A 920000-nucleotide genomic window follows, 5' to 3' on the forward strand; every position below is an offset into this window, starting at 1 on the left:
CCATTAAAGATGATGGACCTTTCCATAAGAGTTGAAATGATACAATGAAAAATAAGCCATTTCAATCCAAATCAATACAACAGCACAGAAAACAGTTGCCCATGTAAATTATCAGTAAACTCAATATCTGAGTGTGAAACACATGCACAAATCATGAGAGAGGACAGACAATTGCTAACAGAAGCCATGTCACATAAGAGTTCTTCATTATGAAGGAGCCCGGTTGCCTAGTTACCACAGCAGCCTGATACGTGCACGTTTTTGGGCTGGTCCACAGAATCTATGTCACAGTCCATTGTGACTGCTCCCTGAGAGGCTAAACGCCCCCACCAAGTAATGCATGTGAGTGTTTGTGTGTGTGGGAAGTATGACATAAGACAGAGCGTTCTCCAGGTCTACAGTTGCCCAAAGGGGCCAGTTGCACAAGATGCTTAGACTAGTCTTACTATAGTCAAGTAAGCATCTAATTTTAAAGGGTTAGTTCACCCAAAAATGAAATTTCTGTCATTAATTACTCACCCTCATGTTGTTCCAAACCCGTAAGACCTTCTTCAGAACACAAATTAAGATTTTTTTTTTTTTTATCCCCCATAGAAAGCAACGTAATTACTGTCATTCAAGGTCCAGAAAAGTAGTAAAGACATCATTAAAATAGTCAACGCAATTACAGTGGTTCAACCTTAACATTATGAAGTGACGAGAATACTTTTTGTGCGCAAAAACAAAACAAAAATAACAACTTTATTCAACAATTTATTCTCGACCTTTTCAGTCTTGCACGCAGTTGATGCGGTGAACAGTGTAGCGCTTCTGTATTTACGCCCAAATGCCGGCTCAGTATTGGCTGACGCCGTTCACACGAGCCACGCACCACGACGCATGCGTGTGATGCTGACGCAGGACCCCGCCAATACTGAGCGCTGCACTGTCTATACAACGTAAACAGCAAAGGAGACTGACAGGGTAGAGAAGAAATTGTTGAATAAAGTTCATAATTTTTATTTCGTTTTTGCGCACACCTAGATTGGTCTCATTTGAATCTTAAAAGTAAGACTGATTACTTAGTTGTTAACTGCTAGTTGAGCAGACTAGTTCTTAAGACAGTTAGCGACTGTTTATGCAACTGGCCCCTGGAATTTGGGTAACGTGGGTGATTACGTGCAGAAGGCTTCAACTGATATCTGCATTCAGGGGATAAAACATGTTGGTTTTCTTCAAAAATATAAGCTGCCTACCTAGGCATTATTTTAAGACATCATAAGAGAACTCCTGACATGAAGGCTGTTACAAAAGGTGCCTCATTTTGTCCACATTATAAGGCAGTATCGCATGTGTCTTTCATAAAGAATCCCAGAATGCGCCAAGCTCAGGGAAACAAATCCGTCAAAAATAGTTGATGATGCAAGAGCAATATTGATTATAAAGAATGTATTCAATACCAAAGAAGAATTTAAAAATAATCAAATCTAATGACAATTTCACACAAAATTGGTGTGCACTATGTATTTTCATAATTAGAGTAGCATGAATTTTATTTCCTTCTCAAATCCTGCCCCACAGCCGATTTCATTTTCAACTCAGTCAAGTAGTCACCTGTCAAGAAAAGACAAGACTTCATGTATTCAGTTCAGAGTTCAGAAATATCCTGGATCAGTCCAGTCATGACAAACAGTAATGCGTACTTTAAAGTGTCTAGTGTTTCAGTATAGGCAGGGTTTGCACAGAACTGGTTTGAAAGAAAAACAAAAACAAACGCTTATAGTATCATGTTGTTAGCTAAGCCACATGCTAACAGCAAACCCTAATGAAATCAGTTGAGAGTAGAGTGCGGTTTGCTTTCCAAAAGGAGCTCTGTTCATTTGACGCTCCGTGTAGGCCAGCATAGACCAATCCAAATCACTTATAAGGGTTCATTACAGTTAGGATGACCAATCTAGATTTGTACTACAACAACAGAGATTTAACTTTGATTAAAGAAAGCTTGTCAAAACTCTGACAAGTAGCTCTGACAAAATCAAATAACAGGATTAATGCAGCAAAGAGTTTCTAAAAGAGCACCAAAAAAAAAACAAAAAAATTACTTTCCTTTTAAAAAATGTTCATTATTGCAGTGTAGCATTGTTCATGCACCTTTTTATAGAAGCTGTGCTTTAGGTATTCAAAACACTTGATAACCCATGAGCAGCAGCCTATCTCAAGGACATAGTAGATGACAACTAGTCTCTGATCTTACATCTCTGGTAAAAGGAGAGGAGAGGAGATATAATGTTGGTGGTGAATCAAGAACAGCAATACAACTGATGTCCAAAGGAAGCCATTTGTAGTCGTATTTGTAGCTACTTTCACAACAACAGTAGAGGGAAAAAATCGAAATGGCTCCTGCATTACATATGTGATATCCAAAACACAATTGTCAAAACAAAGTTTTTTTGTTTGTTTGTTTGTTTTTGTTTTGTCTGGCTGTGGTGACAGTTTACTAGTTGAAAATATAGACCTGAAAATAAGAACTCTTTAGTCTCTGATGTGAATGCTCGATTTGTCAATATTTAAAATAATAGTATTTTTGAATCTGACGGTGTTGATTCATACTAAATTTTCATTTGCATTCCAATGCAAAATTTGACTAACAATTCAAACATTTTTATCTGCTTTTTACCCAGTACTCCCTGGAAAGAAAACACGCCACATTAGATCAAACTGAATGCACCTCTAGAAGACAAATAAGGCTGTATGAAAGAAGTCTTCAGCTTATGTTTTAAACATTTTCATTAAATAGGTGTGGTTGGGAGGGGGTGTTGACATCATTAACCCATTTAATGCCAAGTGCCAATCAAGCCAAACCCCAGACTGAGATGATGAAGTAAAAGCATCTATATGCAAGACACAAATGTCAAGGACAGCAAGGATCAAATGGGCATATATGAGCAGAATGTCATTACAGTAAATGGCAAATAAACCCAATGAAGTGCTGTAATTAATGCAATCAAATTCTCTCAAAAGCAAAGTCAAATGCAGCATGAGTAATAGTTCAGTGGCTGTTACTCAAGACAACAATGTTTAAGTACAATTCATAGTATTTGTAGACCAAATATCTCAAAAAGCTGTTGCCTTTATAGCACACAAATGATCAATGTGAACAAATGCAGCTTCTTTTAAAATGTAAACATTAAATTCTTTACCACAGTGATAATTATACAACATCACTGCATTATTTGAATTCAAGGTCTGTAATACATAGAGAGAGTTATCCATGAACATTCCCAATCATCTCAATGGCCGTTTCTCGGCAAGAAATGGGCGATTTGTCATCTTTTAGATCCAGATTGTGTCTTTCCATTAGGTTAACCTGCCAAAATTTGAACATTTATTTTAATACAGTAAAAACAATAATATTGTTAAATAGACAATTATTAAAATTTAAGTTTTCGGTAGTCAGTCTTCAGTGTCACATGATCCTTCAGAATTCATTCTAATATACTGATTTGGTGCTCAAGAAACATTTCTTATTATTATCAGTGTAGCAAACAGTTGTGCTGCTAAATATTTTTGTGAATAGAGTTTTGTTCAGGATTCTTTGATCATTTGAGCATTTATTTAAATATTTTTTGTAACACTACAAATGTCTGTACTTATCAATTTAATACTATTAATTTCTTACATAAAAGAATCAAAATTTTAAATGGTAGTGTATATATGCCTTACTTTCACAGTAGAGATTTCAAGGAGTAAAACTGTTGATAATAATGCTTTCATAGCAACAGCTGCTTTGGAGACACTTGTAGACAATCAAATACCAAAGTGTTTCTTCATCAGGGTCAAACAAAGCTATGCAGAGTATTTCTGAGGACTTTCGGAATTCGCTGACAGAATTAATATAAATATTTTCTTTAAAGCAGTTCAACTGTCTAAACAGGAGGTATATTACCACATCATCACACACCATCCCTTTCCGTTCCCTTCTTTTCAACACACGAGCACCAGCACTTACAAAACGCTGACCTTGGCTAAGGCAGCCGGTCGAGCCTAGTGAAAGTGCGGATAGCACAGAGGCAGCCGCTCCATCCAGCGGGCATCCATTTTATCAGCACCAGGGTGACTGAGTGCATGGCTGTCATGGGGAAGAGATATGGCAGGCTGAGGTCCCATCAGTTCACTAACATCTGATGTCCTGACAGTGTCTGCTCACCCCTGGCCCGCCCAGCTGCGAGTCCTCTCTCACAGTGTGTGACAGGCAGCTAATGCACAGAACATGCCTCATAAAACAAAAGGACTGAATAACGTAGAGGTTCTTTTTTACAGTTCAGGATAAATTACCTTGACATCTTCAGAGAAAGCCAATATGATATTTTATTGCCCCAGGCTTGCTCTTGAAGGCTCACTGGAGTATTGGAGCTTTCATATAATTACAAAAGCCATGTTTAAGGCATATTCAACAACAATCTCATTGGCAAGAAATGGAAATCTGAATGACTGAAGATGGTAGAGATCAGAATATAATGGTCTTCAATATACAAGGTCTGAAACCACTGGCATTCAGAATCTAAATGAAACCTGGACATAAAGTTTTTAGATTTAACTACATCTTATTTTAAGGTCACCAATAAAATAAGTCAATTCACACTGCACACATGTGAATGAACTCCTTTGTACAAAAGAACGGATGTTTTATATTTATATTAAAAAAAAATGTACTGTGGATATTATATTATATTATATTCCCTCCACTTTTTAAAGTGGGTCTTTGGACGGGGTTTAGAAATGTACAGAGCCCCCTTGTGGCACATTTGAGACAACTGAAACAGAGTTTATACAAATTAACCAAGGTTTGTGCAAATTAGCCTCTTATTATTTAGGTTGAGGCAGTTTCCCATGATTTAGAAACACAGCTGCTAATGAAAGCACAAGAGGCATTAGATACAATATGCAGGCAACCAAGTGTTCATTAAAAATCTTTCTGGCAAGCACCTTTCCATTGTAAGTCCCTTCGCGTAATTCGCCGCCAAGATCTTTGCTGATTAGCTTGTTATGTGTGAGTGACATGTCTCTCTTTTGAGACCTTGAGCCTGATGATTCCCCGTTCCAAACAGCAGGTGGATTGAGCGGAGCCTTTGTTCATGACTAACGAGACACAAAGAAGATTGACACATGGCATTGGGAGGAGAAGGTCTCCAAGGGAAGCGTTGTTTGATGAGATTATGCTGTGGAAACAAAACTGAGGCTTTCCTTGTTTTCCCAGGAAAAAAATCCTTCAAATGAATTCACTGTGAGAGGAAAGAGGAAATTAATAAAGAAAAAAGAAAAAATAGAGTGTTGAATGTGTGTCAGAGCATCTGAAGACAACCATTTCAGTGTAGCTTTGGAAATAATTGCGATGTTAATGGTTGATCATCATAATCAGCATACAAGGATCAGCTTAAAAAAAACATTTTAAAGGTGCCCTTGATTCAAAAATTGAATTTACCTTGGCATAGTTAAATAACAAGAGTTCAGTACATGGAAAAGACATACAGTGAGTCTCAAACCCCATCGTTTCCTCCTCCTTATATAAATCTCATTTGTTTAAACGACCTCCGAAGAACAGGCGAATCTCAACATAACACCGACTGTTACGTAACAGTCGGGGTGTACGCCCCAATATTTGCATATGCCAGCCCATGATGTTCCCAACATTATAAAAGGCATTAGACAAGGGCAGCCAGTTAACGTCTGGAGCTGCACACAGCTGAATCATCAGACTAGGTAAGCAAGAACAGCAGCGAAAAATGGCAGATGGAGCAATAATAATCCATGATAGCATGATATTTTTAGTGATATTTGTAAATTGTCTTTCTAAAGGTTTCGTTAGCATGTTGCTAATGTACTGTTAAATTAGGTTAAAGTTACCATCGTTTCTTACTGTATTCACGGAGACAAGAACCGTCGCTATTTTCATTTTTTAAACACTTGCAGCCTTATAATGCATAAACACAACTTCATTCTTTATAAATCTCTCCAACAGTGTAGCATTAGCCGTTAGCCACAGAGCATATAGCCTCAAACTCATACAGAATCAAACGTAAACATCAAAATAAATACTGTACTCACATAATTCGAAGCATGCATGCAGCATGCATGACGAACATCTTGTAAAGATCCATTTGAGGGTTATATTAGCTGTGTGAACTTTGTAAATGCGCTGTAATATAGTCGACAGCTGGTGTGGCAGGGAGCATGCGATTTAAGGGGGCGGTGCCGAGTGTAAATCAGTGCATTGTTAATGATGACCCAAAATAGGCAGATAAAAAAAATTAATTAAAAAAAATCTATGGGGTATTTTGAGCTGAAACTTCACAGACACATTCAGGGGACACCTTAGACTTATATTACATCTTGTGAAAGAACGTTCTTGGGCACCTTTAAATGAAACAATCAATAAACAATAATGGACTGGGTATATCTACTCTCTTCTGAGTATGCTTATGTCTTCAAGTGAAAAGCCACAATAATGCCCAAGAAAGAGGGATCCATTACCCCGAAGTCAAAAATTTGTCATTAAAATGGAAATTGCCTCAGATAAGAGTCAATGAAGGTCAATTAAAAACTCTAATAGGCACAAAAAGAGATAAAGCCTTCAAAGACGTTTCAGCAGAAAATAACTGCACATACTATATGACAAACGCAGACCTCAGAGAATACATTTATGAAAATGAAATCATTCTTACATGGGAAGCATATAATAACAAAAAAAAAAAATGCAATTCAAACCATTATATTAACTGCTATCAAGATTATAATTATTATAAGCCATATTACTGTCTGAACAGATTTCCATATTTTTCAAAAATGCAATTATGATGGTATTATAAACCTTAATGGTTTAAAGCTGCTATGAATAATTTGCATTAAAACATGGCTTCTAACAAATGTTACTTAATAATCATGTAAATGAAGGCATAAATTGTTAACAATACATAAATTATGTTTTCATGGTCTGAGAAATTCACGATTGGTGATACTTAAAAATTTTGCTTGGATCTTGGAACCTTGTGTCGATTTAACCATTGATTTTTATATATTATATTATATTATATTATATTATATTATATTATATTATATTATATTATATTATATTATATTATATTATATAACTTTATTATGTTCATTTTCTGCTAAATAACTCCTCCTGTGCCCCATGCAAGAAAGTCATACTAATTGTTATTACATGAATGAAGGTAAATGATGACAGAAATTTCATTTTTAGGTGAACTTAAGATACCAATAGTATAGAAGTAGCACTATCAACACTGAGCTTTTGACAAAAAAAAAAAAAAAAAAAAAAAAATCAGCTTAAAGGCAGTGAAAATAGGAAATAGGGTTATTAAATCTCTAACTTAAACATACTCACACCATAGGAAAAAAATGCATAACTGGACCACAAACAACAAAATACAACGAAAAAACAAAACAAAAAACACACAACTCTGTACTATTCAGCATAAACTATATTCCCTTCCGCTTAGAAAAAAAAAAAAAAAAGGTTTTGTGGTTACCTCATGACTGATTGTGGCCAGTGAAAGCCATTACGTTGCACATTATTTTGCAATGCATTTATATTTCTGCGAGTCAACCATGTTTAAACACAAACATGTTAGTTTCAGCTATCCAGCCGTAGAACAAAAAGCACATTCAATGCTGAAGGACACTGAATCGTCTATGAATTTACCTTCCACCAAAAGACTTTTGAGTGAAAGAGTGGGTAGGTCGCATGTTTCAAAGGTCTGGCCTTCACTGTCCTGTTGTGCTGCATACTGAAAATCCATTAAAAACTAGCTGCTTTATGTCTCTTTCTATCCTACAACTTATTTTTCTTTCTAAAGATGACCAAGGGACAAGGAAAAATGTCAACACCCAGGAACAAGCATAAATGTCAGTCAATTGTCCAAACAGATGAGTAAACTGACATCAGTCACACAGAAGTGTTTCATTGAAGCATTTGTGAGTGTATAGAAAAATGTGCAGTCTTTCATAACCTTTAAGTTATTTATTCTACAGACATTGTAAAAATAATAAGCAGCATATTCTGTTGAATCTGCAACATTTCTTACTGATGTTTTCTGAACATTTTGATATCTTAAAAGGTCACTTGCTTCCACTATCTGGAAATCTTGTTATTTTCCAGAAAATGTCCCTGTGTTATCCCTAAAATATATGCAGAAATTACAAGTGAAATATGACGATCAGGCTGAGAATGGGTAAGGCATCGTCCTTCCTGCATGTTTATGCTGATCTGTCTGTAACCTCCATATCCTTGAGAACTCACAACTAATAAACGCACTGATCGCACTCATCTCTACATGTACGGAAGTTTTGTAAAGGAAGTAATCATGACCAATTGTTCTCATTTTCATTAAATTGATAAAGATAAAGCAGCATGTTTTCTTCTAGACACTTCTGCATGAAACCAACATATTAAGCAGGTTTCAGTGTCAAAACAACAAAAGACACACACACACACAAAAAACTGAATGGTAAACAGCGGTTCTCTTTTGAAATTGCCTCTCTAACACTGCCTCACAGTGGAAGCACTAGGTGAAAAAGGTTACATTCAAAAACTTTAAATAAACGCTATGCTTTGACTATGCATGCTCAATGCTCAAGTACTCATACAAACTATATCAAAACCTATATTCGAACCTTGTTCGAAAGAATGAAATCGAGGGGGAAAACTCTTTGAGAGAAAAAGTTTTTTGTTACATTTGTAATTTTGCATATCACACTAGTGAACATAAAGTGTGTTTAAACCAAATTGATACCAGCTTTAGCTTTAGAGAAAGCTGCAACATTCTGGATAAAAGGACAGAGACTGCAGCATAAATCCTTGTTATAAGGTCCAGTCGTTTCTAAGCTCACACCAGCCGAGTCAATTACCCAGCAATTGTCAGTTTGAGGGAAGAAATGGGTTCAGTTTTAGCTGGCAGCATTTCAGTGTCCACTATGAAATAGCCTGTCGGGAACACTGACATCCTGACGTGGTTCTGATTAGGAGTGAAGCTGAGAGCATATGCCCTCTAAATGAAAACTCCTCTCAGGATGGGACTTTTGCTTTTTCATCCCTCCATCTCTCAAAATCCATTTATAAAGTTGACATTTGTTTGGGTGCTATTCCTCTACACATCTTTCAGACAACTGAAAAAATGTTTGAAAGATGTAGTGGCAGTTCTGATTTGCATGGTGCCCTTGGCAAGATCAGACATGGATGACAATTACCTGTTGAAATCCTTTAATTATGGTACTTTAGACCTACTATTTTATTGCTGTAAAAAATCAATAATGGCAGTGAGCGGGATCAACAAGTATGAGCTGAAGAAAGTGCCTCCATCCACATCCATCCATCATAAACGTACTTCACACGGTTCCGGGGGGTTAATAAAGACTTTTCTTCAGCTCATATTTGTTGATCAAGCTCACTGTCATTATAAAGCTCGGATACATCAGGATATTTATTAACAGTTTTAACTAATCATCTTGTAATGAATGTCATTTCAGTTCTACTTTCTTAGTATGAATTATCATATGCAGTAAAAGACAACAATTCTCAAGTACTGTAAAAGGTTTTGCCACAAACTCAACTGACTGACTTCTCTATGATTTCAGTCTCTTCAGACCTTACTGTACATGATTTATGAGCTTCTACAACTTTTGACCTCCTAACTGAACTCCTTTCCACAAACTGATCATAGAAATAAAAACAGTATAAATAAAAATGGTAACACTTTACAATAAGGTCTCATTTATTAACATTAATGTATTAACAACATCAACTAACAATGAGCAATATATTTGCTACAGTATTTATTAATCTTTGTGTATGTTAGTTAATAAAAATAGTCATTCATTGTTAGTTCATGATAGTTCACAGTGCATTAACTAATGTTAACAAATGAAACCTTACTGTTTGTTCTTAATAAGATTAGGAGAAAACTGTTATTCATTTTTATGGTAACACTTTACATTAAGTGCAACCATGATCACACTCTCTCAATATTCAAAGTGCAAATAAGACCAAATTTTTCTTTGATACAGAGCTAATAGATGATTACAACTACACTGCGCAGCCTAAAATAGCTTTCATATTGAGAGATATTTGCATTCATCAGGGAGCCGCTTTCAAAATGCGGGGTATTGAAATCGCGTTAGAATGCGCGCTCGCGTTTACTTTCACTTTCAGCGTGGTTAGATTCTTTCCTAATCATCCTAACCACTCTGTCATGCCAATTAATAAAACAACATTTAGATTTAATCCATTAAAAAAAATGTATAAGGTTAAGATGCTTGCAAGTACAAATTTGACTGAAACTATATGATTTTATATAAATAATAATAATAATAATAATAATAATAATAATTTAAGCAGCCTACACTCAAGCAGCCATGTGTATGTGGGGGGCAAAGTGTGGGTGTGTGTGATGTTTGTGCGTGTGCATGTGCGCTCACCTTGCCTGACTCAATCTCATGCTGAGTGTCAAACAAGTGACCACAGGACACTAATGAGGACCAGATCTGAGCCAAATCAACATTCAACACCTACACCCTCCACACCACAGTAATCTGACCAGCCAGCCACATTCTCAAATCATTTCAACTGTTAATGAACATTTTTAGGAAGGTAAAACCTGAATCCAAGTAAGCTACAAACACACAATCCACAAACCATGTAAACTTTAAAACAACCAATACAACAAACCCAAACCTAATCTAACCACTATTCTCTAACCCAGTGGCTCTCAACCATTTTGACCTGAAGGCCCTACATTGTCCAACATATTACTTGAAGGCACCACATATTTCCTAAAGTATTTCTGTGGAAATTATGATAACACTGCTTGTTTTAAAACTTTATTAAAGGGTTAGTTCACCCAAAAATGAAAGGATAGCAAGATAATTAACACTTTCAAATGCCCCGAAAGGTACTAAAGACATATTTAAAACACTTCATGTGTCTAGAGTGGTTCAACCTTAAAGGTCCCGTTCTTCATGATCCCATGTTTCAAACTTTAGTTAGTGTGTAATGTTGTTGTTAGAGTATAAATAAAATCTGTAAAATTTTAAAGCTCAAAGTTCAATGCCAAGCAAGATATTTTATTTAACAGAAGTCGCCTACATCGAACGGCCAGTTTGGACTACATCCCTCTACTTCCTTCTTTAATGACTTCACTAAAACGTTTTTTGACTAACCTCCGCCCACAGGAATACACAAAAAAGGGGGCGTGGTCTTGTTGCGCTCCCACGGAGAAGAGCAAGAGTTGCGTTTGTAGAGTGTGTTTGTCGTCATGTCGTCGAAACGCTGTTATTTTCATCCTGCAGTCCAATCACCTTTGTTTGGCCTTCCCAGGGACGCTGTACTTAGAGATCAATGGTTACAATTTATGTTTAACTTGGTTCCCGAAAATTATAATCCACATGTAAAACTATGTGCAGCACTTTCCGGGCAAGGTGCGCTAAGCTGCTGTCGAATCACAACACAGGAACCGCTGGCACAATCAGAACTCGTTACGTATTTCTGAAGGAGGGACTTCATAGAACAAGGAAGTCATCAGCCCGTTTTTATGACAGTGGAAACAGCGGTATACAGATAAGTAAATTATGTGAAAAATACTGGGTTTTTTACACGCGAAACATGAACACATGTTATATTGCACACTATAAACACAATCAAAGCTTTAAAAAAACACGAAAAACAGGACCTTTAATGTTATGAAGCGATGAGAATACTTTTTGTTTGCCAATAAACAAAATAACGACTGTATTCAACATGTCTATTGATGGGCGATTTCAAAACACTGCTTCATGAAGCTTCGAAGTTTTACGAATGTTTTGTTTCGAATCAGTGGTTCTAAGCATGTATCAAACTGCCAAATTCACATGATTTCAGTAAACGAGGCTTCGTTACATCATTAATGTTTTGAAATGTTTTGAAATTTCATGTGACTTTGGCAGTTTGTTACAGGTTTGGTACACGCTCAGAACCACTTATTCGAAACAAACTATTCGTTAAGCTTCGAAGCTTCATGAAGAAGAAATCGCCCATCACTAGATATTGGTGAATAAAGTCATTTTTTTGTTTTGTTTTGTTTTTTTTAGGTGCACAAAAAGTATTCTTGTCACTTCATAACATTACGGTTGAACCATTGTAGTCACATGAACTGTTTTAAATATGTCTTTAGTAGCTTTCTGGGCATTTGAAAGTGGTATCTTGCTGTCAATGCAGGCCTCACTGAGCCATCGGATTTTATCAAAAATATCTTAATTTGTGTTCCGAAGATGAATGAAGGTCTTACGGGTGTGGAATGGCATGAGGGTGAGTAATAACAGAATTTTCATTTTTTTTTAACAGAAACTATGAATAACACTCACTCATTTTTTGTCATAGCTTATGATCATTTTTTTGTCATTATGAGCTTATGATAATATATTTTTTATTAATATGTTGTTTTTCCTCTATAATGAAATAGTGTGTATTTAGTGGATTCTGGATTATGTTTAACCAATGTGACCCTGGACCACAAAACCAGTCATAAGTCACACAAGTATATTTGTAGCAATAGCCAACAATACATTGTATGGGTCAAAATGATCGATTTTTCTTTTATGCCAAAAATCATTAGGATATTAAGTAAAGATTATGTTCCATGAAGATATTTTGTAAATTCCCTACTGTAAATATACCGTAAATATATCAAAAATGTATTTTATATGTGTTGCTAAGGACTTCATTTGGACAACTCCAGATTTTCAAATAGTTGTATCTCGGCCAAATATTGTCCAATCCTAACAAACCATACATCAATGTATTTATTTATTTTATTAGCCTATTCATTCAGCTTTCATATGATGTATATTGAGATGTATCTCAATTTCAAAACATTTACCCTTATGACTGGTTTTGTGGTCCAGGGTCACAAATAAAAAAGTGTCCATTAGTTCATAGACCATTAGTATAATCACCTTTTCTGTGATTGGCCAGTTTGTTGTGATTGTTTCAGTTATTTAATGAACTGAATAATTTTTTTTTTAATATTTAAAAGGTGTTAACTGTAATCTTACACTGCAAAATGATAACTTACAAAGTATTAAATTCATCACAATTATTTAATGAATGAAGCACACAAAAATGTATGACAAAGCCCTAAAACTGGCAATTAATCAGCATAGTCCCAATTATTTTTCAGACAATTACTCATCAGCCAAATTTCATAATCGTGACAGGCCTACTATGAGTGTTGATCTATTTTAAACAAAACTCATTCTGTGATTCTATAAGGTTCAAGATTCTGATTCTATTTGGTTTTTCAATAAAAATGATAATTATTGAGGGAAAATTATTCGTCTTGTGGCCCCCTTGGAAGTTTGCTGAGGCCCTCTGGTTGAGAACTAGTGCTCTAACCTAAAACACATATAAGCCAAACCAAAACAAACTGCACTCAACAGACCTAAACCTAAATTTGACAAAACCCAACAACCTAAACAACTCTGTAGGCCGGTTATTCTTACAACATACCCTAATCAAATGTACGACTTTAGTTAAAGATCAATTAAGATAAATGCAAAACAACAGGACACAAGACACACAGAGAGTTTAAAATATAAACGGCAGCGCAGGGGAAGAAAGGCATCATGAGATTAGAGGCAAAGGCTGATCTGATGGCTTTGTGCAGATCCAAACTGAATATTCTCTTATATAACGGCCCGGGCGCTAATCCCTCAACACCACTGTGCTGCAGTTGTTCTTTACTCAAATGTACTGCCATTACAGGCCGATTATGACCATCAGCAACACATTTCAAGAGATAATTGAAAGCATAGATTCATCGAGTACTCACACACACTGATTTGAAATAGCTTGATCTGGGGATTATAAAGTAAATCAAGCCAAGCAGCAGCTGACATGATCCCAGCAAACCATCCAAACAAACATATTTTCACAAGACAGGGAGTGTGTTGCGCTCACAAGGTGCATGCATATGTGGGGGTTTACCAAAGGCAGGATACAAAGTATTTGTGCTTATTCATAATCCATTGACTGCACAGTTGAAGAAGCAGCACAACGCAAAGCACATTTTTAAACGAAAAGAATCAGACCGATTCATGCAGTTTTCAATATTACAACAATAGTCCAATTAGGATCATACATGATTTAAAGTGAATTTAGTTATATTGGTTGGTAGGCTTTGTTTTGACTATTAAATGGACTTTTTGGACTTCAATAACTACATCTCGTAATTTGTTGTGTTTGAGCTTCCAGATATGCTGTATTGAGTAAAGGTGCAATTTCCCCTGACACACTGACCCAAATACAATCTGCAGCTTCTTAAGGACATCAAGGATGACTTCTTTCATTAACTTTTAACAATTTAGGTTTCAGATCCAACTGAACACACTGTTTTATACATGAAAATCTTCTTATGTAGGCTATTTGTTTAGTTAAAAGGGATATAATTTATATGCTTTAACCATTATTTTTCACTGCTCAGGTGAGCCACCCATTGTGTGGCAGCAGCATTAAGAAACTGTGAAAGGACCAGTCTGCCTCCACTAAACTGAGCATCTCTTTAATAGCTTAAAGCTTATAGATTACTACAAGATGCATTTTTTAAATTAAACGGCAAGTAAACCAACACAAATCACTGTAACATTAAACGTTTAAAGATCTCAGAAAATAAAACGTTTGGTCTAACACTGACACAAGTAACATGAAAACAAACAGACTTTAATCTCACCTCGAACATGGGAGATGCTCCTTTTTCGGGCAGTGTACATCCCAGCAGCTCGGCGAGGAACTTTGCCATATAAATATGTGTTGTGTGTTTCGCCGGTAGATTGAAAACGCCGCTGGCTGTTGTTACTAGTCTCACTACAGTGCCCACAGGTACTCTTGTTCCAGTAGCGTTTTCCTACAGCACAACAGACCGATTTTTCGCTCCTTGGATTTTCCTTTCAGCATTTCTTTCACTCTGAACTTATAGGAGTCATTTTAAAGGTGTGACAGCTCATTGTCTTTGTCTAGTGAAGAGCGCGTGTGTCTGCATACAGTCGCTCGCGAGCGCGGTGGAGTCGAGCTCATTGAACGCCACTTGTAATCCTCGTGTAGGGGAAGGAGGGAGGGACCGGTGAGGGGACGCCAGATACACGTAAAGCTCCGACAGGTAGCATCTTTCTGAAATCTAAAGGAAGTTTTCTGGCTCTTGTAATATTAGTAGGCTTAAGTTACTAGGCTATGACATTGTCACAAATTCTGCTGTTTTACCGAGACCACACTTGCACGTCGAAGCCTTCAAACCACTCATCTTAGCCTATGAGAAAAGCACAAAAATGATATAAACCTGTTAAAAGTTATAGGCCAATTTAGGATCAAATATTAGATTAGATGGCATGCTTATTAGTGCCAATTTTGGAGTGAGTCCAAAATTATTTGATTTTGATTAGTGAGAGCTTTTTATGGGTGAGAACCCTTTCCTTTGTCCAGTGAGTTAGCCTGTATATGCATCGTTCTTTAGATTCAAATCTTTTCAGCTAGCCTAATTACTCGATCCGTACACGGGAATTGATCTGGGCTGCATTTCCCAAAAGCATCTTAAGCCAGTAAGTAGATCAACCTTTTACAACCTTTGCCACGAATGGTCTCTACAATCAAGCTCACGATTCTTTTGAGAAACACAGCCCTGAATTATTCGTTTAAAATTCGGTTCAACTCACTAGATGGGAAATTTATTCGTAATTAATGACTTAAAGTCATTATGAAATTAAAATTGACAATTCTTATTTTTCTATGTAATATTGCAGTAGCCTATTTATTTATAAATGGTTTATCCGTGTACACATCATTATTTTTTTATATATAAATTAATGTGCATGTTGTATTCTTTAATCAAAATAACCTCCCACTTGCAGTGACATCTCTTCTCATCTTGGATGACGTGTTTACTGGCGCGAGGGCGGGACAACCTGTCAATTACATGAGATCACAAGCAAACCACAATGATCCAATCAATTCCCGATGGACAAGATCAAGTCCCATTCCCACCCTACATTTTTTCACATAAGTTTGATACTTTTATGGTGCTTTTATGAAGCCTAAATACTCTAATCCCCAATCATTGTGAACGCATAGAAAAATAGCAACAATTTTGTGTTAAACAAAAGAAAAATAAAGTCATAGAAATCTGGACAGCAACTACATAAATTTATCCACTAACTGCTCAAAAACATCCAGATACATTCTAAAATGTTGTAACTTCTTCCTGAGTCTCTCCATCAGTGTCCGACAATCATCATTTTGGCTGCGTGAGACTCTCCAGTTTTGTTGTTGAGCAGCGAGCTGTTAAAGCTCCGCCCTCTTCTGTCAGTTTTGAAGCCTAAATACTCTAATCCCCAATTATTGTGAAGGCATGGAAAAATGGCAAATAGTAGCCTACAGTATTAAAATGTCTCCTTTTTGTGTTAAACAAAAGAAAAATAAAGTCATAGAGATTTGGAATGGCAGAATTTTCATTTAATTTTCTCTTTAAGAGAAAATGTAGAATGCAATGGGCAAATTACTGAATAAATATTGGCGAGTTCTACAGATGGAGCATGATGTGAGTGAGAGATTCAGTAATTAGGTTAATAATGTTTGTGATGAGGTGATAATAAATAGCATTATTTATACAGTGGAGTGTGACTATTCGAGTGTGCTGCTGAGAGGTTGGCTGGTGTTCAGTCATAATGCCATTTGAAGTTGTAATTCAACAGCCTGCTGATGCGGGACATGATGCCTGATGGAAGCAGTGAGAACAGTCCATGAGTGGCTGCAGCCTCTGGAGACCTTCTTTCCTCATGTCCTGGAGATGACCTGAATGTATTAAACCTGCTGTTCAAATCAAATGTGCTCCCAAATGTGTTCAGAGCATTTTAACATTGACTGATGGACTGGTGAACATACATAATGCAAACAGAACAGCAGGATAAAGAGACTTGCACTCAGTCTGTCCCTGGCATGAAATCATAATTCACACTTTAATGTTTATCAAATGTGACTGAGAATTACAAATCAAATGGTTGGCCAGTGGTCATAAGCATGTGTGTGGCAGTGCTGGCAGTCTGTGATTAGGCACATTTGATGCAAATTTGGTTTTGGCATCGCTGTCAAAAATCCAGAATCACGTGTCCTAAGGCTCGAGCTGCTGCACCTCTGAAAAAACCTTCACTTAACATCTATTACAGTTTGTTCCCTTCTGTTTTATTGACAGCAGCACTTGAGCTGCACAAACTCCCCAAGTTTGTGTAAAAGCTGATGATCATGTTCTCCAGCATGATTTCAGAATGATCTTGCGTTTCAGTCTAGGAAAGAACATTATGTCTGTCACATGATCAATGACACAAATTCTGAAATATTTATATTACACTGTAAACCGGAATAAGTTGGGCTAACTCAAAAAAATTTGAGGTAATCAGTTACATGTTATGCTATGATGTTCCCAATTTTAAGTAAGCAGAACTATCAAGTTTTGAGTTTGTAGTACTCATGCATGTTGCTCCTAACTTGAAGTACTGAGTTAGCTACTCATACATTTTGATAGCAATTGACATAAAAGATTTAGTTAATTAACTTTATTATTTTGAGTTCTTGCAAATCAAATGTGTTATAGGTCATAACATTTCTTTCTTTTAAGTTTATCATAATTCTAATTGTTTATTTCCAGGTATGAATTACATTTTGCATCCCAGAACTGTAAGGTAAAGGGATCTGGGGTATCTAATGCCATCTAATCCTTCATTCACTCTTACACCCTGAACAACAGGGTCCCATCTGTTAACAGTGACCTTTCATGACCTCAGTTTTGTTGTTTGGATATGCATGTATGAGCCGATGAGAGAGGTTTTTATTCTCAGATGTTAGGGATTAGTGTTGCATTTTCTGTAAACCTGTGAGGACGTCCTGTCAGTCTATTGAACAGCTATCAATCATATGCTGTATGTTCAGATAATAAATCTGATATAATCAACATTTGTTAAACACTTTTATGACTGTTGGATTTGACAAATGTGTAAATTTATGAACCTGTCCTATTTCTGTAGATGTGTGAATATTTTTTAGTGTGGGGTGTCAGAGGTAGGCATCCAACTCACTGTCAGACAGCTTTGTCATGTACTCAGCTTTAAATTCTCTGGTATCCAAGCAGCTGAAAGAGGTCTCCATGGTAATACTGCATTTGCTTTCTCGTGACATTGACAGTGATGATACCAAGATCGCACTGTTCCTTAGAAACACACATTTCCTCAGAACATCAATTACATTGTAATTTAGATTTTTTTCATTTTATATATAACATTATAGTACATTGTTACACGACTCTTTGGAATACTGCTAGAATTCTCATTGGTCAAGAGCACTGTTCTGTGTTCAGATATATATATATATATATATATATATATATATATATATATATATATATATAAGCAATAAGTCTATATAAATATTTTCACAAAAGAATTAAAATTAAAAAAATATATATTTTATGTTGAGCATTTATTTATAGTAGGTGGGATAATGTGTCAGTTAACCTTTCAAAATATGAATTTTAAGTTTCTGTTTCTTATTTTGATCAGATTTTTACACAGTATTTTTAAATTGGTATTTTTATTTATTTATTAAATTTAATTCAACATTGGCATTTCAATTATAATCCCCCTGCAATTCCCTCATGAACCCCTGGTGGTTTGTGAACCAAGCCTAAATACATACTAAACTAAAAACAGACAAAGAAAACAACAAAATACACGAAAAAACAATTCTTTCATTTTCATCAGTGTGTCTCCTTTTTGTGGGGTCTCCAGTGTCATGGATTTGACTCTAGTGGGTCTCACTGAAGGGAACTGGCCCTGTAGAGACAGGTGTGCCTCTGCTTTTCATGTGCAGGTGGCCTGCTGTTCAGCTGGCTGCCACTGACTAATTACACAAACACATATGCACAAACATTGACTAAACCGCTCAATATTTTAAACCTCATTTCAAGTCGTTTGACTGAAATGATCAACCACAATTCCAAACAATGTAGTTTACAGTGGTGTAAAGTGGGTCTATTTTAGTAAATGTAAATAGTGAAGTATCTTCTTGGCAACTTTGAAGTTTTACTGATTATTGAAGATATTAGCAACTTTTACTCTCTACTTGACATTTTTGTGTACTCTTGTACTCTTTACTCCAATACATCTGTAATGAGTAATGCAATTACTCAGGCTGCATCCAAAATCGCATACTATATAGTAGGCATAAAAACGGTATGTGACATAAGTATGTCCAAATTCAAAGTAAAAGAGCAGGCAAAATGTACCCAGATGACCTCCTACTTCCGGCGAGATTCTGAAGTGTGCATACGATGGACACTTAACTCTCCCATGAGAGGATTGGGAGAGGATTTATGAATGGCAGTGAAGCGATGTAACTGATTCTGGTAGGTCACATGACAACGACAACATGGCGAATGTAGTATGTCCAGATTAAATTCATACTACACACATTCATACTATATAGAAAATACTTTTTTAGCGGTCATGAAGTAATTACTTATTCAAAATAAGTATACTCAAGAGAGTATGAGATTTCGGATACAACCTCTCTTTTACATGGCACCTAACTTTTTCTGCAGCAGTTTATTTCTGAATTTTCTCTTCGGTGAAATCACCACTTACAGGGCACTGAAAGTACTTTATCTTGCATGCTTTGCCCTTAAGCCCTGGGTATACTTCGTTTTTTACGCGTATGCTAGTGTACGTGCAGAGTCGAACGCACAGCCTTGTAAAGTATACTTCATTTGACTTGTACGCAAACACAGGAGTTCAACGCACGCGCAGTTTTGAGAAATCTCTCGCCACGAGTTACAACACATGTAAACATCTTTGTATTCTTTCATGCTAGAGTTGTACAGATGAGGGTACTTTCTAACATCTTTGCACAATCTCTCGTCTATGTGTAGTTTGCACGCATTCCGGTCTGTTCTGTTTATGCAGTTTTTCTTTTACTACCTTGTGAATCGACGCCCTCTGGGCCCGGTTGCCACCTTGTGGATAAACTAATACAGCCAAAAAAAATTAAATGCGCATGTGCAACCTGCGTGTACATGCACGTGCAGTTACAAAAATCCGGTGGTGCGCGTGACCCTCGCGTACGTGTAAAAAGTGAAGTGTACTTTGGGCTTCACTCACCCCAACTTGTCGACATGGCTACTTTACGCGACTGTGAGTGCATTAAGCAGGTAGTTGCTGAATCCCAGGTGTTTCAGATATGAGATGAGGACATGACCAGTGTCCAATGCAAGTAGGGTTTGACTATTTAATTTTTCTTAACATTTTATTTATCCGTTATATTGGTTTACTTATGTCCTTATTGAGCACTTGAGCGTTTGTAGACGTTTAAGAGGCTGTTGTGTCCACCTTGATTTATTGTATTATTTTAAATAAACGTGAACGTTCTCACAAATCAATAGTTTCTTGTTTGTCATGTCACTGACATGTCTCTTAGGTGTTTGAGGACTATAGAGCATCTTTGAGCTTACATTCAGTAAGAGTTAAATACTTAAATAGCCTACTGTTGTATTGGAATTGGTGACTTGTAACTTGTAATGGAGTCATTTTCACTGTAAGGTACTGTATCTGTACTTTTACTCAAGTATGGTTTTCAGGTACTCTTTACACCTCTAGCAGTTCATAAGAAGACAAGGTGTATGTGTGAGCTCCCAATGCATGCAGTGATTTTAATAAAGGGCTTTTAGACAGACTCCATGTTGTTCCCTGAAGATGCTCCATATGGTCTCACAGCTGTAGGGTGCAGGATATCATGTCTCACAGCACACACAGACTGACCCCCTGCTATAAAAATCTCATGGAAGATGAGTTCAAGAGGGTTAAAAAAGATGAAAGGAAATTTTGAAGGCCTTCGCATCTGCATCTGCATGTGACAGTAAAAACTTGTCATGTGGGAGATTGTAGAGATTAACTCAGGCATCGTTCTCTTTCCGGCTTTCTCCCTCTCATCCCTCACGTCCTGCTGAGATGCTTAATGATGCTGCAAAGTGCCCGGCACTTACAACGGCAGTTCTTTTCTTTTTCTATCTCACAATTGCGGATATGCCGTGTGCCAAGCTGGCATTCGGATAGGCCCATAAAGCAGTGGTGACTGCAGCAATGACTCTGCAGTGCAGCAGCACCTGATTTACCGCCCCCAGCTGCTCTCAGGGTGAGGACAGGACCATTAGCAAATGAGCTTTAATTCACACTGGCAGTTCATCCCTGCTCAAACCCTGTTCTCTATTCACCACTATAGAGATGCTGATGGCACGTATTCAAGCAATGAGTAAAGACAAGCTTGTAGCTGTTACACAAATATGACTGAATGTAAGGGGCAAATGAAGCCTCTGGGCAGAGCGCCTTTGAGCTTTTCTGAAGTTTAGTGTTCACTGTCAGCTGTGATGTGTATTTTTTGGCTTTGATCTTTTTTATCTATGAATTTTGGCAGCTATGCTTTTTTATCTTCACTTTCATACTGATAAGGCATGTGTGAGCTGAAGTGCAGGGTGTGTGTGTGTGTGTGAGAAAGAAGGGGAAAAACATTATTAATATTAATGTAGCCAAATACCCACATCCCGGTCCACACACTAAGATAAACACGCATACGGCACACTTCACATCTGTGCTGCATCTTAATTTATTTCAATAATTCAGAGACTCGCAGCCCACATCATCTGCAAGGTTTTCATTGCATTAATGAATAATGCCAAAGACATGCCGCGGAGGAAATCAGGGATATAGGTATGCAAGCAATTGGTCATAAAAGAGGAAAACACCTCTCCAAACTGTGGACTTTTTATAGTTTATATATCATTTAAATGTTTTTATGGAAGGGACCACCAATACCCTTGCAAGGGACACACTTACAGATCTTTTTTAAGTAAACAGACCCATTTATTAATGTGAGAAAAAAATATTATGCAATATATTTTAAATACATTTGGTGCTAGGTAAATTAATTGGCATATATATTATCATTGAACAAAGAAAATATTGTTAAAATACAGAAAATATTGAAAATATTTACAAAGAATTGTGCCTTTAAACAACAAGAAAGCAAAGGCATAGAAGGAAACACCCCCTTTCTATATTATTGTATTAAAATAAACATTAAATCGCTTGAGAATAGATACTGACAAAGTATTTTAAAGTTTTCTGATTATTATCATGGATAGCGGTGAAACAGTCAGTCAGAAATTACCGACATCATTCCACTTTTGATTGAGTCAGATTAATGATGAATAACTGACCCATTCCAGACCAGCTCCTCAACAGTCAGAATTTCAAGTACACTAGCCCTGGAGAGAATGATTACCCCCTCCTTTTCTCACTCTCACTGCCTCTTTGTTGGCTTGATCTTAAAGCTCCAGGCCTTGACAGCTTCAAACAACTGGGGAAATAGAAGGAGCTCTGCTAGTCCGGTCAGGTCGCAGGTGATTACATGGCTGTTATTTGGAACCGTTCTGAGCAGAGCTCTGAGGGCTCGGTGGGACCCTCTGGAGACAGTGGTATCCCAGTTCAGCAATTATTACATACTGGTTCTGCTACCAGAGCCTTCATGCACTGACAGGCTGCACAGAGGAAAGTGATAAAAAAAAAAATAGTGAGACACCAGAATTATATATTCCACTGATTGTATTAGATTACAGGTTTTTAAAATTCTGATCCACCGATTAAATCTATCAAAATGAAATGGGTGTGTACAAATATAAGTCAAGTAATATCTGTTGTTTTAAAAGAAATTAATACTTTTATTCAGCAAGGACACATAAAATTGATCAAAAGAGTTGGTAAAGACTTTTATAATGTTACAAAAGATTTCTATCCTTTTTTAACAGCATTTATTCTATTCATCAAATAATCCAGAATCAAATCCTGAACTATTAATAAGAAATGTTCCAATGATTCTTGAGCAAATCAGCATATTAGAATGCATGTGACTGACGACTGGACTAATGATGCTCAAAATTCAGCTTTGCCATCACAGGAATAAATTACAGTTTAAAATATATTAAAACAGAAAACAGTTAAATGGATCATATAAATGCAGTCTTGCAGTCTTGAGCATTGTCACGGACATACAGAACCAGGCTCTCCTTCCTCACACACACACACACACACACACACACACATACACACACACACACACACACACACACACACACACACACACACACAGTGCTCACTCTCACTTACAGCCCATTATCACGCCAATCAGCCTTCCTTTATAAGTCCCTCACACTCCTCAGTCTTCAGCTGCTTTTCCACCGTCGGGCCAAAGCGTTCTCATTGCTAACTGGTCCATTCTGTGCTGACCTGGCCCAGCCGGTACGGACATGGTTTCATTTTCAACTGTCGGGCTGATAACAGAGCTCGTTTGAAGTCTGGTCTCCAATGTGGAAAACATATTAATCTTTGTTAAATGCTAACCTTATCTCCAGTGATCTTCTAAATTACTTACCTGTACTCCAGCAACCCCATATGATACTTAGGCCTACCTGATCTCCAGCGTTATCCTGTTCACAAGCCTTACCTACTATGAAACAAACATATGTGTGTGTTCACTCCCCAGGACTCTTCATATTATTAAAAGCTTTAACGCATGTTAATACCATTACCATCATCATTGTTTAATGTTGCTGTGTTGTGTGACCTCAGTTTTGAGTTAAACACATTCCTAGTAGCGATAAGCATAAGAGACTTATTTTAATAAATAAATAAATAAAACTCTTAACAACTCCAAACTGGATTTGTGAATATTAGTAGTGTACTACACACATACAGTCGTGGTGAGAATTATTGGCACCCTTGGTAAATATGAACAAAGAAGCCTGTGAAAATAAATCTGCACTGTAAATCCTTTTGATCTTTTATTAAAAAAAACAAAAATCACAGTAATCTTTCATTGAAGTAAAACAATTGAAAATGGGGGGAAAATCTCTATGAAATAAATGTTTTTCTCCAATACACGGCCACAGTTTGCCAAGATAACAGAGTTTTCTCCTATAATGCCTGATGAGCTTGGAGAACACCTGACAAGATGATCATTACTCCATACAGAATCTCTCCAGATCCTTCAGATTCCCAGGTCCATGTCAGTGGACCCTCCTGTAAAAAAAATCCCAGTAAAATTTACGGTAAAAAAACAGCAGCTGTGGTTGCCAGAACTTTACCGTAAAAAATACAGTAGCAGCGTAAAAAAAAAAAAATCTGTTACATTTACGGTAAAATAACGTATTTCATTAACTGATATAATGTTAATTTACCAACCTAATGAAGTACTAATATCTGTTTTTTACCTTTATAATACACTGACAGTCACCAAACACAGTGGTGATAAGAGTCACATGATGAATCAAAGTTCATCACAAACAGCTTTTCCACAAGCTGAGAAGGAAAACACTAACATATAGAAGGTGCACACAGTGTCATTCACACACACACACAATAAACACCATCATGGTAACATGCATGAAATTTTAAAAATGCAATAAACATTAATTTAACAACATTAGATGTAACATAAAACCCTAATGTACATAACTGATTAGAAAAAAATGAGAAAAACTAAGAAGAAACAGAGTTATTTCAACGAAAATATATCAAATGTGAAGTGTCACGCAGGGAATTGTGGGAATGTGAATTTACGGTTTTTCACTGTAAATTTTACAATGAATTGTTATTTTTCACTTCCAAACACTGTGAATTTAACGGTATTTTACCGTAAAATTACATTAAATGTACCGTTAGATCTATTACAGTTATTCACCGTATATAGTACGGAAACTTTCTGTAAACCAATTGACAGTTTTTCACCGCAGCATTTTTACAGTCTTTTACTGTTAAAATCACGGTCATTTTTTATATAGGGTTCAGGTCAGGGGACTGGGATGGCCACGGCAGAAGCTTCATTTTGTGCTCAGTTATCCATTTTTGTGTTGGGTTTATATTGGATCATTGTCCGGATGAAAGAATTACATTACTGCGCGTTTCATTTCTAGCAGAGGCTGTTTTTTTTTATCTGTTGGTATTTGATAGAATCCATGATACTATGTATCTGAACAAGATGTCCAGGACCTCCGGCAGAAAAATAAGCCCACAACATATTAATAAAGTATATTTTAATATTTAAACAAATGATTTAAAGTATATTTAATCCCTGTTTGCACCAAACCCACCTGCTGGGTTTGCTGCCAAAAAGGTATTTTTTTGGTTTCTTCTGACCACAGAACCTGGTCCTGTTTGAAGTTCCATCAGTAGTGTCTGACAACTAGAGGTGCCAATAATTGTGGCCAACATGTATTAGAGAGAAACATTTATTTCATAATTTGAAACATTCAATTGTTTTACTTCAATGAAAGGTTAGATTTTTGCAAATTTTTTGCATGAAAGATCAAAAGGATAAACAATGCAGATTTATTTTCACAGCCGCCTTTGATCATATTTACCAACGGTGCCAATAATTCCGACCACACATGTGTGAGTGTGTACAGATGTAGCCTCCATTGTGTGGACCAAATGGCCTCACAAGGATATTAAAACTTGAGATCACCTAAATTCTGGGGACCAGCCCACGGTCCCCACGAGGGAAATTAATTAATAAAAATACTCAATGATGCTTTTTGGTTTTGGGGTATGGTTAGGGGATAGAAAATACCATTAGGTCAGCATAAAAACAACAGAAGTCTATAGCAAGTCTAGAATAAAGACCAAAACAAACCAAAACTTGTGTGTATGCATAATCCTGGTAAACCCTACATTGTGAGGCCCAAATGTCAAAACGAGAATAGTATTACCAAACATTTTTTATTTTGTGGGGGCATTTTTTGGTCACCATGAGGAAAACAGCTTATAAATCAACACGATCACATGAGAATGCGTATCAATAGTACGAGTTTGTAATCTCGTATAATATATACGCCAGAATGAATTAACTGAAAGGTCTAATTCACAGAAAATATTGACATCTTTCATATTATGGAAACAGTAGCTCAGACATTCAGCTATAAATAGCCTCTTTTGTGATCCACGGAAGAAAATAAGTCATATATTCCTTTAAACTACTGAAAAAAAAAGTGTTCCCATTCAGTGAACCTTTTCTTCATAACTGTCAGAGCCATCATAAGAGTCCTTGGTTAACCAAGTTAATATTTTATAGATTCTACTTAACAGGTCTATGTGATCGCTAAATCTAATGTCACTCCACAATCTACTTACACAAATACAAAATATTACTGAAATCAATAACCTAACATTCCCCTATATATCATACGGCCATGCTCCTTCTCCAGTACTGTGGTCCTCTGTTATATCTTGAGCTTCTCTAATTCTGTGTTTCAGCACTGCTGGCCTCTCTCTGATCAGATCTAATCCATCTCTGCTGCTCACTTAGACAGAAAGGGATTTGCCTAGCCTGCTAATGCAGCCCGTGCTCCTTAAAGAGCATCGCCGCAGCCCCTCCCTCTGCAGCTGCTCCTGCATGACGTGTAAAGATTGAAGAGCAATTAGGAGCCACTCTACGAATTACAGATTAACAGGAGGGGAAGTAGATGTGATGCTGACCTACTTCTGGCTCATCTCTGGCTCAGAAATGCAGGAGGAGATTTGATGGGGGACAGCGAGAAGTTTTCTTCCATTTGATGGTCAGTCTGATGCGGTCACGTGAAATCCAATGATCCAGTGAAATGTTCAAAATAGTTTATAAGGATAAGATGACTTCCCTCAGACCTTAGTTGAGATGGATTAGAAAACAAATTAGGAAATTTTCACTTTTTAAAGCAATGGTTCAATTTTGCTCTACATCTTGTGGTGTTAGTGTTGTGATAGTGAAATGAACTAACCTGAACTTGTGTTTGTATGCAGTGTGTTGAAACGCAGGCCTGACCTCGGGTCATCAGGGAAGGATTATGTCGTTGTAATCTGTTACTCTCATTGAAGATGACTCTAAGTTATTACAATGATTTTCACTTTAACTTTCATGAAGGATTAATCTCTCAGGAAATCAAAAACACTCACTGGATGCTCTTTAATATTATGTAAAAGGGATTATTATTAGAACAAAACACATGTGGGCTTGTTTGTACGTTCATATGCTGGTGACATGAACACATGCCTGGTTGCAGGTTCTAGTTGACTGTATGAAAATAGTTTTTAACTCCTGTTTTTTACAGTCCCTGTAATCAGAGCACCGGCTGTTACTTTGTGTTGATTTGTTTAGTAGGCTTTTTCCTTACGATGATTAATAAGCTATGGCAAATCAATAGAATAATTTAGGCTGTCATTAACAACACTCATTATTTTTTAATGACCTAGTCTATAAATGTTATTAGTAGCTTTTTAAGTATACAGTATATTTATTTTTTGAAATGGTATTCACATATTGTTTTGTGGTTCGTTCCAGATGAGTCTGAGTGACTCATTTCAGCCAGAATGGATTTGATAAGTGTTATATGCAAACTTACTTATGTGAAAACTGGTAATATAATATTTTAAATTGCTTTTATTTTTATATTTTCAGATTTCATTTTAATTTTAGTCATTTTGTTATGTGCTTATTGTATTGTGCCATTATTGTATTATGTGCCATTTGTATTGTATTACAGTTTTAGTATTTTTAGTACTTCAACTTTCTATTTAATATTTATATTTTATTTTATTACAGCATTATTTCAAATAACGAACACCTTTTTAATAATTTTAGTTAACAATAACAACACTCTTTACTGGTTGTGACATTGAGAAGATCAGGCTTAAATAACAAATGCAGTGAAATTTCACAAATAAATGAATGAATACAGAGCTCAGCATCTTCCTTGTGTCTGGTCCCTGTGTTCCAGTCCCCACGGATGTGTATGACACCACATCATGTTGTTATCCTGGAGGGATGAAAACTGCTGACCTGTACTTCCAGGAGGAGGCAGAGGGACTATTTTGGCTCAGCTCTGTTCTTCAGCTGCTGTTGAAGAACAGAAACCGAGGCATTCACACAAACCATACCAAAAGCACCACTTAATACTTTACAGTGTGTTCATAATTATAAGGTAAATTGATATTGTGATCAAATTATTTTGCCAAGCACATTTTATCAATTCCAAACCACATCAAATTTAACTACTATTAATTTTGTATATAATCACTTATAAGTGATATATATTGTTAACCAGTGCTGGAAGTGAAAAAAGCCTTATATTCTGAGGTGCATAATTATTAACCCCTTAGCATTCCTGTAAAATTAGCATAAAACGCATACCCAAATTGCATAAATTGCATGCTGTTCTTGAACCATTTGGAGTATATGCATGGTTTTGGTCTCTTTTGAAAGGTATGTGTGCCACGGACGGTACAGTGGAACGCTAATAGGTTAAGCAGGTTTTCTTTTACAGGTAAAATGGGCCAAAAACACTGAAAAGTCAAAAATTATTAAATGCCCATGAGAAGGATGCAACAATAGAAATTGCTAAATTAAGGCATGACCATTGGACAAGAAATGCATTTTGAGAAGAAAAGATGCATATTAACTGTAAAAGTTTCTGGTGGTTTCACACTTAATTCTTCTTTTTTTTAAAAAAGTTTTACGGACAGAAAGGTAGAGAGTGACTCTTGAGGGACCAGCACCAGTTCCAGTGGTGGTGGGAAGGCAGTCATGGTGTCATCTGCTACAGTTCTAACAGTGAGAAAAACTTGCTGATGGAATAAGAGGAAGTGGTGCTGCATGGTCCCTCAAGGGTCACTCTCATCTGTCTATAAAGCCTTTTAAAAAGTCAGTTCTCATGTATTTCACAATTCTTGTGATTCTTATTAAGTGGGGGTCATGTTTCAAGATTCTTTACCTTATTACCTTATACCTCTGAAAACCTGACACCTTGTACTTCTGGAGACTCCAATAGGTAGCAGTTCTGGAAAATGGTGGCACTTGAGACTTAAGGGTTCCTGATGGTTTCACCCCTAATTCTTCACCTTAATTCTTAAAAGTCTTTTGTAGTTAATATATTTTGTTCTCAACCTGTTTTTTTTAGTGACAATGCTGCCCCAATGAGCATTTCTTTGTCCAATGGTCACAGCTTAATTTTGCTCATTACATAGTTTCTCGTGGGTATTTAATAATTGTTAACTTTTCAGTGTATTAAATCTCTTTTTTTTTTGGGCCTATTTAACCTGCTTAATAATTATGCACATCTGAATACAGGGCATTTTTCACTCTCAGCCCTCGTTATTTATGTATCACTTATGAATGACGAAATACAAAATTTATATAGTATTATTAAGACTGTGGTTTGGAATTTGTAAAATGTGCTTAGAATGAATCAGGGTATCAACTAGCACTGAATTTTGCACTGAATGACATAAAAAATCTAATTCTCGTATCAACATAAAAAAACGTTGGTGCTCAACCAAAGGGCTAAGGCCCACTAGGGAGCCTCATAATAACTTAAAATAAGACAAAACAAGCATTAAAATATCAAAATCAACATATTTCTTAATTTATTTAACCCCCTTAACCCTTAAATTTTTCTAGATATGCAAAGCTCTAAAAATTGTATTGGGTAAAAATTCTAAGTAAAAATGTTGTTAATTATCCTTATCTGCCATCCTTATCTACTAAATCACACAAGAAAAAAAAAGAAAACCAAATTGGAGAAGTTATGGGGCCTTTAAATTGTTGTGGACAGTAGGAGGCCTCGGTGTCAACAAGGAAAGAGCCATAATAAATCTGTTTCAAACAAGGTTGTCATTCATAAATTTGGTATATGTAATTCTGAGCTGTCTTATAGATTTGTCCTATCATCTGTCAGGTTGTTTTTAATCCGCACATGATCATTCTCTCAAACAGAACGGAACTCATATCCACTTCACAATCCATTTTGAAAAGAAACAACAATGCATCTCCTGCACTGTTGTAAAGAATGGCTGAGGTCTTATACATGCACTATAAGGCTTCCAACATTGTGTTTCACAGTTTGACTACTTTTACTGACTGCAGTACACAGCTGCAGAAAGCAGTTTTGTAATAACATATGCCACAATATGTCAATGTTCAGTGATAATATAGCTGCTGTAACGCTGCACAGTTGAGTTATAGCACAAAAACAAAGCAATGTAATGGGCTGCTAAATATGGCAATAAAGGTTAAGGAGTTATGTGAACAACAGCTGCCACGCATTACACAAACACGAGAGGAATACCACGACTGCGTTTATACCCCTCTAGTCCTACAAAAACACAACAGTTGTAGTTGAACCCAATGTTTAACTCTGAATTTTATGTAAAAGTACATTGTGTGCGGCAGCTTTAAGATGGCAAAAATGCCTCATTGTCTGTCAAATATGTAAATTACTTAAATAACAAAACAAAGCAACAACAGAAAGGCATTGAAACATCTAATGATTATGGAAAGGTCTTTAATTTGTACTGAATAAACATTATACTTGAATGAATGGTGTAAACAGATGTCTCCTTAGAAAAGGCTTTTGGGACAGAAAATATGCATAATAATTAACACATATATATATATATAATGTTTGTAAAAAATGATAAGCTTGTTGTTGAGTGGTGGCAAATTACTCAGAGGAACAGATGGATAAGCTGCCGACAGAGAATTACAATGCAGGTTAAATTGATTAGCTTTATTTTGAATAAAGATGAAGATTAGACAGACCACAACAGTCAGACAGATGGATGGACATCTTTGTGGAAATATAGCTTTGGTCACACTTATAATTTTGGAATATGTTCAGGAATTGATTGGTTTTCAGTAGAACAAATTTATTATTAATGGATGATTTATTCAGACTCCACCCCTTTGTAATGGTTTATTGACTTTTGCCCAGTTTAAGTAAAATTTTAAAAAATAATTTGTGTTCTTTCACACAAATCCTTTGTGCATGTGTGCATGAGCATGTATAATGTGATATTTGGTTGTACAGTTATTTGATAATGAGAATGAGAACTGCTAGTTGCTAGGTTACTGTTCCATTCAGTAATTGGCCACTTTGATTGAAATTCCATTTAAAAACAAAAGAAGCTCTTCTGTTGCTGCCTCCCAATATTTTGTTTGGGATTGTGTTGATTTGTGGGGAATAAAACAGATCATAAAACAGACTGTTTCTCCCTTGTCTTATTCTGTTTTGTTCTATCTTTCAAATAAGCAGGGTCTTCTTGTATCTTTCAAACAAGCTGAAGTGCAACTTCACATTTTCAGTCTTTTTTATTATAGTGTAACAATCACATTTTGGGCTACCAATGGAAAATGGAAAAAAATAACAAGCAACACAGGTGTCACTAAAAAAAAATGACATGTTCCCATTCTTGAACTTATTACTTGTCCTAAAGAATCCATAGTAGGCCTACAAAGTAAAACAATAAACCAGTGTTTTTTTTTTTGCAATGACGATGACTTGCGATAAATAAACTAATAATTAAGTGTGCATATTACCTGCCTGCTTGTTTTTAAATTCACTTCAGCTGTGGTTCCCAAACATTTTACAGTCGCGTACCCCCTGAGGCATTTAACATTCTTCTGCATATACTCCCTCTCTTCCACTTAGACTGCTGCAGTCACCTTTTCCATTAAAAGTGCTAAAGAGGATGCTTTGTTTTATACATTTTTGCAATATTACTTGAAACTGTCTTTACTAACTGATAAAAGACTATTTATTAGGTGCACTGAAAGGAATAAAATTAATATACATCATCTGTGCACGAGGTAGGGCCTTAAAAACTTCTGGCTTGTCAATCACTGCCATGACGTTCCTTGTGAGAGACGAGCGCGGCTGCGCGCTCCAGTAACTTTCCACACTCCACAGGCGCTGCATGCAATGTTTTTGTCAGGAGACAGGAGTAACAACTGCAGATTATGAGTTACCTGCGGTGAGTCCGACATAATGAATCCACTAACACGACACAGCGAATGCTGGTGGTAAACACTCGTGTTCCAATACTCGTGCACGAGTTTTGGGAGGCGTTCCCTCGAAAGGAGGGAGGGTTGTTCTTACGCATGCGCTCATTTCAAAAACTCAGTAACAGTCTCTGGTTTCTCAGTCGACGAAAAGATCCTCTTTATCACCTTTAAGGGACAATATTTTCCCCCATAAACTGACTGTGCATTAAAGTGCTTTTTATTTACCTTTATATATACCTTTATAAAATAAATAATATTTTAAATTAAAAATGTCTAAAAGAGAAATAAGCAATGATGTGATAAAACGAGTGATACTTTTAAATGTTAAACTAAAAGCACCAGTAGGTGGCGGTAAGTCACTGTCTTAATGAGTGAGTCATCGAGTCATTCATTCATTCAGTAATGAAGCAAGTGGCGGTATTTTTTAAAGGGTAATTGAATAATTGACTCTCATGGTTTTTTCACAGTCACAGATTCGTTCACAAAACATTGATATAAGTCACAGTTCTGCTGTGGCTTTCGTTGGAACTAGAGATGGGGCGATTTTTGGATAGTGTGATCTGCCGATACCTATTTTTGCAGATTCCGATTTTCTTTCTTAAAACTATAATTGACAGCATATACAAACAAAAATCTACTTTTCTTCAACGCAAAGGTTTTATTTGGTAACACTTTACTTGAAGGGGTGTGCATAAGACTGACATGACACCTTCATAATCATGACATGACACATGTCATGAATATGAAGGAGGTTTTATGAATGTTTATGACAACTGTCATTAAGTGTCATTCGCTCTGTTATGTCATTTTAAATGCAAAGATGACATTGCTTGAGATGTCCGAGTTATGACAACTTGACATAAACCAATACATCATAACCTGTCAGTGTCTTTGTCATGACAACTTGACATCGTTTAGCTTAATGGGTTAACATTACATTAAACTGTCATGTCGTTGGTTTTGACATTGGCTGTCATGAGGCCATTATAATAGTGTCATAAATATGTATCTTGAGCTCAAGTACAGTGGTACAAATTGAACTTGTCATTAAAATGTCATTAAGTGACAATACTCTGACAAATAATTTCATAACAGCGTCATGACTATTTTTCATTTCATGTTTTTTTTGTTTTTTTTTTGTTTTTAAGTTTCCTCCAACAGAAGGTCAGATAATAGACAATTTCAAATTTCGTAAAAAAGATGACACTGTTATAAAATAATGGTAACACTTTATTTTAGGGTCTTTTAACTAGTTGCTTATTACTATTAGCATTCATATGGCTAAAATATTGGCTATTTATTAGTACTTATAAAGCACATATTAATGCCTTATTCTGCATGATCTTATTCTACATTCTTAATCCTACCCAATACCTAAACCTAACAATTAACTATAATTGTCACGATCACCTGTGAGAGTGCCCTTTAGCCAGTAGAGGGCACTCCGTCCCGGACTGTCATTTCCACCTGCCTCATGGACTACATTCCCCATACACACTTCCCGGACTAATCACCACTCATCATTGCACCCAGCTGTTGTGTATTTGGTCATTAGTGTCTGTCTATTTATACCTGCTTTGTCTCTGCCTTTGTTATGGTGTCTTCACGAATGTTCCTGATTTCTCTGTTTTGGTTTTCTTTGTGTTTTTCTTGTTTTGTGTTCGGACTGTTACTGTGGATTTTGACCCTTGCCTGTTTCTGGATTTACGCTTTGGATTACCCCATTAAATTACTGCAAATGGATCTTGCCGTTTCGTTTCTGTGATTTTACGTGACAGAAGACACCATCCCATTAAGGATCCAGCAGGATGGGAATCCAGATCACTCCCCCGGCTACTATAAAGGAGCGAATGGATCGCCTAGAAAATTTGATCACCCTTAAACAACGGGGGAATCAGGTGGGTGGATTGGCACAATTATTTTGGACCCTGGCGGTAGGGCTGGGTTACAATGATGCGGCTTTAATCGACCTTTTTAATGATTGTCTGGACAACTCATTACCTCTGTGGGAGATGGAGAGACTGGGAGACCTGGACTTTTGGGGGTTCGTCCACTATCTTGAATGTCGGAGTGAGGGGCCCGCACCGAGTCAACTAGAGCATGCTCCAGCCAGTGAATCCCTCCCTGAAGTCACAGAGGAGGTGGGCACTGAGCCTCTGCTTCACCCCGGTAAAGGGAGGAGGAGGAGAAGGAAGAAGGCTTCCTTCATCCCTCAAGGCCCAGAGGCCTCTCCAGCCATTGAGTCCGCTCCAGAGCCCGCTCCAGCCAGTGAGTCCACTCCAGAGCCCGCTCCAGTCAGTGAGTCCACTCCAGAGCCCGCTCCAGTCAGTGAGTCCACTCCAGAGCCCGCTCCAGTCAGTGAGTCCACTCCAGAGCCCGCTCCAGTCAGTGAGTCCACTCCAGAGCCCGCTCCAGTCAGGGAGTCCACTCCAGAGCCCGCTCCAGTCAGGGAGTCCACTCCAGAGCCTGCTCCAGTCAAGGAGTCCACTCCAGAGCCCGCTCCAGTCAGGGAGTCCACTCCAGAGCCCGCTCCAGTCAGTGAGTCCACTCCAGAGCCCGCTCCAGCCCGTGAATCTGCTCCAGAGCCCGCTCCAGCCTGTGAGGTCGCTCCAGAGTCCACAGAGGAGGTGGGCACAGGTTCACCGCCTAACTCACGGAGAAGGAAGAGGAGGAGGAGAAAGGCTTCAGTCAGTTCTCAAGGCCTGGAGGTCTTCCCGGAGCCCGCTCCAGTCAGTGAGTCCACTCCAGAGCCCTCTCCAGCCAGTGAGTCCACTCCAGAGCCCGCTCCAGCCAGTGAGTCCGCTCCAGAGCCCGCTCCAGCCAGTGAGTCCGCTCCAGAGCCCGCTCCAGCCAGTGAGTCCGCTCCAGAGCCCGCTCCAGCCAGTGAGTCCGCTCCAGAGCCCGCTCCAGCCAGTGAGTCCGCTCCAGAGCCCGCTCCAGCCAGTGAGTCCGCTCCAGAGCCCGCTCCAGCCAGTGAGTCCGCTCCAGAGCCCGCTCCAGCCAGTGAGTCCGCTCCAGAGCCCGCTCCAGCCAGTGAGTCCGCTCCAGAGCCCGCTCCAGCCAGTGAGTCCGCTCCAGAGCCCGCTCCAGCCAGTGAGTCCGCTCCAGAGCCCGCTCCAGCCAGTGAGTCCGCTCCAGAGCCCGCTCCAGCCAGTGAGTCCGCTCCAGAGCCCGCTCCAGCCAGTGAGTCCGCTCCAGAGCCCGCTCCAGCCAGTGAGTCCGCTCCAGAGCCCGCTCCAGCCAGTGAGTCCGCTCCAGAGCCCGCTCCAGCCAGTGAGTACACTCCAGAGCCCGCTCCAGCCAGTGAGTACACTCCAGAGCCCGCTCCAGCCAGTGAGTCCACTCCAGAGCCCGCTCCAGCCAGTGAATCCACTCCAGAGCCCGCTCCAGTCAGAGAGTCCACTCCAGAGCCCGCTCCAGTCAGTGAATCCACTCCAGAGCCCGCTTCAGTTAGTGAGTCCACTCCAGAGCCTGCTTCAGTTAGTGAGTCCACTTCAGAGCCTGCTCCAGTCAGTGAGTCCGCTCCAGTCAGTGAGTCCGCTCCAGTCAGTGAGTCCGCTCCAGCCAGAGAGTCCGCTCCAGCCAGTGGGTCTACTACAGAGCCCGCTCCAGTCAGTGAGTCCGCTCCAGTCAGTGAGTCTACTACAGAGCCCGCTCCAGCCAGTGAGTCCGCTCCAGCCAGTGAGTCCGCTCCAGTACGGCATGCTCTCCCTATCAGTCCGGTGATGGCCAAGAGGGCTGTCCTCACGTTCTATGTTTTGGCGGTCTTGCGTGCCTGGAGGATGCTCTCAGAACAGTCTCAGCCTGAGCCCGCTGCCGTCCCAGAGCAGCCCCAGCCTGAGCCCGCTGCCGTCCCAGAGCAGCCCCAGCCTGAGCCTGCTGCCGTCCCAGAGCAGCCCCAGCCTGAGCACGCTGCCGTCCCAGAGCAGCCCCAGCCTGAGCACGCTGCCGTCCCAGAGCAGTCCCAGCCTGAGCACGCTGCCGTCCCAGAGCAGCCCCAGCCTGAGCACGCTGCCGTCCCAGAGCAGCCCCAGCCTGAGCACGCTGCCGTCCCAGAGCAGCCCCAGCCTGAGCACGCTGCCGTCCCAGAGCAGCCCCAGCCTGAGCACGCTGCCGTCCCAGAGCAGCCCCAGCCTGAGCACGCTGCCGTCCCAGAGCAGCCCCAGCCTGAGCACGCTGCCGTCCCAGAGCAGCCCCAGCCTGAGCACGCTGCCGTCCCAGAGCAGCCCCAGCCTGAGCACGCTGCCGTCCCTGAGCAGCTCCAGCCTGAACACGTTGCCGTCCCAGAGCAGTTCCAGTCTGAGCCCGCTGCCGTCCCTGAGTCCTCCGCTCTCCCTGATACGGCCACGGAGACCATTATCGAGCTGTCCGCTCCCCTTGATACGGCCACGGAGGCCGTCACTGAGCTGGCCGCTCTCCCTGATACGGCCACGGAGGCCGTCACCGAGCTGCTCGTTCTCCCTGATACGGCCACGGAGCACCCTTGGCCAGCCCTGCCGCCGCCGTCCAAGCCTACTGCCCTGCCGCCGCCGTCCAAGCCTACTGCCCTGCCGCCGCCCAAGCCTTCTGCCCTGCCGCCACCGCCCAGATCTTCTGTCCTGCCGCCATCATCCAAGCCGTCTGCCCTGCCGCCGTCGTCCAGGCTTCCTGCCCTGCTGCCACTGCCCCGGCCATTGGAACCGCTGAAACCCGCCTGGTCAGTTCCTCCAGCGCCGCCCTGGCAACCAGCCAGGACTCCAGACCCCAGGGAACCCGCCTGGTCAGTTCCTCCAGTGCCGCCCTGGCATTCAGCCAGGACCCCGACCCTCTTAGAGCCCCCGTGGTCTGTTCCACCGGCTCCCCCCTGGCCTTCGGTTGGGGGCTCTGGTCCTGGCCCACCATCCCTCCCCCTGATCCTCCTCCGGTCCACCTCCCTCCTGAGTTTTGGGAGTTTTTTGTGTTTTTGTTTTGTTTGTCTGGTGGAGCGTCTGGTAGCCGCTCCTTTGAGGGGGGGTAATGTCACGATCACCTGTGAGAGTGCCCTTTAGCCAGTAGAGGGCACTCCGTCCCGGACTGTCATTTCCACCTGCCTCATGGACTACATTCCCCATACACACTTCCCGGACTAATCACCACTCATCATTGCACCCAGCTGTTGTGTATTTGGTCATTAGTGTCTGTCTATTTATACCTGCTTTGTCTCTGCCTTTGTTATGGTGTCTTCACGAATGTTCCTGATTTCTCTGTTTTGGTTTTCTTTGTGTTTTTCTTGTTTTGTGTTCGGACTGTTACTGTGGATTTTGACCCTTGCCTGTTTCTGGATTTACGCTTTGGATTACCCCATTAAATTACTGCAAATGGATCTTGCCGTTTCGTTTCTGTGATTTTACGTGACAATAATAAGCAGTAAATTAAGAGTTTATTGAGGGAAAAGTCATAGTTAATCGTTTATATATGTGTTCCCTGTACTGAAATGTTACCAAAATAATGTAATGTAATGTTAACCCATAAAGCTAAGTAGCTTTTTTAAGTTTGATAATTAATCTGCTATGTCATGTTTATGACAGGTTATGATGTTTTGCTAATGTCAAGTTGTCATGACAAAGACACTGACAGGATATGATGTATTGGTTTATGTCAAGTTGTCGTAACAAAGACATCTCAAACAATGTCATCTTTGCATTAAAAGTGACATAATTGAGCGAATGACATTTAATGACAGTTGTCATAAACATGCATAAAACCTCCTTCATATTCATGACACGTGTCATGTCAAGATTATGAAGGTGTCATGTCAGTCTTATGCACACCCCTTCAAGTAAAGTGTTACCTTTTATTTTCATAAAAAAAGTAAAACTCAGTAATAAAATAAGAACAAATAAAAAAATGGCAAACAGCACAAATAAATGCAATAGAATAGAGAGCTATGAAACTAAGATTTTCAGGTGAAGTAGGTTCTTATTCAGGTAAGAAATACTACAGAAATTAAAGTAAGTACAAATGTGAAATAACACATCCAGTGTTATTTTACATTGGTTACCTTAATTTCTGTATTCTTTATTGTAAATATTAAATACAGATTTATTCTTACCATAAAGTTATAAAACGTATTCAGTCAAGAGCAGAAAGTGATTTTCTTTGTCTTTTGTACTTTAAATAATCTGAATAATTGCCAAGATGGGCATTTTGACATAATTTTGTATGTATTTGACCTTTTAAGTGCAGTAAGTCACTCATTTTGGTACTTGTGACTCTGTTTGACTTCTGTCTCTGCACTGTAAATTCTAACAAGTTCAGTTTACTTAAAAAAAGTTTGGAAACCGATTGCCTTATTTTTGCAATGCAAACTTAAAGGGAAAACTGAAGTTAAGTTAATAATCTACTAAAAGTAAAGAAATCTAACTCTTCCCAAGTAAATTAAGTAATAAATATCAAGTTAGTTTAATGTCAATTCTAGTTGACATACTCTAGAATATTTACTATTCTTACTTAAGATTTAATAGTAAGATTACACGAGAAATTCCATTTAACTAACAGTGTTATATTGTGTTCTGCAAACATTTTAAATACTACTATTCTCAACATGGCTTTAATCTGCCATTTTATGCTACGTAGACTTAAAAAACTATGTGCAATCGGTTTCCACATTTTCTTCAAGTAAAGTGAAAGAAGAATAGTATGTTGTACTGACAAAAGCTTTGTTAGTATAGTTCACTTACACGAGAGTACTACTAACTAAAAGAAGAACTGTAGAGAGTACTTAATTTACTTTAAATAAAATTTTATTGTCACCATTGTTGTGGTTTGCATGTTGAATGTTGAGATCTGTGTGTGGCTCAAGTGGTCAGCTGTAAGCTACTGTTACAGATACTCAATTAAAAGTTTAACAAGATATTAATAACATAGTGTTAGCACAAACATTTTAAAACATTACTATTGAATACGAAAATTAAACATCTAACTAAACAACTGTGCATCTTAAGGTGTTAGATCCAGTCACTGTTCTCCACCGGAGCAGCTCCAGTCAGTTTTGTGTTTCTTTTCCAAATTCAAATGCCGTGTCACACGCAAGTGCAATGGTTAAAGACTCCGGCTAGTGAATGTTTACATGTTGCTGTTGGTTAATGAGGTTTGAATGGATAGACTCGCAGTTTAATTGGTCTCTTGTCATGTCAAAAGTGATGAGACTTCTGTCATGAAACTCTAAATAGACAGGCTAATGGGTCCTTAACTCAACTCCTCGTAATCACATCATTATATCTATAGGACACAGATGATTGGTTCCTGCTGTATTAGTAGCCAATGAGCTTGCATGCTCAGTCTTCAAATACATGAGTAGCATTTGCCTTAGCAGTGCAGCACACTTTCAGACGCCCTACACCTTCCCCAGCTCCACCTGTATAGATCTGCTAGAGGTAATTCATGTACGCTATATTGTACAGCAGCAGTATTTTATATATATATATATATATATATATATATATATATATATATATATATGACATCAAATTGACGTCAGTTTTTTTTTACATCAAATTATATATATATATATATATATATTTTTTTTTTTTTTTTTTGACATCAAATTGATGTCCACACCTTGATGTCCAATTTATTTCGAAAAAAAACCCCATCAAATTGACATCAACTTTTTTACATAAATTTTTTGACGTCAATTTGATGTCCACACACTGGTCCAATTGATGTCGAAAAAAACCCTGTCAAATTGACGTGAAAACCTTGACATATATATATATATATATATATATATATATATATATATATATTTTGACATCAAATTGACGTCCACACACTGGTCCAATTGATGTCGAAAAAAATATCAAATTGACGTCAGTTTTTTGACATCAAATTGACATCCACACAATGATGTCCAACTGATTTTGAAAAAAAATCCCCATCAAATTCACATCAATTTTTTGACGTCAATTTGATGTCCACACACTGGTCCAATTGATGTCGAAATCCCCCCCCCCCATCAAATTGACGAAAATGCAAATCAAACTTATATTCTTTCGACCACCAAAACAACGACACAAAAGCAATGCAATGAAAGAAAAATACAAAGTTCTGTCATGAAACTCTAAATGGGCAGTCTAATAGGTCCTTAACTCAACTGCTCGTAATCACATCATTATATCTATAGGACACAGATGATTGGTTCCTGCTGTATTAGTAGCCAATGAGCTTGCATGCTCAGTCTTCAAATACATGTCAATTTTGTCAATACATGTCAATACATGTCATGTCAATACATGTCATGTCAAAATAAATTTTTTGACATCAAATTGATGTCATTTTTTTTTCTGTCTGGCCCTTTTGCGTCCCATACCCCCATATCTGTCGCGTGCTGATCGGAGATAGTTCTTTATGTATTTGATTATGTCAGATTATTTATTTTCTTGTGGGCCAATGAGGGTGTTTTTTTTTTGTTCGCACTGAAGTAAATTTAAAGTAATAAAAAAAAAATAGTCTGGCCAATCCGGGGTCCCTGCACACGTGGGGCCCCTAGGTGTACAGGCAAGCCTGTGCGTTAATCCGCACCTGAGTCCTACCGTAATGTGCCTCATGATTTGGATTTCACTGAATTGTTGCTGTGACACTGTGACAATGCAAAAAAATACATTGTCAAATGAATCTGTAAAGTGCAGAATTGCTATGCAAGTAGTGCAGGCAAATTCTGCTGCCTCCGTTGTAATGAAGAATTGGTAAAAACATAAAACTGGCTATTAAAAACTGCAAACACAGTGATTTAGCTGTTGTGATAATAAGGTCTGGCTAGGACGGTCAGGTTAGTCCTTTTTGCCATCAAAGTAAACAAAGTTTTGTCTCCCTCTAGTGGTACTTTGCAGTTCTGTTTCATTTGGAAGTTTGATCTACTGTAGGTAAAACCATAAAAAAATGGTGAAAACAAGCTGCCTTAAACCATCTAGAACGATAAATGCGCTAAAATCCATTTGAAACCAGCATTTCCTCAATTTATTCTTAACATTTAATGCTATTTTTGACCATATCTGACATCCCAGATAGCAAACGGACGTCGATTCAACGTTTATTTTTGGTTGTAAAGATCAGTATCAGTCGCCGATCAAATTTCAATGTTGATTCAACGTTCACTATTTGATCGGTACATCAGAACGTTATTACGTCGAAAATATGACATCGATTCAATGTCGAAATGAGGTTGTTTCATCAACAGATAGCTACACCGACGCATATGATCGAAATCATAACGTCTAATATATGTTGAAACTTGGTTAGAGGAATCGGACATTGCGTGCACTATTAGGACGTGCATGTCTTTTGACTTATTTACTGATATAATTTTAATTCGTTATAAAAACCCTATTTAAGTAAATGAAACAAGTTTATAGCAGTGGTTATTTATAATAAATCCACATAAATGAGCAGCAAAATCTAGCAGGCTCTTACTCTGAGTCTGACACTGATAAAATGAGCAGTCCTCAAAGTTTCCGTGATTTCTTGTCCGATGCATCCATTTTAAAATTAAATGAAAGCATAGCCTACCGAAGATTGCTCAAACGGTATCGGCAGGTCATAAACACACGAGAAGGAGCGTTAATGAAAACCATGAATGCAACATATATGTGAAACACTGTTAATATGAAGACTTAAGATGCAAAAGCCTCTAAGTACCGTCTGAAATTTTTATCAAGCTCGTAGGTTCAGTAATTTCACTTGAATGGCAATTAATAGGTCCTTTTCATTGCCATTAAAGTGAAATAACTGAACATAAACATATAAGCTTGATAAAAATGCTCATTTTAGAAGAAAATTTCAGATGGCACTTAGAGGCTTTTGCATCTGAAGTCTAAATATATATATATATATATATATATATATATATATATATATATATATATATATATATATATATATATATATATACAGCTCTGGAAAAAATTAAGAGACCACTCCAAGTTCAGAAATCAATATTAAGTGGTCTCTTAATTTTTTCCAGAGCTATATATATATATATATATATATATATATATATATATATATATATATATATATATGTATATATGTATATGTGTATATATATATATATATATATATATATATATATATGTATATATGTATATATATATATATATATATATGTATATATGTATATGTGTATATATATATATATATATATATATATATATATATATATATATATATATATATATATATGTGTATATATATATATATATATATATATATATATATATATATATATATATATATATATATATGTATATATGTGTGTGTGTGTATATATGTGTGTGTGTGTATACTGTTTATATTTTAAAAATGTAAAAATGCATAGAACATAAAGCTTAAAAATTGATCTTCATGTTACATGCATAAATAGGCCTGTGTACATATGTAAAAGTATATTTTAAAAATATAGCCTATTCATGAATCATGTTATGTATAGTTTTTAACAAGAGACAATATTGTGAAACAACGAATGTGAAATGACTATGAGTGTACACAAAGCAACACACACACACACACACACACACACACACACACACACACACACACACACACACACACACACAGATGCCTGGATGCTATATGCAATCAATCACACAAACACATATTTATCAAAACCAGTATGGAAGTAAAATAATGCCAAATGTTTTTGAAATAAAAAGCTTGTTGAATTGCACTATTTGAAAAAAATATGCATTACATTAGCTGTACTTGCATTTAGATGCACTGTATTTTTAAGGCTTGCATTTTTATGGGCTGAAATTCAACATGGTCGTATATTTAGGCTGTGAATATTTCAGTTAAAAATATTTCACACACATTTTCATTATTAAAAATTCAATAATTCATATTCACCTTTTAGATTTCACTTCCAAAATATTCATTCTGTTTAAAAATACAACCTATAAAATTCGACTAGCAATTCTCAGTCCATTTTATTTCGCTTTACAAATTCGCTTCCACAAATTCAGTGGCTCAAATTCGGCAGAAAATTCAACATTTCACATCCGGGAACTGCAGGAAGAGCAGTAGAGTGCCGATGCATCATCTCTATCTGCTGTTAGTCTTCTTCACCAGCAGGTGCCGCTAGCGGCTGTTTAGGAAGACCAAAGCAACGCTAGTAAGTCATCATTCATTCATAAAAACGGATTTACAGAATTAGAGCAAGCGGGGGGCCAAGATGGCGCTGTGATAGGTTGACGCGTTCTTAACGTCTCGTCAGGAAATTTTGAAATAGGACGATTATATAGCCATTATAATACAGACATTGTTGTTTATGAACGTGTAAGTGATTGCGCTCTTCACATTACCCTCCTTGTGCCAATTTATCTATGGGTAGAAAGAAAAATAGACAAACTTCCAACGTGACAGCACATGCGCCTATGTCTACTATGGAGCCTGTTCAAAATGCTGATGGAAACGACAACATCGTTTCCTCCGTGGAATTGATTTCAGAAAATATTGAGGAACATAACTGGTTCGATTCACGCCCAGATCTGAGTGGTCTCATTGCTACTCCCCTGCCTGAAACTCCCTTAAAACCCCTATCAAAGAAAACAAAACGGGAACATATGGAAAGTAGCGACTCTTCTGCGGAAATTTTGGAAGCCATTCGCGAGCTTTCTGGCAAATACGACAAGATGTTTCAGAAAATTTCTGCAATTGATGCAACGACTGGTTCTACAGCTAAGCAGATTGAGACTTTGTCGTCAACTGTTACTCAACTTGTTACCGAGGTAGCATCGCACAAGGAGTCTCTAAGAGTTGTGGCAACGGAGATTCAGGTGCTACAAAAGGTGACTAAAACCCTGAAGGAAGAGGTGGATGAATGTAAGCGCTACACTTGGAGATGGACATTAAAGCTACATGGTGTGAGAGAGAAGGATGGCGAGGATGTCCGGAAAATTGCAATTGAGGTCCTTAGCAACGTAGTTCCCGGTATCAGCGACAGCCTTGAAGATGCAGTTGACATTGCACATCGCCTTGGCCAGAGAAGAAAGGATGGTTCCCACAGATCCATTATCATACTTTTTGCTCTGCGTCGTTTTCGTGACATCGTTTGGCAAGCTGCCAGAGGCTGCAAATTTCTCCTCGAAAACAAGTTGCGACTCACCGAAGCCCTTTCACCAGAAGATAGGGCTGCCAGAGAAAAACTTTGGCCCATTGTTAAGAAAGCCAGAGATGAGGGAAAGAAAGCCTCCTTTCGCGGCTCGTTTGCCTTAATCGACGGGAAAAGATTCAACTACTCTGATGTAAAATAGTCAGTTTCTGTGGTAGGCCTATGCTTTTTTAAGGGAATATACAAGGTATTTCTTTGTTTTACATTTATTTGATTCACCTACACTTGGCGTTTATCTAATTGACTTTTACTGTTCGCTCCTATTATTCCCCTAGGCAACGAATTTTGTGAGATTCTTTCTGTTCCTCCTTTCGTTGAGCCGCTAATGTTGTAATGTACACGGTTGGCTATATAATGGCACTTCTCTTCCTTTTTGGTTACCTAAATCGCTTATGACAAGCAAGGCGGTGAAGTGAATTTTCTTAAATTGAATGTTTGTGAATTATCTTTGGTTATATATTGTTCCTATTTCAAAAATTAGTTTGTTAGTGTTTGTTCAGATATAAGAGGTATAGAATTGTTTTTTGTGTTTAATGGATTTTAAGTTTAATTCTTTTTCTGTTATAACCCTAAATGTAAGGGGTTTACGTGACGCAGTAAAGAGGAAAGCTGTTTTTTTATTTTGTAAAAGCAGTGAGTCGGATATAATTCTTCTTCAGGAAACACACTCGTGTGAAATGGATGTAAAATTTTGGAAAAGTCAATGGGGAAATACAATTTACTGTAGCCATGGCTCTAGTCATTCTGCCGGAGTCTTGATTTTATTGCACAAGTTTAAAGGGCAAATACTAGGAGTGGAGTCTTCTGATGAAGGCAGATGGGTTATTTTATCGCTTCAGCAGGATAACTCAGTCTTTACTATTTGTAATATTTACGGATGTAATTCCCGATCCGCCAACAAGTCTCTCTTTTCTCAGATAACTTCTAAATTGAAAGAAGTACTTACTAAGTACCCAGACTCTTATGTGATTCTGGGTGGAGATTTTAATGAGTGTGTGGATGATACCTTTGACAGATTTCCTCCCAGAAGCAACGATAGCTTGCATTTGAATACTAACATTTTATCATTATGCGCAGAATTTTCTCTTACAGATACATGGCGTTTTTTTCACCCTGAGATGCAGGAATTTACTTGGTCTAATAGTAATATGTCTTTCCAATCGAGAATTGACCTCTTCTTGATCTCTTCCTCAGCTCTTCAATTTGTTATAGATGTTTCTCACTCCTTTGCGCCCCTCTCAGATCATAAACAAATAAGCCTAAAATTGTGTAGTAATACTGATAAAACCCCAAAGTTACGCGGTTATTGGAAATTTAATAATTCTCTATTAAAAGATGCTTCTTTCAATGATGGTATTAAGAACTTGTTTTCGGATATATTTTCTAAAAAATTTAGTGATGGTTATAAAGCGAAATGGGAATTTTTTAAATATAAGGCAAGGCAGATCGCCATTAGAAGAAGTAAAGATTTAAAAGCCTCTAAAAATAAAAAAATACATGAACTCCTAAATAAAATAAATGCTTTACTGCAAAAAGCCTTAACTCAGGAGGAAGAACTGCTTTTGAGAAAATTAAGTTTACAAATTAATGAAGCGTACTTGGATTTGGCTAGAGGGGTCTTTATTAGGTCAAAAGCCAAATGGCTAGAGGAAGGAGAGACTAATTCCAGTTATTTTTTTGCGTTAGAGAAGAGGAATTGCAGGAGAAATTCATTGACAGCTCTAAATATTAATGGTGTGAAGTGTACTGATCCTAATCTAATTTCTAATTTTATCACAAGCTTTTATGAAAAACTTTACACTTCTGAATTTAATATGGATAACTGTGAGACTTTTGTCGAAACAATTAAAAACCATATTCCTACCATTGACAATGACTTTAAAGACCTTTGTGAGTCTACTTTAACAATTGGGGAAATTAGATCAGCTCTCTTCTCTATGAAGAAGGGGAAATCCCCCGGTGTTGACGGTTTTTCTGTCGAATTTTACGTCCATTTTTGGGACTTAATAAAATCCCCTCTGCTTTGTATGTACGAAGAATGTGTTGCTCAGAAGGAAATGTCTACATCAATGAAACAAGGTATAATTTCTCTTATTCCAAAACCTGAAAAAGATTCTCTCTTAATTGATAATTGGCGACCAATTACACTCTTAACAGTTGATTATAAGATCTTAGCCTTGGCATATGCTAATAGATTGAAACTTAAGCTTAATCAAATTATTGCGGAAACGCAGTCAGGTTTTGTCAAAGGTAGGCATATTAGTAATAATATAAGACTTGTTTTAGATTTATTGGATTATGCTGATTTTGTGCACTCTAAAGCCATTATTCTTTTCTTAGATTTTTATAAGGCTTTCGACACCATTGAACATGGATTTCTCCTGCAATCTCTCAAACTGTTTGGTTTTGGGGACTCTTTTGTTAACATAATTGAAATGTTTTATAAAGGAATAAGTAGTTCCATCATAGTCAATATGCACACCTCCCAAAGATTTGCTATAATGCGTGGTGTCAGACAGGGTTGCCCGATTTCACCCTTTCTATTTATTTTGGTTACTGAGCTATTATCATTGAGTATTATGCACAATCAGAACTTAAAAGGTATCTCCATCTTTGATAGGGAAATCAAAATTTCACAGCTGGCTGATGACACCACTCTTTTTTTAAAGGATAAAAATCAAATCTCTAATGCCATTCAGATAGTTAAAAAGTTCTCGTATGCTTCTGGGTTAAAGTTAAATATGTCCAAATGTGAAATAATGTCCCTGCATGATTGCGGCGACACGTTAATTAATGGTATTCCAGTCAAAGACACAATAAAGTATTTAGGTATTTATCTAACTAAAAATTTAGTAGCCAGACAGCAACTCAATTTTTCTAGTCGGATTAAGAAAACCCAAAATATCTTTAATCTTTGGTTACAAAGAGATTTATCTCTTTATGGTAGGGTTCTTCTCTCTAAAGCAGAAGGTCTTTCTCGCTTCGTGTATCCTTCACTCTCTTTATATGTGACTGATGTTACTGCTAAAGGTGTTAATAAAATTTTCCTTGACTTTATATGGAAAAACAAGTCTCATAAACTTAAAAAAGCAGTAATTTCCAATTGTAGAAGTGATGGGGGACTAGAAGTACTAAATTTTCATAACATTATTAATGTGTTTAAAATAAACTGGCTTAAAAGATGTCTGATAAATCCAAATTCTTTATGGTTTTTTATTCCTAATTATATATTTAACAAAATTGGAGGCCTACCTTTTATCTTAAAATGTAATTATATGTATAATAAACTCCCGGTTAAACTATCTAATTTCCATCAGCAGGCTCTTCTTGCATGGAAATTGTGTTACATCCACAATTTTTCACCACACAAAACTTTTCTTTGGAATAATATGAATATAACTGTTAGAAACAAATCTCTTTTTTTCCCCAATTGGTTTAATAGAGGTTTAACTTATATCTTTTCTTTATTTGACAATTCCGGTAATATCTTGTCCTATGAATGTTTTATGACTGTCCATGACTTCCCTATTCCTTTTAAAGAATATAATACCGTGATTAAAGCTATTCCCACAGGTCTAATGCAACTGGTTAAGAGCCACATATTGTACAACCAGAAAGATACAAAGGAGTCGGCTTTGTTATTGGATGGCATTAGCATTTATGACAAGAAATGTAATAATAAACACATCCGACAAATTTTTCAGAAAAGAGACCAAATTCGCCCTAGAGGCAGATCTCATTGGGCTGCCCTAATTGATAATATCAACTGGAGAAAAGCATGGTTGTTAGCCTATAAATTTTTCATTCCTAATAAGACTAAAGAAGTCCACTTTAAAATACTGCATAAGATATACCCGGTTAATTCAACGATATCCAAATATGTTGATATTCCTAGTACTTGCTCATTTTGTGGTCATGAAGACGAAACATTAATACATTTATTCTATTCATGTGAATTGGTTCAAAAGTTTTGGTCTAACTTATACTCACATTTAAATAATACCCCCATTAACACACAGTTTTTTAATTTGAAAGATATTATTTGTTATTACACTGATTCTAACAAATCTAAAGAATATATTTTCAATTTTTTTATTTTGCTTGGCAAATTTTTCATCCATAAACAGAAATTTATGAGTTCACTTCCTACTTTCTCACTTTTTTTGATTGAGGTAGACTCGCTGCTTAAATCTTTTAGGTTAACTAGTAATGCAAAATGTGATCGATTCCTAAAGCTATATGAACAATTCTTTTGTGATGGCTCTGATGGTCAAGTTTAATCAGCTTTCTCTGTTTTTATTTATTTATTTATTTTTTCCCCTTTAATTATTTATTTTAGTATTGTTTCCCCATAAATGTATGGTATTTATCCCCTTATTTCTCCTTTTTTTTTTTTTTTTTTTTTTGTCCTTTTCTGTTATGTGTCCTCTTCATATGTATGTAAATGATTCTTAACACTTCCTTTAGATATTTGTCTCTACATACAAATGTCTTTTATTTCCTAATTCCAATGTTCTCCTGAAGGTGTTTGTATATTTGTATGATTCTTGAATTAAAAAAAAAAAAAAAAAAAAAGAATTAGAGCAAGCGGTAAGTGAATGTGTGATGATTATCAGGGCCAGTATAAATGCAGAAAAGCTGATAAAGACACAAAAGCTGCATTTATGTTTAATTCAGTGTATTTACGCTTACTTTCCCAGTGTAGCTACAGCTTTCTCTCCAGTGAACAAGATAACGTTATTGCCCGATGCTGGTGTATAGATCAAACGTTAAATCTGAGATAGACATATATTTCTCTCTGTTGTTTAGTTTCCTTAACTTTATATCGCAGCGCTGTGTTGTAATACTAAGGCTTCCCTCCCTATAGGCGCCGATTTATGTTTCTGCCGGTGGGTGCCCAGTGCCCTCCCCCCCATTACATTCATATTATATTACAGATAAATCCGCACTTACTTTTCGTGTTCCCTAATAGTGTAGTGGTAGAAATGTTGTTAATAGAGTCAGAGGTCCAGCCGTGCTCTAATTATCAGTGGTTCGAATCTACCCTCATATCGTTTTTTTTTTCTCTCATAAAGTTCAAAGAAGTTAATTAATGTTTGTATATCAAGAGCAGGGACATGTCTGTGTGCATTTTGTTAATGATTTCCCTGGAAAGAAGAGTCAAGCGATAGATTGACGCGTATGTCAGAAGACTAACTTACACGAGCGAGCCACGCATGATTTCAAAAACAACACGTTTCAGCGCTAGTTCGCTTCTTATTTAACTCAAATCAACGTCAACTTGATGTTTTATTTGCATTATATCTGTGCAGCAATATGACAATTTCGACCCAAAAAGCACATTCTTTTCACGAGCGTTGTCACGAGTCATGCTCTCGCTGATATCTGATGCAAGGAGTGTTTGAGCGCGCTCATGTATCTGATCGAGAGAAGAGCCATTTGTGCTCGCGCATCACTTGGATGCGCTCTCGACGTTTGCCATTAAAATATTCCCATATAAACGGTCTTATTAAACTATAAAAAAGGGTTTGGATAGTGTCTGAAAGCTCCAATTGATTTTCTATTGGTTAAAATCAATGGAGAATATCTCGTATATTTCCGTGGGTGCTCGACCATTTCCGTGGGTGCTCCAGCCCCCGAGCACCCACGGGATCGGCGCCTATGCTTCCCTCATCCGTCATAGCTGCCATCAGGACATATAAACTCTTAACACAGCTTAATGGACTCGTACAGTGATATAAAAGACCAAACTCGCACCTCATTTGTGATGTAGGTTAGACTATATAGGCTCCAAGAAAGCAGATACTGGCATTAAGTTGATTTGACGCTGAATGTTTGATTATGATATTCGCAAATTTAGGGACTGTCTCTAAAGTTACAACATTCTGTATTCACGTTTCTACCTTCAATAGCATTTAAAGAAAATGACTTAGTCACAAAACCAACTGTAAATTGTTCATCTAGGTGTCAGGTATAATGCAAACCTTTTAGATTTTTGATGTTTATTAAAATAAAAGGTAACACTTTATATTAAATAGTTGATATGAACGAACAATGAACTGCACTTCTACAGCACTTACTAATCTTTGTTAATGTTAATTCCAGCATTTACTAATACATTATTAAAATCAAGAGTTGTATTTGTCAACTTTAGTTAATGCACAGTGAAGTAACATGAACAATGAACTGCTGTATTTTTATTAACGTTAACAAAGATTAACAAATACAACAACAAATGTGTTGCTCATGGATAGTTCACATTAGTTAATACATTATGAACCTTACTGTAAAGTGTTTCCAAATAAACTGTCAAGTAATATGTAAAGATTGCTATGTATTTCACTACTGTATTGGATCATACAAAAAAATGCCATAATTTAAAGCTCAATAGCATTTGATGAGAATGATTTACAATCACCAAAACTACCTGTGAAGTGTTCATCTATAGGTGCCAGGTCGAAGAGTGATGCACCCTTCTCTCTCTCTCTCTCTCTCTCTCTCTCTCTCTCTCTCTCTCTCTCTCTCACTCACACACACACACACACACACACACACACACACACACACACACACACACACACACATATATTCAAACACACTCAACTCAAAGTACATGCACATATACTTTTTCTTTTTTTTACACATTCATCACACAATTAGTTCTACTTAGTTAATTTTATTTCAAAATTTTATTTAAAATTTGTATAAGCAGGATAATCTATGATCAGGTAAAATAAAAAATGAACAAAGTAAAAAAATTGTGTGATGAACGTGTATAAAAAAAAAAAAATAAATAAATAAAAAAAAAAGAAATAGTATATATGCATGTACTTTGAGTGAGGTGTGTTTGAATATGTATATGTGCATGTGTGTCTACAAGAGTTTGGTAGAAGGTAGAAACGTGAATACAGAATGTCGTAACTTTAGAGACGGTCCCTAAATTTGCGAATATCATAATCAAACGTTCAGCGTCAAATCAACTTTATGCCAGTATCTGCTTTCTTGAAGCCTATATAGTCTAACCTACATCACAAATGAGGTGCGAGTTTGGTCTTTTATATCACTGTACGAGTCCATTAAGCTGTGTTAAGAGTTTATATGTCCTGATAGCAGCTATGACGGATGAGGGAAGCCCTAGTATTACAACACAGCGCTGCGATACAAAGTTAAGGAAACTAAACAACAGAGAGAAATATATGTCTATCTCAGATTTAACGTTTGATCTATACACCAGCATCGGGCAATAACGTTATCTTGTTCACTGTAGAGAAAGCTGTAGCTACACAGGGAAAGTAAGCGTAAAGACACTGAATTAAACATAAATGCAGCTTTTGTGTCTTTATCAGCTTTTCTGCATTTATACTGGCCCTGATAATCATCACACATTCACTTACCGCTTGCTCTAATTCTGTAAATCCGTTTTTATGAATGAATGACTTACTAGCGTTGCTTTGGTCTTCCTAAACAGCCGCTAGCGGCACCTGCTGGTGAAGAAGACTAACAGCAGATAGAGATGATGCATCGGCACTCTACTGCTCTTCCTGCAGTTCCCGGATGTGAAATGTTGAATTTTCTGCCGAATTTGAGCCACTGAATTTGTGGAAGCGAATTTGTAAAGTGAAATAAAATGGACTGAAAATTGCTAGTCGAATTTTATAGGTTGTATTTTTAAACAGAATAAATATCTTGGAAGTGAAATTTGAAATCTGAATATGAATTATTTAATTTTTAATAATGAAAATGTGTGTGAAATATTTTTAATTGAAATATTCACAGCTTAAATATACGACTGTGTTGAATTTCATCCCATAAAAATGCAAGCCTTAAAAATACAGTGCATCTAAATGCAAGTACAGCTAATGTAATGCATATTTTTTTTCAGTTAGAGCAATTCAACAAGCTTTTTATTTCAAAAACATTTGCCATTAATTTACTCCCATAAATCAGCAAGTACATATACTTCAATTCACCCACTCGACCAACAAAAAGAATCAAAATGTTTTTTGAGACTCCATCCTATCTTACATTTTTTCATTCTGATTGCCATTGCTCATTGTTTCAGTATGTGTTAAGTTCAAAATCTTCAACGCTAGTTCACATACTGTGTTTGAACTCTAGCTCATAATACTGTATGGTTAAAATATGTTTTTTGTTGTTGTTGTTGCTTCCGTCCTGGTGCCCATTGTAGTGGACATGAATAAATCTAATATATTGTACATTTATTTTATTTATTTTTTTACAGTTAAAGAGAATCTGAAAAGCACAAAAAACTGGCTTTATATATATATATATATATATATATATATATATATATATATATATATATATATATATATATATACAAAAGTAAAGTGTTAGTATAAAAATACTCCAAGCACGTTTTCCAAAAATATAAAGAAGTTCTTTTAAAGTTTCACTTTCTCATTTTGCACAATGGGTCGATAGAACTACAAAATGCATTTTAAATTCATGATTTAATAATTGTATGTAATGTTATAATTCTATATGTTTATGTTTGTAAATGCTGCATGACTGTGACGTGTTTTAATGCGCGTGCGCGTTGAACGTTCGAATCGCTTTCAAATGCTGTAGCGGATCTGAGTTGCCATGGAAACGGGGAAACGTCAAGCAGCAAGCCTCCGTCTCGCTGTTGTTTTCACTGATTTTAGGTAAGTTTAGTCCACAAAATCACACACATAATATATAAAACTGTTCCTGACACTTTTCTTAAGTGTAACTGACACACTTCTGTTAAATATTTACTTAAAAGAAATGATTTAGTGTCTTTGAAAAAGTCCGTTAGCATCTCAACCGTTTTCAGAAGCGGTTGGCTAACTCTATATTTTGAGCCCTTGTTTAATGAAAGTTTGGGCTTTTAATCTCATCTTTATGTGTAGATGAGATGTTTTGATAGCTTTGTTAACGTTTTGCTGGCATATTATCAATGAATGATGGTAAACTTATTTATTTAACCTAAAAGTATGCGCTGGCTGTACCGTTAATCGGTGACGTCACTTACATGAGCGCGAATATTAGCTGAAACTATTTCAAACACGGTTTGATCTCTAATGGTAAACAAATATTGATAAAAAATGTTCTGTAATTTCAGGGAGGACAGAAAACCCCCTCCAACAAAGGGTAAATTCCAAAGTTTGCAGCATTTCTGGAGGAAACACAGGTGAACTGAGAAAGCTCATTAAATAATTTAATATGCATTTATTTCACAATATATTTTACCTATATCACCATGCATCTGCAGTTTTCTTTTGTAAAATTATTTTTAATGCATTAGTTAAGAAGGCTTTGACATCCAAACGTAAGTGACACTGTATGTACAATAGTGAATTCTAATACTAAAAATATAAATTCTGTTAACTTAAGAAATTATTTTTTAATATTATGTATTTTATTCTTTCCACCTCTGCTCTAGCTTGGTTCCTTGTAATAAACCTGTAATAATTGTGGTTGGCTCTGTGACAAATTGCATGTTATGTTCCTAGATCCTTCCATGAGGATGGCCTCCTGCACCCCAGCAGAGCTGAGCGACCTCCTGTCAAAGGCCATGAACCAGATGACTATTGTAAGCAAAACCTCAATCATTCACTACACTACTGTTGAAAAGTTGTGGGTCTGTAAGATTTTTACATGTCTTTGAAAGAAGTCTCACATTTTAAAATCATTAACCCCAGGTTGTTTCAGTGAGGTTGTTCTTGAAAGGCCTGTAGGCTAAATAATCAGCTAAAAGAGGTAACATACGTGACAAGTATAATGTTATAATGCTTGTAGTTATAATCATTTATTTAACTATTATGATAACAGGATATCATGGTCATTAATCTATTTTATTTTATTTCTCTCTATTTGTAGTTATGTTTGCCAGTGACAGACGCCATACTGTTCCACTCAAAGGTATTTATTTATTTGTATACGTGCATGCATTTTTTAATGATATATTCTTAAATATTTTTACTTATAAATGCTGATTGTGGTCCAGGGGGTCGACAACTTTAGGCAAGTAAGTTATTTTCGACAGAAATCTGGGCAGCTTACTCATTGCTCATACTCTTAGCCTCTAATGTGTTTGAATTTATATCATCAATGCAATATTAGGGGGTAAAGATATCATTACAGTTCTTACAGTTATGGCTGTACTATGCTCTTGTTACCAGATGAGATGTAATCTCTAGCGTTTGGAGCTGTGATTCTTCAGGACAAGATGCCATTCACACTTGATACATGAAGATGGTGAGTTTCACAATAGCTGCACAGTCACAAATCAAGAGACTGACTCAAGCTTTCATCCTTATGAACTCACCCATATGTAGGGATGGGTACCGAAACATGGTATTAAACAGGCCCCGGGGCTAAATTCTGAAAGACCAGAGTATCGATAAGCTTGAACAATATTGGTTCTGCCGTCGGTACTGGAGAAATTACACGCACTATTCATTATTGCTATATAGATGTTAGGGCTGGGGGGAAAAAAATCGATTCACCTATCGCAATTTGTTTATGATTTAAAAAAACAAAAACATTTTTATTCCAGAATCAATACTTGCCTATAGACGAGGTGGACAGAAGTTACCCACTCTTGTGTCGTTATCAATGCTTGTCACGTGACGTAAACCAGTCCTGCTGTTAACGAGCAGAATTACTGAAGGAAAGAAACAACATCAGAAAAAGTGAAAAACTTCCAGCCACAGCCTTAGATGAAATCAACCAAGGATAAAAAAAAGACCTTAAAGCAGTGGTCTCAAACTGCCGGCCCGCAGGCCATTTACGGCCCGCAACTGATCTCAAAAATAAAACATAATCCGGCCCGCTAAATTATTATTATTATTATTATTATTATTATTATTATTATCTAGTACCTCTCTGATATGCAAAGAAAAAGTCGCCGTTCTAGGGGCATTCACATATCGCGTCACATTAAGCGGCCGCGCCGCATTCTTCTTTCCAATGCGCTTTCGCTCCAGTGGCATCTGTCGTTGCTATGCAACCATGAACCGCGCTCTCAACCGCGTCGCTTCTATTATGAGCGCGCTTGCCTAAATTACAGTAAAAGCACTCGACTTTAAGTCACGAGCGTCGATTTAAACCACCGAAACGCGTCCGATGCAACCATTAAACGTTACCGATGCTCAAACGGCATCTTGGGCAAATGTGTCTCAGCTGTGTGAGCACAAGCTCTGCCAGGTGTCTGTCAAGAAACAGAGGAGTGTACAAATGCATTCAGGGATTGTATTTGTTCAGTACAGTGTTGTTCAGTGCAAGATTTTAATGTTATTTAAGCTAACATAAAGTAAGTGAAAATACTTCCACTAAATGTTAAAAACTAATAAAGTATGTAACAATGAGAGATTTTTATTTTTTGGCAAAATAAAGTTGATATATATATAGCTCCAGTTTTTTTGTTTATTTCTGACCCCTCCACGCCACAAGTGTTGCTGGTTTTGTTCCTAAATTACTATTTTTTTTTTTTTTATTCCATGCACCTTGTTGGATGTGAGAAGTTGCACCAGACTATTGCAATTAATAGTATTATATTAGTAGTATTATATTAGTAATAGTATTATATAATTATATTACACTCTGTAACAATGAGAGAGACACTGCTGTTTACATTTAGTATGGTAAATAAAATATTTATAGTATAATATGTTAGTAGGCCTAATGAAATTGGAAGTAAATGAGAAATATTGCAAAGGAAAGTAATTTTCTGAAATGTTGCGCTTTCTTGCACTTGAATGTTAATATGGCCCTCCTATGAGGTGTCAATCACAGAAACGGCCCTCCGCCAATTTGAGTTTGAGACCCCTGCCTTAAAGGGTTAGTTCACCCAAAAATGAAAATTATCTCATGATTTACTCACCCTCAAGCCATCCTAGATGTATATGACTTTCTTCTTTTAGACAAACACAATCGGAGATATATTTAAAAATGTCCTGCACTACAAAAAATGATTTTCTTATTTAATATTTTCGTATTGTTTATATTCCAAATATCTAGAAATTGTTAAATCAAAATGCTTTTTCTAGATAATTAAAATTACATAAAATATTTCTTGTTTTCTGGGGGGGGGGTAAGAAAAATCTTGTTTCTGTTTGAAATCCCAAGATGAAATTCAAAAATCTAAAATCTGTTACAGTTGCCGATGGATATTGCCGCGCATATTGTGGGCAGCCTATAAATGATACACGGGGCAACTTTTTGAGCAATGTTGCTGTCAACGGGCAACCTGATGAGACACAGGGCAACAGACAGTTGGCAGCAACTAATCAGAGAGGAGCAAATCTATTGCCAACTCAATAAATACTTTATTATAAACACTTGTTAGGCACTTTATTTCAACTTTTCAAATATTTTCTTCATTTTTATTAAAAATAAATGCCTTTCCGATCTGATTTGTGACAGGAAAAGGGAGAAGAGCGAGTTCGGCAAAAGGCGGATTCGAACCCGCGTCGATCGCATCAAAAGCTATTCAAATGTCAAACGCCCTGCAGCCTATGCTACTACAGCCGTTAAACAGACGCGTCTTTTTAGTATTTAACTGAAATCATTCAATGGCTTCATTACAGCATTACGTTACTTTCGGACAGTTGTTGGTATTTTAAGCAATATATGAGGTAAATTCCCTGTTTTGGGTTGACGCATGACAACTTAATAGCGTAAAAAGATAAAAGTTCACACTCCTTTTCTCCGCTCCACTGCCGCTGAGAGGCCGCCATCTTGTTTGAATTTTTTCTGAAATCTCCGAACCGGTCACGTGATCGGCTGCTAACATTCTGATTGGAGGATCTCAAAAAATTGCCCACGACCGATCTAACGTATCCAGATATATATTTGTTGCTCATTCTCAGTGGGAAAGTGCCCAAGCAACGTTGCTCAAAAGTTGCCCCGTGTATCATCACCTTAACACATCTCGATTGAGACAGACTGCTTCAAAGCTCATATGTGCTGTGATGCACGGGATATCTGTGATCACATAAACAGTAACATCTTCTCAGCATGTTTAATAATAGAACCTGTTATAATCTGTAATTTTGTCTACACTGGATGAGGAGTGACGCAACACAACAAATTCCTGACAGTAAGCTGGTTTCCCATTCTATTTTTGACGTAGACCAAGTACTTTGCAACAGTCGGTCAGCTTTTAGCTGTTGAGGCGCGACACAAAAAAAGTCATGTCTGGTGTAGACACGGTGTTAGTTGTTGTTTAGAGTTGTTTAATCCTCCTCTGCTGAGATCTTGAGAGATTTAATGTCTTTTATCTTCAGTTGATTTCATTTATAAAGCAATGTTAATTATGTTCTTAATTTGTATATAATAAAAAGAACCGATAAGAATACCGTTGAAGTACCCGATCAATAATTAACAGTAGCAATACCGTTAGAACTATAACGATACCTATCCCTACCCATATGACATAACTGACATAATTTCTATGAGTCACATGAAATAACTTCTTAAGGCTGTCCTAACCTAATGTAGCTCTACCCAACCACTGCATGGAGGCTGAAAGATGGCTTCCTGAAGATGAAAGGACAATATGGACTTGAGGAGGGGAAATACTTTATATGATATGTGAGGATTAGGAGGGGTGTTTTATTCCAACTCTAGTCTTCATACAACATGTGTTTGTCAGGATGGTTGTTATTTTGTAAGATTAGGGAGAGACTGTACCTCTCATTTGTGTGTCTTGTGTACTATAATTTTAGAACAGGAGCTTGTACTCCTTTGATTTGATTGAAAAGTTTCAGATGGAGCTGTTTTTTACTTTCTGTTCCCATTATGTTCATTTACATGCAGACAGCTCATGGTGAAATTTTTCTAGCATTTATATATACTACTACTATTACTACTATTAATATTGTTCATATTATTAAACAAAATTAACAAGATCTTTTAAAAACATAATGACTTTATTATAAAAGGACCCACTATGAAAACACAGTTTTACAGTGTTATTCGTGTCTTTCCTTTTACTTTACAGCACTGACAGGCTTTCCTGTGTAACACTGATTCAAGTTTTCCACCATTGTATTTATCCAAATGAGGTTTGTAAATGCATGGATGTTTCATATTTTGCATTAATTATATCTCTTATATGAAAATTACAATGTAAAAGAAGACGTGACAAGGTCATTGGTCTTCTCACAAAATGCCACGTTAGAGGAATATTCAGAGGGGCGAGTTGAAATAATTTATTTTGGGCATTATCATGCCCACTAAAACTAAACCTGGAATGATAATTTGTGTTACCAGATGAGATACTTTGTAATGGGTATGTATGATGTATGATTTTGATCTGTACTATTTCTATTGCAGGTTCTCAGGGATCCCCAGTTGAAGGCATCAGGACATCAGATGTTGGCCTGGACAGATGTACCAACAGTACACCACAAAGACCTCTGCTTTTAAATGGATGGCTGATTACTACCATGTTCTGTGAGGGTATTACTATAGCAAAACTGAGCACCTGTGACAGTGGGATTTCTAATTTTAAAGAATAGTCATACATCAGTAAATTATTTTTTTATTTTTTTATTTAAATATTTGAAAGGATTTTTAAAAGTTGCAAACTTTTTTCTCCAGTTACAAAAACAGCTACACCTTTTCAAATTCTTCATTGGGGGTGCACAAATCCTATTTCACAAATTAAGAAATTCATATGCTCACATTTAAGCCGTGTTCTTCAGACACTGTAACAGTCCTGATATGGTCGCACTTTGCAGTATCTTTTTTATTAACATGAATTCAAATTTTAACAAATATATTCAAAATGTAAAGATATACAATCTGACAATCTGATCTTGTCATTATTAATCAATCAGTAATCAACACTGCACCACCCCGAAATTACATGCACTGTAGAAGTATGGTTTTGGCGAGAAATGAACAGTAGCTAAATATTTATTATAAATGCTACTATTTGACATTCAGTATTTTAGTCTATATTAAAGGGATACAAGTCTCTTTTATGTATGATTTTTTTATTACAAACTGTTTTTGTTTGTTTGTTTGTTTGTTTGTTTTTAGCTAGCACTTAATATTTCTTTAATGTTACCACATGAGAATAGCCAAACAGTGTAGGTGATTCACAAAATCATACACCAAGAAATGTGCATGATTGGCCAAAGTTTTACTGATCTACAAAAAAATTTAGCTTATGAATTTCTTAATTTGTGATTTGTAGAATAGGTTTAGTGCACCTGCAATGAAAAAAATTAAAGGCAGCGGCTATTTGCACTAAGTGACAATAGCACATTTTCTTACACTAGGTGAAAATAGTGATAGATTCTATTTACACCATGTAAAGTATCAATTCTTTGCAATAAGAGTAAATAGATGCTATCTATAGGCCTACTTAATATTGGCAGATACTATTTGCACCTCAGTATTTTTGTACATTAACAGGATGCAATAATATAGAGTGTAAATGATTGTATTTATTAAAATGATTAAATGGATGCTGCCTTATTGGTAGAATAAAACCCTCCCTACACCTTCTCCTAACCCTACCCAATAAACATTTTTAATATTATTAAACACTCGTTCAGTTTAGTTCCGCTTTTAGAACATTATTTTCATTTTTATTTAAAAAAATAAATGTGAGCTTAGCAAAAGGCAGATTTGAACCTGCATCAAAAGCCAGAACTCCCTACTCGCTACTGCTGTGTCACTGAAGACGTTGCCTTCTGTGCTTCTTTTTTAAAACTTGAGTGGCCCAAAAGCTAGTGTAAATAGCATTTGCCAACAAGGGACGCTATTTGCACTATACACTCAATAGACACTCTGAAATTTAAAAGCTGTAACTGTTGTGTTGTGTTTTTGAGAGAGAAAGGAACTAAGTTTTCAACTCCTAAAACATTTTGATGACTTCACTGAAATATTGTCTACTCCTTCCACTGTCAGTTGCTCAGTTTCACTACAATAATGCTAGATATAATACAGCATGTGCATAGAGTCGCTATTCTAACAGCTGGGGGCTATAGAGAACCACCTGCACTGCAAATTTTCAGGAGTGACATTCGCATTTATCCAATTACAGGAGTGAATCCGTTAAATCATTGGGGTACTTCATGAATTGACACTGGTTTACATTTAGATAAAGATGAAATATTTTAATTTTGATATAAATGTCAATAATAATTATGAAATAAATTTAAATATTCATAAACCTTGAAATTAAAAAAGTAATTAAAAATATATATTTTATTGTCCATTGTATTGAAATTGTGGGTTACATCTTTGTCACCCTTTTCGCCCCTGATGAGTTTACATTCCTGTTACAAGAGCAAGGAACTTACATTTTAATTGCAAAGGAAAACCAATTCATCTGCTATATTCTTCTGTCCTCCATTTTCAAGGGTAAGATTTCTTTATAAATCATCTAGTGACCCATATGTCTTTATTTTTGTTGAACACAAAAGGAGAGAGTCGTAAAGTCTCAGTCACAGTTAGAAAAGAAGCAGTGATAGTGAATTCTGACTCAGGCTGTCAGTCTCTTGATGTTCTGCCTTACATCTCCTTTTGTGCTCCAATAAAAATAACACATTTGGTACAAAAGAACATGACCAGTTTTATACTTGAGTAAATATTGCTTTTAATTTGTAGCTTGAGACTATTTATAATAGCTAATAATTAACTTGTATACCTCTTTGTGTGTATTTGAGTGTAAATGCCTTTTCTATGTTAGTCTTGTATAGAAGATTTGTATGCTCTAACGATGTAGGCTATTTGTACCTGTATTTTGTAAATATTAAAACAATGTTAACTGAATGTGATGTGTGATTATTTTGTAAACAGGCTTATCTTTTAGTATTAAGTAGAAAATTAAGTAGAAAATGTGTTAATTGTATAGAGTTATTTCACCCAAATGAAATCAACATCAACGTTGGGTAAGCAAACCAGTTAGATCGATTTCATGTTGAATTCGTGTTGATCTACAACGTCGTTTCACTCAACTGAAATCAACATCGTTTCGACGTTAGGTATGCGAACCAATTAGATCGATTTTATGTTGAATATGTATTGATTCTACAACGTCGTTTCAACCATCCGAAAATCAACATCGTTTCAACGTTCGGTAAGCAAACCAATTGCGTCGATTTTCCGTTAGATTTGAATGGAGTGTCTGACGTTGATTCAACATTACCCCGATGAGCAAACTGATGCCGGATCAACGTCGGAGATCAACATCGTTTCGATGTCACGAGTTCTACGTTGATTCTATGTCAGTTTGCTATCTGGGATAGTAGCATTATTTTTACATGCTTATTCACATTGAGTGGTAAGCCATTTTGTTAGAAAATGAAAGAAGAAAACTGTAAAAAGAAATAGTACTTTGATATACAAATAAGATCGGTCCGCCTTTAATGTAAGGAAATGCGCATAGAAGAGTGCGTCTATTTTGCGTCACGCCTACTATACATTACTTATTAATATTCCCTTTATATGAATTTTACTTAATCGTGTAAATGTAATGAATTAAAAAACATTATGGGTTAATATAAAGTATATATCTGTGCGAAACTGAGCTGGATTGAAGTCGACACTTTTCCCGGGAAGCAGTTCTTTATTTGATTCATTCACCATTAATTTTAGTGATGCAAGATCCGAATCAAAGAACCGGTTCAAAAACGATTCAGTGGTGCTTTTACGCACTGATTTACGTAAATAGATCAGTGCTTTTACGTCAATTTCAAGTTCAGTTTGTTTCACGCCCTATTTAGTTAATAAAAGCATACATTTATATTATGCTTTATACATATATTTAGAAACTAAACATAATATTTACATTAAACTGATATTTCTATTAATTGTAAAAGTAACCTAAGCGAACATAACCTAACCTACATTTCCCCCAGTCAGTAAAATCCTGGTTCACTTCAAAAACATCGATTTTCTGATCATTACGAAAAATACCACACAGACCGTCTAAAAATCCTATACATCAACGAATTGTTCAGTCCGGATTTGTGAATCGGTTAAAATAATTCATTTTAAAAGATCCGACTCAAATAAACGATTCGTTCACGAAACAGACATCGCTAACTTCCGGTCAGCTGATAGCGAATCATCGGTGTTTGCAAACAGAACTACTGTGGCTTCATGCCTGCACCGTCCAGTGACACCACACACCGCCGCGGTCATGGCAGAAAATGATGAAAGCGAAATAATCGAGCACCACGACGACGAGGAGATGGAGAAGAGACGGGCGCAGAGGAATCACTTCCATTCCTTTCTGGAGAGCGTCTCGTCGTCGGAGACGGACGGACACAGCAGCACGCAGTCCTCACACCGCCTGCTCGCCTACAGTGATGCGCTCATCTCCATCATCGCCACTGTAATGGTGAGGACAAACTCACAGGGTGGGACTTGAATTTGCGGTCTCGAATGCACACTTAAACTGATAGGTGACAGCTCGTTAATGACAAACCGCTGTTATTTTCTATAAATTTCCCTTGGTTTATGAAAACTCCCTAAACGTGTCATGATGAATTTTTGTGTTCACAGATACTGCCTGTTGCACATACAAAATTTCAGGACAATGAGGTAAAACTACATGTTATAATATATATCCTTAAAGTGACAGTTAACACCAAAATGAAAATGCAGTAATCATTCACAAACCCTCATGTTGATCTGAAACTTATATGACTTTCTTTCTTTTGTGGAACATCAAAAAAGTATATTGTCTTGTGCATTTGTGCTCCAGAGAGGTAAGAAAGTCATATGGGTTTAGATCAACATGAGGGCGTATAAATCATTTTAGGGTGAACCGTTCCTTTAAGGCAAAATACAAATGAAAAATATGTTTATCTTCTAACTGATATGATCTTTCTGTATTCAGGAACTGAAACAGAGTATTCAGGCTTTGCTCACCACCAAGGTTGCTGTCTACTTGATGACTTTTTTGATTGTCACTGTTGCTTGGGCTGCACATATCCGGTGAGAGCGTTCAAGCGTGACAGTCTGTCGAGTAATTACTTCATATAACTGCTCCTTTTATTCATTTGCATAGAGATTTTATTGAAGTATTTGTCTTCAGGTTGTTTCAAGTCATTGTACGCATTGATGACAATCTTGCACTGCTTAACCTGGTGAGAACACCAACAGAAAGTATTGCCTAAACATTTTAAAGTGTGCGATGACTTTTCAACATCTCATTTCTATTCTATTTCAGGCATGTATGATGCTTATAACCTTTCTACCATACACAGTGAGTCATTCCACTCATGTTTGAAAGACACAATCAGCACAATTAGACGATGTTGTACTTCTGTTTTGCCTCCTTCTATGATTTTAAGGGAAATAAAGTGACTTCTCAATTGGTTTTAATATGTATTCATTATCTTCTCGTAGTTCTCTCTCATGGCAACATTCCCTAATTATATTCTTGGCATCCTCCTCTTCTGTGCTTGTGTCATGGTGATCGGTTTAATTCAGGTGAGAATGTTTGCATGTGCTGAACAACATAACCAGCTTAAGATGCTTTGAGATAACGCCGTCTCCATGATGTTTTGTGTGTGTGTGTGTGTCCATAGTGCTTGATTGTCTTGTATGGATTCAGCCGTCCTTTTCTCCTCAATGACCAGATCCAAATGTCTGAGAATCAGGCTTATTACAAGCAGCACATCCTCAAAGTCATCATGAAGGTTCCTATCATGTGCCTGTTTGCCAGCATTTTTTCAGTCATCTTCTTCCAATTGGTACGTGAATTTACCCTAAACAGTATACTAGTACAACCTAAGGCAGCAAGTCTTTAGAGATAACAAATACATTTTACTTATAATAAATAAATAAATAAATATATATTAATGTGTCTCTTATGCTCACCAAGCCTGCATTTATTTGATCAAAAATACAGAAAAAAAACTAATCAATAACAAATTAATATTGTAAAATATTATTACAATTTAGAATAATGGTTTCTATTTTAATATACTTTAAAATGTAATTTATTTCTGTGATGCAAAGCTGAATTTTCAGCATCATTACTCCAGTCTTCAGTGTCACATGATCATTCGGAAATCATTCTAATATGCTGATTTATCATCAATGTTGGAAACATTTATGCTGCTTAATATATTTTTTTATAACGTGTGATAGATTTGTCAGGATTCTTTGATTAATTAAAAAGTTAAAGTTTTATTATTTAAAATCGAAAATGTTCAAATGTTCAAATGTTTTGGGTCAGTAGTTTTTTTTTTTCTTTCTTTCTTTGGAAGAAATTAATACTTTTATTCAGCAAGGATGTTAAATTAATAAAAAAGTTTTTTAGTAAAGACTTGCATTGTTAGAAAATATTTCTATTTTGAATAAACTTTTTATTCATCATTGAATCCTGAAGTATCTCAGGTTCCAAAGAAATATTAAGCAGCACAACTGTTTCCAACACTGATAATAACTGAGTATCAAGTCAGCATATTAATATGATTTCTGAAGGATCATGTGACACTGAAGACTGGAGTAATGGCTACTAGAAGCTCAGCTTTGCATCAAAGATATATATATATATATATATATATATATATATATATATATATATATATATATATATGTGTTACCTTCTTTTCTTTTCTTTTTTTTACCTTATAACAATTTATAAATAAGCCGTTTAATTATTTTTATTTCTATATTTTTCCCTTGGTAGTCCTACGTCATTTTGGCTATTGTCATATTCCTGCCCTACATCTCTGGGTTTTTAAAATGGATCTGGAATAAAGCCATCGGTGGTGAGAGCAAAAACACTTCACTCTCTTATACTTATATTGGATAAGTGTTTTGTCATTGTTTTCATACATACTACTGTTCAAATGTTTGGGGGCCTTTTTTTTTTTTTTCTTAAAAGAAGTAAAGGTTGCATTCATTTGAAAAATACAGTAAAAACGGTAGTATTGTGAAATATTATTACAATTTAAAATACCTTTTTTATATGTTTACACATTTTAAGATGTAACTCTTGCCTGTGATGTTAAAGCTGAATTTTCAGCGTCATTACTCTAGTTTTCAGTGTCACATGATCCTTCAGAAATCATTCTAATATGCTGATTTGCTGCTCATTTCAAAAACATTTCTTATTATTATCATCAGTCTTAAAAACAGCTGTGCTACTTAATATTTATGTTTAATATACTTTTTTCAGGATTCTTTGATATACAGAAATTTGCAATAGAAATCCTTTGTAACATTATAAATTTCTGCTGTCACTTTTGGTCGATATAATGCATTCTAAATAAAATTATTAATTTCTTTTAAAAACATCTTTCTGATCCCAAACTTTTGAACGGTAATGTAACTGTAATCTGCATTATTTCCCTCTCTCAATAAACTCAGGTCAGGTGGAAGACAGTCCAGATTCAGTGCTCTTCTACACCTATCAGCTCAATGAACCTTTGAGTAAAGAGCGAGTGGAGGCGTTCAGCGATGGGGTGTACGCAATCGTAGCTACGCTGCTCATCTTAGACATTTGGTTTGTATTTTACTATCCTTCAAAGGAAATAGGACATTTTACTATGTAGTCAGCAGTACTGATCTTGTCATTGCTCCATTGGACAGGCTCCTAGTTGTGTGACGGCATCAAATGAAGTTGCACTGTGCTGCTCTTTGGCACATGATTTTAAACATAAGCTTTGTTAATGTCAAAAGTAGATCTGAGAGCTTAATAAACTGTCTTCTTACACAGTGAAGACAACGTGCCTGATCCGTCTGTGGTGAAAAAGGAGTTTAACAACAGCCTTGTTACCGCGCTCCAGCAGTACGGCCCCGAGTACCTGGCTTACTTCGGTTCCTTCGCCACCGTTGGGCTGCTTTGGTTCGTTCATCACTCTCTCTTCCTGCACGTGATAAAGGCCAATCGCCTCATGGGCCTCTTCAACACGTTCTCCCTGGCCTTCGTGGGTGGCCTGCCGCTCGCCTACCAGCTCACGCACGAGTTTCCCAGAGGCTCCCGCAATGAGCTGGAGGCCGTGCAGATCAGCTGCGTCATAATCTTCTTCGCCGGTCTGTTCCAGCTAGCGATGTGGGTGGTGGCGCTTTTCACAGAGCGTGAGACGTTGCACCCATACGTGCGCTACGGCGGTCGAGAGCACACCTTTATGCTAGCCAAGCTCTCGCTCTACCCCTGCGTGGCACTCGGGACCTTCTTTCTCACCTGCATCCTGAGCCGCTTCAGCGCGTCCATCTTTCACATGATGGAGATAGGCGTACCGTTCGCTTTTCTTTTACTGAGGCTTCTGGTCCGTGTGGCGCTGGCGCTACTCAGATGGCTCTTCTGTTCTGCAAGAAATGATTTGGACAATGTTCCAGTAGTGGAGGAGGACTCACAGTTGCCTATTGTTGATGTAGTGACTTAGCAGTGAATGGAGAAGAAAAAAACACCTCGATGTTTGACCTAAGATCAAGGTTAGGCTAGCTTTCCAGCGCCATCGTTTATAATTAATGCTGCAACTGACAGCTTTGGCTGAATAAGGCGTCCGTATGGGTCAGATCTCTCCAGTCATTTAGCATAATAGACAAAGGAAGTGATTGATGTAGTGTGATAAGCCATTGGTCTTCATCGTGATGAGTCTTCAATGTCGTAAGATGTGGAAGAGATTTTTTTTTTGTTTCTAATTACAGAAATTCACAGAGGTTTTTAAGCATCCTACAGTTTTTATTAGCATGCTAAAACATTGTCTTTGTTTTTATGTTCATATGTTAATGTGAATTGAATTACCTAGAGGTTTTCACTAAATTCAAACTGTAAGAACTACAAAAAGAACTACAGAGATTTTAAGACCAGGATATGTTATGTTGGTTTTAGTTAATACTATAGTTTTATTACTATCATTTTTTTTTTATTTAGTTAATTATTTTGACTTTTGTACTGAGCTTCTTGCGATTGTAAATATGATCACATATAAAGAGCTGTGGCCTGTTGCATGAAGCTAGTTGAACAAACTCTGAGTTTCAGAGTAGGTTTGGAGTTGACAAATCCAGATAAATCCAACCGGGGGCCTGTACCATGATGGTAGTTGAACAAACTCAGGGTAATAGGATTAGTTTCGAGTTGACAAAACCAAACCACTCCAATCCGGCTTTGTTGGTACCATGATGCTGATCATCAACTTTCTCTGTCAACTCAGGCTTTGATCCTGAGTTTGTGGAGCGCGTGCACACGAATGCGTGACATCAGTGGCAAACAGCCAATCACATGCCTTGCAACAGAAATAAACTGTGATTCACTTCTCGCGAGAGAGCCAGCGCGATTCAAAACTCTTTCGCTGAAAATGAAGAATTTAAATGCATTTACATTAATAGAAAATACTTGTCTGTGAAAGAGGACAAATAAAATAAATTATCTTGCTCTATCAGTGCAAGTGAAACTTTTTGGTTGCTTGATAATATATAGTAATAGAGACTCATACATGTAAGGTCACATGTAGTCATTTTTAAAAAGAAATCTATGGATTCTACAGCTTCTTTGATCTGTAGGCCTGTATATTAATATTAATTTAAATGCTTAATAATAAATTAAAATTGCTTGTTTGTAATGGATTAATAATAATATAGATCATATTATAATTATATAAAGCATATAATAATTTTAATTATCATTAAAGCCAGACAATTTCATCTCTAAATATTTGTTTTTATATAGTGACCTTTAATTTGGAGGAAGAGTGTTGTGCCGAATTCTGACCCCCGCCAAATTATTACCCCCCTAGTATTGGTAGGTTTAGGGTTAGGGGTGGGATTAGGATTAAGCCGCGGTCACACTAGACTTTGAACGTGCGAAATTTTTTCGGATGCTAACGGTCGTGATATGACGTCACGGTCTACAGCGTCTTTTTATAAACATGAATTCAACACATAACTTAAAGTAATACATTTAAAATGTAAAAATATAGAACCTACTCGACTTTACTGCAAAAATATAATTCTTTTCATTCAGCCAAGAGGTCATGCCGTGACGAATCGATCTTCTACTGGTCGCACGTCTTCACGTGATGCGAATTCGCAGGTCAGAGTTCACCAAACTTGAACTTTGGAACGCAGCGAAATGAGAAATTTTTCGCACGAGCTTGCGTTTCCAGTCTGACGCATTCGCATGCGTTTGAATGGAAGTCAATGGAACGAAAAGTGCAGTATGACCGCACCTTTAGGCAGTCAGGTATAGCGACTTCAACGAGGGGGGTAATAATTTGGCAGGGAGTCAAAATTGGGCACAACACCGGCTTCATGGTACAGGCCCCTGGTTTAGATCAGGATCAACTGTTGCACAACGCTCGGTATAAACTTTCTCTGTCAACTCAGGTTTAAAGGTGATAGAGAGGATTTTTTCGTCGACTGAGAATCCAAAGACTGTTACTGAGTTTTTGAAATGAGCGCATGCGTAAGAACAACCCCCTCCTTCACAACACATTTCAAAGGAACGCCTCCCAAAACTCGTAAACACTCCTATTGGAACAGGAGTGTTTACCACCGGCATTCGCTGTGTCGTGTTAGTGGATTCATTATGTCGGACTCACCGCAGGTAACTCATAATCTGCAGTTGTTACTCCTGTCTCCTGACAAAAACATTGCATGCGGCGCCTGTGGAGTGTGGAAAGTTACTGGAGAGCGCAGCCGCGCTCGTCTCTCACAAGGAACGTCATGGCAGTGATTGACAAGCCAGAGGGCCAATCATCGCGTAAACGATTGGCTGATGTTTAAGGCCCTACCTCGTGCACAGATGATGTATATTAATATTACTTTCAATGCACCTAATAAATAGTCTTTTATCAGTTAGTAAAGACAGTTTCAAGTAATATTGCAAAAATGTATAAAACAAAACATCCTCTTTAGCACCTTTAATCCAGAGTTTGCAAAGCGCGTGCACCTGAAAGTGTGACAAGTGCAGCAAACAGCCAATCACACGGAACATGGAGAACGAACTTCTCGCGAGAGAGCCGCGCAATTCATGTCTCTTCTGAAGATTAAGAGATCGTTATGAAAAATATGAAATTAAACGCATTTACAAAGCAGGAATAAATACTGCTGCAGTGAAAGTTTGAGAGGGCAGCTGAAAGAAAATATCTGATTATATCAATGCATGTGAATCAAATAGACCGAATAGTAAATATAGTTTCACAAAGAGCTCAAAAGAATACATGTAAGCTTAATCTGTTTAAAAGCTTTATATATATTATGCATGTATTATATTTATTTTAATTTAAAAGTTTAATATTGTCAATTAATATAATAGGCCTACTTATATGAATGTCACGAATTATCCATAATTTTAATTTATTTAAGATAAATATAATGAATAATTAACAGCAAATGTTTTTACTATAAAATGCTTTCATTTGGAGCGAGAGATACAGGGAGAGTGGCTTTATTGCATCAGATATGTGTCACTTTACTCACAGCTGATTGGTCGATTTTGGGTTTGCGATTTCTAACTCCGAATAAAACCTGTTCCGGAGCAGGTTAGCCGTGTAGCGTAAGTTACCATAGCAATGAAACCCGCTAAAAACCAATCCACCTTCATGAGCCCGAAAAACCAGAGTTTGCTCAAATTGATCTTGAACTTACCAGGGGTGCGTTTCCCGAAAGCATCGTTGGTGAACCATGGTCGTAAATCCCATTGAACTCTATTGGTAACGACTTAACTTGCGACCATAGTTCGCTTCGGGAAACGCGCCCCTGGGTAGCAACTGAAACCGGCTTTGTGCAACAGGCCACTGGAGCTGGGAGGAGAGTAGATCTGCAGCCTGTAGGATTGTGGTGGTGTTGTTTTTTTTAGGTTTTGAGGGTTAATGGTGGCTTCCTAATCTGATGGAGCTGTGATTCGGGTCTCGGCTGCTTCTGGTGGCAGAAATCCTTCATATAGCTGCATAAACGTCCAAAACTCATGCATTAGGTTGAGTTGAATGCTCTGTCAATGTTTTGTAATGCTCTAAATCTGTTCATTTCATGTGACGGTGAAACCAGTGATGCACCTTAGACAAAATAATGTTGCACTTTACAGGCTGATCTGGATGGAGCATGTAGAGATCATGAAAGTCAAGATGCACAAGCCATTATAAGATGTTTTGATTGTTTTTTGTTTGTGTTGTTTGAGATTACTTTTTGTATTTTATATAAATGTTATTACCATACTGACTGCAAGATGTTACATGTAAAATGCACTTGTTGAACATAATATTAGCCATTTTCATTGTTGTTGTTGATTCCCTTCAGTCTGTGTTTTTTGGAATCAGCTGTCAGTTCAAATGTTACTGTTTACCAACAAACAAAGATATAATTTTGAGAATAAACTCTCAATTGCTGCTTGCAGAAATACTTTACTTTTGGTGGAAACTGAAATCATGTAATAAATGTGACCGCAGTGAGAGTAGGTCAAAAGTGAAGTTTATTCACCAAGTGTAGCATTTCATTATTAATAATAACAACAACATATAACAATAATTCTTACTTTTTCCCAGTATTGCCCATAAATTGTTACTTAAAATAAAACTTAGATTTATATTTAAAAAAAAAAAAAAAAAAAGACATAAATAATGGTTCCCATTTTTTAAAACAATGAATAACACAAACCGTGATAAGTAATTTGAAACCCATTTTCTTCTAAACTTAACAGTATAAGCTTGCACAATATTATATATCGGGTAACATAATAAATTAAATTGTGCAGCAGCTCTAAAAAAAACCAAAAAACTAAATTTCTAATACAATTGTGACATCCACAAAATAAGCTATAGTCACCTGGAGATGCATTCTCTTTTTGGTCTGATAGGATTCAAATTTCTACAAACACAAGGTTCTCACATGACTGCAAATTGTCTACAGGACAGCAGACGTGAAGGAAAGAAACATGTAAACCTATTGCAGACAGGAATGTATAAGGTAAGGGGTCACAATCACTTTTTTTTTTTTTTTCTAGGTTTTACAATACACACAACTGGTCCAAAACTACTAAACCGAGTCCCCGATGTGCAATTAGGGTCATGGGTTATTACAAAAAAGTTCAAACCTGAATAAGAACTTAAAACCTGAAAAAGGTTAACTTTTTGTTCATTTAAGGGTCTTTAATTACCATAAATACCTAATTTATTCAATTGGTTTATTAATCTGTTGCAGGATATTATTGCTATTATTGTAGCATTTGACAATGTTAATTGTGTGATATTTATTTAGTTTTGTTTTTCACAGCAAAATTGACAGTACTTTGGTACATATCTGTTTGGTAAAGAATTCACCAAATTAACACGGAAATTCAGGATTTTAAAAAACAAGAGCAGCTAAAAACAATATTGCAGGGAAGATATTGTAAAAACAAAATAAAAAAATAAAAAGCATATAAACAACTTACTGTTTTCTGTAAATCTAAACACGTTTACATTTTTTCAAATATTGGATATCTGCTCAAAGCACCAGTGCCTTTTGATATTAAAACCTGAAAAGCTAAATTGAAAACAGTTCAAAGCGAATCTTTCGACTCGTGAAGATACAGTGCAACTTATAAACGAACGGTTACAGAGGGGAACAGCAAATCACCTTCTCTAAAAGGCTGTTTCTCCCCCAAAAACAATCGGCTCAAATTATTCTTCACCCATAGAGAAGTTTAGTCATGCTGTATTTAAGAAAATAAGACAAGTCGAGGTCTTCTTGCATATCATTTTCATAACTTACTATAATATAGAATATGTTAAGCCTTATATATTACTTTAATAAATGTTTAATCTCTCTCTCTATTTTAGATGTAGTATATCATATCTATGTACAATAATACATATGATGATATGTACACACGCAAGTGAGTTATTCTAGCGCTCACACAAACACACTCAGTAATTTGGAATGGAAAAAGCAGTAACAGCAGGACTTACGGACATGCTTTTCTAATGCTTTGAGTTCAGGGCCCCTGTTATAAATTAAGCTCACATTTAAATGTTAACCATGAGAATTATGGCATATCGAAAACCTGAAGTCACCACCGTGAGTTATTGCATTCGCGAAGCAAATCATACGCTCACATATCAGGCAACAGTCACTATCAGAATCAGTACAATGATGTCACTTTGCTGAAGCGCCTTTCTTGTAGTGCTATACATTCACTTACCATGTGCTTGGATCTTTTGTTTTGCATGTTTGTTGATAGGAAGACCTCTGATGTTGATTTCCCAAACAGTGACTAGGAGAACAATGTCGCCCTCTTGTGGTTATTTTCCTCCTGCATTTGTTAAGTCTCTAATGGGTTAAAAGTGAGAGTTTGGTTTGCAGCAGGCGTCACACTCTCGTATTGTACGGGAGCTCCTGCGGTTGGTTGGGAGTGTGCTCGTGTGATCACAGTCATGGGTGAATGGTTACAGAGTTCAACAGGACATGAACTGTTTTTGTCTGCTATGGTGGTGTTGTCCGTCATTGGGCTCCCTCCACAGCAGGGGGCAGCATGCCCCTTTCTCGCAAGTGATTGCGCAGCGTGTTGAAGATGCTGAGTTGCTGTTCTGGTTGCAGGACGAGCAACTGCTGTAAGACCTTACTGGGGTTCGGCCCCCTGGGGAAGAGAAAAATGATCTTCAAAACAGTGTCAGACATGCTTCATTGCAGGATTTTTTTTTTTTTAATTGCCTGTGTCACTTAAATCAGGAAGGATCAGACTATCATTGCTTGATTAAATCCACTGATGAATACATTTATTTTATTTATTGGCTAAAGCCAATGTTTACACACATTTGGCACTTGGTCTGTTAATTCAATTATTTTATTGTCATACTTCCAGTTTAATTTGTTTTATGGATTTGTAAAGGTAATATTCTTTCAAAAGCATAAATTATAACCAAATAGGTCACCTGACTTCCTCACCTGATAAAACTTGCTATGTAAACATGAACGAACGTCGCCATCAGATACTGACAGTCAAAACGATCCATTATTCCACCATGACCAGGAATGGTGTCCGCAAAGTCCTACAAAATAAAAAAGCACAAGCTCACAGTGTAACAGTCACTCCAATTGGGTAAAGACTGTGTAAAGACAAAAATTCAAAGGTTTATGTGCGACTTCTGCTGGATGTGAACTAACTTTGATCTTGAAAGCTCGTTTGAAGCCACTGGCAAAGAATCCACCAAATGGTCCGATCAGAGAGGCGAAAGTAGAGAGTGCAATACTGTGGATCTGAAATGGGTAAAGGTTCACCGTTTTCTGCAGACACAAGAAAGAAGCAGATCATCAGCCAATTTAGTAACATTCATGTTTCTTTATCATTTCAAAGAATTCAGAAATAAAAGGACCCCTCCCAATAATTATGACAGTTCACCCAAAAATGAACATTTTGTCATCATTTACTCATGATTGTTCAAAACCTGTTTGAGTTTCTTTCTTCAGTGGAACACTAAAGAAGAAACACTATGTTGCCAAAAGTATTGGGACACCCCTCCAAATCAATGAATTCAGGTGTTCCAATCACTTCCATAGCCACAGGTGTATAAAATCAAGCACCGAGGCATGCAGACTGCTTCTACAAACATTTGTGAAAGAATGGGTCGCTCTCTGGAGCTCAATGAATTCATGTGTGGTACCATGATAGGTTGCCACCTGTGCAATAAGTCCATTCATGAAATTTCCTCACTGCTAAATATTCCAGTCAACTGTTAGTGGTATCATAACAAAGTGGAAGCAATTGGGAACAACAGCAACTCAACCACGAAGTAAGCCACGTAAAATCACAGAGCAGGGTCAGCGCATGCTGTGGCGCACAGTACACAGAAGTCGCCAACTTTCTGCAGAGTCAATAGCTATAGACCTCCAAACTTCATGTGGCCTTCAGATTAGCTCCAGAACAGTGCGTAGAGAGCTTCATGGAATGGGTTTCCATGGCCGAGCAGCCTTACATCACCAAGTGCAATGCAAAGCATTGGATGCAGTGGTGTAAAGCGCGCCGCCACTGGACTCTAGAGCAGTGGAGACGTGTTCTCTGGAGTGACGAATCATGCTTCTCTGTCTGGCAATCTGATGGACGAGTCTGGGTTTGGCGGTTGTCAGGAGAACGGTACTTGCCTGACTGCATTGTGCCAAGTGTAAAGTTTGGTGGAGGGGGAATTATGGTGTGGGGTTGTTTTTCAGGGGTTGGGCTCGGCCCCTTAGTTCCAGTGAAAGGAACTCTTAATGCTTCAGCATACCAAGACATTTTGGACAATTTCATGCTTCCAATTTTGTGGGAACAGTTTGGAGATGGCCCCTTCCTGTTCCAACATGACTGCGCACCAGTGCACAAAGTAAGTTCCATAAAGACACGGATGAGTGAGTTTGGTGTGGAGGAACTTGACTGGCCTGCACAGAGTCCTGACCTCAACTTGATAGAATACCTTTGTGATGAATTAGAGCGGAGACTGCGAGCCAGGCCTTCACACAAAACATCAGTGCCTGACCTCACAAATGCGCTTCTAGAAGAATGGTAAAAAATTCCCATAAACAGTTCATGGGCACGTAAAGGCAGGCATCCCAAAACTTTTGGTAATATAGTGTATTTTAAAGATTTTTTGTAACCAGACAGTTGACAGCACCCATTGATTTCCATAGTATTTATTTTTCCTACTATGGAAGTCACTGTCTGGTTACCCAGATTCTTTAAAATATCTTCTTTTGTGTTCAACAGAAGAAAGAAACCCATACAGATTTGGAACCACTTGAGGGTTTTGGCTGAACTATCTCTTTAAGCAGAGCTTTATTTACAGTTATAGTATGAAGTTTTGCCCTGTCCAGCACTCACCCATCTAACTGCATTCTGCACCACTGCAGGAAGTGTGTATTCCTGCATCATGAACAGATGTGAGGGCTCACACTCTACTGCAAAGCGGTTTGTCTCGCTATTGTATTCCACTGGACAAACAAAGTACTGGTACTGGGACAGCAGGTACGCAAACTGGAAAAAGGGAAAGACGTCAAGGTTTTAGTTGTCATATCATGAGGCTTATGTGTTGGTATGACAGTTGTTGGTGTTGTTTACAAGTCTAATGGTGACTTACAAAGAAACTGAAGACCACTGTTGCAAAGAATCCCCCAATGAAACCTTCCCAGGTCTTCTTTGGGGAGAGCTGATAGTGTGCAAAGAGGTTTGAGATAAGATTATTCATATTGAAATCATGGAAAATTTACTTTTAGAAAATTAAGGGACAAAAACATCTACCATGTAAATATCACAGGTTCACCTTAATCAGTGGCGTTCTTCCAAAAAAGAAACCAAACAGGTAGGCCATGATGTCATTACAGATCACAATAGAGATGGGAACAATAAACCTAGAGAATAAATTATAGTTTTATTTTACAAACACATACTGCGGGAGACAAGAAACTATGCAGTGAACAACAAAGTATAAAGAAACAAGGGAGAGAAGAAGGCTCACATTTATTTAATAATTATTTTTTTTTAGAGAACTATTGATAAAGTTAACTAAAAACATAAACAATTATGAATAGAAATGAGTACTTCTACTCTCCCTTGAGTGGCCAGGTATGTTATCATGTGGAACATCAAGAAACACAGGAATGCAGCTTGAGAAACTGAAGTAGGAATGAGGTGAAACCTCAGACAGGTCTGTCAGGTCAGGTGGGCTTACCAGATCATTCCCTCAAACAGGTTCTGAATAACCAGATGTGACTGAGTCACCACAATCAACAAGGTCACATGGGTCCAAGCAAACTGAAATGGCAAGCACAAACAAACACACACACAATGGCCACCCACATACAGACACACACACACAAACTCAGAGTGAACGGTTGAAATGTTGTCTATTCACTAAAACAATGATGATATACAGTATAATGCAGCACATATTCAAACAAACACAATCACAGCATGATTTATTAAAATGTTGATAATTTTAATTTTCAAATGTTAATTCAGAAGACTAAGGCTATCAAATAAAACAAACTAAAGTAGAAATAAATGGTCTAAGTGCTTGACTACTAATTGTTAAAGCAAACTTGGCTGGAACAAAAAGTATTTTGTTGCTGCCAAGTGTTTCTAGTGGCAGTTGATGAAGTGTTATGGGTGTTACCACACTCAAAGAAAATGACATTTTGATGACATCAGTAGTTTGAGTGAAGCAAGTCATAGTTTATGCCTATTATTAGAGTTCATGAACTGCTGTGGCTGGACTCAACCCAGCAGCCCAACACTCAAGTTTGTGGTTAATAAATAACCAGAAACTTACATCAGATGTATGTTTGCATGTCTTGAAGAAAGTACCAGTGCTAGCAAGGCAGCAGATGATTAGTTTTAGGTAGGCTTCAATTTAGACTTGGGGGTTTTGTCTGTCATGATGCTAAGTGTGCATTTTGTTTTCAGTTGGCTTTACGAGACACCATCTTTAGAGTGCAATAAAAACACCAATCACATTTAATTATGCAAATAAATGCAAGAAAGAAGAAGACAAATTCAGTATGCAAATATTGCAATGGCATCATCACTGCCGTTACATTTTTTTTTAAATTATAAAATAAAATTAAAATTAAAAAAATTATTCAGCAAAGAGACATTAAACTGATCATATTAACTATAGAGACATTTATAATGTTAAAAAAAAATTCTATTTCAAATAAGTGTTGTTTTTTGAACAGTCAAAGAACATGAAAATATATTAAAACAGAAAATAGTTTTTAAATTGTAACAATATTTCACAACATTACTGATTTTATTGTATTTTTATCAAATAAATGCAGCCTTGGTGAGCTTAAGAGACTTCTTTTTAAAACATAAAAAAAAAAAATAATAATAAAAAAAAAACCTTACCAACCCCAAACTTTTGAACAATAGTGTATATAGTTTTTTGTTATTTTTTAAATGGGCACCTAATACAAATAAACAAATAAAACATCTGTATAAATTTTGTACGTTAAAGGACATGAAAACCCCTATTTCAGCACCTGACAATAATAAAAGTAATATAAATGCTGCCTTGCACACACTATAAATGTATAACATGCAACAAATAATTTTAACTTATTTGAATTAAGTTAAGTTGAATTTAATTTTAAAATTTGAAATCATTTCACAACACCCAACATATCGGAATATTAACTATAACTATACAGAAATATAATTTTAAATGTGATAATATGACATGACATGGGACTACCGAGTATCTAATTGTCCAGCATATGATATGCACATGACTGTGAATGGAATGGACAGTTAAGTTCTGGCACAGAAGTGACTGATACACACCATATAAAACTGCAGGCGGTAATGCTTCTTCACTAAGCTCAGTACAAACATGCAGAAACCTGTAAAAAGCAAATAACATGCAGTTAATTTCCTAAAATACAGGAGAAATTGACAGACAGCAGAGAAGCATTAACAGTTTTTCGTCAGTATAGAGTGATTATAAGTTTAATTTTGTTTTGGAAAGATTCCGTATCACTGTTATGACAGCAGTACACAACATTATGACATATTCTGTTTTTATACATTCACAAAATACTGGAACAAACACACTGAGTTATACTGTATACTGTGGTTTATATAATTATACTCAAGGCTCTCACTAATATTACAGGGATCTTGATGACAACTATCAAAAGGTGTTGGAGAGAAAGCCAGGTTTAGTGAAAGAAAATGACTGTGACAGTGGTGGAGACCTGCAACAGCTGCCAACATGCTGTGCATTTATGGCCATAACAGAGGCAGGGGTACATGCGCCTTAGGTCCTAAATATGTGCACACATTTACATCTAATTTTGCTGCAGTGACTTTGTCGCAGCCCTAAGCTGGTCCAAACTCATGATTTTTTTTTTCATGCAGAGTGATGCTGTCATTAAAACAAAAGGGCGACAAGCCAAATATTAAGACATTATGAAATTAATGTTCATTTGTCAACTTCTTACTCAAATAGTTGTGGCGCTCAAGGATGTGCTATATTGTGAATATAATGTACGCAACCTTTCAAAAGTTTGGCGTCGGTAAGATTTTTGTTCTCACCAAGGCTGCATTTATTGGATCTAAATACTGTAAAATCAGTGATATTGTGAAATATTATTACTGTTTAAAATGACTATTTTCTATTTTAATATAATTTAAAATGTAATTAAAATGACTTTTAATGCATTTTATATCTTGCTGTCTGGTTGAAAGAGCTGTGAGAATTAGGAAGTAAGTTTTTTCTTTTTTTTTGTTATCCCTGGATGCAGCTCTGTGACAAATTTTTTTTTTTGGTTATCCTTGGATGCAGCTCTGTATAGAGTTAGTCCAGGAAGATTTGTCTGTAAGGGTAATGTTTAAACGCACAGCTGCCTGACAAATATTTTAATTTTTTTTAGAGTTATCCCTGGATGCAGCTCTGTATAGAGTCAGTCCAGGAAGATTTGTCTGTAAGTGTAATGTTTAAACACACAGCTACCTGAAAAATAAAAACGGTTATCCCTCTGCGTGAGGAAGATTCATTTAGGTCCGCTCTAATGGATAGATCCGTTTAGATCCGCTCTGACAGACAACAAAAAAACTCCCTGAAGTTTCCTAACTCTTCCATCTAGATAGCTATCTAGATACATTCTCTGTTTTTACTGTTATATCTATTTCTTATGTGTTCCATTATTATTATTATGTATTTGGTTCTTCTTTATGTAAAGCACTTTGAATTACCATTGTGTATGAAATGTGCTATACAAATAAAATTGCCTTGCCTTGCCTAATTCATTCCTGTGATGGCAAAGATCCTTCAGAAATCATTTTAATATGCTAATTTGGTGCTCAAGTAACATTTCTAATTATTATCAATGGTGAAACAGTTGAACTACTTAATATTTTTATGGAATCAGTTTTTTTTTTTTTTTTTCCCCTTCAGGATTCCTGGATGAATAGAAAGTTCACAAGAACTTTAATTCATTAAAATAAAAATCTTTTGTAACATTATAAATGTGTTTATTGTTACTTTTGATCAGTTTAATGTATCCTTGCTGGATTAAAGTATTCATTTATTTAAAAATATATACATTACTGACCCCAAACCTTTGAACAATAGTGTAGCTGCAGCTCAATAGCTTGTTGGCATAGAATAACAGCATATTCATGTTGAAGCATTTGTAAATGTGACCAAGCATGAAGCTCTCATGAAGTCATTTCATAAAAACAATGCTTTGAATATCATTCAGTAAATAATAAAGTATGCAAAAAAGGTAATTGTGGAATATTGCCTTTTGGCCTAGAGTCATAAAAGCCTCTGATAGCTCGCTTGGAGTGTTTTAATGCAAGCTCTCGGTTACACTCACCTGCCAAATACAGTGCAAAAGAAATAAACCGATGATAACGTACAAGGAACTGCAAAGGTTCCTCCCTTTGGACGAGTGCGCCGAAATAATCAGCCACTGTCTCTCCATAAAAGAAGTAGTTCACACAAATCAAGAAGTACCTGAAATACAAGGTGCATTTGTGTCAAGATCTGACGATTTGAGTGAAAGACACATGTTTGACAGAAACCGTGTTGGCTTTTAACAATACATGGCACTTTCTTCTGCTTGGCTGTTGTCTTGTTTTGTTTGGACAAAGCATGCAGGTGGGGTGTACTTTATGCTAGGTTCCAACATGGAAGTGCACTTTGCTCAAGTCCAGTTAATCACTACTTTATCTATGACAAAAGGTGACTGGTAAAACGTGAGAGAGTGGGTGTGTTTGTTTCTAGTTGAGTGTTTGTACATGAATGTAAAGTACACAAATCGGTGAGAAGGGAGAAAGGTTGGAGAGATAGTGAGAGTTTAGGGGTGAAAGAGGAGCATTAAGCGGTGCCTAATCTGCATTTTACTTACCAGCTAAGAGTCCTGAACCACGGCAAATCATAGGAATGATAAACTCTGTAGCCAATGGTTATAATTTCATGAAAACACTTGATTTGAACACCCATAACCTATAAAAAAAAAGAATTGCAAAAATATAAGTTAATAAATGTTGTAAGAGTCAAATGTCTTTTTAAAATCATTGTAGTGACTTTTAATTGAAAATATATACATTATGTCAGTTCAGGTGAGGTTATAAATTAGCTAAATGACATCATGTGGCCCAAAAGGGTATTTGGGAGGGCGGCTAGGATGATGTGTAAATGCTCGGTCTAGGAACTACAAATGCTGGATAGCCAGTGGTCAGTGCGTTAGTCATGTAAATTGTGTTTGTGTGGTACACATATGGTTTGTACTCATACTTACCACAAATATAAGCATAATGGGTCCCAAATAGATGATGAGGAAGAAGCCAGTGATCATTGTCATTGACAATATGCCTCTTATCCACCAGTTCTTCCACCTGCCGAGATCGAGATATATTTTTTTAAATCATAAAAATCAATTTGAATGAGGAATCAACAGCTGGATCAAAACTACAGAATCAACAGTTTTGTAGGAAACTCTTTGAGACAATTTGTAAAATAAAAATACATTTATAAGTGCTGGCAAATCCCCAATTTTAAGGGTACAAATAAAAGCCACTAAAATCCAGCCAGGGATAGTTCACCCAAAAGGATAATTCTGTCATCATTTACTCACCCTCAAGTTGTTCCAAACCTGTATGAGTTTCTTTCTTCTCTTGAACACAAAAGAGTGTTGGTAACCAGACAGTTGATGGTAGCCATTGATTTCCATTGTAGGAAAAAAAAAATACTATGGAAATCAATGTTACCAACATTCTTCAAAATATCTTATTTTGTGTTGAACAGAAGAAAGATTTGGAACAACTTGAGGGTGAGTAAATGATGACAGAATTGTAATTTTTGGGTGAACTATCCCTTTTAAGCTGTGTAAAATGTTAAACTGATGACTCAGTGGTTTTCCCCACTGTTGAAATGTAGGTGTGTTAAACTGAATGAAACGGCATGCGCAGAATGATATATTGTATTACAAAAATGATTTCAGTTTGATTTAAGCTTCCACTGTTGATCACTGAAGGTGTATTTTTGATGTTCTGAGATTTCTGAGAACAAAACGAATGGGATCGATTTATGCTGATGGCGCCATAAATGTAATAAATGAGGCTCCATGAGAGATGTGAATTCTTCGTTTTCGGGCCCAGAGTGTAATAAACTGTTTGCAGGTGCCACAACTCACGCATGCCGCTGAAAAGAATGAGAGGAGATTTATCAATGGAGAGGAAGAGAAAGGGGAGGGAGAGAGGAAAAAGTGCAGCATCATCACAAAGCGCAGCCAGGCGTCGGCATTCAGGCATGTCGCCCTGCGTTGGACCAGCGCCTCTGCGGTCTTTTAAAGAGACTGCAGCAAATCCCACCAACAGAGCAGCAAAACTGATGAGGATTAGGAGCGTTTTAGCCCACTGACCTACCCCCTAACCTCATCTGCATATAAAATATCACTTGAGTCTGTCTTATTGATCAGAATCAATGTGAATAGTTGAACAACACGATGTGCTGTAAGGTTATGTGTCTGCTTTCAAAGATTAACTGGATCAATTTTTACAAGGTACTGATTTTACTGAAAAATCCTGCATGTGTGGATAGGATTGTATTTAGAGAATATTAGTGCACTGGTTTCCTATTTTCACAGCGAAAACAGGTTTAACTAGTTTGTGAGATCTCATAGTTGCCTGTGTGCATTGTACCAAGGCCTAAACATACGTGCAGACATAGACTGTTTGGGGAGTTGTTCATGAGCTCAGTGTCATTGGGTACCTAGATGACAAGCCCTCCAGGGCTTTGTTGAGACACTGTGGAGTGTTATCTGTGGAAGGTGGCACGTCTGGCGTTTCCGCTTTGGAGTCGCCCTCCATTTCTCCTTCCCCCTCACCAGGAAAAGCAAGCCTGTCGTCTCCATCTGCCTCCTGCAGAGTGCAAACACGCACGGTGAGAAAAAAATATATAAAGTAGTAGATAATTCATGCACTTACTCAAAGGCAGATAATTATATTTTGCTAAATTATAATTTTGAAGCGTAAAAGCATAAATACAGTCGCACAAAGTAAAAAGTATGCTATAAACAAACTACAACACAGTCAAATTACTTCAAAGTCACCATCACTAAGTTTCCAAAAACTCTTTGTCTTTATTTTAAAACCATTTTCCCTGTAATGATGTTTGAAGTCCATGACAACCTCTGTAGTCCCATTTAACCACTTGTTAGCAATGCCTTTTCAAGACAAGAAAAAGCTTTAAAAAAAATAAAAAAATTAATAAAAAAAATCACAAGGGGGTATTACTGATGTATTTTATGTAATAGAATAAAACGTGACAATAGCCTGAGCTTGTGTTAACTTAACTATAGACCTTATTACACACATTTAACCAAAAACCCATTGACTTTAAGACGATGGAAGTGTAAGTGCTAAATTATTTTTCAGGTATCCTACAAAAATACATCATCCCTCCAGCACTTTATTGCATGTTGCAGTTTCTCCCATTCATAGCAATATGGGTGAACTGTCTTGAGTATTAAATAGTCTTTGTCTTTCTTCAGAATCTTTTTAAAACATCTCTCTGTATGTCTGCCGTAGGGCTGCAACAACTGAACAATAAAATCAATAATAAATCAATAATAATAAAAAACATCTACAACAAATTTTCATCGATCAGTCACGTCGCTTTACAGTAGTGAATAACACATTTCTATGGACATACCGTTTATGGAAAAATAGCAAAACACAGAGTGATCTGCTGTAGGAAATGTACACGACCCAAGTTGTCCGAAACATGAGAATGCTATATTTTCTTCATTCTTCACGGTTCAAACGTTTTCCAGAGGCTTACCCTGGCGTACTTTGACAGATGCATCTGTTATTTAATGATTTTGGGTCATGCTTTCCTCAGTGCATAACTTACAAATTATGGTGATATCCTTATCTGTAAATGTAAGAAAGTCCCACAACTATTTCCATTTGCAGGTCAAATTCTGAATAAAATTTATAAAAAAAAAAAAAAAAAAAAAAAAAATCAGACTACAATATACATTTTGCTAAAATATTTCTTGTTAGAGATTAAATGTAGGTTTAAAATTCCACATGTAACAAGTATTTTTATTTGAGTAGTTACAGTTAAAATGACTATTGTTGGAGTATCATAATATAATTTCTATGTTCAAATGAGTGAATGTGTGTGTTCCTCATACCTTGTACAAGTTGTTTTTGTTTGTTATCAATTTTAGTCATTTTAACTTTGCTCTAAAATGGTAAGCTATCAGTTGTTTTTTGGTTTAAAATGTAATGTTTACATTTTAACAATTTTTTTGCAAATAATGTATAGCATATCCTACATAGATACTTTTGCTATATTTGTTTATTTTAATAATTAATAATTTTTAAACTTTTCATCTGATCAATCGAAGAAATAATCATCAGATTAATAGTTTCAAAATCATTAGTTGCAGCCCTAGTCTCGGGTAAAAATGCCACTAAGAAACATGTCCGAAAACACTGCAAGACTGATTAGTCGACTGGTTGTTCAGGTAACCCTCCTGTGGTACTGAAAATATGTAGTGTTGCACATCGCTAACACTCACTAGGTGAGGGACCAGCCAGACACTTAGACGAAACAAAAACAAAACACACAAGTCACAATGTCATAAACCAGTAGTCTTTTGCAATCACAATGAAATGCAGCTCTTCATGGAAATCAGAGATTTACCAGTCAAAGTAATGGAGAGCGACGGAAGATGGGATATTAGCCAGCATCATTTATGCAAATGATACACAAATGCCTCTGAGGAAAATCAATCGGGCTTGAGGACACGGCACCTGAGTAGGTGCGGTACAGTAGACTGAAGATACCTGTCTGCACTTTGGAAGGTGAAGAGAGGCTGCTTTCTCATATTTCACTGTTGTCTTGGCTAACACACCACAACTACGAGATAAAGAACAGAATAAAATATGGCTGGTAACAGTAACAGAGGAAGCTAATGGATCAAGTGGAGGGGAAAGTCCTAAAAGAGGAAAAGTTGAACCAACTTATTGTGATTATGAAGTGATGAATAAATCATCATGATCACAAGGGCTGGGTTAACAATATCAATTTCTCGATTTGAATTAATCTTCATTTTGATGAATCATTTTGTTCCGTGTTCTGCGTCCGAATGCCAGCTCAGTATTGGCCGGCTCCTGCGTCAGCATCACACGCGTGCGTTGTGGTGCTAACGTGAACAGCATCGGCACTGCAGTCACATGGACTATTTTAATGATGTGTTTTCTGCCTTTCTGGGCCTTGAAAGTGGTCGTTTTGTTGCAACAGAGGCCAGAAAACTCACGGATTTCATCAAAAATATCTTAATTTGTGTTCCGAAGACAAATTATGGTCTTACGGGTTTGGAGCAACATGAGGGTGAGTAATTAATGACAGAATTTTCATTTTGAGTGAACCAACCCTTTAACGCCCTGACGAAATATAAATTTTGATCATTATTTACATTAAAGGGTTAGTTCACCCAAAAATGAAAATTCTGTCATTTATTACTCACCCTCATGCCGTTCTACACCCGTAAGACCTTCGTTAATCTTCGGAACACAAATTAAGATATTTTAGTTGAAATCCGATGGCTCCGTGAGGCCTCCATAGGGAGCAATGACATTTCCTCTCTAAAGACTTTTTGGAGATATGAAGGATGCACTACTACTCTATGGGTACTCAAGATTAACATGAGATTGGCAGAAACTGTGTGTGATACCCCCTTTAATCTTATAGTAATATCAACTGACAGGGTTCCTTTTATTATTTACAACATCAGTTAAGAAAGATTTTTTACTTTTGTATTTTACATGTGTATCTGATGTATATCCAAAATGAATCAATATCGATCAAATTGAAATCAAATCAAGAGCTTGTGAATAGGAATCAAATCTATTTGTTAAATCTGTCTCAATGCCCAGCCCTAATGTTCACTGATAACATCATCACAGGGGAATGTTGCTGCCTAACAAGGTTCGGTCATTGTAAATGTGTATGCCTCTACATGTGGTTGCAGCATCAGCAGGCCTCATCCTGGCAAGCCTGATGTTTAATTGTCTCATAATCTGCAATAAATCTGTAATCTGGATTTAAATGCTGTGCCAACAGTCTACCACTGCGATCACTGAGTAGTTTAAAAAGTAGCTGATCTGCCTTTCAGACTGGAAAACAAAATATAAATAAAGCTAAAGAAAAAGACTCAGCAGCTTGTTTACAGCACCTAAATGTATAAAGGGCCATAGAAAACAAGTTACACCCTTAAAAGTTAATAAATATAATACTGCATAGCCATAATGTTCCTCTATGGCCTACACAAACTCTCTAAAAAAATAACATGGTACTGGTATGTTACTATTCTAACATAAAGGTTATTCCACAGGCACACATCTATATGCTACAACTTATTTTTAAATTGACAGAAATTCTGACCACTATGTTTTCACATATCTTAACATCAACAAGTGTTTCTGTAATTCAAATAGTAGAGGAAACGCATTAACTGTATACCTTAAACGCAATGTAAGGACAGGCTTTGTGTAGAAGTGTCTGTCAAATGTATAAATATGAATTACAGAAACTAACCCTAAAAAGGTCACATAAAATACACACTGTTGTCCAGTCTAAGTAGGTAGTTATTGGCCTGAATAAGCTACAATGTGCTCCAGACTTTATGCCAGTCAAACTCCTGTGAGTCTATGTTGGCTCTGTTATTCATAGCTTTTGTGTATTTTGTTTGGTGGCATTTCTGTCAAACCCCTTACTGACAACCAAATTTGGCCATGTAAGAACAAGACGAACACAGTATAATTTCCAAAATTAGCCAAACTCTTTGGACCAAGACTGTAAAAACTGTGCTGAGCAGGTAAATGGGAGCAAGTTGCGTTGAGTAGAGAGGTCACTCATGTCTGAAACAAGGCTCAGATTAAGGGTGGTAAAAGAAACCCTCTGCTAACTTTTTAATGAGGGCACACTCAAGCCCCCAGAAAGCATTCATGGAAATTTACAGACCTGAGCAACACTCATTCCAACTACCAGCTACATCAGTGTAGTCAAACTGATTTTATGCAGTTTGAAATTTTAACCGTTATTTCTGAAAAGAAAACTCAAGGCAACAAACAAACTGAAACATTATCCCATGTATACACTGCCAGGACAATAGACAGATGAGAATAGAGAGTTTCCTAATGCTCCAGATGAGTGGACCTATTATTATCCTGAGGGTTTCACTAAATGGCAGCCTAGTAACATACTGCAGTCCATTCAAGAAAAAGAATCGGTGTTTATGAATGTGCACTGATATTTTCACTATTTAAAGGGTTAGTTCACCAAAAATGAAAATTTTATCATTAATTACCTACCTTGTGTCGTTCCACATCCGTAAGACCTTTGTTCATCTTCAGAACACAAATGAAGATATTTTTAATGAAATCCAAGCAGTTTCTGTCCTTCCCTAGAGATCCTTTCAAGGTCCAGAAAGGTAGGAAAGACATCATTAAAGTGACATCAGCGGTTTAACCTCAATTTGATGAAGCAACACGAGTGCTTTGTTTGCACAAAAAAAAACATAATTAACCACCTAATTTACAAAATAATATTATCCAAAGCGTGTTTATGCAACAATGTCAGCTCTCGCTGGAGCTCTTGTGAACACTGGCACATGTGCGTTGTGTTGACAAGCGAGTCTGAACATAACACGCATGCGTCGCATGATGTTGCAGATCAAGATTTTCATAAATAAAGTTGTAAATTATGTTTTTTGCGTGATCAAAGCACTCACGTCACTTCATAAGACTGAGTTTAAACCACTGAAGTCACATGAAGTACTTTAATGATGTCTTTCCTGGACCTTGAAAGTGGTAGTTGCATTGAATCTCTATGGAGGGACAGAAAGCTCTCAGATTTCATCAAAATTAATGATCTTCATTTGTGTTCAAAAGATGAACGAAGGTCTTGGAATGACACAAGGGTGAGTAATTAAAGACAGAATTAAAATTTTTGGGTGAACTAACCTTTTAAATGGCACTCAACAGGTCAATAGGACACTTTACCTACAGCTCTTAAAACCAATCATCCAGAGTACTTTCAAATAGGCTATTTTACATTGTCAATGTTTTATTTTGCTCCCTAAAGTCCACTTATAATGTTAGTCAAAGTGTCTTGCTGCATCAAATCACTTCAAATCACCAATTTTGTTGTTACCAATACAGATTATAGATTATTTTTGTTCAAGTGTCCGATTTTATTTTATTTTTTATTTCTGTTGTTTGACACAATAATGACTAAAATTTAAAAACACAATGTGGTTTTATAATAATAATAAATATTATTAATATCATTAAGTATTACTATTATTGATTTACTTTTCAAAATATAATAATAATAATAATAATTATTATTATTATTATTATTATCATTATGACATTGATATGCAAATGTGGACGGCAATATGCTAATATGCTATTGTTGTACGCCAGCAATAAATTCTCTGCCTGTTTTTTATTATTATTATTATTTTAGTTTCAGTAAAGGTTTGGCATGGCCTTGGGGACAGCTTTGCACTGTGAACTTTAGAGTATGTCTCTACACAACAATGAACTCTTTTATTTCATCCAAGTGAAGAAAATCCAAAATATGTGCAGTTCAGAAGAGGGAGAAATGGCGCTGTATGTGTCTTTGAGAGCTGTGTGCTCCACACATGTATCCTCCTGCCTACAAGAGTCCTGAAAGTGAGGGGATAAAAAGACTAGCCTGCTGATTAGCTGCTCCATAAATGAGACTACACTAATCCCAGAGAGAGAAAGAGGGAAAAGCCTCAGTCCAGCTCCGCCCCAGAAGGCCTTGCACACACCAAAACACAAACACACAGAGGCAGCCATCAGTCACCACAGCTCTCATTCGGTTTCTGCATGCAGAACCGGTATCTGTAACAGACATGCTGAACAGACAGAGATCATATAACCAATGAACAGAGGAAATGCCAAATAACCTGCCAGATCATCACTTCAGCAGGCTATTAAATCCTCTCTGAAGTGCTTCAAGGGTGAAAATAAAGTGTCAGTAAAGGACGATATCTTCTGCAGACTTTTCCCGGGGATGACTGACAGCTTGGCCCAGTTTTCACTGTCCCTTTAAATACTTTACAGCGGTGGCACAAAAACTGTCTGATCAGGACTTCACACTGTTGCAGCAAATACCAAAATGGACACACTCACTGCTGATGTCAAAAGTGGATGAAGGCGAGTGCATGCAGCAGAATTCCTAAAGCAGCATTGCACACTGTATTCTGTGCTAATTAGTCCACTGTTGCATTATGGGAGAAAAACACTGCTAAAAATACCAGCACAGTCACTCACTAGCATAAGGTTTGCAGAATACAACACATAAAATGTCCCTATTACCAGACTTATCAAACTGAAAGATGTTTCCTGAGAAATGACTACGGCCCACATGTGTTAGCAAATCAAAATACTCTCTGCCAAAGCAATGAGTTTGGGGTGGGACTACCTGTTTGGTCTAACAATGGAAGATGGAGGAGTGTTTGGGAAATAAAACTTAAGTCCCCCAGATCAGTCAAAAATTGTCTAAGTTTCCCTGGTGGCTTTCTGTGCACAATATATCGAAACATAAACAAGCAAAGTATACTTAGAGCTACGTGTGTGCACCTAAAGAGGTCAATTACACACGAAAACATGGCCGTCTTGGCGAGGATTTACATCAAAGTCGCTTTCAAGGAAAGTCTGTTCACTCAACGGCCATATTTGCAACACCTCGGGGCAGCTATTTCAGGTATCCAAGACCTATCTATTTGAATGGTGGAATCCTGAGATCTCAAAAACTGCTTGGCGAACTCACAATTAAATAACATATTTCAAATCAGCAACAAAATCTGACAGGAACTGTCCAATAAATGTTGTTTCTTATGCTTAAATAGCGTTAAAAAAGCTTATTTTTCAGGCTAGACGAACCAGTGCGCATGTGCAGTCCTAAGCGCGAGTCTCGGGTTTCTATGGGAACCGGAGCTTCTAATGGCAGCTGCAGTGACACAATGACTTTAACAATCAGCGATTGGCTCTTTTACTTAGAAGGCGGGACGTATTCTGCCATATTGTGCATTGCAGTTTCTCCCATTCATAACTAATAGGAGTGAACTGTCTGTCTATATATCTGTAGTCTTTGTTTACATCTGATTACTTTGATCAATTTTTGTAGTAGGCTATTAGCTGAATATGACACTGTTACATAGACTTACATGAAAAACATTATTCAGCATTGTTTAATTTGTATCTATTGTATTCTCTATTGCATTTGCCCTATTGCTGTGCATACTGCAGAGGTGTTAGGCAACTGCCTACTCTGCCTATAGTTAGCAGCCCTGTATGCAGTGTTCAATAAACAGCTGTTACTAAATTCTGCCTAGAATTTTAGTTCAGTACTGACTCGTATCATGAAACATATTGTAACGTGACTTTGTTGCCGACACACAGGCCTAATTTATACACTGGTACCAGCTGTGCTCTCTCATTCTCTCTTCTCTCCAAAATCAAGTTGACAAACACCGCAGTGTGTACTGTATTTGAATTAAATAAGTATAGTCAGCTGAGATTTGGTGTTTTCAGTGGCTCAGGAGCGGCAAATGCAGCAAACTAAAGAGAACTAACTGTAATGAGAAGCCTTTGTAAGCCTGTTGGCATATAAACTTACAGGTCTCTCTGCTGTTCTCCTTGAGGGTTTAACTGTTGCAAGTAAAGAAATTAAGACATAATTTTTGTAATTTTACTGCTGTAGTGTAAAATAACTTATTATGAAAGATTAGTTTTGCATTTAACAGTGCAGTTGTATTACAAATGTAATATATTTCAGTCTAAGAAATCATAATAATGTTTAATAATTATAATAATGTACACTACCAGGCCTAAAACGAATTGTGTGGTTAGAATAGATGCTGAGTAACCAGATTTCCGTGGTAAATTGCAGAAGTAGGACACGAGAAGAGAGACAATCGACGGCTGACGCCAGGCTGGAGGACGTGCTGCACTGAGGTTATGATGGTCCACTGAACTCCAAACACTGCTGAGGAGGTACATTGAGCAGAGCACCATGCTAAACCCCAGAGAGACTCAGGCTTATGATGCTTCTCTTAGTTAAGGGAAAAGAAAACAAGATATTAACTGCAAACCATGAGATTCAGCTCTCAGTGAAAGTGAAGGGCTGTAAATACTGCCAGTTACTATGAGTGATGGAAAGAGACTGACCTTGAGAGAACTGGCTGAGGGGCTCTAGATGGACAGGCAGCTCGGCCTGTGTGACAGCATTAGTCTTATAAGGTTAGTGGTCTCCAGGACAAAAACACAATGTTCTTTCAGAGCCATTTATTTCCTTATAAAGGATAAACCAGTTACCCTTGAAGAAGTATTTGTGAATAAACAAAACAAAGCTCAAAATATTTTCTGCATAATCAACACTGAATATGCTGAAGTCTTGGTCACATCATTTTAAGAAAATAAAACTCTTGATTTCAGTCAAAGTAAAATAACTGTATACTTGTAAATAATGTTATTGACGTAATTTAAAGGGTTAGTTCACCCAAAAATGAAAATGCTGTCATTTATTACTCACCCTCATGCCGTTCCACATCCGTAAGACCTTCGTTAATCTTTGGAACACAAATTAAGATATTTTTTTGAAATCCGATGGCTCCGTGAGGCCTTCATAGGGAGTAATGACACTTCCTCTGTCAAGATCCATAAAGGTACTAAAAACACATCTATATCAGTTCATGTGAGTACAGTGGTTCAATATTAATATTATAAACCGACGAGAATATTTTTGGAGCGCCAAAAAAACAAAATAACGACTTATTTAGTGATGGCCGATTTCAAAACACTGCTTCAGGAAGCATCAGAGCATTATGAATCAGTGTATCAAATCATGAATCGGATCGCGGTTCAAACCCGCCAAACGGCTGAAATCACGTGACTTTGGCGCTCCGAACTGCAGATTCGACACACAGATTCATAATGCTTCGATGCTTTCTGAAGCAGTGTTTTGAAATCGGCCATCACTATATAAGTCGTTATTTTGTTTTTTTTGGCGCACCAAAAATATTCTCGTCGCTTTATAATATTAATATTAAACCACTGTACGCACATGAACTGATTTAGAGGTGTTTTATTACCTTTATGGATCTTGACAGAGGAAGTGTCATTACTCCCTATGAAGGCCTCAAGGAGCTATCGGATTTGAACTAAAATATCTTAATTTGTGTTCCGAAGATTAATGAAGGGGTGTGAAACGGCATGAGGGTGAGTAATAAATGACATTATTTTCATTTTTGGGTGAACTAACCCTTTAAATAATTTCATATTCTTATTTATTATTATTATCATTATAGAAATAAATAAGTATAAATATATATTTTCATCAAATTTTGTTTTCTTATGTAAATCTTTGGGTGGAAGAAGACATATAATGCTCTTGGCTCTATACTATCACTATCACAATCACAATTAGGTCCCCTAATTTCCCCACATCGATTTACAGCAAACATTTCCAGGGGAAACAGTATATGGTCTTCATGAGACAGTTCAAGAGTACAAAGACATGACAGGAAACCTTCACACAAAGATCTCATTCAAAAGCCTTGTCTGTGACTAAAAAAAATTTGTAACTGTAATTACGGAGTCATGAGCTCAAATCATCCATTTCCAGGATGGCTGCTGAGTTACTCCCTTCTCAACTTTTCCACACTGTGACCAACAGACCAAGTGATTTGTTGTCACATGTGATCTACTCCAACGCTCAGCCATCATCATCACTACATCATTTTAGAGAAGAGGAAACGTCTCTAGCCAATCAGATACATACTCTCCATATTCACAAAGAGCATACTCCATAAGCAAACAGACTTTGTAAATAGATTCTGTGTTGGATTTGTCTGGCAATCACCAGACCAAGCTCAATTTAAAATTGAACATTGGTCTGGGGAGTCACACATGTATTTTCTACTGCACAAGAGGCGTGATCAACAAGCATTATTCACGCAACTGGATAGTCCTTCAACCAATCAGATCAACGATCCGGGTGACGTACTTTTGCAGAGCGACGCGAAAACTCCAGACAGTTTGTATTGGTTTGTAGCATTGATCAGCGGTTTGCAGAAGCAGCAATGGCATCGAGCGATTTTTGCAGGTTGTGCAAAAAAACATGAAAGTGAGTGATATTGAGTGACACCCACTCAAGCAATTTGTTTGCTAAACTAAAGAAGTCATTCAGCATTGTTGAGAGGTTCAAAGGAATTGGATTGACGGTCGTGCGAGAGACGTCATTGTGTTATACCCGCCCAGAGCCATAGAAAGAGCTCTGTACCCGCCAATAGCGAGCAAGGTGGATAAGCCAGTCTGTGATTGGTTCCCGCAAAAGTGTAACAGATGCAGCAGAAATGAATGTATGGGTTTCCAGACTGAGTTGCCGGGCGAAATCAAATCGCCGGCAGATCAGGCTGGGTTTACCCAGTCTAGTGTTGGATACAATATGAACTAAAGCACATGCCTCAAAACTTATCTTTCAGCTCTTAAATAAATATTTCCCAGTATACTAAATATATAGGCCTACCTCTAAAACTAAATTGATTTTTCAGCTCAAGAGTGCATAATGAGTTTACTATCCTGTAAAAAAAAAAATATATAAATAACACATTCAAAGGCATCCAATAGGTTTCACAATAAATTAATGTTGGTCATTTGAAACGGCTGCAGTAATAAAACGTTTTTACACTGATAAACAACGGAATACAGAAAAGTGATGTTTAAACAAAACAACAACAGCAACAAAGATCTTGGCTGACCTCAGAAGAATAATTCACTGTCCTCATTAACTCACCCTCCTCCTTTCAAATCTGCACGATTTCTTTCACACACAAAAAAGGATGAAGATAGTCACCATTCACTTTCATTTTATAGAAAGAAGCAAAGAAAATGAGTGGAGACCGGGACTGTCATTCTGCCCACTTCTCCTTTTGTGTTCCATGCTTGTTTGTAACAACACGAGGGTCATTAAATTGTCAATTTTTATTTTTGTGTAAACTACTACTTCTTTAAATAAATGGTTTCTAATTTAAATTACATTAAACAGCTCTGTATGACACACAAGCTGACTCTGACAGATGACCGGGTCTCAAACGAGATGCTTTGGGCATGACAAACGAACCTATTTGATGGTCAAAATGCTCAGAACGTTCCAGACGCGTCTATGATGGCCAAAAATGCTCTCTAGGTAGGGAGCTCACTAGGTTTTGCGACACAGTCACTGACTCTCTGGCTTTGCAGCGTGTTTGGCTCAGCAACTTCATATGAGGCAACCGACAGTTTAAAGACTAAATAATTTAAAGGGACAGTACCATAACACAAATGTCACCCCATACAATCCTAATATTACCTTAAGCGAGTTGTTTTTGTGTAATATCTGGTCAAGTTGAAGCGGTTTGACTGGTTGCTCGTTAGCTGCTTAGCTAGAAGGTCATTGGCAATCGACTGAGAGAAATAAAGCCTCCTGACTGAACGTGTGCTCCATAAATTACCTTGTCACTGATGTTTTCCGTGCTGTCAGGGTCTCCTCCTCCTCCTCGCCGTCTCAGCTCCGTCATTTTTGCTTATTTCAGTCTAAATTATACATAGATATCGTCGGAGGTCCGCATTAAAATGAAGCAGAGCGGGGTTCTGTCAGTCTCAGTAATCCGGTTAATTTAACTGACTGCGACCATTAAAGTGTCTCCGCGGCAGGTGGAGGGACAGACAACCTGCGTGCATTTGTTTATGCCCGCAGATCTGCTGCTGTTTTGTTAGTTAAGTGAGAGACCAGACCAACCTCTTTCTCTCTCTCTCTCCCTCTCTCACTCACTCAGTGACTCAACATAAAGAGGAAACACTGCTCCACTCTGCGGTTGGAGTCCAGCGCACTTCACTTCTCTAACTCTTACGACTGTCCAAATAAGACTGTTTCTGTGAATGTTGTTGCTGATGTGAAGTCGACATGTGAGTTTATTTGTAGCCTATACTGTGAAGTCAAGACATCTCGCCACAATGCTCTTTTTGTAACCTTGAACCTAAAACTCCCACACAGTCTTTTTTTTTTTGGACTGTTATAGCCTATGGCTCTCCTATAATTGTTAACACATTAAAGTTAATAATTCTCCCTGGGAAGTTTCATTTATATAAAATAATGTCTATTAAGTCCTCCTTTACGTTTTTCAGTTTTGAGATCTAAAAATATTTTATGATTCATTGAATGCAATTACTAGAAATAAAAAAAAAGTATAAAAACATTCTGAGAAAAGTAGTCTGTAGAACTTGTTTTACCTGTATGATACAAGAAAATATGTAAATTGAGCTTTTAAAAAAGTCTTCTGAAACTTGCATGCAGAAATAGAAAGATTACTGTTACATGTATCCACAAGTAAAAATGTTCTCATCATGATGTTATTCCAAACTTGTATAACCCTTTTCTTTCATTTAACATGAAATGACAGTCTCAGCCACATTCACTCTCAGTGCATTTTTTCCCATATAGTGAAAGTGAATGGTGACTAAGACTGTCGAAAGAAAGTAAATCATGCAGGTTTGAAACAAATGATCATTATTTACAGTACTCACACTTATGCTGTATAACTTTCTCTGGATACCCTGTAAGCATGAAACCATCCGTTTTCTTCTGAACTTCACCCCTTGGAAGGGTGAACAGAAGCAAAATATTGTCTTCACAACATTTTTACACAATACTTCACAGTATTTGGATGAGGTGAATTTTTTTTCATCAATGATCAGAATGAATAAAGTGCAAGATCTGTTATTTTACTAAGAAACTTAATTTTTTACTGTAGTCTTGTAATGGCAGGCTATGTACACATTGCAGCTACAGTGAATACGGTTGTCACTCTTCTACTGTGTATGCACAGAGTGTACTTACAAGTGAAATCCATATCCTACAGCTGAATTCAACCAATAGTGAGAGCCGAATATAGGCCCAGATGTTAAAGCAGTGCCAAAAGATAATGTGTCTCCAGCTATTATTTTTTACTTTGGTTAAAACTCCAATTGGGATCATTTCTGGCATTCATGTTTCTTGTTTACTGCCAAGTCACCAAAACTTTGCTATAGTTATTACATTGTCAACCATTATGAGTTTGTGTATACCACTGATCTATAATAGAGATATACACCGATCAGGCATAACATTATGACCACTGACAGGTGAAGTGAATAACACTGATCATCTCTGATTATTATATTAGGCAGCAAGTGAACATTTTGTCCTCAAAGTTGATGTGTTAGAAGCAGGAAAAATGAGCAAGCGTAAGGATTTGAGTGAGTTTGACAAGGGCCAGATTGTGATGGCTGGAAGACTGGGTCAGAGCATCTCCAAAACTGCAGCTCTTGTGGGGTGTTCCTGGTCTGCAGTGGTCAGAATCTATCAAAAGTGGTCCAAGGAAGGAACAGTGGTGAACTGGCGACAGGGTCATGGGCAGCCAAGGCTCACTGATGCACGTGGGGAGTGAAGGCTGGCCCATGTGGTCTGATCCAACAGACGAGTTACTGTAGCTCAAATTGCTCAAGAAGTTAAGATATGAAAGATGTCAGAACACTCAGTGCATCACAGTTTGTTGCGTATGGGGCTGCATAGCCGCAGACCAGTCAGGGTGCCCATGCTGACCCCTGTCCACCTCTGAAAGCGCCAACAGTGGGCATGTAAGCATCAGAACTGGACCACAGAGCAATGAAAGAAGGTGGCCTGGTCTGATGAATCACATTTTCTTTGACATCACGTGGATGGCCAGGTGCGTTGCTTACCTGGAGAACACATGGCACCAAGATGCACTATGGGAAGAAAGCAAGCCAGCAGAGACAGTGTGATGCTTTGGGCAGTGTTGTGCTGGGAAACTTTGGGTCCTGCCATTCATGTGGATGTTACTTTGACACATACCACCAACCTAAGCATTGTTGCAGACCATGTACACCATTTCATGGAAACAGTGTTCTCTGGTGGCTGTGGCCTCTTTCTGCAGGATAATACACCCTGCCACAATGCAAAAATGGTTCAGGAACACAACAAAGAGTTTGAGGTGTTGACTTGGCCTCCAAATTCCACAGATCTCAATCCAATCGAGCATCTGTGGGATGTGCTGAACAAACAAGTCCGATCCATGGAGGCCCCACCTCGCAACTTACAGGACTTAAAGGATCTGCTGCTAACATACCTCAACACACCTTCAGGGGTCTAGTGGAGTCCATGTCTCGACGGGTCTGGAAGGTGGTCATAATGTTATGCCTGGTCATTGTGTATATTTGTTTATGTAGATCATTGGTGTACACACAAGGCAGCAATTTAGTTTACTTTTATTAATTTGTGTATTCAAATAGAAATGTCATGATGCTGTATTATATTTTAGATAATATATATACATTAATCAATTTGTATTTTTAACACTGTAGTAAAAAGGATATTATAAAGTGTCATAACAAACAGATGTGTGGTTTTAGAACACTAATCAGACTGCAACACTGTCTCTCACTTGCTTTCTCAATACAGTGGAGTGGTTTACTGGACACCCAAATTTAAACATGCATGTTGCAAGAAGTCTGAAGGATTCATGTTCCACTAGAATGGATCGTTTCTCAGACAAATGAGCGTTCAGCAGTGTTCCTGGAAACATCATCAAACACCTCAGTGCTTTCATCAGAGACTTAATACTGGGCTTTGTTGTAACTGTTAGTGATCAGGACAAACGTGTTTCCAAGCACAATGAATGCCGTCTTGATTAAACACTATGTATTCAACAGCTTTGATCCAATTTAAAAAGTGTGAAACCACCACATTTGTCCATACACACATATATATATATATATTAGGGGTGTGACGAGACGGGTATCTCACGAGACGAGACGAGACTCGAGATTGAGTTCACGAGACGAGACGAGACAAGATTTTTACACACTATTTTTAAGAAATCCTCAATGGCGAAATACATGACTAGAAAAAATATTCTGCAGGTGTATTTGAAATGTTTTAACTAATCATCTCGTAATGAATGTCATTTCAGTTCTACTTTCTTAGTATGAATTATCATATGCAGTAAAAGACAACAATACTCAAGTACTGTAAAAGGTTTTGCCACAAACTCAACTGACTGACTTCTCTTCTGTATTTCAGTCTCTTCAGACCTTACTGTACATGATTTATGAGCTTCTTCAACTTTTGACCTCCTAACTGAACTCCTTTCCACAAACTGATCATAGAAATGAAAACAGTATAAATAAAAATGTTAACACTTTACAATAAGGTCTCATTTATTAACATTAATGTATTAACCAACATCAACTAATAATAAGCAATATATTTGCTACAGTATTTATTAATCTTTGTTTATGTTAGTTAATAAAAATAGTCATTCATTGTTAGTTCATGATAGTTCACAGTGCATTAACTAATGTTAACAAATGAAACCTTATTGTTTGTGCTTAATAAGATTAAGAGAAACTGTTATTTGTTTTTATGGTAACACTTTACAATAAGTGCAACCATAATCGCACTCTCTCAATATTCAAAAGTGCAAATAAGACCAATTGTTTCTTTGATACAGAGCTAAGAGATGGTTACAACTACACTGCCCAGCCTAAAATAGCTTTAATATTGAGAGATATTTGCATTCATCAGGGAGCCGCTTTCAAAATGCGGGTATTGAAATCGCGTTTGAATGTGCGCGCGCGTTTACTTTCACTTTTAGCGATCGCGCGTAACTCTGTAAATATGGAGCGGCGGCAACCGTTATCTAACTGAATTAAATGTTTTTTATTTAAATACAAAGCAAAACTACAGTGGAGGCGTAATGTTAACGTAGAGGTGGCATATTCTTTCCCAATCATCCTAACACTCTGTCATGGCAACAACATCACGAGACTACTTGTCGCCTCGACGAGAAATCTCGTCACATATTAGTCTCGCGAGATCTCGTCACACCCCTAATATATATATATATATATATATATATATATATATATATATATATATATATATATATATATATATATATATATATATATATATATATATATATATACATACACATTTTCTAAAGTCTCTATTTATAACTAAGTTCCTGGCCTACTAGATTTTATACTTTATACATTGGAAGTAAAAATGGAAAAAACTCATTTGACACTGGTGGTGGTAAACAGCAAGTATTTAATTGAAATTAAATTAAAAAGTATGAGTACCATATCTATTGCGTCATAATAACAGGTATAGGGGTTATTTATGGGGGGAGGGGGTTCATGTAATTGTTTTTCAACACAAATATACAATGAACATTCAGCTACCACAGTTTTGCACACTAGATACTGTAGTAATGCAGTCTATCACAAGACCACCAAACAGGGACAATCCATGTGTATTTCATCAGTTGGATCAGTCCTCAACATCCATACATAGAATATAAAAGTCATTCCAGAATCATGGGACATGTTCTCTGTATATCCGCCTAAAACAGTACACAAAACCTTCAGGATCGACTCGTTAGATAATGCCATAAAAATGAGCCAAAGAAAGAAAAAACAAATAAACAATGCCAAAACATGTACAATACACTGACACAGAAAGTCAGTTGTGTTAGACATGCAACAAGTAACCAAACTTGCTGAGAAATTACAAAAAAAAAAAAAAAAATCATAAAAAAAGAAAACTTTATAATTGCATAAATACTTTGTACAGTTCATCTTACTGTAAAGAAATGCACCCGTTCAAAATAATAGCCCACAACTTAAAAAATGCATCTGATAAAACTCCATGTCTTTGTCTCATCTACATGTCAAGGTGCAAAAATAATTTCAGATTGATATAGCCGTTTGATCTTTGAGCTGCTTGTCGACAGCAAAATCCTAACAGCTTTGTGATGTTATGATTGCACACTGAATTACAGTACATTAATACAGAATAATTCAACTATAATGAGTGCATATTAGGCTGTACGGAAATCATATAACAGTGAATAAAACAACTGCAACAATTTTTTCATCTTTTTAAAGTTGTGTCAGACAGTTTAAAGAAAGAAAGAAATTCTCTCTATTAATAAAAGCAGCACTTTTGATAGGTATTGCCCACAGTATCAAAAAAAAAAAAAAAAAAAAAAAAAAAAAAAATCAACAAACAAACAAAAAAGGAACAGATGAAACAACAGACTTTCTCTTTCATAGTCTTGCCTAAGGTACGGAGAAACTAGGCTTCCAGTCCTTCAAAAAGTGTTAAATCCCTTTTTCTTTACACATGATAACTTTCAAGCTACAGTCTTTTATCAAATGTATGTGGAGTGAAAACATCAGTAACTATTGCTTTCATAATCTACAGATGTTTAAACTGGTGCAACATCGCAAATGGTTCAAATTGAGATTAAGAATAAGAAAATAGTGAAAAAGTAAAAAACAAAGCTAGTGTTAGAAAGTAACATTTAAGTCATATTAGTTATGGAGTAACATAAAGAATTGCATTAAGGACTGTCAGAGAAGTCCCACAGTAAAATTTACAGAGGCAAAACAGCCCATATGAAACGTATAGGAACTCTTGACACTTGTTTCATATTATAGTCTATCAACTGACTTTCTGTCTTTGAAACGCATATAAAAAGGTGGTGGAATCATTTAAAGGTTGAATGAATCCTGTCATTTAAGAAAATGATTTAAAGTGGTAAAAATCATCAGTCTTTAATCTAAATTCAACATTTACATACTTTCACTGACCTATACTGTTAAAACACATGATAGTAGTTACAAATCAAGGCAGTTTGGCAACAAAATTTAAACCGAAAAACTCTGTCTATGGCAACTGGCTGATACTGTGGGCAACACTTTAACAGAACATATAAAACAAACAAAGTAATTAAGCATTTGCATAACTAGACAAGCTAGTAATGTCAACCCACAAACATTTATCAACATTCATAGTCCCCAATATTATTCCCGCTGGGATGCTGTGACTTGTGACATTGACTACACACACACACACACACTCACATTTTTGTTCTTTTAAAGCCAAGAGTGATTTTTAACATACTGTAATACTATATTACAAGCAATGTGTTGTTTTCATTTCTTTTTTTTTATCTCTTAATAATGACTTTTTGTTTCACTGTTTCTAGTTAAAAATGCCATTGTAAGTATTTACAATATAAACAAATGTCATCTCGTTTGATCAGGAAGCGTTTTATACGCATTGCTTTTTCTAAAATCTAAACATTGCTGACTGTGGATGGTGCGAATGAGATGACGCAGCATACTGCAAAAGAAAACGCATGAATGGAAAAGTAAACTAACAATCATCTCTCTTTAATGTTCACACTTCTGCGATATATGAAATTATGAGCATTAGAGATCCCATGTTGGTCTACGTCAGTGATTTATCAATGGGATTTTGCACGGGGAGAGGTGAAATGGGTTTTTTGAGGGTGGTTGGCATTTTGAGCTTTGGGCATGTGATGCAGGGTGAGGGTGATCTAGTTTCTTGGGCTTTCTTCAGAGCCCCGCTCATGCTGCAGGTTGTAGTAACAGTTCTGACACACACGCACAGGAGAGGAGATTTTCAGCCGCTTGATCTCTGACTGAAAGCGACTGCACCTGAGGGAACGGGCAACACATTGTGAAACACTGAAAACCAGCCGAAAATGATTTAGTCACTGAAATTATAGTCATATTAATTATCAAGACATTTTAAAGATTACACACAAAACACAACATTTCTAAAACACAAATAACACAAACAACACCAAGTAAAAACCAAACAAAACCAAACCAAACAAAAAACCAAACAAAAAACCCAAACCAAAAACCAAACAAAAGAAAAAACAAAACAAAAAAAAACACCAAGTAAAAAACAAACAAAACCAAACCAAACAAAAAACAAAACCAAAACAACCAAACAAAACCAAAACAAACAAAAACCCAAACAAACAAAAAACAAAAACAAAAAAACAAACAAAAAACCCAAATGAAACCAAACCAAAAAAAACACCCAAACAAAAAAAAGAAACCAAAACCAACAAAAAACCCAAGCCAAACCTAACAAAAAACACCCAAACCAAAAAACAAACAAAAACAAAACAAAATAAAAAACAAAACCCAAACCAAACCTAAAACAAAAAACAAAACCAAACCAAACAAAACCAAAACAAACAAAAACCCAAACAAACAAAAAACAAAAACAAAAAAACAAACAAAAAACCCAAATGAAACCAAACCAAAAAAAACACCCAAACAAAAAAAAGAAACCAAAACCAACAAAAAACCCAAGCCAAACCTAACAAAAAACACCCAAACCAAAAAACAAACAAAAACAAAACAAAATAAAAAACAAAACCCAAACCAAACCTAAAACAAAAAACAAAACCAAACCAAACAAAACCAAAACAAACAAAAACCCAAACCAAACAAAAAATCCAAGCCAAACCAAAAACCAAACAAAACCAAAACAAAAAAACAAACAAAAAACTTAAACCAAACCAAACCAAAGCAAAAAAACAAACAAACAAAAAACCCAAACTAAACCTAACAAAACCAAAAAAAAAAAAAAAAAAAAAAAAAAAAAAAAAAAAAAAAACCCAAACCAAACAAAATAAACAAAGAACAAAACATTTGCCATGGTCTTTTCCCAATTGGTATAAAAAAATATTATAATAAACACTTAAAATTTATTTAGTCCATATATTGTAAATATTATTGTAAATAATCTGTCTTACTTCTGGCAGAAGACCTGGCCACAGTTTCTGCAGTGGTGGCGTCTTTCAGTGAGGGAGAAACGCACGGTGCATCCGGAGCAGCTGTCCACCTGTTCGTCCTTCACCCAGTGATCTGCAGTAGAGCGTCCTGGTTGATCACTGACAGACCAGCTGAACACGCGGCCACGGCCGTCACCTACCAGTATCTTACTGTGGTCCCTGAGTACACAAGAACAGCTTGTTATCAGCTGTTATCTTGTTAAGAGACAATTCATTTGAGACCCTCTGAGCAAACACTGGCATGTCAAAGTTAAATCACATTAGAGACACAGTAGAAAACAGTTTCTCTTTTATCCACATTCCAGCACAAACACAGAGCACCTACTTTGAAATGGCAAGGGAGGTGATTTCCGCAGGATGAGCATTGTCCTTGCGGTCAAACGCTGTGTGCATGGTGAGTTTGCTCCGGAACACCAGCTGTCTCTCCCATCTGTAGCCTGTTCAGGAGACAAAGCGAACAGTAAAGAACATGCCAGTTGCTCACATAAAAAAAAAACAAAAAAAAACACTATCATAAGAATCTTCCAACACAAGATAACAGCACTTGTATGCAGATGCTAGTGCTAAACTGAGTTAATAGCCACACTTCTAAAACCTATGAATTTAAATACATTTTGGTTACATAGATTTAATTCATTTAAGGATTTACTCACTTTATCTCACTTTGGTTTACATCAAAAATTTTCAAGTAAATTATGATGTCAATGTCATAATTTGAAATAAAAAATAAAATAAAATAATGAAATCTATTAAATTAGTTTTAAATGAGCAATAAATTAAATATATATATTTAATTATTTTTAGTTATATTTTTTCATTTATTTATAAAAGCATTTTTGTTTATTTAAAATTATATGGGAAAAAAACCCCATCACGACACAGCTGATTTTAATCTACTGCACCTGGTTTTAGTTTGTTGTAGGACCGAGCCTCCATTGTACTGGGCTGAAGAGGCTGTGGCACTGGCCCATGTGAGGGTGCTGAGTGCGGTTGGGAATGTGGCTGCGAGGAAATTCCTGGTCTAATCTGGCCCTCCGAGTAGTTTACAAAAACAAAGCCGTCCTTCTCGTCAATGCTGAGTGTGTCCGACCAGCGGCGGGAGTCATCAGAGCCACTGTCCACAGACCAGGAGGCTCCGTTGCGAGGTTTGGGTCTGTGGACGGTACTGCTGGGCTGACTGTTTGAGGTCCGAGGCTTGGGGTCCTGACTGAGGCTGGCTTCCTCGCCCTCAGACTCACTGCTGTCATCGTCTGGAGCATCACGACCCTCTGGAAAAACAAGATTTGACTTTATTTCATCTGAAAAGATCCAATAAAAGTCAAAATAAATTCCTATAATGCATAAGACAAGCTAAAACTGCTAATAAATTTAATGTATTACTTATTTTATTTAATACTTTCATATCATCTTTGCAATATTACAGCATAAATGCCATTTAAAAGATGCAATGGGGGGATGTTTTACCAATTTCTCCACAACAGTCTGGCACTTCGGGGGGCTCTACAGGGTCTGGAGCAGGGGTTTCTGGGACTTGCAAGAACTCAGTTCTCCAGAACTACAACATAAAGTCACTTGTCAAGAACTGTTATCTGTTGAACACATTTAAAGACACAGAATGAAAAGAAAGAATGTAAATTTAGGTGAAGGCTGTTACCCTGACAACTCCATCAGAGTGTCCTGTAACGATAACATTCTGTGTGTCCCACTCGTTCATCTCTGACACGCAGCAGCAGAGGATTTGTTGGCTGCGGCCAGTGAAGGTGTTGGCGCTGGCGATGGGGCTTCCATTAATGCTCCACACATGGATGTAGGTGCCAGCACAGGACACGATATCACCCTATACCCAGACAGAGTCAGAACCAAATCACAGAATACTTCAGTTACTTCTGAGGCATCATTTTATTATGAAGCATCATAAAAAGCAAGAAATTAAATCGGTAAGCTTTTTTAAAATAATAACGTAACAGCGTCTCAATTGATAAATAGAAATTTGCATTACAATTTCTGAGAACTTGATGTACAGATCAAATTAACTTCATACCAAAAAATATTTGATGAGTTGGCAATCAATTTTAATTATGAATTAATTCTGAATTTTATTGCCCCAATAAAATTTAAAAATGCAAATAATTTCTTTATAAAAGCACTTTTTTAATGTATTTTGATGACGACAACAAATTAACTTGATACCAAAAAATTGATAAGTTGGTAATAATTTTTAATTCTGTATCAGCTAATAATAACAATAGTAATAATAAAAAATATATATATTTATATGCATTGTTTTATGATTTATTATTAAAATATAATTTAGTAATAAATTATTTTATTGTCCCAATAAACCATAAAAATGCAAAGACATTTGCTTATTAAATGGTTAAACTAAAAGGATTTTAAATGTAGTTTAAACAATATTTGTGACTTTTAGCAGAAAGCATTATTGTGGGCTCACAGTAAGCTCGTTGATGCAGAGTGCTGAGACTGGAGCCCGGTGGCCCCTTAGCTGGGTGACGAAAGACAGCTTATTCAGGTCCCAAATGATACACGTACGGTCCCGAGAGCCACTCACGACAATGTGGTAAGCTGATGACGCTGTGAGACATGTAACTGCATCTGTGTGGCCCAGGAGAGCCTGGAAACATACATACATATATTAAATCAACATACAAAACATAAGTAGGTTTAGCAAAAGAGTCTAAAGGAAAATATATTATTTGGTTTTGAATCCCCAAAAATGTGAGTAAAAAGAATCAAACAAGCACAGCATTAAATCAAATACAAAACAAAAGCTATCATGAGCTAATAAAGGTTACCTGTTTGAGTGTGAGGGTCTTGGCTTTCTCTTTGAAGGTCCCGGTCTCCCAAACACAGATGGCTGTGCTGAATCCTCCAGTAATGACCAGTTTGGGATTGGGGCAGATAGAACATAAGATCTGCCCCCACTCAGACAGACACTCATATACTATCCCTGCCTATGAGACGGACACAACACACAAACAAGAGACAAATGAGAAAACTATATATACAGAATAAACCAACAACACAAGCTTAAAAAAAAAAAAAAAAACACCCCCACACACAACAACTAGTGGCCACTACTACACAGTGAAATACAAATCATCTGAACAGCATTGAGAAGAATGTTTCCACATCTACATTTTATATCCCTACAGAAATGATTTTAGAAGATAAAATAGAAAGAAAATACTGCAAAAAATTTCAAAAGCTTCTGTTAACTCAAAGAAACTCTCGGAAATTGTATATAAATGCTGCTACTCAACAAAATACAGAAAATATTTACTTTACCATTTAAGTCTGAGGTCAGTAAGACTTTTTTTAAAGTAAATAAAACTTTTATTCAGCAAGGTTACATCAAATTGATCAAAATAAAGACAAAAATAGACAAAAGAAAAAAGACAAAAAATATTTCAACCAAATTATGGATTTAAATTTTATATTCATCAATATTTCTATAAAATATTAAGCAGCACAACTGCTTTCAACATTGATAATAAGAAATGTTTCCACCAAATCAGCATATTAGAACGATTTCTGAAGAATCATGTGACACTTAATATTTCAATATTACAGTTTTTATCAAATAAATGCAGGCTTGGAGAAACAAAATTGACCCCAATTATTAACTCTAGTTAATATAAAAGTAAACCTAACATTTTTGTAAGACACATTTTATGAATATGCAAAGCTTTGTAGATGCTCTTGTCCCAAATGCATTTTACGATCTGACAGCCATTCACAACAGCTGCTGAAAGCACTGCAAGTAAACAGAAAAACTTGTATGTTGCAAATGACCTTGTCAGACTCATAGTTGGAGAGGCGGCAGCTGAGGTCCGCGTAGCCCCAAGCAAAGGTTTTATTCCAGGCAGGAGGAACCAACACCTTGTTCTGCTCAACAGCCAGAATGCCCTTGTCAGTGCACACGATCTGACCCACTGGCTCTTTTAGCTCTGTAAGTGACAAATGACACACACACAGAGCTCATTTAAATTCTCTTCACTATATGGCCAGAACTGTTAACAATGTTGAAAATAAATAAGTTTTAAAATAAAAAATGGGTAAAAAAATATATATATATATATATTATAGTTATTAAATGAAGTAGATGACATTTATATATTTTAGGTGATTCATATTTTATATTTTAGGTGATTATATATTTTAGGTGATTTGGGCTGTTTGGATGAATGCTACTGTACAGCTCCATCCATTCTGCATTACCTTTGACAGGGGTGAGTGAGGGCCGCAAGTTGTCCAGATGATGGAAGAAGGTCTTGTCTAAGGTGGAGTTGATTGTTACAGGCACGCCAGGTACCTCTCCGTTTGACTTACTACGGACCCGCTTTGGAGGATGGGGCTTCTTAAACAGCTAAAAGAAAAGAAACACAGAGGTTAAACTGGATACCGAATAAAACAGACACCAGGATATACTGTACAGTGGTACCAAAAGGTATATGGACACCTTAGTCACACATAATGTATGAATTGAATTACATTAAATACAAAATATCAAACCAAATGGCCTCGGTAAAACAAATCAGAATAGAGCTTTTTTTCAGAACAAACTTTCCTTTCCTTTCCTTTCAATAACTTTAACCAACTGGTGTCACAGTGATTTTTACTAGATGTATGAAGTCAAGTTTGCACAGGTGTCCTAGCAGAATAACCACAGACGTAGTTCAAAACATTTTTTAAAATGAATTCGCAAACCTGTTTTGGGATCTGGCCGAAGTTGTTGATGAATCCAATGGTAGCGGTTTCTTTAAGTGGGTCATTAATGTTGTAGATGTCGACCTGGCCCTCATAGAAGAGATGGTGGAAGACATTCACTGCCTCCACCGCAGGAGGACCCTGCTGCTTGTAACCAAAGATCAAGTCGATCCATTCATGCAGATGGGAGCTGACATAGTCACACTCCAAAGCCTGAAAAAACACACACAGACCCTAAAGATTATGAACCTGTTTCTGGAGATGGCCTTCAGTTATTCTCTAACATCAACGCTAAAAGTGGGATTAGGAGAACAGTATTAATAATCTGTGGATAGGATGAAACAACGACACACAGAGCCTCTTTCTGACCACCGGCTCCATCAGGGACGATGTATTTTGATGCCAATTACCTCTCTGTGAACCCTGATGAACTCTCTTGGGTCTCCTTTTGCCCACGGAGGCAGAATAACGTCACCAAGCTTGGTGCCATTCTGTTTACTCCCTTTAGGAAAGATCGATCAAATTAAATAACATACTTGTATAAAAATTGACTGTATTTAAGGTACAGATGATGAGGCTAGTTGTCAAGCTCATCCTCACCAAGGTCAAAGTTGTTGCAATTGAGCAAGAACTCAGGAAGGTAGAAGAACTCAGGGATAAGTTCCTTCACATCAGCCATGTTGTGTTTGGAAGCAGAGAGCCAAGCCTCTCGTACACTGTGAAACATTCGGTCGGCCAGATCAAAATGTCCTCCCTAAAAACACAGATGAAACTAACATGTAACCAACAGCTTTAACCTCTCTTCAATCTGGATCAGTTCTAAAGGCCTGTTCACACTAGGGATGATAACAATAACTATAAAGTTTTAATAATCATTCTAATTCTATGAGAATAGGGAAGTCCACATCAACAATAACGATATTGGCAAATCATTGGCATCACTACCAGAAAGATTTTTTTCTAGCTGAAGAATGATAAAAACATTGACAGCCAATCAGAATCCACTTGACTTTAACAGCTTGAGCACTTAAAACGGCAGGCGACACAACTGCAGTGTGTGCTTATAATAAAAAGAACGTTATCATCCGTTGGTGTGGGCACTAATATAGCTATCATTATGGTGTGGACGTTAATATATGTCCTTTAATAACAACATCCTGGCAGAAACGAAAGAATATCTTTATTTATGCTTATAAACTAACTTTGGGTGGGAAAAAACACTAAATAAGAGTGCGGAAGATGCTGTTTATTATGAAGACATGTTATGTGGATAGCCATGTAGATTTCGATGCTATGTGGAGGCTTTATTAAGTAACATTTATTACAAAATCTAATTCCACCTACAAAACAGTGGGTATAGAAGAATGAAAGGACCGGTTTCTGTAGTTTCTGTAAAATTGTTCTATCACTCCCAACAAGAATAACTAAAATACAGAGTTAGGAGGAGAAAGCAACAAATGAAGAAAAGAACAAGCCATGCAAGACGAACCTGAAGCCTGAGGAAGATCTGTGTGAACGGTTCCATTCTGACCAGATATGAGGCTACGATCATTGCAGAGGAGTAATGAGTGCCGTAATGATATGCTGGAGTCTCGCCTATGAAGAAACAAAAACATGTTTAAAAAGTTTGCATAATCAACACAACTGACAGATCATTAGCAGGGTTTTTTGACTCACCATTAGGATCCTCCCAGTCTTTGAATCTTTTCTTGTACTGGATCAGTCTGTCATCTGTCTGAGCTCCCATTGGTTTGGATAAGTTTCGGAATGTCTTTGGATTGTTGAGATCCAGTTCCTGTGGAATAATTCAAAATCTTTAACTAGCTGAGGAAGATTTAAGCTTAGATTGACCAAAAGAAAAAACACAAAACTGGTACTAATGTACCAACAGAATGTAAATGTAAATTTTGCTGTAGCATTTATTACAAGGAATGATCAAGGTCATGTTTGTACCTCAGAATCAAAGTCTGCCAGGATCCATGGAAAGACTGGATACTGCATCAGGTCATTGTATGACCTGCCGGCCAATGTGTTGAGATGCATCAGATATTGGAAATTACTAATTTCTCCTCTCTGCAAATAAAGAGAGTCTTTCATGAGCAACACTGCAAAAACAAAACAAATAGACAAAAAAATTTATGTGAAGATACCGCACCTCCCATCTTTGGGTCACTGACTTCTCTCCGACCAGCGTACTAAGAAGACCAGACCTATTAACCAAGAAACACACATATAAATGTTTATTTGGTAAATAAACTCTAAATACACTTCATAATCTTATAATATGATGGTAACTTACCCCTGTTCCACACTGGTGTTGGGACGTTGCCCAGAGACAGATTCTGAGCTGTCGGCTAGTGAGGGAACAACTGCCAGGAACCTAGAAAACAAGATTTGGCTTTAGCTGCTTTGAAAGTTTGGAAATATGTTTGCAATTATGCTAATGCTGGTGTTCCACTAGCTGATTTTAAATTGTATGCTTCAGAAAATGCAAAGCCACAAATTGTAAATGCTGATTGACATCAGTGGTGACAGTGTAACTAAGCATTTTTCTGAGGTTCTCCTACATTTAAATGACTAATAAAAAAGATAATGAAGGCAGAACAGTCTGTTTATAGAATGTTTTGCTGAAATACACTCCCTTTTCAAAGTTTTTTAAAAAAGAAATGAATACTTCTACTCCTTAAGGATATATTAAATTGATAAAAAAGTGACAGTAAAGACATTTAAAATGTTATACAAGATTTGTTTCAAATGCTGTTCTTTTGAACTTTCTAGTCATCCATAAAAAAAATCTTTAAAAAAACAGTATCAGTTTCCAAAAAAAAAAAAAAAAAAAACTGTTTTCAACTGTTTTCAACATTGATAATATTAAGAAATGTTTCTTGAGCACCAAATCAGCATATTAGAATGATTTCTGAATGTAAAAAATCTTATCGACCCCAAATTTTGGAAAAGTGTATTTCTCTCATTTTCTACATCAAGTCTCGAAGGGACAAAAAGACAAACACATTTACTGGTAAAATCATCCATGCATCTTAATGTAGTCTATTACAGTTGTTTATGAATGTGCAGTACACCTGTTCTAATAAAGTCAAACTTCACAATGAATTGCTGTTAAAATGGAGAGCTGCAGTGTGTGACAGGGAATCTGAGAGAAAGTCATTTAGTTTGTAACCCCTTTCCCTTCTTAATAGCGGAGTGTGACAACATCTGACAGGACAGGATGAAATTTAATCTAAAATGATCAAAACCTGTGACATCCACATCCACAAAATAGAGCTGTTGGCTAAGTGGCATCAGTGTTTACAATACCTCTGATACACTTTGTTCCGGACTCCTTTTTGGAAAGCCAACAAATAATTTCTTCCATCCCCGGAAAACACTTCTACTGCCATGGGCTGTGAGGAAGACAGCATAATGTAACTTCTTTATCAGCCTTAACATGAAAGTTACCCGTTGTTATCTGGGTTCTAGCAACGAATCAAGCCAAACGGTTCATTTACACACCTGAAGCAGGTAGCGACGTTTGTGCACCTCTCTGATGTCTTCGTAAGCAAAGATGCTGCAGGTTCGTTTCAACTGACTCTTGCTCTGCCGGGCCCCTCGGGGGATGATAGGCTCATGCATACTGCAAATGTCACAAAAACAAAGTACAACCACTAAAGCAGTAGTTCTCAAACAGACAGCCTCGGGGAAGCTCCAAAGGGGCAGCAGGATGACTTATATTAATAAATAGTTATATAAAATTAATCTAAAAATGATCACAGAATTGAATGACAGAATGAATTGTGCGCAAGTTAATTTAAAACATCAACACTTCTTATTTAGATGAATAAAAAAAAGTTAGAAAACAAGCAACTTTGTCATTACAGCAGGAATACTGGAATATCTTTTCCTACATGGGAATATTGTGTTGGACAAAGTCAAAAAGGCTAAGAAAAATGCACTAGATTATTAGAGACTATGTCAGAAAATATCTGAGAAGCAAGAAAAGAGTGAAAAATACATTAAAAATTCTGTAAAATAAATAAATAAAAATACATAAACAAACAGAAAATCTGCATTTTGGGCCAGTAGGAAGGAAAAGTGAATTTTAGCAGATGAACAGCTACAAGTGAGTCTTTGTAATTAGCTAATAGCAGAAAACCAAACATAAAAACTCTTACTTTGCAGGGAGTGTCTCAATGTCTCTAATCTCTCTGGTGACAGTCATGGTGAAGCCGTCGATCACATAGAAATGTTCTTTCCCAAATAAGAGCAGCCCTTCACTGGTGTCCAGACCCTGAACCCGAGCACAGCGGTACATGTGCTGGATCTATCAGAACAAACAAGGAAAACACATTCTCGGTTAATCATTCAAATCAATTAGTCTAAATTATCTATGAAGTAAAAATAAACAATCATCCAACCAGACTAATTTTACTAATTACTTCACTTATACTGATGGGGGATAATTTGACAGCTAGCACAATTGTAGTGATCAAAATAAGCTTCATCCAAAGTCCCAAGTTTTCAAAGCAACAGAGACTGGCAGTAAAACAAGTCGCAGTTGTTGAACAGTGTAACTAGGATGTTAGGTGTAGTGCTGCAGACCTTCTCTCCCTCCTCCAGCAGACGGAGCAGCGTGGTGTTGTCGGTTTTCTGCTCCTCGTCCATAGCTCCTGACTCCAGCAACTCCTGCAGCTGGTCTTGACTGTCCTCATCAGGCCCATCTGCTGTGGAGCGGGACCGTTTCAAAGGGGCTTTCACCAGACCTAAAACATAACACAGCACATTGAGTCAAAACCATACAACACACTTAGATGTACAGTCAAGTCTTTTGAAAAAGGAGAAGAAGTCACTGTATTGAAAATGGTACCTCTTTACTATACATACATCAACAAGCAAAATGTATAAACAATAACTGTAAAACTCAATGTATAATGCGAGCACTTGGTATTTACTTTCTGTAGTAGTTTCACTACAACGTAATAATGTATAATAATAATAATGACCTTTGACCCTTGCGATGGTGTCCTCTCCATGTTCAGGCTCCTGCTGTGTGGTCTCTCCCTCTGTGTTCTGCTCTATGGAGTGCTGGTACATCCCCGGGTTCCCTGACAGCAGCCGCATGTAGTACTCCTTACTGTCATAGCTGATCGCTCGGCGATAGCGCACTGGTTTCTGGAAGGATCGAAATTAAACAAGAACTGTTTAATATGATTATTTCACTTTAGCTTTTGGGTTTATATCAACCATGATGGAAAACATTTGTAATGAAAAATACAATCTTGCAAGTCATTGACAGCCAGAGGAATCCAGTCAGAGGCATGCAAACACACATTGGGCTCGACACAGCCACATGTGCGTCAATCCGTAAGAAAATCCCACACTGAACATTCACATATAGTGCGCGATTCATATTTAGACACCATTTATATTCTCCCACAAAGGAAATTTAGATCAGCAGCTTTTCAAGATTCAAATTCAGTCAAGTGTCTGTATGCAAATTTAAAATCTTGATTTTGGGGAGAAAAACAATCTGCATGAACATGCTGTTAATCAACTTCCTATTAAAGGTGCCCTAGAATCAAAAATTGAATTTACCTTGGCATAGTTAAATAAGAGTTCAGTACATGGAAAAGACATACAGTTAGTCTCAAACCCCATTGTTTCCTCCTTCTTATATAAATCTCATTTGTTTAAACGACCTCCGAAGAACAGGCGAATCTCAACATAACACCGACTGTTACGTAACTGTCGGAGTGTACGCCCCCAATATTTGCATAATGCCAGCCCATGTTCAAGGGATTACACAAGCCAGTATTAACGTCTGGATCTGTGCACAGATGAAGCATCAGACTAGGTAAGCAAGCAAGAACAACAGCGAAAAATGGCAGATGGAGCAATAATAACTGACATAATCCATGATAGCATGATATTTTTAGTGATATTTGTAAACTGTCTTTCTAAATGTTTCGTTAGCATGTTGCTAATGTACTGTTAAATGTGGTTAAAGTTACCATCGTTTCTTACTGTATTCACGGAGACAAGACTGTTGTTATTTTCATTTTTAAACACTTGCAGTCTGTATAATGCATAAACACAACTTCATTCTTTATAAATCTCTCCAACAGTGTAGCCTTAGCCGTTAGCCACGGAGCATATAGCCTCAAACTCATAGAGAATAAAATGTAAACATCCAAATAAATACTTTACTCACATAATTCGAAGCATGCATACAGCATGCATGACGAACATCTTGTAAAGATCCATTTGAGGGTTATATTAGCTGTGTGAACTTTGTAAATGCGCTGTAATATAGTCGAGAGCTCGTTTGGCAGGGAGCACGCGATTTAAAGGGGCGGCGGCGAGTGTAAATCAGTGCATTGTTAATGATGCCCCAAAATAGGCAGTTAAAAAAATTAATTTAAAAAAAATCTATGGGGTATTTTGAGCTGAAACTTCACAGACACATTCAGGAGACACCTTAGACTTATATTACATCTTGTGAAAAAGCATTCTTGGGCACCTTTAAAACATCTAAATACAAGTCAAGGAAAGTGTAATTAAAAGGTGAAGTCTGTAAATTCTGCACAACTAGCAGCACCAAACAGAACTGCAATTTGTTTGTTTGAGCAGCCCAAATGGGCCACAAGTAACAACACTGGCTCAACCAATGGAGAGAGTTTAGGGCGGGGCTACAGTATCTTTTTGCTGAACAATGAAAGTTGGGTGAAGTATGTGAAACAGTCTTTATTTCTGCAGTTATGTTTGATACCAGAAGTTGTGCAGAAATTACATAATTCTACATGAATATCAATTATTAGTATGTTGTAATGGTAATATGCAACATTCTTGTTTTAATATTGTTCAACCTCGCATATGGATTAAAAGGGATTAACAAACATGGGAGGGAAGGAGCTAAACCTATTTTCCTAGAGGTTTCTCTGTGTATGAAATATATTTAACAGGAATAAAAGCAGAGTAAACATCTCCAACCAGCATTTTAAGAGCTCTGCAGAGGCGTGAATCCACATACGCCTCCCTGTCGTGAGCCAGGCACATGTAGAAGGTCTGGGGGACATTTTATTTTACAGTTAAGCATTCAGCTCAATGCAGTTGTTTGAGAGCATACAGCAAGACTGTAGTTTAGGCACACTTCAGTTTGTACCTGGACTGGTATTTTAACCACAGCGTCCAGTAACGGCACCTGAGAGTGATTCTAAAAAGGGAAAAATGGGCGATAAGGGAAGAGGACCAAATGAAAGCCTTTAAGGGTCCTTGTGTGCAGTCATTACCATCATATGGCTAATGCTGCTAATTCACGTTTTTAGAGCTCACAAAAGATCCATTCAGAGCAGATTATCAACCATTAGTGCTATACACACGCTGACTTTCACTCGAACTATAGGCACATTCAACAGACTTGTTTCAGTTAATGCGGTAAAATAAGGTTAAACCTAATTACATACGTTTATTTTCTATTTCAGGCAGTCATAATTACCTTCTTTTTAAGCAAATCTCAAAATCTTTGTAGATGACTACCTTGATCTAACTTTACTTATATTCAGCACAAATCTGATTGAAAAATTTAATAAAAATAATATTATTTACATTATTATTATTAATTATGATACATTTTAATGGATAACTGATGTATGTAATTTATAACCTGCATTTTAACCAAATTTATTAATGCATGTAGTTTATCGTCACTGTCGGGCAGACAAATCGTATCTCCATATTCCGTCTTTTTTTCATAAATCATTATTACTATTGGTTACCCTTTACCTCTGTCTGTGGGTTTTGCAAATATTTAACCAATGGAAAGTACTAAAAAAGAGCTTGTGCCTAAACCTTGGATCTTTAAACTGTCAGTCAGACCTCATATCTCATATGAAGTGCAGTGCAAGCCAAGGGTAAATGAACTAGTTCTTTGTACAGTGTTTTTTTGTTAGTTTTTTTACTCAAGAAACAATAATTTAATAAAATGAAGAATATATTGACTCATATTTAAGGCCACAATATCAACTTTAACAATGCAGTGCTTAATTGACCCTTTGCAGGGAGTTTGATTGACAAGCGATCTAACCAATCAGAACGCCGAATCCGCCATTTTGTCCGATAAAGCAGTCAGTAGTTAGAAGATTAACCTCGGTGGATTTAAACTTGAAAAATGGTCTGTATTGACGTCTTTCCGTGTTTGAAACAACATTCCTTCTCGTGTTCATTCATGTTTATTTGATGCTATAAATGAACTAGTAGGAAGAGACGATCAGTTCATGAGCAGCTTGAGCTGAGGCGCTACTGCAATCTGTCACGACACATTAAAGAGCCATAAAACGGTTTTTATTGTTCGAATTTCTTTAAAAAACTACAGTTAGAAAGCTGGGACTTTGTTTAATATCATAAGTAACCTGCTTTGTCTTGTCTGTCGACGTGTTGTCAGTATCCTCTTTGCTCCGCGATGTAAGTTATTTTTCACTCTGTGTGGTGTGACAGCGCCACGGCTTGTCGGACAAAGCAACAGTAACTAAGGGGGGCGGGTCTTTGCGAAGGGTCAATTATTTAAAAAATACAGTGTTTTTTTCCATTTCCTGAAAAGTAGCATTTTTTGGAGATACAAAGTTTCCACCCCACAGTGATAATATAGTATTGTCCCAAATATAACTGAAATAAAAATACACTGCAGGTAGGTACCTCATTAAAATTCAAAATTACAACAAAAAAAGGAGGGGAAGAAGGGCTGACACTAACCTGAGTACTTGCGTTAGGCTCAGGATCAGGCACGTAGGGATAATGAATGTAAAACATGTCATTCCGAACCATTTTCTTCCTCATTCTACAAGGTCCCTCGGTCATGTCCAACTGAAACTTGTCCAGATGGGAGCCAATAGGAGGCCCCCACAGACCCCTTTCCCGAAGCAGCTCATATTCAATCCCTGCCCACTCATCCATCACATACTTCAATGCATTCTGCTGCCTCTGTGAATAAAAAAAAAATGCATATTTGGAACAAAAATCAATTTTTTCTATTAGTCATTCCACTACAATTGGGATTGGGAAAATATTTATTTGGCGACTACTCCATGTAAAACATTTAACCAATTATTATTGTTCTAAAAAAATCTATTTGACCTTTCTATATATGTTTGACATTGCACTTGTGCAGGTTACCTCTTGATGCTCCTTGTACTGCATTGCTACCAAGTCCCGGACCACAGCAATGTGCGTGAACATCCACTGGAAGGTTTCCTGTGGACAGTCAAAACTAGATGTGAGCACAAACTGCCTGTGCAAGTCCAAAAGATCAGCGGTGCAATCATTTCCACATCGGTGAAAGTTGTTTTGTCGGTTACCTGTGCAGAAAGGTTGTTCTTGTTCATTCCACTTTCTTTCTTGCTGCGACGGGAGCCGGTCAGTTTGGACAGACCAAAGCCACTGCTGACTCTAGACAGTTTGGACTGATTTGCTGGGGCAACAGTCTCACCCCTGCTGATGCATTTCTTTTCATGGACTAGAGGGAAAACAGACGTTATTCAACACAGTAAGAGAAGCAGATTGAGAGAAAAAAATAAGCAGAATGACAAAGATAGACACAGGAAAGAGTGTGAAAGCAACAGGCTGCTAAAATTAAACCATGTGGGTGAAGCTCCACATGTGATGAACATTTGAGTGTGTCTGACTGGACATTTTCCTCACCCAGATGGTTCTGCCAACTTTTAGCAGCAGGCTCCTCTAGAGCAGGTCGGGCGGTGGCGATGTCCACATGTCCTCTGTCATTGACAGGTAGAGACACTTTAAAAATATCCTCCAGCATTTGCCGCTTACTGTGCATGAGCTCCGTCCACACACGATTCACTGCCTTGAGCAGCAACTGACGACCTGACACACACACACACCAAACAAGAAAGTCAGAATAAGTCAGATATCAATAATGGCTTTTATGAGGGTTTGTAAAAGCGTTTAAGGTATTAAACTCTATGCTTCAATACAGCACACATTTTGTTTGCAGAAATGTCAGAAAAAGAGAAAAATAACAACCTTCGCTAACATCCTGGCTCTGGACGCTGTCCGACTCATTCTCAGAAGGAACTGCAACATGCCAGGTGGTCATTCTGGCCTCCGCCTCCAGACCAAAGCCCTCCACACTACTGTAAGAGAACACGAAAGAGAAGTGACCTGTGGCGCAGCAATACAGCACACGATTCTCATACATCTGAAGACACCAAGGTCTTTTGGCCAGTGCTATATCATGTGAACACATTCTTCCTTTCAGTCAATAATATGAGTTTGAATGCCAGATCACAAACAGTAAGAATAATGAACTATCATTTCAGCACATCAGACACTAGAAATCAAATCAGTTGAATTATTGATCTTCCTGCGTCAGCAGAGCACAGAGGCTCAGAGTATCAGCACTGCACACTAATGTAATTCTGCTCTCATTTCTCAGACTCTCTGAAGGCAAACTTCTGAGTCAGCCTAGATGCAGAGCCATGACAACGTAAACCTCCCCCTCAAATCTCTCAGTGACTCACAACAGCAAAGCAGAGAGCTGCACGATTACAAACATCCTGAGACTGAGAAGAGAAATTCATTTATTTACAGCTCATACATAATGTTTACCCATTTATCTTTCGATCTAAATGTATTTTATTTATTTTTAAATTATTGATTTTAAATTAAATTAATTGTGAAATTAAATTATTTATCTAAATGTATTTACTCATTTTTTATATCTCATATAAAATGTCCAATGAAAATTGACTTATTTTTTTACTGCTCATATACAGTCTATGCATCTATCGAAATTTATTTCAGAGCTTATATATGTATTTATCTAGACTTATTTTATTATTATTAATAATAATAATAATAATAATAATAATGAATAATAATGCATTTCTTTTCATAAATAATAAAATTTAACAATAAACTATTTATTTACTTATTTATTTTAAATTATGCATTAAAGGGGTGGTTCATTGCGGTTTCACTTTTTTAACTTTAGTTAGTGTGTAATGTTGCAGCATGAGCATAAACAGTATCTGGAAAGTTACAGCGCTGAAAGTTCAATGCAAACGGAGATATTGTCTTTTAAAGTTATGACAGTTTATTGCCTACAAAAACGACCGGTTTGGACAACAACAAGCTTCTTCCCGGGTTGGTGACATCATAAACTCTGCAATTAATATAAACTCTGCCCATGGGAACACGCCAACAAAGTGGGCAAAGCCATGTTGCGCGGCATTACGGAAGCATAAGAGTTGTCTACACCGGACGTGCGCAATGCAACGCGTCGATAGAGTACCTCAGGGGTGACGTGTTTTTGTAGGCCAACCCGGAAGTTAGCGGTGCACGGGTTCCCTCAATCGAAAGCCTATGCATTTTTCCCATAGACTTTTGGAAAATCGCAGAAAATAAGCTCTGTGTTTAACAAAGGGTTATGACACTTACACGTTTTGTCTATCAAGATAATCTTTACAAGTTAACACAACATTTATACATTTTGAAGCCTAAATAAAGTCGTCAGATATAAAAGGCTAACAGTAGGCTATAAACACCACCAATCTTCCTCAAACTTTATTTAAAAAACAACTTTATTTAAAAACATGCTCGCTGATTATGATCTGCGCTGTGTATGAATACTTATCTACTTTTTCATGAGAAATGCTGTCCAAATGTCCTGTTTGTCAAATGTTGACGTCTAAAGTCCCCGCCAAAGGAAGTAGTCCCTTTTAGCAATTTGTTAGCAACAGCCGTTTTTAAGACACAATAAATGTTTTATAAAAAAAATAAAAAATAAATAAAAAAAATCACAAGAGGGGTTATAACTGGTGTGTTTTATGTCATAGATCAAAACATGAAAGTATTTAGAGGCTTTGTTAACCACAGACCTTATTTCAGGCGATTTAGCAAAAACCCATTCAAAAAACCCATAGACTTTGGGGCGATGGAACCGGAAGTCCTAAAATGCTACAAAAACACATCATCCCTGAGGTACTCTAATGATAATTGATAGTTTTCACGTGACATCACACCCTAAGGGGAACGCCCCCCCGCGGGCAAAACAAGGTTTTCCTCCGTTGCCCGCAAGTCATTTTTACCAGGTTTGTAGTAAGATCAAATGTAGTAAGACATTAAAATGATATTAAAAGACCAAATTCAATATACACCTTATTGATTATGCATACTTTGTACAGGCAAACAAATGAACACAGAATATTAATGCAACATGAGGTTTCTCGTTAAGCGTTTTTTTCCCATTGAAAACCATAATAAAAAAAAAAACACATTGCGTTCATATTCTGGGCTCATCTGCTCATCTGTATATAGTATGCATCATCATCAAAAAGGGTTAAACTGAAGTTGATCTTTGATATCACTGTTTTAGTACATTAAGGCACTTTAAGGGTTCACTTTAAGGGTTCACCCTCCGCCTATGCTGCTTGATCAGCCCTTTAATTCTAACGGTCTTTCTGCGTAGTTAATCTGTTTAAAATTAAGTGGTGCAACACTACTCGATTTAAAATAAAACCCAGATCAACAAATCCTTGATTAGTGTTGAACTTTGCTTAATTTAATCTTTATTGGTGCAACCCATCCTAATGTTTTTCGCATTAGCTTTTTAAAAATTTGTCCCGCTGTTTTTAGTGATTGAAATCACTGCAGGTGCTGTATATGGATCACAAGTGCCCAAAACTTGCATCTTGTTCACATGTTTTTGTTTTTAAGGTGGAAAATTGACAGCCTTGTGCTGCAGTTACATGGCTGTTTTGCACTCCAGGGCTCCACGACAGTCATGTGACTGAAAACTATGAATAGAACCCATTATAATCAGTGATACTGTCTACACTGGATGCGGCACGGAAGACAGCTTCCAGAATCTACATGAGTTTAATGCTGGATTTGCACAAAGGCTATTACTGAAAGATGAAGCAATTCCCACTTTAAAAGCAAAAGCTGCTGTTTATGGGTCCCTAACTGTAAGTGCGTTTTATTGTTTATACATGTCTTTTAAATGTATTATGATGCTATTTTTGGTTGCATCAAGGATGTAAACAAAGACCAACGTATTTTTGCTTCGCTAGCCAGTTAGCTAAATTCTATTGCATACTTCAACAAACGCTAACAAACACCAACAAACTTCTATGTTCATAGACAAACAGTTGTTCATGCTATAAATTAAACGATACCTTTACAAAAATACTACTACTCAGTCATGTATTCAGCTAAAGCCTTCATCAGGATAAAACCGTATATTGAAAGCTAACAAACAGCAGTAACATTTCAAAGAGACAGCATATCTAAACACTTATTCATAAACGTCCTTTAAAAGCTGTGCTTGCAGAGGTTCTGCTTGACCCTCTTCATCATTACTGCTATCTGGGTCTGATTCGGGCTCAGTTTGATACGGCAATATTGACGCCATTATTTACATTTCCACTGAAGCACATGTAACAACTAAACACTGACTAAATCACAGTGGTAAAAACTAAATCACAAACACTGGGCCAGCTAACCAATGTGAGCACATTGCGCATTTTGGAGGGAGTGGTATCATAGAATCAGGAAGTCAAACCAGCCATTCAAATGACAATGGAAACAGTGGTGTAGAATAAAGGTAAAATATATGAAAAATACAGCGTTTTTTAAAAACGAAGCATTAAGACATGTTAAACTGCACCCTATAAACACAATCAAGCCTAGAAAAAAAACACTGAACCACCTCTTTAAGTCTGGATTTGAACCAGAGACTCATTGCATGTCAAACGGAAACCACTGCACAAGAGTCTAACATGTCAATATATTCACTCAATATTCATAAACTCTTGTTTTCACATAAAGTGCCTGAAAACATCATACTGCCTCTATGTGTCTCTCTCACCTCCCCGTGTGCAGGTTGATCAAGCAGTGGGCCAGACAGGCCACAAACTCCTGGTCATGGTTGCCAGGTCCCAGCACAAGGTTTCGGTTTACCGTCAGCACACGCAGTGAATCCAGAAGGGTGACCTGTTGCGGGACGGTCTTGTGTGGCCGTGAGAGCTGGTAAAGGATTGTTCGGTTCAGACAATGGTAGATTGAGTCCAGAGACAAACCCTGTGATCGCCGTTTGGACTGGAAAAAAAAAAAAGAAAAAACAGAAGAAAGGAGAAAAGGAGATTTGTTGAGAAACCAACACTCATTTAAGTCACATAGGAATGCAACATAAGTCTTGCACATGGGGAGTGTGTGAGAGAGAGAGAGAGAGAGAGAGAGATTGAGAGAGGGAGCATTGTAAAACTAACAGAATGTTATGATGTAATAACAGGATAAAATCACATCACTTTGTGCGTCCTTTCAGTTGTTCTTAAATGATTGGTAGGTAATAAATTTTTTAGTGAAACTTTTGTTAGTGTACATTTAAGACATGTACGCTAAAAGTATTAATTTGTATATATATATAAAGACACTTTGACAATGGGAACAAGTGTGCTTGTTCTGATGTAGGCGAAAGCATAAATGTGAAAGCATAATTGGAGGCTATTTGGGCAAAACCTAGTATGAGTTCACAGGACTGCGCTCACCTGGGTGATCAGCTGAACTATGAATTCCACCACTAGCTTGGACTCTTTATTGAACATGCCTTGCCACAGCTTATCCACCACACGCTGGGTGAAGTAGAAGACGTTGTTGACCAGGACCTGGTAACTTCCTCCTGTCGTTATGGGCAATGATGCCTCCTCACCTGTTGGAGGACAGACCCACACAAATGAAAAAATTGCAATGAATGGTTAATGTCATTTTTACTTAGGAAATAATAGAACAAGGAAATGTGGTGGAGGTCAGGGGTCACAGAAGTCACCATCAACCTCCAGCTTCAGGGGCACACTGGCAGCTAAACTAATAATTTACTTAAAATGAAATATCTATTATCGTTTACTCACACTCGTGACATTCCAAACCCTTAATGTTTTTCATACATGAAACAAACTAGACATTCGACAGCTCCCAGACTGGGGCTGTCGAGCACCAAAAAAGTACCATGAATGTAGTTTGCATGAGCCATGAGCTATATTATATAACAATCCTTTTGAAGCCTTATGAGAAACAGACACAAAATTTAGATCATCATTCTCTGTATATCATAGCATCTGCCATAGCTATCAAATCTTATTTGAGGTAGGTACATTCAAATATGGCAGTGGTTCTCAACCAGCAGGCATAGGATGACTTAAAAATATTTAAATAAACTATCGTTAACATACTAAATAATCTAACTCTAAATGTAAATGCTAAAAAGTCATATAAAATTAAGATGTAAACTTGTAAATCATATGTTTACTCCTTAATAACTATTAGCAATGTGCTCAGCTGTCATAATTACAGCAGAAATTCTGAAAATATATAGTTTTTTGTATATTTTGTTGGACAACGGTGGGGACTTCTAGTCAAAAAGGCTGAGAATTACTGAAATATGGTCAGTCAAGACCTGTTTTTGCATATATTGTGACTGATCTTCACTGACATCAAAACCACACAGGTTGGAACAAAATGAGGGTGAGTAAATGACAGTATTTTTGACCGAAGCATTATAGCAGAGCATTTTCCCTGAGCTAAACCAGAAGATTGGGATGCAACTAACCCAACAGAACATCTGCTGCAAGAAGCTGCTCCATCACACTGTCCAGGATGTAGGACTGAAACTCCTTCTGCTGGGTTCTGGTGGAGCGCTCTGGTGAGGCCTGAGTACAGAGAGCAAAGTTAGTGTTTCTGCCTAACAGATGGACACTCCCACAATAGCTTCTAATAAACAGCATGCAATGTGCCACAAAACAATACAAAATAAAGCCACAATGACATGAACTGAAATTCTGTTGCTTCACTGGCAACAAATAAAATGTTCACTTGTGATCACGCAGATATCCGAGATGATCTAACCTCTAGCAGAAGATCAATGATGGGGGTTTGTTTGCTGGCAGGTGTCATGCACAGGTTGTCCATGATGAGGACCCTCATGAAGTCAAAGACGTACTTCTTGGCTGGGTGGTTGGTCAGGTAGGTTTTATTGCCCACATTACAGTATTCTGACTGGCTGCGGTTCATGCCTGTATCTGTTACAAAGGCTTTAAACTCTTCAGTTGGTGAGCTGGTTTCATCATCCAAATCACTCACCTGAGAGAAAACAAGACATTTTTCACCTTGAACATCAAAAGGACAAATTCTCAAAGGCCCCGAGCTCCCAAAAGCCAATTACAATGACAAAGCGCAATAGCGTACCATCTCAGAGTAGGGCCGTATATTGAAGGGGAAAACTGTAGCAGCGAGTGTACACAGGAAGTCCGGGCTGTGCCACATGGGTGCCAGATCTGGGATGTTGTGATAGAGGTAACGGAAAAACTGCATGAGAGTGATAGGATATTCTCTCAGCCAGGAACCCTCCTCTTCTGACTGCCAAGGCTGCAGGTTAGATGAAGAGACATATAAAAAACTATGTCAGCTTTTGCTATGAGCTTATTTGAAGGGGTTTTTAGGGATAAATTATTTTAACATAAAACCATTTTACCATTTTCTTTCATTTTTTACTTTCAGTTTGTCATTCATTTCCCAATTCATCCAGAATTTTTCATCAGTATTATAAAACCATTGATAAACTACCAACTGACAACCGGAACAATCATTGCAATTACAACAGACTCACCAGGTTAAGCATGCTGCGCAGCATGGCCAGGAGCAGGAACGCTGCTTCAGTGCACATGTTGTGAATGGAGCCCACAACTGTAGCGCTGGAGGCAGGGACGCCAAATATAAACGTCCAGATAGAGTCCAGGTCAAACTGTGTGAGAAGATTGGTAAACCTCAATAATTATTTAATAATTATTGTTAAATATATATTATGTAAATTATTAAATTGTATTATATTATTCTAAAACATAATTAAATCATAATAATTAATTATTTTAAATAAATAAAAAAAGATTTATGTTTTAGAGTTTTTGTTTATGTTAGAGTTTTTGTTTAAAAAGTAAAAGAATGTACAGTGGCGACACTAAAATGCTCTAACACAGAGGAAAGTGCAGATGCTTAACATTTAATTAAAGCATGCATGACGATAAAATTAAAATAATTAGAATTTTGAACACCAGTATAATTTACAAGTCACCTTAAAATACAGTGTGATCCAAAGGGTTGAGGTTACATTTGTAAATAAACAGTTTTAGGATTTTGATTAAAACAAAGAAATATGGTGTAAAATTATTCAGGTTCTGGACTATTTCTAGGTCATTAATGATAAAATCAATTTGTGACATTGAGCATGTGTGCAAAAGGTCAAAAAGGAAAATACTAATTTTTAATAATAAAAATTATTTTACAAATGTATTATGTAAAATTATAAATTAGCATTTTCAGAAGTAGTCTCAGACATGTGAAATTATATGGATTGGGAAATAACACACACACACACACACACACTCACGTTTACTTAGCTATCTAAATGGGGACGTTCCATAGACGTAATGGTAATTATATTGTACAAACTGTATATTCTATCCCCTTACACTAACCCTACCCCTAAACCTACCCATCAAAGAAAACTGCATTTTTAAAAAACCTTTAATTACTTTATTTTTAAACCAGTTTTACAAAACAAGGACATCCCTAAAGGGAGGTTTTTGGAGATTTTATCAGGTTTTGGTCACTTCTGGGTACAAATTTGTCCCCAAAATATAGTTAAGTAACACACACACAAACCACAGTGAAGACATTAAGTTTGATTAGTAGGGAAAAAAAAGGTTTGTATACTGACATGTACCTGCAGGCTGTCAGGCAGCTCTGTGATTGGCTGCTGGAGGAAGAGGGCCATGAGCATGAAGTAAATCTCTGGAACGTTGGTGTGTTTGGGTAGTAGAGTTTGCAACACAGGGAATCCTGGGAAATGGCAGGCGTCTCGGTTGATTTCACGAACCGTCGACCTGCCTCCTGCACTGCGGCCCACATTAAAACCTGAAAGGAGATATGAGCAAAAGAACAGCCCAAGTCATAATACTATAAACTTTATTTTTTTATATAACTATAAAATGACTGTTTAATGATAGTTGTTTTTTAACATCTCCTGTATATAATCAGTGAATATGATTACATAGGTCTCACCCAGAACAGTGCCTATCTTATTAGTGAGCACAGAGTCTGTGTGGTCCAGCCACCCTCCACCAGACAGGCCCTCTTTAAACCGGCTCAGGATGGATTGGTTACTCAGCAACACCACCAAGATCAAGAGAGCTGCCGTCACCGTGCTAGAGTGAATGTGTTCTTCCATAAACATCAACAACCAATCAAAACCCAAGGTGCGCACAAGCTCATCACATGCCCTGTGGGAGGTAGCAGAAAGGAAAATTTAGGGGTAGGGTGATTAATATGGAAGCAAAACTTACAAACATATGTTTTAATGCTTTATGTCAACAGGATTAATTTACAATTAAATGGTGCGTTTTGCCATTTTTTCCTATACAAAGTGCATACACTGAGTGCACTGTTAAGCAATAAAAGCATTTGGGCCACACTAAATCATTTTGGACACATATTCAAAGTGCCCAGTTCCATCTGTATCCAATCACAGATATCATCCCTAAGCTAGCAGACTCAGGTAACAATGTTACAGATGCTGTAAAATGCAGTGCAGCTCTCTAAAGTCTAATAATTCACCCATGATTTCATTTAGGAGCATCACTCACTGTGCATTAACAGTGCTCTTCTCTTTGCAGCTGAAGAGCTGTTTGAGCAGGATGTCCAGCAGTCTGTTCCGCAGAAGAATCAGGTTGGACGACAGGAGGCCTCCAAACTCATCATCAACACCTGGACAAACACCCAGGAAGAAGATTAAAGGTGTGCTCATGTTATGGTAATGTTGTATCTGCATTATAGGAATTTCGCATGCAGATTTTCCATTGATTTTTTTTTTTTTTTCCTTTTTCCACACACAAATTTGATGTTGACTAACATAAAAAAGGCTGCTTGGTTTGAAAGGGTCTGAGTTGTTAGAGTGATAAATAGACAGAATGCTTCTTTGATACTAAACTTCTTTGAAACTTAAAACAAAGATCACCAACCTCTATCGATCTTCTCCTCATTGGTGTTCTCCATAATGACAAACTTCTCACAGACTGCAAATGTTGGTAATGTTGAAGAGATGAACTGCCCAAACCTTTGCCACGAACAAAATGAACAAATAATTTTATTGTTTTTCAAGACGATTCTTTTTTTATACATAGTTATTATTGTAATATTTAACCAGATAATTCTTAGACAACAGAAATGATTCCTTAAAGGATTAGTCCACTTTTAAGTACACTTTTCCTGATAAATTTACTCACGCCCATGTCATCCAAGATGTTCATGTCTTTCTTTCGTCAGTCGAAAAGAAATTAAGGTTTTTGAGGAAAACATTCCAGGATTTTTCTCCTTACAGTGGATTTCAATGGCTACCAACAGATTGAAGGTCAAAATTACAGCTTTAAGGGCTTTAAACGATACCAGATGAGTAATAAGGGTCTTATCTAGCGAATCGATCGGTCATTTTCGAAAAAAATACAACCGTTTATGCTTTATAAACAAAATATCGCCTTGAACGTACTTTCCGCTTCCGCATTCTTCATAACGCTTACGCTGAATGTCCTACGCCTTCCCTATTCTACTTACGGAACGAACGCGGCACCAGTTTCGTTTTTTTTCCGTAACTTGAATCTTACTTACTCATCTGGTATCGTTTAAAGCCCTTGAAGCTGCACTGAAACTGTAATTTTGACCTTCAACCTGTTGGTAGCCATTGAAATCCACTGTAAGGAGAATAATCCTGGAATGTTTTCCTCAAAAACCTTCATTTCTTTTCAACTGGCGAAAGAAAGACATGAACATCTTGGATGACATGGGCGTGAGTAAATTTATCAGGAAAAGTGTATTTAAAAGTGGACTAATCCTTTAAGTCACCTCTCCTTCTAAACACAGTATATTCTGTGGCAACTGAAACGGCCCCAAATCAGATGGATCTGAATGTGTCAATTCTGATTCAGATCCAGTTTTCACTTTTCTGTGGTTTAGACAGCATACATTTAAAAGGGCCTACATCTCGGTGCCTACCTGAGCAGGTCATATGAGTTGGGAAAGCCCTGCAGCAGGAGACTTAGGACATTGCCGATGGCAGCGATGGTGGGTTGAGACAGAGATTGATCCCTCAGAGTCAGCAGCAGTTTGGGGATCAGCTGGAACTCCCGCAATAGTTTGGCATTCTTAGCAGCTTCACTGAGAACCAAAACAATAAAACACTGTGTTAGTGATCACAGTTTAATACATTTCTCAGAATTTAGTAACATCACTCCCCCTCTCATATTCTCTCTCCCCTTGTCTATTATATACATATTGGAGAAGACCTCAAAAATCTATGTGATACATTTCATATACCATGTGATTCATTCACTAGCATTCAAAAGTTCATGTCATTAAAATTCATACTTTTATTTAGTAATGATTCATTAAATTGTTCAAAAGTAACATTAAGACATTTATAATGTGAAAAACACTAAAATGTTAATTGAGCATGTGGAAGAAATTTTAATGTTAACTTTAATTTTAATTAATCATAACTAACATGTCTTTCCTTACAGGGATAACATTTATATATGCTTTTGATACTGAATGTCTCTAATACTTGTGCCAGAATTACTGTGTGTCTGAAAATAACAAAAGGAGAAATAAAACTAGACAGGTGTCTAGTTTTGTTATGTATGTCCAACCTTATGATCAAGGTGATGATGTAATGAATCGTGTCACCTTTACCATGTTCCTTTTTTTATAAAAACTATTGTACCCTCTTTGTCAGGGGATTTTTCTCTGAAATTGCTCCGAGATTATCCCGACTGTGATTCTAGCATATTGAAGGTGTTGTCTGGAGTCTGTCTGATTACTGCTGCGCAGCAGGTTAGTGGAACATTAAAGATCTTAATCCCAAGATCTTAATGTTCACAAGGGATGAGACATCGTTCGACCTGAAGCAGGTGTCAAATTGGAGACACCTAGTAGAGTATAAACTTGTAGGTGTCAAAGCGGAGACGCCTAGGGTGTCAAAGTGCAGAAGCCCCGTTTCGCTTAAGTCAGGTGCCTAGGGGAATTTCTATCTCAAGCATCAAATCAGATCATATTAGAATAATTTGCTAGGTCACCATCATAATGCTGATGCTTAATGTGCACTACCAGCCTTCTATAGTGCTTAAAAGTAAAGACTGAGCCCAAAGAAGTCCCATTAAATTGCAGAAAGGTTTCAATCAATTGCCCTGAATCAAAGATTCAGTAAGGAATGTTGAAGTACAGATGGATTACCTGGATTCAGTCAGAAGTTCAATGAAGTGCTCGAAGAGAGAGAGGTGCAGTTCATAGGGAGCATGAAGCCAAACCTGAAAGAATACCACATTATTATTATTTTTTTTAAATGGATATCATTAAAAACAAACAAATTTCTTGATCTTTTGAAACAAAACTGATCTTTTGAAACAAAACTGAAACAAAACTGTAGAAAAAAAGCACATGAAGTGACCAGTAAACAGGCCCACTAAAACTATGTTACAATACTGTTGGATTTCTTGTGCCAGTACAATAGAAACAAGTGCCTCTATTTCAATTTTGTCAGTCTGAGATATTTATACATCTTGACAGGATGTTTAAAAGAGGTCAGTCATTCTTTGTATATCTGCCGGATGTGAGTAAAATCACAGCACCACTAAGTCTCCTTGCGTGAGCTTCGCACCTCAAAATCACACAGCAGGTCCTGGAAGGCAGTTGAGTTCGGGATGATGGAGGTCTCGTGGCCACTATCGACGGTTCCAACCAAGGAGAAGGTCAAGTGCAGGATATGGCTGTTCAACAGAGGCCGTTTCTTCTTCAGCAACATGGCCAACAGCTATAACAGAAGACGCTCAGTTAAAGAAGATCTTTCAAGCAAATTATCTAAAGCTGACAGGAAAAAAAAAAGGTCTATGCAAAAGAAAGATCTGCTATATTTTCATTAGTCTACTCATTTCAGGAGGATTCAGTGATCTGATCAGTTTAAAACAGGCTGCAACCCAACACTCAGCCATTAATTTTCCTCACACAGTGACACCACAATCAACATTAGCTCTATGAAACATTGCATTCTCTACACAGACCCCATTAAAGCAGCAGAGAAATAAAACAATGCACCATCTGTTATGCTTAAACCAGCACATCCCAGCATGCCCCACCCTTACGAACCCCCACTTATCACATCAGTTGGCTGTCACCGGTCACAACAGCCCAGGCTCACTGTTAGCATTTAATTTGCCACCTCATTGGCTCATAACGTCCTACAGCTACAGCTGCAGAGAACAGAGGACATCCTCAGTTCAAAGTTCACCGAGTAATTGTTATTGCAGCCCACCTGGTAGCCTTTGATACGCTCCATCTCCTTGCTAGCTAGCGGGTTGCTCTTGACAACACAAACTAAGGCTTTTACTGCAGCATAGAGACCCTCTACATCTGATGCCATGGCAACCAGGCCCAGAATGGCAGCTGCTCCTCCGATGTACTGGAGGTTGGTGGCCACTGGTTTGGTTACGAAGGCGCGTACACCTACATGGAACAAGATTGCAGCTATAAATACATGAACACCAAGAGAATGGGCTGGTTTATTGGAAAAGCTGTGCTGTGCCTCTCCATTTTCCATTTATGAATTTTTCAAAAGTTTTATTCTGCAAAAAATCTTCACAGATCTGCACTGTGCTAATGAAAACATCTCACACACTCACCCAGGTATCCAATGACTGCAGATCCAATGGTCCTGGCCGGTCCGTTGAGATGGCCCACTGCATTATGGACGAGTTTGACTGGTGTGGCACTTTCATGAGAGGAAACCCCAAGCTGGAAGCAAATGAAAATATCACTCTGAACACTTTCAAAAATTATCATTCAAATAATTACTGTGGGGAGGCCTGAAAAAAAAAAAAGTCTATAAGTCTGCTGTTTTCCAGGAAAAGCTTCGCCGATTTTCACATAAGTTGTATGGCCTCATTTATGCAGAACTTTAACACCTCATTAACAAAACCCCTTGTCCACTCCTTTATTTGAGATTTTTGTTGATTTAGGCTTTCAACTAGCAATAACAGTGAAGGACAGTTTAAACTGCATTAAACACATGTACCCCGAAGAATGCTGCATAAAATGTAAAGAAAGTCTGCATATCCCATATACACTACCTTTCAAAAGTTGGGGGATATTTTTTTAAAAGAAATGAATCCTCCATTGTTCAAAAGTGACAGTGAAGCCAAATGTACCATATTTCTATTTCAAATAAATGCTGTTCTTTTGAACTTTCTATTCAAAGAAACCTGAAAAAAAAATCAGTTTACACAAAAATATTAAGCAGCACAACTGTTTTTCACATTAATAATAATAATAATAATAATAATAATAATAATAAATGTTTTTGAGCAGCAAATCAGCATATTAGAATGATTTCTGATTTCTGAAGGATCATGTGACACTGAAGACTGGAGTAATGGCTGCTGAAAATTACAGGAATAAATTACATTTAGGGAAAAAAAAAAAAAAAAAAAAAAAAAAAAAACATATACATATACATATATACACAGGTTTGCTTATAGCCATGATTATTTGGTGGGTGTTCAGTTTAATTTGAACAGGAATGTCGAAATATAAATTGTAATGCAAAATGGGCACTGTTGTGTATGTAACTGTAACTGTTTTCATTCATTACATGAATTCATCAATGTTTGATTAATATCTAATTGAAATGACTGTATTAAAAAGATATATAATTTTAGCATTAAGAAGAAGGAATAGGGTGAGACTGCTAACCTGTTTGGCAATGGCTTTGCTGTCCAGTTTGTTGTAGACCTTTCGTATCTTGGCCACAGTGAGAGTAGATACAGAGTGAGCAAAGAGACTGAAGGAAACCTTCTCTTCAGGGACCAATGCAACAGGACAGGGCGGCACAGCCTCGGTCTTTGAGTCTTTACCTGAAGATATGACAAGAAACCCTGTCACAACCATAAGCCACAACAAGCAACTACAGAAGCAAACACCTGCATTTTGCTAGATAACACACACACAAGATAAAATATTTAATTCATTTACAATAAAAATCTACTTTTAATATTAAGCATCTTTTAGTCTCTAGTTATCCAACTAGTGTGACATAACAGGTACTTACACGGCAGGTAAACAGCTTGGAAACTGCCTACATAATTGGGTCCCAACTCATAGATGGCAGCCACACTGGCAGCAGGCAGCACCTCCTCCAGAAAGTGAGTGGGCCCTAGTCGCCAGACCAGAGTGGAGAGCTGGCGCTGGGCCGGTGGTGTGCCAATGTAGCTGTACACTGTGCTCACCACAGGTGGGTTTGTGGAGGCAGAGCCACCGGGAGCATTGTGAATGTAGTGCAGCTACAAAGACGAGCGCAATGAGAAACAAAAGAGGAGAGTGTGAGACCTCAATAAACTAACATCTTTTAAAATCTGAACAGATTTTAAAACACAAGATATCATACACTTGCCGGCATTGTAAATTGTTACAGAGGCCCTGTTTACACCTGATATTAGGATGCATTTTGGTTGATTGTATCACAAGAGGATGGATGCTAAATAGAGGTGTAAACAGGGTCTAAAACGTTTTGAGCTTGTACACTTTCGACAACTTCCAGAGATAGTCAAAAACGCATTTGACCAGACTGCTTTTAAACTGTAAATGTGTTCAAACAGCCTACTCTACGCCTACTGAGTTGATGTGTAAACATTATGGGAAGTGCGCTAGCCAGGCGGGATTTAAACTTTGTCGGCTGAAGGCACAAGTTTGGTTTGAAGATGAAATACCAAGCATGTTCTTTCATTCCTGATTTCTAACACTTACCACGCTCAGCATAGTCTTGCAGCTATCAGAGCAGAAAATTGTGTGAGCTTATTTTGTCCATTAGATCGAAAGATCTGAGAAGCCCATACATGTACCCACCCATAGACCCTTTCCTTTGAAGAAATCAGGACAGAAGTCCTGATTCAATCTACAAAAATGCATCTTAACACCAGGTGTAAACAGGGCCTGAGAAAAACTGGGCATCATACACTAAACGACAGAAGATCACGCCCTACCAGACTTGAAAATTGTTCTGAACACAGCAAACTCACACAGAAACATGTGCCTCATTGCTAGAAGATGCACGACAAATGAAAACAATAAGTGTTTTAAAATCGACTCAAAAAGTCAAACATGTTAAATATCCAATGACTGGATGGATTTATAGTCTGAAACTAAAACATCAAAGCGTTCCCATCAGACACTACGCAAATTTCTTTAAAATTGGTCAAATCAAATCCGCAAACTGGCTCTGCTGCCATCTCCTCCAGACTATAAATAGGGGGAAAGACTTGAATCACTTCTGTAACTGGCCAACAGCTGAGGTTTTTCCTACATTTGCTGCCTAGTGTTAATTTTGGACCCAGAAATTATTTGTGTGTGACAAACAGGTAAGGAATAAGCATGTTTTGGTTAATTCGTTGGTTAATCTGTTTAAAAGAAAGGTTCAGATCTATTGATTCTAACAGTAGTCTTACGAACTGGTGATTCAGCTGCTATTGAAGCAGGTGGAATCATCAGGTTTCAGATCTGACGCCAGTTTTGAGCTATGCTAAAGTGCATAACCTTTGTGCATAAAAGACAATTATACCACAGTACTTTAGTTAAAACAAAACAAAGGTGTCCACATCAGGAGCTGGGCCACACCTTGACCGTGCTGACCATCTGACCATCGATGTAGAGAGTCGCCATGCTGTTCTTCAGCATTCCTTTGCTCATAACCAACACCAGGTGGTGCCACTGTCCCTCGGTGATGAGGTCAGCACAACGGAAGCGAGCACAGCAGGGCAGGATCTCATAGAAGGAGGACTCCTCACTGAAGTCATCCACTGAGAGGGGAGAGAGGAAATGATGTCACGTCACTAACCACAGACAAAGGAACTTTTCCTCTGCGTTTCAGAAGGAATAGGCTCTTAAATGCTACATAAAATGGCTTAATTGTCCATCAACAGTTTTCCTACAAAACGTGTGGTGACATCACAAGCTAAATTATTTTTTAAAATTTGTTAATTACTCGTTTAATGTGTTCACAAACAACAGCATTAAAATTACATTTTAAAAGTTTGTAATTGATTTTTTATATCTGCGTAATGAGGAACAAAGGTTGAAATGGTCATTGATTCACAAACATTCCACATCATTAAAACTTTGCTGACTAAAAATCTAGAAGAGGAAGTTGTAGGAAACACTTGCCGTAGGCCTGCAGCAGCTCTTCCTTGGTGGACACAATGAGAGATCGGTCCTTAGCGGACAGCACAATGGCCAGGCACACGTAGTGCTGCTCAGATGAGGTGGCCCGTCGCACCACCGTGAGCAGACGCACGGGGTGACTCTGGGGTGGTGTGCTGAAGCGCTCAACGCAAAACCACGTCGAATAGCTCAGGCCAGATGGGGGTGGAAAGAAACGCTCTCCTGGAGGGATGAAAATGAGGATATTTAATATGAGTTACTTTCCCTTTTTGCAACATTTGGATATAGAATGATACATAACAGTGGCAGCTGTCCAGTGTTACATGTATACTAATGTTGATTATCTTCAGAATAGCTTTTTATTGGACAGTTAAGACCTCTTTTAAATTCTGATGCTGCTTGAACAGTCAATGAATGGTAAAGTGTTTCCTATTAGACAAAGTATACAGTGGGTTCTTAAAGTGGGTTCCCAAAGAAACAAAAGTTTTGTTTCTTTGTTTGTTTTTCCATTACAAATGATACTACTGTTCAAAGATTTGGGGTAAGATTTTTTTTTAAATGTTTTTGAAACAAGTCTCTTATGCTTACCAATGCTGCATTTATTTGATCAAAAATACAGTAAAACAAGTAATATTGTGACATACAGTATTTCACAGAAGTGAGTACACCCCTTACATTTTTGTAAATATTTTATTATATCTTTTCATGCGACAACACTGAAGAAATGACACTTTGCTACAATGTAAAGTAGTGAGTGTACAGCTTGTATAACAGTGTAAATTTGCTGTCCCCTCAAAATAACTCAACACAGCCATTAATGTCTAAACCGCTGGCCACAAAAGTGAGCACACCTCAAGTGAAAATTTCTACATTTTGCCACAATTAGTTATTTTTTCTTCCCGGTGTCATGTGAATGGGGAGAAGGTGTGTTAAATTTGGTGTCATCGCTCTCACTCTCTCATACTGGTCAGTGGAAGTTCAACATGGCACCTCATGGCAAAGAACTCTCTGAGGATGTGAAAAAAATAATTGTTGCTCTACATAAAGATGGCGTAGGCTATAAGAAGATTGCCAAGACCCTGAAACTGAGCTGCAGCACCATGGCCAAGACCGTACAGCGGTTTAACAGGACAGGTTCCACTCAGAACAGACCTCGCCATGGTCGACCGAAGAAGTTGAGTGCACATGCTCGGCGTCATATCCAGAGGTTGTGTTTTGGAAACAGACGTATGAGTGCTACCAGCATTGATGCAGAGGTTGAAGGGGTTGGGGGTCAGCCTGTCAGTGCTCAGAACATACGCCACACACTGCATCAAATTGGTCTGCATGGCTGTTGTCCCAGAAAGAAGACTCTTCTAAAGATGATGTACAAGAAAGTCTGCAAACAGTTTGCTGAAGACAAGCAGACTAAGGACATGGGTTACAGGAAACATGTCCTGTGGTCTGATGAGACCAAGATAAACTTATTTGGTTCAGATGGTGTCAAGCGTGTGTGGCGGCAACCAGGTGAGGAGTACAAAGATAAGTGTGTCTTGCCTACAGTCAAGCATGGTGGTGGGAGTGTCATGGTCTGGGGCTGCATGAGTGCTGGCGGCACTGGGGAGCTACAGTTCATTGAGGGAACCATGAATGCCAACATGTTCTGTGACAAACTGAAGCAGAGCATGATCCAACATATTGGATGCCAACATGATAACGACCCCAAACACACCTCCAAGATGACCACTGCCTTGCTAAAAAAGCTGAGGTTAAAGGTGATGGACTGGCCAAGCATGTCTCTAGACCTAAACCCTATTGAGCATCTGTGGGGCATCCTCAAACGGAAGGTGGAGGAGCGCGAGGTCTCTAACATCCACCAGCTCCGTGATGTCATCATGGAAGAGGACTCCAGTGGTGAACTCCATGCCCAAGAGGGTTAAGGCAGTGCTGGAAAAAATGGTGGCCACACAAAATATTGACATTTTGGGCCAAATTTGGACATTTTCACTTAGGGGTGTACTCACTTTTGTGGCCAGTGGTTTAGACATTAATGGCTGTGTGTTGAGTTATTTTGAGGGGACAGCAAACACTGTTATACAAGCTGTACACTCACTACTTTACATTGTAGCAAAGTGTCATTTCTTCAGTGATGTCACATGAAAAGATATAATAAAATATTTACAAAAATGTAAGGGGTGTACTCACTTCTGTGAGATACTGTATTATTACAATTTAAAATAACTGTTTTCCATTTTAATATACAATTTATTCCTGTTATGACAAAGCTTAATTTTTAGCAGCCATTACTCTCCAGTGTCACATGATTTATTTGAAACAGAAATCTGTTGTAAAATTGTAAATGTTTTTACTGTCACTTTTTACCAATATAATGCACCCTTGCTGACCTCAAACTTTTGAACAGTAGTGTATATTATCAGTGTAATAATTAACATACATTTCAGAATTTCTTAAAGTCCCCCTGTAGTCAATAATTTTATCCCTTAAAACTCATCTTTGATCACCAAAATGAGCTTTGAATGTAACTTGCTTCATTTAGTATACACAGACTCATGAATATACTAATTAGCCCCGCCTCCACTCACTCGCATGAGCTCAGAGATCCACTTGGATCAACTTGGATCAACTTACTGAGCCAAGCGCTGCACAATGGTATCGCTCTTTGCAACGTCGGACACATAGCGGTAATTAATACGATTAGCCTTTTGCTTGACCACGTTATGAAACAGCTAATAATGTGTTGCTAATGTTACACAAACCATGTTCCTGTTCACCATCTCTGAGTCAGACAGCTGCCTTCTAAAAATCAGCATCCTAAGAAACGCTTTGAACAGCTCAGAACGTCAGTGGACGTCAACAGAAAAAAAATCCAGGAAAACCTGGTTTCTCTTGAGAATCCCCAGCTTCAGAGCGGTCATAGTTAATGATATGCTAAAGCCCGCCGGCACATTGATGTGATTGGTTACAAGGTAGTTTGTGACATAATAAACACCAGCGATTTTAAACCATGTTTTTAAAACTGTCTTTAGATCACTGCAGTTTTAAAGAGAAAATACTCTGCAGTGGTGTTCACTTATAAATTTACACATGGTTTGTCTTAAAGCATATTAACATCACAAAGACATATAAACAACATTAATTGATTTTCACCACAGGGGGACTTTAATACATGTTTTATATTTTTGTATTTATTTTAATCTTTTATTTTCAAGTTCAAATCATTTTTTATATGGGTTGGGGACCAACATCGTCACTGAATATATCTGGACTTTGCATAACGATCTATTACATCAAGCGCACATTCTTGAAAATTTATCCTAAGCCACTTGGATACACTAAATCCACTTTGGCTTGTACCCTAAACCCAGGAAACCCCTGGAAGAGAGACAGGAACAATGAACTAGACTGCAGGGAATCTGAATGAAACTCTCCTAGCAAGAAATGATGATGTCATCGACGAAAATAGGTCAGAGGATATGATGCAGGAGTCTATCTATAAATACTGAAATCATCCATTTACATTCAACAGAGAGAGAGAGAGAGGAGACGAGGGAGAGGAAATAGGGAGGATGAACGAGAGAGAGAGAGACAGTAAAATAAAGAAAGAGAGGAAGTGAGAGAGATGGAGAGGCAGCGAGCCCTGAATCACATCATTAATACTACATAGGCACTTGTACGCCCACTCAGGGCTGCTGTGAGCCGGTGCCGCTCGAACAGGGGCAAAGGCACACAAACAATTTCTGTCAAGCTCTGTCAAGTTTGCCTCTTTTCTCTAGACTCCACCATCTTTGCAAAAACTCTGTCACAGCGCTGTGCTCCTGTTCCCTCTACCTCCCGCCTGTCATGAGCAAAGACGCTTCTAAAATTCTGTCAAGCTGCAATGCCGTCCTTTGCTATCCCACGTTTGTAAACTCAAAAACTTGTTCAAAAACCTGCTCAAAAATTTTGTTTCACAGTTTGGAAAACTTGATTCTGTTTGGTCAATCACATAACAACTGATAAACTATATGTCATCATTGTCCATGGCAATATACCACTGCTATTTTCATCTCTCGCCTTCTTATATCGACAAGTTAGAATATCTAATTGGCACCATCTTGTGAATCAAAACATTTAAGACTTCAGTACTAATTTTAGTAAACATCTAAAGCCGAGAAATTAAAGCAAGCAATAAAAACATTGTTGGAACATGAAAAGAGAGAATTTAAATAGTTATATAGTGTTTTTATATAGTGAGTTATATAGTGTTTTTATTATTACATTATATTGAATGTTTTTACAATTTAAGATATCTTTTCTAATATATTCTAAAAATCTATTCTAATTTAATCTTGCAATGACAATTACTCCAGTCTTTAGTGTCACACATGATGAAGATGAATATTATAATATTGTTGCAGTCTTTGTCTTGTTGCTGAACCACTTGTTTTCTACATTGTAACAGACTGTTTTTCTAAGCATGATAATAAAATAATATTAACTCAAATACATTTCTATTTCTATTAACATTTCATACATTTATTCATACTTTGGGCTTTATTTTAATAAAGATTTCCAAAGAATGGGAAGCTACTGGCTGCTGTCATGCAAATCACAGGGGACAGTGTGTTTATGAGCACATACCATTTCCCATGCCACTGACCACCGCCCCGTCACTGACTCCAGATGTGTTGGCATTGCTGGACGGTGCATTGTGAGGGGCCAAACTGGGCAAAAACAAACAGCTGGAGAAAGAAGATGGGAAAATAAAAAAAATGAATTTCAATTTATCAGGAATCCCAGCATCTCATACATTTCACACATTTTATTCTCGTTTCTCAGTAACAGTCATAAAATGTGGGAATATTTCACATTTGGCTTAAAGAGGAGATGTGGATGTTTATTTGTGGGTGTCATGCCTTATGTAACAATGACAGAGTGTGCTCATCATAACAGCACTGAATTACATTGGTTACAAACATCCATTTATAAAACATCCACTATTCAAACATCAGCAGATATTACTAAATGTTAGAGAAGAAAATAATGAAAATAGGTGCGACCCAATGGAAGATTCCTGTCAATCCCTATTTCATTAAAGATTCTGCCATTCATTAAAATAAAGAGAAAACCACCAAGTGTCACTCAAAACAGCTAAATGAGTCTCTTTGGAGGCTAATTAACCCTGACAAAGGAAGCCTCTTATGTCATTTTAATATTGAAAAAACGGTGGCGTCAAAAAAAAAAAAAAAAAACATCCCACATCACACTAACAACACAAGCATCCACCCAAAAACAGCGAAACATTAACACCTCCCACCAGACATCGAATATATATATATATATATATATATATATATATATATATATATATATATATATATATATATATATATATATATATATATATATATATATATATATATATATATATATATATATATATATATATATATATATATATATATATATATATATATATATATATATATTTTTTTTTTTTTTTTTTTTTTTTTTTTTTAATAAAATAAAATTAAGTTAAATATATACTTATATTTATTTTTAATAAAATTAAATTAACTTAAATATATAATAATTTGTTGAATTATTGAAACTGATACATAATTGAAAATTAATTTATTTAAAGATAAAAACTGAACAGGGGGGTTAATGTCCACTACCTCCTCCCTGTGTGTTCCCTTATAACCCAAAAAGCTCTTATCCCAGCTGTAGCAGCCCCATTAGGCTGGTCTGCAAGGCCCAATACAGAAAGCGTTTACATGAATTTTTCATGAAGGCAGATGGGGAACGCGCTGTGTGTGTGCACGCTTGGTTTTCTCAGCATCCGTGAGATGAGGGCCAGTACAAGTGATTTTTACATCTTCAATTATTCTAAGCTGCATGTTCTATTCAGATGTAGGAGGAAGTATTTAAAGACACAAGAGGATTCTGGCTAAGACACATAAAAGATACATCATTTGGTTTGTCTGTGCTGTTGGTGCAGGTTTAATGGGAATTTGCTGTATTTAAGTCAGTAGAACTGCTGCGCAATTGTTCAAGCAATAGAAAGGCCATTGGGAAACTAACAAAATTAAATCTGTGCACAACTAATATTACTTGAAGCATGTGTGTTTCCATTATGTGTGCTGGGTGCAAAAACAGAACCGTTGACCTATTTCAGACACATAAATCTCCCATTTAAGCAGCTAATAATTTGGTAAGAAGACAAATGATGATCACTGTGCTTTCATAATTAATGAAAAAATGAAATATTAAAGATCTGTTATTTTCAGTTTTAGCACGTACCCTGATGGGATTATGTTAAACAGAAACAGATGGAGGCTCAGTGTGGATTCTTTGTTGCGCTTTGAACTGTGATACGTTCGGAGATGTAAGCGCATTTCAAGCCTCTGTTTTTCTGTGAGCTTCAAACTAGGTCAAGCTTTTTAAAGCACAACACCAGATAAATGTTTGATTGGTGCATATATCTAGTAAACACATTTTGAACAAAAGCCATTGAATCCAAAATGGGCGTCTGCTTCCAAACAGTGACTGCGCAAACAAATCTTTATCTTCAAAAGATAGGCTAAGACTAGCACCGACAGCCTTACCCGAATCCCTCTAATGATGTGTCGAACTCCACGAAGGCGGGCGTGACGGAGGATCCATGAAGACGGATGTCATGGGGCGTCGTCATGGAGACCAGGCACTTGACTCGGGTGAGGGGCACAGTGCTGCCCTCAGCTGATCGCACCAGACTTCGACTTATTCGGTACTGGCTATTGTCTTCATTAATTGTGAACACGCTATCCGGCCCAAAACCCTCCATGGACAGGGTCATGCTGTCTGGAGGAGCAAAAGGTCAAATGTACAGTCAGGCTGGTCCCGTAAAATCTCCTGCTTACTTAGTATTACACTATTAACTTAAGATTTAAGAGTTAATGTTCAATTGTGATGTAACTGTTAGTATAATGCACTTTATAGTTCATCTCAACCACATTATTAGACACCGGAATATGTGCTGTTTTTGTGTTTTTTTAATTTTTTTTTTAAGAAACATTAGGAAGCACAATTTCTGTTTCTTTTAGATATGTTTGATGAACTACTATATAACATTACCATAGCATGAAAAACACCACATTAAATGTCTGAAAAAAGCAGTTTCTTTTTATTCATAAATTCAATAAATTTTGTCCATTTAATGTTTATGTTTTTTATACAATTGTAGTATTGCATTATTAAAATATTAAATATGGGTCAATGATGTAATGGGTCATTTTTTTTGTCCAAAGGCCATAATAATAATAATACAAAGCAAAGATATGACATCCAAAGTATATAAGGTAGTACAACTAGATTCTCCAAAAGGTTTTAATTATATTTTGCTACATATAAAGGTATTTTAAAGATTTTGAACGTCAAAAGGTCATTCGGTTTAACCGTCCAAAGGCCAATACATCCACTTCATTTGTGATTAAATATTTTAAAATGTAATAAATGTATATATTTTTTAATCTGGCTGTTTTTATAACATCATATATTAACATAATGCAAAATGGTATTAAAATTATGTGTAGAAGTCATTGCTTTTTTATGAGAAAGAATGTCCAGAAAAATGAATTTCATTGATGTCATTCGGAGTAACCAATATAAAGGGACCATTTTAATAACTTCATTTTAATAACTTCACAATTAATTATATCTCCATTATGTTTTTTTTTACACTTTTAAAAACCTTATTCGTCAATGACCCATATATTATATTTATTGAAAATTTATTTATTTAATGAAAACAATAACATTGGTAAACTATTTCCCCAACACAGGATTTATAAAATATTCAGTCAGTTTATCAAGAATTACCATACATAATAAACACCATTTCACTTCACCTAATGTTGCTGTTTAAAGATTAAAGCAAACAGAAAGGTAAAAAAAAATAATACTTAAAGGTGCCCTAGATTCAAAATGTGAATTTACCTTGGCATAGTTGAATAACAAGAGTTCAGTACATGGAAAAGACATACATTGAGTTTCAAACTCCATTGCTGTAAATCTCATTTGTTTAAAAGACTTCCGGAAAACACGCGGATCTCAACATAACACCGACTGTTACGTAACAGTCGGGGTGTACGCCCCAATATTTGCATATGCCAGCCCATGTTCCCAACATTATGAAAGGCATTAGACAAGGGCAGCCAGTAACGTCTGGATCTGCACAGGTGAATCATCAGACTAGGTAAGCAAGAACAACAGCGAAAATGGCAGATGGAGCAATAATAACTGACATGATCCATGATAACATGATATTTTTAGTGATATTTGTAAATTGTCTATCTAAATGTTTCGTTAGCATGTTGCTAATGTACTGTTAAATGAGGTTAAAGTTACCATCGTTTCTTACTGAATTCACGGAGACAAGAGCCGTCGCTATTTTCATTTTTAAACACTTGCAGTCTGTATAATATAACTTCATTCTTTATAAATCTCTCCAACAGTGTAGCATTAGCCGTTAGCCACGGAGCACAGCCTCAAACTCATAGAGAACCAAATATAAACATCAAAATAAATACTTTACTCACATAATTCGAAGCATGCATACAGCATGCATGACGAACATCTTGTAAAGATCCATTTGAGGGTTATATTAGCTGTGTGAACTTTGTAAATGTGCTGTAATATAATCGAGTGCTCCTGTGGCAGGGAGCACGCGAATTAAAGGGGCGGCGCGCTGAAAAAATCAGTGCATAGTTAATGATGCCCCAAAATAAGCAGTTAAAAAAATTAATAAAAAAAAATCTATGGGGTATTTTGAGCTGAAACTTCACAGACACATTCAGGGGACACCTTAGACTTTTATTACATCTTGTGAAAAAGCATTCTTGGGCACCTTTAAGGTATAAAAAGCATGTAGGTGTTGAATGTTGTAAATTTGACACTCTAGAAGATCTGAGAGAAACGTCCTGTCCCGTAAAATCTTTTCATTCAGTTTAAATTATAGTTCTCTTAAATAACTTCATTCCGAGATAATCTGTTGTGGATATAACCAACAAAAATATCCGCTTTCTAGACCCTGGACCGACAGCAGGATTCCTCAGAGACTTCCTACTAAGCAAGCAGGAAACCTTTAAATTAGCAAGGACTCGCTGGACATGCCGAGAGCTTGGAGAAAAGTAATTTCACTGGTAATTAGGGAAGCTGGGATCTCATCTCCAGCAAAACCCTGTTCAATTGAATGGCTCTCAGTTGGCAGAGCTGAGGAGAGCGAGAGGAGAATGTTTTGTTTGATTCTGATGGTGATTGATGGCATTTCACCAAAGACCACAGTCAGTGAAGCCTGAAGTAATGTCCCTCCTTTCACTGGCCCACAGAGAAACCACAGAGACAAGACCACATAAAACTGACACAAACCGTTTACGGGATGGTACAAAAGCACACTGACAGTTCTAGCAGTCTTTATGTAATCTTTTTTTCCTTACTTCGCATTTCAGCTTCATAGCTGAGGGAGCTCGGCTTGTGGACCCGGTACTGCTTCAGGAGCTTTTTGTCCCAGGCACCGCAATTCAGAGGATTCCCTAGTCGTAAAAATTCCCTGGAAAATACATAAAAACATTTCACAGAGACAGCAATAACCCATCACAACACATTAAGAAAACTAATCACAACAAATACGTTAAGGCAATGACTGTAAATGTTAAATAAATGCAATTAAAATATATAAAAAAAACAACAAAAATAATTTTAATTATTATTATTATTACTAATCATTATAAATAATAACAACAATACACATTAATCACTTAAGTAAATATTATTATGGTTATTATGATTATTATTATTATATCTATTTGCAGAAAGATTTTTCCAGAGCTGACTGTTGCTTGACATTTAAACCAAGATACAAGCCAGGGTTTGATTTCTCAAATGAGCTGGAGTGAACTGTGGTTTTGTTTTTTTATTTTGTAGTCTGCATCCTCCATCACGTTAGCCCAGTCATGCGGAAAATTGAAATCGCTAATCCGTTTGACTTGAAGAAGACCCATGGAGAGCTTTGAATAATATTAAGATGTGTCAAATTTGATCATTTTCCTTTTATGCAAACGTGCAGCTGTGATAAGATCAAATCAGAAAATCTGAATCATGCAAAGTGCAGACAGATTTTAACCGACTCATTTAGTCTTTGTATAAACATAAATCAGTTCATGTTGGAGGCCAATCGATAAAAGGCTGGGGGCAGAAACATGTTCCATTAAGATACTATTCATAAATATTCATCACTTATTCATCAATAAATATTGGCCTTGAGATGTACTGGACAAAGAGCTGGCTTTCCAGTCAACACTGTATCAGTTGTGTACTGTACTATATATGCTGTACTGTATTGTAGAGGCAGCAAGGAGGGCCTCAATGTCCTTAATATTATATTATATTATATTATATTATTCATTTTATTGATATAATACTACATATTTATATCTTTTCCAGTCTCTTTTGAAGAAAAATTCCATAATGAAAATCCTCTGAGCAAACTTAGACTCACCTGAGCACCATCGGCTGTAGGGCCTGGGAGGCTAGTCGCTCAAACATCCTCTGCAGAGGTGGGTGGAGTGGGTGATCTTCATCTCCCAAAGCGCAGCTACATCGCTGAAGCAAGCGCGAATGCAGACCTGCCTCACACAGGATCTGCTGGTTCCTCTCCGAATGCACCAACAGCTGCAGAATGTTAGCAACAGCTAGCTGCAGGTCCAGAGCATGCTGAGGAGCAAAGCAAGGGTGAAGGGAGCTTAGGACACTTAGTTCAGATAAACACTGAAGATCTGAAATGTAAAATTCACACTGCAGTGGTACAAGCCAAACATAGCATGCTATTGCTAGTCAAGTAGGTTCTGTGGACAATCCTCATCACAGCGACAACAAAAACATCAGTGTATCAGAGTCTCATTGCGAACCCTGCAATAGTGTCCAATATAGTGTCAATATATCATTGTTTTTATATCTTTAGATGAAATTTCTTATAGGCCTGATTTCAGAAGACACACCCCTTAAAAGGAATTTTCTGGGTTACATACAAATTCATTTATGCCATCAGCACGCCACATTTGCTATCGATTACCACAGAAGATAATTTAAATTTGAGCCAATGTGTTGCCTCACATTCTTCCATTGTAAGGACGCAACTCTCTAGTTACTCTCTGTACCTCAAGGGAGCAGCTTAAATTTGTTTCTCTGGTAATCATGGCAAACATGACAAAATCCTGTCGATAGAGCTTTAATGGGAACAAGCCTTTAAAGGATTAGTCCACTTTCAAATAAAATTTTCCTGATAATTTACTCACCCCCATGTCATCCAAGATGTTAATGTCTTTCTTTCGTCAGTCGAAAAGAAATTAAGGTTTTTGATGAAAATATTTCAGGATTATTCTCCTTTTAGTGGACTTCAATGGCCTCCAGATGGTTGAAGGTCAAAATGACAGTTTCAGTGCAGCTTCAAAGGGCTTTAAACGATGCCAGACGAGGAAAAAGGGTCTTGTCTAGCGAAACGATCGGTCATTTCTGAAAAAAATACAACTGTATATGCTTTATAAACACAAGTTATCGCCTTCCAAGTGTTTCCGCCAAAACACCACTTTCGTATTATTCAAAAAAGCTTACGCCGTATGTCCTACGCCTTCCCTATTCTACTTACGGAAAAAACAGAACTGGCACCGCGTTCGTTCCGTAAGTAGAATAGGGAAGGCGTAGGACATACGGCGTAAGCTTTGTTGAAGAATATGGAAAGCGGAAGCACGTGCAAGGCGATAATTTGCGTTTATAAAGCATATACAGTTTTATTTTTTTTCGAAAATGACCGATTGTTTCACTAGATAAGACCCTTATTCCTCGTCTGGTATCGTTTAAAGCCCTTTGAAGCTGCACTGAAACTGTCATTTTGACCTTCAACCGTTTGGAGGCCACTGAAGTCCACTATAAGGAGAATAATCCTGGAATGTTTTCATCAAAAATATTGATTTCTTTTCGACTGATGAAAAAAAGACATGAACATCTTGGATGACATGGGGGTGAGTAAATTATCAGGAAAATTTTATTTAAAAGTGGACTAATCCTTTAAATTTCACACAAAATCCCCAAAAGATGCTTTCATTCTCATAAAATCCTTACTGTAATAAAACTTACTGTAGGTGAAAAACAAAATCATGTTAAGGTAACAAATCTTTAAACTGAAGATGTGTTTTGGCTCTGTCTCAATACCTAAGAAGCACTATGTGGGAATTTAAAGTGTATAACATGGCTGCACATTGAGGCATCCTTTATTCCACATTATCACTAAAAATATTTTTGAAATAAGTCTCTTATGTTCACCAATGCTGCATTTATTTAATCAAAAATACAGTAAAAGCAGTAATATTGTGAAATATGATTACAATTTAAAATATCAGTTTTCTATGTTTGATATATTTTAAAATGTTATTTATTCCTGTGAGGGAAAGCTTAATTTATATCAGTCTTTACCCCAGCCTTCAGTGTCACATGATTCATTAGAAATCATTGATGCTCAAAACAGTTGCACTCCTTAATATTTTTTGTGGAATCCAAGATACATTTAAGGATTATTGAAAGATCAAAAAAATGAATAAAAAGAAGAGCATTTATTTAAAGGTCCCGTTCCTCGTGATCCCATGTTTCAAACTTTAGTTAGTGTGTAATGTTGTTGTTAGAGTATAAATAAAATCTGTAAAATTTTAAAGCTCAAAGTTCAATGCCAAGCGAGATATTTTATTTAACAGAAGTCGCCTACATCGAACGGCCAGTTTGGACTACATCCCTCTACTTCCTTCTTTAATGACGTCACTAAAACAGTTTTTTGACTAACCTCCGCCCACAGGAATACACAAGAGTTGCGTTTGTAGAGTGTGTTTGTCGCCATGTCGTCAAAACGCTGTTATTTTCATCCCGCAGTCCAATCACCGGGTCTGATTCCGGCTCAAATTGATAGTGTAAAATTAAAGACATGTTTACAATAATACTGAGCGCGTGCATCTCCACGTTATGGTAAGAGGCGTGACCTTTCCGGGCAAGGTTCGCTAAGCTGCTGTCGAATCACAACACAGTGTTATATATAACACATGTTATATTGCACACTATAAACACAATCAAAGCTTAAAAAAAACCACGAAAAACGGGACCTTTAAAAAAGAAATATTTTGTTTCATTATAAATGTCTTTATTAGCCACTTATTATCAATTTAATGCATCCTTACTGAATAAAAGTATTAATTTCTTTAAAAATAAATAAATAAATAAAAATCTTACTAAGCCTAAACTTTTGAGCTGTAGTGTATACAAACAATTTTGAGGTAGTGTTATAGATTCAGCAAAGTATATGACCATATTTTATGCTGACAAGCTCAGCGACACATTCTTATCTGTCCTAGCTACATGCCAACATTAAAATTTTGTGTTAGACATTCCCATGCAGACACCAAACAGTGTGTCAGCTCACTATGTCTACAAGCAGCTCATACCTCAGGCTGTGTGTCAGAAGAAACGGAGGGTAGGAGGTCAAGCATTGCCAGCACTGCTCCAGGGTGGATGACTACAGGGTCTGAAGAATGCTGGAACTGATTCCCCAAGTGCAGCTTTAGGTCCGTTATGGCTTTACTAGGAGCAGAGTTGGATGAGCCGTGGTAGCCATGTCTATTTGGAAAGATAAGATCACTTAATGGCTCTTCTTAGTCTCATTACTTAGTGTCAGTGTCTGAAAAGTATAATTCACTTACGCATTTTGGCTTGGCAGTTTTATTCAGATAAAAGTTTAAAAAACTGAAAAAGACAGCTTATTTTAAAGAAGGATTTTGTTGGTCATAGTTCACTTACTCTTAAATACAGCACTGAAATGCCATTTAAACAATATCAGCTTTGATATAATGTTACTTATGAATCATAACTCCCCACAGAGAACTTGAATAGCAAAATGACTGAAAAAAAAAGCTGTCAGCATGACTGGAGGAGGGGTAATTTTTGCAACTGCAAAGCTTTACGGGTAAGCAAAGTAGCTCAACACGGCAGATGAGATGGTGCAGAGGAAGATGAAAACATGGTCAAGGAGATGATCAAGGAAAGGAAAAGAGAGGAAAATTGCAGACGGCAATCACTCTGATCAGAGGGAGAAGACGAATAACAGTATCTAAAACAGATGTGATGCTCTAAGTTTCCTACGACAAGCAATTTGTCTGTTAACACTGAAAACAAAAATGTAGTCTGGCACAGAACAATGACAGAACATATTTTATGTTTAATGAACAGCTATAAGGAACAAGATTTTGAACCATGAACATTTCTGGGTGGGCAGGGCTACCATAAATAACATTTAGCTGATATAAAATTTTATCACTTGTCAAGTTGTCATATGGTGTCTGGTTAAAACACTTTGTAAGAACTGAAGGGATAGTTCACCCAAAACTGAAAAATCGGTTACGTCATTATTTTTATTGACATTTCCTAGTGATATCTGTTCAGATTAATGTATAATACTAATATTCTACACAATTTTTGGTCTAAATAAATTCAAAATAATGACACTATTATATTTAGGCATCACAACATTATAATGTACAATATACAGCTCTGCCAAAGATTACATTTAACAGCATTCTTACATTATTAGAGTTTTTAAAGATTTACTTAAGTGAGCATTAGATCCTGTTAATCAAAATGAAAATAGTGGAAGAACGCATGAATAATTCAACTATATTAAAAGATTTACAACACCATTCAAATGTTGACATTGTTATAGTGTAATTACACAAAAAAGTACAGAGTAATATTAATTAACTATATGTTTGATCAACGCTTCAAAAAATCCTTGCAAATAGACAACTTTGACGCTTTTCACTGATAGACGCCTGCTTTCAAATGCTCCTGTGTGTATCTGTGTAAGCACTTGGGGAAGAGCATCAAAGATGTCTATTTGCATTTTTGTTTTTGAAGCGTTGATCATTGTAGCCAATCACAGACATATCTGTTGAGTGAGTGAACACACTGGCCAATCAGAGGTCTTTAAGAATCCCCTCAACAGCGCTGGAATGGAATGCTGGTATCATCACATTTTTAAAATTTCAGTACCGAGTTGATACCGAAGAGTGGTACTTTTGACAACTCTAATCTTTCACAATATCACAGTTTTACTATATTTTTAATCAAATAAATGCAACCTCGGTGAGCTGAAGAGACTTTGGGGGAAAAAAGACTAACTTTTTTAATCATATACATATAACTTTTGAATGGTAGTGCACTTGTGTGCAATATTTCAAATGAAAAATCTCTAATATTGTCAGATTACCGATAAGGTACTAATATATCGTACATCGCTACAGTAAACGATGACGATAAAGACTGAATTTCAATTTGGGGTAATACTATCCCTTTAAAGGACAGAAACGAAATACCCAAGGAAGGTGTAAGAGAAAAGTGAACAAAGGAAGGAAGAGATAGGGAAACAGACTGGGGGAAAAAAGGGTCTGATCACTCAACAAGAAACAGAACAGAAAAAGAGAGGGAGAAAAGGAAGAGGTGGCAGAAAGCAGTACCTCTTCCTGGCGATTGCTGGCGTGCCCCAAGGAGAGGGCAGTGAGGTCTCGTGAGTCAAGCAGGGGGGCACCTGCTCTGCACGACTACAACAATTCAAAACACACGGACACACAGAGTCACGACCAAACAATCAACATAAAGACAGACCAGACGTTCACACAGCCATACAAACACAAACAGGAGGTCCAAACCACACACACCCAGCGTGTGCAGCCAGGCAATGCCAGAGGTTACGAGAGACAAAGAAATGAGAAAAAGCAAGAGAGGGAGGCAGTTAGTTCCTGTTGAATATACAGCTCAGGGCACAGCACATAGAACTACAGATCATGCAAATCTAACACAAACAAAAGCCCAAAGCACAGCTTCACGCAGATAGCATGTGAAGGCATCTGCATCTCTTTAGAAGGTCATGACTAATGACAAAGATACATTAATGGAAAGTACATTATGAGCAGATCAGGGATGTGCATGAGTAATCAACTAGTCAAGGTACTTGTTCTGCATCAACTACTCAAGTCATAAAACATTATTCAAACTACCCAAACTGTCCTTTGCCTCCAGTAGAAAAAAAAAAGGAAATACTTTACTGATGAATGCCCGATTGTTACATTTAAATATATTGGGTGGAACTCAGGATTCGTAATGTTGACATAATGAAAGGAAATGTGTTGCTTTTAAGTGCATCCAAGTGCCAACAGAACTGAATTTGATCTGTAAATTTGGTTCTTGTTAGAAAAGATTATCCTTCATTTTTATGGTGGAAAAAAAAATATGTGAAGAGAAACACTGTGCTGGCAGAGTGAATTAGGCTAAAGTGGTGACTTATGACTTATTTATTTATTTTTTTAAAATAAAAACACAACTTAAAAAAATTCATGGAAAAGATACAAATGCAATAGTCTTTTTAAGGCCAATTCAGACTGTACCGACAGACCAGTGTTAATTTCGTTAACAAATAAGTTGTCATTATTTTTTCACAGACGAAAACGAGACGACTAAATAAAAAACTGTTTTGAATGACAAAAACTATGATGAAAATCTATTGAGTTTTCATCAACGAATAAAAACGAGACGAAAATGTTAGAGAGGGACGATTTGGGAAGAGATCTAGTCAGTCTGTGTGGTAGATGTATACCTTTGAATTGTAACGTACTGATCTACCCGGCGGGAAATAAGTTGAAATACACTTGCTGCATGTCTCATAAAACATTCAAAAATGTAAACGTCTGGAAGAATATCAAGAATATCGAGAATATCGAATGTACATCAGTGCATTGGATCTAAGCATTTGGTCTTAAAGTGACAGCAGCCTAATAAACCTGCTGCCGTCTGTGCCCTTAATATTAATCAAACAACAAAAGAGAGAAAAATCACATTTCTCTTTAATAGCTTTAATAAGAATTAATTATATTTAATTTATACAAATAAATATGTCTGCTTGAAAGAATAATGTTATATGCAAGTTGTTAGAAAGAATGCATATATCAATTATTGAAAAGAAGACCAGGTTCTTCTTTAGGAGAAGTGGTTTTATTTCATTTTAAGATAAATGTTAATATGTCACAGTAATTAAATCTGTATTGCCTAAATCTGAGTAGCCTATATAATGGGTTTGGAAATTTTAGAGAAATTCCTAATTAATGCATTACAATTTAACTAAATCCATTTGATTTTAGTCAACTAAATCTACTGTGGATTTCATCGACTAAAATCTTATGATATTTAGTTGACTAAAACTAGACTATAACTAAAACAATTATTATGACTAAAATATGACAAACTAAATGGCATTTTAGTCAAAAGACTGATTAAAACGGACTAAAACTGACTAAAACTGACTAAAACAGACTAAAACAGACTAAAACAGACTAAAACAGACGCTGACCAATGTGGGCAATCAACAGATCATAGTACGTCACTTCTCAGAAATTCCACGACCTGACAAACGCTACAGAACGTGTTCAATCGATGAAAACAAGCGCTGACCAATGCCATCGCTCACAGGGGTATTACACTGATCCAGCAAAACCCGTCAAAGTGGTCGGCGTCTGTAGGTACAGTATGAATTGGCCTTTAAAATAGACATTTTTAATTAACCCGTTAATAACATGTTAATTACCCTGATGGCAGTAGTCTACTTTTAAAAGTGGTTTCTATCTAAGCTCTGGGTTAGCACAAATGTGTTTTTAATTTTTAATTAGATGTTTAATTTTTATCTTTTTTAAACTGGTTTGTTCATTTTGATTTTCAAATGTAGCTGTTCCAAGTGTTTTTATTAAACCTTTATGCTCATTTATTTAATATCGAAAAATAATTAGGGATGTAATCTATGTGAATAAAATATAAACTTCACAGACATGTAATATATTATATTTCAAATATTTAAATTGTTTTTAAACGAAACACTTAAAAGTATTTTTATGTGCAAAAAGTACTCGACTGAATCACTCAAAATGCCCATCCTCACTTAAGTCCTCTTAAAATTTCTCAACAAAAGTGAACTGCTCCCTTAAAAAGAGGGATTTCATTTTCTTTTTTCAGCCATGTTAATGATATCTCACCAAAAAAACATTGACCCTTTCTATCCATTAAGAAAAGACAACTTCCATTTATACACACCTGTCAAATGAGTCGGTGGCCATCTTGTACAGGTAGATGAAAAGCTTGCTGCAGTGCTTGAGTGTGGGGCACACGTTTTCTGCAGGTATGATCTCATCCTCCAGTAACCGCTGGAATGGTTGGGCATTTGAAGGGAAGACTGTTGCTGGACCAACTTTTTTAGCATCAGAAAAACATCCCAAAAGTCGCACTGCATCGGCCAGCTTCTCGTATTGGATCTCAGTGCGAAAGAAGTGCGAGTTGGCAGGTTCATAACGCATGGCTGCTGTTAAAGTGCAGAATACGGTGTGTAGAAGTTCGAAGACTTTGTTCTGGTTGACCTTCTCCCAGCCGATGACAGGTGGAGAACAGAGGGAACGCTCCATGGCAACCAACAGGGAGGTCACGTACACAAAGCCGCCCACCTTGCGGAAGACGGTGCGTGTACGGTGGCTCTCGCGCAGCACAGCCAGCAAAGCCTAACGGGAAACAACACAGTTGTTGACAAGAAATTATATTTTATTCAGAAAGGATGCATTAAATTTATTAAAAGAGACAAATGTTTGTAACATTACAAATGTACTTACTATTTTGAGTAAATGCTGATCTTTTAAACTTTCTATTCATAAAAAAAACTGAAAAAATGCACCATGGTTTTCACAACTGTTTAACACTAAATTGAGTGTCAAATAAGAACATTACAATGATTTCTGAAAGATCACGTGACTCTAAAGACTGGAGCTTTCTTACTAATGGCTGCTTTCATTTCAGACACATTCTAAAATATATTACAACAGAAAAGTTTTTAAAGAAATATTTCACAATATTACTATTTTTACTGTATTTTTGCAGACTTGGTGAGACAATACATTAAAAGTGCATTTTACGCAAATATGGTGGTTAAACTTAAAAAAAAAAATAAATAAATAAAAAGTAATTTAAGTGAAGACCGTGTGTTAGATTTATTAATATAGGGAAAATGTAAATATATGCAAACTAATATATGCTCCATATATATTATTATTTATTATTATATTATATAACATATAATATCAATGCACCTAAATTGTATTTACCAAACTGAAACATTTTGATCAGTAGGTCTCCATCTGACCATTTCAGTTGTTCAATAAAATTTTGGAACATTAATTTCATTAATGTGTGGATATTTTTTTTCTACATTTGCTCCATTGTCACCTGCACCTGTAACCAACTTAGGCTGGATGTGCACACTTATTTTCTTCTCAGAGTTATGAATGTGCCTCACCCGCAGAATGTCAGTTTTGAGCTGTAGTTCCGTTGACGGTGCGGAGTGCATAAGGCCGAGCAGAGTGCCCATGTCATCATCTCCAGATGGCGACAGCACCAGCTGCTGAATGATCATCAAAGCGTGCTCACGACACTGACGATACTTCACAATGTTGTGCACGCACCTTGCTCCGCCAAACTCACGGAACAAACCTGAGAGATTGAGATTGTATTGTTAAAAATTCATCCGAGTATCATATAAGCTTGGAGACAAACAATTTTGGGTTCCAGGTTCAACTTTATAGCTTGGCAAGTTCTTCAATGTATTGTTTATGTAAATATTAGACACATCAAGACTGAGCTGTGGTGAGACTTAGGAATGACTGATAACCTCAGTGGCAGTGCCATATTTGGAATTACTCACTTTAGTCATTTTCTGCAACAAAACCATTTTGATTGGCTACCAATGAATAAAGCATGAGCACATCTGTGAGAGCGAGCATTCTGAGACTATCAGCAGCCATGAAACAGAAGAGAAATAATTACAGAGCTGAAGTTAAGAGCGTTTCTCAACAAGAGACCTGACTCAGCACCGAGAGTGAGACTACTTCAGGGCCTGAGAGCATGAAAATGAATTTTAACTCGTCCCTCAGTACATAAAAAAAAGGAAAAACTGGAGTACAATAACACGATTATGATAAAACCCTAAGAGGTTCACTGGAAAGTTTTAAAACGAGCAATGTCAATGTCGTATTTCTGTTCGAGACCCCATGAAAGCAAAAACTGACATTTTTGGCTTTGGGTCCTTGTCTATAATCTTTGAGTCTGGTGTACTGCTAAACATTTATAAAAAATTACCTAGCAGATTTTTCACATTTAAAAATGTAGCCTTTTTCTTCTGACAAAATGTAAAAAAAAAAAAAAAATCCTAAATCCTGCAGTAGACAAATTTTTGTCCAATCAAATTCACTCAAGATTGAAAATGACTCTCCCCCTAATACCACCAGCAGATGAAGAGGAAGTAGCAAATGATGGTTTACAGCTGTAATGGAGCTAAAGCCTAATGACCATTTTAAAGGTGCCCTAGAATCAAAAATTGAATTTACCTCGGCATAGTTAAATAACAAGAGTTCAGTACATGGAAATGACATACAGTGAGTCTCAAACACCATTGTTTCCTCCTTCTTATATAAATCTTATTTGTTTAAAAGACCTCCGAAGAACAGGCAAATCTCTACATAACACCAACTGTTACGTAACAGTCGGGGTGTACGCCCCCAATATTTGCATATACCAGCTCATGTTCAAGCATTAGATCTGGATGTGCACAGCTGAATCATCAGACTAGGTAAGCAAGCAAGGACAATAGCGAAAAATAGCAGATGGGGCAATAATAACTGACATGATCCATGATATTTTTAGTGATATTTGTAAATTGTCTTTCTAAATGTTTCGTTAACATGTTGCTAATGTACTGTTAAATGTGGTTAAAGTTACCATCGTTTCTTACTGTATTCACGGAGACAAGACTGTCGTTATTTTCATTTTTTAAACACTTGCAGTCTGTATAATTCATAAACACAACTTCATTATTTATAAATCTCTCCAAAAGTGTGTAATGTTAGCTTTAGCCACGAAGCATAGCCTCAAACTCATTCAGAATCAAATGTAAACATCCAAATAAATACCATACTTACGCGATTAGACATGCTGCATGACGAACACTTTGTAAAGATCCATTTTGAGGGTTATATTAGCTGTGTGAACTTTGTTTATGCTGTTTAAGGCAAGCGCGAGCTCCGGGGGCGGAGAGCACGAGAATTTAAAGGGGCCGCAGTCTAAATCGGCGCATATTTAATGATGCCCCAAAATAGGCAGTTAAAAAAATGAATAAAAAAAAAAGAATCGATGGGGTATTTTGAGCTGAAACTTCACAGACACATTCAGGGGACACCTTAGACTTATATTACATCTTTTAAAAAGACGTTCTACGGCACCTTTAAAGGGAAAAAGGCGATCTGTCTTTTTTTTTTTTTTTTTTTTTTTTTGGTGGGGGGAATTTGGAAGCTTATTTCCTTAAAGTCCCCCTGTGGTAAAAATCAAGTTTTTAATGTTGTTTATATGCCCATGTGGTGTTTTTAATATGCTTTAAGACAAACCATGTACAAATTCATGTCAACACCATTGCAGAGTATTTTCTCTTTAAAACTGCATGTCATGTCAACGTGCCGGTAGGCTTTTTAGCATATCATTAACTATGACAGATCTGAAGCAGTGGAGTCTCAAGAAAAGGTCATCCTGGTATATTTTTCTGATGATATGACAAATCAGGTATATTTAGCAATATAGCGGGTGCAGGGCTTGACATTAACTTTTTTGCTCACCAGCAACTGTGGCTAGTGGTTTTACTAAGTTACTAGCCACTCATCATTTTCACTGGCCACAATTTTGCTGTTGAGAAATTACATTTTATGATTAAAGTTGACTTTGGCATGCTTAAATTTCTTGATTTTGAGTCATTTTACTTGATTTACAAGATTTAAAACCCTTACAAACTTTCAAATGCAGATTGCCCACCCAAATCAAGACTACATTGTATATAAGCATAATGAGAAATTTTATAAGTTTTTTTTAAGGCTATAAAAAAGAACAAAGAAGCAAATTACAAATACTAAATTTAAAAATATATATATCTTTTCAGATACATTAGGTTTATTTAACATGTATACATTTATTTAACATCTTTTGTTGTTTGATTAACATTAATGACAGACAGGTATTTAATTCGGCTGCTGAATGCATGGACTTTTACCCACTTGTTTGCGTCCACTTAAGCCATAACCGAGATACTCCACGCAATGGACATTTTGACATCTGTGTGTGCGTGTATTTGACTATTCAGGTGCAAGGAGAACTGATCGCGTGCAAAAGAGAGAGAGAGAGCGCACGCAAGAGAGCGCTTCTGTTGTGTGTCATTCAGTGCGATTCCGCCTATCCCGCCTTCACTAACAGCAAGTTAATCGATAAAGAATTGTGATTAAATTGTAATTTTGTGATGCGACGAGCTTGGCTACCTTTGATTAGGCTGTAGTCTGAAATTATATTCAACCTGCCAAAGTGGCTAGTGGGAGTGGCTGTCTTAAGGCCAGAACACACCACACCGACAAACCAGTGGCGACGAAAGCAGACTGCGGGGTTGGCTCACGTCGGCAGCGTCTGTGTCCAAAGTTGCCCTGACACACCAAACCAACGCTAGACAGCCGACAGCCAAGTAGCACGTCTGTTCTGCGCCTGCGCAAGATGAAATGCCTTTCCGTACCAGCAGGTGGCAGTATCTGAACAGCCAATCAGAATGATCAGATGGCCCGACGGACCGACAAGCTCCGACGGCGAATCAACATTTCGAATCGGCCAAAAAAAAAAAAGCCAACGAGGACCAACTTAACCCGACGGTGCAGAACAACGACGGCCGACGAAGAAAAACTGCCCGACGGCCGACCGTCGGCTTGGTGTGTTCCTGCCTTTACCCGCCACAGCTGAAATCTACCCGCGTTTGGCGGGTGTTAATGTCAAGCCCTGAGCGGGTGTATGATGTATATTACGATGTTATGGTGAATATGCCTTACTCCACTTACACACTTGAAGGTGTTCAAAGTTATTCTCAGGATACTGATGTTTAGAAGGCAGCTGTCTGACTCTCAAAAGGGAACATGGTTTGTGTAACATGAGCAACACATTATTAGCTGTTTGATAACATCAAAAAAGCAAAAGGCTAATCATATTAATTACTTTTATTTTACCATTGTGCAGTGTTTACCTCTGTAAGTTGACCAAGTGGATCTCTGAACTTGCGAGTGAGTGGAGGCGGGGCTAATTAGCATATTAATAGATCCGCATATACTAAATAAAGCAAGGGTATAGAGTTACATTCAATCTATTTTAAGACAAAAAAATTTTTTTACATGAAAACTTTTAAATATGTCTTTTTGGTGATCAAAGATGAGTTTTAATATTATTGGGATAAAATTATTAACTAGAGGGGGACTTTAAAACTGTGAAGTACTTGCATGAATTATACAAAAATTGTACAAAATTCTCTTTATGAGGACTTCCTTCCTTTCTGCGTAAATCTGCAGAGCTTTCTTGAAAGATTCAGTGCGGCCCTGATTATGAACAAAGGTAGCTAAAGAGGAAGATACATGAAACCAGAACTACTGAGTTAGTTTAAATCCAAGCCTACTGCTCACCATTTCCTCTTTCTAAACCCAGCAAAACTTGGGAGCCCAATTACATTCCCCTCTCTACTCTCCAAACGTTTGCTGTCTCTCTCTAAACCTACTTATCACAAAGTCAGAAAGGCCAAAAATGTAACTGTAAAACAAGAAAAAAGGAGGAATCAAAGTAAATCCTACCCAGAGATCCCGCTCAAAGAAAAATCTGTGCGCACATTTACCTGCATTGGTGTTTGAGCCTTGCAAGAGTACTGTAAGTGTCTCCATGACAAGCCAGGCTAGCTGCTTTTGCTCTTCAGCCACATTGTTCTTGGCATCACCTGACCACAGTGAGAGGGAGCAATAAGCAAACAATGTAAATAAAACCATTATGAGCAGTGTTATTATTAACTAAAACCAAAACTGAAACTTCTAAAAAGTTTTTCCATTAACTGAAATAAAATAAAATAAAATATAAATATTACACAAAAAACTTATTTCTGATTTTTATTGAAGTTGTTGCTCTGGCAGTGGCAATTGACTAAAAATAAAAGTTCTAAAGTACTAAAATTACTAAAACTAAAAAAAAATTGTGTATGTGTGTGTGTTTTTTGTAATTATTTAAATGTAGTTTACAAAAATGTTACCCTGCTCATCCTGGGCTTGCGTTGGCTCTTTTAACAGCGCTGCATATTTGTGGAGCAAGTTAACTAGCACTTCCAGCAGTCCAACTTCACGGAAGACATCACTGAAGACGGGATGGTGGCGCCCAAGCTTGAGAAGAGTACGAGTGGCTGTGATGCTGCATCCATAAGAAGTGCTCGACTTTAAGAGCACGCTAACACTAAAAAGCTCTTTGCATGGTACGTAATTGAGCCCGAAGACAACAAACTCCAGCAGCTCAAAGTACTTGGACTGCACCTCCGGTAGCTTTGTTACTCGCTCTGCAAACTGTGACAGCGCATGCTGCGCCTCTAAGATGAAATAGTTGGCGTAGTCGGCGGCGTAGATATTGGCGATGGCTTCAAGGATCATACGTGCTAATCGACCGCTCTTGGCCTTCAAGAAGGCATTCTGAAGCACAGAAAAAGCATGGATGTTCCTGACCGTGTGGCCTGAAAAGAAAAATCAAACTCTTAAGTAAACTGTTCATGGACAATGAAAAAAAATGACATTTTGAAACTATTCAAAATGATTCCTGTTGTGTTCCATAGAAGTAAAAAAAAAGTCATTCAAGTTTGGAACAACATGATGGAGAGCGAATAACAAAAGTTTGTATTATTAGTTTAACACCACATAATCCTAATCACAGTATGAAATTGTAGAAACAGTGACCTTTGGTCGACTCTTGTATAGCTAGTAACACAACCTCACATATATTCATTTCCTCTTAATCTGTGTGCAGAAGTCTATATTCATGCTAACTTCCAAATAATTCTGTTGTAACAAGATGTCAGTAAAACGTAGTAGCGCATTTCACTCATAACTGAATAGCAGTGTTGTAGTCAAGACCAGCTCATTCAAGTCCGAGACTGAGACCAGAAGGGGGTCAAGTTCAAGTCAATACCAAGACCATGTAAATAGTGTTTTGGACTCAGACTCGAGGGCGAAGATCAAAAGTTCTTGGACTCAGATTCGAAGGTCTTGGTGAACTCTGTCTTGACTTGGCCTCAACCCTATTCTGGTCTCGGTCTTGCCTCGAATAAGCTGGTCTTGACTACAACACTGCTGAATATCCTCCAAAAGTGAATATGAGGTCTTCAACAGATGTCCTTGCTTCATGTTCCTGGAATATCTCTTAGGACAAAATTCATTACTTACATTTATTACTTCATTTGGTCTTTCTGAAGTCATACTCTTTAACTAAGCTTCAAGAAAAACATACCGCATGCAATATTAACTAAGAACACCTAACCATCACATGATTACAGGGCAACGCAAGTCAATTCTTCAACCCTGCAACCCTTAAAAACAAATTCTTGTGCATTCAACCTTTATGAACTCCCACTGCAATAAGCGCTAATGCTGGCAGCATGAAAATGACACGCCACAAAGTAGGGAATAAACAGTCTTTGTGATTGGCTTGTTGGAAAAGAGGAAGTCTTGATGTGACTGGGTGCATAAACAACATTATCTGGTGCCATTATTTTAATTACAGCATTTAAATGGCTCTTGGCGAGGCATAAGACAAGCCAAACAAATAACCTAACCAGATTACACAGTAGGTGCCTGCCGTTTGCCTCCTTCTGACCAATTAATGCCATTTACAGCCAGTGAACACTAATGTTTTAATTCTCCCTCGGAAACCGCAGGCCCTTCTTCTCCCTGTGTGACTAAACGAGTAATCTAGCTGATGAAGGGAGGCAGGACGTTAATATGAAAATGCAGAGAGGAAGAATACTGCTAATCTCTCACTCAGTGGTTCAGACAGCCATTCATTAACAGCTTGGTTAATTCATACTGCAAGTACTTAAAGGGTTAGTTCACCCAAAAATAAAAATTCTGTAATTAATCACTCACCCTCATGTCGTTCCAAACCCGTAAGAGTTTTGTTCATCTTCGGAATGCAAATTAAGATCTTTTGATGAAATCTGAGAGCTTTCTGAGAGAGAAATCTGAGTGGTTTAGTCCAAATTATCTGAAGAGACTTGATTGCTTCCGGAAGCTCAAACGTGTTGTGTAACCAATGAGGTTCGTTCTTGTGTAGCACGTTTGTGCTTCCGGAAGAGGTTTGTTCTTGCATGTCATTCAGGTTCGTTTGAGCTTCTGCTTATGCTCCCTGATCAATGTTTATATGAGAGTAAAAGCCTAAAATTAAATATGTTCATCATTAAAAAACGATCCGATCTCTTCAAAAAATTTGGACTAAACCACTCAATTCATATAGATTAGTTGGTAACACTTTACTTGAAGGGGTGTGCATAAGACTGACATGACACCTTCATAATCTTGACATGACACGTGTCATGAATATGAAGGAGGTTTTATGCATGTTTATGACAACTGTCATTAAATGTCATTCGCTCAATTATGTCATTTTTAATGCAAAGATGACATTGTTTGAGATGTCTTTGTTACGACAACTTGACATAAACCAACACATCATAACCTGTCAGTGTCTTTGTCATGACAACTTGACATTAGCAAAACATCATAACCTGTCATAAACATGACATAGCAGATTAATTATCAAACTTAAGAAAAAAACTACTTAGCTTTATGGGTTAACATTACATTACATTATTTTGGTAACACTTCAGTATAGGGAACACATATATAAACGATATATACATATACATATATAACTATGACTTTTCCCTCAATAAACTCTTAATTTACTGCTTATTATAGTTAATTGTTAGGTTTAGGTATTGGGTAGGATTAAGAATGTAGAATAAGGTCATGCAGAATAAGGCATTAATATGTGCTTTATAAGTACTAATAAATAGCCAATATTTTAGCCATATGAATGCTAATAGTAATAAGCAACTAGTTAAAAGACCCTAAAATAAAGTGTTACCATTATTTTATAACAGTGTCATCTTTTTTACGAAATTTGAAATTGTCTATTATCTGACCTTATGTTGGAGGAAACTTAAAAAAAAAAAAAAAAAAAAAAAAAACATGAAATGAAAAATAGTAATGACACCGTTATAAAATTATTTGTCAGAGTTTTGTCACTTAATGACATTTTAATGACAAGTTCAATTTGTACCACTGTACTTGAGCTCAAGATACATATTTATGACACTATTATATTGGCCTCATGACAGCCAATGTCAAAACCAACCACATGACAGTTTAATGTAATGTTAACCCATTAAGCTAAATGATGTCAAGTTGTCATGACAAAGACACTGACAGGTTATGATGTATTGGTTTATGTCAAGTTGTCATAACTCGGACATCTCAAACAATGTCATCTTCGCATTAAAAATGACATAATTGAGCGAATGACACTTAATGACAGTTGTCATAAACATTCATAAAACCTTCTTCATATTCATGACATGTGTCATGTCATGATTATGAAGGTGTCATGTCAGTCTTATGCACACCCCTTCAAGTAAAGTGTTACCGATTAGTTTATGATCTCTTTATGAACTTTTTGAAGCGTCCAAGTTGCAATGGCTGTCTATGGAGGGACAGAAAGCTCAACAGGAGTCTTACAGGTTTGGATTGTCATGATGGTGAGTAATTAATGACAGAATTTTCATTTTTGGGTTAACTAACCCTTTAAAAAGGTTTAAGCGTCATGCCCATAATTTTTTTTAAATTAAAATAAAATAAAATAAAATATTTTTTAGAGAATCACAGTACTAAAAAGTGCATTATAGATGAAGTTGTCATTTGAAATTCTTTGTTGGTTAGAATAAAAATCCTCAATTGCAAGCAAGAAAAGAAACTCAGCTGATGCAAAAATTTGAATGATTGCAAATATACAAGCACACTAAATCTCTAAAGTATTTTACTAATGCAGGCCACTTAAGCCTCAACATTGCAAACTTGCCATCTGAATCCTGTAAAGACCTCAATTTCACAATGTTTCCTGGCCGAAGTTCAACATACCCCGGAATTTCACATCACCAACTTTCACACCCAGCTGTGCTGTGACACAAGTTAAGAGTCAAGTGTATGTCATTTTACGGAGGGCTGACCTTTCCCAGAAGGTTGTGGAACCACAAAACCTGGAAGCAGGAAGGGTGCTCCGGTGGTGAGACCAGCTGGCTTCAGCTCACTGACACCATACGTGGTCAGAGCAGTCACCAGGTTCACCAGGTCCTTTAGAGCATCTTTGGATTCATCCTCTTTGGCCTGCTCCAACCTAAGAGGTACATCAAGTGTATCAGAGAATATCTCTACTCAATCATATCATATCAAATAAATGAAGCCTTGGTGATCATAAAAAAACTTTTCAAAAACAAAAAAAATCTTAACAACCCAAACTTTTTGATCAGTTTTGTTTTGACAACAAAATATTGATATATTTGGTAAGGAGGCATGCAATAAAAGGGATAATGTATAGTCATCTGATCATTACTGCACAATAACCATCTTCCTGTCCAGGTTTATCTTTAGACAATGACCACACATTATCTTTCACATATAAAACCCTGAAGATTTAAATGTGCAATAAATTATTAAAAATCAGTCACCTGATCATAAGATCTATGAGGAAGGTGTAGCCCTGACACATGCGGAAGTCATCCAGCAGTATTTGAGAGACATCACTCGAGTCCTTCAAGAAACAGGAGAGCCCAGCAAACATCTCCACAATCTCCAGCGGAGAGAGGTCATCTGACTGCTGCATGTTCTGGATGCACGTCGACAAGCACTCTTTCTCTGCAAGAACAAAAAGTGTCATGTTGACTGCAAATTTCTGAGCACTTTTTTGCAAGTAAAACAATAAATGCCTAAAAACAACACATCTGCATTCTCATACTTTAAAGTAAGGCTGTGAGATTAATAGTAATTGATTTTTAGATTCCAATGATTAGGAAAACAAGATAATCAACAATAATTGTGCTGCTGCCACATTTAGCAGTGCGCTTTCATTCCTTCCTAAGCCAAACTTAACATCCAAATCAGCTGAATAAGTGAGTGTTGTAAAATGCAGTCTACTGTAGCTAAACTGTCTGAAACACGTCATTAAAACACATCAATCCCTGAAAGAGACCCTGTTCCCCAGGTGGCTTTCTCTGTGTGCGCTCTGAGACGGAGTGGAACACACATAAGCAAAGTATACTGTGGGCTTCAGATATGCGCCTAAACAGTCAAATAGCCTACACACAAAAATGCCATTATTATCCTAGTATTATGCCATTATTATCCAACGTATTATCCTCATAATTATCCTCATAAACACAGTCGGTTATGTCTTAAGTAAATGTACTGTAAACAGTCGAGAAAGAAAACAGTATAACAGTGTATTGGATTCGTGCATTCGGTCTTAAAGTGACAGCAGCCCAATATTACTCCTTAAGTCTGTCATTAATGTTAATCGAACAACAAAAGACAAAGATAACATCACTCACTGCTCTTGAATTAATAACTTGAATTAATAGCTATAATAAGATTAATCAGTATTTAAATGTATACAGTGAAGACTATGCCGTCTTATTTTACGTTTGATTACTTTACTCAATTTCTGTTGTAGGCAGTTACTTATCTGAATACTACTGTTAGTAGGCCTACATCTTCCTGAAAAACTACTGAAAAAGTACTGTTTATTTAATTTGTACTTTTGGCTCTGTTTACACCTGATATCAAAGGTGCTCTAAGCGATCCTGGGTTGAGTAACTTCCTGTTGACGTTCAAAGTGTTGTCAAACAAAACAGAGGCTAGCTAGACCCTCCCTCCTCTTCCTCCTCCCCCTCCCCTCCGTGCTTCCTGAAACAGTCATGAACACGCATTTAAAATCATTCTTGTCGGTTATTGGCTGGAGCATGTTTATTATGTTTCGTGGTCCAGGCTGCACCTGGTAGTTTTTGTTGCCGTTTTTGGATCTTGTGGCGACTACAGAGACCGTGTTTTTTTACAGTGTGTTCAGGGGACAGGCAGCTAGCGCATAGTGAGGAGATGTTTGCTGTATGTGACAAAAAATGTTTTGGCCTAAAAACGTGTGACATCGCTTAGAGCACCTTTAAGAAGCATTTTGTCGAATGGATCACAAATGGACGATGCTAAATACAGGTGTAATCAGGGTCTAAAATGTTTTGAGCTTGTCCACTTTTGACGACTTCCAGAGATAGTCGAAAACACATTGGACTGGATTGCATTCATAATTTAGACGCTCATGTGGACGAATAAGTTTGAACAACAGACTGTAAAAAAAGATGCACCTTTATCTCTTCCACTGTAGAAACGTGAAGCCAGCCAATGCCCCAAGATGGCGCTGACATTTTGCGCTAATTACACTGTTCGGAGCCCAAGTCTGTGCAGTAGACAGAAGAAATCGCAAGCAACTGAACTTTTTAAGTAGCCTGACTGCTCCAATTTTGATATCTGCTGAATGTAGTACAACTGAAGGCTTGTTAAAATAAGGTAAACACAACTACTAAGCACAGTCATACCCCCAAAAAAGCCCGTTGGTGCCTCCATGACTACTTCACTCAAAGAAGCTGTCAATCACAGCTGTCAATCATAACGCCAAACCCCCGTTTTATAGCATCAAATAACTAAAACCAAACTTATTTTAAAAAATGAAAAAAGGCAGAAACCATATTTGGAAAAAAAATTATTAGAAGTATAATTTGATTGTTTAGTTTGGCTCACATTCCATTTTGTTTACATAGAGAGGGCGGGGTTTACGACCTATACTGCGACCAGCCACCTGGGGGCGACTGAAATGTGTTGGCTTCACTTTTCAGGAAGTGTACGGCACTCACGATTTGAACAACCACAAAAGACCACCGACTCTACGCCTTCTGACTTAAACATTATGGGAAGCACGCTAGCCAGACGGTATTTAAACTTTGTCGGCTGAAGACCCAAGTTTGGTTTGAAAAAACGACCCAAGCACAATGGTCTCTCACAATTCCTGATTTCTAAACACTGTACAATGTAAACAATGTAAATTGCGTGAGCTTATTTCGTTCATTAGATCGAAAGATCTGAAAAAGCCTATGCATTGTTCTTATTGTATTGCTGACTGTTTACTTGTCTTCTGTAACTGTTTTGAGGACCTTTTACTTAGCTACATTAGTTAGTATTAGTGTTAAAGTAGCCTATGGATAATAGTGTATCATGAAATAAGACTTGAAACATATCGCTCACCAGTAATCGTGATTTCAATATTGACCAAAATAATCGTGATTAGGATTTTTGCCATAATCGAGCAGCCCTACTTTAAAGGTGACTTAAACCATGGGCAGAAATCTGAGTGCTTCTCCATTAATTGCAAAGCAATTGCAGACAAGAGTGCTTTTACTGTTAGTGTTTTTAGAGGTCAATGTCTGGTGGTTGCAGCACCAGACATTGACCTCTAAAAACACTAACAGTAAAAGCACAATAGTAACAATTAAATGGTTATGTAAGGTTAAAATGTTACTAGGGTTCATAAGATGCAAGCTGCAAAACATTCTCAGTATTATGCATCCATGCACAGCAACAGCAGAGAACCACAGTGAAAGCAGTAGGAAGTCAAATCATCATCATTTCAACTAACCGTGGATGTACTTGACGACATTGACGCTGAGGCCGTGTCGGGAGATGGTGGTGAGCACCTCTCCTGCGCTCTTCCTCCAGGGTAGGTTGTGGGGGGGACACCAGGAGGTGATGGCACTGAAGAGCAGCTGTAGATCATCCTTCTGGGCCAGCTCCTCTGCCGGAGACACGAAACTGCACAGCTTCACTAAGATCTGAGCAGAGCAAACCCACAACCAGGAGAGAAAGTCAGAGTGTCAGTGTGTGTCTTTTATGGGTATTTTGTGGAGACAATGCTGTTCCTAAAGACGGACAGACCTGGACAAAGACTTTCTGTAGAAGAGCTCTGCGATCCGCCAGAGGAAGCTCAGTCTGGGTGGCGGCAGGAACCTCGGGCATGTGGGGCAGGTCAAAAAACAAATATAGGCATTTGACCAGTGTCGAGGGCACCGACATGGTGGTCATACAGTCCACAGTTTTCTGCAGAAGCAGAGAAGGGGAGAGATTCAAATTCAGATGATGAGCAGATCGTGTTTTTATTTCTCCATTCAAGCACTGACTAACCTAGTGAAAAAAACATACTAAAAATACATTTAATACTCCAAATAAAGTTTAATTATTATTTTATGTAAGTAAGTCTTAAGTGATGTGTCATTAAATATGTAAATATATTTGAGGCATACATTAGTATGAAATAAATGTATTTAAAATTTTGAATTTAAAAATGTATTTTATTTTATTTATTTATTTTTTTACTAAGGTAAAGCAAATAACTGGCAAACTGTTTACTATTTCACAATTCTGGTAACAGACAGACTGGGGGGAGGGGGGTCACTTTAATGTCTATGTGTTTTGATGCAAGTCTGTGACTCATACCATGTTTAAAAAAAAATCATCATCATCTGAAAACTCAATGAATGGTCCAATAAGGATTACAACAGAGCCTGTAAATCAAAGTCTGAACTTCCTATTTTGTACATGAATAACCCATTTTCCATTACTACAGATGATTATACTCTACTGTTCAGAGACTGGGGTCGGTAAGATTTTTTAATGTTATTGAAAGAAGTCTCTTTAAATATTTTAATATATTTAAAAATATAATCTATTTCTGTGAAGGTTAAGGTAAAAATGCAGTCTTTACTCCAGTCTTCAGTGTCACATGATCCTTCAGAAATCATTTTAAAATGCAGATTTGGTTCACAAGTAACATTTCTTATTATTATCAATATTGTAAACAGTTGTGTTGCTTAATATTTTTTTATGGAAATGGTGATATATTTTTTTAGGATCATTTTACGAATAGAGTTCAAAAGCAGCAAAAACAGCAAAGAAAAAAAAGTGTTTTTTTTTTTTTTTTGGATCTTACTACACAGTTTTGGGTCTCAGGTGAAACCCTGATAACCATATATGGTAGACCAGTGATATCATCACTCTGCTCTAAAGGGGCTCAGGTGGACGTGACTGAAACTAAATGCTGCAGGTGGGTCAGAGCTTCACTTTTCCCTGCCATGTCATCTGCAGCAGTCTCGCCTCTGACACTAATCAGAGCAGGATCCTGCTACCAGTGCCAATGAAACACTGATGCGAGAGAATAAAATCCCATCAGCCGCTTTTAAAGCAAGTCAGGAAGTGATAGGACTCAGCTCAATCTAGCCAATGATTCTCTCTCTCTCTCTCTCTCTCTCACACACACACACACACACACACATGCACAGCCCAAGCACTTTTTCATTGCAGATCCAGTCTGAACCAGTATGCACAGGCTACCATACAAAAACTGGTCTCCTCACAATGGATCCGAAATGGCCATTATTAACGCTCCAAAGTTCTCAAGAAACATTTCTCATTTTTGTCTGTGTTTAAAACAGTGTTTTTTTGTGGAAATAATCATACTTTTTTTTCAGGATCAAAATTCAAAAGAACAGCATATATTTGAAACTTTTTTTTTTGTCTGTCACTCTTGAGCAATTTAATGTATCCTTGCTAAATAAAAGAATTAATTTATAATTGATTAAATTTGACCCCAAACTTTTGAAAAACAGGGTAGTTAGTTATTACTATAGTTATCTTTCTTGGTGTGAATGGGTCTTAAGACAAGGCAAAAGAATCCCAGCAGTGCCAAACCTTAATGGAGTCTCTGTTACAGCACTTTCACATCCACTGCTTTCATAAGAATGAGACAGCAAAACAGAAGAGATTCATCACTGCGTTTTCATTCCAGGAAACATACTACGTGAACAAAAATAAATCAAACTATTCCCTCCGTCAAAACAAACCACCTTCTCTTTAGTAGAATTAATTGCCTTTTAAATTCAAATAAGAGTTTTTGGAGAAAAATGAGGACAGGTTACACTAATAAAGCCTCCTAGGCAAAAGGTCCATATGTGAAAGAAACTGAACCAGCTGGACTCCATAAAGCCCCTGTTATGGCAGGCAGTCAAGGCTTGGAATAGCTCTCTCTGTGGTAGTTTACCTCAACACTGAAGCTACGCTAGCAGACAGGGTCAAGTGTACATGACACCTACAGCCGCTAAACGATGACGTCAGACAGAAAAACACCAATAGAAGAGGGAAAGAGAAGGAGGATTTCTCACAGGCCGTCAATGCAAGAGGGGGGAAAAAGATGAGACAAGAGAGACGGCATCCATGAGGGTGAAATGAGGGATTGGGAATTTAGAGCATAAAGAGCGTCCTTAGAGGGAGAAAAGAAAAGACCTTTGTTGTTTCCGAGGGGCGGAGGGTGTTGCCAAGAGCACCAGTTTTTGTCTGCAACTCTCAGCTTGGAATACAAACATATTTCACCCCTCATGTTTCAACATGTTTCACCTCTCAAAACCAGAGACTACTGCCTGGAAAGATAATTGTGCATGTCCAATTAATTCAAGCTCATCCTCTGTTTTATGACAAGCCCTAAATTGTGCCATACCACTTGGATAAGCATTTCGAGAAGTCTGCATTTATGTGGTGGAAATCTGTTTTATGTATTCACCGAGCAGCATGCAACCGAGCAGCATATCAACATTAACAAAGTCTTTTCATTATGTATTCCGAGTAAAGCAGAAAGAGGGGGTAAAAAAAAAGCACAGACAGTGTGTGTAAGAGAAAGGGCCATAGGAAATCTACATTTCTGCATTCCATATTTTTGCGCAGAAGCTCTTTTTGAAGCGTGAATATATTTTAAAATGTAATTTATTCATGTGATGCATCATTACAGTCTTCAGTGTCACATGATCCTTCAGAAATCATTCTAATATACTGATTTGGTGCTTAGAGGGATAGTTCACCCAAAAATGAAAATTATCCCATGATTTACTCACATTCAAGCCATCCTAGGTGTATATGACCATTTTCTTTCAGACAAACACAATCGGATATATATTTAAAAATATCCTGGCTCTATAATGGCAGCGAATGGGAGGTCCAATCTTGAAGCAAAAAAAAGTGCATCCATCCATCTTTAATGTACTCCACACGGCCCCGGGAGGGGGTTGGGGGGGGGTTAATAGTTAATAAAGGCCTTCTGAAGCAAAGCAATGGGTTTTTGTAAAAAATATATAATCGCTATTTAAAACTTTATTAACTATAATAACTAGCTTCTGGCAGATGGCCATACGCGTCGATTTGCGGCGGAAGAGTAACCCCCGACCCGAGGCATGACGTAATGACGAACGTGGAAGCGCAGAGGATAGAGCAAAACAAAACACCGGTCAGGAATTACAAGTCTAAAACGAGAAATTTTAAAGAGAAATGTTAGAGGATTTCAATATAAGAGAAGAGGAGCTTGAGTTTGTTGAGAGCCGTCTAAGCTTACGTTACTCCTACATCCAAGTCATACATCACGTCACGGGTTACTCGTGTTGTACGTCAACTTGCGCAGTATGCGTACGATCCTCTGCCAGAAGCTAGTTATTTTAGATTATAAATATGGATATTTTTCTTACAAAAAAACATCTCTCCGCTTCAGAAGGCCTTTATTAACCCCCGGAGCCATGTGGATATCTTTTATGATGGATGGATAGGGCTGGGCAAAAAAAAAAAAAAAAAAAAAAAAAAAAATCTATTTTTCGCAGTCTTTTTGCGCTTTAATATTCACAGACCCCGCCTAGACCATGTCGCGATTTGATTTAATGTACAGCTCTGCTTTCGTTTTATTCATCAGTCCATCAAATCGCGTGTTTTTACATGACATCGCTGCATTAGGCTACCTGTACATTCCATTTTCATGGCTGGATTCCGGGAGCTCTCCATCACGAACATCATACAACTTATAAACGGAAGATACCTGCATCTGCACGGATGGTGCTCTCGAATATAGGTGAACATGTTCGATGTGTTTCCTCCTTTTGCAGGTACTTTGTGTCCACATTTTTTGCAAACTGGATATCTACACTCGAGGACAACCCCACGTTTGTTTTTCTATATCCCAAGTATTCCCATACTGCAAATTGTAACTTATTTTTCAATGGGGGATAGAGATTAGAGATAGCAACTTCTGTCTCTGACAATGTCTCTGCTGTATGTGTTTGGGAGGAGCAAGTTTAGAGTGTAGTGAAGTGGAAAGTTGTTTATGTGCAAGTGAGATTCTCCGTTTTTTTTTCAGTACCGTAAATAAGCAAAGTACACGATATGATAATCATACGTGTTCATACCGTGACATACCGTCATATCGTTACAACCCTACTGCATAGTCACCAAAGTTTATCATTTGCACGCGTTTTCAAGCCTTGCCAATTTATGCATTCAAGTGAAAGAGAACTCGTGTGCGCTGTGTGAGAAGTTTTGTATGTGCAGCGCAGCGCACACACCCGAAGCGCTCAGAGCTGCGCGCCTCAGGCAGCATTCAATTAATTCTCTTTCACCTCTCCTTGCGCCTAAACGGACAAATTCACACAAATTTAGCCCAAAATGTTCAAAATCTAGGTATACATAGTTGGTCACAATAAGCAGTACAGAAAGAACGCATGTGTATCATTATTGTATCCGTGCATTAGTCTTAATGGTGCAATATGTAATATTTTTGCAGTAAAATATCCAAAAACCACTAGGCCAGTGTTATATATTTTGTTTACTTGAGTACTTACAATATCTCAAATGTTTCCAATTATTTGTAAATCGTGAGAAAAATGCAATTTTAACCAAGGCTCGTGTGAGGGATCGCCTATCAATTGTGGCATACCCGCGTTACCCTCGGTTTCCGGTTTCATTTTGTAGAAACCACGGAAACACCAAAGACGCTTTAATATAATACACGTTTTAACAGACAAGGGAACAACTGTTTTGATATATTTATAGACAGAAAACTAATAGTTTTTATATAGCTCAACACGTTTAGTCTTATTGTTTAAATCTAATTTACTTTTTGCGAGTACCATGCTTTACCATGCCTCAGAGAAAAACACTATTTTGTCAAGTAGCTAACATAGCATAATCAGATGCAGCTTTATTTTTAGTACCAATAATACAGCATTTTCTCCATCATACAAAACGTTTTAAAATTAATTGCATGCCATTTATCAACACAATCCATCCAGCATTTAATATGATATTCTAAAATCGATCTATCTTACTGCAGTGTGTAACAAGTGTCTCACAGCAGCCGCCGAGCAAACGCACAGAGTAACGTTATAACATAATTTTCAACACTCTCAAATGTATCTAATATGATAAACAGAGCTGTGTTACCTCATACTCATGACCGGAAAAGCAGAAGCGGCGCCGGCGACTGTGTCATAATAACAGTTCCTCTGCTCGTGAGGCGTGTGTTGCGCAATCTCTCCAGCGGCCTCGTTCAGCTCCCACAACACTCGGTCCTGCTCTGCTTCATACTACAGTAAAGTTAATAATCGCATCCATGAACATGATTTCTTCCCAAGTCCTATCTCTATTCTTTTGCACCATCCGTTGAGGTGGAGACCACGTGTCCCAAGATTCCGCGCTCAAACTTGGCGTCATCAAGCTACGCCTTTGTTTTGAATAGGCTTCTAGCGACCTCTAGTGGACAGAATTCTTACATACTGCACCTTTAAAGTGACAGCAACCGAATATTCCTGCAGCTGTTTTAATGTTAATCAGACTACAAAAGACAAAGAGAAAATCACTCCCTGCTCTTCACTGAATAACATTTTTGTAACTTTAATAAGGATTAACCTTTATTTAATTTGTACAGTGAAGATTATTTGCAGTGTTATTTTACATTTGATTACTTTTTTCATTTTCTGTAACTACTGTTAGACCTACCTGAAAAACCTTAAAAGCACTGATTATTTCATTTGTATCTTTGTTGTATTGTATTTATTTATTTGTGCTATTGCTTGTAGTTTAATTATTTGTTCTTTTTTTTAATGACTGTTTACTTGTCTTTAATAATCTTTGAAATTTATATTAGTAGTTTTAGCTGTGGTCTCAAATGGAATTGAGAATTGTTAATTTCACTGGTATGTAAAATATTGGTTGTCATAACCTTATTACAATATAAGTATACATGGGTCAAAAACAAATATTTTATTCATTTATTTATTTATTTATTTTTTTGTGGTGGGGCATGTGAAAATTTATTGAATTCACTGAATCAAAAAAAATCAAGAATCGAATCCGAAAATCAAATCGAGAATCGAAATCGAATTGTATTGACACCTTGTGAATTGAAATCGAATCGATTTGGGACATCTGAATCGATACCCAGCCCTATGGATGGACGTACTTTTTTTTTTTTTTTGGCTTCAAAATCGGGCCCCCCATTCACTGCCATTATATAGATTGGAAGAGCCAAGATATTTTTAAATATCTCTCTGATTGTATTCATCTGAAAGAAGAAAGTCATATACACCTTGAATGGCTTGAGGGTGAGTAAATCATGGGGTAATTTTCATTTTTGGGTGAACTTTAAGGATTATATGAACCAAAATATAAATTAGAACTGTGGCTAACAACATACTTGATTAAGATCTGAGAGTGTTGGAAAAACCTCAGCCAATATATGAGATCCTATTAAAACAGAAAAACAAACAACTTGCACTGCAAAAAAAAAAAAAAAAAGGAGACATGAACATAAATGGCTAATTATTATAGCATATGCACTACAGTTCAAAGTTTTAGGTCAATAAGACTTTTTTTTTCCTTTGAAGTTAATACTTTTATTCAGCAAGCCTGCATAAAATACAAATATATTTAGGTTTCAAATAAACACTGTTCTTTTGAACTTTATATTCAAAGACTCCTGAAAAAAATGTTTCATGGCCTTCACAAAAATGTTAAACAGCACAACTGTTTAACACTGATGATAATAATAAGAAATATCCCATGTGAATATCATGACCATCGCTGTACCATGGTACTGCCACAGCGCTTCATTCCGTGGTTTCTTCATAAAGAATCTAACTAGAAGGGCTTCCATTCTTGTGGGAACACTAGTAACAACATTCCCATTCAGTCGATACAACACATGATTATGGGACATCCACAGACAGCCCTTGATGTAATGATATTCTGCCAATGATGTAACCATGCCCTTGTAACAGAGTAAGCACACATAGTCGGTAACCATTTACTACAACATGGCATGGATATACTGTAGCCCCCACAATGCACTGCAAAAGATACAGAAAAGCACTAGATGCTAATTAATTCTCCTTGTGATACATAAAATCTACATGGGCTCTTCAAAAATGCTCAGAAATCTGAGATGTCCTTTGGGCATTTAGTCAACTCTCTCTGTCATAATGACCTCCCCTGGACAGGAAATCTGCACCTCTAAAGCCCGGGACACACCAAGCTGACGATCGGCCGCCTGGCAACGTCGGACCATTTTTAAGCATCGGCGGACTAAGTTTTCCCGGTGTGTTCTGCACCGTTGGCTCTAGTCGGATGCCGTCTGTGGGTTTTTGGGGGCCGATTCAGCATGTAGAATCGGCGTCGGGCGAGAAAGAACTTTGATTGGCTGTTCAGTTTAGTGAGTCGAAGCGTGAGAATAATAGCAAAACAGTGAACAAACACGTCAAGGCAGTACAGACAGAAAGAATTAATATTAACGTGAGCAGAGTGGAATATAGAAAGTGATCAGCATGAATGATATTCAAAATGGTAAGCATGTACTGCTTTGTTTACGGTTTGTATATCCACAGCCTGCAGTGCTGGTCTCCCTTTCTGAATTACGAATATAGACGAATATATATGAAAGAAATAGACAGCGGTCTCCTTACACGCAGGTACAGAACGTGCGTGCTGGCTAACTGTCAGCTGTAGCCATCTCGGTGTGTTCACGTGCAGTTTTTTTTCCCCGACGCAGGCGACGCAAAGCGTCAACACAGTGGGCTTTTATCAGTGCTAGTTCTTTGGCGTCGGTTTGGTGTGTCCCCACCCTTAGGTAACTGACATCAAAAGCTAGAAATACTTCTGAAGAGCTTTTGATGAAAGCGAGATCAGTCCTTCCTCATCTAATAAATGACATGACAAGAACATTGTCTGTTTGATCGATACATGTTGACCTCTCATTACAGAGGAAGTGCTTCAGGGCGAGAAAAACAACTAGTAATTGGAGATCATTTATGTAGAGTGTAACTGACCGCAACTTTTCACAAAGTTCCCTTCAAACAGGCCTCCATAAAGTGACCCATGTCTTTGTAGTCATGGCTTCAAGCTGTGCAGGCTTGAGCAATCAACAGCTTGAGAACTGCCATCCTCACAGCGGAGGAAGGCAAGCCATCTTTAACTATAGAGTGAGTATTCCTCTTCTCTCCTGCTCTAGATCAAGTCCAACATTGACTAAAAACATACTTAAGGAAAATGTCACAATACTACTTCTGGCCTCCACATAATTCTCCAGTCTCTCAGTCTAGGAGAAGACAGTGTCCATCCCTGATAACAGAGGCCTGTATAACTTGAGATAAGGGGTCTTGTTCAGCTGTGAAACTACCATGCACATGCTTAACAAAGTACACTAGTTTTTTCTTGATTTAACCAATAGAGCTTGATCAGTTCAATAGAACTGATCAAGCCCTTCAGTTCAATAGAAGGGCTGGGTGCTGAAAGGCCAACCTAGGATGGCTGATTCCCAAACACACAATGCCGTTTTTTGAGTTCATACACTAGGTACCTCCATGGGACAAGGGCGGGTCTTTATCCAAAACAAAAATTTGGTAGCTGAATCAGGGTATCTGCAGATATTAAGTTAAATTTAAAGACTTTTTAAGACCTTTTTAATACCACCTCACATGAAATTTAAGACCAAATCTGTGATGGAAACACACACACATTATATATATATATGTGATCAGCTAGAGCCACGTCCCGACACCTTTCTTTTAAAAAAAAATATATTTTATCACATTAAAAGATATGTCATATTGTAATAATAGCCTACATACTATTGTTCTGTAAAAATAAAAACCAGCATTTAATAATCATGATAATAATTAATATAATATAATATATTAAATGTATAAATAGAATTGCTATTATTAAAGTACCTGCAAAATGTTTGGAAACAACTATTGATTTTAAAATAAGTCCCTTCTGCTCACCAGGGCTGCATTTATTTGATCAAAAATACAGTAAAAACAGCAACATTGTGAAATATTCTTACAAATAAAAAGTTTTCTATACTTTATAAAAATTATTTTATAAAATGTAATTTATTCCTGTGATCATTTTCAACATCATTACTCCAGTCTTCAGTGTCACATGATACTTCAGAAATCATTACAATTTGATTTGATGCTCAAGAAACATTTCTGATTATTATCAGTGTTGAAAACAGTTCAATGAACAGCATTTATTTGAATTATATACGATTCTAATGACTAATAATGCGTTCCCAAATGCAAATTTAAACGTCACAAACAAAGAAGCATTTACAGTTAATCGAAAATGAAAACAGCACTGCTACAGCAAGCATGCAGCGCGTCAGACTATTATTTATATAATTAACGTTACATCACAGCCGTTGCAAATTATATATTTAATACCACCATTCATAAAAAAGTTTCCGAACACGTTTCCGCGTTGATTGTACTCGTATTTGGCGCGTTGACCCATTTGAACTCTTTTAGAGACCGTTCATGTCGCGTCTAAAAACGCATGGAAAACGCGTCGGCGCCGCTTTCTCCTTTCCAAAGCACTCGGGCACTGTGGTGGCGTCTACCGTTACTAAGCAACCATGAGCTGCGCTCTCCATGACGAGTTTGTTTCAGCAAAGGATATATGGATTTCCAGAACCGAAAATCACAAGCAGTAGCTTTGCCACAGCATATTTATTTAAAAATGTGTGTCCGTGTACAGATCTGATCAGATATTCCTACATCTTTGCTGAGCTTTGTTCTGCAGATGGCGCCTCGCGCAGCGCTGGACCATTCCATCGGTGACGTATGAGAAAACATAACATACATAAAACATTTTTGCGGTAATGCAACGAAAAATATTTAAGACCTATCGAATCTGAATTTAAGACATTTTAAGACTTTTTAAGGCCTTTTATTAGGAAAAGTATATTTAAGACTTTTTAAGGACCCGCGTATACCCTGTGAATTCTTTGAAGGGTGTGGCACACCAAGCCGATGCCTAGTTTTTGTGGTGACCGTTGTCACTAGTCGGACCCCCGTTGGCTGCTTTGCGGCCGATTGATCATGTTGAATCGGAGAAGGTGGAGATCACTCTGCCGAACTGTTCTGCCTGGAATACACTGCATGACTTTTCAACTCTGAACGGATTTCAAAAGCTGGGCATCATACACTACATGACTGAGGATCAAACAGTACCAGACTTTTAAGTCAAAGCAAGCAAACGTCAAGGAGGCACATGCAGAAGGCTTTGTTAATGTTTGTATATATTCGTAGTCTTAGCTCTTCCAGTTCTCTTTTTGAATGTGAAAACAGACTACTGCAACCTGGTGGGATGGAGAGTTATTTCCTCTCACTTAGGCACAGAATGTACTTGCTACTTTTTGTGGTGTAGTCTTTGTGATGTATTCAAGTGCAACTTTTTAACCCAGATGCAGGCGACACAACAATTGGCTTTCATTGCCACTACAGTTTTCTTTGATGTGGATTTGGCGTATCTGGGCCTTAACAGTGCAATGCAAGCTAAATGAACTTGGCAAACTTCACAAGCGATTTACTGAGGGTACTGACAGAGAGGGAACAGTAAATCTCAAATCTGAAGACAAATTTCATGCACCTTGATAGTGTAAATCATGATTTAGATAACACATCAGTTAGTCTTCTTACAAGCATTCTGCTTAAATGAGAAAAATGTGCTAACCTGAGCTTCACAAGTGACCTAAACACTAATGTCTAGCTTAACATCTTTATCTGCACAGATCGGCTTGATTATAACTGTAGGTCTAATGCACCTGTTACCCAGGTGAGATTATATTTCATGATGTATTTTATCAAAAGAATTTACATAAAGTTCTAAGAAATATTTTGTTTTGTTTCCTAGAATGACTTGATAATATGTGGGCAAACGTATATTGGGATCTAAGCGATGTGGGTGGGTAAGCCATGTAATGCCAGAAAATAATGGCTTAATAAAAACAAAACAAATGCTGTTCTTTTGAATTCTTAATTCATCAAAATCATCCTGAAAAAATGTATCACAGTTTCCACAAAAATATTAAGCAGCACAACTGTTTTCAACATTGATAATAATAATTGTTCCTTGAGCAGCAAATCAGCATATTAGAATGATTTCTGAAGGATCATGTGACACTAAAAATTGGAGTAATGATGCTGAAAATTCAGCTTTGTCATCACAGGAATAATTAACATTAACAAAATATAATCAAATAGAAAAGTTAATTTAAACTGTAATAATATTTTACAATATTACTGTTTACTGTATTTTGATCAAATAAATGTAGCCATGGTGAACATTACAGACTTCTTTCAGAAACATAAAAAAAAAAAAAAAATCGTACCAACCCCAAACTTTTGAACGGTAGTGTAAATGTGTTTGTATATACGTGTTTGTATATATTCTAATATGCTGATCAAATGTGTTTCATGTTTCATGCATCTTGTGATTGTTTCAACTGATGCACATTAAACATACAGACCTGTCCCGAGGAGGCCAGCAGGTTGATGGTGTTCAGAAGCATCCAGCCACGGCTTGCCTCCTCGCTCTGATTTACCTCCAGAAACTGCACAATGGCTCTGCTGGCCGCCTCTGTGGGAGGAGCACACACACACAAACAGAATCACTGACGCGTTTAACAGTCTGTGCATGTGGATCAAATCCATTTTCACACGTCAGCTTGTGTGTGACTGGCCTCATCTGGGGAAGGACGCTGAGTCAATTAGAGGTGATGACATGCAGGCGGTTTCGTTTCTCATTCATCCATTGCTTCCTTATTTTGAGAGGGCAAAACTGTGACACCCCAGTGAATTCACAAAGGACAAGACTTACTCAGAAGAATATTATTTTCTGCTCCAACAAAAATGTAATTATATCATTTTAAAATCCAATCTCATTAAAAATACAATAAATTTAACATACAGAATAAATACATTAATACTATTTTACGCTATGATTTTTATTGCATCAGTATTATGACTACAGTTTGAAAAAAGCAAGCGTTAAACACAATACATTTAATAGATGGTTTAAAACTACTAAAATGTTTAAGTAATTACTTGTTGTTTCATGACATGCTCATACTAGGGTTTGTGAATCCAAACAGCATATGCTGCCACGGTGGATTACATCACCAAAAATAAACATTACTGTACATCATGTGCCAACACACAGTATGTGGACAGCAGAGTAATTCTGGGACCAAGCCCAGATTTAATCAGAAAAACTGAAGTCTTCCTCAGTCATAAACACAGCTATTAAAGCAAGAACGCACAGGTTTAAAGCAGGTATAAACTAATTAATGCACCAAAATTAAGTTTTTTTTATTACAGCCACCATTTAAATTAGGGCTCCACGATACTGGGAAAATATGCAATATGCGATACTGTTGTTGAGTATTGTGATAACAATATTTCTTGCAATATAACATTTCCCTGAAAAAATGCTATTAGCCATTTTTTTTTTTTAATTCTTACTTGAAATTGTATTCAAGTAAGAAACAATACAGAAACTGAATGATCAAATGTCAATCTAAAACACTGCATAGTCTCCACATTAATTAAATATACAATGATTCATAATAAAGCTACAAAAGTTATTCATTCAAGAGCAGTGAGTGAATTTCTCTTTATATTTTGTTGTTTGACAGATAGCAGCAGATTTACTATATTAGGATACTGTTCCTTTAAGACCTAATGCACAGCCAAAGATCCTACTGAAACGCATCCTATTTCTTTCCCAACTGATAACGTTCACTTAAGACATAACTAACTGTGTTTACATGAATACTCACCAAGACAGACATTTTGACATAACAGTGAGTGTATTTGACCGTTTGAATGCAATAAGGCACGAAAGAAAACTGACGGAATTGCACGCTGTCAAAGAGGCGGCTCCTGAACGCGCTTCAGGTGCGTGTGTCAGACAGCACGAGACCGCAATGGTTAATAACTCTTTTTAACGTCACGTAAGTAACAGTCGCATGCCCAGTCTATTCACTGCTATATGCGTTGACCTAAAACTTTGACTTTTCTTAACGTTTTGTTGTAGCCTATTAAAATCATTCATATATCGCTTGCCATTGCCGCCCTAAACATAATAATGTACATTTGCAATATTTTGATAATTTAGATATATTGTGCAGCCCTAATTCAAATGTTTATATTTTCAACAACAAATTGGAGTAGTAACATAATTCGGAAACACTTTGCAAAAAGGTTTCATTCGTTAACTACATTAGATCATATGAGCTAACAATAAACAATAGTTCTTCAGCATTTATTAATCTTAATTAATGTTAATCTCAGCATTTACTAATACATTTTTAAGTTAAAACAAAGTTATGTCGGTTAACATTAGTTAAAGCACTGTAAACTTTGGCTATAATAACGTAATGAAATTTGGATTCGATGTTTCTGTAAACAACTCAATTTTGGTAGTCTGGCTATCACCAGACCAAGCTCAATTTGAAATTGAACATTGGTCTGGGGAGTTTGCTATGTATTTCCTACTGCACAAGAGGCGTGATCAACGAGCATTAGTCACGCAATTGGATAGTCCTTCAACCAATCAGATCAACGATCCGGGTGATGTACTTTGCAGAGCGATGCGAAAACTCCAGACAGGTTTACCGTGTGTCTCAATAAGCTCCCTAGTTCAGTAGTCAGGGCACTGATCAGGGAATCAGCCACATTCACTTTCATGATATACTGATTAACGACCTAGGGAACTAGGGAGCTGACTGAAACGCAGGTTTAGCTTGTATTGTTTGTAGCATTGATCCGTGGTTTGCGGAACCAGCAATGGCATTGAGCGATTTTTGCAGGTTGTGCAAAAAAACATGAAAGTGATCGGTATTTACACCCACTCGAGCAATTTGTTTGCTAACTAAAGAAGTCATTCAGCATCGTCGAGAGGTTAAAAGGCGACTCTGATACTGTTCTGGTTCAGTGTAAATGAACGCGGAATATAGCCGCCCTAAACTACGTCATTGTCATGACAACCAAAAAGAATTCCAGTCAGCTCAGGCGGCGCGAGATTCAAGAAGCAGGGAGACGAAACATATAGAGCAAATAATAAAAAATATTGTCTACCATCAAGGGGCATTGGAGTAAAAGAGTCCTGTACTCACATCGTGAAGCAAACCACCAAAATAACAGCAGAGAATCGTCGTGTGTCATTAATCGCTGTTTGTAATCTTCCTATGAAGAGACTGTCGGATCAACGCTCTGCTACATTTCTCTCAGATAAGGTAAATGCTTAACACAATCGGCGTCACTGTGATTGTGCATTGTTATTTTGGAGTGACGGTCGTGCGAGAGACGGGTAGATCAGATAGAGTTTGAAAGCTGCTTGCCGTCGCTTCTCTATCGCCATTGTGTTATACCCGCCAATAACGAGCAAGGTGGATAAGCCAGTCTGTGATTGGTTCCTGCAAAAGTGTAACAGCGCAGCAGAAATGAATGCACGGGTTTCCAGACTGAGTTGTCGAGCGAAATCAAATCGCCGGCAGATCAGGGGTGAGTTTCCCGAAAGCATCGTTGGTGAACCATGGTCGTAAGTCCCATTGAACTCTATTGGTAACGACGGAACTTGCGACCATAGTTCGCTTTGGGAAACGCACCCCCGGCTGGGTTTACCCAGACTACAATTTTGGTGCATCACTAGTATAAACATATAGAGTTCTTCAGAATCAACAACTCTTATGTCTATGCAGTGTCTACACAAATATTTATTTGATAGAGGATAAAACTTATATTAAATCACTTTTTAAATTAAAAATAAAATATTTTATATTTGAAATGAATTACAATTTGAATTACAATTTAACATACGCAATACGCCGATTTCTGAATTAATTAATGCATTACATGAGAGAAAAAAGGGGGTATTACATATCAGAAAGTAGATAGACCGAATGAGAGGAAACAATGTTTAAATAGCTATTGTTTAGCATCCATTAACAAAGTGTGGTTGAATTTTATTTAATGTTGACTTTAATCCTTAAAAAAAATATTTCTGTAATGACTTAATTTACCATACCAACACACTTTTTCTGACCTTTCTGTCTAGTTGTCTTACAATTAAATAGATTGGACCAGGTCTGAGTAAAAAATACTTATTAACAGAATAGAATACCCAGGGCATGCGAGTAGTTTAAAGTTGAAGTACCTGTTGATTTATTGGATGCTCTCCGTCTGATCTCAGTCACCATCAGCCTGGACACTTGCGTTGTGAACTGTAGCAGGTCTGAAAACTTCTCATTCATGGTGCTTGGTGGAGCGTTCCCAAACACCTGTCACACACACAAACACCATTTACAGAGCTTAAACAACCTCCTTTTCATGCAGTCCTTTTTATCCCTCTACAAAGATGGGGACCTGTTAAGTTAAATCTGAGATTTAATCAGCAAATCGCACCCTTGATGTCTGACGAGCCGTATGCTCAGTTTGTAGAGTTATTCAGCTTTCATAGCTGCAAAGACATTCACAGGAGCTCTGAAAACTTCCCTTCAGAATTCGGCTCACAGACCGAGTGTCCAATCAAATTAGTATAAATCACAAAGAATCATAAGAGGCACAAGACTGCCAAGCTCAAATCTATCCTGTCAGTGCTCTCGCTGTTTGAAGAAATCAAAATCTAGATAGACATACTGCGTTGTTAATTCTAATATGCATCGTTTCAGATGGGTCTATAACACTGCATGAAGTATGACAGCTTTGTAAATTGAGAGCACGTTTCAACCCACTTCTACAAGTGCTCTCCAAATGCAGACAGGCTGCAGCAGGTCAGTGCTCTTTCATGCACAATGAAGCTGAGGTCATTGCGGCGTTTCTGTATAATCAATGCTGGATGATTAGCACCATCATGCTCTTCTCCAGCCTGTGAGAGTCACTTGATGTCATAACGACTACTTAGCCTTTGTAAATGAAGTACTAGTCACTGCTGGTTCCCTTCTTCTCATTGTTTAAGTTTAACATCAAAATAAAGTGTGAATAATTTGGTTTAATGGTTTAATATTTTAAAGTGTAATTTATTCCTGTGATCCCTTTTCAACATCATTACTCCAGTCTTCAGTGTCACATGATCCTTCAGAAATCATTCTGATATGCTGATTTGCTGCTTAAAGGGTTAATTCACCTCAAAAATTAATATTATCCCATTATTTACTTACCTTCACGCCATCCTAGGTGTATATGACTATCTTCTTTCAGACGAACACAATCTGAGACATATTCAAAAATGTCCTTGTTCTCCAAAGATTTATAATGGTAGTGAACAGGGGCGTGTTTTGAAGCCCAAAATAAATGCATCCATCATAAATATAATCCATATGGCTCCAGGGGGTTAATAAAGGCCTTCTGAAATGAAGCGATGGGTTTTTGTAATATCCATAGTTATCTTCTGGCAGATGGCCATACACATTGATTTGATGTGGAAGAGTGAACTCTGACCTGACGCATGCGCAATGATGAACACGGATATAGCAAAACAAAACACCGGTCACAAATTAGAAGTCTAAAACGAGAAATTTTAAAAAGAAATATCGGAGGATTTCAATATAAGAGAAGGGGAGCTTCAGTACGATACTCCTACACCCTTCACACATTTGGCGCAAGTCAACTTGCGCAGTATGCATACGGTCGTCTGGCAGAAGCTAGTTATTTTAGATTATAAAGTTTTAAGTATGGAAATTTTTCTTACAAAAACCCATTGCCTCGCTTAAGAAGTCCTTTTTTAACCCCATGGAGCCATATTATATTTATGATGGATGGATGCATTTATTTTTGGCTTAAAGGTGCCCTAGATTATGTTTTTAAAAGATGTAATATAAGTCTAAGGTGTCCCCTGAATGTGTCTGTGAAGTTTCAGCTCAAAATACCCCATAGATTTTTTTTTATTAATTTTTTTAACTGCCTATTTTGGGGCATCATTATAAACGCGCCGATTTTATGCTGCGGCCCCTTTAAATCCCGTGCTCTCCGCCCACAGAGCTCGCGCTTGCCTTGAACAGTGCCTTAAAGTTTACACAGCTAATATAACCCTCAAAATGGATCTTTACAAAGTGTTCGTCATGCATGCGGCATGCATGCGTCGGATTATGTGAGTATTGTATACTGTTATATTGTTTACTTCTGATTTTGAATGAGTTTGATAGTGCTCCGTGGCTAATGGCTAATGCTACACTGTTGGAGAAATTTATAAAGAATGAAGTTGTGTTTATGCATTATACAGACTGCAAGTGTTTAAAAATGAAAATAGCGACGGCTCTCTTGTCTCCGTGAATACAGTAAGAAACGATGGTAACTTTAACCACATTTAACAGTACATTAGCAACATGCTAACGAAACATTTAGAAAGACAGTTTACAAATATCACTAAAAATATCATGATATCATGGATCATGTCAGTTATTATTGCTCCATCTGCCATTTTTCGCTATTGTTCTTGCTTGCTTACCTAGTCTGATGATTTGGTTGTGCACAGATCCAGACGTTAATACTGGCTGCCCTTGTCTAATGCCTTTTATAATGTTTGGAACATGGGCTGGCATATGCAAATATTGGGGGCGTACATATTAATGATCCCGACTGTTACGTAACAGTTATGTTGAGATTCGCCTGTTCTTCGGAGGTCTTTTAAACAAATGAGATTTATATAAGAAGGAGGAAACAATGGAGTTTGAGACTCACTGTATGTCATTTCCATGTACTGAACACTTGTTATTTAACTATGCCAAGATAAATTCAATTTTTCATTCGAGGGCACCTTTAAAACATGACCCCCATTCACTCACATTATAAATCTTTGGAGAGCAAGGATATTTTTGAATATATCTCAGATTGTGTTGGTCTGAAAGAAGATAGTCATATACATATATAGTATGGCTTGAAGGTGAGCAAATCATGGGATAATTTTCATTTTTGGGTGAACTATCCCTTTAAGAAATGTTTCTTATTCTTATCAAAGTTAAAAACAGTTGGGCTGCTTATTATTTTTGTGTTTTTTTTTTTCCAGAATTCTTTGATGAACAAAGTTTAAAAGAGCAGCATTTACTTGTAATATAATTTTTCTGTAACAATACAAAAGCTTTTACTATCACCTTTGATCAATTTAATGCTTCCTTGTTTAATAAAAGTATAAAAAAAAAAATTCTTACTGAGCCCAAACTTGCAAACAGTAGTGTAAATTTTTTTGTGCCAATTTGTGATATTTCAGCAAAAATGATTATGAAGTTTACAGCTCTCACATTACAGCTTTACAATTTCCAGCTATTAGTGCAATTATAAATGATTTGTTGTAATTTTTTTCTTTTTCAAAGAAACAATATTTATTGAAAAACATAAATAATATAAACATTTTAGAATACAAATAAGAATATAATCGTTTTCAGATAAAAATATGCTGCTAAAAAAATAATTGTTTTGTTTTTTTATGGTGGGGCCAGTGAATATGTTAGCAGGGCAAGTAATTCGATGTACTAGCCCAACTGAGCCAGTGGGTGGGGGGAAATCCTGCTGTTGTTGTCCTGCTCGTCACTAATCTCATCAATCCTCTAACCTGACATTTTATGGCAAAAAAAACAGTAAATAACTAAAACGTCACCACGGGTTACATTTAGCATTAGCAGCACAATACAATCGTGTCTATTACACGTGTCATCTCCTGTAATACATTTTGACTTGAGAGGCTATATCTTTGAAAATCCCTCTACATTCTGTCTGCCTCTTTTAAATAAATCGCATTATCCTGATGCATATTAGATGATGATGCTGTCTCTTTAAGTAAACAGCTATCTCTCTCTCTCTCACCCGGTTGAAAACAGGCAGCATCATGTAGAGCTTCTCCTCCTGCTCCTTTTGTGTCATGTGGCGTGGCGGGTGGCAGAGCTCGGAGAAGAGGCGGCGCAGGTGCATGAGTCCCAGCGCGTTGTCCTGAGGGCTGCACTCCTCTTGGCGTGGCCTCCCCATGATCCTCTTCACCATATTCATCTTTAGAGGCTTCTTGAGGCCGAAGCCAGCCCTGAGTGAGCAGACACAAAGATAAAAGAGGTTTTGTGAAATGGAGGAAATGAAAAGGGGAGGGTGGAGAGGGGGAAAAATAACAAGATGTCAGGAAAATTGATCGTCGACTGTGAAAGTCCACTTCTAATGTGACGTGATATGCTAGCCTCAAATTGCAGATCAAATTCAGCCTGTTTATTTTTTGCAGTGAACTGCTTCTGTCTGAGTTCCTCTACTGAAGATTCTGCTGCAGGTACAGAAATACTGCAGGACATGCAAACAATTCTGGACCAAGATAATATTCAGGTTCATTTCAAGGCCACAGTGATAAAGGCAAACCTAACCCTCTGGTGCTCTTCGGTAATTTTCGACCAATTTTTTTTGTTTTTTTCCCCCCAAATTTTTTACTTTATCAGAATGGTACGATACTTGGTAAAGGCTTTGGCACTTGCTATGTGAACACACACACACACACACAAAAAAAAAACATAATGGACATGATTTGAAAAGGTTAAATGGTCCTGAAAAAAAAAGTCACTTATACTTTTCACAGTCAAAAATTTGGAAATGAATGGGAAACAAATTCCAACTAGTAGAAATGTTTGGTACTGCGCCGAAGAAAAAAAATCTTACTAAAAACTCATTTTTTGAGATATCAACCTCAAATTTGGAACACTACTTGTTTAGATTTATGGCTTTGGTTTTCTCATGGTTTTAGTGTAAAACATGTTTTGGAAAATATATATTTCATATAAAAATTGATACTAAACTTAAGCTCTATAACTTTAAGTTCACTTTAAAAAAAAAAAAAAAAAAAAAAAAAAAAAATTAATTAAATCTGTAATCAATAATCTGCCAAGTCACCTCCTTAAAAAGAGACCAAATTTAAGTATTTGCTCCAAAGCATTCAAGATTTATGACACTTTAAGTTGGAAATTTCATTTTCTATGCTCAAAAAGTGTTTAAAAAGGTAATACATGGATTATAACTACTGCATATTATAATTTAATACTATGACATCCTCAAAAAATACAAAATATTAAATGAAAATCATTATTGAACTTCTTCCATCTTTAAGCTTGATGTTGACTAGTCGCTGATCATGCGATTTTGACACTAATAACATGGCTGCCTTGCAGAAGACAACAGGCAGAAGACCTTCAGACTGTTCTGACTTAGTGTGCTGTATCTTTTCTGATCAGTTTGAAATAAATAAATCCCATAGATTTACATAGGCTGTAATACTTATACTATCCTAAAGAGGGGCCACAGCATAAGAATCTCTTCAAGTCCACTTTTATGCTCTGTTTCCATCAGTTAAAATGGCAAATTAAAGGTGCTCTAAGTGATGTCATGCGTTTTTAGGCCAAAAATTTTTTTGTCACATACAGCAAACATCTCCTCACTATCCACTAGCTGCCTGTCCCCTGAACACACTGTAAAAGCCTCTGTTTTGTTTGACAACACTTTGAACGTCATCAGAAAGTTACTCCACCCAGGATCACTTAGAGCACCTTTAATGCATACTCCAAGAAGGGTTTCAGCCTTGAGTCTATATTAGCTGCGCTGCTGATGCTCAATTAAAGTGAAAGCACACTTTTGATGGACAAAATAAATATAATTTCACACAAAAAGTGTTCAAAATGCACAGAATGAGCATGTCTAGTGTGTTTTAACAATAATTTGAGTATGTCAGAAAAGAAAATTAGGAATAAAAAACATTTATAGAAGATTTACACATTTAAACTTGTTTTTAATTATTCAATTTGGGTTAAAGTATGCTGTATTATAAAAAAATCTCAAGTAAACTAGGCAGAAAATATGATATATAAACATTATTTTAGTTATTACACAGACAGGTTTATAAATGACCAACTTATAAAAACAAATTTATAGTTGTCTTCGTAAAGAAATGCTCACTTTATATGTAGCTTCGAGCAGCTGCCGTACAAATGCTTCTAGCATGAAAACTCGTGCGTATCTGCAGCTGCAGTGACAATGTAGTTACGTTCACACGCTGCTCACGCGCCGCTCAAGCTTGGTGTGAAACGGGCGTAATTCACACATGCAATTAGTATTAATTCACACTCGATGTTCAGGCTTCAAGCCAATATCAAAATTTGTTCACAAACTTTAGCTTCTTGTTGCAAAGCATTCCCATCTCTTGTGTTTTTATTAAAGACGCCATCAGCGATTAGTCAACATCAACTTGACTTTAATCACATAACTGTCGACTTCAAAAAATCTGAGGTCGTTCAACCCCTAATTTAAATCACAAATACCATTTACAATTACAGTTGGTACAGGAAAATGAAACACTCTGCAAATTACAAACCAAACTTAGCAAATATGGATAGAGCAAACCGCTACTTAATAGTAATACATGGCTTAATTTTTGGTGCATTCTCCAATGCAAAGGTACATTTAATACTGTCAACTGATTCCAGTGAATTCTTTCTGTCTGGCTAAATACAGTTCTTTTCTAAGCATAACCTTTGACTCCTTTTCAGGCGTCTTTTAGATTTTTGCATGGGAAACGTGTTGCAACACTGAAAAACCAATGAGCACTTTACAACAGGGTGAGAAGCCCCTAATTCTTCAAAGTAAAAGTTCACACTAACCTAGTTTAATACTTCAATGCATCAAAAATACATGCAAATCTATTTTTGTTTTAATAATCATAGGATTATACATAACCTGCACTCCATACCTTTATCAGGACCACAAGATTTCATCAAGATATACTCTAAACCACATCAATTATCAATAGTATCAAATTCACAAATAATTTCCAAAGCTGTAAGAAATGCATTTATATACAATTTGGGTTGTCTTAAGGGGAAAAATAAAGAGAAGAGGAAAACACAGTCTAAATAAGAAAATTGCTGCATACTTTACATTTGACTTGAAAGGGCTTGAGTTCTAGACAAAATGTGGCAAAATGTGAAAGCATGTGGCTGAATGTGCCAGGAAGAGCTAAGCATACAGACATTTTTTACCACTTTTTTTTTTTTTTTTGCCACAAATAGGTCATGGCAGGAGGCCCCCTTGGACTACTGGTATACTTCATAAAAACTGTACCATTGTATTGATTGTTATTATTATTTATTTTATTTTATTTTATTTTATTTTATTTTATTTTATTTTATTTCCTCTGAACAAGCATTGCTTTCTGGGGAAACAGTGTAGACAAATAGATGTCTTCCTATGCCTTGCCGTGCTCCGCACAGTAAGGCCATGAATCGGATCCAACTGGGTAACGGTTACAAATTTGGGGAAAACAATGAAACCACACAAGACTTTTACATCATCTGCTGAAGCTGGCGAACACATGGATAAAATAGGACACGCATCTGACAGACATTTGCTTGAGCCAGTGCAGTGCTATTATAAAAAAAATATGAATATTTCAGCAATGCCCTCAGCAAAAAGCCCAACATCTTTGAACTGAAGCAGATTCTTAGACGGGAACATACCGCAGACAGCAACAGCCAGTGAGAAAGTCAGCAACACTTGAAAGCGGGAAACATGAGAAGATCAAGAGCAACAGTGACTGCATCCATCTAACTAAAAATATCTGCACTGTATCCAGGTTCCTGAATTTTTGGATATTATTCCAAGTAACAAATGGTTATTATTCTAAAGTGTCTGACCACAAGACTTAATGGTCTTGTTATTTAGTTAAATGGCTTTAATGATCCAAAACTGTCAATTCGTCCAAGCAGACCAGACTTATTTTAAATTATAAAGTTGCTAAAATGCCACATATGTGCAACTGAAACAAAAATTGCTTTGCACTTCTCTCATGTGGCTAAAAGTCAATTGTGGTTTTGCATCCCAATCATTCTTAATTTCAGGAACAGAACCAACTGCAAGTGAAACACCTCAAGTACTATAATTTCTGCTGAGTAAGAAAGTACAACAGTGTTTATAGATCAAGAGCAGCTCCTTTTCCTAGTCATTAAACATTCAGAGCTTATTTACTAGTTTCTCAGATGTCAGTCACCATTAGGATTGTTATAAGAGCAAGAATGCTGAGCTCAAGGCACCATTAATTATTTCTTAATCCAAATAAACACAAATCAGCTGAACATAACAGTAATGCTCTAAAAATTGACATACAATTGCTTTGGACTCCTAGTGGTAAAGACAACATTAACATCAGGTGACGTGACTGTTAACGTATACCAGTCGGTCTTTACCATTCCAGACCTTTCTTATCTATGGCAGTTGTTTGTGTTTAGACAGTGGCTGAAATAAAGTGTAACTTGAATTATAATTATGTTAACAGGTGTTTCTTGAATTATAATTATGTTAAGTGGCTTTCCTGTAGCTCAGTGGTTAGAGCATGGCACTAGCAATGCCAAGCTCATGGGTTTGATCCCAGGGATTGCACATACTCAGATACAAATGTGTAATATAATGCAATGTAAGTCGCTTTGGATAAAAGCGTCTGCCAAATGCATAAATGTAAATGTTTCAAAAATGAAAAAAAATGTATATATATTTCACCTTAGTCTATGTGTCCTTCAACATTGAATATCCCTGCCTTGGGACATACAGAGGCATATTTGATGTAAATCGGTGGGGAGTAAGGTTGCTGGGACATGAAATCTTTAGTAAAATGTGGCTAAGCCTTTTACGCTTTAAGTCTTTCATGGCATTTCTTAGAGGACTGCCAGCTCCAATGACTGTCTGAGAAAGCAAAAGTAAGCTCCAAAGGACTGTTCGGAGAGAAGAAAAAAAAAAAAAAGGCACCGCTTCAGCCCCCTCAAAGCCTTTGAAAGACTCTTGGGAATATTGAGTGACGTAAACACAAAAACCCCACATCTCTGCCACTGTTATGGGTGATAGAAATGCAGAAGTGAGAGGGAACATTTCCCACTGACTAGAGGCTACAAGTCAACAACAGGCGACAGAGTTAGCGGTCTCAATACGAAACAGCCCACCGGATTCCTGAAAGGACAATAGCGAAAAAATGGCAGATGGGGCAATAATAACTGACATGATCCATGATAACATGATATTTTTAGTGATATTTGTAAATTGTCTTTCTAAATGTTTCGTTAACATGTTGCTAATGTACTGTTAAATGTGGTTAAAGTTACCATCGTTTCTTACTGTATTCACGGAGACAAGACTGTCGTCATTTTCATTTTTTAAACACTTGCAGTCTGTATAATTCATAAACACAACTTCATTCTTTATAAATCTCTCCAACAGTGTGTAATGTTAACATTAGCCACAGAGCATACTATCAAACTCATTCAGAATCAAATGTAAACATCCAAATAAATACCATACTTGCACGATTAGACATGTTGCATGACGAACACTTTGTAAAGATCCATTTTGAGGGTTATATTAGCTGTGTGAACTTTGTTTATGCTGTTTAAGGCAAGCGCAAGCTCCGGGGGCGGGGAGCACAAGAATTTAAAGGGGCCGCAGCCTGAATCGGCGCATATTTAATGATGTCCCAAAATAGGCAGTTAAAAAAATGAATTAAAAAAAAAAAATCTATGGGGTATTTTGAGCTGAAACTTCACAGACACATTCAGGGGACACCTTAGACTTATATTACATTTTTTAAAAAGACGTTCTACGGCACCTTTAATGTCTTCAAGCCATGCAATGGAATAGGACTAGCCTCCAAAAAAAAAAAATCCTCCAAACAAGTGATTGTACTGAACATAAGAGTTACTTGTGTAAAAGCCACAATAAAAGTACATAGAATAAACAAGTAGTAAGATCTGGTTGATGAGTGATGATCTTCCAGTGCTGTTTCAGTTGTGCGCACCTATTCTATGGCACATGGTAAATCAAGATCTGTCAATCTGAGCGATCAAACTAATCCAAGTGCACCCCATCTGTAAAACAGTGTCCGATTGGTCTCTACTCATCGTCCCTACCGATCATACCAACCACACCCAAGATCCAGTTTCCATCGGTGGAACTTTCAAATTATGTTGGAAAACACTGAGTCATGATCCCGGAAGATCAATAGCTTTAGCCAAGCAGCATGTCATGTAAATCCATGATCTACACATTGTCTTATGTTGTGTCTGGGCTCGTTCGAGACCACCTGCTCTAAAAGATATGTGATCTACTATGGTTTACTAATCATGTGTATACTGTTAACCATGCGTATAAATGTAAAGTATGTCGGTGGTACTTTTTTTATATACAAATACTTGGCCTGGTCTCTCACTGAAACAAATACACTCATTGTATTCTGCTAGTTGAGACTTTTTCAACAATATATGACACAAAGTTTGTGTTTTGTAGTATGTACAATGATTTTACAGATCACATTTTCATGTAAGGCAGTTTTTTTTCCGCACTACGAAAATAGAGCACTTCTCATATGTCAGCAAATTTAAAAGCACTTGTTAAGTGATGGACATAATCTCTATATTCACTGTAAAGCAAAGATTCAAAGCTTTAAAACGATATCTGTTTTGTGTTGGTTAATCAAGTGGTTGTTAAGTAATGTGATAACTTAAATTGCACCCCCCACTTTAGACTAAGAGTTTAAGGTTAATGATTAATTGATAATAAAGTCTGTTACAATAAGGAATGAATAATATGTATTTAATACAGTGAAGAATATGCAGTGTTATTTACATTTGTTTACTTTATTTCTGTACCTGAAAACTATTAAACCCTACCTAAAAAGCACTGTTTATTTTATATGCATCTTTTTTCTATTGTATTTATGTTGGCTTGCTGAATATTAAATGGATCCAATCTATGTTCATTAGAATTTTTTTGATGATGCAGCAATAAACTAGCTAGTATAATTTAATGCAGGTGTTTTTGAACTTTGCTGATTTAAAACGTGATCAAAATACTATCTATTAAATTTCAAATAAGAGAGCAAGTGACAAATATTGGTATTGGAATCGGCCAATAATTGTTTGTTAAAAGCGGTATCGGTGCATCCCTAATTATCAATATTATTATGAAAAAGTTGTGCTGCTTAATATTTTTGTGGAAACCGTGATACATTTTTTCAGATTCTTTGATGAATAGAAAGTTCAATAGAATAAAAATGATTTTATAACATTATAAATTAGTATAAATGCATCCTTTCTGAATAAAAGTATTTATTTCTTTCACAACAATTAAAATATAATCTTACAAAAAAAAAAAAAACTTTCAAACATTAGTGTACTACTACAAGGTTGTTGGAATTGACAGATTTACTACTAACAACTAGGCTAATTACCACATATATATCATTTTTAAGTTCTTGGAAGACGCTTTTGAACCAAAGGGACCTCAAATATTTAATTTAATTATACTTACGCAATACAAGTTAAGATTTACTAACCCTCAAGAGTCAACAAGAAAATACAAGTGCAAAAGTTATACCATGCAGTGCTCGATACAAGAAGAATATCAATACAAGATGCAACACTAACCAAAACCAGTACAAAAGCAAACACGTTTACTGAGAATAAAGTTGCAGTGTTGTATCATTTTTAAATTGAGTATATAAGAGTCTCCGGTGAAATTCATATCACCACAGATGACATCATGCAGGCAAAGTAGCAGTAATTTAGCATTCAAACTCCAACCTGATGATTGACAACCTACTACTTACCTAAACTCTGAAACCTTAAGGTCATCTTTACAAAGATATTACAACTTTTTGCCCTGCAAAAACATCCTTTAATCACCATTTAGCTGAAATCTTCTCAAGTCAGTATATCACTGTTCACAGGATGACACATAACCTGGTGGCGTAATAATAACTGTAAACGGTAACAACCTGAAGTGACACGATCCAAAATAATGATATTATTATTAACCATCGTCACTGGTTACCCCACACTCAAATCAATGTCTACCTCTTGAATTCAAAAGCTCTTTCTGTGTAAATCACAGTGTTGAATGAGTCAGAGTCTGATGAAGCCCTTGGTTTCAAACGTGTCTCGACCTGATTTGCAATGAGCAGCCAGGAACCAGGTGCTTGAAGTCTTCAAAAAAAAAAAAAAAAAAAAAAACACAATTCCCAGAAAAGGATGACAGCCAGCCAGGATGATGCAGTGAAGAAATCACTTACGCCCACAGTGCCTGATGAAAGATGCTTATTACTTAAAAAAAAAAAAAAGTGATATAACCCTTTCTTACATCTGAAACTCTCAGCAACCTCTTGTTGCTCTACGCCATCATTTCTCCGGGAGAAACGGCACCACTAGCTGTGCCATCTGTCATTTTCCAACTCATCTGTTATACCTTCAACAGTCTTTAATTATATAAAAACTATGACAGCACATACAACAATCTCACGTGGCATCCAAAAATGTGTAATTCTCTAAGCGAAGCTCTGCCAGAAACCTCAGCAGAAAGTAAGAAGCCATTTCAAGACCACCATCGCAGCAAATAAACCCACGACACACGGCTCTAAACTGTAAACAAACGCCTTGTCACCATGGAGACACGCTGATCAAACATGTTTTTTTCCATACCTACTGTTCTCCCGGTGCTCTGCAAGCATCCCTCGTTGTTACAGACGTAATTTCGATCCAGAGATTGCTGAGAAAATAACCTATGTTAATTTGTGCCGTGTCGACGAGAAAAAAAGAGAGAAAGCAGAGGACGCTGTGGGAGCGAGTGCCGATTCACGCACTTCGCTGGCACTGCCAGGAGACCTGTGCACCAGAGAGCCAAGCAGCCTGCAGGGACTGGCACAGCTGATCCTCCCTGTCACCAGCTCTACCACGTGGCTACATCATAGGGGGGTGACCAGTGTCATACCAGGAGATACCAAATCGGCAGTACAGGGGGATCCGTCAATAACATTTAAAGAGCAGATGGCGCTTATGAAATGATCACGCTGTAAAAAAACTAAAATCGATCAACAGATCAGGGTAATAATAACTCTCTAGTCTACATAAGAGAGCTCTGGATATTTTGAAAAGGGGAAGTCAGTCATCTGATTCTGAGGATATACACACTGTGTACTAACTGAAAACTAGAACATCACCTATGAAATAACCTGAACCACTCAAAAATATCCAACATCTACAATCCAGAGATATCACTGACGATTCAAATATTACGTAAAGGGCCTTCTCAAACGGATATGAAAACAATAATGACACAAAGAAAATCTGATTGCAGCGAAGCGCTGAAGAACAGTCTGAGGACATGAAGATCAAAACCAGCTCACAATGACACAAACCGAGAGAATCTTTGTTCAAAAAGCACAGAGCTGACGCTTAACCTGGAGAAGGGCTTTACTGGCACTGAATCATGAGACAAAATGCTTCGGCTAAAGTTCTTTGCATATAATGCGAGTCATGTTTCTAACAATGTCATTTGGCAACAGTAACAGCTTGAAGTCTGTATTGTGTTAAATATCATATGTGTAATGTGTGACCTACGCTGGGTGCTGATTCACCGCTCAATAATACACACTGAGCACATGACAAAACACACTCAATTAGACTGACACCCGAGTAGTATAGTTTTAGATATCACAACATAACATATGGAAATAAATATAAAATGTTATAGTTTCACACACATATATGTACATGTAGTGTTGTCAAAAGTACCGGTACTTCGGTACCAAGTCGGTACTGAAATTTTGAAAATGTGACGATACCAGCATTTCTGTAGTACCGAGATTCCGGGTATATTCGGTACCTACTGATAGGGCTGTGGCAGTATATACTTGAATATGACACGAGTGAAGCACAAAGCTTTGTTTACAAAAGAAATAATAGGTTAGCAATTAAATGTGACATCCTAGCGCAACATTTTGGATCATGCCGAATGAGAGGTACGTGAGTCCATATAGCTTTGTATTCTGTTTTGCGAATCGTGATCAGCAGAGAATTTAACAATATTCCATTAGTTATTCCACTGAACATGGAATCTCTATTTCTTTTCCGCATTTAGGCCGATTATAGGCTATTCGCATTCTTTACTGTGGTAAAGTAGAAAAAAAAACACCGTAGGACAGAAACCTTTTTGCTTGCACGTCAATTAACACAGTTTGTGCGCGTCAAGTTTATTTGTATAGCGCGTTTCACACACGCTGGTGATTTTTACTTTCGTTTTCTCTGACAGTGCAAAACCAAACATAGCCTGAATGTCTGAAGATAAAACTCGCTCTTCAGACCTTTTACAACAAGTGTCAGTTGCTTGTAACATCAGGAGATGAGATGAAGATATTATTAAAGAGAAATTGTCTTTCCTGCTCGTGTCCCACATTCCTCTCAAAGCGCAGAGCGGTGGCTCTATCAAAGACTAGGGAATAACGGGACTTTGGCTATATGACTTGTGGAAATAAAAAACGAATGCTTTTTGAAATAATATTTAACTTTCTTATTATTTAGGTTACCATAATTTACCGATATTTATTTCATAGTTTTACAGGCTGTAGTGTGTTGTTTCACTGATGGAATAGGTAAACAAAACACGCACGTCTGTTACCCCTGTTGAAAACAGCATATGCTGGTAAGGTAGGTTTTGAAGCTGGACCAGCAGGACCAGTTTAGGACTAGCATAAACCAGCTCCTCAAACCACCAGCTTCAAAACCTACCTTACCAGCATATGCTGTTTTTTCAACGGTACAAAATGGATGTTTGAGCATTTATTTATTTTTTTATATTTCAAATTTATTTCATTGAGGTAGCCTATATATTATATATATATATATATATATATATATATATATATATATATATATATATATATATATATATATATATACACACACTCCAAATCATATTTAATGTTTTTAAAATAGGCTATATAAAATAGTAAAATAGTTCCAACAGATTTTGCTGTGGTACCGAAATTGGTACCGAGAACCGTAAAATTTTCTTGGTATTGGTACCGACTACTGGAATTTTGGTACTGTGACAACACTATGTACATGGGTCAAAAGACATTTAAACACACTTTTAAGGCATCTGGAGGAATTACAGGTGCATCAAACCCTGATTTTATGGATTAAAAGTTTCTTACAGGACCGCCCACAACATGTGCTGGTGAATGGTAGAAAGTCTGAAAATGTGGTTTTAAAAACTGGTCTCACACAGGGATGTGTTTTATCCCCAATTCTTTTTTCTATTTATACAAATGAGATAACCTGCTCTGATGAAAATTTGATGCTTATAAAATATGCAGATGACATGGCACTGGTGGGATGTGTGAAGGATACCCAATCACTGGACAGTTATTTTAATTTTGTTAATGTTCTCACAGCCTGGACAGAGGAGAGTTCTTTGCAGCTTAATATTAACAAGACTAAAGAAATGTGTTGTGGGGCTAGTAATGCACGCACACTTTTTAAGCCCTTGCTACTTAACGGTGAGGTAGTTGAACAGGTGGGATCTTTTAAATATCTGGGTACAGAGGTTGACTCCCAGTTTACTTTTGGAAAACATTCAGACAGTCTTTTTAAGAAGGCTTACCAATGTCTAGGCTTACTGAGGAAATTGAGGAGTTTTAATATTGAAGATGACATTTTGATAGTTGTGTATAAATCACTCATTGAGCCTGTGCTCACTTTTAACACTGTTTCCTGGTTTAATTCTCTCTCTGCTAAATGCAAGAACAAACTTTTAAGGATTCTAAGCATGGCTGGTAAAATTATTGGTGAGAAACAAGCATCTCTGGGATAGTGGCAAAGTTTAAAAATTAGCATTTGGGGTCTTTAATATGGCATAAATAGATTTTTCGTTGTAAATATCCCTGACAAGATTGTTCCACTGAATGACATTTTAGTGGGTGTCTTCTGTAAATCATGGTAAAAATGTATATTTAATTTTTGCTCAAAAAACAAACAAATTAAACAGGACCCATTCTGATGTATTGAAAAACAACAACAATTCAAAGCTGTATTACACATTTCATCTTTGACCCTAGTATAAAAATATTCAAATGAATATGATTTATGATACTGAAAGTCCCTACATTTAGTAATAAATGTTTTAAAATGAAAATAAATGGCTTCATTTGTTATGTGAGCCATGATCATAATAACTGCATTTAACGGTTGTTTTAAATGCATTTTATTTGAAAACAACAGCACAGAAGCCAAACCTGAAGTTAATTATGCTGAAAAAATTCCAGAGCATTTACTCCTTTTCACTTCATTTTAGCCATTCGTTTTGTAGTAATGAGTGTATGGTGGGTACATTTCCCTCTCCATATCCTGTCAAGCAATATCGATGTACACTTGCTTCTTATGCTAAACTGAACATTATTGCTCCCTGCATATCTCACTTAAGATTACCTTTAGTTATATATCCTGTCAACTCACGGTCAGTTTTTTTGTTTTGTTTTTACATTAGATTTATATTTCCTAAATGACTCTTAAATGTGATTCTCTAGCTACTGTAATACCATCATGTAATGACATTTAAGATGCATTTACATTGACACAAACAGAGTAATGACAAAAAAAGAAAAAGGTTTGTAAAAGAACTTGGCCTACAACAAATAGAAGTCAAACAACTTTTAATAGTAAAGATAAAAAAAAACTGAAAAATAGGTTTATAGCCTCTAAATAGGGGCAATTTAGGTCATGTGTGACTGATTTGGCCCCAAGCCAATATTATGATGGCTCTGGGATAAAATCACAGGTTGAATGACTTGCACAAAACAAACCGGTGGTTTGTTTATATGATAAAACCACAAGAACAGTCCATCTCTAATCTTATTCACAGTTCTCTATACCCTGACCAAAACACACAACACAAATTAAATGGCATATAAACGAGCAGCCTGGAAGTGTGGAGGCCACACACAGCTGTTCGTGAGTCCATGACCTCTACCTGATGCAGCTGTCCACCACTTCACATCACACTGTGTCCCAATCAATCACCACGGCCTCCAGATCACAACTTATGATGGCATTACTGGAATTAGTTTCAGCCTTCATGAATGTCCATGTGTAATGTTTGATAGATAGACAGACAAACAAATGATCCAGTGTGAAAAATTGGGGTACATTATCAGCCAGACAGTAAACACTACACAGACCTTACCACATATAGCCTAATAAACATATTATAGCCCTGGTAATGTTTACGTTATACACAATTTATAAAACAAACACCCTTTATTTAGAATAAATCGACAAAAAATAAATAATGACCATGTAAAAATAGGAAAAGGAAAATGGGAATTACATGGGCGAGCAGCAACACACAAGAACCGGACTAGAAAACTATTATATTATATTATATTATATTATATTATATTATATTATATTATATTTATATTATATTATATTAGTAAACTGACATGAACCACACATAAATTGAGTACAGTCAGGGATGAGGCGGTATCTTCAGTGACAGTACGACAATTACAGCTCACCAAACATCGCCTAAATAACCCCAAAATAAGTCATAATAATCACGCATATGATTAACTCCAGGTCTACAGTAATAAACGATCGTATTTGTGAATTTTCTCCACATGAGTGATTATTCGCCTGCAGCTAGCAGGCTAGCGGAGTCCTCCTGTCCTAGCCACAGCTAGCCAGCCCCGGCTACACACAACCAATACATGCCGAACTGAGCGCTTCATTTTCACACAGCTGGATTGCATAGAATGTAATTTATATAAACCAGATAACATATTTATATTACTAAAAATAAGCAAAAAAGGAGAAAGGGAGCTGTATTTTGGAGGAAGGAAGCTAGCGCCAGTAGGCAGTGTGTATGTGTTTTGCATGTCTCCAGTGTATCCGCATATCCATGAGAACTCACCAGACCAGCCGATGTGTTCAAGCGTCAGTGAGAAGCGCTCTAAAGAGATCCTCTTGCGCTCTTCCCATCCATATTTCACGGGTGATGCCAGTGCTTTCTGACGCGGTTACTGGTTCTGATATATCAGCTAGCTAGTGGCCATATTTAATCCTCGACATCCCAAACAACACAGGCTTGAGCTCGTCCCAGCTCCAGCGCTACTTCAGATCTCAGCGGTGTGGGAGACGCTGCCTCTCAGTGTTTGCATTAGTACTTTAATTACACGGGAAACGGTGACACCTGCTGGCCAGAACGATGCAGTTATCCGTTTCATTTTGGAAGATCGTTTTTTTTTTTTTTTTACTCTGGTCAGCAAGGTAATAATCGAAGACCAATCTAGCAGAATTTACAGTGTTTGTTTAATGCATTTTACTGCCACAGCAGGAAAAGAAGAAAGAAATGTCAATTTCACATGATGCTGATGTTACAGTTCTAGTGCAATCAATATGTAAATAATATATTGATTTGTAATGCATGTATATTTAATCAAACACGTTTCTCAATAATATTAGATCATACACCTGTGCTATACCTTTATGTTACATCCATTGTAACTGAATTACATTCATACGATATCATAAGCATATGCCCCCACATTAAGAAGCAGTTTACTTATAAGGTAAATATTCAATGCTGGTCTCAACACCTGTTCTTGGTAACAACATTTCATCATATTCATGACAAAAGCAAATATAAATCAATAACATTTCAACAGCATGCACAGCTGAAGCATATGTTATTTAATCTAAGATCACATGGCATCAACTGTGTCTTAACAAACAAAAGAATGTCAATATCCAAATAACCAATTCTGTACTTAGAACACAAAAAGAAACATTTATGTACGATTTAAATAAATATTATGTAAGAAGTTACACATAAAATATATGTATAAGAATACAGTATTTCTCTATGCATACATGTATTATATTTTTAAATACAAAACAATTGTAAATTTTCATTCATTCTTCCTGTCTTAACTGGAACAATCTCCTTTCATTGCATTTAATTACACTTTAAAAGGTAGTTTTTAAACAGAATGTTTTTTTTTTTTATTTATTTCAGTTAACAAGCACAGAACTAACTTTTTCATCTTATTAACACATTTTGATGGAAACTTAAACATTTAAGAAAAAAACATATCATTAGAATGTAAACTTACAATACAGCTATAAAGAACATACAATGACTTAAGGATAATGACTGTTTGGCACATTGGAAAAAGATATGAGTAATTTCATGACTTCATGAAAAATATTAATCAACCTAACCCTGAAATTTACTGTACTCCTGTTTAATACAGCCATAAACAGTATGGTAAAAGTGCCTGTCCGGAGCCATAAGGTCAGTGACCATCTCGGTGTGGTTCATTTTAGGTATTAGATAAAGAGACATACTGACAGAAAGAGAAGTGAGGAGCTCGGAGAACATCACTGATGATTCCACCGGAACTATGATGTCATTGGTTCCATGGAGCAAAGCCACTGGAGGAACTCTGCATGGAAATCATAGCAAATCATAAAGCGTTTACTGTTAATTCTACAATGATATAATGAACTGCTCTGACCCTAACAAAGCAGCTAACAAAGAGCTTCATTCAACAGCCTGACTGTATTCTGCATCTTTCTGTACTGTACTCATGACCTTTACTTGATAAACTGCATTGGTAATCTAACAAGTTGGCCAAAAATGCCACTAAAGTAGCAAACAGATGAAAACATCTTACAATTTATTATAGTGATACAAACAATACAAATGAATGTATTACTGCTTCAACTGTTGTTAATGTGAAAATAGAACTATGCAATAACAATGTCATACCGTTTCAGCTGATCATTGTTCAATTTCTTGAGTAGTGATGTTGGTGAATAATAATCAAAGTTCTCCACACCATCCATAGCTTTGTGCATAGTTGACACATATTCAACAGCCCGCATTTTCTCATGCTTATAATGGTCCATTATACTGTAAACGCCACTCAGACCTATATTCCAACAACAAAAATCACAACATGAATGATCAATATTGCTTTCTTTCTTTCTTTTTTTTTTTACTATATTAACAGGGCAACTGCTATGCTAAATCATAAACAATTATAACACAAGAAACATAATAAATCTGGAGCATTGATTTACCTATGATTCCTTTGATGGCAGCTACAAGACCTCTCTGTTTGTTGGTCTCAATGAACAATTCTTCTACATTGTTCACCAGAAACAGTGTGGTAATGGCACACAGATGAGCCCCTGCCGAATGACCTATCAATATTATGTTGTCCTGCATTAAAAAAGGGGTAGGTTCAGAATTAGATGTAGATTTATATATCACTTTATTTTATATATCGTTTTATTGCTTACAAAATAACAGAAAATATACACTACCATTTAAAGGTGCCGTAGAACGTCTTTTTAAAAGATGTAACATAAGTCTAAGGTGTCCCCTGAATGTGTCTGTGAAGTTTCAGCTCAAAATACCCCATAGATTTTTTTTTTAATTAATTTTTTTAACTGCCTATTTTGGGGCATAATTAAATATGAGCCGATTTAGGCTGCGGCCCCTTTAAATGCTCACGCTCCCCTCCCACGGAGCTCGCGATTGCCTTTAACAGCATAAACAAAGTTCACACAGCTAATATAACCCTCAAAATGGATCTTTACAAAGTGTTCGTCATGCAGCATGTCTAATCGCGTAAGTATGGTATTTATTTGGATGTTTACATTTGATTCTGAATGAGTTTGATAGTGCTCCGTGGCTAATGCTAACATTACACACTGTTGGAGAGATTTATAAAGAATGAAGTTGTGTTTATGAATTATACAGACTGCAAGTGTTTAAAAATGAAAATAACGACAGTCTTGTCTCCGTGAATACAGTAAGAAACGATGGTAACTTTAACCACATTTAACAGTACATTAGCAACATGCTAACGAAACATTTAGAAAGACAATTTACAAATATCACTAAAAATATCATGTTATCATGGATCACGTAAGTTATTATTGCTCCATCTGCCATTTTTCGCTGTTGTTCTTGCTTGCTTACCTAGTCTGATGATTCAGCTGTGCACAGATCCAGACGTCTTGCCCTTGTCTAATGCTTGAACATGAGCTGGCATATGTAAATATTGGGGGCGTACATATTAATGATCCCGACAGTTACGTAACAGTCGGTGTTATGTTGAGATTCGCCTGTTCGTCAGAGGTCTTTTAAACAAATGAGATTTTTATAAGAAGGAGGAAACAACAGTGTTTGAGACTCACTGTATGTCATTTCCATGTACTGAACTCTTTTTATTTAACTATGCCAAGATAAATTAAATTTTTAATTCTAGGGCACCTTTAAAAGTTTGGGTTCGCTAAGATTTTTAAAAATGTTTTTTAAAGAAATCTCTTACTCCTACAAACATACAGTAAAAACAGTAATATTATGAAATATTGTTGTTTTCTATTTTATTATATTTTAAAATGTAATTTTATTCCTGTAATGGCAAAGCTGAATTTTCAGCATCATTACTCCAGTCACATGATCCTTCAGAAATCATTCTAATATGCTGATTTGGTGCAAAAGAAATCATTTCTTATTATTATCATAATTAGAAAACAGTAGTGCTGCTTAATATTTTTGTGGAAACAATTATACATTTTTTTAGGATTTCTTGATGAATAGAAATGTCAAAAGAACAGTATTTATTTTAATAGAATAGTTTAACAATATAAAAGTCTTTACTGCCACTTTCAATTCATTAAATGCATCTTTGCTGAATAAAAGTATTAATTTATTTCCAAAACAAAAACATAAAACTTTTGAATGGTAGTGTACAATGGAAGCACTTTAAAATATATTAAATATTGAATTAAAAAGTGCATTGAGTAATGCTAAACTTTTAAAGTGGCAACTGTGGTGCAATTTTAACAGTTTTTACACCTTAACATTTTAAGTTCATCGAACAGGAAACTCACTTGATCAAGATTGAACGCGTGTCCCTTTTCTCTCACCCACAGCAAACTGTCACTAATGTCTTGAATCATATTTAACACATTTCCCTAAAAACAAAGCACACATTAAAAAACAAACCACACACAAACACAGTAAATGGTAAATATTTATAGGTGGTTTACCTTTGGATATATGGAATAATCTGGACAAATGACAGAGGCATTAAGCTCTTTTGCCATTTGTAAGGCTAACAGGCAGTAAATAGAGCGGTCTCCTGAACCCCAGGCTCCTCCATACACAAATACGACCACCGGTACAGGAGCAGCATCAGAACGGCCCGTTCTTGGTGAATAATATAAATCTAGCTTATTCCCTCGGCGGCCAAAGGTGATGCCCTAGAAGAGGACAGAAAAACAATGACATAGTATAATAGAAACAAGTGCATTTTTAAAATATTTTAATATTACAATTCATGTTGCATCACAAAACTAAAACTAGACGTAGCTTTGTTTCTCTGCAGCTCTGTACTGTAAAGCTCAGCCCACTGCGGCTAAATAAACCAAATCCTTTCTTAACATTAACAGGAATATAAAAATAGTACTAACTTTCACATAGTGCTTGTTATTTTTGTCATTACTGTACCACAGTTTCCACTGAAAATACAGTTTGCCATACTGCAGATACTTCAGCATTTCAAGCACAGCTCTTGTCAGGCAGTATATGCGTCTGCAGGGAGTGCAAGAAACATCAGCATCATTAAAAAGTCCACAGTAAGTGTAGAGTAGCATCAAAATGTTAATGCTGTGTCACCTTGGTTTGACAGCCTCTAAATATTTTTGGTACCCTGGTTTACTGGGCCAGCCATAGAGCCACTGGGCAACCAGAGAGATACTGTAAGGGAGGCCCACTAATAATGCCCCTGCCACCAATGGAAGAGAGAGATAGCACTTCAATGCAATCCTGAAACAGAAATAAACAGAAAGCTGTGTGGAAGAACTACAACATCATTTGTATTACATAAGGGTATAATATTACAGTGTAATGGACATTAATTGTATGTACTATTCACCTGAAATATTTATGACTCTTGTATGTTGTATGACAATATTTTAACATGATAATTATATAATTTTTGTTATGCCAGCTGCTGGTAAGTTGTTTAATGTTTATGCTCAACAAGGCTGCATTTATTTGATCAAAAATACAGTAAAAAGCAATAATATTGTGAAATATTATGTAATTTGAAATAAATTTCTATTTTAATATATTTTAAAATGTAGTTTAATCCTGTAATGGAAGTGAATTGTCGGTCTTCAGTGTCATGATCCTTCAGAAATCATTCTAATATGCTGATTTGTGGCTCAAGAAACATTTCTTATTATCAGTTTTGAAAACAATTGTGTTGCTTAATTAGGTAACACTTTATTTTTAAGGTCTTTTAACTAGTTGCTTATTAGCTTGCATATTACTAGAATATTGGCTGTTTATTAGTACTTGTTAAGCACATATTAATGTCTTATTCTACATGACAATATTCTACATCCTTAATCCTACCCATTACCTAAACGTAACAACTACCTTACTAATTATTAATAAGCAGTATTTAGGAGTTTATTAAGGGTAAAGTCGTAGTTAATAGTGAATGTGTTCCCTATACTAAAGCGTTACCTAAAATGATTTATTTCTTTAAATGTAATAATTCTGTCCACTTGAGGTCGCTAGAGGCCTATTCAAAACAAAGGCGTAGCTTGATGACGCCAAGTTTGAGAGCGGAATTTTGGGACATGTGGTCTTCACCTCAACGGACGGTGCAAAAGAACAGGGATAGGACTCGGGAAGAAATCATGTTCATGGATGAGATTATTAACGTTACTGTAGTATGAAGCAGAGCAGGACCGCGTGTTGTGGGAGCTGAACGAGGCCACTGGAGCGATTGCGCAACACACGCCTCACGAGCAGAGGAACTGTTATTATGACACAGTCGCCGGCGCCGCTTCCGCTTTTCCAGTCATGAGTATGAGGTAATGCAGCTCTGTTTATCATATTAGAGATATATTTGAGAGTGCTGAAAATGAGAGTGTTACTCTGTGCATTCGCTCGGCGGCTGCTGTGAGACGGTTGTTCCCTTGTCTACTAAAATGTGTAATATTTTAAAGCATCTTTGGTGTTTCCATGGTTTCTACAAAATAGAAACCGGAAACCGAGGGTTAACGTGGGTATGACGCGACTGACAGGCGACTCCTTACACGTCCCGGTGCCTTGGTTAAAATTGCAATTTTCTCGCAATTTACAAATAGTTGGAAACATTTGGGATATTGTAAGTACTCAAGTGAACAAAATATATAACACTGGCCTAGTGGTTTTTGGATATTTTACTGCAAAAACATTACATATTGCACCTTTAAAAATCACCTCAAACAATGTATGATCCTTATGACATTATTTTAACATGATACTTACATTATTTTTTTGCCAGCAGCTGGTTGTTAGTTCTAATATCTGGAGTAGCAAAAGGACAGAGATTATAATATATACATATACATATATGCATAGAATCAGATACTATTTCAGAAAGCTATTAGAAACCTACCCAGGAGAACGACTTTATTGTGTATATTGTGTATTGTTAATGTCGACAGCGCCTCCTACATGAAGATACAGTCGGTGGGCTCTCTTCTCTCTTTATCCAAACGGATACACATACAATTACTTTTAAAATATACAGAAACGTAACGGTTACTGACATTGAAGAGAACAACAACCGTGTGCATGAAGTCTCTGACAGCTTACCTTTCGTGTTAGCTGTCTACAGCAAGACTTTCCCATTACAATTTTCTTTAAAACGTAAGAATTCGTAAGGCTTGATTATGCATTAAAAAATAGCAAGCTGAGCAAAATAAACATAGTTGACATTGCATCTGTTACATAATGACTGTATCCTGGATTTAGCTACATAATAAAAGATAGTTCAACATGTATTGTAAACAGAACATTAGTGGTGCAAAGAGTACATTGTGTCAAGGCAGATCACCTGCAGATGACAGTGTCCCGTAAGCCCAGATGGATGCGTTCACTGCATGTACTTCCTGACTGTTTCCTTTAGCATGCGCAGATAGCATACTGTGTTTCTTATTGGCTCGTTGGCTCACTTGGGCGGGACAAATATGTTTGTCTGTCAACTCTCAAACGCAAAACATCCTTTCAGATAAAAATGACGTCCACATTTATCTATAAATATATACATATATTTTAACGTTTATTAGTATTAGGTTGTACGCTCATAATTTAACTCACGATAACGAAAACACTTGTTTCTCTCATTGGTTTAAAAGCTTGTCATTTAAAAGGATTTTCCTACTGATGTCCAATCAGCACATGTGCATTATAATTATACAGCAGATAGTTTTATCCTACACAACTTATATTTTTATATTATCATTTTATTACATTTAATATTATTACATTATCTCAAAATATCATTCTCTGTCATAATAAACTAACGTGAATGGTTGACTGAATTGGAGGTACTTTGTTGGAATGTTCCTAAAATACAAATATCCTGTTATGACTGAATGTAGGTTGTATCATATATTATCTTCACAAATTCTTCCACTTCGTATTTTTAATGTCAAGGCATTGATTTTTATTATAGGTATATATTGTTTTCAATTGGTTACATAAAGGACACAATAAAACAATATATTTAAAAAAAATCACCCTGCCTTGCCTTTATATTTGTTTGCTACTTTTCAAATGCATTATGTGTATATTTTGCTTAACCCATGTCCCAGATGCAGACTTTAATCTAAAACTATGAAAATCCATTATAAATAGCCTATATGGATTAAAATTAATTAAAGTTATTGTATAAAAAATTAGCCTGTATGTATTTTAAAAATTTCCAGTCAAGCTATATATATATATATATATATACACACATACATATCTAGTAAAACCAAAAATTATTCATATATATATGAATATATTTTGATATATTTTTACTAGTGGGAGCAGATATAAGTAAACTGTGACATATTATACCCAAAAATTCTTCATACAGTGGTACTACCAGTAAAATTGATTAAAATTCGGAACCAAAACTTATTCAGACACTTTGACCTGACCATGTTTTGCTTAAGTGTTATCTGACATTAAGATTATTTTTTTCTGACACAGTTTAACTCTGAGATCTTATTTTATTACCTTTTTTTTTTTAATTATAGTGAATAAACTGTAATAATGAATGAAATGTTCAAGGTGTCTGGTCTGACTGTATATATATATATATATATATATATATATATATATATATATATATATATATATATGTATACAGTGCCCTCCACAATTATTGGCACCCTTAGTAATTATGAGCAAAAGCGGCTGTGAAAATAAATCTGTATTGTTTATCCTTTTGATCTTTTATTAAAAAAATTCACAAAATTATAACCTTTCATTTAAGGAAAATAATTGATAGTGGGAGGAAACTCACATTATGAAATAAATGTTTTTCTCCAAAACACGTTGGCCACAATTATTGGCACCCTTTTATTCAAAACTTTTTGCAACCTCCTTTTGCCAAGAAAACAGTTCTGATTCGTCTCCTATAATGCCTGATGAGTTTGGAGAACACCTGACAAGAAATCAGAGATCATTCCTTCATGCAGAATCTCTCCAGATCCTTCAGATTCCAGCTCCATGTTGGTGCTTCTTCTCTTCAGTTCACTCCACTCATTTTCTTAGGGTTCAGGTCAGGGGACTGGGACGGCCATGGCAGAATCTTCATTTTGTGCTCAGTGACACATTTTTGTGTTGGTTTTGATGTTTGTTTTGGATCATTGTCCTGATGGAAGATCCAACCACGGCCCATTATTGGATTTCTAGCAGAAGTGGTCAGGTTTTGATTTTTTATCTGTTGGTATTTGATAGAATCCATGATACCATGTATCTGAACAAGATGTCCAGGACCTCCAGCAGAAAAATAGGCCCACAACATTAAAGATCCAGCAGTATATTTAACCGTGGACATGGGGTACTTTTTATCCATGTGTGCACCAAACCCATCTGGTGAGTTTGCTGCCAAAAAGCTATTTTTTTAGTTTCATCTGACCAAAGAAGCCGGTCCCATTTGAAGTTCCAGTCTTGACTGACAACTGAATATGCTGGAGATTGTTTCTGCATGAGAGCAGAGGATTTTTCTTGAAACCCTCCCGAACAACTTGTGGGGTGCTGTTTGATCATTTTTTTAGGCTTTCTGAGACTCAAGACTCAACTAATCTCTGCAATTCTCCAGCTGTGATCCTTGGAGAGTCTTTGGCCACTCAAAGATTCCTCCTCACTGCGCATTAGGACGATTTAGACACACGTCCTCTTCCAGGCAGATTTGTAACATCTTTAGTTGAATGGAACTTCTTAATTATCGCCCTGATAGTGGAAATTGGGATTTTCAATGTTTTAGGTATTTTCTTACAGCCACTTTCTATTTTGTGAAGCTCAACAATCTTTTGCTGCACATCAGAACTATATTCTTTGGTTTTACTCATTGTGATGAATGATTATGGGAATTTGGCCTCTGTGTTTCCTCTTGTTTATACTCCTGTGGAACAGGAAGTCATGGCTGGACAATTTCATGTTCATGGTCACCCTGGTGTGCTAAAAAATGTAAATATGAATGGCAATATACTTCAGAGATATTTTACTCATAAGAATTTCTAGGGGTGCCAATAATTGTGGCCAACATGTGTTGGAGAAAAACATTTATTTCATAATGTGAGTTTCCCCCCACTTTCAACTGTTTTCCTTAAATGAAAGGTTAGAATTTTGTGAATTTTTTGAATGAAAGATCAAAAGGATAAACAATGCAGATTTATTTTCACAGATTTATTTATTTGCTCATATTTACTAAGGGTGCCAATAATTGTGGAGGGCACTGTATATTTATATATATATAAAGTATTTAAAATATATAAATAAGTGTGTGTTGTAATATTATTTTCACTGTTCAAGAAACACTCATGTATCCCCCTATGTATTAAATGCATATGGTTATATTCTGAAGTTAATAACTGTTCCTAGTAGGTACAACATGCGGTCTTTATACGATAACTTGTCGGTGTTGTTGTGGGGGTGAGGGGCAAATATCTGAAGCTAGAGAAAGCTCGAGGACTCGGAGGCGGAGTTTCTCTTCCACTGCTCCCCGCTTGCTGCTCGACCGGACAAGTTTGTGAAAAGATTTTAAAGTGAGGAGTAACCGAGCAGCCATGAATCTGTTAATACGATGACTTTAAAACACACTCTTTCTCCATTTCACGCGGAATGAACACTCTGCACTGATGTTAAAATGAGAGCGATCCTTTTAAACGGACTACTCTTGCTCTTTGTCGGACTCGCACAAGGGGGTAAGTTGTTTAAATTGCTCAAGTATGGCTAATGTAAAGCAAGTAAGAAGGACATTTCAGCTCTTACCTTTGTGTAAAACATTTGAGTTGGAGGATTCAGCAAGAGCAGATCCTTGATTTTCCCCAAATATTACGTTTCTTTCTATGCGGTTTCACGTACCAGAGGGCAGTATGGCAATGACTTCAACAACCAGCCTTAGTATTTCTTATGGCTGCTGTCTGTGTAATAGTGAGAATGTCTTTTCATATTCTGTTTGTGGAATAACTGACATTAATACAAACAAATATACTGAAATATGCATGTTTGCAGTTGACTCTTCTATATCCAAAAAAACTCATGTTCTTAGTCAGTATTGAATGTGCCACATACCATGAGCCTAAAATTATGTACAGAATGTAACAGTCATGATTGCACAGACTTGTGGCTCTCATAGATTTCATATTCACAGTTTGTCAAATGTCAGCACTAGATACTGAGAACAGCTTTTTTTGTTATTAATAATGAAATACATGCTTCAATGCTGATGAATTACTGCATTATGAAAGCAATGCATATTATTAGCCTGGATGCTTATTCAAGTGGTCTCTGTTAAAAAAATAAATAAATAAATAAAAAACTCAGAGAACTATCCAGCATTATTTAAAGAGCCAAATGTCCTATCAGCAGATTCCTGTGGTGAACATTTGAATATTAGTGTCATTTGTGTTAAATTGTTGCATCAGTTGCAGTTGTTGAGCTTCACAACAGCAGCTCCAATGAATTATCAAGATGTCTGATGTCTTCTGTGGTATTTTTTTTGGAGAGCAGTGTCCAGACTTATAAAATCTCTAAGATGTCAGATGCAAGTCCTCTATGTGCAATAAAAAGAGACTAAAGATAGTGGCATCCTAGTTTTCTCCTCTCTTACTGTCAGTTCAGTTTTTTTAGTATAACTCAAACCACAAAGTTTGACCTTGATTTATAATGTTTATCAATATTGTAGATAGACTTTTGATCAAATGTTTTGTCTTAATATTGCTTCTTTGCATTTTTAGACCAATGTGGAGCAGTTTGACATATAATTACTCATCATTGCACTGTAAATGTTATTGTAATCTTATATTCCATAATATAATTTTTCTTTTCACAATTTTAATTAGCTACTTGTGCCAGCCAATCAAATTGCTTCACTGAAATTCGCATGGTGTTTTGAGCATTGTAAACAAGGGACTTAAAAACTAATAAATATTCATTCAAACAGAATTTTTATTTACGCAACTTGTAGCATCACAAATGACTAATGACACCACAATAAACTTGCATAGTTTGACAGAATTACACTAAACACCAGTGTGACATTTCAGTCCATTTCAGTAGAAGTGTTCTGTGCCCATACAAATTGAGGGGTGTAAATACTATAGTAAAAGAGGTAGATGAAAGTGTAGAACACATTAGTGTAGATTAAAGGGTGTTGTGGAGTGACTGCGTTAGAAAACAGCTGCGTCCAGGCCTCCATCAATGGACAGCAGGGCTAAGACAATGTGGCTATGTCAGAGTCTTTTATGTTGAGAATAGGGTGCTGTCAGGGCAGAGCATGCCAGCACATGCACATGGGTATCACAGTGCTTCCCTGGCGCCATCCGGCTGTCCTATAAAGACAATGTTGCTGGGTTCTTTTTATTCCTTCAGTCACTTTTATTTAATGTCTATGTGAAAATCAAAATGTAAAGGGATAGTTCAACCAAAAATGAAAAATCTTTCATTTACTTACCCTCATGACGTTCCAAACCAGTATGATTTTGAAGAATACAAAAGAAGAAATTTTTTTAAGATTGTTGCAATCATACAGATTGATTCCCCTTCATTTTATTTTGGTTTTCCACTGAAAAGAAATAAAGGTTTGGAATGACATGAGTGTAAGGAAATAAAAAAAAAGTACATTTTTGGGTGAACAATCCATTTAATTGTACATAAATCTTCCAATAAATTGAAGTTGTTTAAAAGTGTAACTGAAAGTGATGTAATTAAGTTTAATTTACAATAGGCAAAGAAATGAAAGTGAGTTTAAGCTTCATTCTGCTTCATTTGTATGAACTCATGAAGCATTAAGGGCAAAAAAAAAAAAAAAAAAAATCATAAGTGATGTTCTCTTATCTGCAGCTTCATTCTATGGTGATGGATTTGTGCAGTTAAAAGGGACAGAGACGTCTAGCCGTAACACACTGCACGTTCGTTTCCGCACCTCCAGTCTGAGTGGCCTGCTTTTCCTGGCTGCAGGGCAGAATGATTTCCTGTTGCTGGAAATGAATGCTGGCAGACTGCAGGTGAGTCACGTGTTGCTATTTCACCCCCAGCAATGTTTAGATCTACCACAACAAAACTACTTGTGGGAACATGTCAATTCTGTCTGGGTTTGAAAATAATCTAATTAGAACTATTGTAAGGATTATGTTAAATAGACAATAACTCAACACCGTTCTCTTCATATAAAATGCAGTGGTGAATTTTATTCATGCCTAGTTATGATACTGCATTGCTTCACCACAGACTCTTCCACTTTGGCTACTTCCTTTAAGGTATCCAATACAAATTTGATGGTTGCACTGACTTAAGGGCTGAAGAATGTGAGCTTAGTTGACATTGTGAGAGAAGTAGGTACATGACTGGAGGATCTGCTAGAGTTGGATCATATTGAATAAACTCCCACAGTCCGGTTCAAAAACTTTGCCTGAATTTCTGAAATGGATTTTGGTTTTGACATTTCTCTCAGTGGCACTCACGTAAGATTCCTTTTATACAGGATATCTTAGGGCTACAACAGAACAGATTGTGATGATCCGATTTGAAGTGGGATTTTCCTGTAATTGAAAGTATCTTTGAACTCTCACATTTATCTCAGGTCATTAAATTGTGCTTTTGCTATCCTTTGGCTGTGACCCTTTCCGAGCACATCACAAGTTATAATTGCTTTTAGTTGAGGAAAAGCTAAATATTCAGCATGTCTTAACAGGATTGTCTTAGCTGTCTCATGTAAGGAGAGTGATATTTCATGAATTTACTGTAGACAAATGCTAATGAGTAAAAATGGTCTGTTTTCAGCATGGAAGATCATTTCATTAAAATTAAGTGCTAGTTTTCATACACATTTTCTTTGCAATCCAGATAATTAACTTCGCAATCTTTGCAATCCAGTATATATATATATATATATATATATATATATATATTATAATTATATATATTTTTATTTATACCGTGTAAAAAATATTATAGATATTATAACGACAACATATATTTTCATAAATTAAATAATTGGCTTTTATATTGTAACTGTACTGAAGCCAAAGCAAATTATTAATATATTATCTCAAAAACATTTACTTTAAATACTTTGACTGTTTACTTTAATATTTTATGTATTAACGTAGCATGAAAATGAAACTTTTTCAATTCAGATTTATTTGTAAAGTACTTTTCACAATAAATATTAAATCAGCATGCTTTTAAATTAAAAGATTTATTAAAAAAAAAATTTAACTCTGGGGAAAAAATCTTTAAAAATTTCCACAGACCACCTAGCATCACCTTGTGGTTTTCTGAAAATCCTTGGTTATGGGTTATGGATAGTGTATTTTATAAAAAATAAAGGTAACACTTTAGTATGGGGAACACTTCTCAGTGTTAAATAGTTGCTTATTAGCTTGCATATTGACTGTTTATTAGTACTTATAAAGCACATATTAATGCCTTATTATGCATGACCATATTCTATAACCCTAAATCCTACCCTCAACCTAACCTTAAATGCTACAACAACTACCTTACTAACTATTAATAAGCAGTATATTAAGGCCCGGTTTCACAGACAGGGCTTACACTAAGCCAGGATTAGGTCTTGCTTTAATTAGGCTACTTAAGTGGCTTTTATGCACTGACGTATTTTAGGATATGTCAGGGCAAGCTACTTTCTGTTAAAACAGCCCAAACATGTATCTTAGTCTAGGACTAGCTTAAGCCTTGTCTGTGAAACCGGGTGTAAGAGTTTATCGAGGCAAAAGTCGTAGTTAACAGTGAATATGTGTTCCCCATACAAGTGTTACCAAAATAAAAATTCTTGTGTTTTTATGTATTAAGACTATGTATTAAGGCTTTTTTTCTGTCATTCACAGGTAAGGTTGGATCTGGGCTCTGGAGAGCAGATCCTTCTCTCAGACAGTGGAACCCAGCTAAATGATCTGGCCTGGCACACTGCAGAGCTTCTCCATGAAATCTATAATGTCACACTGACTGTGGACAACCACTCCAAGACCAGCCTGCGAATGCCAGGCCCAGAGCGAGAGCTGCACATCAACAACGGCCTATATGTGGGTGGTACGGGAGGTTTGGATCAAGCTTATCTGTCCAGCGATCTCAATGGGTTCCGTGGTTGCCTCGATGAAGTAATATTTAATCAGCACAATCTACTTTCATCGCTGAGGTCCTACTCTGGATTCAAGAATGTTTATGAAGTTTCCCTAGGATGCAGCCCACAGTTTTTTGCCAATGAGGATGACCCGATCAGTTTTTTCAGCTCACAGGCTTACATATCCCTACCTCCTTGGACGGCACAACATGAGTGGGCTTTTGAATGCTCAATCCACACATCAGCTGAAGAAGGGATCATCATGTACAGCTCAGCTCGACAGGGAGATTTTGTCGCCCTGGAGATCCAGAAAGGTCTCCTTCTTGCTGTGGTTGGTAAAGATGGAAGTAAAACAGAACTACGTTCCCTCACCTTCATCAACGACAACAAATGGCATGACGTTAAGCTCTTTTTCACGCCAAAAAGCCTCCAACTCACAGTAGATGGAGAGACTGGAAAGTCCATCATAAGCTCAAGGTCAAAAGCCTTTCATCTGAAAGGTTTCCTTTTCCTTGGGGGAATCGATGACGGCACACGCTCTGAGGTCAGAAAGGTGGGTCTTTCCTCGGTAGCAGGGAAGCGTGTTAAAGGTGGCTCCTTCAAAGGATGCTTTAGAGACATTAAAATAAATGATGTCAAAATGGGTCTCCCCAATGCTGTGGTAACCAAAGACATCTCTGTTGGCTGTGATCCTGAAAAGGAGCTGGATATAAGCACCACAGTAAGCCCAACAACCCTTCCCATGACCCTCGTTGACTCTGTCACTCAGCTGCCACCCACCGATGTGTCCACCCTAGCCAAAGGTCTTGTCAAGAAGTACGGACACAATTTTCTACAGCTTAAGAACCTTGTTGTCCCGGAAGGGGGTCGGGGAGCCTTGGATTCTAAGCATATTAAAGTAAACCTTGATTTCAAGAAACTTGGCATCCGTCAGTCTCAGATCATCTTTAGGATTGAAGAGCAGCCGGTGCATGGTCAACTTAGGCTTGATGTAGACCAAGAGCAGGCTGAGCATACATTCAGCATGTTGGATTTGTGGCACGGCAGGGTGATGTACATCCATGGGGGATCTGAAGACCCACAGGACTACTTCATGTTCTCTGTATTCTCCAGTAGCAGAAAGGAGGTGCCAAGCTATCTGAAGGGACACAAGTTGTACCGATATAATGTCACTGTTACACCAACCAATGATGCTCCTGAGTTGAGTCTACCTGAGGGGAATCTGTTTATTCTTCTGGAGAACTCCAAGAAGAGACTGACCACTGATGTTCTGAAGGCCATAGACATTGACAGCAATTACACAGACCTTTTTTATTCAGTGTTAGGGAACCTTAATGCCGATGCAGGATATTTGGAGAACGAAAACAATGCTGGTACACCAGTAACTTCTTTCTCCCATTCAGCTCTTGTAGATGGTAAGATAAATTATGTCCACACGGGTGTGAGGAACTCAAGGATTGTGTTAAGAGTCAGTGATGGAGAGAAGGTGAGTAACACAGTGGTGCTTAGAATAATGGCTGTGGGACTTGAGTATAAAATCTCCAATAACACGGGTCTGGAAGTGACTCAAGGAGAGATGTTTCTGTTAAGCACCAACCAGCTGGCTGTCTGGACAAATGCAGTCAAGCAGGTGGTTGACATTCGTTATGATGTAATTGAGCCACCAAGATTTGGTGAGCTCCAAAGGATGCACTCAAGTGGAGAGTGGAAGATCACCAGCTCGTTTTCCCAAAGAGTTCTTGAAAAGGAGCGTTTGAGGTACCTCAGCACTTACCAGTCCATTCAAACGAGTAATAGTACTGACCACTTCAAGTGTAAAGTAACTGTGGCCTCCAGAGCTACTGAAGAACTAGTGTTTCCCATAAAGGTAAAGTGGATAGACTACACAATCGAGAACAATGAACCCCTAGAGCTGGACAAAATTACGAAAGCTGTAATTGACCCTGAGCATCTGTATGCAACAGCACACGGTGTGAGCTTGTCTGAGGATGAGCTTTATTTTAGATTGTTCACTTTACCAAAAAGAGGAATAATTGAAGTGAATAATGCCAAGTTGGATGTGAATTCCACATTTTGTCAAAGGGATATCACAAATCTGAAAGTCAAATACCAACTTGTGGAAAGATCGTATGAGGACACCAGTGATGAATTTGTTTTCCACGTATTCTCAAAGCATGCACATTCTGGTAGTCACATTTTTAGAATTAATATCAAAGCAGATGTCAACAGCATCTTCATGACAAACAATGGGCTGTCACTTCTTGAAGGTGAAAGCAAACTCATCACAAAGGATGAATTGTTTGCTGAAACTCTAAGCACTAAGAAAATGTACTATACGATCACAAAGATGCCGCACCATGGGAAGCTAATGCGAATCAACTTGTCCAACTCTACCAAAGACTTTGACAATATTATGTCCTTTACCAATCAGGATGTTCTAGAGGAGCATATTATGTATGTTCATGATGACAGTGAAACAACTCTTGATAGTTTTACCTTCATAGCCTCCACAGGTTCAGAAACAAAGCTTTCTATAAGAGATAATTACATTGGTTCCAAGGAAGGCATTTTTAACATCTCAATACAGCTGGTTAATGATGAGAAACCCATCCGCATTGTAGACAAAGTTTTTCATGTTGTCAGAAATGGACAGAGATTACTTACACTCGATGACCTTTGCTACCATGACGCAGATTCAGACTTTAGTGATGGGCAGCTTGTTTACACCCGGCGTGGAATCCCGATGGGGGATTTGGTTCTTGTAAATGACACGTCACATAAGCTGTACCAGTTTCGCCAAGAAGACTTGGAACAGAAACGAGTGCTGTTTATTCACCATGGAATGAACTCTGGTCGTTTTGTCCTCTTTGTGTCAGATGGCAAGCACTATGTGTCCTCTCTGTTGGATATTAGCGCACAGGATGCTTATTTAAAAATTGGCAACAACACAGGCCTGTTGGTTCAGAAAGGGCAAGCCAAGACGCTTAGTAATGCTAACTTTAGTGTGGATACAAATCTTGACATCCGAAATGACGATGAAATAATATTCAAAGTCCAAGAGGCTCCAAAACATGCCAGTCTGTATTTAAAAGACAGCAAAACAGAGTCATTCACCCAGAATGACCTGAGAAATGGTTACTTGTCTTATCATCATGACAACAGTAAGAATCTTGCTGATGTTTTTACACTCGTGGTGGAAGCAAAAGACCTTCGACTTGATGTTAAAATTCATGTGAAGGTGTACCTGGAAAGCCATCAAAGGCCACCCATCATCCTTCATAACAAATCCTTGCTGGTGGAGGAGGGGAAACCAGTCAAGATCGAGAGCAGTAAACTCAAGGTAAATATCAACATCAGTTGTAGATTTTATTGGGCAATTTTTAGCAATATATTGCTGCTTCAAGGGAATTCTGTTGTAGGTTAATATCTTTTACCAATCACAGGTTTTTGTTTAGTTGTTTGAAGGCTCTTATGTTCATTCACTAGAATGAATAAGACTTTCCATTGCTACATATGGACCATTTAGGATGAATGATTGACTTTAATAAATCTGACTTTCTGATTTTATGAGAGAGGCTAAATTTCGGAGTAGCATACTAGAATACTATGCTAATATGCTGTTTTATGAGTACTTGTTGGAAAAGGGCCATTTTATGAGTACTTGTTGGAAAAAGTAGCTTGTTACTGGAAAGAGCTAAAAATGTGCTGAAAATAAAAATGTAGTTAAAGGAATAATTCACTTTAAAATGAAAATTACCCTAAGATTTACTCACCCTCAAGCCATCCTAGTTGTATTTGACTTTATTCTTTCTGATGAACACAATCTGAGTTATATTAATGAATATCCTGACACGTCCAAGCTTAATAATGGCAGTGAACGGGACCAACGAGTATGAAGCTCAAGAAAGTGCATCCATCCATCAAAAATGTACTCCACGCAGCTTCGGAGGGTAAATAGAGGCATTCTGAAGCGAATTCCGAATGCCTTTATTTACCCTCCGGAGCCGTGTGGAGTACATTTTTGATGGATGGATGCACTTTCTTGAGCTTCATACTCATTGTCAAAAGCGATACGTTTGTGTAAGAAAAATATCCATATTTAAAGGTGCCCTAGAACTTTTTTTTAAAAGATGTAATATAAGTCTAAGGTGTCCCCTGAATGTGTCTGTGAAGTTTCAGCTCAAAATACCCCATAGATTTTTTTTAATTCATTTTTTTAACTGCCTATTTTGGGGCATAATTAGAAATGAGCCGATTCAGGGTGTGTGGCCCTTTAATTCTCGTGCTCCATGCCCACGGAGCTCGCGCTTACCTTAAACAACATAAAAAAAGTTCAAACAGCTAATATAACCCTCAAAATGGATCTTTACAAAGTGTTCGTCATGCAGCATGTCTAATCGCGTAAGTACAGTGTTTATTTTGATGTTTACATTGATTCTGAATGAGTTTGAGGCTATGCTCCGTGGCTAACGGCTAATGCTACACTGTTGGAGAGATTTATAAAGAATGAAGTTGTGTTTATGCATTATACAGACTGCAAGTGTTTAATAATGAAAATAACGACAGTCTTGTCTCCTTGTGAATACAGTAAGAAACGATGGTAACTTTAACCACATTTAACAGTACATTAGCAACATGCTAACGAAACATTCAATACAAGACAATTTACAAATATCAATAAAAATATCATGTTATCATGAATCATGTCAGTTATTATTGACCCATCTGCTATTTTTTGCTATTGTCCTTGCTTGCTTACCTAGTCTGATGATTCAGCTGTGCACATCCAGACGTCCTGCCCTTGTCTAATGCCTTTCATCCAGACATTAATACTGGCTGCCCCTGTGTAATGCCTCGATCATGGGCTCATTGGGCTGACATATGCAAATATTGGGGGCGTACACCGCGACTGTTACGTAACAGTCGGTGTTATGTTGAGATTTGCCTGTTCTTCGGAGGTCTTTTAAACAAATGAGATTTATATAAGAAGGAGGAAACAATGGAGTTTGAGACTCACTGTATGTCATTTCCATGTACTGAACTCTTGTTATTTAACTATGCCGAGGTAAATTAAATTTTTGAATCTAGGGCATCTTTAACAAGTTATAAAGTAAAATATCTAGCTTCCGCCAGGCTGCCTTCCTTATTTAACTTACAAAGAAAGTGTAACGACTCTCGCAGTTCAAAACGCTTACGCTACGTCCTACGCCTTCATTATTCAACTTACGAAAAAAGCGTAACTGAAGCAACATCAGTTACACTTTTTTCGTAAGTTGAATACAGAAGGCTGTCTGGCGGAAGCTAGATATTATACTTTATAACTTGTTAAATATGTATATTTTTCTTACATAAACGCATGGCTTCACTTCAGAAGGCCTTTATCAACCCCCTGAAGCCTTGTGGAGTACATACTCCTTGGTCCCGTTCAACGCCATTATATTGCTTGGACACGTCACAATATTTATTAATATAACTCCGATTGTGTTCATCAGAAAGAAGAAAGTCAAATACATCTAGGAAAGCTTGAGGTAATTTTCATTTTTAAGTGAACTAATCCTTTAAGTTAGTAGTGTTGCTACTTGTAGTTAGTTGCTGCCCAACACTGGATGTTAGATACAGAAATAAAATATTATGTCTTTCCTGTTTTTCTTCAGGTGACTCATGAGGCTAGTTCACCCTCAGAAATAACTTTCACCATCAAAGTTGCTCCATCTCATGGCTATTTACGGCATTTTATTGAGAGTAAAGATCAGTACCAAGGAACACTAGAGGACCCATTAGTGACCTTTTCCCAGCGAGATGTTAATGATGGCAACATTCAGTATGTACAGGTGGCACCTGGCCAAGAGAGTGATTCATTCACCCTGGAGGCCAGCAACGGGGTCGCAGAGATCAGTGACATCATCATGTCTGTGGATATCATCTCACGCCTTATACCCATTGAGGTATCCAATATCACCCTGAAGGAAGGGGCATCTAAAGCTCTCACAGAGGACATCATCAGAGTTACAAACCCACATTTCTCAGGCCTCAATTTTGTGTACTACGTCTCAGAGGGTCCCCTCCATGGCCGCATTGAGAATTCACGTTTTCCTGGGATTTCCACAACTTACTTTACAAGGAAGCAGGTACATTTTTCCAATTCTGAACATATTATATTGAAAGAATAGATTATGAAAAGACAATTACTTTATTATATTTATTTATGTTAGAGTTTTATTTTTAAAAAAATGTTAATCTTTAGTCACTTTTTCTCTTTGTAAAATGTAGATATTGTTGTTTTTACATGGCAGGTGGAGCAGGAGTTTATTTATTATATCCACGACAACACCGAAACCTCGGAGGACCAATTTACTGTCACAGCAAATGACACAGACCTGCGAAAACACAGTGCACCATGGACTGTGCATGTCCAGATCACAGCCGTCAATGACGAGCCTCCGGCCATTACAGCCAACAGGGTTCTCAGGGTGAGATTACTATATATAAACCTCTTTTTATGACAGAGGTTAGCTGAGGTTCAAGTCCTGAGAATGTTTTATGGAGTATGAGAACTCTGCGGAGATCTGGATAAAAGATGTTGAAATTTGTGTACTGTTTTAATATTTTATTTTGTGTGTTCTGGCATTCCCTTTGTTCTCCATCAGTCAAAGAAGAATAGAGACGAGTACACAGTTGTTTCTGAGACCCATAAGACCAAGCTACTCATTGTACACATGAAAATTATTGCCTTTAACTTCAAGAGAAGTCTAAGTCACAGATCACAGACCAGTGACAGTAAAATGGGCTGCTCCACATGCTTCAGATTCCTCAAGACATTTCAGCTTCATGCTTTCGAACTTTAGAGATTTGTCAGCTGAAAAACCCTCAGTACTTTCAGTAGGTTTTCCTCTAGCTTTAATTATTCAAATGACACGATTTTAAATGGTTTTGCTTGTTGATTTCAAACACAACTATTTAAATATTTATAATGCCCACAAGGTGGCTCACTACTGCTACTTTTAAAATGCATTTTTGCTCATTTTTATTACAAATGTTGACAGTCTGGTTTAGTTAAGTGTTTTGTAGGGGTTGAACGACTTGATTAAAGTCGAGTCGACGCTGACTAGTCGATGATGGAGTAAGGTGGCCAGATTTCTGAAGTGGAAACCGGGGTAAAATACCACCAAAATCTCATCTGTTATTATCTATTTATAAAAAACGTAAACAATACATTTTTGAACGTTTTTGTTTTTAATTGATGTGGGTTCCTTATATTATTACATTAATAATTAATATGATTTAGTTTGATTATTAGGATTTTTGTTCTGGTTTTAATACAATTCACCAAAAAAAAACTATTACACGATTAATAAAAGCACTGTAAAAGCAGTTTAAAACAATATGCCTGCTATGACAGAAGTATGACTTTACAAAAGGACATTACATTACAAAAATAAAACAACGTAAATATAACATAAGATAAATAAAACAGCATTTAACAAATATTTAACATTATTGAATTTAATATTTTTCACAAGCTGTTTTTACTGTATACAGAAATTACAACTGTTACCTATTAACTATTTTAACTATTATTTAGCATTTTATACTCATTTTAAGTACCAAGTAAGTTGCACGTGTATTATTTATTTTATTTTATATTCATATCTGAGTGTATCTTCACCACATGATATGCGTAACTTTTGTGGATGTTTAAAATTGTGCAAAACAATCTCGCACACTGTTGAGGCCCTGTTATAAAACATACAAACAGTATTACTTTAATTTAACATGAACAGTTAGTATGTTACTACCTTGAAACCGACGACAGTGTTTATTTTGATATTTTATGATAATGGCGCTCTGCGGTACCATTTTTTGTTTGCTTGTTTTCAAGACTGGTGATTCCCCAGAGGTTTGCCATTTTTAATGATCCATTATACATTTTCCTCATTCATGTGACAACAAACTTTCAACTTTGTGCTTCCCACAGCCAGAGCTACATTTCTGTACAGATATGATGTGACATGCGGGCAAAACATAAATCATTTATTTTTTAGTATTCTGTCATTAATATTTTTGTTTGTTTGTTTTTATTAACTGCTGACAGAGTGTCTCTATTGATTACTCCTGATTCTCTTGATTCTTGCTTATACCTCTGTATACAATACAGTCTTGAAGTTGATTAATCAAGATAATCCGGCAGATTTTTAACAGTGTGGAATCCAAAAAATACTCTGGAGTCAGGATGCTTCTTTATCTCTTCTGTGTGTTTTGTATTGTTCTTTGGTATCTGATTAGAAGATCGGCATTCAGAATAGTTGAGTTAAACTTGTTTCCCCTAAACTGTGTTTAGCTGGAGTAAGATTCAATCAGTGTACCATGACTTGATATATCAGTGTACCATGAGGGCACAGGAGAGTGTCTCAGCTGAAACATGTTATTCAGGGATTTCCAAATTTCTATTTAATAAATTTAATTTTCCTTATAATATGCCAGTTGCCATTCAGCCTAAGCTTTTGAATGAACTACAAGCCTTTCAAGCAGTAATCCATGCCTCATTATTTGTTTGATTGTTTACTCAGGTGTGGGTTGACTCTGTCACAGAAATCACCAGTGAGGATCTGAATGCAGAAGATGAGGACACGATCCCAGAGCAGCTGGAGTACCTCATTACCCAACCCAGCAATGGTCACCTGGCTCTGAAGACTGCCCCTAACAGGCCCATCATGAACTTTACTCAAGCTCACATTGACCAGCGACAACTGCTTTTTGTACATAGTGGTGAGATATCATAAACAACCATCTTCATTTATTTCAAAAAAGCATCCTTCACAAGGTCTGTGCCATTGTGTTTCAACCACTAGATGTCAGCGTTGTGCTTAGAATCACAGCACAGCATCGTTCCTCCCGTTCTTGTCCTTTTTAGGCGAAAATTGGTTCGAGTGAAACCATGTTACGGAATAATTACTTTGTCTTGCAGTTTAGACATGGTATACTTCATCCAACAGGATTAGTTATGAAAAATAAATCAAATTAGATTAAGATTAAGATGGAGCCTTTAATGAAGATTGTGTCTGAGTTTATATACTGAATATATGTGTTCATTGTTTTTTGAGACACCATGTTTAGTAAAGTGTATTACATGAGATCACATAAAATGAGTTGTTAAATCATGTGGCATCGAAGGTTTCAAAAGTGTGCAGTTCATTGTGAACTATGTGAATTCCTGGAAATGATGTTGTTTGTTCTTTTTGCTTGTTAGGCCCAATGGCAGGAGGCTTCAACTTTCAAGTGAATGATGGTGTGAACTTTGCTCCCAGACAGATATTCAGTATTACAGCTCGTGCCCTGGTTCTTACTCTAGAGAAAGCTGGACCTCTTAAGGTGTTTCCAGGTAATGCTGATTAACATCAGGTGAACTTAAAGGTGCCCAAGAATGCTTTTTCACAAGATGTAATATAAGTCTAAGGTGTCCCCTGAATGTGTCTGTGAAGTTTCAGCTCAAAATACCCCATAGATTTTTTTAAATTAATTTTTTTAACTGCCTATTTTGGGGCATCATTAACAATGCACTGATTTACACTCGGCGCCGCCCCCTTAAATCGCGTGCTCCCTGCCACATGAGCTGTCGACTATAATACAGTGCATTTACAAAGTTCATATAACCCTCAAATGGATCTTTACAAGATGTTCATCATGCATGCTGTATGCATGCTTCGAATTATGTGAGTAAAGTATTTATTTGGATGTTAAAGTTTTATTCTGAGTGAATTTGAGGCTGTCCTCCGTGGCTAACGGCTAATGCTACACTGTTGGAGAGATTTATAAAGAATGAAGTTGTGTTTGTGCATTATACAGACTGCAAGTGTTTAAAAAATGAAAATAGCGACGGCTCTTGTCTCCGTGAATACAGTAAGAAACGATGGTAACTTTAACCACATTTAACAGTACATTAGCAACATGCTAACAAAACATTTAGAAAGACAATTTACAAATATCAGTAAAAATATTATGCTATCATGGATTATGTCAGTTATTATTGCTCCATCTGCCATTTTTTCGCTGTTGTTCTTGCTTACCTAGTCTGATGATTCGGCTGTGTGCAGCTCCTGATGTTAACTGGCTGCCCTTGTCTAATGCCTTTCATAATGTTGGGAACATGGGCTGGCATTATGCAAATATTGGGGCGTACACCCCGACTGTTACGTAACAGTCGGTGTTATGTTGAGATTCGCCTGTTCTTCGGAGGTCGTTTAAACAAATGAGATTTATATAAGAAGGAGGAAACAATGGAGTTTGAGACTCTTTTCCATGTACTGAACTCTTGTTATTTAACTATGCCAAGGTAAATTCAATTTTTGAATCTTTAAGCAGTGATCTGGTGTATTCTGTCACACACAGATTATCTATAAGGAAATGGTTTTCTGTGATATTAAATATTAGATTAGAAGAAAAAATAATTGGAGAGACCATCTTTTAGATCTCTGTAGTACTCCTTCATATCTTAATTTTGTATGGAAACTCAGCCTGTATAAGTACCTGAACAAATTGGGCTCTCCATCTCTTTTTATGGAGTTAAGAGTAAAATAACGTCATGTTATTCACAGCAGTGAGGTCAGCATCTGGCTGTCTCGCATGCCAAGTCAGAGCACCAGATTGACGCCTCCTTTCCGCTCTGTATAAAGTCAACAACGCTGTCTCCACCCACTCATAGTTCAGTTCAGACTTCTTAGTCTCTGTCTGAGCATCAACACAGTGTTTCATGGTTTCTCAATCCTAGTGTAACCAAACCATGAAATAACAAAATGGCTTTAAATGTCGTGCTAAAAATAACTCAGTAGAGAGCCTTTGAACACTGTGAAAAGTCCCTAAAGTTATTAGAGTATAGTCATTTGCTTAACTTTAGAAACACTCATATGCCACATTTAATACCAGAGTTAGAAAAAAACATCATTGTCTGAGAAAATAACAACTGCTGCAATTTCAACTTCTGCATTTTCTGCTTTCTTTTTATATAAATGGCTGTAGAAACACTTAACTAAACTGTAGCATCTGAAATAGCTTCATCCGTAATGTTTTAGAGAAGTGCGCCTGACTTCTAATGAACTGAATTTATTTGTTCATGAAGTTCAGTAGTATTTTTTTCCCCTGTGTTACTTTCTAATTTATTTTATTGCTTTATTCCTAATCCATTTTTGTAACATTGGATAGAGTTTGGAATACTGTTAAATAAATAAATAATAATTAAGCTTGTAATTTAGCAGTAAGCATGACCAATAGATTCATTATTATGTTAAAATTAGAGCAACCCTTCACAAATGCTTCACAAACACCACATCCTGTTAAGCTATTCTCGTGGCGTTTGTGCTGAGTGAGTGGCCAGGGCTTCTCTCAAATAGTTAGACACAACAGAAAACTATAAATACAGAAAGGATGACATTCCATTAAGGTCATGAAAGAAATCTGTAGATTATTTTAGCAAAATCCTTCATGTAATATATCTCAAAGTTGTTTGAATTCAGTCACTCTAATGTGCTTTAAAATAAAAGTGATCTGAAACAGGATCTCAGAATACTTTCCTTCCCTCAATCTTTGACCGTGTTTACACTTTTGAAGCAAATATAACTTCCAAATTTGTTTGTGGTTGTAATTTCTTGTTCAGATCCACTTCTGTTTAACATTACCAAGAAAAAAACAAAGCAAAAATACAACATTCACATTTCAAAGCGCATGAGCTACTATACACCAGACAATGTGGTTTTGTTTATAGCTTGGACAAGACTAGTGTGTTGTTTTGGAATTTTCCAGGGCTATTCTTATGGTCTTTTTTTTTTTTTTTTTTCGTCTAGGCTCCTTATCCTTGATTTCAAACAACATTCTTCAGGCCATAACAAATGACGATACTGGCATCGCAAATCGGACCATTTATTTTACTGTGATCAATCCTCCTAAATTTGGAAAACTGGTCAGTTTGCTGGCAGACAAGACCACAACAGATATTTCATCCTTCACACAACAAATGGTGAGTGTTTCCAACCTCTTTTCCCACATCAGTGCCATGCATATCAGAGTGCAAGGCAATGAATTATAAATTTACTTTAACCATGAGCATAATCTGCAAGCCTGTCATGTTTGAAAGCTGAATGTAACATGTCCTAGTTAGCTGACCCAAGAGGAATTGGTGCCAATACAAGCTTGTGCTGATACTTCAAATGTAGAATGACACAATGTTGATATGCTGAAAGAGAGTAATAAGAATTATATCAGGAAATAATATTTTACATTTATGTCTAAGGTTTTTTGAGGATTTGGGGGGCTTTTTTCACATTTTATTTTTTCATGTTTTACACTTTTTAGTTACTCGTGTAACTGTAATGTTTACAGGTGGATGCGAGTCAAGTAGCATATCAGCAAAGTCATGGGACCTCTTTGGGATGGGCAACGCTAGATAAGTTCTCATTTACTGTGTCGTCACCTCCTGCTATGCTTGAAACCCAGACGTTTGACATTGACATTTCTTACGAAAATAATGGACCTGAACAAACTTCTGTGCTCCTCAAAAATAAAGGTACAGTGTAAAAATCTGACAAAAACAATTAATATTAAATGGTTTACAGTCAATAAAGTTGAATATTCAGTTATTTACACCACTGTCCAAAGTTTTAGGGTCAGTAAGATTTTTTATGTTGTTGAAATAAGTCTCTTATGCTCCCCAAGTCTGTATTTATATGATCAAAAATACAGTAAAAACATAATATTGTGAAATATTGTTACAATTTAAAATAACTGTTTTCTATTTTAATATGTTTTTGAAAATGTAATTTATTCCGGTGATGGCAAAGCCTAATTTTTAGCAGTCATTACTCCAGTCTTGTGTCACGTTATCCTTTAGAAACCATTCTAATATGCTTATTTGGAACTCAAGAAACATTTCTTCTAATTATTATTATCATTAATATTAAATAAAAAATATATATTAAATATTAATATGAAGAGTTTGGTTCCAAAACGCAATAACATTTTAATTATTTTGAGTAAAAAGGTGTTTTCTTTACCAAGAAAGTGGCAAGATGAAAACGAATATTTTCTGTTTCAAACTTTCACATAGCATCTTTTGGATATAAAAACATAAAAAATTCAAATCTACATTTTGATTTTAAAAAGTTTATTATAAAAACGTATTATTTTTTTTCCAAAAATGCAATAAATCCATGATACTTTTTTTTTTCAAAATGCAATTAATCCATTAATATAAAAGTTATTTTTCAAATTGAAAATACACAACAAAGTAAGTTGATTCACATATATGACAGAGTCTAAACTTTGCCAATATTTATCTTATATTCAGGCATTTTACTAAAAATACATTCAGCTGTCGCTCCCAAAATGGTCATCTTGTTAATGTTATGAATTATTTGTCATTACCAATTAAAGAGTATCTGGCGCCACCGCACGATTAAATAAACACATTTGCCGAGTACATTTGTATTAAAAAAGTTTTTTTTTTTTGAATGTTTACAGTGTATGGAATGGTGCGCTGTGATTGGTTGAGAGCAGATATATCGCATTCTGCAGAAAAAGGAGACTGGCGTTTGTCGCGTTTTGGAAAGAAAGGGAGAATAACACGATGGATCTCGCATTTTTAATACATTTTTAATGCGCAAAATTAATAAATGACTTTGCAATACCGACCAGATACAATACTGATTTTGGCGGAAACTCAATTTTTTGAAAATGGCGTTTTTCGCGTTTTGGAACCAAACTCATCATATTAATATCCTAAAAAATGGTCAGGTATACTGTCATTCTGACTGAAATGTCATGGCTTTGTCAAAGAAAATGTATCATTTTATTTTATTATTTTTTTTCAGGTGTGGAAGTAACTGAAGGCGATAAAGTGCTAATTGACAAATCAATGCTGGATGCATCCAATCTTATGACTAAACAACCTGAATCCAAGCGCAGTTCTTATGAGGTTTGGTACCAGGTCACATCTCTTCCACAGCATGGCGTCATCGTTGTTGGGGAACGAAATCTTACAAAAGAAAAGCCCAATTTTTCTCAGTTTATTCTAAACAAGTATGGAATCACATACCATCACGACAACTCAGAGACCACCCGTGACCATTTTGACTTTGATGTATATCTCAACCTAAAGAGCAAACCACCATCCCGGCCCCTAGATACAGAGGTCGTGTCAGAAACATTCAACATCACTATAATCCCCATAAATGATCAACCACCTGTTCTGAAGACCAAAGCCCCCAGCCTCAAAGTTGTTCAGGGGGACACTGTGGCTATCGGACCCAACAACTTAAGTGTGGTTGACCTGGATAACCCACCCACTGAAATCCAATACACTGTGATTAGCAAACCTAGCAACGGTTTCCTAGCCATTGCAGAGCGCTTGAACGAGTCGGTGGACTCCTTCTCTCAGGCTCAGATCAATAACAGAGAGGTGTTATTTGTCCACGATGGCAGTCCTTCATCTGGAGCGTTCTACTTCAGCGTCACCGACGGTCATCATCGTCCGTTATATAAACTGTTCAATCTGGAAGTGATAGAGATCACTGTTTTGCTTGTTAACAACACAGAGGTGCTGCTGGACCAGGGACACACCTCTGTAACCCTCACACGGTCACACCTCGCCGCAGTGACCAATGGTAAAAACACTACAGTGCACTATAAAATCACAGTACCGCCACAATACGGTAAACTCCTACTGGACAATGAGGAGGTTACTGTTTTCAGTCAAGATGATCTCCAGGCGGAAAAGCTAAGGTATCACATGGTCAACCTTGAGTCGTCCCATGATAACTTTGAGTTTGTGGCCTTTACATCAGAAGCGAACCTAACTAACCAAGTAGTTAATATCACTGTGAAACCTCTCATTAAGTACACAGAAGGAGCAACGTTTCCAAACGGAATTCGAATTAAGCTGAAGCCACATTTGCTAAATGTGTCTGAACTTGCTTTGTTGAGTGGTGATGATCCATTGTTTGAAATTACATCACTACCGGAGAACGGCAGGATTGTCAGGGCAATCAGCGGCAAGGGAAGGAAAGCCGAATCTGTGAGCTTTTTCACTTTTAGTGAACTACAGCAGGAGAAACTGGCCATAGAGTTGAAGGCAAACCTGACGGGTGTTCATGAAGTAAACGACTCTTTCAGATTTGTGCTTAAAGCCAAAAACGTCCAACCTGCCAATGGAATTTTCGTTTTCAGCATCATACCTCATGTTCCCACTTTGGAGATGTCAACAATGATCCCAAAGTCTACGATCAGACCTGTTTTTCATAACCAAACCGCTGCAATGAGTTTGTTTCCATCCTCAACACCTCCATCTGTGCATACGACACAACGGGTGACCAAATCCGGGTCAAGATCCAAAGGTCGCAACCGTTGGGGTATTTCAAACAGCATTGATATGGGTACCACAAACCTGAAACCAACCCATGGGGTGAAGGAGATTTATCCTATAAATAATAACCCAATAAAAGTAGAGTCAGTTTCCCAGACGGGCTCTTCCTCAAACTCAATGATCATCCTTTTGCCCCTTCTTGCTCTTCTACTTCTGGTCATCATTGTGGTCGTTTCAGTGCTGCTCTTAAGAAGGAAACAGAGGAAGAAACCAAAGCCTTTAAAGAGCACATCAGGTCCTCAACCGGACAACCCGTCCCATCAAGACCAGCTACACTGGCCTGCAACTGTCCCGGTCGTAACCGTCACTCCTCTTACTCCAAGAAATGCTGGAAGTTCAGCCGTAACTAGATTGCAAACCAGAAGTGAAAACTCCCATTATGGCCCATCTGTGTCTCTGTGCTCTTTTGAAGACGTGGAGCCTGAAGTTTCACAGCTTTGCAGGACCACCAACCCCACCCTGCGAAACAATCAGTACTGGGTATGACCTCCAGATTCATCATAATCACTGACTAAAATGTGATTGAAACACTACATCATCTAGTTCTGTGGCCCCACAAGTATTAATGAACTGTGTATACTGTATATTTGGTTTTTGCATATACATGTATTTACAGCCTTGATGTTTACAAATATTGTACATGATCAGCATTTACCCAGGACCCCAAATACTAGGGAGGAAAACATCCAGGAAGATATTTTGTTCTACACAGCAAAATCCCCAGAGTTAAATCAACTCTGCTCAGAGTACATATGGTCCCTCTCTAAATAGTGTTAAAGTAACACTGAAGCAGAGTTAAAGTTAATGAGATAATTAAGCAATTAATAAGGCTGTGACTTAAATCAATTGTAGTTGTTGTGTTTTTTCTTATTTCTTCAGTGATTCTGCTTGTTAGCAGCAGGTGTTCATCACTAATGCACAATCATTACTTACTTAATTTAACTCTGCTTCAGTGTTATTTTAACACTATTTAGAAAGGGACCATATGTAATCTGAGCAGAGTTGATTTAACTCTGGGGATTTTGCTGTGTATGTTGTCACATACATCTGAGTGAAACATATGATCAAAAAAGAAAAAGATGGGGCGCGACTTCATCTTATCTATCTGTTGTTGATTAGATGGAAGCAGATCTGAACACAACCTTGTAGTCGGTTGTAAGAAAGGGACGGAGTTTAAGTGGATTTAAGAAGTCTGACATATGTACCAGAGAGAAGTGTTGATTCACAAGAAGATCGAGCATATTGATTAAAAATTACAAGGTCAAAACAAAAATGAAACATGCATGGATGAATCATTAACAATAAAATCGATAACAAGAATTTAGAAAATAGTGTTAATTTCAATTTCATGCTGACTTAAATTGTTTTTAATCCTCATTGGCAATTAAAGTACTTGAGCAAAAGTCATGCACAAAGTCATTTGTGAAGACACAAGTGAATCTGGGTGTTTTAAGAGTAATTTTTGTGTCTACCTCAAATGACAAAAGTAAAAAAACAAACAAAAAAACAATGTATTACACTGAAATCATTTCAATGGGATAACATTATATGTTACTGTGTTTTGTATGCTGAAACTATTTAAATCAGTAAGGATATTTATTTATGATTATTTGAAATATTATAATTACATTTATTCCAGCACTGAGAAAATATAGGTGTGGTGTACACATTTTAACGGCACGACTATGTATATTTTGGGTACGCTTTACTTTATGTGTTATATTTGTGTGTTTCATAATTGAATATTTATGTAAATGTTTTTGTACTCTCAGGAACTTCCTCTTAGAAGTAATACCACATCTTTAAATGATGCAATGTGATGAAACCACTGGATTCTTGCCACTGATTTCTTTGTTTTGTGGTAATAAAACTCAGTTACACTTACATTTGAAGCATCCAATTCAATTAATTTTAGCAGCTGTGGTCATATCACTACATTTATGAATTGTATTTTTTGAATATGCTGTATGTAGCAGATCATTTTTATGCCCACTGCATTGTACAAAAATGTCAATGTGGATTGCAAACTGAAACTGAATCCACTCTATTTACAGATGGTTCAGTCCTTCAGCAAATTTGTCTTTGTCACTGTATATGTTTCCTCATTTGTCTGATACACTGAATAGTTCTGTCAATAAATGGAACATGTTCTGCAATCCAGCCATCTTGACTCCTGTTCAGCTCTTCTTGGGGAAACAAAATAGAATCTAGTAATTCATAAAGCATTCAAATTACATTCATCAGTATAGACCTCATTTCAGGTGCTGTTTTTTTATTTAGATGGATATTGTGGCTTTTTATTGGAGTGTTTTTGCCTTATACACTCTAAGGCTATACTCTCCTTTAAAATGTTAATAGAAGGCAGTGAGGCACACAAAGATTAAAATCAGCGAGGTCCCTCTAGGGATGTAATTGCTATGATACGTCATTCCTCGTATTTAATTACAGTGATTTCAGTTAATAGGTGCTAAAAGTGGCTTTTTCAACCACTTTCCATATACATGCTGTGAGCTCATTTGATAAAAGTCTCAAAGAGTGTGTGATTAAAAGAGAATAAAAAAGAAATATATACAATTAATATTAATAAAATACACTTATTGTAATATACTATCCTAATAATAAATGTAATAAGAATAAAATACATTCTCTGTCACAAGCAGCATGAGTGTGATGGAATATTAGTTCCTATTGTTGCAAATGGTTTGCATTACAAACAATGCAAACTGGTGACAATCCACTGAGTCTGCCAAACATGAACCCTGCAATGTGCTGACCTTATACAAACGTGACACTGTGAAACCGGTTCAGTTAAGAACATCTGTGTTAGGATGATTCACATTGATATGCATCAGAAAATGGATGATAAGTCAACTCGACAGTGGCTCATCTGCTTATTTTGTGACTTAATTAAGTCCAAACAATATAATTCCAGTGCATAAAAAAACAACAACTCCCAAATTAACTTCAAAACTGCTTTTCATTGTGTCACTGAAAAGGTTTCACAGTACAATAGCTTTATAATTATGTATAATGATCTCTTTATATCCTTTTGCATTTCGGTGATTGGGCAAAAAGAACAAAAGGCTAGCCCTCTTAATGAATCCCGTTGTGTAGAAACACATTACTATTATCTGTATTGCTTTTTCTTAGTGGAAGGGCTAATTGCTATAAATGAGTACTATATAAGAAAATGAGCTGAGCATGTTCGTACTTGGCTCTAGTGACTACATGACTCATCCTGAGGTATATTTTTTAAAGAGTGTCCCAAGAGATGGAAACATAATGAGTTTAAGCTCTCTAGATCATGAAGAGCTGCCCAGCAACAGAAGAATCACTCTCCTGGATCCCTAAAGTCTTAATTAGATTTCACGTCATGCGTGATGAATCATGCTAATAAGAGTTGTAGGGAAGATATTTCTGAGCTCCAGAATCTGATTTGGTCTTTTTTAGTGTACTTCTAAATATTTATATGTTAATTCACTTTTAGCAAAAATTCAGATTTTTGTCTAATCAAATGCTCTCTGATGAGAAGATCCCTCCCACTCAGTGGCGTGCACTGACCTCCGCTGGGGCAGGGGCAAAATCACGTCCCAGGGGGCAGCGCAGTACGACCGAAAGAACACTTTACTTTTAGCGATTAAAAGGGCAGGGGCTCACTCTTTCTCGGAAACTAAATGTACCTGTGAAAATCAAGACCTATTAAAAATTTACTTTTGTTCAAACCATGTACATATCTGCTTCTAAATATCTGTACTTTATCACCCTATTGTTTGCAGATGCCAATGGAAACTTTCAGAAACCCAATGCATATACATGTGCGACAGGATTAGAAATATCATTGAAATTTCATTTCATGAAAGAAACATACATTTGTCATAAAAGAATATTAAAACATAAAACAATAAATAAATACAATAGAACTGATTAAATGATCGATTATAAACAAGAAAAACATCTTTATTTTCAATTTCCACCCATCAGTTCCCAATTTCCTTGTATCACAAAGAGTAGGTCAAAATAATTTGAATAGTCTGTACCTGGAACTAAGACTAGTTTGCATCTCTGTTTTATTGTTTATTTTTTTCTTGTCACACAAATACCAGTGTTATTTAATATTATATGTAGTAGTATTTACTGGTATTTTGAATTAGCCTTTATTTTTATATTTTCAGTATTCATTTTAATTTTAGTTTAAAGGTGCCCTAGAATTAAAAATTGAATTTATATTGGCATAGTTAAATAACAAGAGTTCAGTACATGGAAAAGACATACAGTGAGTTTCAAACTCCATTGTTTCCTCCTTCTTATATAAATCTCATTTGTTTAAAAGACCTCAGAAGAACAGGCGAATCTCAACATAACACCGACTGTTACATAACAGTTGGGGTGTACGCCCCCAATATTTGCATATGCCAGCCCATGATTGAGGCATTACACAAGGGCAGAACGTCTGGATGTGCACTGCTGAATAATCAGACTAGGTAAGCAAGCAAGGAAAACAGCGAAAAATGGCAGATGGAGCAATAATAACTGACATGATTCATGATAACATGATATTTTTAGTGATATTTGTAAACTCTCTTTCTAAATGTTTCGTTAGCATGTTGCTAATGTACTGTTAAATGTGGTTAAAGTTACCATCGTTTCTTACTGTATTCACGGAGACAAGAGCCGTCGTTATTTTCATTATTAAACACTTGCAGTCTGTATAATGCATAAACACAACTTCATTCTTTATAAATCTCTTCAACAGTGTAGTGTTAGCCAGTTAGCCACAGAGCACAGCCTCAAACTCATTCAATATCAAATGTAAACACCCAAATAAATACAATACTCACATAATCCGACGCATGCATTCAGTATGCATGACGAACACTTTGTAAAGATCCATTTTGAGGGTTATATTAGCTGTGTAAACTTTGTTTATGCTGTGATAGAGTCGAGAGCTCGGGAGGGGGCGGAGTGCGCGCGATTTAAAGGGGCCGCAACCTGAAATCAGCTCGTTTCTAATTATGCCCCAAAATAGGCAGTTAAAAAAATTAATTAAAAGAAATCTATGGGGTATTTTGAGCTGAAACTTCACAGACACATTCAGGGGACACTTTAGACTTATATTACATCTTTTTAAAAAGTTCTAGGGCACCTTTAAGTAATTTTGTTATGTGCTGTTCTTTTTTTGTTTTACAAAATATTGTGTTTTTTTTTAAGTTTAAGGTTTTATTCTAATTTTATATTTTATTTTATTTCAAATTATTTTCAAAAAAAAGTTTCTGTTAACAAATTACACTATTGGTTACCCAAGACTCTAATTTAACAGTTAAAAGGGTAACTGAATCCAGTGGAAACACTTTACAGTAAGGTTTTAACATAGTTAACTACATTATGAACTAACAATGAACAATACTTCTACAGCAGTTAATAAATCCAAAGTTGTATTTGTTAACATTAGTTCATCCACTGAACTAACACAAACATGAACATTTTTAACCAACATTAACAAAGGTTAATAAATGCTGTAGAAATATATTTATCATTGTTAGTTTATGTTAGTTAATGCATTAAATGTTAACAAATGTTAAAATGTTACCAATCCGTTTAAGTAAGCAGTACTTACTGTTTGTTTTCCAGTGTTCGGCCAGTCAGTTAACACATGCACATGAAATGAATAATAATTCATAAAAATACAAAGGGGAAACCAGTTATCCTGAATAATCTCGAATGTTCTAAAACCATTTCTCGGCAATCTAAAGTAATTCTCAAACACACCCAAATAGGGCCTTAGAAAAATGAGTCTAAATGTAGTATGGATGTGAAATGTAACATTTAGAGACAGAATTTCACAGCTCTGGGTGAGGATATCATTACTGTTGAGAACACCCTTAACATCCACTTACAGTAAATGAGTTTGCACAATTTTTAACGGTTAGGGGGAAATAAGAAGTTGATGCCTGTTTATGCCTGTCAAAAGCAGGGGGCCTCACAATTCTTCTTCTGAAAAAAAAAAGAGAAAAAGAATACATGCTTTATTCATAGAGATGAAAAAGCAAATACATTAAAGTTTTAATGCAATTTTGAACCTTTCCTAAATCCATACCTTGTTTTGTTAGTTTCAGCTCTGACAGGTTGATGGGAATCAGTAGGGTGAATCAGGGTAACCTTGGACACTTTTTGCACTTTACATTTCTGCAGTTCACTGTGATGAAGTGTCACTACAACACTTCAGAAAAACAAATGAGACTTGACATGACATCCCACCAAGAATAAAGTGATATTATCTTGGTAAATAACGTACACATTGGAGCATCAGATTACATTACATATGTTTACTTTACCTAATTCCCCACTCAAACTCCCCCTTTGTCTTTTTTTATGAAACACTACCAAAAACTGTGAAAAATAAATAAATAAATAAATAAATAAATAAAGGAAAATAATTTCTTCATAGATTTAGTGAAATTCTCAGGTGTGCACATAACTTTTTTTATCTGGTTCTCAAGGGAGGACCTGGAGATGTTGTTTGGTACTCACACTTTACGCGACACACTTATCCTAAAGGTTGTCCTCATCACTTTCCTCCTGACTGCTCTCCTCACTATCTTCTTTTCTCTCGAACATAGGTAGATGATGATAATTATTATTATTTTTTTTTTTATGACAGACATTAATGACAGACAACAGCAAGAATATTAGGCTGCTGTCACTTTAAAAAGGAAAGCACAGACCGAATAACTGACACACATCCGGTTTCTTTCTCAACTGTTCACTTATGACATAACTGAGAGAATACTTGCCAAGACGGGTATTTTGACATAATTTTGTGTGTATGTGTCTGTTAAAGCGCAAGTAAATGCGAAAGAAATATTAATCTCTCTCTCTCTCTCTCTCTCTGATGAGTGCTTATCTGTATATACACAATACACAGTAACAGTTCCTCACATTCCCTTTGTCTGCTGCTAATGAAAAAGATGTTTTAAATGCTGGATCACCAATATGTCATGCATTTTTCAACAGCAGCTCATGGTTGGTGAATCAGCAGATTTAAACTCAATTAATCATTTTTAAAAACGCCCAGCTGAAGGAGATAACTACAAGATGAGGCATATTCAACTGCAGTTAAACCTAGACTAAAAGCTCAAATTATATCTGTTTTGTGCAATCAAAAACAATGGACAACCACTGCCATCTTTGTCTTCTGAATTTAGATTTGTGAAAGATTTAAGATGCTTATTGAAACAGAGCTATGTCATGCTTTTCTCAGGTTCACACACTTTAACAGCTGTGTGTGTGTGTGTGTGTGTGTGTGTGTGTGTAATCAGGCCTCTTGGCCAGCAGCCAGAGAGAGGAGGAAGCAGTCAGCGTTTTTCAGACATGAATGAGGCCCTGATGGAGAGGGCTTCCTGTGTGGGGCTATAAAAACAACACGCCAGTGAAGAATGCCCACTGCTCCCACATTCCAGACCTTTCTGCCAGGTACACGAGCACGGGCTCGGCGCAACTCTCCCCTCACCTTAAATGGACCACAAATAAGCAGCAGGGTTTATTTCATGTTAAATTACAGAAACGTCTCATTAGTAAAGGTGCAAAACGTTTGAAAGTTTTGAACAAAGTGATCAGTGCAATAAAATACTGTTTCTGATATACAGTTAACAACGATTTGTGATATGTTTTTTGGGGTATTTTTCAGGAATATATATCTATATAAATAATCGAGGTATATGTCAAAGGGGAAACAAACTGAAATATAGACAGCTACATATTTTAATGCATGAAGATTTATTTATACTGAAATAAATAAAATATCATAAATGTGTATAAATATTATCTGGAAAATATTTAATCTTTTTAACACTGTTTTTTTTCTACCCACCATTAACCTGAAGAGAAGCATAAATCTAGAACTGTCAATAGAATGGAATGTTCAGAAAAAAATATTCTATGTAAAATAAATAAATATTATTAGTTCAGAGTTCATAGAATATAGTCAAGTCACCTTTATTTATATAGTGCTTTTTACAATGTAGATTGTGTCAAAGCAGCTTTACATTTAGAATATATAATTTTTAGCTGCACAGCAGCTCTTAAAGAAAATGGTGTCAATGTCCAGCTTAAGTAAATTCTGTATTGATTCATTAGACAATAGGGTCTAAAATATAAAATGTTTACTTTTTCCAGAATCTTTTAGACCATTTTTCTCTAAACCTTTCTGTGAACCACCTGGCAAAACAAAACAAAACAGAACAAAACAAAACAAACAAAAAGCCCAAACAAACCCTGGTTTAAGTATAATGTAGTGTCTGTCCAATTCACTTGAGAGTGGGCAGGTCGAGTTAATGGTCCGTTGTGTGCTGCTAGCATTACCTCATGCGATATCGCTGCTTGTTGTGCTTAAGGGCTGGTCACTGAAAAGTCAATACTGACTCAGTTTTGCTGCAAAACATTAAAGAGCTTTCTTAAATCGTCTGTATTTTTTATGTTTTTTTGGTCTGGTTTTGAAACTGATCATTGATACTAAACCCGTCTATTAACTGCAATAAGCTGTTAAAACCATATTCATAAAACAAAGGAAGTGGGCTAAAGGTGTTTGATGTATGTGTGATTCACAACAACAACGAGACAATTTGATAAAAGTTCACATGGTGCAGCTCTGTCAGAGCCTTGTGACTTCCTTTAACTTTTTTTTTTTTTTCATTTTTTGAGTGATATTTTTTCTGATGAATCACAGGCAAACTAACAGTGAAGTTTGTTACAGCAGAAGTAACAAATTCCTCATTGATGGGAAACAAATGGAAAGAGTTGCGATAGTCTTTTCTTCCCTATTGTGACGTATTTCCGAGTGAAACGTCTTCTTGAAAAAGACAAAATGTAAGTGACAGGTTGTCCCACCCTCACGCCATGTAAACACGTCATCAGAGAAGAGGTGCTTTTGAAAGAGAGAGGGGAAGTTATTTTGATTAAAGATTACGAGGGCACAATTAAAAAAATGATGTGTACTTCATGTGTATTTCATGGTGACTTTAAACAATTTTAAGTGAACTCTGCCACACCTGCTCTTAAAGGCATACTTACCCAAAAATCTAAATTATATCTTCATTTACTCACCCTCACGGTGCTTTAAACCTGTATTACCATATGTGTAATAGAAAAGAAGATATAAGGAGGAATATGTTTTACCCATAAAATGAAAGTAAATGCCCTGTACTGCATGGGTTAAATGAAAAGGAGGATGTCACTGTGACCACTAGTTTCTCATAGGATGCTCATTTTATAACCTCATCATAGCTTTCTGAGAATTTCTAACCAAGTCTATGAACCACAAACACTGGAATGTGCAGTCATGCAGCTGTTCAGTGGGGAGTGGTTTTCTAGGGTTTTCCAGTAACGTCCAGCCTGTAGGCTATGAGAATGGTGTGTTGTCCACATCCTCTTAGCAGGTCAAGTACACATCAAAGTCCTGTGATTGGAAACAGAAGTTCAAGCGGCAAGTTCCTGGCACTGCTCAGGCCAATAAACACAAGCACAATGTCAGTCAACTCCTGCATAATTAAAGATCACATGTTGTCAGTGTAATCTATACTGAAATGAGCATGCTATTTTGATTAATTTGATGACATGCAATTGTTTTTTTTGTTTTTTACCAAAAGGTTTTTACCTTCTACAGCATCTATTAATCTTAGTTAATGCCACTTTCAACATTTACTAATACATAATTAAAAGCAAAAGTTATATTTGTTAACATTAGCTGGTAACACTTTAGTTTAGGGTCCAGTTTTCACTATTAACTAGTTGTTTGTTAGCATGCATATTACTAGGATATTGGCTAATTATTAGTACTCATAACGCACATATTAATGCCTTATTCTACATGACCATATTCTACAACCCTTAATGCTACCCAATACCTAAATTTAACAACTGCCTTACAAACTAGTAATAAGCAGTAATTAGGAGTTTATTGATGAAAAAGTCATTGTTAATAGTTAGTTAATAGAGATAGTGAGAATTGGACCATAATCTAATGTGTGACAAATTAGTTAATGCACTGTAAACTACCATGAGCTAACAATGATCAGTTGTATTTTTATTAACTAATGTTAACAAAAAATTAATAACACTGTAACATTTTGTATTGCTCATTGTTAGTTCATATTAGTTAATACATTAACAAATGAGGCCTTATTGTGAAAGGTTACCAAGAAACCTGAAAAAAAGCATCACAGATTCCATAAAAATATTATGCAGCACAATAAGAAATGTTTCTTGAGCACCAAATCATATTAGAATGATTTCTGAAGGGTCATGGTGACATTTGAGACTGGAATAATGATGCTGAAAAATTCAGCTTATATATTGATGGCTCTTTTAATCTCCCCTAAAAGTATATTCTTTTACTATAAATATGTTCCTCGTCAAGAAGGTGGATCTGAAATTGAGTTTAATACGTGAAAGTATCTCAGGACTCCAAATTATATATATATATATATATATATATATATATATATATATATATATATATATATATATATATATATATATATATTATATTATATATATAAATATATATATAAAGGTCCACAACACTGATAAGTGCAGGCATTTTTAAGACACTTGTGTCCTTGAGGTGATATGATAAATATATCAACTATGTAACAAGGAAAATATTCACTGCATTTGTGTTTATCAAATTGGGTTTGATAAGGTCCGGCATTAGCAATATATAGAAAGCCATTTGTAAGTTAGACATACTCAGTAAGCTGCTATGAGATCATGAGATGTAATGTCAAGCTGCACTGAATTTAACATTCTTCAATTATTAGGGAGGAATTTTAATTTTGTTTTCAGATGTGTTTTTCTTCTGGCTCGTGGCAGCGGCATTCCTTGAAAGGGTGGAACTGAAATCGAGTTTAATATGTAAAAGAATCTCAGGACTCCAATTTAGTTGTTACGAACTGGCGAAAACTCACTCTCATCACAAGTTTTATGACTGACCTGATCAGATGTTCTAGAATAAAGTCTTAAATAAAAAAAAACAAAAACAAAAAAAATACTTTTTTTTGTGAACAGCCATTATTATGATTCCTTAATTATTTCCCTATTACATTAGAATTTCAAGTGAATGTGGTAAGTATTCTTTAAATCGAATGATACCAAACATTGCAATATCAACCCTCCATCAGCTCCTTTGGGAGGAACTTGTGTTCCTGCAGTTGCAAACATCTGGAATGCATTTCCTGTGAAGCTTTTTAAAGCCAGCGTTTAGTATTCTGGTACCAATAGCACTGCATGCTTCTCCAACGTGTGCTGTGTCAAGTGTTTAATATGTGCATATATTGTGAGACTAGACGCGGTGTGCAGAGCATTACCCGCATAGTCACACGTTAACACAATTACACAACAGACGCGCTCACAGTGAGCGATGCTGGATGAAGCAGCCTAAACAGGAAAAGACAGAGACGGTATTTGATACAAACGGTGTCTGAGGTTGGACTGCTAGAAAGAAAATAAATAAACCCCACGGCAGAAGAAGATTAAATTGCATTACATTACCTCAACATTAGTCACTTCATCAACAGTTATTACTCTCCTAAGCATTACATGCTTGTGTTTGATAAGCTGAAATAGTATTGCAAAACAAAGCAAAGCAGGGTTGATTCATGTGTCTGAACTAGTCTGATAATGATGTTTTGAATCAATGTGCCCTTTTTTTTTTATCTTGGATATCTCAAAAACCTCCAGTAAAGTGAGGACATTGAGACAGGATAGAGGTTTGTTTGGCACACCTCCCGAAGACCGGTCCCGCTGAAAGCAGAGCGTGCTTCAGTGTTTACAGCCAGGGCTGAGAAAAGCGGTTGTGCCCGGGCCAACTAGAAGAGCAGGCAGGTCTGGCAAACAGACTGCGTTCCCACGGCTTGGCCTTGAAAAAAGGCATTTGTCACAATTCACAGTGAACACTCCTCTCATTACCACATCACAAACTGAAAAAAAAAAATCACTGTTAACCAACAGCAATCGCCATACGTATTGAGATTGAAAACATTATCAAATGGGTAGATGGTAAATAATGTTCAGTACCTTAGATTTTAGGTTCAAATTTCTTTATACATGTAAGAAAAAGTATATTTTATATTAAATGATAAATATTAAATAATATTTTTTCTCTTATTTTTTATTTTTACATTTATATGAACTCAACACAAAAATTCCATGTAGTATATTTGCTCTATGACAATTAGGTCAGACATTAGCCTGTATAATATAAGAATTAAAACGATTTTGTTTAGATTATTTAAAGGTGCCCTAGATTCAAAAATTGAATTTACCTCGGCATAGTTAAATATCAAGAGTTCAGTACATGGAAAAGACATACAGTGAGTCTCAAACTCCATTGTTTCCTCCTTATATAAATCTCATTTGTTTAAAAGACCTCCAAAGAACAGGCGAATCTCAACATGTACGCCCCCAATATTTGCATATGCCAGCCCAATGAGCCCATGATCGAGGCATTACACAAGGGCAGCCAGTATTAATGTCTGGATGAAAGGCATTAGACAAGGGCAGGACGTCTGGATCTGTGCACAGCTGAATCATCAGACTAGGTAAGCAAGCAAGGACAATAGCAAAAAATGGCAGATGGAGCAATAATAGCTGACATGATTCATGATCCATGATATTTTTAGTGATATTTGTAAATTGTCTTTCTAAATGTTTCGTTAGCATGTTGCTAATGTACTGTTAAATGTGGTTAAAGTTACCATCGTTTCTTAGTGTATTCACGGAGACAAGAGCCGTCGCTATTTTCATTATTAAACACTTGCAGTCTGTATAATTCATAAACACAACTTCATTCTTTATAAATCTCTCTAACAGTGTAGCATTAGCCGTTAGCCACGGAGCATAGCCTCAAAACTCATTCAGAATCAATGTAAACATCAAAATAAACACTGTACTTACGTGATTAGACATGCTGCATGACGAACACTTTGTAAAGATCCATTTTGAGGGTTATATTAGCTGTGTGAACTTTTTTTCATGTTGTTTAAGGCAAGCGCGAGCTCTTGGGGCGTGGAGCACGAAAATTAAAGGGCCACACACCCTGAATCGGCTCATTTCTAATGATGCCCCAAAATAGGCAGTTAAAAAAATGAATTAAAAAAAAATCTATGGGGTATTTTGAGCTGAAACTTCACAGACACATTCAGGAGACTCCTTATACTTATATTACATCTTTTTAAAAAAAAGTTCTAGGGCACCTTTAACTAGTTTTAAAACTAGTCACTCCTTGAAAGTCCATTAAATGCCTATATCCTAGATTGTAAACCATGTAGGGGTCATTGACGAATAAGGTTTTTAAAAGTAAAAAAAAACCTTTTTCTCCATTAAGTGTTTACAATGAGATTATGTGGTTTTTATAATCGATCAACACTGCTTTTGTCATTTTTTTACAAGATGGACAAAATTTCTCACCAAAAAAAGTCATTCGGTTAAACCAAAATTTACCGAATGACGCTTTTGGTTATACCGAATGTTGATATTTTCTAACAGTGCTAACAGGCTGAAATCTAGCTAGCTAACAAAAGGACAATCAAACATTTTATATTTAGTACAAGTTTTTAAAATATTACAACATTGTTTTATAACAGTTGTTTTATAACCTGATGTTTTGGGACATGCGTATGTACGCAAGTGAAAACATGAATTTTTCAAATAGTTAAAAGATAGTTTGTTGCTTTGCTTCACCACCATGTGGTCTTTTGCAGGTGTCTGAATGATGGCACATCCTGTCACATGATACTGACAGCATGACTTGATCAAAAATGGTCCATTTATATTGGTTACTCCGAATGACATCAATGAAAAAATATATACATTTATTACAATAAGATATTTTAATCACAACTGAAATGGCTGTATTGGCCTTTGGACCGTTAAACTGAATGAACTTTTGACATGTCAAAAACTTTAAAATACCTTTATATGTAGCAAAATATAATTAAAACTTTTGGATTCAATAAAAGAGATCTAGTTGTACTACCTTATATACTTTGGATGTCATATCTTTATTTTATATTATTATTATTATTATTATTATTATTAGGCCTTTGGACAAAAAAATTACCCGTCACGTCATTGACCCGTAGATATGGTAAAAATATAATTCCTTACAAAACAGGTGTATGGTGTGGTAAACAAGATTTAAAGTGTTGAATGTATGAATGTTTTTATTGCTGATGCAAACGAACAACAACAAGTGTCTGTTATTATGTACAATGTGAAAATATAGTGTTGATATATTTCACGATAGCATTGACAAATAAACATCTGCACCAATTTTCACATTTTTCATGCTTCAACACTAGCAAGAAGATGCTTAAAAGATTTCATTTTCCATTCAGCACAACACTGATGAGTGTACTGAAACTGAATCAATATTGGTTATATATACTGAACAAACCAGGGAAAGAGAAAAGAAAACCATTTTATGTTTCTATTTCTATATCTGTTCTCATTTTTACTATGTCAGCACAGGATATGATCAAAACAAGTAACAACAAATAAACTTGTCGGCCTTGATTATTTATAACTACTTTCAGTAGATCAAAAGAATGTGTTCAATGTGGTGTTTGAATGCGCAAACCTCAAAACACATAAGATACAAAAATATTTTCAATGCAACAAGCAGTTATGTGAACAATTTATTTGAAATCTTCTTTAACATTTCAGCACATCTAGGTTTGGTTCATAAGTATAAATCTGTAGTAGAAAATAAACTGGATTCTCTGAGGACTGTTAGTTTTGAGAAATGTCATTAGCCAAAAAAGTGGTAGGCTGAAGTGTCCAAAATTAACTCTTGTTATCCTGAGAGTGCTGTGCTTCCTGTTTACAACATCATTTTTTTTTATTTTTTTTTTTTAGGTGCCTGTTCAGTTGTCTCAGAGTAACGACAGGTGATCTGACAGCGACTACCGTTTTCCCTCAATTGCACATTCTGTTCTGCATTGGACCCAGAATATCATGGGGAGCAGGGAGAATAAATCAGATGGGATACCAAATTAGGCCATTGTGACCAACTCCTCCCACGCTTATCTCAAAACATGAGCCAGCTACTCCTTCTCCCTGCCATTTTAAGCAGGAGTGACTTTTAAGATAAGATAATTAAGATAATAAAATTAAGCCTTGTAAAACCAATCTCAGAATAAGAATAATATATAGTTCTTTTTAAGAAATTATAAAAATACCAACAAGACGAGATCGAAAGGCACAACAGTGATGACAGCGGCTCTGTAAGGTCTGTAAACATCTAAGAATGGCTAAGAAGGTCTCGAGTGTTTAAAAGGTGGCAGAGAGGAGCCACACGAGCTCCTCGAGTCATATCAATATTTCATTCATCTGTGTGAAGAACACTGTTTAAAATATGACATTAGTAGCAGGATCAAAGACATTCCATGTTCTCTGTGACTATGTCCTGCGTGTCTCTTTCCTCCTCATCAGTTTTTACATAGGAAAACACATAGTCCAAACCAGATGTTTGTTTTTTTAATCGCCATCTCACTATATACTGTCCCCAAACAATTTTCAGTTCCTTCTAATGGACATTCATTGTATGGGGATATATTTCATAAATTTTAGACTCTTGGTGTGTCACATATTGCTAGGGGCTGGCTAACCCTCACCTGGCTCTCTGCCGGGGAAGGTGAAGCTCTGTCAGTCCAATTCAAACATGTTTCATTTAGGCATTGTCATACTTCTGAAGCGCCTCCTCCAGCTTGCCTGTGATCTTCTGGAAGAAGCTGATCTGCTGCTGTAGGTAATGCTGCATCTGGGACTTGAAGTCCCGCACTCGAGTCTGGTGGAAGTGCTGGATCTCAGCCAGCGTGGCGAAAGAGATGATGTTGCAGCGTTCCCTGATGCCATCTGCATGCAGGCTTTCCATCTTCCCTTCCTCTACGTGCTTCTGGCTGTCCTTCACCTTCGTCAGAGCACCTGTGGAGAAAGCAGAACCAGGATGAGACTAAATATTGACTCAGATTCAATCAAGAGAGAAGTTATGGTAAATAGCTCAACAGGTTACACTCGTCTGTTCTTCTGCATGAATGTGCAAAACAAGTTTTTACAACAGCCAAAGAGAAATATGGCATGACCAGGAAGTCACTTTTATGATATATTTATCAGTTTACTATTTTGATGTATAAATCATTGGTGAACATACTTGCCAAGGGTTTTTAAAGTGTGGGGAGGTGTGGAGTAGAGCTATACACATATATACGTTAAGAGTGCTAATGAGATCAGTGAATGAGACTTGATAAGTTAATAAAAGCACAATAAACCATGCAAGAGAACTGAATCCGGTACTGGTGTGCTGACGGCAGGTCTGAAAGCCGCCTCTCAGTCAGTGTGCGAGAACCGAATTGAGTTCTCGGTGGCTTATTGCATTTAAAAGGTCAAATACACACACTTAAGTGCCAAAATGTCCACCTTTGTGAGTACTCATGTAAACCGACAAAATCAAATGTGTTTCAATATACTGGATCTGTGCATACCGTCTTATTAAAGTGACAGCAGCATAATGAATACTATGCATTTGTTTATTATTTGATGACGTTATTCAATTGAATTTGTTGCATTTCTTACTTGAACAGACCTACCTGAAAAACTTAAAGCACTATTTCATTTCTATTATATTTATCTTATTTCATTACAGAATGTTTCAACCCTGTATGGACACACTAAAGCTCCAGTTGCCGTTGGCTAGTAAATTTATTTTACTCGCCAGACTTTTTTTTTTTTTTTTTTTAACATGGAATGTAAAAAAAGTCAAGCGATGGTGCGTAAGCTCAGCAAGCTGCAGGCTTTCTACAGGCCTTTATCACTTTATCAATTTAGGCAAAACAAAATGACAAACGTTTACTTTCATGAGCCGTCACATATTTATGAGCTTGCAACGGGAATCTCTTAAGTGAGAACGAGAGGTTTAAAGCTTCCATGCTTCCATATGTCGTCCGCCCACAGCGTCTTCTGAGATTTCTACAGTTTGATTCTCTCAAGTCTGCATTCGATACATCCTCAATAACAAGATCACATCTGGGTACTTTCATGCGTCCTCTGTACTTGTGTTCTTAAGTACTGGAATTAAACTTGATGATGACGTAGTATAAGAACACAAGGACGAGGGATGAGGGAGACATACAAAATGTGCGGTAGTGGGGGTCCCCATGCAGGACAGGTTTGAGACTATATGGCCATTATGCTTCGATTAAATACAAAACAAAATTCATTTCACTACAGCTGATGCTTCTGAATGTATGTCTGAAATGAATGTTAGCTTAATATCTTTTGTTCTGGAGCTTTGTCTACAAGAGGAAGTAAAATGAATGAACAATGAGGTATGTGGCAGCTGCTGCAGCTCTAACATTGTTGCAAAAGTCTTGCAAGCTCATAGAACATGGAAGTTAAAATGCAGTAAAAATCACATGTTTTCCTCTGTAGAATGCGGCTCAGTTGTGCCAGATTGGTAAAAATGTTGCATTATCAGCGATAGACAGGGCTGTGTTTGTCTTAGTGGAAATGACAGGGAAAAAAGAAAAGAAAAGATCATTACACTAGCATGTATAATAATGTACCATCACACACAGCATCATCATCACATGCATCATTATTGCATATTATTAAACCTAGACAGGGTGATAATGTCACTCAGAAAGTGGTTATTTTGCTAAATTGAGCGGAAAATAATAATAAAAAAAAGATAATGAAATATTGATTTGACATTGTTTATTATTTTAAAGGAAAGAGAAATAAGATATAAGAGATGTGAAACTAGCTCAGGTGTGTAGATTGCCAATTTCATCATGCAAAAATATTTGACTATACAATGCCATGATTGACCAACAAATTGACTGTAATAAAACTTCCAACAATGTCAGTGAATGTCAAAGACATTGCTTTCGCCAGTAAGCATTACAATGACAGGAAACGAGAATGAACTCCATTAAGTGTCACATCGAGTGACATGACATAATAACAGTCAGACATTACACAGGATTTTCCACCTTATGAGGAAAGAGAATAACTTCTAACTGTAATAACTGTTACGGGTTCTCTGAGTGTAGAAATTATTGTGGGAATAGCTGTTTATTGGTGAAATATTAAAATTATATTGTGTAAACCCTTAGTGTACATTACGGTTCAAAAGTTTGGCGTCAGAAAGATACTTTTTTTCAGCAAGGATGAATTACATTGATCAAAAGCGACAGTAAAGACTTTAATACAAAAAAAAAAATCCAATTTTAAATGTTCTTAGAATGATTTCTGAAGGATCATGCGACACTGAAGACTGGAGTAATGATGCTAAAAAAATAAATAAATAAAAAAATCAGCTTTGCCATCACAGGAGTACAAAAATAAAATATATTTAAAATATATTAAAATAGAAAACAGTTATTTTAAATTGTAATAATATTTCACAATATTACCGTTTTTACTGTATTCGGATTATATAAATGCCTTGGTGAGCATTGGAGACTTCTTTCAAAAACATTTAAAGAAATCTTAATACCGATTCCAACCCCAAACTTTTAAATGGTATTGTGTGGTAAAGATGCAAGAGAGCTCACATGTATTTTTTTAAATTCTAAGACGACAAAAACTAGAAGTGAAACTAACAAAAAAAACAAACAATCAAAAATATAAATGTGCATTACAATACAAACAAACATTAACCCCCGGTTTCACAGACAAGGCTTAAGCTAGTCATAGACTAAAATGCATGTTTGAGCTGTTTTAACTCAAAGCAACTTGCACTGACATATCTTAAAATATGTCAAAGCCATTGTTTTGTCTCAAGATGCACACCAGTAATGTTTTTTTCTAGTGTACGTTTATAAAAACTACTTGAATATCCTAATTGAACTAAGGCTTAATCCTGGTGTAGGCTAAGCTCTGTCTGTGAAACCAGGCCTAAGAGTCAAATGAGGCTGAAGTTTGACCATCAGTAACTGCAGTCAGTGCAGCTGAATCATAAATGCTCAGTGACAGCAGTAACAACTCACTGCTAAATCTATCAGGAATTGTGCATTTGATAAAAAACAAAACAAAAAAACCTTTAAACAAGAACTTGAAGGTAATTATAAAGATGATAAACGATGTGATATACTATGGTGACATTTTCAAAACTAAAATAACCCTACTCTAAAATGACAGATTCTGTAGTTCAAGCTCGTCTCAAATTCAGCACAAATAATAGTCTGTAACCAAAGGTGTATTAGTTCAGATCTCATATAATGTTCCTCTCTTTGAAAGCCCTCTGCATATCAGTGAAGTATTGAACACAGATGGCTGACTTCCCTCCTCGGAAGGAGAAACATGCAAGACATTCCTAACCATCCCATCCCCCCAAACTCCACACTATCTGCCTTCTGGCCAAAGAAGCCTTCACTTGAGAGTAACCCAGATCTCTGAAATTCCTCAAACACACACACACGCTCACATGAACACACAGTTCAAAAGAGCAGAGCACACAAGAGAAAGGCAAGTGCATTCAAGGTAGACAAGATGCAGGTCAATGATGAAAGACAGCAAGACAGATTTCAGACAGCCCTAGTTGGGGAACAATGCTTTTAATTGTGAGGCATTACAATCTCATAACTAAAAAGGGTTACTTCATATAGATTGTTACACATTCGGTTATTTTTGCATCATATTTTTTCCATATATTTTTTTTTACATCGTATTTTTCTCTCATCTAGAGTGAATTCATGACATTCACTTGCAGACATTATTTACATTGGAGTGTGTTGTTTTTGCTATTGACAAAGTTTGTTCCCTTTGACATTTCCTGACATACAGGCTATACCACGGAAAGTGTTTGAAATCCGTATTTACACAGTAATATGTACACAGAACCACAATAGTGAGAATCAGGAAGCAACTAAACTTTACATTTTCAACAATTAACACTATTTAAAATGAAACAGAAGTAGAGACAGTCGTATTGTGATGCACATCCAAGTATAGCAAATTATCAACAAAAAAAAAACAAAAAAAAAACAAAAACACAACAAGGGAACAACAAAAAAAAAAAAAAAAAATTAGGGCTGAACTTTGTTCTATTCATCAGCTGATTGGATTTTGAGATGTTGGTGTTGAATTCAAACATTATTGTGAGCTTGCAGTCCCTTGTGGAAGGGTGAGGTTTAAGTGGACTAAATGATTGAAAAAGTTCAGCATACGTTACCAAAGAGAAGTTTTACTGGAAGATCGAATTAAGACATTTTGCGCAGAACTTCCTGGTGTTTTAGTGCTGATGTGTGAAAGAACTCTTAACGGTAAAAGCCAGAACACCGTTGCTTGTGTGAACATCATATTTACCGGTAAAGTCATTCTGGTCAATTTACAGTAATTTACTGGGCTTACTGTGTGAAAAGGGCTAATAAATAGTCTGAAAATAAACACAAATAATTTCACTTACTGAAAATGTAACTCTGATATTATAGTAAATTGAACTAATAACATGTAACAAGTAATCTGACAACACAAAGCCATGAAACACCATTAGCGGTTAAAGAGACGTGCATAGCTGGAGTGGCGACCACTTTATCTGACATCTCACAGATTACAGAAGGGACACACTTCAGTTAATAATAGTACATACTAAAAATAGTGTACATGCCTAAATAAAATACATTTTAAATCATTTAAGTTGCCAAATCATGTTCCATTCCCTCAATTAAGATTTCAGATAAGCTGCATTCATTACTACCAATCATTTGTGAAAACAGCTTTTAATAGGTGGAACATCAAACAAAGAGTGTAATAAAACCAAACCAGAAAACCAGTTGTATGAAAGGAGGAGACACGTGGGAATCTGCGCTCGACTGAGCCACTATAAAGCTTGCTGCTGCAGAACCTCTTCAGGCATTACGTAATACGTGCTATTATACAACACGGTCCTGCCGAGGAACTGCAACCGGAGAACATAAGTCCCCTACTGACACCCCCAACCATATGACACAGATCTGGATCATGACTTTTTGCATGGGACTTTGCTCTGATGATAACGCAGGAAGCAGATCAAATTGTTTGGCTTTTTAAACAAATGAGAAGGCAAATGCAGATCACTGGAAAAACAAAAGTGAGAGAAAGTCCAATTTGCTTTAGAAAGGCACCATTAGATTCACATTAAGGAAAATACAAAAGTCATCCACTGTGAATTACAAGACATTTGCTAGTACTTCAGCACCTAAATAGAGACCAATGAATTTCAGCTTTCAGCCCATTTCAGAAGCTGCTGCGTCTTATATGGTGCAATCTCAGGAAAAAAAAAAAGGTACAAAAGTGGTCACTGGGGCAGTACCCCTTTCAAAAGGTACACATTTGTACCCAAAGAGTGCATATTAGTATCTTAAAGGTACATATTGTTACCAAAAGTGTACACGAGTACTACAGATGCACCGATTGATCGGCCAGGGATCGGAATCGGCCGATTTTCCTCATGATCGGCCCGGATCGGTGATCGGCCGATCAGTCTCACTTCTTACCGATTCCGAGCCGATCTTTTTTGTTACCAGCGGCACAGGCAATAACGTCAAATGCGCGTTCCCGCTCTCTTCTCTGTCACGGTGAAGTAACACGCGCGGGCGCCACCTCTCTCTCTCTCGCCTCATTCGCTCCGGTTAAATAGTGCTTACTGCACATAATTTTAGTCATTCCCGCAAGTTTCGCGGTCACACCGAAAGCGCGCGCACCACTGATCTCTATTAGTGAAGCGAACAAGCCACGCTCAGTCTCAAACAGAGATAGAAATCAAACAGAGTCACAAGTACCAAAATAACCGCCTTCCTGCGCTCAAACTGTCAAATACATACACAAGTATGTCAAAACCAGCGGCACAGGCAATCTTGGCGTGTATACAGATAAGCACTGTCAGTTTTGAATCGTTAAATAGCTAAGAAAGTGAACCCATGTCGTGTAGTATTGGGTCTGTTGAACACCGTTCATAAACTCTTAAAGGGACAGCAGTCCAATATTCCTGCTGCTGTCTGTCATGTTAATCAAAGAACAAAAGACAAAGAAAATCAGTTTCAGCTCTTGACTGAATACGTTTTATAACTTTAAGGGTAAGAATTTATCTGTATTAATATTTACAATAAAGACTACAGAAATTAAGGTAACCAATGTAAAATAATACTGAATGTGTCATTTTACATTTGATTACTTTAATTTCTGTAGTATTTCTTACCTGAATAGAAACCCAGTTAACCCAAAAAAACTTAGTTTCCTAGCTCTCTTTATTCTATTGCATTTATTTGAGCTGTTTATATTTTATTACTGACTTCTACTTGTTTTTTTTTTAAATGAAAATAAAACTTTGCATTGAAGAAAAGTAGATATTTGTTTGTATATGTTGTCAATTATAGTTCTTAGAAAGAAAATCGGAATCTGCAAAAATCGGTATCGGCCGATCTCACTAACAAAAAAAAAAAAAAAAAAAAAAAAAAAAAAACGGAACTCGGAATCGGCCAAGAAAATTGCAATTGGTGCATCTCTAAAGAGTACCTAAATGGTACATATTAGAACTTTTTAAAGGGTACTGTCTCAGTGACAGCTTTTGTACCTTTTTTTCTGAGAGTGTGGCTGAATCTCATGACTGATGGATTAAAGGGATTGTTCACTCAAACATTAATATTTTGTCATTATTTACTCACCCTCATGCTGTTCCCAAACCTGTATTATTTCTTTCTTCAGTGAAACAAAAGAATATATTAAGCAGAATTTCTTAGGTGCGGCAAAATACTATAATAATAATAATAATAATAATAATAATAATAATAAGAAGAAGAAGAAGAAGAAGAAGAAGAAGAAATAATTCTTGAGCATCAAATCATCATATTAGAATGATTTCTGAAGGATCGTGTGACACCGAAGTACTGATACTGAAAATTCATCTTTTGCCCTCAGGAATAAAATTACATTTTAAAATATATTCAAATAGAAATTATTTCTAATTGTAATAATAGTACTTTTTTTTTTACTTTGTTTTTGATAAAAGCTTAAATGCAGCCTTGGTGATCATAAGAGAGACTTCTTTCAAAATCAAAATACTTTTGAATGGTGGTCACCATGAATTTTTGTAGCATGAAAAAGAGATTGACAATTACTCCGTGTGTTCCACAGACAAAAAATGACATCATTTTCAGTTTAAAGTTAATTATCTGTGGAAAGTGTGACTCTATTGGACTGCCCAAATTAAATTTGTGAACAGGTCACAGACAGTCCATCAGACAAACATGTAAAATTATTCAACAAACAATAATCATGCAATTTAAGTATAAGAGATATAAATACTTTTGGAGGAAAATGTCTTTGTGCAGACTAAATGTGCACCACCCTTCTCTAAACTATCTTTAGACTTAAGAAAACTTCAGAACACACTAGGACATCTAAAATCATGTTGTTTCATGGAAGAGAGAAAACATAAGTTCTTTTCAGACTTCACCTCGAATGACCAGAGATAACGTTGGACATGTTGCTAATACAATAAATACTGAAAATGCGTCAAAGAGATGAAAGGTTTTAGATATAGCCTTTTAATGGTTGGCAGAGGGTTTAAGCACAGCGCGAAACTTCCCCAGCTAACCACATCACATTTGAGTCATTGTTTCCTCTCATTGTCATATACTTCAGCATATTTCTCTGCACGTAACAGAAAAGCGATGGAAAAAAGGGTCCCATTTACACCAGCGTCAGTATGTTCACTAATGGCTCTTCACTTCCATCGCTAATGGGGCTCTATAGTGACAAATCAATACATGCTGTGCTGATGTGTATTTTATCAAAAATACAGCAGACCTTTCATTTATCCCTGTGGACATTATGACGGCCTTGAAATTTGATAATCTTACAAAAAAATAAATAAATAAATAAAAAAAACTGCAAATGCATTATGTGGACTTACACAGGTGGACATAAATCAGAAGCTTTACTGTGGTATGTTGTGGTTTAGTTGCTTGTAGAATATTTTAGGCATCATTTCTGAGGTGCAGATGGTATTGATTTTCATATCACCATGAAATTTATTAAAAGGGTGACAAAATCTGAGTGGGTAAACAGATGGCAAATGACAATATGCTGAAACTAAACTGTCATAAAGCTGCAGCCATGACCAGAGTTGAAAGCTTAAATAATCATTATTGCTTATGAAAGATAGATGTCAAATGTCTATGAGGAGATGAGACAGGAAGTGGTTATAATATGCCTCCAATTTCTTAGGGGGTTTTGTCTTAAATGTCTTCTTTTGTTTGCCGTCAGACATTGCAATCGGAGCACAGATATGATGTCAGTATTAACTCTGTAACAGTGGTGATGGAAAGTGGACAACTTTGCTCATGGTTTTCTATTAAATCATTCAAAGTCTGGTTGATTGTTTCTTCAGACCCCGTAGATGTTCCATCCCATGCTCACTGCTCACTGTTGCACAAGTTAACTGTGAAATTGTGGGTAACACCACAGACAGAATGCAGAAAAGACGACATTTCTCAAAGCACTCATACACACCTTATAAGGCAGTATCTTCCATGCTAAAACAATAAGGTGACAATGACAATAAGAATTTGCTAAAAATACATTACACCTTTGGCAAATGCTCAGGTATGGCATATGGGCTTCAGGCAGCCTCAGTCCAGGTGACCTCAGTCCTAGACAGTCAAGCTGGATCAGTCACAGACTGAGGCCTCTCTGCTGGAAGTACGACACAGCATTTCAATTTTTCCAAAGCACAATACAGTGACAGTGGTGTGTCTGCAGCACCAGTCTGTACTTCATTAAACATCTGGTTTACACATTTAAGTCATAAAAATAAATGTAGCTAAATTTAGGCTACTTTTTAAATTTTGTTGCGAAAAACCAAGATCAAAACATCTGCTACATTCCCATAAGGAGATGGCAGACATATGAATGTACACTGCTACCCAGCAGCTCATAGACAATCTCTGTGGGCTTTAACAAAGTCGCACTATTTGTTCATGTTGTGGTTACAATTAGCCACATAAGCGTGGACTGTTGAAACAGCTTGTAAAATTCAGTTTTGTCTACAAGTTAAGTAATTCTCTGAAAACCTACAAGACAATGCGTATATAAATGATCCAGACATTACTCCTGTCTTCAGTGTCACATGATCCTTCAGAAATCATTAGGGTTGTTCGACTTCATGCAGAGCTGCGCAGACTGATCGGTGGCTGACTTGCGGCTGACTTGCATACCGGTTATAAAATGTTGTCCGACTTGAGACAGCGCCATGTGACCGTAATGTATGGAATTAAAGTACCACGAGAGCGATTCGAGAGCAGACAGCCGACTCAGCCGGCGCAGTTTCTCAAGAGCGGCTGCATGAGCTCCGATGACGACACAGCTGTTCCACGATTGGCCAGATTCACCGCATGACAACAATCACGTGTGTTTCGTGTTTATTCTGACACCTTCAGTTCCACTAATGTTCACAAAAACGTTTTTATAACAGTAAAAGCTTTTTTTCCATGTAATCGTAATGTTATATTGTGTCATGTTTATCATTGATAAACATGACACAATATAACATTGATAAAATTGATAAAAAAACAGACACCACTTTAATGGTATTTAAATAATATAGGCTTATATTGAACTTTATTTGTGTACAAACAGATGCTATATACAATGGTGCAGGTATGACACCACTTTTCTAGGCTAAAATGCAGAAACAAGTTAGCATTTATTATTTGCTCCATCGTGCCAAAGTCTCAAGTGGTTAAATGGCTGAAATAAGGTCTGTGGTGAACACAAGCTCAAGACATTTTCACGTTTTATTCTACGACATAAAATACATCAGTATTACTCTACTCATGAGTTTTGACTCATGTTACTTGACTTGAAAAAGGCGGTTGCTAACAATTGCCTAAATGGGACTACAGAAGCAGTCAGGGAGATTAAACGTCATCACGCCAAACAGGTAAGCTCAGTTTGCTTTTACAGCCTCGTTATGCTTATAATTGTGCACTTATGAACTATTCCAACTCAATTTTCTGGGAAAATGTTTTTATATAAAAACTGAAAGAGTTGTTGGAAGCTTAGTGGTGGTGACGTTGAAGTCGTGGGACTGTGGCGTAGTTCATTTATAGCCTACCTTTAGCTTTTTACTACTGGCAACTGCATTTAGACTTCAAAATTCATAAAAGTTTTGTTCATCTGTGAGTATTATCTTGATGGACAAAACGTGTAAGTATCAAACTTTTGTTGGTCACAGAGCTAGTTTTTTGCAATAATCCAAAAGCCTATGGAAAAATCTTTTTGGATTTTCGTTGAGGGAACCAGTGTGATGCTAACTGCCGATTGGCTTACAAAGTAATGTCATACCTGCACCACTCTATTAAAGGTGCCATCGAATGTTGTTTAACAAGATGTAATATAAGTCTAAGGTGTCCCCTGAATGTGTCTGTGAAGTTTCAGCTCAAAATACCCCATAGATTTTTTTAAATTAATTTTTTTAGCTGCCTATTTTGGGGCATAATTAGACATGCACCGATTCAGGCTGCGGCCCCTTTAATTCCTCACGCTCCCCACCCCCGGAGCTCTCGACTATAATACAGTGCAATTACATAGTTCACACAGCTAATATAACCGTCAAAATGGATCTTTACAGATCATGTAAGTACAGTATTTATTTGGATGTTTACATTTGATTCTGAACGAGTTTGATAGTATGCTCCATGGCTGACATTACACACTGTTGGAGAGATTTATAAAGAATGAAGTTGTGTTTATGAATTATACAGACTGCAAGCGTTTAAAAATGAAAATAGCGATGGCTCTTGTCTCCATGAATATAGTAATAAATGATGGTAACTTTAACCACATTTAACAGTACATTAACAACATGTTTACGAAACATTTAGAAAGACAATTTACAAATATCACTAAAAATATCATGATATCATGGATCATGTCAGTTATTATCGCTCCATCTGCCATTTTTCGCTATTGTCCTTGCTTGCTTACCTAGTCTGATGATTCAGCTGTGCACAGATCCAGATATTAATACTGGCTGCCCTTGTGTAATGCCTTGAACATGGGCTGGCATATGCAAATATTGGGGGCGTACATATTAATGATCCCCACTGTTACGTAACAGTCGGTTTTATGTTGAGATTCGCCTGTTCTTTTGAGGTTTTTTAAACAAATGAGATTTATATAAAGGAGGAAACAATGGTGTTTGAGACTCACTGTATGTCATTTCCATGTACTGAACTCTTGTTATTCAACTGCCAAGGTAAATTCAATTCAATTTTCCATTCAATGCCACCTTTAAGCAGTACATAAAGTATTGAATGAAAACGTCTCTGAAACATCTTTGTATTTGACAAATATTGCATTTAACTGATAAAGTATGCAAACACAGCATGAGCAGAAGGTGTCCGACTTCACCTATTCTAATATGCAGACTTGTTGCTCAAATAACATTTCTTATCAGTGTTTCTAAAACAGTTGTGCTATTTAATTTTTTTTTTTGCGAAAATCATGATACTTTTTTTCTTTCAATTCAGAAATTGAAAAAAGAAATTCTTCTTTGATGAATACAAAGTTAAAGAAACATTTACTTGAAACAGAAATTCTTCATAACATTATAAGTGTCTTTGCTGTCACATTTGATCAATTTAATGCATACTTGCTGAATAAATGTATTATTATTATTATTATTTTTTATTTTTTTTAAATCTTACTGGTGCTAAACTTTTGAACTGTGTTGCATATGTGATCATTTTTAGTAAGTAAAATGAGGGCTTGCTGAGGGCTCCTAAGCTTACAACAATAAACATTTTTCTTACGATTAATGTGGATATCGGTTCAGGAATCTTGATTGAAAAATTCATGTTAAGTGTTCATTGCATTAGCTAGTGGCTCCATTAAAAAAAGAAAAAAAAAAGAAAAAAGTATCTCAAAACCTATAATTTGACAGCCTAAAGTCTCAAATTTATCTGCAAATGGTAATGAGGGTCATAAATATTCAAGTAGTTAATCAAACAGCTGAAGGTGTGACTGCTGTACTTCCTACATCCTCTGAGGGCCTTATTTGCATTCTGGAGCATCATGATGAAAATGATAATCATCATGATTCCAGACGAAAAAACAAAGTTATGCGTACATGCTTTTGAACTGAAATAAAATGACACTTGTTTTATAATACTATCAAGGACATTATCAATTGTTAAGTGTAAGAAATGTGTACCACTGTAACAATAACATCCACGCTCAAATCAATGCATTGACTGAATGACTGCATGTGTACTAAAATTCTCCTGTCAAGCTTCCACGAACAATGCAGTACGTCAGTAGTTTCAGTCTTTACCATCATATGTGGTTGATTTGCAGACCACAGGAAAAACACACACAGCACGTCAGCAACAGCTCACGCCATGTGACTCAGCAGTCAGACGAAACCAGGGCGGCCAGTGAACTCATCGGTTGCACTTCAATGCAAACAAATCAGTCTAGCAAAGAAAACTTCTGAAAGCAAGTGACTCTGTTATATTTCAAGCCCACTGATCTCAGCTGAACAGTTTCACGCATATTTCGATGATGATACAAATAAATGAGTAAATGATTACCTTTCTGAACATGGATGATATCAGGGTAGTTGGTAAGGTGTCCTTGGTACAGGGCTAACAAATCCATCACAGGATCCACGTCTTGTTTAGGCTGCTCCACAAAGTAGTCTCCAATAGCTTCGTAAGCTTCTCCTGTGTACGCAATTGCTTGGTTCAAACCGACCGAGTATGACTGCTGGTCCATCTCAAATGCTTGACTTAGATACTTAAAAGACTGTCCCACTTTCTGATACTCTTTCTTGAACCCAGCTATCTGCTTCCTCGCAAACTCGCTGAGCGTGGCGTTGACTTGGATCACGCTGTCATCCATTTTCTTGGAGAAGGTCTTGAATCCATCAATCCTGCTTTCAACGTCTTGCAGGTCAAGAGGGGCTGCCGGAGTGCTGATGGTGAGGAAGAAATTGGCACCGACCATTTCGTCCTTCTCGGCTTTCCTCTTCCCTTGCTTCCAAGCCTTTTCATCCGTGCTGGAGCAGGTGAGGAAGTGCTGGAAAACATCACACCGGGCCAGTACAGGGTGGCTGGTCATATGATTCATCCACCATATCAGCCCTCTTCTCCTTTTAGAAATGAAGTCTTCTTCAAAGCGACCCGTGGCTTGTTTTTCAGGGATGTGCGGCACTGAAATGACAGGAAATTTCTCCACCAACCGTGCGTAGAGCCAATCAAAATGCTTATATCTCCTGTTGACCTGACTCTGCGTGTGGGTCGGCGTCAGCTTGTAGGAAATGTAACTTTTCATGCCTTTAAATTTCGTCTGCTTGGTGGGATCATCAATAGTGCAAGTGAATGGGTACGGGTTCTCCTGCCACTCCGGACCGTACTGACCCATCACCACGCAGATTTTATCTCCATCCTTCACAAAGCCGGATGCTTCCCCCAGGATAAACGCCTCACCGCCAGACTTCACAAAAGTGGAGAACCTGTTCAGATTTCTGCTGACCGTGGCTGAACTTTTGGCTTGCTGTGCACCTCTAGGCATGGAGGATGTGGAGATGCTGTAGCTTGAGGGTCCGTTTCCTTCATAATTCCTGTATCCTCCACCAACAATCCCTGGTTCATCAGCTACAGACGAGTGATCGTCCCAGTCATCATCCCAATCATCATCACTGGCTGGGGTCCCTGGATGATGATGATGATGTTGTTGTTGAGGTAGAGCAGGGTAGGCTGTGAAGCTGGGTGCTGGTGCAGTGTTGTAGCTCTCTTGAGTCTGGTTTCTGAAGTCAGAACCAACAGTGGGAATGTTGGAATATCGAGAGTTGTTGTTAAAAGATGAGACAGTGTCATTCCTCAAAATCTCGACGTAGGACGCAGGGAGAAGCCCCCTCTCCCCTCTGCTGTTCGCTCCCTCCAGCCAGCCCTCAATGTCCTGCTCGCTGTACAGAGTTACAATCTCGTGCTCCTTCACTGATATCTCCCCAGGGTTTTCTGAATTGAAGTCATACAGAGCTCTCGCTCGCACAGCCATGACACAAAATATCTCCAAACTGGAATTAATTTAAAAGTGTTTAAGGCTAGCGTATCAGCTAGCTAATTCCAACCCAAACCCGCTCACTCACTCACTCACTCACTGATCTGCGATACTGACAACAACTTGCGCGTTAGCTGCGGGGACCGTAAACCCTCTATCTCCAGGGTCCTTCTCACACCGGTCATATAACAACGTGACGCTTAGCTGTCAGCTGTCGTGTTTAAAATCCCCAGAGCTGTGTGCAGAATCATTTCTTCATCCGTGGATCTTTCCGTCCAGAGCCCAGTCGCCGTACTGTGCGCCCGTCCCACACCGACCGCAGTTTACACTCGCTCACCCTGAACAGCGCGAGCACAACCAGTCCGGGTAGTCGAGGGTGGAGCTAAGCACCAGACAGCACGAATCAAATCTAACATGGGGGGGGGGGGGGGGACTTATCGGCTCTTTTGAAGAGTTCCATAGAATTGAGAAGAGTTCCTTAGATTTCCGTGATTCTTTTACATCAACACGCAATCACGTGGGATATTACATTCGCTAAATTAAATGCCCAGAAAAGCTAATTGTTTAGCCCAGTTTAGTTAATTTAATCTATGATTCAGCTAACTAATCTGAAACTTACCTGGCTAGCCAGCTAATCCGGCTTCATGGTACAGGCCCCCGCTAATGGTGGATATTTTGATGAATCGAAAATGTAAGTTTTTTCTATGTATAAACTGTTTATGTAATAAAATATGTTAGTTTGTGTTGTCCCTTATCAGTGCAAAATTATCGCAAATTAAAAAGGATTCATGCCAATATTGTCCAAAACCCCACTTTTGGAGGGCAGTGTATATATAATATGTCATTTTTTATTTTATTTTTCATGATACTAAATACTTGGTACCCAGTAAACATTAGGAATTACGCTACTTCCGGTTTAATTTCCCGCGCTTTCGTGTGACGGAAATTCAAATTTAGTACGGCGACCGTTGCAGAGTCTTCAAGAAGTCGATGTTGAGGTAAATCAAGTTATTTATCAAACGTTAGTAATACTTCCTCAAATAAGAATACATCTGTTTGTGATGAATTCACTTGCGACTTGTTTCATGTTATTGGAACTTTACTTTTAATGACAGCGCACTCTCTTTAGTTTTAACCGTCTTATTTTTTCGTTCTAACCGGTTATCGTGAAAAAGGCCGGGGAACGCTGGAGACAGAGCGTAAAATGTTGTTTATGCTTAGAACGAAGTGAAATCCTTGCTACTAATGTTTTATCTACGAAAAGGTCATAGCCGAAAGAGACTCAAGAGGAGCGGATTCAGTATAGACCAATTTGTCAGCGGGTTCAACCGATTCATTAAAAGATCCGATTCAATTAAAAGATCAGTTCACAATTCGGACATTGCTATGTAGATGCTCAGTATCTTTTAAAGGGTTAGTTCACCCCAAATGAAAATAATGTCATTTATTACTCACCCTCGTGTCGTTCCACACCCGTAAGGCCTTCATATATCTTAGGAACACAAATTAAGATATTTTTTATAAAATCCGATGGCTCAGTGAGGCCTGCATTCACAGCAATGACATTTCCTCCCTCAGTAATAACACTATTTTTATTTTTGGGTGAACTAACCCTTTAAGCAACTTTTAAGATGCTTTCTCCATTTATATACAAGAGACACATTAAATTTACTTTGAGTTTATACGGTTTTTACAGTATTATGATGTGATGCCAGCCGATGACTATTTGTTTGGTTAACACGTTTGGCATGCTGACACACGTGTTTGCAATATGACATAATGAGATGTCATTGAGATAAAGCACATTCCTGCAAGGTGACTGTTATTTTTATAAACAGAACATATGAGAGGCTCGTTTCATTTATTAGAAAATGACATTTTTGCTGGTAAGCAACTAAGAATTAGGCAGGCAATCAAGCTGAATGAATGTTGTTAAATGTCTGCGGACATGCAGAACAAAGCTACACTGTCATATAACAGCAAATTATGCGATTGCTTTATGATGTAACTGATTTAAAACAACAAAAATGTTCTACTAACACAGCCCACGTTTGATCATGTCATGATGAATGATGTTAAGTCATTGCATTTTCCTAATCACACGCTGGCCACCATCGGTCCTTGGTCTCCACCACTAGTATCCCGTCATGACACAGCATGGCTTTGAGGTCCCCCGCCTGGAGCTGACCGTCAGGCAGCTGATACTGTCTAGTGAAACTCCTCGACACAAACCCATGCTCGTCCATCCTCACCCCATGCCGACCTCTGATTAGCAGCCACCCCTGAAAGACCTGTATGAGTATGTCTTCTGGTTTAAACTGAGTCACGTCCAGCAGGACTTGAAACAATGGCTCTCCTGAATCTTCGTCCTCACTGTCCGCTTGACTCCCCTCAGTGTCCATTTTAACCGGCAGACATGCAGGTCCCGGCAGGGCAAATAGTCGATGATCTTCAGTGCATTCATTGAGATTCCTGGTTTTGAAGTGCTCCTGGTAGCGCACAGGGCTTGATATCCAGTGGGAAATGGTGATCCCCTCTCCTGCCATGACACTGGGCGCAGAGGTTCCCTTGGCTTTTTGTGTAGTGAATGTGAAGAAGCCCAATGCCGTTAGAACCTACCGAAGCTATAAAAAGACAGTCCTCTGCTTAGGTTTCTGGGCAAGGGATGGGGCGGACCATTTTTAGAATAGGCAAAGAGAACTGATATGTAGGAAGCTTGTACTCAACAAGCATATTATGTTACATACACTACTGTTCAAAAGTTTGGGGACATTTTTGTGACAGTAAAGACTTACTTGCATTGTTACATAAGATTTCCGTTTCAAATACTGTAAAGCTGTTTTGAACTTTATATAAAAATGTATCACACTTTCCACCAAAAATACTAAGCAGCACAACTGATTTCAGCATTGATAATAATAATATTTGAATGATTGATACACTGAGACTGTCACTGAGTAATGATGCTGAAAATTCAACCTTGCCATCACAGGAATAAAATACATTTTCAAATATATTAAAAAAGGATGCTACACTACGTAGGAGCAAACACAAAACTCATTTTAAATTAATATATTCTAAACTATCTGGCACACATACGAATGTTGTGGCTTGTCGTATGACAGATTAATTTTGGGTGCATGCAAATACCTTAGTTTTACTTCTGTGAGGTATGTCAGTTTATGGACAAATGTGAATGATAAATCAATACTGCCACCTTGTGGATATTTATAAGGAGTACATATAGAGAAATTCTGGACATAGCAGTACTAGAATAGGCCTGGATTACGAAACTGATGTCTTTATTCTTTAGTATTCGTATGCTTGCTTGGTTGTTCACTACTGTTCAAAAGTTTGGGGTTGGTAAGATGTTTTTGAAGTCTCTTACTCATCAAGGCTGCTTTCTTAAAAAACAAAACAAAAATACACTGATTAAAATAAGTGGTTTCTATTTGAAATCTTTTTCAAATGTAATTTATTCCTGTGATGGCAAAGCTGAATTTTTGTCTCACATGATCCTTCAGTAATCATTCTAAGATCCTAAGATTTTTTTTTTTTATTATTAATGTTGAATAAAGTTGTGCTGCCTAATATTTTTTTTTGTGAAAAAAGTTCTACTTTTTTTTCAGAGTTCTTTAATATATAGAGAATGTTTTGTAACACTGTAAATGTATTACTGCCTCTTTTGATCAATTGAATATGTCTGAGCTGAATAAAGTAATTCCCCCCCCCCCAAAAAAAAGAAAGAAAAGAAAGAAATTGAGATGAAATGGTAACTTACAGTACAAACATGTGCTACTTGTTCAAATAAATAAATAAAATGATAAACCTCACATTTCAGCTTTTAAACTATTTTTAAGATAAGGGATAAGTCAAAATGATAAATGGTTTATAGGTATTTTATCTGCTCCATGAATAATTTTCTATACGTTATTTGAATTTAGATCTTTAGAATGCGCATGAGCTTATTTTCAATCAACTGGTTAAAATTTACAACGGTGCCTAAAAATTTAGTCCGATTTCAAATTTGTTTACACAATAATGACCATTTGAGACCGTAATATAATATTACTTAGGCACACCAGCAGCATGCTTTGATAGTATTATCAGCTTTCTACTTGTACATTTCTAACTTACTGAGTTTTTCCACTCACTGAAGAGTACACAATCATTGGTATTATCATTATGATCATTAGGCTAACACTTTATTTGTTAGTAGAAGATACACTGTAAAAAATCTTGCCTTGGTTTTACTCAAAAAAAAATTGAGGCAACTATTTGCATCAGACTAAGTATTTTGAACTCATCTAATTTGAGTTTGACCATTTGGCTTTTACATGTCTTCAACATGCACCTATGAGTTATTTCTTATTAAAATTTTCTCATAAACATAATCCAAAAAAATTAAGTAGCAATAACATAATTCAACTGAGTATACACCATATTCACCTAAAATAACAGTGTAATATCCTAGATTAATCATATGTAAATTGTATGATGCATGTAATGAGCAGTATGCTGTAGGAATAAACCTCATATCAGTGTTACTGCAGTCAATTACTCATTAAGTAATTGTTTCATATGCCGTTTTATGCTAACCTGTCATCAAGCTAACGTCAGGCTCCACTTGTCACCACGACGGTAACCCCCAAAACTCCCAACATGGCAAAAAATTCTCTAAATCCCACCTTAATAGAACATTAAACAATAATAACACATCTTTTAATTATTTATCTTGCTTAAAAACACATGAAGATAAACAAATTAAACATTTTCTCTTCAAATTAAATCCGATGCAAAGCATTCTGGGAACTAGAAATCCTCCGGTAAGTAGATTATACACAATAAAATTAAGTAAATGTTCATTTAAATATAGGCCTATTGAAAAAGCAGCAAACATCCTCGTTTTGAGTGAGTGCTTCCATTTCAGTAGCAAAACAAAAAAATCCACAACTTTCCAAACAATTGAATAAATAAAGACAAGATTACAGCAATGCGAGGAGCATCGCGACGCGTCAAAAGCAAGGTAAACAGTATGTGGTGCAGCGCGATGAGACAGTAAACAGATGCCCTGTACCTGAGGTATGCGGTTGCGAGCTTCCAACAGCGGTCAGGATTTGTAAAGTTTCCATTGATGTGTTGCAGTGTATAGATAGACCGATGTATACGGACCGTATCAAGCTGCGCAGTGCGGCGCGAAACAATGGTCACGGCTGTTGTTGACAACACTTAAAAAAATTGCCTTAAAATATGAAATATGAGAAAAATTGCTAGATTTATGTTGCAGTATTAAAAAAAAATACGTCGTCACCACGTGAAAAGGGTTCATTGCATTAGCCAAATCCAGCAGTAAATATAAGTAAATGTTACTTAAATAGTATTTTGGAAATGCATGTGTTTACAAAGCCTTGTCTAGATTACTCAAGATAAGATGTGCAATATATAATTATACTAAATAAGTTTTTGCTACAAATCCAAGCTACTCAAGTTATCCAAGTAAATTAACAAACAAATATTTATTTGTAAAAAATAATTATTTTTTTTATGTTACACTTAAACTTACTTACACTGGGTAAACCCAGCCTGATCTGCCGGCGATTTGATTTCGCCCGGCAGCTCAGTCTGGAAACCCGTACATTCATTTCTACTGCTTTTGTTACACTTTTGCAGGAACCAATCACAGACTGGCTTATCCACCTTGCTCGCTATTTGCGGGTATATCACGATGACGATAGAGAAGCGACGGCAAGCACGACCGTCGATCCAATTCCTTTTAACTTCTCGACGATGCTGAATGACTTCTTTAGTTTAGCAAACAAATCGCTCGAGTGGGTGTAAAGATTTGCAGATCATTGTGTCAAATTGTTGGATTTTTGAGGTAAAATCATACCGTATATTGTATTGTTATATACTATGTTGATAAATCATCAATTAAATATTTTCCATCTTATATTCTGCATAATTGTGTGTTTTAAAATAAACACTGACAAAAACTATACTATAAAACTACATATTTTAGGGCTGGATATATATAACATTGATATAAGTGATTACTCGGATTTAAACCTACCTATATTGTAGTTATATAAAATATTCACAGGCAGATTTGCTTTATGTATTTCCCCGGCGTCAAATTAGGCACATATAAATGTCAGGAAATGCGACTCCAGGCTGTATCCAGGCAATATCAATGGATTAGGTTTATTTGACAAGCTGTAAGAAACACTTTCGAGTCCAACCTTTTTCGCAGTTTCCTCTATTAAATCCAGTCATGCAGCAGGTTCTTTAGCCACTCAGTCCAGCTGAGGGAGCGCGTTCCAACGGGAAAGTGACGTTGATGCATACCCTCTATACAAACTAAACCTGTCTGGAGTTTTCGCGTCGCTCTGCAAAGTACGTCACCCGGATCGTTGATCTGATTGGTTGAAGAACTATACAATTGCGTGAATAATGATCACGCTTCTTGTGCAGTAGAAAATACATAGCAGACTCCCCAGACCAATGTTCAATTTTAAATTGAGCTTGGTCTGGTGATAGCCAGACAAGTACATTTCATACATTTCTTCAGAATATGTCATAATTTAGCTGTTTGTCTGTTTTTAAGGTATGAGATGTGATTATTTAAACCAAACTTCATCATTTTTGACTTTTTTTTTTATTTATTTTTTATTATTATTCTGTATAATTTATTGTGTGTAGGTGTGTAAAAGTAACTAATCCAATTAGCAGTTTTATTTTGCGGTACGAGTCACTGAGCTGATAATCTCTTGAGACTGTGTTCTACTAATTCCCTTCAGTTGTTGTCTCTCTCTCGCTCTCTCTCTCCCTGAGTATACACCCACCTCTAGCTCTTGTTTATTTATGAATGGGGAATGAACAGAACTGTTTCCTCTTTTCTCCATCCTTTTGTTTGAAGAAGGACCATTGATTCTCTGTCTTCGTATAGTATCTTTCTGTGTTCCCTCTTCAAAGCTGTCCTCCTCCTGGCCTCATTCAGTAACTCTGGCTTGGCTTGTTTGTTGTCTGGGGTAACGCTGTTGCTGGGGACGATGTCAGAACACATTCAGCTCTCAATAGCCCTGTGTAGGATTGGCTTTTACACGGTAAGCCGAGCACACGTCTCCATATTTTGCCGTACATTTTATGCATGCACCCGTTGGTGCAGTATCTATGATTTTAGTTATTTGGATTTTTATCCAAACTTATTTTGATGGAATTATGTTCTGTTATAATCTTACAGGCTACTTGAAGCTACAGGTGGCATTGTCAACAATGTACACAAACCTAACACTGCTATAATTCTCCCATGTAGATCTGCATGTATGATTACGATAGCTGGAGTCATAATCTCTGACAACTTTCATGAGCTAGCAGTATTTCAAAAATTATTAAACTCTGGTGAATATAGCACCTGTATATCCCCAGTGAGTAGTGTGGCAGGTGATAATTAACTGTTGGGTTAACTTCTGTGCTTTTATGTAAGAAGTCACAGGGGAACCTAATACAGTAGAAAAAACAAACAAAGCTGTAATCCTGTTGTAACGTGTTCTTTGTTATGGTTTGAGGTCTTTTTCTTATCTAGTCTTCCAGATTAACAGTTACTAGTGAGATGTGCTGTTTTGTTTCAACAATAGAAATGGAAAAATAACTTATGTCGGATTTAGTCCCTTGAGGAAACATCATATACAGTAGGTAGGACTTGGAGTATTGTTGCCATAGCTGCATGAACCTTTCCTCCATTACATAATTCCACCTACCATCACCAATACAATTGCCTCTCTTTCTTTTCGCCATGTTTGAAAGCTGTGTACGGAAGAGCCTCTGTGCCCCTATTGGTCAACTTCACAGATATGACGGAACCATCGTGGAGGACCGAAAAAAAATTAAACATGCTAGTTTTTCTGTTGTGAAGCGTGGCAGACGCGCCGCCGGTTGTCGTCCACTATGACGCACTATACTAGATGAAACGATCGTTTCTTGTGTCCCGGCGCCTGTTGTCGTTTACGCATCACCACGACACCCTACGTAAATATATATAGTGTTTTTAAATGTAATTTATTCTTGTGATGGCAAAGCTGAATTTTCATCAGCCATTACTCCAGTCTTCAGTGTCACATGATCCATCAGAAATCATTCTAATAGGCTGATTTGAAGCCTATTTAACCATGATCCATTTTTTTGGATTCTTTGATAAATAAAAAGTTCAAAAGAACAACATTTATTTGAAATAGAAATATTGTGTAACATTTTCATTTTTGAACAATTCAGTGTAGTAAACGTTGACTTCTTTAAACAAAAATTACTGACCCCAAGCTTTTGAAAGGTAGTATATATTGTTGATGTTAGTCAATATCATATCATATCATATCATATATCATATCATATCATATCATATCATATCATATTGTTTTAAAATTAGTTTAGATGTGTTATATATTGTTAATCTTTCATTTTCATTGGAGTCAGCACAATATGCAGTTAAAAACTACAGGTGTGTGGATGTGGTGCACAGGCTGTGCAGGTGAAGGTCTTATTGTGTGTCATTGGTTTTCTGAAGGATGGCAATGGAGGGGAAAATCACATGCCTTCTATTTTAGCTTTGGTCTAAAATTGTGGCACATGGCTAACGGTTGTCAGGCCTCTCACTCTAAACACCACACCCTCCATCATTCTTAGTTTTCCGTGTGTATGCTACAAGGTTATAATCGTTAACGAAAACGAACGAAAAAACGAAAACTAGGTGGGAAAAAACATTGTCGTTAACTGAAATAAAATAAAAACGAGGCATTACAAAAAAACGATAACTAACTTAAAACTGTAATGTGTGTTTGGCAAAACTAACTAAAATAAAATAAAATTATAGATTAAATGTCCTTAGTTTTCATCTTTGTCAATGTCTTTCATAGAGCAAATAACGTTCAGCTGCATTTCCTTTCCCTGCGTCTCTCACTCACCCGTCTCTCTCACATACTCGCGCGCGCACAGCCCCTCCCCTTCGTGCACACTGCATCTCCACGAGTGTTCGACGCCGTTGAAAGCAAATTCGCGAAAGGTTGGTATCTCGTGAACACCTTTACACAAACACACATTAAAAAGTGGTATAAAAATATTTTTAATTCTGAATATAACTTTGTCAGTGTGTTAATGTCGACCCGAGAAGCGATTGCTACTGTAAGTTATCTAGACGCAAGTTTGAGGTAAAATGCACTTGGGTTGTCGATGTCAAAACACTATATAAGCTGTGATTCAAATATTAAATAATGTAATTTGTTTACTCTTAAACTGAATGTTTGCTTCTTCAATACAAATGTGTTCTGCAAAGTTCACCCAAAATTAAAATAAATGTGAGAAAAAAAATCAAGTTTACAGAGTTTTAGTGTCACTGAAGGTAAACCTGCGTTGCTCATGGTGTTTAACGTTACCTCTCTTAACGTGCTCTTGCTGAATGGCACGGATTGCACTATGGACTATTGTATTGTATTGTACCTTTTGTATGTTTTCATTTTTTTTTTACTGTATTTTATTTTTTATAACGAACAAGCTGCAATGTCACGTTTCCGCTGCTTTGTTGTGTGTGCGTGAGGCGCGGGCGCGATCAAACGGCTGTCTTTGCAGGGGACTTGCCTCATCGTCATGGCAACGGTTCGTAGCCAGGTCAGATTACGTCAGAGTTGGTTGCCGTTTGTTGGAAAACTGTTCACACTGCTATAACTATCTATCCATCTAATATCTATCTAATAACTATCTAACTAATATCTATCTATCTAACTTATAACTATCTAACTAATATCTATCTAATAACTATCTATCCATCTAACTAATATCTAACTAATAACTATCTATCTATCTATCTATCTATCTATCTATCTATCTATCTATCTATCTATCTATCTATCTATCTATCTATCTAACACTGAATGTTTGCTGCTTCAATCCAGATGAGTAGGCTATTATATTGGGTAAATTTAGTATAGGGTGTGGAAACTGTACAGCTGTGGTATTTGTATAGGGTTTGAATTCTGTATAGAAGATGTGTAGATTTTTGGTACTGTGTGTGGATTTTGTAAGAGGTAAAGGAATTTCAAAGGGATGTGAATTTTGTATAGGGTGTTAAATGTGTATATTTTGTGAAGGTGTCACACGCACACTAAAAAAATTGGAAAGCTGTATTTTAAAGGTTTTTTTTTATTTGTTATTTGTCATGTTCTTTTCTCAGATTGAGCTCCCTGACAATCTGACAGAAATGTCTTGTTGTGGCTCAAAAATGGGTTGAATGCATGCGGTTCATGTATGTCTTCTTTAGTCTGTTGGCTCTTTAGGTTTTTTACTGGCACACGTCACTTAGACATTTTGCACTTACTGCAGAGTGTTGAGACTTTACATATTTGTGCCCATATGTACATTTTTACTGGTTTTATTTTTGAATGAATATTTTCTAAAATTGTATGATGTTTTTGTTATTATTACACAATACTTTTTCTGACCTTTTTGAATCTTGCCCCTGACAAATAACCCAAATTACAAAAAAGACTAAAACTAACACTAAAACTAATAAAAACTAAACTAAAACTAAGCATTTTCAAAAAATAAAAACTAAACTAAACTAGCAAACCCACTTTAAAAACTAATTAAAACTAAACTGAATTTGAAAACAAAAAGTCAAAATGAAATAAAAATAAAAACTAATGAAAAATGCAAAACTATAATAACCTTGGTATGCTATACGTGCGTTTGCATGCGACTGCATCTGTGTTTACTCAGTTCTAATGTCAGTCTGACATGTACTTATGTTCATGAGATGGTAAAACCTTTGTTCATTGTTATTAGGAGCACAGTTTTCCTGTACAGAATACCAATGAGATGTTTGTTAACTGCCTGTTTGTTCTAATTCAGGTGGTCTTCATGCTAATAGTTTGACTGACAGTAACAATGCTTGCATTCATTAGGTTCACTTAGGAATTTTTTTAGGAAATGTTTGGCTCAGATTGTTCAAAAACACAGTAGTGATTAGGCAGATTTCCAGATAGTAATGGCAGTATTAGGGCTAGGCGATACAGCTAAAAAAAAAAATGATCACGATACGTTTCATATTGATCGGTATCGATAATTATTAAAAATTTTAGTAGAAAAAAGTTTGAATTTACCCAATGCATTTTTAATTAAATAATTTTTAAAACAAAGCAAAATTAAATATAAACAAATCTTTCTTATTTTTTTTATCTTCATTTAAAATATAAGTGTTAAAGAAACTTAGAGCTGCACAATTCTGTATAAGTTGAGAAACTTTTTTGTTTGTTTCAAACCGAGATCACAATTCTGAATGTCAAGTAAAGGAAATAACGTCATTTACTAGAGGTTCTGACAAAATATTTATTTCTGCAGTCTATTTTAAAATTTTAAATGTATTTGAATTAATTATTTTAAAAAAATCTGTTTGAATGTATGATTCAGTGACTCAAATACTCTTGTTTCATTACTGGATAAATCAGTGTTCATCTGTTGAATGAAGATTCAATGTCAAATACATTTTTTAACAGTCACTTGTCACCACCTGGTGGTGAAACAATGTAATCGATAAATGCGTCGTTTTCAGCACGTTCAATTTTTTTCAAAAGCTGATTTGCTTTATTTTGATCGATAACATAGACATTAGTGTTTTTATCTGAACTATAAACTTTTATTTCAGTATTTCTGATTTCTGATCTGTGTTGCAAATTTGAATATTTGCAACACAGAAGTAAAGATACTGTGTGGTTGAAAACACTGCAGCTGTTAAAATACCGACATGACAACTGCTCTCTCTAGACGAATTTTGAAGTAGATCAACTGTAAGACGTAAGGAAACCATGAAACTGCCACACTGGCGAGCTAACGTCCTTTTTTTCACAATCTCCTCGTAGCGAGCAGGTCACGTTCCGATTGCGAAACTGAACTCCACAGCAACTTGTTTGCGTGTCACGCGTAGCGTGTCTGTTTATGATCCAGGGATGGAGCGAGCTTGAGAGTTGTTCATGCAACCGAACTTCATTTCTGTTTACGTTTTAACGCATTTAAGTGAAACTATATTGAGAGTTATATCGAACATTTTTTCTATCGTTATCGATAGAATAACGATAGACGTACCGTCATCGTTTCATAAAATATACGGATTGGCTGTACACAATAAAACGCAAGGGTGTCATTTTCAGATTTATCCACTCTGGGACCCGGTTTAAAAAAATAGCGGCTTCAGGCTCCCAAAACGCCAGATTCAATACAAAATTTGTACGTATACAGCTAAACGTGCCTCTGTGTGGACAGGCTCTAACAAAGGGAGTGGAACACACTAGACTGAAAGGACATACAGGAAACATCCAAGATTTTACATCCAAGATTTGTGTCAGTGGATTTGTGTTTGGTTTAAACCCAACTGCTAGATGGCAGTGTTATCTCTGAACATAAACGCGCAAGATGTGTGAGGGCGCATGGCTAGCATTAGCATTAGCAATCCTGGCTCACAAGACAATAGAATTATTCCAGCTTCCGCCGTGGTGTACAGAGCTTAAGTGTGGACTTTCATCTTCCACTATAAAGAAACCACTAAGGAGATAGACAAGAGTTATGTTGTTTGCAAAATAAGCCATGCTAAAATCCTATACTTGAGAAACACATTGAATCTGAGAGCTCACTTAACATCTCGACGCCATCTGTGCAGCTGAGAGTGGCGCTTCAATAAAATATGTATGTAAATAGGTAAACTATCCACTTAATTATTTTACAATTCAAGTGTTCATTATGCCGAAAATATTGCCAATGCCTAACATATTGTCACCATACTGATGTATATTGGCCTTTACAACATGTTTTTATTATTGTAGAAGTTTTGCGTGTGTGAAGCCCCAGTCCTTTAGGAAAGTGTCTAGGATTTTTGGTTTGAGAAATTTAGGCCAGCTAGCCACTGCAGGGAAATATCACTCATGTTCCAGGTGTTCTTTATTCACAGACTCTCCCTCTCTTTAACCTCTTCTATACTGATATGACCTTTTCCTTTGTCTGTTCAGACATGTCCTTTTAACCATTGAACAATATGCTTGTAAAATTTATGATGCTAAGAGTAAAACCAGCTTATATTATAGAGAACTTTCTGTAATTTTTACGTTGGTATTTACAGCATAATTGAACCTTGAAACTCGACTTATTTACAGTATAAACCAATTAAAATAATATAGGCGTAATACCTAATGCCAGCAGCCCCAATGTTGCACAACTGTGATTGATTCTAAATGTTTAATATAAAAGAACCTCAAATACTTTCTGAATGAAAACCACTTGATGGTGCCATTTCATTAACTATGAAACCCAAAATATCATGCACTGCAATCATTTCTGCACTTTTAAATACAGATGATTTACAGTCCTGATTATCCTGTAACATGATTTGGTTTTTATTATGAAATGAGGGTTGTTAAATAAAATTATTAATAATTTTAAGCCATTTTCCCGGAAGAGAAAAACTATAAATTTGTAAATGCATATATCTGCTAAAAGTACATTTTGTCATCTTTTATAAGTTCACTACTACATTGCTAACACACAAGGAGGACTAAAAGCCACAAAACACTTTATTTGATTTAAGCAGGTTTATCACATTTGTTTCAAAACACAATGTTCCAGTCTTTTGTTGACCACTAGAGGTCAGTGTATCTGTTTTATCCGGGTGTGCCTCATATGTCCTGAAAAGTGAAGCTGTGGGCTCTTTGATTGTCCCTTGGTAGCTGGATGCAGTACAGGTCATAAACTACTTTTTTGGGGGGTGGGGGTGGGGGTGGGGGGGGGGTAGTGGAGGGTTGCTTTAGGAAAGGATGCAAGGACGAGATATGGGGGAATCGAAGCAAAACATATTGGAACATCCTCACTTACTGAAGCAATGAGGCAAATGCTGTTCATGTTTTTGGAAGTTTTATCAAGTCATTCTTTAAAGGGCACCTATTATGCCCCTTTTTACAAGATGTAATATTGGTCTTGGGTGTCCCCAGAATGTATTTGTGAAGTTTCAGCACAAAATACCCCACAGTTAATTTATTATAACCATTTGAAAATGTCATTTTTGGGGCCTGTTTTAAAAAGAGCTGTTTTGGTGTGTACCACCTTAAATATAAATGAGCTGCATATCCCCGCCCTGCCTTTGGATGAGGGCGTAACTTGCATACCTATGGCAATAAACAGTCGGTAGAAGCAGAATGGCTGAGAGTGAGAGACCCGCTGTTTTGTATGGCATTCAGCCGTACATGTTTGAACCGGAATCAGACCCAGATGATGAAGAGACTCCGGCAGAAGAAACACAATTGAGAATGGAGCAGGACGTCTCTGAATGGTTATTTGATACATTTATGTACTTATAGAGTTTTAATCGCGCCCCCTTTGCAATTATGGATGTGCAACACACACACACACACACACACACACACTGTGATAACGTTCGCGCAATTTTTTGAAACTACAAACACAAATACTGTGATAACGTTTGCTAAGTACAAACGAAATTATATGTATGCGAGGGAACGGTTGCGTCATGTTGACATTACTTGTCGTACAGGTGCTTATGTGGCAAATGTGAGAAGATGGCTACAGAACCAGAAAATATATGCTGCAGGGAGATAGAACAGGTATTAATTTATTTACATTTGTAATTGTTGCTGCACACCAATATCCCTCGTTCTACAGCTTCGTGTCGATGTGCTGGCCTTTGTATAAACATAGCAATTTTGATGTATTGTCTTTACAGAAAACATACACAGTTTTTAATACAATATCTTTAAAAAAATATATATATACGTGTGGATACACACTATACAAACAAGGTTTAAATTATATACACAGACATTCTACGACGACGACAACAACTTTAGACGCATTTGTTATTGAATTGGCTGACATCGACTGAAATGACTATTTGCTCAAAAAACATTAAATACACTTACTTCTTCTGGAGGTGACGTTGGATCGCGAACAGTAGGCAACGATCCACACTTGAGGATTAACTTTGAAGCAAGACCTGCTTTGAATTGACCCTCGTTCTCAAAACAGTCAGTCAAAAAATGATTTGCGCAAACATAAACGTATTTTGGAATTTTGAGTGGCGCCTTTCCTTTGTAAATAAAATCCATCCACTGCGTTTTCAGTGGCTCTGATGTCGGAAGTAAGTGAAAACTACTATGTTCATTATTACATCCCACAACAGAACACTTATGTTTCTTAGGAGACATTACCGGCTGTCGTTGAAACAATGGAGGATGGGTCTATGCCAAAACCAGATTGTCAATCAAACCACGTGGGTGGGGCTTAGCGCAATTCTACGTCACAGTGAGAGCAATCTTAGAACAGGGCGTTCTGAGACAGTGCTTATGAATTATTGAGATTGTAAAAAAACCACTGGGTGGATTTTTCTCATTCTAGGGTGGTTTTGCTCACACACTGCTAACACACATTTATGGTCAAACACCATGTAAAAGTGAATTTTGCATAATTGGTGCCCTTTAAAGTTCCCCTGTAGCTTTCTCTCTCTTAAGACACATCTTTGATAAAATTACATATTTAAACTTTTTTTTTTTCATGTGAAAATATCTTATTCTTTCCTTAAACTAGCTTAAATGTAACTCTGCACCCTTGCTTCATTTAGTCTTCGCAGAACCGTGAATATGCAAATTAGTTCGAAACACCACTCAATCACACCTTCTCAGACTACCTGATCCACTCAGTCAACTGTAGTAAACGCTTCACAATGGCAAGTAGAAATATTGGTTTAATTTAGCCATGTGTTTAAATAGGGCTGCACGATTATGAAAAAAATCATAATTGTCGATTATTCCCTTTAAATTGTAATTGCGATTATTAATTACGATTATCACAATTTACATTGAATGATGTTTTGAATAGCTTTATACCATTGTTTGAAGCAATACTATTTTTTTACTTGGTCTGCTTGATTTCAAATGGTACTTTGATTTTCAAGTAAACAGTAATAAAAAAAAAAAAAAATGAACAAATTACTAACAATAGCACAAATAAATACAATAGAATAAAGATAGAAATTAAATAGACAGCTTTCTTTTTTTCAGGTAGGTCTAACAGTAGTGATCAGGTAAGAAACTGAATAAAGAAACAAAGTAATCAAATGTAAAATAACATTAGATAATCTTCATTGTAAAAATTAATCAAAGTTACAGAAGTTAATCAGTCAAGAGCAGTAAGTGATTTTTTCTTTGTCTTTTGTTTTTTTTGATGAACATTAACAACATAGAGAGCGGCATGTTTATTCGGCTACTGTCCCTTTAAGATTTGACAGACACATTCTTCCTGAACTGTTTTACGTTAATACCTTTTTTTACAGTCTATGGTTAATACCTATACTCACCATGATGAGCATTTTGACATTGTTTCTGAGTGTATTTGACCATTTATTATCCGCGAAAAAGAGCTTATTTTTGCGCATGTATGTCAAAGGCGGCTTTATTATGTGTCTGCGCTTCGTGTGAGCGCCAAATCTGCGGAAATTAATATAATTATGCGCAATTCCGTGCCGAAATTTAGACCCGGTCACACCAACACTATTAAACCGGAGAGCATGAGACGATTGGATGAGAAGAGGCGCGTGCGTCTCAACTCGCTGTCAGAGAGGAGAGCAAGAACGTGCAGCTGGTATCGGTGTATCGATACTCCAGAAAGGAGTATTGGTATCCTTTCTGATATTTCAGTATAGATACATATAGAAATATAGATATTTTTGACAACACTAGGCTGTGTACACGGCTTTTTAAAAATGGCGGGTCCTGGTGTTTCGCTTTTTTCCCGTGGTGTTTCGTGTGCGTTCCTCTTAAACATGCAGAATAATCTAGTGCAGGGGTCTCAAACTCAAATTGGCGGGGGGCCATTTCTGTGATTGACACCTCATAGGAGGGCCATATTAACATTCAAGCGCAAGAAAGCGCAACATTTCAGAAAATTTACTTTCCTTTGCATTATTTCTCATTTACTTTCATTAGGGCAACTAAAATGTTTTTATACCTATACTATAAATATTTTATTTACCATATTAAATGTAAACAGCAGTGTCTCTCTCATTGTTACAGAGTGTAATATAACTTTATATTATATAGTTATATTATATACTTATGATATAGTTATATTATAACTATATCAACTTTATTTTGCCAAAAAATAAAAAGCTCTCATACATACATTATTAGATTTTAACATCTAGTGGAAGTATTTTCCCTTACTTCATGTTAGCTTAAATAACATTAAAATCTTGCACTGAACAACACTGTACTGAACAAATACAATCCCTGAATGCATTTGCACACGCTTCTGTTTCTTGACAGACACCTGCAGCGCTTCTGCTCACACAGCCTGAGACACATTTGTCCAAGATGCCGTTTGAACATCGGTAACGTTTAATGGTTGCATCGGACGCGTTTCGGTGGTTTTAAATCGACGCTCGTGACTTAAAGTCAAGAGCTTTTACTGTGATTTAGGCAAGCGCGCTCATAATAGAAGCGACGCGGTTGAGAGCGCGGCTCATGGTTGCATAGCAACGACAGACGCCACTGGAGCAAAAGCGCATTGGAAAGAAGGAGAATGCGGCGCGGGCGCTTATGTGACGCGATATGTGAATGCCCCCATAGAACGGCGACTTTTTCTTTGCATATCAGTCATAATGTCCCGCGGGCCGGCAGTTTGAGACCACTGCCATAAGTGATAACAAAATAAAACAAAAGTTTTAGAATAACTCGCGGGCCGCACTAACACTAAACTTTGATGTCAGGTGGGGGGCCACAAAATATCATCCCGCGGGCCTCAAGTGGCCCGCGGGCCGCGAGTTTGAGACCCCTGATCTAGTGGATATTTTTCCTTGTAATTGCGCCTTTGAACGATTACGAAATCGTGGCATCCGTAATCGTAATCGCGATTAGAAATTCGATTAATTGTGCAGCCCTATGTTTAAACCAGAAACTGATTCAGAAGAAGAGGATTAGCAAATTATACTGGGTAGTCTGTACAAAGTAATGGTAATGCGTTTTATGTATCGCTCTCCACAACTTTGGACGCATAATGTTAATTGATGATTGGCCTTAGCCTATGATTAGCCTAATAGCTAATAATGTGTAGCTAATGTTACACAAACTATGTTCCCATTTGCCATCACAGAGTCAGACAGCTGCCTTCAAAAAATCTGCATCCTTCAGTGCTTCCCACACATAGACTTTACTTGGGCGGGCCGCTCTGGTATAATAACGGCCGCCCAAGTATATTTGGAGACACATTTTTGCTTTTATTATTTTTATCCTCTTATACTTTTATATCTGCCCAATATAATAAAACCATCTGCGAACGATTAACTAATCGTTTCGTACCTTCTCGTTATGTGTGCGTCAGAACCGTTTACTCCCGCTGACATTCCCACGGGCACTGCATTTTGCAAAGTCACAAGAGGGCGCTGTTGCGCGTTCTACAAGCTTGCGCAACAGCGTTTCAGACTGCTTTAAAGTGATTCTCAATCAATGAAAAGCGCATGAACTCAAGTTGATGAATTATTACAATGTCTACTTCATAGCCTTTATATAAGGCCATCCTTAAAAATATTCTTGTTTGCCGTAACCCGACCGACCTTGTCAATTTAGGACCGACTCAATTTTTTTTTTTTTTTTGCTTTAAGTCCGACCGACTTGCCGGTTGTAAATTTGCGTTAAGACCGACCAATTTGTTTTTTTTACTCTTCAAACAACTTATACAAAAGCAATAAAATAATATTAATTATATTTAAGTAAGTATTGTAAATATATAAATAGCCTAGGCCTACATACAAACGAAGGCTACGTTCTTTCTTTTAAATAAAAACCGTCATCTATGTTTACACTATTGGTTAACGGATGTCACACTATGGCCGGTGCGTTCTCTTCGTCTCAACCCGTTGAGAGACGAGACGTGCTGACAGATAAAATAATTACATGATTGTGATAGCCTACGTATATTTCTCTGATTTCTTCAAGCCGTCGTATTTACCATGTTTACTATGGTAATAGCGCGCATAGTCTTGGTGATCAGAATCCACATCGGATCACAAACATAAGTTATTTAAAACACTTGCTGCTGTCTGAAAGTGAGTTTTGAGCTAAAATGATTTTAAAAGTCTTTAATGCTGGTGTTAGCTGGTAACCTACTTGTAATCATCGGCGCCTCCGTCTCCACACACGGATAAACTCCGCCTTTGCTCGTAACCACTCCCTCCTCAAGCCCGAGCTGGCCCGCTTTGGACCAAGTTATTCGGCGGGCCGAAAAACCCAGGCCGTTGGCCCCGAGGAAGCCCCGATGAGGCACGATCAAGCCCCGGAAGTGACAGTGGAAACGCGACTGGCCCTGGCACGCACTAGCACGCCCGCTTTAGGCCCGACAGTGGAAACACGGCTGCCCCCGAAGGCACAGGTTGAAAGACCCAGTCAGTGACGTCACGATATGCTAATTTGTTTAAATTCATACCTACCATTTAAATGCTGTAATTTTGCATAATTTACAATGCATGATAATGCATAATATTAGTATGTAATTAAATGTAATAGTATGCTATGTAATTAAAATTAATTTCAATTAATAAAAATACTGTTAAAAATCACACATTATTTGTTTGTCACATGTAGTAGACCATTTTTGTGCAATGGGTAATAAGAGGATTTTTCACCCGGCTGCCACCGCAAGTATATTTCAAACCTGTGGGAAGCACTGTCCTTAGAAACACTTTGTACATCATAGAAAGTCAGTGGAAGGCATATGGTTCATCATAACGTTCTATTATACATATACATAATTCACCTGCTATATTGCTTAGGGTTGACAAAAGTACCGGTGCTTTGGTATCAAGTCGGTACTAAAATTTTCAAAATGTGATGGTACCAGCATTTCTGCAGTGCTGGGTATATTTGTTATCTACTGATAGGAGGCTGCTTTCAAATGCATCTGTGTGTATCTGTGTAAGCACTCTTTAAAGGATTAGTCCACTTTCAAATAAAAATTTCCTGATAATTTACTCACCCCCATGTCATCCAAGATGTCCATGTCCTTTCTTCAGTTGAAAAGAAATTAAGGTTTTTGATGAAAACATTCCAGGATTATTCTCCTTATAGTGGACTTCATTTGGCCCCAAACTGTTGAAGGTCAAAATTACAGTTTCAGTGCAGCTTCAAATGGCTTTAAACGATACTAGACAAAGAATAAGGGTCTTGTCTAGCAAAGCGATCGATCATTTTCTTTAAAAAAAAATTAAAAATTATATCCGTTTTAACCATAAATGCTCATCTTGAACTAGCGCTCTTCTTCTTCTCTATTTGAATTCCAGCATTGTAGACACTGCTAAGTGTAATACTGCCCTTCACAGGTCAAAGTTTGAACTAAATTGTCATATACAATATGCTAGTGCAAGTATATAACAATTAGTTCAAACTTTGACCTGTGGAGGGCAGTAATACACTTAGCAATACTTCAATTCATGCTGTGTGTATGCTAAAATCCATGCCAACTTTCATTTGTATAAAATGGTCTTTGATGTGGAAAAGTGCTTAGTGCCATTTCCTTATGGGAGAGAGTTGGAGTACTGCAGGTATTTAGAAATTTAAGCAATTCTTGCCGCTAGTCATTCTCAAGTAAAGGATTTGGACGGGTGCTCTTTTATATGTTAATGACATTAATTGGGGAGTATTTACAAGGTGGAGATCTGAAACTAGGGCTGAAACTAATGATTATTTTGGTAATCGAGTAATCGTTCGATTATTCTAACGACTCATTCTAGCGCCACTCATGTAAATGATAACAGTTCACGTGAAGCTGCATTTACTGTGAACGGAGCCGCTCTGAGACGCACATAGATAACCTACATGCATGTAAATAATTATAGCGCATGTATATTAAACCTGCAACACATACATTTATTTAATTCACAGCCTTTGTAAATTCACAATAGCATTATGCTTTGATTTTTCAACAGGTTAAACAGGTTTGTTCGTGTAGCCTTAGAAAACAGTCTAATAATGCGTTTCATGGATTCTCGTCCATGGAAAGCGCCACTTCCGTTATTTAACCGGTTACTCGACATGAGCAAATTGAAATCGAGGATTTTTTAAAATCGAGTATTCGAATTTAATTGAGGAATCATTACAGCCCTATCTGAAACCATTTAGCTGTGCACAATTTCAAGATAATTTGCAATTTATAGATTTCACATCTGGAAGAGATGCACATTTTTGTCATGCATTCGTTCTCTGAATCACATGTACGCATATTGGAGAAATAATTGTAAGATCAAATGTAGGATGGTTTCTATGCAACTTTTTATAAATGAGGCCCCTCGTCACTCTGGATTCAGGAACTTTTTTCCTGTGAAAATAGAACTATAATTTACATGTAGCACGTCAATTCTGTGTGGTAAGACTCTCTCGCTCACTCTTTGAGTGTGTGAGAAACACTGAAGCAGGATTATTAGGCTTCTGTTACTTTAAGACCAAATGCACAGATACAATATACTGTTACACATGCAGCTACACAACTGTTTAAGTTCCTTTACGACAACACCGATTGTATTTATGTGCATACTCGTCAAGACGGTAATTTTTCACATACATTTGTGTGTATTTGACCATTTAAGTGCAGTTTGGTACTCCTGAGTTGTTTGTGTGTGTGTTTTGAGTGTGCATAACTCTAGGAGAGGAAACTGGCAAGACATAAAAAGAAATGCAAACTTTAGTGACAATGCAACACTGCCTCGATTGTGCTAGTGACAATTCCTGTGTCAACTGCAGCATGCAGCTCGCTTATTGTAAACGCGATGTGGTGGTGTGAAGCCATTTCCACATTTTGAAAGGGCAAGAGAAAAATTACCTCTCACAGAAAGTTTTCAAATTACTTTGTAAGTTATTTAATAAAGAAATATGAATTGTACTTCACCTTTAACTCTATACTTTTTTTTTTATCCACGCTGGACAGAGGTTGAGACAGTGTTGCGCGTCTTTATGTGTCGTCAGCATAAGATCGGTTTATAAGATCAGCCTTTATAGAGACCTCCGTTCAAACTTCCCAAAGCGATTATCGGCCAATAGCGATCCGTAGCCGATCAATCGGAGCACCCCTAGATATCGCCCATCTCACATGCACTCAAGATCAAGATGGTGCCGCGCATGGCAGCCACAGTGCTTAGCTCTTCAGTGTTTGTTCTGTTTTTGTTAGTTTTTCCTGTTTTCTGTTTTTCAAACACCATCAGTTTTACCAGGGATGAACTGCTGAACATTCGGCAGTTCACACCACAAAATCTTTTACCGGATTTCGATTATTCAGACGTTTTGTTGAATGTTGTAGTCGGCGGAGCGGCAGCGCTGTTTAGACGCTTCAGGACGCGCAGACGGGGAAAGCGCGCCGGCGCCCTCGTGAAGCTCAGACAGCGCGGATTAAGAACGCCGCTGCCTAGCATCCATCTGGCGAATCTCCGCTCTCTGCCCAACAAAACGGACGAACTCCTTCTGCTCTCCCGGGCAAATAAGGATTTCTCGAACTCGGCTGCTCTGTGCTTCACGGAAACCTGGCTGAACGACGCCATTCCGGACAGCGTGTTATGTCTGCCGGCCTTTCAGCTGTTTAGATCAGATCGCGACGCTGAATCAACGGGGAAATCGCGCGGCGGCGGGACGTGCTTTTACATCAACGAAAGGTGGTGTTCAGATGTAACGGTGTTAAAGAAGATGTGCTGTCCAGATCTTGAAACACTCTTCATTAACTGCAAACCGTTCTATTCGCCGCGGGAGTTTTGCTCGTTCATTCTGGTGAGCGTCTACATTCCTCCGCAAGCGCACGTGAGCTCGGCTTTACAGTTACTCGCTGATATGATCACAGAGAGCGAGCAACAACACCCGGACTCTGTTCTTATCATTCTCGGGGACTTTAATAAAGCGATTCTCTCACGTGAACTGCCCAAATACAGACAGCATGTTACTTGTCCCACCAGAGACAGTAATATACTCGACCATTGTTACACAGCAATAAAGGATGCATATCACTCTGTCCCACGGGCAGCTTTGGGGCTCTCTGATCACTGTTTAGTTCATCTCATACCAACCTACAGGCAGAAACTGAAATCAGCTAAACCTGTAGCAAAGACTGTAAAGAGATGGACCACCGAAACAGAGCGGGCTTTACAAGCCTGTTTCGAATGGACTGATTGGAGTGTTTTTGAAGTTGCTGCCACCGATCTGGACGAGCTCACAGAGACTGTTACATCATATATCAGTTTCTGTGAGGATCTGTGCATTCCTACAAAGACTCATTTATCTTACAACAATGACAAACCCTGGTTCACTGCAAAACTCAGCCAGCTCCGTCAGGCCAAAGAAGATGCTCGCAGAAAAGGGGACAGAGTCTTGTACAAACAGGCCAAATACACACTGGAAAAGGAGATCAGAGTGGCAAAGAGGAATTATTCTGATAAACTTCGGAATCAGTTCTCTTCTAATGACACAGCTTCAGTGTGGAAAGGTCTGAAAGACATTACCAACTACAAGACACCATCCCCCAGCTCTGTGGAGAATCAACGACTGGCAGACGATCTGAATGGGTTTTATTGCAGGTTTGAAAAATCACCATTCACACCTCCATCAACCCCACTCTCCCCCACACCTGCAATTCAGTTCAGTGAAGATGACGTGCGCCAGGTCTTCAGAAAGAACAAGAGAAGAAAGGCACCAGGCCCAGACAGCGTTTCACCAGCCTGTCTGAAAACCTGCGCTGACCAGCTGGCCCCCATCTTCACACAGATCTTCAACAGATCACTGGAGCTGTGCGAAGTCCCCTCATGCTTCAAACGCTCCACCATCATCCCTGTCCCAAAGAAACCCAAAATTACTGGACTAAATGACTACAGACCTGTGGCTCTAACGTCTGTGGCCATGAAGTCATTTGAAAGACTGGTTCTGGCTTTTCTGAAGGACATCACTGGACCCTTACTGGACCCCTGCAGTTTGCTTACCGAGCAAACAGGTCTGTGGATGATGCAGTCAATATGGGACTGCATTATGTTCTCCAGCATCTGGACAGACCAGGGTCTTATGTGAGGATCCTGTTTGTGGACTTCAGCTCTGCTTTTAACACCATTGTCCCATCACTCCTCCAGCCTAAACTAACTCAGCTCTCCGTGCCTACCTCTGTCTGTCAGTGGATCACCAGCTTCCTGACAGACAGGCAGCAGCTAGTGAGGCTGGGGAAATTCTCATCCAGCACCCTCACCATCAGCACCGGCGCCCCTCAGGGCTGTGTGCTCTCCCCACTGCTCTTCTCCCTCTACACCAACGACTGCACCTCTAAAGACCCCTCTGTCAAGCTCCTGAAGTTTGCGGATGACACCACACTGATCGGCCTCATCCAGGACGGTGACGAGTCTGCTTACAGACTGGAGGTTGAACAGCTGGCTGTCTGGTGCAGTCTTAACAACCTGGAGCTCAACACGATCAAGACAGTGGAGATGATCGTGGACTTCAGGAAAAACCCACCTGCTCTCCCCCCACTCACCATCATGAACAGCACTGTGACTGCAGTGGAGTCATTCAGGTTCCTGGGCACCACCATCTCCCAGGACCTGAAGTGGGACAACCACATCGAGTCCATTGTGAAAAAGGCCCAGCAGAGGTTGTACTTCCTTCGCCAGCTGAGGAAGTTCAACCTACCACAGGAGCTGCTGAAACAGTTCTACTCTGCCATCATTGAATCCATCCTCTGCACTTCAATTACCGTCTGGTTCAGCTCAGCTACCAAATCTGACCTCAGAAGACTACAGAGGGTAGTCCGGTCTGCTGAGCGAATCATTGGCACAACCCTCCCCACTCTCCAAGAGCTGTACTTATCCAGAGTGAGAAAAAGGGCAAAGAAGATCACTCTGGACCCCTCACATCCAGCACACTCCCTCTTTGAACTGTTGCCATCCGGTCGACGCTACAGAGCCCTGAGCACCAGAACGACCAGACACAGGAACAGTTTCTTCCCTCAAGCAATCCATCTCATGAACACTTGACAAACACGGAACACACAACACTATTACATATTATTTACTTAAAACACTTATTTATATCTCAATTTGCACACATAATTGTACATACAATTGTCTATAATATATATTGTCTTTTGCTTTTTTTGCACTTTGTCTATCTTGTAAATTTGTATATTATTATTTTATTCTTTTTATTATGTGTCTTGTCTTGTCGCTGTTACTCTGTTGCACTGTGGAGCTTCTGTCACTAAAACAAATTCCTAGTATGTGTAAACAACATACCTGGCAATAAAGCTCTTTCTGATTCTGATTCTGATTCTGATCTCTAGTATTAGTACTGACTACTGAAATTTTGGTACCGTGACAATTTAGGTGTCCGCATAGGATGCACCTGTGGATCTTCACTCCAAGCTCTTCTGGAAGCTTCCTCTCTCTTTTTGTTCCTCCTCTCCTTGCAGTGCTTTTAGATTACTGAAGTGCCCATTTTCAGGTCACAGGCTGGATGACAGAGGTGCAAGACGACGAGGAAGCAGCATTTCCCAATCTTGGTCCTGGAGTATGGAGGACCAGGAGTAACACATAAAAATAAAACGAAGAATCAATTAATTAATTTAATAATTCAAACATAAAAATGTATATAAATGAATCGCTTTTTATATGGGGAAATTAATAGACATATTTAAAGTAGTTTATTAAAACATTAAATGTACAAATTTTTTTTGAATGTGTAAATAAATAGACAAATTTAAAACGGTTATTTAATTCATTTTTCAAAACGTAGATCAATAAAACAATAAAAAGTTCATTAGTACATCATTATTAATGCGCATTTAAATCGCCTTATTAAAAAGAATTTGGCAAATGCTTTTTTCTCTCTATTTACCAATTGCTTTTCTTTGTCGGTTTGCCAAATGCTTTTCTTTATCCATTTGTCAATCGAGTGGTAAAATGCCATTGGACAGTACACACGTGGGAGCAACCAATCATCTTTCGCCTCAATTTAAAGAGCCAATCCTCTCTCACTAGTAACACTCACTGTCATTGGACAGTTAGTACAGTGACCGGGCGAGGACATGATCGGTTCATTTCGTTTTGTCTCTGCCACAACATATAAACTCGTGGGAACGTGATAATATGTTTTGGCCACAAGATATTAATTAGTGGGGACGTTATAATAACTCGTGGCCACATGATAATAACTCGTGGCCACGAGATCGTTTTGTCGAGGTAACGACATCCTTACGTTGTGGCCTCGAGATCATATGGTGAGGGAACGATATATTTTTCTCGTGGCCACAAGTTTATTACATTGAGGGAACGACATCTATTTCTCATGGCCATGAGTTAAATGTGTAAACAACCTGCGCTACCATGGCAACCTGGAACTATCAGAAATGGATAAGATTATAACAATATTTATTATTATTAATAATAACATAAAAATATAAAAAAATAAACGATAAGTGAATGGGATTAAAATGTACAACATTTAAACATTTATTGATATACTTCATTCGAATGCTGTCTAAGCAACATCGTGTGCAATTCAATATAATATGCACTATGTTAATATAATAATTTCTTAATTCCGTTCTTTTTCTAAATTAAAAATAAATATTATTATAAGCCTATCCATTTCTGATAGTTCCTGATAGTTCATGAGAAATAGATGTCGTTCCCTCAACATAATGAAGTCGTGGCCACGAGAAAAATATATAATTCCCTCACCATATGATCTCGAGGCCACGACATAAAGATGTCGTTACCTCGACAACGATCTCGTGGCCACGAGTTATTATAACATTCCCACTAGGGGTGTAACGATACGCTCAGGTCACGATACGGTACATATCTCGATACGGAGTTCACGATATGATACGTATCACGATATTTTGAACAAAATGAAACTGAAATTCAAACAAGATTTATTCAAAAAACATGAACAAATTTCAATAATTTTCCTTGTTGTACATACAAGATCACATTTCAATAAAATAAATAAATAAAATTTCAATAAAATAAATAAAAATACATTTTTAATAAAAACCTTCTGTATTCAAATTAACAGTTGAATAGGGCTGTCTGTCACTGAAAAAATGTGTTAAATTTAACATGAACTTAGAATTATGAATAGGGGCCGTTCACATATCGCGTCTAAAAACGCGTGGAAGGCGCGGCCGCACCGCTTCTCCTTCTTTCCAAAGCGCTTGCGCTCCCGTGGCGTCGGTCGTTGCTATGCAACCATGAACTGAGCTCTCCAAGAGGATCAGGATGTTTCTGCAAAGGATAAATGATTTCTAGCCCTTGCATTAGTTTTACTACGAGATATATTGATGGAGATAAGATATAAAAACCACCATGTACAGCTATGATCAGCTGTTCGGCTGAGCTTTTGATGTTTTGTTACGGAAAGGCCATAGCTGATCGGTTGATTCTTGTCACACGACCTGCGGTGCGCTTGCGGCATTCTGAAAAGTTGAGAATTGCATGCGCGTCGCGACCGCGTTGATCCCATTATGAGCGCGCCTGCCGCGCGGCTACATTTGAAAAAAATAACTGACTTGCACGCGGAAAAGACGCAATATGTGAACGGCCCCACAGAACTTCTTAAAGCAAAGCATCGCAAGCGTCTTTTGCTTTTCTGTGAGCACAGCTGTTGCTGTGGCACTGCGGTGAAAGAATGCCACGACTTTTCTCACGCGACCATGCAAGAGACTGACATGAGAAACGTTTAAACCTGCTTGCAAGATTCAATGTGTGCCCGAAACATTTACTGAACTAGAGAGCTGATTGAGACACACCATTTATAAGCGGTGACAACCGGCTTGTCTCACTGCCACCTTGCAGAGTAGGTCACGTCGGCAGCTCAACCAATAAGATTAAACTTCCGTCATATCGTAAAAGTATCGCCATCACTCTACGATGCATATCGTAACATGTTTGCATCGCGAAATATCGTACTACGATAAATCGTTACACCCCTAATTCCCACTAATTAATATAAAAAGGCGATTTAAGTGTGCATTTAAAATGATGTACTAATGAACTTTTTATTGTTTTATTGATCTACGTTTTAAAAAATGAATTAAATAACCCATTTTAAATTTGTCTATTTACACATTCAAAAAATAATTTTAAAATTTAATGTTTTAATGGTTTATTAAACTATATTTAAAAACAGTAATTAAATAAACAACTTTAAATATTTCTGTTAATTTGCCCACATAAAAAGTGATTAATTTATATACATATTTATGTTTGAATTATTAAATTACTTAATTGATTCTTCGTTTTATTTTTATGTGTCATCCTGGTCCTCCATACTGGAGCACACCTAACACTGCACATTTTATATGTGTCCTTTATTTGACTTCATGAGCCATGTTGGGGGAGCTCCAGGACCATGATTGAGAAACAGAGTTAGTACAATGAGATGCACCCTATGTGTCTGGGAATATTCTTTCCAGCCACTTCTGTTGAAGCAGTCCAAATCAGCAAGACTGAATGCCAAACAATTAGAAATGTGTTGACTGGTATATGAGTCAGGATTGGAAAATTCTAGTTCTGACCCATTTAGACCTCCCCAGTAAGCGCTCTGTATTATTTTGTACATCTAAGAAGTTTCCCATGTTGAAATACAGCCGCTGCACTGCAGATGTGCCACACTGTGAGTGGGAAAATGTCTTTTAAAGGCTCAAAACTGATGATTGCAACATGATTGTTTTGTAACAGACTAAAATTTAAAGTCTTTCAATATGTCTTTTTAGTGAGTCTAGTTGTTTCTTCAATCCAGTGGATTTTGGTTATGGTTGGTATTTTCCATTTGACTTTTTGTTGAAGATTATTATTAATCTCTAAGAAGATGAATTCCTCTAGAAATCTTGTTTTTGTCTCAAAATCAAAGGGAACTGTTATGAGAAGAAATCTTTTAGCATGAACACCGGATATTATTGAGCAGCTAGTTTGACTTGCATTACTTCTCGACCCAATTCCACACATGGAGCGGAACTCGATTTTAACAGTTGAATTAAATTTTAGTAATCAAAAAGCATGTCTAATAATTGAAATAGTGAAACTTATCCAATTTACCAACAATTTATTAGAAGTTTAACCAAAAATTCAATTTTTTAGCGCCTTATGATAAACGTTTTTTTTTTCCCCCTCAAATTCTGTTTTATTTTTAGCAAATTCTGTTTTCTGTTTTAAAGATGCCCTAGAATGCTTTTTCACAAGATGTAATATAAGTCTAAGGTGTCCACTGAATGTGTCTGTGAAGTTTCAGCTCAAAATACCCCATAGATTTTTTTTTTTATTGATTTTTGTAACTGCCTATTTTGGGGCATCATTAAATATGTGCCAATTCAGGCTGCTTCCCCTTTAAATCCTCGCACTCCCCGCCCCCGAGCTCGCGACTCTAATACATTGCATAAACAAAGTTCACACAGCTAATATAACCCTCAAAATGGATCTTCACAAAATGTTCGTCATGCATGCATCAGATCATGTAAGTACAGTATTTATTTGGATGTTTACATTTGATTCTGAATAAGTTTTAGGCAATGCGCCGTGGCTAACTGGCTAAAGCTAACATTACACACTGTTGGAGAGATTTATAAAGAATGAAGTTGTGTTTATGAATTATACAGACTGCAAGTGTTTAATAATGAAAATAACGACGGCTCTTGTCTCCGTGAATACAGTAATAAACGATGGTAACTTTAACCACATTTAACAGTACATTAGCAACATATTAATGATCCTGACTGTTATGTAACAGTCAGTGTTATGTTGAGATTCGGCTGTTCATCGGAGGTCTTTTAAACAAATCAAATTTACATGAGGAGGAAACAATGGTGTTTGAGACTCACTGTATGTCATTCAACTATGCCAAGATAAATTCAATTTTCAATTCTATGGCACCTTTAAATTTTCTGGATTCCATTTTAATGGTTTAATTACATTTCAATAATCAAAAAGAATGTCTAATTAATTGAATTCTTAAAAACAAAATTATTAATTAAAGAATGTATTTTTATGAAAAGTTTTTTTTTTTTTCAGAAATCCTGTTGCGTATTTTAATTTTTCTGGCAATCAAATGAACGGATGACATTAATGTATCTTTTAATCATGAAATTAAACTTTGTCAAACAAAGTGCTCCACAACAAAGCTGTCCTGCTAGAATTAAAACATGGAAGAAAAACTGAGATTGTTCCTTAAAAATAAAGTTTTAATAATTTATTATTATTAGGTCTATTAGTGTTAGTATTATTATTACATTGAAATGTATCTAAATTCTACTGTACAACAGTAATATGTTTCTGTCAAGTTTAGTCTAACTTTTATTTTGACGGGTTGCAAAGAGCTTTGAGTTTTTGTGTGTTTATGGTATGACGGTAGATTTTCTCAAACGAAGCGGTAAAATGCTGATGAAGTGACTCAGAGTGACTGTGGAAATGAATTTTGTGCATTCGTGTCCTCATATAGTGAGGCGACAGGATGAAAACACGTCGCACGTGCTTCAGTGTGTATGCGTGTATGCGGTAAATGAAAGCGGGTTTCTGCACCATTAATTTCAGAGAGACACAGACATGTAGGATTCATATTTAAATAGTCTTTTTGGTTTAATATTCACAGACACTAGTCTATATCGTGATTTGATTTAAGTGTACTGACCCGCTTTTTATTCATTCATTAAAAATTTGACAAATTCCATGACATTCCGCATTATATAGTAAGTCCCGTTTTTATGACTGGATTCAGCGATTTCGTCCGCGTTTTCTGCGTCACGAAAATCATAGGGCCCTAAGTGTCTTGGAACGTGCAGCATTATTCAATGTGTTGACGTAATTTCAACTGAAACAGGAAGACAGAGTGATATATCAAACAGCACCGCCCCTTTTTTAAATAGCCAGTAGCGTTTCTTTTATATCACAGCTCGACAAGAACCATTAAACTCAGTAAAACCTCTGTTTCCTTTTAATATCTAACCGTTTATCCTCCTAATCTCCTCTTTATCACTTTAAAATACAGAAATCTGTGCAGAATTCAAATTGGTCCGATACCTATCGTGGTCTGAGCCGACTCACGGAAATGATCCGCTCTGTGTTCTCATGTGTCTGGGCCGGAGCAGACTGTGCTCGCGCTGCAGCGGTTCACGTGACACTAACGCGAAAACGGACTTCATTTGCATCTATGGAAAGAATATTTACACTGAATCGTTTCCTATTCTCTATATTGTGCACTACGTGCCATTCACCATGTAGAAACTAGTAAATGTGTGAACAAATCACTGATTTCAGCCTCAGCTTCAGCATCTGTTGATAGTGTAGGAGGAGACGGGACTTCAGATTCTAGAGAGCATTTGATTGGACAGAAGATTTGATTAGAAGCTGAAGTGCGATGTGATGTCATGAAAATCCGTGATCCATTTTAGCGGAAGTGAGAGACTGTAAGTTTTGAATGCTTATATCTCCTAAATGCGAATTTTGTCATTGTTTTGAAACACACCAGCTTATTCACAACTTCACAACAGCTTAAACATTAAGACTAACATAAAAATACTAAAAAATACTCATACTAAAAACTAAAGAACTTCAATTTTGATTTCATGGGGACTATTAATTTATATTTATTTTAGTTAGTTGCCAAGGCACCTTTTAATTTTTGTTTAAATTCAATAAAGTTTAATATTTATCTTTCAGCTTTGTTCACTGATAAACTATTTTTAATAGTTTTATTTTTATTCGACATAAACATGTAATATCTGCTTTTAAACACACACAACATTTACATTTAGTCGTTTATTAGACATTTTATCTTCAGCAACTTGAATTAGGAAATCTGAATATCAACTAAAATTGCCTCAGTTCATAAACACTTTGGGCTGCACCACTAATTGCCTCCAACAAGATAGTACAGCTATTTCATTTCTGTTTCATCCCTCCAGCATTCATATGAACTCATTTATGCATGTTCTCCTCAGAGTTTTATTGGTTATATGTGTTAAAAGTGACATCTGAGTGGCAGAATGGCCTTGCTACTATACAGCCAACTATTACTTTTCAGGTCAGTGCAGTTCAAGAAGTTAATAAATCAGACCTATTACTTCCTGAGACATTTGTGAATTTCATACATATGCAGATTTGAACAGCGATTCCTGTTCTTCATCCAAACCCTCTCTGAATATGTGTCTTAATGCTGAGGGAATGGCATCATTTTCAGCTTGAGATGGGTGGGCTTGGCAGTGGGGTCCTTGAATCTGGTTTGAGTTTAATATTACATAAGCATTGAGATTGAGCATTGTTTTTGAGACCAGGGGTCCAAAAAAATCAAGAAAAATAAAATAACAAACAAAGGGTCTCCAGAAACAAATGTGGTGTGCAAACAACACAGGCCTTTTATGATTTGCTTCTCTCTGCAGAGGCTGTCGAATTCTCTATTGACATTGAATGGGTCAGCAGAAATACAGGACCCTATTTTTGAGGCCCATGTTCTGATCCACAGTAATATTATTAACACATGCTTAAAGGAATAGTTTACTTACCCAAAACGTATTATTCTGTCATCATTTACTGAAATGCATGTCCCTTTTAAAACAAAATGGCATAAAAATATGATGAAATTGGTCCATATGACCCATGCACTATATTTCAAATCTTACAATTATTTTGTGTGTGAAGCAGCAAAATTTTAAATCGTCATTCAATTCTAAATTAAAAATACAACTTGTATTCTGCAGAAGAAAGTAAGTTATACAATTTGCAACATCAAGGTGTTTCATGTAGCTCAAACAGTAAAGGAGGTCAGGGGTTCAATTCCCAGTGAATGTATGAACTGATAAAATGCACACCTCAAATGCTTTGTAACTCGCTTTGTTGCATATTTGTAATGTAAATGATAACAATTTTTAGTTTTGGGTGATCTCTTTAATGTTAACACAAGAGATTATACAGTATGTGATGGTAAGTTTGTGGGCTGTTTTGTAGTACAGTTTGAGTGTGCGCATTGTGGAATTTATAGTTACCCAGCATTAGGACTGGGCATTGACACAAATTTCAAGATTCGATTTCGATTCACAAGCTTGTGATTCGAGTTGAGTTTTATATTGATTAATTGGGGACATCAGGTACAGTACATGGCAAATTTCCTCAAGGAAAAAAAACCTAATTCTGTAAACTATATAGAGAATAGTGATCGACCGATGTATCTGTTTACCGATATTTTTCCCGATATTTAAGCATTTTTCCATAATCGGGTATCGGTTTTGTAATATCGGATTCGCCGATTTACGGCGTCATCTTGTGGCCGTTTTGAGATTTCCGCCATTGCAGCCCGGGCGTCTGAGGAGATCAGTCAACAACAACTCAGTGCACAGGTAAAGTATATGTTCTACTTGGTTTGCTTTAATTAATCAACTTTATTTAACATAACAGACATGCACAAATGAGATCTGAGACATAAATTCCTGATATTGTTAATTTATGCAGCTTGTTTCTAAACAATTGAGACGAACTCATTGAGTCACGTAGTGTAATTCGTCATGTCCTGCCCCAATAAAGATGTAACTTTACATGAATTAAATAAAACAGACATGAATGAGTGCATGTTGAAAATAAAAGCGCTGAATTTAATTCTCTATCTGTTGTATTTGCTCACCATTAGTCTAGAAGAAAAAGTTCGTTCATATTGCTTAGCAACTGACGGATGATCAGGAGGCTTAAGCACGGCCACTGAATGAAACTTTTGACAAGATTATCTTGTTTAAACACCCTAGATTATATTATCATTTACTACATAACAATTATTGCGCTAATACACATATAAATATAGCCTACCGCTTTGTGGAAATTAATTATTTATTATCTCCATGCGCGATCGCGGTTGATTAAGTTATAGTCAAACAGCACTTTGTCAGTTGGCATTTCATGATTTAACGTTAGATTAAATTTAGATCATAAAATGCCAACTGACAAGTGCTGTTTAACTTTATATAGTCTCGGAAAAAAAAGTTCGTTCATATTGCTCAGCACCTGAATGGGTTGATGATCAGGAAGCCTCAAGCACGGCCACTGCATGAAATTTTTGACAAGATTATCTCGTTTAAACACCCTAGATTATATAATCATTTGATTTACTACATAACCATTATTTAGTTAATACAAATCTAAATAAATGCAGCTCTGTGGAAATCATTTATTATCTCTACACGCGATCGCGGTTGAGTAGCCCAATTTATAGTTTTGTGTAAATGCATAGATAAGTTACAGCACTTTGTCAGAAAGCATTTCATGATCTAGACCGACAAAACATAATAATTAATAACACTAGTTGGAAAATGCAATGATGTATGCTGTTTTGTTTGTTACTTTCCTGACAATGTTATATATTCCAGCTAATATTATTCAGTGGATTAAATTAAAATTACCCAGTGAATTATTCCTCACTCTTAAACCTATTAAATGGCACATAAACCTTCTAAAACTGTTTAAAATAAATTACATTTCTGCATAGGTGATATAACTCCCCTGTCATTTATTTTCTCCATTTTAAAACATTAGACTTTTAACATTTATTTTGCCTATTGTTAACATTGTTGCTGATAATGCTTATAAATCATAAATATAAAGTTTTTTTTTGTATGCAAGGAGGGAGTGATTGTTATAAATAAAATGGTTTGTTCAGCTAATTTGTGTTGTAATAATTGTCAAAAACAGAAGTATAACAGTAAATAAATATCGGTTCTGCATATCGGTTATCAGGTACATAAACATGCAAATAATCGGTATCGGTATCGGTTATAAAAAATCAATATCGGTCGATCACTAATAGAGAACCCCAGTTGGTACACTATAATATTACAGGTTAAAATGAACTGATTTGTAGGCTAGTTGCAAATTGCACGTAAGAAAGTTTTTTTTATAATAATGTTATAAAACATTTTTAACGACTTATTATGTTTATACTCGTTTTATTTATTTTTATTTTTTAAATATAAACATTTAAATGGTGGCTATAATAAAAAATGACAAATTTATTCAAACATAAGTTAATGTAAATCACATAACATCACATAATGTAAATAAGTTGTTACAGAATAAGAATATGTAGTAGGGACACAAGTCTGTTCTGGGGCATTTTGAGTTATTCACATATTCTGAAAGTGTAGTCTCCAAGCTTTCCAACGATGTGTAACACATGGAAATCTGATAATATTTGGAGAAGTTGTGGCCATTTGAAGGTAGGCACTCAAAAAAGCTCTAAAGGAGAAAAACCCCTTTAAAGTTTCTGCAGTTCTCACCTGTTCTCACCTGCTGGGAGTGACAATAGGGCTCATTTACATCTCATTTAGATAAGCCATACCCCCTGTATACTATTAATAATAAAGGATAATGTGCATTGTAAATGTCAGTAATTTATCTTTTTTGACTTTTATAAAAATGATTTAGAGGCTGAAAATGATTTAGAGATAACATGTTGCAAGACACTCCTTTAAAATCTGGCCATCATTTTTAATGTTATTATTTTAATGTTTATGTAAAGAAAAAGTACATATTGATGCTAATTTTATTTGTTATTTGCTGGTTTTCTACATAAAACTTGGTGAATTGATTTCATTGTGTAGCATTAGGACTTTTTGAACAGGATTCTGTGATAACCGTGATAATTTTGGTCACTATAATCATGAAATGAAATTTTCTCACCTGAGAAGACAAAAGAATCACATAATAATGACCTGAAATGACTTGCATAATAATGAGGCCTTTCAGTCAGGTAGGCTGTGAAAAAACCCTCTGTGATGGTGTATATCAAACATACAGAAAAAACAGCAATACTGTGAAATATTATTACAATTTAAAATAACAGTATTATATACTTTAAAATATAGCCTAATGCATTTCTGTGATGCAAAGTGTCTGAACAATGTTACCTCTATGGGATTTCATATAGGCTTTTAGCTTAAAAGCATGCACATTTGGAGAAATATTGATGGATTCTCATATGTTTATGTCAATTTTCTATACAGAGGAGTAATATTTCTTCAATATTTTTTTGTCATCACTGTGAGCGCTGGTGTTTTCAATTCATACTTGCAGCCGGAGGGCGCTCTGTGCACCTTTAGTCCACAAATGCCTGCTAAAGAAGAATAGGCAATCCAGGAACTAACCGAACTAACAGAGGGCAGAGATCGCTAACTATGGCTATTCAAAACACTTTTCAAGACAATAAATACACGATTGAAACGATGTATGCATGTATTGACTGAATTTGCGTCTGAATAGCGCTGGCTCCGTGGGCGTGGCCGCATTAGCGGATAATGAGCTGAATCACAGACTTCTGACATGGCTCTCTTTATACAGATTACATAAACACAGAAGGTTTGTTTTCGATTTGACTTACACGATTTAAAACCTGACATTTCAACGTATTTTCAGACATAAGTATAATTTTTTGTGATTAGTATTCACTAAGTTACAGTTCATTTTCTGAGAACTATCAGATTGGACTTCGTTCAGAGGGAGACGAGAGATCACGCATCATGTTAGTTTTCTTTATTTTTCAAAAAGCACAACATTTTGTTTTTACTCTGAGTGTACACAAATAAAAGAAGACATTCTATAGTTGTTATTAATAATAATTAGTAGCCACGCTTCCCTTGGAGGGCGGGGGCAATAACAAAAGAAACAAAAGCCGGCGTATCCAGTATGGAAATGCACACAGACAATGACACGCCCCTACTGCGTGCTAGAATCTCTGAAAAACAAGCCGATTTCAACCTCAAAATGTACGCTTTTAAATATACAAATACTGCTATCTCAAACACAGAAAGGCTTCTTCATGATCTCAAAAAAACGAAAATCACCAATTTTGAAAAAAACCCCCGCTTCTTTCTCATTTTGCTCGAGAGTTGTGCTGCCGACTTGTGTCCCTGGTTTCCGTGACGGGTCACATATGTGAATAACTCAGTTTTGACAAAAATGTCAGATTGAACCTTATAATTCCAAGGTGACGATGTGACATATGGATTTCTGTATCTTTCAACTAGGGATGTCAATTTACATAAATTCCCATAATTGATTGTTGTTTAAATTAACAATCAATTCATTGATTATTTGTTAACCTCTATCTCTTAAATCTGAAGCAGGGGCGCTAACAGCTGGGGTGCACTTGGATTGGTTTGATCGCTCAGATTGACAGATCTTGATTTACCATGTGCCATAGAATAGGTGCGCACAGCTGAAACAGCACTGGAGGATCATCACTCAGCAACCACTAACCATTTTTTTTATTTGTTAACTATTCTATGTACTTTTATTGTGGCGTTTATACAAGTAAGTAGCTCATACTGTATGTTCAGTAAAATCACTTGATTGGAGGGTTTTTGGACCCTTGGTTAATTATGTTTCAAAAAAACAAACAAAAACAACAACAACTAGCCTACCTAATCCGTTGCATGGCTTGAAAACATTAATGCATTAGAATACGCAACTATGGCGACCTCGGACTCACCATAAGGAAAATGTTCCATATAAAGAGAACAAAGATGGCTTTTATAACTATTCCGTGAAGAAAAGTTAGTTTAGGATTAGTTGGGAAAGTGCATGATAGTCTCTCCATGTAAGCATTAGTATTTTTAATGTACCTGGAACAGTTTAATAAGGTTGTGTAGCCTTTAACACTATCCTCCACTATAGTTAATATGAACTAGGCCTAACAATACTTTAAAGCCCTTTTAAAGTTTTGGCTTATGTAAATTTCCACAAATGCCCATTTTTATAGGCTATTAAAATAAAGTTATGAAGCATAATTGAGAACTAACATGAACTAACATTAACAATGGACAAAATTTTTTTGTTTGTTTGTTGGTTTGTTTGTTTTTGCCCTTACTCTCTGACCCCCTGAAGGCTGCTGTGTAATTCACACCCTGACTAAGACATGTTGAGGGAAGCATTTCAATATCCCTATAAATTAGGGCTGGACGATTAATCGAAAAGTAATCGAATCCGAAATTCAGAACCTGTAACCGACCTCATTTTCCCACGTCGGTTATTTCAGTTTATTAATCCTGTTAATACTTCCCCCTTAAAAACATACTACTGCGTGTGTAGCCACGTGACTCTGCCCCGTCCAGTCACTGGCATAAAAGCAACACGGAGGTGAACGCCGGTTCAACACATGGTGCGTGAGCGGTGAGCTTTGCATCTTCACTAAACTTTGTCAGTTGTATTTGTTTTAAGGTTTACCAGTTTGGACATTCAAGCGATTTTAGACGATTGGACGTATATTAAATCAAGCTACCGTGCTCGCGCAGCTGCATTGTGGCACGAACACTCATACAAACAATAGCTGCACAAAATCGAGGTTTTGATTTTAGGCCATAATTGTCCAGCCCTACTCTAAATGCATATTAAAATGCAGAATCAAATCGAATTAATCAAATCGCATCAAATTTTAATGTGAATCGTCTCGAATCGTTCTGAATTTGCAAAAATCGTTCTTGAATCGAATCGAACACCTATGAATCATGAATCGAATGGAATCACTGTCAACCCAAAGATTCACAGCCCCACTTGGACCATTATGTTGAGTAGACTGTATTCTGAAGAGACTGAAGAGTATTTTGTCCTGTGGGTGACGATAAACAGGGGTTGCGCAGAGCTTTTTTAAAATTCTCTGGAACATTTGCATTCCCCCCCTCAGAACACAATTATTTTTAAACTTTTTTTTTTTTTTTTTTTTTTTTTTTAAAGTTATGTTTATAGTTCCCTTGCATCTCCTGAGCATGACGCTCTCTGGTTTTGCTGGTCCTATTTAAACACCTTATTTAGAATGTCGCCTTTATTTATTCAACATATCTCAGCATAATATCTGTAATATTTATTTATTTCTGTGCATACCCATGCAAAAGTAATTTTGAAGCCTATGAGATAAGTCTGTGCTGAAAGAACCTAGAAAGTGTTTGAGTTTTACTTTTAAGCAGTATGAAACCATATGTTTAACCATAAGTTTTTATTTTTCTGTATTCATGTGTTGTTTTTCATGTACTATTTTTTTTTTTAAAGATACCACACCATTTTAAACAGGTTCACAATATTATAAATCCACTTTATAGCAGAAGCAAAAAGAATAACTCTGTAACGCTTTTACAGACAAACTCTGACAGTTAATGAGAAAAGAAAGGTGAATGTCAGAACTGTGTTCCTGTGAATTTTCATTAACTTTGTGGCCTTTGAAACAAGCACATCTGATGGCTGTTGGTGAGGCCTGTCATTACCATCACTGAAACAATGACAAGATTGGTTTTCATGCATTTTTGCCTAATTGACTGTTTTGGTCCTGGGTCCCTCAGATGAGTTCAGACCATCAGCTCTCCATGAGTATGGTGGGGGCACTTATAGTGTGCATTCAGCTGCACCCAGCAAGAGTCTTCCGGAGGGTCTTTGATAGAAAAAGGCTGTTTGGAACTTAGAGGCCACAATGGCTGTCATTATAGATCCCCCCTCCCCCCACAACAGTCAATTTGGCATTTGGAAATAGTTGGAAATAAGCACATTGAGTAGGAGTTGTATGAGGGGTGTGTTAAATATCTCTGGAGTACAGTGTTTGGGCTGTTTTTGTGTGATGGCAGTGAAGGGTTAAGACAGCTAGCCGGAACCTGCCAGTACATGAAGGGGTTATGGCCTTTTGCATAATTAACTGTTGATGCAAACTCCTCTTAATGAAGACCCATTCAAGTTGCCGACCCCTGCACAATGAAGTCCATGGGAATGAGCATACTCTTGTGTCGCAGAGGTTAAAATATTAGGCCTGAAACTGTCAGGGGTGTTAAAGAAGTGGATGTGCCATCCGAGGTTGCAGTGTTACAAGAAGACTGCAAACCGACTTTTGGCCAGATGTGAGTTTGGCGTTGTGTTCTGAAATAACAACCTTTATTTAAACTAGATTTACACTGAAATCAAATCCCATTTCCTTTTGAAGCTAATTTGAAGATGGACATGGGTATTGAGTTTTAATATTAGATTAAGGTTTGAGATGGTATCTGCTTAATCAAATGGATTTTCATGATAATATGTTCCTAGAGGCTTTAATATTTTCTTTCTTATTTTTCATTCAAATTCTGGGTCATCTAAGGAGAGACTGGGATGGATTTGGCTTGCTGAACAATAGCAAAAAATAGGCCGTCCCTGAACAACACTGAACATTACACAATACAGAACGGTTTTTTTTTGTTCTCCCTCAAAGTACACAAGAGCTTGTTTAATATTGTTTTTGATCTTTTATGGGGCACCATTTAAAGGGTTAGTTCACCCAAAAATGAAAATTATGTCATTAATGACTCACCATCATGTCGTTCCAAACCCGTAAGACCTCCGTTCATCTTCGGAACACAGTTTAAGATATTTTAGATTTAGTCTGAGAGCTTTCTGTCCCTCCATTGAAAGTGTAGGTACGGTGCACTGTCTATGTCCAGAAAGGTAATGAAAACATCATCAAAGTAGTCCATGTGACATCAGTGGGTTAGTTAGAAGTTTTTGAAGCATCTAAAATACATTTTGGTCCAAAAATAACAAAAACTAAGACTTTATTCAGCATTGTCTTCTCTTCTGGGTCTGTGTATATCCACAGTGACGCTGCTTCTTCTTCTTCTACGGCGGTTGGCATCCAGTTTATTGGTACATTACCGCCCCCTTCTGCTCCGGAGAGTGACGGTGATGACGTGTTATGTAGTGCGCCCAAGCTTCGTTTACAGTCGGAGGGAGATGCACGCTGTATTCAAGCTATTCTACATTGTTTGTATTTTAGTATTGCTATATTTTTTAAAATGGTGCGTAGGTGTGCATGTCGCGGACTCGCGGATGTCCTAATCGCGTCACAGTTCGGAGTCGCGTCACATATTAACCCGATGTTTCAAAAACTTCTAACTAACCCACTGATGTCACACTTTGATGATGTTTTTATTACCTTTCTGGACATGGACAGTGCACCGTACCTACACTTTCAATGGAGGGACAGAAAGCTGTCGGACTAAATCTAAAATATCTTAAACTGTGTTCCGAAGATGAATGAAGGTCTTACGGGTGTGGAACAACATGAGGGTGAGTCATTAATGACATAATTTTCATTTTTGGGTGAACTAACCCTTTAATGCTATGTTGGTGAAATTAATAACAGAAAAAGCTATTGATTTGCCAGTTGCCAGTAGGGATGTGCGCAATGACTAAATTATTAACGTTTAAATGGAAATTTTGCAACCGACTGCGGTTGCGATCCATTTGAAATAGACTACTTAATCTATGAACAGTCAAATCCCATACTGAATGCAGCTAAAAATAGGTCAGATACATGCGATGTGCTTGCCTTGCATTATGATCATTGCATGTAGCATCATTCAAAAATAAAAGTTTACAGTAACGAATGAGACTGTTAATGCGTTATTTGTAGTGACCCATGATAGATTTATTCTGTGTGTTTCCCAGAATGGACAGATTGCGTGATTAACAACATACAATAGCACTGGTATTACAAAACATTCAGTATGTTTACATGGACATTAGACAACAATATTTCGATATTAACCTGATTAAGACAATACTCTAATTAAGAAACTACCATGTAAACAGCAATTTCTGATTACCTTAATCTTACTCAAAGTAAACACGAAATTGCATTATCAAAGTGCATTACAGACATGTACACACCTTAATCACACTATTAACGTTGTGTGGAAGTTTTCGTCGCATTTTGTGACAGGACACAAACGGGCACGACAGTGGTTAACCGTTTGACAGCAAACAAAAGAGTATAGCTTCAAGCAAGAAGGCACAAATTAAATTCACTTGTAGCATGACAAATAATTAACTGCACTTGAAGCTTTTGTAAAATTAAAAATGAAACACCCAAAACAGTCATTCTCAATTTATCCAGAATCGTGCAGCTCTAATTTCTGTTAAAAATTTCTTTGACGTGTGGTCGTGAAGACCTTTGAGTTTCTGTGTGCATATGATATGATGATAATTTTACCAAATGAAATGGTAAAATGCTTGTAAAGTGACTCTCAGATAAAGTCCATGTGTCCATGTCCTCATATAGTGAGACGGCAGATGCTGAGTGTCACGCGTGCTTCAGTATGTGTAGTAGACGAAACTGTATCGTAACATCAGCACGCATGCAGACTTCAAATTTCAATAGCATTATTTTTGAGGTTTAATTCTTACAATTATAAGTCCATATCATGATTTGATTTATTTTACAGCCCTACTTTTAATTTATTCATCCAAAAATGTCCAAATTCCGTGATATTCCTCTTTATACAGTAAGCTCCATATGGGACTGGACGTGATTCTGTCCATGTTTTCTGAATCATAGGGCTCTACCTGGTATTTGCCATGTAAAAGAGAGTAAGTTGCGTGGGTTATTTATTGTTGTGTAATAAAGTTATAACCATTAGTAAGTTATTAGTTAGTTATGCAGTTATTAGAGGTCCCCTCTTAATATACTCTACATGGCACTCTTCGTGGACATTGAATAGATGCAGCAATTGTTTCAGCTACACACTGGTATGGCAGTATTTGAAAAATACATATTATACATGAAGTTCAAACCACCCAGCACTAATATCTATCCTAAAAAAATATGTGCTTGTATTCTGAAGAATGAACCAAAAATAAGGCAAGAGGATGTTTTTACTGCCCATTTATTGATTTGAGCTTGGATTTGCAGTATAAATGTAATTTTAGCTTTGTGTCAATGCAAAAAGAGTGTCCTGTTTAGTGAGAGACTGAACTTTGTGAATACACAGAGGCTGTTACTACACTGTAAATGATGATTTTTTTTAATGTATTACATATTTGGTGAACTTTTTCTAATCATTTAAATTCCACTTGTTACTTAGTGTTAGGTTTTGAAAATGCTTTTTTTCATAATTGAACTTATGCTCAATGCTCTAACACTTGTTTTTCGTATACATTCCATCATTAACAATGAGTTTAAATTGGCATGAGGGATGGTCTCTATGAAGAAATCAAAGTGACCATTTTCTGCCAAAAGGACTTTGAATTGTAAAAGTGTCTTGAGTGCATTCTGTCATGTCAACCTAATTCTCCAATGCCACACAATGTATAAAAACAGATTTACTGTTCAGGGAGCCCTCATCGTTTTGTCTCTGAGGAGCCTAGATGCTTACTAGGGAGGAGTTTGCTAGATTGATGCAAATGCATTTATGGAGGATATTTTCCCACACTCACCAGGCCCATAGATTTGTTTCTATTAAAAATTGAGCACATCACAGATAAATAGATGCTTTTTGAAAATGTCTGATTACTGATGTTAGACTGGTCAAGTACCCTCCTCCACAGCCTTGTTTTTGGGGTACCCCCAACCCCCTTGGCCCTCACACATTAGCTGCAGCACATTCAAAAGGGGGCCCTCTGGCTTTGATCCTCTAGATCAGTGCGGAAAACATCTTTTTGCTTACATTGTTTGATGGAAACCAAAGTTTTCACCGCCTTATGCTAATACAGCCAAGCTAATCACCATTCCCAATTACAAAATTTATATAGTCAAATGCTTTCCAAATGCCCAGACCCCTCTAATCTGCTTCCATTGCTCTAGTTCTCCCCCCCTACCCCCCGTTGGGAAGTTCCCAACTATGCATGAATGCGGTCTTGGTTTGTGAGGAACATGAAAACACTCATCTGAACTGCCTACTTCTACTATGTACTATAGTCATGAAATTTTATTTGTTGTTGAGTAAACTTCAGATAAGTTTACTTTTCATTTGATCAGGACAAAATGATGAAGCTCCTGTCTTTTTCATGGTTTCCCCGGATCCTTAAAGTCTTAAAAAGTATTAAATTCGATTTTTAAAATTGAAGGTCATAAAAATCTTAAAGTGTCTTATTTTTTACTTATGAGGGGTTTTAAATTTTAGATGACACTTTGACTTAGACATCTTCAATACTTTACCAAATTAAAACTATCTAATTAACATACATATAATTTTTATTATTTTTTCTTTGTGGACTTGCTTGTTTACTTGACAGTTCACATCAGTTACGACAGCGTATTACATACTGTCTCCAGCATGTGAAAGTAAGAGAGAAGAAGAAAAAGGGTAAATATCAGTTTAATTGTGAGCTGATTCTTTGTGCGTAGGGGTGTGCAATATGTATCATCTGGTGATATTGTAATTATTGTTTTAGCGATGTGTGAGCTGACATCGAGTTTGTCACTCACGCTTTCACTGCGGGATGAATGCAGTTATATGCCCTCCCAAAAAATAGGCGTTTTTGCCCAGATGAGTCACATTTCAGGTCTAAACAACTACAATCTTGCCTAAAAAACTTTTTAAAACTACAGTTTGTGGTACAACAAGTGTAGTATTTGTAAAATATCCGGTGAATTTGCCATGACAGTCGCTTTAAGCGGAGTGAAACAAACGGTGAAAAGGTAGGAGCACTGTTATTATAGAGTGCCTCAGGGATGACGCATTTTTGTAGGCAAAATCCGGAAGCGAGTTAGCATTTTAGGACTTCCAGTTCCAACGCTGTCAAGTCTATGGGTTTTTTTGAATGGGTTTTTGCTAAATCGCCTGAAATAAGGTCTGTGGTTAACAAAGCCTCTAAATACTTTCATGTTTTGATCTATAACATGAAACACACAAGTTATAACCCACTTGTGATTTTTTTAAACTTTTACTGTGTCTTAAAATCGGCGGTTGCTAACAAATTGCTAAAAGGGACTACTTCCTTTGGCGGGGACTTTAGACGTCATCATTAAAAACGGTACATTTGGACAGCATTTCTCATGAAAAAGTGGATAAGTATTAATAACAGCGCAGATCATAATTAGCGAGCATGTTTTTAAATAAAGTTGTTTTCTAAATAAAGTTTGAGGAAGCTTGGTGGTGACGACGTTGTTCCGCGACTATGGTGTGCTATAGTCCGTTTATAGCCTACTGTTAGCCTTTTATATCTGACGACTTTATTTAGGCTTCAAAATCTATAAATGTTGTGTTAACTTGTAAAGATTATCCTGATAGACAAAACGTGTAAGTGTCATAACCCTTTGTTAAACACAGAGCTTATTTTCTGCGATTTTCCAAAAGTCTATGGGAAAAATGCATAGGCTTTCAACCGAGGGAACTCGTGCACCGCTAACTTCCGGGTTGGCCTACAAAAACGCGTCATCCCTGGGGCACTCTATTAGAATATCACACAGCACTCAGCCAATCAGATTCGAGAACCAGAAAGAACTGCTGTGTATATATATATAATAAAAAAAATAAAAAATAAAAAAAATTATATATATACAGTGTTTCCCATACATTGACTAGACTGTGGCGGCCCGCCACATTCTAATTTGTCCCGCCACAGTCTCAAAATGAAACGGAAATTATGTTTGTCGCGATATTTAAATTACCGTCTGATAATTGCGCTCTTTTATATGTCAAAAGTGGGAGTCATAGAGCAAAATAAGTAGAATAGCAACAATTAAGTTTTCCTGCACTATATTCAAAGTCATCTGAAGCCATTCCATAGCTTCATGTGAGGGACAGAAGGATATTTAACGTTACATCAATAAGATCACGGTCAGAAACTCGTCTTCCCTCCGCAGCAGCTGTCAATCATTCTCTGTTCAGCACTCAAACAGCGCGTCGCGTTCGGTAACGACAGTCAGCACGGTAAAACTCTCCAATGTGATATATTCCCATTATAATAATTGTAGATGTAGATAAAGGGCTGTGGATTTGCATAAAATGACTTTATCTTGCTGGAGTTTATTGCTGTTTCTGAACGATGTCATCATATTGTCTACAGGGTGTCTGTTAGATCGCACAACACAAGGACTATGAATTGGCGTCACACGCACAATAACTAAAATTTAAAAGTGAGAAGAAACATATGATTAATAAACTGTTAGATGCAGATATACACAGGGATTCTCTTTGTACCATGAACTTTTCAATGCGCAATGAAACTGCGCGCTCTGACTCGAAATTGCTTCAAGCATATCATTCTGCACCCGGGGTGCGCATTAGCGTTTTTTTGCTGCTGTTTTGAAGCGTTTCATATTATCATGGTTTTGCACACTGAAAGATTATTAATAGCCTATTTTGTTCTGTCTTATCTATCATATCTTGTTGCCCCATTAAAAAGCTGCACAATACAAGCATATTTTTATCTTAAATTAACCCTCTGGAGTCTGAGGCTGATTTGGGGCCTGGAGAAGTTTTGACATGCTCTGACATTTGTGCTTTTTTCAGTTGTTCATAAACATATAAATGACAAAAGTGTCATTAAACTGTATTCAGCACAAACTAGGCTACAATAATATGTGAGGAACATGTATGTACATGTTTGTGTTTTTGAAGGAATAATGTTTATGCGTGGTTACTGAAAAAACAAAAAACTTAAGTTACTGAAATAAGGCCAAAATAAGTATATTAAATCTGTGTTCACAAGACTTTTGGGTATTGGAGGTTGTAGACTAGAGTTTTTGCTTCAAAATTATGTAAAAATTATGCTGCCTACTCCTTCATATAAAACAATATATTGATTTAGTTTTTGTAAGACACTTTTTGCCAAGAAACACCGTATGCATGGAGGCGTGAATCACCACTGAAAAATGGGCCATTCTCACCTGAGAAGACAAAAGAATTGGATAGTAATGAGCTGAAATGACTTGCATATTAATGAGGCATTTCAGTCAGGTAGGCTGTGAAAAAAACCTTCTGTGATGTCTCAAGCTCATCATGATATATGAAACATACAGAAAAATATTATTACAATATAAAGTAATGGTTTTATATTATACTTTAAAATATAATGTATTTCTGTGATGCAAAGAGTCTGAATATAGGCTTTTAGTTTAAAAGCATGCACATTTGGAGAAATATTGGAATCTCATATGCTTATGTCAATTTTCTATACAGAGAAGTTATATTTATTTAATATTCATTGTCATTACTATGAGCGCTGGTGTTTTCAATTCATCCTTGAAGTCGGAGGGCGCTCTCTGTGCATTTTTAGTCCACAAATTCATCTAAAAGAAGAAGAGGCTATTCCATGAATGGAGTTTCCAATACATACTGCAGCCGGAGGGCGCTAAAGAAACAAAAACTCATCTAAAATTCATAAATAGAAGAAAAGAAAACAGGAACTAACTGCATGTCTTCTAGAGCTCCCTAACCATGACTTTTACATTCAGATAAACACTTTTCAAGACAATAAATACACGATTGAGACGATGAATGCATGTATTGCCTCTGAATTTGCGTCTGAATAGCGCTGGCTCTGTGGGCGTGGCCGCATTAGCAGATAATGAGCTGAATCACGGACTTCTGACATGGCTCTCTTTTCATACAGATTACATAAACACAGAAGGTTTGTTTTCGATTTGACTTACATGATTTAAAACCTGACATCTTAACGTTTTTTTAGACATAAGTTTAATTTTTCTGTGATTAGTATTCACTAAGTTACAGTTCATTTTCTGAGAACTATCAGATTGGACTTCGTTCAGAGGGAGAGGAGAAATCACGCATCATGTTAGTTTTCTTTATTTTACAAAAAGCACAACATTGTGTTTTTACTCTGAGTGTATACAAATAAAAGAAGATATTCTATAGTTTCAATTGATATATTACTTATGTCTCTATGACAAAAAATGACGGAGTATTTTAAGTCTGTTTTGCTGCAATGTGAAAAAAAACCTGCAAAACGCGCCGGCGCGTTTTTAGACCTCAGAGTGTTAATATAAATACATATAATTCTTTACATATAAATCGTTTTTTCATTTCATAAGAATACAAATAGTAATTTTAAAATTTTTTATTAACATTTGGATTTATAAAATTACTGTGCAAAGTTTTTTTTTTTTTTTTTTTTCAAGAATTAGGCTAGAATACTTTTTGCTGCAGAATTATATACTCACCTAGTTTACTTATTTATTGGTCAGCTTATGATTATGTATTTTTATTCATTTGTTATTTTTCATTTGCATTCTGGATTGGTTAACAAATCAAAGAGTGACCATTAGTTCCACAAATACAGATACAGGCTCCCACTAATAAATGAATTCAACAAAGGTAACCTCTTTTGCTACATATTTTTAATGGTTTAAATGGTTTAATGGTTTAAATGTAGCCTACTATATGTTGTGTACGTGACTAATGTGCCCTACCATCACCAATAAATAAATGACTTTTAGAGCACAAAATTGTTTACAAGAGAACAAATTTTTTCATTGATCTAGTCACTTAATTTTGCTCTCAGAATGCCCCAGATTTATGCATTTAAATTTAAAATGTACAAACTTTTCGTTTGTATCACGGTTTTAGGCTCACAGTTTCGGTACGGTTCGGTATGTGCTATGTTCAGGAAAAATTTTACTGTCAAATAAAAATAAAGAAAATAAGAGCAAATAATCAAATGGCACAAATAAATACAGTAAAGCAAAGATACAAATAAAGCTTTTCAGGTTTTTCATGTATCCAGTTTTCAGGTACAGAAATTGAATAAAGTAGCTAATAAAATGTAAAACAACGTTGCATGTAATTAGGGCCCTATAATTTCCGCGATCACGGAATCGCAGATGGAATCGCGGAATCCATTCATAAAAACGGAATTTACTATATAACGCGGAATGTCATGGTATTTGTCAAATTTTTGATGAACGAATTAAAAGCAGGTCAGTACACTTAAGTTAATTTGCGATACAGACTAGTGTCTGTGAATATTAAACCGCAAAAAGACTATTTAAACATGAATCCTGCATGCCTGTGTGACTCTGAAATGAATGATGCGGAAACACAGTTTTATTTACCTCACACCACCTCACACACACTCGCGTGGGGGCGTACGCACGCTGAAGCACATGCGACGCTTGCGGTGTTTTCGTCCTCTGTCGCCTCACTATATGAACGCACAAATTAATCTCCAGAGCTGCTCTGAAAAAGTCACTTCATCAGCATTTAACTGCTTTGTTTGAGAAAACTACCGTCATAAACACAGAGAAGCTCAAAGCTCTTGGCAACCCGTCAAAATAAAAGTTTGATTTAACTTGACAGAAACATATTACTGTTGTACAGTAGAATTTAGATAAATTAATTTAACAATAAATTATTAAAATATATTTTTAAACAATAATCTCAGTGTTTCTTCCATGTTTTAATTTTAACAGTAAAGCTCTGTTGTGCAGCACATTGTTTGACAAAAAAGTTTAATTTCATGATTAAAAGATAAATTAAATGGTATACGTTCATTTGATTGCCAGAAAAATTTAAATACACAACAGAACTTCTGGGGAAAAAAAAAAAAAAAAAAAATCATAAATATATATTTTTTAATTAATAAATATTGTTGTTTTTAAGAATTCAATTAATTAGACATGCTTTTTGATTACTAAAATTTAATTTAATCATTAAAATGGAAAAAAATAAATAAGTCAAAAAATAAATAAAACGGAAAAAAAAGGAATCCAGAAAAATTAAAACGGAAAAAACGGAATTTGGGAAAAAATAAAACGGAATTTGGGAAAAAATAAAACCGATTTCATAGGGCCCTATGTAATCTTTACTGCATGAATTAAATAAAGATCAATCATTATTAATTATTAAGTTACTATTCAGTCATCAGCAACAAGTGATTTCCTTGTCTTTGTTGTTTGATTAACATTAAAAACACATCCAGACAGCAGGAATGCAAGGGCTGCTGTATCTTTAAGACATAATACACGGATCAGTACACTGATACTGAACACATGCATTCTTTCTCCAGTGTATGAGTTCACTTAAGACATAACCGACTATGTTTACTAGAATACTCACCAAGACGGGCATGCTGACATAATTTTGTGTGAATTTGTCCGTTCAAGCACAAGACTTGAAAGGGACCTCTATATTTGCTCGCTGTACACGCGCTTCTGCGTGCACGCTTCGGATGAGTGCACAAATCTTCTCACAGCACGCATGAGTTCTCTTTTGTGCCTTGCACTCGGATGTTTAAATTGGCAAGGCTTAAATGAGTTTAGTTTAAAAGTAGATAGCAACGTGTGCTGTTCAGGTCTCACCTGCGCTCACGCGCTATCAATACCCGGTGATGACGGAGTAAATGACTGCTCATATAGAACATGCGGCACTCGCACTGAACAAAGTTTAGGGGAGGCCAGAATACGTATCCGTCGACAGAAACATACATTAGCCTTACTCTGTCTGTTTTATTTATTTTCTACAAACCATATTATAGATGCGTATGCGTCATTAGATATGAGATTATAATATAGATATAGGGTTCGATTTTTTTTTTTTTTTTTTTTTTTTTTACCGAGAACTGTTTCACCCCTAATAAATATATACAGTGGCATGAAAAAGTATGTGAACCCCTTGCAGAATCTGTGAAAATGAGAATTATTTTAATAAAATAAGAGGAATAATAAAAAATGCATGTTATTTTTTGTTTAGTACTGTCCTGAGTAAGATATTTTACATAAAAGATGTTTGCATTTAGTTCACAAGACAAAACAATAGCTGAATTTATTAAAATAACTGTTGTCCAAAATGTCTTGGTAAGCTGAAGCATTAAGAGTTCCTTTCACTGGAACTAAGGGGCCAAGCCCAACCCCTGAAAAACAACCCCACACCATAATCCCCCATCCACTAAACTTTACACTTGGCACAATGCAGTCAGTCAAGTACCGTTCTCCTGGCAACCGCCAAACCCAGACTCGTCCATCAGATTGCCAGACAGAGAAGCGTCTGTCAGAGAAACGATTTGTCACTCCAGAGAACACGTCTCCACTGCTCTAGAGTCCAGTGGCTTTACACCACTGCATCTGACGCTTTGCATTGCACTTGGTGATGTAAGGCTTGGATGCAGCTGCTTGGCCATGGAAACCCATTCCATGAAGCTCTCTATGCCCTGTTCTGGAGCTAATCTGAAGGCCACACAAAGTTTGGGGGTCTGTAGCTATTGACTCTACAGAAAGTTGGCAACTTCTGTGTACTGTGCGCCTCAGTATGCACTGACCCTGCTCTGTGATTTTACATGGCCTACCACTTTGTGGCTGAGTTGCTGTTGTTCCCAATTGCTTCCACTTTATGATACCACTAACAGTTGACCGTGGAATAATTAGTAGTGAGGAAATTTCATGAATGGACTTATTGCACAGGTGGCAACCTATCACTGTACCACGCTTAAATTCATTGTGCTCCAGAGAGTGACCCATTCTTTCACAAATGTTTGTAGAAGCAGTCTGCATGCCTAGGAGCTTGAATTCAATGATTTGGAGGGGTATCCCAATACTTTTGGCAATATAGTGACTGCCCATTCAGTCTGAATGGTTAATGGTAAAACAAACTTGGCTTGCTGTCCTCGAAGGAGGCTCGAACCGGAGGCTCGGCTCGAGCTCTGAGTTAAACCCCCCAAAGGATATTTACAAGGACAGCAAGCTGGGCAGTCAACTAAGAGTAGTTCAGTGATATAAGTACAGAAAACTCGAGAGTGGAGGCTGAAATCGCTGCTGCGGCATTGAGAAATAATTTTAGAGAGCAGTGGGGGAGACATCATTGCTGTGGTAGAGAGAAATAAAGTTTTAGTCGGAAAGCTGATGCGAGAACGGTGGCCGAAATCACTGCTGCGGCAGTGGGAAATAAAGTTTTTTGGTCTAAAGGGTGTTGCGAGATCAGTGGTCGAAATCACCGCTGCGTCAGTGGGGAATAAAGTTATGGACTGCAGGCTGTTGAGAGAGCTGTGGCTGGAATCACTGCTGCGGAAGTGGGGAATAAAGTCTTAGTCTGAAGGCTGTTGAGAGAGCTGTGGCTGGAATTTTCAAATTTTCAAATTTTTGAAACTTCTGAGCTAAAAATAAGGAAACGGACTGGTTAGGTTGGAGGGCTATGGGTAAATTAACAATGAAAATTGAATGGCTGCTCATTAACTGATCTGTTTTGCTATGCTTGACACTGTGGATGGTGTTGCTGTATAATACTTAGAGATTGGAGAAAGACAAATGGATCTGCGTCGAGGATCGAATTTAGAATTGCAAGTAGATTTGGCGCATCTGAAAATCTGAAGAACGTAAGGATGAATAGTGTGTTGATTGTTCTGCTGATGTTTTCTTAGTGATTCCCTGCAGGGGAGGAATAAGCATTTGCTAAATACTTCACGAGTGACAAACGAGAATCTAAAAGGCTGGGTTCAGATATTTGAATTTGCATGCTATTAATAGTGGGAGCTCTGCTGGCAAAAATTATATTGTAGAAAAAATAGAGATGATTGAGAAGATTATTTATTGGAATGTTAGAGTAGAGTGTTTATAGGATCCAAGTAGAGTGGCACTGGGGTGCATGACGAGCTTGCGTATGGAGCCAATGTCCTAAATTTCTGAAAGGCAGAATTTGGGCAATTGATTTTTAAATTCTGCTATACGTTCTGTTTTTTTTGTAAACTAATCACTTCTGGAAGACCAGATTAGACATCTGTTGATGCAATAAACTTGACGTGTTGATGCAATAGACTGCGTTGGATTTGTTGCAAATAGAAGAGAATGCTTTGGAGGCACATTGTTTCCCCCACAGGGTAGTGGCCGTGAAAAGCGGAGGGAGAAATCTCTGCTGCGGCAGTTAAGTAGCACGGTTCAATCAAAAAGCTGCATATAATGGTAATGTAACAGGTGAGATATCAGGTAATGATTATACAGGCCACTTTAAGTATATTTCTTCATAGCATGTTGTAGTGCTGCTGTTTGTCTTGTCAAACGTGTTTGTTATAAATGAACGTGCTGGTGGAGTAGATATGTAGATATATCTTTAGAAATAGAACGAAGAGGTAGCACTGAATTTCTCATGCTATACAGTCTAAAAGGGGAGATCACAAATTATTATTGTAATTAGTCACATTTATTTTGGATTGTTTTCCTTGAATCATGTTTATTTATTGAACAAGCAATAGTGACATCAGCAATAGTGATATTCACACAGTGATTTTACATCAATAAATATCATTTCTGTCAGGACCACTATCGTCAAATATGATAGATAATGCATAGAGTTTGTATTGGTGGTATGGTTCTGTTCTGGACAAGAACTCCCTGCGCATCCATGCAGCCTAGCATGGATAAGAGCAGGGAGAGCAGCAATAAACCCCCCAGGGTAAACGGAACAGGACCAACATGCAGATATCATTAAATGTCATGATTTAACATACACATTTTTCGAGAATTAGTCTGATTCAGGGGAAATAATAAGGCCAATCCTGACTGAAGAGAGGAGGAGCTGGGGATGGAGGAGGGTAATTTGCTCCTGAGAAATGCAATAGCTGCTGATAATACTGAGGAGCTTATATAGATGCCGTACTAGGCGTCGTATTCCTATAGGTAGACGCAAGTCACCTGGGAGTCAGCTGATGCAAGCTTGACTGACGTGACCTGCCAAAACTGACGCTAACGCTAGATTTCTGTCAGGACCACTATCGTCAAATATGATAGATAATGCATAGAGTTTGTATTGGCGGTATGGTTCTGTTCTGGACAAGAACTCCCTGCGCATCCATGCAGCCTAGCATGGATAAGAGCAGGGAGAGCAGCAATAAACCCCCAAAACAAACCATATGCTGATATCCCCCAACACAAACTGAGTGCGAAAATCTGAATGCCATTTTTCCTCAAAATGCAGTTACATGAATGACCTGAATTTTTTTTTTTTTTTTTTTTTTTTTTAATAAATAAATGGGGGAAGCTTACACCCGTAGCGGCAGCAAATCTGATACAACAAGCATGTTGTAGCGCATTTAGTTAGCGATTTTTATATATCATATATGCTTACACCGTTAGCAGCAATCTAGTCGGGGAAGCATACACCCATTGCCTAATATAAAATTATTATTATTATTATTGTTTTTTCTCTCTTCTCTCTCCTATTGGGGGAAGCTTACACCCCTAGTGGCAGCAATCTGTTACAACAAGCATGTTGTAAATCACAGACTAGTATTAAACTAGTAGTAGTCAGGTTGGGGAAGCATACACCCGCAGCAATAGCTCTGAGTTAGATGCAGCGTGCAGCTAAGAAATGAAATGCAGCTTCCTCATCATGAGCACGATTTCTGCTCCAGTCGGGCCGATTCCTTTGGCTATGAAAGACAAGATGGCGACTCCCATGAACCTCTGTGTATTTAAAGAAAAGCATGTTACAGTACTCTGATAAGTTTCCAAGCCACAGACGTTTGTTCACTTATCACAGAATGTTGCGATATGATCGGATATCATAAAGAGCATAAGTCTAAGACAACAGCTTAAGATAAAATGTACCTGAATAAACTTACCACAGTAGTGCGTATAGTATGCAGCAATGACACTAGAGCTTCGGTAACAAGCAATTTTTTAGATAGCCTTAAGATCAGCTTGTTCTAAATGGCAACTAGACCTTTAAGAACGAGCGTTTCCAGTGGCACTATAGCTTTAAGAAAAACGATGTTTACTGTGTGCTGCACCACAACAGAAAAGCCGTTTGCACCATGAATCTTTGTTTTTCTGTCTCTACTGCAAAGCTGCTTGAATCTGCGATGTATAGCGCTAAACACAGCGATCCGACCAGCGTGTATGTTGCTATACAAACGAAAGCGCCCCGACCAGCGTGTGTGGCGATCAAGCCGGTTGCCAATGACAACAGATAGTAACGCACATCGCCAAATACAATCACAAAAGCTTTGCAAAAACATTTTTACTGAGAAGGACTAGAAGTCTAAGCAAGAGTGATAGCTTTAACAACATCATGAGTTAGCTTTAAAACAATGAGCATTAAAAGGAACTTAGCTTAGCTTCGTGGAAACATTCAGAGATGAAGGAGAGTGAAATAGCTGGCTGTAACGTGGATGTTTGATCTTGTCTTGAAACGTTTCTTCATGCAGGGAGTGCAGATCATCTGAACTGCCAGTCCATCTAATTGGAGCGATGCGAGAAGCAATGCTAACCTTAACTCAGTCATTTCCAATCAGTTGGCTTATGATCAATCAGGGGTGTGATTCTTCCGGAAAAATCCGGAAATCCGGATTTTCTGACCTGAAAAAAATTGGGGGGTGGGGGGTCAGGGTTGCGGCGGTTGCGATGGGTCGAGTATTGGTAAACATAATGACCGCTCACTGCTGTCAACGTTTTTTGTGCCTCTGATTCATGTCGTCATGTCACTCCGCAAGTAGTCCAATCATTTGTCACGATTGAAGTTCAAAGTGTACGCGCACTGTTATGAATGCGCACACACCCAACCGCGCCCAACCATCTACTCACGTGAACAGCTTCAGTGAACACGGATGATTCAGATAAGCAAATCTATATTGTCTTTCATTTTTATATGCAGGTCTAGTAAAATTTAACCAATCTATTGATCATTTTTGTCATGATTCCATAACATTAATGTTAAACGATTCTGTGCTAATGAAGCAAAGTAACGGCAAGGCTGCCAACTCTCACGCATTCAGCTAAACTCACCCAATTCTCACGCTCTGACGCCACACCCCCATATTCTCACGCAGACTCGTGCAGCAGTGAGGAAAAAAAATCGCGCCGCATGATCTCGCAAAGCAACCCGCAGAGAGACCAGACAGACAGTGTACAGACTAGTGAGATTTTGTGACAATTGTGAGGGAAATACACCATTTATTCCCATGAACTGTGTAGTCAGCCGTTCTCCTTCCCATCTGCACCGTGTGAATTGTGAACGCAGGCAGGTCAGTGAGTTACAGGGCGCTCCGTGTCTCCGTCCAGTTTAGGCTAGTAACTAATAGGCCTATGCTGTTATATAGTTTATAGGGGTGTGATGAGCGAGACTAAAATGTGACGAGATTTCTCGTCAAGGCGGAAAAGTAGTCTCGTGATGTTGCCATGACAGAGTGTTAGGATGATTAGAAAGAATATGCCACCGCTACGTTTACATTATGCCTCTCCTGTCGTTTTGCTTTGTATTTAAATAAAAAAAAACATTTAATTCAGTTGGATAATGGTTGCCACCGCTCCATATTTACAGAGTACGAGCGATCACGAAAGTGAAAGTAAACACGAGCGCGCATTCAAACGCGATTTCAATACCCCGCATTTGAAAGCGGCTCCCTGACGAATACAGATATCTCAATATGAAAGCTATTTTAGGCTGGGCAGTGTAGTTGTAACCATCTCTTAGCTCTGTATCAAAGAAAAATTTGGTCTTATTTGCACTTTGAATATTGAGAGAGTGCGGTTATGGTTGCATTTATTGTAAAGTGTTATCATAAAAATGAATAACAGTTTTCTCTTAATCTTATTAAGCACAAACAATAATGTTTCATTTGTTAACATTAGTTAATGCACTGTAAACTATGAACTAACAATGAATGACCATTTTTATTAACTAACATTAACATGTTAGATTAATAAATACTGTAGCACATATATTGCTCATTGTTAGTTGATGTTGGTTAATACATTAATGTTAATAAATGAGACCTTATTGTAAAGTGTTACCATTTTTATTTATACTGTTTTTATTTCTATGATCAGTTTGTGGAAAGGAGTTCAGTTAGGAGGTCAAAAGTTGTAGAAGCTCATAAATCATGTACAGTAATGTCTGAAGAGACTGAAATCATACAGGAGAGAAGTCAGTCAGTTGAGTTAGTGGCAAAACCTTTTACAGTGCTTGAGTATTGTTGTCTTTTACCGCATATGATAATTCATACTCGGAAAGTAGAACTGAAATGACATTCATTACAAGATGATTAGTTAAAACATTTCAAATACACCTGCAGAATATTTTTTCTAGTCGTGCATTTCACCATCTTGTCTCGTCTTGTGAACTCAATCTCGAGTCTCGTCTTTTGAGATACCTGTCTTGTCACACCCCTAATAGTTTATATAGAATTAAGTTAGCATTAGCAGAGTTGTCTGTTTTGCAGCACTGAGCAGTTATTTTACATAACTTTATCATAAAAAAACAGTACAAAAGCAAGCCACGCCCCTCCATAAGCCCCTCCCCATAACAAAGCCCCGCCCCCATGGTAAGTGCACCATATAGTTTCCTGCTTTTTTGTCCTTTGCCAATCACACCTATGATCAATGCAGTGAATGAGAGGTGCAATCCACAAATCCCTCTCGCTAAATTCCCGATTGCACAATTCCTAGTGAGATGCTGTTTGCCTGTCGAATTCGCCATTTTAATTTGCTCCTGAGAAATGCAATAGCTGCTGATAATACTGAGGAGCTTATATATAGATGCCGTAATAGGCGTCGTATTCCTATAGGTAGACGCAAGTCACCTGGGAGTCAGCTGATGCAAGCTTGACTGACGTGACCTGCCAGAACTGACGCTAACGCTAGATCTTGTGGACTTAACCCTCTGGAGTCTGAGGCTGATTTGGGGCTTGGAGAAGTTTTGACATGCCCTGACATTTGTGCTTTTTTCAGTTGTTCATAAACATATTAATGACAAAAGTGTCATTACACTGTATTCAGCAAAAACTAGGCTACAATAATATGTTAGGAACATGTATGTACATGTTTGTATTTTTGAAGGAATAATGTTTATGCGTGGTTTTTAAAAAAAAAAAAAACTTAAGTCACTGAAATAAGGCCAAAAAAAGTATATTAAATCTGTGTTCACAAGACTTCTGGGTATTGGAGGTTGTAGACTAGAGTTTTTGCTTCAGAATTATGTAAAAAAATTATAATGCCTACTTGTTCATATAAAACAATATATTGATTTAGTTTTTGTAAGACACTTTTTGTCAAGAAACAGTATGCGTGGAGGCGTGAATCATCATGAATAATGGGTCATTTACACCTGAGAAGACAAAAGAATCACATAATAATGACCTGAAATGACTTGCATATTAATGAGGCCTTTCAGTCAGGTAGGCTGTGAAAAAACCCTCTGTAATCATGTCTCGGCTCAATTTAAAATAATGGTATTCTATTATATTCTTTAAAATATAATGTATTTCTGTTATGCAAAGTGTCTGAACAATTATGTAACCGCTATGGCATTTCATATAGGCTTTTAGCTTAAAAGCATGCACATTTGGAGAAATATTGATGGATTCTAATTAGGGCTGGGCGATATATCGCATGCGATTCTCACGCGCATTTCGTCAGTAAAGCCGGTTCCCTGATTACCGCTAAATCGCCATCACCTGCTTTCAAATGGAGCGCCTTTTAATAGACAAAGCCGTAGTTCACGAGGAAGCCGCGCAAAATTGCGTTCAGTATCGAAGATGAATCGACTTCGATACTGAACCCGATTTTGCGTGGCTTATCAGTGAACTACGGCTCTGTCTATTAAAAGGTGCTCCAGCCATAATTAGGGGCCAAGCACCGAAGGTGCTTAGGCACCTATTGTTATTGTTAGTTTTTAGGGGCCAAGCACCGAAGGTGCTTAGGCACCTATTGTTATTGTTAGTTTTCTTATTATTATTATTCTTCCGCTCTTGGAGTCTATGGCAGCCCATAGAACCGTATGTTAAAAAGTTGTGAAATTTGGCACACAGTTAGAGGACAGTCTGAACTGTGTCCATAGCCAATTTGGAGTCTCTAACTCAATCCCTCTAGCGCCACCAGCTGTCCAAAGTTGCACTTCTGTTTATGCTAATAACTTTTGAACCGTATGGGCTAGAAACAAAATTCTTTTTTCCTCTGATTCCTTGGGTCAAGACGAATCGATTGCACTATATGACGTCATTTTCCGTCATGAAAATTTTCCCGCCATTTTGAATTTTCAAAAAAAACTACTTTTTCGAACTCCTCCTAGGGCGTTACTCCGATTTTCACAAAAATTGGACCAGATCATCTTCAGACCATGACTGCAAAATGTTATCAAAAGCTTTTTGATAGATCCATCCGTTCTCGAATAGGGCACAAATGAATTCGACCGAAAGCTCGCAAAATCACACTTAAGGCTATATCTCCAAAATGATTTATCGTATTTTGACCAAACTTCATACAAGTCATCACAAGCATGACTTAAGCCAACATGCAGTGTGTCAGTGCAGTGCCACCTACTGGTCCAGAGATACGAAAAATTGCTATTTTGGCTAATAACTTCTGAATGGTTTGTCCAGAAATCATAAATGTGGTCACGTCAGATTCAGGGTATCATGCCGAGTCGAATGATACCCATTATTACCATATCAGCCATTTTGGCCGTCGGCCATTTTGAATTTTGTGCTAAAATGCTGTATTTTATGAACGCATCAGCGTATCGTCACAAAACTCGGTATGGGTCATCAGCATGATGCCCTGAACCAGCCTGAGAAGTTTCGCACCAGCGCCACCTAGTGGTAAAATCAAATATTCAAATGCTTATCACTTTGACTGTGGTCGACTTGTTTTCAAAAGAGTCATGTCCTTAGACTCCTGAATCCCTGCTGAGTCCAACAATACCAAACATGTTAGGTTATGAAATATGGTTTGTCCGCCATGTTGAATTTTGCGAAAAACCTACTTTTTCGAACTCGTCCTAGACGCTTCATTTGATTGTCATGAAAATCAAACCAGATCATCTTCAGTCCATTCTGGCAAAAAGTTATCAAAGGCTTTTCGGTAAATCAAACCATTCTCAAATAACACGCAAATTAATTTAACGTAGAGCACCCAATTTGGGCTCATGGCTGTATCTCTGCAATGCTTTATCATATTCAGACCAAAGTTCATACATATCATCCCAAGCAAGACCAGAGCCTAAATGCTGAGTTTTGGTGCAGCGCCACCTACTGGTTTGGATATACAAAAAAATGGTTATTTTTGCTTGCAGCTTCAGATAGGTTTGTCCAAAAATCATAACTTTGGTCTTGTTAGATTAGGGGAATCATGCCGAGTCGAATGATAACCATTATTACCATATCAGCCATTTTGGTAGTCTGCCATTTTTAATTTTGTGCAAAAATGCTGTATTTTACGAACACATTAGCATATCATCACAAAACTCGATATGGGTCATCAGTACGATGCCCTGAACGAGCCTGAGAAGTTTCGCACTAGCGCCACCTAGTGGTAAAATCAAATATTCAAATGCTTATCACTATGAGTGTGGTCGACTTATTTTCAAAATAGTCATGATCTTAGACTCCTGAATCCCTGCTGAGTCCAACGATACCAAACATGCTAGGTTTCGACTTATGGTCTGTCCGCCATGTTGAATTTTGCGAAAAACCTGCTTTTTCGAACTTGTCCTAGATGCTTAATTTGATTGTCATGAAAATCAGATCAGATCATCTTCAGTCCATTCTGGCAAAATGTTATCAAAAGCTTTTCAGTAAATCAAACCATTCTCAAATAACACGCAAATTAATTTAACGCATAGCACCCAATTTGGACTCATGGCTGTATCTCTGCAATGCTTTATCATATTCAGACGAAACCTCATACATATCATCCTAAGCAAGACCAGAGCCTGCATGCTGAGTTTTGCCATAACGCCACCTACTGGTCTTGTTTTCAAAAGAGTCATGTCCTTAGACTCCTGAATCCCTGCTGAGTCCAACGATACCAAACATGTCAGGTTTCGAAATATGGTTTGTCCGCCATGTTGAATTTTGCGAAAAACCTGCTTTTTCGAACTTGTCCTAGATGCTTCATTTGATTGTCATGAAAATCAGATCAGATCATCTTCAGTCCATTCTGGCAACAACTTATCAAAAACTTTTTGATAAACTCAACCATTCTCAAATAACACACAAATTAATTTAACGCAGATCACCTAATTTGGACTCATGGCTGTATCTCTGCAATGCTTTATCATATTCAGACCAAACTTCATACATATCATCCCAAGCAAGACCAGAGCCTACATGCTGAGTTTTGTCATAACGCCACCTACTGGTCTGGAGATACAAAAAAGCCAAAATAGCCATTATTTTTGCTTATAGCTTCAGATAGGTTTGTCCAAAAATCATAAAGTTGGTATTTTTCGATTCAGGGCATCATGCCGAGTTGAATGATATCCAATTTTCCCATGTCAGCCATTTTGGCCATCGGCCATTTTAAATTTTGATTTAAAATGCTGTATTTTGTATTTTCATATCCTTAGTGAGTGTCATTGTCACCTCACTGTGACCAATCCACATTAATTTGGTCACAGCGCCACCTATTGGTCGAACGTGATAAACCAGTAAATCTTTATTATTTACTGTATATATCATTTTCCAACTCTTTTGCCTTAAATGATCGTAATAGGTCTTTAATTGCTCACTGTTGCAGTTGGCCTAATGCTCACAGCCATGTTGGCTGGCTTGTTGTCCCTTTTTTGCTTGGCCCCGTAATTGCTGCTTGCAGCTATATTCTTATTAGGGGTTCAAGCACGTAGTGCTGAAACCCTATTGTAATTGTTAGGATTATTATTATTATTATTATTTTTCTTCTGCCGTAAAACGCATCGTGCAGCCCAAACCGTAAATGCTAGAGACTTGAAACTTTGTCAAATGATAGTACAAAAATCGAGGAGAGGTTGACAAAGTATGACCCAAATCGGCCAATAGGTGGCGCTACAGCAATCAAATGCGCAAAATGGCTCATAACTCCTAAACCGTTTGTTGTAGATTAAAAAATTTACATATTTGGAATCCTTGGGTCAAGGCGGTTAAAAGCGTAGAAGATCAGATTCGCTCTGCGAGGTCCCGTTTTCCCGCCATTTTGAATTTTGTCCAAAACCTACTTTTGCGAACTAGTCCTAGGTTTTTCGCCCGATCGGAACCAAACCAGTGCAGAAATGTTCTCTGGACTCTGAATATCAAAAGTTATCAAAAAAAAGTTGAAATTTTGATTAACGGTCGCTAAGGGACCCCAAAACGTACGCTAAGGACGGAGCCACTTTTACTAAAATGGCTATAACTCAAGAACGAAATGAGATATTTGCACCAAACTTGGTACACATGTTTAGGTGCTTAATCTTTGGTCACGATAAAAAAACTGCGTCGATTGGACACTAGGTGGCGCTATAACTTGAAAAAAACATAAAAACAGCTGTAACTATGCAACCGTTAGTCCAATTGACTTGAAATTTGGCATGCAGTGTCTTGGTCCAAGGGGGCATGATATTCTATGAGGACATTAGCGTATCTCAAAAAACATGGCCGCCATCGGCCAATGAAGTTTGAGCACCTATTAGACAAGGTTAACGGAGGTCGATCGGAACGAAACTCGATGGGCATGTTCAACTCATGGTCCTAAAGGTCTGTAAGAATTTTGAAAGAAATCGGCCACAAGTTGGCGCTAACGAGTTTTATGCCTCAGCAATCATGTGGTGTTTCATAAAACCACACAATATCCATATCATTTGATAGATCTCCTCATGCTGAACAACTTTGCCTCAAGAACCAATGCTGTCAATCAAATCGTTCATTAATTATTTGCAAATATGTGAAAAACCTACTTTTGCGAACTAGTCCTAGGTTTTTTGCCCGATCGGAACGAAACTAGTGTAGGACAATTCTATGGACTCTCTAGATCAATAATTATCAAAAAAAAGTTGAACTTTGCCCTTTGGTTCGCTATAACTGGGTAATTTAGAAAATGGGCGTGGCTAAATATACCCAAAAGCCTATAAAACCTAAACAAAAAGTCAGATCTTCACCAAAATAGGTGAGCACATGCAACCTATGACTCTAAAGAAGCATGCCAATTTTCGTGTAAATCGGACAATAGGTGGCGCTATAATTGTGAAAAAACTTTAAAAAACATATGGTTTTAATGGTTTTAGATGAAAATATATATAACTTTGGATGCGTCTGACTCATTTTCACGGGAGCCACTTCTTTAGACTCCTGAATCGTTGCCGAGTCTAATGATACCAAATATGGTAGGTTTCACCCTATGGTTTGTGCTACGTTGCGATTTAGCGCTTAATAAACTTTTGCGAATATCTTCGAAACCGTTAGTCCGATCGAGACGAAACCAGCGTAGGAAACACGAAACCTAAGTTGGTTTACTATATGTTAAAGCTCAAATGTCAAAATTTTGATGGGAAGTGGCAAAAAAATCCAATAAATGTCTTTCATGGGTCATTTTTTATGCTCTCTTATATGTAAGTGTCTATAACTTCAAAACGGAATGAGATATTTTCACCAAATTTGGCACACATATGTATGGGCACACTCTGAGGACACCCAAAAAAAGTGGTGGAGATCGGGCAACAGATGGCGCTATAACTGTCAAAAAACCTTTAAAAAACATGTTTTTCCATACTGAATTGTCTGTATTGGCTGTAAATGGTCTTTTCCGTCTATGATCTAAATGTTTACATGCTTGTTAAATAAAATATAATAACTTATTATGTGCTTAAAGGCCTTAAATGCTTGAACCCCGGTAAATGCTGCTTGCAGCTTTAATTATTATTATTATTCCGCTCTTGGAGTCTATGGCAGCCCATAGAACCGTATGGTAAAAAGTTGTGAAATTTGGCACACAGTTAGAGGACAGTCTGAACTGTGTCCATAGCCAATTTGGAGTCTCTAACTCAATCCCTCTAGCGCCACCAGCTGTCCAAAGTTGCACTTCTGTTTATGCTAATAACTTTTGAACCGTATGGCCTAGAAACAAAATTCTTTTTTCCTCTGATTCCTTGGGTCAAGTCGAATCGATTGCACTATATGACGTCATTTTCCGTCATGAAAATTTTCCCGCCATTTTGAATTTTCTGAAAAAACTACTTTTTCGAACTCCTCCTAGGACATTACTCTGATTTTCACAAAAATTGGACCAGATCATCTTCAGACCATGTCTACAAAATGTTATCAAAAGCTTTTCGATAGATCCATCCGTTCTCGAATAGGGCACAAATGAATTCGACCGAAAGCTCGCAAAATCACACTTAAGGCTATATCTTCAAAACAATTTATCGTATTCTGACCAATCTTTGTACATGTCATCACAAGCATGACTTGAGGCAACATGCAGTGTTTCGGCACAGTGCCACCTACTGGTCCAGAGATATGAAAAATGGATATTTATGCTAATAACTTCTGAATGGTTTGTCCATAAATCATAAATGTGGTTACGTCAGATTCAGGGCATCATTCCGAGTTGAATGATATCCATTATTACCATATCAGCCATTTTGGCCGTCGGCCATTTTGAATTTTGTGCTAAAATGCTGTATTTTATGAACGCATTAGCATATCACCACAAAACTCGGTATGGGTCATCAGCACGATGCCCTGAACTAGCCTGAGAAGTTTCGGACCAGCGCCACCTAGTGGTAAAATCAAATATTCAAATGCTTATCAATATGGGTGTGGTCAAATTATTTTCAAAAGAGTCATGACGTTAGACTCCTGAATCCCTGTTGAGTCTAACGATACCAAACATGCTAGGTTTCGACTTATGGTTTGTCCGCCATTTTGAATTTTGCGAAAAACCTACTTTTTCGAACTCGTCCTAGGCTGTTGGTCTGATTATTATGAAAATTGAACCAGATCATCTTCAGACCATTCTGGCAAAAAGTTATCAAAAGCTTTTTGATAAACTCAACCCTTCTCAAAAAACATGCAAATTAATTTAACACAGAGCACCCAGTTTGGACTCATGGCTGTATCTCTGCAATGATTGATCATATTTAGACCAAACTTCGTACAAATCATCCCAAGCAAGACCAGAGCCTACATGCTGAGTTTCGTCGCAACACCACCTACTGGTCTGGAGATTCAAAAAAGCCAAAATAGTCATTATTTTTGCTTATAGCTTCAAATATGTTTGTCCAAAAATCATAAATTTGGTCTTGTTAGATTAGGGGCATCATGCCGAGTCGAATGATATCCAATTTTCCCATATCAGCCATTTTGGTTGTCGGCCATTTTGAATTTTGTGCAAAAATGCTGTATTTTATGAACGCATTAGCGTATTGTTACGAAACTCGGTATGAGTCATCAGCACAAGGTCCCGAAGGAGCCTGAGAAGTTTCAAACCAGCGCCACCTAGTGTTTTTTTCATATGTTTATAACTTTTGATCTGGTTGACTTATTTTCACGGGAGTCATATCCTTAGCGAGTGTCATTGCTACCTCACTCTGACCATACCACATTAATTTGGTCACAGCACCACCTATTGATCAAAAGTGATAAACCATTAAATCTTTATTATTGACTGTATATATCATTTTTCAGCTCTTTTGCCTAAAATGATCCTAATAGGTCTTTAATTGCTTACTGTTGCAGCTGGTCTGACGCTCCCAGCAATCTTGGCTGGCTTGCTGTGCCTTTTTTGCTTGGCCCCGTAATTAATTTGGCACACTGATAGAGGACAGTCTGAACTGTGTCTATAGCTAATTTGGTGTCTCTAACTCAATCCCTCTAGCGCCACCAGCTGTGCAAAGTTGAACTTCTGTTTATGTTAATAACTTTTGAACCGTAAGGGCTAGAAACAAAATTCTTTTGTCCTCTGATTCCTTGGCTCATGCCGATTTGAATGCACCCTATGACGTCATTTTCCGTCATGAAAATTTTCCCGCCATTTTGATTTTTCCAAAAAACATACTTTTTCTAACTGCTCCTAGACCATTACTCCGATTATCACCAAAATTGAACTAGATCATCTTCAGACCATGACTGCAAAAAGTTATCAAAAGCTTTTTGATAGATCAAACCTTTCTCGAATAGGGCACAAATGAATTTGATGAAGAGCTCGCAAAATCAATCTTGAGGCTATATCTCTAAAACGATTTATGGTATTCTGACCAAACTTCATACAAGTCATCACAAGCATGACTTGAGGCAACATGCAGTGTTTCAACACAGTGCCACCTACTGGTCTGGAGATATGAAAAATGGCTATTTATGCTAATAACTTCTGAATGGTTTGTCCATAAATCATAAATGTGGTCTTGTCAGATTCGGGGCATCATGCCGAGTCGAATGAATACCATTATTACCATATCAGCCATTTTGGCTGTCGGCCATTTTGAATTTTGTGCTAAAATGCTGTATTTTACGAACGCATTAGCATATCGTCACAAAACTCGGTATGGGTCATCAGTACGGTGCCCTGAACGAGCTTGAAAAGTTTCGGACCAGCGCCACCTAGTGGTAAAATCAAATATTCAAATGCTTATCACTTTAAGTGTGGTCAATTTATTTTCAAATGAGTCATATCCTTAGACTCCAGAATCCCTGCTGAGTCCAACAATACCAAACTTGCTAGGTTTCGACTTATGGTTTGTCCGCCATGTTGAATTTTGCGAAAAACCTACTTTTTCGAACTCCTCCTAGACTGTTACTCTGATTATCATCAAAATTGAACCAGATCATCTTGAGACCATGCCAACAAAAAGTTATCAAAAGCTTGTTGATATAACAAACCGTTCTTGAAAACTTCATAAATGAATTAAACAAAAAGTTCGCAAAATCAGACTTGAGGCTATATCTCCACAATGCTTTATCGTTTTCAGTCCAAACTGGGTACATGTCATCATAAGCATGACTTGAGGCAACCTGCTGCGTTTTGGTGCAGCGCCACCTACTGGTCCAGAGATACGAAAAATGGCTATTTATGCTAATAACTTCTGAATGGTTTGTCCATAAATCATAAATGTGGTCACGTCAGATTCAGGGCATCATGCCGAGTCGAGTGATATCCATTATTACCATATCAGCCATTTTAGCCGTCGGCCATTTTGAATTTTGTGCTAAAATTCTGTATTTTATGAATGCATTAGCATATCCCCACAAAACTCGGTATGGGTCATCAGCACGATGCCCTGAACTAGCCTGAGAAGTTTCGGACCAGCGCCACCTAGTGGTAAAATCAAATATTCAAATGCTTATCAATATGGGTGTGGTCAACTTATTTTCAAAAGAGTCATGACGTTAGACTCCTGAATCCCTGCTGAGTCTAACGATACCAAACATGCTAGGTTTCGACTTATGGTTTGTCCGCCATTTTGAATTGTGCGAAAAACCTACTTTTTCGAACTCGTCTTAGGCTGTTGGTCTGATTATTATGAAAATTGAACCAGATCATCTTCAGACCATTCTGGCAAAAAGTTATCAAAAGCTTTTTGATAAACTCAACCCTTCTCAAAAAACACGCAAATTAATTTAACACAGAGCACCCAGTTTGGACTCATGGCTGTATCTCTGCAATGATTGATCATATTTAGACCAAACTTCGTACAAATCATCCCAAGCAAGACCAGAGCCTACATGCTGAGTTTCGTCGCAACACCACCTACTGGTCTGGAGATTCAAAAAAGCCAAAATAGCCATTATTTTTGCTTATAGCTTCAAATATGTTTGTCCAAAAATCATAAATTTGGTCTTGTTAGATTAGGGGCATCATGCCGAGTCGAATGATATCCAATTTTCCCATATCAGCCATTTTGGTTGTCGGCCATTTTGAATTTTGTGCAAAAATGCTGTATTTTATGAACGCATTAGCATATTGTTACGAAACTCGGTATGAGTCATCAGCACAAGGTCCCGAAGGAGCCTGAGAAGTTTCAAACCAGCGCCACCTAGTTTTTTTTTTATATGTTTATAACTTTTGATCTGGTTGACTTATTTTCACGGGAGTCATATCCTTAGCGAGTGTCATTGCTACCTCACTCTGACCATACCACATTAATTTGGTCACAGCACCACCTATTGATCAAAAGTGATAAACCATTAAATCTTTATTATTGACTGTATATATAATTTTTCAGCTCTTTTGCCTAAAATGATCCTAATAGGTCTTTAATTGCTTACTGTTGCAGCTGGTCTGATGCTCCCAGCCATCTTGGCTGGCTTGCTGTGCCTTTTTTGCTTGGCCCCGTAATTGCTGCTTGCAGCTATATTTCTAATTAGTGTTGTCACGATACCAAAATTTTGACTTCGATACGATACCCAACTTCAGTATCACGATACCGATACTTAAGCGATACTATGGCAAAAACCTAAAACAGTAAGAAAAGTAAATAAATAACATATGACAGATCTGTGGCTAGTGGTTTTCCAAAGTAACTAGCCACTCAGCATTTTTATTGGCCACAATTTTGATGTTGGTAAATTACATTTTATATGATTAACGTTGACTTTCTTATGCTTAAATTACTTTGAGTCATTTGACTTGATTTAGAAAATTTAAAACCCATTCAAACTTTTAAATGCAGACTGACCACCCAAATCAAGATTACATTGTATATCAGCTGGTACAGGTGGGCAAGAGGTGGACAATATGAGCATGAGCTAGTATGAGAACAAGTTATTTGTGTTAGGCTATATAAAAGAACAAAGAAGCAAATTACAAAAACAATAGTAAATTAAAAATAATCTTTTTTCAGATACACTAGGTTTATTTAACATATAGCCTACATTTATTTAACATCTTTTGTTGTTTGATTAACATTAATGATGGACAGGCCTATTTAATTGGGCTGCTGAATGCATGGACGTAACTGACGCATATCCAGTTATTACCTGTTTATGTCCACTTAAGCCATAACCGACTGTATTCACGCGAGATACTCCACACAATGGACATTTAGACATCTGTGTGCACGTGTATTTGACTATTCAGGTGCGAGGAGAACTGATCACGCGCGTGCGACAGACAGAGAGAGAGAGAGAGAGCGCACGCGAGAGAGCGCTTCTGTTGTGTGTCATTCAGCACAATTCCGCCTATCCCTCCTTCACTAACTGCACGTAAATAACGAATTGTGTGATTGGATTGTAATTTTGTGCTACGACGATCTTCGACGACCATTTGGCTGTAAACTTAAATTATATTCAACCCGCCAAAGTGGCTAGTGGGAGTGGCTGTCGTCAAGCCCTGCATGTAAGTGTTTTGACAGTGAGAATATTGATTACTGTAAATAATTAAAGCAATGTTATTAAAGCATAAATTGGTTTAATATAACTGTATATTCCCTTCACATATTTGTTTTTTTTTAATTAATTTTATTTTAGCAACCAGATATCACTTATTAGACTCAATATTACACCTCTTTGCGGATGTCTGCTTGCACGAGTAATATAAATAACACTCATTTAATTTTTGAGAGCATAAACATAACGCTGGCATCACATTCACTAACCTGTCGTTCTTTAAATTCTCTGTACAAATCGGGATGTTTGTCGGCAAGATGCTTTGCCAAGTTGGATGCTCCCTTCGCTTGCGTTATTTTGTAACATATTTTGCAGACGGGCTTTGTGGTGTCCATGGGCTTGCCCTGACTGTCGGCAATGTAAGCAAAATAATGCCATATTTTGCTTTGTGCATCTGCCGTTGCGCAGTTGACAGGAATAAACACGCACTCAATGTGCCTCAGAAGCAGCGTGCTGCACGCACACTGCCCCCTGCTATCGCACATTAGGAAATACAGCTGGCACTCAAAGTACCGGTACTAATAAAATGAAGAACCGTACCGTTTTTAAAAGCAGGGTATCGCGATACCTTTCTAGTACCGGTATATCGTGCAACACTAATTCTAATATGTTTATGTCAATATTCTATACTGAGGAGTAATATTTATTCAATATTTATTATCATCACTATGAGTGCTGGATACTGTGTTTTCAATTCATACTTGCAGCCGGAGGGCGCTCTGTGCACCTTTAGGCCACAAATTATTCTAAAGAAGAAGAGGACATTTCAGGAATGGTGTTTTCAATTCATACTTGCAGCCGGAGGGCGCTCTCTGTACACCTTTAGGCCACAAATTCATATAAAGAAGAAAAGGAACCAGGAACTAACGGCATGTCTTCTAGAGGTCGCTAACCATGGCTTTAACATCCAGATAAACAATTTCCAGGACAATAAATACATGATTGAAACGATGTATGCCTGTATTGCCTCTGAATTTGCCTCTGAATAGCGCTGGCTCTGTGGGCGTGGCCGTGTTAGCGGATAATGAGCTGAATCACAGACTTCTGACATGGCTCTCTTTTCATACAGATTACATAAACACAGAATGTTTGTTTTCGATTTGACTTGCATGATTTAAAACCTGACATTTCAATGTTTTTTAGACATAAATGTCTTTTTTTTTGTCATTAGTATTCATAAGTTACAGTTCATTTTCTGAGAACTATCAGATAGGACTTCGTGCAGAGGGAGACGAGAGATCACGCATCATGTTAGTTTTCTTTATTTTACAAAAAGCACAACATTGTGTTTTTACTCTGTGTGTACACAAATAAAAGAAGACATTCTATAGTTTCAATTTATATATTACTTATGTCTCTATGACAAGAAATGGAGTATTTCTGTTTTGCTGCAATGTGAAAAATCCTGCAAAACGCGCCGGCGCGTTTTCAGACCTCAGGGAGTTAACATGAAATTAACACAAGAGGCTCTTCTCATGCAATTTGGATGTGGCTGGCAGATGTATGTCATAAACGAACAATTTATAGAGATCTGTCAGAAGCAGCAGCAATGATGATTAAGATTTGAACAAGAATCATCTGATGACCAAACCAGTTGGAATTAGCAAATGGAAAAATGTCAGGAGAGTGATTTGCATTCACAATGAACATTTTAGTGAAATGTACCTGTAGCTGAAAGCAAACCATACTCAGACCACCAACCGAGATGGTATCGGTTCTTTTTTTAGAAGGATCTGAGATCTTTGGAATGCTCAACATATGACATAGAGCATTTGAGTTGATGTAGGTAGTGGATAGCTAGTGAAGGGTAGAGCAGAGGCAGGCAGCCTCTCGCTAGGTTCAGTGTTACTGAAAGAAAAGTTATAGGAAGAAAGGAGGAGCCACCCCTCCCTTCAGAAACTAGCTCTCTAGGCATGGCCCGTAAGAGGTTCTTCTACGACGAAGCCATGCTGTTGTAATAGCTGCAGTATGTGGCTTTGCATTGTCCTGCTGAAATACTCAAGGCCTTCCCTGAAGTAGACGACGTCTGGAGGAGAGCATATGTTGCTCTAAAACGTTTATATACCTTTCAGCATTCATAGTGCCTTCCAAAACATGCAAGCTGCCCATACCGTATGCACTTATACCCCCATACCATCAGAGATGCTGACTTTTGAACTGAATGCTGATAACACATTGGAAGGTCTCCCTCTTTAGCTGGAGGACACGGCGTCCGTGATTTCCAACAAGAATGTCAAATTTGGACTCGTCTGACCATAGAACACTTTTCCAGTCCATTTTAACTCCCTCGGGTCGGCGGTCACGCCGGCGTGATCACCACGGTTTTTTTCTAACCAGTGTGAAAGAGACTCAAAATACTCTGTCAATGTTGCACATACAATTAAGAGTTATACACCATTTTAATATGTGGAATATCTTCTTTTATTTGTGTACACTCAGAGTAAAAACAAAATGTTGTGATTTTTGCAAAATAAAGAAAACTAACATGATGCGTGATCTCTCGTCTCCCTCTGAACGAACTCCAGTCTGATAGTTCTCAGAAAATGAACTGTAACTTAGTGAATACTAATCACAAAAAAATTAGACTTATGTCTAAAAAAACATTGAAATGTCAGGTTTTAAATCGTATAAGTCAAATCGAAAACAAATATTCTGTGTTTATGTAATCTGTATGAAAAGAGAGCCATGTCAAAGTCCGTGATTCAGCTCATTATCCGCTAATGCGACCACGCTTACGGAGCCAGCGCTATTCAGACGCAAATTCAGTCAATACATGCATACATCATCTCAATCGTGTATTTATTGTCTTGAAAAGTGTTTTGAATAGCCATAGTTAGTGATCTCTGGCCTCTGTTAGTTCGATTAGTTCTTGGATTGCCTATTCTTCTTTAGCAGGCATTTGTGGACAAAAGGGGCAGAGCGCCCTCCGGCTGCAAGTATGAATTGAAAACAGTATCCAGCGTTCATAGTAATGACAATAAATCCTGAATAAATATTAGCCTACTCCTCTGTATAGGAAATTAACAAACATATGAGAATCCATCAATATTTCTCCAAATGTGCATGCTTTTAAGCTAAAAGCCTTATATGAAATGCCATAGAGGTAACATAATTGTTCAGACACTTTGCATCACAGAAATACATTATATTTTAAAGAATATAATAGAATACCATTATTTTAAATTGTAATAATATTTCACAGTATTGCTGTTTTTTCTGTATGTTTGATTTACACCATGATGATATTTGAGACATGATCAACAGAGGGTTTTTTCACAGCCTACCTGACTGAAAGAGCTCATTATTTATGCAGCTCATTAGAGCTCTTTATGTGATTCTTTTGTCTTCTCAGGTGAGAATCACCCATTATTCATGTTGATTCACGCCTCCACGCATACTGTGTTTCTTGACCAAAGATGTTTTAGAAAATTTAAATCTCTCTATTGTTTTATATGAACAAGCAGGCAGCATAATTTTTTACCTCATTTTGAAGCAAAAACTCTACGTCTACAACCAAATACCCAGAAGTCTTGTGAACAAAGATTTAATATATATTTTTTGGCTTTATTTCAGTGACTTAAGTTTTTAGTTTTTTCAATAACCACGCATAAACATTATTCCTTCAAAAACACAAACATGTACATACATGTTCCTCACATATTATTGTAGCCTAGTTTGTGCTGAATACAGTGTAATGACACTTTTTCCATTAATATGTTGATGAACAACTGAAAAAAAGCACAAATGTCAGGGCATGTCAAAACTTCTCCAGGCCCCAAAAATCCTCAGATCCCTGAGGGTTAAATGAGCCTTGGCCCACAGGACACAACGGCGCTTCTGGACCATGTTCACATATGGCTTCCTTTTTGCATGATAGAGCTTTAGTTGGCATCTGCAGATGGCATGGTGGATTGTTTACCGACAGAAGTTTCTGGAAGTATTCCTGGTCCCTTTTAGTATTGTCATTGACACAATCATGCAGATGATTGATGCAGTGTCTGAGGGCCCAAAGACCATGGTCATCCAATAAAGGTTTTCGGCCTTGTCCCTTACGCGCAGAGATTTCTCCAGTTTCTCTGAATCTTTTGATGTTATGCACTGTAGATGATGAGATTTGCAAAGCCTTTGCAATTTGATGTTGAGGAACATTGTTTTCCACATTCTTTTTATGCACTCTTTCACAGATTGGAGAGCTTCTGCCCATCTTTACTTCAGAGAGACCCTGCCTCTCTAAGACATCCCTTTTATAGCTAATCATGTTACAGAACTGATCAATTAACTTAATTAGTTGCTAGATGTTCTCCCAGCTGAATCTTTTCAAAATTTCTTGCTTTTTCAGCCATTTGTTGCCCCTGTGCCAACTTTTTTGAGACCTGTAACAGGCATCAAATTTGAAATGAGCTCATTTAGTGGATAAGTGTAAAATTTCTTTGTTTAAACATTATCTATGTTAGACTAAACATGTTATCTATGTTCTATTGTGAATAAAATATTGGCTTATGTGATTTGAAAGTCTTTTAGTTTTCATTTTATTCAAATTAAAAAAATGTCCCAACATTTCTGGAATTCGGGTTGTACTCGTATACTGTGCCCTGATAAGCGAACCTATTTCCTGATATCTATGTGAAAATATGCATCCTGGAGATCCACTGAGGTGAAGCAATCTCCTTGATAAATATTTTGACACAAAGTTCTGAGCAGAAGCGTTTTGAATTTGTATTTGTATTTGTATTGAATTTGTATTTTCTGAGGTGTTTGTTGATTAAAAAAATGTCCCAACATTTCCGGAATTCGGGTTGTACTCGTATACTGTGCCCTGATAAGTGAACCTATTTCCTGATATCTATGTGAAAATATGCATCCTGGAGATCCACTGAGGTGAAGCAATCTCCTTGATAAATATTTTGACACAAAGTTCTGAGCAAAAGCGTTTTGAATTTGTATTTTCTGAGGTGTTTATTGAGGAAAAATCCAAAATGGGACGGAGACCTTTCCCCTCTTTTGGGAATCACAAAATAACGGGAGAAATTTTGTCTCTTCCGTTGGAGTCATTCTTATTAGAGGATATTTCTTTCTCTAAAAGCTGAGCTGCTTCCCCTTGGGCCATTGAAATGACCACTTCATTGAACACAGGAGGTTTTACAGTGAATTGAAGTCTGTATCCTCTGTCTGAGTGCCTTCCATGTTCAAATTATGAAAAAACAGAACTGGCGTCACGTCGGTTCCGTAAGTTGAATAGGGAAGGCATAGGATGTAGCGTAAGCTTTTTGAACTGCTAGAGTTTTACACTTCCTTCGTAAGAAGATTACTGAAAGTGGTCTGGCGGAAGCTAGATATTTTACTTCATAACTTGTTAATTTTTTTACACAAATGCATCGCTTTGCTTCAGAAGGCCTTTATTAACCCCCCGGAGCTGTGTGGAATATGTTTATGATTGATGGATGTGGTTGGAGACACTTTCTTTAGCTCATACTCGTTTGGTAATGCATACTGTCATTATAAAACTCGAATGTGTCAGGATATTTAGTAATCTTTCTCAGTTTGTGTTCATCAGAAAGAAGAAACTGACATACACCTAGGATGGCTTGAGGGTGAGTAAAGCTTGGGGTAATTTTCATTTGAAAGTGAACTAATCCTTTAGCAATCACGCCACCGGCCTCACACCGTTCTTTCATGGCTCATGGCCCACCCTGCTTGTCACAATGCGTGCGTTATCTCGTTTTAACTGACAGTCAATCAACAAACGTGGGGAATGTATTGCGTTTGGGACGTTACCTTGCAGGTCCATCTGTAAACTGTTAAGCAAATAACTCCCAAAATCTGCTGAGGACAGCTTCTGAAAGTCTTCCGTGGGGAAGAAAGCGAGAATGAAGAAATGGCAAGTAGCTGCAATTTATATACAGGGAGGCGGGACTCTAGGGGGTATTCCAGAAAGCAGGTTATGTGACATACACAGGTATGTTTAAGGTGTAAATAAGCGGATAACCTCAACGTTTCTATTCCATAAAAGGAGATAACTTTCAGTGTATGTAAGTAGCCAAGGCAACTTACTCTCTGAACATAACCTGCCATAACCTGCTCCGGAAACAGTTTCTGTTCCAGGGTTAGTTTACTTCAGAGGTATTCAGTATGCCCTATTGATGGGGCTCCAGTGGGTGTGACAGATTATTTTGCTGGATATAGCAAATGATGACAAAATTAACATGTTAAACAAGATAAATGGTGTATGCTTAATTTCAAGATAAGGGTGTGATTAATCACCATTAAAAATTTTAATCTGCTGATAGCCCTACTTAAAATATGTCACTGCCATTGTTTTGTCTCAAGATGGACACCAGTAATGTTTTTCTTTTTTTTTTTCTTTTTTTTTTTTTCTTCCCAGCGTGTTTATGAAAGCTACTTAAATGCCCTAATTGAACCAAGGCATTATCCTGGCTTAATCTAAGCCCTGTCTGTGAAACCGGGCCATAATGTCTACATCCCTAATGGGTAACACTTTACTTGAAGGGGTGTGCATAAGACTGACATGACACCTTCATAATCATGACATGACACATGTCATGAATATGAAGGAGGTTTTATGAATGTTTATGACAACTGTCATTAAGTGTCATTCACTCTGTTATGTCATTTTTAATGCAAAGATGACATTGTTTGAGATGTCCGAGTTATGACAACTTGACATAAACTAATACATCATAACCTGTCAGTGTCTTTGTCATGACAACTTGACATTATTTAGCTTTATGGGTTAACATTACATTAAACTGTCATGTGGTTGGTTTTGACATTGGCTGTCATGAGGCCATTATAATAGTGTCATGAATATGTATCTTGAGCTCAAGTACAGTGGTACAAATTGAACTTGTCATTAAAATGTCATTAAGTGACAATACTCTGACAAATAATTTTATAACAGCGTCATGACTATTTTTCATTTCATGTTTATTTTTGTTTTTTTAAGTTTCCACCAACAGAAGGTCAGATAATAGACAATTTCAAATTTCTTAAAAAAGATGAAAATAATGGTAACACTTTATTTTAGGGTCTTTTAACTAGTTGCTTATTACTATTAGCATTCATATGGCTAAAATGTTGGCTATTTATTAGTACTTATAAAGCACATATTAATGCCTTATTCTGCATGACCTTATTCTACATTCTTAATCCTACCCAATACCTAAACCTAACAATTGACTATAAGCAGCAGTAAATTAAGAGTTTATTATACCAAAATAATGTAATGTAATGTTAACCCATAAAGCTAAGTAGTTTTTTAAGTTTGATAATTAATCTGCTATGTCATGTTTATGACAGGTTATGATGTTTTGCTAATGTCAAGTTGTCATGACAAAGACACTGACAGGTTATGATGTATTGGTTTATGTCAAGTTGTCGTAACAAAGACATCTCAAACAATGTCATCTTTGCATTAAAAATGACATAATTGAGCGAATGACATTTAATGACAGTTGTCATAAACATGCATAAAGCCTCCTTCATATTCATGACACGTGTCATGTCAAGATTATGAAGGTGTCATGTCAGTCTTATGCACACCCCTTCAAGTAAAGTGTTACCTAATAAGGTAACAAAATTCAGCAGACTATTAGTTGCACGTGACCATAAAACCTGACATTTTAAGCTCTTGCTTTTTAATATTTTAATATAAGTTGTTCCTACTAAATTAACAATAAATTTACATCTTTTTAATGTTGACTTCTACATTTGAAAGTTCGGTCAACCTTTAAAATAGATTTGACAAAATTGGAAACTGGATTTTTTTTTTTTTTTACTGGGACATTTACCTGCTGAGACAAGAACGGCTGTTCTTTTGGGGCAGCTTCTTGAAGATTTTCTTGAACTTAATTTGCTTCTTCAATAACTTGAATAAGCTGAAGTGAATCATCTTCCTCACTAGATGGTGTTGTGTCTAGTACAGCTTTAAGCTGTTTCTTTCTTTTATAATAGCGCTTTAAGCTTTCCCGTCACTGTCTTTTTTTCTTTCCATGTTGCTCTTTCCATTTTGCTAGTTTGTTTTCGTTTTTGATACCTGGAAGTGGAAAGAAAGCATAACATTAAATTAGCATGTCTCACAACATGGGGGGAAAAACGTACACATCATCATGTAGTATAGACTTGTTGCTTTGTGTGTGTGTGTGTGTGTGTGTGTGTGTGTGTGTGTGTGTGTGTGTGTGTGTCATGCATCCTATAATGGGCCTGAAGTTGTGGGGTGGGGTAGAGCGTACTTGTTTTTTTAAAATTAATTTCAAAGACTAAAATTAAGAAAACAAGAAAACAAGAAAATAAAAAATAAAACAAATTACAAACAGAAGCACAAATAACTATTATTTAATTAAAATTATTACTAAATTATAATAAAATTAACAATTTAAACTACTGAACTTTGTTTTTAATTAATATTAGAGTGCAGCAAATTTATTAGGCTGCTGTCACTTTAAGAGTCACACAACCTGCAAGTGTGTTGGGAATTTCTCACAGTATGAACAATACACTCAATCCAGCACCAAAGGCCTGTTATAGGCTAAAGGGGTGTGTGTGTGTACTCTCATGTACATTTCCTAACACTGTAGGGTGTTTTTTGCTAATTACACCTGCTGTAACATTTCCAAACCTAACCCCTCTCTCTCTCTCCTTCCTTCTGTACTCCTCGAGCAGTTCTGGGTTGCTGTATAATTTCTCCCTGAATTTTGTCAACCTGGCCCTTGCTAAAGCTTTTTTTTTTTCTCACTTGCTGACTGTCTACAATGATACATCATAAAGCAAAATATCAACAGTTATTAAATTTTACATTTATATTAAATTCATAAGAGATATTTAAAAGTAATAAACAATACGCTTAAATTCTCATTTCCAAAACAGAAGTTCTCTTTACCGCAACTGCCGTTAAATGGTTGCGGTATATGAGAATGGTGTTGCGGAGGATGAGGTACCTCAGTATGTTTTGCTAACAATAGAGAAGCCATGAAGGCTTTGCTAATTTTTTACTCAGTGCATATAATTAGACTTTAATAAAGCACATTTTCATAAAAAATTGTAAATCTAACCATTTTCAAAATAGAAAACTACCTGTTTCGGTAATGATAATCGAAATGTTGTGTAAACATTCTGACGAGAGAATATTTAACATTTAACTGGAGAGATATAAAGAGATGATCTTACCTGGTAGCCATCTTGAAGTAACTGGTCCATGTGCTCGGCCACTCAAAATCAAACTTTATTTAAATTCTGTATGTGCGGTTAAACAGTCCTCAAAAAGTGTTGAGGAGGATGAGAACATCAGGCATCAACACATTTTTCTTCATTATTATCATACATGAGTATTCAGTAAATTAATTTTCTGTCATCTGAAATAATCTAGTAAACATCCATTTATATTTTTTAAAAATATTTTTATGCTAATTTGTTTAAATTACAACATAACACACATTCAAACACAGCCGGACGCATTGCGGTAATGAGAATTTCAGCAGAAAATGCAATAAAATTGAAAAATAATAAATTCTTATGTTGAAATCACACATTGTGCAAGGTAGAGAACAGTACTGTCTTTATACTGATGCTTTTTAATATTACTATATTACACATTTTATATTTAAAATCATTAGTGCCGTGGTGTTTTAATGGTTTCGTGAGAATCACCCTTCTATCTGTTTCCAAATACTCAGTATATTCCGAATTAAAATACTGTAATTGAAGGTTGAGTGATCTAAAGTTACAGGGAAAGAATCACTGCTCTTGGATTGTAGGGATAACACTGATCACAAACTATTTGGAGCCAATTTGGAGGAGTGCTATGATCATCCAACCACAATGTAATTAGTCTGATGTAAGAAGCACAGTAATAAAGACGGAAGTCTGGGAGTGCCAGACCTCCCTCTTGTTTAGCTTTACAAAGGTGTGCCTTCTTAACTCTGATTTTTATATCCCCATAAGAACGGAAGAATAATAGAATCTAATTGCTTAAAAAAGGATTTAGGTAGAAAGATATGGATATTCTGGAATAGATACAGTATCTATGGTAAGAATGTCATTTTAATTGCATTTATTCTGCCGAATAAAGAAATCGGGAGTGTTCTCCGAAATTGTATATTACCTTGCAGTTTGGAAATTAAAGAGGTAAAGTTGACCTTCAAAAGCAAACAATATTTACGGGTAACTACAATTCCAAGATATGTACATTTTTCAATAGAAACTTTAAACGGAGAAGACTGTATCGAAGACAGATATTTTAGTCCAATGGGCATTAGCTCACTTTTATTTAAATTAACTTTAAACACTGAAAACATCCCAAAAACATTAATAGTGTTCATAATAATTGTAATGTAAAAATTATCCTGCCTACTTGTTCATATAAAACAATATATTGATTTAGATTTTGTAAGACCTCTTTTGTCAAGAAACACAGTATGCATGGAGGCATGACTCATCATGAATAATGCTGTGATTCACACCTGAGAAGACAAAAATGCCCTGAGGGCATTCTTTGGAAAACATAAAGAGGACTCCGCGGCTGGTGTTCCCCAGGGATCTGGTCCCGCTGCTGCTGAGGCACAGCGGCGTCTTCAGTCTTGGGGTTCACAAATGGATCTGGCGGAGGGGTTTGAGACGGGTTCTGCCTTATCTCAGCCCTCACCCGCCAGACCCAGTGTCTCTCCCCGGGCAGCGGAAGCACGCGCTGCGGTTTCTTTCCCCCAGAGAGAGACGCCGGCGCTTCACCTATCTAGCTCTGAGGAGGCGGATAGGGTGAGTGTCGAGGCTGGAGATGAGGTCGTGGCAGAAGCCGGCTCAATATCGTGTGTATAACCCACAAACATCGCTATATTCAAACATTATGGGGCTCAAAGAATATGGTTATGGGACGATGCCTCGGGTTGAAGAGACGCTCGCGAGCTATCTCTCGCCCAAGTCCGCGTCATCCCTTAAATCCCCGATGCTGCCCACCAGACCATTAAGAACAACGTCAGCTCTGGTGGGCAAAGCTTATTCCTCAGCAGGTCAGGCTGCAGCATGTCTACATACAGTGTCCATCCTGCAAGCTTATCAGTCTGACCTGCTGGGGGAGATTGATGAGAGCGGTGAGGCGTCTTTTGAAACGATTCAGGAACTTCGTAAAGCCACCGACTTAGCTCTCCGTGCCACCAAGGAGACTGCAAAAACGATCGGCCGTTCTATGGCAGCCCTGGTGGCCACGGAGAGACATTTATGGCTGAATCTCTCCGACATCAGAGAGAGAGACAAAAGTGTTCTGTTAGATGCGCCGCTGTCTTCCCGTGGCCTCTTCGGCGACTCGGTTACCACGGTCGTCGAGAGGTTCCAAGAGGCCAAAAAGCAATCTGCGGCCTTTCAGAAGTTCCTCCCTCGCCGCTCTCTCCTGAGCGGGAGCAGCCTCGGCCATCAAGCAGCTCCTCATCAGCGCATAGAGCGCAAAAAAAACAGAGTGTCGCCGCCCGTGCTCCCCCGCAAAGAGCTTGGGGACCGGGACGGGCGACACAGTCGAAGCCTTTCAGGGGTAAGACAGATCTACGGACTGTCATTATCGCCAGGAAGGCTTCGAAGAAGTCCTGACGCCAAGGGATCAGGACTTCCGAGGGCAACATCGAGATGTAGTTCTGTCACATATGAGAAGGTTAGGCCAGTCACTCACTGTAAAACAGTTTCAGAGGCTGTTGGGTCTGATGGCAGCTGCGTCCAACGTGATACCTTTTGGCCTGCTGCACATGACACCCTTACAGTGGTGGCTCAGGACCAGGGGGTTTTCTCCGAGGGGAAATCCTTTCCGCATGATCAAGGTCACGCGGCGATGCCTTCGTGCTTTAGCCATGTGGAAGAAGCCCTGGTTCCTGTCCCAGGGTCCTGTGTTGGGAGCTCCTTGTAATGCTAATGACGGATGCGTCTCTCACAGGCTGGGGGGCGATCATGAGTGGTCGCTCAGCTCAGGGTCTTTGGGAGGACCATCATCGTTCCTGGCACATAAATCGGCTGGAAATGATGGCGGTATTTCGAGCACTCAAATACTTCCTCCCAGACCTGAGGGGCCACCACGTGCTAGTTCGTAAAGACAACATGTCCGTGGTCTCCTATATCAACCATCAGGGGGGTCTGAGGTCTCGCCAGTTGTGCAAGTTATCCCATCAGATCCTCCTATGGTCCCAGGGGAAGTTCCTCTCCTTGAGAGCAGCTTACATCTCAGGGCACCAAAATATGGGGGCAGACATCCTGTCGAGGCAGGGGCCGAGGCCCGGGGAATCCCCGAGGTGGTGGAGTTGATATGGAAGAACTTTGGTCGCGCAGAAGTCGACTTATTCGACTATATAAGAGATGACTCATTGCCCGCTGTGGTATTCTCTGACTCATCCAGCCCCTCTGGGGTTGGATGCCATGGTACAGACGTGGCCGAGGCCGCGTCTGTACACATTTCCCCCGATTGCTCTGCTCCCCGGAGTTCTGGAGAGGGTTCGGCGGGACGGGGTCCGTCTCATATTGGTAGCCCCGTTCTGGCCAACCCGAGTGTGGTTTACAGACCTAGTGTCTCTTCTAGACAGCTCCCCCATGGAGATCCCAATCAGGCAGGACCTTCTGTCTCAAGCGGGCGGCATGATTACTAACCCCCACCCAGAGTTATGGAAACTGTGGGCTTGGCCTCTGAGGGGGCCGAGCTCATAGAATCCGGTCTCCCAACCGAGGTTGTGGAGACCATACTCCACTCCAGAGCTCCGTCCACGAGAAAACTGTACGCATATAAGTGGAAGCTGTTCACTACTTGGTGTAGCCAATCTGAAGTGGATCCGGTCCACTCTTCTATCAGTCATGTACTGCAATTCGTCCAAGAAAAATTCTCGGACGGTTTAACTCCTTTGACATTGAAGGTTTATATTGCAGCTATATCCGCTTATCATGCTCCTCTCGAGGAAGAAATCCCTTAGTTATACGTTTTCTCCGTGGTACCCAGAGGCTGAGGCCTGCTGTATACGTACAAGAGCTCCATCCTGGGACTTGGCTATTGTATTAGAAGGGTTGGCTGCGGCCCCCTTTGAACCACTAGAGGAAGTACCTGAGAAGTTCCTCACTCTAAAAACTATATTTCTTCTAGCCATATCATCTCTCAAGAGAATTGGAGATCTACAAGCACTTTCTGTTGCTCCCTCATGTCTGGACTTTGCACCTGGAATGGTCAAAGCCTTTCTGCATCATAGACCTGGCTATGTACCCAAGGTCCCCACGAATGTCCCAGGGCCCATTGTACTGCAGGCCTTCTGTCCTCCACCTTTTATAAACTCGGATCAGGAAAAATTAAACCTGCTTTGCCCAGTGAGGGCTTTAGACACTTACGTCCACAGAGCTGCCCTGTGGCGAAAAACTGATCAACTATTTGTCTGTTATGGGTCCCCTAAAAAAGGGGGCCCAGCATCTAAGCAGAGGATGAGCAATGCCTATGAGTCATCCGGACAGCCTTCACCCTTGGCTGTCCGGGCACATTCGACTAGGGGTATGGCTGCCTCAAAGGCTTTAATCTCGGGGGTTCCCATCTCTGAAATTTGTGATGCGGCTGGGTGGTCTTCCCAGCATACCTTCATTAGGTTCTACAACCTTGATTTGGGCTCTACTCCAGGGTCCTCAGTGTTTTCGTCACAGAGATAACAGACAGGCACTTGGTCTTATGGCCTAGTTGGGATAGCGTTCCCAAAGCGACTATGCAGCGTCGATGTTCCCATGAAAGGGAACGTCTCGGGTTACGTTTGTAACCCTGGTTCCCTGAATAAGGGAACGAGACGCTGCGTAGCTTAGCCATACTCCCTGCAGGCCTGTGAGCATCTGCTTCATCCATATCAAAAGCTAGCGTTCTTTGTTCTCAGGGGTACTTTATAGTTTCCTGGTCTGTGACGTCACCCGCTCTGACGTCCCATCACACTATTGGTTTGATTGCACAAGTGCTTCAAGACGTAACACGCAGAGGCGTTCCCAAAGCGACTATGCAGCGTCTCGTTCCCTTACAGGGTTACAAACGTAACCCGAGAAGTTTTCTATACAGAGGAGTAATATTTATTGTCATCACTATGAGCACTGGATACTGTGTTTTCAGTACATACTTGCAGCCGGAGGGCGCTCTGTGCACCTTTAGTCCACAAATTAATCTAAAGAAGAACATGCATATCATGTGACATTCCAGGAACTAACAGAGGCTTCCAGAGATCGCTAGCCATGGCTATAACATGCAGATAAACACTTTTTAAGATAATAAATACACGATTGCGACGATGTATACATGTATTGCCTCAGAATTTGCTTCTGAATAGCGCTCGCTTCGTGGGCGTGGCTGCATTTGCGGATAATGAGCTGAATCACGGGCGTCTGACATGTCTCTTTTCATACAGATTACATAAACAGAGAATTTTTGTTTTCGATTTGACTTACACGATTTAAAACCTGACATTTCAATGTTTCTTTAGACATAAGTCTAATTTTTTTGTGATTTTTTTTTTTTTTTTTTTTGCACTTAATTTTCTGAGAACTATCAGATTGGACTTCGTTCAGAGGGAGACGACAGATCACGTAACATGATGCAGATTAAAATGATTCCACAGATTAAAATGGGGTATAATTCTTAATTGTATGTGCAAAACTGACAGTATTTTTAGTCTCTTTCACACTGGTAAGAAAAAAACTGAGGTGGTATCGCCAGCGATACCTCTGACTCCAGAGTGTTAAGGGAATCACGCTTATCCTGAGTAAGAGAGGGAAGATTACATTTATTTAGAAATTTATCCATAACTTGCAAGTCAATGCAAGGATCAGAGGAGAATAAAGTTGAATAGAATTCCTTGAAGCAGTTGTTTATATCCATAGATGAAGTAAACTGTGCTCCAAGTTTTGTCTTGATCTTATGAATTGTCTTATTGTTTTCTAATTTACGTAACTGTCTTGCAAGCAGTTTGTGGCTTTTCCCCAAATTCAAAATATTTCTGTTTCCAAATTTCAAAGAACTGGGTATTCGATACGATGTGCGCATTTCAATTCTGTTTATCGATTCCTGACTTTTTTTTCAGTCATTCTCGCACGGTGAACAGCAGTGAGCATTTTACATTTGGAAAGTGCGGCCACGCCACTTTCTCCTCCATTCCAAAGTGCTTTCACTCCTGTGGCGTCTGTCGTTGCTATGCAACCATGAACTGCGCTCTGCAAGAAGACGAAGTATCACCAAAGGATTAATTGATTTCTAGCCCTTGCGTTAGCTTTACTAGATATATTTATGGAGATGAGAAATAAAATCCGGCTCAGCTTTTGATGTTGTTGATGTAAAGCACCAGATACAGCTTAGCAATAGCAGCATCTCACACTCTGGTACAAAAACAGTTACAGCCTACTGGTTATAGCCCACCCCAGTCATCTTAAGGTGCTAGATCCAGTCACTGTTTTCCACCGGAGCGGCTCCCATCAGTTTTGTTTCTTTTCCAAATTCAAATGCTGTGTCATGCGCGAGACGTCGCAAAGGACGTGACACGCGAGTGCAACGGTTAAACACTCCGGCTATCGCGAGTTTACATGCTGCTGTTGGTTAATGAGGTTTGAATGGATACACTCATGGTTCAATTGGTCTGTCATCATGTCAAAAGTGATGAGACTTTTCAGTTTTACATTCATCGCCATGTTTAATATTACGTTGGTCACTGTCATTATGGTTACTAGTAAGAGAATATGGGCTTGACTCTCGTTGCACATTCATACAGACAGTGTTCCAGACGCTACTGTAAGTTGCTGTGTGAACGAGACATTTCAAGACTCACACCTGTAAGTAAATGTGGTTGTCAACCCCAAAAACTGACAGTGTGAACGTGGCCAAAGTTTTGCTTTATACAGTTTATTTCTGGACCCCTGAAAAGAGATAACACATCCTCTAATAAAGGCTTTCAGTGTTTCCCAAAGTAGTCTTGATGAAACTTCGGGGGTATCATTATTCTCAAAAAATATTTCCAATTGTGTAAGCATATAATCTTCAAATTTAGGATCACTGACAAGCCGAGAATCCATTCTCCACACAGGACGAGAGAGTGTTAAATTACTAAAGGAAAGTTCAAATGTGACAGAGCATGATCTGAAAATAGTATATCATGGATCTTACTGTACTGTACCCCCCCTCACATTCCAGCAATCATCAGAAATTCCAGAAAACTAGATGTTCAAAATGGCACCTCATGGCAAAGGACTCTCTGAGGATTTGAGAATTAGAATTGTTTCTCTCCACAAAGATGGCCTAGGCTATAAGAAGATCGGTAACACCCTGAAACTGAGTTACAGTACAGTGGCCAAGGTCATACAGAGATTTTCCAAAGTGGGTTCCACTCTGAACAGGCCTCACAAGGGTCGATCAAAGAAGTTGAGTCCTTGTGCTGTGCGTCAGGTGCAGAAGCTGGCTTCAAAAAACAGACGCATAAGTGCTGCCAGCATTGCTTTTAGAGGTTGTCAAAGCAATCTAAGGGAAAATAGTAAAGTGACCAGTATTCTTTAGGTGAATATGTTTTAAAGGTTCACAGTATAGCAGTTTTTTAATTTTTAAACTATTTAACAACTAGTGCATAGTCCATTTCATGACTCTTAATACTGTAAAGCTGCTTGCTTTAAAGCAGTATATTGTATAAATTGCTATTTAAATAAACGTGCCTTCGCTGAAGTGTTGAACAGAGCTGTTGCAAACATATCCACATCGCTATGATCAGATGCTTTCTTTCAGCTGTCACCGCTGTGCAGTACATATTACATATTCAATCAAACGCCTCTCTCAGGAGTGTGGATGGCATCGGCAGATTCAATGAGTTTCCTGAGTTTTGGATCATATAACATGGTCTATTTTGCAAACAACTGACTCTTGTCGATCTCCTTAGTGTTTTCTTTATAGCTGAAGCCAAAATGAGTCCACACACTTTAGCTCTGTATGCCGCGGGAACAGAATAATTCTATCGTCTTGTTAGCTGGGTTTGCTAATGCTAACGCTATTGATGCACCTCGCGCTTCTCCGGCTACGTATCAGTTTACATTCTGAGATAACGCTGACATCTAGCAGTTGGGTTTTTTACAGTCTGTGGTAGAGCTGCATGATTAATCATATCGCAATCGCGATGTGAAGCTTGTGCGATTATATGACGCAAAATGCTGTGATTTTATAAAAAATAATAATAATAATAATAATTTAATAAATAAATACATATGTGGACACGACAACCCATTCTCTGAGAGCTGTTTGCCCATTTTATACACCGCTAATAAAAAGAAGACCAGTCAGTTTCAGTTTAGGCAGTGGCACGTGAGGCGCGCATGGTCATGTCAAGACTTTTTCCGGTGTGCAGCGCAGAGAACTGGTAAAGATGGATGAGGAGCAAACGGTCACTGAACTGGTAGTAAGAAAAAACGCTACCTCTGTTGTATGGCGATATTTTGGCTATAAGATTATAAGCCCAGATTAGTAGTGGTTAAAGGGATCGTTGTTGATCCGTGATCCGTACGGACCAAGGCCCACGGTTCGGGACGCATGTGATTCGCGGATCAATTGCAACTTTAACCGCAATAGAGTGAAAGGTAATCATTTGAACGTGTTTTGTCTTGCTAGTTTACACATTAAATAGATATAAAACCATTCCAGCGCTCTAGAAGAGGCAAAAGAGGATTTAATTCGGTATCACACACAGTGCTGTTATCGGTGCGCATAGACGCACATGCATACAAGGCTTGCGCGCACACAGAGAGAGAGACGCGTTATAGCTCGCGAACTCCAAATTGATTTCTCTTTCGCATACTTAATTGACTTGGATGGTCACATACACGCATTATGTCAGTCAAAATACCCCTCTCAGCATGTATTCTTGTAAACACATTCAGTTATGTCTTAATTGACCGAGGTGAGAATTTGGATGTGTATCTGATGTGTGCGTGCATGTCTTACTCTTAAAGTGACAGCAACCTATAAATACCTGCTGCTGTCTGTCATGTAAATCAAACAACAAAACACAGCTTTAACAAAGATTAATCTATATTACATTTATACAGTGACCAGTGTCATTTTACATTTAATTAAATTTCTGTGCATGAAAATTAATACTACAGTTAGACCTTATACTTTATTTGTAGTGATGCACCGAAATGAAAATTCTGGGCCGAAACCGAAACCGAAAATTTAGGATGCACTTGGCCGAAAACCGAAACTGAAGCCGAAAATGGCTTCTTTTAAAAATGTATTGCTTAATTTTTAATGGATCTGAAATGAAAAATCACAAACCAGTAGAATAATCATCAAACTTTTATTAACACTTTTTGTTACATAACAAAACCTAAAATATTTTTTAACAATAAATAAATAATATTATTCTTCAAGTTTTCTTCCATTGAATAAAATAGATTAACATTTGTGGGGGAAAAAACAATCCACAATTATCTGAATAACTGCACACAAAATCACAGAATGGCAGTGGGCCTCTATTCTGTTGCTGCATGTAAACAATTATTTACTTGCATTTTAAATTTCTGTGCAAAACAATGCAAAACAACAGTGCAAAAACAGCAATAGAACTTAATCCAAACTCAAACTGTAAACAACATTTAAGCCTATGTAGCCTTAGGAAACACAGTTGTGCAGTGCTACGCAAATTTTAATGTAACTATATAAACAGAAAATTTGACTGCTGTTTATTTAAGGAAACGTGTCAGGTTTCTCTTTAAGAACAAAAGTTGCTCAGCTTTTTCACAAGAAAGACGGTTCCTCTTCTCATTAACAACATGAGATGCTGCACTGAATAGTCTCTCACTGTCTGTGCTGGTGCTTGGGGCAGATAAATAAAATACACTATCTTCCTCAAATTTCTTAGTCTTTTCAAATAACGTGGCCACAGAGGGTGTTTGTGATGTAGTTGGGGTACTTTTAACCAATGTTGTTTTGCGGTACTCCTCATGTTCAATTGGATGTTGTGTTTTCAGGTGGTGTATCAAACCTGTTGTCGAAAAGTTCTTTGGCACCGTACCCCCTCGTGAGACTTTTGCAGAACAAACGTTACATATTGCAAGTTTGTTATCCTCATCTGAAACTTTAAAATACTTCCATACCGCTGACATGCTTAATCTTTGCAGACGCGTGCAAACAGCTCGACCGTGAGTGAAACCTGCTTGAGCACGGAGGGGAGGGGTGGGTGACGAGTGATAACAGCTTGACCGTGAGTGAAACCCAAGCGCTAGCGCACAGATGGGAGGGGCGCGGTTGACATTCATTTTCGGTTGACATTTTCGGCTGGATTTTTTATTTCGGCCTGAAACCGATAATGCCATTTTCGGCCGAAATTTTCAGCGACCGAAATTTCGGTGCACCCTTATTTATTTGTAACTTTATGTAATATTTATCTATCCTTGTTGTAATTGGTGTACAGTATTTGTTCTTTTTACAGTCTGTTCACTTGCCTTTAAAAATGTATTACTTAGACTATTAGTTTATGCTGTGATATCAGAGTAGTTTAAGTGGGCTAAGTAATACATGCAAAGTTAAGTTACCCCCATCCCCCAATTTTTTTTTGTACTCATTCGAAAAATTATCTGATCTGTGACGTCATAACCGTGATGTGATCCGAACCGTGAGTTTTGTGATCCGTTGAACCACAGATTAGTAAAGAAACAAACATCTTAAATGGGATTATAACAAGTTTGCAGTAATGCAAAAATGTTATTATTTAATTTTGTAAAAATATTTAAATTTGAAAATACTGTGCATTTGTTTGTTGTTGTTGCTAGTTTGAGTTGAGAAATACACATTTCAGCATTATCAGTAATCTGTGTGTGCATTTTCACTGAGAACCAAACAAGATGACTCATGATACTATTTGTTTATTATATTGCATATCGCAATCGCAATATTGACCTCAATAATCGCAATATGACATTTTCCCAAAATCGTGCAGCCCTAGTCTGTGGTTTAAACCGAACACAAAGCCATGAATCTCGGATGTATCTAAGTAAATAAATAAATAAGTAGCGATACAGTGTTTTTGAGAATCGATACAGTATTGCCGAACATAATATCGCGATATTCACGTGTATCAATATTTTCTTACACCCCTACCGCACACTGCAACAAGTCGGTTTGCATGGCCGTCGTCCCAGAAGGAAGCCTCTTCTGAAGCTGGCTCACAAGAAAGCCCGCAAACAGTTTGCTGAAGACAACCTGTCCAAGAGCATGAATTACTGGAACAATGTCCAGTAATTCAAAAGACCGATAACACTAAGATAAACTTGTTTGCTCAGATGGTGCCCAGCGTGTGTGGTGACGCCCTGGTGAGGAGTACCAAGAAACTTGTGTCTTGCCTACAGTCAAGCATGGTGGTGGTAGCATCATGGTCTGGGGCTGCATGAGTGCTGCTGGTACTGGGGAGCTGCGCTTCATTGAGGGAAACATGGATTCCAACATGTACTGTGACATTCTGAAGCAGAACATGATGCCCTTCCTTCAGAAACTGGGCTGAACGTCATGATAATGACCCCAAACACACCGCCAAGATGACAACTGCCTTGCTGAGGAAGCTGAAGGTGAAGTGGCCAAGTATTTCTCCAGACCTGAACCCTATTGAGCACCTGTTGGGCATCCTCAAGCAGAAGGTGGAGAAGCACCATGTGTCTAACATCCAGCAGCTCCGTTATTTCATTATGGAGGAGTGGAAGAGGATCCCAGCAACAACCTGTGCAGCTTTGGTGAATTCCGTGCCCAGGAGGATTTAGGCAGTGCTAGATAACAATGGTGCTTGCACAAAATATTGACACATTGGACATAGTTTTGACATGTTCACTTAGGGTGTACTCACTTTAGTTGCCAGTTATTTAGACAATAATGGCTGTATGTTGACTTATTTATAGAGGACAGTAAATCTGTACTGCTATACAAGCTGCACATTGTCTACTCTAAAGTATATCCAATTTTCATTTCTATAGTATTTTCCCTTGAGAATATATATAATAAAATGGTTGCTGAAATGTGAGGGGTACTCACTTTTGTGAGATACTGTACATTATGAACTTGTGAGTGAAAGGTATAATCTCTCTCAGTGGGATGAAAAATCTCTCTCAGTGGTATAATCTCTCTCAGTGGGATGATTGCGACGATGTATACATGTATTGCCTCAGAATTTGCTTCTGAATAGCGCTCGCTTCGTGGGCGTGGCTCCATTAGCGGATAATGAGCTGAATCACGGATTTCTGACATGGCTCTCTTTTCATACAGATTGCATAAACACAGAATGTTTGTTTTCGTTTTGACTTACACGATTTAAAACCTGACATTTCAACGTTTTTTCAGACATAAGTATAATTTTTTTGTGATTAGTATTCACTAAGTTACAGTTCATTTTCTGAGAACTATCAGATTGGACTTTCTTCAGAGGGAGACAAGAGATCACGCATCATGTTAGTTTTCTTTATTTTACAAAAAGCACAACATTTTGTTTTTACTCTGAGTGTACACAAATAAAAGAAGATATTCCACAGATTAAAATGGTGTATAACTCTTCATTGTATGTGCAACATTAACAGAGTATTTTGAGTCTCTTTCACACTGGTAAGAAAAAAACCGCGGTGGTATCGCCGGCGATACCCTCAGACCTCAGAGTGTTAATAAATACATTTAAGAAGTTTCTTGAATTAGACTGGGGAGCAACCCCTCTAGCTTTAACAGAAAAAATGGATTGATATACATTTTCTATCCACCTGCATTTCAACTTATCCTTAGAATCAGTTTTCAGGTGCAGAGAGCGATTTTAAGTGTGACTGTACCTTACTTCTTTTAACAGGGTGATTTAGACCTTTCACATTCCACAAAGCAATAGTTACTTGATGTTACAGTATTACTATTACTGCATCAGTAAGAACTCAATCAGTAAGAACTCAATGTATTGTTATCACCACACATTTTACTACTTTGAAGTATCTTAAACGGGCCCCTTCCCCACCCGCCCACCAACTTAAACAGCAACCCCGTCATCTAACCAACAACTAGTAGAACCTGCGGTGCGAGACGAAGTGAATTGAAAGTTAGCAATTTGGTATCAGAAGAACAGTAGTATATAATAGCAAGTGAATTATTATTCTAGAAAAAAAGCAAAAAACAAATATCTTATTTGTTGACCGTCAAACATTAAAATAACATAGCTCCACAGTAGAGAATTTCAGAAGAACATCTCAAAGCATGTGGAAAATATAAAAGGAAGGAACAGTTACAGAATGGGTTGTGGTTTATAAAACTTTAACGTATCATAACAAAATAACTCCACTCAATGAGTGATATATTGTTCGTACTTGGAACAGTCACTTCAGTTTTCTGCAAACTTAACAGCCGTGTCTGGATCCGTGAAATAATGTTCTTTGCCATTGTATGAGACCCTTAACTTTGCTGGGTACTGTAGACTGTACTTGACACCAGGTTTGTCTTTTAACAACTCCCTTGCTCGTTTGAAAAGCGTGTGGCGTTTCACAACTGCTGGAGGGTAATCTGGGAAGATGTTGATTCTTTGCCCCTTGAAAGTGACTTGCTGCATCTTGGCCGCCTTCTGCAGGATTTCTTCTATTTCATGGGTGTAGTGTAGCCAAATAACGAAAGTTCGTCATCTCCGGGACGATTTTGCAGTGTCCGATGTGCACGAGTGGCAGATTATCTAACGATAATGCCTCCATCAAAAGTTGTGCGATAAAGTACCTTGGTTTCATCCCAGACTCGGCCCCTTCCTTGATGTTTAGTATACAAATATTCTGTCTCCTATTACGTCCTTCAAGGTCCATGCATTTGTCCGTAAGCTGCTCGAACACCTGCTTTAAATGACCCATTTCTTGTTCAAGCTTGGCTACCGTATCTGAAGAGTTTGAAACGTTAGCTTTCAAGCCAGCCAGTTTTGAAGCATGCTCATCCACAGTGATTTTAACAGCTGAAATCGCAGAGCTGGCTAGCTGGAATGTGGTGAGCTCTCCTCTTATAGAGACAGCAAGTTGTTCAATCTTGGAGTCTATTATATCCCCGATATCAGATTTAATTGAGCGTATTTCAGAGCGCATTGATGAGATTGTGCTAAGAATCGCTACGTTGGCCATGTCCTGAGTATTTTCAGCTGGTGCATCCTCTGTAGCAGAGTTCGAGGCGAAGGCAGGCACGGATGCGGCCTGATCTGCTGGTTCATGCTTGGCTGACATGTTTAACTATGAATATACTAAATTGTCAATACGGACAAATCAATTATAAATCAAAACTTGGTTCCTTTCCTAGCAATAAGTGGATATTAAAGATCTTCTGACCGAATTCTACTGGATTTAGTGTGGAGCTATCGTAGAATGCGTGCAACCCACTCATGTTGAAACCAGAAGTCCGAATAAATCCTTTTTTAACATTAGATGAGGCAGACCGGAATTAACATTCTATGACAGAAAATGACCTTATCTTTTGCCATGAAAAAACAGATCTCAGTGGCTTTTGCATTCATCGCCAACTACTATTATTGTATATTAACATCATCTTGTGGTGTCTGCACCTCAACACATTTTTGGTCTTTGTAAATGATGCCAAACCTGCCATTTGAAGGATGGATTGTCTTCAACATCATCACTTGATGCTCGACTTGCTCGCTACTCTCGAGCCAGTAAAGCAGCGTCACAGCGATCAGCTTCAGCGACAGCACCCCTACATTTAAAATGTATATCGCAATTTGTTTAACCTCTCAACTGACTTGAATCATCACATATTTTCATAGATTTTTAAGCGACTTGTGGTCTATCATTACATCCCTATCAAACGCTTATCAAACTTTTGTTAGAATTTTTTAAAATTACATTGTGATAATTATTGTTATCGTTTTATCGCCCAGCCCTACCTGTATGACAAAAACAAAACATTTTGAAGAATGTACTGGTTATTTTTATGATTTTAATTAATTAATTAATTCATTTGGGGGACTGGAGATTTCAAATTTCAAAAAGTATGCTAAAATTTCATACAATATTCTTAAGTTATGTGCTACCTTTAAGGAATAGACCTTTTTTTTTCTTATTCAATGATAATCCTCCCTCCAGTTAGTTATTAACAAGTGTGACCAAGTCACTGAGTTGAACCTCTTGAATTGTATCAGTTTGATTCATAAACAAATGATTCAGAATTGTATTGCGAATCCGAGTTGAAATACAAAAGAAAAGAAAGACTGAAACATTACTTCTCTCATTAATGCGACAATGAGAGCTAGAGTGGATGTCAGTGAATCTTGACTTGTATTTTTATCTGTTCCTCATCAAATGCACCTAACTTTTTATATATTTATGATGCTTTTGTGTCTTTTTTAGCTTGAAGCTTTAAAGCCAAGATCTTCCTTTTTTTTTTGTAATTGTATGGTTTGTTTTATTCTATGCATTCTTTAAAATTTTTCCTTTTGTGTTACACAGAGGAAGGAAAGTCATAAAAGTTTCTAATGACATGAGGGTGAGTAAATAATGACATCACATTACTGTTTCCTCATCAGTGTGTATATCAAGGCAACTTCCAAATGATTCTGTGCATGATGATTTCTTGAAAAACAGCCTGATTGAAATGAACATGTGTATTTAAAGGTGAGTTGGGGAATGTACCCATCACAATTGCAAAGACCCACTTTGATCAGTGTGTGAACTGTGCCGCATGCCTCTTATTGCTATATCCAGATGGTCCTGGTGGGGGAACAAAAAGTTCCCCTTGCCATAGGATCTCTCAATAGGCCGTCTAGACCAGCCTGAGCCCAGACAGATACAGCCTCCCATCAAATTAGCGTTTGTCAGATTTATGGTAATGGTCCGCAACAGCCTTCCCGTCGGTGACATCAAGATTTACAGCTGCGTACCCCCCCCCCCCCCCTCCCCCACACACACACACCCCAGTCCTTTCTGGGGGTTTGTCACCTCCCCACACATTGGCCTTATGCAGACATAGGGGGCTACAGCCCAAAGACATGGCCCATTAAAAGAGAGCTTTCTGGTGAAGCTGAGCCACCCAAGGTAGGTCAGAACAATGGCTGCACAGGGTTTGATAATCCCCTGTGATGAGGCTGAAGTGTTTGTGGTGCAAGTGGAGCGCAGCTGGGGGGGGGGGTGGAGGGTGCTGTCGTGGGCCATGACAGTAGAGACTACCGCTCCATTGTCTAGGGGTTTCTCCTATTTTGGATAAAGGGCCACAGGGGCTAAGTTGAGGGCTTGAAGGGGAACTGAAGACGCCCATGTATGTAGGTTACTGGGGTTCTTTCATGTGGCCAGCCACAAGTAACCTGATATCAACAAGAGGATCACCTACTGAGAAATATTTTGCCTGTCCTCAGTCCAAATGTTTTCCAGGGCTGTTTTTAACCTCTGTCAGGAAGACTCGTGTTAGGAAATGGGTTGACGCTCTATATGGCATGTTTATTATAGAAATGGTAATAGTAAATGTTAGTTTTTTTATTGTCATTGTTTGGGGTGATTATGTAAAACATGCCATTTTAGTGTATTATGTTCTTGCTTTTCAAGTATGCATTTATTTATGAACATTATGCTTCTTACATCTAAACTGCATAATAAAAAGTACATTGAATTTGAGCAGACAAGTTTTGTCATAGTAGCATTGCAAATGGAAGGAATGATTTTATTGAGAGAAAATGGATCTGAACACTGTGGGCTCACAGTTATGCAGTTTCATGAAGCATTGTTTCAGTGTGTGATGGAAACTGTACATGCCTTGGCTTACCATTACGACAATGTTGAGAAAGCATTGCCACATCTTAACCTTTCATGTTGGTGAGGTATGCAATTCATAACATATCATTAATGAGGTAAAATATGGTCAGTTTGTGATGGATAACAGCAGGGCTTGTCAGAGCCAAGTACATTCAGTGGTAGCTAGGGGGAGTTGTAGCCCTACATAGTGAACATCAGCGAAGTGGTTCTTGAAGTGTGAAGAATCTTTAGTGGCACAAGTTGCAGGTATTAAAACATACATTATCAGGCTAAACATGTTGCAAAGTACTACAAAAGATAAGGTCAACAGAAATTATGAATTGTTATTACACTGTCAAATAAAAGTGCAAAAAATGTATCTTTTGTAAATGCAAAAGCTTGTCCCTGGGGCATTGCCATTAAAAGGAAAACTTTGTACACTATAATCTGTAATATGGGAAGCATTGTTCATTTTTATTTTAAGTAGCACACAAACTTGATACTCTTTGAGTTTCAAAAGTACTTGCCCTTCAGATTTACCCAACAGACACTGCAGTAACCAGTCTGTGGTTGGTATAGCGACAGCAAGGTATGGTGTGGACACAACAGTCTCGCTGGCAATTATTTTTCGCCTTCCTCCATATGTGGCACACCACTTTACTGGCACAAACTCCTACTCCACCATGGTCCATATAACCGCTCCCCCACCTCCGTCCCCACGCTTGCCAACCCTCCGTAAGCCACAAACATCAACATGAAGAGTAAAGAGATGAATGAAGGTACCCCCCCCCCCCCCCCCTCCCATCACCCCAGACGGCCACGGACTTTCACTATGAGCTGGAGTGTAGTCAGAGTCGTGTTATGACTGGTGTGTGTTACACTGCTGCTCCATCTGGACATCCATATAAAGCGCTGTCAATTCAAAGGTCACCTCTGAGCTCTGCAGACAAGTGTTGCTAGCGGGTGTCTGGGCAGGGAAGGGTCGCCGGCTGGGATGATAGTGAGGTCTGTTTGGGAATGCCAGGCTCAGACTGGTCTGCCTGGGTCTGTGTCTGCGTCTGGTGTCGCTCCCAACCGCCCCTCCCCCACTCACAAGCTCATTGGCCCTTACTGTAGTCTGTTTTTGACACAATAAAAACAAACCTGACTGACCCCAAAACGCCCTGAAAATGCATCAACGTTGTAATTACTGCAGTAAAAGCTGTGCATAACTGCAGATAATGTATATGTTTCAAAACTATTTGTGCACTGTTTGCAGTCCGAGAGACCCCAAGGTCCTTGTAATGACTGCTTTACATTCATACTTTGACTTTTTATGGTCTTATCAGAATTGGTTATATAAACACAATTTTAACCTGATAAATTCTCCATAAAATATTACATTACTTTTGAATGTGTTCCAGATATGAATCAGGAATAACTGCAATAAGCTCTACTTGCTAAGTTACTTGCTAAGTTTTTTCTAATTTCTGCCAGTTAATAAAAATAAATGTGAAGGGGGAAAAAAAATTAATTTTATTATTTGTGCTTACAAAGCACTGGGGTCTCTTTTATGGAACTCTGTTGCCAAGAAAAATAAAAAAGTGGCACTTGTGACAGTTTAAAAATAAGAACAAAACTGCAACTTAATTTTATTTAAATTATCATTTTCTTACTATTGTTTTTGAATGCATTAAAATGCATTGGTGACAAACATTCACAAATGAGATAAGTATTAAGAATTTTGAGATATAAAGTCACAATTGTGTGAAAGTCATTTCTGTGATAAAAGGTCACAATTAGGTGAAATATTCGAGTTGCAACTAGGTATGGGCATTTTTCAAAAATATTGTATTCGAATATTTGTGCTCATAAAAATTTAATATTCGAATATTCGTTTATTTAAATGATTTTCAACGAGAAAGACGTTATTTTTTTAATCAAGTTTTTGTCTCAATTTCTGAACAAGCTTATGATTAGGCAATATGCACAAGCTTAAAGTTTGCGACGACAACGTTCTGTGATCAAATACAATAAACTTGTTAACACGCTCCACAGCGCCACCCAGTGCATTTAGTTATAACTGTGAGTTTTGTGCTTGGGATTTATCATTGAGTCACTGCATTTACGGCCAGCAAAGCAACATAGTAAAATTTGAATAGTTTTTTATTTTTTGAATAATAATTATAGATTGAATATTCAACTATTCATGCACACCCCTAGTTGCAACTAAAACATAATTATGAGAGAGTCAAAATTTTGAGATGTAAAGTCACCATTACGAGAAATAATGTCACAATTATCTTTTAGTCTGAGGTGAAAACAAACTTTCATATTCTTGGACCCAGACAGTGAAGTCAGTCTTCAGACATAATGAGGGTTGTGCTATTGGTGTTGCTTTTTAGTTACCTTGTTATTTGATTTCATATTGCATTTAGCAAATTTTTCTCAATAAGGCAGCTTTTGGATGGCATTGTCAATGCATCCGAGTGAAATATGATGTCCTGACGTGAGTGTGGACCTGCGCTAATTTTACTGCAATATTTTCCACTCTGCAGTGCTATTTTTATCAGATGTTGTTCATTATGGACTTGTTTTGGCATGACCTAAAGCTGCTTGGCTCTTTGCTGTGATTGATTATAGCTTGGCATTTTTATATTTGTTGGTCATTGCTGGCACAATTTTCTGCTAATAATTTTCCAATGTGCCATTAAATCTAGAGCAGGTTACTTCCACACCCTAAAATTAATAGCAAGATGGAATACGCTGATCAGGCAAAGAGGGGTTAGCTTCAGCGTGCCATCTATTGAATGCGGGGAGATGATCTATGTCTTCACTTCCAGAGACACACCCTCCCGATCAGTGAAAGATGATTCTGATACATGTGGCTTTGGAAAGGAGATTCATGTTGGCTCAGGTTTGTGCTGAATTCAGTACCGCAGCCCAAATGACATTCTCCATTCACATTTCACTTCGAAAGATGCGAGATATTACAGCTGCTAATACTTACTGACATTCTCGTCATTAACAAAACTCACAATGATATGAAATGTGAACCTTGTGTGGTTTACATTTGTGCTGTAGTCCAAGTCGATAGTTTTATGTAAGGAAGATTAGGGATGCATTAATATAAAAAATTCTGTTTGATCATTATTTTCAAGTTATGGGCGATACTGACAAAAGCCTGATATTGAAATTCTGTATTATTTTGTCTAAATTAAAAATTTTAATAAAATCATTTTAATTGATACAAGTGAATTTAGGCATTACATTATAATGTACAGTATGAAAAATAGATGTTCATGTTGAGATCTGCTAAAGATTACATTTATTATTAAAATGTGAACTTCAAATGAATTTTGGATGACAGCAAAGGTAATCTTAATGTAAAAATGGGAAATTACCATGCACAATCCAATATAAGCTGATATTTATCCAATAAATTAAAAATGAATGACAAAAAGTTTTTAATATCGGACAATATAGTACTGATTTATTGTGTATCTTTAGACAAGACCAAAATGTATGTTATTTTCTTATAATCTTGCCCTTTGCTGCAGCTCTTAAATCAACATTGGTTATTAAATTAATATATTTTTAATGTTACTAATATCCAACATAATATCCAACATGATGTTGTATGAAAAAATCAATGTGAAGATTCTTTAAAAATAATTGTATTATATTTCATGGTCAAAATAGCTTTTACTGTTTTGTAATGATATGAGGGTGAGTAAATAACAGAATTGCCATTTTTAGCTGCTCAGGAATGCAACAATCCTTTGAGGTGCCAAAGTGTCACTGTCAAAGCCATGGCGATGGACGATGCTGAGGTGCAGGTGGGGAAAACAGGATGGTATCGCTGCCTGACGCTCCAATGGCAGATGTATTCTCTGTCTCCACAATCTCAGAGGGCAAACGAGTGAAATGTGAGCCCTGTCTGTCTGCGTGGTGCTTCCCTCGCTCTCGCCCCCTCGTTTATTGGCTCTAAAAATACAAAGCTGTCATTTAAAATAGAGCAGACAAGGCTGGCCATTGCATGTCCGGGGGGACAGACGGACCCTCAGACCCCCCTCCCCACCCAGCCAACAGTATCTCTATACAGTGTGTGTCTGTAAGGATTAAGCCTTTCGCCAATAACCCCGCCGAGCAATCACTGTTGTCATTGCCGAGTGCAAAGTGTGTTACTTTTCTCATGATGGAAGTCAGATGACTGTTTTTCTTTATGGGAGAGAGCAGACAGGGTCCCCTTCACTCAGCCGAGGGGTCCATTCAGGAGAAGTTGGCAGGCGGGGAGTTGTTTTTGCAGTGGCGTATTGTTCAGCGTTGCTTCCATAAGGGCTGAAGATTCAATATTGTGGCAATACTGAGTGGATTTGGCCCAGCTGTGTTCTCCTGTCTGCCGTACTGGAGGATTCTAGAGCTGTTGTATCTTTGTTTTGGTGCCAGGACCTGGATCTCTGCCAGGTCTTTTAATTACATCAGCCGTTTGATGTCTTGACATCTTTTTTTTTTTTTTTTTTTAAATAGAAAGCTGGGTGGGATAAGGGGGCCTGAGAGATTTTTTTTTTTTTTTTTTTTTGCGCACCTTTTAGCAAAACATTTCATCTGAAAATGCGCCGCAGCCGTGTCACAGCTGTTGTCAGGCAGGAATATTTATACCTTTTAACATCTTCATTTACATAAAAAGTAGTTAATCAGCTTTTACAACTGCCCCAACATCGGTGAGGTAACGTCTCGAAGCTCTCGAACAATTAAACCGTGTCCAATATGAATGACTGGAGCCAAAAGAATCAATCAAGAGTTAGCATTTCTCAAAATATAGAAATCTTTTTGGCAGCCTTAGTTTCAACCTGCCTTACTGGCATGAGAAAAATCCTGACCAAACAGTTGTTTTGAAATGCATCTTTTCGGACACCTGGGAAATCTTTTATTTTGCTTAACTGCGACAACATGGGGCACTGAAGTGTGTGGCCCTGTGCTCCTGTGGGCCATGGGGTCAAAGCTCCAGGACGTGCCTTCAGCAACTGATGTAAATTTATCATCCCATCTGAGCACTGTAAGTGAAGGTGGGGTGAATAGGGTAAATTCATCAGCCTCTTACAGAACCAGATGTCCATGTTGCTGTGTGACAAAGCAGAAGCATGTGCGGCCGACCGACTATGTAGGACGGCCTCTCTGTGGCAGTTCCTGTGAAGGACGGCCTGTGAAAGCAATTTAGACTTTTACTGATGGAAGAACACCAGAGCAAATGACACATTTGTTTGCCTACAAGCCTTTCCCTGTAAGGATTCAGGAAGAATTACATAATACATGAGTGAGCTGTAATGATAGAAGACTGGTCTCTGTGGCAGAATTTAGATGTTTTGGCCAACAACACTTTAGCTGTTACACAAAAGATATATATTTTCAGACATATTTTTAATTTATTCCAAAATATCCAAAATTGAAAGAAAAAAAAGTGCTCTAATAGATTTTTTTTTTTTAAGAAAGGACAATACCAATCTGATACCAGCTTTTTTTTAATCAATGTAGATGTAATAGTCACTCTTTTGAGTGTTAAACACAATCTACTAAATACAGACAACTACATTATAAAGAAAAACAACAAGTGAAACATATATCATCTATTCTAAACTAGGTTGGATATTTCAGCAGCAAAAGTTCCTCTAGAAAAATCATGAGTGCACAATAATTATTTTTATTATTATTATATTTAGTGTGGAACAAATAAAAGTGAATAAGTGTAGCACTGAATCTGGTAAAATGTTACACATTGCTCTTTTTTTTTGTAAAATACTTTCATGAAAAACAAGTAAATATATATTATACACAAATATATACTTTAAAAATAAAATACATTTCTTTTAGATGTATAGTGCAGCTTTTTAATGAGGCAGCAACATACGGTAGATAGGATAGAACAAGAAAGGTTATTAATAATCTTTCATTGCACAAAAGTATTATATAATGAAAGGCTCCAATACAGAGTGGCACAAAGTGCTTATGCGCATCCCCTGTGCAGAATGATCTGCTTGAAGCAACTGTGAGTCACAGCATGCATCACTTTGCAGTGAAAAGTTCAAAGTACAAAGGGAAAAGATATTGATGTGTAGTGTATTATATCTATGCAATAGTTTGAGCCTTTTCTTTTAACAGTTTTAAATATAAGTTATTGTGCGCATGAATAACAGTTCATATTGCTCTCTACTCCAGTGTCGCGATCTGACAGACACCCGGGAGAAAGTAACATGATTTAGAAACAGCAATAAACTCCAGCAAGTTAAAGCAAAACTATAGACCTTTATCTACAGATCAAGCATAATAATAGAAACATTAAATCATTTTGGAGAGCGTTTCATGGTGCTGACTGTCGTATTCGAACGTGACACGGTTTGAATGCTGAATGGAGAATGATGCAGCGGAGGGAAGAGTTTACGTGAACTTGAATTTAATGACTTAAATATTTGTCTGGGATACACTTGGAATATATTCACAAAAACTTTATGGTGCTTTGTAATGTTTTTGTGCCTTTTGTGGGGCTTAACAAGAACACAGAATAGTATACACACAATTTCAGATTTGGGTCCGTCTCATCTGATGGATACCCAATCCGGCAAAAAATGGCTAATATCGGATCGGCGCATCCCTAGTTTTTTTTTACCAAAATTTTCATGAATATAATTTTTTATTTTAAATACGCTTTCTATCTAAACATATTTATACAGTCCAAAATACGTTTTAAATGTATTTTAAGACGTATTTTCTTGTCCCTTTATGTACATTTTGCTATATTTTGGCATTTGGAGGTTTAAAAGAAATATATTTTCAAATTGGACAAATATATTTCCTTAATCCACTCTGTTTACACATATTAGCATATAGCATATATTTAAATATATTTTGGCCTGATATAATTTTGCCTTATGAGAAATCAAAATATTTACATTCATATCCCAAGTGAACATTCTTCTGAAGTGGTATTTGTCTATTTAGAAAGAAACTGCTCATCATAAAGAGACTACAACGGGCATGTTTCCATGTGGAATGAAATAATCCTAAGGTCAAGGGCAGAATCAAGTCCTGCCTGGCCTAGGCTAGTTCTGTCTTGCTAATAAAAGATATCTCTTTTTAGTTCTGTATACTGATCTCTCCACACCAGCTTTAACCGTCCCATTCACGGTTCACACTGAATTTGCCTCCTAATGCCTCCCAGCAGGCCTCCAGTCAGAGACAGTGATTCATAAAGTGACAGGTCTGTCTGCTTCCATGAGGACACAAGCTTTCAGAATCCTGCCTCTCACTCTTTTCCACACCCTCCCCCTTAAACAGACAGAGACTGCGTTAGTCTGTCTGGTTACAATCTATTTTACATGTTAGGGCAAGCAAATTCTACAATAAAGCCTGCCCTAATATCAAGCAATAGGAAAGGAGGTCTCAGCCACATTATTTCAGGAGTGTAAGTAAATTATCTAGTGTATTTAAATGCACGGTTTTACACCAATTATACTTAATAATCTCCATACAAGGTAAGGTAAACATCTTAAACATTATTCTTTTTTCAGGTAAAGGTCATAAATGGTTTAAGCAAAACCCAATTGGCTGTCTAAGGCTTTTGCCTATTTTACCCCATTTCTGCTCAGTATTTGCCATTCTAGTGTCTTAATATGTACATGCCTTTTTACAGAGGAAAAATCATTTTTTAAAAACAATTTTAATAATTTTATCTCAAGCATGTTCTTCACTGATACTTTAGTCTCCTTGGTAAACAAGTACACTTTTGAAAGGTGGAAAGTCAAAATAACTGGGACAGTCATAAATTTTGAAAAATGTGTTTTCACACACACACAGTGAGGAAAAAAAAAAAAAAAAAAAATATATATATATATATATATATATATATATATATATATATATATATATATATATATATATATATATATATATATCACTTTTTATTTTCATTAAAATATGAAGTATTTATGAAGTAAAACTATGATAATGTGCATTTTCATATTCAAAGATTGCAAATCTGGGTATGGTACAAGAGTAAAATGATAAAATCTGCATAAAAATAATTCTGTAAAAAAGCAGCAAAAATAAGTCAGAGTAAAACGTTTCCTAAAACTTTTTAGAAAGGTTACAAATGTTTAAATCGGTTACTTTCAATAAAAACCCTGGGACATAAAAATGGCCCAAGCTGAAGGAACCCCTATAAATGCAGTCACTGAGAAAGCAACAGCTGTGTGGTAAATTTCATGTCCCATTTTGTCAATAAAGTCATTTAATTGTGAGTTCTGGAGGTCTCCTCCAGATGTGTTGTTTTCAAATCACTGCATTAGTTTATCTTTCTCTGGTTCTTCATTAACATTTGTCAGATTGTGCTCCTCAGTTTATTTTCAGACTGTCTTTTTGGCAAACATACACTTAAACTTGTTAATTTCAGCCTTATCAGCATGCTAGTGAAAACTGCACCACTCATGGTCACTAACCATGTTTGTCTTTTTGTGTTTTTGTATTATTAGTGTCTTCAGAAATTGTGCTGTAAGGCCCCCCCTCCACCTAGACCAGAGTATGATGTAGTGTGCATTGGACTGAGTGGTGCCGGCAAGACCAGTCTGCTATCTCGCTTGTGCAATGAGATCAGTGATGGCACGATACCAACCACAGGTAATATAACATTTCTCTGCAACTTTGTACTGCAGCACTTTTTTTAAACCAACAAAACATGCTTTTCAATGGGTCAAAAATTAAACAAAAAATCACATATTTAGCAGTGAGACCTAAAAAAAACTAAACTAAGCATTTACAAGTAATACAAACCTCAGCTCCTGTTTCTAAAACAATTGTGACAAATCATTCCATAAAAATTTACTTTGCACACTATTTTTGAAGTGCATTTACCTAAACCTCCATACTTGTATTCAGTACATATATATCTTCAACACTATGCTTTTTCAGTGCTCCAGAATATCTGCAAAATCTCTTCATTGTCACCATGTGTGATTCAGCCTCTTTGACCACTGAAATATGTTTAATGTTATCGCTGCAGGTTACCTCAGAGCCTCCCTTTGAACACTATGCAACTTTACCAAAGAAAGAGCACATTGCGGAGGAGCTCTTTGTGCGTATGTGTGTCTGTTTTTGAGAACATCTGGGTTTTGTCACACAGACTTTATTCCTTGTGAAAAGAGTGTTGATTTCATTAAAGCTCTTGGCGACAGGTTGGTGTATTCATGAATATCTTCACCTCTTGAGATGGACGACATCACTTCCGTTATTACCAACAGCACAAATGGTTCTTTTCAAAAGAGAAGACACAACTGTGTCAGGCTTTCTTCGGCACGTCTTAACAATCGGAGTGTGATGTATACAGTGCGCTAGACAGTACACAAACCCAGAATGTGCATCCAATGATGATTGCCCTTTGTCTTTGGAGCGAACACCTGTCTCTATCTGTCTAATGAATAAGTAATTACAATAGCGAAGTGTTATTTGGCAGCTCTCATGGAAATATGGTTATGGTTAGATTAAGTTGTCAGAGCCACTAGTCTCCACCAGCAGACCTTGATGGAGCTTCTCACCTGTTCATAGTGTATTTACTCACCTGTTGAGTATTTGATGAAACTTGCCTTACGAACATTAACTTTAAATGAATGTGAGCTTCGGAGTTTCAGTTTCACATGTTTTTAGTTGCGTTAATCAGTAACCAGAGGTGCAGCCATTTGTTAAAGGGTTAGTTCACCCAAAAATGAAAATTATGTCATTAATGACTCACCCTCATGAGGATGCACCCCCTTTAAGAAGCATTTTTATTATTATTATCATTATTATTATTATTATCATCAATGTTGATAGAAACATTTTTTTATTGTCGATGTTGAAAACAGTTTTTGATGCTTAACGTGTGTAACTTGTGGAAATAATGATACCATTTAAACGTGTGGTAAGATTAAAGGATTAGTTTACTTCAGAATAAAAAATTTCCTGATAATTTATTCACCCCCATGTCATCCAAGATGTCTTTCTTTCTTCAGGCGAAAAGAAATGAAGGTTTTTGAGGGAAAACATTCAGGATTTTTCTCCATATAGTGGACTTCAATGGCTATCAATGGTCATTGTCTATATATATATATATATATATATATATATTTATATATTACACGATTGGTCATTTTCTAAATGTCATAGAAAAAATATTTTAGAAGAAATAAAAAAAAAAAAAAGAAATAATATTTTATATATATATATATATATATATATATATATATATATATATATATATATATATATATATATATATATTTTTTTTTTTTTTTACTACAAATGCTCGTCTTGCACTAGCTCTGCAATGCCCCACACATTACGTAATCACATTGGAAAGGTCACGCGTGATGTAGGTGGAATTTTACTTCTCAAGTGAACTAGGCCTAATCCTTTAAAATACTTTTTTAATTAATACTTTTATTCATCATGGATGCATTAAATTGATCAAAAGTGACAGTAAAGACAATGTTAGAAAATATTTCTATTTAATATATGCTTTTATAAATGTAATAAATAAATGTAATAAATGCTGTTCATTGAACTTTGCATTCATCAAAGAATCCTGAAAAAAGTATCGCCATTTTCACAAAAAGATTCTCAACATTGATAATAATAATGATACTTTTTTTTTGAGCACCAAATCGGCATAAATGATTTAAATGATTTAAGGATCATGTGTCACTGAAGACTGAAATAAGGATGCTGAAAATTCAGCTTTGCCATAAATTACATTTTAAAATTAAAGCTGCAAGCAGTGATGAAAGGGCCCTCGCATCCGTGCCACCACCACCCGGTGGCTTTAGAAAATCAGAGCATGGTGGCAAAATGCATTTAGGTATAGAAATATAGGAGGACTACATCAGTCATTTGTATTTGCCGCACTTCCTGCTACAAGCTGGTGGCGCTACGACTAACTAAATTTTGGTGTGTATATGTCTTCAGGCCATGGCACTTATCAAACATGAAATTTGAGACAGATTGGACATTGTATGCTTGAGTAACAACAACTTTCTGTTTCATGACGATAATAGCATGCTTTAGCACTCAGCTAAATGTTGCTAGCATGTTTTATAATGATTCTAGCATGTTGCATATTTTAGTTTGTTGCTAGTAGTACATCAGTGTTAAACACGTCACTTCCTGTTTGCCAGTGGGTGGTGCTATTACTATAACTGAATATTGTCATGTAGATGTGTTCAGGGCAGGGCTCTTCTCAAACATGTGAAATTTGGGGCAGATTGGACATTCTATGCCTGAGTTACAACAACTTCCTGTTTCGTGGCATTAATCATGTACATTAGCAAGTGTTGCATGATTGTTTATAGCATGTTTGGTACTTAATGGCATATTTAAATGTGTTTCAGGGAGTGAATTACAGTGTAAAGCATGCCTGTTGCCAATAGGTGACACTATGACTGTAACTGAATATTGCCATGTAGGTGTCTTCAGGCCAGAACTGTAATGAATCATGTGAAGTATGGGACATGTCAGACATTGTACCTGTTTTCCTGTTTCAAAACTTCGAGTTTTGTCAGGCCACCACAGACACGCCCTTCAGCGAAAACTCTAGATCTTCGCAATTTAACGTCACCGAGACCTTTAGATTAGACTGACAAAATATGATGTTTATCTGATAAAATCATACAACGTTACAACGTTTGGAAATGGCAAAAACTGCAAAAAATTTGCAGAGTAAAGTCAAAATATCTCACTTCCTTTTGGGTTTTCAGATTTTGCTCCCAGGGACTTTTTTTGTTCGTATTGAGCTGTTACATGTGTCTACCGAATTCCAAACTCGTATGTGAAACATAGCATGAAGGGCGCTTAATTGAAATTTTGTAGGTGGCACTATCGAGCCATTTTACCACACCTAATTCTGAAACTCATATCAGAGATAAATTTTCACCGTGTTTGCAAAGTTTCATGAGATTCCAAGCATGTTTAGGCCCTCAAATGTGATTCATTTCGGAGAAGAAAAAAAATAGACGGAGCAATTACAATAGGGTCCTCACACCATCAGTGCTTAATAGTCAATAGTAAAATTTTTTATCATGATTAATCGCATCTGTATCGGTAAATCAAGCATACACCATTTATCATGTTGAACATGTTCATTCTGTCATCATTTGCTATATCCAGCAAAGTAAACCTTCAGATTGAAGGGTAATTCTCACAAAAAATGTTTTTTCTGCAAACTTTTTTTTAAGGTAAATTTAGGTGTCTTTTCAAAAAAGGACACTTGGAGACTCCAAAAGAACATCAAATAACCAAATGATATAAGGATTCAATATAAATCATACATTTCCACACACCAAAGTACACATGAAAAAAAAACATTAAAGAAAAAATCTTTTCAGAATTCAGAGTATAGTATATGTACAATGGTTGAATTTTAGACAAGTGAAGATGCCAAAAATGGAGATTCCAAAAAACTCTAAACCAACCCCCTTGACCTGACTGCATATGCCTACTATAGTACACAGATTCATTCAGAATTACTAAACACAGCATCATACACATGATAGATAAAAACATGATACTAAATGCAAGTCTCGAAATTGCGACCATTTTGATCGCATATGCTCCCAAAATTTAGTCTGTGCAACCTCAATGTATTTGGGAGCATTTGTGCAAGTACAAATAATTCTTGTGGTGCGACCTGTTTTCTAAAGAGACACTGGTCAACCGGCCATAAATCGGAATGGGCCAGTTTTTGCTCCAAACACACAATCGGCAATTGGTTTTTAGTTTTATTTTGACCGATCTTTGTTCCGGACTTGCACAAAAACTGCATTGCAGTCATTTCCCAAAATGTCATTTTTGTGAAAATTTTACAAAGTCTGTAAACAGGCCAGAATTGGAAAGTGCTGAAGACTAATGCAAAGAAAAGAACACAGACGTGCCAGCAGAGAAAATACTGGTACCAGTCACAGCAAGCTCACTGTTCATGATGCATGCAATACAAGAAGTAAAATATAAATACTGAATTAGGTTTATATGAATGTATCTCTGAAGGGAACTGATTGTCTTCAGAAAAGTTTAGATGGCATTTTCTCCATATAAAACAGTTTGTATACAGCAGTACCCAAAGGAATGCTATATCGCTGTTGCTCCATAAATGCCACCCACACTCCTGTTGGAGAGTAAATTTGTATTTCATTCAGTCTGTCTGCTGTTTTTGTGCAGGTGTGTCTTATATAGCATAATTTCACAAATTTAAAGTCAGACCATTCTGTTTTTACTTTAAATCCTATAAGTAAATCTAATTTAAATAAAATAAAATGCTCATGCTACATGTGTGTAGCATCTTTGTTGGGATCATAATTAAAATGCAGTGGTGCCTCTAATTTCAAATAGCTACAGATATTTTTGTTTAAGACCAGTTTTGCCTGTTATAGAGCAAATAAACAACAAATAAGTTTGCTTTAAAAAAACGGCAACTGGTATCAGAATTTGCCCATTTGGCTGCAAAACAAAACAAAACAAACAAATCTGAATCGGCCATGAAAAATCATGATCGGTGCATCACGTCTGTACCCTGTTTGCAATTCTCATCCATCAAAACTTTACTTGCAAGAAGCTAGTTTGCTTTATTCAGCTGAGAAACATAGTTTGCATATCATCTGTCCATACAGCTGTGTTCCGCTCAGTCTGTATTTCACAAAGCACGATGTGTGAGGGCTTGCGCTCTTCAGAAACAATCACAGAATATGACAGAGAGCTTGTTTTAAAGTTGCCCTATTAAGCTATTTTAAAGGTTCCTAATTTTGTTTTGGAGGTCTCCTACAAAAGGTTTACATGCACCAAAGGTCAGGAAACACTTTCATTTCCTCATAATATACATTGCACATCACATTTTTCAAAGATTCTCAAACGACTCTTCTGAAGATTCAGTCTCCAAATCCCTCCTTTCCGAGAGCCTACTCTGCTCTGATTGGCCAGATGATCCAGTCTGTTGAATGGTTTACCGCTTACAGTGTGTGTCTGAAATGAAACGCCCATTACCATAACTTACATTCAGCTCCAAAGGCTTCCTCAGTCCTCAGCGATTGTACACACTTTCAAGACAGTAACGATGGACCAATGAAACACTGGAAGAACTAGTTATTTATCCCGAACCTCCTATGTAACATTAAAGTTTGTAAAAAAAAATCTTGCTCCATCCTTTATGTTAGTAGTGGGTCCACAGCTGATTAGCAGAAGTATTTCACAGTAATAAGGTGAGTTAGCCGGATAACTACACAGTATAAAACACACAAAAAAATGTATTTTGAATAACCGGTAGAAAATATGATTGTATATATCAGGGATGGGCAACTGTATACGGCCCGCCATGTCTTTAACACTCTGGAGTCTGAGGTATCGCCGGCGATACCACCTCGGTTTTTTTCTTACAAGTGTGAAAGAGACTCAAAATACTCTGTCAATGTTGCACATATAATTAAAGGTCCCGTTCTTCATGATCCCATGTTTCAAACTTTAGTTAGTGTGTAATGTTGTTGTTAGAGTATAAATAAAATCTGTAAATTTTAAAGCTCAAAGTTCAATGCCAAGTGAGATATTTTATTTAACAGAAGTCGCCTACATCGAACGGCCAGTTTGGACTACATCCCTCTACTTCATTCTTTAATGACGTCACTAAAACAGTTTTTTGACTAACCTCCGCCCACAGGAATACACAAGAGTTGCGTTTGTAGAGTGTGTTTGTCGCCATGTCGTCGAAACGCTGTTATTTTCATCCCGCAGTCCAATCACCGGGTCTGATTCCGGCTCAAATTGATAGGGTAAAATTAAAGACATGTTTACAATAATACTGAGCGCATGCATCTCCACGTTATGGTAAGAGGCGTGACCTTTCCGGGCAAGGTTCGCTAAGCTCCTGTCGAATCACAACACAGGAACCGCTGGCACAATCAGAACTCGTTACGTATTTCTGAAGGAGGGACTTCATAGAACAAGGAAGTCATCAGCCCGTTTTTATGACAGTGGAAACAGCGGTATACAGATAAGTAAATTATGTGAAAAATACTGTGTTTTTTTACACGCGAAACATGAACACATGTTATATTGCACACTATAAACACAATCAAAGCTTCAAAAAACCACGAAAAATGGGACCTTTAAGAGTTCTACACCATTTTAATCTGTGGAATATCTTCTTTTATTTGTGTACACTCAGAGTAAAAACAAAATGTTGTGCTTTTTGTAAAATAAAGAAAACAAACATGATGCGTGATCTCTTGTCTCCCTCTGAATGAAGTCCAATCTGATAGTTCTCAAAAAATGAACTGTAACTTAGTGAATACTAATTACAAAAAAAATAGACTTATGTCTAAAGAAACGTTGAAATGTCAGGTTTTAAGTCAAATCGAAAACAAAAATTCTCTGTTTATGTAATCTGTATGAAAAGAGACACGTCAGACGCACGTGATTCAGCTCATTATCTGCTAATGTGGCCACACCCACGTAGCGAGCGCTATTCAGACACAAATTCTGAGGCAATACATGTATACATCGTCTCAATCGTGTATATATTATCTTCAAAAGTGTTTATCTGTATGTTAACGTGATCTCTGGAAGCCTGTTAGTTCCTGGAATGTCACATGATATGCCTCTTCTTTTACTGAGATACTTGTGGACTAAAGGTGCACAGAGTGCCCTCCGGCTGCAGTTATGAATTGAAAACACATTATCCAGCGTTCATAGTGGTATCAATAAATATTGAATAAATATTATACCTCTCTATAGAAAATTGATATAAACCATATGAGAATAAGAGTCAAAATGTGAAGCTTGAGTCTTAGATCTTTTTTATGATGTATAGTTTGTCAACTGCACATTAACATTTAGGCTATATAATGTAACAAATATATTAGCCTATATGAAATGCCATAGAGGTAGGAATGTTCAGACACTTTGCATCACAGAAATACATTATATTTTAAAGTATATTAAAATAGAAAACCATTATTTGGTTAGAGACTTAAGACTTCTTTTAAAAAAATGCGTCCAATCTTTTGACTGGTACTGTAATTTAACATAGGCCTATACAAAATTTTCTTCACATCATGTGCAATAATATGTGCATGTATGAGGTCACAAAAATCATGTTTTTTTTTTTTTTTGTTCCGTGTGGACATTAATCCTGTTATCAGCATGATCACAGAGGGTTTTTTCACAGCCTACCTGACTGAAAGAGCTCATTAATATGCAGGTCATTACAGGTCCTTATGCGGATCTTTTGTCTTCTCAGGTGTGAATTACAGCATTATTCATGATGATTCACGCCTTCACGTATACTGTTTCTTGACAAAAAGTGTCTTAGAATATTTAAATCTCGGTTGTTTTATATGAACGAGTAGGCAGGATAATTTTAATATAATTTTGAAGCAAAAACTCTAGTCTACAACCTCCAATACCCAGAAGTCTTGTGAACACAGATTTAATTTAATTTTTTGGCCTTATTTCAGTGACTTAATTTTTTTGTTTTTTCAATAACCACGCATAAACGTTATTCCTTCAAAAACACAAACATGTACATATATGTTCCTCACATATTATTGTATCCTAGTTTGTGCTGAATACAGTGTAATGACACTTTTGTCATTAATATGTTTATGAACAGCTGAAAAAAGCACAAATGTCAGGGCATGTCAAAACTTCTCCAGGGCCCCAAAAATCCTCAGACCCCAGAAGGTTAAATATGGCCTGCTGGACATTTGAAAAGCAAGTAAAGATTGCGTTCAGATTATAATGTTAATACTTAATCAATCCAGGAGATGTCACTATTTCAAGCTGATCCCCGTATTAATAACAGCGTAGGATGTGCACGCTAATGTGAAAGTTTACTAAAATAAGCAAAAATAAATAAAAAATCATGTTTTCACCATCCAATCAGGTTAAAGTTCAAGGGTCACCCATATGTTTGATTTGTTTGGAAGCGAAATCTGTAATGAAAGATTTTATTGTAAATTGCCATTACACCACTACACCGCTCACAAAATCCGCTTTCCACCGTGGGGCCGAACGGAATGGTAAGGAACGGTTCCAGTTGTATTTCCACTTCAGCCTGGTATGGCACGGCACGATTACAAACTGTTACTAGTGGCTTGTTTCCACTGAGCGGTTCGATTCAGTACAGCACGGTACACAATTTTTGCCGTTTTCATTGTCAAAAGTTGTGAATGGTACCCTAATTCCGAACCGTACCGTACCACTTTTTGGAACCCATTCGTTGGGGTACCAGGCACAATAGTACCATACCAAATAATGGAGCTACACTCAGAACATTGATTGATTGACAGAGAATCATCACTTGCGTGTGCTACAAGGGGAACGACAAGAGGCGCCACACACAAATGTGATCCAGGCAACGCGTGCATTGATTATCTTCACTTCATGTAGGCCAGGGGTGCCCACACTTTTTTGCTTGATGATCTACTTTTAAAATGATCAACTAAATGAGATCTACCAACCAACCCCAAAAAAACAAAAAAAAAACAGCTTAATTTCAAATGCTTGTTGCTACTGCTGCATGAATCTCTACGTGGAATGAAGGAAAATAAAAATAATTGTTCATTGATATTCAATTTTAACAATTTTCAATTTTAACACTAAACTCAAAATACTTACAGCACAACAGATTACATTAGCCAGGGCATTTACCTTATTCTGATGACTTGCACTGAATACAGTCAGACAGTTTTACATAATCTTTGTTGACAAAACACAGCTGCCAATGTCTAAACTGGTGTCAATCAACACGATGGTCGGCTGTTCAAACTGATTCATTAATTAGCTATATGGAGGAGGATGCTTTTCCCGACTTCCTTAATTATCTCTGTATTATACACTAACAAGCTCTATGTGCGAAAATGCAGAACATGAAAGAGATCGTGGATTTGTTCATGAAAATCATCTGCTCAATACGTGCACACTCACTTCAGAGATGGCTGTTTGTTTCGTGCGTATTTGGAGGAAGCCGACTTCGCGCTCTGTTCTCCGGCTAGTTGTCATGACAACTTAATAAACAGAAATCTTGCCTGGTAAAAATTTATTAGTCAAATGCAAGTCAGACAGAAACTAAAAGGATAAGAAATGGCATTGTTATATTTATTTTTATTAAAATTTAACAATAGCATTTATTATAATTGTGTGCAATCTACCAGCATTGTCTCTGCAATCGACTGGTAGATCGCGATCGACCTATTGGGCACCCCTGATGTAGGCTATATAACAAAACAAAATATAAAACACAACCCTGCCTCTTTTCATTTTCATTTTAAAAATATGAAACCTATTAATGTGTGGTTCAGGCAATAAGGAAAAAATATGAGAAGCTATACAATAATAAAGACAAGCAAACAATTCAGTCAAATGTACAGCACACCAAGTACAACGGTAAAGTTAAATAAATATATAAAGTTATGAAACTTCACTTTGCCCTCAGCCAAAACCATTTGCCCAGGAACAAATTAGAAATTCATGAGACCAAAGATTGCCCGTTATACACAAGATGAATGATATCTCGTTTTTAACCACTACAGAGACATCAGAGTCAGCGGCAAATGTCAGAAGGACTAGCCGAGGTACAGCTGCTCTTGGCTGGGTACATTAGTACTGAGCGCCTGGTGATCGCCTGGACACAACTCCGACAACGTCAGATCAATTTTTCAAATAGACGCTATCTTTATAAATAAACCACAGATTTGAGCTTTAAACAACTACATTCTCGCCTAAAAAAACTTTTAAAACTACATTTCATGACACAATAAAGTAGTTTTTAAATTACACAAGTTTTCTCCTCCCCTTCTCCACTATTGATGCTTGCTGGTAGGTGCTGCTGCATGGACGTCTGAACTTTGCGTACTTGGTATTCTGAAACGCCGAATGTTGGTGTGCAGCAAGCAAAGCTTGTCTTCTTGTGACAGACAGCCTCAAGCCGAATAGCAAGAACAAGATCTGCTGTATGTCCTCCATTGTTGTTTACTGTGTCGTTTTCGTGCGAGAATGACGTTGATCACTACTTTCCGGCTACACCACGCCTATCAAGTAAAGGGTACTGTTGGTGGTGGAAACACAAGCCTGATCAGGGTGTACCGTTCTGAATCTTACCGAACTATACTGAACCGAACCGAACCGTACCTCTCAGTGGAAACGAGGCATAAGGCAACAACTGAAGAGCTCCGTTATCAGCCCCACAGTGGAAAACTAAACCATATCCATGCCGGCTGGATTGGCACGGAATGGAACAGTAAAGCAAAGAGAACGGTTTGACTCGAAGGTGGAAAAGCAGCTAACGAGAAGTATGAAAGTACACGTGACGCAGAGTTGCACTTGTCTTAGATTTCAAAGGTAAAATATAGTCAACAAAACCATTTTTGTTGACAGAAATGTATGAACTTAATTATGTTCTTATACATTTATTTAAAAATAGTATTTTTCATGGTAATATTATGGTAATGCCATATGGAACAACTATTTTTTAAATAAGCACTTTTTAACAAGGCTGAGTTGAAATGTTCTCTAGGCTTGTATCAAAAATAGGACATCTGTACATTTGTTTGTTGCAAATATACAGATAATGCAATTGAGATGTTTACATTTGCTTGTTGGGGTAATATCAACTGAAAAAAAAAACATTTGTATTAGCAAAATTGCACAAGTTTAACAGTTAATAAAATCTTAAAAAAAACAAACAAACAAAAAAAACATTAATTGTACATTGATTTCCCTTATTAAAAAGTAAATTGAGTAAGACGGTGTAAGAGGTGCGTGTGCGGATTAGTAATCTGGCCCCCTGGTATTAAGCAGAAAAAATGTTGGCCCTCGTCACTATCAAAGTTGCCCATCCCTGATATATATGATTCAGAGGAGCAAGTTGGTCCAAATGAAGTGTGTACTGTCCCATCTTTAATAGATAAGTTTTTTGTAAATCCCATTTAGACCTCACAGAAATTTGAGAAGTCGTCAAAAGGTTATACTGTTGTTATTCCGCTGTGGTAATTTTAACCACTGACTCTTCATATCCTCATCCTTTGGAAGTGTTTAAAAAGAGAATTTTCTTTTACAGAGCAGAAAACAATGTTTTAGCAGTTTAAAATGATCTGATCGCATACAGAAAAGCAAAATCGCGTTTAAGGGTTAGAAGAATAGAAATTTCCACCTACCAGTGTTACAGGCGCTTGCGCTATTGTATGTGCTCTGTTTAATAAACTCCCGACTTCTAAGATCATCTAACTGCGTGACGTAAATTACATTAACGATGCAATTTCATGTGCTTCAGTAATTTATTTGCGTTAAATAATTTTACCACATACAGGATTTTAAATTAATCGCATGAGCAACGCATTGATATTATATGTATATAACACTCAAATATGAACCACTGGACCAACCAGGCAAGTAGAAAAAAAGTAGGAAAAAAGTTGGTTGACAAGTGAATGTAAACAGTTGAGAAATAATATGCATGTGTAACACTACATTCAGTTCGGGTATTAAAGTGACAGCAGCCTTAAATACCTGCTGCTGTCTGTGGCATTAATATTACTTAAAGTCCCTGTAAAGTCATTTTAAAGTATGTGTTCTGAGTTTGTCACACCGCAGAAAAATGTGTTATTAACCACCCAGCCAAATTTGAATGATTAAAAAAATCTGCAAGTAAATGAAATAAGTTATCAAAATCTCGAAAAAATAGGCAGCGCTCTCTGCTCTCAAACGCTGGGGGCGTGTCTGCTGTCGGCGCTGAAACCACACCCACTCGCGAGAGCTGCCGTCTCATCAAATGACTTGTCTAATGAGTCAAACATACTGATGCATATAAAAATAATCATTTAGAGGGTTGCAAATTTTAGTAGAGTTACTGTGGACTACCTACTAATTATAACATAAGCAAACTCGGCAACTTACACTCATTGGTGGGCACGAACTGCCGAGTGTTGTCAAGTCGACAAATGACGGTGCTTCGAGACGGGAGGATGAAGGCCGGGACGGGAGAGACTCTGTCCGGCCCCATATATCATCGGTTATCGGTGGGATGGTGGGGCGGTGGGAAGGCCGAAGCGGGAGGGGGGCCGAGGTCTGTTCAGTCACGTTCACCAAAAACAGCGGATTATCTGTGAATCCCAGCTGTATGATGAAAGTTTGTACAATTATCCGGTGTAGAACGATCACTTTAGAATCCTTCATATCATCGTTTTAGGACATTTAAATAAGGAGACAGAGCATATTGTATATTATAACAACCATGTAATATGCATTTGCGTGACCAAGGCATTACTACCTAAATGTGCAAAGGGCTGTATAACTGTAATGACACTCGAGATTGAGCGAGTGAACCGCTGTAGAGTTAGAGGTGGTGCCACGCTCGGTGCGTCATCAACAGTTATATAGTGTTAGGGGAGGGGCTATGCTCGGGGGTCCAAGTGCATCATCAGACCCCCGTTTTAGCTCCGCCCAAAAAATCCTGAGCAGAGATTTGGTGAAAAACTGTTTAACGCTCTAACTTCAGAATTAAGCATTACACAATTCACAGTCTTTGTAATGTGTTTCAGCAATACATTTGTAACATTTATAAAGTGTTTAGAAAGAATTCTCAGAATTGACTTTACAGGGACTTTTAAACAACAAAAGTCAAAAAGAAAATCACTCACTGTAAGAACTTCCTGAAAAACTTAAAGCACTTTTTATTCCATGTGTCTTTGTTCTATTGTGTTTGTGCTATTGCTTGCAATTCATTTATTTGTTATTGTTGTATTGCTGACTGTTCATTTGTCTTTAATAATTTTTGAACTTTATATTAGTTAAGCTAGTAGTTTTTGCTGTGGTAATGAAACTGGAAATGAGAATTGTGAAATTTAGTTTGTGCAAATTTTAACATCAACATGTTTTCTTCCACAGGTTTCAGCATCAAGGCAGTGCCATTTGAAAATGCGATACTGAATGTGAAGGAACTAGGAGGTAATAAGAACAAATAGACTTTTTTAATCAAAATGTCATAGCTTGATCTAGCGAAACGACACACTTCTTTCTGATGATGTATCCAGACTTTTTTCAGTCATAGGCCACTTAAAACCAAGGTTGCATTCATCTGCCTCAATTTTTTGACTGCAGCCTTTACGTCTAAAAATCCAGTCAACAACTGATAGGCAGTCAATAACCGATAAGCCCTACCCTACATTTACACTCAAATGAACATCTTTCACTACACAAGATCTTTACTTCCATTTCCACTTTAATATTTAATGCAGTTTTGCTTAAAGGGGTGGTCCATTGCGATTTCACTTTTTTAACTTTAGTTAGTGTGTAATGTTGCTGCTTGAGCATAAACAGTATCTGCAAAGTTACAGCGCTGAAAGTTAAATGCAAATGGAGATACTGTCTTTTAAAGTTATGGCAGTTTAATGCCTACAATTATGACTGGTTTGGACTACAACAAGCTTCTTCCCGGGTTGGTGACATCATAAACCCTGCAATTAACATAAACACTGCCCCCGGGAACACGCAACAAAGTGGGCGAGGCCATGTCGCATGCATACAAGTCTTCTTCCTAGGGACGCTGGACTTTGGGAACAATGTTTAAAATTTGTTTAATTCTGTTCCTGACAATTATAATACTAATTTAGCTGTCTGTGCTGCTCATTTTATGGAAGACAGCTTCCAGAATCTAAATGAGTTCAATGCTGGATTTACACAAAGGCTATTACGAAAAGATGAAGCAGTTCCCACTTTAAAAGCAGAAGCTTCTGTTTATGGGCCCCAACCTGTAAGTATGTTTTATTTTTTTATAAAGTTATATAGTTTCTGGGACATAAACAAAGACCAACATGGTTTGGCTTCTCTAGCCAATTAGCTAAATTCTAATTTATACTTCAACAAATGCCAACAAACTTCTGTGTAATCACATCAGCGAACTTCTGTTGGTGTTTGTTGGCATTTCTGTTATCAGTGTTCAGCATTGTTTCATATGTACAGTTTTTATGTTGTGTTTACCCACATGCTCGTTCATACTATAAATTAAACAATACCTTTACAAAAATGCTACTACTCAGTCATGTATTCAGCTACAGTAAAGCTTTAATCAGAACACTATGGGGCAGCAGTAACATTTACATGTAACAGCATAACTAAACACTTTGACACAAATGCAAACAAAAATACTTAACATTCATAAACATACATTAAAAGCTGTGCTTGCAGAGGTTCTGCTTTACCCTCTTCTTTATTACTGCTATCTGGGTCTGATTCGGGCTCAAATTGATACGGCAATATTGACGCCATTATTTACATTTCCACCGAAGCAAAGATTGGACTTTGACTGTAGCACATGCAACGTTTGCCCGTAATGGTAAGGAACGTGGCGTTTCCAGACAACGTAAATCGTAACAACGTATTCCGGACAGCGAATCACAATACACGGGGCCAGCTAACCAATCTCAGTCCATTGCGTATTTCTGAGGGAGGGACTTCATAGAACCAGGAACTCAACAGAACATTTTTAGGAGAAGGGAAACAGCGGTGAAGAATAAAGGTAAAATATATGAAAAATATGCTGTTTTTTTTTAAAAACAAAGCATCTGTAATTATCTGTCATAATTACATAGCTGTCTCATCTCCATCATTTACAGAGTCAGTTTAAAAAAAATACTGAATTCTATTCTGTACAGTATAATTATAGAAGTTGGTTTAGCTTAGGTTATTTAATGCTTGTGAAGAAGAGCTTGACATTATTTTTCATGTCAGACATTCATGTCAGAGTTGATTTTTACCTAATATAAATTTAATATTTAAATTGTCAATCAAAATCTCATCCTCCTTTATCCTCTCCATTTTACACATATAACTTATCTGACAGGATGGTTCATTTGGACCAGATACAAGGCCACAGATACAATGTTGGAAGATGCTTGTTGTTGTAGGATTGCTGAACAGAAAGAAGTCTGTGGAGAGAGAAATAAATCAGAGCCCAACTCTGTTTATGAGAATGTTAGGGGAGCTTGTCTTTGAAGTGATTTATGTGTTTTGTGGGACGCGGGGGGACATTACAGGTGCACTCTGTATCATGACAAGTGGCCCTACCGACGCAACAGAATCAAGAGCCCACTTTAAGAAAAACAACAGGGATAGAGAACACAGTAATCCATGGGGAGGCCTGACTAAATCTGAAATGCATATGGAGGGCCGTGAAATGAAACTTCTCCACTAGGTGAGGTCAGAGCCCCCGGGGATGTTTTTAATGGATTGCGGCCTCCAGTGTTCTTTAAGATGAGGCTGATGTATCACCTGGAGCAGGACACATCTGCTCTGACTGAAAGTTTGCAGAGTACCTGAAAGGGAATACAGCTGTAAAAGATGTGTTGTGCGTGTGTTTTTATGTTGCCCCATGAACTGCCTTCCTTTGGTCATTGATGCATATAACCTACTGAAATGTCTCTACTGTTGGTGAAACTTTATTATTCTTAGGCTGTGCATCTAGATCAGTGGTTCTTAACCTTTTTTGTCTCTAAGGCCCAAAATATTTCTTCATTTATTCTTCAAAAATTTCTTGAGCATTTCCGAGAGACTTTGAACCAGCCTGAGCCAAAGAACACTTTTGTTTTTGACCCCAGGGATTTCTTCCCAGAACTGCAAGTGAAAACGCACACTTGATGAGGTGGTGCAAGCAGTGAAAAAAATTGAAGAGCAGCAAGCCAGCAGGTCAAGACTAGATTCCCGCAATACTTCTGAAATATGGCGGAGTTAGTGTTGTACAAGCAATGACACAGCTGATGAATAAATGTTGGGAAGAAGAACAAATACCAGATAAGTGGCACCAAGGCATGATTGTGAAGTTCTGGAGAATGGAAACATAACTTACTGTAGTAACTGCCGTGGTATCGAGCTACTGTCAGTGCCAGGAAAAGCTTTTTGCACTGTCCTGCTAGTAAGGCTTTGAGACGCGGTTGATGCAAAATTGCTAGAAGAGCAAGCGGGATTCCGGCACGGCCGGTCTTGCACAGAACAAAACTTCATTCTGTGCAACATCATTAAATGGTGTGTTCAATTTCAACATCCTCTCTGTCAATTTTATTGACTTTGGGAAAGCATTCGACAACATTCACCTCGATTCACTCTGGCAAATCTATCATAACTTAAAGTGTTGCTTCCAAACTGACACGGGAACATCTGAGATCTTTGACGTTGTGACAGGTGTCAGGCAAGCATGCATTTTGTCACCCCTGCTGTTCCTGCTCACCATAGACTGTCATGCGGAACACAGCAAGTGGAAATGACTGCATAATTTCAAGGACAGACCAGACATGTTTGGCTGATCTGGACTTTACAGATGATATTGCATTACTAGCAGAGTCACGGGAGAAGCTACAGCAACTTAACACCAGGTCAGAAAGGTTTGTGCTTAAGATCGGTCTGTGGATCAACATCAAAAACATCCAAGTGATGCAATTGAGCAGGAAAGACACAAATCTACTGATGCTAGTCACCATTGGCAATCCGCCGCTTGCTGATATAGACCGGTTTACATACTTGGGCAGTGTGATCACACAGGATGGTGACGCAGAGCCAGACGTAAACCAGCGCATTGGCAAGGCAGCCAATTTGTTCCAACGGATGCGCAACATCTGGATATTACCCAGCATTAGCATGCCACTCAAGATCCGCCTCTATCCACCTTTTTCCTGATGAGCCTACAACATTTTAGATTATGAGAGGCACTTCCGGTTTGGGGGAGTTCCACTCAAAAAGACTGAAACAAATCATTTCTAATCATAAGGTTGCAAATAATCCTTATCTGTCAGTTTGACTGAACAAGCTGTAAAATTTCCTTCACATTTGGTTTTCAGATGTCAGGAGAATAATGTAACACTTGGGGCCAGATTTACTAATGGCTTGCTCCAGCGCAAACCCTCTTTTGGTGTTAAAAAACTACTGTTGGGATTTTACTAAAAACAAGCAGTGCAAAATTAGCGCTGAAAATGTGTGGACGGAGTTGTTTTTGCGGCTGATCTTATTGCATATGCATTTATAGGAGTTTCCCTTTCAGACACAAAAGTTATTGGAGGAGAGTATTTACATGAATCACGCAACGCGATTTACTAATGTTTATGCTAGTCGATTTACTGGTATTTGCGCCATTATATAATGTCCAAAAAAAGCTGTCTTAACCCATTTTGCGACATGACTGCAATAGTTGTGGCTAGGAGGAGACACCGCAGAGAACAAGAGAGCGCATGATAGAAGGGAGAAAATATTTTTCACTCATATTAATTTCTTTGGAATGCCAGCGGAAGACGTTATCCGAACATATCATTTGCGACCCAATGCTAATTTGCACTACTCTTGGTAGATTGCGTTGGTCATTATGTAAATGATTTGACCGCATCTGTGTTCTTTAATTTGCGCGTCAGCAGTAGATCATGCGCAAAACTTGCCACTCCCATCTGCGCATTTGTGGAATTGCGCTCATGCTAATTTGCCCGTTTAGCAAATCTGGCCCTTGATATTTTAATTTGACATGGTATAACAAAAATATAAATTCCAAAAGCTCTTTTCAGTCGCTGAATTCTCATTCATTCATGGTTTGTTGTAGTAATTTGTTAATGCTTTTACACTTTCAAATTGCCTTTTAATGTTCGATGGTTGAAGGGTGAGTAATGTCATCTCATTGTACCCAGTTTTTGAAAATGCTTATTGCGTTCATAAAGCGAACTGATTGTTTACAGTTTAATGGGAGTTACTCCTATAATTCGCACAAAGCATCATGGAGCGTAGGAAAAAGGAGAGATCTGGAAAAACAGTGTGCATTGACCACAAGCTGGACGCTTTTCAACAGCATTGCCTCAAATGCATTATCCGAAGAGATTCTGCGCAGGGCTAAAACCCACAGACTTTCCACTATTGTGTCTGAGCGTTGCATCAAACTCGCCCTCTTTTGCTATCCTTTTTTGTAGGGATGCACAATTTGTTTCCGCCAAAAATTATCAGCTGAAAATAAATGGCGCCCTGCCCCACCCCCTCAATGTTCAGTGCCCAGATTTCGTTCTTGCCCTAGCCGTTATCACTGCGTGGTGTGATGCTCTGCTCAGTATTCATCTCTATGCATATGCGCTCCACTCAGTTGCTCACGGCCCATGGTTTTTATGGTTCGCACCACAATTTCACTCAAATAACACTCCGACATGAAATTTCTATGTAGTAGTATTCTGGTCTCTGTTTGCAATAGCCCTGCTGTGCTGTAACATGGTGTGGTATAGCAGTGCTGGGCAATGCTGTTAAAGTGACGCTACCCTCTCATTCACTGATCTGCTCCCCACTACGCTCTGCTCACATGCTCTGATAATGATGGCTTTGTAGGACTATACATGAATTGGATAAAAAAAAAATTTGAATCAAAAAATAAATCTGTTAAAGGCAGGTAAGGTGAATTGCTTCATAAACATTTTTGCTATGCTGGTTGAAAGTCTCTTCACAATCACTAAGTTAAGTGGTCTAAATGTATTTATACGTATTTCGTATTATCTAAATGTATTTATATATATATCGTATGTGGAAGGTGTTGGACCATTAAATGTTCGTCCAATCATAGGTTGTCCTACTTGCCTGTCAGCGTATGTTTTTACATACCCTCGAGCACATCATACATCATCAGCGCATTTCATGCTATGCAGAGTTATGACAGACGCCAGTCATGAGCACCAGAACCAAAACAGCAGCCACGTTTTAAAAAATATTTGTAGCTTTAAAGCTACAACCACCAAACTCGAGTCAGACCTTGATACTGATACTTGATACTCGGGATGCTATATCTTTTCTAACTGATCAGACTTTTTTGGATGGTTTTTGTTAAACTATCAACACTACGAAAAGTCCCATAGACTTTCATTGAGGGAGGTCAAAACTTTTATGCAATAACTCTAAGGCAGGGGTTCCCAAACTTTTCAGCCCATGGCCCCCAAAATAAAGATGCCAGTGACTCCTCGACCCCCACTGTCCTCGGAGGTGGTTAAAGTATACAAACGTTGTGCGCAATGGCGCACACGCACTAACGCCTGTTTCACACATACTCTGTTTGCAGTGCGCATTGTTCTGTGCCCATATTAACGGATTTCACACTGCACACGGATGCAGTCCGGCATTGCGTTCCAGGAGCGGTTCGTCTGCAGCAGTGCAGTGATCATTTACGCACAGAATTAGCGCTGAATTAAAACGACAGTGCACTGTTCGCATTAAAATAAACATGTATTGACGCAAAAAAACTAGTAATTTCACCATAGATTCATATAGGCTCACCACCCGAAATTGGGAGTTTTTTCCTGTGTCCCGCAAGACTTAACCCTCTGGAGTCTGAGGCTGATTTTGGGCCCTGGAGAAGTTTTGACATGCCCTGACATTTGTGCTTTTATCAGTTGGTTATAAACATATTAATGACAAAAGTGTCATTACACTGTATTCAGCACAAACTAGGCTACCATAATATGTGAGGAACATGTATGTACATGTTTGTGTTTTTAAAGGAATAATGTTTATGCGTGGTTATTGGAGAAAAAAAAAAAAAAAAAGTAACAAACAATACCTCAAAATGCATACTAAATATTTTTTCACAAGACTTTTGAGAATTGTATATTTTAGTGTAGAGTTTTTGCTTCAAAATGATGTGGAAATGATCCTCCCTACTCTGACACATAAAACATTGTATTGATTTTAAATTTCTAAGACACTTTTTGTTTGGGTAGGCCATATGCGAAGAGGTGTGACTCTTCATGAATAATGAAGTGATTTACACCTGGGGAGATTAAGACCCTGCCCCTAATGAGCCGCATAATGAGCCATTCAGTCAGGAATGTGACTGAGTCAACTAAGAAAATGCAAAGACAAGTAATATCATTGTTTTTTTTTCTTTTTTATTTAAAATAAAGTTAACAATATAATCCACATATAAACTAGGGTCAAAGGCACATTTTGTGTATACAGGCAAATAAAGGTAAGGTTTATAAAAAAAAGCCCACTTTTACACCCTATACATAACCTGCTTGATCACATATAGATAATCTTTGCAGCCCAATGGTCAGTGAGAGGTGGTGAACAGAGAATCTGAAGTCACACATCTGTGTGCCATTTTTGAAAACAGTTCCTTTTCAACTGAAGACACAAGTAAATGTCACATACCTGGCATTTCCAAGGTGTGTCTTGCCTTTTACCAAGCTGTACTTTGCAAAGCATGCAGTTCCGACGACCAGCGGTGGCATTATTCCTTGCATCTGATGTCAGCTCTGCTCCTGGAACCGGTACATGGTCACTTTTGGTCTGTTTTGGAGCTGCTTTCTGTGACGACACACCACAGAGCTCTGCAATAAGCTGTTCTATGAACTCTTTATGGGTCATGGTATCGTATAGGTCTTTGTGTATAATGAAAGCGTTTGTGGCAGCAATGTCCAGGAAGTGTAGAAAGATCTTTCTGTACCACTTCATTGTTTTGTGTTGTGTTGTGTAGTATTGTATCAGCTGATCAGACAGGTCGACACCCCCCATGTGTTGGTTGTATGCAGTCACAGGTGCAGGACACGGAAATGTCTTTGTCCTCCATGTACCTTGTGATTTCACCCTCCTCTGCACAGTGTCTCCACTATAAGCAGCATGGATGGTAGAACAGACAGATATATGATGATTTATCATATATATGATATATCATCATCAAATATATTATATATATATTATCATAAAATATGAATCTTATGAATATTATCATCAAATATTATCATCAAATATGATGATTTGCTACTTATGAAACATTTCTGAACAATTGTAAACAATAAATGTTTCTTGAGCTGCAAATCATCATATTAGAATGATTTCTGAAGGATCATGCGACACTGAAGACTGGAGTAATGATGCTGGACATCACAAGAATAAATGACTTTGTGAAATATATTCAAATAGAAAACAGTTATTTTAAATTGTAATAATATTTCACAATATTACTGTTTTTACTTGAATAAATGCAGCCTTGGTGAGCAGACGAAACTTATTTTAAAAACATGAAAAATCTTACAGATTTCAAACTTTTGAACGGTAGTGTATATAGGCCTACCATATAGTGGGTAAAAGTGTACTTACTCTTTCTCATTTCCGCCTGTGTTGCTGCGTGCCCTCCTAGTGGGAATTGCAGGTGAATGTGAGAGTGATGGATCCACATTCCTAAAAAAAAAATTGTCCAAAAAAACCCTGTTATTATTAGCATATAAGATAATACTCTCATACCATTAGCTATGCATAACTGACAGGAAAGTAACAGGTATACAAGCATGCTGTATATGTCTGTCAATTGGCCATTACCGGACAAAGTGTGCGAATGTGTAAACGTTTACAGTCTGCTATATCAGTTAGCACATTTAGCAAATAGCAACATGTTCGCGCATTTCACAACCAAGCATATTTTAGCACATTCACGCCTATCATATACGCTACTTAGATACGCTATATATATATTTATAGATAGATGTAAATATAAGGCAAATATAGATGTACGCTTATATATAAAAAAAAAACACGTCAAATAATTTAAGTATAGCAACAGAAAAGCATTCTATTTATAAGCATTTTTATGAGATAAAGTTTTATATATATATATATATATATATATATATATATATATAGATAGATAGATAGATAGATAGATAGATAGATAGATAGATAGATAGATGTAAATATAAGGCAAATATACATGTACGCTTATATAAATAATTTAAGTAGGCCCTATATCAACAGAAAAGCATTCTATTTATAAGCGTTTTTATGAGATAAAGTTATATATATAGTTATATAGATAGATGTAAATATAAGGCAAATATATATGTACGCTTATATAGAAAAAAAACACGTCAAATAATTTAAGTAAAACTAAATCACTTACTCATCAGAAACTGTATCTTCAGCTGGATCAAGTTGCTCTTCAAAATGCAGACGTTCATCGTCAGAGTCGTGTTCTTCTTCCGAGGAAAGTGTGAACTCTTCCTCACTGTCCAGGACCATCTGAAGAGCCTGCTCACCTGTGTAGTGTGCCATCTTCCAAACGCGAAGGAAAGCGAATGAATCTGATGAAACTTGATGCTTTTTAAGACGCTGTTAGGGGCATTTACAGTTTGCATAGATCGCCTCAGCACATTATCTTATGAATAGAGCGCTCTGCGCGTGGGCGGGCACACATTAAAGATAATTAGGTCAGACAGGAGAAACAGTACCTCTCTTTACTTTTATACTGATTACATAAAGGGAGAATATTTGTTTTAGAATTTATTTGTTTTGTTTAAAAGTAGATACTTAAAGCTTTCCAAAGACATATCTCTCATGTCCATGTAGCATGTATAAGCCATCTATTTTAGTTACTTTTAGTGACGTTTTAGAATGATGTTTGCAGAGACGGCAGGACAGCACACCCTGTATATTTTATTTATTTTTAAAAAGCACAAAGTTTTATTTTGATTGTGAGTGTACACAAAAAAAAGAAGACATTCTATAGTTTCAATTGATATATTACTTATGTCTCTATGACAAAAAATGACGGAGTATTTTAAGTCTGTTTTGCTGCAATATGAAAAAAAAACTGCATAACGCGCCAGCGCGTTTTTAGACCTCAGAGTGTTAACTAGTGTCCCGCATTTCATTTATGTCTACATTTTTTTTATCCCTGAAATTACAATACAACAGTAAGAAATATAATAAAAACTGTGACTGGCATTTAAAAATCTATTTGTGCAGCCATCATATTCTAGCTGTGAAAATAACCAACCAATGCAATCATAGAGAGAGGTTTTCCCACTGATGACAACTGAGTGGACAGCGCAAAGGGATGTGTGGGCCTCATCAAAGTCAGTAAACACAACTACACCAGCAAGGATTTCATCTCACATACTAGATAAGAACCTCAAGAGCTGCTCAAAGCTGCCTAAATCGATGATGTAAAGCATGTAATCATCCATTCTAATGGCAAATATTTCCAACGAACGGCGGTGATCAAGTGCCACACACGGAAATGGTCGAGCACCTACAGAAAAATGAGATATTCTCCATTTGTTTTAACCAATATAAAATTGCGACGTTCAGACATGACTTTCTTCTCACGTTTATAGTTCATTTAATTCGGGTTCTGTGGCGTTATTATATATTGAAAAATGTCGAGAATGTATTATTGTATCACAAGAGCGCATCAAATGAGGATTCCCTTGCAAAAACTGGATGCGTGCACTCTCGCTCAGATATATTACATCTGCGTGCTCAATTTGTCCTCCTGCATGTGCAGCCTTGAATTTAGAATTGTCTTCTCTCCTGGATTTAATGTTGCCATAAGCGCATCATTATAGTGTGGACACCCACCGGCAGAAACATTAATCGGCGCATATGCCAAGTTTGCCAACAAATGTAAGTCAATATTTACATAGTGTAATAGTTGTAAATTTATCTGTCTCACATGTCCCGCAAAATCACATCTACTGTCCTGCAACAGATTAATAGCCAGGTGGTCACCCTAGACGCATATAATTTAAAGTCTCTGTTACACAGTTTACACATGGCTTTTTTTGCCTCGGGTAAAGCAAGGAAAATGGCACCTTACCTGGCATTTAGGTGAACAAGGAGACATAAACGATAGCACTTATCTCTTCGTATGGGTGGAAAGAGTCGCCTGTTTTTGTCCATTTTAAGATTTAATTTAAAATGTTTTTGATTTCAACATAAAGCTTACATTTAAATGTTTTGCCACTTCCGTGAGCAACATAATATATAAATCTAAAGTATTACTTCATATAAATATAAAGTAATTAAATGAATAAAATGTTTAAATGTAGTGCGTTTAAACATCTATGAAATATAGTGTAGGCTATATACAAAGAGAATCGCAATGCTGACCAGGCATATTCAGTAACAACTTTTGGATTTGAAATAAAAATAAGTAAATGTTGTGTTTGTGATATACAGCCATGGATCAGTTGCACACTGTAAATGCGGCATATGTGAAAGCACAATAGTGCGCGCTGCATATGTACTGCAAAGGCATGACGGTGGTGCTTCTCCGTTCTCTTCCGCTGGCCTCCCTGTGTTGTCTTTTTTGGTCGATATTAAACAATGTTTCATTTAGACAAAAATAATATCCAAAGCTTAAAGCCTGCTGACCTGCTGAAACTGATACTGTTGCTACTATGTCGTTAATCTGTCGTAATAACCTCAGGAATCATGGTCGAGGGGAAGGAAAATCGAAAGGTTGATGGCTTTTTTATTTGCATGGTTTTTGATTTTAATTTAACTACTATTTTTAGTATTTTGTTACAATTATTGATAAAATATGCTATTTCTAATCATTTAATTTTTAATTTTTTTTTTATTTCTGGAAATCATCTTGCGACCCCTCCCTCACTGTCTCGTGACCCCCACTTTGGGAACCACTGCTCTAAGGCAGCATTTACACTGACGGTCTTGATGCCCAATTCCAATTTGTTGTCTATATCTGTTTTTTTGTGTGTTTTTTTTGACGATCAGCTTACATCTTCCATCTTCTTTTTAAAGTGACTCATATCTGATATCTACATTTACACTATACACTTGGCGAAACAAACAAAAAATAACATTACAATGTCCAGAAATCAATTTCAATAGTACATTGAGTTTAATTTATGGGCATAGAATTCGTGTTTAATGTGATAGTTTCATCCTTACATCAAAAACATATATTGTTAGTCCCGAGATTCTTCACAACACTAAGTATATAGATCCGCTATTAATGTTTGTGTGTCCTAATGGTCTGGTGGTAGAACTTTTGTTAAGGATGTCAGAGGTTCTGGGTTATAATCCACACTTGTATAGTTAGTTTTTTTTTTATCATTAAATCAGAGATGTTGATGTAAAACAGAAAAAGATGTTTCTAGCAATGTTCAGAGCTCAGGGGAAAAGGAGGCGTGAACCGACAAACACTCAACATAACTTTATTCAAAAAATAAACATAAATAACAAAACAAAAGTAAAGGAGCAATCCATCACAGACGACTCCTACCGGCAAATTATGCCTATGGTTGAGACTTCACCCTCTATTACGCCATAAAAAAAATGTGATCATGCTTGGTGTCCACCTGAGTTGACGTAATTCGCTGCAAGTGTCAGTCAGAACTTGTGTATGTGTATCTGTGTCACAGTCAAAGTTAATGTCAAGAGATGTTGGACTGACTTCAACTTCACTCTGAGGAAGATCTCTGCTACTGATCTCTTGAGTCTGCAACTGATCACTGGACTCTTTTCCATCTGAACTGAGATGGTCTGTTCCCAAAGCTTCCTCAACAGCAGAATCTTGAACTGCAGGGCTTTCAGACTCTTGAGCTACCAGGCTTTCCGTGTCTTCATTCAACCACCTCATGGTTCTTTCCTCCACATCCATCAAATCGAAGTCTTCCACGCAGAACTCACTCCTGATGCTGTGTGTCTCACACTCTGCGGAAGGTAGAATGCTTCCCTCATCATCAGGCGACTCAACAGGTAGGAAACTAATATCCAACAGCAGGTTCCCGTGCACTATCCTCACACTTCCTTTTTCATCTTTCAGCTTGTAAGTGTGCGTCTGCAGGTTTCTGTCCACTACAGTGTACACTACAGGGTCCCACTTATCTGTTAGTTTCCTCTTTCCTCCTCTGCCCAGCTGTGAGAGCAAACAGTGGCTTTGCCAAAGCAGAACATCCAGGAATAAAATGTTGGTAATATAAAATCATACCAAGAACTGATTTAATTCTCTGTACTGATGGAGTACATCTGTCATCTTCCATCAAATCAAACTTAGACAGCTTCGAGATAACTACATCTTTAGCAGGATCTACAGAAACTCCATCTCTGTCTATAATGTGACCCAGAAACTTTACAGAGGTAGTAGGTGGCATTTCTTAGGGCTCAGCTTAAGATTGTACTGCCTCAGACGACTGAACACGACCTCTAATCTTTCTAACGCATCCTGCTCATTTGGAATGAACACCAACAGGTCGTCAAGATAACATAATAAGCTGCTGAAGTTTAAGTCTCCAAAGATGCTTACCATCATCTGAATAAAGGACGCTGCCCTGTTGCATAGCCCTTGCGGCATCCTATTATAGTCATGTAGCCCTACAGGAGTCGTGAACGCAGTATATTTCTTGTCCTCTTCAGCCATGGGTATGTTATAGAATCCTGACGTATGTCCATGGTGCTGAAGAGTGTGTTCCCGCCCAGAGCAGCTGAGCAGTCAAACCGATGTGGAAGTGGGTGTGCATCCTTTATCTTTCTTGCATTCAATTCATCTGAAGTCTGCATATCCTCAGGCGCTCATCCTTCTTCCACACTAGGACTAACGGGGAAGCATAGTCGCTCTGGGACAAAACTTGCCGCAACTTTTGGTAGTGTGCTGGTGGCCCTCTATGATAAGGGAGTCTGAATGGACGCTCATCCATTAGCCGAATGCGGTGAACAAACGCTTTTACTTGCCACAGTCCAACGCATGCTTGGAAAACACATTATTGTATCTCTCCAGTAACTGCACTAACTTCTCTTCTGACTCATGGCTGACAGAGCAAGACTGGATGTCAAGATCAGCAAGACCAACAGTTTCCAATCTACATCTGAAATCAGATCATGAATTAGGTGAACACTGATTCTCCTCTGTAAACACTTCAGCTCGACTCAGCCCTTGGAAAAGTTCGAAATCTTCCACTGCAACACACGGGAACACATCTGCTAATTTGCGTTTTTTCTTTAGACTGATTGGCTTGTCATAGAAGTTGTTGACTTTTACAGGAACCCAGCAATCACCCCATAATGGTGTGACAACCCGCCTAACCATGATGTCTCGTGACACAGACCTCGAAATTGTTTGTTCCACTACAACTGTGCTCCCTGGGGACATGGGGACATTTTGGCAACTTTCCCCAGACAAGATGTTCCTGCTTTGCTAAGAGGGTAACACTCTGCTGTAGCTTGACAGTTCCCACATTGTCTGGCAGCTCTGAACCCTTCCACCGACACGTGTTGGCCATAACATCCAGGAACTACTTAGATCCTGCATCGGTTCCACACTGTGATTAGAAACAAGTATCCAGTAATCACTGCTACCTTTCATGCGATGAGCAAGGAATTTGATCACATTTGTGCCAATGATCAGATCATCCCGCTGGCCAGGTACAATGAGAATGGGCACTAGGCAGCTCTACCCATAAACTTTCAACTCGACCTCATACATACATTTTGGTCTTGTAACTTTGCCACCACATCCTACTAAGATGACTTCCATCTAGTTTAAATTTGGTGGACCCCGGAATGGTGCTGGGCCAGGCCTGGACCTGTCAGTTGTACAGTCCCCTCTTACTATGCCCAGGCTGAAAGCATGCAAAACACAGATGTTCTCGACGGCAATGTGCTACAGTTGAGTGATCATGGGATCCGCATACTCTACAGAACTTGCTTTGAGGCTGGTGAGACTGCATTTGGACATTTTGGGATAGTGCATGATCAAGAAGGCTAATTAAAGTTCTCATGCATTTGTCATCACTCTGTGTGGTGTGTGCAGTGCTGACTCTGCTACACTAACCTGGCTTTATTGGAGAGCCAACATCCTTGTCATCATCTTCGTGGGACATCTGAACATGAGCGGTGACATTTCTTGTAGCAGTATGATGTTTTAGCTTGGTTGACATCTGCTGTTTTAACTCTGTCTGGTAACAATCAAGCTGCTCTTGGATCTCCTGTGCAGTACATTTTTCTGGAGCTTTGAAGCGAAATACTCCAGCAAGAGTGGAGTCAGGGTAGTACTTCACGAACATCATGGCCGCTTCTTGACATGGATCCTCCATTTGTCGTCCAAGCCTCTTTAAAGCTTCCTCCACAAGATCCACTTCTTTATTCAGCCGCACACAGTATTCAACGGGATCTTCTCCTGCTAGTGCAACAATACCATAGAAGTCAGCCAAGGGCATACATGAGTAATTCACATCAATAAAATGCTGTTTCAGAATGTCCATGATCACTTTTGGGTTCTCAACTGGGTTTAAAGCTGAATTACAACGGAGTGTGACTCTGACATCTTTAGCTTTACCCATCAGTCTGCTTAAGATCTCTTTATGCTGCTCTGCTAATGGTATTCCTCTTTTTTTCTCAGATGTGTGTCCATCAGCTCCTCCCATTCGTGCACACTAAGCTTGCATCACCATGGTACACTGGGGGCTCTTTTGCAAGAATGTCTTGCTGGTACCTAACCTTGGTGTTTGTGCACCTCTATTCTCTTCTTTACCATAACTAGCCTCTTTTTGAGATGCTAACATGGTCTGCCCCACTTGTTGCTCAGTGTGTGCTATCAAACCTTGCCAATTTGGATTTGTTACGTCTGGAACAGCTAAGGGCACAGTGTCAGCTCCTGGATTGGGATTGGGATCAATTACGCATGTGGAGCATAATAGAGGAGATGTTCTTTTCACTTTACTTTCCATCACAGTGGGAGTAACTGGAGTTTCACCAAAAAACTTTCCCCTCCCAAGACCTAATCCTGTCATTGTCTCATCAAATTCGTCTACTTTTAAATTGAATACCATGTTCAATTTCACACTAAAAATATTTCAATTGAATATAAATTTATAAACAGAATAAACGCTCTTGAAAAACATCAGAAAATGTGAGAAAAATAGTCACTTAAATGAATAAATGCAAAAATCAGTACTAGAAATACCAATTGTCCATTTGTTTTCTCACAGTTCTTTACTAACAAAATGGTGAACCTCAATGCAGCATCCCTCGGCAAATCTGGAAGCAAATCTTCAAATCCGGGACATGGCACCAATGTAACCGGGTCCGTTGCTGACCGCCGTTACCATCATCTGCGTTGTGTAAGAAGACTCAGGACACTTCTTCTGCGGTTCACCAAAAGGGGATTTATTGACAGCCATGGCCAGCATTAACTTCACTCCATCTGTGGATTAACATAAATAAAGTTCATATCTCTCGTGGGAATTCCATAACGAGACAATCCTCTCCCCAGCATAACCAATGTGAATCTGATTTTGTATAACAGTTGAGAAAATAAACATTAACATTGAAACATTATAGTATTAACACAGTACAAGATTTTAAAAGGACATAAAAAGACAATAAAGAGTGAAATATCTGTGGATTAACATGAATAAAGTTCATATCTCTCGTGGGCATTCCGTAATGAGACAATCCTGTATGATGTAACATTTGTTAGCCAATTGATGACTCAAAACCATGCGAATAGCATATCACATGGCCCACACGATATAACTTCACATTCCTAATCCACTTATGCATAAAACGTGCAGCAGAACACTGCAAATAGTCTCAGTACTGTTTACAATAAGATATTTAGTCCATTTATGCACTTTGTAAACGTATTTCACTCATAAAATGAAGAGCTCAGGAAAACGCTTACCTCTCCCCAGCATAACCAATGTGAACTGGCGAGAGGCGCGCACTCACTTGAAAATGGCGTCAGTAGAGCGCCAGGAGAAAATGTCAAAATAAAAGTCTATAAACAGTGAACAGTAAAATCAACATATATTACTTAAAGAAAAACAGAAATAAATAAATACAAAATACAATAGAAGTATTTTAGTGAAAAAGCAATGTTACATTCAACTTGTATTTACTTTTAACTCGTTACACTAACAATGTGTTAAAACATGCTAACAACATGGTAAAACATTCTAGTACCATGTTAATGTTGACAACATGATAAAACATGCTAGCAATGTGAAATCATGTTAGCAATGTTTTACCTCATGTTAGCAATGTGTTAATTCATGTTAACAATATGCTAATTCAGACTAGCAACATGCTAGCAATATCTTAAAACATGTGCCAACCATGATGTCAACATGATAATGCCAACAATGTCTTGAAACATGCTAGCAAAACATGCTAAAATATGTTAGCAATGTGTTAAATCATGTTAGCAATCTGTCAATTCATGTTAATGTTGTTTATGTCTATGTGATGTTTTTAATATGCTTTAAGACAAACCATTTGCAAGCTCATAAGTCAGCACCATTGCTGAGTATTTTCTCATTAAAACTGAAGTGAAAAAAAGACTCATCTATTGTCTCAAACTCGGTTTGAAAACGCCACTGTTACTTACGTCACAAACAACCTTGTAATCAATCACAATCGCGTCAACGCACAGCCGTGCTTTAGCATATCATTACTATGCTGTGAAGCAGGGGTGTCTCGAGAAGCCAAGTTATCCTGTTATATTTTTCTGTTGATATGAAAAATCGGGTACATTAAGCAATATAGCGGGTGAATTATGTATATTACGATTTTATGATGAAATATATGCCTTTCTCCACTGATGTTCTAAGTTGTTCAAAGCATTTCTAAGGATGCTGGTTTTTAGAAGGCAGCTGTCTGATTTAGAGATGGTGAATGGGAACATGGTTTGTGTAACATTAGCAACACATTGTTAGCTGAAGCGACACGTTATTAGCTGTTTGATAACTTGGTCAAGCAAAAGGCTAATCATATTAATTATCGTAAAATATCGTATTGAGACTATCTCTCCACTACATTACATATTCCATATGTATAGGAATTTGATCCTCCATAAATGGTGACATAAATACTCTTTAAGACGATCTGACTGTGCCAGTCGTGCCTTAATTAGTGCCCTATGAACCACCCATAGTGGCGTGCATTCTTTGCTTCTTTGATCTCCACTTTGGTGCAAGACATGGAAGCTCTATACTTTGTTCAGCATATATTCCACTTACTGTAAGGTTGGCCGTCTGCTTCGGGCAGCCTCCCAGGATTGTTTTTGTGAAGTTTTTTTCATCTGTTTTCAGTACATTGATTGAAGTGCTCTATGAAGCGTATTGCATGAGGTGGTGTAAGCTAATGCACCTAGGAGCATCTTTGTGTTCTTACTGTTCATAGTAAGAACTTTGATCCCATCCAATTCTCTGCCTCTGGTGTGCCGCAAAGTGGCTAATCCAGTCAGATAGCGTGGATGTACAACGGTGTGTAAACATTCGCAGATTGCTTCCTGGTAGCATCAGAGTGGCAGAAGTTTGAGCCCAGCTCGTCACTTCTGGGTACAATCAAGAAATCACAAGTCCGAATGCCAGTATTGTAGAGTATAGAAAAGACAAAGAATGGTAAGCACTAGTCATATTGGTAGGACTTGTGCTGTTGCTCTACCTATTGAAGATGGGCATGATAGATGTATTGCATTCCTCGGATATGATCATGCATTAAAGGCTTGTGACAATCCCTCAACATGTATGGATTGTTTTATCATGCCTTTGCATACAAGAGAGGCTCATTTCCATTTCTTTTGGGCTAAACGTCTACAGTCTCCTCATCAAGATCTAGCTACAGATATGAGAAGAGTGAGGACTCTTAGTGAGGACTCTTCTCATGCAGGTTTTCAGATGGGAGACCATTTCTCCTCTGTGGCAGCATAAGATACGGATGTACCGAATCTATTTCCCTCAGATGAGGAGGATGAGTTGAAAAGAGGCATGCTGAACAGGATTCAGCAGTAGGGGAAACATCTATGGCTGTTCGATTAAATGAGATCATTGGTAGAGCAGCAAAAGCATTACATATCTCTATGCGGGAAAATCTGTCTAACCCTCTCTCTAGATTCGAAGAAGAGACAGATCCAGTTAAATTCCCCTTTCTTCATTCCCCTTTATATCGCCTTCTACTATGTTTTGGGTAGGGCTGGCTGCCTTAGTAAAAATTGCAAAATAATGGATGGTTAAGTTAATTTAGCAAAATGCGCCGGCGCGTTTTCCGACTTCTGATTTGCTAACACGTGCCATTCCCTCATTATACCTACGGGAGTTGGGCCGTAAGGCTCTGGATGAGCAAGACCACTGTGTTGGATGAGCTTAAGCAGGTTTCCTCTGTAATGTCTGTAACTTTTTGAAAGAGCAGTCAGAGGCTGGAGGAAAATATGACAACTTTTGTGTAGTAAGGCATCACTTGTGGCTGTCTCAATCAAGGCTTCAACAGGATGACCTTGATTGTCTCTCTAGACTACCTGCTGAGCCTTCTGCCATGTTCGGGCAGAACAAGGCCACACACCACCTTGCTCCTGATGGTGTACTGGCATTGGGCTGCTGTCTTTGACAATTGGTGTCAACAGATGCATCCCAGCTAGGCTTGGGGGGCAGTCCATGCATGCTGGGGCTTTAGGGGAAGCTGGAATGGCCACTAGGTAAGTCAGCACATCCAGTGTGCAAGAATTGAAGGCAGCCCATCTCACACTTCAACATTTCTGGCCATGCCTTCGGAGGTATCATGTACTAGTCCAGACAGACAGTACAGTGGCAGCACCATACATCAACAGGCAAGGGGGACCCGTCTCTCCTGCACTGTGTCGACTGGCACACAAACTCTGGTTATGGGCTCAGAATTGGCCTTATATGATATGGTTCTCAGACATTGCACCCATCCTTCACGGGATGCCATGGGAACTCCCAATCAGGAGGTTTCTACTATCCCAGGCATAGTAGATTCACCCCTTTCACCCCTTCCCTGGGGGTCTCAAGTTTTTGGCCTGGCCCCCGAGAGGGCTGGGTTAGTTGCTATGGGACTACCATACAGAGTTGTTAAGACCCTGGAAGGAGCTTGTGCTCCCTCAACAAGGTTAGCCTATTCATTTAGGTATGTTTAAGTCTTGGTGTGAAGGGCACATGGTAAATCCTCTCACATCTACAGCCTGTGATATCCTACAGTTTCTGCAGGAACAATTAGCTGCAGGAAAATTTCTTCTACCATCAGAGGTATGGTGGCTGTTATTAAGGCTGCTCAAGTTACAAATTAAAAAATTAATTAAATTACAAATTTATCAGAGCTGTGGTAGCTTGATTTCTCAAAGTTGCTCTAAGATGTACAGCACGATGTACTATACATATCGTACCACAGTGGGACTTAGATCAAGTCTTGAGGGCACTTCAGCAAACCCCATTTGAGCCCCTTGAATCATCAGACCTGAAATAGCTGTACTTAAAGACTGCCCTCCTCCTGGCAATAAACTCTGCCAAAAGTGGTTGGGTGAACTCCATGCTCTATCAGTTCATGAAAGCTCCTGTAGGTTTATGCCAGAGGGTGCAGGGGGTTATATTGCACCCCATCCCAGCTTTGCTGCCCAAAGTACTGTCTGATCTGCACCTAAACCAATCAGTCGAACTTCATCCATTCTTTCTTCCACATAAAAATGAGGAAATGGAATGAAGACAGTCACTAATTTGCCCAGTGAGAACACTATCAATCTATCTACAGCGGACAAAGGCATTTAGACAAACTGATCATATGTTTGTATGCTTTAAACCAGAGTGACGGGGTAGGCCACTATCAGGGCAAGACTTTCACATTGGGTTGTAGAAACAATTCAGATGGCCTACAAGGAAACAGACCGACCACCATTGCTAGGACTGAGGGAACACTCGAGGGGTTGCTACCTCATGGGCTTTGTGGTGGGGAGCCTCTTTGAAGAAGATTTTTGAGGCAGCCATGTGGTCATCTCTCTCCCTTTTTATTAAGTTTTATAGATTGAATGATGCAAAAAGTCCCTCCTTTGGGGAGCTGGTGCTGGGAGCAACTAGAAACGAACATCATCTAATCTGGTCTTCAGATCCAGGTTAGATGTCTTCCTTGCGTTTAAGCTGGGGACACAGTTAACGACTAGCTGAAACATTCTAAGACTGAACTCAACACACTTAACCTGTTAGCCAGCACCCCCGCTTTTGGAAAATCCCAAGAAATGACATACCCAAACTAAAACAGATACAGTTCATGAACCCTTTGCACTAAAAGCATAAGTAAGGTCTCATTTGAAAGCAGACACTTTACAGTTTATTGTAAAGTCATAATTATGAAGAAAATAGTTAAAAATAGCTTCAAAGTTTTGAAAAGTTATTAGAAATTTATTTTTATGAAATATCTTTATGGAAATAAAAGTGAAGTTGGCCTTTTAGCAATCTAGAAATGCACTGCAGCTAAAGCCACATGTCTGACCATGTTACGTTTCAAATCTGAAGATAAGTCTAAAACTCTGAGTTTTATTAAATGTTTTTCAAGACCTTTTAATGAGACTTTATTTTGAAAAGACTCTAAAGTGCTAACTGATGTTTATTGTCGTCATCTAAGCATCTATTCAAGTGTATTGTTATGTGGTGGTAACTGCCCCATTCAGTTTCAGTCTCCCCTGAACACATTCACACCTCTTCGGCCTGCTTATGGCTCAAATTATTATTTTCTTTTGTCTCTATTATAATTACTATTCAAGATTTAGTCCCCCATTTCTTTTACCAAACTTCTCACAAATATGCTAGGAAGCTTATAAAATTTTCAGACAAGGCTTTTTCAAGCCAACATAAAAGTTTGTCCCTACAAACTTTATTTTCAAGTTTGTCTTGATTTTTCAAAGCGCGCGTTGATTGGAAAGAAGCCAAATTCCATGTAGCCGATCGCAAACACTGAAATAAGCTTGCTGTTCAATGTGACCTGTAGCGCAAACAGACCTAAAGAAGAAACGGAAGATGACAAATTTGTGTCAACAGTACTTCACTTTCTGACATTAGTTGCTGCATTAGTTGGATGTGTACTATAGAAATTCATCAAATGTGCTTAGGCACATTTGGTTGAGTAATAAAAATGATTATTTTTTAGTGAAATATGTTTTTTTTTTTTTTAAATAGACAATCATCTCTGCCCTTCTTTGATGCACTTTAAGCATTTTAGCAGCTGTAGTGACTACTTTAGCAACTCCTTTAGCAATCTTAGCAAAGTGGCTACTTTAACAACCCATGGGCCCCAATAAATGTCATCTGCTGGTCTAGACTTGAATTTAAGCATCAAGAGAAATTGGATTTGGGCCCTCATAACATCTTCTTACAGATGTGCAATATATCAGTACTATGTCAGTGTTTTTTGGTAATATTATTATTATTTTTTAATTCATCAGTTTTGGTTGGTATTGTAAATTTTACTGTGCGTACTCATTTCCCTTCTTTTTATTTTTAGATTATTTTTGCTGTCATCTAATGCTCATTTAAAGATGTTTTTATTAACACTGTTTAATGCAATCTTTTGTAAATCTCTTAATTGAATATCCATTTTTCATACTATAATGTTCTAATGCTTAATTTCACTTGTAGCATTTAACCCTCTGGAGTCTGAGGCTGATTTGGGGCCTGGAGAAGTTTTGACATGCCCTGACATTTGTGCTTTTTTTCAGTTGTTCATAAACATATTAATGACAAAAGTGTCATTACACTGTATTCAGCACAAACTAGGCTACCATAATATGTGAGGAACATGTATGTACATGTTTGTTTTTTTGAAGGAATAATGTTTATGCGTGGTTATTGAAAAAAAAAAACTTAAGTCACTGAAATAAGGCCAAAAAAATTATATTAAATCTGTTCACAAGACGTCTGGGTATTGGAGGTTGTAGACTACAGTTTTTGCTTCAAAACGATGTAAAAATTATCCTCCCTACTTGTTCATATAAAACAATTTATTGAATTTTTGTAAGACACTTTTTGTCAAGAAACACAGTATGCGTGGAGGCGTGAATCTTCATGAATAATGTTGTGATTCACACCTGAGAAGACAAAAGATTTGCATAATGACCTTTATTGACCTTCATATCAATGAGCTCTTTCAGTCAGGTAGGCTATGTGAAAAAAACCTCTGTGATCATGTCCCAAGCTCATCATGGTGTATATCAAACATACAGAAAAAAACAGCAATACTGTGAAGTATTATTACAATTTAAAATAATGGTATTCTATTATATTCTTTAAAATAATAATGTATTTCTTTGATGCAAAGTGTCTGAACAATTATGTTACCTCTATGGCATTTCATATAGCCTTTTAGCTTAAAAGCATGCACATTTGGAGAAATATTGATGGATTCTCATATATTTGTCAATTTTCTATACAGAGGAGTAATATTTATTTAATATTTATTGTCATCACTGTAAGCGCTGGATACAGTGTTTTCAATTCATACTTGCAGCCAGAGGACGCTCTGTGCACATTTAGTCCACAAATTAATCTAAAGAAGAACAGGCCATGTGACATTCCAGGAACTTACAGGCTTCCAGAGATCACTATATCATCCAGATAAACACGTTTCAAGACTATAAATACACGATTGCGACAATGTATACATGTATTGCCTCAGAATTTGCGTCTGAATAGCGCTCACTCCGTGGGCGTGGCCACATTAGTGGATAATGAGCTGAATCAGGGGCGTCTGACATGAGTCTCTTTTCATACAGATTACATAAACAGAGCATTTTTGATTTGACTTACACGATTTAAAACCTGACATCTCAACGTTTCTTTAGACATAAGTCTAATTTTTTTGTGATTAGTATTCACTAAGTTACACTTCATTTTCTGAGAACTATCAGATTGGACTTCTTTTAGAGGGAGATGAGAGATCACACATCATGTTTGTTTTCTTTATTTTACAAAAAGCACAACATTTTGTTTTTACTCTGAGTGTACACAAGTAAAAGAAGATATTCCACAGATTAAAATGGTGTGTAACTATTAATTGTATGTGCAACATTGACAGAGTATTTTGAGTCTCTTTCACACTGGTAAGAAAAAAAACGAGTCCGACTCCAGAGTGTTAAAAGTGCTCATTTGTAGATTTTTTATTTTTTTTTTGTGTGTGTGTGTGTGTGTGTGTGTATTTATGTATTTATTTAGGGGGGGGGAAAGTACAGAATTTGACCATAATATGAAAATAATTTTAAAATTGTGCATCACTACATCTTTTCAATTTGTGTGTAAGCATTTCTTTATAAATATTTTTTAGAGAGCTTATATGCATATAGAGAGTTAGTATTGACGACAATTTTTTTTAGACTCTTCATGTGTTTATTCTGATTTGTTTGCATATATAGTTTTTCAAAGAAGATTAGGTGCAGGTGGCGTCTACTGTCCCTCCATTCAACCAAGCTTCAATTCAAGCTTCGGAAGACTGAAACATCCCATTGGGCCTGGCACAGAGACTTACTTAACCTAAACTACATCTGCAAAGATAACTTTTAGTTGTGAAGAGGAAAAGGCAGAGGAGGCTGACTCAACTATTATGACTGTGTTTCCGCTGCTAAATTGAGTGATGCATTTTTTAACACCCTCTCCCATGTGTCCGCTAAGCTTACAACTGTCAAGCCCTTCCCTTCTCCTTCAAGAGCCAGGGAGACTATATTCTAACATCATATCTGATGTGCACCAGGCTCTCAAACCCTCTAATTGTAGTAAACATACAGTTTTTCATGTGTTGTCATTATTAATGTACACTACCTTTCAAAAGTTTGGGGTCTGTAAGGGGTTTTATGTTTTTGAAAGAAGTCTCTTATGCTCACCAAGGCTGCATTTATTTGATCAAAAATGCCATAAAACTGTAATATTGTAAAATATTAAATTTTTTAAAAGTTTGCTATTACACTATATTGTAAAATATAATTTATTTCTTTGATTTGACATCATGCCTCATCATAGTCTTTTCTTGATTGCTTTACTTACACAAACTGCCTTTGCAAACGAAACTTTATATTGTTAGACTCCTTGGTTTGAAAACCTTTAGTCTTTAGTGGCAGGACCCAGAAGTCTTTATTTAGCCATCATCGTAAGTCTCAGCCCTCAGACTTAAAAGCAAAGCAAATAAAAAGAAAGAAAAAATGAATTATGAGGTAATTGCGATCTCCATTTGCAGCAGAGGCTAATGCTTGAAAAGATAGAAAAGTGTATCACACAACATATGTTGTGTGAAACTGTCAGCATTCACAATTAAAATGTAATTATGACCAATACTAATTTAATGCGTAATTCTTTAATTGACAATTTATAAAGTCTTGAAAGAAATACAGTTTTCCGATTGGTTGTGTCAGTATTCATCCCGTGAATATGATCACATCGACATGACTTACAGTCAGCATGAGAATGAACACATCTCTAAAGATTGGTGCTGTATAAACTGTGGAATGACAGGATGGATGAATGTGAATGTGAGAGTTCTGAATGTGAACTGTGAGCATTTGCCATAGTGACATATCGGCAGTTTGTCACACAGCTCGTGGCCTAAAGGCTGTCGTCCCGCTGAGGTTAACAAACTGCTTCCCTCATCCGTGTAATAATCCTCCTTGATGGCAAGAGGCAATCCGTGTCTGTTACCCTTTTGACACAAAGGCCAGCGATGCCCTGTGTGTGTTAGCAGTATGTCCGTTAGGTGTGAGGCATGACTGGCACAGTGAAGAGGCATCTGTTAATGGAGTCTGTGAATGTGCCCTCTCCAGTGACAATGACGTCAAAGGAGATTAGACATGACTTTATGTGTGATGATAGCCCTTGCTGTGAATGTCAGACAATGTTATTCATTTCCTTACCACTTCAGTTTTAGGCACAAGACCAAACTGTGTCCTGATTGTTGTTGTTTTTACTAAACTCTTAATGTCAAATGACTGAATCAGCATGCGTATTTCAGTGTGTGAGTAGTTATTAGAGCCATCTGTGTTATCACCCTTGTTGCACTTGAGTATCTTACAGTCAGGTGACCACTTGATTTGAAAAGCATGATTTTCGTACCATCTGGATAAAAAGGAAGTTGCAGTGTTTTGCATTCTAATTTTTCTTCTAACTTATTCATTATACTCAAATAAAATAATGTTTTGAATGATGTTTTTCTAATTTGATTTCTACACATTTGGGAAAACAAATCACATGTAAGTCTGACCACTAGTGAAAATGCTTCTGTATTGCAATTTTATTTATTTATCCCTAAAGACAGCAAAGCAACATTAACAGCATATTCCTAGTGCTGAATTTATGGTTTCCTCAAGAGCATACTGTACCCAGATGCAAAGTAAATTAATGATCTAGAATGTCATTGGGTTGTAGTGTCTGTAGTTTGAGTCAATATTTTTCGTATTTTATACAGTTCTCTTGGATTTTACTACTGGAGCTAATGTACTGTATGTGTGCTAATCTTATTAGCTATGAGCTTAAATGTTATATCATTTTTGCTGTTCTGCCAGCTCTTTTAAGAAGTTCATGGAGTTAATGGAAAACAAATTTCCTGCTCATATAGGTGCTCTATAACAGTCATTATTCTTTCTATTTATATCTGCTTGAGAGGCTGAAGTTTTAAGGAAGATGTTTCAAATTCAGATTTTGATTTAAATTTAGGGCCGTAGGTTAGCTATTGTTTTGTTTTGCACATTTGGGGGAAAAATCACATGTTCAGTGGGGTCCAAAAGTCTTACTTGACTACTTCTGTTTTGCATTCTTTGTAATTTGATACTTTTTTGAATTAGTTTTATAACCATAACAATTTGAGTGAAAAGTGAGAATTTCAGAGTGTCTTTTAGTTTGTCCTCCATTTGCTTTATGACAGCAGCTCTTGATCTGCATGAACTCATCAGATTTACACAAACTTGAGGATCATGTTCTCCAGCATGGTTTGAGATGATCCAAAAAGCATCTTGTGCTTCAGTCAAAGCAAGAACATCTGACTGTTTTCTAATTTGACCAAATCCTAAAACGGGTTAAAAAAAAAAGTTTTCAATGTAGGAGCAGACTTTTGGACCACACTGTGCATTTTTTAGGATGTCCTGCCAGGGGTTGAGTTGATTCTTCCAAACCAAATTAGTCTGTATAGTCAGGGGTTTTGTCCATCGTCCTTAAATTTTCAATGTAACAACTGAGTGATCGTAGTTTGCAATGACACATACTACTGTCTGGTTTTCCTATGATTACATTAATGCAACTTTAATGACTAAATGCAATATGTGGCGACGGTTATTCTATTGTTATTCAGTTTCCATAAAATTCCATTCGATTTACGACACAAACGAGCATGAGATTGTAATGGTGATGACATCAGGAATGCGAATGTGTCTTGCATTTGCAGAGGGAAGGTCACACTGCAAGCTTCTGAACCAGCTGGACAGCAGATGAAAAGTAGAGTTTTTAAAGATCCTAACTTATTAGCTTTATATTAAAGATTCATATCTCAAATTTGATCAGTCTCCATAATAAATATTCCATGTTGAATTAGGCTTGGCTGTCTTATCCTATCCCCCTGCAGAATCCTATCATCAAAACCATTTCATTGGCTGAGAATTTTTAATGAGTATTAAAAATGGTTATCATTGTAACGTAAATATGTTAAAATAACTTATAAAATAACTTAAGACTGTTAACTGTTAAGAAAAGGTCTTCTGATTAGCTGGAACAAGATATCATAATAACTTGCAAAATTTTTGATCAGGCATTGAGGAGGGGGGATAGGATTTTGCATGACAGCATTCTCAAATGTGATTGGTTAAGTTGATATTTAGTGAGGGTTAAGTTTCTCTCTTTTACATACTCATCTGTGTTTTTTGTCTTTCCCGTGTTCCAGAGCAGAACCGAAATCTCATTGTCTCAACACTCGTTGTTCAAGTATCTGTTGCATGAAACATGGGCTTCTATTGGAACTTTTTTTTTTCTAAGCCAAAAAAAACAAACAAACAGTAAACTAACTGTCAAAATTTAGTCTGAAACACATTACTTTATAATAACTTCTTGTTAATAAGATTGTATAAAAGCAACATTCAAAAATTTGGGGTTGGTAAGATTTTTTTTAAAGAAGTCTTCTATGCTCACCAAGGCTGCTTTTATTTGAAGGAATTAGTGAAATATTATTGCAATTTAAAATAACTGTTTTATATTGTAGTATATTTGTAAATGTAATTTTTTCCTGTGATGGCAAAGCTGAATTGTCAGCAGTCAATATACTCTAGTCTTCAGTGTCACGTGATCCTACAGAAATCATTCTAATATGTCTAATATTTGTTACTCAAGTAACATTTCTTATTATCAATGTTGAAAACAGCTGTTCTGCTTATTTTCTGTGGACCCATGAAGCATTTTTTCAAAATATAAAGAAATATAGTAATATATGTATTTATATTTTTTCAAAATGTCTTTACTGTCTCTTTTGATCAATTTAATGCATCCTTAAATAAAAAGCTTAAAAAAAAAACGTACTGACTCTTTTGAATGTAAATGGCACACATATAATGCAGGAATGAAGTGTGGATTACATTAAATAGTGCCAAAGTATTTTACTCATTTATATTTAAAGAGAAAAGAAACCTAAGACTCTGTTATGCTTGGTTGTTTGTACTGTCTGCTGCCTGTGGTTAGACAGTTTCGAGCTGAATACCATAACCTGGATCTGAGCTGTTTAAAAGCATTTCAATGCTCACGCATTCTGATGTGATCCAGACTGAAATGATGGACATTTAATGAGTTAAGATGAAACACTATTCCATGGAGATGTGGACAGATGAGCAGCCAAGACAGACTGTTTGAACATTTCTACATCTCTCTTGGCAGGTCAAGATAAAAAGTCCTAGGAGAAGTAGATTATTTTTTACTAAATTTCATTTTTAGTCTCACATATGTCTTACATAATAGTGCCCTGCAACATCATGTAGTACGTACCGCGCGTACTCCTTTATTCTGTCTGAAGAAAACCAGAATATGTTTTGAATGATGTCTTGAGATGCTTCACAGAACATCAATGACTTTTGTTTTCTGAGTATGTTTTTTCAGCAAATTTACATTTGACTTTCTGACAGGGCCATTGACCAATAGGTGGCAGAAGATGTCAGTCTGATGATAGATGGGTATGCGACATGTGCACAGATCCAAACAGATGACCAGGCCTTTTTGCAATCTTAACCCACTCAACTCCACAGAAAGCTCCTCAGAATTTTACCAAGTTGTACATATTTCCTGATCATTTTGCTTATGAAGCATTTGTCTAATTTGACCATGCTTTCGCCTAGCAGTAAGTGTAGAGTATAGCTTTGTTAAGTGTTTCTCCATGTTTAAATCCATGTAGAAGAATTCAAATGATTTGCCCCAAAATCAGTGTAGAAATTGCTAAAAAAAAAAAAAAAAAAGTCCTCAGATGCTGCCTGAGCCTGCAGATGACCAAGATTATATTTTAGTCAACTTGAGTGTACTTTGTTGCTGTTATTCCAAGTGTGTTATGGAAACATTAAATGTGGTGTATAATCTGGATGATAGAAGTCCGAAATGAGGCTCTTAGGTTCTTATGTACTTGACTTACACCATTGGGATCAGTAAGATATTTTTAAAATGTTTTTGAAAGAAGTCTCTTTGCTTACATAGGCTTCATTTATTTGATCAAAAATACAGTACAACTGTATTGTGGAATATAACTGATTTCTATTTGAATATATTTAAAAAAAAAGTTAAGATGAATTTTTAGACATTACTCCAGTCTTCAGTGTCACTTGATGCTTCAGAAATCATTTTAATGTTCTAATTTGGTGCTCAGGAAACATTTCTAATAATCAATGTTGAAAACATTTGTGCTGCTTAACATTTCTATGGAAATTGTGATGTGATTTTCATGATTCTTTGATTAATAGAAAGCTCAAAAGGAAAGCATTTGCTTGAAATAGAAATCTTTTGTATAAATGTCTTTACTGTCCCTCTTGATAAGTTTTATGTATCCCTGCTGAATAAAATTAATTTATTTCTTCCCTCAAACCTTTGAGATTTGTTAGTGTAAATGAAGACGAGAGATTAGTGGATGATTCACCTTTTGAGCATGTAGGGCTCATTCACAGATAACTTACACCTAAGGCGTAACCTACAGTAAGGGGTCATTATCGCACAATAAGCCCCTGATAAGGTTTTGCCATAATGATTGTCTGTCTCTACATTATCCCACTTTTTACATGGCTGTTTGCCAAATAAATGAACGGACATTTGAGTTGAAATAATATTGTAATGTGAAAAAAAAAAAATGAGGCAGTGGAGGGCTGCAATGCACAGCTATTGAAATCGGTTGTCTGGCAACGATCAGTTTAGCAGTCATTATACATAAACATTTGAACGCAGAATGTCAGAATCAGAATCAATTGTTCCAGAGAGCCGTGTAATAAAAACAACTACTGTGGCATATAGTGATGATATGCACATCAATATATAGCACTAAAAAAGAACCATATGTGGACTCTAAACCAGCAAAACATTTGCTAAAGATTTGAGGTGGCAACAAAGAGACTTGGAGGAAATCCAAATACATTGTATAGTTCCTAAACCATTTTTCCTATGGAGAAACATTTAGGAGAAACTCGCTGCTCAAACTTGTCTTTCTGTCTTTTGGTTTATTTCTAACTTCATTCAGTCTCTTCAAAATAGATGTAGTTAAATTAAGCAGACATTTCTGTGATAATACAAACAGGTTTGTACATGTTTTTCGTACTTGTGATGACACCGATTTGTCTTGATAATTAATCATATGTAATAATTAAATGCCTCATTATATAATGGAAAAACATTTTTTTCTCATTTCATTTACTACATCTCTACTGTATTCATTTGCACATATTTTAATTTGCTTACTGAATTACTAGAATCTCTTTGCACAGATGCATGAGATGACAGAACTAAATCATTGAGATATTTGAACTGAACTGGCGTCTCCGAACAGGCTGTGTTAGAAAACACTAAGCAAATGACCATACTGTTGTTTCACATCTCCCCAGGATACTTGTGTGCTGTTATTTTACACAATTTTAGCCTGACAAGTCAAACAAAATGCCTCTTTTCTGTTGAGTGTGATTTATTTCTTGCAGTTTCCGCTAAACGATTTTGTTTTGAGACTTCAAGACCACTTTTTTTTTTTTTTTTTTTTTTTCTTTTTTTTTTACAAACTTGCGTCATCAAGATCTCACCGGATTTGTCAACAGTTATATGACTTGACTTGTGGTCTAATGGTTATTGTGACAGAATAATGCTTGATGATTTATTTCCTTTTTTATTTTTTATTTTGGATGGCTCCAATCAGACCAAGTTTAATATTCTAAGCATAAAGGATACATTTTTGAAAGATTTTAAAACGTTCGAAATCAAGAGGAGCACTGTAACAGCATAATGATTTATGTCACAGACTGTTGGTATAAGGAAAGAGGATGAGGAATATTTTATTACATGATCTGTTCAGTGAGACCTCCATGGAAATCCCCATGAATAATTCAGATTTGTGCAAGGCTGAATCTATGAATGCGAACCTAAGCAACAGAAATGAAAGACTTGTAATGGCTTTAATACAGGTTGTGTGCCATTCAGAATGCCTTTTTAAATTCCAGTTCAATTCCTCATTTTGAATTTGAATTCATGTAGCAATCATTCAGGACACAGAATTGCAATTTGAATGTAAGGAAGTAAAATGAAAATGAATAACTAGAAAATCAGTTTCTCAAGACTATTAACATGTTTGACTATTAACATTTGAAAATTATGAAAAAAGGGCTAAAGACCTTGATGGATGGATGGATGCCACCAATAAAATTTTTTTATTAATTTCATACATTTCACTATATTTAATAAGTTAACTTTTGTGGACCACAGTGGAATTATTATTTTTTTATACAGAATGCATTACCTGTGTCTATTTTCTTTTGATGTACAATTCTGTAAATTCTTCCTGTCATTTTGAATTCGAATTTCAGTTATTCTTATTATCTTATTCTTGTGGGGCATAGCTAATTCAATTAAAAATCACACTCATAAATTGAAAGAGAGCCAATATTTCACTTCTGATTCTGATTTTTGCCTACTTATCATTGTATATGAACAGAAGGTCACATGGTACATCATTACTATTTTCCACTTTGTAGGAGCTGAGACCATCAAGAAATACTGGAGCCGATATTATCAAGGTTCCCAGGGTGTAGTGTTTGTCCTCAATAGTGCTGCATCAGATGAAGAGATGGAGGCTTCCCGGTCTGAGCTCCACTTGGCCCTGCAGCATCCTCAGCTGTGCACCCTTCCTTTCCTCATTCTCGCCAACCACCAGGATTCACCAGCTGCCCGCTCTGTGTCAGAGGTATGGTAACTTTCCACACCAAATATAGCTCTATATTAAGTGCCGACCATCTTCTCTGTGATCCACCACTGTTGAGGGTTGCTGGCCTCTGTTTGTACACACTCTCTGAAGTGTTTGACTGAGCGATGGTAAGCGTGGTTTTTGGAGAGCGTCCTGTTGCCATGCAATAAGAGCTGTTGTTTATGGTCAGTTTTGGAAGATGACCGACCGGTGCTGGGATAGGATGTTGTGGGGAGTTCCCCCTCCCTACTCCATCACAGACCCGTAGGTGACGGTGTAAACATGCTGTGACGTGGGCTGGCTGACTAATAGTCTTTTTCCACATGCTGAGAAAATCTGGTAGAGTTTGTTCTCTTCAGGAGAAAGAAGTGATATTAGTAGTTAATCACTGATAAATTATTATTATAATGAATAAATAAAATGAAAATAAATAAGTTTGTGATAAGATGTTTTTTTTTGTGTTTGTGTCAGCAGTGGTTTAAAACAAAGTGCAGTTTGATTTGAAAAACTAGTGTCACATTAATTTTATGGATTCATTTTGTTAAATTTTTGCTTATTAAAGAAAATAAATTGTGGATGGTACCTGTTTGTGCTTATGATAAAATCCTAAATCATATGGGTAATATCCTTAAAATATTATAAGGTTATTCTTGACGATGCAGACATTTTCTGTTAACGTGCCCCTATTATGGATTTTTGTAAGTGAATGAAAACATTCTGCAAAGTTTTAAATTTGAAAGTGCACCATATATAAAGTTATTGTCTCTGAAAAGTAAGAGTCAACTCAGAGTCAATTAAATGAGTCGTTAGTAAAACGAATCCCAAGCTGTTTCGTTGTGATGTCACAACGAATCATTAGCATATTGCCCGCTCACTTGTTGCGCACGCAGACGCCAGGGAAAATTCATTTTTTTCAACAATACCACAGCAGTACAATCTTTTGTTGCGTTCCCGTCATTTTACTGACGACTGCTTCTCAAACCTCGGGGAGTTTAATGCAGGATTCACAAAACGCTTGGTCTTAAAATATGGATCAATGCCCAGTTTATTCTGACCAGCCTGCTCCTCTGAATCTCAACCTGTAAGTATGATTAATAATTTATGTTTATATTTTCTAGCGATCGTTCAAAATTCGTAGTTTTGTATGTTATGTTGTGTAACATACTCCCTAGTCTGTATATCTCCTGCTAACCGGCTAACTCAGGTTTCTGTAGTTCTGCTATTTAGATGTGGGTCCAATATTGTCTAAAAATGTGTCGATTAATGCAGCTTGTTGGTCTTATTACTTGGAGTAATGAATAAGGATGCAGCACGACTTTTTTTACAAAGTGTAATGCATTATCAGCTATTCACGTTTGTGCTTGGCTAACGTGGGAGTTTACAACATACAAAACAAACTTGTTTTTTCCTCTGCGTTTTTATTATTACAGTAGAGTGGAGCTCCATCTGTATTGTAATAGGATGTTAAGATGCTAGTCCGCGCTAACTAGTTGAAGTATTCTCTCTCTAAAAAGTAAACATCCCTTGTAATGTCAAACAATGATATACCCATTTTTCTTTGTTAATAATTATCACGAAAAAGTCTGTACACATCTGGCATAAATATTTATCTTATGCTGCTAAATCACTGATAAATTCACTACATTTGGAATGCTTAGCATGAGGCCGGGACTCAAATGAGGGTCGTCCGAAGCGCAACCACGCTGTTTGTCGGAGCACTGCCCACGAGGCCATCGGCTCCGACATATAGCGTGGTTGCGCTTCCTGTCGAGTCTATACTGTCCTATCACAATAAAGGCAAAAATTACCCAAAAAAATTCTTAATGTTTTTAAAACTTCACCAAATTTGACATTATTATAGTTTCTTTCCAAACTTTCCAAAGACAGGACAGAAATCATGAAATTAATCAAAATTATTTTATTACATTGACAGCCATAGAATTATGTTTCTTCATGTTTATACATCTACCTAACACCTCCCTTAATGGTGGGTAGAATTAAAAAGGTAATATTTTCCAGATAACACCTATTTATAATATTTTTTATATTTTTCACACTATATAAAAGGGTCTTTGTTTATGGAAAATAAAACATAGACACTGTAGACCTATTTATCACCGTAATATTTTGCAATGTAGGTTTTTATGGGGGAAAAAAAAAAAAAAAAAAAAAAAAACTGAAGGAATCTCCTAATCTGTTGATTGAAAAAAAGGCATTCATGTCAGGCTTGATAGAAGTTCCACATGTAGAGACAGATACAATCAGCACTGACTACAGTTTATAACTACTTTGGGGTTTGGGTGCAGATTCATGTATAGTAGTTCTCAATAACTAACTCCTAAAAAAACTATTTATCATATATGCCCTTTGTAAATGAAAGTACTGATTGTAGTAACCCGGACATAATTTTTTGTAGCGATGCAGCTCTATCGACAATTTGTCAAATGTCGCATTGCAGCTTTGCTTGGAGTACATGCTGCTTATGCGTGTGCTGTGAAACTGGCCTAAGTAAAAGGAAGAGCATTTACTCATTGTGGTTGCATGTGAAAGCGATACCTGCCCTCTTCCAGTGCGGTTGTGTTCAGTGTGGGATGTTTTGGCTAGCCACCTCCACTTTCTACTTGTGTTTCACTGCTGGACTCTCTCAACTGAAGAGGCATGCATTGTGGTCGTAGTGAGAACTCAATTGGCAATGAGAGAAGGAGCCTGCAAAGTATTTCAGACAAGCCTTATGCCAACTCTTGACATGAGGAAATATGCTGGAGAGGTTTTTGAAAGCTTAGGCCCTGATGATGGAAATGAGTATCACACTATACTCGAGTATGCATTGTTGTGCAACAGGCATAAAGTAATTACAAGCATTGTCTGCTGGAATATTTAGCATGTCAGAGAGGATTTTACAGACAGCTATTAATGAAAAATAAGTACGACTTAGATGCTGGTCCACTTTCCCCATTGATTTGTAAAGTCTATAAGCCTATAGGGTTGTGTGCCACCCGGTCAACAGATATACTGATATTGACTAACAGCACGTGTGACATGTACTGTGTGACTGCAGGCTGAGGAAACTCTTGTATTTGGTGTTGACTTCACTCAGTTGGTGGTCACCCGAGAGAGACCACACAGACCCCTCTTTTGTTTAAGCTCATAAATGTGGTCAGTTGCATCTGATCAGCGCAAACCACATTACTGGGGAGTTTGCCATGTGTTGATCTATTTTTAGAAGTTGAAGTCACAGAGATCGTTTGACCTCTTTTAGCTGTTTGCAAACACTTCCAGAGCCACGTGAGTTTGGCTTAGAGAGGCAGTGAGCTCTGACCTAGGCCTTTTATTTGATTGCGGTGTCATCTCTATTCCTGTTGTAGGCATACCGTGTGTCCTGTCACAGTGAAGTCCCACAGGTCGATCCTCACTTATCTCTGACATACTTGGCAATCACATCGAATGGGATATGGCCTGACTTAGTTTTTATCTGTGTGTGGAGGAGAGTGTCCTTAAACTGTCCCAGGTATCTGAGGAAGGTGCAGTGCTTGAATTGTCAGCTCTTTTTTTTGTTTTTGTGATTTATTTTGGTTTTTGTCTTTGATTTTGTTTTATTTAATTTTTAAAATTAAGCAAAATAAAAGTTTGAAAAAATAACATATATGCTAGGGATGCACCGATATGAAAATTTTGGCCAATTCTTTATATTAGAAAGCCGATAACTGATATATTGGCAGAAAAGTCTAAATCCAAATTTTTATAGAATTTTTGAGAGCCTGATTACAAAAACAAAAGTTTCGCCATTAAAAGCCATGTCCCAAGAACACAATTATAATTTTATGTAGCCTATATGACAGACTTGCGCTGCACATTGTACTTAACTGTATTTTCCTTTTTGAAGTGATTTCAATCATATTTCAAGCAATTCATAACCATTATCGTGAACAGTGCGCATCTGAAGTGTCTCAGCTGAAGGAAATAATCTATTATTCATCGGCTTTAATATAAATTTTCTTATTGGGCCGATAACGATAACATTAAAAATGAACATATATTGGCCGATACTGATATGGTGGCTGATATATCGTGCATCCCTAATATATGCAGGGCTCGACAATAAGGACTGTCCAATTGCCCGGGGCCAGTGTGAACGATGCTCGGGACAGTAGACGGAATAGTCACTTGCCCGATCGGGCTTGTGCTCTAAGGTGTGCGCATATCGTCTGTATTTGTTGATTTAATGATCTGACATTACTGAGTTTGTCCCTCACTTTACAAAATACAAACAAAAACACACCCATTGAGTGAACACATACACTACGTGACGTGGTCTAGTAGGTTAGACTAGTGCACGGTCATATTTAGAGTGCACGATTTCTCTGTGTGATTTAGTCTATTAAAATGCATTTAGGCTGTAATGCCCCCAGAATTCAAGATAAGGGGCAAAAATGCCCCTGTATGTCTTTTATATTTATATAATTTAATATGGTTAACCAATTTTACACGAAGAATGCCATTTTATCCAAATATAAGCATGATTACAAATGTGATAATGATTTTATACAATATATACAGTTTAATAAACAAGCAGTTTATATTAAGTGAGTTATATTTTAGACACCAAACCGTTTGTTTTGCTCTATTTCGGCAATGAAAATAGATCCAAACAAAGTCCACAGCATTGTTTTGCGTCTCTGAGCAACACTTCCTGAATGAATCAGCCGTTTGAATGAATCGGTTGAATCTCAATGACTCGCTCATTAACAGTGATTCGCTGCCACCTACTGGCGGGTTTAATTTCACATTTAAAGTATCTTTTCATTTTATAAATGATTTCAAATAACAATATTTAACGTTTTATATTTTCAACATTTCACAACATTATTTATGCATCTGTAACTGCTCTTGACTGATTAAATTTAATAAAGTTTAATCTATAGTTACACATTAGATTACAATTTCTGTACCTGAAACAGGTTTATGCCTACATAAAAACATGAAAAGCACTGTTTATTTCATGTTTATTTTGTTGTATTTATTTGTGCTATTACTTGTAATTTGATTATTTGTTCCTATTTTATTACTTACTGTTTACTTGTCTAACAATATTTAAAATTTAAGTGAGTTAATCTAGTAGTTTTTGGTGTCAGCTTATTTATTAAGGTTAAATGTATCAAAAAACAACGAAAACAATAACTTGGCTTATTTTATAGGCCTATTTTCTTTTCTTTTACGTTATTATTTTTTTTATTGTGGGGCCACTGGGCCGACCGGGCCAGCAGAAAAAATCCTTAGTGTTGAGCCCTGATATGCATTACATATAGTATTATATAAGTCATCATACAAAGTCAAACATACGAAGATTGAAAACACTAATTTCAACTTTCATGTTGTCTGTGCAAGTGCATTGCGTGTTTGTGAGAGAGACAAGAGAGAGTGTGGTTGTGGTTGACCCATCAAAGCAGAGAGGCGGAATAGCAGAGCAGGATATCCGAGACAGGTTTGATCCCTGAGAGGGGAACTAGCATTTGTAGTTGCATTTCTCACTTCCTTCTTCCTCACCTCTTTTTGCCCCACACACTCCTTTCATTTAGAAGATTGCACATTTAAATGTTTACATGTTTTATTTTGCATGTTGTTCCACATCTTTTTGAGGCAGAAGCATTTCATATTCTCTTGGTGGTTTTAAAATGCTTGCACCTAAACATCTCAAGATTCGCCATAATAAAAAGCTTCAGATAGTTGAATCTTAGTTCAAACAAACCTTTCGAGCATTATGTGCCATCATAAATAATCCAGATGTCTTGAGGTGCTTTCATGCAGAGCTTGCATGCTTAATATTAAATGAAAGAATCTAAATGTCTCTCAGTCCATGTACAAATTGTTTGCTTAACTCTTTTTTTTTTTTTATGTGAGAAATGGGTTAGATAAAGATGGACAAGCTAAGAATATTCCTCTTTGTAAATTAATTAAACTTTATTAATTGTTGTGAATGTGTACCATGCTGTCTGATTTCATTTTAAAAATTAAGTTGTTCTCTCAGGCATATTTGGGGTTGGAAGATGTCCTCTGTGTATCAGCCGTTGTTGTGAAATTGTGGTTAAAAGAACAAACTCATGAGGTTTACCGCAAAGGCTCAGTCACCTGTCCAAAGAGCTGCAGAGACTAAACACCCTTCAAACTCTGAGTCATGATGTATAATCAGCAGGTCATCACTGCCCACTGAGCAGCTACACGACTGACTCTGATTCTTCTCTCAGAAGTGCCACTGCCATCTGTCATAACTGACCGGATTTGAGCTTTCATCACAAAGACTAAAGCTAAAATTACATTTGAATGTCGCTAACTGTGACGTTAACATCTTACGCCATTGAGAAACTTTTCTGGACTATGGTGAGCTGATTCACATCACACTAAATGTTGTTTACAGACAGACTGATCCTGTTTTTGATGTTTTGTACATTGAAATAATTTTTTATGCCAATATGTAACACATTATTTGTTTCTGATAAATAGTTTTAAAGACAAGTTTTCCCAAGCAGAGCAGCACCCAGTGTGTACACTCTGCATTCTGTGTTGTTGCAAGCTAGTTATTAGCAGCGCCCGGTATCGTTTTATGGTATAACGTTGGCGACTTCTCGTTTTTACATTGCCATAGTGAAGTTTAAAAGACTCGTTGGACCTGTAAAGTCCTCACTAGGGCCCTCTGTGTGACTTTTTTTCAGAAGGGAAATATTCATGGGACGGAATTCCTTGTTGACACCAACCTCCTGCTGTTGGGGCCCAAGGAGGAAGTGAGCAGAGAGAGGGGCGTCATATGTTGATACAACACCTCAACAAAGCAGGCTGTGTGGATGTTTTGCCCCGATGCACTGTTTCTTGTTTTATGAAGGTTTCCTGCATGAATGCTCAAATGTTGGACTGAAGAACTGATCTTAGGATAGAGAAGATATCATATTTTTACCAACTGTGAAATCAACCATATTCTACACAGAGTCTGTGCTGATGTTCTAGAGGTGCAACACAGGTCTGATAACATCATCCTTTAAGTCCCCAGATCAATTTCGGATGATCTGATCTAGTGGTCAGCTGGTATCAGATGATATTTGGCTTTTTTTTTTAAATCATCTCCATCGCCGATAAGTGATGGAAGCTGAGCTTTTATATTTACAGCGTTGAGAACAGCAGTGCTTGAGCTCAGACTCAAAGGAGCACCCATTATCTGTCTTCATTAGTTTACTGTCTGTTAATAGTTTTGTCTAATTAATTAGTAACAAACAAAGAAATAAAAGGTCTGTTAAAAGGGTTAGTTCACCCAAAAATGAAAATTCTGTCATTTGTTATTCACCCTCATGTTGTTTCACACCCGTAAGATCTTTGTTCATCTTCGGAACACAAATTAAGATATTTTTGATGACATCCAAGAGGTTTTTTTTTTATCCCCTTTAGAAAGCAACGTAATTACCGTCATTCAAGGTCCAAAAAGGTACTAAAGACGTTTTTAACATAGTCCACGTGACTGCAGTGGTTCAACCTTAATTTTATGAAGCAACAAGAATACTTTTTGTGCGCAAAAACAAAACAAAAATATCGACTTTATTCAACAATATCTTCTCTTCTGTGTCATTCTCCTACGCTGTTTATGTTCAGCGCTTCCAGGTTCTACGTCAGAATGCCGATTCATTATTGGCCAACACTGACGCATGCGTTCTGATGTAGAACTGGAAGCGCTGAACGTAAACAGCGTAGGAGAATAATTAACAGTCTTAATTTGTGTTCTGAAGATGAATGAAGGTCTTACTGAGCCTTTAAAATGTTATAGTGTTTGCTTTTCTATTATTAGTAACAGAAGGGGCAAATGCTGTAATACTTGTTGGCATTCAGTGTATATGCATTTATATCAAGTCTTTGAATATGAAATATTTAAAAAATATATAAATATATAAAATTTAATTGCATCAGCCACACTTCTCTCTATGATATTGGCATCGGCTATCAAAATTCCATAACTGTCCATCGCTAGTATTCAAGTGAGATAGATTTGTCGTGTACACCTAGTAAAAACATGCTTGATCAGATTATAAGGGTCTCTGGTTTTGTAAAAATGACTTTTCATACATTTTTTCAAATATTCAATCAGCTTATTTTCTTTTAAAGCAGCATGTAACCGCAAAAGTTTAAAATTTTCCCTACATGCTATATCTACACTTTCCTACTATATAGTATGCAAAAAGCGGCACATCACATGATTAGTATGCCTGAATATTCAGTGTACATGAAATTCAAAAAAGGTTACAAATACCAAGAAAGTTGTTCCTCATAGTCAGGAAATTATTTTCTTGATTGGTCTGGGAATGAGTCAAAGGACAATGTAGTATGTACAATGCATTGATATTACTCATCTACATATCCCGTTTTGGACATAGCACTTCTTTTAGCACAATAACTGATAGACAGGGAAGTAGGCGGTCCGTTGATGTTGTCTTTGTATGTTAGGTTGGATTAGCATTTACACTACAAATGTCACATGATCACGTTTTCTGTAAATGTGGTTTGAGTAATCAGATCACTAAGCATTTTGGACCCTGTATTGGATCACCCAAGATGAATATTAATACCAAGTGTAAACACAGTCCAGATGACTGTACAAAATGCTCCTCTGTAAGGAGTGAATTAGTTCACATCTGGTTTCAGTGTACCAAATTTATAACTCATGTTGCTTACCAACTGAATTTGTGACAAAGCAATACTACACAAGCAACTGTGCCGTCAAGCTGCATTCAAGTTCTACCTTTTGGGACTTTTTTGTGCTCTAACTTTCAGCCAAAATATGTGTTTGTTTACAGTATGTGTTGTCTACTTTTCATACTAGCAAAAACCTCACGACACAACTATTCAACAGTTCAGTTTACAGGCCCTGATTCTCTCCCACCTCGTGCACCCACTGCCTCAAACACATAATTAATCATAAAGATCTGCTGTGTTTGACATTCATGTTCTCTGAGGATCCAATGCTAGTCTGTGCCATTTGTTTCCAAAAGAGTTGTGTGGATGTGAAAATAGCATGAATTCAACTCTTTCCTTGTGTGTTAGCTTTCTATTTTGGAAACTTTCTATTCTGGTCAGAAATGTCTTTGTTTCTCTCCGCATCTTGACTGGTGTGGACAGGATTTCATTCCAAGAATAAAACATCTCTTTATTTGTCAATCAGATGTGGATAGTGTGATTCCATTGGCACATGCAGAAGAATATTTCCTGTCCTATCAGGTCTTCAAGGCAGATGTTCAGTACAGTCCTGGGTGGCACTGTTGAAGTGAAGCCATGTTTTACTCACACGCTATGGTACAACCCTTTTTAGAAAGTCGATATTCATTGTTTATCTTTTATTTGTGTATTTATATCTGTATATGTTTATTATGTGCCTGTGTGTGTATACTAGGAGGTAACAGTTTAAATTTCCCACGTTTCGGTTTGTATGTTAGTTCTGTGCTTTGAGCTTGGTTCAGTAAATACCTGGTGCATCGTTTTTAGTGAAAGTTTGTTCTGAAAATATTTCTGCAAATTTATGCAGATATGGCAATAACTATGGCAGACTCTTATTAGTCAACCAGTGGGTTCAATTTAGTATTATTCTTGATTATTTTCTTTTTTAAATTAAAAATATTTTAAGAATTATTCCCTGTTTGTTTACATATAAAAATAAAAAAAAATTATAAATTACTTTTTTGTCACCTTATAAATTAAAACTTAAAAACAGCCTGTGGTTTCTTTAACAAATGGTGTGTCATTATTTATGACTAAGTTCCACCAGTGCACTACATTTGTATGCTCTAGAAATGTTTGCAGGGGAAAAAAACATTTTCAGAGATTTGTTGCCATTATCTGCTTCTTTTTGATGGTCCACCAATTCCACATGTAGAGCAGATTTGAATCATTCTGACATTGTGGAATATCAAAAGTCAATAATGATTTTAGAATGAAAGACATTTAATTCTATGGTCCTCAGAAGAAGTGATGAGTGAATACCACATTTTTCTTTTTTCTTTTTTTGTGTATATATTGTTGGGTCCTGTTAAATCAATGGATTGATATCTTCTTTAACAAGGGGTCTTTCTCCTCTTTTGATCATTGATCTTCTTGACCCTGTCCATAGAGTTGGATTCTTTTTTGTTTTAATCTCTCAGTTGACCTGAACTGATTTGGCAGTGGGATACACCAGACGGAACTGTCTGGTTTTCCACTTGAATGAAGAAAGGGTTAGAAGCTTTAATGGTGGTCTGGTTGACTACATACTGGCTAGTTGACCCATCTAATGAGGTAGTCTAGACAAGAACAGCATTCCCCTGATATGGTAGTTTAGACAAATTTAAGTAATTAGAAGTAATTAGATAAATACAAAACTGTAGTAAACATTGTAGGTCACTTACTCTCTGTTATGACTGACTTGGAGATGGTGTACATTGAATTCATTTATTAGTAGAGATTAATTATTCTCATGGTATTACAGACTGACTCACTATGTGATGATGAAGTGAGGGTCAATCCATCTCAAGTAAAATATAAGTTAAAAAAAAGTTTTGCAAAACCAACACATAGAGCAGAAACAAACAAACAAAAATTAAAATGGTCACACAAACTTCATTGGATCACTTGAGATGGATTAACCTGTAAGTCTCGGAGTAATGCTTTATTGTCAGGTTCATATTTTTACCTTTCATTAAATTGTTATAATTTCCATATTTTTAACTGGGTGGTCTTAGTTAACTATTTTGGATCCCTGCTCAGTATCATCCTCCCACAAGTCTTATTTCTTAAATTCACCAGGTGTTAAAGGACAGTTTGGTTTCATGGAGATATTTTGTCAGAGATCTGCAGAGGTTTTCGGGGGAAAAAAAGCAGGGGAGAAGGACATCGATTCACGTGTGGGGAAATTAAGTCACAGGTCAAACCTTCATCTCTGTAACAGTAAGAGGATAAGACACTTCTTATGGAGATCTAAGAACCTGTTAACACCTATTCACACTGATCCATGCCAAATTCTAACCATCTGACATGAGCATAAATCCTTAGCTGTGTGTACAATATATTCAGCTGTGCCTTTTGCTTGTTGATACTTTATTTTTTTAAAGGATTACATCAGATCAGTGGTGGCTGGTGGGCTCTAATACTGTAGTCATCATGTCAAGCATGAATAATAACAAAATAAATCAGTAAATTGCATCACATTTTCTAGGGTTTTCTAGTATATATGTTGTAACATACAATAAGAACCTTCAAAAAAGATCAATCTATTTTCTTCAAAATTTGAAAGGTCATGATGACAAGAAATTGGTAGTCGGTATCGGCTGCAAAAATCCTGATCAGAGCATGAAAGTGAAAGTGACGTAACATGTAGCCATGTATGGTGTCCTACACTCGGAAAAACTCTGCATTTATCCCATACAAGTGCACACACACAGCAGTGAGCAGTGAACAAACGCAAACACCGTGAACACACACCTGGGCAGCCAGTTTTTGCTGCGGTGCCCGGGGAGCAGTTGGGGGTTTGATGCCTTGCGCGAGGGTCTCACCTCAGTTGTGGTATTGAGGGTGAAAGTGAGGGCTGTAAAATTCACTCCCCCCACCGACAATTCCTGATGGTACTGAGACTCGAACCCGCAACCTTTGGGTTACAAGTGCAACTCTCTAACCATTAGGCCACAACTGCATCCTTAACATATACAGCTTATCACTTGAAGCAAAAATCCATCCTTTTGTCCTTTTAAATGTTTGTGTTAAAAGAGCACGTTAGGCCGTTTAGTGAAGCTCCAACTTAGGCATTTGATCTTCCTTCATTTTTAATTTGTAGCTGCTGTTCAAGTGGTAGCTTGGTAAATTTGTTGGCAATCAAATATTCAATACTCTCCATAATTAATGTAGTTGGTACATTATCAACAGTAGTAGTTCAAACTAATATCATGTAATTTGCATCTGCTGGATCTATTTGCAAGCAGTTTCCTTAATCAACAGAAACTCAAAGTAACACTTCAGGTAATAAGGGAACAAAAACACGGTAAACAGAACAACAACTATTGTGAGACAAGATCTGACAAAGAACATGACCAACACAGGTGCTGTAAATACAAAAAGAAACACTAGGGACTAATCTAGATAATTACTGTAACTAGACACAGGTGAAACACATGAGGGCAGATCAAAAACCATGGCAACTAGTAAACTGAGGAAACAAGAACTAACACAGGAAACTGAACCTGAGACAGTTCAAATCAAACAAGAACACAACTCAAACCCAGAACACATGTGACACTCTACGATGATTGATATACCAAGGAAAACTAGCCTCTTCTGCAATGTATTTTTTTCTTAGCACTCTAACCGCTGAAAGTGAAATACTCAATGGTGATAATGGTGCTAATTTTTTTTTTTTTTTTTTTTTTTTTTTTTTTTTACCAACAGAGGCAAAAGTCTCTGGCTATAGATTTCGCCTCCCCCTGGGAATTTTCTTAACATCAAATCGATCTTCTCCCATTTTGGGTATACTTGTAATTTTGATTATTGGAAACTTTTGCTATTTACATTAAATTATTATATTTAGTAATATTATGTAGTAACGTTTGTACATGATCAGTGCTTTTAGTAAATAAACTTATGTATTGGCCAGTTATGTATTTTGGAATTTAGTCTGATTTGGTGGCACTGATTGAGCCAGCAGTGATCCAAAGTATCATCAGGTGTGGTCCTCAGAGAAGTGGTCATTTGTGATGATTTATACACAATACTTTTTTATGCTTCATTCTTCATTCATTTGATGCCAATGAAAGGTGCTTACAATGGTTTGTTCCCCATTTAGAACCTCGACAATACCACAAATCAGTCCCCATTACTTGATGAAAAGTAAAAAGCTAAATTATGTATATTGCCGGAAATTGTTGTTCAAGTGATTGTTTTTTCTTTCTGTGGTGATAAATAATTCAAGAGCTGTTATTGTGATTATCTAGGAAGTTTTGTTTGATTAGATTGATTATTGTTGGATTTAGTTGTACATGACTTCATCAGGGGACTGAGTGGTTTCTAACTCTGGAACAGTGCGTCAGTGGTTTTAAGTGTACCACAATTTTTGCAGCAGTGTTCAGGCGCTTAGGAATAATATGTCAGTGGTTGTGAGTTTGCTGCAAAAGTTTGATTCATGCTTTGGTCAAGTTCCAGGCTGCTCAATGAGAAGTTGTCATATAAAGTGATTGCTTTACAAGACTTAAAAATTATGTGAATATATTTCAATTGCAGTTTGATCTGGTGGTTCAGATATTATTGCAAAAAGACAGAAAAATAAATGAGAAAATTAGGGCTGAAAATTGAAATTCTGTAACACCAGCATCAGTAAATGCACTGACATTTTTTTAGGTTTTTTTTGGTTTAAGATTAAACAAATGTGGTTCTTATTTAATTGATGTTTAGATATGATTCCTGCATAAAATTGTAATGCAGAATTGTGTAAATGACTCTTCCTCATAATGTATTTTGAATATCTCAACCTCACTGCAATGTAGATCAAATCCAAAATATTTGTTTTGATGCTTTCCTGTAGTAATTAACAAAGTGTTGATGGGATGCATCATCTGGATCACTTATTTTTGTTCTTTCATGTTCAGGATGCGGCATCTCCCTTAACCACCCATATACTGCTACTATCACAGAAACAGGAAAGATTTGAGCACTTCCTCAAAGTGCTTTCTCATTTGGCATTCATAATTACATTCTCGGCTTGTCTCCACTTTCCACAAGTCATTCAGATGCAAAAGATTTGTGGATGAGGTGTGCCGCCAGAACATGCCTGGCCTGCGACCGCTGCGTCTAGACTGTGCGCATCAACAACACTGGGTTTTTCTTTTCTGTACACTGGAGGATGCAGCATGTAGTGACAATGTTGAATCCCATATTCTGTAGTTCACATAAAAAACTGAAAAAAGTGATGTTAATAGGAAAGTTACAGGTTACAAGTGGTGCTTTTTTTAGCCATGTTTAATTTGATTATTGATGAAAAGGGCTTGTAAGGCCCTTTTCATCCATCCATCCATCCATCCATCCATCCATCCGCCCCCTGGGGGTCCCCAGAGCCCAGTTTGAAAATTCCAACAGTTTGAAAATTTGCTCACCCCCATGTCATCCAAGATGTTCATGTCTTTCTTTCTTCAGTCGAAAAGAAATTAAGGTTTTTGAGGAAAACATTCCAGGATTTTTCTCCATATAGTGGACTTCAGTGGGGCACACCAGGAGGAATGTCCAAATTACAGTTTCTCTGCAGCTTCAAAGGGCTCTACACGAAAATTATATACTTTTTAACCACAAATGCTTGTGTTGGGGATAAACAGTTTAGGATACTTGAAACCAGATATGTTGAATAAAGACCTGGAGTCAAAGTTTAAAAAAAAAAAAATTAATAAATTGAAGAAAAATGTAATGAAGAATAGTTTGCAGTTTCAACAGCAAGAAGCCAGTAATTTGGTAATCTTCCACACATAGACAGATAGTCAGAAGCATATCTCCCTTCGTCACGATGCTGATGAGGGGACTCTGGATTTAGGTACTGGATGTCCTATTGGGGTCATGACATGGCGTCTGCTGGTCTTCAGCAGAGTGCCAGTTGTCCACCAGTAACAAGGGACCTGCACAGAACACTTACCGCACATACCCAGATACACACGTTTTACAGCTTCTTCAAGGCTGAAGTTGATCTGAGCTCTGCTCTGAGCAGGAAACTTTTCCCAAAACATACTGATAACATGTTCTTTTCTCTCAGTGAGAGCTACAGACAATATCCAAAATTATTTTCTAGTGTTTGAAAAGGAAAATAAATTCTTTAACATACGTTGAAGAAGTCATTCAAATAATTTAACACAAAATATATATATTGATTAATAACTTAAAAGATATATATTGAAGCGGCAGTGGATTCCAGAATCCATTCCTTCACTTGTCTTGCACTGCTCTGCGATCCGCCACACATGACGTAATCACATTACAAAGGTCATGTGTGACGTAGGTGAAAGTACAGATTTAGTGTCTACAAAGCGAACGTGCAAAGATTAAGCCAAACGATATCGGACAATTTTGAAGGTGGAGGAGAAAATGAGATAGAGTTTTTCGCCCTACTGCTGTACTTCTGCCTACGTCACGCGTGACCTTTCTGGTGGATCGCAGAGCAGTGCAAGATGAGCATTTGTGTTTAAAAAGTGTATAAATTATTTATTTATTTATTTTTTTTTTTAAATGACCGATTGTTTCTCTAGATAAATCGTTTTGGATCATGTAGAGCCCTTTGAAGCTGCACCGAAACTGCAATTTGTACCTTCCACCTGGTGTACCCCACTGAAGTCCACTATATGGAGAAAAATCCTGCAATGTTTTCCTCAAAAACCTTAATTTTTTTTTCGACTAAAGAAAGACAGACATGAACATCTTGGATGACATGGGGTGAGTAAATTATCAGGAAATTTTAATTCTGAAGTGAACTAATCCTTTAAGAATATTGTATCCTCGTTCACACTTTTAATGTGTTTTTATAATTGCATATATTTTTTAAAGGTTTGACTGTAAAGACCAGATTGAATTGTATTTATAGGATCATATTTCATTTTGTAAGTTTGTAAAAATTATTGAAATAAGTACACTGTAAAAAACAAGCAAAATTTACTTAATTTTTCTTACGCAAGTTTTTGCATGCATATTTTTTAAGTAAATTTCAAATATGGAATTAAGTAACTCTACATAACTAAGACAAGCAAAATTGACAAAGAAAATAAGTATTTTTAACTTGACCAGTAAAAGGTTGAGTAATTTCCACTTTGTTGAAGTTTCTTTTGCAATGCATTTTACTCAAACAATATAACACTGAATTAAGCCATGCTTTTAAAGTGTATGCTTTACTTAGAAACATCTAAGTAAATAATACAATAGAAGTAATGCGGCACCTGAACACAGAGACCTCAGTACTTGGTACACAATACACAATCGTTTTGAGTTACTAAACATAACCACAAAAGCAATGATAAAACAGTTGGAAAACAGCGAAAAATTGACCTCATTAATTATTCAAGGCCCAGTGCATGATGGGAACACCAGTATCAGAAAAGTTGAATAGTTTTACTTAATTTTATAATGTTGATACTTACGCTTTAATTTCTACAAGCTTAAATTGAGTACTAATATAGATTTTTTTGCCTGAACTATAACTTTCATGTAAAAATTACATTTGTTTTTTTCTGTAGTATTTACTTCTGCATAAAATAATTTTTTACAGTGTAGGTTATGGTGCTTTGCAGAAGATTGCAGTAGATTGTCCTAAAATACACTTGTTTACATGCTCATACATTACTACTTTAGTCCATTACTTCTCTGGAATGCTTCCTTTGCACATTTTCCAGTGACAGTTAAGGCCTGTTTCTGGCAGACCTCCTGTGTGGTCATCATTGATCTGCCACGCTGTCAGGTACCATCAAGGCAAAGCAGGTGCCATGTGACAAACCAGGGCATCTTGCCAAAAGCTAATTGACTCTGATCTGCACTAATTGCAAACGTGAATCCTATAACAGAGCTTTGGGGAAGAGCCACCAGCACAGATGAAAGCACCTGGCTTTGCTGTGTCAAGGGCTGGCCAGTAATCGTTGCGGTCGGTGACCCGGGATGAGCAAGGGCAGGGCTGTAGATGTGTCTCTCCTGCTAGAACTGGTCCACTGATCTTCTCCTATACAGACCTTTCCAACACCACCACGTCCTTTACACTGACCTAATCAGGCAGTCAACTGAGTGTCTTTACATTGTGTCCTTATAGCTGAAAAAGATAATAGGAAACACGATACACAAATTTTTCAAAACTGACACCTATATTTGAATGATTAAGGAAGCTGAAATATAAGGCTAGTCCTGTAAATGACTAGTTGACACAACATAAACTTTTTTTCATCATCAAAATTTAAATTTAAATTTAGAAATAAAGAAAAACAGTATATTTTAGGTGTTGTGACTCTTTTAAATGTAAAAAAAAAATCGCTTTTTTATACGAGGTTATAAATGTTGCATGCATAATGTACTTTTTTAAATATATTTTATATTCTTTACAATAGTCTTTTATACCCATTTTGTAATTGTTACAAAAAGGTGTCAATTTGCAATTCATGTGCAAAACCCTTACTTCTGTCTTTGCCTGTTGTGGCCCAGACATCTGAACTTGTCAATTAGCACTATGAATGTTGCTTATGTGTAGACAACCTTAGCGAAGACACCGTATTTTTTTTAGGCGAATGAAAAAGGATGTGAGGCAAAGATCAGTCTGTTCAATGAGTTTTACTGTCTTAAAGCCTAATATGATGTCTACTTCTCACAAGAAAAAAAAAGTCCACTAGAAGGCAGCCATTCAATTTTGCATTGGCTCAACAATCAATGCTTGACCGCTGGGTGTTTCAGAGAGCAGGATCCAAATGCAACATAAACATTTATTGAAACAAACAAAACAAGTGTAAATCCATGCTCAGATAGATGTAGACAAAAACAATAAATCCAAAAACAAAGAAAGGCAGGCAAAAACAGAACTGACAACAAATATGAATTTACGATAGCACGTGAAGGCAGCCTTTATAAATGCGATAACGAGAGGCTAACTAGGAACAGGTAAGGGTAATGGCAAAACTACAAACCTGATTCCAAAAAAGTTGGGACACTGTACAAATTGTGAATAATAAAGGAATGCAATAATTTACAAATCTCATAAACTTATATTTTATTCACAATAGAATATAGATAACATATCAAATGTTGAAAGTGAGACATTTTGAAATGTCATGCCAAATATTGGCTCATTTTGGATTTCATGAGAGCTACACATTACAAAAAAGTTGGGACAGGTAGCAATAAGAGGCCGGAAAAGTTAAATGTACATATAAGGAACAGTTGGAGGACCAATTTGCAACTTATTAGTTCAATTGGCAACATGATTGGGTATAAAAAGAGCCTCTCAGAGTGACAGTGTCTCTCAGAAGTCAAGATGGGCAGAGGATCACCAATTTCCCCAATGCTGCGGCAAAAAATAGTGGAGCAATATCAGAAACGAGTTTCTCAGAGAAAAATTGAAAAAAAGTTTGAAGTTATCATTATCTACAGTGCATAATATCATCCAAAGATTCAGAGAATCTGGAACAATCTCTGTGCGTAAGGGTCAAGGCCGGAAAACCATACTGGATGCCCGTGATCTTCGGGCTCTTAGATGGCACTGCATCACATACAGGAATGCTACTGTAATGGAAATCACAACATGGGCTCAGGAATACTTCCAGAAAACTGTCGGTGAACACAATCCACTGTGCCATTCGCCGTTGCTGGTTAAAACTCTATAGGTCAAAAAAGAAGCCATATCTAAACATGATCCAGAAGCGCAGGCATTTTCTCTGGGCCAAGGCTCATTTAAAATGGACTGTGGCAAAGTGGAAAACTGTTCTGTGGTCAGACGAATCAAAATTTGAAGTTCTTTTTAGAAAACTGGGACGCCATGTCATCCGGACTAAAGAGGACAAGGACAACCCAAGTTGTTATCAGCGCTCCGTTCAGAAGCCTGCATCTCTGATGGCATGGGGTTGCATGAGTGCGTGTGGCATGGGCAGCTTACACATCTGGAAAGGCACCATCAATGCTGAAAGGTATATCAAAGTTCTAGATCAACATATGCTCCCATCCAGACGTCGTCTCTTTCAGGGAAGTCCTTGCATTTTCCAATATGACAATGCCAGACCACATACTGCATCAATTACATCATCATGGCTGCGTAGAAGAAGGATCCGGGTACTGAAATGGCCAGCCTGCAGTCCAGATCTTTCACCCATAGAAAACATTTGCCGCATCATAAAGAGGAAGATGCAACGAAGACCTGAGAGAGTTGAGCAACTAGAAGCCTGTATTAGACAAGAATGGGACAACATTCCTATTCCTAAACTTGAGCAACTTGTCTCCTCAGTCCCCAGACGTTTGCAGACTGTTATAAAAAGAAGAGGGGATGCCACACAGTGGTAAACATGGCCTTGTCCCAACTTTTTTGTGTTGATGCCATGAAATTTAAAATCAACTTATTTTTCCCTTAAAATGATACATTTTCTCAGTTTAAACATTTGATGTCATCTATGTTGTATATTGAATAAAATATTGAAATTTGAAACTTCCACATCATTGCATTCTGTTTTTATTCACAACTTTTTTGGAATCGGGTTTGTACTTTGTTTCTATAGTTACCTTTGTTACCCGTGGGAATGGGCACAGGACATGAACATTGGGGACAATGGGAACAGAAAATACACTTCAGAATGAAAGTCTAAATAACAAAAACAAGAAACCCAAAATCAGGGAACATGTAACATACCATTTTATGGATATTATACAACATTATAACCATAAATTATTATAGTTATAAAAATAAATTATTACACTAACATTCAAGTTTGGAGTCGATAAGATTTTTTAAAACAAAACAACAACAACATATATTTATTAAAATACTGTAAAAACAGTATTATTGTGAAGCATTATTACAATTAAAATAACTTTTCTATTTGAATTTATTTTATTTATTAAACTGAATTTTCAGCATCATTACTCCAGTCTTCAGTGTCACATGATCCTTCAGAAATCATTCTAATATGCTGATTTGCTGCTCAAGAAACATCTCCTCTTCTTCTTATTATCAATGTTGAAAACAGTTGTGTTTAATATTTTTGTGCAAACCATGATAAAAAAAAATGTCAGGATTCTTTGATAGATAGAAAGTTCAAAAGAACTTTTCAAATATTATAAGTGTTTTTGTAACAATGTAAATGTCTAAATATAAATTTGATGCATCCTTGATGAATAAAAGTAATAATTTTCTTTGACTGACCCCAAAGGTTTAAACAATAAATAAACCTTTGTTTAAACAAATAAATATGGTGTCTACCCTGACAAAAGTCTATAGCTGTTGACCATCCTGAAGAAGAGTATAAGTGAGGGGTGTCCAATTCTGCTCCTGGAGGGTCACTGTTCTCCAGAGTTTAGTTCCAATCCCAATTGAACACACCAGATAATCAGAATCTTACTAGGCATACTAGAAACTTGAATCTAAACTCTGCAGGACGGTGGCCCTCCAGGACAGAGTTTGGGCACTCCTGGTATAAGTGTTAAAAAGCATCTCTGAAAAACTATTTAGGCTTTTAGGGCTTAATGAAATGTCATTGAATTCCATAAATCACCTTTAGCTGTCTCATAATTAAGTCTCTCCTGTGCTCCACCATGTCATGTGGGAATTAATTCAGGCTAGTGTTCATGGCAAACAGATGCCAGCTCACCTACATTCAGCACTTGTGACCAGACACTCATGAAAGGATTAGTCCTCACTCTTCTAACCACGACCTAGATTTTTAGGTAAGGTCGAAGCAAGGTACTTTCACATACATGATTACGTACAAGACCTCAAGTCGACTTATTCTAAGACTTAGCGCCTGCATGAGATTGAGTGTAGCTTGGCTCATAAATCCAGACCATCCATCTCTAGTGTTACTCAGCCAAATGATAGGCGTGTCAACAATATTATCAAATTACTGCCAAGGCATAATATGTTAAGTTAATAGCAGAAAGCAATAAGGGTAAGAAAGAATTCTCAGGTTGTAATGGAAGTTAAAGGCATATGATACTCCTGCCTTCTTAAGACAAGTTTCAACAATGTCATCACTGTCAAAATGTAAGATTAGCCATATGTATTTTAATATAACTATTACATAATATGCCTATTAAAAGTTTAAATTGCAATAAATGGTGAATCTGGTGACCAAATTGTACCTGTTGCAGAATCTGTGTGAGGAAATCTTTCACCCTCATGCAAAATTGCTGTATCTGTGGATTGATATTGAAATGACTGAAATTAGATCACTCTCAGTCCACAATACATTTTACAACTAATTTGTCCAAGGTAGATGTAGGGGCTATTTAAAGGTGCCCTAAAATCAAAATTTGAATTTACCTCGGCATAGTTAAATAACAAGAGTTCGGTACATGGAAAAGACATACAGTGAGTTTCAAACCCCATTGCTTCCTCCTTCTTATGTAAATCTCATTTGTTTAAAAGACATCCGGAAAACACGCGGATCTCAACATAACACCGACTGTTACGTAACAGTCGGGATCATTAATATGTATGACCCCAATATTTGCATATATGCCAGCCCATGTTCAAGGCATTAGACAAGGAAAGGCAGTATTAACGTCTGGATCTGTGCACAGACAAGGTAAGCCAGCAAGAACAACAGCGAAAAATGGCAGATGGAGCAATAATAACTGACATGATCCATGATAGCATGATATTTTTAGTGATATTTGTAAATTGTCTTTCTAAATGTTTCGTTAGCATGTTGCTAATGTACTGTTAAGTGTGGTTAAAGTTACCATCGCTTCTTACTGTATTCACGGAGACAAGAGCCGTCGCTATTTTCATTTTTAAACATGTGCAGTCTGTATAATTCATAAACACAACTTCATTCTTTATAAATCTCTCCAACAGTGTAGCATTAGCCGTTAGCCACAGAGCATAGCCTCAAACTCATACAGAATCAAACGTAAACATCAAAATAAATACTGTACTCACATAATTCGAAGCATGCATACAGCATGCATGACGAACATTTTGTAAAGATCCATTTGAGGGTTATATTAGCTGTGTGAACTTTGTAAATGCGCTGTAATATAGTCGAGAGCTCGTGTGGCAGGGAGCAGGCGAATTAAAGGGGCGGCCCGCTGCCAAAATCAGTGCATAGTTAATGATGCCCCTAAATAGGCAAAAAATTAATTAAAAAAAACCTATGGGGTATTTTGAGCTGAAACTTCACAGACACATTCAGGAGACACCTTAGACTTATATTACATCTTGTAAAAAAGCATTCTTGGGCACCTTTAAAATTGTAAACATAGTATGGTTTGATTTTTTTTCATGTCACTCATCATGAATGTTTTTTAGACTGTGTCAAGTTAAAACAGTTAAACAATTTTAAAAAGCATGCCTAAGTCTGATGTTATGTGATTTTATTCATGGGTCAGAAATTAATAGTTTTTTTTTTAATTATTATTACATTAATTTCAAATAATTAATTGCACTTAATTAATAATCTGACAACCATATTTTAATCTGTTTGCGTGAGTTCTATTGGCATGGTTTAAACATTAAAAGGGTTAACCGAGAGTGTGAAGGTGTAATGAATGCACAAATTCTTGGCAAAGCCCTTTTTTTCGTAGGTGTAGCTACATGAACATGTAAACTGTCTGAGTTTTGTAGACATGGCCGCAGGGCAGGAGGAATTACACTGTCATGCAGAGGATATAGAGGTGCTGTGATATTCAGTCTGTCACATATTTGAAATGCTTCCAGGTGGAAATAGGTATGCTATGTGTGGGATGAAGAAGGTAATCACTTCACATAACACTTTAATATAAACAATCTGATTTCTGAAAAAATGCCTTCAACAGACAACATGCGTTTTTATGCTTTCACAAATAATTGCTTAACTGAATGACTGCTGAAGGACAGGCTTTGAACCTGTCTAGCAATCTAGGTTCCATGGGGCTCATTCATCAAATTTTCCAAAAAAGGCTTGGTAAACTTTCTCTCTCTCTCTCTCTCTCTCTCTCTCTCTCTCTCTCTCTCTCTCTCTCTCTCTCTCTCACACACACACACACACACACACACACACACACACACACACACACACACACACACACACACACATGTACATGCACACACACACACACAAATCAAAATAAAGCAGATTCTGCATCATGCTAGCTTAATAGAGAAAAAAATTAAGTAAATCAGTGGACGAATTCACGCAGAGACACATTTCAATATTCATAGTCCTTAATCTCAGCATCGCATGAAACATTTCCACCAGCTATTTGATTTTTGTCAAAATAAATTGCAGTTGACTGTGTGCTGTTGCAAGAGACTACTTATTTACTAACTCATAGGGTAAAGCTACTTTAACATTTTAACTAATTTTAAGTCATGAAATTAACCAAGCTGGTTATACTTTTCAAACAAAGGCTAACTGCAGCACCACAGAGTGATTGTACTGTCTTTGTTCATGATGATTTAGAATTTCCTCTGCGGTTTTCAGGAACCCATGATGTTTTTTTCCATTATAAAGTAATGTATGTGCATGATTTAAAATTTGCAAAAAGAGATCTATATTTTTTTTTAAAAATGGCCACCCCTGATTGTAATTAGTTACTTTCATTAGCATCTTGGTGACTGTATAAACATGCACACATATAGTTGGCATGTTTTAGAATCAGCTTTGCACTTTCTATATTTCATGCCTAATTTATTTTTGATTAGTTAAAGATAAATCTGTTTTCAGCTAATCTCTCAACTTTTCCTGTCGTTAAAAACTTTAGGCATTCAGAATATTTACTATTACTACTACAAAATTGCTGTTTAAAATCAGGCAAATATATCCACTGCTGTGCAATTACTGAGCAACCCAAAAATAACACAGACTTCCCAAATGATCCCTAGCAATGCTTGAATCATTTAATCTTCGTGAGCAATAACATCTATATCTACAGGGTCAAACGGGTCCATGCTAACCCCTTGTTGTGTACCAAGTCAGACAAGCCATTTTCTATTTATAGTTTTATACAAGTGAGCAATGTATATTACTCCAGTGTGAAAAGATACTACTTCAGTGCCAATGAAAATGAATGACTGGGGCAGGCGGGACACATTCACTGCGAAGATTACCGGATAGGACGCAGCAGTTTCTCAACTTAGCTTGTTTGTTTGTTTCTCTGTGCCCATCTTTTGTCACTGTACACTCTTTAGCCTCCACACTTCCCTTTCACTATGCTGCCTTTTAGGACTGTTATCACTGCTTTGATGAAAGCCGCTGCTGATGCTCATGTCTCTCTTGTGCGGGAGACAGGAGACACAGAGAAGGTCAAGACTGCTGTTTAAAAGGAATTAGAAACATCTGTAAACTGACCTTGTCTTAAAGCTCATTTTCATTCATGTTTTTTTTTTCCCCAAAAGTAGTAAAATGGTAATGTAATGTGTTGTGTGAAATTTTAGTGGATCATTGAAGTCAAAGAGTGTGTGTATTTGCCGTCAACGCCTCATTGCACAGCACCTCTCTCTTTCCTTTTGTAAATTGGAAGACAAAAGATATGTGACGAGCCATCTATCAGAAAGGTTCCCATTCCACTCCAAGTGTCTTTCTTCATATTAGCTTATAGAAGTCACTTAAATCATCATAACTTTAAAACTTAAAGGGAGAATTTACCACTGGTAAGATGGGCTTTAGTAAAGTTTGAATTTGAATTATAACGAGATGACTAGAGAAAACAGAAAAAAAGGGTTGTGGTGTTCCCATTTGCCAAAAACGGGAGTGATTTTTGGCTCTACCCCTTGGTCAGTACAACAGCCAGTGGTTAGCAGGAATACATAAATGTGGAAGTTCGATCTGTAGTTTTAACAAAAGCCCTGGAGCTGTCAAAAATCTGCCATATGCCGCAAAATGATGTGTTTTTTGTCCTCTGACATTTGCTCTCAAATAAACTGGGATATCTGGGTGCAGGTAACACAGAAAAAGAGTACACATTGCTCACGACATATAACAATAAAAAGCTGGTTGAAAATCTTATCCTTTGAATATAATATTAACAATGGTAATTTTAAGGAAAACTAATGTATTTGCCATAGCAATATTGCCATTATTTGTATAAATTGATTCTAGGCTCTCTCCCAACCACTTTGGTGGCACTTTCTTTGATCTCAGACATACTCTTTCACCCCCACTCCATTTTTTTGGACTGAGACACTATTATGTTTAAGAATCTATGGCCCTTAGCTGTGAAAACAGAGCCTGGGAGGACCGGCGGAGAGGCATGGAATGCTTCAGGCGAGTAGAGAGCATTAAAAGTTTGTCATCTTTGTTGTCTGGTACATTACCTCTGAATGAGGCCCATGGGAGTCTAGGGGCACACAGAGGATGCACTCTGCCCTCAGGGACACAAAGGCCGACATGGTCCTCCACTTCTGTACTCACACACTCAGTGTCTTCACCTCTGCTTTCGGTTCTTCCCTTTCTCACCAAAGCACAGTGCAAATTTTACTTATATAGGCAACTTGAACTTCCTGACTCCTGTCTTATATGTTGGGGGTGATGAAGTAATTACATCCTTATGAGGGGGTCTGTTTCTCTTAAATGGGTTCATGCTTGTCTAGTTTAGTTGTGGAGTTTATTCAATGTCAAAACTGAATTCACACATATATATATATATATATATATATATATATATGAACAGTAGTGTGTGTGTGTATATATATATATATATATATATATATATATGTGTGTATATATATATATATATATATATATATATATATATATATGTGTGTATATATATATATGTGTGTATATATATATATGTGTGTATATATATATATATATATATATATATATATATATATATATATATATATATATATATGTGTATATATATATATATTACTATTGTTCAATCGTTTGGGGTAGGTACAATTTTAGATTTTTTTTTAAAGTCTTATGTGCATTAAGGTTGCATTTATTTTATCAAAAAATACAGTAATATAGATTTTTTTTCTTATTACCAATGTTGAAAACAGGTGTTTTACTGTTTTTGTTTTTTTGTTTTTTGGAAACTATGATTGTTTCAGGATTCTTTGATGAATAGACAGTTAAAAAGAACAGCATTTATTTGAAATGGAAATCTTTTGTAACATTGTTACTGTCACTTTTACTCAGTTCAGTGCAATAAAAGTACTCCTTGATACCAAATATGTCTATAGTAACAGAAAATTGTGTGTGTGTGTGTGTGTGTGTGTGTGTGTGTGTGTGAGCGTGCGTTTTTGTGATTTGAGGACACAAATTTGTATAATGACATGAGTATTACACTGGTATTACGACGTAAAGATTTCATGAGTCCTCATATTTAAAATAGCTTTAAAAACATACTAAACAATGTTTTATTAAAAATGTAAAAATGCAGATTTTTTTTTTGTTGTTTTTGTTTTTTTGTGATGGGTAGGGGTAGTGTAGGGGGATAGAATGTAGTTTGTACAGTATAAAAACCATTAAGCCTATGGAATGTCTTCACTAAGATAGCAAAACAAACCCCTGTGTGTGTGTGTGTGTGTGTGTGTGTGTGTGTGTGTGTGTGTGTGTGTGTGTGTGTGTGTGTGTGTGTGTGTGTGTGTGTGTAGGGGTAGAGTTAGTGCAAGGGGATAGAATATACAGTCTGTACAGTATAAAAACCATTACGCCTAGGGCTGGGCGATATATTGCATGCAATTGTCACGCGCATTTCGTCAGTAAAGCCGGTTCCCTGATTACCGCTAAATCACCATCACCTGCTTTCAAATGGAGCAGCATTTAATAGACAGAGCCATAGTTCACTGATAAGCTACGCAATATCGCGTTCATATCGCAGATGAATCGCCTTCGATAATGAACGCGATATTGCGTAGCTTATCAGTGAACTACGGCTCTGTTTATTAAATGCCGCTCCATTTGAAAGCAGGTGGTGGTGATTTAGTGGTAATCAGGGAACCGGCTTTACTGACGAAATGCGCGTGACAATCGCATGCGATGTATCGCCCAGCCCTAATTACGCCTATGGAATGTCCTCACTTTGATAGCAAAACAAACCTGTGTGTGTGTATATGTATGTATATGTACATTTTATATTATTTTGTGTACTTATGTTTTTGTTTATTCAAATGAATTATAGATTGTTTCCTTAGTTATTTATTTATTTATTTATTTATTATTTTATTTTTATTTTTTAGTTTTTGCCCTATTATTGCTTGCAAAGTTGTTATAGAATATATTAAGTATAGCTTTTGTTCCTTTTTTGTTATTTTCTTGTATTTTTGTAATGGCATTTGTATAATTATCCAAGACTAGTTTGGTCCAGTATAACTAAACAGGAAGACATATCCCTCCCCCTCAACACCCCCGAACTCTTGAGGTTGTCATCAGTACAAGAGCAATGTAATACACCCTAGTAATGGCTTGGCCCCTTTCTCAAGTGTTGTCGAAGCAAGGCAGTCTATCACTCTCTCAGTAACCCCTTAAGTTCCTGCTCATGTAAGTGAGTAAACATTGAGATGCACTGGCAATGTGATATGAGCACTTCACTCCCAGAATTAAGCCACAGCGTTCTAAAGTGGCAGTGCCCAGGATATGTGTCTGGACTTGTCCTTATGACTAGACTTCTCCGTGTTGGAAACATCTTCTGGAAAGTCAGACACTGTCTTATAAAAGGACCAGGTTTCAGCTTTAGACTCAACACTCCTTTTGGCTTTGGAAGTAGGCCTTTATTAGTGCCGTATTACACTATTCATGTATGACATGTAAATTTAAATGTTACCTCAAGTAATATAAGCATAAGATAAAACAACTCCATACCAGGAAAAGAAACATCACTGAACTGCTGTTTTGGTGAAGTTGTAAGGATTAGCAATAACGCTTGCAATAGCATCAGCTAAAGTGTTTCAGTAGACAGCGGATGATAACATACAGACATATCTTTAGATGTGGTCCATCATTACCCAGATCCAACTAGGACATTTTTGAAATATCAGCACCTGCAAATCAAGACAAATTTGTTTAACAGAAGAATCCGTCTTTTATCTCCACAACACAATGTGCAGCTTAAAGCATTGTTATTATCTTTAAGGGATATGTTGAGTGGTTGAAACTCTTTGTCTTTTACTTCAGTCTGACAGCTCTTTCAATAATGTAACCACATGCTTTTAAAAGTAATGGTATCCTGCGCATTGAAACTTTTCTACTGTAAATGCCTCTAATCCATCAAGACTAGGGTTTTCTTGATCACATTTCTTTCTCTGAAAGACTTGTTTGAAACTACTCAACCCACATCTGCCATACCCTGTGCGTTACATTAATGCCAGATATCCAAAGCAGATGCCAGTAAACAAGTGCTATCAGTAAGCCTGTCTCTGGGCGCATACCTGATTACATGGTTGAATGTGATGACTTCTTTAGTAAGATAAATAGATGCCTGGGGGCCCACACCTGAATCCCTGTACAATGACTTGCAAACACACATACCTTAGAAGAGATGTTATGTAGAACAAACGTTTGGAAGTCCCATTAAAACCTTTTCTAAGTTTATTCTTCAAATCATTCATGAACATCTGAAACTCTGAAGATGCTGAAGATGCTTTCTGCATTCACCTGTAATGATAAAAATGGTGTGTGTCCTGACCCATTCCTTTGCTAATCAAGTAATGACTTAGATTGGTTAGTCTTGGCTCCTCGCTCCAGGATTGTTCAGAGTGGGGTTTCTCTCACCAGTGAAGGCAAAACGTGAGTAGTGGGAAATGGAAAACCAGAAGTGGAGTTGGAGTTGAGTGATTACAGACGATGAGAAATCTGTCACTCTGCTCTACTCTCATATGGGGTTTCATATTGTTTGTTGCTTGGCGACACCCAAAGCTTGATGCTTTGGTTTCTTTTGACTTTGTGTGGAGGAGAAGAACTAACTGACCAATTTTGTCTGAAATGTAAGTTACTCTATATTAACTTGTTCATGTTCTTGCTGCTTGCTGTTTCTAGAAGTAGTAGTATAGCAGTTGTAGTAGTGGAAGTAGAAATGTGTGAGGTTAAAATACAACTCAGATGTTACTGTAGTTTTTGTGCAAAGTGTGGTTATTGGTGGTTACTGGAATATGACCTGATGATTCATGATCCATTCAGGTTTGTCAGAGATTGCCATTTTCATTCTGCTATTTTTATTAATCCAGTTCCCTCTTGTTTGTTTGGGTATCCTCAGCATTTCATTAGCCACTGAAGTTAATACAGTAGCCATGAAAAATGTAAATATATGCAATCATTTTCTGTCACACATGATTTTATAATGACTTACAATTTATTATTAAAGGAAGGAAGGAAGAAAGAAAAATCTGGAAAGAAATTAGAAAATCTGAGAGCTGAGTACAGGATTATTACCATAGCAGGGTCTCTTTAGGGTCTTAAATATCATGTAGATTAATGAAAAATGTGGATGATTATTGGACTCAAAAAGTCTTATGTTTATTTTTGTTTTAAATTGTGACTTTAAGTTAGTTTGTCCTTTAGAATGGGCTTTTACATTTTTGTCTTTTAATGTTGGTTGTTCTAGTTGGAACAGAGCCTCACTTCAGCCTGAGGGATTTCCTCCTCTTGTCAGTCAAAACTTTAACCCATTGGCCATCTCCTGTTTAGCATCCAAATTGCTGACTTTAACCCTACCCTGATACTAGTCTTTAATCAAACTATATAACCCAGCTCAGCTGCTATGGCTGGATACTCCACCTTGTTCCTTCATCTCTGGGCTCTCACTCATGCAGGTTAAAAAACATTAGGATCATTTTTCCTACTTGCATACAGCAACTATCTCTCCACTTTCCTCTTTAATCTTGCAATCATATTTAAACTTTAATAACATTTGTACTTAGCTCACTCATTTCGTCTTCAGTGATTCATCTTTTATTTTATGTTTTGTTTCCACAGATTGTTCATAAATAACACCAGGAAGATGTAGTAAGAAAGTAAACTGGGTCAATGATGTGAATGTTCTTGGAAATCACTTTATTCAAAGAACACGTACTAAAAGCATAAGTTTACTTTAAGTCATAGTTTTCTAACAGAAATGCTTTGTAAATCATATTGTATAGTGTAAGTTTGTTACTTTGAATCTGGCTTTAGATGACAAAAAGTAGATATATACATAAACATCCTTAATCTTTCACAAAAGAAAGATAGAAATATTTTACAAACTTTATTGTACTTTGCTGCATTTTTTGTTTGTTTGTTTTTTGAAGCTTCAGTTACAGTCTGTCACAAAAAAGATAATTTTTAAAAATGACACCAATGGTTCATTCTGTCAACAAAGCATCTATCCTTGTATTTGCTCATATTGTGTCATCCATTCATTTAATTTTAATCAATTAATTAATTGCACATTTTTAATACATTTAGGTCGACTGTGTTAAATTAAATGAAAACTGAAAATATAAAAGTAAAAGCTAATTCAAAGTAATAATAAATATTATATAAATAATAATGATAGTATATAAATAATTCTAAAATAACACTGGACTGGACCTGCTATCTGTGACACATTTGTTGAATGGCGTGTTGTTTATGATGCTGCTCTACTTAAGGGGGCAATTTTTGTCCGCTGATGGTAGAAAGATTCCATAACTATGCCATCTGGTTCATACTAGAATATGTTTTTGATGACCCCCCTGCTGTTTTCTCAGTAGTGGGTACAGTCTACTTTACACATTCTTTCTTAGATTTTTCTTTGTAGTGTGAAAAATGTGGAGCATTTTGATCTGAATACAATTTTTCTGGTGCTTGGCTGAGTTTAGATTGTACCAAGTAACATTTGTACCCAGACAGGCCACCCAGACACAAAACTGATGTCCACCACCAGAGCTCTGTGTTTTGGCTGAAAACACAGCCATTATTACCCACAGTGAATACCCACAGGTCTGTGTTTGTATGCTTCTGCGAGCCAAAGAGATTTAACCATTTAGCATTTTCAGATTTGTTCTTTGTTCAATGTAAGCTTTGTGTTTTGTACAGGCTGCCCATGACACATGCTTTCTGGGGCAGAGCATATGTATTCCAGGTGCTCTCACTCAAAGGAAAGTTGAGTTTCCTTTCCACAATAGTTCTTGTAATATTATACATCCTGGTAATTGTCTGTTTTTCAGAAAATTTAAGATGTTATGACCGCTTGTAATTCAGGCACAGTGCAAGCAATACAAGGGGGTTGAAGGCTGCTATTGTGCATTAAAGGATGTTCTGACATTGTACCCTGCAGGCCAATTATTTGATAAAGCTAACCAACATATCACTCAGCTACACCTTTTGGAGGCAGCGTTTCAGAGCAGTCAAGCTATTGATGCCAGTATCGTTGTGTCTCCATCCTTTTTTCTCTCTTTCTAATCACTGTAACTAGGCCACAGAACACTTTGTATCCCTTCCTGCAATTAAAATCGTCTGAACATGTCCAACAAAAGCCAAAAGTCATGGATTTTTTTTAATATCAAATTAAAAGTCTTCGCAAAGATAAAAGCAGACACTTACCCGTGCTTTTTAGCAAGCTGGCTTGAGCCATCTTACGTTTTAATGTACATTTAGATCATATACACTACTTGTGGCATTTGCTGCATTGAAGTAACTGAGATGATTGTCCTTCGACTAAGCATTTTCTCTTTTATCCTGTAAGAGACATGTTTTCTGTTGTCTGCCATACACTTTAGTGTAGGGTTACCTGTAATTGGAATCGCTTTTTCTCTGGGGCATATATAATGTTCATTTTTTAGTCTGTAAGAAAAAAAGCCACTTTAAGAACCTCAGATGATATTACCAGCAGGATGTTGTCCTCGTATGCTGAGCACAGTATTATCTAGCAGTGGCGTGAGTTTCATTTGAACACTGGCATGAGACATGTCTAGGAGTAGCACAACACTCATTTTTAGTTTCATTTCTGTTACGTGTCTGGTTGTTTGTCACATGTCTATGGTTTATGAATTAAAAACAACATTTTCTTTTACTTTTCTCTATTGGTCATAGATTTTAACGCTGGATTTTTTATTTATTTATTTTTTTTTAAATAATCGCAATAATGTTTTTATTTGCTTGCCACTTGAGTATGCTTTGATTATAGAGTGTTTCTTACACCCAAAAATGAAAATTAATTTACTCACCCTCATGTTGTTCATGTTCATGTTTTGTGTGTGTGTTGTTTTGGATGCCACTGACTTTTATTTTGTGGACAAACAATTGAAACATTCTTCAAAATATCTTATTTTGTGTTCCACAGAAGACAGACAGACATACAAGTTTGGCACGACATGACAGTGAGTAAATGATGACAATTTTGTTTTTCATCATACAAATTGGATAATCTGATAAATTTTGTCTGAGGTGCTTTATGTGCTATGAATACAATGCAGGTATTTGATTGACTCAAATACTCAGTAGTATTTTTTTTAATATTTGTATTCAGCCAGGATGAATTAAATAAAACATTAATGACTTGCATTGATACAAAAAGTTTTTTTTTTTTTTTTTTTTTTTTAAATGCTGTTTTGAATTTTAGAATGCCTTTGAATTTTCTATTCATTAAATGATCCTGAAAAAATAAATGTATCATGGTTTCCACCAAAATATTAAGCAGCACAACTGTTTTCAACATTGATAATAGTGTGAAGTGTTTCTTGAGCACTAAATCAGCGTATTAGAATGATTTCTGAAGGATAATGTGACACTGAAGTCTAAAAGCTGAAAATTGTGATTTCATAGTGAAGCCTTCTTAGGGATGTCTGCTAGTCAATCTCTTGCTTTCTTTTTGAATATTGCTCTAAATGAAGTGGCTAAAGTCTGAAGTAGTGATGCTCATAAGTTAACCGACAGTAAGAATTTTGACCGATTAATACTAACGTTTAAATGGTTTAAAAGGTAATTTAAGTAATTTTTAAAGTAATTTTTCAAGATATTTTGAAAATGTTGGCTGCACGATTTAAAAAAATGCTACGCATATAAAAGTTTTTCAGAACAGAAGAAGAATGAAAAATAAAAGTAGCTATATAAATGTCAAGCAAAAACTTATTCATTTAAAGCAAAACTGAAACAAGCTGGCGTTGGGCTCACGTAGCCTACCCCTCTCATTCGGCATGAATCCAAATGTTTCCATATTTGGATGCTAAACTGTTATTTATTATGTATACTAGGCTTTGTACATCACTTGTGTTCCAATATCAACGTAAAACATCATCCTTCACATGCCTAGAAATATGCTTGTCATAACACCACAGTGGGGCGGTGCTCGCGCTGAACGGCAAAGATCGTACTATGGACTATTTCAGTTGAGCAATTTAACTTTTTATTTTTGGTTGACTGTATTTTATTTTGATAATAAACAGGCTAGCAATGCTAAATGTTAATGGTTAATCGGTTAATAGGCTTCAGTTGTTGGTTGGGGGGGTGGGATGAAACATCTTTGATGAACATCTTCTAAAGAGACTGTTATTCTGAAAATCTTCTGCCGTTGATAGGTTTAAGATGGGGGGGGGGGGGGGTATGAATGTGTTAAATCCTGTTTAACACATTCATACACACTCAGTGGGGAACATTCAGTGCAACATGTATCCGGGCCTCAGGGTTTTTCCTCTTTCACAACAACCAAAATATTGTTAAAATATAAGTTTCAGTGATCATCTTCATAGTGGGAAAAGACCTTTTTGAGATGAATGCAGCCAAATCAGATGTCTTTGTTCTGCCTGTGTCACCCTGGCCTCCAGCCCTCATAGGTTATCCTTTTCTCATTCTAGGCCTGCGTAAACAGGCCCTTTTGTCGAAGCCATTTTGAGTGGGATTGAGTGGCAGGCAGCTCTAGTGTTCAGTGTTAGTGAGTCAGATCCGCAAGTTTTTTTGAACTAACGGGCTTCTTTCTCTCTGCATAGTTCCTCTTCTTATGTTGAAGATGTGGATGACCATGATGGCCATAAAAAATTATTCCTAAAATGAATTTTGTTCTTTCTCCCTTCTCTAATGATGACAATGAAAAATGAATTGAGCCTCATGTTAGTTACATATGTAGTAGCTTACACTATGGGTTTTCAACCTTTATAGACTCAGCGACCCCCAGCCAGACTCTCAGCCAACCCAGAGGTCATCAGTAAGTAATACTTCATAACTTAAATTTTAAAGGTGGGGTATCACGCACAGTTTCTGCCAATCTCATGTTAATCTTGAGTACCTAGAGAGTAGTAGTGCATCCTTCATATCTCCAAAAAGTCTTTAGTTTTATCATATTTATAAAAGATACACAAGCTGTACTGAGTCTTTCCGAAAACAGCCGAGCTCCTGGAGGCGTGCTGTGTGAGCAGAGCTAAAGAGTGACAAGCACGCGCAGCTTTTGCGTAGCGATCGTCTGCAAGCTATCAATGGTCAGCTAAACAAATGTATTTAAACACGCACAATACACCATTGCATTATCCCAGGATAACTTTTGAATCACTATGAATATAATGAATATAGCGTATAGTGAATGATGAATAATGAATTTATGAATTCACTACGTTTGTGTTGTTTACATTATATGCACTTAGGCACCTATTGCCAACAAAACAGACATTGGAAGCAGTTTTACTCAGCACCTGCGGTTCCGACTCATGACTGGGATCATTACCACTGTGACCGCTCCATCTTTCAGTTTCAAACGATCTGTAAATCCAATGTAGAACTGGGCCTTGTTTATGAAACCATAAGCGCTGATCCTGAGGGCTCGAACAGACACAGAAAACATGAGATATTCTCCATTCATTTTAACCAATAAAAAAGTGATTGCAACTATCAGTTTCTATGGTTATATAAATATTAAGAGCGCATCAATGTAATGCATGAGCACAAAACTCTCAGCTCCACGCTGGCTTCTTTGGGAAGCAAGGTTATCTTTCCCTCACAACCAAAAACACACTTCTTTGGTGACATTGTTGATTTCGTGAAGTCCTGTGATCTGTGCAGCGCTGCCGACAACTTCCGTGAAGCTGAGCACGCGTTGATGGGCGTGCTCTTGCTCTCTCGCTCTGGTCGATGTGTGCACACACGCTCTTCCAGGAGAAGAGCCCGTACAAGGAATTCCTTCTTGATGTCACACAGCCCCATACTCGAAAAAAAGACTGCAAAGTTTATGAGGATTTGGAAGAGTATTTTTGGCACAGAAATACTCCGTCATACGTTCAACTCATGTTTTGAAACTTTGGCCATCTTTAGCATGAGAATCCAACTCTTTAACAGTGTAAACAAGAACATTATAATATAATATATGTTTAAAAGATCATGTACCATGGTCAGAAATAAGTTAGAAATGCCAAGATCTTTGTAAAGTATTTTCTCCTCAAACCCCAAAGAGTACCTTCAGGGACCAGAAGTATATGTAATTACACAAGGGTGAATTTTCATTTTCGGGTGAATTATCCCTTTAAGATGTGCAACTGAACAGTATACACTACTATTTAAAAGTTTAGGGTTGATGAGATTTGTTTAAAATACAGTAAAACACAAGGACAAGACAGACACATCAGTGTCAGGTGTCATTTTATTTTCTGGATTTTTTGATAAATAAAAAGTTCAAGAAAAGCATTTATTTGAAATAGAATAGATTTAAAAAAAAATCTTAAATATCAAGAAATGGCATCTAATACATTCTCAAGTTATTTTTTATGTTTCTATCTAGCAGGTTTTTTGCAGGCGGGTATCTGATAATAGAAACTTGGGGCCAACTTGGTCATAGACTGATTGTCATTTAGTAACTTTGTTTCCGTTTGTACATTGTGAACCTTCAAATCTTGTAGTGTGAGGTGATGTTCAGTTACTCATCGTACACACAGATTCCAAAAAAGCCATCAAAGTTCCGTCAGTTGTCTCGCACATTGTGTGTGTCAGTGTCAGATGTGACGCTAGTGGTCCGCACTGACTCTATGGGTGGGAGGGACGTGTTGGACATTTGGCAGGTAGGGATCCAAAAATGCTGTCCAACACTATCATGGATTCATCCTTTGAAATGCTGGATTTTGTCTCTATAATTATATATTGTTTAATGAATTCTTACAGTCTAGGTAAGTGAATGCAATATAAAAACATTAATACCTTCAAATAATTTTTTCCCCTGTAATATTTAAATATTGGAGAAAATAGTATTTTACTTGGTCAGACACCAAAATAATGTTATTGAAATATTTTAATTACTGTAGTGAAATTATTAGTAGCACAATTTCTATTATATTGTTTTTGCCATTTATACTAATATTCAAAGATGATATTTGAATACATTGTTCTAAACAATAGTAGTTAGCAGAACTACTAATTTATACGTCAATATGTCATAACTTTGATATGATTCAAAATTAATAAAAGCACTACAATATTGTTATTATCTTTGTTCAAAAGGAAGAGTGAACACTGGTAAGGAGAGCCACTTTCTGATAATTTGTCTTTGGTTTTGTTTTAAAAATATACACAAAGTTCCCTACTTTAACTTTATTCACCCTAATTTTATCGAAAAGTTAATTTGTTGGGAATAGAGCTTTTTCACAGATTGTGATGACGTGTTTTATCGGTCATCAATATCGTATATCCTGCAAAGTTTTTTATATTTTAATTTTTTTTAAAACGAATGTACATTTATAACACTATACTTAGTATTATATTACCTTTGCATCAAACTACAGAAAACTAGTTAACGCTGCTGTGAGGGTGTTTCTAATACAGCGGCTATGGGAGTGACGGTAAAAATGACATCTTTCTCTCTTCTGACTGCCGTTATCAATCGCTCTCTATTTTTTTCCTCTTTTTGAAAGATGTGAAAACTGTCACGTGTATGTTCTGTTTACCTCTGTTCTGTCTTGTCTGCTTTAGTCCTCATTAGTCATTATGGTTTCTAATTAAGTCTCGTCAGCTGTTCCCGTTTAGTAGTCAATATCTGTGTATTTAAGTTCCTGCCTGTTCTGTGTTCTTTGTCAGTCATTGTATAATGTAAGATGTTACTGGTGTAACCCGTTATGTTCTCCTGTTGGATTAAAGACTGTGTTTTCTACTATTACCTTCATCGTGAGTTTTCTAAGATACCAGAAACGTAACAGAATGACTGACCCTCAAATTGAGTAACGAAGATGGACTCACCAGCGCTGCTTTTCTTCCTCCTCTCGGAGAGCAGGCCGTATTTGGAATACCTGGTCTGGACCCTCCACAACGACGGCCTCTTTCCCTCAGCCAGCGAGCCCGAGGTCGTTTCAAGACCGGAGAACATCAAAGCCCCGGAGTCGATGCAAGTGGGTCAGTCCATCGCAGAGCCAGAAGCAGATCTAGACCTGATTGATCTGTGGTCCGCGGATCCAATTCCCACCCAAGTCCCCACCCCTGAATCTTCCTCCTCACCGGTCCCGTCCGGTTATCTGGATGCTCCGGTCCCGTCCGGAGATCTTCTGTCCGTTTCCCTGCCTGACTTCCTAATCCCGTCTCCATCACTGGTCACGGCCAGTCCCCAGGATCTGTTGGTACCACGGGTGTCATCAAGCTCCTCTGCTCTGTCCCCGCCGCTCACACTGTGCGGCTCATCCTCTTCGCCTCCGGCATCTCCTCCATCAGCTTGGCTTGAGACCGAGTCCCCGCCTCCACTTTGGGCCTCCAGGCCCACATCTCCATCTCGACCCGTCAGCCCGTCACCATCGCTTCGGCTCACCGCTCCCTCAACTTTTCCGTTGCCCGTCTGTCCAGATGCTCCGCTGGGCTCACTCGTCACTCCAGGTTGGCCTCCGGTGGTCGACGCCCAGCTTCCGCTACGGACTTCCGGGAACCCTGCACCCCTACAGCGTCATCGGGCTCCTCCCTTCCTCCGACCTCCCTGTCATGCTCGCTCGCCCCATCGTCACCCCGGTCATCCGAGTCCCTGTCATCGCCTCGGTCCCGCGAGCCAGCAGCTCAGCGCCAGGCTTCAAGGCCTGCGATGTCGCCTAGGTCCGTCAGCCGCTATGTTCCGCTGGCGCCGCCGCCTCCACTAACCATGGTACCGTCACCGCTGATTGGTTCCAGGGTTTCGTCCGCCTCTGCAGTCTGGATCTCACCCTAGCTCCTCCCACCGTCAACTTCACCATGGTGCCTGTGGTCTACTCCTCCAGGTTGCTGTCTGTCAACAGCTCCACGCCCTCCACCGAAGCCTCCGCCCTCTCTCTTTATAGACTTTGTTACGGCGCGAGGACGCGCCTTTCCGAGGGGGGCATAATGTCACGTGTATGTTCTGTTTACCTCTGTTCTGTCTTGTCTGCATTAGTCCTCATTAGTCATTATGGTTTCTAATTAAGTCTCGTCAGCTGTTCCCGTTTAGTAGTCATTATCTGTGTATTTAAGTTCCTGCCTGTTCTGTGTTCTTTGTCAGTCATTGTAAAATGTAAGATGTTACTGGTGTAACCCGTTATGCTCTCCTGTTGGATTAAAGACTGTGTTTTCCGCTATTACCTTCGTTGTGAGTTTTCTAAGATACCAGAAACGCAACAAAAACACTATTATGGAAAATATATTTAATGTATTCCCTCATTCACCGCTATAGAATTTTACCCAACTATGACGACTTCCGCTTCTGAGAAACCCGGAAATGTGAAAAGGGTCTATTATTTTAGCAAAGTCTGACTGCAGTGAGAGGGATTGGAGAATGTTCTGTTGGATACTGAAACCAAGTGATTATACAAGAAAACTTTAGCAGTTTACTGGGTTGATTTAATCTGAAGACCTATCGTTAGGTTTATAGGCAAAGTTTACTCTGACCTAATTGATTTATATATGAGTTATATTATATGTGTCTCATGTGTTTGTGTTGTGAGCTAAATCAAAAAGTACTACAATAAATATTTAAAAAATAATTTGCAAGAATGTGATTTGGGAGCTTATATAACAGTCATACAGAGAAGTCATTACCTAAATTGGTTTATTTACTTCAACAAGTTTCCATCATTTGCCAATCTCTTAATTTCTGTCCTTTTTGACCATATTGACCTTAAAGACTTCAGAATTTATCACTTAGTAGTAATGTGTGGCATACAAACAGGAACAAAACATTTGAAATGCATTTTAAAGCCTTTTTTGTATTGCCACCCAGAGTACATTTGTATCGTAAAGTAACATTGAATGTACATTACTTTATGAAACTGTTTGTCTCACTAGGGAAGACATAAGAGAAAAGAAAAGAAGAGAATAAACAAACCACTTCTCAAAGGACTACTTGGTTTGAATGTGTCTCAGGGATGGTCCAAAGCATGGTGGGCTACAGCCGTTATCCTCTCCAGATTTGTTTTGTTTGTACAGACTATTTTTCAGGGAAGGAAAGTGCTGTGATTTTGTTGGTGTCCTGGGAAGAGAGGCTGGCCAGCTTTGATTCTCTATAAACATTGAGGTTGTGCAAATCATTGCTGCTGCTAACACCAGCGACAACTTGGTGACTTTCCTCATCTCGCTCCTGTTCTATGAACACGCACCTGATGGAGCCATGAGGGAGTATGTTGTGATTTTTATCAGGGCTGTATCGATAGAATTTAGTCAGTACTGTCGTAGTTTCAAAGAGCTAGAGCATGCTGCCAGATTTCAAGTTATTTAGAGTAATTCAGCAGATGTCAGTATGCAGAGAGCACTTTTGCATTGAGTCGTGCGCTAAGATGAGCACACAGCCAAGTCAGTCTCTCTCTGTAATTAAGATATTTTCCAAAAAGGTATTTTGGCAGCCATTTTCAAATGAGGTCATTGTTCAATAATAAAAAAACTCTCAAATAGGTCGGGCCTCAGCCAATGGAAATACGGGAAATAGTGCATTACGTAATCCAGTCAATCATGTCTATCATACCATTACCAAGAACACCACACCCACATTAAAAGCAACATTCAATGCTGTTTGCTACCACTGCCAAATGCCTACAACAAAGCAAGTGTTCTTGTACATTTTCCTTTGTAGTTTTGTCACATTCAGATGTCCTTTTGATGTTAAAAAGCTCCAAAGTAGAAGTATCATCTACTAAAGGAAGACAAAGGTGTCAAAGCTTGTCAGAGTATAAAAAACAGAAAGGTAATGTCAACTTTATTTCTCGTAATTGCAACTATTTCTCACAATTGTGACTTTAAATTAGGGGTGTGCACAAATAGTCGAATAATTATTTGTAATTATATGTGCATTTACATTTAGTCATTTAGCAGACGCTTTTATCCAAAGCGACTTACAAATGAGAGTAGTAGAATCAATCAAATCAACATGAGAGCTTTAGCATTTTTTTGAAAATGGCTAAAGACTCAGCTGCTCGTATAGAGCGTGGTATGTCATTCCACCAACCAGGAGTGATTTTGTGCCCCTATGTGATGGCACCACAAAGGGCCATTCACTTGCAGAACGCAAGTTTCTGGTGGGTGCGTAAGTCTGAAGTAGCGAGTTAAGATATAGCGGGGCAGATGTAATTAATTGAGTAATAAAAATACTATTTGATTTATGCTACATGTTTTTTTGCTGGCTATAAATGCAGTGAATCCATGATTAATCCCAAGCATGCAAACTAAATGGATTGGGTGGCACTGTGGAGCATGTAAACAAGTTGATTGTATTTGATGACAAAACATACTCGGTTACTGAAGTAACCTCGGTTTCCTTAGATACGGAACGAGTACTGCGTCGAATGTCTTATTATACATAAGACGAGACTCATATGGGGAAAACTCCTTTTTTCTCAGATTTCTGAAGCCTTTTTCAATCACGCAATGAAACTGCACGGCCATTGGTTTGTGAAGTTAAAGTAAACTCAATGGTGAGCGAGCCTGCTCGATACCTATAGGATAGGACGGCCCAGACAACGGGGACTGAAAGGCTGTAGTCATCCTCCCAATCCCATAGAGCCAAGGCGCCAGCAGGGCCTAGGATGCATATAGTGGGAATAAAATGTAGTTATACCCAGACATGGTCAGGGACATAACAGAAAAACATAACCTAGTCATAGCGGTGAGGCTTATGCAGAAAGGACCTGTGTCCGAAGCGCAGGAACGTCCAGGTTATAAAACTTGACAAATGTAGACGGCGAGGCCCAGCCAGCCACCACACGGATATCGGCGATTGAAACGCCACAGGACCATGCCCACGAGGAGGCCAAGAGTGCCTGCAAATCTCCCACATGCTTAACCGATGCTGAAGCTAGCAATAAAGTTGTTTTCAGAAACAGGGGACGTAAGTCGGCAGTCTGGATTGGCTCAAAGGTAGGGCCTTTAAAGGTGCCCTTGAGTGATTTGAAAAAACATTTTAAATTGTTCCCTGATATCTACATAGAGGGTATGTGGCTTTTTTATGGCCGAAAATTGTCCAGATATGGTTTTACAGCTCCATTTATAACCCCACAAATAGCCCCTAGAATGAAAAGGTCTGTTTTTGCCTTATTTGGAAGGCTCATGAATAGTAATATGGTGCTCCGCTCTGATTGGCTGTTTCACTGTTCGGCTCCTTCCAGTAGCTCACACTGATAGCGAACAAATCTGTACTGTACGGCGTGAACGATGGAGAGTTTTGGTATTCAACCTTATATGTTTGAGCCTGTTTCTGACGAAGATGCAGATGTAGAGGAACAACCAATTTTGTTGCGATTGGCCATAGACGTTTCTGAGTGGTAAGTTAGTCTTTATTTTCAGTATGCACCTGCAAAACGTAACTGTTACGTCAATGGAACTAGCATATAGCGTTAACTTTACACTATAACTCATAACGTCAGTATTTGCAACTTTGTTTTTAGCATTGTAAAAAAAATAATTGTAATAATGTGTCGCTGTATGGTTTTACAATGATAGCTTCTTCACTTTGCAATAACAACTCTAAACAACGAACGAAAATTTGTTTCTAATATATTGACATTACCGATATGATTTTAAATTTGATTTATTTAGCCAACCAAAGTAAAGCATAGAAGACATTCCAAAAAAGCAGTGTCATGTTTACTACTCAGCTGCCGTAGTGTGATTACGATTTAGCTATTAGTAACAAAAACTTACATCGTCTATAAATATCTTTTTCCACAGGTGTACGCATACAAGTCATACAAGTTCTCAAAAATAAAAATATTTGAAAAAAAGTGACTAAATGTCTTGTCAAATGACTATCGTTTCAGTTTGAACGGTGTAGAAAGTTAGCTAGAAGGATCGAGTATCTGTAGCTATCTGTAAGCAAATAAACTAACATAGTTAGCTTCGGTGTAATGTGTTGTTGGTTAAATATAGGTCAAATTATAATTATATCCGACAAAAGAGAATTGGCATATGTATCTACGGTTATGTTATAGATTTATATAACAAAGACAGTAATAAATTTTAACCTCACCGTTAATAGTAGTTACGTAAACTTTGCTATTTGTTACTGTACTAGCATCTTGCATTAGATCTAGACAACACTGGGTACATGGTCGTTAATGTTGTTAGCTCACTAAGAAACTTTACATTTAATCAGAAATAGTTTCTACAGCCAAGATGTGGATAAAAGCACTACTTACTGCTTGCGGGAATATAGTTGGAATTACCCCTTTCTTCAGTGTCAAACGCTGAGCGAAGCCTGCTTGATATTGTCCCAGGTTAGAAAAGCTGTCCGTGGTGAAATGGGCAGAGCAAACTAACAACTTTGAGTTAAATTGTTCCGGTATCCGGTTATAGATAAACATCAGCCATGCCTTTTGACAGTTTTTTTCTGGAGGAAGACTATGAAAAGTTTTCACATCCCCTTCACAGCCTGGAACATAACATTTATTTCCATGATCTGCCATTTTCGCTGTTATCCTCGCTTGGCTTGTTTCTTCACTCTGCTTGCAGAACTTCCGATGATTCCGCTGGGCGGTTCCGCCTGGCCTGGCTCATGAGCATATGCAAATATTGGGGGCGGAGTCCCCGACTGATGTTACGTAATAGTCGGTGTTATGTTGAGATTCGCCTGTTCTCCGGATGTATTTTAAACAAATGAGGTTTATATAAGAAGGAGGAAACAATGGGGTTTGAAACTCAGTGCATGTCTTTTCCATGTACTGAACTCTTGTTATTCAACTATGCTAAGGAAAATTCAATTTTTGATTCGAGGGCACCTTTAAGACCTCTAAGAACCACAGATAGGTCCCAGGTAGGAGCCATGAGGGGACGGGGAGGGTTCAACCTCCTGGATCCCTTAAGGAAACGAACAACCAAGTTGTTTCTCCCTATCGACTGCCCTGCTATAGAAGCATGAGAGGCTGCTATAGTTGTGACATAGACCTTAAGGGTAGAGGGAGTAGGGCCTCTATTCATTAAGTCTTGAAGAAAGGACAATATCTGTGATATGTCTCAAGTCAATGGATCCACGCCGCGGGCCGTGCACCAGGCGGCAAAGTTCAGGGAGTAGAGACGTCTTGTTGACGGAGCTCTAGCTTGTGAGATGGTGTTTAAGACATTAAACACCTGGTTTTTGAGAAATATATTGGGCAATGATAATTGTCTTCCAAGGCGAAGAGGTCGACCTCTGCCCTCCCGAAGACATCCCAAATTTTCTGTGTGGGGGTGGAGCGACCATTCCTCTGAGGGAAGGTTGTTCAGAGACAACATGTCCGCCCCTGTGTTCAGTACACCCTGTACATGCGCTGCTCTCAGTGAGAGCAGGTTGCGTTGGGCCCACTCTAAAATGGTTTTCGCTAGAGTGAAGAGGGGCTTTGAAGAAAGCCCACCCTGGTGATTTATGAAGGACACCATCGTCATGTTGTCTGATCTAACCAAGACGTGGTGTCCCACCAGGAGAGGAAGGAAGGCTTGGAGAGCTTGATATACCGCCATCATTTCCAGACTATTATGAAGCTTTCCGGGCTATTCACCTGGAGTACCGCCATGGTGTGAAATGCAGAAGCTGCCTGGCCGACCGATGAGTATGCCCGTCCAGCAAGGGCCGACGTAGTGCGGCAGGGCTTGGATGGGTGGGCAACCTTCGTTTTCCATCCAGTGGTGGCGGGCGGGCACAGATGTGCGGACACTGCTTCGTCCAAAAGAGGCAGCTTCTCATAACTTCTCATAACAAGCAGAGGCGAGGCGAAGAGATGATATCCGTGTCACTGAAGGAGAATGAATCGATTTGCCATGGTGAGATGGCCACTGATATAGCCTGATACCCCACCCCTTTTGGCGGGTTTGATCGGGCTCGCTCACCATTGGCTTGTGCAGCTTTGCCGTGCCATCATTGGTTTGTTTACTTTAACTTCGAACCAATGGCCGTGCAGTTTCACTGCATGATTGAAAAAGGCTTCAGAAAGGCTTAAAAAAAAAGAGTTTTCCCCATATGTGTCTCATCTTATGTATAATAAGACATTTGACACAGTATGAGTGTAGTATCGAAAGGGAACGTTGTCATCTGCCTCTAGGCACAGCGAAATTTGGAATTACTTTGATCTTACTAACTTTTGATCAAATGAAACATGTTGTGTGCAGACATTGCCAGGTGAAACTGAGTTATCATAATATTACCACCACAATGAGAAATCACATGAAATCCCAACATAGATCCATCGTTATTGACTAGTCGGATGAGGAAAGACAACTGTCCATCGCTGCATTCACAACTACAGGTAAGCTGTACCCCCGAGCGAGCAGAGAAGATAACTTATCTGATAGGAAAATGATTTTGAGACTCATGCTTCCTTTAAGTTTCGTCGAGGAAGATGGGTATAAGACCAGAAAACACAAAGCACTGTAAGAAACTTCACTTAACACAAACATTAGCTTTTTGTCTTGCATTTTCTCTGCAGCCGGCCTTATTTTTTATCAGACTCAGGAGCCAAGTTTCACCTGAGCAGGTGGACATTCTTGTTTTTCTTAACATGAATATGTTAAACAATAACAATGTATAATTATATTCAATATATAAATATGAATCGAAAATTAATAATCAAATCGAGATTCGAATCGAATCATGTGAATCAGAATTATCCCTTTACGGTTGTCATAATACATGCTTGGCAAAATATGTAATTTTAATCATTCCACAGAATTTAAAATCTTTACATTTTAGATATTTTGTTTGTTACTTTTATCAGTTTTCTTGGAAATATTCTTGGGTAATATGAGTATATTGAAAACACATTCTCATGCACGTACAAGAGCAAATTTCCTGTTTTAGCCACTTCACATCTTTGTGTGTTTTAATAAGGTGTTAGAGTCTTAAATGGGTAAGGTCTATTAACAACATGACTGCATGTAGTTTAAGCTACCGCAGAACTGTTTGATGTCTTTTATAGGAACATTTGTGGCAGTTCAACATGAAATTCATTTTGCCATACTCACTCAACTGTTCTAAGCATGAATTTGAGAGATTTCCCATTTAATTTAATTTTGTGTCTGACTCAATAAAGGTGCTGCTTGTCACTCAAAGATCAGATGAGAGACTGGCCTATTTCACCACGTTTTTGGCAGCAGTGATGAGATTAAAGTGGCATACGGGGTCAAAAGTGCCAGTAAGACTATGTCCCAGCTGGTTGTTCATTAAATGTGAGTGTTCATATGTGTTTGCTTGCATCTAAAACATTACCTGTTTGAGGGGAAGTAGTGGTTTTAAGAGGTGTCTTAACACATTCATTTAAAGGGACATAAATGCTGTGCCCATAAGAACAAAGGGTGTCAACAGGCAGGTTCTGGCAAGTGTGCATACCCCCTAGTCTTACACGTAGCAGATACTTCCTCTAAATACAGGATAACAGCTCTACTGTAGATACAAATATAGTGTGCGATGACATACACATAATATGGCCATGTACACCCTCAATTCATTCTCGGAGTCAAGTGCCTATTAAACAGCATTTGCTTCCCCAGAATACAATAAGATCTTAAGAAAGAACCACAACAGCCCCTGTTGGGTGAGAGAACTGGCATTTTGCGTGTAGACTGATGGGTCTGTACTTCCTGTTTGAAAGTGGGACATCCAGAAATCCACCATCTCGTGGCCCTTTTGGGGTTAGGCCTTTCACGAGCTATCGCAGAATGAATAGCCATGGCACGTTACTTCTATATTGTCTTCTAATGGTTAACTTACAACCACTAGAAGACAATGTCTCTTATGCTCACCAAAGCTGCATTATTTGACCAAAATACAGTACAAACTAAAATGTTGTGAAATATTACAATTTAAAATAACTCTTCTCTATTTGATTGGGAATTAAACCAATCAAAAACAGTCTTTTATTAGCCTTATTATTACTTATTATGACAATTATTATTACTTCCATGATATATGGTAAAAAGTTAAAAAAAAAAAAAAATTACAAAATGGATTAAAAGCTTTCTTAACTTCTGTTTTCTCACTGTTGTCATATTTGTTGTGTATTTATTTTGTTACTGGGAGGGAAGTGCGCAGCACATATTACATGTTCACATATTCAACTAAACACCGCTCTCAGCAGTGTGGATGGCGTCAGGATGTTCGCTATATCGCTGCAAATGTATTTTGACCTTTTTTATTGCTAAGTGAAGAGCGAAAAAGAACTTTGCTGTGAGTATATTGGGGCATTTAAACCTGTATAGGAAGGTGTCCTTCAGTATGTATAACGTTCCTTTCTACATTTGAAGACCTGGGGCCGTATTCACAAAACATTTTATCTTACCACTAAGAGTTCTCCTAAATAGCAGTAAAAGTTCTTAGCTAAGAGTTTTCTCTTAAAACCTATTCACAAAGCTGCTGAGACAAACTTTTACTAAGGAATAGACTGAAGTCTTAAGCTAAGAGTAAGGGCGGGGTTGACCTCGTTGCTATGGAATATCCACACAGTGATTGGCTGATGGGGGAGGAGTCAGCGATTTAATCATAGAAATATTGTAGAATGAGGTGTCATGTTTCCATATTAAAATAATGGTTTTAAAATACAAATGTTGCCCTATTCAAATAAATATTTTTTAATAAAAATGTTGCCATAAAGGTTTTAAAATGTAGGCTAATTGTCACTAATTAAACTAGTATATACGGTTAAATGTCCGCCTCTTGGATGTCTGCATCTCAAGAGAATGCAGAATTCAAGCGGCAAATTACATTTTATAAACAAATTTGGGAGAAACACATTCAAACAGTCTTTCTAATCAGCTCGAGAGGAGCAATATATACACAGACGAGAGCCGACTCGCCTATAGTTACTTCGACAGTTTTCTGCATCCCTCCACCACCCTGTCCCTCACTCTCGGCTGGGGATATGGGAAGAACTTTGGGTTTGGGCTAAATTCCAAGCTCGGAGCCCTCAATCCCCTTGGACAGCACACCAAATATGCTTATTGTGTATATATATATATATATATATATATATATATATATATATATATATATATATATATATATATCTATTCAATCATTTGTAAGTGTGAAACCTTTGCCACCGGTAATCAGACAATATTTATTTATTTGTTAAAGATTTTTTTTTTGGCGTCTCATCATGGATTCAAATCTATAAATCAAAATGTATTGCATTTATGAAGAAAAGGTTCAGCACCCAAGGCTCTATTGCTATTGTCTCAATGGTGTACAGTGTCTTTAGGTGGATTAGGACTGTTTGCGATTTGCTCTTAGTGACTTAGGAGTCCTCTTGACTACTCCTAATGTTTTACAGGCTTAGGAGCTAGTTTTAGCGCTAAAATGCTTTGTGAAATACTCTTAGAGCAAAAATTTTGGACTCCTAAAATTAGGACTGACACGCCCATTATTTTTAAGAGTTTCTCCTAAATCGGCAAGTTAGGAGCTACTTTTAGCCTTAAGATGTTTTGTGAATACGGCCCCTGATGTGTCTTTGCTAGTCATCCTCTCATTGCCTCAAACTTTTGTCACATTTAGTTGCTGGTCAGCCCACCTGTGGGTTAGGTCTTAATGTGGAGGGTACCGGGCAATCTGTGTGGGCATCTTGCTTTGCTGTTCCCACACGTCTCTGCCAGACACGGATGAACCTTGACCCCTCTAGGTCCTCGCCATGGCGGGAAGAGACTCCATTCAGTCAACAATTTCTATTCAGTGTCGCGCCTGTATTTAAAAGCCGGACTCACTTTGTGGTCAACGCCTCTCCATTGTCAAGCCCGCAGGCGAGGTCAGAAGACTGGCTGCTACAGGCTAGGGCAAGACTTCCGAAAGCCCATTCACATCTGACCTGACCCTCTATTCAGTGCTGAGTCATAGGGATAAAACGCTGGGAATCTGGCTTCTCTCTCCCAGATCTTTTTTCTTTTGGTGTTTTTCTGTTTGAAGAGCAACCAAAGTGACAAATTATATTCTTAAGAGAAGCATTTGTTTCTGCTCGGGCATGGGGATGTTTAAGATGCAAATGCTTTTTTCTTTCTTTTTTTTTGAGAGTGTGAATGGTTTACCGTTTCAGAAGGCATCACCATGACTGTTTTGTCTAATGCTATATGCCTGAATAAGACTATAGATGATGTTAGTGATAAATTTAATGGTTACATGTAAGTGTAAAATGAATTAAATCAACTCTTTACACTACACTACACAAGGTACACTATGTAACTTTTTTGTTCAAAATTAACAAAATGTAAATGAGTCAATACATCATCAGCTCTCTTTCCAAAACATGTTTTTGTCTTACCCCGATTCACTATGGTAAGCCAATTATAAGTGTTTGTATTTTAGACCTGACGGGATGGTTTTCGTCGGAAACTGTGTACATATGTCATTCGCCATGCATTTCTTGTTATATCCATAAATAGAGAAAAGTTGCTCCAGATACTTTGACGCGTACACAGTCTGGTGCAAAAATTTTGACATGGAGCACGCTAAATCTCGAACCTCCAGGGCTTCACCCATTTAAAAAAAAACTGAAAAGAGGAGAGTCTGCTAGCAAGAAGAATGCAATAGAGCTTGTAATAAGACAAGAATTAATTTTGGCTTTGCTTTTTTGGAGATGGTGAAAACTGAGGGATTTGAAATGTTGTAAAAGCAAAAAGGAGATGACTTTTTTTTATTACTCAACAGGTGAGTAAGGCATTTTATTGAACAGATAAATTGCCATATGTTCATTGTAAAGCATTATCTATTGTGAAGTCACACAGAGCCAAAGCACAAACAAAATAATGTTCTTCCGCAAAATGCATGCAGTTTTGTTTTTAAACCGCTAGATGGCCAAAAGTTGCATAGTGTCCCTTTTAAGTGCACTCTTATGACTTGAGGGCTTACCAAACTTCACTGGCCTACACAGTCTGCTGCGGTATTTTTGTCCATTTGTAATATGCACATCTAAATATGATGCTAGATGCAGCAATATAAGCTCTGTCTGTCTGTCATTATGTCTATATACCTAACTTGGTCTGTCTATCAGAACTGTGTACCTTCTAGGGAATCCACCAGTCTCAATAGCTTGGTATATGCTGACACTGTGTTTTTGACTGGTGCACAGATATAATCATTTTTAAATAAAGAAATCAGGTACAGTCTGTTTACGAAAAATGTGCAGATGCAGGTTTAAATGGATAAATTTGGTTTAGGGGTCTAAAGTACTTGAAGTGACTAATATATTCTGGAAAACAATATGAACCGGTTGTGGTACTTCTGTACTGTGTGTTATACCTGTCCTACATGATAAAATATGAACTCCATCAGATCTGATTTGAACCGCTGAGAAAAAGTATAATTCTTCATTACTTTCATTTGTTCTTGGACTCTAATTCCCTGCTTCATCAATATCCATGGGCTCACTCGATATGTTTTCAATTTACTGAAAACAGTCACCCCATATCCCCCACCCCACGTCCCAATTCTTGACTTTGTCATGCTTAAGCTGTTGTCAAGACTACAGTGAGGTGAGGGCACACAAGAAAAAGAGAGAGAAAAAAGCTGCATGTAAGCACAGATTTCTGATTGAGGTCCCAAGACACTAGGTACAGGAAAGGGGTGGGGGCTTCATCTTAGAGTGTGTTTTAAATCATCTTGAGAGGGTCTCTTTGATTCTCTACATGCTGTGTGTTGAGAGGCACTCTGTTGTGCTTCTCTCCTGTGGTTCACCTGTCAGTGCTGGGAAAGTAAAAAGTGGTGGGCCAGAGAAGGGAATAAGGGAGGGTGGTTGGTGTTTTATCTCCTTTCACAGGCCCCCTGAGCCCCATTGTGTGGTCTGCTGTGCCACCACCCAGACCTCCTCCAACTGCTAAGGTAGAGAGAGGCTGTTCGGGGCTGGTCTGGAGAGGGTGCTCACAGATGGATTCTGGATGTGATGGCTTAAGGAGGCTGCCAGCTCACCCATTTAAAACTGTATAGCCCAGATGTTAGCTATTGGTGTGGTTTTCCCAGCTTGTAATGAATGAGTTACTGTAAATATATACTAAGTCCAGACAAGCAGTGTCACAGTTTCTGCTTCCCTATAAATGGTGCTGGGATTGCTGTCAGTGCAGGGGTTGAGGCCCAGTCATTGACCCTGCCAATTATTTACTAATCCAGTCAAAGTGGGTTTCCATTATACACACAGAGCATGTTTGCACTGCATTATTTCACTTTTTTAACAGTTTAGCTGTGGTGACAACAGATTATAGGCTGACGCTGAAATGGGTGTCCTTCATTTGAAAGGAATACACTGCCCCTACTAGTTGCATGGATGTAGTGGTATTTGCATGGGAATCATGTCCATTCAAAGTGCCCTTTGAGCAGATATTGAAGAATGTATTTATGCTTGTGTATGAAAACATATGTATGTTTAAAAACTTGTGTATACATGTATCAGTGTTCCCTTTCTGTCAGTCACGTTCAACGTTATTTCAGGTGACGACATTAGGGGTCATACTTGAGAGCCCCGATCACCTCTGAGTAGTAGAAAAATGGGCAATGGAGATTGGTGAGTGAGATTTGCATGCTGAGCCACTCCTATCCAGATATACATGTATATAAGCCGGCCGACAACTCACTCATTCAGATTTTTGCTTCAGAGCCAAGTGGTTGTGCACAGCAATCACTCTTTCCAATCACAAAAGAGCTAAACAAAGAATCTCTCTGGGCTGGACAGTTCTATGGCGCATTCAGCTGTGTATCTCCAAAGTATTGCACAGATAAGTGCAGTGATTCCCCCCTGGGCGCTTCAGCATAAAAGAGCAGTTGGTCCTCATTTGACAGGTCGCTGTCTCACATGTCTGGGTCTTAAGCATGTTGAGACGATGATCATGGATGGTTCATGTTCACATTGTGAGAACATGACCATGTCGACATGGCGGTTCTCATAAAGGCTACGGTCTCCTCTGCTGTTACCCACCCCGCTGCCTGTGTGCAAAGCACTTTGGGAGACCTGAGGGCTACAGTGGGAGCGCTTCCGCTTGGTGAATCCCCACAGACCTCCCGCTCCTCTAGCGTGTTGTGTGCCATCATGCTGCCGGATGACAGCATAGATCCCTATAATGAGCAACTCAGCACATCATTCGGCGCTCTGGATGAGTATCAGATGTCGATAGCTGTGTCAGAGAGAGGGCTATTGTCCTCTGGACATGACGCGGAGCTTCCCTCTTCGGTGGAGTTTGCTCATGCTGAATCAGGTTCAGAGTTGACAGCCATGCTTGCGCTCCAGGCAACAAAAGTCATGGTTCAGGCCCCCTACAGCCTTTAGACAGGTGACCCGGAGATGGAGGGGACTGCTCTTTCTCCTTCCCCCGGAGGAGAGCTGGGTGGAGAATCTTTTGTTAAAAAAGTTTATTTTTGTTCTGCTGCTGGCTCAATGGCCAAATCCCAAATTCTCAAAGAAAGAGGGGTTTCCTCACTCTCCAGGTCTCCGGATGTGCGTTGGCAGCAAACGACACACTGCTTCTTCACACCCAAACCCCCCTCTTCTTGCCACAGACACAGTGCTTCCTCACGCATCTCCAGCCATTCCCTTGCAGGATCCAAGGAGCCAGGTAAGAGTTATACCATACTCACTGCCTCTACTTTGGGATGCAATGCTTTCCAGGTCCCTTTGGTGCTGCTTGCACAGAGCCTGGGAGACTGGCTAGTGCTTCCCAGCCCATTCCGCTTGCTCATTCGGACAGTCAGACTCGGCAATGTGATTCAGTTTGCCAGGTGTCCCCCCAGGCTCAGCAATGTCCTAGTTACACTCAGTGACAAACAAAGATGCCCCTGTCCTGTGTGTGGAGATTGCAGTCCTGCTTCACAAGCCTCCGTTCAAGATGTTGATGCAGAAATACATTCTCACCTGCATTCGCCCCAAAATTGTTTTTCAGTGATCGAACTGTCCTCGCCTTCATATTGTCCCTGTCTCCCTGTGTCTTCACAAAGTTTGCAGAGGCTGCCCTTGCCCCACTAAGGGAAGTGCATTCTTAGCTATCTCGGCTATCTCGAATGGTTCATTCTAGCTCACTTTTGAGATTTGTTGTGCAAACACGGCGATCTGGTGCTTAGCCATCTGGGGCTTCAGTTCAACTGGGGGAAGAGCATGCTGTCCCGAAATGGGCATTGTGCCACGGCACACTCCGTGTAAACATAACACAGATTTGTCACCAAACTTTTGGCCCTTGGTCAGGCCAGAGTTCCCTTAAAACAATGGTCCAGGCATGTTGTTGTCACAACAGATGCCTCCAGAAGTGGCTGGGGGCACTATATGCAACAGGCACGCTGCCTTGGGCTCCTAGACAGGACCTTGACTGCAGTTTCCTGGAGTTGCTGGCAGTGCTTCTCGCCCTCTGCCAAATACGACCATTGCTTCTGGGCAAGCATGTGTTGGTCCGGATGGACAACACAGCAATGGTTGCGTATAGCAACCACCAAGGCGGTGTAACCTCATGTTACACATCACAACTTGCCCACCATCTCCTCCTCTGGTGAGCTCAATCGTGCAGAAGACGCACTCTCATGACAGCTCACACTCACAGGAGAATAGAGATTTCACCCCCAGGTGCTCCAGCTGATCTGGAGTTGATTCAGAGATGCACAGGTACACCTTTTTGCCTCTCCGGAGTCCTCCCATTTTCAGGACCAGGTGATGAAATTGCAAACAGTGCCCCCGAAAGAGGCAAATCCAGCCCTAAAATTGCTGTGTCCCATTTGCGCTTTGCATGGACCACACACAGAGCTTCCGAAGTTTGAAAAGCTCTTTGTCTGCTTCCGAGGTCAGCAGAAGGGAAAGGCTGTCTCAAAGCAGAGGTTGGCCCACTGGTTAGTGGATGCTCTGGAGTGTTGCTCTCCTTTTTTACGTTGGTGCACGGCACCTCTCTAGCAGACATCTGCAGAGCTGCAGGCTGGGCGACACCTACACCTTCTAGGGATTTTACAATCTTCGGGTTGAGCTGGACTCTTCCCGTGTGTTGGGTGCAAAAAGGTAAAAGGCGGAAATGCTGGCTCAGTGTCTCACTTGCAGTACTATTCCCCTCTAAGAAGGTGATGTAAATGCATCTTATGCTCCTCCATGTCACTTCCCCAGTTGGTGAACCCTGGATTGAATTCCTTCGGCAGTCAGACACGGCCATGCAAAACTCACTAGCTACTCTCCATTAGCCGTTTTTCTACTACTCAGAAGTGATTTGTCTTCCCAAGTATGACCCCTAATGTCATCACTCAACATAACATCTCTGTTCCCTCCATCAGGGAATGAGGGTTACATCAACAACCAAGATGTATACACGTATGTTTAAAAAATATGTACATTACTGTCAAAAGTTTGGGTCAGTAAGATTTTTTTTGTGTTTTTGAAAAAAGTCTCTGAAAGAAGGCTGCATGTATTTAATGAACCATAATAACTGTTTTCTATTTTAATTTGAAATGTTATTTATTCCTGTAATCACAAAGCTGAAATTTCAGCAGCAATTACTGCCTTCAGTGTCACATGATCCTTCAGAAATCATTCTAATATGCTGATTTGGTGCTGCAAAATTTTTGTGGAAACTGTGATGCGTTTATTTTCAGGATTCTTTAATGAACAGAAAATTAGAAAGAACAGCATTAATTTGAAATAGAAATCTTTTGTAGCATTGTAAATGTCTTTACTGTCACTTTTGATCAATTTAAAGGTACAATTTGTAGGACCTGCCACTAGAGGGCACACTACCAAAACAATAACAATCGCGTGGTTTGATGACGCTAAGAAGGTGCGTGGAATGATGGGATTTGTTGTCTTCTACCCAACCGCTAACAGCCATCAATCAGACGGAAAGATAAATCATGGATTTAACGGATGAGGTAAAGTTTTATAAATGTATAAACTATGGATCAGGCGATGCCCCGCGTTTGGCGTGTATGCCCCATAGTACTAATCGTGTTGATCGTTATAATGGCATACGTTTTCTGTAAAGATACGAATCAAAACAACTCACCTGTCGAGTAAAACACAAGCGAGATCGGCATCTCTTTCTAGGTGAAGTTTGTCGCGAAGCTCTCTCCATCTAGAAAATGCAACACCGATATTGATCCTCGCTCTTTCTCTCCTCGTGTCCCAAACTCTTCTTGGGTCGTTTGGTTGGCCCGTACGCTTACGTTTACGGGAGCTGTCCTTGTCGACAGAACCAGCGGCAGATGGTAAACAGTAATTATGTTCCACAAATAAGTAACACAATCCACCATAAAATGTGCAAGAAGTAAATAAGGAACAGCTTGAAGCAAGCTAGTGGTTTGCTGGACGCTAGACACTACTTCCGCATTTGTCCACGACACTGTTGTCATGTGGTTTCTACGTCAGTAAAGGCGGTAACAAAGGGTAACTGACGTCATTGACAGGCGACTGCACTGCCCCGTGTCACTGTTTAGAATGGGAATTTTCTCATGATTTACAAGTAGTTGAAAACATTAGAGATATTGTTAGTAATCAGCTGGACAAAATATATAACACTAGCCTAGTGGTTTTTGGATATTTTACTGTGAATATCAAATTGTACCTTTAATGCATCCTTTCTTAATAAATTTAATTAATTAAAAAATAATTTATTTTATTTTTTTGAAGAGTTTGTGTGTGTGTGTGTGTGTGTGTGTATGTGTGTGTGTGTGTGTGTGTGTGTGTGTGTGTGTGTGTGTGTGTGTGACCTTTGATAATCATTGCCTTTATGCCATCTGCAGTTTTAAATCCAAAATGTCACTTACATGATTCATGCAGAACTGATGCGAGTGCCTGTTAATTTTTTTTATTTTTTAATTTATTTTTTACTAAAGTATAATTTGCCAACCACATATATATATATATATATATATATATATATATATATATATATATATATATATATATATATATATATATATATACACATTTTACATACCTCATTATGGTGGTCTACATATTTTTGGAGCAAGTCAAATCTGGTAGTTCACTAAAACAACAGCCAGTGGCTTTGGTAATTATTCAATCCCAGTGAAAATAAAGAAGAAGAAAAAAAGGATAAATACAAACATTATGGATTGTAAAAATAAATAAAGATAGGTCAAGCTCTTCTCTGTCAAAGTGGGAATATATCCAAGACATCTTTTATATGCATTTGTAGTTGCTGCTTATATGGAAAGTACATTATCACAGTCCCTGGGCCTTAAGTGCAATAGCATTGTTCTGAAGCCTTGGAAAGGACCACGATAAGTGTCCCTGTGCCGTCTGGATTTATGATCCTCTGGAGGACAGCTCTGATCTGGCACTGGTCAGTTGGCTTTTAGAAGAGAGTGAAGGGAGAATCGGTCTTCTTTGAACTTTCACAAGGCTGCGCTTTTTGGGGATCTGCTCTCCCGTCTGAGCAGCACAAGACAGTAAATCTCTAGCCAGCGCGGCACAGCATTGCTTAAAGTCTTCATTTGTTGCCCGGCAAGACCTTGGCGGTGTTCCAGGGAAGCTTTGGGCTTATTGATCTTGGCTAGGGCTGCTTACTTGGGACCTACCTTAGCATCCAAGCAAACTTATAGGGACTCTCACTTCACTCCATCTTTCTCCATCTCTCCATCACAGCTCACTGTCACTCTCTGGGGCCAATTCACTAAACAGTTGCCCACAGTATATTTTACAGCACAAGCCCATTTTTTTACTAACCTCCCACAAACAATTAATTCCCCTTGTCTGAATATGCCTTCTTTCCACAAATAGTATGTCAAATGAGTAGTATGCCTAAATATGCAGTATTAATTAAAATACCCTAAAAAAAAATACACAGATGACCTGCTACATTTTCCAGGATTCTGAAGTGTGAATTTGATGGATACTTTACTATCCCACAAGGCCACAGGAGAGAAGTTGTGATGGAAAATACAATAGATGCAACTTAATCGCATAATTTGGTCACATGACAATGCCAACAGATGTACTATGTACAAATGTGTCACTGTTTCCACAAAAAATATCAAGCAGCGCAACTGTATTCAACATTGATAATAAGAATCTTTTCTTGAGCATTTGACTGGAGCAATGGCTGCTGAAAACTCAGCTTTGCCATCACAGCATTAAAATATTATCAGATACTGTAGAAAAGTGTCAGGATTATGTTTGGTTTCATTTTCTTTTTGTTCATGTGCCTGTTTCTTGTGTTTCCTTTCAGTTTATTCTTTTTAATCCCCTAGTTAGTTTCCTTGGTTATTTATTAAACACACCTGTCTCTCATTTAGTTCCCTGTTTATATTTACTCTGTTTTGTTCAGTTCTTTGTCAGATATCATCTTTGATTGATGTGTAGTTTGATGTAGATAGTTCTCCTGTGTTTTCTTTGTTTATTAAAGACTGTTTAATGATATTGCCTTCTTTGTGCATGTCAATTACCACAACGTACGTGACAGAATAACCAACCATCATAAGAACATTTAAAATGGATTGCTACTTCCAGAACAGCTGCTTACTGGAGAATTATGTGGAAATTTACCTAGAACTATACCACAAAGTGCACTGGTATGATGAGAATTTTAAACAGCTCTTCTGGAGTGGGATGAATGACATTCTCAGACAGATGCTGCTGTTCAGTGAGAATCACCTCCCTTTTGTTGAATTCATCAATTACGCCTTGTTGGGTCCTCACTGTGGGAGTCGTCGAGGACAACACCACTAGCTCTGTCTCCCCAGGATTTTCACCAACTCCAGCAGCCGTCTCTCTGCCAGCTCCAGACAGGTCTCATCGTTGCAGCTTGGAGACTCACGGAACAACTGAGAGATCCTCTGCTTTGGACCCTGTGATGACACCTGAGTCCACCACAGAACCTGAGCTAGAGCCCCCTCCTGCTGCATGTCCATTCTGGAGCCAGAGCCAGAAACCACATCCACCCTGAGGCCACCACCAGGTCCATCTCATGGCATGCGGAGTCTGGACAATCCACCCTTGAGCCAGTTGAGGAACTAGTGGAGCCAGCTCCTACCCATGTCCCCACCCCTGAACTCACTCTCCCTCAGCTTGCTCCAGTGAACCTTTTGGATGACCCGGTTCCACCCTGTATCCTTCCCACCCCATTGTTTCCAACCTCTCTGCTGGCTCCATCCATGTCTCTGCATATACCTGCTTTGCTGGTGGCTCTCAGCTCCTTGGCTCTGCCCTTGTCGCTCCAGGTCTCGGGCTCCACCTCAGGCTTCTCCACTACCACCTCTGCTCTGTGAGGCAGATCCCCTGGCTGCACTGTGGGCCGTTATCCTCATGGTTACGCTTGGGTCTACACCTCGTCCAACTCTTCCTCCATTCGTCGGCCCCTAGGCTCCACCCAGGAAGTGCATCAGGGCTCCACCTTAGCTCCGACTGTGGTGTTTCCCTCTGCCGGCTCTTCCAGTTCCCTTCGCTAGCTCCACACCTTCCTCCAAGACTCCCTCTCTCCACTTTTGGACTTCTGTTTACTGCGCAGGGGGGAGTAATGTAGGGATTGCTTAGTTTCCTTGTCTTTTTGTTCATGTTTCTTATGTTTCCTTTCAGTTTAGTCTTATTAATCCCCTAGTTAGTTTCTTTGGTTACTCAGTCACACCTCTGTCTCATTTAGTTCCTTGTGTAAATTTAGTCCCTGTTTTGCTCAGTTCTTTGTTGGTTATCGTCTTTGATTGATGTGTGGTTTGATGTAGATATTTCTCCTGCTTTGTTTATTAAAGGCTTTTAAATGATACTGATTTATTTGTGCGTGTTGCTTACCACAACATATGTGACAATGTTATTTTAAACTTCAATAATATTTAACAATATTACTGTTTTTATTGTATTTCTGATCAAATAAATGCAGCCTTGGTGAGACTTCTTTCAAAATCATTAAAAAAAAAAATCTTACCCACCCCATACTTTTGAACAGTACTATACAGTATACATTCTCCAGTGCAACAAAACATTTTGAGTATTTTAGGATGTTTCAGGTTCTCAAGTTAACTCATTAGCAGAAGAGCAGAACAATAAAAAGATGCCAAATTCTAACTCACTTCTGTCTTGGCATTAGCAACACTCCTGAGATAACATGTTTATGTAGAAGTAACTGTTTAAGGAAAGCAGGTTGTTAGTGGAGAGTACATTACTTGCACCCACAGACAATGTAGAGTGTAGAAAGGGGGCGGGGGGGCCTATTTGTATAAACTTCTAGCTAAAGTTTTTACATGTTCACCTTACCATGTTTCACATGCTGCTAATAAATGAAGAAATGAAACGATTTGAACCTTAACATTTTTATAATTCCGTTGACCAAGTTGATCTCATTGTATCAAAATTGTTCTTTAAAGATTGTACTTTCCCAGTCTGTGACCCACCTCCAAGTCAGAGGTATTTGTTTTTTTTTAAATGTGTCCGACGCATTAGATATTGTCTGTAAGTGATATTTCATGGGGCCTCTTTGAAAACATTGTGCCTTGCCAAGCACATAACTGCAGGCTCTTTAGACATTGAAAAAAAACAAGTGAGACCAGCTCAATTTCATGGTAAGTGCATCTGACGATATCTAGACATTTCTTTCAAGTGTGTTCTCCACAGCTGACTGATATCTTCAGGGAGAAAGGTGTCACACGGAATAATTGGCTTTCTAATATCTGAGCACACCCTTATATGCCCAAGGTAAAGCGCCGGTGATGTTCTACAGTTGCGACTTTCTGTCCAATGTAACAATTGTGGAGTGTTGTCAAACCACTGTGATGTAGGACAGATACTCATGCTCAGGAATCATTTTGTCATTCTGAGCACTCAAGAAACCAACCCGTACATACAAAAATTTCTGAGCTCATTTCAACACCAGCTTAATGAATATTAGAATTAAACTTGAGAATCAAAAAAATAAATAAATTGAGCCGTACTCTGAGAAATTATTCACAAACAAATAAACCATCAGATTAACAGATATTTATTTCCCTCTGACAGTTATGCAGCCCAACCGTATTATTCAGATCTACAGTACTATGCGCCACTATCCAAACACAGCTCAACATATGAACCCATTTATGTTCATTTAACTCTGACTGGTGCTATGAAATGGTCTAGTGGCTGTTTGCTTGGGCAAGTAACCAAAGAGTTTTGTGGTTTCCAAACCCACATGGAATTTATCCATCGCACCCAAGAGAATGACATGTAACCTGAATTGCCTTGGTAAAGCCCCAACCTCAAGAATGGAAATGAAAAGACATTCATATCTGCAGCTGACTGTGAAACACATAAATAATGGTGAGAACTCCAGAGCAGGACTGGATCCATCGCAGCTCGCTTTGGCTAGAGAGCAACAAGAGGAATTACAGTTTGGCTTCTGGCCACTGGCCTATTTGTGCAGGCCAGACACCCCATTCACCTCATGCCATGTCTGGCCCTTTTTACACAGCCGCTCACATGACTATAGATTGTGTCATTTCATCCTATAGAAGGGTCAGAAAGTTATAGCTTATATAAATGGTTGATAAAAAAGTTTATGCCTTCTTGCACACACTGTATAAATGTGCATTTACTGTTTTGTTTTTGTCATTGTTTTTTTCTTTGGAAGAGTAACAATTACCTATTTGTGTTGTCTGAAGAGAAAGACGTGACACCTGTGTGGACACTTACTGATTTTCTTGAAAGCATAAAATGTAATAGAAATCTCTGCAGGCCAAAAAGCAGCAGGGCACACTTGCAGTTATCAGTCAAGTGTGGGCCATTCTTAGTTATCAACCACCCTTGGACACATGACAAATTAGCATTTTGTTGAATCAGCTGGCTTTAAAACAACATGTCACATTGATTTTTTTTTATTTTTTTTTTTATGATTGTATTTCTTTCATATCACTCCACTTTTCTGTCTCATTGTGATTGTGTGGTGCCTTTGTAAAGGGTTGAGTATCATTAAAAATGTAAAAAAAATCAGTTGCTGACTATGAATTGAGGGAGCAAACAGGTCTGTGTATATTGTATTCATTCGTGTGTTTTTTGTTTGTTTGTTTTTTATTGAAAGAACGGGTTGATCTTTTTTCTGTTTATCCATTTGCTATACCTGAACCTAAAAAAATCAAGCTAAATTCTTTTTTTTTTAATTAAAATCAAATAAATACATTCATTTTTCTGCTTTCAGTATTACTGTATTTTTCAGTATTATGAATTTAGAGAAATTCATATAAATGTAATTTTTAGCAAAAATTCAATTCAAACTTTGAATGTTGGCTTGACAAAACGTGTTTGAAAGTTTTGAAGAAAATTAAAAATGGCTTGAAGAATGAACATTTATAGTCCAGGTAGATAAAAACAGTTATTGGGAGTGGACAATTCATGCTTGATGATGGAAGTACAATGTTGTTTTCCACTTCTTGTTCCTCCATTCTGCCTATTATGATTTTAAGAGAAATTTCATGGCCTTAGACAACTTTTTAAAGCTGTAAGTTGTTCTCTCTCTGTTCAGAAAGGCTGCTCATTGGTCCCAGTGACCTAAAGGCTTGACTGTATGACCCAGTGGTCATCCCAACAGCCATCTGCCACCATGGCGCGAGGCTTACCTTGTCACGCAACTTCAAATCAATGTGAGCTTAGCCAAAGGAAACTATGTCACAATTTACACTCATTTATGAGAAAGACAGACATCCTTGTTCATTCGTTTCCCCCCATTAAATGACTTAAGAGATCCAGTGCAGACCTTGTGTTCTCCAGAAGAGGGCCTGCCTCAGACAGACATGCAGTCGGACAGACGGACTGGTAAGCCAGCAGGCCCAGGGCAGCTCCTTTTACCAAGACGGATTTGTTAACACTGTTTGGGTCGGTCTAGCCCTGGGCTGAAGTGACCTAATCTGTCATTAAACTCCTGTTACACTGAACGAGGCACAGCTCAGTGCCCCCTAAAGACTCTGCTGGAGGAAAGACGAGACACAATCTTCTGACTCTGTGAAGTAGGCCGTCATGAAAACAGCAGACACTAATAAATCCCAACATGGCATAGTTAGATGCCTATGCTGCATTGCAAAAACAAGTGTTTTATTTGTGATTCTTTTCTAGTAGAATTCAGTTATAGTACTTTGGACAAAAGACTCATCACACTGAACAGTTTTGTTTGATTTTTTAGGTCTTTCTGTCTGTTATGAATAGATTAGCAGCGAGTGTCCATCATGCTCGCAGATTGTGAAATGATTGGCATAGTTGCATCTGTTTGTTGTAGCAACATATCCTCTGATCTGACTTTATGTGCCCATCAACAGTATTTCCTTGTGCTTTCATCTACCACAACTTTGCAGGTTATCTCATTTGGTTAGGGACATCTGATGCTGTATCTCTTTTGTTTTGAGGAAGGTAAATGGTTGATAACAGATGACAATCTCTGTGTATCTCAATGTCTATGGATATCATGGTTTCACCATGTCTCATATATCGTTATCTCATATCGAATGTTCAGTCAGAAAAAAATTAACTTAAATATACTACTGCTATTCAGAAGTTTAGGGTCAGTAAAAATTGTTTAAAATATTTTTGAAAGAAGTCTCTTAAAGCCACCAAGGCTTTATTTATTTGATCAAAATACAGTTAAAACAGAACTATTGTGAAATAATATTTATTTTAACATTTTAAAATTTAATTTCTTTGATGACAAAGCTGAATTTTGCTGTCATAACTGTCATAACTCCAATCCTCAGTGTCACATGACTCTTCAGAAATCATTGTAATATGCTGATTTGCTGCTCAAAAAACATTTTTTATTATCAGTGTTAAAAACAGGTGCCCTGCTCAATATCAAAACTGTGATCTTTTTTTTCAGGATTCTTTGATGAATAGAAAAGTATAAAAGAACTGTAATGCATTGGAAATGGAAATATTTTGTAAATCTTATTTAATACTTCATTGCTGAATAAAAAAATCAAATAACGTCTTTTTAAAAATATTACTGACCACAAACTTTGGAAGTTTTTTTGTTTGTTTTTGTTTTTGTTTGTTGTATCACTGTGCATTAGTGAATTTTCTGTGGATACAAGATTGATATAATTGATATAATTTTGTTCGTTTATATGTATAGTGGTTCTCACAATTCCCATTGTTTCAAAGCAGCTTTACAGAAAATGCAGGTTTCAATGATGCAATGATGTCTCTGGTCCTTAATGAACAGAGAATTTAGCATTAAATCAGTGCCCCAGTGAGCATCCAGGTGAATATGCACATCCATAGGTGAATGTCCAGAAAAATACGTACAGGCCGGCAAATCTGTTTGTAGTTTGCGTAGCAGGTCGCATTTTGACCTTCAAGTACGTAGGTACGATTTGTCACTCTAAAAAGCTAGTGACACCTTTTAATTTGCATATATGATTGATATTTTTCTTCATAGCCAAGTTTTATCTTGAATAGCTTGATAATATGGTGGTGAGTAATGATGTACATGTTTAATGTGAAGAATGTAAAAGCGTTACCCTATTGTGGTACTGGCAACGCATTATTAAGGCAGTAAACAGCTTGTGATTGTAACAATTGCAATATAAGGATTATGTAAGTTCATCCATTGTTGGCGGTTTCTGCAATCAATTGAGGCTGGGTCTAAACTCAAGCTGGTGATGTCTCTAGTTACCTTGGGATGGGCATCATACAAAGATGCTGTTCAAATTTCAGAAAGATGATCATTTGCATTTAACATGACTGAAATAGTAGGTTATGAGATGCATTATGTGAAAGTTTGGCGAAAGAGATGTTTTTAATCTAGGTTAAACCTGAGTGAGTGTGTCTGATCCCTGAGCATTATCAGAAAGGCTGTTCCAGAGTTTTGGAGCCAAATGCAAAAAATCTGGACCTTCTTTTGTGAACTTTGATATCCTAGGCACTATCAATAGTCCAGACTTTTGTGACTTTAAATAGCGTGATGGATGTAGTGTGAAGCAAGATTGGTTACGTAAAAAGGATATCAAATGTTTTTTTCTACATTAAATGTGATTTTTATTACCACAAATGACTCCTGCAAAACTGAAAATGTCCTTACTATGATTTACACAGTCTTGTGTAAGAATTGAGGAGAAGCTGTATGATATTCCTTGACTTGATCAAATTTAACAGATGGTTCTGATCTGCTAGTGCAATAATGAAGTGCTGACATAAACGTATAATTAAGAAGGTTTTGACAGAGCACAAAGCTTTGACATATGATCCTTTTAATCAGCTGTTACTATCAGTTTTGTATATGCCAAGTACATATTAACTAAATCTACACTGTTTCCCTGCTGCACATGAACCTCATATTACAGCGCCTGGACACGAACATATTTCTGCTGTTCTTTGAAAAGTGTTTTGACCTAATAAGTAGATACCAAGCTTTCTACCCCAGGATTATTAGAGGATTTATTTAGAGAAAGGAAATATTATTTTTATAGTAAAATATCCTTCATGTTCTGTTTTAGGGTCTCAGAAACAGCAAGGCCATTTTAATAGTTTGAAAAACTATTCTATAAAAACTTTTTTCTTTTTTTTTTTTCTTTTTTGGTGTGGCTTTTCCTCATTTATGAGAAGTTTTGACATGATAACACACTTCAACCATCCTCTATAAAGGATTTTATATTTCATATGTTTGGGTTTTTATGACTTCTGATGTAAAACATGATTAAAACAAAATATAATCAATCTATAAAGTGTTTGTACTGGTGTAAAATTAACCCCAAACAAACAGAAATAACATCATAAGAATGGATACTGGTCATGTGTGCAAGTGCATGCATACTTTAAGCTACAACAGAGAATATGGTGTAATAATAGTAATATAGCCTTAATGGTATCTTCTTCCTGGGTTCTAGAGGAACCTGAAGAATTTGAAGGCAAAATGAAAGATTCATTTGAATAATAATCAAAAAAATCCTTTTTCCAGTAATTTGTTTTACTTTATTATTTTTTTTATTATTATTTTAAACAGTATTTCAGTTTGAATTTGAGTTATGACTATTTCCTTGTTGTTTTTTTTGTTTTGTTTTTGTCTTCACCAAGAATTTTCCAGAGACCTGCTGAATTCTCACCAAATCTGCACAATAATTTTATATAGGTATTTTTGGGAATACTAGCCAAAATTACCTTGATGCTATTTTTAGAGAGCGGTCATAATTAATTAATTATTTCTTTTCTTTTTTTTCTCCAGGTACAAAAGTACTTTGAATTGCAGCCACTGAACCGAGGGAAGCGATGGATTCTTGCAGGCACCACAACGAACAACATGGAGGCTGTGAGGGAGAGTTTCAGTCAACTCATCAGCCTTTTGGAAGAAAAGGAGGTGCTACCTAGCAGGATATGATTCAATCAAACTTCAAAGTGGAAAGTGGGTTTGAAGTGTTGCTTGCTAGAAGGAATTTTTTGGACTTCTCCTTCGTCGTTGTTTTATAACCCACTAGAGACATAGATGCAAACAGCCACATGTTTTGATGAGCTGACTGAAATATTTGTTACCCTCAGGTCAAGGGCCACACATTTGCTCATTTAGTAGCAGGTGAACCAAAGTCCATTAAAGAGATCGGATTTTTACCATTATTTGTAAAAGTAATAAGCTGTAAGCACTTACAAGTAATAAGTGTGGAATTAATGTAAATAATATATTGTACATACATATAATACAATGTATAAACCAGTCCATATTTCTTATTAATGAATGGCTAAAAATCTGAGCATTCATCTTAATGAAAAATACCTTATATATTGTATGTTTTTTTTTTTATATTATTATTGCAAGTGAAGTGACCCTTGCACTCATTATTTTTTCTTCCTTTCAGAGAATGTTAGAATGATTTCCTAGAAAAAATTAGTACAAGGTCCCTATTTCTCAGTTTACCATCCCATCATGTTCTTAATTTTGTTGTTTGAAAAGACGACACACCCATTTACTTGGCACTGGTTTGAGCTGGAATACAAACTCTATCAATCAGTGTCCGCAACAGCTGCATTTGACAAGTCCCTGTCCGCCAGGCTTAAGCCCTCCAACTATCTGTGGAGACTCCTCCCCGTCTGCCACCTAACTCGTTGCCCAGCCACACACTACGGCTCATTCCTCTCACAAATTTAGATTCCTGACTGCGCACCTCTCTGATGTATATTTTTCCTCCAGACTTGTTTCAGAGTATAGTTTTGGACTCACACATGGTGTGTTTCTGTGTATTTAACATGCATATTCTGTGTGTTAACCTAGTTGTGTACTGTATGTTTTGCCTGCCAGTTGCCACTTGATGTCTTTTTTTTTTTTTTTTTTTTTTTTGGTGGTGGTGGTGGTGGTGGTGGTGGTGGTGGTGGTTGGGGGCTCAATTTGATTTGAGTCCATATGCCAGTTAAATATATCACGTGATCCTTAGTATACCCTCAACCTACAATCCTCACGGCAACACTGTACTATAGGGTTAAATATATTAGCATTAGTTAACGTATAAGGTGTTATGAACTGCATATTAGATGGTTTTATAGTATGTATTAATCTATGTTAATGACAGTTTATACAGATGCTATTGTTAATTTTATATTTGTTCATAATTAATGAATGTTAATTTATACAACTTGATTTGTTAAAAATGTATTGTATGTTAAAATTAACTGCAAATATTAAATTATTTTATATCAAATTATTATAAACAAGCATTATATAAATTGTAATAAATTTATAATAATTAAATGCTGTAAACTCATTGTTCAATGTTAGTTTATTTTAGCTATGACATTCACGTTAACCTCATTTTAAAGTATCACCATCTTACATTTGAATCTGAGTGTTGTCTTCATTACTGTAAATATCAAATGATTTGGAATTATTTATTATTACTGACAAGAGCATTTAAGTGTAAAATACATCTGATATGCTGCTGGCTGTTTTTGAGGCAATTGCTTCTCAATGGTTTCCCATTCAGCCAGCAAAATCAAAGCAGCCCGGTAAAATGATCAAACTGTCCATCGTATCTTTGCTTCCCCATCTAATCTCTGTCTCGAACACAAATTTCATGCGCTCGTGGTCTGATGTAGATAAAAAAGGGAAGTTAACGTTTCTCAGACAGGGTTCCTGATCCAGCCAGGTTTATTTTTTTCTCTCTCTCTCTCTTTTCAAACTAGCCACGTTGCTTTAATACAATGTCTGTCACGCAGGTTGCCCCAGCGATTCTTTGATCTGCTCTTCCTCTGTCTGCGGCTGACGCTCCTCTCTAGTCTGCTGCTCTTGTCTAGCCGCTCTCAGAGAAAGCCCTTTGCCCCTTCTTTCTCGGGCACTCTGCTTCCCTTTGGTCACGCTAATGGAGCCCACCCTCAAAGCAGAAACGCTGCAGAAAACCAGTTTGGCCTGTTAGAATTGGCTTGTCTCTCCTCCGAAGAGGCCCACAGACTGATTGCATAAGACCTAAGGCCAAGAACTTATTAAATGCCCCATTCCTCTGCTTCGTGCGACACTATCTGAATGTCAATAATACAGTAATTAGATACACACCAGGACACCTTGCAGGTACTGAAACAAACACATCCCAGCTTTTTTGTTTTCGTTTTGTTTTGTTTTTGGCTTCAGTCTTGTTTTTTATGCCACCGAGCGCTCTTAAAACCCTCCCACATGGGATGTCTTTTATAATACCAGTCTTAAGTCTATTTGCATATCATTTTTCTCGCTTGGCTCAGTTTCACACTTGCTGTGTCTAGACAGAGATTATTTTTAGTTCCTTAGCAGGAATTCACCAGCAACTGACAAAGACTTGGAACAGAGCGTGGTGATCTTTGTTAGGATGACTTTTGAGAAGGAGGGGAAACGCTTTTGCTTGCTATCCTCTTAAAAGTCTTTTCCTGGTTGTGTTTGCTCAAAGGCGAGCTCGCCTCATCATTTAAGTCCTCTCAGTCTGAAATGGTAATGCGTGACTCGTCGAGAAACCTTTTTGTTTACAAGGAAAACAAAGCACGTTCGTTCGATGTTTTCTCAAACGGCGAATGTTTTGCTCTCCCTCAGTCCAAACAGCCGAGTAATCTCAAGCTTTCACAACCTGTTGAAGGGGCTTGCCCCTGTGGAAATGCAACAGATGTTCCCTTGACATCCATCTGGTCCTCGTGATCCAGTGCCGTGCCACGCTGTGAAGGGTTTTTCTTTTTTAACAGTTTCAGCTTGTCCCCAGTCAGGGGGCCGATCTCCCATGTCTTATGCATGACCGGGATACAGTGCTACTGGTGACTTTACTCAAAGCCCCGGGATTAAAAATAAACACAGTAGTCTCTCCCACCCTGAGTCGGTCTTGACAACAGAACTCGGAACAAAAGCCAGCTAGCTAGATCTTGTTTGTGTTCCCGTATTTGTGTTTTGAAGAGAGGAGGAAATTGACATACGGCCAGTGTTAATTTAAAGGTGTTTTCCTATGCATGTCAGGGTTCTCAGCATGGCACCACACACCTTCTCGCTAAAGCAAACAACATGTGTGAGCTTGCAGTGATATCAGCTGCAGTGGGAAACCCAGATAACAGCAAAATAATAAAGTATTAGTTCACACAAAAATGTAAATCATGTCACTTGCGATGGTCCAGTTTGTTCTAAATCCATAGGGCGTTATTTATTTATTATAATATTTTTATTTATTTGTGGAACACAAAGGGTGAAGTTTTTGGGCTACTTAACAAATAAAAATAATGCAATTCATACATGGAATGAAAACCCATCCACCATGTTATGTAGTGCAACTCCCCAAACTTGTATGAATTAAGAATTCATGATATTTATTAAAATAATATTTTACTTTGAATTGTTTTACACTCATTTCTTTCTTCTTTTTTTTTTGTACACATTTTCTAGGTGTAAAGAAAATATGTTGTTACCTTACCTTACCTTACCTGACTTGATGATTACATTGCATTTCTTGAAAATGGTATAAAAGTTTTTCAAAATCATATAAAAGAGTTATATGTTATAGTTTTTCCTTTATCATGGACACTTATTCAGTAAATGGCTTTCTTCCTCAGCTTTGAATCTTATTTCATCAGATTCTTAAAGTCATTTTCAAATCTTCAGATGACTTCAAATGCCTGGTCGTTGGTTATGAAGTAAGTGTAAATTCTGATCCTTCTATTGGCGTGTTTTGTTATAACCAATGCAGATTATTCTGAGTAGGAGTTTGAAAGATAACTTCACTTGCTTGCGTCACTGGAGTGTCTGTGAGCTGCTCTTTTGGGTTCGTTTGCAAGAGCCAATCTAATGACACAGACAAGAGGTTTGGTCACTTGGCTGAACAGTCTCCATTGAGCTTGTCATTCAAGCTTCTGTTTGTGCTTCTTTGGAGGATTTCTTTCTCCTCCGTCCTCCTCTCATCTCCTCTCTTCCCATCTTATTTTCTCTCTCATCTTTTGGCGCGATGATGGAGATGTGTGTCCCAGGTGGCCCACTCATCAAAACACAAGGGATCTGGCTCCTTATTTCAGACAAAAACATCACACTCTTTGTTGTCCAAAGGAAAAGATGTGGATGAGGATTTACCCAGGAGAATCTGCCCTCCCCATTGCCCACCAAAAGCCGTCTCCGCCCCCTGCTGTCAAAGAGAAATGTCAATCAAACGAGGGCATGAGGTCTGTTGAAAAGGTCATCGAGTGGTGGTCATTGCAGCCATTGTGTTCCTCTCATGAATGGAAAAGACAATCCAGGTTATCCAACTGACCTCACTTTGGACTAACTCCCCCTTCAGATATACTGAGAGGAAGATTTAGATGTCCAGACGCAGTGCCTGAATTGTTCATGTAACCGTTCGTTCAGTCCTAAAGAAGATGAGCATATAGTCATAATTTTATAAAGAGCAAGTCTTTGAGGTTTTTAGATATCTAGATATGGCACATTCCATGAATGCACATTATGTAATATATTAGATGGACCACCTTTCATCCGTATCTAACAATTAAAATAATTTACAATTTTATAATATTTCTAAAAATTGTGACACCCAATAAATAAGATTATTGGATCCTTTCTTCAGTTTGACAGGAAAGACAAATATTGTATTTATTTTTTATGTTTATGTTTACTGAAGAAAAATCACAAAATCACACACAATTGTCAATGTTTTTAAACTACATTGATATTTTAGTAACAGGCTTGCAAAAATGTAATACCCCATTGAAAAAAAAACCTAAATACAAAAAAAAAAAAAAAACTAAAGTTGGCAGTCAACCTTTTCTGAAAGTTGAGTACCTTCTTTCATCAACTATTTGATGCAAAATTTTCGGGTCTATTTTGTACCTTATTCATGGTAATATATTCACTACCAAACTTTTGAATGGTAGTGTAATTTTAGAAAATGTATCCTTTACAAAATTCAGTAAAAGCTTTCCTCTGTACACTCACTACAGACTTTTATTTACACACCAAGCAGTTTATTTATCTTCCTATAATGTGTGTTTAAGTAATTATTTCTCACTAATTACTTAATTGTTAAAGCCAAATGTCATCCCATATGGAAACATTTAACTTGGCATGAGACCTCCTGTGACATGGATTCCTCTGAAGAGACTGCAAATAATCCCCATTCAAAGAAGCACAGAATGTGATTCATACCATGGGACACTCAATTAATCGTTTTTGTCTTGTAAATATTTGATTACTCCATTTAAAACGGTCTATTTGATTTCTTCCAGGGCTGTGCTCCAAGTGCTGTAGGTGGATTATTTCATTTTGTCCAAACAGTTTACACCAGGCCACAGCTTCACTTACGACACTATGTGGGCAGCTTACAGCTCGAGAAATACACATGAAACATGAGGTTTAAAAGAAAGCAACTTCTTCGTCATCACAAACTAGTAAACACACAGTTTCCCAGGACGTGAGACACCTGGGCTTTACAAATTAAACTGAGACTATGACGACGATGTTCAGAGTACATTAGGTGTATAACAAGTCACGATTTTGCAGTGACGCCTCAGTGGACAGGAAGTGGACTTTCTCAAAACATGCAGGCTGAAGGATCCACAGCAGGTGTGAGGAGATTAAAAGTAGGATAAGAGACGAGAGGCAAAATACAGTGAAGCTTTGCTGTCGCTCTGAAGGCGAGTGAGGGGATAGATAATGAGAAAACGCTCAGGGTGACGGACAGAAAGTGGGTTTTAAGGGGGGAGAGGATTAGGGTTAAAAGTCACAAAGGTCACACAAGAAACCAGTTCACATCCACTCTACTGATGTCTAAAATACTTATTGAAGGCACGGGAAAAATACGTCTAATAGATGAACAGCAGAAACGTTTATTCCCATGTCTCAACAAAAGCGATTTCCTCATCTCTTGCTGAAATAGAAAGTTGGCTAAAAATTTTAAACTTTTAGCCCACTAATAGAAGAATTATTTCTATGGACTACTTGTTTGAACTAAAAAGTATAGACTATACCTTCCCACAGTTACTGATTACAGCATAAAATGTATCAGACTATGTTGAGTAATATCTTTAACACGAGGATACGGTTTTGTGGCAATTCTAGTTCGCTGTTTTTTTTTTTTTGTTTTTTTTTTTCTTTTTGGTTTTTTAAGGATTTACCCTGCAGCCAAAGGCTGCAGACTATTCTCTAGAGAATTGAGCTTCTCAGATCAGTAATCTGTCTGGGAATCCCTTCTCACCATAACCAAATGCAACTGGGTAACAATCTGTGCTTTAGTTTTTACATAAATATACCGTTCAAAAGTTTGGAGTCATTCATAAAATATATCCCAAATAAATGCTTTCTTTTCAACTTCATATTCATCAAAAATCCTGAAAAACACAAAACTTAGCATCACAACTGTTTTCAACACGGATAATAAAAATATGTGTTTCTTGAGCACCAAATCAGCATATTAGAATGATTTCTGAAGGATCATGTGACACTGAAGACTGGAGTAATGACGCTGAAAATTCAGCTTTGACATCACAGGAATATATTATATTTTAAAATATATTAAACTAGAAAACAGTTTTAAATTATAATAGTAATTTTAAATTGTAATATTTCACAATAATATAGTTGTATTTTTGATGAAATAATTGCTGTCTTGGATCCTATCAAAAAGGTTCTAAGAACTTTTTTGGCTCTTAATATTAGAGCTGTGGACATCCTATCAAATGTACCTTGTAGTTACTGTCTCACAGGTTGATGTCTATACAGACGTGGACAGACTGAGTTCTTCAGGCATGTCAGGCTGTTTCACATACACAAGATTAAGTAGCAAAAGTGACATCCAAGACCAATCGGGCCACCCAGGAGAACTGCAACCAGCGGAAAGGCTGTCAGAGCCCCCCTTTACACCATTAATCTTCAAGCTTCTCCTGTGCTGCCAGCTCGCATCTCCTTCAAACGGGACAGGAGAGAGCGAGAGAGGGAGGGAAACAGAGAAAAGTAAAGCCACTCTGTTTTTCTCCTTCTGCTTTCCCATAGATTAACTCTTTGAGAGACAATGTGCTGCTTATCACTCGACATAGGTTGGATTATGTTTATATATTATAAAAGTATACACAGTTTTGACATTTAGACATCCAAAAAAAGAAAAACATTGCAAGAAACAAACATCCAAATGCCATTAATATTTGCAGATAAGGTGACAATTAACATTCACATCATTTTACAACTCTAAGTTGGCATTTTGGCAACATCCTTGCGGATTTCATATTTCAAAATGGAAATAAACATGTTTATGTCCAAGACAGGATCGCCTCACTCACGCCTTCTCTGTGGTAAAGTGTAGATGAATGGGCCTCATTAAAGCAAAATGGAGATTCCGGCACTGAAGTGTGGGGATGGTCCTTGGACCTTTCAATTCTTTCAGTGATCAATAGGAACTTTCATCTCATCCTTAGAGAAGATTCCTGGTCCCTTTACAGGCGACACATATACAACCTAATGGCAATGAATGGTGAAATGCAAAAGTAAAAGAAGGATCCAGGAACTGATAAATAGCAGAAAATGAGTGTGTTATGCTGTGGCATGCCTGAAGTCCCAAGAGAGGGCTGTCTTGCTTCAGTCCAGTCCTGAGAACTGAGGAGGAAATCGACCCATCTGAAGAGAGCCTTTGAAGAGACCTGAACTCAAATTAAGGGACATGCCACGGATGCTTGCTTCTGTTTTTCTTCTCTAAGAGCCCTTTTTTTCTATTGTTGGGATATATGGGCTAGATATATGTCAAGCTTAAGCTACAAACAAGGAATCAAATTAAACTTAACAACGTGAAAGAGAAAACGTGAAAGCTAATTTATGCATTGGCTATTTTAAGTTTTATGCATGCATTGTATATCACGATTCAAATAAAAAAAAAAAATTAAATTATAAAAAAATTAACTTTTTTGAATGCTTTTAATTATTATTAAAATAAAATGCCTTTCTATGACATTTCTATAAAAAATTCTATAAAAATAACAAATGTTATTTGTACTCCGAATTAGCAAACATTTATTACAAAACTCTATCATGCATTTGCCATGTTAACTGATGACACCAACCACATATTAAAGGGATAGTTCACCAAAAAATCCCAAGATTTACCCTCCTTCAAGCCATCCTAGGTGTATCTTCTTTCAGACGAACACAATCAGAGATATATTTAAAAATATCCTTAGTCCTCCAAGGTTTATAACGGTAGTGAATGGGGGCCCACATTTTGAACAACAACAACAAAAATGCTTCCATGCATACATAATCCATAAAGTAATCCAGGGGGTTAATAATGGCCATTTGATGCGAAGTGATGCGTTTTTGTAAGAAAAATATCCATATTTAAATTTAAATAACTACCTTCCAGTGGATGACCATACGCATACTGTGCAACTCGACTTGCACCAAGTGACCCTTGCTGAAAGCTAGTTATTTTAATTTATAAAGTTTTAAATATGGATATTTTTCAACAGGCCTTTATTAACTCCCAGGAGCCGTATGGATTATTTTGATTATGGATGGATGTTTGTTTTTTGTTTTTTGTTTTAGTCAAAATACGGGCCCCCATTTACAACCATTATAAACCTTGGAGGACTAAGGATATTTTTAAAAATATCTCCAATTGTATTCGTCTGAAAGAAGATAGTCTTATACACCTAGGATGGCTTGAGGGTGAGTAAATCATGGGATATTTTCATTTTTGGGTGAACAAACCCTTTAACAAACATGCAATTATTAACACTGATACAAAGTTATGGGTAGCCTAAATTGTACTTTTTGTGCAAGTTAGAACCCATTTGTAAAAACTGTGTTTCCTTTGATGCATTAGGTTATTACTATTAAATTAAGTTTTCTAAAATGAGCCAAAATTCCAAAACTAGGGCAAATGATGCAACCACATTAAACTGCGCGAAATCAAAATCAGGTGTTATAAAGTCATTTGCTCAATTAGTCATCTGCATAGCTCTGCAGACACATCCAGAGGTGTTGTAATTTTCAGCTGAACATCACAAAGAATATCAGAAACTTTTCCCCCCTTGAAGTTTCTACTCTCACTTCATGAAGAGAAGAAATACACATCGCTTGACTGAGTTTGGACGCTTTGAGTTGCCGTACAGCCCTCAGACCATGTCAATATGGCGTCTTCAATGTCACTCTTTGGTTTAAGCCGAATTATCTCTTTTAACTCAGTCACAAAAACATTTGTGAATCCTGCCAGGTAATAACCAGTAATTCTAATAATTGTGTTGCATTTATATATTTAGATGCAAAGAAATAACGCTCGGTTGGTTTGTTTGTTGATCTGCTGAGAGTTAAAGTGTTAGCCAGTTAGCTAACTAACATAGCCAGAGTGTCATCTGTTAATTCTCTCGTTTTAAAAGCTGCCTGTTTGACGCACATCTTTTGTGGCATCATAATAGATTATATCGTCATGTAACGTGTTATTTTAGTCAATCAAACAATAGACTCGGAATCTGAGGTGTGCTCTATTTATAACACATAGAAATGAAACTGGCTAATGTTAGTGATAAATACAGTGCTGATTCTCCTGTGCTGGTGTGTTGAATGATATTGTCAGATGTCAGTGTGATTGTCATGTGTGGCTATTTGTGTGAAGGTTGTTAGCGCGTCGACCTTCTGCATGAACGAAGGCTGAAAATACAGAATGTTAATATAAACACGAGTCTAGGAGAAGTCTGAGTTATGGCAATACATATTTATTTCTTTATCTGTTACAGAAGTTCTGAAATTTACAAGCTAATGCTCTTATCACTTGTTGTATACATCTGATAGATTGTGTAGTTTAGCATGTTGGAAATTGTGCTGCTATCCTTTAGTACCAATATAACCTTACTCAGTTTTAGCTTTTTTTTACTGTAAAAATTTGTACTGTTTTCATTTAGTCAAATTTTCCCATCTTGTAGTCACCATGAAATACATTTTTTGTTGATTAGTGCTGTATTTATTATAAATTATTTATTTGTGCACATCATTATTTGTAAAATTCACATCCTCTTAATCTGTCCTGTGAAAATAAGTTCCCTTCCCTCTTGTAACAGCATCTCTTCTCTGATGACATGTTTACTGGCGTGAGGGCGGGGCAACCTGTCACTCACATTAGATCACAGCAATAGCAAATCGCATCCATCCAAACAAATCCCTATGGACAGAATCAAGTCCCGCCTACATTTTTTGTTTGAGATGCAGTTTCACTTAGATTCATCACAGTAAGGAAGATAAGACTATCACAACTTCCGTTTCATGCTGATCTAAATCATCTCTTCCTTCTGGCTGAATATCAGATCAGGACCCAGCAGGCACAGATAGGTTACATTTCTTTTGATTTAAGATTGTCATTCTGAAAGAATGACATACTAGTAAATGAATATGCTTTAGTGATATTTTTCATAAATAAATATGATTGAGGATTTTTAGAGGATTTGTAATTCTGTTACATTTTTGGCCTTGTGGTTGCTACAAGTGCTCCAGCAAATTGAGCAGTCATGCTAATGTGATATGTGGGTTTGACCAAGGACTATAGTCTAGAAAGACGGTTCACTCCTATTACTTATGATGCTGTAACGTGCAACATGGTGGAATACGCCCCGCCTTCTGAAGAAAATAATTTCTGATTGGTAAAGTCATTGCTTCACTGCAGCTGCCATTAGAAGCTCGTGTTTACCACTGCACGTGCTCATTGGCTGATTTAAGCCTGAAATAGGCTTTTTTTTTTTTTTTTTTTTTTTTTTTTTAAAAACACTATTTGAGCACATATGGGACATTTCATGTAACATTTTGTTGCTGATTTGAAATATGTTATTTAGTTGAGTTCTGCAAGCAGTTTTCAAGATTCCCCCACTAAAATAGATAGGACTTGGATGCCCAAAATGCCCAGAGGTGTTGCAAATATGGCCACAGAGTGAACAGACTTTCCTTGAAAGGGACTTTGGGTTGACTCTGGCCCTCTGTCTCTACACTTGATTTTCTTTCTATCAATAAAATGTGGCAAAGGCCAAAACACATTTTGTATGTGCAAATCTGATATAAATTTGTCACGTGTTTACATTAAAATGCACACACTGTCTGCTCTCGTCCTGCATGTTCCCTTTCCCTATAATTTGGATCAGTGGCATAGCAAGTCAGCCCCGGGCCCATATGGAAAATAAATTTTTACGGCCCCCCCTCGGTTTTGCGGTGGGTAGAGGGCATGTTCTGTACTAAATTCTGTACTGCTTACATTACTGCATGCACGCGTTTCAGAAACCCACTTAAAAAATGACAGAAAAGCGAATACCAGTCAAATACAATAGATCATCACGAAGACATGGCATGGACAATTTATGGTTCGTTTATTCAGATTCTTAATGATTTTCAGTACATTTAACATAGATAGGCTATAGCAAGTTATTGACAACATTATTTCTATTATACTTCATTTTTCTGAACATGTACACAGGTTCTGTCTCGCGCGTGCGAGCCTTTGAAAGTATTTGGCTGTGGAAAGACGCGTTCGGCATGTGCACTGCACACTATCTAGTGGACTTTTGTTTTCAAACACTCAATTCTCTCTTGCATGGGCTGTTGTACAGTACACACACTGTCCGTGCCATCACAAAAATTGGGCTGCACGCGGACGGGGAGTGCGGACGTCCGTGAACCCTCCTGATGACGAAAATTTTGCGATGCGGACGCCCGAAGTATACTTTGGTGTTAAGCTTGTAATAGCATTGCATACCTTACATGCCCAGACGTTACGCCACTGATTTGGATATTAGCTGATTAGTTGTGTTTTTTTTTTTTTTTTTTTTAATTTTCAAATTTATATTTAGTTTTTTTTTTTGCTAAAGTTAATAAAATTCAGATTACAAACGTAAAGCATTTGTTTGCTTAACACATTGGGCCTTATTCGTGAAACAAAAGCAGAGCTAATTTCTGTTTAAATAATTTGGGAAACTGTCCCTAAATCATTGCATTCAATTCAATGCACCAGTTTACATAGGATCATATTTATGAATAATTAATGTACTCTTATGGTGATTAATGAATAAGGCTTATTCATTAATCACCATAAGATAAGGCCTACTGAAATGGTCCAAATTTAAAAGCAGCTTTATGTTTCCTCACCTGTCGGCTGTGTGTCATTTACTTAGTTGAAATGAGAGATCAGTAAGGGATTCTGTTGCTCGGTACTTCTGAATTATTGTTGATTTATGACAGACCAGCTTCTGTTCAATTTCAAAGGCTGTGACTGCAGACTGGCAGGACGACACCAATGGCTGTTTGTTGCTAACTGGTTTATAGTAGCCTGCCAGAAACTCAGCAGGCAGAATTAATGGGGGCCGTGGAGAGAGATGTGTGCCTTCCTTTCTCCTGTCCCTCGACACACATCCTCCTCCAAAACACTTCACTGTGCCGTTGTTTATATCTAAGTACAGTTTTTTTGTGTGTGTGTCTGCTTGTTATCTCTATTATTTTTTAAAATTCATCTTCCTGTTTTGCAGGTCAATAAGCACATCAGGATGGAGGCTGGCAGAACAACAGGGACGGGGATCCCAGCTCATCACTGTGGATGAGAAACTGGTATGAACTTTGGCTGCTTTGTACTGTGTTATTTTTTTTGGATTGTACTGGGTCACAATTTTTAAATGCTTTTTTAATTATAATAATAATTGTAATTTATGTATATTTTACATGGTTAGATCACAATATATGGATATGATTTTCATTAATAATATATATATTAAAATATATTTTTTAATGAATGCTAGTGTGCATTAGACAGTGAAAAATGTCCTCTCCTAAATCCATCTATACTGAAATAGAGATTTGTAATCTTTTTAGTATTTTTTTTTTTTTTCCTTCATGTCCTTGTGAAACAATAATGACCTTGTTTACCTTTGAGACTTCAGACACTCAGCTGGCTTGAATGTGTGGGACAGGTTTGGCAGAGTGGGGTGTTTGGGTGGACTCAGACTATCTCTGATTGTGAGCGGGCAAGTACACCCCGCCTGGTTGAGGGCTCTCGTTTAATAGTAGGGGCCACTCTAAAGTAAAGCTGCAAAAGGGCCCCCAAAAAGAGGGGATTGAAAGAAAAAGGGGGAAAAACAGTCTGACAGTAGCAGACTCACAGGAAGACGGCGGCTGTCCTTTTATAATTGGCCACAGAGCTTTCATTGTTGTTCTCAGGCGAGCTGTGCCCATTGAGCGAGATATTTGGTCATGGTGAAGACTACCTGTCTTATTCAAGACATTTTAGAGAGCCTTCTTATAATAGATTTTCATATTTGCTGTAACTATCATCAGACAATTTGCAGGAGTGGTAATGTAACTTAAACAAGATTGCAAAGAAAAAAAGAATTTATATTTTCCATTTAGGAAGTAATATATGGACAGCCAGTTCTGTTTAACTTGCGTGTATTTATGGCATGTCTGTAGATCACATGTAAAGCATATGACTACAGTATTTTCTGAATTGAAAGCATCTTTTCAAGGGTTACAATTTAGGGATTAGTTTCTGTGGAGCTGCTCTGTGAAGATGATGTGCAGGTCTTCAGTGATCTGAGGTAATCTCAGAATGTCTTGAAGAATTTATATTGGGTCACCTGGATGTGTTTTTGTGTTTGACCCTAAATAAATTCTACAAGACGTTTCTTTGGATCTCTAATTTTCATGGCTTGCTCTGTAATTTATCACCGAAACATGGAGACATGTTGACCAGGAAGAATGTGAAAGGGATAATGCATCAAAAAGAGCATCAATTTTTTTTAAACAAAAAAACTGCTTTGAGTTTTTATCTCAAATCAAAGATGAAGGTTTATGATGCGATCACAAAATGGAGAGTTTGAGTAACTACATTCATCATACTTGATAAAAATATGAAAAATATAATTGATCATTGTTTGTTGATTAATAAACTTGGATGAAATATTTTCAAATTTCATATTCAATATAATCATGTCTGATTAATTGGGAAATATTTTATTATTATAAATGGACCTATGATGTGACATTCTTAAAAAGGAAAAGGATTCCATTTAGTTTAGATAGAGATTTATCGGATATCATCAAAAGGTTAAAAAAAAAAGTTTTTATATATATAATATATAAGCGCGCATTCAAACGTGATTTCAATACCCCGCATTTTGAAAGCGGCTCCCTGATGAATGCAAATATCTCTCAATATGAAAGCTATTTTAGGCTGGGCAATGTAGTTGTAACCATCTCTTAGCTCTGTATCAAAGAAACATTTGGTCTTATTTGCACTTTGAATATTGAGAGAGTGTGATCATGGTTGCACTTAATGTAAAGTGTTACCATAAAAATGAATAACAGTTTTCTCCTAATCTTATTAAGAACAAACAGTAAGGTTTAATTTGTTAACATTAGTTAATGCACTGTAAACTATCATGAACTAACAATGAATGACTATTTTTATTAACTAACATAAACAAAGATTAATAAATACTGTAGCAAAGATATTGCTCATTGTTAGTTGATGTTGGTTAATATGTTAATGTTAATAAATGAGCCCTTATTGTAAAGTGTTACCATTTTTATTCATACTGTTTTTATTTCTATGATCAGTTTGTGGAAAGGAGTTCAGTTAGGAGGTCAAAAGTTGTAGAAGCTCATAAATCATGTACAGTAAGGTCTGAAGAGACTGAAATCATACAGAAGAGAAGTCAGTCAGTTGAGTAAGTGGCAAAACCTTTTACAGTACTTGAGTATTGTTGTCTTTTACTGCATATGATAATTCATACTCAGAAAGTAGAACTGAAATGACATTCATTACAACTTAGATTTGTTAAAACATTTCAAATACACCTGCAGAATATTTTTTCTAGTCATGTATTTCGCCATTGAGGATTTCTTAAAAATAGTGTGTAAAAATCTTGTCTCGTCTCGTCTCGTGAATTCAATCTCGAGTCTCGTCTCGTCTCGTCAAGCTCTGGGGCCGTATTCACAAAACATCTTAAGGCTAAAAGCAGCTCCTAACTTGCCGATTTAGGAGAAACTCTTAAAAAATATATATATATATAGGGCGTCAATCCTAATTTTAGGACTCCTAAATTTTCACTCTAAGAGTATTTCACAAAGCATTTTAGCGCTAAAACTAGCTCCTAAATCTGTGAAATGTTAGGAGTAAGCAAGAGGACTCTTAAGTCACTAAGACAAAATCACAAACAATCCTAATTGCCGTTGCTGCCAATCCTCCTCAGCAATCCACCCAAAGACACTGTACACCATTGAGGCAATGGCGATAGAGCCTTGGGTGTTGAACCTTTTCTTCATAAATGCAATAAATATTTTGATTTATAGACTTGAATCTACATAAAAATGCCCAAAATAAATTTTAATGAATAAATAAATGATGTCCGATTACCTGTGGCTGTTGTTTTCACAAGTTCACACTTACAGATGATTGAATACAGTAAAAAAAAATATATATATATATATAGTAATAAGTGTATTCCGTGTGCTGTCCAAGGGGATCGAGGGCTCTGAGCTCGAAATTTAGCCCAAACCCAGAGTTCTCCCCTTAACCCCAGCCGAGAGTGAGGCGGGATGCATAAAACTGTCGAGGTAACTATAGGTGAGTGAGTCGGCTCTCATCTGTGTATATTATTTATACCTCTTCTCGAACTGTTTAGATGGACCGTTCGAAAGCGCTCCTCCCCAAATTTGTTTATAAAACATTATTTGTCTCTTGAATTCTGCATTCTCTAGAGACGCAGACATGTAAGAGGCTGACAATTAGCTGAACATATACTAGTTTAATTAGTGACACTTAGCCTACATTTAAAAACCTTTATTTGATTATGGCAATATTTTTTATTATAAAATCTTTATTTGAATATGGCAACATTTGTATTTTAAAACTTTTATTTTAATTTGGAATCATGATACCTTATTCTACAATATTTCCATGATTAAATCACTGACAGAGACCCCTCCCCCATCAGCCAATCACTGTGGGCATAGCTAGTAAGCGTGTTAGCATCATCCATAGCAACGATGTCAACCCCGCCCTCTCTATTCCTTAGTAAAACTTGGTCTCAGCAGCTTTGTGAATAGGGTTTAAGAGAAAACTCTTAGCTAAGAACTGTTTTGGAGAACTTTTAGTGGTAAGATAAAATGTTTTGTGAATACGGCCCCTGGTGTTTATGAATGATATTTCACTCACTGTTTTGGTTATTTTTATTAAGGAAATGGTTTGCATAAGTTGTTTTGAAACTAATTAATCTAAGATTTAAAGTGCCTTTGAAAATTTTTATAATAGCATTCTTTATGTTTTTGAACATCTAATTTTGAAAAAGGGGGGGGGGGGGGATCTCGAGCTCTAGTTAAAGTGCTTGCAAATGTGCCACTTTGCAGTGCAGTCAAATGTGTGGCATTGCAAATGACGGTAATTAAGGTCCTGCGTGATTGTGGCGCAGTCTGGGCGCTTTCACCCTCTGGTGCCTGCACTGACTTGCTTTTGTTAGTAATTACAGTTTGATTAAGCATGCTGGGCCACGAGAAAGCCTGCATGGCTGGCCAGTGACACAGAGCTTCACAAGGAATGTCTGAGCCGTGCAAGAGCTCATATAACCAGAGCTTTCTGAATGAACTTAGCTGCTTGTGAAACTCCTTTTATATGACTTTTTTTCTTAATGTGAATTCACATCCATGCTGATTTTGTTTAATATGAAAAAGATCATTATAAGTAAGCCATTTGTATTTCACCACATCTGTGGTGCTGAGGAACACTGCATTGTTTGAGCATCCTGATCAGCCCAACACACCAACAGTGGCTCAACAAATGGTGTGAGTTTGGGATAGAGTCTGTTTGATGGCCAATGGCAGACAGGGGATAGTGTTCAGAAAACCTGTTTGATTATGTCATTATTTTGCTAATTCGTTTGCTGCTGTTAGTGGTGTAGATATTACACAGTCATTTACTGAAAGTGCATGATTTTGCATGTATATTGAAATGTTTTTGCGAACCATTCTGCATAACAAAATAAATGCAAAAAGCAGTGAAATTATACCTAATTGCAAGCAAGAGGCATTTTGTTTAGCAGGAGCTGTAAATTGAATGAACATGTTAAAAAAAAGCTGTCAAACGTGTATCGTTGTGTAGGAGGCTCCAAGGTAGACAGAATTCAAGATCCAACCGTGATTCTGTCCTCCTCCCCCTTCTCCCTCTTTCCCTTCAGTGTTCATCTCAAGTGTCTGTTTTGTCTAGTTGTCCCCTCGTACCAGGTGCTTGTCCGGGAAAAAAAAAAACCCAAGGCCGGCAAGTAGGTCAAAGGATATTGCTCTTTAAAGAGGATCTGACAAGAGGCTTTGTGTATTAGTCGCTAAATGGTATTTCATTTGCTTAACACTTGAGAAAGTAACCTTTAAAGTGCCCAACAGCACCTTTGTGTGGCAGAGGAAGGACACTTGCACTGGCTGTAGTGCACACTCTGTTCCTCACTTCATTTCCATCACCCTGTGGTCTTCCAAAAGGGTCAAAACACTTTTTTTCTACTGCTCATAGTCTAAAAATATGAATGCTAATGTAGCTGATTGGCCTTTAGTAATAATTATAATCGGGTTGTGACTCCTATATTAAACTTTTATTAATTGTAATTGCCATTACAGACAGAAAGTTGGCAATTCGTTACTTTCCAGGATTCAGGACAGAAATTTGCCTGAAAGGGTTTCCTGTATAGTTATCTTAACAAATACATTTGTTAGTCTTCAGTGTTATTTGTCGTGCTGTTTGTTGTTTGTTGAACAGTTGAGTGTGTGTGTGTGTATGTAATGTAATGCAATGTAATGTAATGTAATGTAATGTAATGTAATGTAATATATATTAGGGGTGTAACGGTTCTCTGTAAAAAAAATCGAAATGTACCGTTCTGCACACACTTGCACCGCGGTTCGTCTCATATCTGACGACACGTGCGTATATATAATATGGTTTGTTAAAAATAAATAAAACAGACAGACAGAATTAGGCTATTGTTTGTTTCTGTCGATGGATACACATTCGAGCTTCCCGTAAACTTTGTTCAATGCAAGTGCCGTATACTCTATATAAGCAGTCATTTATGCCATCATTACCTGGGTGTTGATAGCGCGCAAGCGCTTGTGAGACCTGAACAGCACGTTGCTATCAGTGTTTAAACTAAACTAATTTAAGCCTTCCTAATAATTTAATATTCGAGTGCAAGATGCAAAAGAGAACTCGGAAGCGTGTAAATATAGAGGTTTCTTTAAAGTCTTGAGCTTGAACGGACAAATTCACACAAAAATTGTCAACATGCCCGTCTTGGTGAGTATCCTAGCAAACATAGTCAGTTATATTTTAAGTGAACTTAAACACTCGAGAAAGAACGCATGTGTTCAGTGTTAGTGTACTGTTATCCATGCATTAGCCTGTAGCAGCCTAATATTCCTGATGTGTGTTTTTAATGTTAATCAAACAACAAAAGTCTAGGAAATCACTTATTGCTCTTGACTGAATAACTTTTGTAACTTAATTAATAATGATTTAATCTTTATTTAATTTATACAGAAAAGATTATATGCAATGTTGTTTTATATTTGATTAGCTACTTTATTCAATTTCTGGACCTGAAAACTTCTGTTTATTTTATTTGTATCTTTGCTCTACTGTATTTATTTGCGCTGTTGCTTGTAGTTAGATTATTTTTTCTTTTCTTTGTTTTTATATGACAGTAGTCCTTTTTCCCCTGAATATAGCACATAACGAACCGCACCGAAACTGTGACCCTAAAACCCATAAAAACCGAACCATAACGTGAACCGTTGCACCGCTAATATATATTTATTGTTATGTTCTGAAAATTAGAAAATGGGAAGGGTGAAGAGGAAAAACAAATCAATGTTCACATCTGGCTGGTTCCTGTTGTTTTGTACAATAAGTTTCATAATAATCCCTTTTAATACTGAACATTGTTACGTTTTTAATGTTACTTTTCTTATTGTCTTCTGCTGTTCTAAAAAACATCAATACTGGAAAAAAGCAAAACAGTTATAAATTATAACGGTTATAAGTATTACTTGTTTCTATATTTTGTGGGCTGTGTGTGAATTTTAATTACAGTTATAACTTATTTTGTCATCTTGCTTTTATGACATGCTGTTACATTTGTGTTACATACTGTATTGCAATAACATGGCCTCACCCCCTTTGTTGCATGTTCTCGGGGGCAGGGTTTATGTAAATTTTAGGGTTAGTGATGTCACCAACCCGGGAAGAAGTAGAAAATTCTTTAAAAGAAAATCTCCTTTTGCTTTGAAAAGCAACATTACACAATATCTAAAGTTAAAAAAGTGAAATCATAATAAACCAACCCCTTTAAAAAAGATCTTTCAAAGCACCGAAGAAACCCTGTAATGTCAACTGATCCGCAAAGATGTGCAGATCTCTCGTTTTCACTTCATTCTCATTTAGAGAGTGAATCCAAATATTTATGTTACTAGTCTGTCTCTGTTTATCATGTGGATCATCAGTCATTGGACACAAATTGGTTTTTAACCAGGAAGTACATTTGCATGCAAGTTGAAACACCAACCTGTAATGTCTTTCCATTTTTTTATTTTTTTTTATTTATTTATGTATTTATTTATTTTTTTTGATGTGTCTGAGCAGATTGATAATTTCCCCTGTTCTTTTCCTTTTATTAATCACCATGCAAATTGTACCAGAACGATTCTGAAGGAATTATGCTGGAATGATGGAGTATTATTTAAAACAACTCCATATGCTGAAATGTGAACAATACAGCCATCAGAAGTCCATCAGAAGTCCCAGAGGTTCTACCTGTAACCTTTCAATAAGTTTTCCATCCACAATTTTATATATTATTGTCGGTTTAAACTTAAAACATGCCAGTAGGCCACACATGCACATAACTTTACGAGTTAACTGCGTCCTTCCCTTTCTAGTCAGAAACAGGCAACAGATGCCATCAGTGTATGAAACTGCTATCGAGTGTGGCAACACAGATCTGTATTACACATCTGAATATCAGAGTGATCAACAAAACAGTCAAGAAACCGCTTCTGAAGGGACAGTTAAAGTTGAAATATGTCCCTTTAATGAATTTGCGCAAGCAAATTTTGGAATTCATCACATTTGCTTTGAAATCACATTAGAATTCAGAATCGACACCTTAAGAGCATTTTTTTTTCCTCCTTGTAGTTCTGTTCGTACACCAAATTCTTTCTTGTTTACACTTCGGTATCGGTCTTGTTGGCCACACTTGGCTCTACCAAGCTGCACGCAGGGCTCATTCAAGCAGTCGGCCTCACAGTCTGCCGCTCTGAAAAGGCTCTCATGCTCTTTATTCACAGAGGAGCCAGAGGTGTCAGAAATATAGACACGCTTTCACGTGACGGAGACTTTGCCAGTCTTTTCTCCCTCGCTCTTAAGCCTGGCATTCTGTCTGCACATACAGGTATTGAAGGGCTCAGTGAATAGTGTCAAACTTCATAGTTCTCATTTTGCTTCCTGTACATGCAATGAGAAAAGTGCAGTGTTTCCCTTTGTGGTCCCCTCTCTCTGGCCTAATTTTTCTTTGCCCCTTGAAGCACCATATTTAAGGCACAGTCGCTTGCTTTGTCTATGGGCCATTGTGCATTCGTCTGTTGCTTAGATCACCCTCGTAGTTTTTGTTGTCCTAATGTATGCAGGCAAGACTAAGTCTAGACTACTTTTTTTTTTTTTTTTTTTTCCCCATTTGTTTTTTTTCTTTCCTCTAATTTTGCAGGACAATGGAAAGTTTTTCAGTTTAGAAAACATTTAAGATCTTATTTGGTCTAAAGGTAGGGCATTTATGGAATAACTAATAATATAATTAAATATTATTTAATAATAATATTTATCTTTACCAGAAAGATATATTGTGGTCTAAGCGCAGACACTGAATTTAAGTCTTTTGCATGTCTGTTTAGACTAATTGTCATTCTGCTCAGCAGTGTCTTTGAATGAGACCTCTTCTTCTCTGTCCCTTGTGCTAAACATTTTCAACAAAAAGATTAATTCAAATGTTGAGAAGCTTTCTATTTCAACTTTCAAGCCAACTGAATCTAATCCTAAGGTTTGAAGATACCCATCTTGGAAAGTTCTGACATTTCGCTAAATCTTTGTTGTAACTAAGTTAAAGGTGTGGTTCTGAGCTACTGTCATCTTTGACAGTTTAGTTCATTATAAAGCCTAACATCTTTTTCCCCTTTCACTCAAGTTATGTTGTAAAATAGAGCATATGGTACTGTATTTTCTTCCCAGCCTTCCCAGAGTGTCACGTGAAGACTTTGTGTAAGTCAGTGTTTGGAAACCTTTTGTTCACAGTTCATGCTAAAGAACCTCTTTTATATGAATCAAGTGGCAGATGATAGACAATGATGAAAATTTGATTCTTTGAAGTTGTAATAGCCATTGAAATGTGTGAAGTTCCTGCATTGAAAGGGGAGCTGCTCGTAGGATTCACAACCTTGGGTGGCTGCTTGCTGGGAGGTTTGTCTGTGTGTTGTTGCCGACTTCCCATTGCTGGTCGCTAATTCCCAAAGGAATTGGACTCTCTTTGCCTTTCAGCAGACTCCTTTAGCTCAGCAGCACCACACTGGAGTGTTGGACCATGCAGCATGTTACGCACAGCTTTCAGATCAACTTCTTGTAACAGTCCTCTCTTATTTTTTTTATACAATAACCAAAAATAATTATATATATTTTAGGGGTGCATCGGTTCAAATTACTCATGGTTCGGTTTTTATCATGGTTTTACGGTCACTGCTTTGGTACGGTTCGGTATGTGCTAAGAGGAATCATTTTGGTGTTTTTGCACTAATGAAACGTGCCTCTCTGCGTGTGCACGCCAGTGTTGGGCACATTACTTTAAAAAAGTTATTAGTTATAGTTTACTAGCTACTTCTCACAAATAGTAACGGAGTTAGTAACTGAGTTACATCATTATAAAAGTAACTAATTACCAGGGAAAGTAACTATTGTGTTACTTAAAAAAGAAATCTATATATATAATCAAATAACTTGAATGCCAGCAATATTAAATATAAGAATAAATTATTCTTGATCCGACTCGTGACTCATGATCCGCTCTTGCTTATGAAATTTCTCTGTACTGTACAATACATGTTGGTAGCCATTAAAGAAAATGTAGTTTCATATTTATGTTTAAATAGTCCTTTATGTTTTAAATTCATTTACTTGATTATGAAAAGTGAACAGCATGAGTAAGATGCATCATAAGATGCGCAATATATCGGGAGGCATGGAGTGGCTCAGACATGATTTTGACCACTTCATTAAGTTATGTTTTGTAGAAAGCCTTTCTTTAAAGTAAATTTCGTTTTGTAAAAATTATATTTTAATTTTAATCAATGTTTCATCAACCAATTGCCTGGATTTAATAAATAAGAAGCAAATATAGCAGACAATATAATCATGGCGGGCACGGGCGCGATCACTGGCGCGTGAACTGAAGCGCGACTTATAGGCTAAATGAACCGAGACTCGGCGTATAGGCTGCTTGCCTCGCAGACATGAGAAATATATCTATAGAAAGCTTGAAATATCTAAAAACGAAAAGAAATGGGATACTCTGATTATGTAGCCTAATCCGAATGAAATGTACATTCTCTCTCTAGGCGCGTCCAGTATGAGCAGATGATGAGAGTCAGCAATGTCAACTTCATATTTGTAGCTGACAGAAAACATTACTTTATTAATCAACAATTAAAATGTCTCCTTGCTGTGTTTTATCACATTCATAATTATTACTTTTGTTGGTTCTTTATGGCAAGCTTTATGCGTGCTCTTGAGTCCTATAGACTGTTACGTAAACGCTCATTATAATGGTTTATTCTCTCCAGTAGGCCTATTTAAGAAATTAAATTAATATAAATGTGATTAGTCAACTAATGGCTTAAACGAACAACTAGTTGACTAGAAAAACTTATTTCACATATTTTCGATCCAGCATGTCACAAAGGGTATTCTGGTTTGTGCTCGCACTCAGCTCGCATGCTCACACACAAACACAGAGCATCATACATTATTATCAGTTTAAAATTAGATTTGTGTATGACTAACCGCAGCACACACCAGAGAAAAAACTTTGCAGGTCCTATGGCTGAGAGAGAGCCTATACTCGGATGAAAACCGCTTCAGTGAGCTCAATTATAGTAACGTGGCATTTTTTGCCAGTAACGGGAGAAAAAGTAATTCGTTTGATTACTCGTTACTGAAAAAAGTAACGGCGTTAGTAGCGCCGTTTATTTATAATGCCGTCATTCCCATCACTGGTGTGCGCACACTTCAGGTCTTTGAGGCTGTGTAAAATATGTATAAAATGTGTGTGTGTGTTTGAAAAAACAATTATTTTCAACCTTCATTCTGACCCTCTGTCTGAAATGACCCGTTTTTAAGGGGCGGCTTCATATGTTCCATATGCCCGTGTGATGTCACAAGCCCCCCAATATCCAAACAAGCTGTTTTTGGAGCTTGATTAAATAAATGCTTTGTTTATTGATCTTATGCGCCAGAAAAACAAGCGCGCCACCATATTTATAATAATGTCTTTGAACTTCCGTTTTTGCGGTAGCCCTGTACATTTCTATGGCATCGCTGTTGAAGAATAATTAGCTGGTGAAGTGGATTTACTTTACGTCGTATGTTTTGTTTTTTTTCGCCGCTAGGGGCTGCTAAACTCCTCAAAACAGTAACAAAGGCGTAGATTGATGACACAGTGAATGAACGTGGATATAAAGCAGGGCGTGGCCGAGAATCGCAGGCGCAATTGCTAATGAGAGGCATATCAGTGCCACACGCGAGTCCCAGGGGATATAAAGGAATGAGGACGTTTCATTCTACCGAACTAGTCGCAAAGCTGAAATACTTCTAATATAGGTCAGTTTATTTGACAAATTAAAATTGTAAGATAACGCAACACTGTTTCACTTGGTCTAACGTTATACTATCATATTAAACTGATTTTGAGTGTGTTGAAAGTTGTATTGTTGTTCTATGTATTAGTTTGTTGGCTGTATGAGATGGTGTTAATTTCGTTAACGAAATCGATGACGAAAAAAGTTTTTTCCCTTGACTAAGACGAGACGATAATAAGGCCATTAAACGAAAACTGAAACTATATCAACATGCAATATTGTTGAAGAAAAATGTATTTAAAAGAATGAAAACTTTACCAAAAACCTTTTTATTTTTTCTGAAAAAAAGTGGAGCCAAAACATTTCAGACTGCTGTACAAGACTCGAGCGCTCATGTGTGTGGTTGCCAGATATGAGCTCAAATCCCCCAATCAGAGCTTTTATGTTAAATGAATACGTTCGCGGCTTTTTGCTCTTTGCAATCTGGCAACCATTTGCATGCGCTCTCTGCAGAGGCACCATGATCTGAAAACACAGACATAAAGGCAGCTGTAGGCTACTGGAGTTCAGCGAACTCCATTTGAGGTATTCTGCTTAATTGAAAGTGTCATACAGTCAGTCTGTTCTGTCATGGATCTCTATATTGTTTGCGATTGTGGTTGCTGATTGTACTTATGCAACCTCTGTGTGGCAATATGTAGCCTACGGTCTTTTTTGCCGTTGTTTTCATTGAGAAACAATAATGCACTTGGAATTATTGGAATTACTATTAGGAATTATAATATTTTAGAGTAGGTTTTTGTTTTAACGTTACCAGTTTTCATAATGTATACAGGGCGTGAAAAATAAGTCTTTGGTGTTTATTTAGCTTCGGCTATATTGATAGAATTCTGTTTACTAGATGAGGTAAAATAAACCATGCATATGAATCGATATTCTGTTGATTTGTGCTTATTTGGTGAAAAAGCAACTTCTGATGAAATGTAGAAATAAATTTCCCAAACAACAACAATTATTGCAACTATTATACAGTATGACGAAAATATGACGAATGAGTTTCCATTGACTAAAACGAGACTAAAATGCTCAGACATTTAGTTGACTAAAACTTGACTAGCCTAAACAAAAACAGGACAAGATTGACTAAATATGATAACTTGTTTTCATTTGACACAGGACTAAGAATAAATTAAAGATAGCTGATGAAACTATATAACATTGATTAGTCTTATGTAGCCTACATTTGCTTAGCTTGTCTAATAATGTGCAAGAGCGGCATCGAGCTCTGTCAAGTCAAAGTTGTCACAAAGCTCTCACCATCTTGGAAACGCCATGCCGAAATTGATCCTCATTTTATTTCTCCTCTTGTCCCAAAGTTTGCTTGCCATGGTCTATAATGTTTGAACGAAACAACAACGGTGTGCCGCTAGATGTTACGCAGCGGTCTTCGTCTGTTGCCATGGTTACTATGCAGTACAAGGAAAACAGGGATAATGCAGATATTACGTCATTGACAGGCGACAAGTGACAAGGGAGGGACAGGCACTATTTAAAATTGTGAATTTCTCTGGATTTACAAATCCTTGGAAACATTTAGGATAATGTAAGTACACGGCTGAACGAAATATGTAACACTGTGCAAGTGGTTTTTGGATATTTTAATTAAAAAAAAATCATACATATTGTGCCTTTAACTGAGATTTAAAATTGATTAATTGATTAATTGGTTATAAATTGAAAATCGGTTAATTGATCATAAAGGCTCTGCTACACTGAGTGTTGCATGGAACTGTTGCAACTTGAACAAAATGAAAAGTTACACTAGCGGTGCACCAGCTCAAAGTATCAGAGACATGGAGTTTACTACTCTACACTAGATTAACTATGGCAGAGGCACCAAACAGCGAAGCTTTCCACCAAAGAACCCCAGCTCACAAAAATTTCATGGCCCCCACAATATTTTATTGCATGAATATATGAACATGCAATATATCAAAAGAAAGAACAGAGCCTCTGCTTTTAAACAAAAATAAAATCGGTTTTATTCTAGCTTCATGTACATGTAAAACACAGATGGAGTAACGTTAGATCGAGTCCATCAACACCCCTAAAGCTTCACAGTCCTATAGCTCATCCTGCGTCAGCATTTCATTCAGTAATGTTAGGCAGTTTTTCTTCGCCTGTGTTTTGATCTGGAGATACTACACTCGTTCGGGAGATGCGTAATAGCACCCCTACCGTATAACAGTGAAAACACGGAAAGCTGGAAAAACTAGTCAATAGCAGGGAAAGAGTTAAAAGGGAAATACATAGCTAATATGTAGCTTATATTTAATTTTAAAGAGACAGACTGTATTTTTATTTTCATTATGATTTATTATCCCCGTTATAGTATTATGTTTAAATAAAAAAAAAAAAAAAAAAAAATATATATATATATATATATATATATATATATATATATATATATATATATATATATATATATATATATATATATATATATATATATATATATATATATATATATATATATATATATATATTATTATTATTATTGTTATTATTATTTTTGTGCTGTATTATTTGGTTACTGTGTAATTTCTGGGGTGGGAATCTTTAGTCACCTCACGATCCGATCCAATTCCGATTCTGGGAGTCACAATCCGATTCCAATATGATTCTTGGTCTACTTACTTACTTACTTACTTACTTACTTACTTAATTAACTGACTTGAACATCTTAAAATACTTACATTTAACATATCCTTACATAAATAATTATAAGTACTTTTTAAAATAATTGTTTTAATTTAATGTGCAATTATGTTTGTTAGTATGTTAAGGATTTTAAACTAATATAACTTCAAAACATATAAGCAAGTAGCATAAAGAGGAGCAAAGAAACATATTACAAGCAATAAACAAAGAGTGCTTTCAGTATTTAAGATTATCTGAACGTTTTTTATTCAAGAACTATGAGTGATTTTTCTTTTGTATCTTTACTGTTTGATTGTTACTATAGAAGAAGTAATGTGGTTTGTCCTGTCCATTTAAACCCTTAAGACATAACTGGCTGTGTTTACATTAATTTTGTGTCATAAAACCATTTTGAGACGCAAGTACATTAAACCACTTCACAGAGTCGCGCACAGCCGCATGAGCAAGCTTTCTTCACAAACAGCGCGCGTCAGCATTTGAAATTGAAAGCAGCCTTTTGTTACTGAGTTTCATATTTTAAATATATGTCCACTGCATTCTAAACGACATAAATGATGCCTTCGTAGAGCATTTGTAAGGAAAATACAGACGGGCGAGACCACACACTGCAAGTGTAACATCAAACAAAGCGCGTCTCTCACTGCGCATCCTGTGCGATTTAAGCCCTCGAATGTCTGTAACTCGCTTCAACCTTTCCGAAGTTTATGAAAGATTATTTTACGGAAGCTTCGAACGGTGTATGTGTGTGAGGAATTGGAAGCAAGCAAAATACTGGTGTTTCTAAAGCACACTCAGCGTCATCGCGCATCTAGCTAAAAACTAAGCTAAATTCTCATAATTGATCCAGAATCGTTGGAGAGAGAATCACTATGCATCGATGGATCGACCCCCTCCTTACTTTAAAGAGTGTTCATGTGATTTTATACATTAGTAGTGTGTGAAATTAATGCATACATAATAATCGTGATAAACGTCAAACCGTAATTATTCCTCAGACTATAATCATACCAACTAAATCTATAATCAATGCATCCCTACTTCAGGGTGGAAGCAGAATTCTTCGTTAAAGCGCTTTAAGCCAAGAACTAAGTCAAACAGCTACAAGGTGAATAATAACATTATATAAACTTTAATTTGAAGCAAAAAAGTATTTGAAAATTGGAACTACAGTCCCATTAAGCATTACGTACAGCATTATCGAATTTAAAACGAAAAAAATTCAAAAACAATTGATTATGTATAAAAAAGAACAGTTTTTGGCATGTTTTGATTGGTGGAATTTTCTGTTCAGCATCATGGGTAATGTAGCTTTTCACCATGAATCCCGCTGTTAAACACGATCATTTTTAAAAACATGTTAAAATAACGTGGGCTTATGGCTTTAACAGAAGCAAATACCTTAGATTAACAATTTGGCTTTTTGCTTTAAAATTTAAAATTATCAGCCGAAAATGGCATTTTCAGTTTTTGGTTAAAAGAGAAAGGCTGAAAATATAAGCCGAAAAGATGCCGCCCCGCCGTGATCAGGTTTCACTCTCGCGTAGCATGTTTTGTAACTTTTGTGAGCTGCTCCGCTTCCAAAGATGCACATTTTCGAAGCAAACATGAAACAAGGGCTGGGCGATATATCTCATGCGATTGTCACGCGCATTTCGTCAGTAAAGCCGGTTCCCTGATTACCACTAAATCACCATCACCTGCTTTCAAATGGAGCGGCATTTAAGTAGTTCACTGACAAGCTACGCAATATCGAAGGCGATTCATCTGCGATAATGAACGCGATATTGCGTAGCTTGTCAGTGAACTACGGTTCTGTCTATTAAATGCCGCTCCATTTGAAAGCAGGTGATGGCGATTTAGCGGTAATCAGGGAACCGGCTTTACTGACGAAATGCGCATGACAATCTCATGCGATATATCGCCCAGCCCTACATGAGCAGCATTAAACAGTCTGTGTAAATAAATGCCATGTCAGATGCAGCTTCTGTTCCACCTTTGCAGTGTAAAGATGGCTTTAGTTGATGTTGAAAGAGAAATTAACCATCTATAGCATTGTGATTTGATTGTAATTGGTTACATTTTACATAAATACATTTAATAAGGTAATTATAAAAATTGCCTTTACAAAGGTTTAAAAAAAGGCCATGGAAATCAATTTCAGGGGGAAAATATTGGTGGTTTTTAAGACAATCCAGCTTAAATATATTGGGTAAGACTCTGCAATCATATTGTTACCTTCAGAAAAACCAGTTCAGTCCAGCAATGAAGACAGACTGATGCCCTGAATGATACCTGCTCAGATCAAACACTTCAGGTTTAATGTACTATTTAGCTCAAGTTCTTTTCGCCTTCACACCTGAAAGCCCAGGATTCTGACCTCTGACTGGAGACCTGCAGTGAAGAACATAATAGACTGTCTCAATGCATTTTGAGAGTGTGAGAAATTAGCTTGTCTAGACAAGTGTACGTCTGTATACAAACTAGGCAGTATTTGGACTTTTATGCCCTTTGGGGTTTAGTGCAAATATGTGAGAACAGCAAAGCTTCTTTTTATGCTTTTATTTATGAGAGCAAAAGTGTGAATCTTGTTTTTGGCAGACCACACAATAAAAAAGTGTAACTTTGCTGATTTTCAAACTCCTTTGTATTGTTATGAACAATGTTTCCTCATTCTCCATGTTACCTGGACCTAGAAATTCACGTTTATTTGTCCTTTGACAGCTTCACGGCTTTCGTGAAAACTACAGATTATGCTTCCTGCTTTTTTGCACCGACAGAGGGTTATTAACAGAATGGTTATTGTAAGGGTAGGATTATCACTGAAAATTGTATCTTAGCCGTACTATGTCTACTCTTTAAAAAGCATTAGCGTTACAGGAACAATACAAGTCGACACCATCGAAACTAAAAGTTTACTAACAAGTATTTCCTTCTAAAGCAAGGCGGTATTTGACTCTGGTCAAGTGTATCCATAGCAGACTGGTGGGAGTGGCCTTTAGGAAGATGGAAGAAGGATGAAGAACATAATCTTTTTTAAATGCATATACACAGTTCAGTTGAGTTGAACATTTGCCCTCTTTAATGCTGTTAAACTGAATGTATGAAGCAAACTGTTTGCTGAAAATATGGGCAACTTAACACTGAAATAGGAGCATGCAGTTTCTGTCAATTGCATGTGAAACTATAATATAATAATAAATGTGTGTATATAAGAGCTGCATGATTAATCGTAAAAAAAAAAAGAAAGAGAAATCTCGATTCAATCATCCACGCGATCTTATTCCTAAATGACAACGATTCGCCTGTGTCTATTAAACCTTTGACAAAATCATACCAGGACTTTCAAATCTGCATTGTATTAAAATGATCACAGAAGTACCGGGATAGAAGTTTGTAGTTTGCATATAAACAGTCTATGGTCACAATCAAAATAGAGGAAATTACCTTTTTGAAAGTAACTTGTTGCATCAAATAAAGAAGACCATTGTGTAATTTGCACCCTGCTCTTAGAATTTGATCATGTTGTGCCTGTATGAAAATGTTTTTATCTTTCTCATTTTGTCAGGACATCACAACTTTGACTGGCGTTCCCGAGGAGCATATTAAGACGCGCAAAGTCCGTATCTTTGTGCCCGCCCGCAATGCCATGCAGTCTGGTGTCAAAAACACCCAGAAGTGGAAGATGGATTTTGACACCAGAGAGCGCTGGGAGAACCCACTGATGGGCTGGGCCTCCACGTGAGTGGACATCATTATGATAATCATGCTTTTTGAATTGCCTCATAAAATCCATTGTCTGAAGAAATTTTTATTCCCAATCCAGGGCAGACCCCCTGTCCAACATGGTGCTTATGTTCAGCACAAAGGAGGAAGCGATCGCTTTCGCAGAGAAGAACGGTAATTCATTTAAACATTTTTCCACTATCGTGACCATATTTTTTTTAAACACGACAATCTTCCGATTAGAATCGCTTCCAAAACTGTCTCTTGAGAAATGCTGAGCTTTGAAAAAGAAATGTTTGTGTTTGTGGCATAAAGATTCGCATTTATCCTCACCCTGTCTTCTTCGGCCTGGTGTTTACACCGCACATCAGCAGCAGTGGACATATCCCAAATCCAGCCTGTAAGATATACTTGGCTGAGCCTGCTCTGTGCCTGTTTATTTTTACAGGTTGGAGTTATGATATAACAGAAAAGAGGGTCCCGAAGCCGAGAGTGAAGTCATATGGAGCAAACTTTTCCTGGGACAAAAGGACCAGGAGGTCGGCCAAGTAGACATCCCATTTCTGCCTGTCCGTGTTGTCTTTAACAGACCTGTAAAAATAATATACTCTATGTATCTAATAAACTATCTTTACAACACCTGAGTTTTTACTGTGCTTCCTTTACTATGTCTGGATATTACTTCACTCCAAATCATTGTAATGACACAATATCTCTGGTAGCATTCAGCACTTATTATTACTGAAGTAACTTCTGTTGTTTGTTCTAGCCGTGTGCTTTGAAATGTCTTTGTTTCCTCAGAAAATTATTCTTGTCAGGTGGTTTGTTTTTTCCACCCTTCAAATCCTCTTGAAGACAGTTTAGTGTTAATGTTTCTGAAACGGCAAGATGAGGTAAATGTCAAGCTTCAAAGACTGAATGCGGCTAGATATGTTTACTCTCATGCTCCTCCAGGGATGAGCCGAGATGAGGAAAACACCTGTCTGCTCCAAATGACGTTCAATTGAAAAAGCAGTGATGGTTTTACTCTGTCATCTCTGCTAGCACATTAGCAGAGTCTCTGCTACTACTCAAACCATGCTCATTTTACATCACGTGACGAATCTACATTGCTTGGAATCATTCAAATGTTTACGTTTTTAAGCCTTAAAAGTCAGAACGAGTGATTGATTGTGGGTTTTTTTGTTTTGTTTTGTTTTTATATATATATTTTTGAAAAACTTAATCTAATTGATCTGACACCATTGCCTTATAAATGACCTGTATGTAAAAGAAGTATTTGTATTTTGCACTTGTCTTGAACTTTCAGGAACCACCCAGTCACTTACCACAGAAGTTCTTCTATGCAAACAGAAAGGAGATTTGTGACAGAATCCATTCAGGTCATTTTGAAGGAGAAATATGCACAAGACAACTTTATGAGGAGCTCTGCATAACACTGGCCTATGGGGAAGAGTGGCAAGACAACAGTCCTCTGAAAGAACAATGTTTGGAGTTTGTCAAGAAGCATTACAGGGGCTCTGTGATATGACCAGTTTAAATCTGTAAAAGTTTTGTCCTTATGGGAAAATTGGCATGATTTAGTTGAAATTTAGTTGCCTACTAGTTGAATTATGGGGAAAAAGGCTGTGTATTTTCCGGCTATATATTAGATATAGAACAAACTTGACACTACAATTACATACAAAATGAGAATTAGAAGGCATCTTTTTAGATGGTTCCATGGTATTCTACCAATAGCAAAACTTAAAAATCCACACCACAGTGACCAATTGATAAGTATTTTTTTTTTATTGATTTCACTCTTAATATCTGTACAAATACATCAAACTTTGTATATACATATGACATTTACATAAAAATACAAAACTATATATTTATAACTGAATTTTGTTTTTATCTCGAGATGTCTGAAAATAAAAATGCATTTTGACAACAAAGTGAAAACAGTGAAAAAGTGAACATTTTATATATTGATACGGAGTCCTCTGTATGACCTTTTCTTTAGCTCTGCAAGAGCAATATAGAGCAGAATATTGGCAAAAACAAGAAAAAAAAAAGTTGCATGGCACAGTTTTCTCAAACAAGTATCACCCACTGCTAATTTCTACCCTATCGTCGAACTGTTGTTGTTAATCGTCAGGGGTTTCCTATATGAGAAACGGCTCATTTTCAATGTTATCCTGCTGTACCATATCACAAAACATTGAAGAACGTTCAAGAAAATCCCTTTGGTCAGTTACACTGAACTGTAAACAAAACCAGAAATATACATGTACATTAAAGAGTGACATTTTTTTCCAATAAATAAACTCACAAGCTAACATGCAGGTATGTGTGAAATAAACATCTGTGATACAGAATTGACATTGATAAGCATTTATACAGCTCAGGGAATGCAATTTACAGCTTGCAGAAGACTCACACTTTACATGATAGCATTTTACCTCACAATAAATAACACTGCTTCTCTTTGGACAAATATATTTCTCGGTCATAATAATAAAAAAAAGAAAGAAAAGGGAAAGACAACATAAGTGATAACAAAATAACATGATAGACAAGTAAGCCAGACACTGTAAATGTATAAATTATAAATCAGAACACTGTATAAATAAACATCGAGCAGACTGAACTACATGTATACTTCTTTCTTTTTTCTCTGAAAAATAAATTAGCATACACATATGTACAGTGTGGACATGATTCCGTGCCCTAGGACTGTTCCACTGGTTGATGGGGCTTTATCCATCCAGTACAGGTGATAATTGGATATAAGCCATGTAGTCCTGGTCTTCCTCATCGTCATCTTCCTCCTGGTCTTCAGTAATGGCTATATGGGAGAATACATGGTAGCTGTTGCATGAATATAGACCACAACAGCGCAGAATGTATGTGAGTATTTGTCTTTTTATCCCAAAGCCTCTAACAGTCTAGTGGGTTTTAGGCTACTTGCCAGCTTGACCAGGTGCTCTGGCTCCCAAAATTATGTGACAAGGCGTACATAATAAAGGAAGTCAGCGGTGTGACGGGATGAGGCTGATCAGAGGCTTTAATGGCTCAGGTCTGTTTCTGAATCAAGCCCAAAAAATGCTCTTGCATTCCATGACTGGCTGTTTTTTTTTTTCTTTTCTGGTTTTGCGTCTACATCCATCACATTGGATGCACGGTTGTATACCAGCCGACCGTAGCTACGTGGTCAAGCAATGGCACAGTTCTGAGGTATATTATATATATTCTACAAAAACATTTCCATTGAAAAAAATGACAGGCGAAGCAATGAAACAAATAGTCCCTCACAAACAAACAGGACAACACGACCACAGCAGAACTGCACACATAAATTCACCTTTCTAACGTTAGATGTCTAACAGCAGAGACTGACATTATAACATATTCTTGTCCTGCAAACTGTAAAATGCTGTCGTCATTCAAACCATGAGGTGATCATAAAGTTGGTCCCTTGAAATGATACCTTAAGGCACGAGAACATTAAGGTAAGTGATTCATTCACATTGATCATTTGATTCGTTTGCTAGCACAAATTGGAATGTAAGTATTCCCTCTCTTTGATGCTGGAATAATGATGGGAGACCTAGCTTCATCAATTCATCCTCAAAGCTAGTTAACCATCTGTCGAAATAGGTAGTCTAGTTAACTTTTATACAATGGCACCAATGTTACAATCACCTTATGTGAGTGTAAGGAAAAGGATTCATGTCTTTTCAGACCCTCAGGGCTATTTATGTCATAGTGCATTTGAAATCGATTACAGCCAGACGTATAAATCAAACAAAAAACATTATTCATAAAACACTTACATAATAACCATGAATATGGAATTGACAAGTTGATATGATTATATAAGTCTCTACATTTACACTATAACAATGGGGGAAATATGAACTCAGACCGAACTAGAATTCAAACGTGACGATGTCCACTAACTGCAAAAGTTAGTCTGCACATGTTTTCTTGTTAGTTAAATGAAGAAAATTAGTATGTCAAAGGACTCCTTGAAAGAGCTCTTTGTAACATTTTCTTTTTTTTTTACATTGTATTCGTTGATTTCCATTGATTTTGTGGGTTCTTTTTTAAATAAACATTTGTATTCTTTCTTTTCTTTCTTTCTTTTTTTCTTCTGAAGAAAATGCAAAATTAATGAAGCCAGCCAAAGAGGACATGCAAAGAACTTCCAATCATAAGTCTTTTCTGTAGCTTAACTCTTAGCAGCAGGAAGGGAATGAAGAGGCGTTATTTGGAGGGGTGGGAGGTTTTGGGGAGGAGGTTGCTGGGGGCAGCACTGGATTGTCTTTTAAGATGAATTACTTACAGTTGCAAGATCCTAAATGCTTAACCTCCAGGAGAACCCCCAAAGAGCAAGCGGCCTGCTTCATGGCGCACTCGCTGGGATACGTGGTGTTGTCGCTGGCGCACACGGCCTCCTCCGAGCGACTTTCCGGGCATGACTCCACACAAACCGCACACCGCCCGCGACCCATCTTGGCGTCCCATAGACACTTTTTCCCCACGCTGCACTGGATATCATCGCATGACTTGGCCTCTATAAACACAACAGGGGAAAAGAAACGTCACTTTCTACTGATAACACTTCATATGAAGAAATGCCTAAATGTGGTTGTTGTTGCGGAGAGCTGTAGGCCAGTCACGCTCAGTTTGTTATAACACACACGAGATGATGTTGCCAACATCAGGAAACAATTAGACACCAATGACTTTCCTTTGCAAGAAATAATCACAATTGGGATTGTCACGAAAGACTAATGGAACAGAATGCATTTAGGATTTCGCCATTGTTGTATTATGCACTCTGAATTGATACCCCGCCTAGCTGCACATGAAAACAAGCTGCACTATTTCTCTATTTCTAACTTTTCTCTTTTAAATGAAACTTCACAACTCTTAGCCAAATGTACGCGGACACTCACTGATGCATTTCCCTTCGTATGCCACTCCTATGGATCTGCCGAGCAAGCACGTGGCTCTCCTTAAATGGCACGCGCTGGCGTAAACAATCCCGTCGTTGCCACAAAGGTACTGATCCGGAGACGTAACCTCTGGGCATATGCGGTTGCATGTCACACAGTACGCGTTGTTCGTCTGGTCCACCACACAAGTCGAACTTCCCGGACACAGGACATCACGGCACGTCTCTGTGAAGATGAGAAGGGAAGACTGAATGGTTTTCACAATCAATGACCATAATTGTTATTCTTTTATAGTTGAAATGTGTGACTTTATTTAGTATAAACACCTATTGTAAATACTGAATCAAAGTGCTGAAATCTCGCTCTCTTTTGCGTGAAAGCAGTGTTACCTACTTTTGCATTTGCCTTGATACTGCACCTCCAGATCCGGGTGCCCTTTGCATTTGGATTTCAAAAGGGCACATTCATCTCGGTATGTTTTTCCATCTGAGCCGCACACCGGCCCCTTCCAGGTGATGTTGGAGCAGTCTGGGGCGCAGACGCAGCGAGGCTTACTCCTCCTGTTCATTTTACATCTCTTCCCAGGGCCACAGTCCACATTATCACATGTCTCTAAAAATTCAGAGCAACATGATATTTAAAAGTAGCTAATTCTCATTTAAATATTTTTTTTATTATTATTATTATACATTCATAGCACACATTAATAATCTATTATTACTTTGGCTTTATTTGTATTAAAGCAGGAAAGTATGTGTGTGTAATGGGGATGGGGATGTAACTTTTTTCTTTTTACTTTTTAAATATGCATGTAACATGTTTTTCTTATGTATAACATGAACCTATGCTTATTAGACGTTTCCACCTGAACAAACGAACATGGGACTCTACCTTTACAAGGTATGCAGTTTGGAGCACCGCCATTGAAGATCATCCACCTGAATAATGTGCTGTTTGGCACATCTTCCTCGGTCCAAGATGTACCGAGCCTCCCACTCCGGCAGCATTCCTCTCGACTCATCCCAGGCATGTAGAGGACCTGACATCTCCCGTTCTTGCCTTGCTGTAGCCAGCAGTTACCAGCTGTAAACAAAAAGGAAAAGGGCCAGTCGTATTAAAGTCTGAAGCCAATGACCCAGACACAACACGTGCAGCCTGTATTAGCTGGAGCTCTCTTGCTCCCCCTCCCCCGCTGTATTTTGTCTGATTTTTCCCAACGTAATGCGACTATTTTACACTTGCATGCCTTCACCCAGACAACTCAAGGGCTCCGGGTCTGCTCGGGAATATGCTTTTCCTGTCGTCGATTATGTTACGACCGTGCAGAGATTTATTGTCTTAAAGTAAGTGGCAGATTGACAGACTTGCACCTATTTAAACAATGTGCATGGCAGTCTAGACTCCAGTTCCTCGAGCGCTCTGTGCCAACTGTCTGCGCTCATCACGTTTCAGCACACTTACAGGAGCATTAAAACGCTGCTTTTACCAACACAAACGCATTTATTCGCTGCTCACAATAATCTGCAGATATTTTTTTCAACTGTCGGGTCAACCCTGAGGGGAATTAGTCGTGTTTATGTATAAAATTAGGCATTCGCGCCAGTACCACGCGCCAGACAATCCAATTAAATCGTACAGTCACGCGAGCTTCATCAAACTTTGTTTTCAAAAACGATCGTGCCTTTTTAATGACAGATGCGCAAATCGATTCTAATAATTAAATGCATTTTTTTTTTCATTATGTCCACTGATTTTTGAAAGCCAGACGAGGTAGGCAGTGTCTAATTTCACTATACCTACTATTTGAGAGAAATACAATCGAATGTCTAATGCACAAAGGTTTATTTGAGAGGGTGTTAAATATGCATTTAAACAAAACATTCATTATTATTATTATTATTATTATTGTTAGACAATATTGATATTAAACATTTGTAGGCTATGCATTATTATAAAGACAAGAAATGCATCTCGGTGTCCTCTAGTTTTGACAATCTTAAAATGTTCTGTTACAATTTTCTTTTTTTTTAATTTAGCCTAGTAAATTGTCGCTGTTCTTTTCTCTCTCTTTTAAATAATGGTGCATGTAAGGACGCACCTGTCTCGAGGATACCAACGCAGGCGCGAGCCAAGAACAAAACTTTACAGTTGTCTAGTATTTAAGCAGCTCTCTTCCATTCTAAAGGAATACTTTCATTCTGGAGGAATTGCAGCCCAGATCCATGTCTAAAGCGGGTCAAAGAATAATTTTGAAGAAACAAATAAAGCAACAACAACAACAAAAAAAAGAACGAAAAAAGTGCACTCACCTTGCACTTTTTGATCTTCAATCAAATAACAGAGCCATAAGAGTAAAAAAATCATTCCCGGGTGGAGGTGCTGACGCTTTAGCATCCTTAGCATGTTTAAAGAGAGAAAGAGTATTGAGACGAGCAGCGCAAAAGTAATCTTCTTACTCAGGCAGTGCTGAATGAACGCTGCTCTCAGAGTGCCACCTCTTTTTAAGTGTATAAGGGGTCTCGGGCCGACTGTCTGTGGTGTGGGCGGTCTTCCTCTCTGTGGGGGTGGGGAGAAAGAGTTTTTTTCCCCCAAGTTCTTTCAATCCAAATCAGGTGACATAGCTGGTTGAAACTTTCTCTTGCCCCTAAATCACTTCTGAGTTTTGCTGAATACTAAGTCGCAGGAAGCAGAAATAAAATGGTCCAGTCTTATAACCAAGAACCATCCCTTATGGACTGATCAGACGTGGATGTGACTAGTCCAGTTACACAGGAAATTAATATCATCATAAGTGAGAACATTTTAAAACTCCAATGAATATCGTGTTTTTAGTGTTAACAAAAGGGAACATGTTTGAAGCCGGGTGGGAATTACAAATAGCCTACAACTGCGACAGTCTCCACGACCCTTGGCGGAGATGGGAAATGTCACAACTTTCTAGGCCATGACAGGTCTGATTAACAGTAGAGGGTGTTAATTTAATACAAGGTTACTGCTGAAAGGTGATCTGCGCAAGGAGACAATGGATTACAGAATAAAAGCGAGAAAGACTATTATTAGACGAGACAGGTGTTGCGGTTTCCCTCCGGGATCACAATCTATATCCCATTCAATTTCCGAACGGCGGTGGCGCGAGGCAGACTACACGGAATTCATTTCCATAGAAGTGAGACACGCGAGAATGACTGGAGGAGGATTTTCCCTCTGTGGTGGAGGTGCACGTGCGACCTCTTCCGCAAGACTCCTGAACCACAGAACACAGACACGAATGTGCGCGCGCGCTCAACTTCACTTATTATTACTGCGTGTTGTTCGTTTAGAGAGGACGGGAGGAAGATTTCGGAGTATCTGTTTCTCTATTTTAATCTGATTCGACTTTTGGAATTGTTTTATTTTCGGGTTTATTTAGCTACATTTGGCAAAAACCGGCCAAAGGACCTAGCCTTGTGGTGAATTGCCAATGAATCTACATTTGTAAGCCAACCATATTTACAATGTATTTCCCGACAAATCTGGGTGGCTTTATACGCGTAGCCCAAGAACTAACTTATGAAGATCATTAATCGATTAAATAAAGAGAAACAAACAGCCAATGAAATTGGATGAAACCCACAAGAGCATCAGAGTCTAGTCAGAGTCTGTAACTTTTATGTAACACGATAATGATTATGTTTTCCATTCAGAACTGACGCGTTTCTGTCCTCCATATCTACTGACACCACTTCACGTTTGTAGACTAGCCATACATAAAACTCCCGGATAGTCTATTGTAGCCTGTACGGTTAATTTTTGGATCAAACAGACATTGGACAAAGTACTTCCCAATACTTTGGCAGTGATATCCCAGATAGCAAGAACTTAGTATTCTGTCTAATCTGTGTTTGATTAGTGTGTCACATAAAGTCTCAGATCAAAGCATGTAGGCTAATACCGTTTGTTCAAGCCAAGAAATGTTAAATCTTCATGTAGTTTCGCCGGCTGTCAGTTACAATATGAGCCAACCGGATGACAGGCATAATGACAGGGAGTGTATCATTTCAAGCTCCCTAGCTGCAGTGTTTGTGGTGCACGTTGAGGCAACTGTAAGCATTGCTTGGTTTCAAAAACACGTATCCAAAACAAAATCCACATTTGTGTTTTTTTTCCACAGTATCATTAGCTGTTTGTGTAGCCTGTTTCATCCCTCTTGGATTAGAATAAATAATATTTGCTCGATAGAATATTTTGTTGATGTTCTTACTGCCAAGATGATGTTCTGTGTATCCAGATATGCTAAATGATAAATAAACTTAGCCTGACTTAGCCTATTAATACGGTGGAAACCAAAGTAAATAAAAACAAAAGTACTTTATTCTAATGATATAGCGTGACACCTTAGTTACTTTTGATCTAGATTTTGATCTAGTGAAAACATAAGGTGTGAGCAGTAGAGGACAGCATTTTTGTGTACTGCAAACTCTCGGAAAATGCTTCATTTAATTCATTTGAACTTATTGGACATAGGCCTATTTACTGGGGGGAAAGCCACAACCTTCATAAGGTTCCTCCAGCTATATCTTGTCAGCGCCTTAACAGTTTTATTGAATGGTAATGATATGCTGACATCTTGTGGTAGTGCAGTGCTTGTACAGTTGTTGCTAACTTTACATTTGGACATTACATAGTAGACATTATAACATACTTGACAGAAACTAAAAAAATAATACAAAATTAAACATGATTACCTTATGAAAGCAACTACTGAGGAACAGAATGTATTATTCTTGCCTCCGGTATCTACTATTGCTTCCAAAATTCTGCAAATTGGCCTTAACTCAGACCTCAGGAATGAGTAAATTACATTAACCCAGCAGGTGACTTTTTAAATCATTCAAAACAAACAAAATGTTCTGATACAAACTCTTCTGAAAATATACAACAAAGGCACCTGATAAAGGTAAAAAGGTCACGATGTGAGTGATAGTTCCCATCTGTGGTTTCTATCATTCTGAGCTAATGCCTCCCCCTCTTGAAGTATTGTCTTAACATTTATCAAAATATGGTTTTCATCGCAGACCTACATACTCCTAAGAAAAGTTTGTTAAATAGATATTGTCCTGTTTTTTATGAATGCCACAACTTGGAAGATTCACAAATTAGACTCTTATTAAAACTAGAGTAAAACAAAATTTGACAAAGTGACAGATTTCAAAACTGTCTAAAACTGAAAAAATACAAATAATTAAAGAACTGAAAAATAGGTTCACACAGTTGAACAATGCCGATTTATTTATAGACACGCTAGAATAGAGTTCAATAAAACAGCAGCGTTTACTGAGGTGCTGGATGTTCTTGTGCATTTTTACACACATTTTCCACTCGTTTCTCAACCTCTTGTCATGACACTGCCCATCATTTATGCAGTTCAAGAACATCTACCATTTAGGGAGTAAGCAAAAAGAGATAAAGAACCCAAAAATAAATTCTTTTTATTAAAACCAAGTATAAATCTCATCAAGTTGGTGTTTTATAAGCATTTTTATATTTATTCCAAAATAATACCTAAAGGCAGTAACAATTTAAAAATATATTTTATTTGTGAACTGATGTTCAGCTGTTCTTTTTAATAGTCAACTTATTTTAAGATCATTATTCATTAAAGGGATAGTTCATCCAAAGATATGTGCTGCCATAGTATTTATTTTCCCTATGATAGTCAATGGGGGGCGAGATCTGTTTGGTTCCTGACATTCTTTCAAATATCTTCTTTTGTGTTCAGCAGAACAAAGAAATTCACACAGGTTTGGAGCTACTTGAGCTACTGTGAGTAAATAATGACAGAATTTTCATTTTTGGAGGAACTATCCCTTTAAGCTCGGGAAACACGTCATGGACACGAAGATGCACCTTTAATTTCACTAAACTGATTGCTCACTAAAAAAAAAACACACAGTCGTCATGTTTTCAGGCCATTTCAAGTTTGATTTTGACGTGATATAAAGCAGTGATATCTATGAGTGGGTGAGTTGTGAGTTGTTTAATTAGTCAGAAACACTTCCCGAAAACAAGAGGCAGAATTTCCCCTTTGTTTACATCATAGCAACTACATAAAACTTATAATTGGATCTGTTAATAGAAAACACAACTACAAAAAAATAATAAGACATACTTACAAGTTGTAACCCACAAACAACAGATTGTCCCAACAAAATGGAATTGGCTACAGGAGCAGCTTTTGTGCGTAGCCTGCATTGTGCTCTATTAGGTTCTGAAAGCTGCAGCGCAAACACAAACATTGAGGTTATAATGTTCAGGAACAGTGTTAAAAATAATTTAACCAATTTTAACTGCCTTAGGACAAACTTTTTCCGGGGTGGAAAAAACAGCAACACTCTTCATCTTCTCTAGCACAGCTCAACTAGGCCTCACCCAAATTTTAGCGAATTCCATGGGCGGAGATTATTTAAATGAGTAACATTGTGACGTCACAAGAGCCAGAAAAAATGCATTGTAGTCCAAACGAGCCGTTCGTTGTAGTTCTTGAAAAGTGGATTCTGTTAGCCTAAATAAAATAACTCCCTTTGGAGTGGACTTTGAGCTTTGTAACCTTGCAGATCATTTTTATGATGAAACAGCAACATTACACACTAACTAAAGTTGAAAAAGTAAAAAAAAAAAAAAAAGCATAATAGGATCCCTTTAAGCCATTCCAGAGTAGATACTGCAGTGAATGCAGCCAGTGCATGTCATTCTGTGGATCATAGAGGCAATGCCTCAGAAAATGTCCAATCCTTGTTTTTTCTTTCTGTTTACAGTCTACTTACAACACCATAGGTGATGATTAAAAAGTCAACAGCAGTTGGCTGAAAACCCCGTATAAGGGTGGAAGATAAACAGGGAAAAAAAGTCAAAGACTAAAGTCAAAGTCTTGGAAAGAGGCTTGGACAGGTGGACATGTTAATGCAAAACAATTTCCAAGAGCACCATCTAGGGGATGATAGAAGGAACCACAGAAGTCTTCTGAACAGTAGTGTTTCCAGCAGCTCTTATAATATATGCAACATTGTGATGCAATATAGTTATGTAATAATAATAATAATTGAAATATAATATATCAATATACAGTTATCAGAATATGATTCTGTGTGTGGGACTTGGTCTTTTTTGAATTACTGTACTCTGTACTGCTTGGCAGAAGGAAAAAAATCATTAGTTTATACTTTGAACTAAAGTCCCAACATTTAAACTAAATCAGTTTGAATCAATCTACTTAAACTTCTGAATGTATCCATAACTAGGTCTATTATATTTAATCTTATTTTCTTAGAACACATTTTATTGTAACAAATTTTTAGTAGCCTATTTCAGGGTACAAACCCATCTGTCAGAAATAAGAAAAGCTGTGTCTTAGATTTGTCATAATCCTGATGTCCACAGATGATACATCAGCTACGCTCATCCTTAAGGTTATTAAGGTCCTCAAGCCGCCATATGCAGTGGATTTATGAAGTCCTTAAAACATGCCTCACGTGGGCGACGAGTGTGTGTGTGTGTGTGTGTGTGTGTGTGTGTGTGTGTGTGTGTGTGTGTGTGTTTACCTTTATTTTGGGGAAGAAGTGAGCTACAACCTCCTTTTGGGGAAATAAATTAAAAAATGGTAAAAAATAAATAAAGCAAATAAAGTTTTTGTTTTGTTTTGTTTAAATTGTAAAAATATAGTTTTCTGTTAGGGTGTGGGATATTTATTAGTTGTACATTAAATCAACAAAAGTGAATGTACTCGTACTTAGTGTGTGTGTGCGTTGCGAGCTGGCAACCAGTCTAAAGTAGTTATTGCCTTAAATATATATTTTCATTGTATTAAAGTATTGAGGCAAAACAAAAATACTAACCTGAAATCCGAAGCGCTGTCGATCTGATCGCAACCTTTTGGTTGGTATACACCGGTTTTTAAACTTTTTTTAGCGCGACCCTTTTTATTAACGAGACCCATAAGCATATACAACCATGTAGCTAAACAAGCCAAAACGAATTATTAAAAACGAAACTGAAGGTAAACCTGCGTTGCTCTCATAGTGGTTAACGTTACCTCTCTCTTTCGGTGAAGTGGAGCAGCTGCTCTTGCTGAATGGCACAGATTGCACTATGGACTATTGTACCTTTTGTATATTTTTATTTTTTTAACTGTATTTTATTTTTTATAACGAACAAGCTGCGATGTCACGTTTCCAGTACTTTGTTGTGTGTGCGTGAGGCGCGGGCGCGGGCGCGATCAAACAGCTGTCTTTGCTGGGGACTTGCCTCATCGTCATGGCAACCGTTCGTAGCAGGCCTAAGCTTGGCCACCCCTTTGGCCACCCCGCTCACAACTGCTGTTTCTGTCTACTTTTTTTGATAACAAGAATTGCGTTTATTTAAACGCAGAACCGTCTCTTTAAGACCACAAAAAAACGGGAGACTTTTCGCGCATTCCAACTTCGCCTCAGCGCCAGGCGCAAGTCAAACACGTGCGGAAATGATACAGGTGCGGAATGAGCTTCAGCAGAACAGCAGTGAACAGCGAACAATAACATTATAGCTTACGTAAATGTTTCTCAACTGGTGGGTTGCAAGACGGCGCACTTTTCAATCACGCACAAATATGATGCGCTGTATATTATCACTATAAATAAAGCGCAAAAGAAACTACGAGCATGCAACGTCGTAGTTCTGTCATCTATTAAAAACTGCATGCATGTATGTAGGCCTATTTGAGATATATATGCGTAACATGTCTCTGGACTAAAATATTCTGCCTATGTGAGATCACAATATAAGGCACAAGCTGATATGTAATTTTTTAATGCATAAATAAATGTGAGAACTGTGCATTTGTAATAGAAGATGCTAATTTTGTTAATTTATAAAGTACAAACAAAAATATCACATTTAAATGCATAATTAATTTTACATTCTGGCATTTATGTGCTGTTGATTTCTGCTTCCTTGTCAGCAAATGGGAATTCAAAAGAGAACACTTTTTTTTTTTCTCTTTGTACTGAGTTTAATTTAGGTGTGATAACTGTTGCAATTATTTATTTTGACAATATAGAAAGTTAAACATTTAGTGTTTACTTTTTTGGTTACTTTTTGAAACAGACAAACTCAGAATTGTTGAGGTTCATTGATTATACATAAAATTAAATGAAGGTTGCCCTAGTGAAAAAAAAGTATACTAAGTATACTTGCAGCAAGACTAATTATTAGTATATTTCAAGTGTGTTAATGACTAGTTCATTTAAAGTGTGCTATTTTGAAACAACTAATTTTGTACCAAGTATATTTAAGTTGAAATTAAGTAGTATTAAAATACAACTTTAAGTATATTTAGTATACTTATGTGTACTAAATTGGAACAACTTCAAGTATACTTAGTACACTTTAAGTATATGTCTGTGTAGTGACTAATTACATGCTTGATTAGTGATATTAAAGTGTACTTAATTTGTGTTATAAGTATACTTTATTTGTGTTAAAAGTATAATTTTTTGTTATAATATACATTGTATTATAAGTATACTTTATTTCTGTTATAAGTATACTTTTATTTGTGTTATAAGTATACTTTATTTCTGTTATGAGTACACTTTGTGTTATAAGTACACTTTATTTGTGATTTAAGTACATTACAAAATAATTACGAGTGTCTTCAGAAAACACAAGCAATATACAATGAATATATTATTTTACAGGTAATAGTACTGTATGCTCAGTACCTTTGGCTTTTTCCAAATATTAAACATTACACACTTTGCAGTCAATAACAATACACTTTGTTATTACTTATACTTTGTATAATATAGTCAACATTTGAAGCGGATCAAAACCATTAATCAAAGTTGTCCTAACTTTTTTGATCCACTTCAAATGTTGATTACTGTACTTTGAATTACATAATCTCACACAATACAGTTGTGCTACTATTTAAATACAGTTTAACACATTTTCCCAAAGTTGAATGAATTTGTTTTCAAGGCCATTAAAACAAATAAAATGTAACAACATCACTAATGAAGAGACATATTTCATTGACAAATCCAATAGTTTTTATTTAAACTTAGATTCAGCAAAACTTACCATGTTTTTCATTAAAGAACCCTAACCCTCTATACACAAATACAAATTACACATTATATTCCATTTTCTGATGAGCTTCTCATTGTGTCTGATGGCACAATGATGACCGCAGAGACTCGTGAAGAACAGCATCTGTTGACAGAATATACCAAAGATATAAGACAGCATGTTCAACTCTTTATTCACGTTTACAATAGTCTGTCTAAATCCTACATTGAACCAATACTATTTTTGAACAGTAAATGAGGATTAGCAGCAGGGAACTGTATCAGAATGGCATGTCGATGTTGTTTTCGGTACATAGTCAAGCATAAAACACTTTATGAATTAATATCGTACAGAATACGGGCCGATATGACCAATCATATGAATGTTTTGGTGCTGCATACAAACGTGCCATAAACCACCACACAAAAACTCAAAAAGGAGATATCAAGCCGAAATATCGCTCTCCGTTTGTTAACGAAAATAAAATAAAGTTTGTTAACTGGTAGACTACAACTCACCTCCCAATAGCAGCACTTTTCTCCGGTTCTTTCAGGATCGCGTAGGCCATGAAATTCCCGGTTGTCGTCGCCATCACGGTCAGGCTGCGATGTCACTTGATTGAACTGGTCAGAATCCCCAAGATTGAGCGATGTATTGCGCTTTCAGTGTTTTATTAAATAAATTACACATTGCGACATTATACTTCACCTGACTGACTGAGCGAGGAGATTCAGACGACGACCGTGACGTCAGCAGCTCTGATTGGCTGAAGGCAGTGAGCAACAAAATCTGATTGGTCACAGACCAAGTTGAAGAGACATTTGAATTCCGATAAGTTTAACCACTCGACATATTTTTTTCGCATTACTTGTGCTGCTGGTGTGTTGTTTAATATAGATTTGTGCGTACGATTGTAAAATGATTCTGCCAGTGTAAACTTAATAAACATTTACACATATTTGGAAATTGTATAGGCTACACTGCATATACTAAATGGGCAATGCATCAAATTGTAATGCATTCATACTGAAATAAATAGCACAAGTAATATAATGAATTCCAAGGATGAAGAAGTAAACTTAAAAAATATACTCAAATTTAACATTAGATACACTACAACTTCAGGATATTAAATAATGTATTTTTTAAATATACTTTCAGTGCATTGTTACAATGATCATTTCCAGCACACTGTTAAAATATACCTCAAATATATTTTTATAAAGTGCAAATAAATACACTTTTAAAAAATAAACTGAACTTACACTTCAAGTATATTTTTCTAAAATATATTTTTTAGAAAATATACTAAAGTACAATTATTTTAAAGTGTGTTAAAAGTTGCATTGTGAAAATATGATACTAATATACTTTTTATATATTTAATGATAGTACATTTTTTGTTAGTATATTTGCAGTGTACTATAGAAAAAGGGAATATATTTAAAATACAATAAAGTATACTTTTTTTTCACTAGGGTGAATAATCTTTGAACTACAGTATGTAGTTATCTGCATGTCTCATCCATGGAGATGCAACAATGGAGAACAAGCTATTGGGGGTTTTAAGAACCAGAACTGACTGAACAAGTTGAAGCTATAGTGTGAGCCCTTTTATTAATATTCCTGCAAGTGAGGAATGATTACAACAACAACAAAAAAAAAAAAGGTCAAATTCACTCAGCATTCCATGATCTAATTCACTATCTTAATTACAATTAAGTACAAATTCACTGTATTCAGTTGTGTTGTAATCACAGTCCAGTACATTATAGTCAGACTCATTTTTATGTTGAAATTATGAATATTTCAGTGTCACCCCGAACTGGTTGCTGGCCCCTGCCTGGCCACCCCTATGAAAAAATCCTGGCTCCGCCACTGGTTCGTAGCCAGGTCAGATTACGTCAGAGTTTGTTGCCGTTTGTTGGAAAACTGTTCACACCGCGCAGACATTCCACGACCCGACAAACGCCGATTAAACATGTTCAGTCGGGAGAAAACCGAATTCCGACCAACGCCAACAAAAGCCAACAGACGCCAACAGGGTTATCACACCGGTCCGAGTGTGTTGGCGTTTGTTGGCTGTTGTCGGTGCGGTGTGAACTGGCCTTAACAAGTAGGCTAATTGGCACCTGTTATGTATTTATGGAAAAAATGCACATTTTCCCAATTAGTAATTACACAGTGTGACAGTATCATACCAAAATAATTACAGACTTGTGATTTCATGCTGCATCTCAGCAGAGGTGCAGTAAAACGAAACAAGCTTGGTTTGCCATTAAAAGTTAAAAAAAGTGTTTGTCTTATCTGACATAATTGTAACTTGTTACTGGTAATGTGTTAGTATGACCCTGCATGTTTGGGTTGATTGGCACGAAAATATGTGACATTAAACGTTTCTGTTGTTTGTTTTATTTTTTACCTAAGAAATAAGCTATAGTTCTTAACACTTAACACATAACACTTCTTAAAGGGACTTTGGTTAGGTTCTCTGGTTAAGAGATTCAACATAGAATGAAAAGTGTGCCAACCAACCCCAGTATTTCCTAAAATTTTTTTTTGTCTGCCATTTAAAGGTTTAACATATTGCACAAATTGTAACTGACTGAAATGCATGTATTGAAATATTATACATTCAACTAATGATAAAACTGTGCTAGATTATGAGTTTTGTGAGGGAGGGGCCTTTGAGCTCATTTATGAAAACAGACTGTTTATGATTACTGTAAGTGATTTTCAAGTCGAAATTGTGTATAAAGCATAACAATGCCTGTGAAAGATGTGTTTTATGTATTTGAGTGGCATAAGTTGAGTTTTGATATTTAAATAGGGTCACTGGGCTTGTTTTGGGCAATTTTTTGATTTGCATTTAGGGTGGTTTTGTTACACAAACCTGGCAACCCTGTAATCAGCTAACCTAGCTAGTGATTTTTATTCTTATTTTATTTGATTTTAATATTCAATTCAAATGTTAGAGAAAAGAAGAAAAAAAAAACTTTTAGATATCTGATGGAAATCGGTTATGCTGTAATCTTTAGTAGCTCCTTTGAAGGCATCTTGAATAAAACAGCTCAATATTTAACAAAGCACATACAAAGACCTGAACCGGAAGCGATGCAACCTGTTTTACAGAATACAGAAGTTTGTTGCGCATTACTAAGCAGTGCAGTGCTTTTCCTATAGATGGCAGCATTTATCAACATTTTAGACTTCAAACAAAAAGGTGTCTGTATGGAATGGAAACAGGTCTGTTTTAGGAATCATAGCTTTGCATTTAAGTGGATAATTAGGGCAGTAAAAAATGAATCTATTAATAATTATGTTGATAAGGTGAATCATTATGCAGCTGTCATGCCTTCTACGTAATTGTGACTCAGTCATCTGGAGGCTGTAGTGATGAGGTAAGGAGCACCGGACACTACACAGACTTCATGATACACAATGTCATCCTGATGCTCTTTGACTACAGGGAGACCCACAGCATTGATCAGGGAGCTGAATGATTCCCATGGTGTTCCACAAGGATCCCATTTCCAAGGAAAAACAAGCTGAAATCAATCTCTGTCAGCTGTTGGCCTGACAAGGTCAATAAATGATAAACTCACCATAAGCGATAACCTAGTCTAGACATTATTGCTTTCATGACCATGTATTTCAGTTGATGGAGTATCAGATCAAAAGGTTGATGCAGCAGCAATAAGTTATTAGTCAGCATCAAAAGATGAAAATTTGATCACTTGTGAGGTGTTATTCTGACTTGCTCTGGCTTATATTGTAGTCACCTATACATTTATTTTGAGCAGTTAGCTGGTATCTGGTATCCAGACCAGCAGATCAGGGTTAGTATTACTTTTGTGTAACCGATTGAGGACATTGATGTAAGATGAAACCTATTTAAATAAATACAAATCATGAACAGGGGTGTACTGATCTTAGATCAGCAACTCTTAGAGAAGTGTCAATCAAAAGCAAACATAGTGAGCGTCTGATTGGCTCCTAAAGTGACACAGCAGAAAAAAACATGAGATTTTCATCTGCGCATAAAGACATTTGCTCATACACAAGACAACTACATATATGAACCAGAAATGGTAAAGAGTTGTGGTCACATAGTGAAATTTCATGGGCAAAAAGATCAATTTTCTATCTTCAGTAATGAAGCACAGCTCACACAGAAGTCACTTTTGAAATCCACTTTCAAATCCACATGACCAACTTGAACCTGTTGCAAAATCTGCATGTGGAAATCAAATTAGCAATGTTGCTAATTTGTGCAGACACATTTTCCTGAGCGTTAAATTTTGTAGTTTGCACTACCAAGTTATCCGTGTGCATGTAAAAGTGACTTTTACTCGTGCACATGAGAAAGCCTCAAGGTTTTTCTTTTTTGCAAATGTCACTCTAAGTACTCCGTAGTAACGCTTAATACTAGTTCACGAGTTCACACTTGCAAATAAGTCAGATAAATAAATAGTATGCATATTTGGCGTGCTGTCCGAGGACAGGGCTCCGAGCTCGGTATTTGGCCTGAACCCAGAGTACTCCCCCTGTATTCTGGTTAAGGAAGATAACCATGCAAGTGTGAGGAGACAGGGTGGTGGAGGGATGCTGAAAAACTGTCGAGGAACATGGGTGAGTCGACTGCGTATTTATAATGTTCTCCGCTTATGCTGATTGGGTAGACTTGTTGATTACTGATTGCTGACAGCTGGTTGGAATGAAGTGATGATTGAAAGGATCGTCTGAAAGTCCTCCTCACGAATTTTGTTAATAAAACATAATTTAAACAAAAAAGTAAACAAAAGCAAATTCAGTCCATTGTTAAAATAAATTCTGTACCATAATTTCTATTCCATTACTAATACCAAAGGACATGAGTGACATGATTTTAAAAGTACAATACATCCTCAGTATTTGTTCCAAAAATACAACTACTGAAACATATTTCTTTGTATCTAACAGGATGCTAGACACTTGGTCAAAGAGCTTTCTCTGTGAGCTCTGAATGTGTGGATTTTCACTGTAGCCTGTAGCAACACTGAACTAGCGGGGACAATGGAGTCTGATCATATAGGGAGACACCATTGTGCCAGCTCCCCCTCAGGGTGCATTATTAGGTCAAGCAAGTCGTGACTCTGAGCATTTATTTGCACTATGGAAAATATTGACAGGGAGCTATGGCTTGCGCCATTGATTTAAATTTAGACAGGGAGCAACTGGGCCGCCATCGTATCAGGGTGATTAATTAAAAAGCAAACGTTTTTTAGCACGGCTGGCTGACTCGCACTGCAGGGTGGAACAGTGCGGATTAGAAAAAGGGAAAAAGAAAGGGAGGGGTGCATTAGATTCGGGATGGCGAGCAGGCCCGGTACTGGACATCCGCTTTTAGCTGCAAGGGAAAATGGATGAAAAACATTAGCCGTTCGTGCGCTGCCTAGTTTTGACAGCTTCTGCTCCAGGCTCCTGGATTTCTGACCCATTACTGCAGCCCTGTGTGGCATCTAGTTGGTGCATTATGTTCCATGTCATTTCCCATTTGTCTCATTGTGGCTGATGTCTATTGAGAAAGCCAGTTCTGCTCCAGACGTTTTATACCTCAGTCCACTCAGCCAACGATAAAAATGTATGGATCAGCCGCATTGTTGTTCCTTTTATCATGTGCATTCAGTTGATTTGACAAACTGACCAGATGGGACAGTCTACAGTGTAGTGATGGGGTGAATGTACAAGGCCAATGTTTTTTACAGTTACTTATGGCTTGAAATTTAACAAGAAGGCCATGTGCCTGCAGACTACTTAACACAGCCCGTTTTGTGATTATAGTATTTCTATTGCTTTAAACAGTTTTTTTTTTTTTTTTAGATTGCACAGTAGGCTGGTCCTGTTACTTTGGAACTGATGATCAATGGCAATTTGCTCACATTTTTTTTTTTAAATACAGATTTCGTTTTAAATTACAGCAACTAAAGTAAACAGCATCTAAGTACATTAGAATATCACTAGCTTATCTCTAGAAAGGTCAATGTATTGAGGGCCTATTGATCTCTGACGAGTGACAAAACACCGTGTGATAAGCATCATTTTGAGGTTCCATTAAATAATCAATGTAGTAAAGACTTTTTTCTCTTTTTTGGCACATGCCCTGTGGACTTCAAAAGGTCAGTATTTGTTAGTTCATTGGCAGAGTGGTTAATCAATCAATAAGACTCTTGGCTGGGAATGTTGGCAACAGCTACACACACACACGCACACAAAATTTAGTTGTTTCAGTAGCTGGCTAAAACTGCCACGCAATGACGACAGGAGCAAATACTGTTAAATCTTATTTCTAATAAATAAATCATCAGTTGGAGTCTCGTGTGGTTCTGAGTGATATTATTCAGTCTCTCACTTAGAGAAGAAGCAAAAACATTCTCGGAAGAGAATATACGTTTTGTGCAGTAATATTCATTATGTATGCTTTAATAGCAGTGAGAGACCGCTGAAGTATATAGGCCATTAACAGAGGACAGACCTTTGCTAATTGTCTTTTTCAGTGGTGTGACTGTGATATGTCATGCACAACAGACCAGAGTACAAGTATGGCTTGACTACCATAAGCAATTTCATTATGGAGGAGAGCTGGCATTCATGTCACAGGCACCAACACTTTGATTGACAGCAAACATATGTAGATCTTGACAGCATAGACTCTATACAGTATCTGGAGAATGTCATACAAACTCTTGGGTCATTATGTGAGGTTTAAAGTTTGTGATAGAAAAAACTACTGTTAAGGAATATCATAATGTCTAAACAATAAAATCCCTCCTGAGATGGGAAACTTTACAAATATACAATGTTTATTTATAAAAATGTATGTTAATTGCTGCTTAATAGAAAAATGCAATCATTCTTTTGGTGGTAGTGAGAGAGTTATATTTTTCAACCAACATTTTTATGCCTGCTTAAAGGCCTAATTAGTCATTTTTTAACATTATAGTGCTATTTACATTAGTATGACTATAATTCTAATAAATGATATCTATAAAATATACTTATTTCCAGTATTGGGGAAAGTTACTTTAAAAGTAATACATTACAATATTGCGTTACTCTATAAAAAAAGTAACTAATTGCACTCAGGAAGTGCAAATTTACACCTGTACAGTAGAGGGCGCAGCTCAAACAAACCTTTCATCTGTGGTGTTAGGAGCCGTTCACACAGAACGCGTCTTTGCGTCTAAAAACGCGAGACGCAGCGCTCAGGAGTGGTTTTTAAAAAAGCGCAGCATAGAACGTGAGAGTCTCGAGACGCGCCTTTGAGACGTGATGCAATAACGACAATAACGGAAATAATAGAAATAGGCAAACACCAGAATTGACAGATACAAGTTTTGACATGGAAAAAAGAAAATAAGATAATAATGAACGCCTCCTCCGCCATGTTGCCGTCAAATAAAACAGTTGTCATGCCAACTTGCTACTGTAAACAGAAGCTCGCAACGCTTGCCCCGCCTCCGAGTTCTTCTGATTGGTCCACTGTTTTGGAACTGACATTGATGAGCGGCGCTGCGTGTAAAAGTTGAAATTCTTTTAATTTGACACGGCGTCTTAAAAACGCGGCGCTCATGTGAGAGGCGCTGCAAAAGACGCGAGCGTAAGGGGCCGTTCACACAGAACGCGTTTTTCTATTCCAATGCGCTACTTTCCCATTGTTTTTCTATGTAAACACGCGCTTGACGGACGTGCATGACCGTTACGCTCGCGTCTCGCGTATTTTGCAGCGCCTCACACATGAGCGCCGCGTTTTTAAGACGCCGTGTCAAGTTAAAAGAATTTCAACTTTTACACGCAGCGCAGCTCATCAATGTCAGTTCCAAAACAGTGGACCAATCAGAAGAACTTGGAGGCGGGGCAAGCGTTGCGAGTTGGCATGACAACTGTTTTATTTAATGGCAACATGGCGGAGGAGGCGCTCATTATTATCTTATTTTCTTTTTTTCCATGTCAAAACTTGTATCTGTAAATTCTGCAGTTTGCCTATTTCTATTATTTCCGTTATTGCATCACGTCTCAAAGGTGCGTCTCGAGACTCTCGCGTTCTATGCTGCGCTTTTTTTTAAAACCACTCCTGAGCGCTGCGTCTCGCGTTTTTAGACGCAAAGACGCGTTCTGTGTGAACGGCCCCTAACGGTCATGCACGTCCGTCAAGCGCGTGTTTACATAGAAAAACAATGGGAAAGTAGCGCATTGGAATAGAAAAACGCGTTCTGTATGAACGGCCCCTTATTCTGGCGCGCAGAAGAATTAGACTCAGGAGATGAAAAATAAACACTTACATCAGCAATAAAAACAAAAAAAAAGAAACAAATGTGAGGCTTATCTAAAGTCTTTTTTTTTTTTTTTTTTGCTTATTAGTATGGTTGAATTGGATCATTGAAGGTCAGCAGCAACGACATTGGTTAAAATACAGTAGTCAACATTTGAAGCGGATCAAAAAATTTCATCAACGTTGTCCAAAGAACTAAGTTGTCCTAAGAAGAAGGTTTTAGGACAACTTTAATGATGACTACTGTACATAGTGTTATTTAAGATAGTTTAATTATTACGGGTTTGTGTAATATTCAGAGTTTGCATTTCGCTGTTTTTATTCATTTTGAGGAATACTGAATCTGTTTTTGTGCAAGTGAGATGAGTAAATTCATTCTCACATTTAATGTAGAACTACAACAACCATCTTTTAAACAGCGCACATACCCCACTAGAAATTTTACGTTCCCAGAACATTCTCAGAACGTCCCTACTGGCGTCTAGTAACGTTCCCAGTACGTTCAGAGACGGTCACGATGTGGAGTTCTTTTAAGGGTTAGGGGACGTTATTTGGCGGACCTTTACAGAACATTCAGGACGTTCTCTGAACATTTAGGGAACCAAATTTTATTTGGAAATTTTTCTCAGAATGTCCCTGCTGCCCTTGTCAAAAAATTTAATTGAAAATTAGAGATTTTCAGATTAAATCTGAGCATCACAAAAAAGATTTTTGTTTATTGTTACCATTGTTGAGGTTCATATGCTGATTCATGATGTCTGTGTGAGTCTAAAAGACACTGCTCAAACCTCAAAACTCAGTTAACACAGTCAGAGTTTAGACTCTGGAGAGGATCAGTGAATCAGGACACTCCATGATGATTGAATCACCATCAGTTAATAACCAAACTCATCTGATCAGAATTTCTCTTGTAATTTTCGCTGTAACAAGCATGTTTTGGAAACACAGTTAAAGCAGCAGAGGAAATCTAATGTTAAAATGTCAAGAATCAAGAGCCCATCTAAAGCAAAACGCTCACCTCCATAACGGTGACTTCAAACTTTATTATTTTCAATAAAACATCAACATCTAAGCTGTCACCTGGTAACGTTCCCAGAACATTCAGAGACGGTCACGATGTGGAGTTCTTTTAAGGGTTGTGGGACGTTATTTAGTGGACCTTCAGGGAACATTCAGGACATTCTGGGAATGTTTAGGGGACTATTACTATAGGACGTTCTATTAACTTCCCAAATGTCCTCTTTGCAATGTTCTTGCATGACCATAAAATAACCAAAATAGAACGTCCCCCTAAACTCATATCGGGAACGTTATTAAATGACCGTGGGAACGTTCTGTTAATGTCCCAAATGTCCTCTTTGTAATGTTCTTATGTGACTATAAAATAACCAAAATGGAACGTCCCCCTAAAGTCATATAAGGAACCTTAAACTGCAGCACTTTCATTACCAAAAGAGGACGTTTTAAGGAACATCCCTAATGTTCTGTAAAGGTTCGGAATTTTCATCACTTTTAGAGAACTTTTAGGGAACATTGCACAAGGTCCCGAGAACGTCGTCTTCTACGTGGGATAACACCTCTGCACTAACGATTTCAGTCAACGTGCATGGGGCAGGAGAGCTGTCAGTCAATAACGGGAAAACAAAAGATAAAAGATATTTTTCTTGTAAATTTAAAAATAATGTGTTACTTTACTAGTTACTTTATAAAAGTAATCTGATAACGTAACATGCGTTACTTGCAATGCGTTACCCCCAACGCTGCTGATTTCCTGGAACAGTACACATTGTTGTAGTTTGTCCTGTTGTTAACATGCAAAGTGTGTAATATAGACTCTTTAATATAAAATATGTCCATATATCCAGTAAAGTTTACATTTGACAGTTTCTTAAAAATAGTGGATGAAAAAAAATCTGTTAAAAGTATCAGTAACATTCTGCAATGACAAATGATAGGTATAAATGATCATTAAATAAATAAATAAATAAATAAATAAACTTCTCACCAGTAGTTAGTGTCATTCTCATATTTTATTTCTAAGCTGAACAAAAATAAATCTTGAATGACCTGAAAAAATTACCAATCAGTTCTATTAGATAAGAATATCTAAAACAACTTTGTCTATTATTCTGGGCTTTGGAATGAGGAAGACTGTCTGAAATCTGCTACTGCCTGTAATGTCTTGTGTAACACATGGTTAATGTGTTGGGAAACTGTATACAATTAAGTTAACATGCCATCATAATTTATACAATACAATACAATGGTTCTGTCCTTTCCCCAATGAATGCACAAAAACACTTCACCACAGTGTAAATAACTAATTAAAGAAAAGGAATGGGGTAAACTGCTACAATTGTTTGTGTACATGTTGCAGTTCATGGCTTTGTTGACACATTTCCAATAATGCTCAGGTCTATAATTAAGGCTCTTCCCACTGTGATGCAGGAGAAGAGGTCTAATCCATAATTAGCTCACCAAGTAAAGCAAATGCATTCTCATACAATTAAAGAAAGAGAGAGAGAGAGAGAGAGAAAAAAAAAAAACAGGAAAGCAAACACACAACATTCATAGTGGCCCCCTGTGTGAGCTTTCTCATTAAGAACTCAAACTGCTTCACTGGCTGCTATTTAATGGAATTGAATTTTCTTTGATTGGAGTTTGCCATTCTTGACACTCTGAAACAACAGCACATGAAGGATGTGTTGGTGCGTGCTGAACCAAGAAAACTAATAAACTGTATAATTAAAGAAATTAAGTGTTGCATGGAGAGAACTGAATAGTGACTTCTCAGGGCGTCTGTTCATTAGTAAATTGTGCTGTGGCTTCTGAGTGGGTCACTAATCACAGCAGCCAAAGGGTGGCACTAGAGACCCATTACCTCCGAGTCTCAGCCATACTCTTCTTCAGGGTGAGGAATAAGATGCTTTTCTGCTGGAGGTCAAGAGGAGTGGAGAGGTGGCCTCCGTATACATGTATCCCCTTGTGTTTTGTGCCGTCTCAGGAAGTGGACCACTGGCAAACATGCTTGAGAGAGTTTCTGATGAAAAAAAAAAAAAAATTCAAATGCAATATTCATGTATCAAAAAAACACCTGCTTTTCTGGGCAGCATAGAAATTGGAAATGGTATGAGAGAGAAACTCTATATTTCATTCTTTCTGTGTGGCACTGACCAGCATTATCCAAATGAAAAGACAATCTGGTTGATTTCAGTGGCTTACTGTAACATCTATATCTAGTGCAAAGTCAATATTCTGACTTTTCCAAGCACATTCTCTCTCTCTCTTTCTCTCTCTAGAGACAGCAGTTGTCATGTTTAGGTTTGAACAAGCTTCACAGTCTTTTCAACCACACAGTATCATTATTTCTGTGTTACAATAATTCAAATTATCACAGACGTACTGGGATAAACGTTTATATTTCAGATATAAACACTGATGTCTATGGTAATGATCAAAATACAGCAAATCAACTTTTGAAAGTAATGATGCTTCAAAAAAAGATTGTATCAATTACATCGTTACACCAGTAGGTGGCGACAAGTGACTGTTAAAGAGATTTGTTCAAAAGTGCTGATTCATCCAGTAATGAATCAAGTGAAGTCTTTGAGTTATTGAATCATTCATTTAAAAAAAAAAAGTTAATTCAAATGAATAAAATATTTTTAAATAGATGGCGGCAATTAACATTTTGTTAAAACCTCTAGTAAATTACATGTTATTGTTTAGTTGTCTATTCAAAATCGTGGGAGAATTGTGATCTCTACTTTCAACAAACAAATAAACAACAGCAACAAAAATGTGATTCTCAATTTATCAAGTTTATTCTACTCTGCACTATTAACACTAAGAGTGCAACATGGTTAAATCCAAGAAAATAGAAAAAATAAATCCAAAGTGAAACGTTCACATGCAGGAATTGACTGACTGATGCTTATTTTCTGTAAGAAGAGTGAATTGTTGGCATGTGGAAGAACAAAGAAGCTGTATACCTGCCTAACATGAACCTTCTTCAGTAATCTTTGGTGTGCTGTTTCCTCTTTGTTCAGCTTTGAAGAGATCAGCAAAACGTTGTTTAGTGTAGTTTTACAGGTGTAATTTAAACTCACACAGTTGCAACGTGGATTGTCCATTATCCTCATAAAGCAACTGAGCAACTATAATAAATCACAGGTGAAAGACCTGTCACTATACTAGCACCATGAACAGCACTGGTATATCACATCAGGTTAATGTTCTTTGTTGAGGGTAATCTCTGTGCAATATCAGCTTCAAAGATGTGGCAACCTGTTGCCTGAGGGTAGGATTTGTGTCTTTTCACACACATAATTCTGTGCTACTGTAGGTGCACACTACATGACAGTGCATCATTAATATGAATGACTGTCAAATTTAATGTGTTTTGGCACATGTGTGCAAAAGATAAGTAAAATTGTCTACAATTTGCACAATAACTAAATGCACATGGTGGTCATCAAAACTGATGATGAGTTGATCCTCAGTGAAATTGTCAAATGTGAAGGTGGGGGTGAGTGTGTAAAAATGAACAAGAAAATGTGAATTTTCAGTTTACATGTAACATTCCTACAAAAATAAATGTACTGTATAAATAAAAATGTACATTTTCTTTTTGTGTTCTACAGTACTGACATTTCCCATTAAATTTTTACCTACAGTTGAAATTTGTATCTAAAAGGTTAAGTGTACAGTATACAAAGCAGTAAGTGTCAACAAAAAATGAACAAAACATGAAATTTGTATATAACAAATATTTCCACAATAAAAAACATCTAATTTGGACCAGTGTGGCTCACACGATGGCAACACTTTTTATTTTGGTGGCATTGGCCAATTTACTGACACAATAACTAGGTTTTGAAGCATGAATTAAATGTTTTGGGTGAGCTACTACATTTTGCAGACATGCAATAGAGTTCTGTTGTTCCAGCAAAGACTATACTGTAGATTTAGAAAGACGGTTCACAGCTATTAGTTATGAATGGGAGAAACTATAAGCGGAATACGTCCCGCCCTCCAAGTAAAAGAGCCAGTCACTGATTGATAAAGTCATTGCGTCACTGCAGCTGTGGTTAGAAGCTCCGGTTCCCATAGAAACCTGAGACTCGAGCTTAGGACTGCACATGCACATTGGCTCATGTAGCCTGAAAAATACGATTTTTTAATGCTATTTGAGCATAAGAAACAACATTTATTCGACAGTTTGTGTCCGATTTTGTTGCCGATTTGAAATATGTTATTTAATTGCGAGTTCGCCAAGAAGTAGCTGCCCGAAGGCATTGCAAATATGGCCACCAAGTGAACAGACTTTCCTTGAAAGGGACTTTGGTTCCAGCCAACTGAAACTAAGGGGCTGTGGTGGGTCAGAGCTGCATATTTTAGGAAGGTTTTTATGTTGCATTGTGTCTTGACACAGAATTTGGAGCTGGCACAAAGACTACACAAACCAGTCTTATCTCGACTATACCAGGTGAAGTAAGATCACTATAGTCATGGGTGGAGAATTTGATGAACATTAGAAGATAACTGCTGTTGCTTTGAGCAATAGATTATTGGTTACTATAATCAATAGATCTAATTATTTAACATTCAACTGATCTCTCTTATTAATTCTGACAGCTTAATTGGTTGGTACTGGGATGGGATTGTGATCAAGAATGCTTATGGAAAGCATTTATGAGCAGTATGATTGTAGGGTGCAGATCCGCCCCCATCAAAGAAAGAAAAATAAACCTTTGATACCAGCAGATAACTGATCTCTGTTACAGAAGCCAAGATTTTCACACCATGCTCAAGGAATCTTTCATCAGACACACCCATAGCAAGCACTAGAGTACCTGAGCCATAGACTGAGACACACTGATGACAGCCAGTAGGGTATGGGTCAATAACTGCAAAACAGAGGAAGACAAAGATCATATTGGCGAAAATGCTCTCATAAAGACCTTTTCACATTTATACCAATATTCCACTCCTGACACTGATATTGACCTACTATTCACCTCTCAAACCCTTTCTTTGGCTAACAGACCAAAATGAGCTGTTCTTCGGTACAAAAACAAATGCATCAAGAAATTTGCAACTTGTTACTGTTGCTATTTGTGGCAGTCGTGGCCTAATGGTTAGAGAGCCAGACTGGTAACCCGAAGGTTCTGGGCAGTGTTGAGGGTAACACATTACAAAAAATGTGAGTTATGTAATCAGATTACTTTTTTCAAGTAACTAGTAAAGTAATGCATTACTTTTAAATTTTTAAAGAGTTACTCTTTCAAATAAGTAACACAAGTTACTTTGTTTTCCAATTTATTGACTGACACCTCTACTGTCCCCATGTTGAGAGAAATCAGGAGTGCAGTGGCAATGTGTGTTCCTGAGTAAACATGGTGGTTATTCTAGACTAGTTCTAGACTAAATGTGAGTATACATTTTAGGGGTGGGAATCTTTAGGCACCTCACGATCCGATCCGATTCCAAAACGATTCTTGATAGTCTTTTTTTCTTATTAATTAATTTGTTTCGTAACCTTATTTTTTTTATTTAATACATAGTCTATGTAATTATAAGTACTTTTTAAATAATTACTAGTTTTAAAAAAAAAAACTGTATGTAAAGATTTTTAAATATAGGCTATAAACAGCTTCAAAACAAAAGCAAGTATTCTAATAAATAATAATAAAGAGGAACAACGAAACATTACAAGCAATAAACAAAAAATGCTTTCAGTATTTAAGAGTATCTGAACGTTTTCCATACAAAAGCTGTGAGTTTTTTTTTTCTTTCTCAGCTTTATGGTCATAGACAGCGGAAGAGTAAGCTGCATTCACAATAATGCACAGATCTCTTTTGAAATATAAGATGTTTTTGTCTTGTCTGTTTAATCCCTTAAGACATCTAACTGACTGTGTTTACTTTAATTTTGCGTCATTTTGACATGCAAGTAGGCTACGTTTAAACACTTAAACGGAGTCGCACACAGCCACTTGCACAAAGTGCACGTGCAAATTGAAAGCAGTCAGTGAGTTTCATATTTATAAAATATAAACCCACAGCACCCCAAACAACATAAATGATGCCTTCGTAGAGCATTTGTAAAGAAAATAACCCTACCGGCAGATGAAAACGCAAGCTGCAAGCGTGTTTCTCTCACAGCGCAAATCCTGTGCAATGATTAAACACGCGAATGTCCGCGCAATGGGTGTAATTCGCTCTAGCTTTTCCGAACTGTAAGAAAGATTATTTTATAGAGTGAGTGTATGAGAGTAAATGGAAACAAGCAGAATACGGTTGTTTCTGATGGTGCGTGTCCACTGGCACGGAGCGGAAGTTGAGCATCTTCAGGCTCGCGAGATTTAACCTCAACATCCATATGAATTGAAATGGCTCTCTCTGCTCCGCGCCAGTGGACATGCACCGTAAGCACACGCAGCGTCATCTCGCAACTGCGGTTAAAAATAAGCTCAGAATCCATTCTGAAATTCTCAGAATCGTTGAAGAGAGAATCGCGATGCAACAATACAACGATTTTTTCTCCCACCCCTAATACATTTACTCATTTACTTAGTCTCCTGCTTTCTATTCTTCTGTATTCCAGAAAGGCGGCACAGCTGAAAAGCTTGTTTGTTTGAGCTGTGCCCTCTACTGTACAGGTGTGAATTTGCATTTCCTTCAGCCTGAGGCTTATTCATTTTACTTTTGGTGTGAAAGAGCCTTTACATTTCCCAAAATAGAACTTTTTGTTGTTATAAAAACAAACAAACGGCCCAGCCCAGATGAGAAAGAGTCACGCAAAAGTAACGTAACACACTACTTTCCGTAAAAAGTAAATAAGGCAATTAGTTACTTTTTTTTAGGGAGTAATGCGATATTATAATGCATTACTTTTAAAAGTAACTTTCCCCAACACTGATTGTGGTTTCGATTCTCAATACTGGCAGGAAATGACCAAGGTGCTCTTGAGCATCTGTATGTCGTTTCATAATTAAGCAATTACTTAATGAAGAAAGATGCTGAATGCTTGTACATGTTTCTTCATCTATGGGCACTTTTGGTTCAAAATAGTCTCTCCTAAAGCACATTTTTCCCACACTCGATAGTTTATCTAATTAGTCTAAAAATAAGTGATGATGGAATGCTAAAAAGTTTTCAAGGCCTTCATACTGTACAACAAAAAGAAAGAAGTGGAAATCTGTTAGTAAACATCAAGCCCTCGGTCATACAAGTGGCCAAAGCTGATGAAACCCACCCACGTATAGTATCCACTCCTTCCTTCAAATAGCCATGTTGATAGTCTGCAAGCTACAAACTGTATAGATTTTTCTAACATCAAACAGATAAAGGTCAGATTGTGCCAGAGGCTCTTCTGACCCGCAGGCTCCCTGCTCCCCTCCCCTCGTGTGCTCTTAATCCAAAGGAACACTGAGGCTTCCAGCACAGATTAGTGGTGTTAGCCTGCAGGGCTTTCGACTGGGCTGCCGCCTGAAAACAGATCCCTCACTGTGCCCATGACCCCAGTGCTGAGATGTGGATAAGTGCCATATGGTTGAAGGTGGGTCCTATGGGGTCCAGTTCCTCGCAGACAGCTGGCCCCACTGGCCCTCCTGGGCGGCAGACCCCTCATGTCAGGGAGCAAAAACATGTGCCATAGCAAGTTAGCTAAATACTGCAGATATAGATTAGTGATCCCTGGCAGGGGACGGTGCTCTTACACAGGGCTGGAGTTGAACAGAGAGAGAGGAAAAGGCTTTGAAATGGATCAAAATCCTTCTCTTTGTCTTTTTAAGTACATGTAGTCATGAGAGGACCAACAATTAAATCAGGGCTAAGAAACAAAAAACACAGACACCATTTGTTTCTGTTAGGAATTTTACATCTGGCAACATTCAAGGAATGTTCCGGGTTCAATACAAGTTCAATAAACAGCACTTGTGGCGTAATGTTGATTAAGATGGAAATGTGAAAAATCTAGGTTACAGTGAGGAATTTTTCAATGGAAGTGAATGGGGTCAATTAAATTAATCGCTGTTTTAAAATGACAGTTGCGTGATTTAGTGTGAAAAAAGCATACTTATCTGTTCTGTGTTAAGTTGTATGCAATTATACAATCCAATTCAACTTCCACGAATGCCACAAATGCTGTTGCTCGTGTTTAACTTGTACTCAGAATATTCCTTTAATTAGACCTAAAAGACGTAATTGGACGGTCCTTTTCATTGTCTTTTTGTGTTGATGAACTATGCATTATGGAAATGTAAGAGTTGGCCTGAAGTACAGTGTAAAAGCATCTGTCATTGTGGTGGCTGCATGCAGGATGAGCGAGCAGTCGCTAAGTGTCATGAGCATATCAGTGTAATTCCAGGGTTGCAGATGTTGTCTAGATTGGATGTGAGGGATTAAGATGTAACCCAAGAGCTCTTTGAGTGAGTCCGGCATGGCTGAATCTGCTTCTAAAGACCCGGTGGCAGGCAATGCCGGGCGATCTGCCAGGACAGTATTACCAGCAGGGCACTTTAACAGGGTTTTACAGCTGGAGGGAATTCGTAATGAATTTTAATAGAGGGCTTTCTTAAAATGCTTTATATTAGTCCTTGGAGAGAAAACAAGTTGCCTTTAAACTGATTTACATTGTGTTTGTTGTTTAAAGCAAAACTAAAAGTATTTTCTTTTGGGGAAAAAAATGTTTTTTTATTGATAAAATGCTTGTAGAGTAAAATAAATAAATAAATGAATAAATTCCAATCTCTTGATATGATTGCTTCCTGGATTGCATTGTATTATATTTCAGAGGAGAGGTGCTTCATACTACGGATTAGATCCCAGGGAGAGGTAATTTCCTAAAAGCACTCTGAATTATTTGGTTATACAGGTGATGTAACAGTCGCAGACATGAATCCGATTTCTAGCTGTGAAGAAATAAGGAATCAGTGTAAAAGCTGGCAGACTTGAAACAAATGGAAGATATCTGATATCAGGTTGGCCTATTAAGGTTTAAACAAAGCTTCTGCTGAGATGAATCCATCTAAAGATCAATTGAAGGAAAAAAAACATACAATGAAAGCAAAAATTAAAAAAAGAAAAATATATAAAAGAATTGCAATAATCACAATAAATTGTAATTACAGAGAGATGGAAACCAGCACAAGACAAATATCTATATATGTGACTGGCATCTGTTGGGTGGCTTGATGCTCCCACATATAGTGAAAGGAGATTATGTTCCAGCATAAATGGAGCTTTTACTTTTTTTATATTTTAAATCCAGCAGGCCTAATCTAATCTTATCCCTCCCCAATCCAATTTTTAATGCTGGCTACACATAGGATTAGAGTGTTGGAGTTTGCTTTGTAGGCCATTTGACTGAAATGCAGCATCTGTGCTTTTTATTGAGAGATACAGACTCAAGATGAAACTGAAGACACAAAAGGGGAAGACATCTTTTTTACAATAAATAACCAACATGTATTAGTATCCTGCATTTACAGGTTTTTCAACCAGTATCAATCACAGACTGAAATCTGCTTTAAATAGACACGAATGGCAAGATACATTACTGCTCAAAAGTTTGAGGTCAGTAAGGTAGAAATTGACGTGTTAAAATTGATCAAAAGAGAAAGTAAAGTCATTTATAATTTTACAAATTATTTTTATTTAAAAAAAAAATGCTGTTCTTTTGAATTTTATATTCATTAAATATTAAACAACATGATGGTGTTCAACATTGAAAATAATAAGAAATGTTTCTTGAGCATCAAATCAGCATATTAAAAGGATTTTTGAAGTATCATGTGACACTGAAGACTGGAGTAATGAATGACTGCTGAAAATTCAGCTTTTCTATCACAGGAATAAAATAATTTTTAAAGATGTACTAAAATAGAAAATAGTGATTTCAGACTATAATAATATTTCACAAGATTACTGTATTTTTGACCAAATAAAGTCAGCCTTGGTGATTTCTTTTTGTTTGTTTGTATGAAGTGCAATGGCGTGACCTCCCTGTGACCTCTTACATTCAAAAGAACAAAAAGGGCCGGGGTGTCCTTTAAATGGCCGCTACACAGCTTTGCTAATAGAGAAATGGAAATGTGCTTCATTGCATTTCTTCGTACAACTAAACTTTCACAATCAGGCCATCCTCTGGCTGTTTACACAAGCTGTTTATGCAGTGATAAGCCCAGGTGATGTCAGGTGTGCATATTGAATAAATATTTGTCCGCAAACTGGCAGCTGTTTGTCAGGATGCCATTAAGCAGCCGTGTTGCAAAGCAACTTTCTGCTAGAAGATCTGCATTCCCTCGTCTCATAGCATCAGCTCCATCATTACATATTCAAATACAACACCAGTCCGGGTGGGCTCGTTCACTAAAGATCATCGCTTTTTGGAGCACATTGGCACCTGTTCCTTTAAATCTGAGGAATCCGTTTAAGATTTAACTGATTTGAGAGACTGGTAATCTAACAGATTCTGCACCTTAAATTAAATTCATTGTATCAAACACTTAAACTGAAAGCTGTAATGAACGAAATCTTTGGTTAGTATAGGACTGCAAATTAAAGATTTTCATTCAATTAATCATATAATATAATATGCCAAGTAATATATCAAATTAATCACAAATCAGACATAATTAAAACCTAATTTAAAAAAAAAGATGGTGATCCAAAACTTAAATTGCTCTGGTGGTAGGAAAAAAAAAACGAAAAAATGTTTTTCCCCACACTGTTTGATAAATAGTTTCATTTTTTTTTTTTTATAATATGTACCATGTGCATAAAAAGTAAGAAGATGTTTTAGGAAGATGTTAACATGTTATTCAAGCAACAAGTCTAATGACATAAACAATGACACAGAAATTCACACCCCAATTATTAAAGATTTACATTTTTCATACAGGTTGAACAGAACATGGAATAGTTTCCTTTCCTGTAGTAATTCATCACAGCCTCTCCGCAAATCCAGCACATTTCAGCCAGGGCTGTTTAGCCGTTCTGTAAATGGAACATAATGCTATTGAAGCCCTGTACGCAATGGGCCATGAAGCTGCCTCCAGCCTTAGTGAGGGACGTATGCCTGCCACACTGGGTATATCACTAAGTAGGGACATCAGAGCCCAAGTGTAAACATCATTTGGACACTGCAGTTTTTCCACTCAAATGGCTTTGATGTTGATGAAGAGAGACCTCCTTTGAAAGCGCAACGATCTGCACTATGGATGATCGATGCTGCCGGGAACGGACAGTAATTATTTGTGTTGCTAAGTGGGGGTGGCTATGCTTAAAGAGATGGTGCAAAGTTCTCTGGGTTTTACGTCTCCATCTCACCACCGGCTTTTTTATACAGAAGATAGATGTATTGTAAAAGTAAGCTGATGGAAATGGCAAATGTGGCTTGTGTGGGGTTGTTTTTACAAGGCACATTAAGTTACATGATTTTTTTTTTAGTAACATCCAAATGTATTCATCCAAATTGTGCTAGATATTTTAACTCAAGAAAATGAATTAGTAAAAGTAACAAAAGCAAAGAAAAAATGAATAAAATCTACACAAGAAGCTGCAACAGAACAGAGGCGAACTGAAAAGAAACCAAGTCAGTCTGATGAACATGCCAACATCATTACTAATTTAGCTTGAAAACCCCATCTCCACATGAATGGAGAGAGAGAATGCCCCATTGCTCAATAACGTGATGGGAAATTGAAAGGAAACTTTTGCGCTCCTGTTCAGAGGCTTTGCATTTACGTACAGAGGTGCACATGGTTGGCAGGTACTGTCATCAACTGGTGACAGAGTGTGTTTTTCTGCTTGAAGAGACATCTTACTCGTGGATCTGCAAGGGACAAAATATAGATTCTGCCACAGAGAGAGAGAGCTGCGCTTTCTCTGCTGGGTCATTTCAAGCATGCAAGGGTCACTTTATCATAAAATTCAAAAATCCAGTCAATTTTATTTAATCAGCTGAAATGGCAAAGTGTTTTCCAGATGATTAATCAAGTGCTCTCTCACAGAGGGGGCTTGTCTGCCAGGCAGACCCACTCCGCTTTCTGAATCATTAAGAAAAAAAAAAAGAGAAAAATATAAGAATACGTCGCAAGGCAGTCATTGCACAACAGAACCACCACTGCTGCTAATGAGTGAGTCCACACTGCATGTAAAAAACTGAAGGACAATATAAGAGGCAAGGACGTGGTTTCTATGGAGCCTGTGCTATATTTGTGCTGCTTTTGAAGGCTTATTTGTGGTTTGTGGTTCATTCTGTAGACCTTGAAAGTATGGGTTTTACACCTGACATACATTTCTTTTCTTTAGCTGTTATATATATATACATATATCTTTTTGAAAAAATGATAAATGATGGATTCTGATTTTTTTTTTTTTTTTTCATAACCTCACCTTTATTCTTAAATCCTTTCTTTCAGTACATCTAAGCCCTACTGGAACAACTAAAAGCACCAACTTCAAAAATCACCCAGTCACATCACTATGGGGACCCTTAAGTGAATATAATTGCACCCGATGCACGGCAACAGCTTGGATCAGTAATAATAGTGTTTTTGCACAAGTGCTGTGCCAAGGCTGGGGCCATTCCCATCCTAGCAGTCTCTCCGTCTCTGCTCCAATTTGATCAAAGCTATTAAAGGCAAGATAACAGAAAATCAGCAAGACCCAAAAGGAGAGAAGAGTGTGAAGCAGAGGATTGTCCTCTGTGTCGTAGCGCTGACTTTGAGATGGTTGTAGCTGTATACAGTACAACATTTCTTTGCTGCCTTCTCTGCTTTTGATGTTGCTATTTGAGAACTGGTGCAGATGAGTTATTCAGAAAGGACTGAAAATTCTTTGATGCCACACACTGGATAGTTTATTATATTTTCATAGGACATGCACACTACAGAGTCTTACACTTAATGAGGTTATGGCTTTCTAAACCAGAACAATATTCAGAATAATATTTAAATGCAATTTCCCCAAAGTATCAAAATCATTTCAATAATGAATGGTTTCCATAAAAAAATCTAGTCCAGTCTTTGCATTTGATTTGGCTGAAAGTGAGATCGCACTGGATCTCACTTTGATCCAACAGCACTGGAACTTTTGGGCTGTTTGTATCACCCCACTTGTTCATGTTTGTGTGGGATTTTACAGTGACTCTTGCTGAGGTTACACCAGTAGGTGGCGACAAATGACTGTATTTATGAGCGAGTCATTTGAATCATTCATAACCAGTGCATTCAAGAACGCTGATTCATAAACAACAAAGCAAAGACTCTAGCCATGTTCCAAGTGGCACACTTCATGTGCACTTGCGGTCTTGCAATGGCTGCTGTGTGCATGTGTCCACAAGTCTGTAGGGTGTCCCATTTGTCATTTTAGGTTTCAGAAAGGTGCAGCTGTTATGCGCTCGATGTGCACTTTTGCCAAACCCGAGAGCTCCACAGCAGACTTCAACCCAACAGTCAAAGTGGCATTACGTCAAGAAAATGTGGACTTGGAGGAAGATGGTGAGGATTTAGGATTTCATTTGGAACAGAGCCTCCCTGTATCCGAATATGTCTATTTCCATACTATATGGTACACGAAACAGCATTTGATCATTTGTAGTATGTCAGACTTAATAGTATTCAAGGTAGGCAAAAAATACCCAGATGACCTACTACTGCTTACAGTAAGATTCTGACATGCGCATTCGATGGACACTTTACTATCCCATTAGATTGATGAATGTCAGTGAAGCAATGCAACTGATGTCACAAGACAGTGACATGGCTGATGTAGAACGTCCGAATTTCATTCATACCACACACATACAGTACAGACATACTTTTTTAACTGTCACACTAAAACATCTGCTAAATAGTCCTATTAGTATTTACCTCAGGTTGTGGAAAAGCTACTTTGCGATGATATATTGTGATATATATCTATTTTACTGTAAATCTAAGTTCAACCTGTAAAACCTAATACGTTGCTACCGTATTTTTTTGTGGTAAAGGTCTGGCAAACACATCTGTTTTGGTGGTGTTTATTAATGCTATTTTTTCTAGGTTCCTGATGCATACTGCACAGGCATATATTTAATATATTCTTCAGTGGATATACTCTGTTTGACCCTCTTAATGGCAGTTTTGCTATTTTTAAACCTGTTAAAGGCTGTATCTGTGCAGATGCATAATAGCTCACCTTCAAACTTCAAAAATGCAAGGAAAAGGGGGAAAACTTCATAATAATACATCATAACATCATAATACGGCACACATTCATCAGACTCATCTGAAAGCCTAAGTGGCCCACTTCGAGAAGCTTCGCCAGCACTTTTCCAAAATGTCCCCTGAGAATTCTAAATACTACCCACTCATATTCCATAAAACAGCAACGTATGAGTAACATTATCCATCTAAAGCAGGAAGATAGAGATGTTTAGATCCCATTTTGTTAATAGCATATGGATGGTATGGTTATGTTATTATCTCTTTGTTGTGCTGAGCCGGGGACCACTGCCGCCATGGAAACCTCAAAAAGCATTAGCATACCTGGCTAATATTTCTGTTATTGAGGAAGGTTAAGAGCCCAAGTGCCTAATGCATCGCAGTTATCTGAGAGCTACTGTTGCAGATTCTTCGTACAGTGCTTTTGATACATAGTGCATAGGCTGCCAGACTGCTGCTGTATATTGTGAAACATAGCTAATAAGAGTTATTATCCCACACAAGAATTAGCACAAATTCACATTCTGGATTACAGACAAACAAAGAAGTCTAAAGTAACTCTGCATATTAGTCGTGTAGCTGAAGGAGGAGGAGGTTCAGACCTGGTGTACAGCATGGGACTAAAGTCTGGAAATCAGAAAACACCTCACCATTTCATCTCTAGCCTCTGAGCAAGGTCAGACTCACAGAGTGTGTAATAAATAGGAGCTAGTCCAAGAGCCATTATCTTGCCTCCATTGCGCGAGGAGTGCGGTGACCTGGCATTCTAACAAATGGAGGGGAAAACTCGGCCTAGAGATGTAAATCCCTCCTCTGGTTCCCCCATGAATAGTATTGCTCAGAGGCGCTGACCCGAATGGGAGTGAACCACCCAGATCAGAAATGACAGGGGAGGGGAAGACGGGGCTCCCGTTAGCAGAGGAAAGGGCTGTGTAAAAAGAAATGATGATTAGGAAGAATAAATTAGATGTCACGCTGAGCAAAATATTACCATCAAACGGACTTCCTTGGTCAGGGTTTGAGTGACAGCCAGCATGAAAAATGTGGGATGCGGGGTAGCAGTTGCTTGTGCTTTTTATTTTTCCCTGTGTGGGTGAGGAGGGAGAGAGACAAGAGAAAGAGATACTTTTATCTAGGTAGAATAACGGAGTATCAAAGAACTATAGTTTCCTGTGGGGACTATTGATTTCATGATATGTTTTGATTGACAATATATATTTGAATGCACACTTTTCGGTAGAATACAAATTCTGATATGAATCTCTAACAATACAAAAACCTTCAAAAAAAAAAAAAAAAAGTCAATGCTCATTCATCCATTTTATCCTCTTACAGTAACACTCAATATTGTATTCTTATTGACCTTTTAACACTGCTGTATAGTCATGGATCAGGGGAATTACTAAAGGTGCTGAAGCTTGACTTGTGTAAAAACAATAAGCTTATATCAGATATTTTGGCATATTATTTGGTAAATCTGTTTAGTTTAGTTTTTTAACAACATCAAATTAAGACTTTTTTAAAGCATATCCACAAACAGAATGTGACTCATCTTTGGTCACTGCTTCCACATATAGTATCTGATGTGGACGCATTTACTATGGAAACTGATGAAGATGGTACAACTGTATATCTGAAGACATGGATTCGATTTCAAAACTTGCCAAATTAACAAACTGGATTTTTCTATACATACTTGCTCAACTCAGACCCGCTCACCCGGACGAGCCCCCAATTTTGTTACAGTTCGGCTCATAACTGCAACAAAAAAGGGCAATCACAAAGAAGTACGTTGCAAAATATATTTTATTATAAATCTCTAGGGGAGAACATAACAGGGAAAATAAAAAATAAACATTCAAATGCCGACGATCTCATCCATGACCACAAACTGAAGAAATATAGAGAGGATCTGGTGGTGTAGAAGTTCCAAACCAAGGACACCTGCCACCTGTGCCCATTCCTGCAAAACAACAGAACAACTCCACACACCTTGCTAGTTAGCAAACAGACATTTAAATATCCGCAGACAGGTGTTCCCAGGGTTGGGTATCGAGAACCGGTTCCAAATTTCAAAGAACTGGTGATTCGATACGATGCACGCATTTCGATTCTATTTATCGATTCCTGACTTTTTTCAGTCATTCGTGCACGGCGAACAGCAGTGAGCATTTTACTCTTGTATCTATCTGCTAGGACCTGCGACAAAGACCTTATCTCATCACGCACGTGCGCAGTTCATTACAATCGGCACTGACTTCGAGAATCGATAAGAACCAAGAATCATTAAGAACCGGATTCGATAAGCAGAATCGGAATCGGAACCAGAATCGCTAAAATTAAAATGATACCCATCCCTAATCACAAGCGGACATCCTCAGATGTCGAACAAAAAGAAAACAAAAACAAAAGAAAAACACGGCAAGACCGTGACATAGCCAAACAGTCCATTTCATCTGAACTTTCTTTCAGCTTGCCTTTGCTGGACAACCACAGCAATGTTTTAACATATTGACATCTGTCATAACATATTTGGGAAATTAATGCGCTTTTTTGTTTAGTATTACTTTAACAATTGAAATTGCTTATGAAAGATAAATTAACTAGTAATCCTAGTTTTTCATTTGGCTGAAATATCTCCAGTATTTGAAATCTCCTCCACATTTCATTGTCATCCTTCCTCGCTGAGCTTGCACTGTCTTTGTGCAATAATTTGACTTTATAATCCCTGAGTTAAAAAAAATCATCATGAATTTGTCCAAATGTATGTTATAGAGATGTTTTTTGATTTTTGTGATTTGTGAATCCACACTGTGGATTACACCCTCATAACTTGATGGCCCTCGGGGGAGTCTTAGGTATATTTAAACTGATCCCCATTTCATACATTAAAAGCCATTTAGTTATTAGATGCTTGGAAGAATGTGATTGCAACAGATAGGAGCAGTTTGGGAAGGAATTAAAAAAATGAAGGCTAAAATCTCAGGATTTTGTGCAGCTGTAGAAGAGCAATATGCAGATGGGTTTCATCCCAGGAATTAGCAGAGCTGCTCAGTTGCCCTCTCTCCATGTTGTTATTAAATCTCCCCAAGAGCTGCAGGGAGAAGTGCATTAGGAGTGCATTAAACCACTTCATGACACATTTATGGCATTTTCCTCACTTTTGATTTGTGTTCCCCCATGAGTGGAACTTCCCACCATGTGACGGCTGCTGGAGCCGTGCCAATGACAGCACGGAGTGGACATATGGACACTGAGCATTGTGCTTCAGTAAATGGAATGAAACAGTCTGATCTTTCATAGATCCCTCAAAAATTCAAGACCGTTTCTTAAAAACAGGTGTCCAGATGTATAGATGTGGCCCAGCACTGAAAAAGGTTTTCGCTCCATGCCTTTATCATACAGTTGCTTCTTTGCATTTAACTTAACACAATAAAACCAAATACCATTCAATTTCAAATCAGTGTTGTTAACTACAACAAAATCTATAAAACATTATCTAAAAAAAAAATAATGACAAAACACATACAGTAACAAAATTACTAAAACTAAAATTAAAATGAAAACTGAAAATGCATATATTCTAGTATTTAAGCAAATAGATCAAGAAAGCACAATATTATAGTAACCATCACATTAAAGAATTGTTCAGCTGGTGCTAAACTGCTTCCTGTCATTTAGGTTGATGGATGACTAAAAGCAAAAGATAGCCATGTTGTCTGGCCTTTCTTGATGCTATCATGCAAGAAGCCTCTGTAGAGCTGTTCTCAGAGAGTATCACGTTACACCAACAGTGCCTGACAATAGATTGTGGCTGGACTGACAAGACCTTAGGGATGATTTGATGCCCTTTGTCACCATATGGCTTCAGTCGGGACCTAAACCATTGCATATTTACAAAATGGATTTGAACAAATTAAATTAAAATAATGACATTCAGACTTTAAATGATTTTCAGTGATTTTTTTGTTTGTTTTTTGTTTGCTTGATTATCAATATAAGCAGGGATTGACATTAACTTTTTTGCTCATCAGCCACTGTGGCTAGTGATTTTCCAAAGTTACTCAGCATTTTCACTGGCCACAATTTTGACATTGATACCATGGGGAAAATTGCCATATAGATATTTTTTAATATTAATATCTCATAATTTGGCAGCAGGTATATTAGGTTGCTGTCACTTTAAGACCTGACACATTAAAGAGTTAGCTCACCCAAAAATGAAAATAATGTCATTTATTACTCACTCTCATGTCGTTCCACACCCGTAAGGCCTTCATTCATCTTCGAAACACAAATTAAGATATTTTTGATTAAATCCGATGACTCAGTGAGGCCTGCATTCAAAGCAATGACATTTCCTCTCTCAAGATCCATAAACGTACTAAAAACATATTTAAACAGTTCATGTGAGTTTAGTTCTACTTTAGTTCTAGTTGTTAATATTATAAAGTGACGAGAAAACAAAACAAAATAACTTTTCAACAATATAGTGATGGGCGATTTCAAAACTCTGCTTCGGAGCTTTACGAATTGAATCGATACCCCTTTGATCGCTAGTTTGACATGTTCACCAACAGCAGATTAATGACAACTGTGATCAAATTTGACCTCTGACGAAATTCTGGCAGTATCAGAAGATTTGACGCACAGTCTTGCAATGTGGCTTCTCCTGCGACAACTGTCAAATCAAAAACCAACAGGAGTGCAGAACCTGACGACACAATTAGTGAGACAACAACAAACCTCCATATATACACATCTTAATTTTTTTTTAAATGTTCTTTTCAAGAAAAGCCATGATCAAAATTAACGCTATTGTTTTCGTTTGCCACCATTTCTATGCCACGTGTAAATGCAGCTCATTGAAAGCGCCACGGATTGATGATGTAAAAACGAGTCTTCTTGCATGTTGTCCGTTTTTAACGTGTCTTGACGGCCGCACAGTTTGACATTAAAGATTATTGAGATCCCACTTACAGCGGGGATCATGTCTAACAAGAAACAGTCGGCTAACAAGAAACAGTCTAACAAGAAACAGTCGGCTTTGGCCAAATATCAAGATTTTGCAGATGGCACTGGCTCTGTCATTAGAAATTCATTTAGATATGTACACCTGGAAACACACTGGTCAGGATATTCATTATTCGGCTTCATTTTCAGGCCAAGGTCAAGAGTAATATGAAAATAAATGCAAAAAAAAAAAACACAAGGAGCTTGAAGTGGAGCATTTTTTGATCTCTCCCCATGCAGGGTCTCTTATCAGGTCTCTTATCATGGTAGGAATAGCCACAAGCCTTTGGTTCTTCCTCTCCCTTTTATTCTGCAGTTGTTCAGAGGCTTCTTAAGGCTTTTGGAGGTAATGAATACCTCTTGAGCGAGTCGAGAATCTCCTCCATTTACTGTTGATTGTTTCTGCGGAGGTACATATGAAGTACCGTCAAATTACATGCTGTGTTATACATATTGAGCTGCATGCAGAATCTCCGAATGCCCCTTCAAATGCAGAAGGAGCTGATTTTAAGACAAGGTCTGCTCTTGCTCGAGTTTATTCAGCCCCAAATCCTTTGACTGGATTACTGTTATTAGAGTCGTGGCCACGCACGCTGTGATTGAGAGCTAATCTACAGAATCGCAGCAGGAGGAAACACAAAGAACAAGAGGAGTGATGTCTAATCAAGCCGTTGTACCTGCAGGTTACGGCCACATACACTAGGATTTAAAATAGCTCTTCAGTTACATAGAATATGTGTATCTCTTGATCACTGCTATTTGAGCATATGGATGTACAGGTCTTTGTACTTAGTGCCATTCTGGTTTTGCTATTATGTTTTTCCGCTTTAAAAATGAGAAAATCAACCAGTCAACAATATCATTGTGTACAGCGCAATATCTCCACCAATGAGTGACGCGACACAATCACAAAACAAAAACTGATTCTACACCACCGCAATCCATATTTGATGTTTACTATAACATACAGTATTGAATATGCAGTAAAAACAAATGCACGCAAAACAATATTTTTAAGATGCTGAGTGCAAAACAACAAAACGAAGATGAGTTTTACACAAAAAGTAAGTGTGAAAGCCTTTTTCTTATCTGACTGATGCTTAATATGCATGAGGAGCGGTACTTTAGTCCAATGAGACTTCAGTGTAGGCAGGGCTACTCGGCACAATGAAAAACCAAGCAACGGACAAAATGTAGTGATAAGAAGATTATTATTTGTTGCTTTATTAAGTTGTGTCTGCTTAGAAAATGATGTTAAGCCAACTGAAACATGATGCATTTTTGTATTAGCATCTTTATAAGGCATTTTGAGTAAATAAGAGGAGATAGCTTCAAAGATTACTGAAACATTACGTAATACTGGAATGGTCCATGACACCTTATTTTGTAAATCTAAAATCATTTCCTACATTGATGCATTGAGTCTAGGCTATGAATTCCCAGTCTAGTACAAATTCCTAGTCTGAATTTCAGACCGTCCTGTCCCTTTCCCAAACAAATCATGTCATAAGGCTGCATAGGATGCTACACTGTGTATCCTTTCCACAAGCTTTTTGTCCAGCTCACTGATCTTCAAATCCTATATCCTGCAAAGTGCACAAGGGCATGCAGGGGTCAAACACTGGTCCTCTGCGAATGACATATTCTAGTTTGAGCACTGACCCACATCTCACCACCAACATCTCAATCAGCAGGACCACACATGGCTGTTCAAGAATACAAAACTTTTTTTTTATTTATTTTTTTTAAATAAAATAAAATGAAACAAAATTCAGAGTAAAAGTGAAAAAAAAAATTCTTTGAGAGTAAGCGATAAATATCCGTTAATTTGTAACTCTTTTTTTATCATAAATATTTTAATTAGACTACACACCTTAAACTGTGTTCTTATTGCAAAAATGTTAAATATGAAATAACCTGACCTTGAAGACAGAGATCGGAGACATTGTTGTATTTGGTCTCACATATGTTTTAAGTTGATTGTGTGAAAGGGTTTGCATTGGCACTTGAGGGTTTCAGTATTTATCTGGATAAAGCTTTTGATACTCTAATCTGCTTTAAAATGCCATTGTCTGGAATGTATTAGATTTATCACTGGATGTGCAGATGTTCCATTGTATATAGCAATTTGATTCTTCACTAGCAAACATGCAGCTGTTAAAACTGACAGTAATATGGAAAAGTATACAGTAACATTTCCAAACGTTCTCTTATTCAGATAAAACCCATTTGGTACTGTCAAAATATCTGAATAAATTAGCAAAAAGTGTTATAATTATCCCTGCTCTCCCATATTACAGTGCACTGATATGCATACCAAGACCCAAAGGACAAAATAAAGCTGTACTCTGAACTGCACTAAAGCACTAACCTAGCAATAAAAAGAAGAAAAACAGTGATACAGCCTGATATGTCTGGTATACAAGCTTTCAGGGCTCGGAGAAAAGCCTGTTTTGTGCTTCAAATTTGACGAAATAGGTCCATCAAGATTTCAAGGTCAGAAAGTCTAGAGTTGGTGAGCCATTCTTTTTTCTCATTAATAAACTGTTATGAGAGAAGCATGGAGCAAGGCTAAAAATGCTTTCTATATATCTCTCACACCATTTGGGTGAGTCCCGGGAACCAGACGTTTGCAGATACAGCAGATGGCAGTATAACTCTTGTGCTCTACATATTTTAAATAGAACTTTAATTCTGATTCTCTTTCACACGAAAAATTATTACATCACAGAAACAAGAAGCTTTGCTCACTAATAGAATTTCTCTCAGCGATGAAAGACCGAAAATCAAGAGAAGGAGGTTCAGAGGTGAGACAGCGATGCTCTGTATCTAAACAAGATTACTCCATGATCTCTTCATGATGATGATCTCTTTATGCTCTTTATTTGGAAGGAATATGGACAAAGGGAAGGGAATAGAGCATGTATAGGGAGGCAGAGGTAAAATGTGTACCTCTAACCAAATGATGAAAAGTGCATCAAGTGCTTGTCAGTGGCAGCTAGTAAAAATGAAAGCTTTCAAACGGCATTCTATATATTTTCCTCCACATCATAATACACGTGCCAGGACGCATTTTCATTAAGAATTTATTTGAGGAACAACATTAGCTTGTTGGAGAAACGTAAAGATAGCTTGTTGAGCACAGTATCGTGTGGTATTATTTCAAATCTAGTGATCTTTACTTTATCTTATTAATAATGGACGGAACTGAATTTTAATTCCTTAATATTAACATTGGAAACCACAGTTAAGTGCTTGATAGTGCTTTTGCATTAGCACTATCAATTGTAAATGACTCTCAGTTGTTGTCCTACCGTATAAATGAAAGGATCCTTAGTAGATATTGCCTTCAATGTAAATGGACTACAGTCTGTTAAATTTCAAGAAAGCATTTTAGTTGGTGCCCAATTTTAGCGCATAAACTAAAAGAAACATTTTAGCACTGAGATTTTACAATTATCCTCAGTACATGATAATAGCATACAAATGATAACATTATTGGCATAGATTCTACAGTAGATGGTGAATTATATTAAAAACAACAACAAACAACCAAAAAGTCAGCAACAACAAATTCCACCTGCTAAAAACGCATCCAATAGCTCTTTTGTGAAAATGGACTGTGCAGGACCATTTCACCAAGTGGCTCTGTGAATCTTATCTGGCACTTTCCGCTCTTTAAACGAGCATAGAGAGCATTGTGCCAGCCAGTCACTTCAAACCTGTGTCAGAAATACGCATTTACAGTTCATTATCATCTGTAGCAGATACAGTAATCAGTGCTGCCATGGAGCCTGCTAGATATTTTACTCTGTTGTGTGTAAACTGTTGACAATGACTTGTGAAAGTGAATATTTCAAATGACTAATTCTACAAAACGTGGAAACAAGTAAAAAATTCATATTTTAATGTATAAAAATAAATGTTATAAATCACAATGCATGTGTGGTATTTCTTAAAAATAAATAAGTAAAAACATGTTAAATTGAATCAATGCCAATCAGCTGACCTTTCTAGGTATTTTTTATTTTCATTGATCTCATCAATAGATGCAATCATATACAGTTTTTGATTTAAATCCAGTTTAATTATTTTGTTGCTGCAATACTGTGACCATGAAGCCTTTTTCTCACAGGCTTCAATAAAGACCCTCCCACAATGATGTGCATCTTAAGATGCACCACATCTCAAGTGTTTGTGGCTTTTTGAAAGGACACATGAGACACCAAGACAAACAGATAAAATATTGGGATATGTCTTTGTGATTTTTTTGTTTTCTCAGACACAGCTGGGCATAAACCATGTCTGCATCGCTAAAGGCAGATGTCATGCTCTTAATCTAATTCTATCTAAATTGTTCCAAAAATTGAAAGAAAAGTGCAGTAATTTGCTCATACTTCTGTATACATGAATCTGCTCTCTTCAAAGACAACAAAATGCCATCAAATGAAGATTGGTGCCTTATAATAAAGCCATTTTTCCACAATGAAGTAATTTTCGGATGGAGGCCTTGAGACCAAATTCAGAACAATTTCCTTTGAGGTAGAAAAGGCAAGACAATGTATTGCTTCATGCACATTTCTTGTTGACTATTCAGGGCTGCGGGGAAAATAGTAGAGGCAATAATTTTGTCCATGTGGGGTCATCTGTAGTACACTCAAGTAATTATGGGGATGTAGCAGAGGGTGGGTGCCTGAAAGCTGGCCAGACTTTGATTGTATGTGATCGCGAAAAACGCGACTTTGAGCCATTTTTCTGAAACACCAGATACAGATACAGGTACAAGTCTTTTTATTTGCACTGTACAGAAGGACCATTTATGGTTAAAAATCTCTACTCCACTAAAGGTATCACTTATAAATAGGTTGTTGACAATTTCACACACCGTCTCTGTCATTCTGGATTTCATTTAAGACCATTGGGATCTTTATACAGCTGATCGACGCAATGACACATATTTAAGGAGCAGTTACATTTCACAAACATTTCACCATTTTAAAGGTGCCCAAGAATGCTTTTTCACAAGATGTAATATAAGTCTAAGGTGTCTCCTGAATGTGTCTGTGAAGTTTCAGCTCAAAATACCCCATAGATTTTTTTTAATTAATTTTTTTAACTGCCTATTTTGGGGCATCATTAACTATACATAGATTTTTTTCAGCGCACCGCCCCTTTAAATCGCGTGCTCCCTGCCACACGAGCTCTCGACTATATTACAGCACATTTACAAAGTTCACACAGCTAATATAACCCTCAAATGGATCTTTACAAGATGTTCGTCATGCATGCTGTGTGCATACATCGAATCATGTGAGTAAAGTATTTATTTTGATGTTTACATTTGATTCTCTATGAGTTTGAGGCTATGCTCCGTGGCTAACGGCTAATGCTACACTGTTGGAGAGATTTATAAAGAATGAAGTTGTGTTTATGCATTATACAGACTGCAAGTGTTTAAAAATGAAAATAGCGACGGCTCTTTTCTCCGTGAATACAGTAAGAAGCGATGGTAACTTTAACCTCATTTAACAGTACATTAGCAACATGCTAACTAAACATTTAGATAGACAATTTACAAATATCACAAAAAATATCATGCTATCATGGATCATGTCAGTTATTATTGCTCCATCTGCCATTTTTCGCTGTTGTTCTTGCTTGCTTACCTTATCTGTGCACAGATCCAGACGTTAATACAGCCTTTCCTTGTCTAATGCTCGAACATGGGCTGGCATATATGCAAATATTGGGGGCGTACATATTAATGACCCCGACTGTTAAGTAACAGTCGGTGTTATGTTGAGATCCGCGTGTTTTCCGGAAGTCTTTTAAACAAATGAGATTTATATAAGAAGGAGGAAGCACTGGAGTTTGAAACTCAATGTATGTCAATTTCAATTTTTCATTCGAGGGCACCTTTAAATATGTGACACAAGACACCTCTTGAACTGATGTATTCTCTTTGTATCCACACATCTAAACACCTAAAACAGTAATGACAATTTTTTGTCATACTTTTTCAACTGGAATTCAATTAACATTAACAATCAATGATGGTAACAAGAAACTATTTATGCAATCTAGTTAAGCAATGAATGCTGGGTAAATATATTTCAAAACATGGCAAGTCATCAAAACAAAATCAATATTTTGAGACACACTGTATAAAAGTACATAGATTGAACTAAGTTCCCTACTCCTGTAAGTCTGTCGTGTAAATTGCAGGCCTATCCTGTTTTAAAGGTTTAATGCTTGAATGTACAATTGCTTTGCAATTATAAAAATGCTTTATATGCTATACTTAGAGCTTTGGGAAGTCCAGCCCCCAACAATTAATGTTTATTCATTTGTTCTATTTGAATTCAATTCAAGAGTTAAATTACTATAATATATATATATATATATATATATATATATATATATATATATATATATATAAGGGCTGTCAATAGATTTTTTTTAATCGCAATTAATCGCACTTATCGTGAAATTAAGCATACACCATTTATCTTGTTTAACACGTCCATTTTGCCATCATTGCCTATATCCAAAAAAGTAAACCATTAGAATTAAGTGTGATTTTCACAAAACTGTATTTTTCAGCTTTTTTTTAAGGTAAATTTAGATGTCTTTCCAAAAAAGGACACCAAATAACCAAATGATATGATTTAATATAATTCATACATTTATGTACACCAAAGCACCCATAAAATAAAAAAATACAAAAAAATCAACAATGCTTTACAGGTTTTTCAACTATCTAACAATAGTTTTCAGATAGCTACATCAATTGAACAAAGTAATCAAATATAAAATAACTGCTTAAAAACTAATTTGAATAATTAAATAAAGATGAAACATTAAGTTACAAAAGCTATTCAGTCAAGAGTGATTTCTTCATCTTTTGTCTTTTGATTAACATTAAACACAGAAAGCAGCAATATTAGACTGCTGTCCCTTTAAGACATAATTCAAAGACCCAGTACACTGAGACTTATACACATGCGCTGTCCGTCTCATTTTTCTCTTAAGACATAACCTACTATGTTTGTTAGGATACTCGCTAAGATGGGCATGCTGACATAATTTTTGTGTGAATTTGTCCATTTAGGTTCAAGACTTGAAAGAGAATTTACGCGCTGTGACACGGCTCTCAATGAACGCGCTTCGGATGAGCGCGCACACACACATCTCCTCAAAGAGCGTGCGAGCTCTCTTTGCGTCTTACGGATGAATGCTTAAATTGTCATGGTTTAAATGAGTTTAATTTAAACAAAGATAGCAACGTGAGATGTTCAGGTCTCACCTGGGCTCGCGCGCTATCAACACCTGGGTGATGACGGCGTAAATGACTGGGCATTGAGCTTTCGGTACGTCATTGAACATTGTTTACAGTGACAGTTTTGTCCATGTTCTTTTGATCATTGCAGTTGTAACGTATTGGGAAACCAGAATGCACATCCATCGACTGAAACATAAATTAACCAAATCCGTCTGTCTGTTTTGCACGTTGTTTTCAACAAACCCTATAAAAAATGCTTCATCAGATTTGGGATGAACCGCGGTGCAAGCGCGAACGGTGAGCCGAACGGTTCCACCCCTAACAGCAACATACACGTTCCGTTCGGACAGGAACAGCGCGATGCAGGAGGGCTCGCGCTCTTCAGATACAATGACAGAATATGACAAAATGACCAAGTGCAGGACATTCTAAAACGCTTAACGTGAAAAACGCTTAACGTGCTTAATGTACTAAGACAGTGATTTTAACCGACCAAACTCACTAAATATCATGCTAATAAAGCATACTATGTGCAAAAAATTCAGATGAGCTCAGAATATGATCTTAACGCGTTTAATAACACGTTAAGCCTTTTCCTCCCATAAGAAACCATTATAAGAAAAGGCTTAACATGGCTTAATGTACTAAGACAGTGATTTTAACCGACCAAACTAACTAAATATCACACTAATAAAGTATACTATGTGCAAAAAATTCAGATGAGCCCAGAATATAACATAGTATACTTTATTAGTATGATATTTAGAAAGTTTGGTCTGTGTAATATATATATAGTTTGTAGTAATTTAACTAGTAGTATATCTCATAGTATATCTCAATAGTATATCTCAATTTTATTGCAAATTATGCATTGAACATTTGTGTGTAAACAAATAAATTCAGTTTAATAAAGTATTTTCCCTATAAGTCTTCCACATAAGACACCATGAAACACAAAAGCACTGATGGGTGAAATGAGATTAAACCACACAGCTCTGAAAACCTCAGTACCTTCCCCTTGTTTATTAGGGCATCACGGATCCATCATTAGCTCAGGGTGTAATTCACTCAACATAGGAGGGCTCTGTATTGCTTCTTGTCTACAAAATGGGTGTATTTTCAATTAGACTCCTCAATGGCTACTAATTAGGCTTACATTAATCAATACTAGTATCAATAGAATGATGAGGTCTCTTATTCTGGCCCGAGATTTATTTGAGGGGGGAATTTAAAGACCTGCTGGTATGTTTGACCTGGGCGTTAGGGGTCACCGGATGGGTCAGGGGTGTACAAAAACTCAATGGATTTTCATCTTACTTTGCTTTGATTGAAAGGTCAAAAAAGTTTTTTTTTGCCCGAAACTATCGCCTAAATACATGGATGTAAAGTCCACGTATGTCCACATATGGTTAAAAGTGCGTAGCTACTATTACTCAAAGTTAATGCACATTCAGCTGCGTATTTCTGTCTCATCTCCATCTCTGTATTGCTTGTGGTTCAAAACCTCCATGTGATACAGCAGTCTGGCTCTAAGACCTTTCCCATTAGCAATCCTCAATATCTTTGGGTTGGCGATGCCCACTATTCCCACAGGCTGATAGGATCCAGACACAGTTTGCGTGGTCCTGTCAGCTGAGTTTTAGCTTCCTCCATCTCAGACAGTCTGCATTGTGGATCACAGTCCCGGCCGCTGGTAGATGTGGCAGCCGCAGCGAGACAGATAGTGCCTTCTTTCTGAGCTGGAGTCAGTAAACCTGCCCCTTCCTCTCTGGGGAGGCTGCTTGCATGGCTCTAATGTGCCGGCTAAGGACTCACATTCATGACGCTGTAACCAGATCACTGCACAGGCAGCGCTAAAAAGCTAACAGTCTCGACTGTGAAGGCGTCTGTGGTCAGACCCCTCCTCTCTTATCTCAGTTTCCTCCGCAGACTGAGTGGAGGAAATCTGCCTTTATTTGAGTGAGACAAATAAATGGTGCAACGATCGACCACATTTTTTCTCCGGTGTTTTGAACTAATACTAATTTTATAAATATATATTTAAAAATATTAAATATGAATACATAAATTTATTTTTTTTTTTTTAATTCTTGATGATCTTTCCATATTGCACCACTAAGCACATAGCTATCATGACTTAAGTTGTCCAAATTCTTGAAACATGTTCTGTGCAAGTTTGATGGAATGAAGAACTAAATCATATTAAAAAGTTGAAGGTGCTAGTGAGCTGCTGTAAATTGGTTTGGCTGGGGCAAAACTGCCCAATATTTCTCATAGCATTCATTCAAGCATCAGTTCTATAGACAGTTATACTTTACATTCACATATACTCTCTCTCTATCACATATACATCATTTAAATAGGCAAATGTATGAAGCCTGTATCTCAGAATTTCAAATAAATCTGCCTCCTGTTCTGTTTCCACTAACGTATTCCAGTCTAGAACACTGCAAACACAGACAAACAGATCAAGTCTTTTTGAGTATGATGCTACAAGCTTGGCACATATTTTTGGGCAGCTTCTCCCATTCTTCTTTGCAGGATCTCTCAAGCTCCATCAGGTTGGATAGGGAGCGCAGGTACACATCCATTTTCAGATCTCTCCAGAGGTCAGTTGGGTTCAAGTCTGGGCTCTGGCTGGGCCACTCGAGGACATTCACAGAGTTGTCCCGTAGCCATTCCTTTGTTATCTTGGCTGTGTGCTTAGGGTCATTGTCCTGTTGGAAGATGAACCTTCCCCTCAGTCTGAGGTCCAGAGCTCTCTGGAGTAGGTTTTCATCAAGGATGTTTCTGTAGATTGCTGCATTCATCTTTCCCTCGATCCTGACTAGTCTTTCCTCCGGTTCCTGCTGCTGAAAAACATCCCCAGAGCATGATGCTGCCACCACCATGCTTCACTGTAGGGATGGTATTGGCCAAGTGATGAGCGGTGCCTGGTTTCCTCCAGACATGACGCTTGCTGTTCAGGCCAAAGAGTTCAATCTTTTGTTTCATCAGACCAGAGAATTTGTTTCTCATGGTCTGAGAGTCCTCCATGCGGGCTGTCATGTGCCTTTTACTGAGGAGTGGCTTCCGTCTGGTCACTCTACCATAGAGGCCTGTTTAGTGGAGTGCTGCAGAGATGGTTGTTCTTCTGGAATGTTCTCCTCTCTCCACAGAGAAATGCTGGAGCTCTGTCAGAGTGACCATTGGGTTCTTGGTCACCTCCCTGACTAAGGCCCTTCTTCCCTGGTTGCTCAGTTTGGCCGGGCGGCCCGCTCTAGGAAGAGTCCTGGTGGTTCCAAACTTCTTACATTTAGGGATGATGGAGGCCACTGTGGTCACTGAGACCTTCAATGCTGCAGAAATTTTAATGTACCCTTCCCCAGATCTGTGCCTCAATACAATCCTGTCCCGAAAGTCTACAGACAATTCCTTGGACTTCATGGCTTGGTTTGTGCTCTGACATGCACTGTTAACTGTGGGACCTTATATAGACAGGTGTGTGCCTTTCCAAATCATGTCCAATCAACTGAATAACATAACAAATAACATAACAAAATGTGAAGCGCTGTGAATACTTTCTGGATGCACTGTATATTTTATTTATATATATATATACTGTATATATGTTACGTGTAGGTGTAGTAAAGATGAGGCGAATACGGAAATCCACAATAATAGGGTATTTATCCAACAACGAAGGAGCAGACAAACAACCATAAACATGAAACTAACATTAAGAACGGACAGGGAGTGCTAGGAGTGAGTCCAACTTAAAGGGAGTGCTAATGACAATAAACAGCTGCTGGGGATCCAGGAAAGGTGGGAAGCTGATGAGGGAAGTGCCAACAGGAGTGCAAACAAGGAGGATCATGGGAACTGGTGTGGCGTAACTATATATATATGTTCTACAGTTCAAAAGTTTGGGGTCAATAATATTTTTTTGTTTTTGTAAAAGATATGTTATGCTGCATTTATTTGATCAAAATACAATAAAACAGTAATACTGTGAAATGTATTACTGTAATAATGTAATAAGCTATTTTCTATCTTGTTTTTGACTCTCTCTTTCAAACACTGTGTTTTGGATATAAGGATATTGATCGCTTGTTATGATGAACAGATTTAATTTAGACTTTTACTCGCATGTAAACATTGATCAGCGGACATAAGCAGAAGCTCAGCCTAACCTGAATGACGCACAAGAACAAACCTCTTCCGGAAGCTCAAACATGCTGCGTAACCAATAAGGTTCATTCTCGTGTGTTACGCAGCACATTTGAGCTTCCGGAAGGTTAGGTTGATGTTCTGCTTATGTTCACTGATCAATGTTCAGATGTGAGTAAAAGTCTAAATTAAATCTAGTCATCATAACAAGCAATCGATTCACTTCAGAAAATTTGGACTAAACTGCTCAATTCATATGGATTAGTTTTCCGATCTCTTTATGAAGTTTTTGAAGCGTCAAACTGGTTGTTGCAAAGGCAGGTCAATGGAAGGAAATCTGACAGCAATCTGTCATCAAAAAGATCTCCTGAAGATGAACGAATGTCTTAAGGGTTTGGAACGACATGAGGTCTGTGAGTAATTAATGACAGAATTTTCATTTTGGGGTGAACTAACCCTTTAAAGAACTGTGAACTAGCATGAATATGACTATTTTTATGAACTAACATTAACACAGTTTAAAACATTATGAAAGAATATATTGCTAATTTTTAGTTATGTTAGTTAATGCAACTAATGTTAATAAATGAGACCTTATTGTAAAGTGTTACCCATTTCCCATTATAATCAATGTTGTAAATAGTTGATCTGTTTAATAATTTTGTAGAAACCGTGCATTTATTTGAAAGTAGAAATATTTTATAACATTATAAATGTCTTTATAATGTCAATTAAAAGTTAATTTCTTTAAAAAAGAAAAACTTCTGACCCAAACTTTTGAATGACAGTTTATTTATAAAAATATAAACAATATATGTAGATATAACCTATTTATTACACACATGTACATATTAGGGGTGTTTCCTCCAAGGAGGAGGCAAGGCAGGAAGTGCTGCATCAAAAATTGGATGAGAAAATAATCAATATTTCAAAAATAATACAAAATATAAAATATATATATATATAAATATTACAAAAATATAACAATGCAAATATTACAAAATGTGACATTAGAAACAACCGATTTCTACACTTTTTAAAGTAACACTGACCAACAGCGGCACCAGTGGGTAAAGACAGCCAGCATCTCTCGTGCCTCCCCTGATCCCACTGAGTTTGAACAGACCCCCCTAAAGTGAGCGGTGGGTTTAGTGGGTAATTGAGAATGAATGAGGAAATGTCAGAGGAGTCAATGCCTCTGTCGCCCTATGACTGGATATGATTGGTTTCTGTGATAAATCCTGTGCGTGTTCCGCATTCGCAAATCTGTTCTGAATGAACAACATCATGGTGTTAATGGGAAGACTAATTCAAAAGTAACTGAACAACTCACCCACATAGATATTACTGCTTTGTCATGTCAAAATAAAATTAATTCTTTATTATGAAAATTCTAAAATTCTAAAATTATGAGTGAGCCAGTTGCAAAAACTTTTATATTGAAAGGGACTGAAACAAGGATGTTGTTTTTACTTTAAACATCATACAAGACACAACTGACATGCATTGACTAGCACTGTCATGGGAAATCCCCTTAAATATTAAAAGGACAAAGACAAAGCGGACATTCAAACTGATTTTGTAATTATGAATATAAGATTGACCTGAAGAATATTAGATGCAGGTAATGTACTCGCTTAGTCGATCTCTCTCTCTCATTATAATCTACTCAACATACTACAATAAGTTTCAACGAAGCAACAGCGTTTCTTCATTACTAATTGACCCTTCGCGAAGACCCGCCCCCCTTAGTTACTGTTGCTTTGACCGACAAGCTATGGCGCAGTCACGCCACACGCAGTGAAAAATACATCGCGGAGCAAAGAGGATACTGACAACACGTCGACAGACAAGACAAAGCAGGTTACTTATGATATTAAACAAAGTCCCAGCTTTCAAACTGTGTAGTTTAAGAAATTCAAACAATAAAACCCCTTTTGTGGCTCTTTAATGTGTCATGACAGATTGCTGTAGCGCCTCAGCTCAAGAGGCTCGTAAACCGATCATCTCTTCCTACTAGTTCATTTATAGCATCAAATAAACATGAATGAACATGAGAAGGAATGTTGTTTCAAACGCGGAAAGACATCAATACACACCATTTTTCAAGTTTAAGTCCACCGAGGTTAATCTTGTAACTCCTGACTGCTTTGTCGGACAAAATGGCGGATTCGGCATTCTGATTGGTTAGATCGCTTGTCAATCAAACTCCCTGCGAAGGGTCAATTCTAAAGTGATGTTTTAGAATTAGTAATGGAGGCTTGGGCTCATCTGTTAAATTGTCGACTTGAGATTTGAATATATGGCAGAAAGAAGTAGTTCCTCACAAAAGAGGGTTTTTAAAGACACTTCATTGTTTATTCTTATTTATTTACACAATTGTGCTTTGAACTGTTGTATAAATGCATTATCACACTTGTAGCCTAGTGCCTACGGCCAAATCACAGCCGTGCTGATATAAAATATATACACAAATTAGCTATATATTAGTATAGTGTATTATTTTTCCACAAAAGAAAGTTCCAAAATGCTTTGCCTGTCAGCAAGCAACACACTGGTCTAACCTAGAAGAGTATATATAGGTGGAATGGCGCAACAGAAATATTTCCTAATATATAGGCACTTCTGTTGGGGTCACATTAAGATTAGCAATTTAGAAAGTTAGACTTGTAAATATACTAACTTATGTGTCTAAACATAAGACACATGGCTCTTTGAAGAAGGTTTATGTGACATTTCAAGGTTATTGGAATAAGGCAGCTATAAGCACATGTCCATTAATAGCACGGCTCAGTAGGACAAACAAAGTCTGTATGACTTTCATCATATCAAAGTGTATATTTTCATGACGAACAGAATCTACTCTCTCCGCGGACTGTGCCTGCTGCCCTCAAGGAAAAAGGAAGACACTCTTAGTGCAAATCTGAGCCCAGATTCACAACAATGTATTGATATTCACCTCCTCCATTCTCCTAGTGAGTATAGAGTATCAGTCGCCTCCAAGGTTGGCGCCAAGCTCTGTCTTCTGTGAACCACAAACCAGAATTAATTGCAAATCAATCGAACAAAGTACAACTGATCAGTAAACCAATTAGTAATTTTAGCTGGTCATCCTGGTTTGGTTTACCTCACACTCCTTACTGTGTTTTGGTAGCTTATCTTATGACTTTCACTGAAAACATCTCTTTTGCCCTGAAAAGCACAATGAGCATCATACAGTATGAGAAAGTGTTTAGTATTTGTTGGTATTCAAAATATTTTTAGTTCTCACTGTTGCCTCGCATTTGCCTTCACTGATGTATCGAGACAAAGAAAAGCATTTTTATTTAATAGAAATTTTCAGCTTAACATTGTATAAACTTAAGCTTTTGAATATTTATATATTTATACATGGATTTATTTTCGTACTATATTCATTAAATATACTAAAAAAAACAACAACCTAAAAACAGGTGCATGCGAATGAATCTATAAAAATACAGTACATAAACAAAAGAGTTAAAGGCATTTTATTTTGTTAATGTAGCACCACGGCTAATATAACTGAACATTATTAAGATGGAATTGTAATTAATTATTTGGGACAGAAAATGCTAGCAGGCTGGGAGGAAAAATGGCTGGCCCAGCTAATACCATGATGCACCATCTTGAGGCATAAGATCTTTTAATGTATTCTCTGGCTGTGCCTGAAAGGAGGAAAGAGCGAGCTGAATGGATCCATTAATTTAATTGAAGCAGGCCCTGACAAGAGATAAAACATCTCCCACATCTCTCCAGGCCGCTGCTGGCTTTATAGTAAACAACCAATGATCCATAAACAAAACCAGGAGAGCAGGAGACCCACTCTATAGAGACTTCAAGGCCACAAAAATATGACACGAGAAGAGGAGAATGGAAACTGAAGAGCCCCCCTTTCTCATCTCTCCTGAGCCCTACCTGCGTATTCAACCTGGATAGGGCTCATTGTACTGTCTCTTTGGGATTTTTGATGTTAATAATTCAGTTTCTGGTTCCAATGCTGGTAGTTGTCAAAAAGAAACCTGCGAGTGCAGAAAATAGCAGGTGCTCTTTCCAAGGGGAGAACAATGCATGCATTTCACCTTCAGGCATGTGGGCCATATAAATAGGCTTCAGATGTAGTGCTAATACAATGTTATCTTTTATCTGAATGTTTAGATAAGTATTGGTAATATAAGATTAAATGAAAGAAATGCATTCATCAACTGTTATAGAGAAATATAAGTGGGAAATGTACCTTCTTTCAGATTCATATGGAGGCCTCAAAGAAAATTCTCTTTCTCTTGCTGTTTATTGATGGACGCATGTCTCTTAATACACGCTTTCATTAGAGACAAAACGAGAACACAAAACCAACTAGAGGCCATTGAGTCGGGAGGCACCTGTTCCTAGAGAACATTACAAACACTACAAAAGAAAGGAAGAGCCACTAGCGGCGGTCTGAAATATTTGCTGAATGTGAAGGTCACTGGTTTTAGTCTAACATGTTCCATCTTGCCCTTAAGAGAGAGGGAGGGGGAGAGGGAGGGGAATCACAGCGCTAAAACGCATGTGGAAAAAAATAGGACATAGAGCTTTGAGCACTTCAGGTCTGGTAGCATTAAAGTGTTCGCACATCTGCTTGAGATAGAGTTTCTGTGTAAGTGCTGGACTAAGGGGAAACAGTGTTTGTGCACTGCTAAGCTTGTGACAGGAGAGAAAAGAGTGGAGAAATCTGAGCTACTCATCGTTCGCCATGGCTATGCAGAGCTTCTCGTTTCTCTTAATTGAGAGTTTGTGTTTTGGGGGCAAAAAGATGGCTGAAGAAAATTAATAATGTAAGAGGCTACAACTTTGTTGGCCGGATCGCATGAGAATAGCACTGCACTGCACTGAGCTCAGTGAAAATGAATCGAAGATCAACACGTGCAGGTGCATGTGTGATGTGTAAAGATGCGCTCACGCTAGACTTTGATCATGCAGAATGACTTCAGACATGGCAATGAATGCAATGACAAATAATAATACATTCAAAATGATAAAATTATTATTAAATTATCATTATCGCTAACAGAATTTGATGTCAAACTAATTTGAATTAATTCAAAATTTTAAATGATTAAATATATTAGTGCTTACAGGATGTCAATTAAATTATAATGATTTCAAAATTTGAAAATTATTATTCCACATATTGTTAAAAAGAAGTAAAAATACATTGTCAAATGCAAATAACAACAGGAGTGCAACGTAGAGTGCAAATTCAAAATTGAGAAGGGGCTCAGTGTGTGTGTGTGTGTGTGGGGGGGGGGGGGTACAAAGGAAAAAAGTCAAAGTAATGAAAAAGGGCTTTCCTTTTCAGAATTTTTTTTTATATTATATTTTAATTTATTGGATAACTGGTTAGTTTGATGATTGCCCTTGTCTGTTATCAGGTGTGAGGATTTGCTGAATACAAAATTGTTGCTCTTTTTGAACATGAACAGCATCAGTCAGCAAAGTTAGTTACTTGTTTTTCTTTTTTACCCCTTACCATAGCTTAAACAACCCCTGCTTCTAAATAAATAAATAATAAATGATTACATGACACAATATTAAAGGAAATATCCAAAAACAGCACAGATAAAAAAGATAAAAAATACCAATACTAAATACAAACATACAAATTAATAAAAGGTTTGGTCAAAAAAAAAAAAAAAAAAAACCTCTACAGAAATAGTACACTGTAAAACCAAACAATGAAATTAATTAAATGAAATAAGTTTGATTTACTAAAATAACAATGAAAGTTCATATACTTAATACACAAAAGTTACGTGAACTCAAAATTTGACTGTAATAAGCTGAACTTAATATGATTGAGTTGGAGCAGATTTCTAATTCCCAGCATGTTTTGCACCACACTGTATAAGGAAAATAGTTATTTTGTGTTTTTGCACAAGATTAACGGTAACACTTTACAATAAGGTTTATTAGTTAACATTAGTTAACTACATTAGTTAACACAAACTAATAATGAGCTGCACTTATACAGCATTTACTAATCTTTGTTAATGTTAATTTCAACATTTACTAATACATTATTAAAATCAAGAAAGAGTTGTATTTGTTAACATTAGTTAATGCACTGTGAACTAACATGAACAAACCATGGACAGCTGTAATTTTTATTAACTAACGTTAAAGATTAACAAATACAGTAACAATTGTATTGCTCATGGTTAGTTCATGTTAGTTAATACATTAACTAATGTTTAATTAATGAACCTTATTGTAAAGTGTTACCAGATTAACAAATAGGAAGACATAAGTTAGTTTTTGTTTTTGTTATGTTAGTTCAGTAGGGTCACCATTGTGGTGAAGAATAGAGCTTGTGGTTAGGTTGAGGATGGGCTGCAAAATTTTAGGATCATGTATACTGTATGTTGCTTGATTGTATTCATGCAAGTATATAATGACAGTGTCTTTGTTAGTTATAATAGCATGTGTTATTTGCTAACGTTTTAACCAAGATCTGAATGTGATGTTTATGTAAATGAACAGTGTTTAATTAACATTATGATGAGTATGGTAAGGCTGAGAACTGTGGGAGTGAAGGGAGGCCTGTGATGTGCAAAGAAAACTAAATTTTGGTGCAAAGGAAACTTAAATTCAATTAAACACAGGGCTGGGAGTAAACCTGGCACCAATTAATTGAATGTATACATTCAACACTCTGCTTTCAATCTCTTTTGAAGTCTCTGCCATATAATGTAAAGGTACTTTAATACTTTATTCACATTGTAAAACCTTTCAAAGAAATCTAAAGCTATATTTTGTCAATAGTTTTGAGAATGCCTCATTATCATTCAGCTGACTCAGACTTCTCAGAAATGATCCACAGAACTGAAAAAAGGACCTTTTAAGTGCGTAATGGTATCGCCTCAAGATCATTTGCTCACTTGGACTCTACTTGGTTACCTAAAAGAAACTTTAGAATATGGTGGTGAATCAATAATGAAAGTATTTTGCTTCACCATTCTTATCTTACATACGGTATGCTCTGCTCAAGGTGCAATTTGCAGAATGAATGGTTGTTCATGTGAAGAGATGGAACAGTGTGGATTAAAACACCGTTTTAGTGGCTGTGGCTGAGTAGTTCATATATCCCTGTTAAGTGCCCTCAAAAAAGAAACAAAGGAAATAAACAGTCTCTCTGATGGCTCAGAGCATATTAGGATCACACTTACACACACACACACACACACACACACACACACACACACACACACACACACACACACACACACACACAGCCTAATAATCTTTTTGGAGGGGGTCTCAGCCTGTTATGACAATTTTAGCCAAAAACCAAAAATGTTAGAAGTACATGCACATCTTGCCTAACAATAAGGTGGATTTATTCTCCATTATTCCAGGTCACAACTCACAACATACACATAGATACAAACAAACCTTTTTACCAGCAACTCATAAAATCGTGCAACTAAGATGATCTATAAAAAGTAGGACTGAAAAAAATGCACCATTTAAATAAATAAATAATGCAAGGACACATAATATGAGGAAAAAAGTGCAATCCACTATTTTCAATCATGCAGCAGGTAAGTTACTGACCAGCACTGGATTAGCTTAAACTGATCTGAATTAACCTAATTAATACAACGAAAAAAGCGAGTTGTCTTAAATCACTTATCACTGTGATAACATTTATATTTTATCAGGAGTGCAAACACTGTTCTGTTTGCTGGCGAGAAAGTACATGTAATATGTGAGGATTTGACCCTCTTATCACATGCTATGCCTGGGAATTCAGGTTGTTTTTGCATTGAAGGGGAACAATAGGTTTGTTTTTCAAAACTGATGTTGTTCCTATTCTCAGTCTATACAATAGCGAGAGACTCAATGGTGTGAAAGGATTTCCATGTTTAATCACTGTGTAGCCTATGTGCAAATATTATCTCATGTCTAGCTTTCCTTACACTATTTCCTGTTTACACTTATTTAAAGGCCAGTCATCACCAATAACCCACACAATTTTTTGATAAGACTGATTGCAGGGAAAAGAAACATTTGCCCTAAATGTATATTGTTTGTTTTATACAAACAAAAGGTCTGTAGTACTGCGGTAGATTCAAAATGCTAATCCTGAAACCGCCCCTCACGAGTTGAGAAACACAGCTTATATCTTTCAAAAGAAGTTGATGATGCGGTTATGTTGTGTAAAAACCCTCATTCTCTACCTGTTTGGCTGCTGATCTGATTAGTCGGTGTGACACCTTGAAGCCCTATCAAAAATCTGATTATCAGATGAACTACCATCATCCCCTATGACTGGATGAAAAGGTGAAACAGAGATGTAACACTGCATTTATTCCTCTCCTCACATCTGTGCATGACATAAAGACGAGCGAGAGACACAACCACTGCCTCATCTGATTGTGGTACGGTTACAGTTTCATCGATAAAGAGAGATACTATCGGCTAGTGATCTGTTAGTTGTTACGAGAGTGTCAGTTGCCGTGTGTGTCGTGTCTTTGATCAGATATTTTGAAATCTCTCAGGAAGCTTCCCGCCCAGCTTGGCCAGCAGATATTTTAAAGCTGTCAATCAGAAGCAACACAACAGACATGAAACAAGTCTAATTGAGCTGATTTGAACAACATCAAGTGTCTATCTTTTCAATCTTTCATCCTTCAGAGAGAACCATTTACATTCCTTACAAGCACGTTTGCTGATCAGGTCTGTTGGTTTGTTGTATTTGCTGTAACAAGTATAGTCCAGGGAATTGAAAATTTTACATTTTAGCCGCATGTAAATCCTTTAAGGATAGGAGCTGTGTGTGCACTCATTAAAAGGAATTTTTGGACCATTCTTTACTTTTTTGCTCTGTGAACAAAAGCATTCGGAGATGCTGAGAGCAGCAGCCATGATTGAAAAGCAATGAAAGGGTCAAAGACTTTTTGTCAGAGTGTCTGACTTATTTAATCACAATGAGTGGTGGGGAAGACAGACTTTGATTAAGCCCGGCTCACCGATCGATAAAGTCCTTGAACTTGCATAAGTCATTGCTGCCTACTCACAATATTACTGATAGCCTATGTTTTATTCACAGGGGTCTGAGATAGCGTAACCCCGCAGCATACGCACCTGAGTGAATTAACCATTGATAAATAGCACAGAATGACTTTTTTTTTTTTTTAATGCCACAGATACATCCCAAAATTGAAAGGCTGACTTTGCAGCAAAATACCTCAAGCCATGTCAAAGGCAGATAAACCACTTGTGAATGTGGTTTTTTGGTATAAACATCTGAAACCAAAGGAAGATTTTAGCACGCTCTCGCCATCCATGGAGAGGTCACGGGCAGGTTTCTACAGTGCAAGGCATGCTGTTGTCGGGCTGCTTGGATTCAAAAACCTGCCATGTCTGGCTTCTTGAACTGTACTTTAAAAAATGCTAAATTTACTCTCATTGATTAAATGTAGATTGAATGAACAGAGCAAAAAAATAAATAAATAAAAATTTACACAACCTGCCAGGGTTCAGCTCTCTTTATCATTGTTTAGAACAGCATGACAGATTCAATCTGCCGAGCTTGGAGGAAGGCCGTACGAGTCAGTCGTGGGCCACAGACGCAAGGCCAAACCCCCCAATGCGGCGAGATCGAAAAAAGTTGTGGGTCATGAGGACGTAGCCTGCAGCCTTCCCCTCTAATCATTGACGCAGTGCTAAAAGAGTGAGTTTTCACAGCTGGCTCCGGGTCTGACCTGGAATAATCATCAAGGAATACCCTTCCGCAGACTTGGCCATTGTTGCTTCTGAGGAACACGACGCTGCCTGTCTTTTCAATATGACCCGGCAGATGGAGGCTTTCTCCTTTCATGTTGGGAGGAGGCAGAAAGCCACCTGAGTGAATTGCAGAAATCACCTTGATTTGGTGGATACACTGGCAAAGAAACATCTGAGAGGGTGTCTGTACAAAAAAGCCCAAGCCAAGTCTTTCTCTGTATCAGGACCTCATTTGTGGCCTGATTCATGTTCATATTTTCCTAAAGTTTTAAAAAAGAACATTTGTATAAACATGCTGTTTTTAGGTCATGAGCTGTGGGTTCAGACTAAGGATGGGTCCACAGCATCATTAGGTGAACTAACAATGATGCTGCTGAAGAATGAAGCAAAGGTTTGATCAGGACATGGTGGGTTGGCATGATTCACAGAGGATAAAGTAGAGTATTATACTGTACATGTATTTATATCAGTTGTATATCAGGGTCACAGATCTGTCCTGAAAGGGAAAAAAAAAACAATTCTGAATGCAAATAATAAAATGGATCTAACCATATAATCATGCATAGTGAGTCAACTTTAAAAGGGAGCAGAAAATGTGTACCATTTTGACATCAAAACTCTATATTGATGCAAATTCATATGTCACTTGATAATATGCTAATAGTAATACAATATTTAGCCCACAGTACTTACTAGTGAGAATCAGTGCATACTATATGCATCACTAAACAAACCGTGTCTTGCACAGGAGTCAGTAAAAAGTAAATTCAGTGAAGTAAAATCAAACAAGTGAGATAATTTTGTGTTATAATTATCTTGCATTTCAATATTGCATTACCCTGCTGTAAAACAAAATCAGTTGAAACCAGTCTAGTGGTAAGCTGGTTTGGTCAAGCACCAAGCTAGTTTTTATTTATTTATTTAATTTAGAAATGCTTTGGGCATTTTTGGACCAGCTTAACATCAGCTTGGCCAAGCAGGGAGACCAATTTAAACCTAAGACCAGGTCTTAATTTAAGATGTTACTTTTTCACCACAGTAAATGGACATATACACAATAAGAACAACATCTACAAATGTCATAGCAGCCACTGTTTCACAGGAAATGAAATAATTCAGTGGCAGATTTGCAGAGAGTATATGTTGTAGCTTCCACACAGGCACCATCTCATGTAAAGAGTGACGTCGGGCATTGTTCAACAATCTAGCATTACTTTGCGATAGGGTTATTCAGTCACCATTGCTGAACCGTTCACATCCTTTGCCCGAAAAGCAACATAATTAGAAAAATCCCTGAATGTGTGTGTAACAGTAAGAAAGAAACCGAAGGCACTAAACTAAATAAATAAGCACTCAGCAGGCTTACAATGGAAGGTAATATGCCCTTTGTCAGTCTGCATTCCTCTTTGTGATTCACAGGCTGTTTGGCAGGTGGGACCCACAGAAACAGAGTAAACGACAAGAGCCTGCTTTTAGAAAAATAAAATCTCTGCAATTAAAGAAAATGATAATTTTCTTTAGTTCAAGACTATCAGTATAATCTTTGTTTGAGTAAGAAGTTATACTAAATAAGCTTTTGAGGGATAGAAATAAAATGGACATTTGACACAAAAAAACAAAACAAAAAACAAATGTTTCAGATAAAATGTGTTATGGGGTTTCTTTAATGTTAGCATACTAATATGTAACAGTCTCTTTAAGGTACAATGACTTATACTTAGCTGAAGAAAAACAGAAATCACCACTGATACAGTTATGCTACTGTATATTACTGAAAGAGGTCTATAATACATGGAGAGAGCTATCCGTCAGCATTCCCATTCATCTCTATGGCAGTCAGTGGACTAGCTCATAAACCCCCAGAAGTACATAAACTAGAGCCTGCCATCTTTACTTATGGGCACTCAGTTTGGGGAACAATTGTCATCTGACTAATGAAGCAGACAGGGAAAATTCTGTCACTTGTAAAACAAAGACCATAATGAAATTCTTGTGATGTCACTATAAATGAAACAAAATAAATAAACAGCTAATCTTGAATGGCCATCAATGGAGAAAGATACTTACAGTTATCCTAACGGTGTGTAGCCATAGCATCTACCAGCTGATGCAAAGGGAACAATGCTAATGAGCTAATTCCCGACTCCCTGATAGTGAAGGTGCATTCATTTTTTATGTTGTGATGACCGATGACAGTCGTCTTTGACTTTTACTGACAACTAGTGATATAGATGAAGTGGCTTGCAAAAGAAAATACTTTTAGGCATTATTTAAATCCATTATTAGCCATGATTATTATATCAATATATATATTCCATAACAAAAGTGATAGCAAGCAATTTTTGGCTGTCCATATGATCTATTTTTATTATGCTACTAATATAACTGAAGACTCACACATGAGTGTACATGAGTTTACACATTTATTTAAATATAATTTAAAAAATATAACTGCATATACAATTATTAGACTTATTATTGATTTTAACATGGTTTTGTTTGTGAATGAAAAAAAGCAGACCAGTTTTAGACCAAAAAAAAAAAAAAGCTTAAAAAAGGTAACAATTTTGCTAAACTGTGGCATTAAATATTTTTAGATGAAAGAAAAAAAAAAAAAGTTTGATAAAGAATTGATAAAACAACCACAAAGAAAACTGGTAGTTTGAGCTGTGATGGCTGACTCATTTGCAGCATCCTCTCTATTGTTTTACTGGACAACTTGTGGAGCCGTAGTAAGAATGGCTTGTACCTATAGATAGCACTGTAAAGTCTTTATCTCTCTTTCTTCTACCTCTGAAAGGATGTGTCTGTCATTTCATGGTCACTGTTTAACTGCCTACCTGATAAAGGCAACAATCGGGGGACCCACAGACTGTGCATCCTCACACAGGACATGCCAGTAGACTATGAGAACACCTCCCACCATCCCCCTTGATGACTGAGAAGGATGGAGTCTCTTTAAGGGAAACAAGTGGAGACTTTGGGCTATGATAGACAGCCTCTACAAACAAGCCCTTTGAGAGAGTCTCTGTTACCCCTCAGGTCAGCCTGACAAAGGGGGAAATTGGACACTCATTTGTTTGGACACATCTCAACACCTCAAATGACCAGGCTGATAAGAAGCTGGCCCTCTGCCCAGTTATGACCTGCATGATTCTAGATGGATATCTACAGTGAGCATGACGCCAAAGGTCCTTTCCAGAGGCACTTGTAGTATATGTTCTGAAAGATTAGTTTTCATCTGCCACATTGCATTTTAAGATGCTGCAGAGGAAGACAAAAAGGAAACTATGACTGAAATACTGCTATGCCAAACATTTCAAAGCCTCTGAATCTGATTAAATCCTGTTTTAACTGTTATCTTTATTGAATAAAGGGCAGTGTGGTCAACGATGGATCTGCTAGAAAGCACACATCTAAAATATTCTTGGATGCAAGGTCAAATACAGCAGGATGGCCACCTGCCTCGTATACCTGCCAGCCTTTAATTGAAATGTTTTGATAGATTTCCAAGGCAGGTCAAATGTAACAGTCTCTAAGCAAAGGTCAAACTGGGGCTCCTAGCACAAGCACTCCAATACTTTATGGTGTCCACTAATTTGCTTTGCAGAGTTGATTTGACCATGGACTCCCCTGGACTCCATAGCAGCAGGGTTAATGGCCACCGGGTCACTTCGCCAGATAGTGGTCTTTCATTAAAGCGCTTCATTTTATTAGTCTTGTTGACGATCAATGGCAAAAATAATTCATCTTTTTTTCTTCCTGAGAGCTCAAAGATCAGAGGTGAGAAAATAAAAAAGAGGGCCAGAATGGGAGAAAAGTTCAATAAATAAAACTCTATATTCATTCTTCAGATGTCACAAGGGTCTCCAATTTATTGACTGAGATGCATTTAGGATATGAAGAGGTTTTGTTCAAAATTCTTTTGGATATTTAACCACACAAAGAGAGAAATAAGATCCAAAAGTCAATATTTCTATTCCAACTTTGTACAGAATCATAACAACCTGATGTTTTTGTTTTTGATATAAAAAAAAAAAAGTAAAAAAAAAAAAAAAAATGAACCAAATAGTAAATGCTCTTTTTATCTCTGAGATGACAGATATAAAGAAGCAGGAAAAATAAAAACAACGCATTGTCTGTTTTTTTTTGTTTTTTTTAGCCTCACAAAAAAAGAAAAAATATATATCATTTACATTTTAAATTCACAAAGTTTACTGATCAAACTTTGAATTTCTTTGACATATTTTCAGGCTCTTTTCTCACCACTATCTCCATCCACTTATTGGCTCTGTAGCTCTTGTACAGATGTAGTGGAGCCCTGGGGGTGACTGCCATTCATGATATCAGCTGTGTAATTGAACCCCATGTTCCCTCTGTTGTCTTTAAAATGAATCAGCTGCTGCGAGCCATAAAGATGTAGTGTGGGCTTGTTTGAATGGTCATGCTTGTTTTCAGCCCTTCTGGGTGGGTGTGGAGAGGGACATACACATGTGGAGCTACAAGCCTGGTGGCCCTCTCATCAGATGGGATTGCTTGTAATTTGCCTTTTAAAGGCATCTCGTCCACATAATCAGACGGCAATTGCACCATTGTCATGTACAGTGGGTGAATGTGAGCAATCTCTATTGTGATTCCCAATTTGGCAGAGTGGATGGAATGACACACTTTGCCCATAGTTTGGAGGGGAGAAAGTCTCTGAGCATAAGGTTGGTCTCAGAGATTGGCTTTGTCGAAATGGTCTGATATTCTGACAGCTTGGTGTGTCGTTAGAATGAAGTGCCACATTTTTTTGTTGAAATTTTACCCATTCCATATATATATATATATATATATATATATATATATTGACATTCAACATTACAACATAACTGAAAGTCAAAATATTTTAATGCTCTTTGTAATTCTATGTAATTTTTTTTAATATAATATATTGCAAAATATCAGATTGATTTATTTATCATTTATTAACATTTACAGAACATTAAAAATTCTTATAAAAATTTTGGTAACACTCTATAGTATACAGTACTAATGTATACAGTAATAGAGTACTTACAATTAAGTTTATAGTTAATTCATAGTTAATATATTGTCGTCTCTACATTGTTAATATATTAATAGGTTAATAAGTTTGCCTAAATTTATGTGTGTGTGTGTGTGTGTGTGTGTATGTTTTTGTGATTTATGAGGACACAAATTTGTATAATGACATGGGTATTACACTGGTATTACGAGGTAAACATGAAATATGAGGACATTTCATGAGTCCTCATATTTAAAATAGCTTTAAAAACATACTAAACAATGATTTATTAAAAATGTAAAAATGCATAATGTTTTCTGTGATGGGTAGGTTTAGGGGTAGGGGTAGTGTAGGGGGATAGAATGTACAGTTTGCACAGTATAAAAACCATTATAACTATGGAGAGTACCCGTAGCCAACATGCATATGCGTGTGTGTGCTTAATGTATTTGTAAACATTTTTAATGACATTTTTAATTAATGACATTTTCCAATCTTCCATGACCTAATCTAAATTGAGAACTATTCAGTCTTAATAATTAACAATTTCTTTACTACAATCTAATTAAACAATAATAATTGTGCTAATAACAGTGACAATGAATGAAGAACTCACTATTTGTATATAGCCTATTAATATATTAAAGGGTAATTCACCCAAAAATAAAATTTCTGTCATTAAATACTCATCCTCGTGTCGTTCCAAACCCATAAGACCTTCGTTCATCTTCAGAACACAAATTAAGATATTTTTGATGAAATCCAAGAAGTTTTTTTTTTAATCCCCCATAGAAATAAATGTAATCACCACTTTCAAGGTCCAGAAAAGTAGTAAAGACATCGTTGAAATAGTCACCATGACTACAGTGGTTCAACCACTCAAGCGACGAGAATACTTTGTGCGCAAAAACAAAAAATAATGACTTTATTCAATAAATACTTCTCTCCCCTGTCAGTCTCCTACACTGTTTACGTTGTATAGACAGTGCAGCATTTCCGTGTTCTACATCAGAACGGTGACTCACTGAGTTGGCATTCTGATGTAGAACCTTGATAGTTTGTTAATGGTTTGTAAAAACTTTATAACTGTATACATTTACCAAATCGGTTAATTTAAGTAAACATAGAACAATATTCACATAAACCCATTATAATAAGTGTCACATTTAGCTGTGCCTTATATATAGTGTGTTTGGTGATGTTTCTGTGTCTGTCAATACACTATTAGTTTGAATGTGAGCTGTCAGTTGATTTTTCCCCACTTGAAAGTTAATTTTCACAAAAAATAAGTGATAAAGTTATAGTGACTAGTTATAAGATTAGGTAAAGATAGTTTTATGTGAGGATCAATCCTCTTGATACAACGTCAAGAATTCAAACCTATTTTCACACAGGATCCAAAACAGTTAGTCCGATGGAGTTTGCAACGTGCGAGCATACTACACGCGGATCTTGCACATCGTGGGGATGATCGAGGCTGATCATAGGATCATGCAGACCATCCTCAGTTGGCTGCTCTTTCTCGCTTCACAGAGCTGTGAGCTGCACATAGATAGCGTATGCTGCATTCATTATTTTTAACGCATTAAAAAAGCAAAAATTAATTGCAGCAATTAAAAGTTCATTTTGACAGCCCTAATAAATAAATACATAAAGAGAGATGCAAAATTCTGAATGAACAGTCTTGTTAGTTATTAGGCATTCACATAAAAAAGACAGACATAATGATGTTGTTAAATGAAAACACAACTCACTCTAATCCTATTGAGCTCTTGAGATTAACAACCAAAGAACACGTACTTGAATAAAAGTGCATCTGCCACTGGGGAATTAGGGCTGGGGGAAAAGGGCAAACTATCAGAACAAAGTTTATATGGTGAGGACGTATGCCACCGTGCAGGGGAACAATGGTATTAACAAACCCCTTCTGGCCCATATTCAGACTCCAGCCATGTGGCACATGAAAGGAGAGAATCCTCTTCCCTCCCCGCAGCCACCCATGCAGCAGTGCATTGTTAGCACACAGCAAGGGATGGGTTGACTTGTGATCCGCTCAGTGGTGCTAGAGCCAGTGGTGCTTGTATCCTGGACCTGGTGATTTTAGGTCCCAGGGAGGTGGTTCATGACCCTCTGAGTGCACCAGATGGGCACACTTTATTTAGATTGGATCTAGGGGTGAAAGTAGTCACAACTGTAGGATAGCTCAGTCATAATCTGACATGTAGCTTTTCCCTCCCTCAGCTCAAAGCAAAAGAAACATTGCTCTGTGCTATTGTCATTGATATAGTGTTGCTTGGATTTCCACTGAAAACATATGTTGTCATATATCGCTAAGGATCTTTACTTGATTGTGTGTACTGAAGATCAATCTGAGAAAAGAAGTACAAAGAGTTATGGTACCGGTGTTTAGAGGTTTGATATAAAATGTGACAATGGCTCTGGTTTAAGTCTTTCTTGCATCACTCTAACCTCTACTTCAATATCATTAATTTTAATCATTATTATTATTAGATCCAAGTCAGCTAAAATTCCATTTACAATTAAAAATATACATTTTGTATTGATAATTGAAATAAGCATTTAGAGGCCTCAACATGAAAAGAAAGGGCCTCAGTTTTTCATTTGCAAGACACTGTTAGCCACTCCAGATTCAATCTGAATCACTAGTTGTAATCTATCACACATTGCTCCTTGCATTCTGTATAGCTTACCATGTCTAATTAAATCCTACAACTTTATATTCAGTGACCTGCAGGTCAGTCATCTTTTCATTAGACACTGCAGACATTGAGAAAAAAAAAGCACTTATGGGATTCCCACAAAAAGAGACTTCAAGAAACCTGTCACAACACCTTGAGCTAGCCGTGCGGTTTAATGGTGAGGCAAAAGTGAATGTGACGGTCCTGTCTGAAGAGAATATTCCTCTGAGAGCCAGCAGTGACCAAATACTCTACTGTTGTGGTGTTAGCTGAACATTGATAAACGACTGCCATTGACTGAGATGGGTGAATTGGGCCAAACCTCATTTGATGAACCAGAAAATGAAATGATTACTGTTGGGTCTTATTGACTGGACTGGGTGGTACACTTGCTGTTGCATCCCTCCCAAAGGTTAATTGGACTTGAACCCAGAAAATCAAGAGGTTAAGCAGGGTCAAAATGACAGCAGGCTCATTCATCACAGCCCTCAAATTGCTGCTAATCAGATATGTCAAGGGGTTCTTGATGATCACGCTCCACTATGCATAAATGTTGTACATGTTCAGGCTGTTTTATGCCTTCTGTGATTGATTTTGAAATGAGAACATCCTTCCTGCTAACAACATAGCAGAAACAGTATTTATACAGAGATGGGTCAAAGAAGAAATAATAGCACTCAAACAGAGTAGCAGAGTAGGATGATCATTGTGATGTTATTCACACCATGCTGCGTTCGCTGATTAACCTTGTAGCTTCATATTCAGGCACTTTTGTCTAATATTGTAATATCAGAATTTTTAAGAAGACTGTAAAATATGACTATATAAAATATGCTGAACTCAACTCTACATGATCATTAAACTATATATTCTAATGTCATTAGAGCAACACCGGATAGTTCCAGTACTGGCTTCTGATTGTTCAATACAGTGTTCCATATGTGCTAAACCATAGATGATTGTTGTTTCTGTTGCATAATAAACACAATCAACTCTGGGAAGAGTATAGTGATAGTCTGACTCTCACTAATTTGATATAAAAATGTGACATTAGTGATTCAAAACAAAAATTACATCTACATTACCGTTCAAAAGTTTTGGGTCAGAAAGAGCTTTTTTAACAAAAGATTTCTATTTGAAATAAAATCTCTTGTACTTTTATCAAAGAACCCTGAAATCATGTGATCATGTGAGACTGAGGACTGGAGTAATGATTGTGAAAATTCAGCTTTGCCATCACAAGAATAAAATTACATTTTTAAAATACATTAAAATAGAAAAAAGTTAAATATAGTATATTAAATTGTAGTAATGTTTCACAATAGTACTGTTTTATTATTTTTGATCAAATAAATACAGCCTTTAAAAAAAAAAAAAAAAAAAAAAATGAACCCTTCAATAATGTTCCATTTGTTAACATAAGTTACTACATTACTTCATATGAACTAACAATGAACAATTGTATTTTATTTAACAAACTTTAATAAAGAACATACTGCAACAATTGTATTGCTCATTGTTGTTTAACGTTAGTTAATGCATTAACTAGCCTAATGTTAACTAATGGGACCTCATTGTTAAGTGTCACCAAAAATATTACTGTCCCCAAACCTTTGAATGGTAGCGTAGATCTAACAACATGAATAGCATTTTTTTTTTCCTTCTGAACTCCAAATGGTGACATGTGGAATATTCCTCCCATTAAGTCACCAAAATGAAAATGTCTTTTTGTGATGGAGATGGAGTGCAGTTTCACTGAGAGACAGAGACCGACTCATCTCATATTTGATGCTACAAGCCACAAAATGACTTTGTCACTAAAATGATAAGGAAAAATATCTTATTGGCATAAAGAAACACACACACAAAGTGCAGTTTCATGGCTGTCAATGTTCTTGATTCACTTTCCATTGGTAGGATGTGGTTTCTTACATGCTGGTGCAGTGAAAAAAAAAAGTCTTGCCCTTTGAAAGGTATGTATCACGATCTGCCCTCATGACAGAGAGATTCTGTTTCAACATGATTCTGTAACAGCTGGTGGTACCCTGGAAAACCAATCTGTCTAATCCGGCTGCTACTTATTACTTCCCATTAAAACTTGGAGGATGCTCACATGCATTGAATCACAATTGAACAAACAAGTCAAATTCTTGTCAGCAACATTATTGTAAAAATGTGGAATTTGTAAGCTGCATCAGCAGTGACAGTCCAATTCTACCTGGAAGAGTTTAATTTTTAAGGAAGACCGCACGTGGTGCATGTTGCTGGTGATCCCTGCTGAGTGTGACATTCTGATTTCACGCCTCCCCCCATAAACCCACCCTGTTCACTGGAAGCCCACATGAACAATGGCAGACAAAGCTCCCCTAATTAGCATGTCACATCCAGAGCACAAACCCACCCCCCACCCCTAGCTCTATGGCACCGCGCCGCACAGAACGGGCTGACAGACTATCATATAATAACAGCGTTCAATGGTACGACTGAAAACACAATGCTGCCTTTTTACATACAGTATATAAATTATTGTACTGCTCTGACATGACAGGTTTCTCTACAAAAAAAAAAGTGGAACTTTTCCCTTGTCCATTCTGCCCTTTCTGTCTCACAGAGGGGACGGCAGGGTCAGTCAAGACCTTCCTTCCCCATCAGCCTTTTCTCCTCGCTGCCATCTGCAATCAGATTGTTAGCATGCCAACTCAATCTGCTGGCCTCCCTTGAGTGCCGCTCGCTCAAGCGTGAGGAGCCTTCTCCACTAGCAGTGGATGTCCCTTAACAACACCTAGTCACTCATCCGGGATCGTCTAAATAGAGGGTGGACGGCGGCCTCACACCCCAGCATGTCAGCTGAACTCATCGGTGACACGCACTGACCTGAGAACTGCCACTATCAGAGGGACAGGTTGAAGGGCAAAGAGGGGATCTTGTTGTCGCTGACCTGACCCTCGAATAAGCTGAGAGGGAGAAAAAGGAAGGAAAGCAACTCAACTAAAAATAAACAAGTCTAAAAAGGGCAAAGTAAGGCTACGAAGAGAATGGATCAATGCAGTTATAGATGCTCACCACTAGATGACACCATGATTGCATGGAATTTATTGATTTATTAAAGCGATCAACCATTAAACAGGGGTTACCAATTATTACACTGAAAATACAGAGGACTGCATTGATATCTGTATTAATGTGAGCTGGGGAATTTTTGGATTTTTATCAAGGGGAATGCATATGAATTGGTGATCTGGTCAAAAATCCTAAATGAACAATGTCAATCCGTATGGCTGTAACAAATGATTTACACTACTGCAAAGGCTTCCAAGTCAGATCTCTAAGAATAACGGTAGGATTTATTTAAAAAAAAAAAAAAAAAAATCAGTTCACATCTTCATTCACTCAGCAGGTAAGAGATTACAGAGAATATGCACTCACTTTATTGTTGGGTGCACTTAAGTGGAGTGTTCCAAAGCATATAATTACCTTGTAGGCTTCTGGCCCTGAAGTATATGTGGAGAGAGGGGCTGCGTATTCATGAGACATGGGGACCACTATGGCAGCAGATTTAGTGAGCCCGCTCCTGCCATCTTTTCACCCTCTTTTGTGTTTTACCCCTGTTGCCATGGGAATTAATTGAATAGAATTTCAGACATCATTGTCCAGGTGGGAATTTCATACTACTGGCCGACATTTTTCACCGCTTCAAATGAAAGCAAGACCTTTCCAAGCTGGGTAGGACATACCATGCTGGGTGATTTCATACCGAAATATATCTTGATTGGTGTAATTCATGGAAAACTTGTTATGGGCAGGTTAGTGAATTTTTGAAAGTTTTAGGATGATTTAATCTCATACACAAAGCAGAATAAAATATCGAATCATCATTAGAAAATCAACTAAACGCTGCTTTGTATTTAAAAGCCAATACATGTGCACAGCTATTATGAATGCTTCTAAATTAATTAATGAAACAATGAAACAACAATATACAATATATGCTACTATGTTTTATATATCAATAGTAATAAACTAGTACACACACATTAAAAAAAAAGAACAAATGCAGTTGTTGTAGTTGTAGTACAGTTATTTTTGTTCAATGCTGATACATTGAACTCATCAAAATGTCTTTAATATCTTAGGTTAAGCTAATAGGGAAGCACCATTTACATTATGAGGCACACATAACTATCACTGTTCTGACTGACATGAATAATAGATCTCCCCCGCCCCCGCTGACAAACCAGAAAAAAAGCAGTTTGAACGAAAAGTAAGTTCTTCTCATGAAATTGCACAATAAACATTCACACATTCACCCAGGGGGGTGAACTGTAGTTAAAAAGATAGATTTTAAAGAACAACACTGAGTGATCTTTAGTCATGTAATATGTCTGGCTTCACCTATATGACGAGGAGGTTAATTTCCATCGCCCTGAGACAAAGAGTCAGTAAAAGGTTAAATCTGGCAAATGCACGAGTTGTAGAAATTAAACTCCTTTTATGCAGAAAGCCAGCACATGCAGGGTGCTTCAACACTTAAGCTCTTCCAATCCTGTTCCATTCTCTGGATGCTGCATACAAAGCAATCCATTAGTGTCAGCTTTGCCTGTGATTTTAAGTGGACACCTGTCCATTAAGATTGGCATTTTAGTACAGCTCATCTCTCGCGTTATTTGCTCACACTGAATCTCAAATGTAATGGAATTTATATTTCCAGGTTTAAAGAACTGGAATTATATCTTTGATAACTGTGGAACTACACAAATATGATATACTATAAATAAATTCTTTGTTCTATATGTCTATTTACTTTTGTTGGCGTTCCAAACAAGAAAAGAAAGCTATTCTATTTGCTATATCAAAGATACTGGAATCAAAATCAGTGACTGTATGGTGGTATGTATAAGAAAGGACCACAGACAAATGGCTAGAGGAAGGCAGAACGCTTTGCTGTGTAATTGTAATGCCATATGTATCCACTTAACACACTATAGAATGAATCTACAACTGCTTCATGTGTTGTTAAAGGCACATTCTTAAATAATGTTTTTTAAAATGCTCAAAATAAATGCATAATAAAGCATTAAAGAAGTTTGTGTATCTGCTTACAGGCTTAATACTCTGTGGACAAGCAGTCTGTTTTCTGTGCGTGTTCTCATTAAAAGAGTAACCACAGGCAAGCTAAAATGTCCATTACAGATTCTCATAAACCAGGTTGGGAAATTTCAAACACTGAAAAGTAACATCAACTCATAACAACCTCTACAGAAACTTGTTTAGAATATAAACAGTAAGTTACTGTATTAACACTGAGAAACAGACTCAACTCTTCAAAATTGTTGGTGAGCTTTTAGACACAGTCTTGTAACAAATATTATATTGATAAGTCTCAGCCTTATGTTTATTAAGTTAATTCGGTAAAGTTCATAATCATTTGCACACCAGTGCTCTTTTGAATATTGTAGTTCTGTTACAAGTCTATAACATTTTGCACACCACAGTATAAACAGTTTAACTAAGTAATGTTATGATGCATGCACAGTTCCTAAGATTTGACAAGGTATTAACACAAACAAGGTATTAACACAATCAAGAAGATCAAGCTAATATCAAGCTGGCAGACTGGGGTGCTGAAAGGAAAAAAAAAAAAAAAAAAAACACTGCTTGATTTTAAAATGACCTATGTTTAGACATATGCATAAAACAGGGTCCCTCCCTCTCTGAGTCCTAAGTAATGATACGTTGAATGGGACGGTGGGGTTCAGTAACTTCTCCATATTAATTAGAGGCAACAAATGAGGTTCTGTAAAGCACCTTGCATCCACCTCCTCATTTCCATGCCATAGGTTTTTGGTTACAAGGGTTAAAAAAGAAAGAAAAGGCAAAAAGGAGCTAAGACAGAAGTGTGAGCGATAAGATCAAACGAGGGGGAGTCTACTGATCCCTCATTACCAGGCTAGGCACTGCTTTCTCTTCAGGCACATTATAGCAATGAGATTTAGGCCTGAGTGTCCTCCCTGACAAAAAACCCACAAAGGGAATAAACCCCACAAGCAGACCCAGTCAGCTCATCTCCACTCAAATTAATTAGACCCTTCTGTAGTGAAGCCTCACAGGAGAGCAGGAGCCTGATGGCTGTACCTGACACGAGGACTGTGATGGCTGGACAGAGGCTCTATACAGACACTGAGAAAACTGCATTAGGAATACTGTGAACATTGGACACTTTTAATTCTCTTATATTTATTGCTTAAATCTAAAATATGATCTTGTTTATGAGCCTTGCTTTTTAATGTCACATACAGATCTTTATCAAATACCTGATTTTTAACTATATTATTGCCAGCTCTTTATTTAAAGTTGTATTGCTCTTAATACACAAAGATATTATGATATTATAAACATTAACCATGTTTTTTTGTAATGCTGCTTGGAAACAATGTGTATTATGAAAATCGCTATACAAATAAATTTGACGACTTGAAATTTGACTTTAAATGTATTCTGATCTTCTTTTTTTTTTTAAATCAACATTAATTCAGTCACATCATTTGCAGAGTATATAGTTCAAATAAATGTTTTTATGCTCATAATCACAATTCAAAACACGATTACCCACAATCACCTTCACACATGCATCCTAAAAGAGATGGTGGAAATGAAGGCTGAAATTCGGATAATGTTCTCTGTGAACAAATTATATTTGGAACAAAAGGCTAATTTAGTCAGCTACATAGAGACTTTTTGAAGACACATTTCAGGAAAAATACATAAATTACACAAACTAAAAAAAAAAGGCAGTATGCTACACCAATTTTTTTTTTTTTTTTTTTCTATGAATGCTCTGTATGTTAGTAAACAGACCCACATGACCAAATCAAACAAAATGTAGGCTAATTTGTTTAGTAAAACACACACAGCATGTACAACAACAAATGGCATTTCAGTAATTATGGATTCATTCATTAGACTAATTAAGTCCTCCTCACTGGATCATCTGATTAGATGTAACTCAAATGTGTATTCACAGATGAGGGTTAGGATTAGGAAGGGAGTTGAGGTAAGAATTAGAACAACATGTTGGGAGGCACTGGTTCTGCTACCACACATATTCTAGTGTCATTATAAGTTCTGACATTGAGGACCACCAGTCTGCTTAAACCTGTTCATGTAGGTTTCAAGCTTTTCTCTGGATAAATACATATGGAATAACTTTAACAAAGTACAATAGGCCTTATTTATGAATCTAATGTAGAGACGAGCACAGATCCGAGCACAAAAATCATCTTACGACAGGGTTCATGTGTGATTCATGAAACATTCATTTGCCATCAATTTCATTGTATGAATGATCAGATGTTGATAAATGTGTAATGTGTGCAAAAAATAGTCATTTAAATATCATGCCCCTAAAAATTCACAATTTAGAAGCCTCGCCCCTAGAGTTTAGGACATGGAGAAACGTAACTCGGCCAAAAAGAAGAAGCAATCTCATGAAAGACAAACTGATCTCACACCAAAAACACCAGTTAACCTCGTAATTGCAAACAATTAAATTATAATATAAGTAGTGAATATAAGAAAACACTTTATTAATGTTATGGATAAGCTATGACAAAATGTCAAAAGAATATTTTACCACATTTTTAAATGATGAATATATGTCTTGGCTTCATGTTTCATTCTAGTCAAAATGCTCTCATGACAATTCTCCACCAGACTGTGCTACATGCATGTTCACACTAATTAAAAAAAAAACCTATGATTTGATTGTAGCCACTGTTCACATCTATATTGATTAATGCCAAGTTTTGCGTGGAAATGACCGTACGCCCAGTTTTTTTTTGCAATAAGATAGTTTTGTAAATGAGGACTACTGTGTCTACTTTTAACAATAATGAAGCTCAAGTTCTGGTACTTCAATGACTGTAACATATTAAGCAATCATTTCAAGATAACCAATCAGTACAATAAAAAGTCTAAATATGTCACCTTTATGAACACTATATATTAAATACAATTATTTATTTATTTATTTGTACAGTTTTAGAGCTTCAATTAAGAACGTGATTCACAAACAAACCAATCTACTTTCTATTAGTTCTCATTCACCGGCATAGATGACCTAACCAGGATTACTAAGCAAGTGAAAAGGAATTTTCACTTGGGAATGGCCATAATACCATCAGGTGCTGTGACAACAAGAAAGAGAGAATTCAATCGAGTTTGTTGTTACAGCATTCCTCTTGAGTTCATTTTGATAAGTGAATGTTTTCGGAGAGGTGCCTTGACTTTCAATGCAAGGATTTTCAGGAAGAAAACACTGCCTCATTTGTTGAAGGGGGGCGAGGGGGCGCTGGCTTGAATTTCACGGTTAGAAAACAGTTACTCTCAGAGCTATTTAGATCTGCGATTACTGCCTACAAAGTAGTTGTAATGAAAATGCAACAAATCACCATGGACTATCCCCCTCCTTTTGTCTGCGTTTTTATCGTGAAAGACCTCCTCTGACATTCAGCATCCAAGCGCAGAATAAAGGCAGTTTGTAATGTGTGCAGAATTGCCTTTTCTCTTTCCTTGTAGTAGTACTTAAGTGTCATGTTAAGCCCAAGGCGAGGGAGACTCTCAATGACCCGCACTGGCTGGATTGTTGTGTTTACTGTATTCTCCTCAATAAGCACTGCCGAATCCCATCTCTTATCAGTGCATAAAGTCTAACAGATTGCTGACTCAAATTTCCCCTGCCAGCCATGCTGGTTTTTGTCTATTGTTTAGCCTGACAATAGATTCCACATACCCTACAGCTTGAGTTTCTGTCTTCTTTATTTGCGGGGTATCACCCTCAATGCAAGTAACAGCTATTTGCACAACGCAGGCTCAGCCCAGAAGAGGCTCTTTACAGGGGAGAGGGTGCAGAGATGCCAAAATTCACTGATGCTTTTAGCCGTTTGCCATGAGAGTTGTCATAATAGTGTGGTTCGGGTAATCTTTTTGGGTTAAGAGATGTAGGAGACACAAGTAGAGATATCTGAAGGAAAGCACAGCATCAGCCCTGCCAAAAAAAAAAAAAAAGGAAAAGAGGAAAATGTGTGCACTGTCTTTAGTGCAAAGCAAAAGCACTGACGACTCAATAAGCACATCTAGCTCATGGTGTGTTTGTGTTTTGCACTTTAAAAGGATACATGCATAACTAACCTCACAAATGCACGTTTTAAGGGAAAGAACAAATTGTTCCATTGGCAAATATTTGTAATTAACGGTAGAATAACAAACACAATTGGACCATGTCAAGTTTTTTTATGAAGTCTTCCATTTTTCCACAGAGTTTCTGATGCAAGATTATATCTAAACCCTTTTTAGTGTGCTAATCAATTCAAACATAAGCAAACATAACCGTCTCAGTGATCTCACAGCAGAGGCGCAGTGAACAGTCAGGTTGTCTCACAGAGTCAACCGTAATGCTGCCAGCGGGCAGTGTGAGGCGCTGCGATGTTGCAATGCTGGCAAAATGCGCTTGTGTGATATTTGAGAGAACGTCCGAGACCTTAAGGACAGTCGTGAGATACACAAATTCTAAATTGATTTTACAGTCTTGGTGTGCATACAAATGTGCTTATGTCAAAGACTGACAGAACACACATCTTTATTCATTGAAGTTCCATTATGTAACTTCCTGTTTTATAAAAAGAATTAAAAAGAGAAAAATCCCATTTTAAAGTGTCTCGAAATGATAGTAGATTGTTAAGTATGTTAGGGTAATTCTGAGTCACTGAAGAACCAGAACTTGAGCTTCATTATTGTTAAGAGTAGACACAATTTGCTGGGTAAAGTTATTCCATGTGTATTCATGAAGAGCAAAGCTTCAAACCTTAGCCTAAACAAAAGCAGCTGTAAAATGTTGCAATTTTCACCTGAAAGCACAACCATGTTCAGCCCAGAGAACAAATCACAAATCAGATTGGGGGTTTAAAGCTTTGTGTTAAATGCAGTGTAATGCATCCTTTTATTTGAATAGCTGAATATATTTCTAGTGCTATATGAATGGAAGTTTTATTTTCATCGCCAAAGATGACAGAATTATTGTGTTTCATCTAGCTCTCAGGGTGAGTTACTTATCCTTACGGAGATGAGGAAATAGGGTCTTGGGAAACTGTCATAGAAAAATATTCTTTTTAAAAGATGCCATCAAGAAGTTCAAGATGATCTCAGGCTAGTTCTGATCTCTCATCTGAGGTCAAAGCGTAAAAGTGAGTAATTCTAAGAGTTAAAAGACCACAGAAAAAGACACAGCTCTTGAGAAAGCAAAAGATCACTGCTGACGCATGTCTTAAACCACAACCACAGAGAGGAAAAAAAAAAAAAAATTCAAGTAGACTCCTACTGACAGATAAAGGTAGGGATGCACCAATATTAAAATTCTGTCCAATACAGATAAGCAGATTATTATTTGGCCAATACGTGATAAACGGCCAATATTAAAATGTCTATATAAATAAAAATAACACACTAAAAACTTTATTTAATTTAGCCATCACAGCAATATATTGTGCATATATATATATATATATATATATATATATATATATATATATATTAGATGTTGTGCACTTTCATTCAAGAAATACTCTTGACTACTGACTAGAGGCACAACCTTTTGGAGCTGATATGTCTTCCACGCTTTATTTTCTCCTGCATGGTCAACTGTGGATTAGAAAATGCAGAACAAAATACAGATGAATTCATTCTCAGACTGATGAATTCTCAATTGCAGTATCAGGAAGGAACAAATAAGTTAATAATTGCCATCACAGGGAGGGTTGGTTATATATATGAGCAGATTGGTGTGGAAATTTTGAGAAGTAGGCAGTATGAGATCTGCTCACTATTCATTACAAGGCTAATGACCATATCTGAGAAATGTCATTCTAAAGGCAGTGCAACGGCAACCTATACAAGATTCAACATGCCAAATATCTGACACAGTTTAAACTGTTACCTCCTTATCATAGTCAAAACATTACCTGATAAAGGGAATTACCTGGAAGTATCAGTCATCTAGATCATTACAAACTGAGGAAGTCAAGTCCTGCCATTGAAAATACGGAGCCGAGCCTTTCCATGGTGGGAGGGGAAAACATGGTTGTCATGCATTCAAGACATCCACATTTAAGAAAACAAAATATCTTTGTAAAAGAACAAGCAATTCTACCCTGATTAAATAAGCCAAGTTTGCCAATGGTACACAGAATCCAACATTGTATTATATTTTCTGTTTTTATTGGTTTAATTTACCATTTCTGGATTGAGAGCATCTTTAGTTTAGGTGAATTTAATTCAGAGCTATAGTGCAAGGTAATGTTTAACTCAGACAGAAATAGTGAAAACAGATTGAGCTCCATGTGGATAAGCAAACTCAGTCCCTAGAGTTAATTGTATTGGTCCAGGTAGCTCTTGTTCACAAGTCTTTAAGCTCAGCTGCACACCAACAATTGAGCATAAGGGAGATGCAATCAAAACAAAGACATCCATCATGTTGTTCAAACCTTCTGTTTGATTCATCCCAACATCTCACTGAGATAATGAGGACTCAAATTCTTCCTTTCGAGCTTAATAAATCACACAACTAGTTAATATTACAGTCCTTCTGAAAACACTTTATGTAAGATACAAATAATTGTATATATATATATATATATATATATATATATATATATATATATATATATATATATATATATATATATATATATAAAAACAAATAAAATGCATTTATTTGGTTATAAATTATGTTAATTAAGATAATTACATTTGTATATATTGCTGTATTCCTGTGTTTTTGGTAATTATTCCTCATGTGAGGTTGGTGTAATGAAATTGTTTCTCTATCTGAGAAATTTGCCTCTTCATTGCTGTCTCTGGGGCATTTTAAATGTCTGTTTGCATCCCTGGTCTCTAAACATGAGATATTATTTGCTTAGAATGAGAGCAAATCAATGAAAAGTCAAATACAAAGAAGTAAGAAAAGCCTCTTTTGAGACTGAAGACACCATGGACACCAGTTTAAAAAAAATGGTTGTGTCAAAAATCTTGAAAGTGAAATTTTTCAATTTTTCAATCTTAAAAATCCAAGGCTTACAGCGGTTGTTATTCTAAATTATTACTGTTATATTCTAAGCACATCTAAATTTTATAAAACCAATAACACCAGTAAGCAGTTATATTTCGTTAGACAACAGCACATATTTAGGTTTGACAATCTAAAGTCCATATTTTTCTTTGTTCACAGACATACTACTAATGTAGAGCATAAACAATTTTGAAAAAACATTTTTATACTATATTATCAACTTGTGCCAGACTTTGATACCTGTCAGTGATCTTTCAGTGGGTAATTTGTTTCCTGTGTTTTGTCTTAATCTGAAAAATAATAAAGAGGGAAATGAGCAGTGAAGTTATGAGCGAAGGCTGGACGTCTATGCCTCCATGTCATTGTGAAAGACAATGCGATTTTTGCCTTTAATCACCTTAGTGTTAAAACAACTAATTAGCTTCTGTGGCTCACTAACGATGTGTTGACAAACACATAGGATAAAGCATTCGAGTAAATAGTTAACCATTTCTCCTCCCTTATCTCGTATCAAAGGACAAAGGGTAATTAGAAACTGTTGTGTGTGTTAAACAATATCATGTAAAAAGGAAAACATGCCCAGACAGAGGGATTTGTCTCAGCAAACCTGTCAAGCAGTGTGTGAATTACTCTTGGGTTTCTTGACATTCTTCAGATAACTGATGAACTAGTTTTCATCTATTCATCTGCATTATTATAATTACAGTAAAATACAAATTAAAAGGTAAACGCAATAAATTAACATAATGGAATATTTGTTCTTACCGTTCCTTAAAAATGTCAAACAAATATTTGGCATAAATGGTAATGCAATAAAATGTCATTGTTTATTTGTATGTCATAATCTACTTTATCCCAAAAATGATAATCAATCAAATGAAAATCAATTCTTTTGAAACCAATATAACAGACAAATTAGAGCATGAACTGTACATAAGTAATGTGTATTAAAATTAATATAATATAATATAATATAATATAATATAATATAATATAATATAATATAATATAATATAATATAATATAATATAATATAATATAATATAATATAATATAATATAGGGCTGCACAATATATCGCATGAGATTGTTGCGCATTTCGTCAGTAAAGCCGGTTCCCTGATTACCGCTAAATCGGCATCACCTGCTTTCAAATGGAGCGGCATTTAATAGACAGAGCCGTAGTTCACTGAAAAGCCACGCAATATCGCGTTCATTATCGAAGGCGATTCATCTGCGATATGAACGCGATATTGCGTGGCTTTTCAGTGAACTACGGCTCTGTCTATTAAATGCCGCTCCATTTGAAAGCAGGTGATGCCGATTTAGCGGTAATCAGGGAACCGGCTTTACTGACGAAATGCGCGTGACAATCGCATGAGATATATCGTACAGCCCTAATATAATATAATATAATATAATATAATATAATATAATATAATATAATATAATCCTTTCGTGCGTAATATGGATTGAGTGAAAGTTACATTAATACGCCATTAGATGGCAGCAAATTTTACGAGTGAATGAGTCAGTCGCAAGAGACTTTTAAATTGAAAGGGACTTTTGTTAACAAATAACATTGTTTTAGCGTCGTTATGGAAAATTCCCTCAACTGTAAAAAGGACAAATACAAAGATCGCTTTCCTCAACAGACATTCAAGCGGATTATTATAATGGATATAATATTATGGACATCGACCTGAAGAATGAATGCTATATCAGACACAGGTAATGCTCGCTCAGGCGATCTCTCTCTCTCTTTCTTTCTCTCTATCTAATACTGTACAAAATACAATAAGTTTCAACGGAGGGACTCAACATTCATTTGTTACTAGTTCTAAAGTGACGTTTTAGAACTAGTAATGGATCCTTGGTCAAACTGTCAGCTTGAGATTTGAATCTGTGGCGGAAGGAAGTAGTTTTAAAGAAACTCCATTGTTATTTCTTTTTTATTTACACACTTGTTCCATCGAACTGTTGTATAAATGCAATATCGCACAAGTAGCCATGCGATATGACTGTATATCAGCACGCTGTGATTACCTATGGCACTTTGTCTGTGGCCTTGTGCCTACAGCCGAATCACAGCTGTGCTGATATACAGCCATATTGCACAGCTACTCATGTGATATTGCTAATATAATATAATATAATATAATATAATATAATATAATATAATATAATATAATATAATATAATATTATACTTTATTTCGATAGTCCACTTTAGACATTCTAGTAAATATAAGCTTTGCAACTACATGTCCACTAACTCTCATTAGAATATTAGTAGACTGTTAGGTTAGATTGAGGGTAAGGGTTGGTAGAATAGGTTGTACTTGACAAGTACTGTTGGGGGACTAGGTAGTCTACTAATACTCTAATGACAGGTAGTTAACATGCAGAAGCAAAGTTACTTATAGTTAGTAGAATGTCTAAAGTGGGCTAATGAAATAAAGTGTTACTTAAAATAATATTTATTATTTTAATATTATTTTTTTACAACATCACCACCACCAGTAAAAAAGGGAGAACTAGTATTATTTGTAGGACTCTGCTCCTATTAAAACGGAGTAAAATATGCTTTGTCATTTTGGTCGAATGCTTTACAGAGACTACCTGGAGTCAAATCATGCTTTCAAGACAAAGATTAAAGAGATTTTTTTTCTTAAAGATATTCTTTAAGAAAACAGCAAATTGACATAGGGAGTTCTTAAAACAGAACAATCATGTCACCGATATCCCCTTGATAAAACAGGAAGCTGAACCATTTTCAGGAAAATCAGCATGAAAATGCAGGCTTCCTGTAGCATCAATATAGGTCGCAGGTCACCTTTATGCATTGTCTGCGATCTTCATCCACCAAGGCGCATTGCAAAAATGACTTGTAGTGAATGGCAAAGGTATATCAAAATGGGAAATGACTGTAATTTACTCAGGAGCCCCACAGGCTGAGAAATAAAGTGAAAGAGGCACAGAAAGCTGCTTGCACTAGAAGAATTATACATCCTGGTGATTACAGTTCAATTATGATGATTTTTGAGAGTGTTTGCACAGTAGAGGGATCAGCAGAGAGAAATACATAAGGTTGCCCTATATACCTCTAGTCTACCCTTGACTCAAAGTGACATACACTAACTCTTGGTGCTTATCCATCAGGGGCTAAAGAATTGTTTTCCTTCCCCGCCTTGGTCACACCAACCAGAACTCACCCTCAAAGCTATGGGAAGTGCTTTATCCCACTGAAGGCACCATTAAGACTGAAGTGGAGCCCCCCACATTTTATTGGCTTTTTAGCCTTTTACACAGAAGCCTCCATTAACACTGATAGCACTCCAGAGTCCGTCTCCAAACTCCCTGGTAAGAGTATGGTACAGCGTCATCAACCTATTGGGTCTAAAATGAGTCCTAAGCAATATCAAGTACAGTACACAAGAGGAAGAAAAAACAGTTATGGTCAAAGCTCTAGACTTGAGTTAAGGTTACTGCTATCCAACAGCATTTAATCAAGGAAAAGGGATTTGCATACTTGAAATTTGCTAGACCAAGTGCATAAAATGACACGCTGAGGATGTGTTCACACTTGGTATAGGTTTGATTCGATTAAAACGAACTCTGGTGCGGTTCATTTGAATGAGCTTGAACACTGCCATCCGAGCCTTGGTGCACACCAAACAAGAAGACCAAGACCGCTGAAAAGATAGGTCTCAGTCTGCTTCCAAATGAACTATGGTGGGACTGGAATATGGACGCAAAACGGACCAAAGACATCTAAAAGAACTAAAAACAGTCACAAGATGCGAGCCTAAAAAGGACAGAATGCTCAAGCATACCTGGTTCCTCTCATAAGAGGAACACAATTTCTTTTTTGGTTCGGAGCAAAAGATCCAAGAGAACCGAATTACAAGTGTGAATACACCCAGAAACACCTGGTCTGAGAAAGGCTCCCCAAATTAAACATTACTACAACTGGCAATGCCACCAGGCCATGACAGAAGGAAACAAGAAAACTCACTTCTGCCTTCCTGAATTGTCAGTTGGCTACTGGTGTTGATTTATACAATCAATAATTCAAAAAGTTGCTTATTCATTCTTGCATTGGCCAGCAGCCTCATCAGCTTCTGCCAGAGAATGTCAGCTGCAGACTGGGCCTGACATGTTGCACATGCAGAAATGTGACATAAATATTTCAAAAATCTCAAACGCTAGCCAATGGCACCTTGGCAAAATGGGCCACCGCTGGACAAGCCATGGCTTTTATTGGCCATCTTCTTGCCTATTATGGAGAGGAAGGCATATATCCCGAGCTCCCTGATTGTTATCTGCTAATAAGCATGGCCGACTGAAATCTTTTCAGAGCAAATTGTTGAGGACATCTGGCAACGCTTTCTCTGTGATGCACAGACCGCTGAATGTCCCTCTCGAAAAGGTTGGCATGGCAACATCTGACTGCTATTCAACAGCAGTACAGTTTGAAAGGTTTAGGGCCTAGTTGAAAATCCATTTGGGCCACTACCTGAGTATTTTCCCGCAGCATTCTCATGTTGAAAGTGCAGTAAATCTTACCTTCCCCAAAACCCCTAGATATGAATCAATGACAGCTTTGTTCATTCAAACTAAATAATTATTTTCCCCCTAGTGATACTTGTTTGTGAACCCAAATTGCATGACCTCTGGGCTTTCCATGGACGATTTTAAGGCCCATTTTACTGACCCGTCAGTACAAAATGTTTTGAAATATGATTTCAAATCAGCACCATGAAAAGATGAATAGTGAATCAATAAACATACAAAAACGTGGCAGCTGGTGGACAGATATGACACAATAGTGCCCAGAGCAAAGCCAAGGACAGAGCTGCTGTTAGGCCTGAATCTACATAATAGGCTACAATAATAAAAAAATAATAATACCACACTCCAGAACGGAGTGAAAAAGGGGAAAATAGTTTTTTTAATAAATCGTACTTTAATAATATTTCAATTTCAAATCACAAGCTTTGGTGAATGACTGTAAAAAAACATTTAAAAAGGTAGGAGTAGCAGTCTATGTAAATATATTTGACAATGAAACTGTAAATGTATGTGATATTGGTAATAAACAAATATTATTATTTTCACTAATTATATAAAACACAGCACAGTAAAAAAGGTTTCTATGCACCTCTCTTTTTAATTAATACTGAAAATATAGAATTTGATTTGACAAATTTGAAGCCCTTATATCATTCCAATAAGGTAAAAAAGGGCTGATTTTTTTTTTTTTTTTTTGAGAGACAGCACCACCCCAGTGCTCAGGTCAGCACTACACATGTAAATGACCCCTGACACTTCAAATGGGAAATGAGACACTCCACTTACAGAATTATCTGAAGTGTGATGCATTTCAAGATATCATTTCATCTACACTAGCCGAAAGGCACCAAGAGTTCACATTCTACACAAAGCTTTGATCACACATATCAAAGCTTCACCTACATATATACAGCTGTACAAAGACAAGGTAGAATTGATCACTGGCATAGACAAAAAAAGATTAGATGAACATTTACAAATGCTTTTTGTTTGCTTTTTACACTTTGTATCTCATCCATATATCTACCCTCATCTATAGATTTTAACCTGTAATATATTGCACACTTACTTTCAATGGGTTTAACTGATCATGCACTTAAATGAATTAGCATCTATATGACTTTTCTTCATTTTCTTTTTCCTAATTTTTCTCTGGAGAGTCTGACCCTCTGGACCACTAATTACACTGATGTTGCCACTTTAGAGCCATAATGATCCTATAATGCTCAGATCAATATGAGAGTAGCACTACCTTTTTAGTCTGGTATAAAATGGAATGTGTAAAACAGCCTCAGTTCTTTTTTTGGCTTATAATTTCTCCCCACATTTCCTCTACACACATAGATCTCAGAGGCATGGTGATTTTAGTGTATTAGCAGGTAGGACAGAAAACCTGCTGTTAATCCATCCTTACAATTTAATTTAAGATTTGACCTGTAGTTCAATTATTTTAAAAATACTGACAAATTACTTCAATATCATTTTGAAATCCTTTTCAAAATACTAAACAAATATTGGCAATGTAACCAACTTCTCTTAGGTATCTCTTAGTATGTTGTAATCTTTGTGTCTTCATGTGACATCCTTCAGCACTCCCATCAGAATCCATTAGCCCATTCAAAATTACCACAATTAATAATTCTGCATTAAGCCCTGACAGGAATTATTTTCCTCTAATGAGTTACCACAGAGCAGAAATGTCTCACCAGATTATGTGACTAGCAATTATATTTTCAAGAACCCAATTGCCTCAAATGAAAAGAAAATTTCAGAAAGATTTTCTGACAAACGAGGTTCAGTCTAAAACATACAGCTTCGACTTGAAATGCCACAGCATGAACCTAAATGCACACTTTAAAATTTTGCAAAAAGTCAACGTGGAGCAACATGCATGAACATCTACTACAAGATTTTTTAACACTGATACATGCTGATGTCAAATTTTGTCTGATTTATGTAAATAAATGTAACTATCAATGTTACCAAAGTGTGTTTCAAACCCCCAAGCTCTTTTTTTTTTTTTCTCAGTCCAGTTGCCATGGCAACCTCCATTCAGCCTGTTTATTAAGGAGGAGTCATGTTTAATTGATCCACTAATGCACTGCAGCGCAGTCACTGGCTTGCAGTCTTTTGTTTCCAGGTCATATTCTAGGTCCAGGCATTTACATAAAAGCATTACATTTGCTGAAACCAGTCATTATTAGTAATTTTCTTCCTTATCCGCTGATGATGACTGCAGTATAAACACAGATTTATGAACAGTAAATATTACGTGGTTGAGGAAATATTATATTGTTTTGAGTTTTTTTTTTTTTTTTGTAAAATGTTTAGTCACAGTGGAAACTGAAAACACAACACTGACTAGGAAGTTTGTAAGACAGCCAGCTCTCTGCTAGGAGGTTCTGTTGCAAGGTGCAATTGTGTATCAAACAAATACTCTCACTATGTAGGATACAAACTACCAGATACATTTCAGTTTCACTAAATCCCCAGGCACGTGTAGACTAAACAATATCATAGCACCATTGTGCTAATTATTCAGTTCTCAGCATGTGAAATGTTCTGTGAGGCTTGTTTGGAACATGAAATGCTGTTTATACACCGCACTGACATCCTTCTAAAAATAATACACCAATTATAATAGAGATCCAAGAGGTTTATTGCCAATTAACATTAGTTTTACTTCCACCTGATTCTTTCATACAATGATAGCGATTTATCATCACAAACAATCCTGTAATTAAGAAAACAAATAATACAAATTTAGACAGTCCTGATTTCAATAGTGTCATGCTCATGATTGCCAAATTCTAGACGTGTTTTCCATTTTAAAATTATTGGTATGGTTCCTTTTCCGAACTAGCCAAGGAATCTGGCTTCATGAAATAAACCAAGATAAAAAAAAAATTAAATAAGAATGAAAAATTAGGGAAATTGCATTTGGTAAACGGGCAAAATCAATTCAGCACAATTATCAAACTAAACTATCCTTACTGCTTTTTATTCACAAACTACCCCCCACCTATTAAAACTTGAAAGACCTCAATTCCAGTTTTGACTATGATTAGACAATGTGTAAAAATCACACATCAAACCTTCAAATGTCTGATCTGCATACATCCAGTAATGTCATTTCATGTCAGTGTTTCCGAATTTCACTTGAGCCCTCCAGCACTGGACAGTTGTTTATGGCCACACTGCACCAAAACAACAGATGTGCTTTACACACTGCCAATCCACATAACACTCTACTGCTTGAGCCCAGGTGTGCAAATACACAGCAGCTGAGGTCAAGACAATCCGTCTCTAAAGGTAGTGGACACTGGGCAAGTAGACATTGTTTCATGATAAAGACTAATTCAAATTGCTTTCAATATCTTCTTTGGAAGTGTAATAGTGCTGACACATCTGGCCATTTTTCCCCAGAAAAAAATGAAATGAAATAGGAACTTTGAAAGAAGAGACAACTCTACATTAGTTATTTTAGACCAGTGGTTCCCAAACTGGGGTGCGTGACGTGACAGAGGGGGTACGCAAACCAAATGCTAAGTTTTGCCGTCACCTCACCTTAAAATAACATTAAAACCCACACTGTAAAAAAAATCCCAGTAAAATTTACGGTAAAAAAACGGCAGCTGTGGTTGCCAGAACTTTACCGTAAAAAATACAGTAGCAACGTAAAAAAAAATCTGTTAAATTTACGGTAAAATAACGTATTTCATTAACTGATATAATGTTAATTTACCAACCTAATGAAGTACTAATATCTGTTTTGTACCTTTATAATACACTGACAGTCACCAAACACAGTGGTGATATGAGTCACATGATGAATCAAAGTTCATCACAAGCAGATTTTCCACAAGCTGAGGAGGACAACACTAACATATAGAAGGTGCACACAGTGTCATTCACACACACACACACTAAACACCATCATGGTAACATGCATGAAATTTAAAAAATGCAATAAACATTAATTTAACAACATTAGATGTAACATAAAACCCTAATGTACATAACTGATTAGAAAAAAAATGAGAAAAACTAAGAAGAAACAGAGTTATTTCAACGAAAATATATCAAATGTGAAGTGTCACACAGGGAATTGTGGGAATGTCAATTTACGTTTTTTCACTGTAAATTTTACAATTAATTATTATTTTTCACTTCCAAAAACTGTGAATTTAACGGTATTTTACCGTAAAATTACATTAAATGTACCATTAGATCTATTACAGTTATTCACCGTGTATAGTACGGAAACTTTCTGTAAACCAATTGACAGTTTTTCACCGCAGCATTTTTACAGTCTTTTACTGTTAAAATCACGGTCATTTTTTACAGTGCAGAACGTATTTCTAACAGGCAAAATGGCATAAATACATGACATCCAATCAAATTATCTTATCTTTTGCGGTGAAAACTGACCGCATCCACACAAGCAGCGTGCATATGACAGATTGTGTGCAAAGAATTGCTGCCTTAGCGCTACATTACTGCCATTCTTGACAATGTATCTTTGTAAAAGTGGGGATTTAGCACTTACTAGCATGAAGAACAAATAGCCTATAGACACAGACTGTGCATAGAGATCTATTTAAGGCATACTCTCTTCCTAACAAAAACATACCCTGTGTGAGTTCTTGTAGATAATATACTATATGAGCAAAAATGCAATTTTTTCCAACACGATTGCAAATGTGACATTGGGTAACAAAAGGATAATATTAAGTTATGTACATTTTAAACACAGTATTGTCAGTATTGGTTGCTCTATTTTGCAACGGATTAATAGTTCCAACGAAAGCCACAACAGAACTGTAACACAGAGGTGTTTTGTTAACGAATCACGAGTCAATGATTCAATGACCCATTTATAAATACAGCCACTTGCTTTATTACTGAATGAATGAATGACTCAATGACTCAAACACTAAGACAGTGACATACCGCCATCTACTGCCGGTTTTAGTTTAATATGTAAAAGCATCACTTCGTTTTTTCCAACATTGCATATTTCTATAGGCAAGGCAAGTTTTTATTTATTTATTTATTTATATTGGACATCTTTTATTTAAAACATTATTTTATAAAGGTAAAATAAATGGTGGAAAATCAATTTAAGGGGGCAAATATTGTCCCTTAATGGAAAAGGTGTGACTGCAGTCTAAGTGGAAGAGAGGGAATACGCAGAAGGATGTTAAATATCTAAGGGGGTACGCCACCCCTAAAAGTTTGGGAACCACTGGTTTTTAGACTTTGTACAACTATGTGCTTTAGCTTCAACCTCTTGAGAATACAAAATGCAAAAATGTAGACATCCTAAATTTCAAACTTTCTAATTGGTTTCCTCTTCTTTAGTTTGACATAATTCAAGAGGTTTTGTAGCCTAATTCACTTGAAAAAAAGTGACACACTGACATCAACTTTCATGCTTGCCTGCATAAGCCTATATTCATGCAAAGCTTTACAGACAATCATGAAATTGTGTCTTGAAGAGCATGATCCCAGGTTGAAATATTAATTACACAAGTCAAGTGTATGTGAGTGGCTAATTATAGTTGACAGATTGCAATAAATGTCTTGTAAGTAAATGTTAGGTTTAATGTCTTCATTTCCAGAAACCACAATTACACATGGTTAATTTACATCTGTGCATAATAACCATGCAAAAGATCAAACAATATTAACATTATTCATTTTATATTTACACAATGTAAAATCATGAATAATTCCTAGTATAAAATAAAAAAGACTTCCTCGATTGATTTATCTGTGGATTTCTGGTGATATGCGCAGGATCAATGTGCTATTCTAGGATTCTTTTAATCCAATTAAAACCTTTAAAAAATGTACAATGAAGGGAAAACTAATAACTCTATTTTCATAAATATTCGTTAGTAAATATATTCCACTTTTTCCATGAGTGAAATTATCTGTACCCCCCCCTCCGCCCACAATAATTTATTGTTCATTTTCCTTGTCTTTAAGATTCCAATAAAAAGTTCAATAAGGGGGGGGGGGGAAATGATAATTTAGAATACTATAGCCAGCAATTAATAAAATGATTTATCTAAGTAAACTTAACTTTAGTGTCTCAATAGTTAAAAACTAGCACAAAATTAAACGTGGAATTATTACCGTTTTCAGATGGCGCTACAGATAAGGGAACAATGCTTTTCTTTGTTGAATTTGTATTCCTTACACCCCTTCTTTCAAGCCCAGCACTGTTAGTGAAGCTCTAGGTATACATGATTACTTTTGTGTCTATGGATGTTTGAGTGACAGAAGGATAAAAGCCATATAGATGTGGCTTTTGTAAATCTTTAAAAACAAACTATAGGACCCTGTGGCCAGACACCTCACAGCCCTTTAATAGGTGCAATTATTGCTTAACAGCCTATGGTTATACCCATCATGTCATCCTATGTTAAAAATGTCAGCACTTTATGACAATCTATTGCCAAGCTAAACAATCAATAAAAAAACTAAAAAAAAAACTAAAAATGGTACATTTTGTGAATGGGGGTATCAGATGTAAAATCGATACTTTTCAGAATCGCTCCAAGTGTATGAGTGAATCTGAGTGCTTTATATTTGAACAAACTTAACTTTTAGAAAAGTCTCACAAGTATTTCAAAGACAATCCACAGAACAAAGCCCTGATTAAAATGGAAAGATTGAACCATTTAACAAGGTTCAAATGGGCCATTGATTGTACATTGGTGAGAAAGTGATAGATGAGAGTGAAAGATGTGAACGGCACGTTTCTGATAACTGGACATGGCTGTTCCTTTAAGGACATTTGAACAATAGGTAAGACTCTGAGACGTTGATTTACAGAAGACGGTGAATTGAAGAGGGACCCATGGGGACACTGGATGTCCCAAAAAAGAATCTTAGGCTGATTGCAAGAAAGACTGGCCTGATTGTACAAGATTTTTGGGGCGTATGCAGCACTCGTCCATGATGCTTCTACAATAGGCAGTAAATACATGGGATAAGGTGGAGATCCTTGACCTAATGTGATGACATTTTCTGTACTGTCCTCCAGGACACTGGCTAAAAAGCAACAAGGCATCCCTATATTGATTTAAATCATTTTGTTCCACTAAGTTCTCTGCAATCAAATTTCAGTAACAATTATATTGTATACCTTATGCTAAAAATCTGCTAAATAATCTGAAAGACAATTTTTCAAATTCCAATTTAGTATATGTATTTTATGCTCTAATAATCAAAACTGGATCATGATGCACTTGCACTTTCTAAAATCTATATACAAACATGCAGGTTTGAAACGACAATTTTTAAAAAATATATAAATTATCTTTAAAGACATAGTTTACCCAAAAATGAAAATTAAGACTTAATTTAATCATCCATATGTCTTTCTTCTGAGAGACAAAGAAGAAGATAATTTGAGAAATATCTTTTTTTTCTCTTTCTCTCTCCATACAATATAAGTCAAAGGTAATGGCTTGGTTACCAGCATTCCTCAAAATATCTTATTTTGTGTTCCAATGAAGAAAGAAAGTCATACAGGATTGGAATGACTTCAGGGTGGGTAAATGATGTCAGTATTTTCATTTTTGGGTCAACTATTAATATAAATGCTCTGTTTGTTCAGAAATTGATGGTCGCAAATATCTGGAGGCCAAATAGATCATTGGTTATTATTAAAATCTCACTACAAGCATTTCAGTAGAGCAGCATGATTCTGAAAATCAAGATTTTTTTTTGTTTGTTTGTTTAAAATAGAGATTCTCCCATGATTCTGAATTAATTAAAATGAATTTGAAATGATTCAATGACTCGCTCATAAAGACTTTACTTGTTTCATTACTCGATGAATCTGTGTTTTTGAATTAATCTCTTGAATGAATGATTCAATGACAAATACATTTTTTAATGTGTCATGTGTCGCTACCTCCTGGTGTAACAATGTAATTGATACAATATTTATTTGAAGTATCAAGTTACTTTCAAAGGGTGATTTGCTCTATTTTGATCACAACCATAGACATCACTGTTTATATCCATACTATAAACTTTTATCCCAGTACTTCTGTGATAATCTGAATTATTGTAAAACAGAAAAGGCTGTTTGTGAAGCTGTTTCATACATGCTCTCTCAGGCTCAGCACAGTGCAAATGCAAATCTGAATGTTTGCACTGATTTTGCTTGTCAAAAGTTAATAGACCTAGCCAAATTGTTGTCATTTAGGAATAAGACTGCATGGTTCTTTGAATTGACCCTTTGCAAAAACCCGCCCCCCCTTAGTTACTGTTGCCTTGTCTGACAAGCCGTGGCGCTACCATGCCACAAGCAGTAAAAAATACATCGCGGAGCAAAGAGGACACCGACAACACGTCGACAGACAAGACAAAGCAGGTTACTTATGATATTAAACAAAGTCCCAGCTTTCAAACTGTGTAGTTTTTTTTAAGAAATTCAAACAATAAAAACTGTTTTGTGGCTCTTTAATGTGTCGTGACCATGGTCGTGACAGATTGCAGTAGTGCCTCAGCTCAAGAGGCTCATAAACGATCATCTCTTCCTACTAGTTCATTTATATCATCAAATAAACATGAATGAACATGAGAAGGAATGTTGTTTCAAACACGGAAATATGTCAGTATACACAATTTTTTCAAGTTTAACTCCACCGAGGTTAATCTTCTAACTCCTGACTGCTTTGTCGGACAAAATGGCAGAGTCGGCATTCTGATTGGTTAGATCGCCTGTCAATCAAACTCCCGGCGAAGGGTCAATTGAGATCGCATTCTTTTAACGATTAATCATGCAGCTCTACATTTCAGTGTACAAATTTTCACTGCCTTTTTGTGTAAATGACAAAGTAACTTGAAACTAACTAACCTAAAATATATCTGAGCAATACTGCTATGCCATTATGTAGGAGAACAACATCATTACACGATTCCTGTTAATTTTCTCAGCTCTGAGACTTTACTATGGTGGCCGAGAGAGCTCAACGCACTGCAACTGAGGAAAACACATGCAAACAGAAAAAACACCAGCAAATAAAGAAAACATCTTCATCAGTTTGACAACACATGTGCTGCAAAAAAGTTCACAATGCACCCAAAGACAAAAATACGCTGCAAATACTCACAACACAACCAAATACAAAAACGGCTGCAAAAGTTCACAACACAGCCAAATACAGAAACACGGTGCAAAAGTTCACAACACAGCCAAATAAAGAAACACGGTGCAAAAGTTCACAACACAGCCAAATAAAGAAACACGGTGCAAAAGTTCACAACACAGCCAAATACAAAAACGCACTGCAAAAGTTCACAACACAACCAAATACAGAAATGCGCTGCAAATTCTCACAACACAACCAAATACAAAAACGCGCTGCAAAAGTTCACAACACAACCAAATACAAAACGCGCTGCAAAAGTTCACAACACAACCAAATACAAAAACGCACTGCAAAAGTTCACAACACAACCAAATACAAAACGCGCTGCAAAAGTTCACAACACAGCCAAATAAAGAAACACGGTGCAAAAGTTCACAACACAGCCAAATAAAGAAACACGGTGCAAAAGTTCACAACACAGCCAAATACAAAAACGCACTGCAAAAGTTCACAACACAACCAAATACAAAACGCGCTGCAAAAGTTCACAACACAACCAAATACAAAAACGCACTGCAAAAGTTCACAACACAACCAAATACAGAAATGCGCTGCAAATTCTCACAACACAACCAAATACAAAAACGCGCTGCAAAAGTTCACAACACAACCAAATACAAAACGCGCTGCAAAAGTTCACAACACAACCAAATACAGAAACGCGCTGAAAATACTCACAACACAACCAAATACAAAAACGCACTGCAAAAGTTCACAACACAACCAAATACAAAAACGCTCTGCAAAAGTTCACAACACAACCAAATACAGAAATGCGCTGCAAATTCTCACAACACAACCAAATACAAAAACGCGCTGCAAAAGTTCACAACACAACCAAATACAAAACGCGCTGCAAAAGTTCACAACACAACCAAATACAAAAACGCTCTGCAAAAGTTCACAACACAACCAAATACAAAAACGCTCTGCAAAAGTTCACAACACAACCAAATACAAAACGCGCTGCAAAAGTTCACAACACAACCAAATACAAAACGCGCTGCAAAAGTTCACAACACAACCAAATACAAAAACGCGCTGCAAAAGTTCACAACACAACCAAATACAAAACGCGCTGCAAAAGTTCACAACACAACCAAATACAAAAACGCTCTGCAAAAGTTCACAACACAACCAAATACAGAAACGCGCTGCAAAAGTTCACAACACAACCAAATACAAAAATGCGCTGCAAATTCTCACAACACAACCAAATACAAAAACGCGCTGCAAAATTTCACAACACAACCAAATACAAAAACGCGCTGCAAAAGTTCACAACACAACCAAATACAAAAACGCGCTGCAAAAGTTCACAACACAACCAAATACAAAACGCGCTGCAAAAGTTCACAACACAACCAAATACAAAAACGCGCTGCAAAAGTTCACAACACAACCAAATACAAAAACGCGCTGCAAAAGTTCACAACACAACCAAATACAAAACGCGCTGCAAAAGTTCACAACACAACCAAATACAAAAACGCTCTGCAAAAGTTCACAACACAACCAAATACAGAAACGCGCTGAAAATACTCACAACACAACCAAATACAAAAACGCACTGCAAAAGTTCACAACACAACCAAATACAGAAATGCGCTGCAAATTCTCACAACACAACCAAATACAAAAACGCGCTGCAAAAGTTCACAACACAACCAAATACAAAAACGCGCTGCAAAAGTTCACAACACAACCAAATACAAAAACGCTCTGCAAAAGTTCACAACACAACCAAATACAAAAACGCTCTGCAAAAGTTCACAACACAACCAAATACAGAAACGCGCTGCAAAAGTTCACAACACAACCAAATACAAAAATGCGCTGCAAATTCTCACAACACAACCAAATACAAAAACGCGCTGCAAAATTTCACAACACAACCAAATACAAAAACGCGCTGCAAAAGTTCACAACACAACCAAATACAAAACGCGCTGCAAAAGTTCACAACACAACCAAATACAGAAACGCGCTGAAAATACTCACAACACAACCAAATACAAAAACGCACTGCAAAAGTTCACAACACAACCAAATACAGAAATGCGCTGCAAATTCTCACAACACAACCAAATACAAAAACGCGCTGCAAAAGTTCACAACACAACCAAATACAAAACGCGCTGCAAAAGTTCACAACACAACCAAATACAAAAACGCTCTGCAAAAGTTCACAACGCACAACCAAATACAAAAACGCTCTGCAAAAGTTCACAACACAACCAAATACAGAAACGCGCTGCAAAAGTTCACAACACAACCAAATACAAAAATGCGCTGCAAATTCTCACAACACAACCAAATACAAAAACGCGCTGCAAAATTTCACAACACAACCAAATACAGAAAACGCGCTGCAAAAGTTCACAACACAACCAAATACAAAAACGCGCTGCAAAAGTTCACAACACAACCAAATACAGAAACGCGCCGCAAATGTTCACAACACAACCAAATACAAAAACGCGCTGCAAAAGTTCACAACACAACCAAATACAGAAAACGCGCTGCAAAAGTTCACAACACAACCAAATACAGAAACGCGCTGCAAAAGTTCACAACACAACCAAATACAAAAACGCTCTGCAAATGTTCACAACACAACCAAATACAGAAACGCGCTGAAAATACTCACAACGCAACCAAATACAGAAAACGCACTGCAAAAGTTCACAACACAACCAAATACAGAAATGCGCTGCAAATTCTCACAACACAACCAAATACAGAAAACGCGCTGCAAAAGTTCACAACACAACCAAATACAGAAACGCGCTGCAAAAGTTCACAACACAACCAAATACAAAAACGCTCTGCAAAAGTTCACAACACAACCAAATACAAAAACGCTCTGCAAAAGTTCACAACACAACCAAATAAAGAAACGCGCTGCAAAAGTTCACAACGCAACCAAATACAGAAAATGCGCTGCAAATTCTCACAACGCAACCAAATACAGAAACGCGCTGCAAATGCTCACAACGCAACCAAATACAGAAAACGCGCTGCAAATGTTCACAACGCAACCAAATACAGAAACGCGCCGCAAATGCTCACAACGCAACCAAATACAGAAACGCGCCGCAAATACTCACGCAACCAAATACAGAAACGCGCCGCAAATGTTCACAACGCAACCAAATACAGAAACGCGCCGCAAATGCTCACAACGCAACCAAATACAGAAACGCGCTGCAAATGCTCACAACGCAACCAAATACAGAAACGCGCCGCAAATGTTCACAACGCAACCTAATACAGAAACGCGCCGCAAATGTTCACAACGCAACCAAATACAGAAACGCGCCGCAAATGTTCACAACGCAACCAAATACAGAAACACGCTGCAAATGCTCACAACGCAATCAAATACAGAAATGCGCTGCAAATGCTCACAACGCAACCAAATACAGAAACGCGCCGCAAATGCTCACAACGCAACCAAATACAGAAACGCGCCGCAAATGCTCACAACGCAACCAAATACAGAAACGCGCCGCAAATGCTCACAACGCAACCAAATACAGAAACGCGCCGCAAATGCTCACAACGCAACCAAATACAGAAACGCGCTGCAAATGTTCACAACACAACCAAATACAGAAACGCGCCGCAAATGCTCACAACGCAACCAAATACAGAAACACGCTGCAAATGCTCACAACGCAACCAAATACAGAAACGCGCCGCAAATGCTCACAACACAACCAAATACAGAAACGCGCTGCAAATACTCACAACGCAACCAAATACAGAAACGCACTGCAAATGTTCACAACGCAACCAAATACAGAAACGCGCCGCAAATGCTCACAACGCAACCAAATACAGAAACGCGCTGCAAATGCTCACAACGCAACCAAATACAGAAATGCGCTGCAAATGCTCACAACGCAACCAAATACAGAAACGCGCTGCAAAAGTTCACAACACAACCAAATACAAAAACGCGCTGCAAATGCTCACAACGCAACCAAATACAGAAATTCGCTGCAAATGTTCACAACGCAACCAAATACAGAAATGCGCTGCAAATGCTCACAACGCAACCAAATACAGAAAACGCGCTGCAAAATGCTCACAACGCAACCAAATACAGAAACGCGCCGCAAATGCTCACAACGCAACCAAATACAGAAACGCGCCGCAAATGTTCACAACGCAACCAAATACAGAAACTCGCTGCAAATGCTCACAACGCAACCAAATACAGAAACGCGCCGCAAATGTTCACAACGCAACCAAATACAGAAACGCGCTGCAAATGCTCACAACGCAACCAAATACAGAAACGCGCTGCAAATGTTCACAACGCAACCAAATACAGAAACGCGCCGCAAATGTTCACAACGCAACCAAATACAGAAACGCGCCGCAAATGCTCACAACGCAACCAAATACAGAAACGCGCCGCAAATGCTCACAACGCAACCAAATACAGAAACGCGCCGCAAATGTTCACAACGCAACCAAATACAGAAACGCGCCGCAAATGCTCACAACGCAACCAAATACAGAAACGCGCCGCAAATGCTCACAACGCAACCAAATACAGAAACGCGCTGCAAAAGTTCACAACGCAACCAAATACAGAAACGCGCCGCAAATGCTCACAACGCAACCAAATACAGAAACGCGCTGCAAAAGTTCACAACGCAACCAAATACAGAAACGCGCTGCAAAAGTTCACAACGCAACCAAATACAGAAACGCGCCGCAAATGTTCACAACGCAACCAAATACAGAAATGCGCTGCAAATTCTCACAACACAACCAAATACAAAAACGCGCTGCAAATGCTCACAACACAACCAAATACAAAAACGCGCTGCAAAAGTTCACAACACAACCAAATACAAAAATGCGCTGCAAATGTTCACAACACAACCAAATACAGAAACGCACTGCAAAAGTTCACAACACAACCAAATACAAAAACGCGCTGCAAAAGTTCACAACACAACCAAATACAGAAACGCGCTGCAAAAGTTCACAACACAACCAAATACAAAAACGCGCTGCAAAAGTTCACAACACAACCAAATACAGAAACGCGCTGCAAAAGTTCACAACACAACCAAATACAAAAACGCGCTGCAAAAGTTCACAACACAACCAAATACAGAAACGCGCTGAAAATACTCACAACACAACCAAATACAAAAACGCGCTGCAAAAGTTCACAACACAACCAAATACAAAAATGCGCTGCAAATTCTCACAACACAACCAAATACAAAAACGCGCTGCAAAATGCTCACAACACAACCAAATACAAAAACGCGCTGCAAAAGTTCACAACACAACCAAATACAAAAACGCGCTGCAAAAGTTCACAACACAACCAAATACAGAAACGCGCTGCAAATGTTCACAACACAACCAAATACAAAAACGCGCTGCAAAAGTTCACAACACAACCAAATACAAAAACGCGCTGCAAAAGTTCACAACACAACCCAATACAAAACGCGCTGCAAATGTTCACAACACAACCAAATACAAAAACGCGATGCAAAAGTTCACAACACAACCAAATACAGAAACGCGCTGAAAATACTCACAACACAACCAAATACAAAAACGCGCTGCAAAATTTCACAACACAACCAAATACAAAAACGCGCTGCAAAAGTTCACAACACAACCAAATACAAAAACGCGCTGCAAAAGTTCACAACACAACCAAATACAAAAATGCGCTGCAAAAGTTCACAACACAACCAAATACAGAAACGCGCTGAGCGGCATTTTTAAAAGGACGGAGCGTCGCTCTATTTCCCGCTCAAGCCTGACCCAGAATCCATCTGTCTTTTACTGTCATCAACAGACTATTTTCATTCAAAACTCGGCTCAATAATGGAGTTCAAAAAGTACTTCAAAGAAGAAAACGAGAAATCATACAGGTGTACTATTAAAAAACGAACTAACAGTGACAATGTGGTACAAGAAAACGAATGCCTGAGCGATGAGAGCTCTACTTCAACATGTTATGATAACGGTATAACCTTATTTTCTCAATATTTCTCTTGTGGCCCATACGTAGTAGAAAAAAATTAGAATCTAGGCTATTTCATGTTAAACAAGTTGTTTTTTTAATGAGGAGTTAGCTAATAACATCTTATTGCAGCATGTCGGTTATGTGGTAATGTGCTATGAGATAAAAGTAGCCTAATCATCATCATTCAGATCATCGCAGAGGGGGGCTTGAGATTGCTGGGCCTGGTCTGTGCTATTTGCAGTGCGTTTCTGTGTTTAGTTGTGTTGTGCGTATTTGCAGCTTGTTTCTGTATTTGGATGTGTTGTGAACTTTTGCAGCACTTTTTTGTATTTGGGTGCGTTGTGAACTTTTGCAGCGCATTTTTGTATTTGGGTGCATTGTGAACTTTTGCAGCACTTTTTTGTATTTGGGTGTGTTGTGAACTATTTCAGCGCATTTTTGTATTTGGGTGCGTTGTGAACTTTTGCAGTGCGTTTTTGTATTTGTTTGTGTTGTGAACTTTTGCAGCGCATGTGTTGTCAAACTGATGAAGATGTTTTCTTTATTTGCTGGTGTTTGTTCTATTTGCAGCACATTGAGCTCTCTCACCCACTGTAGACAGTTTACACAGATTGTAATTTGTGCACCAGTGTCCAGTATTTATACATTTAAACAATGATAGCATTTAAACAATAATATATAAGGTTATACAACTTACTCTTCAGAGGAACCATGTTTGGCCATAGGAAGTAGCTACAAGCTAAATTAGCTTCTGTTTTCAGTTCACTGATTCACCAAAACAACTGCAATCTGCATGTGACATGTTTTACATATCGTCTATTTCTGAGCAAGCCACAATTTAGAGCACTAGGCCAAATTACTGTTATTGAAATGACCCAAGATGAATGATACCTGCCTCCCCACTTTTCACAACACAAGTTAATTAATTTGTGCAGAAGACTATGGCATCTGTACAATTGCTTGGGCCTGATTTCATCTAGTGCAGCCTCCTGGCTTTGAGAGCACTATTAAACATTCTCATATGGAAAGAAAGGAGGAGAATATAATTACAACCAATGTGTTAGTATCAAGTGGGACCTGAGGAATGTCATTTAGGTCAGACAGCCATTCCTTAATCAGATCTGCCGGTTTCTTTTTTAATCAAGGTATACAATCATTGGCCAACGTGTCGGGTTATAATGCAGAACTGTGGCCTAATCTTTCACACTCACATTTTACTGCCTTTTCTGTGTTTAATCTTCAGTGCTGTCAATCACAGCCAGGGTTGATTACTGCAGTATTTGACAGTGTGTTCCTGAGGAATTAAATAGGGACATGACGTGAGAGTGACATTGGAGGTCTGGCAACAGATATGCAGATTTGCGTTGATACAGTGTTTCCGGACCCACCCACAGGTTCAAATCATAATTTCGTGCTAAGCCATGAACTTGTTACTGTGCAACCTACAAGCATCCTTGGTTATCCGACGACGCTTGATGTAACCGTTAAGTGACACAGACAAGGGCATTGTAAGAATGCATTAAGCATCACAATCAAAATCTTTGATTTCTTATATTCTTGTGTAGTGCTTCTGATTACTCACTCATGTTCTGTAATGTACATTAGGTGTGTAGGGGGGGGGGGGTATTGGGGGGGGGGGGGGGTTGAAAAGAACATACTTGCACCACAGTTAATCTCAAATCTTGCAATGCATATATAATATGGTCTGTTAAAAATAACGCATAAAACGCATCCATTCTGTCGATGGATACACATTCTGGCTTCTCAATACATTACAACAGTGTCAGCGATAATGAAAAAAACGTGGACAAAAGACTTTGAGAAGATTTGTGTGTGCACTCATTCAACACGTGCACACGGAAAGCAGCGTCTCAGACAGCACACAAAATATTAAGTTCTCTTTCAAGTCTTGCAAGTGAATGGACAAATTCACACAAAAATGATGTCAACATGTCCATTTTAATGAGTATCCTAGCAAACAGTCAGTTATGTCTTAAGTGAACGTAAACAGTCAAGAAGGACAACACGTGTACAGTATCAGTGTATTGGTGATCAGTATCAGTGCATTATGTCTTAAAGTGACAGCAGCCTAATATTCCTGCTGTCTGTGTTTTTAATGTTAATCAAAAAATAAAATACAAGGAAATCACCCACTGCTCTTGACTGAATAGCTTTTGTAACTTTAATAAGGATTCATCTTTAATTTATACAGTGAAATATGCAATGTTATTTCACATTTGATTACTTTATTGAGTTTCTGTACCTGAAAACTAAAGTTGGCTGTACGACCGGACTGAAAAACCTGAAAAGCACTGTCTATTTAATTTGTATCTTTGCTCTATTGTATTTATTTGTCCTGTTGCTTGTAGTTAGATTATGTTCTTATTTTCTGTATTTTTATTTGACAGTAGACCTTTTTCCCTGAACATAGCACATACCGAACCGCACCGAAACCGTGACCCTAAAACCGTAATACAAACAGTGAGTAATTTGAACCGTTGCACCCCTGATGTACATAGAAAGTATTTACATTTTCATTCACTTTTTTAAAATCTAAAGTCACCTACAATGCAACTAAAATGATCAAAAATGCAAAATAAAGTTGTTCAGATCATTTTACATTTTTCATTAAAAAAAAAGATAAAAAGTTATTTCAATAAACTATCAAAGGTATTCTAAAACAAGTAAATAAATATTTTACAAATAATATTTCAATATTATTTAAAATACACTACTATTTAAAAGTTTAGGTCAGTAATTTTTTTTTAGGAAATTAATACATTTATTCAGCAAAGACACATTGAATTGATCAAAAGTATTGTAAAGGCATTTATATTGTTACAAAAGTTACTATTTCAAATTATTTCTGTTCTTTCTAACTTTATATTCACCGGAGAATCAGAGAAAAAGTGTCAAAAATACTAAGCACAACTGTTTCACCAGAATCACCAGAAAAGAGCAGAGATATTCTTATAAAAGGTTATATTTATATGATAAGAATACAATCAGAATCACTAGTGTGACAGGATCAAAGTAAAACCAGTTTATATTTAGTACATACAACACGTTTATGATTTAAATTGAAACCAAAAGAACCAAAGAAAGAAGTCATGAACTGAAGTGCTTCTAAACCACCATCTTTTTCTAGCGATTTAGTAATTTGCCAACTAAAAATGTCAAATGGTTACTAAAAGTTTTATTCTAGGAGTACTGCAGTAATGTTTACCATTTTTTTACTACCTTACGTTATTTCTAATGAGCAGTAATCAGAAAATATGGTGAATCTGTGTAACATACTGATTATCACCTCTTTCTATGAGTAAACAGATTATCATCCTACGCCACTTTTGCTTTGATTTACCATTCTGTATGATCTATACATACACTCTGCAGTCTTTCAGATGTGTAGGCATATTCAGGAAATATATATTGGACAAAAAAACAGCGGTACACTTATCTAATCGTCCTTAGAACATCCCACAGCGCTGTGTAATCAATAAACTTGTTTTAGGCAAAGCACCTTTTCTAGTGACTCAGACATTAACCCTCCATTAACTATTTCAGAGGCTGTTAAATGCACCTCAGTCAATAATGCTAATTTGAAAAGCTATTGTATAAGCTGTTAAGAAATGTGTATTCATATTATGGTAAAGTGGCAATCTTTATTATAGGCTATTACAAATTGCAAAAAAGTCAATATGGTGAGGGGAGATATTTCACATCAGGGTGAATTATGGTGGCGAAGTGGAGTTCTAGGCACTAATTTTAGTGGAAGGACAGCTTTTCTTCTCCTGGTCAATGCATTTTAGGACACTGATATTGAAGCGATGGGGTGACCCTCTACCAGGCTTTAACCTCAGCCTGTAATTAAGCCAGATGGAAGATAATAAATGTTCTGCATAATTGAACATTACTTTACTGATGGTTTCAAGCACTCATAAGAGGAACCTACTGGGGTCAAAATTAATGTCCATCATGTACAAAGTGTAATCAGTTTCAAACATTGATATTCTGTAAGGCAAAGGGGGAAAATGAAATACATTTTTGCAGAACACTGTAAAACATAAATGTTCCGATTAGAACTAAAAGATTATTACACATACTTTATAGTTCTGGTCTTGGTCAATAGTGTTCCAGTCATGCTAAAATTCATTATATAACAGCTGTGATTAAAATAACACTATAGTTTAGGGAGCTACTATGTATATCATGCCATAGAGCAGTGGTTCTCAAACTGGGGTACGCGTACCCCTGGGGGTACGTGAGGTGACAAAAGGGGGTACGCGAACAAAATACTGAGTAGTTCATTTAATTCTACGATACCTTAAAATGTATTTCTAACTGGCAAAATGCTGTAAATCCATTACATTTAATCAAATTACCTCATCTTTTGCAGTCAAAAATGACTGCATCCACAGAATAATAAAATAAAACAGTATTTATTTTATAAAGTTATTCATAAAGGTAAAAATACGCACTGGAAAATCAATTTAGGGGGAAAGTATTGTCCCTTAATGGAAAAGAGGTGACTGCAGTCTAAGTGGAAAAGAGGGGGTATGCAGAAGGATGGTAGTTCCTTCAGGGGGGTACTCCACTCTAAAACGTTTGAGAACCAATGCCATAGAGGAACCATTTTTTTATTGTTCTTACTTTTATTAGTTTATATATTTATTTTAGTTTATATATTTATATATTTATTTTTATTAGTTTTATTTTTATTAGCTTATAGTATTATTTCATGCTTTATACCAGTGGTTTCATGGGACCCATATTTTCCATTGGTCATTAAGCACCTATTTTTTGGGGAATTTATCCAAAGAAAAATTATTTCTCAAAAATGGTTGACACATAAGCACCGTCTCACTTTACCAAACATGCACATAAAAATGTACGAATATCACTAACACTGATGAATTAACAGATATAAGGTAAGGCTATTAAATAGCAGTTCCAAACTAGTTTTTCCATTATACAGTAAAGTAACTAGAACTAGAAAATAACACCAAAAAAAGAGTTATTTTAGGTTAAGGTTACAGAAAATAGTTACCATGATGAATAGAATGAAAATCATACCTGCATGCAAATCCTTCCCAGCTAACACACGATGTACCAGTTATGTAATTTACTGGTGTGTTTTTTTTTTTATTTTATGACATACAAATTGCCAGTGTAATGGCGATGTTGCATGCTCGTAATTTCATTTGCTAATAAAGTGAAGTGATATACAGTTATACAGATATACAATTGAAGAGTGCACGCTTCAGAGGACAGGAAAGTTTGTTTTTCTGAGGTGAGAGACCTCATAACAACTACAAAAATAATGTTAAAATAATTACACTGACATATAGCCTGACAACATCTCATCTGACAGCAGATACTGAATCAGGAGAACACTTTATTAACGCATCGGGCATGCTTTATTAAACCGTGTCTGGCAGTTGTTGTTTCTTTGACTACATACTCTGTGACCCCCTCAAAAAAGGTCTTGCAACCCACTTTCAGAAATCAATTCACTGAAGAACCTACAGTATATCATCATCAAGACCTTTTTCAATCTCCAAAACCATACAGCAAACCTTAATCAGGGGAAAATGAAGAGGGTTCTGTGAAGGTGTTGCAAAGAAACATTGAGGAAAAAAAACAAAAAAACAACAACTTTATTTTTAAGTTAGCTAGTTTGGCTGTTGCACTGCTAGTTTGGATGTTGTACAGTAGCAACAACTACATGTTTGTAAGATTATCACAAATACAGAATCTGAGGAAGCAAATTACATATTATTTGGCTGGTTGATCTCGATACTATGAAAAATCTGATGCAAGACACCCAGAACTTCTAGAACCACAAACATAACATTACCCACAAAATAATATTTTATTACGCAAGATAATGATTTGAAGGGATGGAAATCCTTTTGAGTGAACAGCCAAAATAACATTTTGAAGTAACAAGCCAATGTTACGACATCACAGAACAATTTCAAAGCGTGTTTCAGAAAAGCTATTTGAAAAGTTTTTCCATGGGTCATTTCATGTCACAAACTGCTACATTCCAAAAAGACATGATTAGTTCATCAAAACTACTTCTGTCCATGTCTCTGTGTACCAGTACAGCTCTAAAATATTCTCGGTTTTACAAGCAGTGAAGTTTTAATTAAGACAAAATAGCTCATTTTAGCCTGTCTGCTGCTCATTGTGAGCTTGAGATTTTTATTACGGTTCAAAGAAGTGCTTGTAAAATGGTCACTGAAAAATTCAAGCCCAATTACAGTGTCAGTCTGTCGGACAAATTGCCCTCACTGAAGGCTCTTTGACAGGTGCATTGTGGAAGAATTGATTCTCACCGAGGGATAAGTGAATTGTCATTACGTGTCTGTTTCTTATGACATCTAGCTGGATGTCCTCTGATTCACACAAGTAGATTTGAATCACTGGACTGTGCGAATGAAAACTCATGCTAGCATCGGCATTAGCGAAGGGAGCGATAAAGGCATCCACTTCACAGGTCAAGAGCTAAAGCCTTTGAAATGTTACAGATCAGAAGAGAGGGTTAAAAGATTTGTAAAGTAGACCACAAAGGAAAAACAGGAGTGGAGGAAAGAAACAAGCACGCAAAGGAGACAAAACTCAGTGATCGATCACATTAGAGGAGGGCGATCCCAAACCCTGACGCCTGACCCGTTCAAAATGTGGCCACCATTGCGGAAGCCACACGTCGTGGGAGATCAATAGAATACCTGCAGGCTCCATTTGCTTGATTAGAGAGACGGCCGAGCTTGAGCGCAGGCTCCTCTGAATGCAGACAACTTTATTCTCCGGATTATATGGGATAAGAGCTGCTTGGCTTTCTAGACAGAAGAGAGAGAAAGAGCAGGTGGCAGTAAAGAGAGACTTGGGCCGCTGCTGAAGTGGAGACAGGTAATCCGCCGGACTCTTGGCCAGCAGCTCTTTCAGCATAAGGTGTCTCTAATTGGAGTATCAACCACACGGGTCTTGGCAGAGACCTCTAATCAAAGACCACAGATTGAAGCATTTGCTGGCAACTATAGAGGGGAGAAGAGACAAATGAATGTGGCAGAAAGAGAAAAGAAACCTCAAAATCTCCTGTGAAAACATTAATAGTTTGTCTCCCTACAACAAAGAAAAAAAAATATTTCTATGAATATACTGTGGGATTACCAAGACAATGCAAGCTATTTTGTGAAGACACTGAATGTTATACTGAATACAGCAAAATAAATAATTGCTGGGCAAGACAGGATTTCAGGAATGTTAATGCTCAGCTACAAAGATATGCATAAAAGTGGGCCATGAAACAAAGACCCAAACCCTTCACAAATCACCATCTTTAGCTGAGACATGAAAGATAGCAGGCAGGGAAAAATAATAAAAATTCACATATTGGCACTGGCAAAAACGTACTCAATGAAATACATTTTTTTTTTTTTGCAATTTATTATGTTCATTTGATTGCAAGAAATTTCATTTAGCTAGAATACATGACTACCGGCAACAGAGTTAAAAGTAGCCATGGCATCTACCAACAAGAGCTAATGAGGCCATGCTGGCAAGAGCTGATCTGCTGGGAAGCAAAGATGTGTTCAAGTAGGACTGGGCAAGATTACAATAATTATCACCATAAAATTTTCCTCAATACAATTATAACAAAAGTTCAATAAATGTTTCATATAAGGTTTATGCACCAAAGGCGGAACGAAACAGCGCTACTCGTTTGAACCGCTCCACGTGGAGCATTTATCAGCTCGGCTCAAACGTGCAGTGCATACTAGAGCACAGATGCGTTTACTTGCTGATCGGTCTGCAACCACTAAACATCGCTGTGAGATCCAGGGAGAAGCACTGGAATTCAAATGTCTTGATGATTTAAATTAGTTTAAACCAGATGAAACAGAGCTGACATTCTCAACTGCACTGTAGTGTTGCAAGATTTACCAGTACCAGAAAGTTTATTGCAATACCCTGCTATTAAAAACTGTACGGTTCCACATTTTTTCAGTACTGGTACCTTAAGAATGACAGCATTCTAACAAGAGCCGTATTTCATAATTTGCATCAATGTGTGACAGCTGCACGTGTGTGTGCGCAGAGCTCTGCTTCCACTCCCTGCAGGGCGTAAAATATATCCCTCACAGCGCAAGAGAAAATAAAGGGCGGGACATGTTTGATGTTTAAAAGAGTAATTAAGAGCCTAGAAAAAGAGCTCAAAGTGCTACTCGTGCTGCCGGGCTCAGACAGACCTGAAGCGCGCTCACAGAAAGGCGCCTACCATACAGCATGCGATTGCGAATTCAGTTGTCTTTCATGGATTACTGTGCTTGAATGGTCAAAAATGTGCCAAAATGCATGTCCTAGTGAGTATCCAAGCAAACACAGTTGGGTATGTTTTAGGTAAGAAAGAAATCGGGGTGTGTTCCAATGTATTGGATCTGTGCATCAGGTCTTAAAGAGACAGCAGCCTAATAAACCTACTGTTATCTGTGTGATTAATATAATGTTAATCAAACGAAAGCAAAGAGAAAATCACCCACTGCTTGGCTGAATAACTTTTATCTCTATAAGAATCATTATAAAGTTAATTTATAGTATTTTTTTTTGTTATTAAACTATAGCATTTGTATTTATGGTAAAAAAAAAAAAAAAATAGGCTTCTGTTTTCCATAACAACCATAGAGACCATATCGCTACATTTTACCATGGTAGTGAGGTGTTATATGAGTGTGTGGTTTTGCCTATGGTTATCGTGATCTAAATGTATGATACTATTCGCCTTGTTCACCTGGCGGCCATTTTTAAACTCGAACGCCGTTGAGGGGTACACAAACCCGGAAGTTGGACTCCAATACAGTACTATCAATCAGTAGCAGCAATGGAAACTTTGTGGACTACGAATTTTGCCATTTTTACATATGATTTGACTGTTTATTTTAATAAATATTAAAAATATAAAAGGTGTGCATCATCGCTGACATGTAGATGAACACTTTACAGTTGTTTTTATGGCTGTTAATTCTTCCCTTCAAATGTTATTGAGCATTAAATCATGGCATATTTATGTATGAGCGTATATACAGTAGTGAAAAATAGCCATATTTACACGATTTGAGTTTATTTTATTAAATATTAAAAATATAAAAGGTGTGCATCATAGCTGACATGTAGATGAACACTTTAAAGGTGGTTTAATGGCTGTTAATTCTTCCCTTCAAATGTTATTGAGCATTAAATTATGGCATATTTATGTATGAGCGTATATACAGTAGTAAAAAATATCCATATTTACACATGATTTGACAGTTTATTTTAATAAATATTTAAAATATAAAAGGTGTGCATTATAGCTGACATGTAGATTAACACTTTACAGCTGGTTTTATGGCTGTTAATTATTCCCTTCAAATGTTATTGAAGTTAGAATCGTGCATACCAATGTCGGATGTAACTTTAGAGACAGTCCTTAAATTTGCGAATATCAAACGTCTGACGTCAAACCAACTTTATGCCAGTGACCAGGATGCCTTCTGATATTTTTTATCCACTCTTGACGTAGTCCCTTATCCTCTGGAAAACGGTGAAAGGTTTGTCCACTGTTGGATTTTTTCCTGTGTGACGAGCACTGGGGAACACAGCAGTGCCGCGCCATTGCCGCTAAGAGAAATCGCAACGCGAGAATTCCCGGAAGTGGTAGGTGTACCCCTCAAGCTCCTTAGAACGTTCGAGGTGAATAAGGTGAATGGATGACCAATGGTTAATTATAATAAAAGTAGAGTCCTAACTCAAACAGTCAGAATATTTAAATTTCCCCCTATGAGGTTGTTTACATTTTTACAGATGTTTCGTTAATGAAAGTAAATTTACATCTGCATCCCAACTCAAGCTACTGCTACTGTCAACCTGAGCTACTGTCAAATGTGGATTTCTAAGAGAAATCAAACTCAAATTTAGGCAACACAAACTATCACCAATTAGAACAAGCAACAACTAAGGAATTAATTTTTCTATTAAGATAGTTTTAAGCATAAAAAAATACTGAAAAAAGGATTTTTTTTTTCAAGTTAGCTCATGCATATTTTCATGTATTTTTTTTTTTTTTTTAATCATTATAAACATTTTGAATATACCTCAGATTTGTGAAATGTCCACATATTTGGCAAGTTTTTGTCATGTTCTGACAATAAAGAGTAGTTTAAAACCACAATTAACTGTCTATAACTTTCACTCAGGAGCAAAAATCTTTAAACTTGAAAGAAATAAAGAATTGACATTTATTGTGATAATTATTGATATCGACTGATATGAAACATTTTATTGTGATCATTTTTTTGGCCATATCGCCCAGCCCAATGAGACAATCAATGGATTCACAGGTTAGTGACACTGTAGAACTTTAATTTACACTATTGGAAAAAAAAATGAAAAGAATCTTGTTCTGGTTATGATAGCTTTCCATCAAAAATACTACAGATGTTGTGAACTGCTTGCACACTGTTAGAGCTTACACCAGGCAGAAGCTCAGTAGATTCAAGTCAAATTATATATTATTTGTAATAATATTATTTATTATTTATGAGCAATCGAACTACACTGCATCTCTGTTTAAACAGACATTTTACCTAGTCTATTATCTCTTTTATGCATCTAACAAAACGATGGTACTGAATTTTGAGTGGTTCTCAGAATTCCTATACTCATCTTAGAAGAAGTGATCAGAATACACTCAGCTAGAATTTTTGTTTGTTTGTTTTGGTTTCAAAGAAAAAGAATAATCCTAGTTGTGGTTTAGACTGTATTAGTCTTCTTTCCACTGCAACAAACTCTTTTTAGCCTAACAACGCGTCACTGGCGCTGTTGCAGAATGACATCGGTATACTTTTCTACTGAAAAATCATTGTCTTAGATTTCTTAAACTGTAATGACTATGTAAACCAGCTATGGATGAGCTGGTCTTTCTGCACCTATATGCACCAACATAGTTGATTAAGTGAGCTAACCAATAATATATTTCATAAGATTTTTAATATTATGCTCCAGAAGAACGCATATCAATTTAACTTAATTTATGTTTCCCAAAGTGGCGTCTTATTTTATGTGGCAGTTACATGATGACATTACAGTTTTACCTCAGACAAACAATTACCTAACTAAGTGAGTAATCTGAGGCTATGAAATCATAGCTTTTCTTCCTGGGGGAATATGGTAAGGGGAACCTTCAATGTTGTACACTGGCCCTCTGCCAAAACCCTGCATCGGATCACTTTTCTGAAGTAGCAGTAGAATAAGAACTTTTCTGTGCTATCACTCAGCAATCTTTACAATATTACGAATCATCCAACTTACTATATCATATACAGAAGACAATAATTCAAAGATGATCTGATGTGATTTGTTTTAAGCTTAACAGAGTTGGCAGATATGTTAACTAATAGAGTGCTATATTAAAAGGGTTGATAGTCTTCTTTTTTTTAGAATTCACTAAAAAAAAAAAAATTCTTAGACAGTTGTGGATCACATTTTCCATTTAAAATAATGACAATTAAGGATTTCCAATAACATATGCTCAAAAGGTAAGACACACTTGAACTGCTTTAATATAATTTGCATTACAGAATGGTGGCCGTGATCATTTCAAAAGCCTGTATCCCAACTGAGGCCCCTGATGCTCAGCAGCACTCAGGCTCTTTGCCGGCCAAACATTTAGACATCAATTGTTACATCATTTAAATAGGTCAGAAGTAGCACCGGCCTCTGCCACATAATAAGCTGAAGAGAGATGCGGTTCTTTCAGTCCCTCCACAAAAGTGTTCTGGCTCTTTATTCTACCCTGAAACCCGATCGGACAGAAGACAGAAGACTCATACAATCAAGGATGGCACTAAAGGAACTGTACCTCTGAAGACAGACGGTAACTCACAATTAATGAAGGGGAGAACATCACATGGGATAACTAAGATCCACTGTATTAATTAATCATTCACATGAACTATTCATAGAATGTTTTGCACCAATAATAGTGTAAATTTATTGATATTTAGCGATTTCAGAATTCCTTACTGTATATAACACTAAACAACTTTGCATTCATACCTCAAAATGCATCTGATTTGTAAACGAGGAAATTCGAGTAAAAATGTTATTCTGTCTGTGGAACAAAGACGCCTCATTTTCATTATTTGTAGCATGTGTCCTCAATCATTTTAATTAGGCTGTGACAGCTTTGTTATAGACTCCAGAGGAAATGAATGAATAAATAAATTAATAGATCAAATGTGAACGAGTAAAAAAAAAAAAGAAAGGCTAAGAGAATCACTTGAAATTAAAATAATTGATTGCTTTTGTTCCTGGTAATATCTGACACCTAATAAACGTCAGTTACACCAGAGCCGCATGGCTATATGACTAGCCTGAGCAAAGGAAATGAAGTCCACTTCATTAGAAATACAATAACCCAACGGTGACAAAAGTCCAAGGTCTCCTGCCAGGGGGGTTTAGAGCAGGTGATGATGGGGAAAGGGTTGATCCGTGTTGGTTGGAGACGCTAGTAGTGATGACCATGAGGCCAAGCTAATCTCATGGGTAATGCCAGCGCTCAAAGGAAGCCAACTGTTCAGTGAGCTTGAGAGCGTGTTACTTGTTTCTTAATTAACCTTCCGCCCCCATCTTGCATCATGTATTGCCGAAGTCTTGTCAAGTGACAGACACAATGCAGCTCTTTTCAACCAAGCCCCGGGGATTCCCTCTCAGTGTTTGTTTTTGAACCTCAGGCTTCAGAGATATTTTATCCAAACTGCATGACAGATCCAAGTCTAAATGCCTTTTATGGTTGGGAATCCGAATTGATCGAGACTGCTTTTTAAAAATAAAAAAATAAAAAAATACTCTTCTGACAGCGAAGACAACAATGACAGCACACAGATCATCACAAGACGTGTGTGTGTGTGTGTGTGTGTGTGTGTGTGTGAGAGAGAGAGAGAAAGAGAGAGACATTTTCCAAAGCCTTTCATATCAGAGATGAACAGGACTAAGTGGGCCAAGTTCAGCTGCTCTGGTGGAAACAAACAGGAAGAAATGAAAGCATAAATTCATTTTATTTTCAGTGCGATTCCAGGTGGCTAAAAAGACACAATGAGCTCCAGAGCCCTCACAGGAGGCACAACTAAATAGTCTGCTGACACAAAAGAAAGACCAGCACTTCACGAAAAAACGTAAGAAAGCTGTTGCAAAGCAAAAGCAATCTACAAAGTGCTGATGACCAGGTGGAAATATACTTGGGGGTTAAATAAAACGTCTATGGAGCCCAGTGTGTAAAAGCAACAGAAAAAGGGGGGTACATTTGCAAACGCTTAATCACAATGTGCCACGCTGACCTAATTTCACCTGGGACTCAACTGATGAAAAGTACTAATCAGTAAACACAATGTGACTGAACACATCTGCACTTTTGAAAAAGGCTACAAACTGTAACAGAAACAAAGAGCTATTGCTGGCATATGCTTACAAGCCACTCTTCGTGGTGCTTCTTTGACTATGTGTTCTGTTAGATTTTAATATCAAGTATTAGGCTATTGTAGCTGAAACATGGTGCCAGTAACACCAAGGTCACTGGTTTGACTCCCATGTAATACACAATGCAAAAATTATACCTTTAGTTTGTCACTCTGGCATTAAATGTCCACCTTTGCAACCTTTAAAGCAGGGGTCTCAAACTCAAATTGGTGGGGGGCCGTTTCTGTGATTGACAACTCATAGGAGGGCCATATTAACATTCAAGCGCAAGAAAGCGCAACATTTCAGAAAATTTACTTTGCATTATTTCTCATTTACATCAAATTTGCCTACTAAAATATCTTTATACCTATACTATAAATATTCTATTTACCATACTAAATGTAAACAGCAGTGTCTCTCTCATTGTTACAGAGCGTAATATAATTATATAATACTATTACTAATATAATACTACTAGGCCTAATATACTATTAATTGCAATAGTCTGGTGCAACTTCTCACATCCAACAAGGTGCATGGAATAAAAAAAATATAGTAATTTAGGAACAAAACCATCAACACTTGTGGTGCGGAGGGGTCAGAAATAAACAAAAAACTGGAGCTATATATATATCAACTTAAATAAAAAAAATAAAAAAAATCTCTCATTGTTACATACATTATTAGTTTTTAATATTTAGTGGAGGTATTTTCCCTTACTTTATGTTAGCTTAAATAACATTAAAATTTTGCACTGACCAACTCTGTACTGAACAAATACAATCCCTGAATACATTTGTACACTCTTCTGTTTCTTGACAGACACTTGGCAGCACATTTGTCCAAGATGCCGTTTGAGCATCGGTAATGTTTAATGGCTGCATCGGACGCGTTTCGGTGGTTTAAATTGACTCTCGTGACTTAAAGTCGAGTGCTTTTACTGTAATTTGGGCAAGAGCGATCATAATAGAAGCGATTGAGAGCGCGGCTCATGGTTACATAGCAACGACAGACGCCACTGGAGCGAAAGCGCATTGGAAAGAAGGAGGATGCGGCGCGGCCGCTTATGTGACGCGATATGCGAATGCCCCTTAGAACGGCGACTTTTTCTTTGCATATCAGACAGGTAGCAACTAGAGAATAATAATAATAATAATAATAATTTAGTGGGCCGGATTATGTTTTATTTTTGAGATCAGTTGCGGGCCGGGTAGAGGGGGAGGGCGGGCCGTAAATGGCCCGTGGGCTGGCAGTTTGAGACCACTGCTTTAAAGGGTACATGATAGCACCTTAACCCTTAAACTGACACTACAACGGGAAGAAAAATATAATGTATGAAATAACTAATAGTGGTAAAATGGGCCATGCTATTGCTAATTGTTCAGGCATTGGAATATCTTACATTTATCTTGCATCTCTATCAGAGTGAGGTGAGATAAAAGTAAGATCTTTCTAAAGTTTGCCTTCAAAATTCTTGCTTTCTAAAATGAAAATTAAGGCAGCTGATATCCCTTTCATAACCATAACCACATGCTTTTTAAGCTACTGTTCTCCATTCCATGGGATGAAGACCCAAAAGACCCAAAAAATAAAATGGTTTCCCACTCATTATAATGGAGGATGAGGATCTGATCATCAGCAGTCTGAAAATTAGCAAATGATTCGAATTTGTTTTTCATAAATTCAGATTTATTTATTTATTTTCACTTTTAATCTGCTACAATCTACTCATCGATTGAGAAAAAGGGTACCAATGTGCACCCTTTAGGACAGTGGTTCTAAACTAGGGGGTCTAAGTAAACTTCCAAAAGGGTCTCAAGAAGAATTAAAATGATTTAAGAAAAAGGCATTAAAAAACAAATCAAGATATCCTCAACCAACCGTTTTATTTTCTTTGAAGAACAAGCATTTCCACAGTCTCGGGACGACAAGGAAGCCATATTTTAAAAGTAGATAGACCGGGGAAATTAATAAAAACCTTTACTAAAACTCTATGAGCATTTTTATAATAAATGTACATTTTTCTAATTATGCCAAGCTTTAAAATTATTTTATTGGGTAGAAAAGTGCAAGTGAAAAAAAAATTTTTTTTTTAAATCCTTATCTTTAATTCTTTAATTCATAAATTAACAAATGACTGGAAAAGTCAAGGGGCCTTTGAATATTCTTGTGAATAATCGGGGGCCACAGAGTGTACCACCTCAGTGACAAGCTTTTTTTCTAAAAGTTTGTAAACTGATAAAATGTACACATTAAAAACAAAGTCGATGTGGATAAAAGCATCTATGCGTATTGTGCGTAACTAACAGTAGCAAAAAACTGTGGTGTTAAGATGCATTTAGAGGCCATGACACATTATACCTTGTCAAAAATAAAAACAGAAAAGATGAGCTTCTATATCAGCGTGCTTAAAGACAGAACAAACAGTAATCATCACTCAATGCAAGGCATGACTCTGGGTTTGTCCCACACAACAAAAGCCAATCTCCTCATGAGGACCGTCCATTGACGCTAAATAGCCAACCTACTTAATTCTCTCCTCTCCCAGCCGAACAGTGTGGCAACTGCAACAGACAGCGCTCATTTAAACAACAAAGCACATAGACTTCCATTCAAACTAAAGCTGTCCTCTTTCAAGCGTGTATTCTAAAGCCACTTTCTGTTGCCCCCATCTCAGTTACCCCCTCAGTGGACAGAAACCGAGTCCGCACAAAGTTGAGCAGTTCGTGTGAGGGAGTGAATAGGGTGGCCTCTCTCTCCCGGTGAAAAAAAAGGAAGAAGCAATCATTGAGCCCAGCACACCTGAGGGGTGCACCTTTCGTATTGTCTATGGTGGGCTGGGTGGAAAAATAGCCAGGCGGAGGAGGAGAAACATCAAACAGGTGCGGAATGGGCATTGTGGTGTTTATGAAAGATTCTTTGATAAGGATAAAGGTGCCGCTTGAACTAAAGTGATTTCAGATGAGCTCATTGTTACAGCTCTTCTAAGGTTCACTTTTAGCACCTCGCGGGCAAAGACTTGTGTTTCTTGAGCTGCTCCATTGACAAAACCGTACATGTGTTTGTTGTTAAAGGTAAGCCAAGCTGATTTACTTCTCTGGCTCGAGTGGTGCGCTTGACTTTGCCGTAGGATGATGTGACAGGTGCGTTGAGCTAGTTGCAGACGTTATCACATTAGGCAGATTTCTTGACGTGATTTTTACAGTAGAAGATGCCAGTTTGATTATGACATCTTGGAAACATCTTGATTGACAGAAAGATCAAACATTAGTTTGTCAACATTGGCTCATTTCTCCACTAGAATGTGTTATGTTCCAGATTGTGTCTAAATCTAAAAAAACTTCTATCAAGTTGGGCTAAGAGTCACTTACCAGATGTCTCAGGTCATCATTACATGCTTCTTCCATCATTTTACTTCATCTTAGCAGAACAATATGTGAGGAACATGCCATTTTAAAGACATGGAATTTTTTAATTTTTTTTTATTAATTGTTAACTTTGAAAAGTATAAAGTGGATTGTCCATAATGGTTATTAAGAACAGATGTGCACAAAGCTTAAGAAACGGACAATGATTCTGCCAGTCACAGATAATGGTTTTTGAAATCCAGAATGTGAAAATCCAGATCCACCTGTGAATGTATTGTACATGCCCTCTGAGTGAATTGGTTTTAGAGGAAGAGGCACTGGTTTGGTAACACTTCTAACCAATACAATCTTCTTTTGAAGCTTGAGGTCTTAATGGAAACCGTAAGGGATGTGTACATTTACTAAGTATATTGAAATACCGTGATAAACTTTCTCAGTCTGAAACATTTACACCCTTTAGAGAAAAAAACCCTCTTGAAAGCTGTCATACTTTGATTTGGAAGTAAAGGTTGTGAAGCATTTTAGACTGATATTAATTGACCACACAGGGGACACCTGACTGAAAATGGCTAATGTACAAGTGGGTCAGTACTGTTATGCAATGGATAAAAAAAAATGAATATGCTGGTGTTCTAATTTAAGGATGACTTTCTATAAAAGAGTACATCACACTTTAATAAATAAGCTCTGGTCAAGCTCAAGGACTTTAACTTATTATTTATACTTTGATTATTCACACAGTGGAAAGAATTAAAAGCGAAACAACAATTTATAACATGTTCATTTGTTTTTTTAAACTAACTTTTAAGAATCGAACAGGGTAAAACATTTTATAGACAAACCAACTAATATCACAAAACATCACAGAATTTATAAAAGACTTGCTTATGTTTGAGCTGTTATTTTCCCACCAAAAATGACATCACTTCTTAGAGGATGATGTCATTATTGCACTGACTTTGTTAGACTAACGAGATGAAAAGAGAAAACAAGACACAATGAAAACCCTATAAAATTGATTACAAATTAAAACAAAATCCTAAAGAAAGCACGTTTCGCTTAGATTGCAGCTATAGAAAGGATAAAAGAGAAAAAAGTCTGGAAAATGTCTTAATACATTTTTTAGCACCTAGGAACATGACAAAAATGGCAACACCCAGTCAAATCCAAGTGTTTTTTAATTTATGATTCTGTGATAAAATTAAACTAATATAGTTTACACATTTAAATATTGTGTTTAATGTTGAACATATGGTGCAACACATAACAAGAATGACCCATATCTAAATACTAAATCAACACATTAAAAGAAATATTCAACTATTTAATAACTACGTCTAGATGTAAAACAACAATGTATATATTTGTTTAAAAAAATCTCAAATATTTTGTAAATGAGTAATTTTCCAGCTTAGTAAAGACAGTGGCCTAATTTGTTGTTCATGAGTAAAATTTCTATTAAAATCCTAATGAGAAATTTACAGACATTAGGGACGCACCGAAATGAAAATTCTGGGCTGAAACTGAAACTTCTAGATGCACTTGGCTGAAAACGGAAAATGACTTTTTTTTAATAATAATTATTGATTTCAATTTATTATTCTTCATTCAGTTCTATGCAACAGAATCAGATTTAACAGATTTATTTTTTGTCTCAGCCAGAGTCACGTCGAATTTTGCATCTTCGGAAGCAGTGCCACTCGCAAAGTTACAAAAAATGCTGCGCGAGAGTGAAATCTGAGCGCTGAACACTTTTTTGGCCTTTTTTATTATTTTTTTTCAGCCAAAAACCAAAAATGACATTTTTTGGTTCATCCCTAACAGATTACAGACCTGTAATTTACTCGGTTGCCAGCAGTTATACGCTATTCACATTCAGTTTATTCCAAACCTCCAGACATCTCTGATATATCATGGATGGCTATCACTGTCATGGAACATTCTCTCTCGATTCCACCGTCTACAGTAACCAGCATCTTTATGGCACTACAGATGCTCTATTTTCTACTACTGTCCTTCATTCCCAGACTGGACAGTAGTCAGTTTTATCACCTGTTGGGAGATAGAGGTGGAGTGATAACCAGTGAGTGGCAGATGATCAGCAGAAGCAGACATTAACCAGATGGCCAAAGGTCAACTGGCCACTATGGGAAAACAGCATAGGTGATACCGCTCAGACAATACATTCGGGTCCCCGATTAAGAAAGGTGAAGGTCGCTGGAGGCGAACATTTTTCATTCTCACATCGGGGCTATTCTCCTACTTTACGCAGTGTATCAGAATACAGGATGTTCCATGGGTTGCGTTCTCTCACAACCGTCTTGTCCCCAATTCAAACCTCCTGTGGGTTATGAGGCCGATATATGGTTTCTCCCTCAGCCACCTGACCATGAAAAGAGTGTCTGACTATCGAGGAGTGGGGGGGGGGGTCACTGACACCAGCCAGGGGCACTAGCTGACAAACTGCTGTTACTAAGTGAACCAAAGGCAGAAAAAAACTGGAAAGAGGAAAACAAGAAACATGACATCAGGTGATAAGAGTTTTACCTGCTCTTCCACATAAAATCCTCTCATCCTGTTGACTTAGACACATAGTTTCTCATACAGTCTGCGGTTTGCAGTACAATGGAATGATGAATGGTAACTCATAGTGCATTTCACAACATTTATCAAACACACTCCATGTCAAGACTGTATTATGGGTTCAAAGGAATTCTCTGTATCCTATTACATTCACCATTGTCAAGACTTTATGGGCCAGATTTTACAAACGGGCACAAAGGGAAGCTCATCAAATTATTGGCTATTTACCACAAACAGTAATTTGCGCAACAATGTAATGCCATTCACTCTATGACTAGCCCAGTATTGTGTATCCTTGCTCATAATTAGCACTACAATTGTCAAATTGTCGTTGAGGGAACCTATTGTGCAGTTTTTAGCCATAATATTACCTTATTAAGTATGGAGGTATATTTTCATATTGTTAAACTAATTAGACTCATTAAACTTTGATTAATATTAGCACAGGGTCAAACTAGGCACCTTCATTAGGTGTGTGTACCAAACAATAATTATTAAGTACTTTTAGCCTTTCTGCAATATATTTTTTGAAAATTAATAATCATTAAAAATGATTATGTTAATATTATATTGACACATATTACCACAAGTTAAAAATTAGCTACCCTGAATTAATGTGTATTAAAATGTATTTAATTTAAATGTATTTTAAAAAAACATAGTATCATTTTAAAAAGTGACTATTGTCTTGTTTCACAATAATCCATTTTGAATGAGAGTACCACAAAACATATTAAAGTAAACAGAAATCAACACTTTTATTTAAACGCAGAAGCTTTCCCGTGTTAGTTCAGGGGTATCCAAAGACACACATCTGCCTGAATTGTGAGATAAATGGGAATGTTTTAATACACTACAAGTCTAAGCCTTGTAAGCCAATATGCTTGTAGTATTAAAGAAGTATGACGATCATCACACTATGAATTCATCACTCAAGCTCTTCTTTCCCACACGAGAAAAAAAACACCTTTGTGCTCCACCCAACCCTATACTGTACATTGCTTTAAACTTGATATGTTGGAGGTGAACAGAGAGAGATGCGCCCATAAGAACAGATATCTAACAAAAGGCCAGCTCCTCTGAGGCTGATACTCCAATGCGAAACAAAAAGTCCTGCATCAGATGCCTTTTTTGAATAGAAAAGAGCAGCTAAAAAAATTAGAACAGCCTGGCCCACATATACAGTAAAGCCAGCTTCTGAAGCACATCAGTATAGGTTTTGGGTTGCAAGAGACTGGTATTGAAATTTCATTTCACCTCTCAGCGCTGCCATTAATTGCTTGAGGAGACACACAGCGGTTTCTCTTACAAATTGGTTACACATCTTATACCCCTATCCTCTCCATTTTTTATGATGAAGTTTAAGCAGGGTAAACTGCTGGACACTTCTCTTTTTTCTTTTGAATTATTTGCCCCATTCTGTGTACTCCATTACATACTGATTTTGTATGTCTAAAGACACTCACATACCTCTCTTGCAAAGCTGCTTTAAGATATCAGTAGGAAGGCAGTATGAATTTCCTAAACAAAATAAGCTACACAACATATAGAGTGAGGAAATAGTTAATATTACTCAAGGATTATTTTCTGATATCTGTAATTCAATTCATAAAGGTTTATATATACAAATAATACTATTTTGTTCTTTTGATGTTTGTAATGACAGAGATTAGGGAAACAACAATAAACCATCAAAAATTCAAACTGCAGAGTGAGCCGGGCAGTGATTAATCTAGATTTCGCCTTTTTTCATTTCTGTAAGCGGTTTACGTGAACATTAATCATGTTTCACACATTCATCTGTTTGATCTGTTGGCTGTGGGTACTGTTCCTCACTGTGATTAACCAGAGTTAAAATAAATAAATAAATAAAAGCTGGCCTAGATTTACTTATGACCTAAAATCTACTATTGGATGATTCATAAATGAAAAGATATATTTCTGTCACTGATAAGGTCAGTCTTCATTATGTACAGCTGAGTTAGGATTGGAGGCAATAATGTGTTTGTAAGCTAAGGTCACAAACAGTACTGTAATAGCTAATTTAAGAAACCTGTGCAATATCCACTTGAGGCTGAATGCCTTAGGCTCGGTTTATACTCGTGGGCGGTCGTGCACGTTGAGCGCTCAAGACCCCATTGCACGGCATTTTTTGTAACTTTGCGCGTAGCTCCGCATCTGAAGATGCACAGCCAATTTGAGCTGGTTCAGGCCGAGCAGGTATGTACCAGCATCTTACCAGCACCCAGTTTGTGCTTGTCCAAATTAATTGCATACATTTACAAAATGAGCCTACAATAGCAGAAATAAGCCTTTTAATTAAAATAAAGGTCCATGTTTAATAAAAGTTCATGAAATCAAATAAAAATGCTTAATAAAATTAGAAAATATTTAAGAGATTATTGTTTAATTATAGTTTCATATCCATATCCATATATTTTGTTCTAATGTTACAAGTAATAATCTCAAGGTTTACAGGATTTTACACAATTCTTTGGTTTTTTTGTAGTGTGGGTTTGGTGAAGTGTATAACAAGAAACAAACATTGTCATCACGCATGTACCTTACTTCTTCTCACCGCTGCTTCCTGATGTTTAGAGAAAAATTACTCCGAGTAGCCTCCTGTAGCCTTCAAAAAATAGTACAACAGTGAGCGCATCAAAAATAAACGTCTCGTCCGTTTGGGGAAGGGCACGTAGTCAGTGGAGGCTGCTCTGCGGAGCCAGGCGGAAGTATAAACAAGGCATTACTTGGTTCTGTTGCACTGATGGTTCTTAGAATGCTGGTTTACAAACAGGATAGTCCTTCAAAGGGATACTCCACCCAAAAAAGAAAAATGTTGAAAATCATTTACTCACCCTCATGTAGTTCCAAAACTGTATGATAATCTGTATCAGTATTAATAATATTTTTTTGGGAGCCTACGCTAATTTTGATTGTGAACTTGTTTTTTTCTGAATTTAGTGTCTTCTGCATTACTCAAAAGAAGCTGTTTGAAATGTCCTAATGTTTTTTTCCCAAACAAAGTAAATGGATTCCAATGCTGTTTTGCACCTCATTATTCTTCTTCTATAGAAAGAAAATCAAACATGTCTGGAAAGACAAAGATGAACTATCCCTTTAAGTTTCTCTGCAATGGGAAAAGGCAAATTCACTATGAAAATTAGCATAAGCTCCCAAAGAAATATGATATTGAATTGATACCGAATATATAATGAAGTGAATATATTAGATCTGTGTAAATGTACTGAATTAAAAGATTTCCATACAAGTAGCTGTTTACTTATTTATTCTATTTATTTTTTTTTATATTTGCATATTTTGCCCACTTTTTGTTAACTTTATCATCTATAGTGGTGGAATAAAATAATTTATTCTCAGTTCATTTTAACAAATGTCATACTAACAACTGTAATAGAATATAGGGCTGGGCGATATATCGCATGCGATTCTCACGCGCATTTCGTCAGTAAAGCCGGTTCCCTGATTACCGCTAAATCGCCATCACCTGCTTTCAAATGGAGCGCCATTTAACAGACAGAGCCGTAGATCACTGATAAGCCACGCAATATCACGTTCATATCGCAGATGAATCGCCTTCGATATTGAACGCAATATTTGCGTGGCTTATCAGTGAACTACGGCTCTGTCTGTTAAATGGCTAATAGAATATCAATTGTTATGTGGGCAACAACTGATGACATAATGGAGTCTTATTCAGGGATTTTCCAGGGTCAAAAAAGGTCTTCAGTGGTGGCAGACAAACATGGTCACAGTACAAAGAACCCTAACCATGTGAAGTGCGAGCCCAGCACTGACAATAAATCCAAAATAAATGCAAAGAAACAGATTATAATATTCATGAAATAAATAATCATTGTCAGGACAGATCATAAGACAAAGTGCTTAGAACTATTTTATATATTTAAAACTCTGAGTGACTGATTTGAAAAGTTAGTAAAATGAACACATTACAAGGTTAAAAGTGTCAGGTCTATTATTTTGCATTTACACTCCAAGACTTCACACACAGATCATTTGACTGTATCAGCTTGTTTTTTTCTGTCCATGGATAAATCTGTCAATCAGATTCAATCGCGCATTTAAATATGGTTGTCAATCCACAAACTTTGCAGTGATTAGAGAGCAGCATAAAAAAAATATAGGCTACAGAAAGTGAGCAAAGATCTCTATTATAATCACTGAAGCTGTCACTCTTGCGAAAACTCCTGTTATAATCAATAAAACCGTCTACGCTGTGCAATGAATCTCTTACTGACATAGTATTATAATGAAATTATAATCGAGCGGAACAAAAACTCTGCCGTTGAGTGGTTACTGACTAACTAAAACATCTGATTGGCCATTTTGTTCATACGCTCAACAGATATGTCTGTGATTGGCTACAATGCTCAACGCTGCAAAAACACGCTGTAAATAGAAACCTTTGATGCTCTTCACAGAGCGCTTACACAAACACTCACCAGAGCGTTTTAAAGCAGATGCCTATAAACGAGTAGCGGTACTGCAGAACAGCAGGTATCATCACAATAAATCGTCACATAAATCTTTGGCAGGACATACATTCATTTTGAGGGCTGCCCAAATATTTTCAATTCACGAAAAACCCTATTATTAGTAATCCCAGTAATCTTGACATGACACATGCTGCCCTTTACAATTTAAATGTGTGTGGGATAACATGAGCTTACCTCTACAGACACTACACAAAATATAACACCAAGACTTTTATAGTGTTTATATGGTACTTTTCACTACAGTCATACTAGGCAATAACAGACCAGATTTTGCCAGTTACAGAAATCTCTAAGAAAATACTGGCCATTCATATCATTCACTCATTGAAAAATCATCAGTTTTTATGAAGACCATCGTATATTTTACTTCTGTAACATCCCTCAAAGCAAAGAAGCAATATGCCAGCACTGTGCTTATGCAATACTATGCATTTCCATAAGTTATAACTAAGGGCAAGTCACTTCACAAATCTGCTTTAAAGTGTTGGGCCTCTCTCCGGCCTCACTGATGACTAGACAAGACCTCACCGCTGCCGTGCTGGGTCACAATGAACCTAAGAAAGATAACCTCTCTTCATATAGGCTGATCCTCTATGCAGATCAAGAATATTGCAAGAAAACATTCTTTATAAACTATACAGTACACCTAACCCTGTCATAAAGTAATTGACCTGCAACTTGTGCCAAGTACATGTGCTTTACGGTAGTGACTACACTTGGTGCCTGAGGGGTATAAATCCCATTCAATTTTAATTGTTTGTTGATTAAACACGATGCTGTCGATGAGATGAGATAGCATTCTCTTCCCTGCCATTGTATGCAGATGTGTGACAGGGTTTCATCTGCCTAGAAGTCGATCCCATGCCCCCGGCTTATGTGTCTCATCACGGCTGCGAGTATCTCTTTCTTTTATCTGTCACTTTGAGTTGAAGAACGACTGGATATCATTAAGCAATGCGGCTATACTTGCTTCCTTGTGGTCTTGACACACTTTCTCTGGCTTTACTGCATCAGTGAAATCAGTGTGTGGCATCTTATATAAAATGCATCTTTTGCCACAGGGTTGAAAATTATACAAAGCTGAAGTAAAAGAAGACCTCTTTCAGTTTACCCAAAAGTAAACTGACTGAAAAAAAGATCACAGTTCTTATTGCATTTGCATTGTACCTTGACTTAATTATCATTTAAAATGTTAACAATAGTAAGCAATTTCTTTACTTTCAGCACTGCTCTGTAAACAGCAAAAATAAGTCAGTGAGTCAGGCAATCAGCCAGTATTTTTATTTTGCCAATAAGAAAACACTCTCTGCGTTTCTTGTCTACGTTCGGCATTGCCGAGATCGAGTTTGCTGACACATCTTAGGAGAACGGCGTTTGAAAAGAAACCTGTGGCTTATGGGCATAACAGCGATCTAACTGAGGTGCAGTGTGTGGCAAAGTTGAACAAATATGGGCAGAAAATCATGGGTAAGACAAAATCTAAGATTTTTAAATGTTTCTACAGGCTTGATCTGGGGGAAAAAAGCATTAAAGAAGATGTAACACTAGTTTGTCAGTGTGCCCAATGCCCATTTCATCATGCATCCTATGAAAAAATAAAATGAAAAAATAACTTGTGAGCCTCCTTAACATACAATCCAGGAAATCTGCCCATTACTACCACTGAAAGTTCCTAATATTCCCCTACCAAGCTGCACAGAAAACCATTTGTAAAACAGTGCTCGAGTCTGGTAGTACTTCATATACCATTTTCAACAGACTCATTTCAAGTGTTGTCAGAATATATTAGATTAACTTTTTGTACTTAGTTGAACTCAGTCTCTATTCATACAGGAAATTGTTGCTTCAATAAAAGCTATCTATTTCCATTAAAAAGTAGGCAGTCAAATTTCAGGTAATACACAGTGTAATTGACAGCTACAATAACAAGAATTATTTCAGACCCAAGAGCACGGTGTTGTGGCTGCCTAAGTGATTGCCTATATGTTAAAAATACAAGTAGCCTAATTTTGTGGTGAGCAGAGGTAAGCAGAGTGGCCACCTGTAAATGCGACTGGAACAAAGCATTTTGTTCAAGGAGAGATGCAATAAATATGGGGAACACATTGAATATGTGCATGATTTTTATTACTGCAGGTGCACTTTCTAAAAACGATGTCATAACAATTTTCTCTAGAAAACACTGTGCTCCTATAGGATTTTTTGAATTTGCCTTCTAAAACCTATGTCAATTTTTTACGAACCATCATTTAGTGCTTCATGTAAACAAACTTTTAAGAAATATATCTCCAGCTTTGTACAATTATGGTTTAAAATGCTACATCTAACTATTTCAATCTTAAGTAGACTGAGTATGCTATCTGTGGAGGTGACCATCCATATTTTAAAGAGCAGTTAAATATTACATATTTACACCATACATACATACACATATATCCATACACTAGTGGTGTCTAACATATGTTATGCATATATTATACTGTACAAAAAAAGTCTATATGATAATGTAATTCATATGTAAATGAGGGTTATCTTATCTTATATAAATATGAAAAAGTATCTTTTTTTCTTCTTTCTTATAGACGTATAGGTCACGTGCACCCTTCACTCACAAAAAGGATATTAATTCTTAACATTTTTTTGTTATGACTATTTTGACTATGACTACTTTTGTGTTAAAATTTACAACAAAAAAAAAAAACTGCAACAGTGTGTCCAACAAAATTTGTGTTAATTATCATCCAATCCCATCACTGCTTGCGTCACCTCTTGAGCCGTTATTCTTCTCACGAGCAAGTTTCCTCGCACTTTAACTTTTCATCATTGATGGATATCTTCGATGTGTGGAGGTAAGAAAAATGTCTGTATTTGGCATTATGAGGCTTTCAAAATGTCTTTTATAATAATTTGAGGGGCATTTTACATACGCGGTAGCCAGAAAACTGCTTCACGTCAACGGTGGTGGGAACTTATTTTAACAAGCTTTGCGGTTTCTTCTGTTTGAATTACTATGAGTGGAATCGCTTCTAAGTAAATAAGTTAACATTATCTCTGATGCTAAATTTTTCTTGGCTTTCTAGCTAACGTTAGCCTGCTATATTTGTTATGTGTATAAATAACAAATGTGTCTTTATTTGCTCTCTTGCAGATACGTGAGAGGCTTCATCTCACCGACCCTCACCATCACTTATATGCTCTGCACTCAAACAAATACCTAAATAAAAATGATTCATGTTTAAGATGCTGTCAAATACCACATTTTTTTTAAATTCAAACTTTATTAACTGTTAACTCTTCAGGAACATTTCACTCAAGCAACATTGTTAATGTTTAAATTACTATATTTTGACTTGTATTTTTACTTTTTGAATGTTGACTATTTTTCATGTAAATGTAGAGGGATTAATAAATTCTATATAAACTACATGTGAGTTTTTTCTGGGGTTTTTTGCATGCAAGTTTTGTTCAATTGGATCAAAAATAACATATTTGACACAAATTGTATAACCCATTAGTGAGTAAAAAAAAAGTTAAACAGTTTCTGTGTTAAGAGGAAAAACACATGAGTGGTTGAGTTAATAGAAAGAGCTTTAGAAAGAAGAAAGAAAGAGCTTTATTGACAGGTATGTTGTTCACACATACTAGGAATTTGTTTTAGTGACAGAAGCTCCACAGTGCAACAGAGTGACAGCGACAAGACAAGACACATAATAAAGAGAATAAAATAATAATATACAAATTTACAAGATAGACAAAGTGCAAAAAAAGCAAATATATAATATAGACAATTTGTATGTACAGTTATGTGTGCAAATTTGAAATATAAATAAGTGTTTTAAGTAAGTAATGTATAATAGTGTTGTGATGTGTTCCGAGTTTGTCAAGTAGTAACACAAAATGTGTTGTCCTTTTCTAGACACAAAGGTGTTAAGAAACAACAGGTTACCATTTTTAAGAGTGTTAGACCCAAAGACTCTTTTTTTCTGATTTTTATCAATGCCCTGACAGTGTGGCTTTTGTGCTCTGTCATCTATTCAAATGTGTCCCTCCCTTCCTGCATGAAACTGTTGAGAGTTTCATGAAAGTAAATGAAAAAAAAAAAACGCTGCTACGCACTAAAGTCTGCCATACTATGAATGAGAATAATATATTAATAAAGGTCTTGGTGGATTTTCTGGATGGTAAAAAAACAGCTTACTGTAACATATGAACTATTACAATGCAGAGTATTTATTAGTGTTAAACTGATAAAGTCTTTAACCGGTCATTATAGACAGTCAAGATGCACTGCATTCAATAGAAAGGGCTTGTGTGGTTTTTCTGAAAGCTGAGCTCACTGCATCAATACAGGAATACACAGAGAGAAAGAAAGGATTACCTCAAGAGGAGACAGAAGAGAACAAACACAGGATTTTCGGTGGTCTTCTAACAAGAATGCCACAGTGAAAAGCCAGGGGCTGAAAATAGCATGTTAACAGCTCATGTCAGTCAGTTGTTGACAAGAGGCCTGCAATCTCTCAGTGTAGTGCCTATCAATATTCTAAACACAGCTCCTTCAGTAGAGCAGCTCAAGACAAGACCCTAACATATGTACAAGAGTCCCCTCTCCACAATAAGTAGACCACCGGCTGTCTACTTCTGAGTGCTTGGCCTTTAAAACTTTGAAGAAGTTAAGGGACATCAGTCAAACAAGCTTATTCAGGAACACAACATTATGAGGAAAACTTATTGACTAAAACGACCCAGAAAAAGCTGCTTGTACCTTACAATCATAATCATACAGGCTCTAAATCTTTGTATAGTATGCTGGAAAATTCAATGCTTTGTTTCTAGCTTTAGACATATTTTGCAGGGGCAACAGTAGTTGTGTGGTGACAATTACTAATTGCATCTTTGAATACGGTCTACACATTTTATGACCAGAGAGAGGGCCAAGGTATCCTATTTTACCTCAACCTGAGTCATTGTGCTCCTTAATGTCAGACCAATAAAGGACGGCATTTATGTCTCAGCAGGCAAATCTTTATCTCTATTAACACAGCTGCAATTTTTTGTCCATTTTGACCGAGCGCTGAGAATGTCTGTTGTAGCCCTGTGTCTTGGTAGCCAGTTTACTTTTTGACATTTAGCCTAAATGAAAATCTGACTCAAATGTTAAAGCCGTTTCCCTGGTTACACTCGAGGAATTGAGATGTTTCTGCTTTAAAATAGTCGTGCCAAAATAAGATTCGCTGAATGTCATGTTGACAGTGACTGACGTAAGCACAAGGTGTAATTTTGATGTTGACATTTATGACATATTGCATATGTCAATGGGGGTCTGATCAGGATTTACCAGTTGTCGTCAATCAAAACGGAGCATGTATCTTAAAAATGACAGTGCTCATTACCTTGTTCAAACAAAGCCTAAGTTGTTGCATTTTCTATTAGGAACTTGTTATTTAGAACTGGTTCTCCGTCTCTTCAGCTTTGAGTGATGAGAAACTCTTCAACATTTCATTATCTCTGACAGGGTACATCCAATATCTACCTATTTAGGTGATATCATCTCTACTACTGTCTTCTGAACACCATAATTATCTCAAAGAAGATGGAGAGCTGTCTTCAATGAAAACTGAGTCTAATTGTAAAGGCACACCTACTTTCATGTCAAGAAACCTTCGCTTGTAAAATTCTTTCACTACTAATTTCTGCAAAAAACAACAAGAGACACATCATTTTATTGACTATATCTATCTCAAGCAAAGTTCGGGATAGGGATGTCAATTTGCATAAATTCCCATAATCGATCATTAACAATCAATTAATCATTAACCTTAACCTCTTAAATCTGAAGTGGGGGCGCTATCAAGTTATCACGTTACTTAACCACTTGCTTAAATAACACAAAATAGATGCCGTTTTAAAGCTTAGAATCTTGGCTTTACAATGAATATAGCGAATATGAACATCACTTAACAAGTGCTTTTAAATTTGCTGAAATATTTGAAGTGCTCTAATTTCATAGCATGAAACAAATAACTGCTTTACATGAAAATATGATTTGTATAATCATCGTACATAACATAGATCTGTCTAATATCACTGAAAAGGTCTCAACTAGCAGAATACAACAAGCATATTTTGGGATACGCAAACAAAATGCTGAGGCTTTTCCTTCATTTAATTACCCTACCTTGAAATAACATTAAAACCGAGCATGTATTTCTAACTGGCAAAATGCTGTAAATACATGACATCTAATCAAATAACCTCATCTTTTTCAGAGAAAACTGACTGCATCCGCACAAGCAGCATATGATAGATTGTGTGCAGAGTATGCTGCCTTAGCGCTACATTACTGCCGTTGTGGGGATTTGGCACTTACTCGCAAATATAGAACAAATATAGACTCAGAGTGGATTGAGATCAATTGAAGACAACTTTCTTCAATACAAAAACATACCTTGTGTGAACTCTTGTATCGTTGATAATGAACAAGAATGCAATTTGTTTCCAAATATCCATATGATTGCATACCTGACATTGATTATTATATAACAGGTGAAACAAAACGTGCATTTTAAACATTATTTTGCAATTAAATAATAGTTCCAATGAAAGCCACAGAAAGCTACAGCGTACATATGTGTTTTGTGAACAATTCTGCAGCTTTGAACGAATCGTGAGACTCGTCAATCATTCAGTGATTCAGCTGCTTCGTTACTGAATGAATGAATGACTCGATGACTCACTCATTAAGACAGTGACTTACCACCACCTACTGGTGGTTTTAGTTTAATATTTAAAAGTATCACTTTGTTTACCATCATTGCATATTTCTCTATTGAACATTTTTTTTATTTAAAGCATTATTTATTTTACAAAGTTATTCATAAAGGTTAAAAAAATGTGCTGGAAAATCAATTTAGGGGGCAAATATTGTCCTTTTAATGGAAAAGGTATGACTGCAGTCTAAGTGACTGCAGGACTTTCGGACTTTGGCCGAAACACCTGTCAGATAATAAGCGCTGTGAGCTTATTAAGAGAGGGCCCGTTCAAATAAAAGAAAAATTCCTAATGAACAGTGATGGCCGGTGATTCACAAACAGCAATTTCTTAATTAATATGAAAAATAGTGAAAAGATTAGCCGATCGTGGCTAGTCTACAGCAGAGCCCCACCAAAATATTCATCCAAACATAGACCTCTATATACACTGAATTAATAATAAATTATAAATGTGTTCAACATTCTGCAACAAAAATATTTTGGATTTTCTAGACTATTTTAAGTCGTAAAGTGAGCAGGATATATTAAAATGTAGCGCATGGTTTCGGCAGGCATGTATTCATGATACTAAGCAGGGCAGCCGGTCTCAGAGCCCTCCCTTGCTCTACAGCGCACCACAAATTTCCAATGTAAATCTGTGGTGAAAAATGGAACTGCACCGCCCTCATATAGATAGCCATTTTGGCAGTTTCCGTCTGCCCCACTAATTTCCACATGATGTTACCTCACGTAAACCTCGCTCCAGACCAAGACCGCTTAAGATATGTGACTGCATCAGGTCAGTAACTAGTTGGTATGTCTGTTCTTCCTATGTGGAGTAGCGTATTAAATTGGAGTACAAATCCTTTAGTTTAAACGTGCTCATGTGAATAGATTTTATTTACAGTAGTTCTGTTGTGTTTTATGATTTTCTGAGAATAGACATGACTGTTTTCTTCACTGGAATTCCTACATAACTTGTAATATTCTAAAACAACATTTGGACGCAATAAACCCTACATTAAGGCAATTCTAAGATGGCATTCTATGCGTTTGTCATGTTTACTAAAGTCTGTCAATCATCAGAGCTCTGAATAATGCAAGGACATTAGAATTCTGCCAAAAGTGTGTCTGATGTGTTCAGCGATTAGGATATAAAGCTTAAAAAATGTTTATCATAAACTAGCGCTAAGACCCAGAATCTGCCCTACATAAATTTACGTCCAGGAGCTGCTACTGGTCTACAGTGTGAAAAATTACAGTGCTGTGACTGACAAATTTTGACGCATTAATATTAAGTGTATTCACAAATATGGTTAATAAACTGTAAATAGTTTGTTTGTGAATTTAGTTTTTTTTAATTTGTGAAATTAATTGTATTCAATTTTACATTGAGAAAATAAAAGTTCCAGGTTACAGATATTTTAACATGCAGTTTATTTACAAATGTAGAAAAAAAAAAAAAACAATGGAAAAAAATATATATAGAAAAAGTGTTTTGAGTTCGAAGTTTGACTGTTGAGGCACCATACCTGGAATCGCTTAGGGCCCCCAAATCACTAAGTCCACCCCTGGTTACCATATCATGATGCTTAACACTGAGAATTTGAATAAATGTAATGTGACGATCGGGTGTGGATATCTAAATCAGAGAAAATCATAGGTGCGGGTGGGTGGCAGGCGGATGCCAAATTTTTAAAAGCGTGTTTAGGTGACGTCTGAGCTGATCTGCGCATCACTAATATACTACATTATAATACTATTATAATACTAATATACTATACTATATATTAGGGATGCAACAATACAATTAGTCCACGGTTCAATACATACCTTGGTTTTTTAACCACAGTTTTTGGTTAGGTTCTAATGACCTGGCACATCAGAGTGTTTTTTGTTATTCTATACTTAGGCAACAGGAACAGTAAGAAAAAATTAAATACTATTTTTATTGCAATACTACTTGTGTTAACATTAATTTTGGGGTAAAGTAATCCTTTAAGGACTGCTATCAATTTAAGACCTGCACACATACAGACTTGCATCCGATTTTACTTTCACTTTAGACAAAGTGCTTATGCTAACCTTGTGTGCATTTGACGGTATTAGCGCAATAAGATACATTTATCCAGTAATCGCGCGTTGTTTGACAGGCTTTTAGTGTAGGTGTAGGTGTAGTGTAGGTTCTCGGAAAAGCATGTTAGAACAGCACGCGAATGAAATGTTTAACTGGCAAGGCTTTAAAGCGATAGTTCACCCAAAAATTAAAATTTGATGTTTATCTGCTTACCCCCAGCGCATCCAAGATGTAGGTGACTTTGTAGGTGTTTCTTCAGTAGAACACAAATGATGATTTTTAACTCCAACCATTGCCGTCCGTCAGTCAAAAAATGCGAGTGGATGGGAACTTCTACTATAAGAGTAAATAAAACTTGCATAGACAAGTCCAAATTAAACCATGCGGCTCGTGAAGTCTATGCGCGAGACATCACTGTCGCTGTCAGAGCACGATCAGACCTTACTAACGAGTGCTGAACACAGTTGGACATAGTGGTGTATTAGAGTTAAAAAATGATATAAATACTGTTCGGTTTATCACACAAACCAATCGTTTTGTGTCTTAGGACATCAATGTGTCGTCACGAGCCGCAGGGCTTAATTTGGACTTGTCTATGCAAGTTTTATTTACTCTTATAGTAGAAGTTCCCATCCACTAGCATTATTTGACTGACAGACGGCAACGGTTGGAGTTAAAAATCATCATTTGTGTTCTACTGAAGAAACAAAGTGACCTACATCTTGAATGCGCTGGGGGTAAGCAGATAAACATCAAATTTTCATTTTTGGGTGAACTATCCCTTTAAAAAGCCTTGCCAGGCTTTTTAATAGGACTCCGGTTCTATTTTGTTTGTCTACCCACAAAATAGAACCGGAGTCCTATTCCATTATTCCTAGCTGAATGGGAGGGATGCACCGGCTGTAGACATGAAGACAACACCTCCCATGATTCCGCAAAATCAAGGGGTCATCAAGCTACGCCATTGTTTTAATATATATATCAGGGGCGTTCCCTTCGGGGAGGCAAGTGAGGTAGTGCCTCCTCAAAGAAATGGAATGAGAAGATAATCCATATTACAAAAATAAAAAATGTGAATATTACAAAATGTGATATTAAAAAGTGTACAAGTCACTCGTTTTCTAAAGGAACTGTCCAACAGTGACACCCGTAGGTAAAATTACAGCGGGAGTCCACGTCTCTTGTGCGTCCCCTGAGCTTATAGAGATTCAATAAAGCTCCTAAAGCATGCAGTGGGTTTAGTGGGGGGGTAATTGAGAATGAATGGGGGAAAAGTCACGTGAGAGGAGGCAATGCCTCCATCGCGCTATGATTGGATGTGATTGGTTATGATTGGATATGATTGTTTTGTGCAATAAATTCCACCTAGTTTATGTGCACATCAGTCTGAATAAACAAAAACATGTTGTTAATGGGAAGATACTTTAAAGATACATCTTCGTGTCTGTGACAGTGTTTACCAAGCATGACTGAACAGCTGAACATCAATACACAAATAAAATATATCGTTTAAATTGCTACTGCCTTTAGTTATTATTTTAGAATAAACGTAAATTGCCATGAACCAAATCCCTATGAAAAAAAAAAAAACTTTCGGAACGCAGCAGAAAAAGTAGGCGAGCACTGCTGCAACTAGCAGGTGGCTAATCATGGTTGATCGACTAAAAACTTTGTATTAAATGTTATTATTAATTCTCCAAGTATTCAATAGGCTGTCATGATAAAACCTATCCAGATAAAAAAAAACATTCTCACTGAAACAAAGCACATGATGCATACATTTACACAACAGTCGCCAAAAAAGCATACATATTTTGTCTACTTTAGGCCTACTAAATTATACGTCACAGCCGGAGCCTCGTTTGATTCCTGTCAGAAATTAAATATGGCGGCGCTACCCTGACTAAGGTCTATAGGTAAATATTGATATCGAATTTATAAAATTAGTTCGCTTTTGTAACAATTTGACCAGGAGAAATCAAAATCTATTGTAACATTTCAGTTTTTTTCTTACCTTTTAACCAACAGGTCTCACAGCTAGGCTAGAAGCTCTTCACTCAATGGGAATTGGCTGCTGCTCGGTTACGTAGCAACGCGGGTTCTTTGACAAGATGAAGCGCAATGCAAACACAAGTTCGCGGTCCTCCACGCGCATTTTACTAGTGAAAATGCGCCATGACGCAAAGGAACTTGTCCCAGGACTAACTTTTTTCCCAGGTATGGATTTTTATGAATAGAACAAATCCTAAACACTAATGTGTTGCCTTCAGTGTTTTTATCATAAACAAAATAGGCTATGTAGCTGATGATTGAATGCTGCTACAATAGCATACAAGGTGATGACTTTGGTGGGCTGTTGTAAATAAAACGTATTTCATAAAGGATTAAAGGATAAAGACAAGGCATTTAAAGAGCAATAAAAAAAAAAAAATCTGGATAAGATTAATCACACAAAAAGTTATATTTTAATGATTTGCCTTTGATCTGTACTGTGTATTGTAATAAAAGTAATAAAACAATAATGTAGGAATACTAAAAGCACAATATGTAACATTTTTGGATTAAAATATTCAAAAACCACTAAAACAATTGTATATAATTTGTTGACTTGTGTACTTATATTATCCCAAATATTTCCAAGAATTTTTAAATCCAGAGATATAAGCAATTTTAACCAGGACACGGACCATGTCCGTGCGTCGACTGTCAATGACATCAATTACCCTCGGTTTCCGGTTTTATTTTGTAGAAACCATGGAAACACCAAAGACACTTTAATATGTGTTTTATTAGACAGGTGAGCAACTGTTTGGATACATTCATCGACAGAAAACTAATCATGTTATATAGCTCAACACAGTAAGTCTTGCTGTTTAAATCACATTTTCTTGATTTGCAATGAGTACCATTTTTTATCATGCCTTATATCGATCTAGCTTACTGCAATGTGCATTAGTGTCTCATAGTAGCTGCTGAGGGAATGCAGAGTAGCACTATAACAACTTTCAAAACACAAATGTATCTAATACGATAAAACAGAGCTGCTTTACCCCACATACACTTGACTAGAAAAAGCATAAGCAGTGACTTCAGCATAATAAAAGTTCCGCTGCTGTCGAGCCTTGTGTCGCGCTCGTCTCTAATTAGCAATCTGCTCGCACAGCACTCGGCCCTGCTCTGCTACATACTACAGTAACACTAATAATCTCATCCATGAACATGATTTCTGCCCGAGTCCCCGATTCTTTTCCACCAGCTGTAGATGTGAAGACAACACCTCCCATGATTCCGTGAAATCAAGGCATCATCAAGCTACGCCTTTGTTTTAAATAAGCAACCTCTAGCGGCGAAAATGTACATAGTATGCCTTTAATACTGGGTGGGATGTACCCAAGAATTTGGGGCAAAATGAAATGTAAGAGAGTAGCAAGCTATTCTAAGACTGTTAAAGGATTAGTCCACTTTCAAATAAAATTTTCCTGATAATTTACTCACCCCCATGTCATCCCAGATGTTCATGTCTTTCTTTCTTCGCTCGAAAAGAAATTAAGGTTTTTGATGAAAACATTCCAGGATTTTTCTCGTTATAGTGGACTTCAGTGGTCTCTCCAAATGGTTGAAGGTCAAAATTACAGTTTCAGTGCAGCTTCAAAGGGCTTTAAACGATACCAGACGAGGAATAAGGGTGCGGTGCCAGTTCCGTTTTTTTTCCGTAAGTAGAATAGGGAAGGTGTAGGACATACAGTGTAAGCTTTTTGAAGAATATGGAAAGTGGAAGCACGTGCAAGGCGATCATTTGTGTTTATAAAGCATATACAGTTGTATTTTTTTCAAAAATGACTGATTGTTTCGCTAGATAAGACCCTTATTCCTCGTCTGGTATCGTATAAAGCCCTTTGCATGAAGGGCTTTAAACACTGCACTGAAACTGTAATTTTGACCTTCAACCGTTTGGAGGCCAGTTGAAGTCCACTATAAGGAGAATAATCCTGGAATGTTTTCATCAAAAACCTTAATTTCTTTTCGACCGAAGAAAGAAAGACATGAACATCTTGGATGACATGGGGGTGAGTAAATTATCAGGAAAATTTTATTTGAATCCTTTAATGGTAGTGGAGTCTTAATAACAACAATTGTTGCATATTGAGATAGAACACATAGTCTTGCGTAACCAAACAAGATCCTGCTTGTGGATAACTTCTTGCTAAGTCATGCCTCAAGCATTTAATGCTTCTAATCTACACACTTTAATTTTTCCCAAAGTACTTGCTTTATCAGCACAGTATCTTGAAAGCACATCTTTGTTTCCAGGTGGACTGAAGAACCATGACTGCTGAAAAAGGCTTTATAGCCAGCCAATCAGAATGGAACGGGCAATTTTTGGAGGCTGAGACGAGATAAAACGTACTGTAAGTGAGAGCTAAAAGGTATGGAGAAAAACAGTTGTTTTGTTATCCAATAAGGAACATTAGAAAATGTTTGCTACTTATGTTTTTGTAGGTAAATAATTGTGTAAAAGATCATTTGCATTTACGTGCACGTGGCTTACCGTATTTGTAGACAGTTGCCTCTGCCCCAAGCCCCATAAATCATGGCAAATGACAATTTAAAAAGAAAAAAAAAGAAACAGTGCTGCTGAATACTCTCATAAACATATAGCTTTTTTAAACACAAATGTTTGTTGTAGTATAGGAGCTTGGCCTGATTATATGTGTCATACTCTGATTAGTTCTCCAGTACGAAAGCTCAGCCTCAGACCGACAGCTCTTCAGTATCCCAGGAGAGCCTCACCTAGTTAAGGAGGCTTATTAGATTTGTCCTATGAGAGGAACGGAGAGTAGCTGAAGAGAAACACGGCATATGGACATAGACTTGTGTCCTGCCTAATTACAGGCATTATCTCATTTGCTATTGTAAGGTACTGTTGTGCCATCTTCCATTTATTTAATTATGCTTTTCACATATTGGCATAGGGGCAATTTGGACAAAATTTCCACACGGAGGGGGTTTTACACGGTTTTTAAAAAAATCTGCCTTTTCAGGAGTGTGCTGCAATTTGTCAAGCAATTAGCCACACTAATTAAATTTTTGTACCTCTAATCAAACGAATATGCTAAAACATTCTTGCTGCTGCCAGTCCGATGTCTGTTCACATTTAACTTGATGGTTTAAAAGAGGCTCCTACTCTGCCTCCCCTCTCCACTTAATCACCTCATTTGCATTTTATATTGGTAAATCAAATTAAGCACCCGTAGCTTTTAACTTGATTGACTGTGGCCAGGTCCACTCAGATGGGACTTTTTGCAGAAAATTAGACCAATTTTAATGTGTGCAGAGCCTAGTTCCCCGCATTCAGCAAATCACATTCACTCAGCTAATTAAAATGATTTTGCCCCCTTTATGTGTGTACGCTCGCATATGCGTTGCCAGGGGTTTTGATAGATTTGCCCACCTGGTGTTGTCCATATCCTTTTCATGATTTTCTAACAGAGAGTTTTCGTTTCATCTCCCAAAGGAAGGGGCTCAGGCATCAAACGCAAAAAGAGAAATAATAAGTCGTGGCACTCCAGCTGCTTGCATTGACTGCATTTCTATTCTTTTACTCTTTTAGGAATCGGCAGTGAATGATCTGATCACCATTGAGAATTTTTTTTCCAGATAGAATATAATGTTGCTTTAGAACATCAAGCTATCGATTCAAAGGCACAAACAAAACTCATGAAGATGTACATCTAAAGTTAAATTCATTTGTATATGCATTTTTGCATATACAAATAATGCACATTATTTCCTCAAAATCGCAACACACCATATAAAAAAACACCATATATATATATATATATATATATATATATATATATATATATATATATATATATGTGCATGTCCACTACAAAAATCTAGATGAAAGCTGTAATAAAAGAACAGGCAAAACGAGGAGAAAGAGAGAAGGGGGTTGGAAAAATGATGTGTTGAGGGAATAATCCTGAGCAGGCGCAATGGATGCAGCTCTCGAGGACGAGGCCTTGTGCTGCTGCCCGCGTGCTCCCCGGGATGTGACAGTCAGCTTAATTGCAGCTTTTAGGATCATTACTGCTAGAATGTGAATGTCAAAATGGACAAGGCTCTCAGCCCCTTTGACAAACAAGCGCCTTCCATTTTGCAGCATGAGCAACCAAAGATATGGAATAAGAAAAACTAAAAAAAGACCCCACAGAATTCAATAATGTTTTTAGCCTGAGCAAGCTAAAAATGAATATTTTGTTCATGCACAAAAATTGATCACACTGATGGAAGTACTAATCTTCATTGGATGGAGGAAGACTGAAAAAAAAAATGACTGGATGTTTAGGTTGGTCCACAAGCTTTTTATTTGTATTTTATTTTGTTGATGCAAGGAATTTTTATGTCTGACATTGTTGATTAAAGGGGTTTTAAGAAGACTCATAAGCTAATTAGTTCATATGAGTCCAATTGTAATATTTTACCTTTTATACAGTAGTCTACAGTAGAATTATCTCGAATCACTATTTGACTTATATTTTTTATTTAATCTTTAACATGGCTCATAAACTACTTTTGTCGCTTTTTATCGCCAATATGCCATTACAACAATAGAGGGATTATTTGCTCAGATAATGATTGCTTTAGAAGCACAAAAGCAGTCCCGTCAAACTAAATCTTTTGAACTAATGTATAGCCTGTATACTGTTGAATAGCTGGTATATGCAATACATAGGTTGTTTTTCAGATGTAGAAATTTTAGTTTGAATTACTAAAATTCAGATGTTACAAACAAATATGAGTGCGTGATTCTGTGTTTAGCCCATGCTTATCAGAGAACCCACTGCCCTCTACCCATCACATAAACTGAAGAGGACCGGAATCAGTGTCTCTGGGTAATATGCATAATCGCTGAGGTGCCTATTCAGTGGTTTTCAGTCAAGCTTGTTTTTGTTTTTTTGCATGTTTGCAGAGTGTTTTGACGGCAACTCTGACCGAAAACTCGCCGATTGCACGTGACAAAGGTCAATGTTCTCTAGATTTCTACAAGCATGAGAGCACCAAGGCCAAGTGTGTTTTTGTATTGTTTTGTATGAGAGCAGCCATGATAGTCATAAACAAATCAAAAATGAATGCATGGATGCTTGGATTGTTTTGTGTGCACTTGTGTTTGTGTGTGTGTATAGAGAGTTGGACTGTTCACAAGTAGATCTTGCACTCTAAACACATGCGTCATTAACAACAGGTTTTTTCACCATTATTTACTTAAGGCTGAATTGGAACAGATTTTAAAACACTAGGCGACTTTGTAAATAGTTACAAAGAAAAACTGAGGATCATACACTACCAGACTTTCAAGTTGTTCCAAACACTCATGGCTAGGAGATGCATGACAATTGAAAACAATATGTTTTAAAATCAGTTCAAATTGAAACTGGATGGACTCATAGTCTGAAGCTAAAAATTCAAAGTCTTTGCCCATTGTACACTGCGCGATTTTCTGTGACAAATGGCAACTCCGACTTGCCAAATTCTGCAGATTGGCTCTGACTGTCATCAACTAGTTTTGACCCATTCAGACTGCAAATCAAGGCAGAAAATCTGTACAAAGGTTGTGTAGTCCATTCCAGCCTTTAGTATTGTCAGGCTGTGTACTGCTAGAGGCCCTTCAGCCCTTCATTTCAAGAGCAATTTCCAAACCTTTCACAACACTTTCTTAGTCAGATCACTGAAATATACTACTCCCCAGGAACTAGCCTTATAAAATGTGGGCTTAATCTTTTTTAGTGGGCTATCAAGGAACTGAACTGCTCAATTCCCCAAGCAGGGCTTCTGGAGTGCAACGGTGCAATGATTCAGAGGCAATGTGCAGCTGAAGGGGTGTAGGTTAAAAGGAGGTGTCTTTTGGTTCGGTCTAAATGGTCCATATGTAAAGCTGTTTGCGATGTTAAGTTGCCCTTTGTGTGGGCGTCTGCAAAGCAAATAAATAACGTCCCATAATTTGCAGCATGGCAACACGTCGCGCGGGGAATGTGCAGGTGAATCATTTGCATTTGAGATGCCCGTCCGACGTAGTCATTAATCTCTTTCATGTGCACTCGTAAAAGTGCCAGTGTGATGGAGTCAAGGCAAAGCGGCTTATTGGTGGACAGGTTAAATACTAGGACACCCATGACATGCCTGCTTTCCCACATGGGACCTTGAACCGGGCCGTCTTAAAGATTCCCCACATCATTATTAGGTAGCACATAATCATGTCACAGAGAAAGTGGTTTGTCCTATTAGTACCTTAATTAGTTGTGGCATCTCTGTTTAGATGCCTGGAATGTGTAGCTCTAAATTAGTTCATTTCACCCGCAATGGTTAGAGTTTACCGATTGAATTAACCCCCACTGTGTTAAACAAGCAAGTCTTCTATTCATTATGATGGCCGTGTGCGCTGGTAAATCATTTTGTGATGATTGTTATTGGTAAACAATGATGTATATTCAAATAATGTCTCTTTTGTATGTTGAAGTGGTAATAATTTTTCGACACATCCTCTGGTATTGTTTAGCTCTAAATGCTTCTCTTGTGACATTGTCCTTGCTGCCTAACAGAAATATTGATGGGATGATTATTTGGGATAATTTATATGGATCCTCCAGGAAGATGAGGGGTTGTATTCTGTTATCGAGTCACATTTTCTGTATCATTGGACAATTATCCTTCATTGAAAAATCTGTCTCTGCACTTTTGCCTTGTAGCCTAATATTTTTGGTCCTTTTCCTCCCAGGGAGAATCAGTATTAGATTCAATATAAACACTCATAATGGGGGTAGTAGAGGATAGCGCAATCTCCAACATAATGCTGGTGCGCGAGACCCCTCGCACTCTGACAGCTTGAGCAGCCTCATGGAAATATTTCTTTTGAAGATAAATTGTGGCAAACGCCTCCAGAATATCTTGCATCTGAACCCCATAGTCTTCACAACCTCATGTGCCTCTTATTCTCTTCACCAACTAGTCATACCTTGGGGTACCTTGAGCTGATAATTAATTAAATTATAAAAATGTAAAATTAAAATACATAATTTCAAAATAAAAATCAAAGTAAAAAAAACAAAAAAAAACAATTAGTTTTTTTTTTTTTTTTTTTTTACCTGCACATCATGGGACCATTAACTGATATGAGAGAACTGTGAACTTGTGAATGTGTTGTTCATTTATTGTAAAATCTCAGGGGGTACATAAAGTAAATAGTTTAGGTCAAAGGGGTTCAGGTGACAAAAACATTTGGCAATCCTTGAATTAGTGTTATGAGTTGAGATAGTAATTCAACCTATGCATCTCTAACACAATGTTGAAAATGTAGATAGGAAGACCGGTAAAATCATTGATTGAACGTTTGATTGAATGATTTTCTCTCTGAGAAATGATGCATCAATGCTTATGAAAGCAAAAGGCAGCAAATTATATATGCAGTATTTTAATTAGTTGTCTTAAAAGAAAGAAAACAATGCAGCTTTTGTAAGGAAGTGAGTCATTAAATATACATTGCGTCTGTATATAAATTATGCTCTCGCTGGAAAGACTGTAAGGTTAGAAGACACGGTTATTTCAGTTTTAAAACGGCACCCTCAAAGCGGCCACACAGACTGCACCTCCACGAGACACCGCCGTCCTGCATCATATTCTGATTATTCTCAAGCGGGTGAGACAGGATAGCAATCGACGGAACTGATAGTAAAAGAAGGCATCGGACAGTACGTGAAGAGATAAGACTGATTGTGTGTTTTCAGACATCCTCACCTGTGAGGCCCAGGGGCCCCTCTCTTCTATCGAGAGTCACTTTCTATCCTTTCTTTCCTCTTGGGGCCTCCTGATCAGTATAAGCATAATAATCAGACTCAAATTGGCTGTGAGGGGGAAAAAAGGTAGACTATTGAGTCACAAAGCATTAGTGCATGGCTGTCCCAGTCGACTGCTTCCATGAACAAATGATTAAGGTGTACTCTTTATACATTTTTTATAAGTGCTATCTCTGTTGGATATCAGCCAAGCAGGTCCAAGTAGAATTGGGTCTTTCCACTGCTTTTAAAACAGACGTTATATAGTCGACTTATAGGCCTCCAATTACTCAGTGTGATTTTTTTTTTTTTTTTTTTTTTTCTGAAAAGCCATCCCATTGGATTTCTAAGGAAGCATAGTGTTTTGTCTCCTGTTAAAGAGACTGACACCGGAGCAACGTGACTCTTGTCATTGTAGGCTTTATCTGTGATCTTTCTCTGGATGTGAAGGGCTTTGCCCTGCCACCTGTTCAGGCCTTCAACTTCTCCAAAGCTGCATATCATGATTTCTCATCAAAACTGCTTCCAGACGTGAGATTTATAATGGCGTTGTATCATTTCTCCTAATTACAAATATGACTTACATGCAGTTATTTGTAGAATTCAAGTAAAATATCAAGTTAGTATAGTATAGGTTCATATCGATCGTTTCTTTTTGTACATTTAAGTGGCCGCTAGAAAGTTAATGCTTGGTGTGTACTTTTTATTTTCCTACAAATAACTACTGTTCCATTTCCTTCGCTTCAGATTAATATTGTCTATAAATCAAAGGATGCATGTTGGAATGTTACTTGGAAGGACCTTGTGAAGTGATCCCAGAAGGTGCTCTTTGGTTGGGTTTCAAACATATACTTTAGAAAAGAATCCAATGCAAGGTCGTACATAAGGATTAAAGGGGTTTTAAGGGAATAAAACTGGTAAAAGAAGATTTCTTGTTCTAATTGGAGTTATGAAGTAAGCAATTTAGAAAATAATAAGATTTTATTTAAAAATTTACCCACATTTACTTTTATTTGTATGTCTAATATCTCAAACACAAACGTCACAGTTAGTTATTAATTACACATAATAGCATATTTTTAATTCAAAATGGTGGAATTTGATAAAACAGTTGAGTAGTTTGCATCACTGGAAGTTACTGTTGGTTGTTGAACATTTCTATCATAAATCAGTTGTCAGATATTAAATGTTTTGCTACTTACAGCCCTGAACCAAGTCACTTCTTTTGGGCTAAAAAAAGTTAAAAAGCCTTTATTCACATCATGGCTAATTATAATACAAACATTAAAAAAAATAGCTAACACTGCAAACTGATACATTTCGACCTTCGGCCAAAAGAACCATTATGGGGGGCTTAAAATGTAATATACCATTATAATATAATATACCATTACAGGGGGACCTATAATATTGTTACCCATTATAAAGTATAATGATATTAATAATATTATATTATACTTTATAATGGGTAACAATATTATAGGTTCCCCTGTAATGGTTCTTTTGGTTTCTCCCAACTCTACAGAGTAACTAATTACATCTACAGCTGCGACTCATTTGTACCTGACACTCTGAGGAAGCCTGAAGGCCGAAATGCACCAGTCTGCACTGTTTTAGCTATTTGTAATGTTTTTATTGTGATAAGCTGTGATGTGAATAAAGGCTTTTTAACTTTTTTTGGACTGGAAGAAGTGCCTTGGGTTCTTTTCTACATTAATTGTCTATAAATCTTGAAAACTACAGTACGTAGAAACTCACAGTCAAGAGGGGCTCCGGTACTGATTGAAATAGTACTGATTTCACACAAGATTCTGTCATCATTTACTCACCCTCATGTCTTTCCAAACCTGTATGACTCAGCTATCACTTCTTGCACAATAAATAAAAAAATAAAAAAAAATCTTATCTTCCTAATGTAAACATAATGAGTAATCAAGGTTATATGTAATGTCATAGTTTTTCAATTATATTCTTTGGTAGCACACAAAACATAAATGCGTCAATTAGTCCGATAGTTGACATAAGGAGAGTCAGGTGTTTTTTTTTTTACAGCTATTTGATGATTTAGTTGATGCCTAGAGAGGATTTGCGTTGCCTTGGTTTCTAAGATGGTATCATAGGGAGGCTTGTGGGCTGTTTAATACATGTTGTAAGCTAACCAGCCACCCGACTCAATCAGCGCTTGAGTTGCCATGACAAGTTACATGTGAATTTATATAAGGTTATAAGTCTGTGTGATCTTATTTCTGCTGAGAGGTGTATAATGGATATTCTGCACTGCAGAAACTAATATGTGGTTCACATAAAGTAGAATTAAGGGTAAAATGATAACTATACAACTATACATATATAGTTTCATATGAAATTCATATTAATGATAGTCATCACATACTAATGTATCATAATTAGAGATAAAATCAGAGTAGCAAATATGTTTTGTCTTGCATCACAGAATATTTTTTTGCTGTGCATAAATATACATATGTATCCATCTATCACTGCTCAAAAACATTGCATGTTTTTTTTGTTTTTTTTGCTGTACACAAAATATAAATGTTTCAGTCTATCACTGTTCAAAAACATGTTTCTCACAGAATATTTTTTGCTGTGCATAAAATATACCTATGTATCAATCTATCAGTGTTCAAAAACACTGTTGTACGTGATGGTGTACGCATTAAAAAAATAAAATATATATTAAAAAAACACTTTCCATGAGAATTCAAAAACAGTAGGATTTTATATTTTCAATTTGTGGTAAGATAGCACCATCAGTATTATTATTATATGACCTGGTACATGTTTTCTTCATTTAGTCATGCTGTAAACCCAGAATCTATAAGTTCTCATCAAGACAAGACAATTACAAGGGTCCTGTAAAGTTGTTTGAGCCAGAACATAAAAAATCACAAGGTGTACCATAAACCATAGCTGTGGGACTCTGTTTGTCTTTGTAGATTAATCATGTGCCCCTTGACCTATTTCCCCTATCTCTTTTATGATTTTTAAATAGTTTTAGTAAAATGCTTCAGAGAACATTTTTTACATTATTTTACACCTCAGAATATTATATTTTTATAAAATGTGTCTAAGCTATTTGTCTGCATCTATAGGCTCTTCCATCACAGTTACTTCTGTCTCCAGTACTATTAAATGAAGCCTGCTTCCTCAACAAGTGTGTACTATATCCGTATATAAAGTTTCATATACCATGAGCAGATGTAGAGTTAAGAAATAGAATTGAAGTGGGAGAAATTTTTTAGACTTTTTGCATGAATATGTACGTGAACTAAGATTTCAAATCTGAACTTAATGTTATTTTACATTAAAAATAAAACCTGGGTTTTGATCATGTGTAACACATTGATTGAGCTGAATTAATTATCAAAGTCTTATACTCGGATGTGTCTTTGCTATATTCACTATCAGAGTAGAAGTTGTTTGAGGTTTCACAATTTTTAGTTTGTGACGTTTAACTTAGTTTCCATATAATGCCAGTGGACTTGCTATATGGTAAATATTTTGTTTTGGTTACAAAAACATCCTGCTTGAACACTGCACCACACTTGGCTCGAAAGCTTTTGCTGTTGTCACGAAATGCAAACCAAGCTCGACACCATCAAGTTTCCTTCTCTGTATGTCAATGTCATTTTATGCCATCATACTCCCAATGAGGTTGTTTTGACGGCTTCTGCCCCTGGAAAAGAATGACGTGTCGGCCCAGGGGGCTGCTGTGAAGAGACCCAGGCTTTTCTGGGCCTCAGAAGTTGGAGTGTGCTCTTTTCAGCCCCGAGGGTGATTTCCCCCGTGGATCTGTGAAGCTCAACTCACAGGACGACGTACCTCTTAGCATCCTTTTTTCACACGTGCTATGCTGACAAGTAACACTTGGAGTGTCCTCTTCATCGACACATTCCAAAGAGGTTCGGACTTAAGCAGCACCTCTCCCTCTAGATCTGCTGACAGACTCTGAAAGTCTCCAGAACAGCCGATGTTGAAAATGCCAGCTTTCCTCAGACGTTCTGTCCATATAACCTTCACAAGGATAGTTTACCCCAAAATGAAAATTCTGTGTCATTTATTCATTCACCCTCTTGTTGCGTAACTGTGTATAGCTTACTTTCTTCTGTGAAACATAAAAGCAGAAATTTTACAGCGTAATTCCATACAATGGAAGTCAATTGTTACCAAAGCTGTTTGGTTACCAACATTCTTCAAAATATCTTCTTTTGTGGAACGACATGAGGGGAAGTAAATGATGATAGAATTTTTTTTTTTTTTGGGTGGAGTATCCGTTTAAACACAAACTCGGTTGATGCAAGCCGACGGTACAGCTCTTTATAAGATTGATCAACTGCTCATCCATAGATTTCCACCATAATTTTCCACCTGTTGTTCAGGTTAGGAATATACATTCATATATGTCAAAATCTATTCTGGTATGGAATTATAAATGTACTATTGCCAAGAAGCACAGCCTCCTTGACCAACACTTGAGCAAGAGTTTAAAAAGATACTGTTACTCTGCTTTCATACAGCATTCATTGTAAATTCATTGTTAATATAAAAATAAAGCAATTAAAGGGATACTTCACCCAAAAATGAAAATTCTGTCATTTACTTTTTCTTTTTCTGTGAAACACAAAAGTTTTTTTTTTTTTTTTTTTGTCTGACAACTGCAATGTTGTTTGTATCCCAATGCTCTTCAAAATATCTTTCTTTGTGTGTCGCAAAAGAAAAAGTCCTATAGCTTTGAGGCAACATGAGAGTGAGTAATAAATGAATATTCAATTTTAGTTTTCTTTAATTTTAAGTCTCATTCTACTAATATACAGTAATATTCTTAGAAAATTACAGATGCACAGCAAAGTTCCGTCAACCATCTGCCATTGGTTGCCACCGCTGAACAATTGTGGGTTGAGCTCACCAGCCTCCCTGGTGTTGTGACTCTGTGGTCAGGCTTTGGACCTTGGGGAGGGATTGCTTGCCCGGTTCACAATGCAATCGGGTCTCATCCAGGAGACTGTGATTGTTCCATGGAGCCTCCTCCAGGTACAGTGCTGCTTTTGTTCCAGTAAGTCAGCAATCTGAATGCAGTCCGGGAGGCTCGACCAGCTTTGGGAACTATTCTATCAGGAGGCTTTGTGCTACCCAAAGGCCTTCTGGTTGTAGAGGACTAGAGAAAAGAGCTGACATTTTAAACGGGATTTGTGCTTCGCAGAAGTTCGATGCCACTTAATGCTTTGCTCAACAAATGACCTAAACAGTGAAGCATCACAAATTTGGGTGTTTTTAGCTAAATATTACTATTTCCTATTTGATTTCATGCTTGCGTGTGTTGTTCTTCAGTCATGGTCAAATTCACAGCTTTTGTGACTCACCAACATGTGAATCAATGAATCCCAATGTGCAACAGACTACAGTTTCAGCTAAATGGAGCTGTCTGTCATAGGTGTTGTGCTATAAAAGTTTACACTTTTATAGAAAACAACAGTAGCATGGAAGTATTTTTACATAATCAAAATAAAAAAATTTTAACCCTTTGCATTCCTGTAAAATTTGCCTAAAACATCTTTAAAAAAAAGCCATAACCAAGTGAATTGCATGTTGTTTTTTAACCATTTGGAATATATGCATGGTTTTGGTCTCTTGAGAAAGGTATGTGGAACGCTACAGTGGAACAGTGGAACGCTAACAGGTTAAAAAAAGAAATATTTTTTAAAAAAGGTTGATTATATGAAAAAAAAAAAAAAGCTATTAAAATTAATTAAAAGTTAAAGGATACATCCATAATGTGCTAATTGTAATCTCTTTTGGTTTTACATTAAAATATTTGTTGATTCATATAAAGCCTATATACATTGATTATACACATCCATCATTGGAACTGCTAGTAAAATAAAAAACGATTTACTTGCTTGACATGGCAAAATGACTTTTGTAGAGTTATGTAATAATACAGAATTATTGTAGACATTCACAAATGAGTAAAGCTTTGCGCTTTAGTTTTGTCTTATAAGTACTACCATCTAATGATTGTTATATTACGTCTTAAATATGTCCTAATGTTTACATTGTTATAGTCTTGTACTTTTTGTTCTAAAGCTTAATTGAAGGGCTAATTCAATTTGCCTTAGTTTACTTTAATTGGAATGCAAATAGAAAATGCAAAAATAGCTACCTTAGTATAGTAAACCTATACTGCTCTTGACAGTGTTTACCTTTAAGTGTTTTTTTTTTTGCTAGAAAAAGGTACAGTATACAATAATAAAAGATTTGTCATGCAAAGGTAATTTATATTATTCAGTAGATAAGCATGTTAAGCATCCAAATGATCTCAATTTGCAGCAACTGTCTGGACAAAGGAAGCATAAAAGCTCAGTGGAATTATGCCCAGAGCCATGGGCCATGTAAAGAGGCATTGTCAAGGTCATTGTACCAGCACTTGGAATGATTTCCTGAAAGAGAGTTGTAGAGTTGTATATTGATGTTTAATTCTGTTACTTAATTGTTTGTACTTTAGCAAGCCTGCTGCAGACCATTGTGCATATGAATAACATGGTGATTCTCTTATAGGCCAGTCACTGTTACTCTAAGTGATGAAACACGCCATCTGCTGAGGTTAATGTTTGAATTCTTGATTTTCTCCTCTCTAAATCACTTAGTGGTCTTTGAATACATAGCATCAACTTACTTTCTTAGTATACATATATAAAAAATAAATATGTTAATGAAAGAATTTTCATTATTGGGTGGACTGTCCCTTTAAGGGTACTTTAGGTTGCAGCGCTGCTAAACACATTATTTGATAAAACGAGAACTGATTGGTTTTTCACCTTGCCTTATCTCCTTGTGTGATATATTATAATAGCCAAACCTCAACTTGACATGCGAGAAACAGATAGGCTATAAAAATGGTCACATTTAAGAAACCCCCACGTGTCCGACCGTTTACTTACAGTACACGTCAAATTTTTATTGATCAAATATTCCTGAAGATAACTCTACATATGGCGTTGTTCTTACATCAGTCTTTGATCAAACGACAGGACACGTCAATTATGATAGATCATTCGGAGTCGACAGTATTCTTTTCTTCCTTTTTACTTCTTCAGCAAGTAAAAGTACACAAAAGTGGCATGTCTTCCGACAATAAATAATAAAATATTTTGTAATACAGGAACAAAACGAAACCTCCAGAGCTAATCAGTCATATTAACTTAACTTAAACCTATACACATCTTTGGGAAAGAAAAAAGTTCTTGGACGGACACGAACACATGAAATTCCCACACAGCTTGTGGCAAAATAGAGGTATACCTTGTTGCAATGCTTTAGTTGGGCTTGAAAAGAGACCATATAACAAAACTGTAATCGCAGTAGACCTCGGCTGCCATACTACCCTCTTTTGTGAACTAGTCCATTTCGATCTTTTTATAGAAACAGAATAAACAGTCATGGTTTCATTATAGGCTACTCACGTTGCGCACAAAAGTAGGCTATATGAATGTATATATTAGACTAAGTTCTCTTGCGTCTTATATCCGTAGAGGTCCATTGATTTGTCATAAAAGTGGAAAAAAATGTGGAGGGGTTTTTGGCAAAAGTGTAGCCGACCAGGTCCACTCGGCTGCGGAGCACTGCAATGATCACGTCAAGTTCGGTGTGTGAATACGTGCGCCGGCTGGATCCACTTTCGCTGGAGTTTAAATGGTCTTTTCGCAACACTCGTTGGACTTGCTCGGTTGGAGTGTGTTTAAATCCCATGATTGTCATCACAGTGTATAAATACAACCAAGGGTTGTTTCGATATAGAGGCCTCGTGCAGTTGGTTTATGGGTTTTTATTCAGGAGCGGCCCTAATGATAGGGATGGAAGAAACTTCACGAGCCTCTCTCTGAGATTGGTTTCCCGGACACGTCCTTTCCCAAACTTCAGGTGCAGGAGATAATCCACTCGCCTAGGCCTCTATAGGACTCGCTACCATGCTGTTCGGTGTATCTGGCAGTTGCGAGGACATTGAGGCGACTTCGCTCCCTGTGGAGTTCGAGCCTGGCCCTCCTTCAGAAAAATTCACCTAAAACGGGCAAAATGTATGTTATTATTATTGTTCTTTAATTATTAATATTATACGTATTATTCATTTTATTAGCGGTGCTTTTAATACTGCTACTGGTATTGTGTCTTTACGCACAGTTTTGCGCACTCACCAGTTGCTGGAAAGCAGGCTGGTCGATGTCACTCTGCAGTGCGAAGTCACTGAGGACTTTCCAAGGCGGTTGGTAACTCTGCACCTCCACTTGGTTTGCCTGCAAACCACCGTCGTGTCTCTCTGGACTAGTCGCCACCATTGGAGTCCCCGTCATCCCCTGGATGTTCTGCAGATGACCACGAATAAATGATTTGCAGTCATACATAGTTTAGGGGCCGCATTACAGAAACTTCCAGTTTTAAGTTTTAAGATCTTAGAAGTTTGATGTTCTAAATGAGACCATAACTGAAATCGCCATGTTTTCTAAAAATAAAAAATAAAAAATGAGATTGCAAGGTTCTGAAAATACATACAAACTTTATTTTTGTTTTTTTTTAAATGTAGCCTACATGCTTCAATTAAGATATATTTTATAGTAGCAATAAACACTGCAAACGCGCGAAGTGGCTCATTAGAAAGACCTAATATTTTTGGTTTATCGATTGAAGCGCCACTAATCTTACCGTTTTGTCGTTGGGTTGCTGCTGCTGGAGTTGTTTCATCAGTATGCTCCTCTTTTTGTCCTTGCAGCGCTTGTTTTGAAACCAAACCCTGATGACTCTCGGGCTGAGACCCGTCATCTCAACGAGCTGCTCTTTCATGAGGGCGTCGGGTCGAGGGTTGGCATTGTAACAAGTCCTCAAGGTATGGAGCTGTTTTTCGTTTAGGACTGTCCGGACGCGGGTTGTTTTCTCAGGTTGCTTGTGCACATGAGGTCGAAGCGCAGGCTGGCGTGCCGAAATGGGCTCTGCTGCAAGAAAGACGAAACGTAGATTAATGATTGTTGAATGCAAAGAGATTTCTTAAATAATGCTCTGAATGTGTGAAGACTGCGATTAGGTAAGCTATGTCCAGCGATCAAATAAGTCATTTAAAGGAATAAGTCGGAAGGCCATCTAAGTTGGACGGACTTATGTGAAATAATAATAATAATAATAATAATAATAATAATAATAATAGGCTAAAAAAATCACTGAAAGACGGAGTGTTAGTGTTCCCATATTCTCCATATATTTAATGGTCTTGTTACGAGACCGGCATCGAGAGGAATCTCTCCATAAGCGTAAATATATTTATTTAGATAGCCTATTTCTTTCCGTAGAAATCTGCTCCTTCCCAGATGCAATTCTTATTTCTGCATGTATTGGCGAAGAGAGTTTCCTTTTAATAAACTTGAAATGCAGCCATGGTTGCAATCCCTTTTCTGGCAATTATGTGTTCTTGCTGAATGCAATAAATTTGGATGGCGATTATGACCCAGATAGGTTTACGACGCTTAATTAAACCAATCTGTGCATACCTCTGAATTTTAAATAATCGGGTGCGCGCTGCCCATGACATTACTTTAACGAAGTTATCAATAAACCTGCATTAAGATCTGAGTTTGTGGTGGTTTCCATTATTGAGATTATTATAAAATAAGGTGCATTAATGCAGCGAATATAGAACAGCAGTAGCCTAGTGCGGGTGATTTTCGAGTTAAACACTTATTTTAGGCTTATTTTACAGGTGCTTTAAATGTGGAGAATCAACACGTGCTTGAATTTGTAATATCAGTTTAATTTAATTAACATTTCAAAAATATATAGGCCAGATGCTCTTACAGTAATCACATGATACATTGATATCGTACTATTATATTTCTAGAACACATCAACATTTAAGATTAAATTACATTTTCTTGGTATTTATTTGTGGAAAGATCTCCTTTATTTCTCTAGTACACATAAACTGACGCGTGGTTGGACTCTAATCAGCAAAGAATATCTATTTCATGTATGAATAGGCCTAGCTAAATTCAAAAACGAATATGCTGTCAAACCACCACAGTCTTGTGGTTGGCTTGTTAATACCATAATTCACGAATGGTTGTTGCACAACATTTATTCATCATAAGTCTTAATCTCTTAATATATAGTATCATCATGTTTTTGTTTGTTCGTCTTGAACACTTTTTTAGAAATAAAAAAAAATCTAAAGGTTCAGAGGAGCTTTGTGTCTAAATTCCCCCAGACAAATAACCTAATCCCCGAGTCCTTGAGCAAACAACGCTTTGTAAGTTGTGGTAGAATAGTATGCCTACCTGCCATTTGTAAAGGTCTCGCCGGATGTAATGGGCTTAATGGGTCACCAGCACCCATTGTTGCCCGTTCCACCACGTCATGGTCGGCCCTGCAGAAGAGCCCGTCTTCCCGCAGAGCGAACTCATCTCCTGGGATGAGCTGCCGACTACACGCCACACATCTGAAACACTCAATATGATAAACCTTCGAGCGTGCTCTCATCACGAAGTCATTCTTGCTGAAACCAATGTTGCATTTAGCACATTTGATCCCGTATAACCTGAAAAAGAAAAACACAAGTACATTATAGTCTAATGTTTGGGTTAAAAAAAATAAATGGCAGCTAACGATCGATATGAGAACAATAAAAAAAATAGTGAATATATGTTAACCGAAATTAAATGCACATACATTTCAGAACAACAAATGCAAAGGTTTAAAATATATACACACTAGAATTTACTTGGGCCTAATCATTAAGTCGATTAATGATTTAGTAAATAAGAAAATTCGTTTGTAGGCTAATTATTATTAGCCTATCAATATTATTAATAGCTAAATAAAAGCATTAATAATAATAAATGACAATTCTTTTTGGCGTATTATTAAACAGTGGTGTTTGTCCCTCACGCATGGCCTCTTAAAATGGCTAAATATGCTACATTCATATTGTCAAAAATATTATATCAATATTGCGATTAAATTTCGTAGAGATTCATGCGGCAATGCTACATATGAGCAAAGCCCCACAATAATTGTGGAGTAATTGCGCTGCAGACTCATTTAAGACAGGAGATTAGCATATAGGTGCTGTCCAGTACAAAAAAAAAAAAAAAAAAAAAAATGAATGACAGCATGCTGCCGTAATGCACCAGTGAATAATGAGAGGTTACTGTCATTCAGTCATCCACACTCGAAAACTAAAACATGACCTAAATGATCTGCGTTACCTGATGTAGTCCCGTTTACAGTAAGTTTTTCCTTCTCGGACAAAACATGTACAGGATTCGTCCAGATACTGGTTACATTCTGCACATTTCAAACACGCCGCGTGCCACTCCAGATCCGGGGACACGCGCAGAATATACTGGTCATGGATTTGATTCCCACAGCCGACACACAACGAGATTAGACGCTTTTCTGATTGAAAGAGAAAGCATATGAAATTCAAATTATGTAGGATAAATATTTTTCTTTCTTTTTTATTTTTTATTTTATTTAATTGTAAGCTAACACTAGTACATGTTACAACCGTATGGTAAGTCTGGCATCGCCCTAATTTCCCAGTGAAATACTTTGACTCTGTGTGTAGAAATAAACACACTATGACATGGTGCTGAAAACGGTGTATGACTGAAAAATGACCGAAATAAATAATGTTACATTAGAACCGACATAGCCTAATTGTTTTTATTCTTCTTATTATTTATTACTTTTATTATTAAGAATAACACCAATAATAATAATAGCCTAATAATAATAATAATAATAATAAATTAAGTATTAAATGGCTTGGAATAGGCCCTGTTTGTAGTGATTTAAACTGAGGAACGATCTTGTCACGATCACTGCGGTCTGTTCAGAACTTTGAAACAAACTTCTAAAGTCATGCATTGATCGGCAAACAGGCATGATTCATCGTAAATCGCCAATTTTAGCAGTAAGTGTAATTGGACACATATATAGACATTAATGCATAACTTACTTTTTGGTGGATCCCCCATGTCTCCCATGTCAAGAAAGTAAGGCGGTGTTAGGTCCACTTTAAAACCGGACAGAAGGCCCTTAGTGCCCGTGTTTTGATCTGTGAAGGTGGGAAAGTGGACGAGGGTTCGAGGTGTTGCAGGACTTCCCGGAATCGAGATGCTTGCGATTAGAGTTAGGGGTGTGTGTTGAGCTCCTGTGCTTGGTCACAGCATTGATGGGCCACTCTTGTCCCTATCTCTCTCTCCCTCTCTCAAACTCCGTCGGCTTCGGCTCTTCTCTCTCTCTATTGGTCTGACGTAGGACACGCATACGTCACCTTTATGAGAAGCTGATTGGTTATGGAAAGACGACCAGCTGTTCGGAGCCCAGGCCGATGAGTTGTTGCATTTACTTTACTTATTTCATTCATACATTTTTTTTCTAATTTCTGCAGCTTTTGACGAGTTAAATAGACACATAGAAATATGTTAAAATAAAAATTACCAAAAAAAAAACATGTTTCATAGCATTGCGCATTTAGGTATTTTAATGTTTATCTAAAATGAACCAGTATCGACTTTGAGCAGGACATGATGTTTAAACCAAGTGTTTACAGTCATGATATTCTAGCTTGGAATTTTGAAAACTTGTTTTTAAATAGCCTAATAAAAATTATTGTAGGCTAAACCTATTATTTCAACCAATCGTGCAAACTGAAAACTGTTTATTTTATATCAAGTCATTTTGATAAATATCGCATTATAGTAAATGATGTATCTCTGTTTTGACTGGTGGACATGTGAAGTGAATCTCCCTCGACTAGTGTAGAGATTTTCGCAGGGAAAGGCGCAAGTCCGTATTCAGGCAGTTGCACACAGGGGTGCATAACACGATTGAAATCGATGGCACATTTCAGAGTTGTCGCTATTCAAACTAAAACGCAATTACAGCACATAATTGCAGATAATGACCGTTTTAAACTGCGCGAGGCACGTGGTAATATAATCTCAATGTAAGGGATGGATTGGTTGAACAAACAGGCAGAACATAGCACAAAGTTGCCACATCTCCTGAACCTTATACAACGACATGGCAAGTTTTAGAGAAGAAGAAAAAAAAAGTTAAACTGTGAGCTGTCACTTCAGCCCAAATGATTCAGATTAGCACTGTATTTCAACACTTAAAAAAACATTGTTATAGTTTTTCAAATTGAAAAAAAAAAAAAAAAAAAAAAAAAGTAAAGTACATTTTAACGAATCTGTAAGTCTCCCACTGACAGAGATGGACACGACAAAACAAGTGGCCGAAATATGACAGCAGGGTTGCAGCCAGCAGAGCGTCGCTATAACAGACACAAACACGCCCTCTTGTGTTAGCAACATGACCCAAAGCAGACCCACCAAACAAAGACATATGGAAACATATGAAACATGGGCGAGAGCTTGCATTGTTAATTCTCTAATCTGCTCATATATTAATAATAATACGCGTTAATAATTAATAGATAATTAATACAGGTTAAATGGTTCGTGCATAGCCTATTTGAGAATTAAAAAAAACATTTGAAAAATAAAATAAACGTTTCAAATGATGTAATGCATTGTTTCTGCTACAATCTGTTATACTCATCATGTCTCTGTCTTGTGATTCTCACACAGATTTAAGATTACAGTTGCACACAGTTTATGGCTAAATTGCAGCTATTTGGGGAACACCATTTTCACTGTGGTCCTTGTTAGTGACACTGCCAAAATATTTTTTAAACCCAAGCATGTTACTATTTGAGCTGGAGAACGAGACTAATTTGAAACGCGTGTGTGTGTGTTTAGTGATAAATGATTGATAGCAGCTTTTGTATGAAACAATACTATGCAACCACAGTTCATCAAATCCCTAAAACATTGTTTAAATGAATCTTGATATACACTGTGTATTCAATTCAACATCAAAAACTGCATCAAAAGAAATTACATAACACAAGAATAAAACCAGTTGTGAGGGTATATTCTTCAGCAAATTTCATTTATGGTGTTATATTACCAACATTTCCAAAAATATTTCCAATAAGCAAGAATTTTAATATTTTGCTTCAAACTGTGGTTGACAGATTTTTTTTTCACCCTTATGATCAATAATTAAAAGGGATGGACAATGGCATTGCTCCACCCAAATCATCAAATTTCCAATGTATAATTACAAATGTCCTAATCCCAACCTAAATCTAGGATGTTCAGTCTTATTATGTTACAAACAATCAGATGAATTGCTTAGTACTTAAAATCCAACGATGAAGTGTCTCAGATCATAATATGACAACTTTACTTGTGCATGTTGATTTAAATCCTACGAAGATCCATCACTGATCTCAAAACAATGACTATTTGCTTTAAGGCTTAAAGTTGTCATGTTACTCTGTGTTATACTCTTTAATGAGAATACCTACAATCCTTACTGTATGATAATCACATGGATAACAGCTCAGGCAGGAGCCAAACAAGACACATTTGTGGATTTGTTTTTATTTATTTAATTGGTAACACTTTACAATAAGGCCTCATTTGTTAATATTAGTTACTGTATTAACTAACGTGAACTAACAATAAGTAATACATTTGTTACAGTATTTGTTAATCTTTATTAACGTTAATAAAAATACAGTTGTTCGTTGTTTGTTCGTGTTGGTTCACCGTGCATTAACTAATTGACTTTAAGAATGTATTGGTAAATGTTGAAATTAAAATTAAGATTAATAAATGCTGTAGAAGTATTGTTCATCCTTATTTCATGTTAACTTACCAATTTGGTAATGTATATTAACCGTACAGCCTTAAATCTTTATATAAGATAAATTAAGATGAGGTTAGAACTAGCTTAAGGATAATGGTTCAGGTTTTTAGAAACCCATTGTATGTTGTCTGACTATAAGCATGACCCTTATCCTGACCTCATTAACCTCCAGTTTCATTGATCACCTTCACCAGCTTGGCTGAATTTGGAAATGCCTCTGAGAGGTAATGGAGGATAGAGCATAACCTGAAGGATGTGTGCTATATTGACAAAGTACGGTTTATGTAATGTCATTCAGTTCAATATAGGTATGGAGAGAGAAAGAAAGAAGAGATAGAGAGAGAATGAGCAAATCTATTTTGTGATGTGGCGCTTTGAACAACCTCTCTGCCTCACAGACTGAAGAGCTTGGATGCTTGTATTCAATTAGAAATGTATGTGTGGCATGACTATAGGGTACCAGTTATAGATTTCTTTAATGTATTGTTTATATGGTTGCAGACAGCGTTTTGTTCTCAAAGACTGCAGCAGCGTGTGCTCTCTTAGCCATTTTCAGGAGTAGAAGTCTCAATGTGCTTGTAAATTTAGGTGGTTAGATTCGATGCAGAAGTCTCTCTTAGCCACAGTAGCTGGTTCTTACAGCTCAGCAGGAGTCCTTCGAGATAAATGGCAGGAGCAGCGTTTCAGCTACTTTGCGTGTGTATGTGCGTGCACGTGTGTGTATGTGCGTGTGTCATCATTTCTTTAGACCTAATGCTTTCTTCTCTAGCTGAGATCTCTTCACACTAAGCAACTGTGTGTTTGTGTTTCGGTGTGTGCGTGTGTGTCCACGCTAGATTTTCTCCGCCTTTAAAAATGACTCGTTGTGATTACAGTTTAGCATGTTCTGAGGAACAGTGCTAAAAACACACACATTTCAGCAGGAAAATCACAGAGCTTTAAAAAGAGGCTTCTGGCCCCTCACAATGACAGAGACATCAGTGATTTTGTCATTGTTAGGTGTCGTATCCACTGTCTTCAGATCACATTTTCTTTCCATTTATGGAATTTTCTCAGAGGAACACTATGAAGATGGCTGTTGGATTATGCACCTTTTCAGAAACATGTTGAATTGGTTTGCATTGGGACATTGCTGTGCTTTGTATTTTATTATTCAAATAATTATACTTCTACATGTGGAGAAAATAAAATCTAACAAACCCACCAGAAAACATCCATCAAAGTGAAGAACTAAAATATTCCTTTTGAAAATTATTTTTTTGTTTGTTTTGCACTTCCATCTTTTTTGCATTTATCTAGCCTATAGCACAAAAATTTATTTGGTATAATGTGTCGTTTTAGGCTTCTGCTTTTGTTTATTTGTCTATTACATTTCATGCATCGCTACAGAAAAATTATAGACCTTTGCTTCTCTAATTAACCTCCTCAGTCAGATGAGACATACGGGTATCAGATTGTTCAGTGTCTTTGGCTGATACTAATCAGTTCACTTTAATTAACTCAAAGAGCTACGGGCTAGAGTCGGTTACTGGTTTGTTTATAATATTCAATCGAATGCATGAGATGTTTTTTTTTTCCGGGCTTTCACTTTTAAATATAAAGGGGTTTTTGGCTTCTGTGGTTCCATGCAGAACCTTTAATGTCCAGGGAACCTTTCCATTTTATAGTGGAAAAAGGTTCTTTAGATTATTAAAATGTTCATTACACTAAGAAAAATAGAACTGTAATACTGCAACGTTCTTTGGGGGAACTCAAAATAGTTCTTATATGGCATTACTGCAAAAACCTCTAAAGTGTTCCATTAAAAGCAGCAGTTTTTAGCTTACATATGCATCAGAAGCTCCAGCATTCTGCTCTTTGTGGTAGCACTAATATTCACACTCATCTCAGAGTAGCTTATATTGTTGCTTTCAGCTGTAATGTACTGGCTGTCAGCCATATTTATATCTGAGCCAGAATGAAATGAAGGTTGTTTCACTCACTGCCCACCATGAAGACCTTGGCTTTAGGTCATTTTTATTTGTAACTCAAGAATGTTTTTAAGAATGTAATTAAGACCCTTTAGGCAGAAATGTGTCTGTGTCCTGCTTTCTGGCCATTTTACTGCAAATAAATAATTAGTATCATTACTATCATTATTTATACTGCTAAAAAAACCTCTCAGCTTTGAATACAGTGTACAGTGATACTTTTCTTGAAGTCAAGAGCTTGATCTGCTCCTCTTTTGCTAAAGATGTCTCCAGAAGGCCTTATCGAGGTCTTTTGTTTCTATTTAATTTTGCCTGAATTTTCAATAGCTGTCAGAATTGAAGGATTAGTCCACTTTTAAATAAAATTTTCCTGATCATTTACTCACCCCCGTGTCATCCAAGATGTTCATGTCTTTCTTTCGTCAGTCAAAAAGAAATGAAGGTTTTTGATGAAAACATTCCAGGATTATTCTCTTTATAGTGGGCTTCAATGGCCTCCAGACGGATGAAGGTCAAAATTACAGTTTCAGTGCAGCTTCAAAGGGCTTTAAACAATACCAGACGAGGAATAAGGGTCTTCTCTAGCGAAATGATCGGTCATTTTCGAAAAAAAAAATACAACTGTATATGCTTTATAAACACACATTATCGTCTTGCATGTGCTTCCGCTTTTCGCATTCTTCAAAAAGCTTACGCCGTATGTCCTACGCCTTCCCTATTCAACTTACGGAAGGAACGCGGCACCAGTTTAGTTTTTTTCCCTAAGTAGAATAGGGAAGGTGTTGGACAGATGGCGTAAACCTTTTGAAGAATGCGAAAAGCGGAAGCACATGCAAGACGATAATGTGTGTTTATAAAGCATATACAGTTGTATTTTTTTCGAAAATAACAGATCGTTTCACTAGATAAGACCCTTATTCCTCGTCTGGTAAGCAGAATAATCCCGGAATGTTTTCATCAAAAACCTTAATTTCTTTTCGACTGAAGAAAGAAAGACATTAACATCTTGGATGAAATGGGGGGTGAGTAAATTATCAGGAAAATTTTATTTAATAGTGGACTAAATCCTTTAATGGCACACCATGAGTCTGTCCATTCAGTGTCATCATGGAGAAGCCAGAGGGGTGAAGATCTCATCTGGGTCACTGTGGTCACACAGAGCCACAGACCATATGGTTGCCTTAGTCATGGCCTACCTGAAGCAGCAATGCTAATCACTGAAGACAAGTGCCACTTGACACCAGAGTGACAGATGGTGTTCCTGGGTCTGTGTACAGGACTACTGCCTAAACTCGGCACCAGCACCACAAACCTTTTTGCCTTGGCTTCGGTCGGACTGAGAGGCACAATGAAGGTGATGATGTGTCAGGGACGATTATATGTGATGCTTCCCACCTCCTCTTGTTATGTCCTTTGGCTGGATCCTTGCCCACGGCTATGGCTGACAGCAAATTTCAGCGCTCTTAAAGGCATTTCGTACACAACAGCATGGAAGAGCAAGTTTGATGCACCAACAGCGAGGATGTTCAAATGTCTGTGATAAGTTTATTGCTTGTAGATTATTAATAGTGATTCACAAATGCATTAATTCAGTTGCTGTATATGCCAAGTCTCTTCCCAGTGGGTTTGGATTTTATAGTACCACCTATGGGTGTGGATGCATGTATAGAAGTTTATATATACTGGAGTGATTTTTTTTGTGTGTGTGTGTGTGTGTGTGTCTTCATGGGCCATGCAGTAGTATGAGTACCGACATTAGCATTATAAGTAACCATGTGGAGTTAGAAGACAAGACTAGTCATGTGATCTCAACATGGCATCTTCCGTGTGGGAGCAACCCGCTATATAAAACAGCTTGGCTCATGGGGACAAACAAAATTTCAGTTATATTTTTCAAAATGTGTAAAACCTTTTGGATGAGTTAAACTCATAAAGAATTACTTCGATTTTGTACGATCCAAAAGAGATGATCCAAGGCACACATCAAATTCAAGTATAGTTAAAAAGCCTTTATTAAAGTGACTATTTTTTAAAAAGGAAAACGTTTTAAAAAGGAAAATATTTTAAAAAAGGAAAAGAAATAATGGGCTACACACCCACATGTTTTGGCAAAGAATGCCGTCTTCAGGGCGCCATTATGTTTTCTTTTTAAAATGTTTCTACTATGGAACCGCCAGTAGGCTTGTTAGTATGTGAACTGGAAGTGTGCCTTAAATTATCTATTATAACTTCGGAGCATACCGGATTTGTTATTTGAGATATTGAGTTTCATTGTAATTGAATTGCTTCTTTTTTAATGATAGTCAAATTGCACATACTGTTCTTCCTTCCTCTTTATTGCTGAATTACTGTGCTGCGTCTGTCTCTATCATTAGAAGTACAATTCTGATGTAAAGAATTTATTAATTCATCCCTGGAACGTTACAGCATTGATGCTGTTACATCGTGCATGCAGAAATATTAAAGATGACTTGGTGAATATTCATAACATATTACTGATGCAAATTTCAGCTGTATTGATAAAACCGTATAAAAAATCATGTTCTTAATACATATTCATATCTCAGTTTAATGACTTCTGAATATTCAGTTATCATCCAGACCACTGGTTTGTCTATCACTTTCTTGCTTTGTTTTTTTCACCATAACTCCAGCGTTGCACTGTCATAAACATTCATCCAACTTTCTCAGAGCCGTCTCTAATTTTGTACCAAATGCTGAATCAAACTGATATGTTACATTAAATGGAAAGCAAATCTTCTTTCTTCATCAGATTAGCGGGGATTTGTGGGTGTAGTAAATGGGGTTTTTGCTGTCCTCTGACAGACAGGGAGGAGCAGTAAGGGAGCAGTCGGCTGATGTATCAGGCTGAGGGAGTGGTTTGTTTGTTGTGTGGCGCCAAGATCTTCTCAAAAGCTCTCAGTTTGAGTGGCTGTCTAGGCATTACGGGATGATCTGCTAGCAAGGTGATCATTCTCTGATAGATGCTGCGGAGACCACCCCTCCTTGTTCAGTGTGTGCTGGACATATAAGATAGAAATTTGAAGGTTGTTTGCTTTAATAATATTTCTTTAATAGGTGTACTGGTGGAGATGTACTTAAAAATTCTGGCTGATGCCAATAAGCCAATGGGCCTACTTATTTTCATGTTATGACCAATATTAAAATCCTATACTATTTTGTCTAAATACATTTTTGAAAAGGAAACAAATATGAGTTTTATTTATGTGAATTTAGGCATCACGAAATTGTAGTATATGCATATGATGAATTGATATTCATGCTAAGTGTAATGGATAAATGTCCTTTTAAATAAACTTTTGCTGATAATTTACTCACCCCCATGTCATCCAAGATGTCCATGTCCTTCTTTCTTCAGTCGAAAAGAAATTAAGGTTTTTGTCAACTTCTGCTCCTGTATTTGAAGGATCACTGAGGGTCAACGTCATATTATGCGACTACGCATTACTTTACGGAGACCTTACGAGCTACTAGCTACGTTCTGCCTTAAGAACAAATGGTGCAACCGAATAAAGTACAGAGTTAGTTACAAACTAGCTAGTAGTTACTAAGCCACTAGTGTGGACTTACGTTCCAATTTAAGAAAGAACTTACGAACGGCTGGTGCAACCCTACCCGGCATCGGGCAGACGTGGTGACGTGGTGGTGTGGCAAATGCCAACCATTGCCAACAGAGGAAGAATCTCAATGTTGCCACGACTGGACCATTTCAATCCCGCCATTAGAATCAGTCAGTGAGTCCCTGTTTCCATCTCGCTGCATTATCGGACAAAATGGATTTCCACCGTTACTAAGCAACAGTGTCGCACACCGGAAGCGAAGCTCAGCACCGCGCCACGTCTTTAAAATTAGAATGCATTGTTTTCCTGTCCGCGGCGCCCAGCTACGACTCAAAATCCTGCCGCGCCATGTACATTGTTTTACATTAAATGTATATTATATTTCTCTCAAATCGGCGTTAATGTACAAACTGACTTCACCCTGTGCTGCAAGATACATTAGTTTTACACTTTTAGTTTAACAGCTTGAATAAAGTCTAAAAATGTATAATAAACGTAGCCTTTTCTTTCATTTTGCTCTGTTGTGCCATTTTCCATGTACACTAACCTCAGTGCGAAATATTAAAGCATATGTAACGTTTCCCTGTTGATGTAAAACACTCCCATTGTGCAGCTCTTCTATCAGGAGTCGAGTTGAGAAAATTGAGCTCGCGCGTCCGGTTTGCGACCCCCTTTAGAGGTGTTTTTGTTCTGATGGAGAAGGGTATGACAGTCTGATGGCACTGACAACACAGGATGGAAGAACCATTAGTTGTTTTACCTTTTTTTGTAAACGGCGTTTGACTTACCGTGTGTCTCAATCAGCTCCCTAGTTCAGTAGTCACGGCACTGATCAGGGAATCGGCCACATTCACTTTCATGATATACTGATTCACGACCTAGGGAACTAGGGAGCTGATTGAGACGCAGGGTTAGTATTTGCACGTTCAAGTTGTAAACACCGCCTCTGTACTTCCGCCCATGTCAAGCGTGACCTTTTTAACGTAATTGTGTATTACGTGACGTCACGAACGCGCATCCCAGAACAGAGCAAGGCGAGCATTTGTGCTTATAAAACGTAAACTTTTTTTATTTTTTTTTAAAAATGACCGATCGTTTCGCTAGATAAGACCCTTATTCATCGTCTGGTATCGTTTAAAGCCCTTTGAAGCTGCATTGAAACTGTCATTTGGACCTTGAACCGTCTGGTGCCCACTGAAGCCCATTATAAGGAGAAAAATCCTGGAATGTTTTCATCAAAAACCTTAAACCTTAAGCTAATGAAGAAAGAAGGACATGGACATCTTGGATGACATGGGGGTGAGTAAATTATCAGCAAAAGTTTATTTAAAAGTGAACTAATACTTTAATCAATATATCCATCTAGAACAGTGGTTTTCAACTACTTGAACCAGGAATCCCCATTGTCCACACAATAATATTCAAAGGCCCCATGACTTAGGAAAACGTATAAAAATTCCCATGAAGTAATATTTTACTAATTTTATATGACTTTTCCAGGTCTAGAATTCACACTTGAGAGGCTGAATTAAAATAAGAAATATCTTGGTATTAGCTTATTTTGTTTTTATTTGAAATCATTTTACGTCACCCTGAGACCCCCTAGTGGGTCCCAGCTCTTTGATTGAGAACCACTGATCTAGAAAGCAAAGTTGAAGTGCGATCATTTCCAAACTGGCAGACTGAAATCATGAAAAACAACTAAAATACAACAAAGAATTAGATAAATTTGTAAAGATGCTCTATGTGGCCTTTAACTTCTTATGTGGAACATTTTTATTGTTCAACTTTTAATGGCTTACTGCTGTTCCATATTTTTTTTAAAAGTGCCAATTACTACTTTTAAGAGGCCCTTGAAGTGACAGCAGTGAAAAAGATTTTTTCCAGGGCCTTTTTCCCCTCTCATTTCCCTACGTACCGCAAAGTACATACCTGCAGGTGATCTGAAGGCCTGTAGTGTGGCGGGGCATCGAGGAGGAACTACAAGCTGAGAAATGAAAACGTTTAGCTACATGACAGCCCGGAGCAGTACATTAACATGACAGGCCATCTCTTGTCACGTGTCAGGAAGAGTCAGGCTGGCCTCCCCAGTCTTCTGTGGAAGAGAGCGAGTAAGTGCATGGGGGAGCTGGAGAAGAATTAGAAAGGGCTAATCCCTCGCAGCATTCCTCCCAGCCAGCAACAAGCTTCTTTCATGCTCCATGTAACCTCCGTGAAACTGACACCTCTTTTCGTCCTACCTGCCCTAGGCAGTGGCTATCTTGTCTTCTTTTCCTTTATTTGGCCAAAGCAAAAGATGCAGACAGAGGGTTTGTGTTAAGATGATGGCTTTATTCAGTTTTCTGATAAGTATACATTTTTCGTTGTTGCCTATTTGTGTTTCAGCAAAAGAAGCATCAACGGAATAGGTTTCACATTTCAGCATTTCACTAATGTAAGTTATGCTTAGGTTTGTCGGATGGATTAACTATATGCAAAAGTTCCCAAATATGGAAGAATATATTTTGGAAAGATGTCTCATTTAGTGGTATTTTGGACCGCATTGACTTGGGTGAATAATCCCTTTAATTCCACAGCTAAAGGAATTCAATTTCACAGTGTGAATAAGACTGAAACCTCATTGACTGGTTTTCATAACCCGCACAGAGAACAATTCTGTAATGAGTGTCATGTTTCGTGCTAAATGCACATCAGACAACACTGTAACCCAATAGTTACATTTTGGCTTTTTCCCTGGCGACAGCAGGCTCACAGCACACAACAAAAAAGACATACCTGGCATTCCATCCTTGTCTCCACTTTTCCTAAGTGGATTGGAGCATATCCTATCCCAACATTCTGCCATTGTAACCAAGTGTGAAGTTGGCCTTGCAATGCCCAATTACATCCATGTGAATCCTCCATGAGGTTTTGCCGCAACCTTCGTCATGGTACAGTGGTGGTACAAAGAACATCTTAAAGAAGGTTTCGACCATGCTGGAGATGTCAGCAGCATGAGAGATGAGATCTATGAGAACTCTCCCACCACCTTCTTGTGAGTGGTTGCCTACCCTTATTTGAAAAACACAAGAGGTCAAAGATCAAGCAAAGGTATCGAAAGGCACAAAGTGATGCAAAACATCCATACCCTCTTAGAGGAGCAGTGAACCTTAAAAGCATGTTGTACAAGTACAGCTGCCATTCAAAAGTTTGGGGTCGGTAAGATGTTTTTGAGTCTAAGTCTCTTATGCTGACCAAGGCTGCATTTATTTGATCAAAAATATTTTAAATTGTAATAATAATAATAATTCACAGTTTTACTGTATTTTAAAATGTGATTTTTTTTTTTTTTTTTTTTTTTTCCTTCAGAAATCATTCTAATATGTTGATCTGGTGCTCAAGAAACATTTCTTATTATTATCAATGTTGAAAACAGTGCTGCTTTTTTCAGGATTCTTTCAAGAATAGTACATTCAAAGACCAGCATTTATTTGAAAAAGTATTATTATTATTATTATTATTATTATTATTATTATTATTTAAAATCTTACTGACCCCAAACTTTTAGGGTACGATGTATTAAACACGGAAATGTTTTTTCTTTGAGTTTTGAGGAATACAGACGACAACGTTGTATTAAAATGTACACTGTATTATGCATGCCAGATCAGTAGTTGATGTCACTTTATAAAGAAAAACTATGTACCTATAGACTGAACATGTAATACGCATGCGCATGACACCGCCGTTTTCACGAATGCGGGTTTTTGTAGTTTAGATGGAGACAATAGCAGTATCGTTTTCAAAAACTTGCATTTTGAAACCCGTTTTCAAAAGATTGCATTTTCTGGCCCCAAAAACACTATTGTAGTTTAAATGAATTGCCAAAACACATAGCAAGTTTTCAGTTTTTAGTTGAAAACAGTATTGTGTAAATGCCCCCTTAGTCTAGAAGTTAAATGAATACTTCTAAAAGAAGATATTCTGCCATCCCTTAAACTTGTGTCATTCGAATTCAAATTACATTTAATTACATTATAATGATTTTTTTATTTTCAATTATTATGGCTGCTTTAAGTCATGTGATAGCTTTCTGTGAGGAACCGTTATTCAATGATAATGAAAAGATAATTGACATGAGGGTGAGTAAATGATTACAGAATTTTTGTAGTGAACTATCCCTTTAATGAAATGTTTCATGCAAAGCCAAATATTCCCAGTTTTAATCTAATATTTTTGCTTTTTAAAAAACTTCTTTACATGTCATAGCACATAATTAGAAAAAAATTCTTTACATGCCAATATCGAGTCATACATGTGCCATATATGGATCAGACATTTACCTGTAGTTGTAAGAATACTGTAAATTGCCCTCTAAATAAAGTGTTCGTGACAATTATGAAGAATCAAGCAGTGGAAATTACTCTTATGAGTGGAAAGGTAGATGTGAGCACTGCAGTACTCCATAGGGAGGCAGGCAGAATGATCCTGTTTTCATATGCTGGAGTCATTCCCCTGCAATTATCTTAGTGAATGGGGCCCACTGAAGGTAATTGCTTTGTTTTTCAATTATTTGCTGAGGCTCTGGTAATTTACTTCATTCTATGAAATATGCCAATTAGACATTTTAATTACAGTTTTCACTGTATCACATCTCCCTGTCTCTGAAAGGATGTAATACTGCTATTAGCTAGACACAGAGGAAAAAATGACTCACATTTCTCAAGCAGATTCAAATTGGAGAGATTGGCTTTTTGCAAAGCTTTTCTTTTTGGCCAACATCATCCCAACTCAGACAGACAACAGAATTCTAGACAAAAGAATTCTAATTGACATTTATTTTTATGAGAAAGAAAGATCCGGCTGTATTAATGGTTTAGCGCAGAACTGCAGACAATTATGATAAGTGAAATACAGGCTTATGTATGTTATGTGCATTTTATCGATGTATTTTCTAAAACACTGAAGTATTTGTTGAAGAGTGTTACATACAGGTAATCTGCATATGCATTAGTACTTATTGCGTATAATATTATTTATGTGTATATAGGAAACATTTTGCCCTGACTTACTTGAAAAACAAAATGAGAAAAGGTCATAAGGTGTGTCTGTAAACCCTTCACATTTGTCCCTGTTCCTCTGAGTACATGAAATCTTCCACTCATTACTGTGTATTCATTTGTCCTTGGGACTGCAATTTGATTTAATTTCTAAGATAAGTCCACAATTCTGTTCCCCCTCCCACTTACTCTCCCACCAGTTGGATTGCGTGTGGGTTTTTTTTTTTTTTTTTTTTTTTTGTCCTTATAGGAGCACTTAGGCGTCTAAGAAACAGGCATCTGTCTTGAATATGGCCATCTCTGCCAACCTGCAAGGGCAGTGGAGAGCATCATATGTCTTGAGGAAGGTCTACAGAACTCTTTGTCTATTCCTTTGGTTACATGGACTGATGAATGATTCTGATCGCTGGCTCTGAGTAATATATAAAGTCATCCTACAATGTACCTTTGCACTAAATTACGCTCACTCAATAAGGTTTGACAGGTGCGGGTACTTCACCAGGCTCTTTTTATATCTCTCAAGCATCAGATGGCCTCCATTTATCAGTAGCCAACCAGCCAGAGATTTCTTTTCTCTTTTTGCCTTCTTTTGTATTTCCTCCGTCTACACAAAATGCTGGTGTCACAGAATTGTGAATCGTAGATGTCTTTGCCAATGTAAATATAAAGACTGTTCCAGCCGTGTAATAATAAAGGAAAAGGATATTTGAATGAACACTGATTTTCTGTTAGCATGGCACGCTAACGGGTAAGGTTGTAATTGTGTGTCTATTTGTAGCTGTTTGGCACCAAGCTGAAGGGCCTTACTAGTGGGGGTGTTATGTTATTGTCAGTGATCCATTAGCGTAAATTCAGGATTAATGAACGTGTAAACATTTTGGTAATCTTTGGACTGAGGTGATGGGCTGAATAAATGTAGACCTTTTAGAGCCCCACTTTCTGATAACATCTCCGAAAGGAGTATGAAAACCAGTTCAGTTGTGACAATTTAACTTACTTAGAAGTGTTACAGTATGGAAACACTTCTAAACATGCATTTTCTTTTGTATGATATATTTAGCTAATCTTCAAAAGAGAAATTTTGAGACAAATATATATAATTTTTTTTTCTTCCAGACAAATTCCAAACGTTTTGCTTGTTAAACTGAGAGATGTCTTGTTGATGCACTAGATAAACAATGTGTTTCGATTTCAGTTAGTCAAGATAAAACCAAAGGAACACTAATTTATACATAGCCTATTTAATGTAATCACATGCAAGTAAGATGTATATCAATGTTGAAAACACTTGTTCTATTTCATTTTTTGTCTTTGACAAATAGAGAGTTCAAAAGAACAGAATTTAATTGAAGTGTTACTGTCACGTTTGTTCAAATGAAAACTTCCATGCTGAATTTAAAAAAAAATCTTTTCAAACACACACACACAGCCAAATATCCTCATTTACATAGCGAAATATTATGACAACCAACTAGTGGGGACATTTTAATGGAACTCGCTAGTTAAAAAGTGAGCTAATAAATCGGCCAAAACTCTTTTTATTTACATCTATTGTTTTGCACATGATGGGTACGTTTAGGGGTAGGGTTGTGTTAGGCCATAGAAAATATCATTGACATGATACAGTATAAAATCAGTAGAAGTCTATGCAATGTCCTCACTATTATCTAAATGATTTGGCAAGTTACAGATATATTTCAAATCTTCAGTGTATGACTAAAATACTTGAAAAAGTTGTCTCCGCTCAATTTTGCTCCTTCTGACAAAAAAAAAAAAAAAAAATATCTATGAAAAAAGTTCGACAGTATAGATAATGATCGACTACAAAATTACACATCAAAAATTTCAGATCGGTTTAGATAATTTCTATCAGACCGGGAAATTATGTAAGTAAGCTATGGAGTGCCACAAGGCTCTGTGTTAGGCCCTCTGCTGTTTTCAATATACAGTACATGCTGCCCCCCTTGGTAATATTATTGGAAAATATGGAAGTAGTTTCCACTGTCATGCTGATGATACACATTCAGATAGAATGTCAGATATATATTTTATCATGACCAGAATACACTTTGCAAGACCTGTGTGTTATATTAGACTGCAACTTGTAATAACTGCTTTAATGAGATCATTGTTTCTGCCTAAATGAATACGTGATGTTAGTTAACTGCATGATTTGTATTGTCTTAGAACTGTACGTTTCTGACGTATACACATTACTTGGACACAGTCACCTCTGATAACAAATTACCCAAAATTGTAGACGCATGCAATTTCTGTAAAGCTGTTTTGAAACTATGTATTTTGAAAGCGCTATACAAATTAATATAGTAAAACGAATTAAATATATATATATATATATATATATATATATATATATATCAATTCTAGAATTCTAAAGCTATCAGCAGTGCCACTAAGAAGAAAAATTACAGTTTGTCGACTTCTGCTTGTGTGACGGGTGAGAATCTGCAGGTTACACTCAATGGGCCCCTTCTTGAAAAAACTGTCCTTAGGGCTTCAATTAATCATCACAGTCATTAGACTTGCCTGTCAAGCTGTGAGGCCCTGTGTGCTTAGTCAAAGGGATTTGCTTTTAAGCTAAACAAATGTTAGCATTATGTATGTTGAGCTAACAACCTGTCTAAGAAAATAAATGTAGCTATAGCTTTTAAATTTGAGTGCAGATATCATGCTTACTTAAGGCGAGTGGACAAATTGTGTAAGATATGTCAGTGCAGCTGTGAACAAAGCTAAGTAGATTTGCTGCTTTTCATTCTTTTCATATTAGTGATAGAATGCTAAAGCTACACAGTCAATACTATTGTCATCTAAAAAAGACAATCGCTTTTGTTGTTTAATTTTGAATGATTTAAGAATACAGTACCACTTATTTTAAGCGTTCGTTCATTCGTTCATTCATTCAAAAGACAAACATCATAAGTGTCCTGAGACAATGTTCATGCACTAGGTGAAGGTCCAGTAGTTATTGAAAGAGCCACTCATGGCCCTTCGGGGAAATTCACTACAGGAGGTTGTAAAGGTCTTAACACACAATCTGCCCTTTACTTTTCCCTTGGCCCTACACTGTCTTGTTTTAACCAGGCCTAATGGCCAAAAGATTTTTTGGTTACTCTTACTGTATTGAGATGCCATCATAGAGCTCGTCTTAAAAACATTTATTATTATTCCTATTTTATTTCCTATATCATTTATATTCCTTGTATTATTATCGCTATTATTTCTATATATCTTTTTCCTAACCTATCACATTATCTCTTTCTCATGGATGTTGGTGAATTTTAAACTCATCCCATTACAGAAGTAAAAAACAAAATAAATAAATAAAAATGTATGCTTGATTTTGACATTTTTAGTATTAATTTTAATTTTATGATTATATTGCACAAATGTCTATGAATATGAATCTAAATGTCTGTGAATGGGGGTAAATGGTTTGGCCTGGAAATCACTTTTCAGGTGGGTTTTGATCTCAGTCCTTGAATATGGGTCAGCAGATGTTAATCAGCTTACTGTACATCACTTGGTATTAAAAATAATAATAAATAAAACATTCCTTAATGAATATCCACCTTCCACATTGTCTGGCCACCTCATCTGGAGTACATACAGCACAAACCTGCTGTATTATTTTATTCTTTATCTGTTTCTCATTTCCTCTCACTGCTGCTGCTGCTGCCTATGCTGTTCATATGGTAAATCAAATATGGCAGGCAGAAATTTGCTTGGTGGTTGCTTCTTACCCTTCCACCTCTGCCTTTAAGGGAGCAATATTTTCATATACATACTGTACATACTACATACACTACCATTCAAACGTTTGGGGTCTGTAAGATTTTATTATTATTATTTTTAAAATGTAAACATTTATTTGATCAAAGTACAGTAATTTTATAATTTAATTTATATATATTTTAAAATGTAATTTATTGCTATAATGGCAAAGCTGAATTTTCAGCATCATTACTCCGGTCTTTAGTGTCACATGATCCTTCAGAAATCATTCTGATGTGCTGATTTGGTGCTCAAGAAACATTTCTTATTATTATCAATGTTGAAAACATTTGGAGCAGTGCTCATTTTTATTCTTGTGGAAACCATGATAAATTTTTTAGGATTCTTTGATAAATAAAAAGTTCAAAATAACAGCATCAATTCGAAATAGCAATAACATTATAAATGTCTTTTACTCTCACTTTTGATCAATTAAACGCTTCCTTGCTGAATAAAGTATTAATTGTTTTTTTATTTCCCCCTTAAGTAACTTTAATGTACATCCGCTTTTTGTTAGTGACTTGTATTGCAGTTTATAACAGTAACTTTAACTGTAGCTCAACTGTTTCAATTTATGATTAGCATGGCAAGCTATGGTTTTAAAGTCGCCACAACACCTGCCACATATTTTAATGCAAATTCTTGTCAGTGTAAATTATGCCACTAAACACCACATCCATTCCAATATGTGTACAAAGACAGAATGTATGAAGATAAAACAGACAACAAGCCACTAAGTACCTTAAATTAAGTCAGGGGTTATGCCCCATATCTAATTGAGCGTTGTAAAACAAAGTCCAGGCTGGCAGAGTGGTAGAGTGCTGTAGGCCTCAGGCGGACATTTGCAGCAGTGTATGTAGCCGAGGTGCAGCCCTATAACTTACTGACTGGGAGGTACTTACTATATAATGCAATATTCCTGCGCTGCAGCGTGCCATTTGTCATTTGAAGCGGGACACAGATTATGGCTTAGGGCAGTGCATCTGTCCTGCAAGTAGCTAAAAGCCTCCCCAGCTGAGCCTGCTGATTTAGCCGCTGGAGCAGAGGTCAACGCCCCCCCATTACTCCTCTCCACCTACTCTCTCTCTCTCTCTCTTTATCTCCCACCCACTTCCACACCCTAACCCACTGCTAGTCTGTATCTACATTCAAAGTGCTGCTCTGTTTGCTAATGTACACCCCCTAGCTTAGCACCCACTTAGCAACATCCCCTGATTTCCTGTGACAGTCCCTGCTAGCTAAGCCCTGTGTCTTAGCGGGTGACTAAATGAAACATATTGACGTCCCACTGGGCTCAGCCCTTGTTGTTTTGACAAATCCTCCTTTGGTGTTGATCAATCAGGGCTTCTCAATGGGGAGTGGAACGCTCCCAATATTTCATTCCCTAGCGTGCTCGCACATGGGGCTGCAGGGCGAGCGGGTGTATTCAATTTGGGCTCGTAAGAGCTGCCCGTTCAGTCCGTCCCCGTAATTTACCTGGTGTGCACACACGTCTCGGGATGAAAAGGAAAGGGAAGATCATCAGCCCCCCTCCCACACTGCTGACATAAGTTACAAGGGAAAATTTTAATTAGTGGGGCGGCGCACTGTGATAATTCACTGCCTCTTCTGTCTGTTTGCTTGTTTGTCATTGTGAGCTTCTATTCATTGCATCTGGCATCTGCATGCCCTGTGAGGAGAGAGGTGACAACACAACCAGCATTTAAACTCCAGGGAAAAGAGGAATTTATCTTGACATTGTTCAATGATTCAGGATTACAGACCAGGACCAATAAACAGTAGACTAATAATATTGACACTTTCTTTTGTAGTTAATGGTTTTATAGTGCTCTATTTTTTTCTTCTTCTGTTTTTACATTTTAGACTATTTCTTTTGTATGAATATGTGTGTGTTTTGTCATTAAACCTATTTTCAGTTAAGAGAGTATAACCAAAATTGTGCAGTCAAAAAATAAATATATAAGGTCAATGTAAAAAAAAATTTTTGAAAAAAAAAAAAAAAAAAAAAAAAAGTTTTTTTTTTGGTGTTTCTTTAAAGGGATACTCCACCCAAAAATGAAAATTTGTTTACTCACCCTCATGTTGTCCCAGATGCATATGACTTGCTTTCTTTAGATGAACACAAAGATTTTTAGAAAAATGTCTGAATCCATATAATGCGATTATAACAGACTTTCAATGTTGCCATTTCAAAAAACACCCAAAACGAACACAACTGTAATCCATACAGTTCCAGTTGATGAATCAATGTCTTCTGAAGTGAAAAAATAGAAATAGAAATATTTTACTTTTTTGACTATAACCCATTGCTTCAAGCATTAACTCATGAATCATCATATGACCATTGACCAGTAGTGATGGTTTGTAGTTAGTAATTTTTTTTAAATACGTTTTATGTTCATCATCTAAGATTACTGTTGTTCGCTTTGTGCTTACTTTGTTGTTTACTTTGTTTATTTTGTGATTAACGTCATGTTCGACGGGTCCCGCCTCCTTCATCCCCGAGCCTTTAACTTCATTACAGAGGGAATTTTCAATTTTGGCTAGAGTATCTTTTTAAGCCTTTCAGGTGCTTGTTTTCTATACTAGCTAACTTGATGCAACGAAATTGATGCAAATTCATAGTGGAATTGAATCAAATATCATCAGACACATACATCTGTGGGCAAGCAGCAGCAAATTAAACGACAGTTCACAGTTGCGTGTCTCGAGTCAAACCTTTAATGTTATGAAACAGACCGCTATTTCCAGTTCTCACCATTCAGCAAAATTTAGTTTTATATCTTATTACCAAGTTGGCCCATTGTGAAAAATTTGCAAGAGCTGGTGTCACATCGACAGGAAGTATAAATATTTCACTTGGAAGAGTGCGTTATCCCAGCGTTGCCTGAACTAGAGTACTGTTCTGTGTATCCCCTGCTTCTCTTCATCATTTATTTACCTACAGTCTGTTTGCAAGAGCCCCATAATTCTGCAGCACTTGAAAGGATGGGACTAAGGAGCCGTAGCACTGGGGAACAGTTGTGGGGGGTTGTAATCAAAGACATACATCCCCCCCCGTCACGACCACCCCTATCGTTTCCTCCCAGAATGTTAGTGATGTCAATCTCCACCTCCCAATCTGGTCTATATACCACCAGAGTCTATGCGATGACTTGTGCCTTATCCCAGACCACCTCAGGCCCCTAGCTGGCCTTTGCTCTCTCTCATTGTCCTCCTACATGTCAGGCGAGTATGCGGTGACATGCCATCTAGCTTGTTAGCGACCCATGAGTTCAAACTGTTGCCATCTGGCCTGCTGGCTCTTACCCTGAGAGCTTTATCTTGTTGTCAGTCTCTGCTGGATGTTCAGATTTTTCAAAAAGACCGAGCGCGGAGCTCACGCAGAGATGTGCTTGAAAGGGATTTGGTTTTAGATGGACTTTCAAAACTTTTTGTTACTGCTGTTATTTCCATAAAACCTTTTTACACAGTATACTGAATAATCAGTGAATGACAAGATTGTGTTTTTGCAGTTTTTAAATATGCATTAAGCATTAGGGAAACAATTTTACCTGCTACCGTTGTTTTACTAAACCGTTTTCTCTGCGGTTTAGCACATGTTCTCTGACACGTTGATGTCACATGGGCACCCTTCTCTGGTCGTAATTTTGCGGCTAATATTTGCAGCATATGCAAGTTCGGTCCAGACCGTTGCATCGGCAGTATTTCCATAAATTTGCGTAATGCAACAATTTTCTGTTAACAAAAGATAATTTAGAAGTCATATTGTTGTGTTTCTACCTTTCATCATCCTCTGCTGATTTTCATATAAATGTCTTTTCTAAGGCACTCAGGTTTGTGCCGAGCATTATGTTAGCACAGAGAGAGAGGGAAGAGCTTTAGTGGATATTCATTTATGGCCTGCATTTTAGGGGGGAGCTTGGAAAACAATGAAATATTTATCATGGAAAGATGAATGGCACAGACAGGGAGAGGGCACTAAATTATAAAGGAAAGGTTAGGATCTAATTGAATTAGGATGTGTGGAGAGCACGAGCTAGCCAACTGCAGGGCTTCACAGTGGCTGCCGCAAGTCTCCCCATCACTCTTTGTTTCACTCGTCTGCCTCACTGACTCTCCTCTCTAATAAGAGTTAATGCATAGTAATAAATCACATTACAAATTATTAAACATTTATTTGTTACAAATGGAAAGATTTTAGCAGGGAGCATTTGTACAACGTACATTAATTTAAAAGATGCTGCAATAAAGAGTGACTGATTTTGAGCCGAGATTATGGATATAGAGAAAGAGATTTAACCTTAATCTTAACAGTACAAATATCATTTAAAAATTCTGAACATTATTTCTGTTTTTATGGAAAAAAAAACAAACAAACATAAAAGTATAAGTTGACACCAAACCAAAAACACATTCCTTTTTGCTATAGGTCAAAATACTATTTGACCAGTACTGTGAAAACAGGTTCATAACTGGTAGATAGTTGATCCGTTGATAGTTTTTAACGGAGTAGATGCCATATTGAATTTTATAAAGGTCCTAAATCAATTTTTCACAACTCACAAATCAAAACTGTTTCATGGAGTTAGTGTTTAGTGAGTTTTTTTTTTTTTTTTTTTTTTTTTTTTTTTGAAAGCTGTTCTTCAGCTGAACAACTGGCATGTTGTTAAATATCAATCCACTGAGCACACTGTACTTCTAGTCATCAAAAATTAAATATGTCTGCTCTGACTAAGGTCTACTGGCATTGATTTTTGTCCGATAACTGGTATGAAAGTTATTTTGCAAATATGAGAAAACCACCAGAGGATAGTCTTTTTGTACAAACTGCATGCGTTATGTTATTTTCATTCATTAAAAATGATTGTATTATTGGAAAAAACAGCTATTATTTATAATTAGTTATGTTAATATATATAAACAAATTGTCATTATCAAAACAAATTACCCGCAGAACCTGCTTAGGTGCCCCCTCAGGTCCGTGTTCCCCTGGTTGGGAATCAGTGATTTAGACTATTACATTTTCCAATAGAATTTTCAGGCTCAGTAAACAGAGGCAGACAAAACAAGATGGCACCACTTTGTACTTTTTAAAAGAACATATTTTCATTTCTGTCCATCCCTCCCTCCCTTCCTTGGGAATAACCTCATTAGAATTGAGGGAATCTGATTGTGTATTCCCGTGAGATTAACATTTTACTGGTTAATTTAATTTGAGGGGCTGGCAGAGCAGAGTAGCGTTCAGAGGGGAAGAAAGAAAGAGAAGTGTGCATCCATCTAACAGGTGGCTGAATCGACCTCAGCTGGTGCCACCTCGGCCTCTGACACTGACCTTGCTCAGAACAAGCTTAGCTTAGTCTCTCTCTCTCCTCCTCCTCCTCCTCCTCCTCCTCCTCTCCTTTCCTGTCTTTCTCTCACTCCACTCGTCTGTCTCTAAACAAATAACACTTCTGCTTTCAAGGGGGAGAAGATAGAAAGACACTAAAGGGGAAATATGTTACAGTACTTGCGGTGGCGGAAAGCATTTGAGGATGAATAATTTCTCCCTGTCTCTGGAGAGACGTCGCTGTATTTCTTTCTCTTTTTTTCTTTTAAGGAGAGGGCGGATTTACATAAAAGGAGCAGCGACCACAGCGGTCTGAAAGAGCCTCTAACTGGTGGGAGGATTAAGTGTATCACTGAATGGAATTATGTTGTAAATGACAGGGAGGGGTAAGGACCCCCTGGGCCCCCTCGCTCCCCTCCTCAGTGTCGTGGTCCCATCTGGTCCTTTAAAGAATACCTAGCGGTAATTACCCCCAGATGGCTTAGGGGCTTTGCACAGGCCGCCCGACCAGGTGCCAGCAAGTCCTGCTGGGTCGCCGTATTCACTGCCAATCCCCAGCAGCACCGAAAAGTGGACCGGGGCTCGCTGAGGCTGTTTTTTTTTTTTTCTTCTTCTTCTTCTTCTTCTTCTTCTTCTTCTTCTTTTTTTTCACAGAGCTTTAAGCAAATAGAAGCCAAAAACTACCGGATAGGACAGGACACCAGAGAGGGAGGGGAAAGTTGGTAGATTGGACAATATGATGTTATTTTGTATGTTTCTTTTTGGACAATTGATTGGACAATATGATGTTATTTTGTTTCTTTTTTTTTGTTTGTTTGTTTCTTTTTTCTTTTTTTTTTGAAGGGCAAAAGGCTACACAGCAGGTTTATTTTGAGCAGAAGAGATGTACGAATTTCATCAATTCTCATGCATCTGTTGTCACTGCAGACAGAGTCATTTGTAAAGCAAAGTGTGTCTAAATACTGAAAAGCAGCCGTATTGCATTGATCTGTTTTGACTGACCAAAAACTAAGATAAAGAGAGGCAAGCAAACTGAAACCTATATTGATCACTCTGCTATTTTCCATCAGGCCCTAATACTGTACCTGAAGGCATCTGTGTTTGGCAACAAGTCTGTATGGACGGTTTCAAGTCGCTGTAACACAACTCCATGAAAAAGTACAATGCAAGAGGCCTTTATGCCTACGGTAACCGTTAAAATCACTGTAAAACGTGGACTCGTGGAGTGGAGTATTGCTTTTATAAAATGATAATAAAAGAAACAAGCATTTAATGAAAACGTATAAAATTGCATAAAAAATATTTTTAAGAATATATACAATACATTATAATATTATATAAATGTATTAAAATTTATAAATAAATAAATATTACATTTATTATATAAATCTATTAAAAAATATGAATAAATATTACATTTATTTATTTATTTTAACCATTTATTATTGATATTTATCAGAATGTAATTCATTATACTAAGGCCCCGTTTACACTAGTGCGTTTTTGTTTTAAAACAGCGTTTCCACAGCATTTCAGAAACGATCTCCATCTACATTACACGACCGAAAACGCATGTCACGTGACCGTTCATGCACACTGGACATGCGCATAAACAGTTGCCTCTTGCGCATGTAGGTAGCTGCAGTATTAAAAAAATCCAGAGTTTAATGGCTGCTAAAAATGACAACAAAGTCAGCAAAGATTGCAGTTCATTCTCCATGTTATTGTTTATACGGTCGTCAAGGATACGCAGAGCGAAGCAGCCACGCCATCATTTTCAAAAGTCTCCGTTTTGGTCTGTTTACACTGAAACGCAACCCCCATGTTTTCAAAGTAAAACGGGCTCAGCAGAGTTTTCAAAACTCTCCGTTATCAAGGGTTAAAAACGCCGGAGTAGTGTAAACTACAGCAAACGTTATACGTTTTAAAACGAAAACGCACTAGTGTAAACGGGGCCTAACACAGAACTTTTTTCAGTTGCCTGGCAACAAAGTAACTTATTATAGAATGTTCCATCACAGGTGTGTGTTTATAATCATTTTACAATGGCTAGGGGTGTAACCCCGGTATCCTGGCCTAATTTGCCCATTGGCCTCTCTCCATCATGGCCTCCTAATCATCCACATATACTGATTGGCTTCATCACTCTGTCTCCTCTCCACCAATAAGCTGGTGTGTGGTGGGTGTTCTGGTGCAATATGGCTGCCGTCGCATCATCCAGCTGGATGCTGCACATAGGTGGTGGTTGAGGAGATTCCCCCTTGCATATGTAAAGCGCTTTGAAAAGCGCTATATAAATGTAACAAATTATTATTTTTAGTATTATTATTTTGATGCGGCTCATCCAATCAGAATTTAAAATCAGAATAATGTGATGTCTACAACAGCTGATCTGTGGCTCACTCGTGTTCAGTAATAGTGCTACTGAGTAGAATTGATTTGATCTCTTTTGCCATCACTTTAACTCTGACCTTTGGTCCAATTTAGTCCTCTATCCAATGCAAAACAATTTTCCTCCTTTCTTGTTAACATTTAACCTTCAAAAGAAATCAAAGTCCGTAATCACTGTCTCACAGTAAACACTCTACAAATGACAACTTTGTTGGTTAAAGACCCACATATAATGAAAGTCACAAAGCAAGCAAAGCTGAATGTTGAACCAACCGTATAAACAAATAAAAGTGTGATATAGTGGTAAATTGTTCCTGAGATTAATTTTTCAGTATCAGCAAGATTTTTAATATAATAAGGTAACTGCACATTGAAATGTTCCTCCATCATTAATTTAACAGTGTGACTGTTTCATGCAGTTCACACTTACTGTATTTAACATCACAATCTCTCAATAGACATAACGAGCCTGTAACATCATTATGATTCTTCATATAAAAATGCACGCACACAGACTTTATTAATATAATCTGACCTACTTTATTATCGGATCTCTCAATGACTCTAAATTGGCTGCTCTGCTTTTGTCTGCAGCCGTGTGTGCTGGAGTATATTTTATGCAGGGTCCCTCCTCTAACAGCAAATGCTATTCAGCCTGCTGGTCGCAAGTGAATGCTGCTCCTCTTTCTGTAAACAATAGACGCTTGACCCCTGCCACAGGCTCACATAAAACTCCAGTGCCTCTCTTCAACAGACTGCTGCCTTTAACGTTATTCATACAGAGAGAGGGCCGTAACAAAGGTATGATTTGGAGCCCTTGTTCTGAGATTCACTCGTGCAGGACAGTCATGTTGCTAAACGGATACCGTTTAGCATCTGTTCCCGTTTCATTCTGTTTGCAGAAGCATGTGATTTAATTTAGCAAATATATAGCAAATACAGATTTTTGTGGTAACACTGATTGAGTTTACACACCAAAATAAGTATACATTGCCAGTCTGATTTTTTTTTTTTTTTTTTTTTGGACACTTATGTTCCAGGGGTTATTATTATTATTATTATTATTATTATTATTATTATTATTATGGTAACACTTTACAATAAAGTTCATTAGTTGACATTAGTTAACTACATACTGCACCTATACAGCATTTATTAATCTTTGTTAATGTTAATTTCAACATTTACTAATGCATTATTAAAATCTTGTTAACATTAGTTAATGCACTGTGAACTAACATGAACAAACAATGAACAACTGTATTTTCATTAACTAACGTTAACGAAGATTAGTAAATACAGTAATAAATGTATTGCTCATGGTTAGTTTATGTTAGTTAATACATTAACTAATGTTTAACTAATGAACCTTATTGTAAAGTGTTACCATTATTATCAAAGGTGCCATATCACAGTATTTACAGTATTTGTTTTATATATTGTTTTAATGGAAACTTGTCCCTGTCGTTTATTATTATTATTATTATTATTATTATTATTAGACTAGACTGTTTTATGATCTTTATATAACCATACATATATATTGGGATTGTTAAAACCGTTTTATGATTTCTTCGTTATTTGTTTTTGCTACTTTAAAATGTTAAAATCCCTTGTATAAATTTTGTTGTTGTCCAGGTTCAGACTTTCAATATTAAACTATTATGAAATTATATATTGATATTGTATATACTAGACATTTTTATTAGATAAATTAAATAAACTGGTGAAAGTGTGTTTTAAGAGAGTCCACATGGTCAAATGCTGGCTTAAAAACAACCCAAGTTGGGTTGAAAATGGACAAACCCATCAATTTTGTTGTTTTAACCCAGCAGTTGGGTTAAATGTTTGCCCAACCTGCTGGGTAGTTTTATTTAACTCAACTATTGTTTAAAAATTACTGTATTGCTTACTTAAAATGAACCCAAAGTATGTTGGAAATTAACTTTTATTAATATGTTTAATAAATGAGCATTTTTTAAATAAGTTTAATGAATAATAATTAACAATTAAATTGCTTATTAATAAATGTTCACCTTTTGATTATTATTGTTGCCTCTAGTAATTATGTGTCCTTTCCAACCTATTTTGGGTTCATTTTAAGTCAGACATATAGTAATTTTTAAACAATAGTTGGGTTAAATAAAACTACCCAGCACACTGGGCAAACATTTAACCCAACCGCTGAGTTAAAACAACCCAGTCGCCGGGTTTGTCAATTTTCAACCCATCTTGAGTTGTTTTTAACCCAGTGTAGTTTGTATTTGTCTAAAATGGAAACAGCCATTCAAAGCACTCTTGACAACAAACCAACTCCTCTGTTTTAGTTCTGCTCTTTACAAATATTTCTCAAACGACATTTTCTCACTGTACCTAACGTGGACCAGCTACCATGTGGACTAGACATTCAGTCATTAAGCCATTTGCTCAAGATGCATGCAACACTTTGCTATCGCAGGTCAACAGAAATGATACCAAGGCACCTTTTATGCTAGCACTCTCTCCTGTATGGCTGCAGCAAGGCCGGAGGGGGATTTGAAGGAGGCAGACTCCATCATTGCTCTAGAGTGCTATTGATTCTTTATTAAGCCAGTGAGCAGTTCATAGGGGGATCTTTGGGTCCCCTTCACGCAGTCATCCTTGAGAGGAGAGTGCCGTTTATCTGTTGTGACAAAGTGCTGGTTGGACTGGGAGGATTTCTGTTTAAAGGTGCCCTTTAGAAAACCTCGAGCACCATTGTAAATACAGGGTATTGCAAAAATTATCATCTCTATACTTTTAAGTTTATAATTAGAAACATCTTACTTTAAGGTGTTATATATTATTTAAGTAAACATTTTATTTTAATATCAATGTAAATGTTTGAAATAAATAAAACTAAAAGAAGTCCTGGCCCTTTAAAGGGAAAGAGTTTGTTGTTTTTTCCCCTCTAATCTATGATGGATGCCCTAATACCATAATACCTTGGCATGCTGTTGTTATTTTTCTAAATATTTTGCAGCACCAGAGGTAGAAGGAGGTAATCTCATGTTGGAAACAAGGGATTGCAGGAATTAAAAGCCAATCAAAACAAAAAATACACATGTATTTTTATTATTGCTATCACTCAACCAAATACTCTTAAAGGTGTAATACTTTTCAAGGATTAACCTTATCGTACAATACATGAAGGAACTGAGCAATTCACAGCCCTTGCCGCTGTATTGCATGCCTGAGGAAATGTCAAGTGAAAATTCTTTTTGTATTATGCATCATAGCTTCTGGAACTGAAAGGGTTCTAAGTGTATTCAACCAGACTGATTAACTTAGATTGCAGAGTGTGGTGTCATCTGGAACAGCGCAGTCAAGACTCGCCCACCCTCAGACTCCATTTAGTGTCAGCAGAGGCTGGTGAACCCATGACTGGTCCTGTGGTGTCTGACATATGCTAGACCAGACACCAGCAGACATCCCCAATGGCCTTGCCCTGATTATTGAATATTGGAAGATTTTTTTCCCTGCTTTGAAATAGTAGATGACAGAATGGGAGGTGCGACATGTCATAAAACAAGTGTGTCCTCCCATGTTATTGTGCTTCTGAAACGAGCAATCAGTGTTCATTTGTTGTTGTTTTTCCACATATGTTCTGTCCACACACACACACATTTTATATATATATATATATATATATATATATATATATATATATATATATATATATATATATATATATATGTATGTAAAAGATAAAAATAAAATAAAACATTCTTAAGATCTGCAGTTGAAACTTTGCTGTTGTTGATGTGATGGGGGCATTTTGAAAATGTGGGTTAATTAGTCTTGAAACGTTTTCCCTGCCGCAACAGCTGTGGCATAATTGATAGAGTGCTATTTACTTCACAGAGTAAAATTATGCATGCAACACACTTAAAAATATACAATTATAGCTGTGTAGTAATGTTGAAAAGGTTGTGTCAGTTACATTTGCGTGATGTAATTAATGCTACCTAGACTTGGGAGGGGATCAGCTTGGCATGACCATGGCACAATAGATGGGAGAGGAGAAAAAGGCATAAGCACACACACAATTAACGCTGGAAATGGACAGCTATGATTTTGGAGGGTTATTCTGTCCATAAAAAATGTAAATGCATCGGATGTGCGCTTGTTTCGGGTGAACCTGTTCGGCATTTTCACTGAGCTTTGTTTTGGATGTGCCAGTCATCTCTATTGGACTGAGTGCCACTGATATCTGGTTTTATGTGGGCTTGTTATCTTTGCTGGTAACGGATTGTGTTAGTGGAACTTCTAATAAAAATAAGTAAATAAATAAAAGAGCCATGCTTTCATTTCTGTTTATTTGGCACAATTCTACAGTTCTAAAACAAAATAAAAAATGTCTTCTTTACATTTGAATGACAGTTACAAATACACACATACACAAATTATGTGTAATTTCCAGTGGTTATAGGGGGGGGGGAAATAATCCTGAACGGTCAGTCTCACATTGCCTGATCCCTCAGTTTGGTTCTGCCACGTGTATCCATTAACAAACCTCTCACTCCCTTAACATCTAAGACACAGAAGACCTTTTTTTTTGTTTTTTTACTTGCAACTGTTTTTCCCCCACAGTTTCAATTTGAACTTCATGCCAGAGCTTCAGGAAGGTGAAAGCAAGGTGGGAGTCTTACAAACGCAAGGTGCAAGCGAGAAAAAAAGGGAAGAAGAAAAAGAAAACCACACACGCCATCCATTGGTCTTTGTATTGATTCACAGGGGTGTTGAAAAGGTCTTTGGTCATGCCCTTACCAAAGCATACTAATTTGCTTGATCAAGTCTGTCAGAATATCGACTGGGAGGAGGTACAGCACCCGCCATTGTGTTTTCTTCAGCGGGGAGCCGGTCTGTGAAACAGGATTACCAGAGGTCACGCAGGCAGTGAAAGGATGTCCATCACTTTCTGTCTGCTAATACAAAGGGGCGGGAACTGGGACGTGATTGAGATGTTGAAGAGAAGAGGAATGGCAGTTTCAAAAAAGAAAAACATCTCTTGCATGCAAATGTCTCACTGTTAATGTATTCATAGCCATCTCACGGAGTTTTAATCACAGGAGATGGCTGGCTTACAGTTTCCTGTTTTATTTCAGGCTCAGAAACAGAAGGTTGAAATTGAACGCTCTTGCCGTGTTCAAAAAATACAATGTAACAAAGTTTTATTGTTTCAGCTTTATTGTAACATTTCATAAATTTTGACTTTGACAGTGACAAAGAGTTTTACAAAATTATTTCCTTAAAATCATCAGCTGAAAAATGAATTTTATACGGTATAAATGTTTTAAATGACAGGAAAACAGAATAACCTCGGATTAACATTGCTGTGAGCTACAGCATTTTCTGTTATGATGAGCAAGATGAAAGTTATTTAAATTTGAATTTAATAAAAATGTACTGCATGAAAGGTCTAAATTTCAACAGCAACAAAATGCATTTCTTTTCATTTAATTAATTTTTTTTCGCTACTTTCATGAGTTATTGAATTTATTGCATTCTTTTTGAACTGGCTTGAGCAGATGAAAAGATGTACATTTTACGCTTAGGAAAAACTCTGAACTGTAAAGAAGCTTTTACAAAAAACAAAAAAAAACTTTCAGGTTGTGAGGTTTATTTGCAATTTAATTATTGTATCAATTTAAATGTTCATTATGGTCTGATATGACAAACATGAAAAGTAAGTCCAAATTTGCCATATTGTATAAATGTTTCACAGTCACTTTGCCCAACTGTATGTTCCCCATGAGCGTGGGGCTCTATAAATAACCCATTGTGTCTGGACTCCTAATGTTTCCTAATCTCTGCACACTGCTGAAATTCTACGCCACATCATCCAACAAGCCTCTTTGCTCAACAGTGGTTTTTATTATACCCATTATTATAACAAATATCCAATTATCCATTATCTTGTAGATCTGATTGTATACCTCTTTGTGGCGGTAAGGTCAAATACTCTTACCTCTATACGTGGAACATCTGCCCGTGCTTCCTGTCTCATCTGCAGCCCTCGTGGCCAGCAGCCCTTTTAACCTGATCACATAGGTATTTTGCTTTCATTCCCCCCCTGCGTTTTGTTTGTTTGATTGGCTGAGCAGGTGTTTTATAACCATTAGAGACTTCATTGCGACCCTGTCTCTGAGTAGTAAGCAAATAGAACAAGCAGACAGCCAAGTCATGCAAGTGATTTCTTTCCCTCAATGGAACCATCTGGTGACTGAGCGAAAGAAAAAAAGGAAGCATAGGTCATCAGTGTGGTTGTTTACCTTTGGCTACATAATTGTGTTTCGAGGAAAGCGTGAGGTCACGGGCGAGGCTGCCAGTCGGTTCTGCAGGTTTCAAGGGCTTCGTTGGTGTCCTTGTTCATTGCGATTTCTTATTTGTGGAGTCTGTATTATTTAATTATTGATAAAAATTGTATATTCCACTTAATGTCTTAATATTTTAATTGAATTTTAATTGAAATAAATGTATTAATCATATGTATTTTTCTTGTTTATTAATATTAGTTTTGTTATTTTCTCCCCGTTATCTTTAGAAACATCTCTCTTTCCTTTGTTAGTCAAGTGTCCATCAGTCAATCAATGAATCATCTCAGCTATTTGGACCCATTTTTGTAACTAAAGCAACTGTGACTCCAGCATCCTGCTCTCGGTGATGACAGTGGAAAGATTGAAATGTTTGTTTTGTGTGTTTTTTTTTCAGTGGTGTCAACAAACATTCAGAATAGACATTCATCCCTCCTTGTACTGGGCAGACCATTACGCCACACTACTACATGTAATTATGAAATTGATGATAATTACTGAGTGACTCATTAATCTCTCATTAGGCCATTGTGTATAAACTCAATGACATGCAAATCAGTTAAATGAGAACAGAAGAAGAGGATAAATACTTGGAAAAAGAATCGCGAAGAGCAACTTATTAGCTGTGGGAAAACATACAATATTAGCTGGAGTAAGACACATCTGAGCAAAAGAAAAGCATTTACTGTACAAATGTGCCAAAATCAAATGAAAGTTTTAAGAAATACAGTCATTAGTTTAGCTTTGAATGTTAATTTAATACGGTTGGGAATGTTAATTTAAAAATGCGGATTCCAATGTATTTTTTATATATATTTTTTATATACAGTGACCTGAAAAAGTATTTGGACACTTAAATATTTACAAGATTTCAATTAAATAATATAGCAAGGCAAATGGCATCTGCAAACAAATGAGGCTAGAGCTTTTCTCAGATCTAACTTCCCTTTCCTTTTGTTTTTATAATTTTATTTTTCAACTGGTGTCAAGGTGATTTTTGGGGGATATATAAAATCAAATCCCCTCAAGCGGAATGTCGTTTATCACATTAGCTATAGACGTGACCCACTAATGTTTGACAACCACAAACTGTTTAAAAACTTAATTTGGAAAAGTAATTGAAACCCGACAAACCGTGAAAAGTTTTGCTTAAAAAAAGCGTGCTTGAGCTACTTGAGTGTCCAAAACTTTGATGCTGTATTACTACCTGCAACTGTACTACAGTAGGCTACTAACTATTGCATATTCTACACATTGTAGAATAGTAGGCTATATAATAGAGATGCACCGATTGATCGGTCAGGAATCGGAATCGGCCGATTTTCCTCATGATCCTCCCGGATCGGTGATCGGCCGATCAGTCTCACTTCTTACCGATTCCAAGCCGATCCGTTTTGTTACCAGCGGCACAGGCAATAACGTCAAATGCGCGTTCTCGCTCTCTTCTCTGTCACGGTGAAATGACACACACCCGCGCGGGCGCCTCCTCTCTCTCTCGCCTCATTCGCTCCGGTTAAATAGTGCTTACTGCGCATAAATTTTAGTCATTCAAGCAGGTTTCGCGCTCACACCGAAAGCGCGCGCACCACTGATCTATATTAGTGAAGCGAACAAGCCACGCTCAGTCTCAAACAGAGATAGAAGTTAAACAGACTCACAAGTTCCAAAACGAGTAGCATAATGCGCTTAAACTGTCAAATACATACAAAAGTATGTCAAAACCAAGTATGTCAAAACCAGCGGCACAGGCAATCTTGGTGAGTATACAGATAAACACAGTCAGTTTTGAATCGTTACATAGCTGAGAAAGTCAACTCATGTTGTGTAACAGTATTGGGTCCGTTGAACACCGTTAATAGACTCTTAAAGGGACAGCAGTCCAATATTCCTGCTGCGGTCTATGTTAATCAAAGAACAAAAGACAAAGAAAATAAATTTCAGCTCTTGACTGAATACGTTTTATAACTTTACTGTTAAGAATTGATCTGTATTAATATTTACAATAAAGACTACAGAAATTAATGTAACCAATGTAAAATAACACTGAATGTGTCATTTTACATTTGATTACTTTAATTTCTGTAGTATTTCTTACCTGAATAGAAACCCAGTTAACCCAAAAAAACTTCTTGTTTCTTCAAAAAAAGCTCTCTGTATTCTGTTGCATTTATTTGAGCTGTTTATATTTTATTACTGACTTTTACTTGTTTTTTTTTTTTTTAATGAAAATAAAACTTTGCATTGAAGAAAAGTTTTGGTTTTTTTTTTTTTGTATATGTTGTCAATTATAGTTCTTAGAAAGAAAATCGGAATCGGCAAAAATCGGTATCGGCCGATCTCACTAACAAAAAATCGGAAATCGGAATCGGCCAAGAAAATTGCAATCGGCGCAGTATATAAAGATCTTAATAGGCGAGTGTATGCAAAGCACATTTTATTCACGCATGCTGGTGGTGTCATTTTGATGGTTGAAATATTGAGCAATGAACCCAGCATTATGCTTTTCTGAATAGGAATGTTTACCTGAACACTGCTTGTCTGAATCCGCAAGCCCTCAGTTGTGTGTGCGACAACAATTCTGATAAAAGCTTGACTCTCATGGCCTAATTGATTTATTTACAGTGATCCGGTCTTAGTGGGAAGCCCCTTTCATGTTGATTGATCACCGCAACATGCAGCAGATTTAACAGCACAACAAACCTTTTTGTACTAATGACCCAGGAGCATTAAAGCTCTGTGGCAATGTCTCAATTCACACAAAAGTGTGGATTTGCAGCTCAAGTGAGAGAGTGGACTTGGTTTATGTGTTCCTAAGAAGCTGCCCATAATGAACAATTTCTCCTAATGGCAAATTATCCCTGTTTCTCTTTCCTGAAGCCGAGGCCCCTGTAAATTGATGTATCTGTCCTCTGAGGGTTTCACCGTCACATTACGGCATTTTAAAATATTAATATGAGAGTGCATTTAGCCAGGAGTAGCGAGGCACAGCTACGCTCCCGTTGCTTTCATGTAGGTCACAAGAGACTGACTCCCTCTCCCTCTGTCTGTTTTTGTCTGTCTGTTTCATTTTGTCTCTCTTTCTCCATTCCTCTCTCTCTCACTTCATCCAGCTAATTTAAATTCCCCCCCACCCCCATTTTTTCACACACATATATTATATATATATTTATATATTTGTGTGTGTGTGTGTGTGTGTTTGTTTGTTTGTTTGTTTTGCATTATTATTTTGGTTTCCTTTTATTACAGTTATTCTTCCACTGGCATTCAGTAAGCGATGGTGGAGGTTCCCTATTCCCAGCCGTGGCCATCTTCCCAGTTCAAACGCTGATTAAAGCAGACTACGTGTCACATCCTGTTACAATATGAGCCAGAATGTGAAATCCTGGGAGATTTGAATAAAGAATTTTCTCTCCACTAGAGTCTGAGTGGATAAATGTTTTACATGCCAGTGTTGACCGTTGCCATTGTAATGAGAACTGTGAAGGACACAGGGATTCACATATAATGTTACAATTAATGACGTTATGCTTAAGAAGTGTTGTCATTTTAATTGTTATCTAATGTTCTATTGGCAGTGTTTATTCTTTTATGAACTGGGGTTTTCAAATGGCAACGCTGTCAGTTATTTTAGAGTATTAATTCACCATATTATTTCACATGCAAAATTTTTCAGTCTATGTTGTATGCGTTAAGAGCTTGGAAGTTTATTTAATTAACTTAAATTCAATTAAACAAATTTAGTAATTTAAGGCTTTTATCTTTGCATAGACTAACATGTTCGATATTTACTTCAAGGTCAAAGAAACTCTATATGGGAAAGGATCAGAGATGTCATAAAGAGGGAATGTGTCAGGGGTTGTAGTTTATTGTGAATCACTGTTGACAGAATAGCTGGAGCAGCATGATTAAAAATTGATAAGGAAACATCCATGCCGTGATCTTCACTCACCATTTTAGGGAGTTAGCACATATGCTTTGTCTCTGGATAGAGATTTTGAAATAGTGGTAATATCTCAAGTTTTTATAAACACATGTAACATTTGCAAACTTTGAAACCAACTCAAACTTGGAGAGGGCAGAAGGGGATTTTCTCCCCCATGAGCTCAACTGGGGTGATTTAATGACACACCGATAGTGTCATAATCACAAGCACATCCTCTGAAAGCTATACGTTCAAAATGGTCACAACAAGAACGATAACTATAAAGATAACAATAATGATATATATATTAGTGTCCATACCAGCGGACGATTGTTTATTTTAAGTGTGTGTCTGACACTTTAAATGCTCAAGCTCTTTAAAGGCATGTTCAAACTAAGGACTATAACAATAAAGTTCTAAAAATCGTACTAAATATAAAAGAATAGCAGAGTCCACACCACAACTATAACGATAACAGCACAGAGAAATTATATTGTTGGAATCACTTTCAGAACGATTTTTCCAGCTGATAAACAATAAAAAAAAAACATTGACAGCCAATCAGAATCCATCCTGCTTTAAAGAGCTCGAGTATTTAAAGCGGCAGATGCCAAAACAGCAGCACGTGCTTTGAATAAACAGAATGATATCGTCCCCTGGTCTGGATGCAAATATAGTTATCGTTCTTGGTGTGAATGGGCTTTAAGGCATTCACACCAAGGATGATAACTATAACTATATAGTTCTTCTAATAACCGATTTAAATCAAGAATAGCAGAGCCCACACCTCAACTAGAACTAGAAACGATATTGTTGGAAATAGGTTTCAGAATGATTTTGTTCCAGCTGAATCCACCAGACATTAAAGAGCTGTGACTTTAAAAAGTCTGGTGGATTCTGATTGGCTGTCATTGTTTTTATTGTTCATCAGCTGAAAAAAAAAATCGTTCTGAAAGTGATTGCAACAATATTGATTCTTTGTTCCGTTATAGCTGCGGTGTGTACTCTAATATCCTTTTATATTTTTAAGACTATATCTTTACCGTTATCCGTATAGTTATTGTTCTTTGTGTGAACAGGCCTGCAAATTTGTTTACTTTTAAAATGTAATGCTTGAAACTTGACATGTACTAAATTGTTTCGATTTAATTAAAAAACAAGAGAAGTGTAAAGATAAAGTTAAAAAAAAAAAAAATAGTGTGTTTGTGTGTTTTTTATTATTTAATTCGCTTCTCTCGCCTCTCCACATATGCAGACTGGTTAACACTGCATCTACAAACACCTACTCTATCAGTTGCTGGGTTTTGTTGTGTGTTATTACTATTTACTGTTGGCTGTTGGATTTCAAATATTGGGAAACATTCATTTCACACTTCCTCATTAAACACCAACAAGGTTAACACTGATTCAGCACAACCTCACAATTGGTGTGAGTTTGTGTTTGTTGGGGCAGTTTGAACTAGCTTTGCAACATACAACACATGCATAAACAACAATAAATCATTCTCATCATCCCTTGTATTCCTTTTGCCTTCCATTCTCATTCAATACTACTAGTAGCCTTTGTGTACAATGCTGTGTTGTTTCTCTGTCATGTAAAGGCAGTTTAGTGTTTGCTTTTATGAGGTACACATGGCAAAGTGCATGCAAACAGAAGAGTGTAATATGGTAATCAAATTAGCACAACACATCAAAGGTCCTGGCTTTTTACAGCGCCATTTTCAGATCACAATTCACAACGGCAAGAGCCAATACAATAAAGGGCTTGGCAGCGCAAGCGATGATCCTGGCAGAGGACTTTAGAGTGGAGCAGTGTTCAGTGAAAAACATCATATCACTCAAAATCCACTTTCACATTAAGAACATCTTCTATGAATATTTATTTGGGAATACTGATGAGATGTCAAAAGCAACCATAACACCTTTGGTGATGATATGAATTTTATATTAAGATGCAATTCATCAATTGCAGATTATATGACAGTGACATAAAGGTTCAAAGGTTTTACATGCCAGTGTTGACCGTTGCCATTGTAAGGAGAACTGTGAAGGACACAGGGATTCACATATAATGTTATGATTAATGACGTTGTGCTTAAAGGGTTAGTTCACTCAAAAATGAAAGTTCTGTCATTTATTACTCACCCTCATGCTGTTCCACACCCGTAAGACCTTCTTTAATCTTCGGAACACAAATTAAGATATTTTTGTTGAAATCCAATGGCTCAGTGAGGCCTTCAAAGCCAGCAATGACATTTTCTCTCTCAAGATCCCAAGTTCATGTGAGTACAGTGGTTCAATATTAATATTATAAAGCGATGAGAATATTTTTGGTGCACCAAAAAAACAAAATAACAACTTATTTAGTGATGGCCGATTTCAAAACACTGCTTCAGGAAGCTTCGGAGCATAATGAATCAGCTTGTCGAATCAGCGGTTCAGAGTGCCAAAGTTTGACACGCGATCCGAATCATGATTCGATACGCTGATTCATTTATGCTCCGAAGCTTCCTGAAGCAGTGTTTTGAAAAATCAGCCATCACTAAATAAGTCGTTATTTTGTTTTTTTGGTTCTCCAAAAATATTGCCGTCGCTTTATAATATTAATATTGAACCACTGTACTCACATGAACTGATTTAAATATGTTTTTAGTACCTTTATGGATCTTGAGAGAGGAAATGTCATTGCTCCCTATGAAGGCCTCACGGAGCCATCGGATTTCAACTAAAATATCTTAATTTGCGTTCCGAAGATTAACAAAGGTTTTATGGGTGTGGAACGGCATGAGGGTAAGTAATAAATGACAGAATTTTCATTTTTGGGTGAACTAACCCTTTAAGAAGTGTTGTCATTTTAATTGTTATCTAATGTTCTATTGGCAGTGTTTATTCTTTTCTGAACTGGGGTTTTCAAATGGCACTATCAGTTATTTTAGAGTATTCACCATATTATTTCACATGCAACATTTTTTTCAGTCTATATTGTATGCATTAAGAGCTTGGATGGATATTTAAATTAGCTTAAATTAAATTAAACAAATGTATTAATTTAAGCCTTTGTCTTTGCATAGACTGACATGTTCGATATTTACTTTGGGAATACTGATGAGATGTCAAAAGAAACCATAACACCTTTGGTAATGATATGAATTTTATAAGATGCAATTCATCAATTGCAGATCATATGATAGTGACATCCATAAAGGTTCAAAGGTTTAAAAAAAAATTGAGTGAACAATGAGATCACTTAAAATCGGCTGCAGTTGTCGACAACACTTTACCAATACCTTGTAATTATGATAATTACAAAAATTATACATTAAAAAGGGATAACTGATTGAATACACATTCAAATCATTATATATATATATATATATATATATATATATATATATATATATATATATATATATATATGTGCACATTCAAATGGTTTGATATCAAATGTAAAGACATTTCTATTCCAAATAAATGTTAATCTTTTGAACTTTCCATTCATCAAAGAATCCTGAAAAAAAGAAAAAAAAATCAGTTTCCAAAAGAATATTAAGCAGCACAAGTGTTTTCAACAAAATAACAAATCAGCATTTAAGACTGATTTCTGGATAATTATGTGACACTGAAGACTGGAAAAAATGTCGAATGAGATATGTTTTATTTTTGTTATTACATGTATATTTGAACTATACTGACCGATAAATTACAAGACAATATTTTAATATGCACTACATTTCCTCATAATTGACATAAATTTCATAGATCACATTGAAAAAAAAAATTACCAGCACAGGTTGTAATTTGTAAACCATTTGGTTGGTGAAGTCCAGTATGTTCATTATTGTGCTTGTGTTTGACATCATATCTTTCGGCCACTAATCTATCAGCGCGATAAACATCCTTTAAAGTTCTTGCGAGCAGTTCTTGGCTGTATCTCGGTAAGATGGACATGGATCTGACAGCGGCCCCGACGTACTAAATAATTGAGTGGCCACTCAGCTGGCAGGGAAAACTTATTAACAGGGGAAAGGAAGCAGATGGTATGAAACTTGTCATTTGGCAAAACAATACAAAAAAAAGTAAGAGAAATTAACTCAAGCAGTCATCACTCCCTGTGTCTTGCTAACGCATGCACACATACTCGAACGCTCTAGAGTGTTTCGTACAACACTCACAGGAGGAGGGATTACTGTCCGTATCACAGAGGTATTCCCTGTTCACATCTGGACAACTCGTTCCTTGTGTCACCATTAAAGTTTCAGGCGGCGCGTGGCTGAAGATTCCGAGGCGGTTGTTCCAACCCCTGTTCTACATGCTCGGATCCCTGAAGAAGCACTGCTGGAAGGCAGCCATGGGCAACAGCGTGTCACAAACGGAGTCTCCAGGTGCTGCCCTGGAAAAGACTCGTGTTCAGTTAGCACCTTGGGGGACTCTTAGCGTGTTCACTTTCTTCAAATTGATTGTGTTGCAAGAAGATTCATGTCTCTGTGAAGCACTTCTAATTGTCGAGGCATCAACGTAATGATATTCTAATACATTTCACGCATAGAAGAACAACAATTGCCAACGGAAGGTCTACACTGTACCAGTGGTGCATTGTGATTTAAGGCCTTTCTTTTAAATGCAATTCAGATCATGGTAACGGTTCATCTAAAGTGCTGGTCTGAAAAGAAAGCCAGCCATGATGCTGACCCTCCTGTGCTACACCTAACCTTCACAGTAATTGCAATGCACTCACTCAAGCACAGTTTGGTTTACACCCATCCACAATGGTGCTTATGGAAATATCTCAATGTGTGGCACACATAATATCTCTTAATTAAAGAATAATTTCAAATGTCCACAACACTGCTTTTCATGCAGACATGAAATGGCTCTTCTTGTCCCGAGAGACTTGAAGTGGTGTTTTTATCTGACTCTGGCAAAAGTGAGTGTGTGTTTTCATTATGTAGTGGGCCACAAGGTTGCTAATGGATTTAGAATTTTTGATTGGCATGAGTGTTTGCTGCATGTATACAGCGTTAGTTCGAGTTGCTTTGAAAGCATGATGTCATTCGCCTACTTTGCTGTTAATTATGAATTCAGATATTATGAATTAAAAACCATGATCTTTCATGAGGTTACTCTTTTATATGCTTTGGTAAGTTTATTTCATCTTTGAATAAAATATAACCTAAAAAGGCACAGTTTGTCACCATGCAGGATTTTATAAAATTGATTTACAATCACTAATACGACCTCATCGATTCATATATACAGTACTGTGCAAAAGTCTTAGGCCACCATTAGATGTTGTTTTAGCAATGGTATAATAACCATATATAATTATTTCTCAGTCTCTTTATTAGAATATAACCAGAAAATACAGGAAATTTGTATGCAGTTTTCTCAGAAGTTTCTCAGATTTTCTTCTTTGAGAAACTGGAAGAAGTCCAGAAGGTCACACTAAATACTGATTTTTGCTTAAAGGTGCCCTAGAATCAAAAATTGAATTTACCTCGGCATAGTTGAATAAAAAGAGTTCAGTACATGGAAATGACATACAGTGAGTCTCAAACTCCATTGTTTCCTCCTTCTTGTGTAAATCTCATTTGTTTAAAAGACCTCCGAAGAACAGGCGAATCTCAACATAACACAGACTGTTACGTAACAGTCGGGATCATTAATATGTACGCCCCCAATATTTGCATATACCAGCTCATGTTCAAGGCATTACACAAGGGCAGGCAGTATTAACGTCTGGAGCAGCACAGCTGAATCATCAGACTAGGTAAGCAAGCAAAGACAATAGCAAAAAATGGCAGAAGGAGCAATAATAACTGATATGATCCATGATATCATGATATTTTTAGTGATATTTGTAAATTGTCTTTCTAAATGTTTCGTTAGCATGTTGCTAATGTACTGTTAAATGTGGTTAAAGTTACCATCGTTTCTTACTGTATTCACGGAGACAAGAGAGCCGTCACTAATTTCATTTTTAAACACTTGCAGTCTGTATAATAAGCACAACTTCATTCTTTATAAATCTCTCCAACGGTGTGTAATGTTAGCTTTAGCCACGAAGCACAGCCTCAAACTCATTCAGAATCAAATGTAAACATCCAAATAAATTTGATTTAAAGGGGCAACGCACTGAATCGGTGCAGTTAAAAAATTCATTAAAAAAAATCTATGGGGTATTTTGAGCTGAAACTTCACAGACACATTCAGGGGACACCTTAGACTTATATTAGTTATATTACATCTTGTAAAAACTGGTTCTAGGGCACCTTTAAAGAAGCCATTTGTTCTCTTTTTTTTTCTTTTTTTTACATTTTGTGTAAATATTTCCTGTATTTTCTGTTTGTATCATATGTATGGTCATTAAACTATTTGCTAAGACAACAAAGCTGGTGGTGGCCTAATACATATAATACATACTGTATTATAACAGAGTCAGAAACAGGTTAGTCAGAGTCTGAATCTCTGAGTTTGTGCTGATGAGACCTGACAAACAAATAAGGGTCTCTGCATGGCAGGAAGCCACTTATGAAAAAAAACAACAGAATCAGCTACAGTAACTCTTCGGCTGCACCTCTTAAAGCATTTCCTTTTTGACAGGACTAAGGGTTTTGTTTTGTTTTGTTTTTGTTGTCAAGGTCATGCATGCATTTGTTCAGTATTGTTTTTTAATACCAGCCATTGTTAGAAAGGATTTCATTTTACATACATACAGCCTCCCTGATGTAATATCTCGTGCATCATAGGCAGAAGACATTCCTCTTACAGTAATAATTAGGGGTGTGACCAGATCTCATGTCACGAGATTTCTGGTCGAGGCGAAAAGTAGTCTCGTGATATTGCCATGACAGTAGTTAGGATGATTAGGAAAGAATATGCCACCGCTATGTTTACATTACGCCTACACTGTCGTTTTGCTTTCGATCCATATTCACAGAGTACGCGCGATCGTGAAAGTGAAAGTAAACGCGCGCGCGCATTCAAACGCGATTTCAATACCCCGCATTTTGAAAGCGGCTCCCTGATGCATGCAAATATCTCTCAATATGAAAGCTATTTTAGGCTGGGCAGTGTAGTTGTAACCATCTCTCAGCTCTGTATCAAAGAAACATTTGGTCTTATTTGCACTTTGAATATTGAGAGAGTGCGATTAAGGTTGAACTTATTGTAAAGTGTTACCATAAAAAATGAATAATAGTTTTCTCTTAATCTTATTAAGCACAAACAATAAGGTTTCATTTGTTAACATTAGTTAATGCACTGTGAACTATCATGAACTAACAATGAATGACTATTTTTATTAACTAACATACACAAAGATTAATGAATACTGTAGCAAATATATTGCTCATTGTTGATGTTGTTTAACACATTAATGTTAATAAATGAGACCTTATTGTAAAGTGTTACCATTTTTATTTATACTGTTTTTATTTCTATAGTAAGTTTGTGGAAAGGAGTTCAGTTGAGGTCAAAAGTTGTAGAAGCTCATAAATCATGTACAGTAAGGTCTGAAGAGACTGAAATCATACAGAAGAGAAGTCAGTCAGTTGAGTTTGTGGCAAAACATTTTACAGTGCTTGAATATTGTTGTCTTTTACTGCATATGATAATTCATACTCAGAAAGTAGAACTGAAATGACATTCATTACAAGATGATTAGATAAAACATTTTAAATGCACCTGCAGACTATTTTTTCTAGTCATGTATTTCACCATTGAGGATTTCTTAAAAATAGTGTGTAAAAATCTTGTCTCGTTCTCGTGAACTCAATCTCGAGTCTCGTCTCGTCTCGTGAGCTACCTGTCTCGTCACACCTCTAGTAATAATAGATTATAAGCTATACAGCTGTTTGTTGCTGAAAAGCTAATACTAATACTTTGTAATTTGTAATAATTCAGATGGACATATTAACAACAATAATATTGGTGGAGAAGCAAAGATGTGCAGTTTCTTACAGAAAATGCTTTAAAATTCTCTTCCTCATCAAATGTGAGCAGCAAGCATGCTTCAAGAATTACTTTCAAGAATTTTTAAATCTGCAACAAAGTTGGTGTTGGGGTGTTTAAGTATTTGCAGTCCACAATAAGATCTAAGATTGTTTAATATTTTAGTAACACTTTGTATGGGGAACACATATTCACTATTAACTACAACTTTTCCCTCAATAAACTCCCAATATACTGATTATTAATAGTTAGTAAGGTAGTTGTTAAGTTTAGGTATTGGGTAGGATATGGTCATGTAGAATAAGGCATTAATATGTGCTTAATAGGTACTAATAAACAGTAATATGCAAGCTAATAAGCAAAAAGACCCTAAAAAAAAGTCTTAAAGTGTTACCAATATTTTTAAGGTCACCCCAAAAGAAAAAAACAAACATGAAAAGCTGTTTTTATGTCAGTATCCAGAGTTCCGTATTAGTCAAAACAAGTCAACCTAACACATTTAAAAACAACAGAAGTTGATCCAAAGTGCTTTACAGATCAAGCAAGAAAAACATAATACAATAAATCAATACAAATAAATACAACATCATATTTTTCAGCTTCAAAACCTATTCCGTGATCTATTCAAAAGCCACAGAAAATTTAAATGGCTAGCGATGAAGATGACCTCACATGGAAATGTCCTTATGTTCCATAAATTAGGACCTATCAGAAAATGCACGATCATCCCTAGATCTATAACGGCAACAAGGAACCTTCAAAAGCAGTTGGTCAGAAGACCTGAGCCCTCTGGTTGGACAGTAAGGGTGTAAAAGTTCACTGATATATTGGGGTGTGAGACCAAATAATGCCTTGTAAACAAATCAACCATGAATTTCACCAGGAGCCATAAGCTAAAACTGGGGAAATGTGATCTCTCTTTCTTAACCCTGTTAACAGCCTGGCTGCTGCATCCTGGACAAGCGGTAGATAGGATAACGCAGTTTGGGGCAGACCAATATACAACGAGTTGTGATATCCTTGATATCCTATGCAGTCAAAGTCCTAAACACACTGGCATCCACATGTTCTCATAAAAGCCATTAAACCACTGCAGAGAGAATGTCAAAAGTTTCCCTAGACTTCCTGTGCAGGTTATCATGAATTTTGTCCACTTTAAAAGCAGAAAGAGAGGAAGAGGCCCCAGTAATCTTTCACTCTTTTCAGGTGTTTAATTTGTGGAAGTTACTATGGAGACCATCTGCAGTCTTTCTGATGTAGCTTTACTTAAAAGCTGTCATCAGGGGAAAGTCCATTTGTAAATTTGTCTCCAGCATACTCAGAGGGACATGCACAGCTCCCCTTACAGACTGCCTTAACTATTAGTCTAAACATAACATTTGTCAGCATGTCATTTCAGCACCTTAAAGCAATTGCTTTAAGTTTTTCTAACAAGGCATTAGAAGCCAAGGGTGAGGAGCGAGTCCTTTTTTCCCAACAGGGGGATGTCTGTTTTTATCAGGCTTTGCTCTGATAAAAAACATCAACCAGGAACCAAGTTACTGGACATAGATAAAACCTTGGCTAATCTCTCAGGATTTCATTGTCTTTTAAAGGGATAGTTCACCCAAAAATGAACATTCTGTCATTATCCTCACCTTCATTTCAACCCTATATCCTGGTCATCGTTTTTTTAAGCTATCTCTGGAAAACTATGAAAATACCCTAAAAGTAATCCCGGCAACTCATGCTCTGTTGCAACAATTTTTGGACTTTTTCTCACAGAAAGCTATCATGAGGCACCAAGCACCCCTGTAATTCTTCGTACAGGGATGTTGCATATTGGAAAACAAATGCAGTAAAATATATTAAAAAGTAAATATTTCAGGCAATGTTCATTCCCACCCCTCCTCGTATAGCTAGTTGTTATGTCTCGCATCCAGCTGTTGCCTTCATCTGCTCGTTGACATGGCTTTGAGACTATACAGCAACATACATGCCTGATTTAATGTATCGCCATCCATTAGTCTAATATAATCTTAATACTGTTGTTTGTTATAGATATATAAGACGTATAAAGCATACATATGTTACTTAGTAAATAAATTACCTTTGCCACAGCATGGCATTTCTATAATGCATTCCACTCAAACACATTTGTCTTTATTTCTAAAAGAGCAATGCAAAATGTTAAAGCATTTCATTAAATTATAAATACACAGTATAAAGTGATATATCGGTTGTAAATGACCACAGCAAAAATTATCACAGAAACACATTAATTTCATTCACTATTGTCTTTTATTGATGTGATGATATAGATATTAAAGACAGTTGAGAGTAGAAGTGTAAGATATTAAGAACATATCAGTAAAAACCCAGCACTATCATCCAGTTTTCCATTTGACATTTCAGATTCAACAGTTCTGTGCACATATACATAATTACCCCAGCAGTAATAGCGCTTCTGCATTAACCAAACACCATTTCCAACTCCATCAGCCATTTTCACTTTGAATTTTCTACTTTGTCTGATAGGCTGATTTTGAATCTAATGAGAGAAACACTCTCCACAAATGCAAATGCATATAAGATTAAAGCTCACCGGACACCCGGGGACTGTAACCTTTTAGTGTTAGAAAAGTTAGTCGCGTATTTTGAGTTTTGAATGAGCTCATTTTAACAAAATTTAAAAGAAAATGCACAACTTTGCTGAACTTGATGCATTAGATATTAGATTTTGATTTAATGTGAGTTTTGAACTGCAGATTTGTTATGTTTATTTATGTATGTGTTAATACACAGTGTATACATTAATAATAGATAATTGTATTAAAAAATATACTGAAACTGCATCTGTTGCATAATTAGAGAGCCATAATGATTGTCTAATTATAACATACACTGTAAAAAAAATCCCAGTAAAATGTACGGTAAAAAAACGGCAGCTGTGGTTGCCAGAACTTTACCATAAAAAATACAGTAGCAACGTAAAAAGAAATCTGTTAAATTTACGGTAAAATAACGTATTTCATTAACTGATGTAATGTTAATTTACCAACCTAATGAAGTACTAATATCTGTTTTGTACCTTTATAATACACTGACAGTCACCAAACACAGTGGTGATATGAGTCACATGATGAATCAAAGTTCATCACAAGCAGATTTTCCACAAGCTGAGAAGGAAAACACTAATATATAGAAGGTGCACACAGTGTCATTCACACACACACACTAAACATCATCATGGTAACATGCATGAAATTTTAAAAATGCAAGAAACATTAATTTAACAACATTAGATGTAACATAAAACTACATAACTGATTAGAAAAAAATGAGAAAAACTAAGAAGAAACAGAGTTATTTCAACGAAAATATATCAAATGTGAAGTGTCACGGGAATTGTGGGAATGTCAATTTACGGTTTTTCACTGTAAATTTTACAATGAATTGTTATTTTTCACTTCCAAAAACTGTGAATTTAACAGTATTTTACCGTAAAATTACATTAAATGTACCGTTAGATCCATTACAGTTATTCACCGTATATAGTACGGAAACTTTCTGTAAACCAATTGACAGTTTTTCACCGCAGCATTTTTACAGTCTTTTACTGTTAAAATCACAGTCATTTTTTACAGTGTAGAGCTTTCATAAAAGTATAAACATCCTGACCCTGGCCATGAGTCAACTAAACAATCAATTATAAAGTCTACTGTTATTTATTTATTCTCAACCTCAAATACAATCTAATAATCTGTATGAATAATAATCAAGTCAACTAATTATCCAGAGGAGAAGGATTAGCCTTTCTCTAACACTTGCTTAGTCAATATCTCAAACTTCCTTAGAAGAAATGGCTACTGGTTACCAAGCCATATTTATCTTTTGTGTATCATGTAGCAGATCTTTTTATTAACTGAGGTAAAAAAAAAACAAAAAAAACATTTGTTTTTCAAAAACTCTACATTTGTAAATGTATCCTCCTTAATACAATACTTCACAGTGCTGTGCCTCATTCCACTTCCATTTACTTATTAAAAGGAATTTATTTTGGGGAATTCATTCAGTGTTGACCTCACTAGCATTCATATTTTGTTAAGGCCCATTGTGTGAGATGTTTTGATGGCTGTAGGTGGAAGCTCTATCGCATGTAAGTTCCTCTGAAGACCAGGTGACATCAAGCAAAACAGTCTTAGTGGGTCATTCTCAGGTGATTCACATTCTAAACCACTGCCATCATTCTCTCTCTCTTCCAGGCACAGGAATCTTCTATTCATCATATCAGCTTTAAGGGACTGTCACTATTGACATTGTAATTTGACGAGAGGGCTGAAAATGTAAGATTCTTATACAAAGTGTTTCAAGTATGGAAATCATGGGAATCACACTCTAAGATAGAGATAGCAATGCTAAGCCTGACAGTCACATTACAGGTTGACAGTGAAAATGGTTCCTTCGTGGTATGTCTCCTGTCACGGAACAATGTTTCAGACCATTCCCAAAGTAACAATCATATAGATGGATTTGCCTAAACTCAAGGCTACTTCTCTTAGATTTAATAGGCTTTGGATCTCTTCTTTAAAGTATCCGGCTCAGTTTAATATACGGGATTCAGATGATCCTTAGATGTTTGCCTCGTTTGTATTTACATTAAGCGGCTCTTAAAGCGCACACAACATTTTGAGTCCTCATCTGCTTAAAAATGTACAGCATAATCTAAATTCCTCACAGCTATGATCTGAATATAAACGTGGAACATCTGGACAAATGGCATGTTATATTTGTAACGACAGTAATGTTTTTTTTTTCTGTAATGCAAATTAGTGTGATTTTTTTTTTTTTAACAAATATATGCAAAGTATATTACTGTCTCTTTAGGAAAAAGGAAAGCAAATTATGTTAGCAAGCATGTGATTCATACATTTCTTTTAGCCAATCATCACAACAAGAATCTTCAAATTAAGTTTTCTTTAAGTTACTGAATTGTTAAGTGTTTGTGATAATTGATGAAATGGTCAAAAGATGCACAATAATAAGCCAGCCATGCTAAACAAGTCCTAGCTAATAGCACTGTCCAAAACATGACAATTAATGTATTTTTTGGTCAGCGTAGGTGTAACAATAGCATCTTTAATAACAGAGCGTGTTTATGGGGACTTCAGAAAGAAAACCCAAAACACATAAATATGTATAATTATCTCAATTATTCTCATGGACCTCTTTTTCATATAAAGGGTTTTTTAGGGGGAAAAAAAACAACCAGGCAAAACAACAACATAATTAAGCTCTCCTACACCCCCCACCCAACCCCATCCCATCACCCCACTGTCCCTGTCATATTTAGATCAGATTAGCTGTCCCTCTTTGCTGTCTGTTGTCTATCCTGCTTATAGTGTCCATTGTCTGACACCAATATTTGAGGTCTATGGCATCAGGAGGTCATCATGGACTTTGTATAGAAAGATGTTGTTATACATTATGTGAAAAAGAAAAGTTTCTCTGTCTTCAATTTAATATTATAGAGCAAAAAGTAAATAAAATAAATAATAGAAAATGCCATATTAGTACTGAAAGTAAAAACATACATCACATCCCCTCAAACTGAATTTTTTAAGTTTACATTTTTAACATTTTATGGAAAGTAACACTTATTTTATGTAATTTATGTACAGAAAACGGAGGTAAGAGGTAAGCTGTTGTCCATGATAACATTTAGTCTGGGTTGTGAATCTCACGCAGAAGGGCATCTTGATCTGTGCCCCTTTTGTCATATGCATTGTGCCGGCCTGGATGCTTTCAAGCAGCCGAGTTTTCGTGATCAGATTATGAATTGTACTTAATCCTCCCCGATCTGCCGACGTCTTTCTTGGTTCAATATTACTAATGTACATTCTATTGGCTGCTTTTGACAGATGTCTAGATCTCCCTCAATCCGATTCCACATAATACTTTCACTGCCATTAAATCCACACTGGTGGCCTCTTTGGGATCCGTGCTATCTGAGGACTGGCAGTGATACTTGTTCTGCCTGTCTGGATGTGCTTGGACCGGGGCAGTGCTTGATATTTTCCGCTGTGATGCATGCGTTTGCAGACACAGGGTCTTGCTTTTAGCAACGCAGTGATTTCCAGCATTTTGCGCAAATCGATATGAGAAAAACATAAATCTGCCATGGTGTCAAGGCGAATGTAAATAATGGTTCAAATGGAACAGAACATGTTCCTTTTCATATGAGAATATTTCTTATATATATAGGCCATGTGCTACCGTTCAGCTTAGAGACATAAATTATAGGCTAATAATTATTCATTCATAAATAATAATTAATTATTAGCCTACAAGTTGTTGTTTAATCAAGTTTAGGCTATTATTTAATAGAATTTAAATAGGCCTAACAAATGTTTTTAGGAGTATCCTATCCAAGATTATAAAACCCTGAAATTTACTAAAATCTTGAGTAGTAAAACACAACATTAGGCTATTCACATTTTGTTTGTTATTCATTTTAATAGCTTTTAATTATAATAATATCAACCTTAGTATTAAGTATCCTTTAAGTTATAACTTATAAAATATATTATTATTTAGCCCTATATATTATTATTTAACATAGGCCTATTCCACAAAAATATTATGCGCGCTCAATAAAGCCGCATTGGTTTTGTATTTAAGCTACTTTGATATGTTCAAAGTGATTACAAACGAAATATTTTTCTGGATATTTTAATAAATTTAGAATGAATAGGGAAGAAAAGGAAAAAACTCCTATTATTAAATACTGATATATGTTTAAAAAATAAGAAGCGTGTCCTGTTAGGCTTTATCACTGTTATAGAGTGCGGGGAAAATAAACAACATTATATCATTTTTTCACAGCTAAACATTTTGTATTTATTTTATTATAATAAAATCTAAACAAATTGAGTATAATTAAGTACAAAATATTAAGTCGCTTTAATTTAAACAGTTTCGTGCGTATGCTATCATGAAATTAACAGAGTAAAAATAACTAAAAGCGCGTTTTAACTAAAACAGTTAAAATTTATAAAACTTATAAAACTTAGCTGTAAGCGAACAAAATCTCGAAGATTAATGCAAGGTGAAAAGATGAAGATAGCCTCAACTCAGACGCAAAATCTCTAGTTTCTCTAGAGACAGGCATACATACTGTGATGAAGGGGAGCCCCGTTTGGCTGCTGTCCTCCTGTTTTCACAAATGTCCCAAACAGTCGTTGACAAGTCGTCTTGTACGGACACATAGCTAATTTGTGTCATGTGCAGGTGGCCGATTGTGTGATATCCGACAGGAGCACCTCAATGGTGAAGTCTCACTCCAATTAGGGTCCCCTTTAAGAATTTCATGCTAGCCGCAGAAGTGCAATGCCACCAACCGCCTACAAAAAAACAAAACAAAAAACTAAAACATGTAGCGCATAGAAATATATATATTTCCGCCCATTTACAGCCTTAAGTTTAATGTAAATGAACACAAAGAGCAAATGACACAGTGCAGAAGAAATGTGGGTTTTGGGTGACAGTTGTGCCTGCGTGTGAGCAGCCTGTGTCATGCTGTAAGTGCTATATTTCCCCCTGGTCAGAAAAGCAAAACATTAAGAGAAGGTGTTGTAACAATCGATTTTGGCATGAATTTGCTTGATGTGTGTTGTCGAAATGAAAGTCAAACTGCAACCTTAATACTAAAAAGCAGATTGGGTGTTATTGGTTTGTCAGAAACGCGAGCTCTTCTGCCATCTAGCGATCAAGCATACAGAGGATGCTTTGTTTGTTAAGTTATTTTAAACTACTCTACTGCCATCTAGTGTAATTATGTAGAACATCGTCTGGTGGACGTCTGAAAGTGTGCATTACTAGTGTGAACTTCACAAGTCTGTTCTCTGGACCGACGGTATATAGCCCGCGACAAAATGTAAATGTCCCTGCTGATTTGGAAAAGAAGTGACTAAAACCTTAATGAATTTTGTAGCTTTGATCACATTCTAACAATAGCCTAAAAACTATAGTTTAATTTTGAATTTTAGTTTTTATATCCATTTAAAAGGACAGGCAGGCAGGTGGTCTCCAGTGATGCCCTGATGCTGGTGGGCCTCTCTTGATGAGGTATCGCTGGAGACATGGGTCCCTAATGATATTTTGGAGGGGGAAAGGGTTTCTGACACTGTGTCTGGGCTTCTAAAGGGTTTGATGCTGTCCTTTTTCCAATATTATATATTGGCATCATGCTAAATCTTTCAGTGATTTTACAATAGCACTAAGTATTTGTTTGTGGATAGAGAATAAATGCACATTTAGCTGGTTTGCTCAACCTGAAGGAAATTTAACTTAAATACAGAAAAAAAAGGGGGTGGGGAAGGAAATATCATGGCTGAGTAGATGGGCAGTGTTACCACCAGTTACTGTGTTCTTGTAATGTTTACCACCAAAGAAAGATGTGCAGCCATCATTGCTTTGCATCAAAATGGCCTCATGCAAGGACGCTGCTACAAAGAATATTGAAAGAACCATTTACCAGATCATCAATAACTAAATGGAGAGAAGTTCAACTGCAGTGAAGAAGGCTTCAAGACATCCCAGAGTGTCCAGTGAGGAGTCGGCTACAGAATCGTGTCTCATGCTCAATATTTGCAGCAGGTATGCGTTAGTGCATCTGTACAGTGAGAAAATAAAGATAAACGCTAACATGAGTCCTGTGTTGTGCCAAAAGTGAAGCATCCTGAGACTAACTATGTGTAGGTTTGCGTCTCATTCAAGGGAGTGGGCTGTCTCATAATTCCAGAAACACTGCCATTAATAAAGTACGGTATCAAAATGGCTCCCAACGATCCATAAGCAATTTGTTGATGATCTGTGCATTTCCATCATAAGCACCATATCAAGAAAGATTGATAATGAAGTGGTTTTGGATCCGTGACTAGGCAACTCTCTGAATCTTAATCCCATAGAGAAAAAATAACCTTCAAATACTGAAGCAGCAAACTTTGTAAAACAAAATTTCACTGGGAAATGCACCTCTAACTCCCTCTTGTGGTGTAAATGTTTTTCTACTCTGTAAATAGTGAGTATACCCCAAATGAGGAAATCATTTTCACTGTAACTGGTTGCAGGTTACTTTTGGTATTATTACAGTCAGGATGTATTATTCGGCCTTTATGATTTCTAAATGACTCATTTGCAGCATTTTATTTAATTTCTTTCTCTGTAGCTTGTGCATTATGTATTCAAGTAAAAACAAGTAGCCTAAATTGCATACCCTGATATATAGAATATCTTTTTCATTTGTAAAAAACAAACAAATAATCAAAAAACCCTGGTTCTAAATGTCTGGCAGCATGTGTAGTTAATTTGTAATTATTTACACACAGCATTGGCGCCAAGAGGGGCTTGTAGGAATGGGAGATACCACTTATTTTATGGTTAAAATATGGTTACTGTAGTGGTAACCATAGTACGTTTGTGGTGACTGTTGTTTTAATGCATTTAAAGGGATAGTCCACCCAAAAATGAATTTACTCACCCTTGTTTACTCTTATGTTGTTCACTCTTATGTTGTTCTAAGCCTGTTTGCATTTCTTTCTTCTGTGGAAGACAAACATTTTTGTTCCCATTGACTTCTATTCTGTTTTTGACCATATTTGTTTGGATCGAAAAAAACATGGTCAAAAGATTTATTTACCCTTGGATGAGGGAAAATAAACATTGACATAATTTACATTTTTGGGGTTGAATTTACCTTAAATTTTGTGCTACATAAATAAAATCACTGGTTAAAAAACACCCTGAGATTTATATTTTTATGTATAAGGATCGATCCGCCCATCCACAGGGGCCCGATCCAGTCACTGTGCTCCTTCACTTCACCCAGCCCACCTCCCTGAGTGAAAAAAATAAATAAAAAATGCACCCTTTGGTTTTCCATACATTTTTAACACATTTGGTGTTGCCAGGGTTGTGTTTTTCCTGCAAGAGTGGGCTATTTTGAAAATGCAGTCTCAGGTTGCAGATTTTGGGCTACTTTTATAATATACTGTGACACCAAAAAGCTTCTGTAGACAAATAAAAATGAAAATAGATCCTTTTACTAATGTGCATCAGTCCTTGAAATTAATACCTGGTAACCTTAGTGAATGAAAAGTGTATGCAGACTATTAGCCTAATAATGGTCTTATTGTATGGAGATGTGTACAAACTACATTGTGTTCAAAGAATTGGGGAAGTGAAAGGCCAATACTTGTTTTAATGCAAAAACTAGCCTAAAGATGTAGGACTAGGTTAGCATTGTATTGATGACTATATGTCAGCATATCACACTGTGACAATGTTATTCATGTTTAGGCCTACAGACCTTAGTCAGTGTAGCACCATATTTCATTTCTGAGTGAAAATGAGGTTGTGAGGGACAGAATTACAGTCTGACAAAACATCTTTCCAATAAAAAAAAAAAAAAAAAAACTTCCAGTTGACAAAAACGGCATAAAACAAGTTGTAAGTTGTGAAAATTACATGATCTAGGACCTCTATATACAGTGCGTGTCATTCTAAAGACTAAGCCTATCCTCAGAGCCTTGTTTTCATCTGCCTTCCCAGGTGAAAAAATACTATAGTAATTTATAGTAAATACTATAGTGTTTTTGAACCATAGGCCTACTATAGTAAAGTACTTGAATTAATTTGTTGTGGTAATTCTATAGTTGCTGTGGTAATATAACAAATATAGTAATATAATCAAATTACTTAACCCAATACTGTACTAAGTTTTCTACAACTAAAGGATATATTATACTACAATATACACACTTCGGTAAAGTTGGTTTTATATTCGCACATTCGGCCATCCGTATTCAATAGCCTTGTTAATCACACTACATTGGACATTCAGTGGACATTCACAAGTATGCCATTAAAACAAAACTTGCCTATTTTGATCGACCATGAAAAATGTTGTAAGTTGACAATCGTTGGTTGTCAGTATCATGTCGCTGCTTAAAATCCGCAAACATTAATTTATTGCACATTTATTGGAAAGTCTGAATTTATCAGAAGTCCGAATGTGCGAATATAAAACCAACTTTACCCAAGTAATATACACTACAGTTTACTGTAGTAAAAACAAAGTATACTACAGTATTTATTACAGTTTATCAGTTCACTGTAGTTAATACTACAGTATGCTGAAGGATTCATTACCAAAGCGTTGTAAATACTAATAATTATATATAATTGTAAATACTATAATTTATACAGTATACTACAATTTATAATAGTATCAAAAATGTATTATAGGTTCAAAAACACTATAGTATTTACTATGGTATTTTTTTGACCTGGGTTAAATTCAAGACTAAGGTCTATAGCTCACATGTTAAACAATTTCATAAAAAAATGCTGAAAATTAAAATCAAAAAGAACCAAATAAAAAAAATAAGTAACGTTAGGCTAAATGAATAGGAATAAAATACAGATGAAATAACATGCACATACTATAAAAATCTAGTTAAAATCATATAAATAAAATTTTAACAGAATAAATAAAATCAAAACGTTTATTTCATGATCCTTTAATCTATAATGGAGAGAGAATTAATTTAGTAATTATAGATCAGTAGTTTTGAGTTGGCTTTAGTCTGGACATTTTTCTGGGATCTGGCAACCCTGAACATCTTTTACTGCGCATGAGTGCCTGCGTCAGAACTGAAACTAAAGCGCAGTGTTTACTTTCAAAAAGTGATAACATTGTGCTAAGTGGCACTGTGATATTGGACCAAAAGAGCACTTTATATTTTGCTTCTCTTTTGACAAGAATGAATACTTTTTCCTGAAACACGTTCCTTGACGGTTACGATATGTAGGCTAGGCTACTTGGCTCGTTTTGTGTACACTGGATATTGTTTTGATTTCCCTGACAACTGAAAGACGCCATCGGCAGAGATAAGAGATGACAAGCCCGTCAAAGGTAAGTTTGTTAACAGTCATGCTAAAAACCCATTTAACTGTATTTGTCTTTATCATTTATGGACTTAATGTCAGGGCAGTAAGTTTCAGAGAATAAAAACTTACTTTGACATCTGACTATACTGCGTATATAGGTGTAACGTTAGCTATAGCTATTATGAGTGGCTTAAAGCCTGTTTTTTCCTGTTTAATAGTCTTTAGACATAAGAGTGACATCAGTTTTGGTCAAATTTAAGGTGTTAAAAAGTCTTACATTTGATTTAAAATCTCTGCAGATGCCCTGTTAATACATCAGCTATGATTGTTTCTTTCTAATTCATTGCAGATATTTACTGAAGTGAGACTTAATATTCCAGCCACCATACCAACAAATTCAGTTTCAAGCTTACTTCACGGCACGACAGTGAGACTTAAACGTGATGGTAAATATTCAGTTGCCATCGGGTCTTTCCAAGATATTGAAGATATTCATAAGAAGTGTATAATTATGCAAACAACATATGATGGAAGTAGTGATCTAAGACAAGAGAAAATGAGTCTAAAGGACCATGCTGCAGCAGGTCTGGGACAAGCTCAAAGTGACTCTTTAGTAGTTCAACCAGTCAAGGTTGATGACATTGTTATGCGTTACATCCAAGAAAAGAAATCTAAGGAACTAAACACAATCAAAAAAAGGAATGCAGTTTTGATAAACTGGTTCAAAAGTCATGTGAATTTTATGTCTATTACTGGTAAGAACATTCACGCTCAATTTGCACGAGAACAGTTTATAACATTATATCAAAAGACTGCAACAGGGCTGCAAACTAGGGCATATGTTTACAATCCAAAAATGACTGAACTTTGCCTGGCAGAGTTTCCAGAACTCTTAATCAATACAGATCGAAAGCAAATGGAACTGACTGGCAGCTTCATTAGCCTAGAAAGATTCGAGACGTTTTTGAATGGGAGTGCTCAGCACCGAATGGGAAGGTCTTCACAGCACCAAACCCCAAGAAAAACAAAAGATGATGACATGAGAATGTGTTCACCACACCAAACCCCAAGAAAAACACAAGATGATGACATGTCTTACAAACAACCTGTGAAAGAAGAGAAATCAATAGACCAAGCCAAAGATGAGACATGTCCAATTTGTTTGGACACAATCAAGACACCTGATTGCAAAGTCTTAAGTAAATGCAACCACAAATTTTGTAAAGACTGTTTAGATAGGGCTTTCAAGTTGAAACCAGCCTGTCCGATATGTGGAGAGATATACGGCAGTCTTACAGGGACGCAACCAAAAGGAGGGACCATGACTGTCTCAAGGGACAGATCTTCTTTACCTGGATACGAAAAATATGGTACGATCGAAATTAGCTACTACATACCAAGTGGATACCAGGGGGTGAGTTTATGAATGCAGTGAATTGTAAGACATTCTTTTGCTTTGAGCTGTTCGATATGACAACAATCAGTTACACCTCTGAGTCTTTTGATTACCTCATACTCTGCAGAATGAACATCCAAATCCAGGCATGATGTACCAGGGTGCGTCCCGCATAGCTTACCTCCCTGACTCAACAGAGGGAAACAACGTGCTAAAGCTTCTGCAGAGGGCGTTTGAGCAGCGACTCACTTTCACTATTGGTTGTTCATCTACCACTGGAAAGAACAATGTGGTGACCTGGAATGACATTCACCATAAGACGTCTCGTGATGGAGGGCCAACGCAGTAAGTAAACATTTGTCAACATTTTTTGGTTGTTACATAATTTCAGACAAGCCCTTTTATTTTCAGCACAGTCTGATCTAAAATTGTAGTGTTGTAACAATGTTTTTTTTTGCCTTTGTAGTTATGGTTACCCAGATCCAGACTACCTGAAACGAGTACAAGATGAACTGAAAGCAAAAGGAATTCAATGATTTTATGGACTTAACTTTGTAAACACTATATAATATTAACCAGAAGTCATAATACAAAAAGTAAGGTAATATTGCAGTCTCAAAATGACCAGCCAATTACAACACGTTTTTACAGCCACTCTATATACGTTTAACACAGTTTAGGATGTACTGTTTGAGTTGCCATGTTTTAGTTTGTAACATTTTAATCTCATAAAGCAGCATAAGAGAAACAGAAGTAGGAGTAGTCGCAGTAATCACATTCTGATTTTAACTGTAAACCTTATAATTTCATGTCAATATGATAAAGCATCACATTTACAGAATTAGATTTTAAAGGCACAGTAAGCAAATTTCACTGCTAGAGGTCGATTATTCAAAACAATAACAAAGACGTAGCTTGATGACACCGTGAATGAGTGTGCAATCACGGGAGTTGTCATCTTCACCTCCGTAGCCGATGGAAAGCAATCCGACGGGACTCAGAAATCATGTTCGTGGAAGAGCAAATGTATTAAAGGTTCATTAACATTAATGCCGAGAGACTTGGGAGCAGAACAAGGCCAGTTGATCAAATGTTAATGAGACAGATGCGCTCCTTTTGTTTTGTTGTTTATGTTTATTTTACGATTAAAGTTGTTTAACATTCGCTGGTTCCCGCCTCTTTCCTCCCGGATATTGAACTTTTTTTACAGTTACGTTTGATCACTTAAAATCACATTATTTTATTTCATTCTAATGAAACAGCTGAAAGTGCTGAATTACTACTCATACAGGTCACTTTATTTGACATATTAAGACGGGGGGGGGGGGGGGGGGCTTGGGTAACGCAGCACTGTTTTACTTGGTCAAAACAATCATACTAAAAATATATTTGAGTGTGCTGAAAGTTATGTTATTACTCTACTTGTTGCACATTGCAGTAAGCTAAATCGATATTAGAATATCATATTAATGATATTCTGGATGACTTATGTTGCTAAAAGGCATGCAATTAATTTTAAAATATATTGAATGATATATTGAATGGTAGAGAAAATGCCGCATTACAAATAAAGCTCTTATTTTGCTATGTTAGTCATGATCTCTGAGGTACAAACATGTTACTCGTGGCAAATCAAGAAAACGAGATTCAAACAATAAGACTAACCGTGTTGATCTATCTATATTTTCTGTCGATAAAGGTATCCAAGCAGTTGCTCACCTGTCTAATGAAACATATTAAACATCTTTCCATGTTTTCTACAGAAGTAAAACCAGAAAATCGAGGGTAACACTGATATGTTTTTGACAGACAACACAATGATATGGGTCATTACAGTGGTTAAAATTGTGGATTTCTCTGGATTTGAACATTGCTTAAACCTTTGGGATAATGCAAGTACACACGCCAACAAAAAAAAATTTAAAATTGTTTTAATTTTTGGATATTTCAATCCAAAAATCTTAAAGATTGTGCCTGTAATCACCATTCCTGTATTTTATTATTATTATAGATTTTCTATAACTCTATAAAGATGCAGTAATTAAATCACGTGTCAATGTAAGGTTCAATAGAGACTGAATATAGAAACATATTTTTGTTTCATTTTGTTGCTGTTAAAATTATATGAACTATTCTGAGAAACAATCCCTTCAGTCATCAGAGGTTAAAGAACCAGTCTTTATTAATATTTCTGCATTTTATTAACTGAATTTTATCTTGATCATTCAATTGTCTACTTTTGTTGTGATTTTGGTGAGTTGTAAGCAATTTTTTTTTTTTATGGATTACATTTATAATTATACATTTTGTGTTCTGTTTGTCAGATCAGTCTTTGTATGATTATGCAAAAACTAACTTCAAATAAACTTTCATCAAATTATACTTTTATAATACAGTCAACTCCAGAATTATTGACACCCTTGTTAAATAGGATCAAAGGGAGCTTTAAAAAAAATCTACATTGTTTATCTTTTTGATCTTTCATAAAAAAAAAAAAAAAAAATTCTAACCTATCATTGAAGTAAATCAATGGAAATTGGCATCCAATTATTGCAACCTCCTTTTGCCAAGATAACAGCTCTGAGTCTTCTTCTATAATGCCTGATGAGTTTGGAGAACACCTGACAAGAGATCAGAGATCATTCCTTCATGCAGAATCTCTCCAGATCCTTCAGATTCCAGCTCCATGTTGGTGCTTCTTCTTTTCAGTTCACTCCACTCATTTTCTTTAGGGTTCAGGTCAGGGGACTGGGACGACCATGGCAGAATCTTCATTTTGTGCTCAGTGACACATTTTTGTGTTGGTTTTGATTTTGTGTTTTGGATTATTGTTCTGATGGAAGATCCAATCACAGCCCATAATAAGTTTTTTTAGCAAAAGTGGTCAGGTTATATTTTTTATCTGATAGTATTTGATAGAATCCATGATACCATGTATCTGAACAAGATGTCCAAGACCTCTAGCAGAAAAATAGGCCCACAGCATTAAAGATCCAGCAGTATATTTAACCATGGGCCTGTGGTACTTTTTTTTATCCCTGTGTGCACCAAACCCATCTGGTGGGTTTGCTTCCAAAAAGCTTTTTTAGTTTCATCTGACCATAGAAGCCGGTCCCGTTTGAAGTTCCAATCGTGTCTGACAACTGAATATGCTGGAGTAAGTTTTTGGATGAGTGATAAGAATTTTTCTTGAAACCCTCCCGAACAACTTATGGTGATGTAGGTGCTGTTTGATATTTTTTAGGCTTTCTGACCCCAAGACTCAACTAATATCTGCAATTCTCCAGCTGTGATCCTTGAGGAGTCTTTGGCCACTCAAACTATCCTTCTCACCGTGCATTAGGACAATATAAACACACATCCTCCTCCTATCTAACTCTCATAAGTAACCAACTTACCTGTGCCAAATGTCCTGGCTTTCGGCCAGCTTGAGTCAATGACTGACCTGTGCTAACACTGATTTGCAGAGATCTGGCTAAATTAGTAACATTAGATTTTATGGGGAAAACAACAATAGGAACACTGGAATAACTTTTATTTGTGCTTCAGAGGACAGACACGAGAAATAAAATAAAGTCCTCTAGTCCACAACGTAATACTAAAATATTGCGATGCACTGCTTCTTTCAGGCATTTTATGGTAGTTAAAAATGAACAGCATTTGCATTTGAAAACTGACTGTTGATCAACGGTGAGTGGGGCTAGTAAGGCCGCACACTTCTGTGTAGGGCTGCACGATTTGGGGAAAATGTCATATTGCGATTATTGAGGTCAATATTGCGATTGCGATTTGCGATAGCGATATAATAAACAAATAGTATCATGAGTCATCTTGCTTGGTTCTCAGTGAAAATACACACACAGATTACTGATAATGCTGAAATGTGTATTTCTCAACTCAAACTAGCAACAACAGCAAACAAATGCACAGCGTTTTCAAATTAAAATGAAATGAAATATTATCTTTGTATTACTGCAAACTTGTTATAATCCCATTTAAGATATTTGTTTCTTTACTAATCTGTAGTGGTTCAACGGATCACAAAACTCACGGTTCGGATCACATCACGGTTATGACGTCACGGATCAGATCATTTTTCAGATCAGCACAAAAAAAATAAAAAATTGTATAGGGGTAACTTAACTTTGCATTTATTACTTAGCCCACTTAAACTATTCTGATACCACAGCATAAACTACTAGCCTAAATAATACATTATTAAAGACAAGTGAACAGACTGTAAAAAGAACAAATACTGTACACCAATTACAACAAGCATAGATAAATACAACATAAAGTTACAAATAAAGTATAAGGTCTAACTGTAGTATTAATTTTCATGCACAGAAATGTAATAATTAAATGTAAAATGACACTGTTCATTGTATAAATTCAATATAGATTAATCTTTGTTAAAGCTGTGTTTTGTTGTTTGATTTACATGACAGACAACAGCAGGTATTTATAGGTTGCTGTCACTTTAAGAGTAAGACCCCATGCACGCACACATCAGATAGATACACGTCCGAATTCTCACCTCGTTCAATTAAGACATAACTGAATGTGTTCACATGAATACTTGCTGAGAGGGGTATTTTGACTGACATAATGCGTGTATGTGACCATCCAAGTGCATTGAGGACGCGAAAGAGAAATCAATTTGGAGTTCGCGAGCTATAACGCGCCTCTCTCTCTCTCTCTCTGCCTCTCTCTCTCTCTCTCTCTCTCTCTCTCTTGTATGTATGTGCGTCATGTGCGCACCGATAACAGCGCTGCGTGCGATACCGAATTAAATCCTCTTTTGCCTCTTCTAGCGCTGGAATGGTTTTATATCTATTATCTATTAATGTGTAAACTATCAAGACAAAACATGTTCAAATGATATCCTTTCACTCTATTGCGGTTAAACTTTCAATTGATCCGCGAATCACATGCGTCCCGAAACGTGGGCCCTGGTCCGTACGGATCAACCACTACTAATCTGGGTTTATAATCTTATAGCCAAAATATCGCCATATAACAGAGGTAGCGTTTTTTCTTGCCACCAGTTCAGTGACAGTTTGCTCCGCATCCATCTTTACCAGTTCTCTGCGCTGCACACTGGAAAAAGTCATGACATGACCGTGCGCGCCACACATGCCACTGCCTAAACTGAAACTGACTGGTCTTCTTTTTATTAGCGGTGTATAAAATGGACAAACAGCTCTCAGATAATGGGTTGTTGTGTCCACACATGTATTTATTTAATTTATTTATTAACTTATTATTATTATTATTTTATTTCATAAAATCGCTGCATTTTGCGTCATATAATCGCACAAGCTTGACATCGCGATTGCGATTGCGATATGATTAATCGTGCAGCTCTACTTCTGTGTATGAAATGGTATTCTGCAGTATTTAGAGGTTTACATCCGATAGTAGGAAAACATCAGTTAGAAGGAAATAAAAGACAAAAATGTATAAATTATAGGCAAATTTGAATTTAATGAACATAATGAACATAAGATACATAAGCTACTATTTCCATAACTTGTAAAAAGCCAAAAAGCTTGATCTGTTCGCAAAATAAGGAAAAAGTAAAAACGTACTACAGAAAATATTTGGCCTCCATGTTGCTGTGGCATTATTTACAATATATACAGTATTTTCACATATGACAGTATTGTCAAATTTGCCATTAAATCCTTATCTATAAGGCACCATATGCTAATAGCATGATCTCTCTTCTTTTTTCTTTTTCTTTTTTTTTACCAATTTGTGCAGAAAATGTATAAAACTATACAACCAGAACTATCACATATGAACATAGTCCATCATAATGAAGGTAAAGTAAAATAAAAAAGTTTTAAAACAGTTATGATATACAGTTATGTGTACATGCATGTAATAACTAATCCCTATTTTAATCCTTAAAAGAGATATTATTATTAACTGATCAGATTGTGGATTTGAAGGAATACTCATTGTAATAAATCTGATTTACATCCCTTTTTCAGTAATGACAAACTTGACAATGCATAATGATTAGGTGAACTTTCACTTTAGATTAAATGTAATATTAAGATGTTGCCATTCGATCAATTGAATCTACAATGGAATAAAATGAAATATATTGCAAGTGAATATCATGTGGATTTACCAGTATTTCAGAGTCCCATGGAAAAATACAAAATACTTTTCTGCACACAAAATGATCAATACTACATATTTAATGTGCCCATATTAATAAAACCCATGATTTTGCCCATAAGTGAGAAAAGTGTTGTGGTGCTACATCTTGACTCTATGTAAAAGTTGCATTTCCTCAAATAGTATTTTTAAAACAATTTTAATAAATTTTAACCAAACGTGTTACCTTTATGCACATATTCCTAATATCTATATTGGGTGATCATTCTCAAAAATCATTTAGTGATTTTAACGACTGAACAAATTAATGTTTAGAAAGTAAAGTTAACAACCACACTGGTGTCTAAACATCACTATAAAGAACTGCAAAAATCGAACAGAACACTCACACATTTGAACCTTCTGTTATTACATTACAATGTAAAAACAACAAGCAGCAAACATTTATTCTGCCTTAAAATCACCTTACAAAAAAGATTTATATTGAAAAGATATTTTACAATTGGGTGCCGATTTTGTCCTTTATCAAAAAATTCTCTAACCATACCAGGAAAACAAATTATTTGAAAAAGTAAGGAAAGCAGCATGCATCTTATGTTTAGTTGCTGCTGCCGAATATAGAAAGTTTTCAAATTTTTTGTATATTTTTATATATATATATAGTTGGTATAGTCACTCACCAATGAAAATGTTACAGCAATACTGTATATTTAAAATGATAAAGTTAATGAAGTGGCAGGTTTGGTAAATCTGGGCAAATTCTAAACTGAGGCCTTTAGAAATTGTAAACTGACAGCTACTTTTATGTAGCATGACATATAAGCTGTAGCCACAGGGATTTTGTTTTTTAACTACACTTGTCAAAGCTCTCACTCCGCTGTAAATGCAGTCAACATCAGGAGTTGCTCACTTGTGTACAGCACTGTCAAACAATAAATATGTCTGTCTTTGAAAGGCATTTAAGATTATATGGAAGTTTGAAACTATCATACATTAAGAAAAATAAAGTGCATATACAGTAGACACCTTTTGTATACACAAATTAATGTACTTTAACAAGTACAACTCTTAGTAAACAAGGTCAGATGGAGCATATCCACACAGGAATATTGTATTTTCTCCAGGAAAGTCTTAAAATACTATATTCTTCAAAGTGTTTTCATTTTTTGTATCTTTACAAAAAATAAGTAGTCCATCAGTTGAACTGAGAGACATACCATGCTCTTTCAAAATGTACCTTGTATTTATAAACTTAGCAAAATGGTAATAGTTTGAATAGCCAGTGTAAATGTGCATGTATCCCAGGGGAACAGTATAAATAGTGTATTTTTAAGATTGCGAATATCTTTTTTTTCTTTATATATATGTGTGTGTGTGTGTGTGTGTGTGTGTGTGTGTGTGTGTGTGTGTGTGTGTGTGTGTGTGTGTGTGTGTGTGTGTGTGTGTGTGTGTGTGTGTGTGTTCATGTGGTTACCAAAAAATACACGGTATTGGCCTCCTACGCTCAAATGTCCAGCTTTGGGAAAGAGGTCAAGGCAGCGTATTGTGTTCAAACTCTTTCATCCAGTAGCCGTTTGATTGCCGATGACTCGCAGGATCTCCCTATGAATACCAGGGTCCTGTGTGTTTATACTCGTGTCACCTACCTGTCCGTCCTCATAACTAGTTGACAAGTGGTTTAAAGAAAAAACAGAGAAAAAGGAGAGTTTAGGTTCAATTTCAATTCAGTTCTTCTACTACCGTTTCTATAGATACACATTTATCAAAACAGATATATATATATATATATACACGGAGATAGATTTAAACGTACTTACACAAAGAAAAAACGTGTGCAGACATGATCTGTATTTGGAACTACCCAGATGTCACCATGCTTGTGCAGGTCTGGAGATGTAATAGCTGTTATATAAAAGAGAGATTATTTTTATTTTTTATTTTTTTTAAAGATTACAGCTGATGATGAGAATCTGTGTAAAGGCAGTAAGGTCAAACATGAACCTTCACACAAGGCTATGCATTTCAGGTTGCGGCTCTGCAGAAACTGCGGGTTCTGGCCTTTCTTCTGTGACTGAAAGCAAGAGAAAAATGTGGACCAACAGGTTTCAGATACCAAGTATGTTTGATAAAGCTCTCGAAGAAGAAATTCCTTCAAGTTATGACTGTGTCAGGTGCTGAAAAAAAAAAAAAAAAAAAAAAAAACCAGGAAAAAGTACTAAATACATTCAATACCTGCAAATGAATATTGGACTTGTTGGCAGCAGTTTCATCTTTTGAAGCAACTTTCTGCTGTTTTTTATTCATCCCTATGGGAAAAAGCCACAGCATGTCATGCAAATGTTTTTTTATTTTTATAATACTTTTTTTGTTTTATTGTGCATATATTTTTGTAGAAAGTACATGAAACATAAGTATCAAATATCTTGGAAGTTTTTGCTCATAAAGGTTTTAAGACCTGAGTAGCCAAAGGATATGCTTGATAATGGACTGAGATAGATTCCACTCCCATAGATAGCGCCATGGAGCTGCAAACAAAACAATGGTTTAGTATGCAAAGCATGTTTAACTTGTTCTCAAAAGGTGAAATGTGTCTGCTGAGCTACCCAGTAATTTCATTCAGTTTCCATACACCAGTGTTTTCAATCCTGGACCTGGGGACTCACCACTCTGCACATTTTGTCTCTCTCATCTGACACAGTTAGGGTGCATCTCAATCAGCTCCCTAGCTTCCTAGATCGTGAACCAGTATATCATGTACATGAATTCGGGCAATTGGTAAGGACATTAAGGACCCTGGCTCACTACATATCAGGACACTGATGACTCCATTTCCAGCAACATGACAACATCCTCATTGTATAACATCAGTAGTGGTATTTATGAACAACAGCAGAACTGATTTATTAATGTCATTTAAAGTACATCATGATAAATACTGTGCTTGTTTTATATACGTGCAACATTTTCAGCTGTTTTTTAAAATACAAACCATTATTAATTATGTATCAGCATAAACATACATCGCTAGCCAGTTAATGAATCTAACATTTATAATTTATTTATGGCTGAAATGTTGCATGTAGTGAAAAAAAGCAAAGTATTTATCATGATGTACTTTAAATAACATTAAGATATCAGTTCTGCTGTTCATAAATACCAGTAGTGATGTTATACAAAGAGGACTTTGAGTCACCAGTGTCCCAAGGTCCTTATTGTCATTACCAGTGCCCTAATTCGTGTACATGATTTACTGGTTCATGACCTTGGAAGCTAGGGAGCTGATTGAGATGCACCCATAGTGAGCATCGTTGATCCCTAGTTTTCACAGTGCATTCTGGGACTTTTTGCAGAACAAACATTTCAGTGCACTGGTATGATTTTGCAAATGAGACAGCCCTTAAAATGGCCGACTCCCTGATCAGTGCCCTGACAACTGAACAAGGGAGCTGATTGATTTTCTGAGAATCATCTAATAAACCTCTTATAGAGTATTCAGAAAATTCACAACTATTAAGATCCTCCTCACATATATTAAGAGATGTGGTGTTAAAAATTAAGTGTGCATCAGTCTGCTCAGATGTTTAAAGGATTAGTTCACCCTCATGTCATTCCAAACCTGTAAGACCTCCGTTCATCTTCAGAACACAGTTTAAGATATTTTAGATTTAGTCCGAGAGCTTTCTGTCCATCCATTGAAAATGTGTGTGCAGTATACTGTCCATGTCCATAAAGGTAATAAAAACATCATCAAAGTAGTCCATGTGACATCAGTGGGTTAGTTAGAAGTTTTTGAAGCATCTTATATAGATTTTGGTCCAAAAATAATAAAAAATGCGACTTTATTCAGCATTGTATTCTCTTCCGGTATCCTTTCCATTGAATTGATTCCATTGAATCCTTTCATCTGTCGGTGTTGGTAATGCACTTTTACGTCGTTGTTTTTGGCGATTAGGACATCCGCGACATGCACACTTACGCACCATTTTAAAAAATAGCTTGAATACAGCGTGCGTCTCCCTCAGACTGTAAACGAAACTCTGGCACACCAGATAACACGTCAGCAGCGTCTTATGTCAGCAGTGCGCTGCGGTTCACTGAACCAGAGTCTTGAACCCAGATGAACAACAGACCCAGAAGAGAATACAATGCTGAATAAAGTCGTAGTTTTTGTTATTTTTGGACCAAAATGTATTTTAGATGCTTCAAAAACTTCTAACTAACCCACTGATGTCACATGGACTACTTTGATGATGTTTTTATTACCTTTCTGGACATGGACAGTGCACCGTACCTACGCTTTCAATGGAGGGACAGAAAGCTCTCGGACTAAATCTAAAATATCTTAAACTGTGTTCCGAAGATGAACGGAGGTCTTACGGGTGTGGAACGACATGAGGGTGAATTAATGACATAATTTTCATTTTTGGGTGAACTAACCCTTTAAATAATGCATTATGCATAAATACTATACTATTACATTGCATTTCCACTATAAAACCACTGGCTTCATACAAAAACTTCATCCGAGTTTAATTACATTAAAAACATAGTAGTTTAATCAGCCTTCCCCTCAACCCTTTTTATGATGGACCTCTTTAAATGTACTGTAACGTAATGTACTGTATCTGCATACCTGAAGCCTTGTGTTTGATGCCACGACCAAACCATTCCTCAAAATGGAGTGCCAGTTTTCTATGTGTGATCCACTGAAAGCGACAGAAAGAGAGAACCAGTCGGTTTGACTTTTTTTTTTTTTAACTGGAAAATCGACAACCAGTGTTCAGTCAGCAAGAAACTTCACACCTGTACAGCTGCGGTTTTAATTAGATTTGTGCAAAAGACAGATCTGAAACCAATTCTATGACTCAAAGCACAGCTGGACCGCAACTGAACTAATTAAGACAGCTGAAACGGATGTGCTCTTATTCCTGCAGGGAAATGCACTTCCAAATTTAGTTTTTAATATTAGTGGAAAATCACAAAGCCATGAAGCATGTAAAGTGTGAATTGGTGTTTTTTCTAATACAGTAGGTCTTACAGTGCAAACCTGGCTTGTGGCTACAACATTTGTTCAGCACACCCACAGACTGCCTGATTCACACTGCACACAAAACTGCCCAGAGCTTGCCAAAAATGGCAAGCTTCAGCCAGATGGATATTGTTATATACTTTGGGACACATTCTCCTTAAGCCCTGTTGTACCCTAATCATGAATTTATGAATGCTGTGGGTCAAATTTGACTCAAGGATAAAAAAAAGAGCAGTTTCTTAGGTGTTTAAAATGGAACTTACTGAAAAGCAAAGGTACTCCCAAAGAGGCCTTTGGCAGCTCTAAAGTTGGATTCTTTGGCTGGCGGACTGCTGAGCAGGAGGAACTGATGGGGTGTGTGCATGAACTTCAGTTGCTGTTGTGATAGAAACAAGATATAAGAGCATATACTTGAGACGCCAAGCCTTAATCATTTTCTCTGCTTAAAACTTTGAAAAGTTTCACAGTGCCTATGAATTCAAAATTCTCTTGAAAATACAGAAGAACTGAAAGATGGTTTCTAAAGGAGTCATGGTTCTCTCTTAGGGAGGTAATGCCAGTAATTCTATGAAAGATTAATCATTATGTGTCTAACCCAGATCATCTTAATCTAGATCTCAGAAATGTTGCAAATGTGCAAGCAGAAACATTTAGGGAAATCACAACAAATGCTTAAAGATAGATACAAGACTTACTCTAGTAACAGGAAGCTTCACTATGTGTGATCTGTTACTGGATATCACCCTGTAAAAAAATGGATTTATCAACCATATACCCCATTAAGTTTGAAAAGCTCCACTGCAGGACTGTATAGATGCATTTAAATACTGTATAATGGTGATTGTATGTCACATGATCACACTGACTGTCCAAGGTACCACAAAGATGGATGCACACACTCTCCATGACTATGTAATTAGAGCTATTATGAGAGCTGACCGTCACATTTACACATCATTAAAATGCAGGAGCGGAGTAGATAGTGCTTGAAGTGTCATTCAGTCATACCACTGCAGTAGTGGGTGAGCCAAAGGATCGTGCTTGTCCATTTGTCTCTTTATCTCCAGATATGGTGCCTGTGCAGAAGAAACGGTAAAAACGTTAAAATTCTCCTCCATCAGGAATCAAAGCAGTGGCTGATTTCTCTGAAGACAAATGCTATGGAAGATACAGGGATTGTGATTTAAAACACTAGGGCTGTTAAATAAGTATACATTTATAAAATATATTATATGAAACTGTAAAATAAATTAATGGCTACACTTTATTTTAAGGTTTGCTTGTTAGAGTGCAATTATACATTTAAGTACAGAATAATATTAATTAACTACATGTACTTATTTTAGGGCTAGTTGCATGTAATAATGCATAATTTATAGTTAATACTATAGCAACTGCATGTAACGTGCAACAAGGACACTGCTGAATAAAGTGTCACCAAATTAGTATATTAAATTATTCTAAACACATTAAATATTCATAATATAGTTTACATAATATTATATGGCCTGGTTTGACAGACAGGGCTTAGCCTAAACCAGGATTAGGCCTTAGTTCAATTAGGGCATTTAAGTAGCTTTTATAAATGTTCACTCGAAAAAAAAAACATTACTAGTGTGCATCTTAAGACAAAGCAATGGCACTGCATTTTAGTCTAAGACTAGCTTAAGCCTCGTCTGTGAAACCAGGGTATATATTATATATTTTGATGTCATTAAAATTGCTCAATTTTAATTGATTAACAGACTTAAAAACAACATAGCACAAACATGCTCTTGTTGTAAATTGCTAGTTGATACCTGGGTCATTTCTCTGATAGATGTGATACTGTCAAGTGCTCTCATCACTCGGTCATAGTCCTTTTTCTGAAGAAGAACCCAAACACTCAATGTAATATTCCTTTCTAAATAGCAGCATTACACAAACGAGATGGGTTAAGCTAAAGCTAAATGCTCTTAGTCTTTTAAGTACCCTGGGGTTGAAGGCAAGTGCTTGTGAGTCATTGGGATCCACCACAGAAGGATATGGCTCAAAAATGACAACTTTCCTCGGAGACTCCAGTGCGGATCGACACATGGAGACCAGTAAGTCTACAACCTGTTGTCACAAACAGAGATTGTGAAGGCATTTGGTTAAAAACATGTCATTTTCTGTACAGAATGACTGTATGAATTCTGTGTTTGTTTGTGTACCTGAGCACCAGTGGCAATCTCATCAGCAGCCTCATTCATGACCCCTAGAGTTTGGAAGGCGAATACACATAACTCTCTCTCACACACTGTGGGCTGCAGGACACATATAAACAAGCTCATTAGAACAGGAAGTGATATTATTAATCCTGGATTAATAATATCACATGTAACATAAACTGGCTCACTTTTAGTTTATCCACAGAATAATATGGCACATGAAAGCATATGACATGAAAGCATAATATGGTATGAGGACAGTTTCTAAACATTTTCTAGTTAAAATAATCTTTTTCTATTTTAAAAATAATTAAGAGTTTTACTCAGCAAGGATGCATTAAATTGATCAAAAGTGACATTAAATATATTTATTATGTTACAAAAGATTTTGAGAGCTGTTTTTAGACTGTTTTTTTTTTTTTTCAAATAAATGCAGCCTTACAATAAGCCACTTTAGAAAACAGAAAATCTTACGAACCCCACATTTCTGAAAGGTAGTGTATAATTTAAAATATTCAGGAGAAAATAACAGAGAAATCACAGGTGCATTAAATGATGCAGGGTATTCACACCATTAACCAATCCAAGATCGCTAGTAGAGCAAACAGACTCACTCTGAGCATTGGTCCATTTTGGAACACGTGAGGTTCATCGCAGACCACACAGAACTCATTCAGTACAGGGATACGCTGTTCTGCATACTCCATAGTCTGCAAATACACATCTAGTCAACATGTAGCAGCATTTGCCTCCTCTATAACAGTTTTGACAGCATTAATGGCTACCACAAGAGTTCCACCCAAACCTTAATACAAACAGGACAGTTCATCCAAAATAAAAATATTTTCACCAAGTTTGGAACATTTGCAATGACTTGACAGTGAGTAAACAATGTTGCACATTCAATTTTGTTCACAAGAATACTAATGACTACAAAATGTCAACTACTGCAACCAATCACATGCCCTCAAGATCAGGTTGCTTCGGGAAAAAGAACTTTGCATATATTTGCAAGTACAAGACTGTTAGAGTATAAAATACTGTTTGATTAATGAAATAAGACAAAGGGCGAAGTGTAGATTTTTTTTTTTTTTTACCTGAACAAGGAAGCCTCTGTCTCTGATTGGAATGGATTTGGCTCCGATGTTTGGCTACTCGAGAAGAAACACACACACACACACACACACAAAAATGTTTGAACTCCCTCTAATTTTTGTTAGCTAAATACACAAAGTTGTTTTCACTGCCTCAAGCCAAAAATTACAGTGTATAAAAAACATTTTTTTTTATAGATCACCCTCTCCTCAACCTGTTAAATTCACTCATCTCTACCTGCAATTCACTGTGAATGTGTTCTCTCTTATTTTTGCTGTAAATAAATTCTGTTAATTCTTTCATATCCAAAACTCTCGATCAGGCATCTCTGACCAAAGCCAAATCAAACAGCCAAACAAATTAGGCGATTCCTAACTTACGTAACCTCAAGGAAGAATGTTCATAAGACGCAATCCCAAGCATCCCTACCTGAGGTGTGGAAGATAGTGATGGGGCCAGGATGCCGATTAGCCCTGAGGTAAGGGAGAGGCGTCTGCTCTCGGTGACAGGCTCTTTAAAGATGTCGCTTTTGTCAATCTTGGTGCTGCTGGAGTAGGACCTGCTGAGCAGACGGTGGTGGTGCTTCAGGCCATCCAGCTCTTCAGTCCGCACACTGCCCGAGCAGGAGCGGCCCAGGAGCCGGTGGGGCTTTAAAGCACCGCCATCGCTACTGCCAGCAGCATGTTCGCAGCGAGGCTCTGCCGTGCTCGACCGCGGTGACAGTTTATGAGGCCGCAGTGGCGGGCAGTCCTCTGGTTTCACAGCGGTCGAGCAGGGCCTCGGCAGCAGCCGGTGGGGCTGTTTGAGGGGCTGATGTTGCTCCATTCGTGGGTCATTGGAAAGGGAGTGACCCAAAAGCTTGTGCGACTTGCCGACACAGCCGTCCATCTCTGGCTTCACTGTGCTGGAGCATGTTCGCCGTAAGAGACGGTGGGATTTTGACATGCCATCCTGCTCGGGTTTGAGCTTCTTTTTGCTCTTCACGCAGCCAGGAGGAGGGTAGCTGGGGGATCTGAGTTTGCACAAGCACAGAACATTAATCAAACTACGAGGATTAAGGAACACAAAAAGATGTGCAATTACACTTGTGCAAATCCTGCATATTTCAGAATGCTTTATTGGCTGATTCACACCAATTTTATTTTTCATGTTGAGGTCTGCATAGTCCGCAGTGGGACTGCGCATTTCTTGTGCTAATGAACTACGGTATGTCGTGCCAGAGTTAATGAGATACAACGCATTAAGCATTGTTGACAAATTGCTTTACGGTTTTTCTGCATATCTTGATTTTTACATTTCTGTATAATTTACTATTATAAAAAAAACAGGTAAGGCATTCAGGTAAGATATCCTCTTTATGACTCAAGAGGTAAATTGCCAAACGCATTGCTATATTCTTAAAATCACTTTGCTTAACATTACAGTCCAGTTCAAAACTGCTTGCCAACTTGGAGTCTCTCCAATTCAATGAAACACCAGATTTGTGTGAACTCTTCCTACAGTTTGATAACCATTCATCAGACCAGCTTGAATCTGAGACAAAATGGTCAAAGATCATGAAAGGGATAGTTCACCCAAAAATGAAAATTATCCCATGATTTACTCACCCTCAAGCCATCCTAGGTGTACATGACTATCTTCTTTCAGATGAACACAATCTGAGATATATTCAAAAATATCCTTGCTCTCCAAAAATCATAATGGTAGTGAATGGGGGGCCTGTTTTGAAGTCAAAAATAAATGCATCCATCCATCATAAATATAATCCATACAACTCCATGGGGTTAATAAAGGCCTTCTGAAGTGAGGCGATGGGGTTTTGTAAGAAAAATATCCATATTTAAAACTTTATAATCTAAAATACTTGGCTTGCGCTAGATGACGGTACGCATACTGCGCAAGTCGACTTGCACCAAAAAAGTCACTTCTGATGCAATGTATGACACAGGATGTAGGAGTAGCGTAAGCTTTTGACACCTCTCACGGTTCAAACAAATAGGGCTGTGCAACAAACTCGAGCTCCTCTTCTCTTATATCGAAATCCTCTGACATTTCTCTTTAAAATTTCTATTTCGTGACCGGCGTTTTGTTTTGCTATATCCTCTGCGCGTCCGCGTTCGTCATTGCGCATGTGTCAGGTCAGAGTTCACTCTTTTGCCGCAAATCAATGTGTATCTGCCGGAAGCTAGTTATTTTACTTTATGAAGTTTTAAATATGGATATTTTTCTTACAAAACCCCATCGCCTCACTTCAGAAGGCCTTTATTAACCCCCTGGAGCCAAATGGATTATTTTTTATGATGGATGGAGGCATTTATTTTGGGCTTCAACAAACGACCCCCGTTCACTACCATTATAAATATTTGGAGAGTCAGGATATTTTTTAAATACATCTCTGACTGTGTTCATCTGAAAGAAGATAGTCATATATGCCTAGGATGGCTCGAGGGTGAGTAAATCATGGGATAATTTTCATTTTTGGGTGAACTAACACTTGAAGATGACACACTTGCTGGCATAGAAGTAAATGCTGGTCCTGAACACCTAAATTCAGCCTATTCACACCAAATGTGAAATATATGGATAAATTAAAAAAATCACCAAATTCACAATAGGTGGCGCTGATTAGCAAACAAATTTTCTCCAGTACAAAAGTGGGCAAAAAACATTTATCTATTGAGGGTTACTCAAAACAAGCCTTATATTCAGATTACGATTACTTTTTGCAAGACTTATTTTTGGAATATTTCATTACCGTAGAAGCACGGTTAAACAAAACAGCACACAAACAAGTTTAAGAGCAATGTTAAGGCTGTCTAATGTTGGCAATGAAAATGAAAACTTCTTCTGAGACTCATGATTCAATATTTAAAACTGTTCTGCAATGGCAAAGTACTGGCATGCACAAAGCACTAATTAAGAACAGAAAAAGTTCTAGAGAGAGTTTTTGAGCTGTAAACATGACCGCTTTAATGTGTGAGGTTAATTAAATATTAACATTCACCAGAACCAAACGATTTTCTTGGCAAACAGGCCTTTAGTCTTGGGGTTTAAAGTGCTTCAAAGAGGATATTGAACTCAGGATTGCCCAGTATTGGTGTAGCTGAGTGACTTTTTTCTTACCTGCGTAAAGTTGAAAAAATGTGCAGGGGAGACTTCACCTTCTTTTCGGTTTGCTTTTTGCTGTGTGGGCTGATGAGTTTGTCTTTGCTCTGACACTTCCACTGCTGTGTGACAAAGGTTTGCATTATCCTGCCAAGAGACAGCACACTCATGAAGTTCAACGGAAAAACCCAATATAACACTAGAAAACATTTTCCAGTAGTTTCTTACTTTTTCAGCTGATGTCCAAGTCCAAATCTGTCTTTTGAAGACACTTGAAACACATCAACAGTGGGAACTGGAAACGGGACATTAAATTCTCCATGAGAAAAAAAACAAAAAAAAACAGTATTGCAAAATAAAGTACCACATAATCTAACCGTTTGCTACAGACGTTTGATTTAGCCATCAAAGCGTTTCTTTTTGGAACAGAAGGTCACTCTGAAATGAGCCACTTATGATGAGTAATATCTTGGCAGGAGAACAAGAGCAGGCATTACAACCATGTCCAAGTAACTTGTCTCTCTTTCTCTTGCAATCTGAACTGAAGTAGCCATGTTCTTAAGGCAAGCAATTGTGAACAAATCTACAATCAACAGAGAGAGCTCACACTCTCATCCATCGTCTAACAAGGTAAGTGGGCCAAACTAGTCTAATGTTGTTAACAGCACAATGATTTGCATGATCTTCTTAAAGAGTTGTTAACTGCATTTTTACTCCTAGGGTAAATTTAATTCAGTGTTTCTCAACATTTCGTTACCCTCACAGCCCCATCTGTAAGGCTCAAGTACCCCTTTATTTTCCTCATATTGCTCTGAATGTGCCATCCCATTAATTACGATGATGTGCGTGTCTGCGTGATCTAACCTGGTCCATTCAGATATTGTGTGAGGGAGCAGTGAAGCCGCACAATAACAGGTTCACTCCGGATCACATCCCAGGCAAGTGCAATCTCCTCCTATGAACAAATGCTGCATTTCAGTTTAACAAAGTATAACAGACACACAAAAAATAAATATCTAAAAAAAAAAAAACTCAATGGTCATGGCTTATTCCACTTTAATAAAGGCACTGAACAATAACACTTACATCTAGGAAAGTTACATCAATGTGTAGGTCGATGTCCACATCATCAATTGCACCATATTCCCTATATTTTGTAGAAAAGGAAAAAAAAAAAAAAAAAAAAAATCAATTCCTGACTTCATCTTCGACAAAACAAATTCTGCTAGTGTGATTAATCTTTGTTTACAGCAGCTTTTATGGTACATATTCATTAACACTAGAAAATGACAAGAATATATTACTCAGCAGAATATGTTGTTGACAGTCAAGCACAAAGCTTTTAGGGATTTAAAGGGAATTCACAACAAATTTAGACATGATGAAGCAGTTCTCTTTGTTTATACAAACAGCTTACAAAACATTATGCTTGAAAATTGATGCAAACTGTCATTTGCACACTATTTTAAATAGCTTGGGACAAAGAAAGCAAAATAAGACATGACTGTTTTTTATCCATCAGGAACTGGTGGATGAAAAGGAGGCTGAATGCAAATTTACCATCAAATACCCCGTGTGGCCTTAGTGACATAAGTGGAAAAAGGAAAGTCACCTTAGACGGAGTAATTACATTTTATTAAAAATAACGGTAACACTTTACAACAAGGTTCATTAGTTAACATATTAGTTAACTACATTAGTTAACATGAACTAATAATGAACTGCCCTTATACAGCATTTATTAATTTTTGTTAATTTCAAAATTTACTAATACATTATTAAAATCTTGTTAACATTAGTTAATGCACTGTGAACTAACATGAACAATGAACACCTGTATTTTCATTAACTAACGTTAACAAAGATTAGTAAATATTGCTCATGGTTAGTTCATGTTAGTTAATACATTAACTAATGTTTAACTAATGAACCTTATTGTAAAGTGTTACCAAAATAACTTTGTTTTCTTAGGATGTTGTTATCATTCACGATAAGACTAATACGCAAATGTGCATAAACACATTCAATTAAGTTTAGATTTAAAGGTGCTAAAGAGGATGTTTTGTTTTATACATTCTTGCAATATTACTTGAAACTGTCTTTACTAACTGATAAAAGACTATTTATTAGGTGCACTGAAAGGAATAAAATTAATATACATCATCTGTGCATGAGGTAGGGCCTTAAAAAAAATCAGCCGATCATCGCGTAAACGATTGGCCGTCTGGCTTGTCAATCACTGCAGTGACATTCCTTGTGAGAGACGAGCGCGGCTGCGCTCTCCAGTAACTTTCCACACTCCACAGGCGCTGCATGCGATGTTTTTGTCCGGAGACAGGAGTAACAACTGCAGATTATGAGTTACCTGCGGTGAGTCCGACATAATGAATCCACTAACACGATACAGCGAATGCCGGTGGTAAACACTCGTGTTCCAATACTCGTGCACGAGTTTTGGGAGGCGTTCCCTCGAAAGGAGGGGGGGTTGTTCTTACGCATGCGCTCATTTCAAAAACTCAGTAACAGTCTTTGGTTTCTCAGTCGACGAAAAGATCCTCTTTATCACCTTTAATGTTAGGAAGATATTTAATAAGAAAGATTCCAGAATAAAGTATAAAACCAGATTAATTTATTTCTTAAATGAGTACGCAGGTACACTTGATGTTGAAGGGACGCAGCTCGATGCTCCAGCTCTGTTGCTGTGCTTCACTCAAAGCATTTATTTCTCATAAAACCAATGTGATGAGTTTGTTGCGTTGCTCTGGGCTAACTGTTACCATGGTTACACCTCACTCCCAAATGCAGCCGCTGTTTCTCAAAAGCAAGAGGTTTGAGAAAATAATAATCCCCTTTGATCTGTCAAGGGGAAACAGCTTTCACACAGCATATAAACACACACACTCATGTTCAGACACATGTAAACACACAACATTACACATTTTCCAGGGTAAAAGAAATTCAGAGCAACTTTCATACTAATATAGGAAGTGTTATACTGTTTACCAAACACGTTGTGCTATGACCATAAAAGCAGTTTTGCATTTTCAATTCATTCTACGTCAACAAATAGGCAAAAGCATTTAGTGGGACGTGTCCCGGAATTATTAAAGGGGGCCTCAGTGAACCCATTCACAGAGACTGCAGCAAAACCGGCCCAGGTCATTTTTCAAGCAGAACACTGAATAAATACTCAAAATGGTTTTCTGTCTATGACTCAGGGCAAATGCATGACAAAGATCACACACTAGACAGAATATAAAACACACTTCTGCTGCTATGAATAGAGTCTTTTATGCTGTTCTTTCATTTGACGGTCTGCTGTTATCAAAAGCAGCTTGACAAGATAAATTTTCAAGGACGAAGCTTTTAATAGCTGCCGCATGAAACACCATTCAGATTGGCAGATTTTGCAGGGTGAATCACGTTCTTGTTGACAATCTGTAATGAGTTCTTTTTTTTTTTTTCCATCTGAGTTAAGCACAAACACAAGCATGTATATGCTTTGCTGTTGTCCATAGTTTCAAATGCTATAACTTTGCAGATTAGGTAAAAGAAAGCCTCTCTGTCAGGATAAACCCCACAGCAATCATTACACCATTACAGCCCTGTAATCAAACAGAATCCACTCAGACTCTCGCAAACCGTCCTTAAGTTGATCACATAGCATTTCCCCAAATGACAGATTGGAGAAATGGCCACCTGAGGGTTATGGGATCTGGCTCAGGCAGAGGACGTCCTTGAGTGGGTTAACTGTGCCAGAACACTAAAGAACGATTGCTCAAGGTGTCGTTTCCCATAAAACACTTTGCTGGTGGTGGAGGGAGTTCAGGAAAGAAGTCACAATTTCAATACTTTTTTCCTGAACTGATGAAATGTTTGCACTTTTACTGACACAGTTGTTTGTTTGTTTGTTTTTTCATTTTCAAGTTTAATTTGCTAAAGTTTCAAGCTCTTACTTCAACATCAAGAAAAATGAATGGTCAGTTACCTGAGAGATACTGCATGATGGCCATATAAGTCCCTCACGGCTGCCAAATCAGCCTCCAGCTGGGGGTGCTTGTGAAGCTCTCCATCATAATTTACCTGCCCACATAGACACACAGGTCAAAGGGTCGATACACAGAGCCCAGGGTTACAGACACGAGCACCAGAGTATTTAGTCAAAAATGAAGAAACGGCCCTTCTCCGCTCATGATTGTTTCTACCTTGAGACTTCAGAGGTGCATTTCTATTGGTTAAGCAGTGAGATTTTAATCAGTATAAGATCCAGGACACTTCAAACAAGCTTCTAGACATCAATCACTGTTGATGACTGAGGCTCTGCACTCTCTTAACAATCAATACACGTCATACACTTTAGATTACTCTTTTAGAAGACCAGTCTCTTTAGACTGTGTCCAAAATCAACTGTCTGGCTTTCTTGTGAAAGTTAATTTTCCATATCAGCATCTTTAGAGTGTTTGATTTTTATCTTTGATTGGTTTTATTTTCCTTGATCCTTTTTCTAATGCATCACTGAACTGATTAAAATGCAGAGATGTTGTGTTTTAGAAGAATGCAGAGACTCTTTTTCTCAAGAGGGAGGGTAATCATAATATTGATTCAAACCTAGTTGGTGGACATGCTGCAATAACTTAACAGGATTAACAGGAATGGTGATACTGAACAGGCAGTATATGAATGACAGGTTTAGATTAGCTGTCCTTAACTATGGAGTATCTTAAAGGTGCCCTAGAATTAAAAATTGAATTTATCTCGGCATAGTTGAATAACAAGAGTTCAGTACATGGAAATGACATACAGTGAGTCTCAAACCCCATTGTTTCCTCCTTCTTATATAAATCTCATTTGTTTAAAAGACCTCCGAAGAACAGGCGAATCTCAACATAACACCGACTGTTACGTAACAGTCGGGATCATTAATATGTATGCCCCCAATATTTGCATATACCAGCTCATGTTCAAGGAATTACACAAGGGCAGCCAGTATTAACGTCTGGATCTGTGCACAGCTGAATCATCAGACTAGGTAAGCAAGCAAGGACAACAGCGAAAAATGGCAGATGGAGCGATAATAACTGACATGATCCATGATATCATGATATTTTTAGTGATATTTGTAAATTGCCTTTCTAAATGTTTCGTTAGCATGTTGCTAATGTACTGTTAAATGTGGTTAAAGTTACCATCGTTTCTTACTGTATTCACGGAGACAAGACTGTTGTTATTTTCATTTTTTAAACACTTGCAGTCTGTATAATTCATAAACAACTTCATTCTTTATAAATCTCTCCAACAGTGTAGCATTAGATGTTAGCCACGGAGCACAGCCTCAAACTCATTCAGAATCAAATGTAAACATCCAAATAAATACTATACTCACATGATCCGTCATCCGCAGTATGCATGACGAACACTTTGTAAAGATCCATTGTGAGGGTTATATTAGCTGTGTAAACTTTTTTTATGCACTGTTTAAGGCAAGCGCGAGCTCTGTGGGCGGGCAGCGTGAGCATTTAAAGGGGCCGCAGCCCTGAATCGGCGTATTTCTAATTATGCCCCAAAATAGGCAGTTAAAAAAAAAATTAATTCAAAAAAATCTATGGGGTATTTTGAGCTGAAACTTCACAGACACATTCAGGGGACACCTTAGACTTATATTACATCTTGTAAAAAAACGTTCGATGGCACCTTTAAAAGTGGAGTATTTTTTTTAAATTGTTTTATTTGAATATATTATTTATAGTATTTTTTTTAGATATTCAAATACTTTCTTATTTTCTAGTTTATTATACAAAGATAAGTAATTTGTAGGTTGATTTCCAAGAAAAGTGTAAACACTATCAAAAGTGTGGCACTATCAAAGTATTGATCTGTTCGTTTGAGCATCGACCATCACAGCAACACTGGCTCAAACCAATGGTGTGAGACTGGCGGGACTATCTGTTTGTACAACCAATGGAAGACAGGGAAATCTGCCATTATTAAACTAAAACAGTCATTACTTTTTGTAATTCCATTTAGCGGCATTGGTGGCAAGTTGTTTCTTAATTTGCAAGTAAAAACTATATATGGGGGTCTTTACATAAAAATGAAACAAATGATCATGCTTTGCTGGATGTAAATGATTAATAACGTTCAGTCTTTTTAGATATTCTGTACAGCAGAGATGAAGAAAATTCACCAGCTGTTCTGAAGTTCAGAGAGAATCTGCCAGCATGCGGCATGGAAGAGTCTCTCGAAGGCTTTGAGATCATCAGAACGGCAAAGGATTGCAAAATTGACACATTACAGTGAGCAAGAGCCAGGGAGCATTCACAGACCGACACAGGCATTAGTGAACGAATCTTCATCACCTCTGGACTGGTCTTCACAGGGCACAAAGCTCACTCACTCACTGACTCCAGGTTTATGGATTTGCTCCAGTGGATGGTCAGATGATTAATTTAAGCACAAGCCGTGTGTGCAAGCATTCATTCTCATGATGGAAACCTTCTCAGGAGAGTGAGGGACTAATCATTAAAAGTTAAAGAGAGTTATAAAGTTTTTTTTTTTTTTTTATGAGCTGCAAGCAAATTTACCATGAAATGAAAAGTCTGAAGCCCCAGGTGCTGCAGGTTTGAAGCTGGCTTTATAGCTGTAAGACCTTAGGAAGTTTAGTTGCAGTGACCATGTGACGTTGATGTTCACATGGTGAACGGGACGTTGTTTATCAAACACCAACTCTGAAACTTTCACCATTATCTTTTTAGCACCTCCTACCTAAAGGTCACATTTCCACATACTTTTAAATTTCATTCTGCACCAATAAGTGCCATAAAAGAGCCATTTAATATTAGAATTTTGTGGGGGATTTCAGTAAAAATGAATTTTGCCTTTTGATAGCCACATAAATTGTGAAATATTATTACAATTTAAAATAAATGTTCTATTCTGATTTATTTTAAAAATGTAATTTATTTATTTGAAAATAAAGCTGAATCTTTTAGTAGCCAATACTCCAGTCTTCAGTGTCACATGATCCTTCAGAAATCATTCTAATATGATGATTTGGTGCTCAAGAAGCATTTCTTATATATTATCAATGTTGAAAACAGTTGTGCTGCTTAATATTTTTGTGGAAACCATGATACATTTTTTTCCAGGATTCTTTTGAAGGGAATCCACTGCCGCTTCAATATATATCTTTTAAGTTATTAATCAACATTTATCTTTCTGTTAAATTATTTGAATGACTTCTTCAACGTATGTTAAAGCATTTCTTTTCCTTTTCAAACACTGGAACATAATTTTGGATATTGTCTGTACCTCTCACCTCAGAGAAAAGTACAACTTATCAGTATGTTTTGAGAAACATTCCTGTTTATAGTTGGAGCCTGGGCCAACTTCAGCCTTGACGAAGCTGTGAATGTGTATCTGTGTATGTGCGCTGGTGTTCGGTGTGTAGGTCCTGTATTGGTATTAATGGACAGCTGGCATTTGGCTGGAGACCTGAAGATGTCATGTCATGACCCAACAGGACATCCAGTACCAAAATCCCCTTGTCAGCATCCTGATGAATATGCTTCTGACTATCTGTCCATGTGTGGGTAAAATTTTCTTCAATTCATAGTTTTTTAAACTCTGATTCTGGGTCTTTATTCATCATATCTGGTCTTTTGGGTCTTTAACTGTAAAATTCCCCTACACTTTAATGAATAGAAGATTCAAAACAACAGCATTTATTTTAAATAGAAATCCTTACAGTCACCTTTGATTAATTTAATGCACCCTTGGCTGAATAAAAGTATTAATCTCTTTCCCCCAAAAAAATTAACGGTAGTATAGAAAGAACAAAGAAGGCAAGTCTGAAAATTATGACAACAATATAACTTAACTAATCATGGCTCAGTTGCAATTTCAATTTATGTAACACTTGGTTAACACTTGGATTGTAGGTGGTTCGTGAATAAGACCACACATAATCCACAGATAGAAATGTTATGTACATTAAATGTAGTGACTCAGCTGAACTTACCTGTCCAACATAGTAGAACTCCTCAGAATCATTGTCACCCTCTGAATCCTCCTCTATAGCATAATGGCACTGGAGAGAGTTCAAAAGCATGACAGGGCTTTAGTCACAATACAAGCAATTCATTGTTGTTCCAGACATTTGAAAATAAAACATTTCACAATAAAAGTATAAAAATACAGTCTTACCGAGTTTTTGTCGGTTTGAAGTTTTGATTTAATAGACAGACAGCTGGTGGCATCATTATTTATGCGTATTTCTAAAGACAAAGTGAATACACAGATGTGTGAGAATGACATGATATTGTAAAGAATGTCAGACGGAACAATAATCTTCAGTTTTTATATAAAAAAGGACCATTAATGGCATAATTTCTGTGACAGGCCTGATCATGTTCTGAATATACAACCTTCAGCACACTCATCTAACTTCCTAATTATTGTTTCTGCAGATCGTATGATATGCATGGTGACAGCAAAACATTGTTTTCAACTAAATTACTGTAGGACTTACTACAGGACTAGTTGTTATTGTTAATTCCGCTACAATTCCAAACCACAAAAACCTACAATTTTAGAATTATCGCTGCTCAGAATCACAAATCTGTAAAGCTTGGATAACATATCGTCACATTAAAGTGAAAAGAGAACTGTGACGTCTTGACCACTGTAGTGGTGCTTGCATTTCTCTTCGCCTCTGAGTAAAAATGGATCGTTTATGCAGGAGGTCAAAAAAACATTTTAAAACTGACTTAAAGTGCGCAAAGCATCAGCAGAACGTACAGGCTCATTAGTTGTAATGTACTGTGTCGGAAGATGTCAAGACTTAAATGCGTGGATGCATGATAAGCTTCTATTAAGCGTCTAACTAACTGCTGGAGGAAATCAGTGAAGATCGCTGCTGTTTTGCCACTTTGTTTTGGCACATATGTCTTGGTCGGGCCTAAAAATAGGAGCAGAAGACATGCAGTACAATTCCAGGATAATTTATTTCCAGGATTACTGCCAGTGTAATCAAAAAGCTCTAAAAACAGAGAGGGATTGGCTAACACTATGTTAAGACTGCAATAATGAGATCTTTAGATGATTATCCTAAACAAAATGTACCACTGCATTACCATGGTTATTTTTTTGTGTGTGTGTTTTTTTTAAGTTTTTTTTTTATAAATAATTTTATTCAGCAAAGAAGCATTTAATTATTAAAAATAGAAATATACATTTTAAAAATGGAGATTAGTTTTTTAATTTGTAATATATTTCACAATATTGCTGCTTTTACTATGTTATCATCAAATAAATTCAGTCTGGGTGCGCATAAGAAGCTTCTTTAAAAACATAAAAAAAAAAAAATACAGACTTTTGAACATTAGTAGTGTATACCATGGCAATATTTGAGGTGGATTCAAGTACACTGTAAATGCCATATGGTAATCATTCAGTGCCATGTTATATATCAAAGTATCATGGTAGTCTGACACCATCACTGTACTATGCCACTGCCACAGTACTTTTTAACCATCATTATTGGCAGACATGAAGGATCAAACTCTGAGCCAACTCAAAAAAGTCTGATTGTGTAGGTGGTGGAATCATGGGTGCTAGCTCATGGTTAGAGCATAAATATTCAGCCAATTGGGGCCTTGACCAAAGTTCAAAAACCACTGAAGTATTTCTGTGAAAGTACACTCTGATTCTGGAAGGCTGCTGGTTTCCTTTCCACTTGACATTAAAATGTCTGTTTGTTCAACTGGTTCATTGGTTTTCTTTAGCTGCAGCTCTTTAATGATACACTATTAGATGATAATGTCTCTTACCTGTTGCAATTCTATGGAAAATCACTGGTATCGGATCCCTGGTGACTAACACTTCATCATCGTTTTCAGAGTTAGACACATACGTGTTATCTGAAATGACAAAGACAAGCATGTGCTATTGAAACACCAAGAAAAGCAGATCTGAAGAAGAACTAACAAATGTAAATCAACCCACCAATGACTGGTAACAAAAAACCAAATTGCAGCTTATACATAATTAATAGAAACACTCCAAACGAGAGTGAACTGAGATGTGTGCTAATTCTACAGTTTCTGGACAATCCACCGTTTTCAGATTAACGCATCCTTTGGCAATGTTGCCTAAAACTGTGCCAAGCAAATTCCTCATTCTTATGCAAAGATGAATGTCTGCCACTATGCTGTAAATCAGGCTAGACTAAGTCCTTCAAAAAGGGAGGTCTGCATCTTCTAGACTTAGATTTAGGGGACAACTCTTGCGTGTTGAATCACAACATCAAAGGTCAGTCTTAGGCTCAGAGCAATGCCAGAGTGTGTGTTGAAGGGGATAAATGTTCAACTTCTGTTTGCAATAAAAAAATAAAAAAAAAAACTTACTACGCTCAGTCAAACTGAATTTAGAGTGCACTAGGCAACTCTACCTGAAAGTAAAAATCCAGTGTAATCACTATACCCATAAAACCCACCGAGCTTCATCATTGTGTTGTGTCATTACATGGCCAATAAGGGAATGAAAACAAACATTCACTTTAATGTATTGTGCCATTATAATTATGTGATGGAAAAGAGACAATGGGAAAAGACTTAGGAGTATAAAGCAGCTGCGTTAGAGCACTTCATCACACTGAAGCTGAGAATGATGCAGTTCAGCTATATTATTAGTACAGGTTTATTTTTATCAGAGGTATCAGCCACAGAGGTATCAGTCACTTTACAGAGTAGACCTGGCGACGTCATCTTTCCTTTAAGGCCAGTTATATTCTGAGTAAATGACATTTTGAACTCAATTTAAAATTTTAACAAAAGTGGACTGCCACGGTACTAGTTTTGTGGGTGCTTGGCAAGATGTTGTTATGCAGTTGTTTATGTGTTCTGAATGTTTTAGCACATTCATATTTGGGGTGTTCAGAATGGTTCCACACTGGTCCAAATAGAGTCAACCCCCAAGTCTCGATGATATTCTGGTCCCTAGATTTGGCCTGTGTCCCTCCTTCAATGAAAGTCTAAGGCATTAACTGCAACAATCTGTCTTATTTGAAGAATCATTCATGTTTAGAGCACAGATGTCCCAACAAGAGTTACAAGGCAAATTTGAATATCCCTAGGGTTGTGGATTTTTCTAAATCCCAAGCAAGCAGTAGTAATAGTGTTTTATGTTAGTGTTATGATTATTGGTCCTTATTGTGACAGATATAAAGTCAATCTCTATGTTATGGGAGGGCTGGTGAGAGTTTGGGGGTATCATTTATCAAATTATTAAATAATCCATTACTTGCAATACCTGGATAATCATCAGAGACATGAACAGAGTAGGTCACCCTGCAAAAAAACAAAAACACAAATATTAACATTAGACAGGATGTATGTAACACTGCAATGCATTATACTGATTCTCAGAAACATTCATGCTATACGTATAGTAGTTGACATCACATTGAATCAACATGCAGAAAGAGTTTGAATATTTAAATACAGTCTGAATATTCAAAGTTCACATATTGTGACAAGACACCTACTGGAGCAACACTTACAACAGAAAAGTCCAGATGTTTGGTTTTTTGGGGGGTTTTTTGCACCCGTTTCGATTTCAGTGTAATAAAGACATACTTTCATTTATTGTACCTGACCCAGCAATACTACCACAGCAAAGATTCTGCAAATAACTAATAAAAGTAGAAATAAAAAGTACAAAATCCAGCCAAACACTTTTCATTTTTTATATACAACATCATCATCATTGGAGACCACCAGTGAAAATGCAAATTTTTGGCACTTTCTATTTTAATATTTATTTAATTCGTTTTTTTGAATGATATTATTATTAGAATGAAATACAGTGACATTCTGAACTGAAAATTAACACATTTTTGTCTTAAGGTGTAGTCACATTTACCGTTCAATTTTCACACGCGATCAGGAACTCGAAAAATATCCCCACACAGGTTTGCTTGCTTTGAAAGTGATTTCTTTATGAGCTGTGCTTTAAACATCACTACAGTTTTGACAAATGGACCGTAGTTTCGTCCCCCTTTTGCTTTAATGACAGCAGGACTCAAACGGCATGAACTCCACAAGCTTTAAAATTTTACAAAATTTGGGTACATTTAAAATTCACATTAGATTTTGAGACGTCTCAGATGTTGGAATACCACTGCACCTGTCCATCGCTCACAGAAACCCAATTCTAATGCCACCCATCTACGTCATAGCTCACGTAAAGGCTTATGAATATAAATGGTCAGCTACAAATTAAAAAAAATGATTTTATGATTTTGTGCAGTGCAGAAATGTAAAGACAGAACCCCCATTTAGTGTTGACACCGGAAACCTTAAATAGAAGCAAAACTGCGATAAAAAATAAAATAAATAAAAGGCTCAAAAAATCCTCTCAGTTGCACAAAGGTGCCTGACAGAAATGAGCAGATGGAATATATAAATTCCAAGTGACAAAAGGGATTTTGCAAACACTTTACAGAAGAGACTACCAGGTCCCAGAAGGGTGTTGCCCACATGTCCTGAATACAGCTAATCTAAACACTTAAGCAAGAGGTAATTAAGGAAAGTGTGGTCTCCATTTCACGCAATCAAGTAAATAAGGTTGCAACGAACAGCGTTGACAACAGGACACTGTCTCCTGTGAAGTACCTAGAATTAATGTGGAGATTAAGTGGCTTGCTAAAAAGCCTTTTAGTAATCAGCCTGATACTACCAAAATCATATTAATTACCTCGATATAGGCTGATCTGCCAACAGTGAAAATATAATATCACACAGGTGACCTTTATGTGCTTATGTTTTTTCGCTCCATTGCACAATGTGAGAAAATATATTAAGGACTTAATGGAGTCAATGACCTTATACATACCATTAAAAATCATGGCAAATAACTATGAAAAAAACCCACACAACCATACTGTATGTATGTAGACTCTGACTACTACTGGAATAGAAAGCGGTACTAGCCAATAAGTAATTATGTGATGACAACACGGAGAAGAGAGATTGATTCAGTGGAAGTGAAACCCCTCCTGGGGTCTCACACAGGATGGTGCCACTCACAGGAAGCATTTATTCACAATGACACCTGGTATTTTTTAAAAATAACTTGCATTGTGTGAAACACTTTCCTTTGGTCACATGAACACATTTTTCTCAAGCACACCAAACATCTGCAAAAGGCCAATGACTATGCAAAACTGCATTAGTTCATTTCGGGTGTATGAGGTTCATGCTTATGCTCGATCACACAAAGCCTTCTTAATATTCACAGGCCCAAAAATGCATATTTGTTCTTTTTTTATCTTAAAAATGCATTTAATTTATTTTTAGTGCATCAGTTCAATCTACAACTGTACATCAATTCAGTTCCATTTCTACAACTGAACTTCTGCAAAAATATAAAATGCTTTGTCAAGTAACCCAAAAAATGTGGTAACATCTAAATTAATTGTTTTTGTTTAAGTGAAAACAAACCAACTCAAGCTCAAAAAAAGCACCATTACGTAAAATATTACATTTTATTCTTGCATGTTTCACAGTCATATGTCCAGTGAATTGTGCTAAAAGAGTGTTCAGTTTTATCCGAAACGGCAAGTTGTGGCAACATCTTATTAAGTTCATTGTTGTATGCATCGTGGCAGTTTGGAAATGAAATTTTTCCATACATATGGAGCAAACATCAAAATGTATTAGCTTACAAATCATGCACTATGGTAAATGTGTTTCGAGGTTGTAACATATATAGTGCAAGTAACAGTGCAAAAATAAGTCTTTAGCAATCAATAATCCCATGTAATCATGAGAAAAGGGACAAACGTTGTTTATGTTTTATTGCCACTGGTGTTTATTTCAGCTAGAAACTGCAGTAAATTGTATATAGGTATGTTTTTGGAGTTTTGCAAACATGTACTGTAGGTAGAGGCATGTTTTTCCAATGAGCCTCGGTTGGAAACAACCTAACTACTTTGGGCTACACCAATGAAAGTACATTTTAGGGGCCCAAATAGTGCTTTAAGGTAACAAATGTCCATTTCTAATATCAAATATACAGATTTTCAGGTAACAGACCACGATTTATCTGAATTCAAAATGACAAGATAATTACAGCTAGCATCTGGTATCTCCAGCTCTGGTTGGCTTGATTTTGGGGTAAAGAAAGCATTACTGTGTATATGAAATGCATAGACTTCGGCGAAAGCAAACAAACTCTACATGTGAATGGCCCAACATAGGAGAGCAAAACCCTATGGGCAGGTCTCGGCAGTGCATCTATAGTCATTTTCAACTGCCTGTCACACTGAGAGAAACTTTCCCATGTGGTTTGCATAGAGGTCATATGCAAGTAGTACTGCAAGAAGATAAGTGCAACTGGACATATGCGTGATGAAATCAGCACTCAGTATGATGCTATAATTGTACTGCTGACATACAGTTCAAAGGTGTCACCAGTAGCCGTACACAACTACAAAAAGAAAGCCACAAGTTAGGCAGCTAATGGAAGAGCAGCATGTAAGATTCTCTGCATCAGTTGCATACAATTTAATTCAACTATTAAGTATTCTCCCCACATAAGCACCTACCTCTTATATAGTCTACATATTATATATATATATATATATATATATATATATATATGGTTGACCTTATATACATACATAACACCCACACAAAAATTTTGTAAGCAAATATAAATGTATCTAGCTTAGTTTGTAGCTGTGAAGTCTGCACTTTGGACAGATGCTGTGGTTTATACGACCCAAAACTGACATAAAAACCGTTACAAAAGCACAACATGGTGTGAGCATGGCAAACTACTTCTGCTTTTATGCGTTCACTTTCTGCAATACACAACACCTACAAGGTTAGCCAGATCTCAAATAATAAGGAACTTCCTCATCTACTCACTGAATTAATAGTTTACATCTTTTTGATGTAGTACACCAAATGACCCAAAGTTTATTTCAGTGGTCGGCCAGCATCCGCATCTAATGCAACAACATTTGTTTGAATTAGAGCTTGTCACAATTTAGCACTCATGGTAATTATGTAAATTCGGTTACACCAAGATGATGAAAATCAAACATAATTTGTGTTGATCTCAGCCATGATGGATTATTCATGAGAAACTACTGCATCTCTGGGATTATGGGCTTGTCTGTTCTTTTCACTTCATGAAATATCTTATACCTACTTAGTAGTTTGGGAACATCAAACAAAAGTGATCTCCGTGCGAATATCCATCTTTGAATAGTTTGCTGTATCAAATATCGGGGTTATCTGGCATATCAGATATTAGAGCTACCTTGTTTTCTGTGAAGAAAACACATAAAAGGTGCAAAAAATTAGGCCATGTCTACATTACAATGAAACGTGGATCCATCAGTGAAAGATGTTGAGTGCATGTCGCAGCTCTACAAACAGGAAATGTGCTTCTTCCTCTATAAGGCTAAGTGCAATGATTTTTCATAGAGAACCTATCAGCTCATTTCCTGCTTGTAATGCAAGGCACCTCCTCTAAGAACAAGAGTGACATTTGCAAAACAGTTCAAACATAAAAAAAATGACAAGGAACTCCCTGTTTTTAATTCAGGACACCTAAATGGATTACAACTGAGACAACCAAATGAGCAGCAGTGCTACAAATTTATTGCATGTGCACAAATAAATAATAGGTGAACATGCGTATAACGTAATAAAAGTAGTAAAAATAAATACGATTTTTAAGAATTGCCAAATACATGTATACATGCATTAAGAGTTTGTGTTTGGTGTTGTAAAACAAAAAAACAACTAAGTAATAACTATAATACAACCAACCACTTTTAACCAACAGTAATTGAAACTTGAAGACCTTATTTAAAGGCAACTATTGAGAAGACGAGATCCACTGCTTTTATAAATCTTTCGAGGACCTTCTTGTCTGTACTGGTAATGCTTCAGCGAGCCAAAAGAGCTTTCCTGGACAACTCATTTTTTTAATTAGCATACTTATCATAAAATTTGCATGACTATAAGGAGGGAAGCACTATGCCAGTGCTAGTTTCTACCAAGGTCTGGTAGCTTTGGAGGTATTACTCATCTAAATGGCCTCAAGCTAAAATTTCAGTCTGGTATCTCATCTGACTTCACTGTTAAATGAGGTTGCAAGCCCCATTTTGCCAAAGGAAAAACTACTATCCATCTCTCATTTCAATCTGGTGAAAAAGTCTAAACAATATGTTGGCATAGTTGAAGGTTTGTAGTAAACAGGTCAATAGATGGGAAAGACTGCCCTTTCGAGAATTAGAGCAATGGTGTTCTTCTCATGTTTGTGTTATTGTGCATTAGACACTAGAGTGGGTAAGACGAGACATGGCCACTTGACGTCAAGCTTTCACAGACTAACCCAAAACCACTTCTAATTGAAAGTACCATGAACTTCTGCTAGCAGATTCTTAACTACAAGTAGTTAAAGGGACGGTTCACCCAAGAATGAAAATTCTGTCATCATTTACTCACATTGTTCCAAACCTGTATAATTTCTTTCTTTCTTTTTTTGCTGAACACAAAGGAAGAGATTTTGAAGAATGTTAATAACCAAACAGATCTGAGGCTCCATTCACTTCCATAGTATTATGTTTTGCTATTATGGAAGTCAATGGTGCCCCAGATCTACGAACATTCTTAAAAATATCTTCCTTTGTGTTCAGCAGAACAAAGAAATTTATACAGATTTGGAACAACTTGAGGGTGAGTAAATGATGACAGAATTATCATTTTTGTGTGAACTATCCCTTTAAGAAAGAAACTACAAGCTTTCCTTGTAGTGTCTTAGGTCAAGACTGGTTAAGATTATTAATTAAATGATATGACATTTCACAACATATAATCAGCTCTACATAAAAAGCAAACTACATATCAAATATCTCCATATTTAAACTTGACGTCAAAGACCACCTATCACACCTTCACATCTTTCAGCGAAATCATTATACTAAAAAGTCTGAGCCCTAGAGAGTGACATGTAAATAAAACAACCACACTGGTGTTCATGATCAGTGGAGCGATGAGTATATGGTATTCAGGTTATCAGTGTCAATGGTCAGTGTCAATAGTTTCTTTGTGCTCCATGCTGTTTTCAAGCATACAAAAACGAGTTTATTCTTTTTATATGAGGAATAGCAGCTAAAAAAAGCTGCCTATTCATCACTGTAAAAGTGATTAGTCAATGTCTAATATGTCAATGACAGAGTACAGGGTAATGAATTATATGTAAATACAATCTAGTTCAGCTAAAAGACTGCATGCTTCTAAAGGCGGTACATATTTATCAATGCACAGGATTTCACAAGCACTGCTGACCACTGTAATAGCGAGCAGAGCTGAAGGAAATTAGGTTATTGACGGGGTGATAAGAGAACATGCATGAACCTCAACTGAACTGACTAAATCATTTAATCATCATTTTTAGGCCTCGCTCATCACAACTGAAACACCTATTAAAGGCTCAGTTCAACACCCCACCCACCCACCAACCCAAAAAAAAAAAAAAAAAAAGTTGTCATCGTTTGCTCACCCTCAGGTTGTTCTAAACCTTTATAACTTTCTTCAGTATAGTACAAATGAGATGTTAGACAGGATGACAGATTTCTCCCCTTTCACTTTCAGAGCGTCTTTCTTCAAAAATGAAAGTAAATGGATGAGTCGTTCCACCGTACAGCTTCTTTTGTATTTTCACAGAAACAAGAAAACTGGGATCCGAACAACACAGGGGTGATAAAATGATGACGGGATGTACATTTTTGTAAACGGAGTACTGACAAATATGCTTATAACAAATAAACAACTCAAAACATGAAGCCAGCAGGCCTGTGAGTGTACAGCATGTGTTTACATTGATAGCACAGCTGCCAATATTTACCTTTTAGGTCCTTTGGAGTAGGTGAATGTGAAGGTGGAGTCGGAAAATCTAAAGTCTGAAAGAAACAGACAATCAAGATGACACAAACTTAAGGTGTGTGAACAATATAACACACTGGACCACACAAAAAAAGTCCCTTTCAACAAGTGTAGTCTCCATGGCAACATCAACAGGGAATGTCCATTGACAATGAATTTACGAGAATTAAATTGATAGTTAGCAAATGTGTGATGGTCAACAATAGTATTGTTGACCATCACACATTTATTAGCTAATTGCAAAATCATTCACATCACAAAGCAACACCTGAGAGGCATGTTAATGTTTTTATAATGATGATGATAAAAGCAGAATATGTGGTAATAATAATGGCAGCTCACGTTTGCACTAGGCCCTCGATTGCAGTTGATTATTGCATAATTTATAATGTCCAGGAAAGATTAAATTGCGGACGCTGGGGCACATTAACCACATACGTGTTTTTGAACATATCGGGCTTTTGTGTGAAGGAGGAAATAAAGCCATCAGCCTGCCAAATGTGTTGAGTAAATCTATAGCAATTGTTAAAAGGAAGACAGCACTCTTAATAAGAGACAATGGAAACTCACCAGAAAACAGGCAGTCTTTCTCTGCCTTACACCTTTGAATTACGATGTCGACGTCTTTTTGAATCCTCTCTTGCCTTGAACACATCCCCATGAAATAACATACACTAGAATGGCTTCTCTAACTAATATTCGGCGAAACAAACGAATCCTTTCCGCTTGCAGGCACGATGGATGTGGGGAACAGTAGAAATACGTGCTCGGAGGTCTTCTGTAACAATCCCAGGTGTGTCACGCCAACCGACACCGTTTCATCTCGTCTAACAATAGCCTCGATCGCATGAGCACAGCGGACAGCTCTTCCTCGCGACAGCTTTCATAAAGATATCACTTTTACACCGGAAGCATCTCTCAGTCGTCCTCATAACTCTGCTGAACCCAACAATGGCGATGTCGAAAGCAAAGGCAAGAGCGCAAAAAGATATCGCAAGTCTTAAAGTAAACCCAACGCGGGCGTGAGCGTCAGACCGTTACTGAAGAGCTGAAGTTGCACACGGGGGGGATCAGTGTGGGAATCCTGTGATTGCATCCACGAGATGAACCCGGTGGGATCGGGAATCACAACAAGGCGGATGATGTCATGGACGTGTTTTTCTCCCCACGCGCCCACTGCTACTGTCCAGCACTCTGGATCTGCTCAGGATTACAGGCTTCAGATTGAGAAGAAACATGCTATTTAGCCATGGAATAACAAGCTGTTTATTTACTAATTAACAATTAATTGCGTATTATTTCTAAGCAATCACGCGAGCATCGCTGTGGTTCTTATTCAGAACAACAGCAACAATGCAAGTGATTCTTTCATACAACAGTTCAATAAACAAAGCAGGTAATTTATGCATCATCAGAGTTTGTGTGTCACCTATCAACCCGCAGACTGAAATCCGCACGTGAATAGATGAGTGGAGCGACAAATATTTCTGCCTTCTGTAATCAATCGGCTGAAGCTCGATCCGCTCCGGGTTTTGCATGTCACACACACTGATGAGAGAAACCCTGCTCAGAGCAGGAGGCAAATGCTGAGCCTGAGTTACTGAATTTCCAATCCAGGAAAAAATCATGTCACACATAATCATGATCGATCATTGTTTACATTATCAATTAGTAATATGTATTGTATGTAGCTATGCTTGAATCAATAAGTTCATTAAATATTTTACCTTTGGGGCTTTAAGACAAGTTAGTGTGGTTATTCTAACTTTAAAAGGTTATTTTTCATGTCTGTCACTCTTATTTTGATTTCCATTGTATATTTGGCGAGGGATTTTACTTCTACTGTATATTTGGATGTAAAACACTTTGCTCTAGAAAGGTGCTATATCACTCTTAAAAATAATGGGTTAAAAACAACCCAAGTTGGGTTAAATATGGACAAACCCAGCGGTTCAGATAAAGATGTAATATACGTCTCTGGTGTCCCCAGAATGTGTCCCCCACAGATCATTTATTACAGCTTGTCAAATTTGCCCCTATTTGGGTGTGTGCAAAAACATGCGGTTTGTGTCCCTTTAAATGCAAATGAGCTGTCTCACGCTCTCAAGAAGAGGGCGGAGCTTTAACAGCTCAACAACAACAAAGCTGGAGAATCTCAAGCAGCCAATAATAGAGTACCTCAGGGATGACATGTTTTTGTAGGCAAAACCCGGAAGTGAGGTCCAGACTTCCGGTTCCATCGCCCTAAAGTCAATGAGTTTTTTTAATGGGTTTTTGGTAAATCGCATGAAATAAGGTTTGTGGTTAATAAAGCTTCTAAATATTTTCATGTTTTGATCTATGATATAAAACACACCAGTTATAACCCGCTTGTGATTTTTTAAACCTTTTAAAAAGCGTCTCGAAAAACGGCGGTTGCTAACAAGTTGCTAAAAGGGACTACTTCCTTTGGTGGGGACTTTAGACGTCATCATAACAAACAGGACATTTGGACAGCATTTCTCATGAAAAAGTGGATAAGTATTCATACACAGCGCAGATCATAATCAGCGAACATGTTTTAAATAAAGTTTGAGGAAGCTTGGTGGTGACGACGTTGATCCGCGACTATGGTGTGCTGTAGTCCGTTTATAGCCTACTGTTAGCCTTTTATATCTGACGACTTTATTTAGGCTTCAAAATCTATAAATGTTGTGTTAACTTGTAAAGATTATCTTGACAGACAAAACGTGTAAGTGTCATAACCCTTTGTTAAACAGCTCATTTTTTGCGACTTTCCAAAAGTCTATGAGAAAAATGCATAGGCTTTCGATCGAGGGAACCCGTGCCCCGCTAACTTCTGGGTTGGCCTACAAAAACACGTCATCCCTGAGGTACTCTATGGTGTTCAGCCTTGGAGAGTCTTAGGAAGAAGTGTAACTGGACGTTTTTGAACGGTTAGTAGATACATTTATGTAGTTGCTGTGAAGTTGATTAAACTGCCGTCATGTTAATCATTTGTGCAAATCCTTAGTTGAATTGGCCCTCATTTGTGAAGCAGTTTATTTAACTCAACTATTGATTAAAAATCACTATATGGCTGGCTTAAAATGAACCCAAAATTGGTTGGCTTTTTTTTTTTTTTAGCATTTTTTAAATTGAGAAATAAAAAATACATACTTATTTACGAAGATTTTCAAAAATATTCTCAAAAATATACTCTATATTTTCAGGAATTCAAACTCTTTTTAAATTTTAGAACAAGCTTACAAACAAAGGTAAGAATGTTCTTAAATGTTTTTAGGAATACAGACATGTTTTTGAGGTTAATGTTCTTAAGGAATACAATATTAGAAATACGATTATTATTCTTAAATTAGAAATAAGAAAAAAATGTCAGTTAAGAAGATCTTTAAGAATGTTACATAAATACAGACCCTGATATATATATATATATATATATATATATATATATATATATATATATATATATTTATTTATTTATTTATTTATTTTTATTTTATTTCCATCCCACACTGCATGGACACAGTAAAGTGATGTCATTACCAGAGACTGTTAAAGGAAATGACAGCCTTGGCATTTGTATCATTGGAGAAAGCCATCTTGTCAACTTGAATCACATGTGCTTCGTAAAACAATCATATAATGGCCTTAATCGCATTGAACACTTTCAGAGCTTTTAACAGTCTCATTTGCAGATTCTATAGAATTGAATGTGCAGTTCCATAAGTGAATCCTACCTGTCACAAGTGTCTGTGTGACCTCTCATTTAAAACAGCTTTATTTGATAGCAGATTACATTTTTGAGCTGACATTTTTTCAACAGCTGACTCCTTGCTGAACTGAACGTCTCTATTTGATAGCAGATAACTCCAAAATAAAAGTCATGTTGAATATTAGCAAACAAGGCTTCATTATGTGACAAGCTGTTTCCACATTGTCCACAATGAATCTGGCATACACTATCACCTCAAACACATTGTTTAAACATTGCATTTCACCTATAGAGCAACAAAGCTTTTACACGCTGTGTAACGGGTCATGCAATCAATATGAACAGATCACAACACACTTCATCACCCTTCCCAGCAAGCAATTTTATGTCTATTAGACGTCTAATAGCCGTCAAAACATAGCCCGGCCGTCTAGGCTAAAACAAGGCAAAATTTGGGCTGTCAGTGAAAATCTAATAGACGTCTAACCATAACCCAAAAATAGACTAGTCATCAATTAGACGATTATTAGACGACTACATATATATGTCTAATAGACGGTGAATATGGGTCTAGGCTAAAATAAGGCTGAATTTGGGCTGTCAGTGAAAATCTAATAGACGTCTAACCATAACCCAAGAGTAGACTAGTCATCAATTAGACGATTATTAGACAACTACATATTTATGTCTAATAGACGGTTAATACGGGTCTAGGCTAAAATAAGGCTGAATTTGGGCTGTCAGTGAAAATCTAATAGACGTCTAACCATAACCCAAAAATAGACTAGTCATCAATTACACTACTAATGAATGATTACATCTATACATGCAATAGACAACAAAATAATGGCTAAAGGATTCTTTTCACTTAAATATAACAGGTTCTCATAAATGACAATCCGTCCAAACAAATTAAATATAAAAGGTTTTATTTAGAAAAAGAACTCAAGATAATGCACAATGATAAAAAAAATAATAAATTAAATTTTACAAATACAATACAAATAAACATTACAAGAAAATTACAAAGTGTAACATAATAAAAATATAAAACATTAACAAAAAAAAAAAGTTAAATAAAAAATGTTAACAATATTTTTGGTTTATAAAACAACCTGATTAATTTTTAGTTCCATAAATTCCATGTTTTATGTAAAGCACTTTGAATTACCTTGAACACTGTTGTTGAAATGTGCTATACAAAATAAACTTGCCTTGCCAAATCAAAAACTCATATTTTTATGCCATAATGATCAAAAGATTAAAAGATATACAAGGCTTCCATAACAAATAATAGTAGGGTGCACAGGTTTCATGTTTACCCCCTTGTATTTAGATAATTACAGAGTTTTAGGGCACAAGGAAACACTACAGTACATGTGCATGTATGTTAATCTAACCACGTTTTACTGTCTGCACTGTTACCCGCTAAAATGTCACGGTTCCTACACATAATGTACATAAATAATAAACACATGTCAAAATGAAAAACACAGATACTTACATGACCAAAAGCAGTAAAGAATTTGCTTTAACATTTGCTGTTGCTTGCTCTCCGTCTCCAACGGTTGTAAAATGCGGAAATGTTTATCGCGAGATCTGGCAACAGTGATCGAGAGCTAACGTTCAAGTCTCGCGTTGCCAGTGGTCATGTCTCAGTAGAGCCACAGTTGCCATCTAGCGGTTGAGAATTGTAAATGTTTAATTAACTTAAAATTAAATACAGTCATATATGTGTGTGGTATATAATTATAATTAAATTATGGTTTGGCTATACCCTGAGATATATATATATATATATATATATGATATCGTAGAATGTAGGATTGTGTGACAGCAAAAATATGCTGTTTCAAATATATACTTGCATATAAATGTATATTATACGTGCATATTTATGTATAAATGCAAGCATATCAAGAATCCCACAAGCTTTGTGGTCGAAAATAAACACTATTTTGGTTACACTCATTGGTCTGGGTCCGTGTACGTTTTGATAGTTTGTTTTCCAATTTGAAATGAAATAGGCAGAAACGAGAAAACGGTCGTTTCCCGTTTTTTCGTTTGTTAAAAAAAAACGGGAAAAAGAGATTTTGACTCGATTTTCGTTTTTTCGGGTCACGGATAGAAAATGGAAACACGACTTCAAAACTCGTTTTCCACATGTGGGCGGTCATTACACGCCCCTTTCAGCCGATTGGTCAATCAAATCTGAACCAGTGACGTCATCTTCAGTTCGTTCAACAAAATAATAGTCCTCTGCGGCTTCCTTCTGTGCAACCTAACGCGTATTTCACAGAAATATTTATTTCAGAAATGTTAATCAGCACACATACTGTTGTAATGCTGTTTGTAGTTTAATATGCATAGTGAAACTGCACTACCCACACACAGAGGAGCGGATGAAAAGCACAGATTAAAAAAAACTACAGTTTTTATTTTATTCTATTTTGAATAAATAGAATAAATCACAATAAATAAGTAGTGTAAGCAATTTGGAAAAACGAACAATTGCTCATCTCTCTTTATTTATTTATTTTATATAGCCTAACATTGCCTGCTGAATTATAGGCTAATGTTAATAGCCTGGTTAAAAGATTGAGGGAATATGTAAAGATCAAACATTAAAGATCAAAATTACAGCTACATAGCTATTTTAGTTATGACAAAAATAATATATAAATGTTAAGCCAAAACAAATTAATTTAAAGCTGAACTAAAAACAGAAACCGGCGTTATAACTACCTCTCTAATTTGACACAAATCCAAATGTTTCAGTATTCACGATTTGGAGGCTAAACTATATTTATTATTTAAACGCTTTTATTGTAGCCTACACAGACTACTTAAAATTAGCAGTATAACTTTTTAGATTTGGTTGAATGTATGTTATTTTGACAGTTAACAGGCTGTGATGTCAAGTTACTAAAACTGATGTTGTGTGTGCGTGAGGCGCCGACGCGTTCACTTGAATTTTCTTATAAAAGCGGAAACAACTTAAAATACTCAGACATTTATGGTCAAATATATGTAACACCATTCGAATCTGTGAAGGGTTAAATAGGCCTATTATTTTTGTACACTCACAATAAAAACAAAACATTGTTCGTAAAATAAAGACATTTTCTGCCGTCTCAGGGAAAAAATGCGACAATATGAGTGTCGGTTCATTTTTGAGAAGTTCACAGAAAGGAAACCTTTCATTTTGGTAATATGTTAATTAAGTGAAATAAATTTCGCGCATAGACATAGGCTATTTATTCCTTTTATATAATTGAATCATTTGTTGTTCACAGAAGCGCGGCAGGTGCGTGATGATGATGAATCCTCATGTTCTGTTGTTTATTCTGCTATTTGTTCATGTAGGCTAAAACTAAATCCCTGGGATTTTTTTAATGATTCACAGACATTTATCAAATTTCGTTTAATTCTAATTTACTATAATCTTGTCGGTTAATGAAATGATGATGATCGCATCAGTTGAAAGTCAGGGGGAAAAAACAGAAATTATATTGACAAGGCAACAATAATTTTCGTTTAGTTTAAGTTTTTCAAAACATCCACAGAACTGCATACAGTAAATTTTCCCGCTGTTTAAGCCACGAATATTTACAAAATAAAATAATTACAAAAATGATAAAAGATAATAAAATAATTACAAAGATAATAAAAGTTCTATGTTTAATATACGAGAGTTTTTGTTTTGCTGTTGTCCACTAAAGCAATTGACGCAGAATCGCCAATAGCCGTTAAATTGAAATTGAAAGTAAAATGTTCATGGCCATTTATAGCTAATTCGTTCAAAAGCGAAGGAAAGACAGAAAAAGTGAGGATAGCAAGTAAACTGTGACATATAATAATGTTCACTGTGTTCATAAAAGTGTTTAATTTAAGAGATAAAATCTGTATGACCATTTATAAGCTAAGGAAAACTAAAAAGCCCCCCGATGGTGATACCGTTATTAGGTGTTGCCACCTAGTGGATAGCCTATTTTCTAATATGACTGCATAGTCTAATGCGTCTGCTAAATGATTGAACTTAAATGTATAAAATGTAAACAAAACATTAAAATAAGAAAAAAAAAAATGAGTGCAGCCACTGATCTATAGAGAATAGTCTATGTAGCTATAGCCTATTGATCGGTGGTATTAGCCCAAAGGATGTCATGTGCTTGGTAACAGATGTTGAGGCATTTACATTTTACATTTTAAAAACACAATGACAGCTTAAAAACAGACTTAATTATGTAGTTTTTTAAAGCTTTTTTTTTTATTATTTTTTTTTTTTTATCTGTGCAAACATATTTCTGTGAAATACGCGTTATAGGTTGCACAGAAGAAAGCCGATTTATGACATCTACTGATATAGCGGCAGAGGACTATTATTTTGTTGAACGAACTGAAGATGACGTCACTGGCTCAGATTTGATTGACCAATCGGCTGAAAGGGGCGTGTAATGACCGCCCACATGTGGAAAACGAGTTTTGAAGTCGTGTTTCCGTTTTCTATCCGTGACCCGAAAAAACGAAAATCGAGTCAAAATCTCGTTTTCCCGTTTTTTTAAACAAACGAAAAAACGGGAAACGACCGTTTTCTCGTTTCTGCGTATTTCATTTCAAATTGGAAAACAAACTATCAAAACGTACACGGACCGGTCTGAATCAGGGCTATAGCCAAGCCGTAAAAACTAGACTATAAATTGCCTCGATTTCGCCGGGTGGACTAAAAGCAGACTACACATAGCCTATCCAATTCAGAGCTAAATCGTGACTACATATAGACCATGTCATGAAATGCCACTTAAATCTTGTAGAAATCATTGACATTGCGAACATGATGAGATATCAACCATCTCATGCACTTCCTGTCCAAAAACTACAATAAATCAGGATTGACTATATGGGGGCTACAAATAGCCGGTCTTACTACGAGCTAAATCGTGGCTACGCACAGCCTACACAATATAACATGTCAAAGATGTGAAACCAAACACCTTGTAATCACTGTTGACTTCACTTACATGATGCAATATCATACAACTCGCAAGTTATTTTGGCAAAAACGACATGTAACCAAATGAAAGATTATTTTGGCTAAAAGTGGGTTACACATAGCCGGACTATATCGGGTCTATAGTTAACCGAGACGGTGAAATGACGGCTATTGCTTGCTGGGTTCTCTCGCTGCGCTCACACCCATCATTCTTCTCACATTGACATTATGAACACTGAACACTGGTTTCATTCCAGTCTGAATATACAATTTCCACATGGTTCTCTCATGCAGAAAAAAAATGTAATTAACAAAATGTTTTTTTAACATGGTGTTGCCTTAATAGCATGTTGGGGGAGTTTTTTAGTACATGTACACTTAAGTAGAAATAACAATGTTATTTAACATAATACATGAATATGATAATATGGTAATAATCTGATCTCATTACTGTACCATGGTAGTGCCACAGTACTTTTTTGTAAAGGAAACTGCAGATTTACATTGATTTACAGCTATTATTGTTTTACCGATCGAAATAATGACAAACAACCATTTCATTAAATAAATGATTATTATTTTAGTTTTTCTAAATTAGCGTCAACCATTTGCATTCATGAAACATGAAATTCTGTTCACACCAGAGAGGAAAAGCTGTAGAGAGGCACGGTTTAGGCCATAGCAGCTCGTCCAGCCTGAAGATGGATGGCTGCGTTAGTGGCACTTTGATTAACAGCTCCATCCGGACTTTGGCTGGTGGCTCACCAGTCTGGAGCTGCTCCAAGGAGACCCCACTAGCCCAGCTGTGCTGAAGCAGGCAAGGCCTCGGCTGATGACTGCTCTGGCAGGAAAATCCATCTTCCTGCATTGAGCCTCAAATGTATTTCCCCTTTCTACATACACTGTGTGATTGAGGATTTAGTGCATGTTCTGATGAATACAAACACACTCATCATTTTCTCTTTCACCTAAATGGCACCTCATCTCAATGCAGTGTTGATGGAATCAGCGCCGCTGATGTGCAATGCAGAACTTTGTTAATGATTCTTCTCTGCACCGCCATCAACACATCATTCAGTGCTCCTTTCGATGATTTCACCATTATGAGGGTGATAAAAGAGCCCTGGTGAATTTCAATGCAACATATTTTGAAGGGGAATTCTACTGATAGAGCCCTGCAGGAAGCACTGTGTTAAAATAAACACATACGAGATAAGTATATGTGTCTACTGCCAGCTGGCACAAGATAAGGGAAGAATTTGAAAAAAGAGAGAAAACGGACAAATGAAGCAGGTGGATAATAGAGCAGTATTTCCTGTTTTTGTGGGGAGACCCACATATTTGAGTTGACTCCTTGCTGAACTCATGATCAGTTCATTAATCCTAATTTCACAGTGAGTCAAACAGCTGGTGACTGTGAGAGTGCATATGCACTCTGATGCTCTTTATTATCAGGTCTGCAAGCTAGATAAAGTGTTTAAGAGGCTGGATACATCCAATTTACCAATAATCCTCTTTCTCCATCACCATCAAAGGTTTTGGGATGGATATTTTGAGACACAAGTCTGTCTTCAGCACTTAATCATTCAGCAGAATATTTGCTGCAGGTCCGTTTTGGGAGTCACTTCTGCTTCAAAAGACTTTTTGCCTTATACATTTATATTTGACACATATTTAATGTATTTGCCCTTATCAACAGCACCCAGGAAATTGGCTTTTTATATGAAATAATGAATCTTTTCATTTAATAACCTTTTTGTTTTGTTTTTTTCCCAGAAAACTTTATTGCCCTGGTATGTAATGGGAATTATGATCAGTTATGAGTATCCTCTCAGTATAAATGGTGTTTTTTTTTTTTATGTAAAAATGCAGAAAGTTTTATGTGAGTGTTGTGATAAGGGGTAGTGTTAGAAGATAGAATATACAGTTTGTATTATATCAAAATCATCATGTCTATGGAAAGTCCCCAAAAACCCAGCATATTTGTATGCTTGCATATATGAAAACACAAGTGTATAATGACATGGGTAATTCCACGTAAACATGGTTTACGAGGACACAGGTAGTGTGTCCAAATGGCTTACAAAACAAATTTGGACAAGTTTGTACCCAGAAGTGACCAAAACCTGACCAAATTTCCAAAAACCTCCCTTTAGGGATATCCTAATTTGTAAAAATTATATAAAAATAAAGTAATTAAAGGCTTTTTGAACAATTTTAGGGGTAGGGTTTAGGGGTTTAGGGGTAGGGTTAGTGTAAGGGGATGGAATATACAGTTTGTATATAAAAACCATTACTTCTGTGGAATGTCACCATTTACTGTAAATAGCTAAGTAAATGTGTGTGCGTGTGTGTGTGACGGACCTTTTTTATTCAGGTGGCTCAGTTCTACAATATTTCTGGCATAAACAACATTAGCAATCTGGGACTTGATGTCTCGCAAAATTAAAAGTCTAAGGATGAAGGGATCGGTGAAAAAATTACCCTTTATCCAAAAACAATATGTTGAATGAGCATTTATATCCCATATGTGCAATGATGTCACGGTTAGGTGGGCAAAGAGCCACTCCTCACCCAGTGGGTATGCGTGTGTATTATGTGTTAGGGATTCATTTATTTGCCGGAGATGGTCTCATTTCCCTTCCCTCCCTCCCTCCCTCCCTCCCTCCCTCCCTCCCTCCCTCCCTCCCTCCAGACTGACTCTGGAATGAGACCAGCATTCCAAATATCCATGACTGCAAGTGATGTAATCCATTAGCTTAGCTTGCAGGAACCAACAATCTGTGACACACAATGAGGAGATAGAGACACTGATCATCAGGACGATTCCTGATGGAGCTTGTGATACTGTGTACAATGTAAGCCGAAACTGTAAATGACTCCTAAATGACTCATCCTGTTTGATTTAAAACTTTTCCTGCTACACAAATCTGCATGTCAACCTCGAGAAGTCTTGATTCACATTTAAAGTTCATTATCTTCAGCTTGACCTTTTAGAGGGAGTCTTCATTGCTTTGTTTTAGCGAAAGGTATATTGATGTTTCTGTTCATTTCCAAGTTCAAATAACAACAATCAGACAGCTTTGTGTCTGATGCTATTTTGTGCAAATGCATTTGTCTTGGTAATATGGTTTTTAATAATAGTGTTTGGTCAATTGCCTGTTTTTGGAAGGTAAATCACCCTTTATGCTGTTACAAAATTGTCCATTTTCCTATTTAATCTGTTATGTTAATAATTTTGCATATTGTTGGGCCTATGCAATGCAATTTTATCTTTTCTATTTTGGGTCACCAGTCAATTGGTCATGAAGCAAAACCAGTTGAAAACCACTGCCCTAGAAACCTTTCATAATGTTACTGATATAGCAATCGAAACATTCACGCAACATATCTTGTAACCAAGTAGTTAAAATCTGAATATAAAAACAGGCTCTGTTTGATGTTCAGAGGACCAAAGAGGGCACACATCAAGAAAGAGCAAGAGATTTTAGGGAAAGTTAATTTGCTGAATGAAAGAAAAGTCTTTCTTTGAAAAAGGAACAAAGGAGACAGAGTAGGGGCACAGGACTCCCAAGGGGGAAGGATGAAGTCAACTTCACATGTCAGATTACTTAAAAGCGTGAAACAGTGAAATGGAAAATTTCAAGGGCTGTTTCCCTCTGGACTATTTCGTACTTAGCAGTGGGGGAAAACATGTTAATTTTAGAAGTTTATTTTGTTAGTATAAATGGTCATTAATATGCATTCATTTAGCAGTGGTGTTAAAATCCCTTACAAAAAATAAGTACACTTCAAGTTCATTCTACTAAGTAAGGTTCAAGTATATTTTTAAGTATACTTTATGTAGTAAGTATACTAATATCTGTTAATATATGCTGGTCAGTAAACATGACGATGGAGAATTCAATATATATTCTTTAATAAACTGACGTGATGGCGGTGGGAGGAGCCAGGGAGGAGAGGAAAGCAGGAGTATCCAGGCGGGGACCCAGAGCACAGCCAGGACGAAGGCCTGTGGCGGAGTTGAGGGAGGAGCCATGTCTGGCTAAACTTTGGGGGGGTGACTGACGGAGACTGAGCTGATGGAGATGGAAACCCATGTGAAGATGAACAGCCGATGAGACCAAGTGACACCGATGGCTCTGAAAACCTAGTTGGAGCCTCAGCGACGAGCATCCGAGGCAGAGCCAGGGTGCCAGAGGACTGAGGAGGAGACAGTAGGACTGAGGACCAAGGCAGCGCTGGAGGGATGGCAGAGCCTGACGGAGCAAAGGGGTGGAGGGACGAAGCATACCTGAAGGCCAGGAAGTCTGTAGTAGTGTATAGGCAGAGCGATGTCTGACCAAGGTGGAGCTGGAGGGATGAGGGAGCCCGGTGGAGCCACAAGGACAATGGTCCCAGGTGGAGCCAAGGGAGGGCCGTCTTTCGCTTGTTTCTGCTTCTGCTTATCATGTGTTTTGAACCCGAGATTCTGTACTCTTTCAGAAGATGAGTAATAGAGCCCCATACCGTATAACAGTAAAAACACGGATTGCTGGAAAATTCCGTCAATGGCGGGGGAGCATTGTCTCATAAATTACAGAAAATTCAGTCAGTGGCAGGGAAAGAGTTAAGTAGATTTGAATTAAATTCCTATGTAAACTACCAGTGGACTACACAAAAATTCACATCATCAGAATTAGGAACATAGCCCATGTTCTTTATAAATAAATATTTTCAAACAATGTAAGTTTATAAGACAGTGTGTAAAACTATGTGGGAAAAAAAGTATTTAATAGGCACTCAATTAAAAGAGTAAACACAACTACAAGCCAAGTATACTTAAAATAGGCTACTTAATTATATTATTAAGTAGGCTATATCTTGATCAAAAGATTGAGTACAAGTATAGGCCAAATATATTTACTTTTCTGTTAGTATAAGTCAAGTATACTTAAGTGTAATTTTAAGTATATTTCTGAGAAGTACATAAAAAGTAGACCAAAAGTATACTTTCTTATTTTTAGTTTAAAATAACTATACTAATGGCACACTTGAATAAACTTCTTTTTTGTAAGGGCATGCTAAAAACAAGTCAACCATAACAAAAATTTATACAACTTTCTTTTTCTTTCTTTCTTTCTTTCTTTCTTTCTTTCTTTCTTTCTTTCTTTCTTTCTTTCTTTCTTTCTTTCTTTCTTTCTTTCTTTCTTTCTTTCTTTCTTTCTTTCTTTCTTTCTTTCTTTCTTTCTTTCTAAGACTGCATTGAAGTCTAAGATCACATTGAATATCTGGGATTTAAAACCTAATTTAGACTTTGGAAATAAACAGAAAGCTTTAGGATTTAAGATTTAAGGATTACTATCCTCATAAACAAATTTGTGACAACCATAAGACAATAAAAGATTGTATTAAAAATAGCATTTTGTCTGGTGGTCTTTTGAACCCCACTCAATGTTTATAAGCCTACTCACTTTTTCCATTCTAAGGGTCCTGTCAAAGAGTTTGTACCCACCCACACAGCTGCCATTTCATCTCTTTGTCTGATATGTCATAAACATCACATCCAAAAGTTATTTATCGAAGGTTTCAACGCTGTCTTGTCAAAATGCATAGATTTTAAGTCTTGCACAAATAAAATAATATATTTCTATTGGAGTTTGCAGCCTAGGCATGATATGTCACACTTTCCTCTGCTGACTGGAATTTAACACTTTTTTTTTTTTTTTGTGGCTTTTGGTCACATGATTGTTAAATGGAGAACAGGAAATGGGTGAGAACTGAAACTTGTGACATTTCAACAAGTGTCAGCTTATTTGTAATTGACAGTTGAACCCATGGAACCTCAGGTTATGCAAATCTGCAATAGTTTTGCTACCTTACACTGTTAAATGACAAAAGTGGCATAATTAACATCATTACCAAAGTACAAACTGAACATATTGGCTATATTACTTCTTTTGGAGAGCTGAATAGTGTCTTTAACTGACAAAATTTTAAGAAAGTGGCTTATGTAGCCACAAGCCACTATAGGCTATATGTAACTAGTTATCATTAAATGTAAATATCTCCTATCAGAGACTGGTTAAAAACAGTTTTGATCAGATTGTTGACATCTGGCAGCATAGAGGATAAATATTTTCAATATTCATGTGTTTACAGACAATTGTTTCAATGGTTACATCAACCTGCTGTGTATTGTGATAGCCCTGCATATTCTGTCTGCTGGTAAACTGGCTACAGCTCAGTAACAGCAGCAGTTTCCATGTTTAGATCATTTTGCAATGGTGGAATCATAGAAGGACATTGACAGAAAACAGTTGTGTATTATGAGGAGATTGATGTCTGCCAGCGATTACTGAACTCTTGGCAGGTAGACTGAGGAGGCGGCGGTTCCCAGGAGACTGTGGCCACCATCTGGACTGGAAAGAGATGCAAACAGTCCCCCCTTCACAGAGTCCCTGTGTGCTGCTGTGCTGGTCTTGCATTAAGAAGTAGAAATTAAGTGAAACTGAAAAATAATATTGTGGCAAATGTTCCAATCAGTCTGATTTAGTGGCATAAATATGTCTTAACATTTTGTTTTAAGCTATAAATGCTTTCTCAGGCTGATGAAAAGAATGTCGAGTACTGTCCTCAACCAAAATGACATCACGTCCATTAAATTCTCTTTTCATCCATTTTAAGAGGCTGTTAACTATGTCCAAAATTGCAGCAGCAATCAAAAGAAAGGTTCAAGACAAAAGCAAGTTTGTAAATGTCAGTTTGCTGTTAGAAAGAGTAAAAAAAAAAAAATGATTCAGCAAGGACATATTATATTGATCTCAAATGAGAGTAAAGACATTTATAATGTTTATATATAACTATTTTAAATAAATGCATTTTCTGAAAGATCAAGTAATGAGTAATAATGCTGAAAATTCAGCTTTGCCATCACAGGAATAAACATTTAAAAGTAGGCTATATTAAAACAGAAAATGGTTGTGTTAAATAGTATTATCTCATAATACTAGTTTTTTAACTTTATTTTTGATTAAATAAATGCATCCTTGGTGAACATAACAGACTTCTTTCAAAAGCATCTTAACATCCCCCAAACTTTTAAACGGTAATGTAAATTTTTATCATTTTGTAATGGTTAAATATCTATGGAACATTATATGGAATTTCATAGCACAAATGCCATATTCAAGTCTGAGCCAAATAAACAGCACCCAATGAGGAAAAAAGATTGACATTTGCAGTGTACCAAACTTTTGTACCAAGCAAAAACATTCATTGGAAGGGGGTCATTTGCATAGACCATTTTAGCTTATGATAATGTTGTCAATGAAAGTGTGTTTAGCACCAAACACTACTTCAGTCATATTACAAAATATCTGATGTCTTTATTCACAAGGGCAGAAAGTCTGACAAAAGAAAAATTCATGATTGCTTTTTTTCATATACACTTTAGTTAATACACTTGTTCTTAATACTCAGTGAAATTAAATTACAATAATATCAGTGGGAACCTTAATATTTACACAGACAATTCAAGTAAAATATAATAACAGCACTAATATATGTTATCAAGGAGACAACTTTTTTGAAAATATTCACAGCTGAAAGAATATGATCAAACATAACCGAAAGACCTGAAATGTCATGATTTTATTTCAGTCAAATTAAAGTGTGCTAAGGTGAGTATTTTCTTTGTATGATTGTATTTTGAATGACCAGATTTGTGAATTAGTATTTTAAAAAATAGACTGAATTCAAGTATTTAAGGTGAAGTGAGGGTAAACTGGACTTCCTGTTTTTCTGTACAATGGCCTGGCAGATGGGGGTGATAGGAGTGTTTGTGAGACCTGTTTGGGAAATTACACACTTCACCTTTAAGATAAAAAAAATTAAATCAATAGCACCCCCCACCCCCTCCAAAAAATGGAATCATAAAGAGGAACAATAAAAATACTCGTAAATTACTACGATAACAGATTAAAACAAAACAAAAAATCAATTCCACAAATCCATTATAGGTCATAAACCATTTCAAAACAAAAGCTCACTTTATGATTCACGTAGTGTGATATACATGTTGACTTAATCATCAGATTAGGCAGAGTGAACAAACTCTTTAGTGGTTTGCATTATCACCATTATAATCATAGCTGTACGTATAAAACAATTTTCGCAATATTGGAATCAAAATATATTATACAAGGGATGCAGTTATTAACATAATTCATAATTCTAACAATTATGCTTTAAACATCTTTAAAAAGTCATATAGCACAAAGTTCAAAGACATACTAAAATACCTTAAGCCCACATAAGTCCACCGCAAATCTGCAGAAGCCTTGGTTTGTATAAAAATCAATGTGCAACAAATTCTTCATCATAGAGATCCTGTAACAAACACATATTAAAAAAGCAATGCAAAGTCTATGTACAATTAGAGTCCACCACAGTTTGGCATCTCACAAACGTGCAACACGTGCAGACAGATCAGACGTCATACTGAAGTCCTGGGTTTTCTGATGACTAACTGAACAGGACCATCAGAGACCGTTTTAATGATGTTCCAGGCATCATAGTGCATAAGGCCTTGCAAAGACCTGCCATTGATGGCTAGAAGTTCATCTCCGACATCAATGACCCGGGACTGTTCAGCAGCTCCCCCTGAGTTGAGACAGAGAACACACAATCTGAACTTTCCTTTTCACTTTTCATTTATTGTTCTCAGGGATGGGCTAGTGCTAAGCTTTCTCTTGATGCATAGATTACACCCTCTGTCTCCGCCTGGTGGACGTCTTTAAATGTTTGAGTAGAGCACTCACCACGGAAAATGCGTTTTATGTAGAGAGGTCGATCTCCATGGGCAGATGCTTTGCCTCCATCTAGACTGAACCCTAGACCAGCTGTAGTCTTCTGTAACTCCACACTCAAAGCCCCGTCTGGCCCCACTTCCACACCTACAACACACCAAGCAGCCAATTAGTAACAGAAAAAGTCATTTTTCTGGAGATTACCGAATTATAAAATTCACCAAACAACAGCCAACAAGTTAATGACTGACAGTGAGTTAATGTTTGCCATGAGAGTGATAATGACTCCAGACACTCACTTGTTTTATGTTCCCTGACGCTGACTCTATGGCCAGGAGATGGGCAGACTACAGTCTGAAGAGGAAGTTCTTGTCTAGTTGATATTGGCTCAATGTTCTTTCCTTTCTGGATGATAACTAATGCTTGTCTCGGCAATCTGGTCTGGTGAAGGCAGGACAGCGCCTCTCCATGTGTCATCCCACTCAAGCTGGTCCCGTTTATCGACAAAACCCTATCTCCTCTGTGAATGGTACCCTCCACTCCAGCCACCCCTCGAGTGAACACCCGATGGACCTGCGACAAAAGAAATGTAACATTTCAGTCTTAGTTTAGAAGTTAACTTCAATAATCTTAGTTGACTCTATATAAAACTACTGGTTCATTTAAATACCACAAGGGGTGACAATGTGTAATTAAAAATGCTATTGAAAATGTCTACTGAGTTTTCCATTTAATTATTTGTAGGTTTCCATTTTTGCTTTGAGCAAAGGAGCTTACAGTAATAGATTTCTGCTCAAGATCTACTCCTCCAGCGATGCTGAAACCCAGTCCAGATCCCTGCTCTTTGGTTAAGATCACAAAGTAAATGTCATCTTTAACCTAGATAAAAAGATTAATGAAAGACTGATTAATCTTTTTGAAATTAAAAGAAATATATGAAGCTATAAATAGGGCCCATAAAAACAATGACTGAAAATATACTGACAAAAGTAAAATAAGTGACAGTTAAGTAACAATTGTGAGCTTTATAAATATTAATAAGCCAAAACAAAAGCATTTCTGTAATTGCTTGTGCTACATCTGAAGGCATATCTTCCCCATCCCTTAAAAAGAATCTTCAGAATGCCAGATGGTCTTTATGCTTAAAATATTAGCTTTCTAAACTGAACTGAAGCCTGAAGACCTGATAAATTACCTCTGAAAGACTGTTTGTTTCCTGTATGACACTTGTCACATCCACTTTGGTTGTGAGGGAACACAGAAGATCTTGCACTTTATTTTGGTCCAAAGGAGAAGATTCAAGGTCTTTCAAACTGTTGTAGGAGACAAACTGATATCAGCTAAATGTTTGTCCTAACCAAGAATGTGTTATCAACGTTATCAACCAATGGTTGTTAAAATATCTACTATCAACTTTACACATACTCTTTTCATTGCACATTATAAACAGGTCTTTACACACCTTATAGACCAACATGAGAGCCCTGTGACCTGGCCTTCATGTTGCTCCCCATTACTGGTTGAATCAAGAGCCCCAGTGTCAACACTGCTCACCCTGGTCATCATGGTGCACTGCAGGCTGTGTGATGCTGGGTCTATGGACCTGCGAGGGTGGATTTCCAGCTCCGTCTTAAAGATCACATTTCCAGGGTCACTGGTAAAATCTTCAGTACACAGCTTGTCCAGTTCAGGCATGCTCAGTGCCCTTATCTCTCTCAATTTGGAGCGTGAAAGGCCTCCATGGGCACGGGCATTGCGGGAGCGCAGTACTGGTGGTGTGTTTACGGTGGCCTGGTTCTGAGAGGCCTTATTTCTTACCTTCTCTTTCATTACATCTTCTGTGGTTTGGTTCAAAGGAGTTGGCTCAGAGTTGGTGGAACTGGAAGACAAATTCTGTGGATATGGTGGAGATGGAGTTGAGCTCAAATTGTCTACACATGAGCTGAAACTCCTTCTCAAAGAACGGCTGTCACTGGACTGACTGCTAACAGATCCAGCATACCCAGACAACCTCCGGTTGAGAGGTGGCTTGGAGTTAATAGCATAAAACGGAATGTCTATACACCTTACGGCAGATCGATCAAAGCTGGCCAGATTCTCAAAGGACTGGATTCTTTGACGAACCGAGAAGGGGTTTGGGTCAAGAGACCCACTGGTGTCTGTAGAGTAGCTCCTGCGTTCTAGTCCCCTTAGGTACAGTTTGGATTTGCTTGCCTTGAGACTATAAGCAGCATCTTTATTATTTGAGTTTCTAATAAGACTTTCTTCTTGGCCATTGCAATACACTTCCTCAGCAGTTTCATTTGACTTATTAGCACCACTTTGCTGCGGACAACTAGATAAAGAATTGGTTGATTCTAAAGGGATGGTGTGCCTTCCAAGAGAGGGTTCAGAATTGGATTCCTCCCACTCGACTTGATCAGCCGGTACTGAGGCCAAGCTTAAATGACTTGCATTCACAACTTCCTTGCGAGAGAGCACAGGTGTAGACGATGAAGAGGATGAAAGTCGCACTTCAATGAAAGTTCTTTGAGTGCTGACGGCAGTGACTTCCGATTTCGAGACTTGCTCCTTCAGATCCAAGACTTGCTCCTTCTTGGAAGGCTTGAGTTCTTCTTTGGTTGTATTGATGGGATTTGCCTTCAAAATACTGGACACAGTTGGCTGACTTTGGTCAGTTTTACAAGAAGAAACCCTGATCTTCTCAGAAGGTCTGGTGGATTTAGGGCTACCAGTTGGTGTGGTTCTTTTGGAGTGGAGTTTAGGAGACTGACTTGGGGAGCTGAGAGCTTTCTTCTGCACTGGACTTTCAGCCCTGGGTGATCTAGAGACAGTCTGTTCTTGGTCTTTGGATTTACTTTTGATACTCAGACCCTTGAGTTTAGAAGAGGTGTTTGACTTTTTATCATCAACTTTGAGTTTACTTCTCGAGACAGGGGTGTCATTAGGGGATTTAGTTCCCAAAGATCTGACACAGTAAGTGGTGGATTTACTCTGGTTTTGGGAGAGGGATGATTTCAAGTCAAGTATGGGATGAACTGTCCCTCTCTCCTTGTCTTTTGGAGCAACTGTAGAGGAGACCTGCCCACTAGTTTTGCCATTGGTATAATTTGATGCCTTAGGGTCTAACACAGTTGACCTCAGTGGCACTTGTCCAGTGTTAAGTTTCTCTGCGAATAGTGATGCATCTGAGAGCAACTTAGCAGTCCTCTCTTGACTTCTCGGGGTAACGTGGTGATTGCTTTGAGTTACAGGGGGACAAGTGACACCTGTTGGTTTCTGGCAGATTTGAACAGGCTTTGAAATGGTTTCACATTTTTCATCAGTGTTGAAGTTTGATAGTATTCTCTGAGATGCACACATTGCCTCCTGTTGTGTGGGAGCGTGTCCACTATTCCCATTTAAAAGAACATCATCTAAAACTTGAGGGCAAAGTGTCTCCGGTAACTTAAGGGGTGAATGATTGTTCTCTTGTGAATCCTTGTCTTGTGCTGAGAGTGATGGAGGATTGTGGCAATCTGTACTAGCAAAAGTCTTGTTAACAGTATGGCTATTGTCAATGCTATTTCTATCTTGCAGAGAACTGCCCTCTGATTGGCTGAATGCAGGCTGACTGACAGTGCTGAAACAGAGCTCAACCTCCTCTTCATCTGAGTCAGTGTCCTGAGGACCCTCACAGTGACCTTGAGACATCTCTCTTTTGACAGTACTGTCTGCAGAGTCGCTCTCAGAGTCACTATCTTCCACCAGACTGTACATACTTGGTTTCTCTCCATGTCCTTTCTCTGGAGGGACAACATCCTCTCCCAGATTACTAAAGTTTCTTGAGTAACTATTTAAAAATGTCTTTCCTACAGGAAAATGGCAAGCATTATTCCCCACATCTTGTGCAGAGAAATCCAGAAGGTTTGGTTGCGATGGCACTGCAGTCTCTCTGTCGTCTACTTTACTGCAGTCTTCTGTTTTTGCAATTGTGTCTGTGAAATCCAAGACATTTTGGTCTTTCTCTTTGCTTTCTGATGAGTTCAGTTCAGCTATTACATCATCAATATTAGTGACAGGCATGTTGTTGTGGACTGCTAATGAATGTTTTACATTTGTTTCTGATGAAGGGCTTTCTTGAGCCACAACTAAAGTTTTGTCCATATGATTCCTTTCTTCAGGAGGAAGTCTAGGTGCCTCCAATTTAGATGAGCCCTCACAGCTAGAGGACATAATCAGGCTAGAAAGTCGATCTACAGCTGCAAATGTGGATAAAAATACAACATAATTAGACATTACAAAAAGTCATTTTCAATTACCACAAATGTACAGGTCAATTCATCAACACAGTACATCACACAGGACAATTCCAAATCAATAATAGGTAATTAAAAACCTTGGCAGAACAGTAAAAGAGAATCACTGGATATGACTCTACATCAAGATAAGTCCTACCACACAAGTGCACCACTGAGGTCTGCAAGACAAGCTACAAATTGCCTGTTTTATAAATCAACATTACACTGGAAAAATATTCTGACTAACCCCTTTTCCTTCTCCTTCAAATATGCATATAGAATTATGTTAAAAGAAAACCATAGCAATACCCTTGCAATTCATTCCATAGTCTGGTATTTCACAAATTCAAAACGGGTTCTGATTCTGTTGTTCATTAGTGCTTTTCAAAGCCATCAAAACAGAAACAAACTCTGGGAAACTTTGGACTTCTAGTATGAAACATCTCTGAAAGAAAAAAGGTGAGTCTCTCTCTGAACATACCCAGGGATTGGTCGGGACACAAAGACAATCTTCAGAGATTTTTTTTATTGTTTCCAATGATGCAACACTGGCATATGGAGGCATATTTTCTGAGACTGTATTCAGTTTTATCTGAAGCAGACACCTCTAAAAATTCCATTCACAATTAAAAAGACAAATGTAAAATATGTAACATCTTCTGAAATATTTCTTGCATTCAAAAGGTATTTTACTGGGCATAACTGAAAAACGTAGACCTTATGGTACATTCAACGTGCATATTATTCTAAATATCATACACACAGCTGATAAATGCTCATGTTTACGTAAATGTAAATGAGCATTTGCTCTACTGTATATGATGAACACGATCAATCATATATAACCATGAGATGACGGCAGGTATAGACAGACAATGACAGACACATGACATTAATACACTATATATCACTTTTTCCTTGAGGCTATTGCTCTGCATGAGATAGTAAGTAGTTAGAGTAGGAAATGTTTTGACCGAAATTAATTTTTATGAATGTGTTACTTCTTCCATTTTAAATTTTAATGTGGCCGTCAGAGCAATAACACCAAATCTAGGTACTAATTGACTAGCAGCCTCTAGAAAGCATTAGCGCTGTTACTCTACTCATCTACAGTGGCTACGGTAGTAAACGTAATCAATAGTCACCATTGACAAATAGCCAGCAGTCTGCAGTTCCCTTTGAGCTGGTGAAGGGTACTGCCAGAAAGGGGAAGCCTGTAGTACTCCTACCTCTTTAAGGCAGCATGGGAAAAGACAGACTGATCTCTTTATTGCAGTGGCAAATCTACCTGCCCTAATGATCTCTTGTGTTTATCCTGCTAAATTGTGATATATTGTTTATACAACTAGGAATCAGCTTTGATTTGGCTATAGCACCACAGTCTGCAGCAAGGGAGGAGGGGATATGGACAATACTTTAACAAGCAATCTAGAGCATTATGACACTATACATAACACAGAATTGACTACTATTCTTGATCATAGCAAATTCATATGTTGATTTTTAGATTGGTTACGTAAATTGGGACCTTGAGTATAGTGTGCCAGTGTCGTGTACAGAAGATGTTTGATCAGATTAGGGAAAATAGCTTGTTTTAAAGAACTGTTTATTCAAAAATGAAATGTTTCAAACATGCCGTTTCAAACCCCTTATGACTTTCTTTTTTCCACAGAACAAAAAAAGAAGAATTTTTGAAGACTGATTTCTCACCTGAGACTGGCTTCTTAATCTCTAAGGTCAATGTGATTGGCAGGTTGTGCATGAGGTCACAGATCTCCTGATAGGTGGATGTACACACAGGAGTGTCACCAATTGTTACAATCTCATCACCAACGCTCATCTTCCCCAAGGCTTCCTGAAGAAATAGATAGGAAAGAAATGGGTGAAATAAATTCCTCAGATTTATTCTGGAGATATTTCATCCAAGCCTCCAAGCACATACAGCTAGGCGTATTTGGACACCTGCCTGACACCAAGTATCATCTCAACAGTGGGGATAGGAATTGTTAAGAATTTAATGGTTATATTGAAATATAAATAAAGATGGCATGTTTGGCATGTTTCTTTTAAAAAGTGTCTTCTTGGATGCAGCATCTGTTGAATGTTAAAAAGCATGACAATCAATCAAAACATCACAATTTCCAACCTACCCTTTCCGCAACACCTCCTGGTCTCAGCCCTGTGATCAGCACCTTGAGTGGAGCAGACTTAATCTCCAGATCCAGACCAAAAGACTCGGTCTCACCACGCTGGAGCACTATCGTCTCAATGGTGCAGACCCCTGCTAGCTCACTGGATTCAACCTTCTTGCAGTGCAGCATCCTGCAGGGCGGCCGTGTGCTATTCTGTGTAACCTGAGCTGGAGTTGCTGGAAGTAAAGGTGGTTCTTCACCCTTGGCCCTTTGTGGAGGGCTGGGGCACTCAATGCTCATCATGCTCTTGACACGAGTCACAGCTTTGTGCTCCAGCTTGGGTGAGCGTTTAACCTCCTGCCCTTCTCGATGGGGTTCTTTTTTGATGCCCAGGTTTGTTCCTCCGGCTGCCTCCATACAGTGAATGGGCATGAAGGGAGATTCGGCACCAGGAGGACCGCTAGGTCCTTCCTCAGATTCAAGCGAGCTGCCGTAGATCGGAGTGGCTGGCTCGCTGCCGAGCTGTCTGTGGCTCTCGCTGCTATCCTGGCTTTCATCATCGACTTCAAGAGATGATGTGGCTATTACAATACCTGAGTCTTCCTCCTGGTGGTGATGGTGGCCACTCTCTGAGACCCCACGGAGAAGGCGACGGAAGGGGCCACTGTCCTCTACAAGACCGGTCTCGTCGTCACTGGGCTCATCCTCATAGCAGATTATCCGGCGCTGACGGAGAAGTGGGCTACGTACAGAACTCGGGCTGCTTCCCACACTGGGCTGTTGGGCCGTGTCTACGGTGCGACCAGCCCCAGCAGAAGGTTTACAACATTCTGGGGTAGTGGGACTACTATCTGAACCTCTACAGGAACCATCCCGAAAGACTGTTATGATAGAAAAACACATTGTTTTAGTGACAAATTGTGATTGATTTTTTTGATCAGCATGACACTTTAGATTCAGTGGTGTTACCATGTGACTGAGGTGCTGCTGATTCCTCCATGGACGTATTACAGCTCCGGCTACAGTGCAGCATGTCGTCATCACTGGATCCCATTGCCATGGTCTCAGAGAGGGAAGATTGGCTGGGCACATCGTGAACTGAGAAATACTGCGAGAGCTCTGCCTCTGAACTCAATGAGCCTTGCTGCCAGGGTCAGATGAAGACAAAATCAAATCTTTCTGAAGATCAACAACATTCAGTAGTGTGTAATCAATGGACCCAAAAAGTATTTGGATACTTAGATTAAACTTAAAAATGTATGAATGTCACAGGATTAGACACAAAATACTTTTTTCAGAAGTAACTTGACTTTGACATAAAACACAAGGTGATTTTTAGTGGATTTAAAAAGTCAGTGTCTTCATTTTAAACAATATATCTTGTTTTATCATTCAAAATCTAGTAGGAAATGTGTTTTTGTGGAATGTTTCACTTGAAAAGTGTGTTTTTGCTATATTTCTTTAAAATAAATGCCACTTTGTTTGGCATTTTGTTATATAATGCAAAGACATTTTCAAGTAAATAAAGAAAAGTTGTATGGATCTAATACATTTCAAGTCTCTTATCTCTGACAAGTCCTCTGTAGACTAAAGCTTCTAGTTTACCCTGCTGGCTGGCTCTAGAAATCTCTTCATGGTCCAGCTGAGAGCAGGATTACCCTCACCCTGCTTGACTTTAACAGTAGGAGATGGACTCTTGGACGGCAGGCCTGTGAAAGAGAGCACAAAGGAAAATGACAGTTGTATTTATTCAACTTGGAAAAGAGCTGTGCTTCTTGCTGTGGTACAAATCAATATTTTCCAGTTACTAATCAGAGACTACAACTGAATCAGAATTTCATTACAAATATTTGGAAACTTAATATGAAGTCCAAAACATCATAAATCAAAGCCAAATTTGAGAATTTGACTAGCTGTAAACTAAACCATGTGGCTTTTAAAGCCCTGGCTGCAGTCAGATCAGGGCAAAGGCACTTTACCAAGTGTGTGGGAAGAATGACTATCTCTGTGAGTGGAGCGAGTGATCACTTCATCCATCTCCTGTTCAGACACCTGAGGGTGAGAGATGATGATATAAGATACTCAGCCACTGAATCTCATGGACCATGCAAAAACATTGCTATAAGTCTTGATTAAATATTAAGTATAATATCTTGATCTGATATTTAACATTTCTGGCCACCAGGTGGCACTGTGATTTAAGCAGAATAAGCTGCCTAAAATCAGCTTCATAATTCTGCTCTATATGTACTAAATGTAACCTTATGTAACCATTCTTAGTCATGTCCATGCCAACATTACCTTACAATCAATAGAGACTCTTGAATAATAATAAAATTACAAATTAATATAAATTCAGACATCAAATTAAACTATTCAATGACAAAAAAAGGAAGAAATGTGATATTGTTTCTGGCATTTCACATTAAAGAATAAGGATTACATTTAAATAATGTAAAACATTTAGCCTAGTTGTTTTGATACTACACTTAAAGTAGACCCCTATATGCCTTTATACAACTCTTCTAGAGAAGGCCTAATTGATTCGAGATAAGATCAGGTTATACCAGATCTATTTCAGTTGACTTTTATTGTTGTCTTCAACACAAGTCTTTCTCAATTCAATAAAAGCGATTAAATGTAAAATAATAAAAGAAACCCATTACATCTTGAGTGCAAAAAACAGACACTTCACGCCAGATGCACCTGTATGGCAAAAACATGCTTAAAAATCCGGTGGTCTTTAACAACAAATCCACCCAAGGAGCACTTTTACAGCTCATCTGAATTGGAGTCATGAGCTTTTACGGTCTACAGGAAGATATATAAAAAACAATGCAATCATAAAAACCCATCTGCACACACAGTCTACATGCAGACACATGCATAAAATATGTATAAAATATGTCAGATACAGATTTAAGTAATTAATGATGTTTGTGAGAAATGCTTCTGACCTCGTGTCACACACAATAAGTGTTAAGCTAGTCCTAACACTTCTCCAATCATTTATCAGGTTGAGTGAACAGTCAGCATATTCTAACTACCAAAACCTCCCGCTGGACCCCACCCCAGCGCACATTTCTCAACATCTTGATTCATTAGGTGGATGAAAACCAAGTCGCGCTAGCAGAAGGGGGAGAGGAATGTTGTTTACTTTTTGTCGGGCTTCAATGATTCATACTAGGAGCAAATTACAGCTTAACAGGTGTATGGTGCTTTTGATTTCCACTTGCAGCGGTCTGGCAGAGGAAGAGGCCCTTGTGACTAAAGGAGCATGACCACATCATCAAACTGATGTTTGAGGTGTATTTATTCATAAATTAAACCAGGTTCTGAAAAAATAGGGGTCGTTTACATTATTAATATCTCTACAGACATTATTTATTTATTTATTTTTGTTTTTCCATTGAAATTGACTGTAAAGAAGGTGCACCCGCTGAACTTAACTATTAACTACAGTGGTTTTACAAAGTAAGTGTTAATGACAGGGTTTGTATATACAGTATACAGTATATACAGTATATTTCTATATCGAGGCCAAATAAGATAGCATAATGGGGCTCCACATATGTGTCTGGGTTAAGACTCTTACTTTGGGGTTTGGATGTCGGCTGATGATGAGGCTGACCGGGCCGGGTCCACATTCACTCAGGATAGCATAGGCTTCACTCAATGCCGCATGTCTCAGGCTTACAGAATCAACCTCCAGAAGCTGGTCTCCTCGACTGATAAACAAATACACACATTAGTCATTATAATCAAAGATTAAAAAAAAAATGTTTTTAAGGGAAGTAATATTTCCCAAAAAAGTTTTTTCCACAGGGAAAAGGGTTTCCACAAAAAATATTAAGCATCACAACTGTTTTCAAGATTGATCATAAGAAATGTTTCTCAAACACCAAATAATCATATTAGAATGATTTCTGGAGGATCATGTGACACTGAAGACTGGAGTAATGATGCTGAAAATTCAGCTTTACCATCATAAGGATAAACTATATTTTAAAATATACTAAAATAGAAAATATTTATTTTAAATTGTAATAATATTTCACAACATTACTGTTTTTACTGTATTTTTGATCAAATAAATGCAGCCTTGGTGAGCATAAAAGACTTGTTTCAACAACAATCTTACCAACCTAAATCGGCAAATGTAACATATACGCTTTCAGTCGGGACTTGAATGTACCACAGGGGAACATCTGATATTTTCTGGACTCTGGATCCAGCTGTGGGTGACTTAATGCTGTCTCACCATGTTCGGAGTGAACCCTAGGTATTTTTAGCCAACACAATCCTAATAATTTAAGAGATTTATTAGGTTTATATTCAATAAGCACATCCGAAATATATTTAGGTCCTAGACCATTGAGCAATAGAGTATAATATACACCATATGATAATAACACAGATTACCGTTGATGTATGCTGTCCAAAGGTATTTTAAGTGTCAACCCAATTGCATTTGTTGTAAAAATAGACATGTCTGAAAGTATACTACAGCCTTATCTTTCCCTTCAGACAGCTGCAACCACTTTCACAACTAGATCCAACATTCAGGACCACAATCTCCTTCCATAAAGACCCCCATTCATGGGTTTCTGGCTCTTTTTGCACATTCTTTTTCAGTCTGTGAGGTGTTTCATCTAAACAGGAGTTAAGCGCACACACGCAAACTCTAGCGAATCACAAACAAACATGCAGACAGCAAAGCCCAAATGAGGTTTATTGGATGTTTTACACATTAGAAGAAAGAATCTGCTGCAAACACGTGTACAGACACATCGTGGGCTCTGTAGGGAAAATGAAGATTTATGCGATTGTTTTCCCTAGTGGGGTCTCATTCCTGCCGCTCCCTTCCTTAATTAACTGTAAGTGAAGAATTTAAGATGATTGCTCAAAAGGGGTCCAGTGTCTGCTAACTCGAACAAACCAGCACCATTCACTCTTAATCACATGAAACGTTTAGGACATTTCAGTGCATTAGCCATGAAGGAGTCATTTTATTATTTTTTCTTAGAAATGTATTTATTTTTTCTTAGAAAAGTACCTGAACTAAAAAAGCACATTTGCTTTGAGCCAAATTTTCCACTGATTAACCACTGTTAAACATTGAAAATCTGAGACTTGAATAAGAAATAATGAATTTTAATTCACCATTGAGTACATGAGACGTGGATTTGGGTGGGAATTGAACACTATATAACCAAAAGACTACCTGAGTCTGCCATCCATTTTGGCAACAGATCCTGGCGCCAAGCTGTGGATGTAGATCCCGGGAGCACTGTTTTCCAGTGTTAGACAGCAGGCACCGATACCCAGCCCCACACCTGGCTCTAAAACACACACAAAACAACATTGCCAAATTCTTTAGTTTCATTTATGCATGATTTCTGAGTCTTATTTCTGGTGTTTATCCTGGTTAAAAGGTATTATAGATATTCTGAAATAACAGGTGGGAAAGTTTTAATGGTTCCTCAGATAGATCCAAAACCTGTTGAGGTGAAATTACCCACTGAACCTGAAGGAAATCAAGCTGAGTGACTTTAATTTAAAAGACTTATATTTACCTACACACTGCAATAATATAATTCATGTCAGAGAAATATGTGGTGTCCCTGAACTGAATAAGTTAACAAAACTCAAATAATAAGAAAGCCATTTAGAGGGTCTATTTATTAGCATGTTACGATCCAAGAATAAGAGTTTTCATTTTGGCAGGACAGTTTATTTTGGACACATAATGAGCCCTTGACTTAAACACACATTCATCCTGACGCACAGGTGTGTCTCTACACTAACAAAGACAATGTTAAAATAATTCCATTTCCTTAAAATAAAAAAAAAAATTATGTGTTGCAATAACTTCAAAGCTGATAGGAAAATTAATATGGAGCTAATGTTTTCTTAAGACTTTTTTGGTCAGAACATTAAAATGTAAAAATACAAAATTTACAAAAATGTTATATACACTACCATTCAAAAGTTTGGGGTCAGTAAGATTTTTTTTACATGTTTTTATAAAATAAAAATAAAAAGTTTTTATAGTAACCGAGGCTGCATTTATTTGATGAAAAACACAGCAAAAAATTTTATATTTTGAAATATTACTATAATAACCATAGTTTCATATATTTTAAAATACCATTTATTTCTCTGATGGCAAAACTGAATTTTCAGCATCATTACTCCAGACTTCAATGTCACATGATCCTTCAGAAATCATCAAACAGTTGTGCTGCCCAATATTTCTGTGGAAACTGTGATATTTTTTTTTTTTTTTTTTTCAGGATTCTTTGATGAATATAAAAGTTCAAAAGAACAGAATTTATTTGATATAAAAATCTTTTGTAATGTGATAAATGTCTTCACTGTCACATTTGATCAATTTAATGCGTCTTTGCTGAACAAAACATTAAATTCTTTCCACAAAAAAATAAAAAAATAAATAAAAATAATATCTTACCAACCCCAAATGTTTTAAACTTTTAAAAGATCTCTGCAACTCACAGCATTTATTTTTAGCAAAAGACAAGATTGTACCTTTGTTCAATGTAACCTCCATGATAATGCGATCCTTAGGACCAGGACCCTTACGAGAGTCCCCATCTTCAAAGCTAGTAGGGACCGGAGTCCCACCACTGGCATTTGAGTTTGGTGAGCTGGATCTGCTGAGCAGGGTTGGCGTGGGACAGGGTGTAAGACTGGGGCTTCTCAGACGGGTCCTCACCGTTAGGGTAACTACCCCCTTTTTCAATTGCTGAAAAGTAGGAAAATGTCATGCATTAATGTTGGATGGGATTAACACCTTAGAATTCCTAGGAATTTCCTTTTTCCAATGATGGTAAAAATAATTTTTAAAAATGGGCCTGAAATTAAAGTCTAGAGCTAATTCTTCTCTGAGGATTCATGCACTGCAGCAGGTGTTTCTGAGGGTGACTGAGCAGTTTACCTTGAAGGTCTGAATGGCCTGCTGGTGCGTGAGGCCTTGGAGAGACTCTCCATTCACCTCCAATATCTCATCACCTGAAAGGTGGAGAAAGAAATGTTCACCAGCGAAAAACCTCAAGATAAAAGCCAAAGATTGTCTTCCTCATGCCATGTGGTTGAGTTCCAACTGCTTTAATGACAATTGTTCCAAGTGCATTGGAGTTAATGTTTCATGATCAGGAGTGTCCATCTACCTTCTTTCAGCCTCCCATCTGCTGCAGCTGCTCCATTGGGGAAAATGGTCTTGACGAATATACCCATCCTCCCCCGGGCTGAATCCTGCCCACCGACAATACTGAAGCCGAGACCCTAGACACATTCAAAGACACATCTCTATGAGCCTGGATTTACAATAGTACAGGTGGTGATGTATCTGGTATATGAAATGGTCCCTGCACAGAGGTTTCATTGTCCACCTCTATATCCCGTTTATTACAATTCAAAATAGAGAGTGGAATCACTCCTAAATAAATAAAGACCAACAAGATCAAAGCAGTTTATATGTAAAATGCTATATGTGTGAACCCTCATGGTGACAGCATGCATTGTCCTGGGTGCAGGGCTTCTCTCACCTTGCCCTGTCCTTTCATCAGGACAATGTTGGAGATTATGGATGGCTGTGCCAGTCGCCATGGAGATTCCACTTGAACAGTGCTCAGGGAACGAGCCGATTTCTTCACGATTTGATATTCCTGAAGAGGATGATAAAAGAGGTTATGAATAAACAATGAGATGATAAAAATAAGCTTTATTTTTATTGTTTAACTGTGAGAAAATAAGCAGCTACCCTCAGTAATTTGTACCTATGAAATGCTTTGTAAAGGTTTTTCCTCATTTGTAAGTCAGTTTGGATAAAAGCAACAAGAATGTAAATGCTACTGTGCTAATGTTACCGTAAAGAAAAAACAAACTGAGACCATTATGTTGTATATATATATATATATATATATATATATATATAGTGTATATATATATATAGTGCCCTCCACAATTATTGGCACCCTTAGTAAATATGAGCAAAGGTGGATGTGAAAATAAATCTGCATTGTTTATCCTTTTGATCTTTCATTCAAAAATTCACAAACTTATAATTGAAGGAAAACAGTTGAAAGTGGGGGGAAACTCACATTATGAAATAAATGTTTTTCTCCAACACATGTTGGCCACAATTATTGGCACCCCTAGAAATTCTTATGAGTAAAATATCTCTGAAGTATATTTCCATTCATATTTACATTTTTTAGCACACCAGGGTGACTAGGAGCATGAAATTGTCCAGCCATGACTTCCTGTTCCACAGGAATATAAACATGAGGAAACACAAATGCCAAATTCCCATAATCATTCATCACAATGAGTAAAACCAAAGAATATAGTTCTGATGTGCAGCAAATGATTGTTGAGCTTCACAAAATAGAAAGTGGCTGTAAGAAAATACCTAAAACATTGAAAATCCCCATTTCCACCATCAGGTGGAATAATTAAGAAGTTCCAATCAACTAAAGATGTTACAAATCTGCCTAGAAGAGGACATGTGTCTAAATCGTCCTAATTTGAATTGAGGAGGAGAGTTTGAGTGGCCAAAGACTCTCCAAGGATCACAGCTGGAGAATTGCAGAGATTAGTTGAGTCTTGAGTCTCAGAAAGCTTAAAAAAAAATGATCAAACAGCACCTACATCCCCACAAGTTTTTCGGGATGGTGTCAAGAAAAATCCTCTGCTCTCATCCAGAAACAATCTCCAGCATATTCAGTTGTCAGACAAGACTGGAACTTCAAACAGGACCAGCTTCTTTGGTCAGATGAAACTAAAAAAAAGAGCTTTTTGGCAGCAAACCCACCAGATGGGTTTGGTGCACACATGGATAAAAAGTACCCCATGTCCACGGTTAAATATACTGCTGGATCTTTAATGTTGTGGGCCTATTTTTCTGCTGGAGGTCCTGGACATCTTGTTCAGATTCATGGTATCATGGATTCTATCAAATACCAACAGATAAAAAAAATCAAAACCTGACCGTTTCTGCTAGAAATCCTATAATGAGCCATGGTTGGATCATCCATCAGGACAATGATCCAAAACAAACATCAAAACCAACACAGAAATGGGTCACTGAGCACAAAATGAAGCTTCTGCCATGGTCGTCCCAGTCCCTTGACCTAAACCCAAAATAAAATGAGTGGCGTGAACTGAAGAGAAGAAGCACCAACATGGAGCTGGAATCTGAAGGATCTGTAGAGATTCTGCATGAAGAAATGGTCTCTGATCTCTTGTCAGGTGTTCTCCAAACTCATCAGGCATTATAGGAGAAGACTCAGAGCTGTTATCTTGGCAAAAAGAGGTTGCAAAACGTTTTGAATAAAAGGGTGCCAATAATTGTGGCCAACGTGTTTTGGAGAAAAACATTTATTTCATAATGTGATCCCCCCCCACTTTCAATTCTTTTCCTTAAATGAAAGGTTAGAATTTTGTGAATTTTTTTAATGCAAGATCAAAAGGATAAAAAAAATGCAGATTTATTTTCATAGCTGCTTTTGCTCATAATTACTAAGGGTGCCAATAATTGTGGAGGGCACTGTGTATATATATTATATATATATATATATATATATATATATATATATATATATATATATATATATATATATAAATATATATATACACACACACACACACACACACACACACACACACACACACACACATACCATTGTCCCTGGAAACTGATTTTCTGTATTGTTTTCCCCCCCCCTCACATAATTTATGATATATTTAATGTATCTAATTATATTTTACACAATATCTGATCATCCTATTATGGTTTAATTTTTATGAAAAATTTAATTAATTTAATTAAATGAAAAATGAAAATGTACATTGTGTAAAAAATGAAAATGTAGTTGTGTAAAGGCAGAGACTACTAAGTATTACTAATATAACAAAAAATGAAGCTCTGAGGTAAGGTTTAAACTGTTCACACATCTTTCAATTTACTTTCGACAAGCATTGTAATTAGCACAGCTAAGGGAAACCTTCCACCCAGATGTAAAGAAATGTGTGTTGTATTTGAAGTGGCCGTGCCACATAATTTTTGTTCTGGGCCATCACAGCACATGGAACTGGAACCATGTTCCATAGACTATTCCAAGAATAACAGTTTGAATAAGGCAATAAATCAAAACAAATGAGCTGAATGCAGCGACCTGTCGGACTCCAACTGTATCCAGCTGCTGTGGGAGGGAATGTTTGCGTCCTCCTCGTGCTGGCTTTTCTGCCACGTCACTTCCTGTATCACCATTTTCTACGATAAGCTCATCATCTTCGCCAACAGACTCCAGGCGGCTCCCTCCACCTGATCGTAATGACATCAAGACATTAACTTGAAATGTAAACACACACTTAAAATTCAGTCATTTATTTTCACAGCGAGAGAAACTGATCTCCATATGTCTGAAAGTCTCTTATTAAGCTTATTAACAAGCATATTTTTTTTTTTTTTTAAATCTATGTGAACAATTTCAGTACACCCTGATCTGGTACCAGAATCTATAATAAAGAAATTAGAATTGGTGGATCCACCCTTGGCCATAATCCAATACATTTTAATCTCATTATAAAATTTCATGCTCAGCAGTGTTGAGACTTGATACAACTGGACATGTTCGACCTTGGGATCTGCTACGGAACTTCATCGGTGTGGGGCTTCGGCAACATCCCTTGGGACCCTCGATCCTGCCACGTTCCTCCAGTCTGTCAAGATCTGTAAACTGAAAGACAGGAAGCAGAAGGATTTAATGAACATGCCTTGAAGAGAGAGAGAGACAGAAGACACCAGACTGGCTCTGAATGATAAACACTGGAGAAAGCAAATGGAGTAAACATTCCTCTGTTTCCTGTTACATTTCCTCTTAAAATTGTAAGCCATAAAGATTTGATTGTCCTTCACTGTGCAGGACTGTAGGGAATGTTGCACACTCATGCTGGTGAATGCTTTCTTATTTTCACAGAGGGAGATCAAATCTCATGTGTACATGAAAGCCAGTGTATTCATGGAGACTTCTTGGAGGTGTGGAATGGAAATGTGCCATGTGCCCTTGCTTAAGAGATCCAATATAAACCAATGAATGTGCGCACCTTAAAGCTTTGCAAAACTAATTTCAATACATATTAAATTATATTTATTGATTTCTGCTTGTAGTTTCTGCAAAGTTTAATAAACTTTTGAATGGTAGTGCATAATGGTGTTGTTGGCAGCCCAACATGTGCAAATGTAATAATAATGCTAATTTTTGTTTTAATCAGCGTGAGACAATTGTGTCTATCTCTGGTTTTATATGGTAACCACTAAATGTGCTAAATAAGAAGGCGTTAGCTTAACTTGTCAAAGCACTTCGCAGTAGAAAATTCTGGGTCAAATTCAAAAGGTTCTGCATGCTTAAATGATCACTAATAACTATAAACATAAAATGCAATTAAGTCATTATGTTAATTAACTACAATTATAGAGTCAACTTTACATGTGCAGAGCTTTGTTAGCTACGATTGCAGATATTTGGCCCAGTTCTGCATAACACTGATATAACGTTGACTTGGGGGTTTTTTAATATTTTTTGTGCATTTATTTTTGTAATAGATGTCAATGGCATTTTGAAGTCAGAAAACCTCTTGTGTTATTGCACCACTTTAATACTGCACCTACTTGGCTGTTGTGAAAAAAAAAAATAACAACAACAACTTCCAACCGTCTGAGCTTTAAGAATGAGCTTCAGGTTATATCACACTGCTCCTGAAACAAGTTTAAACAGCAAAATGTAGGGGGAAGATCCACTGCTCTCTTTTCAGGCATGCAGACAGGAAGCCCTTCCCTCCGTTGTCAGAAATGAGATCTGTCTCCTGCATGAACAAGCTAGGCAACGCTGTTGCAGGTGAGCCCGTGGGCTTCCTCAAACCCCACACCTCCGTGTCTCACAGGACACAACGTGACAGTCACAGCTGCATTCTTCTTCCAGATACTTCCCTATTTTTGTTGAAAATGCTTTTTCCTCCCTCCCTTTGTCTCATCAAAACCACTGAGCCTGACACTTCAGAACAGATCTGGAGACACACCCAACACTGTCAGCACTGGACGCCCACATAATAGCAACCGCTCATCGCTCTCTTCTGCTATGGCAGGGTGCTGAAAGGGAGTGTGAGAACAGTTTGGACAGGTGTTTGGGTTTGGAAGGGAAGACTGAATGGGGAAAGCAAACATATGGCAAACTGAAAAATTAACTGTCCTAATTACACTCTCCATTTCATTTTCTGCTTAATAACTTAATGATAGGGCTCTTACACTTTTAGGCCAATGAATTTCCAAGGCTTTGCCTTTCCCAGGCATTCATTATTATTGAATAAGGGTTTTTAAAAACCCATTTATCAAGACTGCACTCACAAAAAGCCATTTCTAGCTGGTGAAATACTTGAAAGCAGGCCATACTGAGGGGAAAATAATGCTGCTGATAATTGATGAATCAAGAGCTATGAGTGAAAGCCATACAGGTGTGAATGCTGCTGAGCTCTAGCAGAGTCCTGCAAAAGATGAGCAGTGTATTCAATTTATGGATATTCTATTCGATTTGTCAACTTGTCACTGAAAGTAAAAAGAGCTGTTTTGTTATTAAACCAAGAAATGGTTTAATTTGTCATTTTCCAAAAAAGCAACGCACAGTGACTACAACAACAAAAAAAGTTTGTTTTAGTACGGATGTTGTAGTTTCTGTAATTCCACAATCAGAATTTCCCATGACTTTTCCAAATCTGGAAATCACAATTTTTCTTTGTGATCCCTATAAAGAACAAACTTAAAAGAAAGCCACAATGTGTTGCTTCAGAATCATAGGACCTATGAAAAATAACATCTGCATAGAAAGTTACAATAAAAACAAACATAGCACATGACAGGAAGTCGTTCTGATAAGTACCAGGTCAATAAATCATGGGAAATGAGAACAAGAGCAAAAAAACTATACTGTTTATTCCTCCTTCACTCCTCATAATTCTCTAAGATCTCCCACTTTGTCATTCATTAGAGACTCAAGACTGAAGGGAGAGAACAGTTCACTGGAGATTAGAGAACACCGGATGAGAGGAAGCTATAGGCTCCTTAAACCTCATCATGTCCCATAAGCCTTTATTTACAAGTGTTCATCTATGCAGTGGCGAAGGGAATCCTATTGAGGTTTAACTAGGCTAAGATGGTCTTTGTCTAGCGACACAAAGATTCTCAGTATGGCTGGGCAATATGGACAAAAAAAAAAAAAAAACATCTCTATATTTCAAATCCTGCCCATTGTTGTCCAACAAACAATGTTCATTGAACATTGAAGGCTATGAAAACAAATATAGTCAATGTAACCATGCTATATATAAAAAAAAGAGTTAAAAATTACATTCTTACATTGTAACAACATTACAACAAAAATTATTTTTAAAGCAGAAGTTAAATTCACTAAACTAAAAATGGAAAATAGAGCACAGATTAAATGTTAAATCTATCCATCAATCCATCTACCTACCATCTACAAATCCAACCATCCATCAACCTATATACCTACCTATCTACCTATCTAGCAACCTACTTACTTATCCATCCTCTCATCAAGTCATGTACATTTAGTGCCTTAAATGGAACTATATACTGTATCTGTTACTGTCTTGTTTGCTATTTTTAAGCTTAAACATTGCCACTATGAGTAAATTATTGATAGGCACTAGAAGATCACAAAATAACAAAATATTTCAAAGTTTTCTGTTCTACAGTTAAAAAAATCCAAGCTTTACTGCCCCAGATTCATGGCTATGTTCAGCAGGAGCCGTGGAATGCTAATGTAATTAGACAGCAGGCGGGACGGTTGCTCTTTTTCATTTTTTTTATCCCGAAAGCAAGAACGTGTATGCAGTATAGACGCAGTGGGGGGCGGTGGTGAATGACCCACTTTACTCTGCACCGCAGAACATCTCAACCAAAGCATCACGGGCACTGCTCTCCAAAAGAGCCGCACAAGAGTTTAACCCTAATACACCGAGTTGTGTGGTCCTGTCAGTGCGCCACTGTTAATGGCCGGCATTAGCCGTGTTGTCATCACTGATCAACAAACCAGCGCAACGTCTCATTTTGTATGATTAAACATTAACGCTGTGTGGCATTAGTGATTTGATGCACGCCTGCTTGCGCAGAACAAATGAATAATTTGTTATCTGTGATGAAACAAACAAACGCTGATCCAATGGCTGCTTGGTAAGCAGTGGCACTAATATTTTTCTGGCAAAACAACAGATAAAACCTCAAGAACATAAATGGGGCCCTGGCACACAGATCAAAAAAAGCAAACAGATAAAGCAACTGTGCTGTCCTTAAAAGGAAAAGCTGTATTATAAATCACAACATGCTGCGGGTATTTCGATTTTGCTGAAAAATATCAGGAAAGTCTTGTTCTTATCAGACAAACCATGGAAGTGCATTCGCTTTTTATCAAACACTTCAACAAGGCACCAGTGAAAGTTTAACGGAGAACAACTACACATACTCGCACTAACAAACAGATTAGGATAAAGCACTAAACATTTATCCCCAAAGCAAAGCAAACTTTTAATCATAAACACTCTCTTCTACCAAAAACAGAAAAACAGTCTGTTCTAGCTCCATCTGAGGGCAGCTGAGGCAGCACCAGATGAAAGTGGAAGATAATCAGGCTGATAGGCGGCAAACGTACGTACCAAGTCCTGGGTGGGCAGTGAAAGGCTGCTGGCCCTCACGTCCTCCATGTCCGGCTCCATATTCTCCTTCTCCTCCCCGGGGGAGGGAGAGGCGTCCGGGCCAGAGCACGTGCTCACTAGGTCGGGCAAGCTGGTGGACGGGTACTTGTGGAAGTCCACTTCGGATTCATCCTGGGAAAGGAAGGGAGAGCGGCTGGAGAGAACATGTTGTGTGCCGTTGAGCAGCCTGCGAGTATTTTTAACTTTATCTCGGAAAGCCGAGCGGCGAGCCCATCAGCGCTTCACTCTTCAATTTTTTAGCTGCTACAAGCATCTGCCTGTGACATCTTTATGTGCTTGAACAGCTGACACAGTTTATATGAAGAACACATCAAGAACAGCTCATGATTTGTGTGTGAAGACACTTGACACACAATTATTGATAGGCTATGAGGCCGATTTGTTTGCAAACTCAAACTCACCCTGCTGGCCACCACCAGCTGTACGAGTCCAGCAGTAGAGCGCAGGATGGCTACAGCTTCCTGGTGTGAGAGACCAACCAGGGAGTGACCGTTTATCATTAGTAACTCATCGCCTGCCTTCAGACGGCCATCTCTGAAATTAAAAAAAGAACCACGGAAAGCATGACCAGGTCATCCCCTTACATGAAAAACAAGCAGCATATACTCCTGATGTCATGGTGCAGCTATTAAAGTGAAATGTTAGTTGGATGTTAATGAATGTTAGTCAGGAATCGATTGGATCACTACAAGTGGTTTCTATATGACAGTGCAAATAATGTCAACTTGCTATACTGAACAAGTCCACTCGCAACAAGTCCAGGAATGTGTATTAAAAAAGTAAATACCTAAATGTATTTGAACCAAAAAGAATACAGAATATATTTCAAACTAATTTTATACTTAACGTCCTTGATGCCCATGTGTCGTGGGACTAGAGCAGGGATTTACTCTTGAAGCTTCAAAACTGTATAAAATAATTTCTGGATCATCCACATGCAATTTTACTATTTATTTGTCTAGAGGGTTCAATATCTAAATGATGCAATAGCCATTGTGTTTAGAGTGAAATGAGTCCAGATTCATCATGCTTTTATCAAGAATTTTTTTTTTATTATGACAATGATATCCCACAAAGCAGTGTTAATTTTGTTAATGAATAATTATCACCATTGTTTTCATTAACAACATTTTTTTTCACTGAAGAAAACAAGACAACTAAATAAAAAACAGTTTTTGATGTACAGTTTTCTGTGCACACACATCCGAAGTGCGCACACGGAGCGCTGCCTCTCTGACAGCATATGAGTAATAAATTGAGTTTCATTTCTTTTTGCGCTTAAAATGACACATACAAAAATATATCAAACTGCCCATTTTGGCGAGTATTCATTTAAACAGAGTCGGTTCTGTCTTAAGTGAAAGTAAATAGTTATAGAGAATAGAGAAAATCGGATGTGTATCATTGGAGCCATGCATTAGTTCATAAAGTGACAGTACAGCCTAATAAACCTGCTGCTGTCCTTAAAGGTGCTGTAAGTATTATTTGAACAATGCTGTTCAAACACTATTGATATTTGAAATCAACCCAAACAAACCCACCCCTCTCTTCATTGCTCCGCCTCCAAAACTCACACTCCAATCCTAACCACCCTGCTCCGAGTCGGTCTCGAACCCCGGCCCGATCGCTGCTGGTAAGCGAGGCGAATGCACTGACAATGATGCTAAACACCGCATTCTCTAGCAGTCGTCAGTGTGCAGCAGTTTAACTGCAAAACTCTCACTGTTACACATGCAATGCGAGTGGATGTGTTTATCACAGCTGATGCGCAACAAAATGCTTCACGAAAAATAAAGCGCAGTTGATGAACGAACAACAAAGAAGCACAAAAAATGAACTTACAGTACACAAGAGTAAATACAAAGTATTTGTTGTTAGTCGCAAACAGCAAAGCAGCTCCAGACAATCAAAACCCAGAGTTACTCACATGAGTAGTGGGACGAAAGCAGCCTCCGCATCTGTTTTCAGGCCTTCCCACTTAGCTCTCTCCAGTGCTGGAAAGCTTTTCTAATATAAACGCGGGTCCTAAAGCACTTGCCCAGTCATAAACCTTCATTCCAGTGATATTCTTTTGAGCTCTTTTGTATTGTGTCCCATTTTTTTGTTCTGCAGTTTTTTTTTTCTTCTTATTTTCAAATCTCCCTCTTGCTCATTCTCTCTTCTAGACCGTCATAAGCCCCCTAATGCTGATTGGTTTATACGTTTGTTGTTGGTATCGGCCCGACTAACTTCCAAACAGTGTTTTTGAAATACTACTGAGTCCCCCTTTAATGTTAACTCAAACGACAAAAGAAAAAGAGAAAATCACTCACTGCTCTTGACTGAGTAACTTTAGTAGCTTTAATAAAGATTTATACAAGGAAGAATATGCACTATTTTACATTTGATTACTTTATTCAATTTATTTATTCAAAATATTTCTTACCTGAATACTACCTGCCAAACTATGTTTTAGTTGACTAAAACTAGACTAAGACAATTCAGATGACTAAAATATGACAAACTAAATTTAATTTTAGTCAAAAGATTATGACTAAAACTAAATCAAAATGAACACTGCTACGAAGACATCTCTGTCTCTGCTACATTCTTCCAGTTGCAAATGTCCTCAGACAGTTTGGATCCTTCCAGCCTGACCACTCAACTTCATTACGATGAACAGTGTGCAGTGAAGAGAGAAAGATTCAAAATCTGAAAGCCTCTCACTGGTCAAAATCCTCAGGGCTTCAGTCACAGATGAAGGAATCTGAGGTTATCTCAGTGTTAGCCGTTACATAAGAGCAGGAAACTTCATAACTACCCACATCATGCTGCACTGATGGCCCTGAATCTGACCACCTCTTGCGCCACACTAAAAAAGCAAGATTTGGAAAGCAGCCAGTTTGACCAATATGCATGATTCATGTCTACAGGTTTCTCAGAAATGGCCCACATTAAAACTGTGTGGGAGAAAATGTAGGATTGTTAAATTATAACAATAAACCCTTGTGCTGGTCATACCAATAGCCCGCTCTGACTGTAGGCGCTGTGGGGGAGCTGCCTATGTATGTATTTTACAACAGATCTGCAACATCTCATGAATTTGTATATCCTGTAATCAATTAATGTTTTCGGGTCCCAAGGCAAAGCCACAAGGGCTCATTTTCCCTGAACACATCTATTTAACTTAGCACATCTTCTAGAGGGAGCAATTCAAATTCTTTGAGGCAATAAGGGTTAATTTCAGCTTTTGGCTCATTACCATCAGGTTGTTGTGCTTTCTTTAAACTTTGCCAAAGTGTGCATTAATGAATCACAAAGGGAAGCATGTCAGCAAATTCTCCAACATGTTACAGCTTAAAATACACAGTTTAAGGGCCAATGCACATGTAGAAGGGGAGGGAAAGATTACTGTAGTATTAAAAAAAAGACCCTGCGATTGTTATTGTGTGTTTGTATAAAGTAAAGGGATACATCATGTTAGAATCCTATGCTGACTCTGTCTAGCTTTGCAAAATGACAGCTATTTGCTTAAATATACTGGTACCGCAAACCACTCGATGTGGAAATCACCAGCAGGGACATCTTGCAATTAGTATTTTTGAGGGGAGCACATTTGAGGGTGGCAACAGAACTGTTTTGAGTTTTATGTGGAAAAAAACAACCCCCAAATAAAAATAACTATTCTTATTTATAATAAAACTTTACTTTTATTATAGTAATAAATTATCCCCCTTTTCTCTCTCCCACTTTGCTTCCTGTCTGCTTACTGTCCTATAATAATAAAAGGCAAAAAAAAAAAAAAAATCTTAAAAAAAAAGAATATTAGGCCTTTAACTCATGCATAGATTTCATCATAGTCTTCCACGTGTTCTGTAGCTTTCAGAAACAAACTAATTTAAAGCTTATAAGCACTGACACTGCAAGGCCTATCTCGGCGTTTGAGCCCATTTTGTAAATTGGCGGCTATTCTTTAAAGTCCTTCAAACCTAACGTCCTCAACTACCTAGCGTACGCGGAGTTTGGTCAATCAGTAAAAGTCATTTTAACAGAAGGCAAAAAATATATATATTTTTAGTAAAATTTTGAACAAATTCCCCCAATCACACGAAAACTCGATGGTTCTGCACAAATCACCAAGGCTGTGTGACATATTTTAGCTTAAAAACTAATACACCAAAAGATGAAAACTTTAAGGCACTATTCATTTTCTACGATTAGAGCAATGTTTAGTAGAATGTGGGATATCAATAAAACACGTCTTATTTAGGATTACTGCCGCTTCCATGGACAGTACTTTTGGTAGTACTTGTCAGAAATGTAGAAATGTCAGAAGCATCAAAAATAACATAGATGGTTGAAAATACTGAACAGTTGTGATATATGACGAGCACTGAGCGGGTCCGTCTCTGGCTCAGCTCCAGCCAAAGCGCGAACACAGATTTGAATTTAGCAGCTGAGAACATGATGCACTGAATGTTTTAATCACACGTGTGTGATCTACTCTTCAAAGGGTTAATTATTAAATGTAAAAATATTATTTTTTTGTCTTTTGGAAGCTGCGTTCAAATCCATTTGGCTTAAAAATCTGGTCATGACACCTCTGATCACCAGGGAGTCAGCGATATGGTATTTCACTGATGTCTGGGTTATTATATGATAATATCCTAATTTTTTGGTTTAGTGTATATTTATACAAAATTCAAATTTTCCCCCTTTAATCTGCACTGGAAAAAAATAAAATAAAATAAATAAATCTAAACCACAGACATCAGTTTAATTAAAAATTAATATTTGCCAATACTGTTAAATTATCATTATTACTGATATGATACCAACATTTAATTTTAATTTAACAGTGTCTGTAAATATTGAGTATTTTATTGTGCATGTTCACTTTACTTGTTTTTACATTTAGATTACATTTGTCATCATCTAAAGTTTACAATATTAATCATTAAAAACACCAATAATTTAATAACACCGTTAATAATTAATCTGCAAATTTTCCGTTATGGACCATATCATGAAATGAATCATCAGTTTATTGTATTGGCCAGAGTTTTAATATTAGCACATTTTCATTTATTCTGTATTTTGGATTAGGGTTAGTTGGGACTTTGTTTTAGTAAAACAACAAGTGTACATTGACTTAATACATTGTACTTTTACAAAAAACATTCATATAAATAATATAACTAAAAAAGTGATGATTCTTTGGCATGTGAATATCACAGTATCGTGATGTAAAATGACGCAATACTTAAAATAAAATAATATTTTTCACTACCCCTACTCATTGGTAAATTAGACATAATGTGGACATAATGTCAACAGGACAGCAAAATCAGAAATCTTTCCAAACACTAGTAATACAGAGCACTACGATTACAACTACCGAATCTTCTGATACCTTGTGAACTGGTCATTATCGTACAATTGGCAGCGTGACTGGATATTTTCTGTGCAACCATATAAGGGTGTCACAATGGCTTTGAAGATTAATGAGTATCACGGAGGGCACTCAAGACTCGCTGACACTTGCATATGTATGAGATGTTGATTGAGCAGTATCACCACGGCACCTACTGTTGCCACGGCAGCAACTGAAAACCTTTGCTAATGAAAGCCGTTTACCTCTGTGCAGCTCCTCCCTCCTCCACGTGGGCCACGATGATACCGTGAGGAGAGCGTTTGGACCCTCGCCCGCCCGTGATCTGGATACCCAGTCCGTCTTGACCCTTCACCATGTGCATCTTCCAGATCCGGCTGCCCTCACAGGGCTGTAGATAAGAAGAGGGGGGATATTTATCCATATGCTGGAACAATCAGGAATGTGCTTTATTATATAACACTAGATATACCAAAACTCCTGCAGCAGCTGTTTTGTGGTTTTAACTTACGTTACAGTTCCCAAACTGTTACCCATTTTATGCTGCGTTTCATGCAAAAAATAAAAAATAAATAATAATCTTTGAACAAACTGTTCAGAAAATTAAGAAACATTATTTATATAATTTCAGTAAATTTATAGCCTATTTCTCTCAAATAAGAAAAAAGGTTTTGTAGAGGTAAATGGAAGAACTGAACTGATGCATTTTCCATGTTTTTTTTTTTTTTTTTTAATCCAGGCTTATTTCCTCCTTTGGAAAGGGCATAAATCAGAAGAAGGGAAACTTTAAGAGCACCTGTTTTTGAGAGTTTCATGAGCCTCTCCTCTCACTGTGTGAGCTGCACGTCAGCAATCACTTACATATTATCGTTGATTATATATATTACACTTATATAATACCATTAATGCTTTCATCGTTCTATCAGACAAAAATTACATTTGGTTCAATTCAAGTTCATCAAATAATAGAACAGACATTTTAAATGTCAATGTTTTGGACTATTATAAAATATATTTATAATAGAATGTGCACTTTGTTCTCACATCTTGTCTATTCTTGCACAAGAATATTTTTTTTTGCCTATTATGATAGCTAAACAAACAACTAAAAAAAAAAAATTATTCTCTGCTTTTGAATGAAAATCAAAATAAGTGACAGACTTTGTTATGAGGTTAAATGAACCTGATCCTGTTTCTCAACAGAAAAACAGACATCTTCCTAACTGTACTTCATACATGTACAATATGGTTTAAAAGTCCATTACATACAATAATGTCATGACATTCAGAGTCCTTTTTTTTCAGTCAGGCTTCAAATGCATGAATTCATTTCAGCCACTGAGCCATTCATAGCTATTGTGCCTGGCATCAAAGCTTTTCTAACAGTAACGCTAACACAGAAGCCCATGAATTTCCAAAAACCATTTTAAAGACGGGTCTTGAAATCAGCCTAAAAAAAAAAAAAAATTGATCTTACATAACCTTTCATATTGTTAATTCTGTCAAAAGAGTTGCAATTTTGTAATTCAAAGCTCTGTTTTATGTCTGTATGTAAAGTTAAAAGAAAATCTTGTTTTTTTTCAAATGTTAAAATAATTTATTCTATCACCAGAAAAAATGGCCAACATCAGAAGGCTTGCCAAAGAGGCAGAGTACACAGTGAAACAAAAGTGAAGATGTTCACAAGTCGTAAAATTAAAAAAAAATTCTTCACAGATACCACACTTGCTAAAATATACTTTTTAGGTATTAGCTAAATATACTACCATACACAAGCTTCGAGTCAGAAAGATTTTTTGATTCTTTAATTAAGCAAGAATGCATTCAATTGATCAAAGTGACAGTAAAGACTACATTGTTGCAAATTTCTATTTCAAAGAAAAGGTGCTCTTTTGAGCTTCCTATTCACCAAAGAATCCTGAAAAAATGCCATGGTTTCCATTAAAATATTACACAGCATGACTGTTTTCAACATTGATAATAATAAGAAAATGTTTAAGCACAATGTGACACTGAAGACTGGAGTAATGAGGCTGAAAATTCAGCTTTACCATCACAGGAATAAATGACATTTTAAAATATATTAAAATAGAAAACAGTTCTTTTAGATTGTAATAATATTTCACAATATTACTGTTTATTTTAATCAAATAAATGCAGGCTTGATGAGCATAAGACACTTCTTTTAAGAACATAAAAAGAATCCTACTGACCCAAAACTCAGAGGTGTAAAGAGTACCTGAAAACCATACTTTAATAAAACCTTACAGCAAAAATGACTCCATTACAAGTCACCAATTCCAATACGACTTGAATAGAAGTCTTAAAGTATCTGATTTTAACAGTACTTAAGCATTTTACTTGGGCTGAATGTAGGCTCAAAGCTGCACTAGTCCTCAACACCTAATAGACATGCCAGTGAAAATAAGAAACAACTGATTTGTAATATGAGAAATCATGTTTATTTTCTAAAATCAAAATAAAACTGAACACCTCAATATTGCAATAAATCAAAGTCGACACAAAAGCCTTTTAAACGTCTACAAACTCTCAGCTAAGCTCAAGTGCACAAAAGGCCAATATCCTTTAATATCCTCATCAATATAGCAGATAAATAAAATAATGTTAATTAAAATTAGTCAAAGTCTACTTGCACTGGATGTGCTGGTTTCGGCCAGGTGAGTAAAGGCAGAACGCACAAGATATAGTACCTTAAATGCCCTTAGATGGTGATATCGCTTCTTTATATCACAAACAAACTGCTGCAGAAAAAGTTAGGTGCCATGCAAAATGTAATATGTAATTGCATTACTCATCACAAATGTATTGGAGTAAAAAGTACATTTACTTGTTCAAAAATGTAGTCAAGGAGAGAGTAAATGTTGCTAATATATATTTGATACTCAGTACAACTACAAAGTAGCCAAAAAAATACTTAAGCACAGTAACTAATTACATTTACTCAAATACTTTACACCACTGCCAAAACTTTTGAACAGTAGTGTGTGTATGTCTGATTAACCCGAGTAACCTGCTTGGAAGAACTCATTATTTTTGCAATTCTGCTTGGTGCCTCTTGTGGCACAGATGCACACTTCAACCTTAACACATGACAGTTGGGTTAGCACACACCTCTGAACTACAAACATGCTGCCACTTGTTCACATTTCCTTTGAAATCTGTCTAGAAGAGGGGCATGTTCTCAAGGAAAGCCTGTCGGCGGGGTGAATCACCGACACGGGATATCTCACTGAGATGGTCTGCTGCCTCTCTTCTGACTTTCTCACGCTTTTCCTGTTCACTGTCAAAATAAGTTTACACATCCTCCCTCTGACATGTTCCTACGCAACATGCTTGCATAGTCACATTAATGCTACCAATTACTCTCATGGTAATCTCACTGTACGTCTAGGAAATTTATTTTTTAATCACATTTTGGAAAAGTGCATTTGAGAGGGAACAAGTCCATAAACTGTAATTAATGTTGCACATAGATTATGTTTCCTGTTAACTGGGTTGTGAAGTCAGTCATAACTGATTAGTCATCAGTGTGTATACAACTACAAAGATTAAAACACTATGAATTGTTCTTTGATATTGTGGTTGGTGAGGTGCAACATAATGGTGACACACATTCTGGTTGAGATATTACATTGCTCCAAGGTAATGTGACTAATTTCAGTGGCTCAATGTGTTATTGTCAACTTCAAAATGATTTTTGATTTGCTTGTAAAACTGCCATTATGTGACATGATTCTAACCATTTAGATAATCCACTGAAAAAGCCATTTCTGCCTAAATTGACCCTGTCTGGTTGATTTATTCATATAAAATTATCCACCTTATTCCTGACGAGCCTACTGCGTTTTGAATTATGGGTGGCACTTCTGGTTTGGGGACCTTCCATTCAAAAAGACTTAAATAATTTAAAATCATAAGGTTGCCCTATAAATAAAGCTTCTCCGTCAGTTTGACTGAATGAGCTATCAATTTTCCTTCTTGTTTTATTTTCAGACATCATGAGAATAACGTAACGCTTGGTATTTTAACGTGACAAGTTATAACAAGAATATCTATGGCAAGAGCTCTTTTCAGTCGTTGCTTTTCCTAATGATTATTTTCTTTTTCCCATTTGCATTCTGTTGTAATAGTATGAAAAACAACAACATCTCACATTTGTGGTCTGTTCTCCCAATTTAATTTACTATATATCCCATTAATAATTCATTGGAATGCACAAAGAATCTCTTGTTTTTCTCCTCAAATCCTTACGTCTCTTTCCAGATTTGTTTTCACAGATAAATACAATTTATTATCTGTAAAAATGATGGAAATCACTTTGAAATAGTATCACACAATGCTGAAGTTGAAGCAACATTGTGTAACTTTTTGTGTCGAAAATTTACAATATTTATATAATGAGCAAGTACATCATGAATCCATTTTCCAAACAGTGGTACACCTAAACAGAGAAAAGTAGCTCCAAAAATTCTTCCGCAAGACGCATGCAGTTCTGTTTATCAGTCGCTAGAGTGCCAAAAGTTCCATGGTGTTGCTTTAATGAACATTTTTGATTAAGGCAAAGTATGTTACATAATACAGATATATATTACTACAGTGATATTTAACCCATTCGTTATTGCTGTGGAATAAATCGTGCTTTTGGGGTTATTCATGGTCTGTTCAAAGTACCTTGTTGATGCTTTTACACTTCTAAATGTCCTTTTAATGTTCGATGGTTGAAGGGTGAGCAGAATAATGTCATCTCACAGTTTACACCCACAATTCTTGCAAAACTTCATGGGGGGTGGGAATAAGGTGGATATTTTTTACCTTAATAATAAGGATGCACTGATATTTAAATTCTGGCAAAATACTGATAAATGGCCATTAAAGGTGCCATAGAACGTCTTTTTAAAAGATGTAATATAAGTCTAAGGTGTCCCCTGAATGTGTCTGTGAAGTCTCATACCCCATAGATTTTTTTTTTTTATTAATTTTTCTAAATTGCCTATTTTGGGGCATCATTAAAAATGCGCCGATTCAGGCTGCGCAGCCCCTTTAAATCTCGTGCTCCCCGCCCACAGAGCTCGCGCTTGCCTTAACCAGCCTAAACAAAGTTCACACAGCTAATATAACCCTCAAAATGGATCTTTACAAAGTGTTCATCATGCAGCATGTCTAATCGCGTAAGTATGGTATTTATTTGGATGTTTACATTTGATTCTGAATGAGTTTGATAGTGCTTCGTTTAGGGCTGCACGATATATCGCATGAGATTGTCACGCGCATTTCGTCAGTAAAGCCGGTTCCCTGATTACCGCTAAATCGCCATCACCTGCTTTCAAATGGAGCGCCATTTAATACACAGAGCCGTAGATCACTGAAAAGCCACGCAATATCGCGTTCATTATCGAAGGTGATTCCGCTGCGATATGAACGCGATATTGTGTGGCTTTTCAGTGATCTACGGCTCTGTCTATTAAATGCCGCAACATTTGAAAGCAGGTGATGGCGATTTAGCGGTAATCAGGGAACTGGCTTTACTGACGAAATGCGTGTGACAATCTCATGCGATATATCGTGCAGCCCTAGCTTCGTGGCTAAAGCTAACATTACACACTGTTGGAGAGATTTATAAAGAATGAAGTTGTGTTTATGAATTATACAGACTGCAAGTGTTTAAAAAATGAAAATAACGACAGTCTTGTCTCTGTGAATATAGTAATAAACGATGGTAACTTTAACCACATTTAACAGTACATTAGCAACATGCTAATGAAACATTTAGAAAGACAATTTACAAATATCAGTAAAAATATCATGATATCATGGGTCATGTCAGTTATTATCGCTCCATCTGCCATTTTCGCTGTTGTTCTTGCTTGCTTACCTAGTCTGTTGATTCAGCTGTGTACAGATCCAGACGTTAATACTGGCTGCCCTTGTGTAATGCCTTGAACATGAGCTGGCATATGCAAATATTAGGGGCATACATATTAATGATCCCGACTGTTACTTAACAGTCGGTGTTATGTCGAGATTCGCCTGTTCTTCGGAGGTCTTTTAAACAAATGAGATTTACATAAGAAGGAGGAAACGATGGAGTTTGAAACTCAATGTATGTCATTTCCATGTACAGAACTCTTGTTATTCAACTATGCCAAGATAAATTCAATTTTCCATTCAATGGCACCTTTAATAAAATTCTTGTACCATTTTGTCAAAATAAATTAAAAGTAAAAACACTAAGAACTAAAATCAAGATTTAATTTTTAAAAGATGTTTTAAAGATTAAGAAAGGTACATTTTGAACATAAAAATACCGGAAATGAGAATTCACATTTAAATATCCAATAACAACCAATACCAATAAATAAAAATTTTTTAAAAAAAACACTATAATAATCTGCCTAAAACCAATATGGTACTAATATATTGTGCATCCCTACTAAAAAATCAAAAATCGACTCAAGCCCTTCAAAGAGCGTGTATTTGCTAAATCTGTGTGTGGGAAAACTTTTTTTTTTAAATTTCATTTTAAATGGAAGTTAAGGACAGTTATACAATTAAGCATATGGATTCAGTCTGTTGTCCTTTCAAGTGGCTTTCCGAAAATTGCTTGTTGCAGAATCTCATGGAACCCGCACCTTGTCTGTCTTTGAAAGCCTGTGTGATTGTTCAAAATCAGACACATACAGCTTTTTGGCATGATCGCTCAAGCAGTTCTTCCAACCACTGGCACATGGATACATCTAGAAGAACCCTTATGGTTATTTTGAGTGAGCCACTCAGTTTAAGGTCACAAGACTTACATGCTCCAAGGAACACTAGCAGTCCCAGCGGAGAATCAAATCGGAAACATGTGCAGTTAGCCGCACTGTGGGGTCCAAACTTCTAATTACATGATGAGCATCAACCAACCACTCATTCATCCTCAAAGCAAAATCAATGGCAAATGTTTGAATTTGTGCACTTAAAGGGCGTTTCCAAAGATTTTAAAGTGCCCTCTTTTCTGTTTGTTTGCTTATTTATCACATTTTATGCTGACGTTTTATGGCCATAAATGTGTTTAACAACTTATTTAGTTATATATTTTATATTTTAATAAATTTTTTAAATATAACATTAGTATTTGTAATATTTCAATATTATTGAATAATTCTTTTAATATTTCTTACCTGACTGGAAGTTTCACTGCTTATTGACTCAGACAGGCGTGAGTGTAATCGGCTGGGTAGGGTGGCCGTGCTCCCCAACTTCAAGTGATTGGATATCACCTCTGAGGAGCCAATGACCGGACTATCATCGGTCGGTGTGTCCTGAGGGGTGCTGCTCTCTGGTGACGTGACCTCTGCCTCCATGGAGCTGTAGCCATTCTCATGCTCAAAGTCCCGACTATCTTTACGGTCTTTGCTGTCGCGAGTGAACGACGAGCGGGAAATGACGCCAAATTTGCGGGTTCGTTTTCCATTCTGTCCGTTCTGTGTGGGGCTGCCAACAGGCTCGTTGGAGACACTGCGCCGGTGTTCATTAGAGACATCCACACAGTTGCCCCCACTGCTGCCATTGCATGGAGGGAGAGGAGCCTTGCGTTTGATTCTTCGCAACATGATCAGGTAGATGCAGCCTCCATTCCAGCACTGGTCCGCCAAGTAACTGTGGAGAAATAAGATAAAAAATTAAACAAACTGCTAAAACACATGATCACAATGTAAATTAACCCATTTGGTAGCAAAGTAAACATTACTAGGGATTACAGAGCTGTCCATCAAATCAAACATTTACAATCACATTAAATACACTAGTCAAATACTGTACATGTTTACAGATCACACCCAAATGACCCATTTTCTTTTGTGGAACACCAAAGGTGAATTTTTAAATAATATCTTGTTCACTCCTTTACATGTAATAAAAAAAGTGAATGAAGACCGGGGCTGCAAAGCTAAAATAAAGCAATAATCCCCAAGAAGCCATGGTTTACAGTGAATTTATAACAGCTAAAGGGGTGTTGTTAGGCACGACCCGAAGCGGAGTTTGCTTTTATGAGTGAGTCACTCAGTCGCAAAGACATTTATATTGAAACTTGTTGTGAACACGGAACAAGACGCAAATGACAAATGCTTTGACTGGCACTGTCAGTGTCAGCAGGGCATGAGAAAACCCATTAAATGTTAAAAGGACAAGATCGCAGCAGACATTCAAACTGAATTTTTTATTATGAACATAGGATTGACCTGAAGGAAAATGCCAAATTTGAATGCAGGTAATACACTTGGTCACTCGATATCTCTCTCACAATACTCTTCTACATAATGCTGTAAGCTTCAATGAACAAAATCAATTGAGAACAAACATATGTTTACGTTGTTAAGAGTGGTTGCTAAGACGGACGCAGCAACATACACACTCGAGAATTGTTTTCGGGAATTTTACAACGGCTTTGAACGCGGCTCAACCAATCAGAATCAAGGGCTGGAACTATCAGTTTTATAATAATTAAAAAGTTCTCAAAACAACTTTGCACTTTATTGCAAATCTTCTGAATCCTTTATTCACAAATTTTGACATCCATTGTAGCTCTTATTGTTGCACTGGTGCAAGACCATATAATAGCTGCTGAAAATTCAGGTTTTTCCATAACAGGAATACATTACATTTTCAAATATATTCTGATAGAAAAGTTCTTTTAAAGGTGCCATCGAATTGAAAATTGAATTTGCCTCGGCATAGTTGAATAACAAGAGTTCAGTACATGGAAATGACATACAGTGAGTCTCAAACTCCATTGTTTCCTCCTTCTTATATAAATCTCATTTGTTTAAAAGACCTCCGAAGAACAGGCGAATCTCAACATAACAACGACTGTTACGTAACAGTCGGGATCATTAATATGTACGCTCCCAATATCTGCATATGCCAGCTCATGATCGAGGCAATAGACAAGGGCAGGACATCTGGATCTGTGCACAGCTGAATCATCTGACTAGGTAAGCAAGCAAGGACAACAGCGAAAAATGGCAGATGGAGCGATAATAACTGACATGATCCATGATAACATGATATTTTTAGTGATATTTGTAAATTGCCTTTCTAAATGTTTCGTTAGCATGTTGCTAATGTACTGTTAAATGTGGTTAAAGTTACCATCGTTTCTTACTGTATTCAGGGAGACAAGACTGTCGTTATTTTCATTATTAAACACTTGCAGTCTGTATAATTCATAAACACAACTTCATTCTTTATAAATCTCTCTAACAGTGTAGCATTAGCCGTTAGCCACGGAGCATACTATCAAACTCACTCAGAATCAATGTAAACATCCAAATAAATACCATACTTACGCGATTAGACATGCTGCATGACGAACACTTTGTAAAGATCCATTTTGAGGGTTATATTAGCTGTGTGAACTTTGTTTATGCAGTGATAAAGTCGAGAGCTCGGGAGGGGGCTGAGAGCACGCGATTTAAAGGGGCCGCAGCATGAATCGGCGCATTTCTAATTATGCTTCAAAATCTAAAAAAAATCTATGGGGTATTTTGAGCTGCAACTTCACAGACACATTCAGGGGACACCTTAGACACCTTATTACATCTTGTAAAAAAACGTTCGATGGCACCTTTAAACTGCAATAATATTTCACAACATTACTGTTTTTATTGTATTTTTGACCAAATTCTTTCAAAAACAAAAATGTAAAAATCTTACCAACCCATGACTTTTGAACGATAGGGTACATCACATTTTGTGTTACATGAAAGGTCATAAGAATAACATGAGGGAGAGTAAATGAAAGAACCTTATTTTTTGTGTGAATATGCCTTTAACCTGTATAATTAAGAGAGCAAACAAACGAGCTTCTAAATCTGTCATAATTAATGGTTGTGGGATTATCTGAGAGTTTTTGAAATAAGGAAGGGCACTGATACAGAGCATGTTTTACACCATGTCTAGACATGTCCAAAGACAGATTCATGACAGAAGAAACTGATATATGGTACCTCAGGGACATTCTGAGACATTCCGCATTAGCTGGTGCAACTTAAAAGTTTAACTGCTAGCTGCAGAAAGGTTTATCATATATGACCTCCATTTTAGCTCTTCTCTCATGTGATTCTCATAAAGAGTGCTTGGATTGACATATTTAGCTGTATACTGAACACGTTTGACAATCTCAGCTGGTGTGTCATTATACATTAACAAGTTAAAATGATCATAGTTAATCATTTGTGCTTCTTGTTTTGCAGAGTTTGGTTTTAATGATGTCATATAAAAGGTGACCTCAAAGTACAAAGAAAAAATGAAGGATTTATATATCTCGAATAAAGCTTTTAAATGCTTGATCTCATCTTGATATCCTTAAAGGAATAGTTCACCTAAAAATGAAAATTCTGTCATCATTTACTCTCCCTCATGTCTTTCCAAACCTGTATGACTTTATATCTTCTGTGGAACACAAAAGAACACATTTAAAGAAATGTCTCAGTGTTTTTTGTCCATAAAATATAAATCTTTAGTGTTAGACAGAAGAAAGCCATTCAGATTTGGAACGACATGGCAGAATTTCATTTTTGGGTGAACTATATCATTAATGCATAAAAACGGGCCAAATAAAGATGTAGACAAACTTTAGAACAACCACCTAGTCCTAAGAAACGTAATATTAGGTCAAAAGAGTGCACACACCTTGAGTTTAACTGATGCCAGGGTCCCAGGGTCAAATGAATGAACAATGTCCTTCAATATTATGGTAAGACTACATCCAATGCCGCACACAGGTCTAATCAACTGATGTTTCCCCAGTTTTCCTAGCTTCCAGCTGTACAAAGGCACGGGGGAGTGGACTTTCTATGACAATGTCCCCCTGACTAGACATACTGACAGCGCTGATGTAACACACCAACAAAGCATTTGCTTACATCCCCTAAACAGCAAGCCAGACAATGGAGGAGATACTAATGAAAGAAACTAAAGCGAGAGGAGGTGTTTTAGACAGAAATAGTGAAAGAGAGTAATGATTAAATGTGTCCTGAATGGAATATCATAAATATATGCTAATGTTTTTTATTTTACCAATTGTCATCAACAGCAGTATATTCAGTCTCAACACCCTTAGACATAGAGGAATCTCAATGACAGTCTTTATTCATCTTTGAATGCTTTCTTGTTGACATCTTTATCTAGTGCCATGCCATGCCATCGGTTAAATAACATGCAACAGTATATGCTACTGTTATTCACTCCTTTAAGTGAGGTATGCCATGAAACATACATTCTTTAAAGTGGTAGTCATGTATATATCAACCTGAGTTTCAGCTCAAATCAATTGTCAAAATGATGCATTCTGCACTCTGGCCAGCTGCTAATGACAGAGCGAGGTCAACCGAGTCTGTTGTTTAGATGATTACAGGGCCTGGACATGCAAACATACCATATGAATTCATCATCAACATTAACAAGAGCTGTGTTCAAATAAACAACACGCATGATAGCTCAGGTCTGATTCTCTCTGGAGATCAGGATCAATGAGGTATGCAAATTCACTCACATTAGATCTCCTGGAACTAAAGTATGCTGAAAGTACTGAAAGGACTGAAAGGACTGAAAGTACTGTCAAGTTAAAAATACAACAAAGCGAGGAACGTTCAGGAAATGGCAAGTCGATGAATTCCCTGAAGAAGATGGAGGCATAGTATTTATGCTGTATCTGACAGCATACTTGCTTAAGGTTCAGACGTTTTAAGGTAAGAAAGCACATCTGTGGAATTTGTTGGTTTGACAGCAGCTGTGGTCTCGCTTTTGTTCAATAGAAGAGAACAGACTTTCAGCCTCTAATGTTCCTTTTTTGTGGCATTTCTTTCCCTCAGTCATCTAGCTGATAATGAAAAGTGTCTGACCTATTTCTGTCATGATCTGTTTTCCTTTCCTTTTCGATAAGAACAAAGTTTGTAATGTTGTGGGACTCGAGACAAAAAACGTCCCACATGAAAATCAACGGAAAAAAGGAGAAAATATCTTGACATAATTCAACTGAATCTATCTTGGCACAAATCTGCCACATGTAAAATCCAAATCGGCTTTCCTAGATTTTGATGATAGTTCCAATCTCAATGGCAGACTGGAAAAGTTACACTGCATTCCAAAAGATGCAGATAGATGATACATTGTCAGGCTCGGCTGCGTAAAAAAAAATACTGTGTGCTGCAACGTCGTTATCTTAACCCATAAAACCTTTAAAATACTACTGATGATTTCGTTTCAGATAACATGTGGACAACTGGCGTGCATGTCCCAACAACACCTAACTGTATTTGCAATGTGCCAACAGAGGGGAAAAAGAGTTTGTTTGTTGTAATGATAAAATGGAAGTAGTGGCAGTAACAAATCTTAACAATGAGATTAATAACATGCATTTAAAAAATAGGCAGGGTAAATTTGAATTTAACGCAGTTCACCAAAAAGTGAAAATCCCATCATCATTTACTCATCCTCATGTCATTACAAAGGACCAGACTGAAAAATAGGTGTGAAGGAACACACTTAAATATAATCCGATGATTTGCGAACTACAGCGAGACATTTTCAGTAAATAACAACCTAAATTTTGGCTATATTGTATGGCTTCAGGAGACATACGGACCATATTTATGAGTCTCTAATGGTACTTTTTTCATAATTTTTGACCTTGACTTTCATTAGATAGAAAAAAACAGCCAAGATATTCTTCAAAATGTCACACTTAGTGTTTCACGGCAGAAAGTCAAAGAGGTTTGGAACAACATGAGGGTAAATAATGACACAATTTTCATTTTTGGGTGAACTTCCCCTTTAATGAAAGGCAAAATGAGTTTCTTAAGTCTGCAGTGAGCGAATCTGTGGCTCTAAACGTGATTTATGTACGTGATGTCATGACTTCAGTCCATGTCATTACTTAATCTTTCTAGACTGTTCAACTCATGCTTTGCCAACCCACACATGCGGGATCATGAGCAGAGGGCAACATAAACATTACATTACCACACAATAAAGTGATATAACAAGACCCTGTAATGGCACTCATCAACCTCATATCAATCAAAAGCCATAAACTCCTTTCATTCAGGCCACTGATCAAACATTTAGCCAACTACCATCTGCATCTCTGAGCCAGAGTGATGAATGTAAACCACAGAGCAAAATGCAGGGAACGAAATGTTATCAGTGGAGGTAACGAAGGGAAAAAGGAACGTGGATGCAGATGAATGGTTGAAAAAAAAAAAACTCCTTCAGCCCCGTAGCCGCGGTTTGCTCTCTCGGCAGGTGTGTGCCATGCACTAATGGAGCGCTGTCAGACGATCGCCCACATCAGCGTCCCACTGAAGCAGACGCGTTCATTATTACACTCGAGAGAAACAACTGAAGTGAAAAATGAGATAAGAACCTGTCGTTCTAAAGACCCGTTATGCAAATCAGCATCTGATAAAGACCAAGTAAGAAGAAAAACAATCCATGATCTCAGCTCTGGCACAAAGACAAGGAATTTAAGCTGCTGTAAAAGCTAATAGGTCTCAGAGAAACCCAGCAACAGGCCTGCATTGCCTCTTTCAGACTAAACCACAGCTGCAGTAGGGAAATCCATCTATTCCAGCCAAACACAATTTAAGCAGAACGGTGACCAACACAGATTGGCTGAAGCGGTCTCGAAGCCCGCATCTCTCTGAGCAAAGTGGAGTGATTTGTTGTCGTGGAGTGGAGGACGCCCAAGACCTTTCCCATACACTGTTGGCTTAATAATTCAGAGCTATGTCTCCCTCCAAAGCACTACGTTTTCTTTTCTGCAATCTTGGATTTGGCAGAATCCTCAAAGTGGCGCCTATGCATGGATTGTATTGTAGGTGTGGATGTCAGGTTGAGTAGATGCTCATTTATATCCACAGCTGAAACCTCCTGAAAAGACTTTTCCCATGGCTGTGAGCCAAGCGATGCAGACATGCATAAAGGTTTGCACCTGGATATCATATGCTGCAACAGATCCCGCATACTCACAAGAACAAACTGATACTGTGACAGGCCAAGTAAGGAAATCCCATTTCTTGGGTTAGATTTAGATACTTTTCCACCTTATTTGCCATAACCATAATGACTTGCACAGAAATACCATTGAGGGTTAGGCGTATGATATTTTGTCACATTATGACATTGGATCACAGAGGCACAAGAGGAATGCAAAGAACCCTGATCAGAATCAGAATCAGAAATAGCTTTATTGCCAGGTGTGCTTGCACACACAAGGAATTTTTTCTTCTTCCAGTATACACATATAATATTCAACAACAACAACAAGACACATGATAATAAAATTAAGAAAAAAGCACTATAAAGCAATGGCTCCATGACAGGATGATGTTTTTAGTCTTAAAGCAGATGCACTTAGAGTTCCTGCCAAGTGGAATGAATTCCATCAGTCCGCTGGAGAGGAGAAGGGAGAAAATCGTTCTACCACTTCACACCCACAGTCTTGTGTATGTCATGATATGTGTAATGAAAATAAAAGATCATATATGGCAATATAACAAATACATATGTGACCACATAAAAAGAGAAGAAGTGTGTAGGAGGAAATTTATATAAACTGATTTCTGGTTTATGGACTTCTGTTATCAATGATTATTATGCAATGAATTATTAGTATTATTATATAAGCGCTTCTATCCAGATGCTGAAAGAAGTTTCAACACTCCATTTCATATTATTTTTTATGTATTTGAAGGGTCAGGGTACAGACAACAACTCTGATTTATGTATTTGAGATGTATTTAATCCTCCAAAAGGCTTTTGAAATAGAAATTCTTCAAGTAAACAAATTAAAAACAATCTAAGATTTGAAAGGTCTCGGCATATACTCAAGAAGACCAAAACACTGACATTTCTCCAAATACCATTTTAAAAGTATCTGACCAACTGCATTTACATCAGTGGTTCTTGACTGGTTTTGCTTCAGGACCCAGATTTTACACTGAAGTCTGGAAGTAAAAAAAAAAAAAAAAAAAAAAATGGGAACCAACATGAGAAGCTGTTATTGTGTGATTAACTTGAAGGGAACAACATGTGAATGAACAGTCACATTAACAAGCACTAGAAAAATAGGATTAAGATTAGGCTCATGCCCTGCAATTGCTGCAAGAAACAGACAACAACAAAGCTAATAATATTTTAAAAAAAATTAGATTATCAAATTAACAAATCTTATTTTGCAAGCTTAAATGTGTGTGAAGACACAAGGAAGATGTTCATGCAGTATCATTTGATTCATGTAATTAATCACATTAGGTCATATAGTAGCCCTAAAATTATTTGGACACTCAAATCAGTCTTAAAAATATCTGAATGCATTATATAACAAAACCTCAAACCATAAAAAAATATGCTTGATCTTTTATGAGAACTAACTTTTTTGAACCAATATATAATGACTTTTACCCAACTGGTATAATGGGAGATTTTTTTTTAGTAGATGTATGAACACAGGTGTCCTAGAAGTAGGGCTGCAACGATTAATCGCGATTAATCGTTTGCAAAATAAAAGTCTGTGTTTACGTAATATATATGTGTGTTCTGTGTATAATAATTATGTATATATAAATATATGAAATATATGTATGTATTATATATATATTTATTTTATATTACATATAAACAAATATGTTATATATAAATATAACATTTTTCTTAAATATATACATGAATGTGTGTGTATTTATATATACATAATTATTATACACAGAACACACACATATATATTACATAAACACAGACATTTATTTTGCAAACGATTAATCACGATTAATCGTTGCAGTCCTACCTAGAAGATGTATTTCTAAAAAGAAAACCTGCACAGACATTATAGTGGTTTAAGTGTCCAAATACTCTGTATTAAAATTTAATGCAACTTTAAATTGTTTGCTTGAAGAAGGACCACAGTAAACCATCAATTTAAGTTTTATATAATCTGAATTTCAAATGCGTTGTTGTAAGAGTTGTCATCGTAATATGCCACAAATATTAAACTGTAATTCATGTTGTTCATGAACATTATAAACTACTCTCATTAAGCATGACCCCAAATGTTTGCTGCATTCACAATAATCTTTTAAATACCATTTGAACCTTATCCAGGTTACTGAAAAAAATGTCTTTACTAAGAATGCAAAAGCCAGTGCTGGCCAGAAAATGAAGAAAATCATGCTCTCGCTAGGCTGATTAGCTAATGATTTAGAGCTCAAAATGAGACCAACTTGTGAGGAAAAAATCAAGGAAATAAAACATTTGTGAGTCTAAACAGACTGAAGGGATAAGAGAGACAAATTATATAATCTAAATGAAATCCTCTATAATATGCACCATACATTTGTTAATAAGCCAAAAAGGGTTACTGAGATGACCTAAGCAAGGATGAGAATATGCCTCTAGCTTTTAACAAGAGTTTCAAATGTCCAACCACAGACATTTACACTTCCATTTCCAAGGCATTTTAAACAGTTACGTGTTCTGTAATTTGAAGAAGAGAGGCTATTGAGCATATATTCATTCAAAATCTATACTCAAGTGACAAATCCTATGAAATGACTCCCAATCAAGGAATCCTGGTTTGACCGTCCACCTGTTGTTGACATCATATTTTATGCTTTCACATTAAAGGTGCTAAAGAGGATGTTTTGTTTTATACATTTTTGCAATATTACTTGAAACTGTCTTTACTAACTGATAAAAGACTATTTATTAGGTGCACTGAAAGTAATAATATTAATATACATCATCTGTGCACGAGGTAGGGCCTTAAAAACATCAGCCAATCGTTTACGCGATCATCGCGTAAACGATTGGCCCTCTGGCTTGTCAATCACTGCCATGACGCTCCTTGTGATACGTGCTATGAGATATGATATGAGAGACGTGCGCGGCTGCGCGCTCCAGTAACTTTCCACACTCCACAGGCGCCGCATGCAATGTTTTTGTCAGGAGACAGGAGTAACAACTGCAGATTATGAGTTACCTGCGGTGAGTCCGACATAATGAATCCACTAACACAACACAGCGAATGCCGGTGGTAAACACTCGTGTTCCAATACTCGTGCACGAGTTTTGGGAGGCGTTCCCTCGAAATGAGCTGTGAAGGAGGGGGGTTGTTCTTACGCATGCGCTCATTTCAAAAACTCGCTAACAGTCTTTGGATTCTCAGTTGACGAAAAGATCCTCTCTATCACCTTTAAAGGGTTAGTTCACCCAAAAATAAAAATTCTGTCATTAATTACTCACCCTCATGTCTTTCCACACCTGTAAGACCTTCGTTCATCTTCAGAACACAAATTAAGATATTTATGATGAAATCTGAGAGCTTTCTGTCCCTCCATATACAGCAATGCAACTGACACTTTGACACTTCAAAAAGTTCATAAAGAGAAAATTAATCCATATGAATTGAGCAGTTTAGTCTAAATTTTCTGAAGAGACTCGATCGAGAAAATTACGAAAGTCTTGCGGGTTTGGAACGACAAAAATTTTTATTTTTGGGTGAACTAACCCTAGTATATACAATGTAAATATAATTCCCAATTCAATTAAAAACAAGGGTATTAAGGTTACAACTGGAGGCAATACGGCAATACTGTAGTAAAGACATGTGGTGGAGAGCTGAAGTAATAACCTCAGTCTGCAATCTCCACATGAACAAGCCTACAGGGGGGGAATAGAGCCCACCACAAGCGGCTCTGCATTTGAACGCTCTCAGATGGAGAGACAGATGTCAGGACAACACAGAGCTTCTCATTTTTTCTGTGTGTGCAGCTTTGCATCCATCCACATAACATTTTTGTGAGTGTGTGTTTTAGTTTGTGGGTAGACTGGTTTATAAAATAGTTTACCATACTGGTAGCTCTGAAATATACAGTTTCCATTATCTTGATTTAAATTATGGTCCATGTTTTCTACCTGTTATAGAAAACTCTCAAGCTACAATTATAAAGGGTCAGTCTTTTGTCAAACATCTTCAAAAGCCCAGATATGTACAACTATTTAAAAGTTAGCAGTAAGATTTTTTAAATATTTTTAAAATGAAGTCTGTGTTATGCTCACCAAAGCTGCATTTATTTGATTAAAATACAGTAAAAAGTAATTTTTTTTAATATAATTACAGCCATTCATACACGTCACGTGATCCTTCAGAATTCAGTCTAATATGCTGATTTGGTGCTCAAAAACATTTCTTATTATTATCAATGTTAAAAAGAGTTTTGCTGCTCGATAGAGTTGTCAAAAGTACCGACTTCGGTACCAGTTGATGCTGAAATGTTAAAAATGTGACACTTTGAGCGCTGTTGAGTGGATTCGTAAACACCTCTGATTGGCCATAGTGTTGACGCGCTCATCGGATATGTCTGTGATTGGCTACAATGATCAACGCACGGGAGCTTTTGAAAGCACACGGAAGTGTTTGAAATTGAAAGCTTTTTGAAAGCAGGAGCGGGACTGGTCCGCAACAGATGCCTGATTTCAAATGCTCCTGTGTTTATTTGTGTAAGCACTCTGTGAAGAGCGTCATTGATGACTATTTACAACGTTTTTGAAGCGTTGTTCATTGAAGCCAATCACAAATCCAATGTGCGTAGTGTGTCAACACAATGGCCAACACTCAAAAAAAATGAACTTTCACTGTTGTTAGTTTCACTCAAACCACCCTTGTTCACATTACTTAAAAAACTCATGTAACTACATGAACATAATTTAACTATGTTGTTTCTACTAAAATTGAGTATTGTCAGCTTTACTTAGTAAGTGTTCAATCAACTTAACATTGCTATGTGAAACGCTCACATTATTGTTGACATAACTAACTGTGCAGTGGATCCGTAGTTCCCAGCGTGCTTTGCAAGGGACTGCATTAGGAGAGTAAATTTAGGGATTAAAGTGTTATTTTATGCGTTTTTCAGTAAAGGGAAGGATGTTGTTAGTTTATGTTAGTGTTAAATGTTCAGTTATGTTGGACATTTAGAGTAGTTTCTGTAATGTTTTTGAATTTTGTGGTTACCATCATGCAGAAGAGTGTCGCCTGTGTTTAGGCTGTGCGCACTCATATACGCATGCTTATAGGATGAAATTCCTGCTCTCAATTCAATTGAGTTTGTTCAATTAGTTATTTTTTGAGTGCATTTTGGGGTGAGGGGCTGCATTCTGATATGTTGTATCCTTTCTATTTAAATGATTATTCAAAAAAAAAAAAAGTTGACCTTACGTAATCAACATAATATTATTAAGTAAACTGCACATATAAATATTATGTAACAGTGACATTCAAATTATTTGTATTTACTCAAAGAAATTTTGTCAGCTTTACTTGAATTTCTTTTGTTCATTCAACTAAATAGTTTTTTGTACAAATTACTCAATATTGTTGCGTGGAACCACTTGACACTTATTTTTTAAGTAAATCCAACAATTCATTTTTTTGAGTGAATCAGAGGTGTGTACGAATCCATTCAACTGCGCTCAAGGAGTCAAATTTTTTAAAATTTCAGTACTGACGTGGTACCAAAGTCGGTATTTTTGACAACTCTACTGCTTAAAGGATTAGTTCACTTTCAAATGAAAATTACCCCAAACTTTACTCACTCTCATGCCATCCTAGGTGTATAAGACTTTCTTCTTTCTGATGAACACAATCTGAGATATTTTAATAAATATCCTGATGCATCCGAGCTTTATAATGGCAGTGAACAGGGGTCACGAGTATGAAGCTGAAGAAAGTGCCTCATCCACATCCATCCATCATAAACATACTCCACACGGCTCCGGGGGGTAATAAAGCACTTCTGAAGCGAAGTGATGCGTTTGTGTGAAAAAAAAATAAAAATCCATATTTAACAAGTTATAGCTTCTGTCAGACTGCCTTCCGTAACCACCTTACGAAAAAACTGGCATCGCGTCAGTTAAGCTTTTTTTTTTTTAAGCTGGTAGAAGCTAGATATTTCACTTTGCTTCACTTCGCTTCAGAAGGCCTTTATTAACCCCCAGAGCCATGTTTATGATGGATGGAGGCACTTTCTTCAGCTTCATACTTGTGAACCCTGTTCACTGCCATTATAAAGCTTGGCTGAATCAGGATATTTATTAATATCTCCGATAGTGTTCATCAGAAAGAAGAAATTTATATACACTTAAGATGGCTTGAGGGTGAGTAAAGCTTGGGCTAATTTTCATTTGAAAGTGAACTAATCCTTTAATATTTTTGTGGAAACTGAATTGTGAAAACATTTTTTTTTTTTAGGGATGCACCAAAATTTCGGCTACCAAATATTTTCAACAGAATCAGCTATAATGGTTTTGAAGGGACAAAATCAGTGAGCAAAACATACGTTTAATTAGCACTTCTCCAATGGCATGTTGACTGCGTCTATTTCATGCACACAAAGTAAATAAGCTACAAACGTCAGCCTTGTGGACACTAGCTCTGGATTGACAATATTCATTTCTCGATTTTGTAGTGTGCCTGCCATTTGTTAATTTTAATATGAAGCGATTTTATTACGAAATTCAAACAATAATGTTGTTATTTTTCACTCTTTAATATGGTGTGACAGATCACTGTAGTCACCTCAGTGCAAGCGGCAGCACAGATCAAGCATAAGTGAACTGATCACCTAATCTCCTCTTTATTAGTTCCAGCATGAAATAAACATGGGTGAACACCAGAGGGTATGTTGAAAGATACATTACAATTTGTCTAAATGAATCTTGTCTCGTGTAATTTCTCAATCAGTGTTTCAACTGAGGAAAGACATCAATAAAAAAAAAGCTTGTAGGCTATACAATGTCATTTCACGTTACATTCACCTCAAGAAAGCTATTCAATGTCCAAATACTTGTTAGTTAGCTAGAAAAAATAACTCTATAGAAGAGCATTTTATTATGTACTGTATTACATACTCATATTTTTACTTAACCTGTTAGTGATTTCTTAATTATTTAATGCACGTTTGAATAAATCTGTCATGAAAACAAGTTATTACAGTTTATTGTCATTTAAATGTTTATATTTCACCAACAAACTAGAGTAGAAACAATTCTGTTATTAAAAATTAATATGAAAAAAATGCCTTCAATGCAATTAAAATATTTGTACAACTTGAGTGCTGATTATTAAATAAGTTTGATTAATTAATTGATTATTAATTTATTATTTATTTATTTTTTCAGTTTTCAGCCAAGTGCATCCTGAATTTTTGGTTTTGGCACAGAATTTTCATTTCAGTGCATTCCTAATTCTTTGACAAATTAAAAGTTCAACAGGCTTTTTTGAAAATATAAATATTTTTAAACATTTTAAATATATTTAATGTTACTTATTATCAAATTAATGCATCAATGGTGAATAAAAGTATTAATTATAAAAAGTTACTGAAACAGGGAACCATATTCCCTCACTAAGATTATCACAGAGACAGATGGTCATCCACCTCTAAACCAGTTAGCATTGTGGAAGCCACAACAAAATTGTTTGTTTGGGACAGAGACAACAGTCAAACAACCCAAACATGACCCATTGCTTTAAATAGAGCAAAAACCCATTCCAACTGGCTGCTCAAATCTATTATTCCCTTTGGGGGCTCAAAGGAATTCGGGGATACACTCATCTCCATATCCTGACTGTGTTCTCTGAAACAGCATTGGGATTCTGCCTTTCAACGCAGCGCAAATACAATTCATAAAGAATGTCAAAAGTGAAGAAAAGCATTATTCCACAGAATATGGCATGTACAACCCCATTCCCTTCTGTAAATATTACTGAAGTCTCAGGATGCAGAATTGCAGCAACACATTTTGTGGAGGGAATATTCAGTGCAAAAAGTTGACCAAAGCACTTTTTGTTCATTCATAAATTCAAGCCTGTGTCAAGCCAGTTTCAGAAAGCAATTTAAGACATGTGAGGACATAGAGTATCCCTCTTTGTGTAGTGCAGCAAGGGAGCTTATGTGACTCAGAGATAAGAAGATTTATAGTCTCTATTTACACAGCGCTTCCTCATAAATAGAACGCTTCCATTGATAGAGCGGCACTTGCAGTAGCCTAGATGAAGCTCTCCTGTTGGTTTCATCCACTATGAGTTCAGACAAGACCAACAGGCTACACGAAGATAATACAGTGAAAGAAGAACAAATGGAATTAGGACAAATATTAAACACAGCTTGAATAGTGCCATTTAAACTTTTTTAATTATTAAGCAATATAGGATCTGGGTAGTGAATGAATGCTATTGGCAGAGATTAAACCAGATATAATGGGTAAAGGTAAGCATGTTTGTCCACCCATGTTTTTGCAGAAATGGCCATGCAGGTTATGATGTCAGACTAGGGACTCCCAGATATTTGTGAAAACAAGAAGAATGAAAAGCTGTTGAATGTTGTTAAAAACTGATATTCACCCCTTAAATATCATTAGCAATACTTACATATGATATCTAGCTGTCAGCCTATGCAACAAAAAGTGTATTCCTGAAACTTGCTATTGCAAGATTATCTGTACGATTTACTAGGCTATATTACTTATTCCTCCAAGAAGCTGTAAATATCAAGTCTCAAGATCTTAAAACACCTCACTAACACGCGATACGTAGCATTTAAGTATGAAAATGCGCATTTTGTAGCCTACCTGAAACGTTTACTTACACCCCTTCATCGTCATTCTTGCGGTGAGGTCAGTTCCCGACAGCTGGCACGCGCTGTTTGGGCTCCCGTGAGTTCAATGATCATAGCAATCATCCATATAAAAAGTCCCTGAGCGACTCTGTATGTTCATGGAAATGTTTCTAACAGCTCCAGCGACTCGCCTCTTTCATGTGATCTACTCAGAGCTTGATTAAAGTCCATGACTGCTTTTTTCCACAGGACAGCCTGTCGATACTGACAGTGTTCGTGTCTCTGAGATTGTCAAATGAAAACAGGTCGGCTCGACGCTCGCAAACTTTGCACGCGCGTCTGGGATCCATTAACCAGCGCGTTGCATCTCAGCGGTTGTGAGGTTGTTTGGATCGTCCCGCCCCTTCTTCAAACTCCCAACAGAAGACGCTCACAGCTGAATCTCAGATATTGACACACGAAGGAATAGCACAGTGGCTGTGAACTAGTGAACTGCCTTCATAGAAAGCATACGAGATGCCGAGGATCCGATTAATTCGATTAATTATTTTTATTTTTTTTTATTAGAATAGCCTACTAATAGGCCTACTTCATTCTTATATATATATATATATATATATATATAAAATTATCATTGACCACAACAAAATTCATTATAAATAGGCCTAACGTACAACCAGCAGGTAGATTTAAAGCTGTGTTCTCGCGAGCATAAAGTTCAACACGGATATAATAGTCGAGATTCTCTTATCATGTTAAAAAGGATCAGTATTTTTTAGATTTACAGTTGCGTTTTACTTTTATTTTTGGAGTGTCCTTTGGAAATAACATGTAAGGCGTTCATTTCTCATGGCCTGTGCAATGTTGTATAGTTTAGCCTACTTATACGGAAAGTATTAAACAAAGGATTTTGTTTTGGTGCAGTTGTCATATCATAGCTCATATGGAAATAAACATTTCTGGTTTGGTGACAGATGTGACCTTGAGCAGCGTCAGTCATTCTGAAGGAGGTGAGCATTTACTTTGAGCCTGGAGTTATACTTCATGATTAAAGGATTATTTCACTTTCAAATAAAATTTTCCTGATCATTTACTCACCCCCCGTTATCCAAGATGTCCATGTCCTTCTTTCTTCAGTTGAAAAGAAATTAAAGTTTTTGATGAAAACGTTCCAGGATTATTCTCCTTATAGTGGACTTCAATGGCCTCCAAACGGTTGAAGGTCAAAATTACAGTTTCAGTTCAGCTTCAAAGGGCTTTAAACGATACAAGACGAGGAATAAGGGTCTTATCTAGAGAAACGATCGGTTATTTTCAAAAAAAATTTAAATGTATATGCTTTATATAAACAAATGATTGTCTTCCAAGTGCTTCCGCCAAAACTGCACCTGCACTGAAACTGTAATTTTGACCTTCAACCGTCTGGAGGCCATTGAAGTCCACTATAAAGGAGAATAATCCTGGAATGTTTTCATCAAAAACCTTAATTTCTTTTCGACTGAAGAAAGAAAGACATGAACATCTTGGATGACATGGGGGTGAGTAAATTAACAGGAAAATTTTATTTGAAAGTGAACTAATCCTTTAACTCACTAGTTTTATATGTTTTAATCATCCATTCAGACAGAAAAGCAGCCTCACTGTGCTGTCCTCTCTCTTGGCAGGATCATAATATTCCAACAAAACAAATGGGAAAAAACACTTAATCACTACATCATTTACTGCTGAAGGGAAAATGTGTCTCCTCTAGGTTATGAATAAATAAAACAAACAAATAAATAGCATAAATCATAACGGACTGCACCTGAGTGTGCACTGGCTGGGCGTCTCCTTCTAAAGCCTGTTTTCATTATGAAAGACATCCGGTGGCGGGCAGCGGTCTGGCACACATTCTTCACATAGCTCTGAGGGGTTTGTGGGGAAATGTCCCAAAAGACAGTAGCATCATTCACAGCACCCTAGCCTTCCACAATATTCACCGACTTGGAATGGACATGTCTATATTCTGCTGTTCTGACCATAGTAAATTAGGTATACTGATAGACAAAAAGTAAAATTAAGAAGAAGTGTGATTTATCTCTCAAATTCATATTCATACAAATGTCAAATATCTAGTTGCTGCCTGGCGCTTTTAGTTTGATTACATTATGTTCATCATCATGTTTCATGGTGTTCATTTCAATAGTGCAAGTAAAAGGATTTTTGTATGGAATAACTAGAAAGTTTTGTACTACTGCCCTCTAGTGGACAAAGCTACAACTGTACAGTCCCAACTGCACAGCCTTTTTTCACCACACATAAATGTCTCTACAGATAACACTGAATGTGTCCTGAGAAATCATATCTAGACTCGGCAATAAAAGAGTCAGGGGAGGAGTCTATCCTAATAAGTCAATCTGAAAACTAACCAATCAGGTACGCTCCAAAAATAAGTGTTAAATTGAAAAGGGTTTCATATAAAATTAAAACATGAAAGAGTTTGAAGAACAGAAACCCTGTGTTTTACTACCTTAAATAGGACATGTGTGACTTTCTAAATATATTAACTTACTTAAAATTCAATTTTGTAATTGTATAGAGGCACTGTCATGTGCATGCACATGGCCTTGTGTGTTCGCAGATCAACCTTGCCCAGTAAACCACCACTTTCCACAATAAAAGCCAAAATGGGCATGATTGAAAATCACGGAGCCAGACATGGTGGAATGTAATTTGTGGGGCTCAAAATGGTTAGTTCCACAAACCAGACAGTATTACCTGAATATCCGGATTGAACAGAGTTAATCCTCAACCCCATCTGTGACCAGGGAAATCTGGGGGTTCCATGAGACTTGGTGTTATTCTCATGGCACAGGGTTTATGCACAGTAGATGAATGATTTGATTTTGAACCCATGTCATAAAATTATTTTTCCAAAGAAGCAAGTGCAATTGGGAATTTGAGATAGATAGAATACTTTATTATTACATGTGAAGTTATGACTATATTCTGCCCATAACATTAGGCTGACTTGCTGAATAATTTATGATTTCTGAGCACTATTATCTTTCATCTCAAGACTGAACAATTCTATACAGTAAAAAAGTTTGTAATGTTAAAAATGAAAAAAATGCAGCAGTTAAAACCTGATAATTGGTTAACTGTAAATTACCTTACAATATACAGTGGAAATTGTAAATGGTTTAACATCACATTTATGGGTGTTTTATGGTTATGGCTATATATTTATGGTTTTTGGAAGTAAAACTACAAGTTACCATATAATTTATGGGGGAAAACAGTAAAAGGACATTTGCAGAAACCCCTACATGACACATCTCTTATGATTATATTTTCTTATTTTTGTTTTTGTGTTTATTTATGACATTTAGTTAATGTTTACTGCATTATTTTAGTATTGTGTGTTACTCTGATGGTGTTTTGTCTATGTTTGACCTGTGCACATCAATCTACAGCCATTGGTCATGTTTTATGTACAGACCACCTGAAATGATTTCTGATTCATCATGTGGCTTTCTATTGTGACATATAGTCACAATAAGACCTAGTCTGGCCAAGCAGCATTTTGTCAAGGATAATCCAGCATTTTTGGATAGTCACTCAGTCTTCCTTTTCGGGTTCAAATGAGACCAATCTACTTTTTTATGTAACTGACATAAAAAAAAAAAAGTTATGATTAGTGTCAAAGCAAAAAAAAAATTACATGACTAACTAGTCTAAGCAGTTTATGCAACAGGCCACAGCATTAATATGGGTGTTATTAGCACATTTTAAAGGTGCCATCGAACGTTTTTTTACAAGATGTAATATAAGTCTAAGGTGTCCCCTGAATGTGTCTGTGAAGTTGCAGCTCAAAATACCCCATAGATTTTTTTTCAATACATTTTTTTAACTGCCTATTTTGAGGCATAATTAGAAATGCGCCGATTCATGCTGCGGCCCCTTTAAATCGCGCGCTCTCCGCCCCCTCCCAAGCTCTCGACTCTATCACTGCATAAACAAAGTTCACACAGCTAATATAACCCTCAAAATGGATCTTTACAAAGTGTTCGTCATGCAGCATGTCTAATCGCGTAAGTACAGTATTTATTTGGATGTTTACATTTGATTCTGAATGAGTTTGAGGCTGTGCTCCGTGGCTAACGGCTAATGCTACACTGTTGGAGAGATTTATAAGGAATGAAGTTGTGTTTATACATTATACAGACTGCAAGTGTTTAAAAATGAAAATAGCGACGGCTCTCTTGTCTCCGTGAATACAGTAAGAAACGATGGTAACTTTAACCACATTTAACAGTACATTAGCAACATGCTAACGAAACATTTAGAAAGACAATTTACAAATATCACTAAAAATATCATGATATCATGGATCATGTCAGTTATTATTGCTCCATCTGCCATTTTTCGCTGTTGTTCTTGCTTGCTTACCTAGTCTGATGATTCAGCTGTGCACATCCAGACGTTAATACTGGCTGCCCTTGTGTAATGCCTTGAACATATTGGAGGCTAACATATTAATGATCCCGACTGTTACGGAACAGTTCGATGGCACCTTTAAGGTCAGATCAACCTCGGTAGTTCAAGTAGATTGGTATATTAATAGTTTACATTTTAAATGAATGAATGGCCATTTGATTCATCCAAATGTCTCACTAAATTCTTGAAAGTCCTTGGCATTTTAAACGATGCATATTTTATTTACACCCTCACAATCTTGGAAGTCCTCCGGTTATAATTAAGAAAACGAATGAGAACAAAACATTTGATCTGATGATTTCAATCAAGGAACATTCTTGTACTGTTTTAACTAAACCACAGTGCCTGATTTGAGGTTCTCATATCCATTACTGTGGGAAAATGGCACCAATCTCTTCACTTAAGACGAAAGAGCCAAAGCTTTCTTTCGCTGAAGAGAAAAGTGCAAACTCAGACATAGTTAATGCCAGGGAAAAGATGGCAGTCTTTCTCTCATTCATCCAAGGGGCAAGTTAACAACCACGAAGAGCTGGCTTGCCAATTCTGGACTATGAGATTCAATTTAAAGCAAACATAGACTAAAAGGCTTTGATCTTTATACTGACAGGAACTAGGCAGACTTAAGCTGAAATGTGTAATGTTTCACAGTGGTTTTGATAGGACAGATGGAGAGTCTAATACAGTTAATCACTTTGAAACTGTATATGTCTGTAAAAACAGTTGTGGAAGGAAAATGCACGGTTCATAATTCACTCTGTGCGGCCTTTTATTTCTTCACACCTCTGTTTTAGACTCCCAAATACTTGTGGTTTCTGGATTCCCAAAATCTCTGGAAAAATCCTTTCAATTAATTAAGGATTAAAATGGAAGTGGCAATCAGCTGATTCTAGCTCTCGAGTCAAACAGCCATTTTCTTTGTTGCAGTGAATCCAAGTAAAGTGTATATTCTTAACCTTGTTTTCTCCAATATTCTCTCATTGAGCACGTGGAGAACACTTTGCATGGGCCGGTTGGATCAGCGCCACTGATCTATTTTCCATGCTCCCCACAGACAGATGCTGGGCCAGGCTGTTAAAGGGGAGGGGGGGATATAGCAGGACCAAAATTACAAGAAGACACATTAAACCGACAAGGCTTTTTGTGGTGAGCTGCATTTGGGCCCAGAAATTTTGCATTGAAATCATTAACATGAAAAGCACTTGATGAAAAATAAAGTTTCCATCATGTGTCTCTTTTTTTTGTGTGTGTGTTTGAAGGCTTTGGCCTATTGCTGTTTGAACAGTGTCCAACCCTCATCTCTCCACTCACACCAGACCCTCTACTGCAGCAGTTCTTAGTGTTTGCACCCTTACAGATTCAGGCCTTACCTGAGAGAGGAAATAAGAGTAATGCAGTAATGAGCAAACATAACCCTGAGGCAGACTCATAAAACTCACTTAAACTGAAATTTAACCAAAGGTTTGTGTGAGTAAAGGAAGGAAACGGCTAATGGATGGCTAGACCTCTAGAAAATTAGTCTGTGGTGTCTTCAGTAAAGATTGGATAGCAGGCAGATTTGACAAACACGAATTCCCAAGTTGCTTGATGCAAGTTTGTGCTGGTCAAGTTAGTTTAGAAGTTAGTGGGAAGGCTACACCAGCAAAGGAATCATGTCCGCAAGAATAGTGTTAAGCTTTAAAAAATAAACCTTGACTGGAAGATAAGCAAAAAGTATTATATTTCAAATCTTCCTGGAGATATATTAGCATAACAAACATCTACAAATAAAACAACCAAAAGCATTTCTTTGTTTTCCAGGACTTAGAGAGGGTAAGAAGCTTATACCAACAGGAAACAGACTGATCTCTCATATCAGAAAAACAAGAAGAAATACAGCCGTTGTTTCTCTCCCAGAGACGTCTTGACATCAACATCTTTTCTTTAGCTTGAGAAAATAATACGTTTGTTCTTGGTCAAAACCACGTGCCACTCCCAGGAACCTCCTCCCTTTCTGTATCCCGCTGTTCATCCGTACAGGAATCAGTTGTCCCAAACCAGATTTTGTGTGAACACTGCAAAACTTCCTATCATTTATCAGTCACACAATACAACACCTAATTATAGAGCTTAAGTTACAGGGATTGAGTCAACCCTGACAGACCACAACATTCAAAGGAAGTAGTCTTCAACTTGGGTATATATATATATATATATATATATATATATATAGGACTGTATAGGATATGAGACAGTGACATCAACACTCTAGAAATACGAAGAATATGCTAATTGCACTGGATGCTTTTTTTTCCTGACATGAAAAACCAATTTTAGTTTCCAGTTAAAATCAATATGTCAGTTCTTTTGGTCTCATTTTTTTTTTAAATCCCTAAGATGTGGTCACAGAGCTTTAAGCTTTAAAGTGATAGTTCAAGCAAAATGTCAGGTTTACACACCCATTGCTCCAAACCTGTATGAAAAAATTCTTCTTCTTCTTTTGGTCCATACAATGGGAGTCAGTGGTCACCAAACATTCTAATTTCTAATTATATCTTCTTTTATGTTCTGCAGAAGAAAGTCATACAGGTTTGGAGTGACATGAGGGTGAATAAATAATGAGAGAATATTCATTTTTAGGTGAATGAACCCTTTAAAATGGTCATTTAGAAGTATTTTGAATGCACATTTACTTCTGTCTGATCAAAATTTAAATAGCCAAAGGCACAAAGCTGTACAAGATTTTATCATGGTTGGACAGAAAAAGTAACTTAGCTGCAAAGTTATTATATTCTCATTCTGGAGAAAAAGGTTTGCAAACTGAATTACAAATCTGGAAATAACAACATTAACCGCTAAAATAGTTCTTCTTAGGAGGACAATAGCGCTTTTGAAATGAAGAAAAATGGTGCAAAACATTCCAACGTGTTTTTAAAGTCTTTGGCAACATGGGACAAAAAAGTACTGGTATAATGTGACACATTTTCCAAGGTACTGTTCGCCAAGAAAGGAAAAGTCAAAAAAAAAAAAAAGAAAAAGCATGGCACTGCAACATGGTGAACTTCACAGCGCAGGTCCATCCTTTGTTTTGGTTAGAGACAGACATTTGGCGGTCTAAGTGAAAGCTGAGCATGTCAGCCGGTCCAGATGGAGGCCAAACACAGACAAACACGAAACTGTCCACACCACTGACACATGCAGCCGTCTGTCAGAGCTGTCAACATGAGGAAACAAACAAGGAAAAGACCCACTGGCCCTGATCCAAGTACCATGCTCTGGGGCAAAACTAGACAACCCCAGGACACATGCTGACACGCTGTACATAGACACAGGAACACTAACACACAGGAGACCCTGTTCTCTCTGACCAGCTGTGAATCACCCCGATACCTAAATAAGAAGCTGCCACCCAGTCAGACTAGAAGCTATTCAGAAAATGGTGTGATATACTATACAGTCATTAATGTGAAACCCCACTGGCTGAACTTTTAGAACGTACATAATATTTTCAAAAATTTCTACTCGTTTCACTCACTGTAACCTTTCTCGGCTGTTTTTACTTTATTTTACTTTACTTTTATTTTCTGCTTTTCCTTTTTCTATTTGCAGACCACTGACATCATTGCTGAATGTGTCTAGTTATTTGAATTTTTTTCAATGGCTTAAACCAAGGATTCCCAAACTTTTTGTCAGCCAAACCCCTTTGACCAACAATACTTTCCTACTATTTAAAACGTAATTTTTTTTTTTTTTTTTTCAACATTTTCATGTTCACAGTTCTCTGATGTTGGTTAATGGTCACATGACATGATGGTAAACAAATACATAATTCAGTTATTTGGTAAAAAAAACAACAAAAAAAAACATTTTAATTATTACTACATTCACTGTATGGGAAACCCTGATTTGATGCAGTGGCATGCACAGACTTCCGCGGAGAAGGGTCCCCCTCGGTAGAAATTGCATTCTGGGGGGCACCGCAATATGACCAAACAGGGCATGTTCACTTTCACGATTAAAGGGGCAGGACCTCAAGCCCCCCTGGCCCCTCCTCCTTGTGCATACCACTTTTTTTGGTCAGCTAGGGTGTTGCTTAGATATCAACAACTTTATGTCAACTCTTTAGCATAAAACTTCATTACGTTCTCCACAGATTTGAGTATGGCAATGTACAATGCTGTCACTTTCACACAAGTTCAGTCCCACACAGGCAATGTCATCTGTGGTTCATTTCAGTTATTATCACAGACCCATTTTCCCATTTGCTTTTACAGATTGAGGGGAAATCTTAAATTTATACGCCACATACACTATCAATGGATGTTAAGTTGTAAATAACCTGGTGTGCTCATTTAAAATGTCCGAACACGCTCAAATTACTTTGCATGATGACAGGATGAAAGAGGAATGCTTTCAGTGCACACTTTTTCAAATGATTGAAATACAGAGATTCAAAACCAAGAAAAACTCATTAAGTCATCAGCGTGGGCTTGAATATCAGAGAAATTCAGCTCTTTACTTGTTTTGTTAACCAAACTAATTCTTTAAGACAGACTGACATATAGCGCAAGCTATATGCTGACCAGAAACAAATTCTTACCTGGCTCCAGTGACGTCGACCCCAACCATCAGCTGTCCGTTTAGTGACAGCAGCTCATCTCTCAGCTTAATATCTCCACAACGGGCTGCTGGACTGTTCTTTTTCACTTCAGTCACCCAAATACACCCGACATCCAACACAGGGCCTTTATCGCCCTTCCTGCGCCTCCTCCTGACGCCTTTCTTCTTCCCCTCAGGGTCTCCAAAAATCGGAATATTTCCAAAGCTGAGCCCAAACTCTGGTCCATCTTCATCAGACTTGTTCAGGTAGACCGCCCTCACTTCAGCATCGATTTCCTCTCTAAATGGGCTATTACTGTACAGAGGACTCTCAACATCAGCAAAGTTTAGCTGGATGTATTCCACAAGCTTGCAGATGGCAGCCTGGCAAACTCCGCGTTCGCTCATCCGAGGCTCATCGCCCTCGTCTCGGTCCTTTTCTCGAGCCCTGAGCCAGTTCTCCAGCAGGGGGAGATGGCTCAGGGCATTTTCTTGGGTGATAGGCATCCTAGCTGCTGCTGCTGGGCCTGCCTGGGCTGCCCCTGCATGTTGAGTCAAGGCTCTCCAGTGGTGGCTGTAATCAGACGCATTAAAATGGCTTCACATTCCTCTCAAAATGACACAGTGACCTCATAGACTTCAGATCCAGATTGCTGGCGTCCACTCGTGATACTCTTAGACCACAGAGGTCCATGATGTCATCCGCAGAAACAAAAGGAAAGCACGGAGATTGAGGAAGACGGACACGTTTATGCTTCGAGGGGTAACAAGAGAACGTGTGCCATTAGCTGGTCGTCTTGGTGCGTGCCAAATCTGATTTCCAATACCATTAAAGTGGAAAATAGCAGATCGTTGGGAGTCGAAATCTGTCCTGACTCACAGGCGCCACAGACGTCCACCTAATCAGAAAGAAAATAAATAGAATTGCCATTACAAAGAAAGTCAGCAGGCATGAACTCATGTTAAAGCACTGCAGTCATGGCTCATTTGCTACTCAACCTCAGTACGCACAAGAACAGAAATCGGCGTAAGTATGACAACAAAGAAAGCTTCCTATATACCAGCCGTTTCATTTGACTGACAGAATTCATGAACTGGAAAAGGTTCCAATAATAGTCTTATGGGCTTTTACAGATGTGTCATTTGGCTGTTTACACAGACATTCAGTTGGGGTAGAATCAATGAGGTTGACATTATTCGATGCACAGTGAGCAGACAGAAAGGAAAAGCAAACTTCCTTTCAGTTCTTATTCACCTTAACCTCATGGAATGTAACCTGACAATAAATGTTGAAACTGCCAGCCAGATGTTGTGATGGTGTAGCTCAAACTCTTGGACTTGCAGACCACATTTCTGGCATATTTAAGTATATGCTGTAGATAAAGACCACAATCAAATTGCTACTATGGGGTTTTGCTCAAAATAACATGACTTTGGCCTCTGTGAGCATCACACACACTACTATGGCTCCCGTATGAGTTCAAAATCCTTCTGTGATATAAGATAATGGAGCATTTATGTGTAACAATATATCAACTTTGCATTAATGTCCATTACTGGGGGGAAAAATAGATTAAACTGTGAGAAGATTACTTAGCGCAGCTATATAAACAAGAGGGGGATGTATAACCAACTGTCAGCTTAAGTCACATAGATCAGACTAGAAAAGTAAAGTGACAGCTAATACCAGAGGACAGAACCCATTTCAAGAGTTTAACCTCAATAAGTCATATGCAATTTACAAATGGCAATTCTAAAACATTTCTATCAACAACTAGACATGCAATATGCAATCATGTCATTGATAACGCGAGTAATGAAAGAAAAATTACCGTATTGAATATGGAAACATGCTTACAGTGAAGCTTTGTCTTTCCACAGGAATGTGACACACTTATTTGTCTAAGAGATTATTATACACACTACAACAGTTCTCTACAATTTATTACATTACATTAAAATGAAACCCGAAAAGTTACCGCCCCTTATTAAACACATTTATCAACATCTTCCTCCTACCTTTTTGCATTTTTGAGATTTTTTTATCTTACTCCATTCAAGCACGTAGACGCCTCTCGCAGCGCTGCGCTGTCACAGTGACACAGAAGGTCTGCAGACCCCAGACTCACCCTCCGAAAAGACCCACATTTAATAGGATTAGTCTCACCCCTCCCCTGTGCCACTTAAACACACAATGACCTCCCATTTTCTCTTTGGTTGAGTGCTGAATGGCCAGTTCAAGTGTTTATATTTCTGCCATCATGTCATTCATGATTATTGATGTTTTTGTTCCTCACATAAGAACAATTCCTTTAACAAAGCAAATGCAGATATATAAATCAGTGGCACACATTAAATGAGATTTTAGTGGAAAAAGCTTTAAGGATTAGTTTAAGAAAAATGAAAATGCTTTATTATATGCTGTTAAAACTAATTTAAAATAACTATTTTTTATTTTAATATACTTTAAAATATAATTTATTCCAGTGACGTTAAAGCTGAATTTTCAGCAGCCATTAGTTGGTGCTCAAGAAACAAAACTTGTGTAAAACTCTGATACCTTTTTCAGGATTCTTTGATAGAGAGAAAGTTTAAAACAACAACATTTATGTGAAATACATATTTTTAAATATATATATTTAAATGTTTTTACTATCACTTTTAATACATTTAAGGCAATCTTGCTGAACACAGTATTAATTTCTTTAAAATAAAATCTTACTGAATGATAGAATATCTATCCTTATTTGTGTGTTCTTGTGTACATGGTTTATGAGGACATAAATGTGTATAATGACATGGTATTACAACGTAAACATGGTTTTGAGGACACTTCCTGTGTCCTCGTCAACCAAATTGCTTTAAAAACATACTAAATGGTGTTTTTTTTTTTTTTTTTATTAAAAAAATGCAGACATTTTCTGTGATGGGAAGGTTTAGGGGTAGGGGTAGTGTAGGGGGATAGAATATACAGTTTGTACAGTATAAAAACCATTACGTCTATGGAGAGTCCCTGTAAACCACATATACAAGTGTGTGTGTGTGTGTGTGTGTGTGTGTGTGTGTGTGTGTGTGTGTGTGTGTGTGTGTGTGTAACAATTATAATTGTTCCATTAAAATGAATGGTAATGGTCATCAGCAGCTATACTTTCTCCAGTCCAGCGAAAGTAAAGTGTTGGTAAACATTCTTAAACCAGTGGGTTCTGCCAACAACAACATCCCCATGATAAAGAAAGCTGTTGTTTCCCATTGAAATGACCCATATTGAAAGCCCAAGAAAACGGATAAAAGTGAAAGAAACATAATAGTAAATGCACTGCATTTAATAGTGTGATGTGGAAAATGTGTCACTAGTAAAAACCAAGAAAAAAACGTGATCAATGCTGGATGATTATGGCTGTGAAACCATGAACTCCACATGGTTGGAATAAAGAAGACTTTCATTTAAAAACAAACAAGACTTAAAGGGATAGTTCACCCAAAAATGAAAATTTGATGTTTATCTGCTTACCCCCAGGGCATCCAAGATGTAGGAGACTTTGTTTCTTCAGTAGAACACAAATGATGATTTTTAACTACAACCGCTGCCGTCTGTCAGTCAAATAATGCAAGTGGATGGGAACTTCTACTATAAGAGTAAATAAAACTTGCATAGACAAGTCCAAACTAAGCCCTGCGGCTCGTGACGACACATTGATGTCCTAAGACATGAAACGATCGGTTTGTGCGAGAAACCGAACAGTATTTATATCATTTTTTACCTTTAAAACACCACTATGTCGAACTGCATTCAGCACTCGGTTAGTGAGGTCTGATCGCGCTCTGACAGCGGCAGTGATGTCTCGCGCTTATACTTCAATGAGTGCAAATTTTCATTTTTGGGTGAACTATCCCTTTAAGAGCATTTCACACTTGAAAGAGTTAACCCTGGGTCATTCTAAACCCCGGGTAAACAGAATTCTGTGTTATCTTGCTTCATGTTTCATACTGCTCATAATTTACCCGGGGTTAACAATTAATCCTGGGTATACATAAAATGGCACTTCACATTGTATATTCCTAAACCCTGGGTTAACGTTCTTATTTGCATATTTGCGGTGTCAGTATCATTGATTGGATAAACACAGCACACGACCTGTTTACAAAGCTCCTAGCATTGAACATCCTCGTATTGCCGGCTGTACCATCAAGTTTATACTGAAAGGACATTTCGGACTATAAAAAGTACGTATAAATCGATCTCTTCTTCACTCAAATTGTTGAGTTTTCTGTCAGGATTTGACATTTACTGTTTACATACAATAGGTTGTCTGTTGCTAAGCGTCTTGCTGTAACATTATAACACTGCATCGTTTCACACTGTACAATTTTGGCACCGCAATTTGGGGTTAACGCCACAAAAGCAGTGCTAACCCCACTTCTAAATAACAAATGTGAAACGTTCCTTTACCCGGGGTTAAAAGCGGTGCTTAGAGCGACGATAACCCAGAGTAATGCACAGTGTGAAAAGCCCTTTAGTATCATGTAAATCTGTCAAGCATTGCTTTTAAAAAGAACAATGAAAAAGGATAAATGGCCATTATTAGCCATATAAGACATTTAATGTCTGTGCTCAGGTCTTTCAGATGAATTAAAAAGTAACTTCCTTAGTTTTGATAATACTAAAACAATACACTTCTCCAGCTTAGCCAAACAATGACATAATGGGAGCCGAACCGCCTGAGCTCAGTGCTCTGTAAATACATTCAAAATAAAAAGAAAGAAATTAGAGAACATATTTCAAAGAGAAACACCAATCCAGCACTGAACTCCAGAGTCCAACAGCATTTGTCACTCTGTAAGGGTGGTCTTTCATCTCCTCTTTGTTTTATCCATTAGGATCACATTACCAAGCTCTCTCGTCATTTAATAGAACCGTTTATCATGAACCTGGATGTTTTCATCCTGAAAGTTTCCTCCATTGCGCATACACACACTTGACATACAAATCAAGCAAGCTCACGCAGTGAAGTGATTCCTGAAAAGGAGGAATATTTTGAAAAATGAACGCTGTGGTCGGCGAACACTGACTGACAAATAATAAAGTTGGATGCCAACTGTGGAAACATGAATTGAGTTGAGTTTTCTAAAGAAGGGCCGTACTGCCACTAATCACAGAGGTCTTTCTGAGAGCAGCCATAAATGGGCTCCCTCCTGCATGAGGTTCTGCCCTCAGGCCCATGTCAGTGCTTTATCATCTATAGCAATCGATTATGGGGTGGACTTCATTTTTTTCTTTGATCTGACAAATGTGATCCTTTACGACTTAAGTAATGGATACCGTTATTGACGAAAATATTTGTGCTGCCAAAATAAATAGATTTTGCTAAACAACATGCATCTATTCATGGGACTAAGCTATTTGTAATGCCAAACAGTATGTTTTGTTAGTTAATGAGGCACTAGATGTACAGGATATAGTGTAGTTGTGCGCTTGTACCCTAGTTCACACACGCTACAGTCAGATCGCCAACAAAGACTGGTTAATAGAGCAACAAATCGCAGCTTCAAAGTGGCTACAAGAAACTGGGTCAGCAACCAGACCACATTTAAACCACTCGTTTTAATAGCCCTTATTTGAGAAGACATAGCACTCTGACTGAGAAACATGTTGAGTCCAGAGGAAATCCCCCCAATTGCTGTTTGTTATTAATGTGAATGCAGATGGACAACATTGTGGGCAATCTGCTCAGGGTATGGAGCTCTAATCCTGGACAGTGGGTTGTGGGGTTACCCCAGGACTGACCAAAATGTAGGGGGAGGGCTGCAGGTGGAAAGGAGGCAGAAACGACTCGAGCTTAAGCCATATCCACTGACAAAAAAAACTGGTGGCCAGTCTTTAAAACAATTTTCCCTCAGAAATTACTAGTAAGTTTCACAAACAATTGCAAAGAAGTGGCAAGTAATACATTGAATTAAACGTGAAATTTTAATGTAGAAAGACTAAAATATAGTATTTTCTTGTAAAACATACTCCAATAATTTTTGTTTTTTAGTGATTAAATATAATTATATTTAATATTTAAAATGTTACAAATGTTATTAAAATATAAATGTATACTTTAAATGACAATTTTTAGTTATTATATAAGTTATAATTTATATTTTTGAATACATTTATAATTATATATGATCAATATGAGCTACTGCTATTGCATTAATGGTTAAAACAATCTATATGGATTTATTAAAGATTTTACATTATGTATTTATTACATATTTTATTTAAAGCCTGATCCAGGTTTGTTGACAGCATTATGTTTCGTTTTTCCATGTTATACAGACACTTTTGACCATGGCTTTATAGAATGGCTTCATGAATCAATTAGTGAACATTTCATTATTTGTTTTCTTCAGCAGCCAGCTGCTTCACAACAGCTTTTCTCAATGACCATTCAGTTCCTCCAGGATCTGAAGTCATGTACTGAATAGTGGTCTACAAAGTACAGTGAGAAAGAGACAGAAGAGAGAATCAGAAGATAGGCCAGAAAAAGTTGCAGAGAAAGAGAAACACCAGTTTAGTGTGCAGACAGACTTTCAGTTTCTTCTAGTGTTGTCACGATACCAAAATTTTGACTTCGATACGATACCCAACTTAAATATCACGATACCGATACTTAAATGATACTACGGCAAAAACCTAAAACAGCAGGAAAAGTAAATAAATAACATATGACAGAACTTCTTCATTCACCAGTGTGCAGGCTGATAATTCTGGATTTGAGCTTCATTGCCATGAAGTTAGAGTTAGATTTAATATTTTTTTTTTTTTATTATTATTATTTTCATGCTCGATAAAATTGTAAATTATTTGCTGTTACGCTTTTTTTTTTTATACATTTAGGTGTTTTTGACAGTAAGATGATTGTAAAAATTATATTACTGTAAATAATTAGAGCAATGTTATTAAAGCATAAATTGGTTTAAAATAACTGTATATACCCTTCACATATTTATATATTTTTTAATTAATTTTATTTTTGCAACCAGATATCACTTATTAAACTAAGACTCAATAATACACCTCTTTACGGAGATCGGCTTGCACGAGTAAAATAAATAAAAAAACACTCATTTAGGCTAATGTTTGAGAGCATAAACATAATGCTGGTATCACACTAACCTGCCGCTCTTTAAATTCTTTGTACAAATCAGGATGTTTGACAGCAATATGCTTTTGACTCCCTTTGCTTGCGTTATTTTGTAACATCTTTTGCAGATGGGCTTTGTGGTGTCCGTGGGCTTGCTCTGGCTGTCGGCAATGTACGCAAAATAATGCCATATTTCGCTTCGTGCATCTGCTTTCTCAACAATTTGTGGACGGTCTGCAAGAGCACCTGTATTTGCAACCATACCTCTCGTTTCGTCACCATAAAAGCCGTTGCGCAGTTGAGAGGAATAAACACGCACTCAATGTGCTTTAGAAGCAGCGCGCTGCACGCACACTGCCCCCTGCTGTCGCACATTAGCAAATACAGCTGGCACTCAAAGTACCGGTACTAATAAAATGAAGAACCGGACCGTTTAAAGCAGGGTATCGCGATACCTTTCTAGTACCGGTATATCGTACAACACTAGTTTCTTCTATTGCATTTTTCAAATTGAATGTGGTAACGTTAGTTGCAGCAGATATCATCTGATTCGTTTATTCTCATTGAATCAATAATGGAAAGAATTTGTGGTACTCCATACAGATTATTGCCAAATTTTGACCAGAAAATTATAATTATATACCATTGGGCTCAAAGTAGTAGTAATGGATCCCCAAAATTGTAAGAATGAACACAAAACACACAGGAGTTATTTATGATTTAAACAAAAGACAGTTGTCAGCTGACAACAGTATGACATTCCTCAGCAACAACAGATGAAAGAATGAGATTAAAGTATGCAAGAAACAAAACGTGTTTTATCAGTCTCATTAAATTAGTTACAGTAGCACATTAAAATGCTGCACTTGGGTTCAGCTGCTTACATCGCCACACCGCAAACACTTATCAGTAAACAAGCCACACTTCTGTCACCTCTTAGCCTGACCTGGTCATACTCAATTCTAGTTCGAATATGAGTCTGATACTGCTCCATTGGGCTTTGATTATGGGGGCGTATTTCAACCGATCCAGGAAAGACCTCAATTGGATAGACCTACAACCAATCAGAGCTACAGCGTAAGTGACGTATGTTGAGCGACGCATAGTTGTCAACAGAACTCTTCTTAGCGACCATCGGGGCCAGCTGATAAATCAAACTTTTGCCGACTCCAGTAGGAAGGACGGCAAAGACATCTTTCCCATCGACAAATGCCTTGATCGCGGTCCTCTGTTCCTTTTTTAAAATTAATGCGCTGTCGATATCTTCTATAACGGACGCGATGGCGGAATCTACACATCTCAGTTCTTCAACAGCCATCATTGTTGTAAACTAATTGACCTTTCGCAAAGACCCGCCCCCCTTAGTTACTGTTGCTTTGTCCGACAAGCCGTGGCGCTGTCACGCCACACAGAGTGGAAAATACATCGCGGAGCAAAGAGGAAACTGACAACACATCGACAGACGAGACAGAGCAGGTTACTTATGATATTAAACAACGTCCCAGCTTTCAAACTGTGTAGTTATTAAAAAAATTCAAACAATAAAAACCGTTTTGTGGCTCTTTAATGGGTTGTGACCATGACCGTGACAGATTGCTGTAGCGCCTCAGCTCAAGAGGCTCGTGAACCGATCATCTCTTCCTACTAGTCCATTTATAGCATCAAATAAACATGAATGAACATGAGAATGAGTGTTGTTTCAAACGCGGAAAGACGTCAATATGCAGAATTTTTCAAGTTTAACTCCACCGAGGTTAATCTTCTAACTCCTGACTGCTTTGTCGGACAAAATGGCGGATGCGGCGTTCTGATTGGTTAGATCGCTTGTCAATCAAACTTCCCAAGCGCTCTTTGATGACGTGGCTGATTACGTTTCTGGTGATAATCTGTCAATCATCGCCCTGACAATGTGATTGGTCCGAACAGTTTCTGTTCGGGCATAATTACTCACCTACGGATCGAGTCCAGACCGAACTCCCCGACCTCAAAATGTTATGGGTGGGGCTAAGTTCGGCTGGCATCCAGGCTAGTCACCTCTCTCTGAGGTCTTTAGTAATGTTAGCCTTGTCTTCTGTAGTGCATTTGAGTTGTATTTAGTGACAACCTTATTTATTTTAATACCTTGTGTTAGGACCTATATATCACAAGGTCAGTTTTTAACCGCTTCACTTTCACCATCCCAACTGATGTTATCTAAATGACAACAGGGCAAACAGAATATTTGAACAGGACCAATGTCATTGTCTGAAGAGTGTTGTTGTGTGTTTATCAACCTTTATTTCCCTTTCCCTACTAGTCAACACATCCCTCCTTCCTGCTGGAGGCCATATGGCAACAGATTACTGAACCCCCATTCTAACTCATCCTAAACGCCTCAATTGGCTACAATCTGTTTAGATGAGAAAATGCACGTTATTCTTAATTTCACATACTACTGTTTAAAGTTTTGGGGTCCATAACATTTTATTGAAAGAAAGGAATACTTTTATTCAGCAACAATGCATGAAATTGGATAAAAAGTAACAGTAAAGACATCTATAATGTTACGGAAGATCTCTATTTTCATATAAATACAGTTCTTTTGAACTTTCTATTCATCAAAGATTACTAAAAAAAAACGCATCATGGTTTCCACAAAAATATTAAGCAGCACAACTGATTTCTGAAGGATCATGTGACACTGAAGACTGGAGTAATGATGCTGAAAATTCAGCTTGGCCAACACAGGCATACATTACATTTGAAAATATAATCAAATAGAAAATCAATTAAATGCAGCCTTGGTGAGCATGAGAGCTGTTCTTGTTTTAAAAAAGAAAACATTTAAAAATTACTAGGGCTGCAACGATTAATTGTTTCAAAATAAAAGTCTGTGTTTACGTAAAATATATGTGTGTGTTCTATGTATAATAATTATGTATATATAAATACACACACATACAGGTATAAAGTTTAGAAATATATGCATGTATTATAAATATATATATTTATATATATTTAATATTACATATAAACAAATATTTTATATATAAATATAATTTTTTTCTTAAATATATACATGAATGTGTGTGTATTTATATATACATAATTATTATACACAGAACACACACATATATATTACATAAACACAGACTTTTATTTTGCAAACGATTAATCGCTGCAGCCCTAAAAATTACCAACCCCAAACTTTTGAGCAGAAGTGTATAAAATCAAATTATATAGTAAACCTATTTCTCGATGTACAATGAACTTTTAGATAAAAAGTGAGTGAAAGGCCTATTCATTCTCAGTTAAGCAGAATATAATGTTTTTAATATCAAGAATTATAGTTTTTTGGGGCAAAAACTTTTCCTTCATTAAACTATATGAGTTTATCTGTCGATTAAAACAACCCAGGTGAAAAAAAGTACACTTCTATAATGTATAAATATATATTGTGCTCTACTTTCGTGCACTCATTTTGTACTTAATATACTAAAAATTCTTCTTTAGCACTTCTAGCACTATGGGTTCAAGTGTACTTTTTTTAATGCAGCGATAAATATATTAAAGGCACATTTTAGTTCATATTTCATGGTGTCTCAAAATAGCACAGTTGAGTACACTTAGATTTTCTTAAGATTATCTTAAGAAGTACTAAAGAAGAAGTTTTAGCATATTTAGTACAAAATTAGTACGTGAAAATAGAGCACTTTAAGTACATTATAGAAATGTACTTTTTTTTTTCACCTGGGAATAAGGAGTTCTAAGAGTACTGTTATCAGCAACCTTAATGACCACTGTAATAAAACGAATACCGCTGCACTTGAATAAAGTTATGCATGAGGAATGTCAGATATTATTCTCTGGTAATGTCCGTGTTCATTGGTTATACCCATGGTTTAACATGAGGCAGCAGCCTCTGGAGCCGCGCAGTCTGGAACCTTCCACACACCTGCCAGCTCATTCAGTCCTGTCAGCGGACACATGGAGAAGGCCTGCTACAAAACAAGGCATGTTCTTCACATCTCACGAGTCAACAAGCACTTTGTGGTTTACTTCCCAAAATAGCCCTTCAATCTCACTAACACAAACATCTTTGGATTTTTCCAGAAAGACTTGACAGGTGTTTTTAAAACGTGTCTTTGGCAGTTGTTCAGAAAGCTAGGGTTATAATAGCCTACAGAAAATCTGAGCTGCTCAAGGAAAGAGTTTGACTTTAAGATTATAATATCCTATTGAAAAGCTTCAGTAATTGCTTTTTTACGTAAACATACAGGAACATTTTATCTGCTTGCCAAAATACTATTTTTAGTTAGTACAAAAAAGCAAAACCTGTATAGCAAAACCAGAGCCATATTTGTAGTCTATCTGAGCAAATGGTTGTTGTGGCAATTAGAGCGGGTCCAAGAGCCGCGAAACGCAGGAGCTCCGGAAGGATAAAAGGAGTAGTGAAAACCAGGGCTTGACATTAACTTTTTTGCTCATCAGCCACTGTGGCTAGTGGTTTTCCAAAGTTACTAGCCACTGCATTTTCACTGGCCACGATTTTGACATCGATACCATAGGGGAAAACTGCCAAATAGATATTTTAATATTATCTCATAATTTGTCAGCAAGTATATATTAGGCTGCTGTCACTTTAAGACCTGAGGCACAGACCCATTATATTATAACTGACTGTGTTTATGGGAATACACGACAAGACCGTCATTTTGATATTCTTTTGTGTGTATTGTGTGTTTAAGCGCGATGAGCAGCGGAAAAGAACTCATTTTATTACCGAGATTCGGCTTTATGGGCAAACACTTTGGGTGAGAGTACAAAATGTGTGGGAATGAGTAAAATCATGCGTTATACATGCAATCCCATGCCGAAATTCAGACTGTAACACCAAGAATATTCATCCGGAGCAAATGAAACAAGTGAGCGAGGGGAGGCGGGTTTGTGCATCAACTCGCAGTCGGAGAGGTGAGAGAACGAGAAAGCGCAGCTGGTATCGTGTATCTGTTCTGCTGAAAATGAGTATTGGAAGCGTTTCAGAGATTTCAGTATCAGTTAAGTTTAATATTTGCCGATGCTCGCCTCCTTGTTCCCTTATCAACAAATCTTTGTTACTGTGGCGCTGAAACCCGGGAGGACGGAGGAACACACTGTTAAAGAGCACTCGCTGCTGTGGGAAATCTGTGGTGCCTTCGAGCGTCCATGGTGGCAGACTGCTCACCACTACCACAGTTGTCAAGGTTTATTAAGGTCACCTCTGGGGAATGATTCTCTAAGTAAAATTCAAACAAAGTTAAACAGTTTTTGGGATTCAAAGACTTGACTTAAATCAATAGCACAAACAAACCTGCCAATTAATGTATTCAAATGTTGTGAAACACAGTGCAAAAGAAGTGAAAGAACTGAAACCTGAGGGGGGCATTTTCCAGCTGAATGTGTGAGAAGGCCGTGGGGGGCTGGGCAGGGTGTCAGTGTAATATACGCAGATGTCAGAGGTGAGGCACTGTAGGAGTGAGACCCCCTCATTCAGATTCATTCATGCACTCTCCGTTCTCATTGAGGACAATGAATTGCACTTACAGGGTGCTCTCATATGTAAATGAAACCCTACACAGGGTACAATTCATCAAGTACCCATACTTGCCATAAAGACCAATATAGTGATGGCCATCCACAAATGAATGGTTGTTTTCAACACGATTTACAATGATGCCAATATGGACTAAAATAGGGCAGTAATGAATGGAAGGATTTTCAAAGGAAGCTTTAAATCTGATTATTTTTGGGCCCTTCGTTGGTAATACATTTGGTTTTAAGATTTTTTCATTTAGTTTAAGATTTTTTCTTAGTCTTCCATCAGTTTTAATTTTATTACTTACATATAATTGGTAGCATTTTAGGGATTTTTTGCACTTAAGATAAAACATCTTTAAAACGAAAAAGACAACTTGCACACTTGCCATTTCAAGAAAAGGTAACACTGGAAACCAGGGGAGTTTTTAGCGTTTCATCAGTAATGGGACACAAGCACTCCATGTTTCTTCATATTTAAGGTCTGTAATAAAGTAATCTCATTGTTAGACAAGGATTCATCAGTAATATTTTACTGAGGTACAGTGGTCACTACTGAAAATTCTCAAGTTAACCACAGCATAACACAGCATACAGCTATACATCTATTTATACTATAACCATGCTTTCCAGAGAGGTTAGGGAAGCCACTTGGAAAAGTAATAGTGCATGCTTACACAAGATGTGACATGATGCAAAACCCTTCTGATGTCAGCAGAAGTCAACAGGATAAACCCTTCAGGTCTGGCCAAGTGGGGGGAGGGGGGCTTGTTTCTTATTCAGAAGTGCACACTCTTTCTCAGAGTACACAAACATGAACAAGTACAGTAGTATGCTGTATATCTTTTAGTCAAAAATTAGTTTTTATTAAATGTTAATCCTGATATTAAACTTTGAACAATGTTCTGTGAACTAAAACAAATGGGACTACACTGCAAATCTTGAGTTTTCGAAGTTGTAAATAAAACAAGATTACTGAAGTATGTTTTATAAGAAAATACTAGTGCTGCCCCCTAATAGTCGACTAATTGTTAGTCGATGACAAGAGGCTCAGTCGACCAAAACTGGTATTAGTCGGTTAGTCGCAGAAAAAAAAAACTCCACAGGAAGTGCCGAAATCACACAGTCTGTAACGGACAGATCATTAACGGCAGGAAATCCAGACATTCGCCTGTCATTCATCATTATATCGACCTCAATTATGGCTTATCACTTGAAACATACAAGTAGTAGCTATTTTACACATCCGCTCGCTGTAACGTTAACCTAGATAAATGTGCGCTATTATTTAGCGCATATCCAAGTGTTTGTGTGGAGAGCGTGTTTACTGCATGACATGGAGGCGCCGGCGCGATCACTTGCATTTACCTTAAAATACTTTGTCATTTTCGCTCATACAGATAAGAGTAATCCAACATTCGAAACTGTAAATGGTTTCCTTTTATTTCTGTAAACTACGCTATCTGCCGTTTCGGTTTCAAGTGAACTTGAGTGCGTCACAAAAATGAACCAAAACTCAGCGTATACTTGCCTCACAGACATGAGAAATATATCTATGGAAAGCTTGAAAAGTCGACTTTTAAATGAACAAATTCAAATCCAAAACAATCTCTGCAATCTTCATCTCTGCAGCTGAAAACACACAAACACTAGTTTATTGATAAATTATTAAAATGTTCAGACAGTCTATTTGAAGTTTTTTCACGCCACATTCATAATCATTACATTTGCCGGTGTGCTGTGGCAAGCTTTATGCTCAATATTATTATTTATATGGTTTATAAATATAAACATGCAATTAGTCGACTAATCGCTTAAATGTAATACTACTAGTCGACTAGAAAAATCTTTAGTCGAGGGTAGCCCTAGAAAATACTACTTCAGTTTTTCTTCTTAAAAATGATTGACTGCAGAGGGACTTTATCAGAACATTCAAAATGAATTAACGACCATGTGTGCACAGAAGTGAATTTATTTTGAATGTTTTGTTAAAGTCCTCTACAGTCAATAATTTTATCCCTTAAAACTCATCTTTGATAAACAAAATGACATATTTTTTTTAAAAAATCCTGTGAAAATAACTTAATGCCTTAAAATAGCTTGAATGTAACTCTACATCCTTGCTTCATTTAGTATTCATGGAACCATGAATATGCAAATTAGCGCCTCACACCAGTTCAGACTACCTGATCCACTCGCTCAACTGTAGTAAACGCTACACAATGGCAAGTCGAAATATTGTTTTAAAGGTGCTAAAGAGGATCTTTTCGTCGACTGAGAAAACAAAGACTGTTACCGGGTTTTTGAAATGAGCGCATGCGTAAGAATTTCGAGGGAACACCTCCCAAAACTCGCGCACGAGTATTGGAACACGAGTGTTTACCACCGGCATTCGCTGTGTCGTGTTAGTGGATTCATTATGTCGGATTCACCGCAGGTAACTCATAATCTGCAGTTGTTACTCCTGTCTCCTGACAAAACATTGCATGCGGCGCCTGTAGAGTGTGCAAAGTTACTGGAGCGCGCAGCCGCGCACGTCTCTCACAAGGAACGTCATGGCAGTGATTGACAAGCCAGAGGGCCAATCCGCGCACGTCTCTCACAAGGAACATCACGGCAGTGATTGACAAGCCAGAGGGCCAATCGTTTACGCGATTGGCTGATGTTTTTAAGGCCCTACCTCGTGCACAGATGATGTATATTAATATTATTACTTTCAATGCACCTAATAAATAGTCTTTTATCAGTTAGTAAAGACAGTTTCAAGTAATATTGCAAAAATGTATAAAACAAAACATCCTCTTTAGCACCTTTAATTCAGCCATATATGTTTGAACAAGAAACTGATTAAGTGTATGTTACACAACAAAAATGTATTAAAAACTGAAAACTTTTCCTTTCCTAAAAAAGCTGTATTATGCATGCCAGGCCAGTAGCTGGCGATGTCACTTTGTAAAGAAACACTACACTCCTATATGACTGAACAAGTAATGCGCATGATGTCACCATTTTCACAAATTTGCATTTTTGTTGTTGTATCGTGAAGACGATAAGGGTATCCATTTTCAAAAACTAAAAGTTTGCATTTTCAGGCCCCCAAAATGCAGTTGTCGTGTGAATGGACTTTATACTTCATTGCACCATGCAATTTATAAAATAAGCTTTGTACTTTCTAGACCCTAGTCTTTTTTGGATTCAGTGTGCAGTCAGCTATTTTTTTCTGTTTTGCTCAAGTATTTTCTTGGTTCTACGCACCTGAAGGAAAAGGAACTTTTTGTCAGTTGAGAGCGCAACAGTTTCCTCTGATTTAAACTGGATATGGTAATCAGAATAACATGTTCAAACACATCCCAAGAAAAGTCCACTGTATTTTCGTATACACATATCTGACATTTTCAGAATTTATTGCACCCAAGCACCCTGACCCATGCACCACAAAAGAAAGATAAATATTTAAATTTCATACCAACAAGGATCCATTCAAATTTGACTCCTTTCATCTCTGAACTTTGACCATCGCTAACTACTCGCTAGCTTCATTAAACAGATAACCAAACTAGCAAAATATATGTAAAGCACCTAATATCAGTTATACAAAAACAAAGGTTTGGATGCTCTACATCACATCCAGAAGCTGCAATCTTTTCTCTTTGCCTAACGGTGCAGCATGAGATGTAGAGATGTAATCCCCCAGATGAGAATTTGATCTAGAGGGGGCGGGTTGGTTCAGTCCTGTGGTCTCCCCTCTGGATGAGCCATGCATTGGTGTTGGGCGGGGTGCCAGATGCTGTCCAGCTTAACCCAAAAACAACAACTGTACCACAACCCACTGACACTCCCCTGCTCTAAGTCTCACCATTCTCTCTAGATGCACCATTACGGTCTCTTATTTTAGACTATACACACTGCTGTTCATTTTTTCCAGGACACACTTTAGTTCACTTCAATGCTGTAACACTAAAGGTTGTTGCTGGTGGGTTCATGTTAGATTACGAATCATTAAGAAGAAAAAGACGGCATTAAAACTTGGTCTTTTCATGATCTGTATACCATGAAATGATCAAATTAAGGAACCAAGCAGGGGCACCCCATGTCAGAAACATTCTGATGCAGTGTGGACTTCAACTACATTTAGTGTGTACACAGTGCACAAAACAATTAGCCTCCTCTTATATGAATTTAAAACGATACAAATAAAAAGGATCACGTCATTGAGTTTTTATCCGATAACCTTTACAATGGACAATGAATAAATGGCTTCAAATTCACCATGTCATATTGCAGATACTGATAGTTTAGGCTTTTGGCTTGGAATTTTTTCGCTTTCCATATGACTCGTACAATGGATCAGAACATGACTGGGAACTTGGGAATATGACATGAAAATATTAATATGTGTTGACAATTAGTTAACAAGTCATTGCAAAGAAATTAATTTGGCCAGTGAGTGCAATGGCTCAATCTGGTTCAGAAGTTTAGTCATCATGATTCTTCTTCTTGTTTCTTACCTTTTATGGTACTTCTGAAAGTGCATATTGCATCTAATATAAACACAATGAGAGACAAGTCATTGTGTACATTAGATCATTGGATATTTATTCTTTTCGGGATTGGAACAATAGTACAATGGTAATGGGAGGTCTAAATGCTGACTGTCATATCTGACAACATTGTGTAATTCTCCCACCTCAGCAGAAACGGACAAACAAAGGATGAGACTAAAGACCCATTAAAACCTAAAAACATAACTGTATTAGCGTCCACAAAAACGCACAATATTATTCTGTTTATTATAAGCACATGCTGCAGTTATGTTAAGTTCTGACACTTCAAATGCTCGAGCTCTTTAAAGCTGGATGGATTCTCGCTGGATGGATTCTCACTGGCTGTCAATGATTTTATCATTTATCAGCTGGAAAAAAAAAAAATGGTTGTGAAAGTGATTCTAACAATATTGTTTCTCTGTGCCATAATCATTATAGTTGTGGTGTGGACTCTGCTATGCTTTTTTGTTTAATCACAGTATTATTAAATTAAACAATTAGTTAGTTCAACTGCATGATATGACTGGTCATGTGATGTCAACATGGTGGCACACATGGGGGGCGACCCACTCCATGTAGAATAAAACAAATTTTACATCATTTTAACCTTATTTTTCAAGTGTAAAACAATTTATTTAGGTAAGATAAATACATGAATAAATAAAAATACAGTGCACAAATGAGCTAAAATACTTTTGTTGGCACATTCACATATGTAAAGTAAATTACTTGGTTAAAGAAAAAAAGTGATTCTTTCATCATAATAATAGAAACAGTAACATGCTCTTATTTGGTAGTAATAACCCAGTGTTAATATAAATCAGGATAGATATCCGTTAGTCAACATTTTTCTCCATTGATGTCTTGGCACAACCAGCCACAAGACAAAAATGCGACAGAAGTTCAGTGAAGGGAGACTCAGGGAGTTCAGAGAAGCTTATAAACTATATAAACTTAAACTTACCATCCGTGCAACTGCATTAAAAAGTGTAAACAGATTGTATCTCCATGACCAGAGGTAATGTTAATCCAAATCAATGAAATCCGCTACGATTCACAAGTCGAGTCCTCATGAAACGCCTGTGAAAAGTACCGCATGCATATTTAACAGCTGAGCTGTTTTCTTCTGTGTGTTTTTGTAAAAATCGCCTCCCTTTTGGTCAACTTTGACAACTCTTTCACAAAGGATGCAGCGGTAACAGTAAAGGCTCAGTTTTAACACATGCACGCGATTCGCCGTGAGGAGTGACGCAGGGAGTGGGCGGAGCAACATCGCTGCTGCTGCTGCTGCTGTTTAATTAGCTGCTGCTGGATCTGTCTATAAACACAGAGCAGTTGTTAAATACCTTGTGGTAAATATTTTAGAGCAATTTTAAGCTTCACGTGGAATTATAATTTTATATTCCCTCCAATTATCCATGTCAAACTGAGAGCCCAGTTTTTTAACATTACATTTCTGAATTGTGCTTTGTTAAAGGGTAAAGATGAAGACTTTCTGTGTTTTTGTTCGAACAGTTGACATTCTACTATAATGTTAATCTGTCATATTCTGGTTTTTATTATTAACAGCAAAGTTGGCAACATAGATTAGTTTTCTCTAACTGATTCTCTTCAATTCAAGTACTTATTTATTTACATGTAAGTTCATTTTTGAGCCATAACCTCTGGGAATCCCCAGCCGAGTTGTTTTGTCTGGGCATGGCAAATCAGATCATAAAAGTCTTTTTTGAAAGGCTTAAGACTCTCAACTCCTTTTCAGACCAGACTTGCCCTGCATGCTTTTAACTATCCCATTCAGTATCACATGCCTAGAAACTTAAATACACAAAATACCTTGTTAAAAGCAGCATTACTTTTGTGAGGAACTCTGTTGAATGTACGAAGTGATTTCTTTTTCAATGCTTAAAGGAATTTCACTGTTTGTTTCAAACAGGAACAAGAAAAAAATGTCTCAGAACAAAAACTTGCTGATATTTTCATTTGCTATCAAACACAATTGCATGTGAACTTTTTGTTTATGATCCAAATATTGATTAGAAATGTTATGATTAGCACAAAGTTGTTGAATTGTTATTTTTAATTTTGCTCGGTGACAAATGTGACAAAAGTTTTTCGCTGATTTTGAGTCCCTTCAAATGTGAAATGGCACTTAATACAACTGATAGAGAATCAAACCATAAAAAACATTTGTGCTCAAACCATGGCTTTTTCTACAGAACTAATATTAAGAAGGCTGTTCTGCAGATGAAGTATTGTGCTCTTTAACTGCAGGAGTCCATAGAAACAATGAACTCACATTCTTAGGCCCAGGTGGTTTTGATTTGGGAGGTGCGTATGTGCCTTTAGGTCATTTATTATTTCAAGGAAAGTGAAATTAACTATGAAGACAATGTTGCACTTTCAGACTGCTGGACACCCACACTGGTCCTGCCAAGTTGAGGAGACGTTTTGGTAAGTGTGGGACAAATTTCATCATAAAGGAAAATTATTGAAATGGAATTGACATTCATGCAATCAAAAAGTGAACATGCATACACAGTGCATTTACAGAGTACTCACCCCTTGATTTTATTTCTGCATTTTTTATACTTCCAAATTTTAGCAAGTTGAAATAAAAATAAATTCAACACAAAGATATCACCCCCAATGAGTTCATGCTGTGTACATATTCCTCTAGTAAGAACTACAGTATAAGTCTATTTAGTTATGTCTGCATGAGCTTTCCGCATTTTTATTCTTCGACTCAAATTCACCAAATTAGAAAGTGTTGGCTTGCAGCAATGTTCAGGTCATACCTAAAAATATTCAGTTGGATTAATGTCTCAGCTCAGTCAGAACCATTCCAGAATTATAAATGTATTTAAACCATTCCATCATACTTTTTCTGAGTGATTTTAATTATCGTCCTGCTGAAACATGAATCTTCAATCAAATCCAGAATATGTTGCTGCCACCATCAAGTCTGAAGGTGGGGATGTATGGTTTTACCAGGGTGTTTGTGTCTTTGGTTTGTGGTCAGTATGGTGCTTTGCTTTTAGACTCATCTTTAGTAAATTGATCAGACCACAGTTTTCTTACACTTTTTCATTTCGGGATTTTGTTACATGCTTTCTAGTAAACTCTACACATGATGTTTGCCGTTCTACACACTTTAAAGGATTAGTTCACCCAAAAATCATTAAGTACTCACCTTCATGTCGTTCCAAACCCGTAAGACCCTTGTTCATCTTCGGAACACAAATTAAGATATTTTTGATGAAATCCGAGGGTTTCTGAACCACACATAAGCAGCAATGTCATTGCACCTTTTGAGGTCCAGAAAGGTAGACATCGTTGAAACAGTCAACGTAACTACAGTGGTTCAACCTTAATGTTATGAAGTGATGAGAATACTTTTTGTGTGCAAAAACAAACAAAAACAAAAAAAGATTTTATTTAACAATTTGAACTGTTGTCATATGACATAGTGAATGCAGTGCAGGCTTCCATGATTACGTTCAAATTGTTAAATAAAGTTGTTATTTTTTGTTTTGTATTTGTGCACAAAAAGTATTCACGTCCCTTCATAACGTAAAGGTTGAACCACTGTAGTCACATGGACTATTTTAACAATGTCTTTAATACCTTTCTGGACTTCAAAAGGTGCAATGTCATTGCTGCCTACAGTGGGTACGGAAAGTATTCAGACCCCCTTAAATTTTTCACTCTTTGTTATATTGCAGCCATTTGCTAAAATCATTTAAGTTCATTTTTTTCCTCATTAATATACACACAGCACCCCATATTGACAGAAAAACACAGAATTGTTGACATTTTTGCAGATTTATTAAAAAAGAAAAACTGAAATATCACATGGTTCTAAGTATTCAGACCCTTTGCTGTGACACTCATATATTTAACTCAGGTGCTGTCCATTTCTTCTGATCATCCTTGAGATGGTTCTACACCTTCATTTGAGTCCAGCTGTGTTTGATTATACTGATTGGACTTTATTAGGAAAGCCACACACCTGTCTATATAAGACCTTACAGCTCACAGTGCATGTCAGAGCAAATGAGAATCATGAGGTCAAATGAACTGCCTGAAGAGCTCAGAGACAGAATTGTGGCAAGGCACAGATCTGGCCAAGGTTACAAAAACATTTCTGCTGCATTTAAGGTTCCTAAGAGCACAGTGGCCTCCATAATCCTTAAATGGAAGACGTTTGGGGTGACCAGAACCCTTCCTAGAACTGGCTGTCCGGCCAAACTGAGCTATCGGGGGAGAAGAGCCTTGGTGAGAGAGGTAAAGAAGAACCCAAAGATCATTGTGGCTGAGCTCCAGAGATGCAGTCGGGAGATGGGAGAAAGTTGTAGAAAGTCAACCATCACTGCAGCCCTCCACCAGTCGGGTCTTTATGGCAGAGTGGCCCGACGGAAGCCTCTCCTCTGTGCAGGACACATGAAAGCCCGCATGGAGTTTGCTAAAAAACACCTGAAGGACTCCAAGATGGTGAGAAATAAGATTCTCTGGTCTGATGAGACCAAGATAGAACTTTTTGGCCTTAATTCTAAGCGGTATGTGTGGAGAAAACCAGGCACTGCTCATCACCTGTCCAATACAGTCCCAACAGTGAAGCATGGTGGTGGCAGCATCATGCTGTGGGGGTGTTTTTCAGCTGCAGGGACAGGACGACTGGTTGCAATCGAGGGAAAGATGAATGCGGCCAAGTACAGGGATATCCTGGACGAAAACCTTCTCCAGAGTGCTCAGGACCTCAGACTGGGCCGAAGGTTTACCTTCCAACAGGACAATGACCCTAAGCACACAGCTAAAATAATGAAGGAGTGGCTTCACAACAACTCTGTGACTGTTCTTGAATGGCCCAGCCACAGCCCTGACTTAAACCCAATTGAGCATCTCTGGAGAGACCTAAAAATGGCTGTCCACCAACGTTTACCATCCAACCTGACAGAACTGGAGAGGATCTGCAAGGAGGAATGGCAGAGGATCCCCAAATCCAGGTGTGAAAAACTTGTTGCATCTTTCCCAAAAAGACTCTACTAAATACTGAGCAAAGGGTCTGAATACTTAGGGCCATTTGATATTTCAGTTTTTCTTTTTTAATAAATCGGCAAAAATGTCAACGATTCTGTGTTTTTCTGTCAATATGGGGTGCTGTGAGTACATTAATGAGGAAAAAAATGAACTTAAACTTAATTTTAGCAAATAGCTGCAATATAACAAAGAGTGAAAAATTTAAGGGGGTCTGAATACTTTCCGTACCCACTGTATATATGGATCAGATATCCTCGGATTACATCAAAAATATCTTAATTTGTGGTCTTACGGGTTTGGGACAACATGAGGTTGAGTAATTAATGACAGAAATTTCATTTTTGAGTGAATTAACCCTTTAACAAATAACCCCAACCTTTGAAGTGTTTTTTTGGTGGTTTTGAAATTTATGTATGCATTTATTTACTGCATGAATGATTGTAAATAGATCAAATAAATGAGTGTTCAGCGTCTTGGCAGTTTTAAATTAAATTTCTAGAGGATTATAAAGTATATTCTGATCTGTTGAAACTGACGATGATTAGTCAGTGATATTAATTGTGCAATCATGCAGTTGAAGGTCTTCATAAGAGCTTTGCCAAAACAGATAATGATTTATAAATATTTATTATATTGGTATGTTACAGCAAAGAGATTACTCTGTATCTAATCCTTTCACAACATTGCCTAGATTCTTATCTCTCTGGGACTCGCACTTAATTCAGCATCGGTTTAAGCAATTCTTGCAAGTCTATAAATCAGACATTTTCATGAAGTTATGAATCAATATTCTGAGAAAGTTACAAAGTATGACAAAATCATGTCAGCTAACAGGGTGAACTGTGTTTTAAATCAGCGGAGACTGATTTTTTATTCACTGGATTAGTCAACATAATCACACGCTTCCAAGCTGCAACATTTCCAAGTGAGTTTGTGCATGTCAAATGCTTTCCCTTTAAGGAAAAGACAGAATTTTACATAACTATGAGTCATCATTGACAATGCCAGAGAAACATGTTTCAACCATATTGAAGGATGAAGGTGTTATGCTCGCTTCTGACCTTTTGGCTGAGTGTTTTCTTTCAGCGTTAAGAGATGAGCTCAGCTGAAATGTTAATGCTGTGAGGCTATTGCGCAGGCAGACATGATACAACCTTCCACCACAGCTGGCCAGATGGCCAAAGATCTGCAGAAACCAGACAGCACACCAGGCCAGGCACAAGAATAGACCAGACTCAACACTATATATTGTTTGTAAACAAACATCCACTGCTATGGGAAAAATACCACTCGGAGACTTCTTGAAAAATGATCAAATGAGAAGTGTGTGTAAATACAAGAACCCTGACGTAAGAGAAACCCTGCTCACAAACTAATGTGGAATAAATCTGTTTACTCTCAACAGGGTAAACAAACTCATTCTCAATGAGCGTTTCAGCTTTAGTTTTTTTATTTTCTAGTATTATAGCAATGATTAATTCATGCAAATAGGTGTGCTATGGAATAAAATAAATAAAAAAAGCAAGCCAACATACCTTGACTTTAATAGCTGAAATGCTCATTAGTGGTGGTTTAAATGGAAAAGTATTAGTCTGGGATTTCAGTGTTACTCAGTGGTATAACTGATGAGTTTCAAATGCTTAACTTTAAGAGTAAATACCTCTGTCCTTCAGAGAAATGTCCAACTGCAGTCTGACATGCTGGATGAAGCTGAGCTGCAATCGCTTTGTCTACACTACCGTTCAAAAGTTTGTGGTCAGTTAGAATTATTTAAGAAATTAATACTTTTATTCAGCAAAGGGTGCAATAACTTTCTATTCATCAAAGAATCCTGGAAAAATGTATCATGGTTTAATCATAGTTTTCAACATTGATAATAATGAGAAATGTTTCTTGAGCACCAGCATATTAGAATGATTTCTTAAGGATCATGTGACACTGATGAGACTCTGGATTAATGGCTGCTAAAAAAAATGAGTTTTTGCCATTACAGGAATAAATTAAATTTTAAAATATGTTAACATAGAAAAGAGTTAGGGCCCAAGTACTGACAGTGTGAAGACCCTATCGGAATTGCTGCGTTTCTTATTATTCTTCTCCGAAATTAATCGCATATTTGAGGGCCTAAACGTGCTCGAAAACTCATGAAACTTTGCACGCGCCAGAAGTGGTGAAAATTTACATCTGATATTGGTTTCATAATTAGGTGTGGCCTTGGTGAGAATATGCGACTTTTCAAAAAACATTTAAAAAAATAATATTAACGACCCCAAGCTTTTCAATGACAGAAAAAACTAAAGATTGAAAAGATTTATGTGAAAGACATACTGTACAAATTTTACATTTCTGAATTTGCCAAATAAAACAAAAACACCATGCAACTAACACTTTCTTCTTCACAAAATAAGTAACAGATGATGTTTGAGGCACTTTCAAGACCATAGTTTATTTCATTGTAATAAGAAAGTATATACATTGGGGTCCCTTAATAGTGAGTCCTAAAGCTACACACATGATATTAATTTTCTTTCGCTCCGAGACACGTGAAAATCCCTTAGGTTGACTCTTCCAAACAACTGGTGGATTTCCCAGACCATCGCTACATACAATTAACTATTGTGAAGCAAGCTTTTAGCATCATTGTGAAAAAACCAAAAAAAACCAAACAAGAAGCAAAACAAAAGCATGTTGATTTAAATTATTGCTATAAAACTGAATAAAAATCAGCATAATGAAAAAACAAAAAAAACCAAACAAACATTAGAATATGTTGATTGAATGAAGGCTTTCTGAACAAATATTCATATTGTAAAAACAAAATTAAGACATGCTTGTGCCAGCTTTTACATGCCAGGCAAAATGAACAGGTTTGATACAGAGTTTGCTCATGTGGTAAGCAGCATGATTACATAAACTATATACAGATTAAACTAGATTGTGACAGAATGCAATGTCAATCCATACTACCGCCAATCAGCTAATGATAATAAAATACTATCAAAAATATACTGACTCGAGAAAATGGAGGAATCTGCTCTTACATATAAAAGTCACATTTTAAAGTCACTATATATATATATATATATATATATATATATATATATATATATATATATATATATATATATATATATATATATATATATATAATGTTATTTAATCTTATGTTTGTTTAGAAGTGTGAGTACATGAATTGAAAATCTTTTGACATTCAAAACAGTTTCCATAAAACATCTCGTAAAACCACGCTAACCTCTATATAAATCAATGGAAAAATATTTAAAGAAAATGAAGCTCAATGCCATACAGATGTGTTTATTTTCTGGGAGGACACAGATTCCTTAAAATTAAACTCTTGATGTCCTCAAATTTAGTTAATGGTAGGCATATTAAAAGGGTATGAAGACTACAGAGCAACTGAGTAACAAACGCTTTCTGAATCTAGCTCCATTAATGCCATTTAACAAAGAGCTACAGTACATCCTGCACCTTGAGAGCTATGCATCCTGTAACCAATCTCAGGCACATAAAAGTACATTTTAAATCCATCTTTAACTAACATAAGAGAAAGCTAATGAGGAATCACAACAATAAATGTGTGAAGAGGTAGAGTTTGAAGCATTTATGGGGTGTTTATGGACCAAACGGAAGGAATCGCAATGGTACGGCTGTTATAAAAAAAAACTGCTGATAGTCCATTCAGTAAATACAATACAGATCCTCTAACAGCCTGAACTTTGTGTCTCCTTTCCAAATTTGTATTTACTAGCCATTAAAACACTTTTCTTTTTTTGTTTCGTTTCAGCAGTGTGAACGTTAAGTTGTTAACGCTAAGTTGCTAACGCTAGCACACTTGCCACAAACCACTAATCTGTTATCACAACAGGATTTAATCCTTGATAACATTTTTGGTTTCTTTTTAGGCCCCATTATTAGTATGAAAACAAATTGAATTAAAAAATATGATACACTGAAGTGTACTTTATTTTCTTGAGCATCTGTTGAGTCATATATGCAGATACTGCTTTGGCGTACACCGCTTCGGTCACAAAAAAATCAATTCCAATTAAACGTACGAAACTGATGACAAAACACTGTAAAATCTGTTAGGTACCCAAACACGGATGTCCAGGCAAGGAAAAAAAAAGAAAAGAAAAACAGGGTTTTTTGTGCAGCAATGCAAAATGTAAATCTTCCAACAGTCTACGGTGAGAAAGTACCCAATTGCATTCAAATAAACAAACGATTAAAATACACCGGTCCCCTTTTCAAACAAAATTGAGAAACCCAATGATAGATCTTGCAGAGAGAGTAGGGAGGAAGGGCAATATCTACAAGAAAACCAAGACTCCATTTTGATACACCAGGTCAAAACTTCTCAAACCTGATTTTACCAGTCCAACCGTTTTATTTTTTCCGTCGCACGTCCATCAGAACTGAACCTGCTTCATTTGGTGAAGGCAGCCACCACAGCCCACAGCAGCTCATTGGCGTTGCTCTTCATGCTCTCGCCCTCAGGCTCCAGGTCCAGCAGCTGCCGTACTCTCTTCATGGCCAGATCGTACTGGTCATCCAGCAGCGGGGCAAAGGCGTTATCTAGTACATCAGAGGAATGGGCGAGGAATATAAGGGCCAGAATACGCTTGTCCATTCGGTGAGGATCGTTCACCCACTTGTCCAGCACGGCCTCCTGCACCTTCTTAATAAGGCGCTGCTTAATATTATTATTGGTAAGGGGGTGCGTAGTCATGTCGAACAAAAGAAAGTTTTGCTTCTCTGTGGTAAGGACGCCCTTCTCCACGAGGTTCTTGGCCAGGCGCTCTCGGACGTTACGCAGCTGATAGTGAAGCTTCAGCGGGTTCCATGTCTCGCCTGCAAAAGACAAGCACTTTCAGTACCAGACATCTACTAACATTCACTTTATTTGACAAGGACAGAGTAAACAAATCTATCGGATTCAATATGACTACTGAAATACCTAATTTTTCTAATTATAACCAATTCGTGACCGTAGCATTATAGTAAAGGTTTTCTTTCCCAAATATGTGATCTATGATGATCTTTTTTTTTTTAAATGGCTATGGCTATAACTTACGATACCAAAAAGTATCAAGAAAATAATAAAAACTGACAGAAAAAGCACCGTAGCAGCCGTTAAAAAGTCTGGCAAAAGAGGTACAGCTCCCATAAGGGCTGTACATTTGTGACATTTCACTGTGAAGGACAGAGATGGAACCTTGTGCAGTTGTTGCCAAAATGTATTACATTTATTTCAGGAATTAGGAATTTTATAGTAATGTATTAAATCAGAAATGTAAATAAGAAAGATTTTATGTCTACTTAGAGATATGAGTGCTTTCTTTGAACAGGCCTCACTGTTCTTGAAAATACCATTTTCTATTCTGATTAATGGCACAGCTATCGGACATAAATCTCTAATTAACTTATAATTATTATTATTACAATAATAATAAATTAAAGGTTGCACCCCAATTCTAATTCTAGACAATATAACTAACATTATTATGCCTAATTAAATAAAAAAATAAACACTAAGAAAAAAAATGTATTTAAATGAAAGTGTATTTAGGCATAACATTATAATGTACAGAAAGGACATTCATTTTGAGAATGATTACATTTAACAGTGTCATTAAATTATTAGTGCTTTCAATGGTTAACTTTAATTGAGCATTGGATGACAGCAAAGGTAATCTAAAATGTAAAAAACGGGGATACATGAGCATGCACAATTAAATATCCAATGTCGACCAATACCTATATAAAACTACCTAAAAGAAAGAAAAAAATGAATTACTCCCATGTTGTGCATACCTATGCTAGATTTCAGGTAAAACCATTTTCAATAGTATAGTCCCATTTACTGATAGCTTCTATAGGACCATTGCATTATTAATAGTTTTAATATGTTTTTGTCTAGATTTGTGACAAAGTTTTCAGTCTTTTACAAGTTGCTGACAGGAATTTTGAACGCCGAAGTCATGCTACAGCCCCTTGAGCGAGCGCCACCAGCTCAGTTGATCAGCTCCTGTGCTGAAGCAGAGAAGAACAGACGTCACAGGATCAAAGCAGGCTGCGCTACAGCATTTGCTAGTCATCAGCCTACAGTAATTTATGGCTCTGATCTAATTCTGAGCACATTTTTATACACTTTCTAAACGAGGATGGCAGCTCCTTCTCTCAGACGCTTTGATCTCACTCTTTGACTCTTTGGCTGTCCATACTGAGACATTTCCAACTGAGCTCATAGCCACAGTAGGTCAACAGAAAATCTCCAGAAATCTCTCTCGATCTTTGGACCAAAACAAGTCTGGATCCAGATTTTTTTTATGCACTCCAGGCACAGTATAATTAGCAGGTAGCAAATGTTAAAATGGTTAAATTGAATGCAGTTTCTTCATATAATCTATTTACACTATTGTTCAAAACTTTGAGGTCAGTAAGATTTTTTTTTTTTTCATCATTCTCTTATTCTTAAAGGGTTAGTTTACCAAAAAAATGAAATTTCTGTCATTAAGTAATCACCCTCATGTCGTTCCACACCTGTAAGACCTTTGTTTATCTTTGGAAAATGAATTAAGAAATTTTTTATGAAATCCAAGGGTATCTGATCCACACACAGGCAGCAACGTCACTGCACCTTTTGAGGTCCAGAAAGGTAGTAAAGACATCATTTAAAATAGTCAACGTGACTACAGTGGTTCAACCTTAACGGCCAGCTCCTGCGTCAGCATCACATGCATGCATCGTTGTGCTCACGTGTGCAGCTTCGGACAATACTGAGCTGGAGTTCTGATTAGGGCTGCACGATTAATCGTACAATTTGAAAAAAACCCATTGAAATCGTGCTTAAACGATTTGTCTTAGTGCGATTATGAAATCGCATAGCTGCAATTATTTTTTTATGCGTGGCTTGTCAATGAATTATGGCTCCAAATGCTAATCCACGCTTATAATGTGCATTTGAAAAAACAACACGCGTCAAACATCTTTCCAGACATGTGAAGCATTTATTAACATCTTGTCCAACAAAAGAAAACATTTAATAATATGTTTTACTCCAAACTCACTTCATAACAACAGTTGAGCATCCTTCTGTCAGATGAAGTGGCTTCTTACACAGAATATGGCAGTCGTGTGTTTATCAATCATGTTTAAATCAATCAAAACGTTTCAATCTTCTGTTTATTCAGCTACAGCGATTGTATAGGATTTCCTGGAATGACGTGTGTTCTACTTCGGCAGCAAGGCATTTTTGCAGTTTCTGCCCGAGAGCGCCCTCTGGCTTTAAGATGGAGAAGCATTTACTACTGATCACAGAGCCGTACAGCTCTGACAAGCTACGCATGAAATAATCGCGTGCAATAAATTTGCGATACATCATGCAGCCCTAGTTCGGATGCAAACACGGAAGCCTGCACTGCGTTCACTATGCCAACTGCATATGACAACAGTTCAAATTGATAAATTAAGACGTTATTTTTGTTTTTGTGCACAAAAAGTATTCTCGTCGCTTCATAACATTAAGGTTGAACCAGTGTAGTCACATGGACTATTTTAACAATGTCTTTACTACCTTTCTGGACCTCAAAAGGTGCAGTGACGTTGCTGCCTATGTGTGGTTCAGATACCCTCGGATTCATCAAAAATATCTTAACTTGTGTTGAAGGTCTTACAGGTTTGGGACGACATGAGGGTGAGTAATCAATGACAGAAATTTCACTTTTGAGTGAACTAACCCTTTAATCTTACTTTTAAGTTTTTAAAGTTTACGAATTTAAATAGTGAACTATTAAATATTTATGCTGTTCTCTAAAGCCAATCTATTGTATTACTGGGGTAATCAGAAAAAAAATTCAAGATTCAGGATCTCAAATGATCTGTGGTTACTCACCACTGAGCAACTCTATCCAGCTCTGCACGGTTTCGGGCGGCTGAGTGTCTTTTATGTGTTTCAGAGCCTCGTCCAACAGCACGTCCCCCGTTGGAGCATCAGACTTACATATAACCTAAGAAAAAAAAGGAGAAGAGAAATGTCACTGAACACATTAATACATTCAACTGCACAAAAGCACCACTGATCAAGGCACAGAACTCATGAGGGTAAAATCTTGTGGAGATGAACTACTTCAACTGAAGACCAAAGAGTTTTACTTTACGTATTAAATCTAATGCATTTTCCAGGGATACATCTGAGCCTGGTTTAATAATAAAAAGTTCTCACTTCCAACAGCCAACACCAACTGCAAAAAGTGGCCTCCTGACATACAATTAATATCAAAGTGCTCCCTCTTGTGGTAGAAAGTGTCCTACACAATTGTAAATGTAGTGACACCAGAGTGCTGAATATTACAAGCACATAAAGAATATATCCTCTGAATTTGTTCAGTCCAGCTGTGTATGTAGAAACCTGTGCAACTGACCCTGTACCATCAGCATAGCCTAATACATCTGAAATGTTGATGCAAAGATAATTTTTAAAAAAACATGCCTCTGTATTTTCTGTATTTTGGTCTATACAGTGAAAATCAATGGGATCCAATGTTATCCAACATTCAAAACACCTTCTTGTTAAAAGTCATACAAGTTTGGAACAACATGAGGGTGAGTAAATGATGACAGAATTTTTATTTTTGGGTGACCTATCCCTTTAAATGCACATAGAACATGAACACATCTGAAGAAAGCATCCAAAACAGGAAGCCCCTCCCTATCGTGTGATCATTTCCAGAGTGCTAAACAGTTTCTTACCTTCCGGGCGAGCAGGCTTTTCCTCCTCATGCCACAGGCCTCCAGCTGCAGTCTTCCTCGTAAGGCCAGCTCAATGAGCATGCAGCCCCGCAGGCCTGATGAAATGCAGTCATTCCAGAAGGAGGTGTAGCCCTTGCACAAAAACAAACCGAAGAAAGTCAGTATACATGCCCCATCGAGGTTCAGAGCTTCAGTGCAAATACAACTTCCATCCAAATGGTTTGTGAACAAAGAAACATTTTCTAAACAGTTTACAGATGACTCAAAATGATAAATACTGCTAATATGGACAGCAGTTGTTTTTTTGTAAAGACACGTCGTCACACAAGGATCTAATTTATGTCAGCAAAAATAAGACAAAAATCCAAGGAACATCTTTATTGTAATTTGAGAAAAAGAACTGTAATGCGAATGTGAATTTAACAAAGAATAATTAAGTGCTGTATGCATTGCCCATAAACATGTTATATCACACAAAAAATATGGGAAAGGTTGATAAAGTTATATATTAATAATCAAAGTTTGAAAGTTCAACTTTCTGTGTGGCCAACGAAATTCAAATTCCAATGCCTTAACTGAATTTATGAAAAAATGGGGAATTTTTCCCAACACTGTGGGACAGTTATGATTTTAGTTTTCATTTTTGCAGCTCCATCTGCTGCAGTGTCATGTTTAGCAGTGGATGAAGTGAGCGATGGATCACTCCAGCACTAACAAGGCCTGCTTTGTGAAGGTCCAGCCTCCCTGTCCCAGAGGCCACTACTGGGAAACAACAGGCCTCTTTTAAGGTACTGGCAACACAGACAACATTTTGCACATGAAGTGGAGCACATGCAAAAGCCCAGAGTGATGCACAATGTGTAAATAATCAAATAAATCATTTTAAATCATAGTTTAAAACTGAAATTCACATCTAATTTTTTGTGTCAATTTATTCAATGTCCACAGATAATTTGCTTCAAACTAAAAATGTCATCACTACACACCCACATGGCTTGAATCTCATGTCCTTTTTCTAGTGGAAAATAATAAGAATCATCAAATGTCAAAGCTGCATTTTCATACAACAATAGTGCGTGAGGATCAAGTTCAGCTGCAATTGTGCTTGGTTTATTAAAAAATAGATCATATTAAGAACTACTTTAAAGATCTACTCTACCCTTCAAAAGTTAATTTTTTTAATAATCTTAAAGAAATTAATACATTTATTCAGCAAGGAGGATGCATTAAATACATGAAAAGTGATAATAAAGAATTGCATTTACACTGTCTTTTCTTCCCAATGTATATCTGAGGAGTGAAACTATAGTACGAAGAAAAAAAAAAAAAAAAAAAAGTAGCACAGGGCTTGATTTTGTCCATTGGAAATTGGATTGTTGTCTTTTGCTTTTGCTGTGACAGGATAATAAGATATTAAAATGACTGCATATGATAACATTACTACTTTAAAAGATAGCATTCAAGCTCACAAATGATCAGTCATGGTTTTCTTGTTGACACTTCTTGTGCAAGTCCTCTGTCCTGTGAGTACACTAGATAACACTAGATGTGCTCTACAACAACATAAAACCAGAGTAGGAGTCATGATAATGGCTCGGTAGGCAAAGGCAGCTGTATTTCCACAACTGTTTGAGGAGATGAACCACATGCAAAATAAAGGCCTTCATTTACTCCCGAGCCACGTCACAGTAGACCAGTGCTAATTTTAATGTTATCTTATGATATTTCCTCACTTTTATGTTGGTTTCAATGTGGTAAGACATGCATTCAGGTTTAAAAATAAAAAATAAAAAAAAATGTCCAGGTCACATTTCACCCCAGACTCAAAAGAAAGACAAACAATGGTCACACTTAATATTAATGTGTCTTTTACACAAAAGGTACTGCGTAAAATTAATTAACAATATGGAAATACTAAAGGTTTAAGGTTAGGGTTTGATTTCGTTTTAACTGCTCTTTACTACTACTATAGTAAATACAAGTAATGAGTAACAAGGACACATTAAAGGTAGGATAGGCAATTTCAGAGAGGCTAGCAATAGCTAGTTTTAAAAGCATGAGATCCCACCCTCCCTACAGAGTGCTCTCCAAAGCCACGCCTCCTCCAAAACACATGAACGCACACAACAGAGTCTGCAAAGCATCATTGAGGGATGCCATTAAATTACATTGTGTTTCAAAGCACATAACATTACAATAATAATGAACGTAAACAACTTCGAGCTCTGATTTGTACCACCGGACTGCTGCAGATTCAGAGTCCAAGGACGTAATCAGCTCCGAGTAGAACGTCACGGGTTGCCATCTTTTAATTAGTGATGCACCGATCAGGATTCGCTTATGCAACAGCAGCATTTTCTTTGGGTACTGCTGTACACTAAGTAGCGCTGCGCTTATAAACACTTATACGGCGGTAAGAGGAATATTAAATGCCATTGAAACTTTTCTGTTCCTTTAAGATATACATTCATTCCACCCCCATTTCAAATTTATATTTTTCTTCCTATATTTTGAGCATTGCAAACACTGAAGGCTGATTTATACTTCTGCGTCGGACCTACGCCGGGGCCTCTGCGCCGTAGGCTATGCATCCGTTTTCATTTATACTTCTGCGTTGACGTGCATGCAGACCACTAGTAGGCAGTGTCCGCGGTAATGTTGAGTATCAAGGCAAAAGCCGAAGAAGAAGCAGCTTGTCATGTACGTTGTAATAGAAGCTTACAAATAGAAACGGCAGAGAAGCGGCAAATAGGTAACGACTTTTATTGCAGTTTGACTGCATGTGTCCCCTGGATTTCATTGTAAAATAGTGTATTTCATTCCTATGGAAGTTGAAAACGCTCGCTCTTCTATTGCTCCACACCAGTTTTTTGACCTGAGGGAGGGGCTCTAGCAGACCAATCACAGCGCTTGTGGTTCGCTTAGAATTGACGCGTTGTTACATTTTTGAAGAGGTGCACGTCAGGCTACGGCATACACTCGACGCAGAAGAATAAATCAGCCTTGAGCCTGTTGTGCCCGGTACAATATTTGCTCTGCTACCATCTGTGTTCTCTTTGCAATTGTTTCAGCGTGTCCTGTCTCTGGCCTGTGTTAACCTCCAGCTTACAGACTTCATAATAATTCACATGACATTTTGGGAAAAGATTGCAATGCAGTTTGTGTGCAAGTCCAGAACAGAGAACGGCTAAAATAATAAAAACCAGACAGTTTCCTATTGTTTGTTTGGAGTAAAAACCGGCCTGTTCCGAATTATGGTCGGTCGACCGGTGCATCTCTACTCTTAATTACAACAGCTTAAGCCTGTTGTTCAGTCGGACTGAATGCAATGATTGGACAAACATTTTTTGGTCCTGAGACTTCCACAGAAGATATATGTAAATTTTTTTAATATTTAGAAAACTTATTGATTGCTATCAGTTTCAACCAATATAACAAAGTTTTTATGAAAAACATTGTGTGGCGAGCAGGGCGGGCGAGAGCCGCGAGGGAACGGCGCGAGGCCGGTGACGCGAGAGTTAACAAGCTCCACCTGTGAGGCGCACCGGCCTCGAGTCTCTCACGGAGGAGCTCAGGGAGCATAAAAGGAGGAGCGACACCAGTGAAGGACAAGAGAGGACCAGGCCTGGACTTTATTTTATGTTTTATTATGTTTGTGTTTACTTTTGTTTTGTATCTGTTTATTTTGAATTAAAGTTTTGTTTGAACGTTCGCCGGTTCCCGCCTCCTTCTTCCCACATCTACGAACTAAACTACATTGGTGCCGAAACCCGGGAGGAAGGAGGGACATGCTGTCGGAGAGCCCTCGCTGCTGAGGGGGATCACGGTGCTGTGGAGTTCAGGCAGCACGGGAGTGAAGACCGCGAGAGGCTGCCCAAGGCGGTGGTGCTGGAGCCTAGTGACAAGTGGGACTGAGACCCAGATGCCGTGCTCCTGGGACAAGGTGGGATGGCTGCCGTCCAGGAGGGAGCGGAGGAGTTGCCGTCGTCCACCGTGGGCCGGAGTCTGCTACCATCCACCATGAAGGGGAGGAGCAGGGCACGGCGGACTCGCTGCCGGCTGCCCTCAGCCAGAGGAGCCATCGCCGGCCGCCAGGAGGCGGTCGAGGATCGGGCCGTCCACCGTGCGTCCAGTGCCATCGCATGGCACCGCGAGGAAGAGCCTGGCTGGCTGAGGACCGAGCGGCAGTGTGTCCGGGAACACTTTTTTTTCCTCTTTTTCCTCTCTCCACCTTTATTATGTTTGTGTGGCCGGCAGACGTCCGCGAGGGTCTGCCGGCATTACTTTCGTTTTGTATCTGTTTATTTTGAATTTAAGTTTTGTTTGAACGTTCGCCGGTTCCCGCCTCCTTCTTCCCACATCTACGAACTACGTTACACATTGCCTACCTTCTTCATTATGATGTTATTTTCATGTCAAACACATTTTCCCCCTAAATTCACATTACTAAAATGCATTAGTGTAATGTAATAATAGTAATGTGACATTTCTTTCATGACAATTAAGCATGATACAAAAATCTCAAAGGTCCAAAAACAGATTTAATTTCTTTTCTCTCTTTTAATTTTGGGGTGAAATATGACCCAGACATGTTTCTGACAGGTTCTGTGAGATTCTCCTAAAATCAAGCAACAGAACCAAAAGCCAGAATATCTGGACTTTAAAGTGTTTTTGACAAAGTTTGAACTTACACATTTGGTGCCAACCATAAGCATGAGCAAACTGTAGACCTGGAACATGTTATGTTAATCCATTTATCCTTTCTGCTACTTTCCATACAGATAAGCAAATCTTATTGAAGCCTCGACATGATATGACTGAAAATGGCAGTAATGTAAAACCCATGAAAGCTTTGTGAACAAGCGACATGAATGCACCCTCCGGATTAAAGATCTTCTGTATTGTTCTTGCGCAAAACAGTACACTATTGTTAAAAATACAAGGAAGACTTTTGTGAAACTGACATACTGAACAAAATGTACAGCAGAATGACACTTACGGGATCAATATAAGATGCTGAACTGACCATAAACATCTAAACATGACAACAGGGAAAGAAACTTAATCCATCTAAAAGTCAATACGTTAGAAATCTCTGCTGTGGAAAAATATGACACAATGATTCCAGGTTTGAGAGGCCAAGAGAAAAAATGTTTCAATTTGATTGCAGTGTTCTACAAATTTATTGACATATGGTGTCGCTCGCAACCCGTCATGAAAGTAACCATTGATCAATCAAACACTTAAACTCCAAAACCTTATATTAGACATGCGAAACACAACCAGAAACCCGCTGTTTGAGGTTTGTGGACAAAGCAACAGGATCCAAGACATACTGCCTGAGTAAAAGACTGGCCATTTTTCTGAAAGCTACAATTAATCTTGAATAGTACCCAAAAGCAATTGTTGTTGAGAGCATAAATGAAATCAGGCAGTAATTTGACATGAATGAGCTGTAAAGAGAGGCGTCTTCAGTAACAATGCCCTGTCAAATGCCTGCTCACCCACGATCTATCTACAAAGGCCAGACAATGAGGCAGGTACAATTCACTACCTTCTATAAACCTTAATTAAGGTTTGGTCAATACATCAAACTGCCTAATTTTAGGTGCTTTGCCTCTTTCCCTTTATTGAGGACAGTCATATAAATTTTAAACTAAATTTTAATTATGACCGTCCCTCTTAAAGTGGAGTGCTCTACTATTATGGCATCTAGAAGTGTAACAACCAATAAAACACATTTAGAAAGTTCTACATTGTTTTGGGAAGATACTAATCAGTTTCCTTCACTTTTCAAACAGATCCTCCATGTTGGTGACCTCCCTCCCAGTGGATGGTTATGGAATACTAGCTTACTGAATACTGTACAGTACAGACTGTATACTTGCCTACTACTAAAAGCAAATGAAACAGAAGGCATTGGATGTTTAACTCGGCAAGTGATGTCAAGTTATTAAATTAAAATAACTTTTTTTTGAGTAAATATGTCTTCACATTTGGCAGTCCAATCCTATGATTTAATGGAGCTTACAACAATGGTTTTTGGATGTTTTCCTTATTGAAACAAGTTGATTTAGGTCAATTCATTAGTAGAGGTTTCAATATGCGTTTCAGATCAGCATCAGAAGGCAAACTATAAAAATATATATACTTTGGATGTGTTCCAAAACATTTCTTGTTGTGAGATGTTTCAAGTGTATAGATTTACATGCTTTGTAAGAATGCGTACATGTGAGTGACTAGTGACAAGGACAAGGATCTCAGGGGGTGATTAAGGCATTTTAACTCTATTCATTAATCTTGCAAGATATACAAGTGCTTCAAATTTCAGTTTCTTAGAGAAGCACTGTATCTGAAATGGTCATATTGAGCTTAATGTGGATATGGCATGATAATGTCATAGCATCTTAATGTTACACTGGTTTCCATATGCTATTGTAATAAAAAATGATTATAATTGTAGTATTAGACAGTTAAATGCATTACTCTGTTATTTAAACTACGTTCTTCACGCAATGTCGATTTGTTACTACAGTCTGAAGGGTCAGAAAGAGAACTTGTAACTGCAGTGCAAGACAAGCTAAATGCTACATTGCATCACAGCAATAATGTTGTTTGCTTTTGACTCAAAACGTCACCCATTTAAAATAAAGAAATAAAGAAAAAGGATTCCATCTGCATCTTTCTTTAAAGAGCTCAATTATCAACTATGAAGCACGCGATCGTGGTAAGCGATGATGAGAGATAACAACATCGACAAAAGACAACTAGTTACTAAAAAAAAAAAAAAATCACAATAACAACCTCTCGGTCTTTCAAGCCCAGCAGCAGTACTTCCTCCATCAGGGTCAGTCTGGTTTCTTTGGCATCGCCGCTGTCGTCGTCGTCCTGCTCGTCTCCACGGCGGGGCTCGTAGTCCTCGTCGCCGGATCCGCGCTCTCTGTCTGCGGCTGCAGCGCTGCGCGAAGCCTCGGTGCGCCTTTGCACCAGGCCGGAGCTCCGCTGGGTCAAAGTACTCATCTCTCAAACACACTAAAACAAAACCTCCTTCCCAGACTCCTGTCTGAGAACAGACTGGATTATTCAGTCCAATGCATAAATGATTTCCGGGGTGAATAAGGGGAATAAAGGTGTAATTCGGGATTTGTTTGGGAGAGAGGGGCCCCTCGCGATCCCTACCGCGGTCGGACCGTCGCTGATTCCGTCAGGTTTAATATGGCGACCAGCCGTGACGAGTACAGCAGTGGATGTGGCATCTCAACACTCTGAGGTGCATCGAGACAGCATTTTCAGTCAGGTAGCACCAGTTATTATCGTTTACTAAAACATGTTAAAATCATTTTCGTTACTGGTGGATCCAAAATGGTCAATATTCATATTCATGCATTTTTATTCATATTTTATGTTAATCATTTATGGCTTATGATTTATCAATATTACTTCTGATTTCATATATTCATTAACTCCTACTCTATATATTAATTCTCATCATATTTTCAAGTATTTACTTTTTATTGTGCCCTTATGGTTATTCTTATATTATATTTAAGAGTATGCTTGTTATATTCAGTTGTTCTTTAAAGTATTCCAGTGTGACAGGTCACATTGACACGTTTGTGGTTAGATATTGGACGTCTGCAAAGTACTGCAGAAGTGATGTTTTCGGAATTAGTTGCTCATTTGAACTTAAATGTGATAAAGAGGATCTTTTCGTCGACTGAGAAACCAAAGACTGTTACTGAGTTTTTGGAATGAGCGCATGCGTAAGAACAACCCCCCCTCCTTTCGAGGGAACGCCTCCCAAAACTCGTGCACAAGTATTGGAACACGAGTGTTTACCACCGGCATTCGCTGTGTTGTGTTAGTGGATTCATTATGTCGGACTCACCGCAGGTAACTCATAATCTGCAGTTGTTACTCCTGTCTCCGGACAAAAACATTGCATGTGGCGCCTGTGGAGTGTGGAAAGTTACTGGAGCGCGCAGCCGCGCACGTCTCTCACAAGGAACGTCACGGCAATGATTGACAAGCCAGAGGGCCAATCCGCGCACGTCTCTCACAAGGAACGTCACGGCAATGATTGACAAGCCAGAGGGCCAATCGTTTACGCGATGATTGCGTAAACGATTGGCTGATGTTTTTAAGGCCCTACCTCGTGCACAGATGATGTATATTAATATTATTACTTTCAGTGCACCTAATAAATAGTCTTTTATCAGTTAGTAAAGACAGTTTCAAGTAATATTGCAAAAATGTATAAAACAAAACATCCTCTTTAGCACCTTTAATATGTCTGTTGTTATTTCTGCTGACACGTGATAATGTAAGATTTGCAAAATTCCCTTAAGGGGGTCAAAACAACCCCTATATCTATTTTTGACACTTGACCAGTCTATGGCATAATGGATAAATACATTTGACCTTTTCTTCTTAGACCAAAACATAAGTTTGAGTGGGATGTAAATTTCCCTATTCTTATGGTATAAAATGGACTGAGTCGTTGATAGTTCAGCTTTTTCCTTTGCTCTTCTGCTTCTTCTCTCCTATCTGCAAATGTCTTAATTATTGTTCTTTCTTTCTGTATATTCTGATCTTCATCTATTAGATACAATACTCTTGATTTTACAATACTCTAAATTTTATTATTAACTATTAATTACTTAATGAATTTGTTTGTCTCTATAATTTTTAATTAATAAATTTGTTATACCTTATTCAAATTTAATTTCTGACATAATCATTGCTGGACTGCCTGGATCTCATTTTCTCAAGTTTTTGCATCAGTTACTTAAAATAAAAACGTTAATTGAAATAAAGATTATTATTGGTACCAAGGCAACATTTCTCATTATCATTTATTTTAACTTGTACTAAAATAACTAAAATAAAATAAAAATTAAGACTATATAGATTTTTTTTAAAAGACAAAAACACTTCAAAATAACTAAAACTTTAAAATTTAAGAAAATGGTAAAATATAAAAATATGAATATTAAAGGTGCCCTAGAATTAAAAATTTAATTTACCTCGGCATAGATGAATAACAAGAGTTCAGTACATTGAAATGACATACAGTGAGTCTCAAACTCCATTGTTTCCTCCTTCTTATATAAATCTCATTTGTTTAAACAACCTCCGAGGAACAGGCGAATCTCAACATAACACCAACTGTTACGTAACAGTGTACGCCCCCAATATTTGCATATGCCAGCCCATGTTCAAGGCATTAGACAAGGGCAACCAGTATTAATGTCTGGATGTGCACAGCTGAATCATCAGACTAGGTAAGCAAGCAAGGACAATAGCGAAAAATGGCAGATGGAGCAATAATAACTGACACGATCCATGATTACATGATATTTTTTGTGATGTTTGTAAATTGTCTTTCTAAATGTTTTGTTAACATGTTGCTAATGTACTGTTAAATGTGGTTAAAGTTACCATCGTTTCTTACTGTATTCACGGAGACAAGACTGTCATTATTTTAATTTTTTAAACATGTGCAGTCTGTATAATTCATAAACACAACTTAATAAATACAATACTTAGGCGATTAGACACGTTGCATGACGAACACTTTGTAAAGATCCATTTTGAGGGTTATATTAGCTGTGTGAACTTTGTTTATGGTGTTTAAGGCAAGCGCGAGCTCTTGGGGCGTGGAGCACGAGATTTAAAGGGGCCACGTACCCTGAATAGGCGCATTTATAATGATAGGCAGTTAAAAAAATTAATAAAAAAAAACTATGGGGTATTTTGAGCTGAAACTTCACAGACACATTCAGGGGACACTTAAGACTTATATTACATCTTTTGAAAACATGTTCTTCGGCACCTTTAAGGGGAGACACTACAGGCAAAAACACTGTTTTTTCAGGCACCTGTCAATTTTGAGCTTTGAGGCTTTTCATAAAGTGTTATTTCAGACTGGTGGAAAGAAAACATCCAATTTACACTTTTAAGTGTATATTTTATAGCACTTTATCTTCTTGCGTCTGTATATTTCAATTACAGTAAATATATTTAAAGGCAGTTTTCTCAAAATGAGTTTTTTCTCCTGCTCTGAGTCAGAAATCTCCACTTCAGCAGAACTTACATACACCAAACTTTACAGTTTTATTCCTGTCTATTTTCTGAAGGTTTTTACAGAGGGATTTGTTGATATATAATTTGCCTGATTTTATACAGCATTTTATTCCTAAAAAAATTGTAAAAAAATATTTTTTTCTGGCTGTTGATAGTATTTTCTAGTATTTATAGAATGAAAAAAAGAGATATCCAAAATTCCCTCTGTAAAAACCTTTGTATTTAATATGTCCAAAAAATTAAATGAGAACTTTGAACTTGACCTCATCCAATATTCAGATTTTTGTTCTAGAAATGTATGCAAATTAGTACATATTTAATTAGATAATGCCTCATTTGCATATTTAAACATACCATTTTTGAAAACTTGCAATACAAAAAATGTTTGTAATTTTTAATGTAATCAATCAGCTGGGGAAGTATGGTGATATCTATTAGTTATTTTTTTTTACCCTATTCACCTGGGGTGTCTCGCCTATAAAAACTAATAGTATCTCAAAGACGCTAAAAAAAACAATGGATACCACACTAGTTTTGAGACTTAAGCTGGTTCCATTAATAATATATTTAAATATTTTGTATTTATTTAAATAAAATCTTTATTTTTTAGGTGACTTTCCAAATTGTACTGTACGTTTCTTTCCAGCCTATTTTGTTTTTCTACATTCTTATAAATGTGCACTTTAAAGAGAATCAAGAGACCACAGAATAACAATCATAAAAAAAGATTGTTGAAAAATGTATTGGAAAAAAATAATAATAGTGCATTAAATTTGCATTAAAAGTTACTTTTCACCAGTATCACTGATCTTTTCAATCACACGTCTTTTATTTCAATCATATTTTGTGGACAAAAAGAGCAAGTTACATATTTCCCACGTGCACATATAAAAGTATTTAATGCTACTTTTACATGAAAATTATAATTTTGAAGTAAACTGTCCAAAATAAAGCAATCTGACATATTTCATATTTCACAGCCAAACTCTGATAATGTGAACTCTAAATTTGATTACAGAAAAATACAAAACAATTATACAGTAATAAGTTTCTTATCCAGCTCACCTTCACTTGTCATACACAAGAGCAGTGTTGAACTGAAGTGAACAGAATCAGACTGACAGCGGACTGACTGTTCAAGTAACAGTGACTGACTGGCAAGGAGCAGTAGTGCAAAACAAGGGTGAAAGGGTTGTTAACAAAAACCAAATGGTCAGGAAACTGCTTTCTCCTTTCACCTTTGCTAACAAATAACAACTCAGTGCAACGCTTACATAAGTTTCATTACAATAAAAATATTATGGGTGGAGGAGAAAAAGGCAACAGACATCGAACAATACAATTTTTGACTGAAGTGCCTGTTGATTTGTGGCAGTAGTTCTGCAGGCATCAGTGAAAGGAAAATAAGAAAAATGTGCACAAATGCAGATACAGTATGAAATTAGCTTATGCCTTAATAGTTATATTTGCAAAGGCTTGCAGTCTACTATGAGAATTTACTTGAAAATCACTGTGTAAGTGCTGATTGAAACTTTCAAACCCTGTGGTGATGTCTATGTTTGATTGATGCATTTGTCATCATAAAAACAATAGTTTCCCCCATTATTCTGTTCTTAGAGTTACAAATTAATTGTGATGATATTAATATTCAGCTTTGTGTCCTTTAAAAAAAAAGAAGTCTCATAATGTACTACCAATTACAGCATCAAAGGTTCATTGGTCATTGGACGGATAAGTGTCACACAGTGATAGACAGCTGATCTCATGTATTGTTCTCAACTTCCTGTTTTCTTACATTTTCTTACAAAACAAAATATAAGCTCCAATTTACACATTAAACATTTATATACCCCAAAGGTTGACATGGCTTCTGAAAAAGAAAAAGGAAAAAAAAAAAAAAAAACGAAGAAAGAAATCACATTGGACCATAGTAAGTATAGTCTAATCTTCAATAGATTTTAAATGCAGCAGTAACAATAATATACATGTAGACGGCTCCACACTATTTTCATTACTTAACCTTTTTTAGACAAATCTCACTGCTATAAATAGCTTAAAACATGCTAGGGTGAACACTGCCCACATTTAAGCACTGCAGCGGGATGTACGGACTGACCGCTGAGAGCACGGATGTATCAGAAGTTATAATATGTGAGCGGTCAGAGAAGTGTGGAAGTCAAATGTATTTTTAACTCATAAAATTGCTTTTATTCATTCACCCATTACGGAAGAGGATTAGGGCCAAGCAATAATAAAAAAATAAAACCATCTAAAGTTGTTAAATTTCAAGAAAAAAGTCGAAATAAAATGTTGAGAATAAACTCATTAAATTACGAGAAAAAAACTTGTTGAATTTCAAGAAAAAAGTCGAGATAAAATGTTGAGAATAAACTCATAATTTAATGAATTTATTCTCAACATTTTATCTCGACTTTTTTCTCGAAATTTAACGACATTTTTCTCATAATTTAACAAGTTTGATCTCGTAATTTAACAACTTTTTTTCTCGTAATTTAATGACTTTATTCTCAACATTTTATCTTGACTTTTTTCTCGAAATTTAATGACATTTTTCTCATAATTTAACAAGTTTGTTCTCGTAATTTAACAACTTTTTTTCTCGTAATTTAATGACTTTTTTCTCGTAATTTAATGAGTTTATTCTCAACATTTTATCTCGACTTTTTTCCCGAAATTTAACAACATTTTTCTCATAATTTAACGAATTTGTTCTCGTAATTTAATGACTTTTTTCTCGTAATTTAATGAGTTTATTCTCAACATTTTATCTCGACTTTTTTCTCAAAATTTAACAACATTTTTCTCATAATTTAACAAATTTGTTCTCGTAATTTAATGACTTTTTTCTCATAATTTAATGAATTTATCCTCAACATTTTATCTCGACTTTTTTTCTGGAAATTTAACAAGTTTTTTTCTTGTAATTTAACGAGTTTATTCTCAACATTTTATCTTGACTTTTTGCCCGAAATTTAACGAGTTTTTTCTCGAAATTTAACAAATTTAATCTCGAGATGGTTTTATTCTAATCCTCTTCCGTAAACCATAGATCACTGGAATGGAATACTGCATGGATTGTTACTTGGTAAAGATTTTATGTAACACTGCACACTGTGGAAAGGCTGGAAGTTCAGGGCTGTATCCTTTTCCTGTTTTGTGATGAGCAAGAGGAAAATGCAGCAAAAAAAAAAAAAAAACTAAAAACTAAAATAAAAGAGCTTACATCCTGTTTGAAGGCTCATATTGTGTTTTCAATATAATAGGGCACATTTGGATAGACAAAAGCCCATTTTACTTTCCAAAAGGACCCGCTTTAGCACCAAAGGCACTTTAAGCACCATCATCAGGATTTTAATCTGGATCTGACGAGGCCAATATAATCCTATATTTACCGAAAAATATTATAATTTAATAATATACGGACAAATATTCAACATATGGGTGAAGACAGATTTCCTGTTAAATCAAACTCACAACCTAACTGGCCTCGTCCTCCTGACTAGCTAGGTTGTCAGTTACCATGAGGCTTTGCATTAGACCTGTAGGAATGATGGGCTTGAAAGATCGGTTGCGGCTGTAAGCAAAGGGGAATGAGGATGACAATCGTCCTGAGGTGCCGAAGGAGAACAGCCGGTTTTGAAGGTGTGGACGGTGATCAAATTTCGCAGCTTGCGATGCGTCTCTCTGTTCCAGCACACGCTTCAGATCCTGCACCTGATTTAGAAGTTCCATAAGCTTGGTCATGACGGCCATGGAGCCTCCGCCCAGGATGTGCACCTCAGGTATCCAGCGCAGGTAGCGCTGCATCCAGACGCGGACAGCCGGTCCATCCAGACAGGGGAGCAGGAGGCCGTGATAGTCCAGAGGACGCTGTTGCCAGGACTCGTAGAACTCACGGGTGGCGGCCACAGGGGAGTCAGGAGAGCCCATCCAGCGACTGATACGCTTCACTCGTAGCATCTTTTTAAGGCTGTCTGTCTCATCCTTAAAGAAACCTTTCTTGGTTGGGGTTTTGAAGGCTGTGCTGGGTAAGGATAACTGTCTTTGGTGCTATACATTTTAAAATAAAAAACAATTTAAATATTAGTATGCAAACAATTTATGCACAGAACAAACTCAACTATTATATTATTCAATAAGAACAAAAATCAGGCAAACAAAATAAGCCAAAGACACAAAAAAGCGATATTTTTATGTGTTCAAATGCTTGTTTTTTTTTAATAAATCATTTATAATAAACACTGCAACAATCCATAAACAACAAGAATCGACAATTTTGATTGGTGACATGGTGACTTTAATAACTATTAATTCATATCAAATTAATAATTCCATGGCTTAGATGTATTATTATTAATTATAAAGGCTAATTTAGTGGCATCATTTGACTTGCTTATCTATTGTTTTTTTGTTTTTTTTATATTTAAAGATATTTCAGTATTTAAATATAGTTTTTACATTTTTTAAATATTTTACATTTTAAAATACAAGTCTGTACATAATTCAGATTATACAGTGTAATTGATATGGAAGTAAATTAATGCCAAATGTTTTTGAAATAAAAAGCTTGTTGAATTGCACTAATTGAAAAAAAAAAAAAAGCATTACATTAAAGGATTAGTCCACTTTTAAATAAACTTTTCCTGATAATTTACTCACCCTCATGTCATCCAAGATGTTCATGTCTTTCTTTCGTCAGTCGAAAAGAAATCAATATTTTTGATAAAAACATTCCAGGATTTTTCTCCTTATAGTGGACTTCAGTGGCCTCCAGATGGTTGAAGGTCAAAATGACAGTTTCAGTGCAGCTTCAAAGGGCTTTAAACGATACCAGACGAGGAATAAAAATACAAAAAATACAACTTTGAAGAACTGTATATGCTTTATATAAACAAACGTTCACCTTCTAAGTGCCTCTGCCAAAACCGCATTTTCGTATTCTCCAAAAAGTTTACGCTGTATGTCCTACGCCTTCCCTATTCTACTTATGGAAAAAATGGAACTGGCGCTGCGTTCATTCCGTAAGTAGAATAGGGAAGGCGTAGGACATACAGCGTAAGCTTTTTGAAGAATACAAAAGTGTGGTCTTGGCAGAGGCACTTAGAAGGCGAACGTTTGTTCATATAAAGCATATACAGTTGTATTTTTTTCGAAAATGACCGATCGTTTCACTAGATAAGACCTTTATTCCTTGTCTGGTATCGTTTAAAGCCCTTTGAAGCTGCACTGAAACTGTAATTTTGACCTTCAACCATCTGGAGGTCATTGAAGTCCACTATAAGGAGAAAAATCCTGGAATGTTTGCATCAAAAACCTTCATTTCTTTTCGACTGAAGAAAGAAAGAAATGAACATCTTGGATGACATGGGGGTGAGTAAATTATCAGGAAAATTTTATTTGAAAGTGAACTAATCCTTTAACTGTGCTTGCATTTTGATACATTGTATTTTTAAGGCTTGTATTTTTATGGGCTGAAATTCAACATGGTTGTATATTTAAGCTGTGAATATTTCAATTCAAAATATTTCACATACATATTTTCATTATTAAAAATTCAATAATTTATATTCACCTTTCAGATTTCACTTCCAAAATATTTATTGTGTTTAAAAATACAACCTATAAAATTCGACTAGCAATTTTCGGTCCATTTTATTTTGCTTTACAAATCCACTTCCACAAATTCAGTGGTTCAAATTCGACAGAAAATTCAACATTTCACATCCAGGAACTGCAGGAAAAGCATTAGAGTGTCGATGCATGATCTCCATCTGCTGTTTTTTTTTTTTTTGTTTTGTTTTTTGTTTTTCTCCATTTTAACACCTATTTGCCACTTGTTTGCCACCTGATGTCACCTGTTGGAGTTTGGGTTCCTTGCCGCTGTCGCCTTTGGCTTGCTTAGTTGGGGACACTTGACATTTGACTTGACATTTGATATTCAACAGTATTCTTGACATTTATTCAACATTGCTTTGATCTGCCTGCATTGACACTATTCTTGAAGAGCTGCTGTGCAGCAAAAATTATGTACCAGTTATCAATGTAAAGCTGCTTTGATACAATCTGCATTGTAAAAAGCGCTATATAAATAAAGGTGACTTGACTTGACTTGTTAGTCAGCTTCACCAGCAGGTGCCGCTAACGCGTGTTGAAGAAGAGCAAAGCATCCTCTATGAAAGCAACAGTTAGAAACAGGTCATTCATTCATTAAAACGGATTTGCAGAAATGGAGCAAGCGGTAAGAGAATGTGTGATGATTATCAAGGCCAGAATATATGCAGAAAAGCTGATAAGGACACAAAAGCTGCATTTATGTTTAATTCAGTGTCTTTACGGTTACCTTCCCTGTGTAGGCTATACATGTAAGCATGTAAATGAGATTATAACGTTATTCCCCGATGCTGATGTACAGATCAAACGTTAAATCTGAGGTAGACATATTTTTCTCTCTGTTGTTAAGTTTCCTTAACTTTATATTGCGGCGCTGTGTTATAATACTAGGGATTCCCTCATATGTCATAGGATTCCCCTGCCATCAGGACATATAAAACTCTTAACACAGCTTAATGGACTAGTACAGTGATAGTACAGTGACCTTATTGGTGATGTAGGTTATACTATATAGACTCCAGGCAAGCAGACACTGGCATAAAGTTGGTTTGATGTTGAACGTTTGATATTTGCAAATTTAGGGACCGTCTCTAAAGTTACGACATTGGTATTTACGTTTCTACCTTCAATAGCATTTAAAGACAATGACTTACAGTGACAAAACTAACTGTAAAGTGTTCATCTAGGTCTCAGGTATGATGCACATCTTTTAGATTTTTGATGTTTATTAAAATAAACTGTAACACTGTACAATAAGGTTCATTAGTTAACATTAGTTAACTATTAGTTATCATGAACTAATAATGAACTGCACTTCTACAGCATTTATTAATCTTTGTTAATGTTAATTTCAACATTTACTAATACATTATTAAAATCAAAAGTTGTATTTGTTGAACTTCTGTATTTTTATTAACAATAACAAAGAAAAAAAAAAAAAAAGAGAAAAAGTATATATGTACGTACTTTGAGTGGGGTGTATTTGAATATGTGTTCACGTGTTTGTGTGTGTGAGAGAGAGTAGGGCGCATCACTGTCTGACCTGAGACCTAGATGAACACTTCACAGTTGGTTTTGTGACTGTAAGCCATTCTCTTTAAACGCTATTGAAGGAAGAAACGTAAATACCAATGTCGTAACTTTAGAGATGGTCCCTAAATTTGCAAATATCAAAGGTTCAACGTCAAACCAACTTTATGCCAGTAACGTTATCTGCTTACCTGGAATCTACATAGAATAAGGCCGTGTGTCCACCAGAGCGTTTTTTCCAGCTCCGAGCGTACTTTTTCAACTGTTTTCAATGGGAGCGCCGCATTTTTTAAACGCCAGGAGCGTAACGAGGCGCTGAGCGTCTTTTTCACGCTCAAGCGCTGAGAGCTCGGCGTTTTTTACTGGTCGCCTCGAGTTGAAGAATGTTCAACTTTGAGTAAAACGCTGCGCTCATCACTGTCACTTTTTAGCCAGCCGTCCAATCAGAGTGGAGAAGGGGCGGGACAAATACAACTCCGACCAACTGATATTCCGTATCATAGCAACAAAGCATCTCAACGGAAAAAAAACGCTACGATGCAGAAGCGCTCTCAAGCGCTCACAGACGGGCGTTTTAAGCAGAGCGCCTAGCGTTTTCAGCTGGCTAAAAACGCTCTGGTGGACACACGGCCTAACTTACATCACCAATAGGGTCACTGTACTAGTCCATTAAGCTGTGTTAAGAGTTTTATATGTCCTGATGGCAGGGGAATCCTATGACATATGAGGGAATCCCTAGTATTATAACACAGCGCCACAATATAAAGTTAAGGAAACTTAACAACAAAGAGAAAAATATGTCTACCTCAGATTTAACGTTTGATCTGTACATCAGCATCGGGGAATAACGTTATAATCTCATTCACTGAGAGAAAGCTGCTTACATGTATAGCCTACACAGGGAAAGTAACCTTAAAGAAACTGAATTAAATATAAATGCAGCTTTTGTGTCTTTATCAGCTTTTCTGCATATATTCTGGCCTTGATAATCATCACACATTCACTTACCACGCTTGCTAAGTGACCTGTTTCTAACTGTTGCTTTCATAGAGGTTGCTTTGCTCTTCGTCAACACGCGGCACCTTCTGCAGTGTCGACTAACAGCAGATGGAGATCATGCATCGACACTCTACTGCTTTTCCTGCAGTTCCCGGCTGTGAAATGTTGAATTTTCTACTGAATTTGAACCACTAAATTTGTGGAAGTGAATTTGTAAAGCGAAATAAAATGGACTGAAAATTGCTAGTCGAATTTTACAGGTTGTATTTTTAAACAGAATGAATATTTTGGAAGAGAAATATGAAAGGTGAATACAAATGATTGAATTTTTAATAATGAAAATATGTATGTGAAATATTTTGAACTGAAATATTCACAGCTTAAATACACAGCCATGTTGAATTTCAGCCCATAAAAATGCAAGCCTTAAAAATACAATGTCAAAATGCAAGCACAGTTAATGTAATGCAAATTTTTTCCAATTAGTGCAATTCAATAAGCTTTTTATTTCAAAAACATTTGACATTAATTAACTTCCATATATTCAGATGCCACTAAGTGAGATTCTGTTGATTTATCTATCATTATGCAATAATTCAAGTTATTGTAAAAATGTATTAACAAATATAGAATATTTAAATATTTAATAATAATTTCAAAACATCTATCATTATGATTCACATGACATCAGATGATTTTTTTAGTGCTATAAAACCAAAATGTGCAACCGTTTCTATTTATTTCTTTTAATAATATATTGAATGATGCATCATTATCCTGTACATGCTAAACTCATTTCTAAATGTTACAATTTAGCAGTAAATGAACACTGTTTCTAACTTACTGTTTCCACCCTACAGTAATAAAAATCCACACACTCCTTTTTTTTTAATCTCCATTAAACCAAAGCAGTCTTATTAGACATGCTGTTTTCATTCTCTGAGCAGTGTGACATCACACTGTTCAGGCCCCGCCCACGGCCGTGGAATGACAGTCCTGCATTACAACAGTTTCCGTCCTCAGCGAGTTGTACACTGTCCGCCATTTTCTCCATGCTTGAGCAAAAGTAGCATCAACAATGTCTCGTAAGCAATCCTGGTGTTCTGTTTTTGGATGCAAGACTGAACATAAGATTCTTCATTTTCTCCCAACATCTGAGCAACTGAAGACGCAGTGGATTAGTTTTATTTTTGAAGATAATATACCCCAAAATCGGCCTATATTCGTTTATGTCTGCGCAAATAATTTCACTCGAGGGGCAATACAAGACAGGATTTGCTAAAAAGTTGGTACTCATGGATGGATCTGTACCAACTGTTCGTGATCCTCCAGAAGCAGTGTTGCACTGTTTATTTTTTAATTTTTGAGCAAATCGCCATTTCAGTCAGTGTGCCTGTTAGCCAGTCTGTCGTCTATTTTAAACCTTGTTTATATACTTTATAACCACACGTTTGTAAAGAGCAGTGTAAAAGGTGACTGTCTTGAAAAACTGTGTACGTTTTCTGTAAAGACAAGACATTAAAAACGCTATGATTATTTGCAAAGGCCAGCAAATTTATCCACCAACCATTCAGAAATGTCCAGTTGCATTCTAAAAGTTGTAACTTCTTCCTGAATATCTCCATCTGTGTCCGACTCCGGTTTGAACAATGTAAGGCTGAACACCGTTACTAACAATCGTCGTTTTGGCTGCTTGAGATTCTCCAGCTTTGTTGTTGTTGAGCAAACAAAGCGTGAGCTGTTAAAGCTCCGCCCTCTTCTGAAAAGGTGTTGTTTTGCTCACACCCAAATAGGGGCAAATTTGACAAGCTATAATAAATGATCTGAGGGGTATTTTGAACCGAAACTTCACAGACATTCTGTGTACACCAGAGATTTATATTACATCTTGTGAAAAGGGGTATAATAGGTGCCACTTCAAAGAAGGTTGTTTGAGATGCATTCCAAAAGAAACTGGACAAGTGTAAATGCATCTGGTTGCTGAAACCACATATGTTAATTTTACTCCTTCCAGAACAGTAAAAAATAAACGTGTGAGAGCGCATTATAGGCTATATAAAATGTTATAGCTATATGGCAGCACTACTGCAACGTGCGCTGCAGATGAGTATCTCTTCAGCAAGCCAAAGAGCAAACTGCTGCAAATGAAATTGAAAGTAACACACAATCATCTTCGTTAATATAGTGAGACTAATCTTACCATTGCTGATGGTGCTCTCTCTCCTATTGTGGTTTTTGATCTTGAAATGAGCTGATGATAAATAAAATGCAGCTGATATCTGTTGCTTTTGTTGATGTGAACTCCGTTAAATTTGCATATAGTGCGGGAATTGAAGATCGGATTTAGATTTTTTTTTGCGGAGACACATTTATGTGTCCAAGTTATGTGGAACCATTTTAACAAATCAGATGGCTATCCAATCAGTAAAAACACATGAAATGATCAGTTATAAACAGGCCCTAAGATGGGTAATAGATAGTAAAGCATTTTATACTCTCACCTTGGGCTTGTGAGTTTTGCGTGCAGTCTTCTCATGTTTCACCTTCTCTGAATACAGTGGGTTAAAGAAGAAATTCTGGGCCTTGCTGTCAAACTGCACAGACCAGTCCCACACTGTAGGGCAGCTCAATGGGCCACTTTGTGCAAGTGGTGACTCGGCCTGCCAAGACAATCAAGCACAGGCAGTCAGCAGGAGGCGTGCCGACTGTGTCAGGGAGGCAATGGCCACTAACTCATGAGTACATGTAGACTAATGACATTACAGAGGGCTGACTGTTTTCTTTTTAGCCACTGTACTTCCAAGCAGAATGGTGAATGCAATACTCAAAATGGAAAATAGTGTAGCAAACTGACTCTAAGCTGCAATCACAACATCAAAATAACATCAATCTCAACAAAATAGTTATTAAAAAACATAAAATACATAAGTTCTACCTTCATAACACTTTCTCTGTGATGGGCAGAGTTGAACAGAAAGGTGCTGAAGATTGGCACGTGAACACTGTCGGACAGCACAGTCAGGTAAGTCTCGGAGAACTGGAAAGCCGGGCTGTGCTGCTGAACAAGCTGCCACACGCATTCCAAGAACAGGAGGAAGACCGGAGAATGGCACTAGGCATTGAGAAACAGGAATCAAATTAAAAAGACAATGAGGATGAGAACAAATCAGCAATCATTCATAATTAAATGAACAATTGATGATTGCAAATTAAATTCTAGTAGGGAGATCTCATTCTGAAGGGATTTATTTAGCAATTCATATTTTTCATGTGATGTCACATCCTTATCCACCTTATTTTGCAGCGCAGAAGTGAACATTTTTTTTTTTTATGTGCGAGAATTCCAATTCATTAGTGACCATAGGCCTTGTATTTATTTACTACAAGAATAACAAAGTGCTGTAAACTGTAAAACTATCGGCGCTATAAACCGATGTGCTTATGATTATTATAATGAAATTAAAGGCACAATATGTCATTTTTGCCGCTAGAGGCCACTTATTCAAAACAAAGGCGTAGCTTGACGACACTGTGAATGTATGTAGAATTATGGGTGTTGTTGTCTTCACCTCCACAGCTGATGGAAAGGAATCCGATGGACTCGGGCAGAAATCATGTTTATGGATGAGCTAATGTATTCAAGTTTTACAAACGTTACGGTGGTATGAAGCAGGACGGCTTGTGAGCCGTGGGAGTGGGACAAGGCCACTGGAGCGAATGCTAAATATATTATGGACACCTGCGATGCACACCGGTCTCGAGTTCAGTGGAGCTTTTATTATGATTTTGCTGCAGTCGGCCGCTTCTGCTCTTTTCGTTGCATATGTGGGGTAACGCAATGCTGTTTTACATGGTTAAAACAATCATACTAAATACATTTGAGTGTCTTTAAAGTTAAGTTATAACAGTAAGGCATGTACACACTGGCGTTTTTCGAGACGTTTTTTGCGTTCATACCCAAGCGATTTTCATTGGCGATGCGCAGAGTGAACGTGCAAATTCACTCCCTGACAGTATGTGGCGCTTGTGCTTAACGGTAGTGCAAATAAACATATTTATGATATTAATAAAAAGTTAATATCATTATATATATATATATATATATATATATATATATATATATATATATATATATATATATATATATATGGTAGTCAGAAACGGTAGTGCAAGTAAGTCACAATGACAGTAGTGCAAGTGAACGGTAGTGCAAATAAACATTTATGAAATAGACATTCTCAACTATATTTCTTGAATGTAAAAAAAACAAACAGTAAAAATACAGAAATACACATCTATTGGTGTGGCCAAGAACTGGCAAAGAACCCATAGCGTGTATCTCAATCAGCGCCCTAGTTTCTAGCCGTTACTCTGTGCATTCGCTTGGTGGTTGCTATGAGAGACTTTGCCGTAATCTAGATCGATATTAATAAAACTGGAAATCGAAGGTAGCACGGATATAACGTCATTGACAGGCGACGCAATGACATGCTCAGTGTCCTGTTTAAAATTGCTAATTTCTCTGGATTTAAACATTGTTGGAAACATTTGGGTTAATGTAAGTACAGAAGTCAACAATATATATAACAATGTTCTAGTGGTTTTTGGATATTTTAATCTAAAAATCTTACATATTGTGCCTTTAAAATAATATGATAACAATTAAAAGTTTGCATATAAAGCTGTATAACAGGCTGTTTTTGTACAGCTAAAATAACAAAGCAAATGACACCAGAAGCCAGAAACAATCAAATTACAAATGCCCGTGCCTGCTTTTATGTGAAAAATAAGCTGAATAGGAATGGCCACCTTGAGGGCAAAACAGGGCTTTCCTCCATTGCATCATCAATAAGGTACATACTGAATTTGGTCTTTTTATATCACTGTTTTAGTACATTAAGGTACTATAAGTGTTTTTCACATTAAGCTCTTAGAATGTCCAGCAATTTTTAGTGATTGAAATACTGTGGCGGGTGCTTTATATGGATCGTAAAACTTGCATTTTGTTCACATATCTTGTTTTTCTTCTTTTGATAGGTGATCTAAAAATGTGTGGCTTGAAACAGATGGGAAATTTACAGGCCTGTGCTGCAGCTGTATAGATCTTTTGCTCTCCAGGTCTCTGAGTCTGCACCAGTAACATGACTGGTTGACTGACTGTATATTATCCTGTTTATCACATGAATACTTAGTAAACAAGAAAATAAATGGGCATTGACTTTATATGAGAAGAAAAAGTCTGCAGATTGGAACAAAAAAACATGATACTAGTGCAGGAGATTGGTTGAAGTGACAAATGTATAATTCATTCATTCTGCAGCAAAAAAAAACCTCAGAGGTTATGAATAATGAAAATATGAAAATATAAAACAGTAACTTTCCACTAAGCCTATGAAGAAACAACAGGCAAGAATGAGCATGCAATAATTACCTCCTTGTCTTTCTGATGGAGGTGATTACATCGATCCAGGAAGGCATGGCAACCAGCCACCCACTCCTTCTGCACCAGACTCTGGAAACCCATAAGTGTTCTGTAATAAGGGTCCAGCATTATCTGAGCCAGACTGGAGATCACACAGCACAGATCTGTTCCCTCTTCCTCTGCAATCAATCAATAACAACATAAAACATCAGGGGATACAATCTCAAAGTTAAAGATAGATCGAGGTTTAAAGATAGATCTCAGATTGATCGAGGTTTAAAAGTACTTTATTTTTAAAGGTGAGGCACTCTCAGACACTTCAACCACCTCTGAACAAACAGGTGGTCCCATCCCTGACATGCCAGATTGTTCAAACAATCAAAACAATGTTTTAAAAATCACAATATAAGACAATATAGTTGAAACACACTTGACTTACCTGTTATAAGGACGTTTGTGTTGTCTTTATCAATACATTCAACCACCTCTACTGCTTTTTGGAGACATTGTCTGTTGAGGACATTAAATACACTTTGTTAATAGTTTCATAGTCTAATACTAGTAAATCACACAATTTAAGATTTTTTTTATGTAACCTGACCTAATAATGTCTAGCCATCCTGAGCTTTCAAGGGAAGAGAACCATTTCATATCCGACATCCAAAAATCGGTTGAATTATCTAAGAGACAGTGAGTTACACAAAATGACTGCAAACAAAATACCCATCCTTTCATTTAATATTTGAGGATTTGAGGAATATTTTTCACCTTTTCTTGTGAAACAGAGTTCAGTATATTCTGTGACTCACCGATAAGAAAGAATTGTTTGAACTTGTTATATGACTGCTGGATGTCAAGGATTGTAGGAAGGGATTCTGAGAGGTCCTCTGTTTTTACAGAGTAAAGGTAATTATGTGCGACTGCATTTATCATTCTGCAACAGAAGAAAAAAAAAACAGAGTTTGTCAATGTGAGGGTGCCACTGACAGTCAAAATAAGACAATACTACATTTTTATTTTTTGTTTGCTGTCATGGACACCATGTTACATGACCATTTTATTTGCTGTGGACACCATTTTACATGACCAAAAAAAAAAAAAAAAAGGTTATATTGGTTCATGCTGATGAGCACTACTAGATAAGCCATGTTGTTCTTTGATAAAGAACAGTGCCCTTGAATGTCAGCACCTAAACGCACAGAAACTCAGGGCACAAAAAACCATGAGGATATCACAGCAGTTTGGCTGATTTCAGAGGATAAATAAGAGTCAAAAACTGTAATCCATTACGTGTCCAAGTGTTTTTGGAAATCCCCATCTTCTTGTGTCATAAGCGGGAAAGACGCTTTGAAGAGAGCACAACCACTGTGATGAGACCAACACCAGATCTAAAGAGGAAAATAACAGGCATCCGACTTCAGTTACATTCAACTATACAAAATTATGTTTATATCCTGTTAAGTTAAAATCCTTAACTCACTGGTAATCCCTTCCCTTGATAGCTGAATAAATCCTCTAGTGCTGTTGGGATGATGAAGTACTTCGGTAACCTAAAGACAACGTCAGTGCAGTGTTTTTTGTGGATACATTTATTTCACATTAACATTTTCAATGCATGACATGCGTGATCACTGAAAACTATTTTGCTAATTCTTTTATAATTAAAATAGATGCATGCATTTTTTTACCCTATATTAATTGAGAGAATACATTTGTTCTTTTGAAAATGCACATATATTCACTGCAGGACTATTTAACTGCAAAAAAACTGATTAAAATAAGTTACATAATCTAAAAGTATTTACAGCAGTTTTGAACTACCCAAATATAAGCAGTGTCGGATTGATCTTACAAAAATCTAGGGCAGTAGTACATAAAGACTATAATAGATGAGAGATTATCTCGTTACCTTGTAATAAAAACAGTAGTAACACGTTATCAGCAGACACTTTACAGCCAACAACAACAGCATGAAGTACCTTTGAGAGAGTTCAAAGTTCTCATTTTCTGTGACCAATCTACATTTCGCTTTGGTCCGTTTCATTTCCTGTGTCCAGTCCTCTGGTGAGTCAAACATTATTGTCTCCTGTTTCCTCTGCATTTCTGCAAATAAAGTCTGCACTTTACAATAAAGTCTCATTTGTTAACATTAATGTATTAACTAACATGAACTAACAATGAGCAATACATTAATTACTGTATTTATTAATCTTTGTTAATGTTAGTTAATAAAAATACAGTCGTTCATTGTTTGTTCATGTTAGTTCACAGTGCATTAACTAATGTTAACAAATACAATATTTGATTTTAATAATGTATTAGTAAATGTTGAAATTAACATTGACTAAGATTAATAAATGCTGTAGAAGAAGTAACTTTGCTTGCTAGCTACCTAGCTGACAAAAGAGTTTTGTGGAAATGAAGACTTAGGATAATCTAATAAGCTTGAGTTAGAAATTAATAATGCCATTGTTTTCCATCAAATTACTGCAAATTAAATATCAGGTCATTTTTTTGTAATTTAATTTTAAAAAAAATTCCTGGTACATATAAATCCTTGTTGAGCACTCTAAAACCACTTTTTTACTGTAATTTTTGTCATTAAACAGATGAATATTATGTTGTACTGTTATTTCATTATATTAAGATAATATATTTGAAGCTGCAGTCCATAAGTTTTGCCTTTTGTCGCCATCTCTGTTTGAAACCTGCAATTGCAGTTATTTGTGGACTTAGCATCTTTATGTGGGTTGTGCATCGGCACGGCTCCTCAGCGCGGATGAATCTAATGTTTGCTGTCAGTCACACAACGAAGTGTAGGTTACTGTACTTATGAATCACAGATTCTACGTCTTGGATGTATGAACAAAATAAGAATTTTAAATGGAAAATGTCCTCTGAACATGTAAGTAATAAATCTGCCACTTTTGTTCTGACCAACTGAGAAAAAAGCATTACAATCAATTGCGCTGCCAATGGTGATTAAATCTAATGATCGCTTATAGGGCTGGGCGATATATCGCATGCAATTGTCACGCGCATTTCGTCAGTAAAGCCGGTTCCCTGATTACCGCTAAATCGCCATCACCTGCTTTCAAATGGAGCGCCATTTAATAGACAGAGCCGTAGATCACTGACAAGCCACGCAATATCGCGTTCATATCGCAGATGAATCGCCTTCGATAATGAACGCGATATTGCGTCGCTTTTCAGTGAACTACGGCTCTGTCTATTAAATGCCGCTTCATCTGAAAGCAGGTGATGGCGATTTAGTGGAAATCAGGGAACCGGCTTTACTGACGAAATGCGCGTGACAATCGCATGCGATATATCGCCCAGCCCTAATCGCTTAGCACATATCATATCAAACCATGCAAATTATTATTATTGTTATACTTTGTTGTCAAATTGTTAATGTTAACAACATCAGCATTGCGTGGCTACGTGTTTTTAGTGTGTATTAGCGTTACCTGTAGATTTCGATTTCTTTACAGTCTAATCTCTAAAGTTAATTTGTCATACCATACAATCCGCCATCAAAATAATAAGTTTAATTATTGCAGCTGCTGTGAGAAAAGGCTATAAATTATCTACCTGCAGCATCCTCACATGCCATATAGCCTACTAGCTGGGACTCGTTCTTTATGAAAACAGACATAACGTCATGACGCAAAGATGAACGGCTGCACACTCGAATTTCCCATGGAAACCCAACAGTACCACTCGGATAAGAACACATTATTACAAGCTTACTGTTGTGAATCAGGCTAAGGTAAGGAGATAGTTTAGAACACTGGCTGGTTATGTACTTGCTCAAAAATTGATTTTGGATAATTTTTAACCCAAAAAAAAGTTACGGACTGCAGCTTTAAGTAATAAAACGGCTGTTGAAGAGAATAACAACAGGATGAGGCTGCAGCAACTGTAAAAAGTTACTTTAAAAAAATGTTAAACATATTTCTAAAACAGAATCCAGAAAGATAATCTGGAACATATAAAGTCTATAAAGAGAGTCTGGCTGTTGTTCTTGCAACCATCTGTTGAATTCCAGTTGCATAGACTATGATCAGTATTTAGCAGCTGGTGCTCGACGTCCAGTGCTGCATGTACGTCTGCATTTCAGGCGTGTGCAAAGTTCATGTTCTGCATAAGTGTGACTTCATGAACTTCTCATGGTGATGTTTTCCCTCATGTTGCATTAGTGGTTACATGTGCTTAATGGATTATCAGATTATTGATACTCGGACAACCGCTGTATTTAACCAACAAGTGAAACTATGGAATGTAACAAAAGTAACACAAGGAAAGCCTCTAACATGAGCTAAAATCTGTACCTGGGCTTGGTGTCCCAGCATAGGAAAAAGCAAAGACGCACTTCAGAGATTTCTCCTCCAAACAATGGTGAGCAATACCCTGAAAGATCTGACAAAACAAACAAACAAATGCACAAGGAGATGTGAAACTCTTTTTAAATTCACATATATTTCAGTCCTCATGTTAAACAAATTACCTTTTTGGTGTCTTCCTCCTTTGTGAATGTAAGACAGAACTGAAAGACACGTAGATCTTTACAGTGAATGATCATTTTGGATGGGTATTTGCTCTTCACGAAGCTTCCTGTTATCAGTTTCCTTTTTTCATCGTAAACTTTAAAAGAAATGAAATGTTTCTCAGAGCTCAATTCAAACCAAAAACAGATCTATAATCATTAATGATAAAAAGTAAAAACGATTATTACCACCATAGATGTGATCCACACACATTAATGGAATGTCATTTTCTCCATAGAGTTTGTTCTTAAAGGTCTTGGACTGAAACAAACGTAAGTGACACAATAGCCTCTTATTGTACTTTCACAAAGCAGACAATAGTACCAAAGTAAACAAGGCTTGTAAAAGACAGTGATTAACAAATGCTCAGTCAGCTGTGAAAGGTGCATTTTTATATAGCACACAGTAACTAACAGGAAAGGCTGACGCTGTTGCCTTGTTCAGTGTGCTGTATCAAACGTTCACACAATATTTTATTTGTGAAATCAAGAGTGAAACACGCTTTGCTTCTTGTTTAGCCACCTCCAAATATACGTCTGAAAATTAGCCGATGAAACCTCTTGATACCAGCCAACACTAACATCTGACCAGCAGCATTGTTTTGCAGCTTTTTAAGATTACTGATTCGATTATTTACGCATTCATACACCAGTCTTAGTCAACATGTAAAAAAGCAAAAAAACTAACCGAAAACAAAAAATACCTGGCACTTTATGAATACCTGACCATTTGAGCCTGCTGTAAGTCACTGGTTTCCCACCAGAATTTCACTGCCAGTGAGTCAGACACTCAAGTTCCTGAAATGGCAGCTAAAGCGAGAGTACTCACAGCACAGTTCCTCATGCAAGGTCACCCAGTTTGGCAAACAATGTTTCACAAAGTTAGATTTCACACTTTTTCTATTTGCTCATGTAGCAGGCGCTTTTATTCAAACCTGACTTACAAATGAGGAAAAAGTATGTATCGTACAGGAGCACACAATATTAGCAGATCTGCAGAGCTTAATTTATTTAGGCTATAAAGCTTTTTGGAAGTAACAAAGTCTTACTGTACACTGTCATTTACCCAATCTCTCTGAAACTGTTTTGGAATAGTATTACAGCTACCAATTTAATGCATTCATTTAGCACAATTATAAATAAAAACAATAAAGACTTATAAAAATATTAAGACATTTAGTCATGCCCTCTGCAACTACAGGCAATGCACCTCGCCAAGCCTCGCCTGCATAGATTTTAAATAAAACATTTTAATTGATCTAATAAATAGCATATTTATCATTAAGATTACCATTAAATAAGCATCTAGATCACATATTATCTCCTCTTCAAACCTCACTGTTTACAAGAACGCTGCAGTCTACACACAGGAAGTACATAATGTCTTTAAAAAAGCACTGTGGTTCTTTGGTCGGTAAGCCTGAATTAGAAATTATACATTGTTCCTTAGGTGATAGCATTCTGCTATTCACTCAGTAGATGTGACCATTTTGTTTTCTGAATACAGTGTTGCCATGTTGATTATTTTCTTATACTGTGAACAGGAAAACTCTCACGGCAATTTGTTACTATTTTACGTTGTGGTGAGTTTGCATTCGTACATTTTCATATGAGTTGTTTAGACCCCACAGAGGATTTAAGGCCTTCATGCTTTTTTTTTATCTTACTTTTTCATACAAATCAAATTGTATATGAAAATTACCATGTTTAAAATAGTTCCACTTTCTCATGAAACAGGGTCAGAACAGTAGGGTTTGAATGATTTTACAGTCCTGTCACGTGTCCTTACCGTCTCTTCCTGTTTCGGCTCATCACTAAGGAATGTAACACGAAAATTGGTGCAGAACAACGTGCCAAAGATGCCACGCTGGGAGAGGTCATCTTGAGTGTATTTGAGAATGGGGTTGGCACTACAGAACACCACTTCACCTAAGAAGCAAAAGATTAGCAAAGTCATGTCAGATAAGCCTTGTTCAGACAGTCAGCCCAAATCTGATTTTTCATATCCAGTGATGAGGTGTGGAATAAAGACGTTCATTCCAGCCTCCGTTTCTGTTGCTGCTTCATTAGTAGTCCAGCGATACAGCTTTACATTGTAGTACTTTACATTTACAATTTACATGTTGTTTTTGACATAGTCCTTCCAATGCAACACCATTGCCATGGAAACCAACACAGATATTCCACGAATAGAAAAAGAGCCACAGGACACACAAATCAGATCTGAACAGTTGCAATACACAGTGTGGACAGTCAATCATTTAGATCTGATTCTAATCGTATACACAAAAAATCGGATTTGGACAGCCAGTGTGTACAAACAAGACTTTAACACAATATCACAATGTCAGACATTAACACAATGCCAATAACAGAGGCTGATGGTATAAGTTTGTTTTGTGGTGTGCAGAGCTTTGAAGAAATGCTGTCAGTGTTTTAGTATATTACCAATTTTTCTGTATCTGCAAAACATTAAATGAGCTCTCTAGAAGTTACAGTCTGAATTAAAGAGCAATTATAAGTCTGAATTGAAATTTACACCCAACCTGTGTACCACTAACACAAAAAGCATTTTAGATTAACTGACAATAATAACAAGAAAAACCTGAGATAGCAGAACATTGTGTGAGGGATTTCATATTTACCTGGTAGCAAATCAGGATGTTTCTCTTTCTTTGGCAGGTCTTTCTCCAATTTTATTTCCTAGAGAAGACAGAAGCAATAAAATTGTAATATAAACTGTACACTTGATTGATTATCTAATAAAATATCTTACTAAATGGCATTTTCACAAGTACTATATTGCAAAATAATGCCAAATACATTTCACACAGTGCCAGATGCTAAGTAAGTGAATATTTGAAATCTAGATGCCTCCACAGGACATCTGCTCTGTAATGAAAAATCAAACTGCTGCATAGCATAGGTATAAGAATACAAGTAGTATGAGAAACCTACACTGTCATGATATCTTACATTAAAGGGATAGTTCACCAAAAAATGAGCATTCTGTCATCATTTACTCTCCCTCACATTGTTTCAAACCCGTAAGGCCTCTTTTATTATATTTATAACACAAAAGAAGATATTTTAAAGAATGCTGATAACCAGTTTTGGTGAGCATTGACTTGGGGGGGACACTGTGACATTTCTCAAAATATCTTCATTTATATTCCACAGAAGAAAGAAATCATACCGGTTTGGAATGACATGAGGGTGAGTAAATGATGCATTTTCATTTTTGGGTAAACCATCCCTTTAACACTATGACTTTAATGTAATATATGAGTAATGTAACCTAATATAATGAGAACGGGGTCAAAATTGAACAACATCAGCACTGTTTTAGCAACATCAGCACACTATAATAATTTTGTCTCTGGTACCATGAATTTTAGCAGCAGCCCTGTGATATATCTGCAACTTTAAAATTTAAATTAGGTAAATTACTTTGTTATTGGCTAGAACATATAAAAGTGGCAGTTGAAAACTGCAAAATCAATAAATTAATGCCAATGTGTGAAAATTATACAAGTTCAGTCAAAACAAACAGGATAGGCTAAATAAAGAAAAGGAAGCCATCAAACATCCTGGCTATCATGAGGCCAGCTGAAAAAAATCTGGTTAAAACTTCACAAACAGCCCCAAGCATCTTGGACACTCCTTTCCCTAATGACTTCCTCAGGGTAAAAAAAATTATCTTAAAATTTGCTTTTGAAACCTGAGATGTTAAATACACATGTTCTTGACATTTATGTAAATGTTATGGCTCACAGTAGGCCTTCATTAATATCCAGCCAACAAAAACGGGGAGAACGCTGTGAGATCTGACCATGCCCCAGTTTCTGATCTTCAGAAAGAGAATTAGTTGAACTCTTCAGTCTTTACATAAGACCAGGGGCTGTATGTATAAAGCTGCTCAGAGCAAAATTTTAAGAGTGTCAAAATTTTAAGAATGACGTAATTTTAGTCTTATTCCTAGACTTAAGAATAAGTGTGCTTCATAAAGGTTCTATATGTTAAGACTAGGTCTCAGCTCCTAAATTATTTAAGAGTGCTGGAGCGGTATCTTAACCTTGTTAGAAGTAACAAGATGCCAGCAGAGATGAGGAGACCACACGCTTTCCAAAAAAGATATAATGTATTGGAGTTATATGATGGCAGGGAGTTGATAAAACAATACAAGCTTGATCGTCAACAGTGTTGGGGGTAACGCATTACAAGTAATTTGAGTTACGTAATTAGATTACTTATTTCAAGTAACTAGTAATGCATTACTTATAAATTTACAACAAAATATCTCAGTTACTATTTCAAATGAGTAAATTTAATGAGCATGTTACTTTGTTTTCCCATTTATTGACTGACGGCTCTCCTGTCCCCATGTTAAGAGAAATAAAGTGCAGAGGTGTTGTGTGCGCTGTGTAAACATGACGGTTATTGTAGTTCTAGACTAAATGTGAGCACTGACTCATCTCACTTGAACAAAAACAGAGTATTCCTCAAAATGAATAAAAACAGTGAAATGCAATCTTGGGATATTGCACAAACCTGCAATAATTAAATATATTAAATTAAACAATTATACTTTAGATATTCAATCTCACATTATTAACCAATGTCTTTGCTGCTGACCTTCTATGATCCAATTCAACCATACTAATAAGCAAAAATGACTTTTAAATAAACATCACATGTGTGATCAGTCTGAAGCTTATTCGTTTCACTTTTGGTGCGAAAGGGCCTTTACATTTTGCCAAAAATACAAAAAACTTTTTTATTGTTATTAAAAACAAACAAACAAGCCCAGCCCAGGTGAGATTAAATAACACAAAAGTAATATATCGCATTACTTATTGTAAAAGGTAACTAAGTAACGAAATCAGTTACTTTTTTAGGGAGTAAATTGTAATGCATTACTTTTAAAAGTAACTTTCCCAACACTGATCTTCAATGTATTATTTTTGTAACTGACCTAGTAAGAAATTTAATAACTTCTCCCTTTCTACAAATCAATGCTATAACTGGAAATAAAAGTAATAATGACATTTTGTAATGCAACAGTGCACCAGCGATGACTTGGGCTTATCAGTCCACAGTAAGCACCATCTTAAATAGGACTATTGTAGCACTAACCACACCAAACATACAGTAGTGGCCAAAAGTAATGTATTTATTGACCCTAGTTAGATTAGATTAGATATATATATATTAATTTTTTACTTATTTTATTTTTTCCCCCCAACAAAACACTTGGTTAAGGTATTTATCTGACAAAATTGTTTGGCAAACAAGGTAAACTACAGCTACAGGGTTTATTTTACTATGCAAAAAATACAATTAAATTTAACAGTGGCTGAAACTGTCATTCTACCTTAAGTGACAACATTTACATTTTCCAGATGCTTTTTATCCAAAGTGACCTGCACTGCATTCAAGGTACAAATTCAATCAGTTCAGGTATTCCCTAGGATATGAACCCATGACCTTGGTGTTGCAAGCACCGCACTGTACAGTTTGAGTTACACAAAATGAACAATCTTTTCATACTCCAAAGAACAGGTTTTATTTTTTGGGTGAATTATTCTAGTCTTCACCTTTAATACTTAATTATTTTATAATCTCTCTAATTAAATGGATGCAAATAAGTGGTTTACCTTTCTATCGTTTGTATATTGGTGCAACAATTCTTACCATCATGCTTTCATTAATGTAAAACAAGAATATGAACTCTATTGTCCATAAAGACACAACCCATGACATGTATTATTCTAACAGGACGCCCTGCTCGTTCTCACCCGTAAATCAACACTGCAGCTTTCTGAACACAACCAAGAATGGACTTCAAACACATCACATGCCAGAGGCAGGTGAAGACACTCGTGATTCGTGTCAATAAACAAAAATCATTCAATAACCAGGATTACAACCTCCAAGCAGACTTAACTGTAATGTTGAGGACTTTTTTTTAATTTTTTTTTTATAAAGTCCACAGAACTGATTTTTAGTCGTCAGTGCGAAGGCAGTCAACTTAAAGATGTTAACTAAATGAAAATTCTTCTTTTTTTTTTATGCATTTTGCCATGTGAACGAAACGCACACAAAACTCAGATTTCCCTGTTAGACTCTAAACTTGGAACAAGTCAACAGTGTCAACTTCAGCATGGCACACTAACCTCGCCCAGTGCACGACTGTCCGCTGTTTCAACTCGGTTTAGTCAAAACCAGTCTCCGGGTTGTTTTAAAAACAGCGTATGTGTAATACTGCTTGAAAGCTCTCGCTTACCTCGGGTGTAACATAAGACACAAATGACGGTTTTGAAGACTTCGCTCCTCCGCTCCCCAAACTCAACATTTTGCCTGTCCCAGTATGCCGCTTCCCGAGAAGTCAGGTGGAAATCCGGGAGAGTGCGAACACAACTTTCCTCTCTCCCTCTCCTTTCTCAAGCGCATTTCCTTTGGATGGAAGAAAAACCAGCTCTGACAGCAAACCGCGCCCATTCGGCGTCATTGGCTCTTTATGGACAAACGGTCCATTTTCTACTCTGGTCAATAGAAAGACGCTTACTGCTCATTGGTTGATGCGGCTGTCAATCATATGCGCTTCCTCATTGCTGAACTAATAAGCAGTCGTATTCAAAATAGCCTACGCCCTGAAGTGAGAGGGTTTGTGTTTATACTTCTAATCTACATCAAGTGTTTTTTTTTTTTTTTTTTGCTTTTTTTTACATCTGCTGATTTTCCTCTGTGCACTGAGAAATAAAGTGCGAATGACTAAAGTAGTTCTTCATTAGCATAATCAACTGCAAGGCAAAAACATATTTAACAGAAAGTACAACAATTGTTTCGGAAACGTCTTTATTATAAGCATTGTAATGCAGTAGTACCTTGACAGTGAATGGCAAGCATCAAAGGGTAAGTCTACATCAATCTGCAGTTACAACACAGATATTTCACTTTTGTTCCTCCCATCATCAATAGTTATTTCAACAAACTTGAACCAGAAACCAAAATTAAGGGCAAGCAACTACGCATCTACAAACCAGTAAAACAAAATCCATAAAAACAAAGAACATTTAAAAAAAAAAAAAAAAAAAAAAAAAATCCTGTGCTTTAAAAATCATACAGGCATTTGTTTTTGAAGATCTATTGCAAGATTAGATACAGGCTTATTAAATGATCATATATTAGAGATCATACAGTTATATGATCACATTTAAAGATACATTTAGGGTTTACAATATTATGAACACAAAACACAGGCAGACCTGGGTCAATTACAATGTCTACAGGAAAAAGAAAAAATGTCTGACCATAAAATACTCCAAATGATCACAGTACTTCCTTGTGTGAACAACTAATCTGAAACGGGCTGGTAACTCAAGATTCCTTATTAAACTCACCAATTGGTAGACAATTGGTAGATACTTCTGGTATTTGGCCCAGGTCTTATTTCAACGGTTGGCGTCTTTAGAAATGTGATTGAGCTACACCACAGAGGCACAGCTATCAGCACACTTACAGCCTAACATTGGGACAATTGCAGCTTTACATCACTTGCATTAAGCATATAGAAGGAATGAGGTCCTAGAGAGGTTTTAAGGGTATTAGTTAGCCAATGGCATAAATTTACAAATGGTTAAAAGCCAACCCAGCCTTCAGAATGCACTAGCAATGGAAAAATACATGCTTGTATAAATCCACGTCCAGACAATATCACCACATTCATCACAACAGGACTAACCCATCGCACGAATCAATCATCTTATCTTTGATCTTGCGTTTTTAAGAGGAATGTCTCTAAACAAAATAAATTACAAAAACACCTAAGCAATTTATTGCAAAGCCAAGGAAGCCATTGTCAAAGTTACTTTACATGTGTAACTGGAAGGATAAGATAGACTTTAAAGAATGAATCTGTTCCACACTGACAAATACACAGCTCAGACTTCTAGAAACACCTAGCCTGAAACTCGTAAGAGATCCGAAGATGGTGAAAGATTAAATCCAATGTGCTAAATGGAATTTAGGCTTAACTTCTCTAGATTGTGCGCATCTCAAATCTTTATGCCAAGACACCAGACTAAACAACTGAGATGGACTAGAGTCTACGTGTCAAGGATATAAAGCCTGGCATTTCCCCAAGTGGCCATAATTAGGTCTTTACCAGTTCTTAAAAATATTTCTAATGAGTAGTAATCGGCATGCACAGAGATCGACAGAAATAACATTTTGTATTCCAGGAATGAACAGAATTTGAAACGGGTGCAGGGAGAACAGGGCTAGTTGTACTGTAGTGCAGTTCAGAACCCCTCGTAGTCCTTCTTGTCCTTCTTTCCTTCTGCTTCGAATCCATCAGTGCCATCACTGTTATCGCGACGCCTCTTGCGGTTATTTCGTACGTTGAAGCGAGAGTTCATCTGGGGCAGGGGGTCCATTCCCAGAACCTTGTGAATCTGACGGAATGCCAGAAGCCTCAAAGCAAACTGTGGAGAAAGTGGCTGGTCAATACACAAACCCAAACTATTCAGTGTACATTTTCTAACTACTATTGCAAGTAGTTACTGTGTGCTTCACCTGAGCGCTTGACGTTATATCCTCTCTCTGCTGCTCTTCCATGCTAGCCAGTGTATCTGTTGGATTCTTCTCACAGGGGTCTATCAATCCTGGAGCACCTGCATTACAAAGGAAAAGCATATAAGACACTGAGCACCAGATTCTTAAGTTGAATTTTTATGCAACAATGTGACTAAATTGTCGGCAAATTAAAATAACTTAGAAAGTAATACATTCCATTAAGAACATTTACTGAATGCATAAATTTGATAATTTTCTGATGCTCAACATCAACAGCTAAAGTCAGAGCGCCCTCTTACCAGACAGCAGAATGCCTGAGGAAATACATTCAAAGACTCGTCGCAGAGCATCTCCAGGGGTCATTGGTCCAGAAGCACTGCTGATGGCCTTCTCCACCAGCAACTCCATAGCCTTGGAAAAGTAAACAGTAACTTAATAGAAATTACAAAATAAAACACTTAAAATGGCATTAAGCAGCAGTTTACTCATAAAATGAAGACTGGAGGATGATAAAATTAAGTAGGACTGAAAAGCAGCATAGTGCTTTTAAAACCTATAAGCAACAGTCTTAAATGTGTAGCTTTGTTACTTGTAATTTAAATTAGCTTCTCTAAGGACAATCACAATATAAAGGAGGAAATGAATATGGGAGAAACAATCCCCTAAAATATTAAAAATTCAACATGGTGGTTGTAGGAAAGGCCTCTTACTACATTTGTAAGATTTTGTTACTAAAAAGCAAGCTTGGAAAGCTATCCTGAGTAATGTAGACCAGAACTGTACTTGCATCTCCTCAAGTCAGCAGATCTAAGCATGGTGTAGTTTTTCCAGTCATCAGCAAAGCATATCAAAATGCTAAGTTGCTTGTAAGGCACATTATGCCGAGTTCAGACTGCATGATTTTCAAAGTAGTCGGTTCACTGTTCTTTTCACACTGCATGACTATCTTGGCCAGCATTCAGTCGCTGCTGTGTTCACACTGCACGATGGATCGGCGACAGAAGGTTTCACACCGCATGACAATAGAAAGAATCGCCGACAACTCTGTCTGGCATGCAAACTACGTTTCTCAACCAAACACACGTGAGATGTGACATGGAAACAACTCCCTAGCTCCCTAGCTCCCTAGGTCGTGAATCAGTATATAATGAAATTGAATGTGGCCGATATCCTGATCAGTGCCCTGACTACTGAACTAGGGAGCTGATTGAGACACACGGTGGGATTATTATTAAAAACGGTAGCCCGCAAGAAGCTTGAAATACGAATTGCCTGTGCGCTGATTTGCAGCAAAAACAACAAAGAAGGAAATGTTTGGGGAGACGAAGAACAAGGATTGAATACATAAATACATAACTTTTCAATGTGCTGCTGTTGCGGATGGTCAAGCAAATGTTTGTGCTTTGGTTCTGTTTGATAGAATTGTAATGTTTATGTGAATGAAGCCATGCTTGCTGGTGTTGTGGTCTATAACTCCTCCCCGAACCCCCCGCTGCTCTGTCTTTTGCGCTCTCATTGGCTGTCGGTCATCGCCGATGTAGGTTTTCAGTCAGAACACTTTTCACACAGTAGGATTTTGAATCGCCGACAGGTCCAGATATTTAGCATGCCAAATCTCTCACGGGTGTCGGCGACTCGTCGGCGATTCTCTCAGATCGCGTCTTTGCTCATTCACACTGCATGATTATCACTCGCGTGAACGAGCACCGATTTGCCTGTGATTTCAAGCATTTGTTGGCGATTTCTCAAAACCAAAATCGGGGCTAAAATCGTGCAGTCTGAACTCGGCTTTAGTTGGCATTAACACAATTTTAAAAACTGCTACCATCAAGTAAAAGGATGAGTTCAATTCTGAATTAATTTCCTAAAAATTTACTCACCCTCATGTCATCCAAGATGTTTGTCTCTTTCTTTCTTCAGTCAAAAAGAAATTAAGGTTGAGGAAAACATTCCAGGATTTTTCTCTATAGGTGGACTTCACTGGGGTAAAACGGGTCCAAATTACAGTTTCTGCGCAGCTTTAAATGGCTCTACACGATCCCAGACAAGGAATAAGGGTCTTATCTAGTGAAACGATCGGTCATTTTCCAAAAAACAAGTGAACAAATAAAGTAATTTATATACTTCAACCACAAATGCTGGTCTTGCACTGTTCTACGATTACATAATCATGTTGAAAGGTCATGCGTGATGTAGGTGGAAGTACCACGGTAGGGCGAAAAACTCATCCAACTTCAAAAATCGTCCGACATTGTTTTACCTTTTTTTTTGTAAAAAGCGTTTGACTTCTTTGCACGTTCACCATGTAGAGACAGGATCGGTACGTCCACCTACGTCATGCGTGACCTTTCCAAAGTGATTATGTAATGTGTGGTGTATCGCAGAGCAGTGCAAGATGAGTATTTGTGGTTAAAAAGTATATAAATTGTTATTTTTTATTTTTGAAAATGACTGATCATTTTGCTAGATAAGACCCTTATTTCTCGTCTGGGATCATGTAGAGCGCTTTGAAGCTGCACTGAAACTGCAATTTGTACCTTCAACCCATTGTACACCACTGAAGTCCACTATATGGAGAAAAATCCTGGAATGTTTTCCCTCAAAAACCTTAATTTCTTTTCGACTGAAGAAAGACATACAAACATCTTGAATGACATTGGGGTGAGCAAATTATGAGAAAATTTTAATTCTGACGTTAATTAATCCTTTAAAGTGTGGTCACGTTTATTGTTTGGCGAATTAAAATCCAAGTATGAATCCACACAATCAGTAATTTTTGCATTAGGGTGAAAACAATACCCCCTGCAGATTTCTTAACTGGTTCAAGTCGGTCACATGGATTTGCAGAGCTGTTTGTTTGAAAGGGACTTGTTCACTACACTATCGACAATAGACAAAAGGACCTTTTATTGCCTGCAAAATATTCCACATAAGTTTCACTAATGTGACCACACTTTTAAGCATCTACTCCCCAACACTGCGTAACCATGTATGAACAGAAAAACATGCAAGTGTTTAATGACCATGTATTTCTGGCTTTACTCACCCAGCTAGGAAAGGCAGACCAGGTGGGTACTCGCTGACACAGGTCACGAAGTATTCGAATGACAATCACACATGACTGGAGCCCATTAGCCCTAGCCTTCAGTGCAGTGAAGTCAAGATTAGTTAATGCACAAGAGCAAAGACATACAACATGGCAGAGTTCAGAGAGAGGTGCAACACTACTGTTCACAATGGAAGCTTTTAACTGGTATAAAAACCGCTGAACCAAATGACTTTATTTTATTTATTTTTTTTTTTTATAAAGCTGCCATTTCCAGCAGTATTTTACCTCACCATTAGTACAAGAGTTCAAAGTTTGCAAGATTCACTTGGAATGACTCCCTTGTAATCTTGTAAACCTTGACCTCAACTATCAAATACTTCACAAACATATACTTTCATTTTACAAAAGATCAGTTTGCAGGAGTAGTTGCATAGGAACTGAAGCAGTCAAGGAAATCTGCTTTACTTTGCCTGTGTATTTGCAGAGATTGCAACAACACAGTAAACTAATCAGATATTCCTTTCCTCTCAATCCCTATTCCCAAGAAAAAAAGAAAAAAAAAGAAAAAAAGAAAAAAAATCATTAACAAAAATAAAGAAAAACACAAAAAAAACAAAAACGCTCAACATGAAAGCTCTTATCGATGACACTTTATGCAAAGGTATTCTGCAGCCTTATGGAATCATTTTACATGCTAAGTATTTAATACAAGACTTGCGAATAAATGACATGTATGCAAGGATGCTTAATTTTTTAGGATCAAATCAGCTCATATATACAAAAACAGAATGGAAACAATATAGTACCATAATTACCAAATTTTATACTGCATCCTTGTATCACTTTTTCCTCCCAAAAAATCAACTTTGAGGTTTAAAATTTAAAAATAAAAAGACTAAACAACTTAAATGAACATAAAAAGGAATACATCTCATAAGGCTACAAGAAGAAAGTAAAATGATGTTCCGAACCTGGAACCACTTAGCGTGGCGTAGGGCAGCCAGAGCGTCAAGGCATTTTTGCCTGTCCAAGACGTCCGCTGGGTCTTTCACCATACTCGAGGTTACATCTAAAAATGGATCGAATTGTCAAATGGTGGTGAGGAATGGGTGTTTGACCAGGTCAGAGAGACTGCCAAGAACACATTGCCACACATACCAGTCTGTTCCTGATCACCAATCTCTTTCAGAGTGTACAAAAAAATAAATAAAACCTGTATATGCATTTCACCCCATATGCAGAATCTTTCAGATCTTTTCAACAACATTATGGATCAGCTACACTTGCCATTGGGTGCACTTCTATTTAGTCTGTGATATGGTGCTGAAAGAAACTGGATAGGGACAGATGAGTCCTGAATTAAAAGGTCTTTGCTAGGGATACAAGAGAAAAATCACTAGAGAATGTAGCATAGTGATGTAGGATTTCATAATTAGAGTTGGAAGTGTTTTTTTTTTTTTTTTTTTTTGGTACTCTGCATATAGTAAACATGACACTTATTAACTAGCTATAAAATTCTCTTGATAAAGACCATTTCAGTTATGGCCAGTCATATTAATGCTCTGCAATCCACCATTTGAAATTGCTGGGAATGACAATGCATTAGTTTCAAATGCTAAAATATAGTGGACTAGCCTAGCAGAAGACGTCATACTGTCACGATCCGTAATTGCTGCTATTGGCAGATTCACAAAAGGTACAACAGCCATCTTATGTAATTTTACATCATATCACATAGGTTTACAAACATTAATTTGGAAAACTCTTCAAATTGTGCCATTTTGCCAATTACATACCATCCTTATAATTCCTTATAGTAGAAAAAAAATCTTTAGGATGTATTAATCATCTAATAAAATCCGAAAACTATCCAAAATCCAAAACTTGGTTGCTCTGGTTTACTAGTATCAAATGTGTTGCAATTTTAAACCACAAGTCTAATTTGACTGCATTCAGGAAGTGCACCATTCCAGCATCTCTTGCTTAACCAGCTGACTTAACAGTTGAGGCTAAAGTTATTCTCTTTTGCTCTGGGCAACAACAAATTGTGGATTCCAGTGTCTACATAAGTAAAGTTGGAGGTATTTAATGTTATGAAAAATACTTTTGAGAATTCCTTTGATAAGCCCAACTGATCCAGAAACATTGGAAAGATAATGATGGGCTGCAAATGGTACCCGATGTGTAAATCGTGATGATGTAAAACAGGGGTATCAAAGGGAGATGTGTAATTGTAGTGACCCACTAAAGTAACATGGCAATGGTAGGTGTGGCAAAGTGTTTGAAGGTATTCAGGAGGGGGACCTTGGTCAAAAATCCTTCCGGAGCTGGTAGACGTAGCCTCAGATGGGAGACAATTTGCTGAAAATGCAAGGAGGCTTTGGGCTGGACTTAAAGCTTTGTATACATGAAGGCAGCATTGCGTGCTGGCAAGAAAATATGAAGCTCCCAGCAAGAGGATTAGGACATCACTGCATGCATACCTGTCATGATTGGCTTTGGAGAACCCCCATATCTCAATGTATACCGAAGGCCGTAAAACCCCAGGTCCAACCAAAGATTCCTCTATCAAAGCTTTCTTCCCAAAAGCTGACTGATACTCCCCTAAGGAGCCAAACAGGAATGGTGGCATGGCCGCAAAGCCCAAATTTAAAACTTCACCATTTCAGTGACTTCTTACCAACTAATACTCTTCGTTGTAAAGATATAAAAGATAAACCGGTTATTGGTGCAGTTACTCTAGTACTTGGGGAAAATGTCATTTCATGGCTTTTCCATCTGAAGGAAGAATTAACGTAACACTGTTTGAATGCCAAATTTTGCCATTTATCGAGCTCTATATTCAATTGCTTCTCTCAGGGGAGCACTTTCATTTTGGAACAGGGGACCTCAGAATGGTGAACATTTTCACCACCAGACAAAAAAAAGATTTGTTTCCTGTGGGGACATGGTAGGCATTCCAACTACTCCTAAGGTCTAAGACCCATTCAAGCATTTCTCTTCAGGAACTAAATCAGGAATTAAGTTTTGTTTGCACAGAATACTACCTCTGAACAAACTATGACCCCGTGTGAAAGAAAATATGTTTTTGCATAGGACACAATCCCCTTGAACACAGGAAACAAAAATGAATCTTACCCGGGACTAACTAGACTTACACAATGCAAACACTTATCATGCTTGTTTTGGGGAGAGCTTCAAGAGCACTGGAAAAGTGTTACAGAGAGAGGACCCGGAGCACCACTGCCGGCATCGGAGATGGTTGGGTAAAACCTGGCAGTGTTGAACTCGGCTCTAAAGCAACTTAAAGCCACTTGAACTGGCTTCAATCCTGTTACAGTACGAACACATTACAGACTTCAAAATGAAATAATTGAAGTATAAATAAAGAGAGAAAGAGGCACTTTACCTCAATGGTGTAACATTTAAAGGAAAACTGTGTATGTCATTTCTTATGTACGGCCAAGCTCAAGCACATACCAGGTTTAATTTGTCCTACTATCAGTTCTATATCTTTTCAAGTGAAATGAAATATCAAATGAAATGCTCCCAAGTCTAAAAAGGTGCAAACATAATTGTTCCAGTATTAACATCTAGTTCCATCTCCACACTGCCAACAGATGGGCTCTTTAGGTTGTCAAAATCAGCATAAAAATATTAATCTGATAGGTAGTCGGTTAATGTGAGCAACGTCTTTTCCAACCTCCATCCCGGCTGTTCTCCTCTCGGATGACAGGCGAGGTAAGGGTGATGGTCACCTGCATCTTGGGCTCAGTGCAGGAGGTAAGAATAATGGCAGCCTCTTGAATGGAGCCTTTTACCTCGTATTTCTCTGGCGTTACCATCTGAAAAACACATGGGTTAGCAGATAACACAACCATCTATTTGAGACTGGGCAAACCTTGACCCATAGTAACAGATGGGTGCAGACACTCCACATCCTTAAGCATTTGAAATAAATATTACTAGTTTAAAAAAAAAAAAAAAAAAAAAAAAAAAAAAAATTTAAAATCGGTGGGAAAAAAAAAAAATTATATTTTTTCAGTTTACACTGCACTGAGCCAGTACCGTGAGCTGTTTGGGGAGATGTTCCACAATGCGTGTGAGCAGATTCTTGGTAGGCTTCTCAGAACAAAGGAGGACAAGGTTGACATGTGTGTCTCCTCGCAGAAGCAGGCCCTTGGCAAGAACACCAACTCGCATCACTCCTTTCAGCACCCTACAAGGCACAAGAGGTCATGTACAGCTTTGGCCTTTTTTTCCCCTCTCTGCTTTGAGAAACATTACAGTGCTCTTCTCTCACCTGTCTTTGGGAGGCTCTTTCTTTTCTTTGTCCTCTTCTTTGCCCTTTGCACTTGTATCTTGGTCAGTAATGATGTCAGAGACCAGCTTAAGTGCTCGCTCAGTGATTGACACAATCTTCTGGATGGCCTGGAGCTCATCCTCAGATGGGTAAATGGCTGCATGCTTGGTCATCACATAACGATCATCTGAGGAATCAGGGCGACGTGGAGGCTGGAACAAAAACTAGATGTTATAAACAAGAGTTGTGATGACATGCAAGAACATCCTACTTTAAGATGGGAAAGGGCCATTTGAACAGTATGGAGAAAATAAAAAAAATAAAAAAAAATAAACAAACAACCAGCCTGTTGCAATCTCACTTAAAAAATAAGCAACAAAATAGAATCTCACTTATAAGTTCAGTCGCTTAAAAGCCTTTACTAACACTAAAGAAATTTGTAGAAATCCTTCAGTCAATTCTTTCAGCCAACTACACTTCTACGGTCATAGAAATCCAAACATTCAACTATCATTCATCAAATTCAAACATGGCTTATCAATTGAAACATGCTAGTAGTAGCCTAACAATGTTAGCTGCTTTACATGGCCGCTTGCTCTAATGTAAGCCTAGATAAAAGTGCGCTATTATTAGGCGCATATCCAGTGCGGAGTGTGCAAGCTAAATAAGTACCATGCTTGCTGCATAACATGTTTAACTTAACATGCATTTCTCTCTGTAGGCGCATCCACTTTACTGCAGAGGGCGTCATAAAATTTATCCTTGCAGCAGAGCAGACAATGACTAAGAAAAGTCACAAGCCACATATTTTGGCAATCCAGCACATTTTATCTCCATAGTAGTTTAAGACTTACTACTGGTCCTTGTGGTTGAGGAATGGGCATCCCAGGCCTCACTCCAAGAAGACCAGGAGGTCCAGGTGGACCCTGTGGATAACCTCCATCAGGCATTCTGCGCCTTTCATCCCAATGGTGCTCTTCCTCCATACGCCGCCAATACATGTCCTCTTCATAGCGCCTAAAACAATCATATTTAGGACCCCTTACTCAAAATGCTCAAATGTAGTTACTGACATTGGAGTAGGGGTAAATAAAGAAAATCATCACACCTCATCTCCATCCTCCAGCGCTCCTCTTCTTCACGTCTTCTCCAATACTCTTCCTTTTGCATCTGCTTCCTCATCTTTTCCTCTTGGATCTTCCTGGCTCGGATGCTAGGTTTCACTTCCACCTGGAGATCTGGGTTCACCTTTTTCTACAGTGGTGAAAAATACAAAATCAGCTACACTGACATATCTTAACCATTTTGATTTGTCTGCATTAATCATGAAAGAATCACTGCAAACTAATTCCACTAATCACCCACTAACCTTATACTGCAGTCGATGTCTCCTTCCTTTCAAATGCATTTCCTTTGCATTTGGGTCATTAAAACTGCATTCACACAGTTTGCAGTGGAACCGGATAACCTTTCCTTCATCATTCCTAACCTAAAAAAAAAAAAAAATATATATATATATATATATATATATATATATTAAAAAAAATAAATAAAATTTTATGCACTTGGCTACATAAATTAATTTCCATACAGGAACATTTCCTTATAATTTTCTTCTGATACCTCTTCAACATAGTCATGTCCGACAGGCTGAACATCACTCTGCAGTGCTGCAAGTGCTGACTGAGGTGACAGAGGGTCAGGGATTTCATTCTTTCCATCCAGTGGTGGTGCAGAAACAGTGGACTGTGCTGTTTTAGCTGCCTCAATCTTGGATTCATCATTTTTAACAGCAGTGGTTTGTAACTTGTTTCCACCTATTTTGGCCATGCAAAGCAAATAATATATGATTTCAATAAATCTCACACACACAATATAAAGCATTCCATACCGTCGGTCAAAGAAATAATATTAGTTCAAGACATACCAACAAAGTTGATCTTGGGTGTGTTGACCTTCTTGATAGAGCTACTGCTGACAGAGACACTGTTGGGCACTGAACTCTTGCCCTGTGCAGCTGAAGCCATGTTGTTGACCATGCTGCCAGATTTTAAGTAAGAGGCAGAAACAGAGGAAGCAGAGAGGTTGGACGATGTGCTTGTGGAGCTGTTGATGTTGGAGCTGGAAGTCTTATTGGGAGCTGCTGTACTGGAGGTGGAGGACTGGGAAACAACACTGGGCTCGGTGGATGGTATTGGCTTTCCTAGTTTAGTATGCAATTTCACAACCTATAGAAAGAATGCAATTAGATATTTGGAAGATTTAATAAACATCCCACCTACTTTTTAAAGAATCTTGTGCTATTAAAGATTGACTTATTACAACTTTACATTACATAATCTAGTATGCTTGTACCAGTGCACCATTATTCCCCTTCAAACAACTGTGCATAGCATATTGTAACAGACTCCCTAGGAGGCCCTCTCTACAATAAAGAGCCAGAATCAAAAAGAGTGATGCCAAAAACAGGCTGAAAAACATAATGTGCCAAGATCAGAAAGTGAGTCATGTACCTTCTGGTGTTTGGCTCCTCTGATGTGTGCAGCGTAGGCATCAGCCCCAGTGCAAGAGACATCACAGAGCTCACAGCGTAGCTGATTCTGTGTGCCGCGGGCGGAGCTCCCGCCTCCACTGCTGCTACTGCTGCTCTGTGATACTTTTAGTGCGGCTTCTTTCTTTTTGTGCTTCTGACCCTCCAGATGCTCCTTATAGGTCTGAAAAGTAGGAGATAAAACATAGGTGCCACAGTTCATGCAAGCTCATCTGACCTTTTGTTATGAACATCAGGAAAACACTTTATATAGTGTCTGGGCAACCAGCAGGGCTCTATGATTTCCGCAATGTGGAAAAACAAGGATGAAATCACAAAATCCAGTCCTAAAAATGAAGTTTACAGTATAATGTAGAACGTTACGGAATGTGACAAATTTTGGAAAAATAAATCAAAAGTAGCACTGTGCACTTAAAATGCGATCACTACTAGTGTCTGTGAATATTAAAGCGCAAAAAGACTGATATTTAAATATGAAGTATGCATGTTCTGCACATCTCGGCGTGAATGAGTGGCACGCTTTCATGTGCGCGCATGTTTCAGAGCTGCTCTGAAAGTTCACTTTACAAGCACTGCACAATTTCATTTGATAAAAACTATCATATACATTACTCTTCTGAAAAGTCTTCACGACAACCCGTCAAAATAAAAGTTCAGTTTAAATAGTGACAAATATATTGATATTGTACAGTAGAAAGTAATTATAAAAATAAAACTATTAACGTTAAGGAATCATACATTTTTCCCGTTTCCATGTTAACATTAAAAGGTTAGTCCACCCAAAAATGAAAATAAATGTCACTTATTACTCACCCTCATGTCGTTTTACATGCGTAAGACCTCGTTTCATCTTCAGAACACAAATTAAGATATTGTTGATGAAATCCGATGGCTCAGTGAGACCTCTTTTGAGAGCAAAAAGCCACTGAAACTCAAGATCCACATAAGGTACTAAAAACATTTGAAACAGAACCGCTGAACTCGCATGAACTATCTTAATATTATAAAGAGACAAGAATACATTGTATGCCAAAAAAAACCCAAAACTTTTCAACAATATCTAGTAATGGGCCAATTTCAAAACACTGCTTCATGAAGCTTCAGAGCTTTATGAATCTTTTGTTTCAAATTAGTGATTTAGATCTATCAAACAGCTAAACTGCTGAAATCACTTGACTATGGCACTCTGATCCACTGATTTGATTCGTAAAGCTCTGAAGCATTATTTTGAAATCAGCCCATCACTAAATATTGTTGAAAAGTCGTCATTTTGTTTTTTTGGCGCACAAAGAGTATTCTTCTCGCTTTATAATATTAAGATAGAACCACTGAATTCACATGTACCGTTTATGTTTTTAGTACTTTTATGGACCTTGAGAGTTTCAATGGCTTTGCTCTCAACAGAGGCCTCACTGAGCCATCAGATTTCATCAATACCTTAATTTGTGTTCCAAAGATGAATGAAGGTCTTATGGGTGTAGAACGAAATGAGGGTGAGTAATAAATGACATTTACATTTTTGGGTGAACTAACCCTTTAAACAACTGCTGTGTGTGCTAAAATTTAGGACAGAAGAAAACTGATTTCATAAGATACTTGCGCATGATACACAAGCTCAAACAGCAATAGATTAATTTATTAATTATAGACTACCTGTGGTCCAGCACAACTGATCTTGCAGACGTCACAATAGTGTATCTGTGGTGGTTTAGGGGGCTGTTTAGGCTTGAGCGTTTTGTTCTGGAAGGGAGCTTTCTTTGTAAAAGTGCTGCCGGTCCATGCGGCAGTGGCTGCTGCAGCGACGGCCGCCTGTTTCTGCTGCTGTTGCTGCTGTTGATAGTAGGAGGAGGCAGCCGAATACACTGCAGCTTCATAGCCAGAGTATGACGTTCCTGAATATACAAAGAGGATCAGTTATTGGCCACAGTACAACTGGAGATTGACAAGATTGCGCTGTAATTTTGAAATTTAAATCTATAAACCTAGATCCGGTGGCTCAACTGGTAGCGCATGACACTAGCAATACAAAGTTCATGGGTTTGATACAGTATTAAAACATATGGACAGGGTGTGGGGAGGGAAGCTTTGACATTGAAAGCTACTCAAAATTATGCTGGAATCAAAGCTAAAATTCAGGAGGATTATAACTGGAGAGCATGAAAAATAATTCTGCTCTCAAATTTGTGTACTAGAAAGACATTTTACTTAATTTGGGTCAATTTCGATCAAGCATTCAGCTAAACCACTCAACCTTTAAACGAGAGCTTAGTGTCCCCAGGGATCAGTGTAAATTTCATGATGTCAGATCAACAATGTCCATGGCTTCTGGGAATTCAACTGAGAAAGTCCAAAAAGATTTTGGAATAGTAGCGTGATGTTCTTACCAGAGTATGTGACTGCATTGGTGCTGTAGGTGGGACTCTGAGAGTATGATGGGACTACAGAGGCAGCCGCAGCTGCAACTGGCTGTACAGCAGAGGACACTGGGTAAATGGAGAAGGTTGAGGTGGCAGGGCTGGGAGTGGCTGGCTTTATGGTTGTAACCTGACGCGTTTGCTGGGTCTGGGTGTATGGAGTGGCACCTTGGCTGTATCCAGTTTTAGGCGCTAGAGGGAGGAGTAAAAGTTGTACAGGATATCTTACAATACAGATCATTTAAAGGGTGACCCGATGATGACTACTGATTTCATTCTGTGCCATCAGATAGCATAGGAAAAACACTTCTCTCCATTTAAATGCCAAGAGGTGTCCAGCGTACCTGTCTGATAGTAGGATTCCGCCACAGTCTGTTGTGGCTGGGCTGCTGCAGCGGCCACAGCTGGTGTAGCCACCGGTTGCTGGTAGTATTGTTTACTGTCATATGCTACAGCCGGAGCTGTGGACCGCACATATGAATACGAGTCCTGCAACAGTAAAGGGAAATGGAAAAATGATTAAAAAAAAAAAAAAAAAAAAAAAAAAAAAACACCTTTAAAATAACTTTCCTATTTTAATATATTTTATAATCCATTTTATTCCTGTGAAGACAAATCTGAATTTTCCGCAGCCGTTACTCCTCAGCGGATTACTTCAGTGTCAACAGTTTTTGTGGAAGCCGATACTTTTTCTGGATTCTTTGATGAACACAATGTTCAAAAGAACAATTTTTTTTAAAAGAGATTTATTTTTTACTCTCAATTTTGATCAATTTTATGCATCATTTCTGAATAAAACTATTAAAGGGGTGATATAATGCCACTTTTACAAGATGTACAAATTCTGATGTCCCCAGAGTGTGCATGTGAAGTTTTAGCTCAAAATACCCCACAAATATTTTATAGCATGTTAAATGTCACTTTTTGAGGGCTCCTTTTTTTGTGTGTCCCTTTAAATGCAAAAGAGCTGCTGCTCCCAAGAAGAGGGCGGTGTTTCAAGAACTTGTGTTAGCAGCTCCGATTACACAGACTCAATGAAAATGTCAAACTGTTCAGTCTTTTATGTTCAAACCAGAGTTGGAAATGATGGAGACACTCAAGAAGAAGTGACAGTGTAGCTTAAAGTCATTAATTAGCATATCCTGTCAGGATAATCTATAAATCACTTGTGCGGGAACTGTTGTAAGATGCCTACAGAGCCAGAGAATATATGCTGACAGAAGATAGAACAGGTATAGTTTAGTTTAATTATGGTTTTAACTCATGTTGTCTTCTTGCTTTAATGACATGCTGTTGCATTTGTGTTACATACTGTATTACAATAACATGGCCTCACCCCTTTGTTGCATGTAAATTTTAGGGTTAGTGATGTCACTAACCCAGAAAGAAGCTCACTGTAGTCCCTACCGGCCATTTGTTGTAGTCCTTGTAAAGTGATTTCTTTAAAAGAAAATATCTCCTTTTGCTTCGAACATCATAACTATGCAGATGTTGTTTATGCTCTAACAGCAACATTATACACCAACTAAAGTTAAAAAAAGTGAAATTATAATCAACCACCCCTTTAAAAGATTTTTTTTTTTTTTTAAATCTTGCTGGCAATAAACTTTTGAACACTAATCTTCTAGCACTATAAGTAAAGAGCAAGTTTGCTCCTTTCTTTTACCTGGTAGTTTTGCGAGGTGACAGGAGGTGGTGGTGGGGGAACCTCCGGCTGTCTCTGTGCATACCCGTAATCCGTGGCAGCGTGGGCTGGCTGGTATCCTGCATAAGCAGCAGCAGTAGCCGCAGCCGCTACAGCGACCGGTGCAGGCCGAGCAACAGCAACCGTGGCGGCAGTAGGGGCATATGCTGCCGCCACCGTGTGCGCCGCCACCGGTGCTTGATGCACAGTATAGCTGGCCACTGTAGTGGGGTGGGTGTACGCTACCCCAGCGGCCGGCTGCTGACTGCAGAGGAGAGAACCAGATGCTTAGATGACAACAGTGACAGCTACCTTTGCTTATAGTCTTCCAACCTACCAATGTCTGTGCTGAACTGAAGCATTTCCAATTATTTAATATAAACTTAATTGTAATTAATATCTATAAGATGTAAGGGTAGCTGACAAAATACTTTTGGAAAGTTGACGGGATGCTACACTCCATCTAAAAAGCATGGATTAATTATGCACACATACATAAAATAAAAATCAAAACATGCATGCACTAAAGCAACAATATTGCTAACTTTTTTGATATGCAGAGAAACACTTTATGGTGGAATTTGACTAAACAGAGACGAGAATACTGTAGATGATATTGCACAGTAATGGCCTTCCATGTATTTGAGACGTTCACGTTAAAGGGTTAGTTCACCCAAAAATGAAAATGTCATTACTCACCCTCATGTCGTTCCACACCCGCAAGACCTTCGTTAATCTTCGGAGCGCAAATTAAGATATTTTTGTTGAAATCCGATGGCTCCATGAGGCCTCCATAGGGAGCAATGGACACTTCCTCTCTCAAGATCCATAAAGGTACTAAAAACATATTTAAAATCAGTTCATGGTAATACAGTGGTTCAATATTAATATTATAAAGCAACGAGAATATTTTTGGTGCGCCAAAAAAACAAACAAAATAACGACTTATTTAGTGATGGCCGATTTTAAAACACTGCTTCAGGAAGCATCGGAGCATTTTGAATCTTTTGTGTCGAATCTGCTGTTCGGAGCGCCAAAGTCACGTGATTTCAGCAGTTTGGCGGTTTGACACGCAATCCAAATCATGATTCGACACGCTGATTCATTATGCTCCGAAGCTTCATGAAGCAGTGTTTTGAAATCGGCCATCACTGTATAAGTCGTTATTTTTTTTTTTTTTGGCGCACCAAAAATATTCTTGTCGCTTCATAATATTAATATTGAACCACTGTACTCACATGAACTGATTTAAATATGTTTTTAGTACCTTTATGGATCTTGAGAGAGGAAATGTCATTGCTCCCTATGCAGGCCTCACTGAGCCATCGGATTTCAACAAAAATATCTTAATTTGCGTTCCGTAGATTAACGAAGGTCTTACAGGTGTGGAACAGCATGAGGGGGAGTAATAAATTACATTTTTGGGTGAACTAACCCTTTAACATGTAAACCGTTCCATAACTTTATCTTGGAGATAAATTCATAATAGTCTTTTTGGATTGCTGGACTTTATGCACCAAACCATTGGCTTGACAAAGAACATGCATGTAAAGAAGAGAATCAAATCAGTGATGGATTAGCATTTTCTTCATAAAAAGGCAGTGAAAAAAAACATCAGAATACTAGTTCTCTTAATCTAATTGTCAATTGGACGAAAAAGCTCAAGATTTTTATTTCAGCTTAACACACCACACACCAAAGACATCTCAAACCCATTTAAAAAGGTGCAGACTGGGCCAAAATCTAAGAGCTAACTTAATCAATAACTTGAGTCTAACCACCATCCATCCATATATAAACTGCAAACATTTCCAAAATGCCAACCCAGCAAACACCAAGGCCTTGGAAAACTGGTCAGAAATATGATCCAGCTTATGTGGAATATCACTGCTATTTTTACAAATTGAGGCACGTTCTTTCAAATACATGCCACAAAGACAGGATAGGAATAGTACGATTATTTTAAAAACAAGTAACTGAAAAATGTCAACCTAGGCCAACTAAACCGTTTAAAAAAGTGGATCAGGAGTGACATTCAAGGAGTCCTTGAGGCGCAAGACATCGCCCTTCCCAACCACACACAGATTGTGTGTTAATTATTCGACTAGATTTTTTTGTTGTTGTTATTTTCCAACGACGATAGGGGGTCAAATAGGCGTTTTAAATTGCGTGGCGTGACGATGTAAATTTGCTTTTTGCGCTTCCGTCTTAAAAACACTTGAGAGTAAAGAAGAGCGTTGAGCTGGACGGACATGCGCAGAGCTGCTCCAGTGCAGAGCTGGAGGAGAGATGACAGCTGCAGTCTGCTCGCGCTGTTCGGGATAAATGCTCAGTTTATCCAAACACGTTAATACCAGAATGAGTTCACAACAGTGTTAATATCGTTTAAAAAAACGTGTGCTGCGAAAAGAAAAGAAAAATCATATAAATTCACAAAGATAAGAGTCGTGTCTGTTCATGAGGCAAACCGGTCTGAAGTTAGCGTAAACAAGGATTTGGTTACTAAACCTCGGCCATTAGTTTCAAACCAAAATGTTACATTTGTAACTAAAATTTACAGACATTAAAACACTTGTTTATTTTAAACTATGATCACCGGTTTGAATTGTGCCCCTGCTGGTCACCACGTCGGATGTTTATATACAAATAAAAAGGCTTTAAATTATATAGCGGTATTATAACCTCTTATTTGTAGTTTATCCAGTAATTACAGTTTTGCCCTATTATGTCCCCCGATAACCAAAACTGAAGCGCCTCTCCCCATCAAAAGAAAATTAAACAAATATACATAAAAGCGACGTATTACTCAGGTTTATGCATAGGTCTATTAATGCATCATTTTCTCTCCAGCCGTTTATCTCGAGGCATAAAGCACAGCCAATCGCCTCCCTCTCCTACCCCCACCCAAATCCAGCAACAAAGGCGGCGGGGCCAAATCCCACCATTACAGTACCACCACCATCAGCGCAATCCTCGTTAAACATCATGGCCCTTACCTGTACTGGGCCGCAGCACCATGGGTAAATCCAAAGTAGTTGCCGGTGGCCATTTTGGCATCTTCACCAAGCCGGCTGGGCACTGCAAAAAGACAGATTCGTGGAAGGTGAGCGACTGTGTGAAATGGCAACCATGATGAAGAGCCGTATCATGCGGAGGAAGAAAACACGCAGGAAACTACGACGACATAAAGCCGACGATCCCCGCACAACAGTAACATGATCCCAAACACATCCTCTCCCTGTTTGAAACGCACACTGATATCTCAATGTGCTTTTAAAACCCCAATTTTACTTACCATAGGTGAAGGAGACTACTGGACATATGGGAATCATTGGTTTCCTATTCTCTAACGAACTCTGACTCGTAACCCTGCCTTTTTATATGAGAAGGTCGTACCAGGATATAGCGCTCACCGCACATGCGCATTGGACGTTGCGAGAGATGGGAAGTGTAGTTTTTCTTAAATCCAGTTTCAAGGTCATTGAGTAGCCTACAACTTGTTAACCAAAACACACAACAATTGTAGTTTTGTCTATGTTAGGAAGTGATAGGAAAGAAATGAAATGAAATATACAAAACAAAATGTGAAATACTTAATATGCTGAGTTAATTTAAATTTATTTCCCCTAATGTATTAATTTTAGATTAATTAATTTTTGAATGGGACTTGGAAATGAGGCAGATGTGCTTTTTACACTGGTATTTACACTGTTAATGACTCGATTCTTTTGAATCTGTTCACTAAAAAACGTGTTTACTTATTTGTTTCGGCAGGTTACTTTGGTATTTCGTCTTATAGACCCTTTTCACAGACTGTGTTTTAACGGTCATCAATATCGTAAATCCTGCAAAGTTTTTTATATTTTCTTTTTTTTTTTTTTACATTTTTAACACTATACTTAGTATTATATTACCTTTTCATCAAATTACAGAAAACTAGTTAACGCTAGTGTAAGGGTGTTTCTAATACAGCAGCTATGGTAGTGACGGTAGAAATGACATCTTTCTCTCTTCTGACTGCCGTTATCAATCGCTCTCTATTTTTTTCCTATTTTTGAAAGTTGTGAAAACACTATTGTGGAGTTTTTCTTTTGCTATTTGAGCAAATGGAAACACAAAAAATATATTTAATGTATTCTCTGATTCAGCACTATAGAATTTTACCCAACTATGATAACTTCCGCTTCTGAGAAACCCAGAAATGTGAAAGGGTCTATTGTTACAAGTAAGTGAATTGTATCATTCACTCAACCAATTCTTTAAGTTTATTCTGAGTTGACATATGAAAATTGAAAATTGCTCCCTCTGTAGACAGGATTTCAAAGGGAGCCAACAAAAAGGCTTGTTTTGCATGCCTACAATCTCTGGAAAGAATGTTTAAAGCTGGCATTAAACAGAAGTTGTGATTTGATGAAGTTGTCCTTTCTTCCCTATTGTGGCATAGCCTATATCCAAGCAAAGACTATAGAAAAACACAAGACGTGTCACTCGTATTGTCTTGAATAGGAGAAAGTTCAACACACAATATGGCGGAATAAGTCCCGCCTTCTAAATAAGAGTCAATCGCCGACTGGTAAAGTCATCGTGTCACTGCAGCGGCCGTTAGAAGCTCCGGTTCCTATAGAAACAGTCAGACACGTGCCTCCGAAACGAGGCACAAAAGGCGTGCATTTACTGTGCATGCGCATTAGCTTGATCCAGCCTGAAAAAAACATTTTTTTTGTCATGATTTGAACGTTTAGAAACAAAATGTATGAGACATTGTTGTCAGATTTCTTTGGTGATTGCAAATATGAAATTTAATTGAAAGTTTTGGCAAACAGCTTTGGAGAATTTGATGTTTCCCCATTCAAAGAGATAGGAGCTGCACTTGAATGCCAGAGAGGCGTTTCAAAGATGGCCGCCGAGTGAAATGACTTGTCTTAAAGGGACTTTGATCCAAGTGAAATGACTTCTCAAACAAGAAAAATGTAGGGCGGGGCTTGATTTTGTCCATCAGGAATTCATTGGATCATTGTGGTTTGCTATTGCTGTGATCTCATGTGAGTGACAGGTTGTCCCTCCCTCACGCCAGTAAACAAGTCATCAAGGAAGAGATGCTGCATTCAGGCTGTCTTAATTGCCATGATTACAACAAGTGACATGCTACAAGGTCTCCTGACTAGTAATTATGCATTTTCTATGGCAACACTATCAAAGCCATATGAATATGCAGCAGTCAGGTGGTACAGCAGTTAACGCTTTTACAAGTTGTAATCTCATAATTACGACATGGCGTGAACGTATCTAAATGCCATTGCAAGTTGGAGGGGAAGTTACTTTAAAGATTACAAGGGCACATGAATTAAAAAAAAAAATGGGCACAGATAAATTATTTATAATAAATACTGCTATCCATAAAAATATAATTTCATGGTGACTTTAAGCATTGTAAGTGTTTCCCCACAAATAACATAAGAGTTGTCAGATTTGTCATTTTTCCACCATTATCCAACGATTAGTTGCTAGGTGGTTTACAAACGGACGCAGTGCCGTCATTGAAGAAAAAAACTACATTTCCCACAATGCCCTCTGAGACGATATTAGCCATTTGGTTGGTTCTCGATTCCTCGACTTCCCGCCGCTAAGAGTGACTGACTGTTATAACCCACTGCACAACGTAAACGTAAGTCCTATTCAATTCATATTAAAGCGAATAGAAAACCGTCAATTTTAGACATTCACTTGTTAAATGAGCGCACAAACATGAAGAATCATATAAAGACCACTCATACAAAAACGCTTATAATAGGCAAGTGTCATTCAGGGCCTATTTTTCAACCTTAGATTTGGGATGCAGAGGCCCTTGATCAGCCCGCTGTACTCGCTGGTGTTGAACTACATCAGTTAGCCTTGGTTGAACAAACCAATGAAGCGGTTTAAAGTCGCCCGTCCCCCTATGTGAAGGCAAACCATTATTGATCGGGGAAACCTCAATTCTTTCTCCTGCTTTAGGGGTCTTTTCGACCAAGATGACAGTCCTCTCGTGCTCTGCGTTCGGCGGAAGGGATGCGCAGCTAGTGCTGGCAGCTTTTACAAATCAATGCAAAATTCAAGAAGGCTAGGATAAAAAACATTGAAAATCGTGACTGTATGGAGCACGTTAGAGCTAGGTGTGCAGGTCTTTTTTTAGAAAGATTAGTTTAATTAATCTTTGTGCAACCTTATGGACATTTTTTGTCCATTTCAGTTTTGTTTTTTGTTATAAGTGTGCCTTTGTTAATGCCAACTACATGAATTTTGGCTCAGGTGTTTATTTTTATTGGAATTTTAATATTTTACCCTCATTTCCTTCAAAAAATCAATTTTACCCTCCATACAAAAAATACTCACACTCAGCAGCGTTTGGACAAAAATGTCCACATTGAAACCCATTAAAACTGCAATTTTTTAACCCAGGGCCATTTGACTATAAAATGATACAATATTTGCAAATAGGCATTCATTCTATCGGCAAGGCTTCAAATTTGACATTTTTACCATTTTTTTACTAGATTGTGCCATATTTTCAAATTTGGCATATAAAAGAAATACTCGCTTTATTTGTGTTTTCTATTTATGCATATTATAGAGTCAATTGGAAAAATAATGCAGCTATAATTGTGTGGGTATGTTTGTAAGGATGTCAGAGTGTAGTTTGCATGTGTTTACTGAAAATTTAATGTGTGTAATTAGTTTGAAAGAAATTATATCGTACTGGTCTGGTAATCAAAAATCCCACTCCATGTATGAGTCACACCCATGGCAGGGTCATAGGGTCATGTGTAGGGCCATGTGAAAAAAGTCAAAGAAGGTTAATGAGCTTTGAGGTTTTTCTTTTTCACCCAAACACGCATCTTAACCCTTGATTACACTTTTTCACTTGTTATTGTTTTTGTACGGAGATAAAAGGTACGCTTGAATTTGAAGTAGAAGTTCAGAAGCCTCTAAGACACATTGTTTTAGTTTTCACCTCAAGAAAATGCTGATTTTTTTTTAGTCTGGTAGATTTTATGCAAAGTTTGAGTTCACACAGGTGTCCTCACAGCCAAACCTTTAAATATGTGGTGCTTGAGGGGTTGATAATTTCATTGTTTGAAGAGACGTTACTCAGCAGAGGAAGCTCTGAAACTAGTGTTGCCCACTGACAGTGAGCACACAGGTGCATTAGAAGCCGTGGATGTAAAGAAACCGATTTGTAAAGTGTTAAAATTCTGAAAATGAATGAATGTTTGGTATCTATGGAAAGAACAGATGCTGGTTAAAAAATTGACATCAGTGAAAGTGGAAAAAAATATGAATATATAATATTTCTATGACAGTTTTTTGGCATGGACATTTTTGTCCATTATGGACCTAAGTGTTAGTTTTTGTAAAAAATCTGACACTACATAAAAAATATAAATGCCTCAAAATTAATATTGTTGTTCTTCATTGACCCACCCAAGAATCTAATAAGCAAAGAAAAAAATTCTGCTTAGCATTTAGTTTATGAAAATAAACTACTATTTTTATTTTTTTCATAAAAAACACCTATGGCATTATGTAAACAAACCAGCATTTAAAGGGTTAAAGTTCTTAAAATTAATGAATGTTTGGTATCTATGGAAAGAACAGATGCTGGTTAAAAAATTGACATCAGTGAAAGTAGAAAAAAATATTAATAAATCATATTTCTATGACAGTTTTTTGGCATGGACATTTTTGTCCATTTTGCAGCTATGTGTAACTTTTTTTTTGCATGCACAAGGGTTAAGTACTTAAACCAGTATTCCCACAGAAATAATGGAAACCCTGGGAAAATCAGGGAATCTTAGAATTGGGTTACAAGTCTCGAAATTAAATAAAATAATAAAAGATTATAAAATAATAAAAATCTCATGATGAAACAGTTTAAAATGTCTGACCTTTTTTCACCTATTACAATATGATTAATAATTGTTAGTGAACTATTATTATTATTATTATTATTATTATTAAGCAAACATTTTAAATAATTTGGAGTTATAAAATATTTGTTCTGAGTAATCACCTAAATGTGTTGTTTTGTTTTTTTTGCTTTGAAGCCTCATTGTGTGACACTTGTTGCTAATAGCCTATATATATGGCATTTGTTGTTATTTAATGATTTTGTATTATTATTATTATTATTATTATTATTAAAGAACCTGATTTTTTTTAGCATTTATTTACTTAACATTTGTTAAATTTTGAAAGATAATTAGACGATAATTACATTACATTCTGTTATGTAGCATGTAGTAAAAATAACATGTTTCACACCAAAAATGAATAGATGACTAGAGATTATATACATTATAAAACAGGGTTTCTCACACCTTTTGACTAATGAATTTCCACCGATTCTTTAAATGTTTGTGACTGCTGGATAAGGATATAAAATAATAATAATTTTGAGACTGCTTTTAAACAAAGCTGACTATGCCTATGAACGTTATTTTCACAACAGAAATGTCCATGTTTTTTAAGATTATTGTTAGGTTCCGTAAGTGGCCATATGGGGGCAGTGTTGAATAATAGTTTACATAAAAATGATTCTTGTTTGTGTTCAGCAGCATGCCTAAGACTAAAGAAGTGCTGTCTTCCACATCTGGCAGTGATTCAGACAGTGATACAGAAACAAAGGTATGAACTCTGATTTACATGAATGCAGCAAAAGTAATATAGTGTTTGCAGTTGGAAACTATATTTATTGATTTTTAGTTCTAATTTAGATTGGAAATGTGCTGCTGCAGGCAGTGCTGGATCATATGTTTGTTTTCATGTCCTAATTCTCACCAAAGGCCAAAAGAAAGAAGGCAAGTGCTCCGGAGAAGCCTGCAAAAAAACAGAAAAGCGGAGAGACCTCCAAACCGAGCGGCTCTGCTAAGAGTGACAGAAACAGTGATGATAACATGTTCCAGGTTGAGTGTTTTTTTGTTTGTTTGTTTGTTTGTTTGTTTGTTTCTTAACCAATAATTTGTGTGGGGATCCTAACTGCCCTACCAGTTTTTATTTTTAAATTATTATCAGCTGACTATACATTATCCCACTTACTACAAAACTACTTTACAAGTAAATAAATACATGGACATATAAAATTGATTTGACATAAATTATTTTAGTAGAAGCTTAAGCTAATTTACAAGCAATAGTGTAATACAAAATAGAAAGTTGTGCTAGCAAAAATAGTTAGCTAACATATTTAGCTGTAGTATATCCTCTCTTTTAAAGGTATAGTTCACCCCAAAAAGAAAATTGTCATTAAATACTCACCCTCATGTCTTTCCAAACTCGTAAGACTTTCATTCACCTTCGGAACAGAAATTAAGATCTTTTTGATGAAATCTGAGAGATTTCTGTCCGTCCATTGACTGCCTTTGCAGCTACCACTTTGATGCTTCAAAAAGTTTGTAAAGAGAAACTAATCCATATGAATTGAGTGGTTAAAGGGTTAGTTCACCCAAAAATGAAAATTCTGTCATTTATTACTCACCCTCATGCCGTTCCACACCCGTAAGACCTTCGTTCATCTTCGGAACACAAATTAAGATATTTTAGTTGAAATCCGATGGCTCCGTGAGGCCTTCATAGGGAGCAATGACACTTCCTCTCTCAAGATCCATAAAGGTACTAAAAACACATCTAAACCAGTTCATGTGAGTACAGTGGTTCAATATTAATATTATAAACCGACGAGAATATTTTGGAGCGCCAAAAAAAACCAAAATAACGACTTAAATAGTGATGGCCGATTTTAAAACATTGCTTCAGGAAGCTTCGGAGCACAAATGAATCAGTGTGTCGAATCTGCTGTTTGGTGCGCCAAAGTCACGTGATTTCAGCCGTTGGCAGTTTGACACGCGATTTGAATCATGATTCGATACACTGATTCATCTGTGCTCCGAATCTTTCTGAAACAGTGTTTTGAAATCGGCCATCACTAAATAAGTCGTTATTTTGTTTTTTTTGGCGCACCAAA

At 37.1% G+C, this 920000-nt stretch overlaps 19 protein-coding genes and 1 long non-coding RNA gene across 49 annotated transcripts in view; 7 read left to right on the forward strand and 13 right to left on the reverse strand.

The window, feature by feature from the left end:
- Window positions 1–15074, reverse strand: part of rasgef1ba (RasGEF domain family, member 1Ba) — an 88259-nt gene extending 73185 nt beyond the window's left edge. The window contains exon 1 of the mRNA XM_048188186.1: window positions 14757–15074. Within this exon, the coding sequence (XP_048044143.1) occupies window positions 14757–14825 (69 nt within the window). The 5' untranslated portion in view covers window positions 14826–15074. The remainder of the gene's footprint in view (window positions 1–14756) is intronic.
- A 47071-nt stretch (window positions 15075–62145) lies between these two features.
- Window positions 62146–68508, forward strand: tmem175 (transmembrane protein 175). The gene is made up of 10 exons (XM_048188191.1): window positions 62146–62457; window positions 62622–62660; window positions 62959–63056; window positions 63157–63208; window positions 63292–63327; window positions 63471–63554; window positions 63653–63817; window positions 64762–64843; window positions 65445–65580; window positions 65794–68508. Exons 1-10 carry the CDS (start codon window positions 62257–62259, stop codon window positions 66461–66463), a joined length of 1563 nt encoding a protein of 520 aa, XP_048044148.1. The 5' UTR covers window positions 62146–62256; the 3' UTR covers window positions 66464–68508.
- Window positions 68509–70470: 1962 nt separating this feature from the next.
- On the reverse strand, window positions 70471–93909 carry cds1 (CDP-diacylglycerol synthase (phosphatidate cytidylyltransferase) 1). Its single transcript, XM_048188192.1, has 13 exons — window positions 93579–93909; window positions 81746–81894; window positions 80274–80370; window positions 79881–79978; window positions 79347–79486; window positions 77308–77366; window positions 75695–75777; window positions 75287–75374; window positions 75104–75172; window positions 74848–75000; window positions 73161–73280; window positions 72942–73045; window positions 70471–72633 (listed from the first exon to the last, which is right to left on the reverse strand). Exons 1-13 carry the CDS (start codon window positions 93642–93644, stop codon window positions 72498–72500), a joined length of 1362 nt encoding a protein of 453 aa, XP_048044149.1. The 5' UTR covers window positions 93645–93909; the 3' UTR covers window positions 70471–72497.
- A 4307-nt stretch (window positions 93910–98216) lies between these two features.
- On the reverse strand, window positions 98217–198168 carry wdfy3 (WD repeat and FYVE domain containing 3). Of its 5 annotated transcripts, none has more exons than XM_048188196.1 (66): window positions 197935–198168; window positions 184000–184210; window positions 180359–180482; window positions 176670–176779; window positions 164936–165097; window positions 164640–164832; window positions 161629–161815; window positions 161131–161297; window positions 157120–157587; window positions 156715–156813; window positions 152281–152474; window positions 151035–151492; window positions 148415–148498; window positions 146351–146522; window positions 143368–143582; window positions 142307–142419; window positions 139439–139673; window positions 137472–137572; window positions 132855–133073; window positions 132309–132490; window positions 130747–130978; window positions 130392–130552; window positions 129323–129434; window positions 128956–129146; window positions 128305–128457; window positions 127881–127954; window positions 126645–126806; window positions 125618–125712; window positions 125243–125363; window positions 124662–124879; window positions 124318–124514; window positions 123211–123345; window positions 122790–122969; window positions 122451–122684; window positions 122155–122254; window positions 121097–121257; window positions 120418–120647; window positions 116571–116680; window positions 116229–116411; window positions 115886–116043; window positions 115704–115781; window positions 115284–115511; window positions 113698–113748; window positions 111539–111707; window positions 111138–111298; window positions 110711–110859; window positions 110052–110172; window positions 109857–109942; window positions 108841–108921; window positions 108697–108751; window positions 108495–108614; window positions 108219–108336; window positions 108031–108137; window positions 107142–107295; window positions 106952–107043; window positions 106542–106754; window positions 106053–106200; window positions 105627–105781; window positions 104627–104785; window positions 104266–104445; window positions 103468–103650; window positions 103278–103368; window positions 102716–103081; window positions 102139–102250; window positions 101775–101972; window positions 98217–100656 (listed from the first exon to the last, which is right to left on the reverse strand). In XM_048188196.1, exons 2-66 carry the CDS (start codon window positions 184177–184179, stop codon window positions 100536–100538), a joined length of 10566 nt encoding a protein of 3521 aa, XP_048044153.1. In that variant the 5' UTR covers window positions 184180–184210; window positions 197935–198168; the 3' UTR covers window positions 98217–100535. The 5 variants fall into 5 exon arrangements, with proteins under 5 accessions (XP_048044153.1, XP_048044151.1, XP_048044150.1 ...); XM_048188194.1 differs by lacking the exon at window positions 197935–198168 and adding an exon at window positions 192666–194177 and having other exon boundaries at window positions 124324–124514; XM_048188193.1 differs by lacking the exon at window positions 197935–198168 and adding an exon at window positions 192666–194177.
- Window positions 198169–198315: 147 nt separating this feature from the next.
- Window positions 198316–205058, reverse strand: si:dkey-193c22.1 (uncharacterized protein LOC567837 homolog). Of its 6 annotated transcripts, none has more exons than XM_048188199.1 (11): window positions 204941–205029; window positions 204700–204744; window positions 204500–204589; window positions 204370–204408; window positions 202720–202869; window positions 202515–202635; window positions 202092–202304; window positions 201933–202016; window positions 200109–200250; window positions 199795–199957; window positions 198316–199468 (listed from the first exon to the last, which is right to left on the reverse strand). In XM_048188199.1, coding segments are annotated over exons 4-11 (1104 nt in total). In that variant the 5' UTR covers window positions 204372–204408; window positions 204500–204589; window positions 204700–204744; window positions 204941–205029; the 3' UTR covers window positions 198316–199239. The 6 variants fall into 6 exon arrangements, with proteins under 6 accessions (XP_048044156.1, XP_048044159.1, XP_048044161.1 ...); XM_048188202.1 differs by having other exon boundaries at window positions 204921–204991; XM_048188204.1 differs by having other exon boundaries at window positions 204500–204618; window positions 204941–204988.
- A 2787-nt stretch (window positions 205059–207845) lies between these two features.
- cspg4ba (chondroitin sulfate proteoglycan 4ba) lies at window positions 207846–228920 on the forward strand. Its single transcript, XM_048188205.1, has 10 exons — window positions 207846–208307; window positions 210448–210611; window positions 212457–216029; window positions 218344–218817; window positions 218983–219159; window positions 221257–221455; window positions 221937–222068; window positions 224524–224696; window positions 225059–225242; window positions 226546–228920. Exons 1-10 carry the CDS (start codon window positions 208250–208252, stop codon window positions 228579–228581), a joined length of 7170 nt encoding a protein of 2389 aa, XP_048044162.1. The 5' UTR covers window positions 207846–208249; the 3' UTR covers window positions 228582–228920.
- Window positions 228921–242772: 13852 nt separating this feature from the next.
- Window positions 242773–258578, reverse strand: snx18a (sorting nexin 18a). The gene is made up of 2 exons (XM_048188206.1): window positions 256724–258578; window positions 242773–244073 (listed from the first exon to the last, which is right to left on the reverse strand). Exons 1-2 carry the CDS (start codon window positions 258189–258191, stop codon window positions 243820–243822), a joined length of 1722 nt encoding a protein of 573 aa, XP_048044163.1. The 5' UTR covers window positions 258192–258578; the 3' UTR covers window positions 242773–243819.
- Window positions 258579–258974: 396 nt separating this feature from the next.
- arl15a (ADP-ribosylation factor-like 15a) lies at window positions 258975–471323 on the forward strand. Of its 6 annotated transcripts, XM_048188209.1 has the most exons (7): window positions 264996–265297; window positions 361284–361428; window positions 374704–374763; window positions 406547–406755; window positions 438676–438712; window positions 440487–440532; window positions 470796–470963. In XM_048188209.1, exons 1-7 carry the CDS (start codon window positions 265244–265246, stop codon window positions 470824–470826), a joined length of 582 nt encoding a protein of 193 aa, XP_048044166.1. In that variant the 5' UTR covers window positions 264996–265243; the 3' UTR covers window positions 470827–470963. The 6 variants fall into 6 exon arrangements, with proteins under 6 accessions (XP_048044165.1, XP_048044168.1, XP_048044166.1 ...); XM_048188208.1 differs by lacking the exons at window positions 264996–265297; window positions 438676–438712; window positions 440487–440532 and adding exons at window positions 258975–259192; window positions 351505–351541 and having other exon boundaries at window positions 470796–471323; XM_048188212.1 differs by lacking the exon at window positions 440487–440532 and having other exon boundaries at window positions 265005–265297.
- Window positions 260039–261100, reverse strand: hspb3 (heat shock protein, alpha-crystallin-related, b3). Of its 2 annotated transcripts, XM_048188214.1 has the most exons (2): window positions 260322–261100; window positions 260039–260287 (listed from the first exon to the last, which is right to left on the reverse strand). In XM_048188214.1, exons 1-2 carry the CDS (start codon window positions 260738–260740, stop codon window positions 260275–260277), a joined length of 432 nt encoding a protein of 143 aa, XP_048044171.1. In that variant the 5' UTR covers window positions 260741–261100; the 3' UTR covers window positions 260039–260274. The 2 variants fall into 2 exon arrangements, with proteins under 2 accessions (XP_048044171.1, XP_048044170.1); XM_048188213.1 differs by having other exon boundaries at window positions 260039–261099.
- An 8652-nt stretch (window positions 471324–479975) lies between the features above and the next one.
- On the forward strand, window positions 479976–502004 carry ndufs4 (NADH:ubiquinone oxidoreductase subunit S4). The gene is made up of 5 exons (XM_048188225.1): window positions 479976–480237; window positions 483521–483599; window positions 501208–501380; window positions 501466–501539; window positions 501814–502004. Exons 1-5 carry the CDS (start codon window positions 480155–480157, stop codon window positions 501915–501917), a joined length of 513 nt encoding a protein of 170 aa, XP_048044182.1. The 5' UTR covers window positions 479976–480154; the 3' UTR covers window positions 501918–502004.
- A 1133-nt stretch (window positions 502005–503137) lies between these two features.
- fsta (follistatin a) lies at window positions 503138–640699 on the reverse strand. 7 transcript variants are annotated; one of them, XM_048188218.1, is made up of 9 exons: window positions 531834–532094; window positions 530564–530617; window positions 528701–528757; window positions 527590–527748; window positions 507206–507397; window positions 506708–506926; window positions 506315–506539; window positions 505699–505929; window positions 503138–504198 (listed from the first exon to the last, which is right to left on the reverse strand). In XM_048188218.1, the coding sequence occupies exons 5-9, from the start codon at window positions 507342–507344 to the stop codon at window positions 504110–504112; spliced, it is 903 nt and encodes a 300-aa protein (XP_048044175.1). In that variant the 5' UTR covers window positions 507345–507397; window positions 527590–527748; window positions 528701–528757; window positions 530564–530617; window positions 531834–532094; the 3' UTR covers window positions 503138–504109. The 7 variants fall into 7 exon arrangements, with proteins under 7 accessions (XP_048044175.1, XP_048044176.1, XP_048044174.1 ...); XM_048188219.1 differs by lacking the exons at window positions 528701–528757; window positions 531834–532094 and adding an exon at window positions 640597–640690; XM_048188217.1 differs by lacking the exon at window positions 528701–528757.
- On the forward strand, window positions 640196–695053 carry LOC125267011. Of its 2 annotated transcripts, XR_007184598.1 has the most exons (5): window positions 640196–640498; window positions 640611–640799; window positions 642894–643009; window positions 689916–692111; window positions 694886–695053. It is a non-coding gene; the product is annotated as an uncharacterized LOC125267011 (long non-coding RNA). The 2 variants fall into 2 exon arrangements; XR_007184599.1 differs by lacking the exon at window positions 689916–692111 and having other exon boundaries at window positions 640227–640498.
- Window positions 655366–660714, reverse strand: isl1a (ISL LIM homeobox 1a). Of its 2 annotated transcripts, none has more exons than XM_048188224.1 (6): window positions 660435–660714; window positions 659680–659869; window positions 658750–659009; window positions 657131–657414; window positions 656626–656793; window positions 655366–656492 (listed from the first exon to the last, which is right to left on the reverse strand). In XM_048188224.1, exons 1-6 carry the CDS (start codon window positions 660460–660462, stop codon window positions 656376–656378), a joined length of 1047 nt encoding a protein of 348 aa, XP_048044181.1. In that variant the 5' UTR covers window positions 660463–660714; the 3' UTR covers window positions 655366–656375. The 2 variants fall into 2 exon arrangements, with proteins under 2 accessions (XP_048044181.1, XP_048044180.1); XM_048188223.1 differs by having other exon boundaries at window positions 657131–657417; window positions 660435–660713.
- A 20117-nt stretch (window positions 695054–715170) lies between the features above and the next one.
- si:dkey-3h3.3 (uncharacterized protein LOC100144568 homolog) lies at window positions 715171–718002 on the forward strand. The gene is made up of 4 exons (XM_048188227.1): window positions 715171–715467; window positions 715792–716856; window positions 716966–717183; window positions 717305–718002. Exons 1-4 carry the CDS (start codon window positions 715450–715452, stop codon window positions 717372–717374), a joined length of 1371 nt encoding a protein of 456 aa, XP_048044184.1. The 5' UTR covers window positions 715171–715449; the 3' UTR covers window positions 717375–718002.
- Window positions 718003–722305: 4303 nt separating this feature from the next.
- On the reverse strand, window positions 722306–753878 carry parp8 (poly (ADP-ribose) polymerase family, member 8). Of its 3 annotated transcripts, none has more exons than XM_048188228.1 (27): window positions 753781–753878; window positions 752922–753568; window positions 752314–752368; window positions 745696–745733; window positions 744216–744305; window positions 742591–742661; window positions 742406–742474; window positions 738377–738471; window positions 735475–735535; window positions 735253–735343; window positions 734617–734704; window positions 734407–734535; window positions 731713–732295; window positions 731286–731339; window positions 730803–730898; window positions 730192–730284; window positions 729971–730096; window positions 729799–729864; window positions 729008–729075; window positions 728695–728743; window positions 728263–728375; window positions 727604–727676; window positions 725426–725495; window positions 725203–725276; window positions 724972–725041; window positions 724788–724872; window positions 722306–724632 (listed from the first exon to the last, which is right to left on the reverse strand). In XM_048188228.1, exons 2-27 carry the CDS (start codon window positions 753010–753012, stop codon window positions 724530–724532), a joined length of 2601 nt encoding a protein of 866 aa, XP_048044185.1. In that variant the 5' UTR covers window positions 753013–753568; window positions 753781–753878; the 3' UTR covers window positions 722306–724529. The 3 variants fall into 3 exon arrangements, with proteins under 3 accessions (XP_048044185.1, XP_048044187.1, XP_048044186.1); XM_048188230.1 differs by lacking the exon at window positions 753781–753878 and having other exon boundaries at window positions 731713–731989; window positions 732062–732295; window positions 752922–753682; XM_048188229.1 differs by lacking the exon at window positions 753781–753878 and having other exon boundaries at window positions 734617–734683; window positions 752922–753679.
- Window positions 753879–768404: 14526 nt separating this feature from the next.
- Window positions 768405–846648, reverse strand: pdzd2 (PDZ domain containing 2). Of its 2 annotated transcripts, XM_048188231.1 has the most exons (25): window positions 846361–846648; window positions 828171–829068; window positions 803624–804101; window positions 796688–796833; window positions 791473–791605; window positions 791012–791182; window positions 786924–787023; window positions 786460–786608; window positions 783829–783948; window positions 783451–783565; window positions 783219–783292; window positions 782810–783026; window positions 781485–781602; window positions 779856–779988; window positions 778240–778312; window positions 777866–777969; window positions 777230–777404; window positions 776279–777141; window positions 775839–775983; window positions 771311–774089; window positions 771044–771161; window positions 770626–770727; window positions 770148–770421; window positions 769861–769995; window positions 768405–769702 (listed from the first exon to the last, which is right to left on the reverse strand). In XM_048188231.1, the coding sequence occupies exons 2-25, from the start codon at window positions 828674–828676 to the stop codon at window positions 769536–769538; spliced, it is 7395 nt and encodes a 2464-aa protein (XP_048044188.1). In that variant the 5' UTR covers window positions 828677–829068; window positions 846361–846648; the 3' UTR covers window positions 768405–769535. The 2 variants fall into 2 exon arrangements, with proteins under 2 accessions (XP_048044188.1, XP_048044189.1); XM_048188232.1 differs by lacking the exons at window positions 828171–829068; window positions 846361–846648 and adding an exon at window positions 819129–819512.
- Window positions 846649–854399: 7751 nt separating this feature from the next.
- Window positions 854400–866444, reverse strand: golph3a (golgi phosphoprotein 3a). Its single transcript, XM_048188233.1, has 4 exons — window positions 866010–866444; window positions 859206–859337; window positions 858349–858463; window positions 854400–855305 (listed from the first exon to the last, which is right to left on the reverse strand). The coding sequence occupies exons 1-4, from the start codon at window positions 866223–866225 to the stop codon at window positions 854881–854883; spliced, it is 888 nt and encodes a 295-aa protein (XP_048044190.1). The 5' UTR covers window positions 866226–866444; the 3' UTR covers window positions 854400–854880.
- A 5784-nt stretch (window positions 866445–872228) lies between these two features.
- Window positions 872229–893925, reverse strand: mtmr12 (myotubularin related protein 12). Of its 2 annotated transcripts, XM_048188235.1 has the most exons (17): window positions 893709–893925; window positions 890068–890125; window positions 889212–889351; window positions 887612–887684; window positions 887384–887520; window positions 887208–887295; window positions 884853–884976; window positions 884354–884423; window positions 884164–884261; window positions 883683–883807; window positions 883475–883553; window positions 883313–883383; window positions 882883–883052; window positions 880387–880563; window positions 879953–880111; window positions 879652–879702; window positions 872229–873362 (listed from the first exon to the last, which is right to left on the reverse strand). In XM_048188235.1, the coding sequence occupies exons 1-17, from the start codon at window positions 893775–893777 to the stop codon at window positions 872790–872792; spliced, it is 2262 nt and encodes a 753-aa protein (XP_048044192.1). In that variant the 5' UTR covers window positions 893778–893925; the 3' UTR covers window positions 872229–872789. The 2 variants fall into 2 exon arrangements, with proteins under 2 accessions (XP_048044192.1, XP_048044193.1); XM_048188236.1 differs by lacking the exon at window positions 879652–879702 and having other exon boundaries at window positions 893709–893922.
- Window positions 893926–894263: 338 nt separating this feature from the next.
- Window positions 894264–913450, reverse strand: zfr (zinc finger RNA binding protein). 2 transcript variants are annotated; one of them, XM_048188234.1, is made up of 20 exons: window positions 913296–913450; window positions 912997–913078; window positions 909983–910265; window positions 908661–908805; window positions 908287–908508; window positions 907556–907794; window positions 905865–906065; window positions 905279–905579; window positions 904975–905168; window positions 904721–904840; window positions 904460–904605; window positions 904206–904368; window positions 903352–903563; window positions 903117–903267; window positions 902752–902893; window positions 900020–900117; window positions 899046–899141; window positions 896299–896410; window positions 896000–896097; window positions 894264–895908 (listed from the first exon to the last, which is right to left on the reverse strand). In XM_048188234.1, exons 1-20 carry the CDS (start codon window positions 913330–913332, stop codon window positions 895726–895728), a joined length of 3225 nt encoding a protein of 1074 aa, XP_048044191.1. In that variant the 5' UTR covers window positions 913333–913450; the 3' UTR covers window positions 894264–895725. The 2 variants fall into 2 exon arrangements, 1 of the variants encoding a protein (XP_048044191.1); XR_007184600.1 differs by lacking the exons at window positions 894264–895908; window positions 896000–896097; window positions 900020–900117 and having other exon boundaries at window positions 896381–896410.
- Window positions 913451–915519: 2069 nt separating this feature from the next.
- sub1b (SUB1 regulator of transcription b) overlaps window positions 915520–920000 on the forward strand; it is a 6044-nt gene continuing 1563 nt past the window's right edge. The window contains exons 1-3 of one of the 2 annotated variants that reach the window (XM_048188238.1): window positions 915520–915665; window positions 918595–918664; window positions 918823–918942. In XM_048188238.1, the coding sequence (XP_048044195.1) occupies window positions 918596–918664; window positions 918823–918942 (189 nt within the window). In that variant the 5' untranslated portion in view covers window positions 915520–915665; window position 918595. Of the gene's footprint in view, window positions 915666–918591; window positions 918665–918822; window positions 918943–920000 lie in introns of both variants that reach the window. The other variant, XM_048188239.1, reaches the window with a different exon arrangement.

Source organism: Megalobrama amblycephala, linkage group LG4 (genome assembly GCF_018812025.1).
Source record: "Megalobrama amblycephala isolate DHTTF-2021 linkage group LG4, ASM1881202v1, whole genome shotgun sequence".
Lineage (NCBI taxonomy): Eukaryota > Metazoa > Chordata > Actinopteri > Cypriniformes > Xenocyprididae > Megalobrama > Megalobrama amblycephala.

What these genes read in the sequence shown, in the direction of transcription:
- mtmr12 (XM_048188235.1), bottom strand. Translation starts at nt 893,777, where the DNA reads ATGTTGAGTTTGGGGAGCGGAGGAGCGAAGTCTTCAAAACCGTCATTT. An exon ending in ATCAAGGGAAGGGATTACCA is followed by an intron (nt 884,262 to 884,353) that starts GTGAGTTAAGGA and finishes TTTCCTCTTTAG; the next exon opens with ATCTGGTGTTGGTCTCATCA. An exon ending in TTCCAAAAACACTTGGACAC is followed by an intron (nt 883,808 to 884,163) that starts GTAATGGATTAC and finishes CTTCTGTTGCAG; the next exon opens with AATGATAAATGCAGTCGCAC.
- fsta (XM_048188215.1), bottom strand. Translation starts at nt 508,717, where the DNA reads ATGCTAAGGATGCTAAAGCGTCAGCACCTCCACCCGGGAATGATTTTT. An exon ending in AAACTGCATACCTTGTAAAG is followed by an intron (nt 506,927 to 507,205) that starts GTAGAGTCCCAT and finishes CTGAATTTTTAG; the next exon opens with AGACATGTGATAATGTGGAC. An exon ending in GCATTTAGGATCTTGCAACT is followed by an intron (nt 504,199 to 505,698) that starts GTAAGTAATTCA and finishes TCTCCCATATAG; the next exon opens with CCATTACTGAAGACCAGGAG.
- hspb3 (XM_048188213.1), bottom strand. Translation starts at nt 260,740, where the DNA reads ATGGCAGGAGAGGGGATCACCATTTCCCACTGGATATCAAGCCCTGTG.
- parp8 (XM_048188228.1), bottom strand. Translation starts at nt 753,012, where the DNA reads ATGGGGATGTGTTCAAGGCAAGAGAGGATTCAAAAAGACGTCGACATC. An exon ending in TGTCTCTGATGATTATCCAG is followed by an intron (nt 744,306 to 745,695) that starts GTATTGCAAGTA and finishes TTGTCATTTCAG; the next exon opens with ATAACACGTATGTGTCTAAC. An exon ending in CTTGGACATCAGCTGAAAAA is followed by an intron (nt 734,536 to 734,616) that starts GTAAGAAACTAC and finishes GTCTCTTGGCAG; the next exon opens with GATAATGCAAACCTTTGTCA.
- si:dkey-193c22.1 (XM_048188201.1), bottom strand. An exon ending in TTAGAGGCTGTCAAACCAAG is followed by an intron (nt 202,636 to 202,719) that starts GTGACACAGCAT and finishes CACTCCCTGCAG; the next exon opens with ACGCATATACTGCCTGACAA. An exon ending in AACAATGATCAGCTGAAACG is followed by an intron (nt 199,469 to 199,794) that starts GTATGACATTGT and finishes ATTTCCATGCAG; the next exon opens with AGTTCCTCCAGTGGCTTTGC.
- si:dkey-3h3.3 (XM_048188227.1), top strand. An exon ending in TACCAAGTGGATACCAGGGG is followed by an intron (nt 716,857 to 716,965) that starts GTGAGTTTATGA and finishes CATACTCTGCAG; the next exon opens with AATGAACATCCAAATCCAGG. An exon ending in CGTGATGGAGGGCCAACGCA is followed by an intron (nt 717,184 to 717,304) that starts GTAAGTAAACAT and finishes TTGCCTTTGTAG; the next exon opens with TTATGGTTACCCAGATCCAG.
- snx18a (XM_048188206.1), bottom strand. Translation starts at nt 258,191, where the DNA reads ATGGCTGTGCGAGCGAGAGCTCTGTATGACTTCAATTCAGAAAACCCT. An exon ending in TATCATCCATGTTCAGAAAG is followed by an intron (nt 244,074 to 256,723) that starts GTAATCATTTAC and finishes CTTTCTCCACAG; the next exon opens with GTGCTCTGACGAAGGTGAAG.
- cds1 (XM_048188192.1), bottom strand. Translation starts at nt 93,644, where the DNA reads ATGACGGAGCTGAGACGGCGAGGAGGAGGAGGAGACCCTGACAGCACG. An exon ending in AACGAGCTTTCAAGATCAAA is followed by an intron (nt 73,046 to 73,160) that starts GTTAGTTCACAT and finishes TTTATTTTGTAG; the next exon opens with GACTTTGCGGACACCATTCC. An exon ending in TACATAGCAAGTTTTATCAG is followed by an intron (nt 72,634 to 72,941) that starts GTGAGGAAGTCA and finishes TCTCTTCCCCAG; the next exon opens with GGGGCCGAACCCCAGTAAGG.
- zfr (XM_048188234.1), bottom strand. Translation starts at nt 913,332, where the DNA reads ATGATTCCCATATGTCCAGTAGTCTCCTTCACCTATG. An exon ending in CAATGCAGTCACATACTCTG is followed by an intron (nt 907,795 to 908,286) that starts GTAAGAACATCA and finishes TTGTATATTCAG; the next exon opens with GAACGTCATACTCTGGCTAT. An exon ending in ACCCAAGATCAACTTTGTTG is followed by an intron (nt 905,169 to 905,278) that starts GTATGTCTTGAA and finishes TGGCCAAAATAG; the next exon opens with GTGGAAACAAGTTACAAACC.
- pdzd2 (XM_048188231.1), bottom strand. Translation starts at nt 828,676, where the DNA reads ATGCCTATCACCCAAGAAAATGCCCTGAGCCATCTCCCCCTGCTGGAG. An exon ending in GTCGACGTCACTGGAGCCAG is followed by an intron (nt 804,102 to 828,170) that starts GTAAGAATTTGT and finishes ATTTCTCCACAG; the next exon opens with TTACTTGGCGGACCAGTGCT. An exon ending in GAGGGAGGAGCTGCACAGAG is followed by an intron (nt 791,606 to 796,687) that starts GTAAACGGCTTT and finishes TTTTAATTTCAG; the next exon opens with AGATGGCCGTCTGAAGGCAG.
- wdfy3 (XM_048188193.1), bottom strand. Translation starts at nt 192,694, where the DNA reads ATGCTTGCAGAGCACCGGGAGAACAGTAG. An exon ending in AACGTCGCTACCTGCTTCAG is followed by an intron (nt 109,943 to 110,051) that starts GTGTGTAAATGA and finishes TCTTCCTCACAG; the next exon opens with CCCATGGCAGTAGAAGTGTT. An exon ending in AGACCCTCACACTCAAACAG is followed by an intron (nt 104,446 to 104,626) that starts GTAACCTTTATT and finishes GTATGTTTCCAG; the next exon opens with GCTCTCCTGGGCCACACAGA.
- tmem175 (XM_048188191.1), top strand. Translation starts at nt 62,257, where the DNA reads ATGGCAGAAAATGATGAAAGCGAAATAATCGAGCACCACGACGACGAG. An exon ending in CAAAATTTCAGGACAATGAG is followed by an intron (nt 62,661 to 62,958) that starts GTAAAACTACAT and finishes TTCTGTATTCAG; the next exon opens with GAACTGAAACAGAGTATTCA. An exon ending in GCTTGGGCTGCACATATCCG is followed by an intron (nt 63,057 to 63,156) that starts GTGAGAGCGTTC and finishes ATTTGTCTTCAG; the next exon opens with GTTGTTTCAAGTCATTGTAC.
- arl15a (XM_048188207.1), top strand. Translation starts at nt 265,244, where the DNA reads ATGTCAGAACACATTCAGCTCTCAATAGCCCTGTGTAGGATTGGCTTT. An exon ending in TGGCACGATACCAACCACAG is followed by an intron (nt 361,429 to 374,703) that starts GTAATATAACAT and finishes TTTCTTCCACAG; the next exon opens with GTTTCAGCATCAAGGCAGTG. An exon ending in CTGCCCGCTCTGTGTCAGAG is followed by an intron (nt 406,756 to 470,795) that starts GTATGGTAACTT and finishes TTTTTTCTCCAG; the next exon opens with GTACAAAAGTACTTTGAATT.
- golph3a (XM_048188233.1), bottom strand. Translation starts at nt 866,225, where the DNA reads ATGAGTACTTTGACCCAGCGGAGCTCCGGCCTGGTGCAAAGGCGCACC. An exon ending in TGGGCTTGAAAGACCGAGAG is followed by an intron (nt 859,338 to 866,009) that starts GTTGTTATTGTG and finishes TTTTTGTGCAAG; the next exon opens with GGCTACACCTCCTTCTGGAA. An exon ending in AAAGCCTGCTCGCCCGGAAG is followed by an intron (nt 858,464 to 859,205) that starts GTAAGAAACTGT and finishes TTTTTTTCTTAG; the next exon opens with GTTATATGTAAGTCTGATGC.
- ndufs4 (XM_048188225.1), top strand. Translation starts at nt 480,155, where the DNA reads ATGGCGTCTTCAATGTCACTCTTTGGTTTAAGCCGAATTATCTCTTTT. An exon ending in TCACTGTGGATGAGAAACTG is followed by an intron (nt 483,600 to 501,207) that starts GTATGAACTTTG and finishes TCATTTTGTCAG; the next exon opens with GACATCACAACTTTGACTGG. An exon ending in CTGATGGGCTGGGCCTCCAC is followed by an intron (nt 501,381 to 501,465) that starts GTGAGTGGACAT and finishes TTCCCAATCCAG; the next exon opens with GGCAGACCCCCTGTCCAACA.
- cspg4ba (XM_048188205.1), top strand. Translation starts at nt 208,250, where the DNA reads ATGAGAGCGATCCTTTTAAACGGACTACTCTTGCTCTTTGTCGGACTC. An exon ending in TGAATGCTGGCAGACTGCAG is followed by an intron (nt 210,612 to 212,456) that starts GTGAGTCACGTG and finishes TGTCATTCACAG; the next exon opens with GTAAGGTTGGATCTGGGCTC. An exon ending in CAGCCAACAGGGTTCTCAGG is followed by an intron (nt 219,160 to 221,256) that starts GTGAGATTACTA and finishes TTGTTTACTCAG; the next exon opens with GTGTGGGTTGACTCTGTCAC.
- isl1a (XM_048188223.1), bottom strand. Translation starts at nt 660,462, where the DNA reads ATGGGAGACATGGGGGATCCACCAAAAA. An exon ending in CATGGGGGATCCACCAAAAA is followed by an intron (nt 659,870 to 660,434) that starts GTAAGTTATGCA and finishes TCTTTCAATCAG; the next exon opens with AAAAGCGTCTAATCTCGTTG. An exon ending in AGCAACCCAACGACAAAACG is followed by an intron (nt 656,794 to 657,130) that starts GTAAGATTAGTG and finishes GGTCATCTGCAG; the next exon opens with AACATCCAGGGGATGACGGG.